We start from the raw sequence: 1,153,433 nt of genomic DNA on the forward strand, positions 1-1,153,433 counted from the left end.
TGTGTGGGAAGCAGGTTCAGGAACCTCTCCCTTTGCGGCGCCAGAGCCCAGGCCTGCCAGCGCCCCAGAGGAGACCCCCGCCAGGATCGGGGGCTTGACCAGTCTCTAAACCAGGGCGGCCATTAGCCCAGGCCTGCCAGCACCCCAGAGGAGACCCCTGCCAGGATTGGGGTCATGGCCAGCCTTCAAACTGTGGCGGCCCCTAGCCCAAGGAGGCCTCCTGGCCGAGGACGCCTGAGTCTGTTCTTGACCTAGGGCCGGGCTCTCCCCGCAAGGGACTCAGAAGCCGCCAGAGTCTAACTGCCAGTCTCTGGGAGTGCATCCACTGTCCACCAAAAAGTAGGGCCATCAAACCATTCAGTCTCAGTGCAGGCACAGGTCCGTGGCTGACGGGGTGGAGGCCAGACCAAAACAAAACAGCAGAAACACTCTGCCCACCTGGGCGGGTACTGCTGTAGTCCACGTGGCCTGGGCAGTGTAGAAAGCGCTACCTTCTCCCAGGTCCTGTGCTGGCACCGCCGCCTCCCTCACCCTCAAGCCCCCCTGAGTCCTGACAGCAAAGTGTGTGGGGCATTCTGCAGGAGTTGTGCCATTCTGGGTGCTTTTGCCCAAAGACACACTTTGGGATGAATTCAGAGCCACATCTCATTTCCCATGAGACTGGAAGAACCATGTAAAAGGATTTTGACAAAAGCTTTCCACATCTCTGTTTATTCTTTTGAATCCATAAAACGACCTTAAAAAAAGCATTCGGGCCACCTAAGAAAGAATGCACTTTCTGGCCAGAGCACGCAGGATTCTTTTGCCCAACAGGTTAAAGGGAGCAGAGCTGGCACAGTGGGAATGGCCCTGGTGCCCTATGAGGAGACCGGGGGAATGGGGTTGCCGAAATTCCATAAGCCTCTTGCCACCTTCTCCTTTGCAAACCACACCATCCAGATCCACCAGGACTGGAGGCAACTGGGATTCACAGCCGTGATTTGGGACATGGTAAGCAAATCTTGAGGGGCCTCTGAAAACATCTGCAATTGATTATAAGACTGGTCTTTATTTAAAAAGAAATAAAAGAACAGCTTTGTTGAGATATAACCCATATACTGTACATGTCACCTAAAGTGTACAATGAACTGGTTTTTTAAAGTAAATTCAGAGTGGTACAACCATCACCATGCTCAATTTTTAAATATCTTCATGACCCATCCCCTCCAAAAAAAACTTCTACCCACTGGAATCACTTTCCTGATCATCTTCCCCAAAATAGATTGCACTTTAAAGGTGGGTAAAGGAAAGTTGAGGGAAGTTAAAACACTGCACAAAGGATATTGTAAGATGACAAAGCCCAAAGTGAAGATCGTGTGTTTTCTTTAAAAAATAAATATTTTTAAAATTTCAGAAAGGGAGAGAGAGAGAGATAGAAACATCAATGATAAGAATCACTGATCAGCCGAAACCGGTTTGGCTCAGTGGATAGAGTGTCGGTCTGCGGACTGGAAGGTCCCAGGTTCGATTCCGGTTAAGGGCATGTACATTGGTTGCTGGCACATACCCCGGTGGGGGGTGTGCAGGAAGCAGCTGGTCGATGTTTCTCTCTCATCGATGTTTCTAGCTCTCTATCCTTCTCCCTTCCTCTCTGTGAAAAATCAATAAAATATATTATAAAAAAAAAAAGAATCACTGATCAGCTGCTGCCCACAGGCCCCCTACTGGGGATTGAGCCCGAAACCCAGGCATGTGTGCCCCTGATCAGAATCAAACCTGGACTCTTAAGTCCACAGGCCGATGCTCTCTCCATTAAGCCAAACTGAACAGGGCCATGTGTTTTCTTCAAGTTCTGCGTGGTTGTAATGGTCCCCAAATCTATACTAATAAAAGGGTAATATGCTAATTAGAGTGGTTGTCTTCCGGACATCTTTCCAGACAAAGCCGCAGTGGCTACAAAGGCCAAGGCTCAGGCAGCCATAACCAGCTGCAGTGGCAGCAGCATTGGGGTTATGGGGGTGGTGCCTCCAGAGGGAGGCCAGACTGGGGGCCAAGGCACAGGCAGTTTGGGGTAATCAGGCTGATAGGGGAGGGCAAGGTAAGGGCAATCAGGCTGGCAGGAGATCAAGGTAGGGGCGAGCAGGCAGGCAGGCAGTGGGGTTAGGGACAATCAGGCAGGCAGGCAGGTGAGTGGTTAGGAGCCAGCGGTTCCGGATTGTGAGAGGGATGTCCGACTGCTGGAAGTTGGACATCCCCTGAGGGGTCCCAGATTGAAGAGGGTGCAGATTGGGCTGAGGGGCACACCCCCCACCCCCTCTCCCCCCAGTGCACGAATTTCGTGCACCAGGCCTCTAGTCTATATATATAAAAGCCTAAGTGACCATCACAACCGAAACAACCAAACAGATGACCGAACAGGCTGCGTGGGCGACCAGGCCAGCAGGGGGGTTAGTGAGGGCCGACCAAATGACTGAGCAGTGGGCTGTGTGGGGCAACCAGTCTGGCAGGAGGGGCAGTTGGGGGCAACCAGGCCATTGGGGGGGGCAATGAGGGACGACCAGGCTGGCAGAGGGGGCAGTGAGGGGCGACCAGACCGGCAGGAGGGGGGCAGAAAGGGGCAACCAGGCTGGCAGGGTGGGCAGTTAGGGGTGACCAGGCCAGTAGAGGGGGGCAGTTGGGGGTGACCAGGCTGGCAGGGGGGCAGTTGGGGGTGACCAGGCCAGCAGTGGGGGCAGTTAGGGGTAATCAGGCAGGCAGGCAGGTGAGCAGTTAGGAGCGAGCCAGTGGTCCCGGATTGTGAGAGAGATGTCTGACTGCCGGTTTAGGCCCGATCTCCAAGGATCGGGCCTAAACCGGCAGTCGGACATCCCCCAAGGGGTCCCGGATTGGAGAAGGTGCAGGCTGGGCCGAGGGGACAACCACCCTCCCCCATGCACAAATTTCGTGCACCGGGCCTCTAGTACATCTATACTAATAAAAGCATAATATGCTAATTAGACCAGACAGTGAACGACCTTCCGGACGTCCTTGTGGACAATCTTCTGGACAAAGCCTGGGCTGCGAGGGCCGAGGCAAGCTGCAGCAGCCGAGCCCTTGCATGAATTTCGTGCATCAGGCCTCTAGTATTGACCATAAACATTAAACTAATCAGGCAAGTCTGAGCACACAGCTGTCTTTTCCTGCCCCATGAAAAAGAGTCATGTTCAAGACTGGTCAAGTCATTGAGGGAGGAATAGCAGAAAATCACTGCCTCAATCTGGTGGCACGTTTGAAGTGAACTTTCCTCATTTCAAAAGTATTTCGAGTGCTCTCTGTAGCCCATATCAAGTAGGAAAAAGAAAAAAAGGACACACACTTCTCTGTGTAGTCCCAAACCATGACACTCCCTGTACACTACCCTACACCCACTTAGTGCAATCTCGGGTTACCCAGGTGACAGCCCAGCAGAGGACAGGGACTCTGGGGCCAGGGTGAAGACCCATCTGAAGACAGGAAGTGGTGGCAGCTGGCAGTCGGCACGTATACGAAGCACTTTTTACTGAGTGAGACCCCAGGGTCAGGAGGAGGCTGGTTGTTTGTTCTAGGAGCCAAGACTAGGAGGAAGTTTCCCTAGGAGCCACTCTCCCCGGACTCCCTTTCTGGAGTGCTGTGGCTCCCTTCTTCCCCGCTGTCCCTCTCCCTCCCCTCCTCCTTCAAGTCCTCTTCCTCCGCTGGATAGGATACCTCCCCTGCTGCCAGCTCTCAGGTTTGCTGAGAAAATCCAGAATTTCCTGAGCTGACTTCATGTGGCACAAACTACTCCCTGAGGAATGAATTGTAAAACAGTGGCTACTTTCACAAGGATTAGGACTCTCAAGATAAGAGACGCCAAAGCAGGTTTTGTCTTAAAAACAAAAGTAAAAACCATGAAAAACCATTCAGACCTATTTTCACAGAAGGAGAGCTCCACCTCCAGATGTGGGATGACAACCCCAGGGCCCAGGATAGCATTGGTTCGGACTCTGAGCCCTTTTAAAATTGATAGTGCGATCTAAGCAGAGGGTGTATTTAGAGTCTGGGTTGGATAAAAGGATACTTAGATCTTCTGTCATTAACTACGTCATTAAGGATGCCACTGCCCAGACTGGTATAGTCCTTTAGGAAGACTGGGGAGGTTATTCTCAAGCAACAATTTCAAACTATATTACCAACATCAATACTAATCTACTCTTTGTAAGCTTCTACCCAGCACCTTTACCTCTGAGAATTCAGGTAAGTCTTACACAACGCTTTGAGTTTGCTGGAATTATTTCAGGTTCACAGATAAAGAAATTAAGTTCCGAGCAATTAAGTGACCTCCCCCACAACTTATAATAAAAACCAACATTGCATAACTTTGTAAGTATTCAGGCTGATTTAAAAAGATATCGGTATGCGACAGCACTTGGCAGAGTAGCTGGCACAGAGGCGACCTCGGTAGATTCCATTGTCCCTTCTCCAGCACATCCTGTCATCTTTATGAGGCTATTTAAACAGGAGTGATCACCCTGGCTGGTGTTGCTCAATGGTTAGAGTGTTGACTCATGGACCGAGGGGTCATAGGTTCTATTCCAGGTCAAGGGCATGGTACCTCATCGTTGCAGCCTTGATCCCCACCCCACCCCTGCCCCTGCCCCCGGGGCATGTGCGGGAGGCAACCAATAGATGAGTCTCTCTCATATTGATCCTCCCGGTGAGGATTAAAAACCGAAAAACAAAGTAGAAGTGATCTTCTCCAACATCACAGATGAGCAAACGAGGCTTCAAAGACCCAAAGGGCTTGTCCAAAGTGACACAACTAACGAGTGGCCACATCAGAGTTCGAAAGACCTGGACCTTATTGTGACCTTGAAATGCATAATTCAGTTTGAATACATACCCAAGAGAGCTTTCATGTAACTGGTTAATTACTTTAAACTTCCCTCGTCTTTCAACAACTGACTCACAATGTAAGTACATTCTCTGTTTTGGAAAGACTCCAGTGACTTTAACTAGAGCTCGTTTGAGAGGGAAGTATTTTCCAAAAACCTCCCCGGTGCAGGGTCAGTCAAAACTACCTGTGTTTGAACACGAAATACTTATGCCAACACAAACAGAAGGAAGATGACTACCATGGCACAGGCGCTCACCTCCTGCTGTCTGGAGGAGGCAGCCACGGGGACAGAGAAGACAGGGGATGGGTCCTGTGTTCTGAGCTCTACAAAGAAGGGACGAAGCTGTGCTCCTTAAATCCCCCTGGCGCCTGGGGTGTGCCCTAATTTCTGATCTCAGGCTGGTGATTCACCACGTGGACTGGAGGCCTTAATTAATGGAGATCCTGGGTGTTGTAGGAAGTGGTGGTGACTCTGCGGGCATTTTTCCTTGGCCTGAGTCAGTCCAAATCACAGCCAATTCGGGGTAGGACAGGCTTGTAAAAGGGCGTGGGGCCTCATCCTCAACCACCACTGAAGAAGCAGACGAGTCCTCAGTGAAGAAGAAATGACTTGTTGGTGCCTTGAACTCGGCGTAGGCGTGATTGGGGAAGCTAAGGTGACGGTGCTCTCTCTCTTCTTCTGACACCCCCATAATTCGGATGTTGGTACGCTTTGAAGTTGTCCCAGAGGCTCCTTACACTATCTTCATATTTTTGGATTCTTTTTTCTTTTTGCTTTTCCGGTTGAGTGTTTTTTGCTTCTTTGTATTTCAAATCTTTGACTTGATTCTTGCGATTCTCTAGTCTGCTGTTAGATCTCTGTATAATATTTTTTATTTCAGTCAGTGTATGTTTAATTTCTAGTTGGTCCTTTTTCATATCCTCGAGGGTCTCACTAAATTTATCGACCTTTTCTAGGAAATTCTTGAAAAACCTTATAACCGTGGTTTTGAACTCTATATCCAGTTGTTTGTTTTCCTCCATTTCTTTCATTTGTGATCTGTTTCTTTGTCTCCACATTTTCACTGCTTCCCTGAGTTGATAGAGTGGCTTTGTGTGCTAGGTGTCCTATATGGCCCTGTGGCTCAGCCTCCCCAGTTACCTGAGGTGGACACTCTTGGTGCACCCCTTTGTGGGCTGTGTGCACAGCCTTGTTGTAGTTAAGTCTTGTTGGTGTCACTGGGAGGAATTGTTGTTGGTATCACTGGGAGGAATTGACCTCCAGGCCAATTGGCTGTGAGGATCAGCTGTGTCTATGCCAAGAGAACTTCTGTGCTGGAGACACCCTTATGAGACAAGACTTGCAAAATTGCAAAAGCCTCTGTGCTCAGCTTGGATGGGGTGATGTCTCAGGGCTGAGCAGACAGCCTTGGCTTCCTGTCAGCCCTGCTCTATGAGGCCCCTGGGTCTCAGTGTCCCTCAGTAATTGCTGCAGTCCTCTCTGCGTGCACTCACGCATGCACCTCCAGACCTCTGCCTTTCACAGCTCCCCTGAGTTTCCATGCGCTCCTTCCCACCCAGACCTCCTGGCCACACCTGAACCTCTGGCCTCACTGGCCTTCGGACAGACCTCACACACAATCCTGGTGCTGGTTAACTCTCCTCACCTGCTCCTGCCAGGGAAAAGCGCCTAACTGTGCTTGTCACCTACAGTCCAACCTGGGACTGACAGTCTGTTCTGTCATTCAAGGCCTTGGGCATCTGGTCCCAGTCCACACTGCCAAACGCGCCTTTTATCGCTTCCCTAGTGAAGTCCTTCACACAGGCCAAATGGTCTCTTCCTGGACCTATGCACATGTCCCATTTCTTTTTAAAACTTGTGGTAAAATACACATAACATAAAATTTACCATTTTTAAGTGTGTGGTTCAAAGGTATCATGTACATTCATGTTGTTGTGCTACCAATCACCTCCATCCATCTTTTCATCTTGCAAAACTGAAACCGCCCCCATTAAACACCATTATACATTAAATGTCCCTAGTCAGGTGAGTGTTACTCAGTGGTTGAGCCTTGATCTATGAACCAGGAGGTCAGGGTTCCATTCCCGGTCAGGGCAAATGTCCGGGTTGTGGGCTCAGTCCCCAGTAGGGGGTGTGCAGGAGGCAGCCGATCAATGATTCTCTCTCACATTGATGTTTCTCTCTCTCTCTCCCTCTCCCTTCTTCTCTGAAATCAATAAAATATACATATTTTTAAATATGAGTTTATTCAAGACATTCATCCATGTATGGTTGATTGCCAAGATGCTGTCTCTCCTAAGAAAACCTGAAGAAATATTAAAATGCTAGCAATAATGCTATGTAGTAAATGCAAACATTGTTACTTTCAGTGGGCCAGGCTCGGGGTGATGTGAAGGCAATGGGTTCGTCAGTGCCCTGGGGAAACACTGGTCTGGTGTAGAATTTGAATATGTGACACTGGCTGTAAACTTGTGACTTAACTGAGGCAGGACAGTTTTGTAAGGCAAAAGTGCCCTGAAATCAAGACACTGAACTGTGTTGTTATGAAATTCAGCAGAGGATCACAGAGGTGGAGGCTTTTACAACAACAGAGTCTAGCCCCTGATATCTCAAGTGCCCCACCATGTGCCTTAAGAAACGTGTACAGAACATTGACAATTATGACAGAAGCTATTTGAGTTACTATGACTTTTATTTACTACCATTGTCTTCCTATGAGGTAGACTGTGTTTCCAGTGAGTATCTGTGAATTAATACTTGATAATTCAGAACAAACAGATTGTAAACTCTTCCAGTGGGCAGAGATTGGCACAGACTTCAGCACAATGACTTCTTTTGGCGAGAAGGTGAGACTCTCCTCTGCCCCAATACCTAGTGTGTGGCCTTGTCTGAGCAGATGTTCGATAACCAGTAGTTGAATTAATTTACAAAAGTACTGATAAAAGCTACGTACAACTCACAGAGTCACTGAACACTATGCACTGCCGGTTAGTATAGCAAGTAGGTAATGGACAGTACTGCCTAGACTAGTAATTTTAAACTAAAAGGGGAAAAAAATCAAGCTGGTTGTTAATGCACCTTAAACTCGGGTGCTTAAAGAAAAGCACCATTGAAGATGGCGGCGTCCGGAACGCCCGCGCCACTCCAGATCCAGTGCTGGAGGCCGGCCCGGTGGCCCACAGGCCACTGCAGGTGCCCCTGGGGCTGGACAACAGGTCCTTTCAGGTCCGTGCGGGCTGGGCTGGCCCTGGGCCCGGAGCCTCCAGTTCCGCACCGCAGGCGCTCGTGGGCGGGGCGGGGCGCCGGCAGGTGGGGGACGCGCTGGGCGGCCTGAAGCCACTGCGCCGCACTGGATGCTGCGCTAGCCCTTCGACCGAAACTTGTCAACCGGGAATCGGGCCTAAACGGGCAGTCGGACATCCCTCCCACAATCCAGGACTGCTGGCTCCCAGCTGCTCGCCTGCCTGCCTTCCTCATTGCCCCTAACTTAAGGTGACCAGACGTCCCGCTTTTGGCGGGACAGTCCCGATTTTTAACAATTTGTCCCGTGTCCTGCGGCGTTTTAAAAAAGTCCTGATTTTTAGAAAGAATGCACGACAAGCTAGGGAACGGCGGGAGAATGGGAAGGGAATATACGGTTTTCGGCGGCCATGTGGCTATTTAGCCAGGATATGAGTTTTATATTATTTTTGTTAATTTTATAATGTTAAACTTTAATAATAACAAATAATTGTTGAGAACTGATTATCGAGAACTGCTTATCAAAGTTCGCATTGTTGATCAGTTGTTAGAATTCGACCACCATTGTTTGGACTTAATGAACATGGCATTTTTTGGGATTGGCAACGACGAAAACATTTTGTCACTGTCTCTCAGACGATACACATCGTACTGCATGCTAGTAAGCTAGTTAAACAAGTGACGTCATTACAAATCAGCTATTCAGATAATTTAGGCAAGTAATTTATTTATTTATTTCATAAAAACATAAATTTTCTTGAATTTGGCAGACAGTACTTGTATTATTTATATTTTATAGTGGCGGCAAAAAGTCTAGCGCCGGCCTTGAAAGTGAGACTTACGACTTACGTTACGGCAAATTCATGACCTTTTAAACAAGGACAGCAAGCTACTAAAAAAAATTCACTCAAATGAGAAATATGCCAAAGAATAAAATAATACTATACATAATTTTTTATTTATTATATTTGTAAATTGTACTTATGTTGAAATTTTAAAAAATATATTACAATACTATTTTTGCGTTCTATGAAAATTTTTGTTGCTCCATATAGACCAAATTTTTAATCAAGAACCCCCGCCCGGTCAATGGTGTCCCGCTTTACCAATGTTAAAATCTGGTCACCTTACCCTAACTGCTTCTGCCTGCCAGCCTGATCACCCCCTAACCACTCCCCTGCCAGCCTGATCACCCCCTAACCACTCCCCTGCCAGCCTGATTGATGCCTAACTGCTCCCCTGCCAGCCTGTTTGCCCCTAACTGCCCTCCCCTGCAGGCCTGGGTCCCCCCAACTGCCCTTCCCTGCAGGTCCGGTCACTCCCAACTTCTCTCCTCTGCCGGCCTGGTCACCCCTAACTGCCTTCCCCTGCAGGCTTGATCACCCCCAACTGCCCTCCCTTGCAGGCCTGGTCCCTCCCAACTGCCCTCCCCTGCTGGCCTGATCACCCGCAACTGCCCTCCCTTGCAGGCCTGGTCCCTCCCAACTTCCCTCCCCTGCTGGCCATCTTGTGGTGGCCATCTTGTGTCCACATGGGGGAAGGATCTTTGACCACATGGGGGCAGCCATCTTGTGTGTTGGAGTGATGATAAATCTGCATATTACTTTTTTATTAGATAGGATAGAGGCCTGGTGCATGGGTGGGGGCCAGACTGTCAAATTACAGCAGGAAGGCTGGGGAGTGTTGGGGAGGGGGGAAAGAGATCAACCAAAGGACTTGTATGCATGCATATAAGCACAACCAATGGACACAAGACACTGAGGGGTGGGATGAGGGCACACGACAGGGGGTAGGGGAGGCTGGGGGAAGGTCAATGGGGAAAAAAAGGAGATATATTTACTACTACATGTAATACTTCAAACAATAAAAAAATTTAAAAAAATAAAAATCAAGTGAATAAAAAATCTGATGAGCAGAATAAACTGATGAATATAATAGATTCAGGGGCATAGAAAGGGAGTGGAATGACAATTCTTGGGGGGAAAGGGGCGTGGGGGGGTTGGGAAGAGACTGGACAAAAGTCGTACACCTATGGATGAGGACAGTGGGGGGAGGGTAAGGGCAGAGGGTTGGGTGGGAACCAGGTGGAGGGGAGCTATGGGGGGAAAAAAGAGGAACAACTGTAATAATCTGAACAATAAAGATTTATTAAGAAACTAGAGGCCTGATGCATGAAGATTCATGCAAGAATGGGCCTTCCTTCCCCTGGCTGCTGGCACCACCTTCACTCTGGTCCGGAGCCGCCTTTCCGCCTTCCCACCTTCCCATGCTGCCCAGAGGCCCGGAGCTGCTGGGGCGGTGCAAAGCACCTGCGTCCCGCCCTGCCCCCAGCCACTTGGTGCCTGCATATGCAAATTAACCCACCATCTTTGTTGGGTTAATTTGCATACTTACTCCTGATTGGCTGGTGGGCATCACGAAGGTATGGTCAGTTTGCATCTTTCTCTTTTATTAGTGTAGATAACTTAATTAATTAATTTAAAAATTTATATAGTCAGTGTAGATATTTTTCTCCATTTACTTAGAAATTGTGTGAATGCCCAACAGGTGGAGATCTTCCACATACATGTAAAAAGATAGTATTTATATAATAAGAACAGTTCTCCACAAAACCTCAGGAACTGTGAATACCGTATTTTCCGGCCTATAAGACGACTGGGGGTATAGAAGATTTTCCTGGGTTAAAAAGTCGTCTTATACGCCAGAAAATATGGCATTTCCCTTTTCCTATTACTTCCTCTTACAAATGAGAGAAAGGGTCCAAAGAGGGTAATCGAGTTGTTTAGTGTAAGTCGATTAGGGGCCTGCTTGGTGCTCACTTTTTTTAAAAATATATTTTATTGATTTTTTACAGAGAGGAAGAGAGAGGGATAGAGAGCTAGAAACATCGATGAGAGAGAAACATCGATCAGCTGCCTCCTGCACACCCCCCACCGGGGATGTGCCCGCAACCAAGGTACATGCCCTTGACTGGAATCGAACCCGGGACCCTTGAGTCCGCAGGCCGACGCTCTATCCACTGAGCCAAACCGGTTTTGGCGGTGCTCACTTTTGAATGGGCAGAAACAGGGTCTTGGTCCAGCTTTTGTTCAAACTTTTTTTGCTGGAAACTTTTCCACCACCTGAGACCTTCCTACAAATGTTTTAAATTTTTGTCCCTGTATGTTTGGGTTGCTTAACATTTTCTGGCCTTTCTAAAGAAAGAAGTGGACTGGAGAAGGTTACTCCTGTAGCCTTTTCAGTGTTGCAATACCTCATCCTCTGCACCTTCATAGCTTCATTTCAGGTGGACAAATGACCCCTCTCTTTTACAGAGATTGCTTGGAGAGAGTTTTAACTCTCAAACACCCAGTAATTGAGCCCAGAAAGCCCCTCAGATGCTAGTGTCCTGTCTCAGGGTCTATATGTTTCAGTCCCATGGAGCCTCTAACTCTGATGCTTCTGATGAGGCCGACTCAGCACCTGTTTGCTCAGACAGTTTACCAAGGGCGAGCACCTGGATCTCACTCTCAGGGGCCTAGAAACTGAAGACCAGGAGGGGGCAGTGGTGATTGTGGAGAAGGAAGAAAACTTGGGTGGATCCAAGATCTCCCACATGTTGCCAGTGAGCCACTGGCCATGCATGCTTTGGCCCACGGACTGATGAACTGGTGATAACCGTGAGCTGCTAAGAAAGGATAGATGTGAAGAAGAAGGCAAAAGCAGACTCCATGTGAGAGATATTTTCCTATCATATTTCCAGGGCTCGAACCCCAATGTGGGGCATGCAGGAGGCAGCCCATCAATGATCAATTGCTTTTGGGCCTGGAGTCTTTTCCCCATAGTCAGCAGTTTAAACAGCCTGAACAGCAGTGGTGAATGGTCAAGATGGCCATGGAGGTCAAGCTGCCCTGATGGGGAGGTCCCTTGGTGGGCAGGTAAGCCGGGACACATCAGTCAAACAGGTGTTACGTTTGTCCTGCTTAGGGTTCATGTCACTCAGGGAACTGAGAGGAGGTCAGGGCAGCTCTCAAGGTTGGTGATCAGGGCTCCTTTCTCTGACTAAAATATGGTAGGGATATCCCCCTACTGCCCACTTATGCTGCCGCTGCCTCCCACTGGCACCTGTGGAAATAAACAGTTTTGCCAAAGGAACAAATAAGGTAGAAATGTATGAAAGTAGAAATTAAAAGTAAAATAAGTGTTAAAATATGGGTAGAAAAGGCTAACCCAAGAAATGGAGAAACCAAACTGGTATGCAAATACAGTATGCAAAGATTATTTTATGCCTATGAATAAGGGATTAAGTGAATAAGATGAAGTTTGTCATTTCTGAACTTTGTGGTTAAATCATCACAAGAAAATTAAAAAAAAATGATAGGACAGTATTAAAAAAATGTACACAAAGCCCAGCCAGCACGGGCATAGACATATGAACCAGGAAGTCACAGTTCGATTCCCTGGTCAGGGCGCATGCCCAGGTTGCAAGCTCAATCCTCAGGGCTGCATGCAAGAGGCAACCCTTCAACTATTCTCTCTCCCTCTCCCTTTTTTCTGAAATCAATAAAAAAAGAAAAAGAAAAGAACCATTAAATTCTTCTCTCGCATGACCTCAGAGAAGATGACTGCATTTACTCTGGGCTGCCACATGTAGGAAAGACACAGGTATTCAACAAATATTTCTTGGACTTGCATTATGTTTACAAAGCACAGAGATTTATTCCGAGCCAGTGTGGAAGCAGTTCCAGAAATAACCACAAGGGGGCGCTCTCGGTAAGCACATCATAGTGGTTGATAAAACGGAGAAGAAAGTTAGAGAGGAGTAGTGCCCCGTACCTGTTGGAGAGGCACCTGGCTCAGAGAGTAGCAAAGTGGCCTGCCTTTCTTTCTTTTTTTTTCTTTTCTTTTGCTAGCGATCTTACTAGAACACAGACATGGCGCTTACAATTGAGATTTCAGCTCTAAACAGCTTGGCATATGTGTGTATATACATATGTTTTCCTCTGAAATTATCCTCAACATTATATTTCTTGAAGCCAAATAAGAAGCAGGCAATCTTGACAACTAAAAATTAAACGATGTGATAAGTATCTTAGTTGTCTACCTAGAAAATACAAATCATGACAAGTGAAAAGAAATAAATTTCTTTTAAAAAAAATTTTTTTTATTGATTTCGGAAAGGAAGGGAGAGGGAAAGGGAGAAACATCAATGATGAGAGAGAATCATTGATTGGCTGCCTCCTGCACACCTAGTCTTTACACAATTTTCCTAGTCTTTACACAATATCATTATCAAACTTTTTATTGTAGTAAGATATGCATAACATAAATTTTACTATTTTTTGTTGTATGGTTCTGGGGCATTATTTACATTCACATTGTTCTGCCACCATTACTACCGTCTGTCTCCAGGCCTTTTTCATCTTCTCAAACTGAAACTTTGTCCTCACTCAACACTAATCCCCACCCCCCTTTCTCAGCCCTGACACCCACCATCTAATTTCTGTTTCTATGAATCTGACTCCTCTGGGTACCTCATATAAGTGGAATTGGTTGTTTTGTGACTGGCTTATTATTCTTAGTACAATGTCCTCAAGGTTCAAGCATGTTGTAGAGTGTGTCTGAATTCCCTTTTAAAAGAAAATGATTGATTGGTTTTAGAGAGAAGAACAAGAAGAAGGAGAAGGAAGAAGAGGAGGAGGAGGAGGAGAAAGGAAAATATAGACTTGCTGTTCCACTTATTTATGCATTCATTGGTTGCTTCTCATATGTGCCCTGAATGGGGATTGAACCTGCAACCCTGGGGAATTGGGATAACACTTTAACCAACTGAGCCATCTGACTAGGGCTCCCTTCCTTTTTAAGGCTGAATAACATGCCACTTACATATAGACCACATTTTGTTTATCCCTTCATCTAATGATGGACACTTTGGTTGTTTCCACCTTTAATCAATGTGAATAATGCTGCTATGAACATGGGTGTGCAAATATCTGTTCATATTGAGATCTCTCTCTCTTGGAAAAAGCAGGGAAAATTCACACTTTCTTGAGTTATTGTGATTCAAAATTGCCCTAAACCTATATATATATATATATTTTTTTAAGTAGATATCACAGTTAATAAGGAGCCTGATATTTTTGAATTGAATATATTAGGTTATTTTCCCTCTAACAATGTAAGAGAGGAGAAGTAAAGCCAAATAACACTGACTCTTTAAAGAGTTGCTGTGCTATATGAGATGATGATTTAAAATGCTTTTAAAAATAAGTCATCTCCCCCCCACACACAGATGAGTGATGACCAAGAAATCATCGGACTGTGGCATTTACAGGTCTAGATGGTGAGATTCCAAAATCCAGGTGACAGAAGTGCTTATAGAAACCCGAGAAAAAACCTACCTCGGAACCTGGTGACAAGCCACTCACTGTAACCATGAGATTATAGCAGTTTGCTAATATTGCTCATTATACCACTTAGGAGAGTGTATGTTTATGTGTTTTTATTTTCCATTTTCATGGTTACCCTAACAAAGCAACAATGGCTAGATAGCTACATTTGGAAATAGAAACTCCAGAGCAATGGAGCGGTGAGGTTTACTTTGGGGGAGGGTGTGCCAGTGCAGGTGCAGGAGGGTCCTAAGGAGGCTGGTGCTGGCTGGGCCCTGCCATCCTGAGGGAGCCCCAGGGACCTGGGAGCAGGCAGCACCTGCAGTGACCCTTGCAGACAGCAGGTGGCAGCAGTGAGCAGCTCCCCATCATTCTGGGTTCCACTCTGGCCCTTAAGTCTAAGAAACTGGTCACCTAGTCACATGACCAAGTGGCATATAGCCCTGGATGGGTTACTCAGCTTCTCAAAGAAACGGAAGAGGCTAAACTCACCACTAGTCTCCGGTCTTTTCCTAGCAAAAGCCTGCCATCTTTCATGATTTAGTTTTGTGTTCCTGAAGACCCTCAGAAGAAACTATTTCAATGGCATAGAAAAGACTGGAAGGAAATACACTGAGGTTTCATGCTGATACTTCCGAGCAGGGCTGAGAAATGGGACTCCCACTTTTGACTTTATATACTTCTGTATATACTTTTTAATGCAAATCATTTTAAATCTATATATTAAAGAAAAGTGAAAGATAATGGTAATATTCTACAATATTTCCATTTATTATCCCAGAAATACAATAAAGAGACTGGAAGTATTATGAACTTTTAGTTCTTTTGTGATCAAAATTATAAACAGGCCTGCCGGCATGGCTTAGTGGTTGAGCATCAACTTATGAACCAGGAGGTAATGGTTCAATTCCCAGTCAGGGGTTATGCCCGGGTTGTGGGCTCGATCCCCAGTGTGGGGCGTGCAGGAGATAGCCAATCAATAATTCTCTTTCTCATCACTGATGTTTCTATCTCTCTCCCTCTCCCTTCCTCTCTAAAAATCCATTTAAAATTTTAAAATATATACTAGTATAAACAGAAACTACACCTATGCTTCTCATAGACAATAAAAAATATTTGAAGACCTTCTCTAGTAATGTTTTTCAATTAAAAAACAAATAAACCATAGTCTACAAAACTACCACCTGGACAGGTAAACTCTCCAGGGCGGGCAGACTCTAGTCTGAACAGATCTCAGCCCTGATGAAAGCAGCCATGGGGGAGGAACCAAGATGGCGGCATGGTTAAACAACTAATCTGCTGCCTCGCACAACAATTTCAAAAATACAACTAAAAGACAAAACGTCTACCACCCAGAACCACGGGAAAGCTGGCTGAGTGGTAGATTTACAACTAAGGGGAGAAAGGAGCACAAACGTTGAAAAGCTGAGAGGTGTGCCCAGCAATCATTGTTTACTGCGCTGGAACGCGGGGCGCAGGGACTTGGAAACGTGGAAAGGCAGAGACAGCTGACGCCAGCCACCGCCGTTGGCCACGCCCCAGCCTAGTGACGCCCTGAGACCCCGCCCAGCCCTGAGACCCCACCCTGCACATTCTACAAACCCGCCCAGGCTCCACACAGCGGCTTTTGCATATAAATGGCCTGTTCTGTGGCAGCTCAACCAAATAAACTGCAGCTCCAGTCAAACTGCTCCAAAACCGCCCAAGCAAAGGAGGAGAAAACTAGTTCTTGCTGTAGCTCCTGCTGGGGGACACACAGTACACAAGGGTAAACCAAGAGTGTCCACCTCAAGTAACTGGGAGGCTGACCCATTGAACCAATAGGACACCTAGTACACAAAGCTACCCTACCAACTCAGGGAAGCAGCGAAAATGAGAAGGCAAGGAAACAGATCCCAAACCAAAGAAATGGAGGAGAACAAGCGACTGGACATAGAGTTCAAAACCACGGTTATAAGGTTTTTCAAGAATTTCATGGAAAAGGCCGATAAATTCAATGAGACCCTCGAGGATATGAAAAAGGACCAACTAGAAATTAAACATACACTGACTGAAATAAAAAATATTATAAAGAGACCCAACAGCAGACTAGAGGATCGCAAGCATCAACTCAAAGATTTGGAATACAAAGAGGCCAAGGACACTCCTCCAGAGAAGCATGAAGAGAAGAGAATTCAGAAAGTTGAAGATAGTGTAAGAAGCCTCTGGGACAACTTCGAGCGAACCAACATCAGAATTATGGGGGTACCAGAAGAAGAGAGAGAGCAAGATGCTAAAAACCTATTTGAAGAAATAATGAACGAAAACTTCCCCCACCTGATGAAAGAAATAGACTTACAAGTCCAGGAAGCGCACAGAACCCCAAACAAAAGGAATCCAAAGAGGACCACACCAAGACACATCATAATTAAAATGCCAAGAGCAAAAGACAAAGAGAGAATTTTACAAGCAGCAAGAGAAAAACAGTTAGTTACCTACAAGGGAGCTCCCATATGATTATCAGCTAATTTCTCAACAGAAACCATGCAGGCCAGACAGGAGTGGCAAGAAATATTCAAAGTGATGAATAGCAAGAACCTACAACCAAGACTACTCTACCCAGCAAAGCTATCATTCAGAATTGAAGGGCAGATAAAGAGCTTCACAGATAAGAAAAAGCTAAAGGAGTTCATCACCACCAAACCAGTATTATATGAAATGCTGAAAGGTATTCTTTAAAAAGAGGAAAAAGAAGAAGAAAGAAAAAAATTATGAACAACAAATACATATCTATCAACAAGTGAATCTAAAAGTCAAGTGAATTAAAAATCTGAGGAACAGAATAAACTGGTGAACTTAATAGAATCAGAGGCATAGAATGGGAGTGGATTGATAATTCTCAGGGGGAAAGGGGTGTCTGTGTGGGGAGTACAGGAAGAGACTGGACAAAAATCATACACCTATGGATAAGGACAATGCGGGGGGAGGTAAGGAAAGGGGGGTGGGAACTGGGTGGTGGGGAGATATGGGGGGGAAAAGGAGAAACAATTGTAATCTGAACAACAAAGATTCATTTAAAAAAATACTGTAGAAAAAAAAAAAAAGAAAGAAAGCAGCCGTGGGAACTGCTCCATGGGGATTTTAAAGCACCAGGCACTCCAGTTCTGCCCCATTCCTGCCATAAATCACCACTCATGAAGGGAGCTCTGAGCTCATTTTCAGCTTTTAGAATGGCCAACATAGTTCATCCCCTCATACCTACGAAAGACCCTGCGGGCCAGGCCCATGCTGGACCCTGGGGAGTGAAGCCATGCAGAGGGGCCTTAGCTGAGCCAGTGGAGCTGGCAGAGCCAAGCAGGTCCTTCCTTGATCTTGGCCTGTGTCGCAGGTCCCCTGTCAGCATGGAGGGACCTGGAGAGAATTATGCTGAGTGAAATAAGCCAGTCAGAGAAAGATAAGTATCAGATAATATCACTCATATGTGGAATCTAATGAACTAAATAAACTGATGATCAAAAATAGACCCAGAGTCATAGAAGCATGTTAAACCTCAGAGGGAAGGCAGGGGAGGGTTGGTGGGAAGAGATCAACCAAGGACTTGTTATGCATATATTCATGGCCCATGGACATAGACAATGGGGTGGTGAGGTCCTGGAGTGAGGGGTGGGGTAAACTGGAGGGGGTCAATGGGGGAAAAAGGAGACATATGTAATACTTTCAACAATAAAGAATTATAATAAAAATTTAAAAAATAAAATTGGATTTTATTCCTATACTAGAGGCCTGGTGCATGAATTCATGCATGGGTGGGGTCCAGCCACCTGTCCTGATGGGGGCCAATCAGGGCTGGGCCAGTGGGGGGTAGGGGTTGCGGGAGGTTGGCCGGCCAGGCCTGCCCTTGATCAGGGCGGGTGGCGGGGGGGGGGGGGCGATTGGGGGGCCGGGCCAGCCAGGGGGAGGGGCCACGGGAAGTTGGAGGCCGATCAGGGCCCTGATCAGGACAGTTGACCACCACAGTGAGCATCATAGTAACTGGTTGTTCCAGTCATTTTGGTCATTCTGTCGTTCTGGTAGCTTGGCTTTTATTTATAGATAGATAGATAGATAGATAGATAGATAGATAGATAGACAGATAGATAGATGTCATGAAGAGGCCAGTATTGTGCAGTTGACCACAATCTACTTGGCCCACTTAGAGCCTGGGTAGGATGTAAAATTAGATTCACTTTCCTGAAAACCTGTCATTTAAACAGAAATTAAATTCTCCAATAGTGCGTATGGGATTTCTGCAGGTGAATGTTCTAATTTCAATTCTTGTGAAAAATGAAAGCTCATCTTACAAAGCTCACCTTTGAGGGATCCGTGACCCTGAAGTGGGGCTCCTTCTCCCTCCCACTGAGAAGTGGGAAAGATCGCTCTCTGTTCAACCCATCATTGTAAACGTCCAAATGTCAAGAGAAACAGAAATCGCCTCTCCCTTTGGGCCAGATTCCAGATATTATTTTTTCTAACCTGTTAATTATTTGGAAATTTCACTGAAATGATTCCCCTCTCACTTTAATAGATTTTCTTTAAATCCCTAAGCTTATTTCTGAACTCTCATGCCTTACCTATTAACTTCACACACGTTATTTTTAATCTGCAGTACACAAGACATTTATTTTCTTCCATCCCTGTGTATAGAAGCCCAGGCATCCAGCTGGCATTGCACACTGTGTAATACTTAACATCACCACATTCACAGTACCCAAATCCATTTTTAAAATTCTAAATAATATTTATAGACTCACTCGCTTTTTTATTTTTTTAAAACATATTTTTATTAATTTCAGGGAGGAAGAAAAAGGGAGAGAGAGATAGAAACATCAATGATGAGAGAGAATCATTGATTGGCTGCCTCCTGCACGCTCCTCACTGGGGATCTAGCCCACAACCTGGGCATGTGCCCTTGATGGGAATCAAACCTGGGACCCTTGAGTCCACAGGTCAATGCTCTATCCACTGAGCCAAACCGGCTAGGGCTCACTCACTTTTTAAAAAAAAACACCTTTATTTTACTGATATATTATTTTTCTCCCCATGAAATTGACAGGAAAAAGACACCTTAAGTTTAAAAGGAAAAGGAAAAGAGAAAGCCAGACTATTCTGATATTCCCTGGCTTTCTTTAATCTTTAAGTAAATGATCATAGATTTTTCACCTAAGAACACCTAGAATAAGAACTATGAATACAATTCAGACATCCTTTTAAGAAATTAACCTAACAAGATTAGATATCTTTTCAGTTTAGGCTTTTTTTCTCTCCTATTAACATTTCCTTTGATTCTTTAGTAATACTGAATAAAATCCTTCTCCTAAAATTTTTTTCTTTTAAACTTTTTCTTCGGATATTTGTAACATTAATTTATGAAAGTATGGCAAGATTTCAAAGGGTAAATGTTTTTGCAAATACATTTACAATACATTCCTGTCTTTGCCTCACCCCATCCTCAGGGATAGTCTAAGTAACTTTAAAATATAAGTTGTAAACATTAAAGTTAGAAAATGTACTTCTCTGACTAATTTTATATTATACCACAAAAGCTTAGGTTTACTCATGCGAATATTTCTTATTGCCCAGAGGTTTTTTCCCCTTTGCATTATAGAATTTCCTAACAAAACTTTTTATGGTCAGTTAGGAATTTAAAACATACTGAAAGTAGTGACCTCTTTCTGGTACTATATTTGAAGATGTTTGGTATATAAATGTTAACTTAGATCATAATATTTACAAAACTCTTACTAAAATGTTATGTTTGTGTTATAACAGTATCTTTCCTAGACTAAATTGTTACTGAAAATAACCATTTTAGCCCTAGCCAATGTGGCTCAGTGGATGGAGCGTCGCCTGCGAACTGAAGGGTCCCAGGTTCGATTCAGGCCGGAGGCACATGCCTGGGTTGCGGGCTCAATCCCCAGTGGGCGGTGTGCAGGAGGCAGCCAATCAATGATCCTCTCTCATCGTTGATGTTTTTGTCTCTCTCTACCTCTTCTTTCCTCTCTAAAATCAATAAAGAAATATTTTAAAAATAACTGTTTTATAAGATAAGTAATAAAAAGTGTCCTTAAATTTAAATCACTAGTTCTGTGGCTGGTTAATTATTTTTATTGATAGAATCACTAAGTGGATTTTCAGAATAACAATTTTTATTATCCTACCAATAACAGACAAATATGCAAATTGACCATACCTTTGACACACCCACAAGCCATGCCCACAAGCCATGCCCACCATCCAATTAGAGTGAGCATGCAAATTAACCCAAACCAAGATGGCTACAGCCACAGAGAGCAAGGTTTCCTAGGTAACAGAGGAAGCCAAGCTTTCTGCCTGCCCTTGCCAGGCCTAAGCCTCCACTCAAGCTACAAAGTTTCAATTATAGAAGGTAAACAAATTCAAACAAATGGCGGCAAAATGGAGCTTGAGAGAGCAGGCCAGGGTTGCCGCCGGAAACAGGGGAAGCAAAGCTTTCCACACACCCTGGCGGGGCCCACCTGCTTAAGGCAACAAAGTTTCAATTATAACCCCAACAGAAATGGCTGCGGGCCTCGGAAGGAGCCCCAGGCTTGGCTCCACCCCAGGCTACAAAGTTTCAATTGTAGAAGGAAAATAAATTCCAGATACCAGGGCCTCTGCTTGCATTGCCAGGGGGCATGGCCCACCTGCAAACCACCACAGGCCCCTCGCTCAGGCCGCCCCATGCCCCAAGGGAACCCCCACCTGATCCAGGACACCCTTCAGGGCAAACTAGCTGGCCCCCACCCCTGTACCAGGCCTCTATCCTATCTAATAAAAGAGTAATATGCAGATTGATCATCACTGCAACACACAATATAGCTGCCCCCATGTGGTCAAAGATCCTGCCCCCATGTAGACACAAGATGGCCACCACAAGATGGCCAGTAGGAGAGGACAGTTGGGAGGCACCCGGCCTGCAAGGGAGGGCAGTTGAGAAGGACCAGGCCTGCAAGGGAGGGCAGTGGGAGGTGATCAACCCTGCAGGAGAGGGCAGTTAGGGGTGACCAGGCTGGCAGAGGAGGGAAGTTGGGGGCAAACAGGCTGGCAGCAGAGTGGTTAGGGGGTGATCAGGCTGGCAGGCAGAAGCGGTTAGGGGCAATCAGGAAGGCAGGCAGGCGAGCAGTTGGGAGCCAGCAGTCCTGGATTGTGAGAGGGATGTCCGACTGCCCATTTAGGCCCGATCCCAGTGGCCTAAATGGGCAGTCAGACATCCCTTGAGGGGTCCCATATTGGAGAGGGTACAGGCTGGGCTGAGGGACAACCCCCCTCCGTACACGAATTTCGTGCACCGGGCCTCTAGTTTCAGATATAATGAGCAAACATTGTGTGCCTACACAAGAAACTTGAGACGGGACTGCAGTGGCTGTTCTGTCTTTTCACAGGTACTTACTGACTTACAATCTTTTCCAGCGTTCTTCCAGCAGTGCTACCACTCCTCACATGTCATGAAAAAGTAATTTTGGACATGTTTGCCTCATCTGTCCCTCAAGTTTTTCTTCATCCCCAATCCTGCTCAGCTCTGTTGCATTTAGGGAGCTGGAGTTTATCGCTCTTGGGGAAGATTTTTCTGTATGTAATTACAAGAATTGCATGTTGCATCTTTGCTTTCATGACATTTGGCAATGCCTATCATGTGTCTCATTCCAAGTCCTGATCAGAACTGCACTTCCCACATATACAATTCCTGCTTTTATAAGTGCACTTTGGGGTGATTTCCAAGGATACAGTGTAACCAAAGAAGACTGACCTCAGTCCTTTGAGGGCTTTAAGGTAACAGCACATTCAAAATCAATCCCCCCAACACAAATTGAAAAGTTCCCACATTTCAGACCCTAAGTGCAAAATCTGTTCTCATGGACATTTTAGAAAGAGCCTAGGTTCTATGGACAGGGAGGTCCCAGCCAGGCCTGGCATAGGTGGCACCTGAGCTGGGTATTATAATAGCTCTTAGGAGGTCAGTGACCCTGGGCTCATGGGTGATGGAGGGATGGGAGGAGGGGGTCTTATGGACCTGGAGCCTATACACAGCCCAAAATCCCTGGCCATGGCCAGGCCTCCAAGGATGGGAGGACTGTAGGCTGGCATAGCCAGGGCCGAGATGCACCCCAAATGGGTGGTAGACAAGTTGTCTGCCACTCAGAGTCAGATAAAGAATGCTCTGTGATTTACACGGTTTCTAGAATGAGAAGGTGTGCTGTCAGTGGGGACCCATCACATCTCTGTAAGGTAGACAGCCTCATGCTGCGTCCAGGCCCAGACCACAGGGACACAGACAGGGTCTGGATTCTGCACCTCTCCTTTCCAGCCATGTGACTTCAAAAGTTATCTTAACCTCTTTGACTTTACAAATGAATTTTCTCATCTGAAAAGTGAAAACAGAGTTGTGAGGACTAATGAGAAGGGATGGAAACTGCTCTGCAGAGTGCCAGACCCAGAGTAGTATTAATAAAATAATCCACAGGCTGGACAAATGTCCTCGTGCCTACACATTTTCACTGTGTACCTCTATTTTATTTTATTTTTTATTATTTTTTCATTTCATGTTTATTATCAGTGCATCAATATAGAACATTTTATAATGATTAGTGACATGTGGATACCAAGTTTTTCCAATACCATGTGCTAGTATGTTCTTGTAAGTTTCAATTTCCCCCCAAAAAAACACATAACGAACACAATTTTAAGAGATATCATCAGCATAATTCACTCAAATTACAAAAATGTCAATACTTAAAATCACTCGCATGTAAAAAACTTCATAACAGTAAACTACAAAATCCACTCTGGAAATGTAGGCAGTTTTTTCAAATTGTGACTTTACGATTTTTTTTTTAATGTTAAAAAATATGGTGAGGAGTGTGTTGAGAGAGGCGGAAAATAAGGAGCTTCAGGTTGATGGATTCAACATGTCTGAGCAAGCACATCTATACTAATAAAAGGGTAATATGCTAATTAGACCAGGAGACCTCTGGACAAAGCCATGGTGGCAGGGCTAAGGCAGAGGTGGTTAGGGACAATCAGGCCGGCAGGGGAGGGAAGTTGGAGGTGATCAGGCTGGCAGGGGGCAGCAGTTGGGGACGAGCAGGCTGGCAGGGGGGGCAGTTGGGGGGAGCAGGCCGGCGGGGGGGGCAGTTGGGGCGAGCAGGCCAGTAGGGGTGGCAGTTGGGGGCAATCAGGCTGGCGGGGTGGCAGTTGGGGGCGAGCAGGCCAGTAGGGGTGGCAGTTGGGGGCAGTCAGGCTGGTAGGGGGGCCGTTGGGGGCAAGCAGGCTGGCGGGGTGGCAGTTGGGGGTGAGCAGGCCGGCAGGGGAGGCAGTTGGGGGTGAGCTGGCTGGCAGGGGGGGGGCAGTTGGGGGCGAGCAGGCCAGTAGGGGTGGCAGTTGGGGGCAATCAGGCTGGCGGGGTGGCAGTTGGGGGCGAGCAGGCCAGCAGGGGGGGCAGTTGGGGGCGAGCAGGCCAGCTGGGGTGGCAGTTAGGGGTGATCAGGCCAGAAGGGGAGCAGTTGGGGGTGATCAGGCTGGCAGGCAGAGTGGTTAAGGGCAATCAGGCAGGCAGGCAGGCAGGTGAGTAGTTAGGAGCCAGCGGTCCTGGATTGTGAGAGGGATGTCCCAGATTGGAGAGGGTGCAGGCCGGGCTGAGGGACACTTTCCCCCGCCCCCCATGCACGAATTTCATGCACTGGGCCACTAGTGTTATAAATGAAAGTCTTTCACACAATGAACACACAAGCGGTTCTTAAATCCATTGCACCTAAAGGACAGGCATCTCCTTTAAGAATGCTCATTTATACAGGATCTTCTGTAAGATAGAGTTGGCTACCTCCAAGGATTCCTCTTTGACTAGAACAATATAATAAGAGTCCATGTACTTGTCTAAAACTCATCCACTTTATCATTTAGATATCCAGTTTTCAGAATGTGTTCAACATTAGCTATTCCATCTGCCATTCTTATGTCTCCTTGGGAGTCTCCCAGCAGAATTATGTTGCTATTGGCTTTCAGTTGATTGAAATACTCTGTGTTCTTCAAGGCTCCATCATGTTTGTTAAATACATGAATTAGGTCTCCTTTAAATTCTTTGAGCACTCCATTGTCATCAAAATCCATGAAGTTGGACACTACTTTGACATTTAAATAACACCAGCTTGACAGATAATCTCCTCCAGTACATCTCCAATGCCAGCCGAGAATATGAACACGGGGATACTGTGTTGTTGGAGCTTATCAAAGAAATTCTCATATCTTTCCTTGAGATTCTGCCACAATTTCTTTAACTTTAGCTCTTGGGATAGCCTGTTCAACAAGCAGGCTATGTGATTTAGTGTACCATTCTACCATATAAGGTACTTCTGTTCTACTGTAAGGAGAGGATCAGTTTCTGCATTACCACCATTTGTCCACCATCCAGAACTGAAATGTCAGTGCTGACATGTACACATAAGGAACTGGTGGACATTGAAATTGGGTCTCAAAAGAACTGTTGGCCCAGAAATAAACTCACTACAGACTGATTCATTTGCCTTTAAGCATAACCATTATTGCTTGTCTCATTTTCAGTTCTTATAAGTATATTTCTAGTAGCACATGATCTCACTCATCTAGGGGAAATGATGAACAACATAGACTGATGAACAAGAACAGACCCAGAGACAAGGAGGCATGGATCAGACTGTCAGACCTCAGAGGAGAGGGTGGGGATAAAGGGAAAAGATCAACCAAAGGACTTGTGTGCATCCATATGAGCCTAACCAGTGGTCAAGGACAACAGGGGGGTGGGGGCATGCGTGGGGAGGGGTTTGGGATGGGAATGGGGGGATGAGGACAAATATGTGATACCTTAATCAATAAAGAAATTTAAACAAAGAAGAAGAAGAAGAGGATCAGTTTCAATAGCATAAAATTTTTCCTTTAGTTCCAGTAACTTTTTTCGGCATTCATCTGAAACCAGCTTACAGTTGTCAATGACATTATTTTTTTTAAATATATTTTTATTGATTTCAGAGAGGAAGGGAGAGGGAGAGAGAGATAGAAACATCAATGATGAGAAAGAATCATTGATCAGCTGCCTCTTGCATGTCCCCTAATAGGAATTGAGTCCGCAACCCAGGCATGTGCCCTTGACTGGAATCGAGCCCAGGACACTTCAGTCCAAAAGTCGATGCTCTGTCCACTGAGCCAAACCAGCTAAGGTGTCAATGACATTATGACATGTTGGACATCTTTTTCCTTTGTAGGAAAATCTACTCAGTGTCATATCAAAGTCTGTTATTATCTGAAGTTTGACAGCTCCTCCCTTGATGAGACCACAGATGATGTCTTCTACTCTTGTGGGGTTCTTGATGAGAACCAGACTCTTCTGGAATTCTGGCATTAGACTGGGTGGCTTTGTCAGATCTGGAAGCTGGAGGTCCAAGATTAGATGTTGGCACAATTGGTTTCCTCTGAGGCCTCTCTCCTTGGCTTGCAGGTGGCCATCCTCTTGCTGCATCTTTCAGGAGTTCACACTTTGGTGCACCTGTGTACCTTTATTTTAAAACAAAACAATTTTATACATACAATGGACTGTCCCATGTGGATGAACCCAATATTATACTCAGTGAATCAGCCAGTCACAAAAGGACAAATACTGTATGATTCCACTTATGAGACACCAGAGCAGTCATACTCACAGGGACAGATAGTAGACAGTAGTTGGCAGGATGGAGAACTGTTACCAGTAACTAGGAAGAGTTTTAGTTTTGCAAGATGAAATTTCTGGAGATGGATGCTGGTGATGGTTGCACAACCATGTAAATATACTTAGAGAGCAACTGAATTGTACCCTTAAAATGATGAAGATAGTAAATTTTATATTGTGTGTATTTTACCCCAATTAGAAATATATATATACTAGAGGCCCGGTGCACGAAATTCGTGCACAGGGGTCCCTCAGCCCAACCTGCACCCTCTACAATCCAGGCGCTCTCAGAGGATATCCTACTGATGGCTTAGGCCCACTCCCCATGGTTCTCTGCTCTCTGCGGGGCCTGGAGGTTTCCCTGCAGCCATGGAGATGAAGCCCCAATGCTCTGCAGTATGCTCTGTCTGCCGGGCCTGGGGGCTTCCCAGACATGGACACACTAAGGAAGCCCCCATGCCCTGTTGTCCAGGCTCTGTCTGCAGGGCCTGGGGGTGTTCCCACCGCCACTTCCCACTAAGGAAGCCCCCAAGCCCTGCTGTCTGGGCTCTGTCAGCCATGTCTGGGGACTTCCCTGCCACTGCCCCACTAAGGAAGCCGCCATGCCCGGCTTTGCAGGGCCTGGCGGCTTCCCGACTGCTGAGATCAGGAAGCCGCCATGCCCTGCTCTGCTGGCACTGGAGTCTTCCCGATCGCCTCGGTGACCATCGGGAAGACGCCATGCCCTGCTCCTCCGCCAGCTCCGTGTGCGCAGGGCCTGGTGTCTTCCCAATCGCCGTGGCCACAGGCCCTGCTCCTCCGCCAGCTCTGTTTGCTGATGGAACAGGCCAGACACTCCAGCAGCAGGGCTGAGGGGACTGGGTGCCACCATCTTGTGGGTATGGGGGCCACCATTTTTGTCGTGGAGTGACGCCTAGTTTGCATATTACTCTAGTATTAGATAGGATATTTTTACACACACACACACACACACACACACACATAAGCAAAAAAAAGTTTTAAATACATACATAAAAGGACTCAACACCTGTGTACAGCTTGATGAATTAGAACACACCCAGGTAAGCAATACCCAGAAGAAAAAATTGAACATTTCTTCACTCCAAAGAACCCTCTTCTCTTCTATGCTCACCCTTCTTTCTATTTTATTACTCACTCTAAAATTGTTCCTGTGGAAATTATGGAGACCATTGAGAGGGAGAAGCGAGGGAAAATGAGGAAGGAAGCAGTTTGTGTTGTGCTGGACGTGTGATGGAATTTCAGAACCAAGCCCTGGACTACAGAGGATAAAAAGTGGTCCCAACGCAGGTATATCAATGGAGAAGGATTTTTGTGCCTTTGAGGACATTTGATCCAGTACGGGGATGGGGAATGTCCGTCCCTCGGGCTGTATAAGGCATGCAAAATCATTTGGTCTGGCCCTGCCAAAGCATTAGCGCTGAGTTAATTAAATGTTTGACCAAATATAGCAGGCTATTTTTTTATCTGTCCATATTTTACACCTTAATACAAATTTCAAAACAAAGTATAACAATTTTCTCTATGTTCAAATCCACTTAATTTTATCTGAAACACAATATCCTATATAATAAAGAGGTAATATGCAAATTGACCGTCACCCCAACACACAAGATTGCTGCCCCCATGTGGACATAAGATGACTGCCACAAGATGGCTGGCAGTTGTGGGTGATCAGGCCAGCAGGGGAGCAGTTAGGCGTCAATCAGGCTGGCAGGGGAGTGGTCAGGGGGTGATCAGGCTGGCAAGCAGGCAAGTGGTTGGGAGCCAGCAGTCCTGGATTGTGAGAAGGATGTCCGCCTGCTCGTTTAGGCCTGATCTGGGATCAGGCCTAAACGGGGCAGTTGGACATCCCTTGAGGGGTCCCAGATTGGAGAGGGTGCACACTGGGCTGAGGGACACACAACCCTCCCACCCCTGTGCACGAATTTTGTGCACTGGGCCTCTAGTTTATAAAATAAACAGCTTCTGCAACAAAATCAACATTAGGAGAGTTGTTTTTTAAAATTATTTTTTAATGGTTATAGTGGAGCCAATTTTCCTCATAAAGTACCTATTGGGACTTAGCACACTCTTTAGGCTGCTTGAATACAACCAAGAATGTGATATTGATACGTAAATATTATTTATCAATTCAGTCAAATATTCAAGATAAAAGGACTAACTTTTGACTTAACCCTAAACGAAAAATGTGCCTGGCATAGAGGATGCCGTGATGAATGAGACAGCATTAAGTCATGCTCCATTAGGAAACACGTTCTTCCTCCACTTATCATCTTTGCCCACTCACTTTTACCTTACTAGCTCCAGAAACGCACCTCACATAAGCACTCTCCCATCTGGTCTTACAATCTTTACACACACACACACACACACACACACACAAAAAGCCATATTTTGGATCCAAAAATGGCAAATAAAGAGGAAGAATCTTTTATTCCTAGAAAAGCTTGTGGCTTTGTATAAGAAATGCAAAAAGCCTGTTTAACCTCATTCACAGCTGTTCTCAAGGTCACTACATTAATTCAGTGTCTCATCTCTGAAGGATTACTCTGGGATTCTTCTCCCTGCAGTCTCTCTCACTTTTTTGTTGTTGTTGTTAACCCTCACATGAAGATATTTTTTCCATTAACTTTTAGAGAGAGTGGAAGGGAAAGGGAGAGACAAAGAAACATCAATGTGAGAAAGACACATCGATTGGTTGCCTCCTGAGCGCACCCTGACCAGGGCGGGGTATTGAGCCTTTAACCAAAGTACGTGCCTTTGACTGGAATAGAGCCCTTCAGTCCGTAGGCCCATGCTCTATCCACTGAGCCAAACTGGCTAGGGCTTCTCACACTTTTTCAATTCATTTTCCACAAAGCCACCAGCACAGTCTCCCTAAAACAAAATTCTGATCACATATTTCACTGACTTGAAATCCTTCTTTGTCTCGCATTTCCAATTAATAACAATCGCCAGACTTTTGGTTAGCACATGCTTAAAGCTGACACCCTACTTCAAAAAGTTACAAAACATGGAGGCCAGGTAAAATATAGGTTTTCAGAACTTCCTCTCCTTCATCAAATAAAAGGAGGAAGCCGGGAGATTTTGTTCTTGTTGACCCAGAAATGGGAAAGAGGAAAGAGAGGAAGGGGCCAGCGGAGGACTGAGGAGGGGAAGACTAAGTTCACCTGGAAGCTGGGTTTCCTGGGAGGGTGGGCATCTCCTGGGCCTGCTTGCTCCGCCTTTCCCCAGGACTAGAGGCATCTTCCTCCCCCAACTTGTCCTGCTGCCACAGTTCCTCCTGCTTGTCCTTTTGCAACCCTGGCCTTGGTGGTGACTTCTGCTGCTGCTGGCTTTCCTCTGTAGGACCCGAAAGCTCCCTCCTCTCCTTGTCCTTCCCGTCCTTCCCATCCTTCCCATCCTTCTGCAGCTGGATCAAGCCCCCAAGGCTCAGCATTAGTGAATAGAGGTCCCAGGCTGGTAGGGGTGCCTTGGGGCCTCTACAGCCCCAAGGAGAGCAGCTGCACAGGGTGAGCGGGCCCAGCGAGCACTGCACAGACCTGTCCACACGTGGGCTCACCTGCACGCCCACCTCCTTGGTACTGGCCTTGCACAGCCGCAGGCCCAGGCTGGGGTTCATCTGGGAGAGAATGGCCTTAAGCTGTGCCCTCTTGGAAGGGTCAGTGCAGTAGGCCCAGGCATTCGTGGGCACCACCAGCCCCGTCCGGGCCAGGAAAGTGGGGGCACCAGTGTTTTGCCTCCAGTCAGGCTGCTGGTGGTCAGAGAGTCCCGGCTGGCCCAAAGGCAGTGTGTTCCCATAGTGTGCTCCCTGGTACAGGCCCTGGGGAACTCGGACAAAGCGCTCCATCTGCTGTCCAGGCTTAGCGCAATATCCTGATTTAGTTTACATCTGTCCTTGTTCTGTCTTCCACCTTCATCCGCCCCTTTTATCTCATGTTCAAGTTGGTTCAGGTTCATCCCTATCTTTTCCCTTATTTCAGATTCTGGTGGGAGCTGTGTGTTTATTTCCCGGATTGAAGGGAGTGGTGGGAGGAGAGCTACCTACCTACAGAGGCCTAATTACCACCTGATTCAAATAGCTCTTCTCTATCTACTCAATTCACTGCTCCTGAATCTCTTTTCAAAGCTGTTTTTCATTGCTGACTTATTCACACTCATGCTATAGTTAGCCATTCATTTATTTATTCCGATAGTAATGTACCATTTTAGAGATCCTGTTTCAAAGCATATGGTAAAACAAATACAAGGAGTACATAAATTATTTGAACAGCCTTATACTAGAAGAGTGTAAGGAAGAAAATACGTTATTATGGCAGGGCACAGGGACCATAAAGTTATGGAGGGGGAGGGGTGTATATAGTGAGAGAAAATATATTTCAGAGGGTTGTATGACATGCCCCGTCCCCCCCCCCCCCCCCCATCTGCCAAATGCATGTGAGAGTAAGCAAATTGTTCTGATTTAGAGGGTAAACGCAGATTTAATAGCAGGATAGTATCTAACATCAAACCCACTTGAATTAAAACCTGGGCCTTGTTACCAGGCAAGTTACTTAAGTGATTGTTTCCCCTTATGACAGTACTGTTAGGTTCGTTGAAGGAGGAACACACGAGGCCAAAAGGGGTGAAGAATTATGAATTTACTAGAAGCCCGATGCATGAAATTCCCCCGGCTGCCGGCACTGGCACCTGGGACCTGGGCTTCCCTCCGGCCCGCCTTTGTCCAGAAGGACATCTGGTCTAATTAGCATATTACCCTTTTATTATTTAGCTTAGGTCATCTAGAAACCCATATGGATTGAGCCCCAAAGTGGCACCAGCACCCAAAGACGGGCAGTCAGAGGTTTTTAAAGGACTCCAGACAGACTTTTTCTGGGCCGAGAATTCTCTGTGCAGGCCTGGATTCCGGGAAACGCTGGAGGGGAGAGATAATGGTTTTAGCAAGTGGAATGTGGTCTAAGCAAGTGGAATGTCCATTGTGAAGTGGCCTAAAGGTCAGTTCCCAGGGGAGGGGGTATCGATTCAATTATTTGATCAGACCTAACAAGTACCTGTACTAACCAATTTATAGGATTATTGTAAGATTAAAATGTGCTATTGCGTGTGAAGCACAAAGCAGACTCACATGTTCAATAAGTGCAACTATTGTTAGATAAATGTTCTTTACTGTTCAGACCTAGGTGATCATAAGCTTTGGTATTTCTCTGTATTGGTCAGCTTCCTGCTACAGCTGAGGGTTATGATCAAACTGAAATGACACCTACAGAAGCAAGTAGAGCCCACCCTTTTTAATTTTTAATCTTTATTGTTGAAAGTATTTCAGATGTCCCTCCCCGCCCCCTTGATCCCTTCTAGCCCACACCTGCCCCCGCCCCAGGCCTTCTTCACACTATTGTCTGTGTCCATGGGTTATACATATATGCATACAAGTTCTTTGGTTAATTTCTTGTCAACCACCCACTCTCCCCCACCTTGCCTCTGGGATTCCACACTCTGTTCCATGCTCCCACATCTCCAGAAACACTCTGTTCATCCGTTTATTTTGTTCATTAGACTCCACATATGAGTGAGTTCACGTGGTACTTGTCTTTCTCTGACTGGCTTATTTCACTCAGCATGATACTCTCCAGGTCCCTCCGTGCTGTCTCACAGGGTGAGAGACCCTTCCTTTTACTGCTGCACAGTGTTCCACGGTGTGAATGTCCCACCGCGCTTTACCCGCCCATCCGCCGACGGGCACTGGGGGCCCACCTTTCTCTAATCCAAGGCTGCGTCTGCTGTTTGCTGCTCAAGGCCTTCCAGAAGCAGCAGGGCCCACGGGCAGCCCCCACCTCCAGAACCCAGTGGAAGGCTTTCCAGGCCATAAACAAACCCGAATTAAGCCTGTGGGCATGTCAGACCCTGTGCACGAGGACAGGGTCCTGCCTTCCCGGGAAGTTTGAAGGGGACGACAGGCTCACACAGGGTGGTCAGTACCCTAAGAATGTAAAGGGCTCTAGGGTAAGGTGACCAGATTTGAACATTGGTAAAGCGGGACACCATTGACCGGGCGGGGGTTCTTGATTAAAAATTTGGTCTATATGGAGCAACAAAAATTTTCATAGAATGCAAAAATAGTATTGATATATATATATTTTAAATTTCAACATAAGTACAATTTTTTTTAATTTTTTATTGATTTTTTACAGAGAGGAAGGGAGAGAGATAGTTAGAAACATCGATGTGAGAGAAACATCGATCAGCTGCCTCCTGCACAGATGTGCCCACAACCAAGGTACATGCCCTTGACCGGAATCGAACCTGGGACCCTTGAGTCTGCAGGCCGAGGCTCTATCCACTGAGCCAAACCGGTTTTGGCTCAACATAAGTACAATTTACAAATATAATAAATAATAAATTATGTATAGTATTATTTTATTCTTTGGCATATTTCTCATTTGAGTGAATTTTTTTAAGTAGATTGCTGTTTAAAAGGTCATGAATTTGCCGTAACGTAAGACATAAGTGTCACTTTCAAGGCCGGCGCTAGACTTTTTGCCGCCACTATAAAATATAAATAATACGAGTACTGTCTGCTAAATTCAAGAAAATTTATGTATTTATGAAATAAATAATAAATTCCTTACCTAAATTATCTGAATAGCTGATTTGTAATGACATCACTTGTTTAACTAGCTTACTAGCACGCAGTACGATGTGTATCGTCTGAGAGACAGTTACAAAATGTTTTCGTCGTTGCCAATCCCAAAAAATGCCATGTTCATTAAGTCCAAACCATGGTGGTTGAATTCTAACAACTGATCAACAATGCGAACTTTGATAAGCAGTTCTCGATAATCAGTTCTCCACAATTATTTGTTATTATTAAAGTTTAACATTATAAAATTAACAAAAATAATATAAAACTCATATCCTGGCTAAATAGCCACATGGCCCCCGAAAACCGTATATTCCCTTCCCGTTCTCCCGCCGTTCCCTAGCTTGTCGTGCATTCTTCCCCAAAATCGGGACTTTTTAAAAACGCCGCGGGACGCGGGACAAACGGTTAAAAATCGGGATGTCCCGCCAAAAGCGGGAGGTCTGGTCGCCCTGCTGTAGGGCGGCCTGCGGAGGGGAGCAGCGGACAGCACAGGAGTCCGGCGGACTCCCGGTTCTCAGGCGGGGGGACAGGCTGAGCCCTGGAACCTGCCACCCAGAGCTGAAGTCCTCTTCCCCGTCAGCCCGGCCTCCACAGGGGGCAGGGCCCCCAAACGGGCCGGCCGTCCTCCACGGGCCACACTGCGTTTCCAAGGCTGGCGACCGCCGGGCCGGAGCAGATGCCGGTCAGGGAGCTCCCCAACGTGAGACAGGCTAAGCCGAGGAGATCGGGTGGCCGAGTGTTCACAGGCCGGCCCTCCGAAGGCTCCGAGTGACGCCGCCTTACACAGCTCTAGATGTCCCATCAGGCCCTGCGGCTCGCAAACCGAGTCGGGGGCGGGGCCTGCCGGACTTCCGGGCCGCGCGCGCTGCGGCAGGCGTCGTGACGTCATTGGGAGCGCGGCTTTGGCGCCCGCAGTTGAAAGCCTGGCGGGGAGCCGGCTGCGGGTGCTCGGGGAGGAGGGTCGCCGCCAGGAGAGCCTGCGGAGTCCGAGGAGCGGCGTCTGTGGAGGCGGTTAGTGCTGCGGGGCGGTTAGTGCTGCGAGCGGCCACCGACTGTCGCTGCCATCCCCCCCGGGTGGGGACGAGGGACCGGCTCTCTCGGCCGGAGGCTCGGCTCCGCGCCTGGGACTCGGCCGCGCCGCCCGCCCGGGGCGGGCTCTTGGCGGCAGCGGGTGTCCCAGTCTGAAACCTCCTTGCACCCCGCAGTCTCTCCCGGCCGCTTCCGACACCGTGTCCGTCCCGCTCAGCCAGCGGTGCTTGTGCGATGGAGACGTCCTGGTTTGAAATGGCCTTTACCTCTAATGGGAGCCCTCGCAACACGTGACTAGTTAACGTAATTAAAATCAGTGTCAAAATGCTGTTTTTGAGTTGCACTTGCCACATTTGCGTGTGAAGCCGCAGTGCTTGTCGCGGCCGGCGGGCACTGTGTGGGGCAGCACAGATACGCAGTGCTCCCACCATTGCAGCGAGTCCATTGTCGTCCCAGAAGATGGACCGAGATCAACCATCAGTGTCACCTGAGCAGCTGTAACCTCACAGTCACTTAAGGACCGCACCCGTGAAGTGTGTTCTCTTCTCTTTTACAGACTCGTTTTCCAAGGGTCGGAGTAATATCATAGAGGAAAATGCCTATTGGGCGCAAACAGAGGCCAACTTTTTTTGAAATTTTTGAGACGCGATGCAGCCAAGCAGGTACTGATAGATTTTATATAAATTGATTAATTGCAGTGAGCAATGTTTTCAGAAAAATATGTAAATACGCATGCTTGCTGGAAAGAATCCAATACTTCACGTTTTAGTTTACACTGTAAACTTCTTTATGGAGTCCTAAGTCCAGTTAAGAGGATAAACATTTACAGTTACCAAGTAGTGAGAAACTGATTTCTTACCGTTTAATCCTGGTGATGAAAGAGGAGACTGGCCCCTTGATTGGCAGTAGGACGAATTGTTTTTAAAGCACAGAACCTCCAGCAAACGAGGATCATTGGCAATTTTACTTTGTAGCAGAAGTCATAGTTTTTATTCTCAGTACTCCTTACTCTCTTAAAAATGATTGAGGGTCTCAAAGAGCTCTTCTTTGTGTAAGTTGCCATATTAGAAGTTAAAAATAAGAACTTTAAAAATATTTAGTAATTCACTTAACAAAAATAAAATCAATGCATATTAACATGAATAACATTTTTATGAAAAATACTTATATTTTGCCGAAACCGGTTTGGCTCAGTGGATAGAGCGTCGGCCTGCGGACTCAAGGGTCCCGGGTTCGATTCCGGTTAAGGCATGTACCTTGGTTGCGGGCACATCCCCAGTGGGGGGTGTGTAGGAGGCAGCTGATTGATGTTTCTGGCTCTCTATCCCTCTGTCTTCCTCTCTGTAAAAAATCAATAAAATATATTTTAAAAAAAAACAAACATATTTTGCCCTAACCGGTTTGGCCCAGTGGATAGAGCATCAGCCTGCAGACTAAAGGGTCCCGGGTTCGATTCCAGTCAAGGGCACGTACCTTGGTTGCGGGCACATCCCCAGTGGGGGGTGTGCAGGAGGCAGCTGATCAATGTTTCTCTCTCATCGATGTTTCTAATTCTCTATCCCTCTCCCTTCCTCTCTGTAAAAAAAAATCAATAAAAAATATTTTTAAAAAAACACATTTTTTTTAAAAGATAGTGGCTTTGTTTTACATTTTTGCCCTTCTCTTCAATATCTGTCTTAATAGATGATGGCTGGGACCTCATACCTGTTTCTGTATCCAGTCTGTTGCAATAATTGCTTTGGTAGAGGTCTGTGAAGAAAACCCAGCCTCACACAGTCATGTAGTTGGAGAAAAAAGGAGTGGTACTAGTATTTTAGTAGTCTTCACTTAATTGTGGGTATTTTTCTTCCATACTACACCAAAACTTAAGTGGTAATTTCTTAAAAGTTGCAATGTAGAATCTGAACCCGTGTAATGAGATGTTCTTGTTATTTTTTAAAAAGTATCTTTATTGTTGAAAGTATTACAGATATCCCCCATTTTTTCCCATTGACCCCCTCCACTCTGCACCTGCCCTGTTCATATTCTTGTTACATTAAATTCTATTATTCTTTCCTGAACTTTGAATCTTTTATCCATATTGCAACATCATGCATTGATTATTTGGAAAGTGTCTGTGTTCTGAATTACAAATATTCCAAACAATAACACATTTCATTAAACAATATTTAAAATAATCATACTTGTTAGTTCACTGATGTCATCAGAAAAGTCTTTTAAGGTTGGGAGGATGTCAAGCTGACAGAGCCTGGTAAAGTTTAACAAAATTCTAATTCTCATTTGAAAGCTCACGTTGTTTCATTGGCTCTTGTTTTCCCTCAGTGACAGGCTCACTTCATTCATTTTTTGAAAAAATCATCCAACTCAGAATGAGTTAGATTGTCAGTCATTCTTCCTAGTAAAAATGGTTTTCTGTGGAAAAAGTGCTAATTTACCTCATACTCATCACTTGAGTGCTTTTATAAAGAACTATTGTAGTTAAATATGCAGAAATGCTTTATGCATACTTTTCATTTTGTCACAGGAAATATTAAAACGACGTGTCTTGTAATATTAATATTGGGCTTTAATAAAACTAATTTTTACTACTTCATTAAGGACATTTTAAATTAAACTGGCTTTTTGGTTTTGGGTGTCTTGTTTTAACAAGTGCATGGTGATGAAGAATACAGTGACATCAGTTTCACTCACCAGTGGTGCAATGTCAGCATTGTGGAAAAGACAAACGGTGCCTTAGTATTATAATGAAAATAGTTTTGACCTTATGGACCTCTTGAAAATGTCTTGGGGAACTTTCCCCCATGTGGTCCACAGACCACACATTTAGAACAGCTACTTTAAGAGTGGATAGATCAGAGTAGAAGTTTTGCCATTTCTCTTTAACAGATAATCTTTTTATTCCCTTTTATTTGTGAGTCTACATGTTCCCTATACCTATAGATTTTTCACATCTACTTATGTAGTCTCTATAAACAATTTGAATTTTGTCTGTGGGATGCATTCTTACTATGGTTTTTGTTTCTGAATCGTGAATATAAAATAAAGAAAACTTTAGAAGAGCTAATAGAGTTAGGAGCGTTCTCCTTGTAACTTTTGTAAACTTGTTATACCTTGCTACAGATTCATAAGAGAACAAGTGATCCTGTTTAATTAATATGCTTTAACAAAAGTCATCCACAGCCCAAATTTCAAGCCATCCACAGTCCAAATCTCAAGCATCCTTTTTTCTATGTTATGATCTTGACTGGCTCATGAATTTTTCCGTGTCTCTGATTAAAACCAAGATGAGATTTTTATTTTTCTTACAGATTTAGGACCAATAAGCATTAATTGGTTTGAAGAACTTTCTTCAGAAGCTCCCCCATATAATTCTGAAACTGCAGAAGAATCTGAATATAAATCCAGCAGTTATGAACCAAACCTATTTAAAACACCACAAAGGAAACCTTATCATCAGTTTGCTTCTACTCCAGTAATATTCAAAGAGCAAGGTCTAACCCTGCCACTGTATCAGTCTCCTTTAAAAGAATTAGATACGGGCAGATTAGATTTAGGTAAGTAATAAGATGTAGAATATGGGGAGATAGGAAGTAGGAAATCAGACAAACCTGTATTAAAAATCTCTGCTGTCATTAACTGTGTTGTATTGGTCAAATCAACCTCTCCGGCTGCACTTTCCCTACCTAAAAAATGGAGATGATGAAAATAATATCTGATAAGTTTGGATTAAATAATTTTTTTTTACTCAATAAATAGTTTTTCCTCCCTCCTTTGATGAATTTACCCTTCCTATTGAGATTTACTAAGTTATATCTTATCTATACAAAAAGAACAACCCTGGGACTTAATTAAGCTATATTCCTGCAGACTGTCACAGAGGACATTATTTTTATCAATATGCTATAAATCTCTTGATTCGATAGTAGTTTCCCTGGACTATGTGCCGAATATTTCCAATCAATCAAATATTGGAATACTTGTTATTTAAGTAACATCCTCTCCCTCTCTTTAGAGTATTATTTGGTAGTAAGGGGAATTAACAGTACACAAATAAATTATAGTCTAAGGTTGAAAGTGATACATGGCAAAAGAAAAGTACAAAAAGTACAGTGAGAGTTGAGAAGAAAGAGCATAAATAGTATTGGGTGAATTAGGAAATGATTTACTTGAATTAAACCTTGAAGGGTAGGTAAGATTCAGGAACTCGAAATGGAACAGAGTGAATAGTGTTCTAGGCAGAGGAGAATATGTTCTAGAAGAAGAATATGCAGCTTGTTTAGAGAATAGCAAGTAATTCAGATCATTTGGGGTGTTGAATCTGACAGGGACCAATAACGGCCTAAGGCTGAAAAGAGCAGATTAGAGGCAGGCATCCAATTCCAGGCTAAAGAAAGTGAATTCATTTGATAGGTTGTAAAACAGACTCACATGCAAATTTGATCACACTACTTCCTGCTTCAAACCTTGAATTACCTCACCTTTTTTGATTGTTAATTCTCACTTGAGGATAGTTTCCCACTGATTTTTATTTACTTACTAGAGGCCCGGTGCACGAAATTCATGCACCGGGGGCAGGTGCCCCCCCTCAGCCCAACCTGCACCCTCTCCAATCTGGGACATCCCTCACAATCCTGGACCGCTGGCTCCTAATCACTCGCCTGCCTGCCTGCCTGCCTGCCTGGTCACCCCTAACTACCCCCCCAAACTGGCCTGATAGCCCCTCACTACCTCTGTGTGCCGGCCTGCTTGCTCCTAAATGCCCCCCCTGCCGGCCTGGTCACCCCCAACTGCCCCCACTGCTAGCCTGGTCACCCCTCATGCTCCCCCCCCCACCCCCCGGCTGGCCTGGTCACCCCATGCAGCCTGCTTGTTCAGTCATTTGGTCGTCCCTCACTAACCCCCCTGCTGGCCTGGTCGTAGGCAGCCATCTTGAGAGGGCATGAGGGTTAATTTGCATATTACCTCTATTATATAGAATTTGTTTTTTTAGAGAGAGAGTGGAAGGGAGGGGGGAGACAGAGAAACATCGATGTGAGAGAGACACATCTATTGGTTGCCTTTCGCACATGCTCCTACCAGGGCTGGCGATTGAACCTGCAACCCAGGTATATGCCCTTGACCAGAATTGAACACATGACCCTTCAGTCTCGGGCTGACGATCTAACCACTGAGCATAACCAGTTAGAGTGGATTACCTCCCTTTTGCCCTCATGATAAAATCCAGACCCCTTAATGTGTTACAAGGTCCTTTTTCAGTCTTGTATGGGGAAAAAAATATCTAAATTAACCCTTTGCACTGTCTTGCTTTTTTCTCGATTCCTTTATTCTACTCGGGATTTAATTTTTTAAATACCCCAGATTTTACAAAGTGCGGCAGTAGAATAAAAAACTGGAGTTTCTTTTCATACAAACTTAATTATTTGGATTTTTTTATATTTCAAATTATTGTTGCTGCTACCGATGCTAACCGTGTTGAGTCACGCTCGACATCCGAGTGCAAAAGGTTAATATACTGGTGTGGCACAAGTTACAGTAGGCGCTTGTATACAGTACTGTGTTGTGGGCATAATGGAGGGAGCAGCCATAGGTCTTCATGTGGTCAGGAAAAGCTCTAAACTAGTTGATACTGAATCTACTAAAACTTGAAAGGTTCCCCATAAAGCCAGTGGTTTATTCTCTAAATGTAATCTGCTGGAATTGGTCTATCCTTAACCACGGGAGGATAGGGATGAATTCATACGGCCACTTGACTCACTGCAGGGAGCTAAGATTTTTAAAGTGATAGTGAATAAATAGTTCAGTTGACTAGTCTCAAAACATTTTGCTTTTCAATTCACTTTAAATTTAGTATTGAAATGTGAGACTTAAGCTATTTTTAACCTACTTTGTTCTAACATGTAGTGTATTTTTTTTTTTTAAAGAATTATCCCTGAAGTTCCACGAGGAACTGTGCTTCTCAGCAGCCCTTTCTTTTGCATAAAATACAAGTTTATCTTACCATTACTCAGTTTATTTATGAGAGTCTCAAGTTTTTTGGGAAATTTTTATTTTGGTATGTACTTGTTTTTGCCTGGTTCATTTTTTTACTTTTATGCTTTATAGTTGCATTTTTATTGCTGACCAGTATTGATAATTTATTAACTAAAGTTCTTTGTTTATATTAGGGTTTCTTTGTACAGGTCTTTGGATTTAGACAAGTGTATAATGTCATGTATACACCATTACAGTAACATACACAGTAGTTTCACTGCCCTAAAAATACCCTGCGCTCCAATTCACCACCACCACCCTCCCACAAGCCCCTGGACCCTTGGTAACCACTGATCTTTTTACTGTCTGTGGTTTTGCCTTTTCCAGAATGTCATATACGTATGTAGTTGGAATCATACAGTATGTAGCCTTTTCAGATTGGCTTCTTTCATTTAGCAATATAAGATTTATCTATGTCTGTGGCCTGACAGCTCATTTCTTTTATCACTGAATGATGCTCTATTGTATGTATGTACCAGTTGGCTTATTCATTCACCAATTGAAGGATATCTTAGTCACTTCCAAGTTTTGGCAATTATGAATAAAGTGGCTATAAACATTCATGTGTAGTATTTCTTGCGTGGACCTATGTTTTAAACTCATTTGAGTATTTACCAAAGAGCACATTTGGCTGGATCCTTTATTAGAATTATATTTAGTTTTGGCCCTAGCTGGTTGGCTCAGTAGATAGAGCGTCGGCCTACGGACTGAAGGGTACCAGGTTCGGTTCCAGTCAAGGGCACATGCCTGGGTTGCAGGCTCGATTCCCAGTAGGGGGCATGCAGGAGGCAGCCAATCAATGATTCTCTCTCATTGATGTTTCTGTCTCCCCCTCTCCCTTCCTTTCTGAAATCAATAAAAATATATTTTTAAAAAAGAATTATATTTAGTTTTGTAAGAAACTGCAAACTCTTCCAAAGTGGCTGTACCATTTTGCATTTCCACCAGCAATGAATGAGAGTTCCTCTTGCTCCACATCCTCACCAGCATTTGGTTTTCTCTGTTTTCTATTTTCATTCTAATATGTATGTGGTAGTATCTCCTTTGGTTTATTTTTTTTTAAGTCCTTTTTTTTTTCTTTTCTGATTAGGACCTTTTTAAAGTGAATAGGAAGGTGAAATTTCAAAATACAGGTTTAGCTACTTTTTAATATATTTTTTTTTATATTTTATTGATTTTTTACAGAGAGGAAGAGAGAGGGATAGAAAGTTAGAAACATCGATGATAGAGAAACATCGATCAGCTGCCTCTTGCACAACCCCTACCAGGGATGTGCCCGCAACCAAGGTACATGCCCTTGACCGGAATCGAACCCAGGACGCAGGCCGACGCTCTATCCACTGAGCCAAACCGGTTTCGGCTAGCTACTTTTTAACATCTTTAAAACTTTCTTAAGAGAAGGAGGTGGGATATTTTGTTGAAGTGGGGTTTTTAACTTACACATTTGGCTTATTAGTGATTATGTGTACTCCCTGTTACTTGAGAAATGAGAATATAATGCAATGTTTTGTGTATACTACTATAAATAGTTTTTAGTTTTGTCTTTGCTTAGTTTATTAACACTGATATGGCTTATTTTCCCCAAAGCTTCTCTAAGTTAGAGATGGTAGGATCAGTTAAAGCAACTATTTTTATAAGCAACTTTTAAGAGTAATAATAAGTGCTTCAAGTGCCCAATTTGTGATACAAAAAGGATGTTAAAAGACTGTAGGTTGGATTTGATAGAGTCATACACAGCTTTGGAAACCCTGTCTGAGCAGTATTGTGTGAGAATGTAGAATGAAAGCATTATGTGTTGCTATCAACAACCCACTTTTCTAATCCTTGCTAATTCATTCAGCTAGTATTGGTGTAGTGACTACAACATATCAGGCAATTATTGTGTTGTGGTTGCTAGGGATGCTGTGATAAGTAAGACAAGATCTCCCCCTCAGGGAACTCATAGTCTAACAGGGGAAATGGGAACTGCAGGGTGTATGATAAACTGCAGGGAACACATAGGAGGGCACTCACTTAGTCTCACCTTAGGGATGACTAAAGTTTTCTGGAGAATGTAGTTTCAAAATGGGAGCCTGAAAGAGGATGTTCCAGATCAAGAGAAATAGAGAGAGAAAGAAACAGTCTGTACAAAGGCCCAGGCTGAGAGAAACCATTCTTGCAAGATATGCAGGTGGTTGGGTGCAGCTGAAAAGAGTATGAAAAATGTCGTCATAGAAATTAAATCATTAGATCGTGAAGGCCTTGTCACCAGGGACTTTTGTTAGGAAGTTTGAACTTGTTATTGAGAACAAAGTCTTGAAAGGTTTTCAGCAGAAAAGTCGTATGGTCAGATTTAGTACCGTGCTGATTTTCAGTAAAAGTCTTTTCCTTTACCCTTATTCTCCATGATAACTTAGTACTGTCTGTAACTTTATAATAGGACATAGCACATTCCATTTTTTCTTCTATTGGTGCTCATTTCAAAAAATTTTCCACTATATTCTGAACTCCTTGAGGTTAAAGTTGTATATCTTGATTGCATTATTCAAAATGCCTTATGTGTATTACATACTTTTAATAAGGTTGTTGAAATGGGGGCAGACATCCCTTTGGGGGAGGAATCGGCAAACTGAGATGCCAATTCAGACTGAATTCCCCATATGTTCTCCTTTCCGGCATAGATGAGACTGTTTTTAAATACATCCAGAGAATGAAAATTCACAATATAGAGCATATGTATCCTCACTGAATTATTGTACTCTTTCAGGAAAGCATATTACCAATAGTAAATATAAAAGTTGTTGCACAATGAAGGCTAAAATGGATCAAGCAAATGATGTTATCATCCCACCTCTAAATTCTTGCCTTAGTGAAAGGTATGATCAAGCTATTATATTAAAATCTTAAATGAAGCATTTACCTACATATGATATTTGTTTTATAGAAATGCATCTAATTTTCACACATATTTTGGCTAAGAGCCTGATAGAGGATCTTCTATTTTTAAATAACCTCCTTTTAGGTTGAGTGCTTTACTATAATAATTTCAACATTAGGAACATTTACTTTGTTTTCATATCATGTTGAATTCACTGATTTTTCTATATATTCTATGAAGTTTTTAAGTAACAAAAATACTGATGATAAAAACAATGCCTTTGAAATATCAGTTTAAATTATTTGCATAATTGAATCACTGGAGAGAATATGATGCTACTATCAATTCATCTTAATAATTTTTAACTCAAAATAATTTTTAACTCAAAATTCCTGGCAGCTGAAATTTATGAGAACTTTACATATTACTTTGAATGGGCATTTGGAACAATTTAGTGTTTATTTAATTCTTTATGAAATAATACTTTTTAAAAAGTAATATAAAAATATTACAAAGTGGTATAATTTTAATAATTGATATGACTGAGACTCCTTATTTTTCCTATGAGATTAGTACTTTTTTTTTTTTTTTTGCCATTTCTGTTCTCTCTTAAATAATCTGAGGAATTTGCTTTGTTTTGTTTTAGTCCTGGTGTTCTACGGTGTATACATGTGACACCACAAAGAGAAAAGTCAGGTATGATTAAAACCAAGGCTTTTTATTTTTTAAATATTCTAAATTTTAATAAAAATGAAACAGTAATTTTTTCCTTGTTTTACCCCCAGTGCTATGTGGAAGTTTATTTCATACACCAAAGCTTATGAAGGTAAATATTCTGCCTAGTTTATTTTTGTTATATAGTGACAACAGTGATATACTTTTGCCCTGAGATTTACAGATGTGTACCTACGATCTCACAGAGGCATTCAATAAATGATAAATGGAAAAAAAATAAGTGAATGAAAAATATTCTTAAAAAATATTCATCAGTGTCTTTCTTTGAAATAAACTATTTCCTTTATTTCCAGGGTCAGACACGGAAACATATTTCCGAAAGTCTAGGAGCTGAGGTTGACCCTGATATGTCTTGGTCAAGTTCTTTAGCCACACCACCAACCCTTAGTGCTACTGTACTCATAGGTAATTCTATCAAATATTTTTATAAGAAGGTAGATGATGTTGATATATCATCTCTAATGCTTTCTGTTAAAAAGAAAATATGAAAAAATAAATAGTAATTAGATTAGATAATTCTGTCTGATAAATGTATAAGTTCAAACTAGTTTTATTCTATTTAGTGAAGATTTATAAGTCAGAAGTACATTAGATGGTATTCTATTGGAGTCAGATTAATTAATATGCAAACCAGGAAATTTTTTTATTCTAGCAAAAATGCATTCCATTTTGATTCATCTTTAGCTGGAAATTTAACTTTGCTCTGTTGTTGCTCAGATACAATAATACAGGTAAAATCATGTTGAAAATTAAAAAGTGTTTAACATGTAACATGCCTTTAAGCTGTATTGTCTAAATAAATGCTAAAGTCTACACTCATTAGCTTTCAAGTCATGACCCCACAGTTTCATCTGATTGTCAAAGTCTTTGCAGACAGTATTACCTTAAAGTCAGTATCACCAACCCATAATTCCCTACCACCTTGTGAATGGTACTAAGAAAGTGAGTATAGCTTATTCACTATGTTGCTTGACCTTTCTAAATGTTATATTTAGATCAGTTAATTCTGTTTCAAATGTGTCATTTAATTCAATAATGTATGTGTCTTTTGATGTCTGTCCAAAAATATGTAAGTTTTTGTATGAACTTTAGTGTATGATATACAATATGATATAGGTCAATTGAATTTTTTCTTTTACAGTCAGAGATGAAGAAGCATCTTCAGCTGTATTTCCTAATGATACTACTGATGTACGTAAATATGACAAATTGATTATGCTGTTGCAATTGCTTATTTTAGGATGCCTTGAAAAGTTATTTATCTTGCATTTTTTATTCCTTAATTTATGATTTATCTAAACCTTTGAGAAAGTCTCTAAACCTATTTCTATATGTGATTTTCTTTGACTTCCTATGAAAAACTCTGCTGTCTCTCTGTTTAAGAAGAAGCTGAATATTTATGGATAATAAGAGTTTATGTATTAGTAATTTTAAAATGTAACTTTCGCCTGGCCGGTGTGGCGGCTCAGTGGTTGAGCATTGACCTATGAACCATAAGGTCATAGTTCAATTCCCGGTCAGGGCACAAGCCTGGGTTGTGGGCTCAATCCCCAATGTGGGGAGGAGGGTATGTAGGAGGCGGCCAATCAATGATTCTCTCCCATCATTGATGTTTCTCTCTCTCCTTTTCCCTTCCTCTCTGAAATCAATAAAAATATTTAAATATTTAAAAGTTATATATATATAACTTTTGTAGATTTTGAAAAGCTATTTTTCTGACCACGATGAAAGTTTGAAGAAAAATGATAGGTTTATCCCTTCCGGGCCAAACAATGAAATAAAAAGTCAGAGAGAAGCTAAAAGTCATGGTAAGTTTTTATGTTTATTTGAATGACTGTTTTTAATTGACATCATTGAAGTATTGTTCCTCTTAAAGAAAAAACACATTACTTCTCCTTTCTTGATCATTGAAGGTATTAAGGGAGAAACTAACTTGATTTACATGAAATTGTTAAAGCATCATGTTAAGACGACTACTCAAGATACTGTTTTGACACAAAAACAAAACAAAACCCATTACTCAAAACTCAGAAAGATGAAAATTAATACTTAAAATTAACAAAATGTGAAGGCCTTGTTTTCTAGTTAGAGAGTAACTGTGGTTACAGATATACCAAAAATTACTTAATCATGTCATTGCAATTTTGCATTTTTCTTACTATGTGTATATGTCTGTATAAATGTGTAGAATTGGATATCTATGTGAGTGTGTGTGTGTGTGTGTGTGTGTGTGTGTGTGTGTGTGTAAAATCAGATTCTGCTCTCGATTGTTGTAGGGCCACAAAATTAATTTGGACCATCTGGTTTGATAAATCTTAGCATATTAAACTGTGTATATATAGTAAGATTGGGTGGATTTTAGTTGTGTAATGCTGGTAAAAAAAAAAAAAGGTTATTGGTGATTGGAGTATGAATTAAAGTCTGAGTACATCGGAATTAATCTTTATCAGAAGAATAGGAGAAGGGTGGGTGCTCCCCCCAAAATAGCGAGTACTCAGGAAAACCACTTAAAGGTCCAATTATGTGTTACACAGTACATACTATTTCTATGAAAAAGGTTGTGACAATCAAATAAATTATATGGTTGTATTATAAAATGCTATTAATATGCTTCTGTTTTAAATTTTAACAGGATTGGGGAATCCATTGGGAAAAGTAAATAGCTGCAAAGATCATTTTGGAAAGTCAGTGCCAAATGTCCCAGAAGATGAAGTACATGAAAAGGTTGGAGATATTTCTGAAGAAGATAGTTTTTCATTATGTGTTTCTAAATATAAAAAAAGAAATCTACAAAAAATAAAAACTGGCAAGACTAGGAAAAATATTTTCAATGAAACAAAAACCGATGAATGTGAAGAAACTAAAAAACAAATAAAAGATAATAAACAGTCGTTTATATCCAAAATGGAACCATATGACAGTGTTCCATTAGATTCAAAATTAAGGAGTCAGAAGCACTTGGGGAATGGACGTGACAGAATCTCTGAGGAGGGTGTACAGTCTCCAGTCTTTGAATGGTCTCAGCTAACTCTCTCAGGTATAAATGGAACCCAAATAGGGAAAATACTGCATAATTCTTCTTGTGACCAAAATAATTCTGAAAAAAACCTCATAGGCACAGAGAAAGAATGTACCAACTGTATTGCTTTAGAAAATTCTTTGCCACATATTTCAAGTGTACCAAAGACAGAGAAGATATTAAAGGAGGAAACAATCGTGAATAAGAGAGATAAAGGACAGTGTCTTGAATTGCATGAAGATTCCACTCTTGTGGTAAAACACACAGCTTCTCCTCTTCAGGGTATCAAAAAGTCTCGAGTCAGGATAAGAGAATCACCTGAAGAGACACCAAGTGCAGTTTTCTCAAATAACATGACTGATCCAAACTTTAAAAAAGATCCTGAAGCCTCTGAAAGTAGATTGGAAATAAGTACTGTTTTCTCCCAGAAAGAGAGTTCTTTATGTACAAGTTCAGTTAATAATGGAAGCTGTCCAGTCACTATCAAACATACTTCTGAGGCTTTGAAGAATACAGGCTTAATATCCACTTTGAGAAAGAAAACTAAAAAGTTTATTTATACTATAAATGATGAAACATCTTATCAAGGACTAAAAATGCAGAAAGATCAAGAATCAGGACTAACTAACTATTCTGCCCAATTTGAAGAAAATACTTTTGAAGCACCATCTACAGTTATAAATGCTGATTCAGGTACCCTTTTGTGTGTTTGTGTGAATAATACAGTTATATGGATGTTGACAAGTTCTATTTGAATATGTGAATCTCTAATCTTTTTTTAATCCTAATCCAAGGATATAGTATTATTGATTTTAGAGAGAGAGGAAAGAGAAACATTGATGTGAGAGAGAAACATCAATTGGTTGTCTCCTATATGCACCTGACCAGAGATTGAACCCACAACCTGGGTATGTGCCCTGACCAGGAATCAAAACCACAACCTTTCAGTGTAAGGGACAATGCTCCAACCAACTGAGCCACACTGGCCAAGGCTCTTTCATCTTTTAAAAAAGCATACTGCCTGTTTTTCTTCTGTAGTTTTTTTAAATCTCTATACCTTGTACAGTTGACCCTGAACAACACAGAAGTTAGAGGTGCCAGTCCCCATGCAGTTGGAAATTCGAGTATAACTTTTTACTTCCCCAAAACTCAGCCATCCTTGATATCTGCAGGGAGAGTGGGAGGATTATGGGGCAGGGAGGGAAGGGAAGGAGTGGCATGGGGGCGCAGGGCTTGGTTCCAGGATTCCAAAATCTTCAGATTCTCAAGTCAGTCCCTTATATGAAACTAGTGGTCCAGTGCATGAAATTTGTGCACATTAAAAGGGAATTAATTAGAGGAAATACTTTACTATTGCTATTTGCCCTTTCTCTATAATAGAAGTGTCAGATTAAAGAAAGTTAGTAAAATGTATATGAAAATCTCCCTTCTGTCAGAGTCTGAGGCGTGCCATGGGACCCAGAGTCAAGTCCCCACCCACCCATGCGTGCCTCGAAATCGCACCAGACTGAGACCCGGCTGGTCCCACCCCCGTCAAACCCTGCTGGGTGGGGCCGCAGCCTCAGGTCCCCCACCCCAGCCTAGCACCACGCAGCCTCAGGTCCCTGTTGATTGGTTGTCACGGTGTGACGACCATTTACATATTAGCCTTTTATTATTAGCATGGTATAGAACAATGCATACACTCAGCCCCCTGCATCTGTGGATTCCCAATCACAGATGGAAAATATTGTTTTCCATCCATAGTTTATTATCTGTGGATGCAAAACCCAGAGATATGGAAGACCAATGGTATGTTTATTGAAAAAAAATCCACATATAAGTGGACCTGCTTAGTTCAAACCAGTTTTGTTCATGGGTCAATTGTATTCAATATCAGACAATGTCAACATATATTATTTTTTTCATTGAAGTTTTTATCAGTTATAATTTTCTATCTTAAACATTGTTTAGGCCTTTGATACCAATGTTTAAAACCATTTCATCAAACTTGTTGGATCTCTTTGCATGGTATGTGTATAATCATCACTCTTGAGACAGAGCATGTGATTTATAAGCATCAAGTGCTCAGCTGCATAACTCCTGCTTTAATTTCCAGTGTTTATTATATGCAAATTGGGCAATTCTGTAAAAATGTGCTATTTGTATTTTCACTAAAGCAACTGAAAAAATAGGAAAAATGCTAAGTTGAATAAAGTAGTGATTTTTATTTTTATTGCTACATAATTTTCTCAAATATTTAGGGATTGCTGAGATTTATTGCCATCTCTCTGTGCACCCAGAGTGTGTACAGTAAAACTCGTTTTTTATTTCAACAACAGTTCATTTAATCATTAGCTAAACTTTGTTTAAAAGCCAATTTTAGTTCCATATGAGAAGATTTTACTGGGTTGGAATATCTCAGCAAGTGATAGGTTGGGTAGAACTGGAGTACAGAGGAACTGCTTGATATTTGGGTTAATTTTTTTAAATATATATTTTATTGATTTTTTTTGACAGAGAGGAAGGGAGAGGGATAGAGAGTTAGAAACATCAATGAGAGAGAAACTTTGATCAGCTGCCTCCTGCACACCCCCTACTGGGGATGTGCCCACAACCGAGGTACAGGCCCTTGACCAGAATTGAACCCGGGACCCTTCAGTCCGCAGGCCAACGCTCCATCCACTGAGCCAAACTGGCTAGGGCATATTTGGGTTAATTTTTATTTAAAAAGCCTTTAATCCTTCATATATTAACTCATATATTAACTCATAAGAGTTAAAACCAATAAAACAGCTAATATGTAGTAGTGATCTGTAATGAATGAAAATGAGATTAATAATTTTGACTTGTTAATAGGAAATTCAGAGAGCCTTTAACCTTTTGCACTCGGATGTCGAGTGTGACTCGACACGGTTAGCATTAGAATAAAGGAATCAAGAAAAAAGCAAGCGAGTGCAAAGGGTTAAAATTAACTGAACAGCTGTTGGCTGGTGTGGCTCAGTGGTTGAGCATTTGCCTAAGAATCAGGAGGTCACAGTTCAATTCCTAGTCAGGACACATGCCTGGGTTGTGGGCTTGATCCCCAGTGGAGGATTTGGAGGAGGCAGCCAATCAATGATTCTCTCTAATCATTTAGATTTCTCTTCCTCTCCCTCTCCCTTCCTCTCTGAATCAATAAAAATACATTTAAAAAAATAAAATGAACTGAACCAAGCAGTTTAACTCATTTGCTTTTATAATTGAGACTTTGTCATCTTTCAGACCCTTCATATGCAGAACTTGGTTTTAAAATTTGACTTTTTGGTCCAGCCCATATGGCTCAGTGGTTGAGCATCAACCTATGAACCAGGAGGTCAAGGTTCTATTCCTAGTCAGGGCACATGCCCAGGTTTCACCCTTCACTGCCACATTCAGAAATGGAATGTAGTGGTATTCACATGCTCAATCCCTAGTGGGGGTCATGCAGAAAGCAGTTGATCTATGATTCTCTCTCATCATTTATGTTTCTACCTCTTCCTCTCCCTTCCTCTCTGAAATCAATTTTTAAAGTTATTTCTAAAATTTTACTTTTTGTATGTTTTTCAATATGAAAGACTGAATTAATCCTGGTGCTTGCTTTTCCATCTTCTATTACACCAATATTAATAATGAATATTTCTACAATTTTATTTTCCAATAAAATTACTTTGAATTTTACTTGTGAAGCTACCTGCTTTTTTGGAACTATGTGCTAATTTTGATTAAGTTTATATATATTACAAAAAATAGTAGCTCCTATTTATCTTTGGTTGGAATATGTATTAACTTCAAATAGAGAATATTTATAATTTCGTTTTAAACTGACATTCATTTATTGCTTTCTATGTAATTCTTGTTTTAGGTACTACCTTTTTAACTTTGTAAAAAATATTTAATGAATGTGATTGATGGTACTTTAATTTCATTTTGTCACTTTGTCTCCTTATGCATAGGTTTATTGCATTCTTCTGTGGAAAAAAACTGCTTACAGAATGATTCTGAAGAACCAACTTTGTCTTTTACCAGCTCTTTTGGGAGAATTCTGAGAAAATGTTCTAATAATGAAAGTAGTTCTTCTAATAAAATAATATCTCAGGATCTTGATTATAAAGAAGCAAAAATTAATAAAGAAAAGCTGCAGTCATTTATAACTACAGAAACTGATTATCTGTCATGCTTACAGGAAAAATATTGTGAAGAAGATCCAGAATACCAAATTTTAGACATAAAAGAGAAGGTCTTACCTGTAGCATTTCACCCTGCAATTCCACATTCAGAAATGGAACGTAGTGGTAGTCACTTTCAATCCCAGGAAAGCATTTTATATGACCTTGATAACACCAGCATTTTAACTTCTGGCTCCAAGGATCCTCCATCAAACCCAGATGTGATTTCTAGAGGAAAAGAATCATATAAAAAATCAGAGAAAGTAAAATTTAAGAATTGTGAAGCTGGTTTTAATTTAACCAAAAATATTCCCATGGATAATCAAGAAATGTGTGTTTTAAATGAAAATTCTAAAAAAGCTGAGCTGTTGTCACCTGAAAAATGCATAATAGTAGCATCACCTTCTCTGAAGGTACAATTAAACCAAACTACAAATCTCACAGTAACCCAAAAAGTCCAAGAAAAGACTACTTCAATTTCAAAAATAACTGTGAATTCAAACTCTGAAGAACTTTTCCAAGATAATAAGGATTTTGTTTTTGAAATAACTGATGAATGGAATATTCCTTTGTTAGAAAATAATGAGGAACTTAAAGAGGCAGACGTCAGTTGTGTCAGAGAACCTATTGTCAAGCACTCTATCATGGTAGTAGATACAGGCACTGATGACAAACAAGTAGCCAAAGTGTCAATTACAAAAGATTTTGACTCATCAAATGTAGCGCATGATCTTACAGAGAACAGAAAAAATGTAATGCAGCAAATGATTCTAGGTGAAGATTCAAAGTCAGACATGACCTTCGATATAGATAAGAAATCAAACCAAAATAATGATTACATGGACACATGGGCAGAACTTTCAGATCCTATTTCAAATCACAATTTTGGACAGGGCTTCAGAACAGCTTCTAATAAAGACATAAAACTCTCTGAATACAACATTAAGAAAAGCAAAGTGTTCTTCAAAGATATTGAAGAACATTTTACTACTACCTTAGCCTGTGTAGAAATTATAAGTACCTCATTGTTAGAAAATCAAAAGAAACTAAGCAAACCTCACTCACTTGATGGCCAGTCAACTGATATTGCATCTGGGTGTGAGCAGAGTAGTGCACTTGTGTCTGATAGTGAAAATAGTCACACAACTCCTCCAACTTTGTCTTTGAAGCAAGATTTTAATTCAAAACATAACTTAACACCTAGCCAAAAGGCAGAAATTACAGAACTTTCTACTATATTGGAAGAATCAGGAAGTCAGTTTGAATTTACACAGTTTAGAAAACCAAGCCACATAATGCAGAATAATCCACTTGAAATACCTGAAAACCAGATGCCTGCCTTGCATACCACTTCTGAGGATGGGGAAGGCATTGATCCTCCTCTCATGGATAGCAGCAGGAAGTTTGAAGATAAGCAAAAGTCTGTTTGCTCATTGAAAACAAGCTCTAACAAAAATGCTCTTGGGTATTTAACAGATAAAAATGAAGTGCAGTTCAGAGGCTTTTACTCTGCTCGTGGCGCAAAACTGAATGTTTCTAGTGAAGCACTGCAAAGAGTGGTGAGGCTGTTCAGTGACATTGAGAATATTAGTGAGGGAACTTCTGCAGAAGTAGATCCAAGAAATTTCTCTTCAAGTAAATGTAATGATACTGTTGTTTCAATGTTTCAGATGGAAAATTGTAACAATGATAAAAATTTTAATGAAAAAAACAATAAATACCAACTAGTACAACAAAATAATATTGAGATGGCTGCTGGCATCTTTGTTGAAGAAAATACTGAAGACCAGAAGAAAAACACAGAAAGTGAAGATAAATCTATTGGTGCCCGTAGAAATATTTATAACTTAGGAGAATCTGATAGCAATGATTTAAATAAAAATGATACAGTTTGTGTTTATAAAGATGAAAATGGCTTGCCATGTGTTATTGATCAGCACAACATACATCTAAAATCATCTGGCCAGTTTATGAATGGAGGAAACACTGAAATCAAAGAAGGTGTATCAGATTTAACTTGTTTGGAAGTTGTAAAAGCTGAAGAAATATGTCATGTTCATACATCAAATAAACAACAGTTAACTGCTAGTAAGATGGGGCAAAACATAAAAGACTTTGACATTTTCGATGTATCCTTTAAGACTGCAAGTGGGAAACATGTCACAGTCTCCAAAGATTCATTAAATAAAGCTATGAATTTCTTTTATCAAAAATGTGCAGAAGAAGAATTGAATAACTTTTCAGATGCCTTGAATTCTGAATTACTTTCTGGAATAAATGTCAACAAAATAGATATTTCAAGTTACGAGGACACAGATATGGTTAAAGACAAAACATTGAAAGAAAGTGACTTGGTTGGTATTGAAAATCAAATGCTGACTCTCCAAACAGAATGTGAAATCGAAAAGGTCAAAGAACCTACTATGTTGGGTTTTCATACAGCTAGTGGTAAAAAGGTAAAAATTGTGAAGGAATATCTGGAAAAAGTGAGAAATCTTTTTGATGAAAAAAAGCAAGATAGTGAAACCACTAATTATAGTCATCGAAGAATAAAGGTGCCAAAGGACAGAGAAGAATGTAAAGTAGGGTTTCCATTAGCTTGTGAGACTGGTGAAATAACTGCTCCAACATATGAAGAAACGCATAATTCTCTAAAGGAGAAAAAATTTGTTTCTAATGAGTTTGCTATGCTACCCAGGCTCTTAAGTGATAATTTATACAGGCAAACTGGAAATTTCACAATGTCAGATAGTGTTGATCTAAAAATTGGAAACGTAGAAAAAGAAACAGCAAAGAGTCCTACAACTTGTTACAGAAGTCAGTTCACTTCTTCAGCCATTAAAAATTCTGCTGTAGCATTTTACACAGGACATGGTAGAAAATTTTCTGTGAATCAGGCTTCACTACTTGAAGAAGAATTAGATGATCAACCAGAAAAAATAAATGCTGCCAAAGTTACATGTTTAAAAGACAATCCTGAGGATTGTGTAGAAAATCCTTCATGTGGAAATCACGCAAACAGTATCGTAATTGAAAATGACAAAGATCATCTCTCTGAAAAACAAGATTCAACTTATTTATGTAACAGTAGCATGTCTAATCGCAATTCGGATCACTCTGATTTTTGTCATTCCAATGAGACATATGATAAATTAAAATCACTCTCTAAAAATAAAATGGACAATTTTGGTATCGAGTCAATAGAGAAGAATGTCAAAGAAAAACAAAACACTAGTTTTTCTGAAGTAATAGCCACCATAAGAGAAGCAAGCACATACCGACAAACTGTAAATGAAGATACTTGTGTTCAGAAATTTTTGACTAACTCTTCACCATACAAAAATAAAAACACATCCCTGGAAGGAGCCGTATCTGATTCAAATAATTTTGAGATACAGTCTGCATTCAGTACAGCAAGTGATCAAATGGTGTTTGTTTCACATGGAATGAAAGAGAGAGAGAGATTTGCAGACAACTGCACCAAGGTCATTAGGATAAACACAGAGAATAAATCAGGCACTGGCCATATGAAAACTTTGACAAGTTATCATGAGGTGGTGGATGATTCCGAGGATTTTGTTTTTCCTAACCCTCTGGATAGTGAAGAGCATAGCATGCATTCATATAAGGTTTGTACTGGCATTCAGAGTGAACAAATTCTACAACATGGCCAAAGTATGTCTAGATCAGAGACAGTTTCTGAAATGTTACCTTGTCAGAGTAATTTGAAAGCTTCTGCTACTTGTAAAATTAATACAGTCTCTAATGCTTGTGGGATTTTTAGCACAGCAAGTGGGAAATGTGTACAAGTGTCAGATGCTGCCTTACAGAAAACCAGATGCATCTTTTCTAAGCTAGAAGAGAGTGCCGAGCAGCTCTTTTCCAAAGTATCATTTGAACCTAATAAAGAACATTCAGATAGGCTCACAAGAGAAGAAAATACTATGATACATGTCCCCCCGAATTTGCCATCACCTGCTTTCTCTGGATTTAGTACAGCAAGTGGAAAACAGGTTCCGGTTTCAGAGAGTTCCTTAAACAAAGTTAAAAGGATGTTGGAGGACTTTGATTCACTCAGAACTGAATATGGTCTTCAGAATTCACCTACATCTGGACAAGATGTGTCAAAAGTACTTCCTCTCTCCTGTATTGATAGAACTCCAGAACACTCTGCAAGCTGCAAAATGGAAAAGGCCTGCAATAAAGAATTTAAATTATCAAATAACTGTAACATTAGAAGTGATTTTTCAGAAAATACTCACTCTCTTGAAACTTCTCCATGTCTCTCTCAGTTTAAGCAGGATGAACAACCATTGGTATTAGGAAACAAAGTATCACTTGTTGGGAGCAGTCATATTTTGGGACAAGAACAAGCTTTACCTAACAATATAAAAATGGAAATTGTGAAACCTGAAACTTATCCTAATCTTCCCATGACAACAAATACAGAAATTTGTTCTACTTATTCCAAAGATCCAGAAAACTATTTTGAAACAGAAGCAGTGGAGATTGCCAAAGCTTTTATGGAAGATGGTGATCTGACAGATTCTGAACTGCTAAATCATCCCGAACACATTCTTCTCACCTGCCAAAATAAGGAAATGGCTTTGTTAAATTCAGGAATTGGGAAAAGAAGAGGAGATGCACTTTTCTTGAGTGGTAAGTATCTGTTTTTCCCTTTTGGTTTGCCAATCACTTTTAAAATTAAGTCTTTATTAATCCTGGTGTCCTAGCTTATAGCAATTAGGGGTATTATACACTAAACATGTTTTTCCATACTTTTAAGTGTAGTTTGGGGAGATGTGACTTCACTCTTGATATCTTTGAGTTTGTATACTAATAAATTGTGTTTTGAAGTTCTTAGTATATTTTTAGACATTATTAATATAGTTATAATTGAGAAATTACTGTTAAAAGTTTTAATTTCTCTAGGAAAGTTGAAGCTTTTTAAAAAATGTTTTTATTGATTTCAGAGAGGAAGGGAGAGGGAGAGAGAGATAGAAACATCAATGATGAGAAAGAATTATTGATTCACTGCCTTCTGCATGCCCTCTATTGGGGATTGAGCCTGCAACCCAAGCATGTGCCTTTTACTGGAATCGAACCCAGGTCCCTTCAGTTTGCAGGCTGATGCTCTATCCATTGAGCCAAACCAGCTAGGGCTGAAACTCTTATCTTCATGTTATAACAGCCTGTATAATACAACTTATTAACTGTTTTTATAAATATAGATAGCAGAGGTTCAGATTCTGGCTATTATTAACTTAAAAGATTGGTTTGCAGGCCTGTCCCCCTGAGTCTCATGCCAGAGCAAACTGGCCTCGAACCATTGCCTGGCATCTGCCCGCCAGACTGCAAGCATTGAAACGTGTTGCACAGTTGGGGGCGGGGGGTTGGGGGGGGAGACTGGTTTCTAGTTATAGGTGTTAGCTTGCTTTTTTTTTATTTTTTAAATCTAGGAAGTGTTCCAAAATCAGTTTTCTGGTCTTAGTGGCATTTGGACTATATTCTAACTTATAACAAGTTTGTTTAACTATTAGGATAATTAGATGTGATTTTTTCTGTTAGTATCTCAGACTAAGAATAATATTAAGTAATTTAATCTCTTGATCATTTTAAGTAGTTGATCTTCAAAAACTAGCTCCTTTAAAAAAACCTATAGACTCAGAAGAGTTATCACAAGTCTTTTTGTCCAGTATCGTCATACAGAGAATGACACTGACGCCAGTCAGTTCATTCTTCCCCTTGGTACCTTTTGGCCCTGCGTTATCTTGGTGGATACAGATTTGCGTTATCCAGGCCTCTTTCTATACCAAGTTTATGTTATGGGCAGAGTGTTATGTTTATAATACTTACCTTGAACTATTACTCTTGTCTAGTGCAGAATGCTGAAGTGCAGAGATGATTAAAGATACTCATAATTCTTTTATGGAAAATAATAACTTTATTTATTGGAACCCATTTTGTTCATGTGTATACTGAAATGGGTTGGCCTTCAGCTCAGGAGAAAAAAACAACTTTTAATAAATATTCTCAACAGCATCACTGTTTAATTTCCCTCACCTCTGTTATATATTTACTAGAGGCCGGGTGCACAAAATTCATGCACGGGGTGGGGGTCCTCTCAGCCCAGCCTGCACCCTCTCCAATCCGGGACCCCTTGAGGGATGTCTGACGATCAGGCCTAAACCAACAGTCGGACATCCCTCTCACAATCTTGGACTGCTGACTCCTAATCGCTCACCTGTCTCCTGCATGGTCACCCCTAATTGCCCCCCTGCCGGCCCAGTCGCCCCCAACTTCCCCCTCCCTGTCAGCCTGGTCGCCCCCAACTGCCCCCCCACTGGCCTAGTTGCCCCTCATTGCCCCACCGCCAGCCTAATTGCCCCCAGCTGCCCCCCCTGCTGGCCTGGTCACCTCTTACTGCCCCCCTTGCCAACCTGGTTGCCCCCAACTGCCTCCCCTTCCAGCCTGGTTGCCCCCAGCTGCCCCCCCACCGGCCTGATCACCCCTCACAGCGTCCCTGCCGGCCTGGTCGCCCCATGCAGCCTGCTTGTTCAGTTGTTTGGTCGTCCCTCACTAACCCCCCTGCCGGCCTGGTCGTAGGCAGCCATCTTGTGAGGGTGTGATGGTCAATTTGCTTATTGCCTCTTTATTGTATCGGATATGCAAATATATACAGCTTAATCAGCTTCTGGTTATTTGACTAATACAGGTCCCTGTTAAACAATTAAATCACATTATAATCTAACATTTGGCAAAGCCCTGAATGGATATTGTTACTTATTAAATACTACAAACTCATTCCCTTTAATAAAGCATCAAAAACCAAAGCATCTGTTACCACATATTATCCATATGGCATGGAAATGCATATCTAGGATCATGGTTTAATTTTACTTTCAGCCTTGTAGAGTTTTTAATAAGAGGTATTACTTCTACTAATATTTTAACATAATTTTGGTAATTTAAAAAATATTTTCTCCTATTCACTGACTCTAATTCAATGACCTATGTAATAAATTCCTCTTGAGTTTAATGCAGGGGAAAAAACATTTATTTGAAGAGATTTTGTTTGTCTTTATTGCCAGTGAACCTAGAATTACATTCAGTTCTAGTTTATTAAAAAGTAGTTTATCTGTGGTATTGGGTAATGTCTGTTTATCCCTAGACCCAATTAAATAGTGGTATTTTAAATGGTCAAAAAATAATAGAAATTAAATTGATATTGAAAAATGAATATTCTCTTTCAAAATAGAATGGTCGTTATTTAAATTATAATTATGTATTTTTTGCTGAATATATTGTAAGAGTCAGTACTTTAGTTTTTAAAAATGGACTATAGGCTTTAAAAAAAGTGGACTATAGGCTTTTTTATTATTTGCTTTTGAAAACCTGTATGGAAATTTTTTTTAGGAGAGCCCCCAGTCAAAAGGAACTTGTTAAATGAATTTGACGGGATAATAGAAAATCAAGAAAAATCCTTAAAGGCTTCAAAAAGCACTCCAGATGGTAAAATTTGCTTTTTATCCATATTTTCCCTCTCTATAGGTACTATCCATAATATTCTTATAGTTATTTTTTCAGCTCTTTTGATTATATAGATAATTGGACAAGACCTTACAGTTTGTTAAACTTATATCTTGCCTTACTTATGTGAGCTTTTCCTACATAATACTTGGTATAATGCAGAAGTTCTTCGTAATTGGGAAATGTGCAATTATTATAAAATAATGACTTTTTAAATTTAAAAAAAGCTATAAAAATTTAGTAAGAATTTAAACTTCAGTGACTACGCAAATTGTATCTGCAGTCTTTAGCCTGTCCTGGACTACAGACTTAGTGATTCATTTGTCGATTTGTCACTTTTCTGCTGGCATTGCTAATATGCATCTCAGTGAATTGATCATTGCTAATAAACCCGATTCCACCCCTGCCCCAGACCTGCTCTTCCTTTCTTACTGCCATTCTTCCAGCTGATCACATAAAAGCCTTATGTCATCTTTTACCCTGGTTTCCTCATACTTCACACCCAGCCCATTAACAAGTCCGATAGGTTCTACCTTCAAAATATAGTAAGAATCTGATCATTGCTTCACTTCTCTACCCCTGCAGCCTTTAACCACGCCACTGTCATAGCTTCTAACCCTTCTCTTTGTTTTTGCCATTTCCCTTCCTCTAGCCTATTTGCATCACAACAGCCAGGATCACTCTTGTAACACAGAGGTCAAATTCTGTCGCTTGACCGCTTAAAACTATTTGTGGCTTCCTATCTCATTTAGATGGAAATTCAAAGTTCTTACCATGAAATGCTTGAAAATAAATAAAACATGTAACTATTGCTCACGATATACTTGGTCCCTGGTTTAGAAAGGAAGAACTGAGATCATGAGGGAGAAATATATTACTGTCTGGAGGCTTGGTTCTGAAACACATGGGATAAATCCCACAAGAGGCAGGAACACTTTGGAATATTCTAAATCATGATAGAGATGTGAAAGTTAGCATTAAAACAGAGTGTTTTAAATGTCCATAAAACTATATTATTTCTGGTGTTCTTTTCTTTCTCCTTACTTAATGGTTCTCAAACTTTAGTCTACAAGAATTCTGAACAGAGTTGAAAACAAAAACCGTGATTACTATTCTTTATGAGAAATAGAAATAATTTCTAGGATAGTTTTTACCATACTGAATTATCCTAATATATAAAAACCCTAGGTCATAACGACCAGTAACGACTGAGGCTCAACCAACCAGAAGTCAGTCCTGCAGTCAGCGCTGGGTTGCCATGCGGTGCCCCAGCACTGACTGTTGATAGGGCTGCGAATCAGGGCCAGAGAGAGGCCTAAAGAGAGAATGAGGTACTGATCCGTTGCCTCTGAGGCAGATTTTGATCAGCACTTGCCTCTCTCTTTCTCTCCTAGTCTGGCCAGCAGCTATGCCTCCATTTCTCTCCAGGCCTCCACTGGGGCTGCTGATCAGGCCCCATTGATAGGCCCAGAGACACTGACTGGCATAGGAACCGACCAATCAGAACCAAATGTGGGTGCTGTGGGGAGCCCATGGCTGCCTAGGAGGCGGAGCCTTTGATGCTGACTGGCATAGAAACCGACCAATCAGAACCAAATTGGCCAGCTGAGCAGGGCAGTTGAGGGCAAGATCAGGCTTCCAGGGGAGGGCCAATGGGGGCGAGATCAGGCTGGCAGGGGAGGGCAGTTGGGGACGATCAGGCAGGCAGGCAGGCAGAGGCAGTTAGGGACGATCGGGCAGGCAGGCAGGTGAGCAATTAGGAGCCAGCAGTCCCAGATTGCGGTCCCAGATTGCAAGAGGGATGACCGACTGCCGGTTTAGGCCCAATTGTGGGATCAGACCTAAACTGGCAGTCAGACATCCTCCAAGGGGTCCCCAATTGGAGAGGGTGCAGGCTGGGCTGAGGGACACCCTCCCTCCATGCACGAATTTCATGCAACGGGCCTCTAGTTACATTATAAATTGTCTTGAGAACCTGTGTAAGATGTGACTTCTTTCTAGGTATTAAAAGAATGGTGTTAGGTAGTATGCATATAGGAAAATCTTGTCCTTCTAAAACCATTGTTTTTGACATTGTCCTACAAGAAGTAAATGGGAAAAAAATGCATGTAATTGTAACAGTGATACTATTGCATAAAATGTTATTATAACCTTTTGGGGGATTATCTTAAGCCAGTATATACTCAGTATTTATTTGACCATCATATCTTATTTTTTATATTTTTAATGATTTTTTTTCTCAGCATGATAATCATTCACAATTTGCTAGTGAATGATTCTTTTCCTTCTAATTTTTTATTATGAACATTTTTACATGCAAAAAATTTGAGGGTCTACCCATTTAGCCAGCACCTATATTCAACAGTATTAGTATTTTTGCTATGTTTGTTTTATCTAATTATATATAATATGTGGACATATATAGTAATAGATCTATTGGGATATGTTTGTGTTAAAACATTTGAGCATTGTCCAGCTGCAGTGGCTCAGTGGTTGAGTGTCAACCTATGAACCAGGAAGTCACGGTTCCCAGTTGGGGCACATGCCTGGGTTGTGGACTCGATCCCATTATGGGGCATGCAGGAGGCAGCTGATCAATGATTCTCTCTCATTGTTGATGTTTCTATTTCTCTCTCCCTCTCCCTTCCTCTCTGAAATCAATAAAAATATATTTTTTAAAACACACACAAAAAAACATTTGAGTGTTCGTTTTAGATCTGACATTTCATAATTGTATAACCACAGAGCCATCATCACCAAAGAAAGTTGCCTAATATCTGATATAATCTAATTTACAGTGGTCTTCTTAGCTTTTTTATAGTTACTTTATTTTTTATACAGTAGCACTTTTAAATTACCAAGCCAGTTGTTTTGTAGACTGTCCTATATTCTGGATTTGTTTGTTTGCTTGTAGTATCATTTAACTTTTTGTTCTATTCCCTATTTGGATCAAAGACTTAATTAGAATTGGGTTATGCATTTTTGGCAAGAATGCCTCATAGAAGTTCTGTGTACATGTTTGCATTAGGGGCACACTGTGTCAGATGATTTGATCACTTGGTTAAGGTGCTAACCACCAGATCACTTCATTAAAATGGTCTGTTTTCCCATTTGCAATTAGGAGGTAATCTGTGGACAGTCTTGTGGGCTGTGAAAATATCCAGTTTACCAGTCTTTCACTAACAATTTTAACATCAATTGATATTTACTTGAATCAGTTATTTAATTAGAGGTTAGGAAATAGTGTTTTTCAATTTATGTTATTCCTTATACATTCAGTAGCTGGGATTCTTCAGCAAGGAAGAGCTTTTCCTTAACAACTGGGGAGAAACTATAGTTCTCCCTAAAAAGGCTGGATAAAAGCTTAATTCTTTCCTTTTAATTATCATCTTTTCAGAGTAGGGAATAGTACTATAATTCTGCTAGTGGTAGAAAATGAATTTTTTCCTCTGTTGAATAAAATTGATTTTTATTTATAATGCATGTGTAAAGTCTAAAAGTAAAATATACATAATGTACATTTTCACAAAAAGAAAACATTCTTTTTTATTTAAATTATCCTAAATTTAAAAGTGGAAACCTTTTTACAGTATTTCACAAGGGTTTTTTTTAATTTTTTTAACATGCCTTTATTAACCTTTGAGCACTTTCGTGCTTTTTATTACCATAAAAAGATTTCCTAGGGTGTCCTTGTAATTCCCTGCCCTACTCCTAGAATCTCTGTTTTTCCAATGATCCTTTCAGTGGTTAATAGTTTTTCAAAAACAAGATTGGGGTTCTAACTATTCTTGCTGCTGGTGTCATTATTTTTTCATGTTATAATTCTTGGTTCATAATAACTACCATAGTTATTTATCCTTCACTGGTGGTTCTCAAACTTTTTGGTCTGGAGACCTTTTTATACTCTTAAAAATTATTAAGGATCCCGAAGAAGGTCTGTGCATGTGGATTACATTTATTTGTATTTATCATATTAGAAATTAAAACTGAAAATTTTAAATTTTTGTACATTGTGCATTGGTCATTTTTGAAAATATTAATTCACTCAGTTATGCGGTTCTTCCAAATATTGGCACATATATTTACACAATATTAAACAATTGCTTTTTGTCATCACTGATATAATGTGAAAAGTTTTTTAAGTATTTGGAAGCTGTCAGGCTAACAGAGCCAGATAAAAGCCTTCTAAAATTCTAATTTCGTTTAAAAGCTTACATTTTACCACTGGAAACAAATACTGTCACTTGTTTTCCTTGTAGTGACAAGTTCATTTTATTCATTTCAGAAAATAGCTCCTGAATATCCAAGTCTGGATAACTAATTGTTTTGGTTATTCTTTTAAGTAACAATAGAAGTGTGTGAAAAGTTTACATAAATACATTTCTTTGAGACAGTCATCACACTAAAGTCTGCAACAGGACACATGAGCAATGCAGATGTCATAATTACTCAAAATGTCAACACAATGAAAGACGGGGGTGGGAGTGGCGGGGGGTCAATCGGGGGGAAAAGGACACATATGTAATACTTTAAACAAACAAACAAAAAACCATATATGACTTTATTATTATTATCATCATCATTATTATTATCAAGATAGCTTTGACAGCTTGGATTCCCTAATAGAGTTGTGGGTATCCCTTCCCTAGTAATCACCCTTTGAGATTCACTGTCTTACATAATAGTTTCAAATTTACCATACATACCCATAACACACACACATACACTCATTATTCTTTCTTACAAGGTATCAGTATATATATATTTTTTTAAATATATTTTATTGATTTCAGAAAGGAAGGGAGAGGGAGAGAGAGATAGAAACATCAATGATGAGAATCATTGATTGGCTGCCTCCTGCATGCCCCATACTGGGGATTGAGCCAATAACCCGGGCATGTACCCTTGACCGGAATTCGAACCAGGGACTCTTCAGTCCACACACTGACACTCTGTCAACTGAGCCAAACCGGCTAGGGCAAGGTATCAGTATATTATACACTGTTTAATACCTTCTTTGTTTGTCGGTGTTGTTTACTTTAGAACATCATTCCTAATGAGTATGTAGAGATCTTCCTCATTCTTTTGATGATTATGTAATACTTGTGATCAAGTGGCTCTATTTACAAATTCTAGTTTTTTCAACTGCTCCCTTTCCAAAGGACTACTTAGAGATATAAGAAGTACAAGTTACATACTGAGAATAATACCTAAAGTTTAGCTTCTAAACCTTTACAAGACTAAATCTTAAATTAGATATTTTCATTGGCTAACACCTTTGAGTTACAATTAACATTGGCTGACTGAATTTATACTGATTTATTTTATATGTTTGTACTGTGAGTTATTTGGAATACAGTCATCAGTGTGAATCAAACATTTCTTTTGGTAGTTATTTACTGAGCATGCATTATATGCATTGAAAATGTTAAAATCTATAATTATATCAAATTTTATGTGTAAATATTTAAAAGAATGTGTGATGAATAGACATAGTAAATAAAATATCCTATGAGACTTTCATTAATAACTAATATAAAATGCATTTTCATTGAAACATAATGTAAAATAATATTTTTCTAGGCACAATAAAAGATAGAAGATTGTTTATGCATCACATTTCATTAGAGCCAATTACTTGTGGACCCTTATGGTAAGACATGTTTACATTTTTTTAAGTTCTACTAATCCAGTGTAGGGAAAGTATGGGTATCTTTTATCATAAATATTTTTAAAATTAATGGCACTAACATGCATATAGAAGTTAATTCTTCCCTTTTGAAGCCTGCATAAGGGTTAGATCATTGTATACTTGGGTCATACTTTATAGTGCTATCCATATACGAGCTCATTTTTTAGTCATAACTTTATAAAGTAGTCAAACAAATTTTATTCCCATTTTATGGATAAGGTACTGGGGTTGAATGGGGTTAAGGAAATTACTCAACATTCATTATAAAAAAAAGAAAGGAATATATGGAAAATATTTTATCTCCTTAAAATCCTTCTAAAATTACTAAGATTTTAAAAAATATATTTTTTTATTGATTTCAGAGAGCAAGGGAGAGGGAGAGAGAGAGAGAAACATCAATGATGAGAGAGAGAGAGACTCCTTCCCATACTTGGCTTCCATTGCTGGCAGCCAGGCCTCCAGTTAGAAGACTGGAAGATTTTTTTCTGGGGAATATGACCAGCTCAGTAGAAAAACCCAAAATACTGACAGTTGTGGGTACTCATGTGAAACAGCATAGCCAGATCACCAGACAGTGAAGTCAACAATGGGCAAACCCATACCACACAGCTTCCTGTTGACTTTTCAATGCCTCATTCTGAAATAAGAAGAGCTACTCAAGGATCACCTGTCTTTGGAAGAAAGCCTCTATGAAAGATAGTGTCCAAAGTACAAAAATAAACAAAGCAAAAGAAAAAAAAGAGAAAGGAAGGAACTTACAGGATATAGATTTTGCAAGGAGAAGAAAACTTTAAAAAACTAATATTATTAGGAAAGAGAACATATTGCATCCTTAAAATGTGTACAAAAGAGCTCTTAGAAATTAAAAATATGATAGCACAAATAAGTTAACTCAGTAGAAGTAATAGAAGATCAAAGTTATGAACACTACCAGGATGTAGAACAAAAAGAGAAAGAGATGAAAAGGGGACTGAAAAGATAATCAGAAAAGTCTGAAAATTTGGAGTTTGAAAAAGAAAGAATAGGAAAAATTAAGAGAGTAATTTCAAAGAAAAAGTTTATCAGTACTGAAGGACGAGTTTCCTTGATTAAAAGGGTCCTCAGTACAATGAAGATAACATTCAGCAGACTAACAGTGATGAGCAATGTTGTCTTCCCTCCTATCTGTTGTATCTGGGGGAGGGGGGAATCCTACCTAATAATAGACAAATATGCAAATTGACCATACCTCTGACACACCCACAAGCCACACCCACCATCCAATCAGGGTGAGTATGCAAATTAACCCAAACCAAGATGGCTACAGCCACAGAGAGCAAGGTTTCCTAGGTAACAGAGGAAGCCAAGCTTTCTGCCTGCCCTTGCCAGGCCTAAGCCTCCACTCAAGCTACAAAATTTCAATTATAGAAAGTAAACAAATTCAAACAAATGGCGGCAGAATAGAGCTTGAGAGAGCAGGCCAGGGTTGCCGCCGGAAACAGGGGAAGCAAAGCTTTCCGAACACCCTGGCCGGGCCCACCCGCTTAAGGCAACAAAGTTTCAATTATAACCCCAAGAGAGATGGCTGCCAGCCTCGGAGGGAGCCCCACGCTTGGCTCCGCTCCAGGCTACAAAGTTTCAATTGTAGAAGGAAAATAAATTCCAGATACCAGGGCCTCCCCTTGGGTTGCCAGGGGGTGTGGCCGGCCTGCAAACCACCACAGGCCCCTCGCTCAGGCCACCCCATGCCCCAAGGGAACCCTCACATGATCCGGGACACCCTTCAGGGCAAACCAGCTGGCCCCCACCCCTGTACCAGGCCTCTATCCTATCTAATAAAAGAGTAATATACAGATTGATCATCACTGCAACACACAATATAGCTGCCCCCATGTGGTCAAAGATCCTGCCCCCATGTGGACACAAGATGGCCACCACAAGATGGCCAGCAGGAGAGGGCAGTTGGGAGGCACCCAGCCTGCAAGGGAGGGCAGTTGAAAAGGACCAGGCCTGCAAGGGAGGGCAGTTGGAGGTGATCAACCCTGCAGGAGAGAGCAGTTAGGTGTGACCAGGCCGGCAGAGGAGGGACGTTGGGGGCAAACAGGCTGGCAGCAGAGTGGTTAGGGGGTGATCAGGCTGGCAGGCAGAAGCGGTTAGGGGCAATCAGGAAGGCAGGCAGGCAAGCAGTTGGGAGCCAGCAGTCCTGGATTGTGAGAGGGATGTCCGACTGCCTGGTGGGATCGGGCCTAAGCGGGCAGTCGGACATCCCTTCAGGGGTCCCATATTGGAGAGGGTACAGGCTGGGCTGAGGGACAACCCCCCCCCCCTCGTGCACGAATTTCGTGCACCGGGCCTCTAGTAAATAAATAAAATATCAAATAAGTGTGAGCATAGACTTTTTCAGATGCTAATTACCAGAAAGTTTATCTCCATAACATTTACTACCATGTGACATATTGTCTCTTTCCCTCCACTAGAATGTAAACTCTATAATTTTGTTTTGTTCGTCACTCTGTCCTCCAGCCAGACAGTGCCTGGCACATATTAGGACCCCATTAAATATTTGATGGATAGATGAATGGGTAGCTAAATTAATTCCAGGGTTTTAGGGTTGGGTAAAAGGAAGTATGGTGTTTTCAACAAGATATCAAATATTAGGAAGAATGTATATGCTAGGGAAGATGATAAATTTAGTTTGGGCCTTGTGTCCTATACAGTTCAAAGTGTGGGAATAACATCTAAGAGAAAGCCGGGCATGAGTTACAGGTTAATATTTGTATTGTTAGGTAGATGTTAATTTAAGCAATCGATATAACTTACCTTGCCCAGGAAGGGTCTAGGAAAGAAATCCAGCTTTGGAGACAGAAATATTTTTAAGAGTCTGAAAGAAGAAAAACACCGGGGGTGGGGGGGGGGGGGGAGAGAGAGAGAGAGAGAGAGAGAGAGAGAGAGAGAGAGACAAACAAATAAAGGGACAACAATGGGGTAGATATTAATGGTAAGAATTTTAAGAGGGAAAAAGTCAACTGTCATAGCTGCCAAAAGTCTAGTAGAATGAGTGTACATATGAAGCAATATTTTTTTGGCATTTGGGAGGTTATGAATAACTTTATTGAGAACAATTTTTATAGAGTAGTGGGAAAAATGAGAATTCAATGAATAGAAACCGAGGGTTATCTATTTAGGAAGGTTTGGCCACGAGCGGTAAGTAACAGTGAATATGAACTTGAAGGGGAGACAAGGTTGAGGAAAAAATGTCTTGGGGAGAGTGGGCAAGGTTTTCTGGCTAAATGAAAGGAGCACTAAAAAAAAGATATCAACAGGTGATAGAGAAAGAAAAAAAGTAGGTGGAATAATAACTGAAAGATTGGGACTCTTGAAAAGACAGTTATTAGTTGGGGTTAGGAGTACAGGTGAAGGTGTTAGCCACGAGAAGACAGATAGCTCTTTCTCTGGTTAAAGAGTGAGTAAGGAGATAAACCTGGAGAGGCACAAGGATCTGTGTTTGACAGACTCCTATTATGGGAAGTACGAGGTAAAGTCAAAGAATGGTGTCCTTGTATGAGAAGTTGTAATGGACTTGGCGGTGGTATTGTTTTGGGTGGTAACCATGATGAAATGTAAAACAGCAGAATAGTATCACCATGTAGCAATAAGGGTCTCCCCAAAAATGCATATTCCATAATTTTTATGTGTGTGTGTGTATATATATATGTTTATTGGTAACTAATCAAACAAATGTTTTCTTCCCATTGTAGCACAACTAAGGAAAGGCAAAAAATACAGACTCCAAGTTTTACTGAACCTGGTCAAGAATTTCTGTCCAAATCTCATTTTTATGAACAGCCAACTTTGGAAAAATCTTCAAGCAATTTATCAATTTCGGGACAGCCATTTTATAAGGTTCCTGCCACACAAAATAAAAAAAGGAGATACTCAATTACTACAGGCAAACCAATGAAAGTTTTTGTCCCACCTTTTAAAACTAAATCACATTTTCACAGAGATAATCAGTGTCTTGGCAGCAATAATGATTTGGAAGAAAACAAACAAAAACAAGAAAACATAGATGAACATGGCTCTGGTGGTAGTAAAAATAATATTAATGGCAGTAAAATTCATCAGCCCAACAAAGATAACTCCAATCAAGTAGCAACTATAATCTCCACAAAGTGTGAAGAAGAACCTTTCGGTATTTTGTGAAAATTTGTGTTGACATAATTTTGCCTTTCAGTTAGATATTTCTTATATTAAATAATGCTTTGAGGATTTCCCCCCTTTGTAATGATTAATAATTTCAAAACCTTTAATGCCTTAGATTTTTCCAAGTCCAGAGATTAGGTTTAAATAACTCTAATGTCTTTCAAAGGTAACTATTTGTGGACTTTCTTGTTCTAAAAAAATGTAATTAGCCCTAACTGGTTTGGCTCAGTGGATAGAGCATCAGCCTGTGGACTGAAAGGTCCCAGGTTCGATTCCGGTCAAGGGCATGTACCTTGGTTGCGGGCACATCCCCATAAGGGGGTGTGCAGGAGGCAGCTGATCGATGTTTCTCTCTCATTCATGTTTCTAACTCTCTATCCCTCTCCCTTCCTCTCTGTAAAAAAATAAATAAAATATATATTTTAAAAAAATGTAATTAGACATACACCTAGGATTGCTATTACTGGAATATATTTTTTCCTAGGCTACTTATTTTCTTCTAAATCTGAAATGAAAATAATAGACATATTTCTATTCTTTAGAAGTTGAAACTTTTTTCATGCCTGAAGATTTAAAATGAGAGCTAATTGATAATGTATAATTTTATAAAGCAAGGGTTGTGCTTTTTAAATTTAATACTCAAGTATTATTTTTTGCTACTTATTTCTTAATAGATTTCAATGCAAATCTTCAGAATGCCAGAGATATACAGGATATGCGTATTAAAAAGAAACATAGCCAACAAATTTTTCCACAGCCAGGAAGTCTGTATCTTGCAAAAACATCCACTGTGCCTAGAATCTCTCTGAAAGTAGCAGTAGAAGGCAAAGTTCCCTCTGCATGTTCCCATAAACAGGTATGCTTTTGTTGACAATGCTAATAGCTTTTATAGCAACTTGTAATTTTATTTTATTAACTGGTATCTCCAAATTGTCCTTTTTAAACAAAGAACCAATTGAGGCAGCAATGAATGGATGAATGAAATCATCATGTTCCTAATCCACCTACAGGGGCAGCCTTCTCCTCCTCTACTGCCTTAACCCTTTGCACTCGCTTTTTTCTCGAGCTGCTGCCGATGCTAACCATGTCGAGTCACACTCGACATTCGAGTGCAAAAGGTTAATCCTACAGAGTGATCTATACTTCAGAATTACTAGTAGTATTTCTCTTCCCCTTTCAAAATGTATTTTATTACTATAAGTGCTCTTGGCTAGGTGTATAGAGGAAAATAGTCTCATTGAATTTAAATTGTGAATAACTCGTAGTCCTGACTCACTAAGAGTTATTCACAGTTTTAAAAGAGGATTCTTATTAAGCTACTAGAGGCCCAGTGCATGAAATTCATGCAAGAGTGCCTTCCTTTCCCCAGCTGCTGGCACTGGCTTCCCTCCGGCCACCGACAGGCACTAAGAACCCGGGCTTCCCTCGCAGCCCTGGCTTCATCCAGAAGGATATCTGGTCTAATTAGCATATTATGCTTATATTATTATAGACTAGAGGCCCGGTGCATGAAAATTCATGCACTGGACGAGGGAGTCCCTCGGCCCAGCCCGCCCCCTCTCACAGTCCGGGAGCCCTCAGGGGCGGGAGGCAACCTGGCTATCAGGGGAAGGCGACACCCCATCACACCTCTGCTGCTGCCACTGCCGGCAGTGCAAACCTCGGCCCGCCCTGGTTACCTGAGCCTTGGGCAGCCCTGGGCAGCTGTGGGGCTGAGGGGACTGGGGGACTCCGGAGGCAGGCGCCCCAGTGGGGCTGAGGGGACTGGGCGCCGCCATCTTGTGACTGTGGGCACTGCCATCTTTGAGGGCATGGCAGTCAATTAGCATATTCCCTCCTTATTGGCTGTGGGTGCCACCATCTTTGTGACGGCGTGAGGGTCAATTAGCATATTCCCTCTTTATTAGATAGGATTACTATCTAGTTAGCATTTTAGGCACTGGAAAAGTGAAAATGATATTGGTAATATTAATAGGTAACATTTATTGAGCATTTTCTATGTGCTAGGCACTCTTCTAAGCTCTGTGCCTGCTGGTTATATCTTATTTAACCTTCACAAGCACCTAAAAGAAAGGCACCATTATTTTGTTCATTTTATGGATGAAAGAACTGAAGCACAGAGAAGGTTAAGTAACCGCCCCCAAAGTCACTTAACTAAGTAAGTAGAAGAGCCACAATTCCAAAGCAAGGAGTCTGACTCCAGAGTGAAGTCTGAATGAAGGAAAAGATACTCTGGGATCAGGCCTCTGGGGTGAAAGTGAGCACCTTGAAATAGGCCAGGCCTATGTAGAAATCTGACCTCCTGGGATCAGACTCCCTGAAATACACTTTTTACTATTCTCTCCCTTCTAAATTTTTTAACTTAAGAGATTTTGTAAAACCTTGTTACTTTTTCCCCCCACAATGACTTCCAGTGGCAGATATAGCAGGAGGCATATACACAGGGGAATGAAAAAGGAGCAACAGACTCTCGAATTGGGGGGTCGGGGGGTCATTTCCAGTACATCAGCATTTGAGCTTCTAGTAAATAAGATAAACGTTTTTATAGTGAATATTTTAATATTTAAATGAAAATTTTGAGTAAATTCAGTTTCAGTTTGTTACAATTGTTTCTATTCTGTGAAACATGCTTTTTTGTTTGATTTTGTTTTTCATTCATTATCAAATTTTTCTATTTCTTTTGGGCAGCTGTATATGTATGGCGTCTCTAAACATTGCCTAACAATTAACAGCAAAAATGCAGAGTCTTTTCAGTTTCACACTCAGGATTATTTTGGTAAGGAAGGCTCACGGGCTGGAAAAGGAACACAGCTGGCTGACGGTGGATGGCTTGTACCCTCCGATGATGGGAAGGCTGGAAAAGAAGAATTTTATAGGTACTCTGTGCAAAAAGAGGTGTTAACTTTTACATGTTCTGTAATCATTCTTCCTCACAAGCTCTTCTTTTTTCTCTTTCCTTATCTCTCTTGAACTTAAAAAGTTGGCTAGGAGTCAAATTTTTACATCAAATCATTTTTTTATTATTTTTTTTAATCCTCACCTGAGGATATTTTTCCATTGATTTTTAGAGAGAGTAGAAGAGAGAGGGAAAGACAGAGAGAAATATCAATGTGAGAGAAACACATCGATTGGTTGCCTCCTGCACATACCCTGACCAGTGCCGAGGCTGGGGAGGAGTGTGCAACCGAGGTACATGCCCTTGACCAGAATCGAACCCGGGACCCTTTGGTCTGCAGGCTGATGCTCTGTCCACTGAGCCAAACCAGCTAGAGTTACATCAAGTCATTTTAAACGCATTATGGTTCAATTGGCATTTTGCTGAAATCTTTTAAAAAGTGACTTATGGTTTGTCTTAGCATTTAATGAATTGGTTTTCTTAAATTGGGTCATTTTCCTTATACATTTACAAAATAAAGACTGATAAGAAAAATTAAATTTGAATTGGCTTTATCATAGACCTCCACACAAGTACACTTGTGTCATATTCTCTTTCACTGTGTATTTCAATAAATATGAAATAGATTGCTAAAAATTAAACATAAGTACTTAAATATCAGTAATGCCAAAAATTAGTAAACATTACTGCCCTAACACAACAATTTAGAAACTATATAACTTCTTATGATTCTAATGTTTATATAAACATAATTTAAACTTTTTGCTATCAGAGATGTATTACCTTAAGGCTTAAGCCACTGGAAAAAGATGAAAAACCTTTCTATAGTGCCTTTATTATTTAAAAAATATTTTTAATCCTCAGTCGAGGATATGTTTATTGATTTTAGAGAGAGGTGGAGGGGGAGAGAGAGAGAGAGAACCATCTGTGTGAGAGAGAACATTGATTTGTTGCCTTTTATATGTGTCTGGATGAAGGATTGAACCCGCAACCAAGGTATGTGCCCTGACTAGGAATCAAACTCACAGCTTTTGGTTCACAGAACAGTGCTCCAACCGATTGAGCCACACTGGCCAGAGCCCCTTGTTCTTTAATACCTCTATAAATCTTTCCAAAATTTGTGCTTTGGGGAAGTAATAAAACATTTTTCTTAAATTTTTGTTATGTATTTTGTTAGGTAATTAGAATATTTTGTTATTTTGTTACTGTTGTGTTATTTATTTATTAATTAAATTGATTGGTGTGACATTGGTCACCATAAACATAGAGGTTTCAGGTGTGGGTTTCTATGTTACAAGATGTGTATATTGCACCATGTGGCCACCACCCAGAGTCAAATCTTCTGTCACCATATACGAGGACTCCCTTTCCCCCGTACTCTCTTCCCTCTGGCAACCACCACACTGCTGTTTGTGTTCACAAGTTTCAGGTTCATGTCCCACATATCACATTCGTATAATGTTCTCAAGGTCCATCCATGTTGTTGCAAATGGCACTATTCCATCCTTTCTTATGGCTGAGTAGTATTCCATTGTGTAAATGTACCACATCCTCTTTATCCAGTCCTCTATCACAGGACAGTTTGGTTGTTTCCATGTCTTGGCCACTATGAATAATGCTGCAGTGATCATAGGGGTATATATATCTTTGTACATGATTTGGAGTTTTTTGGATATATACCCAGAAGAGGGATTGGTAGCTCTATTCTAAATATTTTGAGGAATCACCAAACTGCTTTCCATAGTGGTTGTACCAGTCTACATTCCCACCAGCAGTGAATGAGGGTTCCCCTTTTTTCCACAACCTCTCCAACACTTGTTATTGCTTGTCTTGTTAATAGCCACTCTAACAGGTGTGAGGTGGTATCTCATTGTAGTTTTGAGTTGCATTTCCCTAATGGCCAGTTAGGTTGAACATCTTTTCATATGTCTATTGGCTGTTCGTTTGTCTTCTTGGAAGAGGTGTATTTTCAGGTTCTCTGCCCAGTTTTTGATTGGGTTGTTTGTTTGTTTGATGTTGATTTTTCTGAGTTCTTTATGCATTTTGGAAATTAAACCTTTGTCAGAGCCACTGTTTGAAATACCATCTCCCATCTGGTTGGCTACCTCTTTGTTTTGTTGTCAGTTTCTTTTGCTGTGCAGAAGCTTTTTAGTTTGATATAGACTCGTTCATTTCTTTTTACCTTTATTTCCCTCACCTTTGGGATGAAGTTTATAAAATGTTCTCTCCTACCAAGGTCCTTAAGTTTGGTACCTATATTTTCTTCTATGTAACTTACAGTTTGGGGTCTTATATTTAGGTCTTTGATCCATTTTGAATTAATTTTTGTACATGGGGACAAACTAATCCAGTTTCATTCTTTTGCATGACTTTCCAGTTTTTCCAGCACCATTTATTTTCCAGCTTTGTTCTTTTTTCTCAGGATTGCTTTGGCTAGTTGGGTTCTTTTGTGGTTCCATACAAATCTGATGATTCCTCATTCTATTTCTTTTAAAAATGACGTTGGGATTTTGATGGGGATTGCATTAAATCTGTATATTACTTTGGGTAATATGGCCATTTTAACTATGTTGATTCTTCTAATCCATGAGCACGGAATATTTTTTCGTTTTGTTGTGTCTTTTTCAAACTCTTCCAATAATGCTTTGTAATTTTCCTAGGTATTTTATTCTTTTGGTTGCAATTGCAAAAGAGATTGTTTTGGTGTGTGTGTGTTTTTTTTTCATTTCTTTTTCTGATATTTTGTTAGTATACAGGAAGGCAATGGGTTTTTGCATATTGATTTTGTATCCTGCAACTTGATTGTTTATTGTTTCTAATAGCTTTTTGGTAGAGTCTTTAGGGTTTTCTATATACAGAATCATGTTGTTCACAAAAAGTGATAGTTTGACTTTTTCCTTCCCTATTTGGGTGCTTTTTATTTCTTTTTCTTACCTTATTGTTCTGGCTAGGACTTCCAGCACTGTGTTGAATAGGAGTGGTGAGAGTGGACCTCCTTGTCTTGTTCCTGAGGAAAAGCTTTCCATTTTTCACCATTGAATATGGTATTAGCTGAATATCATATATGACCTTTATTATGTTGAGGTACTTTCCCTTCTATTCCTATTTTATTGAGTGTTTTAATCATAAATGGATGTTACAGCTTATTAAACGCTTCTTCTGCATCTTTTCTCTTTTCTCCTTAAGATCATATGATTTTTATCCTTTTGTTAATGTGATGTATTACATTGATTGATTTGTTGAACCATTCCTTGTGTCCCTGGAATGAACCCCCCTTGATCATGATGTATTATTTTTTTGATGTACTGTTGTATTTAATTTGCTAGTATTTTGTTTAGGATTTTTGCATCTGTATTCATCAGAGATATTGGTCTATAGTTTTCTTTTTTTGTGAATTCTTTGCCAGGTTTTGGTATCAGGTTTTTATTGACCTCATAGAATGTGATAGGAAGTATTGGCTCTTCAATTTTTTGGGAGAGTTTGAGAAGGATAGGTTTTAAATCTTCTTTGAATGTTGGTAGAATTCACTGGGGAAGTCATCTGGTCTGGACTTTTATTTGTTGGGAAATTTCAGTTTCCTCACTACTGATCAGTTTATTTAGATTTTCCAATTCTTCATGATTTTGTCTAAGAATTGGAACTTAACCATTTCTTCTAGGTTATTGAATTTGGTGACAGTCTTTCGTAATATTCTAGTATGATCCTTTGTATATCTGTGATGTCTGTGGTGACTTCTCTCTCATTTCTGATTTTATTTATATGGGTCTTTTCTCTTTTCTCCTTAGTGAGTCTAGCCAGGGTTTGGTCCATTTTATTAATCTTTTCAAAGAACCAGCTCTTTGTTTTATTAATTTTTTGTATAATCTTTTTGTTACCTATTTCATTCAGTTTTGTTCTTATTTTTATTATTTACTTTCTGCTGACATTGGGTTGCTTTTGTTCTTCTTTTTCTAGTTATTTAAGATGTGATGTTAGGTTACTTGGGATTTCTCTTATTTCTTAAGATAGGCTTGGAATGATATAAACTTCCCTCTTAATATTGCTTTCGCTACATTCCAGAAGTTTTGGTATGTTGCATTGTCATTCTCATTTGTCTCTCTATATATTTTTATTTCATCTTTTACTTCTTTGATCCACTCATTTTTTAGTAGTATGTTGTTTAATCTCCATGTATTTGTGGGTTTATTTACTTACCTTTTGCAGTTGAATTCTAATTTCAAGGAATTGTGGTCAGAGAATATGCTTGGTATAATTTCAATCTTCTTGAATTTGTTGATGCTAGTTTTGTGACCCAACATATGGTCTATCCTTGAGAATGTTTCATGTTCACTAGAATGTATAAGGCTGATATTTCTTTATTGATTTTCTGTTTGGTTGATCTGTATAGAGCTGTCAATGGAGTATTAAGGTCCCCAGCTATGATTGTATTTTGGTCTGTTTCTTCCTTTAGTTCTGTGAGTAGTTGTTTTATATATTTCAGTGCTCCTTGGTTGGGTGCAGATATATTAAGAAGTGTTATGTTTTCTTGAGGTAGTATTCCCTTTTTCATTATAAAGTGTCCATCTTTGTATTTTATTATCTTTGTTATCTTGAACTCTATTTTGTCAGATATAAGTATGGCTATACGTGCTTTTCTAATGGTGTTATTTGCTTGGAGAATCGTTTTCCACTGTTTTACTTTGAATCTACCTTTGTCTTGGCAGCTTAGATGTGTGTCTTCTAGGCAGCATATGGTTGGGTTTTGTTTTTTATCCACTCTGCACTCTGTGTCTCTATTGGTGAATTCAGACCTTTTACATTTTGGATAATTATTTATGTTTGAGGATTTAATCTTTTGTTTTCTGGTAGCTTTATGCTTCCATTGGTTCTTTTCCTTTGTGTTTCTGTCGTTTTTCTTTGGTGGTATTCCATACTTCTTTCCTTTGTTTTCTCTTTTTAAGCTATGTGTCCTGATTTGGGGATTTTTATGTGTGGTTAGGTTTATAAAAAATGAAGTTGCACGTATACCATAGTTTTGTGTGTTTTTTCTTTTGAGTGCATCTGATCTTCATTTTCCTTTGCTAGTTCAGATTTCTCCCCTTTTATGTTTTTGTTGTCATAGATTATACCTGTTTATGCTGTAAGTTTTTTGGTGCTCTTACTCTTAGTGTTGTGACCTTATGTTCTTTGTTTCAGGTAGAAGAACTCCCTTGAGTATTTCTTGCAATGGATGTGTTTCTGGTGATAAAATCCCTCAGCTTCTGTATGTCTAGGAACGTCTTTATTTCTCCTTCATATTTCAAGGATAATTTTTCTGGATATATTATTCATAGCTGGTAATTTCTCTCTTTCAGATGTTTGAATATTTGGTTCCACTCTCCTCTGGCTGTAGAGTTTCTGCTGAGAAGTCAGATGAAATTCTGATGGGTTTTCTTTTGTAGGTCACTTCCTTTTCCCTGGTTGCTTTGAGAATGTTTTCTTTGTCATTGATTTTTGACAGTTTTATTACCAAGTGCCTTGAAGAGGACCTCTTTGGATTCATTGCTTTTTCAGGTGGAGTCAGATAATTATCATAGTGCTCTTTCATATTTATTTATGCTCATGTCTCTCTCTTAGCCTCTGTGTCATTTCTTGATTCCTATTTTCAATATCACTAATTCTTTCCTCCATCTGGTTAGCTCTGTTTCTATCCTCAGTAGTTTACTCTTAATTTCCTTAATTGCATGCTTCATTTACAGGATTGCTGATTGGTGTTTGTTTTTGTTTTTTTAATGTTTCAATTTCTTTAGTAATGTATTCATTTTGTTTGTTGACTTGTTTTCTGAGTGCATTGAATTGCCTGTTGAGTATTTTAAGAACTGCAATCTTGAAATCTCTGTCATTTACATCACATTTTTCCATATGTTCCAGCTTATTTTCTGGAGATTTTTCATTTTCTTTCTGATCATCCTTGTTACCATGGTGATTCATGCTATTTGCTATTCTCCTTTTTCTAGGCACGTAGCTTTCTCTGAAGAGGTCTTTCTACTATTTTCTAGTAGATGACACAGATTCACAAGATTTTTTTTACTCTGTGATCTCCCAGATTTAACCTCCAAGGCTTCCATGATGGCGACCCCTGATGTCCCATGGAGTCCCCTCCCAAGCACTCCACCTGAGGATCGGTCACAGAGGGAAACGGTGGTTCTACTGTAACACTGTTTATAGATAACTAGCGTTCCCATTGCAGGAAAAAATCCTGCAATAGGATTTCCTGCTGCACTCTACCCCGCCTCCGATCCTCCCTTCTCCCCCGGCCCCGCCTCCGCTCCTCCCTTGTCGCCCGCCCCGCCTTCTCCGCCAGCCCGCCTGCTTTTCCCTTCGCCCCCGGCCCTGACTTCGCTCCTCCCTTCTCCTTCCCCCCGGCTTGCTTGCTTCTTTGAAGCTTTACTCCCTTCTGCAGCTCTTGGCTTCTTTCGACGCTGTCTTGATATGCAAATTAGCCACCATCTTTGTTGGGGGTAATTTGCATGCTCGTCCTGATTGGTTGGTGGGCGTGGCTTGTTGGTGGGCGTGGCTTGTGTGTAGCGAAGGTGCGGTCAATTTGCATATTTGTCTATTATTAGATAGGATCTTGTTTTGTAGATAATATACTTCTAGACCTGACTCCAAGGGCAATGGGAGGTGAGTTTTGGGAGTTCAAGTGGCAGCAGGGCTCTGTGGTTCTGTTTCTTTGTCTGAAACACCACTGCCAGCCTGACAGTGGAGAGTTCCATGCTCTGTCAGTCCTGTCTGATTCAGACACTGTTAGCTCCCTTGCCTCTTGCCCTGCAACTTTCTGTTCCTCCCAGCCGAAGGAAGAGCCTGCTCCTGTCTGCAGGGCTGCGTCTGTGGGCCATCTGCGCTGTCCTCCCTTCTTGTCTTCCTGTTTATTCCTGGTTGCACACCTTTAGATGTTTCAATACATGGGTCTCTCAGGCATGCGTCTGTGTTGAGCAGGCATTTCTTTGTTGAATTATAGTTGGTTAACTTATTGAAATTTCAGGGGTAGAGGACAATGTGTGCTTACACTGCCATTCCTCTGTCATCCTAGTGTGGAGTTCTATGTTATGTTATTTTAAAACAGAAATGTTAATTACAACTTTACTTGTCTCCCATAACAAATAATCTATCAATTCTAGTTGGAAAAGTATGGTAAATAGTTGTATTATTTTGTTGTATAAAGTAGATTCTATTATGTAGAGGTTAAGAGTGATGATCCTCTCACCCTAGCGGGTTCCTCATTTGGTTGAAGCATCTTTCCACACACCAAAAGGTTGATTCCTGGTCAGGGCACATACCTGGGTTGCGGGTTCAGGCCCCTGGCAGGACATGTACGAGAGGCAAGCAATCAACCAATTGATGTTTCTCTCTCACATCGATCTTTCTCTCTCTCTGTCTCCCTCCCTCCCTCTCTCTGTCTCCCTCTCTCTATCCCTTTCTCTCTCTCTCTCTAACATCAATAAAAACATATCCTCGGGTGAGGATTTTAAAAAAAGGATGACCCTGTAATCAGGTGGACATGATCAGAATGTTTGAGTGTTGAAGCTCAAGTAGTTTTTTTGGATCATTCAGCAAATATTTATTGAGAACTTACTATGTGCCAGATACTATTCTGACTATTAGTAAAAAGAAAATCTTTGCCCTAAAAGTCTTACATTGCAGTGGCTTGTTCTGGAGTGGGGAAATAATTTTTTTTTAATTAAGTAAATTGTATAGTATATTAGACGGTGATAAATACTATGATAGTAAAGCTGGAAAGGTGGCTTAGGGAGGAATGGGGAAAGGTGCAGTTTTTTAAATCAAGTGTCAGGGCGGCTTCACTGCATCTGTGACATTTAATCAATGACCTAAAGGAGGTCGAGGAAGTGGGGACTACATCCCAGGCTCTAATAGGGGAGCATGGTTATTTGAGGAACAGGAGGAAGTTTAGGTAGCTGGAGTAGACTGGGTAGCAGGAGCAGGTAGAGAGGTAGGGCCTTATAGACCTTAGTAAGAATGTTGGCTTTTACTCTGAAGAATCATTTTCACTTATAATCTTCTATAATAAAAGTCTAATATGTAAATTGACCAAGCGGCAGAATGACCTGTGGAACGACTGGTCACTTTGATGTGCACTGACCACCAGGGGGCAGATGCTCAACGCAGGAGCTGCCTCCAGCCCGCAGGCCCCAGGCTGGCCAAGGCAGGTGCCAGCATGGCCCCCCCCCCCCCCAATCGCCCTGCCAGTCGCCCCACAGATCGGCTCTGATCGCCGGCCAGGCCTAGGGACCCTATCCATGCACGAATTTTGTGCACCAGGCCTCTAGTGTTTCATATTAGAATGTTTAAAGCAGAAGGTGACATGATCTGGCTTATTTTTGAAAGAACACTCTGGCTACTTGTTGGAATCAGACTGTAGGGAGGGGCAAGGGTAAAAGCAGAGAAACCACTTAGGAAGCTATTGCAGTAATCCAGGTGAAAAATAGTTGATTGGACCAAGGAGGTACAGTTGAGTTAGTGAAAAGCAGTAGTATCTTCAAAATATATTCAAGGATGGATGAAGAGAGTGAGGGTGGCTCCAAAAATTTTGGCAGCAGTTGGAAGGATAATTACCGTGTACAGAAAATGGAGAAGACCAAGGATGGAATGGAAATTGAGAGTTCATTTTGGGACATTTGAAGTTCAGGATATCAGTAGACATGTAGGTGGAGATGTTGAATAGGCATTTGGAGTTCATAGGTAAAGTGTAGGCCAAAGAAATCAATTTGAGAATTGTTAGGATATAGATGGAATTTAAAGCCATGAATAAGAGACTGGGAAAGAGCAATCTCAAGTTGGAAATAAATGCTAAAGAGTGTGGTGTGAGCCGAAACCGGTTTGGCTCAGTGGATAGAGCGTCGGTCTGCGGACTGAAGGGTCCCAGGTTCGATTCCAGTCAAGGGCATGTACTTTGGTTGCGGGCACATCCCCAGTAGGGGGAGTGCAGGAGGCAGCTGGTCGATGTTTCTCTCTCATCGATGTTTCTAACTCTTTATCCCTCTCCCTTCCTCTCTAAAAAAATCAATAAAATATATTAAAAAAAGAAAAAAAAGAAGAGTGTGGTGTGTTGCAAGCCAAGTGATGATGGTGCTTCAGGAAATAGAGAATGACCAGCTATGTCGGTGCTGTTAATAGGTAAAGAAAGATGGGAACTGAGATTGATGGCTGGGTTTAGCAACATGGAGGTCATCACTGATCTTAATAAAATAATTCAGTAATTTGGTAGGGCAAAAGCCTGATCAGGATGCAATAATAGGGCAGTGGAAGAAGAGGACTTGGAGAGAGAGACTGTAGTCGTTCTTTCAGTCATTGCCAAAAAGAGAAGTAGAGAAAAGGGCAGTAGCTAGAGAAGGAAGTAGGGGGTGTTAGTTTCATTGTGTTTATTTATTTGTTTTAAGGTAGAACAACTGTTTTTTATGCCACTGGAATAAAATTGATGATGCAGGAGAGAGAGAAGGCATTTTTTAGGTCAGTATCCTTGACTAGGCAAGAAAGGTTGGAAGCTTGTGTACAAAAGGCAGGAGAAGGCAAAGTGAAGGATACAGATGTTGGTGGGTTGGTATATGTAAGGGTGGAAGCTTATGGAAGTTCTCTCTTGATTATTTCTGCTCCCTTAGTACTAAGTGAGAATGGGTAAAGAAGAGGAGTTCGAGATTTGAGCAGAGAGGAGCACCAGGACTAGAGAAGGAAGTTCTTAAGTGATTTCTAAAAACAGTCTCTTTAATAAGAAAAATAATCTCAAATATAATTATTTTAAATTAAGGATTACATTTTCCAGTTGAAATAATTGTATTGACTAATATGTTTAGTGACTTTTTATAAGTATATTTTGATACATATCAAATGGTTTTCTAAAATTATATTGCTATTGATTATACATTAACTCATAAAAATTTGTTAAATGATCTTATAAAGTATAGATTTTTGCCAAGAATAGTCATGGTTACTGAATTTAATATTATCTTATGTGGAGTTTTTTTGTTGTTGTTGTTTGTTTTTTGCTATTTTATTCTACCTTCCTTTGTTCAGGGCTCTGTGTGACACCCCAGGTGTGGATCCAAAGCTTATTTCTAGAGGTTGGGTCTATAATCACTATAGATGGATTATATGGAAACTGGCAGCTATGGAATTTGCCTTTCCTAAGGAATTTGCTAATAGATGCCTAAATCCAGAAAGGGTACTTCTTCAACTAAAATACAGGCAAGTTTAAAGCATTACATTATGTAATCATATCTTGGGTACAGTTCAGACTTCTGTGCAGTCTGTGATTCATGTCATAGTGCAGGGGTGGGGAACCATTTTTCTGCCAAGGGCCATTTTGATATACCATCACTTGCAGGCCATACAAAATTATCAACTTAAAAATTAGCCTGCTATATTTTGGTCAAACATTGAATTAACTCACCCCTAATGCCTTGGCAGGGCCAGACCAAATGATTTCAAGGGCCTTATATGGCCTGCGGGCTGGACATTCCCTACTCATGTGGTAGAGGAACACAAGCCAGCTGACAATGACAGTTGCTATCCCATAAAATATGGTCAGTTGTATGGAGTAATTAGTTCTCTTGTCATCCCCCAGGCCCCACTTAAGAGAAATCACACCCCCCCTCCATAACTTCTTAGAATATGAATTACCAATTTGATCCACTTTTCGGGGATTGCTAATTAGTAAAGCATCTTTGCATTTGGGAGGTTTTAATATTTAATTCAAATTTTAATGGCATAAAACGTAATATATTGCTAGCTACCGAATTTTAAATTCTCTTTTGTCTCAGTATTTCTTCAATAAAGTTACTAAAGTTTTATTTTCAACTAGAGGCCCGGTGCACGGACCCGTGGGGTCTCTCAGGCTGGCCTGCGCCCTCCCTCTCGCAATCCAGGACCCCCCAGGGGATGTGGTAGTGCATGAAGCAGCAGGTGGCTCCTGCTCATCCCAGCCCCACTGTGCCTGCCGCTCAGTAGCGCTACCGGGAGGCGGGAGAGGCAAACGCTGCCGCAGCTGCGCTCGGCAACCGTGAGCCCAGCGTCTGGCGCCCATCACTGAGTGGCACTCCCGCTGTGAGAGCGCACTGACCACCAGGGGGCAGCTACTACGTTGAGCGTGTGCCCCCTGGTGGTCAGTGCACATCATAGCAACCAGTCAACTGGTCGTTTGGTTGCTTAGGCTTTTATATATGTATAGATTATTCACTGACTGTTTTTACATTGAAATTGTACTCACAATTCCTAAAATAACGCATTTTATTTTTAGATATGATATGGAAATTGATAGAAGTCGGAGATCCGCTATAAAAAAGATAATGGAAAGGGATGACACAGCTGCAAAAACACTTGTTCTCTGTGTTTCTGAAATACTTTCACCAAGCACAAGTCTAACTGAAACTTCTAACAGTAAAACTAGTGGTGTGGATACCAGCAAAGCAGCTATTGTGGAACTGACTGATGGATGGTATGCTGTGAAGGCCCAGCTGGACCCTCCCCTCTCAGCTCTTGTACAGAAAGGTAGACTGGCTGTCGGTCAGAAGATCATCACTCACGGAGCAGAACTGGTGGGCTCTCCTGATGCCTGTGCGCCTCTTGAAGCCCCAGAATCTCTTATGCTAAAGGTAAGTTAAATTAATGCACTTTCTTAATAAAAACCAGTCACTGATTCAGTTAAATTCTAAAAAGATTTTTACATTTGGAATGTTACATATACTTATACCTGTTAAGGCTATTCTGTTTCTTGAAAATATACTGATAATCTCAGTATAAAATGGCAGATTCCTCAGACATACTTCTCATAACGTATCCCCGTCATTAAGTGGCACGTGACTTTATAAGGCTCATGACCCCAAAAAACATTCACTGATACAACCCTGCCTGACCCCCTATTCATGTCCCACAAAGGCAACCACTGCAAATCCCTTTGGCTGTTCCTTTGCTTATATGCTGTGTTTTCTTCTCTCCTTCAGTTTAGACCTTTATTAGCTTCTTGCTGTGAAAGGGGGGTGAAATCTTTATTCAATGTTTACATCATAATGACTATGAAAAATATTTTTTGCAACTCAGAAATATACTATGATTACATTTCATTTCTTTTTTAAAATATATTTTTATTGATTTCAGAGAGGAAGAGAGAGGGTGGGGGAGAGAGAGAGAAAACATCAATGATGAGAGAGAATCATTGATTGACTGCCTCCTGCATGCCCTCACAGGGATCGAGCTCACAACCCGGACATGTGCTCTGACTGGGATTCAAACCGTGACCTAGTTCATAGGTCAATGCTCAGCCACTGAGCCACACAGGCCAGGTTACACTTACTTTCTTTACAACATACTGCTTTCCCTGGAGTTACTGACTATCTTGCTTTTTTGTTTTGTTTTTGTTTTTCTTAATTTTCTGTGTCCTTACTACCAATTCATTCCCACACAGGAGCTATGTAAAACTCATCTTAATGTGTTACAATACCTTTATTGGTTCCATTTATTTTTCTTGATGATTCTTGAACTTCTCCATATTCCTTCTTTATCCTTAAGTGGTTATTTTCTATACTAGAGGCCCAGTGCATGATTAAATCATGCACGTGTAGGGTCCCCTAGGCCTAACCTGCCATCCAGGCCATATCCACTGCCCCGCAAAGCCTAGCACACTCCGCGGACACTGCTAGCAGCCTGCTCCCCGCTTTTGATGGCAGGGGGTCCGCTGGTGCTGGAGCGGACACACAGCTCCCCGCTTTAGATTGCGGGGGAGCTGGCTGGCTGTCCACTGGTGCACCAGGCCTTTCGAAAGCCTCCGGGGCGACCGAGGCTTTCGAAAGGCCTGGTGCGGGAGCGGGCAGACAGCCAGCTCCCCCGCTTTGGCTTTCGATTGCGGGGGAGCTGGCTGGCTGTCCGCCGGTGCCCCAGGCCTTTCGAAAGCCTCCGGCATGGCAGAGGCTTTCAAAAGGCCTGGTGCCGGAGCAGACAGACAGCCAGCTCCCCCGCTTTTGATGGTCCGCAGCAGGATGTGGGCTCACTGCCCCAGAGGCCCCTTCTGTGCCTCAGCACAGCCATGGCGCAGACGCTGCGCTCGCGCCACTGCTGGTGACGCGAGCCCAGCGTCCCGCCGGCCCAATCGGCCACCCCGGCCACCCCAAGTCCCGCCCCCTGTGCCTCCCGCTGGCCCAATGGTGGGCATAGCGGAGTGATGATAATTTACATATTACCCTTTTATTATGTAGGATATGCTGCACAGGTATTATCCTAGACAGCATTTTCACCTCTTTCTGTGTCAGTAGCCCTGTTTTCTGGATTTTGTATCTTCCTCTGTTTATTCTTTAGTTCCAGAGCCTTTTTGATAAAGGGAGACTGCAGTTCTTTTGATCATATTGTAAGGTTGGCCAAATATAGAATTTGCAGTTGAAATAATTTCTTCAGAATTTTGAAGACATTTTCTCTATTACCTTCTTGCTTCTAGTATAGCTTCTACTATGTCCAGTGCTATTCTTATTCCCAGTCCTTCACTATGGGATCTGTTTCTAAGACATTTTCAACATCATTTGTCTCCAGTATTCTGAAATTTCATAATAATGTACTTTGGTATCAGCCATACTTTGTAATTATTGTCCTGGGTACACAGTGGCAATCAGTCTATAAACATATGTCCTTCATTGAGTTCTGAGAAATTTTCTTGAAGTAGTTCTTCTTTTAAAATATGTTGTTGTTGATTTTAGAGAGAGAGGAAGAGAGAGGGAGAGAAAGATTGAAACATCAATGAGAAATATCAATCCGCTTCCTCCTGCATACCCCCTCCAGGGGATCGAGTCCACATTCCGGGCATGTACCCTGACCAGGAATGGAACTGGTACCCTCTTGGCCCTGACACACTTGCTCGATGCAGGATTGCCACCAACCCTGTTTGTAAAATACACAGTATCTGTGAAGTGTAATAAATCATAGTGCAATGAGACAAGATATGCCTGTAGTCATATTTACATAACATTAAGACTCCATGGCAGTATGAACAATTTTGGGGGGAAAACCCACAAAACAGTTTTATTGAAGTATAATTCACACACCATGCAATTTACCCACTGAAAGTGACAATTCTGTGATTTAACTCTAATCATAGAGTTGTGCAACCATCACCACAATCAGTTTTTGAGCATTTTCATCACCAGCCCACTCATCAGTTGGCAGTGCCCATCCTCCTCAGCTGTCAACACCCACAGGTCTTCCTCAACCCAAAAAGAAAAAAAAAGCCTCCCTTAACTCTGCTGTGCATTCTCTGGACATTGTGCAATAGGTTTCCCTCTTTCCATGACTAAATCTCTCTCTTTAAAAAAGTTTTTTTTAACTTTACAATTATAGTTGACATTCAGTGTTATGTTATTGTTAGGTGTACAGAACAGTGGTCAGACAATCATAAACTTCACCAAGTGTTCCTCCCAATATTTCTAGTACCCACCTGGCACCATACATAGTTATTACATTATTATTGACTGTATTCCCTATGCTGTATTTTATACCACCATAACTATTTAGTAACTACCAATTTGTACCTCTTAATCCCTTCCTTTTTTTCATCCAACTTCCCTCCCCTCTGGTGACCATCAATTTGTTCTCTGTTTCTATGAGTCTGTTTTCTGAACAATTTTTTAAGATACCATATTTTGAAAGTATTTTTACTTTCATACAATTTTTTCATTTATTCACTTTCTTATTTACTTTCATGACACTTTAAAAAGTACTAGAGGCGCCCTAACCGGTTTGGCTCAGTGGATAAGAGCGTCAGCCTGCGGACTCAAGGGTCCCAGGTTCGATTCCGGCCAAGGGCGTGTACCTTGGTTGCGGGCGCATCCCCAGTAGGGGGTGTGCAGGAGGCGGCTGATCGATGTTTCTCTCTCATCGATGTTTCTGGCTCTCTATCTATCTCCCTTCCTCTCTGTAAAAAATCAATAAAATATATTTTTAAAAAAAGTACTAGAGGCCTGGTGCACAGATTCGTGCACATTTAAAGAAATTTAATTAGAAGAAATATTTTAGAGCCCAGAGAGGGACCATGGGAGATTGGCTCCAGGGCATGTCCAGCCCGTCTCTCCCAGTCCCCATTGGGGCCAATCGGGGCCAGCCAGCCAGCCGGGGAGGGACCACAGGAGGGCTCCAGGGTGTGTCCGGCTCATCTCTCCCAGTCCCCATAGGAGCCAATTGGCCGGGGAGGGACCGAAGGAGGGCTCCAGACGGGTCCGGCCCATCTTGTCCAGTCTCAATCGGGGCCAGTTGGGGCTGGCCAGCTAGGGAGGGACCACAGGTGGTTGGCCAGCCAGGGAGGGACTGCGGGAGGGCTCCAGGGCGTGTCCAGCCTGTCGCACCCAGTCCCGATCAGGGCTGATCAGGGCCAGGGAGGGATTGTGGGAGGGATCCAGGGTATGTCCAGCCTGTCTCGCCCAGTCCCGATCAGCTGGACCCTAGCAGCAAGCTAACCTACCCGTTGGAGCGTCTGTCCCCTGGTGGTCAGTGCACCTCATAGCAACTGGTCAAACGGTCGAACGAACAGTTGGACACTTAGCATATTAGGCTTTTATTATATAGGATAATATTTTTAAAGCAATCCTAAAAGAATGAAAATATTATGAAACCTGAAATGGAATGGAATATTATTTACTTAACTTAAAAATCTATATATTCCTTAATTTGTCCAGATTTCTGCAAACAGTACCCGGCCTGCTTGCTGGTATGCCAAGCTTGGATTCTCTCCAGACCCTAGACCTTTTCCTCTCCCCTTGTCATCACTTTTCAGTGATGGAGGAAATGTTGGCTGTGTTGATGTAGTTATTCAAAGAGCATACCCTATGCAGGTATGACATATTCTTGAAACTTACTCTATATTAATCTTTTGAGACAGTTAATTTGAATGATTCCTCCTTACTGTGTATTTCTGTTTTATGTATTATTACAGTGGATGGAGAAGACGTCGTCTGGATTATACATATTTCGCAATGAAAGAGAAGAGGAAAAGGAAGCAGCAAAATATGCAGAGGCTCAACAAAGGAAACTAGAAGTCTTATTCACTAAAATTCAAGCAGAATTTGAAGAGCATGAAGGTAAAGTGAGTTGTATATTACAAGTTTATTTATATGAAAAGTGTTTTTAGAATTTTTGGAGGCTTCTAATTTAAATTTTATAATTAGGTGAATTGTCTTTATTTTAAGTAATAGTTTCTTTTTAATTCTGAATCAGTTTTTTTCTGTTTTAAAAAAATATTGTTACATAGATGTATAGATAAGCATTGAACTGACCCCAAATTATTACATTTTTATTCAACACACCGAGCTTTTAGATACTTGTAATTGTCATTAGACAATAATGCATGACATATCCATAGCACTATTCATAAGTCTTAAACTCCCTCTTAAGCTTCAGTACTAAAGCATTTATAGTCCCTTTTTTGGCATTAGAGGAAAAAATAGCAGCAAGGGAAAGAACTATCAAATTATTTTTTCCTAGATAAATCCTGTATGGTATCACTTATATGTGAAGTATAAAAAAGGCAAACTCATAAAAAAAAAAGAGAGTATAATGGTTACCAGGAGATGGGTGGGGCAATAATACTGATGGTGTTTAAGGTACAAACTTGCAATAAGGAGTAAATAAACCAGAGATCTAGTGCACAGTATCTAAACTGATAAAAGCGTAATATGGTAATTAGCCCGGACGTCCTTTCGGACGACCTTCTGGTCAAAGCCGGGGCTGTGAGGGAAGCCCGGGTCCTGGTGCCAGAGGGAAGCCGGGGACGGAAGGCCTACTCTTGCACGAATTTTGTGCATCAGGCCTCTAATAGTGAATATAAAGAACAATATTTTACAACAGTTATCCAGTGTGATAAATATTCGTACAAAGGCTATCATATTACAGTGTGTGTGTCCAAGTAACATGTTGTATACCTTAAATTACCACAGTGTTACATGTCAAATACATTCAATATAAAAAAAGAAAAAAACTCAAAAAATTATTTTCCCCTAAGCCATTGTCATTCTCTTTTTCCAGTGTCCTTATGTTTACTACTAGAGGCCCGGTGCACGAAATTCATGCACAGGGGGGAGAGGTTGTCCCTCAGCCCAGCCTGCACCCTCACCAATCTGGGACCCCTTGAGGGATGTCTGCCCGTTTAGGCCCAATCCCAGTGGGATCGCTGCCCGCTGGTGGTCAGTGCACTCTCACAGCCAACCTCCTGCACCTCCTCTTCCGCCTCCCCCCACTCCCAACTGCTCGCCTGCTTGCCTGCCTGATTGCCCCTAACTGCTTCTGCCTGCCAGCCTGATCACCCCCTAACCCCTCCCCTGCCAGCCTGATCAGTGCCTAACTGTTCCCCTGCAGGCCTGGTCGCCCTTAACTGTCCTCCCTTGCCAGCCTGATTGCCCCCAACTGCCCTCCCCTGCAGGCCTGGTCACCCCCAACTGCCCTCCCCTGCTGGCCCGGTCACACCTAACTTCCCTCCCTTGCCGGCCTGGTCGCCCCTAACTGCCCTCCCCTGCTAGCCCGATTGCCCCTAACTGCCCTTCCCTGCCGGCCTGGTCACTGTCAACAGCCCTCCCCTGCCAGCCTGGTCACCCCTAACTGTCCTCCCCTACAGGCCTGGTTGCCCCCAACTTCCCTCCCCTGCAAGCCTGGTCACCCCCAACTGCCCTCCCCTACAGGCTTGGTCGCCCCCAACTGCCCTTCCCTGCTGGCCTAGTCACCCCCAACTGCTCTCCCCTGCAGGCCTGGTTCCCCTCAACTGCCCTCCCCTTCAGGCCTGGTACCCCCCAACTGCTCTCCCTTGCAGGCCTGGTCCCTAAAAACTGCCCTCCCCTGCCAGCCATCTTGTGGTGGCCATCTTGTGTCCACATGGGGGCGGGCATCTTTGTGTTGGAGTGATGGTCAATTTGGATATTACCTCTTTATTAGATAGGATATAACTTTTGCATTTCTTGTTATTGTAGTTGTTGGGCTTTACATTATTATACTTGGAGCTAGAACTTATTTTCCCTGTGGCATCAATTTTAATTGTAAAAATCATAGTGTTTTTTGCTTACAAGACATGAAATTTACTTTTTTACTATCTTTTTTATTGCTGTAACTTTATGTACTGCTTTTCTTCATGATTTTCTATATTATTTAACGTCATATTATATATAAATCTCAAAAAAAAGTAGACTCAAAATTTGATGTGCTTAACATTACTAGCTCATGCTATTTTCGTGATTAAGTAAATCATGAAATTATTTATAATTTACAAATTACTCTAATCAAGTAAACTCTGATAATTTTTTACACCATGAATACAGTAGCTTCACATTTTCCTAGAAAACTTTTAGCAGATAAATGGTTTCTTATTTTTTAATCTCTCTTCTATGTGTGTTTTTTGCTTGGTTGCCTTGTTTTCAGCACTGTTAAGTTTGTGGTTCAGCTAATTAGTGATACTTTTTTTTCTAGAAAATGTAACAAAACAATGTACACCATCACGTGCACTAACCAGACAACAAGTCTGTGCTCTGCAGGATGGTGCGGAGCTCTATGAAGCAGTAAAGACTGTGCCAGACCCCAGTTACCTTGAGGTGAGAGAGGAAGAGGGCATAACAGTAAGCTTTAAGGTGAAAGGTGTGGGCACTCTGGCCATCATGGGAAGCAGGGTGTTGAAATGCTGTTTCTCAAAGGGGACATGTGCATATTCGGGGTTTGCAGTGAGGAGCCAAACCACAGTGGTATATTTTCGATTCTGTATCAAATAGAAGATAGGAGTGTTAAGTAATATTATATATTAAATTAGAGGCCCAGTGCACAACATTCGTGCACTATGGGGGGTCCGCAGTCTGGGACCCCTTGGGGGATGTCCACCTGCTGGCTTAGGCCCAATCCTCCAGACATCCCTCTCGCAGCCTGGGGCTCCTTACTGCCCACCTGCAGCAGAGGCAGGAGCGGTTCCCACCACCGCAGCTGCACTCGCCAGCTGTGAACCCAGCTTCTGGCTGAGTGGCGCTCCCCCTGTGGGAGTTCGCTGACCGCCACAGGGCAGCGCCTGTGTTGAGCATCTGCCCCCTGATGGTCAGTGCGCGTCATAGCGACCGGTTGTTCCACTGTTCGGTCAATTTGCATATTAGCCTTTTATAGGATAAATGTGGCTTAAAATGCAGGCAAAACTTGTTTACTTTTAAGATGAAACAGATATCTTAGTTTCCATGTTCTCAGCTCTTCTCAGATCCTTCCCAGAGTGTTTTATAATTCGCTATTTCAAGGGTACTTAAATGGACAAGTGCAGAAGTACTGAACTGTGTTAGAAATATCATAGGCTTTAGAATCATGGCTCTGCCATTTATTAGCCAAGCAAATTAGGCATAAAATAGCTATAAAATGGTCGTAAAATAATTTGTTTTAGGATCAAACTAGGTAATATATGTAAAAGTGTTTTGTTATTAAAGTTTCTTATAAATGTTAGTTGCTGTTAGAACATCATTTCATATATTAAGATAACTCCTAAATTTTTAGACACCATGTATCTAATTAATACAAGGATTAGTTTGCTAGATAGGAAGGAGGTGAGAAATTTTAGGAAAACTATTTTTGTTTATTGATTAATCTCATTTATTTTTTGACAATAAATCTTGTATGTAGCTTTAAGTTTCTGAAACAACGGGACTACAAAATAAACAATACTCCATTAGGAGAGTAAGCAGTGCTACTCTGAGTAGAATTCCCAAAGGGTACTCAAATTCTCCCGGTAAAAAGTGAGTTCAGTTTGAAAGCCTGTGAGTGTACTTGCTGCAAGTCATTAAATTAAGGCTTTATTTTGCTTTCCTGAAACATTTTTTGTGTCTATCACTTATATTATTATATATGTTGAAGCTTGTGCTTTCTCTGAGTTATCATGAAGATAGTTTTAATTTCATCCACAAATTTTAATGAAATATTTATTAGGCTGGTATCATTTTATAGAATTTATTTATAAGGAGGAAGTAATGAGCAGAATATGAGTTGGAAGACTAAGTTCTGGACCTAGTCCTCATCTTTGTAACTGGACAAGTATTGTGTCTCTTAGGCTTCCTTTCTACCTTCTATCAGGGGGATGCCTGAGAGGAGCTTATCTATAAGGTTCTGATTTTATGATTCTGAGGTTTCACTCAGATCAACTGATCACTATAATTCTTAGAGGGAAAAATAGGCATCAATTTATAAAATACCCTGTCAAAAGGATTTGTTTTCTGTGACAATGCTAATGTTGTGGGACTTTGGAAATCACAGATTTATTTTTAATTCATGTTTTAAACATTGTCTTCATTTTTAGCCCTTTGCAGGGTACAGAGAGTTCAAGTGTCCCTTCCCCATGTAGATCAGATTAACATTTATAAGGCAGTGGTAGTCTAGTGCGTTATGTGTTGAATTCCATTTCCTGTTTTATTTTATTTTATTTTTTGTTCTTTTATTCATTCTTGTTACACTGGGTGAGATTCCCAAGAAGTACAGCAGTTCGGTGAAGTGATTGAAGAAAAGTGTGGAGGCAGCAAGAAGTGCTTGTAGCACGTGTCTGTTTTGTTGTGCTTTGTTTTTTAATTGACTTTGAGAGAGAGACATTGATTTGTCGTTCCACCTATTTATGCATTTGTTGGTTTATTCTTGTATGTGCCCTGACCAGAGATTGATCCTGCAACCTTGGCACATTGTGGCCATACTGTAACCAACTGAGCTGGCCAGGGCTAGGACATGTCTGTTTTAAGTTGTACTACTGTTCCAGGGAGTTCACGAAATTATACTATGGGGGCTAAGAACGAAGGTTCTTGAGCTAACCCTGCCTGTGTGCCTCTGCAGTTATTTATTCTCTGCACCTCAGTTTCATCATCTACAACATGGAAACATAACAGTATCTACCTCATAGGGTTATTATACAGATTAAATAAATTAAAACGCTTATCACACATAGATCCATTTCTCAAATAGAGTGAGCCTTTACATGTTAGCCATTTATAATGTCACCCATATTGATAGATATGATTATTAGAGTACATTTATAAAGAGGGGAAATTTGTAACAAAGATTAGTAAACAGTTTAAGACACCAGAACACATTGGTTATGTGATGAGTATATTAATCTCAATTTTTATATTGTCACACTCTTAAAGTGAACTCAACTGTTGTATTTTACCCCCATTTAAAGGGATTCATTCACAATAGATGAGATGTTTTGTTTGCTTTTTATTCCAACCTTATCTGCCTTCATATATTAAATAATCACAGGGTTATATTAGTGATGAGCAGTTAAGAGCCTTGAATAATCACAGACAGATGTTGAATGATAAGAAGCAAGCACAGATCCAGTTGGAATTCCGGAAGGCTGTGGAATCTGCTGAAAAAGGGGAGCAAATGTTATCAAGGGACGTTACAACTGTATGGAAGCTGCGTATCATAAGCTATGAGAAAAAAGAAAAAGATTCTGGTCAGTATGTAAATTACTTGTTTTATTAGTTTTAAGTTAAAATATTATGTTAATAAAGTGATTTCAAGTGCTAGATAAAGTGTAAAGTTAGTGCATAGTGGAGCAAAATTGTCTATCGATGCCCACAAAATGATAATGGAATCCTTAGATATTAGTTGTTATCAGTATCCTTTTTTTTTTTTTTTTTTTTTTTTTTTTTAGGCAGAAAATTTTATTTTGAATTTAGTATAAAATTTTAACAAAGTTACATATGCCCCAAAGCTTTTCTGTGTTTCGCTACTTGACAGTGATCTCTAAGGGAACCAATGGGACTCCAGCCTTGGCTTCCACTCACATGGAAACCAACATAACCCACCTTATCCCTCCTTGCAAACCAGGATGAAACAAGTGCCTGGCCAGCAGCTTTATAATTCCTAGTGGAACTGGATTCTGGGGGCAGATCAGTAAAGGGTGGGAGCAGTCAGAGTGAGAAGCTGTGGTCCCCAGGCCCATAGACTGAAACCCAGCTTCTCTCCCTTCCATCCCCTACTTTCTCCCTTTTTCTTTGTCATTCTCTGCTCATTCCTGTCTCTCTCTCTTTTTGGCTATTTCCTCCAGCCTCACATCTCTGTTTTCACATCCTCCAAAGTGGCCCCCAAAAAACAGCTGTGGTTTTCAGTCCTTTTGTAACGCTAAGTTCCAAAATATCAAAATCAAAGAGATGCTCCTTAGCAAGCAGAAGTGAATGTTTTCACTAGCTTTATGGTCCTTCATAACTCGTGACCAAATTTTTCTACCAAGCAGAAGAGAAGGAGCCTGCATCCCCTGGGTCCAGTCCTAAGGCGGCCTCTGGGTTAGAGCAGAGTCGGGCAGGACAAAGGGGGCACTGCAGGTCTCACCTTCACTCCCAGAGGACCCCGGGCCCCCCTGGTCTCCACAGATGCTGAATTGGCCTGGGTCCCTCTTTCAGGCTGAGCTTGGGAACAAAAAAGGAGATTTCCTGGAGTCAAGTTACCAAACTTAGTGTGACAGTTGCTTTAGCGTTCAATTCTAAATAAAATGTTCTGGCTGGTTCATTGGGAAAAGACCAAATCCTTTTGGGGAATCAGTGTCAGGGAAGGGCTTTTAGGCCTTCCAGTCCACCTGCTTGGATCACTGGCTTTTTCTGTCCTGTGTAAAATTCATTTGTTGTCTCACAGTTCTGTAGATGAGAAGTCTGGAAGGAACTGGCTGGGTTCTCTGCTCAGTGTCTCATGAGGCTGAAATCCAGTGTCAGCTGGCTGCATTATCTCACGTTCAGGTTCCTCTTCCAAGCTCACCACAGTTCCTAGCAGAAGGCATTCCGTTTCTTGTGCTTTAGCGGCCTCCTGCCTTCTTCCTCACGTGGTGGCCTTCATTGTCAGACCACTAACAGTGCATGTGTCCTTCTCATGCTTGACTCTTCAGTATTCATTTTTAAGCAAGAATTTAATGATTATCAGGTTTTCCATTGTGTCTTTTTCCTCTTTATCTGAATAGTTATATTAAGTATCTGGCGTCCATCATCAGATTTATATTCCCTGCTAACGGAGGGAAAGAGATATAGAATCTACCATCTTGCAACATCAAAATCTAAAACTAAATCTGGAAGAGCTAATATACAGTTAACAGCAACCAAAAACACTCAATTTCAGGAAATACCAGTAAGTACTTCTCATTGTAATTTTTCAATTTTGATAAATGCATATGAGTTTATAGAATCGAGACATGCTGATTTCTTTTTTTTTCTTGTAGGCTTCAGATGAAATCCTGTTCAAAGTTTATCAGCCGAGGGATCCCCTTCCCTTCAGCCAATTACTAAATCCAGACTTCCAGCCACATTGTTCTGAGGTGGACTTAATAGGATTGGTAGTTTCTGTTGTGAAAAAAATAGGTAATGTACAGTGTTTTTAGTTGTAGCTTTTTATTGATGCTTTTGAAAAAAAATACCTTTTAAAATTTGTCTTAGGATTAATTGGAGCTACAAATCAGCAAATTTGATAACTAGTGACTTGAGAGTTAGGCCTGTTTTAACCTCAGTTTTTTTTTTTTTATTTATTGATTTCAGAGAGGAAGGGAGAGGGAGAGAGAGAAACATCAATGGTGAGAGAGAATCATTGATTGGCTGCCGCCTGCATGCCCCCTACTAGGGATGGAGCCTGCAACCTGGGCATGTACCCTTGATCAGAATCAAACCGGAGCCCTCAGTTGGCAGGCTGACACTCTATCCACTGAGCCAAACCAGCTAGGTCTTAACCTCAGTTCTTAATGAAAAGCAATTCTACAGTATTACAAGGAAAGAACTTACATGCCATTCTGAGCTACTTAATTTTAAAGAAATTGCTAGAAAATTTTCTGCAGCATTTTAGTGATTACTATTAGACAAATCCTATATAATAAAAGGCTGATATGCAAATAGACCGAACAGTGGAACAACCGAACAACTGGTTGCTATGATGTGCGCTGACCACCAGGGGGCGAGTGCGGAACATGGCGGGCGTTGGTCGTGGTGGGACGGTGGAGCAGGTGAGCAGGGGTGCCAGACCAAGGTAGGGCACTGTTCGCTGTCATCGGGGCGAGCCTCTGGTGGTTACTAAAAATTCTTTGCTCCTGAGTGCTGCAGTCCTGCTCGGCGCTCGCACCTGCAGCCGACACCAGAGCCGCTGCTTGCACCTGTTACTGGCGCCGGCCCCAATCGCTCCACACCATCAGTGGGTGTGAGCAAGGCCGATGCTGTGAACGCATGGGAGCGGGGCTGCCGGCAGACACGGGACCGGGGGCTGTGGCAGGAGGGGCCGGGCAGGGGCACGGAGGATGGGCCAAGACCTGCTCCTGTGCCTGCTGCAGCCTCTCACCCCACAGTTTCTTTTTTTATTTTTAATTTCTTTATTGATTAAGGTGTCACATATCTGTCCTCATCCCCCCATTCCCATCCCACACCCCTCCCCACAGATGCCCCCACCCCCCCGTTGTCCTTAACCATTGGTTAGGCTCGTATGCATGCACACAAGTCCTTTGGTTGATCTCTCCCCCACCCCCCACCCTCCCCAATCCTCCTCTGAGGCCCGACAGTCCGATCGATGCCTCCTTGTTTCTGGGTCTGTTCTTGTTCCTCAGTCTATGTTGTTCATCATTTCCCCTAGATGAGCGAGATCATGTGTCACTAGATATATACTTATAAGAACTGAATGTGAGACGAGCAATAATAGTTATGCTGACCGGCAAATGAATCAGTCTGTAGTGAGTTTCTTTGTGGGCCAACAGTTCTTTAGAGACCCAATTTCAATGTCCACTAGTTCCTTATGTGTACATGTCGGCACTGACTTTTCAGTTCTGGATGGTGGACAAATGGTGGTAATGCAGGTCCGACTCCCTCTGGTTTGGTCTCGCCTGGACCTAGGGGCGTGGCCTCACCCAGACTCAGGGGCGCACGGCCTCACCCGGACCTGGGACCCAGCATCACCCGGGCCCCGGGGCGCGTGGCCTCACCCGGACCCGGGGGTGTGCGGCCTCACCCAGACCCGGGATCCAGCCTCACCCGGACCCAGGGGTGCACGGCCTCACCTGGACCCGGATCCAGCCTCACTCGGACCCAGGGGCACGGCCTCACCCGGACCCAGGACTCACCCCACAGTTTCTTTCAAGGTGCACGAATTCATGCACTGGGCCCCTAGTAAATTATAATTCCCCTGTGCAGTTAACAGCTTTCAAGCCTCTGTCTCCAGCTTTGGTTTTGGATGTGTTTTTTCCTTTGCAGTATCTCTTATGATCCCTAATGATATCCATTGTTCTAAAAATTACTTTTTTTAATAGAGCTATTCCAACTTTTTTACTGTTAGTGTTGGTTTGCATGGTATATATCTGTTTCCATTCCTTTATTTTTAACCTATTGATGTCTTTATATTTAAAGTGTGTTTCTGATAAACGGTATGGTTGGGTCTTGCTTTCTTATCTAGTCTGACAGTCTCTCTTTATCTGGTCATCTTTAATGTGATTATTGGTAAGGTTAGATTAAAATTTACCATCTTGCTGGCTGTTTTCTGTTTGTCCCATCAGTTCTCATGTTGGAGGGCAGTTCTCATGGTATTTTTACATATGTCGTAGCATTGTCTCAGACTATCTTTTCAAGAATGTAGAGCAAAGAGGCCTGGAAGGACAGAGGGCAGATTTCCTTCCTGCACAGGAAGTCCGATCTCTTTTCCTATGAGTTTTTGTTTCTGTTTCTGTTTTTTGTTTTTGAGATTCCACGTATAAATGAGGTCATTCAGTATTGGTCTTGAAGTGTCAGGGACCAGCTAAGCTCTGAGTTGATGCACAGAGTCTTCTGTTTATTCATGATACTGTGCCAAGTGCCCCAGTCTCCTCCCCTAGCAGTCTGTCCCCATTCCACTTGAGCTTTGTTGACGTCTTCCTTGCTGTTCTTGAGCCCACGGAGCTCACTTTCATCACAGAGCCTTCACACTCATTGTTGCTTTTCCCAGAAGCGTACCCCCAACAGCCAGTTGGCTGGCTCCTTTGTCTCCTCCAATGTCTGGTCAGATGCAGCCTCCTAAGAGGCCTTTCTCTGACCACCATTTGTAAAAAAGCAGTACTCTCTCCACTCCCCAACCTAGTTTTAAATTGTCCATAGCACTAAACAACATATATTTATGCTTTTTTGTCTCCCTCCTCCAGAATATTAGCTCTATAAGGGCAGAGACTTTGTTACTGCTGTATCCTCAACTCCTAAAGCAGTGCCTGGTACTGGGTATGGTCTCAGTTATTTGGTGGATTCCTTGTTTTTCAACTGCCCTGTCATGGATTCTCCCTTCCTCTGCTCTTTGACTAAGGTTTATTGTCCATCTCCTTTTCTATAAGGCCTCTGTATTCCATGAGTTATTCGTATTTTGCTAAGTGTACTTATGCCTTACTTCTGAAACTATATCTTGGCTAAGCATAATATTATGGGATCATTCTTTCTTTCCTTCCCTAAGAGCTTTGTAGAAATTACTCTTTAGGCATTGAACAGTATGGGACTGGCATAATTCTCTCTTCTTCGTCCCCCCCATTTAGGTGATTTTCTCTTTATGTCTGGATATCTGAAGAATGTTTTGTGTTGTACTCCAAACGTTTGACTGTGTCTTAGTGAAAGCATTCTATATGCAGTTCTGCTGGGACACAGGGTGCTCTTTGATCTACACACTCAGTGCTTTCTTTATTTCATGGGAATTCTGTAATTTATTTGAACATATCTGCTGTTCCATTGATTAGGATTTCTACTTCGAGGAAATCGGTTAGCCTTATGTTGTATTTTTTTTTTCTTGTTCTTATTTTTATCTATTCTTTGATTGCTTCGATTTTTTGTGTGTCTTTTTTATCTACGTTCACCATTATATCCAGACTTGATGTTTGTAATTTTATTTTCTGCAATGTGTTTTATTTCTTGCTATTTTTGATGCATGTACTGACCCATAATGACCATATATATATTGGTGTCCTTAATTTATTTCTTTGGTCCTGCACTCTCCTTATCATCTTATAAGACTACTTATCATCCCATAGTCAAGTTTTTTATTTTGTTGAATATATGTTCTTATTAAGTTCAATAGCATGAATCAGTTTTGAAGAATTTAGAAACTGTCTTCTTTTATTTCAGTTTTGTTTTCTTATGGGCCGCACTCTTTGCTATGTTCTCCGTTCTTTTTTTTTTTTTTTTTACATATATCTTTATGGATTTCAGAGAGGAAGGGAAAGAGAGAGGGAGATAGAAGCATCAATGATGAGAGAGAATCATTGATTGGCTGCCTCCTGCACACTCCACATTGGGGATCGAGCCCACAACCTGGGCATGTGCCCTGACCGGAATCGAGCCCGGGACCCTTCAGTCCACAGGCCAATGCTCTATTCACTGAGCCAAACTGGCTAGGGTTCTTTTTTCCTTTTTTAAAATTGGTTTTGTTCGGTTAATTGTGTTTTGGTGCTTTGTGGGTTTTCTTTGCCTATAGTATGTTAATATGCTACATTGTTTTCATAGCATTTTATTTCATCTTGATCAGACTTGGTGACTTTTGCCACACATTTCACATGTTCTGTTGTAAATATTGGGTGAATAGCAATGAACAAAACAGGCAAAAATCCCTGCTTTGTGGAACTTATGTTACAGGGGGTTGGGGAGGGAGATCACAAGCCTACACTAATAAAAGAGAAAGATGCAAATTGACCGTACCTCCGCTACGCCCACCTGCCTATCAGGAGTGAGTATGCAGATTAACCTGACAAAGATGGCGGGTTAATTTGCATATGCAGGCACCTAGTGGCCTGGGTCCTGGGAACATCCTCAGGACCCAGGCTGCTCCAAGCCTGTAGGCCCACGGGTAGACCCTGAGCTGCCGGGGTCCCAGAATGCCCCAGGCCACTCCTAGCCTATGGGCCTTGGCACAGATCAGCCGGGGGCAAAGCGGCAGAGGCTTGAGCAGGGCCTGAGCAGAGCTGGGGGGGGCCTGCCCAAGCCGCGGCACAGGCTTGATCAGAGCCGGGGGGCCCTGCCCAAGCCGCGGCAGAGGCTTGATCGGAGCCGGGGGGCTCTGCCCAAGCCGCGGCAGAGGCTTGAGCAGGGCCTGAGCAGAGCCTGGGGGGCCCTGCCCAAGCCACAGCAGAGGCTTGAGCAGGCCGGGAGATGGGGGCGGTCGCGGGGGGAGGGGTGCACCAGCCTCAGCTTGCCAGCAGTCCTGCCTCTGCACATGAGCTGCAGAGGAAACACCTTTTCTGACCGCTCATTGGCTAAGCTCCCTGCACACCACTGGTAATGTTCTTGGTAACTTGGGTAATAAGAATCCATAAAGGTGATCTAGGGGTTTTCCACCACACTCCTGGAGGAAAAAAATGAAGGTCCGCTGCTGGAGGGGCTAAGAAATGTCATATCCTGCCCTAGCCGGTTTGGCTCAGTGGATAATGCCTTGGCCTGCTGACTGCAGGGTCCGGGTTCGATTCTGATCAAGGTTGCAGGCTCCTTCCTAGCCAGGGCCCAGGTCAGGGCTCATGCAGGAGGCAACCAATCAAAGTGTCCCTCTCACATTGATGTTTCTCTCTGTCTTTCCTTCTCTCTTCCACACTCTCTAAAAATCAATGGAAACATATCCTCAGGTGAGGATTAAAAAAAAGAAAAGAAAAAGAAATGTCATATCCTGTGAAAGACACATCTTGAAAATGCCTAAAGAAAGTTGTCATTTTTTCATGGTGAAGGGTCTGGAGTCCGTGTTGATGAAAACACCTTGGCGGCTGCGGTGGCTGGCAGTGGCTGCAGCAGTGGGGTGATGGGAGGGAGGCATGTAGAATCTGGGGTAGAAACAGTCCAGGCATAAGAAATGGTCATGATAAAGTCTGATGCCTTGAAGCATTGGCAGAGGCCAGGGAATGAGTACTCACAACTGGGATAGAGGCATTGAAGGACCAGACTATGTGGTGGTCCTTGCATGGAACTCAGCTCTGTTTCTGGAAGTGATGGGAGGAGTGACACCACCTGACTAGGTTTTCAGGGGATTGCTTGGCCTGCTGTATTGAGAATAGACTCTAGGGTACATGAGGGTACAAACAGGGGAAACAGCTGGAAGCTATTGAAGAATTAGGCAAGAGATGATGTTAACAGTTTGGACTAGACAAAAGCAATGGGAGTGGTCAGAAGTAGATTCTGGTTATATTTTTTTAAAATACGTTTTTATTGAATTTTAGAGAATAAGGGAGAGGGAGAAGGGCGAGAGATAGAAACATCGATCTGCCACCTCCTGCACGATCCCCCCATCACTACCTGGGATCGAGCCCACAACCCAGGCATGTGCCCTGACCAGGAAACAAACAAGTGACCTTTTGGTGCATGGGATGGCATTTAACCACTGAACCACACTGGCTGGGCCTGGCTGTATTTTGAAGGTAGAGGGACACTATGGGGTTGAAGAGGGGAGTCAGTGCCAAGATTTTTGGTCTAAGCACCTGGAAAAATGAAGTTGCCTTTCACTGAGAGGGGAAGACTGCAAGGAAAAACAGGTCTGAGGGCAGGGCAGAGCTCAGTTTGGACAGTTAAGTTTTAGGTGCTTAATCTAGGTAGAGAGTTCTACTTGACAGTTGGATACAGGAGTCTGTTCAGGGGAATGATCTTGGCTGAAGGTATAAATTGGGAAGTCAACATCCAGGTGGCATTTAATGCTGTGAAACTGGCCGAGTTGTGAGAGGAGATGGCACTCGGATGCCTTGAAGCAGAGGACATGGAAAGGGGCCAGTAAGAGAGACAGGAGTGTGAGGGGTCCTCAGAGTAAGCTATGTGGAAGCCCAGAGAAAAGGAGGATTTCTGACAGGTGAGCGTGAGTGAATCTGTCTGCTGGCATTTGGTAGCATAGATAGTGAGGTTAGGGCTGAGCATTGATTATTGGCTTTAACACGAAGGAGTCTTTTGGTGAGTGGTGGAAAAGACTGAATGAAGTGGGGCAAGAAGACAGGAGAGCAATAGCAAAAGTGAATGTGGGCATTTCAGGGATACCAACTTAAAGCGAAGAAGACATATATTGCAATAGCCGGAAGGGAAATTAGGAACAAGCGAGTATTTTTGTTTTCAGATGAAAGCCCTGAGAGCATACTGATGAGATACTGTGTATGAGAGGGGCCAGTTGTGGAGCACAGTCCTTTAGTTGCCACGTCGGGATGGTACCTAGGGGTACTAAGGGGAGACGGGCCTCAGCTGGTGGTAGAGACACTTCTCCATAGTTGGAGGAAAGGGGTGAAGGAATGCGCTGGCAGATGAAGTGGGAGAGCTGATGTGTAAGTGGAAACTTGTGGCAGCTCTCCTCTGACTGCCTCTGTCCTCACTGAAGGAGGAACAGAGTCATCACTGGCCGTCAGAATGGAGGAAACGGTGTGAAGTCATCCTTCAAGAAAAGGGAAGAGGGGATATACTGGGTGGATACTTTGGCTGCCAGAGCCCACAGGAGTCCATGTTCATGAGTATGAAATGGAACTGTTCATCACGGTTGGTGTGGTATTTTTCAACCATGTTGGCTGTTACGGTGTAGGCATGAAGTAGGTAGAAAGTGAGATTTAACCAAACTTGTAGGTTATGGCAGGTGAATACTACAAAGCAAGAGGGAAAAGAATTTTTGGGTGTATGCAAAGGGTGGAGTTTTAAATAATTGACCCTGGACTTTAAGAATGACACAGAGGTAAGAGGGACAGGGTGATCTAGATATGAAACCTCTGCTTGTGGAGAAAAAAATTAAATGAGCAAACTACACTAAGTAAGTTTATTTTTATATTTTACATTTTCTAAATATTTTTTAATAAGCATGTATTACTTTTGTAATTGGGGGGAAACATGATATTTTAAAGAAGGACATTTGGGAGAAGGGCAGTACTGTAATCAGGTTTTGAACGTAATTAGAGGCAAATTCTAAAATTAGAAAGTTGAACACGCTTGGGAAACTTATAATTTCTCTAAAAACAATATTTAAGATTAAAATATATTAAACCAATCTGATAAATTTGAAAAGTGAAAGGGATAACTGTCATTTGCAACAGGATAAATGAATCATTATCTGAGAATGGCAGTTTTTTTCATTCCTATTATTTATAAGGGAAACGTAATTCTCAAAGCAGCAGGAACAAGACACTGTAAATAGGAGTGAGACTGGATGTTCAGTACCTAGACTTTCCGAGCCTCAATCCTATCCTGGCTTATCTAGTCCCTTTACGTTTTGGGCACTGAAAAAAATTCTTAAGTATATTTTTTTATTTATTTCAGAGAGGAAGGATGATAAAAATAAAAACCTCATCTATCAGCTGCCTCTTGCACACGCCCTGCTGGGGATCAAGCCCGAAACCCTGGCATGTGCTCCCACCCAGGAATGAACTGTGACCTCCTGGTTCATCAGTTGATGCTCAACCACTAGCCACACCGGCTGGGCAACACTGAAAATTTTTTAACTTTTTGTTTTGAACTAATTTTAGACCTTCAGAAAAGTTGCAAAAATAATAGTTTCCAAAAATCCCTCAGCCAGCTTTCCGTAATGTTAACATCTTGCATAAACATAGCACAATTATTAGAATCAGGAAGTAAACATTGGTACAATATTATTGCCTAAACTTTAGATTTATTTGAAGTGTTTTACTCTACTTTCCATTTTCTATTCCAGATCCCACTTTTATTTAATCATTATTTCTCTTTAGTTTTCTCTAGTCTTTAACACTGCCTCATCATCTTGACACTTTTGAATGGACTGATCAATTATTTTTTAGCATTTCCCTCAATTTGGATTTGTCTGATGTCTTCTCATGGTTGAAGTTACACATTTTGGGCAGAGTTACCATGGAAATTATATTTTTTTCTTCTCTATATCGTATCAAGGGGTCAGTGATATTGGTATTTTTTATTGCTGGTAATAGCAACAACCTTAGTCACTTGGTTCAGATGGTGTCTGCTGGGTTTCTTACTTGTAAATAACTGACTTTCCCTTTGACTATAATAATAAAAGCGTAATATGCTCATTAGACCGGACATCCTTCCGAACAACCTTCTGGACGAAGCCGGGCCTGCGAGGGAAGCCCGGGTCCCGGGTGCCGGGGGAAGGAAGGCCTACTGTGACAGGAATTTCATGCATCGAGCCTCTAGTAATTAATAAATACCTTGGAGGAGATTCACATCCTACTTTACCACAAACGTTCACCCGTTCACTGAGCATCCATCAGTTGATGTTGTTTGCAGCAGTTATTACTGTGGCATTTACCTAATGGGGGTGTTTCTTTTCCTTCTGCATTCATTGGAATTCTACTGTGAGGAAGAGCTGTCCCCTCCCCCCTCATTTATTTATTTCATTTATATCAGTATGGACTTATGAACAGTTATTTTATCCTTATGGGTTAAAATTCAGTACCTTTATTTATTACTCCTATTGTTTCAGTTTGGGCCATTAGGAGTTTTTTTCAGGTCAACTCCTGTATTTTTTGAGCACTTCCTTCCTTTTTTTGGCATCATAAGATGTTCCAGGCTCACCTTATAAGTTCCCTGCCCCAGTTTTGGAATCAACTAAAGTGAGTCCTCATTTAATGTCAGTAGGTTCAGCAAATTTAAGCAAAAAAATATAGCAAAACCAGTTTTACCACAAGCCTGTTGATACAAACAAGAGTTAAGTTCCTATAGCATCTCATCAGAGTTATAACAAACAATGTTGAACAAAATGACCTTATTCGAGGACATGTTGTAGCTCTCCAAGAGAACCTTGGATCCTTTTCTTTTCTTTTTTTTTTTTTTGGAGAAAATGGTATTTAGAACCAAGATCTGATTGCTAGATGTGCTCCTTACTGCAGTGGCATCATTGCTTGTAGGCCCTTTCAAGCATAAAGACCTAAGAAATATGTATATGTTCCAACTTGGATTTCCTTGTGACTGGTTCGTTCTGTCTGTCTGGGGATATATGAAAAATATGTGGGATATCATTGTCCTCCTCAGAGTCAGAACTTCACAGGAAGACAAACTCAGGGAAGTGTCACGCCCCCCATCTTTGCTGACCCAGTGTCGGTCCTTTCCCCCACCTGTACCCAGTCCCTGTAGTTTCTGGTTTATCTTCCTGTCTGTTTGGTACAAATGGTCAGATACCTGTGTATTTGCTTATATTTTATTCTTTCTTTTAGGAGATATCTCTAGCCTTTCTTTATAGTCTAGTCTTTCTTCTGTGCTGTTCTTTTTCACCTAACAGTGTGTTTGGAAATCACTGATGGAGATCTCCCCCATCCTGTTGTCAGCTGCATGGTGCTCCATTATGAGGATGTGCCATGGTTTACCCAGCCATTCTCTGGGCATGAGCGAAGATAGGTTGCTATTAGTACTTTACAGTTACAAACAGTGCTTCAATGAGTAACCTCATACATGCGTTTTCATCAACCTTTTTCATGTGTATTTTACTATCATTGGAAGTAGAGAACTAAAAGTGGTATTGCCGGGGGAAAGGTGTGCATATGTCGCTTTGCTAGGTATTACCCAGTTTTTCTCCAGAGGGTTGCAGAAATTGGTATTCCCATCAGCTATGTACAAGTATGCCTCTTCCTACAGGAACAGAATGTGTTGTCACTCTGGCATTGAAATTTTAACACTATAAATAGGTCATTTTGGAAATCCTGAGCTTTCTCTAAATGTATTTAGTTGTTTTTACCATTAGCATACCAAAATAAATGGCCATATTAGTGGTTCCTTGCATTTTTTAGTCTCACACATGTATAATGAAATGGTGTTTTTTTGTTTGTTCTCATTCTAGGTCTTGCTCCTTTGGTCTATTTGTCTGATGAATGCCATAACTTACTGGCAGTCAAGTTTTGGATAGATCTTAATGAAGACCTAATTAAACCTCACATGTTAATTGCTGCGAGCAATCTCCAGTGGCGACCAGAATCCAAATTAGGAATTCCTACTTTATTTGCTGGAGATTTTTCCATGTTTTCTGCCAATCCAAAGGAGAGCCATTTTCAAGAGACATTCCACAAAATGAAAAATACTATTGAGGTAAATTCGTTTTGAACATAACCACACTTTTTGGCATTTTCCAAATAGTTTGAAAGTCAAATATCAAAGGAGTGGCAGCCTTTATAAAAATTGGATGTTGAGATATATCAGGTGAGGTTTTTTTTGTTTTTGTTTTTGTTTTAATATGTAGAGCTCTTTTTTTTTTTTTTTTTTTTTTATTGATTTTTTACAGAGAGGAAGGGAGAGGGATAGAAAGCTAGAAACATCGATGAGAGAGAAACATCGACCAGCTGCCTCCTGCACGCCCCCTACCGGCGATGTGCCCGCAACCAATGTACATGCCCTTGACCGGAATCGAACCTGTGACCTTTCAGTCCGCAGACCGATGCTCTATCCACAGAGCCAAACCGGTTTCGGCTCAGGTGAGGTTTTTAGCATACATTAATTGCTCAGAACCTGAGGAACTGAGGAGATGGTAAGAAGGATGTTCAAACTACAGACCATGTGTAGGCAAACTGGAAATTGGTGAGAATAATATGTAGTTCATATTAGCTGGTAGTATAACTAGTTAATAATATGTAGGTTTCAAATTTACATTTTAAATTCCATACCTAGTATTTTATACAATTTGTATCTATCTTTATGATGAAATAAGACCAAGTAGGAGAATACTAAAATTATTTTCCTTGGATCACATGCATTTTTGCTGAGATCTATTTATACATCACATAATAATATTAGCTAGTTTATTGGAGTGCTCACTGTTTCTCAGGCCTTGTTCTAAGCCTAACGTGATGAGGTAGGGAACTTTTTTCCATTTTTCTTATGAGAAACAGAGGTTAAGTCACATAGCCAAGTTGGTAGAACCAGGATTCATACTTAAGCCACCTGAATACAGAACACAACTATTAACTACTATGCAGTGCTGCCTCCCAATAAAATTTTGGATTTTATAAATTCCTATTAAATAATATACAAAAGATAAGCCTCTTCTTAGTTCTGTAGTTTAATGTTTGAAATGTGTGTTATTCAAAATTTATATAAATCACATTTTAAAAGCATTAGAGTAGCTAGCTGTGTATAGTAAGTTTGTGTAATATTTACCTAAAAACTTAATATATACAGTGAAGATAACATCTGATATATCTGGTTTCTAAATTGGGGGTGGGGGTGGAGTTGAGGAGGGAAATTACTTCATTACTTGGCTCTCATACAGAGAACCTACTATTTACATCCCAGCTTTCTCTGAGACCATCCAAGGGCAGTTCAGAGACACCTTTTATTTATTTTATTTGAAGGTTTTACAAAATACTTTAATGAATTAGATTAAACCATATGAACTTGCTGATACTTCACCATTTGTGACTTCTGAAACAACTCGTTATTTCAGTTAATCCTTGGAACAGACGTGAAGCCATTCTCTCATTTTACTGTTAACCTGAGGACTGCTCTGTAGATGTTGGATGATTTACAGCTATTAGTAGTAAATAGAGATAGAACTTGAGTCCCAGTCTTCCAATTCCTGAATCATAGTATACCTTGCTAATTAAACTAGATGGCTGGGAATGGTTCTTATCTCTCTCTTTCCCTGATGCATATAGACACTCTCCCTCTTCCTCCAACAATTGAGCTCTGCTGAAGCACTGATGTTGGATCTGCATTTTTTCATTAGCATAGTTTGACAGTTGCTATCAAATTTGGGATGTCTCATTCTTTCTGTCTGAATATTTTAGTTCTGGCTTTAAAGGTAACACTTTCTAAAAACATGAATAGGTGGGTTTGCATTTTATAAAACAGCTTTTTCAATTTATTTTCTTAGGATATTGATAGATTTTGCAACGATGCAGAAAACAAGCTTATGCATATGCTTAATGCAAATGATCCCAAGTGTTCCACCCCAACCAAAGACTGTACTTCAGAGCCACACACTGTTCAGACAGTCCTTGGTAGAGGAAATACGTTTCTGGTAAGTTAATGTAAATTTAAGGAATTTTGTAAATATATGAAGATATTCAGGTATACATCTAGTAAACATGGAAAAATTGAATTAAATTTAATTAGAAAGTGTGATTAATTGTTATGTGACTTTTATAGGTATAGCTTCTCTGGAAATTATATTTTTTAAAATATATTTTTATTGATTTCAGAGAGGAAGGGAGAGGGAGAGAGAGATAGAAGCATCAATGATGAGAGAGCATAATTGATCAGCTGCCTCCTGCACGTCCCCCACTGGGGACGGAGCCCGCAACCCAGGCATGTGCCCTTGACTGGAATCGAACCCGAGACCCTTCAGTCCGCAGGCATACGCTCTATCCACCGAGCCAAAACAGCCAGGGCAAATTATATTTTATTTATTGAAGACAATGTAACACACTTTGGGGAAAAATTTTACAGTTTCTTTCATTTTAGTATTTCAGGTACATGTGGTAGAAAAGACTTCTTTTGCCAGTACCTTTGTGCCAGGAGGACTGTCCTATATAATAAAAGCGTAGTATGCAAATTGTCCCCTCCACTGGGAGTGCATCCAGGAGTTTGACCAGGGGGCAAGGCCAGCTGGGGGAAGGGAGGGAGGCCCCTGGCAGCAGGCAGCAGCAGGCGACGGGGGGAAGGGTGGAAGTGCCCAGCCGGCAGCCTCTAGGGACCCTACGAGGGCACAGATTTCGTGCACTGGGCCTCTAGTTCTATATAATTAGGGTTGTTTTAAAGCTCAGTTTTGTTTAACTCTTTAAATCACAGTAAATGACTAATTCTTAAGTAGCTAACACTTGGTAAGTGTATTTATATTAACTCATTACCTTCACAACAATCCTCTGAGATACAAATTATTATGGTCACCATTTTACAGATGAGGGAACTATGGCATAGAGAGGTTAAGCACTTGCCTGAATCACAAAGCCAGAAAAAGTAGGTATGAGAACCCAGGCAGTCTGTGTTCGTAAAATGGTTTTGAAATGCTTGTCTTTGTTTAACCCGTTAATACTAAAAAGATTAAAGCAGACGTTATGTCCCCTACTGTCCTTTTTGTCTTTCATTATCATTAGTCTTCATCTTTTCATGTCGTTTTTCATATCCTCTTCTGTGAAATTATTTCCTTCTGAGGGAGTAAGAATGACTCATGAAATCATCTGCCCTATTAGACATTACAAGAGTGAGAACGTATGTGTTATTTGTGTTTAAATATTTTTAATGAAGAGCTAATTTGATTTTGCTTTATATATGAGCACATAATTATATATGCCTCTTTTTCATTTGTTTTTTATTAGATGTCTTCTCCCAGTAGTGAGATGAACTATCCAAGTTCTTTATCACTTTGTCAGCCAAAAGGGAAGTCTGTTCCCACACCGGTATCAGCCCAAATGACTTCTAAGTCTTGTAAAGGGGAGAAAGAGGTTGATGACCAAAAAAACTGCAAAAGGAGACGAGCCTTGGACTTCTTGAGCAGACTGCCCTTACCTCCACCTGTTAGTCCCATTTGTACATTTGTTTCTCCAGCTGCACAGAAGGCATTTCAGCCACCACGAAGTTGTGGCACCAAATATGAAACACCTATAAAGAAAAAGGAATTGAGTTCTCCTCAGTTAACTCCACTTAAAAACTTGAATGACATTTCTGTTTTGGAAAGCGATTCAATAGCTGACGAAGAACTTGCATTGATCAATACCCAGGCCCTTTTGTCTTGTTCGGCAGGAAAAAAACAACTCGTATCCATGGGTGGGTCCACTAAGACTGCTCCCACCTGTTCAAGATACGACCTCGAACAGAAAAGGCACCCTTCTACCCCTGTGGTCACAAAGCAGAATTCCCACGTCCGTACTGGAGAAACAGGAGACTCTATTCAGGACACAAGTACAACACAAGATTCATCTGAGAGACTGCAAAGGCAACAGAACCGAAAACGACAAAAATTAGTTACTGACGCTTAACCTTTCCAGTTTGTAACACACGTGCAGTTTCAAAGCACACACCCGTATCTGCAAAATGAGAAGAGAAATGGTTCCAAATCTACCTCAGGACTCCTAGATCACAGGAATGCTCTTTGCCTGCTTCTATATTGGTATACTTTTATTTCAGTTACAGACCTTAAAACTGTTTACATATTTATTAACTAATCAAGGAAAAAATCTTTATGATGGGATTTGCTCACTACAAGTATTTTACAAATGAACTATACATACCCTTTTTGTTTAGATTGTGTCCTTAATTAAATAAAACTAAGTTTCTCAGTAGAGTTATTTTGACTCACATAATACCTTTTAGTTCCTACTTTAGTTTCTTTCTGTGTATGTGTTTTTAGAGGTAACCCACTATGAACCACTTTTCCTTAATGCACGTGTTAGTTGTACTATAGTTCTGTCCTGATCAAAAATCGGACTAAGATATGACTAGTGCTTGCTTTTGATCAAATTGTTTATTCTTAAGTGTGTAACTACAAGAAAAATAGAATCCTTAGTATAATTAATTCCTTTATATGATCCCAATGTAATCTCTGAAATTAAATTACTTCAATTAAAAATTCAAATACTTTAATTCAGAAGTAGATTTCATAGTGTTAATTTTGTCTTTTAAATCAACCCTGATTCTACCTGCCTTCTCAGGAAGTGCTAATGCTCCCTTTACCCCTTGTTTTCTCTCAGCACACCCCTCTGGGCAGAAGGTAACAGTTCAATTCAAGATGATATTCTCATTTTTTACTTTCTTGTGTTGAATAGAAAGGAGAAAAAGCAGTTCTAACTACAAACTTACTAGTATAGTATGGAGAAGCTCTCTAATAGGGCCTTTCGATGTCTTAAAATGTGTATCTAACATATATAAATATGTGTATGTATATTTTTTTAATTACATTTTTTTTTAATTACAGTTTACATTCAGTATTTTCTTAATATATTTTATTGATTTTTTACAGAGAGGAAGAGAGAGGGATAGAGAGTTAGAAACATCGATGAGAGAGAAACATCGATCAGCTGCCTTCTGCACACCCCCTACTGGGGATGTACCCGCAACCAAGGTACATGCCCTTGACCAGAATCGATCCTGGTACCCTTCAGTCCGCAGGCCAATGCTCTATCCGCTGAGCCAAACCGGTTAGGGCTCAGCATTATTCTTTATTAGTTCCAGGTGTACAGCACTTTGGGTAATGTTTTCAAATCTATATAAACATATTTGAAAGCCAAAGATAAATTCTTTCATGAAGCAGTTTCTTTCTATAACTATGATCCATGCTTTTCTCTCCTCTAAAAATTATTAAGCCGAAACCGGTTTGGCTCAGTGGATAGAGCGTCGGGCCTGCGGACTGAAAGGTCCCAGGTTCGATTCCGGTCAAGGGCATGTACCTTGGTTGCGGGCACATCCCCAGAAGGGGGTGTGCAGGAGGCAGCTGGTCGATGTGTCTCTCTCATCGATGTTTCTAGCTCTCTATCCCTCTCCCTTCCTCTCTGTAAAAAATCAATAAAATATATTAAAAATTATTAACATGACAAGTAGTCCATTCCACTAGTCTTTTTAACTTGTGCTCTGCCCATCTTATTAATGTGATTTAAGTTTTGTTCATAAAATAATTTGGTGTAATCATTTTCCTGGTGATCCATTCTAGAACAGGGAATAAAAAGTCTCAGGAACAAACAATTATAATAATTTAACCTTTTTTTTAGCCTCGAAAAATTTAACTGCTGTTACCGCCTCCGTTATTCATTACCATGTAGACTACTTGTCAGAGAGCGATTTAATGCGCATCCTCCTTTTCATAAATTGTAAATAATGTAGCTAAGCTATACGAGAAAAAATATGACGCTTGAGAATATGTGGATATTATCCCCCCAAAAGTGACAACTTGATGATGACAAAGTCAACAGTGTACACTGCATAAGGGATAAATAGTAAAAGCAATTTGTGTTCCTATTCCACACTTAGTGAGAGCCTCTGGTGCACATCAAGTCCTACGCCTGTTCAATGAATGATGTAAACAGTAACACACGAAATAATACATGTCAACGTTGAGGGTTTGAAAAAGTATATAAATCAGAGAAATAGATCACTTCTAGCTGGGATATGTAAAGTTGATGGCATTTAACTAATTATTTTTATGTTTCCTTACCAAATGTTTTAGGCATTATATGGGGATTTGGGAGAGGGGGGAGATAAAAGAGGCAAACAGACCAGGAAACTATTCTTCTGAACTCTGTAAAAGCTCTGGATCTATAACCTGGGGCCACTTCTCCATAGTGGTCACCTAGATCTAGTAGCCCAAAAGTCCTACACTGAGGGCCAGACAAATTGGGAGGGCTTGAATTCTGACCCTTTTGGATTCTTTGTAATCAAAGGAAGGTAATTCCAGTTGGGGTTCTCTGACACTCACTCCTTCCTTCTACTAACCTAAATGAGTCAAGCCCTCCTGAGTGAATTCAGCAATAATCACATTGACTGGACACTCTGGATTATCTTGGCCTGAGTGTAAGGTAAAGCAGTATTATGTGAATTATCATGATTATTAGAGGATTATTGTGGAACATGTTTGCTTGGACACATAGAACTTGTAAAACTATAAAATACCTTAGATCTATTCAAATTCACTAAATTTTAGTTTCATCAGTCAAACTTGGGTTACTCAAAGGAGATGCCAATTTTTAAAATGTTAATGAACAATTACGAATGCATTGCTGGTCGTCATCAAGATGTTGAGATTTCAACAGAGTCAGATAATGGAATGTCAAAGTAAAATAGTCTTTCTAAAGTGCATAGGTAAAATAATTTATGTAAAAAATAAGGTTAATTTCGTCTTTCATATCCTATTTATTAAAGAAGATTGGTAAATAAGTTTATGATATAGAAAAATTGGTTTTTCTTTTCTTTTTTTTTAACCCTCACCTGAGGATTTTTTTCCTCCATTGATTTTTAGAGAGAGAAAAAGGGAGGCAGAGCAGGAAGGGGGGGAAGAGAGAGGGAGAGAGAGAGAGACAATGATGTGAGAGACGTTGATTGGTTGCCTCCTGCACATGCCCCAACTGGGCTTGAGGATTAAACCTGCAACCGAGATACATGCTCTTGATCAGGAATCAAACCCAAGACTCTTCGGTTGACGCTCTAACTACTGAGCAAAACTGGCCAGAGTGAAAAATTGTATCTTAATACGGTAAAATTCTGTGGGATTTAGGTAATTAAATTTTTTATATTGTTGAACAAAAAAGGCTTAGATTGAATGACAAATCCATATAAAGCAATACCATATACTATAATTTTTAATAACCATAAAAGCACCATTATATAAGACATTTAAAATAATACTTCACAGAACATTAGCAAGAAGCTGTTAGTCAACAAGAAAGAAAGCACACATCCTACATGTTCTTATCTATTTGGGGTCTCACACAAAATCTGATTTCCTCTATTCAGATTGAATTTGGATTCACAAATGCAGTATTGGTTTGAGGGATACTCCAGAGTTGGGGTAGAACTTCATTGTCTTGATGTCATATAAAACACCAACACTGCTCATCTTATCCCTCTGTGACCTATATCCTGGGATGCTTAATTCCTTGTACTCCCAATCATTGGTGCTGCCCACTAATTACACGTATAAGCAAAATTTTAAAAGTTGCTTAGTGATTCATCTTAAAAATTGATGTTTTATAAAGGCTTGTTTTATTTATACTATTAGCACAACAGCCAAAAGTTATTCAGGTTTAATACTGTTCAATAGAGTGGTAGTTAAAACACAAAACTATAAATAGTGACTTCAAATAATGACACTGATTTTCCTCAGTAGCTGGTATAGCTATTAAGAAGGATTTGGCATTTTTAACAATGACACGTCATTAGAATAAAGGAATAATTTCCCAAAGTGTCTACTTTGAAGGACAGTATTCCTTTAGATGTATACTTTTTAGTATATTCATTTTAAAGGAAAATCAATATCATCATTACAGCCATATATTTCACATTTTTGGATACACAGATTTAAAAAGTAGCAATGGTACTAAAATTTTTCCTGCCTCTCATCTTTTCAACTTTCCTGATGGAGATGAATTCCTGAAAAAATAGATTACTTCAGAGAAAGTGGTATTGAAGCTTATATTTACTGTAAACACTACTTATGTGACTAATTGATTACATTCTTGGGTATGTTTCTCAGGTTTCATCTTCAAATTAATTGTTTCCCTAGAGAGAGTGACTTGGTCTAACCAAACCTGCAGAACTCCCAGCATCAGGCCATGCATAGAGCATCACTAACAAATACCTGATGAAGATGAGTATGATGACTTCTGCTCAAAAACGTTCAGGTTCGACTATTTACACTGGAATTAGAGCTCTGACTAAAACTGAACAAAGAATAAATACCAAAAATCGAAGTAAAAACTGATTTAGGAAAACTCTGCCTGTAAGACCAGCCTCTAATATCCATGGTGACAGCCCCCCCTCCTGTTAAAGGAGCTCTCCTGTGTCAAGCCCGCAGGAGCCCGCCGGTGTGGAAACTCCGCGCAGGTGTTCCAGTATCCTGCCCCGCTGGAAGGCGACGCACCGCTCCGGTCCTGGCTTCTGGCCGCTCTGCTTGGTTTTTCTGCGCGAAGCACACTATGAAAGGTAACACCGTGCTCATACCGTTCTTTCATTCGGTGTATTTTCTCTCTTGGGACTCCATGAATGTTTCTTCTACACGGAAAACATGCAAACATTTAGTTAAGGCCATATATCAAAATGAATTACTTGTAGTTTACAAGTCCTGTAGAATTACATACGTATGCACTCTATCCTCAGGGTTTAACTCTTTCAGGTTCCACTCCTGTTTTCCAGGCTGCCCTGCACACCCCTAAACCACCCTGAGGCTTGTAGAGAGCTAATGCAGCAGAAATGCTTTGTTTCTGGAAATCTCAATTCTGTGCTTCAAGACACAAAAGAACACCAGGAAATCTTTTTATGGTATATTTGCCTGTTAAGCATGAATATATCAATTTACGTGGGTCCATCCTCGACACTTCTAGATGATTATTAAAACAATCTTAAATCCTAGTGGGCGGGAGAATCAACTGGGGATACAAGTCACCATGTAATTCCCAGAACTTCCAACTATGGGAAGGGAGCCACGAACTAGGATTTTTAACATCCAGCTCAGGCGGCTGTGGTTCACAAACCCACTTTGGAAACCCTGTGTCTCCTTTTAACCATAAGGTGAACTAGCCTTATTCCTAAAAAGGAAATTCTGTTTTCACTGGTAACTTAAACCGTTGACATTATCAAATAACACAGATAATATCACAACCCATGCATTCAATCAACAAGTTAGTGTTATTTGGACATTTATTGCTTATAAATTAGAAGCAGCATCTGGACCACAAATGAACCACAGACTTTGCAGCATCTAAAGATATTTATTTAGCCTAAATGCAAAAACACCACTGGCGTGTATAATCCCATGCAGAAGGAAGTGCTTTTAAATGTGCATTAATGAAGAAGCATTTTAGCTAAATGTTAGAAGGACCGAGTTCAAGCCAAGATTTTAGCATTTAGCGTTATATTAGAAAACTGACCCAAAACTAAAGTCTTCACATTAATAACTCCCAAGTTATCAGTTTCTAAGAATTACCATTTCTGGCCTGAAAACTACCATGTCCATTTCCAGCCTGAAAAGATTCTTTTGTTCGGTCTGAAATACCTGAAAACAGCAGGACATATAATGAGGAGCTAGGAAAACACAGAAGTACCTGGCTAACTCTTGAACGTTGAATTTCCAGCGAGTCTCGGGTTCTCGGAATATAACTTCATAGTTATTTTCAAGTGCCTAATTTTTCAAAAGTACATAAAACATTGAACACACGGTATGTATGCATGGGAATGTTCATACTGGCATTAAACATTCACTGCATATCTTTTATAAAATTACTTTTGTTTTACCAGTAAGCCACTGCCTTAGTTTATCTTAATAAATATAGTTGGCTCATGGCCATACTTAGCCACTCTCAGATTAATTCCCAGTGATAAATTTTGGTCCATTTTATCTACTACATAGGAAAATTATAAAGGTTATTTATTTTAGACACTTTTTAAAATAGCTGAACTAGCTTAAACTTCCTGTCCATGAGCAATGACCTCAATGGCTTCTCAAAGTCCCTTATAGGATTATCACAGATTTATGTCTGTCAAATGCCTTCTCCTATTCCTCATGACGTGGTTAGAAAATGGTGGTGCCACAGAAGCAGAGCCTATGAAATAAAAGTGATTCCCATCCCTTACATACTCTTCCTTCCAGAAGCAGCTCAGTGGGGCTCAGTGCACTGCCCATTTCCTTGTTAGAGAACTTTAGTTTACCAAAAAGAGAAAACTTACAGTTTACATATAAACACCCAAATATCCTTTGAATTCATAAATTCACTACTATGTTTTTATCTCAAACTGAACTCTCAATAATAAAAGTTCAATGAAAAGAGCTAAGTAAAAAGATTTCCTCTTCATTCTTGAGATGAACACTTCTAATTAGGAAAGGAGTCAAGCATCATATATGGAAAATATCTAATTTCTGGGTCTTATTAATAGCTATGGATGGCTGAAAAAGATTGTATATATCCAGAAAATAAAAAGTAACATGGGCCCTAGCCGGTTTGGCTCAGTGGATAGAGCGTCAGCCAGCAAACTGAAAGGTCCCAGGTTCGATTCCAGTCAAGGGCACATGCCCGGGTTGTGGGCTCGATCCCCAGTGGGGGGGCTTGCAGGAGGCATCCAATCAATGGTTCTCTCATCCTTGATGTTTCTATCTCCTCTTCCTCTTCCTTCCTCTCTGAAATCAATAAAAATATTAAAAAAAAAAAAAGTAACATGACTTCCCTTAAGTGACTTTCAGTTCCCCCTAACTCGTGGTTTTGAGTCGTGCCTTAATTAACTTCACTCTACATATCCCTGTTCATTTCTCTCCCAAGTGGACTCTTGATCCATGAACTGAAGTGACTACAATGGTAATGTTCATTCCCTCCTGCTTTCACCAAAGTCCCACCCGTGGGCCTACATGAAGTTGATGAGAATATAGTTAGAGAAAAGCTCACCTGTATATAAGTTATTTTGCCCAAAATGTGCAAGAGGCCTAAAAATAGACTGCCATGAGTCCGGTTTGGGAGCTATTCGTGTGACAAAAGCAGAACATTCAGCTGTCTTCTTCCTGCCCCCTGACTGTGTCTGGCTCTTTTCTCCTTCCTACACCCAATAGGGAATGAAAATTCACTAGTATAAGAGATGAAACATGTCTGAAAACAGGTCAGACCCTTTAAAATTAAAGAAAAAATGTGCACACTGTATTCATCTTACTGTTTTTTCCTATTCTGACAATTAGCTGAATGGTTATATTTGCATGCTAGTGTCTTAATAGGATTACAGTATTAATCTTAAATCTGTTTTTAAACTAAAAACTCTATTGCCCTGAAACTCCCTTGCAGCAACAGTATCTAGTACTGAACTCTCCGGCTAGTGAAAAGCAGACTGTCCTCTAATAAAATCTATAACTCTGTTCGTCCAATTTCTCTGCAAGTTTCCGTGGGTCCTCCACGTGGACCTTCCCTTAGGAAAACAAACAAGACAGGAAAGCTATCAAAAATTCTGATCCAGGACTATTTACAACTTGTACCCTTAAGGTGATAATAGCATGTCAGCAAATTTGAGCCATTGAACAGCAGAGGAACACAAAAATAACTGCTTTACCTGCTCTGTGAGACACTGTTAATACATGTGAGATCGTGGATGATCAGAAAATGAGGAAAGAACAAAAGTTTCAACTTTCTCACAAAATGTCCATAACTGAAAATTCAGAATGATACTTCTTCCTACCATGACTGCATAGGGCTTCATTTCCCAGGCGTGGAGGTTGGTATTATCAATAATAATGGGGGATATGCCATTCCTCATTGCTTTTCTTGCTGCAACACAATGTTATACAACAGTGAACAACATGCAACAGTCAGACAGAGAGGGTGAGCATACCCATATCTTGTCATTTTATTACAGCATGTCCTCATCACACAAAGTTAATGCCGCCTACTTCGGGACCCATTATCAATCATTTTCCTGGAATCTAGGAAGGTTTGGCATTCTGTCCGGGGGGAGGGAGAACGGCAATTAAATGTATCATTCTGCAGCAGCTACGATCTAAGTGCACAACGGGATTTCTCAGGAGTCTGAAAAAGAATTTGTCACCTCTTTTCTGGTTCCATTCATGAGCCTCCTCTAGGAAGTCTGGGTTGAACTCATAGGTACCATCTTCCCTGAAGAAAAAGTCATCCGTGCTGAAAATCAGGGCCCTGGGAAAGTCGTGTTGCAATTGTCTGGAAAGTGAGAAAGGAGGGATTGTTTGATGACCGTGAATTGATGTAATAGAAAATCATCTTCTGTTTCTAACATTTAGCAATTTGTAATTGTGAGACCACCAGGTTTTGAGTTGTTGAAATTTAATTTAAAAACAGAGATGCTTATTATCTTTAGAAGGCCCTGCTCCTATCAAAGAAGCAGGAGTGGGCTAAGAGGCAACTGTGTGAGTTGCCTAACTCTTGACACTAAGAAGTGCTGTCCCTGCCACTGACTTCCGCAGCAACCAGGACTGACTAGAGAAAACTGGAAGCTGACAGTGGGATGACAATCTTTCCTTATGGGCCCCAGTTCCTTCTGCTATTCTTCTGGGATGTACCAGTGCCCTTCTCTTCTCCCTTAAACTCTCACCTGTCCTGGGTCCCATCTCCTGGAACTCTGTTCTCTCTAAGGACCCATCTCAGAAACTAATTCTTGCTCAAGTATGAAATGTAGATAAAAGTGATGGGTGTGTACTATCCCTACTAGGTAGCATTTTTACATTTTTGAAAACATATTGTTACTAGAGGCCTGGTGCATGAAAATTCATGCACTGGAGAGGGGGGTCCCTCAGCCCAGCCTGCCCCCTCTCACAGTCCGGGAGCCCTCAGCGGCGGGAGGCGACCTGGTGATCAGGGGAAGGCGACGTGCCCATCACACCGCCGCTGCTCCACTGTCGGCAGCGCAAGCTTCGGCCGGCCCTGGTTACCTGAGCCTCGGGCCGGCCCCGGGCGGCTGGGGGGCTGAGAGGCCTGAGCGCCGCCATCTTGTGGCTGTGGGTGCCATCATCTTTGGGGGTGTGGCAGTCAATTAGCATATTCCCTCCTTCTTGGCTGTGGGTGCCGCCATATTTGAGGGCAGGGCAGTCAGTTAGCATACTCCCTCCTTATTGGCTGTGGGCACTGCCATCTTTGCGATGGCATAAGGGTCAATTAGCATATTCCCTCTTTATTAGATAGGATTGATTTCAGAGAGGAAGGGAAAGGGGGAGATAGATAGAAACATCAATGATGAAAGAGAATCATTGATTAGCTACCTCCTGCCCCCCCCACACGGGATCAAGCCCACAACCTGGGCATGTGCCTGACTGGGAATCCAACTGTGACCTTCTGGTTCATAGGTTGACGCTCAACCACTGAGCCATGCTGGCTGGGCCATATTTACATTTTAATAGTGACCCAAACCAAATGAAAACACAATAGGAGAAGGAAAGAGGTAGGCCCAACATTCCCCACATCTTCCTAAATCTCTGTCACTCACTCTAAATATGAAAATATGAGAAAAAAATAAATAAAAACTACCATGGAGTCCCCCCTTTAAAGCAAAAAACAAACAAAAGCAGCACATTAAGTTATGCACAAAATAACAAGATGTTTTCACTTAAAATACTTATTCAGACGGATATTATACTAGGTGGTAAGTGGGTAAATCCCTGAGCTTCCTCATCTGTAAAAATCGAGGGTAATGATACCTCTCTTGCTCAGTGATGACAATCTACGTAATAAAAGCCTAAGCAACCATTACGGCAGAACGACCAGTCGCTATGACACACACTGACCACCAAGGGGCAGACGCTCAACACCAGAGCTACCCCCTAGTTGTCAGTGCACTCCCACAGGGGAGTGAGCTCAGCCAGAAGCCGGGCTCATGGCCGCCGGGCTCAGCGGCAGTGGCGGGAGCCTCTTCCACCTCCACAGCAGCGTTAAGGAGCAGCGAGCCAAGTGGTAAGGAGCAGTGAGTTAGGCGGGCAGCAAGGAAGGAGGTAGGGGTCCTGGACTGCGAGAGGGATGCTGACTGCCAGGGGGAGCGGGCCTAAGCTGTCAGGCAGACATCCCCCGAGGGGTCCCAGATTGTGAGAGGGCGCAGGCCGGGCTGAAGGACCCTCCTCCCCCACACCAATTTTGTGCATCGGGCCTCTAGTGACCTAATAACATGGGGAAGCACCTAGGGCAACCCTGACAACAGTGAGTGTGTGTCTTTCCTTTATCCCTACAACACTCACCAGCCTAATTCTAACTTCAAGACAAATTCCGCCTGGCTGGTGTGGCTCAGTGGTTGAGTGTCGAGTTATGAACTCTTCTTCTTGTTTGTTCATCTCCACCAAAAAAAATCATCTCTGGTCAGGAAAGAACAGAATGAATGTGAGGCACTGGGGCCGCAGGTGGGAGTGAACACCTACATCACTGGGAAAGACTTGGGTTCAGGTGTTGCTTCTGCCCCTTCTGGTCATGTGACCCATCTCTCTAAGCTTCTGTTTTCTTAACTGAAAAATACAAATTAAACAGAGCTGCTAACCCAGCCAGCATGGCTCAGTGGCTGAGCGGCGACCTATGAACCATGAGGTCACAGTTGGATTCCCAGTCAGGGCACATGCCCAGGTTGCAGGCTTGATCCCCAGTGTGGGGTGTGCAGGAGGCAGCCAATCAATGATTCTCTCTCATCGCTGATGTTTGTATCTCTCTCCCTCTCTCTTCCTCTCTGAAATCAATAAAACTAATAAAAATAAACGGAGCTGCCCTAACCAGTTTGGCTCATTGGATAGAGCATCGGCCTGCAGATTGAAGGGTCCCAGGTTCTATTCCGGTCAAGGGCATGTACCTTGGTTGCAGGCACATCCCCAGTAGGGGGCATGCAGGAGGCAGCTGATCGATGTTTCTCTCTCATCAATGTTTCTAACTCTCTATCCCTCTCCCTTCCTCTCTGTAAAAAAATCAATAAAATATATATTTTTTAAAATAAATAAAATAAAAATAAATGGAGCTGCTAGCAAGGCTGAAATGAGGTAAGGGAAAACACTTTGCAAATGGTAAGGCACTTTACAACCACAAAGGACTGATATTTCATTAATAACTAGAGGCCTGATGCACAAAATTCATGCAAGAGTAGGCCTTCGCAGCCACTGCAGCTGCCTCGATCCCTCCTTCGCAGCCGTAGCCCTGGCTTCATCCAGAAGGTCGTCCAGATGGTCGTTCTGCTGTTCAGCCATTTGGTCAATTTGCATATTATGCTTTTATTATTATAGACTAGTGGCCCAGTACACAAAATTCGTGCACCGGGGGGGGGGGGGGGCGGGGTGTCCCTCAGCCCGGCCTGCAATCTCTCCAATCTGGGACCCCTCGGGGGATGTCCAACTGCCAGTTTAGGCCTGATCCCAGCAGTGAGACACCCCTCTCACAATCCGGGACTGCTGGCTCCTAACTGCTCGCCTGCCTGCCTGCCTGATCGCCATAACCACCTCTGCCTGCTGACCTGCTCACCCCAACTGCTTCCCCCCACCGGCCTTCTCGCCACCAACTGCCCCCCATGCCAGCCTGCTTACCCCCAACTTCCCCCGCTTGCTGGCCTGATCGCCCCAACTGCCCCCCTCTGCCGGCCTGCTCACCACCAACTGGCCCCCCCTGCCGGCCTGCTTGCCCCCAATTGCCCCCCACGTCAGCCTGATCAGCCCCAACTGCCCTCCCCTCCTGGCCTGATTGCCCCTAACTGCCTCTGCCTCAGCCCCACCACCATGGCTTTGTCCGGAAGGTCTCCCGGTCTAATTAGCATATTACTCTTTTATTAGTATCGACTAGAGGCCCGATGCATGAATGTTAGTACAAGAATGGGCCTTCCTTCCCCTGGCTGCCGGCACTGCCTGCGCTCCAGCCCGGAGCCGCCTTTCTGCCTTCCCACGCTGCCCAGAGGCCTGGAGCAGCTGGGGCGGTGCGGAATGCCTGCCTCGTCACCATGGCAACGTCCCGCCCCACCCCCAGCTGCTCGCGCCTGTGTATGCAAATTAACCTGCCATCTTTGTTGGGTTAATTTGCATACTCACTCCTGATTGGCTGGTGGGTGTCGTGAAGGTACGGTCAATTTGCATCTTTCTCTTTTATTAGTGTAGACTAGAGGCCCGGTGCACAAAATTCGTGCATGGGGAGGGGCGTCCCTCAGTCCAGCCTGCACCCTCTCCAATCCTGGACCCCTTGGGGGATGTCCAACTGCCTCTCACAATCTGGGACTGCTGGCTCCTAACCGCTCACCTGCCTGCCTGCCTGATCACCCCAACCCCTCTGCCTGCCTGCCTGATCACCCCTAACCACCTCTGCATGCCTGCCTGATTGGCCCTAACTGCTCCCCTGCTGGCCTGATTGCCCCAAACCACCTCTGCCTTGCCCCGCACCTAGGACCCAGGATTCCCTCCTCCAGCCGGTCGCAGGCACATGGGACCCAGGGTTCCCTTCCTCTGGCCAGCCACAGGCACCCAAGACCCGGGCCAGCTTCACCCGGGCCGGCTGCAGCTGCAGGGGACTATGGGTAGGCGGCTTCACCCTGGGACCTCGGGGCGGGCAGCTTGTCCCTCTCCCAGGTCAGGCTGCAGGCGCAGCCTCTGGCACCCATGACTGCAGGGCAGGCAACTTGTACCTTTCCCAGGCCACGGGCGGGCAGCTTGTCCCTCTCCCAGGTCAGGCTGCAGGCGCAGCCTCTGGCACCCATGACTGCAGGGCAGGCAACTTGTACCTTTCCCAGGCCCCAGCCCCAGCCACTGGTGCCCGGGACCACGGGCGGGCAGCTTGTCCCTCTCCCGGGCCACAACCTGGCTTGTCCCTCTCTCACAAGCTCATCTGTGCCTGGCTGGTCCCCATTCCTCTCTCGCAAGCTCATTTGCACCTGGCTGGTCCCCATTCCTCTCTCACAAGCCCATTTGTGCCTGGCTCGTCCCCATTCCTCTCTCCCCAGTGTTGAGTGTCTGAGCCGTTACAGCGTGACGGCGTGAGACGTGATAACCATTTGCATATTAGCTCTTTATTATATAGGATAATAACAAATGAGGTCAAGTTACCAACCCACACTGTTCACATGCAGTAGTAGTAAAACACACTGGGGTGTGCACAATCTTTCAATTACTCAAGTGAATACTAGAGAGATGAAAGACCAAAATAAAATGAATAAACACATCCCAGACATATTAAATAAACATCTCTATCAAAAATTTTGGAGGGCTTGATAGTGTTTTTTAAAAAGGCAGTAGTGATAGCTGCAAAAGTAATTTCAAACGAAATATATTCTTTCTTTTTTTAAAAAAAATATATTTTATTGCTTTTTTACAGAGAGGAAGGGAGAGGGATAGATAGCTAGAAACATTGATGAGAGAGAAACATTGATCAGGAATCGAACCTGAGACCTTTCAGTCCGCAGGCCGACGCTCTATCCACTGAGCCAAACCAGTTAGGGCTATATTCTCTTTCTTGATGGGGTAAACAGGGAGATTCAATGGACATGATCTTAAAATTCCATTGAAACAGGAATTTAGACCTAGCTGGTTTGAGCGTTGGCCTGCGGACTGAAGGGTCCTGGGTTTGATTCCGGTCAAAGGCACATGCCCAGGTTGTGGGCTCGATCCCCAGTAGGCGGTGTGCAGGAGGCAGCTGATCAATGATTCTCTCTCATCATTGATGTTTCAATCTGTCTCTCCCTCTCCCTTCCTCTCTGAAATCAATAAAATAATATTTTTAAAAATCTATTAAAAAAAAAAAGAAACAGGAATCTGTCTCTCTTAATAGCCTTGTGGGGAAAGATGGACCAGAAGATAATATATTATAGGATAATAACGCTGCCCGCCCGTGGTCTCCTGCAGCGCAGACCTCATACAATGTGGGGGGCTGGCCGCTCGCTGCCTGCCATCCACATGGTCTCTCCTCCTCACCCAGCTTCACCCAGGCCTCTTCCCTCATTCCGAGGGGGCAAAAGTGGAAGCTGCCACGCATCCACCACATGCTACCCTCCAAAGCAAGTCACTGCCGACCCCACTAAAGGACAGGGCACAGAGAGAGGGAAAGGCAGTGACTTCTCCCAAAGAATATTAGATAATTATCCAACTCATTAAACATTTATTGAGCACTTGGCATATGCCATGTACTATGTAAAGTGTTAAGGTACGAAAGTAAAATAAAGTAACTGCTTTTAATGAGTTCACAGCCCAGCCAAGGAGCCAGACCCTGCCTACTGGCCTGACGCAGTGCAATGAGCTGGACACCTGAATCCCACAAGCACGTAGGGTCGGGAGCCAGTTCTGACAAGAAAGCACTGTCAAGGGCACTGTTGCCTCTGGGGAAGGAACTAAGAAGAGGAAGCTCCTGACAGATGGCGTGTTATGAGCAAGAGACAGAGAAAAATGAGAACAAAGATACTGTGGTTAAAAGTGCAAATCTTTTTTAAAATAATAACATCTTTAAAAAGTGGAAATCGTATTTGAAACACTTTTCAATTCTGAGTACTACACAATTTAAAGAGGGAGTTAGCAAGCTGGAGTCTGTCAAGAGAGGAGTATCCACGTCACTGTGAGGCCTGAAAACCATGGAAACTGTCAGATGAGCAAAAATCGCAAAGGAGTGTTGGGGTGTTGAAGCTGAAAACAGATGATAGAAGTAGAAATAATGGTCATGCCCAGATCCTGGGACGTCTGTGTGAGGAAAGGGGATGAACTTGTTCTGTGGGTCAGCGTTTGGGTCGGGCTCGGCTGGGCAGTTTTGCTGGTCTTGCCTGGGGCCACTCCTGCAGCGCAGACCTCATACAATGTGGGGGGCTGGCCGCTCGCTGCCTGCCTTCCACATGGTCTCCCATCCTCACCCAGCTTCACCCAGGCCTCTTCCCTCATTCCAAGAGGCAAAAGTGGAAGCTGCCAAGCATCCACCACCTGCTACCCTCCAAAGCAAGTCACTGCCGACCCCACTAAAGGACAGGGCACGGAGAGAGGGAAAGGCAGCAAAAGAGGCAGCCATTTCAAACCTACCGCAGATACTGACAGTGATATCAAGGAGAGGTACAAAGAGGGTTTGATGAAAGAAATTCACATTTTTCCATATAGTTTTTTTTTTTATTTTACTTTAAAGATATTCAAAATAAAAACCCCAAATCATAAGTCCTAACTTGAACCTCTAATGCATGCAACTGTTATAAAGACACCACAGAAACAATCTAAGGACAGCAGTGAATGCATGTTCAGGTGTGTGTATTTTATATCTGTGAACATTTTACAGCTTCTAAGTTATTTTTATCAATATTATCTAGTCTATTAATGGGAGCTACATTCAGAGGTTAAATAATAGTGTATAACTTATTTTCCTTACTTTTGTGTGATAATTAAGCAACTATGGATATAAGTTCCAAGGTTTTTATTTATCTATTTGGTCCCAGATTTAATCCCTTCTAAATTTGGTTTCATTTGTTTTCCTAATTCTGCCACTCACAGAGTTTGTTTTGGTTTTTCATCATTTTCAGATTTGAATACTTCTTTTCCTATGCAGTCATATTGACTCTTGTTTTCCTCTTTATGGCTTATGAAATCTATTAGAGGTAAATATTCTGGTGTTTCCTTTAAAAAAAAGCTTTAAGACATAATCCACATCTTATTTGAATTCTATTCCCTTCTAGAAAAAAAAAATCACAACAGAGAAACTACTCTCCTCCTAGATTGCAAAGCTTTACCTTAGAGTGAAAGTAAAATTGCTCAAGACCACGTCTCACCATTTCCTAAGACATACAGTCCCCTAACAAGCAGCTCCTTTTCAGCTCTAATGGAATTGGGGTGCAGTGATCTTCCTGAATGTTTATTCCTTCAAAAACGTGTCCTATCTTTAACTGAATTATCAATTAGCATTGATAGCCACCATAGCATCTTGAATGTGCAGGACAATAGAAGCTCTCCTAATTAAATAAAGACCTTATTAAATAGACAATCTTGAGATTCTCAGACTTGAGTGGAAGTAACACTATTCCGTCCACTTCAGAAGTGGTAAGGACAGTGGCCCGGTCTAGCTTTGTGTTGTGGTAGATCAGGAGCCTCGTGCATGGGGGGAAATTGAGAAAATTAAAATACAATAAAAGGGAGAAAAAGGAAAGAAAATTATTTCCCTAGAACCTTCACCTCCCCAGTTCCCCACCAAATTTACTGAAAATCGCTACTAGGGGAGAAACTCAGGTACAAACCATGATTTCACAATTACCATTTCTTTCATGATTAGTGGCATTGAGGATCTTTTCATATGTCTATTGGCCATCTGTGTGTCCTCTTTGGAAAACTACCTATTTGGATCCTTTATCCACTTTTAATTGAATTATTTGGGGGTTTTTTGGTGTTGAGTTGTATAAGTTCTTCATAAATTTTGGATATTAACCCCTTATCAGGTATCACTGGTGAATATGTTCACCCATTCAGCAGGCTGTCTTTTCATTTTGTTGATGGTTTTCTCTACTGTGCAAAGACTTTTTATTCTGACATAAGCCCATTTGTTTATTTTTTCTTTTGTTTCCCATGCCCAAGGAGATATATCAGAAAATATATCTGGATTTGATATTTATGGTATCAAATCTAACATTTAAGTCTTTAATCCAGTTTGAGTTTATTCTTTGTATGGTGGAAGTTGGTGGTCTAGTTTCAATTTTTTGCCTGTATCTGTCCAGTTTTCCCAACACCATTTATTGAATGGACTATCTTTTCCCCCATTGTATGTTCTCGACTCCTTTGTCAAATATTAGTTGATCATATAGGCATGGGTTTATTTCTGGGCTCTCTATTCTATTCCATTGATCTACAGTTGGTTTTTATGCCAGTACCATGCTGTTCTGATTACTTTAGCCTTGTAGTGTAGTTTGATATCAGGTAGCATGATTCCTCCAACTTTGTTTTTCTTTCTCAAGATTGCTGTGGCTATTCAGGGTCTTCTATAGTTCCATACAAATTTGTGGATTATTTATTCTAATTCTCCCATATATTTTTTTAAATATATTTTTATTGGTTTCAGAGAGGAAGGGAGAGGGAGAGAAAGATAGAAACATCCTATATAATAAAAGCCTAATATGCAAATTGTCCCCTCAAATGGGATTCAACCAGGAGTTCGACCAGGGGGCGGGGCGAGCGGTGGCAAGCAGCCTGGAGAAGGGAGCCCCCCTCCCTCCCCGCCCCCGGCCAGAAGGAGCAACGGGCGGCCAGAGGAAGGGAGCCCCCCCCATCCCCAGCCAGCTGCAGTGGCAGCAGCAGGCAGCCAGGGGAAGGGAGGTGCCCCGGCCAGCAGCCAGCAGCTGCTAGGGACCCTACCCATGCACAAATTTAGTGCACTGGGCCTCTAGTCAATGATGACAATCACTGACCGGCTGCCTCCTCCTGCGCTCTCCTCCCTCCCCCCGGGGATCGAGCCCCCAACCTGAGTATGTGGCCTTGCCTGGAATCAAGCCTGGGAGCCTTCGGTCTGCAGGCCAATGCTCTATCCACTGAGCCAAACCGGCCAGGGCTTCACATGTATTTTTGTTGTTGTTAATCCTCACCTGAGGATATTTTTTCCATTGATTTTTTTTTTTTTTTTTTGAGAGAGTGGAAGGGAGGGGGAGAGACAGAAGGAGAGACACATCTATGTGAGAGAGACACATCGACTGGCTGCCCTGCCCGGGGATCAAACCTATAACCCAGGTACGTGCCCTTGACCAGAATCAAACCTGAGACCCTTCAGTCTGTAGGCCAATGCTCTAACCACTGTGAAAACCAGCCAGGGCTCACAGGTACTTTTTTTTTTTTTTTAAATATATTTTATTGATTTTTCACAGAGAGAAAGGGAGAGGGACAGAGAGCTAGAAACATCGATGAGAGAGACACATCGACCAGCTGCCTCCTGCACACCCCCCACCGGAGATGTGCCCGCAACCAATGTACATGCCCTTGACCGGAATCGAACCTGGGACCTTTCAGTCCGCAGACCGACGCTCTATCCACTGAGCCAAACCAGTTTCGGCATCACAGTACTTTTGATGAACCATTTGAAAGTAAGTTGCAGACATCATGACACTTTGTTCCTAAATTCTTTAAGTGTCTCCTAAGAATAAGAACATTCTCCTACATGGAGGGGTGGAGGCATGGGGCAGGCTGGTCCTACAGCCACTTTGGCATTTTTTTAATCTAGGGGGATATTTCCACTGTGGAAGCTCCCTATGAGAAGCAAGGGGCTCCAGTCCCACACCAGACCCTTAGCCCAGAGCTCCAGGGCTGGGAAGAGAAGTTCACATAAGTTTGGGCTGTAAAGACCAGCAGGAATTGTGGCTGAGTGATGGAGGTTGCTGGAGACCCAGCAGTTCCTCTTAAAGGGCTGGTGCATTGATTTACTCGGATTTGATCCCTCTGGGCTCCAGCGCTGGATGGTGGCTTTGGGGGACCCAGGGACATACAGGGAGGAACTGGATTGTCTGGCATCAGGGCTGGAACTCTGGGGCAGCTTTCTCCCCGAAAAGTGTGCACATAGGGGTCATTATTCCTGTGCTGGGACCTCCCCCACTCCAGGGCTAACTGGCAGCCATTTCTGTGTTTCCATCAGCCTGGCTCACACTGTTTGCTCTGCCCAGGTGATTCCCTGAGACCCCGCCCCATCCAGTTTGCAGCCCCACCCAAGCTGTCTGCAGTGGTTTTTGCATATGAATGGCCTGTCCTGGCTCAGGCTTCAGACTTTTCAAAACAAGCAGTAGCTGGCTTCAGGATGCCCCAAACCTATTAATAAAAGATCCAAGACCCAGCACTAGCACCAGCCTGCCTTGCTTCACAGCTGGGCCTTGCCTGGGCACTTCCAAGCCTAATACAAGTAGCAGCCATCTGCAGATGGCTCTGTAGCTCCTGCTGGGTGGTCCCAGGCAGTGGCTGACTTTGCACCTCCCAGGAAGCCACAGAGCCAGTGCACCGGGTGGACAGCTTCAGACCATACCAGATTACAAGTCTACACATCCACAAGCAACACTCCCAAGAGGCAGACTCAGTGAATACCAAAGCCCCATTGAAGTAAGTCCTGCTCCATATGGGGTGTCTCCTGCACAGCAGCTCTTCCACGGTAGTCGCTGTAGTCCAATTGACTTGGAGGTCAATTCCTTCCAGTGATGCCAATAACAATCAAGTCTCAACTATAAGAAGACTGTGCACACAGCCCACACAGGGTACACCTAGAGGGTCCACCTCAGGTAACTGGAGAGGCTGAGCCACTGGACCCTACAGGACACCTACTATAGAAGGCCACTATACCCATTCCAAGAGAACAGCAGCTCTACCCAATACATAGAAACAAACACAGGGAAGCAGCCAAAATGCAGAGACAAAGAAACATGTCCCAAATGAAAGAAATGGAAGCAAACAAACTACTGGATACATAGTTCAAAACGATGGCTATAAGGTTGCTAAAGGATCTTAATGAGAGCTTCAAGGGACTTAGTGAGATTTACAGGTACCGTACTTTCCGGCGTATAAGACGACTGGGCGTATAAGATTTTCCTGGGTTAAAAAGTCATTTCTTACGCTGGAAAATACGGTATATTGGACTATATTGATGGGATTAGATATAATGGATTAGATATATTGGACTACTGTATTTTCCGGCGTATAAAACGACTTTTTAACCCAGGAAAATCTTATACGCCCAGTCGTCTTACACGCCGGAAAATACGGTATCTTAGTGAGAATTTCAAAGACATAAAAAAGGACCAGTCAGAAATTAAGCATACACTAACTGAAATAAAGAAAAATTTACAGGGATTCAACAGTAGAGTAGAACATTAACAAGAAAGAAAGAAAAAGAACCTGAGGTGTTGAAGAATCAAGAGACCAAGGCTAGTTCATATGCTAATCAATAAAATCAATAATAAAATAATATGTAATAAATAATTAAGATAAAATAACAATATTCAAAATCAATCTGCTTATGGATTTAAAGTCTCCTAGTTTATGTCCAACTGATAATGAAACTAGGAAAGCCTTTTTGTATAGCAAATGACATTTATTTTATTGTTTAATAAATGCTTTGTCCATAACCTGAATAGTTATTGAACAAAACTATTTTCAACTGTAAAAAGTTATTTTCATATTTAAAAAGTTAACAATTTGTTGTAGAAACATGAGAAAATGAGTCAAGGGGGAAAGTTCATAATCCCCCTCTCTAAAGTCAACAACTATTGAGCAACAGATGTCTCTTTCACACATTAGTCTATGAGGATATGTACACCCCTTTCTTTGAACCAAATATGGGATTTGTGTATATATTTATAACATATAAATGTCATATATATATATGTATATATATGTACATATACATACATACATATATATGAAAAATATATAGATAGCTTTGTTATAGGCTTTTTTAATATACACATCTATGTTCCCATTAATGACAGCATGATTTACAAGCCATGCTGTCATTAATTTTTTTGTATGACTACACTGGCTCACATGTTTTTCTATTATATAAAAAAACGCTGTAAGGTACATTCCTGTCTTCCTGTGCTTGTCCAATTGTTGCCTTTAGATGAATTCCTGGAAGCAGGACTTACAGGTCAATGATAAGAACCTATTTCTGAAATGTTTCCTTTTAAATATGTTTTTATTGATTTTATAGAAAGAGGAAGGAAAAGGATAGATAGAAACATCATTGATTGGCTGCCTGTTGCAGTCCCCCAACTGGGGATCAAGCCCGCAACCCGGGCATGTGCCCTGACCAGGAATCGAACCAGCAACCTCTGGGTTCATGGGTCAATGCTCAACCATTAAGCCACACCAGCTGGGCTGAACGCTTTTTAAATGAAAGAGAGATGATAGAACAAACTTAGAGGGCATCCTAATTTGTTAGCACTCCGATGTAATGAAAGAAATTTTAAACCACATAAAACTCCAACTATTTTTTAATGTCGCCAAATAATTTAAATAGATGGTTTCCACATTCCCTTCAAAACAAATAGGTGAAAAGCACAGAAATCCAACATTGATTTGGAAGACAAGACGTATCCTAATTTCAAAAACATTTTTATTGTTTCTTTAATCAAATGAAAATTAAAAGTTAAGCAGAAAAAGGTGGACCTGTCTTTTTATTCTTCTGATTCAAGAAATACATGTTTATTATAGAAAATACATAAAGAAATAATGAAATTCCAGAATCCAACTATACATAAGGTAGCCTCACAGTTTTACCATTCTCTATACGTGTATTTTTTTTTTAACAATTTGGTATTCTCCTTCTCTCCCCCACTGATCCCCCCCACAAAAAAAAAAAAGTAGGCAAGGCAACACCCTAAGGGCGGCATGCCGCCTGTGACACCCACCACACATTTCACCTCATTGCATGCCTCCCTTAGCATTGAGCTGTCACCTGCTTGGCTGTGCCCAAGCACCTCTGCCCCAGAACTGCCAACACCCAGAGGGACAGGAGAACTCGCAGAGCCGCCTCCATCTTCACTTTAAAGTTTAACAAGTTCTCACACACATTTAATCTTCACAAGGGCCCTCTGAAGTAGGCAGAGCAGACACCCTCCCTTAACAGGAAAGGAAACCGGGGTACAGAGCAGTTGGGTAAAGATCACAGATAGTGAACGGCAAGGCTTCGATTAGAAGCCATAAATGGACTCCAAAGTCAGAGCTCTTCACCTAGCAATTATTAACAAACTAAGTCTGGCAACTCGAACTGGTCAGAAGGATCTTCAATAAATCATCTAACCCAGTGGTCGGCAAACTCCTTAGTCAGCAGAGCCAAATATCAACAGTACAACGACTGAAATTTCTTTTGAGAGCCAAACTTTTTAAACTTAAACTTCTTCTAACGCCACTTCTTCAAAATAGACTCGCCCAGACCGTGGTATTTTGTGGAAGGGCCACACTCAAGGGGCCAAAGAGCCGCATGTGGCTCTCGAGCCGCCGTTTGCCGACCACGGATCTAACCTAATCCTCTCTTCGCATTCACATATAAGGAATAAGTCCCAGAGAGGTTAGGTGACTGCCCAAAGGCACCAGCTGTCCCCTAATGAACTGGATCTAAAGGCACGGGCTCCCACAGTGCCCCCACCAGCTGTCCCTAGAGAAATGTGCTTTAATACGCTGGTCTCATCCGGGGCCTTCCGCTTGGCCAGCCTTCACCCGGGAACTTCAATCCCCGAAGAGCCAGAAGGGACCTGAAAGGCCACCTTACAGATGAGGGAGGGGAAGCCCAAAACTCGGTTCCCGACGGCCCAATCTATATGCCTCACACGTCACATGACTTCCCTGCTGAATTACAAACACAAGACGGACAGAGACACCCTTCTTTAACACTCAGTGTGGCAGCAAAGCCAGAGTGAAACTGAACAGGATTTGCATCCAGAAGTTACTTCCTTGTAAACAGAGCTCCCTCCCTGCCGCCCCCCTTAAACTGGATCACAAAATAGCCCCTCTGCCCCTCCCTCTCCCACCCAAACAGAAACCCACTGAAACAGGTTCTTGTTCAGGGACTAACAGCCTCTGGAAGTCACCCACCCCACCAATCTGTGAAAATGTGGCGACATTGTTTTGCTGAAGGCTCTGCTCCACCAAAGAGCTGGGAATCTCAACTACAACTGGCACCGCAGCTCCGGGCCGCCCCTCCCGACCTCCTCCCAGCCACACCGGCTCCTGGAGCCGAATGCAGGCCCCGCCGCTTCCCCGGCCTCCTCTCCGGGGACGGGGCCCCCTTCCTCCCCTGAGAACACTGCGCTGGGGGGCAGGACGTGGCCTCCTCCACCAGCTCACAGCCCGGGGCGAACCCAGGCCCACGGCGGAGTGACGGGCGCCCAGGAAGGAGCGGCCGCCGGTGGGAGGGGTGGCCGTGCTGAGGGCTGCCCGTGGGGTCGCGGGGCCGAGGGGGCCGGCGGGCAGGAGGCCGGCGTCGGGGTCAGCGCGGCGGGGAGAGCCCCGCGGCCGGGCGGGAACCGCGGGTGCAGGCCGGGTGGGGGCTGGGGCCGGCCGGGGGGCCCAGCAAGCTGGCGGCAGGCGACCGACCCGCGGAGTCCGCCGGCCCGGCGCTCGGGCCTCCTGCGCCCTTCGCGGGCGAGCTCCTTCGGGCGCCCATCGCGCCGCGCCAGCGCCTCCCGCGCACCTGAGCGCCTCCCTCCGCGGCCGCCCGGCCCCGCGGCTCCGGACCTGCTCGGTCCCCGGCGGCCGCCCCCGGGCCTGGGCCCTCCCCTGCCCGCGCCGCTCGCCGGCCGGAGACGCCCGAGGACGCGGTCGCGGTGCCGGCAGGGGCTCCAGGTGGCCCGACCCCGGACCCGGCGGGCCCCCTGCCCGGGCCAAGGCGGCGCAGGTCTCGGCCTCGGCGGCGGCCAGGGCCGGGCCACCTGGGGCCGGCGCGGGGCGCAGCGCCCAGACGGGGCTCGAGGAGCCGGCCGGCAGGTGGCATTACCTGGCCAGCGTGGTTTTCCCCGAGCCCGGGAGGCCGCGCAGGAGGTAGAGGTGTTTCCTGAAGCTGTGGCGGCGCGGGGGCGTCCCGCGCGGGGGCGGCGGGGCCGGCGCCCGGGGCTGCGCCTGCCGGAGGCTCAGCCTCCCGAAGGACTCGAGGAAACTGTCCTCCATGGGGCGGGGGCTGCGGCTAGGACCCCGGGTCCGCCGTGCGGAAGCCCCGGCCTCGGCCCGGCGGTTGTTTTTGCGGCGCTCCGGCCATGTGATGGACGGAGGGGCGGCGCCGGCAGCCCGGCCCCTCCTCCGCGCCCGCCGCGCCGCGCCGCCGGGGAGGGGGCGTCCGCACCTGGAGCTGCCGCCGGGAGGGCGCGCGGCCGGCCCGGAGCTGGAAGCCAGGCCCGCCCCGCCCCGCCCACGACGGCCTGGACTTTGAGAGTGAAATCATTTCAGGTGTGGAACGCGGACAGCGTTCTGAACAGTAAAGGCATTGCCCCCCCAGTTGTGAACACCAACAGCGCCCCAAAGGCGAACACCACCCCCCAGACCTGTGTTTGTTTATCCTTTATCACCTGCCAACAGTCCTCTTAGAAAGCTTTATGTCTCCACAGGACCTTAAGGTGTTCTACAAAGAGGGCACCCTAAAACCCAGGCTGAGCTGTGCACAGTGGCATAGCCGAGGCCTCCGGGGAAGGAAGGGCCACCACGCGGTACGTGTGCTGCTGTCCCCGGAACAGATGTGGCCCCTCCGGGACCGTTTCAGACACGCTCCCCACCCCAGGGAAGGGGCACCCTAACTGAAACTACTTATAGAGAAGTTCCAAGAATTAAATTCTAGTCCAAGGAACTGCTGAGAGCCAGTTGGTGGGTCACCGTTGTGGACTAAAAGGCCACAGGCAAACTTGACTCGCTCAGGGAAGGCCTACGTGGTGGCCTAGCAAACTCTAAGACCTAAAGTAACCACAAAGGAGGGTCTGAAATTAAGACTTTAACTAAAAGTAGTATGGTGGTTGGTCACCTCCTAGGCCAGTATCTTCCCTGACAAGGTCAGTCTTGACCTTAACTGAGCCTGCTATCCCTTTGTATCTACCATACCAGATCCTCAAAATGTCAGAGTAATATGTAACTCCCCTTTTTTCTGGGCCCTCGGGGCACAGCCAGATGCCCTAGGCGCCAAGACAGACACCACGGATTCCTTCATTGTTACTGTTATCATGTTAATTGTTGCCTGTTAACTATCTGCACCCACCTAAGTAAAAGAAGTGTCTATCATTTTACTTTTTATCCAATCCCAGAGGTTTCCCCATCCCTCCACCCCCACCCACCTTTTGCTTTCTCCCACAATCCTAATCTACCACCAATGGATTTCATGTAACACACGTCTCCTTCTTTGATTGTGATGTATAAAACAAGGTGAAAAACTGCCATTTTCCAGAGCATTATCCCAATCCGTTGAGATTCTGCTTCCAGCAATTGTCGACAATTTAGCTCAAATAAACTCACAAAAATTCTTTACAGGTTTGAATGTTTTTACGTTAACACCACAAAGGATGGTCTGAAATTAAAACTCTAATTAAAAAGCAGTTTATAGTGGGTAGTCATGTCCCAGGCCAGTATCTTCCTTGACAAAGATCAACTTTGATCTTGACTGAGCCTGTTGTCTTTTTGCATCTAAGATAACATACCTGTGAAATGCCGGGGTGACTTGTAACTTCCTTTTTACCCCGGGCCCCTCAGGGCACAACCAAATATGCCAGGGCACCAGGGCAGAAACCACCAATTCCTTCACTGTTATTGCTATGTTATTGCTGACTGCTAACTATCTCTGTTCCCACCTAAGTAAAAGAAGTGTGTGTCTTATCATTTTACTTTTTATCCAATCCCAGATGTTTCCCCGATTTACTTTCTCCTGCCTCCCTAATCTATCATCAGTGGATTTCATGTAACCCACTTACATCTCCTTCTTTGATTGTAATGTACAAAACAAGGTGAAAAACTGCCATTCTCCTGAGCATTATCACAATACTTTGAGATTCTGCTCTCTGGCAATTGTTGATAGTTTGGCTCAAATAAACTCACAAAAATTCTTTACAGATTTGAATGTTGTTTTTTTGTTTATTTGCTTTTTATGTTAACACCTTAGTACTCTCCAGTATTGCACACTAAAAAATGACAGTGGCCCTAGCCGGTTTGGCTCAGTGGCTAGAGCATCGGCCTGTGGACTGAAGGGTCCCGGGTTCTATTCTGGTCAAGGGCACATGCCCAGGTTGTGGGCTCAATCCCCAGTAGGGGGCATGCAGGAGGCAGCTGATCAATCAATGATTATCTCTCATCATTGATGTTTCCATCTCTCTCTCCCTCTCTCTTCCTCTCTGAAATCAATAAATATATATATATTTTAAAAAAACAAATGACAGTGATTCTATCTTTGAACCAAATTTCAAGATGGACAGACTAAAAGATGATATTAAATATTAATACCATCCGGCATTGGCTGTAATCTAATCTAATAATAGACAAATATGCAAATTGACCATACCTCCGACACACCCACAAGCCACGCCCACCATCCAATCAGAGCGAGTATGCAAATTAACCCAAACCAAGATGGCTACAGCCACAGAGAGCAAGGTTTCCTAGGTAACAGAGGAAGCCAAGCTTTCTACCAGCCGTTGCAGGCCTAAGCCTCCACTCAAGCTACAAAGTTTCAATTATAGAAGGTAAACAAATTCAAACAAATGGCGGCAGAATGGAGCTTGAGAGAGCAGGCCAGGGTTGCCGCCGGCAACAGGGGAAGCAAAGCTTTCCACACACCCTGGCCGGGCTCACCCACTTAAGGCAACAAAGTTTCAATTATAACCCCAACACAAATGGCTTCAGGCCTCAGAGGGAGCCCCAGGCTTGGCTCTGCTCCAGGCTACAAAGTTTCAATTGTAGAAGGAAAATAAATTCCAGATACCAGGGCCTCCGCTTGCGTTGCCAGGGGGCGTGGCCGGCCTGTAAACTACCACAGGCCCCTCGCTCAGGCCGCCCCACGCCCCCAGGGTACCCCACCCTGATCAGGGACACCCTTCAGGGCAAACCAGCTGGCCCCCACCCCTGTACCAGGCCTCTATCCTATCTAATAAAAGAGTAATATGCAGATTTATCATCACTGCAACACACAATATAGCTGCCCCCATGTGGTCAAAGATCCTGCCCCCATGTGGACACAGGATAGCCACCACAAGATGGCCAACAGGGGAGGGCAGTTGGGAGGCACCTGGCCTGCAAGGGAGGGCAGTTGAGAGGGACCAAGCCTGCAAGGGAGGGCAGTTGGAGGTGATCAACCCTGTAGGAGAGGGCAGTTAGGGGTGACCAGGCCGGCAGAGGAGGGAAGTTGGGGGCAAACAGGCTGGCAGCAGAGTGGTTAGGGGGTGATCAGGCTGGCAGGCAGAAGCGGTTAGGGGCAATCAGGAAGGCAGGCAGGCAAGCAGTTGGGAGCCAGCAGTCCTGGATTGTGAGAGGGATGTCCGACTGCCCGTTTAGGTCCGATCCCAGGGATCGGGCCTAAACGGGCAGTCGGACATCCCTTGAGGGGTCCCATATTGGAGAGGGTACAGGCTGGGCTGAGGGACAACCCCCCTCCGTGCACGAATTTCGTGCACCAGGCCTCTAGTAATTATCATAAATACATTCTATCTCTGGCAGCTAAGGTATGAACCTTTTCAAGAGGAATTATGAAGAAAAGCAATTTCCTTCTAGAACAAAATCCAGAGATTTCACAGTAAGCTTCGGAAGGGAATCTCAGGTAGGGAGAGAGCACTGTATAGAGAATTTCCCCTTCCCCTTCCCTGGGAGGAGGGGGTCCTCTCACTTGAAAATCCCTTCCCAGCATTGGAGGAAGGATACTTTGTGATTCTTCTTAGCACTGCGGAATTTCAAAAGCTCCTCTAAATATTAGGGGAAGCCATAAGGAACAGAATATACAGTGTGGTGCAAAAGCATGCTTACAGTTGTGAATGCTGAGACACAGGCTTTATTCTGGTGTTATTATTAATTACTAGAGGCCCGGTGCACGAAATTCGTGCATGAGGGGGCCTTCAGCCCAGCCTGCACCTTCTCCAATCCGGGACCCCTCAGGGGATGTCTGACTGCCAAGGATCGGGCCTAAACCGGCAGTTGGACATCCCTCTCACAACCCAGGACCACTGGCTCCTAACTGCTCATCTGCCTGCCTGCCTGATCACCCCTTACTGCCCCCCCCCCCCTGCCAGCCTGGTCGCCCTCAACTGCCCTCCCTGCGGACCTGGTCGCCCCATGCAGCCTGCTGCTTGGTCGTTTGGTTGCCCCTCACTGACCCCCCTGCTGGCCTAGTTGCCCCACGCAGCCTGTTTGGTCGTCCGTCCGGTTGTGATGGTCGCCTGGGCTTTTATTATTATAGATTGTGTGGCCACACACTAGACCTGACAAGCTCAGGGGAGGCCTGCATGGCGGCCTTAAAAACTCAGACACCTGGGGGGATAAGGACACATATGTAATACCTTAATCAATAAAGAAAAAACAAAAAACTCAGACACCTAAAGTATCACATAGAATGGTCTGAAATTAAAACTTTTTAACTAAAAGCAGTTTATAACAGGTAGTCATATCCTAGGGTAGAATCTTCCCTCATAAAAGTCAATCTTAATTAAACCTGTTTATTGTCTTTTTTAATCTAACATAACATACCTTTGGAATATCAGAGGAACTCCCCTTTTTAAGATCTCTCAGGGCACAGCCAGTACACCAGAGCAGAGACCACAAATCCTCTGTTATAGTTACCGTGTTAATTGTTGACTGTTAACTATCCTGCACTCACCTATGTAAAAGATGTATGTGTCTGTCATTTTACTTTTTATCTAGTCCCAGAGATCCCCCTCCCTACTTTTCTTTCTCCCACTTCCCTAATCTATCACCAACCCAGTTACGTCTTCTTTTAAAAAACAAAAAAAAATCTATTTTTTTTTTTTTAATTTCAGGGAGGGAGAGATATAGAAACGTTGATGATGAAAGAGAATCATTGATCAGCTGTCTCCTGCATGCCCCACAGTATGTGCCCTGACCTGGAATCGAGCCATGGCACCGTGTAGAGGTATCAGAGTGAGAAGAGAGAAGCAGTGAACCATGACCTCCTGGTTCATAGGTCGATGCTCAACAATTGAGCAACACTGGTCAGGCTTCTCTTTTGATTGTATTTGAAAAGGAAAATGGGGGTGGGGGGTGGGAGGGGTTGCAACCTAGTTCAGTATCTGGTTAAAACTGTAGTCTTACTTCCCCATTGGGCAGAGCTGCAGAGCATAACCCCAGGGCCCCACCACAGCTGGTTTGGGCAGAGCTTTGGGGACCCTCAGGGGCCCACCACGGGAGGAGATATATGTCAGAGCCTCCCCACGAGTTCAGTTCAGGCTTTGGATTCCAAATTCCCCTGGACTAGCAGATCTGCGAAATAAAGGTTAAACTTTCCTCCCTCAGAGTGCTAGCTGATCCTTCTCCTGTGCATTCTGCCACAACATCTATACTAATAAAAGGGTAATATGCAATTAGACCAGTCGACCGGACATCTTCTGGACATCCAACTTCCTTCCAGACAAAGCCACAGTGGCGGAGGCTGAGGCAGAGGCGGTTAGGGACGATCAGGCCATCAGGGGAGCAAGCAGTTAGGGGTGATCAGGCCGGCAAGGGGGAGCAAGTAGTTAGGGGCAAGATCAGGCTGGTGTGGGGGAGCAAGCAGTTAGGGGGCAATCAGGCCGGCAGGAGAGGGCAGTTGGGGTGATCATGCCGGCAGGGGAAGGCAGTTGGGGGTGATCAGGCTGGCAGGGGAGCAGTTAAGCAGCCATCAGGCCAGCAGGCAGAGGTGGTTAGAGGTGATCAGGCAGGCGAGCAGTTAAGAGCCAGCAGTCCCGGATTGTGAGGGGGTGTCCAACTGCTGGGACCGGGCCTAAACCGGCAGTTGGACATCCCCTGAGGGGTCCCAGATTGGAGAGGGACTGCTGGCTCCACCCTGTTACATGAATCATAAAACAGTGACACTCATAATATATGTATCCTATCATACCTCTTACCAGAGTGCTTTTTACCAGGCCGGGCTGAGGGACATCCCCCTTCCCATGCATGAATTTCGTGTACCAGGCCTCTAGTAATCCTATCTAATAAAGAGGAAATATACTAATTGCCCCTCATGCTGTCGCAAAGATGGCGGCACCCACAGCCAATAAGGAGGGAATATGCTAATTGACTGCCATGCCCTCAAAGATGGCAGCACCCACAGCCACAAGAGGGTGATGCCCAGTCCCCTCAGCCCTGCTGGGGCAGCAGGCACTCTGCAAGGCTGGGCCCACCCCCAGGCAGGTCCGGCCACTCTGCACGCCTGCCTCCGGAGTCTCCCAGTCCCCGCAGCCCCCCAGCTGCCCAGGGCCGGCCCGAGATGCAGGCAAGCCTCAGATGTCAGCTGCCCGGCCGCCCAGGGCCACCTGAGGCTCAGGTAACCAGGGCCGGCCAAGTCTTGCGCTGCCGGCAGTGGCAGCAGCAGAGGTGTGATGGGGCATCACCTTCCCCTGATCGCCAGGTGGCCTCCTGCCCCTGAGGGCTCCCAGACTGTGAGAGGGGGCAGGCCGCTGAGGGACCCCCCTCCAGTGCATGAATTTTCATGCACCGGGCCTCTACTGTATAAAATAAGATGCAAAACTTCCATTCTCTGGAACATTTTCTCAATCTGTTGAGCTTTTGCTTTATGAAATTGTGGACAGTTTGGCTCAAGTAAATTCACAAAAATTCTCTACAGATTTGAATGTTTCTTACATTGACAACTGTATTTTCTAAACAAACAACTGTAAACTTATGCTCCACCCTGTTACATGAATCATAAAAACAGTGACACTCATAATATATGTATCCTATCATACCTCTTACCAGAGTGCTTTTGCCCCGCCTCAATCAAATACTACCTTTTTCCTTCTAGACTTTCACTGTCTAGGACAGGACCCACTTGAAATGTGGCTAGTGCAAATTGATATTAAAATACACACTAAATGTTGGCCCTTGCTTCGCTGCCCCACTGTCTGGCCCATCGGACCCATGACAGGCTGACCCACTACCAATAAATCTGCCCGGCTCTCGAATGCACCATGTCTGGTTCCTCCAGCATCACCACTTTGAAGAAAGTGCTTCAACAGCTCCAGCTGGAGGTGGGACTCAACTCTTGAAGGTTTCCCAGGCTACTGCAGATTTGAAACAATTCTGTCTGTAAAATGCTCAACAAGACCCCCTGCTGACTAGAATGTCTTTAAGTATCAATCCCTTCAGACCCCAGAAAGTCTATTCCTTTTTGTAGTGAAATGAACCTTTGAAGGCGTTACAAACTACTTTTCTTAAACCAGTGAATATCCAAAGAGAGCTAAATTTGAAGCCTGTACAAAAAGCTTACCCTATAACATGTGCCATACTGTTAGGGGCAGAAATAGAATATTGGGGACTAGCTATGGTTATGGGAAATATTAATCATGCCCTGTAAACCATGATTACCTTATGCTGGTTAAAGAAAGGACATTCTAACCTGGCTGAGAGTTGTAAGCCCCTGGGACCTGGCAGTCAATCTTGGAATGTGGTCCATTCTCATTCAAGACCTGCCTATTATCATGGAAAGATTAACAACCTTGTTGCCCAAACAATGGAGTCCCACCCCAGTCTGATTAGCTTGCTTCCCCAAGCCTGTGATCTCTTCTTCCCCATGTAATCCTTGTCCTACCCTTTATAAGCAGCTGGCTTATGGGAGGAGGGGGAGGCTGCAGAGCAGATTTTTGTGGATGACCTGCTGTTCTCCCATACTGTCACCATTATTGTATGATTGTACGCTCATGTATGATTCAAACCTGTCTTTGCCTAATTGGCTCAAGTAGTGACAGGCAACCCGGACCCATTGGTTGTCCGGTTTCAATCCCACTTCTAGGAATACATCCTAAGAAACCTGAAAACCAATCATAAAGAATGTTTGCCCCACTATGCTCATAGCAGCACAATTTACAATAGCTAAGATCTGGAAACAGCCCAAGTGCCCATCAGTGGATGAGCGGATAAAAAAGCTGTGGTACATTTACACCATGGAATGCTATGCAACAGTAAAAAAGAAAGATCTCTTACCCTTTGAGACAGCATGGAGGGACCTGGAGAGTATGATGCTAAGCAAAGTAAGCCAGTCAGAGAACAACAAGTATCACATGAACTCACTCATATGTGGAATCTAATGAACAAAATAGATCCAGAAATCTAGAACAGACTGCGGAATATCGGGGAGGAGGGTGTGTTTGGGAAGAGATCAACCAAAGAACTGTATGCATATATGCATATCCCATGGACACAGACAATTGGGTGATGAAGGCCTGGGGTGGGGGTGGAGGAGGGCTAGAGACGGTTAATGGGGGCGGGGGAAAGGGAGATATATGTAGTACTTTCAACAACAAAGAATTTTTTTAAAACCACCACAAACAAAAACAAACAAAAAAACCCCCTCAAAGACCCAAAGGTTAAAGAAAAGAAACAAACATGCACAGAATCAGGCAGCTGCCCTTCAGGGAAGCCTAGAGGTGTATTCCCTGGAGAAGATGAGACAGGGTGGGGAGGAGTGGGATAGAGTGGGATAAGATGGATGAGGCTCCCTGTCTGAAAACAGACTTATATTTATCAGATAGGAATTGAAATAGGAATTTTTAGGAGTGAAATAGGCAGGTTTAGAGAATTTTTAGAATTGGGGGTCCATGAAGAAAAAATACAGGGCTATAGAGTTGCAAAAGGGTACATTTCCATAAGACAAGGAAGACTGGGAGAAATTACATTTCCATAAGACAAGGGAGCAGCAACAGTTACATTTCCATAATACAAGGGAGAGGCAGCAGTTACATTTCCATAAGACAAGGAAACTGGGAGTAGCAAAAAGGTCTATATTTAGAAAATAAAGAAGGAAGAAGAAAGCCCAGAGGGAATGGGAGAACAATGAGGGAGGAGGACCACACGTCCTGTGTGATGTTTGACCTATGAGCTCAGGAGTTACTATAATAACCAATTAAAAAGGGAATACTGACCAATCAGAAGGGATATCAGGACACAGGGACTTGCAGCCTTTATAAACAGTGGAAACAGGTAGTTGGCGGGACTCTTCCCCCCTCCCCACATGTGGGTCTGTACTTGTTCTTCAATAAATGTCCACCTTTGATATACCATCTTTTCATTCTTCAACTCCGATGGACAAAGAATCAGGGGAACCATCCTGTCCAAGGGAACACTGCACGTTCCAGTCCAAAAATCCTGTATCAAAATTCTCATATTTGAAATTTGTTACATACAAACTAAACTAAAACATAATTTTAAAAAGGAGTCTGTTGTATAGTGCAAGTCCCACGATCCCTAACCAAAATCCTTGAGGTCAGATGTGTTTCAGAATTCATAAAGTGTCTTTATTTGTTTGTATAACCTTAAACTCAGTGGGGGTTGGGGCCACTCCCAGTAATTAAACATTAATATTTCTGCAGTGAAATCTATGCATAGTCATACAAAGTGGGATAAATGAGTAAAATTAACCTGTCTGTTGAATCAAGTTTTGCTAACAACTTAGTTTTAATGACAAACATTTATGAAAGGAAACAAAATAAAATCAACTTTTGGTTTTCAGAGCTTTTTGGATTTCAGAAATCTAGAAGTGGAATCATGGACCCATACTTGGATATAAGGCCTAGCATTCTATCATAATACAATTTTTAAAATGTGATACTCAAGTTTTCTGTGCCTTATTTTCTTCTATAAAAAAATTAAGAGTATGCAAACATCTTCAAAATTAGGTAATAAAATGTTACCTCTTTTGTTCAGTATTTTATTATTGAGATAACTAATTGCTGGAAATAATCCTCTGGGTTGGAACTTGTAAGAAATATGCCTATGATTTATCTTCATAGAAAAGAAACAGCATGTGGCCAGGAGGCTGCTGCTGAAATTCCCCAGAGCAAACAGGATGTGGGGGTGGGGAGAGAGGATGAGAGCTGTACACAAGGCTGACAGCACCCGTCCTAAGAAGATTCCCCCCAGTGGTCGGCAAACTCATTAGTCAACAGAGCCAAATATCAACAGTACAACGATTGAAATTTCTTTTGAGAGCCAAATTTTTTAAACTTCTTCTAACGCCACTTCTTCAAAATAGACTCGCCCAGGCCGTGGTATTTTGTGGAAGAGCCACACTCAAGGGGCCAAAGAGCTGCATGTGGCTCGCGAGCTGCAGTTTGCCGACCATGGCCCTAGACAAAGGGGGTGGAGGCAACTAGAGAAGGCCCAGCCCATTTTTTATTTTTATTTTTTTTAAATAAATCTTTATTGTTCAGATTATTACAGGTGTTCCTCTTTTTTCCCCCCATAGCTCCCCTCCACCTGATTCCCCACCCGACCCCATGCCCTTACCCACCCGCCACTGTCTTCAGCCATAGGTGTAAGATTTTTGTCCAATCTCTTCCCGTACCCCTCAGACCCCCTTCCCCCTGAGAATTGTCAGTCCACTCCCTTTCTATGTCCCTCATTCCATTATATTCACCAATCCATTCTGTTCTTCAGACTTTTTATTCACTTGATTTTTAGATTCACTTGTTGGTAGGTATGTATTTGATGTCTTTTTGTTGTTCATAATTTTTATCTTTACCTTTTTCTTCTTCTTCCTCTTCTTAAAGAATACCCTTCAGCATTTCATGTAATCCTGGTTTGGTGGTGATGAACTCCTTTAGCTTTTTCTTGTCTGTGAAGCTCTTTATCTGACCTTCAATTCTGAATGATAGCTTTGCTGGGTAGAGTAATCTTGGTTGTAGGTTCTTGCTGTTCATCACTTTGAATATCTTGCCACTCCCTTCTGGCCTGCATAGTTTTTGTTGAGAAATCAGCTGACAGTCGTATGGGTACTCCCTTGTAGGTAACTAACTGTTTTTCTCTTGCTGCTTTCAAGATTCTCTCTTTGTCTTTTGCCCTTGGCATTTTAATTATGATGTGTCTTGGTGTGGTCCTCTTTGGATTCCTTTTGTTTGGGGTTCTGTGAGCTTCCTGAACTTGTAAGTCTATTTCTTTCATCAGGTGGGGAAAGTTTTCAGTCATTATTTCTTCTAATAGGTTTTCAATATTTTGCTCTCTTTCTTCTTCTGGCACCCCAAAAATTCAGATGTTGGTACGCTTAAAGTTGTCCCTGAGGCTCCTTACATTATCTTCATATTTTTGGATCCTTTTTTCTTTTTGTTTTTCTGGTTGGGTGTTTTTTGTTTCCTCATATTTCAGATCTTTGGTTTGATTCTTGGGGTACGTTGATCTACAGTTGAGTTTCTGTATATTCTTTATTTCAGACATTGTATGCTTAATTTATGACTGGTCCTTTTCCATTTTTTTTTGGCATTCTCATTAAGGTCCTTGAAGGTCTCATCAAGTTTCTCAGCGGTTTTTAGAAGATTCTTGAGTAACCTTATAAATGTGGTTTTGAACTCTATGTTGTCCTGTAGTTTGCTTTCCTCCATTTCTTTCATTCGTGACATGTTTCTGTGTCTCCGCATTTTGGCTGCTTCCCTGTGTTGATGGAGTGGCTTTGTGTGGTAGGTGACCTATAGGGGCCAGTAGCTCAGCCTCCCCAATCACCTGAGGTGGACAGTCTTGGTACACCCCTTTGTGGGCTGAGTGCAAAGTCTTGGTGTAGTTAAGCCTTGATTGCTGTTGGTACACTGGGAGGAATTGTCCTCCAGGCCAACTGGCTGTGGGGACCCGCTGTGTTTATAATGGAAGAACTGCTGCGCTGGAGACACGCTTATGGTGCAGGACTTGTTTCAGTGGGGCTTTGGTGCTCACTGAGTCTGCCTCTTGAATGTGTCACTTATGGATGTGAGGAGTTGAAATCTGTGTCTCACACTGACCACTAGGTACACTGGCTTCTAGATATCCAATGGGGTGCAGGTCAGCTACTGTCTGAGGTCACCCTGCAGTACCTACAGAGAAAACTACAGTCCTCTCCTCCCTGCTTGGGATTTGTAGATTATGGAGCTGTCTGAACCAGTTTGCAAGTTTGCTAGGTTAAGTGGCAATAGTGAAGGCCATTCATATGCAAAAGCCGCTGCTTGGAGCTTGGGTGAGTTTGTAGGTTGTGCAGGGTGGGGTCTCAGGGCGTCACTAGGCTAGGGCGTGGCAAACAGCAATGGCTGGCAGCCAGCCGTCCCGTGCCTCTGACCGCGTCCCCGCGTCTCGCGTCCCAGCGCAGCAAACAATTATTCCTCTGCGCAGCTCTGCAAGCAAGCCACCCACACTTTCTGACCCGATGACAGACAGTCCAGCTTGTCCCCGTAGGAGTTAGGGTCCCGCGCGTCTCCCCTTCGGGTTGAAGAAATCAACGCCCGCCGCCAGCCAGGATCCGCCGCCAGCCCATATCGTGCGAGCCCCCGTACCTCAGCTTTTCAGCATCTGTGCACTGAATGCTCTTTTCTCTTTCCGTCTAGTTGTAGAACTTCCACTGAGCCAGCCCTCCCGTGGCTCTGGGTGATAGACGTTTTGTCTTTTAGTTGTAGTTTTGAAATTGTTGTGCACGCCCACAGTTTAGGTGTTTACCTACGCCGCCATCTTGTGTTCTCCCCCAGCCCATTTTTTAAATAACCCAATGGGAGACAGCAAGGCCTTGGCGACCTATTAGGAAATAGGTGATCAAATAGTACTCAGCCAATGAGGAACTGGAGGAGGGTCTAAATAAATAGGCTGTGTTTCTTGCCCTTCTCGTGATCCTGTACAATGGATGCCCACTCTCCAGTGTTATTAAAAGTCTCATTTTCACCATGCTTCTGTTTCCCAGTCCATCATGTGAAATTTGTACTGGTGAGCCATTTCTCACACACTGAGCACTCTTTTTTTTTTTTTTTTTAATATTTTATTGATTTTTTTATAGAGAGGAAGAGAGAGGGATAGAGAGTTAGAAACATCGATGAGAGAGAAACATCGATCAGCTGCCTCTTGCACACCCCCTACTGGGGCTGTGCCCGCAACCAAGGTACATGCCCCTGACCGGAATCGAACCTGGGACCCTTGAGTCTGCAGGCCGATGCTCTATCCACTGAGCCAAACCGGTTTCGGCTGAGCACTCTTTCTTGATTAGGATCTTCAACAGCAAACAAACACAAGCCCAGACAAAATGGTGATGGTTTTTTTGTCAGTTTTCCAGACGGTTTCCCTATTTATACCACTCTGCTGGTATCTAGGGCTTCACATGTCCCCACAATCCCCACATCCTGCTTGGTCCTGCCTCATTCAAGAGCCTGTCTCCCTGATGTTGCCCAACCTCCTGTCTCTAAATCAAAACCTGTGGATCAGATATTTACATGATAAAGTCAATAATTAATACACTAATTCATGCAAATGTATTAACAAGCCTATTGAGTCATTAAACTTGCTCTCCATGATAAAACAACTTCTATTTTGCCAGGGGCATTTAAAAACAATGCTTGCCATGACTGGTTTGCTCAGTGGTTGGAGCCTCGGGCCAGAGGACCAAAAGGTTGCAGGTTTGATTCTGGTCAAGGGCATGTATCTTGGTTGCAGGTTCTATCCCCAGACGAGGCAACTAGTTGATGTGTCTCTCTCACATCGATGTTTCTCTCTCATTCTCTCTCTCTCTCCCCTATATAATAAAAGAGTAATATGCAAATTGACCATCACTCCAACACACAAGATGGCTGCCCCAATGTCGTCAAAGATGGCTGCCCCCGTGTGGACACAAGATGGCCGCCACAAAATGGCCAGCAGGGGAGGGCAGTTGTAGGCGATCAGGCCAGAAGGGCAGGGCAGTTGGTGGGGGGGGACCAGGTCTGCAGGGGAGAGCAGTTAGGGACGACCAGGCTGGCAGGGGAGGGCAGTTAGGGGTGACCTGACCTGCAGGGGAGGGCAGTTGGGGGGTACCAGGCCTGCAGGGGAGGGCAGTTGGGGGTGACCAGGCCAGCAGGGGAGGGCAGTTGGGGGTGACAGGCCTGCAGGAGAGGGCAGATGGGGGTGACCAGGCCTTTAGGGGAGGACAGTTAGGGGTGAACAGGCCTGCAGGGGAGGGAAGTTGGGGCGACCAGGCTGGCAAGGGAGGGCAGTTAGGGGTTACCTGGCCAGCAGGGGAGGGCAGGTGGGGGTGACCAGACTGGCAGGGGCGGGCAGTTAGGGGTGACCAGGCTGTCAGGGGAGGGCAGTTAGGGGCAATTGGACCGGCAGAGAGCAGTTAGGCATTGATCAGGCTGGCAGGGGAGTGGTTAGGGGCAATCAGGCAGGCAGGCAGGTTAGCGGTTGGGTGCCAGTAGTCCTGGATTGTGAGAGGAATAACCAACTGCCCATTTAGGCCTGATCCCACTGGGATCCAGTCTAAACAGGCAATCGGACATTCCTCGAGGGGTCCCAGATTAGAGAGGGTGCAGGCTGGGCTGAGGAACACACACACACCCCTGGTACAAATTTCGTGCACCGGGCCTCTAATATATATATAGTATATCTGTTCACCCCACCTCCTCCTTCTCTTTTACTGTCTCTAAAAACCAATGGAAAAAATATTCTTGGGTGAGGATTGAAAAACAACAACAATGCTTAAACCCAAGGAGATATTTAGGGGAAGGGAATTAAACCTAAGAACCTATTATTTCTCAGACACTGTGCTAAGTACTTTGCACAAGTTATTTCATTTCATCCCTATGACAGGTTGGCATTATAAAGCTATTTTTTTTTTATAAACCTATTTTTTTACAGGTGAAGAAATCGAGGCTGTGAGAGGGTAATTTAAGATCATCAGTCATCAATAGCTTCAAGATTGGAACCCAGCCTCTTTAAAAGGAGTGAGGATTTTGAAATAGACAAGAATGTGGCTCCCAGAGCCAACTACTTTCTCCTGCTGTTTCCCTTTCTAACTTTCTTTTTATTTATTTATTTATTTTTTGTTTTTTCTTTTTTTTCTTTTTACCTTTCTAACTTTCTATTTAGAAAGTTAGCCCACTGATGAGTACATTATGCCAAACACTAAACAGGGAGGTCTGTTCTCATTATACTAGTAATTGTAAAAAAACCTGTACATAGCACAACACTCATAAATTTCCCCAACATGACAATATTAATAATATGGGATGACTGCTCTGTGAAGAGACCAGGTTTACAGAGAGCAGTTTAGCAGGAATGTGGAAAATGAACATAAAAATCACAAGTATGGTCCAGAGAGTGTCCTTGACACAAAACATCCAAATTTGGCTTATAGGACAGTCTCCAGTCTCCTGAATGGCCCACAGCCAAATGCTTGTTGCTATACTGGTGTCACACTGGGGCCACCCCCAGTGGGGAGAGGGAAAACTCTCCCTTCCTAACTTGGGTCCTAACGTAAACCCCATGAGGGCAGGAGTGTTTTCACCACTAGAGCTAGTTCCTCAAAGCCTCTTATCTCTTCCCATATGATATTTATTCCCCATTTTCTAGTGGTTCTTCAAATCTCTAAACACTTTCCTCAAATCTTTACTCTGTCTCCTTTTTCTTTAGGCAGAATAGGTTTAAAACAAACAAAATATTTTTACTGGGTATATTTGTATTTCTCATTCTGAAAGGGAAACAGACTACTCTTAGAAATGAGTTAAAATGAAGAGAGAAAACATATGGTAAATGCATTCAATTCTTGTTAAATGCAGACACAAACATAGCAGCTGTTTCTTTCATGATTTACACATTGAAAAAAATGTGCAGTGTGTTTATTTTCATGTCAGCTTGATGTCAAATTTAAAATATAACATGAGTCTACATGTTTTACCTCTTTTCCTAGCAATTCCTTTAACACTTAAATATAACCCATTTCCTTAATTGTTAGCCCTCATCACATGTCAGTCAGAGCAGTGGTGAACTCCTCATATATGTTCTAACCAATGAAGTTGGAAAATAAACTTGGTAGCAACACTCTAAGCTTCGTTGTATTCCATAAGAAGATTTACACTTAAAGGAAATAAACACATCATATCAGAGTTGCTATGGTTAAATACTACATCTTTTTTAAAATATGTTTCTTTATTGATTTCAGAGAGGAAGGGAGAAGGAGAGAGATAGAAACATTATGATGAGAGAGAATCATTGACCGGCTGCCTCCTGCATGCCCCTCACTGGGGATCGAGCCCGCAACCCAGGTATGTGCCCTTTGGCCAGAATCAAACCTTTGACCCTTCAGTCCGCAGACTGACACTCTATCCACTGAGCCAAGCTGGCCAGGGCACTACATGTTTTGTATTTATTCTCTAATTGTGGTTCAATGAACTATTACAACCAAATAATGGCAAAACCCACTTCCTTCTGATCATATAGAGATCTCTGGAATAAGTTGTACAGTACTTAAAGTTCAAGGAATTCTCATTTCTTAACCAATCTTCTTGTCTTTTCTAGAAATTATAATTTAAAAACATGTAAAATGATTAATATTTGGCATTGGGGTGAAGTTTGCACCATCGTTTAACTCATGTAGAGATACTTCCAGGATGACAAAAGAAACATAACCAAAAGTATCAATTTAAACATTTAAAGTATTGGGATATGTGTGTGTGTGTGTGTGTGTGTGTGTGTGTGTGTGTGTGTGTGTATGTGTGTGTGTGTGTGTTTAGGTAGCAATAGATTTCCATGGGGAGTGAGGACAAATAAGAAGTTTAGAAAAAATATATTTGGTTATACTAACTGGGCATATAAAACAATCTGCCCAGTTGGCGTGGCTCAGTGGTTGAATGCCGACCTATGAACCAGGAGGTCATGGGTTCTATTCCCCAGAAGGGCACATGTGGGTTGTAGGCTTGATCCCTAGTGTGAGGTGTGCAGAAGGCAGCCAATCAATAATTCTCAATCTCTACTGATGTTTCTATCTCTCTCTCCCTCTCCCTTCCTCTTTGAAATTAATAAAAATATATATTTAAAACAATCTACTTTTCCCACAGCAATATTTATATATGAACAGTTTAAAAATACTATCCTGAACTATATAATTCTATAATATTTCACTAAATCTTAATTTTACTATTTATCTCAAAATATATCCCTAGCATTGCCTCTGAGCACATTTAAATCACCATCATTACCCCAGCCACCCTCTCCCTATTCCGTTATATAGAGGACTGGCTTTTCCAGCCTGTCCTCCTCCAGCCACTTGGAAAATTAACAGCCTGTCAGAATCGTCATGTCTCTCACTATGGACCAACAGAGCACCAATAATGAGGCACTTCCAAATTTATTGGGGAGCACACGAGACTTGGTTGGAAAGTTTGTAAGGAGGACATTCTTTTTTTTTTAATTTTTTTTTTATTGAGGTATTATATGTGTTCATATCTTACCATTGCCACCCCCCACCCCACTCCCATATATGCCCTCACCCCCCAGAGTTTTGCATCCGTTGGTTATGTTTATATGCATGCATACAAATCCTTTGATTGATCTCTTATCTCCCCCACCTCTCCCTAACCTTCCCGCTGTAATTTGACCTTCTGTTTGATGCTTTACTGTCTCTGTATCTATCTTTTTGTTCAACAGCTTATAATTTTCTTTCTTTTTTTTTTAACATATATTTTATTGATTTTTTACAGAGAGGAAGAGAGAGGGATAGAGAGTTAGAAACATCGATGAGAGAGAAACATCGGTCAGCTGCCTCTTGCACACTCCTCACTGGGGATGTGCCCGCAACCAAGGTACATGCCCTTGACCGGAATCGAACCTGGGACCTTTCAGTCCGCAGGCCGACGCTCTATCCACTGAGCCAAACCGGTTTCGGCAGCTTATAATTTTCTTTATTATCCATAAATGAGTGAGATCATGTGGTATTTTTCTTTCATTGACTGGCTTATTTAACTTAACATAATGTTCTCCAATTCCATCCAGGTTGCTGCAAATGATGAGAATTCCTTCTTTTTTATGGCAGCATAGTATTCCATTGTGTAGATGTACCACAGTTTTCTGATCCAGTCATCTGCTGATGGGCACCTAGGCTGTTTCCAAATCTTAGCTATGGTGAATTGTGCTGCTATGAACATAGGGGTGCATATATCCTTTCTGATTGGTGTTTCTAGTTTCTTCGGATATATTCCCAGGAGTGGGATCACTGGGTCAAATGGGAGTTCCATTTTCAGTTTTTTGAGGAAACAAGGAGGACATTCTGAGAAAAGGGAAGTGTGCAGAAGGCTGCCCACCCTGTTTATCGGAATTCTGACTTAGGGGAGTGCTGAAGGCGGCACCCCTAATTATTCCTGGACCTTTCCAAATAACTCTGTGCACATGCAGACCCCCGGGTATTTATTGGAATCCTTATGCTTAATCTTTGGGTGCCCTTGCTTAAAGGACACTGAAGACACATGTGTCCTTCTAAGATTACTTACCCTACTAATTGTATCTAATTATTTTATTTTATTGATTTTTTACAGAGAGGAAGAGAGAAGGATAGAGGGTTAGAAACATCGATGAGAGAGAAACATCGATTAGCTGCCTCTTGCACACCCCCTACTGGGAATGTGCCCGCAACCAAGGTACGTGCCCTTGACCAGAATCGAACCTGGGACCTTTTAGTCTGCAGGCCGATGTTCTATCCACTGAGCCAAACCGGTTTCGGCACTAATTGTATCTAAAGGCTAAACTTTATCTCAAATTACTGTTACAATAAAAGCCTAATGAGGCAGACGATCGAGGCTGTCTAGTTCCTTTAGCCAGGCAGTCCCTTTGCCCTCTCTTTCACAGCAAACTTTGTGTCAGACTAATCCATTCATCCATCACTCAGGGTCTGCTGGTCAGCCCCGGCACAAATCAAGTAAACAGGAATCTAATTTGTGGTTGTACCTCTGTCATATCAGGATAAGACTGCAGGCTGGACAGGAGAAAAAGTTTCTCCTAAATGGCCACCTTGGTCACTCAGTGGGCTCTTATGCTAACCTACACCACACAAAGTTAGGGAATTAAATGCAACTTTCTCTTTGGGACTAACTGAAAGACACGTGCATCTATTACCCACCCATGCACATATATTCTTTGTCTAATCCTATCTAATAAAAGAGCAATATGCAAATTAACCATCACCCTGCTATACCGATAAGCCACGCCCACCAGCCAATCAGGAGCGAGTATGCAAATTAACCCCAACCAAGATGGCTGTGGCCATGGAGGGAGCAGGAGGATTGGGTTTCCCCAGAAATGGAGGAAACCAAGCTTTCCGCACACCCTGGCGGGCCCAGGCCTCCATTCAAGGCTACAAAGTTTCAATTATAGAAGATAAATAAATCCCAACAAAAATGGTGGCAGCCACGGAGCTGGAGAGAGCAGGAGGCTTGAGTTTCCCCCGGCGATGGAGGAAGCCAAGCTCCCACAGCCCTGGCCTGCCTTGGCCTCCACTCAAGGCTACAAAGTTTCAGTTATAAAAGACAAATAAGTCCCAGATACCAGGGCCTCCACTTGCATCACCGGGGGGCATGGCCGGCCTGCAAACCACCACAGGCCCCTTGCCCAGGCCGCCCCATGCCCCAAGGGAACCCAGACCCTGATCTGGGACACCCTTCAGGGCAAACCAGCTGGCCCCCACCCGTGAACCAGGCCTCTATCCTATCTAATCCTATCTAATAAAAGAGTAATATGCAAATTGACTATCACTCCAACACACAAGATGGCTGCACCTATGTGGTCAAAGATCCTGCCCCTATGTGGACACAAGATGGCCACCACAAAATGGCCAGTAGGGGAGGGCAGTTGGGAGGGACCAGGCCTGCAAGGGAGGACAGCTGTGGGCAATCAGGCCAGCAGGGGAGGGCAGTTGGGAAGGACCAGGCCTGCAAGGGAGGGCATTTGAGGGCAATCAAGCCTGCAGGGGAGGGCAATTAGGGGTGACCAGGCCAGCAGAGGAGAGAAGTTGGGGGCGACTGGGTCTGCAGGGAAGGGCAGTTGGGGGGGACCCAGGCCTTCAGGGGAGAGCAGTTGTGGGGGACCAGGCCTGCAGGGGAGGGAAGTTAGGGGCAAACAGACTGGCAGGGGAGCAGTTAGGCATCAATCAGGCTGGCAGGGGAGTGGTTAGGGGGTGATCAGGCTGGCAGGCAGAAGCGGTTAGGGGCAATCAGGAGGGCAGGCAGGTGAGCAGTTGGGATCCAGCAGTCCTGGATTGTTAGAGGGATGTCCGACTGCCCATTTAGGCCCGATCCTACCGGGATCGGGCCTAAATGGGCAGTCGGACATCCCTCGAGGAGTCCCAGATTGGAGAGGGTGCAGGCTGGGCTGAGGGACACCCCCCGTGCACGAATTTCATGCACTGGGCCTCTAGTTTAATATAAGAGATGTGGCCCTTCATGTTACATTTGATAAACAGGTTTTCTGCAAATTTTTGAAGAAACCAGTTAGAGAAGTTATTCTTTAAAAGCCATAAAATTATACCTTTACTACGTCTTCCATTGCAAATTGTTCATTGTCCGTGTCTTCCAGTCAAGGGGAACCACACAGTCATCAGGCAATGAAGATTATGTGAAAGAAAAAAAAAAGGGGGGAACAAATTTTATCTCTAGAGTCACACAGATTTTTACCTTAAATGTGAAAGTTTACAAACATGATATCTGGACCACCATAATGGTAAAAGCCTAGTTTTGAAGATATTTTAGGTAAAGCAGAAATTAGTTTGTTTCAGACCTCTATCCTCTATTACTAAATACTATCCAGACTCAATGAAAATGTTTATGTGAATCTATATGTAAAACAATGTGTATAATAGTTCATGTTCTCATTAAATAGAACTATAAATATCCTATATAATAAAGAGGTAATATGCAAATTAACCCTCACACTGTCACAAGATGGTTGTGCCCACAGCGGAGGCGGGGTTCCCATAACACAAGATGGCTGCACCCACAAAGGAGGCGGGGTTCCCTTAACGAGCGACCAGCAGGGACCTGAGGCTGCGTGGCGCCAGGGCGGGGGACCTGAGGCTGTGCCCCCCACCCAGCGGGGCTTGACGTGGGACCTCAGGCTGCACCCCCAGCCTGGCGGGGCTTGACAGGACTTCAAGGTGCACCCCCCACCCCGGTGCTGGGCCAGGGGACCTCAGGCCACACCCTTTGCCCCGGGCCAGGGGACCTGAAGGTGCACCGGGGGACCTGAGGCTGCGCCCCCTGCCCCGGTGCCAGCCCAGAGGAACTCAGACTGCGCCTCCTGCCCTGGCTCTGGGCCAGGGGACCTGAGGCTGTGCCCCCCTCCTGGCAGGGCTAGACGGAGGTGAGGCTGGCCAGGTCTGGATCTCACCCAGTGGGGATGGGGCCAGCCGGGTCAGAGTCTCTGCGATTTTGAGGCGCACATGGGTGGGTGGGGACTTGACTCTGCGTCCCGCAGTGTTCCCCAGACCCTGACAGGAGGAAGATTTTCATATACATTTTACTAATTTTCTTTCATCTCTGACACTTCTATTATAGAGAAAGGGCAAATAGCAATATTAAAATATTTCCTCTAATTAATTCCCATTTAATGTGTATGAATTTCGTGCACCGGGCTACTAGTATAACTAACTATATAATAACTGGTACTGTCACAGGGCATAAATTTTCGGTAGTTGTCCTTTCCTGTGACATGTATAAACCATTGTAACTATAGCAAGTTTAGTCTTGCAAATTGCTCCTTCCACATAAGAGTGTCTGGGGGAAAATCCTCACAAACAATTAAGATACTCATAAACAAGTCCACATCAAAGCACACAGAATATTTTTCCTATACTCACATATCTCTAACTGCATTGGTAATTTGGTTTCCTCGGGTTTACACTGGTATGTGGCTCTACTACATAACCCTACTGTGTCCACAGAACTCCCAATACTTGATTTGTTTGAGTTCCCTGCCTTATTCAGAAGGCCATGGCCACAGAGAGACCAGCGCTTAGATTGCCCAGCCTAGCCACACATACCATTTTACAGTCTCCACGTAGTTTTCTCCTCTCCTTTTTAAAGAACATGCCATTTCTAAATGTGAAATTTCTTTCATTTTCCTTTTAAGCCACATTTGTATAAACACTGCTTATAATTCACTTGTACAAATAAGCCATCCCAGACAAAACCATAACTCCATATTCTCTTCCACATCCCTTTAGCACTGCTAACCTCACTCATAAAATATTCATAAGCCTGTCATTTATATTTTCTATGTGCAATAATTTTGTTTTGTATTAGTCTTGTCTCCCCATTTAGAAGGTAACCTATTTGATGAATGAGGTCTATTTCTTCAAAAAAGCTTTCCAAAGCTTAATTAATGGATGCTTGATCATTATGTTAATTATAATGGTATTGTACATTCAAGAAAGGAGAAACTTTAGCATCTGTATGCTTTCTGGTACTGATCTAAGGCAGTGATTGTTAATATTTTTTTGGGTCATGGACCCTGCTGAGAAGCTGATAGAATCTGTGGACTTTCTCCCAGAAAAATGGCACAAAATTACACAAAAATTGTTGCACACAATTTCTAGTATGAGCCTTGGACTAGGATCCCTTACCTAAAATGTTATCTTTTAAAATTCCCCAAAGCAACAAATGCATTTTATTTTTTTCAACTGGTGTGGTTCTTTGGTACATCTTGGAGATCAGACAATTGCAGCCAACAGTTAAGATGTGATTATCCACAAAGTTTACAAAAACTATAAATGTGGTGCTAGAATTCAAGGGCAGGCTGATAATGGGGAACACCTGGCCCTGAGACTTAGTCCATCATGGGTCTGAGCTGTGAAGACCACCTTTGTCCAGAACAGCAGAAGTTTAGGGGCAAAGTAATAAACTCTGGAAGACAAGTTGATGCAGACACATGGCCCAGGCACCCTGGTGGGAGCAGAAGAGAAAGAATATCTGGAAGACACAGAAGAACTGCAGGGCTTGGAATTTTGACCTCTCACCTCTTACAACTTTTATTCTCAAGGAAGGAGACACGTGTAATTGCATAAAATCACTAACACCTGCAATTGACTTACAGCTAAGGCAATGTTGGCATATGTGCTCCATTTCTTCTTCTTTTTTAAAAAATTTATTTCATTTTTTCCATCATCATTTATTCCTTCTATACCCTTTTCCACCTCCACTGCCCTATTCTTCCCCCCCGCCCCCATGTGCTCCATTTCTTAAGACATTTAGCATCTTAAATATGCTTATTATTTAGGATAAATTTACCTATAGTTTTACTTAGAATATTAAAAAATTATGTTTTAATTTCTTTTATTTACAGGTGGATTTTTCATTTCCAAAAAACAATCTTGAGAGCCTGAAGGAACCTTTTAAATCATCAGTCAGAACGCTTTTTAATCAACTTTTCAATGCCCTTCTCAGATAGTCTTTAAATATTAAATGTAACTATTGCAGATGATATTTTTTTCATCATTTAATCTTTACCATGCTCTTCTTTACTATTCTCATGACTACATGCCATATTATGACTAAGAAAGAAAAGGGCATGTACCAAACAAGGGACATGTAGAATGTAGAAAGAGTTAAAAAACAACAAAAAGCAATCTGCCTTTATTTGTTACATAATCACTGTTTTCCCACCTTTCCCTTCACACGTCCTAGTTTCTATTTAAATTGAGGGTCCAAGTATCCTACATGCTCAGAGACATTCAAGACTGCTGGTCACAGAGGTGGGACAGGGGACCCAGTTCTGAAGGTCAAACACCATTTGCTGTGGTCCTCCACTTCCACTCCTGAAAAGCATCACAAGATCAATTAACCAAATGAGATCACTAACTCAAAGTAGAAACACCTGAAAAATTATTCGTATATGTTAACCTGGACTTTTTATCTGTAGCAAATAAGCGCAGTTTTCCTGCTAGAACTCCAAGGGATCCACAAAGCCTTACTAGTTGAAAGGCAGCTCAAGTGAATCAAGGTCAGTGTTTGTTGAATCTTGGTTTTCCTCAGTTTGTAAGAACTGTAATAGCTTAGGTTCTTCCCATGGGTTCAGTTTTTCCACCAAACCTTTTATTTAAAAAGTGAAGATCAGAAGTGTTCCTAAAAGATTACAAAGTATCAGATGGGCCGCTTAACATTTCTGGAGAAGTAAAACCTGTGTCATTTAGCTTATTATCTACTCTTGTCTAGATTTGAAAGTTAAAAATGGTATCTTCCTTGTAAAAGATATCTTCCAAAAGCTGGATGTAGATTGTAGCATAGGAGAAGGAGCAGGGTTTTTGTAAAAATATACATAGTGCTTTAGTCTGTTAAATGGCAGGTAATGAGAGTCAAATTTTCCACCAACATTTAGAGGTGGATATTTCATAATTTCAGAGTAAAACCAGGATAGATGATGATCAGAGGTCATATGGTATTATTCATTCTTCTCTTCATTATTTATTTCTGAAATTCTATCTTTTTCTTCTTCCAAAATAAATTTTAGCCCATGGCTAAATGTTAAGTCACATTTCTCCCTTTCTTTTACATTGATATGACTTTGTCTCGGTAAATTAAAGTTTGGTACCAAATTGAAAATCCTTTTTTGGCCTCCTCTACTGTAAGACACTCATTGGGATATGCCCAGTTTAAGCAAGCAGCTTCCAGAGATACTTGCTTCTGTTTCTATGATTGAACCTGTGTTCTCAGCTGGAGGTGACAAGCCTTCATTTTCTATCAATAGCTTCTCCTCTGTTAATGTTTCTGGGCTGCTTTCTGGTCCCCAGGCTGCTTCAGGAATGGAGATCAGTTGAACCAACTGGCCCCTGCCAGCTTTTGACATCTATCTTTCTTTGGTCTCTGTTCACAGGTAAACTTATGAGGTCCCTCAGGCCGGCTACCAGAATAGGGTTATCCATCAGAGCTCAGCTGTAATTCTTCAACAGATAAATTATTTGAGGGGGAAAAAAAAGCCCAATTGTTTTTAGTTGTATTTACTTCTTGTTCCTTTCCTAAAACTTTATCTGAAGTTCTGGATCCATACTGACAGCACAGAATTGTGTCTTTCAGAAGAATTTTACCTACCATCTCTCTCTTTTGCATAGATGAGCCTGGAGTTTCATCAGATTGGTCCTGGATGTCTCATACCATGGAATGCACATTTCCAATTTGCTTTTCTACCTTCGTGCTAAAGTAGCCATCACTTGCTACACAGGAAAGGTCTGAGTAACTGTCAGACAAGGAGCAGAGTTCTTCTTTGGCCTCAATGACAAACTTAGAAACAAGTCATCATCCTTAGAGAGGTAATTCTTTGGTGTATTGGCCAACTCAATTACAGACATACTATTTGGGAAACTGTCATAGGCATTTATGTTTTCCCATCTTTCATCTTTAATGCCATTCCCTGAATCTCCCAGTTTGTTTCCCAGACCACCAGTGAAAGTACATCCTGATTCTCTTTTCGTCACTTCCAAGTCTTCCCCTTCACTCTGTGATCGGACCTGATTTACTGGCATAAGATAACCTAGGGTTTCAAATGAATTTACTATGACTGCTGGAGGCAAAGACCTGCAAGTAGTTAGCATAATAAATGTGAGAGGTCCATCAGAAGGCTGATGGACTTTGGGTTTTAGCAAGGGCTAAAAGCTATGCACTGATTGTTCTGTCAAGACAATGGTGGCTGAAGGCAATCTCCTAACCTGATAATCCTTTATTGTTTACCAAACCTTACCATTAAAATGACTGTTTGCTTTGCTAAAGAGCAAATGTATATTCTAGTAAATAAAAATCGATGGGTCTGGACATTCGGGGAGCCATTCCACTATAGAAGGGACTCCACCTGGTTCCCCCACTGCCTTCCAAATTTATATTTCTTGTCTAGTATATCCATTTGCGCATGGCCCCTTCTCCAGATTCTGAATCCTTGCTGCAAAAGGTTGCAGCATTTCTGGCACCTCGAAACAGGGTCTGAAGAAGAAGATCCGCTGGAGCGAAAAAAAGAAATTCACCTGGAGAGGTGAGGATCACCGAAAAGGTGGGGAGATTCACTGTGCGCAAAACTTGCACCAAGCATTGGAAGTTGTGATCTGAAGTGGGTGGGAACATCTTTTGTTTCAAGCCAGGCTATAATGGGGAAGAATTCGATTAAAAGGCAAAAATATCATTGTAAAGTTTTAGCTTGTATGCTCAAGAATAAAGAAATTAAAATGTCAAAAGGTACTCTCTTAAATCAGGCTCCAGAAAAATGAGCACCCTTGTCATCTTTAACTACGTGGGTTCTTGTTCAAATTGCATTATGTCTAATTTGTATTGGGGATCAAAAGTCTGTAATAACTAAAAAGGCCCCACCAGATCCTCCACCTCTGGTGTGGAGAGGCTCAACAGCCATAGAGGGTGGAGCTGCCAGTCCTCTCACAAAAGGACTCTTTGATGCTTTGTCTGAAAATTACCATATAATGCCTTGGGGCAGGCAGATTTCAGCTAAAATAACTTTAAAAACTAGTCACTGCTATGGAGAGAAAGATCCAGGAAAAGAACTTTGATTTATTAAGTCTTGTCTATATGTTCTATTGATTATTGTTTTATCTGTCTTTGTTGTTTATTGTTAGTCTATTAAGCATGCCTTTAATTTAATTTAATAAGAAAAGAAACCTAGGTGGCCAGGCCATTTACTGAATTTCCCCAGAGCAAACAGGATGTGGGGGTGGGGAGACACGTGGCTGAGGGTACCTATCCTAGGAGACAAAGGGAGGTAGAGATAACAAAAAGAAGAAAAGCCCCAGCCCATTAATTACTAGGTCTTTTGGTGATCCTGTAAAATGGACGCCCACTCTTGAGAGTGCTATTAAAAGTCTCATTTTTGCCATGTTTCTATTTCCCAGTCTGTCATTTAAAATTTGGCAGAATTTAGGGATACATCTGGGATTTCTGTACTCGTGAAGAGAAAAAGGCTAGATTAAGAAAATGCACACCCCATCTGATTTTGGATGGCTTCTTAAACTGAGCTCATTTTCTTTACAGATGCTATAGAATAAACCCAAGACTGTTTTTTCTCTAAAAGATGGTGAAAATGACACAAGGAAAATATACAGGCTGGATTTGGGCAATAAGATTAGTGTTTCCATAATAAAGGGTTGTTCTTAAATAATAATGGACTGCATTCCAAGGTTAACATTAACCTTTTGCACTCGGATGTCGAGTGTGACTGGACACGGTTAGCATTAGAATAAAGGAATCGAGAAAAAAGCAAGTGAATGCAAAGGGTTAAGGCCATTGAAAGTCAATAAGTTATCTCTGTTACAGAATTTACCAAAGAAAATGCTTTGGATAATAATATTTGGCTTTAAAATCTCAAAATTGTTAAAACACAAATAAATAGATGTAACTAAAATGAAAGATTTGTGGTGGAGCTTTTCAGTGGTAAGTATAGGTATAATGATAGTGGGGGTCCAGTAGCCCAGGGGGAGACTGGCTTCATTCTTTGTTGAAGGAGGGAGCCAGTCGAGTTTCCCATAGCAGTAACCTTAGGTGTTATCTCTAAGGAAGAATGTGGTGGTTTTAAAATTCAAATAGCTACTAGGCCTACTTCCAAAGTCTTTGGCAACTTAAAACTTTGGAGTTTGCTGAATTAAATAATAAAAATTATTAAATATATAGGTATTTTAAAATAACAAAATACTGAATATTAATCTGAGTTTGCCTCATATGAAAAATCTAGAGGACAAAATTGAATCTATTAATTAAATATATCTTGTATTTTATTTGAAATATATCCTTAAAAATGTGAAGGTATTACTAATCTAAGAGATGCTAAGTATTTAACTTGCTGCCTAAAATTTAAGGCTTCTAAAAGTTTAAAGTTCAAATTAAGTTAGGAGAAATTATATGGTTGTGATAATAAAATGCATAAAGTTTAGAAATTTATTTTTGAGAAAAATAATTCTTGCATTTTCTTTGGAGAAATTAGTAGTTCAAAATATATTTTAGTCCTTATGTGTGCTATATGCAGTAAAATTTCAACCTAAGATATAATATTTTATATGGTCTAATTAAAAAAAGAAGGATTAATTCTATAGTCTGAACCAAATTTTTAATATAAAAACCAGTTTAAATTTAATTAATATATTTTAGAATAATTACAAAGTGTATATAATATAATATTTGGGTTATGTACATTTAATAGTCTTTCCAAGTTAAATTTCAAGACTTTAACCAAGAGATAGCTTTGGGACACTTCAAGGGCCCTGGAATGATTCAAGGATTTACTCTCTTCTTTTTTTTTTTTTTTTTTTTTACAGAAAGGAAGGGAGAGGGATAGAGAGTTAGAAACATCGATGAGAGAGAAACATCGATCAGCTGCCTCCTGCACATCTCCTACTGGGGATGTGCCCGCAACCAAGGTACATGCCCTTGACCGGAATCGAACCTGGGACCCTTGAGTCCGCAGGCAGACGCTCTATCCACTGAGCCAAACCAGTTTCGGCACATTCTCTCTTCTTAAAAGAAATATTTTTAAACCAAATTAGGCCGATCTAATATACTTGAAATCACGTGGGAAGCTTTATCAAATAAAAATTAATAACTATATTTTATTTATATACATATAGTTTAAATGTTATAAAGGTTTCAACCTCTAAGGGAGGGTAAGACAAAGTTGCTGAATACTTTTAAACAAAACCAAATTATTCAGCAACGGAATTTTAAGATGAGAAGCCTTAAGCAGCCTGCTTTTTAGATAGGCTAGGGGAGGGGACGGCATTTGTACTTCATAGGTCAAATGTCTAAGTTTGCTTACTTTACATTTTCAATAAAGATGCCTACTTTAGTTACTTAATAAATTCACTTTTTACAATATTATCAAGGTCTCATATAAATTCAGTTATATGAGAATCCAATATTTTTATAAACAATTGGTTCTAGTAAAGGTCAAAGTAAAAATTTGCATATGTATGCAAATGAGCACTAGCCAAAAAGAATGCTGTTTAAAAGTAAATTTTAAGCTTAATAAAAAGGAGAAATTTTAAAATCTCTTCTGCTACTATTTATAAAGTAAACTAAAAGTTATTATTCAGGCATTAAATCTCATCATTAATAAGTTGAGAGTTACTTTTACTTAATATGTATGCATGGCAGTATGGGCCAACATCTGAAAAGCAACCAAGTTTGTTTCTCTGTTTAAAAGAAAGAAAAAAGTTTTTATAAGAAACACCCTAAATGAGGCCTAGAAATTACTCTGGGAGAAAAAACAGAAGGAAATTCCCTTCAAACGTCTAGAATACTGTAATTAAAAATCAATGTATTAGGCCTCATAAAGAAAAAGAAATAATTTACATTTTGCCCTAAACAAAGCTTATGTCAATATACTCAAAGACTGATAGCAGAAATCCAATTACTGTCATTTACTGTCCACACCCAAGGACAAATAAAGTTAGAAAATAAGCCTTATTTCAGACTGATTTAAATTGGCAACTTGAAATAAGTGAATATTCAGGGAAACTTAGTTGTACTAGGCAGGAACCTATTCCTGGAGCATTAACTATTTTTTACTGATGGTTCATCTCATAGTAAAGCTGCTTATCATACAGTAAGTTCAAGGAATGTCCCACTTGCATGTTCCCAATTTAAAACAAAAAAAGGGGGGATAGTAATCTCCTGTAAGTAAACTACATCAAGCCTTAATCACTTTAAAAATTTTCACTTCTAATGCTGATGGCAAGACACCCATGGAATTATACTGGTGTCAGAATAAGCCAAAGGAAAATGGTTTGGCTAAATGGAAAGATCCCGAGTCTGGTTTATGGAAGGATCCTTTTATTAACCTTTGGTTGAGGATATGATTGTGTATTTCCAGAAAACTCCTCCTAGCCTATGTAGAAACTTCAACAATGGATCCAAGAGAGGAACTGACCAACTACTCCAGCCCCAGATAGCAGTGGCCCCAAGCAACATGCTGATGAGACATAGAAGAAACAGTCCAGAGATGGGGGATGGTAAAGACGCTTTGCCATGCTAGCAGTCATCAGCTGTGCGTCAGTGCAGGTTGCCCTGGACAAAGCCAAAGAAAGTCAGACCTGCATTGTCATTGCCCACCATTTGTTCACCATTCATAATTCGAATACCATTGCAGTCATGTCACAGGGGACAGTGATTGGGAAGGGACTCAAAGAACTGATGACCCAGAAAGGAGCTTACTGCAAACTAGTTTCTTTGATGCCTGGCAGCAATTTTAAAAGGACATGAAAGAACTCAATCCTTTTCATTGAATTTAAAAATCTTAAAAGGACCAGAGTTCTGTATATGGCATACACCTTTCTAAATTTATTATTAAAACAAAAAAGCGGGATATTCTGGAGGCAAAGTCCAACAAGTAGTTAGCATAATAAATGAGAGAGGTCCTTCAGAAGGCTGATGGACTTTGGGCTTTAGCAAGGGCTAAAAGCTATTCACTGATTGTTTTGTCAAGACAATGGTGGCTAAAGGCAATCTCATAACCTGATAATCTTTTACTGTTTACCAAACCTTACCTTTGATATGTCTGTTTGGTTTGCTAAAGGGCAAATGTATATTCTAGTAAATAAAAAGCGATGGGTCCAGACATTTGGGGAGCCATTCCACTAGAGAAAGGCCTCCGCCTGGTTCCCCCACTGACTTCTAAGTTTACATTTCTTGTCTAGTATATCCATTTGCGCATGGCCCCTTCTCCAGATTCTGAATCCTTGCTGCAAGGTTGCGGCATATGACCTTTCTGCTTTTAATTTCTTTTTCTGTTTCTCTTCTGTTTGTTTTGCTGAGCCTGTGACCAGTGTTCTTCAAATCTTCTTCTCTGAAATATAAAATAATTAAGAAAATATGTAACAACTAGTAGCCCTGCACATGAATTTGTGCACCAGTAGCTCTCTGCAGGGCTTGGCCGCTTCGCACCTGCTGCCCAGAGGCTCTCCACTGCCCACAGGCCCATCCACGGTCCGGCATGGAACGCTTGCCTTGTCGCCGGGGCGACAAGGCAAATGTTCCATGCCCTGGCCTGGCCAGAGGCCCATCCTTGGCTGGGCGCAGAACACTTGCCTCTTTGCCGTGGCGACGAAGCAAGCATTCCACCAGGCTGCTCACACTGCCCATTCTCAGCGGCTGCCCCCCCCCCGCCCCCCCGACTGGGGGACTCCAGTGGGGCTGAGAGGACTGGGTGCCGCCATCTTGTGGCTATGGGTGCTGCCATCTTTGTGACAGAGTGACGGTTAATTTGCATATTACCCTTTTATTAGCTAGGAATATTTGTGTAACATTAACAAACTAAAATATTACTTTTAGTGTGCAGGTTTACAAATCATTAGCACAATGCATACAAAATGCCCCTGGCTAGATGGCTGTTCTCTAGTACAGCCACACCCTCTGCTCCATTGTTTAGGGCTGTATATTCACGAAGAGTCAGATGAGTTTATTTCCAAGTCTCCTTATACTAGCACAATTGTTACTGTAATTATGTAGTTTGAGTAAATGATATGTGAACATGACCTCAACCAGTGGAATATGAGTACAGGAAAGAAAGTTTCTGTAACAAATTAAATTGAAGTAAATTACTCAATAAAGATGAGTTGCATGTTAGGGTTTGGCCAGTGATGTGGGCTGTGAAAGAATTCATAACTGAGAGAAGAGATGCAGTGAGGAAATTTATTTTACTTTCCAAGTGTATTGCTAGTCAATACAGGGTGGGGGGAAAAAGAGTGGCTTGCACTTTTAAAGAGCAAGCAGTTGCTGTTGCTAAGTAACAAGGAATGGAGGGGGATTATGTTGAAGTTGAGCAGATACCTGGAGGCAGTAGTGGGGGCTGTCTGGAAAAGTTATAGTTTGTTTGCTTTCCAGGAGACAGTCCAGCAGATGTAATAAGGATGTCTTATCAATATTTTTCCCAAGCCTGTAAAACAGGTTAGAACAAAAGTTATGAAGAGTTCAAAAGAGGTGTGTCTAAAAGGGAGGGGAGAGGGACTTTCTACTAACTAGAGCAGTGATGGCGAACCTATGACACGCATGTCAGCACTGACACGCGTAGCCATTTTTGATGACACACGGCCGCTGAGGCGGCCGCATGCCGAGGATGAAACATTTGCTGCTCCTGAAGATGAAACATTTGTGACTAGAGTCTTGGAGTTAGTTTTTTCCTCAAAGTGACACACTACCCGAGTTATGCTCAGTTTTTTGGCGAAGTTTGACACACCAAGCTCAAAAGGTTGCCCATCACTAAACTAGAGAATCCTTGATGCAAATTATCCCAGAGTTGTTAAAACAGCAGGGAGGAGGGGGATGCAAAAATGCAATCTTGAGAGTATAGTCTTATCTCAATCCTGCTGTTTGAATACAGGAGCCAGCAATCTCAAGGTTTGATTACCAGATGCTTCTAATAAATTGTGGAAGGCCATAGCAAAGAAAAGGAGAGGCCATTTTCTGTCCATATAGCACTAAACAATTGTTATTAAATTAGGGGTGGTCAGAATAACTATAGTTTGGTTTAAAATAATAAAAACCACAGTTCTGCACTCTCGTTGTTTTGAAGATTTCTTTGGGTTCTCTCTTTAATTTACATTAACAGAAACTAGACATTCTTTTTTTTTTAAAGACTGAATTTATTTTTTTTTAATCCTCACCCAAGATATTTTTCCATTGATTTTTAGAGAGAGGGAAAGATGGAGAGAGATATCAATGTGAGAGAAACACATCGCTGCAGGGAGGAGCCTGCAACGGAGGTACATGCCCTTGGCCAGGATAGAAACGAGTACCCTTCTGTCCGCAGGCCAACACTTTATCCACTGAACTAAACCGGCTAGGATAAAACTAGACATTCTTGACAATGCATCACTGGTGTGGCTTATGCACAAAAAAGGATAACACTCCACTAAACAGAAATATACATAAAGATTGGTTAATGAATGAACATATAAGTATGCATTTAAGTTCAAATAAAATGTTTAAAGTATGCATTATTTTAAAATAATGCCTCATTTGGACCGAATCAGAGAATTGAAGACAGGTTGAAAAAATCAATCAGAGAACCATAAAGAAAAAACAATTTGAAAAACAGGAGGACAGCTTATGGGAGCTGTGGGACAACATTAAACATAACGATATTTGAATAGCAGGTGTGCCAGAAGAGGCAGAAAGGGAGAAAGGGATAGAGAATGTGTTTGAACAAATAATGGCAGAAAAATTCCCTAACCTGGTAAAGGAAAAAGTTGCACAAGTTCAGGAAGCACAGAGTCCCAAGCAAGAAGATCCCAAACAGAGGGATTCCCGAGGAGGCGGAGGCCGTGGCAGCTGCGGTGGCAACAGCGCCAGTGACAGAGCGCGCCCGCCTTTGAATGAGCGGCCTGGGCCTGAACCAGCGGAGCGGTGTGCGCGCGGCCCCAGGCAGCTCGGAGCCTCCGCCGCCTGGCGGGCGGGAGCGGGAGGGGCAGGTTTTGATTCCCATCGTGGCTATCACAGTTTCGGTTATTTAAAATTTGTACCTGCTTAGCGACATTATTCTCATTCCTAAAGAGATTAATATGCAGATCTGGCAGAGGACGGAAATTAAGTGGAGACCAAATAACTTTGCCAACTACAGTCGGTTATTCATCAGTTCCAAAACAGACAGATGTTGAAGAGTGGACTTCCTGGGATGAAGATGCTCCCACCAGTACAAAGATTGAAGGAGGGAATGGGAATGTGGCAACACAACAAAATGCTTTGGAACAACTGGAACCTGACTATTTTAAGGACATGACACCAAACTATAAGGAAAACTCAGAAAATCATTATGAAGAGGAGAGAACCATTAAATTTTGGCATCCCAGATGGTAGCACAGGTTTCTCTAGTAGATTAGCAGCTACACAAGATATGCCATTTATTCATCAATCACCTGAATTAGGTGACTTGGATACCTGGCAGGAAAATACCAATGCCTGGGAAGAAGAGGAAGATGCAGCCTGCAGAGGTTCTGAGGCAGCAGAAGATAGCAGACAGAGAAAAGAGAGCAGCGGAACAGCAGAGAAAGAAAATGGAAAAGGAGGCACAGTGGCTAATGAAAAAGGAGCAAACAAAATTGGTGTGAAACTTTCATAACAAATGTTCTTCAAATGTCCTAGTGCCAGTGGAGAAATGTGAAATCCACAACCCAAGCGACATTTGAATGGATCTAAGAGTATTTTCCGAATACACACTGTTTGATTTAATGCATTCATCAGGCTCTTCAGGTCACTGGGATTCTGTCAAAGTACCTTGAACTTGTAGTGATTAAGACTCAAAAGAACAAAAAAGACTTATGAGACAATATTTTCTTCAACATGTTCCATTATACGATAGTTATTTGCTGTAAACAAATTATTACAAATGAAATATACCAGTACCTCTTCAAATTGGTGTTTCTAGCTGAATAAATGGGTGTAAATAAAAATAAAAATAAAAAAAGAAGATCCCAAACAGGCCCACACCCAGACACATCATAATTAAAATGCCAAAAATTAAAGACAAAGAGAGAATCTTAAAGGGAGCAAGAGGAAAGCAAACTATTACCTACAAAGGAGCTCCCATAAGGCTGACAACAGATTTCTCATCAGAAACTCTACAGGCCAGAAGGAAATGGCATGAAGTACTCTAGGTAATGGAAAGCAAGGATCTGGAACCAAAATTACTGTATCCAGCAAAGCTATCATTCAAAATAGCTGGTCAAATGAAGAGTTTCCCGGACAAAATAAAGAAAAAATGGCTAAAGGAGTACATCACCACCAAGCCAGCATTATAAGAAGTGCTAAAGAGACTGCTGTAATGAGAAGAAGAAATAGAGAAACCTAGGCATACAGAATTAAAATTGCAAGAAATAAGTACCTATCAATAATAATCTTAAATGTAAATGGATTAAATGTCCCAATCAAAAGACATAGGGTAGCTGAATGGATACAAAAACATGACCTAACTATATGCTGTCTACAAGAGACCCACCTCAGAACAACAGATACACACAGGATGAGAGTGAAGGGATGGGAAAAAATTTTCTATGCAAATGGAAAAGAAAAAAAAAAAAAAGCTGGGGTAGCAATATTCATATCCAACAAAATAGACTTCAAAATGAAAGCCATCACAAGAGACAACAAAGGTCACTACATAATACTAAAGGGATTGACCCAACAAGAGGATATAACCCTGGTAAACATATATGCACCCAATATAGGAGCACCTAAATGTATAAAAAAAACTTCTAGAGAACTTTAAGGGAGAGGTCAAGAACAATACACTCATAGTAAGGGACTATAACACCCCATTGATTTCACTGGATAGATCTTCCAGACAAGAAATTAACAAAGAAACAGTGACTCTAAAGCACACACGATCAAATGGATTCAATTGGCATTTATAGAACATTTCACCCCAAAGCAACAGAATATATATTCTTCTCAAGTGCACATGGGTCATTCTCAAAGATAGACCACATGTTAGGACACAAAACAAGTTTCTGCAAGTTCAAGAAGATTGAACTCATCAAGCATCTTCTCAGATCACAGTGAAATGAAATTAGAAATCAACTACAGTAATAACACCCCAAAACATTCAAACACATGGAGGCTAAATAGCATGTTATTAAACAATGAATGGGTTACCAATGAGATCAAGAGAGAAAGAGAAAAAAAAGCACTTCCAAGACAAAAATGAAAATGACCACACAACAACCTAAATCTCTGGGACACCACAAAAGCAGTCCTGAGAGGGAATTTCATAGCACTACAGGCCTACCTCAAAAAAAACAAAACAAAAAATAACAATAAACTATTTAACCCTACAACTTAAAGAACTAGAAAGAGAACAAGAAACACCCAGAATATGTAGAAGGAAGGAAATAATAAAAAATAGAGCAGAAATAAATGACATAGAGACAGAAAAAAAAAAAAAAAAAAAAAAAAAAACAAGAGCTGGTTCTTTGAAAGGATAAACAAGCTTGATGAACCGTTAGCCAGACTCATCAAGAAACAGAGAGAGAGGACCCAAATAGATGAAATCAGAAATGAAAGTGGAGAAGGAACCACTGACACCACAGAAATACAAAGAATTGTAAGAAAATACTATGAACAATTACATGCCAACAAGCTGGACAATGTGGATGAAATGGAAAAATTCCTAGAAAAATACAATCTCCCAAAATTGAATCAGGAAGATTCAGAAACCCTGAATAGGCCAATAACAACTGATGAAATAGAAGCAGTAATAAAAAATCTCCAAGCAAACAAAAGCCCAGGTCCAGATGGCTTCACAGGGGAGTTTTACCAAATATTCAAATAAGAACTAACACCTACACTCAAACTATTCCAAAAAAATCTAAGAGGAACAAACACTTCCGAGCTCTTTTTATGAGGCCAGCCTTATTCTAGTTCTAAAACCAAAGGCACTACAAAGAAAGAGAATTACAAGCCAGTATCCTTGATGAACATAGATGCTAAAATTCTCAACAAAATATTAGCAAATAGTACCCAGCAATATATTAAAAAGATCATACACCATGACCAAGTGGAATTTATTCCAGGGATGCAAGCAAGGCTGGTACAACATTCACAAATCAATAAACATGATACATCACATAAAAAAATAGAAAGACAAAAATCACAGGATCATATCAATAGGTGCAGAAAAAGCATTTGACAAAATCCAATACCCATTTCTGATAAAAACTCTCATCAAAGTGGGAACAGAGGGAGCATATCTCAACATGATAAAGACCATATATGACAAACCTACAGCAAACATCATGCTCAATGGGCAAAAACTAAAACCAATTCTTCTAATAACAGCAACAATACAAGGATGTCTGCTTTCACCACTCTTATTCAACATAGTACTAGAAGTCCTAGCCACAGCGATTAGACATGAAGAAGAAATAAAAGGCACCCAAATTGGAAAGGAGGTAGTAAAACTCTCGTTATTCACAGATGGACATGATATTGTACATAGAAAACCCTTAAGACTCCACCAAAAAACAAACAAACAAACAAATGACCAAATTTAATAAATGAATTTGGCAATGTAGCAGGATACAAAATCAACAACCAAAATTGATGCCTTTTTTTATACACCAAAAAAGAATTCTCAGAAAGAGAAACTAAACAAATAATTCCATTTACCATTGCAACAACAAAAAAATTAACATACTTAGGAATAAACTTAAGCAAGGAGGTAAAAGACTTGTACTCAGAAAACTACAGGATGTTAAAAAAAGTGATAGAAGAAGATATAAACAAGTGGAAGGATATTCCGTGTTCATGGATTGGTGGATTCAACATCATTCAAATGTCCATACTCTCCACAGGAACGTACAGATTCAATGCAATCCCTAGTAAAATACCAACGGTACCTTTCACAGATCTAGAACAAATACTCCAAAAATGTTTATGGAATCAAAAAAGACCCCAAATAGCTGCAGCAATCTTGAGAAAGAAGAACAAAGTTGGAGGAATCACAATACCAGATTTCAAGTTATACTACAAAGGTACCATAATCAAAACAGCCTGGTACAGTCACAAGAACAGGCATATAGATCAATGGAACAGAACAGAGACCCCAGAAATCAACTTAAGCTATTACACTCAATTCATATTTGACAAAGGAGGCAAGAGCATACAATGGAGTCAAGACAGTCTCTTCAATAAATGGTGTTGGGAAAATTGGACAGATACATGCAAAAAAAATAAAACTATACCACCAACTTACACCATACACAAGAATAAACTCAAAATACATAAAAGACTTAAATGTAAGTCAGGAAACCATAAAAATCCTAGAAGAAACCATAGGCAGTAAAATCTCAGACATCTCACATAGCAATATGTTTATGGATACATATCCTAGGGCAAAGGAAACTAAGGAGAAAATAAACAAATGGGACTACATCAAAATAAAACCTTCTGCACAGCAAAAGAAACCATCAACAAAACAAAAAGGGAGCCCACTGTGTGGAAGAACATATTTGGCAATGATACATCTGATAAAGGGTTAGTATCCAAAATATATAAGGAACTCATGCAACTTAACAAAAGGAAGACAAACAATCAAATAAAAAAAATGGGCAAAGGACCTAAATAGACACTCCTCCAAAGCGGACATACAGATGGCCAAGAGACATATGAAAAAATGCTGAAAGTCACTGATCATCAGAGAGATGCAAATTAAAATGATAATGAGGTGTCACCTCACACCTGTCAGAATGGCTACCATCAATAAATCAACAAATGACAAGTGCTGGCGAGGATGTGGAGAAAAGGGAATGCTACTACACTGCTGATGGAATGCAGACTGGTGCAGCCACTATAGAAACCAGTTGGAGTTTTTTTGTTTTGTGTTGTTCAGTCAGCACCAGTACAACAGTTTGCACAATGTGGACAGGGTAGAGCCTCACACTCAGCCTGCCTGAGACGACCCATTAATGGGACAACAATAATCAAGGCCAAATTACAACAGAAGAGGGAACACGCAAGGGACATTCCTAAAACACCCAACTCAGGATATCAAGAAGACTGTACTTCTCAATCCCAAAAGACACACACCATAGAATGCCACCCCCCAAGACTGGGTGTAATAGCAATTCTATCTAATACATAGGAACAAACATGAAGAGAGAGCAAAAATAAGAAGACAAAGAAATAGACCCCAAAAGAAAAAAAGAGGAGGAGTGTCCAGAAAAAGGGATAAGTGAAATGGAGGCAAGTAATTTATCAGAAACAGAGTTCAAAGTAATGGTTCTAAGGATGCTCAGCAGCATGAAAAGGGCCAAAGAAACCATGAAAAAGAACTACTCTGATATGAATAATACCAAATCTGAAAAAAAGAGTACACTGGCAGGAATAAATAGTAGGTTGGGTGTAGCAGAGGATCAAATCAACTATTTAAAAACCAAGATAGGAAAAAAAAATCAGAGCAGCAAAAAGAAAAAAGAATGAACAAGAATGAGGGTTATTTAAGGGAACTTTGGGATAACATGAAATGTAACAACATCTGCATCATAGGGTACCAGAAGGAGAAGAAAGTAAGCAAGAGATAGAGAACCTCTATAAAGAAATAATGCCAGATAACTTCCCTAATCTGATGAAGAAAAAAGTAATAAGTTCAGGAAGCTCAGAGAGTCCCAATGAAGACAAACACAAAAGAGCCCACACCAAAAAGCATCATAATTAAAATACCAAAGTTTAAAGACAAAGAATCTTAAAGGCATTAAGAGAGAGATAGTAAGTTACTTACAAAGGAGTTTGCGTACGGCTGTCAGCTGATTTCTCAACAGAAACACTACCAGCCAGAAGAAAATGGCTTGAAGAATTCAAAGTGATGAAAAGCAAGGACATGTATCCGAGACTACTCTATCCAGCAAGGCTACATTCAAAATTGAAGGTGAAATAAAGAGCTTCCCAGACAAAAAAGGCTAAAGAAGTTCATTACCACCAAACCAGCATGGCAAGAAATGCTAAAGGGAATGCTATAAGAAAAAAGAAAGAACATAGGCATAAAAAAATGGCAATAAGTAAGTACCTATCATTAATAAGCTTAAATGTAAATGGATTAAATGCTCCCATCAAAAGGAATAGGGTAGCTTAATGGTTAGAAAATATTTGTTGACTAAGGGAGAGATGGGTAGCAATACAATCATAGTATGGGACTTTAACTCTCCACTGACATCACTGGATAGATCTTCCAGACAAAAAATCAACAAGGAAATAAATGACACCTTCAATAGGATGGATTTAATTGATATTTACAGAACATGCCATATTTACTGGACAACCCCAAAGCAGCAGAATAAACATTCTCAAATTCACATGAAACATTCTCAAAGATAGACCACATGTTAGGACATAAACTAATTATTTAATAAATTCAAAAGATTGAAATCATAATGCATCATCTTGGTCAAAATGGCATGAAACTAGAAATCAACTACAACAAAAAAACCTCAAAATCATTCAAACATATGGAGGCTAAATAGTATGTTATTAAACAATGAATGGGTTACGAAGGAAACAGAAAAACATGAATATACAACAACCCCAAATCTATGGGACAGGGTGAAAGCAGTCCTGAGAGAGTTGTTCATAGCATTACACGCCTATCTCAAGAGGCAAGAAAAATCTCAAATAAACACCTAGAAGAACTAGAAAAAGAACTAGAAAAGCCCACAAAAAGTAGAAGGAAGAAAATAATATAGATCAGAGAGAAAATGAATGACATAGAGACTAAAAAAAAAGTACAAAAGATCAATGAAAGCAACAGCTTGTTCTTTGAAAAGATAAACAAGATTGATGAACCTGTAGCCAGAATCATAAAAAACAAAGAGAGAGGACTCAAATAAATAAAGTCAGAAATGAATGAGATAAAGTAACAACAATCATCACAGAAATACAAAGGTTTGTAAGAAAATACTATGAACAACTATATGCTAACAAACTGGACAACCTGGGTGAAAAGGACAAATTCCTAGAAACATACAATTATCCAAAACTCAGTCAGGAAGAATAGGAAAACCTAAATAGACCAATAACAGCTAATGAAATTGAAGCAGTAATAAAATAAAAAAACTTCCAACAAACAAAATCCTGGATGAGATGGTTTCACAGGCAAACTTTACCAAACATTCAAAGAAGAATTAACACCTATCCTTCTCAAACTATTCTAAAAACTTTAAGAGGAGGGAAGATTTCCAAGCTCTTTTTACAAGGCCAGTATTATCCTAATTCTAAAACTAGATAAAGACCTTAGACAGAAAAAAAAAATTACAGGCCAATAATCCTGATCAACCTAGATGCTAAAATCCTCAACAAAATATTAGCAAATCAGATCTATATTAAAAAAATAATACACCATGACCTAGTGGGATTTATTCATGAATACAAGGTTGGTACAATATTTGCAAAGCAATAAATGTGATATATCACATAAACAAAATGAAAATCACTTGGTCATATCAATAGATGCAGAAGAAGCATTTGGTAAAATCCAACACCAATTTATGATAAAAATTCTCAGCAAATTGAGAATAGAGGAATTATATTTCAACATATTAAAGGCCATATATGAAAACTCTACAGCCGAAACCGGTTTGGCTCAGTGGATAGAGCGTCAGCCTGCGGACTGAAAGGTCCCAGGTTCGATTCTGGTCAAGGGCATGTACCTTGGTTGCGGGCATATCTGTGCAGGAGGCAGCTGATTGATGTTTCTCTCACATCGATGTTTCTGACTCTCTATCTCTCTCCCTTCCTCTCTCTGTAAAAAAAATCAATAAAATATATTTAAAAACAAACAACAAAAAAACACACACCCTACAACCAACATCATACTCAATGGGCAATAAGTAAAAGTGTTTCATTTAAGATCAGGAACAAGACAGGGATGTCAGTTTTCATCACTCTTATTCAACACAGTACAGACAAGAGGAGGAAATAATAGGCATCCAAATTGGAAAGGAGGAAGTAAAATTGTCATTATTCGCAGTTAACACGATATTATGTATAGAAAACTCTAAAGGATCCTCCAAAAAACTATTAGATCTAATAAATGATTTTGGCAATGTAGCAGGATATAAAATCAATGTCCATAAATTGGTGGCATTATTATATAGCAATAATGGACTGTCAGAAAGAAAAACTAAGAAACCAACCCTAATTGTAAGATATGTACACATATAATACCTTAATAAAAAAAATTGGAAAAAAAAAAAAAAGAAACCAACCCTAATTACTATTGCAACAAAAAAGATATGATACCTAGGACAAAACTTAATGAAGAAGGTAAAAGAGCTATTCTCGGGAAACTATAGGACACTGAATAAAAAAATAGAGGAAGATACAAACAAGTGGAAGCATATACCATATTCATGACTTGGAGGAATTAACATAATTAAAATGTCCACACTACCCAAAGCAATCTATAGATTCAACACAATTCCTATTAAAATACCAATGGCACCAGTGGGTGTGGCTCAGTGGTTGAGCATTGACTTATGAAACAGAAAGTCATGTTTAAATTCTTGGTCAGGGAACATAACTGGGTTGTGGGCTTGATTCCCAATAGGCAGCATGCAGGAGGCAGCAGATCAATGATTCTCTCTCATCATTGATGATTCTATCTCCCTCTCCCTCTCCTTTTCTCTCTGAAATCAATAAAAATACATTTTAAAATATCAATGGCATATTTCACAGATCTAGGACAAATATTGCAAAAATTTATATGGAACCAAAAAAGACTCTTAGGAGCTGCAGCAATCTTGAGAAAGAAGAACAAAGTTGGAGGGATCACAATACTGGATATCAAACTATACTACAAAGCCATTGTAATCAAAACAGCCTGGTATAGGCATATGGATCAAAGAAACAGAACATTGAACCCAGGAATCAACTCTCACCTTTATGGACAATTAATATTTGACAAAGGAGGCAAGAGCATACAATGGAGTAAAGACAATTTATTCAATAAATGGTGTTGGGAAAATTAGACAGGTACATGGGAAAAAATGAAACTAGACCACCAACTCACACCATACACAGAATAAGCTAAGAATAGATAGGAGACTTAAATGTAAGTCACGAAACCATAAAAATCCTAGAAGAAAACATAGGCAGCAAAATCTTGGACAACTTGTGTAACAATATTTTTGCCTCTTTATTTCCTAGAGTAAGGGAAACAAAGGACAAAATAAACCATTGGCACTACATCAAATTAAAATGCACAACAAAAGAAACCATCAACAAAATGAATAGAGAACACATTGTATGGGAGAATATATTCACCATTGATAAATTGATAAGGGGTTATTCTCCAAAATATATAAAGAACTTATACAGCTCAACACCAGGAAGACAAACAATCCAATTTAAAAATGGTAACAGACCTGAATAGACACTTCTCCAAATAGGACATACAAATGGCAAATAGATAAATAAAAAATGCTCAACAAAACTAATCATCAGAGAGATGCAAATTAAAACTACAATGAAGTATCACCTCACACCTGCCAGAATGGCTACCATTAATACATCAACAAACAACAAGGAAAGGCAAGGATGTGGGGAAAAGGAAATCTTGGTGCAGTGTTGGTGGGAATTCAAACTGGTGCAGCCACTGTGAAAAAGAGTATGGAGTTTCCTCAAAAAATTAAAAATGGAACTGCCTTTTAACACAGTGACCCCACTCTGGAAATATATCATAAGAATCACAAAACACCAGTCAGAAAGAATATGTAACATCGGTGGTCTTGATCTGGCATCTAGAAGGGTTCAGGAAACCTGGAGAAGTGGCTGTGCATAAATTAAATAAGAGTCCAGAGACGAAACATAATTTTGAAAGGCATTTGAGGGTCAAAGGAGCATGGCTGAAGAAACCACGTTCTCCTTGTCTCAAGGACTCCTTGTTTTTTATTAACACAAATTGTACTAAGGCAAGGTGGAGATATATACTTCAAAGGGTAGGATTTCATCTACAGAGTCCATTGTCAGAATGGGGAATTACCTCTGGCTGTTCAGGTGTTTGGTCAGGAGGAGGCAATAACAGGTAGATTAAGATGCCCTGAGCTGTCTGGCAGCATACAATTTTTTTTGTGGTAATTTTATTTAAATTTCAATAAATATTTATTGTTCAGATTATTACAATTGTTCCTCTTTTTTTTCCCCCATAGCTCCCCTCCACCCGGTTTCCACCCCACCCTCTGCCCTTAACCCCTGCCCCCACTGTCCTCATCCATAGGTGTACGATTTTTGTCCAGTCTCTTCCCGCACCCCCCACACCTCTTTCCCCCTGAGAATTGTCAGCCCACTCCCTTTCTATGCCCCTGATTCTATTATATTCACCAGTTTATTCTGTTCACCAGATTTTTTATTCACTTGATTTTTAGATTCACTTGTTGATAGATATGTATTTGTTGTTCATAATTTTTATCTTTACCTTTTTCTTTTCTTCTTCTTCCTCTTCTTAAAGAATACCTTTCAGCATTTCATATAATACTGGTTTGGTGGTGATGAACTCCTTTAGCTTTTTCTTATCTGTGAAGCTCTTTATCTGACCTTCAATTCTGAATGATAGCTTTGCTGGGTAGAGTAATCTTGGTTGTAGGTTCTTGCTATTCATCACTTTGAATATTGCTTTCCACTCCCATCTGGCCTGCATAGTTTTTGTTGAGAAATCAGCTGACAATCGTATGGGTGCTCCCTTGTAGGTAACTAACTGCTTTTCTCTTGATGCTTTTAGTATTCTCTCTTTGTCTTTTGCTCTTGGCATTTTAATTATGATGTGTCTTGGTGTGGTCCTCTTTGGATTCCTCATTTGGGGTTCTCTGTGCTTCCTGGACTTGTAAGTCTATTTCTTTCACCAGGTGGGGGAAGTTTTCTGTCATTATTTCTTCAAATAGGTTTTCAGTATCTTGCTCTCTTCTTCTTGCACCTCCATAATTCGGATGTTGGTATTCTTGAAGTTGTCCCAGAGGCTCCTTACACTATCTTCATATTTTTGGATTCTTTTTGCTTTTTGCTTTCTGGTTGGGTGTTTTTTGCTTCTTTGTATTTCAAATCTTTGACTTGATTCTTGCGATCCTCTAGTCTGCTGTTGGATCTCTGTATATTATTCTTTATTTCAGTCAGTGTATGCTTAATTTCTAGTTGGTCCTTTTTCATATCCTCGAGGGTTTCACTAAATTTATCGGCGGTTTCTAGAAAATTCTTGAAAAACCATGGTTTTGAACTCTATATCCAGTCGTTTGCTTTCCTCCATTTCTTTCCTTTGTGACCTGTTTCTTTGTCTCTGCATTTTGTTTGATTCCCTGAGTTGATAGAGTGGCTTTGTGTGCTAGGTGTCCTATAGGGCCCAGTGGCTCAGCCTCCCCAGTTACCTGAGGTGGACACTCTTGGTGCACCCCTTTTGGGCTGTGTGCACAGTTTTGTTGTAGTTAAGCCTTGATTGTTGTTGGTATCACTGGGAGGAATTGACCTCCAGGCCAATTGGCTGTGAGGAGCAGCTGTGTCTACAATGGGAGAACTTCTGTGCTGGAGGCACCCTTATGAGGCAAGACTTGCTTCAGTGGGGCTTTGGTGCTCACTGAGTCTGCCCCCTGAGTGTGTCCCTTATGGATCTCAGGAGTTGTAATCTGGATGGTCCCACTCTGACCACTGGGTACACTGGCTCTTGGATCTCCAAGGAGGTGCTAATTTAGCCTCTGCCTGGGGCCACCCAGCAGGAGCTACAGAGAGATCTGCAGATTCCTCTTCTTTGTTTGTGGTTTGGAGGTGCCCAGATGAGGCCCAGCTGTGAAGCAATGCAAGCTGCTATGGGGCCTTGGGCCTTCTTTTGGGTGTTCTGGGTCTCTCTGACTCAGCTACAGTTTGTTAGGTAAGTTTAGTTTTCAAAGTACGTGACCATTCATATGCAAAAGCCTCTGCACACAGCTTGGATGGTGCAGAGTCTCAGGGCAGAGCAAACTGCAATGGCTTCCCATCAGCCCTGCCCTAAGAGGCCCTCAGGTCTCAGTGTCCCTTGGTAATTGCTGCAAGCACCTATGAGAGAAAGCTGCCCTCGAGTTTCGCCCGCTTTCAGACAGTCCAGTTTCTCCCCGTATGAGCCTGGGTCCCCAGTGTCTCACCAGGAACTGGAGTTCAGAGCAGTCGGGAGCTTTTGTCTCCCTCCAGCTTGAAAAAGTCAGCTCGTACTCAGTTGCCAGCCCTCTCTGTGCGCGCGCCTCCGTACCTCTGCCTTTACTTCCGCAGCTCCTCTGAGTCTCAGTGTGCTTTTCTCTTTCCTTCTCGTTTTAGAATTTCCACTCAGCCAGCCTTCCTGTGGTTCTGGATGATGTCCGTTTTGTCTCTTAGTTGTAGTTTTGAAGTTGTTGTGCAAGGCAGCAGTTCAGGCGTTTACCTATGCAGCCATATTGGTTTCTCTCCTCTGGCAGCAAACAATTTAATGCATCCTTTTCAGGTTTGGGGAAATGCCTTTAACCATTCCAGCAGGTGATAACATATGTGACTCAGCCCTTGATGTGTCCCCAAGTTCCAGCAACCTTTTGATGAAACTCTTGCAGTTATGACATGCTAGAATTGGCTTTCAGCAAATATGTGCAACCCTATGTTCATAGCAGCATTATATACAAAAACCAATATCTGGAAACAGCCCAAGTGCCCATAAGAGATGAGTGGATAAAAAAGCTGAGGTACATTTGTGCAGTGGAATACTACATGTCTGTAAAAAAGAAGGATCTCTTATCCTTTGTGACAGCATGGATGGACCTTGAGATTATTATGGTATGCCCCCTACTTGGAATCAAGCCTGCAATCTGGGCATGTGCCCTGACTGGGGATCGAACTGTGACCTCCTGGTTCATAGGTTGATGCTCAACCACTGAGCCATGCCTTTGCTGAGACTTCCCCTCTCACAGAGCTGACTAGCAGATGCCAAATCTGAGTATTCATCAACCTGGCCCACACTGTTCACCCTGCCCTGGTGATTCCCTAAGATATGGTCCACACAATTTGCAGTTCCATCCAAGCTTTCTGGAGTAGCTTTCCCTTATGAATGATCTGTCCTGGCTCAGGATTCAGACTCTCCTCTCAAACAAGTAGCAACTGGACTCCACATGCTCCATACCTCTTGATAAGTGGCCCCAAGCCTGGTAGTAGCAGCAGCTTGCCAAGTTTCACAGCTTGGCCTCTTCTAGGCACCTCCAAGACCAGCACAAGTATCAGCCATCTGCAGATTGCTCTATAGCTTGTGCAGGGTAGCCCCAGACACAGTGCACCCAGTGGACAGCTTTGGATCATGTCAGATTACAACTCTATCACATCCATGAGTGACACACACTCAAGGAGTGGACTCAGAGAGCACCAAAGCCCCACTGAAGCAAGTTCTGCTCCATAGTGGTGTCTCCTGCAGTAGCTCTTCCACTGTAGTCGCAGCTGGTCCTCATAGACAATTGGCCTGAGGGGTCAATTCTTTCCAAGGATGCCAACAGCAATCAAGGCTCAACTACAAAAACACAGTGCACACAGCCTACACAGGTGCACACCTAGAGTGTCCAGCTCAGGTGACTGGTGAGGCTGGGCCACTGGGCCCTGCAGGACACCTACTACACAAGTGTCCAGCTCAGGTGACTGGTGAGGCTGGGCCACTGGGCCCTGCAGGACACCTACTACACCACTCTACCAATTCCAGGAGACATAGCAGTTCTACCTAATACATAGAAACAAACACAGGAAAGCATCCAATATGTGGATACAAAGAAATGTGTCACCAATGAAAGAATAGAAGAGTCTCCAGAAAAAGAACTAAATAAAATAGAAGCAAGCAAACTACTACATACAAAGTTCAAAACAATGGTTGTAAAGATGCTCAAGAAAGTTAAGGAGACATTCAAAGACCTTAGTGAGAATTTCAAGGATCTTAGTGAGAACATCAAAGACATGAAAAAGAACCAGTCAGAAATGAAGGATATATTAACTGAAATGAAGAATAATTTATAGGGAATCAACAGTAGAGAGAATCAAATTGGTGATTTAGAATATGAGGAAGTAAAAAACACCCAGTCATAAGAGCAAAAAGAAAAAAAGAATCCAAAAATATGAAGATAGTGTAAGGAGCCTCTGGGACAATTTCAAGCTTACCAACATTTGCATCATGGGGGTTCTGGAAGAAGAGAGGAAGCAGAATCTCAACAGATTGGGATAATGCTCCAGAGAATGGTGGTTTTTCACCTTGTTTTATACCTTACATCAAAAGAAGAGATGTAAATGAGTTACATGAAATCCATTGGTGATAGATTAGGGAGGCAGGAGAAAGCAAAGCGGAGCAGGGAGGTGGGAGGTTGCTACCTCTGGGATTGGATAAAAAGTAAAATGATAGACTCATTACTTAGGTGGGTACAGAATAGTTAATAGTCAATAATTAACATGATAACAATAACAATGAAGGAATTTATGGTCTCCGTCCTGATGCCCAGGCGCATTTGATTGTGCCCCAGGGGTTGGGGGAAAAAGGGAAGTTACAAGTTACTCTGACATTTCATAGGTATGTTATCTTAGATGCAAAAAGACAATAGGCTCAGTTAAGGTAAAAATTGACCTTCTCAGGGGAAATACCGGCCTAGGACATGACTACCGACCATAACTGCTTTTAGTTAAAGTTTTTATTTCACATCATCCTTTGTGGTTACTTTAGGTCTTTAAGTTTGAAAGAGTGACATGCAAGGCCTTCCCTGAGCTTGTCAGGTTAGCATGTGGCCTTTTTTGTTCTGCGTACTCATGGATTGGTGAGGGAGGAGGGAACACCCTAGCCAGCCAGATCAGCCGAATCAACCCTGGCGATCAATGAGGTGACAGATGCTGCAACCAGATCACTCTCACATCTGCTTCTATAATTCTTGATCTCTTTTCTCTTTCCTACTTCTCTCTTCCTTTGTGGTTGTTGTAGGGGTATTGTGTATGTTTTTGTTTTGTTCCATTTGTTTCTTGTTTTGTTGTATTTTGTTCTGTTCAGTCAGCACCTCTACAACAGCTTGCACGATGTGTGCAAGGGTGAGCCTCACAGTAAGCCACCCTGAGAGGGGATTCCAATCATGAATGGGACAACACTCAAGACCCAATTACAACAGGAGAACTCAAATAACTCAAACAAGGGGCATTCCTAGAGCACCCAGCTCAGGAGATCTAAGAGACTGCACCACTGGGTCCCACAAAACACCTACTACATAAAACCACCCCAAGAAGACTGGGAGCCATCGTAGTTTGATCTAAAGCATACAAGCAAATACAAAGGGACAGCAAAATTGGGGAGACAAAGAAACAACCCCCAAATAACAGAAAAGGAAACATCATCAGAAAAGGAACAAAATGAAATGGAGGCAAACAATTTGTTAGATAAAGAATTCGAAGTAATGGTTAAGGGTGCTCAAACACGTTAGAGAGAACTACGAGTAACTTAAGAAGAACATTATGTAACTTAATGAGAACTACACCAGCATAAAAAAAAAAAAAAGATAGAAACCATGAATATGAACTGAGGGGAAATGAAGACAAAATAGCTGAAATAAAAAATACCCTGGAAGGAGTCAAGTAGAAGAAGCAGAGGACCAAATCAACAAGTTAAAAGAGAAGGTAGGGCCTGGCCACTGTGGTTTAGTGGTTGAGACCTGCAAACTAGGAGGTCACAGTTTGATTCCCAGCCTGGGTGTGGGCTTGACCCCTGATGGTGCAGGAGGCAGCTGATCAATGATTCTCTCTCATTGTTGATGTTTCTATCTCTCTCTTCCTTTCCCTTCCTCTATAAAATCAATAAAAATATATTTTTTTAAAAAGAGAGAAGGTAGAAAAAAACACCCATTCAGAGTAGCTATTGGGAAAAAAATAAAAAGCAGAAGGAGAGTTTAAGGGGGCTTTGGGACAACATGAAATGTACCATAGGAATACAAGAAGGAGAAGAAGCTGTGCAAGGAATGGAGAATCTGTTTGAAGAAATGATGACAGAAAATTTACCTAAAGCAAGGAAAAAGCAACTGAAGTTCAGGAAACATAGAGAGTCCCAATGAAGATGAACTCCAAAAGACACACACCTAGACACGTAATTAAATGACACGTAATTAAACTGGCAAACATTGAAGACATAGAAAAAATCTCAAAGACTGCAAGAGAGAGAAAGAAACTTATCTACAATGAATCTCCCATTAGATTGTAAGCTGATTTCTCAATAGGAACACTCAAGCCAGAAGGGAGTGGCATGAAGTATACAAAGTAATGAAAAGCAAGGGACTGAATACAGGACTATTCTAACTGCAAGGGTATCATTCAAAATTGAAGGTTAAATAAAGAGCTTTGCAGACCAAAAAAGGCTAAAAGAGTTTATTACCAAACAACCATTGCAAGAAATGTTAAAGGGACTGTGGTAAGAAGAAGAAATAGAGACACAGAGAGAGGAACACAGGCATAAAAATAAAAATGCGAACAAATAAGTATCTATCAATAATAACCTTAAATGTAAATGGCTTAACCCTTTGCACTTGCTTGCTTTTTTCTTTTTTCTTTTTTTAAAATATATTTTATTGATTCTTTTACAGAGAGGAAGGGAGTGGGATAGAGGGTTAGAAACATCGATGAGAGAGAAACATCGATCAGCTGCCTCTTGCGCAACCCCTACTGGGGATGTGCCCACAACCAAGGTACATGCCCTTGACCGGAATCGAACCTGGGACCTTTCAGTCCGCAGACCGACGCTCTATCCACTGAGCCAAACCGGTTTCGGCTACTTGCTTTTTTCTTAATTCCTTTATTCTACTCGGGATTTAATTTTTTAAATACCCCAGATTTTACAAAGCGCAGCAGTAGAATAAAAAACTGGAGTTTCTTTTCATACAAACTTATTTATTTGGATTTTTTTATATTTCAAATTATTGATACATTCAATACAATTTGACATACGAGCTGCTACCGATGCTGTGTCGAGTCACACTTGACATCCGAGTGCAAAAGGTTAAATGCTCCAATAAAAATACATAGGATAGTTGAATGGATAATAAAACATTACCCATATATATGCTGTTTGCAAGAGACTCACCTCAAATCAAAAGAATCACACAGGAAAACGGGCGGAGACACGAGCACGCGCGCCTGCGGGGAGGATGGAGCCGGAGAGGAAGGGGCGGCTGACGGCCTGGCCGGCGTTCACTGGCAGGAAGGAGATAAAGGCTCCGGATTGCGCTGAGCGCCGGCTCCAACTGCACTGAACCCCAGTTCCGGGTGAAACCCTGGGAAGCCAGGCGCAGGCTGGGGGAATGAATCTGGGCTGTGGGGCAGAGGCACAGAGGAGCGGCAGAAGGCAGAGCTCCAGAGGCGCGCACGGGAAGGTGCGCAAAGGACGGACTGTTGCCTGCGCCACTGAACTGCCCTAGCGGGAAGGAGACAAGGGCTCCGGACCGTGCTGAACCCCAGTTCCGACTGCACTGAACCCCAGTTCCGGGCGAAACCCTGGGAAGCCAGGCGCAGGCTGGGGGAATGAATTTGGGCTGTGGGGCAGAGGCACAGAGGAGCGGCGGCTCCAGAGGCGCACACGGGAAGGCGCGCAGAGGACGGACTGTTGCCTGCGCCACTGAATGGCCCTGCTGGGAAGGAGACAAAGGCGCCAGACTGCGCTGAGACCCAGTTCCAACTACATTGAAACCCAGTTCCAGGCGAGAATTTGGGAATCCAGATTCATTAGGGGAGAGACTGGACTGTTTGGCAGCGGGCGAAACTCCAGGGCGCGTTTCTCTCAGAGGTGTTTGCAAGGAATACAGAGGGACACAGACACAGGAGCCTCATGTCTCCTGCACAGCAACTCTTCCTATATAGACAAAGAGGGTCCTCACGACCAATTGGCCTGGAGGACAATTCCTCCCAGTGACACCAACAACAATCAAGACTTAACTGTACAAAGGAGGACCAAGATGGAGACATAGGGCGGCAGCCTGATCGTTGCCTACAACAATTTTGAGACTACGACGGGAGAGCAGAGCAGACACCAGCCAGAACCACCGGAGGGCTGGCTGAGCAGATGCTCTACAACTAGAATAAAAGAGAGGGGTACGCGGGATGATGCTGATGCTGGTGACCCAAAGTCCACACTTTAAGAACTACGGCTCAGGCGACACAATGGTGGCCTGGAACGTGCTCGGTGCAATTCCCCCGGCGGTCTCTGGCTGAGGGGACGGCTCCACTCGCTGCCGAGCACGGACAGATGAGCCCCTGGGAGACATGGGGTGGGAGACTCTGCGCTTGCTGACCTCCGAGTCCTTCAAGAATCTCAACACCCCGGAAGCGGCCAGGTGCACACGCTCAGCGATTGCTGCAGACCCAAGGGCCGACGCAGCGACACCGGACCAGCCCGCCGCCGCGCACCGGGCACACCGGAGCTTCGCCGAGCCCGCAGCCCAACGAGTTCTGCGGCAGCCGCCCTGGAGCTCTGAGAAAATGACCGAAGGAATTGCTGAGAGGGAATTGACCAACAGGAATTGGGATCAAGAAGACGAAACCCCGCTGAGACCCGAGTCCAGGCGAGGCTGTGAGCCTCTGGGCTCAGGTGTGGTCATACGCCCTTGGGTCTAGGTGAGGCCTCACGCCCCTGGGTCTGGGTGAGGCCACGCGCCCCTGGGTCCAGGTGAAGCCAGATTCCGGGTTCGGGTGAGGCCATGTGCCCCTGGGTCCGGGTGAAGCTGAATCCTGGGTCCGGGTGAGGCCGTGGGCCCCTGGATCCGGGTAAGGCTGGGTCCCGGGTCCGGGTGAAGCCGGATTCCGGGTTCGGGTGAGGCCATGTGCCCCTGGGTCCGGGTGAAGCTGAATCCTGGGTCCGGGTGAGGCCGTGGGCCCCTGGATCCGGGTAAGGCTGGGTCCCGGGTCCGGGTGAGGCCGTGCGCCCCTGGATCCGGGTGAGACCACGCGACCAGGGGTCTGGGAGAGGTCACGCACCCCTGGGTCCGGGGGAGGCCACGTGCCCCTGGGTCTAGGTGAAGCTAGATCCCGGGTCCGGGTGAGGCCGTGTGCCCCTGGATCCGGGTGAGGCCAAGCTCCCCTGGGTCTGGGTGAGGCTGGAGCCCGGGTCCGGGTGAGGCCATGTGTCCCTGGATCCGGGTGAGGCTGGGTCCCGGGTCCGGGTGAGGCCACGCGCCCCTGGGTCTGTGAGAGGCCACGCGCCCCAGGGTCCGGGTGAGGCCATGTGTCCCCGGATCCGGGTGAGGCCTCGCGCACCTAGGTCCGGGTGAGGCCACGCGCCCCTGGGTCTGGGAGAGGCCACGCGCCTCTGGGTCCGGGTGAGGCCATGTGTCCCTGGAACCGGGTGAGGCCTCGCGCACCTAGGTCCGGGTGAGGCCACGCGCCCCTGGGTCTGGGAGAGGCCACGCGCCCCTGGGCCCGGGTGAGGCCATGTGTCCCTGGATCCGGGTGAGGCCTCGCGCACCTAGGTCCGGGTGAGGCCACGCGCCCCTGGGTCTGGGAGAGGCCACGCGCCCCTGGGTCCGGGTGAGGCCATGTGTCCCTGGATCCAGGTGAGGCTGGGTCCCGGGTCCGGGTGAGGCCACGCGCCCCTGGGTCTGGGAGAGGCCACGCACCCCTGGGTCCGGGTGAGGCCATGTGTCCCTGGATCCGGGTGAGGCTGGGTCCTGGGTCCAGGGGAGGCCACGCGCCCCTGGGTCTGGGAGAGGCCACGCGCCCCCAGGTCCGGGTGAGGCCATGTGTCCCTGGATCCGGGTGAGGCCTCGCGCACCTAGGTCCGGGTGAGGACACGCGCCCCTGGGTCAGGCCGAGACCAAACCAGAGGGAGTTGGACCTACGTTACCACCATTTGTCCACCATCCAGAGCTGAGGGGTCAGTGCTGACATGTACACATAAGGAACTGGTGGACATTGAAATTGGGTCTCTAAAGAACTGTTGGTCCAGAAAGAAACTCACTACAGACTGATTCATTTGCCTGTCAGCATAACTATTATTGCTCGTCTCACATTCAGTTCTTATAAGTATATCTCTAGGGACACATGATCTCGCTCATCTAGGGGAAATGATGAACAACATAGACTGATGAACAAGAACAGAACCAGAAACAAGGAGGCATTGATCGGACTAGCGGGCCTCAGAGGGCGGATAGGGGAGGTTGGGGAGAGGGGGGAGAGATCAACCAAAGGACTTGTGTGCATGCATATGAGCCTATCCAATGGTTAAGTTCAACAGGGGGTTGGGGCATCCGTGGGGTGGGGTGTGGGATGGGAATGGGGGGATGAGGACAAATATGTGACACCTTAATCAATAAAGAAATTTAAAAAAAAAAGAATCACACAGGATGAAAGTGAAGAGATGGAAAATAATTTTGCGAGTATTATACCATGCTTGCAATCCTGGAATAAATCCAACTTGGTTGTGGTGTATGATCTTTTTAATGCATTGCTGGATCTGACTTGCTAATATATTGTTGAAGATTTTAGCATCTATGTTCATCAGGAATATTGGCCTGTAATTTTCTTTCTTTGTAGTGTCTTTATCTGGTTTTGGAACTGGGATAATACTGGTCTCATAAGAAGAGCTTGGAAGTCTTCTGTCCTCTTTAATTTTTTAAAATACTTTGAGGAGAATAGGTGTTAGTTCTTTGAATGGTTGGTAAAACTTGCCTGTAAATTCATTGATCCAGGACTTTTGTTTGCTGGGAGTTTTTAAATTAGCGCTTCATTTTAATTCATCTTTATTAACCTGTTCAGGTTTTCTGATTCATCTTGATTGAATTTGGGAAGATTACATGTTTCCTGGAACTTTTCCATTTCACCCAGGTTGTTGGCATATAGTTGTTCAAAGTTATTTTCTTATAATTCTTTGTAATTCTATGGTTTTAGTTGTTACTTCAATTCTTTCATTTATGATTTTACTAGAGGCTCATTGCACAAAGATTCGTGCAAGAATAGGCCTTCCTTCCCCTGGCTTCGCTCCTGGCTGCCCAGGAGCCTGAGTCCTTGCTCCCAGCAGAGCGCCACTCCTGTAGCTCCCTCCACCCCCCACCCTCCCCTTCATAGCAGGCGTCCTGCCCCACCTGGCCCCTCCACGCCTGTGTATGCAAATTAACCTGCCATCTTTGTTGGGTTAAATTGCATACCCACTCCTGATTGGCTGATGGGCATCATGGAGTTGTGGTCAATTTGCATATTTCTCTTTTATTTATTTTTTAAAATTTCTTTATTGATTAAGGTATCACATATTTGTCCTCATCCCCCCATTCCCATCCCACACCCCTCCCCACGCATGCCCCCACACCCCTGTTGTCCTTAACCACTAGTTAGGCTCATATGCATTATTTCTCTTTTATTAGTGTAGATTTGTTTGGGCCCTCTCCTTTGTTTCTTGATGAGTCTGGCTAAAGGTTAATCAATCTTGTTTATCTTTTCAAAAAACCAGCTCTTGATTTCATTGATCTTTTGTATTTTTTCAAATCCTTATGTTATTTATTTCTGCTCTTATCTTTTTTTTTTTTTAAATATATTTTATTGATTTTTTACAGAGAGGAAGAGAGAGGGATAGAGAGTTAGAAACATTGATGAGAGAGAAACATCGATCAGCTGCCTCCTGCACACCCCCTACTGGGGATGTGCCCGCAACCAAGGTACATGCCCTTGACCAGAATCGAACCTGGGACCCTTGAGTCCGCAGGCCAACGCTCTATCCACTGAGCCAAACCGGTTTCGGCTCTGCTCTTATCTTTATTATTTCCTTCCTTCTATTTCCTGTGGGCTTTTCTTATTGTTCTTTTTCTAATATTCTTTTAGTTGTAGGACTAGATTGTTTACTTAAGATTTTTCTTGTGTTTATTTTTTTTAAGGAAAGCTTGTAATTCTATGAATTTCCCTCTCAAGACTGACTTCGTTGTGTCCCATAGATTTTGCATTGTTGTGTGCTCATTTTCATTTGTTTCCAGGAAGTTTTTTATTTCTTCCTTGATTTCATTGGGAATCCATTCATTTTTTAATAACATACTACTTAGCCTACATGTGTTTGAATGTTTTTGAGTTTTTTTGTGTAGTTGATTTCTAGTTTTATGCTCTTATGAACCAAGAAGATACTTGACATGATTTCAATTTTCTTGAACTTATAAAGACTTGATTTGTGTCCTAAAATGTGGTCTATCTTTGAAAACGACCCATGTGCACTTGAGAAGAATGTATATTCTAAAGCTTTGGGATGAAATGTTCTGTAAATATCAATTAAATCCATCTGATCTAGTATGTCATTTCAAGTTATTGTTTCCCTGTTGATTTTTTTTAAATTTAATAAATCTTTATTGTTCAGATTATTACAATTGTTTCTCTTTTTTTCCCCCCATAGCTCCCCTCCACCCAGTTCCCACCCCACCCTCTGCCCTTACCTCCCCCCCCCCGCTGTCCTCATCCATAGATGTATGATTTTTGTCCAGCCTCTTCCCGTATCCTCCACACAGACACCCCTTCCCCGCTGAGAATTATCAATCCACTCCCATTCTATGCCCTTGATTCTATTATATTCACCAGTTTATTCTGTTCCTCAGATTTTTATTTCACTTGACTTTTAGATTCACTTGTTGATATGTATTTGTTGTTCATAATTTTTATCTTTACTTTTTTCTTCTTTTTCCTCTTTTTAAAGAATACCTTTCAGCATTTCTTTTTTTTTTTTTTTAATATATTTTATTGATTTATTACAGTGAGGAAGAGAGAGGGATAGAGAGTTAGAAACATCGATGAGAAACATCGACCAGCTGCCTCTTGCACACCTCCTACTGGGGATGTGCCCGCAACCAAGGTACATGCCCTTGACTGGAATCGAACTTGGGACCTTTCAGTCCGCAGGCCGATGCTCTATCCACTGAGCCAAACCGGTTTCGGCAACAGCATTTCATATAATACTGGTTTCGTGGTGATGAACTCCTTTAGCTTTTTCTTATCTGTGAAGCTTTTTATCTGCCCTTCAGTTTTGAATGATAACTTTGCTGGGTAGAGTAATCTTGGTTGTAGGTTCTTGCTATTCATCACTTTGAATATTTCTTGCCACTCCCGTCTGGCCTGCATAGTTTCTGTTGAGAAATCAGCTGATAATCGTATGGGTGCTCCCTTGTAGGTAACTGTTAGGTTGAGGCAGCGGGGAAGTCCAGAGCTGATGCAAGCATCTGCAAGGCGGAGTTATGATGTTACTGGCATCTGCCACCGAGACATCCCCAAGACATTGAACCACCAATCAGCATGTCGAGTGCCCTGGGGCCCACCCCTCCAGTTCCGCCCTGGGGCCCACCCCTTCTTGTCCCCTTAAAAGGTTGCTCCACACTCCCACATGCACTGCTCTCCTCTCTCTCCATCCCCCTCCATCTGCGGAGGCAGTCCGGTTGGGTCCCTGCTCCTTTCCCTCCTGTGGAATAAACCTTCCTTTAATATGCCTTGGTGACCTCCAACTCCAGTTTCCTGTGCCTCAAACCTTACATTAACTAACTGTTTTTCTCTTGCTGCTTGTAAGATTCTCTCTTTGTCTTTTGCCCTTGGCATTTTAATTATGATGTGTCTTGGTGTGGTCCTCTTTGGATTCCTTTTGTTTGGGGTTCTGTGCGCTTCCTGGACTTGTAAGTCTATTTCTTTCACCAGGTGGGGGAAGTTTTCGGTCATTATTTCTTCAAATAGGTTTTCAGTGTCTTGCTCTCTCTCTTCTTCTGGCACCCCTATAATTCTGATGTTGGTACGCTTGAAGTTGTCCCAGAGGCTTCTTACACTATCTTCAACTTTCTGGATTCTCTTCTCTTCTTGCTTCTCTGGAGGAGTGTCCTTTGCCTCTTTGTATTCCAAATCTTTGACTTGATTCTTGCGTTCTTCTAGTCTGCTGTTGCGTCTCTGTATAATATTTTTTATTTCAGTCAGTGTATGTTTAATTTCTAGTTGGTCCTTTTTCATATCCTCTAGGGTCTCGTTAAATTTATTGGCCTTTTCTAGGAAATTCTTGAAAAACCTTATAACCGTGGTTTTGAACTCTATGTCCAGTCATTTGTTCTCCTCCATTTCTTTTCGTTTGTTATTTGTTTGTCTCCTCATTTTCGCTGCTTCCCTGAGTTGGTAGGGTAGCTTTGTGTGTTAGGTGTCCTATATGGTTCAATGGGTCAGCCTCCCAGTTACCTGAGGTGGACACTCTTGGTGCACCCCTTTGTGGGCTGTGTGTACAGCCTTGTTGTATTTAAGTCTTGATTGTTGTTGGTGTCACTGGGAAGAATTGACCTCTAGGCCAATTGGCTGTGAGGACCCGCTGTGTCTATAACGGAAGAATTGCTGTGCTGGAGACACGTTTATGGGGCAGGACTTGTTCCAGTAGGGCTTTGGTGTTCACTGAGTCTGCCTCTTGAATGTGTCCCTTATGAGAATAGTTGAAATCTGGTGTCGTCTCACACAGACCACTAGATACACTAGTTTCTGGATCTCCAATGGGGTGCAGGTCAGCTACTGTCTGAGGCCACCCAGCAGGAGCTACAGCAAGAACTACAGTTTTCTCCTCTTTGCTTGGGATTTGGCGGTTTTGGAGCAGTCTGTCTGGAGCTGCAGTTTATTTGGTTAAGCTGCCACAGGGCAGGCCATTTATATGTAAAAGCCACTGTGTGGAGCCTGGGCAGGTTTGTAGATTGTGCTGGGCGGGGTCTCAGGGCATTACTATGCTAGGGTGTGGCAGACAGCGATGGCTGCTAGTCTGCCTTCTCTGCCTTTCGGCGTTTCCAAGTCCCCACGTCCCATGCTCCATCACAGTAAACAATGATTGTTGGGTGCACCTCTGCAAAAAAGTCACCCTCACTTTCTGACCCGAAGGCCGACAGTCCAGCTTCTCCCCGTAGGCGTCTGGGTCCCCTGTGTGTTCCCAGAAACTGGATTTCAGAGTGATCGAGAGCTTGTCTCCCTGCAGGTTGAAAAAAAGCCACACTCATTCGCCTGCCACCAGCCCGATTCATGTGCCTCAGCTTTTCAGCGTTTGTGCTCCTTTCTCTTTCCTTCTAGTTGTAAAACTTCCACTCAGCCAGCTTTCCAGTGGTTCTGGGTGATAGACGTTTTATCTTTTAGTTGTAGTTTTGAAATTGTTGTGTGAGGTGGCAGTTTAGTTGTTTACCTTTGCCACCATCTTGGTTTCTCCTCCCTGTTGAATTTTTGTCTGGAATACCTATCCAGTGATGTGTTATAGTCCCCTTATATGATTGTATTGCTACCTGTCTCTCCCTTTAAGATCTCCAGGAGTTAGTTAAATATACTTAGGTACTCCTATATTGGGTGCATATATGTTTACCAGGTTATATCCTCTTGTTGGATTGATCCCTTTAGTATTATACAGTGACTTTCTATGTCTCTTGTTATAGCCTGTTTTGAAGTCTGTTTTGTCATATATGAGTATTGCTATTCCAGCTTTTTTTCTTTTCCATTTGCATGGAAACATTTTTTCCATCCCTTCACTCTCATCCTGTGTGAGTCTTTTGTTCTGAGGTGGGTCTCCTGTAGAGTATATATATGGGTCATTTTTTCTTATCCATTCAGCCACCGTATGCCTTTTTTGAAGAAAATCTTTACTTGAGGATATTTTTTTTCCATTGATTTTTCAGAGTAGAAAGGAGTGGGTAGGGGAGAGAAATATCAATGTGAGAAACACTGATTGATTGCCTCCTGCATGCACCCCGACTGGGGCCGGGGAAGGAACCTGCAACTCAGGTACATGCTCTTGACTATGAATCAAACCCATGACCCTTCAGTGCGCAGGCCAATGCTCTAACCAATTAGCCACACCCACCATGGCCTTCCAGTGTATTCTTTATGTCAGATACAGTGTTGTTCATTTGTGACTGTTTCTTATTCATAGTTTATATGTCCTTTTTCATGCTGATGTAGTTCCCACTAAGTTCCTTGAGCATCCTTATAATGATTACTCTGAACTCTATGTCTGATAAATTGTTTGCCTCCATCTCATTTAGCTCTTTTTCTGGAGATTCTTCCTTTTCTTTTATTTGGGGGTTGTTTTTTTGTCTGCCCATTTTAGTTGTGTCTTTGTGTTTGTTTCTATGTATTAGATATACCTGCTATGACTTCCAGTCATTGTGGGGTAAACTTTTGTACTATATGTCCTATGGAATCCAGTGGTGCAGTCTCCTTGAACTTCTGAGCTTGATGCTCTAGGAGTGACTCTTTGTAGCTTATTTTGGCTCTCCTGTTGTAATTGGATCTTGATTGTTCTGTTCTTGGGTGGGATCTCCTCTCAGGCTGGCTGACTGTGAGGCTCAATCCCAGCTGTTGTACAGGTGTTGACAGGAAAAAACAAAACAAAACAGGAAATAAACAAAACCACACAAAAGAACCTGACAACAGCATAAAAAACCACAAAAGAAGAATTAGGAAAGAGAAAAGAGAACAAGAATAATAAATGAAAACAGAAAAATAACAATAAAATAAAAATAATACTAGAAGAGAAAAGGAGAAAAAAAAAAGACTCTGACAGGAAAGTAGGTAGAGAAGAGAAAAAAAAAAGATAAAAATAGAGAAAGAAAAATGGTAAAAAAGAAAAGAAAAAATTATGAAAAGGTAGAAAGAGAAAGAATAGTAAAGCAAAAGAAAGAAAAACCAGAGTAAGAGAAGGAAAGAGGAAAATAAGAGATGTGAGACAAGAGAGAAAAGAGGACAAAATAATAACAATACCAAAGCAATAAGAAAGAAAAAATAAAGAATATAATGGGAAAAAAACCCAACAGAAAACAAGTGAAGGTTTTCTTGGCAGATTTTAGTTCTTATGTTGCCTGAGGCTGTTTTGTATTCTGATTTCCAGCCTACCTGGAGGTACTTTTGTGCTAGCCACTGTCAGTAACTGTCCACGCTTGGCTCTCAGCACCCTTTGGAAAGCTTCAAGCAGTCCACAGCTTGTGGCTGCCTCCACTGCACTTGCCTGCTAATGGGAGGGGCCAAGCTGAGCTCCTATGCCATTTTAAAAACATTTATTTTACAGAATAGTTTATTGATTTTAGAGAGAGAAGAAGGGAGAGTGAGAAAGAGATAGAAATATTGATGAGAGGGAAACATCGATTGGCTGCCTCTTGCACATCCTCTACTGAGGTATAAGCCTGAAACCCTGGGCATACTCCCTGAGAATTGAACTGGCGACCTCTTGTTGCATGGGACAGTGCTCAACCAACTGAGCCACACCAGCCTGGGCCTAGGCTGATTTTTACCAGCCTGGGACCCAAGGTGGTTCAGAAAACATTCAAACATCAGGGACAACGGTGGATGTGTCCCGGGACTATACCCCTGGCGTCAGCTGGGAGGACCTTAGGTAGACCAGTGGGGTCTATCAGAAACCAAGAGTTTCCTTCAGCTCTCCCATGGGAGGGGAGCACCAGCCAGGTTCCTGGGAATGTGGGAGGAATGTCCCTACCCCAAAGCCAGCCACTAATGCTCCCTCCCCAAGACTGATGTCCTTGAGATTGCTGCTTCCTTGGAAAGGGTCAAAATGCAAGGTGGGGCATGCTGGATTCCAGAGGATGGGGTGAGCTATATCTCAGGGGGGCAGGGTATCTGCCTTTCCCCAGGCTTCTGCTGTTGGGAGGGGCTTGTGCCTCTTAGGAAAAATGGCTGCTGTGATATCAGAGGTATGACTCATCATAGGTATCCTGGCAGCAGCCCTCCCTGCGATTCCTCCCAATTCCTCCCACCGGTGTCTTCCCTCAGGGGACTCCAGTCTGCACCACCCTCCCTCCATCAAAACCCAGGGTGAGTGTCTGGGAAAGAAAATCCTGTATGCCAGCCCTTTACAAAAAGTTGCTTTGTCTCCAAGTGGCTCAGCTCTTTGACTGATAGAAGCTCTGCTGCTGGTTGCTGTGTGGTGGCTGTTCCACTCCTGGCTGAAGGGGCTGGGGAGCCTGGCCTAGGGTCCAGGCCTCTCTCCTCTCTGGGAGAACCCTCCTTACCCTTGTCACGCTGCTCTTGGGAGTTGGGTCAGGGTCTCTCACATCCCTGCCCCTCCTACCAGACTGGAGGTGGCCTCTGCCCTTCCCTGCTTAAAAGTTTCCTCTTCAGCCAGTCTTCAGCTGGTGCTTCAGGGTGAATATTCCCCAACTTAGTTTTTTTTTTTTTTAAATATGGTTTTATTGATTTTAGAGAAAGAGGAAGAAGAGGGAGAGAAAGGAAAACATTGATCGGCTGCCTCCTGCACAGCCCTACTGGGAACCAAGCCTGTAACCTAGGTAAGTATCCTGATCTGGAATCAAACCAGTGATCTCTTGGTGCATGGATCAATGCTCAACCACTGAGCAACACTGGCCGGCCCCCATCTTAGTTTTAATTCGTTAGATTATGGAAGGAGGTAGGTGGGAGATTCACTGCCATCTTCCAATTTCTGTGAGATCCATGTGCTTTAATAGAAAGGTTGACTGTTCCAAATCCTCTGATGGATGCTCTTTCCCTCCAGACACAAATACAGGAATAGTTCACTTAATAGTAATTTCCTTACAAACTTTGGAATATGACTAATATCTCAAAAGTAAGAGTTTTCTGATTTGCTAAAGTAGATGTCACAGGCTCTGTACCTTTCAAAACCTCTGTCTCTGAGGCAATTAATTTTTTGTACAAACTTCTAATAAGGCCATTTTAATGGTTTCCTTCCACAAATATTTTAGCAGCCCACTGTATGGGGGAACATATTCACTAATGATACATTTGATAAGGAGTTCATTTCCAAAATATATAAAGAACTCATACACCTCAATAAAATGAAGACAAACAATCCAATTTAAAAATGGGCAACGGACCTGAATAGACACTTCTCCAAAGAGGACATACAGATAGATGGCCAAGAGGCACATGAAAAAATGCTTAACGTCACTAATCATGAGAGATGCAAATTAAAACTACAGTGAGACATCACCTCACGCCTGCCAGAATGGCTACTATCAACAAACTAATAAATGACAAGTGCTGGCGAGGATGTGGAGACTAGGGAACCCTAGTATACTGTTGGTGGTAAATCAGACTGGTACAGCCACTAAGGAAAAGAGTATGGAGTTTGCTAAAAAAATTAAAAATGGAACTTCTTTTTGGCCCAGCAGTCCCACTTCTGGGAATATATCTTAAGAATCTCGAAGCACCAATCAGAAAGAATGTATGCACCACTATGTTCATAGCAGTGTTATTTATAACTAGAGGCCTGGTGCATGAAAATTCATGCACTGGAAGGGGTGTCCCTCAGCCCGGCCTGCCCCCTCTCATAGTCCAGGAGCCCTCAGGGGCAGGAGGCGACCCAGCGATCAGGGGAAGGTGATGCCTCATCACACCTCTGCTGCTGCCACTGCTGGGAGCACAAGCCTCGGCCGGCTCTGGTTACCTGAGCCTCAGGCAGCCCTGGGTGGCTGGGAGCCATCTGAGGCTTGCCTGCACCTCAGGCCGGCCCTGGGTGGCAGGGGGGCTGAGGGGACTGGGGGACTCTGGAGGTGGGCTAAGGGGACTGGGCGCCGCCATCTTGTGGCTGTGGGTGCTGCCATCTTTGAGGGAGTGGCAGTTAATTAGCATATTCCCTCCTTATTGGCTGTGGGCGCTGCCATCTTTGAGGGTGGGACAGTCAATTAGCATATTTCCTCCTTATTGGCTGCGGGCATCGCCATATGTGAGGGTGGAGCAAACAATTAGCATATTCTTTCCTTATTGGCTGTGGGCGCTGCCATCTTTGCGATGGCGTGAGGGTCAATTAGCATATTCCCTCTTTATTAGATAGGATAGCCAAGATCTGGAAACAGCCCAAGTGCACATCTGTAGATGAGTGGATAAAAAAGCTGTGGTATATTTACACAGTGGAATACTATAAAGCTATAAAAAAGAAGGATCTCTTATCCTTTGAGACAGCATGGATGGACTTGGAGATTATTATGCTAAGTGAAATAAGCCAGTCAGAGAAAGACAAGTATCACATGATCTCACTCATATGTGGAATCTAAAGAAAATAAACTAACAAAATAGGTCCAGAGACATGGAAGCATGGAACAGATTGACAGATCTCAGAGGGAAGGATGAATAGGGCAGGGGGGTGAGGGAGGGGGGCAGGAAGATATGAACCACAGACTTTATATGCATATATACATAGCCCATGGACAGACAATAGTTCTGTGAAGGGCTGAGGTGGGGCAAGAGGCAGGTGGAGTTGGGCTATAGGGGGAAAAGGGACATCTGTAATACTCTCAATAATAAAAATTTTTGAAAATCCTATGCATCTCATGTGTATACATGTGTATATATGTTTTTTTCCACACAGACACAAAAGGGGCTAAAGGATGCACACCAAATTGCTAACCCTGTCTGGAAAGTGGAGTGTGAAGGGGACTGGGAATAAGAAGAACTGTGACTTTTGCTTCACCTCCTTCTGTATGAATATTTTAGGTCATGCTTAACTTATTTATATGTATATTTTATATCCAGGTTTGGGTATCCAAAGTCAGTGCAATGCAAACACAACACATCATCTCCATATTGTGTACCTATCAGTCACACTTGATTGAGTTCTGTTTTCCTGCCAGTTGTAAAAGCTGCACACAGCACATTAACTACCTCTTAAGAGGACCCTGGCGCATATACCAGTAGTGCAGTTGTGATCCAGACTCTATTCCTTTTGTGATGTGCTGGCTGCATTCCTGGACCTCACCAGTGCCTTTATTTGTTCCTTCAGTATTATCTTCCAAAAGAGAAACAGGAAAAAATGGAATCTCTTGTGGGTCCAAATCTATGGTCATAAAGGTCAGACAAGGCTATTGTTTTGTAAACCTTTGGCTATTTTTTTTTTTTTTTTAAGAAATGGTTCACAACACATTTTCTGTCTTCTAGGCAGCCTACAGCTTGACTTCTTTGATTCAGTTTTTACTTGTCTAGCTATTCTGTGCATCATTTTGTTGTACATGTAGAACTGTGCTAAATTTAAGTTGTGTAAGTACAGTACATTCATGTTTTAAACTGGTACATGACCTTGGTCCTCCTTAGGCTTTTAGCATCAGCCAATAACCCCACCATCATTCACCAAAACAGTTTACAAAGTATCACATACCTTGTCATTCTGTGTGACTATCTGAAGAACTCAGGATGCTGAGCATTGCTGAGTTGGGTAAGTCTCTTGTCCAAGTTTCTTATTAAAAGTTAAATATAGTCAAATAAGTGACTTAAACTGAGCCTATTTTCAATCATGCTTTATGCTACTTTTAGTTTATAAATTAAGAAGGAAATCAACTTTCACATGACTATCCATGAATTTCTCTTGGCAACTGCCAGGGATTCAGACTAATACTATTCACCATATATGCGTACTAGGAAGATGAGTCCTGAGTACTATATGCTAGTACTGGTTCTTCCATTGAATTTAGGTGGTAAATTATTTAAACTCTTCGGGCCTCAGTTTATCATCTATGAAATGTAAGATTTGAGCTAGATGCCCTATAAATCCCTTTTAGCCCTAACACTCCTTTTTTTTAAACCAGGTGTACCAGTTAATAATGCGGATTTTTTTCAATAGATGGAGTTACACATATGTTGATATATATGCAATTTGATATGTATGTTATTTTGTTATATTGACATCAAGCTTCAAAACTTCATATGTCAAATTTTCTGAAGGTGTTAACATCATAGATATTTTTATGCTTAAAAGTGTCAAATTTCGTGCCAAAAAAAGAGCATTTGCGGGAAGTTTTAATTCATTACTTTATTTTGAAGAAAAGTGCTGCTGAAAATTATCGTATATTTCAGGAAGCTTATGGTGAACATGCTCCATCACAAGATACTTGTGAACGCTGGTTTAAACGCTTTAAAAGTGATGATTTCGATGTGAAAGACAAAGAACGTCCAGGTCAACTGAAAAAGTTTGAAGACCAACAATTACAAGCATTATTGGATGAAGATGCGTGTCAAACTCAAAAACAACTTGCAGAAAGATTAAACGTTGCTCAGCAAACAATTTCCAGTCATTTACAAGCAATGGGAAAGATTTTAAAGGAAAGTAAATGGGTGCCACATCAACTGAACGAAAGACAAATGGAAAACCGAAAAGTCATCAGTAAAATGTTGCTTCAACGGCACAAAAGAAAGTCTTTTTTGCATCAAATTGTGACTGGCGATGAAAAGTGGATTTATTTAGAGAATCCCAAATGCACAAAATCATGGGTTGATCCAGGTCAACCATCAACATCGACTGCAAGGCCAAATCGCTTCAGAAAGAAGACAATGCTCTGCGTTTGGTGGGATCAGGAAGGTGTGATGTATTATTAGCTTCTAAAACCAGATGAAACCATTAATACTGATTGCTACCGACAACGAATAATCAATTTGAACCACGCTTTGATCGTGAAATGACCAGAATGTGCCAGAAGACATGGCAAAGTAATTGTGCTTCATGATAATGCCCCATCACACACTTCAAAACCAGTTAAAGCCCTAACCAGTTTGGCTCAGTGGACAGAGCGCCGGCCTGTGGACTCAAGGGTCCCAGGTTTGATTCCAGTCAAGGGCATGTACCTTTGTTATGGGCACATACCCAGTAGGGAGTGTGCAGGAGGCAGCTGACTGATGTTTCTCTCTCATTGATGTTTTTAATTCTCTATCTCTCTCCCTTCCTCTCTGAAAAAAATCAATAAAATATATTTTTTTAAAAAAGAAAATACCAGTTAAAGACACGTTAAAAGATCTAGCCAGGGAAGTATTAACCCACCCGCTGTATTCTCCAGACCTTGCTCCTTCAGATTACCACTTGTTCCAATCGATGGCACACGCACTTTCTGAGCAGCACTTCAAAACGTACGAAGAAGTGGAAAATTGGGTCTTTGAATGGTTTGCCTCAAAACAAGAAAAGTTCTATTGGGATGGTATCCACAAATTACCTGAAAGATGGGGGAAATGTGTAGCTAGTGATGGACATTACTTTGAATAAAGCACTTTTGATGTTTCTCTTGAAATTATCATGTTGTCTTTGATTACAAAATCCACATTGTTACCCGGTACGTCTGGTAACATATTAAATATTCTGCCAAACAGAAACCAGTATACATTTAGTATGTTTTTTGCAGAATCCAGAGTATATCATAAATAGCAACTTGTTAATATTCATAGTAATAAAAAAGGTATTCTCTTTATATGTAATATTTGAGCCATAAACTGGGACAGCAACTTGAAAAAGGTCACAAAACTGGCCTAATGAGAACAATGACTAATTTTTGACAGTTGTTGCAGTATTCTATTCCACTATACTAGTACTTAGTTGCTACTTTTGTTGTACTCAAAAAGCAATGTGTTCCTAAGGCAATGGAAAATAAAGAGAAAATAAACAAATGTACTACATCAAAATAAAAAGCTTTTGCACAGCAAAAGAAATTATCAACAAAACAACAAGAAAGCCCACTGTATGGGAGAACATATTTGCCAATGTTATCACTGATAAGGGTTTAATCTCCAACATCTACAGGGAACTCATACAACTTAACAAAAGGGAGATAAACGATCCAATCAAAAAATGGGCAACGGACCTAAATAGACACTTTTCAAAAGAAGACAGAAGGAAGGCCAAGAAACATATAAAAACATGCTCAAAGTCACTAATTATCCGAGAGATGCAAATCAAAACGACAATGCGGTACCATCTCACACCTGTCAGAATGGCTATCATCAACAAATCAACAAACGACAAGTGCTGGCGAGGATGCGGAGAAAAGGAACCCTCGTGCACTGCTGGTGGGAATGCAGACTGGTGCAGCCACTGTGGAGAACAGTATGGAGTTTCCTCAAACAACTGAAAATGGAACTCCCATTTGACCCAGTGATCCTACTTCTAGGAATATATCCCAAGAAACTAGAAACACCAATCAGAAAGGATATATGCACCCCTATGTTCATAGCAGCACAATTCACCATAGCTAAGATTTGGAAACAGCCTAAGTGCCCATCAGCAGATGAGTGGATTAAAAAACTATGGTACATCTACATAATGGAATACTATGCTGCGCTTAAAAAGAAGGAGTTTCTACGAGGGAACTGGAGAGTATTATGCTAAGCGAAATAAGTCAGTCAGAGAAAGATAAATATCACATGATCTCACTCATCTATGGAAAATAATGAACAACATAAACTGATGAACAAATACAGTCCAGAGACAGGGAAGCATCGATCAGACTGTCAAACCTCAGAGGGAAGGTAGGGGAGGGTGGGAGTAAGGGGGAGAGATCAACCAAAGGACTTGTATGCATGCATATAAGCCTAACCAGTGGACACAGACAACAGCGGCGTGGGGGCATAAGTGGGGGCGGGTTGGAAAGGTAATGGGGGGATGAGGACAAATATGTAATACCTTAATCAATAAAGAAATTTTTAAAAAAAGCAATGTGTTTTAATCCATCTCATCCCCTATCAGCCAATTTGCTCTTTTTTAAAAAAATATATTTTATTGATTTTTTACAGAGAGGAAGAGAGAGGGATAGAGAGTTAGAAACATCGATGAGAGAGAAACATCGATCAGCTGCCTCTTGCACACCCCCTACTGGGGATGTGCCCTCAACCAAGGTACATGCCCTTGACTGGAATCAAACCTGGGACCCTTGAGTCCGCAGGCCGATGCTCTATCCACTGAGCCAAACAGGTTTCGGAAGCCAATTTGCTCTTGAATGTACTCAGAGCTCCCCTGCTCAATTCCTTCCTTCCTTCCTTCCTTCCTTCCTTCCTTCCTTCCTTCCTTCCTTCCTTCCTTCCTTCCTTCCTTCCTTCCTTCCTTCTTCCCTCCCTCCCTCCCTCCCTCCCTCCCTCTCTCCTTCCTTTTTTAAAATTGATTTCAGAGAGGAAGAGGGAGATAGAAATGATGATGAGAGAATCATTGATCGGCTGCCTCCTGCCTGCCTCCTACTGGGGATAGAGCCCGCAGCCCGGGCATGTGCCCTTGACCAGAACTCCACCTGGGACCCTGCAGTCCGCAGGTTGATGCTCTATCCACTGAGTCAAATCAGCTAGGGCCCCTGCTCAATTTCTTACTGCTGTAAATCTCCATATACTTCTCTTTCCTCTTCAATTCTATCATTAGAATAATTACCAATGGCTCTTGGTCCTTAAAATCAATGAATAAAATTAGTTTCCCAAGTTCTCTAAAGACTTGGCTTGAATGCCTCTTCTGCATTTTCCCACTCCTGGCTTCCCTGAGCAAAACATCTTGCCCTCACTGTGGTCACCTAGACCTGAGCCTTATCACTAACCTGTCGAACCAGAACCTCAACCAAGTACACTTGCTTAAGTTATCAGACTTGTTCTTAAAATCATCAGACACAGAGACACATGTACTGTTAATTCAACACGTACAAGTCAGAGGCCACACTCTACTTCCTGTATCCAGGGAAGACGGGGAGAAGGGTAAATTCAACCTCCAATCAGTTCCTGCCAATAGTAAAGGTGAGGGAGGCACTATCACCTACCAGACACTTTTATCTCACAGTCTTTCTGGGACTCTACCTATCCCAGAACAGAATCAGGAGAAAACTGGAGAAGCCTCATGGTTTCCTATGCATGTAAAAACTGCCATGCATGACTCTCAAAAGTAAAAGGGCTAAAATAATCTGTCAGTATACTTTTGTAGCCACTCAGTTTGTTAAAACACTTAAATTCTTCTGTACCATTTGGCACCCCAAGCCCCCTCCTAATTCACAGCCCAGTCCCTTCTCCAGGACCCATACTGACCTATCAACTAATGAAATGACTGGTATCCAAAAGGGCCTATAGGAGAAACCAAGATGTCGGCATAGGTAAACACCTGAACTTGCCGCCTCGCACAACCACTTCAAAACTACAACTAAAAGACAACACAGACATCATCCAGAACCACAGGAAGGCTGGCTAAGTGGAAATTCTACAATAGAAGGGAAGAGAAAAGCACACTGAGACTTAGAGGAGCTGCGGAAGTAAAGTGCAGAGGTACGGAGGCGCACATGCAGAGAGGGCTGGCAACTGAGAACACGACTGGCTTTTTCAATCAGGAGGGAGACACAAGCTCCCGACTGCTCTGAACTCCAGTTCCGGGCGAGACTCTGGGGACCCAGACTCATATGGGGAGAAACTGGACTGTCTGGCAGTGGGCGGAACTTGAGGGCGGTTTTCTCTCAGAGGTGCTTGCAGCAATTACCAAGGGACACTGAGACCCGAGGGCCTCTTAGGGCAGGGCTGACGGGAAGCCATTGCTATTTGCTCTGCCCTAAGACTCCGCACCATCCAAGCTGTGCGCAGAGGCTTTTGGATATGAACGGCCTGGTCCTTTGAAATCTAAACTTACCTATCAAACTACAGCTGAGTCAGAGAGACCCAGAACATCCAAAAGAAGGCCCAAGGCCCCACAGCAGCTTGCACTGCTTCACAGCTGGGCCTCATCTGGGCACCTACAAAACCCAAACAAAGAAGAGGAATCTGCAGATCTCTCTGTAGCTCCTGCTGGGTGGCCCCAGGCAGAGGCTAAATTAGCACCTCCTTGGAGATCCAAGAGCCAGTGTACCCAGTGGTTAGAGTGGGACCATCCAGATTACAACTCCTGAGATCCATAAGGGACACACTCAGGGGGCAGACTCAGTGAGCACCAAAGCCCCACTGAAGCATGTCTTGCCTCATAAGGGTGCCTCCAGCACAGAAGTTCTCCCATCGTAGACACAGCTGCTCCTCACAGCCAACTGGCCTGGAGGTCAATTCCTCCCAGTGATACCAACAACAATCAAGGCTTAACTACAACAAGACTGTGCACACAGCCCAAAAGGGGTGCACCAAGAGTGTCCACCTCAGGTAACTGGGGAGGCTGAGCCACTGGGCCCTATAGGACACCTAGCACACAAAGCCACTCTATCAACTCAGGGAAGCAACTAAAATGCAGAGACAAAGAAACAGATCATAAATGAAAGAAATGGAGGAAAGCAAATGACTGGATATAGAGTTCAAAACCACAGTTATAAGGTTTTTCAAGAATTTTCTAGAAACCGCTGATTATTTTAGTGAGACCCTCAAGGATATGAAAAAAGACCAACTAGAAATTAAGCATACACTGAATTAAATAAAAAATAATATACAGAGATCCAACAGCAGACTAGAGGATCGCAAGAATCAAGACAAAGATTTGAAATACAAAGAAGCAAAAAACACTCAACCGGAAAAGCAAAAAGAAAAAAGAATCCAAAAATATGAAGATAGTGTAAGGAGCCTCTGGGACAACTTCAAGAATACCAACATCCGAATTATTGGGGTGCCAGAAGAGAGCAAGATACTGAAAACCTATTTGAAGAAATAATGACTGAAAACTTCCCCCACCTGGTGAAAGAAATAGACTTACAAGTCCAGGAAGTGCAGAGAACCCCAAACAAAAGGAATCCAAAGAGGACCACACCAAGACACATCATAGTTAAAATGCCGAGAGCAAAAGACAAAGAGAGAATATTAAAAGCAGCAAGAGAAAAAACAGTTAGTTACCTACAAGGGAGCACCCATACAACTGTCAGCTGATTTCTCAACAGAAACTATGCAGGCCAGATGGGAGTGGCAAGAAATATTCAAAGTGATGAATAGCAAGAACCTACAACCAAGATTACTCTACAGCAAAGCTATCATTCAGAATTGAAGGTCAGATAAAGAGCTTCACAGTTAAGAAAAAGCTAAAGGAGTTCATCACCGCCAAACCAGTATTATATGAAATGCTGAAAGGTATTCTTTAAGAGGAAGAAGAAGGAAAAGGTAAAGATAAAAATTATGAACAACAAATACATATCTACCAACAAGTGAATCTAAAAATCAAGTGAATAAAAAATCTGATGAGCAGAATAATCTGGTGAATATAATAGAATCAGGGGCATACAAAGGGAGTGGACTGACAATCCTCGGGGGGGAAGGTGGGTGGGGGGTAGGGGAAGAGACTGGACAAAAACCATACACCTATGTATGAGGACAGTGAGGGCGGGCTAAGGGCAGAGTGTAGGGTGGGAACTGGGTGGAGGGGAGCTATGGGGGGGAACAAAAGAGGAACAACTGTAATAATCTGAACAATAAAGATTTAAAAAAACAAAAACAAAACAAAAGGGCCTATAGGTTTTATCTCTAGCACAGTAACCCAGCCTCAGTTTTGACTGGTCAGTGACCATGCAATCAATGCCCCAAACATCATGCCTCCTAGACATTGCCATTGGATCCCCTTCAGGGACTCCTTTCTCCTACCCCCCACTACACCCCCACCACACTCCGGGCTAGTCTGTGCTCTTCCTGCCTTTCCCACTGGCCCTGGAAAAACAAAAGTGAGTCTCGGTAAGGAACAGGGCTGGCACTCGACACCACAGCAATCAGCCTGCCAGCTCCAGTTCTTCATGTCTTCTCTGGCAGAGCTGGCCTGGCACACAGTGGGAGACAAGATGCCAGTGGTAGTGTCACCGGCACACCAGCATGCAAAGTTTGGTGCCTGAACAAAGGTGTTGACTACTCACCAATGACTGTACCAGAGTTGTCTTCATGTGGCCTTTTGTGGGAATTGCAGCTTCCCTGGGATTTTGACCTAGACAGCCAGAAAGAGAGATGTGCCAGCTGGCCGACTGGCCCACTATATCAGCTTACCTCTGCAAAAAGGCCCATGCAACCAAGCAGCCTCTGGGTTTTCACCACCCTCCTGACATATCCGACTTTTAGCCCTAGTAAAGAAAACTGTTGATTGTGCCAAAAGACATGCCCTCAAATTTCAACTGTATATTCAAGAGCCATCTTGCAATGACCCTTCACTCAGAGTATATTTCCTATGATAAGAACTCTTGAATTTCTCAGCTACCTTAAGAATATGGGCTCTAATAGTGCCTTTAAACTCTTATTGCCCAAGATTTGATAGGCCAGCCTATGTTAGTATAGTAGGGTGAGGTAGTAAGTCCATATAAATGGAAGTGGACTTCTGCTAATCATAGACAAAGAAGGCCCTTTTTTTTTTTTTTTTTTTTTTTTTAATATATTTTATTGATTTTTTACAGAGAGGAAGAGAGAGGGATAGAGAGTTAGAAACATCGATGATAGAGAAACATCGATCAGCTGCCTCTTGCACAACCCCTACTGGGGATGTGCCCGCAACCAAGGTACATGCCCTTGACCGGAATCGAACCTGGGACCTTTCAGTCCGCAGGCCGACGCTCTATCCACTGAGCCAAACCGGTTTCGGCAGAAGGCCCTTTTTAATCAAGAAAAAGGGGAGCTTGATCAAATAACATACTTGGTGACCGTGCACCCATGACAAATGGGTGCAGTTCAGGTCCTCCAGAATTCAGAGAGAAGACCATAACGTGAGTTCAGGAGAACCCCATCTTCTCCTGATAAGTGCTGCTGCTTTTAGTTGGGGAACAAAAACAAAGACAAGGAAAAAGGGAATACTGGTTCTGCCAGGACAAAGGTGGCCTTATGCACTAATGTGTAGAGAGCTAATCACTGTACTTGTCTTTAATTTTAGTAAATTCATACAAGCCCTGTGCTCCAAAATTTGTTTCTTATAGCCTATGTATTGGCTAAAATGACCCAGCTGATTCTCTGTCACACAATCTGGAAAACCAGGCAAAAACAAAGGTCACTCTATTCTGAGATGTTCACCCCAAGCCCTTTGTAACCTGCGGTCATCATTGATAAACAAATAATCAAATTTGATCAACCAAGAGATGGTTAAACATAATTTACATTTGACCAAGGTCAGAGCCACCTTGAGGTGGGTCCCAAAGAACAAAATGCTGGAGAAGGAGACACTATCAGAATGGTCAGGCCCTTATCAGTACAGTAAGCCCCATGCATGCTTTATGCCTCTATCAAACCACTGATGGATAGGCTGCCTCAGGCTGCTCAAGGTATTCAATAAACATGGCAAAATGTTTGGTGGCCCTCCAAATAACTGATAAGTTGTCCTAAGATTTTCTATCACTATCCTTGTTGTCAATATGTCCCATTCCAAACAGTGCTACTAAAAGTGTTATCCATGCAATTTGCTGCTAGTCTACAACAGAAGTACAAAAATTGAGGGTAAGTTTTTAAAAACTTTTATAGTAATCTGACAGAGTAATTTTTATATCTGTTGAATTTAATGATAAAATATTTTACTTGTATTTAAAATTTTTTTTCTAGTAATTCACTTTTTTATACTTTACTAAGGCATCAGGCTGTGATGGAATGAAAAAAAAAATTAAACTTATTTCATCACAAACAGTTTAAAAAGTGCCTATAAAAAATGAATGTGACTATGACAGATTTTTGCTGACTCTTTGGTGATCCCCAGTATCTGCAAGACAGATCATAGTTCATTAACGTTGTGTATTCAGGCTCCTTGATCTCGACCCTAACTTGTCCTCTTAGAGCAGAGCTTCCCAACTACTGTGCTTGACAATGCTTCAAATGGTTACAGATAATAAGACCATTGACTGGAGCCTGTAGCAGGTAGAGTTTCTAAGCCTTAGAATCATGTAACAGAACAATATTCAACCAAGTTCATTTGAAGATCTAACTGGTTTTATGAAACATTTCATTAATCAGGTAGCATCCCATCTATCAGCTAGAAGGACACTTTGATAAATTGTACAAAATGGAAGGTTTTTATAGGTCTAAAGAGGGTGGGACTAAGAAGTTAATAATGTGTATTATGGATTATTTTAGCAAAGGGACAGCAGGTTTTATGGAACAGATAATCAAGCACTGACCAGGGAATTCCAGACTCATTGGTTTAAAATTCCACTCCTGAGAAAGGCTGAAACTGCAATCAGGTTAAATATTGAGTCTCGGTGGGGCTTAGCATAGTGACCATTTTGGGTCTATTGTTTCTGTTTAACAAACAGTAGCCTTGGACAAGTAGCCTAGTCCATCTAATCCAGCAAATTCTATACATTTTGTTTTCTGTGTCCTAATATGGGCAAGATTGAGAAGCTCTGAGGTCTAAAGCTATCTCCCACTACATATATACAAAATTTTACGTTTCAATGACAATGAAAAGCCTGCTTCCCCACCCATACCCAAATATGTATTTCCTACCCAGACATCTCCCCTGAACTCTAAACACAATACATATTCGACATATCCATTTGGATATCTAGAAGGCATCTCACACTTAAAATGTCTAAAACTGAACACCTATTAACCTCCCACAATACATCCTGGCAACTCTATCTTCCCCTTTCATAGCCATTTTTTAATACCTATCTAGCAAATCTTGTCAGTTCTGGCTTCAACTACTACTCATCACTTCCACCTTACCTCCTGTATTCCTTAAATAGTAAGACTAATTTAAAGTCAAAACCATTCCTTGATCCAGGGGCTGCATAATGAATATTATGCTAGCAGGCATGAAAACATTAGTCTCATTGTACATCTCTATCAAAGCTCTTGAGTGATCAGGTCCCTTGTCATTGATATAATATTTTTGAAGAAGTCTTTTTTTTTTTTTCTTGAGATCTCAATAGTCTGCTTAAAATATTCAGTAAGCCATATTGTAAACAATGTGTTGTTATCCAGGCTTTTAAAAAATATAGAGAGAGCACAGGCAGAGAAGATTTTGCACAATTCTTAGGGGCCCTAAGATGGTCAGAATGGAAGCACTGAATTCCATTTAAAAGTCACCATCTGCATTAGCCCCTGGCAGGAGAGTTAGCCTGCACTTTGAGCTTTGAAGCCAAACATTGATTTCACCTCTTTAGCTGTCAATGTCCTAGATGGCATCTTCTCACAATTTAAGGAAATCTGCTGGAACTGTAACCACCTTCATTAATTATTTTAGCTACATTAAAAATCTGTTGTTGAGTGTAACCACCTTCCTTAATTATCTTTATTACTAGAGGCCCGGTGCACAAAATTCATGCACGGGGGGAGGGGAGGGTGTTGTCCCTCAGCCCAGCCTGCACCCTCTCCAATCTGGACATCCCTCTCGCAATCCAGGACTGCTGGCTCCCAACTGCTCACCTGCCTGCCTTCCTGATTGCCCCTAACCACTTCTGCCTGCCAGCCTGATCACCCCCTAACCACTTCCCTGCCAGCCTGATTGATGTCTAACTGCTCCCTGCCAGCCTGTTTGCCCCCAACTTCCCTCCTCTGCAGGCCTGTTCACCCCTAACTGCTCTCCCCTGCAGGCTTGATTGCCCCCAACTGCCCTCCCTTGCAGGCCTGGTCCTTTCCAACTGCCCTCCCCTGCTGGCCATCTTGTGTCCACATGGGGGCAGGATCTTTGACCACATAGGTGCAGCCATCTTGTGTGTTGGAGTGATGGTCAATGTGCATATTACTCTTTTATTAGATAGGATAGAGGCCTGGTGCATGGGTGGGGGCCAGCTGGTTTGCCCTGAAGGGTGTCCCGGATCAGGGTGGGGGTTCCCTTGGGGCGTGGGGCGGCCAGCCACACCACCAGGCTACCGAAACGGAGGCCCTGGTATATGGGATTTATCTATCTTCTACAATTGAATCTTTGTAGCCTGGAGCGGAATGAAGCCTTCTGCTCGCTCCATGGTGGCAGCCATTTCTGTTGGGATTTATTTATCTTCTATAATTGAGACTTTGTAGCCTTAAGCAGAGGCCTGGGCCGGTCAGGGTGTGTGGAAAGCTTGGCTTCCTCCATCGCCGGGGAAACCCAAGCCTCCCTCCTGCTCTCTCTGTGGCCATAGCCATCTTGGCTGGGTTAATTTGCATACTTGCTCCTGATTGGATGGTGGGTGTGGCTGGTTGGTATAGCAGAGTGATGGTTAATTTGCATATTACTCTTTTATTAGATAGGATTTCTGGGCAACTAGCTGCAGCTCCTACATATGCACTGGCTGCTTCATCTTGAACTTTTCTGTTATGGAGACTGTGTCTTTCTGCAACCTCATGAACCAATCTCTGGTGGCTTCAAGCTTTTCTTGTGCAGCTTCCTCACCTCTCTCAATCTTGGCAGAATTTAAGACTTAGGGTTTTGTCTGAAGAGAATGGTGTGGATAGCTTCTATCCACACCACTAAAACTTTCACCAAATCAGCAATAAGGCCTTTTTGCTTTATCATTCATGTGTTCACTGGAGTAGCACTTTTTAATTTCCTTTAATAACTTTTCCTTTGCATTTACAACTTGACTGTTTGGTGTGAAAGGCCTACCTTTCAGACTATCTTGGCTTTCAACATGCATTCCTCACAAAGCTTAACAATTTATAGCTTTTGATTTAAAGTTAGAGATACCCAACTCTTACTTTAACTTGAAGACTTACAGGCCATTATAGGGTTATCAATTGGCCTGATTTCAATACTGTTGAAGGCCTAAAGAAAGGAAGAGAGACAGAGGAATAGTTGGTTGGTGGGGCAGCCAGAACACACATATTTATCAGTTGTTTGTGTTCCTATGTGGGTGTGATTTGTGGTGGCCCCAAACAATAACAATATTAATACTGGAGATAACTGATAACAGATCATAAGAACAAAAATAATGAAAAAGTTTGAAATACTGCAAGATTTACTAAAATATGACACAGACATACCAGGTCAGCAAATGCTGCTGGGAAAAAGGCACTGGTATATTTGCTCAATGCAGGGTTTCTACAAACTTTTAATTTGTAAAAAAACAAACAAAAAAACCCCACAATATCTGCAGAGACCAATAAAGCAAACCACAATAAAACAAGGTTTATGCCTTTATTTATACAAATTAATAACAGAAAAGTACATGAGCACATATAACATGTAATTTGGACCTCACCAAACTAGGTATATCCAAAAAGGCTTCCTTTAAGAGCTCAAAACTGAAGAATGAGTATGGAAGGGATGTGTGCACATTAAATTTTTCCAGCAAGAGAAAACAGATAGCACACTCAAGGAATGAGAAGTGCCCATTAGGGCTGGAACACAGAAAGTAAGAACAGTAATAAACATGAGGTTGAATCAAAACAGAAGTTACCATCAACCAGGGCCTTAAATATCATGTTATGGTTTTTGGTCTTTATCCTGACAGCAATGGGAAGCTTGTGGAAGGTTTACACATGACTACAAAGATTGTTCAGGCATGGCGGAGCCAATAAGGGCTTCTAAGGTGCTGATAAGGTTCTATTTCTTGACCAGGGTTCTGGTTACATAGATATGTTCACATTGTGAAAATCTGTTGCGCTCTTTAAGCACTTTCCTATGTGTACTTTATACTCAGTCTTGTTAGAATGTGGAGATAAAGGGCTAGAACAGAGCCAGTATTGATGTGGGAACCCCAGTCTCAGTAAAAGATAATTCAAACTAGAAAGATGGCAGTCAAAAATAGAGATAGACTCAAAATATATATTTTTTAAAGATATTTAAGTAGCAAAATCAACAGACCCCAGTTGATGGATTAAATATGAAGGGGGAAAGGAGGCATTGAAGGTGACACACAAGATTCTGGCTTGCAGAAATAGATGGATGAGAGAGACTGAAAATGGTGGCAGAGTAATTGCTTGCTCCACAGACAGGATCCCAGGACCAAAGTGGAATCACAACTAAAACGCAGAAAAACTTCCTAAATAATCAGTGGAAGACTCACTAGAGAGAACCCTGATAACCGAGGACAGAAAGTGGCGACTACATAGAGACTGGTAAGAGGAGCGGAAGGGTGAAAAAGCTGGCCGGGCTCCCATAGACAACAACTGAAATTCTGGAGAGATATCTCAGCTGTGGGGGGTTGCCACTGAGAACTCTGAGGTCTAATCCCCAAGCTGGCACCCCAGTAGAGAGCACCAGAACTAAGAAGGGTACCTACACAACATCTGGCTGGGAAAAGCAGCAAGGTTGCTGTCTACCAGAGAGAGATGGCTGGAAATGCAGACACCCACTTAAAAGGCCAACGCACAAAATTTCCTGTGATGCCACTCACTTCCCTAACCTGGTGCTTTGGCAGAGGGAGGGCAGAGTGGATTGGAGCTATGCAGAAGCTAGGATAGGGGGCTCTAGGGTTAGAACTCAGAATGCAGACACCCAGGTTTCCTATGCTGAGACATTCCTTCCAGTGTGGAGGTCATCTTTCTCATGCAGGCAACTGCTATCTAGGTGGTTTTGCCAGGGGAGGGGCGGGGTGGAGGGGGGGCGGAGTGGAGGGGGAGGAGGTAGGGGGAGAAAGCTGAACCATCCTATTGGAAAACACCTTGCCACATGGTGCCGAGTATCTGAGAATAACAATTAGCTTCCAGGCAGAAGCAATTGTACCACCCTGTTGAAACCCTCTAACCATACCTGTGGATGATTGCCTGAGGGTAATTCAAGACAAAATCCTATCAGTCTCTAGGCAGATGCAGTCTCTAGAGCACTGATGGCGAACCTATGACACGCATGTCAGCACTGACACGCGTAGTCATTTCTGATGACACGCGGCCGCTGAGGTTTATTAAATACAATTATATATAACAATTACACATTTATGTTATTTAAACTATAAATATTGTGAAATAATGTTTTTTCCTCAAAGTGACACACTACCCGTGTTATGCTCAGTTTTTTGGCGAAGTTTGACACACCAAGCTCAAAAGGTTGACCATCACTGCTCTAGAGGCTTTGACTCTGCCTGATCTAGTAAATCAGTAACAGCGCTTGGCACTGACCTGCACTAGAGATTAAGAGGCAAGGCAGATCTATCTAGTACATAGTCACATACCCAAACAGGCAGCCAAATTGAGACAAAGACACAACCCCCAAATAAAGAACAAAAGAATTATCCAAAAGAAGAGATAAATGAAATTAAGAAATTTATCTGATATAGAGTTAAGAATAATGATGGTAAAGATGCTCAACTTCATGAGATGTAGTAACTATGAAAAGAGAAATAAAGAATGACATAGCACAAATGAAGAACACACTGGAAGGGATACACAACAGATTAGGGGAAGCTGAGGACTGAATCAATGAATTAGAAGACAGGGTTAAAAAAATTACTCAATCAGAGAACCAAAAAGAAAAAGACAACTAAAAAAACCAGGAAGACAGCTTAAGGGAGCTGTGGGACAACATGAAACGTACCAATATTAGCATAACAGGTGTGCCAGAAGAGGCAGAAAGGGACAGAGAATGTGTTTGAAAAATAATGACAGAAATATTCCCTAACCTGGTAAAGGAAAAAGTCACACAAGTTCAGGAGGCACAGAGAACCCCAAACAACAGGAACCCAAACAGGCCCATGCCCAGACACATCATAATTAAAATGCCAAAAATTAAAGACAAAGAGAGAATCTTAAAGGCAGCAAGAGAAAAACAAACTGTTACTTACAAAGGAGTTCCCATAAGGCTGACACCTGATTTCTCATCAGAAACTCTACAGGCCAGAAGGGGATGCATGAAGTACTCAAGGTAATGGAAAGCAAGGATCTGAAACCAAGATTACTATATCCAGCAAGGCTATCATTCAAAATAGACCGTCAAATAAAGAGCTTACCAGACAAAAAAAGGCTAACGGAGTTCATCACCACCAAGCCAGCATTACAAGAAATACTAAAGGGACTACTATATGAGAAGAAGAAACAGAGAGAGAAACCTAGGCATACAGATTTAAAATGGCAATATATAAGTGCCTATCAATAATAACCTTAAATGTAAATGGATTAAATGATCCAATCAAAAGACATAGGGTAGCTGAATGGATACAAAAACATCACCCAACCATATGCTGTCTACAAGAGATCCACCTCAGAACAAAACACTCACACAGGATGAAAGTGAAAGGCTGGAAAAAATTTTTCCATGCAAATGGAAAAGAAAAAAAAGCTGGAGTAGCAATAGTCTTATCTGACAAAACAGACTTCAAAATGAAGGCCATCACAAGAGACAACAAAGGTCACTACATAATACTAAAGGGATTGACCCAACAAGAGGATATAACTCTGGTAAACATATATGCACCCAATATAGGAGCACCTAAATATATATATATATATACATACACACACACACACACACACACACACACACACACACACACACACATATACACACATATATACTTCTATAGGACTTTAAGGGAGAGATTGACAACAACACAGTCATAGTAGGGGATTTAAACATCCTCTGACTTCACTGGATAGATCTTCCAGACAAAAATTTAACAAGGAAACAGTGACTCTAAAAGACATACTAGATCAGATGGTTTTATTTATTTATTTTTTTTTAAATATATTTTATTGATTTTTTACAGAGAGGAAGAGAGAGTTAGAAACATCGATGATAGAGAAACATCGATCAGCTGCCTCTTGCACACCCCCTACTGGGGATGTGCCCGCAACCAAGGTACATGCCCTTGACCGGAATCGAACCTGGGACCTTTCAGTCCGCAGGCCGACGCTCTATCCACTGAGCCAAACCAGTTTCGGCATAGATCAGATGGTTTTAAATGACGTTTATAGAATATTTTAACCCAAAGCAACAGAATATACATTCTTCTCAAGTGCACATGGATCATTCACAGATAGACCACATGTTAGGACACAAAACAAGTCTCTACAAGTTCAAGAAGATTGAAATGATATTAAGCATCTTCACAGTGGAATGAAATGAGAAATTAACTACAGTAAAAACACCCCAAAATATTCAAACACACAGAGACTAAATAAACAATGAATGGGCTTAATAAAGAAATCAAGAAAGAAATAGAAAACTTCTTGGAAACAAATAAAAATGATCACATAACACCCCAAAATCTGGGACATAGAAAAAGCAGTCCTGAGAGGGAAGTTCATAGCACTACAGAAAAACAAGAAAACAAGAAAAGTTAATAATACACTATGTAACCCTACAACTTAAATAATTAGAAAGGGAACAATAACAAAGCCCAGAGTAAGTAGAAGGAAGGAAATAATAAAGATTACAGCAGAAATAAATGACATAGAGACTAAAAAAACAAAACAAACAAACAACCCCCCCCAAAAAATCAATGAAACCAAAAGTTGATTCTTTAAAAGGATAAACAAGATGGATGAACTGTTAAACAAACTCATCAAGAAACAAAGAGAGAGGACCCAAATAAATAAAATCAGAAATGAAAGCTGTGGTAACAACTGACAACACAGAAATACAAAGGATTGCAAGAAAATACTATGAACAACTACATGCCGACAATGTGGATGAAATGGAAAAATTCCTAGAAAAATACAATCTCCCAAAACTGAATCAGGAAGAATCAGAAAACCTGAATAGGCCAACAACAACTGATTAAATAGAAGCAGTAATCAAAAAACCCCCAGCAAACAAAAGCCTGGGTCCAGATGGCTTCACAGGGAAATTTTACCAAACATTCAAGGAACTAATACCTATATTCCTCAAACTACTCCAAAAAACCCAAGATTACGGAACACTTCCAAGTTCTTTTTATGAAGTCAGCATTACCCTAAATCTAAAACCAGATAAAGTCACTAGAAAGAGAATTACAGGTCAATATCCCTGATGAACATTGATGCTAATATCCTCAATAAAATTTTAGCAAATCGGATCCAGCAATATATTAAAAAGATCATACACCATGACCAAGTGGGATTTATTCCAGGGATGCAAGACTGGTACAATATTCAAAAATGGATAAACGGGATACAGCACATAAACAAATTGAAAGACAGAAATCACATGATCATATCAATAGAAGCAGAGAAAGCATTCAACAAAATCCAAATCCAATTTCTGATAAAAACTCTCAGCAAAGTGGGAATAGAGTGAGCATATCAACATGATAAAGGCCATATATGACAAACATACAGTGAACATCATACTCAATGGGCAAAAACTAAAATCATTTCCCCTAAGAACAGCAACAAGACAAGGATGTCCACTTTCACCACTCTTATTCAACACTAATGCCCCGGTGCAGATTCGTGCACATTGAAAGGAAATTAATTAGAAGGTGGATAGTGGGGTGGGACTGGGCGAGATGGGCTAGATACGCCCTGAAGCCAACCTCCCGTAGTCCTTCCCCAGCCGGCCGCACCTGGGGCGGTGCCGAGGCTCGAAGTGCGTCTGCAGAGTGAGTGGGGTCTGGCCTGCAGGGATCGGTCCAAAACTGGCTCTCCGACATCCCCCGAGGGGTCCCAGATTGCAAGAGGGCGGTTCTTGGGTGACACACCCCAGAATCGGGCTCCCTCCTCTCTGGTTCCAGGATGGGTAACCCAAGAACCACGGCTGCCAAGTCACTGCTGCTTGGCAACTTCTGCATTGAGTTTCTGCCCCCTGGTGGTCACTGTGCATGACAGCTACCAGTCAGATGGTCGCTTAGCCTTTTATATATATAAACTAGAGGCCCGGTGCACGAAATTTGTGCATGGGGGTGTGTGTGTCCCTCAGCCCAGCCTGCACCCTCTCCAATCTGGGACCCCTCGAGGGATGTCCGACTGCCAGTTTACGCCTGATCCCAGTAGGATCAGGCCTAAACAGGCAGTCGGACATCCCTCTCACAATCGAGGACTGCTGGCTCCCAACTGCTTGCCTGCCTGCCTTTCTGATTGCCCCTAACTGCTTCTGCCTGCCAGCCTGATCACCCCCTAACTACTCCCTTGCCAGCCTGTTTGCCCCTAACTGCCCTCCCCTGAAGGCCTGGTCACCCCTAACTGCCCTCCCCTGCAGGACTGGTCCCCCTCAACTGCTCTCCCCTGCAGGCCTGGGTCCCTCCCAACTGCCCTTCCCTGCAGGCTTGATCGCCCACAACTGCCCTCTCCTGCAGGCCTGGTCTCTCCCAACTGCCCTCCCCTGCTGGCCATCTTGTGTCCACATGGGGGCAGCCATCTTTGACCACATGGGGACAGCCATCTTGTGTGTTGGAGTGATGGCCAATTTGCATATTACTCTTTTATTAGATAGGATAGTACTGGAAGTCCTAGCCACAGTGATCAGACAAGAAGAAGAAATAAAAGGCATCCAAATTGGGAAGGAGGAAGTAAAACTCTCATTATTCGCAGATGACATATTGTACATAGAAAACCCTAAAGAGTCCACCAAAAAACTACTAGATTTAATAAATGAATTTGGTAATGTAGCAGGATACAAAATCAACACCCAAAACTTGACAGCTATTTCACAGATCTAGAACCAATACTCCAAAAATGCATATGGAACCAAAAAAGACCCTGAATAGCTGCAGCAATATTGAGAAAGAAGAACAAAGTTGGAGGGAATCACAATACCAGATACCAAATTATAATATAAAACCACTGTACTCAAAATAGCCTAGTACTGGCATAAGAACAGTCATATAGATCAATGGAACAGAACAGAGAATCCAGAAATTGACCCAAGCCATTATGCTCAATTAATATTTGACAAAGGATGCAAGAGCATACATTGGAGCAGAGACAGTCTCTTCAATAAATGGTGTTGGGAACATTAGACAGATACACGCAAAAAAAAAAAAAAAAAAGAAAGAAACTAGACCACCAACTTACACCACACACAAAAATACACTCAGATAAAATACTTAAATGTAAGGTGTGAAACCATAAAAATCCTAAAAGAATCCATAGGCAGCAAAATCTCAGACATGTCACGTAGCAGTATGTTTACAGATACATCTCCTAGGGCAGTGATGGTGAACCTATGACACGCGTGTCAGCACTGACATGCGTAGCCATTTCTGATGACACACGACTGCTGAGGCGGCCACATGCTGAGGATGAAACATTTGCGAAATAATGTTTTTTCCTCAAAGTGACACACTACCCGAGTTATGCTCAGTTTTTTGGCGAAGTTTGACACACCAAGCTCAAAAGGTTGCCCATCACTGTCCTAGGGCAAAGGAAACTAAGGAGAAAATAAACAAATGGGACTACATAAAAATAAAAGCTTCTGCACAGCAAAGGAAACTATCAACAAAATGAAAAGGGAGCCCACTGTATGGGAGAACATATTTGGCAATGATACATCTGATAAAGGGTTAATATCCAAAATATATAAGGAACTCATACAACTTAACAACCCAAATAAAAAATGGGCTAAGGACTTAAATAACACTTTCCCAAAGAAGGCCAAGAGACATATGCAAAAATGCTCAAAGTCACTGATCATCAGAGATATGCAAAATGACAATGAGGTATCACCTCACACCTATCAGAATGGCTACCATCAACAAATCAACAAATGACAAGTGCTGTCAAGGGTGTGGAGAAAAGGGAATCCCAGTACACTGCTGGTGGGAATGCAGACTGGTGCAGCCATTACGTAAAACAGTATGGAGCTTCCTCAAAAAATTAAGTATGGAACTGCCATTTGACCTAGTGATCCCACTTCTAGGAATATATACTAAGAAACCCTAAACACCAATCAGAAAGAATGTATGCACCCTGGTGTTCTTAGCAGCTCAATTTACAATAGCTAAGATCTGCAAACAGCCCAAGTGCCCATCAGTAAATGAGTGGATAAAAAAGCTGTGGGACATGTATACCATGGAATACTATCCTTACTAATAAAAGCCTAAGTGGTCGTCATGCCGTGATGCACTCACGCCGTCATGAGATGGCTGCGCACACAGCGTGCACACAGGTGAGCGGGGCTGGACTTGACACTGCGTGCATGGCACAGAGCCTGCCTGGAAGTCCCGCCTCCTCCCGGTTGCACTGGCCTGGGGGTCCCCTGGCTCCGCGAGGCAAGGCCTGCCTGGGGGTCCCCTGGCTTGGTTTGGTGAGGCCTACCTGGGGGTCCGCCGGCTCCACACGGTGAGGCCTGCCTGGGGTCCGATGAGACCTGCCTGTGGGTACCCCGCTCCATGCGGCGAGGCCTGCCTGGGGGACCGGCGAGGCCTGCCTGGGGGTTCCCTGGCTGCATGTGGTGAAACCTGTTTGGGAGTCCACTGGTTCCATGAGGCAAGCCTTGCCTGGGGGTCCCCCCGGCTCCTTGAGGCGAGGCTTGCTTGGGGGCCCGGTGAGGCCTGCCTGGGGGTCCCCTGGCTCCATGTGGTGAGGCCTGCCTGGTGGTCCCACCTCCACACGGGGAGGCCTGGGGAGTCCTGCCTCCTCCCGGCTCTGGCCTATCTCTTTGGGGCAATCCATCGAGGAGCCCCGGATGGGTGGGTGGGTCCTACCTCTTTGGGGTGACTGATCGTGGGGCTCCCGCACTGTGACAGGGCACAGGCCAGGCTGGGGGACCCCCCCTACCGAGTGCATGAATTTCGTGCACCGGACTCTAGTCCTATATAATAAAAGCCTAATATGCTAAGTGTCTGATCAGCCATTCAACCAATCAAAGCTTAATATACTAATGATAAGCTAAGGCTGTTCAACCGCTCCCTATGACGTGCACTGACCACCAGGGGGCAGACAGTTGACCAGTCGCTATGATGTACACTGACCACCAGGGGGTAGACACTCTGACCAGTAGGTTAGCTTGCTGCTGGGGTCCGGCTGATCAGGACTGAGCAAGACAGGACGGACATGCCCTGGAGCCCTCCCGTGGTCCTTCCCCAGCCCCAATCATGCACTGGTGGGTTCCCTTGGCCTGGCCTGTGCCCTCTTGCAATCCAGGACCTCTCTGGGAATGTTGGAGAGCTGGTTTCAGACCGATCCCGAAAGCCAGGCCGAATTTGTGCACCAGGCCTCTAGTGCAGCTATAAAAAGGAAGGATCTTTTACTCTTTCAGACAACACAGAGGGACCTGGAGAGCATCATGCTCATTAAAATAAGTCAGTCAAAGACAGGTATCACATGATTTCACTCATATGGAATCTAATTAACAAAATAAAACTGATGAACGGAGTGGGTCCAGACACATGGAAGCATGGAACAGAGAATGGAATCTTGGAGGGAAGGCGGGGGAAGGTGGGAGGTAATCAACCAAAGACCTTGTATATATATATGCAGAAGCCCATGGACACAGACAGTGGAGTGGTAAGGGCCTGGTGTGGGGGTGCACTGGAGGGGGTCGATGGGGGAAAAAGGGGACATATTACTTTCAACAGTAAAGATTTTAAAAAAATATAAATAAATAGATGGATGGTAGATCCAATTGCTGTGCAAGGAAATCCTGGAGATCCAGGAAGAAGACAGATCACAGTTCAATTTTTCAGGCTTGAAAGTGGAAATGTCAGGTAGTCAATTAAATTATAAAGACTGGAGTTCAAAGGACAGGTCTAAGAAGAAAATACACTTGGGGTCAATATTGTTAATAATAGAATGAGTATAAAAATCCTTCAGCTAGTATTTAATGAGTTCCTACAGTATATATTCTAACTTATTTATTTTTTAAAAACTTTTTCAATTACAGTTTACATTCAATATTATGTTAGTATCAGTAATACAACATAGTTGTTAGATAATCACATACTTTACAAAGTGTTCCCTTTTGATATTTTCAGTATCAAGTGGCACCATACATAGTTATTCCAGTATAGTTCCTACAGTGTACTTTACATTCCCATAAATTATTTTGTAACTACCAATGTGTACTTCTCAATCCCTTCACCTTTTTCACCCATCCCAACATTCCTCCCCTCTGCCAATCCTTATCTTTTCCCTGTACCTAGGAGCCTATTTTGTTTGTTCATTTATATTGTTCTTTAGATCCACATATAAGTGAAATCATATGGTATTTATCTTTCTCTGAATGACTTAGTTCACTTAGCATAATATCTTCCAGCTCCATCAATGTTGTCATAAACAGTAAGATTTCATTTTTTATGACTTTATTATTCATATTTTTAAATCATTTTCTTCTACTTCTTAAAGACCCTTTAACATTTGTTGTAACGCTGGTTTGGTGACAATGAACTTCTGTAGCTTTATCTTGTCTGGGAAGCTCTTTATTAGTTTTTCTATTCTAAATGATAGCTTTTCTGGATAATCATGATTGTAGGGCCCTGCTTTTTATCACTTTGAATACTTCCTGTAAATCCCTTCTGGCATGCAAAGTTTCTGTTAAGAAATCAGCTGAGTCTTCTGGGAGCTCCCTAAGTAGGTTATTAACTGCTTTTCTCTTGCTGCTTTCGAGACTCTCCACCTTTTTAAAATTTATCTTTATTGTTGAAAGTATTATAGATGTCCCCTTTTTTGAGTTTCTTTAGATTTAACCTTTGGCATTAAAAAAAATAGTTTGATTTTTAGAGAGAGGAGAGGAGAGGGAGAGAACAGTATCAATGTGAGAGTGGAACATATATGGGCTGCCTCCTGCATTCCCCCACCAAGGATCGAGTCTGCAACCCGGGCATATGCCCTTGACAAATCTTCTGGTGCACAGGACAATGACCAACCGAGTCACACGAGCCAGGATTAACCTTTGGCATTTTATTTATGACGTGTCTTAGTGTAGGCCTCTTTGGGTTCATCTTGTTTGGGATATTCCGCATTAACTGGAGTTGTGTATTTATTTTCTTCACCAGGTTGGGGAAGTTTCTCTTATTTTCTTTTTTTAAAGGTTTTCAATTTCTGTCTTCTTCTGGCACTTCCATGATGCTATTGTTGATACACTCGAAGTTGTCCCAGAGGCTACTAATACTATCATTTTTTTTCTGTTCTAATTGGGTGTTTTCTGTCTGCTTCCTTATATTCCAAATTACTATCTCTTTCTCTCCCCTTCCATCCCTTCCACACTCTCTAAAAGTCAATAGAGAAAAAAAAAATCAATGGAAAAAATATCTTCGAATGAGGATTAACAAAACAAAACAATAATTTAAAAAAGGTCAAAAGAATATACTATGAATAAGGAAAAAAAAGTTAGTATTTCTTTTTATTTTATTATTTTTTGTTGTTGTTAATCCTCACCTGAAGATATTTTTCCACTGATTTTTAGAGAGTGGAAAGGAGAGGGAAAGACACACAGAGAGAAAAAACATCAATGTGAGAGAGACACATGAATTGGTTATCTCCTACACGCACCCTGACCAGGGCCAAGGATCGAGACTGCAACCAAGGTACATGCCCCTGACCAGAATCAAATCCGGGACCCTTTAGTCTGCAGGCCAATGTTCTATCCACTGAGCCAAACCAGTTAAGGAAGTATTTCTTATATATTTAAGGTGCTTAAGGAAAAATACTAAAATTTTATGAAAAGTCAGTTTGGAGTCTGAACTATAAAACTGTTCAACACTATTTACAAAATAGATAAAATTAGTTTAAAATTCAATTGTAGAAAACATTCTAGTTCCTACTCACTCATGTGTCTTCATTATAACCGAAGGTATCACAACAAAAGATTATAAAAACATTTAAAATACAATTTTACATAATTTTTATTTACACTTTAGAATTTAGGGAACATCCTCTGTGGTGCAATGTAGTCTTTTTTTAAAATCTAAAACTTTAAACTTCAAAAAAGGCTCATTAATGTTTTTTAAGGGCAAGCAACAAATGTGTTAGCTGAAAATAGCCACCTTATTGATTGAATGTGACACATACTTGACTGTGTGAGCCTAGAGAGCCTCCCCACCTCTGTTTCTCCTCTGAGGGAGGAAGTCTTTGTGTACTTCTGTGCACCGGTTCCACTGAATTCATTACAATAGAGATGGACATTTGATATTCATAACGATCCAACATCTGAGCAATCTTCTTTCGAGACACACCGTGTTTATTCCTCCTAACAAAAAAGAAAAAGATTTTAATTCTTTTTAAAGAATTTATAGGCTTAGAGAGTAAGTTGTTTCAGAGTAAGAGTACCGACTCTAAATTATTTTTAGCAAATAAATACTAGAAGATACATCTCATTTACCTGCATTCTATACCAAAAGATTTATAATGGCTCTCTCAAAAACTTTAACAGTAATTTTAAAAGGTTTAAAGATACCATAAATCAGAGCAAAATGTTAAATAGTTAAATCTTCATCACACAGAACTAACTACTGATTCACTGAACCACTGAATTAATCTCTTCTTTTAAAAAATAAAAGATTATGAGTCAGTTTTCTTTTTAATATATATTTTTAATTGATTTCAAGAGAGGAAGGGAGAGAGAGAGAGAGAGAGAAGTATCAACAATGATATAGAACTATTGATCAGCTACCTCCTGCACGTCCCACACTGGGGATCAAGTCCACAAACTGGGCATGTGCCCCAACTGGGAATCGAACCATTACCTCCTGGTTCATAGGTTGACGCTCAACCAATGAGGGACACCGGCCGGGCAAGAGTCAGTTTTGAGAATTATAGAATTGAGTGAATTTGGAGGACTTACAAAAATCCGTATCAAATATTTGTCACTTTTTAAAACTTATTTTAGGACATGTCCTATGTTTGTATTTTATATACTTTTTTCTGTGAATTTACTTATGAAAAGAAGAAGCAGTTTAAAAATTATACTTGACCCTCAAAGAACTTTTTACAACTTATTTTATCCTCGTAGGTTTTCCATAACTTGACTTGGACATGGCAAAACACACAGGAATGTATTACACATTTAATATTATAGTTCTAGATTTACTAATTCATTTTTCCCAGAAAAAGGACACAGAAGGAATGTTTACTTTTCAAAACATTGGTGCTCATCCTATATAATAAAAAGGTAATATGCAAATTGACCATCACTCGAACACACAAGATGGCCACCCCCATGTGGACACAAGAAGGCTGCCACAAGATGGCCAGCAGGGGAGGACAGTTGTGGGCGACCAGGCCAGCAGGGGAGGGCAGTTAGGGGTGACCAGGCCTGCAGGGGAGGGCAGTTGGGGCAACCAGGCTTGCAGGGGAGGGTAGTTGGGGGCAACCAGGCCAGCAGGGGAGAGCAGTTAGGGGTGATCAAGCTGGCAGGCAGAAGCAGTTAGGGGCAACCAGGCAGAGGCAGCTGAGCAGTTGGGAGCCAGCAGTCCTGGATTGTGAGAGGGATCCCATATTGGAGAGGGTGCAGGCTGGGCTGATGGACACAACACCCTACCCCCCGTGCACAAATTTCATGCACCAGGACTCTAGTGTTAAAGATAAGAAGAGAAAGCAAAAGAGAAGAAGACTAAAAAAGAGACCTCAGGTTGAAAATTGGCAAGATAACCAATTTGATGATTCAATCAATTTTATACAAAAAAGTAAATTATACCAGACATCAAACTGATTTTAGTTTGTAAAATCAATTTATATTAAGACTTATAATAAATTTCAACAGTCCCTTAAATGTAAACAAATTCTAATTGTATTTCATCAACTCATTTGTTCATCATAACCCAAATAACTTTCTTATTTAAACTTCTCTTTTACCTGAGGTGCAATATACTCAGAGCAGGTAAATAATACCATATATTAGTAAATCCATCTGTTTATTTATTCATATATGAACACATGGCATATAAGTCAGAAAGGGAAAGTAAGGTAATCAAAGGAATAAAAGACAAGGGAGAAATAATTAAATTAGTTGGATACCACATAGAATAGCACTTTAAGCTGGAAGAGGGCAAACTGAGGTGTGAAAAATAAAAATGATTTAAAAAAAGGGAGGTGTGCCCTAACCAGTTTGGCTTAGGGGATAGAGCATCGGCCTTTGGACTGAAGGGTCCCAGGTTCGATTCCGGTCAAGGGCATGTACCTTGGTTGCGGGTACATCCCCAGTTGGGGGAGTGCAGGAGGCAGCTGATCGATGTTTCTCTCTCATTGATGTTTCTAACTCTCTCTTCCTCTCTTCCTCTCTGTAAAAAAATCAATAAAATATATTTTTTAAAAAAAGGGGAGGTGATGGTTGCACAACTTGTGAATATACTGCAAACCACTGAACTATACACTTTTAATGGGTAAATTGTAAACTATGTGAATTTTATCTCAAAGTTCTTATCAAAAGGATGGAGGGGTATGAAAGTGAAGGAAAAAAGTCATAGTCAGGAAAACCAGCACTGTGAGGAGAAAGGGATAAAGGTCAATACAAACAGAAGAGCAGGGTTGAAAGTAATATAAGTCCACAATTCCTTAACAGAAATTCTGAAACCTAAAATGCTCTGAAAACTCAAGTTTTTGTTGACTCATATAGCAGCAAAACATAACCAGACCTGTACTCATTTGGCAGCCCGATCTTCTTGAACTGACAATAGATTATGCAGTGTTTCTTAACTATTTAGACTGCTTAGTCATGTTTTGCCATAGATATAGTAAGATACTGGATTATGACAAGCTGCCCAAACTCTGCTAGGGGGTGTTTTGACATCACTATATTACCTTTCTAACACCCCCCAAATATGATTTCCAAAACACACTGATTCCAAGGATCTTGGTTATGGGATTATAGAGCTGTAGTAGTAAAGATGAAAAGAGGGAGCAAGATGAAAATACCAGGTAAAAAGGTTATGAGACCTAAAATAGGAAGGCGATGAAGTTGGAAGGAATATGCAGAGAAGTGGCCTAGCTCAAAACCAGAGGGAAAAGTTCTAATTTTTCCTCAAATATACTTAACTACAACAAAATATTAATAAAATTTAACAAGCAAGGTGTCTCAAAAACACTGAATTAAAGTCAATGTTCCTCTTAACAGAAAGTAAGAAGTAGTGGTTCCTAATCATAAGCAGTAAAGACATGATAAGCAAAGCTAGTGGACATTGATCATGTAAAGGAGAAAAGAAAGAAAAAAGAAAAATATTCAAAATAAATTTGAGTGTCTTACTTTTCTAATTCTTCAGGATCAAATTTCCACCAAGTTTCAGGTTCATGAAACTCTACTCTGTATCCTTTTCCTATGGCCTATGCAGAGGAAAGGAAGAAAACACAAACCCAGAGAATACTTCTTATAAAGTAAAAAGAACGCAGATATAAATTTCATTTAGGTAATACTTCTAAATTTGCTCCACCAAGAAAAATTTTACTTTTAAAATAATATAGTTTACAAAAATTTTAATACCACTTAACTGGTAAATTAATTTTAATACCATTTAACTGGATAGTAAAATTCCAGTTACTATCAAGTCCAGGCAAAACTAACAAGATAAGCATATTCCTTAATAAGCAATATTCCCATATTTTTTAAATTAAATAAACAATCATACCTCTTTAGAAAACAAGGACAATGTTTTAATAATAAAGATCAAAGTAACTAAAATTCCAGAATATAAAAAAATTAATAAGAATAAAATATAAAAATGCTCTCATATTTCATATTTACCATTTCCACATATGGTTTCATTTCCCAAGCCTGTGTATTAGTGTTGTCTATTATAACTGGAGATCTCCCCTGATTGATAGCTTGTTTAGCTGAAATAAATAATGAATTTAAAAAACAAAAATAAAAACAAAGAACTATTAGGTTAAAATACAGAAATAAAACTCAAATTTTCATTACTAAGAAATTTTCTACATCTCTATACTGAAAACCAAACCTATGTAATCTCTTGAGTTAGTGCCATGGAAAAAAGGACTCTGCTAGATTAAAAGGGAATTATGAGACACAATCACATGCCCTGTGTATTCCCCAGACCAGATACTGGTTTTGATTAATTGTAAAGGACATTTTGGGGAAACTTTGTGCTTATACCTAGTGAAGAGTTTAGTCTAGAGCTAACTTTCATTATAGGAAATACAGGAGTAAGTTACATCTGAATATGGTCTGAATATGGAAAGAGGTGAACATTTATTGACATGGAAAGATGGAGATTTGTTAACTGAAAATGGCAAGTTGCAAGATAATATGCAAGTATGATCTTACTTTGGTCAAGATATAAAGATATAAGAAGAGTTGCTAATATATCAAAAGTAGTATTCTATAGGTGGTAAGAATATTTGCCATTTTATACTTATCTGTATTTTCCAATGTTTTACAATTACAAATGATGCTTTTGGACTATCGGGATGACACTCTAACTAACTGAGCTACCCAGCCAGGGTACAAATAATGCTTTTAAAAAAATGCTATGGATTTATCATTCCTTACCAGCAAAACTTTATATAACAACTAATAGTTGGTATATATACTAACAGTTCAACTGACTTTGTGGTTATTTTTTTAAATCATTTTTTAATTTTTCAATTACAGTTGACATACAATATTATATTAGTTTCATGTATATACCCCAGTGATTAGAAATAGACATTACAGAACTTACTAAGTGATCATCTCAATAAATCTCGTATTCATCTGACACCAGATATAGTTATTATATTATTTACTATAACCTCCATGCTGTACTTCACATCCCCATGACTATTCTCTAACAACCAATTTGTACTTCTTACCTTCACCTTTTCACCCATCCCAACACGCTTCCCATCTGGCAACCATTCAAAATGTTCTATCTATGAGTCAATTTCTGTTCTGCTTGTTCGTTTATTATTTTTTTGAGTCAAGTTCAGGAAGCGCAGAGAGTTCCAAACAAGAGGAACCCAAAGAGACACACACAACAAAAGAAATAAACAAAAAATGATGCCCACACCAAGACACATAAAATGCAAAAGATAAAAGACAAAGTGAGATTCTTAAAAGCAGCAACAGAAAAGTAGTTAGTTACCTACAAGGGAGTTCCCATAAGACTGTCAACTGATTTCTCAACAGAAACTTTGCAGGCCAGAAGGGAGTGGCAATAAAGTTTCACAGTAATAAAAGGACCTATAACCAAGATTATCCTACCCAGCAAAACTGGTTAATATTTCTTAGGACTATGACTCAAACTGGGAGCTGAAATAGAAGGAACTTTTAAAAAGTATATCTCCCTATCCCTACACCATCTCTCCTCCCATGAGGTGAAAATCACTGCCACAGTGAACCACTGTTATGACAAAAGTATATAACTCTTAAGTGTAAACAGACAAATATAATTAAGAGCTCATAATAAAAAATAAAAAAAGAGCTCATAATAAAATTTAAAAGGTTGAGGCAAAATGCAATGATAGAGAAGTTTTCCTGGGATTTAGTAAGTTCTACATAATGAAAATATTTATACAGAGGTCCAGGGCAGACAGAATTCTAAAGGTTAGTTAGTTAAGTAGTAATGACTATGGTTGAGTACATATTTGGAAGAAGGTATCTCTAAATACCAATAGAAATTTAGAATTTGGGTCATATTAAATAGGACACCAAGATGCTATCCACATCCCCACTGCTCTATCCCCAATCATAAAGTGACCAAATCTTTCATTAAAAAAAAACACCAAAAAACCAACAACAAAAAAACAAAAACAAAAACCATGGGCCTCAATCCACAATCCATGAAACTAAATTTTTGAGCTACATGGGCTCTAAGGTCCTCTGCAGGGAGAACAATCTGTGATGACAAATCCAGGATGTGCTTCAAATTAGCTGTTGGTGCCCTAGTTGGTCACACCTCTCTCTAGGCTCTGCAAAGCAAGGGAGGTGGATTAGATGAAAAATAAAAAACAAACAAATAAAAATTTAAAGTAACTCTCCTAATGTCTGATAGTTAGTTAGGCCTACTCTTCCAAGGAGTTATGTTCCAGAAGAAGAGTCTATCAACAAATTAATGGGAAGATCATCCTCTTTCCTAAATCACCATCATCCAATATCACAGTACAGGGCACTACACTCCAGGAAAATAGAGCTCCTAAAGAAACAAGGTTTGAATACCTCAATAAATTAACTACCATATTCTAAGAAATAGAATATTGATACCTTGGAGATGTTTTCAATTTATAAGCAGTCTAAGATGAATTTAGATTCTTCTTCTAATAAAGATGAGACAGACATTCTCAGAAAATGGCCTAGCCTCTAAAGTATGCAATAAATATTTGTTGAAAAGAGAAATTCTGCCCTAAAAATAAAATAAAACATGGTTTAATTTCAAAATGTCTAGTTGCTAGTTTCTCAATTTTCTACCTGAAAAAGGTAGAAATTACTTTTTAAAAGTCAGTATTTATTATACTAATAAAACCAGTAGTTTACCTAGAAATCACTGTTTTGTTCAGCAGTATAATTCACGTGGCATGAACCATATAATGAAAATTTTAGACTAGTTCTGCAAACAGAAAAAATGTCCCACACAAACAAGCTTCCCAGTCTACCAAAGGTATCTGGCTTTGCCCACTGCCTTTATTCATTCTACTTATCGCCTATTCTTATTCCCCTAACTTTAGGCCAATAACACCACACATTTTTGGGAATTGCAATATCAACATTATTTTATTTGGGCAATAATATCCTATGGCAATTTTTTAGAAATTAAAAATATTAATATTTTTTGAGATTTTTATGTCACGAATATATTTGGAAATATCCTACAATGTCATAAAACCAATAGTAGGAAATAGTCTTAAAATCAAACTTCTCTGACATTTAAACTTTTCTATGAAACCATGGACTGCAACAGAGTGAAACATTTTACTCAAAAATATCCTCCCTGAAATTTCTTACTCTGAAAATTGAAAATTAAGAGAAAAAAAAAGCATTTATCCTGCCCTAACTGGTTTTGCTCAGTGAATAGAGTGTCAGGCTGTGGTCTGAAGGGTCCCGGGTTCAATTCTAGTCAAGGGTACATGCCTGGATTGCAGGTGTGATCCCCAATAGGAGGCGTGCAGAAGGCAGTTGATCAATGATTCTCTTTCATCAGTGATGCTTCTATCTCATCTCTCTCTCCCTCTTCCTTCCTCTCTGAAATCAATAATAATTAAAAAAGCATTTATCTTGTTTTCCTGTACATACTGTACTTTAGGGTGACCCTAGTTGCTACTTCTAGTTGAGAGGAAGCTCTCATTACATAAGAATTCTAGCTACTGCCGAAACCGGTTTGGCTCAGTGGATAGAGCGTCGGCCTGCGGACTCAAGGGTCCCAGGTTCGATTCCGGTCAAGGGCATGTACCTTGGTTGCGGGCACATCCCCAGTAGGGGGTGTGCAGGAGGCAGCTGATCGATGTTTCTCTCTCATCGATGTTTCTAACTCTCTATCCCTCTCTCTTCCTCTCAATACAATTAAAAAAAAAAAAAAAAGAATTCTAGCTACTAAACAGGAAAGGAACAACAGACCTAGAAAAATTGCCATTTTGCAACCATTAATGAAAGAACTAATTCAGGAAACATTTCATTGTTGGATAACCCATTAGATACAAGGTTGACAAGAGAACTTGGTAAAGGTGGGAACAAGCTGTCTCTTTGAAGCTACTTGTAAAGACAGAAAAAAAGCTTTTCTTTTTCCTTGTTTTAGCTTTCCATAATTTAAGAGAAGCACCTGGTAAACCCCAAGATTGTTAGCTCCTCTGATTCAAATAGCTGCTCTGTTCAAACTGCAAGACAAGTTACTTTCAAGACTACATTCTTGCATACCCCTCTTCCCTGCTATTTTTACAACTCAGGGATAATTTGCACTGAAAATTCTCTAGTTAGTAGAAAGTTCCCTTCCCCCTCCTCTTCAAACAAGCCTCTTTTGAACTCTTCATAACTTTAACTCTAAGCATGTTTTACAGGCTTGGGAAAAATACTGAAAAGACACCTCCCTAGATATCTGCCAACTGTCTCAGCCCCAAATTCCCCTCCCTTCCTTGTCACCTAGCCACAGCAGCCATTACTCTTTAAAAGAGTAGGCAGCTGTTTTTTTACTTGCCCTTGTATTGGTTAGCACTGCACTGGCCCTTTCCCTTCTGGTTAAGTAAAAATAAACTTCCTGCATCTATCTCTTCTTTTAGCAGTGAATTCTTTCACAGTCCACATCACCAGCCAAAACCCTAACATTGGTCATTCTTAGCATCACTAAAAATGAGATAATCAGACTTTGCTTACCCCCTGCAAAAAAAGTTGAACATAATTAATCCTCTTCTTTGTGTTTTGTTAATCCTCACACAAGGATATTTTTCCATTGGTTTTTAGAGAGTAGAAGGGAGAGGGAGAGACAGAGAGAAACACCTATGTGAGAGAGACATATCGATCGATTGCTTCCTGTACACTTAACTTCTATTTAAAGCAATATAGGGGAAAGAGAAACAAGTTAAATGGTTACCCTATGTGTGGCCGAAAAAGGGGCCACAAACTAAACCTGACAAGGTCAGGGGAGGCCTGCATGGCAGCCTTACAAACACAAGAGACCTAAAGCAACCATATAGGATGGTCTGAAATTAAAACTTCCTAACTAAAAGCAAGTCATAGTAGGTAGTCATATCCTAGGATGGTATCTTCCTTGACAAAGGTCAATCTATACCTTAATTGAGCCAGTCTATTGTCTCTTTGCACCTATAATAACATGCCTTTGGAAAGTCAGAATAATCCCTTTTCCCAGACCCCTCATGGCACAATCTCCCACCAGATCAGAGAACCCCTCTTTTTTATACCATCTCTATGTGCTGTAAATGTTAATTGTTAACTATCCTATACCCACCAATGTAAAAGCAGTGTGGGTGTCTGTTTTACTGTTTATCCAATTTCAGAGATTTCCCCACTTTGCTTTATCTCAACTCCCTAATCTATGAACAGTGGATTTCATGTAACCCCATACATCTTCCCCTTTGATGCTGATGTATAAAATAAGTAGTAAATATGCTATTTTTCTGGAGCATTTTCTCAACCTGTTGAGATTTTGCTTCCCGGCAATTGTAGTCACTTTGGCTCAAATAAACTCATAAAAATTCTTACAAGTTTGGACATTTCTTACATCGACACAAGGAAGCAAATAGACAACTACAGGATATGGGATATTCTACAAGACAAACAACCAAATTTCATCAACAAATTAATGGTATAAGGGTGAAAAGAGGAGAAACTGCTACACATTAACAATTAAAAAAACAAAATCAAATGTACTATATAAGGACCTTGTTTGGATCCTGATTCACACAAAACAACCGTAAGTAAACAGTTAAGACAATAGGAGAAATTCGATTACAGACTGGATATTACATGATGTCAAGGAATTGTATGGGTTTTTTTTAGGTGTGATGATGGTACTATATTTAAATAACATTAAGTAAGAAGGTGGTTAATTTGAAATGCATAAAGTATAATGTCTAGAACTGTTTCAAAATGCTTTAGTAATTAGAAAAGGTGAGGAGTGAAAACAAAAATAAAGTCAATATGGCAACTGGTATGGTAACTGATAATTCTGAGTGATAAGTATATGGGGTTTAGTGTAATCTCCTGACTCTAGGTTTATATTTTCTCTTAATAAAATCAATTTGTTTAATCATCAATGCATTCTTTATATGTGTGTGTGTGTGTGTGTGTATATTTATATATATATATATATGTATATATATATTTTTTTTTTAATTTATTTCAGAGAGGAAGGGAGAAGGAGAGAGAGATAGAAACATTCTGCATGCCCCCTACTGGGGATCAAGCCCATAATCCGAGTATGTGTCCTTGACTGGAATCGAACCTGGGACCCTTCGGTCCTCAGGCTGACTCTCTATCCACTGAGCCAAACCAGCTAGGGCTAGCATCAATGCATTCTTCATCTATTAGAAAATAAATTAACTTACACTGTATACATTTAGCAACATAATTCTAGACCAAGTTTTCAATCTGACTGCAACATGAGAATGTCTGGGTAACTTCAAAAATAACCCACTCAAACCAATGCTTAGATCCACTCCAGACAAATTAAACCAGAATCTCTGGGTCTAACTCAGGCTTAGGTGTTTTGTTTTTTGTAGGGGAAGGCGGGGAAGGAGGGAGAAATGAAAGGGAGAGAGAGAGAGAGAGAGAGAGAGAGAGAGAGAGAGAGAGAAGAAGAAGAAGAAGAAGAAGAAGAAGAAGAAGAAGAAGAAGAAGAAGAAGAGAGGAGAGAGAGAGAGAGAGAGCGAGCGCGCGCGCGCGCAATCAGTTGCCTACTGTATGCACCCTCACAGGGGATCTAACCCACAACCTAGGTACATGGCCCTGATCAGGAATCGAACCTGCAACTTTCTGGTGTACAAGATGACACTCTAACCAACTGAGCGACCTGGTCTGGATCAGGCATATATTTTTTTTAAAAAGGTCCCCAAGTAATTAAAATGTGCAGCCAAGATTAAGAACCACTATTGCATGGTGAAAAGAAATTGACCTCTATGTTTCTAAAAAATATATTAAATAGATTTTTCATGGAGTCATATCAATGAAAAAAACTTTTAATATTCAGAGCATTTATATTAAGCCTTAAAAAACATTAACATTACTCTTAGGGAAATAACTTTTTGGAATACATAACTATAGTATCAGTTCTCAGAATTTATTCAAGAGATATAAAATAAAGCCTACCAAAATATCCCACCCTCTATTTTACCAGTTTATACTGGTACACTATTTACAGTTTACAAAGTATTTTATCTAAAGTCTCTGATTTTCACAACAATCTTGCAAGTATCACTGGTTCTAGTAAATGAAAAAAATTGGGTCTCAAAGCTGTTCAAATGGCTTATGAAAGTCATTCAGCTGGTAGAAGTCGTCAGGAATATAAATCCAGCCCCGGCTGGTTTGGCTCAGTGGATAGAGCGTCAGCCTGTGGACTGAAGGGTCCTAGGTTCAATTCCAGTCAAGGGCACATGCCTGGGTTGTGGGCTTGATCCCCAGTAGGGGGAATGCAGGGAGCAGCCAATCAATGACTCTCTCTCATCATTGATGTTTCTCTCTCTCTCTCCCTCTCCTTTCCTCTCTGAAATCAATAAAAATATATATTAAAAAAAAAAAAATCCAGGTCCTCTGACTCCTAGTCAAATATTCTATCCCAGGAGACTTGGCCTAAAACAAACCTCTGTTCTGGTTCCAGTCATGGGCATCATCAAGTTGATTAACATTATACCTGTACCCATCTTGATGGTGAAAATAGTCATCAGTGCTGAACACAATGCCATCACGACTCTGCCCAAGCAGAATTCTGTTAATAAAAGAAATCATAAAGTGCCATTTATAAAGTGTATAGCCATTAGCAAAACTTAGTGAATGAATTTTAGGTACACACCTGTAAGTATATTGCAAACAGAATATATAGCACAGGAGCTGGACCTTAAAAACCTTGCAGATTTCAAGTATCACTTCACACTTAAGTGTACAGTTATAGCCAGTTTCAAAAACTTTTCTTAAAGCAGCATTTATGTTAAAACTTTAAAAAAAGTCTTTCAACCAATCACAAAATTATGTCAACTACTGTCCATGTTTTTCTTTAGTGAATGTGCATTTGGTGTCTAAAATTGCCTAAATATAGTGCAGCAGATAACCTAAAGGGCAAGTAAGCATAAGCAAGCAATTCACCTGTGGAAAACTGTATTTAAACCAGGATAGCGCTGATAAACTAATTTCCATGAAGCACAAATGTAAAACCGACAAGTAGGAGTCAGAAATAGCTCGAGGCTTAATATTGTGAAACAACCAGTGATCCTCCACAGTATGATCAAACTTCAGTTTTTTAAGACATTAAATCAGTAGGGGACATGCAGGAGGCAGCCGATCAATGATTCTCCCTCATCATTAATGTTTCTATCTCTCTCACCCTCTCCCTTCCTCTCTGAAATCACAAATATATATATATATATGTATTTTAAAATGCCTGTATCAATCCAAATATACCTGATGTCATACCAACCACTTTAACAAAAATAAATTATTAAAGAATACGAGTATTTTCAAAACCATTATAGTCAGATTCCATCAGAATTCTTACGAGTTAAGTCAGATACCAAAATGGATTCTCAGAATGTCAACATTCTGAAAAAATCAAGTATCCAATAAAATTTAAAAAAAAACAACACAAAACTCAGACATAGGCCTGCTGGCCACCTGCTATGTATATTTTCTAAACAGCTGTTGTTTTGAGAATCTATTATGGGCCAAGCATTTTATATATATCTATGACCTTATCTAATTCTCACAACAACCTTGGTAATTTTATATTAAACAAATCAGAAACGAAAATAATTTCAGAAATCGGGCCACCAGAGTTACATAAATAGAGGTGGAAGCGCCAAAACCATTTGGCTCACAATGATCCCTGGCTCCTGATAGTCATACCCTTGTATAATCCCCTCCTCAGTACGGGTTGCAGTCAGGGACTAGAGTTTCTTACAGAATATGGCAGAAATGATTCCAAAATGGCAGAGTAAGTGGAAGCTACACTGACACTCTCCCATGACCAAGCTGGAAATACAACTAAAACACAGAAGAACCAACCTGAAAAATCAACTGAGGACTAGCTGGAGAGAACCCTGATAATCAAGCATGGAAAGTGGAGACCTCATAGAGACTGGTAGGAAGTGCGGAGGTGCAAAAGGGCTGCTGGGCTCCCACAGACAGCAGCTGAAGGTCTGGAGGGATATCTCAGCTGTGGAGGGTTTCTAATGAGAACTCTGGGGTCTAAACCCCAAGCTGGGCTCCCCATCCCAGAGCACCAGAACTGAGGAAGGTGCCCAAATAACATCTGGCTATGAAAAGCAACAGGGTTGATGTCGGCCAAGGAGAGACAGCTGTAAATGCAGACACCCTCTTAAAGGGTCAACGCACAAAATTTTGTGTGCAGCCACTCACCTTGGGCTATGGCTGAGAGAGGACAGAGTGGACTGGAGCTGTGTCAGTAGAGTCCAGGGTTGGGGGCTCTGGGGTTGGAGTTCTGAAGGCAGCCACCCAGGTTTCTTGTGCTGAGTCATGCCCTCACACTGCAGAGGACATATTTCTCCAAGGGACATCTGCTATCCAGATGATTTTTACTGGGAAGGAAGGCAGTTGCCCCAGCCCTTGGAAGACTTCTTGCCCCACCTACTGGTTGGTAGCCTCAGGCTAACCAAGGCTGATAACAATCAGACTGCTGGCAGAGAAGAATCTCTGGAGGCTTTGAGTCTTTGCCTGATCTCCTTCTGGGCCCAGGGCTAGGAAAAACAGACCATGGTACACATCATGGTCCTTTATAAAGGCACCCAGCCACAGCAGAGGGAGCCACAAGCTATGGATTACTGATAGCTCCAAACAGTACTCAGGAACAGTCTCAAACAGTGTCTGACATTGTCCTGCACTAGAGATTGGAAGTAATATCAGATCTACCTAATACACAGACACAAACCCAAACAGACAGCCCAAATGGGGAAATAAGCAAAAACACCTGAAACAAAAGAACAAGAGAATTCTCCAAAAGAAAAGCTAAAAGAAATGGAAATAAGAAATTTATCAGACAGAGTTCAGAATAATGATAGCAAAGATGCTCTACAGCATGAAGAATAGTACAGCACTAATAAAGAACATGGTGGAAGGAATACACAGCAGATTAGGGGAAGCTGAGGATTGGATCAGTGAATTAGAAGATACGGTAAAAAAAAAATAAATCAGAGAACCAAAAAGAAAAAACAATTAAAAAACAAGAGGACAGCTTAAGGGAAATGTGGGATAACATGAAACAATATTCGCAAAATAGGAGTGCCAGAAGGGGAAAAAAGTGAGCAAAGGATAGAAAACATGTTTGAAGAAATAATGGCAGAAAATTTCCTTAACCTGATAAAGGAAAAAGTCACACAAATTGATGAGGCACAGAAAGTCCAAAGCAAGAAGAACCCAAACATGCCCACTCCCAGACACATCATAATTAAAATGCCAAAATTTCAAGACAAAGAGAGAAGCTTAAAGCAAGAGAAAAGCAAACTGTTACCTACAAAGGTGCTCCGATAAGGCTGACACCTGATTTCTCATTAGAAACTAAAGGCCAGAAGGGAATGGCATGAAGTACTCAAGGTAATGGAAAGCAAAGATCTGAAACCAAGATTACTATATCCAGCAAGGCTACCATTCAAAATAGTGAAAAAACAAACAAACAAAAAAAGAGTTTCCCAGACAAAAAAAAGGCCTAAGGAGTTTTTCACCACCAAACCAGCACTGCAAGATATGCTAAAGGGACTGCTGTAATGAGAAGAGAGATAAGAATAGGCATAAAAAATTAAAATGGTAATAAGTACCTGTCAACAATAGCCATAAACATAAATAGATTAAATACTCCAATCAAAAGACATAGGGTAGCTGACTGGACAAAAAAATATGACCCAAATAAATATGTTGTCTACAAGAGACCCACCTCAGAACAAAAACTCACACAGGATGACAGTGAAGAGATGAGAAAAATGTTTCATGCAGATGGAAATGAAAAAAACCCCCACAAAACCCCCAAAACAAACACACACACACACACCTGGGTTAGCAATACTCATATCTGACAAAATAGACTTCATAATGAAGGCTATCACAAGAGACAAAAGGTCACTATATAATACTAGAGGGATCAGGGATCGATCCAAGAAGAGAATATAATCCTGGTAAACATATTTGCACCCAATATAAGAGCACATCCTATGTAATAAAAGCCTAACATGCTAAGTGTCCGGCCGTCCAGTTGTCCGTTCAACCAATCAAAGCATAATATGCTAATGATATGCTAAGGCCACTGAATTGCTTGCTATAACGTACACTGACCACCAGGGGTAGACAGTCAACCAGTCAACCAGTTGCTATGATGTGCACTGACCACCAGTGGGCAGTCAACCGGTCACTATGATGTGCAGTGACCACCAGGGGGTAGACGCTCTGACCAGGAGGTTAGCTTGCTGCTGGGGTCCGCCGATCAGGCCTGAGCGAGATGGGCTGGACACACCCTGGAGCCCTCTCGTGGGTGGCCAACCTCCTGCGTCCCTCCCTGGCCCTGATTATGCACTGGTGGGGTCCCTCGGCCTGGCCTGTGCCTGTTCACAATCTGGGATCCCTTGGGGGATGCTGGGAGAGCCGGTTTCAGCCTGATCCTGCAGACCAGGCCGAGGGAACCCACTGGTGCACAAATTCATGCACCAGGCCTCTAGCCTACATAATAAAAGCCTAAGCGAACATTATGGCGGAAAGACCAGAATGACTGGTCTCTATGATGTGTCACTGACCAGCAGGGGACAGACACTCAACGCAGGAGCTGCCCCTGGTGGTCAGTGAGCTCCCAAAGGGGGAGCACCGCTCAGCCAGAAGCTTGGGCTCATGGCCGGTGAGCACAGCTGCCACGGTGGGAGCCTCTCTCGACTCCACAGCAGCAGGTGCAGTGGGTCAGGATGAGTATGAGCGGTGCCCAGCCCCAATTTGGGCTTCTCCCTGGCTGCCTGCAGCTTGGCACACGGCTACATTCCCCAAGGGGTCCTGGACTGTGAGAGGGTACAGGCCGGGCTGAAGACGCCTTCCCCGCCCCCAGTGTATGAATTTCGTGCACTGAGCCTCTAGTAAATACATGAAAAAAAAACCTCTACAGCAGCCGTCGCCAAACGATAGTCCGTGAGATCCGAAAGGTTGGCGACCTCTGCTCTACAGGACTTTAAGGGAGACACTGACAGCAATACAGTAATAGTAGGGGCCTTTAATACCCTGCTGACTTCACTGGATAGATCTTCCAGACAAAAATTAACAAAGAAACAGTACCTCTAAAGGACACACTGGATCAGATGGACTTAATTGACATTTACAGAACATTTCACTCCAAAGCTGCAGATTATACATCCTTCTCAAGTGCACATGGGTCATTCTCAAAGATAGACCACATGTTAGGACACAAAACAAGTCTCTGCAAGTTCAAAAATTGAAATCATATCAAGCATCTTCTCAGATCAAAATGGAATTAAAAAATAAATCAACTACCGTAAAAACACTCAAAAACATTCAAACACCTGGAGGCTAAGTGGCATGTTATTAAACAATGAATGGGTTACCAATGAGATCAAGAAAGAAATAAAAAACTTCCTGGAAACAAATGAAAATAAACATGCAACTATCCAAAACCTATGGGACACAGCAAAAGGAGTCCTGAGAGGGAAGTTTGTAGCACTACAGGCCTACCTCAAAAACACAACAACAAAAAAACACACACACAAGAAAAACAAATAATAAACTATTTAACCCTACAATTTAAAGAATTAGAAAAAGAACAAGAAAAGCCCAGAGTAAGTGGAAGGAAGTAAATAATAAAGATTAGAGCAGAAATAAATGACATAGAGACTAAAAGAACAATACAAAAAAAAATCAATGAAACCAAGAGCTGGTTCTTTAAAAAGATAAAATAAGATTGATGACCCATTAGACAGACTCATCAAGAAACAAAGAGAGCTGAAACCGGTTTGGCTCAGTGGATAGAGCGTCGGTCTGCGGACTGAAAGGTCCCAGGTTCGATTCCGGTCAAGGGCATGTACATTGGTTGCGGGCACATCCCCGGTAGGGGGTGTGCAGGAGGCAGCTAGTCGATGTTTCTCTCTCATTGATGTTTCTAGCTCTCTGTCCCTCTCCCTTCCTCTCTGTAAAAAATCAATAAAATATATTTAAAAAAAAAAACAAAAAACAAAGAAACAAAGAGAGAGGACCCAAATAAATAAAATCAGAAACAAAATGGTGAAGTAACAACTGACAACACAGAAAATACTATGAACAACTATATGACAACTAGAGGTCCGGTGCATGAAATTCGTGCACCGCGGGGCAGGGGGGTTCCTTCAGCCCAGCCTGTACCCTCTCCAATCTGGGACCCCTTGGGGATGTCTGACCGCCGGTCCCCAGGGATCTGGCCTAAACCAGCAGTCGGACATCCCTCTCACAATCTGGGACTGCTGGCTCCTAACCGCTCGCCTGCCTGTCTGCCTGATTGCCCCTAACCCCTCTACCTGCCAGCCTGATCGCCCCTAGCTTGCCCCCCTGCCGGCCTGATCAACCCTAATTTGGCCCCCTGTCGGGTTGATCCCCCCTAACTGCCTCTGTCTCGGCCCCCAATATGGCTTCCCTCTGCAGGAGGCAACCTGGTGGATCAGGCCTGAGCCTCAGCCCTTCGGCAGCCGCCCATGGCTGCCTGAGCCTCGGCCCTCACAGCCGCTTCAGCTTTGTCTGAAAGGACATTCACTCTAATTAGCATATTACCCTTTTATTTGTATAGATAAGCTAGACAATGTGGATGAAATGGAAAAATTCCTAGAAAAATACAATCTCCCAAAACTGAATCAGGAAGAATCAGAAAACCAGAATAGGTTAATAACAGCTGATGAAATAGAAGTAGTAATAATAATAAAAAAAAACCAGCAAACAGAAGCCCAAGTCTGAAAGGATTCAGAGGGAGGTTTTACCAAGCCTTCAAAAAACAACTAACACCTATCCTCCTCAAAGTATTCTAAAAACCACAAGAAAAAGGAACATTTCCAAGCTGCTTTAATGAGGCCAGCATTACCCTAATTCCAAAACTAGATAAAGACACTACAAAGAAAGAGAATTACAGGCTAATATCCCTGATGAACCTAGATACTAAAATCCTCAACAAAATATTAGCAAAACAGATCCATCAATATATTAAAACCAGAGGCCTGGTGCACGAAATTCATGCACAGGGTGGGGGGAGGGTTGTCCCTCAGCCCAGCCTGCACCCTCTCCAATCTGGGACCCCTCGAGGGATGTCCGACTGCCCATTCAGGCTTGATCCCGGTAGGATCAGGTCTAGACGGGCAGTCGGACATCCCTTTCACAATCCAGGACTGCTGGCTCCCAACTGCTCACCTGCCTGCCTTCCTGATTGCCCTTAACAGCTCCTGCCTGCCAGCCTGATCACCCCCTAACCACTCCCCTGCCAGCCTAATTGGTGCCTAACTGCTCCCCTGCCAGCCTGATTGCCCCTAACTGCCCTCCCCTGCAGGCCTGGTCCCTCCACAACTGCTCTCCCCTGCAGGCCTGGATCCCCCCCCCCCCAAATGCCCTCCTCTGCAGGCCCGGTCGCCCCCAACTTCCCTCCTCTGCCAGCCTGGTCACCCCTAACTGCCCTCCCCTGCAGGCTTGATCGCCCCCAACTGCCCTCCCTTGCTGGCCTGATCCTTCCCAACTGCCCTCCCCTGCTGGCCATCTTGTGGCGGCCATCTTGTGTCCCCTTGGGGCAGCCATCTTGTGACCACATGGGGGCAGCCATCTTGTGTGTTGGAGTGATGGTCAACTTGCATATTACTCTTTTATTAGATAGATAGAGGCCTGGTGCATGGGTGGGGGCCAGCTGGTTTGACCTGAAGGGTGTCCTGGATCAGGGTGGGGGTTCCCCTGGGGCGTGGGGTGGCCTGGGTAGGGGCCTGTGGTGGTTTGCAGGCCGGCCATGCCCCCCAGTGACCCAAGCGGAGGCCCTGGTATCTGGGATTTATTTATCTTCTATAATTGAAACTTTGTAGCCTTGAGCTGAGGCCTGGGCCGGCCAGGGTGTGCAGGAAGCTTGGCTTCCTCCATTGCCGGGGAAACCCAATCCTCCTGATCGCTCCGTGGCTGCAGCCATCTTGGTTGGGTTAATTTGCATACTCACTCCTGATTGGCTGGTGGGCGTGGCTTGTGGGTGTAGCAGAAGTACGGTCAATTTGCACATTACTCTTTTATTAGAGAGGAAGATCATACACCATGAATAAGTGTAAGTTGTTGCAGGGATACAAGGCTGGCACAATATTCGCAAATCAATAAATGTGATACATCACATAAACAAATTAAAAGACCTCTTATCAATAGATGCAGAAAAAGCATTCAACAAATTCCAACACCTCTTTTTAGAAACTCTCAGCAAAGTGGAATAGAGGGATCATATCTCAACATGATAAAGGCCATATATGACAACCTACAGAGAACATCATACTCAATGGGCAAAAAATAAAACCAGCCCTGACTGGTTTGGCTCAGTGGATAGAGCGTTGGCCTGCGGACTGAAAGGTCCCAGGTCCCAGGTTCGATTCCGGTCAAGGGCATGTACCTTGGTTGCGGGCACATCCCCAGTGGGGAGTGAGAAGGAGGCAGGTGATCGATGTTTCTCTCTCATCGATGATTCTCTCTCATCAATGTTTCTAACTCTTTATCCCTCTCCCTTCCTCTCTGTAAAAAAATCAATAAAATATATTTAAAAAAAAGAACAACCATTTCCCCGAAGAATAGGAACAAGAAAGAGATGTCCGCTTTCGTCATGCTTATTCAACATAGTACTGGAAGTCCTAGCCACAGCAACAAAAAATAAGAAGAAATAAAAGGCACCCAAATTGGAAAGGAGGAAGTAAAACTCATTATTCACAGATGACATGATATTGTACATAGAAATCCCTAAAGACTCCACTAAAAAACTACTAGATTTAATAAATGAACTTGGCAAAGTAGATGGATACCAAATTAATATCCAAAAATCAATGGCTTTTTTATACACCAATAATTAATTCTCTGAAAGCGAAAGTAAACAAACAACCCCAATTACCATTTCAACAAAAAATTAAGATACTTAGGAATATACTTTTACCGAAGAGGTGAAAGATTTGTATTCAGAAACTACAGGACATTGAGAAAAGAGATAGAGGAAGATATAAACAAGTGGAAGAATATACCATGTTCATGGATTGGGAGAATTAACATAATTAAAATGTCCAAACAACCCAAGGCAATCTATAGACTCAATGCAATCCCTATTAAAATACCAACAGTATATTTCACAGATCTAGAACCAATACTCCAAAAATGTATATGGAACCAAAAAAGACCCCAAATAACTGCAGCAATCTTGAGAAAGAGAACAAAGTTGGAGGAATCACAATACCAGATTTCAAGTTATACTACAAAGGTACCGTAATCAAAACAGCCTGGTACTGTCACAAGAACAGGCATATAGATCAATGGAACAGAACAGAGAACCCAGAAACTGACCCAAGCATTTACGTTCAATTAATATTTGACAAAGGAGGCAAGAGCATACATTGGAGCAGAGACAGTCTCTTCAATAAATGTTGTTGGGAACATTAGACAGATACACGCAAAAAAAAAAAAAAAATGAAACTAGACCACCAACTTACAGCATACATAAGAATAAACTCAAAATGTATATAAGCCTTAAATGTAAGGCACAAAACCATAAAAATCCTAGAAGAAACCACAGGCAGCAAAATCTCAGACATCTTGAGTAGCAATATGTTTACAGATACATCTCCTAGGGCAAAGGAAATTAAGGAGAAAATAAACAAATGGAACTACATAAAAATAAAAAGCTTCTTCACAGCAAAAAAAAGAAACCATCAACAAAATGAAAAGGGAGCCCACTGTATGGGAGAACATATTTGGCAATGATACATCTGATAAAGGGTTAATATCCAAAATATATAAGGAACTCATACAACTTAACAAAAGGAAGACAACCCAAATAAAAAATGGGCAAAGGACCTAAATAGATACTTCTCCAAAGATAGCCAAGAGACATATGATTTCACTTATATGTGTAATCTAATGAACAAAATAGATCCAGATACATAGAAGCATTGAACAGACTGTGGAATCTCAGAAGGAAGATGGGGTGGGGGTGGGTGGGAAGAGATCAACCAAAAAACTTGTATGCATAAATGCATAATCCATGGACACAGACAATAGGGTGCTGAAGGCCTGGGGTGGGGATGAGAGCAGGATAGAAGATGTTACTAGGGGAAGAAAGGGGGACATAGTAATACTTTCAATAATAAAGATTTAATTAAAAAAAAAAAAAAGAAGAATATGGCAGAGGTGATGAAATTTTGCTTCTGAGTTTAGATTACTGGGAAAAAGTAGCTTCTGTCTTGGGCTCAGGGATGGCTCAGTTTCCCCCATCAAGTTGTGAATCGGTCCAAGTAGCAAAGAACTTAGGTCCACAATCCAAAAGCTCACAAAAAACCGAATCTTGTCAACAACTTCGTGAGAAACCTTCCCAGCAGATCCTCCCCAAGACAAGCCCTTCAGATCAGAACACAACCCTAGCCAACATCTTGATCACAGCATGTTAGGGACCTTGAACCAGAGGCACCCAGATTCCTGTTCTTTAGAAACTGAGAGACAATACATGTTTGTTGCTTTAACAACTCAGTTTTAGGGTAATTTGTTACACAACCATGGATAACTAATGCACTATGTGCTTATACTTTTTCACTTAAGGAACAGGGTTCCTTAAACCCTGTTTTGGGAACCTTATTCCCCAAATGGCCTACTAGGATAGTTAATTTTCATGGTTTATTTATGAAATTTCTAAGAACTGTATATTATTTTCTTAAATACATCCATGTGCATTTAAAACTAGAAGTGATTTTCCCAGAAAAATCTGAGTAAAAACTGACACTTCATGAACCCTTTACCTCCTTATGTACTGAGTGGCCTTGCATACCCATAGCCCAAGACTACTTTACTTGGGCAGTTCACTCTCTGCACACTCCTTGACTTAAGAATAGAAACCTACATAAGGCAAGATAAATCTTTTATCTGGAGTTTAACCCTTTACACTCGCTTGCTTTTTTCTCGATTCCTTTATTCTAATGCTAACCGTGTCGAGTCACACTCGACATCCGAGTGCAAAAGGTTAAACCAAGCTCTCCCTCAAAAGCGGGGGGGGAGGGCGGGGGGGGGGAGGAGGACATCTTCCCATCTCTCTTTAAACTACCATAAATATAGTAGTTTCCCATGCTACTGTAACAAAACACCGCATACTTAGTGGCTTAAAACAATACAGATTTATTATTATCTTACAGTTCTGAAGGTTGGAAGTCTAAAATCACTTTCACTGGCTAAAATAAAGGGGTGGCAGGCTGGTGTTCCTCACTGAGGCCCTAAAAGAGAATCTGTTTCCTTGCCCTTCCCAGCTTCTAAAGAACACCTTACGTATCTTGGATCAGGGTCCCTTCTTTCATCTTCAAAGCCAGCATGTAGCATCTTCTCTCCTCTCGGCCAAGTGCTTCAATTATCTTTTCTCTCTGATCAACTCCAGACATTTTGCTAATAATGAAATTAATGGCCTATTTATGAAAATATACTCTCTCATTGGTGAAATCAGTAGAGTGTAAAAAGTGTGGATTAACCCAGCTGGTGTGGCTCAGTGGTTGAGTGTTGACACATGACCCAAGAGTCACTGGTTCAATTTCCGGTCAGGGTACATACCCAGGTTGCAGGCTCCAACCCCAACAGGGGGGTGTGCAGGAAACAGCTAATCAATGATTCTCCCTTATCATTGATGTTCCTCTCTCTCTATCCCTCTCCCTTCTTCTCTAAAAATCAATAAAATAATTTTTTTTAAAAAAATGCGGGTTAGCTAAAATATTTTAGATTTACCCCTCATCCTTGCATGAACAGAGTATAAGAAGCTTGCAAAATCTATAGTCCACACCCTGGGAAAGGCACTCAGTGGTTGATCCCTAACCGGTCCTTTGTCCATCCACTGAGTCAGGATTCTGTTTGGCTGTTGCCAACTATAGAAGTAATAAAATTATACCTCTAGAATATTGTTGAAATTGCCTCAAATGAACCTTTCATTAAAATGCTGTTTGCCTAAATGGACGAAGAGCTGGCACTTTAGCTTACTCATAAATATTTAAAGTCTGTACTTGTCAGAATTTAACCCAAGACTGATTTCATTAAAATGTATTAGTAGCCCTAACTGGTTTGGCTCAGTGGATAGAGCGTCGGCCTGCGGACTGAAAGGTCCCAGGTTCGATTCCAGTCAAGGGCATGTACCTTGGTTGCGGGCACATCCCCAGTAGGAGGTGTGCAGGAGGCAGCTGATTGATGTTTCTCTCTCATCAATGTTTCTAACTCTCTATCCCTTCTCCATTCCTCTCTGTAAAAGAAAATCAATAAAATATATATTTTTTTAAAAAGTATTAGTAAAGTTGTGGATAAACTAAGCCTCAGCCCCTTTTAACCAAGTGGCTTTGGTCAATTATCAACAAATAGAAAGGTATTGTGCAGCTGACATTAAATGCAAAGAGTGGTAATGGCAAATATTGAGTCCAGAAAAGAATTACTGAGGGCTGAGCTAAGCCAAAACTTCGAAAAGTGAACATTTAAAGAGAACCTTTGAACAAGGAAAGTCCTTGTTCATGAATGGAGAAGTATTATGTCTCTTGCAGTGGAGGGCAGGTACCAATTCAATGCAGACAGATATACATTGAGTGTCCAGATTATTATGATCTCTGAACACATAATAATCTGGCCACTCAGAGAGTGTGTGTGTGTGTGTGCGTGTGTGTGTGGAGAGTCTGCCCCCTGGTGGTCAGTGCGCGTCACAGTGATGGTTGGCTGGTTGTTCAGGTGTTCGGTCGCTTAGGCTTTTATATATATAGATTCCTCACCAGAGAGTATGTGGCTTTATATCCAATTCCAAACAAACAATCCTGCTTTATTAAAAAACTAGAGGCCCGGTGCATGAAAGTTGTGCATTGGGGGAGGTGGTCCCCTCAGCCCAGCCTGCACCCTCTCCAATCTGGGACATCCCTCTCACAATCCAGGGACCGCTGGCTCCTAACTACTCACCTGCCTGCCTGCCTGATCACCCCTAACCGTCTCTGCCCAGCCTGATCGCCCCGAACTGCCCCCCTCCCCGCCAGCCTGGTCGCCCCCAACTGCGTCCCTTGCCAGCCTGGTTGCCCCTAACTGCCCCCCCCTCCAGTCTGGTCGCCCCCAACAGCCCCCCCCCCATGCCGGCCTGGTTGCCCCCAAATGCCCCTCCTGCCAGCCTGGTCACCCCCAACTGCCCCCATTGCTGGCCTGGTTGCCCCTCACTGCGCCTCCCCGCCCTGCCGGCCTGGTTGCCCCACATAGCCTGCTGTTCAGTCATTTGGTCATCCCTCACTAAACCCCCTGCCGGCCTGGTCACCCCACGGAGCCTGCTGTTGGGTCGTTACTACAAGGGCGTCCTGACCAATTTGCATATTACCCTTTTATTAGTATAGATTGTTGACCAAAGAGATATTCTTTAACCAAGCTACTCCAAGTCAGGAATCACACACAGAGCTATTCATGCATCAGATACTAAAGTAAAGTAGGGAAGAAACACTATTATTGATATCACTAGTTTGTTCTTTTACCAGTTTTAGAAAATTCTCCCAAGTCCCTTAAGTTGAATTTATTCTCTTTAGCCTCTGCTTATTCTATAAAATGAGAAGAACACAACCCATCTCAAGATTTTTATATATCAAAGTACTCTGCAAATTGTAACACAAATGGTAATTTCTACTATAACTTCCATTCTTATAACATATGTACCTAATCCCTTAATAAAATATACATACTACATATTATCAATTTTATCATCTCCCACTATAACTATCTCCCTGAAATTATACTGAATTACCACTATTTTATTCATCTTCAATTTCAACATACTCCAATATGTTGTCCCAAACCTACTCTCTTTCTTATGTTTATTCTAAATCTTAGTCAGCTGTCTCTAGCTAGAAGATCCCTTGATTAAATTTCCAAATTTCAACTAATACCTTTTTCCGATATTATATTCTGAATCTAGAAAAGTGCCCATGTTTGTGACAACTTCACTTCTAATTTCTATCCTTTCAAAGAGCTGAAATTTCATCATTACAAAATCTTCACTAAAGAGGAATCAAAAGGTAAAGACCTAAAATAAATTTAAAATTTACTTACAATGATCACAGCTTACAATCTAGTTTGAAATGTCTATGTCATAAATTTAATCTTACTCTAATTTCTTGCTTCTAAAGAAACTTTTGTTTAGATTGCTCAGGTTTGTCTTGCAAGTAAATATAAAACATTTACAAAATGGTTCCTTGGAATTCTTTATCCTCCCCCTGAAAATACCACATAAATTTTCTTTTTCTCCTTATCTGGCACAAAACTTCCATCATCCTACATGAATTGTAAAGAATTTGTACTGTATTTCTTTGTATTATTTTTCACAACTGCAAAAATGTATTTGTGTGCAACAATATTCTTTTTAAAAAATGTAAACAAAAACATGAATTTGAAATTTTTTTTTTTTTAACCTGGGCAGGTGCCCTTGACCGGAATGAAATATTTTTGTCAGATAAAACATCACCAGTTCTAACTCCACTAATTCATAGAGGGGTGGGCAAAAGTAGATTTACAGCTGTGAGTGTGATAGTTTATTCTTGTATTATTATTTATTAATTGTTGTATTATTTTTCCATACAAACAATTGTAAACCTCCTGTATATTGCTCATGTCAAACTCCTTTAAATTCAAAGAAACCAAAAACAAGGGTTCCCTCTGTCAGTCAATGGTATGAACAGAGCACAGTGCTTAAAACATGCTCAAAATTACTTTCCTTGGGTTATCTCATTTGCTTCTCAAGTATTACTCATTCTATTAACAGACAGCAAAACCTGTCCATGGTCATAAAGTGAAATAGCTGAGTCAAAGCCCAACTCTTCTTAAATAGCTGACTTAAAAGTGAAGGCCAGCACAGTTCTCAAATAGCATTTGCTTTCACCACTGTCATAATTACACATGGGTTTTTTATTATTAAAATATAATAATGGTGTATTTATTATTAAAGACCTTTGCAAATTATTAATATAGATATGCCAATTCACCCTTCCTCTATCAGAAAACATCTTTTAATTAAAAATATTTACACTGTCAGATGCCATTTTCAAGAATAAAAATTTTCTACTAGAAACATGAAAGCATTTGTCACTAATTATCACAACTATCATTTATGATTTCAAAGTAATGAATTACCAAGTATTCACTTGGTATCCTTTACTTACCGAGATAATGTTGTTTTCCCAGAACCAGGCAAGCCTCTTAAAAGAATAAGTAACTTCTGTAATTTATTTAATTTTTCCTCTTGAAACTGCTGGTTCATAAACCTGTCTGTTCTATTATACTTGCCCATAGAAGGATCTCTCCAGCATCCTTCACTGGTTTCACAGAAACCATTATTCACAGACCCATCTTGTACAGTGTAGTCATTTCCATAGGGAAGATCACTAATGATATTCTCATAGTCAGTATATTCATTGTTTTGATCAAAAGTCAAGCAATTCCAGTTAATGTGACAATTATTTACATAACATCCATTTCGAATCTGAGGGCCATGGAAAATATTTGGTAGATTTGGTGGAGCATTGAATCTTTGAATATTTAAACAGTTAAAACTGGGAAGAGGAGGACCTCGGGGTACTATAAAAGAATGCACTGATTGCCATTCAGGCCTGAAGGAAGTAAAGGACACGTCACAAAATGTAGGTATTCCTTGTCCATGGCAAGAATATTTGCCTGGCTCATTCCCCACGTACTGCTGATAACCACAATGTGACTGAAGAACGTTAGTAACATCTCTTTTCTTTTCTTCTTCGTATTTGATCAGATCATTATTATGGCCTTGATAATATGAAATAAATTGTTCCTCAGAGGGTTCAGTTTCCTTACTACTGCCTTCTAAATCATCTTTTTCATTTTCAAGCTCTTCAATTTCTTTGTAAAACTGGAATAACTCATTATCAATCTCTGATTTTTTGCAGTTAAATTTATGTTTCTCTTCTTGTCCTCTTTTGCCATCTATACCATTGATAGTGTCTGCTTGATTCTTCCTTTCATTACATTTCTTTTCCTGAGTGGGTTTGTAAATGGGTCCTATAAATGCTTTACTTGTGCTATATATCTCATCATCTGTGGATACCAATGGAGGACTTGTAGCCTGTAAAACTTGTGAATCAATGGACTCAATAACAGTTGGTCTCTCAGCAGGCATCTCATCATGCACAGGTTTCAGCAAATCTGTGGTTTTGGCATTGTCCTCCTGAAGAGAACTATGTCCTCTGACATCAAGGACGGTCAAAGGGATCCAATCATTTCCAACTTTCTCTTGGACTCTGTGAAAGTTAGAACTACCATGATGGGAGAAAACAAAAGACTCTTTGGTTAACTTCAATTTTTTATGGCATGGTTCACTTGTTAGATCTTCCCCATATCCCAAGGATTTAGCTTCAATTTCACCATAAGGCATCTGAGGAGCACACAAATCATACAATTAATAGCTAATATTTAAAAAATTTTAAACAAGTTTCTTTGGAAACAAGAAAATAGGAAAAGGCACTTAAATTTGTGATAGTAAATGGTAACATTTTCCCAAAATACAAAAATTATATATTTGTAATTTTATAGTTACTATTTAAGTATTGTTATAATTTGAGAGGGATCTCATTGAAGGTAACCGTATGTCATTTTTTATTTTTTTATTTTATTTTATTTTTAAATATATCTTATTGATTTTTTTACAGAGAGGAAGTGAGAGGGATAGAGAGTTAGAAACATCGATGAGAGAAACATCGATCAGCTGCCTCTTGCACACCCTCTACTGGGGATGTGCCCGCAGCCAAGGTACATGCCCTTGACCGGAATCGAACCTGGGACCTTTCAGTCCGCAGGCTGACGCTCTATCCACTGAGCCAAACCGGTTTCGGCACGTATGTCATTTTTAAAAAAAAGATATACCTCTCCTTTAATCTAAATGACACATTTCTGAACTTAGAGAACTTAAAAAACTTTATAAATCTGTAAAGTTGAATAAATAACATACATTTTGATGATATAATATCGTTTAAAAGAAAAAACTACTTTAGCTGCACTGAAAATGAGGCCAATACAAACTTCATTTTTGTTTAGCAAAGAACTTCTGGCAACTCCCCAACTCAAAGCGCTCCTCGGTCCATCTCGAAGATAAACTCCGCTTCCTGCGACATTCCCGAGGGGCCCTCAATGATACAACCCGGAAGCTTGCTTTGCTCAGTTCTCCGTTCTGCCCATTCTCTGGGGTTCCTCCAACACGAAGGAAAAGGCAAAAGGCGAACGGAGAACAGGACCCACAGGACTGAGGCCAGAGAAAGACACAGATGAAAGCACGCCGACCACCACAGCCCTCGCTCGGCCACCTCTCCGCTTCCCGTTTCCTCCTAGGAAGGTCGGGAAAGTCCCGGGCAGAGGTGGGGCAGCGGTACCGGAGCGCAGCCTAGCACACAGCCTGCGCCCACAGCCTCCCCGGGAGGCGGCAGAAGTGCGTCACCGCTTTCTCGGTCCCAACAGAAACAAGTCCAGGCTCTGCCGAGAATCCGTGCACAGCTAACGGGAGCGTCTGACCAAGTGCCGGCGGGAACCCGCATCGCCGACATTAGAAGGAAAAAACGGAAAAAGTCACCACCACTACCCCCCCCCCCGCCCCCCAACACACACACACTAGAACCTGGCTGTTGACTCACCTTACCGGGCCGCTCCGCATTGACCGCCACCCAGCAATAAAGCCGTCCTCGGGAAAGACAGGCCTCTGAGACGCTGGAAGACGCGGAAACACGGCCCTAGAGCAAAACCTGGAGGGCGGAAAGCCCGGTCCACAACTACGAGCCACTCCCGTCAGCGCACAAATGGCGGCCACCTCACAGTGACCCAGAAGAAGTCGCGGGCTCGCGCTGGGCATTGTGGGAATTGAAGTCCAGCGTCACACCGGTCGGCCTGTCTCGGCGGACGACTGGTTTCCCAGACTCCATTGCGCCATTAACCCGCTGATTTAGCAACAAACTTAACCCGGAACTGGTTCCTAGAGTGAGGATGTTACTTAAAACTCCAACTTCAGCCAAGAAAGTGTCATGCTGTGGGATTCACCCTTAAAGGAATGGATAACGTGAGTGTCTGCACCCCAAAAACATACGTAAGCGGCCCTCTGTGCTTTTAAGGCTTTTTACAAAGAATCAGGTTTTTCAAATGAAACTCAACGTTTGGTATCGCAAAGTAGAGCTGCCCTTGTTTTTACGAAAACCATTCAGTAATTGTAGTCTCATGTTCTTCCACTGAAGGAGAACATCGCTGCAGCAGAGCTTATGATAAAATCATGTAGTGTTTTGTTTTGAGAGATAAAGACCAATTACTGAACTTTCCCATTTAGAAGTCAATACATACAGTATGTGAAAAGCGCTTAGAACAGCGCCTGGTAAAAAGAAAGGCTATGCGCGTCCCGGGCCCAGGTGAGGCCACGCACCCCTGGGTCTGGGAGAGGCCATGCACCCCTGGGTCCAGGTGAAGCCGTGCCTCTGGGTCCGGCCGAGACCAAACCAGAGGGACTCGGACCTGCATTACCACCATTTGTCCACCATCCAGAGCTGAGGGGTCAGTGCTGACATGTACACATAAGGAACTGGTGGACATTGAAATTGGGTCTCAAAAGAACTGTTGGTCCAGAAAGAAACTCACTACAGACTGATTCATTTGCCTGTCAGCATAACTATTATTGCTCGTCTCACATTCAGGTCTTATAAGTATATCTCTAGTGACACATGATCTCGCTCATCTAGGGGAAATGATGAACAACATAGACTGATGAACAAGAACAGAACCAGAAACAAGGAGGCATCGATCGGACTATCAGGCCTCAGAGGGAGGGTAGGGGAGGGTGGGGGTAAAGGGGGAGAGTTCAACCAAAGGACTTGTGTGCATGCATACGAGCCTAACCAATGGTTAAGATCAACAGGGGGTTGGGGCATCCGTGGGGAGTGGTGTGGGATGGGAATGGGGGGATGAGGACAAATATGTGACACCTTAATCAATAAAGAAATTAAAAAAAAAAAAAAAGAAAGGCTATGTGTTTATTAAATTAGAAATAAATACCGGTCTTGGTTAGAGCGTCCTCCTGGCATGCCAGGGTTGCAGGTTAGTTAGATCCCACCTGCCCCGCCTGCGGCAGGGCACATACAAGAAGCAACCAATGAATGCATAAATACGTGGAACAACAAAGTGAAGTCTCCCCCCCCCTTCCTCTCTCTTTCTCTAAGATCAATCAATAAAAAATAATAATTAGAAAAGAATGATACGAACTGAACAACTGGTAATGTTCTGCACAGGGTCCCCTCTCCCTAGACCTCCACCCTGCCCGGCATTCTTTCCTATTCCTGCCAGGGTAACTGCTAATCTCTTCATAGTTAAATAAATCTTTGTTGTCATAGTGTTTTAACTTATAAATACAATATTTAAAATCACAGTACGGAATGTTTGCATTTGGTTATTTAACAGCCTTATGAACAAGAGGACTCAGCAAAGCATTTCATTCCCTTACAAAGAAAGAATCTTCCTCAAATACAGATTTCCACATTGACATTTGTTTGACATTTCCTCCTTAGTAGATTCCAGTTATGCATCCTCCCTTGAAACAGCCACATAAATGAAGTGGGTCCTTTTCTGGATATTACATCCAGAGGCACAGGATGTCTAGCTATCCATTGTAAGGTGATAATAATTTCTATCATGTGATCAAGGTGTTATGAGCAATCTGTGAGGAGATACTTTGAGACCAAGCAAATACCTTGCTCCTTCTCAAACTCTACCTTATGGTTCAGCCTCCATTGATGTTCTTGCTGCAACCAATATTTACCAGGAAGGTTACAAAATATTGATTTTTTTCCAACTCATTCAAATCCTTCACATTTATTGGTCCTGATGCTGCTATAGGGTGGCCCATAAGTCACTTTACCATTTAAAAATTTCATAACTTATTTTGCACTAATTTATTGTTGTTAATACTCATCCGAGGATATTTTCCCATTGATTTTTAGAAAGAGTGTACGGGAGGGGAAGAGATGGAGAGAGAGAGAGTGTGGGATCCCTTATCACGTCCTGCGTGTTTCAGGGTTCCCGTTCAGGTCCGGTTTCTGGAGAAGGCCGCAATCAAAATGAAAAGAAGCTAGAAAAGAATCAATTTGGGTAAATGGGGGGCCAGGCGGGAGGCCACCTCTAGTGGGAGGACTACTCCTGCTCTGGCCTTTGCCATCCCTTTTATTGGGGTCCTGAGATACACCCATTGCCCTTAGGCAGGTAATTCCAGTAACAGGCAGATTACCTTATCAGTAAGGATTTACAGGATTATTTGGTGGGGAAGTTGCCTTAGTTACCATTGTCTCAATTAGATAGGGAGTGGTTGGCTCTGACCTTTAGCTTCAAGGTTGACCAGCCTTCCCGGGTTCCCTTTTCACAAAACTACCGAGTGACAATGTTCGGTTTCCGGCAAGAGAGACACATCAATTGGTTGTCTCCCGCACGCACCCTGCCCAGGATTGAGCCTGCAACTGAGGTATGTGCCCTTGATTGGAATCAAACCTGGAACCTTTCAATCCTTGGACAGCCACTCTATTCACTGAGCCAAACTTGCCAGGGTGACAATTATTTTTTTGTTTGTTTCAAATTTTGAAAATTTGTTCGCTGGAAATTTATTATGGAAAAATTCATGAAGGAGCAATGTGTAAAAATCATTGAATTTTATTTTGAAAATCAGCACTCCATTGTTCTAACACAGAGAGCATAATACATGGGCTTTTTTCATGTCAGGAATCCACCCCCAAAACCAGCAATACGTCACTTAGTTCAATGTTTCCAGCAACAAGTGTCTATTAGTGATTTGCCACGTCAGGAGATCACATTCGGTACGTGCGCAGGAAAATATTGAGTGTGTATAGCAGAGCAGTCAGGAAAAACCAGGAACATCCCCTGGAAGATTCTCGAGAGCTTGGAACCTTATGGACTTCGTTGCAGTGCATACAAACAAATTTACACATGTACCCATACAAGGTGCAATTGGTGCATGAACTAAAGTCCAGGACTAGCCAGCAGCTTAAGGACAATATACAGGAAGAAATTCAAGTGTTGGAGCCTGACATGTTAAGAGCCGTCATGGAAAATACCATAGAAAGAGCCCATGCTAGTGAAGCAAAAAATGGAGGTCATTTATGTGACATCATTTTTCATACATAGTTTAAAAAATTCCCATTTTCTGTACTTTATATTATTTTAAAAGTAGAAAAAACTAACAAAAAATTTATTAAATATTTAAGTTGTAAAGCAATTTATGGGCCACCCTGTATAAGAATCCTCCTTATTGTTTCTTTACTATCATTATGAATTCAAGTATCTCTTAAAAAGTTATAATCCATTGCTATCTGTATTTATTTTTAAACTTATTTTAGAACAGTTTCAGATTCACAGAAAAGTTGAATAGATAATATAGAGAGTTCCAACATAACACCCCTCTAAACATGCATACACACTACAGTTTCCCCTATTAATAACCTCTTACATTATTATGATACACTGTTATAATTAACGAACCAATATTAATATGTTAATATCGACTACAGTACCTAGTTATTCAGATTTCCTTATTTTTTTCCAGATTTCTAAAAATTTTAAATCTTTATTGTTAAGAATATTACTGATGTCCCTCTTCCCCTCCCCTTCCCATTGCTCACCTCCACCTGGTTCCTGCCCCACCCCAGGCCTTCCCCACCCTACTGTCTGAGTTCATAGGTAAGATCTTTGGTTAATCTCTTCCCACCCTCCCACTCCCTTCCCTCTGATATTTGTCAATCTATTTCACGTTTCCATGCCTCTGATTCTATTTTATTCACCTGTTTATTTGGTTCATTAGATTTCTTGTTCATTTATTTTAATTTTTAGATTCAATTGTTGATAGATATGTATTTATTGCCATTTTATTGTTCATATTATTTATCTTTTCTCCCTCCCCCCCCCCTCCTTCTCCTCCTCCTCCTCCTCCTCCTTGTCTTCCTCCTCCTTCTTCTTCTTTTTCTCATTCTTCTTCTAGAATACTCTTCAACATTTCATGTAATACTGGTTTGGTGGTGATGAACCCCTTTAGCTTTTTCTTGTTTGTGAAGCTCTGACCTTCAATTCTAAATGAGAGCTTTGCTGGATAGAGTAATCTTGGTTGTAGGTTCTTGCTGTTCATCACTTTGAATAATTCTTGCCACTCCCTTCTGACCTGCAAAGTTTCTGTTGAGAAATCAGCTGACAGTCATATGGGCACTCCCTTGTAGGTAACTTAACTGCTTTTCTCTTGCTGCTTTTAAGATTCTCTTTGTCTTTTGCTCTTGGCATTTTAATTATAATGTGTCTTGGTGTGGTCCTCTTTGGATTCCTCTTGTTTGGGACTCTCTGTGCTTCCTGGACTTGTAAGGCTATTTCTTTCACCAGGTAGGGGAAGTTTTCAGTCATTATTTCTTCAAATAGGTTTTCAGTATCTTGCTCTCTCTCTTCTTCTGACACCCCCATAATTCGGATGTTGGTATGCTTGAAGTTGTCCCAGAGGCTCCTTACACTATCTTCATATTTTTGGATTCTCTTTTCTTTTTGCTTTTCCGGTTGAGTGTTTTTTGCTTCTTTGTATTTCAAATCTTTGACCTGATTCTTGCAATCCTCTAGTCTGCTGTTAGATCTCTGTATAATATTTTTTATTTCAGTCAGTGTATGCTTAATTTCTGACTGGTCCTTTTTCATATCCTCTAGGGTCTCGCTAAATTTATCAGCCTTTTCTAGAAAATTCTTTAAAAACCTTATAACCGTGGTTTTGAACTCTATATGCAGTCGTTTGCTTTCCTCCATTTCTTTAATTTGTGATCTGTTTCTTTGTCTCCACATTTTGGCTGCTTCCCTGAGTTGATAGAGTGGCTTTGTGTGCTAGGTGTCCTATAGGGCCCAGTGGCTCAGCCTCCCCAGTTACCTGAGGTGGACACTCTTGGTGCACCCCTTTGTGGGCTGTGTGCACAGTCTTGTTGTAGTTAAGCCTTTATTGTTGTTGGTATCACTGGGGGGAATTGACCTCCAGGCCAATTGGCTGTGAGGGTCAGCTGTGTCTACGCTGGGAGAACTTCTGTGCTGGAGACACCCTTATGAGACAAGACTTGCAAAAGCCTCTGTGCTCAGCTTGGATGGGGGCGGAGTCTCAGGGTGGAGCAGACAGCATTGGTTTCCCATCAGCCCTACCCTAATAGGCCCCTGGGTCTCAGTGTCTCTCGGTAATTGATGCAAGCGCCTCTGAGAGAAAGCTGCCCTCGAGTTCTGCCCGCTGCCAGACAGTCCAGTTTCTCCCCGTATGAGTCTGGGTCCCCAGAGTCTCTCCCGGAACTGGAGTTCAGTGCAGTCAGGAGCTTTTGTCTCCCTCCCGCTTGAGAAAGCCAGCTGCGTACTCAGTTGCCTGCCCTCTCCACGCATGTGCCTCGGTGCCTCTGCCTTTCGCAGATCTTCTGAGTCTCAGTGTGCTTTTCTCTTTCCTTCTAGTTGTAGAATTTCCACTCAGCCAGCCTTCCTGTGGTTCTCGATGATATCCCTTTTGTCTTTTAGTTGTAGTTTTGAAATTGTTGTGCGAGGCAGCAGTTTAGGTGTTTACCTATGCCACCATCTTGGTTTCTCCTATATCTTCTTGTTGTATTGATTCGTTTAGTATTATGAAGTGGCCTTCCTTATCTCTTGTTATGGCATTTACTTTGAGGTCTATTTTGTCAGATATAAGTATTGCTACCCCAGGTTTTCATTTCCATTTGCCTGAAAGATATTTTTTCATCCCTTCATTTTCAGTCTGTGTGAGTCCCTTGTTCTGAGGTGGGTCTCTTGTAACAGTATATATATGGGTCATTTTTTTTTTTTATCCATTCAGTCACTCTATGTCTTTTGATTGGACCATTTAGTCTGTTTACATTTAAAGTTATTATTGATAGGTACTTGTTTGTATCCATTTTAATTTTTTGTGCCTGTGTTCCTTCTTACCTCTTTATTTCTTCTTTTTATATCAGTCCCTTTAGCATTTCTTGCATTGCTGGCTTGGTAGTGATAAACTCCCTTAGCCTTTTTTTTTTTTTTTTTTTGGTCTGTGAAGCTCCGTATTTCCCCTTCTATTTTGAATGATAGCCTTGCTGGATAGAGTATTCTTGGATTCAGTCCCTTGCTTTGCATCACTTTATAAATTTCCTTCCATTCTTTTCTGTCTGATATGTTTCTGTTGAGAAATCATTTGATAATGCAAGGGCCACAGGAGGTTTTCAGAGGTCCCCTGGGCCCTTCTGGAACTGGATTGAGCATGGGGCCACTCAGAATGCCAGGAAGTAAGAGCATCTTGTGGTCTTGACCTTTCTGGTCTGCTTCCCTTTCAGGACACTTTTGCCCCCCAAGCCCTGTTACCCCCAGGCTCTGCCCAGCAGGCACCCATAACAGCCTGTCCAAGGCCACTTTGAGGCTTGTCCTGAGGGGTGAGTGCTGTGAGCCCTTTGGGACCACGTGTCCAACTGGGCACTCATTTGCTTTCCTGCTATTGCAGGTGATGCTCACTAAGACTCTTTTCCACCTGAGTTTTCTGTGACTTTGAGAAGACACAGAAGAATTTCCACAACTTCCCCCAGCTGTCCTTCTTTATGTCTCTCAACCTCTGTGTTGGATGTCACCGAGTCACACCCAATTTCAAACCTGGATCTCTTTGGCTACCATTTAAGTCTTTTATTTTATTTATTTATTTTTAAAAATACATTTTATTGATTTTTTACAGAGAGGAAGGGAGAGGGATAGAGAGGTAGAAACATCGATGAGAGAGAAACATTGATCAGCTGCCTCCTGCACACCTCTTACTGGGGATGTGCCCGCAACCAAGGTACATGCCCTTGACCGGAATCGAACCCTGGACCCTTCAGTCCGCAGGCCGACGCTCTATTCACTGAGCCAAACCGGTCAGGGCCCATTTAAGTCTTTTAGCCTCCCCAACACACCCTGCACTAGTGCTTGAGTTGCAGCAGAGCTGTGTCCCCAGCCTGACCTAATCCTGAGGCCAGAGATGGAGGGTGAGCCTAGCACCCATTTCCTCCCCACTCCTCTGAGTCCTCTCCTCTCTACGCATCTCCCTGCAGCTTCTTCTGCCCAGCGAACACCTCCTCTGTGGTGGGGAATAAGTGTCCAGCCAGCCACTACAGCCCTGCCTCCACCTCCTTTGCTTTTCAGTTCCCTTGTTCCAGGGGCACCTACAAGCCACAGAGAGGGGGTGTCCAGCAGTCAAACTGCACCCCCTGTGAGCCAGGTAAGGAGGCAGGGACACACCCCTGCCCCAGCCACATTAGGCCCTACCCTTCCTGGCCAGCAAGGCCAGGACTCTGGCCTGGCTCAGATGGGGGTGTTTTAGCCACAGCCCACAGTGCCCATCAGATTAGCCCACATTTGCTGGTTGGGGAGGTGCCACCATCCCTGCACCCCCCTGAAAAGCCCTGGAGAACCTGTCTTTTCCTCTCCCCTGCAGGCTCCTGCTGTCTAACTCCTTGGGCTGGCAGCAGTGTCTGGACCCTGCAGGGCAGGGTTCCACTGCACTTGGGGATTGTGTGTCTCAAATCCCACGGATGGGATCACAGGAGACCTCTGCCCTCCAGGCCACTTCTGTCCCCAGGGCAGCTCCAGGCCTACTCCGTGCCCCCCAGCTGAGTCACAAACTGGTGGGCACCAGCAGTGCAGAGTCTGCTCTGGGCTCCTGAGAGGGGAAGTGGAGGCCTGCACTTGGGAGTCCTAGGGGACACAGGATAAACACCCATTGTCCACCCTGCACCCTCGTAGTGTGAGGCTGGGGGTGGAAACTGTGTGTGTGACTGGGGAGGGGGGGCTGTGTGTGGCAGGGCGGGGGGAGGGCAGACGGCAGAGGCACAGCGGGGAGTGAGTGATGCTGGCAGAAGAGAAGGGGAATGACATGTACCTCAGCTGTCAGCTGAGTCCAGGCTCCAGCACATCAGGTGACAGGATGGCCTAGGAGGCCGGGGAACCTTACAGTCACTGATGTGTGCAGAGCAGGATCACGGGCGCATCCAAGATGGGGGACCATGGGTCTACATCTGGGAGGCCTCCTGGAGGTGGCCACAGTGTGTGGACCTGCAGGCTCTCTCCTGCCCATCCCTGGAGCCACATTGCTGGACCACTGCCAGCCCTGCCTGGCTGGCTGGTTCTGCTCCGGGCCGGCCTGAGCACTCTGGAGGCTTATGTGAAGGAGCTGGTTCTGCCCCAGGGTCTCTGTCTCAGGACACAGTCCAGGTAGGGGCGGACCCTCCTGTGGGACCACCAGTGGGCTGGCCTGGAGGGAAACAGACCCCTTGTAACCTGGACTGGCTGTGGGAAGGACAGAAACGCCATGTGCTAGCCAGACAGGTGCCTCTGGGGCCATGAGTTCAGAAAGGGGGACAGACATGCTTGGGACAAGTGAGAGGAAGGGAAGAAAAAAGAAATATTTGAAAAGCCAGACAAAGATGGATAAACCTGTCTTTGGGGGAGGGAATAAATGTATTCTCAGGCCACACACTGCGAGGGCACATGAAGGGTCCTCACCCTTCCTGTGAGACCAGGGCCCGTGGGAGAAGCAGCAGAAGGTCAGACTAAGGACAAGGGTGCATTTGAGTTCCCCTGAGCAGAACTGGCACAATTCTGCCCCCTAGGCCTCATTTCTCAACTATAAACTGAGAACACGATGACCTAGGAGTGTGATCCACCACAGGCACCATGAACCACACAGCCCTTCGCTCAGCCACACTAACTAGAGGGAGACAGAAGTGGTCATCCGGGCTCTGGCTGAGAGGAGATGGAGATGTCCCAGGAGGAAACAACTGTGTCCCTGGGCTTTTCCAGGCACTCTCTGCCCCACTGGGCACTCCTGTCCCCAGGGAAGCCTGGAACCCCAGCTCTGCCTCCCCCCCTCTCCCCCCGCCCCAGGCAGTATCAGGATGAACCTGGACAGATTCTCTGCAAGACATGCCCAGCTGGAAAGGGAGGAGCTGTCACTGGGACTGAGTGCTTCCTATATCTGGGTGACATCTGACTTTTCCTGTTGTCCCCCCACTGAAGCCAGAGGGGCTCAGACATGTTGCGGGGACCAGTGACTACAGCACTGCAGGCCCCCACTGCCCTGCAGAGAGTCCAGTGTAACAAACATTCTCACACCAACTCAGGGGTCTTGGGAGGCTACGGGCACCATTCCCAAGACTCAGTGAGACAGGAGGCTGCTCTCCACCTTGGCATCTATTTTCTCTGACCTCAGATGGTCCCGTGAGGGTTTTGCTTCTGCTCAAATCCTCCATGTCCCAGGAGCTTCCTTTGTCTGGTGGAGCCTCACTTTCTGGAAAACCTGGGGATGTAGGGGCAGCGACTCCTTCATTCCTGGCCACCAATTGGCTATGTCCACAGGTTCTGTCCCTGCAGGACCCAGGGACCAGGGGCCAGGTCAGTTTGGCCAGTGGACTCTCCTGCTGGCTACTACTGCCCTTTGGGTACCCAGACCCCCACGCAGCACCGTGTCCCAGGGGCACCTTCCGAGAGAAGCCTGCCGCACACCGTGCTGAGGATGCAGGCCTTGTCTCGCAGGACAGTTCTGCTCAGACTCAGGTGACAACAGCCCTCTCTCTGGGATTTGGCAAGATCCTTAACTGACTTGTTTGTTTTGCGGGGACAGCCTAGGTCCCTCACATATAGGGGACACTGCTTGAGGCATGGGCATGTGTGGATCCACAAAGGTGACCTGGTCCCGACCCCAGGAGCTCATAGTGGGAAAGGGTGAAAAGACAGACGGTGAAGGCTCCAGCCAGGCACACTCTGATTTCAGCAGATTGGGGGTGAGGGGCATTCTGCTGGCCGAGGAAGGGGGGCGGAAGTTTCCTGGAGCACTTGCTGCAGTCTTCAAAGGTACCCAGCCTTGTTCAGGAAGCAGGGGCTCTGTCTAGAGCTTCCGGGGTAGGACTACAGGGGACCCTGCCAGGAAAGAGCCCCAGGATGAGCGGGTGAACACAGCAGTGACCGTGCAGAGAGAGTAAGAGGAGGGCGTGTGATGTGCATTTGCCAGCTTTGGTTGTCTAGTCCATATCTATAGAAATCACCTGGAACAAGATACAGCTGGCAGGAAGTGGACAGTGCATGATGCTGGGAAGCAGAAGAAGGAAGGTGTGAACGCCCCCCAATGGTCCCCAGGACCCCGGGGACTCCCACAGGAGCACAGTGTCTCACACTAGAATAAGTCCGGGGTGTGAGGCACTGGCCAGGATAGCAGAGCCTCCCATGACTCAACTATCACAGTATGGCCTGTATTTCTGATTCTTAAGCCAATGCTGCCTTGCTTCGACTCTGCATTACCCATGGGTTGTGCCAGACAAGCCTTTTTTGTTTTTTAATATGTTTTTATTGATATTTTTTAGAGAGAGAGGAAAGGAGAGGGATAGAGAAATAGAAACATTGATGAGAGAGAAACATCCATTGGCTGCCCCTTGTACGCCCCCTACTGGGGATTGAGCCCACAACCTGGGCATGTGCCCTGACAGAGAATTGAACCATGACCTCCTGGTTCATGGGTCCACGCTTAACCACTGAACCACACCAGCAGGGCCAGAAGGGGAAGGGAGGGAAAGGAGGGGTAGAAACAGAGAGAAACATAATTGTGAGAGAGACACCTCGATTGGTTACCTCCCGCAGGGGCCGGGACAAACCTGTAACTGAGGTGCGTGCCCTGGGCCTGAATCGAACCCATGACCCTTCAGTCCGTGGGCTGGCACTCGTAACTGCTGAGCCAAACCAGCCAGGGCCAGACAGGCCTTTTAATTCATTTATCCTCACCACAAAGCTGCTCTTCTATAGATGAAAAGTTTGAGTTCGGAAAGGCCTTCTACACAGCTGCATGGGTAGTGAGCCGGAGAGTCAGGAGGGGACACCCAGTCTGGCTCCAAAGCCCTGTGCCCTGAGCTCCATGTCGCACTGTGCCTTCAAGCTTGCTCCCTTCTCCTTTCCTTCTCATTTAAAGCCGGGCCCACTGTCTCCACCCACTGCCCAGGGGCCAGGAGAAGCTTCCCAGATGGGCCCTGTGCAGCAGGTTATTGCTGTCACCCTGGCCAGACCTCAGCCACCCCCACGTCTTTCCAGTGCCCCGTGGCTCCTATTGTCCCGCAGGGTCTTCACAGCCAGGGCCTGTGAGAGCGGAACATTCTAGCCTCAGGAGGCAGAGGGGTTCTGTGAACTCTGCCCTGCCAGATTCTGCTGTGAAGCCTCCAGCACAGGTGGGCTCACTGGGGCTGAGCACAAGGCCCCCACGGGGTACTGGGTCCCCTGCAGAAGCAGTGCCAACTTTTCAGAGAGAGGGGAGGAGCCACCCTGAGGTGGCTCAGGGTGACAGAGCCCTGGTGTTCCCATATGCATTTGTTTGGATTTGGTTTCAGAATGTATCTCAGAAATTCTTAAGCCAGAAGCATGGTTGTCACGATCAGTGTCTTGATCCACATGTAGCCCTTGACAACTGAGCAGGGTGGAGGGAGGGGACTCTAAAACAGGCCAGGTACAAGGCAAAGGCATGTCAGGATTCAGCCAGGATACCAGTGCCCAGGGTGGTGGCTCTAGGGCCCTGGGATGTAGTTGGCTGTGGCCCCACTCAGTTTCCCCAAGATATATGCTGTAGGTGTGATGGCTTTGGCTGTCCCCACAGTCCCAGCAGAGAGGCCTGAGCAGGGCGGTGGGGGTGGGGGGGGGCGTCTATAGGCCACAAGTGAACCCAGGAGTGGTGGCCCCAGTATGACCAACACGAACAAGTGCCACATCCTAGAGAAGGAAGCTTTGTGCTCAATAGCCAGGGCCCCTGGAGGGCCACAGAGGTTTCCTGGACATTGTACCTTCTACTGCAATGGCAGATGGTCAGCCACTGAGGGGCCCCTCCCAGACAACATGCCCAGAAATTAGATGAAGAATAAAGCACCTGAAGGCTGACCCAGGGCAGTTTCAGAGCCTGATGCTCAGGTAGGGCTCCCATCACCAGCTCCGTCTGACCCTGCCATTATCCCCTAGGCCCCACAGCCACTGGCCCCAGACTGTGCCTCCAGGGATACTTCCGTCCCATTGGCTCCCACTCAGCCACCACCTACCCATGCCCTCAGGGGACATTTGGGCCTGGGGACGTCGGGGAGCTGCTGCTGAGCTGGACTGTGAGCTGTGCCCCGCAGGTTAGTGGACTCTGGACCATAGGCCCTCAGGAAGCCTAGCTGAAGGCTAAGGAAGGAATGAGGGGAAGCAAACAGGCCCATGAGGGAATACGTTCAGTAGCTGGTCAAGGAAAGGAAAGGCAGGTCCACATGGGCCAGAGCCCGGGACCTCCACATGCACCTCTAGGGCCCAGGACTAGACCAATTCTGTGTGCTCTCCAGGGACCAGGTGTTGCTGGAGAGAGCACTGCCCTGATCAAGGCAGCTCCACATCTCTTCAGGGTGGGGAACATCTGGCCCTCGTATAAGACCCTTGAAATCATTTGGTCTGGCCCTGCCAAGGCATTAGGGGTGAGTTAATTAAATGCTTGACCAAATAGAGCAGGCTGATTTTTAAGTTGATAGTTTTGTATGGCCCATGAATGATGTTTTAAATATCCAAATGGCTCTTGGCAGAAAAGAAGTCCCCCCCTGATCATTCTGCCCCTCACGCCCTATCACACCAGCACCCTGCGCTAGTTTGAGAGCCTGGTAGAGGGAAGGGGGCACAGGCCAAGAGAGGCAGGGCTGGTGCTAGAGTAGGAGGGAGGTGAAGTGGCCCCTCTGTCACCTGCCCCTTGAATCTGCTTCTTTAGGGATGTTCTGCTCATTGGAAGGGCTGTTCCGGCCCTCGGGGCTCTGCCATGCCTCCCACTACTGCTCAGGGGGAGCAGTATCTCCCACCCCCATCAAACAAGAGGTAGGTGACACTGGGCACGGTAACCCAGACAGCCTACCTTATAGCACCCATGTGTTATGGGACCACAAAGGAGGCTGGGTCCTGAGGAGCTGAGGGGCTGTCCCACCAGGGTTGAAGTGGCCTGAGAGCAAGACCCTCCCACTTCATGTCTCCAGGGCCTGGCACAGGGCCCAGTGATAGTTTATTTAAATGATTCTGTGGTATGTGTCTTTTCCACATTTAACGTCTCTAAAATCAGCAGCATCTTATAAGTCATGGCATCTGGCAATCATAACAGTGATTTTTTTCTTTGAAATCATTAAACTTTCAGTAGGTGACATCTTGGGTGTATCTGTCACAGCAGGTCGCCCTCACAGAGTCTTTACTTAGATTGCTCTGTGAACACACTGACTCAGCACCCCCATAGTTGCCCCATTGTAAACAAGAAGACACCAAGGGGCATGTGGGCTAATGGACTTTCTCAAGGTCACATGGTGAGAAATCAACCTCATTAGACTGCAGGGCAGGGTAGTGGAGAGTTAGCTGGGTAGGTGGGCACACAGACGATGTTGATGAGCATTGGTGTTGGTTGATGGGCTCTGACTCTCATTTTGGTACTGACCTGCGGTGTGATCTCGGACATGCCTGCCCGTGCCCTCTTGTCCCTGGCTTCCCCTTTAGAACAGAGACTGCCCCTTCCTCTGGAAGTCACCGATTCCACCGAAAAGAGACCAGGCCAGGAGATAAGGAAAAGAGAGGAGAGGGTACTGGGTCAACGCTATGATTTACGAAGAAACGTCTCCCAGGTCTTATTCGGCACAGTTAAAAGCACACGTTAACAGAAATTTTGCATGTTTTGTTATTTGCAATGCAGCCTCATTTTACATCAATGCCATGTCTTCCCTGCTAAGTGCCAACCTCAGTCTTTTCAGCCTGAGGCCTTAATTTGAAGTCTTTTCTTTCTTCTTTCTGGCTGCACAGGTGGAGGCTCCAGGACTTTCTGGGAATGACATCTGCCCCCTTGGCTTCTTCTGCCCCGGGGAACGGGTGCCCCAGTGCCATGCCGGCCTGGGTTTTACTCCTCAGTCCCAGGCCTGGTCAGAGAGGACCAGTGCCAGCTGTGCCCCGCCAGGGCACTACTGCCGCAGCCCTGGGATGTCCCGCACCCTGGAAGCAGGGCTCTGCAGTGCAGGGTGAGGGACCCGTGATGGCCTGAGAAAGGAGGGCCCCTAGTCAGGCCTGCCAGGGCACCGTGTCACAGACTAATCCTAAGCTTCCAGGGTCTCTCCCAGATGCTCTGGGGAGCCCAGGCCAGGATGACTGTATTCCCCAGGCACGGGGGCCCCCCATGTGCCATGCCTTAGATACAGAGCTGAACTGAGCACACCCTCACAGGCCCGCCCCCCACCGGCCCCCCGGCACTGACCTTCCCAGTCCAAGGAACTCTGGGTATGCTGGCCAGCCTGTGGTCCCGCTTGGCCCCAGGGTGGCCTTCACAGCTTCCATGGTCTCCACATACTCTGCCAACAGGCATCCCAGACTCCTGCTAGGTGCATTTTGCCTTATTGTTGAAAGGGCTGGAGACTGGCCACAGACACCAGTAAGCTTGGCCATATTCTGTGTGAAGAAAGACCTGCCCATCTGCTCAGGGGCCCTGAGGACAGAGAAGGTGTGAAGGGTGCTGTGCTTGCTCGGGAAGATGTCACTACTTCCCAGATTGCCTTCCTGAGCCCCTACTACTTAGTTTCCTATTGAAGGGGCCAGAAGTAAGTTGAGAGTTGAGAGCCTTTCATCACAGGGACAGCCCGTGGCTGTGGTCACACTGGCCTCACACCCTGATGCCCAGGCTCCAAGGTTACCCCATCTCTTGTCTTCTTCTGCCTGGCCAGGACTTGTGTCATGTGGAGGTTCAGCCACAGCTCTCCATGTCCTCGGGTACATCTGCCTGGGAGGTAGCACCGTCCCCTCACCCTCCGATGGAACCCACGGATACAGATGTCCCTCCCCCTCCCGGGTTCCACTGTCCCCCAGGGGCCCACAGAGAGCTGCCCTGTGAGCCTAGCACCTTCAGCTCATTGTCTGGGGCTGACACCTGCCTGCCGTGCCCTGAGGGCACCTACTGCCAAAGGCCGCCACCATGGAGCCCACCACCTGCCCTAAAGGTAAGGAAGGACTTGCTCTCAGAGGCACAGTGACATTGGGCCACAATGGATGATGTACCTCAGGGCTCAGTATAGATGAAACCTCTCATTCCCTGCACTGGGCTCCATCCTGGAACTTCATGCTGTTGGCGAGGCCAGTGACCTTCCTATAAAATGAGGCTGATCCTGCCGCTGAAGGAGGACAGGGGAAAAGTTGCTGAGGGAGCCACGCCCCCCTGGAGACAGTGCTAGTACCCTCCCTCACAAGATCAGTCTTGTGTCCATACCTTCCTGCTCACCTCAAGTTCCCAGTGGGTGTCCAGAAGGTGAGCATATATGTGTCTTGGAGGGAAGACACAGGCATGAGAAACAGGATATCCCAGTCAGTCCCTACCCAGATTCTGGGCAACCACAGCCTGTCTACAAAGAGAGACCAGGAACCTGTCAGAGCCCCATCCCAGGTGCAGACTCTCTCCCTTAGCCCTACAGACACTAAGTAATGACCCTGCAACCTCAGTGTTGACACCCCTGTACATGCACATGTGCATACACATATGTACACACGTGTGCACACCTCAGCTGCCCTGACAGATCTCCCATGGAGGCCCACCCTCTACTAGCCTAGACTCTGAACCCTTCTTGCCTCCTCCTTCCACCCCCTCCTGCACCTCCAGCTGAGCCCTCTGCACTCCTCAGGGCTGCCCTGACATTTGTGCCATAAATAATGGAAGGTGTGGGGTGCAGGGAGTAGCTGTGTGGCCAGACGCTCAATGCTCACTCACTCTGGCCTTCCCTGCAGGTCACTACTGCCCAGCAGGGACATCTTCGGCTCTTCCCTGCCCAGAGGGAACCCTGAACCCCCGAAGGTGCTTTCTGCCTCAGGGCCTGCCCTGGGGAGGGCAAGGGGCAGCCTGAGGGTAGGTACCAGCACCCAGCCGAGCTGTGTCCGGCCCCCCTGCAGCACTTCCCTAGGTCTGCCCTCACAGGCCGAAGCGCAGTCCTACTCTGGCCTCCTGCCTGGAGCTCTGCTCCTCTCGCCCTCCCTTGCTCCCTCCCTCCCAGAAGAGGCCACAGCCTTGAAGGTGTGACCTGAACAAGTCACATGTCATCTGGGGCCTCAGTCTCCCCCTGTAAGATGGGGTGATGACAGTACTCACCTTCCTACTTGCTATGGAGAATGCAGACTGAGAACAGTACCTGGTGCCCAGGAAGGGCCCCCAGCTGCCCTTCTGGTTTTGGTCCGCACCCTAGATTCCATGCAGAGCCTGCTCAGACCAAGGACAACAGCTGTTCAGGAATTCCTTGTTTTCCTTCTTCCTACTTTAATTTCCACAACTCTCTGGGATTAGGGGACAATAGGCAAGGAGCAGAAGAGGGCAAGATAGGGGCCTCCCACAGTGCAGGCAGCTGCCCTAAAAGTCTGTCTTTCTACATCCAAGGACCTGCTCAGCTGGGTACTACTGTGAGGGGGGAGCTGCGAGCCTCACTCCCAGGAGAAACTCTGCCTTCCCCATCAATAGACCCTGTCCCTTTGGCCACGACTGCCCGAAGGGGACTCTGCATCCTGAGCCCTGTCCCCTGGGGACAATGAGGAGTAAGCCAGGTGAGGCTCTGCCACGTGCTTCCCCTACTCCCAGCTGTGGACCCCTCCTTTTTCCAAATCTGCCCAGTCCCTGGGAACAGACACAAACAGCACTGCAGGAGCCTCTGTTGGTCAGGGTTTCTGGGGTTCCCACTGTGGGGGTGTCTTTGGGGCCCACACACTGTCCAATGCAGGGCTCTGCCCACAAACGCCAGCTGTGCTGCTGGGCAACCCAAGGCAGAGGCACCTTAAGGGAGTCCCTGGCCAGCAGCTGCTTCATTCAAGACACTGTGCCTAGGCTTTATTCTGGCTCTGGGACACAGCAGTGAGTTAGCAAGTGGAAAGGTTCCATCTCTGGGGCTGAAATCCACTGTAAGGACAAAGGGCCTGGGCCCTCCCCCCTCCCTCCCAGGTGGCATCTCCCAGGGGAGCTGTGCCCTGTCCAGCGGCTCCTTTTGCCCCAGCCTGGGCCTCAGCGCTCCCACTGGCCCCTGTGTGGTGGGCTCCCAATGCCCATGGACCCCCAGGCCTCCAGCCCCATGACTCTCCCCTGCCCTGAGGTACCTCTCCAGGAGGTGGGGGAGGGAGCCCAGACCCCAAGGCCCTCCAACTGTGGGCCTCAGGCTGGATCTCAGTGCCCCACAGGAGAAACCTCAAAACCCCCATCTCCTGGCCCTGACTCTTTCCCCAACAGCCCTACCCAACCTCCGGGCCTCCTGCACTCCAGTCAGCGAGACCTGAACTGGCCAGAAGGCAGGACAACATCCCGGGCCTCCTGAGCCCCTGAGCACCTCAACCACACGCAGCCTGGCTCTCAAAAGTGCCACTTTGTGTTCAATACCCAGGGTCACTTCTGCCAACCAGGGGCTGCTTGGCCTGTCCCATGCCACCGAGGGGAGTACCAGCCAACCCTGAGCTCTGACACCTGCCTCCATGCCCACCTGGCTTTCACGGCCCTCATCCTGGCTCCAGAGTGCCCAGGCTCTGCCCAGCACACACCTACTGCCTAGCCGGTATGCCCAGGGGCCCTCTTCTTTCTCTCCAACACCCCCTTCTTCTTTCCTTTCATTCAAACTCCATAGAGTGCCTACTGTATGCCAGGCACTATGCTCACACTGGGAACATCAACAATATAGAGCATGCTCACAGCCTTCCAGCTCCCCTTGCCTCCCCCCAAGCCTGATCCAGCCTGTCCCACCCTGTTTCTCTTCTCTTCATCTTCTCTGAATCATGGTCAATGCCCTGCTCTTCCCTGCACTCAGCCTGGGCAGGGTGAACTCCTGCAGCAGAGGTGATGGCACACACGTGTTGTCACTGTGCCCATCTGGGTTGATCATCTGGGAATCGCTCCCTGTGCACCACATGAAACGGCTCTGCGGTGGTCTCACTGCGAACACAAGTTTGTTGTCCATGAGTCTGAAACACTGGGCATGAACTCACACTCACACACAAACTCACACATGCACACTCACATACAGATTCGCTATACACGTACATGCAAATGCACACACAGAGATGTACACACACATATATATGTGGTCCCCAAGTAGCCTAGCAGACAAATAAATGTCCACAAATAGGTGTTAATAGTCTGTCATGGCTTAGGAGTTGTACATGTATTACCTTTGCATGTATTTGATTCACAGGTGATGGTTCTCCCCAGGACTATGGTATGAAAGATATATGTACCCCTTTTATTTTATCTCATTTATTTATTTTTCAATCCTCACCCAAGGATATGTCCACTGATGAGAGAGAGAGAGAGAGAGAGAGAGAGAGAGAGAGAGAGAGAGAGAGAGAAACATCAATCAGTTGCCTCCTACATGTACACCCCAACTGGGGATCAAACCCTAAACCTAGGTATGTGCCCTGACTGGGAATCGAACATGTGACCTTTCAGTATACAAGACAACACTCCAACCAACTGAGCCACTCCAGCCAGGGCTATGTGCCCCTTTTAAATGAATGGCCTTTCTCCTCAGAATACTCAGGACATTCCAACTTCAAAGAGCCTGGCCGCCCTGGCCAGGTGGCTCAGTTGGTTGGAGCATCATCCTATACACCAAAAGGTTGTGGGTTCGATTCCCAGTCAAGATACATTCCTAAATTGTCGGTTTGATCCCTGGTCAGGGTGAGTGCGGGAGGCAACCAATCAATGATTTTCTCTCTCTACCTTCCTCTCTCTCTAAAAAATCAAGAAACATATCTTTGGGTGAGGATTTAAAAAAAAAAGCCTGGACTGTCCCCCCCCCCCCCCCCCCCCCCCCCGCCACCATGGTTACCTCTGTGTTGTACTGGACATACGGCCCGCCCCCCTTTGGGAAGCATTGCTCCCCTGGGTTCCCAGGCCCCTTCTTGCTGAGGTGCTGACTCTCACTCTCAACCCCCTTTCACTGAATTCGCACCTTTCAGCCTCTTAATCCTGGTCATATCCCCCCCCCCCCGCCCCCGCCCCCCCCCCCCCCCCCCCCGCAGTAAATCCAGCTACTCCCGTTAAACCTTTTACCTGTTGCAGGATTTCTTCCCTTCTCATTGAAGATATGCACACTGGTGTGCACCTGGCACGTACCAGCACATCCCATGTGCACCAGGAAACACTCAGGCACCCAGGAGGATGAGAGCTGTGGGTGGGGTGGGGAGTGGGGATTGGAGGAGGGGGCACAGGCACATCCTGTCCAACCAGGCAGGGCAGCAGGGTGACTCCCAAGTGAGATGCACCCAACGTGCTTCCAACTCGGCCTGCGAGCTGGTAGTATAGGCGCCTCATTGAGCCCATTGGCTACATAAATAGCCCCTCTCCCAAAATAGCTTCACTACTGTCTGAAAATCCCCCCCCAGGGAGTTACTCTTTTGTAAAAGGATGATGATCCTAGGGAGACGGACTGAGTCACCGCCATTTTATCACTCCATCATCTCTGAGAAAAGCAACACGACAAACACACCATCCAGGGCAGCAGGGACAACACCCTTTTGGATTAGTCTATGCAGGCGGGGCCAAGCACTGATGTGACCTCCGCCCTTGGCTGTCCATCTTCACTAGTTGCTCCCCTCCGACAGGAATGCGGTCCCCTCTGCCATGTGCCCCAGGAACCTTCACTCCCCAGGACACCGTGGGCCTCCAGGAAGAAGGTGGCTGCTCTGTGTGTCCCCTGGCCACTACTGCAGGTCGGTACCAGCCCAGTCACTCACTTCTGGCCGCTGCAGTCAGACTGCGGCCTTTAGGGGAGCGGTCCAACAGCCCTTGGCCTGTGGGTGAGGGGCTGGCTGTCTGACCACAGCCACACCAGCCATACAGGCCTGAGCAGGGAGGGAGAAGCCCGGCAATGAAGTAAAGAGAGCCAGGACAGTTAGCACAGACCTAGATAACAAACTGAGGGAGGATTAGTATGAAATGAAAACATCTCTGTTCAGTCTCAGCCTAAACACACAGGGAAAGTCCTTAAAGGCAAAATTCTTTGGGCTTCTAGGTCAGTGATGGACAACCTTTTGAGCTTGGTGTGTCAAACTTCACCAAAAAACTGAGCATAACTCGGGTAGTGTGTCACTTTGAGGAAAAAACATTATTTCGCAAATGTTTCATCCTCGGCATGTGGCCGCCTCAGCGGCCGCATGTCAACAAAAATGACTACGCGTGTCAGTGCTGACACGCGTGTCATAGGTTCGCCATCACTGGTCTAGGTGATGCCAGTGTTCTGCACATACACTCAGGGGGAAAGATGGACCATCCTTTCTCCCACCTCTGTTTTGGAATTTTCTACAATATGCATAGCTTTTGTAATGGGTTGGGCTGGAGAGACAATACACGGCACCTTTAAATAGCACCATCAGAGCAGGCCCTGAGGCACCCAAATTCCACCTGAACGCCCCTCACCCACTCAGTGTGTGTTTTGTGCCCGTCTCCCACATCTGGCAGAGGGGACACTCTTGAGGGAGCAAAGTCACTGGGAGCATGCTGTACTAGGGATTCAGGGATTCACAGCCTCCAGGACTGAGTGGGGACCCTCCAGCTTCCATCCTTTCTCAAGACTGTAGAGGCGGGCCCAGGGCCCAAGTCCCCAGAGTAGCCAGGCAGAAGGAAAGCACGCTGAAGACTAGTTCAGGGAAAGCTCCCAACACTTGTTGAAGGCACATGAGACTACAATTTCCTAAGACTGGGAATAGGGTTGTCAAGAGAAGAGTTGCTTCACATTTCCTGCAGAGGTGAACCTGCTTCAAAGCAGAATCTTTTCTACTTAAAACATGATAGCAGAGGGTTCCTCAGACTCTCCTAGAGGTTCATCTCCTGATCTTAGGAAGTTCACCCTTAGCTTTAGCCTGCTTTTCCTGCTGCAGAGCTGGAGATCAGACTGGTGGCCCTCAGAGCCCAGGCCCAGCAGGCCCCAGACATTTCCTGAGGCAGTGAAGGTGGAAAGCTGGTTCCCTCTCCCCTCACTCCCACAGTGAGGACAGCGGGGCTCAGGAGCTCTTCTGAAGGGGCGTGTCCTGCTGTTGGCAGCCCCAAGTACCGCTCTTTATCCACTGAGCTCCACAAACTCAGGGGAAAGAAACGCAGGAGTCTACCTTTTGCTAAAGGGCACACAGGCAGGGAGCTTTGGGCCTCATGCCTCTTTCACCACTAGGTAACGTGTCTTGTCGTGTTTTCCTGTGTACATGGGTATATTGCTGCATTCTCCTGGGGCCCAGACCCAGATTAACCCTCCATCCTGTCCTCATTCTTGTCTGCTCTCCCTGGCTGTTAGAGGTGACAGGTGTGGGTGAAATGTCCTCCTGGCTATTTCTGCCCACCTGGGCCTGCTGGACTGCCAACACCAGGGTTCATGGACTCCCAGAGCCTGTGTTCCCAGGGACAGCTGTGTGCCAAGCCGTGCCTGCCAGGTAGCAGCTGGTTTCTTGCCCTTGGGGTGTGAAAGAGGCAGAGAGTAAGGCTGTCCAACTGTCCCCATAGGAACCCCTCAGGCAAAACAGACTAAAAAGAGTTGACTCCCAGTGCTGTACATCTAATATGTATATGAATATGCACATGTATGTGATTACATACGTGACATGATGTAATATGAATATGTATCTAATGCAATTAGATAGTTACTGATTTGATAAACACAAAAGCAGGTTGGTCCAACACTGGCATCCAGACCTCTCAACTCCTGGACCAGTAGAGTCCCCAGACCCCCTGAATACATGTTCCCCACAGTGGGCAGCCTCCCTGTCTTCCACAGGACCCAACGTGTCCCCATGTGCTTCAGGTTTTCACTGCCCAGAGGGCAGTGAAGAGCCCACCCTGTGCCCACCTCACACCGTGGCAGCTGCCCCGAGGGCCAAGCAGCAAGAGGACTGTGAACCTTGCCCATTGGGCGCTGGTGCAAAGCTGGTGAGACACCCATACTGCAGCCCGAAGGGTGCTGGTCCTGACAAAGGCATTGCGGGAAGCCCTTTGGGCAGCAGGAGGAGGATGGAAAGAGCACAGTCCTTGCTCTCCAGGAGATCCAGCCACCCACCCCTGCCCTGCTGCCCACTACCGCCCTGGAGGGAGGAAGATCCACGCAGGAGCCCCCAGGCCTGCTCAGAGCACACCTACCTGGCAGAAGAAGGAGGCCAGAGTTGAACAGAGTGCCACCCCTGCCCCGCTGGGTACCACTGCCCATTCCCAGGTGAGATGCTGCCTCCAGGCCAAATGCTGAGGGCTTTGGAGAGGAGAGGCCTATGCAGCCTCCAGGCTCTCCAGACAGGAGTCAACTATTCAGTGTCCCAAAGGATTTAGGGCTAGAAACCAGGATGGGGGTGCACCTTGCTTTGGTTTCCCAGCTCCTGCTTCTGTCCGGGGAGGAGGACAAAGAAGCAAATTGCACTGAAAGGCCCTTCGGCAATCTCCTGGACAATCCTGTGTTGGGCAGCCAGATTTAGCAAATAAAAATATCGGAAATCCAGTTACATTTAAATTTCAGGTAAACAAGTACATGTTTAGTATACACGTGGCCCTGCAATATTTGGGAGTAATTATACTCTGTTTATTCATTGTTAATTACTTGTTGATTATCTGAAATTCCACTATGACTAGGTATCATGGACTTCATCTGGCGACTCTAAGCCTACTAGTATGTCCAGCACTCCTGACTGTGTCCCCCATCCCAGACAATCAGATCTACACATCCCTTTGCCCAGGTGCAGTAGGCAGTGAGCACAGACCTGGATTCTGTTTGATGGCCTGGCCACCTAAGTATAGCTCAGCCTCCTCTAGGAAGGCATCCTGACCTGCTTAGGCCTCATCAGATGCAAGGCAATCCAGGGCCCCCATTTAGGATAATATTAGAGATTTGCACCCCCCACCAGCTTAAGGACAAAGCCTAGGAATATCAGAGGACCCTGCTAGTGCGATGAGACACACACAGACCCCACCAGCATTAAAGGGATCTGGGGGGCTGTGTCTCTGTGCAGCGGTGTGTTTCCCTACTATTGCTCCCCGGGCAGTACCCATCCACATGTGTGCCCTGGGGGCTCTGAGGCCCTGAACCGGAGTGGCCTCAGAGTTTACGAGGACATTTGCTGCCGACTCTGTGATGCGGGCACCTATCGTAGCCAGACTCTAGATGCCCTGCCCTGCCAGTCCTGTCCCCCTGGACTTAGCTGCCAACAGGGTGAATTTGGGGGCCTGGGCCTTGAGACATGAATGGGCAGAGCCTGGTGAGGAGGGCAGATGCAGCAGGCAGAGAGGGACCTACCTGCAGAGCCCCAGGAGCATGCCAAGGAACGGTTGGATCAGCCACCTGATAGAAAAAGAGTCCAGCCCTGACCGGTTTGGTTCAGTGGATAGAGCGTTGGCCTGCGGACTCAAGGGTCCCAGGTTCGATTCCGGTCAAGGGCATGTAACTTGGTTGCTGGCACATCCCCAGTAGGGAGGAGGGGGGCAGCTGGTTGATGTTTCTCTCTCATCAATGTTTCTAACTCTTTATCCCTCTCTCTTCCTCTCTGTAAAAAAAATCAATTATACACACACACACACACACACACACACACACACCCTATCTAATAATAGACAAATATGCAAATTGACCATACCCCCGACACGCCCACAAGCCACGCCCATCATCCAATCAGAGCAAGCATGCAAATTAACCCAAACCAAGATGGCTACAGCCACAGAGAGCAAGGTTTCCTAGGTAACAGAGGAAGCCAAGCTTTCTGCCTGCCCTGGCCAGGCCTAAGCCTCCACTCAAGCTACAAAGTTTCAATTATAGAAGGTAAACAAATTCAAACAAATGGCGGCAGAATGGAGCTTGAGAGAGCAGGCCTGGGTTGCCGCCGGCAACAGGGGAAGCAAAGCTTTCTGCACACCCTGGCCGGGCCCACCTGCTAAAGGCAACAAAGTTTCAATTATAACCCCAACACAAATGGCTGCCGGCCTCAGAGGGAGCCCCAGGCTTGGCTCCGCTCCAGGCTACAAAGTTTCAATTGTAGAATGAAAATAAATTCCAGATACCAGGGCCTCCGCTTGGGTTGCCAGGGGGCGTGGCCAGCCTGCAAACCACCACAGGCCCCTCGCTCAGGCCACCCCACACCCAAAGGGAACCCCACCCTGATCCGGGACACCCTTCAGGGCAAACCAGCTGGCCCCCACCCCTGTACCAGGCCTCTATCCTATCTAATAAAAGAGTAATATGCAGATTGATCATCACTGCAACACACAATATCGCTGCCCCCATGTGGTCAAAGATCTTGCCCCCATGTGGACACAAGATGGCCACCACAAGATGGCCAGCAGGAGAGGGCAGTTGGGAGGCACCCGGCCTGCAAGGGAGGGCAGTTGAGAGGGACCAAGCCTGCAAGGGAGGGCAGTTGGAGGTGATCAACCCTGCAGGAGAGGGCAGTTAGGGGTGACCAGGCCAGCAGAGGAGGGAAGTTGGGGACAAACAGGCTGGCAGCAGAGTGGTTAGGGGGTGATCAGGCTGGCAGGCAGAAGCGGTTAGGGGCAATCAGGAAGGCAGGCAGGCAAGCAGTTGGGAGCCAGCAGTCCTGGATTGTGAGAAGGATCCCATATTGGCGAGGGTACAGGCTGGGCTGAGGGACAACCCCCATACGTGCACGAATTTCGTGCACCGGGCCTCTAGTATGTGTATATATATATATATATATATATATATATATATATATATATATGTGTGTGTGTGTGTGTGTGTGTGTGTGTATATAAAGAAAAGAAAAAGACTCAAGAATGTGGGGAGGCTTCTTTTCCGACGAAACACCAAATGGCGGATGACGCCGGTGCTGCCGGAGGGCCCGGAGGCCCCGGGGGCCCCGGAATAGGAGGTCGCGGCGGCTTCCGTGGAGGATTTGGCAGCGGCATCCGGGGCCGGGGTCGCGGCCGGGGTCGGGGCAGGGACCGAGGCCGCGGAGCTCGGGAGGCAAGGCCAAGGACAAGGAGTGGATCCCTGTCACCAAGCTGGGCCGCCTGGTCAAGGACATGAAGATCAAATCCCTAGAGGAAATCTATCTATTCTCCTTGCCCATCAAGGAATCTGAGATCATTGACTTTTTCTTGGGGGCATCCCTCAAGGATGAGGTGTTAAAGATCATGCCTGTGCAAAAGCAGACACGTGCTGGCCAGAGGACCCGTTCAAGGCATTTGTCGCCATTGGGGACTACAATGGACATGTTGGCCTGGGTGTTAAGTGCTCAAAGGAAGTAGCCACTGCCATCCGTGGAGCCATCATCCTGGCCAAGCTCTCTATTGTGCCCGTGCGGCGAGGCTACTGGGGAAACAAGATCGGCAAGCCCCACACGGTTCCCTGCAAGGTGACTGGCCGCTGTGGCTCTGTACTGGTGCGCCTCATCCCTGCCCCCAGGGGTACCGGCATTGTCTCGGCCCCTGTGCCCAAGAAGTTGCTGATGATGGCTGGTATTGATGACTGCTACACCTCGGCCAGGGGCTGCACTGCCACCCTGGGCAACTTCGCCAAGGCCACCTTTGATGCCATCTCTAAGACCTACAGCTATCTCACCCTGATCTCTGGAAGGAGACTGTGTTCACCAAGTCTCCCTATCAGGAATTCACTGACCATCTTGTAAAGACCCACACCAGAGTGTCTGTGCAGAGGACCCAGGCTCCAGCTGTGGCCACCACATAATTTTATACAAGAAAAATAAAGTGATGATTTAAGTCTGCTAAAAAAAAAAAAAGAAGAAGAATGTGGGGAGAACAGCAGAGAAGGAGGGTACAGAGCAGGTTGGGGCCACATCTGTCTGGGTGTGAGAGTTAAAGACCTGAGAATTATAGGCTATGTACCTACCATGCAAGTTAGTATTTGGAGCCAGTAGCGCAGGTCTTCTTGAAAATAGGACAACTGCTACCTAGTGGTCAGCACTGCTGGCTACGGCGCCCATGTCTGCTGAGATGGAAGTGTGCTCTGAGGATCAAGCTGGGGTGGGGTAGGGTACAGAGCCTCTGCTGTCCTCCCTATAATCCAGACTCTCCCCCTGTATTTGCTTTGCTGTTCCCCCACCCCTCACCTCCTTCCCTCAACATGTTCATTCTTACTCTCACAGCTGCTTCCATCCCCGCCTCCACCGGAGTCCATGGCTCAGAATTTCACTCCACTTCCCTGCAGGGACAGAGCAGTTCTACAGCCAGCCATGCCCCGGGGGCACTATTGTCCTTCAGGGACTCACAGCCCCGCTGGAGAGCGCCTGCCATGCCCTGCTGGCACCTTCAGTGACCAATCTGGCCAGACTGGTTTGCCTTCCCTGTGGGAACTCTGCTTTCTCTCCCCCTGGTGAGTGTCACCCATTCCCATCTCCCCCAATGAGGTAACTGCCCTTGTGTCCAGATACAGGGTCCCAGGACACCATCTCTCCTGGGCCCTGCAGCTTTGAGAGTCAGCTGTGTAGGACTTTGGAGAAAGACTTCATTGTTGAGAATAGTTGTTTACAAGTGAGAGAATGGACTTTCCTGTGACTCCACTGCCCCAGTGTGCGTGTGTGTGTGTGTGTGTGTGTGTGTGTGTGTGTGTGACCTTTATTAAAAGATCACTCATGTCTATCCTCAATTGAGCATCCTATATACACATGGGTCTGTTTGGGAATCTTGTTCTGTTCCACTGGTCTTTTATCCTGTCCTTGTATAAACATCATCATGTCCTTTAGCTTCAAAATAAATTTTAATATAATAGTCTATGCCTTCCAACTTTGTTCTTTTTTTTAAGATTGTCTTGGCTATTTGTAGCCCTTGAATTTCTATATAATCAGATCCACAAAAACACTTGCTGGAATTTCTTTTTTTTTTTTTTTTTTTATATATATTTTATTGATTTTTCAGAGAGGAAGGGAGAGGGATAGAGAGCTAGAAACATCGATGAGAGAGAGACATCGACCAGCTGACTCCTGCACACCCCCCACCGGGGGATGTGCCCGCAACCATTGTACATGCCCTTGACCGGATCGAACCTGGGACCTCCAGTCCGCAGACCGACGCTCTATCCACTGAGCCAAACCGGTTTCGGCTGGAATTTCTATAGGATTGCATAGAAACAACAGATCCTTTGGGAAAGAAATGACATCTTTATCATATTGAGTCCTCTAATTCTTGAACATGGCTTAACTTTCCTCTTATTTAGGTCCTTTTATTTTTTTAAATGATTTTTGTTTTATTATATTTTCTAGGAAGAGCCCTTGTATATATATCATTAGCTTTATTTTTAGATACTTGATGTATTTTGATATTATTATAAAAGCTATGAAGGATTTATAATTTCATTTTCTAATGATTTGTTTGTCTAAAATGTCTTTTTTAAGTTTTATTCTTGAAGCATATTTTAACTAAGCAGAAAATTGTAGCTTGACAGTTACTTTCTTACAGCATTTCAAAGACATACTTCCATTGCCTCTTGCTTGTATTATTTCTTTTGGGAAGTCTCATGTTTACTCTTTGGAGGTAAATGTCCTTTTTCTCTGGTGCTTTTAAGAGTTTGTCTTTGGTTTCCAGTAATACAACTAAAGTTTTCTGCCTGTACTTTTTGTTTGTATTTATCCTATTTTAGTTTCTTTAGCACTTCCTGAATCTGTGGTTTGATGTTTCATCAATTTTGTGAGATTCTTTGCCATTATATATTTAAAATATTTGTTGTACCCTATTCTCTTTCTCCTTTCCTTTTTGGGTTTCCAATTACACACATGTTATATACTAGTACTAAAGGCCTGGTGCATAGATTTGTGCACCGGTGAGGTCCCTCAGCCTGGCCTGCGGGGATTGGGCTGAAACCGGTCTGATCGGGGCCAATCGGGGCGTCTGGCCTAGTCCCCGATTAGGGTTAATTGGGGCCGGCCAGCCAGGGAGGGACCACGGGAGGTTGGCTGGCTGTGGAGGGACCGTGAGAGGGCCCCAGGTATGTCCAGCCTGTCTCACCCAGTCCAGATGATGAGCCGGACCCCAGCAGCAAGCTAACCTACCAGTCGGAGCATCTGCCCCCTGGTGGTAAGTGCATGTCATAGTGATTGGTCGAATGGTCAAATGAACGGTAGGACACTTAGCATATTAGGCTTTTATTATATAGGATATTACCATGCACATGTCTCTCGCACTGCAGGAACCTTCAGAAATCTATTTTCTACATTTTTCATCTTTTATTTTTTTCTTTCTGAGATTCAACCTGGATATTTTTTCAAAGCCCTATATTCCATTACATTAATTTTCTCTTCAGCTCCATATAACCTATTAAATGTATCTATTGATATTTTATTTTTTTGCTATTGAACTTTTTAGTTTTAGAATTCCTATTAGTCTTTTATAGTTCCCTGTTCTCTGTTGATATTCTCCATCTTGTCATTTGATTTATCCAACAAACTAATCACAGTTTAAAGTGCATATCATATCTTATAACTCCAACACTTGGATCTCATGAGAGCCTGCATCTATTATCTGGTTTTCCTCTTGATTTCTTGATAATTCTTGTGGGAATGTTTTGTATGCCTGGTTATTTTTGTTATTGAATGCTGGACATTATGAATGAATATTTTAGAGGACACTTGAAATTCTGGATGCCATTACTTCTTCCATAGAGGAATTACTTTCTGAAAGGCAGTTACAGTGAGAACAAATCAGCTCAGTTCATCAGGGGTTCAGAAAATCAGATTTTGACAGAGTTGATTTACTTGCAGTCAGTATTTACTAGGGGATAGCCCTTCAGTGGTCTGACTGAAAGCCTGTGCAGTTTCCCAGAGGCCCTCCTTCTTGGTGGGCCCAATTTTTGCCCTTATGGCCTTATGAAACATCCTGAAGTCCCATATGTAGGACTGATCCCTCTGGATTTCCTTTCTATCCAATATATATATTGCTTCTCTGGTTGTAACTTATCAGAAAATTGGCCTGAAATAAGTGAGTCTGCCATTGCCAAAGGTAGAAAAAAAGTCTTGTAAGAATATACACTTTTGTAAACAGCCTTTTCCACTTTGGGGATGAGGTGGATAATTTTTTTAGTTAATTTATTTTAAAGGTAATCTCACAAATGCTAACCTCCAATTATTGTTGTTAGTGCCACAAAGACACTTTGGAATATACTGATAGGTATAATAGAAAAAAAGTGAAAATATATAACAAATTGGCAGAAGTGTCAAGTGCCACCAGGAAGGAAATCTATATGGTTCAAAATAGAAAGAAATTGCTTCTGCATGGCAGGATCAGGGAAACTTATGGAAAACGTTGTATTTAAGCAGGAATGAGGATGAGTAAAATCTTATTGGGTTGAGATGGTGGGAGGAAGATAGTTTTTAAATGATGCTTTTTATATAGATCTGTGGTTAATTCCATAGTCATCAATGCCAGACCAACAGTTCAGACTTTTGTTCAAAGTATTCTTTAACAACAGAATACTTTTTCAAAAGAGTTCTCATTTAAGGAATTAATATAAAACACGTAAAAGCAAAGTGGCTCAGATTGAACCAAGGAGTGAAGTCCCATAACTACTTCCACTTAGTCACTCCTAAACCCAGAAAGTCCCCAATACACCTTTGTGGTACCACAGAGCTCCAAAAACCAAGTTTGAAGCCCAGTGCTCTGGACAACAAGGAGACGTGAAAGACTCCTAGATCGTGGTCGTACCCAGGGTTTTGGCAGGGAGCTGGTCCAGATAAGCCAAAGAACATTCTAGAATACAGAACATTAGAGAGGGCTTGAACATCTAGAACCTGACTGATGGGAAAATATTCTCTGTCACTTTAATATTGAGTTAAGTCCCTTCCTTCTGTACAGTGGAAATAATTATCTCTCTTATTAATGGTCTCTGAATTCTTTTGGGAAGTGAATATGACCATGTTAGAAAAAAAAAGTCAACTTTCAATCAATTCATTCAAATAATTCTGCTGCAGTTCCACTGGACACAATCCACTGGATATGAGCGGTCACCTACACCAAACTGACAAGGGCTAAACTTCACAAGTGGTTTTTTCCCCCGATGAACAGACACAAATGCCATTACGGCCAGAATTGCAATGGACCCTACTCCACTAGGAGGTCCCAATCACACCTCTCTCTGAGCTCCCTCTCCCAGAAAAACATCTACCTGGACTCTTTTGTCTCCCAAATAAAACTTGAACTTTCCCTCCCACTACTTTCTTCTCTGCTGAGGATCTCTGTTCGCCCAGCTCTTCCCCTCCAGTCCAGTCCATCCTTCAAGCTTCTGGAGAGGCCTCTGTCTCTGCAGAGCTCTCGCCTCTTGTCCCCGGGAGACAGAGCCTTTGCCCATCCTCCAGGACTGGCCCCATATGGCTTTGTTTAATCGTGAACAGGAACCACACCTTTCACAAGGCATCAACTTTTTCACCTACCTCAATAGTTCTTAGCCCTGTCTACACCTTAAAACCCTCAAGGGACTTTTTAAAAGGTAGATGCCTTGCCTTACCTCAGAGATTTTTGCTTAATTGGTCTAAAGGGGACCTGGACAGTAATGCTTTTTAAAAGCTTCCCAGATGAATCTAATACAAAGTCAAAGTTGAGAATCACTGATTTAGAAGATCTTATTCAATGCCCTCAAAGACCCTAAAGCCAGTGGTTTGGTAAAGATAGGTGTCTGCATCACAAACTCCCTGTGGACAGGGATGGAGAGTTGACTTCTGTCTCTGGCTCACTGTCAGGGGCCTGTGTCCAGGTTCCTCCCACTGCACATGTCAGGGCCTGAACAGGGTCTTCCAGAAGTCAGATGGGTCCTGCATCTGCCAGGCAAGACACGAGTCCTACGACAAGAGGGGCCTGGAGAGTGACGAGAGCAATAGCAACAAGGACTGTCAGCCCAGATACACACCACCCTGCAACTGCGGGAAGAAAGACCTGAGGGGAGTGAGAACAGGTAGCATGTGTGGAGTCCTCTGTGTGCCAGGCACTTTTCCCGGGCTGTTTGGTTAATGTTCAGTCCTTTGTGCCAAGAGTTCATGTCCTGACAAGACACAGGACCTTCCTTATAGAGCCAGAGTCACAGTATTGTGCAGAATGGTGGAGTGATTAGGTCACTCACCATTTCCTGCTGTGTTCCAGTCTCTTGTTTGAATCAAGGAGCATTTGTGGAAGCTTACAGCAGTCAGGGTGGCTCTGGGGGCCACAAGGTGAGCATCAATGGGCAAATGGTGCCCCTGGAGCATGGTGAAACCAGGGGCTAGAGCACAGCATTCTTCCCCAGGCACACAGCCCTGGTGGCAGCAGGCCCTGAGTTCTTTTCTTTTTTAATTTAATAAATCTTTATTGTTCAGATTATTACAGTTGTTCCTCTTTTTTCCCCCATAGCTCCCCTCCACCTGGTTCCCATCCCACCCTCTTCCCTTTCCTCCCCGCCACTGTCCTCATCCATAGGTGTACGATTTTTGTCCAGTCTCTTCCTGCACCCCCACACCCCTTTACCCCTGAGAGTTGTCAGTCCACTCCCTTTCTATGCCCCTGATTCTATTACATTCACCAGTTTATTCTGTACATCAGATTTTTAATTCACTTGATTTTTAGATTCACTTGTTGATAGATATGTATTTGTTGTTCATAATTTTTATCTTTACCTTTTTCTTCTTCTTCCTCTTCTTAGAGAATACCTTTCAGCATTTCATATAATACTGGTTTGGTGTTGATGAACTCCTTTAGCTTTTTCTTATCTGTGAAGCTCTTTAGCTGCCCTTCAATTCTGAATGTCAGCTTGGCTGGGTAGAGTACTCTTGGTTGTAGGTTCTCGCTATTCATCACTTTGACTATTTCTTGCCACTCCTGTCTGGCCTGCATAGTCTCTGTTGAGAAATCAGCTGACAATTGTATGGGTGCTCCCTTGTAGGTAACTAACTGTTTTTCTCTTGCTGCCTGTAAGATTCTCTGTTTTTTTGCTCTTGGCATTTTAATTATGATGTGTCTTGGTGTGGTCCTCTTTGGATTCCTTTTGTTTGGGGTTCTGTGCGCTTCCTGAACTTGTAAGTCTATTTCTTTCACCAGGTGGGGGAAGTTTTCAGTCATTATTTCTTCAAATAGGTTTTCCGTATCTTGCTCTCTCTCTTCTTCTGGCACCCCCATAATTCTGATGTTGGTACGCTTGAAGTTGTCCCAGAGGCTTCTTACACTATCTTCATATTTTTGGATTCTTTTTTCTTTTAGCTTTTCCAGTTGAGCGAGCACAGGAGCAATGCACTGGCCTTCTACAGGGGAGGCAGCCAGCAGCTCTGGAGACTCAAGGTGAGACATCCCCACTGCCCCAGAGGTCAGCTACCCACTCCTGGAAACTGCCCAAGACAAGAAGGACACTCATAACTGAGTGAGTGTCACACCCTTGGCTCTTCTAGGACCTTTTGCAAGGCCTCAGCCTGACTAAGACAGGGTCCAAAGCTGCCACCAGGACAGACATCAGACAGCATAAAGAATCTGGGGCCACCCCACAGTTTCTCCCAGTGAGTGCTGGCAGTGTCCTTCAGGTGAGTGGCAGGTGCAGGGGTGGGGCTGTGTAGGCAGGTGGAAAGTCATTATATTAACTCTAAATGTGAGGAGCACCTAGCCATGCATCTCAAGATTACCTTCTCACTTTGTGCTCAGTGCCCTGTGCCATAATGTCGACCCTGATCGCAGATGGTCCTGGGCCCAGGCAGAGATACTGTTTGCTAGGAAGAGGGGAAGACTCAGGTAACACATGGCAGAGCAAAGTCCCCCCCCTCAGCTCTCCTGCCGGCACATCCACTACCGTGCTTTAGGGCTGGTCATGTGTGGGATGTGAGTGACCAGAATCCCAAGGCTGTTGACAGTCTCCCTAGATTATACCATTAGTTTTGTTTTTCTAAAGGACTCCTCATAAAAGTTCTGTAGGTACAGAATAGTCTACAGACAGGAAGCAAAAGTCTACACTGGCGTGGCTGCCTAGAGGAAAGGGAGATATGGAAGTGGGTTCTGGGATAGGAAGCAAAGACAGAATAAGGGGTGAGAGGCACACAGGCTTCAAAACTGGGGAGCAGTGAATGGAGATCAGGCCAGGCGTCTGTGGTCAAATGGCATGAATGTGTCTGAGGTTGTTCAGTGTTTTCCTCCCCAGGCTGCACCCCCAGCGCCTTTCCCCTGAGCTTTCAGCTGGAGCTTGACTGTGTGATTATGGCCCTGGCATCTGCACTTTCTCATGCATGCGAACCACCAGCTGGGACCAGCAGGAAGGTGAAAAGCCCTCAGGCAACAGAGCCCACTTGTGTAGAGCTGCTCTGTCTGACCCATGGAGACTCATTAGGTGCACACACACACATGCACTCACAAACACATACCCATATGCATACACCAGTGGTCGGCAAACTGCGGCTCACGAGCCACATGCAGCTCTTTGGCCCCTTGAGTGTGGCTCTTCCACAAAATACCATGTGCGGGCGCGCATGTACAGTGTGATTGAAACTTCATGGCCCATGTGCAGAAGTCAGTTTTCAGCTCTCAAAAGAAATTTCAGTCGTTGTACTGTTGATATTTGGCTCTGTTGACTAATGAGTTTGCCGACCACTGGCATACACACACTCATGTGCATGTAATCACAACCACACACAAATGCACAACACTCACATGCATGTATACACTATGCACATGCAATATGCCACATACTCAGGCCACATAGACACACTCATATACACTTGTGTGCATACAATAGGCACTCACAAACACAGATACTCAACCATACCTGAGCACATTTACACTCAACACTGACACATGTACATACACATGTACATACATTAGATAGTCGTCACATATCACACTCACATACACCCAGGATTCTGCAGGTGGCTCTGCACTCTAGTCACAAACCCAGGTGCATGGTCTGTGCTCAAAGTTTAGTCCCCAGTTTCAGCTCTCAATCATCTCCAAGAGATTGTGGAGACAAACTCCCCAGTGTGTCTGTGATCTGGCCCCTCATATGGAGCTCCGCGGGTCACCAGGCACAGATCCTGCCCTAAAAACATCATATCAAAGGGAGGGTGGACACAGAGGGCATGGCACCCGCAGTGCAATAGGGCAGAATTCATGCCCATGGCACATGTCCCTGGGTGTCTGAAGGTATTAAAAGGGAGGCCACAACCTATATCGGGTCTTAACTACTACAGGGCAAATGATTGGAGCCCCTAAGAGAACCAGGTAATCAGGCACCAGGTCACACAGAGATGGGGACTCACAACTCAGATCAGTGCACGTGCCCAGGTTGATTTAACAACACTGTCTTTGTCCACCACATCCTTTCCTGGGCCCAGAACTGAAGGAAGGTTACAGGAATATCTGTTCTTTCAAGGCCTTTGGTCAGGTTGGTGAACAGCCTCTCTCCGCCTGTCAACAAGACCCTCAGCTGGTGAATGATGTGCTCCTGAAGCCCCGCTCCTGCTCTCATATGAGGAGCACCAAAGTGCAAGGTGGGACGGACAGGCATCGCACTGAGGTTTTCACACAGCAGCTGTGTTCTTAGGGTGCAGCCCTTAGCTCCCTCGCACTGGTAATCTTATTTCTCATAACCAGAATCAGATTTAAAGCCTTAACTTGCTCAAATCCAGCTCAAGTTTTCAGGGGCTCTCTGCCCACAGTAACTGTCATGGCCACTCTGGTTTGCCAAGGAGTTCGCTCATTTGAGTCAGTCATTAGAACTCATGTCATTTATTATGATTGGTCCCACTTGTTTATTCTTCTCCCAAGTCAACCTGAGGCTGAGATGGACTTGCTTGCTTATGTTGACTTGATTTCTGTCCACGTGTTGTGAGCTGGTCTCAGCACATTAATAACCAATGTTGTGGTTGGACCAGCCCTTGTGGTTCTTACTATCACTACATGATGCCCTCAGCAATAAACATCAGAAAACTTTGAAGAGATAAAGGTGTATTACTTACAGGACCTGAAAATTATGGAGCACATCTGGGGCCACACAGGTAGGTGGTGGGCAGTCCTTCTTCCCAGAAACATCTCTCGTATTGGTTTTCTTACTGATGGTGACTAGAAAGCATATCCAAATAATTCAAGTCTCCTGAAGGCAAAGGGAGGAGGATCTACACTGAGTGGCCAGATTATTATGATCTCTGAACGCATAATAATCTGGCCACTCAGTGTATATAGTAGACACTCCTGCTAAAGTCCCAGGGCCTGGAGGATCAAGACTCCAGAAAGAAGGATAACACAGGGAAAGGCAGGTTTGGAATTCAGAGGTCTGGATGTGCCACCTTGTAAATCTTGAGTAAACACTTTCTAGCCAGTGGCATGAGCTACAACCTGAGGATGTTTGTTGCTGCCTTTGATGCCAGGCTAAGGAGTTAGAAAGGACAAATCCTATATAATAAATAGGTAATATGCAAATTGACCCTCACACCCTCATGTCACAAGATGGCTATCCCCATGTTGTCACAAGATGGTCTCCCCCACGTTGTCACAAGATGGCCTGCAGGGGAGGGCAGTTGAGGGCAACCAGGCCTGCAGGGGAGGGCAGTTGGGGGTGATCGGGATGGCAGGGGAGCAGTTAGGTGTCAATCATGCTGGCAGGGAAGTGGTTAGGTGTCAATCAGGCTGGCAGGGGAGCGGTTAGGGGGTGATCAGGCAGGCAGACAGGCGAGTGGTTAGGAGCCAGCAGTTCCGGATTGTGAGAGGGATGTCCGACTGCTGGCAGAGGGTGCAGGCTGGGCTGAGGGACACCCCCGACCCCATGCACGAGTTTCATGCACCGGGCCTCTAGTAATTATAATAAAAGGCTCTAGATGCTTAACTAAGGCTGTGAGGATCAGGAAAAGTTGGTGGCGTAGTTTCATTTGAGAAAGGATTTACAAAGTTTGGGAAGGGTATTCAGTGTGGAGGGAAGCAGCATTGATGGAGACATAAAGATATGGCTCAGAAACTGAGGCCAGTCCCAGGGGCCCCAATGCTCCAGGGGATGTCCAGTCCTCTCATTTCAAGATGTAGAAATAAGATCTAGAATTGAGCTGCCCAAGGGGCATCTGAACAGTACAGCAATGTACTGACCAGGGTCTGAGCAGGAAGTTAATGCAATATTCTAGATGGAAATTTGAGGAGGGTGTAATAAGAGATGACATATAAGAGTGTGGCAGGTACATATAACCATACAGATCAGCATAGTTCCCCGGGCCACCATCTCTGCCCTCCTAGGCCTGGAGGACAGACAACAGTTACTGGACCACAGAAGAAGCACCGTGCAGAGAGGCCCTGACCAGTGCTGCCTACTGGAGGTGCTCACAGTCAGCCAGATGTAAGGAAGGAAAAATTTCTTTTCCTCTACCCATCTGGACAGGATCCTGTAAGGAGATTGACAAAGACCGATCAATAAGAGAAAAACCAACAGAACCTGGAGCCTCAGGGATGAGGTGCTCAGAGGGGTGGTTAGAACAGGGGTCCACAAAAGGACACATTTTTAGAGATGTGACAAGATGAATAAAAAGAATTTTGAGTGTCTAGAGTGGCAAATTGTGAAAAGGAAACAATAGTCAATGATGGCTAGTTTTAGCAAGGTCTTCATGTAGATTCCTGGTAGTGTCTGGACTGATAAGGATCTAGTGTCACCTCAGGTGATTAACTTCTGTTCTCCTTGGTAAAGGGGTGACATCTTGAAATGCTATGTCCTGTTTTTAGACAAATAGGGGAAAGCAGAGAGCTATTCTTGTATTTGTTTCTTCTCATTGTCTTTAGCTCAAAATAATCCATACAGCATATTTGGGGTGTCAGGGAGGCTGTGTGGGTGGTTAGTCCAGCTTCAGGGAATCTGAGGGTTTGTCACTTTCACCATCACATGAATATCGCATCCTTCTCCAATCTCAGGTACCTCCGGGAAAAGTTAAAAGTGGCCAATGTATTTTTTAATGTTTTTATTGATTTGAGAGAGGAAGGGAGAAGGGAGAGGGAGAGGGAGAGAGAGAGGGAGAGAAAGAGAGAGAGAGAAAGAGAGAGAGAGAGAGAGAGAGAGAGAGAGAGAGAAACATTGATGTGAGAGAGAAATATTGATGGGCTGCCTCCTGCACACCCTACTAGGGATGCAGCCCTGTGTCCTGACCAGGAAACCTCTTGGTACATGGAACAACACTCAACCAACTGAGCTACACCAGCTAGGGAGCCAATGTCTTTTTTATTCTGGTTGTGGGGTTTTTGGGATGTGCTACTGGGCAGCAGAGACCTTAAAGGATCATTCCTCTTATTCCTAGCCTCCAGCAGGGCCAGGGACTTGGATAGCCCACCCCCTCCCCCGCTGCGCCCCCCCCCCCCCGCCAGGATGACAGCAAAGGAGGAACCATGAGCCCAGATTCTGGACATGGGCACATACACCGAGTTTTTCCTGAGCTGCAGGTAGGAAGGAGCCGGCTCTGAGGCCAAAGCCACCTTCACAGGAGGAGCGCTGGGCCACCTGCTCTCATTGCCACCTCTGAGGGTGCTGTGCAATATTTTGAGGGCAGGTCAAAGCCTGTGAAGTTTTAAAAGAATCTCTAAAACAATGGGGGGAAAAACCCAAAGGGAAGCACCAATAGACACGATTCCATAATAACACAAAACAGGATTTTCTAGGTCAGAAATTTACCCCTAACCTATTTTCCTCTATTAGAACAATGTGTAAGTGGCTCTAAGAAAAAGGAAATAGAAACCAGTAAAATTATATAAAAACATTTAAAGAAGCAGAGAAATGTTACTTAAACTAAATGCCATATATACACACTAAATGCCATGTGTATATATATACACACTAGAGGTCCGGTGCACAAAATTTGTGCATGGAGGGGGGGTTCCCTCAACTAGGCCTGTACCCTCTCCAATAGGGGACCCCTTGCGGGATGTCCGACTGCCATTTTAGGCCCTATCCCAGGGATTGGGCCTAAACCAGCAGTCAGACATCCCTCTCACAATCTGGGACCACTGGCTCCTAACTGCTCACCTGCCTGCCTGCCTGATCACCCTTAACTGCCCTCCCCTGCCAGCCTGATTGCCCCTAACTGCCATTCCCTGCTGGTCTGGTTGCCCCCAACTGCCCTCCCTTGCTGGCATGATCTTGCCCTAACGGCCCTCCCCTGCAGGCCTGATGTTGCCCCCAACTGTCCTCCTCTGCTGGCCAATTTGGTTCTGATTGGTCGGTTCCTATGCCAGTGTCAAAAGCTCTGCCTCCTAGGCAGCCATTGGCTCCCCACAGCACCCACCTTTGGTTCTGATTGGTCAGTTTCAATGCCAGTCAGCATCAAAAGCTCTGCCTCCTAGGCAGCCATTGGTTCCCCACAGCACCCACCTTTGGTTCTGATTGGTTCCTATGCCAGTCAGCATCTCCAGGCCTATCTCTGGGCCTGATCAAAGAGGCAGGGCTTAACAGCAGCCCCTGCAGAGGCCGGGAGAGAAAGAAAAGCCTGGCTGCTGGCGAAGATCAGAAAGAAAGAGGGAGAGAAAAAGAGAGGTAAGTACACTGATCAACAGCTTCCACTGAGGCTGCAGATCAGATCCTGACTCACTTTCTGGGTCTCAGCCACCTGGGCAGTCAGTGCTGGGTCGCCTGGCTGAAGCTGGGCAGTCAGTGCTGACTTCCGGATGGTCAGTGTTTGATTGTGAGCAGTCATTACAATCCTGGGCTTTTATTATTAAGATATTTTTTATTTTTATTTTTATTGATTTCAGAGAGAGGAACGAAGAGGGAAAGATAGAAACATCAATGATGAGAATCATTGATCGGCTGCCTCCTGCATGCCCCCTACTGGAAATTGATCCCGCAACCAGGGCATGTGCCCTGACTGGGCATTGAACCATGACTTACTCGTTCATAGGTCAATGCTCAACCACTGAGCCACACTGGCTAGGCATAAATGCCCTTTTTACCTACTTAAAACATTTAACTAAAGTCTTAAGTAATTGTGAGAATTAAAGAGATCCACATTCTCATATCCAGATGGTTAAAGGTAAAAAGTTAAAACCTTTTTGGAAAACTATCTGGCAACTTTGCATCAAAAGCCTCTAAAATATTCATTCCATTTGCCTCAATATCTCCAACTCCAAGAATCTAAAGAAAATAATTTTATTTTATTTTTTAATTTAATAAATCTTTATTGTTCAGATTATTACAATTGTTCCTCTTTTTCCCCCATAGCTCCCTTCCACCCGGTTCCTACCCCACCTTCTGCCCTTACCCCGACCCCCCCACTGTCCTCATCCATAGGTGTACGATTTTTGTCCAATCTCTTCCTGTACCCCCACACCCTTTTCCCCCGAGAATTGTCAGTCTACTCCCTTTCTATGCCCCCGATTCTATTATATTCACCAGTTTATTCTGTTCATTAGATTTTTAAAAATAAATCTTTATTGTTCAGATTATTACAGGTGTTCCTCTCCACCCCCTTCCCCCCCATAGCTCCCCTCCACCTGATTCTCCACCCCACCCCATGCCCTTACCCCCTGCCACTGTCTTCTTCCATAGGTGTAAGATTTTTGTCCAATCTCTTCTTGCACCCCTCAGGCCCCCTTCCCCCTGAGAATTGTCCGTCTCCTCCCTTTCTTTGTCCCTGATTCTATTATATTCACCAGTCCATTCTGTTCTTCAGATTTTTTATTCACTTGATTTTTAGATTCACTTGATGGTAGGTATGTATTTGATGTCTTTTTGTTGTTCATAATTTTTACCTTTAACTTTTTTTTCTTCTTCCTCTTCTTAAAGAATACCCTTCAGCATTTCATGTAATCCTGGTTTGGTGGTGATGAACTCCTTTAGCTTTTTATTGTCTGTGAAGCTCTTAGTCTGACTTTCAATTCTGAATGATAGCTTTGCTGTGTAGAGTAATCTTGGTTGTAGGTTCTTGCTGTTCATCACTTTGACTATTTCTTGCCACTCCCATCTGGCCTGCATAGTTTCTGTTGAGAAATCAGCTGACAGTCGTATGGGTACTCCCTTGTAGGTAACTAACTGTTTTTCTCTTGCTGCTTTCAAGATTGTCTCTTTGTCTTTTGCCCTTGGCATTTTAATTATGATGTGTCTTGGTGTGGTCCTCTTTGGATTCCTTTTGTTTGGGGTTCTGTGCACTTCCTGAACTTGTAAGTCTATTTCTTTCACCAGGTGGGGGAAGTTTTCTGTCATTATTTCTTCAAATAGGTTTTCAGTATCTTGCTCTCTCTCTTCTTCTGGCATCCCAAAAATTCAGATGTTGGTACGCTTAAAGCCATCCCAGAGGCTCCTTACGCTATCCTCACACTTTTGGATTCTTCTTTCTTTCCACTTCTCTGGTTGGGTGTTTTTTGCTTCCTCATATTCCAGATCTTTGGTTTGACTCTTCGGGTATGGTGATCTACAGTTGAGTTTCTTTATATTCTTTATTTCAGACAGTGTATGCATAATTTCTGACTGGTCCTTTTCCATTTGTTTTGGTATTCTCATTAAGGTCTTTGAAGGTCTCTTCAAGTTTCTCAGCGGTTTTTAGAAGATTATTGAGTAACCTTATAAATGTGGTTCTGAACACTGTGTCGTCCATTAGTTTACTTTCCTCCATCTCTTCTATTCATGACATACTTTGGTGTCTCTGCATTTTGGCTGCCTCCCTGTGTTGATGGAGTGGCTTTGTGTGGTCAGTGACCTATAGGGGCCGGTAGCTCAGCTTCTCCAATCACCCTAGGTGGTCGCTCTTGGTACACCCCTTTGTGGGCTGAGTGGAAAGTCTTGGTGTAGTTAAAAGCCTTGATTGCTGTTGGTACACTGGGAGGAATTGACCTCCAGGCCAATTGGCTGTGAGGACCTGCTGTGTCTATAATGGAAGCACTGCTGCGCTGGAGACACGCTTGTGGTACAGGGCTTGTTTGAGTGGGGCTTTGGTGCTCACTGAGTCCGCCTCCCGAATGTGTCACTTATGGATGTGAGGAGTTGAAATCTGGTGCCTCACACTGACCACTAGGTGCATTGGCTTCTGAATCTCCAATGGGGTGCAGTTCAGCTGCTGTCTAAGGCTACCCTGCAGGAGCTACAGCGAGAACTGCCGTCCTCTCCTCCCTGCTTGGAGCTTGGAGGCCTTGGAGCTGTCTGTACTGGGTTGCAAGTTTACTAGTTTAAACTGCAATAGAGAAAGCCATTCATATGCAAAAGCCGCTGCTAGGAGCTTGGGTGTGTTTGTAGATTGTGCAGGGCAGAGTCTCAGGGCGTCACTAGGCTAGGGCGTGGCAAACAGCAATGACTGGCAATGAGCCACCTCCGACTGCGTCCCCTCGCCTCTGACCGCGTCCCCGCCGTCTCACGCCCCGGCGCAGCCAACAATTCTACCACCACGCAGCTCTGCTAGTAAGCCACCCTCACTCCGACCCAATGGCAGACAGCCCAGTCTCTCCCCTGAAACTGGATTTCAGAGAGATTGGGGGCTTGTCTCTCTTCGGATTGAAGAAAGCAACACCCGCCTCCAGCTGGGCTCCACCGCCAGCTCGTATCACCCATGCGCTCCCCTGTACCTCAGTTTTTCAGCATTTGTGCCCTGATTGCGCCCGTCTCTTTCGGTCTAGTTGTAGAGGTTCCGCTCAGCCAGCTTTCCCGTGGTTCTGGGTGATAGACGTTGTCTTTTAGTTGTAGTTTGGAAATTGTTGTGGACGGCAGCAGCCCAGATGTTTATCTACGCTGCCATCTTGGATCTACCCTGTTCATCAGATTTTTATTCACTTGATTTTTAGATTCACTTGTTGATAGATATGTATTTGTTGTTCATAATTTTTATCTTTACCTTTTTCTTCTTCGTCCTCTTCTTAAAGAATACCTTTCAGCATTTCATATAATACTGGTTTGGTGGTGATGAACTCCTTTAGCTTTTTCTTATCTGTGAAGCTCTTTATCTTCCCTTCAATTCTGAATGTCAGCTTTGCTGGGTAGAATAATCTTGGTTGTAGGTCTTGCTATTCATCACTTTGACTATTTCTTGCCACTCCCGTCTGGCCTGCATAGTTTCTGTTGAGAAATCAGCTGACAGTCGTATGGGTGCTTCCTTGTAGGTAACTAACTGTTTTTCTCTTGCTGCTTGTAAGATTCTCTCTTTGTCTTTTGCTCTTGGCATTTTAATTATGATGTGTCTTGGTGTGGTCCTCTTTGGATTCCTTTTGTTTGGGGTTCTCTGTGCTTCCTGGACTTGTAAATCTATTTCTTTCACCAGGTGGGGGAAGTTTTCAGTCATTATTTCTTCAAATAGGTTTTCCGTATCTTGCTCTCTCTCTCTTCTTCTGGCACCCCCATATTTTGGATGTTGGTACGCTTGAAGTTGTCCCAGAGGCTCCTTACACTATCTTCATATTTTTGGATTCTTTTTGCTTTTTGCTTTTCTGGTTGAGTGTTTTTTTGCTTCTTTGTATTTCAAATCTTTGACCTGATTCTTGGGATCCTCTAGTCTGCTGTTAGATCTCTGTATAATATTTTTTATTTCAGTCAGTGTATGCTTAATTTCTGAGTGGTCCTTTTTCATATCCTCGAGGGTCTCGCTAAATTTATCGGCCTTTTCTAGAAAATTCTTGAAAAACCTTATAACCGTGGTTTTGAACTCTATATGCAGTCGTTTGCTTTCCTCCATTTCTTTCATTTGTGATCTGTTTCTTTGTCTCCGCATTTTGGCTGCTTCCCTGAGTTGATGGAGTGGCTTTGTGTGGTAGGTGTCCTATAGGGCCCAGTGGCTCAGCCTCCCCAGTTACCTGAGGTGGACACTCTTGGTGCACCACTTTGTGGGCTGTGTGCACAGTCTTGTTGTAGTTAAGCCTTGACTGTTGTTGGTATCACTGGGAGGAATTGACCTCCAGGCCAATTGGCTGTGAGGATCAGCTGTGTCTATGCTGGGAGAACTGCTATGCTGTAGACACCCTTATGAGACAAGACTTGCAAAAGCCTCTGTGCTCAACTTGGATGGGGCGGAGTCTCAGAGCAGAGCAGACAGCATTGGTTTCCCATCAGCCCTGCCCTAATAGGCCCCTGGGTCTCAGTGTCCCGTGGTAATCGCTGCAATCACCTCTGAGAGAAAGCTGCCCTCGAGTTCCACCCGCTGCCAGATAGTCCAGTTTCTCCCCGAATGAGTCTGGGTCCCCAGAGTCTCACCTGGAACTGGAGTTCAGTGCAGTCGGGAGCTTTTGTCTCCCTCCCGCTTGAGAAAGCCAGCTGTGTACTCAGTTGCCCGCCCTCTCCACGCGCACGCCTCGGTACCTCTGCCTTCCATAGTTCCTCTGAGTCTCAGTGTGCTTTTCTCTTTCCTGACAGTCCATTTTCACCCCGTATGAGTCTGGGTCCCCAGAGTCTCACCTGGAACTGGAGTTCAGTGCAGTCGGGAGCTTTTGTCTTCCTCCTGCTTGAGAAAGCCAGCCGCACACTCAGTTGCCCGCCCTCTCCACACGCGCATCTCAGTACCTCTGCCTCCTGCAGCTCCTCTGAGTCTCAGTGTACTTTTCTCTTTCCTTCTAGTTGTAGAATTTCCACTCAGCCAGCCTTCCTGTGGTTCTCGATGATGTCCGTTTTGTCTTTTAGTTGTAGTTTTGAAATTGTTGTGCAAGGCAGCAGTTTAGGTGTTTACCTATGCTGCCATCTTGGTTTCTCCTCTAAGGAAAATAATTTTAAATACAGGCAAACAGGAAGAAACATTTTCCTTGTAATTTTTTATGATATAAAAGTAAATGGGGGAAAAAGTAAATGGAAATGACCTAAATTTCTAAAAATATGTTACCTGAATTATGGGAGAGCCCTATCATGAAATATTAATGTCTCTCCTAAAAGTTATGTAGAGAATTTTTAATGCTATTAAAATAAAAAATGAAGATGGAAAATTGCATGCATGACAGGATTTCATCTGTGAGTACATGCAATTTCTTACAAAGGGAACAACAGAGATAGAGGGGGCCATAAAAGCAGGAGTGAGACCAGCTTGTGGAAGAGAGAGAGAGAAACTGAAATGATTATTGGGCGTATTAGTTAGCTTTGCTGCAGGATAAACAGCAGACAACAATAAGCCTTTTTTCTCCTGTTCTGGGGGCTCAGTTGATCTGGCCTGACTCTCTCCAGCAGTTCTCGTTGTCTGTGGTTTGCCTGTGCCCCAGCTCTGGTCTGGACTTGCCCGGGACAACTGTGCTCTGAGTCCCTCCTCCCCCTTCTAGGGCCAGTGAGCTAGTCTGGCCATGTCGTTCTCATGGTGGCAGAATTGCAAAAGGCCTCTTGAAGCTCAGGCTAAGGACTGGCGTAGGGTGACATCTGCTTGTCCTAAAAGCCAAAGCAAGTCAGATAGTGGAGCCCAGTGGCAAAGGGTGAGAAAACGCCCTCTCCACCCCCCACTCCCCCACGGGAGGGCCCTGCCTGCAAGAAAACAGAGCAAGGCACAAGCACAAAGGGGAGAATGGGGACCCTGGGGATCTACCTCAGTGGTCATGACAATATTGGCAATATTACCATACTCGTTCAGAAACTGATGTTCCCAGACTAGTTAGAACAAGAACAGAATTGTTTCCTCATAACTCAACCCATTCGATTTTAGTAAGTTATCAGCGTGACTATAGTGAGTCCATATTATTTCCTCACTCTCTTCCTCAAGAGACATACTAGTAGATGAATGAGAGCAAGGAGGTCTTGCCCTGTCCCTTCCCACCAGTGTTTACAGGAGAGGGGTTAGGTGAGGGAGCAGGGCATTCAGATGTTACAAACCTAGTTGCCCTACTCCAGAAACTGACATCACTTCAGCAGGGCATCCCAGAGGCTGGTGTAATGATAAACCACACACCTAATACAGGCACCTGTAGAAATGTGTGTGCAAAAAAGCACATACTTGTCTGGATACTGCCAGACCAGACTTAAAATTTCTACATCTGTATTTCTTCACTTCTCCCTTAGATTTGCCATCTGTTAGCCTCTCTAAGCTCCATCCCACGTAGTAATTCCCTCACAAGTTGCTATAAACTCAACATAGCTTGGTCCATTTGCAATCCATTAATCTCATCACTTTTCTCTTTTTTACTTCTAGATTTCCCTTTTTCTCTATAATGTTCCTAGTGTTGCCTTATGGGTTATAGTTCTTTTGTCTTCCTCATAATTTAAACATGCTATATGACAGTTGTGCTCAGATCTCACTGCACTCTCTAGTCTCTTGGGTGTATTTTCGTTGTCTGTTGGCCCTCATGCTGTTGGGTTTCCCTCTGTGTTGTGTTTTTGTCTATGAGTTGTGCCCAAGGGGTTGTCCCCTGTATGAGCATGCAGGTGCCCTGTGGAGCAATTGTGGTTATCTCTTCTCACATACAGTGGGGTACATTGGCTTCTGTGTCTCTCATCTGGTGGAGGGTTCTGGCCTCTTGCAGTGGTTGCACAGCCTCATGGTTCCAATTTCTCCTGTCAATTTTATTCCATCCTCAACCCTGAGCAAGATGCCTGCTAAGGGCTTCAAGAGGCCTTTTGTAATTCTGCCACCACTATGAGAAGGACGTGGCCAGGCTAGCATTCCAGTTAAGGGAAGGGACAGCCATCTCCTGGGTTCAGACTTGATTCAGGCAGCACTGGACCAGTTCCCCCACCATGGATTGCCTTGTGACCTCACCACCTTCCCAAGGTGGGAATTAAGGCCTCATGCTAACCGTGTACCTCGTGCCTTACGCTCCCTCCTACCCCTAACTCACCTCTTCATTTCTGGCTTTGGGAGAGTCTCCATTCAAACATGGCTCTGCACTTGTTTGTATTTTACATGGTATTTCATTTATGGAGCAAGAGGTAGGCTTTCTGTGACAGCTGAGTCCACCATGCAGTCAGACAGTATATGAACTCACGGGGCCTAAATCAACATGCTCAAAGCAAACCCATCCGCACCTATGGTGTCCTACCAACTCCAGGATGCTTCTGTCCTTCTGCTTCACAGCCCGTAGCTCACAGCTTTCATCTTCATGGTCACTTGTTGACATGATGGCTGCTAGAAAGGTAGGAAGGTAAAAGGGCACAGGCCAACCAAGTCAGCTCTTCTTTTAAAGAAGTTTCCAGAATCCATTTCTTCAATAATTTCTTTTGTATATTGGCCAAAATTAGTCCCATGATCATCTCTAACTATAAAAGAATCTGAGAAGAACAGGTTTTTTTTAGCTGTGTACAGTAACACTCCCAACAAATTGAGGGTTCTCTTAATAAGAAAGTCACAACTAAAAAAGAAAAGAAAAGAAAGTCTCAGCCATAATAGCCAAGATCAGCACATAAGGTACTTCACGGCCTGCTGTCCCCAGCTCCTACACCACCTCCATTTTTCCAGCATAATCTCCTTCCATTTTCCTTAACAAATTACATGCTACCACCAAGCTGAGCTTTGACTACTCCCCATAGCAACCTAACACTCCCCTCAGGTAACGCTTGCCACTCATACTCCCTTGTTCCATGCCTGACATTTTTTTTAAATTTCTTTATTGATTAAGGTATCACATATTTGTCCTCATCCCCCCATTCCCATCCCACACCCCTCCCCATGCATACCTCACCCCCTGTTGTCCTTAACCACTGGTTAGGCTCATATGCATGCACACAAGTCCTTTGGTTGATCTCTCCCCTTTACCCCCACCCTCCCTTACCCTCCCTCTGAGGCCCGACAGTCTGATCATGCCTCCTTGTTTCTGGGTCTGTTCTTGTTCATCAGTCTATGTTGTTCATTATTTCCCCTAGATGAGTGAGATCATGTGCTATTAGAAATACACTTATAAGAACCGAAAATGAGACAAGCAATAATGGTTATGCTTACAGGCAAATGAATCAGTCTGTAGTGAGTTTCTTTCTGGGCCAAGAGTTCTTTGGAGACCCAATTTCAATGTCCAACAGTTCCTTATGTGTACATGTCAGCACTGACATTTCAGTTCTGGATGGTGGACAAATGGTGGTAATGCAGGTCCGACTCTCTCTGGTTTGGTCTTGGGCAACCTGCAATGACACACAGCTGCTAACTGCTAGTATGGCAAGGTGACGTCAGTGTCTTCCATCTCTGGACTGCTCCTCTTCTGTCTTCATGGCTGAAGTAGTCCTGTCAATTCCTCTCTGTTGCTGGAATCCACATGGTCTCGGAGTCGTTTTCTGAAAATATACAAACATATTCTTGACCAAAAGTTAATAAAGGAATATTTTCTATAAATTTGACTTGGGATCCTATTTCATTTTTTGCCCAAATGATTTTCCTCTGGCTTGTTTTGACACCTTGTGTGTTTTTCATGGGTGTCTTGCTTTTAGCCTTACAATTAATTTTCTAAAGTATTAATTTTCTAGATGTAATTTACTTACAGGATATTTTTCCTTACATGATATTCTTCTACTATTCCCCCCACCCCCTTTTTGATGTTAGGAGGCTTTTGAAAATTTTATATTGTAGTCTTGATGGCTTTTAAATTTTAATTTTTTGCACTATAATATTACTGTTTTAGGTTCATTATATGGTGCACAATTTTATCATGAGATGAACTACCAATAAAAATTTTAGTTAACACTTTAGGAACACCTTTTTGTCCAGTACAATTAATTTTTCTAGAATATTCGCTTGTTTCAACTAGCCAATTTAAATTTGCCTGAAAACTTGACTACTATTTTACTGTCAAATTTATTACTCTAACAACAATCTTATTTTTCCCTGTAAATATTAGTGAAAAGGATTATTTGCCTTCTTGAGTAGGTCCTAAGCATTCCTGGTGGTAGGCTGGATTTAGATATCATAAACCCACTTCCCCACACCATGGGTACAAGACAATTCAAACAATTCTTGTTGGAGTGAGAGGGCAGCTGCTGTCGGCCAAGTCTCTGTCGGTCACCTGGGTCTTGATCTGAGCTGGGCATGGGAAGCATGAAGCAGCCATGGGGGCAGGAGCATGCCTGCCATTTTAAAAAATATATATTTTATTGATTTTTTACAGAGAGGAAGGGAGAGGGATAGAGAGTTAGAAACATCGATGAGAGAGAAATATCGATCAGCTGCCTCCTGCACACCCCCTACTGGGGATGTACCCGCAACCAAGGTACATGCCCTTGACCGGAATCGAACCTGGGACCCTTCAGTCCGGAGTCTGACACTCTATCCACTGAGCCAAACCAGCTAGGGCAATGCCTGCCATTCTTGATAGACTGGAAACCCCATGGAAGTTTACGAGTCCCAGAACTGGCCAATGGCTTGCCACATGCTGGGTGCTCAATAAATCTTACTTATGAGATTAATGGATGGGTAGGTGGACTGACAGCTGGACGAATGTTCCTAATGCTCTCTCATATCTGTGTGTTTTCACATGTGCTTTCCCTGCGCCTAGCATGCCTTTCTAACATTGTCCACCAGCTAATTACTATTCATCTGTTAAGATTCAGCTTTGATGTCCCCTCTTCCAGCAAGTTCTCCCTAACCATACCTGCCTGCGGTAGATGACCTGCTCCTGCAGTCTCCACGGTAGCCTTCATTGTGCAGGATGGTGTGTCTGGGTTTACTTGTCTTTAGGCTCTGAGCTCTTTGAGAGCAGACCTGACTTCAGCTCTTCTCCAGCACTGATCCCACTTCCTATTGTGAAGCAAGAGCTCTGTGAATTTTTAATGAAATTAGAATAAAACTGAAAATAATGAAGACCACAGGTCCCTTGTTTCTAGAGAAAGATATGGCAGGTAGAAGACACTTTGGATGAGCTGAATGAGGAGTTCCTCCAGCTCACTGCTCATGCCCTAGAGCTCCAGAGAAAAGAGGACAAGCCAGGCCAACCATCCCCAAGTGAGGGCAGTACATTCATGGTGAGCCCAACAGATCACCTTCTCAGCGCCTGGGCTGTCCACAGTGTGGTACCCAGGGAGTCACAGCCGCTTCAATAGAAAGGGTTGGGACCAGAACAACCAGTTCTGACCAGAAAGTTCGCAAGTCAAAGTCCTGTTTTGCTTGCTTGGTTTGGCAAATGGGTCTAGAGACAGAGAAGCACACTCAGTCTGCTTGGGCTTGCAGGTGTCTAAGCAAATTGATGACCTGGAAAGATTGAGGAAGGACATGAAAAGGGAACAATAAAAACAGCTCTTCTAGATGCAGCCTGACTAATAGTGCCTAGTTCTGGAATAAGGAGTTGTCCGTGAGAAGCATCTCCCATCTGGATTACTCCCCATCTTCACTCAGGTCTCTGGAGGCATCGACATAAGGAAGGTTGGAGGGGAAAAAGACAAGAGATAAAAGTAATTCTGTCGTGTCTGCAGCTGGCTGATGGGCCTCAGTTTGCCAGTTTGATTTTTTAAAAAAATACTGCATTAAAGTACTACTTCTCTTGGCCTGAGGGGTTGTTTTTTTGTGGCCCCCTGACCCTTGAACCTGAGCCCAGTGCCCCCTCATCTCACCCTCATTCCCACCCTGCTGAGGTGAGCAATACCCTGGGTGGTAGAGGGGCGTGGGTAGGCACCACCTGTCTCCAGGCTTCCTAGAATGGGCTTATGCCAGGATGCTCATGTCACCAAGGAGTCCCCTCTTCATGACTAGAGAAGCACCTGCCACAGTTACTCTTGGAGTGGGGGCCCAGGCAGGGATGGGGCAGGGATTGCTGTGCTGCTCCCTGAATTCAGAGTTCCATGAGAACATCATATGTGCCTGGGTCTTGATGTTGCGGGGGGGGAGGGCCTGGAAAATCAGTTAGTCTTGATTAAACTGACCTCTCTCTTAAGACAAAAATGACAAGAAAGATATCTGTGCCACCAAACAATGGTGGGAAATACATAGATGCCCTTCCCAGCAGGGCTGCAGGAGCTGTGTCTCCTGAGATCCAAAGGACCCCTGAACCCCTGAACCCTCGAGGCTGATCCTCCTGTGAAATCCAAGTGCAGGTGCCAGCCTTCCCTGTGTTCTAATCTCAACACATCTAGCATTCCTTCCCTGAGCTTTATCGCAGTTCCACTGTGGAAGGACCAGGTACAGACAGAGACCTGTCATCAGATGTATCAAGGGACTCAGATGACTGATTTGGTGACAATAAAGTAACAGGAAAACTTCATGCTTAAAGAGACATTATGTAAATATCCTTGCTATTAAGGAAGGAAAACACAGGATGAGTTAAGGGGCTATAAAATGTAACAAGATTTAATTATTCAATAATTGCTTCAAATTATTAAACATGATGATTGGGCAATGATATAATTAGTTGTTATGCATTAATGTGGCAACATAAAATTAGGGAACACAATGTCTTTATTAATGACTCGTGAGGTCAGTCCCTGGAGTAACTTGTTAGCATCTTCCCAAGTGTTCTGATGGGTATTGTTGCCTGGAGACTGTCAGAGTGACAACAGTTATGCCAGGGTCATCTGGTGGGTCCAGGGTAGAGTGAGCTCAGAACTTTCTTGGGGTCACCTCTCCTTTTTCCATTTGTGTCCTTTTCAGGTGATTCCAGCATCTTCCCTTCTGAATGGCAGGAAGACAGACCTAACTCAGGGGAGACAGGTGGCCCAGACAGAGGGCATCCAGGAACCTGGGTCCTAAAGAGCGACCAGGCCCTGATGCTAAAGGTGAGGAGGGCCTACCTAGCTCAGAGGATTGAAGACCTGGAGTGGGACTTGTCCCTGCTCCTTCAGGTGGCAGATGGCGGCACATGTGCCTGGGGAGACATTGAGTCACACAGGATGTTGCGGTGGCCATCTGTAGGAGTGCCTTCTTCATGGAGAACATGACCAAGTGAATCTGCTCACTCCTGGTAAGAAGGAGTGGGTGTCTGAGAGGCTGCTGGGGCCAGGTGTGTGTGCACCGGTCTCTGACACACTCAGACTTTTTTTCAAAGCCTGGGCCTTGGTTAGTGCTGATTTCTGTCTGTGGTCCTTTGAAGTGAAAATAAAATTACACAAATTGAGAAAATCAATATGCATTCCTATCACTGAGTCTGTTCCTCAATCACAGTCACAATGGGGCCGCCTCAGTGCATGGGAAACTGTGTAGGAAAAAACAGCATAGAACTGAGTGGTAGGTAGCCTGGTGAACAAAGTAGGATGGAGGAAGGCATTCAGAGGTAAGGGAGATGGGGCTCCAGGGCTGGAGGCCTTGGAATAACTTCAAGGAAGGGCTAAAGCCCAAACCTTGTGGGGTGTGAAACAAGCATGGTTGGAAAGGAGCAAGGTTAGTTAGGTGGGTGGAAAGAGGAAAGAGCAGGCAAGGTATTGGCCAAAAAAATCAGAGCAGAGTCCTGATTTTAGGAAGAGGAAACCACAGGAGGAAGTAGGGGTGTGAGTGTCTTGAAGCCCCAGGGAAGCCTGGCTCCATCTCCCCTCTTTTCCCCAGTTAGAGCTCCTTGACCCATGGCCAGGCCACAGAATTGTGTTCACCTCTTCTAACGGCCAGTGCAGAGTCAAGACGCCCAGCCCTCACAGTAGCCAGATCGAGCCACACCTGGACTCTGACATCTTGTCAACTTGGTCAAAGTGTATAGGCACCTCCGTGGAGCTGTGCTCCAGGAGCGAGCCAGGGGGTCTCAGCAGTTGTTTGCACAGAGCCTGGGGGAGCAGGCCTTCCCTGCTCCTCACTGGGTCCTTAGTGTGGCCACCCCTGTCATGTTCCCACGCTTCAGGAGCTGCCACTGCAGGAGGGGTTATAAGTCTCCAAGGTCTCTTCTACCCAGGAGATCGTGCAATCAGAGCTCCAGGCAACTGAGGAGGGATAAGCTGCACAGAGGCCACAGTCCTCACTGGGGCACAAAGAGAGAAGCGCTGGTCTGCTCACCGCCAGCTGGTGTTTGCTTTTCTGGCTGGTACAACCTTCTCCGAAATGTTCACTGTTCTCCACAGAGGTGAGTGACCACTGTCCCTCTTAGTAGCAGCAAGTCCCTGGGCCAGGACAGAAGGAAGGCCACTCCCCACTCTAGGCAAAAAAACCACACCACTAATGATGCTACTCACTCCCCACCCCCCAACCCAGCCTCCAGGCAGCTCTCTGTGTATCCAGACTGCTTCCTAGTGGCCTCTGGGAGGGGTCCTGCTTGTGGTCTGAAGGATCAGCCTGGAAAGAGCCAGCTGGAGTGGGCGCCTGTTCACCCAGACCTGAGCGCAGGGCCACTTCCTGAGGGCCCTAGTGGATGTGGAGCTCAACCTTCATTCAGAGGGAACAAGGAGGAGGGGTGGCTGCAGGCTCTCACAATGCAGAGATCCTGCACCAAGAGAAGAGTGAGCCCTGAAGAGCTCAGAGGGGAAGTGGGCTCAGCACATAACCAACACCATGTGCTTACAGAGGGCCAGAGCATCTGCATTTGTAACAAGTTCCAGGATGGACGCCAGGATGCTGGTCTGTGGACGTCAGCTTGAGTCCCAGGTCATTTGCCCTGGTAAGGAAGATGGATATTATTTTAAGATCATTAACCATAATAATGATTAATATAGTCTGAGGTGATGAATTCTGGTTGTTTCTGAGCTGCTACTGGACACCCTAATCCAGTACAAGCTGTGTGTGTGGACCTGGGTACAGGAGAGCCCTGACTCAACCTTGACTCCATATAGCGCCCAGTAGCCCGCACAGTGCTCAGCCCATGGCAGCCACCCATGTAATTGTTCCCCCTCCCCCTTAGTAAATGCTTTCTAAATACCAACGCCTGGGCTCAGAGCTTTACATACGTGATCTTGCTCCATCTCTACAGAAATATTACCTTTTCTGTTCAGAGAGTGGAAACGCACTGCTAAGTAACAGGGTTCCTATTCAGACCCAGGATTCCTATTCTGTCTGACAACAGAGCCCATATTCTTAAGCACTACAATGCAGTCATTTCCAGCAACAGGCTCACTGGGATTGTGCTAAACGCTACACACAATTTGCAATGAGCAGCCCAGCAGGTGCCAGAGTTCTATAGGAAGTCATCTTCGACTTGGTTGGGCAGTGATTCCCACACACCCTCCACAGAAACCCAGGGTCCAGCTGGGCTGCTGTCAGAGAGGCACAAGGATTTATCTTCACTTCCTAAGTATAATTTCTTAACTATATCTGATACAGAAAATAATTCAAAGATGTAACAGCCAACATATAAATCATTGGAAATCACCAAGTTTTAACTTCAGCTGCTAGGTTAGTGTGTTTGAATGTAGACTCTGAAATAAGTCTTCTGCCCACTCTAATTATAAAATATCCTGAAATTGCAAAGCAAGACACTTTGGGAATGTGTGATAGTTGATCCACATGAATATGGGTTTTTCTCAATAATGTGCCACCAAAAAATATAAATGAGACTTTGGCATGAATCTCAGCAAACACCACCCATGCCTCCTGTTTAAAATGTGTGTATCTGGCAGAAGAGCCTCCTTGTTCTCATTGGCTAGTTTATAGTAAGTTACTTTCATGAACTTGAATCCACAAGATAACTTATAGTACTAAAAGGTGCCCTTTTCTTTCTACCTCAACACTGCCTCCTACTTAGCTTTTGTTGGCAGTAAGACACTCCTTAGAGAGAACCTTGTGGGTACTGACCGAGCCCCTGCAGTGACCCCTGGTGCCCCTCAGGGTGAAGCCCTGGGCCTCAGCTAGTTTCGTAGAGAAGGCCTGTCATTTTCCCTGCGTGGGTAGTGTCTCTGGGGAAAACCCTTCAGCATTTCCGTGACTGGAGGAGCTCCCTGCCACGCCTCCCTTACTACAGAGGAGGGACAGTCCCAAAACTCAGCAGGGCCTGGGTCATAGCCCTTCCCCATTCTGCCCTGCATTCCTTTCTCCCAGTGCTTTTGACAACATTTACTCTTAGCTCTGATGTGCCAAGGACAGTCCAGCCTCCAAGCCTGCCCCCAATCACTGCTAAGGTATCGGGAAGGTCAGGGGACTGAAGCAGAGCCATTCCTGGGGTGGGCAACCCTGCAGCCCCTGCAGGTGGCTTTACAAAGGGAAAGGACCCGCTACCGAGAGAAGCAGGAAGGGCCTGTGCTGTGAAAGATGCTTATGCTCCAACCGGGGTAAGGTGTTTGCATTTCACGCACAGATGAGCCTGGGACAAATGGCAACTCCCTGCAGGGTCCCAGGACTGTGGCTCCCTCTCCTACAAGGCAGAGCTGCAGCCTGCATTGGACCCCAGCTCGCTGCTGGCTTTGTCACCTCCTGAGTGAGCAGCAAGTAGCAAGTGACTTAACCTCTCTGCACCTGTTTCCCATCAGCAAAACAAGGGTGATTCCCAAGGCTTGTGTTGTTCAGAATCAGAAATACTATGCACTGAGCTTTCCATGTGCAGCTGGCATTCTACAAATGGCAAGCTGGTTGGTTTACCATTTTCATTTTGAAGAGGCTCTGAAATTGTGGAAAGTGAGGGGTCCTACCCCTAATATGAAAGGCGGGCAGGGATCCTGAGCTGACTTCAAGTGTCAGGATGAGCCCTCTCTTCCCTTTCTTTCACGCCAAGTTCAAGAGAACTTGGCTTCTATTTCCAGGCTCTTTCTGGGCTGAGGATGAGGGCGAGTGCCAACCTTCCACAGATCACTGCCCATCGCTGGCCAAAAGGAAGACTAGCAAAGTCAAAGGACAATTTTGCCTTAATTGAGTCCCATCCTAGAGCCAAGTCTTCTTTCTGGGGAAGAAAATAAACATACAATTCTTAGGGCCCAGGAGCTCGTCCCCACCTTACAGGCAGTGGGGGAAACGGTTCAGCCCAGCTCTATCACTTACTAGCAGGGTGACCCTAAACATGTTACATAAACTGAAGTTTTGCTTTCTCACCTCTGAGATATGGACACTGACGGGACCTACCTTTTAGGCTGGAGGTGAGGACTACGTGAGATGTGCAAAGCTTGGCAGGCAGAAAGTGCCAACAAATGTTGACTGTTACTATTTTATTTGGTTCATAATAAGAATTCAGTTGGATAACCACTTTATTGAGAACATGCCACCTACAATAAGGCATTCTTCTAGACTCTGCAAACCACAGGCTGACGTGAACACAGTAACTACAACACTCAGTAGGCTGCAGTGACATGATTTTTTTTAAGTGCATGAAACACAGGAGAGGAAAAATTCAAGAGGAAATCAGGAAGACCTTTGTAACAAATTGACACTGAAGCTGAGCCTTGAAGTTGGGATTCTGCAGTTGGAGATGGTGGACGGAGATGGAATTTCCCAGGCAGAGAGCAGGGCCTGGAGCCTGGGAAGGAAGCATATTCGAGAGCCATGGTTTGGTGCAGGATGGGACACAGGGGGGTGGGCTGAGCACAGCAGGACCTGGTCCAGGGAGCAGCTTCGAAGCTGAGGTTTGCTGTTTACTGGGGGATCTTTGGTGAGTCATTCAATATCTGACCTTCTGACTCCGCAGATGTACAATGGGCGATATAACACACCCAACTCATGGGTTATTGCAAAGACTGAATGCTTAGCTGTGTCTAAGAAGCACTGCAGAAACCTTAGATCATTATGCAAACATCAGTAGTCTCTGTTGTGGGCCCTCCCAGGCAATGGAGGAAGCAGGGTCACCTTCTGGGCTCCGATGCAACATGAAAAGAGAAGAGAAACTGCCTGGGCTAATGGGCTGGGAGCATTTCCTGCTGCTGCTGGGTGCTGCCATCCATTGCTGTCACCCTGCACTCTGGTGCCAAACTTGAGGCAGAGCCAGAATGCATTGAGCTTGTAATCTGAATTCCCAGGCTGGTTTAGAGTTCTTGGTATCAGAACACACTTGTCTAGAAGATAGCAACACCCTGAAAGAAACTTGGGTCATGTGCTTTGGAGACAGGTGGATTTCAAGTTTGGTTTCTCCTTGTCCTTGGAACATATATATTAAAAAAAAAAAAAAAAAGGAAAAGAAAAAAGCTTTTAGCAAAAGAATACGCCAGAGGAGCACAGCGTTTCTTTGATCTGCACAGGTTGGGATTGAAACAGGGGAAGGCTCCAGAAGGTTGGTGGCTTCAATGAAGTCAATTGCTGTTTCAGAATTAAAACCTGGGTCTGCCAAATAACTCTTTCCCAACCCCTTAAGTCCCAATTACATGGGTTTTAGTGTTGAAACATCAATTAATAGTAGAAAAAAAGCATAGGATTTGAAGCCAAGAGACTTGAATTCAAAGATCTGGCTCTTCTACTCACTGGCCCATAATTTTCACCTCCTCCTTGATAGGAAGCCCCTGTTTTCTTTTTAGAAAAAAAATGGGGATGATCATATCTATGGCACTGAACTGTGGACAATTTGAGATGATATATGTGAATGCATAATAAATAAAGCCCTGGTCCATGATGGACATTAAATAAAGCATGGACACTAAAGAACTTGGGCCGCAGCTTTTTTATTTTAAATAAGTAACCAGCGAGTGTGTATCAATTTCTAGGTGCTCTGGGGAAACAAAGGAGAAACATCAGTCTCCAACTCTGGCTGAAATGGATTCTTTTTTTTCTTTTCTTTTCTTTTTTATGTGCCTCAGGCATGAAACAACTCTGGCCACCGACACAGGCATCAAGCTAGGATGAACTAAGGACTGTACATCTGCTTTGCCCCTGATTGATATAAGGGCAACACCACCAATCAGGTGTCTCCTTGCCCATTGACAGGGGGTGGAAATGGATTCTTGGTGTTCTATCAGAAAAGACACTAACAAGGGAAAAAAAAATTAATCCTCACGAGTGGGTCCTGATTGGTCAGGAAATGTCTTCTCTGAGCCCACAGTGACTCTCACCACCAGAGGGCACTCACACACGAAAGAACATTGCCTAGGTCTACACTCCGCTTGTCTGAAAAGGCAAAGTTGGAGGATGATAGCAGAACACTGAGCAGGGACAAGCAGGAGCTTGTTCTAGGCTTGTTCTTTCTGCTTAAGGAATGTACAACCTAACAAAGAACACTAAAACAGACATACAGAATTGATAGGGAAATGTATAAAAACTGCAGGACTTCCCGTAAACAAGTGGGAGTTCCAATTAAGACAAGAGCTGTTGGGAGGCTTCATAGAATGTGGGACTAGAGAGTGGGGTCATATTATAAGGGGTCTAAAGCAAAGGGCAAAGGAGTGTATCCTTGATGCAGCAGCAAGGTGTCCCCTCAAGTTCTAGGCAAGGCAGGGACTGATGAAAATTACATTGTGGGAAAATAATGCTAGGCCTGAAGCAATGAGGGTGTGTGTGTGTGTGTGTGTGTGTTGGAGGTAAGAAAGGATGGAGGGAATGGTGAGATGAAGGAAAGGTGCTTAGGGAGTGGCAAGGGGGTGCAGGGAGCAAGGGAAGTGACTGTTACTTCCACCTGCACTGTCAGCCCTCTGGGAGCACAATGCCATACACACAGTATGCATGCACACTGCCCAGCTGGGAACTTCATGTCCCAGTTCTCTTATAGTAGGTGGATCCATGTGGGTAAGTCTGGGCCACCCAGAGTGGATTGGCATAACTGCCCTGTGGCACCTTCCTAAGAGATTGTCCCACTCTCTTCCTCCTTCCCCCAACTGGGTGTAGTCACCCAGGGCGAGGCCAGGGCAGAACCTCCCCCAACCGGGTTCCAGGAGGACTGTGAGGAAATCCCTTCAACTCCCACCCAACCTCTTGTCCTCCCCCAGAAATCAACTTCAGTTGTACTAAGCCAGAGAAACTTTGGGGTTTAGCAAAGCAAATAGCAAGGTTTTGATAAATCTGTTGAATTGATGTAAATTTAACTAAATTCTAAGAGTTGTAGCTAGCAGGGGCTAAAGCGTCAGTCTTCCTAGGAGCTTCTCAGCCTGTATGTTTCAATAAAATATGAAGTTGGAAGCCTCAGAGTCCCAACCATGACCATGGGGGTTGCCAAGTGTGGGTGGGTGTGGCCTCCTCAAATAATTTTCTTTTTTTTAAATCCTCACTTGAGGATATGTTTATTGATTTTAGAGAGAGAGGAAGGGAGAGAGAGATTAATTAGTTGCCTCCCATACTTGCCCCAACAGAGGATCAAATCCACAACCTTTTTTGTGTGTGTATGGAATAACACTCCAACCAACTGAGCCACCTAGCTGGGGCTATAATTTTCTTAAAGGCTGGTCTCTAAGACTTTTTACAAGGTTCTTAATTGCCAATTTCACTTCGAAGTATCTACCGGCCAAGGGCAAAGTCTTCTGAGATACTTCTCTACCCAGCTTCTTTCATGATTCCTAGTCACCCATGAATTCTAACCCTGAATGAATAGTGATGATTGAGCAAGACACTCCCACATGCCAAAAACAATTCCCGGGAAGTTATAGAAATAAGAGAAAAATCTTTTTATCCCTGTCCACAAAGAGAATCAGTTTCATGGCCCTGGAGGTCCTTCAAAAGGTCCAGATTAATGAGAAGTCAGAACACCATGTTCAGCCCTTTAGAGAAAAATCATCTATGCTCATTCTTGTTAAACCAACCTTCCTTCCCAGCCTCTTTTCTCGAGCCTTTTACCCAAAATGAACACAGGAGGGCATTCTTGTGCAGTGCCATCCAAAGCAAATGGCTCTTGCTCCAGTTCTTTGGCAGGGAGGGGACAGGAAGAAAGCATTGTAGACACAGAGGAGCCTAAAGACAACAAATCCCAGAAATGAGGAAGAGTTTATAAATACCAGAATCAATTTAAAGGAGATTAGCATCAGGCCTAATGAAAATCAGGAACTTTGGCTAATGGCACCCAGCATAATTCTGGTGCAAAGTCAGCTCTTAATAAATACTAGTTCCCTGCATTCTATCTTGACACTTTCAGGTGAGCGTTTGTGAGGTGAAGAGATTCCATGGCAGTCCAAACTTGGTTAGAAGAATCCTTGAAGCCCTAGAGGTCCTCTAATACACCCTTCATTTTATAGCTAAAGAAGCCAAGCCCCAGTGGAGGAAGGGACTTCCCTGAGCTTATAGTTTGTGAGTCAGAGAAGAGCCTGGAGCACTGATTGGGCTTTCCAAGAGAAGCAGGACCCAGGGCCTGGTGGTGGGATGGCCACATGAGACAATGGACAAAGCCAACTTTGGAGCCAGGTACTCCTACATGTTGCTGTCTCCTCCCTCTTGGGCAAATCCCTTTATTTCTCTGACCCTAAGCTTCCTATCTGTAAAAGTGGGCATGTTAATATGATAGTGCTGAGAACTTGGGTGGATGAATGGGAACACAAAGCACCTGGCACACTCCGGGCACATTGCCAGTTAGAAGGAAGGGGAGGAAACATGGAAGAGGTAATAGATGGACACAGACAATGCCCAGCTGGGAATCTGAGCAACCACTTGATGTTGCTGATGGCTTTTAGAGCCCCAATTCAATGTCCAGGCGAACTTGTCCTGGTTTTATGTGAACATTCTGGTTCCTTCTACTGCTCAAGTGAAACTCTTGAGCCACTGAAGAAGGAAGGTTTGTGTTATCACTCAGAACTCTCCAGTATTTCCCCTCCTGTGGAAGTAGAAATGCCAAGTTCAAGATTGTTATGCAAAGTAGGGAGAGAATCCAGTCAGTCTTTCAAAGGCTCCACACCCTTTGCCAGCTACTCAGGCAGAAACAGGTCCTTTTTATTAACAGCCAAGTGTGACCCATCTTCCCTCTAGGCATCTCCACCCATCTGGGGTGGGCTGTAAGTCTAGGCTTCAGCATTGCTGGCCAGATGAAGTCCCTAGTGCAGCTGGTTCTGGGCTCTACGGGAAGATAAAAAAAGTAGAAACAATGTTCCTGACACACACAGCAAAACTCCCACAGCTAAAACGTGAGCACTTGGACTCTGACTTCCCATGGCCACATATGGAGCTGCTGTGTCCTGCCCTGCTCCATGCGTGTCCCATTTCTCCTTCCTGGTTTCGTTCACTCCATTCAGCCCAGCATGCACAGAGTAGACAGTGCAGTGAGCAAGAGATGTCTGAAGGAACGGCCCACACGGGTCTGGACTTGGCGGGAAGTTGTGCCACTCTGGGCATTTTCACATTCATTGCGCACCAATATGTTCATATCCCAATTTTAGAGCAAAGGAAATGAGTTTTAGAGAAGCTGTCATCTGCCATGGCCAACAAGCTGCAGAACGGGATTTGGACCAAAGACCCTGGGGTCTCCTGTTCTCCCACACTCATTCACCCTGAATGACGCAGATGACATAAAAAAGAGCAGAGTTACAAAGCTGGGCTCAAAACAGGCATTGGCGAGCTTAGAAATGGTTTGATCGCTATTCTTAGGGGGCAATGGCAAGAATACTTACTATTTACTGGTGGCAGTTACCCAAGCACTTGATTCTAAGTATTTTATGTGCAGAATCTCATTTAATCCTTTTTGTACTCAGATAAGGCAGTCGTTACTGTCCCAGTCTTATATCTGGGAAGACTAAAGTTTAGAAGACAAGCAACCCATGATCTCACAGCAAGATGGGTGATGGAGCTGGTACTGAAACCCAGGTGTGGAGAATGTGGAAGCTTGAGCTCTGACCTGTGGGCGTGGCAGCAGCTGAGGGAACGGCATCCTCGAACTCCTAAAAAGCATGAGTACAGATATGCAGTGTATATAGCATACGATGATGCAGACATGCTCATTAATACAGCAGTGCAGCCTCTCAGTCCAATCACCACTGATTAGCAGAAACAGCCATGCCTACTGACAAATTATCCAAATATATTGGTGATTATAATAGGGCTCTCTGGCAATAGGGCTGATTTAAATTGCCTAAAATCCTTAGGATTGCCAAAGCAGAACAACTGTTTAATACAAGGCGAATCTTTCAACAGAAGGAAGTGTGGGGCAGGGAGGGGAAGGATAATTGCCAAGTGCCATAAACTGTAGAGAATCCAAATGCTGGCACCGTAAGTGTTCGACCGATGCCCTGGGACAAGGGTGGTCCTAACTGCCTTAATGGAGAGCTTGAACTGGAAACAAGACTTTGAATTCTCACAAGGAGGGTAATTGGAACGGAGAACAAGCCTAAACAAAATACTTAATTCTCAAAACCCTTTGTACATAATCTGGTGGGTGAGGAAAACCTGACCCATTGGCACAAGCCATTGAAAAGAGGTTGGTCTACTTTAGCACTAGAGGAAAAGTTCCCCTGAGAATGCAGAACTCCAGGCCTTCTCTTTGTAGAGGTGGAACTTGAGTTGACATCACCCTAGCATCTCCCAGCCACAATCCTATCTAATAAAGAGGGAATATGCTAATTGACTGCCCCTCCCTCAAAGATGGTGGTACCCACAGCCAATAAGGAGGGAATATGCTAATCGACTGCCCCACCCTCAAAGATGGCGGTGCCCACAGCCACAAGATGGCGGCACCCAGTCCCCTCAGCCCCACTGGGGTGGCAGGCATATGGCAAGACCGGGCCCGCCCCCAGGTGGGCCCAGTCACTACCCACACCTGCCTCTGGAGTCCTCCAGTCCCCTTAGTCCCCCAGCCACCCAGGGCCGGCCCAAGGGGCAGGCAAGCCTTGGATGGCAGCTGCCCAGCTGCCCAGGACTGCCTGAGGCCCAGGTAACCAGGGCTGGCCAAGGCTTGCACTGCTGGCAGTGGCAGCAGCAGAGGTGTGATGGGGTGTCGCCTTCCCCTGATTGTCGGGTCGCCTCCCGCCCCTGAGGGCTCCCGGACTGAGAGAGGGGGCAGGCTGGGCTGAGGGACCTCCCCCTCCAGTGCATGAATTTTCATGCACCGGGCCTCTAGTATCATCATAAAATTGGCTGCAAAACAAATCTGTAAGGACTTTTACAATGAAGCCACAGGAGATTCTTAGGAATGAAGTAAGCCCTACTAAACAGAAGCTAGTAATCAAACTGACAAAATTCATGAGGAAACAGCCCACAGTTAGCAAAATTTCACAAACAGAATGGGCAGCAACATTCAAGCTGTAACTATTTGAGATGATAAAATGGCCATATGAAAGGAATGCTGAACCCCGTAAAGATACAAAGCAATGAATCAAATTTCTAAAAAAGAGCAAGCTCCTATTTAAAAATAAAGGGTGGTGAGGGGTTGAAAACGACAATTAGGACTTTCAGAAATGAAAACTATATACTATTTTAATTGCAAGTTCCACAAAAAGGTGAAATAACAGAATATACACAGTATAAGAGAGATTTGGTAGAACTGAAAGGTGCATCTGAAATAAAGAGATCAAACTTCTGCATGGGAACTCAGAGACATGGAAATCAGCAGAAAAGCCATCATACTAACAGGTGTTTCAGGAGAAAATAGGCAGATAAGAGCAGATAATTATTTACATCTTCAAATTCAAGAAGTTGAAGTCCCAAAAGGTATAAATCAATAGGAATCCAATGTTTTTGATGGACTAAAAAGTGAAGAAAAGAGGAAGCCCATTTTGAATTGCAACTGACATACTTTAAAATCAACACAGACCATGTTATGGATCAGATGTATCTCCTTTATCATGCAATACAGATGGATTTCCTTTCTGTCTTCCCCCGGGACATAGTTTGAGAGTAGCACAACTAGCAAGGAGTGAGGAATTTCAGTGAAGGGAAGCTTCCTTAAGGCAGAAAAATGGTGAAAGAGAGGTAGAAAAGGAAGGTGAGGTGAGGCCTGGTGGAGGGAAGATGTTAGAGGAAAGGATCTGGCTTCTCTGAGTGCAGGAAGGCCTTCCCTGAAGGAGCTGCTGAAGCTGGTGTAAGGAAAGAATGATGGAATGTATTGGATAGGGACACACTAGGGAAAAGGAGCATGGTTTAATGAAAATTCTGCGTGAGTTTTCATTAGCATTTACCAAATATTTATTACTGGGAAAGTAGCTTTTGTCTATGCCATAATCACTATGTTCCTATTTTGGTTACTAATGGTCTTTATTCCTACCTTTCCGTTAGGGAGAGGCTGGATGATTGCCCCACCCTCACTTTGCACCCCCATTTCACAGTGGAGAAAGTGTAGCTGTTTTCAATTAAGCTTTGTTATCATTCAAATCAACCAGCAAGATTTTCCACAGAAAGGACTATTTGTCATTGTTATGTCATTTCTCCTGTTTGGGCCATGAACACAGGGGTGATTCTCACATTAAAATTTATCCACACACTACCAAACTTTTTTCACCTTCCCCCCCGACCAAAGTTTGCCAATCTTAGGCAACTATTTGCTTAAGAAGTGGTTTGCATTGAAAAGTAATAAAGATTCATATTTCTGGAATAAATTATTAGAAAGTTATATTTAAATTTGTCCTAGTTATTATCTCAGAGGAATATAGACATATTTTAGAGCTGAAAAGGATCTTGGACATGATTGTTACATAATCACTCAACTGGTGCAGACTTTTAAAAATCTTCTTTAAAAGACCCCTAGAGCAGCCTAGCCAGTTTGGTTCAGTGGATAGAGCATCAGCCTGGGAACTGAAGGGTCCCTGGTTCGATTCCGGGAAGGGCACATGCCCAGATTTCGGGACGTGCAGGAAGCAGCCAATCAATGATTCTCTCTCATCATTGATGTTTCTATCTCTCTCTCCCTCTCTGAAATCAATAAAAATATTTAAAGAAGATAAAAAAAGAAAAGACCCCTAGAACAGATCATCAGTAATGGTTTGGATAGCCCTTTTGACATTTTCAAATATTGAATACACCCCCCTTTTATGACTGTGGAAATACTATACTGAAAATCAGGAGTTCAACAAAATGAATCAAGGAAATATTCTACTCACTCAAGGCTTTGACTTTATACATTCTGTTCCAATATCCATTTAACAAATTATTAAGTGTATATTTCAATGCCAGGTATGACCAGCAGACCCTGAGCGACGGATGAACAGATTACTCTGACACGTGTTTCTGTGAAAGAGAAGGCTAAGGGGCTTGTTTGGCATTAGGCACCAAAATAGCCCCGATTGCCTGCCTGGTTAGCTTTTTATTGTAACAACAACTTGAACTAAAATTAACCTCTAGATACAATAAGCAGGGTAAGTTTCTTTGAGAAAGCACATGTTTCCACAAGGTCGGGTCTTTAAAGACTAAACAAGAGATTCTAGCAAAACACCCCAGGGGATCGGACTTGTTTGGAAAAGTCAAGGTAGGGGCTGCCGCCTTCGGCAAGATCCTCACAGATACCCCTGACCTTTCGGAGAATCCTCCTTACAGACCTTCCAACCAAGTCCTGTGCTTCCCCATATTTCAAAGTGTCTCTAGCTTTGGGCCTAATGTATAAAAACCAAGGGTAAAAATATGCCATTGTCCTTGTTCTTTAATCATGTTTAAATGACTGCACATATGTGTGTTCTCATTTCTATCACAAGGATTTCAGTAAGATAAAGCATTTCTGTCTGAAATCAATAAACAAATTGTTAAGATTGCTTTCACATATAAAGGAACTACAGTACTGCCATTTTGACCCATAAATCTCTTAAGGTAGTACACATTACCAATAATGCCTTTTATGCATCTTATATTAACGTATGTTTAATATCCCTAGCTGGTTTGGCTCAGTGGATAGAGCATTGACCTACAGACTGAAGGATCCCGGGTTTGATTCCAGTCAATGGCACATGCAGTTTCGGGCTGGATCTCCAGTAGGGGGCGTGCAGGAGGCAGCCAATCAATGATTCTTTCTCATCACTGATGTTTCTATCTCTCTCTCCCTCTCCCTTCCTCTCTGAAATCAATAAAAATATAAAAAATAATAAAGTATGTTTAATAGAGACTTCTATTCTATAAAAGACAACAATAGCCACCTTGATGAGTGCTTACTACATACCACAACCTGTACTAATACATTCCTGGGAAGTATGTTGACTCCATTCTACAGGTGAGGAAATTAAGGCTGTGGAAGGGTCTCCTGTGCAAATGGCTGGGAGCCCCCACTTGATACCACCTCTTCATAAAGCATGGAAAATATTGTTCCAATCTCTGTGTCTTAATCATTCAGGGCTAGGAAGAGTTAATATACAGAAAAACACAAAGGATCTAGAAAGTATTTGAGACTCCTGCCCATCTCACTGCACACTGGAGTATTTCATTGAGATGAGGATTATGCTTGAGATATCTCACCCTTTCTGTCTAGTGAGCAGAGTCTCTTGGGCATTTCTCGCACACACCTGAGTTCTGCATGGGTCTACAGGATTGAGCTGAGAGGGGGAATTGTGGACCATCAGAACATGCAAGAAGAAAGTGCTGAAAATTGGAGACTGCTATTGCTTAAGTCAAGCCTAAAAGCCAGGAAGCATGGCAGCCTCTATGGGGAAATCCACCGGTTCTATCCTGTTCCCTCAACAAAGGATAATTGCAGTTATTAAACTGACTTAAAGGCTGGGCAGCCTGGTACAGGATTTTTACACAATTTCCTCCCCTGCAGGGAGCATTGCACAGCAACCTGAGTCAACTCAGATGTCAAGATAGGCTGATATGAATAGTTTTCTACTCACTGGCCATTCCTTGGGTTTGAAGCTCTTTTTATTAAACTTTAGAGCAATGCACAAAAGAGTCTTTTCTGCTGTGGATTTAAGTGGGTGAGACTGGGGAGGAAAAACACTTCTGGTAAATAATTATTCTGGAACACTATGCAAATGTCTCACCTCCTGAGCCCTGAAGTGGGGTGGAATGGGGAAGCAACGTGAATGTGACTGTCATCTAGAGGTGAGGTGTTGAAAGAAGCCTGATGGGGAGAGAGGAGGGAGGGGTTCCTGACAAATGCCTCTGTGGTTTGTGCTGACGTGTACACCTGGAGTGGGTGCAGGTGTGCCCAAGGGTAAATTCTAGGAGGCATACCTCTGTGGGTTGTTTGTCAAGGTGGACTCTCCCTGTGCCTAAACTAGTGAGCTCTAATAAAGTAGCTTTTATTACCTCTTAGGGCCAATTTGCAACTGAATAGGTAGATAGCAAACACTCCAGTCAGTCTCTTTGCAAACTCACGCCTTTGGCCACCAGAGTGGACGTCTGGGTCCCCAGGGCCGTCACTCAGTGGACTCACTGCTGACATGGCCCACTGGTTCCACTTCATGGGATTGGTCGACACCCCTTCTGTGCTGCTATCAGTCCTGAGTGCCACCACATTGTCCCTACAGAGGGGAGAGTGGGTCCACAGCAGCACCATCTACCAACTGACAGGCCATTGCCTCTGAGGTTCCAGTCCCTCCTGCCCCCTAGACTGTGCCCCCTCCCACCCTGCTCTGCTGCTCAGCCCTGACCTCCTCAAGCCTGGAGCCTTGTTTCTGAGCAATGCCTGCCCAGACTAAGCACTCTTGTTCCTCCCAAGAAGTCCATCCCGCCTTTGACAGTCCTGGTCTCCCCTCGCCTGGTCCTGGTTCCCTGGCATGTTTCCTTCTTAGGGTGGACAAGCAGACTTTCTTCTACACTCATGCAGCCCAAACAACAAGAACAGTTCCAGACCCCCTGAGACTGTTAGGCACATTTTGCCATCTTTCCTCCCAGTGCACCATGGCAGAGACATGGTGTCTAGGTTTATTCTAGGTGCTCCAATTCAGTCAAGGAGAGAGATTTGGACAAACTTTTCAACCCATGCTTTTCTTGTGCTCACTATCCTGGTTTCTACATCCTCAAAACAAAACTCAAAATACAGTGACCAGGCCTGCTTACCCAAAAAACTGCATCGAACAACAATGGGGTTCAAGATGTTTTGAACTGAGGAAGGTAAAGAATTCTGTCCCTCAAATAACTGACAGGGTTTCTCAGGCCTCGAAGGTGACAGGCTTACTATTTCTGACAAACTCACACCCTCTCAGACATATTTCCTTTTAAAAAACGTATTACGATGTAGTTAACTAATGGCTTAGAAAGTTTCCCTGGGGAACCCTGATTGTAGAAGACACTGATGATGCAAGCAGAGCTGGCAGGAAGAAAATGGGCCAGCTGGTGATCCTAGCCCAGTGCAGGCTCCATAAGTCACACATAAAGTAAATGCAATGACAGTTCTAATGAGATTCGTCAACAACAAAAACTTTGAATTATCTAAGAAGACATTTCAAATGTGGCTGTATATGCACTGTCTTTAAGGATGAATGGAACCCTACCTGTTATCTTGACATGATCACTGATTAAATACCTGAATGTATTATCCTATCTAATAAGCTAATAAAGAGGGAATATGCTAATTGACCCTCATGCCACCACAAAGATGGTGGCACCCACAGCCAATAAGGAGGGAATATGCTAATTGACTGTCCCACCCTCAAAGATGGTGGCACCCACAGCCAATAAGGAGGGAATATGTTAATTGACTGTCCTGCCCTCAAAGATGGCAGTGCCCACGGCCAATAAGGAGGGAATATGCTAATTGACTGCCATGCCCTCAAAGATGGTAGTGCCCACAGCCACAATATGGCGACGTCCAGTCCCCTCAGCCCCGCCAGGGCACCTGCCTCTGGAGTCCCCCAGTCCCCTCAGGCCCCCAGCCTCCCAGGGCAAGTCCAAGGTGCAGGCAAGCCTCAGATGGTGGCTGCACAGCCACCCAGGGCCGCCCAAGGCTCAGGTAACCAGGGCCGGCAGAGGCTTGCACTGCTGGCAGTGGCAGCAGCAGAGGTGTGATGGGGCGTTGCCTTCCCCTGATTGTCGGGTCGCCTCTCGTCCCTGAGGGCTCCTGGACTGTGAGAGTGGGCAGGCCAGGCTGAGGGACGCCCCCTTCCAGTGCATGAATTTGCATGCACCGGGCCTCCAGTTACTAATAATATTTAAAATTGTATGTTAGGGGACAGCTAATTAGCAGGAGACAGCTAATCAATGTTTTCCTCTCATCATTGATGTTTCTATCTCTCTATCTCTCTCTCCCTTCCTCTCAGAAATCAATAAAAATATATTTTAAAAAATAAAATAAAATTTTAAGTTACTTTATATTTATCTTTAACTTATTTAATTTTACTTTATGTATTTATAACATACCTACCCATCACTAATTAATTAATAATACACATACATTGTGTTCTGTGAACAAAACTTTGGTACACTGATAATGGTGTGAAATTAAAAGGTGTTAGGAGAAAATAACGGTGTTAGAAGAGCACAGGTCCAGGTCACAGGGAGCCTGTTTGGTTCACAAACCCTTGGAGATAAAGATTATCATCACCCCAACATTACCCTGTACTTATGTTCACTGGCTCTTCAAACCCTGCAACACAATGCTTCCACCAGCATCAAAATAATTAAAACAGCTTCTAAAGGATCAAAGCCCAGTTATAAACAATGGGAAGCAGACTGGTGTGCTGGCCTCTTTTTTGTAACTGACATTTCAATAGCCTGCTAAGCCTACTGGCTGCGTTAGCTGCACAGCCTCCTTTTCTGTTCAAACCTGGAACAGCCTTAACGGAATCTGTCGGCCTGTCACTCAAAAGAAGAGCTTCATACCAAGTGAGCTGAACCAATTCATAGTGCTGTAGTCGGCAGCACGTATATGAAAATTAGAAAGACAGAGAGATTAACATGCCCCTGTGCAAGGATGACATGCAAATTCAGCTAGGGCCAATTTGTATTTCTTTTGTGCTCAGTCGTTTCCCTATATCAAAGTGTTTATGTTCATTTCATTGATTTAAAAGAGTTCTTTAGCCCTGACCTGTGCTGTTCAGTGGTTAAAGCATGGACTTGAGCACTGAAGGGTCACAGGTTCAATTCCCGGTCAAGGGCAGGTACCTGGGTTGTGGGCTCACTCCCATCCCCAGTGGGGACACGTGCTGGAAGCAACCAATCTATGTGTCTCTCTCACATTGATGTTTCTCTCCCCTACCCTCCCTTCCACTACCTCTGAAAAAGCAGTGGAAAAAATATACTCTGGTGAGGATTGCCAAAAATAAAAAATAAAAAACAATAATAAAAGAATTCTTTAGATATGAATAATTTTAATACTTTCTCTTTCAATATTGTGTATATATTTTCATTTGTTTGATATTGGAAGTTTTACATTTTTATAAACAAATCTATTGATGTTTTATTTTGTGGTTTCTTCCATTATTTACCTATCTTAAGATTACCATATTTCCTTTTATATTAGTATATGTTTATTAATATATTTTTATTGATTTCAGAGATGAAGGGAGAGGGAAAGAGTGATAGAAACATCAATGGTGAGAGAGTATCATTGACTGGCTGCCTCCTGCACACCCTGCACTGGGGATCAAGCCCACAACCTGGGCATGTGCCCTGACCGGGAATCAAACCATGACCTCCTGGATCATAGATTGATGCTCAGCCACTGAGCTATGTCGGTCGGACACCATATTTCCTTTTTTGTTTGTTTGTTTCTTTGTATATGGTATGAGGTAGGAATCTAATTTCATTTTTTTACATATAATATCATTCCTCCACTAATTTGTAATACCTCCACTATCTTACATCAACTTCTCATGTAAACATGCATTTGATTTCTATTCCTTTTGTTTATTTTTTATTCAATACCACTGTGTTTTAAGTGCTATACCTGCATGATAATTTTTTACTGGAATTGCACTGAACCTAGAGATTTATTTCTGTATAATTTACATCTCTTTAATATTGCTCTCTACAATCATAAAAACCTGGTCCATTTCTCTATTTACTTGAATCTTCCGTGCCTTTCAATAATATTTATAACTGATTTAATAAAGTTCTTGCACATTTTTGTTTATTTTAATTTGAAGTATTTTGTAGTTTGATTGTGGTGTGTTTTTTTTTGTTTGTTTGTTTGTTTTTACTCAAAGAAGGGTATTAAGGATTTTCTCATATAGAAAAACTTTAAAATAATCACTCTCAAAAGAGTGTCTTGGCCAGAAGTATTTTTACCCTAAAAACAATTTTAGATAGAAGGGAGCTCCACTTACCTTTGCTAGTTATTTACTACCTTCTGTTACTGTAAATGCATTTTTTCCAGGCCATTTTTTTCACATGTTTATTCAGCTCATGATGCATGTGGTAGGCAGTACTAACAGAGCTAGAGAACTCAATTGTCATTCATAACAATTGTCAATTCATAACGAATTGACAATTCATAACGAATTCAGAACTCAATTGTCATTCATAACACCTGTAAGGGCTGAGTAACTCATAACACATCATAAGGGCTCAGTAAATGTTTGCTGAATTTGTTGAATACAGGTGTGTTTTAAAAAAAATATTTATAAAAATTAACATTATAAATGCATTTTAGTTAATGGAAGAGAAGGCAAGTCCAATCTGGATCACTTACGTGATAACCATGGTTAGAATCCAGTTTGAGCTGGGCTGGAGAAAGAAGCAGGCTCAGGCCGCTGAGAGGCAATCTGGTTAGGTGCCTGTCCTTGACCAGAATCAAACCCGTGACCCTCCAGTTAGAGCATCAGGGGCTGATGCTCTAACCACTGATCCAAACCGGTCAGGGCTAACTTCTCCTTTTTTAAAGGATGATCATGCCAATTACCATGCCATAAAATGAATTAGAGAATCGTGGAATTATTTAAAGAGGTCTCCCAAGACCATTCAGGAAAGTAACACCACTTAAACAGCTGCTCAGCTGTGTTTTAATTGAAAAGTTACATCATAGGCTCAGTATATTGGCCTGCACAGGCTTCTGTTATAGCCCCAGTAAACCAGAAGCAACTCAGTTGCTGCTGCTGCTATAATTAACATTTCAAAAAGAAGAGAACTTCTTTCCATCATCCTTCTGGTCCCTTGCTCCCCAAGTGAGGGAATTACTTGAGGAAACAATCTTCTGTGTAAATTACACATCTGACCTTGAATGTGCAATTTTCCTACCTATATTAGAATCCATATTTACACAGCCCTTTAAAAAACATATTTCTATTGATTTCAGAGAGGAAGGAAGAGAGAGAGATAGAAACATCAATGATGAAAGAGAATCATTTATCAGCTGCCCCCTGCACACCCCCTCCTGGGGATCAAGCCCGCAACCTGGGCATGTGTACTTGACCGGGAATCGAACCTGAGACCCTTCAGTCCCCAGGCCGATGCTCTGTCCACTGAGCCAAACTGGCTAGGGCTACACAGCCTTTATGAGAACACAGATGAAAATTCTATTTTAAAGATCTGATGAGCTCATAAGGAAACTACAAAGTTTAATTCCAAGTAAATACAGGGTGTCCCCCCAAAATTTATACACACTTTAACAGCTGATAGCTGTTAAGTGAAAATGAAATGTATTTTAATAAACACTGCCTTTATAATTATTCAAAGTGTGTGTATAAATTTTGGGGAACAAAAACCAAAATATATAAATAAATAAATTAATTAATTAATTTTGGGGAACATCCTATATATTTGGGGATCATTGTCTCCCTTTTGATGCCCAGTGTTTTATCTAGTTTGGGAGATGCTATCCTTCTTCTAAACTGGGAGGATGAATTTTGTAGCTCATTATATACAAACATATTTTTCCTGGGAGAAATTTTCCAAGACTTTCTTATGCATCTCTCTGTCTATAGAGTTAATCAGTTTTTCCAGGTTTCCAAGAAAAGAATCCTACATTTTTCCTGTGAGGAAGTATATTACAGTCCTCCCTCCTCTTGTCCTGCTTCTGTTGTCTTCAATCCAGTCAAGTACATAGACTGTGGGCAATATTTCTTGTGTGACTATGAGATGGGAAATAAGTTTGCTTAGATATAATTGCCAGTTCACCTTGGAATCCCTTCTTGCCACCTCTTCTTATGATACTGCCCATCAAGTCTCCCATGATGTCTCAGTGCTACTACCTGCACCAGCAGTCAGCTTACCTCTACCAGCACTTTGAAGGCAAGCAGCAGTAAAAAGAGTTCCTCTCTCAAGTTCTTAAAGAGTCTGTGCTATTCTTGGAGTGTGAAGAAGGGAAAGGGCTGCGCAAATAGTTTCTAGCGCTTCAAAGGAAGGCGTCTTGCTTGTCATAAAACTCATCAACTCTCACAAAACTTTCTGGGAAACTATACAGAGAAGGTTGAACAAATCTTTCTTTGCCTTTTATCCAGAGTCAGAAAAATGACAAGAGGTACACAGCGGAAATAACTCCAGGTTGCAGGCCTGGAGCTGGTCCTTGGATGTCACTCACTCTCTTGGTGACACTGTGGAATCCTGGTATCCCCACTGAATTTCCATTTGCCCATCTACAAAGTGCTTGTAGAAACTGTATCAGTGCAAGTTCAACCAGAGAAACAAAATCAGTAGGAGATAGATAGTAAGAGACTGTTAGCAAAGAATTGGCTTACAAAATTGTGGAGGCTGGCAGGGCGAGTCTGAAGGCTGTCAGGAAGGGAGGCTGGATGGAACGCCAGGCCATGCACTGAGGCTACTGTCCACAGGCAGAATCCATCTTTAGGGGCCTCAGCCCTGCTCTTTAGGCCTTCAAGGTTTTTCAATACCCAGGACAATCTTCCTTGGTTATAGACTTTAATCGCATCTTTAAAATACCTCACAACAACACTTAGATGAGTGTTTGATTGTAACTGGGGACTGCAGCCTTGCCAAGTGGACACAACAAACTGATTGACCCTCACATGAATGTTTGTCCTTGCCAAGTCCCAGACATGTGTAATAATGCATTCCCATGTTTATTGCAGCATTACTTACAATAGCCAAGATATGGAAGCAACAATGAATGGATAAAAAATAAGTGGTACATATATACATGTAATGGAATATTATTTAGCTATAAAAATAATTAAATCTTGCCATTTGCAACAACATGGATGGACCTAGAGAATATTATGCAAGTAAAAAAGTAAGACAGAGAAAGACAAATGCATACAGAGAACAGATTGGTGGTTGCAAGAGGCAGGGGGCGGGGCTTGGAAGAAATGAGTGAACTTTTTGTGTGTGGTTTAAATAAACTATATAAAAATATTTTTAAAAAAGACATTTTTCTCTTAAAAGGGCTGGTGACAAACATTCAGAGATTGATATACTTCAGTAACCTCACAGTTTAGGGATTAATTTTTGCTTCCTGATTTTTAAGACCAGGATGTTCATAGGTGCTTGTTATAAATGGGCTTTAGTGACCATTCACAAAGTATTCATAAGATAAAAACATTATAAAATGTCCAAAAACAATGAAAGAAAGAATGCTTTGGGAAGTTGCAGGCATGTCATAATGGCCTGTACTTTAATCATAGGTGCTAACATGGGTCATTCTCAAAGATAGACCACATGTTAGGAGACAAACTAAGTCTCTACAAGTTCAAGAAGATTGAAATCATATCAAGCACCTTCTCAGATCACAATGGCATGAAATTAGAAATAAACTACAATAAAGACACTTTAAAACATTCAAATATGTGGAGACTAAATAGCATTTTATTAAACAATGAATGGGTTACCAATGAGATCAAGGAAGAAATTAAAGCTTCCTGGAAACAAATGAAAATGAACACAAAAATAACCCAAAATCGATGGGATACAGTGAAAGCAGTCCTGAGAGGGAAGTTCATAGCACTACAGACCTACCTCAAAACAGAAGAAAAACTTCTAATAAATTATCTAACCCTATAACTTAAAGAATTAGAGAACAATAAGAAAATCCAAGAGTAAGTAGAAGGAAGGAAATAATAAAGATCAGAGTGGAAATAAATGGCATAGAGACTAAAAAAGAAATACAAAAGATCAATGAAACCAAGAGCTGGTTCTTTGAAAAGATAAACAAGATTGATAAACCTTTAGCCAGACTCATCAAGAAACAAAGAGAAAGGGACCAAATAAATGAAATCAGAAACAAAAGAGGTGAAGTAACAACTGACCCCACAGAAATAGAAAGGATCATAACAACCTGGACGATATGGACATATTCCTAGAAAAATACAATCTTCCAAAACTCAATCAGGAAGAATCAGAAAACCTGAATAAGCCAAAACTACTGATGAAATTGAAACAGTAATAAAAAACAAACAAACAAAAACACAACCAGCAAACAAAAGCCGTGGTCCGGATAGTTTCACAGAAGAGTTTTACCAAACATTCAAAGAACAACTAACACCTATCCTCCTCAAACTATTCCAAAAAATCTAGAGGAAGGAACACTTCCAACCTCTTTTTATCAGGCCAGCATTAACCTAATCCCAAAACCAGATAAAGACACTACAAAGTAAGAGAATTACAGGCCAATACCCTAATGAATTTAGACGCTAAAATCCTCAACAAAATATTAGCAAATCAGATCCAGCAATACATTAAAAAGGTCATACATCATGACCAAGTGGGATTCATTCCAGGGATGCAAGGCTGGTATAATACTCACAAATCCATAAATGTGACACATCACATAAACAAATTGCAAGACAAAAATCACATGATCATATCAATGGACACAGAAAAAGCATTTGACAAAATCCAACACCCTTTTTTTAATAAAAACTCTCAACCAAGTGGGAATAGAGAAATTATACCTCAATATAATAAAGGCCATATATGACAAACCTACAGCCAACATCATACTCAAGGAGCAAAAACTAAAACCATTTCCCCTAAGAACAGGAACAAGACAGGAATGTCCATTTAACCACTCTTAGTCACAGCAATCATACAAGAACAAAAAAATAAAAGGCATCCAAATTAGAAAGGTGTCTGAGCAACGAATGAATGATTACTCTGACACATGTTTCTGTGAAAGAGAGGGCTAAAGGACTGCTTGGCTATAGGAACCAAACAGTCCCATTCGCCTGTCTCCTTAGGCTTTTATTATAACAACAGCTTGAACTAAAATTAACTTCTAGATACTATCAGCAGGGTAAGTATCCTTGAGAAGACACATGCATCTGCAGTGTCCTTTATATATATACTTTTATTGATTTTTTACAGAGAGGAAGGGAGAGGGATAGAGAGCCAGAAACATCGACCAGCTGCCTCCTGCACACCCCCTACCGGGGATGTGCCCGCAACCAATGTACATGCCCTTGACTGGAATCGAACCCGGGACCCTTGAGTCCGCAGGCTGATGCTCTATCCACTGAGCCAAACCGGTTTTGGCTGCAGTGTCCTTTAAGCAAGGACGTCTAAAGACTAAACATAAAGATTCCAGTAAAACACCCAGGGACTCAGATTTGTTTAGAAAAGTCAAGGCAGGGTGGTCACCTTTGGCCAGCTCCCTTTGGAGGCTCCTGACCTTTCCGAGATTCCTCCTCACAAACTTTCAAATCAAGTCCCGTGCTTCCCCACAGAAAGGTGGAAGTATTCACAGATGAAATGATATTGTACACAGAAAACCCTGAAGACTCCACCAAAAAAACCTACTAGATTTAATAAATGAATTCAGCAACAAGATATAAAATTAGCACCCAAAAATCAATAGCATTTTTATACACCAATAATGAAGTCTCAGAAAGAGAAACTAAACAAATAATCCCATTTACCACTGCAACAAAAAAAAAAATTAAGATACTTAGGAATAAAGTTAACCAAGGAGGTAAAAGACCTATAATCAGAAAACTACAGGACATTGAAAAAAGAGATAGAGGAAGATATACACAAGTGGAAGAATATACTGTGTTCATGGATTGGTCATGGAATCAACATCATTAAAATGCCAATATTACCCAAAGCAATCTATAGATTCAATGTAATCTTTATTAAAAGACCAGCTGTATATTTCACAGATTTAGAACAAACACTTTAAAAATTTATATGGAACCCCAAAAGACCCCAAATAGCCACAGCAATTTTTTTAGTTTTTTTTCTTTTAACTTATCTTTATTGTTGAAAGTATTTACAGATGTCCCCTCCTTTTTTCCCCATTGACCTCCTCCACCCCACATCCCCCGCAGGCCTTCACCACACTATTGTATATATGGATTATGCATATATGCATATAAGTTCCCCAGTTAATCTCTCCTCATACTACCCCCCACCTCCGCCTTCCCTCTGAGATTCCTCAGTCTGTTCCATGCTTCTATGTCTCTGGATCTATTTTGTTCATCAGTTTGTTTTTGTTCATTAGATTCCACATATTCCAGTTCACCTTGGAATCCCTCTCAGGACTGCTTTCACTGTATCCCATCGATTATATGAGATAATCTGATACTTGTTTTTCACTGACTGGCTTACTTTGCTTAGCATCATACTCTCCAGGTCCCTCCATGCTGTCTCAAAGGATAAGAGATCCTTCTTTTTTACAGCTGCATTGTATTCCATGGTGTAAATGTAACACAGCTTTTTCATCCACTCACCTACCAGGTTGTTTCCAGATCTTAGCTATTGTAAATTGTGCTGCTATGAACATAGGGGTGCATATATTCTTTCTGACTGGTATTTTGGGTTTCTTAGGATATATTCCTAGAAGTGAAATCACTGGGTCAAATGGAAGCTCCATTTTTAATTTTTAATTTTTCAGGTAAACTCCATACTGTTTTCCACAGTGGCCAATAGTAATCTTGAGAAAGAAGAACAAAGTTGGAAGGATCACAATACCAGATATCAAGTTACTAGAGGCCCGGTGCACAAAATTCGTGCACGGGGTGGGGGGTGGGGAAGGTGTCTTTCAGCCCAGCCTGCACCCTCTCCAATCTGGGACATCCCTCTCACAATCCAGGACTGCTGGCTCCCAACTTCTCACCTGCCTGCCTTCCTGATTGCCCCTAACCGTTTCTGCCTGCCAGCCTAATCACCCCCTAACCACTCCCCTGCCAGCCTGATTGATGCCTAACTGCTCCCCTGCCAGCCTGATTGCCTCTAACTGCCCTCCCCTGCAGGCCTGGTCACCCCTAACTGCCCTCCCCTGCAGGCCTGGGTCCCCTCCAACTGCCCTTCCCTGCAGGCCCAGTTACCCCCCAACTTCACTCCTCTGCCAGCCTGGTCACCCCTAACTGCCCTCCCCTGCAGGCTTGATTGCCCACAACTGCCCTCCCCTGCAGGCCTGATCCCTCCCAACTGCCCTCCCCTGCTGGCCATCTTGTGGTGGCCATCTTGTGTCCACATGGGGGCAGCCATCTTTGTGTGTTGGAGTGATGGTCAACTTGCATATTACTCTTTTATTAGATAGGATAGAGGCCTGGTGCACGGGTGGGGGCCAGCTGATTTGCCCTGAAGGGTGTCCTGGATCAGGGTGGGGGTTCCCTTGGGGCATGGGGCGGCCTGGGCGAAAGGCCTGTGGTGGTTTGCAGGCTGGCCACGCCCCCCGGTGACCCAAGCAGAGGCCCTGGAATCTGGGATTTATTTATCTTCTATAATTGAAACTTTGTAGCCTTGAGCAGAGGCCAGGGCCAGCCAGGAAGTTTGGCTTCCTCCATCACTGGGGAAACCCAAGCCTCCTGCTTGCTCCGTGGCCACAGCCATTTTTGTTGGGATTTATTTATCTTCTATAATTGAAACTTTGTAGCCTTGAGCAGAGGCCTGAGCCAGCCAGGGTGTGCAGGAAGCTTGGCTTCCTCCATTGCCAGGGAAACCCAAGCCTCCTGTTCGTTCCATGGCCACAGCCATCTTAGTTTGGTTAATTTGCATACTTGCTCCTGATTGGCTGTGGGTGTGGCTTGTGAGTGTAGCAGATGTACAGTCAATTTGCATATTACTCTTTTATTAGATAGGATATTACAAAGCAATTGTTCTCAAAACAGCCTGTTACTAACACAAGAACAGGAATATAGACCAAGAACAGAGAACCAAGAAATTAACCCAAGCCATTATGCTCAATTAATATTTGACAAAGGAGGCAAGAGCATACAATGGAACAGAGACAGTTTTTTCAATAAATGGTATTGGGAAAATTGGACAGGTACAGGCAAAAAAATGAAACTAGACCACCAACTTACACCATACACAAGAATAAACTAAAAATGGATAAAAGACTTAAATGTGGGTCTTGAAACTATAAAAATATTAGAAGAAACTATAGGCAGCAAAATTTCAGACATCTCTGGTAGCACTATATTTGCCGATACATCTCCTAGGGCAAGGAAAACTAAGGAGAAAATAAACAAATGGGAATAAATCAAACTAAAAAGCTTCTGCACAGCAAAAGAAACCATCAACAAAATGAAAAGGGAGCCCACTGTATGGTAGAACGTATTTGGCAATGATACATCTGATAAAGAGTTAATTTCCAAAATATATAAGAAACTCAATACACCTTAACAAAAGGCAGATAAACAAACTAATTTTAAAAATTGACAAAAACCTAAATAGACACTTCTCCAAAGGGGACATACAGATGACAAAGAGACATGAAAAATGCTCAAAGTCACTGATCATCAGAGAGATGCAAATTAAAATCACAATGAGGTATCACCTCACACTTATCAGAATGGCTACCATCAACAAATCAACAAATGACAAGTGGTGGGGAGGTTGTGGAAAAAAGGGAACCCTAGTATACTGCTGGTGGGAATGCAGACTGGTGCAGCTACTATAGAAAACAGTATGGAATTTCTCCAAAAAATTAAAAATGGAACTGTCATTTGATCCAGTGATTCCACTTCTAGGAATATATCCTAAAAAAACCGAAAGAATATATGCACCCCTATGTTCATAGCAGCACAATTTACAATAGCTAAGATCTTGAAATAGCCCAAGTGCCCATCAGTAGATGAGTGGATGAAAAAGCTGTGGTACATTTACACCATAGAATACTACGCAGCTGTAAAAAAGAAGGATCTCTTACCCTTTGAGACAGCATGGAGGGACTTGGAGAGTATGATGCTAAGCAAAATAAGCCAGTCAGAGAAAGACAAGTATCACATAATCTCACTCATATGTGGAATCTAATGAACAAAACAAACTGATGAACAAAATAGATCCAGAGACAGAGAAGCATGGAACAGACTGTTGAATCTCAGAGGGAAGGTGGGGTGGTTGGGTGGGTAGAAGAGATTATCTGGGGAACACATGCATATGTGCATAGCCCATGGACACAGACAATAGTGTGGTGAAGCCCTGGTGGGGGGAGAGTCAATGGGGAACAAAGGGGGCGGGCATCTGTAATGCTTTCAACAATAAAGATAAATTTTTAAAAAATTATAGGTTTTAAGTATAGACAAGGATATGCAAATTACTAAAGGGAAGTCTTCAAGCTCAAAGGCCTTCATGGTACTTCAAATTATGTACAGAAAAACACTGGAATTCTCAAACCTTGAGCTGTTCATGAAAAATAGCCCATATGGTTTCCAGAACACTGGGTTTAATTCAGAAACCATTTTATAGATGTTTGTTTTTTCATAGGAAGAGGAGACATAGGGAAGGAGAGAAGTCACCTGTGGTGTAGCACAGACACAATGAATTCTCTCTAACAAGAAGCAAAGAGCCTGTTACCCTGTACATTCTTGGTTAAGTCAGGTAATCATAGGTTTGGCCACTGCATAATCACCATGTAATTGACACAGACCACTCAACCGGTCCTTTCCCCTGGAATCCAGTTAATTGCTGGAATTAAATAGACTGACATTCTCTGGGGAAAATGGCTCCACCTTGGCTGTAAGTAGATGCTTTCCGGGAATTAGCACTCTGCCTCACCGAGCTGCCCAAGTGGAAACACGCAGATTGCCCTTAAGGAGGCAAGGGTTCTCTCTCCACGTGGGAGTGCTGCAAAGGTAAAGGAGAAGGTGTTTTATGCCCAGACTGTTACACGAAGTAATTAACTGATGGTGCTGTGTGTCTCCCCTACACAAACACCAGAATTTATTAAACCTTCATGCAGCTCAGGCACATTCACTTAAGCTTAGACTCTGGGGCCAAAAGGACCATTCAATTAAATCAAAAGATCAAATATAACTAAGTAATATCTGTGTATTTCTATATATTCTCTAAGTAATTACATCTGGTCCCATGGCTTTAATTACCTACTACCTAAAAATTGATGACTCTAAAATGTCTATTTAACCACTCCTCTGGGAAGAAATTAGAATATCTAGTTGCCTGCATGCTGGCTACTCATTAAAATTTTTTTAAAAACTGTATTTTTAGCATAAGTATCTTGGCCTCGCTGAGTTCCTAGGAAAAGAGAATCAAATCACTTCCTAACAGCCTCTCAAAAAATTCATAACAGGAGCCTATGCTCAGTGCTTCTCTCACCCGGAGCTGAGTGTTCATTGTGTACCCCCTCGCCCCACAACACACTACTACTGCCCAGACACCCCAAGGTGAGAAAAATGGCTATAGAGCAAATCACAAGGAAATCTCATTTTAAAATAGTACTTATTAAAATGTGGCAGTGGGTGATAACATCTGGTTATGACAACATCAATAGTTCTTTCATATAAACCCTGTCCTAAAAGGCCATCAAGCATATAAGTCTCCCTTAGATGGCAGATGAATGACTGAGAACTGGCTCTGATGTTGGATTTCTATATATTAGAAGTTTTCTGTGTGGTTTTCTGGGCTGATGAGTGTAAGGAGCATGTATTAGCTCAGGATTCTCCAGAGACAGAGAACCAATAAAATGTTTAAGAAGAGAGAGATTTATTTTAAGGAATTAGGGTTTAGGGATGAGGATTAAGGGTATATTTTAAAGGAATTGTAGAGCTAGCAAGCCCAAGATTTGCAGAGCAGGCTGGCAGGCAGGAGACCCAGGGAAGACTTGATGTTGCAGCTGGAGTCCAAAGGCTGTCTGGAGGCAGAATTCCCTCTTCCCTGGGGGCCACAGTTTGTTTTCTCATGTCTTTCAGCTGATTGGATGAGGCCCACCCACATTAAGTCTATTGATTTAACTATTAATCACATTTCAAAAAAAATACCTTCACAACATCTAGACTGGTGTTTGACCAAAGACTGGGTAGTATGGCCTAGGGGAATTAACACATAAAGTGTCAACAGCAAGTTCCAGAATTTTCCAGAAGCTGAAAGGCCATCTCAGAAGATGGCATGCCTGAACTGAGACCAGCCTTTTTGCTTCCCTGTGGCATGCCTTTCATTGCCTGCTGGAGTGAAGCTGATCCCTGCTCCTGGGCAGAGGGTCTGGTTCCCAGCCAGTGTCAGGCCCAGCCCCTGGGAAAGGTGGGGGCTCAAGGGCACGCCCACTGGCTCCTCTAGTCTAAAACCAGCTACAGCTAGTCCTTCCTGTTCATGTAGGGAGGGGAAGAGGAGGAGAAAGATGCCTCTAAGTCACCATAGAGGTGCTGATAAATTTCTCTAGGCGTTCAGTGAGAAGAGGTGTCTGGTATTGGAGATCCCAACAGCTGTCACCTGGACTAGTGGGATTTCCAGTCACTCGCTCACCACAGGAGCAATGCCATTGTCACTGCAGATGACCTAACTCTTACACACTCCTATGCTAGCACCAACACCACATAACTCATAGAGGAGTAGAGAACAATCAACAGAGCCTCTCAGTTTGCTGAACTGAATTGAAAAATGTTCTGAAGAGATCATGGGGGCTGGAAACTGACAACCTAAGTGTGAGCTGTGTTCTGCTGGTCTTTGTTCCCCCTGCTAACCCAGAACCCTGGTGTCTACAGAGACCTCCAGCAGCTCTGGGATGCCAGGAGAGGTCAAGTCTCCCTCTATCTCTTCCTCTGCTCCTGGTCACAGTCCACTGCTAACTAACTCCTCATCCACCAGACACCGAGTTCACCACTTCCTGCAAGTTCCTGAGGCTTTGCCACTTTCAAGGCATAGAGCCTGCAGGTGTCCAAACCTCGGCATTTATGGAGATCTATGAAAGGCTTCTGAGTTCTTACCATCAGTCTTCCCTCTTCCATGGGCCAGAGATTCATCCATAAGCTGGGCCATGAGACAAGTCAGAAGACAACACTCTGCAACTGTCCTTCCAATGCCTCAGATTTTTATACTGGACTGTCCTGTGCATACCTGGCTCCTACTTCCCTGCAAGGAAACTCCTCCACTCCACCTCCTTCCTTTTGCTCTTCCCTGCCAGTTACCCAGCCATGCCAGTCATATCCTGATGTTAGACTCCATTTAGGCTCAAGCTGGAAGCCCTGTCATTCTTGCAATGTATTCCTCTGTCCTTTTTTTTTTTTTTCTTTTCTTTTTTTTTTTTATTGATTTTTTACAGAGAGGAAGAGAGAGGGATAGAGAGTTAGAAACATCGATGAGAAAGATACATCGATCAGCTGCCTCTTGCACACCCCCTACTGGGGATGTGCCCGCAACCAAGGTACATGCCCTTGACCGGAATCGAACCTGGGACCCTTGAGTCCGCAGGCCGACGCTCTATCCACTGAGCCAAACCGGTTTTGGCTATTCCTCTGTCCTTGTGTAAACATACACACATTAGTTACATTAAAAAATATGGAAATAATTTGAAATGTGGTTAGTTTGGTGTCATCACAATTCAATATGATTTTGTAGAATGAATCTACATCCCTGTTTATAAAAAGCGCTGTACAAATGTCAATAATACTGAAACATAATCAGAAGCCAGCACATGGCTGGGACACTCAATTTGTTATTGATGGATGTACTTAGGGTTGTGTCCTTCACAGTGTAACTGGCTTGTGCTGACTCACATACACTCACACATCCCTTTTTTCTGTGAACACAGGGGCCCTTTTTCTGAGGGTGGCTACAAGACATTTGCTCTTTAGTCTACAGATTTGAGCTATAAGAGCAAAAGCTCCCAATCTAATTAAATGCAATAAGACTACCACATAAGTACTTATAAAGGAAGGGAGAGGTTCTCAGACCATAAAGTGTTAGAATCAAAGGGACCTTTAAAAATCTTGATGTGTGTATGTGTTTACACAAGGCACGACAGAGCTTCCAGGTGGGGGCCTGAACAGTGTCCAACATCAGGGCCCTTGATCTTGGCTACACAGTTGAACCACCGGAAGTAGTTCAATCTCAGCTCACACCATTCACTGGAGTTCCTCTGTGTTGGTTCAGGAATCAGTATAGCAGCTTGAAGACCAGTAACCTGGTCCAGTGGTTCTTAAGCCCATAACTTATAAGAATCATCAGGGGTGGGGGGTAGAGCTTTATAAAATAAACTTCCAGGCTCAGTTGGTTGGAGCATTGTTCTAGGTTGTGAGTTTGATCCCCTATCAGGGTACATACCTAGGTTTAGGGTTGGATGCGTGGTTGGGGCACATGTGGGAAGCAACGAATCAATGTTTCTCTCTCACATTGATGTTTTTTTCTATCTCTCCCCTTTCTCTCTCTCTCAAAAAACAAAAATAATTAAAAAATAAACTTTTAGGACTTACCACAGATTTATTTGTGTGTAGAGCTAAGGAATTTTAAAAGAACTCCCAGGAGATTATGATCAGGCAGGCTTGGGAACCACCAGTTAACAGAGATGTTACAAGTCTTGCCCCAGCAAATACGGTTAGCAAACAAGAAAACCAGAACTAGAGCTCAGGTCTACAGAGTCCCCATTCAACATTATTTATGAAGAAATTATTAACTATTAAAATTATTGATTATTAAAATTAAGTCTTTCAAGCTGGGAAGAAAAATCTATTTTTATGTTTTAGGTTTCATAAAAAATTTAAAGCATATTTTTTTCTATTTCATCAGGACCTCCTTACATCTAGAAATAAACTTCAGCTGCAAAATGAAATTTTTTTCAGTAATTTATATGAAAAACTTTCTTATTTGCAAGAATTAATCACTAAAATCAAGGGTGATGAAGGGAGATTGTGGGATCTCCTTTTTAAATATTTTAGAAATATTCTTTCATTTCTCTAAGAGAATTGAGACATGGAGGCACCTACTATGTGCCAGTCACTGTGGCCATGTCTTTGAGAGACCCAAAGAAAAAGTATAAGACCTGGCATCAAAAAGCATATTTCCTTAGTGAGGAGGAGACAAGTGACAGGAAGCAATCAGGGGCTGTAAGGCCAAGACTATGAACACCTTAACCCTTTGGAATGCCTCACAGAAGAAGCACGTCTCAAAAGGCTGAATCTGATGTTCTCAATCCCAGCCAGCCCTAGGAGCAGGAAAACTTTCACAATTTGTCTTTTCTTATAATCTTGTACTGCACTATTTCTTCGTGCTAATTAGTACTGGAGTTTTTTTGGTTGTTTCTTTTCTCTTACTAGTGGGTATAGTTTTTTTTCTGATTTGTTTATTCAGGGTTTGTCTTTTACCCAAGTTGTCCTTTGCTCCATCAGAAATGAAGTCTTTGGCATGCAGTTGCAAAGCCCACAGGGATTCTATCAATTCTTGGTGCCTGAGTGATTCCAGGTGGCCTTGACGGTATTGGTGTCGCCCTGATACCTGAGCCTGGTATATTTGTAGAATGTGCCCCCTCTACTGGTTCTCTCTAAAACTGAAAATTGGTTTAAAGATGCATTGTATTCCCACAAACTCTTCTCAGATTCAAGAATGTGACCTCTGCACAGTGGTAACAATTTTCTGGCTGAAAAGCTATTTGTTAATATATATATATTATGCCCATACTCATCCAAGTTGAGACAAATCTTGCTCACGTGGCTCTTGGGAGAGACTGGCACAGCAAAAAGAGAAATTCTGAATGTGTTTTTATTTCCATGTTTGTCTTAGCAATGAGAAGATCGGGAGAACTTACTAGTAGGTCAATGTCCCCAGATGTACCTTCTGGACTGACCCTCAAGGCATCTAGAAGAAGTGGTATTGCCAGAGTCAGCAAACAAAAATATCCAGTTAAATTTGCATTTCAGCTAAATAATACATTTTTTAGTATAAGTATGTCCCATGCAATATTTGAGACATATTAAAAAATTATTCATTGTTTAGCTGAAATGCAACTCTAATGGGAGCCCTGTATTTTACCTGGCAGCCCTTAGAGGGAGGAAAGAGAGACGAGGAGAAGGGAAAGATCAGTCCAGAGTGTGAGAAGGCTCTTGGATGAATACTGCTCAAATGGGGTAGTAGTTGGAAGCCGGTGCAGTTGAGCCACTACAACTGAGACAACAACCAGCCCCACTGAGACCCTGATTCCCAGGCTGTAATCATGCAGGAGGCATCTTGTGCTTCAAAGCAATGGGTGGCTTTATTTCCTAAGGGCATACTCTGGCAGCCACATTAAGATTACGAGATTGATGTTGATCTTTATGGAAGGGACGGACCTTGTCTCCTAGGGATATTCTTCCATTCCATAGCTCCTTTTCCCCACATAGCTCTTAGAACAGCTCAGTTTACCCTGGAAACACAGGATAAATATGTATTTACTAGAGGTCCAGTGCACAAGATTTGTGCACTCAGAGGGTGCGGGTGGGGGGTGTCCCTCAGCTCGGCCTGTGCCCTCTTGCAGTCTGGGAGCCCTCAGGGGATGTCCGACTGATGGCTTAGGCCTGCTCCCCATCGGACATCCTATGGAGGCAGAAGAAGCTTCTGCCACTGCCGCTGAGCTCACCAGCCATGAGCCCAGCTCAGGGCTTCTGGCTGAGTGGCGTTCCCTCTGTGGGAGCACACTGACCACCAGAGGGCAGCTCCTGCACTGAGCGTCTACCCCCTGGTGGTCAGTGCGCATCATAGTGACCGGTCATTCCACCATTTGGTCAATTTGCATATTAGTCTTTTATTATATAGGATTGAGGTATGGAGAATGGAGAATCCTATAAACTTCTCTACTTAGACTGTGACTATTTAACTTAGGTGACTATCATTTGCCCTTCCCCTGGTTTCCTTTCAAAAGCACTTGACACAACAGATCAATGATATCTGAACTAACAGTTGCTTACAGACTAGACATGCTCAGGGGTGCTAAAGTATAAATGACAAAAGCAGCAAGCTGCCTCATTGACAAGTTGCTCAGTGATAGGAACCTAAAATACAATAATTTGGTTCAAGTCTCATGTTGGAATGGCTGCAATCCCACAACTTCACAGAGTCAAGAGGGCTCTTGGGTTTTGCTAGAGAAACTCTCATCTTCCCCAAAATGTTGTTTCTATTATGCTACTGTCATTCTCAAGGACTCCCAAGACCTAGGATAAGGCCCAGTGTCTGCACAGTTCCACCCTGACAGCTGGACCTCCTGCCCATCCCTGCGAGAGCCTGTCCTCTCTGGCTATCAGGTCCCTTGTTCTCCCTGAAACGCCACCATTGTCATTCCTATCAGCTGTGTCTTTGTAGGAGCCAGTACCTTCTTCCTCCTCCTCGCTACTTCTTTCAGGTTACCTAGCCTCAAACTCCACGTGCACTTAGCCCACCTCAAGAAGCGCCCATCACTCCATTGCACAAAGCTGCCACCTTCCTTGGCACCTCTGGAACCCTGGTGTCTGCCCCCACCCAATGCTGGACCATGTTCAGCCTTTGACATGTCTTATGTTAATACTAGAGGCCCAGTGCATGAAAATTTGTGCACTTGGGTGGGGGGGGTCCCTCAGCCTGGCAGTCTGGGAGCCCTCAGGGGATGTCTGACTGACAGCTTAGGCCCACTCCCCTTGGGAGTGCTCCCTCTGCCGGAGGAAACCGGCAGGCCGATCAGGGGATGGCACTGGCAGCAAGCGGCCGACCCCCCCCCCCCCCCATCGCCATCCCCTCCTTCTGCCCACTAGCATGTGCCTTGGCTGGCCTGGTGCTGCCTGCTCGCCGGCCCTGCCCCTCACTGACCGGTCATTCCACTGTTAGGTTGATTTACATATTACGCTTTTATTATATAGGATTCTAACTGGGTGACATAGCTGAGATCCTTAACTGGGTTGAGAGCTCCTTCAGAAGAAGGACCTGGTAAGGTGCTACACGCCTACATAAGCTTCCAATACGTATTTCAGGGATAAATATTTGAGTGTCTGCTTTGGACTCCCTGACTGAGGAATGTGAGAGCTGATGACCAAGAGAGTGTCACCTTACTCACCAGAAGAGAAAAATTCCTGAAAAGTTAACTGAGCATATTTGTGTGAATAATATCCTGCATGCCATGCAAGTTATATGTCGTATATGTTACATTGTATCTAATGAAGAGCATTCAAATGAGGAAAAATATAAGATTAAAAAACAAAAATCATTAAAATAACAAATTTAAAAACTTCAGAATGAAGTCAATTTTTTTCAGTCACCTATTAAAAAATAAATAGTAATTTGCTCAAAAACAATCTTATTACCCAAAATGAGTGACAGAGAATGAACCCTGTGGTAAGCTAACGTTTTTGGGAGTTGCATCCACATAAGGAGAAAACAGGTTCGTACTTGCCCCTGTGCCCTGGTGAGCCCCCTGTGGGCCTTTACCTGCCCCGAGAGCAGCACCAGCTGCTCTGGTGAAGAGTCCCAGGCAAGGCCATCAGCACAGCACATGTGCTGTGTCTGGAAGCAGGCTGTCCTCGGCAGGAGTTCCTACCCCCGGCCCAGGGTGTCTTCCACATGAGGCAATGAGGAAGCAGTGCAGAAGTGTGCCCGGATGCTTTGTTTTTGTTTTTTCATTCTGACCTCGACTCCTGACAGCACTTGTCAGGGGAGAAACGCTGCCTACCCACAGCCAGGGCCGACAAGTGGACACAGGTGTGTGGAGACTGCCCATTTGTGTGGGAGAGGAATCTAGGAGAGGAAGAAGACAGTGGGCAGAGGGACCTGCTGAGCCAGATGTGAGGCCGGAAGGAAACCTTCCCCTTCTCATTGTCACCTAGACCCTCTTCCTTCTTTGTATCTAGCCTTCAAACTCCACATCTAGGTATCTTCACATTCCCACCTATGAGGTGGCTGGTGGATGTTCCTTTACCTAGGACTCTGCAGCACGGGGCCTTTCAGGGCACCAACAGCATTAGACACCAGGCCCTGAATCAGCCCCTCTTTCTACCTCTCTCCCATATTTCATGGGGGGGGGGGTGCAAAGGGGAAGAAAAAAAATCTTAATAACTAATTCTAAGGAATAGAAGCCTTGCCATACCTCCCATCTTTCCTTCTAACTCTTAAAGCACTTAGAGCCTATAACATTCAGTGTTAATTCTTTTCTGTCTTAGATCTCTTACTGTTTATCCATTAATTTTCTCCCTCCAATGGATCAAGTATAACTTCCTTGAGATCAGAGAATGATACAATTTAGTACCATTTCTCCCCACCACCTCTTACGTCTAGTACAGTTTCAAGTTCATTAAGTGAATTAATGTTAAGTGTGTTAAAATGAGCTAGGAATATGACAGTCTGTCCCAAATACATAATATTTGTTGATCAGAACAGTTCTAGAAGAAACTTTTGGCATAAATAGGTTTCTTTTGAAAGACAGGAAAACCCCATGCAGAAGTCACCACTGGAGTATGAGCACTGAGGAGGTGTCCTGGGTTTTATGGGCAGCTCAGGAGAGGTCATTAGAATTGGGTGGAGTTTGGTGTCCATTGCCTAGAACTGCTTGGTTTTAGCCCCTGGAGCCAAAAAGAGGTGAGACTGTGTGTTTCCGGGGAAATCCAGCTCACAGTTCTATCAGGTGAGGACTACTCCAGTTGCCACATCACATAGGCCATTCCCTCAAGGAATAATGGGATGCCTGTATTCTGGAGCAGCATGACTGGTGACAGCAAAGCAATAACTCTGGAGTCAGGGTGGGTGTGGGGAGAGTGGCTCCATTTGTCCTTTTTGGGAGAGGCTGCATTCCAGGACACCTGATGGCCTCAGAGGCTGCTGCATGTGCCACAGTAGCGATGGCTAGGACTGGTACCCTGCCGGACCTTAGAGGTACTAGAGAATCTGACAATGTTCTATTTTGTCTGGTTTGGTCATAACTAACACTGTTCCAAACTTGACATCAAGAATAAATCTTCTCTAAGGGAAGTGGTTACAATTTTCTGATGTTTAACCTATGCCATCACCACTGCATGAGCCCCACCTCTCCCCAGTCAGATCAGTATGAACGGGGATTTGCTCTTAAGCTCGGACTGGACATGAGGTCTGGTGCATCTCTGCAGCATCCTGCTTGTCTGTGCCAAACCTGTCCCAGACACAGGCAGACCCGGGAACAGGTGCAGGTGAGCAGCAGCCTCTGCTGCCTGTAAAACCCCTCCTCCCAGACTCCCGGCAAACAGGGGCAGCATCAGTTTGACACCAGTCCATCTCATTCCCCTTACCTTCACATCTTCCCTTGAAGAGCGTTCTGCAGGGGAGAAAGAGCCGACCTCCCCAGAAGTCCACTGCTACTTGAGTTTGGACAATTTAACGCCCCCCCCCCCCACACACACACACTCTAAAGCAAGCATGTCAAACTCGCAGCCCACAATGAGTATTTTTGCGGCCCAGCCAATATGTAAGAAATGTTTTAATAAAAATTTTGTAACGATTTTTACAATATCCTGTTATACATAATTATTAATAATGAACTACAACGTTCACTAACGACTGACTACTATAATCGTGTTGCATTCATTTGTGCCTTACACAGAGGCCCACCATTTCTCTCCACTAATACCAGCAGAGAATATTTTAGCAGCCGACTGCCACGCCATTAGTCTTGGACTGACTTGTTTGGTGTGCGCAACAGGAAATATTTGCTTTCGGAGAACAAGAAAAATAGGTTTATTTGCATTTGTTATTCGGTGTCAGGTAAGTTTATGTTCAAGAAAAATATTAATTTTTATTAAAATGTTCTATTATTTTATGGTAACGATTACTCATTTATTTCAGCCCCTTGTATGCAGCATGTCTCTATCGAAATAAACCTACGTTTCTATGAAAATTGAAGCTTTTGTTTTTTTTGCGGCCCACATACACGTAAACCGTGTTTATTTGGCCCGCGTTAGCCTCTGAGTTTGACAAGCTCGCTCTAAAGAACCTGTGATGTGTCCCTGTAACCAAGCGTGACTCCCAGGACTCCCTGGCCCTTCCTGTTTAGTTTAGGTAAGGAGTAACTCATGGATGTTGCTCTTCTGTGCTGCGGGGAGGGGGTAGGCTTTAACATCTGTCATGCTTGAAGAAAAGAAGAAAGGAAGGGAGGGGAAAAGGAGGGAGGTTGGCAGTGAGTGTGGTTCCCGGAGCGGAAGTGCTGGGTCCCAGCAGGAGCGGGTGGGGATGCGCAGCCTACAACCTCAGTTCTGCGCCCCGGCAACCCGGTCCAGCCCTCAGAACCGCCCGCCCCTCGGCTGGCGCTGCATCCCTCACGTCTCCCATCCTCTCCCGCTCACCCAGACTGTTTCCAACTCCAAATTCCTATCTGGATCCTGCAGAGTAATTCAGCTGCCCCCCAGAGGCTCTGGGTTGTCCCCAACGCCCCTCGGATGCGCACCTGTGCACAAGGTCCGAGAGCAGCCTTCCTCTCTAAAGGCACCTTAGAGCACAGTCGTCGCCAGAACGCCGTGTGCACGCTGTGCCGACGGTGTGTCTGTACCGGGGCCTTCATTGGTAAGCAAGTCGCAGGCGCACTTTCAGGCGGCGGCAGACGTGGGTTCCCAAAGCCGGAACGCGGGGCCGGCCAGGGCGGGGCGAGCGGCATTTAAGGCGCCGCCGCCTCCCCAGCCCCGGCTGCACCTGCCGCCCAGGTTCCTGCAGCGCCGCTCCGCCGCCGCCGCCTGACCGGACCCGCCCGCCCTCAAACCCGCGCCAGCCGCGGCCGGGACTCCACTGCGTCATGGGCCAGGTGCGTGCGCCCCGACCCCGGGCCGGCGGAGAGGTGCGGGGATGTGGAGGGCCGCCAGCACCTCTTGCTCCCTGGCCTCCGCGCCGCCCCTCTCCCCGCCCAGCCCCGAGCCCTCAGTCGAAGCTGGAGCCCCCGGGCGACGACCCAGCCCCAGACGGGAAGGGGCTGGTGTCCGGGGGCAGCTCCTATTCCCAGGGCAGCATTTGGCTGGGCTGATGCGAATGCACGAATGCACCGTAGTGCGCAGGTGCGTAAGGCGCGCCCGCCTGGGGCTGAGGTTCAGGAGCTCGTTGGGCAGGACCCCCACAGGCCCCCACCAACCCGAGAAAAACAGGGAGCAGTGGGCACCCTCCACCCAATAAATGGTGGGACAGTGAGCTCCCTCTACCCAAGAAATGGGGAACAAGGTCCTAGAGAGACCCCTTGGCTTCTTGGAGAGGCGTTCGTTCTAGGTGGGAAATCACATCCCACCTTCCCCTCCACCCGGGAGGGGTTACCCCAGCCTGCCCTCCACACGGGAGAGGGAAGAGAGGGCTGGGGAGCTGCTGTTTGAAAGTGGAGGAACCTCCCCACAATCCTGCTCCTTCCTCTGCCCAGGAGAGGGGATGACAGCGGGGATGGTGGTTCCTGACCCCCAGGGGAAGTCAGAAAACCCACTTGGGGCTAATACGGTACCTCTGCTTCTCCTTCAGAAAACACCCCAAATTTACTCTGTGGAGCTCAGTGGAGCCAAAGACATGAAGCAAACAGACAAGGGGGATGGCAAGGATAAGTACAGAGGCCTGCGGGGTACCTGCTTGGAACGCAGAAAGAGTCACCACAAAGAGCATCCGACAAAAGAAATTGACCTGGTCAGTGGAGTGGGCCCTGAAGTCAAGGGGACCCCCTGAGCGCTGCCCCTCCGCTGGGAAGCTTGTAGGGACCTTGCCCCATACCCTCCCTTTTCCAAAAGAAAAGCATTCTGAAGGGTTTAATTTCCTCATAAGATCTTTTCTTTTCTTTTCTTTTCTTTTTTAAAGTAGAAAGAGAAAGGTAGGATAATATCTGCCCAGGGGCCAAGCCTCTGCAGAGCACCTGCGTTCTGATTGTCGGCATTCCCAGGTGGGACTCAGGGAAGCCTCTGGGATTCCAGTCCCCACAGGCTTGGCCCACACTGCTCTCCTTTCAGTGAAATATAAGTAAGCATTTGCCAGTTTCTAGCTGATAAAGTGAAACCATTTGAGATTTACTGGGTTTGGGGCATATATGCTCCATGAGAAGGTGATAAGACTGTTGGGCTTGGAGTCAGATGACTTTACAACCCATTGAAGTTCTACGTGTAACTGAGAACAACTACCTAGCTTTGCTGAATTTGCATGGGTCTGTGATGGGGGAAAGTGAGAAAAGAATAAGAGTATTTTGTAATTAAAGTGCTTTATGGGAGCTCAATATTATTACAATTGAAGAAAGACGTTGGCCACCGTAGAAAAGGACAGCCTCAGCACTGAAATATGACATTCGTCTCAGGACCATCCAAGGGGAAGCTTCTACACTCAAGTTCATTGCAGACTTTAAAGTTCTATGATTGAGCAGACAGTAGTGGTACACGTTCCTGGGGGGCTAGAGAGCCAGTGGTTAAATATTCAGGAATTTGACAAGCTGACCAACATCTCGGCATTGCATTAGTAGCTTGAAATTTGGCTGTGGTGAGAAATGATCAGATGCTATACATCAGGGCTTTCTGTTTCTCCCGGAGAGCTTGTGAAACTTAGAGCAGCATACTAGGCATTTGTCTGTATCTATCCTGATAGACATCTAAGAACATAGCCCTGAAATTGTACTGACCTAAACTCAACTCCCACTTTGACGGAAACTCAGTTTCCTATTTTGAAAAAATGAAAAATGCTGCCTACCACATAAGCTGGTTAAGAGTGTTCAGTGAAATACAGCAGGAGGAAGAATGAGAACAGCACCAGATAATAGACAGCCATTCTTATTGCCTATGTTTTTCTAGCATTCAGGATTGAAAACTTTATAGTCTTCCTTGAAATTTCTATGTATACATGAAAATATATCCATTCTGTCATTTGCCTGTTTATTAGGATGAGAATCTCTCTTCTTGAGCAGTTTGTGAAGATGTGTAATACTGAAAAATAATTTCCATGGGATTAGCCAGTGTTCTCCTGCTCCCCAAGAATCCTGTGATTTGGACAATGTGCCTGGATGCTCTTGCACCCTGGCCTGTCCAGCAAATCAGAGACTTGATGAGAGCCAAAGCACTCTTGGCTTTTGAATAAACCCAAACCCAGCCCAGGGTACTGCCCTGTGCTACTCCAGTTCTGGCCAGCAGAGGGGCCCAGTCCCAGCCTTTCGGCATTCTCATCCCCAGAACCAAGGCCAAAGGGAGGAGGAGGACAGGTGCTCTGCCTTCCAGTGCAGCCTGTTAAAAACCAGTCCATGTATGCAAACAGGGCTCTACTCATCCATTCCCTGTTCCTTGTACCTGCCCAGAACTTAGCACACAGTGCACAGAACTGTATCTTAACCCTTTGAACCCTTGGCAATGTCATCTTCAATTGACATGAAAGAATGAGCAAAGCAAATTCTGGATGAGGAAAAGGAAAAAAAAATTTTGTAAAGTCTTAATCTCTTAACATGATGCTTTTTGCATGCACTTAAGAGAAGAGGTGGCTCTGGCCCCAGTCACAAGTGTAAATCTTTGTTCTGGACAGTCAGGGCGTAAAGACTCTGTCCTGGGTCTGAGGGAAGCTGCTGGTGAGTAGAAGTCTTTAAAACATGTTATTGGCCCACAATGTCAATGTTGCCCAGGTTGAGAAATGCTGCTTGAGTCTAATGATCCTGTGTCAAAAGTAGTGAGTGTGGACCATAATGGCATTATGTGACAGGTTTTTGAAGTGCGGGGTTTCTGTAACCAGTGACCTACCTGAGTCTCAAGTACTTGAATAAGGAAAGTCATGCTTCCCTCTCCCAAAGACTACCTTCCCAGCAAGGGCTGCATGGGTCCCAAGTTGTCAGGGCATGTGAAATGGGGCTGCTTGGTATTGCTGGTCGCCCTCCATTGGTCCCACATTCATGTCTGAGTTAGCACCTGGACACCAGGTAGGTTCAGACTTGCATGTGCTGGAACTTAGACTGAGGTGGATGCATTGCGTTGTTCATAAAAACAATGTGGTAAATAGCAAGTTAAGTCTAAACTCTTCCCGGGGTGGCCAGGAAGTCCCCTGAATCGGGACAAGCCTCTCCTGCAGCAGGACCCTCCCGTCCCTCTCTGCAATGGCCACCTGGTACCCAGGGCCCGGTCTCTTACTCCCACACTTTCTGGCCCCTCTCCTAGTTCCCATGGGGCTTGGCAGAGTTTCCAGCTTGAGTCTTTTGGAATTATCTAATTCACTCTGTTCTTCTTTTCATGAACTTCAGGATGACCACAAGCTCACCAATAAGGAATTGGAAAATAAATATCATACAAATATTGTTACGGTAAGTCACGAGGGAACTCAAGTCAGGAGTAGTAGCCCTGTCACTGTAAAGGAAAAGGGTGTGTGGAAAGTTGAGGGCACCATTAGGATGAGTGACTTATGGCATTAACGTTGAGATGCCGTGGTGAGTGGCAGAGGGGAGCTGACATCGGGTGCTAGCGTTCTGAACCAGGGCCCTGATCAAGCTCCCTGGCTGAGCTGTATGCTGACGCTACAATTCTTTTGACTGTGACTACAAAAGCTATGGTCTCCCCACGAAGGTTCAGATGCTTGCTCATTGTCATGGTCAGTTTGTTTTAATCCTGGTGTACAGGAAGTATGATGGCCTTATCAAAGAATGGGGAGACCCAGTGTTAAGAAGCCAGGGTCTGGGGTGACATCCTTAGACCTGTTTGTCCTCCTCCTCCTCTTCTGAGAAGGACTGAGTGGTCCCTGATGGCTCGTAACTCTCCCATCACAGAGGCACTGCTTCCTTCTATGAATTCACATTCAACTCTTATTTCAAAAGCTTTGGTGGCTTGACATCAGGAGATTTGGCTACATCTGTTTAAGTCAACAAAAATACCCACTGTGTGAGGCACTGGGCTAGCAGTGAGAGGAGCAGAGAGGAACAGGCACCCCTGTCATATGGAGTTATCAGCTCAGAGTGGGGGCCAGATGTATAGGGAAGTATCATATCATCCACTCTGTTCCACTTAGAGGGCAACCAAGAGGACTACACCACATGCTGAGAGATTTTTTTAAATTCTGACCAGTGGAAGTGTTTGAATTAGGATGTAGGATGATGGCTTGGATTTAAGTTGCCAGAATATCCAAGGAGCAGGAAGGACAGAGTGCATGGAATTGATGGCAGGGAGGTAAAGTAGAAAATCAGGTCGGGGAGAGGTAATTTTGGTGGAACTGTCCAGCACTTTCATACTAAACTAAGGCAGTGGTCGGCAAACTGAGGCTCGTGAGCCACATGCGGCTCTTTGGCCCCTTGAGTGTGGCTCTTCCACAAAATACCACGGCCTGGGCGAGTCTATTTTGAAGAAGTGGCATTAGAAGAAGTTTAAGTTTAAAAAATTTGGCTCTCAAAAGAAATTTCAATCGTTGTACTGTTGATATTTGGCTCTGTTGACTAATGAGTTTGCCGACCACTGAAGTAAGGAATAACGACTATATTAGTTGTATAAAGAAAATAATTTCTAAACAAGGAAACAACTTGGTAAGATTGATTTTCAAAAGGCAATTCTGGGAGAAGACAAATATATATATATACTAGAGGCCCAGTGCATGAAATTCGTGCACGGGGAGGGGGTCCCCTCAGCCCAGCCTGCACCGTCTCCAATCTGGGACCCCTTGGGAGATATCCGACTGCCGGTTTAAACTGGCAGTCAGACATCCCTCTCATGATCTGGGACCTCTGGCTCCTAACTGCTCACCTGCCTGCCTGCCTGCCTGATTGCCCCTAACTGCCCCCCTGGCAGCCTGGTCACCCCCAACTGCCCCCCTCCCACCAGCCTGGTCACCCCTTACTGCTCCCCCTGCCAGTCTGGTCGCCCCCAACGCCCCCCCCCCCGCTAGCCTGGTCACCCCCAACTGCCCCCCTCACTGACCTGGTTGCCCCCAACTGCCCCCCTCACCAATCTGGTCGCTCCTAACTGCCCCCCGCTCACTGGCCTGGTTGCCCCTTACTGCCCCCTCTGCTGGCCTGGTTAACCCCCCAACTGCCCCCCTCTGCCTGCCTGGTCACCTCTAACTGCCCCCTCCCGCCAGCCTGGTCACCCCCTACTGCCCCTCTGCCAGCCTGGTCGCCCCCAACCCCCTCCCCCCTTCGCTGGCTTGGTCGCCCCCAACTGCCCCCCCCCCCACCAGCCTAGTTGCCCCACGCAGCCTGATGTTCAATTGTTTGGTCGTCCCTCACTAACTCCCCTGCCAGCCTGGTCACCCCACACATCCTGCTGTTCAGTCATTTGGTCGTTCCTCACTAACCCCCCTGCCAGCCTGGTCACCCCACACATTCTGCTGTTCAGTCATTTGGTTGTCCCTCACTAACCCCCCTGCAGGTCTTGTTGCCCCACGCAGTCTGCTGTTTGGTCATCTGTCAGGTTGTTTCGGTCGTGACGGCCCCTGGCTTTTTACATATTAGGATATATTATATTTTTTTCACACATTTCATTTTAAAGTGGGAGATGGAAAGGTCTAGAAGAATGCAGGACTATGAGAAGAGCATGTGAACTAGGCAGCAGCAGTAAGATGGGAGGGGGAAGGGTGCAGAAGAGACACTGAGGTTTTTGAACAAATCCTTAATCCAGCAGGAAAAGGAGATGTGGGCAGGGGGTCAGGTTGTGGGCTGGACCCCAGGGGTGGGGGTGAGAGATTAGAGAAGGCAGTGGGAGGGAGGGGTGATAGTGAGTCTGAGGTTCTGGAAAAGGCATTGCAAATGGGGGTGATGGTATCCAGTTGCTGATTACAAATCCAGTTATTTAACAACTGTTTGTAATCTACGACAGAAAAAGCAGTAGATCCTGTAAAGGACACACAAATGAACAAGGATAGGGTCCTTAACCTTTAACTGGCTTACAACATAATTAAGGAGAGAAGGAATGTAAAAGACTTTCTCGATAAAAGGTAGTTTGCGGGGGAACCCTACAGATGATAGTTCGGGATTTCAAGGCTCTGTGCACCTGTGGGTGGAGGCTTCTGGCCAGAAGTGCCTGGCCATGTGGGCCTCAAGCTGGTAGGACTTGTAACTCTGAAGATGAACAAGAACTTAGTACTCAGGGCCAATATCTAGAAAAGCAGAAAAGCACCAGACTTAAGCATGAAAAATCAGCCATGTACTATACTGCAGTTCCAGAAGAGAGAGTATTTTCTGGATGTTATTGCATGGCCCTTAACCTTGATGACTAGCTTTTATATTTCAAATCAGATTGCTGCTATCTCTGGGTAAATCTCTAAGAAACACAACCATCTTAGCAGACAGAATATAGCTGCTCTGGGTCCAGATGCTGGTCGAGTCCTGATGACTTAACCATCATTTGCCTCAAATTCCACATCTATAAGATGAGGATAATAATAGTTTCTTCTTCAGAGGGTTATTTTGAAAAATAAAATGAGTAAATATATGGAAAATACTGCCTGGCTGACATTAAGCATTCCTTTTAAAACAAGGAAACAACTTGGTAAGATTAGTTTTCAAAAGGCAATTCTGGGAGAAGCAAGGTGGGGGTGGGGGAGGCATCACCCACTTTTCCCAGGCCTTCCCTGAGCATGGTGACCCCTCTCCACAACCTCCTGAAGTATAATATCCAACCCAAGTCAGAGAAATGTCTAATTTTGTTTGAGGTTTTTTGTTTCTTTGTTTGTTTTTATTGTTTTCATTTTAATTTTTTTCAAATACAGTTGACGTTCAGTATTATAATAGTTTCAGGTGTACAGCATAGTGACTAGACATTTAAATAACTTACCGAGTGATTTCCCCCAATAAGTCTAGTACCAACCTGGCACAATACATAGTTATTACAAAATTATTAAATATCGTCTCTGTTATACTTTACCTCCCGGTGACTATTTTGCAACTGCCGATTTGTACTTCATAATTCTACTTACTTTTGTTCAACTTTCTCAGGGTCTCTCCAGCACCCAAGCTGCTGAGCTCCTGGCTCGAGATGGGCCCAACGCCCTCTCCCCTCCCAAGGAAACTCCAGAGATTATCAAGTTCCTGAAGCAGATGGTGGGAGGCTTCTCCATCCTTCTGTGGGTGGGAGCCATTCTGTGCTGGATTGCGTACGGGATCCAGTACTCTAACGATAAGTCATCATCCCTAGACAATGTAAGGCACTGGGGTCTCCTGCCTGGTTTTACTGAATTGGTAACAGGGAAGAACAGATTTATAAAGTGAGACCTTTCAGGGGCAGAGCCCTGGGTGGAATCAGGAGTCTCCCGCTGACCAATCGCTGCATGGGTTTGGCAAAATCAATCATTTTCCCAGCTGTAAAACAGAAATTACATCTGACTACCTGATGTTTCAGATGCAGTATGAGCATGAATTTTAAAAAGAGAGAGAGAGAAACATTGTAAGTTCCTAAGTGAAAAAAAAAAGTATATGCATGTGAAGTATTTGTGGTTTTTCTCTCCTAAAAGCTAATGCTCACCTTTAAAAATGTTTTAAAATATATTTTTATTGATTTCAGAGAGGAAGGGAGAGGGAGAGGGAGAGAGAGATAGAAACATCAATGATGAGAGAGAAACATGATCAGCTGCCTCCTGCATGCTCCCTGCTGGCAACCCTGGCATGTGGTTCATAGGTCGATGCTCAACCACTGAGCCACACTGGCCGGGTTAATTCATTCCTTTTAATGTAGAGAACATGTGTGCCTGCTAACAACTGAGCAACAAAACCACACTGGCCAATGTGAGGCTGAGAGAAAGAAGCCAGATGCAAAGGGCCACATACCATATGATTCCATTGGTATAAAATGCCCAGAACAGGCACATCCTGAAGACAAAGCAGATCAGTGGCTGCTAGGCTAGGGGGGGGAGCAGGGAGATTGCCATTGGGCACAAGATGTTTTACTGGGAGTACAGAAATGCTCTATAACTGAATTGTGGCAATTGTTGCAACTTCAATAAGCAACTGTGTACATGTTTTAAAAATCATTGAATTATAGACTTAAAATGGATATGTTTTGTGGCCTGTAAATTACACCAGGACACAACTGCCATCTATCTGGCCTTCCCGGGAAGAGCTCCAGCCTAGGAACTAGCCCTCTGTTACTGCGTTGCCCTGTGGCTGGTTTTTCTGACCGATGCCTCTCCTCCTGGCCCAGGTGTACTTGGGCACCGTGCTTGCCCTGGTCGTCATATTAACAGGAATCTTTGCTTACTACCAAGAAGCCAAGAGCACCAACATCATGGCCAGCTTCAGTAAGATGATTCCACAGGTGAGTAGCAGCTGTCCCTCTTCCATTTCTGCATGACTTCAGGTGAGGAGAAGGAGGCCTTGGAGGCACAGGGCCTGTGGTCAGGCTCAGGCTCATCCTTTTCTGTCTGGGAAGTCTTGGGCAAGTGACCTAACCTCTATGAACCCCCACTTCCTCACTGAGATAATCAGTGAGGTCAGAGACAGGAAAATGCTTAGTCACGAATAGAGTAGGATGGAAACATTAGTCATTGTGCAGTATCTTCTATTATTGGAAGTGTTGGCGAACTGTTGAGACAAAAGTCATTCAGGTGGTCTGGTAGCCAAGGACATCAACCCATGATTTTTTATTTGTGACCATCTTGGCTGCCACTGCTGAGCTTCACTGCATGTGGCCCCAGAATGCACTCAGTGTGGGGCATCCACTGCTCCTTTGTCCCTACAAGGGTCCCTGGTAGGTGTCCTCTAGGGAGACTGTGCTCCACTGTCAGCACAGTGGGAACACCACATTGTCCTTGGGCCCCAGGGCGGCCAGCAAGAGGGGACTCTGGAGATCTTTTGTGCTAATGGTGGAGGAGATTCACTTCCTCCAGTATTAAAGGTTTCCTGAGCTGAGCAAGATGATTAAGCCCTGTGATTCAACCTTTAGGATTCTTCTCTGACATCGAAGGCAGGAGTACTCATTCCTTTCCGTCAGACCCAGGGCTGTCCCTTTGCTATATCTGCCCACAATATAGCAAAGTGACTGGACATTTTCTGTGTCCAAGAATGTCTCTCTAAGAGCTACTCCTCAAGAAAAAAAAAATAGTTATTAGGGTCTTCAGGCCCAAGACAAAGTCTTTCGTTTCAGCTTTTGCCATTTTGAGTTTTGCTGTCTGAGTTTTGGTCAGTGGTGGGTGGAGAAGCATCAGCATCATTCCCCAATTTAAGGCATCTGCCACATTTGCTTTTGTAGCAAGCGCTTGTCGTTCGAGATTCAGAGAAGAAGATAATTCCTGCAGAGCAGCTGGTGGTGGGAGATATAGTGGAGATTAAAGGAGGGGACCAGATCCCTGCAGACATCAGGCTGCTGTTTGCCCAGGGGTGCAAGGTAAGTGTCACAGGTGCCCAAGGATCAGGCTGCTAACTGGCTGGCATTCTGTGGTCCTTCCAGTCCTTGGTGTAACTAAAGCAGGGGACACAGCGCCTCATCTTGAATTTTTTGTTGTTTTCTTTTTGTGTGTCTGTTAATCCTCACCTGAGGATATTTTTTCCATTGATTCTCAGAGAGAGGAAGGGAGGGAGAGAAAGATCAATGTAAGAGAGACACATCAATTGGTTGCCTCCCACACATGCCCCAACCAGGGCCAGGGATCAAATCTGCAACCCAGGTAAGTGCCCTCGACTGGAATCGAACCCACAAACCTCTGGTGCGTGGGCTGATGCTCTAACCACTGGGAAACACAGGTCAGGGCTCATCTTGAACTTCTTCGCAATTTCTTCTAGGTTGACAACTCATCTCTCACTGGGGAGTCTGAGCCCCAGCCCCGCTCCTGTGAGTTCACCCATGACAACCCCCTGGAGACAAAGAACATTGCCTTCTATTCGACAACCTGTCTGGAAGGTAAGTCTTGCCAGCTCTCAGGACCCCCCACATCCCTGGGCCCCTTTGGGCTCTATGTTTGTATCTCTTTTCATCTCTTGTACAAAGCTTGTCCAAGAGAAAACATGGAATTGCAGGGCCTAGAGAACTGCTGTTGGCCTTTGTAATGCCCTGTGCTAATTGACCACATAAGCCACCAGACGAGGAGGCTGTGGTCCTCTCCCAGCTGAGGACTCATGAAATACAACATCCATTTCGCCTGTAGGCACAGCGACTGGCATGGTCATCAACACGGGTGACCGCACCATCATTGGGCAGATCGCCTCACTGGCCTCAGGAGTCGGGAACGAGAAGACACCCATCGCCACCGAGATCGAGCACTTTGTCCACATTGTGGCGGGAGTGGCCATCTCCATCGGGGTCCTTTTCTTCGTCATCGCGGTATCCATGAAGTACCGTGTCCTGGACTCCATCATCTTCCTCATTGGCATCATCGTGGCCAATGTACCTGAGGGCCTCCTGGCCACTGTCACTGTGAGTCCATGCTGCTAAGTGGCCTGTCCCCTGACCCCGTTAATACATGCCACCCTGTTACGCTGGGGTAGCTCCCACTCCTCCAGCTCAGAGCAGTTCTCCCTCCCGGTCAGAGACAACCAGGAGACGTTCTGAATTGAATGTTTCTTAGAGGGACAGAGGAATTATGAGGTTGTTCATATTTGAATGCACTGTCCTTGAAAACTTTGTATTTTCATTTAGGAGATCTATCTGCGAATCACATGTGTAACTTTGCTCTGTAAGATCTAGATAAGGTTTGAACCATCGTTCACAGGTTCTTGAGCAGCCAGATGTCTTTCTCACATTTCCACCATTTCCTTAGCAGTTTCTACAGCTGAGGAACTTAGGCACTTTGGTTACCTAAATTCTCTTCCCTTAGACACACACAGACACACAAACACCTTTCTTCTGCGGAGAAATACAGCCCTTTCCTGGACCTTCCCCCAAATTCAGCTTTGGGTCTCCCTTGGTAGGACCAATCCAATTAATCCTTAAACAATGCCCCCTCAAGTCTCTGCTATGGAGGCCCTGTGGGGTGGGGGAGAGGGACTCGTGGTTCCAGTTAACACGTAAAGGTGGCCTCAGATCATCGGCCTGCTGTTGTCCTCAGCAAATATGGACAGACGTTTCTGAACTCCATGTCCCTTCTGACTCCAGCAGGTAGTGATTTGAAGAAATTGAGTCCAAAGTACCCTTTGAGATCTCAGGGCTTAAAAGAGAGAGCTAAGAACCTTTAAAATCTGGACCTCTTCAAATGAAATACAAACACTTGATTCATCAAAGCAACAAGCAAGCCTTTGGGACAAGCTCTTTGGCACAAACCTTATGCATTCACGCTTTTGTCCGCCAGGAGCTAGGTGACCAAAGCTCCCTCTATAATTACACATCAGTATAGGCCGTAGCAACCTTGCCTGGTTTTGTCACCTGTGAATTCCTCAGGATCATTTCTTTAAGGTGTAAAAGGACAAAAGAAATATCCCATATTTAACTAAAACCTATAGGATTTATCAGGTACTGCCTGAAACTAGTCCAGCCTTAGCTACTTTTATGTTATTGTATCTGTATTCAAATGGGTTTTTCTCTTCTCTCTTCTGTCCAGGTGACTCTGTCACTGACAGCAAAACGGATGGCTAAGAAGAACTGCCTGGTGAAGAACCTGGAGGCCGTGGAGACTCTAGGTTCCACCTCCATCATTTGCTCCGACAAGACGGGGACTCTGACCCAGAACAGGATGACCGTGGCCCATCTGTGGTTTGACAATCAGATCTTTATGGCTGACACCAGTGAAGACCATTTCAGTAAGTCTTCTGGAGCATTCAGTTTGGCCTAAAGCCGTGGACTTGAGAAGAGGGGCACAGCCAACGTGGCAGCGTTGGTGTGCAGTCTCAAAATTTTGTGAGTAGAATGGTTTGTGGAGAGGGGGCCCAGCACCCACAGCATCCCCTGTGCTTTCTGTTTTCCAGAGCAAACCTTTGATCAAAGCTCTGGAACATGGGCCTCATTATCAAAGATAATTACATTGTGTAACCGAGCCGAGTTCAGACCAGGACAGGAAAGAGTCCCCATCATGAAGGTAAAGTGTCTGCATCACTGTCTTAAACCACAGCCAGTTTGAAGTCACTTTTCCTGTTCTAATTTGGTGCTAGATTTAATCTCTCCAACACAGGAAAGCTTGTACTGGTAAGAGCAAGCCTGGCTTCCAAGACCTGCAAAAGATTTTGCTCATTCTAACTAGCTTTGCACCATCACAAAGACATCTAAAATTCTCAGATTGATCTCAGTCCTTTGAAAATTTCGTCTTATTCCAGAAAATGAGTATGTCCTTAAGTTATTTTCCTAACTTCTTGATCAGATAAGTAGATATAATAAAAATTTTTATTGTATAAATGTCATTCACTGAAGTTTAAAATATAATTGGATGGAAATGAAGGACTGATCTTAGAACACATTCTTCTTGGCTGCAGGTGCTCTAAGGGGTCCTAAAACATTGGAATATGCAATAAACTAACTCCCTTTGTTTCCTTCCTTTCCTTTCCCTTCCCTTCCCTCTTCCTCCCTTTCTCTCTTCTTCACCCTCCCAATGAGTCACTGAATCTGTCCCCCGGGCTTTTCTCTTTGTCATTATTTTCATTGACTCCTTCTTGTATTTTTTAAAAATTTTTTCTTTATTGATTAAGGTGTTACAGATGTGTCCTTATCCCCTCAGTCTCCCCCTACTCCCTCATTCATGCCCTCACCCCCCTGTGTCCATTGGTTAGGCTTATATGCATGCATATAAGTCCTTTGGTTAATCTCTCCCTTACCCGAACCCTCCCCTACCTTCTTGTATTTTTTGTTTGTTTTTCTTTCTCAGCTAGCTCATCAATTCTCTTTTCAGCCAATCTCTTCTCTGCCTTTCAAATCCTTATGTCCAGTTCTAATTTCTCATCCCAACTCATGGATCTCCAGCTAGCTGTGTGTTTGTTTTGCACTTGGAAGTTTTGACTGTCTCAACAAACATATACTACTTGTCACCTTCCACCTGTACCCAACCTGGCTTCAAATTAAGATCTTATCCCAATTTTTCTCTTTTTCTGTGACATCACCATTTTACTTGTCATCTGGGCCAAAACTTTTAGAAGTCATCTTTACTTTCTCCTCACCAAGTCTTATCATTCTTGCTTCAAAATTTCTATAATTTGCCCGGCCAGAGTGGCTCAGTGTTTGAGCGTTGACCTATGAACCAGGAGGTTGAGGTTCGATTCTCAGTCAGGGCACATGCCTGGGGTTGTGGGCTCAATCCCCAGTAGGGTGTGTGCAGGAAACAGCCAAGCAATGATTCTCTTTCATCATTGATGTTTCTATCTCTCTCTCCCTACCCCCTTCTCTCTGAAATCAATAAAGGTATGTTTTTTAAAATCCGATATAATAAAAGGCTAATATGCAAATCAATCAAACAGCAGAACGACTGGTCCTATGACACGCACTGACCACCAGGGGACAGACACTCAATGCAGGAGCTTCCCCCTGGTGGTCAGTGCACTCCCACAGGGGGAGTGCCACTCAGCCAGAAGCTGGGCTCACGGCTGGCGAGCGTAGCAGCAGTGGTGGCAGCTTCTCCCGCTTTCGTGGCAGCACTAAGAATGTCTGACTCCTGGCTTAAGTGGGCCTAAGTCAGACATCCCCCAAGGGCTCCCAGACTGTGAGAGGGCTCAGGCCAGGCTGAGGGACCACCCCCCCCCCCACCCGCCCGAGTGCACAAATTTTGTGCACTGGGCCTCTAGTATATCTATAATTTTACATTTCTATTATCACCAATTTCTTGTATCAAAATAACTGTATCGGCCTCTTAATTGGCTTACCTAACTCTAGTTTATCCCTCCTCCAGTCTTTCTTGCATGGAACTAATTTTCCTTAAAAACTACATTAGATGAAATACATCACCTAACTTTGCTCAAAAACTTACTTTGCTTCTGTTTTCTGCTTCTTGAACCTAGACCTCAGCCTGCATTTAAGGGCCCTCCATGTTCATCTGTACTCCCAGCACTTAGGACAGAAGTCTTCCACTTCTCACCTCCATTCATGGCATTCTGGCTTCTGAAGGGCTTTCTCCTCCTCTCTTTGTAACCATCTTTCAAGATCTAATTCATAACTGGTTGTTGTGTTGTTTGTTTTTTCATGAAATCCTTCAGCTCTCAGAGCTCTAACTTTGAGCTTTGCTAATGCCAGTAGGTGGCATTATTCACTTTAATATTTTTACCATGGTCTTAACTCAGTCACAATTGTGTGTTATCATGTTGTCTGTCTAGCTAGTTGGTTAATTGAAAATAATCCCCAAAGAACCAGATTATGTGATACAAATATTTATTTTTATCTCTTTTGATTCTCAGAGAGTTGTGGTTGGAGATGCCTCAGAAACTGCTCTTTTGAAATTCTCAGAGGTGCTTTTGGGTAACGTGATGGAAATTAGAAAAAGAAACCACAAAGTAGCAGAAATCCCTTTTAACTCAACCAACAAATTTCAGGTGAGTTGTTCCTCACAACTGAATTTCTGTTATCAGGAGAATGACATTTCTATCTGTAAGTACTCTTAGGTTAGTACGAGTTTTGAATGACACTTGACTTTAAAAATAGTCCTCTGAGATGGATGGCCTGGGTGTCTCGTAAACCCAGAACAGGTTTTCTCTTGCTGGTCTCCTTCCTCTACCTGGGGCAGATAGAGAAAAAGAATCTCGTCAGCCCGGCTTCTCCTAGAACAATCTATCTCTATCACAGGCACATTCACTCACATCCTCACTCATTCACACGTGCCCCTGTGGGGTGACTTGCACAAGTGAGGGGCAACAGCCAGAGCCCAAAAGGTAAATGAAAGGTGGAGGAAGGGATAGAGCTAACTGTGTCCTCAGTCTGTGCAGGTGCTTCATATACATTGTCTCATTGATCCTCACAGTAAGCGTATGAAATGGGACTAATTAATCCCAATTTATGGGTAAGGAAACAGACCCTGAGTGTGTTAATGTCCTCAGACTCACTCCAGCATCAAAGTGGCACAACCAATTTTCACACATCTGTTTGACTCCTGAACACGTGCTTTTTCTACCATGTAAGTCAGAGGCAGAACAGTTTCGCTCAGGCCATATGAGGAAGCCTTGCCTTTATGAAACCAGTGAGGAGTCTCTCTGATGACCAGCCAAGTGGCTTTCCAGTCCTGCCCCAGAGGGATCTTCCGTCCATTCATTTTTCAGGAAGAAAATGGCTGTCCTTGCCTAGTTGTCTCCCCTCATTTTAGGGGTGGCCAATAACCAAATCCCCCCATCCTTCCTGTGTTTGGACAAATGACAGCGTGTAGCCCAAGATCCTGCTGCCAATGGGCTTTCCACTAGACTCCAGAACTGAGCATAGGCATTATGATTTTGCCTTGCATTAACAATAAAGTGTATAAATAAGATAGCCATGTTTGTGTCAAAGTTTCTGGTGATTAGCCTGCCATTTTGTTTGGATGGAAAAAAACTGTTGCAAACATCTTTGTGAATAATGGGCCAATGAAGAACTGCAGTTAACCAAATAGACAACATACAAAAGTGTGAGATGTCAAATATTAGAGCCAGGAAATCAGATCTCTCTTTCAAAACTTAGGTGAAAACAGAATGAGTCACAATCCTAAAATAATAATAGTAATCATGTGTGCTAATTTCCATATGTATTAAATCACTCAATTTTCACCACAGCTCTGTAAGGTAGGGAGTGAGGCACATAACTTTGTCACACAGCTGGTGAGGGCTGAGCCAGGACTCACACAGACCCTGTTAGTCTGTGCTCTTAAAAACTAGTCTATACTTAGAAAACTTTATCTACTCCAGTAAAGACTTCCTTCAGCATGTGAGAAATGAGAAAAAGCAGATCCCATGAGGCCTTATGTACCAAAAGTAGAAGGCGAAAATGTGCTAACCAGAGTTGGGACTAGAAAGAATAGAGGGCCTGTGTGTGTGCCTGCTGACAAGGCCAAAATACCTCTTTGGATGTTGTTGGTGCCAATTGAAGTTATACCTGAGCAAAAATTAGCCATGAACAATGAGAATTAGATGTTGTGACCTTGGAAAGTTGTGAGGGTTCTGTCAACTGAGAGAAACAAAGTAGAAAGTCCACATCTTATGGGCCTTAGAATAGCAATTCCCCAAAATGAGGCTGGTCCTTGAAGAGATTTTCAGTAGTTTATGACAAATTGGATTTTTAGACAATATTTTATAAAGTTTTATGTAAAGATGAGTGTGTTTCATTTAAACAATTATCCTTTCCATCCTATGTGATCAGGGTGAGGCCTCGCACCTGCCAGCCTGAATTAAACCCCAGCTCAGCCACCTGTTAGTGAGTGACCTTGCATGAGTCATTTAACCTTCCTGCACCTGAGATTCCTGCCTTGTAAATGGTGATAAGAACACCCACAGCCTTTAGGCAGTTTGAGAATTACTTTACTGTGTGAGCACTTAGGACAGCACACGCTACCTAAGTGTTTATTATTCCTACTTTTTAAATGTTGAAATGCTCTATCTTTGAGAAAATGATGGTGATAGTAGATGGGAGGTTTGCTCTTGGTTTGGTTTTGGTTTTGGTTGATTAGTTGCTTTTTAATGTCATTACATGACCATAAATTTAAAAGGCTGGCAAACTACGTTTGCCCTCTATTTTTTTTATTGTACTCATCTCTGATATCCGAAAGTCTAAAAATCAACTGATAGACCCAAAATAGTAGAATTTTTCTCATAAACTTACTCATTCTCTCTCAAATACTCCAGCTGCTTGAAATTCCTTTTGAGGGCTTAAGAGTGCCTGGTATATAATAAGGACTATGTAAGATTTAGCCATTTACTATTATACAATTTTTCACACTTTTCCCAATTACCTTATTAGGATGAGTCCAGAAGAAGAACTACTAGATCAAGGGTGTTGGTATTGGTAGGCTAATCACCAGATACCTGTTAGTTAACTTTTCTCCTGAAAGCCCGGACGTGAGCCTGCCCACTTCCACACCCCCTCCCATTTTGTCTCAGATCCAGGCAGTAAATACTGGATCAGTTTAGAGAGGAAGAGGCACAGGAAGGCCTGCCTGAACTCAGAATAGCCCAGAGGAGGGAGAGATGGGAGATGAGACGAGGTGGCTTACAACCCCTAACCCCACAGGCACCCCTGCAGATCTTGTTCAAGGCAGAAGAAGATGTCATAAGCGGACAGCACATCTGGCCCCCCTAAAGCTGGGCTGGGACTAGATGGCTGAGTCCAGATGTCTTGCATATCTCTTAGCCAGAAAATGAAAAGGAGAGAACCCACCTGTAAAATTCCTCCTTTACATTTCAAGAATAAGTAGCCCAATGAGAGAAAAAGTTGCTTTCATCTTGTCATGTTGCTAATTAAAAGGTCGGTACAATTCAGGCCCTCAGTAATAGAGACAGTGTCGTGATTTACTAGCATGCTATACTTATGTCCACTTTCTTCCCTCCCAGCTCTCCATACATAAGACAGATGACCCCACTGACAAGCGCTTCCTCATGGTGATGAAAGGGGCCCCTGAGAAGATCTTAGAGAAGTGCAGCACCATCATGGTCAATGGCCGGGAGCAGCCTCTGGACAAGAGCACAGCTGAGGCCTTCTACACTGCATACATGGAACTGGGAGGTCTAGGGGAGCGTGTTCTGGGTAAGCTCTTCGTGGCAGAACCCTTATGTGTCACCTGTTCAGTGCAAGGCTCTGTGCTGTGTTAGGGCACAAGATGAGACAGGCTGGCCATCCAGCAGAGTAGCTGTAGCCTCCACAGGACTCACAAGAAGAATGGTATACAAATTAAGAGAATATCACATGATGGCAGCAAGGAGGGTGGGGTTGCTGCCAGGACAGGAAAATCAAGGAAGGTTCTATGGAAGGATTACATTTAAACTGTAATGTGGCCTTGAATGACAATATTTGAAGGGAAGTGAGGGATAGGTTTAACGGTGAAGGGAACAACATAGGCCAAAGCCCAGAGGTAGAAAGAATGGTGGTGGTGGGGCGAGGGGGGAGCATTGTCAGGAAGCTAGTCAATGTGGAGTGTTGCAGGATTGAGGAGATCACGTCATCATGGAAGGTAGGGCTGGAAAGATAGACTGGAGGTCAAGGTTTGGAGTGCCTTAAGTGGGTGAGGAACTGGGTTTCATTCCGCAGTCAGGGCAGAGCCGCTGGAGGCTTTGCAGCAAATAAACTGGTCAGAGTCAGTGTTTTCTAAAGGATCATGCTTGGCAGCATCAGGGAGCAGACAGGCCTGGGTCTCAGGAGGAGGTGGCTGCTCTCATTCAGGTGACAGAGGATAGAAATTTGATCCAGGGCAATGGGAACATGAAGGAGATGTCAGTTATCAGAGACACTTTTAGAGAAAGAATTGGTAAGATTTATCAACTTATTGGAGGAGAAAAGTAAGTTTTTAAAAAGGTTGAATTATTTTACTTAGCAATTATGGGCAAATACTACCAGTAACAGAGATAGGGGATATTAGAGGTAGAAGGAACTATAGAAATACACTGTGGCAGGAACCCAATTGTGGTCACTTCAGTGATATCACAAAGTATGTCCTGTTATGAGAATCATGGGTTGACAGAGTGGCACCTCTGAACTACAGAATGATAAATTCAAGGTAACAAGTTCATGGTCGATGATAAGGCTTAATAGACATAATGAAAGTTGTTGCCAATAGAGCAGAAATCTAAGGATATTTGAGTTTGTAAAACAAGTAAAATGTATAAATGAGATGATATGCTTAACGTATTATCAAATAGCCCACATTACCAAGTATCCTTTTCATGGCAAGACTGATACTTATCTAATTAGGGTCATTCTAAGAACCTCACATTTGACCTCTTAGAGTCCGTGCTTTACTGAAACGTGTGGGCCATGTGGTGGGCCATGATGAGAATAAATTTGATGTGAAAGCTGATGAGAAAGTCACATGACCTTGAAGTCCCACCAGACACAGGGATCCCTTCACCTCAAACTGTGAGAGCCAGATACCATCTGCTCCACTACTATTGGCCTTTCTCTCATAATTATCTTGATTAAAGACTGAGCTCTGTACCATTCCCCTGATGCCCCAGACCCTTCTCCCCATTTGTGCAGTAGCACGTGCTGTTTTGTCTTCCTAATTGGTCTTCCCATCCTCCAGTCCTCCCTAATGACTCTCTCAAGAGTCAGCTCACATACGACCTTCTTGGTGAAGTCTTTCCTGACTCCCCAGGTGGCTGGAGTGTAGCTCTCTTCAATAACACTCATTGTGCTCCATTATGCTTATTTCTTTATGTCTCTGTCCCCACACTCAACTGGGATATCTTCAGAAGTAAAGGCTGTCCACTCTTGATTTTCATAACCCTAGAACATAAGAGAACCTAATGGCACATGAATTTTTTTTAAAATTTCTTTATTGATTAAGGTGTCACATATTTGTCCTCATCACCCCATTCCCATCCCACACCCCTCCCCACGGATGCCCCAACCCCCTGTTGAACTTAACCGTTGGATAGGCTCATATGCATGCACACAAGTCCTTTGGTTGATCTCTCCCCCCTCCCCCCACCCTCCCCTATCCTCCCTCTGAGGCCCGATAGTCCGATCGATGCCTCCTTGTTTCTGGTTCTGTTCTTGTTCATCAGTCTATGTTGTTCATCATTTCCCCTAGATGAGCGAGATCATGTGTCACTAGAGATATACTTATAAGAACTGAATGTGAGACGAGCAATAATAGTTATGCTGACAGGCAAATGAATCAGTCTTAGTGAGTTTCTTTCTGGACCAACAGTTCTTTTGAGACCCAATTTCATGTTCCTTATGTGTACATGTCAGCACTGACCCCTCACTCTGGATGGTGGACAAATGGTGGTAACGGAGGTCCGACTCCCTCTGGTTTGGTCTCGGCCGGACCCAGGGGCACGGCTTCACCCGGACTCAGGGGCATGGCCTCACCCAGACCCAGGGGCGCGTGGCCTCTCCCAGACCCATGGCCTCACCCGGACCTAGGTGTGCGAGACCTCACCTGGATCCAGGAACACATGGCCTCACCCGGACCCGGGGGTGCGTGGCCTCTCCCAGACCCAGGGGCGCGTGGCCTCACCCAGAGCTAGGTGCGCGCGGCCTCACCCGGACCCGGGACCCAACATGAATTTTTTGGATGAGCTATTTCTTTGCTTAAAACAACATGCATTATGAAATTGAAAGAATGAATTCTGATAGACTCTATTGATAAAAGAATAAAGGACTGAGAGTATATGAAAATGTCCTGAGACACTGACTTCCAAATCCACACCCATTCCAGGTTTCTGTCATCTCTACCTGCCAGCAGACGAGTTTCCAGAAACCTATTCATTTGATGTCGATGCCATGAACTTTCCCATGTCCAATCTCTGTTTTGTGGGGCTCTTGTCAATGATTGATCCCCCTCGGTCGACTGTCCCAGATGCAATCACCAAATGTCGGAGTGCAGGGATCAAGGTGGGAGTTATCTTCCTGACTTAAGAAGTCCTCCATGGCCCTGGCTGGTGAGGGTCTTGGGTTCAATTCCCGATCAAGGGTACATGGGTTGCAGGTTTCACCCGAGCCCCCAGTGGGGCATGTGCAGGAGGCAACTAATTGATGTCTCTTTTGCACTGATATTTCTCTCTCTCCTCTCTGTCTCTCTTTTTCTCTCCCTTCCACTATTACTAAAAATCAATGGAAAAATATCTTGGGTGAGAATTAACAAAACAAAATCAAACAAAAGAAGAAGTCCTCCATGTATGTTGCATCCATTTCTAAGGACATTTGTCAGAAGAGATAGTCAGTATTTAGGTCTCTTCAAGTAAATACCATAATACCCACCCACCCACCCCGCCTTTTTTTGGAGAAAGCGGAAAGGAAAGGGAGAGGGAGAAGAAGAAGAAGAAGAAGAAGAAGAAGAAGAAGAAGAAGAAGGAGGAGGAGGAGGAGGAGGAGGAGGAGGAGGAGGAGGAGGAGGAGAAGGAGGAGAAAAGAGAGAGAGAGAGAGAGAGAGAGAGAGAGAGAGAGAGAGAGAGACCTATTGGTTGCTACCTACAAGCATCCCAACCAGAAATCGAACCAGCAACCTGGGTATGTGACCTGATCCGAAATCAAACTCAGGACCTTTTGGTGCACGGGATGACAACCAGCTGAGCCACACTGGCCAGGGCTTTAATTCCTTTTTTAAAATCTCTACTTTCACTACCCTAAGCTTTCAGTAACTGCAAATAAAAGCAAAATGATTATGTCTGTGTAAAATAAAGCACAATCATAACTGCAGTGAGAAGCTAACTCCCTGTGCCATAAAGTAGCCATAGTTTGCCCTAGATAATAGACAATAAAAGGTTTTATTATAACCTCTTGAGGTTTAGCCTCAGCAATCCAGTTGCCTTCATGATATCGAAACCAAAATCTTCATTCCATTACCATGTGTGTTTTTAAAAAATATATATTTTATTGATTTTTTACAGAGAGGAAGAGAGAGGGATAGAGAGTTAGAAACATCAATCAGCTGCCTCTTGTACACCCCCTACTGGGGATGTGCCCGTAACCAAGGTACATGCCCTTGACTGGAATCGAACCTGGGACCCTTGAGTCCGCAGGCCGACGCTGTATCCACTGAGCCAAACCGGTTTCGGCTCATTACCATGTTAATATCAAGATTGTTGAAACCACATGAGGCTGTCCCAGGTAGACAGCTACCAGCCCTTTCACAAATACAGCAACATCAAAGGAAAAGGGCTTCCTCTAATCAGAGGAGGAAATGCAAGAAGCTTAGAAGCAACGATAGATCCAGTGGGATCAGTGTGTCTTTCACAGACAGTTGTGTCTTTGATCTAAGATCAAGAACTATCCGTAAGAGCAGAACACAGTCAACGCTAACCATGTTCTACTGAGTCACGGTAGAGCAGGTGATACGGAACTGCCCCTACTCTGGCCAGGTAGTTCCTCATTATTCCCATGCCATTTCCATGTTTGTGTTCTAGGTGATTATGGTTACAGGAGATCATCCAATTACAGCCAAAGCTATTGCCAAGAGTGTAGGTATCATTTCAGCCAACAGTGAGACTGTGGAAGACATTGCAAAACGCCTCAACATTGCTGTGGAGCAAGTTAACAAACAGTAAGTAAGCATAAAACCAGTGTTGCAGAAACTCAAGTTCAGTGGGACACTGTTGGCTCTAAAGAGCTGTTATTTGGAGCAAATCCCCTTCTTGCCAAACACTCTCTCAGGGTGATGCTAGGCTGGTTTCCTCTCTAACTTATATATTCATTCATTCACTCTGAATTTTTTTGAGTACTTACTATGTGCCAGGCACTGTATTAATACCACAAAAATTACCCTTGTGTGAAATTTCAAAATCCAATAAAGTAGATCTAAAACATTACATGCCTAATTTAGAGTGAGAAAATCTGAAACAAAGGGTTGATATGAAATTATTTGCCAGTGATCCAGTTGTATAATCTGGAATATTAAGAACCTTCTGACTTTTGTGCATTTCTTTTTCTTTTTTTTTTTTGCAAGTAAATATCATGATAGCTTCCTAAAGAAACACTCAGTTTTTCTTTGTGTTAATTCTTTCCACTATCAATTGCTGAGTGTCAATTATGTACCAGGCACCTTGCAAGAAACTGGAACTATAGAAACAAATAGACTGGCCACTACTCCCACCCTGAGGGAGCGTTCTTTCTTTCTATCTAATCGGAGGGACAGAAAACTCAGAACTGATGGTTATGATGAGTACAGTGAAGGAGACACACTGCACCGAGGAGCTGGCAGTGTGGGAAGAGGTAGCTGATAATTTAAATAATTAGATTACAGGTCACACTGTGAAAATAAATGTCATTGGCTTTATTATACTTGCATGCATGTGGGGGGAAACAGGGAAAGACCAGTGAACCAATTCTGGTTTACCCACGTATTCATGCCTTTTAGGAATACACAGCTGTCAGATAATAATTATCACCAGGCCAACAAATTACTAATTAAAACAACCAAACAGAATTACAACCTCTGGGCACTACAACAGTATGTGAAGGCTAAGTGTCTTCTCCTTTGTGGAAATAACATTCATCCATGAAAACAGGTTTAGAGCTTTTATTTATTTGTTTTATTTTTTTAAATAATATGATTATACATTTTCACACAAGTCACCACATTGAACAAAAAAGTGGGGTGGATACTTTTGTGAATGTTTTTAATTATCCACTTTATCAGTTCTAGCTTCATGCTCCTTTAATGACTTTCCCGGCTGGAGGAGGGAGGAACCACCCTTTCCTTCTTATCTTACTTTTGTATTTTCTTACCAGAATTTAGGAAGATTTGTGATTTTAGTCAAGTGCTAGAATTCCAGTTTTTAGCACCAGCAGGAAAAAACAGACCTACAGGAAAAAGCTCAAAGCTTTAAAAATATAAAGAAAAAGGCATGAAGTGTTTTGTACAGAATGTTTAAGCTGAGATTTGAAGACTGAAAAGTGGAGTGTTAGTGAAGGAAAGATGAGGCAGCAAGAACTGTGCAAGCCTTTGGGCTGTGGAGGGCCTGTGGGCTTAGAACTGAAACATAGGGGACATGAGATGAGACTCAACAGCACGGGCTGCACCTGGCCGTGCCAGCTTCACCTGGGGTCTGCTCTAAGCTTAATGGAAAGAAAGCCTCTAAAGAATTTTAACAGGGGACAACACAATCAGATCTGAAAAATCAGAGTTTCTAGAACCTTCCTTTTAGAGTAGCAGACAACAATTTTTCTCAAAGAAGACCTCAATATATTTTTTCCTACCTAGCTCATTGCACAGTAGATACTCTATAAATCTGAAATAAACAACAGGAATTGTTACCCATGTTTTGGCATAAGCCGAATTCTAGGACCCAAAACATATAAACAGGCAGTGTTTTTTAATCCTTCATTTCCTTGTTAAGTAAAACACTGCCCAGGAAGTTCCACTTCTCACCCATTCCTATCAGGAAAAGGCTACTTGGTTATTCCTATTGGGGAAAAATGGAGTCCTTTTTTAGCCTCAGTTTACCATCTTGAAATGGAAACCAAAGTGTCCCCAGTATTCAAAACGCCCGTCATCCCACTCAAGTATTGGATATCAAGGACATTGGATTCCCAAGTGAAATCAAAGAGGCTTCAGTCCACATCCTGCCCAGAAGGGTGTTTCAGCCAAAGATCTGACCTTTGGCCTCACCCAGTTCCTTCTGACCTTTCTAGGGATGCGAAAGCTGTGGTGGTGACTGGCATGGAGCTGAAGGACATGAGCAAGGACCAGCTGGATGAGGTCTTAACCAGCTACCCAGAGATTGTTTTTGCCCGAACATCCCCCCAGCAGAAGCTGATTATTGTGGAGGGCTGCCAGAGGCAGGTGGGTGGGCAGCAGTGCTCAGAGGACCTCCCAGTCCCTCACCATCTGCAGGGAACTGCATGGCTAAGAGTCAGATCCCAGGTCAAGGCTTGGTGCCTTTTCAACCTCTAGAGATAGTTCCTTGCCTGTCCTCATTATCTCACATTGCCACATCTCAGGCTGACCCTCTGCCCTCCTTAGATTCCCTCGCACACGCAGCTGCACACTCTCCAAAGGGCTTTCTGACAGTGAAACATCTGGTACTATGGTCAGTGTGGGTACAGAAAGATTTAAAATTTAAGACAGAGAACAAAAATGTAAAGACATAAAATGTAAAATATACAGTTATCCCTCAGTATCCTCAGAGGATTAGTTCCAGGACATCCCCCTCATCCTGCCCCCACTCCCACCCCCCACACAAAACCAAAATCCATGAATGTTCAAGTTGCTTATATAAAATGGAGTGTTATTTGCATGTAACCTATATTTACCTATAACTGACCTTTTCACATTACCTACATGTGAACAGAAGCTATAGCAGGGTGTGCTCCACATCACTTCATTTTTGTGGCATCAGCATAGTGTTCAGCATGTGGCAAAGTCAAGTTTCACTTTTTGGAACTTTCTGGGGTTTATTTTTTCTGAATATTTTTGATCCTCAGTTGAATCTTCAGATGGGAAACCTGTGGCTATGGAGCACCAGTTGTATCCCTCTTGCCTGCCACACACATGGATTTTAATTATTTAAATAAATCCTGTTTGGAGCTCATTATCTGTCATCTGGGATTTCCCATCTTTATCTCTCCCCCAAATCCCAAACCAGGCCCTTTGTCTCCATTCCAGTTGTCCTCCATCCTCAAGACAAAAGGGAAACAGTATTCTTGCCAGACCTGGGACCCCATAGTGCTGTTCATTCCCATTTTCTCATTGTGTCCCTGTGCATAGGATGCAGTTGTTGCTGTGACCGGTGATGGAGTGAATGACTCTCCAGCTCTAAAGAAGGCAGATATTGGGATTGCCATGGGGATAGCAGGTTCAGATGCCGCCAAAAATGCAGCCGACATGGTCTTGCTGGATGACAACTTCGCATCCATAGTCACCGGGGTGGAGGAAGGTGCGTAGTCTTCCTCCAAGTGGTCTTCCTGAAAACTGGGGTCACTGGGAGAAGAGCCAGTCCTATGAGGAGAAACATCTTTGCCTAGGTCGCCTGATCTTTGACAACCTCAAGAAGACTATCGCATACACCCTGACCAAGAACATCGCCGAACTGTGCCCCTTTCTGATCTATATCATTGTTGGGGTGCCCCTGCCCTTAGGCACCATCACCATCTTGTTCATCGACTTGGGCACAGACATTGTAAGTAGCACTACAGGGAATAGGGTCTGATAACTAACCCAGGTCATGTAAACTTCAGAGTCATTGCCTCAAGGGCAAGGAGATAAACTAAACTTTGCCATGAAGGAGCCTGAAGTTCTGCATTTCTAATGAGCTCTTCCGTGATGCCAATCTGTCAAACGTTTGGAAATTAACAACACTTCACTTCATATAACAGCTTTTCAAACATGAGTTCTTCACCCTCCAAAACATATGCTATTGGTCAGGGTCAGAGAAGATGCAGCTGTCACCAAGATAGTTCCTGTGTTGCTGGGGACCCAGTGGCTAAAGTGATAACCCAGAGCAGCTCCTTGTTAAATAAAGGGATCTGTGATCCGGAGGCTCCTCACCTCAACACAATAAGAAGCCACAGTTATAAAGCTTCACATTGACCTACAATGCTGTCACCTAAACCCTCCCCTCTACAAGCTCGCATCTGTGTAAGGAATCTTGGTGACATTGTGCATGTGTCTCTGGCTTACAGAGGCAAAGGAGGAAAGGCAACGGGGAGCGGTCTGAATTCCAAGTGAGGACAGCAGTCCTGCAAATTGCCTCCTTGCCCTCTCTTGCTCTACACAACCTCCACATGCAGGGAGACAAGATAGCTCTACCTCAGAGGGGAAATGGACAGCCAAGGCTACAGTCAGATCATTTCCAGGTCCTTTAGATTTGCTCATTTTTCTCCACTGCAGTGGTTCTTCCAGTGTGGCCCAGGGAACTTATTAGAAATGCAGTCTCTGGCCCTAGCCAGGACCTTGTGGATCAGAAAGTCTGTGGGAAGTGGGGAGGAGCAGTGGAGCCATTATCTGTCTTTTAACAGGCCCTCTAGGATGGAAGACCTGGGAGAGAATCCAGGGGAGGGGACAGTAGGAGAAACCTGCCCCAGGTTTAAGTTAAAATACTTATAACTCACAGTGTATAGAACTGCCAGCACATGGTGATGATGGAAAGCAGATTGATTTTTAAAGCCGACTGCAGACAATGCACTCACCCCACCCCTTGCCTTCACCCTGAATAGACCAGTTCCATAGCCCATTGTCACCTTAAACCATCCTCCCCGCCACCCTCCCCAGCCTCCTACTGAAATCCTGTGGGTAGAGCATAGTGTTCAAGGGGTGGGCCTCAAGACTCTCCCCTCCAGGTTCCGTCCATCGCCTTAGCTTATGAGAAAGCTGAAAGTGACATTATGAATAGGAAGCCTCGCCACAAGAAGAAGGATCGACTGGTGAACAAGCCGCTTGCCTTATACTCTTATCTGCACATAGGTATGATGAGGGCATGTCCTGTCACCCAGGGGACTACCCAGTCACAGTCAGAAGCTGTGCTTTTCCTTGTGGGGTGTGGTTGGGGTGGGAGGAGGAACCACGAGGAGAATAAGGACAGGGCATTTCTGAAGGCATCGTGGAATCTACGCCTTACTCTCATTCCCTCAGGTCTCATGCAGTCCCTGGGAGCTTTTCTTGTGTATTTCACCGTGTATGCACAGGAGGGCTTTAGACCCAGCACCCTCATTAACCTACGGGTGGAATGGGAGAAGGACTCTGTGAACAACTTGGAAGATAGCTATGGACAAGAATGGGTAAGGAGGGGCTCTGCCTTCTCGGTCCTCCTGCTCCCCCCCTCCTATCACTGCCCTGCTCAGCTGACACAGAACTTAGGCTTCCCTGGATGGCTGTAGTGACACAAAGAAGGTGAACGTTTTCTAAGTTAACAGGGCTTCTGGGCTCCTGGGTGACATTGCTGTGGCCTTTGCTGGGACTCACCTCTTCTCCTGAATTGGATGCCTAGAGGTCACTTTTTAGGGAAGAGTGGCCAGTCCCAACAATGTCCACAGTTGGGCCAAATCAATTAAGTTAGCATCTTTTCCTGCTTGCCTGGTTGAAAATAAACAAAAAAACAACTATGTTCCTTTCCAAACACAAGGAGGTGATCTGCTCTCAATCTCCGGGAAGTCGGGAGAGTAGAGCTTCACAGAACTACATGGAAGTCTCTCTGAAGCTTTCCCTGTGAGGTATCATGGTCTCCTCTCTCTCTCTCTGTCCACTGACAGACGCGTTACCAGAGGAAATACCTAGAATGGACAGGCTACACGGCTTTCTTTGTTGGCATCATGGTCCAGCAAATAGCAGATCTGATCATCAGGAAAACCCGGAGGAATTCCATCTTCCAGCAGGGTCTCTTCAGGTACTACCTGTATCCCACCTCAACTCCTAGATGATGAGGCAGCATACCATGAGAGGCATTGACTCTGCTGGTGCTGGGTATGTGGTCCTGGGCCAAAAGCATTCAGAATCTTCATGCTTTAATGTTTCTTGTAGAAATAAAGTCATCTGGGTGGGGATTGCCTCCCAGATCATCATCGCTCTAATCCTCTCCTATGGCCTGGGAAGCATCACAGCCCTGAATTTCACCATGCTCCGGTGAGTTCCTTCAACAGTGGGGAGGAAAAGGCCAGTCCTGCTCTGAGCTGTCACAGCCTAAATAAACATTAGGACTTGGGGAGAGGGGGGAGGTTCCCCTCAGTCTCTCAATAGAGACAAAACGGAGCAGTTCCATATTAGTCAGAGGCTTTGACCTGCTAGTTTTCCCGAAGAGGAAATGGGTTTCCCACACCTCACCATCCCATCTCTACCCTCATCCAACAGGTCACCTCAAAGGCAGATGCTACTTCTAGTGGTCACAATGCAGGTTAAATAAGAAACTTTCTAGTTTCATGTTGTGTGACCCAGTGGATCTGTTCTTTCCAAGGGGCCAGGGGTTGGGTCCTCCCTTCAGTGCATTCAGGTTCACCTCCCCCTTCTGCTTCCAGGCCTCAGTACTGGTTTGTGGCTGTGCCCCACGCCATTCTCATCTGGGTGTACGATGAGGTGCGGAAACTTTTTATCAGACTCTACCCTGGAAGTAAGTTGTAGGATGATCTTTGAGACTCTGCCTATCCACTTCCACAGATTATCCATTTCTAACTCACTTTCTACCTCTGCAGGCTGGTGGGATAAGAACATGTATTATTAAGACCACCTACTTCCCAAGCCTCCCACCAGAACACCAGGACATTCCTCTCCATCTCCTGGCCACATCTGGGACATCATCCGAATACATTCAGGAGAAGACAGAAAACTGTAGGAAAGACACTACCAGATGTTTATACTGTAAAGCAGAGATTTGACTACTTATATATGATTTTCATTAGATATACACCTCCTTACATAAAAGGATGTGAATTTCAAGGTAATGCATATGGAAAACTGATGTATTTATATGTATACAGAGGCCCTGTGCATGAATTCATGTACATTGAAAGGAAATTAATTAGAAGAAATATTTTAGAGGCTGGGGAGGGACCTCACGAGGTTGGCTCCAGAGCATGTCCAGCCCATCTCGCCTAGTCCCGATTGGCCGGACCCCAACAGCAAGCTAACCTACCGGTTGGAGCATCTGCCCCCTGGTGGTCAGTGCTCATCATTGCGACTGGTCAAATGGTTGAACAGTCAGACACTTAGCATATTAGGCTTTTTTTATATAGGATAAAGCTCACTCCCATGAAATAGTCAGGTAATCCAGAAATCTGCTGGGGTCTCTGCTCCCTAAGTTCTCATAGGATTGCTTGGACCTCCATTCCATAACGTGTTAAAACTTCAATGACCTCCCAAAGATTTCTGTGAATTCCCAGAGAACTTATATTTTCATACCTACCCTGCTCAAAAGGGGCCAGTGCAGCTGAAGGTTTGCAAGATATGGAAGTGATGGTAGGTTTACATCACAAAAACATGGACAACCTTAGTTGTGACTCTGAGATGTCCTTCTTAAAGATCCTCAGCCACCTAGCTGCATCACCTCAACCATCCTTGGTGTTCTCCCTCCTACCAGTGTGACCCCTCCCTCCATCCCATGCTGCCCTCCACCCCTACCACCAACTACTCCAAAATGGAACTTCAAGTTCGTTTTGCATATCCTGTTCCAAGTGCTCTCTTGACTCAAAGGTATTTTCATTTCCCAGGATTCAGTCTCAGTAGAGAACTATTGTTGTTTAAAACAGTAATATTTATTTCTTGTAAAACAGTTGCAAAGCACCCTCCAGCACTCATTTTATATCTCTCATGTTTCATGCCTTAACTTAGATTTATTTACATCCATGTTGACAGCCCCAGAAAGAGCTCATTTTTAAGTAAAAGGTATTTTATAAAACCAGTTCTCATTGTGGTGTTCCAATTAATTCAAGCTTTTCTGGAATGCAGAGTATAGGTCAAACCCAAAAATAAGATGGTATTTCAATTTTTTTTTGTTTCTTTCTTTCATTCATTTTACTTTTCTATGGAAGGTCTGAAAATACAGGAATTTTTCAACTCTCCCCTCACCAGCATCTCCACCCTGTATGCTGGGTCTCTGATGGGCCCACATTTTAAAGTCAGGATTTCTATAGAGAATACAGCTTTTCCATAGAGAGGGCAGGGAGAGTAGTGTCCACAGCCTTTCCATCAATGGCACTCCCAGCACAAACTGGACAGAGCTCCTTTTTCGTTCATTGGCCTGTACCATGTCACCCCTCCTCCATTACTTATTTAGACAAAGACATTTTGCTGCTGGTGGGTCTAGGTCAGATCTCTGGACAGGGAAAAAGCAACTTAGAGCCACAATTCTGTACCATATTCTCAGGGTCACATTTAGAAGCATGAAAGAGGTCAGGGGTGAGCATGGTAACTTTATGTAAATAGATTATAATGTGTATCTTTAAGTTAAAATAATATTGCCATCCTCGAGGTTTTTAATCTCTATTTTCAGCCATAGTTATCATGCAGTTAACCTGGAATTAATCTTTTATCAGTAGTTCCAGTGAACTGGAAACCCTTCCAGGTGGCATTAGGATGACCTTTCATTCCAGTCTTGGCAAAGCAGCTAATGCCAGCATGTGAAGTGCTTGACTTGTGTGTGTGTGTGTGTGTGTGTGTGTGTGTGTGTGTGCGTGTGCGCATGCACGTGCACCTTTACCTGGATAAACAGACTCCCCTGGAGGTGTTTGTAAGGGAGGTTACCTGCTGAGATCCAAACTGGGATGTGTTCAGATCAGGCCCTTGGAAAGGCCACCCCTTCCCTGACAAACTGTTATTATCAAGAAGGGGGAAGAGAAGGTACTAAGGCAAGGACTTTTAAAATATAACATGATATCTGAATGCACTCATGCGCTTCCTTCTGACTCCATACTTACAAAGATTGTCAATTCTCCACATTCATTCACTCTGCCATCATTTCACTAGCACAATTTAATTCTCTTAACAGAACAATAACAATAACTGATATTTAATGCCTATTGTGTCCTTGGCACTGTGATAGCCTCCTAAAAGCATCTTGTTAATGCTTGTGTGAAAAATAACACAAATGGATCCATTTCAAAATGGAGTCAGAGCTGCCATTCCAGAAGAACTGCCTCGCATGTCTTACTCCCCAAACTTTTTAATGTTTAAACTGAACAAAATAACCTTTTCACTGGGCCTAAAGCATCACTGTCTTCCAAACAAGGGTTTGCAAAGCTGACAGGAAAGTAGACATTCTGAGTACAGGACTGAAAGTTAAAGACATTATTTATAACTAGAGACCCAGTGCATGAAATTCATGCACTGGTAGGGTCCCTAGCGGCTGCCCGGCTGCCGGACAGGGCCTCCCTCCCTTCCCCCCACCAGCCCCGCCCCATGGTTGAACTCCTGGACAAACTCGCAGTCGAGGGGAAAATTTGCATACTACACTTTTATTATATAGGACTAGCACCATCATGTATAGCTAAAGAATAATTTAGCTTATGTTCACCTGTAGAAATCCTATCTTAACATATTAAAACCAGTAGAAGTTCCTTCCTCCTATTCATGTAATTATTCTCCTTCCCCTTCTCATAAAAACCCTTGCCTTCACCCCTAATCAGAACACCGTTTGGGTTTCTGGCTGAATCAGCACGTCCCAAATAGCTATTCTTTTGGATCTCACATAAGCACTCGTTGCCTCTCCCTTTGGCCTTTCATTCTCAGGTTAACATTCACGACCACACCCGTCAGTAGCCTCAGCCTTGCATTACAGATAGAGAGACAGACGTAGAGGGTCGGTGACTTGCCCGGCACTGTGGACTTCTTCTCCTCTGCTAAGAGGCTCAACTGAGGAATCTATAGGGTGGTGTGGGGAGGATTTGTACTCCCATGGAAAACTATACACTATCCAGAGCTTATCCTTCAGAGATGCTTTTAACTCTGAGGTTAAAATAGTCCTATCTACAGATAAGCAAATGATCTCGCCTGGTAAGAGCAGCTCCTCCTTCCTCTGAAAAAAACAGTCCTGTTCCCTTTACACAGTAACGTTTCTGGAATCCAGATAAATGCCTTGTGCTTTGCTCCTTTGAACTGCATCTAATACCTGCCTAGTTCCATCACCTAAAGAGTGAGCTAATTACATTCTTTAACATTTGACCATTTTACATACATAGGAGAGTCATGAGTTTACTTTTTCTTTGAAAATTGACCTTTCACAATGAAAAGAGAAGAAATCCAGCTTTCAATCCTTTCAGGAGCACTCTTAGTCTTGGTGTTGTGGCAGAACGCTTGGGAGAAGGATCAGCCAGCACTCTGAGGGAGGAAAGTTTAATCTTTATTTCGCAGATCTGCTAGTCCAGGGAATTCCAGATCCAAAGCCTGAACTGAACTCGTGGGGAGGCTCTGACCTGTAAACCCCTATGGTGGGCCCCTGAGAGTCCCCGCAGCTCCACCCAAGTCAGCTGTGGCTGGGCCCTAGGATTAGGCTCTGCAGCTCAGCCCAGGTCAGACAGAGTGGGGAAGTAAGACTACAGTTTTAACCAGATAGTGAGCTAGGTTGCAAGCCCCCCATTTTCCTTTTCATTGGCACAGTTAAACATTGGCCAGCTCCAGCTGCCTACACGGGAAACTGTGCTACCGACTCCCACTGGGCTCACCCAGCCATCCACAGACCTGTCTTCTGGCTCTCCCTTTTGCTTTATCGATGCTGCAGTGGATACAGACTATGTGGTTTATATACACAATGTGCATTACCCAGGCACACAGAATTAGCTGTCAGTCACAGAGCCCAGATTCAGACCCAATCAGTCTGACTCCAAAGTCTGTGCTCTTAACTACTATGTGATACTGTCTCTCACAAATGCCCATGAACTGCAAAACTATTCATTTTAGTCTCTTCTACTTGAAGAGAACACACTCTCCAAGAAGACTTTTCATCGTGATTCTTACATATTAACATAAAAAAGAAAACCTCAAAAGTACTTTAATGGTCTTACACAATTTTTAAAATTCCATTTAGTTTTATGGCATCTGTGAGAATGAAATGGGGACATAGGTTCATTGCTACACTTCCATTCTGTAGGAGGGTCACTGAGGCTCTGAGAAGTGAGTCCTGGATAATAAAGCACTCTGACTCTTCATACTTCACCTGGGCCAACCTCTGAAAGGTGATTTTGAGTTCAACCAAAGAGCAGAGTTGGAAAAGTTATCACTAATGGGAGAGCTCACTTTCCATGTCTCACTCCTGCAATAACATGCTGATGCAGCCTGGCCATGGGATTTCAGAAAACATTGTCATGGAAAGGCTGCCTCAATTACTTTACACTACTCATCTTTATAAATATAGGCTGCCCCCACTACAGCCCAAATTCCACTCATTAACCTCAGCAGGAACCTGGAAGTTCATAAGTTGCTTAAGAATAGGGTTAGCCCAGCCTGTGTGACTCAGTGGTTGAGCATTGACCCACGAACCAGGAGATTACGGTTCAATTCCCTTCAGGGCTCAATCCCCAGTGGGGGGAATGCAGGAGGTAGCCAATCAATGATTCTCTCTCATCATTGATGTTTCTATCTATCTCTCCCTCTCTCTTCCTCTCTGAAATCAATATATATATAAAATTGAGAGAGTAAAACAGAAAGTCTGAGCAAGTAGGGAGTCAGTGAGCTTCCATCTTTGTTCATGGCTCTCACTGTATGTTGGGCACTGTGGGAATCCTCTGCATGTGTTATCTCAGTAACTCCAAGAGAAGCTCTATGAGGCAGGGACTATTATGACCATTTTGCAGAAAAGGAAAAAGAGAGTCAGAAAGGGGACCTTACTTACCAAGGTCACATAGGTAAGAAGTGTCTAAGAGCCATGTTTGTCCAACCTAAGCCTTTCCACTATACTGCCCTGCCCTTTTGGTATGCAGGCACACATCCTTTTTCATATCCTTGGTAAACAGCATCCTGGATAGGAGAGTCCCAGGCCATGTGCATAGTATTTCCTTAATCTGGCATAACATCAACAATAAATGAAGCTCTTTGACCCACTGCTACCAAAGCAGTTGGGTCAGGTCATTTCCCCGCTGTATAAAATCCAAAGCTTTAGCAAAGACCACAGTGCTGTACATGATATGCCTTTGGCCACCACTCCAGCTTCATTTTGACCCACTGTCAGAAACACCCATCACCACTGCCAGAAAGAGTGCCAGTAACACATTGCAGGGGCCAATTTTTAAAAAATATATATTTTTATTGATTTCAGAGAGGGAAAGAGAGATAGAAACATCAATGATAAGAGAGAATCATTGATTGACTGCCTCCTGCATGCTCCCCACTGGGGATTGAGCCTGCAACCCAGGCATGTGCCCTTAATCAGAATCGAACCCAGGACCCTTCAGTCTGCAGGCTGACACTCTATCCATTAAGCCAAACCAGCCAGGACACAGGGGCTATCTTTAAGAAGATTCAAGAGATCAAAGATGGCAGCCAGCAGGACAGCAGCGAGGGAGTGTGAGTGACTGAGGGAGTGAAAGGGAAGTGTGTGGATGTGTGTGGAGTGTATGTATGTGAGTGAGTGAGGGACAGTTAGACCTACAGGATGTTCGGGAGCTGGTAGACCAGGCTCTCATAGGCAGAGAGCTCCTGCTACTGCTGAAATCACTCCCAGGGTGGCTGGCTCAACAGAAACCATGCCATCTTGAAGGGGAGAGCTGCTGTGACCAGGAGCCCAGCCTCACCACCACCAAGACCAGACTCAGACGCCATCCCAGATTTTATAGGCACTCTGGCCAAAGACCTGCTACCTCAGCTGCAGAGTCACAGACACCAGGACTCCAGCCTCACTGGACACCGACTCCTGTGGGTCCTGGAGTGTGCTTCCCTTCCACCAGCCCACCACGTAGTTCCCAAGCATCCTGTTGGTGAGTCTCAAACTGTGCACCCTAACCCGCCAAGCTGTTGGCATCACTCTGGCCCTGAGGTCCTGCAGGCAAGCTTCTGACCAAGTACACTGCCTGCCAAGCCTGTGGCGTTGCCTCAGCCCCATCGTCCTGCAGGCAAGTTTCTGGCTGAGCTCCCTGCCTCCAAGACTGCGGACGCATCTCCTGCCCCACACATCCCACAGGCAAGCCTCTGTCTGCATCCGCTTCCTGCCAAGCCCGCAGTGTGGGCCCTGGACCCAGCACATCCCACCAGCAAGCTTGGGACTGCACTTCCTAGCAGCCAAGACAGTGGCAACAGCCCAGTCCTGCAGTCCTGCAGGCGAGCTTTTGACTGAGTTCCCTGCCTGCCAAGCCCCAGTATCACCCCAGCCCCCTACATCCCAGAGGCGAGTTTCTGGTTGAGTTCCCTGCCTCCAAGACTGCAGTGTGGGCCTCAGATCCAGCACATCCAACTGGCAAGCCTGGGACTGTGTTCCCTGTCAGCCAAGACAGCAGCGTTGGCCTGACCCTGCACTTCCCACAGACAAGCCTCTGACCGCATTTGCTGCCCTCCAAGACCAAGGTGTCAGCCCAGGCTCTGCACATGCAGCCAGCGAGCCTCGGACTGGTGTTAGCAAGAATGGCGAGACAAAGAAACAACCCCCAAAAGGAAAGAAAAGGAGGAATGGCCAGAAAAGAAACTAAATGAAATGGAGGCATGCAATATGTCAGAAAAAGAATTCAGTTCATAAACTGGATAGATGAGAAAATCAACAACTTATTGAAGAATCAGGAGGAAATAAAAAATTATATAGCTACAATAAATAACACGATGGAATGTTTCAACAGTAGACTAGAAGTAGTGGAGGGCCAAATTAGTGAATTAGAAGATAGGATAGCAAAACACCCAATCTGAACAACTATTGGAGAAAGAAATTAGAAAGTAGGAGAGCCTCAGGAGTTTTGGGACAACATGAAACAAAGTAACATATGTATAATAGGGGTGCCAGAACAACAAGAAGAGGAGCAAGGATTAGAAAACCTATTTGAAGAAATAATGACAGAAAACTTCCCTTATTTGGGGAAGAAAAGTCACATAAGCACACAGAGTCCCAAACAAGATGAATCCAAAAAGACCCACACCAAGACATATTGTAATTTCAATGGCAAATGTTAATGACAAATAAAGAATCTTAAGGGCTGTAAGAAAGAGAGAGAAAGTGACCTATAAAGGAATTCCCATTAGACCATTAAATGATTTTTCAACAGAAACACAACAGGCCAGAAGGGAATGGAATGAGTATACAGCGCATTGCAAAGCAAAGGACTGAATCCAAGAATACTCTATCCAGCAAGGTTGTCATTCAGAATTGAAGGGGAAATCAGAAGCTTCACAGACAAAAAAGGGCCAAGGGAATTTATTACTACCAAGCCAGTAATACAAGAAATGCTAAAGGGACAGTTGTAAAAAGAAGAAATAGAAAGGCAAGAAGGAACACAGGTATAAAGAATAAAAATGGCTACAAACAAGTACCTATCAATAATAACTTTAAACTTAAACAGATTAAATGCTCCAATCAAACGACATCGGCTGAATGGATAAGAAAACATAACCCATACATATGCTGTCTACAAGAGACCCCCCTCAGAACAAGGGACTCACACAGACTGAAAGTGAATGGATGGAAAAATATCTTTCAGGCAAATGGAAATGGAAAAGAAAGCTGGGGTAACAATACTTATATCTGACAAAATAGATCTCAAAGTCAAGGCAATACAAGAGATAAGGAGAGCCACTTCATAGTACTAAAGGGATCAATACAACAAGAGGATATAATTCTGGTAAACATATATGCTCCCAAAGGCAGAAGCACCCAAATACATAAAAACACTTCTGGAAGATATCAAAGGAGAGATTGACAGCAACACAATCATAGTAGGGGACTTTAATACCCCATTGACATCACTGGATAATTCCTCTAGACAAAAAAATCAGCAAAGAAACAGCAATCCTAAATGACTCACTGGATTAGATGTACTTAATTGACACCTTCAGAACATTTCACCCCCAAGCTACAGAATATACATTCTTCTCAAGTACACATGGGACATTCTCAAAGATAGACCACATATTGGGACACAGGCAAAGTCTCTCCAAATTCAAGAAGATTGAAATCATATCAAGCATCTTCTCAGATCACAAAGGTATAATATTAGAAATCAACTACAATAAAAACAACCAAAAAATTCAAACACTTGGAGGCTAAATACCATGTTATTAAACAATGATTGGGTTGAGAGAAACCAAGATGGCAGCATAGGTAAACACCTGAACTTGATGCCTCGCACAACCACTTCAAAACTACAACTAAAAGACAAAACGGCCATCATCCAGAACTACAGGAAGGCTGGCTAAGTGGAAATTCTACAACTAGAAGGTAAGAGAAAAGCACACTGAGACTCAGAGGAGCTGTGGAAGTAAAGCGCAGAGGTAAGGAGGCACGCGGGCGCGGAAAGGGCTGGCAACTGAGGACACGGTTGTTTTTTTCAATCGGTAAGGAGACACTAGCTCCCGACTGCTCTGAACTCCAGTTCCAGGCAAGACTCTGGGGACCCAGACTCATACAGGGAAAAACTGGACTATCTGGCAGCAGGCGGAACTCAAGGGCGGCTTTCTCTCAGAGGTGCTTGCAGCGATTACCAAGGGACACTGAGATCCAGGGGCCTCTTAGGGCAGGGCTGATGGGAAGCCATTGCTTTTTGCTCCACCCTGAGACCCCACCCCATCCAAGCTGTGCGCAGAGGCTTTTGCATATGAATGGCCTGGTCCTTTGAAATCTAAAATTACCTAACAAACTGCAGCTGAGTCAGAGAGACCCAGAACATCCAAAAGAAGGCCCAAGGCCCCACAGCAGCTTGCATTGCTTCACAGCTGGGCCTCATCTGGGCACCTTCAAAACCCAAACAAAGAGAGGAATCTGCAGATCTCTCCGTAGCTCCTGCTGGGTGGCCTCAGGCAGAGGCTAAATTAGCACCTCCTTGGAGATCCAAGAGCCAGTCTACCCAGTAGTCAGAGTGGGACCATCCAGATTACAACTCCTCAGACCCATAAGGGACACACTCAGGGAAAAGACTCAGTGAGCACCAAAGCCCTACTGAAGCAAGTCTTGCCTCATAAGGGTGTCTCTAGCACAGAAGTTCTCCCATCGTAGACACAACTGATCCTCACAGCCAATTGGCCTGGAGGTCAATTCCTCCCATTGATACCAATAACAATCAAGGCTTAACTACAACAAAACTGTGCACACAGCCCACAAAGGGGTGCACCAAAAGTGTCCACCTCAGGTGACTGGGGAGGCTGAGCCACTGGGCCCTATAGGACACCTAGCACACAAAGCCACTCAGGGAAGCAGCCAAAATGTGGAGACAAAGAAACAGGTCACAAATGAAAGAAATAGAGGATATAGAGTTTAAAACCATGGTTATAAGGTTTTTCAAGAATTTTCTAGAAACCGCCGATTATTTTAGTGAGACCCTCAAGGATATGAAAAAAGACCAACTAGAAATTAAGCATACACTGAATTAAATAAAAAATATTATACAGAGATTCAACAGCAGACTAGAGGATCACAAGAATCAAGAAAAACATTTGAAATACAAAGAAGCAAAAAACACCCAACCGGAAAAGCAAAAAGAATCCAAAAATATGAAGATAGTGTAAGGAGCCTTTGGGACAACTTCAAGCATACCAACATCTGAATTATGGGGGTGCCAGAAGAAGAGAAAGAACAAGATACTGAAAACCTATTTGAAGAAATAATGACTGAAAACTTCCCCCACCTGGTGAAAGAAATACACTTACAAGTCCAGGAAGAACAGAGAACCCTAAACAAAAGGAATCCAAAGAGGACCACACCTAGACACATCAATATTAAAATGCCAAGAGCAAAAGACAAAGAGAGAATCTTAAAAGCAGCAAGAGAAAAACAGTTAGTTACCTACAAGGGAGTACCCATATGATTTTCAGCTGATTTCTCAATAGAAACTATGCAGGCCAGATGGGAGTGGCAAGAAATATTCAAAGTGATGAATAGCAAGAACCTACAACCAAGATTACTCTACCCAGCAAAGCTATCATTCAGAATTGAAGGTCAGATAAATTGCTTCACAGATAAGAAAAAGCTAAAGGAGTTCATCACCGCCAAACCAGTATTATATGAAATGCTGAAAGGTATTCTTTAAGAAGAGGAAGAGGAAGAAAAAGGTAAAGATAAAAATTATGAACAACAAATACATATTTATCAACAAGTGAATCTAAAAATCAAGTGAATAAAAAATCTGATGAACAGAATAAACTGGTGAATATAATAGAATCAGGGGCATAGAAAGGGAGTGGACTGACAATCCTTGGGGGGAAAGGGATGTGGGGAGTACGGGAAGAGACTGGACAAAAATCATACACCTATGGATGAGGACAGTGGGGGGAGGGGTAAGGGCATTGGGTGGGATTGGAACCGGGTGGAGGGGAGCTATGGGGGGTAAAAAGAAGAACAACTGTAATAATCTGAGCAATAAAGATTTATTAAAAAACAAAAAAACAATGATTGGGTTACCAAGGAGATCAAAGAAGAAATTAAAAACATACTGGAAACACAACTATCCAAAATCTATGGGACACAGTGAAAGCTGCCCTGAGAGGAAAGTTCATAACACTACAAGCCTACCTCAAAAAACAAGAAAAACTTGTAATAAATTATCTAACTCTACAACTTAAAGAATTAGAAAGAGAGCAGCAAGAAAAGCACAGAATGAGAAGAAGGAAGGAAATAATAATGATCAGAGTAGAAATAAATGACATAGAGACCAAAAAAAAAAAAATACAAAAGATCAATAAAACAAAGAGCTAGTTCTTTGAAAAGATAAACAAGATTAATGAACCTCTAGCCAGGCTCACCAAGAAGCAAAGAGAGAGAATCCAAATAAATAAAGTCAGAAATGAAACAGGCAAAATAACAACAGACCCCACTGAAATACAAAAGATTGTAAAAAAAAATACTATGAACAATTCTATTTCAACAACTGGACAACCTAGAATAAATGGACATATTCCTAGAAAAATATGACCTTACAAAACTCAATCAGGAAGAATAAAAAATCTGAATAGGCCATTAACTATGGAGGAAATTGAAGCAGTCATCAAAAAACGTCCAGCAAACAAAAGCCCTGGGCCAGATGGCTTCACAAGGGAGTTTTACCAAACATTCAAAGAAGAACTATCCCCCTCAAACTATTCCAAAAAATTCAAGAGGAAGTAAGACTTCCAAGCTCTTTCTATGAAGCCAGTATTACCCTAATCCCAAAACCAGATAAAGACACTACAAAGAAAGAGAATTACAGGCCACTATCTCTGATGAACATGGATGCTAAAATCCTCAACAAAGTCCTAGCAAACCAAATCCAGAAATACATTAGAAAGATCATACATCATGACCAGGTGGGATTTATTCTGGGGATGCAAGGATGGTACAATATCCACAAATCAATAAATGTGATACATCACATAAACAAACTGAAAAATAAAAATCACATAATCATATCAATCGATGCAGAAAAAACATTTGACAAAATCTAACATCCTTTCTTGATAAAAACCCTCAGCAAAGTGGGAATAGAGCGATCATACCTCAACATAATAAAAGCCCTATATGACAAACCTACAGCCAATATCATACTCAATGGGTAAAACTAAAACCATTTCCCCTAAGAACAGGAACAAGACAAGTTGCCCACTCTCACTACTCCTGTTTAAGAAAGTACTGGAAGTGCTAGCCATAGCAATTAGATAAGAAGAAGAAGTAATGGGCATCCAAATTGGGAAAGAAGAAGTAAAATTGTCATTCGCAGATGACATGATATTGTCCATAGAAAACCGTAAAGACTCCATCAAAAAAAAACTATTAGACTTAAAAAAATGAATTTGGCAATGTAGCAGGATACAAAATTAACACCCAGAAATCTATGGCTTTTTTATGCACCAATAATGAACTTGCAGAAAGAGAAATTCAAAAAACAATCCCATTTACCATTGCAACAACAACAAAAAATTAAGATACCTAGGAATAAACTTAACTGAGGAGGTAGAAGACCTGTACTTGGAAAACTACAGGATGTTGAAAAAAGATATAGAGGAGGACATAAACAAATGGAAGAATATACCATGTTCATAGATTGGAAGAATCAACATCATTAAAATGTCCATACTACCCAAAGCAATCTATGGATTCAATGCAATCCCCATTAAAATGCCAATGGCATATTTCACAGGCCTAGAACAAACTCTCCAAAAATTCATCTGGAATAAAAAAAAAAAGACCCCAAATAGCCGCAGCAATCCTGAGAAAGAAAAACAAAGTTGGAGGGATCACAATACCAGATATCAAGCTATGCTACAAAGCCATTGTTCTCAAAACTGCCTGGTACTGGCACAAGAACAGACATATAGACCAATGGAACAGAACAGAGAACCCAGAAATTGACCCAAGCTATTATACACAATTAATATTTGACAAAGGAGGCAAGAGCGTACAACGGAGTCTAGACAGTCTCTTTAATAAATGGTGTTGGGAAAATTGGACAGATACATGTAAAAAAATGAAACTTGACCACCATCTTACGCCATACACAAAAATAAACTCAAAATGGATAAAGGACTTAAACGTAAGATGGGAAACCATAAAAACCTTAGAGTAAACCACAGGAAGCAAAATATCAGACATTTGTCATAGCCATATCTTTACCGATACAGCTCTTAGGGCAATGGAAATTAAGGAGAGAATAAACAAATGGGACTCCATCAAAATAAAAAACTTTTTCACAGCAAAAGAAACCATCAACAAAACAACAAGAAAGCCCACTGCATGGGAGAACATATTTGCCAATGTTATCTCCGATAAGGGTTTAATCTCCAAAATATACAGGGAACTCATACAACTTAACAAAAGGAAGATAAACAACCCAATCAAAAAATGGGTAAAGAATGTAAATAGACACTTTTTGAAAGAGGACATACAGAAGGCCAAGAGACATATGAAAACATGCTCAAAGTCACTAATCATCCGAGAGATGCAAATCAAAATGACAATGAAGTACCATCTCACACCTGTCAGAATGGCTATCATCTACAAATCAACAAATGACAAGTGCTGGAGAGGATGTGGAAAAAAGTATGGAGTTTCCTCAAAAAACTGAAAATGGAACTCCCATTTGACCCAGTAATGCCACTTCTAGGAATATATCCCAAGAAATCAGAAACATCTATCAGAAAGGACATATGCACCCCTATGTTCATAGCAGCACAATTTACAATAGCTAAGATTTAGAAACAGCCTTAGTGCCCATCAGTAGACGAATGGAATAAAAAATGGTGGTACATCTACACAATGGAATACTACGCTGCTGTAAAAAAATAAGGAACTCTTACCATTTGCAACAGCAGGGATGGGTCTGGAGATCATTATGCTAAGCAAAATAAGCCAATCAGAGAAACATAAATACCACATGATCTCACTCATTTGTGGAATATACTGAAAAACATAAACTGATGAACAAAAATAGAACCAGAGACAGAAGCATGTAACTGACTGTCAAACTTTAGAGGGAAGGTAAGGGGGGTGGGGTGGGATAAGAGATCAACCAAAGGACTTGTATGCATGCATATAAGCATTACCAAGTCACTAGGGAGTGAGGGCATGTGCTGGGGGGTGGGGGTGGTGTGGGAGTGGTTGGAGAGAGGTCAGTGGAGGGGAAAAATAATATTGTAATAGCTATGTACGGGCCAGAGGGGATACTTGAAATATTAGGGGGACCACTCTGTAAAGTATATGATTGTCGAATCACTATGTTGTGCACCTGAAACTGATACAGAATAATATTGAATGTGAACTATAATGGAAAAAAAAATAAAATTCAATCTGGAGTTACAATAGCCAATATTTGGAAGCAGCTCAAGTGCCCATCAGTAGATGAGTGGGGAAAAAACTGTGGTACATTTACACAATAGAATACTACTCATCTGTACAAAATAAGAAAATCTTGTCTTGGCAACAGCATGGATGGATCTGGGGCATATTATGCTAAGTGAAATAAGCCAGTGAGAAAAAGACAAGTACCATATAATTTCACTTATATGTGGAATCTAATGAACAAAATAAACAAACAAAATAGAAAAAAAGACTCATAGACACAAAGAACAGACTGACAGCTGTCAGAGGGGAATGGGGATGGGGTACTGGGTGAAAAGGGTGAAGGGATTAAGCAAAGGAATCAGAGAGTCATAGACACAGACAACAACAGTATGGGTGATTACCAGAGGAAAAGGGGGTGGGAGGAGGTAGAAAAGAGTAAAGGGGAAATAAATGGTGATGGAAGGAGATGTGACTTGGGGTGGTGAACACATAATACGATATACAGATGATGTGTTATAGAATTACCTAGCTGAAACCTATATATTTTTATTAACCAATGTCACCCTAATAAATTCAATAAAAAATTAATGCATATGTCTCAAAAAGCAATGAAAGACTAATAGGAAAGAGCATAAGTGGGTGTTAATATGGATAGTACAGACAACTAGAGATGTGAAGAGTGTTTAGTGCAGGTGAGAATCCATTCCTGGATTGAGCCAGGTGGGGTGGGGAGAAGATTTGAAGGTGGCACTAGGGATTTGAGAGCAGGTTTCTGTGTGAACACAAAGGTGAAATATGACATTGAATATGTTGTTTTCACTAAAATGAGGTAAGGCAGCGAATATAGGAAGGCCAACAAATATTGTTTTCCAGAAAAGTCCTATCAATTCAGATGTGAGTTTATTTGCCTTTACGATGAAAGGTGAGGGGGTGGGAGGAGATAATAAGAGAACCTTCAGAAGGGAGAAGAAGGCTGAGCTTTGAATTTCCCCCATGACTAAAGGGTGGTAACCGTGATTGTGTGATCCAAGTAATCATGTGACCCCTGCCATCACCTCACCTCCATTCTTCTGTAATTCTCAAATCCTCCTTTGCCTTTAATTCCCAAATCTTCTTTAATTTACTTCATCTTCTCCCTGAAGCCATCATCAAAATTGATGCCATCTCTGTTAGAATCATAACCAGGGTTTGTGAGCCTCATTTAATTGCATATCTGACTAGAATGGGGAAGTAAAAATGCCATTTAGAACACAAAAATGGCAGCCAGAGAACAACACAAGACACTGTCTAAGACCCAAGAAGTGACTCTGCTACTCAAAAGTTGCAGGAAATATTTTTATTCTTTTGCAGCATCTGCGAGGAGACATGGAGAGCTTTCTCTCCATAAGAAAAGGCAGGTCAGAGTTTGGAAAGATAGAAAACACAGGGCTGCAAGTATGTACCTACCCTTGTCTCTGGCCAGGTGCCTTGTGAAAAGCTCCTGAGGAAAGGCCCACTGGGCAGGAATGCCTTACAGTCCACATCGTAAATGTACAACCAGTGACTGTGAGAGTCTGAACCAACACGCTGTATTTTTCTATTCAAAGTTAACCCCAAATGCACTTCCCTTTGTCTGCCTCACCACAGAATGGATGCAGAGTGCAGGCTTGAACTGACTCTTCAACACCCCTCCACCCCCATCCCTCATAGATTTCTTAATCCTAATAACTTGCCTCAATGCAAACAAATAGAATCACTGAAAACATGGGTGCTCCTTCTGCCTCGGTGTCTTCAGCTTTGTGTTCTCCAAAGAAGAAAACCTGATGTAGACAACAGTGCATATATGTTTTGGAATGGCGGGAATGAGAGAAATGTACAGGACTCACTGAAGAGTCAGAAGTCCTAACCTCAACATTAGGACTCAGTTCCCTTTAGCTCACTACTCCAACTTTTAGGACCCCAGAGCTCTTGGGATTCTTTTTCAAGAAAGGACACTGCAGCCTAGCTAGTGTTGCTCAGTGGTTGAGCCTCAACCTATGAACCAGAAAGTTAAGGTTTGATTCCCGGTCAGGGCATATGCCCAGGTTTGGGGATCTGTCCCCAATAGGGGGCATGAAGGAGGTAGCCAATCAATGATTCTCTTTCATCATTGATATTTCTATCTCTTTCTCCCTCTCCTGTTCTCTCTGATATATCCTATCTAATAAAAGAGTAATATGCAAATTGACCATACCTCTGCTACACCCACAAGCCACGCCCACCAGCCACTCAGGAGCGAGTATGCAAATTAACCCAACCAAGATGGCTGCGGCCACAGAGCGAGCAGGAGGCTTGCGTTTCCCCCGCAATGGAGGAAGCCAAGCTTTCCACCTGCCCTGGCTTGCCTTGGCCTCCGCTTAAGGCTACAAAATTTCAATTATAGAAGATAAATAAATCCCAACAAAAATGGCAGCAGCCATGGAGCTGGAGAGAGCAGGAGGCTTGAGTTGCCCCCGGCAATGGAGGAAGCCAAGTTTCCGCAGCCCTGGCCTGCCTTGGCCTCCACTCAAGGCTACAAAGTTTCAATTATAGAAGATAAATAAATCCCAGATACCAGGGACTCAGCTTGGGTCACCAGGGGGCGTGGCCAGCCTGCAAACCACCATAGGCCTTTCACTCAGGCTGCCCCACCCTGATCCAGGACACCCTTCAGGGCAAACCAGCTGGCCCCCACCCATGCACCAGGCCTCTATCCTATCTTGTCCTCTCTAATAAAAGAATAATATGCAAATTGACCATCACTCTAACACACAAGATGGTTGCCCCTATGTGGTCAAAGATGACTGCCCTCATGTGGACACAAGGTGGTCACTACAAGATGGCCAGCAGGGGAGGACAGTTGGGAGGGACCAGGCCTGCAAGGGAGGGCAGTTCGGGGCAATCAAGCCTGCAGGGGAGGGCAGTTAGGGGTGAGCAGGCTGGCAGAGGAGGGAAGTTGGGGGCAACCGGGCCTGCAGGGAAGGACAGTTGGGGGGGACCCAGGCCTGCAGGGGAGGGCAGTTAGGGGCAATCAGGCTGGCAGGAGAGTGGTTAGGGGGTGATCAGGCTGGCAGGCAGAAGCAGTTAGGGGCAATCAGGAAGGCAAGCATGCGGGCTGTTGGGAGCCAGCAGTCTTGGATTGAGAGAGGGATGCCTGACTGCCCATTTAGGCCCGATCCTACCTGGATCATGCCTAAATGGGCAGTCAGACATCCCTCGAGGGGTCCCAGATTGGAGAGGGTGCAGACAGGGCTGAGGGACACACACTCCCGTGCACGAATTTCGTGCACCGTGCCTCTAGTCTTAATAATAAAAGCCCAGGATTGTAACCACCACTCACAACCAAACACTGACCATCCGGAAGTCAGCACTGACTGCCCAGCTTCAGCCTGGCCACCCAGCACTGACTGCCCAGGTGGCTGAGACCCAGAAAGTGAGTCAGGGTCTGATCTGCAGCCTCAATGGAAGCTGTTGATCAGTGTACTTACCTCTCTTTTTCTCTCCCTCTTTCTTTCTGATCTTCGCCAGCAGCCAGGCTTTTCTTTTGCTCCTGGCCTCTGTGGGGGGCTGCTAAGTCCCACCTCTTTTATCAGGCCCAGAGATAGGCCTGGAGATGCTGACTGGCATAGGAACCGACCAATCAGAAACAAAGGTGGGTGTTGTGGGGAACCAATGGCTGTCTAGGAGGTGGAGCTTTTGATGCTGACTGGCATAGGAACTGACCAATGAGAACCAAATTTGGGTGCTGTGGGGTACCAATGGCTGTCTAGGAGGCGGAGCTTTTGACACTGACTGGCATAGAAACCAATCAATGAGAACCAAATCTGGGTGCTGTGGGGAGCCAATGGCTGCCTAGGAGGTGGAGGTTCTGATGCTGACTGGCATAGGAACTGACCAATGAGAACCAAATCTGGGTGCTGTGGGGAGCCAATGGCTGCCAAGGAGGCAGAGCTTTTGATGCTGACTGGCATAGGTACTGACCAATCAGAACCAAATAAGGGTGCTGTGAAGAACCAATGGCTGTCTAGGAGGCGGAGGTTCTAATGCTGACTGGCATAGACACTGACCAATCAGAACCAAATGTGGGTGCTATGGGGAGCCAATGGCTGCCTAAGAGGTGGAGCTTCTGACGCTGACTGGCATAGGAACCAACCAATGAGAACCAAATCTGGGTGCTGTGGGGAGCCAATGGTTGCCTAGGAGGCGGAGCTTTTGATGCTGGCATACGAACCAACCAATCAGAACCAAATTGGCCAGCAGAGGAGGGCAGTTGGAGGCAATATCAGGCCTGCAGGGGAGGGCCATTGGGGGCGAGATCATGCTGGCAGGGGAGGGAAGTTGGGGCCAACCAGGATAGCAGGGGAGGGCAGTTAGGGGTGATCAGGCTGGCAGGCAGGTGAGCAGTTAGGAGCCAGTGGTCCCAGATTGTGAGAGGGATGTCTGACTGCCGGTTTAGGCCCAATCCCTGGGACCAGGCCTAAACCAGCAGTCAGACATCCCACAAAGGGTCCCCAATTGGAGAGGGTGTAGGCTGAGTTGAGGGAACCCCCCTTCCATGCACGGATTTTGTGCACCGGGCCTCTAGTATATATATATTAAAGAAGGGACACTGCAATCTCCATTCTGCCCTCTAACTCTTCATAACAGCAAGGTTAAAGTTTGCTGATCCCCACAAAAGACCCCCAAACCTGTCTTGGAGTGGCACTTGTCATGTCTAAAAGATCTAAAATTTTATATCCCTATAGTCCATCTTTGCTATAATTCCCCAAAGTAGAGAATTCTGGAAGTGAATGTGGGAATTGGCGTAGTAAATTGTGGAAGCATGGTCCGGAAATCAGAATACTACATCTCTCGCTCTTCCTAAGAAAGTCAGAGTGGTTCTGGGCCTTGGTTTCCCATCCTAAATGAGGAGGAGGGAGTCAGTGATTTCCGAAGGTTCTTCCTGCTTCACTGCCCTGCAATTTTTTCAGAAAAAAAGCTGGAGTCACTTCTTGAAAAAGTTGGTTATTTTGTCTCCTCATACTTTTTCACTACACAACTCTGATAGCCAGTGACAGGACAGAAAGGTCAGAGGCAAGGTAGCAGAGGACCTTAAAACTACCTTCACAAAAGAAGGAACAAACCAAATTGCAAATGTCATTTGTTATGGGTCTGGCGCCACCTGGTGCATTTTGAGCGATGTCAAGCTGGTTGGAGCAATGTTAGTGTGTTCTCCCTTCTGCCATTTTTTGTTCCGACTTAACATGAGTACATGCCACTACATTTATGCAGAAACATAAAGTGTATGAGACTCTGCAAATGCTGTATAAAATATTATTTTGTTGCCAGAGAAAGTGGGTCCTTGCAGTGTCACAAGAAAAGAATTTCAAAGGGCATACATGTGGGAGTTTAAGCATATTGGCAAGATTTATTGGGGTGAGAAGAAATAATATGCCCTTGGAGAATTTGGGGGGAGCAACTGCCCCCAAATTCTTGCTAATCCTCCATACATTTTCTTGATTCCGAGAACAAGCAGGCTTTCTTTCAAACTGTCCAACCTTCTTCCTAATTCTTCAGGCTTGTGCTGGGCCTCCCACCCCCTACCCCCCACCTTACCCCCATCCAATCCCTTTCCTGTGTCATCCTGAGATTTTGTGCCCTTATCCTATCTATCCATTTTCCAGATTTTCCTCGGGTAGACTCCTACACTTTATGTCTCCATTTTGGCTCCTACTGTGCATTCCTCAAAGCTTTGCTTCATCATCTGGCTTCTCCTGCACATGTGCTAAGGAAAGGTATTTTCCCTACTGTTTTACCCCGCCCCTTGGTAATCCCTGCTCTCAGGGGGGATGTCTCCCAGAGAGACTGGAAAACCAGTTCTTCCTGCCTGCTCCAGAATTAAGTCCCTTCAGGAGAGGATGTGGCTGTCCCTGGGGAGGCTGTGAAGCTTCCCTGTCTGAGTTAATCAGTCTTAATGTCTGATTCCATTGGCTCCCATCCTTTGTTAATAACTATCTACTTACTGTAACAATTTTAATGATAACCTGATACTTTTAATGAGTCTAGAAGAAAAATGGTAAGTTAAAGGTTTTATTGAAACAAAAGCAGAATCAACGTTAAAATATATTTAATCCTTTTTTAGACAGACTTTTTTTCAGCTTTATTGGAGTGTAATTGACAAAATTGTAAGATATTTAAAGTACACAATGTGATAATAAATAATATTATATTTCTAAGAAAAATCCCATAATAAACAGACCCTTACATCCTTTTTCTCATACCTCAAGGGGAGAAAATAAACATTTAAAATAAATTTCCTCTATAGAGAAATTTAAGAATTTTAATGCCTATAGTGCAATGAATATAGTCTGTACTGTTTGGCTCTTTGGAATTCATTTAAGTTTTCTTTATATCAACACACTAATATATCAACACTATTTTGCAAATGTTTTATGACCCTTTAAAAGGGTACATTCTCTTGCCCTGACTGGTTTGGCTCAGTGATTAGAGCATTAGCTCACATACTGAAGAGTTGCAGGTTCCATACTCTGCCCCATAGGGTCTCCAGTGGGAGTCAACCAATTGATATATCTCATTAATATCTCTCTCTCTCTCTCTCTCTCTCTCTCTCTCTCTCTCTCTCTCTCTTATCTATTCTCTTTCTCTCTGTGCCTCACTTCCTCTCTCCCTCCTCTCCTCCCTTCTACTTTTTATAAAAATAAAAGCAATGGAAAAAATATACTCAGATGAGGATTAACAACACACACAAAAAGTAAAAGGGCACATTCCCTCAATGGAGGTGGTAGAGTTTGAAATATATCTGCTTATAAATGTGTACTTTCTTGTTAATATTATCCATATCTCATATGGATTCTCTATATTGCTACTTGTCCCCATGATCAAATGACTTGGTATATAGTATATCCACATGAGGTCATGGAAGAAGTTCTTATGCATGACTTTATATCCCTGGCCAGTATCACAATACATTGAACATAATAGGCACTTATTTATTAAATGAATAAACTATTTGGGGCTGTAAAGTGGGGCGGAGTGCAATTGTTCCCAGTTCTCCATTCAAATAAGAAATTAAATTTTACTCTTAGGCCACGCGCCCCCGGGTCCAGGTGAGGCCATGTGTCCCTGGATCCGGGTGAGGCTGGGTCCCGGGTCCGGGTGAGGCCACGCGCCCCTGGGTCTGGGAGAGGCCACGTGCCCCTGAGTCCGGGTGAAGCCGTGCCCCTGGGTCCGGCCGAGACCAAACCAGAGGGAGTTGGACCTCCGTTACCATCATTTGTCCACCATCCAGAGCTGAGGGGTCAGTGCTGACATGTACACATAAGGAACTGGTGGACATTGAAATTGGGTCTCTAAAGAACTGTTGGTCCAGAAAGAAACTCACTACAGACTGTTTCATTTGCCTGTCAGCATAACTATTATTGCTCGTCTCACATTCAGTTCTTATAAGTATATCTCTAGTGACACATGATCTCGCTCATCTAGGGGAAATGATGAACAACATAGACTGATGAACAAGAACAGAACCAGAAACAAGGAGGCATCGATTGGACTATCGGGCCTCAGAGGGAGGATAGGGGAGGTTTGGGGGAGGGGGGAGAGATCAACCAAAGGACTTGTGTGCATGCATATGAGCCTATCCAACGGTTAAGTTCAACAGGGGGTTGGGGCATCCGTGGGGAGGGGTGTAGGATGGGAATGGGGGGATGAGGACAAATATGTGACACCTTAATCAATAAAGAAATTTTTAAAAAAAATTTACTCTTTTTACTTTCTCACTATTGGACTTGTAGCTGTAATTGCTGCACTTCTTCCTGAAGATACACTTCTCCCTGACACTTAAGTTCTGTGGCAGGTTCCACTCAGGCCTTCTGTTGGTAGAAATGAAAACACAATACATTGAATGGGAGAACTGAATCCACTGAATATTCCTTGATACATCGATAAGGAATTAATATCCAAAATTTATAAATAACATAAAATTCAACATTAAAAAAAGCCTAATCCTATTTAAAAATGGCCAAAGGACCTGAAAAGACACTTCTCCAAAGAGGACATACAGATGGTTTACTGCACATATAAAAAGATGCTCACAGAGAAATGCAAATTAAAACCACAATGAGATATCACCTCACATCTGCCAGAATGGCTATCATCACTAAATCAACACACAAGTGTTGGTGAGGATGTGGAGAAAAGGGAACCCTTGTTCACTGCTGGTGGGAATGCAGATTGGTGCAGCCACTGTGGAAAGCAGTTTGGAGTTACCTCAAAAAATTAAAAATGAAACTGCCTTATGACCCAATGATTCTACTTCTGGGAATTTGTCCAAAGAAACCCAAAATACTAATTCAAAAGAATATATGAATTCCTATGTTCATTGCAGCATTATTTACAATGGCCAGGATATGGAAGCAGCCCAAGTGTCCATCAGTAAATGAGTGACTAAAACAGCTATGGTACATTTACACAATGGAATACTACTGGGCCATAAAAAGGAAGTACATTTTACCGTTTACAACAGCATGGATGGACCTGGAGAACGTTATGCTAAGCGAAATAAGCCAGTCAGAGAAAGACAAGTACCGTATGATTTCAATCATAGGTGGAATTTAATGCACAAACTGGACTAACAAGCAAAATAGAAATAGACTTATGGATAGAGTACCACACATAGTTATTAAAAATATTATTGACTATATTTCCTATGCTGCATTTACATCCCAGTGACTATTTTGTAACAACCAATTTGTTCTACATCCTTCATCATTTTGACCAGGACCCGCTTCCCCCTCCCATCTGCAACCATCTGTTTGTTCTCTTATCTATGAGTCTGTTTCTATTTGTTTGTTCATTTATTTTGTTTTTTAGATTCCACATATAAGTGAAATCATATAGTATGTGTCTTTCTCAGTGTGGCTTATTTCACTTAGCATAATACCCTCTAGATCCATCCACAAATTGAAAATCTTTTTGGTTTATTAATTGAATTTATTGGGATGACATCAGTTCGCCAAACCATACAGATTTCAAGTGTACAACTCAATAAGATGTCATCTGCCTACTGCATCATGTGCCTATTGCCCCAAGCAAAGTTTCTTTCCATCCCCTTTTCCCCGCCTTTGCCCACCTCCACCTAGCTCACACCCCCTCTCCCTCTGGTTATCACCACACTATTGTCTATATCTATGTGTTATGTATATGTTTTTTGGCTAATAACCATCACCTTCTTTCATCCAGTGCCCTCACCCTCCTCCCCTCTGACAGCCATCAGTCTGTACCATGTATTCATGCCTCTGTTTCTATTTTGTTCATCAGTTTATTTTCTTATTAGATTCCACATATAAGTGAGATCATATGGTATTTGTCTTCTCTGACTGGCTTATTTCACTTAATACAATAGTCCACCCAACCTGTCACAAAAGTTAAGTTTTCGGTCATTATTTTTTCAAATAGGTTCTCAATCCCTTGCTCTCTCTCTTCTCTTTCTGGTACTCCTATGATGAGGATGTTCTTACACTTCATGCTGTCCCAATGGTCCCTAAACTATCCTCATTTTTTAAAGATGTTTTTAAAATATGTTTTTATTGAATTCAGAGAAATGAAGGGAGAGATAAGGATAGAAACATCAATGATGACAGAGACTCTTTGATCTGCTACTTCCTGCATGCCATCTAATGGGGATTGAATCGTTATGTGCACTGACTGGGAATCAAACTATGATCTCCTGGTTCATGGGTCAACACTCAACCACTGAGCCATGCCAGTCAGGCTATCCTCATTCTTTTACATTCTTTTTTCTTTTTGTTGCTCTGATTGGGTGTATTTTTCTACCGTGTTTTCTAAATCACTGATTTATAATTGATCCTTTGCTTCATCCAACCTACTGTTTATTCCTTTCAGTGTATTCTTGAAGTCAGATAATTGTATTCTTTATTTCTGACTGACCCTTTTTTATGGTTTCTATGTCTTTTTTTTTTTTTGTAATCTTTATTGTTGAAAGTATTACATAGGTCCCCATTCTTCAACATTAACCTCTTCCAGCTCACTCCCATCACCCCCAGGCCCTCACCACCCCATTGTCTGTATCCATGGGTTATGAAAATATGCATACAGTTCATTGGGTGATCTCTTTCCACCCATCCTCCTCTGCCTTTCCTCTGAGGTTCAACAGTCTGTTCAGGCTTCTATGCTTCTGGGTCTATTTTTGTTCATTAGTTTATTTGGTTCATTAGATTCCACATATGAGTAAGATAATCAGATACTTATCTTTCTCTGACTGGCTTATTTTACTTAGCATAATACTCTCCAGATCCACCCATGTTGCTCAAAGGGTAAGAGCTCTTTCTTTTTTACTGCCGTGTAGTATTCAATCGTGTAAATAAATGTGCCACAGTTTTGTTTTGTTTTATCCACTCATCTGCTGATGGGCACTTATGCTGCCTCCAAATCTTAGCTATTGTAAATTATGCTGCTATGAACATAGGGATGCATATATTATTTCTGAGGACTGTTTTTTTTAATCATTATTGTTCAGATTACTACAATTGTTTCTCTTCTCTCCCCCCCCCATATCTCCCCTCTACCTGGTTCCCACCCTCCCTCTGTCCTTACCTCCCCCCCACTGTCCTCATCCATAGGTGTATGATTTTTGTCCAGTCTCTTCCCATACCCCCCACACAGACACCCCTTTCCCCCTGAGAATTACCATATTTTCCAGCGTATTAGATGACTTTTTAACCCAGAAAAATCTTCTATACACCCAGTCATCTTATATCAATCCACTCCCATTCTATGCCCCTGATTCTATTATGTTCATCAGTTTATTCTGTTCCTCAGATTTTTAATTCACTTGACTTTTAGATTCACTTGTTGATAGATATGTATTTGTTGTTCATAATTTTTATCTTTACTTTTTTCTTCTTTTTCCTCTTTTTAACCTTTTGCACTCGGATGTTGAGTGTGACAGTTATTGAATGTATCAATAATTTGAAATATAAAAAAATCCAAATAAATAAGTTTGTATGAAAAGAAACTCCAGTTTTTTATTCTACTGCCGCGCTTTGTAAAATCTGGGGTATTTAAAAAATTAAATCCCGAGTAGAATAAAGGAATCAAGAAAAAAAGCAAGCGAGTGCAAAGGGTTTAAGAATACCTTTCAGCATTTCATATAATACTGGTTTGGCGGTGATGAACTCCTTTAGCTTTTTCTTATCTGTGAAGCTCTTTATCTGCCCTTCAATTCTGAATGATAACTTTGCTGGGTAGAGTAATCTTGGTTGTAGGTTCTTGCTATTCATCACTTTGAATATTTATTGCCACTCCCGTCTAGCCTGCATAGTTTCTGTTGAGAAATCAGCTGATAATCGTGTGGGTGCTCCCTTGTAGGTAACTAACTGTTTTTCTCTTGCTTCTTGTAAGATTCTCTCTTTGTCTTTTGCCCTTGGCATTTTAATTATGATGTGTCTTGGTGTGGTCCTCTTTGGATTCCTTTTGTTTGGGGTTCTGTGCACTTCCTGGACTTGTAAGTCTATTTCTTTCACTAGATGGGGGAAGTTTTCAGTCATTATTTCTTCAAATAGGTTTTCAGTATCTTGCTCTCTCTCTTCTTCTGACACCCCCATAATTCTGATGTTGGTACACTTGAAGTTGTCCCAGAGGCTTCTTACACTATCTTCAACTTTCTGAATTCTTTTCTCTTCTTGCTTCTCTGGAGGAGTGTCCTTTGCCTCTTTGTATTCCAAATCTTTGACTTGATTCTTGTGTTCCTCTAGTCTGCTGTTGGGTCTCTGTATAATATTTTTTATTTCAGTCAGTGTATGTTTAATTTCTAGTTGGTCCTTTTTCATATCCTCGAGGGTCTCATTAAATTTAGCGGCCTTTTCCATGAAATTCTTGAAAAACCTTATAACCGTGGTTTTGAACTCTATGTCCATTCGTTTGTTCTCCTCCATTTCTTTCATTTGTGATCTGTTTTCTTGCCTCCTCATTTTCTCTGCTTCCCTGAGTTGGTAGGGTAGCTTTGTGTACTAGGTGTCCTATTGGTTCAACGGGTAAGCCTCCCAGTTACCTGAGGTGGACACTCTTAGTGAACCCCTTTGTGGACTGTGTGTACAGCCTTGTTGTAGTTAAGTCTTGATTCGACTTCATGATGACTCACCATCACACACTTCAAAACCAGTTAAAGACACATTAAAAGATCTTGCCTGGGAAGTCTTAACCCACCAGCTATTTCACCAGACCTTGCTCCTTCAGATTACTATTTGTTCCGATCGATGGCACACATACTTTCTGAGCAGCACTACAAAACATACGAAGAAGTGAAAAACTGGGTCTCTGAATGGTTTGCCTCAAAACAATAAAAGTTCTATTGGGATGGTATCCACAAATTACCTGAAAGATTGGGAAATGTGTAGCTAGCGATGGACATTACTTTGAAATGGGAAACCACTAAAGGACTCCAGACAAAAGATTTAAACAACCTAAATTACATGTAAAGATGATAATGGTGGCTTCTCTTTTTTGAGAGGACCCATAAGTATTAATGGGAAGGCTAACCCCTATTTTGTAAAACTACTGTTTGGAATTCTCTACTATTTTTCAGACGGCCTCTTATTCTAAAAAAATAACTTTGCTTTCCAGCCTGCTTTAGCCTGCTTGAATAAGAAGGAAGATAAACTTAGCTATCTGACCTTGTAGGCCAGAGACTAGATATGCCCATACTCTCAATGCCATGCCAGGTGCATTTTTTAATTGAATAGAACTGTGTTGTTTTCAAGGCCAGCAGCGAGATAACCACTAAGCACACATAGGGCTGGCTTTTTAATAAAAAGGGAAGTTCTGCTTATAGCTTTGCTTAGAACTTGAATTAATTTTCTCTGAGCCCACCACGGTGAATAAAGTGTGACTCCAAACTCTCCAAGCATTGCTTGATTTATTCCGGTTCTCTGTACCATTATGACCTGACATGTGGAGTCTAAACATTTACCATTGTATTTCTTACTGGCCCTGATTTATCCAAGATTTTTTAATTACTGGAATTACCAAGGGCATAATTCTCTCCAGCACAATTGATGATATTCAGAAATGACTCCTCTGTACTGTACCACATTAGATGCATATCATGACCCAAGAAGAACCCCTATGCAATTAGATTGTCATTATTCCAATTGCAGTACAGATATCCTAGTGCAGTGATGGGCAACCTTTTGAGCTTGGTGTGTCAAACTTCGCCAAAAAACTGAGCATAACTTGGGTAGTGTGTCACTTTGAGGAAAAAACATTATTTCGAAATGTTTCATCCTCAGGAGCAGCAAATGTTTCATCCTCGGCATGAGGCTGCCTCAGAGGCCGCGTGTCATCATAGGTTCGCCATCACTGTCCTAGTGGAAAAGGGGATTATGGCTACTTGCTAGAACAGTAGTGACTGCAGGGAGAAATGTGACGGTTTCAAGGAGGAGTTGATGGTTCAAAGGCTGAGCCATGAAGGATGAGGAGAATACAAGTCAATAAAAAGGAAGGAGTGGGCATTCCAGATAGGAGAACAGGGAAAACCACTCACAAAACTGTAGAAGATTTCAGCATGTTGCAGGGGAACATTGGCTCAGTTAGTACTACGGGTTTCATTATGGATTAGTAGCAGAAACTATTGGGTAGCAGATTTGGATCACCCCCAGTACTTATAATAGTTCCTCGCACCCTTGGGGATAAAAAAAAAAAAAAAGTCATCTGTTTGGTGCTTGGAGACAAACTTAACACATCTCTTGATACTTTAAAATTACTACAGCATAAGATACAATTATCCCAAGCAAACGTACCAACTAATTCTTTGAATGTCTGGCAGCAATTTAAAAAGGACATGTAAAGATTTAACCCTTTTCATTGTGTAGAGGGCCTCCTGGGAGGGCACCTGAGCATTCTATATTGGTCCCTCTCACCCTTAAGGCCAAGAGAGACCCTCTTCTCACAATTCAATTGCTCACAGCTGTTGCAAGAGCTCTCTGTTCATGTCGAGGTTGAAGTCTTGTGATGACTGGTGCCATGGATCTGTCTCTCACCCAGTGGGGCGAACTGAGCCCCCCCTGGAGAAGAAACACGGGTTCCAAAAGATATGTGATCAGTGCTGGGGCCCCGCCAGCAGGCGAGGGGATCCCAAGCCAGGTGCTGGGCATGGAGGCCACGGGGGCATAGGCTACCAAGGAGACAGAACTAAACCTCACATCACCCTGCTTGGCCCCGGAGGATGGCTGGTTAGCCAGAGACGGGTAAGATTCCTCAAGGAAGGAACAACCTAAGACAGGCACAGTCGCAGAGGGGCCATCAGGAGAAAATTTGGGGATCAACAGAGGTGGGGCACAGACCCTTACCTCCCCAACATTGCAGGGGCCTGAATCCTAGCCCCTTCTGAGGGAGGTCTCCTGCCCCCATGGCTGCTTCGTGCTTCCCATGCCCAGCTCAGATCAGGACCCAGGTGACCGACAGAGACTTGGCCGACAGCAGCTGCCCTCTCACTCCAACAAGAATTGTTTGAGTTGTCTTGTACCCATGGTGTGGGGAAGTGGGTTTACGATATCTAAATCCAGCCTACCACCAGGAATGCTCAGGACCTACTCAAGAAGGCAAATAATCCCTTCCACCAATATTTACAGGGTAAAACAAGATTATTGTTAGAGTAATAAATTTGACAGTAAAATAGTAGTCAAGTTTTCAGGCAAATTTAAATTGGCTAGTTGAAACAAGAAAAATTAATTGTACTAGACAAAAAGGTGTTCCTAAAGTGTCAACTAAAATTTTTATTGGTACTTCATCTCACGATAAAATTGTGCACCATATAATGAACCTAAAACAGTAATATTATAGTGCAAAAAATTAAAATTTAAAAGCCATCAAGACTACATTATAAAATTTTCAAAAGCCTCCTAACATTTAAATCAAAAAAGGAGGGGATAGTAGAGGAATATCATGTAAGGAAAAATATCCTGTAAGTAAATTACATCTAGAAAATTAATACTTTAGAAAATTAATTGTAAGGCTAAAAGCAAGACACCCATGAAAAACACACAAGGTGACAAAACAAGCCAGAGGAAAATCATTTGGGCAAAAATTGAAAAAGGATCCCCAGTCAAATTTATAGAAAATATTCCTTTATTAACTTTTGGTCGAGAATATGTTTGTATATTTTCAGAAAACAACTCCGAGACCATGTGGATTCCAGGAACAGAGAGGAATCGACAGGACTACTCCAGCCATCAAGACAGAAGAGAAGCAGTCCAGAGATGGAAGACGCTGATGTGGCCTTCCCATACTAGCAGTTAGCAGCTGTGCATCACTGCAGATTGCCCAGGACCAAACCAGACAGAGTCGGACCTGCATGACCACCATTTGTCCACCATCCAGAACTGAAATGTCAGTGCTGACATGTACACATAAGGAACTGTTGGACATTGAAATTGGGTCTCAAAAGAACTGTAGGCCCAGAAAGAAACTCACTACACACTGATTCATTTGCCTGTCACCATAACCATTATTGCTTGTCTCATTTTCGGTTCTTATAAGTGTATTTCTAATAGCACATGATCTCACTCATTTGGGGAAATGATGAACAACATAGACTGATGAACAAGAACAGACCCAGAAACAAGGAGGCATGGATCAGACTGTCGGGCCTCAGAGGGAGGGTAGGGAAGGGTGGGGGTAAAGGGGAGAGATCAACCAAAGGACTTGTGTGCAGGTATATGAGCCTAACCGGCGGTTAAGGACAACAGAGGGATGGGGGCATGTGTGGGGAGGGGGGTGGGAGGGGAATGGGGGGACGAGGACAAATATGTGATACCTTAATCAATAAAGAAATAAAAAAAAAAAAAGAAACTATTGGGTAGGTGGCATGAGGATGGGCTAAAGAAGCAATACTTTTTCCTGGGGACAACAAAGTATAAAGATTTTTTTAATCAAGGGTGAGCTTTTGAACTTCTGTTTATGTTCCCAAAAAATGTTGAAGGGAAAATAAGGAATATCTGCAGGCTTTTATTAATCACTGAAAGTACTCTGCCATCATCTCCAGGTGCTTCCTCCACAATCCACCTGCCACATTGCCACCAGATGACTCCATCCTTTGGTCACACACTTAGCCAGCACTCTGCAGCTTGAAGGGTAAAGTCCAAACTCTTTAGCCCAATATTCAAGACCGTCCAAAATTCCATCCCAACATACCTCTCAAAAAATCTCACTTTAAGGAAATTAATACTCTGGCCAAGTGATCTCTAAATTGTAAGAGGCCACTGCATCTCCTTCCTACTTTCTCTTGCTTATGCTGTTCCTTTTCACTGGAATGCTTCCTTCCCTCTGTTTACTCCTGTTAAGTCCCACCTAAGTTTTAAGGTCGAATGCAAACGCTGTGTCCTCTAGGAAGGCTTTTTATACCATATTGACATCATCTTTCCAGAGTGCAGTGATTTTTATTGTCTCCACTCTCTGGCACTTAACCACAAGCTACCTTAGCAGAGGTTACTGTTTTAGGTAGAGGTGATAAACCTGTTCTTTACAAGTTCTTTGCTTCCCCAACCACTCCCAGCTCAACAACTGTTAGCAATGATGGCCACCCCTTAGTTTGAAATGGTTAATGAATTCCCCCACCAGTAGCCACTGATAGTTCTCCATTGAGGCTACTAGTAGTCAAGCCCTCGAATTCTTAGCAGATGATTTAAATATGGAATTGAAATACTTTTTTTTCCCCACAGGTTTCGACTTTCTGGCCTTGACAACTAGTGAATTGGGAATCCCTTCAACATAAGGATTGATCACTGCCCTTGAGGTTCACAGGGTGTAAGTAATAATACGTGAAATCTGGACTCGAACGCACCGAGTGCTCAGGGGTGACGCTTTCGGTAGAGGTTTGAAAGTAAATGGTGTTTGAAAGTCTGGCGTTCCTCCTTGACGTGAAGCCGCTGGGGTAAAACTAAAACAGCCAACTCCTTCCCCGCTCCCCGCCGCCTCCCTGCACGTGCGTGGCCGCAGGCGAGGGTCAAGCGGAGGGGCGGGGTCAACTGGAGGGGGCGGGCTTTAATGTCTTCGCCTGCTGATTGGCTACCTGCAGCGATTGCCTTCGATGATTGATCGCTGGCGCGAGGGACGCTGGGACTGGCATGCGGTGCTTTCCTCGGATCTAGTAGGCAGCAATGGCGGCTGAATCTTCGACAGCTCGGCTCACCCTGTCTTCCTGTCAGCAGACGGGAAGGAAGGGTCGGCCCTGGGTAGCTGCTGAGATTCAGTGCGCTCGGTGCGGGAGAATGGTGACCAAAGCTTCTGGTAAGGACCCCGAGGGTGGGCTTCGAGGGCCGGCGTGGTCCCGGGCTGCAGGCGTGGAGACGGCGAGGCCGAGGCCAGCGTGGGCGGGAGCGGCGGGGCTGGCGGGGGCGGGGGCGGGCCGGCGTGGAAACGGTCGCACGGCACCCCCTCCCGTCGCCCACCCGAGGGTCGCGGTCCGTAGACGCCGCGGGCGGTTGAGGGGCTGAGGGGGCGTGGCGCCTGCCCGCCGAGGCCTCCCGCTCCTCCCGGACTCTCCCCAGCACCCGTTCCAAACGTCCCCAGGCTCACGAGCCGTCGGTGTAGGAACTTAACCTGCTGCCTTGTGGTCAGGAGGTAATGAAACGTGACTTCTTGTGTGGTTTTAGTTGTGGAAGTGATAAGTAGACCATGAAATGTTCCTGATTTTACTTTTGGGTGGGGAGGAGGGGGGTGAAATTACTGCTCAGGTAGCCGTGAAAAGTTCCTTTATTCATCTTGTGTTCTCTGTACCCCAAGGGAAGAAATGCACCGCCCTCCTGTTGATCTGCAAATATTTTTTCTGTACACAAGATCTTTATTTTATATATATTAGGCTTTGTTTTAGAGCACTTTTAAGTTCACATTGATCCGCTAATTTAGAGTCTACTCAAGTGAAAACAGGTTCAGGTTATTTTAATATAATTTAAAATGCTGGAGTTCTCTGTCTCTGACAGGGATGAGTTGTTGAATTTCAACTCCTGGAGCTGCTGAAAATTCTTGTTGTTTCCCTGTGTAACTGTTTAATGTTTGACCACGACTGTCTTGTGGAAACGATCCATTGTTTGAGGGAAATAACTATTAAAAAATAAAGTTTTAAAACATGACCTTATAAAATCACTGGTTCTTCCATGCATTTGTGTTACCAATGCTTAGAAATACTCAGTTGGGCCGAAACCGGTTTGGCTCAGTGGATAGAGCTTCGGCCTGCGGACTCAAGGGTCCCGGGTTCGATTCCGGTCAAGGGCATGTACCTTGGCTGTGGGCACATCCCCAGTAGGGGGTTGTGCAGGAGGCAGCTGATAGATGTTTCTGGCTCTCTATCTCTCTCTCCTCTCCCTTCCTCTCTGTAAAAAATCAATAAAATATATTTTAAAAAAATACTCAGTTGGAAAGGTGGTGGTTATGCATCTAGAATTGTGAAAGTGCTTCCCCTTTGTAAGCAGTAATACACCACAAGTTATTTTGACTTGTACAGTAAACTGAATTTTATAAAGATAAAACAGTTAAATAGTTTTTATTTCTTTGGTAATATTTCTGGAATTTAAATAGAGCTTTAAAAATTAGCTTGGTTGTAAGCAAGTTTCGGATATTTCTGTTGGCTTAAAAACTAAAGCTTTTTTAAATCAAAAGCATGTAGTTATTAATCAGCAAGAACACTAATTTTTTGCTGGTAAAAGATGACTGATTTTACCTAGTTTCTTTTTCCTTTTTGTCTTGCAAAGTCTTTTAAAATGACATACTTTTGAAGTTACATAGCTAAAAATATGCCTATTGTGATAAACTTCAAATTCTACTTATTGATAAAATCTTGATGATAGGTTTTCAGTTAAGATTATGGTATTTCCCTTATAAAAGCTAGTTTTGTGAAAATGATCTCTATGTGGGTTGTGTAGGTGGTAGTAGTAGCATCTGGCTTCTGTCCTTGGCCTTGCCGGTGTCCTAGATCATTGTAAGAGTGGGTCTTGCCAGTGTTTCCTATCTGCCCTCCCTGTCCACTTAGCAGGATGGGAAATATAAATTAGTAGAGGGCAGGATGATCAAAGAGAAAGAACATTGCATTGGAAACATAAACAGGCGGGAGTCTGGATTATACCATTTAATTAGCCTCACCACCAAAATGTTTCTCCATCTCCAGGTTGCATATAACATTCCCAGCCTGCTTAGCCATGATGTTTACACAGAGGCAGTGAAGTATGTCAGAGCACTTTGTATGATTATAAAATATGACAAATTGAAAGTATCATAGGTACCAAACACTACCTTAAATTAATGCAAACAATATAATATAACTCTACCTGGCTTTTCTTCTGTTTCTCCCTCCTTCTGACTTGTATATGTCCTTCTGAATTTTGTTTAATAAGTCATCCATTTCTAGCTAACTTTGTTATCTTCCTATGTGAGAGAATTCCTTTAACTTTCCACTCTGTCTAGTGCTGCACAATGTTAACAAACTGTGGAAAGATTAATGCATAATTTCATCAATAGGTCACCACCATGAATTTCAGTGTGGACATGCTTTATGTGAACTGTGTTTATTAACTGAAGAATATAGCACAATTATATGCCCTGCTTGTGAGGTAAGTTTTACCGTCTTTCATATTGAATACATTACAACTTAATGTTAAAGGTAAAAATGTTAGCAAAATAAAACATATTTCTGATTAGAAACTTTTTAGTTGCATTTTTACTGCTGAATCGTTAAGCCAAGAATCCTAACAAAATACAAAGCTTTTCCATCCATTTTATAATTGTTCAAAGTGATCAAGAAGAAAACCCAGCTAAGGTCATACATAAATCAGCATACATATTTTGACTCTGAGGAGAATTCTGTGGAAAATTGGTTCTCACCCAAGTCGGTTTAGGTCAGTGGATAGAACATCAGCCCGTGAAATGAAGCGTCCCGGGTTCGATTCCGGTCAAGGGTACATACCTTGGTTGCCGGTTCCCTGGCCCTGGTTGGGGTGCATGCAGGAGGCAACCAATCGATGTGTGTCTCTCACATCGATGTTTCTCTCAGTCTCACCCTTTCCCCTTCCACTCTCTCTAAAAAATCAGTGGAAAAATATCCGCGGGTGAGGATTTAAAAAAAAAAATTTGTTCTATTTATTTTTTTTTATAGTTAAGTATACAAATCAGTACCCTTCTTTCCCACATCAAAACTATTCAAATTTTGAACACTACCTGCCCCTCAATCTTTGTGTGTCATCAAATTTATATTTGTAGAGATACCATAGTATAAAAAGAAAAACAAAACAGTGGCCTACAGTTAATGTTAACTTCAGAAGCATTAAAAATAGTACAGTTGCACTAGAGCTAAAACTATGGACCCATAATAATGAGAACAGGTCAAGGGTTTAAAATAAAATTTAATGAACATTGTTTCCATTTGCTACAAATACTAATGGAACTTGTTTTATATAGTTTAGTATGTTTCAGGAAAGTTGTCTTAATCTCTAAATTCTTAATGTTCCACTTGAGAGATCAGATGATGAGGGTTTGTATTTATTGTTTTCTGTGGCAGTGTGGCAAACAATTACTCTGGAGGCAGAAGAGGTGGAATATAATCCTAGTTCTGTCACACTAACCCCAAAGTTTCTTATTTGTCTGGTGGAAATAATACCTGCTTTATCTCAGGATTGTAAGAGTCAAATTGTAAGAGTAAAAGTTCTCTAAGCTTCAAGACCATTAAAATAAATGTTCTAGTCAACCCTTGGTTATTTAGGTGTGGATCAACTGGTTTGCAGGTTAAACATGGTAAAAATACATATATACATATGTATATAAATTTGTGAAATTTTTAATTGTAGCAGAAACATGTACATATTAGAAGATGTCTGTTTTAGAATTACATACTTTTACAAAGTAAGGCCTTCATTGTGGGAAATTATTTTTTTTTATTTTGTTTTGTTTTTCCTCAGTGGAGGATATTTTTTCCATTGATCTTTAGAAAAAGTGGAAGGAGGAAGAGAAAGAGAGAGAGAAACATTGATGTGAGAGAGACACATCGATTGGTTGACTCCCAAGGGCACCCCACCTGGGGCCATTGAACGTGCAATCCTTCGGTGCTTGGGCCAACACTCTAACCACTGAGCAACAACAGCCAGAGCAATTGTGGGAAATTCTTATTCCCTTTCCTTTCTTAACAGTAGGTTCTTATGTGGTTGGCTACATAGCTAAGACAAGGGGTGAGGGGATCTAGCTCTTGTAGTTATAAAGGAAGATCCCTGACCCATTCCTTCTTATGATGGGAAAAGAGTAAGGGAAAGGGAAGAAGCAGGTAGCCAGAACTGTTTCTGCCCATATCCATTCTGTTCTAATATTTAAACACAGACAAATTTATTATAGTAGTAACTTGTGCCCTTTTTTGGCAAATGATTTCATGTTTAATGGTTTTAAATCATTATACTGTATTATTTTGTTTAACATCTATACAAATATGTATAGTGTATTTACAAATATTGGTTTTGATTTAAGGTCATGATAAATCTATTTTGTATCATTCTGACTAGTTCTGACTCTGTCTTTGGGAGACATGTGATTTGTCCCATCCTTCCATTCTTTCTCCCCCTTCCTGGTGCTGTTAGCAAGGGACTATATTCAGATTCTTCAGACGCACCAAAGCCGATTGCTATTTAAAGGAGTCCTTCAAGAAACCTTCCTGAAATTGTTACCGCTCTTAGTTTTTAAAGTTTACATTTTTGCTGATGTCTAGCATTTATATGGAATAAGAGAGAATGGAAGATTCTAGTCTTAATTAGTGAGAGTGTGAATACTTAAGGAGTGTAGTTTATTGCTTTTAACTTATATGTGTACCCTAAAAAGTATGTGCCCTATAAAGATTTAAGTAGCTATATTTACATTAGACTTACAATTTATCTGTAATATTTAAGGTAATGTTATTTATTTCAAACTTAAGCCTAAAATGATTTCATTCAGGATTAAGGGTATGCATTTGTTTTTATTTCTGAGTTTGGTTGAATACTATTTATCTACCAATCTTTATCTTTCATAGTTGTATAGGGTTTTTTACTATCCCTTCTGTGCTTTTGATTGATATTAATGGTTATTTAATAAAATCCATCCTATAATTTTGCACAGCAAGGTGGCAGATTTTGTTTCAAATAGGATCATACTTAGACATCATTCCAGAAATACCAACATTTTATTTATCTTTCAGACCTGAGTCCAAAAATATATTGTGCACAAAGAAAGGATAGTTTATTCAATCAACAGATATTTAATATATATTAAAATTCCATGTGGATTGGAAATGTTAATAATATACAATTAAAGATGTAAACTGGAAGAAAATATAGGTACTAGTAATTTATTCTTAAAAGGGGAAGCCTTGTTAAACTTATCACTGAAATCAGAATCCAAAGAAGAAATGCTGGTTAAATTTGACCATAATTTTTTATTTACAAGTAACAAAACAAACAAAAACACCACCATAAAAAACACACGTAAATGACAAGCTGGGGTGGGGAGAGGAAGAATGCTTTTATTATATATATTACAAGTTAAGAATCTTTGTACAGTTTTAACTGAAATCTTTTAAATCAGTTGTATTTTATATATATATTTTTAATTTTGGAAGAAATGTCCTGCATCAAATCTGTTGATGGTCTTCTTTCTGTGCCACTAATGCTCTCAAAAACATGGTAAATGTTCCTAAAATCCACCAGACTTTCTGTAAGAAGTGTGTCAAGCATCACCCTCTAAGGAAACAGTACAGGAAGGAAAAGGATTCTGTTTGCACAGGGAAAGCAATGTTATAATAGGAAGCAGAGTGGCTTTGGAGGGCAGATTAAGCTAATTTTCTGCAAAAAGGCTAAAACTGCAAAGAAGATTGTGCTAAGGTTTGAATGCATTGAGTCCATTCTAAGAGAATGCTGGCTATTATGGTAAGAGATGCAGGCATTTGGAGGAGGAAATAATGACAGCCGAAAGGCAGACCTGTAGTATACCTCATCCCAGTGCCAGACTGGAAATACAACAAAATTGGAGAACATTCACATGGAATTACCAACTGAGCTCCAGTGAGGAGGAGACTTATATCGAGGAAGGACAGAAAACACCTGGAAACCTGTAGGAAAGGCGAGGAGGTCATGAGAGGAGCTGTCTCAGCTCCCAGGGGCAACAGGCCAGCGGGCCAAGAGGGAGGAGGGAACTCCTGGCTACAGGAGAGTCTGTTCCCTCAGAAGGTAGAGGCCTGGAACCCAGGTTGGGCTCCATAGTCCTGAGCGACAGAGCTGAGGCCCGATGCTCACATAACATCTAGCTGTGAAAGGTGGCAGGGCTGCTGGCCACGGCAGAGCCTGGAGCCCATAGACCAGAGCTGGCTGGAAAGAAAGCCGCAATTTTGACTTTTTTCTTTTCTCTAAACCCAGAGCCTAGGAATTTTCATTTTCGACTCTTCAACAGAGGCTTTGGTTCAGGGAGGGAGATGTGGACTTGAGGTGCCTAAGAAGAGGCTGAGGTGGGAAGCTTTGTGGGGAGACTTGGTAAAATAGCAGCCAGTGATAACCGGAATGGTGAGCTGAGGTTTTTTTTCCCAGGGTCGTGTCCCACGATGCTGAAGAATGAGCTATGTGGACCAGAAGATTTAAGCAAAGTGTGGAAAATTTATTTCAAGCAGATTCAGACTCCCCACAAGGGGAGGGGGCCCCAATAAAGCCTTGTAGTCCAGGGGTATATATTTGCTACAAGCCTGCTCTATGTCTACCTGTGTCATCATCTGATTGATTCCCTCAGTTGTTTTTGCCCAGCAATAGACCTAAACTTTCCCTGTTTCTATGTGTTCTTTCTCTGTTCTTATGCTGAACTTTTTCTGCTTCTATGTGTTCGTACATTTTGTTTACTGCAGGCCCTCCCTTGGTTTCCCATGCCTCCTGCTTTGAGTCCAGAAACATTTTATTATTTCTGCTTGGTTGGTTCCTGTGATTAGGCTTGCTCAAACTGCCATGTCTGCCCCTGCCTATGTTTCACCTGCCTTTGTTTTCCTCTGGATCCCTGCCCTATCTGCCTGCATATCAAGCTAACTCCTCTCAGTCCCCCCTCCAATTAGGAGACCCCAACTGCTGTTGGGAGCAGGGCCGACGACCACTCTGGCTACTTCATGCTGACAGTGGGCATTGTGGGGGAGCAGTCATCAGGTCCCATCAGAGGAGGTTGGTCTAGGGGGTCCATGGTAAAAGGCATTTGTCTTCATCTGGGGCTGCATTTGGGTTTTTATAGCCTCTATGTGAGAAGAAACAAGACATATTAGGAGGTTTAACAAGCAAGGACCAAAGATAAGCAATAGAAATTGCTAAACAAAGGACTATCTAGCTTCTTAGAGATGGCATTATTTCTTTAATTTGTTTTAAGTCCTGTATGGAAAACTATACCTGGGCCTGGGTGGGTCAAAACTATCCCCCTGCCATTGCCTGTTGGGGGCAGATGATACTCGGGGGTCTGTGTGGCTGAGTTCCCTTGGGTTTTGTCCATCCAGGGGGTTTGTATTATAAGGAGGACAAGATGGCTTAGGTATATTCTGTGGGCCACTAGGCCCAGTCACCTTCTTAGGGGTTGTTGACTCTCTGGTATTATTTTGACTGTTGAGAGCTAGGGTTTAATTTTGCATTGCTGACATAGTTTTTTATTGTTTCTTAAATTAAAGAAAGCCTGGATATATGAGAGCTTAAACTACTTCACTTCCCCTTATATAGAAAAGATTTAATTGCAAGATGGTATTGTAGTTAATATTTCCCTCTGAGGGCCGTGTCTCTCTATCAGTTGATATTCAGGCCATGTCTGGGTACAAAAGAAAATCAGGTGTTTCTTAAGGGTCTGAGGGTCTAATGTATCCCAGTGTTTAAGAATACAGCCCAAAGGACTATCTGCATGGGGTGTGGACAAAGCACTTCCCATCTGTAAGAAAACACATGAAAGGATGTCCAGCATCCTCTGTGATCTTCCCTTTTCTGTTTGGGGTATCCCCCTCCTAGATATGGGACATGAGATAAATGCCTCCCTGTGTGCGACCACAGAAGAGGATCTGCCAGACTTAGTTGCAATTAACTGGCGAGATCTAGTGTGAAAAAACCTGTAAGTGTGCGCCCACTAACAGATCTGACCTACTGGACTGTGCGCATTTACCAGCGAGGTCCTACTATGCACCCTTCCTGCTCCAGATGTGGGGAAGCCTGTACTAACCTGTGTCTGATTGAAAGTGAGATGGTTCCAATGTTTCTGAAGTACCCACTGAGTTTCTTAAAGGACTTTAAAAAGCCCTCCTGTAGGCCGAGGGCTCGGAGAGTTCTCTAGTATCCAGATCTCTGGACTGGCCAGTACCCAGAGCCCAGGGAGAGTACAAACAGCTCCAGCCTTATTCCTTTGTGTGCCCTCACTATTAAAACATCTGTCTTCTTCATTCTGGTCTCCCCTGTCTGTTAGTAATGAGGGACTTATGTGGAAAGCAAGAACTAGGGCTTTGTAACTACTGGTGAGGTAATCTCCTTGATAACAGACTGGAAAAGGACTAAACAAATTCTACATTAAAAGAGATGATGTTTTTCTTCAGATCCAGGAAATTTTGTTCTTTGTCAGAGGGACAGTGAGGCCTGGTCACGGAAGGAGATGGCGATAGTATTTAGAGGTGGTATTCCCTGTGTGCAAGTAGAACTTGTAACCTGGTGGAGACAAACTGAACAACAAGAATTATGACAAGTGATTCAGTGACAGGAAAGGTGTTTTAGTGTTCAATGATTCCAAGGCCAAGGAGGGGAGAAAAGAAAGGATCAGTCTGGAGAGTTGTGGTTCATGAAACATAGACTGGCCCCCAGCCAATTCGAAAAGCAGGCCAGGTGGGGGCCCAAGGCATCACATACCCCCCTGTCTGTAGGTCTTAAAATTGCTCCGCTGAGTATTCTGGTACAGATTTTCTTAAGATTCCCTATTGTTTTGTTGTAGTCTTTTCAGAAATCATGAGAAGCACCTGGCAACTTTATCTTGCCAAGCCTTGAGACTGCCGGCCTCTCTGCCTAGGGCAGTGATGGTGAACCTATGACACGCGTGTAGCCATTTCTGATGACATGCGGCCGCTGAGGTGGCCGCATGCCGAGGATGAAACATTTGCTGCTCCTGAGGATGAAACATTTGCGAAATAATGTTTTTTCCTCAAAGTGACACACTACCCGAGTTATGCTCAGTTTTTTGGCGAAGTTTGACACTCTAAGCTCAAAAGGTTGCCCGTCACTGGCCTAGGGAGTAAAACGGCCTTTTCTTATCCTTCCCCCTTCACCCCTCCCTTTCTGAAGGGAGGTTTTTATTTTTTAACCATTTGCTTTGTGTCCTTGGCTGGAGAAGGTAATGAATGGTTGGTTAGTTACAAGCTGGCTGTAAGTTGCCCACATTGTTTGGCTTTGTTTTAACTTCCTTTTAACATTTTTCTCATAAACCTTTTATAATTTTCAATTAATAATTCTTAGAAGCCTTAATTTCCAATAACCAAGAAAAGCAAACAACCAGCATTCCTTAGAATGACCCCTTATGAACATATTTTAAACATACTTAGTTTCAAAGCACATTCACAACAAAGCAAAAGATATAACAGCTCCAAGTCCACCTTACAGACCTTTGGCAATATAGATAAAAGTAGGCGATCTAGCAATCAAAGCCGCAATGGGTTAACTTGTTCTGCACACATGGCTAAGTTTTTCCCAGAAACTTGTACTTTTAAAGATGGCCAGACTAAAGTTTTTGACCAGGTAGCCACATTGCAAAGGTCCTAGGAACTGCAAGAGACCACTTCAGAAAGTGCTGATGGGCCTTGAGCACTGTTGTAAACCCAAATCCTGCAGTCCTCCTCCATCCTGTCTGGTGACCTAAGGTCCTAATGTATGGAAAATGCCTTGATCTACCTCCCCATCCTACTTTAAGTGCTTGCTAGCACATGATGTGATGTGAACACTGAAAGATCAGTCGGAGGCTGAAAACCAGGTGACACAGGCTTTATTAGAGGAAAGACTGCCGGGCTGTCTCGCAAAGGGAGAGCAGCAGCCCGTGCAGCGGTTAGAACTCTTTTTAAGGAGAATGAGGAAGGCACGAGGGCTTGGGGTACTTGGCGAGAGCTGGTTGGTTAGTCAATGTATATGTTCATACAAGGTGTTCCTTCTGTGTGGGGGCCATATCACATTTACAGTAAGTCATCGCCATTCCAGGGACGAGTGTGTTTAGTAATCACATTCCAGGGAAAGGTCAGTAAGTCATCGCCATTCCAGGGACGAGTGTGTTTAGTAATCACATTCCAGGGAAAGGTCAGTAAGTCATCGCCATTCCAGGGACGAGTGTGTTTAGTAATCACATTCCAGGGAAAGGTCAGTAAGTCATCGCCATTCCAGGGACGAGTGTGTTTAGTAATCACATTCCAAGGAAAGGTGAGTCTATCAAACACCAGGGGCAAGCTGTGCCCTTCAGGCAAGGGCATTCCCTTTGTGGCTCCCCTAACATTCTATTGAAGACCCGAATCCCCTCTCGTCCCTACAAGGCCCCTGCAAGGAGACGGAAGAAATCAGATCTATGGGGGTCAGGTCCAAGGAGGCATTGAGGGGATGAAGGAATCCTCCGCTTATGCATGGCTGGGTTCATTTGTGGTAGGGGACACCAAGAATGGCAGATCAACTAGCCTAGGCCAGGATCGGAAGAACTTAGTGTCCCTCTACCCCCAACCTCAGGCAGGAGGAGGAAAAAGGCAGGAAAGTTTGAGCAGATCTCTGGCAAAAATCCTAACAAGGGAACAGGCCAGGGTTGGGCTGTATGTAGTGGGTCAAAGTATGCTGCTTGTGGAGGGAACTCCCAGAGGCAGTGAAACCACTGGTCATTTCTCTCCTCTTATGTGTCTGTTTCTCTCCCAGCTGTCTAAAACAGCAGTGAGGACCTGGAGCACTGAGTGACCAGCTCTTATTTGCACTCCCTGGATAGGTCAGAGTTTAATTATAATTGTATTCTGGAGTCCCTATGAGGTCCCCCTGCATATCTTAGGGTTCAACCCCAGACACCTCTGTGAGCTCCTCACTCATGTAAGGACATTCGAGATTCTTGAACCAGAGGGATGAATTTACCTCTTTGATCTTCGGAGCCTGGGTAGGTAGGTACCCAGGCACTCATTTAGCCGTTGGTCGGACTTTGTCTTGCAACTGGCGGGAAGCCTACTGCTTTCTAGCCCGGTCCAACAGCCAGTTCATTCTTCCATGGGAACTTTTTTATGTGGCAGCCACCCTAATGATTTTTATCTGGCTGTCCCACACTCACTTTCAAATGGCCCAAAGGCTGGAGACTGAATTTGGAAAGTAAAAAAGAAAAATGCCTGCTGGAGATGGCAGCCTGATTATGTGGCTGACAGGCACCCAGCAATGCCTCCAAAATTACAAAGGAAACATCAAAAGAAGTGATAGAGTCTATAGGCTCACTGTTTGATGTACAGAGGTTGGATCCCGGATGAGGCCCCCAAAACTGATAACCGGAATGGTGAGCTGAGGTGTTTTTCTCGGGGTCGTGTCTTGAGATGCGGAAGAATGAGCTACTCGGACCAGAAGATTTAAGCAAAGTGTGGAAAATTTATTTCAAGCAGATTCAGACTCCCCACAAGGAGAGGGGGACCCAAGAATGGGTTGCCCGTTAAAGCCTTGTAGTCCAGGGGTATATATTTGCTACAAGCCTGCTCTATGTTTACCTGTGTCATCACCTGATTGATTCCCTCAATTGTTTTTGCCCAGCAACAGACCTAAACTTTCCCTGTTTCTATGTGTTCTTTCTCTGTTCCTATGTTGAACTTTTTCTGTTTCTGTGTGTTTGTACATTTTGTTTACTGAAGGCCCTTCCTTGGGTTCCCATGTCTCCTGCTTTGAGTCCAGGAACATTTTATTATTTCTGCTTGGTTGGTTCCTGTGATCAGGCTTGCTCAAACTGCCATGTCTGCCCCTGCCTATGTTTCACCTGCCTTTGTTTTCCACTGGATCCCTGCCCTATCTGCCTGCATATCAAGCTAACTCCTCTCACCAGGAGCATTTGGTTGTAGGCCCCCAAACAGCCATTTTTCCTGAGAGGAGCTAGCCACTCCCAGAAGCCACAGAGCAAGTAAAGAAACAAAACAGCCTGCCCCACCCTCAGGAGCTTTGCATGCCACACCCTGCATTTTGATCTTGTCAGAGGAAACAAAAGCAGAGGCCCAGCTTAAGGGTTTGAACAGTCTCAAGGAGCCCTCAGTGACTGGATTGAGGGAGGGGCCGTCCTCCCCACTCTGCTGGGAACCAGACTGATATGTTCCCCTCACGGGAGAACTGATAAAAACTCAAGGTTTCCAGCCGACCCCATGTTCTCCATACAGGATCTCTGACCAGCCAAGGGCAGAGTAATACTTTGGGCCATTCATAGAGGAGTAGCTCTGGGACAGGAAAACATACCCATCATATTCCCAGAAAGCTAAACAGCACCTCCCCTGCCTAAAGTTCTTTCAAAATCAGACTTTTGAGTGATTAAGATTGGCTGCTGGCTAGTGGGCAAAGGTGTGCAGAGGTGGAGTCTGGGGAATCAGGGGAAGTTTGCTGACCCAGCCCTGGGCCCCTTGCTGCTAACAAACCTACTTTAGAGGGCAGTTGATCCTTCCTGTTTGCAGCCAAGGCCTGTGGAGACAGACACAAGCAGTGGATTGGAAGATCACTTGGAGCTTTAAACAGATTGCTGAAAGTCAAAAGACAGTGCCTGATAGTGATTAGCACCTAAGTACCTAACAGGAAGCCCAGAATTGGCAGACAAAACAGAAGAGTGGTATCCAAAGCAAGCTCCCAGGGGGCATTAAACTCGGCTGAAGCTAACACCTCTTCATTTTTTTTTCTTTCTCTCTTTTTTCCTTTTCTCTTTTCTTTTTTTAGTTTTTCTCTTTCCTTTTCTCTTTTTAAATTTATCTTCTTTATCTGCTTTATTGGTTTGTTATTATTCTTATCTCTATTGTTTCATTCATATATCTAATTTTCCTCTTCCTGTTTTCTACTCAATTTTTTTCTTTTTTTCACCAAATATTTTTTTCTCTTCTTTTTCTCCTGCTTCCTCATCCTTTTTCTTTTTCTTATTTTAGGCCTATCTGCTTTCTCCTGTATTTTCCTTTTCAAATTATTTTCCTGTCTTTTCTCCTTTATTTGAAACCATTGTCCTTTCCCTAGTCCTTTGATTTTTTATTATTTTCTTAATTTCATCTATACATCTACATATTCTGCCCCACCACCCCTTTCTTACTATTTCTGGTTTGTGCTTTTTATGTCTGTTTTGTTTTGTTTTCTCACTGTATCATCCTTTATTTTTTCAATCATTCTTGCTCTCTTTTCTCTTTCCTAACTCTCTCTTTTCTGGTGGTTGCTTTTGTTAGTGCTATAGGGGTCTTGTGTATGTTCTTGTTTTGTTTCTTCTGTTTCATGTTTTGTATTGTTGTATTTTGTTCTATGCGGTCAGCACCTCTACAGCACTTCCCATGATATGGTTGGGTGAGCCAGTCTGAGAGAAGACTCCATCCACAAATGGGACAATAACATTCAAGACCCAACTCTAACAGGAGAACCCAAATAACTCAAGTAAGGGTCTTTCCTAGAGCACCCAGCTCAGGCGATATAAGGGACTGCACCAGTGGGTCCCACAAAACACCTACTATATAAGACTACCCCCCCAAAATCTGGGAGGCATGGCAGTTTGATCTAATATATAGAAACAAATACAAAGGGACAGCAAAAATGGGGAGACAACCCCCAAATGAAAGAAAAGGAGGAATCGCCATAAAAGGAATTAAATGAAATGGAGGCAAGCAATTTGTCAGATAAAGAATACAGAATAATGCTAATAAGGGTGCTCGAACAATTCAGTGAGAACTACAAGCAACTTAATGTGAATTAGAAGGAAATTAATGAGAATATTAAGGGACTTAACAAGAGCTACACCAACTTGAAAAGAGAGGTTGAAAGAATAAATAAGAATCAATTGGGAATGAGGAACAACATAGCTAAAATAAAGAACACCCTGGAAGAATACAACAGTAGACTAGAAGAAGCTGAGGACCAAATAAGTGAATTAGAAGACAAGGTATAAAAACATTCATTCAGATCAGCAAATGGAAAAAAAAAATTAAAAACAGGAGAAGAATTTAATGGAGCTGTGGGACAACATGAAAAAAAACAACATTTGCATCATATGGGTACCCGCAGGAGAAGAATCCAAGAAATGAATGGAGAACCTGTTTGGAGAAATAATGGCAGAAAATTCCCCTAACATGTTGAAGGAAAAAGTCACTCAAGTTCAGGAAACAGATTCCCAGCCAAGATGAACCCTGAAAGACGCTAGACACATATGCATTAAAATAGCAAATATTAAAGACAAAGAATGAATCTTAAAGGCTGCAAGAGAGAAACATAAATTACCTACAAGGGAGCTCCTATTAGACTGTCAGATAACTTCTCAATAGAAACACTTCAGGCTAGAAGGAAATGGCATGAAGTATACAAGGTAATGAAAAACAAAAGACTGAACCCAGGACTACTTTATCCAGCAAGGTATAATTCAAAATTGAAGGTGAAATAAAGAGATTTGCAGACAAAAAGGCTAAAAGAATATATTACCACCAAGCCAGCACAGCAAGAAATATTAAAGGGACAATTGTAAGAAGAAATAGAGAGAAAGAGAAGAAGACAGCCGAAACCGGTTTGGCTCAGTGGATAGAGCGTCGGCCTGTGGACTCAAGGGTCCCAGGTTCGATTCCGGTCAAGGGCATGTACCTTGGTTGCGGGCACATCCCCAGTAGGGGGTGTGCAAGAGGCAGCTGATCGATGTTTCTCTCTCATCGATGTTTCTAACTCTCTATCCCTCTCTCTTCCTCTCTGTAAAATATCAATAAAATATATATTTAAAAAAAAAAAAAAGAAGACAGGCGTGAAGAGTAAGAATGGAAATAAGTACCTATCCTATCTAATAAAGACGGAATATGCAAATTGACCATAACTCTGTGACAAAGAAGGCACCCACAGCTAATGAGGAGGGAATATGCAAATTGATGTGACAAGGGGAGAGGCAGAAAGGCGGCTCCAGCCGGAGCGAAGGAGGTGCCAGCAGCCAGGGGAAGGAAGGCCTATTTTTGCACGAATCTTCGTGCATCGGGCCTCTAGTCAATAATAATCTCTATAATAAAAAGCCAGGGTGTAACACCATTACGACCGAAGCTTGACTAGACCGGAAGTCAGTGCTGGGTTGCCATGGCAACCCAGTGCTGACTGCTTCTGCTGCAGGCATGGTGCCCCAGCACTGACTGCTGAGGGGGCTGCGAATCAGGGCCAGAGAGAGGCCTGAAGAGAGAAGCAGGGACTGATCCGTTGCCTCTGTGGCAGCTTTTGACCAGCACTTGCCTCTCTCTTTCTCTCCCATTCTGGCCAGCAGCCACGCCTCCATTTCTCTCCAGGACTCCACTGGGACTGCTGATCAGTCCCGCCTTTCTGATCAGGCCCCGTTGATAGGCCCAGAGATGCTGACTGGCATAGGAACTGACCAGTCAGAACCAAATCTGGGGGCTTAGAGGTGTTTCTGTCCAGGGAGAGCAGTCGATCCCGAGGCTGGCTCCAGCAATGGCCTTCGCAAAGTTACAGAAAGTGTTCATCAGTGACAGTTTGGACCCCTTGCTGCCAGAAGATCCTGCAAGATGGAGGGCTGCAGGTGGTTGAGAAGCAAAACCTGAGCAAAGAGGAGCTGATAGCCGAGCTGCAGGACTGTGAAGGCCTTATTCTCTGCTCGGCCACCAAGGTGACCACAGATGTCATCAATGCAGCAGAGAAGCTCCAGGTGGTGGGCAGGGCCGACACTGGTGTGGAAAACATGGATCTGGAGGCCGCCACGAGGAAGGGCATCCTGGTCATGAACATTCCCAATGGGAACAGTCTTAGTGCTGCGGAGCTCACCTGTGGGGTGATCATGTGTCTGGCCAGGCAGATTCCCCAGGCAATCGCTTCGATGAAGAATGGCAAATGGGACTGAAAGAAGTTCATGGGAACCGAGTTGAATGGAAAGACCCTGGAAATTCTTGGCCTGGGGAGGATTGGGAGAGAGGTGGCCATCCAGATGCAGTCCTTCGGGATGAAGACTGTAGGGTACGACCCCATCATCTCACCAGAGGTCTTGACCTCCTTCAGCATTCAGCAGCTGCCCCTGGAGGAGATCTGGCCCTCTGTGACTTCATCACTGTGCACACCCCCTCTCCTGCCCTCCACGACATGCCTGCTGAACGACAGCACCTTCGCCCTGTGCAAGCAGGGCATGTGCATGGTGAACTGCGCCCGCAGAGGGATAGTGGACGAGGGTGCCCTGCTCCAGGCCCTGCAGTCGGGGCAGTGCGTGGGCGCAGCACTGGACGTGTTCACGGAGGAGCTGCCTCGGGACAGCGCCTTGATGGACCACAAGAACGTCATCAGCTATCCCCACCAAGGAGGCCCAGAGCCACTGTGGGGAGGAGATCGCTGTCCAGTTCGAGGATATGGTGAAGCGGGGAGCCCTTGTGGGGGTCATGAATGCCCAGGCCCTTACTAGCGCCTTCTCTCCACACACCAAACCTTGATCGTTCTGGCAGATGCTCTGAGGACTCTGATGCAAGCCTGGGCAGGGTCCCCCAAAGGGACCATCCAGGTGGTAAAACAGGGTTTATCCCTGAAGAATGCCAGGAACTGCCTGAGCCCCGCAGTCATTGTCGGCTTCCTCAAAGACGCTTATAATCATGCGGATGTGAACTTGGTGAATGCCAAGCTGCTGGTGAAGGAGGCCGGCCTCAATGTAACCACCTCCCATAACCCCACTGTGCCAGGAGAGCAAGGATGCGGGGAAGGCCTCCTGAGTGTGGCCCTGGCAGGTGCCCCCTACCATGCTGTGGGCTTTGTCCAGGGCACCACACCTGTGCTGCAGGCACTCAATGGAGCTGCCTTCAGACCAGAAGTGCCTCTCCTCAGGGGTCTGGCCCTGCTCCTGTTCCGGGCTCAGCCCTCCAACCCTGCCATGCTGTCTACCATGATTGGGCTCCTGGCAGAGGCAGGTGTGCAGCTGCTGTCCTACCAAACCTCGGTGGTGTCCAATGGGGAGACCTGGCATGTTATGGGCATTTCCTCCCTGCTGCCCAGCCTGGACACCTGGAAGCAGCATGTGACCAAGGCCTTTCATTTCATTTCTGACCTTGGGGCTCACCAGGACCAGCCTTGGGTGCTTTGTGATCAACATTGACAGGTCACATTCCCAGGCTGACACCACTTATGTGGTCTGACCCCTGTAATAACCACTTAATAAACAGCCCACTCCCCCCCACCCCCACCAAAGAAAAGAACCAAATCTCGGTCAACTGTGTGGAGCCAATGGCTGCCTAGAAGGAGGAGCTTTTGACGCTGACTGGCATAGAAACTGACCAATCAGAACCAAATTGGCCGGCAGGGGAGGCCCATTTGGGGAAAGATCAGGCCGGCAGGGGAGGGCAGTTGGGGGCAACCAGGCCTGCAAGGAGAGGGCAGTTAGGGACGAGATCAGGCCGCAGGGGAGGGCAGTTGGGGAAAGATCAGGCCGGCAGGGGAGGGCAGTTGGGGGCAACCAGGCCTGCAAGGAGAGGGCAGTTAGGGACGAGATCAGGCCGCAGGGGAGGGCAGTTGGGGGCAACCAGGCTGGCAGGGGAGGGCACTTGGCAAGATCAGGCTGGCAGGGGAGGGCAGTTGGGGGCAACCAGGCTGATGGGGGAGGGCAGTTAGGGGCGAGATCAGGCCGGCAGGAGAGGGCAGTTGAGGGCAACCAGGCCTGCAAGGGAGGGCAGTTGGGGGAGAGATAAGGCCGGCAGGGGAGGGCAGTTGGGAGCAAGATCAGGCCAGCAGGGGAGGGCAGTTAGGAGTGATCAGGCAGGCAGGCAGAGGCAGTTAGGGGCGATCAGGCAGGCAGGCAGAGGCAGTTAGGGGTGATCAGGTAGGCAGGCAGGTAAGCGGTTAGGAGCCAGTGGTCCCAGATTGTGGGATCGGGCCTAACCCGGCAGTCGGACATCCCCCAAGGAGTCCCCAATTGGAGAAGGTGCAGGTTGGGCTGAGGAACCCCTACTTCTGTGCATGAATTTCGTGCACCAGGCCACTAGTCTTAAATATAAATGGCTTAAATACTCCAATCAAAGGTTATAAGGTACCTGAGTGGATAAAAAAATGACCCATATATATACTGTCTACAGAGACCAACCTCAGAATAAAGGACTCACACAGACTGAAATTGAAAGGATGGAAAAAGCTATTCCAGGCAAATGGAAATGGAAAAGAAAGCTGGGGTAGCAATACTCATCTAACCAAATAGACTTCAACATAAAGTCCATAACAAGAGATAATGAAGGCTACTTCATAATATTAAAGGAATCAATACAACAAGAGGATATAACTCTGGTAAACATATGTACCCAATATAGGAGCATCCAAATACATTAAAAAAAAAAACTTCTGGAGGATATCAAGGGAGAGATCGACAGCAATCCTATCTAATAAAGAGGGAATATGCTAATTGACATCACTCCGTCACAAAGATGGCTGCACCCACAGCTGAGGCCAAATTTGCATAAGGAGCCTTAAGCAATCAGCAGGGACCTGAGGCTACACCCTCCCCCGCCCCCGTGGGGCTTGACAGGGGACCTCAGGCTGTGTCCCCCACCCCGCAGGGCTTGACACGGGACCTCAAGGTGCATTTTCTGTCCTGGTGCTGGACTGGGGGACCTCAGGCTGCTACCTCAACCCCGGCACCAGACCTGGGGACCTCAGACCGCACCCCCTGTCCGGCGGGGCTTGACAGGGGACCCCAGGCCATTCCTCCTGCCCCAGCACCAGGCCAGGGGACCTGAGGCTGCACCCCGCTGTCTGGCTGGGCTTGACAGGGACCTCAGGCCGTGCCCCCACCCAGCAGGACTTGACAGGGGACCTGAGGCTATGCCTCCCTGCTGGTGGGGCTTGACGGGGGACCTGAGGCTGCGCCCCCCTCCTGGTGCTGGGCCGGGGGACCTGAGGCTTCGCCTCTCCCCCCCACACACACACCTGACGGGGCTTGACAGGGGACCTCAGGCCATGCCCCCCACCCAGCGGGGCTTGACAGGCGATCTCAGGCTGTGTCCCCCACCTGGCGGGGCTTGATGGAGGACCTCAAGGCACGCCCCCCGCCCTGGTCTGGGTGACCTCAGGCCATGCCCCCTGTCCTGGCACCGGGCCAGGGGACCTGAGGCTATGCCCCTGCCCAGCAGGGCTTGACAAGGGTGGGACTGGCTGGGTCTGGATCTAGCCCAATGGGGGGGGGGCAGGCGGCTGGGTCTGGGTCTCACGCGATTTTGAGGTGCATGTGGGTGGGTGGGGACTTGACTCTGGGTCCCATGGTGAGCCCCAGACTGTGACAGGAGGACGGTTTTCATATACATTTTACTAATTTTCTTTCATCTCTGACACTTCTATTATAGAGAAAGGGCAAATAGCAATATTAAATTTTTTCCTCTAATTCTCTTTTAATGTGCACGAATTTTGTGCACTGGGTCACTAGTACTGTCATAGTAGGGGACTTTAATACCCTATGGATATCACTGGATTGATCTTCTAGACAAAAAATTAACAAGGAAACAGCGATCCTAAACAATACACTAGATCAAATGGAATTGACATTTTCAGAGCTTTTCACCCCAAAGCTACAGAATATATGTTCTTCTCAAGTGCACATGGGACATTTTCAAAGATAGACCACATGTTAGGACACAGGCCAAATCTCTACAAGTTCAAAAAGATTGAAATCATATCAAGCATCGTCTCAGATCACAATGGCATGAAATGAGAAATTAATTGTAGTAAAAACATTCAAAAACTCTTAAACACATGGAGGCTAAACAGCATGGTATTAAACAATAAATGGGTTACCAAAGAGATCAAAGAGGAAATAAAAAACATCCTGGAAACAAATGAAAATGAACACACTACAACCCAAACTCTGTGGGACAAGTGAAAGCCATCTTGAGAGGGAAGTTCATAGCACTACAGGCCTATCTAAAACAAAACAAAACAAAACAAAACAAAAACTTTTAATTAATAAGGTATCTAATCCTACAACTTAAAAAAATAGAAAGAGAACAATAAGGAAAACCCAGAGTAAGTAGAAGGAAGGAAATAATAAAGATCAGACTGGGAATAAATGACATAGAGACTAAAAATATATATATATTTTATATAAATATAAAAGATCAATAAAACCAAGAGCTGGTTCTTTCAAAAGGTAAACAAGATTGATGAACCTCTACACAGACTCATCAAGAAACAAAGAGAAAGGACTCAAAAAAAAAATCAGAAACAAAAGAGGTGAAGTAACAACAGACCCCACAGAAATACAAAAGATCATAAAAAGTACTATGAATGACTATATTGCAATAAATTAGGCAACTTGGGCAAAATGGACATATTCCTAGAAAAATACAATCTTCCAAGACTCAATCAGGAAGAAGCAGATAACCTGAATAGGCTGATAACTACTGATGAAATTCAAGCCGTAATAAAACTTCCAGCAAACAAAAGCCCTGGTCCGAAGGCTTCACAGGGGATGTTTACCAAACACTTAAAGAACTAGCACCTATCTGCCTCAAACTCTTCCAAAAAATTCAAGAGGAAGGAACACTTCCAACCTCTTTCTATGAGGCCAGCATTACCCTAATTCCAAAACTAGATAAAGACACTGCAAAGAAAATTACAGGCCAATATCCCTGATAAGCATAGATGCTAAAATCTTCAACAAAATGTTAGCAAATCTGATCCAGCAATATATTAGAAAGATTATACACCATGACCAATTGCAGTTTATTCTGGGGATGCAAGGCTAGTACAATATTTGCAAATCAATAAATGTGATCTATCACATAAACAAATTGAAAGGCAAAAATCACATGATCAGATCAATAGATGCATAAAAAGCATTCGACAAAAAATGACACCCATTTTTGATAAAAACTCTCAACATGATAAAGGCCAAATATGATAAATCTGTAGTAAACATCATAATCAATGGGCAAAAACTAAAACCATTTCCACTAAGAACAGGAACAAGACAGGGATGCCTGCTTTCACCACCCTTATTCAACATTAGAGGCCCAGTGCATGAATTTGTGCACCAGTGGGGTCCTTTGGCCTGGCCTGTGGGATTGGGCCAAAACCAGCTCTCCAGCAGCCCCTGAGGGGTCCTGGATTGCAAGAGGGTGCAGGCCTGGCTGAGGGACCCCACCAGTGTACAATCAGGGCTGGGGAGGGACGTGGAAGGTTGGCCAGCTGGGGAGGGACCACGGGAGAGCTTCAGGGCATGTTTGGCCTGTCTTGCTCAGTCCCGATCGGCCAGACCCCAAAAGCAAGCTAACCTACCAGTCGTAGTATCTGCCCCCTGGTGGTCAGTGCACGTCATAGTGACTGGTTGACCAGTCTACTGTCTGCCCCCTGGTGGTCAGTGCACATCATAGCAAGTGGTTGAGCGGCCTTAGCATATCATTAGCATATTATGCTTTGATTGGTTGAATAGCCAACTGGACAACTGGACACTTAGCATATTAGGCTTTTATGATATAGGATAGTACTGGAAGTTTTAGGCATAGCAATCAGACAAGAAGAAATAAAAGGCATCCAAATGGGAAAGGAGGAAGTAAAACTATCAGTATTCACAAGTTACATGATATGGTACCTAAAAAATACTAAAGACTCCATAAAAAAACTATTAGATTTAATAAATAGATTTGGCAAGGTAGTAGGATACAAAATTAACACCTAGAAATCGTTGGCATTTTTACATACCAATAATGAACTCTCAGAAAGAGAAGCTAAAAATCCCATTTACCATTGCAACAAAAAAATTAACATACTTAGGAATAAACTTAACCAAGAAGGTAATAAACCTGTGCTTGGAAAACTACAGGACGTTGAAAACAGATATAGAGGAAGATATAATCAAGTGGAAGAATATATCATATTCATGGATTGGTAGAATCAACATCATTAAAATGTCAATACTGCCCTAACCGGTTTGGCTCAGTGGATATAGCGTCGGCCTGCGGACTGAAGGGTCCCAGGTTCAATACTGGTCAAGGGCATGTACCTTGGTTGCAGGCACATCCCCAGTGTGGGGTGTGCAGGAGGCAGCTGATCGATGTTTCTCTCTCATCGATGTTACTAACTCTATCCCTCTCCCTTCCTCTCTGTGAAAAATCAATAAAATATGTTTAAAAAATAAATAAAAGGTCGATACTACCCAAAGCAATCTATAGATTCAGTGCAATCCTATATAATAAAAGCCTGATATGCTAAGTGTCTAGTCGTCCAATCATCCATTCAAAGCATAATATGCTAATGATACGCTAATGATACGCTAAGGCCACTCAACTGCTCGCTATGATGTGTACTGACCACCAGGGGACAGATAATCAACCACTCAACCGCTCACTATGACATGCACTGACCACCAGCAGGCAGACAGTTGGCCAGTTGACCAGTTGCTATGATGTGTGCTGACCACTGGGGGAAGACACTCTGACTAGTAGGTTAGCTTACTGCTGGGGTCCAGCCGATCAGGACTGAGCGAGATGGGCCAGACACGCCCTGGAGCCCTCCTATGGTCCCTCCCCAGCTGGCTAATCTCCCGCGTCCTTCCCTGGCCATGATCGTGCACCAGTGGGGTCCCTTGGCCTGGCCTGCACCCTCTCGCAATCTAGGACCCCTCAGGGGATGTAGGAGAGCCACTTTCGGCCTGATCCCGCAGCCAGGCTGAGGGACTCCACTAGGGCACCAGGCCTCTAGTCCCTAATAAAAGAACAACAGCATATTTTACAGTTCTAGAACAAATGCTTCAAAAATGTATATGGAACCAAATATGACCCCAAATAGGTACAACAATCTTGAGAAAGAACAGAGTTGGAGGAATCACATTACCAGGTATCAAGTTATACTACAGTACTCAGAACAACCTGTGACTGGCATAAGAATAGGCATATAGATCAATGGAACAGAACAGAGAACCCCGAAATCAACCCAAGCCATTGTGTTTAATTAGCACGTTAAGCCCCATGTCAGTCAGCGGTAACTGACACTATACTTTCTGTCCAGAAGACAAAACAGGCTGGGCGCTTAATGTGTTAATATTTGACAAAGGAGGCAAGAGAATACAATGGAGTCAAGATAGTCTCTTCAATAAATGGTGTTTGGAAAATTGGACAGGTATATGCAAGAAAATGAAACTAGACAACCAACTTACACCATACACAAGAATAAACTCAAAATGTATAAAAGACTTACATGTAAGTTGTGAAACCATAAAAATCCTAGAAGAAACCATAGGCATAAATATCTTAGACATCTCTCTTAGCAATATCTTTACAGATACATATCTCAGAGCAAAGGAAACTAAGGAGGAAAACAAATGGGAGTACATAAAAATAAGTTTCTGCACAGCAAAAGAAACCAACAAAATGAAAAGGGAGCACACTGTATGGGAGAACGTATTTGGAAATGATACAATGATAAGGGGTTAACTTCCAAAATTTATAGGAACTCATACAACTTAATAAAAGGAATACAAACAATCCAATTAAAAAACGGGCCAAGGACCTAAACAGACACTTCTCCAAAGTGGACATACAGATGGCCAAGAGACATATGAAAAAATGCTCAAAGTCACTAATCATCAGAGATGCAAATTAAACAACAGTGAGGTATCACCTCACACCTGTCAGAATGGCTACCATCAACAAATCGTCAAATGACAATTGTTGGTGAGGATGTGGAGAAAAGGGAACCCTAGTACACTGCTGGTGGGAATGCAGACTGGTTCAACCACTGTGTAAAATAGTACGGAGTTCCTCAAAAAATTTAAAATGCAATCCTCATTTGACACAGTGATCTCACTTCAAGAAATATATCCTAAGAAACTGAAACATCAGAAAGAATATATGCATCCTTATGTTCATAGCAGCACAATTTACGATAGCCAGAATTTGGAAACAGTCCAAGTGCCCATCAGCAGATGAGAAGATAAGAATACTATACAGCTGTAAAAAAAGAAAGAGCTCTTACCATTTGCAATGGCATGGATGGACCTGGAAAGTATTATGCTGAGCAAAATAAGCCAGTCAGAGAAAGCTAAGTATCGCATGATCTCACTCATATGTGGAATCTCATGAACAAAATAGATCCAGAGACATAGAAGAAGCATGGAACAGACTATGGAACCTCAGAGGGAAGGTGGGGGAGGGTGGGTGGGTGGGTGGGTGGGTGGGAAGAGATCAACCAAAGAACTTGTATGCTTATGTATATGCATAACCCCTGGACACAGGCAATAGGGTGGTGAATGCCTGGGGTGAATGGCAGGGCAGGTAGAATAAGTTAATGGGGGGAAAATGGGGACATATTTAATACTTTCAACAATAAAGATTTTTTTAAAAAACTAGAGATGCAAGCATTTTGAACTGGGAGGAGATGAGGGATTCAGTTCTAAGCTTCATATTTTGTTTTATTATGTGACAAAATCTTGAGGGTATGTTTGCTTAAAAAATAAATCCTATCTAATAATAGACAAATATGCAAATTGACCACACCTCCAACACACCCACAAGCCACGCCCACCATCCAATCAGAGCGAGTATGCAAATTCACCCAAACCAAGATGGCTACAGCCACAGAGAGCAAGGTTTCCTAGGTAACAGAGGAAGCCAAGCTTTCCGCCTGCCCTTGCTAGGCCTAAGCCTCCACTCAAGCTACAAAGTTTCAATTATAGAAGGTAAATAAATTCAAACAAATGGCGGCAGATTGGAGCTTGAGAGAGCAGGCCAGGGTTGCCGCCAGCAACAGGGGAAGCAAAGCATTCAGCACCCTGGCCGGGCCCACCCGCTTAAGGCAACAAAGTTTCAATTATAACCCCAACACAAATGGCTGCTGGCCTTGGAGGGAGCCCCAGGCTTGGCTCCGCTCCAGGCTACAAAGTTTCAATTGTAGAAGGAAAATAAATTCCAGATACCAAGGCCTCCGCTTGGGTTGCCAGGGGGCGTGGTTGGCCTACAAACCACCACAGGCCCCTCGCTCAGGCTGCCCCGCACCCCAAGGGAACCCCCACCTGATCCGGGACGCCCTTCAGGGCAAACCAGCTGGCCCCCACCCCTGTACCAGGCCTCTATCCTATCTAATAAAAGAGTAATATACAGATTTATCATCACTGCAACACACAATATAGCTGCCCCCATGTGGTCAAAGATCCTGCCCCCAGGTGGACATAAGATGGCCACCACAAGATGGCCAGCAGGAGAGGGCAGTTGCGAGGCACCCGGCCTGCAAGGGAGGGCAGTTGAGAGGGACCAAGCCTGCAAGGGAGGGCAGTTGGAGGTGATCAACCCTGCAGGAGAGGGCAGTTAGGGGTGACCAGGCCGGCAGAGGAGGGAAGTTGGGGGCAAATAGGCTGGCAGCAGAGTGGTTAGGGGGTGATCAGGCTGGCAGGCAGAAGCGGTTAGGGGCAATCAGGAAGGCAGGCAGGCAAGCAGTTGGGAGCCAGCAGTCCTGGATTGTGAGAGGGATGTCCGACTGCCCGTTTAGGCCCGATCCAGGTCGGGCCTAAACGGGCAGTCGGACATCCCTCAAGGGGTCCCATATTGGAGAGGGTACAGGCTGGGCTGAGGGACAACCCCCCCTCCGTGCACGAATTTCGTGCACCAGGCCTCTAGTTTGTTGATAATAACATTAACCTCTTACTATGAAATGTCAAGTTAAAGGGGAATGAATGAGGAGGCTGATAGAAATTAAGGTTTTAGCCCTCAATTTTGGGATGAGGTTTTCTTAAAAATTACATTTGGTTCAATGTGATTTGTTAAAGGTAACACTTTCCCCTAATTATCTAATAATGTATTTTACTTAAAACCTTGACAGAGCATCATCTTCCCCACCAAAGATGTGTATTTAAATTTGAGACCACATAACATTTAGTCATCTGCTTTATTTCTCTTAGCAACATTAACTTATTCTCATGAGAGACTCCTGTGTTACTTTTAATGCCTACATAATAAACAATTGTACATAATTGGTGTGATTCTTATCCAGTCTATTCATTATAGACATTTAGGTGGTTTTCACAATTTTTCTCTATATCTTTACATAGTTCTTCAAACCTACCCCTACCAAAAATATTCCATTAATGAGTTCTGGTAATTTCTAGCTCCAAGATAAATCCACGTTTCAATTTGTGATATTTGTTTTCATGTTTGGCAATATGATGGCCAAAAATGGATATCTCCTTGTTTTAAATTGCAATTCCCTGACTACTAGTGAAATTGAGCAACTTTCAGAGGTCTTCAGTAGACCCTTTGACTTTGCATATTTCCCTTTTGTTTTGTATTTTCGTAATTTGTAGAAACACTTCATGTAATAGGGATATTAACACTTTGTCCTGTGTCTTTAACTGTTTTCTCCCAATCTTTCACTTAAATTTTCAATTACATTTAGCCTTTCAGAAATGTTTCCCTCTTTGTTCCCCCCTCCATGGCTTCTGGGTTTGTTTTTTTTATTAGACCTTCCCATCTCAGAGTTATATATATTTTTAAATACTTATATCATGCTTTTTTAAAGGTTTGTACTTGATCTTTTTAAGTGTTCATATATGCTGTAAAGTGGGTATAAACTTTATTCTTCAGAATGATGAGTGGACTTTCCAAGAATAATTATTGAATACTCCTTGCTCTGTTTAATTGGTCATTTGTATTCTGTATTAAGTTCCCATGTATACATGGATCTGTTTTAGGACTCTTGTTCTCTATTGTGCCAGTACCCTAGTATTTTAGTTACAGTAGTTTTTTATTCTCTGGTGGGATAAATCTCTCCCAAATGGTATGTTAAAATTATTGTAATTCTTGCATAATGTATTTTCCATATGAACTTGAGAATTCTATTAATTTATATTAGATGTACTTTAGGATATTAAATCTTTGTCTCCAGGAACCTGATATAATTCTCCATTTATTCAGTTCTTGTTTTATAATCCCCAATAAGTTACTTGGTTTTCTTTGCTTAGAGCTTATATTTTTCTTATTAAACTAAGGCCTGATGGATGAAATGTGTGCAGGAGTAGACCTTCCTTCCCCAGGCTGCGGCACTGGCTTCCCTCCGGTCACCTGCAGGCACCTGGGACCTGGGCTTCCCTCGCAGCCCCGGTCTAATTAGCATATTACACTTTTATTAGTGTAGGTTTATTCTTAAGTATTTTAAAGTTTTGAACATACCTTAACATATCATTGTAAAATTTTTACAGTAATTTTTTTTAATCCTCACTTATTTTTCCATTGATTTTTAGAGATAGTGGAATGGAGGGAGGCAGGGAGGAGGGAGGGAGGGAGAGAGAGAGAGAGAGAGAGAGAGAGAGAGAGAGAGAGAGAGAGAGAGAGACAGACATCGATGTGAGAGAGACACACATCAATTGGTTGCCTCCTGCAGGTGCCCCCAACCAGGGCCAGAGACGAAGCTGCAACTCAGGTACATGTCCTTCACTGGGAATCAAACCCACGACCCTTTGGTGCACAGGCCAACACTCTAACCACTAAACAACATCAGCCAGGGCTACAGTAAAATTATAAAGTATTGTTGCAAACATTTCTTTAGAATTGTGGTAGAATGAAGTGTTTTAGTTAATTTAATGTTCTGTTTAACTCATAATTGCCATATTACTGATTTGTTTACTGATTAAAATAGAATAAAAACATCATATATATTCAATTTTTTTCTTTGATTTAATGAAGTTTCAAGGATCTTTAAGGCTATTATCAAATTTATCTGTGAATGGCACATTGGTTGGTTGAATTCTGCATAAACAGAATTTATTGACTGACTTACTGTTTTTGTTTTTCTTATTTTGTCCTAAGGTTGCTACATCTATAAATACTAGACAAGGATATTATCCAATAGATGGATATGTTAAAGAAGGTTCTTTTATGGACAAACTGCAGCCTAAAAAGTATGTTCTATATGCACTTACTTTAATATTTAAAATTCAGTATATTTCTGAAAGAGTAATTTTAGCATTACTAAAATATTTTTAGATCATTGTTTCTAACCCATTGTTTATAAACTGCTCTTTAAGTTTATAATTTGTCTTAGCTGTTAATTAAATGGAGAATCCAGCTCCTAAGGAAGCAGTATTAATTTGTCCTTATTTAAAGTGGAAAGAAAAGGAAAGCAAGATTACCTTGTCAGATCAAGGATAGCTGAGAGTATGATTCTAGCAGAAGCTGTTGGTGCTGGGTGAGAATAAGACATGGAGAAAGAATAAGAATTTCTCTGTTGACTGTTGAGAGGAGCAAGAGTACAATACAGTGGAGGATTTGGGGAAGAGATAGATTGAGAGGTGATTAATAAAAGGACTAGAGGCTTGGTGCACAATTTGTGCATCCGTGGGGTCCTTTGGCCTGGCCTGTGGGATCGGGCTCTCTGACATCCCCTGAGGGGTCCTGGATTGTAAGAGGATGCAGGCCAGGCCAAGGGACCCCACTGGTGCATGATCAGGGCTAGGGAGGCAGGCAACCGGCGGTGGTGGGGCAATCAGAGGGCTGGGCCAGCTGGTGAGCAGGCTGGCGCTGGTGGCGGGGGCAGGGCCGGCAAGCTGGTGGTGCCAGGCTGTCTAAGGCGGGTGCCAGCGGGAGGGCCCCCCCCCCCGATACCCTGCTGGTTATTCCACATATTGGCTCTGATCACCGGCCAGGCCTAGGGACCCTACCCATGCATGAATTTCGTGCACTGGGCCTCTAGTAGTTGTATATTTTAAATAGAAGCATCTCTTGATATCTGATATATTTTCTTTATGATTTATCTTTACTATTTTGTAACAGAAATTGAATATAGACTCCTCAGGGCTAATCTACTCATATTTTTAAGAACATGGGTGTTCACTTTTCAAAGTAATTGAATGTTTAAAAAATATTTAGTCTATTTCTCTTTATAAGAGTAACAGTAAACATCATAGATTCTTCTATAAATTGTTACAGGTTTTGAGTAACTTATTCAGCATAGTGCTTACTGTGTGCTAGCCAATATGAGGATATAAAGGTAAAAATAGATTTGAAATGGAACCTTTTCCTTGAAAATTAACTTACGTAGTAAATTCATTACCTTTTTGTAAATTATCCAGGGCTATGTAAGTACATTTTTAATAGCTGGCATTTATGTGTATAAGTACTGACTTTAATTGAGTTTAAGACAGTTCAATGGTTATCAACATCTCTACTAAAAAATATCAGGTAAGGAGAGGTGGTTAGGAAATTAAAGCACAATTTATACTGTAAGCTATTATTTTTAGAAATTTGTTAAGAAATTGAATTCTCTATTAAAATTAAGTTTTATATGAAAGTATATTTAATCATGGTTTCCTTTCTTTGCTTAAAATAGATGATTGAGAACCCAGTTTGTGTGTTCTTACAAGTCATCACATGAATTATTTTTTATAGAGAGTAAACATCAGAATAGAAGGTTAAAACTGTTTTATTAATGTTGGTATTTAAAATAATATACTTGACATTTTTCAGGATAAAGAATTGTTCTCAGGACTTCAAAAAGACTGCTGATCAGCTAACTATTGGTTTAGAACACATTGGTTCACCATCCACACACAGGACTGTTTTGAATTCATCAGCTGTAATGGTGGTATGAAAAATGTTATTTTGTGAAGTAAGATGAAGCCAGACATTTTTACTTTGTCTCTGGTAGCTTAAATTTCCTCTCCTCTCAAGGTTCCTATAATTACAGATTCTTTTAGAAAGCTTAAAGGTAAGAGGTAAACACACTCCTTACTTGAGCCTCTTGTTTTATTCCAAACTATGCTTGAACAAATTCTCTTTTATTCCCAAGGCAGCTCATGCTACCTTTGACAACTCTGTTAGTGTTCTTGATATTTACCTATATTAGCTTCTTCCCTTTAAACCTAGTTATTGAATTCAGATTCTGTGAAATGTATATAAAGTACACGTGTATAAATTCTAAGTGTGATTTTTTCCAATTATTTTAATGGCATCCAAAAGGCCTGATGGCATTTGTTATTGATGATGATGATGATGATGATGATGATGATGATGTTGTTGTTGTTGTTATTGTTGGAAGATTCAATTTTACCCGTTACTACACCTGATAACTTTAGTGTATTTTTTAAATTTAAGACTAGAAAAAAGAATAAACTCCAAAATATGTTGAATGAAGTATTGTCCTTTTGTTACAGAGATCTTTTTTTCTAATCTTCACCAGAGGATACATTTTTATTGAATTGAGAGAGGAGGAAAGGAGAAGGGAGAGAGAAAGAAACATCAAGATCAGTTGCCTCCCATACGCACCCTGACTGGGGATCAAACCCACAACCTTTGGTGTATGGGACAATGCTCCAACTAACTGAGCCACCTAGACAAGGCTGTTAAGGAAATCTTTAGTGGGCTGGTGGATGAGAGAGAGCACTTAATCTTGCTATCTTTTACTTCAAGTTTAAATGTTAACATAGCCAAATTATAATATTTTCCTTAAACTGTTCATTTTTACATGTGTACATTTATTGCCATGATAAATTTTTCAAGATAGTTTTAAGCTTAAAATTGTTACAGGACATAATCTTATTTTTTCAAAAAGTTATCTTTAAAAAATCTGGGATGCTATAACTGAAACTCTAAAATGCTTACTTACTAGGTAAGTAAGATAAACAGTGTTATTTTTCTTGATTGCAGATTTCTTTGGTAGGTCTATGTTACTGTTGTAACCAAAATGATAGCCTGATGTTTTTGTGACTAATATATCTAAGTATCTATTTTTATATTTGTATATGGTCCCCTTTTCCCTTTTTAGGAGACTAAAACTACAGAAGAAATTGATGAAGCATTAAAGATAGCAGGCAATAATTTTGAACAATTAAGTATTGCTGTAAAAGTAAGCATTTTGAATGATTAAATTCTATCATGAATTAGGGCATAATCTCTTTAAATATGTATACTTGGATATTCTAAGACTGAAGTTAGAGATTATTAAGCATGATAATCTAGTGACAGAGAAATACACAGAAGACTGGGAAACTCACATGGCCTGCTGGGATTGGTCTCGCAGCATTGTGTTAGCAGCCCACTAATGAAGAAGCTCTATCAAGGAACCATGATTTCTTATCTCTGAGCATTGCAGATTATCTTTCTAACATGCTCATTACTTGGCTGTATACCCTTATATAAAGAGTCTTACTTTCTTTTCTCCCTTACCCCATTCCCCAAAAGAGAGGCTCACTCATTTGGTGACAAAGAACAAGCAACAAATTTACAACCAAAGCACTCAAAAGATTATACCTGATGTGGGAGTTAAGACTTCAACATATGAACTTGGGAGGGGGTATTCATAACAGTCTGCCCTCTGCTCCACTCCCCTAGTCTCATGTCCTTCTCACATGCAAAATACATTCATTCACCCACCCAACTTAGTCTTAACCTATTCCAGTGTCAGCTCTAAATCCAAAATCTCATCTGAATATTTCCTAAATGAAGTATGGGTTGAGCTCAAGGGCCAAATTCCTCTTTAACAGTGAGTCTGTGAAACTAGGTAGTAAATTATTTGCTTCTAAAATAATTGGTTGGACAAGGATAGGATAGACATTCCCATTCCAAAAGGGAGAAATTTGAAGGAATTTCAAATGGGTCACCGATCTAAAGGAACACTTCTTTGTTTAAAAATGCAATTTGTAGAATAGTCAATATTTTAAAAATACTTGGATTAAAATATTACTTTTTTAATTTAAGGAAAGGTGCCAGAGAGAAATTCAGCTATTTAAAATTACTTATTTCCTGTAATGACAAAACAGGATAAGAAACAAGTTTAGAAAACTTAGTGGATTTTCTAGGCCATTTTGCCAGTTTGTCAGTATACAGTGCCAACAAAGATGTGACAGGTACCAGGATTTGAAGTTTATCATCTGATCTTCTCTTGTGTTGTTATTTTGAAAAGTCTATGCCTTTTATTTTCAGAATTATTTGGAACAGTACAATTTCTACAAAATAAAAATACCAAATTAGGTCTTTGTATTATGTTCTTCCTAGATGCTCGAACACATACACAGTCAAACACAAGAGGAGACAGTCAGTCTTTTAAAGGATCTGGAGAAACAGTTTGATCAACTTTTTACTTCTCTTGATTCCAGGTAATAACTTAAAAATATAGGTTTAATGAAACTAAAGTTTTAACATTAACTTGTCATTTTATTTCTTATATAGATTCAAGTAATGAGTAACTTTTAAACAACTTTGGGAGGTAGTAGTTGGTCTCTACAGGTTGATGATTACAACTTCAAAATGAAGAACAATTTGTACATTTTTTTTATTATTTGGGCAATTTGTCTTCTGGTTCCAAAGCTAACTATTAAAATAAACAAACTTCTTTCTTAAAACAGTACAGAAAACTATTTGCAAAATCTGTTGCAGAATTCAGCTTACATGGGAAAATGCAAACATTTTCTTATACAAAGTTCCATACTTTTTTCCATGTGTTTATTTGCAACAGAACAAATAATGCTCTAATACTTTCTAATATTTGTTTCTAAACAAATATATAGTTATATATCCATCACTTTTTTAAAAACTCTGATTTATGTGATCTTCAATAATCTAATTCACATTTTACATTTGAAGAAAGTTGTGATATGTGCAAAGAAATATATTAGTGATGATGATGTCCTTTTGACTTAGTTCCTCTTTTAAAAATCTCATTAGGATGCCTAAAACACCATCAGCGAATCAGTTGATATTCTTTGGTGATATTTGGTGATATTCTTCCATGTTGATGTTATCTCACATCTGGTCTTTAATTATAACATTTAAGTGATAGGTCCTATGCATGCATTTATTTTACAGATTTTATAGTGGTAAAATATACATAACAAAGTTTACCATTTGAACCATTTTAAGTGTACAGTTTAGTGGCATATGGTAATTTCAAGTTTAAATTCCTGAGGAAACAACAAATTCTTCTCTGCTTTGGCTACACATTTTACATTTCCACCAGCAGTGCACATGGTTCCAGTTTCTCTATATCCTCACCAACAGAGTTATTTCCTATGGCGTTTTGTTTGTTTTTTTATAATCATGTTCTGATGGATATAAAGTTGTGTCTCATTGTGATTTTATTTGCATGACTGGTGTTGCTGAGTATCTTTTCTTGTGCTTATTTCTACTAAATGCAAATTTCTACAAATTGGCCATTTGTGTACTTTTTTGGGAGAATGTCTATTCAAGTCCTTTGCCCATTTTTAAATTTTTAAATTATTTTTATTCACATCCCCTTCCTTCTCCCCTTTGGCAGTCATCAGCTTATTCTCTACATCTACGAGTCTGTTTTGTTTTGTTTATTCATTTGGGAATTTTTTAGATTCTGCATATAAGTGTTATCATATGATATTTGTCATCCTCTGACTTATTTCACTTAGCATAATACCTTTAGTTCTATCCATGTTGTCGCAAATGCCAAGATTTCATTCTTTTTCTGACTGAATAATATTCAATTTATACACAAATCTTTATTTATTCATCTATCAATCGATGACTAGGTTGTTTTCATATCTTGGCTATTATTAGTAATACTGCAGTAAGCATGGTGCATATATATCTTTTCAAATTAAGTGTTTTTGTTTTCTTTGGGTAAATACTCAAAAGTGGAATTGTTGGATCATATGACAGTTTTATATATTTTTAAATTTATCTTTATTGTTGAAAGTATTACAGATCCCCCTTTTCCCCCCCATTGTCCCCCTTCCCCCTTCTCATCCCTCCCCCAGGCCTTTGCCACACTATTGTCTGTGTTCATGGGCTATGCATAGCCTATCTAATAAAAGGGTAATATGCAAATTAACCATCACTCCACGACAAAGATGGCCACGCCCATAGCCACAAATATGGTGGCACCCATAGCCACAAAGATGGCAGCATAGGCCGGAGCCACGGAGCCCGGCAGAGTGGGCAGGAGGCTTGGCTTCCTTTGTCACCGGGCGACGAAGGAAGCCAAGCCTCCTGCACGCCCAGGCCGGCTGCTGAGGGAGACATGCAGGGAGTGCAGTGGGGAGACATGCGGGGAGTGAGCGAGGTTCCCTGTCTGGGGGTTCCAAATCCGCCATTGGTTCCTTTCACTGCTGATTCCCCTCCTCACAGGTATCCTCCGCACAAAAGCCTTCCATGCAAATATGTCATGTCCTAATGGGTGAATCCTAAACCAAATGAGTGTCACATCTGGGCAACCTAACGCCCGTTAGAAAAAGGACCTGAGAGGAGGGATTTAGGAATCACGAAGCCATCGTGACCTGCTCGGTCTCCAGAACTGCTGTCAAACACAGGCAGTCTGAGACCCTCCCAAACACCAACTGAGCTAAACCTGAGAACCAAGATATCTTCAAGGCCCAAAGTTGACAGGGGTAAGGAGGCAGGGGAGCAAAGCAAGCAGAACAGCCAACTCAACCAAAGATGCAGGAGCCTAAGATAACGCAGAGAAATGTCCTGGCCACCGATGCTCTCCCGTAGACGTGGTGCCCACACCCCGCTGGGGGGAGGAGGTGTGTACATGCAGAATTTAAGGCCACTGGCAGGAGGGAAAGTTGAAGCATGCCTAAGGATTTTTTGTACATGTCCCACAGTCGAGAAGCAGAGTCAGAATCAAGAAGCAAAGTCTTACCTCAGCGCTGGGGTGTTTAAAAGTACCTAAAAATAGCGGTTCCATCATGGAATCCACTGCCATGTTTGCCACAGACAGGAGGTGCGCAGAGGACTTTCAGGGCAGCCCTATAACCTCAGGGGTGACAGCAGCTCCTGAGAGGGAGAGACTGAAGCACTTACCGTGTTCAAAGACCTAGCCCTGCAAACGCTGGCCTATCGGGAAGCTAGGTGCTGTTGGAAGTTGCTGGCCCTGCCTTCTCCAGCATGGAGAGGAAAGGTGGATATGGTGGCTCCAGTGGTCCAAATCCTGTCGTTGTCTCCATTACCTAGCCTCTGTGCCCTCCAGGACAGCTGGCAGAAAATGCAGCAATGAAGGAAGAAGAATGTCTCAAAACAAAGAGGTTGGGTTTTTTTTTCTCATCAGCAAAATGTGAATATTACCTAAACCACAGACTTTGTGAGAATTAATTGAAATAAAATTCCAGAAATTGTATAACAGCCAGGCTGAAGTGGATAGGTTGGTTGAGCGTGAATGTGGTCCTGTGCACCGAAAGGTTGCAGGTTCAATTCCAGGTCAGGGAACATACCTGGCACATACCTGGGTTTCAAGTTGGATCCCTGGTCATGGCTCCTAAGGAAGGCAGTTGAAGGGATGTTTCTTACATTGATGTTTCTCTCTCTCTATCCCTCTCCTTTCCACTCTCTAAAAATCAATGGAAAATGAATTAATGCCATATCTACAAATGTGGATAATCTAAAAAGAAAAAAAAGAAGTGGGGGGCCCTAACCAGTTTGGCTCAGTGGATAGAGCATTGGCCTGTGCCATATCTACAAATGTGGATAATCTAAAAAGAAAAAAAAGAAGTGGGGGGCCCTAACCAGTTTGGCTCAGTGGATAGAGCATCGGCCTGTGGACTGAAGGGTCCCAGGTTCGATTCCGGTCAAGGGCATGTACCTTGGTTGCAGGCACATCCCCAGTTGGGGGTGTGCAGGAGGCAGCTGATTGATGTTTCTCTCTCATCGGTGTTTCTAACTCTCTATTCCTCTCCCTTCCTCTCCGTGAAAAAAATCAATAAGATACATTTAGAAAAAGAAAAAGGAAAAAAAAAAAACAGGGTAAAAGAGGTTGAATGTACTGTATAATTTAAAGCGTGTAAAATAATAGAACTTTTTAGGGGCATATATCTTATAAAGGGTAATATGCTAATTAGACCAGACATCTTAATAAAAGGGTAAAATGCTAATCTTAATAAAAGGGTAATATGCTAATTAGACCAGACATCTTTCGGACATCCATCCAGACGTCCTTCCAGACAAAGCCATGGTGGTGGGGGCCGAGGCAGAGGCCATTAGGGGCAATCAGGCTGGCAGGGGAGGACACTTAGGGGCCACCAGATCGACAGGGGCCACCAGGTCGATCAGGCTGGCAGGGGAGTGGTTAGGGGGTGATCAGGCTGGCAGGCAGGCAGGCAAGCAGTTGGGAGCCAACAGTCCTGGATTGTGAGGGGATAGACATCCCCTGAGGGATCCCAGATTAGAGAGGGTTCAGGTTGGGCTGAGGGACACCGCCCCCCCCCCCCGTGCACGAATTTTGTCCACTGGGCCTCTAGTATGCATATAAGTTCTTTAGTTAATTTCTCCCCACGCACCCCCCACCCCCACTTTCCCTTTGAGATTCGCCAGTCTATTCTATGCTTCTATATCTCTGGATCTGTTTTGTTAATCAGTTTATTTTGTTCACTAGATTCCACGTATGAGTGAGATTGAGTGATATTTGACAGCTCTATTTTTAATTTTTGAGGAATCTCCATACTGTTTTCCACAGTGAGTGGGTGCACTAATTTACAAACCCACTAACAGTGTGCAAGAGCTCCCTTTTCTCCACATCCTTACCAACACTTGTTATTTGTTGATTTTTTTTTAATGGTAGCCATTCTGACAGGCATGAGGTGATAATCTCATTGTGGTTTTAATTTGCATTTCACTGATGATTAGTGATGTTGAGCATTTTTTCATATGTCTGTTGGCCATCTGTATGTCTTCGTGGGAGAAATATCTATTCCGATCCTCTGTCCAGTTTTTAATTGGAATGTTTTTTTTTTTGGTGTTAACTTGTATGAGTGCCCTTTTTAAAAAATATGTCTTTATTGGCTTTAAAGAAAAGAAAGGAAAGGAGAGGGAGAGAGAGAGAGATAGAAACATCAATGATGAGAAAGAATAATCGATCAGTGATCTCTTGCTTGCCCCCTACTGGGGATCGAGCCCAAAACCACCGGGCATGTGCCACAACTGGGAATGTACCCATGACCTCCTGCTTCAGGGGTCGATGCTCAACCACTGAGCTATACCAGCCAGGCTGAGTACCCATATCTGAATTTATTTATTTTGGGATTATTTATTTTGTTGTTGGATTGTAGGAGTTTTTTATATATTATTGATATTAACCTTTTATCAGATATATCATTTTCAGATATTTTTTCCCTTCTTACAGGTTATCTTTTTACTTTCTTGATCACATTATTTGATCCACAAAAGTTACTGATAAAGTCCAATTAGTTTTTCTTTTGTTGCCTATGCTTTTGGTGTCATATGCAAGAAATCATTGCCAGATCTAGTATGTAAAGCTTTTCCCCTATGTTATCTTCTAAGAGTATTGTAGTGTTAGCTCTTATGTTTAGGTCTTTGATTCATTTTGAGTTAATTTTTGCATGCGGTATGAGGAAAGGGTCCAACTTTATTTTTTTCCATGTGGATATTCAGTTTTCCCAGCATTGTTTATTGAAAAGATGGTCTTTTCTCTATTGAATAGTCTTGGCACACTTGTCAAAACTCAGTTGACCATATAGGTAAAGTATTATTTCTGGACTCTGCATTTTATTCCATTGGTCTGCCTCTCCTTATTCCAGTAAGACACTGTTTTGATTAACTTTGTAGAAAGTTTTGAAATCAGGATGTTTGAGCCCTCCAACTTTGTTCTTTTTCAAGATTATTTTGACAGTTTGGGGTTCTTTGAGGTTCCATGTGACTATTAAGATGGGTTTTTCTATTCTAGATGAAATATCACTGAGAAATATAACATATATGTTGGTCAACTTGAAGGGTGTCCCTGAAGTCCCTTAGACTCTGTTTACTTCTCTTCATTCTTTTTTCTTTCTGCTTCTCAAACTTAATAATTTTAGTTGTCTTATCTTCATATTTACTGATTTTTATTCCTGCTTAAATCTGCAGTTGAACTCTTGTAGTCAATTTTTCATTTCAATTATTGTATTTTTGAGTGCCAGATTTTATGTTTGGTTTCTCCTTATAATTTCTATCTCTGTTGATATTCACATTTTGATTCTTCATTGTTTTCTTTTGCATGCCTTGTGTTGTTCTTTTGAAAATTTGGCACAGTCACCTCTCCCAATTATTGCAAACTGGCTCTTTGCTGGGCCTGCCCTTCATTGAGTACCCTTGGGATTAGCATGAGATGATGGTTTATGAAAGTCTCAGATATTTTCTGAGAATTCTTGCCTGGGTTGAGTGTGACTTTTTATTATCCTTATGCATACATAGCTGCTTAAAACAAATCTTTATTGTTGAAAGTATTACATATTGTCCTGCTTTTCCCCCCACCTGGTTGCTTTTAAATGTCTAAATTTCCCAAAGAGTCAACTTCTCTGAACCTCAGATAGTCTATTGTATCTCTTTATCTGTAATCTCTTGCCCGGGCATCTACAGCTGTAGTCCTCCTGCAGGGCCCACTGCTTCTCATTGCTGAGCTCCAAGTTAGGTGAAACAGACTAGTTCTTCTGGCAGTCTCCAGACTTATAAGAAAATTGCAAATAAAGTCTGCTTTGCTCCCTCTGGTTTGAGGGAAGGAATTGGGAACTGTACTGCTGTCTTCAGACCAAGAGCATAGCTAAAGAAGGGGATAGACAGGGACAAGTAAAAACACCATGACATGTCCTACTGTTTTGAGTGTGACTTTTTGTTAATTGGGCATTTGCTTTGTTTCTGTACACCTTTATTTGTTTTCCAGAATTCCTGTAAGTTTATTTCACTAATTTTTGCAAGCTTTTTGACATCTCTATTGGGGAACGAGGGCTTAAAGTTTCCTAATCTGCCTCTTTGCTAACATCACTACATAGGCATGAATTTTTAGGAACCATCCTAGAACTTGTTAAATGACATTTTTTTCCCCTAAAGACATCAATTTCAAATATGTGTGTGTGTGTGTGTGTGTGTGTGTGTGTGTGTGTGTGTGTGTGTATAAAATTACTAAAGGTTTTTGTAATGCCTCTTTACCTTCAGAACCTATATTACATTCTTGTTACTCTTCAGTGTGGCAAACTATCCTTTTCTGAGGCCAGATTTGGTTTTGAGAAAATAATCAAAAGACATTTGTTTGATGAATAAAATGAATAAGTTAAACACTACAATTCTTGATACAAAATTTTTAATTGCCATAATAAGGTAGTTCCACCATAGGCCAAGAAAATATTTTGACTGAGGTACAAGTAATGAAAGAATAAATATATAGCAGTACTAAGTGATTACTTTGAAGATTATAGTTAATTGATACCTAAGTTATGGTTTGGTGAAACCTATTTTAAAATATTTTATGTGTCTACTGATGAAAATTTTAAAATGTGCATGTAGATCCTCCTGAGAAGTGAATATAAATGTGTTTTTGTACTGGCACCAGTGAGTATAAGATAGCGAGGATTTCTATTTTAAAGGGAATCATCTAGGGTCTGTCTTAACCTTGTAATTCTGTGACAGCTGTATTTGCCATGTAACTATAACCTACAAAATTTACTTTTTTTCTAGTTATCCATATATAGCTTTCAATTGTAATACATTTCAGTTCAACTTAATGCCTTATTTAGCCATGTTAAGTTCATAAATTAGTGAAATTACTCTTTTAATACTATTTAGTTACTATAACTCACGTTCATATAAATGTTTGTGAATTGTGCAACTAACTTTGGGATCTTACACGAAGGAAAAAGAACTTGTGTGAAGAAGTAGCAAGAAAAACAGATGATTATTTATCAAATGTAATAATGGCTAAAAACTGCATTGAAGAGAGAAAAAATGATTTGAATGCAGCTATGAAGATAGCAAGAGAGTTAAAGTCAGCACCTTCTCTAAGGACTTATTGTGACCTGAATCAGGTAATTTTAATAGTTCATGATGTGAATTATTTCTTTTTTATTTATTTTATTCTTCAATTAAAGTTTATATTCAGTATTATTTTGTATTAGCTTTACATGCACAGCATAGTTGTTAGATGATCATATATTTTACAAAATGGTCCCCTGATATTTCAGGTATTCACCTGGCACTGTGAATAGTTATTACAATATTATTAACTATATTCCCTACACTGTACTTTACATCACCAAGACTATTTTGTAACTACCAATTTATAGTTCTTAAATCCTTCACCATTTTCACCCAGTACCCCAACTCCCATCTCCTCTAGCAATCATCAGTCTTTTCTCTGTATTTTTGAGTCTCTATTTTTTGTTTTTTTTTTTCTTTTGATTTCATATATAAGTGACAACATGTGGTACTTATATTTCTCTGACTGACTTACTTCACTTAGTATTATACCATCTAGGTTTATCCATGCTATCGCAGATGGTAAGATCTCATTCTTTTTTATGGCTGAGTAATATTCGATTTTGTAATATTCAATTGATGAATAAAATGAGTAAGTTAAACACTACAATTTTTGGTACAAAAATTTTAATTGCCATAATAAGGTAGTTCTGCCATAGGCCTCTGGCAATCATCGTCTATCGAATATTCCATAGCTTTTTATACTTCACTTAACATAATACCCTCTAGATCAGTGGTTCTCAACCTTTCTAATGCCGCGACCCTTTAATGCAGTTCCTCATGTTGTGGTGACCCCCAACCATAAAGTTATTTTGGTTGCTACTTCATAACTGTAATTTTGCTACTGTTAATGAATCGTAATGTAAATCTGTTTTCCGATGGTCTGAGGCAATACAGCAACAGTTTTCTTTCTTTTTTTTTTTTTTTTAATTTCTTTATTGATTAAGGTGTCACATATTTGTCCTCATCCCCCCATTCCCATCCCACCCCTCTCCCCACGCATGCCCCAACCCCCTGTTGAACTTAACCGTTGGATAGGCTCATATGCATGCATACAGGTCCTTTGGTTGAACTCTCCCCCTCCCCCCACCCTCCCCTATCCTCCCTCTGAGGCCCGATAGTCCGATCGATGCCTCCTTGCTTCTGGTTCTGTTCTTGTTCCTCAGTCTATGTTGTTCATCATTTCCCCTAGATGAGCGAGATCATGTGTCACCAGAGATATAAGAACTGAATGTGAGACGAGCAACAATAGTTATGCTGACAGGCAAATGAATCAGTCTGTAGCGAGCTTCCCCCTGGACCAACAGTTCTTTTGAGACCCAATTTCAATGTCCAGCAGTTCCTTATGTGTACATGTCAGCACTGACCCCTCAGCTCTGGATGGTGGACAAATGGTGGTAACGGAGGTCCGACTCCCTCTGGTTTGGTCTCGGCCGGACCCAGGGGCACGGCGTCACCCGGACTAAGGGGCACGTGGCCACACCCATACCCAAGGGGCGCGTGGCCTCACCAGGGCCTGGGACCCAGCCTCACCCGGATGGATCCAGAATACAGCAACAGTTTTCAACCTGTGGGGTCACGACCCACAGGTTGAGAATCGCTAGGAGGGTCGCCTAAGACCATTGGAAAATACAGATATTTATATTACGATTCATTAACAGTAGCAAAATTATAGTTGTGAAGTAGCAATGAAAATAATTTTATGGTTGGGGTCACCACAACATGAGGAACTGTATTAAAGGGTCGCGGCATTAGAAAGGTTGAGAACCACTGCTCTAGATCCATCCAGGCAGTCACAAATCATAAGATTTTATTTTTTCTTATGGCTGAGTAATATTCTGTTGTATATGTGTATGACAGCTTTTTTATCTACTCATCTATTGATGGGTACTTAGGTTGCTTCCATATTTTGGCTATTATAAATAACACTGCAGTGAACATAAAGGTGCACATATTCTTTCAAATTAGTGTTTTGGGTTTCTTCAGATATGTACCCAGAAGTGGAATTGCTGGGTCATAAGGCAGTTTCATTTTTACTTTTTTGAGGAACCTCCATACTGTTTTCCATTGTGGCTGCACCAGTCTGCATTCCCACCTATAACCGTGCATGCGGGTTCCCTTTTTATCACATCCTCACCAACACTTGTTTGTTGATTTATGGATGATAGCCATTCTGACATATATGAGGTATTATCTCATTGTGGTTTTAATTTGCATTTCTCTGATTAGTGATGTTGAGCATCTTTTCATATATCTGTTGGCCATCTGCATGTCCTCTTTGAAGAAGTGTCTATTCAGGTCCTCTGCCCATTTTTTAATTTGATTGTTTGATGTTTTTTGGTGTTGGGTTGTATGAGTCCTTTATAGATTTTGGATATTAACCCCTTTTCAGATGTGTCTTTGGCGAATATGTTCTCCCATTCAGTAGACTGTCTTTTTGTTTTGTTGATGGTATTCTTTGCTATGCAAACACTTTTTTTTTTAGTTTGATGTGGTTTCATTTGTTTTGTTTTTTCTTTTGTTTCCCTTGCTCAAAAAGTTATATCAGAAAAATATTGCTAAGAGAAATGTCAGAGATTTTACTGCCTGTGTTTCCTCCTAGGAGTTTTATGACTCCAGAGTCTTATATTTATTTAAGTCTTTCATCCATTTTGAGTTTATTCTTGTACATGTTGTTAGAAGTGGTCTAGTTTAATTTTTTCATGTGCTTGTTCAATTTTCCCAACACCACTTATTGAGTAAACTGTCTTTATCCCATTGTATGTTCTTGCCTCCTTTGTCAAATACTAATTGACCATATAAGTGTGGGTTTATCTTTGGGTTCTCTGTTCTGTTCCATTGATCTATGTGTCTGTTTTTATGCCAGTACCATACTGTTTTGATTCTAGAGCCTGGTAGTATAGTTTCAAATATCAGGTAGCATGATACCTCTGACTTCGTTGTTCTTTCTCAAGATTGCTGTGATTTGATGTGAATTATTTCTGAAGTAGCTTATTTTACATGTTTTCAAATATAATATTTAAGAATTAACAAAAATCTGTATTTCAGATTCTCTTAATTCACATTGGCATCAATTTAGAATTATTCATTGTTTGAGTTCTAAAACAAGCATTAATAAATTTGTTTAGCCTTTTATTTTTATCAATTATGTAAATGATATAGTAAGGTTTTATAACACATGATGTGAGAATAAGTAGGATGACATTGAGTTGAATGTTGATGTTTCTAGGATATTTGAATAAACAATCAGGACAGATAAGGGTACCAAACTAAATAAGAATCTGTTTTCTTTTTACATTCAATATAGGTATTACTGTCAACTCTTGACTTGAAAATTTAATTCAAGATTCCATTCTGGTTTTTTCCTTTCCCTCTTGCCTCCCAAGATGTGCAGGTGAAGAAACAAGATGCCTTAGCTATGTCCTGTCATCTAATCATGTGCCCAAGGGATAGAGTTGGGCAAAAATGTAGAAACATGTTTCTTATGAGATCATTGGGCAGGAATAGAATTAACCATTGATCCCTTTGTTAATTTCTCCCTTTCTCCCTTAGGGCAATAGATCATACTCTACTTTTGAATCCTCAGGGCCTCATTTCCCATAGATCAGTGATGGCAAACCTATGACATGCGTGTCTGCACTGACATGCGTAGCCATTTCTGATGACACGCGGCCGCATGCCGAGGATGAAATATTTGCTGCTCCTGAGGATGAAACATTTGCGAGTAGAGTCTTGGAGTTAGTTTTTTCCTCAAAGTGACACACTACCCGAGTTATGCTCATTTTTTTGGCGAAGTTTGACACACCAAGCTCAAAAGGTTGCCCATCACTGCCATAGATGATCAGATGTTTGAACTGAACTGCGTATAAAATAGAAGCCATTGGTTTCTGTCTCAAAAGTCTCTAACCTTACATGAAAGGAGATTTTACCCCTGTCTTACTAGTCCAGGCCTGCTTCCAATTGTAGTTCTAAAACAATAATAGTCATTTCCTGTGTATTACATGTGAGTCATTAGGAAGTTAAAAAAAGTGGTAAGATTTGGTCTTTACTCTAGTTAGCCTCATTAGGAAGATAAAAAAAAGAGAGAGAAACATTTGATGACAGCAATGCAGATACAAAATGAATCTGGTCAGAATTTTCTCTGGTCATGTAGCTATATCTAATTTGTTAACCAGTGTCTTTTGTTGTTATTATCTGTTAATAAATATTTCCAAAAGATTTTAAATTCCTTTTAGGGGAAAAAGTCATAAACACTTATTTGCATTCCTTCCTTCAAATGCTTAAAATCAAATCTTGAACACATTAATTAGTGAAATACCTAAAGGATATACTTTTTCTTCTAAAATCTTACTCAGCTTCAACAATATTAAAAGACATTTTACATATGAGTGGCACTTCTTTTTTTATTGATTAAGGTATTACATATGTGTCCTATCCTCCCATTGCACCCCCAACCCCCCGCTCATGCCCTCACCCCCTGGTGTCTGTGTCCATTGGTTATGCTTATATGCATGCATACAAGTCCTTTGGCTGATCTCTCCCCCTTACCTCCACCCTCCCCTACCTTCAAAAATTAGATACACCAATCAGAAAGGATATATGCACTCCTGTGTTCATAGCAGCACAATTTACAATAGCTAAGATTTGGAAACAACCTAAGTGCCCATCAGCAGATGAGTGGATTAAAAAACAGTGGTACATCTACACAATGGAATACTATGCTGCTGTGTAAAAAGGAAGGATCTCCTACCATTTGCAACAGCATGGAAGGAGCTGGAGAGCATTATGCTAAGTGAAATAAGTCAGTCAGAGAAAGATAAATATCATATGATCTCACTCATTTGTGGATTATAATGAACAACATAAGCTGATGAACAAAAACAGATCTCTTTTTTTAATCTTTCTTTTTGAAAGTATTATATAACTTTCCCTTCTACCCCCATTGACCTCTTCAAGCCCAGTCCCACCTCCCTACCCTGAGGCCCTCACCAAACCATTGTCTGTGTCCGAAGGTTATGCATATGTGCATACAAGTTCATTGGTTGATCTCTTTCCACCCATCTTCCCCTGCCTTCCCTCCAAGGTTCGACAGTCTGTTCCATGCTTCTATGTCTCTGGGTCTATTTTTGTCTAATGAACAAAATAGACACTTCTTTTTTGATTCTAGATCATCCGCACCTTGAAGTTAACCTTTGAGAATGAATTGCCACAAGTTAGTGCTCTAAAACTAAGGAAATCTCCCAGGTAAGTAAGTTATAATTTAGGAGAACCTAACAAGTATGAAAACATATTAGAGCCTAGATTTATTAAAATAGCAAGCAATTATAAATTGAAAATTTAGGTCACAAATGTTTTCCAACTTAGCAAGCAAATTAAAATAAGTGTAATTTATGATAAGTAAGAAAGTTATTTAAATGTTCTGTCTTTAAGAATATTTTATGTAAGCAACTGGTTTTTATCTAGAGAAAGTAATAAATGTATTTTAGGACATTTACTTACATGCTAGTATTTATTGTAGGTTGAATATGAGTTGCAGTGAGATCATCTCTGTGGTCAACAATATGATCAAGATTGACTTTGAGGACTCAACAAAGTAAGTATAAGAATGACAAAATACTATTAATAACAGGGCCTAAGAGACAGGAAAATTGATTCTTACTATAATATATGTGATTCAAAAGTTGAAAAATAATAAAGGGCAAAATAGCTTCAATCAGTTATATTCTACGTAAAATATCCTATGTAATAAAAGAGTAATATGCAAATTGACTGTACCTCTGCTACACCCACAAGCCACGCCCACCAGCCAATCAGGAGCAGATATGCAAATAAACCCAACCAAGATGGTTGCAGCCACAGAGAGCAGGCAGGAGGCTTGGGTTTCCCTGGCATTGGAGGAAGCCAAGCTTTCTGCCTGCCCTTGCCGGCCCAGGCCTCTACTCAATGCTACAAAGTTTCAATGATAGAAGATAAATAAATTCCAACAAAAATGGCAGCAGCCATGGAGCTGGAGAGAGTAGGAGGCTAGGGTTGCCCCTGGCAATGGAGAAAGCCAAGCTTTCCATCTGCCCTGGCCCGCCCAGGCCTCTGCTTAAGGCTACAAAGTTTCAATTATAGAAGGTAAATAAACCCCAACAGAAATGGCTGCCGCCATGGAGTGAGCAGAAGGCTTGGCTCCGCTCCAGGCTACAAAGTTTCAATTGTAGAAGATAAATAAACCCCAGATACCAGAGCCTCAGCTTGGGTCGCTGGGGGGCATGGCTGGCCTGCAAACCACCACAGGCCCCTCACCCAGGCCGCCCCACGCCCCAAGGGAACCCCCACCCTCATCTGGGACACCCTTCAGGGCAAACCAGCCAGCCCTCACCCATGCACCAGGCCTCTATCCTATCTAATAAAAGAGTAATATGCAGATTGACCATCACTCCAACACACAAAATGGCTGCCCCCATGTGGTCAAAGAGCCTGCCCCCATGTGGACACAAGATGGCCGCCACAATATGGCCAGCATGGGAGGGCAGTTGGGAGGGACCAGGCCTGCAAGGGAGGGCATTTGGGGGCAATCAAGCCTGCAGGGAGGGCAGTTAGGGGTGACCAGGCCGGCAGAGGAGGGAAGTTGGGGGTGACCAGGCCTGCAGGGAAGGGCAGTTGCGGGGGACCCAGGCCTGCAGGGGAGAGCAGTTGGGGGGGACCAGGCTGGCAGGGGAGGGCAGTTAGGGGTGACCGGGCCTGCAGGGGAGGGCAGTTAGGTGCAAACAGGCTGGCAGGAGAGCAGTTAGGCATCAATCAGGCTGGCAGGGGAGTGGTTAGGGGGTGATCAGGCTGGCAGGAAGAAGCGGTTAGGGGCAACCAGGAAGCCAGGCAGGCGAGCAGTTGGGAGCCAGCAGTCCTGGATTGAGAGAGGGATGTCCAATTGCCCATTTAGGCCCAATCCTACCGGGATGTCCGACTGCCCCAGTAGGATCGGGCCTAAATGGGCAGTCGGACATCCCTCAAGGGGTCCCAGATTGGAGAGGGTGCAGGCTGGACTGAGGGACACTCCCCCCCCCCACACACACACACACACCCCGTGCACGCATTTCATGCACCGGGCCTCTAGTTTAAGAATAAAAAGATCTAGGAGGGATCAGTATGCATTGATATGTGTGTCAAAGTTATTTCTAGGGATTCATTTATTCAGCCAGCATTGAACATTAATTTTGTACTAGGCATAACCTTGGATGTTGAAATATATGTCAGAGAAGTTACAATAAGTAGAGGATGACACATGTGAACAAAGTGCATAATTGTTATGATGGTAATATATGCAAAATTTAATGGAGATGCAAAGGAAGGGAATGGTCAGTTCTGGGGATAACAAGGGACCTGGAAAAAGAAGATTTTATTTTCCCTTATCTATGACAAATGAGTAGCAATGGAAAAGGAGGGCAACAGGGAGATAGGCATCTTAGCAGAAAGATGTGTGTGCAGTGAAATAACATACTACATTCAGGGAAATGCATTTGGCAGAGGGAACATAGAGGCTAAATTCTAAAAATTTTGTGTGCTGTACAGAGGTGTTTGAATTCCATTTTCTAGACTTATGCTGTCCATTATAGTAGCCATTAACCACATGTGGTCATTTACATTTAAGCATAAATGCATTAAAACTGAATAAACTGAGAAATTCAGTTCCTTAGTTACTAGCCACATTTTAAGTCTCAGTAGCCACATTGGACTGCACAACACATTTTCATGATCACAGAAAGTTCTGTTGAATAACACAGCTATAGACAAACCATGAAAAGATTCTCAGCATGAAAGTAAAAATAATTAGGTTACATTTTTAAACATTAATTCTGTGGTCATTTAGAGGATTATTTGGAAGAGTATGAGGCTGGAGGCTGAAGGATCAGTTGGACTATTTTATCAATATCAGCAAATGATGAGAAATCAAAAGTAGGTAATAACACTGGAGAGTGATAGATATAACAAATGCTAAGTAGGGAAAGTTGATAAAACTTTGTAATTGAGTGTGAGCAGTAAGGAAGAGGGAAGCATCCTGGATGATTTACAGGTCTGGCTTTGGTGATTAAATTGATGGATTGTGGGGTTACTCACCAAGACTGGGAATACAAGAAGAAAAGTTGGGAGATGGAAGAGTAGATATGTTGAGTAACTGCTGTTTACCATGTATTGGGGAGAAATGTCCAGATGGCAGTTGGTTATATGTGCTGAAACTTAAGATGTGGTCTTGGACTTGATTCAGGGTTTAGGAGTAATCAGAATATACTGGTAGATGATTTATAAACCCCAAAAGAAAATGAGTTCATTCACTTGTAGGTGGTGTGTCTCGAGGGAAATCATCCCCCGAGGAGCATCACATTTATTGCTCGAGGGAACTAAGCAGAGTGCAGCCCATGGTCTTGTAAGCCTAGAAACAGATGTGAGCCAATCCACACTAAGTCAGAAGAACTCAGAGACAACAAGTTCACAAAACTGATATAGAGTCAGAATGCCAATTTATCAACTTAATGTCGGCATTCTTTTCCAGTATCCAGATAGACACAAGAAGCCAAATTGTCAGAAGTTGCTTTGTTTGCAGTCTTGTTTGTAATAAAGGGAATAAGATTAAATGGCCCAACAGCATTAGGCCTAGATAGCCTACTGTACTCTTTGCCACCACAGGGAAGAGCTTCCCAGAGGACTTTGGCTCAAGTCATCCTCCTTGATAGGGAGCCCTGCCCCATATTTGCCTCTATAATCACTTTTTCAGTCATGTCTTTTATAGATATTTTCATAACTTGAATATGGTTACTATCAAATATTTTAAGTATCAAAAGTTATTCTGTCTCTTAAAGAGTTTATGTTTATCTTGTCTTGATTTTAAATTTAACTCAATAGACTTTTAAAATTTTTCCTAGTTTTTAGGAAAGTTTCACTATAAAACCTGCACCTACCGATTACAAGTGGTAATTAAACAGTGGGTTTGCCCAGTGAAAGCGGGTATTAAAGTAGGTCAAGGACAGTAACCTGGAAAAAGAGGAAATTTTAGGACATATAAAGAGTAACCTGAAAAACAAACAAACAAAACAACACAAAAACTGAAATGGATCAGGCAGAGGCTGAAAGACAAACAAGAGAAGTCATAGGAGGAGTTTACGTTTGAGACTGGAGTTGGTTAATTATTGAATGTCTTAGTAAGGTCAGATAAAAGTTATTATAAAAAATGTTTGGATTGCAAAGCTATGCACATACATGCATCCTCAGCAGGTGCTTGGACCTTTATTCCACGTGTACTTATTTTATGTGAGTTACGTGTACACCTATTGTTGGAAGAGACAGATAAGACTTATCATTACTGAATCCATCTGGCTTTGTTGATTCTAAAATGCTTCCTAAATGCTGATCTGTGACCAAGTTAAATCCATCATGGGTTAACTAAAATACAAGCTTTTGAGATCCAATCTCATATCTTGGATTAAATTTCTATACTTGTATACTTGATGGCCTAAATCTGTGTGGCTAAATGAAGAAGATAGAAAAATACGGAGTAAATGGAATAAATAATCAGCTGTGAGTTAGTGAATAGTCATTTTCAAAGTCTTACCCAAAGGATTCAGACTAATGGTGATTTCTAGCCAAGGTAGAGATTTCTAACAATTTGCTTAGGATCATACTCTTCACTGTTTCCTACACTTTATTTTTTTTCTTATTTATTTATTGTCTAAAGTTTTACATATGTCTCCTTTTTCCCGATTGACCCCCCTCCCTGCCCCCTCCAGCCATTCCCATCCCGGGCAAGCCCCCACCACCCCCAGTGTCTATGTCTATTGGTTATGCTAATATGCATGCATATAAGTCCTTTGGGTGCTCTCTAACCCCCTCTCCCCTGCCATTGGTCTCTGGATCTATTCAAGTTATGTTGATCATTATATCCCTCATATGAGTGAGATCATGTGATATTTATCTTTCTCTGACTGGCTTATTTCGCTTAGCATAACAGTCTCCAGTTCCATCCATGCTGTTGTAAATGGTAAAAGTTCTTTTGTTTTTACTAGTATAGCAGCAGAGTATTCCATTGTGTAGATGTACCACAGTTTTTTAAATCCACTTATCTACTGATGGGCACTTAAGTTGTTTCCAAATCTTAGCTATTGTAAATTGTGCTGCTATGAACATAGGGGTGCATATATCCTTTCTGATTGGTGTCTCTGGTTTCTTGGGATATAGTCCTAGAAGTGGGATTACTGGGTCAAATGGGAGTTCCATTTTTAACTTATGTGGAAGACAGTATGAAGTTTCCTACACTTTATTTTTAAGTCAGTGAATTAAAAGAAGAAATACTCAACATAATTTAAAATCAAACACCTAAGCCAAATCAAAATGACTTCTTTTGAAAACATATATCCACTGCTCTTTTAGGATCAGATCATTGTGGTGTGACTGTCAGTGTCCATTGATTATGCCTCTTGTTGCCCTTTTCCAACCCTTGGGCTAGGAATGGGCCATAGTTTTTTGGGGGGTGTTCGTAATAGAAATGTTCTAAAATTAGATTGCGGTAATGGTTGCACAACTCTGTGAATTTAACAAAATTTAATGAATTTTCTTTTGTGTCAATTATATCACAAGAAAGCTGTTTAAAAGTATCCTGTGCACCTATATAACTTGACCCCTTTGTGTGTGTGACAAGTGTTAACTGTCCTATGGAAAGGAAATGGCTTGAGGATGGACATAGAGACTTTATGAAGTGATCTAAAGTAGATGTGTGCTTCTGTTTTCAACAGATACCCCCAAGAAAATGAAATTGGCCAGAATCTTCAAAAGAAATATAATCACGAAAAGAAATTTTCTTGTCGTGATACATTCCCATCGCCAGCAAAGAAAAGGGTTGACATGCCTGTCCTAACTAATGAACCCCTACCACCTCCTTTGCAACCAGAAACTGATGATGTGCATTTGGAAACAAAAAACTTTCAGCCACAGAAAGAGGTTGTTGCATCAACATCCCCTAAAAGCATTGCTGCTCTACCCCAGATGGGATCTAGCCCTGATGTGATCATTGAAGAAATTATTGAAGAAAACCTGGAAAGTGAGTGACAATACAAAAGCAAGGAAATAATAGATCATGTCTGTAATTAGAAACAAAGTTAGTGCCTTTTGTCCCTGTACTTCACAGAAAGGAATTACTATTAGCTTATACAACTTCCCTACTGTCACGTTTTCTAAAGTAGGATAATTTTAATTTTTATTGCAATAATATAGGTAAACTCAGATATAAATTTGATATTTGATTTAAGTAGGGTATTTGACTATTTAATGTCCCACATATAAACATTGTATAAAAGATGAAAATATAAATGAGATTTGTAAAAACAATCACATGACTTTGTCCTTAAATTTAAGAACATCCTCTCTTAAATCTTAGATATAATGTGTTCTAAAAATGAACTATCATGAATGTAATAGCATCTCTTTTGTAACATTTCAGTTTATTGTAATGATTTGATTAAATTTCCAGTGTTGGTGTTCTCTCCACTAACATGAGAGTGAGATACTACTGTGTGTAGTTACACTACCAGTCTTCTTGAGGATCATTTTTAAGACCCACTTGGTTCTCTTCCCTTCCACACACATTAGTTTCACTGATGGACTCTTCAGAATGACATTTACATTCAGAAAAAAAGACATAAAGGACATGCTGCTTTCTCATTTCTACTGTATAATCATCTCTGATACCTCAGTGAGTTAAGAAGCCTCTCATGACATTATCTACTGATGCAAAGGGTCTTGCCTTTCCAGTATTTTGTCAATTCAGGTACAGCTTTTTAAACAATAATATACCATTGTCAACTAAAATTAGTACAATTGCCTTTATTTTCTATTTTGATGAAGCATGCCTCACAGATGATCTTATGGGCTATCCAAACAAGCCTCTTCAGAAAAAATCATCTGCTCCTTTTGGATCAAAAGCAGGTACTTTAACAACTCTGAACTTGATGTTGTGGCGTTTACTGTATGTATAGTAACTCTTATGTAGTGTGAGGCAATGAGTAAAATGAATTTTACTGATAACTGAAACTTATTTTTCAATGTTAAAAGTTTTGGTAGTTATTGGCAAAAAATGTTTCTGAAATACATCATACTTCTCTAGCTGTTTTCCCAGTTACACATATCCCTTTACCCCATCCTCAATATAGCTGTATTTTGTGATTTGTATTAGGTAACGATCCATTATTGGCTATCTCTAATTCCAGTCCTCCTACAGGTTTTTAAAACATTTTTACTAGATAAAACATCAACATTGTTCAAAAATTAAATATATGTATTCAAATACCCTGTGAAACTTTTATTCTAACCCATTCCATCCTGTTCATCTTTCCCTTTCAGAGTTTCTTTATGCATATACAAATAGATATACACATATTATTTTTCTAACTCTTTCTTTTGTGTGTGTTTTTTTACACAAAACATAGCATACCTATTAATACCTATAAGGAAGGAATTAAAACAGAATGGTGTTCTTAACATTATACTCCAGAGATCTTTTCTTATCAGTAGCAACATTTGGCTTAATTACTGTTATATACAAGAAATCCCTCACTGTCTTACTCTGCCACATCCCTGTCCATCAAAACACACGCATCTTCCCCTAAATGTTGCTCAATATGTTGACTTTGCCCAGACATTTTTTTCTCCCCTTTCTAACCTATAAGATTTTGGATTCAGAGAGGTTATGAGCTAATTATTAGTTCTTTGGGTATAGTATAGATTAAATAGGGTTTGGGAGGCTATAGTAGAAACCTAATCATTATCAATGGGGTTCTGGGTTCCAAATATGTTCATAAATAAACTCTGAAGTTTTGTGTAATAAAAAGGAGTAAAACATACAACTGACATTAGAATCTACCAGGTGAACTGCAATTCTACTTATTTAACATTTTTACAAGTAAAGTAAAATATTTGCAATTCAGATAGTTAAAGAGTTATTTGTCTAGTTACTATTTTGGGTTTAGACTCTTGTGGGACCTGCATGTTCTAGAGTTTGCAGTGCCACAAAACACTTATTATTTGTTTAGAGGATATTGCGTTCAGTTTTTGTGAATTATTTTCCTAACTTATGGTTTATTAATGTGGTTTAAATGTTTTTATCTAGGTTCTCCAGAGCTAGTTTTTGTAAGTCATGTAATACATCCTTGCCACTTCTACATTCGGAAGTATTCACAAATAAATGATGCAACAGTATTGGAAAAGATGGTAAATCAGTTTTGCAATAAGAGTTTACACCTTGATCCTTCAGACATTTTGGAGCTAGGTAATGAAATATTACTCCAAGTTAAAATGTCAGGTTTATGTAAATATTGTAATATTTGGCCAACCCATATAAATATATAATACAGATTTATACTCCAAGCATAAAAGTTTTGGAATTATTTAACATAAGTTAAATTTTGTTTAGGTAAGTTAGCTAAATATTAAAATTGGCTGCTGAGTGAGATATACACAAAAACTGTTATGGAGCAAGATGCGTTTTGTTTAAATGATAAAACTCAGGGCAGGGGAGTTAAGTAGTTTGCCCCCTTGTCTCCAGGGGAAACTGTTCCTCTGAGATGATTCCTCGTGGTGTGATGACAGTCCCTTGACATTCACACATGAATGTTGAGGATGTTTTTGAACACTTCATGAGATGCAGGAGGACAGCAGCATCCATTTCTTAGGACCTCATGGAGGTAGTTGGGAAACTTCATCGTTCTATTCTAATTCTAAGGGTATGTGTAATTTGCCATAATTGAGCTTTCCTTATGAATATTTTCCTTATAACCCTGTTGACTAAATTTGATTACGCTCTGTAATAAGAGGAAGATATGATTTGCTTGACTTACTAATAGAACATTTTTCTCATTCTGTTAATAGCAATATCTGTGTGTAACTAATACCAAAAAGTATTATCTGTTTAGCCTTATATAGTAGTTCTTTAAAAGTGTAATTAACTCTCAGCTCATCTTTGTAGCTTAACAGAATATTAGAAGCCTAGGATCATCATATACTTTTGACAAAAATTAGTAATTTTAAAACAAAAAATAATGCTTAAATTATGAGTATTTAGGAGGAGGGAAGTATAGTATTAAACTTAATTTTTATGGCAAAAATAATTCTCCAAAATTTAGTATGTGCACAAAAGACCTCAGCTTACATTCAGAAAATGTTCTAAGAAAGCCAAAAAGTCATCCTTTGTTTTAAGAATTATTATTATTTCAAGGTAAGTACACATGATTTAAATACTCATTTATGATTTGAGAAGGGGAGAACTGTGATACGATACTTTAGAAGGCTGTTCCCTTTTCCTACCTGTTCTTCATTTTATAGAACAACAAATGGCTTTAACAGGTGTTTTTTTCTTATCTGTTGCAAGAAATAATGGTTTAATATATGTAGTTTAAAACTAAGAATATTGGTTATGTGGTATATAAAAATAAGAGAAGGTCCACAACAATCTGAAGGCCAAACAAATGTTTTGGTAGAGCTTAAAATTTTAAAGGGCCACCTTGATGTGCCTCTCAACTATCCTGTTTTATTAGAGGGGATTATTCAGCATTCCTCTGTATATAATCAGTGATCAAGTATTACCAAATTTTTCTGTGATGCATAACTTAGTTTTTAAGAGAATGGGCTCTAAGACTAGTATTCTCCTCCTACCTCTTCTAAGTAGCCGTGTGGCTTGGGCTAGCTTTTCAAACTCTCTTTGCCTGATTTCCTCACCTATGTGATAGAAGTACCATCTCCACAGGTTTGTTGAGGGAATAAGTGAATTCAAACATAAAATACTAAGAACATTGCTGAGCTCATAATAAGCATTCAAATTCAGGTCTCTTTCTTTCTTACTCTCCACCCTCCCCGGTTATTAATTTGTAATTCATCTGATCTCTCTACTATTAGGTCCTTGATTCATCTTCCCCTTCTCTGAACTCCACTGTGTATTAATTTAATTTTGGCATTTCACACTCTGCCTTTCATTGTTTCTTTACTCTCCCGATAACCAAGAGAAAGTAATTGATTCTTTTTTATGTTACCAAAGTATTATACAGATTTTAGTATGTGTATATCTGTACATACATGTGTGTACATGCACAAGGGTAGAAGGTCTTTATTGTTATAAGTACAATGTATTAGAGTCATTATTTGCCTGTCTTTCGTGAATGCCTTTTTTTGTTGTGGCTGCTAATCCTTACCCGAGGATATTTTCTTCCATTGCTTTTCAGAGAGAGCATGGAAGGGAAGCAGGATGGGGAAGAGACAGAGACAGAGAGAGAGAGAGAGTATCGGTTGCCTTCAGCACTCATTCCCCGACCAACCGGGGCCAGGGAGCAAACCCAAAACACAGGTACATGCCCTTGACCAGAAATCGAACTTGAGACTCTTTGGTGCATGGCCAACGCTAACCACTTAACAACATTAGACAGGGCCTTTCTTGAGTGTGTTGATGGCAGCATGCTCTCATTCATCTTTTTTATAGTTCATGAAACATAGGTCCTCAAAAAGTGATTGCTGAATATTCTTCGTTTTTATCTCCCCATCTAGTTCAAAAGATTCTGTATAATAGAAACTGTCATACTATACTACCTTCACCCTTCTCATAGCTCTTGACATAGTACTATATCATCAGTAGATAAATTAATTAAGACTTCTTAGTGGTTAAACTAAGGTACACATTTGTAAATTAGAGCTTATTAGGTATTCTTTCTCCATTAACATTGATAATGATTTGTCTCCCTCATTATTTAGGTGCAACAGTATTCGTCAGCAGTATTGGAAATGGAATGTGGTGTCGAGGTATTATCACTGAATTAATTCCAATAGAAAATGAAAAGATTAGGAAACATTGTAGTCCAACTAAATTTTCAGTTGGTGAAGTTGCACTAATACAAATATTCATGGTGGATTTTGGAAATTCTGAAGTCCTAATTGTTGCAGGGTATGCTACTTTATAATTATTGTGTATTCCTGGCCTGCTTGGAAACATTTGTGATTGGGAAGAGGGTCAATACTAAAGAATAAAGGAAATTGGGAAAGGGTAGAGAGGAGTAATTTATATATCTTCATTTCCATGGCATATGCTTTCTAAGTTTCCTCTATAATTTGTCTTACTAATTACTAAATTAGTACAGTAATATCATTTATCAGTGTTACTAGACAGGGAACTTGGAAAAGGAGCTTTTTGATGTATCCAAACTTAAATACTCTTCTTTGGTGCTTCAAAGCAGGGGAATTATGCATAAAAACAGTTCCTTTTTAGCTGCAGGATGATTGAGTGAAAATTTTAATCAGTTTTCTATAATTTTATTAATGCATGTTAAAGTGGTATAGTGTCTAGCTCATTCTAGATATTCAAAAATGTTTCTCTCAGTGTTCTAGGAAAATAAAACAAACTGAAAATTTTTCTGTAGTAAGGACCAGTATTAACTACAGCATGATCACTAATTACTTAATAGTCATAGCTTTATAAATAAATAGATTTCTACTCGGGGCATTATTATCCCCTTAAGTTTAAGTAGATATATGAAAGATAATTCAGGTAAAGGCAATTGAGATTTAATTATATAGGTAGCAACAGTGTCTATACTTAAAAGCTAGATTAGCCCTAACCAGTTTGGCTCAGTGGATAGAACGTCGGCCTGCAGACTGAAAGGTCCCAGGTTCGATTCCTGTCAAGGGCATGTATCTTGGTTGCAGGCACATCCCCAGTAGGAGGTGTGCAGGAGGCAACTGATCGATGTTTCTCTCTCATTGATGTTTCTAACTATCCCTCTCTCTTCCTCTCTGTAAAAAACCAATAAAATATATTTTTTAAAAAGCTAGATTAAATCTATATTGTAAGAAAGTATGAACTAGAATATAACTTTCTAGAAGATTTAACCTAAGGAGAGTATCCTTAGAAAGCAAGTTTGGGTTTGAAGCATTATTTTCAAAAAATATTACTGGAATTCTTCCTAGAGTTGGTGATACCCATGTGAAATCAGAACACATTGCTGAGCAACATATAGTACTAAATGACTTATGTCTGGTCCTAAGGAAGTCTGAACCATATATTGAAGGGCTGCTGAAAGACTTCCAGCCATTAGCACAGCCATGCTCATTGAAGGACATTGTTCCACAGAATTCAGTAAGTAAAACTGAAATTATGCTTTCTTCTTCGGGGGCTAAAGTATTCCAGTTTTAGCTAGGTATTGTCAGTCAGATTGCTGAGTATAGGTTTAAGGCACCAATTCTAGTAAATACATTTTACATAATTATCTGATAGTGCCAATGAAAAAGGAGTTGAACTTCATTTTCCACAACTGGAAATGTTCTTAGTGGGAAATTGAGTTGAATAAGCATATATGAACATAGTGATAGGTGAAATATCCAAGTAAACCACTAAGTTTTGCAGTCAAATAAGTGTGGAAAAATAAAATACGTTGTGGTTTGTGTTTCTGTACATTTCTTCACTGTTTCCATGGCACTTTGTTCATTACTCTATTTATAGCCCATATAGCATTCTGCTTTGTATTATTTATTAACTAGAGGCCCGGTGCACGAAATTTGTGCACAGGAGTTGGGGGGTTCCTCAGCCCAGCCTGCACCCTCTCCAATCTGGGACTCCTCGGGGGATGTCCGATTGCCAGTTTAGGCCCAATCCTGAACCAGCATTCGGACATCCCTCGCAATACGGGACAACTGGCTCCTAACCACTCACCTGCCTGCATGCCTGATCGCCCCTAACTGCCTCTGCCTGCCAGCCTGATTGCCCCTACCTTGACCTCCTGCCAGCTTTATCGCCCCTACCTTGTCCCCCTGCTGGCCTGATTGCACTTAACTTGCTCCCCTGCCAGCCTGATCACCCCTAACCGCCTCTGCCTCGCCCCTGGCCTAAGCTGCAATCTGGCCTCCCTCTGCAGGAGGCGACCTGGCCAATCAGGGGCAGGCGCCGCCCCCATCACCCCGCTGTTGCTACCATTGCCAGTCGCCACGGCTGCCTGAGCCCAGGCCCTTGCAGCTGCCATGGCTGTCTGAGCTGCGGCTCCCCCATCTCCTGTGGTGCTGGACTGGCCTTCCCCTCCCGCGCAGCGCCGACCCTAGGCCCTCACAGGCACTGTGGTTTTGTCTGGATGGACATCTGGAAGAAGTCTGCTCTAATTAGCATATTACTCTTTTATTAGTATAGATATCTGCATATTCCCCAGCAACATTGCAAACTCCTAGGAGATAAGAATGCATGTCAAGTAGTTATATTATTATGCAAGAAGAAGTCTCTCTTTGCTCATCATTGTACTCCAGGCATGTAACAGATCATCTAACACATAGTAAACATTTAGCAGATATTTGAAAGAATGAATAAATAAAATCTAGGAGGAAATATAAAAATAATAGACTGGTGTTTTCCTCAAAGTGGTAAAATTGTTCTTTTTTAAGTCTTTTATTCTAAGTAGGCTTTACTTTTATACTCATAAAATCTTTAGAAAGATGTTTTATTTTTTGTTTTTAAGGAATGTGTACTTTTGATCCTTAAAATTTACTTTACGTTTAGCTACTAAAAATTTCAAAAATCAACTTAAAAAACCTTTTTCCAACTGGTGAATATTTTTCTTTATTATTTAAGTAGTGTATACTTCACATATTGCTAGTAATGAGAACTAAGGTAACTAATGATTAGAAATATCTTGATTGTATTGCATGGCTTTCATTATACTTCAAAAATTATCTTTTGAATTTTCATCATTTAAGTGGAAAATTCATATGTAATACTGGAGTTTTTTTTTGAAATATTTATAATCTTCATACTAATATTCAGACATGAAATTAAGTCCTGAAGTGCAGTAGCTATGGAACCTTGAGACAATATTTATAAATCAAAGTATGACCCACACTCCATGCATCCCTAAGACTGTCCTTAGGTTTGTGGCCCCAGCTGCTACTTAATATCTGTGGTTGGCTCACTGCCTCTGCTCAGATTTTCAGACTTTGGTTGTTTTAAAGCTAAATTCAGAATATTGTAACATTAGAACTAATTATAATTATGAAGTACATTATAACTTAACTTTTTACACAGAATGAAGCTTGGGGAGAAGAAGCTAAAGTAGAATTTTTGAAAATGGTAAATAACAAGGCTGTTTTAATGAAAGTTTTTAGAGAAGAAGATGGTGTGCTTATTGTAGATCTGCAGAAACCACCAACAAATAAAATAAGCAGTGACATGCCTGTGTCTCTTAGAGATGCATTAGTTTTTATGGAACTGGCCAGGTAAGTAATTTATTAAACCTTAAATGTTTTTTGAGATAATAGCTATAAATTGGAATAGCAGATTTTACCTTTAAAACTATGGGCCCAAAGTAAACCTCAACATACTCTGTAAGAGGTTAAAAATATTGCTGTCAAGTTTTCTAATTACAATTGCCTGTGAAAACTACATTCAGATCATTTGATTTATGGAAATAGAGAAAGTAAGGTACCTCAAAGTAGAAACTATGTGTAGTTACTGAACATTTTTTATACTCTTGATAAGTTCACAAGTAACTACACTAGGATTTTAATAATTGTAGTTTGACAATTCCTGACTTCAATATTCTAACCATTCTGTATTTAATATATGGCTCTAGAATCCTATATAATAAAGAGGTAATATTAAAATTAACCCTCACACCCTCACAAGATGGCTGCCTATGACCAGGCCGGTAGGGCGGGTAGTGAGGGATGACCAAATGACTGAACAGCAGGCTGCGTGGGGCGACCAGGCCGGTGGGGTGGGGGGGAGCCATGAGGGGCGACCAGGCCAGCGGGGTCAGGGGGGCGGTTGGGGGCAACCAGGCCAGCAGGGGGACAGTTGGGGGCAACCAGGCCGGCGGGGGGGGGGGGACAGTTAGGGGCGACCAGGCAGGCAGGCAGGTGAGCGATTAGGAGCCAGCAGTCCAGGATTATGAGAGGGATGTCTGACTGCTGGTTTAGGCCCAATCCCAGGCAGTCGAACATCCCCCAAGGGGTCCCGGATTGGAGAGGGTACAGGCTGGGCTGAGGGGAACCCCCCCCCCCCTGCACGAATTTTGTGCACCAGGCCTCTAGTGTGGGTACTATAACTTCCTTTCCTTCTTCATCTCTGATGAATGAAGAAGACTAAGTTACCACAGAGTAGTGGAAGATACTTTCTGTCCTGAGTGATTATACAACTCTGGAAGTGAACCAAGTAGGTTCCATTCTGAAAAATAAGAGTAGAGTCTGGGAGCCAGAAGGAGACATGGAGAGCACACAACTGTCCTCATTGACTGCTACCACAGAGTGGTTACCAGTTCAACTAAAAGAGCAGAAATTTAGACTCTGAGTAGAGTTTACAGATCCAGCTGAAAAATGCTCCAACACCAATTTGAAGATTAATTATTGAGTTTTGAGATGACTTTTTTTTTTTTGTAATCCCCATCCAAGGATATTTTTCCCATTGATCTGTAGATAAAGTGGAAAAGTGGGGGGTAGGGGGGAGAGAGGTGAGAGAGGCACATCAATTGGTTGCCTGCCTCCCTATCAGGGCAGAGATCGGACCTGCAACCCATGTATGTGCCCTTGACTGGGAATCGAACCCTCAACCTTTTGGTGTGTGGTCTGACACTCTAACCACTGACCAACACTGGCCAGGGCTTGACATCTTATTTAACCTAGTTTGATAATTGGAGACAATACCAAGAAGTGTTATAAGTTAGAAGAGAGAAATTGGAAAGGGAATACTCTTGGTAGATAAATCAATGTATGTGCAAGTCCTTTCTTCAGATCAAGTCACTGAGAGAAGAGACTTCAAGAAAATGGCTCCTGCTTATGTTTTAATTATTCTTTTAATTAGGTTTAGGTCACACTCACCAAGAAGTCATTCTGAGAAAAATATGATTTTACACTATCATCCACCTATTTTGCCTAAAGAAATGACAGATGTTTCCGTTATGGTTTGTCATATAAATAGTCCTACTGATTTCTATCTTCAGTTGGTAAGTATATAGTGTTCCTTTGAGACAAAATATTTTTGCAAGTTTTAAGTAGAAATGTATAATAGAAATGAGTACGTAGTATGAATTTTAGAGCAAATAAACTGCTATGAACCTATTATAAATTTAAGTGTCTTCGTGGGTGCAACTTTGCATAACAGATGCAGTGACTTAGTAAATTGAAGGAGCAAATTAGTGATATGTGGAGGGAAGAGACAGTAAAGGATGTATAATGTATAAATGTTTCTTACTACCATCTGAAATCTATAGTTGACCCTTGGACAACATGAAATGCTGACCCTCACCCCTCCTCCGTGCAATAAAAAATCCGTGTACAACTTTTGACTCCCCAAAAAACCTAATTACTAATAAATAACCTACTGTTAATCAGAAACCTTACCAATAACATAGTCAGTTATCATATTTTGTATGTTTTATGTGCTAAATACTGTATTCTTACAATAAAATAAGCTAGAAAAAATAAAATGCTACTAAGAAAGTCTTAAGGAAGAGAAAATACATTTAACAATATTTATTGAAAAAAAAAATCCACATATAAGTGGATGCATGCAGTTCAAACCCGTTTGTTCAAGAGTCAACTGTAGGAAAAGCACATAGAACTGACAAACCAAAATAAAATGATAAAAACTGTTTCTGATCATGTATACCTGAGAATTTATGAATTAGTACTAGGTAATTTTCAGAATTTGAACACTAAAATAGTTTCAGATTAAGGACATTTCAAATTAAATTTTGGATGTGTGACTGGTGGGTTTAGGTAGCTACTAACAAGGAGTTCATTGTTATTGATCTCTTTACATCAGTGCTTTATATGAATTAACTCATTCTAAGGGCCATAATGCTATGTGTGAGTTAACTCATTAATCTTCACAACAACCCAATGAGAAAGATGCCATTATCTTCCTTTAGATGTGGAGCCTAACCAGAGGGATGAAGCGACTTGCCTTAGGTCATACAGCTACAAAGAATAGAGTCAGGATTGAACTGGGCAGTGCAGCTTCATTCAGAACCTTTCACCTCAAACATTTCACCACGCTAGGCCACCTCCCTGTAGGGGTTGTGGAAATCTCCCTATATGGCACTAAGTAGAACTTACATGTATTTCTTCTGTTGAATTTTACTTAATGTCTTTAAATTGAGGTAAAATATATATAACAAAATTTACCATTTTAAGTGTACAGCTCAGTGCCATATATGCCCCATGTTGTCCAGCCATTACCACCATTCCTCTCCAGAACTTCTTGTTCTTCTCAAACAGAAGCTCCATTCCCATTAAACAGTAACTCCCCATTCTACTCCACCAGTGTCTATAACCTATTCTACTTTCTCTCTGTGAATTACCTATTCTAGATAACTATAACTGGAAAACAAATACTAGTTTTCCTTTTGTGTGCCTTATTATACGTAGTATGTTGTTTACATATTGTAGCATGTATCAGAATTTCAGTCCTTTTTATAATTGACTAATATTCATTGTTTGTATATACCACATTTGTTTATCCATCTCTTGATAAACACTTGGATTGTTTTAACCTTTTGGCTATTTTGAATAATACTATTGTGAACATGGGTCTGTTTGAGTCTCTCCTAGGTATATAATGAGGAGTGCAATTGCTGGATTATAGTATAATCTGTTTTAAATTTTTTTTCAGTATTATTTTTGTACTAATTTCAGGTATACAGCACACTGGTTAGACAATCATGTACTTGACAAAATGGTTCCCCCAGTATATCCCAGTACCCACCTGGCACCATACATAATTTACATCACCATGACTATTTTGTAACTACCAATTAGTCGTCTTAATCTTTTCACCTTTTTCACCCTGTCCCCCAGCCCTGCTGCCCTCTGGTAACCATTAGTCTCTTCTCTGTATCTATGAATTTGTTGCTAGTATTTTTTTCATTTATATAGTTTAGATTCCAATGTAAGTTAAATCATATGGTACTTGTCTTTCTCTCGACCGATTTACTTAACATAATACCCTCTAAGACAATCCATGCAGTCGCAAATTGTAAGAGTACATTCTTTTTTATGGTCAAGTAATATTCCATTGTATATACCATATGTATGACAGCTTTTTTATCCTCTCATCTATTGATGGGCACTTGGGTTGCTGCAGTGAACATAGGGGTGCACATATTCTTTCAACTTAGTGTTTTGGGTTTCTTCAGCTATATACTGAGAAGTGGGATTGCTGGGTCATAAGGTAGCTTGATTTTTTAATTTTTTTAAAATTAAACAGTATGGATCATCAATACTGTTTTCCATAATGGCTGCACCAGTCTGCATTCCCACCTATAATAGTGCACAAGTGTTCCCTTTTTCCACATCCTCGCTAACACTTGTTTGTTGGTTTATGGATGATAGCCATTCTGACAGATATGAGGTGCTTTTAATTTGCATTTCTCTGATGATTAGTGATGTTGAACATCTTTTCATATGTCTGTTGGCCATCTGTTCGTCTTCTTTGAAGAAGTGTCTATTCAGGTCCTCTGCCAATTTTTAAATAGGATTATTTGGGGGTTCTTTGGTGTTGGGTTGTATGAGTCCTTTATAGATTTTGGATATTAACCCTTTATCAGATGTGCCATTGGCGAATATGTTCTCCCATTCAGTAGGCTGCCTTTTTGTTTTGTTGAAAGTATCCTTTACTGTGCAAAAACGTTTTAGTTTGATGTAGTTTCATTTGTTTTGTTTTTTTTTTCTTTTGTTTCCTTTGCTCAAGGAAATATATCAGAAAAATATTGCTAAGAGAAATGTCAAGAGATTATACTGCCTATATTTCCTTCTAGGAGTCTCATGACTTCGAGTATTTAAGTCTTTTATCCATTTTGAGTTTATTATATATGTTGTTAGAAGTGGCCTAGTTTAATTAAACACCTAGTTTAAATTTTTTTCATGTGCCTGTTCAATTTTCCCAACACCATTTATTGAATAGATTGTCTTTACCCCATTGTATTTTCTTGACCTCCTTTGTCAAATACTAACTGATCATATTGGTATGGATTTATTTTTGAGTTCTCTGTTCTGTTTCATTAATCTGTGTGTCTGTTTTTATGCTAGTATAATGATGTTTTGATTACTAGAGCCTTGTAGTATAGTTTGATATCAGGTAGCTTGATACCTCCAACTTTGTTCCTCTTTATTAAGATTGCTGAGGCTAAAAAAAAAAAAAAAAAGATTGCTGAGGCTATTCAGGATTTTTTGTGGTTCCATATAAATTTTTGGATTATTTGTTCTAGTTCTGTTGGTATTTTGATAGGAATTGCTCTGAAACTATAGGTTGCTTTAGGTAAAATGGACATTTTTAAAAATATGTTTTTATTGATTTTTAGAGAGAAGGGAGAGGGATAGAGAGATAGAAACATTGATGGGAGAGAAACATCAATCAGCTGCCTCCTGTTTCTAACAGGTATGAAGTGGTAGCTCATTGTAGTTTTAATATGTATTTCCATAATTGCTAGTAAGGTTGAACATCTCTTCATATATCTGTTGGCTGTTTGTATGTCTTCTTGGGAGAGGTGTCGTTCAGGTTCTCTGCCCATCTTTTAATTGGATTGTTTGGTAAATGTTGAATTTTATGAGTTCTTTTTATATATTTGATATTAAACCTGTGTTGTAGCTTTTGTTTGTAAATATCATCTCCCATTTGGTAGGTTGCCTCTTTGCTTTGTCGTCAGGTTCCTTTGCTATGCAAAAGCTTTTTAGTTTGATATAGTCCCATTCATTTATTTTTGCCTTCTCTTGCCTTTGGAGTCAAGTTCATCAAGTCTTCTCTATGAACAAGATCTGTAAGTTTAGTACCTATGTTTTTTGTGTAATTTATTGTTTCAGATAATATATTTTGATATTTGATTCACTTTGAATTAATTTTTGTACATGCTGACAAACTGTAATCTAGTTTCATTCTTTTGTATGTGGCTTTTCAATTTTCCTAGCACTATTTATTGAAGAGGCTTTCTTTACTGCATTGTGTATTTCTGGCTCCTTTTGTCAAAATTATCTGCCCATATACACGTGGTTTTATATCTCGGCTCTCAATTCTGTTTCATTGATCTCTGTGTCTGTTTTTCTACCAATAACATGTTTTGATTATTATAGCTCTATAGTATAATTTGAAGTCAGGTAGTATGATACCTCCATGTGTTCCAGTTTGCTTCCTGAAGATTTTTCATTTAAAAGAAAACAGTAGAATTGATTTATTTATCTAATATGTATTGCTTATTAAATGCCAGCTGCTAGGGTACAGATAATACTCCTTCTTTCATGAAAATTATAGCCTATGGAAAGACACATCGTAAATAAACAGTGTACATGAAAATATATACAGATGTTATAAGGTGAATAAAGGTGGGAAGGGCTCCATTAGTCAAATGAAAATCACAGGACAAAGCAGAATGAAGACAAGAGGAGGGCCACTAAGTAACTAATCTAATGAGGTAGAGATGATGTCTGGGGACAGAAAAAGGGGAAAAGATTATGAATGGCCTTGGAAACCCTCTAGAGAACTTGAGAATAAAACAAAGCAATTAATAGCCAAGGAAGTAGTGTGTGTTTAAAATGAGTTTAATAACAGGAATCATTTCTTTTGTCTATAGTGAGGATTTACTCTTTCTCCTGTGACTGAAGAATTTTGCAAGTGAGGAAAAAGGCAGTGAAAGAAACTGAGGACTTGTAGAAATTTGCCACATGTGTCCCTAGTTCCCATGGGTTTTTGGTTTTTGTTTGTTTTTTAAATATATCTTTATTGATTTCAGAGAGGAAGGGAGAGGGAGAGAAAATAGAAACATCAATGATGAAAGAGAATCTTGATCAGCTGCCTACTGCATGCCCCACGCTGGGGATCAAGCCCACAACCTGGGCATGTGCCCTGACCGGGAATCGAACCATGACCTCCTGGTTCATATGTCAATGCTCAACCACTGAGCTACACCGGCAGGGCGCCCAAGGGTTTTGCTTATGTACTAAACTGAAAGCATAAGTGGAGAGAAAGTGAATCCAAAGTGCTACTTTTAAATCTAAGTTAAGAATAAAAACGAAAAGCATCTAATCATATTGTTGAATTTGGAAAAACACGTAAAAAATATTTTGAGCTTTTTTTCTGAGCCCTAAGTGCATGTGATTAAGGTATACTTTATTATGCAGTTAATAGGGCTAAATATTTCTTACGTTTGAAGTATTACTGAATAGTCCTATGAATGCAGAGTAATAGAGAATCCCTTGGAAAATTTTGAAATAGATGTTCTTTTCCTGACTTTACCTCAGCATGGTCATCAGACCACTTTCCTAGTTCTCACTGCCTGACATTTTCCAATTCTATTCAGACAAACTAAATAAATAGATAGAATCACTTTCAGAAACAGAGCTTTATTAATTAAAATTGATTTTTTTTCTTACTTAATATTTGACTTATTTAGTATCTCCCATTCTGCCTACCCAAAAAGGTCTTATATTTGCATATAATAACAGGGATTATAAAAAATTAAAAATAGAACAAAGCATTGAATAATAGCTGCCTATATCATTGAATAGATCATGGAAAATAATTTTTATTTGAATGAATTTATGTTTTACAAATGAGGGCAAAGTTGAATGTAAAATTCTAGAGTATTTTTTTATTATTTTAAAAATCCTTATTGTTGAAAATGTTACATATGCTCCTTATCTCCCCCATTGACCTCTTGGCCTAATGTATTTCCACTTTGGAGAAGTGTCTATTTAGGTCCTTTGCCAATTTTTTAATTGGGTTGTTTGTTTTCCTTTTGTTAAGTTGTATAAGTTCCGTATATATTGTGGATGTTATTGAATGTATCATTGGCAAATACGTTCTCCCATGCAATGGGCTCTCTTGTCATTTTGTTGATGGTTTCTTCTGCTGTGCAGAAACTTTTTATTTTGATATAGTCCTATTTGTTTATTTTCTTCTTTGTTTCCTTTGCCCTAGGACCGTGGTCGGCAAACTGCGCTTGTGAGCCACATGCGGCTCTTTGGCCCCTTGAGTGTGGCTCTTCCACAAAATACCACGGCCTGGGCGAGTCTATTTTGAAGAATTGGCGTTAGAAGAAGTTTAAGTTTAAAAAATTTGGCTCTCAAAAGAAATTTCAATCGTTATACTGTTGATATTTGGCTCTGTTGACTAATGAGTTTGCCGACCACTGCCCTAGGAAATGTATCGGTAAACATTGCTGTAAGACATGTCTGAGATGTTGGTGCCTATGGTTTCTTCTAAGATTTTTATGGTTTCACGACTTAACATTTAAGTTTTTTATCGATTCTGAGTTTATTTTTGTATATGGTGTAAGTTGGTGGTCTACTTACATTTTTTTGCATGTACCTGTCCAATTTTCCCAACACCATTTATTGAAGAGATTGTCTTGACTCCATTGTATGCTCTTGCCTCCTTTGTCAAATATTAATTGAGCATAATGGCTTGGGTCAATTTCGGAGTTCTCTGTTTTGTTCCATTGACCTAAATGCCCGTTCTTGTGCCAGTACCAGGTTGTTTTGAGTACAGTGGCTTTGTAGTATAACTTGATATCTGGTATTGTGATCCCTCCAAATCTGTTCTTTTTTCTCAAAATTGCTGCAACTATTTGGGGTCTTTTTGGGTTCCATACAAATTTTGCAGTGTTTGTTCTAGATCTGTGAAATATGCTGTTGGTAATTTATAGGGATTGCATTGAATCTATAGATTGCTTTGGGTTGTATGGATATTTTAATGGTATTGATTCTACCAATCGATGAATATAGTATATTCTTCTACCTGTTTATATCTTCCTCTATATCTTTTTTAAACATCCTGTAGTTTTCTGAGTACAGGTCTTTTACTTCCATGGTTAAGTTTATTCCTAAGTACCTTAATTTTTATTTTTTTGCAATGGTAAAAGGGATTTTTATTCTAGTTTCTCTTCTTTCTGAGAGTTCATTATTGGTGTTCATAAATCTTATTAATTTTATATTCTGCTATGTTGCCAAATTCATTTATTAAATCTAGTTATTTTATTATGGAATCTTTAGGGGTTTCTACGTACAATATTATGTCATCTGCAAATAATGAGGGTTTTACATCATCCTTTCCAATTTGGATGCCTTTTATTTCTTCTTGTCTGATCGTTATGGCTAGCACTTCCAGTACTGTGGTGAATAAGAGTGGTGAAAGCAAGCATCCCTGTCTTGTTCCTGTTCTTAGGGGAAATGGTTCTAGTTTTTGCCCATTGAGTATGCTATTGGCTGTAGATTTGTCATATATGGATTTTATTATGTTGAGATATGATCTCTCTATTCCCACTTTGCTCAGAGTTTTTATCAAAAAAGGGTGTTGGATTTTGTCAAATGCTTTTTCTGCATCAATTAATATGATCATGTGATTTTTGTCTTACAATCTGTTTATGTGATGTTTCACATTTATTGATTTTTGAATATTGTCCCTGCCTTAATCTCCAGAATAAATCCCACTTGTTCATGGTGTATGATCTTCTTAATATATTGCTGGATCTGATTTACTAATATTTTGTTGAGGATATTAGCATCTATGTTTATCAGGAATATTGGCCTGTAATTCTCTTTCTTTATAGTGTCTTTACCTGGTTTTGGAATTAGGGTAATGCTGGCCTTGTAGAAAGAGCATGGAATTGTTGAATTTTTTGGAATTGTTTGAGGAGGATAGGTGTTAATTCTTCTTCGAATGTCTGGTAAAAATCCCCTGTGAAGCCATCCCAACCAGGGCTTTTGTTTGCTGGAAATTTTTTTTATTACTGCTTCAATTTCATCAGTACTTATTGGCCTATTCAGGTATTTTTATTCTTCCTGATTGACTTTTGGAAGATTTTATTTTTCTAGGAATATGTCCATTTTATCCAGGTTGTCCAGCTTGTTGGAATAAAGTCATTAATTGTATTTTTTTTTACAATACTTTGCATTCTGGGGGGTAAGTTGTTACTTAACCTCTTTCATTTCTGGTTTTATTTATTTCGGTTCTCTCTATTTGTTTCTTAATGAGTCTGCCTAGAGGTTCATCAATCTTGTTTATCCTTTTGAAGAACCAGCTCCTAGTTTTATTGATTTTTGTATTGCTTTTTAGTCTCTATGTCATTTATTTCCACTCTTACCTTTATTATTTCCTTCTTTCCACTTATTCTGGGCTTTCTTGTTATTCTTTTTCTAATTATTTAAGTTGTAGGGTTAGATGACTTATTATAGGTGTTTCTTGTTTTTGAGATAGGCCTGTAGTACTATGAACTTCTCTCTCAAGGACTGCTTTCACTGTGTCCCACAGATTTTTTGTTATTGTGTGTTCATTTTCATTTGTTTCCAGGGTCTTTTTTTATTTCTGCTTTGATTTCTTTGGTAACCTATTCATTGTTTAGTATTATACTAGTTAGCTTCCATGTGTTTGAATGTGTTTATTGTAGCTGATTTCTAATTTCATGCCACTGTGATCTGAGAAGATGATATTATTTCAGTCTTCTTGAACTTGTAGAAATTTAGCCTGTGTCCTAACATGTGGTCCACCTTTGAAAATGTCCCATGTGTACTTGAGAAGAATCTATATTCTGTCGCTTTGGGGTGAAATGTTCTGAAAATATCAATTAATTCCATCTGATCTAGTGTGTTCTTTAGGATCACTGTTTCCTTGTTTATTTTTTGTGTAGAAGATCTATCCATTGATGTCAAGGGGGAGTAAAGTCCCCTATTATGATGGTATTGCTGTTGATCTCTCCCTTGATATCTTCCAGAAGTTTTTTTTATGTATTTGGATGCTCCTGTATTGGTTGCATATATGTTTACCAAGGTTATATCCTTTTGTTTTATTGACCCCTTTAGTATTATGAAGTGGCCTTCATTATCTCTTGTTATGGCCTTCACTTTGAAGTCTATTTTGCCAGCTATGAGTATTGCTACCCCAGCTTTTTTTTCACATCCATTTGCCTGAATAATTTTTTTCATCCCTTCACTTTTAGTCTGTATGAGTCCTTTATTCTGAGGTAGACAGCATATATATGGGTCATGTTTTCTTATCCATTCAGCTACCCTATGTCTTTTGATTAGAGCTTTTAATCCATTTATATTTAATGTTATTATTGACTAGAGGCCCAGTGCACGAATTCATGCACAGGTGGGGTCCAGCCAGCCCAGCTCCAATTGGGGCAGATCAGGGCTGTGCCTGTTGGGAGGAGGAGATGGCTGGAGGTTGGCCAGCCAGCCTGCCCTGTTTGGGGTCCAATCAGGGCTAGGCCAGCTGCGGGGAGAGGCTGTGAACAGTTGGCCGGTGGGCCCTGCCCCTGATTGGATGAGGGGGCTCGTTGGGGGGGGACTTGCTGTGAGGAGGGTCTGTGGGTGGTGGGCCAGCTGACCCGCCCCCAAATGGTGTGTGTGGGCCGATTGACAGTGAGCCGCTTGGGGAGGGGCCGTGGGAGGTTGGCCGGCCAGCCCCATTCCCGATTGTTGTGAGGGGACCGATCAGTGCAGAGCTGGCTTGGGGGAGGGGCCACAGGCCGATCAGGGTGGTGGGGACTGATCGGGGGTGGGGCTGGCCATGGGGAGAGGCCATGAGTGGTTGGCCGGCTGGCCCTGACCCTGATCAGAGTGCGGGGGGGCACTGATTGGGGGCAAAGCTGGCTTGGGGGAGGAGCCACAGGCCAATCAGGGTGGTGGGGGCCCATCTGGGGCAGGGCCAGTTGTGGGGAGGGACCGCAGGCAGTTGGCTGGCTGGCCCTGCCCCTGATTAGAGTGGGGGGGGACAATCTGGGGTGGGGCTAGGCAGGGGGAGGAGCAGCAGGAGGTTGGCCAGCCACCCCCGCCCCCTATTTGGGTAGAGGGGGCTATCAGGCATGGGGCCAGCTAGGGTTAGGGGCTGCGGGAGGTTGGCTGCTGGCCCCACCCCTCGATTGGGCCAGTTCACTGGCTGCAGTGGGCGTCATAGCAACCAGTTATTCTGGTTGTTTCGGAGTCCCGGTCGCTGGCTTTTTATATATATGGATAGGTACTTGTTTGTTGCCATTTTTATGCTTTATGCCTGTATTCCTCCCTCTCTATTTATTCTTCTTACACCAGTACCTTTAGCATTTGTTGCATTGCTGGTTTGCTGGTAATAAACTCCTTTAACCTTTTTTTTGTCTGTGAAGCTCTTGATTTCAACTTCAATTTTGAATGATAGCCTTGCTGAATAGCGTAATCTTGGATTTAGTCCTTTGTTTTTCATCACTTTGTATACTTCAAGCCACTCCCTTCTGGTCTGAAGTGTTTCTATTGAGAAGTCAGCTGATAGTCTAATGGGAGATCCCTGGTAGGTAATTTTCTGTCTCTCTCTTGCAGCCTTTAAGATTCTTTCTTTGTCTTTAAGGTTAACATTTGCTATTTTAATTACGATGTGTCTTGGTGTATGTCTTTTTGTGTTTGTATTGTTTGGGACTCTCTGTGCTTCTAGAATTGTGTAACTTTTTGTTCCCCAAGTCAAGAAGTTTTCTGTCATTATTTCTTCAATCAGGTTCTCTATTCCTTGCTCAGCTTCTTCTTCTGGCACCTCTATTACGGGGATGTTGTCCTAAATCTTCCTTAAATTCTCCTCTTGCTTTTAAACATTTTTCCAAATTGCTGCTCTGATTGGGTGTTTTTTTCTACCTTGTCTTCTAACTCACTGATTTGGTCCTCAGTTTCTTGTCTACTATTGAATCTTTCCAGGATATACTTTATTGCAACTATGTCATTCTTCATTTCCTCTTGATTCTTATTCATGTTGGTGTATTTCTCATTCAGCTCCTTATAATTCTCATTGTTACTTGTAATTCTCACGCAGATGTTGGAGCATCCTTATAACCATTACTTTGAATTCTTTATCTGACAGATTACTTGCCTCCATTTCATTTAGTTCCTTTTCTGGTGATTCCTCCTTTTCTTTGGGGGTTTCTTTATCTCCCCATTTTTGCTGTCCCTTTGTATTTGTTTCTATGTATTAGATTAAGCTTCTATGCCTCCCATTTTTGGGGGGTGGTTTTATTTAGTAGTTGTTTTGTGAGATTCAGTGGTGCTGTATCTCAGATCTCTTGAGGTAGGCACTCTACGAACCCTTACTTGAATCATTTGGGTTCTCCTGTTGTAGTTGGGTCTTGAATGTTGTCCTGTTCATGAATGGTGTTTCCTCTCAGGCTAGCTGACTATGTGGTTCATCCCTGACCACATCATGCAAGCTGTTGTGGAGGTGCTGACGGAACAGAACAAAATACAAGACAAAATATGAAACAGAAGAAACAAAACAAGAATGTACACATGACTGCTATGTTGAATAATAGCAAATCAATAAAGCAGATCGGTAAAGAAGATAAATTTTAAATGGGAAAAAGGAAAGAGAAACTAAAAAAAGAGAAAAGAGACGAAAATGGAGAAGAGGATAGAAGAAAGAAAAGTTAAGAGGCCTCCGCTGCAGCTGATTTTTAATGCCCCATGGGAACTTGCTTTGGATTACACTCTTCTTTCTGCCAATTCTGAGCTTCCTATTAGGTACTTAGGTGCTAACCACTATCAGGCACTCTTTTTTGGCTTTCAGTAACCTGATTGAAGCTCCAAGCGATCCATTGATCCACTGCTTGTGTCTGTCTCCACAGACCTTGGCTGCAAGCAGGAGGGGCTGATCTGCTCTCTAAAGTAGGGTGTTAGCCACACAGGGTCCAGGCCTGGATCAGCAAACTTCCCCTGGTTCCCTGGGCTCTGCCTTTGTCTGATTGCCAGCTATCAATCTTATTCACTCAAAGGTCTGCTTCTGAAAGGTGGGGGAGGTGCTGTTTAGCTTTCAGGGAATATGGTGGGTGTGTTTTCCTGTCCCAGAGCTATTCCTCCACCAGTGACCAAAATATTACTCTGCCCTTGGCTGGACAAAGATCCTTGTATGGAGAACCGCAGAGACAGTTGGGAACCTGGAGTTTTTATCAGTCTGGTTTCCAGAATAGCTGGGCAGAAGGCCCCTCCTCCAATCCAGTCACTGAGGGCTCCTGGAAACTGTTCAGACCCCTTTAAGTTTGGCCTCTGCTTTTCCTCTGCAAAATTTAAAATGCAGGGTGTGGCATGCAGGACTCCTGAGGGTAAGCCTGAGGCTACTGGGAGTGGCTAGCTCTTTTTAGGAAGAATGGCCATTTTGGTTTGGATGAATGATCAAATGTAGGATTCCTGGCTATTGCTTTTCCACTTTTCTTTGCCCCGTCTCTCACCCTAGCCTCTCCTCAGGCACCTTCAGTCTGCACCTCCCTCCCTGCACGAAAACCTCGGGTTAGTAGTTACAAATGAAAACTCCTGTGCTCTGGAATTAGAGAAAAATAAACAAAACAAAACTATAGCTTTCTCTCCAACTGGCTCTGGTCTGCAGGCTCCAGACTCCCAGGCAGTCAGCAGCCCTGCCACCTTTCCTGGCTGAATGTTATATGGGCTGCAGTTTGAGCTCTGGTGCTCCTGGCTGTGGAGCCCAACTTGGGCTCTGGGCCTCTATCTTCTGAGGGAAAAGACTCTCCTATAGCCCTGAGCTCCCTCATCTCTCTGCCGCCCTGCCGCCCCTGGAAGCTGAGTCAGCTCCTCTCGTGACCTCACCCTTCCTACTGGTCTCCAGGTGTTTTCTGTCCTTCCTTGATATAAGTCTCCTCCTCAGCTGGATCTCAGTTGGTAATTCCAGGTGAATGTTCTCCAATTTAGTTGTATTTCCAGTCTGACCCTGGGATGAGGTGCACAACAGGTCTGCCTATTTGGCAGGCCTTTTCCTGCCCCCCCCCCCCCCCAATATTCTTTCTGAGATGCCTCCCTGCCTTGATTATTCATGGTATTTGATGGGCTCCTTCTCTGTCTAAGCATCTACATCAGGCGTCCTCAAACTACGGCCCGAGGGCCACAAGTGGGTGTTTTTGCCGTTTTGTTTTTTTACTTCAAAATAAGATATGTGCAGTGTGCATAGGAATTTGTTCATAGTTTTTTTTAAACTATAGTCCGGCCCTCCAACGGTCTGAGGGACAGTGAACCGGCCCCCTGTTTAAGAAGTTTGAGGACCCCTGATCTACATATTGGCATTTCTTAAGAGATCTCTATGAAGAGGTCTTTCTACTATTTTTCAGTATGTGGGGCTGAATCACAGTTTTTTAGCTCTGTGAAATCTCATAGCTGACCTCCATGGCTGCCATCAGTATAGCTGCACCATTTGGGGGTGGGGTTTGTTTTTACCTATTGGTAATGGTGATCCAGACTTCCACTGGATGTCTCCCTTCCTCCCCGCCTCTCCCCGCCCCCCCCCCCCCCCCCCCCCCCCCCGCCTCTCCCCGCCCCCACATGCCCCTACCAGAGATCAGTCACAGAGGGAAATAGCAATTCTGCAATAATCGTTCTCAATTTGCAAAGAATGTGCTCCTCAACCTGACACCAAAGGGCAATGGGAGGCAAATTTGGGAAGTCTAAGGTACTGGGCTCTGTGGCTTTGTTTCTTTTTTTTCTTTATCTTTTTTTTTTTTTTGGAAAACTGACCACACAGCAGTGGATAGCCCTGGCAGAACCCCTGTGCTGTGCCCTTTTCCCAGTCTCTTGACTGACTCAGTTGTTCCCACTGCTCACTCCTGCTGGAGTGCCCACGGAGACTGTGTTTCTCCCAGCTATGGGAAGCACCTGCTACAGCCAGCTGCAGGTCTTCGTCCATGGCCAGTCTGAGCTCTCCGTCCCTCTTTCCTCCCCTGTTCCCTTTTGCCCACCTTTAGATGCTTTAATGCACAGATCTCTCAGGCTTGCCTGTATGTCAAGCAGAGAATCATTTCTTGAGTTACAGCTGATCACTTATTGAAATTTCAGAGGGAGATACTAAGGGGATCGCTCAGAACATAGCCATTCTCATATTTTTTTTTAATGCAGTTTTAAAGGGGATTGTTTTCTTAATTCCCTTTCCGATAGTTCATTTTGGTGTATAGAAATGCAACTGATTTACTGAATATTTATTTTGTATCCTGCTACTTGACTGAATTCATTTATCAGTCCTAGTAGCATTTTTGGTGGGATCTTCAGGATTCTTTATGTACAGTATCATATTATCTGCAAATAATGACATTTTTTTTTCCTTTCCAATTTGGATGCCTCTATATCTTCTTTTTGTCTGATTGTGGTGGCTAGGACTTTCAGTACTATGTTGTGTAAGAGTGGTGAAAGTGGACATTTTTGCCTTGTTCCTTATCTTAAGGGAAACACTTTTAGTTTTTCCCTGTTCAGTATGATGTTAGCTGTGGGTTTGTCATATATGGCTTTTAAATGTTAAGGTATGTTTCCTATATTCCCACTCTGCTGTGAGTTTTTATCATAAGTGCATACGAGATTTTGTCAAATGCTTTTTCTACATCTATTAATATGATCATATGATTTTTACCTTTCATTTTGTTTAAGTGTTATATTATGTTAATTGATGTATGGTTATTGTACCAACTTTCCATCCAAGGAATAAACCACACTCAATCTTCGTGTATGATTTTTTAATGTACTGCTGAATACAGTTTGCTAATAATTTTGTTGAGAATTTTTGCATCTATGTTCATCAGGGATAGGCTTCTATAATTTTCTTTACTTATAGTCTCACTAGAGGCCCATTGCATGAAGATTTGTGCAATAGGCCTTCCTTCTCCTGGCTGCCAGCACTGGTTTTCCTCCGGCACCCAGGACCCAGGCCTTCGCTCTGACCACTGCCTTATGTCTTCGCTCCAGCCAGAGTCTGCAGTCTTCACTCCAGCCAGAGCGCCGCTCCTGTAGCTTCCTCCGCCCCCCGCCCTTCCCCTCATAGCAGGCATCCCGCCCTGCAGGGCTGCTCCGAGTGCTGCCCAGAGGCCTGGAGTGGCGGGGGGCAGGGCCGCCACCATCTTTATCAGGTGAATTTTCATACTCACTCCTGATTGGCTGGTGGGTGTCACGGAGGTATGATCAATTTGCATATTTCTCTTTTATTAGTGTAATTTATTCTGTTTTGGGATTATCATAATGCTGGCCTCATAAAATGAGCTTTGATATCTTCCCTCCTCTTGAATTTTTTGGAATAGTTTGAGAAGGATAGGCATTAGTTTTTGAAATGTTTGGTAAAATCCAACTGTGAAACCATCAGGACTTTTGTTTGTTTGGAGTTTTTTTTATATAACTGCTTTAATTTCATTGATTTTAATCAGTCTGTCCAGATTTTCTGTCTCTTCTTGATTCAGTCTTGGAAAAGTATATGTTTATAGGAATTTATCCATTCTTCCAGATTGTACTGTTTGTTGGCATATAATAACTAGAGGCATAAAATTCATGTACGGGTGCAGTCCCTAGAGCTGGGCAGCGACCGAAGCACAAGCGTCTGGCATGGAAGGGCAGGTCCCAGCTGACCTCTAGGCCCTGGGAAGCACCTGGGCTCCTGGGCCCCCACGCGCCCCCTCTCTACCTGAGTCATCGGGCCCCTGCCCGTCTCCCTCAGCGCCTGGTCACCATCTGCAGGGCAATCGGCAGGGCAATCGGCAGGGCAATCGGGCCCTGCTCGCACCTGCCTTGGCCTGGCGCTGCCCGCTCACCTGCTCCACCATCCTGCCACAGTCCTGCTCTCGTTGGGGCCCATTGGGGCCGGCAGCGCCTCCTCTGCCTCCCACTGCCAGTGCTGTGTCGCCGATGCCCACCATGTTCCATGCTGCCCCCTGGTGGTCAGTGCACACCATAGCAAGCGGTCAAACTCCGAGTCGAAGGGACAATTTGCATATTAGTCTTTTATTATATAGGATGTTTTCTTATAACTCTTTGTATTTCTGTGGTTTCAAGTGTTACTTCTCTTTCATTTATAATTTTATTTATTTGGGTCCTCTTTTTTTCTTGATTAGTTTGGTTAAAGTTTTGTCAATTTTGTTATCTGATCATAGAACCAGATCTTGGTTTCATTGACCTTTTGTATTATTTTGCCTTGGACTCTCTTTTGTTTATTTCCACTCTGATATTTATTACTTCCTTTCTTCTACTTTGGGCTTTGTTTGCTGTTCTTTTTCTAGTTCCTTTAGATGTAAGGTTAGGTTATTTATTTGAGAATTTTCTTATTTCTTGAGGTAGGCCTGTAATGCTACGAATTTTCCTGTTAAAAATGTTTTTGCTGTGTCCCATAGATTTGAGGTTTTGTATTTTCATTTTCATTTGTCTCAAAGTGTCTTTTTATTTTTTCCTTGATTTAATTGTGAAACCATTCATTGTTTAGTAATGTAATTTAGTCTTGAGTGTTTATATGTTTTTCATTATTTTTCTTGTAATTGATTTCTAGTCTCATACATTGTGGTTGGAGAAGATGCTTGATATGATTTCAGTCTTCTTAAATTTATTGAGATTTGTTTTGTGTCCTAACATGTGCTCTAGCCTAGAAAATGTCCCATGTGCACTTGAAAAGAATGTATGTTTTGCTACTTTGGGGTGAAGTGCTCTGAAAATACCAGTTAAATTTATCTGGTCTAGTGTGTCATTTAAGGCTGCTACTTCCTTGTTGATTTTCTGTCTGAAGAGGTGTCCATTGATGTCAATGGGATGTTAAAATTCTCTACTATGACTGTATTTACTGTTGATCTCTCCCTTTATGTCTGTCAAGATTTGCTTTATAAATTTACGTATTTCTATGTTGGGTATATAAATGTTTACAAAGGTTATATCCTCTTGTTGGATTATGTAATGTCTTTTTTGTCTCTTATAGCCTTTGTTTTAAAGTGTATTTTGTTTGATATAACTATTACTACCCCAGCTTTTTTTTTTTTTTAGTATGTTTTTATTTATTTCAGAAAGAGGAAGGGAGAGAGATAAGGGATAGAAACATCAATGATGAGAGAAAATCATTTATCGGCTGCCTCCTGCATGCCCTGTACTGGGGATTGAACCCCAACCCAGGCATGTGCCCTGACAGTGAATCGAACCATGATGTCTTGGTTCATAAGTTGACACTCAACCACTCAGCCACACTGGACTGGCCCCAGCTCTTTTTCTTTTTCTATTTCCGTTCCCATGAAATATCTTTCTCCATCCCTTTACTTTCAGACTGTGTGTGTCTTACATTCTGAGGATCTCTCATAGACAGCATGTACATGGGTCTTGTTTTCTTATCCATTCAGCTACCATGGTTTTTTTATTGGAGCATTTAATTTATTTACATTTAAAGTGATTGTATGTATTTATTACCATTTCATTCTTTTTTCATTGCTTTTTAGAGAGAGAGGAAGAAAGAGGATAGGGACGAAACCGGTTTGGCTCAGTGGATAGAGCGTCGGCCTGCGGACTCAAGGGTCCCAGGTTCGATTCCGATCAAGGGCATGTACCTTGGTTGTGGGCACATCCCCAATAGGGGGTGTGCAAGAGGCAGCTGATCGATGTTTCTCTCTCATCGATGTTTCTAACTCTCTATCCCTCTCTCTTCCTCTCTGTAAAAAATCAATAAAATATATCTTAAAAAAAAAAAAAAAAGAAAGAGGATAGAGAGATAGAAACATTGATGAGAGAGAAACACCACAAATCAGGCATGTGCCCTGACCAGGAATTGAACCAGTGACCTCTTGATTCATGGGTCAACGCTCTACCACTGAGCCACACCAGCTGAGCAATGCATCTTTTAAAATCTTCATTGTCAAAATTATTACATAGGTCCCCTTTTTTCTCCTATTGACCACTTATAGCCTGCCACCCCCCCCCCCCCCCCCCCCGTCCTGCTCCCTGCCCCAGGCTTCCACCACCCTGTAGTCTGTGTCCATTTTTTGTTGTTCTTAATCCTCAGCCAAGGATACTTTTTCCATTGATTTTTTTTTCTTTTTTTATTTTTCACATTTTTTTTTTTTTTTTAGACAGAGAGTAGAAGGGTTGGGGGGAGAGACAGAGAGAGAGAAACATCAGTGTGAGAGAGACACATCAATTGGCTGCCTCCCGCACATGCTGCAACCAGGGCTGGGGATTGAGCCTATGACCGAGGTATGTGCTCTTGACTGGAATCAAACCAGTGACCCTTTAGTCAACGGGCTGACACTCTAATCACTGAGCCAAACCAGCTAGGGCTTCATTTTAAAAAAAAAATAATTTTTATTGATTTCATAGAGGAAGGGAGGAGAGAGATAGAAACATCAACAGTGAGAGGGAATCATTGATTGGCTGCCTCCTGCACGCCACACATTGGGGATCGAGCTCACAACCTGGGTATGTGCCCTGATGGGGAATTGAACTGAGACCTCCTGGTTCATAGGTCAACACTCAACCACTGAGCTGCGCTGACTGGGCACCATTTCTTTCTTTATAACTATGTTTTTTCTTCTTAAAGAAGTCCCTTTAACATTTTTTTTCTTTTTTTCATTTTAATTTCTTTATTAAGGTATTCCATATGTGTTCTTATCCCCCCATTACCTTCCCAAACCCCCCTCACTCATGCCCTCACCCCCCTGTTGTCCGTGTCTATTGCTTGGGCTTATATGCATGCATACAAGTCCTTTGATCTCTTCCCCCTAACCCCCACCCTCCCCTACCTTCCCTCTGAGGTTTGACATTCTGATAGATGCTTCTCTGTCTCTGGATCTGTTTTTGTTCATCAGTTTATGTTGTTCATTATTTCCCATAGATGAGTGAGATCATGTGATATTGATCTTTCTCTGACTGACTTATTTCATTTAGCATAATGCTTTCCAGTTCCATCCATGCTGTTGCAAATGGTAGGAGTTCCTTCTTTTTTACCAAAGTATAGTATTCCATTGTGTGGATGTACCACAGTTTTTTTAATCCACTCATCTGCTGATGGGCACTTAGTCTGTTTCCAAATCTTAGCTATGGTAAATTGTGCTGCTATGAACATAGGAGTGCATATATCCTTTCTGATTGGTGTTTCTAGCTTCTTGGGATATATTCCTAGAAGTGGGATCACTGGGTCAAATGGGAGTTCCATTTTCAGTTGTTTAAGGAAACTCCATACTGTTCTCCACAGTGGCTGCACCAGTCTGCATTCCCACCAGCAGTGCACGAGGGTTCCTTTTTCTCCTCACCAACACTTGTCATTTGTTGATTTGTTGATGATAGCCATTCTGACAGGTGTGAGATGGTACCGCATTGTCATTTTGATTTGCATCTCTCAGATAATTAATGACTTTGAGCATGTTTTCATATGTCTCTTGGCCTTCCTTCTGTCTTCTTTCGAAAAGATTCTATTTAAGTCTGTTGCCCATTTTTTATTGGATCATTTATCTTCCTTTTATTAAGTTGTATAAGCTGCCTGTAGATGTTGGAGATTAAACCTTTATCAGTGATAACATTTGCAAATACATTCTCCCATACAGTGGACTTTCTTATTGTTTTGTTGATGGTTTCTTTTTGCTGTGTAAAAGCTTTCTATTTTGATGTAGTCCCATTTGTTTATATTCTCTTTAGTTTCCCTTGCCCAGGCAGTGAAGAAATTCCTTCGGCATATGTCTGAGATTTTGCTGCCTGTGGATTCCTCTAGTATTTTTATGGTTTCCCATCTTATGTTTAAGTCCTTTATCCATTTTGAGTTTATTTTTGTATATGGTGTAAGTTGGTGGTCTAGTTTCATTTTTTTTGCATGTATCTGTCCAATTTTCCCAACACCATTATTGAAGAGACTGTCTTGACTCCATTGTATGTTCATGCCTCCTTTGTCAAATATTAATTGAGCATAGGGGTTTGGGTCGATATCTGGGTTCTCTATTTCATTGGTCTATATGTCTGTTCTTGTGCCAGTACCAGGCTGTTTTGAGAACAGTGGCTTTGTAATACAGCTTGAAATCTGGTATTGAGATCCCACCTTCTTTGTTCTTCTTTCTCAACATTGCTGTGGCTATTCGGGGTCTTTTTTTTTATTCCAGATGAATTTTTGGAGAGTTCTTTCTAGGTCTGTGAAATATGCCTTTGGTATTTTAATGGGGAGTGCATTGAATCTATACATTGCTTTGGGTAGTATGGACATTTTAATTACGTTGATTCTACCAATCCATGAACATGGTTTGTTCTTCCATCTGTTTATGTCTTCCTCTATCTCTTTTTTCACTGTCCTGTAGTTTTTCACATAAGGTCTTTTACCTCCTTAGTTAAGTTTATTCCTAGGTATCTTAATTTTTTTGGTGCGATGGTAAATGGGATTGTTTTTTTAGTCTCTCTTTCTGTAAGTTCACTATTGGTGTATAAAAATGCCATAGAATTATTGGCGTTAATTTTGTATCCTGATACATTGCCAAATTCATTTATTAAGTCTAATAATTTTTAATGGAGTCTTTAGGGTTTTCTATGTACAATATCATGTCATCTTCGAAAAAGGACAGTTTTACTTCTACTTTTCCAATTTGGATGCCTTTTATTTCTTCTTCTTGTCTGATAGCAATGGCTAGTACTTCCAGTACTATGTCGAACAGGATTGGCATCCCTGTCTTGTTCCTGTTCTTAGGGAAAATGGTTTTAGTTTTTGTCTATTAAGTGTGATGCTGGCTGTGGGTTTGTCATATATGGCTTTTATTATGTTGAGGTATGATCCTTCTATTCCCACCTTGTTGAGAGTTTTTATCAGGAAAGAGTGTTGGATTTTGTCAAATGCTTTTTCTGCATCAATTGATATGACTATGTGATTTTTATTCCTCAATTTGTTTATGTGATTTATCCCGTTTATTGATTTGCGGCTATTGTACCATCCTTGCATCCCCGGGATAAATCCTGCTTGGTCATGGTGTATGATCATTCTGATGTACTGCTGGATCCAATTTGCTAGAATTTCGTTGAGGATTTTGGCATCTATGTTCATGAGGGATATTGGCCTATAATTCTCTTTCATTGTGTTGTCTTTATCTGATTTTGGTATTAGGTGATGCTGGCTTCATAGAATGAGCTTGGAAGTGTTCCTTCCTCTTGAATTTTTTGGAATAATCTGAGGAGGACAGGTTTTAGTTCTTCCTTGAATGTTTGGTAAAACTCCCCTGTGAAGCCATCTGGTCTTAGGCTTTTGTTTGCTGGAAGCTCTTTGATGACTGCTTCAATTTCTTCCATAGTTATCGGCCTATTGAAATGTTTAGAATATTCCTGATTGAGTTTTGGAAGGTAGTATTTTTCTAGGAATATGTCCATTTCCTCCAGGTTGTCTAGTTTGTTGGAGTACAGTTGTTCATAGTATTTTTTTACCAATTCTTTGTATTTCTGTGGGGTCTGTTACTATTTCACCTCTTTCATTTCTGATTTTGTTTATTTGGGTCCTCCCTCTTTGCTTCTTGATGAGCCTGGCTAGAGGTTCATCAATCTTGTTTATCCTTTGAAAGAATTAGCTCTTGGTTTCATTGATCTTTTGTATAGTTGTTTTTTGTGTTTTTTTTTTTTTTGGTCTCTATGTCATTTATTTCTGCTCTGATCTTTATTATCTCCTTCCTTCTGCTCACTCTGGGCTTTTCTTGTTGCTCTCTTTCTAATTCTTTGAGTTGTAGAGTTAGATGATTTACTTCCATTTTTTCTTGTTTTTTGAGGTAGGCCTGTAGAGCTATAAATTTCCCTCTCAGGACTGTTTTCATTATGTCCCATAGATTTTGGATTGTTGTGTTTTTATTGTCATTAGTTTCCAGGTTGTTTTTAATTTCTTCTTTGATCTCATTGGTAACTCAATCAATATTTAATAGCATTCTATTCAGTTTCCAAGTGTTTGAGTGTTCTGGATTGTTTTTATTTTATTTTATTATTATTTTTTTTAAATATATTTTATTGATTTTTTACAGAGAGGAAGAGAGAGGGATAGAGAGTTAGAAACATCGATGAGAGAGAAACATCGATCAGCTGCCTCTTGCACACCCCCCACTGGGGACGTGCCCGCAACCAAGGCACATGCCCTTGACCGGAATCGAACCTGGGACCCTTGAGTCCGCAGGCCAACGCTCTATCCACTGAGCCAAACCAGCTTCGGCTTGGATTGTTTTTATTTTAGTTTATTTCTAATATTATGCCATTGTGGTCTGAGAAGATGCTTGGTATGATTTCAATCTTCTTGAATTTGGGGAGACTTTGCTTGTGACCCAATATGTGGTCTATTTTTTAAAATGTCCCATGTGCACTTGAGAAGAACCTATATTCTGCGGCTTTGGGTCGAAATGTTCTGAATATGTCAATTAAGTCCATCTGATCTAGTGAGTCATTTAGGATTGTTGTTTCTTTGCTGATTTTTTTGTCTAGAGGATTTATCCACTGATGTCAGTGGTGTATTAAAGTCCCCTACTATGATTGTATTGTTGTCAGTCTCTCCCTTGATATCTTCCAGGAGTTTTTTATGTATTTGGGTGCTCCTGCATTGGGTGCATATATGTTAATCAGGGTTATATCCTCTTGTTGTATCGATCCCTTTAGTATTATGAAGTGGTCTTTCTTATCTCTTGTTATGGCCTTCACTTTGAGGTCTATTTTGTCAGATATAAGTATTGCTACCCAAGCTTTTTTTTTCTTTCCATTTCCCTGAAAGATATTTTTCCATCCCTTTATTTTCAGTCTGTGTGAGTCCCTTGTTCTTAGGTGGGTCTCTTGTAGACAGCATATATATGGGTCATGTTTTTTTTTATCCATTCAGCCACTCAATGTCTTTTGATTGAAGCACTTAGTCTGTTTACGTTTAAAGTTATTATTGAAAGGTACTTATTTCTAGCCATTTCTATTTTTTGAGCCTGTGTTCCTTCTTACCTTTTTATTTCATCTTTTTACAGCATTCCCTTTAGCATTTCTTGCATTGCTGGCTTGGTAGTGATAAACTCCCTTAGCCTTCTTTTTTGTCTGCGAAGTTCCTGATTTCCCCTTCAATTTTGATTGCTCATCTTGCTGGATAGAGTATTCTTGGGTTCAGTCCCTTGCTTTGCACCACTTTGTATATCTCCTTCCATTCCCTTCTAGCTTGATGTATTTCTGTTGAGAAATCATTTGATAATCTGATGGGGGATCCTTTGTAGGTAACTCTCTGTGTCTCTCCTGCAGCCTTTAAGATTCTCTCTTTGTCATTAACATTTGCCATTGTAATTATGTGTCTTGGTGTGGGTCTTTTGGGATTCATCTTCCTTGGGACTTTCTGTACTTGTGTAACTTTTTTCTTCCCCATATCAGGAAGTTTTCTGTCATTATTTCTTCAAATCAATTTTCTAATCCTTGCTTTCTTCTTGTACTTCTGGCAGCCCTATTATACCTTACTAGAGGCCCGGTGCACGAAATTCATGCATGGGGTAGGGGGTGTCCCTCAGCCCAGCCTGCACCCTCTCCAATCTGGGACCTATAGAGGGATGTCCGACTGCCCGTTTAGGCCCAACCAGGATCGGGCCTAAACAGGCAGTCGGACATCCCTCTCACTATCCAGGACTGCCGGCTCCCAACTGCTCACCTGCCTGCCTTCCTGATTGCCCCTAACTGCTTCTGCCGGCCAGCCTGATCACCCCCTAACCACTCCTCTGCCAGCCTGATTGATGTTTAACTGCTCCCCTGCCAGTCTGTTTGCCCCCAACTTCCTTCCTCTGCCATCCTGGTCACCCCTAACTGCCCTCTCCTGAAGACTTGATCACCCCCAACTGCCCTCCCTTGCAGGCCTGGTCCTTCCCAACTGCCCTCCCTTGCTGGCCCAATCACCCGCAACTGCCCTCCCTTACAGGCCTGGTCCCTCCCAACTGCCCTCCCCTTCTGGCCATCTTGTGGTGGCCATCTTGTGTCCACATGGGGGAAGGATCTTTGACCACATGGGGGCAGCCATATTGTGTGTTGGAGTGATGGTCAATCTGCATATTACTCTTTTATTAGATAGGATAGAGGCCTGATGCATGGGTGGGGGCCAGCTGGTTTGCCCTGAAGGGTGTCCTGGATCAGGATGGGGGTTCCCTTGGGGTGTGGGACTGCCTGGGTGAGGGTCCTGTGGTGGTTTGCAGGCTGGCCACGCCCCCCTGCGACCCAAGTGGAGGCCCTGGTATCTGGGATTTATTTACCTTCTACAATTGAAACTTTGTAGCCTGGAGCAGAGCCAAGCCTCCCGTTCGCTCCGTGGCCGCAGCCATTTCTGTTGGGGTTTATGTTCTTCTATAATTGAAACTTTGTAGCCTTAATTGGAGGCCTGGGCCGGCCAGGGTGTGCGGAAAGCTTGGCTTCCTCCATTGCTGGGGAAACCCAAGCCTCCCTCCTGCTCTCTCTGTGGCCACAGCCATCTTGGTTGGTTTAATTTGCATACTCGCTCCTGATTGGCTGGTGGGCGTGGCTGGTGGGTGTAATGGAGTGATGGTTAATTTGCATATTACTCTTTTATTAGATAGGATGTTACTTCGTTTTGCATTGTCTCAAATCTCCCTTAAGCTCTCCTTCTTTTTAATTTTTTTCTCCAGTTGCTGTTCAGATTGAGCTTGTTTCTGTACTTTATCTTCTAACTCACTAATTTGGTCCTCTGCTTCTTCTAGTCTACTGTTGAAGCCTTCCATGGTGTTTTTGATTGTAGCTATATCATTTTTCATTTCTTTCTTATTTTTGCATAAGTTGTTGATTTTCTCATCCATCCTGTGTATGAACTGTATGACCATTACTCTGAATTCTTTTTCTGTCATGTTGCATGCTTCCATTTCACTTATTTCCTTTCTTGGCGATTCCTCCTTTTCTTTCCTCTGGGGATTGCTTCGTTGTCTCCTCATTCTGACTATCACCAGAAGGTTCAAATGTCAAGTTGCGGGGGCCTGGGCCATGTGCAGTGGGAGTTTTGCACCCCCCAAGTGTTACTGAAGAGCTCTGACACCAAGACATGTGGCTGCTGTGGGTTGGTGGGAGCCACATTTGCCCCGGGTCAGAGTCATAGGTGCTTAGTGTGGCCTCGTGTGTGCACCTAGGATCGGGAACCCTGCCTGTGTCATGCTGAAACAGAGAACTCGCTGGCGTGTACCAAAAATCAAAGTCCCCTAGTGTGTGTCAGGAGTCAGAGGCTCCTTGTGTCCACGCAGAAAATCAAGTATCAGAGTTTCTGTTGCTTGGTGTGGCCTCGCATCGGGTATCAGGGTCCCTGTGTGCGCATGTGCCAAGAATTGGAGTCGCTGGCTCTTAGTGTGAATGTACTGGAAATCAGGGTTCCCAGACATACACAGTGAGAAGCAGAGTCTAGTCACTGGTGCTCATTGCTGCCTCTTGCGTGGAGATTCAGGGTCCCCGATCTGCTTGGGAGACCGGGTTGCACAGTTGCACTGTGTCAGCAGGAGGTCCATTCCTGCCCTGTGTAAAACAGCCTTCTGTGTGTGTTTGCCCAAAATCAAAGTCAGGTGGCTCTGCTGCCCAGTGTGGGTGTGGGGTCTGTTCACGCGAGTGTGCACTGTGGGAAACAAACTTCCCGTGTCCATGTACCCAGGCTCGAATTCCATGCTGTCCCCCTGTGTGGGCACAGGGTCTGGTTGTGGGAAACAAACTCCCCGAGTTTGCACTTCCAGGTTCAAATTCAACGCAGCCTCCCTGCTTGGGTACAGGGTGCGGACATGGCAAACAAACTCCCTGGGTTCGCGGCACGAGGCTCAAGTTCAGCACTGTCTCCCTGCGTGGGCGTGGGATCTGGTCACCGAAAACAATCTCCCCAAGATCTCGCGCCTAGGCTCAAATTCAGCACAGCCTCCCTGCTTGGGTGCAGGGTGCGGACATGGCAAACAAACTCCCTGGGTTCGCGGCACGAGGCTCAAGTTCAGCGCTGTCTCCCTGCGTGGGCGTGGGATCTGGTCACGGAAAACAATCTCCCCAAGATCGCGCGCCTAGGCTCAAATTCAGCACAGCCTCCCTGCCTGGGCACAGAGCCTGGTTGTGGAAACAAACCCTCCGAGTTCGCACGTCCTGGTTCAAATTCAGCGCAGCCTCCCTGCTTGTGTGCAAGGTCTGGTTGTGGGAAAGACTCCTCGGGTTTTCACCCCCAGGCTCCAATTCAGTGCGGTTTCCCTGCGTGGGCACGGGATTTGATTGTGGAAAAAAATCTCCCAAAGGTTGCACACCTAGGCTCAAATTTATTTTATTTTATTTTTTTTAATTTCTTTATTGATTAAGGTATCACATATTTGTCCTCGTCCCCCCATTTCCATCCCACCCCCCTCCCCACACATGCCCTCACCCCCCTTTTGTCCTTAACCACTGGTTGGGCTCATATGTCTGCACACAAGTCCTTTGGTTGTTCTCTCCCTTTATCCCCACCCTTCCCTACCCTCCCCCGGAGGCCTGACAGTCTGATCCATGCCTCCTTGTTTCTGGGTCTGTTCTTGTTCATCAGTCTATGTTGTTCATTATTTCCCCTAGATGAGTGAGATCATGTGCTCTTAGAAATACACTTTTAAGAACCGAAAATGAGACAAGCAATAATGGTTATGGTGACAGACAAATGAATCAGTCTGTAGTGAGTTTCTTTCTGGGCCAACAGTTCTTTTGAGACCCAATTTCAATGTCCAACAGTTCCTTATGTGTACATGTCAGCACTGACATTTCAGTTCTGGATGGTGGACAACTGGTGGTAATGCAGGTCCGACTCTGTCTGGTTTGGTCCTGGGCAATCTGCAGTGATGCACAGCTGCTAACTGCTATTATGGGAAGGCCACATCAGCGTCTTCTGTCTCTGGACTGCTTCTCTTCTGTATTCATGGCTGGAGTAGTCCTGTCGATTCTTCTCTTGCTAGAATCCACATGGTCTCGGAGTTGTTTTCTGAAAATATACAAACATATTCTCGACCAAAAGTTAATAAAGGAATATTTTCTATAAATTTGACTGGGGATCCTTTTTCAATTTTTGCCCAAATGATTTTCCTCTGGCTTGTTTTATCACCTTGTGTGTTTTTCATGGGTGTCTTGCTTTTAGCCTTACAATTAATTTTCTAAAGTATTAATTTTCTAGATGTAATTTACTTACAGGATATTTTTCCTTACATGATATTACTCTACTATCCCCTCCTTTTTTGATTTAAATGTTAGGAGGCTTTTGAAAATTTTATAATGTAGTCTTGATGGCTTTTAAATTTTAATTTTTTGTACTATAATATTACTGTTTTAGGTTCATTACATGGTGCACAATTTTATCGTGAGATGAAGTACCAATAAAGATTTTAGTTGATACTTTAGGAACACCTTTTTGTCCAGTACAGTTATTTTTCTAGAATATTCACTTGTTTCAACTGGCCAATTTAAATTTGCCTGAAAACTTGACTACTATTTTACTGTCAAATTTATTACTCTAACAATAATCTTGTTTTACCCTGTAAATATTGGTGGAAGGGATTATTTGCCTTCTTGAGTAGGTCCTGAGCATTCCTGGTGGTAGGCTGGATTTAGATATCATAAACCCCCTTCCCCACAACATGGGTACAAGACAACTCAAACAATTCTTGTTGGAGTGAGAGGGCAGCTGCTGTCGGCCAAGTCTCTGTCGGTCACCTGGGTCCTGATCTGAGCTGGGCATGGGAAGCACGAAGCAGCCATGGGGGCAGGAGACCTCCCTCAGAAGGGGCTAGGATTCAGGCCCCTGCAATGTTGGGGGGGTGAGGGTCTGTGCCCCACCTCTGTTGATCCCCAAATTCTCTCCTGATGGCCCCTCTGCGACTGTGCCTGTCTTAGGTTGTTCCTTCCTTGAGGAATCTTACCCGTCTCTGGCTAACCAGCCATCCTCCGGGGCCAAGCAGGGTGACGTGAGGTTCAGTTTTGTCTCCTTGGTAGCCTATGCCCCCGTGGCCTCCATGCCCAGCTCCTGTCTTGGGATCCCCTCGCCTGCTGGCGGGGCCCCAGCCCTGATCACATATCTTTTGGAACCCGGGTTTCTTCTCCAGGGGGGGCTCAGTTCGCCCTACTGGGTGAGAGACAGATCCATGGCACCAGCCATAACGAGACTTCAACCTCGACATGAACAGAGAGCTCATGCAACAGCTGTGAGCAATTGAATTGTGTCAAGAGGGTCTCTCTTGGCCTAAAGGGTAAGAGGGACCAATATAGAGTGCTCAGGTGCCCTCCCAGGAGGCCCTCCACACAACGAAAAGGGTTAAATCCTTACATGTCCTTTTTAAATTGCTGCCAGACATTCCAAGAATTAGTTTGTACGTTTGCTTGGGATAATTATATATTATGCTGTAGTAATTCTAAAGTATCAAGAGATGTGTTAAGTTTGTCTCCAAGCACCAAACAGATGACTTTTTTTTTTTTTTTATTCCCAAGGGTGCGAGGAACTATTATAAGTATTGGGGGTGATCCAAATCTGGTGATAAATTTTAATGATAGTGTAGAATAATATCATGCAAGGATATTCTTTGTTCTCATCCATGGGAATTCCCTTTCAAACTGGCTGTCCATTTCTTTTTATGTAGACAAGGTCTTAGTTACATTTTTTGCACCTCTACCAGGGGCACGTAGTGATAGTAGTGACACCCTTTCTTTGGTATCCACACAAGCCAGAAACCTCTCTTTAATTGTACACACAAAGGGGCATTGTTTTGATTTCGTGTCCTACAAAAGGGAAGCTGGGTGGAGACCCCTGTGTATTTATACTTTCTTGCCCCACCCATGGACCTCCTATATGTCCAGGGTGTTTGGTATTATTGGTAACTACATTAGTCAGGGGATCAGCCCACGTAAGGGGTCTTACTCATGAAGGGTCAGAAACATAAGATCAAAATACTTACCCTCTTGTCCCAGGTAAAATTACCGTACATCTGATGATTGCTAGCGTGGCTAGAAAGGCGTTCTCAGGCATTCTTGGTTTCTGGTTATCTCACAATTTCTTCCCTGAGGTTTGACGTTCTGATTGATGTTTCTCTGTTTCTGGATCTATTTTCTCCCCATCAATTTATGTTGTTCATTATATTCCACAAATGAGTGAGATCATGTGATATTTATCTTTCTCTGCCTGGCTTATTTCACTAAGCATAATGTTCTCCATCTCCATCCATATTGTTGCAAATGGTAAGAGCTCCTTCTTTTTTACCGCAGCGTAGTATTCCATTGTGTAGATGTACCACAGTTTTTTAATCCACTCATCTGCTGATGGGCACTTAGGCTCTTTCCAAATCTTAGCTATGGTGAATTGTGCTGCTATGAACATAGGGGTGCATATATCCTTTCTGATTGATGTTTCCAGTTTCTTGGGATATATTCCTAGAAGTGGGATCACTGGGTCAAATGGGAGTTCTATTTTTAGTTTTTTAAGGAAACTCCAAACTGTTCTCCACAGTGGCTGCACCAGTCTGCATTCCCACCAACAGTGCACAAGGGTTCCTTTTTCTCCACATCCTCTCCAGCACTTGTCATTTGTTGACTTGTTGATAATGGCCATTCTGACAGGTGTGAGGTGGTACCGCATTGTTGTTTTGATTTGCATCTCTCTAATGATTAGTGATTTAGAGCAGGTTTTCATATGTCTCTTGGCCTTCCTTCTGTCTTCTTTCGAAAAGTGTCTATTTAGATCAGTTGCCCATTTTTTGATTGGGTTGTTTATCTTCTTTTTGTTAAGCTGCATGAGTTCCCTGTAAATGTTGGAGATTAAACCCTTATCGTTGATATCATTGGCAAATATGTTCTCCCATGTAGTGGGCTTTCTTGTTGTTTTATTGATGGTTTCCTTTGCTGTGAAAAAGCTTTTTATTTTGATGTAGTCCCATTTGTTTATTTTCTCTTTAGCTTCCATTGCCCTAGGAGCAGTATCAGCGAAGAAGTTCTTTTGGCATATGTCAGAGATTTTTCTGCCTGTAGATTCCTCTAGTATTTTTATGGTTTCCTGTCTTATGTTTAAGTCCTTGATCCATTTTGAGTTTATTTTTGTGTATGGTGTAAGTTGGTGGTCTAGTTTCAGTTTTTTGCATGTATCTGTCCAATTTTCCCAACACCATTTGTTGAAGAGACTGTCTTGACTCCATTGTACATTCATGCCTCCTTTGTCAAATATTAATTGAGAATAGTGATTTGGATCTATTTCTGGGTTCTCTATTCTATTCCATTGATCTATATGTCTGTTCTTGTGCCAATACCAGGCAGTTTTGAGAACAGTGGCTTTGTAATATAGCTTGAAATCTGGTATGGAGATCCCACCTACTTTGTTCTTCTTTCTCAGGATTGCTGTGGCTATTCGGGGTCTTTTTTTATTCCAGATGAATTTTTGGAAAGTTCGTTCTAGGTCTGTGAAGTACGCCATTGGTATTTTCATGGGAAGTGCATTGAAATTATAGATTGCTTTGGGTAGTATGGACATTTTGATGATGTTGATTCTACCAATCCATGAACATGGTATGTTCTTCCATCTGTTTATGTCTTCTTCTATCTCTTTTTTCAGTGTTGTGTAGTTTTCCGCGTATAGGTCTTTTACCTCCTTAGTTAAGTTTATTCCTAGGTATCTTAATTTTTTTGGTGTGATGGTAAATGGGATTGCTTTTTTAGTCTCTCTTTCTGTAAGTTCATTATTGGTGTATAGAAATGCCATAGATTTCTTAGCATTTATTTTGTATCCTGCTACTCTGCCGAATTCATTTATTAAGTCTAGTAATTTTTTGATGGAGTCTTTAGGGTTTTCTATGTACAGTATCATGTCATCTGCAAATAAGGAGAGTTTTACTTCTTCTTTTCCAATTTGGATGCCTTTTATTTCTTCTTCTTGTCTGATTGCAATGGCTAGTATTTCCAACACTATGTTGAACAGAAGTGGTGAGAGTGGGCATCCCTGTCTTGTTCCTGTTCTTAGGGGAAATGGTTTTAGTTTTTGCCCATTGAGTATGATGTTGGCTGTGGGTTTGTCATATATGGCTTTTATTATGTTGAGGTATGATCCTTCTATTCCCAGCTTGCTGAGAGTTTTTATCAAGAAAGGGTGTTGGATTTTGTCAAATGCTTTTTCTGCATCAATTGATATGACTATATGGTTTTTATCTCTCAATTTGTTTATGTGATGTATCACGTTTATTGATTTGCAGATATTGTACCATCCTTGCATCCCAGGGATAAATCCTACTTGGTCGTGGTGTATGATCTTTCTGATGTATTGCTGGATTCGATTTGCTAGAATTTTGTTGAGGATTTTGGCATCTATGTTCATGAGGGATATTGGCCTGTAATTCTCCTTCATTGTGTTATCTTTACCTGGTTTTGGTATTAGGGTGATGCTGGCTTCATAGAAGGAGCTTGGAAGTGTTCCTTCTTCTTGAATTTTCTGGAATAGTCTGAGGAGGATAGGTTTTAGCTCTTCCTTAAATGTTTTATAAAACTCCCCTGTGAAGCCGTCTGGCCCCGGGCTTTTGTTTGCTGGAAGCTTTTTGATAACTTCTTCAATTTCTTCCATAGTTATCAGCCTATTGAGATTTTTAGTCTCTTCCTGAGTAAGTTTTGGAAGGTTGTGTTTTTCTAGGAATGTGTCCATTTCCTCCAGGTTGTCTAGTTTGTTGGAGTAGAGTTGTTCATAGTATTTTTTGACAATCCTTTGTATTTCTGTGGGGTCTGTTGTTATTTCACCTCTTTCATTTCTGATTTTGTTTATTTGGGTCCTCTCTCTTTGTTTCTTGGTGAGCCTGGCTAGAGGTTCATCAATCTTGTTTATCCTTTCAAAGAACCAGCTCTTGGTTTTATTGATCTTGTGTATTGTTTTTTTGGTCTCTATGTCATTCATTTCTGCTCTGATCTTTATTATTTCCTTTCTTCTGCTCACTGTGGGCTTTTCTTGTTGCTCCCTTTCTAATTCTTTGAGTTGTTGAGATAGATGATCTATTAACATTTTTTCTTGTTTTTTGAGGTAGGCCTGTAGAGCTATACATTTGCCTCTCAGGACTGCTTTCATTGTGTCCCATAGGTTTTGCAATGTTGTATTTTTATTGTCATTAGTTTCCAGGATGTTTTTAATTTCTTCTTTGATCTCATTGATAACCCAATCATTGTTTAGTAGCATACTATTCAGTTTCCAAGTGTTTGAATTTTTTGGAATGTTTTTATTGTAGTTTATTTCTAATATTATGCCATTGTGGTCTGAGAAAATGCTTGATATGATTTCAATCTTTTTGAATTTGGGGAGACTTTGCTTGTTACCCAATATGTGGTCTATTTTTGAGAATGTCCCATGTGCACTTGAGAAGAACGTATATTCCCTGGTTTTGGGGTGAAATACTCTGAAGATGTCAATTAGGTCCATCTGATCTAGTGTGTCATTTAGAATTGCTGTTTCTTTGCTGATTTTTTGTTCAGAGGATTTATCCATTGATGTCAGTGGTGTATTAAAGTCCCCTACTATGATTGTATTGATGTTGATCTCTCCCTTGATGTCTTCCAGCAGATTTTTTATGTATTTGGGCGCTCCTGCGTTGGGTGCATATACGTTTACCAGAGTTATATCTTCTTGCTGGATTGCTCCCTTTAGTATTATGTAGTGGCCTTCCCTATCTCTTATTAAAGCCTTTACTTTGAGGTCTATTTTATCTGATATAAGTATCGCAACCCCAGCTTTTTTCTCCTTTCCATTTGCCTGAAAAATGTTTTTCCATCCCTTCACTCTCAGTCTGTGTGAGTCTTTTGCTCTAAGGTGGGTCTCTTGTAGACAGCAAATATATGGGTGATGTTTTCTTATCCATTCAGCTACCCTATGTCTTTTGATTGGTGCATTTAATCCATTTACGTTTACTGTTATTATTGATAAGTACCTGTTTGTTGACATATTTTTCCTTAGTGTTTGTGTTTCTTCTTGCCTTTCTCTTTCTTCTTTTTACAGCAGCCCCTTTAGCATTTCTTGCATTGCTGGTTTGGTAGTGATGAACTCTCTTAGCCCTTTTTTGTCTGTGAAGCTTCTGATTCCACCTTCAATTTTGAATGATAGCCTTGCTGGGTATAGTATTCTTGGATTCAGTCCCTTGTTTTCCATCACTTTGTATATTTCATTCCATTCCCTTCTGGCCTGGTGTGTTTCTGTTGAGAAATCAGTTGATATTCTGATAGGAGATCCCTTGTAGGTAACTTTCTGTTTCTCTCTGGCAGCCTTTAAGATTCTTGTTTTGTCGTTGGTGTTCGTCAGTTTAATTATGATGTGTCTTGGTGTCGGTCTTTTGGGGTTCAACTTGTTTGGGACTCTGTGTACTTCTTGGACTTGGATAGTTTTTTTCTTGCCAATATCAGGGAAGTTTTCTGTCATTATTTCTTCTAATAGGTTTTCTATTCCTTGCTTCTCTTCCTCTCCTTCTTTTATCCCTATTATTCGAAGGTTGTTTCGTTTTGTGTTGTCCCGAAGCTCCCTTAGGCTCTCCTCTTGCTTTTTAAGTCTTCTTTCCAATTGCTGCTGTGTTTGTGTGTATTTTCCTACCTTGTCTTCTAATTCGCTGATGCGGTCCTCAGCCTCTTCTACTCTACTCTTTAAGCCTTCCATTGTGTTCTTTATTGCAGCTATGTCGTTCTTCATCTCCTCTTGGTTTCTTTTCATGTTGGTGACATTTTCATTCAGCTCCTTATAGCTCTCATTGAGTTGTGTGTATTTGTCATCCATTCGTTTAAACATCCTTATAACGAATACTCTGAATTCTTTCTCTGTTAAGCTGCTAGCCTCAAGTTCATTTAACTCCCTTTCTGGTGATTCTTCCTGTTCCTTCCTTTGAGAATTTCCTTTCTGTCTCCCCATGTTTTCCTGTAATGTTTTAATTGTAGTTCCAATTGCTTTGCTACCCAGGATCTTTTGGTGATGGTGCTACTGGTATAATCTCTCAGTTCTCCTGGGCTTGATAATCTAGTGTAGCTCCCTACTTGAGCTACTTGGGTTCTCTTTATGTAGGCCTGGAAGCTTGAGAGGCACAACTGTGGTGTCTAAAAGTCAGCAGCTTTGGAGTGGAGTGTCCCAGTTTTTGCTGTCTTGCACCCTTAGTTGAAATCGCGCGTGTCCAGTGGGAACTCACAGTGGCACCCAGGAACCGTCTGTTGGGAGATCTCCCAGTGGCTCCCACTAGCACCCTGTGTGTAGATGGGCTCAGGGTGCCTGCCTGTTGTATATTCCCTTCTGTGGAGGTGTGTTTGCAGGCGCACTGCCCTGACGCCCTTTGAGGAACTCTGGCACTGAAGTTAGACAGCTAGGGTGTATGTGGGAAGTTATTCAGGAGAAAGGAGTTCAGAGTTTTTGTTGTGGGGCAGCGCGCCCTTGCCTGTACAGATCACACCCAGCAGGGGCCCCAAGCAGCTTTCCAGAGGACCCTGTGGATATATGGGCTCAGGGTGCCTTCCCCTGCTGTGGGCCTGAGTTTGCCAGCCCTGGAGTGTGCGCGAACTGGTGGCGCGCCCGCTGGCGCACACCTCTGACGCAATTTGAGAGACTCTGGCACTGAAGTTGAACCGCTAGGGTGTATGTGGGAAGTTATTCAGGAGAAAGGAGTTCAGATTTTCTGCTGTTGGGCAGCGCGCCCTTGCCTGTACAGAATCACACCCAGCAGGGGCCCAAAGCAGCTTTCCAGAGGACCCTGTGGATATGTGGGCTCAGGGTGCCTACCCCTGCTGTGGGCCTGAGCTTGCCAGCCCTGGAGTGTGTGCGAACTGGTGGCGCGCCCGCTGGCGCACACCTCTGACGCAATTTGAGCGACTCTGGCACTGAAGTTGAACAGCTAGGGTGTATGTGGGAAGTTATTCAGGAGAAAGGAGTTCAGATTTTCTGCTGTTGGGCAGCGTGCCCTTGACTGTACAGAATCACACCCAGCAGGGGCCCAAAGCAGCTTTCCAGAGGACCCTGTGGATATATGGGCTCAGGGTGCCTTCCCCTGCTGTGGGCCTTAGTTTGCCAGCCCTGGAGTGTGCGCGAACTGGTGGTGCGCCCGCTGGCGCACACCTCTGACGCAATTTGAGCGACTCTGGCACTGAAGTTGCACAGGTAGGGTGTATGTGGGAAGTTATTCAGGAGAAAGGAGTTCAGAGTTTTTGCTGTGGGGCAGCGCACCCTTGCCTGTACAGAATCACACCCAGCAGGGGCCCCAAGCAGCTTTCCAGAGGACCCTGTGGATATATGGGCTCAGGGTGCCTTCCCCTGCTGTGGCCCTGAGTTTGCCAGCCCTGGAGTGTGCGCAAACTGGTGGCGCGCCCGACGGCGCAAAGCTCTGAAGCCCCCTGGCACTGAAGTTGCACCGCAGGGGTGTCCCTGGGCAGTTATTTAGGAAGAGGCAGTTCAGAGATTCCACTGTAGGGCCGCGCACCCTTGACTGTGCAGAATCACCCCCTCAGGGGCTCTCAGTGGTTCCCCAGCACTGCCTGGGCAGTGGAGTGCCCGGGTGCCTATGGGCTGGGGACGCGGCGAGTCCTGAGCTCCGGCACTGGGGAGGGGGAGGTTGCACTTACCGCCCTCAGCGGCGCACTTTTGCAGATGGAGGTCTCAGGGTTCTCGCTTCTGCTGCTGGGATGGCAGGTCTTCTACCAGAGTGGCTGTAGTGACCAGGTTTGCTTCCGAGACCAGACTAGGTGGTGGTAAGGTTAGGATTCTAGTCTCTAGCAGTTCCGTTCTTAAAATGGCGGGGTCTCTGTGCCACTGGTGTCCTCCCTGGAGTGTTTGCAGCAGCCGCGGGGTCTTGCCAACCAGGACTGCCTGGATTGGATGCCCCCTGGAAGAACTGCAGGGTCCAACTGTCCCTATTTCATTCACACACACAGCCACACACGTCCACACACACCTCAGTCACTCCTTCACTCGATCACACGCTCACCCTCCCTACCTACCTGCCGGTCGCCATTTTTCGAAGTCCCCTAGGCTCAAATTTAGCACAGCATCCCTGCCTGGGCTTGGTCTAGTTGTGGGAAACACTCCCCAACCTTGCACGACCAGGTTCAAATTCAGTGCAGCCTCCCTAGTTGGATGGCGGGTCTGGACAAGAGAAACAAACTCCCCAGGTTCGTGCCCCCAGGCTCAAATTCAGCGCTGTCTCCCTGCATGGGTGTGGGATCAGGTTGCAGAAAACAATCTCCCCAAGGTTGCGCCCCTAGGCTCTAATTCAGCACAGTCTCCCTGCTTGGGTGCAGAGCCTGGTCACAGGAAACAAACTTCCCTTGTCCGCACACCAAGGCTCAAATTCAGGTAGAGCTGCCACTGCTGTGTGTGGGCAGAAAGCCTGATTGTGCATCCGGGGTCTGGCAATTCTTGTGCCACTGCCACGGGGCCAGCAAGGAGGGGTATTGGCTTTGTGACTCACAGAAATCTGCAGCCTGTGTGCCTGGAGTGTTGCTGTCCCTGGGTCTACAGCTGTGGTTGCAGGTCTTTTACCCAAGTGGCTTTAGGGTCCCGGTTTGCTACTGAGACCAGACTGGGTGGTGGCGAGGCTAGGATCCTAGGCTCAAGCAGTTCTGTTCTTCAAGATGGCGTGGTCTCTGTGCCTCCAGTGTCCTCCCCGGAGTGTTTGCGGTGGCAGCGGGGTTTTGCCATCGAAGACTGCCCGGATTGGCAGCCCCTTGGAAGACCTGCAGGATCTAACTGTCCCTATTTCACTCACAAACACACCCACACACGTCCACACACTCCTCTATCGCTCCCTGACTCTCACACACTCTCCCTCCCTTCCTTCTTGCTGGTTGCCATCTTCTCCCTTTAACATTTGTAATAGTGTTTTAGTGGTAGTACAATCCTTTTAGCTTTTTTCTTGTCTGGGAGGTTCTTTATTTCTCCTTCAATCCTATATAATAAAGAGGGAATATGCAAATTGACCATCACTCCATCACAAAAATGGCTGCATCCACAGCTGAGGCCAAGTTCTCATAAGAAGCCTTAACGAGCAATCAGCAGGGATCTGAGGCTATGCCGTCCCCCGCCCCCATGGGGTTTGACGGGGGATCTTAGGCCGTGCCTCCCACCCAGCAGGGCTTGACAGAGGACCTCAAGGTGTGCTTCCCACCCTTGTGCTGGGCTAGGGGACCTCAGGCTACTCCCCCTGCCCCAGCACCAGGCTAGGGAACCTCAGGACGCACCCTCCACCAGGTGGGGCTTGACAGGGGACTTCAGGCCGTGCCCCCCAGCACCAGGCCAGGGGACCTCAGACCGCACCCCCCCACCTGGCGGGGCTTGAAAGGGGACCTCAGGCCACACCCCCTACCCAGTGGGGCTTGACGGGGGACCTCAAGGTGCACCCCCTGTGCTGTGTCGGGGGAACTCAGGCCGTGCCCCCGCCCAGCAAGACTTGACGGGGTACCTGAGGCTGTGCCCCCTCCTGGTGCTGGGCCAGGGGACCTGAGGCTGCATCCCCCCGCCTAGCGGGGCTTGATGGGGGACTTCAGGTCATGCCCCCCACCCAGCGGGGCTTGACAGGGGATCTCAGGCCATGTCCCCCACCTGGCGGGGCTTGATGGAGGACTTCAAGGCACGCCCCCCGCCCTGATCTGGGCTGGGGGCCCTTAGGCCACGCCCCCGTCCTGGCTCTGGGCCAGGGGACCTGAGGCTACGCTCCCTGCCTGGCAGGGCTTGACAAGGGTGGGACTGGCCAGGTCTGGATCTAGCCCAGTGAGTGGGAGCCGGCCGGGTCTGGGTCTCACATGATTTTGAGGTGCATGTGGGTGGGTGGGGACTTGACTCTGGGTCCCGTGGTGAGCCCCAGACTCTGACAGGAGGAAGGTTTTCATATACATTTTACTAATTTTCTTTCATCTCTGACACTTCTATTATAGTGAAAGGGCAAATAGCAATATTAAATTATTTCCTCTAATGAATCCCTTTTTAATGTGCATGATTTCGTGCACTGGGTCACTAGTTTTAAATAATAGCCTTGCTGAGTAGTCTAGGTTGTATGTCCTTGCTTTTGATCACTTTGAGTATTTCAGTTCTCTTTAACTTTTTGAAGAACTGTCAAACTGTTTTCCATAGCAGCTGTAACATGTTTCATTTCCATAGGCAGTGCATATGGGTTCCAGTTTCTCTACATCCTCTCCAACACTTGTGGTTTTTAAAAAATAATAGCCATTTTAAGGGTGTGAAATGGTATCTCATTGTGGATTTGATTTGCATTTCCCTAATGTCTAGTATGTTGAACACAACTTTTCATGTCCTTATTTATTGGTCATCTGTATATTTTCTCTGGAGAAATATCTATTCCAGTTATTTGCCCATATTATAATTGGATTATTTATTTTGTTGAGTTTTAGGAGTTCTTTATACATTATGGATATTAATTCTTTATCAGTTTTATTATTTTCAGATATTTTTTCTCTTTCAATTGCCTTTGCTTTGTCTTGGTAGCTTTATTGATTCAGAAATTGTTTTTAAAATTGATTTTGAGAGAGACAGTAAGGGGGAGAGAGAAGAAAGGAAGGAGGGAGGAAGGGAGAGAGGGAGGGAGGGAGGGGAAGAAAGGAAAGAAAAAGAAGAAAAAGATATGTTGTTCCATTTATTCATATATTCATTCATTGATTCTTGCATGTGCCATGACTGGGGTTCTAACACGCAACCTTGGCGTATTAGATGAGACTCTAACCAACGAGCTTCCTGGACAGGGTCCACAAATTTTTTTCATTTGATACAGTCCAGTTTCTCTATTTTTTTCTTTTGTGGCCTTTGCTTTTGGTGTCATTTGCAAGAAATCATTGCCAGATCTAAAATATGAAACGTTTCCTGTTTTCTTCTAAAAGTTTTCTAGTTTTAGCTCTTTCATTTAGGCATTTGATTCATTTTAAATTTTTGTATATGGTGTAAGGCAGTGGTTGGCAAACTGCAGCTCGCGAGCCACATGCGGCTCTTTGGCCCCTTGAGTGTGGCTCTTCCACAAAATACCACGTGCAGGCGCGCACGTACAGTGCAATTGAAACTTCGTGGCCCATGCACAGAAGTCAGTTTTCGGCATGGGCGAGTCTATTTTGAAGAAGTGGCGTTAGAACACTCAAGGGTCCAAAGAGCCGCATGTGAAATACACCATATAAATAAAAATCAATAGGAAATGAAGAATGACATACCTGTAATAAAGAATACCCTGAAAAAATTCAACAGTAGACCAGAAGAAGCTGAGGACCAAATCAGTGAGTTAGAAGATAAGGTAGGAAAAAACACCCAATCAGAGCAGCAATTGGAAAAATAATTTAAAAGCAGGAGGACATTTTCAGGGAGCTTTGTAATAACATGAAGCGAAGCAACATCTACATGGTAGAGGTGCCAGAAAGAGAAGAAGCTGAGCAAGGAATAGAAAACCTGATTGAAGAAATAATGCCAGAAAGCTTCCCTGACTCGGGAAAGAAAAAGTTACACAATTCTAGGAAGCACACAGAGTCCCAAACAATACAAACCCAAAAATACCTACACCAAGAGACATCGTAATTAAAATGGCAAATGTTAACCTTAAAGACAAAGAAAGAATCTTAAAGGCTGCAAGAGAGAGTCAGAAAGTTACCTACCAGGGATCTCCCATTAGACTATCAGTTGATTTCTCATCAGAAACATTTCAGGCCAGAAGGGAGTGGCTTAGAATATACAAAGTGATGAAAAGCAAGGGACTAAATCCCAGATTACTCTATCCAGCAAGGCTATCATTCAAAATTGAAGTTGAAATCAAGAGCTTTGCAGACAAAAAAAAAGGCTAAAGGAGTTTATTACCACCAAACCAGCAATGCAGCTAATCAATGATTCTCTCTCATCATTGATGTTTCTATCTGTCCCTCTCCCTTCCTCTCTGAATTCAATAAAAATATATTTTAAAGAAGTAAAACCAATACAAAAATCAGTAAAACTAAGATCTGGTTCTTTGAAAGAATAAACAAGATTGATGAACCTCTAGCCAGACTCACCAAAAAAAAACAAAAAAACAAAGAGAGATGACGTAAATAAACAAATTCAGAAAAGAAAGAGATAAAGTAACAACTGACCCCATGGAAATACAAAGGATCATAGAAAAGTACTGTGGACAGCTTTTTCCAACAAGCTTGACAACCTTGAGGAAATGGGCATATGCCTAGAAAAATACACTGTTCCAAAACTCAATCAGGAAGAATCAGAAAATCTGAATAGCCTAATAACTAGTGATGAAATTTAAGCAGTAATAAACATTTTTTTGTTTTTTGTTGTTTTTTTTATTTATGTTTTTGTTTGTTTTGTTTTGCCCTTCTTTCTCTCTGTCCTATTGTTGTTGTTAATTTGTTGATTAGATTGGTTTTTATTTTTTGTTTGTTTGTGTGATTGTTTCTCTTTTTTTGCTTCTGTTTTTCCTCTCCTCGCTTATTATTAGTTGTTGATTGTACTTTGCATTCATATCTGGGTGTTAGTTGTTTGCATTTTTTTTGGAATAGTTGTTCTATTGGAGTTTTCTCCCCATATAAATAGTTTTTTCCCCTTTTTTAATTCTCTTTCTTTTCTCTCATACTTTTTTTCCTTTTCTCAATATCATTTTTGCACTCTTTTTTTTAATCCCCTAATTCTCTCTTCTCTGGTGGTCACCTTTATTTGGGGTTATTAGTATTGTGAATACAGTTGTGTTCATTGCCTTGTTTGTTGTGCCTTGTTGTGTTGTATTTTGTGCCTTTAAGTCAATGCAGGAGAGAGCGAGCTACATAACCAGACACCTTGAAAGGAGAGATCATGGGTAGACAAACAAACAGCCCACATACGAGAGAAAAGGTGGCATCACCAGAAAAGGAAGTAAACGAAATGGGGGCAAGCAATATGTCAGAGAAAGAAATCAGAGAAATGGTCATAAGGTGGATGAAAAGAATGGAAGACAAATTCTACAATATGTGTAAGAACCAAGAGGAAATGAAGAAGAAATGAAAAATGACATCACTGCAATAAAGAACTCAATAGAAAGCATCAACAGTAGAGTAGAAGAAGCAGAGGACCACAACAGTGAGCTAGAAGACAAGGTATGAAAAAATCCCTAAGCAGAGCAGCATCTAGAAAAAAGCTTAAAAAACAAGAGGAGAGCATAAGGGAACTTTGGGACAACATGAAACAAAACAACATCCACATAATAGGGGTTCCAGAAGGAGAGGAAACTGAGCAAGGAATAGAAAACCTGTTTGAAGAAATAATGACAGAAAGCTTCCCTGATACAGTGAAGAAAAAACTCACACAAGTCCGAGAAGCTCACAGAGTCCCAAACAAAATGAACCCCAAAAGACCGATGCCAAGGCACATTATAATTAAATTGGCAAACACCAACGACAAAGTAAGAATCTTAAAAGCGGCCAGAGAGACACAGAAAGTTACCTACAAAGGATCCCCCATCAGACTAGCGACTGATTTCTCAACAGAAACACATCAGGCCAGAAGGGAATGGAATGAAATATATAAAGTCATGCAAAGGAAGGGTTTAAATCCAAGAATACTGTACCCAGTAAGGCTATCAATCAAAATTGAGGGTGAAATCAGGAGCTTCAAGGACAAAAAGGGACTATGGGAGTTTATCACCACCAAACCAGCAATGCAAGAAATGTTAAAGGGTCTGCTGTAAAAAGAAGAAATAGGAAGCGAAGAAGGAACACAGGAGTAAAGAAAAAAATGGCGACAAACAAGTACCTATCAATAATAACTCTAAATGGATTAAATGCCCCAATCAAAAGACATAGGGTAGCTGAGTGGATAAGAAAACATGACCCATATATCTGCTGTCTACCGGAAACCCACCTCAGAAAAAGGAATCACACAGACTGATGGTGAAGGGATGGAAAAAGATATTTCAGGAGAATGCAAATGAAAAAAAAAAGCTGGGGTAGCAATACTTATATCTGACAAATTAGATCTCAAAGTGAAAGACATAAAAAGAGATAAGGAAGGCCACTTCATAATACTAAAGGGAGCAATCCAACAAGAAGATATAACTCTGGTAAACATATACGCACCCAATACAGGAGCACCCAAATACATAAAATAAACTTCTGGAAGATATCAAGGGAGAGATTGGCAGCAATACAGTCATAGTATGGGACTTTAATACCCCACTAACACCACTAGACAAATCCTCTAAACAAAAAATCAGGAGAAACCAAGATGGCGGCATAAGGTAAACACCTAACTGTTGCCTACCACAACAATTTTGAAACTACAAGTGGAAAACAGAGCGCACACCGTCCAGAACCACCGGAAAGCTGGCAGAGTGGAAAACCTACAACTAGAGAAAAAAAGAGAGGGGGACGCTGAGCCTCAGGAGCTGTGGAGGTGCGGAGATCTGTGAGCGCGGAAAGGGCGGGCAGCTGAATACACGGCAGGCTTGCTCGCAGCGCGCGGAGAGGGAGGGAAGCAGACGCTGCGTGGCTAGCTTTCTCGTTTGGGAGAAAAACAAAACCTCCCGACTGCACTGAGATCCAGCTGCGGTCGGGGAGAAATTGGTCTGTTTGGCAGCGGGCGAGGCTCGAAAGCTGCCTTCTCTCAGAGGCGCGCAGCCATTGATTAGGGGACGGAGGAACCGTTCCTCTTAGGGCGGCGCGGACGGAAACCAAGTTTGTCTGTGCCATTCTGAGACTCCGCCCCATCCAAGCTGAGCACAGCCCTCCCAGTGACTGGATTTCTCGTTTGGGAGAAAAACAAAACCTCTGGTCTGCACTGAAATCCAGCCCCAGCTGGGGAGAAACTGGTCTGTTAGGCAGCGGGAGAGGCTCGAAAGCTGCCTTCTCTCAGAGGCACGCAGCCATTAATTCAGGCACGGAGAAACCGCCCCTCTTAGGGTGGAGCAGACGGGAAACCAAAGCTTGTCTGTGCCACCCTGAGACTCCGCCCCATCCAAGCTGAGCACAGAAGCTCTCCCAGCGGAGACAATGCTGATCCTCACAGCCAACTGGCTTGGAGATCAATTCCCGCCAGTGATACCAACAATCCCAACCACTCTGAACTCCAGTTTCTGGGGACACGCAGGGGACCCAGACACCTACGGGACTCTCGGCCGGTCGGAGAGTGAGAGTGACTTTTCTGTCGGTGTGGACGACACCAGATTTCAACCACTCTCATAAGGGACACATTCAAGAGGCAGACTCAGTGAGCACCAAAGCCCTACTGTGTCTCCAGCACAGCAATCCTTCCGTTATAGACACAGCAGGCCCTCACAACCAATTGGACCAGAGGTCAATTCCTCCCAGTGATACCAACAGCAATCAGGGCTTTTAACTACACCAAGACTTTCCACTCAGCCCACAAAGGGGAGTATCAAGAGCGACCACCTAGGGTGATTGGGGAAGCTGAGCTACCGGCCCCTATAGGTCACCGACCACACAAAGCCACTCCATCAACACAGGGAGGCAGCCAAAATGTGGAGATATCGAAGTATGTCACAAGTAGGAGAGATAGATGAAAGCAAACTAATGGACGACACAGTGTTCAGAACCATATTTATAAGGTTACTCAAGAATCTTCTAAAAACCGCTGAGAAACTTGAAGAGACCTTCAAGGACCTAAATGAGAATACCAAAAAAATGGAAAAGGAACAGTCAGAAATTATGCATACACTGTCTGAAATAAAGAATATACAGAGTAGACCACCGCACCTGAAGAGTCAAACCAAAGATCTGGAATATGAGGAAGCAAAAAACACCCAACCAGAGAAGTGGAAAGAAAGAAGAATCCAAAAGTGTGAGGATAGCATAAGGAGCCTCCGGGATGGCTTTAAGCATACCAATATCCGAATTTTTGGGGTGCCAGAAGAGAGAGAGCAAGATACTGAAAACCTATTTGAAGAAACAATGACAGAAAACTTCCCCCACCTGGTGAAAGAAATAGACTTACAAGTTCAGGAAGCGCACAGAACCCCAAACAAGAGGAATCCAAAGAGGGCCACACCAAGACACATCATAATTAAAATGCCAAGGGCAAAAGACAAAAGAGAGAATCTTACAAGCAGCAAGAGAAAAACAGTTAGTTACCTACAAGGGAGCACCCATACGACTGTCAGCTGATTTCTCAACAGAAACTATGCAGGCCAGACGTGAATGGCAAGAAATATTCAAAGTGATGAATAGCAAGAACCTACAACCAAGACTACTTTACCCAGCAAAGTTATCATTCAGAATTGAAGGGCAGATAAAGAGCTGCACAGATAAGAAAAAGCTAAAGGAGTTCATCACCACCAAACCAGTATTATATGAAATGCTGAAAGGTATTCTTTAAAAATAGGAAAAAGAAGAAAAAAGTAAAGATAAAAATTATGAACAACAAATACATATCTATCAACAAGTGATTCTAAAAATCAAGTGAATTAAAATCTGAGGAACAGAATAAACTGGTGAACATAATAGAATCAGAGGCATAGAATGGGAGTGGATTGATAATTCTCAGGGGGAAAGGGGTGTCTGTGTGGGGGGTATGGGAAGAGACTGGACAAAAATCATACACCTATGGATAAGGACACCGGGGGGGAGGGAACCGGGTGATGGGGAGATATGGGGGCAAAAAAGGAGAAACAATTGTAATAATCTGAACAATAACGATTTATTTAAAAAAAAAAATCAGCAAAGAAATATCAATCCTAAATGATACACTAGATGAGATGGAATTAATTGACATCTTCAGAACATTTCACCCCAAAGCCAAAGAACATACATTCTTCTCAAGTGCACATGGGTCATTTTAAAGATAGGCCATATGTTGGGACAGAGTCAAAGTCTCTTCAAATTCAAGAAGATAGAAATCATATCAAGCATCTTCTCACATCACAGTGGCATAAAACTAGAAATCAACTACAATAAAAACAATTTAAAAATCAAACATTTGGAGGCTAAATAGCATGCTGTTAAACAATGACTGGGTAACCAGAGAGATCAAAGAAAAAATAAAAAAATATCATGGCAACAAACGAAAATGAAAACACAACAATCCAAAATCTATGGGACACAGTGAAAGCAGTCCTGAGAGGGAAGTTGATAGCTCTACAGGCCTACCTCAAAAAACAAAAAAAAAAATGGTAATTATCTAATCCTACAATTCAAAGAGAAAGAGAGCAACAAGAATAGCCAAGTGTAAGCAGAAGGAAGGAAATAATAAAGATCAGAGCGGAGATAAACAACATAGAGACAAAAAACAACAACAACAATACAAAAGACCAACAAAACTCAAGAGCTGGTTCTTTGAAAGGATAAACAAGATTGATGAACCTCGAGCCATGATCACCAAGAAGTAGAGAGAGAGGACCCAAATAAACAAATCAGAAATGAAAGAGGTTAGAAGTAACTGATCCCACAGAAATACAAACGATTGTGAAAAAATACTATGAACAACTCTATTCCAACAAAATGGACAACCTAGATGAAATAGACATATTCATAGAAAAATACAAGCTCCCAAAACTCAACCAAGAAGAATCAAAAAACCTGAATAGGCCTATAACTATCAAAGAAATTGAAACAGCGATCAAAAATCTCCCAGCAAACAAAAGCCCTGGTCCAGACGGCTTTACAGGGGAATTCTACCAAGCATTCAAGAAGAACTAAAACCTTTCCTCCTCAGACTTTCAAAAAATTCAAGAGTAAGATACACTTACAAGTTCTTTCTATGAAGCCAGCATTTCCCTAATCTCAAAACCAGATAAAGACATCACCAAAAAAGAGGACTACAGGCCAATATCCTTGATGAACATAGATGCTAAAATCCTCAACAAAATTCTGGCAAATTGGATTCAGCAATACATTAGAAAGATCATACACCATGACCAAGTGGAATTTATTCCAGGGATGCAAGGAAGGTACAATATCCACAAATCAACAAATGTGATACATCACATAAACAAACTGAGAGACAAAAATCACGTAATCATATCAATTGATGCAGAAAAAGCATTGGACAAAATCCAACACCCTTTCTTGATAAAAACTCTCAGCAAAGTGGGAATAGAGGAATCATACCTCAACATAATAAAAGCCCTATATGACCAACCTACAGCCAACATCATACTCAATGGGCAAAAACTAAACTCATTTCCCCTAAGAGCAGGAACAAGACAAGGATGCCCACTTTCACCACTCCTGTTTGACATAGTACTAGAAGTACTAGCCATATCGATCACACAAGAAGAAGAAATAAAAGGCATCCAAATTGGAAAAGAAGAAGTAAAACTGTCCTTATTCGCAGATGACATGATACTATACATAGAAAACCCCAAAAACTCCATAAAACATACAACTAGGCCTAATAAATGAATTTGGCAATGTAGCAGGATACAAAATTTAACAACCAGAAATCTATGGCCTTTTTATATACCAAAAATGAACTCACAGAAAGAGAAATGAAAAAAATCCCATTTACCATTGCACCAAAAAAATTAAGATACCTACAAATAAACTTAACTAAGGATGTAAAAGACCTGTACTAAAAACACTACAGGACATTGAAAAAAGAGATAAAGAAAGACATAAACAAATGGAAGAACATACCATGTTCATGGATTGGTAGAGTCAACATCATTAAAATGTCCATACTACGTAAAGCAATCTATAGGTTCAATGCAATACCTTTTAAAATACCAATGGCATATTTCAAAGATCTAGAACAAACTACAAAAATTCATCTGGAATTTATAAAGACCCCAAATAGCCACTGCAATCCTGAGAAAGAAGAACAAAGTTGGAGGGATCACAATACCACACATCAAGCTATATTACCAAGCCACCGTTCTCAAAACAGGCTGGTATTGGCACAAGAACAGACATATAGACCAATGGAACAGAATAGAGAATCCAGAAATTGACCCAAGTCATTATACTCAATATTTGACAAAAGAGGAAAGAGCATACAATGGAGTCAAAACAGTCTCTTTAATAAATAAATGGTGCTGGGAAATTAGGTCAGATACATGCAAAAAAATGAAACTAGATCACCAACTTACACCATATGCAAAAAAAACTCAAAATGGCTAAAGGACTTGAATGTAAGAGGAGAAACCATAAAAATCCTGTAAGACTCCATTGGCAGCAAAATTGCAGACATATATTGTAGCAATATCTTATAGACACAGATCCTCGGGCAAGAGAGACTAAGGAGAAAATCAACAAATGGGACTACATCAAAATAAAAATATTCTGCACAGCAAAAGAAACCATCAACAAAACAACAAGAAAGCCCACTGCATGGGAGAACATATTTGCCAATGTTATCTCTGACTAGTAGCCGTTTGCACGAAGATTCGTGCAATAGACCTTCATTCACCTGGCTGCCTGCACCAGTTTTCTGCCGGCACCGGGGACCCAGGCCTTGGCTGTGGCCACCGCCTTCTGCCTTCTTTCAGGGTCGGGGCTTGGCCCCGGGCAATGGCCTTGGGCTCAGCCACACCCAACATCCCTGCTAAGGATCGCAGGAGCCGACCCCCAGTGGTTTCCTGGGATCCGTGCAGGCTCCCTGCTGGTGCCCAAGGCCGGGAAAGCCGCCCGAGGAAAGCTTTCCCGGCCTTGGGCTCCGCCACACCCCAACGTCCCTGCAATGGTTTCCTGGTGGGCGTGGTTGGTGGGCGTGGCTTGGGCATAGCGAAGGTGCGGTCAATTTGCATATTTGTCTATTATAAGGTAAGATAAGGGTTTAATCTCCAACATTTACAGGGAACTAAGACAACTTAACAAAAGGAAGATAAACAACCCAATCAAAAAATGGGCAAATCATCTAAATAGACACATTTCAAAAGAGGACATTCAAAAATCCAAGAGACATGAAAACATGCTCAAAGTCACTAATCGTCTGAAAGTTGCAAATCAAAACAACAATGAGGTACCACCTCACACCTGTCAGAATGGCTATCATTAACAAATCAACAAATGACAAATGCTGGAGAGGATGCAGAGAAAAAGGAACCCTCCTTCACTGCTGGTGGGAATGCAGACAGGTGCAGCCATTGTGGAAAACAGTATGGCGTTTCCTCAAAAATTTAAAAATGGAACTTCTATTTGACCCAGTAATACCATTTCTAGGAATATATCCTAAGAAAACAGAAACACCAGTCAGAAAGGATATATGCACCCCTGTGTTCATAGCACAATTTACAATAGCTAAGATTTGGAAACAATAGCTAAATGCCCATCAGCAGATGAGTGGATTAGAAAACTATGGTACATCTCACAGTGGAATACTACGCTGCTATAAAAAAGAAGGAATTCTTACCATTTGCAGCAGCGTGGATGGAACTGGAGAACATTATACTAAGTTAAATAAGCCAGTCAATGAAAGAAAAATACCACATGATCTCACTCATTTATGGATAATAAAGAACATTATAACTTGATCAACAAAAAGATAGATACAGAGGCAGAGAAGCATCAGACTGAAATTACAGCGGTAAGGCTGGGGAGGATTGGCGGGGGAGAGGTAAGAGATCAACCGAAGGACTTCTATGCATACATATAAGTGTAACCAATGGACGCAAGACACTGGGGAGTGGAGGGGTGAGGGCATGTGCCGGAGGGTAGGGGAGGCCGGGGGAAGATCAATGGTGAGAAAAAAGTAGACATATGTACTACTATTTGTAATACTTTAAACAATAAAAAATAAAAGAATTGCTATTTGGAGAAATAAATGTTTATCTTTGTTTTGTTTTAAGAACTATGTTTTAGGTACTTTTGGAAATTTAGGAACTACCATTTAAGGTAACCAAATAGTCCATTTAATAATAGAAAGCTCTATTTTATTCAATAATGCTGCCATTTCACAAATCCTACTGAAATTATTAATTTAAATATTTTATCAATTCACTTAAAAACTATTAGATGGAATGGTTGATAGGAAACTGGACACAATGCCAAAGTTGTACTACATGAATTACTTTATGGCCACTGTACAATGCAGGAATTAGAATCATCACTCCAATCCATATGTGAATCTTAGTGCTTTCATAAATTTTAGTTATGATATATTCTAGTCAAAAAGCATTGGCTTCAATCCATCACACCTATAGATAAAATTTTCACCTTTTAGGAAATTCAGGGAAGAGACCCAACTCAGCAAAGGAATAAGTTAAATAACAGCATGAAGACATAAACCCATAAGTCCAAAAGATGGGACATTCTATAGAAAAAGTAGCAGATTCTTCAATAAGACAGGGTCATTTTTAAAAGAACACTACACCAGACTTACCAAGATAACCAGATATGTATAGTCTTGGATTGGATACTAGTTTTGGTCAGTTGGAGAAATCTAAATTGGTATAGAAATACTAATAGGAACACAAAAAAGGTGAGAGTTGATTTTTATAAATGCAGGTTGTCAAATTATATGTATGGTATGATCTCATTTTTTGATAAAAAAAACGAAGGTATGGAAAGCGTCAGAAAATATCCAGAAGGATCTACATTTAAGATATCTGGAGGAATGTGATTAAAAGTGTTTATTTTATGCTAGTTTTATATGCTTCTGAAATAAGTTATTTCAAATTTAAATTATATAACACTAGAGGCCCGATGCATGAAGATTCTTGCAAGAGTAGGCCTTCCTTCCCCTGGCTGCCGGCACCGGCTTCCCTCTGGCACCCGGGACCCAGGCAGCTTCCTTCCAGCTGCCTGCTGGCACCCGGAACCCGGGCTGGCTTCCCTCGGGCCGCCCAGGGGCACCCGGGACCCAGCTGGCTTCCTGCCGGCCCTGGCTTCGTCAGGAAGGATGTCCGGAATGACGTCCAGAAGACCTCTGGTCTAATTAGCATATTACCCTTTTATTATTATAGATGATTTCTATCTAATTCCAATTCTAACATTTCTTAATTTTATAAACCATGCTTATAATATATGCAATATTAAAAATTTAAGTTTCTATGAAACTGCAATATTTTAATCCCTTTATTTCTTAGATAGAGAGCCTGGATTTTTTATTTCTATTAAAGACAATTGAAGATTTCTATAAAAGTGAAGATGGGGAAAATCTAGAAATCCTCTGTCCAGTTCAAGATCAAGCATGTGTAGCCAAATTTGAAGATGGAGTTTGGTACCGGGCAAAAGTCATTGGTAGGCAATTTTGCACACTATTTCTACAAGGAAATGTTATGCTTAAGAACTGATATCATTTGAGTAGGTATAAATTGAATATTGGGAGTGATATTATTTGATCTATAAATTTTATCTGTCATCTGTCTTTAGAAAGCTAGTGATAATGTTGGGAGATGAATCTCTGAGAGGCTCCTTAGATTTCATTTGATTTGACCATTTTTTTGTTTTCTAATGTCTGCTTTATTTAAGAAATTAAAAAGTGCTAAATGACTTTACACTCCACTCTCCTAAAAGGCAAATACTTTTAATTCAGCCATTTCTTTTGGTATTTACCTGTGTTATTTCTTTTCAATAACATATAGTACTTTGTTGATATTTTCTTACATGTTACTTATTTTGTTAGATAAGTTTTAGATCTCTTATAGCTCTTTTGTCCCCTCATATTTGTCTGACAGTTTTTACTTAAATTAATATTTTATGTAACTATTTTCATTGGTAAGCCATAAAATACACTTTGTTTAATTCTGTGTTAATAATTGCATCAACTTTTTACTTTTTCTTTTAATTTTTGGCTACATATGCCTAATACTTCAAAAACAGTTTTCCATATTTTTAGACTTTGAGATAATATTAGCTTTAATTATTTTCATATTTTTAATCCTCACCTGAGGATATTTTTTCCATTACTTTTTAGAGAGGGAGGGAGAGGAGGGGAAGAGAGAGAGAATTGATGGGAGAGAGACACATTGATTGGTTGCCTCTTGCACATGCCCCAACTGGGGGTGGGGTTGAACCTGTAAGCCAGGTACATGCCCTTGGCCGGAAACTAAACACATAACCTTTCAGGTACGTGGGCCAACACTCTAGCCACAGAGCAACACTGGCCAGAGCAGGTTATTTATTTATTTATTTATTTTTCTTTTATAATCTATATATATATATAAACCTAAGCGACCGGCCGACCAGCCAGTAGCTATGACACGCACTGATCACCAGAGGGTAGATGCTCAACACTGAAACCACGGGCATGGAAACATGGAACAGTCTGATGAATCTCAGAGGAGAAGGGGGAGGGGGGAGGGCAGGAAGAGATTAACCAAAGATTTTATATGCATACCAGAGGACTGATGCACGGATTCGTGCACCGGTGGGGTCCCTTGGCCTGGCCTGCAGGGATTAGGCCGAAACCAGCTCTCCAATATCCGCCGAGGGGTCCCGGATTGTGAGAGGGCGCAGGCCAGGCCCAGGGTCTAGGCCTCTAGTTAATACATAATATATTTTTATCTAATTCGTGCACCAGGCCTCTAGTTAATACATAATATATTTTTATCTTTATTGTTGAAAGTATTACTTATGTCTTCTTATTTTCCCCATTGACCCATTCTAGCCTGCCCTTGCCCCTCGCCCCAGGTCTTCACCACACTACTGTGTCCATGGGTTATGCATATATATGTATATATATATATATATATATATATGCAAATTCTTTGTTTCTTCTCTTCCCACCCACCCACTCCCCGCCTTTTCTCTAGATTCGACAGTCTGTTTCATGCTTCTATGTCTCTGGGTCTATTTTTTTCATCAGTTTATTTTGTTCATTGGATTCCATATATGAGTGAGATCATGTGATACTTGTCTTTCTCTGACTGGCTTATTTCACTTAGTTTAATACTCTTCCAGGTCCTTTCATACTATCTCAAAGGGTAAGAAACCCTTCGTTTTTACTGCTGCATAGTATTACGTGGTGTAGATGTACCATAACTTCTTTATCCACTCATCTACTAATGGGCACTAGGGCTGTTTCCAAATCCTAGCTATTGTAAATAGCGCTGCTGTGAACATAGGGGTGCATATGTTCTTTCTGATTGGTGTTTCAAGCTTCTTAAGGTATATTCCTAGAAGTGGGATCACTGGGTCAAATGGCAGTTCCATTTTTAATTTTTAGAGGAAAATCCACACTGATTTTCCTAGTAGCTGTACCAGTCTGCATTCCCACCAGCAGTGTATTAGGGTTCCTTTTTCTCCACATTCTCCCCAGCACTTCTTGTTTGTTAATTAATTGATAGCAGCAATTTTGACAGGTGTGAGGTGGTACCTCATTGTTGTTTTAATTTGCATCTCTCTGATGATTAGTAATGTTGAGCATTTTTTCATATGTCTCTTGGCCATTTGTATGTCTGCTTTGGAGAAGTGTCTATTTAGGTCTTCTGCCCATTTTTTAATTGGGTTATTTGTTTTCTTTTTGTTGATTTCTAAGAGTACTCTATATTTTGGATATTAACCTTTTATCAGATGTATCACTGACAAATGTGCTCTTCCAGATTGTGGGTTCTCTTTATATTTTGATGCTGATTTCTTTTGTTGTGCAGGAGCTCTTTTTTTTTTTTTTTATGTAGTCCTAGTTGTTTATTTTTTCTTTTGTTTCTCTTGCACTAGGCATTATATTAGTGAAAATTTTGCTATGTGAGATGTCTGATATTTTGCTGCCTATGTTTTCTTCAAGGATTTTTATGGTTTCATGACATACATTTAAATCTTTTATCCATGTTGAGTTTATTCTTATGTTTGGTGTAAGTTGGTGGTCTAGTTTCATTTTTTACGTGTACCTGTCCAGTTGTTCCAACACCATTTATTGAAGAGACTGTCTTGAATCGATTGTATATTCTTGCCTCCTTTATCCAAGATTGAGCATAACAGCTTGAGTCGATTTCTGGGGTCTCTGTTCTGTTCCATTGATCTATTTGTCTGTTCTTGAGCCAATACCAGGCTGTTTTGAGTACAGTGGCTTTGTAGTATAGCTTGATATATCTGGTCTTATGATCCCTCCAACTTTGTTCTTTTGATTACTGTGGCTATTCAGGGTCTTTTTTGTTTCCATATAAATTTTGGAGTGTTTGTTCTAGATCTCTGAAATATGCTATTGGTATTTTAATAGGACTTGCACTAAATCTATATATGGCTTTGGGTAGTATGGACATTTTATTTATTTATTTTTTTAATATCTTGATTTTTTACAAAGAGGAAGGGAGAGGGATAGAGAGTCAGAAACATCGATGAGAGAGAAACATCAATCAGCTGCCTCCTGCAAACTCCCCACTGGGTATGTGCCCGCAACCAAGGCACATGCCCTTGACCGGAATCAAACCTGGGACCCTTGAGTCCGCAGGCTGACGCTCTATCCACTGAGCCAAACCAGTCAGGGCTGGACATTTTAATGATGTTTATTCTACCAGTTCATGACATAGTATATTCTTTCATGTGTTTATATAGTCTTCTATCTCTTTTTTTCCATATTCTATAGTTTACGAGTACAAGTCTTTTATTCAGTGTTTTTTAAAAAAAATATATTTTATTGATTTTTTACAGAGAGGAAGGGAGAGGGATAGAGAGTTAGAAACATCAATCAACTGCCTCCTGCACAACCCCCTACTGGGGATGTGCCCGCAACCAAGGTACATGCCCTTGACCGGAATTGAACCTGGAACCCTTCAGTCTACAGGCTAACGCTCTATCTACTGAGCCAAACCAGTTAGGGCTTTTATTTAGTTTTTAACTGTGAAAACATTCTTCTGTCTTCTGCTCCAATTAGAATGCTTGTCCTCTAGGTTTACTGCACTTTTGTTATCCTGGAATTTATTTCACTTGATCATATACTTCACTGTTCTCTGTATGGGATCCCTTGTTTCCTGGATCTCAGGTTTACCTCTTCAGTTTACTCCCTTAGTTTGGTGGAGCATCTTCTGATTGTTTCCTCAGAGAAAATAAATATTGAGACCTTTCATGTTGCCTGACTTACCTCTCATGCGATTGATAATTTGGGTAAAAAGTTTAAATTCCAACCTTTATCATTTTGTTTATTTTGTTTAAAACGGCATCTTCCTTCAGAGACTTGAGGAAAGGTAAGGTTCTAATGGTAGTGGTACAGTTGAGAATATTCTTCTAGATCAGGGGAACGTTGGGCCCTTGTGCCATATAAGGCCCATGAAATGATTTGGTCTGGCCTGACCATGGCATTATGGGTGAGTTAATTAAATGTTTGATAAAATATAGCAGGCTGATTTTTAAGTTGATAATTTTATATAGCCTGTGAATGATGTTATAAATATCCAAATGGCCATTGGAAGAAAAAAAGGTTCCCCACTCCTGTTCTACATAAAGATTTCAGTGGAAGTGGGGACAGGTTCCCTGACCTTCTTACCTTTTAGAGACAGGTGCCCCCCCGAGTCACCTCAGTTACCGAAGGGCTTAAGTTGTTTGACCTGTTATCTTGAGTACTTGTGTTGTTCTACCTTTTCCGCTTCTGTTAAGGAGCAAAGAAAGCCTGTACTTTTCCCATATTGAAAGCATATATAGTATCTGTCCTTAAATTTGAAAATGATGGCAACAAGGTTAGTAGCACTGTATACATGTTCTGAGAGAAGCTAAAGTCAACTGTGTATTGTGAGTTTTTCTAAGAAAGGTCAGTTGTGTTTGGTCTGTTTTTTAAATATGTTTTCATTAATTTTCAGAGAGAGGAAGGGAAAGGGAAAGAGAAAGAGGGAGAGAGAAACATCAAGGATGAGAGAGAATCATCATTCCCCCTACTGGAGATCGAGCCTGAACCTGGGCAAGTACCATGACAGGGAATCAAACCATAACCTCCTGGTTCATGGGTTGACCCTCAACCACTGAGCTATGCCAGCCACGTTGTGTTGGTCTTTATTCAAACTTCATTGTCTTTGAATCTTCCAGAGGTTTCTTTGGTATCCTTTAAAATATAGACACTAGATTGACATAGAGGTCTATCTCCACTTGCTTTTTCACAATATCCTAAAATAAATTTTGAAAATTCCATAGTTTATATCATTATATGAATGAACCCTTAGTTTTTCATTATTAAATCTTTTGCCTTGTTTGATGACCTGTGTTGATAATCAACACTTATTAAGTGCTTGCTTTATGCTTGGTGCTTGTAAAATGTTTTAAATAGGTAAATTCTCAAAAAAAAAAGTTGAACAAGATTTGATTGTTTGATATACCCATTTTACAGATGAAATAATGAGGGTTGGAGAGAAAAATTAACTTGCTCAGGGTAATACCTTGGAGATTTTAGATTCCCAGGTTTTGGGTTCAGTCCCCGGCTAGGGCATGTATGGGAAGCAATCAGTAGATGTTTCTCTCTCACATCTCTCCCCTTCCCTACTTTTCCCTCTCTCGCTCTCTCCTTCTCTCCCTCTCTCCTTCTTTCCCTTTTCTCCCTCTCCCTTCCTCCCTCTCTCCATTCCTCTCACTAAAATCAATTTTTTAATGTTTTTTAAGTATTAGTTGACTTTAAATCACTCTAAATTTTTCTAGATAGATTTTTCTTTCCAAGTTTGTGATTTCTAATTTCATAATTTTTGAAGGATTGCCTGGAAATCGTGAAGTTGAAGTTAAATATGTGGACTTTGGCAATACTGCAAAAATAACACTTAAAGAAATGCGTAAAATAAAGGATGAATTTCTGAATCCCCCAGAGAAGGTAATCCATTTATTGTGAATCATAAGGTTAGAATATTAGCACACATATGAAAGTATTTTTAGAAGTCATTTTACCATAGAAATGTTCTGGTAACTTAACATTTTTGTCTATAAATGATTTCTGTTACATGGACTATAGAGTTGCTCTAGTTGCTATTTAAGAAATAATGTGTTTCTTAGCAAATTGAGTATTCATTATAAACATATATGTGTATATTTTTGTGTCTTTATAAGAATTTCTGGTCTGCAGCTTTTAATATTATTTTGAAATATCTATATAATGTGGTAAGAGTATGTGTAAAAAAAAAAAAAAAGCTCATTACAGAAGTACTTTTACTATGATCCATTTATGTTTAAGTTTATATAACATACTATTGGCCTGCCCGGTGCACAAAATTTGTGCTTGGAGTGGGGGAGTCCCTCAGCCCAGCCTGTACCCTCTCCAATCAGGGACCCCTTGGGGGATGTCCGACTGCCAGTGGGATTGGGCCAAAACTGGCAGTCAGACATCCCCCTCACAATCTGGGACTGCTGGCTCCTAACCGCTCACCTGCCTGCCTGCCTGATCACCCCCAACTGCCTCTGCCTGCCTTCCTGATTGCCCCTAACTGCCCTCCCCTGCCGGCCTGATCTTGCCCCCAGTGGCCCTCCCCTGCTGGCCTGAACTCACCCCCAACCACCTTCCCCTGCCACCCTGGTTGCCCCCAACTGCCCTCCCCTGCCAGCCTGATCTCTCCCCCAACTACCCTCCCCTGCCGGCTTGATTGCCCCCAACTGCCCTCCCCTGCTGGCCTGATCTCACCCCCAACGGCCCTCCCCTGCTGACCTGATCTCTCCCCCAACTGCCCTCCCCTGCTGACCTGATCTCTCCCCCAACTGCCCTCCCCTGCCAGCCTGATCTTGCCCCCAACAGTCCTCCCCTGCCAGCCTGATCTCATCCCAACTGCCCTCCCCTACCGGCCTGATCTGGCCCCCAACTGCCCTCCCTGCCGCCTGGTTGCCCCCAACTGCCCTCCCCTGCCGGCCTGATCTTGCCTCCAATGGCCCTCCCCTGCTGGCCTGATCTCGCCCCCAACTGCCCTCTCCTGCCGGCCAATTTGGTTCTGATAGGTCAGTTTCTATGCCGGTCAGTTTCTATGCCACTCAGTGTCTCCGGGCCTGATCAGAGAGGCGGGGCTGATCAGCAGCCTCCACGGAGGCCTGGAGAGAAACAGAGGTGCAGCTGCTGGCGAAGCCCGGAGAGAAAAAGAGAGGCAACGGCTGACCAAGAGCTGCCACGGAGGCTGCGGATCAGACCCTGCCTCTCTCTCTGGGCCTCTCTCTGGGCCTGATCCGCAGCCCCCTGGGCAGTCAGTACTGGGTCGCTGCGCCCGCACTGATGGCAGCCAGTGCTGGGTTGCTGTGGCTGCAGGACTGACTTCTGGTGTTCGGTCAAGCCTTCGGTTGGTCGTTACGGACCCTGGGTTTTTATATATATAGATGTGCAAGAGAAAGAGATGTCTACAAGAATGAAGAAAAGAACAACGTAGGCTTCTGTAATCCTCTGAATTGCTGTTGAGCAGTATTTTGCATTTTAAAAATGGGTAGAAAGTTACAGGAAAAGCTTAAAAATATAGATAAGCAAAATGAGGGTAATCACTCAGAATTATTCAATATTTTTAACATACTTCCATAAGATGCATCATCTCTTTTTAATAATTATAGGATTATGCTGTATACAGTCCTATAGCCTGCTTTTCTCATTTAATAATGTAGCATAAGGTTCTTATAATTCTTTTAATGGATGATTGTTATTCTGGTATCTGTGTACAATACCCTGTTGATTCCAATTATTTGCATTTATAAAGTACTGTCATAGGCATCTTCCATATTTATTTATTTTCTGAATATGTATTAAATTCAAACACAAAGTTTAGTTTGAATACACATAAAATTTTAATTCTAAAATAACTAGAAATTAAGTTTACTTTCTTAATGGTGCAATTTTGTTTGACACAGGCAATTAAATGTAAGCTGGCCTATATTGAACCATGTAAAGGGACATTGCAGTGGTCCAAAAAAGCTAAAGAAAAATTTGAAGAAAAAACTCAAGATAAATTTATGACATGTTCAGTCATTAGTAAGCTATTTTTATTTTTATTTTTTGCTCTGTGATCATACATAATTTTAAATAAGTATAACATTCACCAGATCTTATAATAAATTCAGTGTGTCATCAACAAGAGTAGCAAAGATAAGTTTTATTGAAATTAGGTAAAATGGAGTAGTCTTCTATGCTCTAGAGCAAGCATGTCGAACTCGCTGCCTGGGCTGCATGTGGCCCACAATGAACATTTTTGTGGCCCAGCCAATATAACAATATGTAGGACACATTTTAATAAAAATGTCATAACTTAATTTTTACAATATCCTGTTATACATAATTATTAATAACGAACTACAACCTTCGCTAATGACTGATTACTATAATCGTGTTGCATTCATTTCCCTTAAGCATCTTACATGCAGGCCCACCATTTCTCTCCACTAATACTAGCAGCGAATATTTTAGCAGCTGATTGCCACGTCATTAGTCTTGTACTGACTTGTTTGGTGCAACAGGAAATATTTCACTTTTGAACAAGAAAAATAGGTTTATTTGTGTTACACTTATTTGTGCAGTTATTCAGTGTCTGGTAAGTTAATGTTCAAGAAAAAATAATTTTTATTAAAATTTTCTGTTATTTTATGTTAATGATTACTCATTTATTTCAGCCCTTTGTATTCAGCATGTCTATATTGAAATAAACCTATGTTTCTATGAAAATTGAAGATTTTGGTTTTTTGTGGCCCACACAGACTTAAATCTTGTTTATTTGGCCCGGGTTAGCCTTTGAGTTTGACATGCTTGCAATCTATTGTTTTAAATCAGTACATGAGGTAAAAATTACTTTTAAAGATCAAATCACCCTTAACACAGCCTCTTGAAAGCCCTAAAGCTAGGAATTAGCTTCTCTTATTTCTGTTTGCATTTTGCCAGGACTGTGTCCCTGATTTTGCAATGATGGATGTCAGTGTTTAATTTGCAGGAAAGTGAGGGGAGGGAAGACATAACTGGTAAATAGTTTTATTTTGTTTTCATTTCATTTGACTTAAGTAAATTGAACAATAGACTCTCAGTATATTTTGAAAATTACTTCTTTTTTGGCATTATTTGAGTCTAAGACATAGGCTGATACTAGCCAACAATTTGGTAACCCAACAAATTGTGAAAATCAAAACTTCAATGGCAAAACCTAATCTGAATCGACATGAATATATATATGTATACATATATATATATATATATACACACACACATATATATGTATATGTATATATATATATATATATACACACACATATATATGTATGTATATAATTTCTATTTCCTTTACAATGAATAGTCACATAGTCAATCCTAACTTAACATGGTCGATAGGTTCTGAGACCTTAAGCAAAACAACATGTAACAAAACCATTTTTACCATAGGTTAATTGATATAAACGAGTTTAGTTCCTAGGCATCTCATCAATGTTATAACAAAATGACATAATTTAAGGACCTGCATATATTCCACTTCAGGATAGTAATGTTCATTTGTGGGATGCTGTCTCAGAATCTGCTGGGGTTATTATAAAATATGCAACTTTTCTCAATTTGAAGAAATCTGAAACATGTCTTATTCCAAGGGGCTTGGATAGGGGGATTGCGAATCTTATTTATCTGAGGCTTTATATGTTCCAAAGCTATGATCAACATTGGCTTTGTTGGTTTTAATGAGTACTAGTGTAGGATACACAAGACCATTCTGCTTAGGGTTGATTTATGGGATTTTAAGGGTAACTTTTACTATGTCATTTTTTGGATAGGGGGATTGCGAATCTTATTTATCTGAGGCTTTATATGTTCCAAAGCTATGATCAACATTGGCTTTGTTGGTTTTAATGAGTACTAGTGTAGGATACACAAGACCATTCTGCTTAGGGTTGATTTATGGGATTTTAAGGGTAACTTTTACTATGTCATTTTTTTCTTTTCTTTCTTTCTTTTTTTTTTTTTAAATCCTCACCTGAGGAGATTTTTTTCATTGATTTCTAGACAGAACGTAAGGGAGGGAGGAGGGGAAGAGAGAGATAGAAGGGAAGAAAGAAGGGGAAAGAGAGTGAAACATTCACGAGGGATGCACATCAATTGGTTGCATCCCTCACGAGCCTCTAATGGGGCTAGGGAACCTGCAACTGAGGTATGTGCCTTTGACTGGGAAACAAACCCATGACCCTTTGGTCTGAGGGCCACTACTCTAACCACTGAGCAAAACCAACCAGAGCTATATTCATTTTTTCACTTTTCTCATACTACCATTAAATGAACCCAACCATCGTCAGATTATTAGCCTGTTTTACAATGAGGAAACTGAAGCTTAGAGATCAAGTGCTCAAGGTCACATAGCCTAGAAATGATGACGTGTGATAATTTATTCACTTTTATATAAGAAATTTTTCTGAAGAAATAGTTCCATAAAAGAGGAATATGATTATAAAAATTGAATCCTTAAGTCTATAGAATTTTTATATCTGGCTTCTCTGATATGAGCAATAAATTAAGTCCTTGAGTAACCTCCACTGATTTTGAGCTTTAACCTAGATCTGTGGTCGGCAAACTGCAGCTCGTGAGCCACATGCGTCTCTTTGGGCCTTTGAGTGTGGCTCTTCCACAAAATACCATGGCCTGGGCGAGTCTATTTTAAAGAAATGGCGTTAGAAGAAGTTTAAGTTTAAAAAATTTGGCTCTCAAAAGAAATTTCAATCGTTGTATTGTTGATATTTGGCTCTGTTGACAAATGAGTTTGCTGACCACTGGCGTAGATAATTATGCTTCCCAACTTCCCTTTTGATATTTATTCTGTTGATTTTGAGCTCCTCCCATGAATGTCCCCTCCTGTGGACAGACTGGGCTCCCTGGGTTTTTTTCTTGACTCCCCTTTTCTTTCTTACTTATTTGTTATACCAACAGCATCCAAACACTAGTTGTACCATAGTTATTAACCTAGATCATAGTTACTAACCAGAAGGCCCTGCTCAACTTAAAATAGCTTTCCCCACTAACCTGCACAATGATGAGATTGAGAGTTCAAGACATTTATAATAAAGTGAACTACCACAGATGAGAATGAGAGCTTCCCATTAATATGCATTGCTAACTTATAAAGCAAGGGACGTTTAAATTTGAAGTAGGAGCAGTGCAGCGAGGTGGTGAAGGTACAGAACACAAGGAAAGCTGGCCCTGTTGGAATAAAGAACTTAATGCATGGGAAGTAGGAAATCAGATAACTGAAGGAAACATAAGAGATAGAAAGTAAGGAGATAAAAGTTTATTGAGGCTTTCCGCCTTTTGTTTCTAGATAATGTACCTGGTCTATTGAAAAGTAGTTATAAATGGTTTTCAGGTTCTTGAAAAACATTTTCTAGTATGTATTCTTATTAGTAGATGATATAGGATGTTACTGTTGGTAACAGTTTATCTTTTCATTTGGAATCATCATTCTGACTAGCAGGTAGCAGCTACTAATATATGGAAGGTGCAGGCTTAAACTGATCTCCATGCTTAGAAGTATGTGTTGCCTAAAGAAATTCCTCTATCATTTATTCAGATACTCATTGAGCAGATTCTCTATGCTGTGTCCCATAAATAATAAGTAAGTAAATAGGCACATGCGATATAAACTTTACCCTCAGCCAACTCGTAGTTTAGTTTAAGAAATAGATCTAATAAATAATCAACCAATTTGTTTTCTAAAAGAAATTTAGATGGTTTGTCCTAAAATCTAGTTGATTAAGGGATGAGAAAAAATTCTACTTAAAGGTTCTAGCTTGAGTTTTTGTTATTTTTAACTTTGTGCCCTTTTTATAAAAACCATAAACCTTTTCAAATAATCACTGACCTGAATTAATTTTTATTCATTTTTTTGTCCTCTGGAACTTGACTGAATCTGATAAAACAGTGTAAAAACATACAAAAAACAACTTTTCAATGAATATATGTCAATTTATATTTTTCTGAATCTAAAAGTTTTAAACTGCTTTTGGTTCATTATAGAACACCACACAGTAGCATAAAATGAACATTTTATTATTTTGTATATGCTATAGATAACATTGGCAATTCTTTTTATGTCTGCAAAATGATACTTTTACCCTTAGAGAGAGACTTTGACATTATTCAGCAAGAAGTCTCATGTACACAAAATGAAAAAAGTTTCCAGTTTTTTTAATTGCTTCATTTAGTATATTTTACAACATATTTATTTCTTTCCCTAAACAAGTCTTAATGGTTTTATAGGAATTCTGGAAGATAACGTACTCTTGGTTGAGCTTTTTGATTCTCTTGGTACTCCTGGAATGACTCCTAGTAGTATTAATGACCAGCTAATCAAAGAGGGCCTAGCATCCTATGAAGTAGGGTAAGTAGACCTGTAAACTTTTATTTCTAGTTCATATGTAACACTTCATTCCAAGAAGGGAAACTGGCATGTCATTCCCCTTTGGGTATCTACTTGGGCCATAGGTGGGATTTTTTCCCTGTTGTTAGGTTGGGAACAACAATTGAAGTCATTAGTCTAATGGGGACTAGAGTGGCTTTCCCTCCATTCCTAAGGAATCCTGAAACCACGAGAATGGCTCCTAGAGATTGAAGGTGCATGTTAGAAAAGGATATTGGCACCTTATTTCTAGATTGAACGTCTACTTAGGCAGCCTCTTGTACCTGTTTGAAAAGAGAATTAGGAAGAGAGAAGGCAGGATACAGAATAAGTGTACTGGTAGAGTACCCCCCATTTCCATTTGGAGAAATGTGACTTTTCCTGAGTTCAAGTAGATACTTTGAAAGAGAAGCAGGCTTGAGCCATTGTGCTGATACTCAGGGCAGGACAGTGGTTGAGATGACCCTAGAAGCAGAAGGGCAGAGTGGTGGTGAGGAAGAGCTTGGGAGGGTTTGGAGTCAAGACAAAGCAGTTCTTCCACAATAGGGACTTATGCAGGGGGGTGGCCCTTTATGGATTTTCTGAAGAACTCCCACAGCCCTTAAGAAAGCCAATATGTGATAATACCCAGAGAAGGGTAAGCCAGAGAAGCAATGACACCCAGCAGAGGCCTGCAATCATGTGCTCAGTGTGTGGTCTTGCTTCCCCTCCCCACCCTAACACTAGAAGAACTAGTAGCAAAAGAGAGAGGGCCTGTCCTTTTTCCAATAGAGGTCCTAAGTGAGGAGGAGAAAGAGGTGAAAGGAAACTCTTAAATATATTAGACTGAGTTTTGTTAAGTCAAAGTTATTGAAATATAACATATACAATAAAAATTCATCCTTTTTAAGGTGCATAGTTATGGATTTTGATAAATATGTATGTATCATTTAAATATCTTACAATGTCATATATCAGTTATGCCTCAGTAAAGCTGAAATTTTAAAAATATTGTCCACCTTGTCATAAAGTATGGTTAACACACAGTAGAAGATAAAATGTATATGTCAAACTGAAAACATGCCCTCAAGTTACTCATCAATATTAATATTGTTACATGGACGTATGTCAAATAATTAAATTACTTCTGTTGTAGCCAAAAGTTAGAGGTACAGTTCTTTCTTGGTCATAGAAACTGGTATTTCTTTGAGTTATGCTGTTGGCTAGTGCTCAGAGTTCATGTCAGATAAGGACTGAAAACTGTCCATTAGATTTAGCAGCAAAAAAATCAGTCATCTTGGTTAGCTAAATCTCAAACTTATGGTGAAAGGAATTAACTTTCTCCTTTATAGAAGTAGAAAATGGCATCTAATTATCTGTGGTTAGAGTCTGAACTAATCAGATATATTAAACATTCTAAACTCTTTATTTAATAATTTTGCTCCTAACACCCTTTAATAGCATTTGTTTTCCACTTGCATTTTAATTGGCAAATATTGATACTTTTTAGTCGAGGAGAAATATTCAAGTTATCAAAAAACTGAGAAGTCTTGGTGAGTACAAAATATTAATGGGAAATGGTGAAATTATGAGCAAAGTTGGTACTTTTTAAAAATCCTCACCAAGGACATGCTTTTATTGATCTTAGAGAGGATGTGAGAGATTGGTTGATGTGCCCCAATGGGGTTCAAACCCGCAACCTGGGTATGTGCCCTGACCAAGAATCAAACCCATGACTTTTCTGTGTAGGGGAAGACACTCCAACCAACTGAGCCACACCAGCCAGGGCCAAAGTTGGCATTTTCTTTTTTTCTTTTAGGGAGAGAGGAGGGAGAAACATTGATTGGCTCTATCCCATATGTACCCCAACTGACAAACATTGATCAGCTGCATCCCAAATGCACCCTAATTGGTGACTGAACCCCTGAAACCCAGGCATGTGTCCTGATTAGAAATCGAGCTGGTGACCCCCCATCCCGACACACCAGCCAGGGCAAAAGTTGGTATTTTAAACTGTGTTTTTAAGATAGAAAGTTTGGCTTTTAGGTTTTTCTTTTTGTGCTTACTTTGGTGGTATTTAATAACATTTTTTAAAAGACTAAAATTGCTATTTAATATATCAAAACTGTGAAGCAGTGAGTCACAGCTAAAACTCATTCATCTCTGTATCTAAGCAAATGCAAACAAATACTTTGTGAACTACTATTTTTGCTAATGGGTTTTGTTATTTTTCAGGTACACCATCAAAGATAATTCCAAAAAGCATACTGAAGTGTGGGATCCTTCTCCAGAAGAAATTATTTCAAATGAAGTAAACAACTTAAATTCTGTGACGGCAAAATCTCTACCTAATGAGAATCTTCAGTCTCTTTACAATAAGGAACTGCCTGTGCATATCTGTAATGTAATATCTCCTGAGAAGATTTATGTTCAGTGGTTATTAACAGAAAACTTAATTAATAGGTATATGAAATAAGGAAAACGTATTGCATATGATTTTATTCTTTTTTCTATATTTTATTTCAAAGATCTAGAAGTCATAAATGTAGAATTTTATTTTATTTTAATATATTTTATTGATTTTTTATAGAGAGGAAGGGAGAGGGATAGAGAGTTAGAAACATCGATGAGAGAGAAACATCGATCAGCTGCCTCCTGCACACCTCCCTACTGGGTATGTGCCTGCAACCAATGTACATGCCCTTGACCGGAATCGAACCTGGGACCCTTCAGTCCCCAGGCCGACGCTCTAGCCACTGAGCCAAACCGGTTAAGGCATAAATGTAGAAATTTAAAGGTAGATAAATTATTTCAGCTAAATAGTCTACTTTTTACTAGTTAAAAACATATAATTACTATCTTTACTGGCTAACTTCACTATATTAGAATTTATTCATTCCACAAATGCTTATTGAGCACTAATTATTTGACAGCTAGTGTTCTAAGTGTTGGGTTACAGTGGTAAAAACACAGACAAGTCTTTGCTTTATAGAGCTTAAATTCTAGTAGAGGGAGAAACAGTGAAAAAATAAAATATTTAGTATAGCTGATGGTGATAAAGACAATAGAAAAAATAAAGCATTTGGGGAGAAAGATAATTTTAGAATGATCAAGGAAGACCTCAGAGACAGTGACATTTGAAATGGGTCTTAATGGAGGCGAGGAAAGTAAACCATGAAGATATCTGGGGGAAGTTCATGTCAGACAGAGGGAAGAGCTAGTTCAAAGACCCTACAGTGGAAATAGTGTGGGTAATCAAGGAAGAAAGAGATTCAGTTGGGCTGGAGTAGACATGTGGTCAGAGAATTTTATGTTGTCAGAAAAGGTTTAGAAAGTTAAAATATTTTTTCTTTACGTAGTTTAGAAGAAAAGATGGTAGCTGCTTACGAAAACTCAAAATGGGAACCTATTAAATGGGAAAATGATATGCACTGTGCTGTTAAGATTCCAGATAACAATCAGTGGCGAAGAGGCCAGATCATCAGAATGGTTACAGACACATTGGTAGAGGTAAATGCAGAGTTAAAAATATAGTCATGAACGTAAATGCATTTTGTATTTTCATCCTGGATTTACTTAATCCAAGTTTATGAAGCTTTTCATTTGCAAAAAAATTTTTTATGTATTATCTTTCCATAGACTTAAAGTTATTGTTTTCATAGGTCTTGCTGTATGACGTGGGTGTTGAACTAGTAGTGAATATTAACTGTTTAAGAGAACTTCAAGAAAACCTAAAGACAATGGGAAGATTATGTTTGGAATGCTCTCTTGTTGATATAAGGTAGTTTTTAGCTGAGTAAATTTTCTCATTATTCAATGTGATTTTAAATATATTTCCTTTGGGATGGGTTCCGTTCAACTTTAATTATGCTAATATATTTTGAAACTTTCATAAAATCTAGTTAATTTTAAGGTTTTAAAGAAGAGGGAAAGATACAAATTTGGAGCACATGTATTTTTGTGGTATTAAGGAAGTAGAGATAGGTGGTTGTGACAGGTATCTTCATAAAATTCAAAGTGTTAAATAAATAAAAAAACTTGATGAACCAAGCAAATAGAAATAAAATGTATTTCATAAGCATAGGATTATGTGGAAAGCTAAAAATGGGTAAATTACCAAAAAGAGTGACTTAGAGAGGATTCTGGGAAAATAGCATTGTGTATAGTTTTTGAGTCTACTGGAATTCTACCATAAACGCAGAGCACAACTAAAAACTGTACAGTCAACACCTACAGCAAAAATAGGCAACAAGGCTTCACCTCTGAGTTCCCAAATACAAATAGGTGTGGCACACAGAAACCAACCTGTTTGACGTCAGCAGTAGTATGGGAGCATGTGGAGGGAAAGCTGACTGGTTGCCAACAGCTCTGAGAAAAGGAATTAGGAAGAGCATTTCACTGAGGCAGTATGAGAACAACAGCCCAAGCAGAGAAAGGAGTAATGCAGGAGACTTTGTAGTTGAATGCAAGAGACCTGTAACGTGCCAGTGCTGTGGTGCTGGAGCTTTCCTAGCTGTGTAAGCTCTCAGCCATCTCAGCTCCCTTCTGTGATCATACAACTGAGGAAAGACAGCTGGGAAAAAGAGCCTGATTTGAGCAAGACAGAATGGGGCAAAGAGAAGATACAGATAAATCAGGGCCGAGGAGTAGAGGAATATCAAGTATGAGGCCCCGTTTTCTGTCACTTTGGGAAAGCAGCACAACAGCCATGAAGCTAGAAAAGCAATATGAACCACCCCCTTCTCCTAAGCACAGGAGAGTGTATTTTACTTAAAACATGATCAAAAGCAAGAGTTACAGTTGAATTCCATGCAAATTATTATGAGGAAAAAGAATAAGGGCCAGTGGCTCAGTAGTTAGAGCATCGGCTGGACACCGAAGGGTTGATGGTTCTATTCCTAGTCAAGGGCATGTACCTGGGTTACAGGTTCAATCCCTGGCCCTGGTTGGGACATGTGTGGGAGGCAACAATCAGTGTGTCTCCCGAATTGATGTTTCTCTCTCTCTCTCCCTCTCTCTCTCTCCTTTCCTCCCTTCCACTCTCTCTAAAAATCAATGGGGAAAAAAAAATCCTCTGGTGAGGATTAACCAAAAAAAAAAGGAATAAGGAGCCAAAAATGACATGCTTACAATATAATAAACTATAATCTGACATTTCAGAATGAACTAAAACTTTTTTTTAATATATTTTTATTGATTTTTTACAGAGAGGAAGGGAGAGGGATAGAAAGCTAGAAACATCAATGAGAGAGAAACATCGACCAGCTGCCTCCTGCACGCCCCCTACTGGGGATGTGCCCGCAACCAAGGTACATGCCCTTGACCAGAATGGAACCTGGGACCTTTCAGTCCGCAGACCGATGCTCTATCCACAGAGCCAAACCGGTTTTGGCGAACTAAAACTTTTTGTAAAGGATAGACACTGTGAAGAACAACATAAAACAATTAGAAAAACTCAGAAATAAGATGTATTACAGAAAAAGGATGATTTGGGGTGGTGAAGGCCTGGAGTGGGGAGGGGGGAAGGTGGGTTAGACAAGGTTAATGGGGGGAAAAGGAGGACATGTAATACTTTCAACAATAAAGATTTTTAAAAAGAAAAAGGATGATTTGAAAAAGATAACACTCAGGAAAGAATTTGAAAAGAAAATTCTATCAGAAATGTAGACTAATCTAGAAAAAATGCAAATACACAATAAACAATGCCTTAGATAAATACAAGATAAGGACAGATATTTGAAATTAAAAAAAAAAAAAATCCGCCGAAACCGATTTGGCTCAGTGGATAGAGCGTCGGCCTACGGACTGGAGGGTCCCAGGTTCGATTCCGGTCAAGGCCATATGCCTTGGTGGGGGGTGTGCAGGAGGCGGCTGGTCGATGTTTCTCTCTCATCGACGTTTCTAGCTTTCTATCCCTCTCCCTTCCTCCCTGTAAAAATCAATAAAATATATTAAAAAAAAAAATCCAAAGGATTCAAAAGGAAACAAAAGATACCTAAATTGACAAAAAAGAAAGACTTAACATATATATAATAGGAATTTCAAAGAAGAAAACTAAAAGAAATAGAACCAAATGCTAAAAACCCAATTCAAGAAAGTGTTTCTAAAATAAAAGACAATTTAAAACTATATATTGAAAGGGAAATCAGGAATGTCAACATTGAGAGATTATCTAGTAAAAATATTGAACTTTTAAAAGAAGCAAAATCACACTGTCATCACCAACACTTTATGTCAGAAGATACTGCAGTAACATTTTTTAAATACTCAAAAGAAAGTGGCAGGCCAACCAAACTGACCTTCAAGACTATATGACCAGTAGTGTTGTTCCAGAGGAATCTGTAAGAGAACAAGCTTTAGGTAAAAAGATATGAGAGATTATGAAATAAGGACTGGTGGTGAACATTACACTTATTTTACCTCATAACTATGATTAAATTATAATTATTAGGGAAACAGTAGAGCATGCAAAGTAAATATGACACAATTTCAAAAATGAGGGGAGAAAGTAGAGTACCTATGAAAACTTGAATAAACTTTCTGTTTGTCTTATTGGTATTAACTAGGAGTAAGTACTTCAAATAAAATGTTGGGGAAAAGCAAAAAGAGGTTACTAACAATATTGATTTTATATTGGAACTATATTAATATGTTATATAAACAAATCAGTAAAATGGTAAGAAAAATGTAATTCACTATCTGTATATACCATGGCATAGACTTTCAGAGAGGAACTTCTTCAAAAACACTTAAAACACAGTAAGTTGACTATACAGTCTTACCAGAATATAACCTAAGAACAAAAAAGTAACTCCTCCCTACCCGCAATCATCAGTTGTTTTCATTAAAAGTGGGTTGTAATGTTGTGGAATCTACTGTGCATGTATTGTGGGGTAAGTCAAAATAGTAATTACGTACATATTGTTAAGAACTGGTCTGGTGTACAGATGATAAAGGTGTAAGACTAAGGTTAACTTACCTTGTACTCCTGATTTTGAATTAGAAATATCAACAGAAACTCTTGAGGTGTTTTCATTGTTAAAAACAAACAAAAACACCTTTTCTAGCCTTATAACATGAAGGCCCAAGTCATGAGCTATGCTGATATGCAAATTGAGGCCTCCAAATGCCATTTCCCTCAACAGAAATTGATGCTCTTTGGGAAAATGTTCAATTCTAGGTCTGGGGCAGGAAATGTACAATATGAGCCTAGAATATCTTGTCATAGCAAAAAGCAAGAAAGCTATAAAGGATTATTGGGATTATGACAAAAGAATTCAGCCAACCTGAATAACTCACTGACCAAAGATGGGACAGTTTGAGCATCAGTAGGATAATGGTAATTGGTAAAGCATTTGATATGTTTAAATCCCTAAGTATAAAGTGATTTAAAAACAAACACAAAAAAACAAAACCTCATTGGTTACTTTTAGAGGATTTTAGGGAATCACTTCATTATTCCAAAAAGTGGTGAATAAGGGAAATGAGCTTTTGTCTTGCTTTTCCTATATGATCTACAGTTCAACTTATAAAGTTATTTTTTATAAATATTCCAATTAACAAAGGAAGAGTGACATCATTAGAATGGCATCATTTTATAACCCAAATAAACACAGAAGGGAATCTAGACGACAGTTAACAGTTCTACTAACATCACAAAAAGAGAATCAGACATTGTGTACTTCCTGATAGAAGTACACGGTACCACCTATGAATAGTGTTGCTGGGGGAAAAAAATACAAGCCTGAATCTGATCAAGAGTCTAGACCTCACTATGAATTGAAAGGAAATACAAGGAACATGTTAAGACACTGTGGCAATGCAAGCAGCTAAGTTCAGAACATGGAAACTACCAGACAAATGACTCAGTTTCTTCGACAGAAAGTTGCAAGGGAAAGAGATGAAAGGGACAATCATACATATCACCCATTCACGATATATGGACTTTGTTTACCAATTCAGTCTTTTGGAATCATCAGAAAAAAATAACCACCATCTGAATGGTTTATATTAAAGAACTAGAGGCCCGGTGCATGAAATTCATGCACTCAGGGTGGGGGGTCCCAGAGCCCTTGGGGGATGTCCGACTAATGGCTTAGGCCCAGTCCGACATCCTTAGCGTTGCCGTGGAGGTGGGAGAGGCTCCTGCCACTGCTGCTGTGCTGGCCAGCCATGAACCCGGCTTCTGGCTGAGCAGCGCTCCCCATGTGGGAGCACACTGACCACCAGGGGGCAGCTCCTATGTTGAGTGTCTGCCCCCTGGTGGTCAGTGTGCATCATAGCGACCGGTCATTCTGCCTTTTGGTTGATTTGCATATTAGCCTTTTATTATATAAGATTATTAAATGTTTTAGATGAGATAATACTGTGATTAAGTTTGTTTAAAAATACTTTTTTGGAAATACAAACAAATATTTTCAAATAAAATGTTATGTCTGGGACTTGGTTAAAAATAATCAGGGATTAGGGTATATAGAAGTATAAATGAAATAAAATTGGTCATGTATTTATAATTGTTGAAGCTGAGTGATAGATACATCAGATTTTTTATATTCTCTATGCTTTTGAATATGTTTGGAAATTATCATAATAACTTTTTAAAGGTGAATTCACCAGATTTTAAAGAAAATATTCAGATAATCTTCAGGTATTAAGAAAAATCTATAAATAAGATATAGCTTAAAGGGATATAGCAAAATACAGTCTGTTCTGAATAAATAATTAAAGAGGAAATATTTGGTAAAACTCAATATGGCTCTCATAAGTCTCAGTGTTGACCCGAATTTTATGGTTTTCCCAGGCTAGAAAGTAGTCACAGGAGCACTTAGCATGTGTCTAATTATCCTCAGACTTCTTTCTGAACAATAAAGAAGTGGCAAATTCCTGATTCTTAGAGACTTTCCTTCATTGATAAATCCATGGCAATAAAGCTATAGTGTCTTTGTAACAAGAATTATAGAATCTTAGGCTTGGAATCCAACTTAGAGGTGTCATGACAGTAATTTCTTTTACACCTGTCCTAGTACATATACATTCAAGACCTGCTGGAAAACTTCCAGTGCTGTGGAGCGTATTTACCCTCAAGGGAACTTGTCTGTTAGGCAACTCCAGTTTCTGATACCTCCTTACGCTGCGTTGCAGTTGGTCTCCTTATGTCTTCCACGCATCCTTATTTTGTCTCACAAACCAACCTCTTGACTCTTCTAACCATCAGATATGGAAAGGTCGATACCACATTCCACTAAGACTATTTTTTCTTCCAGGCTACTACAGTTTTGTCAATTAATCCTAAAATAACATGATTTTTAGATTTCTCCTGCTTCTCCAAATGTTTTCTGGTTTAAGTTGGAAGAATTATTTCAGGTGCATTCTGAGCAGTTCTCACTAAAACTATAAATGTGGTTCTTTTTAAAAATATATATTTTATTGATTTTTTACAGAGAGGAAGGGAGAGGGATAGAGAGTTAGAAACATCGATGAGAGAGAAACATCAATCAGCTGCCTCCTGCACACTCTCTACTGGGGATGTGCCCGCAACCAAGGTACATGCTCTTGACTGGAATCGAACCTGGGACCCTTCAGTCCGCAGGCCGACACTCTATCCACCGAGCCAAACCGGTCAGGGCTAAATGTGATTCTTTAAATTACATTTGGTTAGCATAGTGTATTTAAATTTGTATTTTGTGGAGGTGAGTTAGATTGAATTTCTTAAGCAGTTTTTATTGAACTTGCATAGACTTTGTGAATATTAGTAAAAAGCCCAATGATCTGAGTTGTAACTCCATTTTACTTTGTTTTACAATGATAGTATAGACATTTCCAAGCACATCAGTCTCTGTTTGTTGACTGTCAGAATTATCATGCCCCGTCTCCCCCAAAGAAGGAGATATCGCCAGCTGAAACAAATCAGAGTTTACAACCAAAGACCCAGCGCTGACCTGGAGGGCAAGATGGCTTTGATGTGTTCACATGGGCTTTCCACATCGCGGGGCTTCATAGGAGTGACACTTGCTCTTATTTGCTGGAACTTACTAGGAAACTATAGCTTTCTATACACTTAAATCATTTGTGTGTTGTTGTTTTTTCACCAAAATACAGTTTTACATTTATTCCTGTCAGATTTCATCTAATTGGTTTGAAATTCAAATATTGTTTTTTAACATCCAGGCTGTTCTTTCTAATTCATTATTTGTAAATTTGAAAGCGTATCTCTATGTCAGGTTGTAGTTTGCAGTTTGTGGGCCAGATTCAAGTAATGTGCATCATGTATTTGGCCTACAGAAAGTTTTTAAATTTTTGAACTATTTATCAACGTTTTCTTAAAAAACAGGTGCCACATAAATATTTGGATTTCTATCTCCTGTTGACAAAAATCAGATTACCTAGTCACTGAAGCAACAATGTTGCCAAAAAACTAATTGGCCTTTCTTACAGAGGTTAAAAAGAGTCATTAGCTATTGCTAGGTAAGACTTATCTACTATTCACTATGGGGTAGCAGATCCATCTTTAATTAAAGCCTGTGGGGGGGATCATTTTCTTGGTGCTTTGGTGTACTACCTGCAGTTAACCATTATGTAGGGAAGCTCATAATTTGGGATTGTAGCATTTTCTCCCTAATTTGAAGCAAATCCATTTAGCCGATTACTGTTACTTGGCTGAAAGATATCCTATATAATAAAGAGGTAATATGCAAATTGACTATCACTCCAACACACAAGATGGCCACCCCCATGTGGACACAAGATGGCCTACAGGGGAGTGCCGTTAGGGGCGACCGGACCAGCAGGGGAGGGCAGTTAGGCGTGACCAGGCTGGCAGGGAAGGGGAGTTGGGCAATTGGGCCAGCAGGGGAGCATTTAGGTGTCGATCAGGCTGGAAGGGAAGTGGTTAGGGGGTGATCAGGCTGGCAGGCAGGCAGGCAGGCGAGCAGTTGGGAACCAGCAGTCCTGGATTGTGAGAGGGATGTCCCAGATTGGAGAGGGTGCAGGCTGGGCTGAGGGACACCCCCCCCCCCCCGCATGCACAAATTTTGTGCACCGGGCCTCTAATATATATGTATGTGTACATTTTTCAGATAGCACAAATAGGAATAGTACAAATCTGTTCAAAAATAACGCTAAATATCCCAAAACCCTTTCAATCCTATATAATAAAAGGCTAATATGCAAATGGTTGTTATGCCTTCACGCGTAATGACCATTCAGCAGGAGGCTGCGTGCACAGCAGGCATGTGCAGGTGAGTGGGGCTGCATGTCCAACCGGTCACCAGGAGATGCATAGAGCACCTCTTGGTCCCTCCCTCCTGGCTCCCGTGGGTGGCCACGGCTCGCCCCCCCCTCCCGCAAAAGTGGTGCAGCTCCCGCCGGCTCCTGCAGAAGCAGCATGGCTCCCGGTGGCTCCCACAAAAGTGGCAGGCAGCCGACGGCATGCGATTTCGTGCACTGGGCCACTAGTGTTATTATAAAAACCTAATGGACCATTTAAAGTTACTGATTTATCCAACCTCTTTTTATCTTACCCACAAAGAACTATCTCATCATTGGAATAGAGGGATGAACAAAAGGCTATGAAATGGGGAAGAAAAACACAAATCCATGTTTAAATTAATTGCTTTACTACATATGCAGTTGATTGAAATACATCTGTACCTGGTGGTTATTTTATTTTTGTGTCCTATGCTGTTACAAAACAAGTTGTCATTTTTTGTTTTAGACCAACTGGTGGGAGTGACAAGTGGACAGCAACAGCTTGTGACTGTCTTTCATTGTACTTAACTGGAGCTGTAGCAACTATAATCTTACAGGTGTGCAATGGGGTTCCAATAGATATGTACTGATTATTTCATTGATGTTTTTTACAATTCCATGTATTTTCTTGTTGACAAAATAACAGCAAACTGATTTTTTTTGCAAACATTCTTGGTCTTATTTTAAGGTATAATACCTGTTTGGTAATAGATGTAACGTAAATGACCATATGAATGAATCAAAGCATTTAATATTCTTGAGTTGATAATTTGCATGCTACAAAACAATTTATGTGTGCTAGAGTGTATTTCTGAAGCCTTTTGATATTCTTTCAAACTGGAAACTTTAGTTGGGCTTCTAATGAAGTCAGGTAAACTATTTCATAAAAAGTGTGTGTGTGAGTATGGATTTAAGAAGAGTATATATATATATATATATATATATATATATATATATGATATATCTTTTTAGAACATTAAAAAATACTCTGCCTCTACATTTTCTAATACCTTTTATCGCATTAATAATCAGAATTCTCATATAGAAGTAATTTTCCCATGTTACTTTTGTTTCTGTGTGTACTTTCTTCATTTTTATGATTTATATGAAACAAAATATTTTTTGTAGTTCTTTTGCTTTTTATAGTAAAAATAAGCCACAACTGGAAAAATATATTTCAATCTATAATTTGCAGAGTTTTGGAGAATAGAGAACTTATAACTGATGATATAACGCTCCCCACTCCCCTCTCTGGGGTGGGGAAAAAAAAGTACTTGCCTGGGAATTGCCTTTCTAGCTTGGAGAAATGTGGAAGAAATGCCTGTGAAAAGTATATTGTGTAGCTCTGGCCAGCATTGCCCAGTGGTTAGAGTGTCAGCACGTGCACTAAAGGGTCTCGGTTTTGATTCCTGGTCAAGAAATTCCTGGGTTGCAGATTCCATCTCCTCTCCTCTCCTCTCCTCTCCTCTCCTCTCCTCTCCTCTCCTCTCCTCTCCTCTCCTCTCCTCTCCTCCCCTCCCCTCCCCTCCCCTCCCCTCCCCTCCCCTCCCCTCCCCTCCCCTCCCCTCCCCTCCCCTCCCCTCCCCTCCCCTCCCCTCCCCTCCCCGCTCTCACACGCGCTCTCTCTCTTTCTTCCTCTCCATTCATCTCCCTTTTCCTCTCCTTCTCCCTCTCCCTCCCTCCCTCCTTCTCTTCCTCTATCCCTTGCCCTCACGCCCCATCTCCTCTTAGAGGGCTTCCCTAAACATAGAAACATATCCTCAGGAGAGGATTAACAAAAAACAAAAAAAGTATATTGTGTAGGAGATTTCATTTTTGTGTCTCACACTTAGTCTGCTCTTAAACCACTAGGAAAACGACACGACATGGCCATTACCAGTGAAAATTTTTTGCAGAAATGAAAAAGGAGAGCGTGTTGATGTCTCTAAATATTTGATTAAAAAGGGCTTGGCCTTGAGAGAAAGGAGGTATGGACTTTCTCTTTTTTTACATCAGTTTGTGATGAAGGCTTCTTATTTACCTGTATGCTTTCATGTCTGTGTGCTTTCAAACCTAATTGCATCTTGTTTGCTCTTTAAAATGATATATAAAATAACCCCAAGGAGCTAGCTCAGAAACAGATTCCTTCATGATTGCCAATTCCTTTATTCGACCCCATCAGCTCTTGCCTATTTAAACCCCTCTTTAAACTGACATGTTTGCTTCTCTACTTTTCCCTTTGCTTTGGCATTTATACTCCAAACCAAAAGAAAGGAGATGAGCGGATGGTATAGTGGGTACCAGATCTGTACCCTTTGGCTTCATTGGCTTAGACAGAAATGTTTAAGCTTTATGTTGACAATTCTGGTATACACCAAAAATGTGTTTTTGTGAAACAGAAATGGGTAACAAAAAATGTAATTGAACAATATTTACATTTAAAGATCCTTTCAGGTACGTCTTTCGCAGTTAAAGTACTTTTGGTCCATGGGGAGAATGATCATGATATTGCAATAGCCCTAGCTTCCTTACTCTCTCTCCTTCTAGATGTAGAGGTCTATGGAAATTATTGATGTACTAGAGGCCCGGTGCACAAAATTCGTGCAAGGGGGTCCCTCAGACTGGCCTGAACCCTCTTACAACCCAGGACCCCTCAGGGGATGTCTGACTGCCAGTTTAGGCCCGATCGCCCCTAACCACTCACCTGCCTGCCTTATCACCCCTAACCACTCGCCTGCCTGCCTGATCACCCCAACCACTCGCCTGCCTGCCTGATCACCCCTAACCACTCTGCCTGCCTGCCTGATCACTCCTAACTGCTTGCCTGCCTGCCTGATCGCCCCAACCACTCGCCTGCCTGCCTGATCGTCCATAACCATCGCCTGCCTGCCTGATCGTCCCTAACTGCTCGCCTGTCTGCCTAATCACCCCTAACCACCTCTGCCTGCCTGCCTGCCTGCCTGATCGCCCCTAACCACTCTGCCTGCCTACCTGATCGCCCCTAACCACTTTGCCTACCTGCCTGATCGCCTCTAACCACTCACCTGCCTGCCTGATTGCCCCTAACTTCTCGCCTGCCTGCCTGATTGCCCCTAACCACCTCTGCCTCGGCCCCCGCTACAGCAGCTTCATTTGGAAGGATGTCTGGAATGACGTCCGGAAGGTTGTTCAGCTGTCCAGTCTAATTAGTATATTATGCTTTTATTACTATAGATGTTCCAAGTAGCCACTTTGTACTATGCATGGCCAAATCTCTTTTTTTATACTATATTATTACATGTTCTCTTATTTGGACTTCAGTCCTGATGAAAAGGAAGGAGAATGAAAAATCAGAAATGAAATGGGTCATAAGGTGGTCAGCCATGCCTGCTAGGTGCTAACCTAATGCTGGGCAGTGGCCTGCAGCTGCCCCTGCATCTTTAGTCCCACGTGTGTCTCTTCTGGTTCACTGACTTTAGACTAAAGCAATTCCTGATAAAGAAATGTTAAAATGAACAATGCTGGGCAAATTAATAACACTGATAGATAGTATCTGCTTTTATGGAACTGAAACTACCAGCTGTCTCAAGGCTGAGGACTGTAAGAGAGCTGTGGAAGGTGCGAAATTATGTAACTTTATCAATGCTTACTTCCTTTAAAAGAAAATACAGGAAAGTAGATGAAACAAAAATCTGCTATAAATTCTGCTAATATAAGCAATGCTAATATCTCCTTCTAGGATTCTTTTTTGTAAACATACTTTTTTATAATTGTAAGGGAATAACAGGAAATTTTAAAAATGGAGTGTATATAGCATATTACCATTAACATTTAATCTGAATAGTGCTATATTTTTAAGAGACTCATATTATCTTTTGTGTTATTTTATGAATGTTGATAACTTGCCACGTGTATATGTGAACTAAATTAGAACCAACATGAAGGTGTTTTATTTCCCATGGACATCTAGTTGACTTGTAATACTTAAGATGTACTTATGAGATTTGAAGAGAGAATAGCATGTAATATGAGATTATAGAACATTTAAGTGAAATCATTCCTTTTTTATTATGCTCATTCATAATTTCAAGTAATTTTCATTATAACTTAAATTATGTTCCTTTCATGTAACAAATTAGACTAGACTACAGCAAATTTTATATTAGAAGGGTTCTGTTTATATTGTTTTCTCCAGAACTTTTTATTGCTCATGTTTAGATGTATTCTTTTTTGGATGTTACAGAATTAATAAATTAGATAACAGCCATTCATTATCTGAGAAGCCTCTGGAAATCCCCCTGAAACAAGAAGATTCAATGGTTACTAAGTGTATTAAAATTAACTTTGACCCTGACAAAAAAGCTGCTGATATTATCAGTGAACACAAGGTGTCTGCATTTAAGGAGAACATTTTAGAACCAAGAACCCCTGGATGCTATAAACCACCAGTTATTCCTAATATGAAAGTATTTGAGGCAGTAGTCAGTTGCATTGGTGATGATGGAACAGTATTTGTGGTGCCTAAGTTGTCAGGTAAGATCTTTTATGTTATGTAGGATTCATCAGTATAAGTCCTAGCTAGTAAGATAGACATGGATTGAAATACTTTGGACAATATTTAACCTCTTCCAACCTCATTTTCACTGGGGTTTTGTGAGGGTTAAATGAAAGAATAAATGCAAAGTGCTTTTCACAATGCCTAGCACATAACAACCATTTATTGAGACATTGGGAATAGACATTAAGCTTAAAATAAGCATGGTGAAATAAATAAATAAATAAATAAATACATAAATAAATACATAAATAAGCAAGCAAGCAAGCAAGCAAGCAAGCATGGTGGTGGTTCCAGGTTCCACACATCTTAAGGGGATAATTCTTTTAAAAGGTACTTATGCAAGTTTGGAGGCTCTAAGAAAAAAGAATATAAAATTTTATATTCATTTAGAATGTGAAAAGAAATTACCACAAATGACTAGAGATTCAGGGCCCTTTGAGAATGAATATTCAGGCTTTTCTGAGATCTCCTTAAGCTTACGTACAAGTTCTTCCTTTCTACAACCTAGTCATGTCCAGAATCTTATATAAGAAAAGCCTAGATGGTGTCACGTAACACCCTCATGCGACGTCATCACAAGATGGCCGCCACAAGATGGTCATGTGCACAGCGGAGAAGGGGCCTGATGGCTGCTCCACTCAGTGAGGCCTCGGGGTCCCGCAGCTTGGCTGGCAGGGGAGCAGTTGGGGGCAATCAGGCTGGCAGGCAGAAGCAGTTAGGGGAAATCAGGAAGGCAGGCAAGCGGTTAGGAGGCAGCGGTCCTACATTGTGAGAGGGATGCCTTACTGCCAGCTTAGGCCGGGCCTAAGCTGGCAGTCAGACATCCCCCGAGGGGTCCCGGATTGGAGAGGGTGCAGGCTGGGCTGAGGGACTCCCCCCCGCCCCCCGCCATGCACAAATTTTGTGCATTGGGCCTCTAGTACTTTATAACTCCCAACAACTCTAGCGTGACTTAATCTCTTTTAGTTCCATAGTAAGTCCACCTATGGATAAGGTGATGGTGGCTATGAATTTGTTTAAATTTTTGTTTCATTTGTTGATCTCCTAAATATTATTTTTTAATTTGAAAAACCAAATAAATCTGTGTAGTTGGCTATTCTAGAGGCAAGAAACCCTTCTAGAAGATGTGAACAATGTTTGAGACCTCTAGCACTAGTAGTTAATCCAGACATGTGTACATAGTCATAGTTAAAACTGCTTGACTATAATGTGCCAGGCAGTGTACTACACACTTTACATCTATTGCCCCACAATCCTGATAATGCAGGTAAGCACTATTACACCCAGTTCACAGAAGAACAAACAGATTTGGGGGGTAAAGGAACTACCAAGATCACTCAACTAACGTGGTAGAACTATTAAGGAAACTAATTTCAGAGCCTGTGTTCTATGCTATCAGTTATGGGGATATGTATTTACTCTGGAAATAATGGGTCAATTAGCAATAAATAGCATTAGAATTTTAATTTTATATCCTAACATTCTGCTGTATCTCAGCATCAAGTAATAATACATAACTATGTTCTATTTTACTTAGATGTGCTAACAAAATAACATCTTAAAGGAGTTCCTTTATATTATGCTCTCTGGTACATAACTAGAGTTTTTCATGATTCTTGCACTCCCAAAAGAATGCTTATACTTACGACTAGAGAGCAGAATAATTCTTTACATGCTGTTAGTCAGTGGTATGTTTTGAAACATATAGAAGCTACTGACTGAATTAGATTTTTGTTAAAGCTCTTATATATGGTGACTGATTTTTAATTCTTTATAATGTTATCTAAATGATAAAATTATTAAAGGTTAGTGATGACTTACTTTGAAAATGGTAGGAATTTTCCTAAGTACTTTCTATTTTTAATAATTTCTTCAGAATTTGAGCTAATAAAAATGATGAATGAAATTCAAAGTAATTTAAAATGCCTTGGTCTTTTGGAGCCTTATTTCTGGAAAAAGGGAGAAGCCTGTGCAGTAAGAGGATCAGATACTATGTGGTATAGAGGCAAGGTAATCGAAGTCGTTGGTGGCACTATCAGGGTAAGTCTGATATTCTTTTGTAACTATTTTAAAGCTTAAATGCTATAACATTAAGTGGTCTTTTAAATCTAAATACATGAAAGTTTGATAAAAACATTTTTAATGCATTCAATCCTATAGGAAGACTGGTCAATGTATTACATATTTATTTGTGATAAGAATTTTTGTTTTTATTTTGTATTTTCTTCTGTGTTTTTTTTTTAAGTATAAGTATTAACCTGAATAACCAAAAAATATTTCCAGGTAGAGATTTGGCCACTAGTACTTTAATGGTACCACTTATTTGTCATTGGAAGCTCTGTTTGTAAACATGATGTCAAGTAAAAACAGCTTGTTTTCTAGTATATTACATATTTCCTTAGCAAATTCATTTACAGCCCAGTTAATTTGCCCTATCAGGATAATGGTTACTTTCAGAATACTGAGATATAGCACTTGAATTTCATACAACAGCTTTAAAAAGAGCTGTATAGTTTGAAAAAATGTGTATATAAAAAGATACATAAGAATACTTCCATTTTAATAATGTATTTACAAAGCAAAGCAACTAAATCATGAGCCATTCAGCACTTTAAAATTTCAATTTTAGGAGGGGAGGAAAATTTCCTTTTTATTTTCATGGGTTTTATCATCTATTTGATGACGATACCTAATAGTTACATAGCACTTCTGGTTTTATAAGATTCTTTCACATATGTGCATTCATGTTTGTAGATATAGGTTATTTCTATTTTACTAATAGGAAAATTGAAATTTAGCATCTGATTTCTAAATTTCTGATTTAAATCTTCTGTTTTTTCTACTGGACTACAAGCTTTGAATGGGTTCAATAGAAATAAAGTGGTTTCAAATTTGGGGTGACTATTTAAGCTTATGAATACTTACAGATTCATATACTTATATGTATATGAGTTCATTTTCACATACATTTGAATTGTTTAGATAACCCCTTTTTAATACAAAAGTGAACTGAAATTGACTTTTACTAATTTATTATAATTCATGAATTTTATATATATGGAATCAAAGTAAATAAGATGGTGGTAAATTTATTTTTTCTGTTTTGAAAATTAATTTCAAAGTATTTTAATACTTTAATCATCACTTTTATTTTCCTGTGATCATTTTAACCTTTCAAGTATACACAATACACATTTCATTCCTTAACCTGATATCTTTCTCTTTTTAAAAAAATCTTTATTGTTCAGATTATTACAGATGTTCCTCTTTTATCCTCCCATAGCTCCCCTCCACCCAGTTCCCACCCCACTCCAGGCCTTCTCCCCCCTCCCCCCCCGCCAGCTCCCGCCACTGACCTCGTCCTTAGATGTAAGCTCTTTGTCCAATCTCTTCCCGCACCCCCCACAACCCCTCCCCCCCTTGAGAATTGTCAGTCTGCTCCCTTTCCATGCCCCTGATTCTATTACATTCACCAGTCCATTCTGTTCATCAGGTTTTTTATTCATTTGATTTTAGGTTCACTTGTTAATAGATATGTATTTGTTGTCACTTTGTTCATAATTTTTTATCTTTACCTTTTTCTTCCTCTTCTTAGAGACTATCCTTCAGCATTTCATATAATACTGGTGTGGTGGTGATGAACTCCTTTAGCTTTTTCTTGTCTGTGAAGCTCTTTATCTGACCTTCAATTCTAAATGATAGCTTTGCTGGGTAGAGTAATCTTGGTTGTAGGTTCTTGCTATTCATCACTTTGAATATTTCTTGCCACTCCCTTCTGGCCTGCATAGTTTCTGTTGAGAAATCAGCTGACAGTCCTATGGGTACTCCCTTGTAGGTAACTGTTTTTCTCTTGCTGCTTGTAAGATTCTCTCTTTGTCTTTTGCCCTTGGCATTTTAATTATGCTGTGTCTTGGTGTGGTCCTCTTTGGATTCCTCTTGTTTGGGGTTCTCCGCGCTTCCTGGACTTGTAAGTCCATTTCTTTCACCAGGTGTGGGAAGTTTTCTGTCATTATTTCTTCAAATAGGTTTTCAATATCTTGCTCTCTCTCTTCTGGCACCCCAATAATTCAGATGTTGATATGCTTGAAGTTGTCCCAGAGGCTCCTTACACTATCTTCATATTTTTGGGTTCTTATTTCTTTTTGCTTTTCCAGTTGGGTGTTTTTTGCTTCTTCGTATTTCAAATCTTTGACTTGATTTTTGGGATCCTCTAGTCTGCTGTTGAATCTCTGTATATTATTCTTTATTTCAGTCAATATATGCTTAATTTCTGATTGGTCCTTTTTCATATCCTTGAGGGTCTCACTAAATTTCTCGGAGGTTTCTAGAAGATTCTTGAGTAACCTTATAACTGTGATTTTGAACTCTATATCCAGTATTTTGCTTTCATCCATTTCTTTCATTTGTGACTTCTTTGTCTCCACATTTTAGCTGCTTCCCTGTGTTTGTTTCTATGTACTGAGTAGCTGCTAAGTCTCCTTGAGTTGATAGAGTGGCCTTGTGTGCTAGGTGTCCTATAGTGCCCAGTAGCTCAGCCTCCCCAGTCACCTAAGGTGGACGCTCTTGGTGCACCCCTTTGTGGGCTGTGTGCACAGTCTCATTGTAGTTAAGCCTTGATTGCTGTTGGTATCACTGGGAGGAATTGACCTCTAGGCCAATTGGCTGTGATGACCAGCTGTATCTACACTGGAAGATCTGTTGTGCAGGAGACACCCTTATGGGGCTGGACTTGCTTCAGTGGGGCTTTGGTGCTCACTGAGTCTGCCCCTTGAGTGTGTCTCTTATGGACGTGAAGAGTTGTAGTCCAGTATGGTCTCACTCTGACCACTGATACACTCGCTCTTGGATCTCCAAGGAGGTGCAAGGTCAGCCACTGCCGCAGACCACCCAGCAGGAGCTACAGTGAGATCTGCAGATTTCTCCTCTTAGTTTGGGGTTTGGAAGTTCCCACATGAGGCCCAGCTGTGAAGCAAGGCAGGCTGCTGCTGCCGAGCCTTGGGCCTTGTTTTGGAAACTCTGGGGCTCTCTGACCCAGCTGCAGTTTGACAGTTTTTAGGCAGAGAAAGGGCAGGCCATTCATATGCAAAAGCCGATGCACACAGCATGGGTGGGTTGTAAATTGGGTGGGGTGGGGTCTCTGGGAATCACCAGGGCAGAGCAAACAGCAATGGCTGCCAGTCAGCCCTGCACCAGAGAAGCCCTTAGGTCTCCACATCCCACGCTCCCATGCAGGAACAGTTATCGCTGTGAGCACCTCTAAGAGAAAGCCGCCCTCGCATTCCTGTCCCGATGCCAGACAGTCCAGTTTCTCCCCTTATGTGTCTCGGTCCCCCAGAGTCTTGCCTGGAACTGGAGTTCAGAGCAAGCGGGTGCTTATATCTCCCTCCCGATTAAAAGAGCAGCACATCCAGGTGCCAGCCCTTTCCACACCTCCGCACCTCTTACCAGTATCAATGTGCTTTCTTCACCTCTCTAGTTGTGGAACTTCCACTTAGCCAGCTTTCCCACGGTTCTGGGTGGTAGTTGTTCTGCCTTTTAGTTGTAATTTTGATGTGGTTGTGAGAGGCAGCAAGTAAAGGTGTTTACCTGTGCCACCATCTTGGTTCTTTCCCAACCTGATATCTTTCAAAGTTTAACCTATGATTGACATTAAGAAATAAACGTTTGACCCAGTAATCCCACTCCTAGGAATATATCCTAAGAAACTGGGAACACCAATAAGAAAGGATATATGCACCCCTATGTTCATAGCAGCACAATTTACAATAGCTAAGATCTGGAAACAGCCTAGGTGCCCATCAGCAGATGACTGGATCAGAAAACTATGGTACATCTACACAGTGGAATACTATGCTGCCATAAAAAAGAAGGAATTCTTACCATTTGCAGCAACCTGGATGGAATTGGAAAACATTATGCTGAGTGAAATAAGCCAGTCAATGAAAGAAAAATACCACATGATCTCACTCATTTATGGATAATAAAGAACATTATAAACTGTTGAACAAAAAGATAGATACAGAGGGAGTAAAGCATCAAACAGTCTGTCAAATTACAGCAGGAACGTTAGGGAGAGGTGGGGAAGATAAGAGATCAACCGAAGGACTTGTATGCATGCATATAAGCATAACCAATGGACGCAAAACTCTGGGGGGTGAGGGCATATATGGGAGTGGGGTGGGGGGGCAAGGGTAAGATATGTACACATATAATACCTTAATAAAAAAAAAGTGATTTGTAAAAAAAAAAAAAAAAGAAAGAAAGAAAGAAAGAAACCCTGGCTGGTGTTGTCAAGTGGTTAGAGCGTCAGCCTGCACACTGAAGGGTCATGGGTTTGATTCCCAGTCAAAGGTACTTACCTGGGTTGCAGATTCCATCCCTGTCTCAGTAGCGGCACAACCAGTCTGTGTGTCTCTCTCACATTGATCTTTCTCCTTCCCTCCACCTCCCTCTTTCCCTTCTTACTCTCTCTAAAAATCAATGGAAAATATATCCTCAGGTGAGGATTAACAAAAGACGAAGAAATAAACATTACATGAAACCATACTCACTCTAACTACATGTAATACACTCATATTTTTTATTCAACTCTTTCATTTTTTAAAAAAAACACTTTAATTACAGTTGACATGCAATATTATATTAGTTTCAGGTGTATTACATAGTGATAAGATATTTATATAACTTACAAAGTGTTCTCCTTGATACTTAGTACTGGCCTGACACCATACCTAATTATTACAATACTAAAGGCCCAGTGCACGAAATTTGTGCATGGGTGCGGTCCCTAGGCCAGGCTGGTGATCAAAGCGCGAGCATCTAGCATGGAAGGGCAGGTCCATGCTGACCTCTGGGCCCTGGGTGGCACCTGGGCCCCAGGGCCCCCTCATGCCCCCCTCCACCTAAGTCACGGCACCCGAGTCCCCACATGGAGGAGATGCAGTGAGTGTGGCCAGATGCCGAGGACACCTCTGGGCTGCCCAGCAGCACCACATGGAAGCTGGGCGGGCAGCACACTCTCTCCCAGCCAGCCTTGCATACTGGCTCCTGCACAAACCCATGGGAAGTCCGGCCGGCCCCTGCAATCCCAGCAGCTGCAGCCTGGCTCACCCAGAAGAGGCCACGTGGGTGTGGGGCGAGCTCCTTGTGGGTACCCAGCACCTGAGCACAGGGGCTTCCCTGGTGCGCGAGCCCTGGAGTCCTGGGGGAGGGTAGCGGGGAGTGAGAGCGAGCTCAGCAGACACCCCACATTCTCATCGCACCTCTGTCCCCGTCACCCCCGCCCCCAGGTAGCCAACGAGAGGTCGCAGTGCATCACTGACACCCGCCATGTTCTGCGCTGCCCCCTGGTGGTCAGTGCATGTCATAGCGAGTGGTTGAACTCCCGGTCTCCCAGTCGAATGATCGCCCGAGGGGACAATTTACATATTAGGCTTCTATTATATAGGATTACTGACTGTATTTCCTATGATGTACTTTTCATCTCTGTGATGTATTTCATTTTTTAAATGCTGATTGCCAAGACAACCCAAGAAGGAAGCATTGCATAGAGAGTTTCCCAAACTGTGAAATTGTTTGAGAAATACTGAGAATTGGAGAAATATTTCTTTATTAAATGTAAATCAGTACTTCTAACATATTTGGGGGGGGGGGGAGAACAAAACAAAATTTATAAATTATTCTGCAAATTTTATTATTCTCAAGGAATTTGTAAATCTAGTAAGAACCAGTTTAAAAAAACAAAAAACAGCCCTAGCAGATTTGGCTCAGTGGATGGAGCATCCGCCTGCAGATTGAAAGAGTTCCGGGTTTGATTCCCACCAAGGGCACACGTCCGGTTTGCAGGCTCAGTCCCCAGAAGGGGGACTGCAGGAGGCAGCCAATCAATGATTCGCTCTCATCATTGATGTTTCTGTCTCTCTTTCCCTGCCCCTTCCTCTCTGAGATCAATAAAAACATATTAAAAAAAATACTCTGGTTTATGTGTAATAAAAAAATTTAGACAATAATACCCTGTAGGATGAGGAGATATGATGTTGCTTTTTTCTGATTTTTCAAGTCCAGATTTAGATATCTTTTTAATATGTATTTTTTAAAAAGAACAACAGGAGTTTCTTCTGTCCCTTGGCTTTAATAGTAAGTTTTAAATAGAAACTGCATTTGTCCTGTTTCAGGTACAATATTTAGATCATGGACTCACTGAGAAGATCCCACAATGCCATCTCTACCCTATTTTGCTATATCCTGACACACCCCAGTTTTGTATTCCTTGTCAGCTCTATCATACCATACCTGTGAGTAAACAGTAATTTGTAGCATGATTAATTTTTAAATATTGTTTTTTATTAACAGTAATTTTCTAGAAATTAGCATGTAATTTGAAATCCCTTTCAGTTGTAACAAAAATAATAAAATAATATGACAGCTAAAGGGACTTTATGAAGAAAACTACAGAATTATACTGAAGGATATAAAAACATCTGAATAAATGAAGAGACATAATATCTTCATAGTTGGGAAGGCATAAACTTGTAAAAATGTGTTACTCCTTCATCAAATAAAATTTTAATAGATTTGAAGCTGGAAGTCAGATAAAGGATTGTGTATTAATTATCTTTTCTGTATAAAACTAAGCTGAAACTTGTGATCCAAATTACCAGTAAACTTTTGAAAAATCTCATACAGTTTCTGTGGTCAGGGATTAGGAGTAGCTTAGTTGGGTGGTTTGGCTCAAGGTTCCTGGTGGTTCTGCAGTCAAGATGTCACTAGAAGTGCCATCGTTCCAGGGACTGACGGGTACAGGGTCCACTTCCACGTGGCTCACGGGCATGGTGTTAGCAGGAAGCAGGAAGCCCCAGTTCCTTGCTCTTAACATGTGAAAAATAGCAATCACAGCTCTGTAATAAAACACATATTGTAGGCATTATAATATATTGTACAAGCACCACTTCGGCATATTGGCCTTTTCAAAAACATATTTCTAAAGCATAAGATGCTTTAAAAGGGTATGATGGTAGAAGCTCAGACAAATACTAGTTTCCTAAGATCATTTCTATCTTACACCCATGATATTCTCTAAAAACTGCTTATATATTTTGTACTATCTAATGGTATATGTTTATTGCTACTTTTGATGTGTCTTCATTTACTTCATGAATTATTTTGTGAAAGTGTGAAAAAATCTGAGTTTATTTCTCCCAAATAGGTTGGGAGTGTCTGGCAACCAGATGCAATAGAACTCCTTCAGGAACTGCTTTCAAAGAGAGAGGTGGAAATTCACATTATGGTAATTTGTACTTAAAGCATATATCATTGATTTAAATTATTTGCCATAAAGTGTTACAAGTAACATAATTTGAGGGATCTTTTTATGTTGAACGATTTTCCTATGTGAATGTAAATTACTCATTAATATAAAGAAGTTATTACTTTGGTTTCTGAGAACTTTTATAAGCATTAGAATCAGTAATTTGGAAGATTTTATATTAACTTATTTTGATAACAGGGAGCAATGTCAAAGAATGAGAGGCATTTAAAAATACACATGGTAGTTTTCAGGACATTGTTACTCATGGAACACTGTGCTGGGTGCAGGTAAAACCCTATGCTCAAAGACCTTCTCCAGTCAGGGAAACAACTAGACACCAGATATAAGCCCAGGAGCTATATATACGAAGTCACTTGGCTGGTAAAATGAGTAAGTACATCGGGACTTAGTGATGTTGAGAACTGAGGTAGCCCTTGAAGAAAAGATAAGAAAATGGAATGCACCAGGAAGCATAGGGAGACAAATGGACATGGTACATTTCTAGGAAGTAGTATACTGTTTGGCTAGAAGAATAGAGGTTTCATGAGAAAAAGTAGTGGTGAATAGGATTTAAGAAAGGTAGAGGTCAGTCGGTGGGGCTCCATCAAAGGTTTCTAAGCAGTGAGGTAAGAAGATTAATCTGCAGCTATGTTTAAGGATTCCAGTAGAAAGATATAAAACTGTAAGGAGAGTATTTCTGTATGAAAGCTATGATGATAGGATGATAAAGACTTAAGAAGAGCCACAGACCCGCTTGAATGAGAAAGTAGAGAAGCTTTTATAAGTACCGTGCGCTAACCGATTGCGCCACTGGAGCTCCGGCCTGGAGAAGCTTTTAATGTTGCTTATGTTAGTACCCAGAGCTCCTCTGGTTACTCATAGGCTCTGTGGGACTTGAGTTTATAAAGGTAGCTTTCTTTGCTACTTAGTTTAACATAGGACAGTGATGGGCAACCTTTTGAGCTTGGTGTGCCAAACTTTGCCAAAAAACTGAGCATAACTCAGGTAGTGTGTCACTTTGAGGGAAAAACATTATTTCGCGATATTTATAGTTTAAATAACATAAATGTATAATTGTTATATATAGTTGTATTTAATAAACCAAAAACTAAATATTTAACTTACCTGCTTAGTGACTTCTTTGTTCATCCATCAGTCAGTTTCTTTTGTTGGTCTTGATATTATTTACCTTGTGTGGGGTGCCGTGAACTAAGATAAGTGAGGGGGCGGGGGAATTCTTTAACTAACCTGCCTATTAGTGACTTTTTTTGTTGCTGAATTTCATTGGCTAAATCTTCAATTGAAGGTTGGTATTTTGTACACTTCAGGCCCAAGCAAGCGCTACTAACTTCATCTATCAATCTGTTTCTTTTGTTGGTTTTGATATTATTTAACGCTGAGAATAAGGCCTCACAAAAGTATGTAGAGGGAAAAATTGTGAGTAAAGCCATTGCTATATTTTTCAGGGTGCTAAAAGTGTCTGGTAGTCGGTTCCAGGCACTCCAAATTTCCTATTCGTAGTGGCACTCCTCTTGATTCTCCAAGCGGCACCTTTCCAGATTCTCAAGCTTTGACCTCAAGTCGACAAACACCTGAGCCCAGATACTGTCTTGAAATTCTGCAAGTTGCATCTCCAAATCATCAATTTGCATTCATTGGAAACCATTTAATTCCAAACTACTGTAGACTACTACATCAGGATACTTAATTATTTTCATGGTCTGTTCTAGACTTCTAAATTGACTAAATCTATCACTAAACTGGTCAATTACGAGTCTAAAACATACTGGTACTTCATATGCAAGAGTTCCATTTCATTTTGTACAGCTGCACTGGCCTTCTCAAAATACTTTGTTACTCAAGGAAAATACTTACAAGTTTTAGTTTCTACATCTCGCTTGAAAATTTTTACTTTCAAAAGCTTTTATGTATCCAAACATAACGTCAATACTTTTGCCAAAACCTTGTAACTTTAAGTTCAGTTCATTAATATGAACAGAGAGATCTGTAAAAAACATCAGGGTGTTGACCCACTTATCATCATTAAGCTGAGGAAAGTTTCCCAGATCCTTATCGTCAAGAAATACCTTAATTTCTTCAAAGCACTCCACAAAGCGCTCAAGAACTTTGCCTCGGCTCAGCCATCTTACATTATTGTACATCAGCAGTCCACTGTAGGTGGAATCAACCTCCAGTAAAAGTGCCGAAAATTCTCGCTTGTGAAGGGGGCGAGCAGCTATTAAATTAACTATTTTTGTAACAACTGACATTAAGTCGTTTAAGTTGGTGAATCCTGCCTTGGCACATAAAGCCTCCTGATGGATAATACAATGAAAAGGCACAATTGGATGTCCAATAGCTTCTGTAAACAATTTGACAAATCCGACTTTTTGCCCCACCATATTTGGTGCCCCATCTGTCGTCACTGACACAACTTTAGAGATATCAATGCTTAGGTCACAAAATGTTTGTATAACAACCTTACATATAACAACCGCTTCCTGATTTACTTGTTGACACTGATACTAACTTTATCAACTCTTCTCTCATTGTGAGACCATCAGAATATCGACCAATAATGGCCAACTGAGCATTTGATGTGACATCAGTAGTTTCATCAAGAGAGATCGAAAAATATTTACACTTCCTTATGTCTCTCTTTAATGGATGTTGTACGTTTGTGTTCAGTCTCATTATTCGGTCTTTTATGATATTTCTACTGAGTGGTAACTCAGATATTCTCTTAATAATTGCATCTTTATTCTGCATATCGTGAAATAGAACTGGTGCACATCTTAGGAGAGTTTCTTTAATAAATTCTCCCTCACTGAGCGCTTTTCCATGCTGAGCTATAGAGTGAGCAATGCTCAAACTTGCAGATGTTAAATTTGTAGAGCCTTTCATAAATTTAAGGATGGAATTAGATTGGCTCTTATAAAGGTGAAGAAATGTATTCCTTCCTTTCATCCTCACTTTTTTCCAAGAGCTGGGAATGATTAGTTTCAAAATGTCTATTTATATTCCACATTCTGCTTACTACCGTTTCAGTACATAGAATGCAAAATGATCTGCCATTTTTTTCTATAAAGCCATACATCTCGGTCCATGTCTCTTGAAAGGGTCGGCCACTGCTACTACCACTTCCTTTACTTAACCTTAGTTTTTTATTTTTTGGGTTCTCCATCAGGGGGGCAGTGACAGAAGATAAAATTATAGATAGCTTGTTAGGCCTGCAGGCAATTAGGGGTTAACTAGCCTAACTAACCACAAAATGGTGCATATAACTGTCTTTTAGGAAAGGGCAGGGTTAATAAGCAGAAATAGGAGTTAATAAGGATGCACAACAGTAATAGTGGTGAAATGGAGTCTGCACTATGGAGCAAGATGGTGTTCCTTATGGGAATTAAAATGGCTGCCGCTATTTCTAATGGCGGGAAACAGCACTTATAGTAAGTACACCACAAACCTTCGCCTCTCCCAGCCTCCCCCTCACTTATCTCAGTAATGATGGATTAGAAATCCATGACACCCCAGAACAGTAGATAATGGTTGCTGTGGTTAACTGTTATTTGGTTACTGGTAATGGCAGGGCCCCCAGAGATGCGTCCCCCGCTGCGTTCCGCTGCTCCCAGCTCTGCCTTCTGAAGTGAGGGCAAAGATCCCGGCTTAACTGGAAGTCCCAGAACTAGACGCTCTGTGCCGGACTTCTGTTGTTTTGGCCTACAGACCTCCGGCACAGAGTGTCTAATAGGGGAGGAACTCCAAGACTCTAGTCGCAAATGTTTCATCCTCAGGAGCAGCAAATGTTTCATCCTCGGCATGCGGCAGCCTCAGCGGCCGCGTGTCATCAGAAATGGCTACGCGTGTCAGTGCTGACACGCGTGTCATAGGTTTGCCATCACTGACATAGGAGAATAACTTGTAGCACAGTTAAGTCCTCACTTCATATCATTAATAAAGTCTGTGACTTTAAGTGAAATGAAGAGTTAAGTTTCTAGGCATCTTATTAATGTTTTAACTAAAGGACCTGCTGTGTACCAAACACTGCTCCGTTTCTCCCAAACAATGGATATGCATGCCCTGCAGCCCTTACTGCCTATCAAACCTTCCCTAAGCCCAGAGGTATAACAATGAACTGGATAGTCAGAAATTCCTGCCTTCATGGAGCTCCCATTTTAGTGGTGGGAAACAAAATTAAAAACATAAAATATAAGGTCTATTAGGTAGTGACAAGTGCTGAGGAGAAAAATAAAGCAGGGAAGGATGACAGAGGTGAGGCCAGGGAGGAAGTCACATTTTTAAATATAGTGGCCAGGGAAGATATCACTGCAAAGGTAAAACTCAAGTAAGGACTTTAGAATGGGCACAAGCCATGTGGATACTGGGTGAATAGTGCAAAGGGCTCCAAGACAAGAGCACGCCTAGAGTGTTCTAGGACAGCCCAGGATCCTCTGTGGCTGAAACGGGAGGAATAAGACAGAGAAGTGGAGACAGGAGGAGACTTGTGAGAGCTCTGCTGTCAGCCTGACTTGGAGAGCCATCTGAAGTTTTGAGTAAGGGAGTGACATGATCTGACCTTACGTTCTAGTGTTTTCACTCTGCCCTGATAGAAACTGGATAGTAGAAAAAGGTAGAAGCAGGGAGTTCTGCTGGCAGGCAATTACAGAAACTCAGTAGAGACCTGACTTTGGACAGATCAGCTGCTGAGTATGTGTCTGCTCAGTACCTGATCACAGTCCAGGGATTAAAGAGCCATTATCATGACTCCTTCTAGACTGCTATTAATCTCTTCCATTTCTGCCATTTTTGAGTTTTTAACTAAACTTCACTTTTTTACCCCTGAAAATAAGTTTTCTTTCTCCTTCTACTTGGTATATTTATTGATATTGTCTGAAAATGAGGGGTAGTAAATTATATATAGCAAATTATTTTCCAGTAAATAAGTATAAAACTCTCTACCTTATTGACATGTGAATATATTTTACAAAAAACAAAATAATATAATTACTGCCTCATAACTTGCCAAAATACCATTAAGAAAATTTTATGAAATTAGTCATTAAACTGGTAATACTGTGATTTTCAGAAATCTAATTTCATTCTTGCTTACTACAAAATTATAATCTTCAAACAGACTTTATTTTTATAGTAATAATCTTTTTTATTTAATTTAAATAGGAATTACCTGAAAATCCATGGGGGAAATTATCTGTGCATCTCTATTTTGATGGAATGTCACTTTCTTATTTTATGGCACACCATAAATATTGTACTTTTGAACATTCTGAGGAGATATTAAAAGAAGTAAGTGAACTATTTTTCTATAAAAATCTAAATTATAGAAAAACAAATTCTGCTTAAAATGTTCTATATTGTCTTATACCTTAAGTCTTTAAACATGTCTGATATGTTGAGAGAATAGAGAATTTGTAAAAATTTTAATGAGAAAGCAATATACTATATCATGCTTTATATTGTCCTACAAAAGGCTAATTTCATTAAGATTCATTTAATGTTTCTGTACCTTCAGACCTAGTGAGAAGCCCATGTGTTATGTTAGCCAATGTTGTTTAAATATAGAGATGTAAGTATTAAAATCTTAATAGAATGCACTGCTAGAAGAGGACTGTCTCCCAGATTAAATATTTTCCCTTTTATTTGGCATTATAACATTTCCTCCATTTTTCTGAATACAGGAAACTCAAAGCCAGTTTTTAAGTTTAGCTTCAATAAGTAGCTCAGTCCAATTGCTTACTGCTTCTGTTTTTTAATATTTTAAAAGATATAACTAGCCTGTACTAGATAAGTACTTTCTAGAAATAGGGTATTCATCATAAATAATATTTTATATGGCAAGATATTTTTATTTCTAGATTTATAGTTCACCTAAGGTTAGTTTTCTGAATATTTATTTTAGTGATAGAAGAAAACCAAATATTACGTGTTCAGTTTAATATAGAAAACGACTTCTCTCAAATGGAAACTGTGATACTACTTAACTTTGTACATGAAATTCTTACCTCCGGCTTTTTCTTTTACGGAGATGGGTATGTGCATGCACGTTGTGCACCCCATGTGTTTGTGTAAAGGTGTTTTAACCTATTAAACAGGTTTTAGAAAGATTATCTACTCTCTTTCAGTATTACTCTTCAGTGTTAACATTTAAAATGAAAGGTAAGAGCTCCCACTCTCTTACAATTAACTAAATACAGTTGACATATTTTTTTTATGAGTAGCTTATCTCCTTTATTCCCATGGTAAAAATAAATGACATGATAAAACACTTTGCACAATTTAATTGGACTTCTTAAATAATAGAGGGAAATACATAAAATGCCTTAAAAAAAGCCAATTCATTAAAGGACCTGTTAACTGTATCTTAGAAGAGGCTTTTAGTCATGAAAATAACAATTAAAATAATAATAACCACCACTCATGTTCTGAGTACTTTACATATATCACAGCATTTATAATCACAGAAGCCCCCTGAGATAGTTGGTATTATTTTCCCACTTTATAGATAGGGAAACCGAGTCACAATGAGATAAAAGTCCCACAACTAAGGAAGTTGGCCTGCAAACTTGGCAGTCAAGCCTTTTTAACTCTTTTCTTAACTACTTTGTACATGGCCTCCTAAAACATATGATCTCACACATTTAAGGCCTCTTGAGCAATTTAAATATTTTATCTCTGAGATTTTTCTGTTCTCTTGCATGTATTTGAAAGTTGCTGAAACAGTTGGAATTTTGCTGCATGTGTGTTGCATTTAGTTAGTGATAAAGAAAGAAGTTCAGCAGAACTTGTATAGGAAACAGTTGACATATTTTATATGTTAGCATGATTTTGAGGGTTTTTACTGTTGCACTATTCAGATTACTCCAAACATTACATTTTCCCATAGTTAACCTGAAATAACTAAATGAATGCCAACAAGGGCAAGCATCCAGTTTTTATGGAGATGAAATATGAAAGTGCCTAAAAATGATGTTACATAGTTAAAGATGGTTTTATTCATTAATAATATTGTATTTCAGAAACCAGCAGATTACAGTAAAAAGTATGAGGATGAAAGATGGGAAATAAGGTTTGAGGTAAGTTTCAATCCAAATATTTTGGAAACTTTGGACACTTTATCAATGTAAAGGATTTGGTACAAAATCAGGAAGTAAGCATTTTCTTTTATATCAGCTTCATCGAGGCATAATTTACATACCATAAATTTCAACTTTTTAAAGTGTACAATTCAGTGGGTTTTTAGTATGTTCACAGAGCTGTATTCATAGAGTGCAATCTTCATGACTATTAATTCCACATTTAATCACCTGAAAAAGAAACCTCACCAACAATAGTCACTTCCCATTCTCCCCTTCCCCAGTCAGTCTCCTGGAGACCATGAATGTCCTGTCTCTGTGGTTTTGCCTACACTGTACATTTCTCATCAATGGAATCACACAATACAGAGCCCTTTGTGATTGGCTTTCTTCTTTCAGCATAATGTTTTCAAACTTCATTCATGTTGGAGCATGTGTCTTTTTTATGTCTGAATAATATTTCATTGTGTGGATAAACCACATTTTGTTTACCCATTAATCTGTTGATGGACACTTGGGTTATTTCTACCTCTTTTCAGTTATGAGTAAAACTATGGTGAACATTTGTGTACAAGTTTTTTTGGTGGACATCTGTTTTCACTTCTCCTGGGTATGAACCTAGAAGTGGAATGACTAAGACATCTGATGACTTTGTTTACCATTTTAAGGAACTCTATGAGACTGTTTTCTTAAGGGACTGTACCATTTTCTTTTTGTACTGGGAACGTACAAGGGTTCATTTTTCCATATCCTTACCAACACTTGCTACCTGACTCTTTTCCTAGCCATCTTAGGATAGGTGTGAAGTGTGGTATCTCATTTTGGTTTTGATTTGCATTTACCTGATGATCAATGATGGTGAGCATTTTTCCATGTGCTCTTTGGCCAAATTTGTATATTTTCTTTGAAGAAATTTCTCTTCAGATCCTCTGCTTAGGATTTGATGCCAAAGGCAGCAAAAACAAAATTAAACAAATGGGACTATATCAAACTAAAAAGCATCTACACAGCAAAAGAAATAATATGAAAAGGCAGTCTACTGAATGGGAGAAAATGTTCGCAGATCATATATCTGCTAAGGTGCTAATATTCAAAATATATAAAGAAGTTATACAACTCAATAGCAAAAAAAAAAATTTTTTTTTTAATGGGCATTCCTGGCCAGTGTTTCTTAGTGATTAGAGCATCAGTCCAGGCACCAAAGCGTCGTTGGTTTGATTCCTAGTCAAGGGCACTTACTTGCATTGCAGGTTCGATCCCAGGCCTGGTCAGGGTGTGTGTGTGAGGCAACCCATCAACAGGTTTTTCTCACATGGATGTTTCTCTCTTCTTTCCCTCTCCCTCCCTCCCACTCTTTTAAAAAGCAATGAAAAAAATATCCTCAGGTGAGGATTAATAACAAAACAAAAAAAATGGGGAGAGGATATGAATAGACATTTTTCAAAAAAAGTCATACAAATGGCCAACAGGTATATGAAAAGATCCTCAACATCACTAACCATAAGGGAAATGCAAATCAAAACCCTAATGAGATATCACCTTTTAGAATGGCTGTTACCAAAAAGAAGAGGCAAGTGTTGGTAAGAATACAGAGAAAAGGAAACCCTTTTGCACTGTTGATAGGACTGCAAATTGGTGCAGCCACCATGGACAACAGTATGGAGGTTCCTCAAAAACTTAAAAATACAGCTACCTGATGATCCAGCAATCCCCTCCAGGTATATATCTAAAGGAAACAAAATCACTATCTTGAAAAGATACCTGCACCCCTACATTCAGTGCAATATTATTTACAATAGCCAAGACATGGAAACAACCTGATTATCCATTGATAGACGATTGGATAAAGAAAATGTGGTATATCTATGTCTATAAGTACATAGATATAGATATATAGATACACACACTATGGAATATTATTCAGACATAAAAAAGGAAACCCTGCCATTTGTGACAACATGGATAGACCTTGAAGTCATTATACCATGAAATTAGTCAGAGAAAGACAAATGCCATTTGATCTCTGGTGAAGATGGTCAGAAGGTACAAACTTATAAGATAATTAAGTCCTAGGGATGTAATGTACAGCATAGTGACTGTAGTTAACAGTGCTGTAGTTGATAGTTGCTAAGGGAATAAATCTTAAATTTTCTCATCAGAAGAAAAACTGGTTTTCTAACTATGTGAGACAATTAACTAGACTTATTGTGGTGATCATTTTACAGTATGTACCTATATGAAATCATTACGTTGTTCACGTTGAACTAATACAAGTTTATATATCAATTATATTTCAGTAAAATGGGGGAAAATAGAAAGTAAAAATTAAGAAAAATGGAAAAAAGATGTTCTCTGCCCCTTTTTAGCCAGTTTTTAGCTAGTGACCTCTGATTTACCTACCCTATAATATCCTGGTTTTATTATTGTAAGAGTTCTTTATATATTCTGTATACAAGCCCCTGATCAGATTTGCAAATATTTTCTCCCATTCTGTGGGAGAAATTTTCACTTTCTGGGTGGTATTCTTGGAAGCACCTGAGTTTTTAATTGTAATGAGTCCAATTTATATGGTTTTTATTTTGTCACTTGAGCTTTTTGGTGAGGGAAGTAAGAGTTATAAGTAAAAGTTTTCTCATTTATAAATAGAACTTCATTCCTATTATAAAAATATCATAAGCTTGTTGTAAAGTGATTTGTAACAAATCAGTAAATTCAACAGTGGGGTAGTCACTTTTTGCTTAACTCTGCTAAGTGATTCAGATACATTTTATTTTGCCACTAGTTTGGAGATATTAAATACTAATAAATTAATCTACAAATTTGAATGTGATGATTTTAGTTCTTATGCTAATTACTATATTTAAAAACTTTCTATAATAAAAACTTCCCACATTTTTATATATATTTGTAACTTTCTATTATTTCTTATGCTTTTATAGAGCTTAAAAAAGAGCACTAATTTTTTATGATATTAACTTAAATCTTTTGGGATTTCCTATATTACTTTAGTTTTTATTATAAAATACATACTTATTCTAAAAATAAATGCTATGGAAATGTGAAAAGGAAAGAAGTCCAAACACCCCAGTCCTACTAGACAGTGGCATTACTGTTAACTATTTGTTAACCATTTTTCCAGAACATTGTGTATGTGCAAATATCTAATCTAATAGAAAGGATAATATGCAAATTAACCATCACTCCATCAAAAGATGGCGGCCCCCATAGTGGCCGGGGCGGGACACTGGCATCGTTGCCCCGGCAACGAGGTCAGCGTCCCATGCCCCGGGCACAGAGGGCCAGAGTGGAGACACAGCACACAGGGGTGCATGCCCCCACCCCAGCAGACACAATGCAAGGGGCCTCTGCGCGTGAGCTGCAGAGGAAACACCTTTTCTGACTGCTCATTGGCTAAGCTCCCAGGACGCCACCACTCGCAGTGTTCTTGGTAACTTGGGTAATAGGAATCCAAGAAGGTGATCTAGGGTTTTTCCACCACACTCCTGGAGGAAAAAGCTAAGGTCCGCTGCTGGAGGGGCTAAGAAATGTCATATCCTGCCCTAGCCAGTTTGGCTCAGTGGATAGAGCCTCAGCCTGCTGACCACAGGGTCCGGGTTCGATTCTGAATAAGGGCATGTACCTAGGTTGCAGGCTCCTCCCTGGCCAGGGCCCAGGTCAGGGCTCATGCAGGAGGCAATCAATCAAAGTGTCCCTCTCACATTGATGTTTCTCTCTGTCTTCCCCTCTCTCTTCCAAGCTCTCTAAAAATCAATGGAAACATATCCTCAGGTGAGGATTAAAAAAAAAAAGGAAGAAAGAAATGTCATACCCCATGAAAGACACATCTTGAAAATGCCTAAAGAAAGTTGTCATTTTTTTCGTGGTGAAGGGACTGGAGTCCGTGTTGATGAAAACACCTTGGCGGCTGTGGCGGCTGGCAGTTGCAGCAGCAGCAGGGTGATGGGGCTGGCACCTTCCCCTGATCTGCCCAGTCACCTCCCACAGAGGGAGGCCAGACTGTGGCTTAGGCCCGCTCCCTAGGGGGAGCGGGCCTAAGCCATCAGTAGGACATCCCCTGAGGGCTCCCAGTCTGTGAGAGGGGGCAGGCTGGGTTGAGGGACACACACCCCCCCCACAGTGCACGAACTTCATGCCCCGGGCCTCTAGTGTATACATAAATAAACATTCATGTAGTGTTTTTTCATACAAAATTTTTTAAATTGAGGTGGGGAGAGAATTCTAAAGATCTTTTATTTATTCGTCATATTTTGGTCCTGCAATCTAATGAAACCATTTTGTGGTTTGTGTGTATCAGAGAGCTTGCTTTCCGCTAATTGTGTAAGTTACATTGTCCTGAATTTTGATATTGTAATGGATTTCTGAGTAGTCATTCTGAATTTGAATTTATTTGTGGTGTTTAGGAATTGCTTTTGTCTGAAACAGAGACCCCTATTTTACCACCATATTTGCCTTCATCTCTGCCTCCCCCAGAAGAACTCTATGCTGTTCAAGTTAAGCACGTGGTCTCACCTAATGAGGTATGTAATTTAATTTACATGATTAATTGATGGTTAAAAACATAACATTCAATCTTGGTCTTAAACTCTAGGATTCTTCATGTTTCCATCTTACTGACTTTAAATAATTGAAACTTGGTGACCTCTAGTTTGACCATCCTATAATTTCCTGTTCAGATATTTGTTTATATTTAATAAGGCAAGTATTTCTTAAGCACTGGCTTGTTTTCCCAGTGTTGCCATAGTTATATTTATATCAAGTATTTAAATTTTTAAACTGGACCCGTTTCCACCTATGAAATCTTATGACATCTCACTCCCCTATCCTATTCATTACATGAAGTCTAGACACTTTTCACACTGCTTTGTATTTTTCCATACCAGTGATCACCTTCTAATGCCCTCTCCACTTTTTTACTTTTCCATACTAGACTGTCACTCCACAAAGACAGGGATTTTTGACTGTTTTGATCACTGGTGTGTCCCCCAAACCTAGAATACTGCCTGATAAATAGTAGGCACTCAATAAATATGAACACGTCGTTGGCCAACAAAAAAGCAAGCAATGACAGTGTAGTAATGCAGAGTCCCTTCAGCCAGTTTACACAGTAAACCTTTCCCTCAATGGCAAGGAAAGGATTTGCTTTATAGTTTATTCAGAGAGCATAGGAATGTACAATTACTATTGGTTTTAATAAGTTTTGGTATTATTTATTGCTGCATAACAGATTACCCCAAATTTAGGAGCTTAAAACAATACACAGGAGAGTCAGGAATCAGGAGCATCTTAATTCAGTACTAGCTCAGATCTCTCAAGGTCACAATCAAGATGTTGGGGTTAGGGAGGGCATTGCAGGATTCACTCAAAAAGACTCACATGATGCTGCCTGAGGATCTCAGTACCTTGCCCTGTGGGCCTCTCCCTTACCTACGCGGCTGAAAGCCTCCCTGAGACAAGGACAGCACCATCAATACAGAGGTCTCATGTCTTCTGTAATCTGATCTTGGAAGTCACATACCCTCTGTCATGTCCTTTTGGTCACAAAGATCAGCTCTGGTATGATGTGGGAGAGGAACTTTACAAGGGATCATTGGGGCCATTTTTGGAGACCATCTACTGCAGTGATTTCATCTGTAGAAATGAATACTAAAAGAAGTTTTCTCCTTCCCTTCTCCCCACTTAGGTATACATTTGCCTTGATTCTGTAGAAAATTGTAATCTCTGTAACCAGCATAGTGACACAGATGACAGTGGCGTCAGCTGGGAATCTGAGTCTGAGAGCCTCAATGAAGCTCTTCGGAGGTTCAATACTAATGTGGAGACCTTCCCACCTCTGACAGACTTCAGAACAGGTAGCACATACTTTCTGAGTGCAATGGGATTGTTAGTTTTGTTTGAACGGGTGGTGAGGTTGGTGATTTCTAATGTTATCACACTTCCTGGATGTGCTGATCTCTCAGTCAGAATGCTGTAGATGACCTTCCCCATTTTCTAAGTGACCTAAGAGGTAAATACTCCCTCGAGCACTTTCATTTTCCAGAACTTGAGCTCATTGGAAAATTGCACAAAGATGTTTTGTCTAAGCTTAAGGTTTTGCCACTAGCTCAAATTGTGAGAGTTGTTATTCAGACCCAAATGGCAGTCATTTTCATTGCAAGCCACCTAAACTGGTGATTTTAGAGTGGGGGCATGGGAGCTCAGATTGTGTCCTGTCCTCTCAGAATAGATCAAACCCTGCTCTCTCTTTTAAAAAACAAACATATTTTTATTAATTTCAGAGAGAGGAAGGGAAAGGGAGAGTGATAGAAACATCAATGATGAGAATCACTGATTGGCTGCCTCCTGTACATCCTCCACTGGGGATTGAGCCCACAACCCAGGCATGTGCCCTGATGGGGAATCGAACATCAATGCTCAACCACTGAGCCATGCCAGCCGGGCCCTGCTCTCTTTTCTTCTTTTTAACTTATTCTTACCCATATTCATTAAGTATATGTGATTCTTCTATGAAGAAAGTACACTACTTACTTGATAGTTCCCGAGTGCTGTGTGGTGTCTCTGCATTTCTTTCCATATGTGATACAGAGGTGTATTTACTCTGGGTGTTTTGTACATACAGAGGATATGCTAAAGCAAAGGAAAACATCTGCCTGATGTACCTGCCTTTGTTCAATGAGATTTTCATCAGTTGAGACCCATATTGGGCTGATAAACAGCCCTTGGAATTCCCTCTGCCTGCAATGTTCTTCCCCAGAATGTGATTTTAGGTCTCTGACTAACTCACCCCCTATTGCAAGTCTTTCCTGAACGCCTGTATGAGTGGCTCTGCCCACCACCCTCCCTGCCCCATTATACTCCATGCCTTCTACTCTCCTTTGTTAAATAGGGACTCCTAGTACTGCAGTGACCAGCAATTAGGGCACCTTGCACAAATATCTGTGGAATGAAAGAGTAAATTCATTATGATTTTTTTTTTCTTGTTGTAAACTCAGATTTATAGTCTGGAAGAAACAGTTCATCCTCATTGTGTTCTTGTCTGAAGGGAAGTCACACCATCTGTATGATGTGATGATTCATGGAGCTGTATACATATTTGTACATTCTTCTGTAGGCCCTTTATTCTTTAGTATGCACCTGTACCAATTGATTCATAAGCAAGTGCCTATTAAAAATGTATATTTAAATAAGGAATTTATGTTGAAGGAGTTGCTTTATAGATTTAAAATAGGACAACTAGGTAGGGGTTTTTCAGTGATTTTGAGAAGTAACTTTAACCATGTTTATGAAGCTGGAAATGGTAAAGGTTGGAAGGGACTGTTGACCAAGATTCAGTCAGTTGTTTACTATGCAGACACCTCTATAGATGAGATTCTTACTGTTCTATTGGTAACCTTTATATATTCAAATTATTTACAACTCTGATAAAAATAATGTTTTTTAAATGTCAACATTGGAGGCATTTAAATACCACTTGGCCACAACTACTTTTCTTTGTGGAAATTTTGTAGAAGATAATATGATAAAGAAAGGGAGGGCTGGAAGTAGGGCAAGATAGGTACCCAGTGTATTCTGTCTCCTCTGAAGCACATACTATTATATCATTGTTCCTCAACTTTACTCAGGCCTGGCATGCATTAGCACATTTTTTACTGAGCAAAGGTTTATACCAGGTGCATGGTGGGAATGTGTGAGAACTAGTGGGAAAGCAGGGAAGGAACATGTGAACAAATCCACTGTGAGAAGAACAGCTCATATTAAAACTGTGGCCTGTGCCATTGGGTCAAAGAAACCATGCTAGAAGTCGGCTTTATGAAGTCACGTTGGAGTGATTTTTGAAAGAACAGATGTTTATCATAAAAAGAAGTGCATAATTCTGAAGCTATGACAGAAAGGTTTAGAAACATGGAGTTTAGGAGATTAAAAATGTCGGCAGAGGAAGTGGATGCAGCACGTACACACTCCCAGGAACTAACTGGAATTACAACTAAACTACAGAAAAACTCCTTGAAAAAATCAATGGCAGACTAGCTGGAGAGAACCCTGATAGAGACTGGTAGGAGGGGCGGAGGCGTGAAAGGGCTGGCCAGGCACCCACAGACAGCAACTGAAGTTCCAAAGAGATATCTCAGTGGTGGGGGATTGCCACTGAGAACTCTGAGATCTAATAACCAAGCTGCATCCCCCTCCAGCAGAGAGCACCAGAACCCACATAACATCTGACTCTGAAAAGCAGTGAAGTTGCTGTCCACCAGGGAGCAATGGCTGGAAATTCAGGCACTGTCTTAAAGGGCCAATGCACAAAATTCCCTGTAGAGACACCAACCTTGTGCTCTGGCAGAGGGAGGGCAGAGTGGACTGGAGCTGTATGAGCAGAAGCCATGATTGGGGATTCAGGGGTTAGAGCTCAGAAGGATGACACCCCCAGTTTCCTGTGCTGAGTCATTCCCTCATGCAGAAGAGGACACCTTTCCCACATGGACATTTGCCTCACCTGGGAGGGGGTGAAGATAGTTGACTCACTTTATTGGAAAACACCTTGCCCTGAGGCCACTAAAAATAACAATTAGCCTCCAGGCAGAAGCAACTGCCCCACCCTGTTGAAAAAAACTATCACCACACCTGAAGATAATTGCCTGGGGGCAATTCAAGTCAGAATCCTATCAGTCTATAGACAGAGGTGGTCTCCTGAGGCTGTGAGTCTTTGCCTGATACAGTTAGTCCTGCACTAGAGATTGAGAGGTGTAGAGGCTCTACCTAATACATAGTCAAAAACCCAAACAGATATTCAAAATAAGGAGACAAAGAAAGAAACCCCAAATGAAAGAGCAAGAGAATTCTCCAGAAGAAGATATAAGTGAATCAGATATAAGAAATTTATCTGAAACATAGTTCAAAGTAATGATGGTAAAGATGCTCAACAGCATGAGAAAATATATAGTAACTATGAAAAAAGAACAGTCAGAAAAAAGGAATGACATCACACAAATAACACATTGAAAGGAACACACAGCAGATTGGCAGAAGCTGAGGATCGGATCAGTGAATTAGAAGACAGGGTTGAAAAAAATCACTCAATCAGAGAACCAAAAAGAAAACACGCACACACACACAAAGAATTTAAAAAAAGGAGGACACATTAAGTGAGCTGTGGGACAAGATGAAACAACAATATTTGAATAGCAGGTGTGCGAGAAGAGGCAGAAAGGGAGAAAGAAATAGAGAGCATGTTTGAAGAAATAATGGCAGAAATTTTCCCTAACCTGGTAAAGGAAAAAGGTACACAAGTTCAGGAGGCACAGAGAATCCCAAGCAAGAAGAACCCAAAGAGGCCCATGCCCAGACACATCATAATTAAAATGCCAAAATTTCAGAACAAAGAGAGAATCTTAAAGGCAGCAAGAGAAAAGCAAACTATTACCTATAAAGAACCTTCCATAAGGCAGACATCTGATTTCTCATCAGAAAGTCTACAGGCCCAAAGGGAATGGCATGAAGTATTCAAGGTAATGGAAAGCAAGGATCTGAAACCAAGATTACTATATCCAGCAAGGCTATCATTCAAAACAGACAGTCAAATAAAGAGCTTACCAGACAAAAAAGGCTAAAGGAGTACACCACCAAGCCAGCATTACAAGAAATGGGACTGCTGTAATGAAAAGAAGAAATAGAAAGAAAAACCTAGGCATTAAGAATTAAAATGGAAATAAATAAGTATGTATCAATAATAACCCTAAATGTAAATGGATTAAATGCTCCAATCAAAAGGCATAGGGTAGCTGAATGGATACAAAAACATGACCCAACTATATGCTGTCTACAAGAGACCCACCTCAGAACAAAAGACATACACAGGATGAGTGTGAAGGGATGGAAAAAAATCTTTCCATGTAAAAGAAAAAAAACCCTGGAGTAACAATACTCATATCTGACAAAATAGACTTCAAAATGAAGGCCGTCACAAGAGACAACAAAGATCACTACATAATGGTAAAGGGATCGAGCCAACAAGAGGATATAATCCTGGCAAACATATATGCACCCAATATAGGAGCACCTAAATATATAAAAAACTAGTAGCCCTGCACACGAATCCATGCGCCAGTAGCTCTCTGCGGGGCCTGACCACTCCGCGCCCGCTGCCCAGAGGCTCTCCATGGCCCAGAGGCCCATCCGCAGCTGGGCATGGAATGCTTGCCTCATCGCTGGGGCAGCACCGCAAGTGTTCTGTGCCCTGGCCTGGCCAGAGGCCCATCCGAGGCCAGGCTCGGAATGCTTGCCTCGTCGCTGGGGCAACAACGCAAGCGGCCTCTCCATGCCTGTGCCCAGAGGCCCTCTGCGGCTGGGGTGGAACATTTGCCTCATCACCACAGCAATGAAGCAAGCATTCCACCAGGCTGCTCATGCTGTCCACTCTCAGCGGCTGCACCCCTGGGACTGGGGGACTCGGCGGGACTGAGAGGACTGGGCACCGCCATCTTGTGGCTATGGGCACCACCATCTTTGTGACAGAGTGACAGTTAATTTGCATATTATCCTTTTATTAGATAGGATACTTCTAGAAGACTTTAAAGGAGAGATCGACAACAATACAGTCATAGTAGGGGACTTTAACACCCTGCTGACTTCACTGGATAGATCTTCCAGACAAAAAATTAACAAAGAAACAGTGACTCTAAGGGACACACTGGATCACGTGGATTTAATTGACATTTATAGAACATTTCACCCCAAAGCTGCAGAATATACATTCTTCAGAAGTGCACATGAATCATTCACAAAGATACACCACATGTTAGGACACAAAACAAGTCTCCTCAAGTTCAAGAAGATTTAAATCATATCAAGAATCTTCTCAGATCACAGTTGAATAAAATTAGGAATGAAATGTAAAAATACCCAAAACACTCAAACACATGGAAACTAGCATGTTATTAATAACAATGAATTGGTTACCACAAGATCAAGAAAGAAATAAAAAACTTCCTGGAAACAAATGAAAATGAACACATAACAACCCAAAATCTCTGGGACAAAGCAAAAGCAATACTGTGTGAGAAGTTCATAGCACTATAGGCATACCTCAAAAAATAAGAAAAGTCAGCAATAAGCTACTTAACCCTACAACTTAAAGAACTAGAAAGAGAACAACAGGAAAAGCACAGAGTAAGTAGAAGGAAGGATATAATAGAGATTAGAGCAGAAATAAATAGCATAGAGACTAAAAAAATCAATGAAACCCAGAGCTGGTTCTTTGAAAGGATAAACAAAATTGATGAACCATTAGCCAGACTCATCAAGAAACAAAGAGAGATGACCTAGATAAATAAAATCAGAAACGAAAGTGGAGAAGAATTGCAAGAAAATACTATGAGCAACTATATGCCAACAAGCTGGACAATGTGGATAAAATGGACAATTTACTAGAAAAATACAATCTTCCTAAACTGAATCAGGAGGAATCAGAAAACCAGAATAGGCTAATAACAATTGATGAAATAGAAGCAATAATAAAAAAAAAAAAAAACTAGCAAACAAAAGCCCAGGTCCAGACAGCTTCACAGGGGAAGTTTTAGCAAACATTCAAAGAAGAATTAACACCTATACTCCTCATATTATTTCAAAAAATCCAATAGGAAGGAACACTTCCAAGGTCTTTTTATGAGGCCAGCATTATCCTAATTCCAAAACCAGATAAACACTACAAAGAGAATTACAGGCCAGTATCCCTGATGAACATAGATGTTAAAATCCTTAACAAAATATTAGCAAATCAGATCCAGCAATATATTAAAAAGATCATACACATGACTAAGTGGGATTTATTCCAGGGAGGCAAGACTGGTACAATATTAGTAAATCAATAAATGTGATATATCACAACAAACTGAAAGACAAAAATCACATGATCATATCAATAGATGCAGAAAAAGCATTCAACAAAATCTAACACCCATTGTTTACAAAAACTCTCAGCAAAGTGGGAATAGAGGGATCATACCTCAACATGATAAAGACCATATATGACAAACCTACACCAAACATCATACTCAATGGGCAAAAATTAAAAGCATTTACCCTACGATCAGGAACAAGATAGGGATGTCCGCTTTCACCACTCTTATTAAACATAGTACTGGAAGTCCTAGCCACAGCGATCAGACAAGAAGAAGAAATAAAAGGCATCCAAATTGGAAAGGAGCAAGTAAAACTCTCATTGTTCGCAGATGACACAATATTGTACATAGAACACCCTAAAGACTTCACCAAAAAACTACTAGATTTAATAAATTTGGCAATGTAGCAGGATACAAAATCAACACCCAAAAATTGATGGTTTTTTTTATACACCAACAATGAATTCTCAGAAAGAGAAACTAAACAAACAATCCCATTTACCATTGCACCAAAAAATTAAGATATTTAGGAATAAACTTAACCAATAAAGCAAAAGACCTGTACTCAGAAAACTACAGGATGTTGAAACAAGATACAGAAGAAGATAAAACAAGTGGAAGATTATACTGTTTTCATGGATTATTAGAATCAACATCATTAAAATGTACACACTACCCAATGCAATCTATGGATTCAATGTAATCCCTATTAAAATACCAACAGCATATTTCACAGAGCTAGAACAAATACTCCAAAAATTTATATGGAATCAAAAAAGACTGAATAGTTGAAGCAATTTTGAGAAAGAAAAACAAAGTTGGAGGAATCACAATACTAGATTTCAAGTTATACTACAAAGCCACCATAATCAAAACAGGCTGGTACTGGCACAAGAACAGGCATATAGGTCAGTGGAACAGAACAGAGGACCCAGAAATCAACCCAAGCCATTATACTCAATATTTGACAAAGGAGGCAAGAGCATACAATGGAGTCAGGACAGTCTCTTCAATAAATGATGTTGGGACAATTGGACAGATACATGCAAAAAAAAAAAAAAAAAAGAAAAGAAAGAAAGAAAGAAAGAAAGAAAGGAAGGAAGGAAGGAAGGAAGGAAGGAAGGAAGGAAGGAAGGAAGGAAGGAAGGAAGGAAGGAAGGAAGGAAGGAAGGAAGGAAGGAAGGAAGGAAGGAAGGAAGGAAGGAAGGAAGGAAGGAAAGAAAGAAAAGAAAAGAAAGAAAGAAAGAAAGAAAAGAAAAGAAAAGAAAGAAAGAAAGAAAGAAAGAAAGAAAGAAAAAGAAACTAGACCACCAATTTACACCATATACAAGAATAAACTCAAAATGGATAAAGAACTTAAAAATGTAAGTCATGAAATAATAAAAATCCTAGAAGAAACCATAGGCAGCAAAATCTCAGACATCTCTTGTAGCAATATGTTCACAGATACATCTCCTAAGGCAAAGGAAAGTAAGGAGAAAATAAACAAATGGACTACATCAAAATAAAAAGCTTCTGCACAGCAAAAGAAACCATCAACAAAACAAAAAGAAAGCTCATTGTATGGGAGAACATATTTGGCAATGATACATCTGATAAAGGGTTAATATCCAAAATATATAAGGAATTCATACAACTTAAAAGAAAGACAATCCAATTAAAAAATGGGCAAAGCACCTAAATAGACACTTCTCAGAAGAGGACAAAGAGATGGCCAAGAAACATGAAAAAATGCTTAAAGTCACTGATCATCAGAGAGATGCAAATTAAAACAACAATGAGGTACCACCTCACACCTGTCAGAATGGCTATCATCAACAAATGACAAGTGCTGGCGAGGATGTGGAGCAAAGGGAAACCCAGCACACTGCTGGTGGGCATGCAGACTGGTGCAGACATTATGGAAAACAGTATGGAGTTTCCTCAAAAAAATAAATATGGAACTGCCGTTTCAGCCAGTGATCCCACTTCTAGGAATATATCCTAAGAAACCCGAAACACCAATCAGAAAGAATGTATGCACCCCTATGTTCGTAGCACAATTTACAATAGCTAAGATCTGGAAACAGCCCAAGTGCCCATCAGTAGATGAGTGGATTTAAAAGCTGTGGTACATTTATACCATGGAATACTATGCAGCTGTAAAAAAAATCTCTTAACTCTTTGAGACAGCATGGAGGGACCTAGAGAGTATGATGCTAAGTGAAATAAGTCAGTCAGAGAAAGACAAGTATCACATGATCTCACTCATATGTGGAACTTAAGTAACAAAGTTAACTGTTAAAGGGAATGGATCCAGAGACATGGAAGCATGGAACAGAGTGTGGAATCTCAGAGGGAAGGCAGGGAAGGGTGGGTGGGTGGAAGGTAATCAACCAAAGACCTTGCATGCAAATATGCATAACACATGGACACTGACAATAGGGTGCTGAAGGCCTGGGGTGGGGGCAGGCTGGCGGGGGTCAATGGGGGGGAAATGGGGACATATGTAATGCTTGCAACAATAAAGAATTATTAAAAAAAAAAAAAAAAAAAAAGGCCTAGTCCTGGCCAGGTGGTTCCTTTGGTTGGAGCATTGTCCCATACACCAAAAGGTTTTGGGGTCCATTCCCAGTCAGGGAACATACCTAGGTTGTGGGTTTTATAGAGAAGTTGGTGGAGGCACAAATTTGAAAGCAGGAATAGCAGAAACTGACTTATTATCCTTTGCAGAAAATGATGGTCCAAATGAAATAGGATTGGGGGAATATAGAGGTGGGGACTGTGGAAAGGTGACATAAGCCCTGGACAACAGCAGGACCAGGAACCATGAGCATGGGAGAATGCCTTTCTTCAAAGTTTATAAAGTCTGAACAGAAAAGAGCACAAGCCAACATACACCTCATTGCTGAGTGTTTAATTCTGACTAATGGATGGATATACAGTGATTGCATTTTCTTAGTTCTTTACTGTGTTTTGAAAAAAACATTGACAAAATAAAGGGCAATGTGATTTTTTCCTTTTTCTGTCTTTCCAGAAATGCCTTGCCTTGCAGAATATGATGATGGCTTATGGTATAGAGCAAAGATTGTTTCTATTAAAGAATTTAATCCTCTAGCCATCCTGGTTCAATTTGTGGATTACGGATCAACTGAAAAGCTGACGATAAACAGGTTTAAAAAAGTCAACTTACTTGAATTAGGATTCTTAGTTTTCTTTTTGTTTGTTTGTTTGTTTTAAATAATTATTGGGAAGATTTTGCCTCTTAAAGAAAATATCTTAAAGCTGTTCAGATACTGGGACTTTTTTAATGTAAGTTTTTTTTTGTGTGGCAAAATAAATTTAACCATTTCAGCCATTTTTAAGTATACAATTAATTGTCATTAAGTACATTCACAGTATTGTGCCACCATTACCACCATCCACTTTTCAGGACTTTTTCATAAATCCCAAACAGAAAATCCGTAGCCATTAAACAGTAATATTCCATTTCCATTCCCTCAGCTCTTGGTACCACATATTCTACCTCATACAAGTCTAATCATACAATATTTGTTCTTTAGTGTCTTAGTTTACTTAAGGGTAATGTTTTCAGAGTTCTCCCAATTATTGCATGTATCAGAATTTCATTATTTTTTGTGGATGACATACCATTTTATGTATATACATTTTCTTCATTCATCTGTTGGATACTTGGGTTGTTTTCATCTGTTGGCTATTGTGAATAATGCTGCACTGAACATTACAAGTAGCTGTTGGAGTTCCTATTTTCAGTTATATAAATTTCTGGGTCATACAGTAATTCTGTTTGACTTTTTGATAAAATGATAACAGCTGCCAAACTTCCATAGCAGCTGTATTATTTTACATTCCCACCAGAAATGTATAATTTCTCCACATCCTAGGGGTGGATTTTCTGGGGGGGTTGTTGTTGTTTGTAATATCTTTTGTGTGTGTGTGTATATGTAATAGCTTTATAAATTGTGGTAAAATACAGGTGTCTCAAAATTTACCATCTTATTTTTTTTAATATATTTTATTGATTTTTTACAGAGAGGAAGAGAGAGGGATAGAGAGTTAAAAACATCGATGAGAGAGAAACATCCATCAGCTGCCTCTTGCACACCCCCTACTGGGGATGTGCCCGCAACCAAGGTACATGCCCTTGACCGGAATCGAACCCGGGACCCTTGAGTCCGCAGGCCGATGCTCTATCCACTGAGCCAAACCGGTTTCGGCAAAATTTACCATCTTAACCAATTTTAAATGTATACTTAAGTAGTGTTAATCATACTTACATTGTTGTGCAAGCAATCTCCAGAAATGTTTTCATTTGCAAAACTGAAACTCTGTACCCATGAAATAGAAATTCCCATCCCCCTTTACCTAGCCTCTGGCAGCCACCATTCTCCTGTCTGTATGAATTTGACTATTGTAGATATCCTATCTAATAAAAGGGTAATATGCAAATTAACCATCACTCCATCACAAAGATGGCGGCGCCCATAGCCACAAGATGGCGGCACCCAGTCCTCTCAGCCCTGCCTAAGTCCTCCAGTCCAGGGTGGGGCGGGGGGCTGGCCGCTGAGAGTGGGCAGTGTGAGCAGCCTGGCGGAATGCTTGCTTCGTCGCCGCAGTGACAAGGCAAGCATTCCATGCCTGGCCGTGGATGGGCCTCTGGCCAGGCCGGGGCGCCGATGGGCCTCTGGGCCTCTGGGCCATGGAGAGCCTCTGGACAGCGGGCGCGGAGCGGCCAGGCCCTGCAGAGAGCTACTGGTCCACGGATTCATGCGCAGGGCTACTAGTCTAACATAAGTATTGATTTTTGTGACTAGCATATTTCACTGAGCATAATGTTCTCAGGGTTCATCTAAGTTGTAGCATATGTCAGAATTTTGTTCCTTTTTAAGGCTAAATTGTATGTATACTACTACATTGTATGTATCCATTCATCCATCAGTGGGTACTTGGGTTGATTTTACCTTTTGGTTATTGTGAATGATGCTGCTGTAGGTGTACAGATAACTTTTAGGACTCCGCTTTCAGTTCTTTGGGGTATGTACCCAGAAGTGCAATTGCTGGGTCATATGCTCATTCTATTTTTGGTATTTGGAGAAACCACCAAAGTGTTTTTCATAACAGCTGTATCATTTAAAATTCCCACTGTCCCAAGGGTTCCAGTTTCCACATCCTCCCCAACACTTTTTTGTGTGATAGTGGTCAACCTAATGGGTGTGAGGTGGTATCTCATTAGTGGCTTTGATTTGCACTTCCCTAATGATTAGTGATGCTGAGAATCTTTTCATGTGTGTGGGCCATTTATATATCTTCATTGAAGAAATGTCTATTTTTTAATATATGTTGACTCTCATTCTTTCGGTAGGTTGCCTTTTCACTGTTGTGTCCTTTGCAGTTGTTATTTAGTTTTTTGGGTGTTTTTTTTTTTTTCTGTTTTGTTGTTAATCCTCACCCGAGGATATTTTTTCCATTGATCTTTAGAGTGGAAGGGAGGGACAATGGAAGGGGAAGAGAGAGAAACATCAATGTAAGACACAGCAATTGTTTGTCTCCTGCATATGCCCCAACTGGTCTTGGATGAAACCTGCAACCCAGATATGTCCCCTTCACCAGAAATCAAACCTGCGACCCTCTGGTGCACAGGTTGAAGCTCTAACCGCTTAGCAACACTGGCCGGGGCTCCATTGAAGTTTTTAATTTGATGTAGTCCTTTCTTCCCCCTTCATTGCCTGTGCTTTTAGTCTCGTATCCAATAAATCATTGCAAAATCCAACTTCCTGTTTTACAGTTTTAGCTACTAGAGAATTTTAATTGTAACAACCTGAACATTTTAAGAATTTCTTTTGTGACAGACTACGTCAGATTCCTCTTCACCTTATGCAGTACCCAGCCCGAGCCATAAAAGTTCTATTGGCAGGATTTAAACCTCCCTTAAAAGATTCAGGAAAGACAAGAATACCATATTGTCCCAAATGGAGCATGGAAGCTTTGTGGGCTATGATAGACTGTCTTCAAGGAAAACAACTTTATGCTTCTTCCATGGTAAATATCTGTCTTAATTTGCCAAAATCCTTTTCAAGCTATTTCTAGGGTCCCTATTAACTTTCTAAAGTGCTTTCTATCTGTTCAACTCTAGTTTCAAAATGCTTTAATGTATATAAAGCTGTAAATACTATAGGATTAATTTTATGACTTACTAAAATGTCTTAGTGATGTTATGACTAAGATAAAAGTGATAAAGTCTTTTGTATAATCAGGGAACTGATGAGTCAATAAGGGAAACATGCAAACCACTAATTAATGAGGTAGAATGAAGTAAGTCCTATGAGATATCTAACGTTGAGGGGGGGCCAGTGTAAGAAGCAGGTTAATGGGGATATGCTGTTGAGCTCCTCCTTAGTAGGCACTCCAGTACTTACATTGAAAAAGTAGGTCAGGGTAGTAGCATTCGCACTGCATCCTAGCAGATGAGTAGGAAAGACCAGAGGGGAATTCTGATCAGTCATAGAAAGGTTTGAATTTTACTATCATAACTACTAATTTTGGAGTATGTGTTGCAGTAGAATCTGTCCTATCTAATAAAAGAGTAATATGCAAATTAACCATCACTCTGCTAAACCCACAAGCCACACCCACCAGCCAACCAGGAGCAAATATGCAAATAAACCCAACCAAGATGGCTACAGCCACAGAGAGCAAGAGGGAGACCTGGGTTTCCCAGGCAATGGAGGAAGCCAAGCTTTCCGCCTGCCCTTGCCGGCCTAGGCCTCCACTCAAGGCTACAAAGTTTCAATTACAGAAGGTAAACAAATCCAAACAGAAATGGCGGCAGCCACAGAGCTGGAAAGAGCGGGAGGCTAGGGTTGCCCCGGCAATGGAGGAAGCCAAGCTTTCTGCACACCCTGGCCAGCCCAGGCCTCCGCTTAAGGCTATACAGTTTCAATTATAGAAGATACATAAACCCCAACAGAAATGGCTGCTGCCACAGAGCAAGCAGAAGGCTTGGCTCCACTCCAGGCTACAAAGTTTCAATTGTAGAAGATAAATAAATCCCAGATACCAGGGCCTCCGCTTGGGTCGCCAAGGAGCGTGGCCAGCCTGCAAACCCCCACAGGCCCCTCGCCCAGGCCGCCCCACACCCCAAGGGAACCCCCACCCTGATCCAGGACATCCTTCAGGGCAAACCAGCCGGCCCCCACCCGTGCACCAGGCCTCTATCCTATCTAATAAAAGAGTAATATGCAGATTGACCATCACTCAAACACACAAGATGGCTGCCCCCATGTGGTCAAAGATCCTTCCCCCATGTGGACATAAGATGGCCACCACAAGATGGCCAGCAGGGGAGGGCAGTTGGAAAGGACCAGGCTGGCAGAGGAGGGAAGTTGGGGGTGACCGGGCCTGCAGGGAAGGGCAGTTGGGGGGGACCCAGGCCTGCAGTGGAGAGCAGTTGGGGGGGACCAGGCCTGCAGGGGAGGGCAGTTAGGGGTGACCGGGCCTGCAGGGGACAACAGTTAGGGGTGACCAGGCCTGCAGGGGAGGGCAGTTACGGGCAAACAGGCTGGCAGGGGAGCAGTTAGGCATCAATCAGGCTGGCAGGGGAGTGGTTAGGGGGTGATCAGGCTGGCAGGCCAAAGCAGTTAGGGGCAATCAGGAAGGCAGGCAGGTGAGCTCTTGGGAGCCAGCAGTCCTGGATTGTGAGAGGGATGTCCGACTGCCCATTTGGGATCGGGCCTAAACAGGCAGTCGGACATCCTTCGAGGGGTCCCAGATTGGAAAGGGTGCAGGCTGGGCTGAGGGACAACCCCCCCACATGCACAAATTTAGTGCACTGGGCCTCTAGTATCAAAATAAAAAACTTAAGGTGGTGGTTGGTGTAAATGTGCTTTCTTCTATAGAGGTTAGCATGTCATAAAGGGCAGCCCACAGGCAGAATCCAGCTTGCACACATATTTTATATAGTGCTGTTTTAAAACTGAAAAATTTTATCTCTACCCCCCTCCAAAAAAAAAGTCTGTACTTCTGATTTCTGATTAAGTATTATAAAAGTACTAGAGGCCCGGTGCACAAAATTCATACACAGGGGTAGGGGGGAGGGTGTCCCTCAGCCCAGCCTGCACCCTCTCCAATCTGGGACTTCTCGAGGGATGTCCAACTGCCCTCTCACAATCCAGGACTGCTGGCTCCCAACCACTCGCCTGCCTGCCTCCCTGATTGCCTCTAACCGCTTCTGCCTGCCAGCCTGATCACCCCCTAACCACTCCCCTGCCAGCCTGATCAACACCTAACTGCTCCCCTGCCAGCCCAATTGTCCCTAACTGCCCTCCCCAGCCAGCCTGGTCACCCCTAATTGCCCTCCCCTGCCGGCCTGGTTGCCCCTAACTGCCCTCCCCTGCAGACCTGGTCCCCCCCCAAACTGCCCTCCCCTGCAGGCCTAGTCAACCCTGTCCTCCCCTGCAGACCTGTTCCCCCCCAACTACCCTCCCCTGCCGGCCATCTTGTGTGTTGGAGTGATGGTCAATTTGCATATTACCTATTTACTATATAGGAGGCTAGGAACCCTAGCTCTCCCTTCCAAATGGCAGTCAGTTGGAGAGGTGTGCCAACAACCATTTTATAGATGGAAACCCTCACACTGTTGTTTCACCCAAACTTATGATTTGGGGACCCAAGATTTTGAGATTCCTGATGTTTTGGTTGTGACAAGAATGAGCTTTTAATGAAACAATGCTGTGAACTAGAAAGTGCTTTTTGAAAAAACTCTGTACATATCCAGCTCCTATCTGTGCAGAATGGTGTAAATAGCTTATGCAGTTTCTCTCAAGAAGCCCCGGAAAGAAAATATAGACAGGGCAAGTAAGTGTTCTTAGAGATACATATTTATTCACTTCTGTCAAAGCTTGGTCAGTTTATGCACAGAGGTATAATGCTTAATATGTAGAATGTAAATATATTTTAACAAGAATTGTAGGCCCCTGGATCCGGGTGAGGCTGGGTCCTGGGTCTGGGTGAGGCCGCGCCCCTGGGTCTGGGAGAGGCCACGTGCCCCTGGGTCCGGGTGAGGCTGGATCCCGGGTCCGGGCGAGGCCGCGCGCCCCTGGGTCCGGGTGAAGCTGGATCCCGGGTCCGGGTGAGGCCACGCGCCCCGGGGCCTGGGTGATGCTGGGTCCCAGGTCCGGGTGAGGCTGCGCCCCTGGGTCCGGGCAAGAACAAACCAGAGGGAGTCGGACCTGCATTACCACCACTTGTCCACCATCCAGAGCTGAAAAGTCAGTGCCGACATGTACACATAAGGAACTGGTGGACATTGAAATTGGGTCTCAAAAGAACTGTTGGTCCAGAAAGAAACTCACTACAGACTGATTCATTTGCCTGTCAGCATAACTATTATTGCTCGTCTCACATTCGGTTCTTATAAGTATGTTTCTAGTAACACGTGATCTCACTCATCTAGGGGAAATGATGAACAACATAGACTAATGAACAAGAACAGACCCAGAAACAAGGAGGCATCGATCGGACTGTCGGGCCTCAGAGGGAGGGTAGGGGAGGGTGGGGGTAGGGGGGAGAGATCAACCAAGGGACTTGTGTGCATGCATACGAGCCTAACCGATGGTTAAGGACAACAGGGGGGTGGGGGCATCCGTGGGGAGGGGTGTGGGATGGGAATTGGGGGATGAGGACAAATATGTGACACCTTAATCAATAAAGAAATTTAAAAATAAGTAATCTAAAAAAAAATAATAATTGTAGGGTTTTTTAAGCCTGTTGCCTCAATCTAGGAAAAGTTTGTGGAGGAGTTTCTTTTTTTTATATATATATATATTTTTATTGATTTTTTACAGAGAGGAAGGGAGAGGGATAGAGAGTTAGAAACATTGATGAGAGAAGCATCGATCAGCTGCCTCCTGCACTCCCCCTACTGGGGATGTGCCCGAAACCAAGGTACATGCCCTTGACCGGAATCGAACCTGGGACCTTTCAATCCGCAGGCCGACGCTCTATCCACTGAGCCAAACCGGTTTCGGCGAGGAGTTTCATTTTAAATAAAGTAAAAGGATGGAAAAAATATGATTAGTAGGAAACCATTATATGCCTTTTATAAGTACAGAATATAAATTATAAATAAGCTTGAGAATGCCTTTTCCTCCCTCCCAGACGTAGGAGGGGAAAGGCAGCAAAGACATTATTTTGTTTTCTTGACAACTGCTTCTTAATTTTAGGCTCGGGCACCAGAACAAATAGTGACACTGTATGAAGATGAACAGTATCCAGTTCATATGTCATTAGTAGAAATGGGGCTTGCAGAGCGAGATGAATGATGTAAGTGTGACTTGTTTACCTGTATAGTTGGCATAAAGTAGGTGACTAGTATAGACAAAATTAAGGCTAAGTTGCCCATAACGGCACCTTTAGACTTTCCTTGATTTCTCAAAGGAATGACAACAGAGCTCAATAAGAATCTCTCCTAGATTTCTTCTTCATAGGATAGGGGGCACTATAAATAATTTAAACACATAACTGTATGGAATGCATATAGCACTGTTGAGCAATCAATGTCCTAGTAACCAAGTTATCAAAGTACCTGGGTAACTAGCTAGTAACTCTTTGTCTTTATCCATTCACATAAAGTAACAAGTGATTCAGGAACTAGACTTGAAGATTAAGCAAAGGTTTAAATAATACACATTTTGTTTTTCAGGTATACAGCCCAGGAGAATGTTTTCTGTTGTATGTAGACCATTTCATGCTTGTTTTTCTTTACTTGTTCTGCAATAATGGTGGCCCCCTATTTCCCCCCTACTGTGTTGAATTGTTAGGAATTGTTTGAAAAATAGTTAATAAATATTTTCTTTAAAAATTTTTGTATTCCTATAAATTTTGAAATATTTTAGATGCATGGGGAAAAAACATTTTAGTTTCATTTATAATTAACTAGAGGCCCAATGCATGCAAATTTGTGCAAGAGTAGGCCTTCCTTCCCCAGCTGCCGGCACCGGCCTCCCTCTGGCACCTGGGACCTGGGCTGGCTTCCCTCGGGCCGCCTTCCAGCACCTGGGACCTGGGCTGGCTTCCCTCGGGCACCGGCTTCGTTAGGAAGGCTGTCCGGTCTAATTAGCATATTACCCTTTTATTATATAGGATATGTATATTAGAAAAGATATTATTAGTACAGATGTAAGCACATGTAGTACCCCTTCCCCAATCCTTCTCTTCCCTGTAAAGGTGAACACTACTGTGAATTGGGTGTTTATCATTCTTATATAGATCTTTATAATTTTTTACTGTCTATGAATGCATCCCTAAACAAAGTATTACTCTGTATATTTTTAAATGTGTGCAATGCCACACAATTACTGTTACTTTCCTATTTTATTTCCACTGTTTATCCGTATTGGTATATTTTACTCACTTTAATAAGAATCTGTGTACATAATTTATTCTGTTGCTAAATATTTTTAAGTTGTTACCAGTTTTTTCTCAGTTACAAGTATTCTTCTGTAGGAGCCCTTGTGTACATGTGAGTGGTTTTCTAGTGTATTAGTAGTACAAAGTCATGGATAATTGCTTTACAAAAGGGGGTTTACCAGTTTACTCCATCATTAGTTCCTTGCCAACACATGCTGTGGCCAGACAATTATTTGCAGTGTATGGTACAAGTATAAAAAGGTAGCCCATTATAGTCACTTGTTTATTATTTGTTAACATGTCCTTTGTCCATTTTTCTATTGAATTGTTGGTAATTATCTTAGTGATTTGTAGGATTCTTTATACATTCTGGATTATTGAATCCTTTGTCAAGTATATGTATCCTTTCCAAGTTTGTGGCTTAATACTATTTTTGTGACATTTTAAAAGATATTTTTATTGATTTGAGAAGAAGAGAGAGGGAGCGAGAGATAGAAACATCAATGGTGAGAGAGAAACATTGATTGGCTGCCTCCTGCACGCCCCCTACTGGGCATGTAGCCCACAACCTGGGCATGTGCTCTGACGGGAAGTCAAATGGTGACCTCCTGGTTCATAGGTCAATGCTCAACCACTGAGCCACACTGGCCAGGCTATGGCATCTTTATGTCACTTTTTTTGTGGCTTTCTATGTCTTACTTAAAAATCCTTCTCCCCCTCATCCATGTGCTAAGTGGTTAGAGCATTGGCCAGCACACCAAAGGATCACAGGTTCAATTCCTGGTAAGGGCCACATACCTGGGTTGCAGGTTTGATCCCCAGTCAGGGTGCATGTGGGAGCCAACCAATGGATGTGTCTCTCTCACATTCATGTTTCTTTCTTTCTCCCCCCCTTCCACTCTCTCTAAAAATCAATGGAAAAAATATCCTCAGTATCGCTGGTGGGTCTTGATACGGCATCTGGAAGGGTTCAGGAATCTGGAGAAGGGGTGGTACGTAAATTAAATAAGAATCCAGAGACGAAACCTAATTTTGAAAGGCATTTGGGGGGGGGGCCCCCAAAGGAGCTTGGCTGAAGAAACCAAGTTCTCCTTGTCTCAGGACCCCTTGCTTTTTATTAACACAATTTGTCCTAAGACAAGGTGGAGATATACACATCAAAAGATAGGGTTAGGTACAAAATCCATTGTCAGAATGGGGAATTGCTTTGGCTGTTCAGGTGTTTGGCCAACAGGAGGCAATAACATGTAGATTAAGATGCCCTGAGCCGTCTGGCAGCAAGCAATCAATTTATGCATCCCTTTCAGGTTTGGGGAAATGCCTTTCAGCCATCCCAGATGATTCAGCCCTTGCTGACATGCTGGAATTGGCTTCCAGCACCTCAGGTGAAAAACAAACAAAAACAAAACAATTCTTCTCTATTTTGAGGTAATATATTTTTTATTTTCTTTGAAAAGTTTTCACCTTCATATTAATTTCTTAAATCACCTGAAATTAACACATTAAGCTTAAAAAAAAAACAAAAAGTCATTGCGGCCCTGGCTGAGTTGCTCAGTTGTTTGGAATGTCACCCCATACACCAAAAGGTTGCGGGTTCGATTCCTAGTCAGGGCACATACCTAGATTGTGGGTTGGTCAGATGTATTTGGGAGCACTCATCAGTGTTTCTCTCTCACATTGATGTCTCTCTCTAAAAATCAATAAACATATCCCTCAATATGAGAAAATTTTTTTCCAGATTTTTTACTTAGTCATTGCCATCACTATTGTCATATTGCACTGACTAGACCCATTTTTAATTACATAAATTTACATGTAGATGACTTGCCCTTCCTTCAAGGAGATCTTGCTTCTGTCAGCCAACTGTCTTATCTATATCCTATAAATAAAAGGCTAATATGCAAATAGACCGAACGGCAGAACAACTGAACAACCGGTCACTATGAAATGCGCTGACCACCAGGGGGCACGCGCGGAACATGGCGGGCATCAGCAGCAGGTGGCAGATCATGGAATATGGCAGGCGTCAGCCACCACAGGATGCTGGAGCAGGTGAGCCAAACCATGGCAGGGCACCAGTCGCTGTCATTGGGGCGAGCCTCTGGTGGTTACTGAAAATTCTTTGCTCCCACGTGCTGTGGTCCTGCCTGGCGCTCTCAACTGCTGCCAGCACCAGAGCTGCCACTTGCACCCACTGCCGGCGCCGGAGCTACCCCTCGCACCTGATGCTGGCACTCAGTGCCAGTCCCGATCACCCCTGAGTGCTTATCCACCTCCCCCTGCTCCTGAGGGGCGACTGGGGCAGCAGCAGCCGCTCGCACCCACTACTGGCACCAGCCCCAATTGCTCCGCGCCGTCAGTGGGTGTGAGTGGTGGGGGCGGGAGCAGGGCTGCCAGCAGACCAGGGGACTGGAGGCCGTGGCGAGAGGGGCCACGGAGGATGGGCTGAGACCCACCCCTATGCCCACAGCAGCCTCTTGGTCCACAGTTCCTTTCAAGGTGCACAAATTCATGCAGTAAGCTCCTAGTATATATATGAAAGCCCAGCGACTGGAATGGCAGAACGACCAGTGGCACTGTGGCAGCCAACCAGCCTGATCCAGGCCCTGATCAGTCCCCAACACCCCAATCGGGCAGGGCCGGCCGCCAACCGCTCGAGGCTCCTCCCCGCAGCCGGCCCCAACCCCGATCTCCCTCCCACCCTGATCAGGGGTGGGGCCTGCCAACCAACTGCCTGCAGCCCCCCGACCCCCACCAGCCCAGACCGGTGTGATGGGCCCCCATAAGGGCGGGCCAGCTGGACCCAACCTGTACACAAATTTGTGCACCAGGCCTCTAGTAAGTCATAACATACAGGCACCTGTAGCCAATCACCTATGCCCCCTCCAGTCTCAAGTGTTACATTTTGACCAATTACAATGTCACCCTAATTATAACTGCTTTCTCTTCACTCAGTTCATCTGTACTCAAAGAATGAACTCTTTTACCTGTTTTACTTTCTCATTTCATTATAATTAAAGAACCTCTATAAAAGATAAAATGCTTTAATTGTACTAATTATACCTAGTAATATTTTGACTAGTAAAATTCTTACTCAAGTAAATCTTCTGTACAAGTCCTTGTTCTGTGGCTAATGTCCAGTGGAAACGCTATGCAATATTGTGTATCTTGAACTTTTTAAAAAAAATCCTCACCTGAGGATATGTTTATTGAATTTTTTAGAGAAGAAGGGAGAGAGAGAAACTTTAATTTGAGAAACATCGATAGGTTGCTTCCCATACACACCCCAACCAGGGATCAAACCAGGGATAATCTAGGTATGTGCCCTGACCGGGAATCGAACCCACAACCTTTTTGGTGTACGGGATGATGCTCCAATCAACTGCGCCACCCAGCTGGGCGTACTTGTTTTTTATAAGGATCTCCAACCAATAAAAGCACCTACTTATTTTTAAAGTTTATACAGTTTTTAACAATAATAGTCTTTCCTTAGGTGTTAACAGAGTAGGCGAATTAAAAATGAAAGCTGTCCTTGTGCATTTCAAACATTATGAAAAGCTATAAATTTTATATTCCAACAATCTTTTCCATTTATACACACACACACACACTATATATATATATATAAATTAAACCACAAAATCCACAAGAAATGTACATTTTTACCAAGAAATCAAGTTAGTGTTATTTCATGATTATTACAGGATTATTACAATTTTGTATCCATTAGAACATTACCATCCTTGTCTTTAACTCTTACTCGACCAGATGTGTATTTTGTTTCTTGATGACCATTTGCATAGACAGTTTTAACAGTGCCATCTGGATACTCCCGTCTCTTGAACTGGGCAGTGTGTAGTTCTCTCTGGCCATTATTAAACTCTATGATTTTTCTGCCATCTCTGTAAATTTAAAATAGAATTTAATTTTGTATCCTTTTCTCTGCACAAAACCTTCTTTGCAAATTCTTCCAGTATTCCTGCTATAGGGGAATAATTCCAGTTATCAGATTAGCACTTAAATGTATCCAAAAAAGCTTTTTAAAAATAAATTGCTATATTTACCACAAAATGCCTAGGTTTTTGTTTGTTTGTTTGTTTGTTTTTTAAATAACACGTATTCTGCCTCTAAGAAAAGTAGGCACTGTATTAAAATAATGGCTTTCAGTTTTGACATTATTCTTTACACAAAGTTAAAAGCCACCTGAGTGTTGGTTTGCATCAGGCTGGTGAAGGAAAAGGGCATGATCAGACCTGAAGCCAGTGATGAAGTAGAATAAGGAAAATAGTTAATACCAAGTTGACTGTGTGTCTGGGACATTCACACAGGGATATGAGTGCAGATGAAAAAAAGTTGGTCAGGAGTTAATACCTGAAGACGGAGAGATGAGTCCAAGGAGTTTTCATAAACATTCAAAGTGTAATGTACACATAAGATTTTGTTCCAATTTAGGAACAAACTGCTATTTACTTACTAACACCAGATAAAGAATTCATGTTTTACTTTTTTTTAGGGGGGGGGAGAGCAAGTTTATATCATAGAATTCAAGTTAGTTCAATGCATCTATGTGTTAGTTGTATTCATGTTAATGGGTGCTTAACTATCACTCTAGGAGAAGAAGGTTGACAGACCTTCACCATGGTTTGAATTAAAATGGTGATACATGATACTCATTACTGTGGACTGAGAAGTCAGTTAAAGTTTCTAACTTCTAGAAACAGGATATTCAAGGGTGTTGACTTTAAAGAATGGGGTCAGGGTGACCAGAGGAGAAAAGTGCTTACAAGGTGACAGGAAGGTCAAGAAAATGAAAACATAAGTGAGAGGAGAAAGTCTGGCTTAAACCATGGTGGCCATTGTTGGATTAACCTTAAAACTGTCAGGGCAGCTTTTCCTTCTGGGTCTCATTCACTGTTTTCAAATTTCACCAAATTTGTTTATAAACAACTGATTGCCATTCTTCTTTCCTAAAGTGCTGCATAGACTCTTTTTAGGTCTCGAGGATTTGTTTATATATTAGGATGTTTCTCTCAAACTAGTTCTAACTCCAAAAGGCTGAGAATACTTCTTATCTGCTCTCTGTGTCTTTGCTCACTTCTAAACTTACTGAAATTTTCAGTGATTTACACAGATGTTTAAAGATTTTATTTATTTACTAGAGGCCTGGTATATGACATTCGTGCACTGGGGGGAGGGAGAGGAGAGGGAGAATCCCAGACCCTCTGTGCGTAGGCCGACACTCTAACCACTGGGAAACATTTGCCATGACCAAATGTTTTTTTAAAAATTCAACTGGTAATAAAAGTTGAATCATTAAAACTAGAAAATCTAGAAACAAATTTAACAGGTATCATACCGTTGTACTCTGACAATTGTGCCATCTGGGAAAATGCTTTCTTCTTGTCCATCAGCAAATAAATTTTTGATAGTCTGGTCAGGAAATGTGATTTCTTTACTTCCATCTGGGAAGTGTTTTTCTGTTTTAAAAAGGTTACTATAAATATTTTATTTTTAAAAGAAGGGCAGAATTTAATAAGGAGAGGGCAGGGCAAGTTTTTACCTATCTGTCCACTTGAGAAATGCAAGACTTCTAGTCCTTCAGGGTAAGTGGTGTGGGTGGTCTGGGCGGCTGCATAGTAGTAGATCTGTAAAGACACAGAGTCACTATGCCTTTTCTTCAGAGACTAGAGGCCGGAGCACAAAATTCGTGCACGGGGTGGGGGGGTGTCCCCTCAGCCCAGCCTGCACCCTCTCCAATCTGGGACCCCTTGGGGATGTCCCTCTCACAATCCGGGAACACGGGCTCCTAACTGCCCACCTGCCTGCCTGCCTGATCACACCTAACTTCCCCCGCTGCTGGCCTGGTCACCCCCAACTTCCCCCCCTGCAGGTGTAGTTGTCCCAACTGCTCCCCCCCCCCCCCGCCAGCCTGGTCGCCCCCAACTGCCCCCCCCCGCCACCCTGGTTGCCCCTCACTGCACCCCCCCACCACTGGTCTGGTCACCCCCAACTGCCTCCCCTGCAGGGCTGGTAGCCCCACACAGCCTGCTGCTCGGTTTGGTCACCCCTCACTGACCCCCATGCCGGCCTGGTCACCCCACACAGCCTGTTCAGTTGTCCGTTCGGTTGTTTCGGATGCAATGGTCACTTAGCCTTGTATATATATGTTTACACTACAGATCAAACAAGTCCTGAGGAAACCTACCACTCTCTCATCTGGCATGACCTGCTTTACATCACCATTGAAGAAAGTGACAGTGACAGTCTTCCCATCTGCACTCACTTCTTTTCGAGTTCCATTTGGAAACAATATAACACAGCACCCATCTTTATAAACCTTCTCTATCTACAAAAAAGGAAAACATTATCAAGTAACAAAAATAGCTCTCATTCTCTTCCTAATTGCCTACTTTGAAATTTTTTCATAAAAAGAAAAACATTCTCTCAAAAGGAGAGAAAAGTTAATAAACTCATAACAATCAACTTCATTTATCAACACATCACCATCTTTATTTCCCTTATTCCCTCAAACAAACTTCTTGGTGGAGCTTTTTAAAGTAAACTGCAGATACCACCTATAATCACTTTATTAACATAACTAAACCAGTATCACCCCTAACAAACTATCATTCCTTCATCATATAACCATTTACATGGTTTTCCCTAAATTCATAAAAAAGGCTTTTTACAGTTCATTTGAATCAGAATCAAAACCCAGTCCACACACACTTAGTTGATAGATCTTAAATCTCAACAGTCACCCTTATGCCAATTGTTGAAGGAATTGCATCACTGAAGGGGTGAAACTTCCCACCTTCCAGACTTGGCTGATTGCTTTCCCAGGATGGTGTATCTAACATGTTTCTCTTTGCCCCTCTATTTCCTAAAAAGACTAGTAGCTACCCAAGGGAAAGGGGGGGCTGGCCAGGGGGTTCTCCCCATGAGCCTCGACCTCACCCCCTCGTCCCAGTCCCCGGTGTCTCCGAGACCCCAATAAACCTCATCCTGTCCGTGTCAAAAAAAAAAAAAAAGACTAGTAGCTAGGTCTAGAGGCACGATTAACTTCCAGCTGAATTACTCTGACAAGAATACTTTGTAGGTGCTGCTGTGAGCTTTCTATGGCCACAGCACTAACTGGGTCGCATCAGTCAGGTCTGCCATGAAACCCGTCATCCTTTCACCTAGGGCAGTGATGGGCAACCTTTTGAGCTTGGTGTGTCAAATTTCGCCAAAAAACTGAGCATAACTCGGGTAGTGTGTCACTTTGAGGAAAAAACATTATTTCGCAAATGTTTCATCCTCAGGAGCAGCAAATGTTTCATCCTCGGCATGTGGCCGCCTCAGCGGCCGCGTGTCATCAGAAATGGCTACGCGTGTCAGTGCTGACACGCGTGTCATAGGTTTGCCATCACTGACCTAGGGTTTCAGAAGTCACTGATGACTGCCGCCTAGATTCTTTCCTTCATTAGAGGTGGAAATCTGATGATTCCTTAATTTTCTCACTCCCTTTCCATTTATTAGCCGGAATTCTTCTACAACATAAAAGCTTTCCTCATCAACAGTTTGTTTCCCTAAAGCAGAGTTTGTATAGGAAAAGTCTACCTATTACTTCCTTTTGAATTATTCTTTGTCCTTCCCTCATTCCACAAGACTAGCAATGAACTCTGGCCTTATGATTAACTTCAATTAAAAATGAATCAGATTAGAGTATTTGGAAAAGTAAGTTTTCTATAAAGCTGAGTAAAAATTCCCTTATCACCTCCCCAGTAACACTGTTTTTATCCCTTCCCTTCTCATTCCCTCTTCAAGTTGGATCACCCAGCCAGGCAGCAGCTCACAACCTTTCCTAGGCACGGGCAGAAAACTGCAAGCTGACAATGGAAAGAGGTAACTGGTCCAGGACACATTCAGGAAAGGCTGCAGGGAGGCTGAGGCTTTTAGCTGTGTACTGAGGAAGAACAAAGGGTTTGGACAAAGGAACTCTATTCTTCATTTTGCTACATTTCTAAACTAGAAATGGCAACTAATGCATATTGTATATTCAGCTTTTTTTTTTTTTTTATTTCAGAGAGGGCGGGAGAGATAGAAACATCAGTGATGAGAGAGAATCATCGATCGGCTGCCTTCTGCATGCCCCCTACTTGGGATCAAGCCACAACCCTGGGCATGTGCCCTAGTTGGGAATTGAAGTAACCTCCTGGTTCACAGGTCGACACTCAACCACTGAGCCACACCTGCCTGACTATATTGAGCATTTTTAGAAAAGTCCAAATATTCAACCGAAGGTCATGCCCCAAGGTATTAACATTTTTAAGCCCTATAAACAGTCTTAAAGATCTATTATTTTATAATCTAAGTGTTTCAACTCTATTTTAACCCATGTTTATTTTTTATAATACATATTTTTAAAATTCTAACCTTTCCATCAGGATGACTGATTTCTCCCTGAATTTCTTCTTTTTCCTCTTTTTCCTCCTCCTCTTTATATTCAGGATCCGGGAAATCCACTGAGGCCAGGGGCTCCCTGGGAGTGGCAGTCTGTAGGGACAGGAGGCTCTCAGCTGTCCTGTAGGACAGCAGTCACCAACCTCACAGACCACCGGTTGGCGACTGCTGCTGTAGGACATGCAATAACATTTCAAGCAGCTAAAATTTAAACTTACTTCAAAAAGCTAGATTCTACTATTATTGGATCTATGACTGGTGTTTGGTGTTATATAGAAAACATGTGCAATGTTAAATAAAAAGCCTCCTTTATAAGTCATTTAGAAACTTATGTCAGTTAACTAATTGACTTTAAGCCTGAGTCACGTTTGAATATATAAAAATATAAAGAGATTTACTTGTCCCTTATCCAAACTGCATAAGTCACGAGAAGACACAGACTTGGATCTCCGAGATGGATTGCCTGTTAAAATATAATTGTCAGCGTTTTAATATTTAATTGAAAGTTTTAAATTAACATTATAGTTAAACACTTAGTTCATATCTTTCTTTTGTGAAGTGCTATTACTCATTAATTAAGGAAGTCTGAATATTTTTCTTGACTAATTCACAGGAGTTCATTACATAAGTTGAGATATGTATTCAGGTACTGAAGTCCTGAGTGACCAAGAAAGACAAAGACAGTATCTGTTCTCTGAGAGTTTATAATGAGAGGAAGTCATAGGTACTCAACTAGCCTCAGGGGCCAACAGGTATTGTGGAGACAACGATGAGGACTTCAGGTAGAGACTAGGTGTGAAGAACAGGTAATAGAGGCATCCAATAAGACACAATAGAATTTGGCTTGAAAAATTAACTATTATTTAATTAAAATCTAGACCAAACAGCTGTAGTCTATACATTTTTTAGATCATGATCAACAAACCAATCATATACTATACTAGAGGCCTGATGAACGAAAATTTGTGCAAGAGTAGGCCTTCCTTCCCCCGGCTGCCGGCACCGGCTTCCCTCCAGCACCCAGGACCCGGGCTGCTTCCCTCCAGCCCGGCTTTGTCTGGAAGGATGTCTGGTCTAATTAGCATTATTACCCTTTTATTATTATAGATTTGCAATATGTTATAAAATAAGCATACACACACACTACTGCCATCCTACCACAAACTGAGGTTAACTTTTAAAAATATATTAAAGTTCTAATATGTTCTTCTTATATGCCAATAGGCCATTATAAATATTCATAAATTTGAAGAGTTTTGAGCAAGTGCCAGATTCTGGTTTACATGTTAAAAACTAGAATGTATGCTGGAAGCTCTGGAGAGAACAGAGTAGGTAAGACTAGAGGTAGAGTCCAGAGGCTGGTAGGAATTTGAGAAGGCTTGTGCGGCGTCTACTTAGATTCATAGGTCTCAAATTGCCAAATGTTAGCAATTCAATATGGTTCAACCTACTTAATTCAGATAATATCAACATCAGAAGGATTACTTTAGGGATTGATGGAAGTGGGAGGTAAGGATACAAAAAAAGGAATCAAGAAGTACACATACGTTTTTAGCTTTAGCAAACAGGCAGATGGTAGGCAAGGTTGTGGGGATAGGAGGAGTGCTCTTCAGATAGGATAAAGAACAAATTCCTCCACCTGACAGGTGCAAAGTAAACTATACAATTTGAGCTCTGTGCTACATCATTTCTAAATGTTACACCCACTTTCCATAGAAAAGACTAATATCCCCATTTTATAGGAGAGGAAATCAAAGTTGAGAGAGAGGTTAAAGAGCTTGCCAAGGCTGTCAACTAAAGAAACATTCCAACTAACCAAGCTACACCGGCCTGCACAGTTCAATTCACATTTGAAAATCCACTTATATGGACAGCAGAATTAAGCTATACATGGATTTTTTTTACTCCACAAGTGGTTGGCCCGTAACTCTGTCAACTGAATAGAAATAATACAGTTAGAAGAGACTGACTACGGTTTAGAAGAGTATAAAGAAAGCCAATGAGAGCTGTCAGGTTCCATTAGGCTAATATTAGAATAACTGGTATTTCCAAAGAAGAAAGGGAGAAGGGCAGACTGCTTATTTAATTTAAAGAAATTAGTTAATATTTAATTTTAAAAAATAATAGCTGAGAATTTCTCAAACCTAGGGAAAGACTTGGAGCTACAAGTCCACAAAGCTACCACCATACAATCTCAAGCAAAAAACTTCTCCAAGACACATAATGAAACTGTCAAAAATCAATGATAATGAAAACCTTCTAAAAGCAGCCAGGGGGGAAAAATAACCTATGTGGGAACCCCTTAGGCCAGCAGCGGATTTCTCAGTAGAAATTCTAAAGGCAGCCCTGGCTGGTGTAGCTTGGTTAGTTGGAGTACCATCCCATACACCAAAAGGTGGCAGGTTCAATTTCCAGTCAGGACACATACCCAGGTTGCAGGTTCAATCACTGGTTAGGGTATGCACAGGAGGCAACCAACTGATGTCTCTCTCTCTCTCTCTCTCTCTCTCTCTCTCTCTCTCTGCCCCGCCTTCCCTCCCTCCCTCTCTCTAAAATCCTATATAATAAAAGCCTAATATGCAAATTGTCCCCTCAACCGGGAATTCAACCACTCGCTATGATATGCGCTGACCACCAGGGGGTGGCGCAGAACATGGCGGTTGTCAGCGATGAGACGCTGGCAGCGGGCAGCAGTGGAGGCGCTACTGGCCCCAATGGGCCCCAAGAGCGGGACCGTGGCAGGATGGTGGAGCAGGTGAGCAGGCAGGCGCCAGGCCAAGGCAGGTGCAAGCAGAGGCCTGACTGTCCTGCCTGCCGATCACCCTGCCCGATCACTGCCCGCGACCAGCAGCGGCGGGGGGCGGGGCTGCTGCCTGACTCCCAGGCGTTGAGGGAGCCGGTCGGGGGGCCTGTCCCTTACCGATCGCCCTGCAGACAGCGACCAGCAGTCAGCAGGCCCTGACTGCCCGATCGGGGGTGGGCCCTGGGCTGGGACAGGGAAATGGGGGTGGGTGGCAGCGACTAACCTCCTGCGGCGCCAGAGTGGGGGTGACGGGGACAGAGGTGCAGTGAGAATGTGGGGTTTCCACTAAGCTTCCTCTCACTCCCCCTGCTTCCCTCCCCCTAGATGCCAGGGCTCGCACGCTGGGGAAGACGCTGCGCTCAGGTGCCAGGCGCCTGCGAGGGGCCCACCCCGCACCTGGGCGGCCTCTTCCGGGTGAGCCAGGCTGCAACCACTGGGACTGCAGGGGCCGGTCAGGCTCCCCGTGGGTTCGTACAGGAGCCGGTCTGCGAGGCCAGCTGGGAGAGAGCACGCTGCCCACCCAGCTTCCATGCGGGGCCACTGGGCATCCCAGACGCCCATGCTCAGCCCCAGCCCGCGGCATCCAGCCGTGCTCACTGCATCTCCACGTGCGGACTCGGGAGCTGTGACTCAGGGAGGGAGCATGCGGGGGCCCAGGTGCTGCCCAGGGCCTAGAGGTCAGCTGGGACCTGCCCTTCCACGACAGATGCTTGTGCTTCGATCTCCGGCCAGGCCTATGGACCGCACCTGTGCACGTATTTTGTGCACTGGGCCTCTAATCAATAAATAAAAATTTAAAATAGTAATAAAAAATTAAACTCTAAAGGCCAAAAGAGAACAAAGTGACGTAATCAAAGTGCTAAAAAATAAAAACTGTCAGCCAATAATACTTTATCTGGCAAAATTATTCTTCAGATGTGAAGGAGAAATTAAGGCTTTCCCAGATAAACAAATGCTAAGCAAGTTCATTACTACTACACCTGCCTTACAAGAAATGCTGAAAGTAGTCTTTTAAGCTGAAACAAACAAACAAAAACAATGAGCAACATAAAAACTTACAAAAGTACAAGACACACTAGTAAAGGTGAAAATTTATAGTCGGATACAGAAACTCTATAACAGGATGGTGTATTAACCACTTATTGTGTAAAGGTTAAAGGAAAAGTATTAAAAATAACTATGGTTACTAAAATTCATTAATAGATACACAGCATAAAATAGGTAAACTGTAATACCAAACCACAAAGGGAGGAGTAAAAGGGTGGACCCTTTATTGGAGCCTTTTAAAGGAAAAGGAAGCGCAGTTGCTATCAGCACAAAACAGACTTTTATCTCTGTCTATGTCAGCTTCATGGTAACCACAAGCAAAAATCTAGAGTACATCCATGAAACAACAAAAAAAGGAAAAAGAGTATATACGATGGAAAATCACTGATTTCAAAGATAAGCAGAAACAATGTAAATACAAAACAACTAGAAAGCAATCAATAAGATGGCAGTAAGTCCTTATATATCAACTAGAGGCCTGATGCATGAATTCGTGCATGGGTGGGGTTCCTCAGCCTTGCCGGCAATCAGGGCCAATCAGGGACATGGGAGGTTGGCAGGCCAGGGGGAGGGGCTGTGGGAGATTGGACAGCGGGGGTAGGGGCTTGGGAGGTTGGCTGGCCGGGTAAGGGGCTGCAGGAGATTGGCCAGCCAGGGAAGGTTGGCTGTGGGAGCGCACTGGCTATGAGGGGGCAGCTCCTGCATTGAGCGTCTGCCCCCTGATAGTCAGTGCACATCATAGCGACTGGTCATTCAATGGCTTAGGCTTTTATATATATAGACTAGTGGCCTGGTGTCCCTCAGCCCAGCCTGTACCCTCCAATCTGGGACCCCTCGGGGGATGTCCAACTGCAGGCCTAAACCAGCAGTGAGACATCTCTTTTGCAATCTGGGACCGCTGGCTCCTAACCACTTACCTGCCTGCCTGCCTGATTGCCCCTAACCACTCTGCCTGCCTGCCTGCTTGCCCCCAACTGCCCTCCCCTGCTGGCCTGATCGCCCCTAACCACCTCTGCCTCAGCCCCGCCACCATGGCTTTGTCCAGAAGGACGTCTGGAAGGTCTCCCGGTCTAATTAGCATATTACCCTTTTATGAGTATAGACTAGAGGCCCGTTGCACGGTGGGAGGGGGGTCGTCCCTCAGCCTGGCCTGCACCCTCTCGCAGTCCGGGACCCCTTCGGGGATGTCCGCCTGCTGGCTTATGCCCAATCTCCCAGGGGTCAGGCATAAGCTGGCAGTCAGACATCCCTCTCGCAGTCCGGCGCTCTCGCAGTCTGGGACCCCTCACTCCTTACCACCCGACCGCTGCACTCGCCAGCCGTGAGCCCAGGTTCAGTCTAAGCGGCGCTCCCCTGTGGGAGCGCACTGACCACCAGGGGGCAGCTCCTGCATTGAGCTTTGCCCCCTGGTGGTCAGTGCGCATCACCGCGACTGGTCATTCCGCTGTTCGGTCGATTTGCATACTAGGCTTTTATTATATAAGATAATCAACTAATGTAAACGGATTGGAGTCACCAATCAAAGGGCACAGAATAGCTAGATGGGATTTCAAAAGCCATGAAGCCCAGTTGGTGTGGCTCAGTGGTTGAGCAACCACCTAAGAACTAGGAGTTCACGGTTCAATTCCTGGTCAGGGCACATGCCTGGGTTGCAGGCTTGATCCCAGTAGGGGGTGTGCAGGAGGTGGCCAATCAGTGATTCTCTCTCATCATTGATGTTTCTATCTCTCTCTCTCCCTCTCCCTTCTTCTCTGAAATCAAAATATATATTTTAAGTCATTGAAAGCAAAACCGTGGATAAGAGACCACTGAAATAGTAGGGGATTTCAATACCCCACTTTGCAATGGATAGATCATTCAGACAGAAAAATCAATGTGGAAATGTTGGAATTGAATCATACTTTAGACCAAATGAATTTAACAGACATATATAGAAAATTCCATCCAATAGCAGCAGAATACACATTCTCCTCGAGTGTACATGAAATATTCTCTAGGATAGATCATATGATAGGACACAAAACAAGCCTTAGCAAATTTAAAAAGATTTTAGATCATTTCATCATTTCTGACTCCAATGATATAGAATTAGTAATCAACAATAAGAGGAAAACTGGAAAATCTACAAACATGTGGAAGAAAACAACACACTTCTGAAAAACCAATGGGTCAAAGAAGAAATCAAAAGGGAAATTCTTTAACCCTTTGCACTCGCTTGCTTTTTTCTCAATTCCTTTATTCTAATGCTAACCGTGTCGAGTCACACTCGACATCTGAGCGCAAAAGGTTAAAATCTCAGAATAAAGGAAAATGGAAACACAACATACCAAAACCTATGGGTTGCTGTAAAAGTAGTTGTGAGAGGGAAGTTTATAATGATAAATGTATATATTAAGAAATTAGGAAGATCTCAGACCTAACTTTATAACCCAAGGAATAAAAATACAGACATATTAAGCCCAGAGTTAGCAGAAGTAAGAAAATAAATAAAGAGCAGAATGGAAATAAATGTGAGACCAGAAAAACAATAAGAAGGATCAACAATACCTAAGAACTAGTTTTCTGAAAAGATAAAATTGACAAACCTTTAGCTAAGAAGAAAAACTCAAATATATAAAATTAGAATTGAAAGAGGAGACATTACAACTGATACTACATAAACATATAGGGATCATAAGCGACTACTGTGAACAATTATATGCCGAGATAACTGAGAAAAGAGTGGAAACACTCCTAGAAACAAGGGACATTCCGAATGCCAAGACTGAAACAGGAAAATATAGAAAACCTAAAGAGAACGCCTAAAGATATTGAATCAGTAATAAAAAACCTCAACACAGAAAACCTCAGGACCAGACAGCTTCACTGGTGAATTCTACCAACATTTAAAGAACTAATGCCAATCCTTTTCAAAATCTTCCAAAAAAGTGAAGATGAGGAACATTTCCAAACGTACTCTACAAGACCACCATTACCCTGTAACCAAAGCCAAATAAGGGCAGTATAAGGACACAATAGCCCTCATGAAATTCTCAACAAAATATTAGCAAACCAAATTCAAGAACATATTAAAAATATTATACACCATGACTGAGATTTAACCCTGGATGCAAGGATGGATCAACATATACAAATCAATTAAGTGTAACATAGCACAGTAATAGAATGAAAGATAAAAGGCACATGATCAGCCTGGCCGGCATGGCTCAGTGGTCGAGTGTGGACCTATGAACCAGAAGGTCATGGTTCAATTCCTGTTCAGGGCATATGCCCAGGCTGCAGGTTGCAGACTCAATGCAGCCGATCAATAATTCTCATCATTGATGTTTCTATCTTTCCCTCTCCCTTTCTCTGTGAAATAAAAAATATATTTTAAAAAAATTTTTAAATGTAAAACCCCACATGATTATCTCAATATATGCAAGAAAAAAAGCATTTGATAAAATATAACACACCTCAACATAATAAAGGCCATATACAACAAACCCACACCTAATATATTCACTGATGAAAAACTAAAAGGTTTTCCAAGGACCTTGTATGCATATATGTCTGGCCCATGAACACAGACAATGGGACAGTGAGAGTCTGGAACAGGGGGGGGGCGGGGGCAGGCCAGAGGGGGTCAATGAGGAGAAAAAAGGAGACATATATAATACTTTCAACAGTAAAGAATTATTTAAAATAAATAAAGTATATGACAAAAGAAAACATAATGAAAAGTTTTCCTCGGAGATCAGGAACAGGATAAGGACGCCCACTCTCATCACTTTTATTCAATACTAGAGGCCCGGTGCACGAAATTTGTGCACTCAGGAGGGGTCCCTCAGCCCGGCTGCACCCTTTCACATTCTGGGAACCCTCGGGGATGTTCGACTCACAGCTTAGGCCCGCCGCTGTGCTTGCCAGCCATGAGCCTGGCTTCTGGCTGAGCAGCACTCCCCCTATGGGAGTGCACTGACCATCAGGGGGCAGCTCCTTGTTGAGCGTCTGCGCTCCTGTTGGTCAGTGTGCGTCACAGCAACTGGTTGTTCCACCGTTCGGTCAATTTGCATTTTTATTTTATAGGACTAGAGACCTGGTACACGAAATTCGTGCACGAGGGGGGCGGGGAGTCCTCTCCCGGCCAGCACCCTCTTGCAATCCGGGACCCCTCGGGGGATGTCCAAATGCTGGTTTAGGCCCGATCCTGTAGGGAGTTGGACATCCCTCTTGCAATCCAGGACTGCTGGCTCCTAACCACTCCGCCTGCCTGCCTGATTACCCCTAACCACTCGCCTGCCTGCCTGATCACCCCTAACTGCTCGCCTGCCTCCCTGATCTCCCCTAACCACTCTGCCTGCCTGACCACCCCAACCTCTCTGCCTGCCTGCCTGATCACCCCTAACCACTCTGCCTGCCTGCATGATAGCCCTTAACCACCTCTGGCCACCTCTGCCACTGCAGCTTCATCCGGAAGGACATCTGGAATGTCGTTTGGCTATCTGGTCTAATTAGCATATTATGCTTTTATTATTATAGACTAGAGGCCCGGTGCATGAAATTTGTGCGCGGGGGGGGGGGGCGGGGGGAGAGCGTCCCTCAGCCCAGCCTGCACCCTCTCCAATCTGGGACCCCTCGAGGGATGTCCAACTGCCCATTTAGGCCTGGTTGGACATCCCTCTCACAATTCAGGACTGCTGGCTCCCAACTGCTCACCTGCCTGCCTGCCTGATTGCCCCTAACCACTTCAGCCTGCCAGCCGGACCACCCCCTAACCACTCCCCTGCCAGCTTGATCGACGCCTAACTGCTCTCCTGCCGGCCCGATTGCCCCTAACTGCATGACCCTGCTGGCCTGGTCCAACTGTCCTCTCCTGCAGGCCTGGTTGCCCCAAACTGCTCTCCCCTGCTGGCCAGGTCACCCCTAACTGCCCTCACTTGCCAGCCTGGTCGCCCCTAAGTGCCCTCCCCTGCCAGCCTGGTCTCCCACAACTGCCCTCCCCTGCAGGCCTTGTCCCTCCCAACTGCCCTCCCCTGCAGGCCTAGTCCCCCACAACTGCCCTCCCCTGCAGGCCTAGTCGCCCCTAACTACCCTCCCCTACAGGCCTGGTCGCTCCCAACTGCCCTCCCCTGCAAGCGCGGTCGTCCCTAACTGCCCTCCCCTGCAGGCCTGATCGACCCCAACTGCCCTCCCTTTCAGGCCTGGTCCCTCCCAACTGCCCTCCCCTGCTGGCCTGATCACCCACAACTGCCCTCCCCTGCAGGCCTGATCGCCCACAACTGCCCTCCCTTTCAGGCCTGGTCCCTCCCAACTTCCTCCCCTGCTAGCCTGACCGCCCACAACTGCCCTCTGCTGCCAACCATCTTGTGGTGGCCATCTTGAGCCCCCATGGGGGCAGCCATCTTGTGTGTTAGAGTGATGATCAATTTGCATATTACCTCTTTATTATATAGGACTAGAGGCCTGGTGCACAAAATTCGTGCACTTGCAGGGGTGAGTCCCCTGAGGCCAGCCTGCACCCTCTCACAGTCCAGGATCCCTTGCTCCTTACCACCCACCTGCTCGCTGCTCCTTACTGCTTGGCTCACTGTATCTGCCCCCTGGTGAGGAGGGACCTCGGGAGGGCTCCAGGGTATGTCCAGCCTGTCTCGCTCAGTCCCTATCGGCTAGACCCCAGCAGCAAGATAACCTACTGGTCAGAGCATCTGCCCCCTGGTTGTCAGTGCATGAGTGGCCTTAGCATATCATTAGCATATTACACTTTGATTGGTTGAACAGCCGACTGGACAACCAGACACTTAGCATATTAGGCTTTTATTATATAGGATAGTACTGGAAGTCCAAGGTATAGCAATCAGGCAAGACAAAGAAACGGCAACCACATTGGAAATGAAGAAGAAATATTGTCATTAGTTGCAGATAATGTGTTCTTGTATATAGAAAATCCCAAAGATTCCATTAAAAAAAAAAACAAAAAAAAAAACCCTGTTGGAACTAATCAACAAATTCCAGTAAAGTTGCAGGTTATTATAAAATCAACATACAGAAACTAGTTGCACTTCTTTCCAGTAAAAATGAAACATTTGAAAAATAATAAAATACCATTCACTATAGTACCAAAACCAAAAAACTACCTAGAAAAAAATTTAGTCAAGGAAGTAAAAGATCTATAAGGTGAAAACTACAAGACTGTGTTGAAGGAAATCAAAGAGACACAAATGGAAAGACATCTCATGTTCCTGGATCAGAACAATCAATATGTTTAAAATGGCCATAATATCCAAATCCATCTTTAGATTCAATGCAATCCAGATCAAAATTCCAATGGAAATAGAAAAAAAAAAAACTTGAAATGTATCAAAGACTTAAAACATATGACTTGAAACCATAAAACTTCTAAAGAAAACACAGAGAATAAGCTCCTTGATATCGGTCTTGGCGATGATTTCTTGGATACAACACTATAAACACAAACAAAAGCAAATTCAACAAATAAAAAACTCATCAAACTTAAAAGCTTCTACCCAGCAAAAGAAACAATCAACAAAATGAAGAGGCAACCTTTCAAACGGGAGAATATTTTTGCAAATTACATAACCGATAAGGGGTAAATATCCGAATGAAGAACTCACAGAATTCAATAGCAACCACAAAAAAAAAATCCAATTAAAACATGGGCAGAGAAACCAGACATACATTTTCCCAAAGACATTCAAATGGTGAACAGGTACATAAAAAGATGCTCAGTATCACTAAACATCAGCAAAATGCAAGTCAAAACCACAGTGACATATCACCCCACACCTGTTAGGATGGCTATCATCAAGAAGACAAGAGATGTATGTGTTGGCAAGGGTGTGGAGGAAAAGGAACTCTTATGCACTGCTGGTGGGAAAGCAAATTGGTGCAGCCACAAAGGAAAACAGTATGGAGGTTCCTCAAAAAATTAAAAATAGAACTACCATATGATCCAGCAATTCCATTCCTTGGTCTATATTTAAAGGAAATGAAAACAGGATATTAAAGAGATACCTGCATTCCCCATGTTCACTACAGCATTATTCGCAATAGCCAAGATATGGAAACAAATTAAGTGTACACCAAAAGATGAATGGGGTGGGAATAGCTGTAGGGGGGTGGTCAAGTGGGGAAAAAGGAGACATACGTAAAACTTTAGACAATAAAAAAAAAAAGATGAATGGAACCCAGCCAGTGTGGCCCAGTGGTTGAGTGTCGACCCGTGAACCAGGAGGTCAGGGTTCAATTCCCAGTCAGGGCACATGCCTGGATAGTGGGCTCAATCCCCAGTAAGGAGCTAGCAGGAGACAGCTGATCAATGATTCTCATCATTGATGTTTCTATCTCTCTCCCTCTTCTTTCCTCTCTCTGAAATCAATTAAAACATATTTTAAAAATTAATAAAATTAAAAGATGAATGGACAACCTGGCTGGTGTGGCTCAGTGGGTGAGCGTCAACCTATGCAGCAAGAGGTCACTGGGTTCAATTCCTGGTCAGTTGCACATACCTGTGCTACCAGCTCAATCCCCAGTGAAATGTGTGTGGGAGGCAGTTGATTGATGTTTCTCTCACTCCCTTCTCCCTCTTCCTTCCTCTCTCTCTAAAAATCAATAAAAACATTTTTTCAAAATATGAATAAAGATGTAATACATTTACACAACAGGACATTATTCAGCCATCCTAATATATAAAAACCCTGGGTCTGTCACATCCACAATGACCAGGAGGCTCAACCATTTGCCAGGCTGCACGCCGCAGGCGAGTGAGCTGAACTGCTGACCTCTCGGAGAGAGAGAGAGGCGGGGCTGATCAGCAGTGGCAGCGGCTGCTGGTGAGGCCTGGATAGAGAAGCAGGGTGATCAGATCCTGCTTCTCTCTCCCTTGCCAGCAGTCAAGCCTCTCTCTCTCCCAGAGGTCAGCAGTTCAGCCACTCGCCAGCAGCCTGGGGCGGCTGCTGATCAGCCCCGCCTCTATGATCAGGCCCGGAGATAGGCCCAGAGATGCTGACTGGCATAGAAACCAACCAATCAGAACCAAATCTGGGTGAATTGCAAGGAACCAATGGCTGCCTATGAGGCGGGGCTTTTGATGCTGACTGTCAGAAACCAACCAATCAGAACCAAATCTGGGTCAACTGTGAGGAACCAATGGCTGCCTAGGAGGTGGAGCTTTTGACGCTGACTGGCATAGAAACCGACCAATCAGAATCAAATTGGCCGGCAGACGAGGGCAGTTGGGGACGAGATCAGGCCTGCAGGGGAGGGCAGTTGGGGGCGCGATCATGCTGGCAGGAAAGGGCAGTTGGGGGCGACCAGGCTGGCAGGGGAGCAGTTAGGTATTAATCAGGCCAGCAGGGGAGCGGTTAGGGGATGACCAGGGTGGCAGGCAGAAGCGGTTAGGGGCAATCAGGCAGGCAGGCAGGTGAGCGGTTAGGAGCCAGAAGTCCTGGATTGTGAGAGGGATGTCTGACTGCCAGTTTAGGCCCGATCCCTGTGAGATCAGGCCTAAACCAGCAGTCAGACATCCCCCAAGGGGTCCCAGATTGGAAAAGGTGCAGGCTGGGCTGAGGGACACCCCCAGTGCACAAATTTCGTGCACTGGGCCTCTAGTCTATGTATATAAAAGCCCAGTGACCAAATAGCAGAACGACCAAAATGACTAGTCAACCAGTTGCTATGATGTGCACTGACCACCAGGGGGCAGATGCTCAATGCAGGAGCTTCCCCCTGGTGGTCAGTGCACTCCCACAGTGGGAGCGCCGCTTGGCTGACCAGGATGAGCTGCGCTCCCACAATGGGCTGATACCCGCAGGCCACGCCTCCCACAAGTGCACAAATCTGTGCGCCAGGCCTCTAGTGATAAATAAAGAAGAAAATTCTGCCATTTTCAAATAACATGAATGAACCCTGAGGGCACTGAACTAAGTCAGAGAAAGACACTTATATGTGGAATCTGAAAAAAGCAAACTCAGCCAGCTGGTTAGCTCAGTGATTGAGCATCAACCTATGAACCAGGAGGTCATGATTCAATTTTCAATCAGGGCACATGCCCAGGTTGCAAGCTCGATCCGCAGTGGGGAACGAGCAGGGGGCAGCCAATCAACAATTCTCATCATTGATGTTTCTATCTCTCTCCCTCTCCCTTCCTCTCTCTGAAATCAATAAAAACATTAAAAAAAAAAAGAGTGATTCATGCTTAGAGGCACTGGCTGGCTACTTTAAAAACAACAAAAAAACAAGCAACCTCATAGAAACAGAATGAAATGGTGGTTACCAAGAACTGGAAGGTTGGTGTATAGGAGAAATGTTATTGAAAGGTACAAATTTGCAACAAGTAGTAATATGAGTCCTAGATTTCTACTGCAAAGTATAGTGAATATAGACAAAAAACTGTATTGTAAACCTCAAACTTACTAAGAGACCAGATCTTAATTTTTCCAAACTCTAAAAAGAAATGATAAGTATGTGATAGTGATAAAGGTGCTAATTATTGCTACACTGGAAATCATAATATACTAGAGGCCCGGTGCATGAAAATTCATGCACTGGAGAGGGGGGGGGTCCCTCAGCCCAGCAGCCCCCTCTCACAGTCCAGGAGCCCTCAGGGGCGGGAGGCGACCCGGCGATCAGGAGAAGGCGACACCCCATCACACCTCTGCTGCTGCCACTGCCAGCAGTACAAGCCTCAGCCGGCCCTGGTTACCTGAGCCTCAGGCAGCCCTGGGCAGCTGGGCAGTCACCATCCGAGGCTTGCCTGCGCCTCGGGCCGGCCCTGGGCAGCTGAGCAGCCGTGATCCAAAGCTTACATGCACCTTGGGCCGGCCATGGGTGGCTGGGGGGCTGAAGGGACTGGGGGACTCTGGAGGCAGGTGCACGGCAAGGCCTGGCCCATCTGGGGGCAGGCCCAGCCTTGCACAAGGATGGTTCACAATACACAAATCAATCAATATAATACACCACACTAACAAAAGAAAAGATAAAAATCATGTGATCTTATCAATAGATGCAGAAAATGCATTTGATAAGATACAAAATCCATTATGATTAAAACACTCAATAAAATAGGAATAGTACGAAAGTGCCTCAACATAATAAAGGTTATATATGATAAACCCTGTCAATATTATACTCAATGGCAAAAAACTGAAAGCTTTTCCTCTAAAACCAGGAACAAGACAAGGATGCCCACTCTTACCACTCTTATTCAACATAGTTCCAGAAGTCCTAGCCAGAGCAATAAGGCAAGAGAAAGAAATAAAAAGCATCTAAATTGGGAACGAAGAAGTGAAAATGTCACTTTTTGCAGATGTCATGATTCTGTACACAGAAAACTCTAAAGACTCTACAAAAAAAAAAAAAAAAAAAACACTATTAGAAACAATAAACAAATACAGTAAGTTGCAGGATACTAAATAAACGTACAAAATGCCAATGCTGCCTAGGCTGGTATTGATCAGTGGTCAGAGTGTCATCCGGCACACCAAAGGGTCTTTGGTTTGCTTCTTGATCAAGGGCACATACCTGGGTTGCAGGTTCGATCCCCAGGCCCAGTCAGGGTGTGTGCAGGAAGCAACCAATCGATGTGTCTCTCTCACATCAATGTTTTCTCTCTCTCTCTCTCTTCCACTCTCTAAAAATCAATGAAAAAAAATAACTTAAGGTGAGGAAAAATAAAAAATCCAATGCCTTCCTATATACTAACAACAAAATGTTAGAAAAAGAAGTGAAAAAAAAAATTCCCTTTGTAATTGCAACCAAAAGAATGAAGTACCTAGGAATAAACTTAACAAAGGACATGAAAGACCTATATACTGAAAACTACAAAGCATTATTAAAGAAGATTGAAAACTACAACAAAATGGAAAAATATCCCATGTTCATGGATTGGAAGAATCAACGTAGTTAAAATGTCCATACTACCCAAAGCAATATACAGATTTAATGCAATCCCCGTCAAAATCCCATCAGTTGTCCCATGCACCAATGTCATTTTTTAAAGGAATAGAACAAAACTCATCAAATTTGTATGGATTCACAAAAGATCCTAAATAGCCAAAGCAATCCTGAGACAAAAGAATGAAGCCGGAAGTATCACACTACCTGACTTGAAATTATACTACAGAGCTACGACAATTAAAACAACAGAATTGAGAACCCAGATATAAAACTACATGTATATGGGAAGATAATTTCCAACAAAGGAGCCAGAAACACAATGGAGTAAAGAAAGCTTCTTCAATAAGTGATGCTGGGAAAATTGGAAAGCCACATGCAAAAGAATGAAACAGATTACAGTTTGTCAGCATGTACAAAAAATTAATTCAAAATGGATCAAAGACCTAAATATAAGATCTGGAGCAATAAATTACATAGAAGTAAACATAGGTACTGAACTTATGTTATGGACAGTGGTCATAGAGAACATTTTATAAACTTGACCCCAAAAGCAAGGCAAGTAAAGGCAAAAATAAATGAATGGGACTATATCAAACTAAAAACTTCCGCACAACAAGAGAATCCGACAACAAAACCAAGAGACAGCCGACAGAATGGAAGATTATATTTGCAAACAAAAGCATTGACAAAGGTTTAATATCCAAAATATGTAAAAGAACTCATAAAACTCAACACCAAACAAACAATCCAATTAAAAGATGGGCAGAGCCGAAACCAGTTTGGCTCAGTGGATAGAGCGTCAGCCTGTGGACTCAAGGGTCCCAGGTTCGATTCCGGTCAAGGGCATGTACCTTAGTTGCGGGCACATCCTCAGTAGGGGGTGTGCAGGAGGCAGCTGATCGATGTTTCTCTCTCATCGATATTTCTAACTCTCTATCCCTCTCTCTTCCTCTCTGTAAAAAATCAATAAAATATTTAAAAAAAAAAAAAAAAGATGGGCAGAGGACCTGATCAGAACCTCTCCCAAGAAGACACATGAACAGCCAATAGACATATGAAAAGATATTCAACCTCACTGGCAATTAGGGAAATGCAAATCAAAACTACACCTGTTAGAATGGCTATTATCAACAAGTAATAACAAGTGTTGGAGAGGTGGTGGAGAAAAGGGACCCCTCATTCACTGCTGGTGGGAATGTAGACTGGTACAGCCACTACAGAAAACAGTGTGGTGATTCCTCAAATAATTGAGAATAGAGTTACCACCATAGGACCCAGCAATCCCTCTCCTGGGTACATACCCAAAAAACTCGAAAACATGTATTCGCAAAGATATCCTTTAGAATAAAGAGGGAATATGCAAATTGACAATCACTCCATCACAAAGATGGCTGCACCCACAGCTGAGGCCAAGTTCCCATAAGGAGCCTTAACGAGCAATCAGCAGGGACCTGAGGCTATGCCCTCCCCCGCCCCCGTGGGGCTTGACAGGAGACCTCAGACCGCATCTCCCACCCGGCAGAGCTTGACACGGGACCTCAAGGTGCACTTCCCGTCCCGGTGCTGGGCTAGGGGACCTCAGGCTGCTCCCCCCCGCCCCAGCGCCAGGCCGGGGGACCTCAGGCCACGCCCCCCACCCGGCGGGGCTTGACAGGGGACCTCAGACCGCATCTCCCACCCGGCAGGGCTTGACAGGGGACCTCAGGCCACGCCACCCACCAGGTGGGGCCTGACGGGCAGTCAGACATCCCTGGAGGGGTCCCAGATTGGAGAGGGTGCAGGCTGGGCTGAGGGACACACACCTCCGTGCACGAATTTCGTGCATCGGGCCTCTAGTATACACACACACACACACACACACACACACACACACACAAACACACCTCTATGTTCATTATTCATGGTGGCCAAGCCATGGAGACAACCAAAGTGTCCTTTGGTAGAGGACTGATTAAAGACGATGTGATACATATATACAATGAAATACTACTCAGCCATAAGATGAAATACTGCCATTTGCAACAACAGGGATGGATCTTGATATTATGCTAATGACATAAGTCAGTCAGAAAAAGCTAAGAACCATATGCTTTCACTCATATGTGGGATATAAAACTGAAACTTGTGGACAAAAAACAGCAGTGTGGTGGTTGTCAGAGGGAAGAGGGGAGGCAAATGGGGGCAGGGTGAACGGTGCCTAAAATATGGTGATGGAAAATGATTTGACTTTGGATTGTGTGGGCACAATATATAGATCTTGTGTCACAGAAATCTACACCTGAAACCACCCCAATAAATTTAGTTTTTTTAAAAAAAAGGCTTTCTGCAGCCCTATTCATGTTATTGACACACTGGATGAAACATGAATGCCCGTCAACAGGAAAACTTGACTGGCAAATACATGTGGATTCTGTATAGCTATTATAATCAATAAACTACAGTTTACATGTATTAATGTGGTAAGTCTTAAAACATGAAGAGAAAAAAACAAATTGCAAAGGAATACATAAGGTATGAAAACAATACTATATTAATTTATGGACACGATACAGTAAAAGAATGAGAAGCCAGCACGGGAATGCTGTCAAGGTGAAAATTAAGTGGGGGAGTAGGATACACAGGAGGCTTTAATTAAAATCACAGTATTTATTTCTTAGGTAGATTAATTTTCTATTCTTTAAATTCCTTAAATGTCTTCTAAAAAGATCATGCAGCTTCTTACCTTGTGTGGACAAATTATTTTTCTTGTATGTCTCTAGCTGGGTTCCTGAAGAATTTTGACTCTTTTGAATTTGAACTGATGAATTCTACAGTAAGAGATAATTATATAATTGAATATAAAATCAGTGTTAGTCTACATATTAGTACAATGAATTAAACTAACAGAACTCAGCTTGCAATGAGAATGTTTTAAGTCTGTTCATTTACATTGTTTTCATTTATCACTAGAGACCAGAGTGAACACACACACATGCGCACACACATACACACACACCACCTCTGTAAATATATTCATTCCTCAAGTTAAGGGCTTAACAGACAATGTAAAACCAAACAGTCTTATGTGGACTGTTACCAGGCTAGCCAGAGGAGAGAGGAGGAACTCGTGGTTACCCATCAGCAAAACCTTCGTATCTCAGCTTCTCCGGTTAGCGTTTCCCTCACTGCCTAACTGAGCCCTAAGCCCCACTGAGATGAATGCTCACCACTGTCCCTTGGAGAGATGGAGGTTTCTCGCTCTCAGAGCTCACAACCCTAGACTTAGAGGTAGTAGGTGTCCTCCTTGCTCCCCATCACTGCTTCCAACCAAATTTCTTTCTCTCCTCCCCACCCACCTCCACCAAGCTCCGAGTCTCACGGCCATGTACTCACCCTCCTTGCCTTTCCTGACCGACTCTCCCTCCAATCTCAGCCAGGCACTACCATGGGCAAACTCTAGAACTAGTCATTATCACTATTTGCAATGATCAATAACTGTTCAATTTCAAAGCATTTGAATCCAGAATGTGAGGTATTCTACAAAATAACTAGCCTGGTCTATTAAAAAAGCCAATGCCATTTAGTGTTCAAGTATGTACCTATGGGTGATATGCCATGATTTCTACAACTTCCTTCATATGGTCCAGCAAAAAACACAATGTGGCAAAACCTTAACGGTGGTTCAATCTAGGTAAGGAGTCAGGTGTCCATTGGACTGTTTTTTTCAAATGCCTCTGGGAAACTTCCACAACGAAACGTTTGAAGAAGGAGGGAGAATTCCACTTTCTGCTACAGCCGACAGGGTCCCACACGTCACAGACCCATGTGTTCTATGTCCCTCACAACCCTGCAGCCTATGCCCTTCTTAAGCAGTTCATGGGTCACTGCACACTGGGAACCTCTAAGCCCCTCTCTGCTTTGTGGTATTCCCCGATGACCACACCTCTCCTACAACATAACTCTCCACCAACTGACACCCAGAAAACAAACAAACAAACAAGAAAAAAAATAATGCAAGCCATTCTCACTGGGAATAATGACCTCTAACCTGCATGGGCCTCCGATGCAGCCCAGGACTCAGACTACACTTCCCGGTCCCGTGGCTTTCCTCTCTCTGAGACAGCTTACACTTTCTCCCACGTTCTCTGCCCTCACCATCAGCAGGGCATCATGCTTCCCACTTTACTGAGAAAGTTAAAGCATCAGAAGGGAACTTCCTATCAATAGCACCAGACACCTAGCCCCAGGTGCAGACCTTAGAACTTCTGTTATTGAAGTGCAACTGCCCGTGCTCCTGGCCAAAACCAGCCCCTCCATTCATCCAATCATTCATTCCCTAAGTCCCATCTCCCCTTACTTATGATCACCTCACATTTCCCTCTACTGAAACCAACTCTACAAATATACAAACACCTGTTAATTTCCCATCTTAAAAACAAAACAATTTCCCCTACAGCCACTACCCCCTTTTTTTATATTTACTGCAAAACTTTTCCACACGGATCTCATATTCTGTCTGAAACTTCTCCCCATTCTCTTATCCAGTCAGGCTTTTATCTTGGACACGTTTCTACTTGGTAAATCCAAGGACCAACCTTCAGTCCTCAACTTACTGAGCAGCAGCCTTTGATGCCTGTATGCCACACTGTCCCCCTGGAGGGCCTTCTCAGCTTGGCCCTCAGAACACCACGTGGCCCTCCTTTCCTCCTTACTCCATGGCTATTTGTCCTCCGTGCCCCCAGCTTCTCACATTCTGCTCAGTATTTGGACCTCTTCACTTTCAGCCTCAGTCATCTCAGCCCAAGGCTTTACCATACATTCTGATGACCCCAAACTTCTACCTCCAACCTGACGTCTCCTAATATGTATAACTGTCTAGTAAACCTCTTTACCTGATGCTCACTGGCATTTCAAACTCACCTTGTCTGCACCTGAGCAATATGTGTTGTCCTCTTATGGACTTTAATAACAAATGGAAATTCTATTAAGCAAAAAAAAACACTAAACGGGGAAGCCATTCCTGACTCCTTTTTTGCTGTCACACCCCATATCCAGTTCATCAATAAATCCTGTCCACTCCTCAACCCCTCCATTGCCACTCCCCCAGTCTATGCCACTATTATTTCATCTCTAGTCTGAATTACTGCAATAGTCCACCTTGGTGTTCCTGAGTGGGCCCATAGTTTCCCACCCCCTCAATCTATTCCTTTTTTAAAAATATATTTCTTTATTGATTTCAGAGAGTAAGGGAGAAGGAGAGATAGAAACATCAATGATGAGAGAGAATCATTGATCAGCTGCCTCCTGCACACCCCACACTGGGGATCGAGCCTGCAACCTAGGCATGTGCTCTTGGCCAGAATTGAACCTGGGACCCTTCAGTCTACAGGCTGATGCTCTATCCACTGAGCCAAACCGGCTAGGGCTCCCTCAATCTATTCTTAAGTCTATAGTAGAGTGAGCTAGTGTTGGGGAACTCAGAGATGCAATATGGCTCCAGCAGCAAAAGCCTCTGGGAAATGTTGGACTCTGTTTAACCCTCAATAGCCTCAGGCTTGGCTGACTACCCAGAAAGCCAAATGCCATCCAAAGATAAACATCAGTCCCCAGGAAGGAGGTTAATGAATGTATAGAGTGTGATAACTGCCTGATGTTATTATGTTACCTTAGAAACACATTGTTCTTGCTGGTGGTCTATGTGACTACCCACCATATGGTTTTACTTTTAATCCCCTAAAAAAAAGAGACCCCGTCCTAGAAAGAAGAGGATTCTTCCAGGCAGGCCACCACTGGGAGCAGCTGCCTTACCCATGCATGTAAGCTTCTCTTATTAAAGCTATGATTTTGAATAAGGTTATCTGTCAGTTCTTCAGAATCAATCCTGAATTAGACGTTGGGTGCTTTCCCCAAACACTAAGATAAAGGGTTAGGCCACCCCTTCAATCAGAGCCCTGCAAGAGCTCGCACTGCACAGAGGAAAAGCCCAAGTGTTTACAGAAACTATTGAGGCCTAATGAAATCTGCACCCACCACCCTTCATCACATCTCTGGTTTCATCTCCTGTTATTCTCCCCGTTCTCTGCTCCAGCTTTACAGTAAGTGCTCACTTAACATCTTTGATATGTTCTGTGACTTTAAGTGAAATGACGTGTAATGAGAACAAGTTTATCAGGCTGATTGATATAAGTAATCTTATAATGAAATGACACTATTCGAGGACCTGCTGTACCAGCCTTTGGCATTGTTGAACCCCAGGCCCTCCAAGCAGACAGCCTCCAGGCCCAGGTCTCCTGTGCCTGCTCTGCTTCTCACCAGGTCCCTCTGCAGCCATTATTCAAATGTTGCTTTCTCTGTAAAGCCTTCCCTGGCCATCCTACATGTAACTGCAACACCCCATACAGTTATTCCCTCTCCTTGCTTTTTCTTCTTCATTTCCACCACTATGTCACATACCATACATTTTATTTATCTATCTTATTTATAGTCTTTCTCCTGCCACTAGAATATTAAGTTTCAAGAAGGCAAGGACATTTGCCTGTTTTGTCATTGCTTTATCTGCAGTGCCTAAAAGCAGTGCCTGGCAAACCAGAGTTGTAGGTCACACGCATGTGACTCTCTGCAAACACTTCCCTTGGCCTGTTTGAACTGACACTGTCTGCCTACTGCTTATAATAATCCCCTTATCAGAATTATACAAATGGCACAACACTGTTCAACGCTGTAGACGGTTAGGTGTCAGTGTCTTTATTCTGCTCACTGACACTGCAGAGAAGTTATCCTCCATCACTGCTCAGCAAAACCACATATGCTCACTGCTTCATCATCACCTGTACCTTTTCATTTTATTTTTCCAGTTTCCTTGCATTATTATAGTGTCACTGGTTTTTAAGAGCTTGTTTATGACTAAAGATGTTAACCATTTCTCATGCATTGCAAATGAAATACCATGTTTTTTGTTACCATTTTACTCTGGTGTTTTACTTTTTGGTTGTATCAAACTTGTGTATTAAATATAATCATATGCTGTTTAAAAAAAGAATTATACAAATGAATTTGAAAACTATCTCTATAGCAATGCTCAAAATTATTTTTTTAATTATGGTAAAATATATATGGCATAATATTTACCATCTTTTTGTTGTTAATCCTCATCGGAGGATATTTTTTCCATTGATTTTAGAGAGAATGGAAGGGAGGGAGAAGAGGGAGAGAGAGAGAGAAAGGAGAGACAGAGAGAAACATCAATATGAGAGAGACACAACAACTGGTTGGCTCCCACATGTGCCCCGACTGGGGCCTGGGATCAAACCTGCAATCCAGGTATGCACCTCTGACTGGGAATTGAACCCGTGACCATTTGGTGCACGGGCCAATGCTCCAGCCACTGAGCCATACCAGACAGGGCAACAGTTACCATCTTAACCATGTTAAAGTGCACAGGTCAGTGGTATTAAGTACATTCACACTGTCATGCAACCATCACCACCTTTCATTCACAGAACTCTCTTCAACTTGCAAAACTGAAACTCTGTTCTTATTAAACACTAACCCCTCACTCTCTCCTCCCAGCAGCCCTGGAAACTGCCCTTGTGCTTTCTGTCTGTAGGACTCTGAATGCTCAAATATTTAACATCTCCCCCTCACTTGACAAGGCCGGCTGGTCTCCAAACCTACCATGGACCCCTCTTTCTTCATGGCAGTCCTGCACTGGCCCATCTTGATGCTGCCCTCAGCGGCTTCCACTTTCTTCCAAGCATCGAGTCGGAATCTCTCCATCACTTTTATTTCTTCCCGGAGGTCTGTGTTCTCTTTGACCAACATTTCTATCTGGCTTCTAAGACGGCCATGTGTACTTGACCATTTTGCTTCCTTTCTTTTCAAATCTTCCTGTAAATCTGTTACCTGCTGTTTCAAAGCCTGACAACCCCCCACCCCCCCCAAAAAAAAGCATTAGTAGAATTAAAACAATGCAACAGATGAAAAAATACAGACTAGCTAACCTAGTCCAGAGAACCGAAAAGAGAAGGCTCAATCACATTTGACTAACACTGGGATTTTCAGAAAGGGGACTAGGGGTTCAGGCTAGAGCCTCACTTCATACCATCAGCAAAATTAATTCCAGGAATCAGGAGGAGGCAGCAGACACCACTTAAGAATTCACTGAAATAATGTGGCCTTGAGATAATAAAGATACTAATTGAGCCCTGGCTGGTTTGGTTCAGTGGATAGAGCGTCGGCCTACACAGACTGAATGGTCCTGGGTTCGATTCTGTCAAGGGCACATGTCCAGGTTACAGGCTCAATTCCTAGTAGGGGGCATGCAGGAGGCAGCCGATTGATGATTCTCTCTCATCATTGATGTTTCTATCTCTTTCTCCGACTCTCCCTTCCTCTCTAAAATCAATAAAAATTTATTTTTTAAAAAGATATTAATTGAGCCAAGACCGGTTTGGCTCAGTGGATAGAGCGCAGGCCTGCGGACTCAAGGGTCTCGGGTTCGATTCCGGTCAAGGGCATGTACCTTAGTTGCGGGCACATCTCCAGTAGGAGGTGTGCAAGAGGCAGCTGATCGATGTTTCTCTCTCATCGATGTTTCTAACTCTCTATCCCTCTCTCTTCCTCTCTGTAAAAAATCAATAAAATATATATATATTTAAAATAGATATTGATTGAAATAGAAGAGATTAAATGGGGGTTATCTGTTGAAGAAAAATAAATAGGAATTAATTACTAACTGAAGGAAGAAGAGATGAGGTAAAGGGAAGAATAAAAGATTCAAATTCAAAACTACCAACCCTGAAAACTGATCCTATTGGGAATTTATAAGAAACAGGTTTTAAGAAAATGAGTTGTTTTAGATGAACTAAATGATATAAGTGAAGAAACTCTTGGAAATGTCTAGAAGCCATCTGTAACTATACAAAGAGAAATAAATATCAATGTCAGACTAAGGAGAGATAGTCAGCTAGCTACACAGAATACGTAGGTGCAAGTCATGGGAAGTGACTTGAAACTGAGGAAACTGAGTGTAACAGCAGGTAACTGAGGAGGAAGCATTACCTACCACCCACCTGAGAACCTGTTCAGATATGAGACTGAAGACAGTGAGAATCCTAACTCACTAACACACACCTCATTAACACACACGGACAATCTGACGTCCATCTATGCTCATATAAACCTCACAACAGCCAATAAAGTGCTGCTCCAGTGAACACATGAATGATAAGAAAATGAAACAGCCTATTCCTGACATGGAGAAAGTTATAGTGGTCTGGACAGAAGATCAAACCAGCCACAACATTCCCTTAAGCAAAAGCCTAATCCAAGCAAGATTCTTAACTCTTTAATTCTGTGAAGGCTGAGAGAGGTGAGGAAGCTTAGAGGAAAAGTCTAAAGCTACGAGAGGTTGGTTCATGAAGTTGAAAGAAATAAGCTGTGTCCATAACATAAAAGTTCAAGGTGAAGTAGCAAGTGCTAATCTAGAAGCTTCAGCAAGTTATCCAGAAGATCTAGTTAAGATAATTAATGAATGTGGTTACACTCAATAACAGATTTTCAATGTAGACAAAACAGCCTTATATTGGAAGAAAATGCCATCTAGACTTTCATAGCTAGCGAGAAGAAGTCAATGCCCAGCTTCAAAGCTTCCAAGGACAGGCTGACTCTTGTTAGGGGCTAATGCAGCTGGTGACTTTAAGTTGAAACCACTGCCCACTTACCATTCTGATAATCCTAAGGCCCTTAGTAATTATGCAAAATCTACTCTTCCTGTGCTCTATAAATGGAACAACAAAGTCTGGATGACAGCGTATCTGTATACAACATAGTTTACCGATTATTTTAAGCCCACTGTTGAGACTACTACTCAGATAAAAAAAAATTATTTTCAAAACATTACTGTTGAGAGAAAAAAAAATGGCGGCAAAATAGACAGATGGGTCCCGAGCCTTGTCCCGGAGCAGAAAGAAAGAACAGCTGAGGGTCGCACGGGGAGTATTTGTTGGCAAAATAAAGGACAGCTATACTCCAGGAGAAGGTGGGGGACTGCTGGATGGGGTTCCCCTGACTGGGCAGCCCCCACTGCGGCTGGGTCCCCTCTCAGAGCGACCAGCTCGGCGCGGAGACCACGCCATCTTGAAGGGGAAAGTGGATCTTATTGGAAGCTTGAAAAGTTACAACTGCGGCAACCACCGAACAGCTGCGAACCCCAGAACACCGGTCCCCAATTGGCGCAAACACGCGGATTCAGAGAAGGTCTACACTCCACCACGGAAAGGTCAGATTTCACCTGGGATAAGGTGAGGTCTCTGGTCCCTGCGGGAGAGAAACAAGCGCGCTGCGGGAACTGGAGGACCTGGGAAGTCTGTGCCTAGAAAAATCCGTGGCTGTTGGGGCTGGTGTGATCCATGAATGTGAAAAGGGGTCCTCAGAGCTGCTAACAGAAGGGAACTCTAAAAAGCAACCCATTTTGTTCTGGTGCAAAAGGACAGCCTAAAAATTTTAAAAGTGTGCCAGCTGCTTAGACCCAAGGGGGAAAGAAGGATACGCAGACTTGCCTGCAGCCCCGTTGTTCGCACACTTGGGCTTTTTCCTCTTCAAATCCTTGCTTCTGATTACTAAGCCCAATACATAGGATCACCCAGTTGGGAGACTGCAGGGGAAAGTTGTTTTTCTGGAACCTGGGGATCGGAACGGGAAGTGACCGACGAAGAGCCAGCTCTAAGGCAGCCCACTCCCACAAACCGATATTGAGTGCCAAAGGGAAAGAAGGCTCTAAACAGCCTAGAGAGGCCATATATAGACCTGGAAGTCAATCCAGAAACACTGCTTCCCAGGGACTGAATCACCAATTGACTCTTGTGTAATCAAAAATAAAGGAATACAAGAAATTAAGACACCGCCTGCTTAAAAATCAGGACTGGATTACAACACTGAGAAGCAGTGGAATGCAGGAATCTGCAACACAGTCCTGACTGGGAAACAGGCATGCCAAACAGAACAATAGAGGAGGTGAATGACCTTCATAACTGCACATTTTATTTTTTTTACTTTTTATTTTTTTAATTTTTTATTGTTTTTTATTTTTATTTTCTTCATCTTTTACTTAAGAAACTATTTTTTTCTTTTTTCCTCACTTGATTTTACATTTTTAATTATTACATTTTAATTTTCAATCAGTATTATTACTATTTTACCTTATTTTTATTTTTAAGTGTCATTTTATTTTCACTTTATTTTACTTTGGGATTAGTGTTCTACATTCTATTTTCATCGTTCCTTTTGCATCGTTTTACTCTATCTCAACTCTACCTTTATGCCATCACTCTCTTCCTAACCTTTCCCCTTTTGGTGTCCTGTTTATCTTAACCCTTTCCTGCTTTAGATTTTCCCTATTCTTTCTGTTTACCCCGTTAAAATTTCACGCTACTTATATATCTAATTTCCAATCCCCTGCTCCAAGTCCATACCACCTCTCTCTTCTCTGTCTTAACTATTCAAAAATTTTTTCTATCTGTCCTTATGCTGTTGTTTGCTTGAATGTTGACTATATCGATTCTTTATGCTTTTTTGTGAGATTGTTTTGCTTATTCTTTTTTTGTTTTTTGTGTGTGCTTTGTTTTTATTTGTTTTTTGCTTCTGTTTTCCCTCACCTCACTGGATATTAGTTGTTGTTTGTAGTTTGTATTAATCTCCAGGTACTTGTTGCTGGCATTTGCTGGAATTAGAGGCTGTTCTCTTGGAGTTTTCTCCCCATATATATAGTTTGTTCCCGTTTCCTTTCTTAGTCTCTTTCTTTTCTCTCTTACTTTTTTTTTTCCTTTTCCCAATTACATTTTGGCACTCCTTTTTTTTTTTTCTTTTTCCTCTTCTATTTTCTCTCCTATCCCCTAATTTCTTTTTCCTCTTCTATTTTCTCTCCTATCCCCTAATGCATTTCTCTGCTGGTCACCTTTATTGGGGGTTATTAATAGCGTGAATACATTTCTGTTCAGTACCTTGTGTTTTGTACCTGGTTGTGTTGTATTTTGTGCCTTTAACTCAACGCAGGAGAGAGAGAACTACATAACCAGACATCCAGAGAAGAGAGACCATGGGGAGACAAAGAAACAGCCCGCATATGAAAGAAAAGCAGGCATCACCAGAAAAGGAATTAAACGAAATGGAGGCTAGCAACATGTCAGAGAAAGAATTCAGAGAAATGGTCATAAGGTGTCTGAAAAGAATGGAAGACAAATTCGACAATATGAGTAAGAACCAAGAGGAAATGAAGAAGAACCAAGAAGAAATTAAAAATGACATCGCTGCTGTAAAGGTATCAATAAAAAGCATCAAGAGTAGACTAGAAGAAGCAGAGGACCGCATCAGTGAACTAGAAGACAAGGTGGAAAAAAATACCCAATTAGAGCAGCTTCTAGGGAAAAAAAATTAAAAAGCAGGAGGAGAGCCTAAGGGAACTTTGGGACAACATGAAACAAAACAACATCCATAGAATAGGGGTTCCAGAAGGAGAGTAAACTGAGCAAGGAACAGAAAACCTGTTTGAAGAAATAATGACAGAAAACTTCCCTGATAAAGGGAAGAAAAAACCCACACAAATCCAAGAAGCTCACAGAGTCCCAAGCAAAATGAACCCCAAAAGACCGATGCCAAGGCTCATTATAATTAAATTGGCAAACACCAACGACAAAGTAAGAATCTTAAAAGCAGCCAGAGAGAGACAGAAAGTTACATACAAAGGAACCCCCATCAGACTAGCAACTGATTTCTCAACAGAAACTCATCAGGCCAGAAGGGAATGGAATGAAATATACAAAGTCATGCAAACGAAGGGTCTCAATCCAAGAATATTGTACCCAGCAAGGCTATCAATCAAAATTGAAGGTGAAATCAGGAGCTTCACAGACAAAAAAGGACTAAGGGAATTTATCACCACTAAACCAGCAATGCAAGAAATGCTAAAGGGTCTGCTGTATAAAAGAATATAGGAAGTGAAGAAGGAACACAGGGGTAAAGAATAAAAATGGCGACAAATAAGTACCTATCAATAATAACTTTAAATGTAAATGGATTAAATGCCCCAATCAAAAGACACAGGGTAACGGATTGGATAAGAAAACAAAACCCATATATCTGCTGTCTACAAGCTGTATTACAAAGCCACTGTTCTCAAAACAGCCTGGTACTGGCACAAGAGCAGACATACAGACCAATGTAATAGAATAGAGAATCCAGATATCGACCCAAACCACTATGCTCAATTAATATTTGACAAAGGAGGCATGAACATACAATGGAGTCAAGACAGTCTCTTCAGCTGAAACCGGTTTGACTCAGTGGATAGAGCGTCGGTCTGTGGACTGGAAGGTCCCAGGTTCGATTCCGGTCAAGGGCATGTACATTGGTTGCGGGCACGTCCCCCGGTGGGGGTGTGCAGGAGGCAGCTGGTCGATGTCTCTCTCTCATTGATGTTTCTAGCTCTCTATCCCTCTCCCTTCCTCTCTGTGAAAAATCAATAAAATATATTTAAAAAAAAAAAAGACAGTCTCTTCAATAAATGATGTTGGGAAAATTGGACAGATACATGCAAAAAAAAAAAATGAAACTAGATCACCAACTTACACCATACACAAAAATAAACTCAAAATGGATACAGGACTTAAACATAAGACGGGAAACCATAAAAATACTAGAGGAATCCACAGACAGCAAAATCTCGGACATATGCCAAAAGAACTTCTTCACTGATACTGCTCCTAGGGCAATGGAAGCTAAAGAGAAAATAAACAAATGGGACTACATCAAAATAAAAAGCTTTTGCACGGCAAAAGAAACCATCAACAAAACAACAAGAAAGCGCACTCTATGGGAGAACATATTTGCAAATGTTATCATTGATAAAGGTTTAATCTCCAACATTTACAGGGAACTCATGCAACTTAATAAAAGGAAGATAAATGATCCAATAAAAAAATGGGCAATGGACCTAAATAGAATCTTTTCGAAAGAAGACAGAAGGAAGGCCAAGAGACACATGAAAATATGCTCAAAGTCACTAATTATCCGAGAGATGCAAATCAAAACAACAATGCAGTACCATCTCACACCTGTCAGAATGGCTATTATCAACAAATCAACAAAGGACAAGTGTTGGCAAGGATGTGGAGAAAAAGGAACCCTAGTGCACTGCTGGTGGGAATGCAGACTGGTGCAGCCACTGTGGAGAACGTATGGAGTTTCCTCAAAAAACTAAAAATGGAACTCCCATTTGACCCAGTAATCCCACTCCTAGTAATATATCCTAAGAATCTGGAAACACCAATCAAAAAGGATATATGCATCCCTATGTTCATAGCAACACAATTTACAATAGCTAAGATCTAGAAACAGCCTAGGTGCCCATCAGCAGATGACTGGATCAGAAAACTATGGTACATCTACACAATGGAATACTATGCTGCCATAAAAAAGAAGGAATTCTTACCATTTGCAGCAACATGGATGGAACTGGAGAACATTATGCTAAGTGAAATAAGCCAGTCAATGAAAGAAAAATACCACATGATCTCACTCATTTATGGATAATAAAGAACATTATAAACTGACTAGAAGCCCGGTGCACGAAATTCGTGCACGGCGGGGGGTTGTCCCTCAGCCCAGCCTGTACCCTCTCCAATCTGTGACTCCTGGAGGGATGTCCGACTGCCCGTTTAGGCCCGATCCCAAGGGCAGTCGGACATCCCTCTCTCAATCCAGGACTGCTGGCTCCCAAATGCTTGCCTGCCTACCTTCCTGATTGCCCCCAACTTCCCTCCTCTGCCAGCCTGGTCACCCCTAACTGCCCTCTCCTGCAGGGTTGATCACCTCCAACTGCCCTCCCTTGCAAGCCTGGTCCCTCTCAACTGCCCTCCTTTGCAGGCCTGGTCCCTCCCAAGTGCCCTCCCTTGCAGGCCGGTGCCTCCCAACTGCCCTCCCCTGCTGGCCATCTTGTAGTGGCCATCTTGTGTCCACATGGGGGCAGGATCTTTGACCACATGGGGGCAGCTATATTGTGTGTTGCAGTGATGATCAATCTGTATATTACTCTTTTATTAGATAGGATAGAGGCCTGGTGCACGGTGGGGGCCAGCTGGTTTGCCCTGAAGGGCGTCCCAGATCAGGGTGGGGTTCCCTTGGGCGTGGGGCAGCCTGAGCGAGGGGCCTGTGGTGGTTTGCAGGCCGGCCACGCCCCCTGGCAACCCAAGAGGCCTTGGTATCTGGAATTTATTTTCCTTCTACAATTGAAACTTTGTAGCCTGGAGCGGAGCCAAGCCTGCTGCTCCCTCCGGGGTGGCAGCCATTTCTGTGGCAGTTAATTCACCTTCTACAATTGAAACTTTGTAGCCTTAAGCGGTTGAGCCTGGCCAGGGTGTGCGGAAAGCTTTGCTTCCCCTGTTGCCGCCGGCAACCCTGGCCTGCTCTCTCAAGCTCCATTCTGCCGCCATTTGTTTGAATTTGTTTACCTTCTATAATTGAAACTTTGTAGCTTGAGTGGAGACTTAGGCCTGCAATGGCTATGGAAAGCTTGGCTTCCTCTGTTACCTGGGAAACCTTGCTCTCTGTGGCTGTAGCCATCTTGGATGGGGTTAATTTGCATACTCGCCCTGATTGGCTGATGGGCGTGGCTTGGCTGATGGGCGTGGCTTATGTAGCGGAGTGATGGTTAATTTGCATATTACCGTTTTATTAGAGAGGATGAACAAAAAGATAGATACAGAGACAGTAAAGCATCAAACAGACTGTCAAATTAAGCGGGAAGGATAGGGAGAGGTGGGGAGATAAGAGATCAACCGAAGGACTTCTATGCATGAATATAAGCATAACCAATGGACACAAAACACGGGGGGGTGAGGGCATGTATGGGAGTGGGGTGGGAGGGAGGGCAATGGTAAGATATGTACACATATAATACCTTAATAAAAAAACATTACTGTTCATTGACAATGCATTTGGTCACCCAAGAGCCCTGATGGAGATGTACAAGAGTAATGTTGTTTTCATGCCTGCTAACAACATCCATTCTGCAGCCCCTAGATCAAGGAATAATTTTGACTTTCAAGTCTTACTAATTAAAAAACACACTTTATAAGGCTATAGATAGTGATTCATAAGATAGTGATTCCTCTGATGGATCTAGGCAAACTATAAATTGAAAACCTTCTGGAAAGGATTCACCTTTCTAAATGCCATTACGAACATTCATGATTCATGGGAAGAGATCAAAACACTAACAAGAGTTTGGAATAAATTGATTCCAACCCTCATGGATAATTTTGAGGCGGTCAAGACTTCAGTGGAGGAAGTAACTGTAGATGTGGAAATAGCAAGAGAACTAGAATTAGAAGTGGAGCCTACATGTGACTGAATTGCTACAAATTCATGGTAAAACTTTAACAGATGAGGAGCAAAGAGAGTGTCATCAGAAATGGCTACGTGTGTCAGTGCTGACACGCGTGTCATAGGTTCGCCATCACTGGTCTATACCATCTCTTTAATCTTTTAATAATTTAATAATCAGAAGCATATCAATAAATATAGATTTGTTTCTGATTAAGTATATACCTGTTTTTAAAGTATGTAATTGCATTGTAGAGGCAGAAAGAAGGATAAATATAGGAAACTATGAATGAGCTATAGTTTAAGAAAAACAAGGAACTGTACCCACAACCAAAAGAAATAATGAACACCCATGGTTACACACAATATCAAGTTTTTTGAAAAGGGTCCAATACTTAAATCAACATTAGCAAAGCAGATTGAGGGTTCAAAAAAAGGTTTCAAAATTATGAAATTGTCTAATGTCTTAAAGAGGAAAGCTAACTCACCAACTCTCCAGGAAATGAGACCTCTACATCAACACTGTCCAGAATTTTCTGTAATGATGGATGTGTCCTGGACCTGCACTGTCCAATGTGATAGCTACCAGTCACATAACAGCTACTGAGCAATTGAAATGTGGCTAATATCACTGAAAAACTGAATTTTAGTTTTATTTAATTTCATTTAACTTAAACTTAAATAGCCACATGTGGCTAATGACTAGCAGACTGGAAAGAACAGGTTTAGAAAATAAGAGGTTAAATTGTTTGCAGGAAAGACACCAGGTTATAATAAAGTAAAAACTTTGTGTTAGTCTCATCAAAGTAAGTAGAACGAAAATAAAGTTCATTTGTTATGGTTTGAATCACACTGGAAGAAGAAATTTCAGCTATGACAAAGAGGGGAAAGTGGGGGGAATCAAGTTTATAATCTTGGGTGGTCTAAGAAGGGTGGTGGTGTTATTTTCCTTATGGTTCTCTAAGATTTTTATAACATAGCAAGGTATCAAAGTAAGTATCACTCTACTGGGAGACTCGGGAACAGTAAATATGAAATGACAAATCCATTATGCAGATATTTTAGAATAGATTATGGTTTTAAATTTAGGGAAAAATTTTCTAATAGCTGAATTTGATTTTAACTACTGTTTAAAGTATTTGAAGTGGCCCAGGCCTGGTAGCTCAATTGTTTAGGGTGTCGTCCCAATATGCCAAGGTTGAAGGTTCAACCTCTGGCCAGGGCACATATAAGATACAACCAATGAATGCCTAAATAAGTGGAACAACAAACTGATATATGTCTCTCTCTCAAATTAATAAATTAAAAATATTTTAATAAAGTATTTGAAGTATTCACAAAAAGTCATGATAAATTTGTATTATTACAGATTATAAAAAATAATATATAATCTAGATTATAGATTTTAAAAAGAAATTCAAATAAGTTTAACATCCATTTTTAATCTAAAGAGCAAAAAACATCTATAATAATAAAAGCATAATATGCTAATTAGACCCGACAGCCGAACGACCTTCTGGACATCATTCCAGACGAATTGGTGGCAGTGGGGGCCGAAGCAGAGGCGGTTAGGGGTGATCAGGCAGGCAGGCAAGCAGTTAGGGATAATCAGGCAGACAGGCAAGTGGTCCAGGCAGGGGAGTGGTTAGGAGCCAGTGGTCCCGGATTGCAAGTCAGACTTCCCCCGAGGGGTCCCGGATTGTGAGAGGGTGCACACTGGGCTGAGAAAAACCTCCCACCCCGGTGCACAAATTATGTGCACCGGGCCTCTAGTTCTTAATAATTGCTAGTAGAATTAAAACTTGAAATGATATTTATGAAGAGATAATCTGGCATTATCTATGAATGTACAACCACCCCTCTTTAACCTAGAAATTCACTTCCAGGAATTTATCCTACAGATACACTTGAGTATGTAAGATATATGGGGGCAAGATGAATTTGTTTTGTTCACTCCTATATTCCCAGCACATGCCTTCTATATCACAGGTACTCAATAACCACATGCTAAATGACTAAGTAGAAGAATTATTGTGAAGTGCTTTGTGTACAAGGTAATTCAAGACAGCACCCTTAATAGAGAGAAAAGGAATAGAAATAACATAAATGTTTAGTTAATTATGGCACATCCATATAATGCAATTCTATTCAATGGTAAAATAAAGAATGACGATGTTCTTGATGTTAAGATACAAATGATTCCAATATACTTCCATTAATTTTTTTTAAACTTAGCAATATATATGCATTTGCTTAGAATTCTTCTGGAAAGATACAAGAGACTGGTAACATTGGTTGTCTCAAATGAGGAAAATTGGGTGCCTGAGCAAGCGTGAGAGATTTCACTGTAGATTCTTTTTTTGAAATAATAAATTTAATAGATTGTTAAAGTCTATCAGATTTAATAAACCAAGCATTAACTAAAACATGGCATGTGTTTCTCCCCACAGAGTAAAAATACAGGATGAAAGACCCTAATCAACTTGGCATATGATAACTTAAGCTATAGGTGTGCAGGTGAGATTGTTCAAATATGGCATACTACAGAAAGAAAGAAATCAAAAGATAGAACTCTAAAATACTGGTATTTAAAATATGGACAGGCATGGACACAGACAATAGGGTGCTGAAGGCCTGGGGCAAGAAGGCGGGGGTGGGCTGGAGGGGGTCAATGGAGGAAAAAAGGGGACATATGTAATACTACAACAATAAAGAATTATATATCTATAATAATAAAAGTGTAATATGCTAATTAGCCCAGACAGCAGAATGACCTTCCGGATGAAGCCGCTGTGGCAGGGGCCAAGGCAGAGGCAGTTAGGGGCGATCAGGCAGGCAGGCGACCAATTAGGGGCGATCAGGCAGGCAGGCGAGCAGTTAGGGGTGATGAGGCAGGCAGGCAGAGTGGTTAGGGGAGATGAGGCAGGAAGGCAGAGTGGTTAGGGGCGATGAGGCAGGCAGGCAGGCGAGCAGTTAGGAACCAGTGGTCCCAGATTGCAAGAAGGTGCAGGCTGAGCTGAGGGACACCACCCCTACCTGCCGTGCACAAATTTCGTGCACCAGACCTCTAGTATAATAATAATAATAATAATTAATAAAATATGGACGTGGAAGATGAGTTTGCACTTCATGCTATAAACAAGAGATAGACATTTAAATTTTTTCTCTTGGTAAATTAAGTTTTTCTTTTAATGAAGTCCAATATATCCATTTTTTTCTTTCATACTTATTTCTTTGTCTTCTCTTGGAAGTCTTTGCCTATGCCACTGTCATGAATACATTCACCTCCATTATTTTTCTTTATTTTAGCTAGAAATGCATTAGTCCTATGTAAGTACTACATTCCTCTGATCATGTCCATTTCTAACTTTGAAATGAAAAGGACTGATAATTTGGCCTATCAGTTTATAAGTTTTAGAATTAAACACCTATTAAGTATATGGGCCTTAAATTATTAAAAATGAACAAAACTTAACAGTATTTCTTGTGTGGTAAGTCAAACAAATTAACCCAACATTACAACAGTGAGCTTCCAACTCCTGGCTTATGAATTCATTCATGTCATTAGCGTACTCTTTCTGTTTGTTTGGAAACCTTTATTAAGAGAATATTTTACTTTTTAAAAGCCAGACTACAAAAGATGTTCCTGATGCAGTGTCTCAGATAATTTGTTGAATCAATAGATGACTAATAAATTGATACCCAATATCTCTTTGACATATCAAATAACCCTAAGGTTCTTACAAAACCGAAATCTTTATTAATTTATATGAGTATATAAGTATTGGTATACCTGTATTTCTTCACGTTCCTTTTTATCTGGAAAAGTTCTTGCAACTGTAGCATACTTTTCAAAAACTTTGCGTTTATTTTGTAGCTTCCTCATTTCCTCCTTTTTAAACTCTTTTATTCGAGCCAATTCATTTGCTTTCTGTTGTTCAAAGTCTGTGATTTCTTTCCTAAAACGATCAAACCATGTTATTTAAGGAGATTATCTAAAGCAGTGGTGGGCAACCTTTTGAACTTGGTGTGTCAAACTTCGCCAAAAAACTGAGCATAACTCGGGTAGTGTGTCACTTTGAGGAAAAAACATTATTTCGCAAATGTTTCATCCTCAGGAGCAGCAAATGTTTCATCCTCAGGAGCAGCAAATGTTTCATCCTCAGGAGCAGCAAATGTTTCATCCTCGGCATGTCATCAGAAATGGCTACACATGTCAGTGCTGACACGCGTGTCATAGGTTCGCCATCACTGATCTAAAGGGACCAACCATCTCAGTAAATATAATAATCCACATGTGGCACCAAAATGAAACACCAGGAACAGCCTGGTAATGAGGAGCTGGAATCTCGGTGAATCCATTTTCAATCCATAGCACCCTCCGACAAGCACCTACTGGGCACCTACTATCAATCAAGTACACTGGAGGAACCACAGTGGAATAATAAACATCCTTACTCCTGTGAAGCCTCTTATCTATAAATAGGGGCCCAGTGCACGAATTCATGCATGGGTGGGGTCCCTCTGGGTGGCCTCCAGGGATCGGGCCGAAACCCTCAGTCCAACGCCGCCTGCAGCTCCTACCTGCCGCTCCCACTCATCCCGGCTCCACTGTGCCTGCTGAGGGCTTGCGCCCAATCAGTCCATGAGCCCTGCGTCTGGCGCCCTCCCAAGGGGAGTGGCCTGCGGGATCAGGCTGAAACCCACTTTCCAACATCCCCCGAGAGGTCCTGGATTACTAGAAGGCACAGGCCAGGCTGAGAGACCCCACCAGTGCACCATCAGGCTGGGGAGGGGCTGCAGAAGGGCTCGAGGGCGTGTCTGGCCCATCTCGATCAGTCCCAATCAGCCGACACCAGCAGCAAGCTAACCTACCAGTTGGAGTATCTGCCTTCTGTGGTCAGTGCATGTCATAGTGACTGGTCAACTGGTCGACTGTCTGCCCCCTTGTGGTCAGTGCACATCATAGCGACTAGTTGACCAGTTGACTGCCCCCTGGTGGTCAGTACATGTCATACCGAGCAATTGAGCAGCCTTAGCATATTATTAGTATATTAGAGGCCCGGTGCACAAAATTCGTGCACTTAGGGAGTCCCTCAGCCCAGCCTACACCCTCTCACAGTCCGGGAGTCCTCAGGGGATGTCCAACTGACAGCTTAGGCCCGCTCCCCAAGGGCCATTAGATGGACATCCTTAGCAATGCCACGGAGGTGGGAGAGGCTCCTGCCACTGCCACTGCGCTCACCAGCCATGAGGCCAGCTTCTGGCTGAGCGGCAATTCCCCTGTGGGAGTGCACTGACCACCAGGGGGCAGCTCCTGCGTTGAGCGTCTGCTCCCTGGTGGTCAGTGTGCATCATAGCAACCTGTTGTTCCGCCATTCAGTCAATTTGCATATTAGCCTTTTATTATATAAGATTATGCTTTGATTGGTTGTTCGGTTGTTCTCCTGTTTGTTCTGTTTGCATATTACCCTTTTATTATATAGGATAATAAAAGCACAATATGCTAATTAGACCAGACAGCCAAACAACCTTCTGGACGACCTTCCAGACGAAGCCGGGGCTGCAAGGGACGAGGCAAGCCGCCACAGTGGCGAGGGCTGAGCCCCTTGCACGAATTTCGTGCATCAGGCCTCTAGTATCTGATAGGAGAGACTGAAAATAATAGAATAAATAAGTAAAATATATGGGACACTAGAGGCCCGGTGCACAAAATTCGTGCACAGGTACAGTCCCTGGGCCTGGCCTACAGTCAGGGCCATCTTCCCCGACTGCTGGCAGCCGGCCCCACTCCCCACTGCCACCAACCCCCAGTTCCCCGTTCATCATTGGGCGATTGAAGCCTGCTGGCCAGGGGAAGGGACCGAGAGGTTGGCCGTTCCCGCCTGCTCGCAGCCCCCACCCCCCGCTGCTGGTCGCCCTGTGTGGGGCGACTGGTGGGGCAGGGGCCTTGGCCTGGCACCGCCCATGTCTGCTGCCACCAACTCGATTCCCTATTTGCCATTGGGCAATCGGAGCCTGCCGGCCAGGGAGGGACCAAGAGGTTGGCCGGTAGGCCTCAATCGGGCAATTGGGGCCTGCAGGCTGGGGGAAGCTCCTGCATTGAGCATCTACCCCCTGGTGGTCAGTGTGCATCATAGCCACTGGTTGTTCTGCCGTTCGGTCGATTTGCATATTACCCTTTTGTTATATAGGATTAGGAGTGGCAAGGAAAAAAATAAGCAAGGAATGAGGTTAGATAATATCAGGATAGGAAATTAAAATTATAGATGGGGTCATCTTGCTGAGATAATATTTGAAGTAAAACCTAAAGAAAGTGAGAATACCCATGAGGTTATTTGGACAAAACAGTTCAAACAGAGGGAACACCACATGCAAAAACCCTGAGGTAGGAATATGCCTGATGTGTTCAAAGAAAAGCTAAGCAGCCAATGTGGCTAAACAATGAGCAGGAAACAGAAAAAAAAAATAAAATAAAACAAGGGCCAGATTAACTAGGTTCTTACAGACCACTTGTGAGGACTTTGGTATTTAGCTGAGAAGAATGTTGATTTAGCTGAGGGACTGTCACAGCCAAGTTTCATTGTTCATGCTGTGTTAAGAGCATAGGAAGAGTGACATCAGCAAGAGAATGGAATAGGAGGTCCCTGGCTCACATCCCTCCATAGGAACAACAATCCAATAGCCATTCATGAACATAAGTGCTTTTGTAGAAGCTCTAGTATTCAGGTAGGAGGTTGGGAAAACTTGGTGAAGCCTTAAGATCCAGGACAGCCACTGAGAGAAGGCAAGCCCATACCCCAGTGGCAGACTTGCTAAACACGGTCCTGGCTGCAGAATGAAAACAGCCTAGGTCCCCTATGGACTCAGCCCCAGCTCCATCCGCCAAAGGACTTGTGAAGAGCAACACCCATCTGTGCCCCTGATAACAGGCCCACACACCTCAGTCCCAACTATAGATCCTAAAACAGGGGTCCTCAAACTTTTTAAACAGAGGGCCAGTTCACTATCCCTCAGACCGTTGGAGGGCCGGACTATAGTTTAAAAAAAACTATGAACAAATTCCTATGCACACTGCACATATCTTATTTTGAAGTAAAAAAACAAAACAGCAAAAACACCCGCATGTGGCCCGCGGGCCGTAGTTTGAGGACGCCTGTCCTAAAACAACCCTGTTACCTGGCCCCAGACTGCTGTACTGTAGTTGCAGACAGTCCTGCTCATCCAGGGACCCAGCAGAAAGATGCATGGGAACCTGGCGGAAGCCACACTCATCCTTACCCCTGGCAATAGATCCCCTGCCTGAAGATTCAACAGTGGACCCAGAAGTAACCCCATGACCTAGCTCCAGCCCCAACTGACTATGGATCCAAAAGCCATCCTGTCCAACCAGGGATCTAGCATGAACCATATCCACCTACACCCCTGGTAACAGACCTGCCAACAATAGACCCCACAGGTGACCCAGAAGCAGCCACATGATTTGGCTACAACTCCACTCAACTGTGATTCTGGAAGCAGACTCATCAGTCCAGAGATCTGGCAGGAGAAGGTAAAGACCTGCCAAAACCAAGCACTAAAAACAGGAAGGGATATTTGCTCTTACAAATGCAAAGACATCAATAAAAGGTTACATGGATCATGAAGAATGAGGTCAGCATGATATCACCAAAAGAAACTAATAAGGCTCAAGAAACTGATCTGAAAGAAATTGAGATCTACAAATTGCCTGACAAAGAATTCAAAATAACTGTTTTAAGGAAGCTCAGCAAGCTACATTAGAACACAGATAAATAACCCAACAGAATCAGGAAAACAAAATATATGAAACAAAACGAGAAGTTCAACTAGGAGAAATTATAAAAAAGTACCAAACAGAAATTGACAAGCTGAGAATACAACGGATGAAGTAAAAAAAAAAAAAAAAAAAAAAGTACCGTATTTTCCAGCGTATAAGATGACTGGGCGTATAAGATTTTCCTGGGTTAAAAAGTCGTCTTATACGCCGGCAAATACGGTAGTCCAATATATCTAATCCATTATATCTAATCCCATCAATATAGTCCTATATACCGTATTTTCCGGCGTATAAGACGATTTTTTAACCCAGGAAAATCTCATACACCCAGTCGTCTTATACGCCGGAAAATACGGTAATAGAAACTTTCAACAGCAGACGCAATCAAGCAGAAGAAAGAATCTCTGAACTGGAAGACAGATATTTGGCAGTTATAGTCAGATGAGAAAGGAGACTATAACCAAGGACATAAAGAAGAGGTCACATCAAGACTGGTAGAAAGTGTAGAGTAAAGAGGGATGGCTGGGTGCCTACAGGCAGCAGCTGAAGTTCTGGAGAGAGATCTCACATGGCGGGGGTGGGCAGAGATGGTTCCCCCTGAGAAGTCTGGGATTTAAACCCCAAGCTGGGCTCCCCAGTCCAGAGTAACTGAACCAGGAAAGATGCCCACATAACATACTGCTGTGAAAACACTTCAGGTTCTATATGGGAGGAACAGACGGCAAAAAAATGCAGGCATCCTCTTAAAGGGCCAACATAATAAATTTCATTTGCAGCCACTCAACTTGGGCTCCAGCAGAGGGTGGGCAGAGTGAACTAAAGCTGTGGGAGGATGGTCTGGGGTTGGTGGCTCTGGGGAGAGAGCTGAGAGGACAGCGACCAGATCCCTGTGCTGAATTATTTCCCCATTCTGCAGAAACCAGCTTTCACAGACAAAGCTTACTCATCAATGCAACTTTAGCCTGGTGGGGAGCGGGGAGCAATTGTCCCACCCCTTAGAAACCCTCTCACCCCACCCTGTGGAGTTTGCATGCTGCTAAGCTCTGTAGCCTGAGACTCACTAAATGACTGACACTAATAATTAACCAGAGCAAAAGCTGATCTCTGGGTGCTTTGAATCTTTGCATTACCTGCTTCTGGAGCTGGAGCTAGAAAAAGCAGACCTTGGTGCACAGCTTGGACCTTTCCACACGCATTTAGATCGCTGATAGCTCCGAAAAAGATTTTCAGGGCCAGTCACAAACACCATCTGACATTGGCCTACACCAGAGACCCTCCAAAGAGGCCCAAAATCAATAAGCCCAGTGGCCAGCTTTATTAGAGCAGGATCTAATAAGCTTCACAAGCAGTATATTAAAAAAAGGGAGATATTGGCAGGCTCCCTGCTGAAGTTAATTCCGCTGTGTGACAAGCACTAATACAGCAGCCTGCATGCGGTTAGGCTGAGCCTTACTGTCAGCCAACCTGAGGGGCAAGCCCATGCATGCATGAGCCAAAAGCAATCAACACTCAATTACAACTGGAGGGCAAACACCAAGTGCACAATGGACATGCGAGCACCCAGGTCAGGTAATCAGAGAGACTGTGCCACTGGGTCCCACAGGTCAACTACTACATAAAGCCATCTAACCAAGACTGGGAGCCATACCAGATCTACTAATACATAGAAACAAACTCAAATAGGGAGCCAAAATGAAGGGGCAAAAAAACCACCCTCAAATGAAAGAATCAGAGAACTCTCCAGAAGAAGAGATAAATGAAACAGAGATTAGAGATTTATCTGATATAGAGTTCAGAATAATGATAGTAAAGATGCTCAACAGCATGAGAAAAAATATAGTAACTATGAAAACAGAAATAAAGAATGACATAGCACAAATAAAGAAGACATTGGAAGGAATACACAGATTAGGGGAAGCTGTGGATCTAATCAGTGAATTAGAAGACAGGTTGAAAAAAATAACTCAATCAGAGAACCAAAAAGAAAAAACAATTAAAAAACAGGACAGTTTAAGGAACAACGTGAAACATAACAATATTCAAATAGCAGGTACGCCAGAAGAGGCAAAAAGGGAGAAAGGAATAGAGAACGTGTTTGAAGAAAAAATAATGGCACAAAAGAGTTACACAAGTTCAGGAGGCACAGAGAATCCCAAGCAAGAAGAACCCAAAGAGGCCCACATCCAGACACATCATAATTAAAATGCCAAAAATTAAAGACAAAGAATCTTAAAGGCATCAAGAGAAAAGTAAACTGTTACCTACAAAGAAGCGCCCATAAGGCTGTCATCTGATTTCTCATCAGAAACTCTACAGGCCAGAAGGGAATGGCATGAAGTACTCAAGGTAATGGAAAGCAAGGATCTGAAACCAAGATTAGTATATCCAGCAAGACTATCATTCAAAATAGACAGTCAAATAAAGAGCTTCCCAAACAAAAAAAAAGGCTAAAGGAATTCATCACTGCCCGTCTGGCATGGCTCAATGGTTGAGCATTAACCTATGAACCAGGAGGTCACAGGTTCGATTCCTGGTTAGGGCACATGCCTGGGTTGCAGGCTCGATCCCCAGTAGGGGGTGTGCAGGAGGCAGTCAATCAATAATTCTCTCTCATCATTGATATTTCTACCTCTCCCACTCCCTTCCTCTCTGAAATCAATAAAGATACATTTAAAAAAATTTGTTTTTTAATCCAAGAGGAAGGAACACTTCCAAACTCTTTATATGAGGCCAACATTATCCTAATTCCAAAACCATATAAAGAAAGACACTACAAAGAAAGAGAATTACAGGCCAATAACCCAGATGAACATAGATGCTAAAATCCTCAACAAAATATTAGCAAATCAGATCCAGCTATATATTAAAAAGATCAGCCCTATGCCCTAACCGGTTTGGCTCAGTGGACAGAGCGTCGGCCTGCGGACTGAAAGGTCCCAGGTTCGTTTCTGGTCAAGGTCTTGTACCTTGGTTGCGGGCACATCCCCAGTAGGAGGTGTGCAGGAGGCAGCTGATTGATGTTTCTCTCTAATCAATGTTTCTAACTCTCTTCTTCCTTCCTCTCCGTAAAAAAAAAAAATCAATAAAATATATTAATAAAATAGCTCCAATTAAAAAAAAAAAAAGATCAGCCCTAGCAGGTTTGGCTCAGTATCTAAAGCATCAGCCTGCGGACCAAAGGGCCCCAGGTTCGATTCCAGTCAAGGGCACATACCTTGGTTTCAGGCTCCTCCCTGGCCCGGGTCCTTGTTAGGGACCATGTAGGAGGCTACCAATCGATGTGTTTCTCTCACATCGATGTTTCTCTCTGTCTCTCTCTCTCTTCTACTCTACCTAAATAACAATGGAAAAATATCCTCGGATGAGGATTAACAAAGAAAAAAAAAAGTGTGTGTGTGTGTATATATATTAAAAAGATCATGCACCATGACCAAGTGGGATTTATTCCAGCAATGCAAAGCTGGTACAATATTCGCAAATCAATAAACGAGATACATCACATAAACAAACTGAAAGACAAAAATTGCATGATCATATCAATAGAAGCAGAAAACGCATTCAACAAAATCCAACACCCATTTTTGACAAAAATTCTCAGCGAAGTTGGAATAGAGGGAACATATCTCACCATGATAAAGGCCATATATGACAAACCTACAGCCAACATCATACTTAACGGGCAAAAACTAAAACCTTTTCTCCTAAATACAGGAACAAGACAAGGATGTCCACTTTTACCACTCTTATTCACACAGTACTGAAAGTCCTAGCACAGCGATCAGACAAGAAGAAGAAATAAAAGGCATCCAGCCCTAGCTGGTTTGGCTCAGTGGATAGAGCATCAGTCTGCAGACTGGAGGGTCCTGGGTTCGATTCTGGTCAAGGGCACATGCCTGGATTGCGAGCTCAATCCCCAGTAGGGGTCCTGCAGGAGGCAGCCGACCAATGATTTTCTCTCATCTTTGATGATTCTATCTTTCTATCCCTTTCTCTCTATAATCAATAAAAATATATTAAAAACAAAAAAAGGCATCCAAATTGGAAAGGAGGAAGTAAAATGCTCATTATTGGTAGATGACATGATATTGTACACAGAAAACCCTAAAGACTCCACCAAAAAACTACTAGATTTAATAAATGAATTTGGCAATGTAGCAGAATACAAAATCAACACCCAAAAATCAATGGCTTTTTTATACACCTATAATGAAATCTCAGAAAGAGAAACTAAACAAACAATCCCGTTTACCATTGCAACAAAAAAATTAAGATACTTAGGAATAAACTTAACCAAGGAGGTAAAAGACTTGTACTTGGAAAATTAAAGGACATTGACTAAAGAGATAGAAAAATATATAAACAAGTATAAGAATATACCATGTTCATGGATTGATAGAATCAACATCATTAAAATGTCCATACTACCCAAGGCAATCTACAGATTCAATGTAATCCCTATTAAAATACCAATGGCATATTTCACAGATCTAGAACAAACACTCCAAAAATTTATATGAAACCAAAAAAGACCCCAAAGGCTGCAGCATTCTTGAAAAGAAGAGCAAAGTTGGAGGACTCACAATACCATATTTCAAGTTATACTACAAAGCCACCATAATCAAAACAGCCTGGTACTAGCACAAGAACAGGCATATAGGTCAATGGAACAGAACAGAGAACCCAGAAATTGACCCAAGTCATTACATCAATTAATACTTCACAAAGGTGGCAAGAGCATACAATGCAGTCAAGACAGTCTCTTCAATAAATGGTGCTGGGAAAATTGGACAGATACATGCAAAAAAATGAAACTAGACCACCAACTTACACCATATACAAGAATAAACTCAAAATGGATAAAAGACTTAAATGTAAGTTGTGAAACCATAAAATCCTAAAAGAAACCATAGGCAGCAAAATCTCAGACATCTCTCGTAGCAATATGCTTTCAGATACACCTCCTAGGGCAAAGGAACCTAAGGAGAAAATAAACAAATGGGACTGCATCCAAATAAAAAGCTTCTGCACAGCAAAAGTAACCATCAACAACAAAAATAGGAGCCCACTGTATGGGAGAACATATCTGGCAATGATATCTCTGATAAAAGGTTAATGTCCAAAATATATAAGGAACTCACAACTTAACAAAAGGAAGACAAACAATCCAATTAAAAAAATGAGCAAAGGTCCTAAATAGATACTTCTCCAAAGTAGACATACAGATAGCCAAGAAACATATGAGAAAATGTTCAAAGTCACTGATCATCAGAGAGATGCAAATTAAAATGAAAATGAGGTATCACCTCACACCTGTCAGAATGGCTATATCAACAAATCAACAAATGACAAGTGCTGGCGAGGATGTAGAAGAAAGGGAACCCTAGTACACTGCTGGTGGGAATGCACACTGGTGCAGCCATTATGGAAAACAGTATGGAGTTTCCTCAAAAAATTAAATATGGATCTGCCATTTGACCCTGTGATCCTACTTCTAGGAATATATCCTAAGAGACCCAAACACCAATCAGAATGAAGATATGCATCCTTATGTTTGTAGAAGCACAATTTACAATAGCTAAGACCTGTAAACAGCCCAAATGCCCATCAGAAGATGAATGAATAAAAAATATGTGGTACATTTATACCATGGAATACTATGCAGCTGTAAAAAAGAAGGATCTCTTACCCTTTGAGACAGAATGGAGGGACCTGGAGAATATTGTGCTAAGTGAAATAAGTCAGTCAGAGAAAGACAGGTATGACATTATTTCATTCATATCAGGTATGTGGAATCTAATAAACAAAATAAACTGATGAACAAAATAGATCCAGAGACACAGAAGCAGAGAACAGACTGTGGAATCTCAGAGGCAAAGCGGGGGAGGATGGGTGGGTGGGAAGTGATCAACCAAAGAACTTGTATATATATAACTTGTATATATTGATAGAATCAACATCATTAAAATGTCCATACTACCCAAGGCAATATATATATATATGTATATATATATATATAACCCATGGACACAGACAATAGGGTGGGGAAGGCCAGGGGAAAAGGGTGGGCTAGAAGGGGGAGAAGTGGGGACATTTGTAATACTTTCAACAATAAAGATTTTTTTACAAAGACTTAAAAAGAAAAAAGAGATAAATATTAATGAAAGAGAAGATATTCCAAAAATGCCTCAGAAAAAAAGAAAAAAAAGATCGTATTGTGAGCAATTATAATCCCAGATAAAATGGATAATCTAGATGAAATGGATAAATTTCTAGAAACATGCAACCTGCCAAAAAAGAATCTAGAAGAAATAGAAAGTCTGAACAGATCAATAACAAATAGACTGCGTCGGTAAAAATCTCCCAACAAAGAAAAGTCCAGGACCAGATGGCTTCACATATAAAATTCTACCAAACATTCAAACAATTAATACCAATTCTTAAACTCTTCCAAAAAAGAAAAAAGGAACACTTCCAAATTCATTTTATGAGGCTATTATCACTGATACCAAAGCCAAAGATATCACTAGAAAACTATAGGCCAATACAAATATAGATGTAAAAATCCTCAATGAAAGACTAGAAAACCAAACCCAACAGCTCATTAAAAGGGTTACACAGGATGACCAAGTCAGATGCATCCCTTGAATTAAAAGTTGGTCCAGCATATGCAAACCAATTTCTCTGATCTAAACTGGGGCAGCCGCTGAGGAAAACAGTATGGTGGTTCCTTGCCCTGGACAGCATGTTCAGTAGTTAGAGCAATAGGCTGAGCACCGAAGGGTCGCAAGTTCTATTCCAGGTCAAGGGCACGAACCTGGGTGCGGGTTCACTCCTGCCCCACGTCGGGGCACATGTGGAAGGCAGCCAGTAGCAACCAGTAGATATGTCTCTCTCACATTGATGTTTCTGTTTCTCTCTCTCTCTCTCTCTCTCTCTCTCTCTCTCTCTCTCTCTTTCTCTCCCCCCCCCCCACCTCCCTTGCACCCTGTCTAAAAAATAAATGGAAAAGGAAAATTAAGTAATTACCATATGATCCAGCAATTCCACCCCGGATATATATCCAAAAGAATTAAAATCAGAAACTTACAGATACCTGTATACCAATGATAATAGCATTATTCACAATAATTGAAAGGTAGAAACAACTCAAATGTCCAGCAGCAAAAAATGCTAAGAGTTGTCAGCAACCACTAGAAGACAGGAGAAAAAGCATGGTTCTGCTGACAACTTGGCTTTGCATTTCTAAGCCTTCAGAACCGTGAGAAAATAAATTCCTGCTGTTTTAAGCCACCCGGTTTGTATGTACTTTGTTACAGCAGCCCTAGGAAATTAATACACTGGCCAATGTAGGACTTGAATTCATAACCCCAAACTGCTTTTCAAATTTCAATTTCAAAGTTCATCACCAAGAGAATTCCCTTTTAACATATCTTTGACCACAATGAGTCATTTAATTTAGTACAAAAATTTACGTGTGGTACAGATTTCATTTCCATTTATATTGTTAGAGTGATAAAGATTGTTTCCAGTATTTTAGATAAGATCTTAAAGATATCAATTGAAGCACTGTATATTTTTCCCCAAATTATAGATGCAAACATACCTGAGTTTTTCTAAGGCACTTTCTCGCTCACTGCGAAGTTTAGCTAAACATGTGTTCTCAGCTTTAAATTTTTCTATTTCCATTTCCAATTCAGTAACTTTCTCTCTCAAAACTTCAGATCGAGCACTGTCACCTATAAAATAGGCCATAAATAGTGAATTTCACAAGAGGTCTTTAGCAGCAAAAATACTAGCTAGCTATTAACACTACGAGCCAAAAATATGGTAAACACCTCCATTAAAATGCATTAGAAATAATATTTCAAGTAACAAAATTTGTCTAAGTTTTTATTGGCCTAATCTTCCAGATGAAACCAGTCTAAATTTAAGAATCAAATTATTCTACCTCAAGAGTTTCAATCTGGCAATGAATTAACATTACATTTAAAAGGAAACCATTGGAATAAATTTTTTAAAGACCAGTATATAGAAATAGCTTAAGAACACAAATAAGTCACAAAATATCTAAAGCACTAATTGATACCAAAAAGCAAAGATGGTATCACTAATTGATACCACTAATCAAAGAAATACAAATTAAGACTTTTTTGCTGTTGATCCTCACCTGAGGATATTTTCCATTGATTTTTAGAGAGAGTGGAAGGGAGAGGGAGAGACAGAGAGAGAGCAACATTGATGTGAGAGAGACACATCAATTAGTTGCCTGTCGCACGTGCCCCAACCAGGGACAGGGATCGAGCCTGCAACCAAGATACATGCCCTTGACCAGAATCGAACCTGGGACCCTTCAGTCCAAGGCATACTGACACTCTATCCACTGAGCCAAACTGGCTAGGGCAGGCTTTTTTCACTATCAATTTGCTATTTAAGAGAGTAAAATAGCCAATGCTTCTGTCCTTCAACTGCCCTTTGGGAAACTAAACCTGATTTCTACCACAAGACTAAAATACACATATCTACCCTTTGGCCCTACTTCTAAAAATCTGATTAAAGAACTTGTAAAATCTTACAGCTTTGCACAAAGATATGCATTGCAGTGGTATTTCTACTAATAAAAAAGAATTTGTCTAACATTAAGAAAATTACTGCCCTGGCCGGTTTGGCTCAGTGGATAGAGCGTCGGCCTGTGGACTGAAGGGTCCTGGGTTCGATTCTGGTCAAGGGCACATGCGCAGGTTGCAGGCACAATCCCCAGTAGGGGACATACAGGAAGCAGCCAATCAATGGTTCTCTCTCATCACTGATGTTTCAATCTCTCTCTCCCTCTTCCTTCCTCTCTGAAGTCAATAAAAATATATTTTAAAAAATTACTGAATAAAAATGTTACATTCATGTAATACTATGCAATCATTTTTTAAGTACAGAGTGTTAATGGTAGAGCAAACACATGTAATATACTTGGTCAAAATGAATGAGGCATGTTATAATACAATATTTAAAATACATAGGAAAAATGACTGAAAGAAAATATCCCAAAATGATATCACTGGGCAGTTCAGTTACCTTTGGGCAGTTCAGTTATAAACATTTTTGCTTCTATACTTTTTAATCTTCCAAACTTTTTGCAAAAAGTGCTACTTTTAAATTCAGAGTATTTTTTTAAATAACTTGCTATAATTTATATTTTAAAGCACCTATGCTTTGCAAGGCATTCAGAGTTTATAATATAACATGATATAATAGAAAAGCTTTTCAATATAGGTTTAAAAAGTCCATCGCATCAACTGAATACTATACAGCCATTAAATGGACCAAGGCAGATGTATGTGTGTGTTAAAACAATCTTCAAAATATATTATAAGATGAAGAACGTTATTTTTAGTCATGTTTTCATTTGTATATAAAGGAAATTACACTCACACATATGTTTTCATATGCATGGCATGTTTTTAGCATATACAAACGAAATGGGGTTGTGGGCCCTTCTAGGAAAGGGGACTAGGAGCCCAGACCTGGGGAAATAAAGAACCTTGGATTATACTGTATTTCTTCTTGGTCATGTTTGGCATGTGAATGCATGAGGCAGTAAAAAAAAATTTTAAGTAAAAATATAGTCATTAAAAAAAAGTGTGCAAAAAAGAAAGTGTGCACAAAGTTTACTCCACAATAACACAAACCATAAATTGAGTATTCCCTGGTTATAAAAGAAACTTAAATGTTATCTCATTTTATAATAAAGCAATTAATGTTAAAGCCTTGAGAATAAGATGCAAGCTTAAATTTGAAAAATCTGAAACCGCAATTCATTCAAACCTCTTATACTAGTGACTACTACATTATTTAGATCCACAAAACAAATCAAATTTTAACAAATCACCTATCATTAGACTTTACTAAGCAACCAGAAAAGTTAGGATTTTAAGCATTCTGACAACATACTGATAAAATAAATGTTAAACTTATAACATTCTGCTACATATTTTATAATGCTCTGACTTACCAGGGGGTTGCTCTTGAATGTTTAACTTGGGTTCATTTCCCAGGTGTGAATCTGACTTTGATTTTGGTTTTGGTTTCAAAGAAGGGAAGAATTTCATCATCAGATCCGATGGAGGAGGAGGACTTGTGCCTCTGCTGAATTGGCTCAAGTCTTCCTGCTTGACTGGTGCAACTTTCCTTTTTACTGTTTTGTCCATTGTACTTATCTCACTCTTATTAGGGTAGATTGTCTGGGGAGTTCCATAAATGGCTTCATTCCCAAGCATAACATCATTTTTAAATGAATTCTCTTCAAGATCCGTCCAAGTTCTTTCATCATCAAAGTCAATTTTACTCACACTTACAGATGAGGGTCTTCTTGAGGATCCAGAACTTTTATTTTTAAAGCTTTCTGTTATGATAGACTCATCACCACTATAATCTCTATCAGACAAATCCAAATCCACATCTCTCCTTTTATCTTCTTCTTGAGTCCCAGTGTTCCTGAAAGGTCCCTTCCCGTCACAGACTTGTGGACTATCTTCTCTGCTACTCAAACCCCTTTCACTACCCTCAGTTGATGGTTTTATGACAATGCCCAGTTGTTCCTCAGAGTCTGTGCTACTGTCAGTGTTCATTACACCATCATTGCCTGCATTCCATCTCACCTGATTTTCAGAAGTGCTCATTTGGAACACTTTCTTACTGACTTGACAAGACGGTGTCCCCAACCCCTCAGGTAAAAACACTGAGTTAATTTCTTTGGGTGCAACCTCACACTCACCCTCGTTTTCGCATTCAATATGGTCTAGATGCTCATTTTGGTGACACTGACTAGTGAGACCCAGTGACATCACTTTTTGCTGCTGCACAGCTTTGACGGGAGTAGAAGACAGCCGGTGATCTTTGCTGATCTGTTGGTCCCTCTCTAAGATCTTCAATACAAATGAGGAATTGCTGGAAAATGATATTTCATCAGCTGCTTGCTCTAAAAACAAAAATTCATCTAATTCCAAAATTTCCTTTTCTTTTTCTCGTTCCCAATTCTCTAACTTTTTCTGAAGAGAAATGTCAAGAGAAGATTCTGACTCTTTCAAGGTCTCACGTATTGAACTCTTAGAAGCCATGCAGCCAACCAGCCCTGTTAAAAGGGGAAGGCTATCTTTAACTTGTGTGTTATTCCAAACTTTGCAACCAATATCACAAGGTTTTGAACACTCGGGTTCGTTTTCTTTATTATTAGATTCTAATTTGTTTCCTAACTTAACCTGTTCTCTAAATTGCCCATCACATTTCTCCCCTGCCAGTATTTTCAATCCTGGTGGAATGAGACCTTTCCTATTACTACTACTAAGCACTTTTGGCTTCTGACTGAGTGTGACAGAACCACTGTTGGTTCTAGCTTTATTGTTCTTTTTAACAGGAGGGGTCACTGTACACAGTTCTTTATTTATAAGAGCAGTTTTCCGCTGGAATTGTTGTCTGTCTATTTTAAACACAGGTTGGTCCTCTGAAATGCTCTGACTAGTCACTAGTTTACTGTCCTTCCCTTTCTGAAACTTAGATTTAGCATTAGTAAATCTAGCTAAACCTTCTCCTCGTTTTAAGAATGGTTGTTTTGGTTTTTCTTTGACTAGTAATGATCCTTCTGCTTCCTACAATAAAGAACAAAATTTTAATTAATTCCGGTATATTTAAAGCAAATTAAACAAATATCTAGTCTTAGATAATTTAATCAGATGCTAACCCTTAGCTGTTTCTGTTTCAATTCTTGTTCTTCCAACTGAATTTGTTCCTCCAAGTAGTCTTCAAATGTCTGTTTCCTTTCTCTAATAGCAGCTTTAATAGGCCTAATCATAAAAATAAAGTTATTTAACATGCAAATCATGACGTGGTGAATATTTTACATTTAGTGTGCCTGATACAGACTCTGGATTGCACTGATAACTAACCTTTTTCAAAGTCACAGACCCCCTCCTTGAAAAAATTTTTTTCAAGTTGAAAACCAAGATCTTATTTTCTAGAAATATATATTTTAAAAATTCCCCACAAAAGATGCTATTCTCTTATTTCTCTATCTTCTTCCTCTTCTTCAACACCCGATATGAAGGACATTATTTACACTTTATTAGGTCTTCACCCAGGTGTCCCAACAAGGCTCCATCTATGTATTCTTGTGTGTTTGCAGGCTGCATGTTCATACAGCCATCCACAGATACAGGTAGATGAACTCCATTCCCCACTTCAGTTTCACCATCACTGGCTTTCCTGTCAACCCACTGAGGACAGGTTGGGATTGAGGGACAAACTCATCTCAACAACAAGCAAATGTTGCAGGCTACGTGCCACGACACGGCTGTCATCCATCCCTCCTGAATGGAACACCTCCCCCTTTAAAAATTTAATGAAAGCTCCATCCCCCAAAATACAGAAATATACAATACTCCACATGATTTGAAAAAAACCCTTCTGAAGTCCATCTGTGGACTTCAGATTAACTTTTGAAGTAACATATTCATTACATAACTTTAAAATATATTTCAAAAATAGTTAATTATAGCCCTAGCCGGTTTGGCTCAGTGGATAGAGCATTGACCTGTGGACTGAAGGGTTCCAGGTTCAATTCTGGTCAAGGGCATGCACCTTGGTTGCAGGCTCCTCCTTGGCCCGGGCCTTGATCTGGGCGCGTGCAGGAAGCAACCAATTGATATGTTTCTCTCACATCAATGTTTCTCTTTCTCTCTCTCTTCCACTCTCTCTAAAAATCAATAGAAAATATCCTCAGATGAGGATTTTTTTTTAAATAGTTCATTATATACACATTTGTTAATTTTAAAAGATCATTAACAATGTGCCCTGGCCGGTGCTCAGTGGTTAGAGCGTCAGCCTGCCAACCAAAGGGTCGAGGGTTCGATTCCAGTCAAGGGCATGTACCTCAGTTGCAGGTTCAATCCCCAGCCCCAGTTGGGGTTCCTGTAGGAGGCAACCAATCAGTGTGTCTCACATCCCTGTTTCTCTCCTCCCCACCTCCCTCCCTCCCACTTTGTCTGAAAATCAATGGGAAAAATATCCTTGGATGAGGATTAACAAAAAAAAAAAGTCATTTGCCCCCTGGCCAGTGTGGTTCGGTTGGTTGGAGCATTGTCGCATATACCAAAATGTGGAAGGTTTGATCACCAGTCAAGGCACATACCCAGGCTGTGGGTTCAATCCCCAGTCAGGTTGCATATGGGAGGCAGCTGATCAATGTTTCTCTGTCACATTGATGTTTCTCTCTCTCTCCCATCCTCTAAAATCAATAAAAATAAAGATAAACATTTTTAAAGTAATTTGCCCATCAATAACTTATATCAAAAGATTTTCAAATATTTAAGAAAATAATAAACAACTTCAATATTGGTATTTTATGTCATAAAGTTTTTAAATTCTATAATAAGACTTACACAATTTTAATTTGTAAGTGACACCAATGTGAGACACCAATATTTAATGTGTTTTTCTTTTCTCCAAAATTAGATTTACCTATTTGAGAGAAAATTTTATCCAGATATTTGTTAGATGAGAAAACTTTGCTCGGTTCTTCCAATACAATGTCAAAGCCACTGAAACTGATATATCCCCCAACCTCTTTCTGTTGCTGACAGTATGAGATAAGTTGTATCTTCAACTTTATATGTACTGGTAAAAGCATCTTCAAGCAAAAACAAGAAAACTATGGATCTTTCAAAAAAAGAAAGTGCTCAATAATAATGGCTGGCTATTGTATTAAACTAGAGGCCCACTGCACAAATTCATGCACCAGTGGGGTCCCTCAGCCTGGCCTGCAGGATCAGGCCGAAACCGGCTCTCTGACATCCCCCGAGGGGTCCCGGATTGCGAGAGGGCGCAGGCCAGGCCGAGGGACCCCACCAGTGCACGATCAGGGCCAGGGAGGGACGCGGGAGGTTGGCCAGCAGAGGGACCACGGAAGGGCTCCAGGGTGTGTCTGGCCCGTCTCGCTCAGTCCCGATCAGCCGGATACCAGGAACAAGCTAACCTACCGGTCGGAGCATCTGCCCCCTAGTGGTCAGTGCATGTCATAGCAACTGGTCGACCGATCGATTGTCTGCCCCCTGCTGGTCAGTATATGTCATAGCGAGCGGCGGAGTGGCCTTAGCATACCATTAGTATATTATGCTTTGATTGGTTGAACAGATGACCAGACACTTAGCATATTAGGCTTTTATTATATAGGATTATCACATGTCTTATTCCTTTTAATGTGGGTAATACCTTTCCTCATTATTAACAACTTCTGAGGAATCACCAAATTTTTTTAAGTTCACAGCGTTCCCTTCGTCTGTCTGGTTTGTCATTTTCTCCCAACATGGTAAAATATCTTCACCTAAGATAAAAATTAGGAAAAATTCAGTTTTTTAAGAAAGCATATTAAAGTCTTAAAAGTTGAGAATTTTACAGGTTGCTAAGCTTAGAAAAAAATTGGTTAAAAGTAGGGTATGCCAAAGAGTTCAGAACTCTCAAGGATTTCTTTAATATGATAAAGAAAAACTACAAAACCCTGCCTAGCTGGTGTGGCATAGTGGATTGAGTGTCATCCCATGCACCAAGAGGTTGCCGGTTCAATTCCTGGTCAGGGCACATGCCCCAGTTGCAGGCTCTATACCCAGTAGAGGCCATGCAGGAAGTGGCCAATCGATGTTTCTCTCTCATCCATGTTTTATCTCTCCTCCTCCCTTCCTCTCTCTAAAATCAATAAAAATATATTTTTCTAAAAAAGGAAAAGAAAACCTACAAACCCTAATTAAAACACAATATTCTTTTTTTTAAATTGATTTTTAGAAAGAGAGGAAGGGAGAAGGAAGATAGAAACATTGCTTTTACTTTTTTTAAAAAATACCTTTAAAAGGCATTTTGAGATAATATGGGGAATTCTAAAATAGATTTGAATATTATAAAATTATTGTTAATGTTCCTGGGTATAATAATAGTATTATGGTAATATAGAAGACTGTCCTAATTTTTACTTCATGCATGCTGAAATATTTGAAATGTTATAATGTCTACATATTACTTGCAATGAAATGACTGAGCAAAACTATATGTAGGTGTAGATGGATATATACATATATCCATACACATACAAATACAAAGTAAATATATTTATATACACACACAAATACAAAGTAAGTATTGGCAAATTATTAACTGCTAAATCTAGGTGGTAAGTATACTGGCAATCACTGCAGTGGTCTTTCAAGTTTTCTAGATGTTTGAAATTTTCCAAAATAAAAGATTCTAATTCTAGAGTAATTCCTTGATACTGTATTGTGTAATTCCGTATCAAGGAATTAGTCTAAATTAGGAATAAAATATTATGCACAATACTAAGCAGTAAGCATAGATACCTCTTGTCATATTATTTATATTTTCCATAACTTAACTCAAAAGAATATATTCTTAAAAATTGGAAATTAAATTTAAAATAATGAAAACAACTTAGTATTTCACAAAGAACATTACCTACTGATATTTTACTTAACTATTATAATGAAGTAATTAAAATTATGGTTACAAAGATTACAGAATAAACCATAAGCATTTTCTATGTTGAGTGGGAAAGAACACAATTTATTATACAATATTCTATAATTACACAATGTGACATGGGGAGCAGAAAAAAAGACTAGTGCCCTGGCCAGTGTTGCTCAGTGTCTGTTAGAGTGTCGGCCCACACATCAAAGGGCCGAGGGTTCAATTCCCAGTCAAGGGCACATATCTGGCTTTCGGGTTCGTGGTTCATTCCCCACTCCCTGGTTGGGGCATGAGTGGGAGTCAACCAATCAATGTCCTTCTCTGACACTGATGCACTGATGTTTCTCTCTCTCTCTCTCCCTTTCTCTCTCCCTCTCTCTCTTCTCTCTCTCTCCCTCTCTTCCTCTTTCCCTCCCTCCCTCCCTCTTCCTTTCCATCTCACTCTCTCCTTCCCTTCTTCCCTTCCACTCACTCTTGAGAAGCAATGGAAAAAATATCCTCTAGTGAGGATTAACCAAAAAAGGCCAGAAAAAAATATATTAGAAATCACATGAGAGGTCCATGAGTTTAGACCATGAGACACTTGAGTGCTAGTCCTGTGGCAAGAATGTGCTGGGTACTAGTAATATAGAGGAACTAGAGGCCCGACGCACGAAGATTCGTGCAAGAATGGGCCTTCCTTCCCCTTGGCTGCCGGCGCCACCTTCGCTCCGGCTGGAGCCGCCTTTCTGCCTTCCCACGCTGCCGCGAGGTCCAGAGCAGCTGGGGCAGTGTGGAACGCCTGCGTCCCGCCTCGCTCCCGGGCTCAGCGCCTGCATATGCAAATTAACCTTTTGCACTCGGATGTCGAGTGTGACTCGACACGGTTAGCATCGGTAGCAGCTCTTTTTATACTCTTTCAATGTATCAATAATTTGAAATATAAAAAAATCCAAATAAATAAGTTTGTATGAAAAGAAACTCCAGTTTTTTATTCTACTGCCGCGCTTTGTAAAATCTGGGGTATTTAAAAAATTAAATCCCGAGTAGAATAAAGGAATCGAGAAAAAAGCAAGCGAGTGGGTTAACCCGCCATCTTTGTTGGGTTAATTTGCATACTCACTCCTGATTGGCTGGTGGACGTCACGAAGGTATAGTCAATTTGCATCTTACTCTTTCATTAGTGTAGATGGTGAAGACAAACCAAGTGTCTGGGTTAAAGGGGACTTTTTATGATTAATAAATCCCATCACCAACCTTTTTCTTGCATATTACATCTTCTGTCAAGTGCCCCCACCACCACATACATTTTAAATGAACTTCAAACTATTTCTAAGCTCTCAAAGAAAAATGGTTCAACAGAACTTTCTGCCTTCCTTTTGGAAGTCCCCAGGCTGCCAGGCAAGTTTTGAAGTCAGCATGAGTACTGAGATTGTTCTTGGACAGTCACAAATTCTATGTCCGACTCTTCATCTAATTCAGGCTGAGTGCAGCATGTAGGATCTCTTCTTGTTTTACTACAACTTGGTAACACTCTTGGTTAAGTGAAGAGAGAAATATAAGTAACTCACCTTTAAGATAGTTATGGTTTTCTTCCTTCAAATCATTTTTTTTCACAAGTGTTTCTTGATATTGTACCTCACAAAACAAATTGGGAGAAGCACCACTTTTTGAAGTTAAGACAAAATCTTGATGAGTAGTTCTACAGAAGTTTTGTTCATTGGACAAAATGTTGGAAGTGTATGTTTTTTCTTGGGTTTGATTCTGGTAGATATATGATGGTAAGAAGGGTTTGGGTTTCTCTATGGTGGCTGAACTTCCTGGAGAACTGTACTTCTGGCTCTGATCATCAGGCAGCAGAGTTAAACCTTGCAATTAAGAAAATCAACAAACTGATGTCTCTCTGTAACATTTTCACTTCTGCCCGTCAGTGATCCCACCACAAAATTTTCTCCAAAGTGGTAAAGTATTTTTTCCTCCTTATTAGGAAAATGTGTTTAACAAAACCATACAAACTTAAAAGTCCAAAGTGACCCTCAAATCATTTTAATTGAGAACATGTTTACACTATGATTCACGTGCAGACAGTGTGTACAAAGCTGCCGCACAGCCTAACTCTATGAGGCACCACTCATGCGCCAAATGTGAGAAGCACTCCTGGTGTCCTCAGCTCTGCAGTCCCATGACAAACACAGTTAGACAGCTTCAATGCAGAGTTACAAATGATCTGAACTGTTCCCTAATGGTCATGCTCTGTGTTACGCATATAAAAGTATCTTCCCTTCTGATTACCGTTGATGTTTTGGTGTCCTCAGGAAAGGAATTATGGGTGATTTTTCTGTTTTGTACTTTTCTGTAGTTTAAATTTCCTGTATTCTTCTTCTCCTGTTTTGTTTCTTAAGTCTGTGCTTTTGAAATAACCCAATCAACAGAGAGAAGACTCCCCATGTACTTATCTCTTGGAGGTTAGATGACAATACTAGCCAACCTGCCTGCTGTATCAGCCCCTTGACATCCTGTTACTGCCCCTCTATTCTCCAGTTGTCTCAATTAAATTTAGAGTGAAAGCACAGGATGGGAAATGTTTCATAAAAGAACCATGCCACTTATCTACCTTACTCCTAGCCCACAAATAAAACTGGACATCAGGTAGGTCCTTATTAAATATCAGGTTCAACTTCCCTTCCTTTATAACAATACTCTCTCCATTTAAATACTCTTGATTCTTAATGGTCATCCCACTTCAACCTGAACATATCACTGATAAAAGAGCAGTATCCCAATGCAGCAATTCTCAAAGTATGTCTATACACCCTGGAGGTCTCCAAGACTCTTTCGGGGCATCAGGCACCAGGTCAAACTATTTTTATAAAATATTAAGACAGTATTTGCATGTTTCACTGTGCTGACATAGGCACTGACGGTGCAAAAGCAAAGTGGAAACTCCTGGTGGCTTTGCTCAAAAGCAGGACCTCAGGACACAACTGTACCAGCAGTCACTGTATTATTCATCACCATGCACTCACAGTTTTTTTCAAAAAGGTTTTACTTAAGAATTCACGAAACTGAGCCTCCTTAAACAGATGGGAATGCTCTTTAAAAAAAAATTTTTTAGCCTCTTATAAATAAGTTCAAAGTGCCGGGGTTCTTGTTCCAGCATTAAGAAGGATTCAGCAACCTGGAGAAAGGCTGTGTGTAGATTAAATAAGAGTCCAGAAACAACAGACAATTTTGAAAGGCATTGGAGGTCAGAGGAGCCTGGCTGAAGAAGCCAAGTTCTTCCTTGTCTCAGGACCCTTGCTTTTTATTGACACAAATTGTCCTAAGGCAAGGTTGAGATAATACAATTCAAAGGGTTTTGTACAGAAGCACTGTCAGATTGGGGAATAGCCTATGGCTATTCAGGTGTTTGACCAACAGGAGGCAATAACATGTAGATTAAGATGCCCTGAGCTGTCTGGCAGCAAACAATCATCCTATTCAGGTTTGGGGGAAATGCCTTTCAGCCATTCCAACAGGTGATTACATACGTGACTCAGCCCTTGTTGAGTCCCCAAGTTCCATCAACCTTTTGATGAAACTCTTGCAATTATGACATGCTGGAATTGGATTCCGGCACAAAGTTTCTCTTCAGGCACTCCCAAACCAGTTCTGTTCTGCACGTGCACTAGATACCCACCAGCGGAAGCAAAGGGTTCCTGGAAAGCAAAGAAATCTACTCTGTGCCTGGGTGAAGAACCGAGCCCTATATGTGCCAGACCCTGGGAGCAGTTCGGGGAGCCATATTCTTTTTGTTGTTGTTAATCCTCACCCAAGGATATTTTTGCCATTGATTTTTATAGAGAGTGGAAGGGAGGGAGAAACATTGATGTGAGAGAGACACATTGATTGGTTGCCTCCCACACACTCTTGGATTGGGACCAGGGATTAAACCCATAACCCAGGTACATGCCCTTGACCAAAAATCAAACCCAAAATCTTTCAGTACATGGGCCAACATCCTAAACATTGAGCAACACAGGCCAGGGGAGGGAGCTATATTCTTTATTAGTCTGTGATCCCTTGATGCATCCAGCTCTCCCCTTTCTCCTTTCCCTCTAGTTTGTTTTCAGTAAACTCCTTCTTTTGCATCTGTTTTGCTTCCTCTCTTGATTTTTATCTTGGGGGAAGGGCAGCAAGAATCCAGTCACTGGACTGGTGACATCCAAAACCACTAAACCACTCTTCATCTGCTACACTTCTCATCCCTACCATTCCCATCACTTCCCGAGTCCCAGCCAGTCACACCCTGCACTTGTCCTAAGGCAAGGTTGCCAATGTCTTTTCTTCTTTGTATTTTCAATGCCCATGCAACCTCTGAACACAATAGGCACTGCCCTGAATCAGTGAAGCATGGCTCTTAAAAGGTAGCACCAAACAGACACACATTGCTCCAGACCACTGGTTTTCAAACTGTGGGGCACAATCCATTAGTCATTTTATCATCAGATGCAACAGATCAGGACTGGCTTTGTGTGTTTTTAACATAGAATAGATAAATAAAATAGAAAATATTATTGCTACATGCCAGGCTCACTAATAAAGACTGATCTATAAAATTTCTTTGAAATTCTGAGTCGTGATTTAAAATGTTTTTGTTACTATGAAGAATGACCAATAAACTTTCAAAACCATTCTCCAGACACATTTCAACAGACTTTTCCCCTGATAAGCACTTCATGCTATTCACTGATTGAACATAGAACAAAAGAATTCATAGAAAAAAATATTTCTGGTATGGTTCTTTAGCTGAGTAGAGTGGCTTCTACACATATTTACCTCTATGATACAGAGCAGTTATTGTAAACCAGCAGCCCTAGACCAACTTTGGCTCTAGATCTTTTATTCTACTAGGTCTTTTTTAAATTTTATTTTATAAATAAATGTGAATATTTTTAAGGACACGTATGCTCCAGAACGGCACAGTTTTCACTTGTCCTAATTATACTACATCACCACTGTTTCAGGTATCTTCGCAGCCTCTAAAGAAACTGGAGTTTGCAACATATGAAAGAGAATAATAGAAATAACCTGTCAAACAATTCCAAATACGAAATATGTTTAACCGCCAATCACTGCACTAATTGGAGACCCCATGTAAGCAAAACATACCTGGGAGTGAGTGCTGCCCCGACACCATAGTGAGCAGCTTCTCTTGCTCTTCCTTGAGTCTCTGCAGTTGTTCCAACTGTTGCCTCTTCAGTTGTTCCTGTTTCTTCTGCTGCACCTCTTTCAGCTTTTTAAACATAAAATTAACTTATTAAACTAACTTTACATTTTTTATGGACCTTCACTCCTTACCTTTATCTTAATCCCTCCCATCTCCCTTTCCATATCTTTCCTAATAAAGAGTTTAAAAAAAAAAAAAAAAGAGTTTCAAAGAGTAACTAAATCTGCCACCAAAACTCTAAAATCCATTTTTTATGGTGGAAACCATATTGATTCTCTCAACTAAGAAACAGAAAAAGTCATATAAATCCTTTGATTATTAAAATAGAATAGGTAATCAGTACATTTATGATCAAGCATTTTCCCCTAATATTTGATCAACAATTTCTAATTTAGTTTTTACCAAATGAGATAGAAACTTGAAGATATTATCTGAAATGTTATATTTGTCTTACATATTAAACATACTTTAATGTTTCACGTTAGACAAAGGCAAAATTTGGTATTTTGAGCATTTCACACTAAAGAGGAAGAAACAAGAGAACCTGAAACTGGTGACTTTCATCATAGACAAAACCTGCAATAACACAAATATATATTAGGCCAAGTCCTGGTGTACCTGTTCAAGCTTTTTAAAAAGTGGGTCTTTATAAGTCACTTCTTTGCATTCACTTGCAAGATCTGAGATAAAGTCACTCTTATTCTCTTCCCAGGGTCCTGGAGCATCCTGACATGCTACTGGTTGTGGTCCCTTGTTAGGCATAGGAAAGACTGTATGTGTGTCAGATTTATCTGACTGTAATCTGTATGGGCTGTTAGACTCCAACTTCTGTTCTTCATGAAGTGAATCTTCTTTACTTATAAAGTTCAAGCTATTTGAAAAATGTGTGGCTTTAGCAGGAAAGCTGGTGGAAATGTTCACATTTGTTTGCTTTTCTTCATCTGCTTCCAAAACAGGAAATCCATGATTTAATATGACTCCAGCCCGAGAAGGATTGGTCATCCACTGGGTTAGGAAGTTCTGCCTACTGTTCAACTCTGAAGACGTTGGCATCAGGAACATTTTAGTCCAATTTCCTACTGTACTTAAATAATGTAAAAACTATTAATTTCCAATACCTGTAGAAGACAGCCAACAAAAAGTATTAAAGATATTCTACCCAAACCTTGACCCAGCACAAAAAAACATACTCAATATTTCATATGCAAAAGACTTCAGCAAAGCATTTGGCATTAAACTACAAGTTTTTTGAAGTGTCTTAAATATCCAAGTTCAGTGGATAAAAACTGAAGTTTCCTTCTCATCTAATCCTTCTGATGACTTTATACAAATGCTAAATCATGTGACCTAAAACTATGGGAGCTAAGCCATCTTCTAAGTTATTTGATTACCAAAGGAAAAAAAGCCACTCTCAATAAACACCCACATTAAGCACTTCCATGCCTCTAGCCCTAGTACAACATTGCTTCTTTGCACAACTGGGGAACCCGTGCTCTCCCAAATTCCAGGACCAAAGTCACCATCCCCCATGGCTTTACCTGGCATGGTTTCCTAATGCCCCTTACATCCTAACCACTCACTCACTAGGCAGTCCCTCATCTGTATGCCTAGGGGTCTCTGTCATTACTATTTTGGCATCCATCCCACTACAGGCAGTCCTCAGGTTACGTTGGACTCAACGTACGTCGTTTCGTGGTTACGTCGCCATCTCCCATTTATTTCTAAAAAAAAAAAAAAAACTTCCGTCATTTCGACATATGTACATATGGGCTTTATGTTTTTTATTATTTATTTACCACAAGTAAAGGTCAGGAATTGTTATCTTTATTTTAAATTTTTTTTACTGTTTCACTTCATTACTGCTGTGTATGTGCTCCATGTGAGTGATGTAGGTGCTTATGTAGGTGGGTTCCGACTTACTGCGAAAATTGCATTACGTTGCACCGTAGGAACAGATCTCTGATGTAACCCGAGGACCTACTGTATTAGTTGTATTTTGCTTTTGTATTCATAATCTACCCATCCATGATTTCCTTAAAGATATCTGTATATTCACCACTGCCTAGCACCATCCATTCCCGGCAGAGAGGAGAAACTTGATAAGTGTTTGCTAAAATTAATTTAAATTAAATCACAACTAAGGTTAAATTATTGAAAATAAATTCAGTATTGTAAGGTACTAGAGGCCCGGTGCACGAAATTCATGCACAGGTAGGGTCCCTAGGCCTGGCTGGTGATCAGGGCTGATTGGGGCCTACTGGCTGCCGGCCAGGGCCTTCCTTCATTCTGCGCTGCCCCCTGATGGTCAGCGCACGTCATAGCGAGTGATCGAACTCCTGGTCTCCCGGTTGAACTCCTGAGGGGACACATTGCGTATTAGCCTTTTATATATCTAGAAGATTATTTGTGTTCATTAAATGTTCAACAATAAAAATAGCCCAGCTGGTATGGCTCAGTGGTTGAATATTAACCTGTGAAACAGGTGGTCAGTTTGATTCCCAGTCAGGGCATATGCCCGGGTTGAGGGCTCAATCCCAAGCAGGGGGCGCGCAGAAGGCAGCTGATCAATGATTCTCTCTCATCATTGATGTTTCTTTTTTTTTTTCCCAAGGAAAACAATTTTAAATATGATAATGTTATATGCAATAAACATTAATATTTCAAGAAAAACAATCCTACCTAATAAAATGGTAATATGTAAATTATCATCACTCCGCTACGCCCACGATTGGGCCAGAGGGAGGCGCAGGGGGCGGGACTCGGGGTGGCCGGGGTAGCCGATTGGGCCGGCAAAACGCTGAGCTCACGTCACCAGTGGCGGCGCGAGCTCAGCGTCTGCGCATGGCTGTGCTGCGGAACAGAAGGGGCCTCTGGGGCAGCGAGCTCACGTCCCGCTGCGGACCATCAAAAGCGGGGAGCTGGGTGCCTGTCTGCTCCGGCACCAGGCCTTTCAGAAGCCTCCGCCGCGCCGGAGGCGTGCACCAGCGGACAGGCACCCAGCTCCCCCGTGATCGAAAGTGAAAGCATGTAGGGGACCCTACACATGCATGATTTAATCATGCACTGGGCCTCTAGTTTTAAATATAATATTACATGAATAAACATTAATATTTCAAGAAAAATATTTTAAATATATTATCAAAACCGTACTAACATAGTATAATATCACAAAATTTGTAGGAAATATTAAAAGTCACTGATGTTTCTATCTCTCTCCCTCTCCCTTCCTCTCTGAAATCAATAAAAATATATATTTTTTAAAAACAGTAAGAATAGCATTGGTTCATACCAAAGGACAGCTAGTCTATATGAATCCTACTCTAAAATAGCCAATTTCCTAATGCAATAAATGGGATATCACAAAGAACATAAGCTGTTCCTCCTTTGTATGTCTGATTTTTCTTAATAGCATTCACTGTCTTACTCTGTACCAGATACTGTTTTAGGATGATTATATAGCAGTTAATAAGCCAGTCTAATCTAGTGGTGAAAATACACACATAAAAATTAACTATACAATATATTAAACAGTAATAAGTATTAACCCTTTGCACTCGCTTGCTTTTTTCTCGATTCCTTTATTCTAATGCTAACCGTGTCAAGTCACACTCGACATCCGAGTGCAAAAGGTTAAAGAGAAAAATAAAAGCCATGTGGAGGAAGGAGAGTGCACATTTAGATAGTGTGAAGAGGATAAAATTAAGGATCTGGCAGAGGAGAAGGAGCGAGTGGTGCAGCTATAAGGGACAAAGTAAGGCCCAGCCACCTGCACTTTAGAACCTTCATCTGCAAGATGCCCCACCAATGCCCATTCCTCCAGAATCCCACCAATTTTCATAGTCCCATCACCACTATCCACCTTGAATTCTCTAGGATTAATCTCTTTGTGTTGAAACTTATTTACATCATTTATCATAAGAAGACTCTGAATCCCAAGCCACCCTTTATCTCATATGCTAATCTCCACACACATGCTTTATTCTGTCTCCATCTCCCAAGTATCTCCAATGCTAAAACACTCACTGTATACCACCAGCAAAACCTCCTATTATCCTTACTTCTTCTCTGATCTTCCTGAGAACATGTCTCCCTATGGTGCCCAAACCCAAACACCACTGACCTGGAAGTAGATAATGTGTTTTCCTTTTTGTACTTTTTTGTTTTTAGACTATACTCCCTTCTCCACCATAAAAAGCACCCAATTCCAACCCTCCTTTTGGCCCTACCATCTTCCAATAATTCCCCAAAATGACTAACACAAAGGGAAAGTGGAGAGACACAAACTATATGTTCTCTAGGCCTTTAAGAAAATAGGGGAGGAGAAACCAAGATGGTGGCATAGGTCAACACCTATACTGCTGCCTCACACAACAATTTCAAAACTGCAACTGGAAGACAGAGCGGACATCGTCCAGAACCACCGGAAAGCTGGCTGAGTGGAAATTCTACAACTAGAAGGAGAGAAAAAAGGACACTGAGTCTCAGAGGAGCTGTGGAGGTATGGAGACCCGTGCGCGCGGAAAGGGCGGGCAGCTGAATATGCGGCTGGCTTACGCGCAGCGCGGAGAGGGCAGGCAGCAAGCATGCGGCTAGGTTTCTCATTCGGGAGGGAAACAAAACCTCCCGACTGCACTGAAATACAGCTCCAGGTGAGACTTTGGGTACCAGATTCATTGGGGGAGAAACTGGACTGTCTGGCAGCATGCGAAACTCGAGAGCAGCCTTCTCTCAGAGGTGTGCGCAGCCATTGCCGCAGGACACTGAGACCCAGGGGGCTCTTAGGGCGGGGCTGACAGGAAACCAAGGCTGTCTGCTCCACCCTGAGACTCCGCCCCATCCAAGCTGAGCACAGAAGCTCTCCCAGCGTAGACACAGCTGATCCTCACAGCCAATTGGCCTGGAGGTCAACGCCCAACAGTGATACCAACAATAATCAAGGCTTAACTACAACAAGACTGCACACACAGCCCACAAAGGGGTGCACCAAGCGTGTCCACCTCAGGTAACTGAGGAGGCTGAGCCACTGGGCCATATAGGAGACCTAGCACACAAAGCCACTCCATCAACTCAGGGAAGCAGCTAAAATGCGGAGACAAAGAGGCAGGCCACAAATGAAGGAAATGGAGGAAAGCAAAAGACTGGATATAGAGTTCAAAACCACGGTTATAAGGTTTTTCAAGAATTTCCTAGAAAAGGCCGATAAATTTAAAAAGACCCTCGAGGATATGAAAAAGGATCAACTAGAAATTAAGCATACAATGACTGAAATAAAAAATATTATACAGAGACCCAAAAGCAGACTAGAGGATCGCAAGAATCAAGTCAAAGATTTGGAATACAAAGAAGCAAAAAACACTCCTCCAGAAAAGCAAAAAGAAAAAAGAATCCAAAAAGTTGAAGATAGTGTAAGAAGCCTCTGGGACAACTTCAAGCATACCAATATCCGAATTATGGGGATGCCAGAAGAAGAGAGAGAGCAAGATACTGAAAATCTATTTCAAGAAATAGTGACAGAAAACTTCCCCTACCTGGTGAAAGAAATAGACTTACAAGTCCAGGAAGCACACAGAACCCCAAACAAAAGAAATCCAAAGAGGACCACACCAAGACACATCATAATTAAAATGCCAAGAGCAAAAGACAAAGAGAGAATCTTAAAAGCAGCAAGAGAAAAACAGTCAGTTACCTACAAGGAAGCACCCATACGATTGTCAGCTAATTTATCAACAGAAAGTACGCAGGGCAGATGGGAATGGCAAAAAATATTCAAAGTGATGAATAGCAAGAAACTACAAGCAAGATTACTCTACCCAGCAAAGTTATCATTCAGAATTGAAGGGCAGATATAGAGCTTCACAGATAAGAAAAAGCTAAAGGAGTTCATCACCACCAAACCAGAACTATATGAAATGCTGAAGGGTATTCTTTAAAAAGAGGAAGAAGAAGAAAAAGATAAAGATAAAAATTATGAACAACAAATACGTATCTAACAACAAGTGAATCTAAAAACCAAGGGAATAAAAATCTGATGAACAACATTAATGGTGAATATAATAGAATCAGGGGCATAGAAAGGGAGTGGACTGACAATTCTCGGGGGGAAAGGGGTGTGGGGGGTGCAGGAAGAGACTGAACAAAAAGCATACACCTATGGATGAGGTCAGTGGGCGGGGGGTAAGGGCAGAGGATGGGGTAGGACCCTGGTGGAGGGGAGCTATAGGGGGAAAAAAGAGGAACAATTGTAATAATCTGAACAATAAAGATTAAATTTAAAAAAAAGAAAATAAGGAAGTTGTTCCTTTGGCCACATACATGCAAATCTACAAGAAAGATGATATTGTACACATCAAGGTAATGGGCACTGTTCAAAAGGAATGCCCCAGCCCTGGCCAGTGTTGCACAGTTGTTAGAGCATTTGCCCACGCACCAGAAAGTTACGATTTGATTCCTGGTCTAGAACATGTACATGGGTTGCAGGTACAATACCCAGTTGGGGCATGTATAGGAGGCAAGCAATCGATGCGTCCCTCTCACATCAATGTCTGTCTGTCCTCTCTCCCTCTCTCTCTCCCCCCCTCCCTCTCTTTCTCTCTCTCTCTCTCTCTCTCTCTCTCTCTCTCTCTCTCTCTCTCTCTCATTCTCTTTCTCCCTCCTCCAATCTCTGCCTTCCACTCTCTCTAAAAATCAATGGAAAAAACATCCTTGGGTGAGGATTAACGGGGGAGGTGGGGGGGGGAAGAATGCCCAATAAATGTTACTATGGCAAAACTAGAAGAGTTTACATATCACAAAGCATGCAGTGGGCATTGTTGTAAATAAAGAAGTTATACACTAAGGATTCCTGTCAAGAGAATTAATGTAGCCCTGGCCAGTGTGGTTCCGTGGTTAGAGCATTGGCCTGCACACCATAGGGTAGAGAGTCCAATTCCTGCTCAAGGACATATGTCTAGGTTGCAGCTTCCATCCCTGACCTTGGTCGGGACATGTGCGGGAGCAACCAATCAATGTGTCTCTCTCACAATGATATCTCTCTCACTCTCTCGCCCTCTCCTACTCCCTCCCTTCTACTCTCCCTAAAAATCAATGGAAAAAAATATCCTTGGGTGAGGATTAACAAACAAACAAGAGAGAGAGAGAGAGAGCAAGGGATAGTTGATGTATGTCAGTTGATATCTCATCAGAAACTCTACATGCCAGAAGAGAAAGGCATGAAGTATTCAAGGTAATGAAAAGCAAGTATCTGAAACTAAGATTACTATATGAAGCAAGGCTATCATTCAATACTAGAGGCCCGGTGCACGAAATTCGTGCACGGAGGGGAGGGTGTCCCTCAGCCCAGCCTGCACCCTCTCCAGTCTGGGGCCCCTCAAGGGATGTCCGACTGCCCGTTTAGGCCTGATCCCTACGGGCAGTCGGACATCCCTCTCACAATCCAGGACTGCTGGCTCCCAACTGCTTGCCTGCCTGCCTGCCTTCCTGATTGCCCCTAAATCGCTTCTGCCTGCCAGCCTGATCACCCCCTAACCACTCCCATGCCAGCCTGATTGATGTCTAACTGCTCCCCTGCCAGCCTGTTTGCCCCCAACTTCCCTCCTCTGCCAGCCTGGTCACCCCTAACTGCCCTCCCCTGCAGGGTTGATTGCCTCCAACTGCCCTCCCCTGCTGGCCATCTTGTGTCCACATGGGGGCAGGATCTTTGTGGTGGCCATCTTGTGTCCACATGGGGGGAGGATCTTTGACACACGGGGGCAGCCATATTGTGTATTGGATTGATGGTCAATCTGCATATTACTCTTTTATTAGATAGGAGGATAGAGGCCTGGTGCACGGGTGGGGGCCAGATGGTTTGCCCTGAAGGGTGTCCTGGATCAGGGTGGGGTTCCCTTGGGGCGTGGAGCGGCCTGGGTGAGGGGCCTGTGGTGGTTTGCAGGCCAGCCACGCCCCTGGTGACCCAAGCAGAGGCCCTGGTATCTGGAATTTATTTACCTTCTACAATTGAAACTTTGTAGCCTGGAGCGGAGCCAAGCCTCCTGCTCGCTCCTTGGCTGGCAGCCATTTCTGTTTGGAATTGTTTACCTTCTATAATTGAAACTTTGTATCCTTGAGTGGAGGTCTGGGCCCGCCAGAGTGTGTGGAAAGTTTGGCTTCTTCTGTTGCCATGGAAACCCAAGCCTCCCTTCTGGTAGCCATCTTGGCTGGGGTTAATTTGCATACTTGCCCTGATTGGCTGGTGGGCGTGGCTTGTGTAGCAGAGTGATGGTTACTTTGCATATTACTCTTTTATTAGAGGGGATAGATGGTGAAATAAAGAGATTCCCAAACAAAAAAGACTAAATCACTTTGTCACCATTAAATAAGCACTGCAATAAATGCTAAAGAGACTGATATAATAAGAAATGGAGAAACAGGCTTACAGAATTAAAAGGCAATAAAAGAGTAACTATCAATAATCTGAAATGTAAATGGATTAAATGCTCCTATCAGAAGACACAGAGTAGCAGAATGGATAGAAAAACATGACCCAATTACATGCTGAATACAAGAAACCCACCTCAGAACAAAAGACTCACACAGAATGAAAGTGAACAAATGGAAAAAATTATCCATGCAAATGGAAAAGACAAAAAGGCTGGGATAGCAATACTCATACCTGACAAAATATGAAGAACTGAAGGCCATCACAAGAGACAACAAAGGTCATTATATAATATTAAAGGAATCCTATATAATAAAAGGCTAATATGCAAATTGTCCCCTCAGGAATTTGTCCAACCTGGAGTTCAACCACTTGCTATGACGTGCGCTGACCACCAGGGGCGGCGCAGCAGCCGGGGAAGGAAGGCCCCGGACGCCGGACAGTAGCTGGCAGCCAGAGGAAAGAAGGCCTCAATCGACCCTGATAGCTGGACAGGCCTAGGGAACCTACCTGTGCACGAATTTCATGCACCAGGCCTCTAATCAATCCAATAAGAGGATATAATCCTGGTACACATATATGAACATAATAAAGGACCACCTAAATATATTTAATAACTTCTAGAGGAATATAAGGGAATGATTGACATTGGTACAGTTATATTAGGGAACTTGAACACCTTGCTGACTTCCAAACAAAAAAATTAACAAGGAAAGAGTGACTCTAAAGGACACACTTGATCAGATGGGTTTAATTGACATTTATAGAACATTTCACCCCAAAGCTGCAGAATATACATTCTTCTCAAGTATACATGGATCATTCACAAAGATAGATCACATGTTAGGATACAAAACAAGTCTCTCTACAAGTTCAAGAAGATTGAAATAATATCAAGCATCTTCTCAGATAATAAATTAATGAAATTAGAAATCAACTACAGTAAAAACAATCAAAAACACGCAAACACATGGAGGCTAAGTAGCATGTTATTAAACAATGAATGGGTTACCAATGAGATCAAGAAAGAAATCAATAACTTCCTGGAAACAAATGAAAATGAACACACAACAACCCAAAATCTCTGGGACACAGCAAAAGGAAGTTCATAACACTACAGGCCTACCTCAAAAAAAAAAAATAATGACTAAAAATAAACTATTTAACCCTACAACTTAAAGAATTAGAAAGAGAACAAGAAAAGCCCAGAGTAAGTAGAAGGAAGGAAATAATAAAGATCAGAGCAGAAATTAATGACATAGAGACTAAAAGAAGAATACAAAAAAATCAAATAAACCAAGAGCTGTTTCTTTGAAAACACAAACAAGATTGTTGAACCATTAGCCAGACTCATCAAGAAACAAGATAGAGGACCCAAGTAAATAAAATCAAAAACTAAAGCAGTGAAGTAACAACAGATACCACAGAAATACAAAGGATTGCAAGAAAACACTATAAACAACTATATACCAACTGGACAATATGGAGGAAATAAAAAAAATCCCCCCCCCCAAAAAAATACAATCTATCAGAACTGAATCAGGAAGAATCAAAAATCCTGAATAGGCCAATAACAACTGATGAAATAGAAGCAGCAATCAAAAATTTTCAGCAAAAAAAGCCCTGGTCTGGATGGCTTTACAGAGGAGTTTTACCAAACCTTCAAAGAACAACTTACACCTATCTTGCTCAAACTATACCAAAAATTCCAAAAGGAAGAAACACTTCCAAGCTCTGTTTATGAGGCCAACATTATCCTAATTTCAAAACCAGATAAAGACACTACAAAGAAAGAGAACTATGGGCCAATATCCCTGATGAACATGGATGTTAAAATCCTCAACAAAATATTAGCAAATTGGATCCAGCAATGTATTTAAAAAATCATACACCATGACCAAGTGAGATTTATTCCAGGGTTGCAAGGCAAGTACAATATTTGCAAATCAATAAACGTGATACATATCACATAAACAGATTGAAAGACAAAAATCATATGATCATATCAATTGATACAGAAAAAGTATTCAACAAAATCCAACACCCATTTTTTATAAAAATTCTCAGCAGAGTGGGAATAGAGGGATCATACCTCAACATAATAAAGGCCATATATGGCAAACCTACAGCAATCATCATACTGAATGGGCAAAAACTAAAACCATTTCACCTAAGAACAGGGACAAGACAGAAATGTCTGTTTTCACCACTCTTATTCAATAGTGCTGGAAGTCCTAGCCACAGCGATCAAACAGGAAGAAATAAAAGGCATCCAAATTGGAAAGGAGGAAGTAAAACTCTCATTATTTGCAGATGACATGATATTGTACACAGAAAACCCCAAAGGCCCCACCAAAAAACTACTGGATTTAATAAAGGAATGCAGCCACGTAGCAGGATACAAAATCAACATCCACAGAGAAGGATAAGTATCACATGATCTCACTAATTTGATAAATATAATGAACAATGTAAACTGATAAGGAAATATAGATCCAGAGACAAAGAAAGATGGAAGAGACCATCAAACAGAGGGAAGGCAGGGTGTTCAAGTTCCCTAATATAACTGTGGAGGAGGTTAAGAGATCAACCAAAGGACTTGTATGCAGCATATAAGCATAACCACTGGACACAGACAGTGAGGGCATGTGCTGGGGGTTGGAAGCAGCTGTGGAGAGATCAATGGGGGGAAAAGGAGACACAGTAATACTTTCAACAATAAAGAACTTAAATTAAAAAAAAAAAATCCCAGCTCATGGAAGGATTAAAAAAAAATCAACACCCAGAAATTGATGGCATTTTTTCACACAATAATGAATTCTCAAAAAGAGAAACTAAATAAACAATCCCATTTACCATTAAAACAAAAAATATTTAAGACACTTAGGAATAAACTAAACCAGAGGTAAAAGATTTGTACTCGGAAAGCTACAATACATTGAAAAAAAGAGACAGAGGAAGATATAAATAAGTGGAAGAATATACCATGTTCATGGATTGGTAAAATTAATATCATTAAAATGTCCATACTACCAAAGCAATCTACAGATTCAATGCAATCCTTATTAAAATAACAACAGCATAGTTCACAGATCTAGAACAAACACTCCAAAAATTTATATGGAACCAAAAAAGACCCCGAATAGCTAAAGTAATCATGAATACCTGATATAAAGTTATACTACAAAGCTACTGCACTCAAAACAACCTGGTACTGGCACAAGAACAGGATCAATGGAACAGAACACAGACCCCAGAAATCAACCCAAGTCATTATGCTCAATTATACATCTGACGAAGGAGGCAAGAACATACCATGGAGGCAAGACAGTCTCTTCAATAAGTGGTATTGGTAAAACTGAAAAGATACATGCAAAAAATGAAACTAGACCACCAACTTACACCATACACAAGAATAAACTCAAAACGTATATAAGACTTAAATTTAAATGTAAGGCATAAAACCATAGAAGTCCTAGAAGAAACCATAGGCAGCAAAATCTCACACATCTCTCGTAGCAATATGTTTATGGATACATCTCCTAGGGCAAAGGAAACCAAGGAGAAAATAAACAAATGGGACTACATCAAAATAAAAGGCTTCTGCACAACAAAAGAAACCATCAACAAAACAAAAAGGGAGCCCACTGTATGAGTGCATTTTTGGCAATGATACATCTGATAAAGTAACTCATACAATTTACAAAAGGAAGGCAAACAACCCAATTAAAAAATTGGCAACGAACCTAAACAGACACTTCTCCAAAGCAGACATACAGATGGCCAAGAGACATATGAAAAAATACTCAAAGTCACTGATCATCAGAGAGATGCAAATTAAAACGAAAATGAGGTATTACCTCACGCCTGTCAGAATGGCTACCATCAACAAATCAAAAATGACCAGTGCTGGCGAGGATACAGAGAAAAGGGAACCCTGGTACACTGCTGGTGGGAATGCAGACTGGTGCAATCATTATGGAAAACAGTATGGAGGTTCCTCAAAAAATTAAAAATGGAACTGCCATCTGATTCAGTGATCCTACTTCTAGGAATATATCCTAAGAGACCCAAAACATCAATCAGAAGAAAGTATGCACCCTTTGTTCATAGCAACACAATTTACAATAGTGAATATCTAGAAACAGCCCAACTGTCAACAGTAGATGAGTGGATAAAAAGGATGTGGTACATCAGTGACGGGCAACCTTTTGAGCTTGGTGTGTCAAACTTCGCCAAAAAACTGAGCATAACTCGGGTAGTGTGTCACTTTGAGGAAAAAACATTATTTCGCAAATGTTTCATCCTCAGGAGCAGCAAATGTTTCATCCTCGGCATGCAGCCGCCTCAGCGGCCGCGTGTCATCAGAAATGGCTACGCGTGTCAGTGCTGACACGCGTGTCATAGGTTCGCCATCACTGTAGTACATTTACACCATGGAATACTATACAGCAGTAAAAAAGAAGGATCGCTTACCCTTTGAGACAACATGGATGGACCTGGAGAGTATTATGCTAAGTAAAATATGCCAGTCAGAGAAAGATAAGTATCACATGATCTCACTCATATATGGAATCTAATGAACAGAATAAACTGATGAACAAAATAAATCCAGAATCATAGAAGCATGGAACAGACTGTGGAATCTCAAAGGGAAGGCAGGGGTGGATGGGTCAGTCAGAAGAGATCAACCAAAGAACTTGTGTGCATCTATCCTATATAATAAAAGACTAACATGCAAATAGACCAACCGGCAGAACCAAACAACTGACCAGTCGCTATGACGTGCGCTGACCACCAGGGGGTGTGCGCAGAACACGATGGGCATCGGCAACAGGCAACTGAGCGCGAAACATGGTGGGCATCGGCCACGGCAGGACGGTGGAGCAGGTGAGCGGAGGCACCAGACCATGGCAGGGCGCTGGTCGCTGTCATCGGGGCAAGCCTCTGGTGGTTACTGAAAATTCTCGGCCCCCGCGTGCTGCAGTCCTGCCCGGCGCTAGCACATGCTGCTGGCACTGGCCCCAGCTGCACCCACTGTCATCATCGCTAGAGCCGCAGCTCACACCCGCTGCGGGTGCCCAGCACCGGACCCAACTGCTCGGTGCCATCAGCGGGTCCGAGCAATGGCTGCTGGCCCCGATTGCCCCTCAGGGCTTCTCCACCTCCCCCTGTTCCTGAGGGGCAATCGGGGCCAGCAGCCCCCTCTGACACCCACTGCCAGCGACAGCCCCACTTGCACCCACTGCTGGCGCTAGCCCCACTCATACCCACAGCCGGTGCTGGGGCCGCCGCTCACACCCGCTGCCGCTGCCAGAGCCCAGCGCCGGCCCCAATTGCTCGGTGCCATCAGCGGGTGTGAGCAGCAGCTGCTGGCCCCGATTGCCCCTCAGGGCTTCTCCACCTCCCCCTGTTCCTGAGGGGCAATCGGGGCAGCAGCCGCCACTCGCACCCACTGACGGCGCCGGCCCCGCTCGCACCTGCTGCTGGAGCCAGCCCCAATCGCTCCATGCTGTCAGCAGGTGCGAGTGGGGTCAGTACCGCCAGCACGTGGGAGTGGCAGCAGTGGGAGCAGGGCTGCCAGCAGACACGGGATTGGGGGCCGCAGCGGGAGGGGCCGGCCGAGACCCACCCCTGTGCCCATCACAGCCTGGCAGCCCACAGTTCCTTTCAAGGTGCACGAATTTATGCACTAGGCCCCTAGTATATATATAAAAGCCTAAGCGACCAAAGGACCAAACGACCAGTCGACCTGTTGCTATGACACACACTGACCACTCAACGTAGGAGCTGCCCCCTGGTGGTCAGTGCACTCCCACAGCAGGAGTGCCGCTCAGCTGACCGACCCATCCCGGTGGCCCACCAACCCGGCAGCAGCCACTCACTCCCCATCAGTAGTCCTGCAGGTCCAATCTCCGGAGAACGTGCCAGGCACCGACAGACACGGGCATGATCCCAACAGCGCCGCCCGCTTCCTGGAAGTCGGCCTCGGGCACTGTGGCCACTTCCCCTCCCTAGACACTCCGCATGGAAGAAACAATATAAAAGCTGCCACCAGGTGGCTCCCGACAACTGGCGCGAACGGCAGCGGGACGGATCCGTATCCCAGGCCAGCAAGAGCATCCCACCGCCTGCCTGGAGGGCCGATCGCATCCCCGCATCCCGGCACTCCCCCACCCCCTTGGAACGAGTGCTAGATGCAGGGCTCACAGCTGGCAAGTGCTGCAGCAGCAGCGCAAGCCTCTCCCGATCAGGACTGGGCGCGAGTCCGCAGCAGGTGCAGCGGGGCCGGGATGAACAGGAGCGGCAGGCGGATTGGACTGCCGATTTCGGCCCATTCCCCGCAGGTCACACCAAGGGACCCCACCCGTGCACGAATTCGTGCAATAGGCCTCTAGTATATACATAACCATGAACACAGACAATAGGGTAGTGAAGGCCTGGGGTGGAGGACAGGACAGGGGTGGGCTAGAAGGTGTCAGTGAGGGGAAAAGGGGGACATATGTATACCTTCAACAATAAAGATTTAATTTAAAAAGTATAATAAAAAAGTGAACCTTAAAAAATAAATTAAGAGTTCCAAGACCCAGGTGAAGCTGGATCCCGGGTCCGGGTGAGGCCGTGTGCCCCTGGATCCGGGTGAGACTGGGTCCCGGGCCCGGGTAAGGCCACGCGCCCCTGGGTCCGGGTGAGGCCACGCGCCCCTGGGTCCGGGTGAAGCCGGATCCCAGGTCCGGGTGAGGCCGTGTGCCCCTGGACCCGGGTGAGGCTGGGTCCCGGGTCCGGGTGAGGCCATGTGCCCCTGGATCCAGGTGAGGGTGGGTCCCGGGTCCGGGTGAGGCCTCGCGCCCCTGGGTCTGGGTGAAGCTGGATCCCGGGTCCGGGTGAGGCCATGTGCCCCTGGATCCAGGTGAGGGTGGGTCCCGGGTCTGGGTGAGGCCTCGCGCCCCTGGGTCCGGGTGAGGCCACGCGCCCCTGGGTCTGGGAGAGGCCACGCGCCCCTGGGTCCGGGTGAGGCCACGCGCCCCTGGGTCCGGGTGAGGCTATGCGCCCCTGGCTCTGGGTGAAGCTGGATCCCGGGTCCGGGTGAGGCCGTGTGCCCCTGGATCCGGGTGAGGCTGGGTCCCGGGTCCGGGTGAGGCCTCGCACACCTAGGTCCGGGTGAGGCCACGCGCCCCTGGGTCTGGGAGAGGCCACGCGCCCCTGGGTCCGGGGGAGGCCACGCGCCCCTGGGTTCGGGTGAAACTGGATCCCGGGTCCGGGTGAGGCCATGTGCCCCTGGACCCGGGTGAGGCTGGGTCCCGGGCCCAGGTGAGGCCACGCGCCCCTGGGTCCAGGTGAGGCCGTGTGCCCCTGGATCCGGGTGAGGCCACACGCCCCTGGGTCCGGGTGAGGCCACGCGCCTCTGGGTCCGGGTAAAGCCGGATCCCGGGTCCGGGTGAGGCCGTGTGCCCCTGGATCCGGGTGAGGCTGGGTCCCGGGCCCGGGTGAGGCCGTGCACCCCTGGGTCTGGGAGAGGCCACGCGCCCCTTGGTCCGGGTGGGGCCGTGCACCCCTGGGTCCGGGTGAGGCTGAATCCTGGGTCCGGGCGAGGCCGTGTGCCCCTGGATTCAGGTGAGACTGGGTCCCAGGTCCGGGTGAGGCCGTGCGCCCCTGGGTCCGGGTGAGGCCACACGCCCCTGGGTCCGGGTGAAGCTAGATCCCGGGTCCGGGTGAGGCCGTGTGCCCCTGGATCCGGGTGAGGCTGGGTCCCGGGTCCGGGTGAGGCCGCGCGCACCTAGGTCCGGGTGAGGCCACGCACCCCTGGGCCTGGGAGAGGCCATGCGCCCCTGGGTCCGGGTGAGGCCTTGCGCCCCTGGGTATGGGTGAAGCAGGATCCCGGGTCAGGGTGAGGCCGTGTGCCCCTGGATCCGGATGAGGCTGGGTCCCGGGTCCGGGTGAGGCCGTGTGCCCCTGGATCTGGGTGAAGACACGCGACCCTGGGTCCGGGTGAGGCCACGCGCCCCTGGGTCCGGGTGAAGCTAGATCCCGGGTCCGGGTGAGGCCGTGTGCCCCTGGATCCGGGTGAGGCTGGGTCCCGGGTCCGGGTGAGGCCGCGCGCCCCTGGATCTGGGTGAAGACACGCGACCCTGGGTCCGGGTGAGGCCACGCGCCCCTGGGTCCGGGTGAAGCTAGATCCCGGGTCCGGGTGAGGCCGTGTGCCCCTGGATCCGGGTGAGGCTGGGTCCCGGGTCTGGGTGAGGCCGCGCGCACCTAGGTCCGGGTGAGGCCACGCGCCCCTAGGTCTGGGAGAGGCCATGCGCCCCTGGGTCCGGGTGAGGCCTCGCGCCCCTGGGTACGGGTGAAGCTGGATCCCGGGTCAGGGTGAGGCCGTGTGCCCCTGGATCCGGATGAGGCTGGGTCCCGGGTCCGGGTGAGGCCACGGGCCCCCTGGGTCTGGGTGAGGCCACGTGCCCCTGAGTCCAGGTGAAGCCGTGCCCCTGGGTCCGGCCAAGACCAAACCAGAGGGAGTCGGACCTCCGTTACCACCATTTGTCCACCATCCAGAGCTGAGGGGTCAGTGCTGACATGTACACATAAGGAACTGGTGGACATTGAAATTGGGTCTCAAAAGAACTGTTGGTCCAGAAAGAAACTCACTACAGACTGATTCATTTGCCTGTCAGCATAACTATTATTGCTCGTCTCACATTCAGTTCTTATAAGTATATATCTAGTGACATATGATCTCGCTCATCTAAGGGAAATGATGAACAACATAGACTGATGAACAAGAACAGAACCAGAAACAAGGAGGCATCGATCGGACTATCGGGCCTCAGAGGGAGGATAGGGGAGGGTGGGGGGACGGGGGAGAGATCAACCAAAGGACTTGTGTGCATGCATATGAGCCTAACCAATGGTTAAGTTCAAAAGGGGGTTGGGGCATCCGTGGGGAGGGGTGTGGGATGGGAATGGGGGGATGAGGACAAATATGTGACACCTTAATCAATAAAGAAATTTAAAAAAAATATATTAGAGATTAAACCATTATCTGAAATAGCAAAAAAAAAAAAAAAAAAGAGTTCCAAGACCCGACACTAGCACTAGCCTGCCTTGCTTCACAGCTGGGCCTCTCCTGGCAATTCTAAGCCAATACAAGTAGCAATCATCTGCAGATCTCCCTGTGGCTCCTGCCCGGTAACCCAAGGCAGTGACTGACTTTGTACCTCTTGGGAAGCCCCAGAGCCAGTGCACCAAGTGGACAGCTTCAGCCCTTACCAGATTACAACTCTACACATCCACAAGCGAAACACTCAAGGGGCAGACTTAGTGAGCACCAAAGCCTCACTGAAACAAGTCCTGTTCCATAGGGGTGTCTTCACTGTAGTCGCAGCTGGTCCTCACAGCCAATTGGCCTAGAGGTCAATTCCTCCCAGTGACGGCAACAGCAATCAAGTCTCAACTACAAGACTGTGCCCACAGCCCACACAGGGGCACACCTAGAGTGTCCAGCTCAGGTGACTGGGAGGCTGAGCCACTGGGCTCTACAGGACACCTAGTAGACAAGGCCACTCTACCAATCCAGGAGACACAGCAGCTCTACCTAAGACTAGTATATAGAAACAAACACAAGGAAGCAGCCAAAATGCACAGACAAAGAAACATGTCCCACATGAAAGAACAGAAGAAATCTCTAGAAAGAAAACTAAATAAAATGGAAGCAAGCAAACTACTAGATACAGAGTTTAAAACAATGGTTATAAGGTTGCTCAAGGATCTTAATGAGAGCTTCAAGGATCTTAGTGTGAATTTCAGAAATCTTAGTAAGAACATCAAAGACATGAAAAAGACCAGTCATAAATTAAGCATACACTAACTAAAATAAAGAATAATTTACAGGAACTCAACAATAGAGTAGAGGATTCTGAGAACCAAATCAACAATTTGGAATATAAAGAAGCAAAAAACACCTAATCAGAAGAGCAAAAAGAAAAAAGAATCCAAAAATATGAAGATAGTGTAGGGAGCCTCTGAGACAACTTGAAGCGTACCAACATTTGCATCATGGGGGTGCTGAAAGGAGGAGAGAGGGAGCAAGAAATTGAAGACCTATTTGAGAAATAATAACAGAAATCTTCCCCAACCCAGTGAAAGAAATAAACTTCCAAGTCCAAGAAGCGCAGAGAGTCCCAAACAAGAGGAACCCAAAGAGGACCACACCAAAACACATCATCATTAAAATGCCAAAGATTAAAGACAAAGAGAGAATCTCAAAAGCTGCAAGAGAAAAGCAGTTAGTTACCTACAAAGGAGTACCCATACGACTGTCAGCTGATTTCTCAACAGAAACTATGCAGGCCAGATGGGAGTGGCAAGAAATATTCAAAGTGATGAATAGCAGAGACCTACAACCAAGATTACTCTACCCAGGAAAGCTATCATTTAGAATTGATGTCAGATAAAGAGCTTCCCAGAAAAGAAAAAGCTAAAGAAGTTCATCACCACCAAACCAGTATTACCTGAAATGTTGAAGGGTATTCCTTAAGAAAGGGAAGAAGAAGAAGAGGAAGAACAGGAAGAAAAAGAACCAAAATATCAACAATAAAATGGTAATAAATACATATCTATCAACAATTGAATCTAAAAATCAAAATAAACAAACAAGGAATCTAATGAACAAAATAAACTGATGAATAAAACAGAACCAGAGGCATAGAACAGACTGACAAATCTCAGAAGGAAAGGGGACAAGGGTGGTGGGGGGTGGGGGAAAGAAATTAACCAAAAATTTTAAATGCATATATGCATTACCTATGGAGATAGAAAACAGAGTGGTGAAGACCTGGGGCATGGCGGGAACCTGATGGAGGGGGCAATGAGAGGAATAAAGGGATATCTGTAATACTCTCAACAATAGAGTTGTTTTTTAAGTGTTTCAAGGAATAAAGGGCTATGTTAATGCTGTTAACAGATGAAAGGCGAGAACTGAGAACTGATCTTAAAATTTAGCGAAGCAAAGGTCATAGCTTGAAAGCAGCTGAGGGGAAGAGGCAAAAGCTTGAATTGGGGGGATACATGAAAGAGTAAGACACTGGAGACAGTGAGTATAGTTCTTTCCAGGAGTTTCATTATAAAGAGAAGAAAATAAATAGTACAGCAGCTGCACAAGGAAGCAAGGAGGAGAGAGAGATTTCTTAAGACAGATGAAATAGCCCTGGCGTGTGTAGCTCAGTTGGTTGGAGCAACATTCAGTACACCAAAATGTGGCCAGTTTGATTCCTAGTCAGGACACATACCTAGGTTGCCGGTTGGATCCCCAGTAGGGGCATGTACTGGAGGCAGCCAACTGATGTTTCTCACTGTTTCTTTCCTCTTCTCTCTCTCTCTCTCTCTCTCTCTCTCTCTCTCAAAAATCAATAAAAACATATCCCCGGGTGAGGATTTAAAAAAAAAAAAAAAAGACAGAAGAAATAAAAGCATGTTTGTAGGCGGATGAGGATGGAGAGAGGGGAGACCTCCCATAGCCATGTCTTTGAGAGGAGAGCTGAGAGATCTAGTACCAAAGTGGAATGACATTTCACACTATTTTTCAGACCTAATTCTAGACTTTATCAATGTAATACCATAAAAATGTATATAAACCAAAGACAAACAAACATGTATTTAGCCTCATACCTAATGTCTGAAAAACATATACAAAAGATATAAACAGGAAAATAAACAGAGACCCAAACATTAAAATGTGCTCATCCTCATTCAATTGACTAGAAATTGAAACAGTTACAACATACTATTTTTTACACACTCTGTTGGCAAAGACTAAAACCTGATAACACGCAGTATAGAAAAGAGAAACTGTTTCATAAAGTATTACCTAGGAAGGTAAACTGGTACAACCTTTTGAAGGGCAATTTGACAGTACCTATCCAAACTGTAAGTGCACAGAAACTTTGACTCGGTCCCTATTTGGATGCCAATAAAAAAAGAAAAGGAAACTTTGACTCAGCAATTTCACATCTAGGCATTTTGTGCTATATTAGCACAAGTTCACATCCTATCTAATAAAAAGGGAATATGCTAATTGACTGTCCTGCCTTCAAAGATGGGGGCGCCCACAGCCAATAAGGAGGGAATATGCTAATTGACTGCCACGCCCTCAATGATGTCAGCGCTCACAGCACAAGATGGCAGCGCCCAGTCCCCTCAGCCCCGTCGGGGCGGCAGGCACACGGCAAGGTCGGGCCCATGCCCAGGTGGGCCCAGCTGCTCCGCACGCATGCCTTCGGAGTCCCCCAGTCCTTTCAGTCCCCCAGCCGCCCAGGGCCGGCCAGAGGTGCAGGCAAGCCTTGGATGGCAGCTGCCCAGCTGCCCAGGGCCGCCCGAGGCTCAGGTAACCAGGGACGGCTGAGGCTTGCACTGCCAGCAGTGGCAGCAGCAGAGGTGTGATGGGGCATCACCTTCCCCTGATCATCGGGTCATCTCCCGCCCCTGAGGGCTCCCGGGCTGTGAGAGGGGCAGGCCGGGCTGAGGGACCCCTCCTCCAGTGCATGAATTTTCATGCACCAGGCCTCTAGTTTTTAATAAACTAAAATTAACTTAAATGACCATTAACAGGGGCCCAGCTAATTATGGTATTCAGATTAAGTAGTCATTAAGGAGAATAAGTAAGTTTATTAAGTGCTGACATAGAAGTACTGAATATAACCAACAAATATATGTTAATTGACAAAAGCGAAATGGAGTGCATAAGAGAGAGAAAAAAATACAATTACATAGTCCTGTAAAGTCCAATATGGTAGCCACGTGTCACAGATAGCTATTGAGCACTTGAAATGTGGCTAATGTAACTGAAGAACTAAAAAATAGATGGTGTCATTTTATTAGGTCAAAAATATGGACTTAGCCGAAGCCAGTTTGGTTCAGTGGATAGAGCGTCGGCCTGCGGACTCAAGGGTCCCAGGTTCGGTTCCGGTCAAGGGCATGTACCTTGGTTGCGGGCACATCCCCAGTGGGAGGTGTGCGGGAGGCAGCTGATCGATGTTTCTCTCTCATCAATGTTTCTAACTCTCTATCCCTCTCCCTTCCTCTCTGTAAAAAAAAAAAAAAAAAAATATGGACTTAATGGAATTTTTAAATGAGAATGCAGTTCCCCTTGTCGCTCATTCCACTGTATGACATACATTGAAAACACCTGTGCTCCCAAATGTGATGAACAGTATTTGTGTCAGTCTGTGAACATGAAAAAAATGATCCAGGAGACGTGCACAGCCATATAGTAAATGAACATGCATGTAAATTATTAAGTTAAATGCGAGTGTAACAATGGACAACATGGACAGTATAGCTTCTTGAGCAAAATTACCTTTGACAAATGCAAAATTTTTTTGTATGTCAAGTATGTGGTTTTCCTAGAATAGGCAATGTTCAATGTTAATATGCTATTGATCATATTAAAATTTTCCTCATGTTTGTGATGAGTGTGGGAAAAGCTTTTCAATTATCCTAGAATATTACAAACATTTAAATTCACATTTATCTGAAGGGGTTTATTTGTGCCAATACTGTGAATATTCAACAGGACAAACTGAAGATCTTAAAATTCATCCAGACTTCAAACACTCAGCTGACTTACTTCATAAGTGTAATGACTACTTGATGAGGTTTGGAAATGTAGAAATTAAGTCCGTGAGACAATTATATCATTCTGTTTAGCTAACGTAACATTAATGTAAATTCTTAAGTATGACTTTTTTGGAGATGTCAAAAAAAGAAGAAAATACCTGTGCTCCGTTTTCTGAAGCAGGGGAAAGTGGACATAATTAATTCAAAGCCACGCTCAGACCGTGAAAAGGAACTAGCTGGTCGAGGAGGTGATGATTTATTCGTCCTTAAAAATGCGCCTCCTCGAAAGCCACGAGCTGTACGGACAAGGACCTAACCAGAGCGGTGGAGAGCCGCCCGTGCGGAGGACTGAGTCTCTGTGCTTAACCGCAGCTCACAGTGCGGTCAGACCTCCGCGGGAGAAACCCCGTTACCCGGAGCGGACGTTGGCCACTCCGCGCAGCCTCCGGCCGGGAGCGGACCCTCCCGCGCCGCAGACCCGCTCAGGTGCAGAGCGGCGAAAGCCCAGCTCCCCTCTCCCTGAGCCCACGTACCACCTCTCCGAAGTCCTGGGCCTCTCGGTCCACTCAAACCCAAGCCGGAGTCGCCGCAGCGTTTACGAAAGAGCCGCCACAATCACCGCCTCCGGAGGGAGCCCCGCCCCTGAACCAAGGGCTCCTGGGAAATGTAGTGCCCACCGGACCCTCTCCGCCTGCGCTCGGGCACCACCAGGCTCACGCAAACTACTATTCCCAGCGACGTCACAGCGGGGGCTGTTACCTAGGGGATTCGGGCGGGCATCTTCCTCCCCGGAAGGTGAGAGGGCGGGGCGTAGGGAAAACCGTTTCTAGAGTAAACCGCCCGGCATAGACCGGAAGGCCCGCCCCTTTGAAACCTGGGAGCGCGCCTAGAGAGAAGGAGAAGCCTCCAGGGTGGAGGCCTAGCTAAGCACCCAGGCAACACTGGTAGATGGGAGTGTGGGAGGAGGGGCCTGTTTGAGAGGTGTGACTTTTCTGTTTTCTGCTTTGACTGATTGTGACTTAATAAAGGGAAAAATTGGCCACACAATTTTTTAAAATCACTTTTTAGTTTTCAATTACAGTTGACATATAATATTATATTCGTTTCAGGTGGACACTCCAGTAATTAAACATTATGTAACTTATTAAGTGATCATCCTGATCTCATTGCAATCTGACACTATACATAGTTATTAGAATACTAGAGGCCCGGTGCACAAAATTCGTGCACAGGAGGGGGGGTGTCCCTCAGCCAAGCCTGCACCCTCTCCAATTTGGGACCCCTTGAGGGATGTCCAACTGCCCATTGGTGGGATCGGGCCTAAACGGGCAGTCAGACATCCCTCTCACAATCCAGGACTGCTGGCTCCCAACCACTCGCCTGCCTGCCTTCCTGATTGCCCCTAACCGCTTCTGCCTGCCAGCCTGATCACCCCCTAAACACTCCCCTGCCAGTCTGGTTGATGCTTAACTGCTCCCCTGCCAGCCTGTTTGCCCCCAACTTCCCTCCTCTGCCGGCCTGGTCACCCCTAACTGCCCTCCCCTGCAGAGTTGATCACCTCCAAATGCCCTCCCTTTCAGGACTGGTCCCTCTCAACTGCCCTCCCTTGCAAGCCTGGTCCCTCACAACTGCCCTCCCTTACAGGCCTGGTGCCTCCCAACTGCCCTTCCCTGCTGGCCATCTTGTGGTGGCCATCTTGTGTCCACATGGGGGCAGGATCTTTGACCACATGGGGCAGCCATCTTGTCTGTTGGAGTGATGGTCAATCTGCATATTACTCTTTTATTAGATAGGATAGAGGCCTGGTACAGGGGTGGGGGCCAGCTGGTTTGCCCTGAAGGGTGTCCCGGATCAGGATGGGGGTTCCCTTGGGGCGGAGGGCTGCCTGAGCAAGGGGCCTGTGGTTGTTTTCAGGCCAGCCATGCCCCCTGGCGACCCAAGAGGGGGCCCTGGTATCTGGAATTTATTTACCTTCTACAATTGAAACTTTGTAGCCTGGAGCGGAGCCAAGCTTCCTGCTCGCTCCGTGGCCAGCAGCCATTTCTTTTGGGGTTTGTGTTCTTCTATAATTGAAACTTTGTAGCCTGGAGCAGAGGCCTAGGCCAGCCAGGGCTGCAGAAGCTTTGCTTCCTCCATTGCCGGGGGAAAACCCAAGCCTCCCGCTATTTCCAGCTCAGTGGCTGTCACCATTTCTGTTTGGATTTGTTTGCCTTCTATAATTGAAACTTTGTAGCCTTGAGTGGAGGTTTAGGCCTGCAACGGCATGCGGAAATCTTGGCTTCCTTTGTTACTGGGGAAACCCAAGCCTCCCTCCTGCTCTCTGTGGCTGTAGCCATCTTGGTTGGGTTTATTTGCATATTTGCTCCTGATTGGCTGGTGGGCGTGGCTGATGGGTGTAGCAGAGTTAGGGTAAATTTGCATATTACTCTTTTATTAGGTAGGATTATTGACTATATTCTCTATGTTGTGCATTATTATCCCCATGGCTATTCTGTAAAAACCAATTTGTACTTCTCAATCCCTTTGTGGTAGGCAGTCAGACATGAGTAGAGGAAGGACAATGAGCCATACAGAAGGTCACCAGGGTAGAGAGCCCTAGCAATGGGCAAAACTGGGAAACCTGGGACCTTGCCCCCAGGGTGACCTTCCCCCCCCCCCACAGTATATCACTGATGGTGTGGTTTGGACCCTCCCCTGACCTTTCCTCCCCTGGCATGTTGCTAGTCATACTGTTACCATAGTTAGCTAATTACTGACGGGAAAGAAAGCAAAGGAAGAATCAGACTTGTTAAGCATATTCAGCTGGGAAACAGAGGCCTGTTTGCTTCACCAGGAATCTACATCTTGACACTCCAAGGAATCACAGTATTGTCCCTCTAAGGGGTTAACCCCCCACCCTCCCACCCTCCAGTACAGGATTCGGGGTCGGGGGAGCAGGGAGAGATAAGATCATGCTCAATAAAGTCAAAATGGTGCAGGGGAAGGTACTTAACCATAGAGGTGTTAACATTAAAACATTCAAATCTGTAAAGAATTTTTGTGAGTTTATTTGAGCCAAACTGTCGACAATTGCCGGGAAGCAGAATATCAATGGACTGGGATAATGCTCCAGAGCAGCAGTCACCAACCGGTGGTCCACAGACCACTAGTGGTCCATGAGGTCCAAAAGGTTGACAACCGCTGCTCCAGAGAATGGTGTTTTTTTTACCTTGTTTTATACCATACATCAAAGGAGGAGTGGGTTACATGAAATCCATTGGTGATAAATTAGGGAGGTGGGAGAAAGCGAAGAGGGGGGGACTTCTGGGATTGGATTAAAAGTAAAATGATAGACATATTACTTAGGTGGGTACAGGATAGTTAACAGTCAACAACTAACATGATAACAATAACAATGAAGGAATTTATGGTTTCCTGTTCTGGTGCCCAGGGGTGAGGGTAGTAGGTGAAGGGAAGGTACATTTCATAGGTATGTTATCTCAGATGCAAAAAGACAACATGCTCAGTTAAGGTAAAAATTTACCTCCTCAGGGAAAATACTGGACTAGGACATGGTTACCCATCATAACTGCTTTTAGTTCAAGTTTTAATTTTTTTTAAATATTTTATTGAGTTTTTACATAGAGGAAGGGAGAGGGATAGAGAGCTAGAAACATCGATGAGAGAGAAACATCGACCAGCTGCCTCCTGCACACCCCCTACCGGGAATGTGCCCGCAACCAAGGTACGTGCCCTTGACCGGAATCGAACCTGGGACCTTCCAGTCTGCAAGCCGACGCTCTATCCACTGAGCCAAACTGGTTTCGGCTGAAGTTTTAATTTTAGACCATCCTTTAGGTCTTTAAGTTTGCAAGACTGCCATGCAGGCCTTCCCTGAGCTTGTCAGGTTAGCATGCGGCCTTTTTTTTTTTTTTTCCTTCCACAGAGGACTGTCAGTCTCACCTAGGAAAAAAGATTGTTGGGGAAACCAAGATGGCGGCATAAGATATACACCTGTAAATGCTGCCTCTCACAACCATACCAAAACTACAACTAAAAGACAAAACGACTATCACCCAGAACCATGGGAAAGCTGGCTGAGTAGAAGTTCTACAATTAGAAGGAAAGAAAAAAGCTCATTGAGACTGTGTAGGACGTGCAGAGCCATGGAAAAGCAGAGGTACGGAGGCACACGAATTGGGCTGGCAACTGGGTGCGCTGTTTTTTTCAATTGGAAGGGAGATACAAGCTCCTGACTGCTCTGAACTCCAGTTTCCGGCGAGACTCTGGGGACCCAGACTCCTAGGGGGAGAAACTGGACTGTCTGGCATTGGGTTGGAAAGTGAGGGTGGTTTTCTCGCAGGGGTGCACACCGGAATGATTGTTTACTGCGCTGGGGCGCGGGACGCGGGGACTCGGAAAAGCGGAGACAAGGAAACTCGGAGACGCAGATGGCTGACTGGCAGCCATCGCTGGTTGCCACACCCTAGTGATTCCCTGAGACCCCGCCCCAACCAATTTACAAACCCACACAAGCTGTGTGCAGTGGCTTTTGCATATGAATGGCCTGCCCTTTTGCAGCTTAACCTAACAAACTGCAGCTGGGTCAGACAGCTCCAAAACTTCCAAAGCCCAAACAAAGAGGAGAAATCTGCAGATATCTCTGTAGTTCCTGCTGGGTGGCCTCAGAGAGTAGCTGACTTGCACCTCCTTGAAGATCCAGGAGCCAGTGTACTTAGTGGACAGTGTGAGACGACACCAGACTTCAACTCTTCACATCCATAAGCAACACACTCAAGAGGCAGACTCAGTGAGCACCAAAGCCCCACTGAAGCAAGTCCTGCCCCATAAGGGTGTCTACAGCACAGCAGTTCTTCCATTATAGACAAAGCTGATTCTCACAGCCAATTGTCCTGGAGGTCAATTCCTCCCAGTGATACCAACAGCAATCAAGGCTTAACTATAACAAGACTACACCCAGCTCACAAAGGTGTGCACCAAGACTGTCCACCTCAGGTGATTGGGGAGGCTGAGCCACTGGGCCCTATAGGTCACCTGCCACACAAAGCCATTCCATCAACACAGGGAAGCAACCAAAATGCAGAGACAAAGAAACATGTCACGAATGAAAGAAATGGAGGAAAGCAAACTACTGGATATAGAGTTCACAACCACAGTTATAAGGTTACTCAAGAATCTTCTAGAAACCACCGAGAAACTTAGCGAAACCTCCAAGGAACTTAGTGAGACCTTCAAGGATCTTAATGAGAATGCCCAAAAAAAAAAAAAAAATGAAAAATGACCAGTCAGAAATTAAGCATACACTGTCTGAAATAAAGAATAATATACAAAAATCCAACAGTAGACTAGAGGACCCCAAGAATCAAACCAAAGATTTGAGATATGAGGAAGCAAAAAACACCCAACCAGAAAAACAAAAAGAAAAAAGAATTAAAAAATATGAAGATAGTGTAAGGAGCCTCCGGGACAACTTCAAGCATACCAACATCCGAATTATGGGGGTCCCAGAAGAATAGAGAGAGCAAGATATTGAAAACCTATTTGAAGAAATAATGACAGAAAACTTTCCCCACCTGGTGAAAGAAATAGACATACAAGTCCAGGAAACGCAGAGAACCCCAAACAAAAGGAATCCAAAGAGGACCACACCAAGACACATCATAATTAAAATGCCAAGGGCAAAAGACAAAGAGAAAATCTTGAAAGCAGCAAGAGAAAAACAGTTAGTGACCTACAAGGGAGTACCCATACGACTGTCAGCTAATTTCTCAACAGAAACTATGCAGGCCAGAAGGGAGTGGCAAGAAATATTCAAAGTGATGAATAGCAAGAACCTACAACTAAGATTACTCTACCCAGCAAAGCTATTATTTAGAATTGAAAGTCAGATAAAGAGCTTCACAGATAAGAAAAAGCTAAAGGAGTTCATCACCACCAAACCAGTATTATATGAAATGCTGAAGGGTATTCTTTAAGAAGAGGAAGAAGAAGAAAAAGGTAAAGATAAAAATTATGAACAACAAAGTGACAACAAATACATATCTATCAACAAGTGAATCTAAAAATCAAGTCAATAAAAAATCTGATGAACAGAATAAACTGGTAAATATAATAGAATCAGGGGCATAGAAAGGGAGTGGACTGACAATTCTCAGGGGGAAGGGAGTGTGAGGGGTGCAGGAAGAGATTGGACAAAAATCTTACACCTATGGATGAGGACAGTGGCAGGGGGTAAGGGCATGGGGTGGGGGTGGGGGAATCAGGTGGAGGGGAGCTATTGGGGTGGGGGGGGGGGGGGGAACATCTGTAATAATCTGAACAATAAAGATTTATTAAAAAAAAAAGATTGTTGGCTAGGGAGTGGACCCCAATGCAAGGCCGTGAAAACTCGAGATGCTAACTGTGGAAAAGCTCCTGGTTAAAACCCAGGGGAACAAAGAGTGCTCTTGCTCTCACTCTCACTCTCACTCACTCTCTTGCTCTTTCTCCCTCACGGGCCCCATATTCTCACCTACCTGGGAAATCGCAAACATTGGGGTCTCGTGGCCACCTGGGGCCCAAGGAAGACTGTGTGGTTCCAAAACAATATGAAGCAAAAACTCTGGACAATGGCTTTTATTTTAACCCTGCTGAAGGCACAGTTGGACTTTTTCCATGGTGAGACAGAGAGAGATGAGACATTGGAAACCCACCTCCAATAATACAAGTTAGATCCCCTTAAAGGAAGAACAAACAGAACAAACAAAGGGGCCAGAGAATAACCCTTAAGCATAAAGCCCCAGGACCATGAGGTTCTGACCCTCATCAAATACACCTACATCTCAGTTGTGTTTCAGCTCCAGGTCCAGACAAGCAGCAAAACCAGACAAGCAACCCCATGGCTGACATCAGGATCAGCTACATTGACTAATGACCCCCTACCTAGGTGCTGACCAATCAGTGGAGACCACAACCCTGAAAGAACTCAAAGAAAGCAGATGAATATTCTATTGAGATCCTCTCCTGGGGCCTCCCCTAGAATCCCACCCTTAAAAGCCTTCAGGAAAGAGGACCCAGTGCTCTCTCCCTCCTGGAGCAAGCAGGTGCTTTTCCTTTCTACCTCTTCTTCCCCTAGGCCCACCACCTTTCCCTTTCTCTCTCCTAGGCTCCAAGGGCCCTTTTTTTGCCTCGGTAACGTGTTTCCTGAACCCATTTCTTCTACCTCTATGTCTTTCTAAATAAACTTATTCTTGTAGTTTGAATCTTGACTCTGATTCATTTCTTAACCAGAATTCAAGTATAGAGCTGCTAAACCAAGGTCTGGTCTGACTCAACCAGGTGCCATTTTGCCACCAAGATCTTCACCTTTTTCACCCATCCCCTCAACCTCACTCCCATCTGGCAAAATTCTATGTATCTATGAGTCTGATTTGCAAGAACAGAGGAAGGCCTCTCCTTTTCTTTGTTGTGGCCTTTCACAATTTATGAGAAGCACCTGGTTAATTAAACCACAATATTGTTAGCTCTGTTAGGGTCTGGAAGGAGCAATAGAATAGTAGAGACTAGCTATAGTTATAAGAAACTAGAGGACTGGTGAATGAAAATTCGTGCACTTGGCAGGGGGGGAGTAGGGTCCCTCAGCCCAGTCTGTGCCCTCTTGCAGTCTGGGACCCCTCAGGGGATCTCCACCTGCCAGCTTAGGCCCACTCCCCGGGGAATCGGGCCTAAGCTGGCAGTCTGACATCCCTCTGGCAGCCCGGGAGCCCTCAGGGAATGTCCACCTGCCAGCTTAGGCCAACTTCCCCCTTCAGTCGAACATTCTTAGCGCTGCCGTGGAGGCGGGAAAGGCTCCTGCCACTGCCACTGCGCTGGCCAGCCATGAGCCGGCTTCTGGCTGAGCGGCACTCCCGCTGTGAAGCACACTGACCACCAGGGGCAGCTCTTGTGTTGAGCGTCTGCCCCCTGGTGGTCAGTGCGCATCATAGCGACCAGTTGTTCCCAGTAGGTCTGCTGTTAGGGTCAATTTACATATTACCCTTTTATTATATAAGATAATAATCATGCTCTGTTAATTGTGATTATTTTGTTCTGATTAAAGAAAGCACATTCTAACCTGGCTGGGTGTTAACCTGGAACTGCAGCCCATCTGCCACATCCAAGAGCTGCCTGTTATCATGGAAAGATTAACAACCCTGTTGTGGAAACCAGAGGAACCAGCCCTTTGCAAACCCCCAGCCTGAAGTGCCTTTAATCTGTAATCATTATACCCATTTTGATTCCTTTTACCTACATCCCCATACCTGCATAAACATTTTTATTTTGTTTACCCATTCTTATTCCTTTTTCATGTCAGGACCAAGAGGTTCTGACCCCACATCAAATACATCTAGACCTCAGTTGTGTTTCAGTTCCAAGACCAGAAAAGCAGCAAAACCAGACAAGCGACCTCATGACTGACATCAGTTGGACTTTTTCCATGGTGAGAAAGAGAGAGATGGGACATTGGAAACCCATGACCCTCTGCCCTGGTGCTGACCAATCAGTGGATACCACAACCCTGATATCTTTGTCCTTCTACCCCATATAATCATCTGGCTATGGGGAGGTGCAAAGCAGAATTTTGTGGGTGAACTGCTGCTCTCCCATGCTGCCAGCATTATTAGAATAAATGCTCATACATGACTCAATCTTGTCTCTGCTTAATTGGTTCAAGTAGTGACCGGCAGCCTAGATCTATCTGTTGTCCGGTATCAGCTCCTCTGATTCAAACAGCCCCTCTGTTCAAACTGTAAGACAAAATAAGGTACTCTCAAGGCTACATTCTTACATGCCCCTCCTCCCTACTGTTTTCACAACTCAGGGATAATTCGCACCAAGGAGTCTCCAGTTAGTAGAAAGTCCCTTCCCCCATCCTATTCAAACAAGCCTCTTTTGAACTCCTCATAACTTTTGCTCTAAGCATGTTTTACAGGCTTGGGAAAAATACTGGTAAGACACCTCCCTAGGACATCTTCTGGACTGTCTCCTGGAAAGCAAACAAGCTGTGACTTTTCAAGACAGCCCCTGATTTCTACTCAAACACAACTGTCCCTTCCTTCCTTGTTGCTTAAAAGACCAGTCACTGCTTAAAAGACCAGTCCATCCTTTGTTCCCTCCCCTGTATTCACTAGCAATACTTGGCCCTTTCCTCTCTTGGAAAGTAAAATAAACTTCCTCTCTGCATCTCTTTTTTTAGTTTTGAATTCTTTCACAGCCTGTGTCACCAGCCAAATCCTAACATTTTCCTGTTCTGCTTGTTCATTTATTTTGGTTTTTACATTTAATTGTTGATAGATATATATTTATTGCCATTTTTATAGATCTTCTTCTTCTTCTTCTTCTTTTTCTTCTTCTTCTTCTTCTTCTTCTCCTCCTCCTCCTCCTCCTCCTCCTCCTCCTCCTCCTCCTCCTTCTCCTCCTCCTCCTCCTCCTCCTCCTCCTCCTCCTCCTCCTTCTTCTTCTTCTAATACCCTTCAACATTTCATGTAATGTGGGTTTGGTGGTGGCAACTCCTTTACCTTTTTCTTATCTGTGAAGTTATTTATCTGACCTTCAATTCTAAATGGTAGCTTTGCTGGGTAGAGTAATCTTGATTGTAGTTCCTCACTGTTCATCACTTTGAAATATTTCTTGCCACTTCCTTCTGGCCTGCAAAGTTTCTGTTGAGAAATCAGCTGACAGTCATATGAGCATTCCTTTGTAGGTAACTAACTGCTTTTCTCTTGCAGCTTTTAAGATTCTCTCTTTGTCTTTTATGTTAGGTTTGATGGAGCAATTGAGTTGATACCCTTCCCCCAGGAACTGGCTTTTCAGGTCATTTCACTATGGACAGTCCCTTTGTTGAAGACCACTTTTCACTTGCAGTGACCACATTCCATTCTCTCCCCTCCGGATATGCATAAAGAAGTCTTGGCCCAGAAAAATCCTGCCAAATGTCCTTTAAAGTCCACTGACTCCCCTCACTGGGTGCAGGAGCCATCAAGGCTCAGCCACCTGGTGTGTGGATGATCGAATAAATTCGTAATCCTTCACCACTCTGGCCTCGTGTGTTCCTCCTTCAGCGACCTAACATTTGGTGTCGAAACCTGGGAGGGTTCCATGGGGATGGGGAGCCATCCTTCCAGCTTCGGTCACCCTGAGTTTGCTACTCAGAAAGCAGTAGGCAGCAGTATCTTGTCCTGGGCTTACCTCCGAATCCTACTTGGGTGACTCGATTGCCAGCCTTGATCAGGCCTCCCTCCCTTATGGGGTCCCCCCCAGCCAGCCAAGGAGGATGCTGGACCAGGAATTTCTCCTTCTCCATTGCTGACCCTCCATCCCACACTGGCCAATCTTCTCTAGGTGAGTGATGTTCCACTATTCCCCTCGTCTCAGGTCTTCTGCCCACTCTCTATCTGACTTCTTGGAAGACTCTCACCTCAAAAGTCTTAGTGCTAGGCCAGAAGACTCCTCAGCCATTTGGCTTTGGGTCCTTCTGGATTGGGGACGCCCAGTCCAGAGGGTCACCTCTCGTTTCTCGTGGTGATTTGTTTAGCATCAGGGATGCCTGCCCTAAACAGTCACCTTTGGATTTGTGGTCTGTCACTCACCACTCCCCTCTTGGGTCACTTTTACTCTCCTCATCATGGGGAACACTTCCTCTGCACCCCTCAAAACGACGCCTCTTGGCTGTCTCCTTAAATATCTCAACCACCTCAGACTCATGGGGGAGATCAGGCCCAAGCGCCTATTTTCTTTTGTAACACTGTTTGGCCACAACATAACCTAGATAATAAGTCTCAATGGCCTGAAAACAACACTTTCAATTTTAACACACTGAGCAATTTACATAATTGCTGTCACTGCAATGGAAAATGGTCGGAGATTCCCCACATCCAGGCCTTTTTCACCCTTCAGTCCCAATCCTCTCTCTCAGTCCTGCTCTACCCATCAGATCTTTTTCCTTCACACAAAACATCTTACCCCTAACAATTCTGATTCTGAATCTACTCTTGACCCAGCAGACCACCAACCTCCACCCCCTTATACATCCTCTCCCTCACCTGCAGTAGATTTCCAAAACCCAGACCCTCCTAACCAGCAGCCGCCTTCTCCCCGGTCCCTGAGAGCCCAAATCCTGAGAACATGAGCTCCAAAACAGCCTTTCCATCTAACACTCATTCTCAGGCCACCCAAAGACTGCCTTCCTCAACAGCCTCTTCTATTCCCGCGTCCATTCTACCCCTGAGGGAGGCAGCAGGAACTGAGGGCATAGTCTGAGTCCATGTCCCATTCTCTATGTCCAGCCTCACACAGATTGAGAGGCATCTCAGGTTTTTTTCCACTGACCCAACCCCCTTTACTAAGGAGCCTGACCCAGCCCTATGTCCTGACTTGGCATGACATCTATGTCCCCCTGTCCTCCTCTATAGAAATTTACCACCTTAGACCCCACCTCCCCAGAGGGAGCCCTTCTTCTAAACACCCATTTTATATCCCAATCAGCCCCCGACATACGCCACAAACTTCAAAAAATAGATACAGGTCCACAAACCCCTCAAAAAGACCTTGTTAACCTGACCTTTAAGGTCTTTAATAATAGAGACGAGGAGACCCAAATCCAAAAACAAAGGCAAGATCAGGCCAAGGCTGAGGCCCAGTAGGAGGCCTTCTAGCTCCTAGCCACCACCCTCAGGAACCCCAAACAAAGTGCCTGTCCTCCAACTGCAGGTAAGTCAGAGGCTAAGACCCTCCGGGCCCCTGCTTCAAATGCAGCAAGGAAGGACACTGAGCCAAGTCTTGCTCAAACCTGAGATCCCCCGCCTGGGCCCTGCCCAAGGTGCGGAAGGGAAGGCCACTGGAAATCAGATTGGAGTTTGGCCCCTCCGGGTTGGACCTCAGCCAGTCCAGTATGGCTGCCCTCTGGATCCGGTTTGGAGCTCCCAGACCTCCTGGGACTGGCCACCGAAGAAGCTGCCCAGGCCCTGACAGGGCCCCACAGACTTACGTCACCAGGATAGAGCCGCGGGTAATGACTGTAGTGGCAGGTAAGCCGATCTCCTTTTTAATTGACACTGGGGCCACTTATTCTGCCCTCCCCAAGTTGGCTTGGACCCTTGATCCCTCCTCAGTCTCTATTATGGGGATTGATGGATTAGTGTCACAGCCATTAGCCACCTCGCCTCTACACTGCATCTTACTAAATTCCCCCATTCACTCTTTTCTCATTCTACCTCGGTGCCCGGCCAGGGCTACCATGCATCCCCTCATAAAACCCAGTTGTCCCAAACCACAGTCACCTACCTCAGTTTCACTCTCTCACCCCACAAGGCCGAGCCATTCCTGGGACTGTAAATGCCTTATCTCCTCTAAGACTGACCCCTCCTCTGAACAAGAAATTTTCTCCTTTCTCTGGCTCACTGGGTACTCTCACCTCCGGGTTCACAACTTGACTCTTCTTGCAAAGCTCCTCTATGACATGACATGGCGAAGGGATCCCCTCACTGAGCCTTTAGATCCCAAGGCCCCTTTAATGCTCTGAAAAATGTCAATCTAAGAAATGTTAGCTGTTTATTTTTTATCATTGAAAATTTAAGGTTTCTAAGAGTGAAGAATCCTGATACATTTTAAAGAAAAAAGAAAGAATATTAGAGTAGAAATACTTAATGGAAGGTCTGAAGCATGGTTATGCATTTTTGAAGGCCATAAAAGAAAGGTTTGAAGGCTAATTTGAAAGTGTGAAATTTGTGAAGGTTGGGTATGTGATGAGAAGGAAAAGAGAAATGTTGAAAGAAATAAAGAAATTCTAAAGTTAACTATTTACAAGAATTGTAAAAGGGCCATTTTACTCTGAGCAAGTAAGTGAGGTTTCAGTCTCCAAGCCTGGCAGGACAAGGTTGCTGGATACTTCTTAAGCTAAACCAGAAGATTCAGAAAAACAGCAAGGATTAAGGTTCAGTAAAAATAAGAAGTTAAGCCAGCGAGTGGCCGATTATAACCTCAGGAAATTTAAAGTACTAAATGTGGCTGGTCTGAGTGCAGTGTCTTACTTCCTATCCAACCATCCAGGTCCCTGGTTTCCACTGCTCCTTTCCTTCCCTTTCTCTTTTCCCTTGGATAACTCCCCATTCTAACATTCCCTCCCACTTTCACTGCAACACAATCTCAATCACTCATCTGTCACCCCTTATTGGTAGTGCCATGGTGACTACCTTCTCAGCTTGGAGCTTGGAACCGAAAAAAGGGAATCTCATACCCTTTAGTCCACCTCTTCTCCTTACACTTTTCAGCTTGTCTCCATGATCAGGGGTTTTTCTTCCTCTGTGGGGAAAACACATACATCTGTCTCCCCATCAGCTGGACAGGAACCTGTACTCTCATCTATCTCTCACCCAATGTAGATGCAGCCCCAATAATCAGTCTTTACCTGTCCCCGTAACCCATCATATCTGACACAAAAGGGCAGTCCAGGTCATCCCTCTCCTCATAACCCTCAGCATCACAGCAGGGGTTGAGACTGCCATAGGGGGCCTAGTCACTGCTCTACCTATTTTGAAACCCTGTCTCAGGACCTACAAGAAACAGGTGGATGCCCAGCAAGGGGCAAACATGGGAAAGCAAGAACCTCACCCCCAGGGTAACCTATTCTCCCCTTTCATATCACTAGTGAGGCAACTGAGACCCCTACTCTTTTCCCCCCTAAAAATAACATCTAGGTCTCAGTTGTATTTCAGCTCCAGGCCCAGAAAAGCAGCAAAAACCAGACAAGTGACATTGTGGCAGCCTCAGGACCAGCTTTAACCTCCCAAGTGACTCAACAGGATCGCTCTCGAGCCTTCACCAACCAGTCTCTCGGGGAAATCATGCTGCTGCACCCCTTGTCCAGCCAACTACTATCCAAGTCCATTCCCTTGTGATCTCAACATCCTGACTCAGCAGGAAGTAATTACAGAAGATATGACCTTCGTCCCTATTCCATAAAACAAAAAGACTGGAATGTTAGGTTTGATGGAGCAATTGAGTTGATACCCTTCCCCCAGGAACTGGCTTTTCAGGTCATTTCACTATGGACAGTCCCTTTGCTGAAGACCACTTTTCACTTGAGGTGACCACATTCCATTCTCTCCCCTCCGGGTATGCATAAAGAAGTCTCTGCCCAGAAAAATCCTGCCAAATGTCCTTTAAAAGCCGCTGACTCCCCTCACTGGGTGCAGGAGCCATCAAGGCTCAGCCACCTGGTGTGCGGATGATTGAATAAATTCCTAATCCTTCACCACTCTGGCCTCGTGTGTTCTTCCTTCGGCGACCTAACATTTACCTTTGGCATTTTTTTTTAAAGTCATAAACAGCATTTATTACCTTGGTTTGTCACACAGGTCTTGTTGCTGTTCCTTCACATTAACTGGTTTTCCGTCTTCCCTCCCTCTTCCCACAGTTTGGCTACACAGTGCATTCTTGAACTGTTAGCTCACAGCAGCAATATGCTTATTCCACATCTCTAACACTATTCATTCTCAGGGTTAAAGTTCTGGTCCTCAAACCCTTCCGTGTAGGAAGTTCAATGCTTGCGAAAGAATTTGTAATAAATCAGGTCTTCCAGGATGGCTATCTCCAGTAAGATAACAATGGAAAGCAGCAACTTGTTAGTTGTCATTTCTCTGGATATTGACCAGATAATCTTTTGCTCAAGTTTTCATTTGTGTTTACCAGTCTATTTTTGGCATGTTCCAACTGGTTACTTTGCTCTCCCAGCTCTTCTATAATTTCTGAGCCAATCTGGTCAGTCTCTGTGGCAAACTGATGAGAATGCTCAATACTCTGGGTGGCCTGGTTCAGGCTGTTAGTGCCTTGCAAAAGCAACACCCTCTTAGACTGTAGCTGATTCATGTGCTCATTCTCTACAGTGTATGTGCCATAGTTCATGTCTCCTCAGCCCCTAGATGTGGCTGTCAAAGGTGTCCTTCTCACTTCCCAGTAGAGTTTGGCAAGTTTCTTCCAGTAGTTTTGAAGCTTAGACATCATAGGGTTATGAAAAGATAGAGGTGCATAATGTAGTTCCTCTTCCATCTCTGCCAATGTTTCATTTGCTTCCTATTGCTTTTCATCAAAATCTCTGATCAATTTCTTCTTCTCTTCTCTTCCCCCAGTCCCTACAAGCCACTCCAGCACCCCTCATAGGTTTTCAGGGAGGCTGCAGAAGATCTCCTGAAGTTTCTTGAAATGCTCCCAGGAGGTGGCAGAGGTGGCCATGGCACAGGCCTTGCTCAAGCAGTGGCTGCCTAGATTCTGGTACCTGGGACCTGCTCCTACCCCTGTCGTTAGCTGCTCAGCCCTGCAGGCATCAGGGCAACCAACACCTTGGCTGCCCAGGTGTTAATTAGGATGTGTCTTGGTGTGGACCTCTTTGGGTTCCTCTTTTTTGTGATTCTCTGTACTTCCTGGACTTGTAAGCTTATTTCTTTCTCCAGATAGGGGAAGTTTTCTGTCATTATTACTTCAAATAGGTTTCAATTTTTTGCTCCCTCTCTTCTCCTTCTGGCACCCCTATTATGCAAATGTTGGTACGCTTCAAGTTGTCCCAGAGGCTCTTTAAACTATCTTCATATTTTTGGATTCCTTTTTCTTTTTGCTTGCTTTTCTGATTGGGTGTTTTATGATTCCTTATATTCTAAACTAGAGGCCTGGTGCATGAGATTCGTGCTCTGGATTTGACGGGAGGGGCATCCCTCAGCCTGGCCTGTGCCCTCTCACAGTCCGGGACCCATTGGGGGATGTCTGCCTGTTGGCAGTCAGACATCCCTCTCACAGACGGGGCTCTGGCAGTCCAGGACCCTTCACTCCTTACCGCCCACCTGCAGTGGAGGTGGGAGAGACTCCTCCCACTGCCTCTGATGCCAGCCGTGAGCCTGGCTTCTGGCTGAGCAGTGCTCCCCCTGTGGGAGCACACTGACCACCAGGGGGCAGTTCCTGCATTGAGCATCTGCCCCCTGGTGGTCAGTGCGCATCATAACAACCAGTCAGTCCACCATTCAGTCAATTTGCATATTACACTTTTATTATATGGGATTGCTGATTTGTTTCTTGGCATCATCTACTCTATTGCTGATTCCTTATAAATTATTCTTCATTCCAGTTATTATATCCTTCATTTCTGACTGGTTCCTTTTTATGGTGTTTATGTTCTTTTTCATGTTGTTGAAGTTCTCACTAAGTTTTTTGAGCATCCTTAAACCATTCTTTTGAACTCTGTATCTGGTAGTTTGCCTCCATTTCATTTAGTTCTTTTTCTGGAAATTTTTCCTGTTCTTTCATTTGTGACATGTTTCTTTGTCTCTGCATTTTGACTGCTTCTCTATGTTTGTTTCTATGTATTAGGTAGAGTTGCAACATCCCTTGGACTTGGTAGGATGGCCTTGTGTAGCAGGTGTCCTGTAGAGCCCAGTGGCACAGCCTCCCCAGTCACTTGAGCTGGGTACTCCAGGTGTTCTCCTGTGTGGGCCTTGATTGCTGTTGGCATCACTGGGGGGATTGAACCCCATGCCAATCGGCTGTGAGGACCAGCTGCAACTATAGCAGAGAAGCTGCTGTGCAAGAGACAACCCTATGGAGCACCTCTTGCTTCGATGGGGCTTTGGTGCTCACCAAGTCGGCCCCCTAAGTTTGTCGCTTGTGGAGGTGGTAAGGCTATAATCTGGCATGGTCTGCAGCTGTCCACTGGGTACCCTGACTCCCAAGAAGTGCCAAGTCAGTCACTCGGCACAAGCTACAGAGTGATCTGCCGATGGCTGAGGTCGGAGGTGTCCAGGAGAGGCCACGCTGCAAATCAAGGCTGCCTGCCATTAGTCATTACTCAGACTCACTCCCTCTGAGCTTGTGTAGTAGGTGTTCTGTAGTGGTGGGGCAGCAACTTGAATGGAACCAAAATCATATGGAGAGGAACTCTGGTCTGGCTTCTGGGTAAGAGCTTGGGGATAGCTTTCTGCCAGATAAAAGTGCTGGCAGAGGCCATTATTCCTTTTCTGAGACCTGCCTCCTCCCAGAGCCAGCAGGCAGGCCATATCTGAGTCTTCATTAACTTGGCTCACACTGTTCACCCTGCCCTGAAACCCCACCGCACCCAACTTTCAAGCCCACCTAAGCTGTTTCAAATGACTTTTTTATATATACAAATGGCCTCTCTTGCTTCATGCTTCAGACTTTCCTAAAATCTCTGAAACATTCAGCATCTGGCCTCCAAGTACCTCAAACCTCTTGCTAAGTGGCCACACTATTTTTTTATTGGATTTATTGGGATGACACTGGGTAGCAGATTTAAGGTGCACAATTACACAACACAGCAGCTGTACACCGTCTTTTTTAAATAAAGGCATTTACAGCTATAAATTTCCCTCTCAACACTTTCACTGCATCCTATAAGTTTTTGTTTTCATTCATTTAAAAGTATTTTTTAATTACACTTGTGAATTCTTCTTTGACCCATAAGATGTTTAAGTGTGTTTTAATTTTCACATATTTGCTATTTTTCCAGTTTTTCTTCTGTTAACTGATTTCTAGCTTCATTCCATTGAGGTCAGAGGGGATACTTTGTATGATTTCAATTATCTTTTTTTTTTTTATGGTCTCCTCCTCCTCCTCCTCCTCGTCCTCCTCCTCCTCCTCCTCGTCCTCGTCCTCCTCCTCCTCCTCCTCCTCCTCCTCCTCCTCCTCCTCCTCCTCCTCCTCCTCCTCCTCCTCCTTCTTCTTCTTCTTCTTCTTCTTCTTCTTCTTCTTCTTCTTCTTCTTCTTCTTCTTCTGGTTAATCTTCACCCAAGGATATTTTTCCATTGATTTTTTAGGGATAGTGGAAGAGAGAGGGAAAGACAGAAACATTGAGGTGAGAGAAACACATCGATTGGTTGCCTCCGACCAGGGCGAGGGCCCTAGGAGTCTGCAACCAAGGTACATGACCTTGACTGGGATCAAACCTGGGACTCTTTGGTCCGAAGGCCAACACTCTATCCACTGAGCCAAACCGGCTAGGGCTGATTTCCATTATCTTAAATTTACTGCAAATCGCTTTGTGACCTAACATATGAAATATGTTGGATTATGTTCCATTGGCATTTAAAAAATATGTATTCTATTGTTATTGTGTGAAATGTTCTACATATGTGTTTTATGTCTCATTGGTTTACATGGCCTGTTTCCTTATTCTCCTTCCTAGTTTTTCTATCTGATAACTATTAAAAGTGGGTTCTGAAGGCTCCAACTATTATTGTAGAACAGTCTATTTCTCCCTTCATTTCTATCAATTTTTGCTTCATATATTGGGGCTCTCTTGTAACAATTTAAAAAAATTTTTTTTATTGACCTTAGAGGGAGAGGAAGGGTGAGGGATAGAGAGATAGAAACATCAATAAGATTAATTGGCTGCCTCCTGCACACTCCTACTTGGGATCAAGCCCATGTGTCCTGACAGGGAATTGAATCAGTGACCTCTTGGTTCATGGGTTTGATATTAGAATAGTCTTCTCTGCTGTCTTTTGGTTATTATTTGCATGGAATGTCTTTTTTCCATCCTTTCACATTCAACCTATATGTATATTTAGACCAAAGGTGAATTTCTTCTAGATTATAGATAGATGGATCATGGTGTTTTTAAATGAAAGGAAGAATCATATTCTCTCACTTTAAATCAAAAGCTAGAAATAATTAAGCTGAGCAAGGAAGACATGTCAAAAGTTGAGATAGGCTAAAAGCTAGGTCTTTTATGCCAAACAGTTAGCCAAGTTCTGAATGCAAAGAAAAAGTTGTTGAAGGATATTAAAATTGCTACTCCTGTGAACACACAAATGATAAGAAAAATAGCCTTATTGCTGATAAGGAGAAAGTTTTAGTGGTCTGGATAGAAGTTCAAAGTAGCTACAAGGATGTGAGGGCAATCTGGCTGCGACATCTGTCACCCCATTGATCGCCAGGGTTGATTCGGCTGATCTGGCTGGCTAGGCGGGTGTCCCCCTCCTCCCTCACCGATCCATGTGCGTCCCTCCCGAAGCTGCGCGCGCTCGGTCGAAGAGGACGACCTTCCCCCCAGAGGAGAGGACCGGTCTTCGGTCAAGGGTATACGAGTAGCTGCGCTCCCCTGCTAGAACCTCCAAACAAGCTCTCAAAGTAGCTACAACATTGAAAAAAGTTCTACTGTTGGTAAAATGCTATCAATTAGCATCACATGCTACAGAGAAATTGTTCATGAAAGGAAGAGTCAACCCATGCAGCAAACTTCATTGGTGTTTTATCTATATGTATAAAAGCCAAGCAACCAGAATGACTGGTCGCTATGACATGCACTGCGCCCAGCCAACCCGCCTGATGGGGGCGGGGCCAGCTGGCCAACCTCCCGATGCCCCTTTCCCCAACTGGCCCCGCCCTCGATTGGCTCCCTTACCGTGATTGGGGGTGGGGGCGGGGCTGGCCAGCCAACCTCCTACAGCCCCTCCCCCAGCCATCTGGCCCCGATTGGCCTTGATTGGGGCGGACTAGAAGGACCCTACCCATGCACGAATTTGTGTACCAGGCCTCTAGTTTTAAGATATTGTCATAGCCACCCCAACCTTCAGCAACCACCACTCTGAGCAATCAGCAGCCATGAGTATTGAGGCAAGACCATTCACAACCAACAAGATTACACTCACCTAGGGCTCAGATGACAATAAGCATTTTTAAAAAAATATATATTTTATTGATTTTTAACAGAGAGGAAGAGAGAGGGATAGAGAGTTAGAAACATCGATGAGAGAGAAACATCTATCAGCTGCCTCTTGCACACCCCCTAAAGGGGATGTGCCCGCAACCAAGGTACATGCCTTGACCGGAATCGAACCTGGGACCCTTGAGTCCGCAGGCCGATGCTCTATCCACTGAGCCAAACCGGTTTCGGCAACAATAAGCATTTTTTTAACAATATATATTTTTTATAAATTTACAAACATTTTTTAGCAAAAGTTAAAAATATTTTCAATAAAAAATTTACATTTTTTAAATAAATTTACATTTTTAGCAAAAGTGGTTTTTAATTAAGTTATGTACTTTTTTTAAAGACATAATGCTATTGCACACTTAATAGATTAGAGTATTATAATGAACTCCAGGGGATCACCACTTGGGGTGTTCTAGTCAAGAATGAGAAGTGGTCATCTTTTTGTTGTTGTTGATAATCCTCACCCGAAAATATTTTTTTCCATTGATTTTTAAAAATATATTTTTATTGGTTTCAGAGAGGAAGGGAGAGGGAGAAGTAGAAACATTAATGATGAGAGAGAATCCACTGTCCCCTATAAGCCCCCCCACTGGGGACTGAGCCCACAACCCGGGTATGTGCCCTGCCCCAGAATTGAACCTCAACCTCCTGGGTCATAGGTCGACACTCAACCACTGAGCTACATTGGCCAGGCATCCATTAATTTTTTTTAGAGGGGAAGGGAGGGAGGGAGAGGGGGAAAGAAACATCGAGCCTGCAACCCAGGTACCTGCTCTTGAGCAGGAATTGAATCTGTGACACTGAACTGAGACCCTCTGGTATGCAGGCCCACACTCTAACCATTGAACCAAACGAGCTAGGATGAGATGTGGTCATCTTGAGGTAGTTTTATTTACTTGCATCAAGTAAAGGAGACAGGGAATTCATACCCAAACCTCTGTCTTACAGAAAGGAGGCTTAGTTGTTGCTTATATACACTATTCAGTTAATTACACATTTTCTCCTTGGCAGTTGGTTAAACTTATTGTTGGGCTCCTGGTCAAGATCATCCCTTTACAGCAGCATCTGCAAAATACTGTGCTACTACATGTTACCATTTAGCAAGAATAGCATTGTCAGAACCACCCAGATCTGAGAACCTTGTCCTATCTAATAATATAGTGTAACACAACCTTTATATGCACCGGGAAACCAAAAAATTCATGTGACTGGCTCTACTGTTGCAACAGGCCAATAAAGCAGGACACGTGGAATGAGGAAACTGAGATAGTTAAACAAACGGACAGAGCAATTTACAGCAGACACAGAAGGTCACCTCCCTAGAAATAACATCTAGGCCTCAGTTGTATTTCAGCTCAGACAAGCAGCAAAATCAGGAGGTGGGTGACACTAGGCTAAGTTTTTATAACTGACCAACCCGTGGAGAACACAGCCCTGAAGGGGCACACCTAGAAAACTGATTAACTTTCTGCTGAAACCCTCCCCTGAAGAGATTAAGCCTCAGGACAGAGGACCCAGCCTGTGCTCACCCCCACCCCCATTCCTTTTCCCTTTTCTTCCCCCACAGGCAGGCGTCTCCTGACCTAAACCCTAAACGACCCCGCCAGGCCTGCAGCCGGGGAAGCAATGGGCAGCGGCCCTTTCTAGGCTAACCAAGGCGCCCTTTTCTCTTCTTTCCAGAGAACTAGGGCAGCCTAGCCTAGGCCCTTCTGTTCCTTCTTCTACGCTAAGCCCTTTCTTGTTTTACTGTGCCCAGCTTTAGTAAATGTTCCCTCATAGTCACCTGGGCTCGTGTTGTGACACCTTTTCTGCACCATGTCAAGATCCCACACACAACCCTGGCCCTAGGTGCACCCCCACAGGCCAGGCTCCCTTTCCCTAACACAGTGATACAGGCCTTGCTGGGGCGGTCCAGAGCCCAGCCTGCAGTAGCACTGACGTAGGCCGGTGGTCGGTATAGGTTCATCACCTTCCTACCTATTTTCTATCCTCATTCTCTTCATATCTGGGAAGTTGTATTCTTTCCCTTTACTTCACCCTCTACTCCAGGAATCTGCAGCCCTCACCGCTCCGGAAGAGCAGATTGGTATTTCTGACTCCTCAGGAACACTGCCAGGAACTTCAAACTCAGGAAGTCCTAAACTGAACCCATATCTTACCCTCCAGTTTCCCCAAATCCCAAACCTTTCCAAACTTACTTGTTCCCAGCTCCAGGGAATCAGCCTCCTGTCTCAGCTAAATGGCAGCACCATCCACACACCTCCCCCAAACTCCAACTTTGGAGGAACCCCTCATTCGCTACATCCCGCCAGAAAGATGAAACAAAACCCCTAACCCTGGGCTGGTCGGGGGAAGCAAGCCCGCCGGCGCGGCCGCACCCGGCCGCCCGAGCCCCGGTCCGGTCCGGTGTGGGTGCGGCCGGGGGCGGCGGGGGCGGCGGGGGCGGGGCTCCGACGGCCGGTCCGCCCTCGCCCAGCGGAGCCTCGAGCTGGGAGGCGCCCGGAGGCAGAACCCGGGGCACCGGAGCGGCCGGGTCCCCTGCAGGTGCGTGGGCCCCGCGGGGGAGTCCGTCCTCGGCGTCAGCCCGGTGCGCGGGCCGGCGGGGACCGGACGCGGGTTTGGGGGGCAGGGCCGGGGGGGGGAGGGGGGTGGGGGAGGGGGGTGCCCGGGTCTCCCGGAAGGAGCCTGTCGCCCTGGGGCACTGCGTGTCTGGTTTCCGACGTGCCCAAGGGCATATCTGTCTTCTGAAAGCTGGGTTACCAAGCAAGCTTTTGCCCAAAGTTCAGGATTTTGACGGATAATCCAGGAACCCCGTGAGTGCTTGGGAAACCGTGCGAGATACTAACATTTACCACCAGTTGAAGTTCAAAGTCGAAAACCTGGAAATGCATTTAATGATCCTTGGGGCGGAGTCGTTAAATCTGTCTCTGGAAAAACAGGGCGCGGCCCAGCGTTCAGCCTTACGCTCTGGTTGCAGAATGGCAGTGAACCTGAAGATGTGTGACATGTGGCGTTGGAATCAAGGAGGGTGCACCCCGAATGTGTGCCGGTTGCAGATCCTTCCGTGCGCGGACCTGGTCGTGTACCAGCGAGCACTCCTGAGCTCCGGTCTGTGCGCTCAGAGCTGTGACCGGCCTCTGGGATGGAGCAGCACCAGAGGGGGGGGCCTCTCTTTTCAGGGGTTCAGTAGTCTCATTAGGAAGGGGCAGAGTTGATGCTATTTGAGTCCACATATGCAAATAGTGCCAGAGGATATTCTGTAATCCTTGGTTTTAATGGATGCGGGAGTTTTTAGTAAGCAAGCATTTATTGAGTGCCTACTGTGTGCCCTAGAGTATAGGTAAAAAGCAGCAAAGCACAGCCCTCGCACGGGATCTATTCTACTAGAGAAACTGAAAGTGTTGAGTGGTTTGGAGGATGTGTGTGACTACAGCTCCCCACTGAGGGCCGAGGGGAGGCTGCAGCCTGTCCTGGATCAGAGCCAAGGGTTCCAGGGAGTCTCCCAACTGCACCCACCGTTTCTGGATAGAGTGGCCAGAATTTGTGAGAGAGAAGCTGAAAGTTTCCTAGGACTTGTATATAAAAGTCTATGGTTTCACTATCACATAATGTTAATTTTTAATTAGAAATTAATGCATATATACATACATATATATATATATATATATATATCCTCAACCGAGGATATTAATCCTCACCCGAAGGTATTCTTTCTATTGATTTTGTTTGTTTGTTTTAGAGAGAGTGGAAGGGAGGGAGAGAAATATCAATGTGAGAGAGACACATCAACTGGTTGCCTCCCACAGGAGACCCAACTGGGGCAGGGATTTTTTTTTTTTTCACATATGAAATTTTCTTTTATTTCAAAATGGTACAACCTACTTAAAGATGTCAGGTTTTAAGCCCTGTCTTAATAAAGTTTTCGAAATTGTTACACATACATTAACTTTCCTCTATCTTTAGACCATAAGTGCTAACTGACTGGAGCTAGAAATAAAAATAGGCTTGCTTTTTTAGCCTCTTTGTTTTATTGTGCCACTGAGGTTGTTTTAGCCCTCTCATCAATCGCCTGTGATCCAAGAATGGAAATGGTTTGAGTCATAAAATACGTGTAGCATTGATAGATATGATCAAGCTGAACCACAAAGGCATATGACCACTGACACTTAACCTTAGAAATAAATCAGGCCAGACAGAAATAACATGCTCATTCTTCACTGCAATGTTAACATTTAGTGACACATCACCTCCCCCACACCCACCCCCTTCTGATTTGGGAGTTCTTCTCTGTGTCTTATGGATCCTATATATGCATTATTCTATCAGCACTAATCTCACTGTCCTGCAATTATTGATTTAAACAACTGCCTTCTCAGAAGACTGGAGGGAAAGAAGCATATTGATAGTATTCAGCCTGGCACCTCAAACATAGATGTGTACCAATACAGTGAAAATAAGACATGTGCTTACTTTAAAGAATTCAAAAGACAGGAGACTGCATTAAAAAAAAAAAAGAAAACATCAAATTTAATTTAAATTAAAAAAATCAGAAATTGTCTGGAAAAAACAATGGAGCAAATTAACGCCTAAAAAAGAGGGCTGCATTTTAGTGAACACATTTATTGGAAGGGTTGGAGAAAAATAAAAATGCCATTTAGCTTAAGAATTTGTGAGTTATGTGCAAATAAACTCATTTCAGGAGCAGAAGAATCCTTGGTCATTTATTAATATCAAAATTTACGCAGGTTTCTCTTTTGAATATCTTCTACCTTTAAAGACGCAATCATATAAAGTCTCCTAATTTCCACACAGGATATATTCTTTGTTTCAACCAACTCTCAATGGAGGGGCAACTAGGACAACACCATCTCCCCGGACAAAAAGCATTGGAATATTCCGTTTTGTTGATTTATATATCTCTTCGTATGTTTCTTCATCAATTTCTATAGTAGTCACAGTTTCTTCCACATCTCCCAATATCATATTTAAATGTTGATCATAAGCATGTAATCTACCTCGAAGCTCTCTGTCATTTCTCATTTTCACATAAATTCGCTCATCCAGGCTGAGCCTGATAAGATCCAGGGGCTCTTCTACAGTGTTGGTAGTTTGTTGCTGGTCCACGTCGTCCGCCATGTTTCAAACCCTGCGCCCTTTCTGGGGCAGGGATTGAACCTGCAACTCAGGTATGTGCTCTTGACTGGTAATTGAACCTTCAGTCCTTCCATGCGTGGGCTGATGCTCCAGCCACTGAGCCACACCACACTGGCCAGGCCACTTCTATATATTCTTTATTTATTGATTGATTTAAGGGAGAGAGAGGAAGAGAGAGAGAGAGACATCGATTTGTTGTTTCACCTATTCATGCATTCGCTGGTTGATTCTTGTATGTGCCTTGACCTGGGATTGAACCTGCAACCTAGGTGGTCCAGGAAGATGCTCTAACCAACTGAGCTACCCGACCAGGGCAATGCTTCTATATTTGATCTGTGACTAAAATCTGTCATGTTTTCCTTAAAATGTATATTATGCCTGGCCCGTGTGGCTCAGTGGTTGAGCATCGACCTATGAACCAAGAAGTCATAGCTCAATTCCCGGTCAGGGCACATGCCCGGGTTGAGGGCTTGATCCGGGGGTGGTGGTGAGGAGGGTTCATGATGGATCAATAATTCTCTCATCATTGATGTTCTATCTCTCTCTCTCTCTCTCCCTTCCTCTCTGAAATCAATAAAAAAATATATTTTTTAAAATCACATGTCTTAAAAAAACATGTATATTATGAATCTATACCAAAGGATTTTTGGGTGTCATAATATCAGCCATAAAAGCGAGAAATTATTCTAAAACCAATATACATATTGCAAACTCAAGTAATATCTAACTTTTGTGATTATAATATGATTGCAATATCTTTTTTTTTTGAAAAAATAATGCCCAACTTTCCCACAGTTTGCATGTAGAACAATTCTAAAGTCACTGTCATTTATATTCACTGAAAAGAAAATCCTTAAAAGTTATGACTTGTGCCTCTCAGCATAACCATTATGGCTTGTCTCATTTTCGGTTCCTATAAGTGTACTCCTAGTATCACATGAGCTCACTCATCTAGGGGAAAAGATGAACAACATAGACTGAAGAACAAGAACAGCATCGATCAGACTGTCAGACCTCAGAGGGAAGGTAGGGGAGGGTGGGGACAAGGGAGATAGATCAACCAAAGGACTTGTGTGCTTGCATATGAGCCTAACCAGTGATCACGGACAACAGGTGGGTAGGGGCATGCATGTGGAGGGGTTTGGGATGGGAATGGCGGGGGGGTGAGGACAAATATGTGATACCTTAATCAATAAAGTAATTTAAAAAAAAGTTATGACTTGAAACTTCTTTTCCCAACAGGATGACTGTGGGAATCTTTGCAAATTGTACTTTCTGTTTGAAAGTCAAGCACTTACCTGGTCAACAGAAGAAAAAGCTACAAACGGACATTAAGGAAAATGGAGGAAATGTTTCCATTTTATTAAATCCACAGGTAAAATATCCTAAGAATTCTTCTATGATAGACCATTGTGCCTGAGCGGGGCGAGGGCATGGTGAGAAAAGTAAGTAGAGAAACTGGCAGCAGGGAAGTCAGTGGAGGCAGGGGAAGGGACATCTCCAACAGGGAATCGGCTGGAGAGAGGGAGAGGAGGGAAGACCATCCCATTCCATCTTCTCCTATTCCTGTGAGCTGTAGGACAATCCTGTATGCCATGTGAACCTAATATTATTAGAGCACAGCCAACACCAACAAAGTAATGTCAGACCAGCCAAATCTGTTCTCAAAGGAGAATGTGCAGCATTTGCCAAAACACTCTAGTCCCTCACCAATATGTCAGCACTGGAGGATACCTGTAAGGGTGGTTCTCATAGGACAGAAAAAAACCCATGCATTGTAAACTGATCTTTGTACTGCTTATTTAAAGGTGGAAGGAAGCTACCTTCTCTCTTGAAATGAACTGTAGGACTGACAGTTTAGATATAGAATTTCACAGCTGGATGAAATCTTGAAAATAACTAAGATCACCCTGCTCTGTTTTAACCACCTCATCAGAAGAACTAAAAATTGAAATTCAAAGTTGTTAGGTGCCAGGCCTACAAGTACAGGCCCTGCCCCGTACAAGCTCTTCCCTCTTTTTTGCTTATTTATTTTAAATTTTATTTTATTGTTTAAGGTATTACAAATAATAGTCATATGTCTCCTTTTTTCCCCTCATTGACCTTCCCCCAGCGCCCCTAACCCACAAGCACTTGCCCTCATCCCCACCCCACCCCCCAGTGTCTTGCGTCCATTGGTTGTGCTTATATGCATGCATACAAGTCCTTCGGTTGATCTCTTACCTCCCCCCAATCCTCCCCTGCCTTCCCAATCTAGTTTGACAGTCTGTTCGATGCTTATTTGCCTCTGTCTATTTTTGTTCAACAGTTGGTGATATTCTTTATTATCCATAAATGAGTGAGATCATGTGGTATTTATCTTTTACTGCCTGGCTAATGTCACTTAGCATAATGCTCTCCAGACCCATCCATGCTTTGCAAATGGTAGGAGTTCCTTCCTTTTTACCGCAGTGTAGTATTCCATTGTGTAGATGGACCACAGTTTTCTAATCCACTCATCTGCTGATGGGCATTTAGGATGTTTCCAAATCTTAGCTATGGTGAACTGTGCTGCTATGAACATAGGGGTGCATATATCCTTTCTGATTGGTGTTTCTAGTTTCTGGGGATATATTCCCAGAAGTGGGATGACTGGGTCAAATGTGAGTTCCATTTTTAGTTTTTTGAGGAAACGCCATACTGTTCTCCACAGTGGCTGCACCAGTCTGCATTCCCACCAGCAGTGCACGAGGGTTCCTTTTTCTCCACATCCTCGCCAACACTTCTCGTTTGTTGATTTGTTGATGATAGCCATTCTGACAGATGTGAGATGGTACCTCATTGTCGTTTTGATTTGCATCTCTTTGATGATTAGTGACTTTGAGCATGTTTTCATATGTCTCTTGGCTTTCTGAATGTCTTCTTTCGAAAAGTGTCTGTTTAGGTCAGTGATGGGCAACCTTTTGAGCTTGGTGTGTCAAACTTCGCCAAAAAACTGAGCATAACTCGGGTAGCGTGTCACTTTGAGGAAAAAACTAACTCCAAGACTCTAGTCGCAAATGTTTCATCCTCAGGAGCAGCAAATGTTTCATCCTCGGCATGCGGCCGCGTGTCATCAGAAATGGCTACGCGTGTCAGTGCTGACACGCGTGTCATAGGTTCGCCATCACTGATTTAGGTTCTTTGCCCGTTTTTTAAAAAATATATATATTTATTTATTGATTTCAGAGAGGAAAAGAGAAGGAGAGAGATAGAAACATCAGTGATGGGAGAGAATCATTGATCAGCTGCCTCCTGCACACCCCCCACTGGGGATCGAGCCACAACCCAGGCTTGTGCCCTTGGTCAGAATCGAACCCTGGACTCTTCAGTCCCCAGGCTTATGCTCTATCCACTGAGCCAAGCCAGCTAGGGCCCTTTGTCCATTTTTTTTTTTTACTTTTTATTTATTTATTTATTTATTTATTTAAAATATATTTTATTGATTTTTTACAGAGAGGAAGAGAGAGGGATAGAGAGTTAGAAACATCGATGAGAGAGAAACATCAATCAGCTGCCTCTTGCACACCCCCTACTGGGGATGTGCCCGCAACCAAGGTACATGCCCTTGACCGGAATCGAACCTGGGACCCTTGAGTCCGCAGGCCGACGCTCTATCCACTGAGCCAAACCAGTTTCGGCTATTTATTTTTAATTAATTTCTTTATTGATTAAGGTATCACATATTTGTCCTCATCACCCCATTCCCATCCCGCACCCCTCCCCACGCATGCCCCCACCCCCCTGTTGTCCTTAACCACTGGTTAGGCTCATATGCATGCATACAAGTCCTTTGGTTGATCTCTCCCCTTTACCCCCACCCTTCCCTACCCTCCCTCTGAGGCCCGACAGTCTGATCCATGCCTCCTTGTTTCTGGGTCTGTTCTTGTTCATCAGTCTATGTTGTTCATTATTTCCCCTAGATGAGTGAGATCATGTGCTATTAGAAATACACTTGTAAGAACCGAAAATGAGACAAGCAATAATGGTTATGCTGACAGACAAATGAATCAGTCTGTAGTGAGTTTCTTTCTGGGCCAAGAGTTCTTTTGAGACCCAATTTCAATGTCAAACAGTTCCTTATGTGTACATGTCAGCAATGACATTTCAGTTCTGGATGGTGGACAAATGGTGGTAATGCAGGTCCGACTCTCTCTGGTTTGGTCCTGGGCAACCTGCAGTGACGCACAGCTGCTGACTGCTAGTATGGCAAGGCGACGTCAGCGTCTTCCATCTCTGGACTGCTTCTCTTCTGTCTTCATGGCTGGAGTAGTCCTGTCGATTCCTCTCTGTTGCTGGAATCCACATGGTCTCGGAGTTGTTTTCTGAAAATATACAAACATATTCTCGACCAAAAGTTAATAAAGGAATATTTTCTATAAATTTGACCTGAGATCCTATTTCATTTTTTGCCCAAATGATTTTCCTCTGGCTTGTTTTGACACCTTGTGTGTTTTTCATGGATGTCTTGCTTTTAGCCTTACAATTAATTTTCTAAAGTATTAATTTTCTAGATGTAATTTACTTACAGGATATTTTTCCTTACATGATATTCTTCTACTATCCCCCCTTTTTTTAATTTAAATATTAGGAGGCTTTTGAAAATTTTATAATGTAGTCTTGATGACTTTTAAATTTTAATTTTTTGCACTATAATATTACTGTTTTAGGTTCATTACATGGTGCGCAATTGTATCATGAGATGAACTACCAATAAAAATTTTAGTTAACACTTTAGGAACACCTTTTTGTCCAGTACAATTAATTTTTCTAGAATATTCGCTTGTTTTCAACTAGCCAATTTAAATTTGCCTGAAAACTTGACTACTATTTTACTGTCAAATTTATTACTCTAACAACAATCTTATTTTACCCTGTAAATATTAGTGGAAAGGATTATTTGCCTTCTTGAGTAGGTCCTGAGCATTCCTGGTGTTAGGCTGGATTTAGATATCATAAACCCACTTCCCCACACCATGGGTACAAGACAACTCAAACAATTCTTGTTGCAGTGAGAGGGCAGCTGCTGTCAGCCAAGTCTCTGTTTGTTACCCGGGTCCCGATTTGAGCTGGGCATCCTTTGCCCATTTTTGATTGGATTGTTTATCTTCCTTTTGTTAAGTTGTATGAGTTCCCTTTAAATGCTGGAGATTAAACCCTTATTGGAGATAATATTGGCAAATGTGTTCTCCCATGCAGTGGGCTTTCTTGTTGTTTTGTTAATGGTTTCTTTTGCTGTCCAGAAGCTTTTTATTTTGATGTAGTCTCATTTGTTTATTTTCTCTTAGTTTCCATTGCCCTAGGAGCTGTATCGGTAAAGATATTGCTACAACAAATGTCTGCTATTTTGCTGCCTATGGCTTCTTCTAAGATTTTTATGGTTTCTCATCTTACGTTTAAGTCTTTTATCCATTTTGAGTTTATTTTTGTGTATGCTGTAAGTTGGTGGTCTAGTTTCATTTTTTTGCATGTATTTGTCCAATTTTCCCAACACCATTTATTGAAGAGACTGTCTTGTCTCCATTGTATGCTCTTGCCTCCTTTGTCAAATATTAATTGAGTATAATGGATTGGGTCTATCTCTGGGTTCTCTGTTCTGTTCCACTGGTCTATATGTCTATTCTTGTGCCAGTACCAGGCAGTTTTGAGAACAGTGGCTTTGTAGTATAGCTTGATATCTGGAATTGTGATCCCTCCAACATTTTTCTTCTTTCTCAAGATTTCTGCTGCTATTTGGGGTCTTTTTTTTTTAATATATATTTCTTTATTTATTTCAGAGAGGATGGGAGAAGGAGAGAGAGACACAAACATCAATGATGAGAGAGAACCATTGATTGGCTGCCTCCTGCATGCTCCCAAATGGGGATCAAACTGGCAACTCAGGAATGTGCCCCTGGCCTGAATCGAACCTGGGACATTCAGTCCGTAGGCTGACGCTCTATCCACTGAGTCAAGTCAGCTAGGGCTCGGGTCTTTTTTTATTCCCGATGAATTTTTGGAGCATTTGTTCTAGGTCTTTGAAGTATGCCGTTGGTATTTTAATGGGGATTGCATTGACTTGATAGATTGCTTTGGGTAGTATGGACATTTTAATGATGTTGATTCTACCCATCCATGAACATGGTGTATTCTTTCATTTGTTCATGTCTTCTTCTATCTCTTTTTTTAGCATCCTGAAATTTTCTGAGTACAGGTCCTTTGTCTCCTTGGTTAAGTTTATTCCTAGGTATCTTAATTTTTTTTGTTGCAATGGTAAATGGGATTGCTTTTTAAATTCCTCTTTCTGTGAGTTAATTATTGGTGTATAGAAAAGCCATAGACTTCAGGGTGTTAATTTTGAATCCTGCTACATTGCTGAATTCATTTATTAAGTCTAGTAGTTTTTTGATGGAGTCTTTGGGGTTTTCTATGTACAATATCATGTCATCTGCAAATAAGGACAGTTTTACTTCTTTTTTTCCAATTTGGATGCCTTTTATTTCTTCTTCTTGTCTGATCGCTATGGCTAGCACTTTCAGTACTATGTCGAATAGGAGTGGTGAGAGTGGGCATCCCTGTCTTTTTCCTGTTCTTAGGTGAAATGATTTTAGTTTTTGCCCATTGAGTATGATGTTGGCTGTGGGTTTGTCATATATGGATTTTATTATATTGAGGTATGATCCTTCTGTTCCCACCTTGCTGAGCATTTTTATCAAGAAAGGGTGTTGGATTTTGTCAAATGCTTTTTCTGCATCAATGGATATGATTATATGGTTTTTATCTCTCAGTTTGTTTATGTAGTGTATCACATTTATTGATTTTTGGATATTGTACCAGCCTTGCATCCCTGGAATAAATCCCACTTGGTCATGGTGTATGATCTTTCTACTGTAATGCTGGATTTGATTTGCTAGAATTTTGTTGAAGATTTTGGCGTCTATGTTCATGAGAGATATTGGCCTGTAATTCTCTTTCTTTGTAGTGTCTTTATCTGGTTTTGGGATTAGGGTAATGCTGGCTTCATAGAAAGAACTTGGAATTGCTCCTTCCTCTTGAATTTTTTGGAATAGTCTGAGGAAGATAGGTTTTATTTTTTCTTTGAATGTTTGATAAAACTCCCCTGTGAGGCCGTCTGGTCCAGGGCATTTGTTTGTTGGAAGTTTTTTGATTAATGCTTCAATTTCCTCCATAGTTATCAGCCTATTCAGATTTTTTTATTCCTCCTGGTTGAGTTTTGGAAGGTCATATTTTTCTAGGAATATGTCCATTTCTTCTAGCTTGACCAGTTTGTTGGAGTAGAGTTGCTCATAGTATTTTTTAATGATTCTTCATATTTCTGTGGGGTCTGTTGTTATTTCATCTCTTTCGTTTCTGATTTTGTTTATTTGGGTCCTCTCTCTTTGCTTCTTGGTGAGCCTGGCTAGAGGTTCATCAATCTTGTTTATCCTTTCAAAGAACCAGCTCTTGATTTCATTGATCTTTTATATTTTATATTTTTTTTTTGTCTCTATGTCATTTATTTCCACTCTGGTCTTTATTATTTCCTTCCTTCTGCTCACACTGGGCTTTTCTTGTTGCTCTCTTTCTAATTCTTCAAGTTGCAGAGTTAGATGGTTTATTACCAGTTTTTCTTGTTTTTTGAGGTAGGCCTGTAATGCTATGAACTTCCCTCTCAGGATTGCTTTCACTGTGTCCCAAAGATTTTGGATTGTTGTGTTTTCATTGTCGTTTGTTTCCAGGATGTGTTTTATTTCTTCTTTGATCTCTTTGGCAACCCACTCATTGTTTAATAGTATGCTATTCAGCCTCCAAGTGTTTGAATTTTTGTGATTGTTTTTACTGTAGTTGATTTCTAATTTTATGCCAGTGTGATCTATCAGAGAAGATGCTTGATATGATTTCAATCCTCTTGAATTTGGAGAGACTTTTCCTGTGTCCCAATATGTGGTCTAACTTTGAAAATGTTCCATGTGCCCTGGAGAAGAATGTAAATTCTGTAGATTTGGGGGTGGAATGTTCTAAAGATGTCGATTAAGTCCATCTGGTCTAGTGAGTCATTTAGGATTGATGTTTCTTTGCTAATTTTATGTCTAGAGGATTTATCCAGTGATGTTAATGGGGTATTAAAGTCTCCTACTATGATTGTGTTGCTGTAAATCTCTCCCCTGATATCTTCCAGAAGTTTTTTTTTTTATGTATTTGGGTGCTCCTACATTGGGTGCATAAATCTTTACCAGAGTTATATCCTCTTGTTGTATCGATCCCTTTAGAATTATGAAGTGGCCTTTCTTGTCTCTTGTTATGGTCTTCACTTTGAGGTCTATTTTGTCTGATATAAGTATTGCTACCCCAGCTTTTTTTTCATTTCCACTTTCCTGATAGGTATTTTTCCATCCCTTCACTTTCAGTCTGTGTTAGTCCCTTGTTCTGAGCTGCGTCTCCTGTAGACAGCATATATATGAGTCATGTTTTCTTGTCCATTCACTCGATGTCTTTTGATTGGAGCATTTAATCCATTTATGTTTAATGTTATTATTGATAGGTACTTGTTTGTAGCCATTTCTGTACTTTATGTCTGTGTTCCTTCCTCCCTTTCTATTTCTTCTTTTTACAGCATTCCCTTTAGCATTTCTTGTATTGCTGGCTTGGTAGTGATAAACTCCCTTAGCCTTTTTTTGTATGCGAAGCTCCTTATTTCCCCTTCAATTTTGATGGATAGTTTTGCTGGATAGAGTATTCTTGGATTCAGGCCTTTGCTTTGCATCACTTTGTACACCTCCTTCCATTCCCTTTTTGCTTGATGTGTTTCTGTTGAGAAATCATTTGATAATCTGATGGGGCATCCTTTGTAGGTAACTCTCTGTCTCTCTCTTACAGCCTTTAAGATTCTCTCTTTATCGTTAACATTTGCCATTGTAATTATGACATGTCTTGGTGTGGGTCTTTTGGGATTCATCTTTCTTGGGACTCTCTGTACTTGTGTAACTTTTTTCTTCCCCATATCCGGGAAGTTTTCTGTCATTATTTCTTCAAATAGATTTTCTAATCCTTGCTGCTCTTCTTGTCCTTCTGGCAGCCCTATTTTACGTATGTTACTTCATTTTGTGTTGTCCCAAAGCTCCCTTAGGCTCTCCTCCTGCCTTTTAATTTTTTTTCTTTTGTTGCTGTTCAGATTGGGCTTGTTTCTCTACCTTATCTTCTAACTCACTAATTCGGTCCTCTGCTTCTTTTAGTCTACTGTTGAAACCTTCCATAGTGTTTTTGATTGTAGCTATATCACTTTTGATTTCTTCCTGATTTTTGCATAGGTTGTTGATTTTCTCATTTATCTGGTGTATGAACTGTACGACCATTACTCTGAATTCTTTTTTTGTCATGTTGCATGCTTCCATTTCACTTATTTCCTTTCTTGGTGATTCTTCTTTTTCTTCCCCCTGGGGATTGTTTTGTTGTCTCCCCATTCTAACTATCACCAGAAGGTTCAAACGCTGAGTTGCGGGGGCCTGGGCTGTGTGCAGTGGGAGCTTCGCACCACCCGAGTGTCACTGAAGAGCTCTGATACCAAGATGTGTGGCTGCGGTGGGTTGGTGGGAGCCACACTCGCCCATGATCAGAGTCACCGGAACTCAGTGTGGCCTCTTGCATGCACCTAGAATCAAGGACCCACATGTAACACGCTGAAAAAGAGACCCTGCTGGAGTGTGCAGAAAATCAGAGTCACCTAGCATGTGCCAGTTGTCAGAGTCTCCCTGTGCCCACACTGAGAATCAAGTGTCAGAGTCTCTGTTTCTTGGTGCAGCCTCGCGCCGAGAATCAGGGTCCCTGTGTGCACATGTGCCAAGAAATGGAGTCACTGGCTCTTAGTGTGAATGCACTGAGAATCAGGGATCCCAGGCACACGCGATGAGAACCAGAGTCAAGTCACTGGTGCTCAGTGCTGCCTCTCACGTGGAGAATCAGGGTCCCTGGTCTGCTTGGGGGACCGGGTTGCACAGTCGCCCTTTGTGCGCATGGGGTCTGGTTGTGCAATTGCACTTTGCGGGAAACAGATTCCCAGTGTCCACCCCAGGCTCAAAATCAGGTAGTGGCTGCCCTGTGTGGGCAGGACGCCTGCTTGCATGGGGCGGGACCAGCAGTTCCTATGGCACTGCAGCGAGCCTGTGGGGAGGGGGATGGGCTCTGTGACTCACAGAAATCTGCTGCCGGAATATCTGGATTCTTGGTGTCTGTGGGTCTGCAGCTGTGGTTGCAGGTCTTTGTCTCTAGTGGCTGTAGTGTCCCGGTTTGCATCTGAGACCAGACTGGGTGGTGCTGAGGCTAGGATCCTAGTCTCAAGCAGTTCTGTTTTTCAAGATGACGTGGCCTTTGTGCCCGTGCTGGCTGCCCCTGGAGTGTCTGCGGTGGCAGTGGGGTTTCGCTGTCTAAGACTGCCTGGTTTGGCAGCCCCTTGGAAGACCTGCAGGATCTAATTGTCCCTAGCTCTCACACACACACACACCCACGTCCACACACTCCTCTATCGCTCCCTCACTTGCTCACACTCTCTTCCTCCCTACCTTCTTGCCAGTCACCATCTTAATCTCTTCAGGCTCTTCCCTCTCGGTGGGCTGATGGGTCTGCCCCTTCCTGGTCCACAGCCCTGGGCTTGCCAATGGAAGGAGCTGGGTTTGTTCTGTGAAGCGCACGCAACTCTAGCTGGATGCTGGGTACTTCTCTGGAATTCGGTAGTTTGTCCTTGAATATCAGATACAGAATGGCCCTCTTTTCCTCCAGGTTAGCCACTGACCTGTCTTAGGATTTCTATGGAGGATGAATAATTCATGCCTTTTATATCCTTTCAGTTTAAAGAATGCCAACACAGGTTCTCACTTTTAGAATTTCTCACATACAAGACTGCAACCTTTTCAGCAGTTGTTTTGCCAGTGTCTATAAACATTTGAAATGTGCATACCAGCTATTATAATGAAGGAGATAGCACAATATGTAATGATGAGGGATGATCTCCAGAATAAATTGTCAAGTGGAAAAGCAGTATGTTTAGTATGCTGCCATCTGTGGATACAAAGAGGGCTGTGCACTTGTATGCATGTTGTCTACATCGAATAGCTCAGGTTCCTCTGGACAGGAACCTGGAAAAATGGTGAGGAATCAATTAACTTAATATTATAATTTTACTTTTTAGATATTCTACAATGTGCATATACTACTTATTTTAAAATAAGTGAATAAAATTGCAAATTAACAAAATAATAATGAATACCCTTTAAACCTCTTATTCCACTCCTAAGGAAAAAACAAAGTTGTACAAAGAAGTGTACGTGAAGATATTCAGCACAGCATTTTTTAGAGGAGTGAAAATTTGGAAAAAACTCTAGGGTTGGTTAATCAATTATGGTACATCCATATCCATAATCTTTAAAAATTGTTGATGTAAAAAAATTTTTAATGTAGCAAGAAATTGTATTACTTATAGGAGTTTTAGAAATCTGAGGAAAATTGTTAAAATTACCTTCAAATAAGACTTTTCAAGGGTAAAAATTACAGATACAAAATAATTTAAATTTTGTTTCTACTAATGCATAATGAATTGATTATTTTTTCTTAGTGTACACATATAATCTTAGACAATGCTGATGTTCTCAGTCAGTACCAATTGAAGTCTATCCAAAAGAACCATATCCATATTGCAAACCTGGATTTTATATGGGAATCTATCAAAGAAGGGAGACTCTTGGACGTAAAGAATTACAATCCTAACAAGTCACTGGACAGCACACTATCTCCTTATCAAGAGACAAGCAGTTCTGGTAAGTATTTCATATCAAACATTTTAGTTTGTCAAAGATATTACAGACAAAGTATGGTCCAGAAATAGTACCTAAAAATTAGGCTTGTTGTTATCTCAGAAAATGGGCAGCAAAATAGCAAAGGACAAAGATTACTTTAGCAAAGTAGATTTGTCAGTACCAGAATGACTAAAACAAACACTGGTAGTCTCACCCTGGCTGGGTAGCTCAGTTGGTTAAAGTGTCATCCCGATATGCCAAGGTTGTGGGTTCGATTCCAGTCAGGACACATATAAGAATCAACTAATGAATGCATGACGAAGTGGAGCAACATCTCTCTCTCTCACCCTCCCTCCCTCCCACCATCTCCCCTCCTGTCTTTCTCTAGAAATTGATAAAATAAAAAATTAAAAAGTTATCATCACAACTTAACAACTGGACATTTTATGACCAGCATTTGGCTAAAGAAGATTTTTTCAAAAGATAATTTCTCCAAAAGTAGCATATCTCCTTTATTGTTTTAAAAATATTTTTATTGATTTCTGAGAGATAGAGAGATACATCAATAATGAAAGAGAATCATTGATCAGCTGCCTCCTGTACACCCCACACTGGGGATCGAGCCCACAACTTGGGCATGTGCCTTGACCAAGAATCGAACTATGACCTTCAGGTTCACAGGTTGACACTCAACCACTGAGCTACGCTTTGTTAGCTCATTTTAATAAATCTTTGAGTAGTTAACAAGTGTTTTTTTGTTTGTTTGTTTTAATTCTAGAAGTGAAAACAGACAAGCTAAGCCTGGACAATGCCACAGAGACAGAAAACATCGTGACACTTACTAAGTAATTTACTTTTGATCATTAAGACTAGACTGAGTTTTTATAAACCTCAAGCATGGTATTAAAATGCTATTAGAATATCAGTATTTTTGGTAGTATTTTAATTTATGTTGCTTATTTAACTCTTTATTAAGTTTTTATTTAATATTTTTACTTCAGTTAGTATAGTGATAATTATTTTATCCTCTCAGTATTATATGAGATTGGATGTAATTGTGACATTGATTTGTAAAAAGAAAAATCACTGGAGATAAAATTTGGGCAGTCTGCTCACTCTGTTATCTTACTGAATAGCCTTTAGAAACACTTTGTTAATCTCTACCTGATATTTTAAAAATATAATAACAATCTTCCAAATGGAGTATTCAAGTCTGAAGCGCTACATGGCTACTTAAAGCATACCCAAGACTACAGTATTAATTAGGCATCACATTTTGCCTTATTTTACTTGTTAATAGTAGTGCTAAAAGAGAGAACAAGTATCAAAATTAAAAGTACAGATTAATAAAATAAAGGGGGCTTGACTGTAGTTCAGAGAGGTGAGTGCCTGTCTGGGGTGATATGGTGTCTCAGGGTACCTCGCAGAGTGAATGCAGGCTGCCTGTCTGTGAGGGGATGTGCTTTCTTCAACACGTTGGCCTGTTCCTTTTATACCTGTGCTTTATACCACTCCCCGCTGTCCAATGTAGACACACAATATTTGGCATCAGAGCTCTAGAATTACGTAAAGGACCTTTTGATTCCACAAGACCTTTTGGCCATTTTTGGAATTTGTAAGGAGGCATTAGGGACTTATAATGCAGTTTGAATGTAGTTAGGGGAGGTACAAGAATAATTCTAGGAAAATCGTATGTAGTCTGAAAGTAGATTTTATTTTTTTATTTTTTTTTTATTTTTTTTTTAATGAATCTTTATTGTTCAGATTACAATTGTTTCTCCTTTTTCCCCACATATCTCCCCACCACCCAGTTCCTACCCCCTCCTTTTCCCTTATCTCCCCCCCCCCCCCGCTGTCCTTATCCATAGGTGTATGATTTTTGTCCAGTCTCTTCTCATACTCCCCACACAGACACCCCTTTCCCCTGAGAATTATCAATCCACTCCCATTCTATGCCTGATTCTATTAAGTTCACCAGTTTATTCTGTTCCTCAGATTTTTAATTCACTTGACTTTTAGATTCACTTGTTGATAGATATGTATTTGTTGTTCATAATTTTTATCTTTCTTCTTCTTTTTCCTCTTTTTAAAGAATACCTTTCAGCATTTCATATAATGCTGGTTTGGTGGTGATGAACTCCTTTAGCTTTTTCTTATCTGTGAAGCTCTTTATCTGCCCTTCAATTCTGAATGATAACTTTGCTGGGTAGAGTAGTCTTGGTTGTAGGTTCCTGCTATTCATCACTTTGAATATTTCTTGCCACTCCCGTCTGGCCTGCATGGTTTCTGTTGAGAAATTAGCTGATAATCGTATGGGAGCTCCCTTGTAGGTAACTAACTGTTTTTCTCTTGCTGCTTGTAAGATTCTCTCTTTGTCTTTTGCTCTTGGCATTTTAATTATGATGTGTGTTGGTGTGGTCCTCTTTGGATTCCTTTTGTTTGGGGTTCTGTGTGCTTCCTGGACTTGTAAGTCTATTTCTTTCATCAGGTGGGGGAAGTTTTTGTTCATTATTTCTTTAAATAGGTTTTCAGCATCTTGCTCTCTCTCTTCTTCTGGTACCCCCATAATTCTGATGTTGGTTCGCTTGAAGTTGTCCCAGAGGCTTCTTACACTATCTTCAACTTTCTGAATTCTCTTCTCTTCATGCTTCTCTGGAAGAGTGTCCTTGGCCTCTTTGTATTCCAAATCTTTGAGTTGATTCTTGCAATCCTCTATTCTGCTTTTGGGTCTCTGTATAATATTTTTTATCTCAGTCAGTGTATGTTTAATTTCTAGTTAGTCCTCATTGAATTTATCGGCCTTTTCAGGAAGAGTGTCCTTGGCCTCTTTGTATTCCAAATCTTTGAGTTGATTCTTGCAATCCTTTAGTCTGCTTTTGGGTCTCTGTATAATATTTTTTATCTCAGTCAGTGTATGTTTAATTTCTAGTTGGTCCTCATTGAATTTATCGGCCTTTTCCATGAAATTCTTGAAAAACCTTATAACCGTGGTTTTGAACTCTATGTCCAGTCGCTTGTTCTCCTCCATTTCTTTGGTTTGTGATCTGTTTCCTTGCCTTCTCATATTCTCTGCTTCCCTAAGTTGGTAGGGTAGTTTTGTGTACTAGGTGTCCTATTGGTTCAACGGGTCAGCCTCCCAGTTACTTGAGGTGGACACTCTTGGTGTACCCTTGTGTACTGTGTGTCCCCCAGCAGGAGCTACAGCAAGGGCTAGTTTTCTCCTCCTTTGCTTGGGCGGTTTTGGAGCAGTCTGACTGGAGCTGCAGTTGGTTAAGCTGCTCCAGAACAGGCCATTTATATGCAAAAGCCGCTGTGTGGAGCCGGGGCGGGTTTGTAGAATGTGCGGGGCAGGGCCTCAGGGCGGGGCTTCAGGGCTGGGCGGGGTCTCAGGGCGTCACTAGGCTGGGGCGTGGCCAACGGCAATGGCTGCCGTCAGCCGTCTCTGCCTTTCCACGTTTCCAAGACCCTGCGCCCCGCGCTTCAGCGCAGTAAACAATGATTGCTGGGCGCACCACTGCAAAAAAGTCACTCTCACTTTCCGACCCGATGGCCGAGAGTCCAGCCTCTCCCCGTAGGTGCCTGGGTCCCCCGAGTGTCCCCAGAAACTGGATTTCAGAGTGATCGGGAGCTTGTCTCCCTGCGGGTTGAAGAAAAGCCGCACACCCAGCCGCCCGCCGCCGGCCCGATTCGCGTGCCTCCGTACCTCAGCTTTTCAGCGATTGTGCTTCTTTCTCTTCTTAGTTGTAAATCTTCCACTCAGCCAGCTTTCCCGTGGTTCTGGGTGGTAGACGTTTTTGTCTTTTAGTTGTATTTTTGAAATTGTTGTGTGAGGCAGCAGATTAGTTGTTTAACTATGCCGCCATCTTGGTTCCTCTCCCTGAAAGTAGATTTTAATATTAAAAATTTTACTTATACAAATTTCAGGTTTTATACAGAGAATGTTGAAATTCCTCATTTTCCTCAAGATTATGAAGTTGCAAAATATAATATCTTGGAAAAAGTAAGTTTGATTCCTATTTGGAAAAAAAGCTGAATGTCATGTGATTATTCTTTCTGTTCGATAATTTTCTTGTTGTTTTGAAAAATTGCGCATATCCTGAATAATATTTCTTAATATATGAGTTGCTTTTTAATAATCAAGAAAATTTTTACATTTAAAATGTAATGGCCCTGGCTGGGTATCTCAGTGGGTTAGAATGTCACCTCTGTATGCCAAGGTTGGGAGTTTGATCCCTCCTGGTCATGTAAGAAACAACCAGTGAATGCATAAACGGGTGGAACAACAAATCGGTGTTTCACACTTGCTCTCACACTCCCTTCCACGCTCTCTAATTAATTTAAAATTTTTAATGTTTAATTTTTTAGTGTAAGAGTAATTGCTCATAATTACTAATTAAGTAATTCATGCTCATAATAAAAATGTAAACAGTACAAAATATTAATGATATTAAAAATACAGGTCCTGCCCAGGCTGATGTGGCTCAGTTGGAGTGTCGTCCTGTACACCCAAGTGGTGGTAGATTCAATTCCTGGTCAGGGCAATGCCCCGGGTGTGTATAGGAGGCAACCAATCATGTTTCTCTCTTACATCAATGTTTTTCTCTCTCTCTCTCCCCCTCCCTTCCTCTTTTTAGATCAATTAAAAGATAAATAAAATAAAAGTCATCCCTGTTTTTAAGAGTTTCTTATATTTTAAGAGTAGATTTGATACAAGTATTTACACCATCTTGAATTTCCATTACTTTTCATTTAAAAGAAAGACATACCCTGGCCAGTTTGGCTCAGTGGATAGACTACAGGGTCGGCCCTTGAACTGAAGGGTCCTGGGTTTGATTCTGGTCAAGGGCACATACCTCGGTTGAAGGCTCAAACCCCCTCGATGTTTCTCTCTTTCTCCCCCTCCCTTCCACTGTCTCTAAAAATCAATGGAAAAATATCCTTGGATGAGGATTTAAGAATATAAATAAATAAAAGAAAAACAAAAAACTTTTTTCAACATCACACAAATGCAAATTAATTTTAGCATTCAAAATGATGCTCCATTTGTATTTTTAGGTATTATAATAAAATGTAACTTGAAAATAACATTCCCTCTGTAATAAAGAAGATCTGAAAAGTGGTACCATTTAAACATATACAGATATAGCTATAGTAAAAATATGGGAAGGGAAAATACTGAAATATTAATAGTGATTAAATATCTGCAGTATGATTTCAGATGATTTTTATTTTTACTTAGTACTTTCTATATTTTCTACATTACATTTACAAATGAGCTTATATTAGTTTTATATCAACCTTTTTAAAAAAAATCCTCATCTGAGGATACGTTTTATTGATTTTAGAGAGAGGAAGGAAATGAGAGAAAGAGAGAGAGAGAGAGAAACATCTATGGATTGTCTCCCATACACACCCCAACCGGGTATCTAGCCTGTAACTCAGGCATGTGCCCTGACCAGTAATCAAACCTGCAATCTTTTGGTGCACAAGGGGGCGGGGATAGGGGGCCGGGGAGGGACGCTCCAACCAACCGAACCAGCCAGCCAGGGCTTATCCACCTTTTAAAATGGTGTGTGCAGTTTATTGTTTAATGAATGCAATTTATGAAAGACCAAGCTCTTTTTCCAGATGGGGACAGAGGGAGGTCGAGAAACGGCAGTGGTGGAATTGCAGTGCTCCCAGGACCCCGGGTACCCAGCCTTCCTCATAGTCGCACACTTCCTCCCGGATGGTGGCACTGAGGTAATGACCTTTATATCGATTCCCATGTGTTTATCCACCCTTGTTCATAACTAGTTCCCTTAATTAACATTGGCCAGTGAGCCAGCCAACCTGTTCATATTTTTTCATTTTGCCTACAAATAGGTTTGAAAAGTGGGAACGTGTTCCCTTTTGGAAAGTGTCAGGAGAGGAGAGCAAGGTGAACCCAGAGCCCTTGACCAGAGCAGCACAGGGGGCTCCTCAGAGGAAGACCCTGTGGGGGATTCCTGCTCCTGTCTGAGTCACTTACAGAAGCTTTGCTAATGTGTATACCTCTCAAAGCAAGCCATTCACACACCTCATTACGCACCTACTTTGTACCAAGCAGTCTGCTAGAGGCTGGAACCCAAAGATAGAAAAATACTCATACCTGCCCTCAGAAATCCCCACCTGGGAGGAAACAACACATTCATGACTTTAATCCACTGTGACGGTGAAGTGTCTATGAATGGTTGTGGGCTCTGAGTGGCAAGGAAGGCTTTGCAGAGACCAACCCAAAACAGTATGAAACAAAAATAAATTCAGAACTAATACCTAAAGTTCAAAGAAAGTGCTACAAAACCACCAGGCCATCTTCTATCTAGACAGTCTGCTTATCGACAAGAAACTGCAGGTGCACAGGTGCTGCTCAGTAGGGGCGTGGTCCCAGGAGCAGTTCACTCAGGCTGTGGACACACTCACTTTGTTCCCGTGCCAGGGTCAGTTCTAGGCAAGGAAGGAGGCTCACTTCAGGTGGGTGCAGGTCCCCCTGACTTAGAAGCCCACCCACAGGAGGCCAGACCTCTTATAACAGGGGCCTGGGGTCAAGATGCCCCTAAGGGAGGTGCCCGTTGTCGGAGTCCCTGCTCCCAGGGAAGCCCAAGGTGCAGGTTTCCCACCTTCTATTTATGGTTCATTCATTGAACTCCCAGTTCCAATGCAATTGATTAATGACAGGTTACTGTTACCCAAGCAATTTTGCCCAATATTACACACCACCCTTTTCAGGTTTCCATGGGAACAGCTATAAACTTTAATCCAAGGTCAGATGTGTTCAAGAAGAGGATAAGTTTTCGTTAACCTTTTACCCCAAAATGTGGACTATATTTGGTGGAGGATTTAGTTATGTGGGTAAAAACTAGGTAAAATCAAGTTTGAAACCATGACAGATATGTTACCCTTTTCTTTCTTCACTGAGAAAGAGAATGAGGCTGCTGCTCTCTGTGTGGAGAGCTGTTGCTGGGTGCCTTCCTCCCTGCAGAGCCTGAGTCTACTTGGCAAGTCTGATCACCGTGATAGAAATGATCCTCACTTAACAGCAGAGAAGGAGCTGTTCCAGAAGAGACTCTTGTAGCTCACTCTTTTCCTTTATTAAACCCTTTTGATGGCAAATAAGTTAACCTCTGCCTTCTTAAATGAAGCAGCTGGAACATGACATGCTTCTTTGCCGCGTTTGAGAGGTGTCCTGTAGCCACCAGTCCATGACTCCCTTGGCCGGGGCAGGGATCTAGTGCTTTGTTTATGTTCCTGGTACACAGCCCGTGTCCAGTACAGATTGATACTAAGTTCCTGTATCCTTATTTCCTAACACTTTGCCACATATTATATTCACAGCCTAGAAAGCAGTTCTCTGTAAAGCAAACCTCTGAAGATGCAAGTGAGTACTATGAAAATTACCTGGAAGAACTGAAGAAACAAGGATTTCTACTAAGGGAATTGTTTACCCCCGAAGCCACCCAATTAGCATCTGAAAAACTGCAAGCAGTAAGATTGGTTTATCCATGTCATTTTGTGTTATTGATTAAATATTTTTAAGAAAAATGTTTCTTTATGGCAAATAAAAAACTGGCAGGAGAGAAGAGTGGGCGTTAGGAAAAGGAACAGTGAACCCACAGAAAGGCACGGGAGCTGAGTTCCAGGATAAACCCCAAAACTTATGGCTTATTTCAGCAATCAACCATCACAGATTTCAAAAGATTTCATTATAACCTAGGCCCGTGGTCGGCAAACTGCGGCTCACGAGCCACATGCGGCTCTTTGGCCCCTTGAGTGTGGCTCTTCCACAAAATACCACGGCCTGGGTGAGTCTATTTTGAAGAAATGGCATTAGAAGAAGTTTAAGTTTAAAAATTTGGCTCTCAAAAGAAATTTCAATCGTTGTACTGTTGATATTTGGCTCTGTTGACGAATGAGTTTGCCGAGCACTGACCTAGGCCAAGAGTCAGGGGCCCTTAACCCTTAATACCACTTAACTTCTAATTCCCCTGGCAGGCCTATAGCTGATAGGGTGAAGAAAAGGGCAAAAGGAAAAATAATATAGGATTAAAAGAGAGAAGGGGGACAGAGAAAGGGAATAGGGAGGAGGTGGAGGGAGAGCTGAGCAGAAAAATGAGGCCTGAGTATTAACAGTTACTTGAGTGTGAGTGGCTCTCCTTGGCTATAATTATTTCTTCTTATGACTCTAATCATCTCCATTAAAAATAAACCTTCCCACGAAAACTTTCTGTTGGTATTGTTTTGCTGTTTGTTGCAGTTGCTTTTGGAGGAGGTAATACATTCAAGCACTCTGAGCCAGGAGGTGAGCGATTTGGTGGAGCTGATTTGGGCAGAGGCTCTCGGCCACCTGGGGCACACGCTCCTGGAGTCCATGAGTACGATCAGTCTTAACGATGTAAGTCACGCGTGTCCGTGAAACAGAGCCTCTAACCTGACAAACCTGCTTTCCTGGTTTCTTTGCTTTAACGGTACCACTTCTGTTTGAGCACCAGTTCAGTTGTTTTTGGATGCATTCCTGTTCTTTTTTCTTATGCTGGAGTAGGGGACACCGAGAACACTGAGGGGAGAGGAACTTTTAAGAAAACCAGACAGCCCCATTGGTGTGGCTCAGTGGTTGAGCGTCAACCTGTGAACCAGGAGGTCATGGTTCGATTCCCAGTCAGGGCACATGCCTGGGTTGCAGGCTCTATCCCCAGTGGGGGCGTGCAGGAAGCAGCCAATCAATGATTCTCTCTCATCATTAATGTTTCTATTTTTCCCTCTCTTTTCATCTCCGAAATCAATAAAAAATACTTAAAAAATAAAGGAAAACCAGACATTTCCACATGTAAAATGTCAGACATGAGAGCTGATCAAAGCTTGGCTCATCAGGAGGCCTGTTCCTCTGGGTCCAGAGACTTGTAGCAGGCCTGAGAGATGTGGATGCTCTTGGTCCTTCGTTAGATACTCAGACCCTAATACCCTCTGTAGTGCCTGCTTCAGAACCTTGTGCCTTCTGACCACCCGAGGGAAAGGCAGGCAGGTTCCCGCCCTTCAGAACTTGCTCATCTTAATTATATGCTATTGAAAGAGCAAATGAGCCCTAGCCGGTTTTGCTCAGTGGATAGAGCGTTGGCCTGGGGACTGAAGGGTCCCAGGTTTGATTCTGGTCAAGGGCATGTGCCTTGGTTGCAGGCACATCCCCAGTAGGGAGGTGTGCAGGAGGCAGTTGATCGATGCTTCTCTCTCATAGATGTTTCTAACTCTCTATCCCTCTCCCTTCCTCTCTGTAAAAAATAAATAAAATATATATTTAAAAAAAAAAAAAGAAAGAGCAAATGAAAGAAAATGTTCCTAGTGGTCCAACTTGTGCAACTATGTGGTCATATTCAAATAATACAGACAATTCCTCTGTGGAATTAAATGAATTTATTTCAGGGCAAAAAAAAAAAAAAAACAGTAAAAAGGTCTCTTGGGGTATATTCCAAAAAGTACTTGTGTAATTTGAAACATGTTTTGGTGGGTTTTGCTCCCGGTTTGATCCTGACATCTTTCTAAATGTCTTATGTGAAAAGCAAGTTTCCTACTATTGCATGAGTATTCCTCTCTCTGTGGATATATATATATATATATTAGATATTGAAGACTCTGGTTCTTTCCTTTAGTTAAGCTGAGCCCAGTTTTGGAAAACTCCTCATGGATACATCTCCAGTAAACTCTGCATTTGTTTTATGACCCATGTCCAGAAGACTAACCATTGCATTATATCTAACAACTGTTTTAGCTATTTTTATACATTTCTTCACTTTCTCTATGATTATCAAGATCTAACTTTAATAAGCATATATCATCTTCTATTTAAAGGTGAGCAAGGCAGAGGGAATTCTCCTCCTAGTAAAGGCAGCACTGAAAAATGGAGAGACTGAAGAACAATTGCAAAAGATGATGAGTGACTTCTACAGATTAATACCTCACCGAGGTACAGCTACTGAAAAAGTTAGCCTGAGGCTATTAGCCAAGAAAGAGGACCTCTGCCAGGTAAATCTCTGGAATATAGAATTCCATTTAAAATATGTTGGGGGAGCCCAGCTGGAGTGGCTCAGTTGGTTGGAGCACACTGAAGGGTTTCCGGTTCAATTCCGGGTCAGGACACGCACCTGGGTTGCAAGGTCAATCCCCGGTTGGGGCACATAGAGAAGGCAACTGATCAATGTTTCTCTCTCACATCAATATTCTCTCTCTCTCTCTCTCTCTCTCTCTCTCTCTCTCTCTCTCTCTCTCAATGTCTCTGAACATGTCTTCGGGTGAGGATTAAAAAATAATAAAGAAAGAGAACTAAGATGGCGACATAGGTAAACACCTGTACTTGCTGCCTCCCACAACCACATCAAAATTACAACTAGCCCTAACTGGTTTGGCTCAGTGGATAGAGCATCAGCCTGCAGACTGAAGGGTCCCAGGTTAGATTCTGGTCAAGGGCATGTACCTTGGTTGCAGGCACATCCCCAGTAGGGGGTGTGCAGGAGACAGCTTATTGATGTTTCTTTCTCATTGTTGTTTCTAACTCTCTAGCCCTCTCCTTTCCTCTCTATAAAAAAAATCAATAAAATATATTTTTAAAAAATTACAACTAAAAGACAGAACAACTATCATTCAGAACCACGGGAAAGCTGGCTGAGTGGAAGTACTACAACTAGAGAAGTAAAGAAGAAAGCACATTGAGACTGGTAGGAGGTGTGGAGGCACAGAACGGGCTGGCACCCAGGTGTGCTGCTTTTTTAATCAGGAGGGTGGTACAAGCTCCCGCTTGCTCTGAACTCCAGTTCTGGGCGAGACTCTGTGGGACCCAGACACATACAGGGAGAAACTGGACTGCCTGGCATCGGGACAGGAAGACGAGGGCAGCTTTCTTTCAGATGGAGGTGCTCGTAGTGATCATTGTTCCTGTGTTGGGACCTCTCTGATGCAGGGCTGGTTGCTCCACCCTGTAGATTCCCAGAGACCCCGCCCCACCCAATTTACAACCCTACCCAAGCTGTGTGAAGCGGCTTTTGCATATGAATGGCCTGTCCTTTCTCAGCCTAAAACCTGTCAAACAGCAACAGCCTGCCTTGCTTCACAGCTGGGCCTCCTCTGGGCACTTCCAAACCAGATACAAAGAGGAAGAATCTGCATATCTCTCTGTAGCTCCTGCTGGGTGGCCCCAGGCAATGGATGACTTTGCACCTCCTTGGAGATCCAAGAGCCAGTGTACCCAGTGGTCAGTGTGAGACCATATCAGATTACAACTCTTCACATCTATAAGTGACACACTCAAGGGGAAGACTCAGTGACCCCCAAAGCCCCACTGAAGCAAGTCCTGCCTCATAAGGGTGTCTCCTGCACAGCAGCTCTTCCATTGTATACACAACTGGTCCTCACAGCCAGTTGGCCTGGAGGTCAATTCCTCTCAGTGATACCAACAGCAATCAAGGCTTAACTACAACAAGACTGTGCACACAGCCCACAAAGGGGTGCACCAAGAGTGTCCACCTCAGGTGATTGGGGAGGCTGAGCCACTGGGCCCTATAGGACACCTACCACCCAAGGCCACTCTATCAACTCAAGGATACTTAGCAGCTACCCAATACATAGAAACAAACACAGGGAATCAGCCAAAATGTGGAGACAAACAAACATGTTACAAATGAAGGAAATGGAAGAAAGCAAAATACTGGATATAGAGTTCAAAACCACAGTTATAAGGTTACTCAAGAATCTTCTAGAAACCTCCGAGGAACTTAATGAGACCTTCAAGGATCTTGATGAGAATACCAAAAAATAAATAAATAAAAGGAAAAGGACCAGTCAGAAATTAAGCATACACTGTCTGAAATAAAGAATAATATACAGTGATTCAACAGTAGACTAGAGGACTCCAAGAATTAAGTCAAAGATTTGAAATATGAGGAAGCAAAAAACACCCACTGGAAGAGCAAAAAGAAAAAAGAATTAAAAAATATGAAGATAGTGTAAGGAGCCTCTGGGACAACTTCAAGTGTACCAACATCCGAATTATGGGGGTGCCAGAAGAAGAGAGAGAGAAAGATAGTGAAAACCTATTTGAAGAAATAATGACAGAAAACTTCCCCTACCTCGTGAAAGAAATAGACTTACAAGTCCAGTGAATGCAGAGAACTGCAAACAAGAGGAATCCAAAGAGGACCACACCAAGACTCGTCATAATTAAAACACCAAGGGCAAAAGACAAAGAGAGAATATTAAAAGCAGCAAGAGAAAAACAGTTAGTTACCTTCAAGGGAGTACCCATATGACTGTCAGCTGATTTCTCAACAGAAACTATGCAGGTCAGATGGGAGTGGCTAGAAATATTCGAAGTAATGAATAGCAAGAACCTACAACCAAGATTACTCTACCCAGCAAAGCTATCATTTAGAATTGAAGGTCAGATAAAGAGCTTCACAGACAAGAAAAAGCTGAGGGAGAAACCAAAATGGCGGCATAGGTAAACACCTAAACTGCAGCCTCACACAACAATTTCAAAAATACAACTAAAAGACAAAACGGACATCATCCAGAACCACAGGAAAGCTGGCTGACTGGAAATCCTACAGCTATAAGGAAAGAGAAAACCATAAGGAAAATCAGAGGAGCTATAAAAGAATGAGGTATGGAGACACGGACGGAGACACGGGCGTGCGCATGTGGGGAGAACGGAGCCGGAGAGGACGGGCGGCTGAGTGCCTGGCCGGCGTTCTCTAGTGGGAAGGAGATAAAAGCTCCAGACTGTGCTGAACCCCAGCTCCGACTGCACTGAACCCCAGTTCCGGGCGAGACCCTGGGAAGCCAGGCTTATACTGGGGGAATCTGGGCTGTAAGGCAGAAACTCAGGGGAGCGGCAAAAGGCAGAGCTCCAGAGGCGCACATGTGAATGCGCGCAGAGGACGGACTGTTGACTGTGCCGCTGAATTGCCTTAGTGGGAAGAAGACAAAAGCTCCGGACTGCGCTAAACCCCAGTTCCGACTGCACTGAACCCCAGTTCCGGGCGAGAATCTGGGAATCCAGTTTCATTGGGGGAGAGACTAGACTGTTTGGCAGCGGGCGAAACTCGAGGGCGCCTTTCTCTCAGAGGTGCTTGCAGCGAGTACCGAGGGACACTGAGACCCAGGAACCTCATAGGGCGGGGCTGACAGGAAGCCAAGGCTGTAGGCTCCACCCTGAAACTCCGCCCCATCCAAGCTGAGCACAGAGGCTTTTACAATTTTGCAAGTCTAGTCGAATAAGGCTGTCTCCCGGCATAGACACAGCTGATCCTCACAGCCAATTGGCCTGGAGGTCAACTCCTCCCACTGATACCAACAACAATCAAGACTTAACTACAACACAGTCCACAAAGGGGGGCACCAAGAGTGTCCACCTCAGGTAATTGGGGAGGCCAAGCCACTGGCCCATATAGGACAACTAGCACACAAAGCTACCCTACCAACTCAAGGAAGCAGCGAAAATGGGGAGAAAAAGAAACAGATCACAAACCAAAGAAATGGAGGAAAACAAACGACTGGACATAGAGTTCAAAACCACGGTTATAAGGTTTTTCAAGAATTTCCTAGAAAAGGCCGATAAATTTAGCGAGTCCCTCGAGGATATGCAAGAGACCCTCGAGGATATGGAAAAGGACCAACTAGAAATTAAACATACACTGACTGAAATAAAAAATATTATACAGACACCCAACAGCAAACTAGAGGAACGCAAGAATCAAGTCAAAGATTTGAAATACAAAGAAGCAAAAATCACTCAACTGAAAAAGCTAAAAGAAAAAAGAATCCAAAAATTTGAAGATAGTGTAAGAAGCCTCTGGGACAACTTCAAGCGTACCAACATCAGAATTATGGGGGTGCCAGAAGAAGAGAGAGAGCAAGATACTGAAAACCTATTTGAAGAAATAATGACAGAAAACTTCCCCTACCTGGTGAAAGAAATAGATTTACAAGTCCAGGAAGCGCAGAGAACCCCAAACAAGAGGAATCCAAAGAGGACCACACCAAGACACATCATAATTAAAATGCCAAGAGCAAAAGACAAAGAGAGAATATTAAAAGCAGCAAGAGAAAAACAGTTAATTACCTACAAGGGAGCACCCATACGATTGTCAGCTGATTTCTCAACAGAAACTATGCAGGCCAGATGGGAGTGGCAAGAAATAGTCAAAGTGATGAATAGCAAGAACCTACAACCAAGATTATTCTACCCAGCAAAGCTATCATTCAGAATTGAAGGGCAGCTAAAGAGCTTCACAGATAAGAAAAAGCTAAAGGAGTTCATCACCACCAAACCAGTATTATATGAAATGCTGAAAGGTATTCTCTAAGAAGAGGAAGAAGAAGAAAAAGGTAAAGATAAAAATTATGAACAACGAATACATATCTATCAACAAGTGAATCTAAAAACCAAGTGAATTAAAAATATGATGTACAGAATAAACTGGTGAATATAATAGAATCAGGGGCATCACAAGGGAGTGGACTGACAACTCTCAGGGGTAAAGGGATGTGAGGGGTGCGGGAAGAGACTGGACAAAAATCGTACACCTATGGATGAGGACAGTGCGGGGGGGGGAGGTAAGGGAAGAGGGTGGGTTGGGAATCAGGTGGAGGGGAGCTATGGGGAGAAAAAAGAGAAACAACTGTAATAATCTGAACAATAAAGATTTATTAAATTTAAAAAAAAGAAAAAGAAAAAGCTAAAGGAGTTCATCACCACCAAACCAGTATTATATGAAATGCTGAAGGGTATTCTTTTAGAAGAGGAAGAAGAAGAAAAAGGTAAAGATAAAAAATTATGAACAACAAAGTGACAACAAATACATATCTATCAACAATTGAATCTAAAAATCAAATGAATAAAAAACCTGATGAACAGAATAAACTGGTGAATGTAATAGAATCAGGGGCATGGAAAGGGAGCAGACTGACAATTCTCAGGGGCCTTCCGGCTGCCGGCCAGGGCCTTCCTTCATTCTGTACTGCCCCCTGGTGGTCAGCACACATCATAGCAAGCGGTGGAACTCCCGGTCAAATGCTTAAAAGAACACTTTGCATATTAGCCTTTTATATATACAGATTAGAGGAATCTACAGGCAGCAAAATCTCAGACATATGCTGAAGCAATATCTTCACTGATACAGCTCCTAGGACAATGGAAACTAAAGAGAAAATAAACAAATGGGACTACATCAAAATAAAAATATTCTGCACAGCAAAAGAAACCATCAACAAAACAACAAGAAAGCCCACTGCATGGGAGAACATATTTGCCAATGTTATCACCAATAAGGGTTTAATCTCCAACATTTACAGGAAACTCATACAACTTAACAAAAGGAAGATAACAATCCAATCAAAAAATGGGCAACAGACCTAAATAGATACTTTTTGAAAGAGGACATAAGGAAAGCCAAGAGATATATGAAAACATGCTCAAAGTCACTAATCATCTGAGAGATGCAAATCAAAACAACAATGAGGTACCATCTCACACCTGTCAGAATGGCTATCATCAACAAATCAACAAATGACAAGTGCTGGTGAGGATGCGGAGAAAAAGGAACCCTCATGCACTGCTGGTGGGAATGCAGACTGGTGCAGCCACTGTGGAGAACAGTATGGAGTTTCCTCAAAAAACTAAAAATGGAACTCCCATTTGACCCAGTGATCCCACTTCTAGGAATATATCCCAAGAAACTAGAAACACCCATCAGAAAGGATATATGCACCCCTATGTCCATAGCAGCACAACTTATAATATCTAAGATTTGGAATCAGCCTAAGTGCCCATCAGCAGATGCGTGGATTAGAAAACTGTGGTACATCTATACAGTGGAATACTACGCTGCTGTAAAAAAGAAGGAACTCCTACCATTTTCAACAACATGGATGGAACTGGAGAGCATTATGCTAAGCGAAATAAGTCAGTCAAGGAAAGATAAATACCACATGATCTCACTCATTTGTGGATTATAATGAACAACATAAACTAATGAACAAAAACAGATCCAGAGACAGAGAAGCATCGATCAGATGCTCAAACCTCAGAGGGAAGGTAGGGGAGGGAAGGGGGAAGGGGGAAAGATAACCAAAGGACTTGTATGCATGCATATAAACAGAACCAATGGACACAGACACCATGGGAGTGAAGGCATGAATGGGAGTGGGGTGGGGGGAATGGGGGGATAAGGACACATATGTAATACCTTAATCAATAAAGAAAAAAATCCCTAAAAAAATGCCACTTACAGTACAGGCAGATACTAATCAAGAGCTTTGGCCCTAGCCAGTTTGGCTCAGTAGATAGAGCATTGGCCCATGGACTAATGGGTCCTGGGTTCGATTCTAGTTAACAGCACATACCTCTGTTGCAAGCTTGATCCCGGTCCTGGTTGGGGCATGCGTAGGAGGCAACCAATCAATGTGTCTCTCTCACATAGATGTTTCTCTCCGTCTCTCCCCCTCCCTTCCACTCTCTCTGAAAATCAATGGAAAAATATCCTCAGGTGAGGATTAAAAACAACAAAAAAGAGCTTTGGCTAATAATCCTGGCTGCTGTGGCTCAGTGGTAAGAGCATTGGACCACACACTAAAGGGTCTCAGGTTCGATTCCCAGTCAAGGGCACATACCTTGGTTGCATGTTCATTCCTGCCACAGTGAGAGCACGTGTGGGCAGCAACCAATTGATGTGTCTCTCTCACATCAATGTTACTCTCTCTCTTCCTCATTCTCCCCTTCCCTCCTTCCCTCCTACTCTCTCTCTAAAAAAAAAAAAAAAAAAAAAAAATCGGTGGAAAAAATATCCTCAGGTGACAATTAACAAACAAACAAACAAAAAGCTTTGGAGAATAAAGGTTATTTTCCAATCTTTTTGAGAAAGTGTAACATGATATAAATATTTGCATATATGATCATTCTAACATCTGTGTATCATTTTTATCCACAGCTAATAAGAGACATGGTTAATGTCTGTGAAACTAATCTGTCCAAACCCAACCCGCCATTTCTTGCCAAATACCGAGCTTTGAGATGCAAGATTGAGCATGTGGAACAGAACTCAGAGGAATTTTTAAGACTTAGAGAAGAGGTATTGCAAAATAATTGCAGGTAAGAATAAGGAAGTGGGTTTGGATCTGTTCTTCTGTAATGCTTTTTCAGATATGGATACAGAGCCGATTGCCACAATTACTTAGATACATTAATTCTCAGTAACAAGATAACTGTGTTGTGATGACCAATTACTTTTGTCTGTGTTTGTAATAGTAGGCAGTATGCTGTGCTTGAAAACACTCCCTACTATTCTGCTCGGATTTCAAGGTTATCCAATCTTGATGAGAATTAAATTTTAAAAATTTAAATCAAAGGGTATTTAAGTTTGTGTTTGAAGGGTATTACATAAGAAAATGCACCTAAATTAAGATTTTAAATTACAAAAAAAATATATGTGTATGGCAGTTTCTAAAATGACCACTCTGGCATAAACACCTGGAAAACTTGTCAAAAGTTATGGCTCCCCTCAGTGTCAGTCACGTCTGCTGCCTCATTGACTGTGCACGTTCCTGTCTCTTGTGCTGGTGTGCATTCTGCAGCCTGGGGCAGCAAGAGTAACAACAAACACAGATAACCAGCTGCTCAGACAAGCCCTCAGTGGTATGTTAGTACCTCTGTGGAATCACCCCGGCTAAAGGCTCTAAAGGGTCAGAAACTACTTTTATTGATTATTCTCAAGGGTGGGAACAACTTTGATTGGCTTGGTCGTTCAACCTATGGCAGCACTCCTCTGCCTGATGTCTCTCCTTTGGGCAGTGCTGGCACCTTGGGTCTCGGATATCATCCAGGCAAACCTGCCTCAGCCTCGCACACGCCTTAGAGCCCAAGGCGGTGCATGGCAGCTGCTCATACCAGCTTGCAGAGGCCGTGGGTGAATTTTTAGAAATTTTGTTAACTGATTGCTAAACCATTAGTAACTTGAAATCAGCTCTGGTCGGAGAATTTACACCATGGAAGTCAGCAAATGCTACCAATCAGATCCCGTGTCGGTTTTGCTGCTGTTAGGAGTTGGTTTTCCAGCACTCCATTAGGACCAGACCCAGCCATGCCTCCCCGTGGATGGATTCAGACCTATCTCAAAATACGTTCTGTCTTCCTTGGGTGGTCATCCTCAAATTCCATTCCCAATACCTCTTCCCACCCACTAAGATGGTTATATTTTTTAAAACTGGAAAATTATGCGTGTTGGTGAGGATGTGGAGAAATAGGAACCCTCACACATTGCTTGTGGAATGTAAAGTGGTGCAGCTGCAATTTGGTGATTCCTCAAAAATTAAACACAGAATGATTGTTTGCCTCCGTAAGTTCACTCCTCCTTATAGACCCAAAATAACTGAAAACAAGTTCTAAAACAGATACTTGTACATGAATGTTCATAGCAGCACTATTCAAAAGCGCAAAGGTTGAAACAACTGAAATTCCAAAATTATGGTTTATACATATAATGGAATATTATTCAGCCATGAAAAGGAATGAAGCGCTCGCACGTGCTGCAACCCAGATGCACCTTGAAAACATTATGCTGAGTGAAAGAAGCCAAACGTGGAGTTAAGGGGAGGAACAGCTGAGGAGGGGGGTGCAGTTCCACCATCTGATGTGAGTCAGGCAAGCCCGTAGAGCTCTCACCTCCGGCCCCAGGTATTTACACAGCGAAGGCGGGCCTCTTCCGAGGGAGATTCTGCTGCTGGGAAAGTTATACTTTCTCCGTTCCGTTTCACCAATAATGATTTTTAAACTACATTTTTGTTGTTCTAAAATTTATATTCTTTGTTGAAAATTTAGAAACTATATAAAAATATGAAGAGCCCTGGCTGGTGTGGCTCAGTGATAAGAGTGTTGCCTGCATACCAAAGGGTTGTGGGTTCCATTCCCAGTCAAGGGCACCTACCTGGGTTGCAGGTTATCCCCACCCCAGTCGGGGCATGAGCTGGAGATAACCAATTGCTGTGTCTCTCTCACACTGACGTTTCTCTCTCTCTCTCTCCCCTTTCCTCCCTTTCACTCTCTAAAAATCAATGAAAAAGTGTCATCGGATAAAGATTAACATTAAAAAACATAAAGAGAATCAAAGATCACTCCAAATCTTCCACCCAGAGATAACCCAGAGATTATATAACCACTGTAAATACTTTGGTGTAGAGCATATTCCAAATTGAATTATTGATTCTCCTCTTCACCCAGTGGTGTCCTAGTAGGCCAGCTCTCTGAATAAAAGTCCTGATTTATAATATTTGCTGATTTCTGTGGTGTAAATACTCCTACCATAGCTCATATCAAGCTACTGACCTGACACCCCTGAGTGTGGAGCTGGGAAGACGGCTCAATTCTTTCATCACCCTTTGGTACCTACAACTCTTTCCCTCAGTAGTACCCCCAGTCTTTCCCTTTGCTTCCCCATTTTAGCCACTCACCCTGAGCCACTGATGATTCTCTCTCCCTCATCCCCACATCACCACATGTTCTGTCTGTTCTGCCTCCAAATATCTTTAATTCACTGGTTTTCTTTTACAATGTTGCCATCTTTAGTGCAGAACACTGTTACCTCGTTTATACCAACCCCCCTTCCTGATGTTCTTGCCACTCCTGCCCTATCCAGTATGTTTTCCCATAATGAGCAGTTGGGTCTTTAAAATATGTACTACGCCATCTTCCAACACATATCACCTCCAAAGAGAGGCCTTTCTTGACCACCTGTCTCTGAACCTGGTTGGTTGGTTGTTTTTCAATCCTCATCTGGAGATATTTATTCCATTGATATATTTTTTAGAGAGAGTAGGAGGGGGAGAGAGAGAAACATTAATGTGAGAGAGACACATCGACTGATTGCCTCCCACACTTGCCCCAACTGGGGCGGAGATGAACATGCAACCAAGGTTTGTGCTCTTGACCGGGAATTAAACCCTCAACCCTTCAGTCCTCAAACTGACGCTCTAACCACTGAATGACCGGCCAGGGCCTGGCTGTTTCTTTAGTAGCACTTAAAATCAGGCATTTGTTAACTTGTTGATTTTTATCTTTCATTAGAATGTAATCTCCATGAAGCCCCAGAGACCATGTTATCTTATTTCCAGTGCCTGGCAGAATACTTGGCACAGAGTCTAATCATTGAATGCATGAGTGAATGAATGAGCTCATTCAAACTGTGTATTCTATATAGCATATATATGATAACATTTTGGATCATACTATGCATATAGTTTTGTAACCTACTAATAAATTGATATTTTACTATAAGTTTTACTTCATAGCTTTATTTATTTTTTGAGTGTGATTTTTTTTTAATGGTTGGAATGGCTGCATAATATTTTGAAGATAAAATGGGTTATGATTCATTGCATCAGACATTTGGGCTGTTTTGTGGTTTCTGCTGATAATGATTTTTCACTTTGTTTTTCTTCTGATTCTTACAGTACAAGTCCAGTGAACATCCTGCAGATATTTAGAGTTGGCAGAGTGAATGAAACCACAGAGTTTTTGAGCCAGCTTGGCAACGTGAAGTCCTTGTTGCATGGCTCCCCTGTGCGAAGCTTTGTGGGAATCCTGTCCCGGTAAGAGTGCACCATCTTCTCTTGCCAAGCTTTTCAGCCTCACAAATGTGGAGTGTCTTACTTTTTTTTTTTCAAGCAAAAGTTTTTAAAATATATTTTTATTGATTTTAAAGAGGAAGGAAGGGGGAGAGAGATATAAACATTAATGATAAGAGACAATTATTGATCGGTTGCCTCCTACATGCCCCCTACTGCGGACTGAATCCTGGCATGTGCCCTGACCAGGAATGGAACTGTGATCTCCTGGTTCATAGATCGACACTCAACCACTAAGCCACACTGGTCGGTCTCAATTTTTTTTATATATGACATGGGTCTTGTCAGTTAAAATCAGCCAGCTAACTGTATTCCAGAGGAAATCGAACATTTTGCATTATAAGTACCTGGTCTATAATTTAAATAATGTGTTTATTATTATTTACTAGAGGCCCGGTGCACGAATTCGTGCACGGGTGGGGTCCGGAGGGGGGGGGAGGGGACACAGATGGTTGGCCCCCATCAGGGTGGGGGGGGCCAATCAGGGGCAGGGATGGCCAGGGGGAGGGGCCGTAGGCAGTTGGCAGGCCGGCCCTGCCCCCTAGTCAAACTCCTGGTCAAGGGGACAATTAGCTCTTTATCATATAGGATACTTTAAGTGCAGTGTATGGATAGGAATTGCTTCTTGAAGACAGTATCATTGAAGAAAGGTGATTGTCAGCCCTGGCCGGTAGCTCCAGTTGGTTATAGAGTGTCATCCTAATATATGCCCATGTTGTGGGTTTGATCCCCATCAGGGCACATACAAAAATCAACCCATGAATAAGTGGAACAACAAATCCATCTTCCTCTCTCTCTCTTTTCCCTCCTCCTCCTCCTCCTCCTCTCTTCCTCCTCTTCCTCCTCCTCTCTCTAAAATTCAATAAAAAAATAAAGGTGATTATCTATTTTATGAGTTTTCCATGTGTATCTAATCTAAGGATAGTCCAAAACTTAAAGAGAAAGATCTAATTAGAATGCCCAGATATTATTTAACACCACTATAGTTTTCTGTTTGCTTTGAATAAACACTTAGTATTAAGACTTAAATGAAGTCATAGGAAGCAGAAGAAAATATGATTTAATCTGGATCCTTAATTAAATACGTAATAAGAAACTTAAAAAGAAACATACAAAATCCATCAGGAAAAAACTTTCCACAGTCTTTGAGGGATCCAGAAGACACTTGCACTTATCAGAAGGATGCCAATTTTTCTTGAATTAACCTGTAAAATTAATGGTATCACAGTAATAGTATTAACATTTCCTTAGAAGAAATAAAAAGCTGATTCTACAGCACGTGTTTTTCTAAAAATTTGACATTGGCAGGGTTGAAAACAAGTAATGAGGGAGGATTAACCAGATTACACATTAAAAATGCATTGTAAAGCTATATTAATTAAAATATGAGGTGGTGTATAAATAGATGCATGAACAGAATAAAGAGCCCACAAATACACAAAAGCAGAGTATTTAGTATATGATAAAAGTAGCTTTTATTTCTGTGGAAGAAACATCATTTCTTCAATGCTATGTACTGGGATAAATGGATAACCACCTGGAAAAAAAATAGAAAATTGGACCCTTATCTCATTTCTTACTTAAACTCCACATGGGGTAAAGATTTAAATATTAAAAATAAAACTGTAAAGATACTAAATGAAAAACAGGAGAATATAAAAAATAATAATCTTTGAGTGGGAATGGCTTTTCTAAGGAGGACTAAAACTCAAAGCCATTTTACAAAATTAATTCCCTCTCATAATACAAAATTCAAACTATAGGTATTTGTATAATAAAAGGCAGACATCTCCTTTTCCCACTTTCCCAGAGATAAACGTGAACCGTCTGGATGCCCACAAGTCCAATAGTAACTACAATGATCTTGAGCAGGGGAAAAGTGCAGGTTGTGTTGGGCTTAAACCTTGTCTGGCTGAGCACTGAGGGGCTTGGGCCTGAAGGATGCTGAGGCTAGGCACAGGAAAAATGGCCAGCAACTCAGGGCTGCTCAAGACAGTGATGAGAACCATCCACCAGTGAGCAGGCCATAGCCTGGGTCATTTTCATGGCACCTAGAACTTCTCTGTGGGGTTACTTTGAAAATGTATTTTTTTCATTTCATACTATTTATTTGTTGTCTTTTAATTGGTGTTTTTATTTTTATTGTATTTTTTATTTTTAAAAAAATAATAGAATATTTTAATAACAATTAATATATTTTCTTGAACATTAACTTACCAGACACTGAATAACTGCACAAATTAATAAGCGTAAGACAAATAAACCTATTTTTCTTGTTCTCTGAAAGCGAAATATTTCCTGTTGCACACACCAAACAAGTCAGTCCAAGACTAATGAGGTGGCAATCACCTGCTAAAATATTCGCTGCTAGTATTAGTATGAATGCAACACGATTATAATAGTCATTAGCGAAAGTTGTAGTTCGTTATTAATAATTATGTATAACAGGATATTGTAAAAATTAAGTTACGAAAATTTTTTTGAAAAATTTTTTGTATTTTTTTTTTAATCTATTGTTGAAAGTATTACACATGTCCCCTTCCCCCCAATTGACCTCTTCTAGCCCACCTCCACCCCCACCCCCCACCCAGGTCTTCACCCCCCTATTGTCTGTGTCTATGGGTTATGCATATATGCATACAAGGTCTTTAGTTGATCTCTTCCCTCTCACCCTCCCTCCCCCGCCTTTCCTCTGAGATTCCACATATGAGTGAGATCGTGCGGTACTTGTCTTTCTCTGACTGGCTTATTTCACTTAGCATGATGTTCTCCAGGTCCCTTCATGCTGTCTCAAAGGGTAAGAGATCCTTCTTTTCTACTGCTGCATAGTATTCCATGGTGTAAATATACCACTGCTTTTTTATCCACTCATCTACTGATGGGCACTTGGACTGTTTCCAGATCTTAGCTATTGTGCTTTTGAAATGTAAATGGCCATCTTAGGTGCCTGGCTTCCTTTACTCCATGTTTTTTGTTTTCCTTTCTTTATTGATTAAAGTATTATATATGTGTCCTTTTCTCCCCATTGCCCCCCTCCCCCAGCCCTGGCTCATGCCCTCACCCCCCTGGTGTCTGTGTCCATTGGTTATGTTTATATGCATGCATACAAGTTCTTTGGTTGATCTCTCCCCCTTACCCCTCCCCTCCCCTACCTTCCCTCTGAGATTTGAGCATCTGATCGATGCTTCTCTGTCTCTGGATCTGTTTTTGTTCATCAGTTTATGTTGTTCATTATATTTCACAAATGAGTGAGATCATGTGATATTTATCTTTCTCTGACTTATTTCACTTAGCATAATGCTCTCCAGACCCATCCATGCTTTGCAAATCGTAGGAGTTCCTTCCTTTTTACAGCAGCATAGTATTCCATTGTGTAGATGTACCACAGTTTTCTAATCCACTCATCTGCTGATGGGCACTTAGGCTGATTCCAAATCTTAGCTATGGTGAATTGTGCTGCTATGAACATAGGGGTGCATATATCCTTTCTGACTGGTGTTTCTAGTTTCTTGGGATATATTCCTAGAAGTGGGATCACTGGGTCAAATGGGAGTTCTATTTTTAGTTTTTTGAGGAAACGCCATACTGTTTTCCACAGTGGCTGCATCAGTCTGCATTCCCACCAGCAGTGCATGAGGGTTCCTTTTTCTCTGCATCCTCGCCAGCACTTGTCGTTTGCTGATTTGTTGATGATAGCCATTCTGACAGGTGTGAGATGGTACCTCGTTGTCATTTTGATTTGCATCTCTCGGATGGTTAGTGACTTTGAGCCTGTTTTCATACATCTCTTGGCCTTCCTTATGTCCTCTTTCGAAAAGTATCTATTTAGGTCCGTTGCCCATTTTTTGATTGGGTTGTTTATCTTCCTTTTGTTAAGTTGTATGAGTTTCCTGTAAATGTTGGAGATTAAACCCTTATTGGTGATAACATTGGCAAATATGTTCTCCCATGCAGTGGGCTTTCTTGTTATTTGTTGATGGTTTCTTTTGCTGTGCAGAATATTTTTATTTTGATGTAGTCCCATTTGTTTATTTTCTCTTTAGTTTCCATTGTCCTAGGAGCTGTATCAGTGAAGATATTGCTTCAGCATATGTCTGAGATTTCTCTGCCTGTGGATTCATCTAATATTTTTATGGTTTCCCGTCTTACATTTATGTCCTTTATCCATTTTGAGTTTGTTTTTGTGTATGGTGTAAGTTGGTGGTCTAGTTTCATTTTTTTTTTGCATTTATCTGTCCAATTTTCCCAACACTATTTATTGAAGAGACTGTCTTGACTCCATTGTATGCTCTTGCCTCCTTTGTCAAATGTTAATTGAGCATAGTGGTTTGGGTCGATTTCTGGGTTCTCTATTCTATTTTATTGGTCTATATGTCTGTTCTTTTGCCAGTACCAGGCAGTTTTGAGAACAGTGGCTTTGCAATACAGCTTGAAATCCGATATTGAGATTCCCACCTACTTTGTTCTTCTTTCTCAGGATTGTTGCAGCTATTCGGGGTCTTTTTTATTCCAGATGAATTTTTGGAGAGTTCGTTCTAGGTCTGTGAAATCTGCCGTTGGTATTTTAATAGGGAGTGCATTAAATCTATAGATTGCTTTGGGTAATATGGACATTTTAATTATGTTGATTCTACCAATCCATGAACATGGTATGTTATTCCATCTGTTTATGTCTTCCTCTATCTCTTTTTTCAGTATCCTGTAGTTTTTCGAGTACAGGTCTTTTACCTCCTTAGTTAACTTTATTCCTAGGTATCTTAATTTTTTTTGTGCAATGGTAAATGGGATTTTTTATTTTTTAGTCTCTCTTTCTGTAAGTTCACTACTGGTGTATAAAAATGCCATAGATTTATTGGCATTAATTTTGTATCCTGCTACATTGCCGAATTCATTTATTAAGTCTAATAATTTTTTGATGGAGTCTTTAGGGTTTTCTATGTACAATATCAAGTCATCTGTGAATAATGACAATTTTACTTCTTCTTTTCCCATTTGGATGCCTTTTATTTCTTCTTCTTGTCTGATCACTGTGGCTAGCCCTTCCAGTACTATGTCGAACAGAAGTGGTGAAAGCGGGCATCTCTGTCTTGTTCCTGTTTTTAGGGGAAATGGTTTTAGTTTTTGCCCATTGAGTATGATGTTGGCTGTAGGTTTGTCATATAAGACTTTTATTATGTTGAGGTATGATCCCTCTATTCCCACTTTGCTGAGCGTTTTTATCAGAAAAGGTTGTTGGACTTTGTCAAATGCCTTTTCTGAATCAATTGATATGATGATGAGATTTTTGTCTCAATTTGTTTATGTGATGTATCACATTTATTGATTTAAGGATATTGTACCAGCCTTGCATCCCTGGAATAAATCCCACTTGGTCATGGTGTATGATCTTTCTAATGTAATGCTGGATCCAGTTTGCTAGAATTTTGTTGAGGATTTTAGCATCTATGTTCATGATGGATATTGGCCTGTAATTCTCTTTCTTTGTAGTGTCTTTATCTGGTTTCGGGAATAGGGTAATGCTGGATTCATAGAAAGAGCTTGGAATTGCTCCTTCCTCTTGAATTTTTTGGAATAGTCTGAGGAGGATTGGTTTTAGTTCTTCCTTGAATGTTTGGTAAAACTCCCCTGTGAAGCCATCTGGTCCAGGGCTTTTGTTTGCTGGAAGCTTTTTGATTACTGTTTTAATTTCATCAGTAGTTATTGGCCTATTCAGTTTCTTTTTATTCTTCCTGATTGAGTTTTAGAAGCTTGTATTTTTCTAGGAATATGTCCATTTCATTGAGGTTGTCCAGTTTGTAGGAATAGAGTTGTTCGTAGTATTTTTTTTATAATCCTTTGTATATCTGTGGGGTCAGTTGTTACTTCACCTCTTTCATTTCTGATTTTGTTCATTTGGGTCCTCTCTCTTTGCTTTTTGGTGAGCCTGGCTAGAGATTCATCAATCTTGTTTATCCTTTCAAAGAACCAGCTCTTGGTTTCATTGATCTTTTGTATTATTTTTTTCATCTCTATGTAGTTTATTTCTGCTCTGATCTTTGTTATTTCCTTCCTTTTGGTTTGTGGGCTTTTCTTGTTGCTCTCTTTCTAATTATTTAAGTTGCAAGGTTAGATTATTTATTACCATTTTTTCTTGTTTTTGGAGGTAGGCCTGTAGAGCTATGAACTTCCTCTTAGGACTGCTTTCATTGTGTCCCATGGATTTTGGATTGTTGTGTTTTCATTGTTATTTGTTTCCAGGATGCTTTTTAATTCTTCTTTGATCTCTTTGATAACCCAATCATTGTTTAATAGCATGCTATTTAGCCTCCGAGTGTTTGATTTTTTTTTCATTGTTTTTATTGTAGTTGATTTCTAATTTTATGCCATTGTGATCTGAGAAGATGCTTGTTAAGATTTATATCTTCTTGAATTTGCAGAGACTTTGCCTGTGTCCCAATATGTGGTCTATCTTTGAAAATGTCCCATGTACTTGAGAAGAATGTATATTCTGTAGCTTTGGGGTGAAATGTTCTGAAGATGTCAATTAAGTCCATCTGATCTAGTGAGTCATTTAGAATTGCTGTTTCTTTGCTAATTTTTTGTTTAGAGGATATCCAGTGGTGTCAGTGGGGTATTAAAGGCCACCACTATGATTGTATTGTTGTCAATCTCTCCCTTGATATCTTTCAGAAGTTGTTTTATGTATTTGGGTGCTCCTGTATTGGGTACATATATGTTTACCAGAGTTATATCCTCTTGTTGAATTGCTCCCTTTTGTATTATGAAGTGGCCTTCCTTATCTCTTGTTATGAACTTCACTTTGAGGTCTATTTTATCAGATATAAGTATTGCTACCCCAGCTTTTTTCTCATTTCCTTTTGCTTGAAATTTTTTTTTTCATCCTTTCACTATCAGTCTGTATGAATCCAAGTTGGGTCTCTTGCAGACAGCAAATATATGGGTCATGTGTTCTTATCCATTCAGCTACCATAGGTCTTTTTATTGGAGCATTTAATCCATTTACATTTAATGTTACTATTGATAAGTGTTTGTTGCCTTTTTTATTCTTTATGTTTGTGTTCCTTCTTTCCTTTCTGTTTCTTCTTTTTACAGCAATCCCTTTAGCATTTCTTGCATTGCTTGCTTGGTGGTAATAAACTCTCTTAGCCCTTTTCTGTCTGTGAACCTCCTGATTCCACATTCAATTTTGAATTATAGTCTTGCTGGGTAAGTATTCTTGGTTTCAGTCCCTTGCTTTGCATCACTTCGTATATTTCATTCCATTCCCTTCTGGCCTGGTTTGTTTCTTTTGAGAAATAAGTTGATATTCTAATGGGAGATCCCTTGTAGGTAACTTTCTGTCTCTGTCTGCCAGCCTTTAAGATTCTTACTTTGTCATTGATGTTTGCCCATTTAATTATGATGTGTCTTGGTGTTGGTCTTTTTGGGTTCATCTTGTTTGGGGCTCTATGTATGTGGGTTTTTTCTTGCCAACATCAGGGAAGTTTTCTGTCATTATTTCTTCAAACAGGATATATATATATATAATTGATCTTCCATAGAGAGGAAGGGAGAGGGTCAGAGAGCCAGAAACATCGATGAGAGAGAAACATCGACCAGCTGCCTCCTGCACACCCCCCACTTTGGATGTGCCCGCAAACAAGGCACATGCCCTTGACTGGAATCGAACCTGGGACCCCCCAGTCCGCAGGCTGACACTCTATCCACTGAGCCAAACTGGTCAGGGCTCAAACAGGTTTTCTATTCTTTGCTCCACTTCCTCTCCTTCTGGTACCCCTATTATGCGGATGTTGTTTCATTTCATGTTATCCCAAAGCTCCCATAGGCTCTCCTCCTGCTTTTTAAGTTTTCTTTACAGTTGCTGCTGTGTTTGTGTTTTTTTTCCAACTTGTCTTCTAATTCACTGATGTGGTCCTCAGCCTCTTCTAGTCTACTGTTTAAACCTTCCATTGTGTTCTTTATTGCAGCTATGTCATTCTACATTTCCTCATGGTTTCTTTTCATGTTGGTAACATTCTCATTCAGCTCCTTGTAATTCTCATTGAGTTGTGTGTATTTGTCATCCAGCCGTTTGAGCATCCTTATAACCATTGCTCTGAATTCTTTCTCTGACATGTTACTTGCCTCAATTTCATTTAATTCTCTTTCTGGTGATTCCTCTTTTACTTTCTTTTGGGGATTGTTTTTTTGTCTCCCCATTTTTTTGCTGTAACGTTTTAATTGTTTCTATGTCTTGGATCCAACTGCTTTGCTACCCAGTTTCTTTTGGGAGTGGTGCTACTGGTGCGGTCTCTCAGGTTCTCTGGGCTTGGTGATCTAGCAGAGCTCTCTACTTGAGCTATTTGGATTTTCTTGGTGTAGTTGGATCTTGAATGTTAGTTTCTTATTCATGGATGAAGTCTCGTCATGGATTGGCAATGTGACTCACCCCCGGCTTTGTTGTGCAAGCTGTTTTGCATGTGATCATGTTTCCGGCTCTTGTGGAAAAGGTTGTTTGAGGTCTCACTGGTATGTGCTCACTGTGGGTTCCCAGACTCCACAGCCTGGGAGGAAGGAGTCTCAGGGCCTTAGGCTCAGGTACTGTGACTTTGGCTGGTGTGGTATGACTCTTGCTGGATTAGCGTCACTCTGCAACTCACTACAAGGGTCCCAGAGCCTGTGACATTGGGGGGCGGGTGTCTTGTAGTCTGTGGTTGAGGCAGTGGGACTCTGGCCAAAGTGATTTTTCTCTCTGAATCACGAGGGGGTTCAGGATCCAGCAGCTGAGGATGTGGAAATCTCAGCGACTGTGGTTGAAACAATGTGACCTTGTCCAGGGAGGCAAGTCCTCAGTAACTCACCAAGCTGTCCAGAGGTAGGTAGCCAGGAGGGGGATGTTGTGGATCCTGCTGAGGGAGCTGTACGCCCTTGGTTGGAGAGGTACATACCCAGTGGCATCTCACAGAGGGGCCCAGGAGCCATCTGCAAGGGGTGTGTGCTCGTGGGGCCCATACGCTGGATCCGAGTGATTGTGGTGTGCCACCGGCCCCATGGAGGGAGAAGTCCCAGTTTCTGCTTCAGGGGATGTGCACCTTTGGTTGGATACGTGTGTCCAGCGGCTTCTTACAGAGGTGCTCAGGAGCTGTCTGCTAGGGCAGTGGGCTCAGGGGGCCCGTGTGCTGGAGCGGCGCTACCACGGGGACTAGATGCCAGCAGCCGGGGTTGTGTCTTGCGGCCGCTCAGCGAAGCATCTAGGGGCCGCCTGCCGGGTCAGCAGGCTCAGGAGGCTCGTGCGCTGGATCGGTGCAACTGCAGTGACTGGAGTTTGGCAGCCAAGGAAGGGGACGTCCATGTTTCTGCTCCCGGGGTTTGTGCCCTTGGTTGGATACAAGTGTGCCTAGTGGCAGCTCACAGAGGCACCCAGGCATCGCCTGCTGGGGCGGTTGCCTCAGGGGGCCTGCATGCTGAAACCACGCGACCACCGTGTCTGTGGGTAGGCAGCTGGGAAGGGGGAAGTCTGAATTTCTACTGCTGGGGCCGTGCATCCTTGTTTGGATATGAGTGCACCCAGTGGGGGCTCAAGGAGGCACCCAGGAGCCGCCTATAGGGGCAGCGGGCTCAGTAGGCTTGCGTGCTGGAAAGGCGCAATTGCGGTATTCGGAGGTCAGCAGCCAGGGAGGGGAGTGTCCCAATTTTTGCTGCCTTGCACCCTTGGTTGAATTTGCATGTGCCTAACAGGGGCTCACAGAGACACCCAGGAGCCACCTGTCGGGGTGGTGGGGCTCAGGAGGCCTGCACACTGGAAAGGCGTAACTGCAATGTCTGGCAGTCAGCAGCTGTGGAGAAGGAAGACAGTTTTCGCTGCCGGGGCCTTGCGCCCTTGGTTGTATTTGTGCGTGCCCAGTGGCTGCTCACAGAGGCACCCGGGAGCCATTTGCCAGGGTGGCATACTCAGAGGGGCCCTCGCGCTAACGCCACGTGACCACCGTATCTGTGTACAGGCAGGCGGGAAGGTGGAAGTTCAAGTTTCTGTTGCCGGGGCTGTGCGTCCTTGTTTGGATACGAGTGTGCCCAGCAGGGGCTCAGAGAGGCACCCAAGAGCCGCCATTGGGGCAATGGGCTCTGGAGGTGCACTAGGAAGACACGGCTGTGGTGTCTGGAGGTCAGCAGCTGTGGAGTGGGAAGACTCAGTTTTTGCCGCCGGGGCCTTGCGCCTTTGGTTGGATTCGCGCATGCCCGGCTGTGGCTCACAGAGGCACCTGGGGGCCGTTTGCTGGGGCAGTGCACTCAGCGGGGCCCTTGCACTGAAGCCACATGACTGAGGTGTCTGTGGGCAGGCAGCTGGGATGGGGGGGAGTTTGAATTTCTACTGCTGGGGCCTTGCGCCCTTGGTTGGATTTGCGCACGCCTGGTGGCGGCTCGCAGAGGCACTGGGGACCCTTTGCCAGGGTGGCGCACTCATGCACTGAGAGGGGCCCTCGCACTGAAGCCATGCGACCAAGGTGTCTGTGGGCAGGCAGCTGGGAAGGGGGAATTCAGAATTTCTACTGCTGGGGCCATGTGCCCTTGTTTGGATAAGAGCACGCCCAGCGGGAGCTCACAGCGGCACCCAAGAGTGGCCTGTGAGACGGTGGGCTCAGGAAGCCTGCATGCTGGGAAGGCACAACTGAGGTGTCCGGAGGTCAGCAGACAGGGAGGGGGAAGTCTCACTTACTGCTGCAGGAGCTGTGCAGCCTTGGAGGTGGACATCCTAGGGTCTGCAGGTCTGTGGGCAGGGCAGCAGGATTTTGGCTGGAGTGGCTGCAGGGTCACTGGCAGTGTCCAAGACCAGTCTGGGTGGTGGTGCTGATGATTTCCTTGGTGTTTTTATTTTTATCCAGCTTTATTGAGGTATGATTGACAAACACTGCATGTATTTAGGTTGTACAATGTGCTTTTTTAAAAATATTTTTTTACTGATTTCAGAGAGGAAGGGAGAGGGAGAGAGAGAGAAACATCAATGATGAGAGAGAATCATTGACTAGCTGCCTCCTGCACACCCCCTACTGGGGATCGAGCCTGTAACCTAGGCATGTGCCCGTGACTGGAATCGAACCCAGGACCCTTCAGTCTGCAGGCTGACTGAGCCAAACCAGCTAGGGCCACAATATGATTTTTTTTAAAGGTATGCATCATGATGATATAATATAGGTATGCATTATAAAATGATTATCACAATCAACTTAGTTAAAACTTCCATATCTTACCTTTTCTTTTCTTATGTCAAGAACACAAGATCTACCATCTTAGCCAATTCAAGTATACAGTACCATATTATTAATTATTAGTGGCCCAGTGCACGGATTCATACACATTTGTGGATTAAAAGAAATTAATTAGAAGAAATATTTTAATATCGCTATTCACTCTTTCTCTATAATATAAGTGTCAACCAAATTCATGATCGACAATGACAGAATGAAACACATGCGTGCGATTGGTGCCAGCGAGAGCTTTATATGTATCGTGCATGCACGAGTCAACTTAGCCTTTTACAGATATAGAATAAACTTGCTTAATTAGACCTGCTTTCTGATTTAGCTAAACTTTTTCCAGCCAGGTGAAGCACCCCAACTTCTCTTTCAGGTAATTGTCAGCAGCACAGCAGTAAATGTCAACATGAAGCAGATTATTATTGTAGATCATGCAGGGAGAACAAAGGGTGAAATATTTAACTGCAGCAGTGTTTGACTATATTCTGTGCAGTGAGAAAACCTGAAGTCATTTTCAAGGTCCACCATTTCTTACTTCTTTTCAGTCGAGTCAAGTTTCTAAAATTTATAAATCTCTGTTTTCTGGCTGATGAAAAGAAAATAGGATTCTACCGAGTCTCCTATCTACCTACTCCAGGACTTCTGTGCGGGTCAAATGAGATGAAAATGTGAAAATGCTTCACAAACATTTGGTTAAAGTGTAAAATGTTTACACTTGGTTATAAAGCAAGTCGTGTTCCTGGGCTGAAGAAATGCCAAGGAGGCTAGTGGTTTCTAGGGAGAGTAAGCCGGGTGTTGCTACGTGATGTCATTACCTGGTGCCCACAGAGACCATTTCCTAGCTGGGCTGGGCTGTGGGTCGTATTTTGCGCCATGGCAGCATTGGCTGCGATATGGAGGGGTGTTGCTCCGGGGTGGTGACGGGACCTCTGTCCCACTTGGGGGAAACCAAGTGTTGCCTTATCAGTGCCAGGTCTGTGCTGCTGTTTCTCTGTAAATGGCCAGTGTGCATCACTGCAGCTCCTGCATTGAGCGTTTGCCCCGGGTGGTCAGTGCATGTCATAGCGACCAGTTGGACGGTGGCAGGAACACCTAGCATATTAGCCTTTTATATACACTGAGTGGCCAGATTATTATGATCTCTGAATGCATAATAATCTGGCTACTCAGTGTATATCCTATATAATAAAAAGCTAATATGCAAATTGTCCCCTCGACCAGGAGTTTGACCAGCAGGCAGGCCGGCCAACCACCCATGTCCCCTCCCCCTGGCCAGGCTGGCCGGACCCCACCCATGCATGAATTCATGCACCGGGCCTCTAATATATATACATATATACTGAGTGGCCAGATTATTATGCATTCAGAGATCATAATAATCTGGCCACTCAGTGTATACTAGAGGCCTGGTGCATGAAATTCATGCACAGGGGGTGGGAGGGTCCCCTCAGCCCAGCCTGCACCTTCTCCAATTCGGGGATCAGGCCAAAACCAGCAGTCAGGCATCCCTCTCACAATCCTGGACCGCTGGCTCCTAACCGCTCACCTGCCTGCCTGCCTGATTGCCCCTAACTGCCCCCCCCCCCTGCTGGCCTGGTCGCCCCACGCAGCCTGCTGCTTGGTTGTTTGGTCGCCCTCCACTAACCCCCCTGCTGACCTGGTCACCCCATGCAGCCTTCTGCTCAGTCATTTGGTCACCCCTCACTATCCCCCCTGCCAGCCTGGTCACCCCATGCAGCCTGTTGCTCAGTCGTTTGGTCACCCCTTACTAACCCGCCAGCCTGCTGCTCAGTTGTTTGGTCGTCCCTCACTAATCCCCCTGCTGGCCTGGTCGCCCCACGCAGCCTGTCCTGTCGTCCGTTCGGTCGCATAGGCTGATGATTGATAGATAGATAGATAGATAGATAGATAGATAGATAGATAGACAGACAATACCATACTGTACATTACAGATATAGAATTTATTCATCTTATAACTGAACGTTTGTATCCTTTGCATTGTTTTTATTTTTATTTTTTAGAGAGAGTGGAAGAGGGGGGCTGGAGGGGAGAGAGAGAGAGAGAAACATTGATGTGAGAGAGACACATCAATTGGTTGCCTCTGCACACGCTCCAACCTGGCTGGGGATGGAATCTGCAACCCAGGAATCGAACCCATGATCCTGTGGTGCTAGAGCTGATGCTGTAACCACTGAGAACATTGGCCAGAGCAGTTTGTACCCTTTGACCAAAATCTTCCCATTTCTCCCAGCCATTCTAGTCTTTGGTTCTATGAATTCAACTTTTTAAGATTCCACATATACTAGTAAGGAGGTCATGCAGTATTTCTGTGTCTGGATTGCTTCACTTAGCATAATACCCTTTAAATAGTACCTGTTTCTGCTAGAATTATGAGGCTATAATAAAAAGTTACTTCTTTCTAGTAAACATTATAATGCCCTTTTCTTTTTAGGGGGTTGCTTTTGCCCAAAGTAGTTGAAGATCGTGGTGTGAAAAGAACAGACATTGGAAATCTTGGGAGTGGAATATATTTCAGCGATTCACTCAGGTTAGTATTATTGTATCCTTAATCATATTATTCATACCCATTACCAAGGAATCATTGCTGAATGCTTGCTATATGTTTTCCTCTGTCTCCGCTGGTGAGGGATTTCTCACCCAGAAACAGGTAACTCATTTATTTATCAAACTAAAAAGCTTCTGCACAGCAAGAGAAACTGCCAACAAAACAAAAAGGCAACCGACCAAATGGGAGAAGACATTTGCAAACAACAGTTCTGACAAGAGGTTAATATTCAATATATAGAAAGAACACAAACAACTCAACACCACCCCCTGCCCAAAACAAAACAAAACAAAAAAAAAAACAACAACAGTTCAATTAGAAATTGGGCAGAGGACCTGAACAGACATTTCTCCCCAGAAGACATACAGATGGCCAAAAAAATATATGAAAAGATGCTCAATCTCACTAGTTATTAGGGAAATGCAAATCAAAACTACAATGAGATACCACCTCACACCTGTTAGAATAGCTATTATAAGCAAGACAAGTAATAACAAGTGTTGGAGAGGTTGTGGATAAAAGGGCACCCTTATTCACTGCTGGTGGGAATGTAAACTGGTACAGCTACTATGGAAAACTGTATGGAGGTTCCTCAACAAATTAAGAATAGTTACCATATGACCCTCACCACTCTTCTGGGTATCTACCTGAAAATTTTGAAAACATTTATTCGCAAACTTATATGCACCAGCATTGCAGCATTATTCACGGTGACCAAGATGTGGAAACAACTGAAGTGTCCTTAGATCAGTGGTCGCCAACCTTTCGGACCTCATGGACCACCACTGGTTGACGACTGCTGCCTTAGACAGATGATTGGATAAAGAAGATGTGGTACATATATACAATTGAATACTACTCAGCCATCATAAGGAATGAAATACTGCCATTTGCAACACCATGGGTGATCTTGAGAATATCATACTAAGCGAAATAAGTCAGATAGAAAAAGTCAAGATTTCACTCATATGTGGGCTATAAAACTGAAAACAACAAATGAACAAACATGACAAACAAACAAAAACTCATCGACTTAGACAATAGTATAGTGGTTACCAGAGGGAAAGCAGGATGGGATGGGAGGAAGTAGGAGAGGGTAAAGGGAGGATAAATGATGGTGGAAGGAGACTTGATTTGGGGTGGTAAACACACAATATACAGATGATGTATTATTAGAATTGCACACCTGGAACCTATATAATTTTATTAGCTGCTAAATTCAATTTTAAAAATTTATGAAAACTTAAAAAAATAAGAAAGAAACAGGTCACTAAAAGCAGCCAGTTTTTTCAGTATACTGTAGAAGCATGTCTTTTTGTGGTGGATAGGCAGGAAAATTATATTTGAAATCATCTTAGTGATTTTACTACCCTAAAAACATTTACATATATGCACCCACTTAATCCTTAAAAACCTCCTGATTGTCTCATTATTATCGCCTGATCACAGGTGAGAACACTGAGGGCCAGTGAGAATATCTTGCCCAGGGTCACACAGCATTTTGTCTGTCTCCAGAGCCAGGAATCTTAATTTATACAGCACATGACCTCTCTTCTAAAAAATTTATTTTATGTGAACTCTATATGCCTGGAATAATATTTCATCTTGAATATACTTGTTAATAGTTAAATCTGTCCTCATAACAGCCACAATGTATTGTGTGCCTGCCCTGTGTGAGGCACCAGGCTAAGTGCTTCATGCATATTATTGTAAACCTCACAATTGGTATTATCACATCATTTTATGGAAAGGAAACAGAGTTGTGGAGATTGAGTAACTTGCCTAAGGTCACAGAGCTAGTTAAAGATGGAACCTGGGATAAAGAATAATTATCCAGGATATTTAAAGATAATTATCCAGGATATTTAATTATCTAGGATATGTAAAGAGTTTCTACAAATCAATAAGAAAAAGATAAACAACCTAGTAAGCAAATGGGCAAAAGACATGAATAGGAACTTAACAGAAGAGGAAACAGGTATGAAAGGTAACATTTGAAAAGATAAGTAATCAAGAACATGAAAAGTAAACCATAATGCTACCTTTTTTTACTCTTATCACTTTGACCAAAAAAAAAAAAAAAAAGCTTAACATCTCGACGTGGCAGTCTCTAGAACAATCTGAACTCTCAAACACTGCTAATAAGAGTATAACTGATAAACCTTCAGTTTTTGTATTATCTGGTATAAATGAAGAACAGAGTTGATGGCATGATTCAGGAATTCTATAGGTTGGCCTGTGAACCAGAAAACAGTGCTTCCCAACCTCACTGCACATTGTAATCACCAGTGGGGAGCTCCATTGGTGCAAACACTATGGTGCTGATTTCACCCAGAGTAGTTAAATCAGAATCCCTAGGGGTGAGGCCTGGGTATCAATAGTTGTTAAGTTCCTGGATGATTATAATATGCAGCCTGGGTCAAGAATCACTACCCTAGAAAAACTCTAGGCAAGGAGGCATGTATGGGAGTGGCTAAGATCACTAGTAACAGAATGCTGGAAATGACGCACATGTCCATTGACAGTGCAATGAATTGGTACATTTTTGTGTGGTTCTACATGGAGTCCTGCATGGCACTTTTAACGGGTGACTTAACAGCTACACATGTCAAATGGATGAGCCTGGGCATATAGCACAGCAAAAATGATCATATGATTCCATATATATGCAAAGTTCAAAAACAAGCAAAACTAAACTTTACATTGTTAAGGGACACATACCGATGTGTCAATACTATGAAAGAAAGAAAATGATATGCACAAAATCAAGATAGTGATTAGGTCACCCCTGGGTGGCAGGGGAGGTGATACCAACAGAAATATTGATGATATTCTATTTTTTAAACTTAGTGGCACTTATATGGGTGTCTTATTATAATTATTGAAACAACATTAATATTACAAATGCTCTTTTGAGTATGAAATATTTCAAAGTAAAAATTCTTAGATATTTAAATATTTAAAATTTTTCAATTGGCATTCAGTTGAATCTAACCAAATTGAAGTCCACTGTGACTTTGACAGAGTGGTTCTGGTGAAGAAGCATAGAGCCAAACGGCAGTGGTTGAGAAGCGGTCAGCAAACAAGCTGTGAAAACTGGGCAGATAATATGCAAAAACAGGAAAGAAACTAAACCACCTCTTACACCACACACAAGAATAAACTCAAAACGGATTAAAGACTTGAATGTAAGACCTGAAACCATAAAACTCCTAGAAGAAAACACAGGCAGTACAACCTCTGACATTTCTCTTAGTAATATATTTTTCTTATGTATCTCCTCGGGCAAGGGAAACAAAAGAAAAAAGTAAACAAATGGGACTACATCACACTAAAAAGTTTTGCACAGTAAAGGAACAATCAACAAAATGAAAAGGCAACCTTCTGAATGGGTGTCATCATAAATCACCAAACCAGTGTTGGTGAGGATGGAGAAAAGGGAACCCTTGTGCACTGTTGGTGGGAATGCAGGTTGGTGCAGCCACTGTGGAGAACAGTATGAAGATTCCTGAAAAAAATTGAAAGTGGCCTTGGCCGGTTTGGCTCAGTAAATAGAGCACCAGCCTACGAACTGAAGGGTCCCACGTTAGATTCCCGTCAAGGGCATATACCCAGGTTGTGGGTTTGATCCCCAGTAGGGTGTGTGCAGGAGGCTGCCGATAAATAATTCCCTCTCGTCATTGATATTTCTCTCTCTCTCTCTCTCCCCTCTCCCTTCCTTTCTGAAATCAATAAAAAATATTTTTTAAAAATTAAAAATGGAACTCCCTTATGTCCTCTTTGGAGAAGTGTTATTCAGGTCCTCTGCCCATTTTTAAAAGATGCTTTTTAATTGATTTTTAGAGAGAGAGAGGCAGGGAGAGGGACAGAGAGAGAGAGAGAGAACTGTTGATCAATTGCCTCCTGCACACCCGCTTCTGGGGATTGAGCCCTCAACTAACCAGCAACCTCTCAGTGCCTGGGACAATGCTCAACCCACTGAGCCACACCAGCTAGGGCTCCTCTGCCCACTTTAAAATTGAATTTTAAAAATAAAAAATAATAATAAAAGAAATTTGATTCAAAAATTAATTGACATTCAGTTGAATTTAATGAAGTCCTTCATGACTTGACAGTGGTTTTGGCGTAGACATATGAACAGAACCAAACTCCAGTGGACAGAAATGGTCAGCAACAAGCCAGCAGAGATGTCACTGACTGTGGAGGGTGGAGAGAAAGGGAGGAGACAGAGAGGGGCCGATGTGGAGCGGGTCTAGAAGACAAAGTCTAGGTGCAGGTTCCATGGGAAGGAGTTAGCATGCTTGTAGTTACAAGAAAGGAGCCCCCGGGTGAGGCCGTGTGCCCCTGGATCCGGGTGAGGCCACGCGACCCTGGGTCTGGGAGAGGCCATGCACCCCTGGGTCCGGGTGAAGCTAGATCCCAGGTCCGGGTGAGGCCTTGTGCCCCTGGATCCGGATGAGGCTGGGTCCCGGGCCCGGGTGAGGCCACGCGCCCCTGGGTCTGGGAGAGGCCACGTGCCCCTGGGTCCGGGTGAGGCCACGCGCCCCTGGGTCTGGGTGAGGCCACGCGCCCCTGGGTCTGGGAGAGGCCACGTGCCCCTGGGTCCGGGTGAGGCCACGCGCCCCTGGGTCCGGGTGAGGCCACGCGCCCCTGGGTCTGGGTGAGGCCGTGTGCCCCTGGATCTGGGTGAGGCTGGGTCCCGGGCCCGGGTGAGGCCACGCGCCCCCTGGGTCTGGGTGAGGCCACGCGCCCCTGGGTCCGGGTGAAGCCGTGCCCCTGGGTCCGGCCGAGACCAAACCAGAGGGAGTCGGACCTCCATTACCACCATTTGTCCACCATCCAGAGCTGAGGGGTCAGTGCCGACATGTACACATAAGGAACTGGTGGACATTGAAATTGGGTCTCAAAAGAACTGTTGGTCCAGAAAGAAACTCACTACAGACTGATTCATTTGCCTGTCAGCATAACTATTATTGCTCGTCTCACATTCCGTTCTTATAAGTATATCTCTAGTGACATATGATCTCGCTCATCTAGGGGAAATGATGAACAACATAGACTGATGAACAAGAACAGAACCAGAAACAAGGAGGCATCGATCGGACTATCGGGCCTCAGAGGGAGGATAGGGGAGGTTGGGAGGAGGGGGGAGAGATCAACCAAAGGACTTGTGTGCATGCATAGGAGCCTAACCAATGGTCAAGTTCAACAGGGGGTTGGGGCATCCGTGGGGAGGGGTGTGGGATGGGAATGGGGGGATGAGGACAAATATGTGACACCTTAATCAATAAAGAAATTTAAAAAAAAAAGAAATAGAAAGGAGCCCACCGAAAGGAGAGGTGTATAAGAGGAATGGGGGAAATTCTTTTTTTTTTTTTTTAAGTGCAAGTCTTAGAGAGGATAGAACAAATGGTCATTAGGCAATGCTTTTACATTTTGGTCTTGATCTGTGTTCCTCATAGCAAAAAGTGCTTTATTAAAGCTGCTGATTCCTGAAGAAAGTTACAGAATCCCTCATTTGGGTGTCATTGGAAATTTTTGTTTTTCTTTTTGGATTCAGAAGGCTCGTGAGAATATAGCACCTGTCTTTTCCTTTGATCAGTTCTTAGTAATACTTGGTATTTAATGTCCTTTCTGAGCTTTAGTGCAGAGAATTAGCCTGCTTTTTATTTTTTTAGTAGTCTTATTTTTTTGTTAATTCTCACCCGAGGGTATGTTTTCCATTGATTTTTAGAGAGAGTGGAAGGGAGGGATAGTACAGAGAGAGAAATATCGATGTGAGAGAGACACATCGACTGGTTGCCTCCCACATGGATCCCAACTGGGGCCGGGGATTGAACCTGCAACCCAGGTACGTGCCCTTGACTGGGAATCAAACCTGCGACCCTTTGGTGTGTGGGTTGATGCTCTAACCACTGAACACACTGGCCAGGCTACATCAAATTTTTAAATAAATAAATGAATAATGCAATTCTAAATGAATCTTCAGAGATATTTCAATAACAGTAAAATTTGGAATGTTCTACCAGCAAAGTTTTTTTTTTTTTAATCTCCTACATATGCAATAAAATGTTGTAGCCATGTTACTATAAACTGTAAATTTGTACTTACTTCCTTTCACCTGCAGTACAAGTATTAAGTACTCACACCCAGGAGAGACGGATGGCACTAGACTCTTGGTCATTTGTGATGTCGCCCTCGGGAAGTGCATGGACTTACACAAGAAAGATTTCTCCTTAATAGAAGCACCACCCGGTTATGACAGTGTCCACGGGGTTCCTGAAACAGCCGCTGTCCCCACAGACTTCGAGGTACTTGTATCAAGAAACAGGCAGAGAGGCTCCTGTGTTACTAAATATGCTTAAGTTTAAATAATTATTGTATATCTAGTGTCTGGATTCAATATTTCACATTCAATAATTAGCAAACATGAAACTCTGCTTTTATAAAAACATGTACCAATAAAGCTTATTTCCCCCCCTGTTTATGTTTGCTCTAGGATGATGAATTTGTTGTATATAAAACCAGTCAGGTTAAAATGAAATATATTATTAAATTTTGCATACCTGGAGATGAAGTAAAGGAATTTCACCCTTATAATAATACTGAATTAGAGGAACACACACCTGAGGCTTTGAATTGTTCAAAGGTTGAAGGTAAGACAATGTTCTTGAATGCTGTTTCATGTAATATTATAGAACTCAATATTATATTTTCAATGGAATTTATATTCATGTTTGGTAGCTACTTATGACCTCAGACATAAATGTTCATTTCCTTTTTTATTTTGTAAAAATGAAAACCAGGATGCTGGTGAGAGTTTAAAGTGATCTCAAAATTATGCTACTTCACTGACACACCAAAGTTGAGCTCATCCACCTCAGGAGAGCCACAAAAACCCACTGATACATTTAAGATGTCAGTGTGCAAAAAGTGTAACGGGGGCTGATAGGATAGACAGAAGGTTCAACTTTAGAATCAGGAAGCTTGGGTTCAAGTGTCCCTTACTAGGCTGTGTGATCTGCGACAAACCATATAACATCTCCAGGCATCAGCTTCTCTCTAAGGGGAATGAGACCAACATCCATACACAGTGCTGCTGTGAGGATTGCATGGGACAGGTGAAGGCACCCCGCAAAATTGTAACGTGCAGCTTACCTATTAGTAGTACAAATAACTGAGGGGATGAAAGCTTCTTAGGAAATCATAAGCCAAAACTACTATAACATTAATTAGTAGCGTTGTAAAGCACACAGACATTTTTAACTGTGATCAAAGTATTTTTTTAATCAGAAATGTATGGCTTCAGAGTGGGGAGAAACAGGCCTAGTGAGAATAATCTTACCTGAAAAAAAATCCCAGAGGAAAAGCAAAGAAGCGGAAGGAATGACTCTTTTACTGGCGGCTTCCTGCTGGATTGGCAGTAAAGTAACTATTACCCAGACTGGAAATTAATAAAGGAGAACTATACAATCCATTAATATTAGAAAAAAATGAAAGCCATGGCACCAAGGATTTTGACCTCAAGGAAAACTGGGAAAATATACCTGAGTTTGAGAGTGAGTGGCAGTGTGACGCAGGAAATTACATAAGGGGTGCCTTTTACCTATAGCAAAAATTTCAGTTGTACAAAAGTCAATAAAATAAACTCTCAATTAATTTTCCTCAAAAGCACAGTGTTTTTGTAAGAAATAATACATACATAATATTCTATGCATGACGAGCCATTTACAAGGAATTGGTTAAAACTGAAAAATAACATCAGTGATGCAGGAAACAAGTATATAAAGTGTTTGGAAAATAGAATTGGGTTACGTTTGCAGGCACACCTCGCCGAACTGCAGATGTTTAAAAATGAAAGAGAAAATTTGTGACTGCAATAAAGTTGAGAAAACTGTCAACAATTATTCTTCAGCTTCACCACAAAAAAATTTTTTCTCACTATCAAAAACATGTCTAATAAACGTAGGAGGATTTTTAAATGGTATAGGAGAACACACATTAGGGGAAAGTCTTATCAACTTAAGGACTATAGGAAGACTTAGCAAAAGTTCAAACATCAAGAATCATGAGACAGTTCATTCTGGTCAGAAACCATACAAACATCATGAGTGGCAAAGATTTTAATCAGTGCTCACACCTTATACACATCAGAAAATCCACATTGACGAGATACCATATAAATGTACCATGTAGCAAATTGTTTAGTGGACATTCAAGCCTTGTAATTCACCAGAGAGTGCATGATGGAGTGAAACCTTACAAATGTAATGAGTGTCGTAAGGTGTTTTTTTTCAATGTTCACAAATTTAGACTTGTGAGAGATTCATACAGGTGAGAATCCTTATATGTGTCATGAATGCATAAAATCCTTTGCTGTTAGTTCCATCCTTACTAGACATAAGATAAGCCATACTGGAGAGAAACCTTTACTCAATTTGTAAGCCTTACTAGGCATCAGAAAATACATACTGGGGAGAAATCACATAAATGTAATTGTGTGGTGAGACTTTTATTGAACTTAAGGCCTTACAGATCATCAGGGAACTCATACATTTATTTCTTATAAATGTAAGAAATGTGATAAGGGTTTTTCCAGACATTCACAACTTTAGAGTCATAAGAGAATCTATATAGGAGAGAAAACTTAAAAATGTGGTGAGAGTAGTAAAACCTTTACACAGAGGTCAAATCTTACTCAACATAAGAAAAGCCATACTGGAAAGATACCTCACAAATGTAGTGTATGTGTCAGGGCTTTTACATGATTTGCAAGCCTTACTGAGCACCAGAAAATACATACTAAATAGAAACTGTATAGACCTAATTATGTGACAATGCTTTTATTCAAAGCTCAAGCTCAAGCTTTGAATAAAAGTAAAAGGAGCCCAGCCGGCATGGCTCAGTGGTTGAGCATCGACCTCTGAACCAGGAGGTCACAGTTTGATTCCTGATCAGGGCACATGCCTGGGTTGCAGGCTTGCAGGGGCATGCAGGAGGCAGCTGATCGGTAATTCTCTCATTATTGCTATTTACTAGAGGCCCGTTGCAGGAAGATTCCTGCAAGAATAGGGCTTCCTGTGGCTGGAGTGAAGCCAAGGCAGGCTTCGCTCCATTCTCCACTGCCTAGCTCCCTCCCATCTCCGCTGCCTCGCTTCCCTCCCGTCTCTGCTACCTCACTCCCTTCTCCGCTGATTCTCTCCCTTCTGCAGTGCTTGCCTTCCTTCTACGCTGTCTTCAGTCTTCGCTCCACGCCTGCATATGCAAATTAACTGACATATTTGTTGGGTTAATTTGCATACTCTCTCCTGATTGGCTGGTGGGTGTAGCGGAGGTACCGTCAATTTACATGTTTGTCTATTATTAGATAAGATATCTGTCTCCCTCTCCCTTCCTCTCTGAAATCAATAAAAATATATTTTTAAAATGTAAAAGGAAACCTTTATACATATTATTGAAGTAAAACTTATGCAAGTGTTCAAGCCTTATTCAAAGCCATAGGCTCCATTGTGGAGAGAAAACACGTAAAACTCATGTATGAGACAAAGCCTATAACCAGGGCTATAATCAAAGCCTATAACCTCACTTGATGAATATACATCTTTGAGAGAAAGCACATAAATATATGACAATGTTTATCAAACTTTAAACCTCATAGAATATAACAGAATTCTTATGTGGGAGAAAACTTACAAATGTATTGAGTGTGATAAACTTTATAAAAAATGTACAACCTATGGTCAAGACAGAATTCACATAAGTTTGAAACTATACAAATATGTCAAGACCTTTAGCAATGAACTGGATACACCAAAGAATTCCTACTGGACAGAAACATTACAAATGTAATGAAAGTGATATGTTTAAATCAATTTTCTCAATGAATTACATAAAATTCATATTAATTCTATTACTTTTAAAGATTAACCAATATCAGATGTTAAATTCCAGAGAGAATTAAAAGTTAAAATTATTTAAAAGTCAAACTCATTAGAATGTTGTCTGTCAATTTAGAGCAAGAAAATTTGTGGTAAGGTATAATTATTTTGAGTTTATACAATGTTTTTATTCAATTATTTGAGGTTTCTTGGAAGGGTTACATTGTTATTGATGACTTACAACATGAAGTTTGAAATCTGTTGATGTTATGCTTTTATTACATGCTTTTCAATTTTCACTAGGATGGCCTCAAGGTTAGGGATGAAAGAACCTGCTTCATCAGGTGGGGTTTATTCAGATCCACGTAACGGGTAAAATTATAACACTAATTTTAAGATACCATATGGTATAAATTTGAGAGTCTGGGGATTGGCAGAGCGTAAATGTAAAACTGTTATCTAAATTATAGTGCATTTTGTGGGCACAGCCTCTTCTCTAAATTGGTTGGTATGACTGAGGGTTTCCATTGATGATCATAGGAAAGGATTGCTCTACCAGGTTATTAGGAAATAGAGTAGGCCAGGACACTGAAAGAGTGAGTTTTTCATGTTAGAATGATGGGTTCCTAGGGATGGAATAAATGATAACAAAAATGGAAGGTGAATAATGTTCTCCCTCCTTTTTGAAAGTTAACAGCTGATGCATATTGTAGGTTAAGGAAAATATCTTATGTTTGGAAATAAAAAAAAAAAAGATACATTGTAGGAAACAGTTTATTAAAAAGAACCAGAATAGAGTGTACTTGTGAAGGATTAAGACTTAGCTACTTAAAATGCATTTTGATGCCCTGGCCAGTTTGCTCAGTGGTTAGAGTGTTGGCCTGCCAACCAAGGGGTTGAGGGTTTGATTCCCAGTCAGGGGCACTTACTTGATTGCAGGCTCAATCCCCAGCCTGGTTGGGGCACATGCAGGAGGCAACCAATCAATTGTGTCTCTCTCACATAGATGTTTCTCTCTGTGTGTCTCTCCCTCTCCCTTCCACTCTCTAAAAATCAATGGAAAAATATCCTTAGGTGAGGATTAAAAACAAACAGAAAAAATAATGAGTCTGGGAAGAGAATATACCTCTAACTATATTTGTATTTTTGTACTACCTAATATAGTATATGAACAGTTTTTCAATAGACTGTATTAGGAGTTTGATTTAGTCTTCCTTGGATCAAAAGTCTAGGGAATCTCATATTTCTCCAACACACTTTTGTAGAACAATAAATAATAGTGACTGATTAGTTCAAAAGTACAAGCAGGGGAGTGCAGCTGTCTAGAATTAGCCTAAGCTACTCTTATTCAGAGTTTCCTAAGACCTTGATGTACTTGTGTGTATGCTTAAACATATGCCTTTCGAGTAGTGGCATGACTAGGTTTTCAAGACGACCTCTCAACATCTGTAGATTTAAAAGGCAGAGTGTCTGTTGACAATGCTGCCCTCTTTCTTTTCATTGCCTACTGAAAATCATAAAATGCTGTTTGTCCATTTCTCCTGAAGTATCATGTATGAAGGGGAGGAGAAGGATTAAAAATCAAGATAATAAAAATAGAGAGTTCAAGAATGGCTTTAAAAGGTAACATTAATATTTTTAATGTATAGATTACCAGTTACCAGACACCAAACCTTTCAGCAGCATCAAGGCTGGTCTCCAGGACACCTCTGGGAATTCAGTTCCTCTTGAGGACCTGCACATCAAGGGAAAAATAATAGACTTTGTAGCCCAGGTGAGCTCTTCGTGGTTTTATACTTAAGCCAAATGGATGTCAATCATAAATGAGCATTGGATTACAGTTGCATGAACTCAACAAAACATGTACATTTTTCAAATGTGTTTATTTATTGAGCACCTACTACATACTGGGGACTGTTCTAGGCTCTGTGCATATAGCAATAAACAGTATGAAAACTCCGCCCTCACAGAGCATACATTGCATTGGGGGACGAGGCAACAAACATGATCAATAAATAAAATGTATGCCATGTTAGATGGTGGTAGGTGCTAGAGCCAAAAATCAAAGCAGGTAGGGATGGGAGCTGTACAGGTTAGAAGGATTTCAACTTGGAAGTTGCATGGCCAAGGAAGGCCTCACTGAGATGACATCTAAGCACAGATCTGTAGGAAATGAGGGACTAAAGCCTATGGACTTCTGAGGGGTGCTCATTCCAGGCAGGGGAAGCAGCATGTGCAAAGGTCCTGAGGTAGGAGCGGGTCTAATGTAGTCAAAGGATACCAAAGAGTTCCACTGTGGGTGGAGCCTAGTGGAAAGGGGAAGCATGGTAGAAAATTGGGTCAGAGAGTTGGGTTGGGGGAGGGCAGTTCACATTAGGACACAGGACATACTATCTTTAACTCTGATTAAAATGGAAACCTTTCAAAGATGTTTGGCAGAGGATATGATTGGGATCACACTGGCCACCTTGTTGACAATTGACTGAAGTGGACAAGTTTGAGACAACTTAGGTCAGATTCTCTGGAAAACAGACTCTTGATGGAAATTTGTTTTCAGGAAGCTTGTTGAGAAGTGCTCTCTGGAGCGACATCTGTAAGAGAACATGGGAGGCAGAACCTGGCAGAAGGAGACGTGGACTGTGACACAGGCATACCAGAGTCTTCAGACAGTTTCAGGGGGAGCTCTGAGATGTTCTGAAATGAGGCAAGGGGCTCAGGCCTTCTACCCCCACAGGGACCAGTCATTGGATGTGGCTGCCCCTTGTGGAGGGGTCATTCTCTGGAGTGAGGCAGTTCACCTTTGGAACAGGACATTGACTGGGGAGGGACACAAGCAACACTCCCTGCAGCCTTGGTCCCGAAGAGGTTGTCTGGGGGCCCACCACAGTGTCAGATGTAGGTGACTATTGAGTAATTCAGTCAAGGATGATGGTGATTTGGACCAAAATGTTAGCAGTGGGGATGGTATGAAGTGATTGGCAAAGGATTAAAGGTGGAACCAATATGATTTGCTGATGGATATGGAACATGAGAGAAAGACAGAAGTTGAACATGACAGTACATGGACATAGTTTGGCCAGATGTCATGGTGGAGCTCTGAAAGTGCTTAATTTTCTAAAATAATTTGTTTTTTAAGAGTTGACCTAACCATTGGCTCCTAACACTAAAGATTACATTGAACAACACTAAAGGCCTCTTAGGAGACTAAGAACACCTAAGTCCATGTTGTGGTATTGCTGTCATTTCAGAAGGGAATCAAGTTAAATTTAATGATTGCTTTAACCTGTGAAAATGGGATGTAGTGGAGTAGGCAGAGCATGCTACCCATATGTATGCCGGTTTGCGTCTATCTGACCTCTACACTGGCCCCACTCTGATCCATACTGAGGATGCTGATGCTCATGATATGATAAAGCACAAATTTGAACTGATTCTAGAGTCCAGGTTATATTTTTCTCCTAAGGTGTAAACAACTGATCATTGTTTAGACTTTGGTGCAAATATTTTACATTTTAACAAGAGTCAAAGCTTTACATGGAAAGATTGAGTTCTAACTTTGGGCAGTTGTTTGAAAGAGATTGGGTGGGAAAGAGGGAAAAGATGTTATGGGTGAATTTGAGATGGTAGCAACCCGGTGCCCCCATCCTTTCCCTAAGGTAGAACCCTGTCACCAACCTGAATTCCTTCTGGAGTCCAGGTTCTTAACCACTGTGCTGTAATGCAGCTTGGTATGGACGGTAAGAAGCAAAGGATTTGGAGTTTGAAAGGCTTAGCTGTGAATCCTTGCTTGTTCCTTTCCAGCACTGTAACCTGGGGAAGTTACTTAACTTCTTTGTGCCTCAGTTTCCTCATGTATAAAATGGAAATAATAATATCTGTCAGTGACTATTAGATACAAGTACCCAGGGCATTTTTTTTTTCATATGCAGTAGATGCAAAACAAGTAGTGACTATTTTACAGGGAGAGATGTGTGCCCTCCATTCGTTACTGTGGATTAGACAACTTGTACCATCTGATATTTCAAACCTCATAAGGCTTTTTTCTTAGGGAAGTTTGCCCCAAAATAAACTAATTATGTAGCAGTGGCTTTTTCACTAGTTTGTGATGAGACAGCTGGCCTGCAGGATGACCTTGAATCTCCAGGCAGAAGCCCAGCAGCACAGACCTTGTGTATTCAATGGCTCACATATTTGACTCTTCTTGGAATGAGTTCAACGTTTTTGGTTAAGTTATATAATGATTTCATCTGAGGGAGAAAAATTAAGATGTCAAAAATTTGTACAGTATACTAGTTCTCAGTCTTAGTAAAAATATTGTTGTCAATGTTATGTAAAATTACTTACTTTTTGAATGCCTGATCATACAAAAAAGATATGCATAATAGTTTTCGTTCATAGTTGTTCTGTAAATGGTTCCGTATGGTTTCATCAAGTGTATGGATTTTTTTTTTCTTTAGGTCATTGTTTTTCAGACATACACAAATCAGAGCTCTGTATCCATTGAGGCAAAGTATATTTTTCCTTTGGATGATAAGGCCGCCGTATGTGGTTTCGAAGCGTTCATCAACGAGAAACACATAGTGGGAGAGGTAAGGGGAGAAAATGCATTGTGGCTGCTCTTTGATTCTAAAGTCAGTTTTCTGTTTACCCAAATCTTCTTTATTTGCGTCTGTAGAGTGTGGGACTGAGTAGCAGCCTTATAAAACAAAAGTATTCTTTGAAGAACTAAGTACTTATGCAATTAGCCTCCACTCACAAATCCCTCCTTGATTACCTCGTTTCGCTCGAACTTGTCCACTCTTTATTGGTCAGCGCCTTGCAAATTGTTTGCCTGGGCACTTAAAAAAAAAAAAATTTTATTGGTTTTTTTTTTTTTCATTTTTGTAAAATTTCTTTATTGATTAAGGTATCACATATTTGTCCTCATCCCCCCATTCCCATCCCAAACCCCTCCCCACGCATGCCTCCATTCCCCTGTAGTAAGTGACCACTGGTTAGGCTCATATGCATGCACACAAGTCCTTTGGTTGATCTCTCCCCCTTATCCCCACCCTCTCCTACCCTCCCTCTGAGGTCCGACAGTCTGATCTATGCTTCCTTGTCTCCGGGTCTGTTCTTGTTCATCAGTCTATGTTGTTCATCATTTCCCCTAGATGTATATATATCTCCTCTTTTCCCCTCATTAACTTTCCCCCAGCCTCCCCTACCCGCTGTCGCATGCCCTCATCCCACACCCTCCCCGCCCCCCCAGTGTCTTGTGTCCATTGGTTGTGCTTATATGCATGCATACAAGTCCTTTGGCTGATCTCTTTCCCCCCCTCCCCAACACTCCCCAGCCTTCCCGCTGTAATTTGACAGTCTATTCGGTGCTTTACTGCCTCTGTATCTATCTTTTTGTTCATCAAATTATAATGTTCTTTATTTTCCATAAATGAGTGAGATCATGTGGTATTTTTCTTTCATTGCCTGGCTTATTTCACTTAACATAATGCTCTCCAGATCCAACCATGCTGCTGCAAAGGGTAAGAATTCCTTCTTTTTATAGCAGCATAGTATTCCATTTTGTAGATGTACCATAGTTTTCTAATCCACTCATCTGTTGATGGGCATTTAGGCTGTTTCCAAATCTTAGCTATGGTGAATTGTGCCGCTATGAACATAGGGGTGCATATATCCTTTCTGATTGCTGTTTCTAGTTTCTTGGGATATATTCCTAGAAGTGGGATCACTGGGTCAAATGGGAGTTCCATTTTTAGTTTTTTGAGGAAACTCCATACCATTCTCCACAGTGGCTGCATCAGTCTGCATTCCCACCAGCAGTGCACAAGAGTTCCTTTTTCTCCACATTCTCTCCAGCACTTGTCGTTTGTTGATTTGTTGATGATAGCCATTCTGACAGGTGTGAGATGGTACCGCATTGTTGTTTTGATTTGTATCTCTCGGATAATTAGTGACTTTGAGCATGTTTTCATATATCTCTTGGCCTTCCTTCTGTCTTCTTTTGAAAAGATTCTATTTAGGTCTGTTGCCCATTTTTTTATTGGATCATTTATCTTCCTTTCATTAAGTTGTATAAGTTCCCTGTAAATGTTGGAGATAAAAACTTTATCATTGATAACATTTGCAAATATGTTCTCCCATACAGTGGACTTTCTTGTTGTTTTGTTGATGGTTTCTTTTGCTGTGCAAAAGCTTTTTATTTTAATGTAGTCCCATTTTTTTATTTTTTCTTTAGTTTCCATTGCCCTAGGCGTGGTATCAGTGCAGAAATTGGTTCGGCATATGTCTGAGATTTCTCTGCCTGTGGATTCCTCTAGTATTTTTATGGTTTCCCGTCTTATGTTTAAGTCCTGTATCCATTTTGAGTTTATTTTTGTGTATGGTGTAAGTTGATGGTCTAGTTTTATTTTTTGCATGTATCTGTCCAATTTTCCCAACACCATTTATTGAAGAGACTGTCTTGACTCCATTGTATGTTCATGCCTCCTTTGTCAAATATTAATTGAGCATAGTGGTTTGGGTCGATATCTGGATTCTCTATTCTATTCCATTGGTCTATATGTCTGTTCTTGTGCCAGTGCCAGGCTGTTTTGAGAACAGTGGCTTTGTAATACAGCTTGAAAACTGGTATTGAGATCCCACCTACTTTGTTCTTCTTTCTCAGGATTGCTGTGGCTATTTGGGGTCTTTTTTTATTCCAGATGAATTTTTGGAGAGTTCTTTCTAGGTCTGTGAAATATGCCATTGGTATTTTAATGGGGAGTGCCTTGAATCTATAGATTGCTTTGGATAGTATGGACATTTTAATTATGTTGATTCTACCCATCCATAAACAAGGTATATTCTTCCATCTGTTTATGTCTTCCTCTATCTCTTTTTTCAGTGTCCTGTAGCTTTCCGAGTATAGGTCTTTTACCTCCTTAGTTAAGTTTATTCCTAGGTATCTTAATTTTTTTGGTGCGATGGTAAATAGGATTGCTTTTTTAGTCTCTCTTTCTGTAAGTTCACTATTGGTGTATAGAAATGCCATAGATTTATTGGCATTAATTTTGTATCCTGCTACATTGCCAAATTCATTTATTAAGTCCAATAGTTTTTTGATGGTGTCTTTAGGGTTTTTTATGTACAATATCATGTCATCTGCAAATAAGGACAGTTTTACTTCTTCATTCCCAATTTGGATGCCTTTTAATTCTTCTTGTTGTCTAATTGCAATGACTAATACTTCCAGTACTATGTCGAACAGGAGTGGTGAGAGTGGGCATCCCTGTCTTGTTCCTGTTCTTAGGGGAAATGGTTTTAGTTTTTGCCCATTGAGTATGATGTTGGCTGTGGGTTTATCATATATGGCTTTTATTATGTTGAGGTATGATCCTTCTATTCCCACCTTGCTGAGAGTTTTTATCAAAAAAGGGTGTTGGATTTTGTCAAATGCTTTTTCTGTATCAATTGATATGACTTTGTGATTTTTATCTCTCAATTTGTTTATGTGATGTATCATGTTTATTGATTTGCGGATATTGTACCATCCTTGCATCCGTGGGATAAATCCTACTTGGTCATGGTGTATGATCTTTCTGATGTACTGCTGGAGCCGATTTGCTAGAATTTTGTTGAGGATTTTGGCATCTATGTTCATGAGAGATATTGGCCTGTAATTCTCTTTCATTGTGTTGTCTTTATCTGGTTTTGGTATTAGGGTGATGCTGGTTTCATAGAAGGAGCTTGGAAGTGTTCCTTACTCTTGAATTTTTTGGAATAGTCTGAGGAGGATAGGTTATAGTTCTTCCTTGAATGTTTGGTAAAACTCCCATATGAAGCCATCTGGCCCCAGGCTTTTGTTTGCTGGAAGCTTTTTGATGACTGCTTCAATTTCTTCCATAGTTATTGGCCTACTGAGGTGTTTAATTCTTCCTGATTGAGTTTTGGAAGGTTGTATTTTTCTAGGAATATGTCCATTTCCTCCAGGTTGTCCAGTTTGTTGTAATAGAGTTGTTCATAGTATTTTTTAACAATGCTTTGTATTTCAGTGGGGTCTGTTGTTATTTCGCCTCTTTCATTTCTGATTTTGTTTATTTGCGTCTTTTCTCTTTGCATCTTGGTGAGCCTGTCTAGAGGTTCATCAATCTTGTTTATACTTTCAAAGAACCAGCTCTTGGTTTTGTTGATCTTTTGTATTGTTTTTTTGGTCTCTATGTAGTTTATCTACGCTCTAATCTTTATTATTTCCTTCCTTCTGCTTACACTGGGCTTTTCTTGCTCTCTTTCTAACTCTTTGAGTTGTAGGGTTAGGTAATTTATTACCATTGTTTCTTGTTTTTTGCAGTAGGCTTGTAGAGCTATGACCTTCCCTCTCAAGACTGCTTTCACTGTGTCCCAAAGATTTTGGATTGTTGTGTTTTCATTGTCGTTTATTGCCAAAGATTTTTTGTTTAGAGGATTTGTCCAATGGTGATAGTGGGGTATTAAAGTCCCCTACTATGACTGTATTGCTGTCAATCTCTCCCTTGATATCCTCCAGGAGTTTTTTTATGTATTTGGGTGCCCCTGTATTGGGTACGTATATGTTTACCAGACTTACTTCTTCTTGATGGATTGCTCCCTTTAGTATTATGAAGTGGCCTTCCTTATCTCTTTTTATGTCCTTCACTTTGAGATCTAATTTGTCAGGTATAAGTATTGCTACCCCAGCTTTTTTTTCATTCGATTTGCCTGAAAAACCTTTTTCCATCCCTTCACCCTTAGTCTGTGTGTGTCTTTTTTTCTGAGGTGGGTTTCCTGTAGACAGCAGATATATGGGTCATGTTTTCTTTATTTTATTTTCTTTTATTGGTTTTCTACAGAGAGGAAGGGAGAGGGATAGAGAGCTAGAAACATCGATGAGAGAGAAACATCGACCAGCTGCCTCCTGCACACTCCCCACCGGGGATGCGCCCGCAACCAATGTACATGCCCTTGACCGGAATCGAACCCGGGACCCTTCAGTCCGCAGGCCGACGCTCTATCCACTGAGCCAAACCGGTTCTGGCTGGGTCATGTTTTCTTATCCAATCCGTTACCCTATGTCTTTTGATTGAGGCATTTAATCCATTTACATTTAAAGTTATTATTGATAGGTACTTGTTTGTCACCATTTGTATTCTTTATCCCTGTGTTCCTTCTTCGCTTCCTATTTCTTCTTTTTTACAGCAGACCCTTTAGCATTTTTTGCATTGCTGGTTTAGTGGCAATAAATTCCCATAGTCCTTTTTTGTCTGTGAAGCTCCCGATTTCACCTTCAATTTTGATTGATAGCCTTGCTGGGTACATTATTCTTGGATTCAGACCCTTCCTTTGCATGACTTTGTATATTTCATTCCATTCCCTTCTGGCCTGATGTGTTTCTGTTGAGAAATCAGTTGCTAGTCTGTTGGGGGTTCCTTTGTATGTAACTTTCTGTCTCTCTCTGGCTGCTTTTAAGATTCTTACTTTGTCGTTGGTGTTTGCCAGTTTAATTATAATGAGCCTTGGCGTTGGTCTTTTGAGGCTCATTTTGTTTGGGACTCTGTGAACTTCTTGGATTTGTGTGGGTTTTTTCTTCCCTTTATCAGGGAAGTTTTCTGTCATTATTTCTTCAAACAGGTTTTCTATTCCTTGCTCAGTTTCCTCTCCTTCTGGTACCCCTATTATGTGGATGTTGTTTTGTTTCGTGTTGTCCCAAAGTTCCCTTAGGCTCTCCTCCTGCTTTTTAATTTTTTTTTCCTAGAAGCTGCTCTAATTGGGTATTTTTTCCTACCTTGTCTTCTAGCTCACTGATGCAGTCCTCTGCTTCTTCTAGTCTACTCTTGATGCTTTCTATTGAGTTCTTTACAGCAGCGATGTCATTTTTCATTTCTTCTTGGTTCTTCTTCATTTCCTCTTGGTTCTTACACATATTGTAGAATTTGTCTTCCATTCTTTTCATCCACCTTATGACCATTTCTCTGAATACTTTCTCTAACAGGTTCCTTGCCTCCATTTCGTTTACTTCCTTTTCTGGTGTTGCCTGCTTTTCTTTCATATGTGGGCTGTTTCTTTGTCTCCCCATGGTCTATCTTCTCTGGATGTCTGGTTATGTAGTTCTCTCTCCCTTTATCCCAGGCGAAATCTGACCTTTCCGTGAGGGGGTGCAGAGCTCCTCTGAATCCACGTGCTTGTGCCACTTGGGGACCGGTGTTCTCGGTTTCGCAGCTGTTCGGAGGGTGCCGTAGTTGTAGATTCCCGGGCTTTTCAGGCTTCCGATAACATCCACTTTCCTCTTCAAGATGGTGCGGTCTCCACGTCCTAGCCGGTTGCTCCGGGAGGGAACCCAGCAGGAGTGGGGGCTGCCCGGTCAGGGGATCCCCGTCTGGCAGTCCCCCACAGTCTCCTGGAGTATAGCTGTCCCTCAACTCACCAACAAACACTCCCCGTGCGACCACACACTCTCCCTTTGTTCTCTCACTTACACACTGTCTTGCACTCTGCCTTCCTGTTGGCAGCCATCTTTTCCCATTTATCTGCCTGGGCACTTTTTAAAAAGTGTGATTTCATTATCAAAAATTTAATAGAAGCACATTTGAAAATTGGTGAAGCCCTTTTACATTTTTGCAAAAACTGATCCTCTGCTATAAAAGTCAAATTGGGAAAATAAATAAATAAACAAACAAACAAACAAATAAATAAATCTATCCATATAAACAATGTTCTAAGTGGTGATTAGGTTGCCAATCCAGCCCAAACCAGCCAATTTAACTCATTTTATATCTGAAGTATAATACAAAGAGTATAGTACTATTTAACTATTATTGTTCCCATGGTAATGACAGCTACTAGGGGATGGGGGCCCATGAGGAGGAGTGAGCTATCATTGCCTTGGAAGTAGGGGCCCATAGACAAGTCTGTTCATCAGTACATGTGGGTAAATGACACAATAGCTGTATTAAGAGAGATCATATATCAAGCTCAGGAAAAAATATAAACTACAAAAACTAGCAAGTCACAGAAAGAATCACAACTATCACCTAGGCTGGCATCATTGTGGTGATAACAGGAAATGTCTTAGTGTGCTCTGGCACACAACTTTAATTTGTGAGTATTAAACAGACATCATTTGATATTTTTAGCATGTCTTCAAATCATAAATAGTTACTTATGAACACAAGGAAGATAGGTCTATGTTTTTCAACATCTATACATTTGCAAATAACAAAAGCAGATGCAGCCTGGCTGGCATGGCTCAGTGGTTGAGTGTCAACTTATGAATCAAGAGGTAACAGTTCAATTCCAGGTCAAGGCATATGCCTGGGTTGTGGGCTCGATTCCCGGTGTGGGGTGTGCAGGAGGCAGCTGATTAATGCAATGATTCTCATCATTGATGTTTCTCTTTCTCTCTCTCCCCCTCTCTGAAATCAATATATATTTGTGTGTGTATATATATATATATTTAAAGCAGACGCAAACTTGCTAAATGGTAAAATGAAGCATCCTATATAATAAAAGGTTAATATGCAAATCAACCAAATGGTGGAACGACTGGTCACTATGATGCACACTGACCACCAGGGGGTGGACGCTCAATGCAGGAGCTGCCCCTGGTGGTCAGTGTGCTCCCACAGGGGGAGTGCTACTCAGCCAGAATCCAGGCTCACAGCTGGCCAGTGCAGCAGCAGTGGCAGGAGCCTCTCCTGCCTCCGCGGCAGTCAGACATCCCCTAAGGGCTCCCGGACTGCGAGGGTGCAACCTGGGCTGAGGGACCCCCTGAGTGCATGAATTTTGTGCACTGGGCCTCTAGCAAATAAATAAAAAGTCAAACTGGGCAGTGCTCTCAGTGCCCCTCACCCATCTGTTCCTTGCTTCAATAGTGTTTGGACAGAACAGACCCAGGGACACCCCTTCTTCCAGCTTCCAAGCACCCTCCAACCTCTTTTCCAGTCACCACCTTTGGAACCATTTCAGCCATTCTTGGCCTTTGAAACCAGCCTATGCTGTGTTTTGAGCTTAACTTCTTATTGCTAAGCAACCATGTCCTCCCAAATTCATCAGAATTAGTCTACTGAGGTGGAAGCTGCTGTCAACTGCCTGGTCAACCTGCATTTGTGGGTCTCTTACACATACCTCTCTCTGGGCTTCTAATTCGACCCCAACAATGTGGCTCTGGAGGGCATGGGCCACTTCCTCCAGGAGTTGGCTGAGGAGAAGCCTGAGCACACCAAGTGTCTCTTTAAGATCCATAACCAGTGTCTCGACCTCGCCTCTCCCAGGACATGCAGAAGCCTTCCCAAGATGAGGGGAATAAAATTCAGGATGCTATGAAATCATGGCCATGAAGAAGAACCAGAACCAGTCCCTTTGCTATGCCCTGGGTTCTAGATTCTATCTGCACAGACCCTCATGTCTGTGATTTTCTGGAGAACCTGGATGAGGAGGTGAAACTCATCAAGAAGATGGGCAACCATCTGACCAATCTCTGTAGACTGGCTGGGCTGGACAAATATCTCTTCTAAAGGCTCACCTTCAAACATGACTAGGAGCCCTTGCAGCCCAGAGGACTCTGAGGGGCCACTCTGCATCTTCCTGGTGTCTGGCATCTGCCTGAGTCTCTCCATGAAACCATTAAAATCCCTATAACCACCCTGGAGCTCTCTCCCATGCCTTGGACTAAATGGAAATAAATTTTTGCAGGGAAAAAAAAAGTCAAACTCAAGTGAAGGCTATTGTTCTAACTGTAAAGAAAAATTATAACAAAACAAAAGAAGTAACAGTTGATTCATTCTTTGTTTATTGTAAGGATTAGCTCACAGTTGCAATAGTAACAAACATTTCATTAAATTTAAGATAAGTTCAATTATTATCTTTTTGTTCAACATAAAGTCCCAAACTCTTTTTTTCACTATTGACTTAAATATTTTGATCCTAACTTAAAGAGAATTCTCATTAGTTGGCCTTTTCTGATTCAAACTCTTATTAAATAAAGATGATCATCGCCCTGGTCAGGGGTTTGAGCATTGGTCCATCCACCAAAGGGTCAATGGTTTGGTTCCCAGCCAAGGGCACTTGCCTGGGTTGCAGGTTCAATCCCTGGCCCCGGTCAGGGCATATGTGGGATGCAACCAATTGATGTGTCTCCCTCACATCTATGTTTCTCTCTTTCTCTCTCTCCCTTTCTCTCTCTCTCTCTCTCTCTCTCTCTCTCTCTCTCTCTCTCTCTCTCTCTCTCCTCTCCCCCTCTCTCTCTCCCTCTCTTCCCTCTTTTCCCTCCTCTTTCCCTCTCTTCCTTTTTCCCTCTCTCCATCCCTTCTACTTTCTCTAAAAATAAATAAAAAATATCCTTGGGTGAGGATTAACAAAACAAACAAACAAAAAAGAAATATCATTGATGATCATTTTATATATTTCCCTTCATCTTAGACACTCAGTTTTCTCTTTTTGCATAGGTTTTAATGATGAAATTGTCCTTAGTAAAGTCTGAAATCACTATTCATATTATGACTGGTATAAAAATAATCTTTTACAGATCAAAGAGAAGGAGGCTGCCCACCGAGAATACCGAGAAGCCATCAGTCAAGGCCATGGCGCTTACCTGATGGACCAGGATGCACCTGTAAGGCTGGACATTCACCCATTAGTCTAGCACACTTACTAGAAAGGGAAAATGAGTTGGAAAATTATTTGAAATATAAAATTCATACTAGAAACTAGGATAATTTAAATTATTTTGGCTCTACACTTTCAGATGCTATTAGCAAGGGGAGGTCAAGCTGATCCTACCCATTGGGCTTATCTAAATAATGTGACCAAACAAATAAGAGCCATCTCTGTCATTGGGAACTGAGTTTCCCAGAAGTGACCATTTTAAAAAGAAAACATCTGAGATACATAATTTTCACTTTCTGATAAAGGTGTGTAATATAGCTCTGGCCAGTGCAACTCAGTTGGGTGTTGTCCCATGTACCGCAAGGTTGTAGGTTTGATCCCCACAAATCAGCCAATGAATGCATAAGTAAGTGGAACAACAAATCAATGTTTCTCTCTCTCTTTATCTCTCTCCCTTCCTCTCTTTCTAAAATCAGTAATAAAACCTGGATGGTGTAGCTCAATGGTTGAGTGTTGACCTATGAACCAACAGGGCATGTGCCCAGGTTGGGGTTTTGATCCCCAGTGAGGGGTGTGTAGGGGACAGCCATCTGATGATTCTCTCTCATCATTGATGTTTCTATCTCTCTCTCCCTCTCCCTTCCTCTCTGAAATCAATTACATAAATATTTTTTAAAAATAATAATTTAAAAAGTGTGTAATATATTTACATGTTTCCTAGAACTAAGCTCATTAGCAATTTATTCTATTTTCATCAAAATCATAACACAGGAAGGCATTTCTGCAGGATCCTGAGATATGTCCAGGTTCTGTTCTTTCTGATTATTTGTTTTCATATGAATTAAATACGGAGAATCTGGAAGAAGGAACAGCTATCATGTCCACTGGGTTTCTTTTCCTGTATATAAAATGTTTTCAATGTGCCCTTGGTAGATACTAGATTGCAAGCAGTCAGCTTCTAACAAGTATCTACTGAGTAGATATTTAGTTTTTTTTAAAGATAGGCCATAGGTTTCAGGTATCACTTCTGAGTAGTGCACATTGCCATAGTATTGTGAAAATTTGATGTTTGGGAGGGAGAGTTATTAAGATTAAAATAGATTTAAGGAATAAATGATTACTTTTGACATCTAAGATATCCATTTGCAGAATGGAGGGTAAGCAAGGAAGAGGTAATTGTTAACCAGTTACAGTCCCCTTGCTGAAGTGTATGTTTAAAAAAAACCCTGGCTTCTTTTGACAGACTGCCACTGAACAGTGTGGGGTTATTGTCACAAATGGATTGGTCTGCATGTTTCCTCCTTGATGCTAACATATTTCCCCAGGAATATGACCCACAAAAAAAGTTTTCACAAAGGATATTACTTATGGGTAAAGTTTAGTCAGAACCATTGCTAACTCAAGCCTTTGGGTACCCTAGAGTGTATTTTGCCATCCAGTGACTATAATGTTCTCATACTATATTACATTAATAACATAATAATATATAATATATAAATATTATAATTTATTATACAGTTGACCCTTGAACAACATGGGTTTGAACTGCACAGGTCCACTTATACATGGATTTTTTTGAGTGAATATATTGAAAAAATTTTGGAGGCTTGTGACAACTTGAAAAAACTCACAGGTGAACCATGTAGCCTAGAACACAGAAAAAAGAAAAGAAAAAATTAGGTATATCATGAATGTATAAAATAAATGTAGGTAAGGAAGAGAAGTGAGTGAACACCAGGACTTACGGAAGAAGTGACAGCAAGCTAACTCTACTGTTTTGTGCAAATTCCTTCGGGTTTATGATGAGGACTGCCCTTAGCTATAAAGCTGCTTACCCATGAGCCTTGAAGGGAAAAGATAAAAACACCTGCCAGTTTTTGGTCTTACAACAGGAAAAAAAGCCTGGATGATGAGGACCCTTTTTCTGGATTGGTTTCATCACTTTGTCCCTGAAGTCGGGAAGTACCTTGCTTCAGCGACAAAGGGGCTGCCTTTTAGAGTCCTTTTGACATTAGACCATGCCCTTGGCCACCCAGAACCCCATGTGTTCAACAGGTGTCAAAGTAGTCTACTTTCCCCCAAACACAAGTCTCTCAGCCATCAGGAGATTAAGTAACTTTTTTAGAATTTAAAGTATTACAAATAGTAGTACATATGTCTCCTTTTTCCCCCCATTGACCTTCCCTCGGGCTCCCCTTCCCCTCACCACCCCCGCCCCCCGCCTGTACATGCCCTCCCCCTCCCCCTGTGTCTTGCGTCCATTGGTTATGCTTATATGCATCCATACAAGTCCTTCGGTTGATCTCTTACCTCCTCCCCCCCAATCCTCCCAGCGTTCCCGCTGTAGTTTGACAGTCTGTTTGATGCTTCTCTGTCTCTGTATCTATTTTTGTTTATCAGTTTATAATGTTCTTTATAATCCATAAATGAATGAGATCATGAGGTATTTTTCTTTCACTAACTGGCTTTTTTCACTTAGCATAATGCTCTCCAGTTCCATCCATGCTGTTGCAAATGGTAAGAATTCCTTCTTTTTTACAGCAGCTCAGTATTCCATTGTGTAGATGTACCACAGTTTTCTAATGTTGATTCTGCCAATCCATGAGCATGGTATATTTTTTCATTTGTTCATGTCTTCCTCTATCTCCTTTTTCAGCATCCTGAAATTTTCTGAGTACAGGTCTTTTGTCTCCTTGGTTAAGTTTATTCCTAGGTATTTTAATTTTTATGATAAATAGGATTGATTTTTAAATTTATTTTTCAGTGAGTTCATTATTGGTGTATAGAAAACCATTATCTCCTGGGTGTTCATTTTGTATCCTGCTATATTGCCAAATTCATTTATTAAGTCTAGTAGTTTTTTATGGAGTCTTTGGGGTTTCCTATGTACAATATCATGTCACCTGCAAATAAGGACAGTTTTACTTCTTCTTTCCCAATTTTGATGCCTTTTATTTCTTCTTCTTGTCTGATAGCAGTGGCTAGTACTTCCAGTATTATGTCGAACAGGAGTGGTGAGAGTGGGCATCCCTGTCTTGTTCCTGTTCTTAGGGGAAATGGTTTTAGTTTTTGCCCATTGAGTATGATGTTGGCTGTGGGTTTGTCAAATATGGCTTTTATTATGTTGAGGTATGATCCTTCTATTCCCACCTTGCTGAGCGTTTTTATCAAGAAAGGGTGTTGGATTTTGTCAAATGCTTTTTCTGCATCAATGGATATGATTACATGGTTTTTATCTCTCAGTTTGTTCATGTGATGTATCACATTTATTGATTTGTGGATATTGTACCAGCCTTTCATCCCTGGAATAAATCCCACTTGGTCATGGTGTATGATCTTTCTACTGTAATGCTGGATTCGATTTGCTAGAATTTTGTTGAGGATTTTGGCGTCTATGTTATGAAGGATATTAGCTGGTAATTCTCTTTCTTTGTAGTGTCTTTATCTGGTTTTGGAATTAGGGTAATGCTGACTTCATAGAAAGAGCTTGAAATTGCTCCTTCCTCTTGAATTTTTTGGAATAGTCTGGGGAAGATAGGTTTTATTTCTTCTTTGAATGTTTGATAAAACTCCCCTGTGAGGCCATCTGGTCCAGGGCTTTTGTTTGTTGGAAGTTTTTTGATTAATGCTTCAATTTCCTCCATAGTTATCGGCCTATTCAGATTTTTTTATTCCCCCTGGTTGAGTTTTGGAAGGTCATATTTTTCTAGGAATATGTCCATTTTTTCTAGGTTGACCAGTTTGTTGGAGTAGAGTTGCTCATAGTATTTATTAACAATTCTTCATATTTCTGTGGGGTCTGTTGTTATTTCATCTCTTTCGTTTCTGATTTTGTTTATTTGGGTCCTCTCTCTTTGTTTCTTGGTGAGCCTGGCTAGAGGTTCATCAATCTTGTTTATCCTTTCAAAGAACCAGCTCTTGGTTTCATTAATTTTTATTTTTGTCTCTATGTCATTTATTTCCACTCTGATCTTTATTATTTCCTTCCTTCTGCTCACACTGGGCTTTTCTTGTTGCTCTCTTTCTAATTCTCTTCAAGTTGCAGAGTTAGATGGTTTATTACCAGTTTTTCTTGTTTTTTGAGGTAGGCCTGTAATGCTATGAACTTCCCTCTCAGGATTGCTTTCACTGTGTCCCAGGATGTTTTTTCTTCTTCTTTGATCTCTTTGGCAACCCACTCATCCTATCTAATAAAAGAGAAATGTGCAAATTGATCGTACCTTCGCTATGCCCACAAGCCACGCCCACAAGCCAATCAGGCGACTATGCAAATTAACCTAACCAAGATGGCGGTTAATTTGCATATCCAGGCGCAGAGAGAAGACTGAAGACAGCATAGAAAGAAGCCAAGCACTGCAGAAGGGAACGAAGCTTCAGAGAAGCAAGCAAGCGGGGCAGGGGAGAAGGGAGGGAAGCAGGCAAGGCGGCAGAGACCGCAGCAGGAAGCCCTATTGCAGGAATCTTCCTGCAACAGGCCTCTAGTTGTTTAATAATATGCTATTCAGCCTCTAAGTGTTTGAATTTTTGTGATTGTTTTTACTGTAGTTGATTTCTAATTTTATGCCAGTGTGATCTATCGGAGAACATGCTTGTTATGATTTCAATCCTCTTGAATTTGGAGAGATTTTGCCTGTGTCCCAATATGTGATCTAACTTTGAAAATGTCCCATATGCCCTTAAGAAGAATGTATATTCTGTGGTTTTGGGGTGGAATGTTCTAAAGATGTCGATTAAGTCATCTGATCTAGTGAGTCATTTAGGATTGATTTTTCTTTGCTAATTTTTTGTCTAGAGGATTTATCCAGTGATGTTAATGGGATATTAAAGTCTCCTACTATGATTGTGCTGCTGTCAATCTCTCCCCTGATATCTTCCAGAAGTTTTTTTATGTATTTGGGTGCTCCTGCATTGGGTGCATAAATGTTTACCAGAGTTATATCCTCTTGTTGTATCGATCCCTTTAGAATTATGAAGTGGCCTTTCTTATCTCTTGTTATGGTCTTCACTTTGAAGTCTATTTTGTCAGATATAAGTATTGCTACCCCAGCTCTTTTTTCATTTCCATTTGCCTGATAGATATTTTTCCATCCCTTCACTTTTAGTCTGTGTGAATCCTATGTTCTGAGGTGGGTTTCCTGTAGACAGCATATATATGGGTCATGTTTTCTTATCCATTCAGTCACTTGATGTCTTTTGATTGGAGCATTTAAGTTTAATGTTATTATTGATAGGTACTTGTTTGTAGCCATTTCTGTACTTTATGTCTGTGTTCCTTCCTCCCTTTCTATTTCTTCTTTTTACAGCATTCCCTTTAGCATTTCTTGCATTGCTGGCTTGGTAGTGATAAACTCCCTTAGCATTTTTTTTTTTGTCTGCAAAGCTCCTTATTTCCCCTTCAATTTTGATGGATAGTTTTGCTGGATAGAGTATTCTTGGATTCAGGCCATTGCTTTGCATCACTTTGTATACCTCCTTGCATTCCCTTCTAGCTTTATGTCTTTCTGTTGAGAAATCATTTGATAATCTGATGGGGGATCCATTGTAGGTAACTCTCTGTCTCTCTCTTGCAGCCTTTAAGATTCTCTCTTTATCGTTAACATTTGCCATTGTAATTATGATGTGTTTTGGTGTGGGTCTTTTGGGATTCATCTTACTTGGGACTCTCTGTGCTTGTGTGATTTTTTTCTTTCCCATATCAGGGAAGTTTTCTATCAGTATTTCTTCAAATATATTTTCTAACCCTTGCTTCTCTTCTTGTCCTTCTGGCAGCCTTATTATATGTATGTTACTTTGTTTTGTATTATCCCAAAGCTCCCTTAGGCTCTCCTCCTGCTTTTTAATTTTTTTCTTTTGTTGCTGTTCAGATTGGGCTTGTTTCTCTACCTTATCTTCTAACTCACTAATTCAGTCCTCTGCTTCTTTTAGTCTACTGTTGAAACCTTCCATGGTGTTTTTGATTGTAGCTATACCACTTCTTCCTGATTTTTGCATAAGTTGTTGATTTTCTCATCCATCCAGTGTATGAACTGTACGACCATTACTCTGAATTCTTTTTCTGTCATGTTGCATGTTTCCATTTCACTTATTTCCTTTCTTGGTGATTCCTCTTTTTCTTTCCTTTGGGGATTGTTTCATTGTCTCCCCATTCTAACTATCACCAGAAGGTTCAAACGCCGAGTTGTGGGGGCCTGGGCCATGTGCAGTGGTAGCTTCGCGCCACCCTAGTGTCACTGAAGAGCTTTGACACCAAGACTTGTGGCTGCAGTGGGTTGGTGGGAGCCACACTCACCCTGGATTAGAGTCACTGGCACTCAGTGCAGCCTCATGCACACACCTAGAATCAGAAACCCCACCTGCACCGTGCTGATAAAGAGACCCCGCTAACATGTGCCAAAAATCAGAGTCCCCTAGCTCATGCCAGAAGTCAGAGTTCCCCTGTGCCCATGCCGAGAATCAAGTATTGTAGTCTCTGTTGCTTGGTGCGGCCTCATGCTGAGAATCAGGGTCCCTGTGTGCGCATGCACTGAGTATTGGAGTCACTGGCTCTTAGCGTACGTGCACTGGGAATCAGGGATCCCAGGCACACTTGTTGAGAACCAGAGTCAAGTCACTGGTGCTCAGTGCTGCCTCTCACACAGAGAAACAGGGTCCCTGTTCTGTTTGGGGGACCAGGTTGCATAGCCGCCCTGTGGTTGCAGGAGGTCCACTCCTGCGCTGCGAAAAAACAGACTTCCATTTGTGCTTGCCCAGAATCAAAGTCAGGTGGCACTGCCACCCTGTGTGGGCGTGGGGTCTGGTTGCAAGAGTGCGCTCTGCGGGAAGTAGATTCCCACTGTCCGCGCACCCAGGCTCAAATTCGGGCAGCAGAGCCGGAGCTGCCCTGTGTGGGTGTGGGGTCTGGTCTCTGCAGGAAGCAGATTCCCAGTGTTTGCATGCCCAGGCTAAAATTTGGGCAGCGGAGCCGGAGCCACCCTGTGTGGGTAGGAGGCCTGCTTGTGTGGTTCCTAAGGCGCTGCAGTGAGCCTGTGGGGAGGGGGATGGGCTCTGTGACTCAGAAATCTGTGGCCAAGATGTCTGGATTGTTGGTATTCATGGGTCTGCAGTTGTGGTCACAGGTCTTTGTCACTAGTGGCTGTAGGGTGCTTGTTTGCGTCTGAGACCAGATTGGGTGGTGGCGAGGCTAGGATCCTAGTCTCAAGCAGTTCTGTTTTTTCAACATGGCGTGGTCTCTGTGCCCGCACTGGCCGCCCCCGCTCCCTAAGTACCTTTAAGGCTCATTACACATGGTCTCTATGGAAAGGATTGTCAATGTTATGGAAGAGAACCCTAATAACCACAACATCACAGAAATCTGGAAGGATTACACCACTGAAAATGCATCGTTGTTATGGAAAAAGCCATGAAAGCCATCAAGCCAGAAACAATAAATTCCTACTGGAGAAAACTGTGTCCATATGCTGTGTGGGACTTCACAGGATGTACAACAGAGCCATTCAAGGAATACATGGAAGATTGTGGGCATGGCAAAATAAGGTTGGTGGTGCCCAGCCAGATGGACTCAGTTGGTTGCATGTTGTCGTGTGCACCGAAAGGTTGCCGGTTTGATTCCCAGTCAGGGCACTTACCTGGGTTGCAAGTTTGATCCCCAGTCGGAGCATGTACGGAAGGCAGCCAGTAGATGTTTCTCTCTCATATCGATGTTTCTCTCTTTCCCTTCCTCTCTCTAAGAAGGTTTCCAATTATTTGTGAGTATTTTTTACTTCTTTTATGACATGGATCCTTCTATGATACAGGCTCTGAAACTAAAGCAATAGTAGAAGAAGGATTTTAAAAAAAAAGTGGTGGTGAAAGGTCTCAAGATATGGATCTGGAAGAGTTGAATAGCTAGCAGACACCACACCAGAGGAATTAACAGAAGATCACTTGCTGGAGATGAGTGCTCCGGAACCAGAGCCAGATGATGAGGAAGAAGACGTAGAAGAAGCATTGCCAAAAAAAAAGTGAAATTAGACAGTCTGGCAGAAGGGTTTCAATTATATTCATGAGTGCTTTTGACTTCTTTTATGACATAGGTCCTTCTATGATATAGGCACTGAAACTAAAACAACAGTAGAAGGATTGGTACTGTATGAAAACAATTTTAGTGAAATAAAAAAATTGACAAACTTACAATATCAATAAATACTACATTGTACTATATTATATTTTCTTATGATTTTCTTAACATTTGCTTTTCTATAGCTTACTTTATTATAAGAATATAGTATATAATAGGTATAACATGCAAAATAACTGTTTGTGTTATCACTAGGGGCCCAGTGCACAAATTCGTGCACCTTGAAAGGAACTGTGGGCCGCCAGGCTGCAGTGGGCACAGGGGTGGGTCTCAGCCCACCCTCTGCACCCCCGCCCGGCCCCTCCTGCCACGGCCACTGGTCCCCTGTCTGCCAGCAGCCCCGCTCCTGCTGCTGCTCCACATGCTGATGGCACTGGCCCCGCTCGCACCCGCTGAAGGCGTGGAGCGATTGGGGCTGGCACCAGCAGCAGGTGTGAGCGGGGCCAGCTCTGCCAGTGGGTGCGAGCGGCATCTGCTGCCCCGATCGCCCCTCAAGAGTAGGAGGAGGTGGAGAAGCCCTCAGGGGCGACCAGGGCCGGCAGCCGCTGCTCACACCCGCTGATGGCACCAAGCAATTGGGACCAGCGCTGGGCACCAGCAGTGGGTGTGAGTGGCAGCTCTGGTGCCAGTTGTGGATGCGAGCAGGGCCAGTGACAGCAGAGGGTGTGAGTGGTGGCTCCGGCACTGGCAGCAGGTGCGAGTGAGGCTGGAACCAGCAGCAGGTGCAAGCGCCGAGCGGGACCATGGTGCCCAGGAGCAAAGAATTTTCAGTAACCACCAGAGGCTCACCCTGATGACAGCAACTGGTGCCCCACCTTGGTCTGGTGCCCCCGCTCACCTGCTCCACCATCCTGCCATGGCAGATTCCCACCATGTTCCATGCACACCCCCAGCGCACGTCATAGCGACCAATTGTTCTGTTGTTTTGCCGTTCGGTCTGTTTGCATATTAGGGATTTATATAGAGAGATTATTAGTACACTAGTTAAGTTTTGTGGGAGTCAAAAGTTATATGTGGATTTTTTTACTGCATGTGAGTTCAATGCCTCTAATCTCAACATTGTTTAAGGGTCAACTGTACCAGGTTACCGGTTAATAATTCGGATTTTGTAATCAAAGAAAACATGATAATTTCAAGAGAAACATCAAAAGTGCTTTATTCAAAGTAATGTCCATTGCTAGCCACACATTTCCCCATCTTTCAGGTAATTTGTAGATACTGTCTCAATAGAGCTTTTCTTGTTTTGCGGCAAACCATTTAGAGACCCAATTTTCCACTTCTTCGTTTGTTTTGAAGTGCTGCTCAGAAGGTGTGTGTGCCATCATTCGGAACAAGTGGTAATCTGAAGGAGCAAGGTCTGGTGAATATGGCGGGTGGGCTAATACTTCCCAGGCAAGATCTTTTAACGTGTCTTTAACTTGTTTTGAAGTGTGTGATGGTGAAAAATGAAACAATTACTTTGCTGTGTCTTCTGGAACATTCTGGTCGTTTCATGATCAAAGCATGGTTCAGATTGATTATTTGTTGTCATAGCGATCAGTATTAATGGTTTCACCTGGTTTTAGAAGCCCATAATACACCACACTTTCCTGATCCCACCAAATGCAGAGCATTGTCTTCTTTCTGAAGGGATTTGGCCTTGCAGTCGATGTTGATGATTGACCTGGATCAACCCATAATTTTGTGCATTTGGGATTCTCAAAATAAATCCACTTTTCATGGCCAGTCACAATTCGATGCAAAAAAGACTCTTTTGTGCTGTTGAAGCAACATTTTACTGATGACTTTTCGGTTTTCCATTTGTCTTTTGTTCAGTTGATGTGGCACCCATTTTCCTTCCTTTAAAATCTTTCCCATTGCTTGTAAACAATCAGAAATTGTTTGCTGAGCATCATTTAATCTTTCTGCAAGTTGTTTTTGAGTTTGACACGCATCTTCATCCAATAATGCTTGTAATTGTTGGTCTTCAAACTTTTTCAGTTGATCTGGACGTTCTTTGTCTTTCACATCGAAATCATCACTTTTAAAGCGTTTAAACCAGCATTCACAAGTATCTTGAGATGGAGCATGTTCAGCATAAGCTTCCCGAAGTATTCAGCAGCACTTTTCTTCAAAATAAAGTAATGAATTAAAACTTCCCACAAATGCTCTTTTTTTGGCACGAAATTCAACATTTTTTAAAAATATATTTTTATTGATTTCAGAGAGAAAGGGAGAGAGAGAGAGAGAGAGAGATAGAAACATCAATGATGAGAGAGAATCATTGATTGGCTGCTTCCTGCATGCCTCCCACAGGGGATTGAGCCCGCAACTGGGGTATGTGCCCTTGACCAGAATCGAACCCAGGACCCTTCAGTCCTCAGGCTGATGCTCGATCCACTGAGCCAAACCAGCCAGGGCTCAACATTTTTAATTGTAAAAATATCTATAATGTTAACACCTTCAGCAAAATTGACATATGAAGTTTTGAAGCTTGCTGTCAATACAACAAAATAGCATACATATCAAATCACATATATATCAACATATGTGTAACTCCTCATCTATTGAAAAAAATCCACATTATTAACTGGTACACCTAGTATATGTATTATTATGTGTAAAATCTATAATAATAAAAGGGTAACATGCTAATTAGACCGGACATCTTCTGGATGTCATTCTGGACATCCTTCCTGATAAAGCCGGGGCCGGAGGGAAGCCAGCCCAGGTCCCGAGTGCCTAAAGGTGACCCGAGGGAAGCCAGCCTGGTTCCCTGGTGCCTGCCGGTGGCAAGAGGAGGGAAGCCCAGTCCCAGGTGCCAGAGGGAAGCAAGTGCCGGCAGCTGGGGGAAGGAAGGCCTACTCTTGCACGAATTTTCGTGCATCGGGCCTCTAGTGTGTTATATAAATACAGGGTGGGGCAAAAGTAGGTTTACAGTTGTGAGTACATGAAACAGTTTATTCTTTGTATTATTATTTATTGTTTTATTTTTTATATAAACAACTGTAAATCTACTTCTGCCCCACTCTGGATATATTATTTATTTGTTAGTATATAATAAGTACAATAACAAATATATAATGTATACTTGTTATAAATATACTAGAGGCCCAGTGCACAAATTTGTGCATGGGTGGGATCTGGCTGGCCCAACCCCAATCCGGGCAGATCAGGCCTGGGCCTGTTGGGAGGAGGAGATGGTGGGAGGTTGGCCGGCTAGTCCGCCCTGATTGGGGCCTGATCGGAGTCGGGCTGGCTGGGGGAAGGGGCCACAGGCGATTGGCCAGTGGGCCCTGCCTCCAATTGGGGTTGGGAGGCTGATTGGGGGTAGTGCTGGCCATGGAGAGGGGCTGCAGGTGGTGGGCCGGCTGACCCTGCCCCCGAATGGGGTGAGGGGTGCCAATTGGGGTCCAGCAGCCTAGGGGAGGGGCCATGGGTGGTTGGCCGGCCAGCCCTGCCCCTGATCAGGGTTGGGGGGACATCTGGGGTAGGGCCAGGCAGGGTGAGAGGCTGCAGGAGATTGGCCAGCCAGCCCCATCTCCTATTGGGGTGGAGGGGCAATCAGGGATGGGGCCAGCCGGGGTAGGGGCTACAGACTGATCAGTGTGGTGGGGGCCCATACAGGGTGGAGTCAGCTTGGGGGAGGGACTGCAGGAGGTTGGCCAGTCCCGCCCCCTATTGAGGTGGGGGGTGATCAGGGGCAGGGTTGGCCAGGGGGAGGTGCTGCGGGCCTATCATGGTGGGGTGGGCTGATGGGGGCGGGGCTGGCCAGGGGGAAGGGAGGAGACATTTGGCTGGCCCTGCTCCTGATTGGGGTGGGAGAGTCCGATCAGGGGCAGGCCATCAGTGGGGAGGGGCCATGAGGTTGGCCGGCTGGCCCCACCCCCTGATTGGCCAGTTTGCTGGCCACAGTGGGCGTCATAGCGACCGGTTGTTACGGTCATTATGGCCATTATGGTCGCTGGCTTTTTATATGTATAGATAATATTATATGGGATATTGTATACAATATTATATGGACAATATAATATAGAAATATACATTATACATTATATATACAGTGTTTCCAAGTATCAGAAGGATATTATTTTATGTGTCTATATGATTTTATAGACTATTTAACTTGTTATAATGGAAGTGACATCTTCCATCCATTTATATCCTGCGCAGAGGCATTGCAACCTCACGTGATTAAGTGTCAGTCTCTCCAATGAACCTCAGGCTTTTATACACTTCTTTTAATAGCAAATAATATGAATACTTTCAACAGAGATTTAAAAAAAAAAAAGCAAACAGTATGGTGATTACTAGAGGAAAGGGGATGGGGGTGGGTAGAAAAAGGTAAAAGAGGTCAAATATATGGTAACGGAAGGAGACTTGAGTTTGTGTGATGAACATACAATGCAGTATTCAGATGATGTATTACAGAATTGTACACCTGAAACCTATGTAATCTATTAACCAATGTCACCCCAATGAATTTAACAAAAAATTTTTTAAATGAACACTGTTAACCCTTTGCACTCGCTTGCTTTTTTCTTGATTCCTTTATTCTACTCGGGATTTAATTTTTTAAATACCCCAGATTTTACAAAGCACAGCAGTAGAATAAAAACTGGAGTTTCTTTTCATACAAACTTATTTATTTGGATTTTTTTATATTTCAAATTATTGATACATTCAAAGAGTATAAAAAGAGCTGCTACCGATGCTAACCGTGTCGAGTCACACTCGACATCCGAGTGCAAAAGGTTAATTGTTTAATAATCATCTCTTCGTTGTTTATCTCCATCCTGCAAGTAGGTATCCTTGATGCCAAAAGTAATAATCCATCCCTTAAATCTGTCTAATTATTAATGTTATACACTCCTCAACTAAACATGTTACATTTTCATGGCAACATGGTCAAGTAGAATGGAGGATGTGGTTGGCAGGTTAAGAGGTTCTCTGTGTATCAGAAAAAAATACATCTAGCCATAAGCAGTCATGAGCTCGTCTCTCTATGCAGTGATTATCGGTGTCCCATTGAAAGAGAGTGAAAGGCCTCTCCCTAAAAACTACAGTGACAGATTTACCATAGGGAAAGGAGTTATGTGAAGGCCAAAGCCAGTGACAACTGCTCCGGTTCTGCGGCCCCTGGGGGAGCGGGTACCGGAGGCCGTGGAGGTCAGAGAAGCCTCCATCGCTCTTTCGGGAAGGGCAGCGTGGAGGGCTCCCCGCGCAGAGCCCTGCATGTGAGGCCTCTGGGAAGGAGAGGCCGCTGGGTGAAGTTCCCTAGTCCAGACAGGGCCTGCTGCCAAGGGGCCTCCTCGCCCTGTGCCCCTTTTAGCCGTCACCCCGTCCCCACCACTGGGGAGTGGCTTTAAGAGTCCCCTTTTGCACCACCAGGGCTTGGCTTGTAGGCTCTCTTCTTGTTTTCTGAGGAAGAATCTGGCAGGGTGAAATCCCAGTAGTTCGTGTAATAGGGTTAACTAGCATAGAGTGGATATGCATTTGAGTCACAAGCTAAGTAACATATTTCTGTCTCAGGATGTCTTCACTGTAAGTGTTGGAAACTTACCCCCCAAGGCTAAGGTTCTTATCAAAATAACCTACATCACGGAACTCAGCATCCAGGGTACTGTGGCCGTCTTCTTCATGCCCGCCGCCGTCGCACCCTGGCAACAGGACAAAGCTTTGAAAGAAAACACCCAGGTTCGTGTGCTTAAGATAAGATTTAAAGAACTCTTTGTGTGTGTGTGTGTGTGTGTGTGTGTGCATGTGTGATTTATGCACAAGGAAGGAAAAAATGCATATAATGCAAAGTATCCATATAATGTTTGTAAAACAAAAAGAATAAAGACAAATACGCTTAATGGGGATATTTTTATTCTGTTTAGTCACTTTAACAAGTCTGTGTCTATGTTATACGTTTATCAGAGAATTCAGAGAAGCCCACGGAATAAAAATAAGCCAAAGAGGAAAATATGTTTTTGTTTTTTCGGTTAATCCTCACCCAAGGATATTTTTCCATTGATTTTTAGGGAGAGTAGAAGAGAGAGGGAAAGACCGAGAGAAACATCGATGGTGAGAGAAACACGTTGATTGGTTGCCTCCTGTAGAAGCCCTGACCAGGACCCGGGCCAGGGAGGAGCCTACAACCAAGTATGTGCCCTTGACTGGAATTGAACCCGGGACCCTTTGGTTCACAGGCCGACACTCTATCCACTGAGCCAAACCAGCTAGGACAAAGAGGAAAATTCAAACCATCCTTAATTCCATGGCCAGACATAGTAGCCCAAAGCTACTGGTTAACACTTTGGTTTTTATCTATTCAGACTTCCTATTCTGTATGTATTTATAAATTGTGTGTATATGTACATGCGTGTTTGTGTGTATATATAGTTGAAAAGGTCACAAATTATCCTGATTATCAGTTACCTTTTAGAACTCACTGTCATTTCATGAACAAATGGTCAATGTCTCCCTACTGCAAAGTGAGACCAGGTCTCATTGCTGCTATAGGTTGTGTCCTTGATGACATTACATTCAGGTGAGTCTTACTGTAAAACTTGATACTTACACATATGTGTGTGTGGTTTTTTTAACAGGATACAGTAGAGAAGATTTGTGTAAAGGAAATAGGAACACAGCAAAGGTTAGTATCTAAAATATAAAACCTGACAATTAATCATACAATGGGCATTAGTTTTTTTATGGCTTAAATTTTCATTTAAAATTATGTAAAACAAACACAAGTAGCTGTTTAACATTAAGATATTATTAGACTAAGAGAACTTTCTTTTCGTTTTTGGTAGCTTCTCTCTGAGTATGTCTGTTGAGATGCCATATGTGATTGAATTCATTTCTAGTGATACACATGAACTGAAAAAAAAGGTTAGTAAATCTTTGCTTTATTTCTTCAGAGCCCTTACTTTAACATTAATTTTATGTTGTAAAAGCAGACATGCACAAGGTCTAAAAAGTGAAATACTAACGACAGCTCCTTACAAGCAGCAGCAGTCCCAGGACAGTGAACTACTTTCATATTTTAGCTCTTTCCTGGTGGCCTCCAAAGTTTTAAATAAAATTTTTTTGCTGCTTGTTCTTGATTCATCTGTTTCAGAAAAAAAACATTACTTCTTGTTATGGTATATGAAAATGTAAGTCCCTTACCTCTGCATTCCCCTCACTCCCCACTTCTTCTCTCCCCTTCATTCCAAAAGTTATATTACAATTTTTGGTTAAATCAAGTCAATGTTTACATTATTACGACTGTTAAATGATGTTCACTATTGAACCAAGAAATGTATTATGATTATAAGTATATTCTTTTGTTTTTACCTCTTTATATAGTGTTTCTTGGGGGAAATTGCGTTTTTCATTTGCTTAGACCTCTAGGACAATTCTTCACATATGCTAACACATAGATTAAAACTCCTCTTGAATGCTTCAGAGAATCCATTAATTTATGTCCCCTCTAACAGACGTCCTGCCTCTTCTCTTCGCTCCACCCAGCTTGGCGACTGTGGGACAGCTGTTATCAGAGAGCCTCCCTGACTCCTCGTTTTTGTAGGGGTTTTATCTTTATCCTCTTTCTTGTTTTGTTCTCTCCATTTGGCAGAGCACAACCTATTTCCTTCCTGAGTAAGAAGGATGACAGCAGTTTTTTTCTCTCTTCTTCTTCCTTCCTCTCTGACATCAATTTAAAAAAAAAATTTTTTTTAAAGAGAAGGATGGGCAGTAATGTCGGAAGATATTCTTATTCCATGTGCTGCTCTTGGTGAGGTGCTTAATCCTGGTTGGAAATCATCTTCTCTTAGGATATTGAAAATATTGTCTTCTAGCGTCTAACGTTACTTTTGAAAAGTTAAATGATATTTATATCTCCCATTCTTTGCCTGTAGTCTGTTATGTTTGTTTGTTTTTTAATAATTCTGCAAGAATTTCAGATCTTTTTATCTCTGGTATTCTGAAATTCCACAATAATGTGATATTCATTCATTGTGTGTAACTCATGGACTTGAGTTCTGGGAAATTTTATTATAGTTTTAAAAAGTACGTTGGTACTCTCTCTTTCACCATTCTGCAATACCTTTCAGTCAGATGTCCCCTGAATTGAGACCCTTATTTTCTTATGTTTTATCTCCTATTTCCCATTTTATTGTCTTTTTGGGGTTTTTCTGGGTGATTTTTCTAAATTCTAAATTCAACTGAAATGTTTATTTTAGTTCTCATATATTTTTGTTTGTAGGAGCTCTTCTGTATTTATTTCTCTTTTATAGAATTTTTTGTGTTTCACAGATGCATTATCATCTCTTTCATCTCTCTGAAAGCGTTTATAGCTTTTTTCCCTTCTATTTTCTGTGTTGTGTCTCCTTTCTTTTAGTTCCTTCTGGCTTTTGTTTGTTTGGTCTACATATGTCAGGTTAGAGCAGGGGTGGGGAACCTTTTTCCTGCCAAGGGCCATTTGGATGTTTATAACATCATTCGCAGACCATACAAAATTATCACCTTAAAAATGAGCCTGCTAGATTTGGTCAAACATTTCATTTACTCACCCCTAATACTTCGGCAGGGCCAGACCAAATGATTTCAAGGGCCTTATACGGCTCGCAGGCTGGACATTTTTGGTTTCCTTCTGGGTGATTTTTCTAAATTCACCCCTGGGTTAGAGGCTTTTCCTCAAATGTCTGGATGACTTGTCTGTGTTCATCTTTAATTGAGACATGAGAAAGCCAGTCAGGTGCTCTGAGGTGAGTGTACCGAAGGCCTGCATCAAAGGCCACTGGCAGCTGTTTAGTGGTGAGTGTTGTGGTGGTGTTTTAGCCATTTCTGTGGTTCTTCAGAACACCTCTACGATATTTATAAAGTATGGCAGGGAGGGCAACTAAGGGTCCTATGTTTTGGGATGCTGCCTCTCAGTTCAGTGCCATTTGCAGCTCTATATTCCTATGCTCCATTATGTCTAGGATACCCAAGTCTGGATTCCATTTGGTTGAATTTCTCTGAGTAATAAATCTCTAATTTTCTTTAGTGAGAGAAAAGGGTGCTACTTCTTGGTGCCAGCTGCTTGAGTTTTAGGGTAGCGAGAGGGCCTGAAGGTTCAACAGTTTAGTACATAGCGTGTTCACAAACACTGGTTCCTACAGTACCTCACCTGTGTGTGAGCTGCCTCAGTTGCTGCAGGACCACTGAGTCCTTCCATGTCATGGAAGATGATTTCCAGCCCAGGATTAAGTACCTCACCAAGGGATCAAGAGCAGCATTTAGAATAAGTATATTTTCAGATATTGCTGCCCATCACTCTTACTCAGTGGTCCCTTCCTCCACTCTGGCTAGGTCACTTACTATGCCGCTATCGATTTTCCATCCTCTTAAATGTATTCACATCGCTAGTCTGCTATTATCTTTGCTCCTGTTCTCAATATCTTTATGGGTTTACACACTTTTTATTGCTTCCCTTTTATTGTAGGGAATTTTAGGATTTTGCATTTGGGAATGGATGTAGCCACATAGATTTACTCCATCCTGAAGAAGAAGTCCTTGGCATCAGATAGCTTTTGCTTTGTGTTTCAACACTACAAGCATGTGTTATTTCTCATAGTTTTTGGGGTGGCTGGGCAGTTCTCTGCTGGGCTGGCTTCCCTGGAACAAGATGGTCTACAGTGGTCTCATGCACATACCTGGCGAGGTGTCAGCTGGGGTGATAGCCATGAGTCTCTTGTCATCCAGCAGGTGAGCTCAGGTTCATTTATATAGTAACAGAAGATTTCACAGTAGCAACAAAAGAGGGCAGGCACCATAGCACAAACAACACTTTTCAGGCCTCTGTCTGCCTCATGTCTGCTGATATCCATTGGCCAAAGCAAGTCACATGGCAAACTCTCTAGGGCAGAGGAAGAGATGCCACCTTCTGACAGGAGGAGCTGCAAATCACATTGCAAAGGGGCAAGCACATCAGGATGGAAAGACCATGTGACCATTTTATAAGTTACCACATTGCCTTTATGGCTTTAAATCCTAACATCTACATTTTTAAAGTGGTTTTTTAAATTGTTTATTGATGTTTAGGGAGAGAGGAAAGGAAAGAGAAAGAGAAACATTGATGTGAGGGCACAACATCAATTGATTGCCTCCTGCACACTCCCTACCAGGGATCGAGTCTGAAAACTGGGCATGTGCCCTTGACCAGGAATCAAGCCTACAACCTCCTGGTGCACAGGATGACACCCAACCAACTGAGCCACACTGGCCAAAGTTTTTTGTTTTTTGTTTGTTTTTTTAAAAATATATTTTATTGATTTTTTTACAGAGAGGAAGAGAGAGGGATAGAGAGTTAGAAACATCAATGAGAGAGAAACATCGATCAGCTGCCTCCTGCACACCCCCTACTGGGGATGTGCCCGCAACCAAGGTACATGCCCTTGACAGGAATCGAACCTGGGACCTTTCAGTCCGCAGACCAACGCTCTATCCACTGAGCCAAACCAGTCAGGGCTGGCCAAAGTTTAAAGTAATTTTATATTGGCCCAGGATGGGTAGCTCAGTTGGTTAGAACATCATCCTGATATGCTAAGAGTGTGGGTTTGATCTCCATTCAGGGCACATACAAGAAGCAATTAATGAATACATAAATAAGTGGAACAACAAATACTGTAGATGTTTTTCTCTCCCTCTCTCTCTCTCCGCCCCCTTTCCCTCTCTCTCTCAAATCAATAAATAAAAATATTTTTTTAAAGTTTAAAGGGATTTTATATTTATAAAAATATATTTTTAAAAGAAGATATAATTCTAAGATTTCTGTTGAATTTTCCATTTTGCTATTCTAAGTTATGACCATCTGATATACTTTCTGTTATCTCCAGAGAAGTCTAACTGAATTCACAAATCTATCATCTTTGGACCCAGGGTTAGAGACTGTTTCAAACTTACCTAAATTTGACTATTTATATAAACCTTAGAATATCAGGAGGATAAGTGATAAGATAATGGTCACACTTCTAAAACTTACAGTTCATAATTTTAAAATTTATTACTACATTGTTGATTCTTAGTGGAGTTATATAACTTGTGCAAGGCTTTGCTGCTTGACAGATAAGTGCATGTTGACATCACAGTATTATTCCATTGCTTACTTTGTTGTCGTCACTGTTTGTAGGTTACAGACTGCAGAGCGGTGATTAGCACTGTGGACAGGAGCTCCTTAGACAGCAGTGGATTTTCTCTCCACATCGGTTTGTCGGATGCATATCTCCCAAGAATGTGGGTTGAAAAACATCCAGAAAAAGAAAGCGAGGTATAGTCCTTTTTACTTAAAACTAGGAAATTGTTGAAAAAATATTTCAGAACAAATTATTTAAACTTGTAGATTATTGCTAGTCTTGAAAACTAGCATTACTAAATGAGCTCTCCCCACCCCAAGATTCTGCAACTAAAAATACTGATGATATCAAGCATGACAGACATGGCTTAGTTCCTTGTAAAGATTGTAATTTTTACCTTAATCCCCCCAAAGAAGGAAAATCTGCCTTCACATATTACACTGATTTGCCTGCATAGTTTTTATAGCTTTTAAACATTGATACTATAAAAACAGATACAAAATTATTTATGGCCATACGATCATTTTGTATGGCTGAGACAAAGAATCTCTTCTTATTAAAATAAAATTTGAAAGAGACATCAGCAAGATGGTTGAATAAAATGTCCCTTGCATATATTTCCCCACCAAAAATAATTTGGCATCTATCTATCCATCCATCCTGCCTGTGTAAAAGGTTTGAGATCCAGGTAGGAGATTGTGAAATCCCAGTGCAGTCCAAGACCTGAGGAGAGTCATTTTGCACCCAGGCAGTCCCACCCAGGTAGCTGACTCACTGACCATGGTCCCAGTTGATGAAATAGAAGAAGCTTCATGTCCCTGAGAAACTAGCTATGGCCTGGTTTGGCTTGGACCTGTCATCAGCACCCTATGCCATGGGACTCAGGGGAAGTCAGGTCCATCTGTGCATCAGGTAATAGGCATATAAGACTTGGTCCCAGCTGTGGACCCAGATGTGGCCAATGAACTGGCTCTATGCACTAAGGGACCCCTGGAGATAAGGCCCGCCACACTCAGTCAACATATAAAAATCAGTCATATTTCTGTACACTAACATTGAACTTTCTTTTTAAAAAAATGTATTTTATTGATTTTTTACAGAGAGGAAGGGAGAGGGATAGAGAGTTAGAAACATCGATCAGCTGCCTCCTGCACACTCCCTACTGGGTATGTGCCCGCAACCAAGGTACATGCCCTTGACCAGAATCGAACCTGGGACCCTTGAGTCCACAGGCCGACGCTCTATCCACTGAGCAAAATGGTTAGGGCAACATTGAACTTTCTGAAAAAGAAATAAAATGAACAGACTGTCAAATTACAACAGGAAGGCTGGAGAGTGTTGGGGAGCGGGGGAAAGAGATCAACTGAAGGACTTGTATGCACAACCAATGGACACAAGACACTGGGGGATGGGATGAGGGAATGAGACAGGGGGTAGGGGAGGCTGGGGGAAGGTCAATGGGGGAAAAAAGGAGATATATGTACTACTATGTGTAATACTTTAAACAATAAAATAAAATTAAAAGAAATAAAACAATCTATTTACAGTAGCATCAGAAACAATAAAATACTTAGAAATAAATTTAACCAAGGAGATGGAAGATCTGTACACTAAGAACTATAGACATTGATAAAAGAAATTGAAGAAGACACAGATAAATGAAAAGATATCCCATGATGGAACCACAAAACACCATGAATAGCCAGAGAAATCGTGAGAAAGAAGAACAAAGCTGGAACCATCACACTTTCTGATTTCACAAAGCTGCAATCATTATAAAGACACATGGACTATTGGAACAGAACTGAGAGCCCAGAAGTAAACCCATGCATACACAGTCAATGAATATTTGACAAGGGAGTCAAGAATACTCAATGAAGAAAGGATAATCTTTTCAATAAATGGTTTTTGGGAAAGCTAGATATCTACATAACTTTTGAAATTGGACCCCTATCACACCACTCATAGAAGTAACTCAAAATGGATTGAAGGCTTAAATGTACGTTCTAAAACTGTATGACTTCTAGAAGGAAACATAGGGGGAAGCTCGACGTTGGCCTTACTAACAGGTTTTTGGATGACACCAAAAACACAAGCAACAAAAGCAAAAATAAACAAGTGAAACTACAAAAAAGCTTCTTCTGCACAACAAAGGAAACCATCAACAAAATGAAGAGGCAGCCTATGCAATGGGATAAGATATTTGCAAACTACAGCCAACCCTCAGTTCTCCAATGTCTCCCACCTCGAACAATTCGGTTTCATGGAAAAAATGTCTCAGTTGTTGACCAAAACTTCAGTTTGGGACCTGACAACCCTTTCATGCTGATACCTCAGGATGGCAAAAAGGTATCTCTCAGGCAACAAACAAAGGAGAGAATGTGTGCTAATGTAGCTAAGGGTGTGAAAGTGCTCACAAAACAACAATCACAAGCAATTGAAGAGGTAGAAAAACGGTTGTTGATTTGGATAAATGAAAAGCAGTTAGCTTGTGACAGCATTTCAGAAGCAGTGATGTGTGAAAAAAACAAGAAAGATTAAAACAAAGAATCACTTGTGGGTCCCGGAACAGATTAATTCCATTTACATTATTTCTAATGGGGAAAAATGATTTGGTTTTTGGACAAATCTGCTTCTTGAACAGCTTTCCAGAATGAATTAAGTTCAAGAACTGTGGTTTCACTCTCTATATATCTTATGAGGGGTTAATATCTAAAATATGTAAGAAACTCATACAACTCAACAGCAAAAACACTAATAATCTGATCTGAAAATAGGCAAAGGACTTGAATAGACATTTTCCCAAAGAGGATATACAGATGGCTAATAGGTACATGGAAAAAAAAATGCACAACATCACCATTCAACAGGGAAATGCAAATCAAAACCACAAAGAGATACCACCTCACACCTGTTTGAATGGCTATCACAAAGAGACAAAAGACAACAAGAGTTGGAAAGACAAGTGGAAGAAAAGAGAATTCTTGTGCATTATTGGTGGGAAAGCAAATTGGTGTAGCCATATGGAAAACAGTTGGGAGGTTCCTAAAAATTTTAAAAATAGCACTACTGTATGAAGCAATCATACTTTGGGACATATATCCAAAGAAAATAAAATCACTATCTCGAGGAGATATCTGCATCTCAATATTCATTGCAGCATTATTCACAATAATCAAGACATGAAAACAATTTAAGTGTCCCTCGACTGATGAATGGATAAAGAAACAGTGAGATAGTTAGATAGAAATTATTCAGCCATAAAAGAGAAGGAAATCCTGCCATTTATTATGCTAAATGAAATAAGTCAAATAGAGAAAAACAAATACTGTATGATCTCACTTATATATGGAATTGAAAAAAGTTGAGCTCATAGAAACAGTTGAATGGTGGTTGCTGGGGGTAGAAATGGGGAAATGTTAGTCAAACGGTACTAACTTCTAGTTATAAGATGAATAAGTTCTGGGCATCTTATATATAGCACGATGACTTGGCAACTTTCAATTATATACTTGAAAGTTGCCAAGAGAATAGATCTTAAATGTTTTCACTACAAAATATATATATATATATATAGTTATATGAGGTAATGGATATGCTAACTTACCTTATTTTGGTGATCATTGAAAGATGAGACAGAGGGCCGGAGACCAGGACACAGGCTTTATTAGAGGAGAAGGACCCTGCCGGGCTGCCCCCCAAAGGAAGAGAGCACATGTGCAGGGGTGAAGGCGCCTTTTGAGGGGAGGAAAGGGAAGGGATGGGGCTTAGGGTACTTGGCACATGCTGATTGGTGGTTTCATATAAGGCACATGATTAGGCACTTAGGTACTTAGGAATCGGGGGCTTAGGGTATTTGGCAGGTGCTGATTGGTGGTTCAATGTACAGTCCATATAAGGTGCCTGGTTAGGTGCTCAGGAATGTCCAGGCTGCAGGTACATTTACGTCATACTCCGTCCATCAGTTGGGGGGAGGGAGGAGCTATCATTCCAGGCTTTTGGTAATATTAAAAAAAAAAATTGAGAGTCCAGGCAAGGTCAGGGGATGAAGGTCCATCTTCGGTAGCTACTTCCAGCTGAGAAGGGGCGTCGTTAGGGGCGTCTACCCGGGGTCTCAAGGATTCTGGTGCTAGGTTCTGAATTCAGTGCCAGATAGATCTCTCCCACCTTCTGGTTGGTGAACGCCTGCATTCTGTTCTGCAAGAAACTAGTGAAACAGCGCATGAGAAAGGGGCCAAAGAGCAAAATTAAAAGAATAAATACCAGTGGGCCTAATAGTGGGAGGAGCCATGGCGTAAGTGAGAGAAACACAGGTAATGTTTTCCGTGCTGGATGAGGGGTGCAGCAGCATGATTTCCCCAAGAGACTGGTTGGTGAAGTCTTGAGAGCGATCCTGTTGAGTCACTTGGGAGGTAAAAGCTGGTCCTGAGGCTGCCACAATGTCACTTGTCTGGTTTTGCTGCTTTTCTGGGCCTGGAGCTGAAATACAACTGAGACCTAGATGTTATTTTTAGGGGGAAAAGAGTAGGGGTCTCAGTTGCCTCACTAGTAATATGAAAGGGGAGAATAGGTTACCCTGGGGGTGAGGTTCTTGTTTCCCAGTTTTGCCCCTTGCTGGGCATCCACATGTTTCTTGTAGGTCCTGAGACAGGGTTTCAAAGTAGGTAGAGCAGTGGCTAGGCCCCCTATGGCAGTTCCGACTCCTGCTGTGATGCTGAGGGTTAGGAGGAGAGGGATGATCTGGACTCCTCTTTTGTGTCAGATATGATGGGTTATGGGGACAGGTAAAGACTGATTATTGGGGCTGCATCTACATTGGGTGAGAGATAGATGAGAGTACAGGTTCCTGTCCAGCTGATGGGGAGACAGATGTATGTGTTTTCCCCACAGAGGAAGAAAAATCCCTGATCATGGAGACAAGCTGAAAGGTGTAGGGAGAAGAGGTAGACTAAAGGGTGTGAGATTCCTTTTAGAGGGTGGTCACCATGGCGCTGCCAATAAGGGGTGACAGATGAGTGATTGAGATTGTGTTGCGGTGAAAGTAGTAGGGAAAGGGAAGGGAAGGAGTAGCGGAAGCCAGGGACCTGGATGGTTGGATAAGAGGTTAGACACTGAATATTCTAGTCTAGCTTAAGAAGTATCCAGCAACCTTGTAGACCTTCCATTAAGTATTTCTAAACATGGCTAGCAATCAATGTTTCAGTATTGTGTGCTAGAAAAGGCAGCGGGGGAGGGAGCAGGCTCCGCAGCCGGTTCCCAGGCTAGCCAGGCCTCTAGCCGCTTCAGTCCCAAATGGCCACATTCTTCCTACAGATAATGATCTTAGAGGAGATAAGGAGATAAGGCATTTACAGTCCAAGGAATGGCTTGGCCTTGTGGGTCAAGAGAGTGAAACTGAGGTAGGTGACTGTGGTTTGGGACAACTGGGTTTTATGAGGGGATGTATGGTAGCCCTGGCCAGGCACCGAGGTAGAATGAGAAAAGAGTGAAAGGGGGAATTTAGTAAGATGCAGTGTAGAGGTGAGGTGGCTAATGGCTGTGAGACTGATCCGTCAACCCCCATAATAGAGACTGAAGAGTGAATGAGAGTCCCAGCGAGTTCGGAGGGGGCAGAATAAGTGGCCCCAGTGTCAATTAAAAAGGAGATCGGCTTACCTGCCACCACATTGTTCCCCGCGGCCCTGTCCTGGTGATGTAAGTCTGTGGGGCCCTGTCAGGGCCTGGGCAGCTTCTTCGGTGGCCAGTCCCAGGAGGTCTGTGTTATGGGGTGACCCACAAGAGACGACCACCAGAGACAGAAATCAAAATTTATGAGCCTTTAATAAACTGGCCAGTGACTGCAGTTGCAGCACTCTACCGCGGTGAAGGCCCACCTGCAGTGCAGACCACAGGGGTTAGAGCAAATTTATACTCAGAAACCACAAGAGGGAGTTAGGACAGTTACAATGACAACCCAAAGGTTACAAAAGCTATTTCAGCCGTTTCCAAGGAACTCAGGGCACAGGTGCAACGCCTGGGCACACTTGGCCAGAGCTTGAACCTCCATCTCCCTCCAAACTCCAACCGACCCATTGTTCAGTGACCTGCTCTACCTCCCTCTGTCCCAAGGCATCCTGCCTCCAGGCAACGGAGGAGCTGTGCAATGTTTGCAGCCCAGAACAGTCTGGGAGCTCCAAACCGGATCCAGAGGGTGGCCATGCTGGACTGGCTGAAGTCTGAACCGAAGGGGCCAGACTACAGCCTGATTTCCAGTGGCCTTCCCTTCCGCACCTTGGGCAGGGCCCAGGCGGGGGTCTCGGGTTTGGGCAGGACTTGGCTCAGTGTCTTCCTTGTTGCATTTGAAGCATGGGCCCGGAGGAGGCTTAGCCCCTGACTTAACCTGGTTGGAGGACTGGCACTTCGTTTGGGGTTCATGAGAGTGGTGGCTAGGAGCTGGAAGGCCTCCTATTGGGCCTCAGCCTTGGCCTGATCTCGCCTTTGATTTTGGATGTGGGTCTCCTCGTCTCTATTATTAAAGACCTTAAAGGTCAGGTTAACGAGGTCTTTTTGAGGGGTTTGTGGACCTGTATCTATTTTTTGAAGTTTGCGGCATATGTCAGGGGAGTAAAGGTTGTCAGGTCAGTGGAAAAAGAAACCTGAGATGCCTCTCAATCTGTGAGGCTGGACATAGAGAATGGGACATGGACTCAGACTATGCCCTCAGTTCCTGCTGCCTCCCTCAGGGGTAGAGTGGACCCAGGAATAGAAGAGGCTGTTGAGGAAGGCAGTCTTTGGGCCTGAGAATGAGTGTTAGATGGAAAGGCTGTTCTGGAGCTCACATTCTCAGGATTTGGGTTCTCAGGAAGATCAGAAAGTGAGAAGGGAATGGCCAGCCACCTGTGAATTCAGTTGCTGCCGGTCACGGGGACAGAGATTAGGCGGAGAGCACAGGGGAAGGCGGGTGGTTAGAATTCTCAGAGGTAGAAATGCCCCATCCTACAACCTAGGGAGTTTCTCAGGAGCTCGGTCTGCCTCCCATAATGAGGGTGGGACAGGAGGGCTGCGCAGGGAGGGGCGTGCAAACACGCGCCACCGCAGCCGCTTTTCTGGCTCAGCTGCCACCGCCGCCCACAGGCCATTGGGTGGGACCGGTGTGTTTGAAGGAATAAAAGAGGTTAAAACCACTTCAGAGACTGTGAGGGGAAAGTTATCCTGCAGTCCGGCATTGACCTGGGAAAAAGAGTGCTTAGTCAGGGAGGCACAGGTTCAGGGTTGTAAGGAGGTGGCAGGAGTGAGACACATGGAAATAAATGATCCACTGGGTCAAAAGAGCAGTCAGAAGACAGAGAAAGAGGCTGAAGACGGGTTTGAGAGGGCAAAGAGGACTTTGCGAGGAGGATCTGATAGGTGGGACATGAGGAGTCGAGAGCAGAGGAAAAAGAAAGCCTGTACGTAGGGAATCTCGAAAGCTTTCCCTGTCTGGTGGCAAAAATTATCTAGATCTCGGAGGATATTGGAATCAAAAGTGCCGTTTTCAGGCCACAAAGAGCCATTATCAAGTTTGTATTGTGGCCAGGCAGTGTTACAGAAAAAAATGAGCTTCTTTGGTTTGATGTAGCCAGAAAGACCAAGGGTCGAGAGATTGGCGAGAAGACACCCTAAAGGTGTGTTACGAGGGGGTTTGGACTGAGAGGTCCCCATGACTGGAGGGAAGGGCCACCGAGAAGTTGGGGAGGAAAGAAGGAGTGTCCTCCTTTTCCCTCAGCCAACCTGTAGAGAGAGAGATGAGAGAAGGTTCCAAGGTCGTCACACCGAGACCTTTCCCGTAGAGCAGAGTTTTCCCGGCCAGGCGCCTGGGCTTTCAAGAGGACGTGTAGCTGAGGAGATGGGAAAACTCTGAGGCCCTTCCAGGTCAAGGGAACGAGGCGGGTGGGGGGACGGGGTGTCAGGAAAGTCCCTGAAGCCTACTGGTAAGAAAGCAACGAGATCCCCACGTGTCCTGGTAGGCAGGGTTCAAGAGGTGTCCGGAGCGGGCCAATCAACTCAGAACCATGCCACCAAGCAGAGCCAGAGCAGGAGTCAGAAGCTCAGGGCTAGGTCTGAGGATTGTCCACGCTCACGTGCACCTCTCCCAGGTTCGGCACCAAATGAAAGATGGGACAGAGGGCTGAACCAGGACACAGGCTTTATTAGAGGAGAAGGACCCTGCCGGGCTGCCCCCCAAAGGAAGAGAGCACATGTGCAGGGGTGAAGGCGCCTTTTGAGGGGAGGAAAGGGAAGGGATGGGGCTTAGGGTACTCGGCACACGCTGATTGGTGGTTTCATATAAGGCACATGATTAGGCACTTAGGTACTTAGGAATCAGGGGCTTAGGGTATTTGGCAGGTGCTGATTGGTGGTTCAATGTACAGTCCATATAAGGTGCCTGGTTAGGTGCTCAGGAATGTCCAGGCTGCAGGTACAGTTTACGTCATACTCTGTCCATTATTCATCTTCATTTTGATATATATATATATATCAATTGTATCTCAATAAAGCTAAGGGAAATTTATTTTAATTTTAAAATTGATTTGAGAGAGGGAGAGAGGTGGGGAAGAGAGAGAGAGAAAGAGAGAAACATCGATTTGTTGTTCCACTTATTTATATTCATTGGTTGATTCTTGTATGTGCCCTGCCTGACCAGGGATGGAACCTGCAACCTTGGCTTATTAGGACAACACTTTAACCAGCTGAGCAACCCAACCAGGGCTAAGGGAAAATTTTTAAAAATTGAAATTTACATGATAGTGGTTATACTTTTAAGTGTTGGTTGATTAATAAAATAAATAAAAGATAATTATGTATATTTTAGTAATCACAATAGTATCTATATTCCTTTTAGAATAGTACATTATGTATGTGAGAAAACACATTATTTATTCATTCTGCAGACAGTGTTCATACCATATAAATTCCTAGATATTAATTATATATTTATTTTTTACCTCTCAGGGGTTTATGGACTGACTATATATTGGAAACTCCAGCTCTCAGATTCTACTTTTTATTTGAACTCCTATTGTTGAATAAATCTTACTCTTTTTGTTTGTATAGTGTTATCTTACCTGGCTAAAAAGTTTTCAAATTTTACAAGAACAACTTTCCCAATAAAAATGACACATGTTTATGCCAAATTCTGCAAACCCTAGCTCTATATATATCTTGCTTTGTACCTTAGAGAGGTGCCTGAAACATTGGTAGCATATAAACTAAATTCTCTTCCAAATGCCACATTTGAGCATGGTAAACCAATAACACGTTTAGTCACAGGAATAAGCACAATTTAATTCATCTTTTCTGTAAACATGGGTTTTAGTACATGGGTTTTAAATTAAAAACACACACATGTCTACATTAGTGTGTTTATGTCTCGCCCTATGAGGCTCGTAAGATTTTTGTGCCAGCTATTTCCATGGCAAGTGGCACCTTCCCACTAGAGGCGGAGATCTAGAGAGAAGCACTATGCCTTAGCCCAGGGGGTCTTCACTGGTTTATAAGGGGGCCATTCTTTACCCTGTTACTCTATCCCAATCACATGCCCATTGTTTAGAGAGATTGTGTGGGTGGGTTTTTGGATCAAAATGTTGTGGTCTTTTGACACATAAATGCTTCCCAATTTGAAAAGCCAGACCAGTTTAAGTTATGAGAAGTGTCAATCCAGCACCTTTTTCTCCTTTTAGGCCTGCATGCTTGTTTTCCATCCAGATCTTGGCATCACCCACCCTGACATAGCTGAGGAGAATGAAGTGATTATTTGTCTCGACTGCTCCTGTTCCATGGAGGGTGTGACATTCTTGCAAGCCAAGCAAATTGCCTTATATGCACTGTCCTTGGTGGATGAGAAACAGAAGATAAATGTTGTCAAGTTTGGCTCAGGTGAGTGCTCTTTTACTGGAGTCCACAGTATGGTTCCTCCTTAATATCAGCATATTCATGGGTAGAGGCGACATCTGTCAGCATCCCTGACTTCACCTTTGGCGTGTTCTCACATATCATAACACAGTGTTCAAGAACTCTGACCCAGGCCCCTGGGTTCATATCCCAGCTCTGCCACTTACTAGCTCTAGGTGTCACCTTGGGCAAGTTACTTAAACTTTTCATGCCTCTGTTTCCTCATCTGTATTCTGAAGGTAATAGTCTCTACCTCACAGTGTTTTTATAAGGAGTAAACTAATGTATGTAAAGGATTTGAAACAGGGCCTCATTCAAGTGCTATCCTATATAATAAAGAGGTAATATGCAAATTGACCATCACTCCAACACACAAGATGGCCGCCCCCATGTGGACACAAGATGGCCAGCCAGCAGGGGAGGGCAGTTGTTAGGGACCAGGCCTGCAAGGGAGGGCAGTTGGGGGCGATCAGGCAGGCAGACAGAGGCAGTTAGGGGTGATCAGGCAGGCAGGCAGGTGAGCGGTTAGGAGCCAGTGGTCCCAGATTGCGAGAGAGATGTCCGACTGCTGGGCATCCCCCAAGAGGTCCCCGAATGGAGAGGGTGCAGGCTGGGCTGAGGGAAACTCCTCCCCCCACACTCCATGCAAATTTCATGCACCGGGCCACTAGTATAAACATAACACTCATTATCAGCAGAACCAAACACAACACCCTTGTTGTCATGAGTATGAGGGTCCCAAGGATATGGACAGAACATTTGAAATTAGCACAGTAGTAGAAAATGTATAAGGAATAATCTCAGCAAGCAGCAGATCAGCCTATTAGAAGACAGGTAATGCCATCTACAGGTGAGGGGTCCAGGGCCATCTTAACCACCAGAAGAAGACGCTTTAGAGATGAGAGAAGGATCACAGAGTGGAGTGAGAGGATATCATGTCCTATTGGTTCTTCTCTGTCATGTAGCAGAAGGCCCAGCCCCTGCTACATGAAGGAGCCAGGATTTGCTACTGCTGGAGGCATAGGTCATGGAAAGAGAATGTGTACCTCTGGTGGCCAAGCTGCCTGTGTTATAATGATACCTGCATCAGACTTTACATGAGCAATCTGCTACAAGACAGAGTCAACACACATAATTTGACTCAGAACCTTTTGCACAGTAAAGTGCTTAGTTCGCACTAGAATTTTATTATTTAAAGAAATATTGTAGTGAGTTTTTATATGTTAAAAATTATCAAATATTATTGTTTGTTGGTGGTCAATAAAGTGAACATTTAATGGTAGCACCTCACACCAATCTTATTATACAGGTTACAAGGAGTTGTTTTCATTTCCGAAGTACATCACAAGCAATAATATGCCAGCTGAGTTCATTATGGTGAGTAAAGTCACTTTCCTTTGTCTCCTGAGCCTGTTTCTATCCAGCTCTAGTGGTATGGCCCTGGAGATCACTCTCAGAACACCCCAGTCCTTCCATTTTGTATGTTGGTGGGCTCTTTTATTTGACTGATAAAATCAATATGAACTCATTGAAGAAAATTTGGAAATTAAAAAGGGTAAAAAGAAAAAAAATCACCCATAGCCCCACCACCCAGGTACATCCAGCATTAACAGTTTTGCAGTGTTTCCTCCTGTCCCTTTTCTTCTTTCTTTTAAGTGGAGCAAGCTCAGAATAACCAGTCACCACTTCCGTCTAGGATGACAGGCCCAGGGGTGTTTGACGTAATAGTTCTTTGAAAACCATTAAAAAAGCAGATAAGTGCCAATTAATAATATTGTAGTTACTTTGTAACATGAAATAAACTCAAAGGTTGTAAATGTAGTTGTTCTACAAATGTGTAATTAGGGAAAAGTACCTTTTCACTGACGATACTTCTAAACTCTCATTGAAAGACTTGTTCAGTAAATGACTGGAGTAAATAGCGAATATCCCCAAAAAGGGGTAAATAATCTCTCTCATTTCTTGCAGTCTGCCTCGCCCACCATGGGAAACACTGACTTCTGGAAAACACTCCGATATTTAAGTTTGCTGCCCCCTTCTCGAGGGATACGCAACATCCTCCTCATTTCTGACGGTCACCTCCAGGAGGAGAGCCTGACGCTGCGGCTTGTGAAGAGGCATGTGCAGCACACCCGGCTGTTCTCCTGCGGTGTCGGGTGAGTGGGAGGTTGTCACCGTGAAGGCCTCGGTGAGAGGCAGCCGGCGAGCAGGCATCTTGTTGGCCCGCGCAGGGTTCTTGGCAGGTGTGACGTTGCCACTTGTGTATAGAAGGTGTTTAGGGTACAGATGTGGAGCTCTGGGCTGTGAGCCAGACTGCCTGGGTCTCACCCCCAAGCCAGCCACTTATTAGCTGTGACCTTGGGCAACTTGCTTAATCTCTATACAATTAAGGTGTTGATGCAAACACCACTTTTTTTTTCTTTATTGATTAAGGTAAATGAACTCACGTATAGAAAGCCCTTAGACTGGACTGGCCCATGGCAAGCCCCAAATCAATGTTAGTGTTATTTTGCATAAAAATCCAAATTTCCAACTTATTGAGAAGCCCATGGCAGTTTCTGACAGGGGTTGAGGGGGTCTGCTGCCTCAGAGGCCCCACCCAGCTGCCCTGCTCCTCACGACACCTCACTGGTGAGCTTTCTGTGAGGTTTGCATTGTCAAACCCTGAGATGGACGGAGAATCTATCTCTGGGGAGGCTAAACCTGATTGTTGGAATTAACGCCCTCCCAATTACAGTTAGCTTTCCTGGTTGAACTGGGTGTGTGGTGTAAATACAAGGAAAACACCAAACTAAAGGGCTGGACTGGTGTTTGCACGGAGCATGCCTGTCCTGCACCTCCCTGTGCTCTCCCCCTGTAGTCACCATCCTGGCAAACGGTCACCAAGTCTACCCTTCCCCACACTGGGCTGTCCTAGGCCCCTGGGCTTCTGCAGTGATTCGGGGCCCTCAATGCCCCTGGATGGCCCTTCTTGCCTGCACAGAGGGCTCTTCTCTCTGCCCTTCCTCAGTCCCGGCTCCTAGTCCTGTTCTCTGTCATCTGAGGCCTAACAGGGCATCACATTCCAACTAGGAAATGTGTGCAACCCATAACGAAGTCCTCTAGGAATTGTTCCTAACAGGACTTTACCTGAATAACTTGCACCTGTGGACACTGGGTGGCCAGCTTAAGCCTGCCACAGGGAGGTGTCTTCTTCCTGCCTTAGTCAGCACCCTATTTCATCTTCCTGGTTCCAGCAATACCTGCCTGCTCCCCATACTGTGTGTTGGGCCCCCTGTGCTGTGGTCGGGTTCAGACACCTCAGTGCAGAAAGCACGGTGTCTTTGCTGAGGGTCTGTCATGGGACAGACCCTGCTCAGCTCAGGCTGCAGTACTGTGTGTGGGATACATACAGACAGACAGCAATCCAGAACCTCAAGGGGAGATGGGGTGCTAAGTGCCAGGAATGAAAGAAAGGGGTTGTGAGGGGATGACTTTGTGCTGGTTGACATGACCCAACCGGAGGGAGCTGGAATTGTTACTGACTTTCTATCCAGTTTTTAGGGTCTTTCTAAATGTTTCTGCCTCATTTTATACATACTCACTTGTGTTCAAAAACTCCAGCAAGATGCTGTGAGTTCTCCAGGCGTAGAGACCCTCCCGCCTGCCATAGTAACAAGTTATCTCAGAGGCCACCCACAGGAAAGGTTCCAAGTAGCCTCATTAACTGATGGAATTTATAAAATACAGATAAACTCCAGCTGAAGGATTTTCTAATCAGTGTTGTAATTACCACCAGTTAATTTTGAGGGCTGAAGACAAATCTGATCATTATCATGGGCTAAAACATGTTGCAGAGATAACTTTCTTAAGCTCTTTTTCTGAAAAGTTATTGATCATTTCTAATATTTCAGGAGAAAACTATAGGAAAATCATTCTTCATAGGTGTAGAATTATTATTGAGAGAAATTTAATAGGACATTGTCATGTAAATGTCAGATTATCTTTGTTAGAATGAGAGTCACTTCTTTATAGCTTTTGCTATCTAGATGTGGATCAAATTTCAAGATGTAGACTTTACTAACACTTTTGCCAATTATTGGCCTTTGGAACCAATTCAGGTAGCTTTGACACTCCTTGAAAGTAGGCTGATCTTTGTCAGTATTCTGGTACCTTTCAGGGGGTTTTCAAAATCATCGGCTCCCTCCTTCAGTAAATCAAAGTTAAGAATTTCTGCTTTTATTCTGTTGTGAGAGAGAAATAAGCCCTCTGATGTGTGGGAGCTTAAGTTTCCCAAATCTTGTGATATTTCATACTGTCTGCCATCTATTTTATCTCCTGAACCTTAGCTAAAGAAGGGTAAATTCTTCTGCATGTAATGTCTTCTTTTGAGTTTTGAACTGTGTCAACCTTTTTAACTACATGGACTTCTAAAATGTTTCCAAAATTTATTTTAAAATAATACCTGTGAAATGTGATCAGTTCTACAGCAAATCGTCATATCTTAAGGACTCTGTCCCAGTGTGGTGCTGGACTGTTTGAATATTTTAACTCAAAATCCAAACATAGTTGGAAAAAACAGGTACGTTTCTCAAACATCTTATTTCTAGTCTTATGTTTACTTGTGGAAATGTTATCTTTGTACAGATCTATTGACAGTAAACTGTGTTTTCATTCATGGAAATGGGAGCTGGAAAGAGGCAAAGACATTGAGGTGTGCACCCCACCCTTGGTGACCACTGATCTTCCACCTGGCAGGAGAATAGTGGGAGCAAAATGGGGTCATTCCCCTAGCTAATAGTTTGATTTCTGCTCTATAAAGTGTTATGGATTAATTTTTAAAAGTGAAGTATTAAACATGTTTTGATAAAATTAAAAATTTTTTAAACTATAAGATAATGTTTATTTAGAAAGTCGCAGAGGTAGAAGTGAGTGGCAGAAAAACTGGGCTCAGGAAACAAGCCACAGAGGCAAAAGGAGAGCCCACGGAGCTTAGAGAAAGGGTAAAGGAAACTTGCCTTGCGGGGAGAGGAAGTGGAACAGAGAGGAGAGGTGTGGGCATGCTCCCAGCAGGGAGAGTACCTAAAATTAATTTTTATTGTGGTAAAAGATACATAAAATTTACCATTTTAACCATATTTAAGTGTACAGTTCAGTGACGTTAAGTATATTCACAATGTTATGCAACCATCACCACTATCCATCTCCAGAACTTTTTCATCTTCCCAAACAGAACTCTGTTCCCATAAAACAACTGCTGCCCGGTCGGTGTGGCTCAGTGATTGAGCATTGATCCATGAATCAAAAGGTCACCAGTTGGTTTCCCGGTCAGGGCACATGCCTGGGTTGCAGGCTCAATCCCCAATAGTGGGTGTGTAGGAGGCAACCAATCTATGTTTCTATCTCTCTATACCTCTTCCTTCCTCTCTCTCTCAAATCAATAAAAACATTAAAAAACAAACAAAAAATAATAACTTCTGATTCTTCCTCCCCAGCAACCACCCTTGTACTATCAGTCTCTACAAAGTTGACTACTGTAGATACCTCATATAATTGGAATCCTACTGTATTTGTCCTTTCATGCCTGGCTTATTTCATTGGGCATATAGTCCTCAAGATTCATCCATGTTCTAGGATGTGTCAGAATTTTCTTCCTTTTTAACGGCTGAATAATATTCATTGTCTATATCTACCACATTTCGTTTATCCATTTGTCAGTAGACATTTGGGTTATTTTCACCTTTGGCTATTGTGAACCATGCTGCTATGAGTATTAGTATACAAGTATGGTTTGACACCTTGATTTCAATTATTTTAGGTATATACCCAGAAGTAGAATTGCTGAATCATACGGTAATTTTATATTTAGTTTTTTTAGGAATTGCCACACCATTTTCACACAGTGGCTACACCATTTTACATCCCCAGCACTGTACCAGGGTTCCAATTTTTCTACATTCTGGTCAATCCTTTTTCTCCATTTTTTGTTTTTATAATAACCATGCTAATGGGTGTGCAGTTGTATCTCACTGGGGTTTTGACATGCATTTCCCTAATGACTCATGATGTTGAACATCTTTTCATGTGCTTATTAGCCATTCATGTCTCTTCTTTGGAGGATTGTCTGCCCAAGTCTTTGTAGGATTAATTTTTATAACTGGAATCTATGTCGGAGCTATATTAGTAATCAACTAATTAACTAAGCAATAATTTTAGGCTATTATGTAGATTTAAATTATGTGTTAGTGCTGTTATTAAAAATTCTACTTGAAAATCTCTTTGGAAAGTATCCTCCAGCAGGAAGGAGGAGGGAAGAGCTATAAGTCTCAAAGAATAAAATGTAAAGTTTAAGTGTTCATGAACTATTTTCTGGATACAGCATTGAAAGAGAAATAATTCTTCTTTTACAAATAGATAGAAGACCAGATGACTCGGTCACAATCCCCGAGCTGCCACTCGATCTCCGTGAAGTGGCAGCAGCTCAGTCCTGATGCACCTGAGCCTCTGCAGGGCCCAGCCCAGGTGCAAGCCTTATTCCACAATGACCGGCTCCTGGTCTACAGCTTTATTCCTCATTGCACTCAGGTAAAGAGGCACACAATTTGTTTTACTGTGGGAAGAGCAATGTATTTTGCTAGTAATTTTTCTGTTTTTACCCCTCTCTTTCTTCCCTAAATCATAATATGCTGACAAATTTTCTCTTTCCGGGAGTACAACAGGTGGTTAACCAGGGCCCTGGAGAGCCTTTTAATTTCCCTTGAAAGGGGAGAGGAAATCGCTGACCAAAATACTGTGGAGTAGAGCCCTAGCCAGTTTTCTCAGTGGTTAGAGTGTCAGCCTGCAGACTGAAGGGTCTTGGGTTGATTTCGGTCAGGGGCACGTACCTGGGTTGCAGGCTCAATCCTTGGCCCTGGTCGGGGTACGTGTGGGAGGCAACCAATCCACATGTCTCTCACATGCATGTTTCTCTCTCTCTCCCTCCCTTCCACTCTCTCTAAAAATCTATGGAAAAAATATCCCTGGTGAGGATTAACAAAACCAAACCCAAAAAAAGCTAATAAGGAATTTTCTTTTTCTGTTTCAGGCAACTCTGTGTGCATTAATTCAAGAGAAAGAATTTTCTGCAATAGTATCAACTACTGAACTACAGAAGACAACTGGAACTGTAAGATTCCAAACTTAAACTGTGGACCCAGTGCTTAAAAGCTAATAATAATTTTCATGGAATGCTCAGTGTGTTTCCTTTGTTGTTGCTGTTTTTCTATGTTGACATTTCAGTACAAAGAGAACACTTCCTGTCAGTTTCTATGTTGACATTTCAGTACAAAGAGGACACTTCCTGTCACTTCCTGGAAGTGTCCTCTTTGTACTGAAATGTCAACATAGTTCTTCATCTGGGGTTCTTGATTTTAGATGTGTCCATATGGACATGAATAACTAAGTTTGGTATTTTATGCATGAAAAATTTTTAGGGAGCTTCTCATAGATGTCCATGACTCAATAAAAGTTAAGTACCACTGGACTACCTATGTTATTTTAAAATAGTAAATAACAGTAGTAGCCTAAATAAAACATATTTATTGAGGCTATGTTTTTGTGTGTTTTTTCTACCTTTGGATTAAAGGCAAATGAGCCATGGCCAGGTGCTCATTGTTTGGTTGGTTAGAGTGTTATTCCGTACACCAAAAAGGTTGCTTGCGGTTCAATTCTGGGTCAGGGCACATTCCTCGGTTCTGGGTTCCATCCCTGGTTGGGATGTGTACGGGAGGAAACCAATCGATGTTTCTCTCTTACATCGATGCCACTCGCCCCTTTCTCTCTCTTTCTCCCAAGTTAGTGAACATATCCTTAGAGTGAGGGTTTAAAATATATGTGACATTTGAATTATTTTTCCTTTGCTGCTTAAACAGATGATTCACAAGCTGACAGCACGAGCTCTGATTAGAGATTATGAAGATGGCATTCTCCACGAAAATGAAACGAATCATGAGGTTTGCTCTTTTCATAGCAAAAACCATTATGTTTTGTTCATGGCTGGCTCTTTAGAAATTGACTTATCCATGGATGTGGAGAGCAAGGCTAGCTGGATGGAGGTGCACACAGTATTGGGGGCATGTATTGTCAGATCTGGGGTGCAGAGTGCTCTGTAACTTCCTGAGAACTCTTTGGTAATTGTACCCATCAGAGAGGCCGGAAGAGGGCTTCAAGGGTGTCTATCACTGGAGTTCTCAAGTGTGATGGTCGTATTCCCCTCTTCCTGATGAAGAACCAGGTGCAGGATGGGTGGGCGACCTGCCTAAGGACACACAGCAGAGACAAAGCCACCTTGCTGCCTCCTGGCTGAGCTGATGAGGCCAGCCATCACGGCCCTGCTGGTCCCTCCAGCTCTGATCTTAAATGAGGTTAAGAGCATTAGGGCTCAGTGCCATCCCCAAAGGAAAGTACCAGTATGCCACACAGGGCCCAGATTTCCTCGCAAGCAATTACAGCTTGTGACAAGTGGCCTGTGCCGTCATTGCTCTCCTTCACTGCCCTTCCATGAGCAGCCTTGAGTCCCTCTTATCTCTGGGGTCACTGACCAGCTCTGCCACAGATAGTCCTGAGCAAGTCACTCCACCAGTCCACGCTGGAGAGTCTTATGTAGAAAACAGGAAGCACAGACAGTCTATAAAAGATTTCAGAAGCTCAGCACACTCCAGAGTGAGAGTTCTTTGTCATCTACAAAGGGCTCTATAAATAGAATTATTCCTTCTATGACTTGGCTGCTCAGTCGAGTAGAGAACGTTTAGTCACCAACTTGAGATATTTAGATAGGGCTATTGACTCAATATTTAGTTTGAAATTCTAGTTAGGGGATGATTTGCTTTTTATAGAAAAAGTCTTTTAGATTAATTAATACTCTTTTAATGAAAAATAAAACAGGACATGTTTGCATTTATTTTGTTCTATCGTAGATGAAGAAGCAAATCTTAAAATCTCTCATTATTCAACTCAGTAAAGAAAACTCTCTCATAACAGAGTTTACAAGTTTTGTGGCAATTGAGAAAAGGGTACGTATTGTTGTTAACTCATGGTTATTTTCTTTGTGTTTACATATTAACAAAATTACTCTTAGTCTGTCACTGACAATATCCATGTCCTGGGCCTGTGACAAACAGGGAGAAGAGAGGTGGAGGGTCATCGAGCCAGGACCTCAGTGTGAGGACTCATGGTAACCTCTCTAAATGAGATGCGTATTTTATTATTTTTAACTAGAGGCCCAGTGCACAAAATTCATGCAAGGGGCTCGGCCCTGACCGACGTGCCAGCTTGCCTGGGCCCTCACCGCCCCGGCTTCATCCAGAATGACGTCCAGACAGTCGTTCAGCTGTCTGGTCTAATTAGCATATTACACTTTTATTATTATCGATGATATATTATTAATTAGTTACATGTGCACTTTTAAGATTTACTACAATTATGTTACTTTTTCGGCATTTCTCATCTTTTATTAATCTAAGACCTTCAAAAAATAGAAAAGGCCTGGGCTTCCCCTACCCTCTCTCTGAAAAGCCCTTTCTCCTCCATAAATATAAGGCACTTAGTTCAGCACCCGAGCCTAGGAAGGATTTAGTAAAGAGGAAAGCCACTCACCCTGGCCAGTTTGACTCAGTGGAGAGAGCATCAGCCTGGCCAAGGGCAAATACCTCGGTTATGGGCTTAATCCCCAGCAACCAATCGATGTGTTTCTCTCACATCGATGTTTCTCTCTCTGTGTCTCTCCCCCTCCCTTCCACTCTCTCTAAAAAAATAAAAAATAACAATCCATGGAAAAATATCCTTGGGTGAGAATTAAAAAAAAAAAAGAAAAAAGAGGAAAGCCTCTCAACTAAGGACGTCTGCCTCTTTCTCTCTCACTGTGGCCCAGGAACCAGGATCCAATCTGACAACCATATATATTCCAAACCAAACATGCTCAGGCTTCAGGGTGTAATGATCATTTCATTTGATAATGGCTGTTTTGTTTTATCCAACTGTGATTCAACATAGGATGGTAATGAGTCACCTTTTCCTAACACTCCCAATATTTTGGAACTTATTGCCGAAGAAGATGTGGATTTTCTGCCGTACATGAGTTGGCAGGAAGAGCACCCCAACGCCCGTATGCAACAGGTAAGTATTAATTACCACATAGATTGGTATTATGTTTCCATATTTTTATGGTGGTGAGGGGAGCCCTTTGCTAAAATAGTAACTTTATTACTTATGTATGCAGAATATATATACAAACATTTGTACATTTATAAAAATGTTATTAATAACAGAGGAAGTCATCATATATAAATATAGCTATAAAGTACAGAGAAGGGAACAGGTATGGTTCTGCTTCATTCATAGACAAATAAACTGTCACACAGAAAGCTAAAGTCATTTACTCTCATTAATATAGTTTGCCTGACAGTAGTGATAAAGTCTTACCTAATAGTCTAAATTCACCACCAATGTGTCTTAAAGTTTATAGTGCTTTAATCTGTGGCTTTACAGTAGAAATTTCTGTAAATTGACAGAAATTGACAAATGTGACTTAACTAAAGATTGGTTGCTGGGGATTAAGAAATTGACAGAAATTGACAGAAATTGACAGATATGTTACATGTGCACAATTGCTAGAAATTGACAAATGTGACTTAACTAAAAATTGAAAGGCATATTCAAAAGCAAAGAAACAAGACAGTGCTTTCAAGTATCTAGGTTAGAGAAATAAAATTGCCAAATTTTAGGAATTTAGAATCTAAGGGACAAAATTTGTGAGGAGAGGAATTTTTGGAAAATACAATATAGGCAACATTCATTTTCTTGGATCCATTTTAAGGTTATGATGTCAGTTAAGGACATAAAAACACATTAGATGTCACTTGCTTTGCTCATAAAGTCATGTTTAGTATAACTTTTAAAAATATTTTTATCAATTACAGTTGACATACAATATTATGTTAGTTTCATGAGTACAACATAGTGATTAGACATTTACATAACTTATGAAGTGATCACCCTGGTAAGTTTAGTGCCCACCTGGTACTATACATTTTACTAATGTTTACTATGTTTTAAGATGGTAAATAAAACACAACATCAACAAAACCACAGATGTTTCCTTGTATGAGTTGGGGGAGGAAGAGGGGCAGTGGGTAAATAAACCAACACGGTACTGAAAAGTTAACATGGAGGGGGTTTTTGAATGGTGTTTCCAAAAAGTGAAAGCAGCTTAGGCATATGATAGAAAAAAATCCTAAGACAGCGATAAACTGAGAAAAAAAATATTTTCACCAAAGGCAGATTGATTTCCTTAATATATAAAGAACTATGAATTAAGAACAAAATCAGTCATTCCAGCGAAAAACAGGCAAAGGGTTTGATCATGAATAAGAAAATAATGCGGTTCTTAAACAGGAGAAGATGCTCAGCCTCATTGTGGCTAAGAGAAATGCAAATTTTTTTTTTTAATTTCTTTATTGATTAAGGTATTACATATTTGTCTTTATCCCCCCATTACCTTCCCAACGCCCCCCACCCACTCATGCCCTCACCCCCCTGGTGTCCGTGTCCATTGGTTATGCTTATATGCATGCATACAAGTCCTTTGGTTGATCTCTCCTCCTTACCCCCACCCTCCTCTACCTTCCCTCTGAGGTTTGACGATCCGGTGGATGCTTCTCTGTCTATAGATCTGTTTTTGTTCATCAGTTTATGTTGTTCATTATATTCCACAAATGAGTGAGATCATGTGATATTTATCTTTCTCTGATTGACTTATTTCACTTAGCATAATGCTCTCCAGTTCCATCCCTGTTGTTGCAAATGGTAGGAATTCCTTCTTTTTTAGCACAGCATAGTATTCCATTGTGTAGATGTACCACAGTTTTTTAATCCACTCATCTGCTGATGGGCATTTAGGCTGTTTCCAAATCTTAGCTATGGTAAATTGTGTTGCTATGAACATAGGGGTGCATATATCCTTTCTAATTGATGTTTCTAGCCTCTTGGGATATAGTCCTAGAAGTGGGATCACTGGGTCAAATGGGAGTTCTATTTTTAGTTTTTTGGGGAAACTCCATACTGTTCTCCACAGTGGCTGTACCAGTCTGCATTCCCACCAGCAGTGCACGAGGGTTCCTTTTTCTCCACACCCTCGCCAACACTTGTCGTTTATTGATTTGTTGATGATAGCCATTCTGACAGGTGTGAGATGGTACGGCAGGGGGAGCAGTTGGAGGCAATTAGGCTGGCAGAGGGGGCAGTGAGGGGTGACTAGGCTGGCGGGGGGGGGACAGTTGGGGGAGATCAGGCCAGCAGGGGGGGGCAGTTAGGGGCAACCAGGCCGGCAGGGAGGGGGCAGTTGGGGGTGACCTGGCAGGCAGGCAGGTGAGCGATTAGGAGTCAGTCGTCCAAGATAGTGAGAGGGATGTCAAAGGGTCCCGGATTGTAGAGGGTGCAGGCTGGGCTGAGGGGACACCCCCCGCCCCCCATGCACGAATTTCATGCACCGGGCCCTCTAGTTTTAAATAGTGAGGGAAACTCTGCTACTGACCATGAAGGAGTAACAGCATGCAGTTAGGAAGTGGATGTATTCTCCCACGTTAAACAACTAAATATAATATATACATTATATACTATATATATAATTTGATTGGACAAAATATATGAACTGGTGACTTTCAGATAGAGCAGAGCAGTGATCCCTTAGAGATGAAAACAAACGAAGTTGAGTCCTATATTGTTAGCTCACTACCTGGGAAGAGTCCCCAGCCAATAGCCCAAGGATAATAGACCTGAAAACAGTCTGGTAGTGCCTCTGAGTGAGGGGGACAGAGTGAGTGGGCATCAGGGAGACCAAAGTGGCTAAGGTTAAGAGGTAAAGCACTGGCATAGGCCTAATTAGGGTATGTTGGAAGTAAAAATCAAGGCTAGAGAAAACCATAAGAAAGGAGAAGCAGGTAGAGCGATCTTTATGAAGATCACACAGGGTCAGAAATAGCTTGCAATCCCACAGCCTATGTGGAGAGATTTCCATACAGAGCTCTCATAAGGCTATTGCCCTAGTCGAAGTGCTTTACCAAAGGATCTAGACTAAAGCTATTCTCATCCCACCTTGAGACTCAAAAGAATAAAATTATTTCCAAATAACTGAACTATGTACCATAACCAAGCCTAAAACAATGTAAAGGGACTTTAAAATTTTTTCAGTACCTCAACAGTGTAAAATTCACGTGTCTATTATCCATTTAAAAATTAGCAGGCAGTCGGAGAAGTGAAAAGATGACATAATGAGGAGCAAAATCAATCAATAAAAACAAAACTAGAAATCCTATATAATAAAGATGTAATATGCAAATGGTCATTACGCCTTGAAGCATAACGACCGACTGCGTAACTACTGGATCATGGATCAGCAGGAGGGTGGGGCAGCGAGCTATGAGGGGGGGGCAGAGAGCTACAGGAGGGGGCAGGGCAGCAAGCTATGAGGGGAGGGCGGGGGGAGCTACAGGAGGGCGAGGCAGTGGGCAGAGAGCTACTGGAGGGTGGCAGCGAGCTACTGGTGCATAGATTCGTGTGCAGGGCTACTAGCTAAAATATAATAAAGGTAGTAAACAAGGATATTAAATTAGCTATTATAAACATATTATTTTTAAATTTTTAATTAATTTTAAAATATAAATTTATTGGGGTGACATTGGTTAATAAGATGAGATAGGTTTCCAGTGTACACTTCTATTATACAAGTTCTGTACATTGCACTATGTGCCCACCACCCAAAGTCAAATAATCTTCTGTCACCATATATTAGGGCTTCTTCACTCCCAATCCCCTCACCCCTTTCCCTCTGACAATCACCACACTGCTCTTTGTTTCCACAGTTTCAGTGTTGTATCCCACATGTGAGTAAAATCATATGGTTCTTAGTTTTTTTCTGACTGACTAATGTCACTTAGCATAATATTCTCAAGGTCCATCCATGTTGTTGCAAATGGCAGTATTTCATTCTCTCTTATGGCTAAGTAATATATGTACCACATTTTCTTTACCCAGTCCTCTATTGAAGGACACTTTGGTTGTCTCCATGTCTTAGCCACCATGAATAATACTGCAATGAACATAAAGGTGCATATATCATTGCGAATACATGTTTTCAAGTTTTTTGGGTATATACCCAGGAGAGGGATGGCAGGGTCATATCGTAATTTTGTTCTTAATTTTTTGAGGAATTGCCGCCTGTAGTGGCTGTACCAGTCTACATTCCCACCAGCAGTCTACATTCTCCACCACCTCTCCAACACTTGCTATTGCTTTTCTTGTTGATAATAGCCATTCTAACAGGTGTGAATGGTATCTCATTGTAGTTGTGATTTGCATTTCCCTAATTGCTAGTGAGGTTGAACATCTTTTCATATATCAGTTGGCCATCTGCATGTCTTCTTGGGAGAGGTGTCTGTTCAGGTCCTCTGCCCATCTTTTAATTGGATTCTTTGGTGTTAAATTTTATGAGTTCTTTACATATTCTGGATATTAAACCTTTATCAGAGCTTTTGTTTGCAAATATCATCTTCCATTCTGTCAGCTGCCTTTTTGTTTTGTTGTTGGTTTCTTTTGCTGTGCAGAAGCTTTTAATTTTATACTAGAGGCCCGGTGCACAAAATTCATGCACGGGGGGGAGGGGTGTCCCTCAGCCCAGCCTGCACTCTCTCCAATCTGAGACCCATCAAGGGATGTCCGACTGCCCGTTTAGGTAGGATCGGGCCTAAACGGGCAGTCGGACATCCCTCTCACAATCCAGGACTGCTGGCTCCCAACCGCTTGCCTGCCTGCCTTCCTGATTGCCCCTAACCGCTTCTGCCTGCCAGCCTGATCACTCCCTAACCATGCCCCCGCCAGCCTGATTGATGCCTAACTGCTCCCCTGCCAGCCCGATTGCCCCTAACTGCCCTCCCCTGCCAGCCTGGTCACCCCTAACTGCCCTCCCCTGCCATCCTGGTCACTCCTAACTGCCCTCCCCTGCCAGCCTGGTCCCCCCCCCCAACTGCCCTCCCCTGCAGGCCTGGTCCCCCCCAACTGCCCTCCCCTGCTGACCTGGTCACTCCTAACTGCCCTCCCCTACCAGCCTCATCACCCCTAACTGCTCTCCCCTGCTGGGCTGGCTCCCCCCCAAACTGCCCTCCCCTGCAGGCCTGGGTCCCCCCAAACTGCCCTCCCCTTGCAGGCCTGGTCCCCCAACTGCCCTCCCATGCAGGCCTGGTCCCCCCTAACTGCTCTCCCTTGCAGGCCTGGGTCCCCCCCAACTGCCCTTCCCTGCAGGCCCGGTCACCCCTAACTGCCCTCCCCTGCCAGCCTCATTGCCCCTAACTGCTGTCCCCTGCTGGTCTGGCCCACCCCCCAATTGCCCTCTCCTGCAGGCCTGGGTCCCCCCAGACTGCCCTCCCCTGCAGGCCTGGTCCCCCCCAACTGCTCTCCCCTGCAGGCCTGGGCCCCCCCCCGCAACTGCCCTTCTCTGCAGGCCCGGTCACCCCCAACTTCCCTCCTCTGCCGGCCTGGTCACCCCTAACTGCCCTCCCCTGCTGGCCTGATTGCCCACAACTGCCCTCCCTTGCAGGCCTGGTCCCTCCCAACTGCCCTTCCCTGCTGGCCATCTTGTGTCCACATGGGGGTGGCCATCTTTGACCACATGGGGGCAGCCATCTTGTGTGTTGGAGTGATGGTCAATTTGCATATTACTCTTTTATTAGATAGGATAGTCCCATTCATTTATTTTTACCTTTACTTGCCTTGCTTTTGGGGTCAAGTTTATAAAATGTTCTCTACGACCATGGTCCATAAGTTTAGTACCTATGTTTTCTTCTATGTAATTTATTGTTTCAGATCTTATATTTAGGTCTTTGATGGATTTTGAATTAATTTTTGTACATGGGGACAAAATAATCTAGTTTCATTATTTTGCATGTGGCTTTCCAATTTTCCCAGCACCATTTATTGAAGAGGCTTTCTTTACTCCATTGTATGTTTCTGTCTCCTTTATCAAAAATTTTCTGCCCATATACATGTGATTTTATATCTGGGCTCTCAGTTCTGTTCATTGATCTGTTTTTCTGCCAATGTCATGCTGTTTTTAATTATCATAGCTCTGCAGTATAATTTGAAGTCAGGTAGTGTGATACCTCTGGCTTCATTGCTTTGGCTATTCGAGGTCTTTTGTGTTCCATACAAATCTGATGAGTTTTTGTTCTATGCCCTTAAAGAATGACACTGGGATTTTGATGGGGATGCATTAAATCTGTATATTGCTTTGGGTAATATGGCCATTTTAACTATGTTGATTCTTTCAATTCGTGAACACAGAATATCTTTGCATTTTATTGTGTCTTTTTTATCTCTTTTAATAATGCTTCGTAGTTTTTGGTATTTGGTCTTTCACATCCTTTGTTTATTCCTAGGTATTTTATTCTTTTGGTTGCAATTGCAAAAGGTATTGTTTTTTTCATTTCTCTTTCTGAGGTTTTGTTGTTAGTATACAGGAAGGCATTGGATTTTTGTACGTTGATTTTGTATCCTGCAACTTTACTGTATTTGTCTATTTCTAGTAGTTTTTTGGTGGAGTCTTTAAGGTATTCTTTATACAGAATCATGTCATCTGCAAAAAGTGACACTTTTACTTCTTCCTTCCTGATTTGAATGCCTTTTATTTATTTCTTTTGCTTATTGCTCTGCCTAGGACTTCCAGAACTATGTTGAGTAAGAGTGGTGAGAGTGGGTACCCTTGTCTTGTTCCTGATTTTAGAGGAAAAACTTACAGTTTTTCACCATTGAGTATAATATTGGCTGAGGGTTTGTAATACATGGCCTTTATTATGTTGAGGTACTTTCCTTTACTGAGTGTTTTAATCATAAGTGGATGTTGTATTTTATCAAATGTTTTTTCTGCATCTATTGATAAGATCAGAGGATTTTTATCTGTTGTTTTGTTAATGTGGTTTATTACATTGATTGATGTGTGTATGCTGAAGCATCCTTGTGACCCTGAAATGAATGCCACTTGATCGTGAGGTATAATTTTTTAAAAATGTATTGTTGTATTTGATTTGGTAGTATTTTCTTTAGGATTTTTGTATCTGTATTCATCAAAAATATTGGTCTGTAGTTTTCTTTTTTTGTGATATCTTTGCCAGGTTTTGAATCATTCCTTTCAGATCCAAAAGAAGCTTTTTAAACATTAAAAAAAACAACAGGTAGCTATTTATGGAATTGAACCTACAATCTTTCAGTGCATAGGACGAAGCCCAACCAATTGAGCCACACCAGCCAGGCAAAATGGATAACTATCTACTAGTAAATGTGCTGTGGTTTTATGTGGAGAAACAGTTCATATGCAAATTTTAAAATTCACTTATGGTGGTTTTGTTTTGTATCATTTTTATTTTTTGTCATGCTTAGAAATACCTTTCCTGTTCAGAGATTATGCTTTTTTTAAATTTCCCCTTAGTTATATCTTTACATCATTTTATGGTTTGAATTTTTCACCCAGTTGGAATTTATTCTGGTATAAGATAGGAAGTCTGAAACCAACTTTATTCTTTTTCAGGTAACTGCCAACTTTTTCTAACACTAGCTATTGCGTAATTCTTCTTTTCCTCCCATTGACTTGAAATGCCATCTTTATCATCTACTAGATTCCCACATGTTTTAGGATCTGTTGCTGGACCAGGTGTTCTGTCCTATTGATTTGTCTGTTATAATTATTGCAATTTAACAGAATGCTTTAATAAGTCTAGCCCATCACTATTGTAATTGTTCTTATTTAGTTATCTGATTAAGAACTTTTTAACAGATAAACATTATTTTTAACTATTATTTTAGAATGTATGTCTTGTCATATGTTCTTCAATATTAATTACTTAAATTTATACTTAAAATTTGATTGAGCTGGGAAAGGACTACTCCTTTTTTTAAATTCCCAATTAAAAAAATGGCAAACATGGGTGTGGGACCAGCCAGTTATGTGCCTCCTACCAATCTCAGTGTGCTTTCTTCTTGACTTCTCTAGTTGCAGTGTTGTGTCGTAAATCAGCGAGCTAGATACAAGACACCTTAACAAGCCAATTAATTAGGAGTCTTTATTATGCTCGGGCTCAGAGCAGAATGTCTCTGTCAAATTCTGAGCCAACACATAGAGGAGGTTTTCCTTATTTATACCCTTTCGAGCTCTTTGTCTGCAGATTTTACAAAGAGCTCTGTGTAAGTTATTTTTGCAGACAGTTTGTGACCTTGGATACATAATGAACAAACATTTTGCATGGGAATATTATCAGTATTAGTCTATTATGTTAGATGGCTAGCTTGCAAGGTCAGACAGTTAAGTTTTTATCTTTTTCTATTATTCAAACTAAAACAGTTATTTTACAGAATAAGGGACTATCTAAAAATAATAGAGTTGACCTATAGAACAAGGGACTGTCTACGAATAAGAGTAGTTCAAACAGCAGTTTCAAACAGCAGTTTTCCAAAGGAGGGATTACTATGCTTCATTAGGACTTTCATTCAGCCAGCTTCCAGGTGGTTCTGAATGATGGTTGTTCTGTATTTTAGTTGTAATTTTGATGTGGTTGTGGGAGGCACCACCATCTTGATTCTTGAAAATTCTAAATAGCTCATTTACATTGGTAAAATTAGAGGCTAGCCAATTCCAAGGGCTTGTAATTCATATAAAACTGCATTTTATTTACATGTAACTATTTAAGGAATACTCTTTAAATTATATTCAGACAATAGTAGTAACATAGCACCTTTCAATTCCTTTTGTTATATATTTTGTTTATATTCTGGTATAAAGATATATTCATTTAGTTACTTTAAAGCTTTTGAGGTTTTTTTCCAGTTTTCTCATTTTCTGAATAGTGCTGTAAAACAGTATAAAGGACTAGAAAATTTTATTTCAAATTACCAGCTTATTTTAGGGCTGGTTTACACATATGATACTGCTAATTGTAAAATCTTGGGTAAGTTACTTCTATGGTCTTTAGTTTTCTCTTGTGTAAAAATAAGGGGTGTTCAAAATTCCGTGATTCTGGGAACTAAGAGAGATTAAGATCTGTAATGTATTTATTGCTGATATCTTCTCCAAATCTCATATTCCATACCTATAAAATGAAGGTGTTTCATTTCAATGATCTTGAATAGCTTGTTTTTGTTTTTGTTTTTGTTTTTCAATGCTCTGGGATAAGCAATTGCTTGACTACAGGGAAGTCAGCTCTAAGAAGGGCATTGGCTTGATTGGTGATTTTATTCCATTTTCCCTGACATCATAATTTTTTTCTTCTGTGCAGACTCTTTCAGCATCCTCTGAATGGCACGAAGAACTGCAACTTGAACGTTTGACTAAAAAAAAATATAAATCATCTAAGCTGGAAGTTTTTGAAGGTTCTGAAATGCTTAGCTTAGGTTCCCACGTACCAGAAAAACCTTTAATACACAATTTTGAATGTAGAGATGCAGAAAGGCCATTGGACTTAAGTCAGATAGATTCATTTAAATACACAGAAATTAAACCAGTGTTTACAAAAGCCAGTTCACCAACAATGGCTCTTTCTGACTCCTTGGCTGACCCTGGTTCAACCAGTTCCCTAGCTGCTTCCTCTGTTGGTTCTGCTTTCCTCTATCCTCAGAGCTCTCTTTTTGGTTCTCTTGCTAGTCCCAAGCAGTTTGGTCCATCTAATAATGACCAAGGCCTTAAGACGGGCTGTTCTACTGGCATTGCTCTTGAATGGGGCTCTCCTCCCAGACTGCCTTCGCACAACCCACCTTTTGGATCTTTTACTGGTTCTGCTTTCTCAGGTGACTTATTTAGCTGCAGACAGTCTGATCTACCTAAAATTTATGAAGGCCCTAAGCTCTGTCCTTGTACTGACAGTTCCCTTGAGTTGGACTCTCCCCCTCAGCAGAATCCTTTGTTCTCTTCTCCTAGACTTCCTCCCCCTGGTCCACCCGGAGGGTCTAGCTTTCATCTTCTTCCTGGTTCCTCTCCTCTTCGTTTTCCAAATTCCTCAGCTCCCAAGCAGCCAATGCGTCAGATGGGCTTTGCTCACTATGGGGCTCCTCCAACATATGAGGCTTCTCCATCAAATATTGCTGCAAGAGCTGCATCATCAGATTCTCTCCCACATACATATTTGACTGGCTTAAGCTCTTTTGAAACAGAAAGTGGTGAAACACCAGGATTTTTGGCAAGTAGGCTTTTTAAAAAGGTAGAAAAATCTGATATAACAAGAAGAGACTTTCCTGCAAGCTTTCTGGTACTAAACGACGGGGATGACATAGACTGCAAAGAAAGCTGGATGAATTTTGTACCTGGGACTGAACTCTTCAGTCTGCAAACCGAGGTATTAGTTTTATTTCACCTATATCTGTTGTTGATTTGCTCCATAAATCAAGTAGCTGGTCATCGAACTGTATATGACCAATCCACAGTGAGTTAAGAAGGGACTTGTGCCAGAGTGTATCAACACACTGCTTCCTTCATTGAGAAAATCTTACTGAGAAATAAAATAAAAAAGGCAATTGCACAAAACAGTGTACTCTATGATGACTGTTGTTTGTCTCTCTACTTATAACTCTTCGGCCAGAATATCATGCTAGTGAATGATAATATTTCTCAGCTGAAAATGAGCATCCCTGAATTGGCCAAGGGTAAGACCTTAATTTCCTAGGTTCTAAGACTGATGATCTGCAAGTCACATGAATTTCCCATTGTCATGTTAAGCACAGACACTATACTAGTAAGCATACTCTAAATATTTCTGCAGAAGATCCTGGGAATGTAACTCAGTATGTAAGATTGTGTTAGAGCATGTGTCAGGATCTAGGATTGTGCTTATTAGCTTCTCAAATGCAATGATTAAAGAGATTTACCTCCTGCACAGGTACTAAGGCCCTCTCTCACATCTGTAATTATTTCTTTAGATGTAGTTTAGTAACAGAAACAACTGGATTTAGTATAAGACTAAGTTTGAGTCCCAACGCTGCTACTTGGTGATTTGGGGGCAAGTCAGATAACCTTTTTCAGCCTCAGTTTCCTTACCCATATAATGGGAATAATAATAGTATCTACATCATATTGTGGTTTCAGGTTTAAACAAGATAATAACAGCTGCCCGGCTGCCCTAACCTGGAAGAATGTACATAAATATAGTATAGGTAGCAGTATAGCAGCCACTGCTATCTGTGGACCCTGGAGCCAGACTGTTGGGGCTCAAATCCTGGCTGTGCCACTTCTTAGCTGTGTAACTTTGAACAAGTACCTTAACCTTTCTGTGCTGCAGTGTCCTCAATCTGCAAAGGGGCTATAATAATAATACCTCCACAAAGAATGGCTGAAAAGATTAAATACCACCTAGCACCTGTTCAGTACTGGTTGGCACATATTATCACTGCTGGTATTTTTCAAATTATGGCCATAGATTCTTTAACATATGCACCTGCCTGTGACATCACCCTCCTTTCTGCTCCCTGTATGGGTTCCCCTGAGACCTAGAGTCTGTCTAATCCTCACATGGAAGCTTACCTCACTCCCATAAGCATGTGACAAAGGGTAGCCTGAAAAACAGTGGTTCTTTGCTGGGGTGGGTGGGGGACAGTGAACACAAGGAAGTAATTTTAAAGAGCATGTTCAACTTAAAAATTTTATATTTAGTAAAAAATTGTCAGTTTCATGTTTCAGATATCATAAGGGCACATTTTTAACATTTAACAAAGGAATCGTGCTATTTAAAAGTTTGAGGAACATTGCTTTGAGAAACAATGCATTGTTAGAAGAAAAAATAGATAGTACCATTTTTAAAATATCTCTACACATGTGCCTTTTTTCAGACTTTTTATAAATGCCACTAGATATTTGGTGTCTATAGTATGTACTGTGTCACTAGTATGTGAGGAACTTTGGTTTTACAGTAATAAAAATTTTAGACATGTCTTAATAAACTGAATTGAAATAATTGGAAACTTACTCATCCCATAACTTATGTGATGAAATTTCAAGAATGTTACTTAAATTTGTTTTCTGAACCTCATAGGATGGCTTCTGGAAACTTACACCAGCACTGGGACTCATATTAAATCTGAATACAACTCTTTTGAAGAGTTTTCTTGAACAAAAAGGCATTCGATCTCTAGGTAAGTCACTATTTTTCTATTCATTAAATCACATGCTCTAATTGTTATAATTTTTGTAAGCTAGTGTATTAATATAATAATTATATAAGTTACATATGAATGGAATTATATTTGTTAATCATAAAAGGAAATAGGGGACTAGTTTCTAGTCATATCTTTATCACCAATTAGGGTATCACCTGTGCAAATTTATTAGCATAAGTAGCAATAACTATTTTTAAAAATTCAAATTTTAAGTCACTTAACACAAAGATTACTTTCTTGCCCATATCACAGTCAAATATCCGTAAGTAGGGAAGTTCCACTCCACATAGTCATTTAGAGACCCAGGCCCTTTCCGTATTGTGGCTCTACTATCATCAACATGTGTCTTTAAAATTACTCTGGTGGAAGAAAAGAAGAAAAAAGATGACTCTGGCATCATTTACCAGGTAGACATCAGCAAGAGAGTGAAAATGTGGCAAGAATTCGTCACAGAGCCCCACCCAGATACAGGACTTTGTGCCCAGGAAGAGAAGACAGTTTTAATAAGCAGCCAGTCAGTCTCTGCCAGAGCAGGTTGTTCAGCTGGACCTGATTCTTTTTATGACAATGAATTGGATGGATGAGAAGATCCTGGACATCCTCAAACCCGAAAGTAGTTTGAAGGCCAAATGCTAGCCCTAGGTTAAGAGATTTTTTAATTATTTTTTCCTATGTTATAATTGATTTCAGAGAAAGGAAGGAAGAGGTTGATAGAAACATCAATGATGAGAGAGAATCATCAATTGCCTGGTTCCTGCATGCCCCCTACTGGGGATCGAGCCCACAACCCCAGCAGCAAATGCCCTGACCAGGAATTGAACCATAACCTCTGGGTTCATGGATCAACACTCAACCACTGAGCCACACCGGCTGGGCTAAGAGATTTGTTTTTTATTATTTTTTTAAATCTTTATTGTTGAGAATATTACAGATGTCCCCTCCCCTCCCCATTGTCCCTCTCCACCTGGTTCCCAAAGGGCCCCAGGCCTTCACAATCCTCCTGTCTGTGTCCATAGGTAAGATCTTTGATTAATCTCTTCCAGCCCTCCCTCCCCGCTTCCTTCTGAGATTCATCAGTCTGTTCCATGCTTCCATACCTCTGATTCTATTTTATTTGACCAGTTTATTTTGTTCATTAGATTTCTTGTTTGTTTATTTTGATTTTTACATTCAATTGTTGATAGATATATATTTGTTGCCATTTTATTGTTCATCTTTTCTTCTTCTTGTTCCACTTCTCCTCCTCCTCTTCCTCCTCTTCCTCTTCTCCCTTCTTTTTCTCCTCCTCCTCCTCCTTCTTTTCTTCTTCTTCAATAACCTTTAACATTTCATAATACTGATTTAGTAGTGATGAACTCTTTTAGCTTTTTCTTCTTTGTGAAGCTCTTTATCTGACCCTAATGAGAGCTTTGCTGGGCAGAGTAATCTTGGTTGTAGGTCCTTGCTATTCATCACTTTGAATATTTCTTGCCACTCCCTTCTGGCCTACAAAGTTTCTGTTGAGAAATCATCTGACAGTCGTAACTAACTGCTTTTCTCTTGCTGCTTTTAAGATTCTCTCTTTGTCTTTAGCCTTTGGCATTTTAATTATGATGTGTCTTGCTGTGGGCCTTTTTGGGTTCCTCTTGTTTGGAACGCTCTGTTCTTTCTGGACATGTAAGTCTATTTTCTTCACCAGGTAGGGGAAGTTTTCTGTCATTATTTCTTCAAATAGGTTTTCAATATCTTGCTCTTTCTCATCTTCTTCTGGCAACCCCATAATGCGAATGTTGGTACACTTGAAGTTATCTCAGAGGCTCTTTACACTAACTTCATATTTTTGGATTCTTTTTTCTTTTTTCTCTTCTTATTGGGTGTCTTTTGTTTCCTCATATTCCACATTGTTGATTTGATTTTTGGACTCCTCTACTCTACTGTTGAATCCCTGTAAATTATTTTATATTTCAGTTAGTGTATGCTTAATTTCTGACGAGTCCTTTTTCATGTCTTTGATGTTCTGGATCCTTGGAAGTCCCATGAAGATCCTTGAGTAACCTTATAACCATGGTTTTGAACTCTGTATCCAAAAGTTTGCTTCCTTCCATTTCTTTCATTTGTGACATGATTCCTTGTCTTCCCATTTTGGCTGTTTCCTTGTGTTTGTTTCTATGTTTTAGGTAGAGCTGTAGTATCTCTTGGAATTGGTAGAGTGGCCTTGTGTAGTAGGTGTCCTGTAGGGCCCAGTGGCTCAGCCTCCCCAGTCACCTCAGCTGGGCACTCTAGGTACATCCATGTGTGGGCTATGTGCACAGTCTTGTAGTTGAGCCTTGGTTGCTGTTGGCGTCTCTCAGAGGAGTTGATCTCCAAGCCAATTGGCTGTGAGGACCAGCTGTGGCTAAAGTGAGAGAGCTGCTGTGCCAGAAACACCCCTATGGAGCTGGACTTGCTTCAGTGGGGCTTTGGTGCTCACTGAGTCTGTCCCTTGAGTGTGTCACTATGGATGTGTAGAGTTGCAATCTGCTGTGGTCAGAAGCTGTCCACTGGGTGCACTGGCTCTGGGGCCTCCAGGGAGGTGCAAAGTCAGCCACTGACTGGGTCCACTCTGCAGGGGCTATTTGTATTGGGATTAGAGGTGCCCAAGCAAGACCCGACTGTGAAGCAAGGCAGGCTTGTGTTTGTGCAGGGTCTTGGACCCTTTATTGATAGGTTTGGGGCATGCTGACCCAGCTGTAGCTTGTTTGAGAGATTTTAGGGAAGTGTGAAGCTTGAGCTAGGACAGGCCATTCATATGCAAAAGCCACTGCAAACAGGTTGGGTGGGGCTTCAAATTGGATGGGGAAGGTTCTCAGGGAATCACCAGAGCAGAGCAAACAGATACAACTGTCAGTCAGCCCTGCAACAGGGGAGGTCCCAGCACAGGAACAATGACCTTTATGAGCACCTCCATCTGGGAGAAAGCTGCCCCCCAGTTACTGCTCCAAGGCCATACAATGCAGTTCCTTCTCATATGTGTCTAGGTCCCCCAGAGCCTTGCCCTGGTGCTGGAGCTCAGAGGAAGTGGGAGTTTGTAAGTTCAGTTCTTGTGCTGGCCCTTTAAAAGGAACATTTGGGTCTCCAGCAGCCTCCGTGCCACTGAGCTCCAATCCCTATTGGTTTTTACAGCCTGTTGTTATAGGGAATTCTCTTCCCAGCTCTGGGAGCCTGGGCTGGGGGTCTGGTGTAGGGCTGGGACCCCTTGCTCCTCACAAAGATGATTTCCCTCCCGATTTAAAAAGTGGCACACATAGGTGCTGGTCTAACCCTGCCTGCCCCTCTGCCCCTTCTACCAGTCTCAATGTGCCTTCTTCTTTACTTCTCTAGTTGTAGAACTTCCATTCATTGAGCTTTCAGGTGGTTCTAAATGATGGTTGTTCTGTATTTTACTTGCAATTTTGTTTTTGTTTTTGTGATTTATTTCTTTCTTCATTTATTTTAAATTTTATTGTTGAAAGTATTGCACATGTTCCTTTCTTTCCCCATTGACTCCCCTCCAGCCCGCCCCCTCCTTCAGCCCCAGGCCTTCACTACCCTATTGTGTTCATGGGTAATGCTTATATGCATACAAGGTCTTTGGTTGATTACCTCCCACCCACCCACCCTCCCCCACCATCCCTTTGAGATTCTGCACTCTGTTCCATGCTTCCATGTCTCGGAATACACTCCCTTGATCAGTTTATTTTGTTAATTAGGTTCCACATATGAGTGAGATCATGTGATACTTGTCTTTCTCTCACTGACTTATTTCACTTAGCATGATACTCTCCAGGTCCCTCCATGCTGTCTCAAAGGGTAAGAGATACTGCTACATAGTGTTCCATGGAATAAATGTACCACAGCCTTTTTATCCACTCATATACTGATGGCCACTTGGGCTGTTTCCAGATCTTAGCTATTGTAAATTGTGCTGCTATAAACATAGGGGTGCATATATTCTTTCTGATGTTGTTTGGTGTTTCCGGAATCTTAGGATATATTCCTTGAGGAAACTCCATACTGTTTTCCATAATGGCTGCACCAGTCTGCATTCCCACCAGCAGTGAATGATGGTTCCCTTTTCTCACATCCTTGTCAGCACTTGTCATTTGTTGATTTGTTGATGATGGCCATTCTGACAGGTGCCAATTTTTTAATTTTTTTGTCTTCCTTTTATTAAGTTGTATGAGTTCCTTATATATTTTGGATATTAACCCTTTATAAGATGTATCATTGCCAAATATGTTTTCCCATACAGTGGGCTCCCTTTTTGTTTTGTTGATGGTTTCTTTTGCTGTGCAGAAGCTTTTTATTTTGAGTAGTCCCATTTGTTTATTTTCTCCTTAGTTTCCTTTGCCCTAGGAGATGTATCCATAAACATATTGCTATGAGAGACATTTGAAATTTTGATGCCTATGGTTTCTTCTAGGATTTTTATAGTTTTCTAACTTATATTTAAGTCTTTTATCCATTTTGAGTTTATTCTTGTGTATGGTGTACGTTGGTGGTCTAGTTTCTTTTTTTGCATGTATCTGTCCAATTTTCCCAACACCATTTATTTGAAGAGACTTTCCTGACTCCACTGTATGCTCTTGCCTCCTTTTTCAAATATTAATTGAGCATAATGGCTTGGGTCAATTTCTGGGGTCTCTGTTCTGTTGCATTGATCTGTATGCCTGTTCTTATGCCAGTACCAGGCTATTTTGATTATGGTGGCTTTGTGGTATAACTTGATATCTGGTATTGTGATTCCTCCAACTTTGTCCTTTCTCAAAATTGTTGTGGCTATTCAGGATCTTTTTGGTTCCATATAAGTTTTTGGAGTATTTGATCTAGATCTGTGAAATATGCTGTTGGTATTTTAGTAGGGATTGCATTGAATCTATAGATTGCCTTGGGCAGTATGGACATATTAATGATGTTAATTCTACCAATCCATGAACACGGTATATTTATATCTCCTACCTCTTTTTTTCAATGTCCTGTAGTTTTTTGAGTACAAGTCTTTTACCTCCTTGGTTAAGTTTATTCCTAAGTATCTTAATTTTTTTGTTGCAATGGTAAATTGGATGGTTTGTTTAGTTTCTCTTTCTGTGAGTTTATTATTGGTATATAAAAAAAGCCATAGATTTCTGGGTGTTGATTTTGTATCCTGCTACATTGCCAAATTTATTTATTAAATCTAGTAGCTTTTTGGTGGAGTCTTTAGGGTTTTCTAGTACAATATCATGTCATCTGCAAATAATGAGAGTTTTACTTACTCCTTTCCAATATGGATGCCTTTTATTTCTTCTTTTTGTCTGATCACTATGGTTAGCAGTTCCAGTACTATGTGTGGTGAAAGTGGGCATCCCTGTCTTGTTCCTGTTCTTAGAGGAAATGGTTTTAGTTTATGCGCATTGAGTATGATGTTCCCTGTAGGTTTGCCATATATGGCCTTTGTTATGTTGAGATACACTTTCTCTATTCCCACCTTACTGAGAGTTTTTATCAAAAATGGGTGTTGTTTTTTGGTGAATGCTTTTTCTGCATCTATTACTATGATCATGTGATTTTCATCTTTCAATTTGTTTATGTGATGTATCACATTCACTGATTTGCAAATCAATATTCCAACTTGCATCCCTGGAATAAATCCCACTTGGTCATGGTGCATGATCTTTTTAATATAATGCTAGATCTAATTTGCTAATATTTTGTTAAGGATTTTAGCATCTATGTTTCTTGTTGTTCTCTTTCTAATTCTTTAAGTTGTAGGGTTAAATAGTTTATTTATTTATTTATTTATTTATTTATTTTTAAAATATATTTTATTGATTTTTTACAGAGAGGAAGAGAGAGGGAATAGAGAGTCAGAAACATCGATGAGAGAGAAACATCGATCAGCTGCCTCTTGCACACCCCCTACTGGGGATGTGCCCGCAACCAAGGTACATGCCCTTGACCGGAATCGAACCTGGGACCCTTGAGTCCGCAGGCCAATGCTCTATCCACTGAGCCAAACCGATTTTGGCAATTTATTATTAATATTTCTGTTTTTTGAGGTAGAACTGTAGTGCTATGAACTTCCTTCTCAGGACTGCTTTGGATATGTCCCAGAGATTTTGGGTTGCTGTGAGTTCATTTTCATTTGTTTCCAGGAAGTTTTTTATTTCTTTCTTGATCTCATTGGTAACCCATTCATTGTTTAATAACATGCTATTTAGCCTCCATGTATTTGAATGTTTTTGAGTGTTTTTACTATAGTTGATTTCTAACTTCATTCCCCTGTGATCTGAGAAGATGAGTGATATGATTTCAATCTTCTTGAACTTGTAGAGACTTGTTTTGTGTCCTAACATGTGGTCTCTCTTTGTGAATGACCCATGTGAACGCAGCTTTGGGGTGAAATGTTCTGGAAGTGTCTATTAAATTCATCTGATCCACTGTGTCCTTTAAAGTCATTGTTTACTTGTTAATTTTTTATCTGGAAGATTTATCCAGTGAAGTCAGCAGGGTGTTATGACTGTATTGCTGCCAATCTCTCCCTTATTGTCCTTTTGAAGTTTTTTTATATATATGAAACATATTGGGTGCATATATGTTTACTAGGGTTATATTCTCTTCTTGGATCAATCCCTTTAGTATTATGTAGTGACCTTTATTGTCTCTTGTGATGGCCTTCATTTTGAAGTCTATTTTGTCAGATATGAGTATTGCTACCCCAGTATGTTTTTTTTCTTTTCCATTTGCATGGAAAATTTTTCCCATCCCTTCACTCTCATCCTGTATGTGTCTTTTGTTCTGAGGTGGGTGTCTTGTAGACAGTATATAGTCAGGTCAAGTTTTGTATCCATTCAGCTCTCCTATGTCTTTTGATTAGAGTATTTAATCCATTTAAATTTAGGGTTTTTATTGATAGGTACTTATTTATTGCCATTTCAATTCTGTAAACCTAGGTTTCTCTCTCTGTTTCTTCTTTTCATTACAGCAGTCCCTTTAGCATTTCTTGTAATGCTGGTTTGGTGGTGATAAACTCCTTTAGCCTTTTTTTTTTTTGGTCTGGGAAGCTCTTTATTTCACTGTCCATTTTGAATTATAGCCTTGCTTGATATAGTAATCTTAGTTTCAGATTCTTCCTTTCCATTACCTTGAGTATTTCATGCCATTCCCTTCTGGCCTGTAGAGTTTCTGATGAGAAATCAGGTGTCAGCCTTGTGGGAACTCCTTTGTAGTTAACAGTTTGCTTTTCTCTTGCTGTCTTTAAGATTCTCTATTTAATTTTTGACATTTTAATTATGATGTGTCTGGGCATGAACCTGTTTGAATTCTTCTTGCTTGGGGTTCTCTTTGCCCTCTGAACTTCCTTTACCAGGTTAGGGAAGTTTTCTGCCATTATTTCTTCAAACACGTTTTCTATCCCTTTCTTTCTTTCTGCCTCTTCTGAAACACCTGCTATGCAAATTTTGTTACATTTCATGTTCTACAGCTCCCTAAAGCTGTCCTCCTGTGTTTTTTGTTTTTTTTTTTTCCTTTTTGGTTCTCTTATTGAGTGATTTTTTTCAACCCTGTCTTCTAATTTACTGATCCAATCTTTAGCTTCTCCTAATCTGCTGTGTATTCCTTCCATTGTGTTCTTTATTTTTTTAATATATATTTTTATTGATTTCAGAGAGGAAAGGAGAGGAAGAGAGAGATGGAAACATCAATGATGACCCCTACTGGGGATGAAGCCTGCAACCTGGGCATGTGCCCTTGACTGGAATCAAACCTGGGACCTTTAAGTCCACAAGCAGATGCTCTGTCCTCTGAGCCAAACCAGCTAGGGCTCAATGTGTTCTTTATTTGTGCTATGTCATTCATTATTTCTGTTTTCATATTTACTGTACCTTTTTTCATGCTGTTGAGTATCTTTACCATCATAATTCTGCACTCTATATCAGATAAATTTCTTATCTCCATTTCATTCATCTCTTCTTCTGGAGAATTCTCTTGTTCTTTTATTTCGGGGTTGTGGGTTTTTTTGGTCTCCTTATTTTGATTACCTCTTTGGATTTGTGACTATGTATTAGGTATATCTCCTACATCTCTCAATCTTTAGTGCAGGAGAGTGTCAACCACTGTTTTTGACTAATTAGATTAGGCAAATACTCAAAGCCTCCAGAGACCTGCCTCTGCCTGAAGAATGATTGGATTCAGTATTGAGTACCCCTCAGGCAATTGTCTACAGGTGTGGTGAGAGTTTTTCCAACAGGGTGAGCCAGTTGCTTCTGCCTGGAGGCTATTGTTATTCTCAGTCTCTTACTGGGCCTCAGAAACTTCACAGTGTGGGGCAAGGTGTTTTTCAATAGGGTAAACCATCTCCTTCCCTCCCCCACCCACCCCCTGTGCGAAAACTACCTGGATAGCAAATGTCTGCATGAGAAAGATGACCTCTGCAGCATGAGGGAATGACTCAGCACAGGAAACCTGGGTGTCTGCCTTCTGAGTTCTAACCCCAGAGCTCCCAACCCTAGATTCTGCTCATACAGCTCCAGTCCACTCTGCTCTCTCTATGCTAAGCACAAGGTGAGTGGCTGCACACAGAATTTTGTGCACTGGCCCTTTAAGAGGGTACCTGCATTTCCAGCTATCTTTCCCTGGCAGACAGCAACCCTGCTGCTTTTCACAGCCAGGTGTTATATGGACACCTTTCTCAGTTCTGGTGCTGTCTTCTGGGGGGCTTGTCTGGGGGATTAAACTTCAGAGTTCTCAGTGGCAACCCTCCACTGCTAAGGTATCTCTCCAGAACTTCAGCTGCTGTCTGTGGGAGCCAGCCTGCCCTTTCACACCTGCTCCCTTCCAGACTCTATGCGGTCTCCAATTTCTGTCCTTGGCTATCAGGGTTCTCTCCAGCTAGTCTTCAGTTGGTTAGTCAGGATTTTTTGTGTGTGTGTGTTATTTATTTATTTATTTATTTGTTTGTTTGTTTGTTTGTTTGTTTTAATCCTCACCTAAGGATATTTTCCCATTGATTTAGAGGGAATGGTAGGGAGAGGGAGAGACAGAGAAAAACATCGATGTGAAATTAACACATTGATTGGTTGCCTCCTGCACACACCCTGACCAGGGCCGGGGAACCTGCAACCAAGGTTTGTGTCCTTGATCAGAATTGAACCCAGGACCCTTTAGTCTGTGGGCCAATGCTCTAGCCACTGAACCAAACCAGCTAGGGCAAGGATTTTTTTGTATTTTAGTTGTAATTCCAGTTTGGTCCTCAGAGCATGTCTGTGTAATACCCACATACTCCAATACCATTTTTAATCACCTTTAGTTGTAATGTTGATGAGGTTCTGGGAGGGAGTGAGTACAGGTGTTTACCTATGCTGCCATCTTGGTTCTCCCAAGAGATTTTTTTAAATATAAAAAAACAAACAGCCAGTATTCATTGAACAGCAGTTTCTAATTCCCTGCCATCACCTCTAAAGTGCCAGGGTTTTCATATTTCAGGCCTATTCCAGAGTTTTCAGACTCTTCATGTGTTTGACTTGTATTAGACTAAAAAGGAATGATGAAATTTTACATATTGAGAGAGTTCTGGTTTCTGGAACAATAGAAAAGCTTGTATCTGACTAATACTCCTGACAATAATACTTACTAGCCCTGGACCTCTCTCTGAAGACCTGGATTGCAATTAAAAAAAAAAAAAAAGGCAGAACTGGAGGGGACACAGTCTTTGAAAAAAGGAAGGCAAATAAGGCGAGTGCCATTATTCAGTTTTTCAACTGAAGACATTTCTCAGTTCCTGAGGCACATGGAGGTTAGAACTGAAACAGGAATTCTCAGTAGAATGATGACATAAATGTTGGAGTTCGAGGCTGCCAGAGTAGCTGGAAATGTAAATGGATTAAATGCTCTAATCAAAAGGATTAGGGTAGCTGAATGGATATAAAAACATCACCCAACTATATGCTGTCTACAAGAGACCCACCTCAAAATGAAAGACATACACAGGATAAAAGTGAAGGGATGGAAAAAATTTCCATGCAAATGGAAAAGAAAAAAAAGCTGGAATAGCAATACTCATATCCGACAAAATACACTTTAAAATGAAGGCCATCACAAGAGACAACAAAGGTCACTACATAATACTAAAGGGATCGATCCAACAAGAGGATATAACACTGGCAAACATTTATGCACCCAATATAGTTGCACCTAAATGTGTGTGTGTGTGTGTGTGTGTGTGTGTGTGTGTGTGTGTGTGTTTATATGTATATATATATATGACTTTAATGGGGAGATTGACAACAATACAGTCATAGTAGGGGACTTTAACACCCCTCTGACTTCCCTGGACAGATCTTCCAGACAAAAAATTAACAAGGAAACAGAGATTCTAAAGGACACACTGGATCAGATGGATTTAATAGACATTTATAGAACATTTTACCCCAATGCAGCAGAATATACATTCTTCTCAAGTGCACATAGATCATTCACAAAGATAGACCACATGTTAGCACTACAGGCATACCTCAAAAAACAAGAAAAATTAGCAGTAAATTACTTAACCCCACAACTTAAAGAACTAGAAAGATAAAAACAAAAAAAGCCCAGAGTAAGTAGAGGGAAGGAAATAATAAAAAATAGAGCAGAAAAAAAAATGACATAGAGACTTAAAAAAATACAAAAAAAAATCAGTGAAACCAAGATCTGATTCTTTGAAAGGATAAACAAAATTGATAAACCATTAGCCAGACTCATCAAGAAATAAAGAGAGAGGACCCAAATAAATAAAATCAGAAATGAAAGTGGAGAAGGAACCATGGACACCACAGAAATACAAAGGATTGTAGGAAAATACTATGAACAACTATATGCTAACAAGCTGGACAATGTGGATGAAATAGACAAATTCCTAGAAAAATACTATCTCCCATAACTGAATCAGGAAGAATCAAAAAACCTGAATAGGCCAATAACAACTAATGAAATAGAAGTAATTTTAAAACTCCCACCAAACAAAAGCCCGGGTCCAGATGGCTTCATAGGGGAGTTTTTCCAAACATTCAAAGAAGAACTAACACCTATACTCCTCAAACTATTTCAGAAAATTCAAGAGGAAGGAACACTTCCAAACTCTTTATATGAGGCCAGCATTATCCTAATTCCAAAACCAGATAAAGACTACAAAGAAAGAGAATTACAGGCCAATATCCCTGATGAACATAAATGCTAAAATCCTCAACAAAATATTAGCAAATCGGATCCAGCAATATATTAAAAAGATCATACACCATGATCAAGTGGGATTTATTCCAGGGATGCAAGGTTGGTATAATATTTGTAAATCAATAAACACAATACATCACATAAACAAATTGAAAGACAAAAATCACATGATCATATCAATAGACACAGAAAAAGCATTTGACAAAATCCAACATGCATTTTTGATAAAACCTCTCAGCAAAGTTGGAATAGAGGGAGCATATCTCAACATAATAAAAGCCCTATATGACAAACCTACAGCCAACATCATACTCAATGGGCAAAAACTAAAACCATTTCCCATAAGAACAGGAACAAGACAGGGATGCCCACTTTCACCACTCCTGTTCGACATAGTACTGGAAGTGCTAGCCTTAGCGATCAGACAAGAAGAAGAAATGAAAGGCATCTAAATTAGAAAAGAAGAAGTAAAATTTCATTATTAGCATATGACATGATATTGTACATAGAAAACCCCAAAGACTTCATCAAAAAAACTACTAGACTTAATAAATGAATTCGGCAATGTAGCAGGATACAAAATTAACACCCAGAAATCTATGGATTTTTTATACACCTATAATGAACTCACAGAAAGAGAGACTAAAAAAACAATCCCATTTACCATTGCACTGAAAAATTAAGATACCTAGGAATAAATTTTACCAAGGAGGTAAAGGACCTGTACTCAGAAAACTACAGGACTTTGAAAAATGAGATAGAGGAAGACAATGGAAGAATATACTGTATTCATGGATTAGTAGAATCAACATCATTAAAATGTCTGTACTACCCAAAGAAATCTAGAGATTCAATGCAATCCCCGTGAAGACACCAACAGAATATTTCACAGACCTAGAACAAACTCTCCAAATACTTATCTAGAATAAAAAAAAAAAAGACCCCAAACAGCTGCAGCAATCCTGAGAAAGAAGAACAATGTTGGAAGGATCACAATTCCAGATATCAAGCTATATTACAAAGCCACTATTCTCAAAACTGCCTGGTACTGGCACAAGAACAGACATACAGACCAATGGAACTGAACAGAGAACCAAGAAATCGACCCAAGCCAGTATGCTCCATTAATATTTGACAAAGGAGGCAAGAGCATACAATGGAGTCAAGACAGTCTTTTCAATAAAAGGTGTGGGGAAAATTGGACAGATCCATGCAACAAAATGAAACTAGACCACCAACTTACACCATACACAAAAATAAACTCAAAATGGATAAATGACTTAAACATAAGATGGGAAACCATAAAAATCTTAGAAGAATCCATAGGCAGCAAAATTGCATACATATGTCATAGCAATATCTTTACAGACACAGATCCTAGGGCAAGAGAGACTAAGGAGAAGATAAACAAATGGGACTACATCAAAATAAAAATATTCTGCACAGCAAAATAAACCATCAACAAAACAACAAGAAAGCTCACTGCATGGGAGAATATATTTGTCAATGTTATCTCCAATAAGGGTTTAATGTCCAAAATTTACAGGGAACTCATACTAAACAAAAGGAAGATAAACAACCTAGTCAAAAAATGGGCAAAGGACCTAAATAGACACTTTTTAAAAGAGGACATAAAGGCCAAGAGATACATGAAAACATGCTCAAATTCACTAATAATCCAAGAGATGCAAATCAAAACGACAATTAGGTACCATCTCACACCTGTCAGAATGGCTATCATCAACAAATCAACAAATGACAAGTGTTGGCGAGGATGTGGAAAAAAGGAACCCTTGTGCACTGCTGGTGGGAATGCAGACTGGTATAGCCACTGTGGAGAACAGTATGGAATGGAATTTCCTCAAAAAATTAAAAATAGAACTCCCATTTGGCCCAGTAATCCCACTTCTAGGAATATATCCCAAGAAATCAGAAACACCAATCATAAAGGATATATGCATCCCTATGTTCATAGCAGCACAATTTACAATAGCTAAGATTTGGAAACAGCCTAAGTGCACATCAGCAGATGAGTGGATTAGAAAACTGTGGTACATCTACACAATGGAATACTATGCTGCTGTAAAAAAAAGGAATTCTTACCATTTGCAACAGCATGGATGGACCTAGAGAGCATCATGATAAGCAAAATAAGCCAATCAGAAAAAGCTAAATATCAAATGATCTCACTCATTTGTGGAATATAATATAATGAACAACACAAACTGATGAACAAAAATAGAGCCAGAGGGAAAAAATATTCTAGAATACAATAGAAGTAATCCTGTTATTTGCAGATTGTTAATATTTCCTACAACGTTTGTGATATCATACTATGTTAGTACAGTTTTAGTAATATTATTATACTTAAAATCCTTTTATTCTTGAAATATTAATGTTTATTGCATGTAATATTATTATACGTAAGATCATTTTTCTTGAATAATTGGTGTTTATTGCATGTAACATTATTATATTTTATTGTTTTTCTTGAAATATTAAGGTTTACTGCATGTATATTTAAAATTGTTTTTCTTGAAATTTAAAGAAAACTGAAAAAAAGAACAAAACAAAAACCTAAGTGAAATTTTAAAAAAATAATTAAAACTAAATAATAAATTTAAAAAAAAAGAAAGAAAGAAACATCAATGGTGAGAGAATCATTGATCGGCTGCCTGCTGTACACCCAGTATTGGGATCAAGCCCTCAATCTGGGCATATGCCCCTGACCGGAATCGAACCCAGGACCCTTCAGTCCACAGGCCGACATTCTATCCACTGAGCCAAACTGGCTACGGCAAAACATAAAACTTTTGGGGGAAAAATATGGGGAAGTATCTTTATGATTTTAACATAGGAAACATTTTTTTAAATGTTTTATTTTGAAATAATTTTAATCTTGACAAAAAGTTGCAAATATAGTACAAAGAACTCCCATATATCCTTCACCCAAATTTCTCAGATATTAACATTTGGAAACACTTGATTTATTAATCAGAGAGGAATTTTATAATGCAAAAACAAAGCACAAGCCATAAAGGAAAAGATTAATAAAGTAGACTGCATTAACACCAGCAATGCCTTTTCATTAAAAACAAATAAATAATGTTTAAAATGTGAAGAAGACAGGCCACAAACTGGAATAAAATATTTGCAACACAGATAAACAATGTACAAATCTATGGTAGAACTGAGTGATAAGCACAAACATCAGCACAGTGTTTGTTTCTAAGAGGGAGCAGAAACAGCTCACAGACACTTCCAAGGTAGTCAGTGTGATCTGTTTCTTAAAAAGGGTAGATGGATACCACCTCACACCATTAGAGTGGCTACTATAAAAAACAAAGAAAATAACAAGTGTCGTTGAGGATGTGGAGAAATCGAAACCCTTGTTCCCTGTGTGGGAATGTAAAATGGTGCAGTCACTATAGAAAACAATACGGCGGTTCACCGAAAACTTAAAAATGGAATTACCATATGATTTGGCAGTTCCGTTTCTAGGACTATACCCAAAACAACAGAGGCCAGGGACTCAAAGAGATATTTGTACACACATATTCACAATAGTTAAAAAGTAGAAGTGACCATGTATTCATTGGTTGATGAAAGGATAAAGAAAATGTGGTATATTCATAGAGTGGAGTATCATTCAGCCTTAAAAAAGGAAGGAAACATTATGCTAAGTGAAATAGGCCAGTAACAAAAGGACAAATACTGTATGATTCCATTTATATGAAGTACCAAGAAGGGTTAAATTCATAGAAACAGAAAGTAGAATGGTGGTTGCCATGGGATGTAGAGTAGGGGAAGAGAGGTTAGTATTTAATGGGCACAGGTTTCATACTTCACTGTTATATTAATAACTAGAGGCCCGGTGCATAAAAATTCATGCACTGGAGTGGGGGTCCCTCAGCCCAGCCTGCCCCCTCTCACAGTCTGGGAGCCCTCAGGGGTGGGAGGCAACCCGGCGATCAGAGGAAGGCGACGCCCCATCACACCTCTGCTGCTGCCACTGCCGGCAGCACAAGCCTCAGCCGGCCCTGGTTACCTGAGCCTTGGGCAGCCCTGGGCAGCTGGGCAGCCACCATCCGAGGCTTGCCTGCACCTCGGGCATTAGTTGGGCAGCCACCATCTGAGGCTTTCCTGCACCTCGGGCCGTTCCTGGACGGCTGGGGGGCTGAAGGCACTGGGGAACTCTAGAGGCAAGTGCGCGGAGTGGCTGGGCTTCCTTGGGGTGGGCCTGGCCTTGCCGCCTGCTTGCTGCCCCAGCAGGGCTGAGGGGACTGGGTGCCACCATCTTGTGGCTGTGGGTGCCACCATATTTGAGGGTGTGTCAGTCAATTAGCATATTCCCTCCTTATTGGCTGTGGGTGCTGCCATCTTTGAGGGCAAGGCAGTCAATTAGTATATTCCCTCCTTATTGGCTGTGGGCACTGCCATCTTTTCGATGGCGTGTGGGTCAATTAGCATAATCCCTCTTTATTAGATAGGTTACCCTACAAATACTTCATTTTCAGTTGTATCTACTCAATATTTAATTTTTTAAATTTAAGTGTATACTTGGGGAGATTTGAGATACATTTTTCAGAAAGAAACATCAAGCTTTGGTGATTGATTGGATTTGGGAGTTGAGGAGGAAGGAGTGTTGAGCGTGGGAAGGGCAAAACATCCACTGGAAACTGAGCTTGGAAAAACGCTAATAGAGTTAGGTTTGGGACATTTAATTTTTGAGATGCCTAGATATTGGAAAGAAATACATAGTTGTGATATAAGGCTAGAGCTCAGGAAGAGGTCAGAATGGTATTTGAAGCCATGGATCATGGGCTTGAGTGAGACCAGTAAAAAGGATAGTGCATGCTCTCCCTCCTGGGAGCATGTCGGAGCCTTTTCCTGGCCCCCCGCCCTCCTGCCACCCCCTACAGATATACATCTCCTGAATGCTAAGGTTCCCCACTAGACTTGCAACCAAGTCTATTTTTTCTGTCTCTATTTTTTCTTTGGTCTTGATTGATTGCCTTTTTGGGGATAATGGATTGCTTTCGTTGTGTTGTTTTTAAAAATGTATTCATCCCGGGCTCACCCCCTGAACCTGTCTCCAAGGCCCCCTTTTCTCTGACTTCCCAGTGAGCTAAAACAGTTCCTCCTCAGCTCATTTTTTTCCTATAACAGCACAGCCAGGGCAGCCCCACCGGGGTCTCTCCTCTTGCTTCTTCCTTGTTTCACAGTTTTAATAAACGTACCCTCAAAGTAAAAAAGAAAATAAAGAGGTTAGCCTAGGACAGAGAAGAGGACATTAGGCCATCCTTGGGCATACCACTATTTAGTGGTCAGACAGAACAGCAATCACAACAGACTGAGAAGGAATGGCAGAGAAATAAGAAGAAAGCTAGAGAGTATGATGTCACAGGTGCCAAGAGGTGAAATTTCTTTATGGATATACCTTTCATATGGGTTTTCCCTGTGCTCTAGATTATCTGTGTTATTTTCCTGTATGTGTGGGCTTTTCTGAATTTTTTCCTCTATATGTAGTCTCAAGATGTCTGTTTCTTTTCTCTGATTTGTTTTTTATACCTCCCCATCCAACTCCTTTCTCTTTTACCTCTTCCTTGCTTCTCTTTTGTCTTTTCTTCCCCTTCTGAATTTATTTTTAAACTAGAGGCCCAGTGCACGAAATTCATGCATGGGGGGGTATCCCTCAGCCCAGCCTGCACCCTCTCCAATCTGGGACCCCTCAAGGGATGTCCGACTGCCCTCTCACAATCCAGGACTTCTGGCTCCCAACTGCTCGCCTGCCTGCTTGCCTTCCTGATTGCCCCTAACCGCTTCTGCCTGCCAGCCTGATCACTCCCTAACCACTCCCCTGCCAGCCTGAGTCCAGAACTTGAAATAATTTGATACACTGGTCTGCATATTGATTGTTTATTTATTATGTATTTAGGTTTTCTCTTGAGCTATTTGTAGCTGAAGTCTAGAAACTGAATTTCTCTCTGCTTAGTTCATGCTTCTCTGGTTAAAGACTAGAGGCCTGGTGCACGAATTTGTGCACTGGGATCCCTTGGCTCTCCAACATCCCCCGAGGGGTCCTGGATTGTAAGAGGGTGGTTCTTGGGTGATACACCCCGAAATCGGGCTCACTCCTCTCTGGTTCCGGGTGCATCACCTGAGAACCACAGCTGCCAAGTCACCGCAGCTCAGCAGCTCCTGCGTTGAGCATCTGCCCCCTGGTAGTTAGTACACGTCATAGCTACTGGTCAGAGCATCTGCCCCCTGGTGGTCATTGTATGTCATAGCTACTGGTCAGACGGTCAGATGGTTGCTTAGGCTTTTATATATATATACTAGAGGCCCGATGCACGAAGATTCGTGAAAGAATGGACCTTCCTTCCCATGGCTTCTGGCACCACCTTTGCTCCGGCCCGGAGCCGCCTTTCCGCCTTCCCACGCTGCCCAGAGGCCCAGAGCCATGGCCCGACCCCGGGCCGCTTGGCGCCTGTGTATGCAAATTAATTTGCATACTCACGCCTGATTGGCTGGTGGGTGTCACGAAGGTACGGTCAATTTGCATCTTTCTCTTTTATTAGTGTAGACTAGAGGCCCAGTGCATGATTGAATCATGCACGTGTAGGGTCCCCTACATGCTTTCGCTTTTCGCGGTGGAGCTGGGTGCCTGTCCGCTGGTGCACCAGGCCTTTCAGAAGCCTCTGGCTCGGCAGAGGCTTCTGAAAGGCCTGGTGCCGGAGCAGACAGGCACCCAGCTCCCCCATTTTTGATGGTCCGCGGCCGCTGAGGGGGGCTACCCTGCTGTTGAGAGGTGCAGGGGGCAGGACTCCTGCCCCCTGCACCTCTCAACGGCTGCTGAGGGGGGCTGCCGTGGACACCTGGCTACCCTGCCGTTGAGAGGTGCAGCTGGGTGTCCACGGCAGGCCCCCTCAGCGGCCGCGGATCTGGCCGTTGAGAGGCGCAGGGGGCGGGAGTCCTGCCCCCTGCGCCTCTCAACAGCAGGGTAGCCCCCCTCAGTGACAGCGGATCCGTGCCTCTCAATGGCCGGATAGGCCACCCCGAGTCCCGCCCCCCAGCCTCCCGCCGCCCAATCATGGGCGTAGCGGAGTGATGGTAATTTACATGTTACTCTATTATTAGATAGGATACTAGAGGCCTGGTGCACGAAATTCATGCACTGGGGAGGGGGGTGTCCCTCAGCCCAGCCTGCATCCTCTCCAATCTGGGACCACTCGGGGGATCTCTGTGGGATCGGGCCTAAACCGGCAGTTGGATATCCCTCTCACAATCTGGGACTGCTGGCTCCACTCGCTAGCCTGCCTGCCTGCCTGGTTGCCCCTAACTGCTTCTGCCTGCCAGCCTGATCACCCCCTAACCACTCCCCTGCCAGCCTGATCGACGCCTAACTGCTCCCCTGACAGCCTGATTGCCCCCAACTGCCCTCCCCTGTTGGCCCAGTCGTCCCCAACTGCTCTCCCCTACAGGCCTGGTCTTCCCCAACTGCCCTCCCCTGCCAGCTCAGGCACCCCTAACTGCCCTCCCCTGCTGGCCTGGTCACCCCTAACTGCCCTCTGCTGCAGGCCTGGTCCCCTCTAACTGTTCTCCCCTGCAGGCCTGATCGCCCACAACTGCCCTTCCCAGCCAGCCATCTTGTGGCCACATGGGGGCGACCATCTTGTGCGAGGGCATGGCAGTCAATTTACATATTACCTCTTTATTATATAGGATAGATAGCAAGAGAGGGGAGGACTGGATCTTATTCAGTTTCCTGACAACCTTCAGGATAATATGACAGGCACATGTAACAAATCATACTCATTTTTTATTTAAATAGCATACTAATTAAGGACCTTGAAAAGTAACAGTGAGTTTTATGATTTGCTATTGTGGTATGGTTTTATAATATTATAATTCTTTCATAGAACTTTTATAAACGGATATAGTTTGAGGTGTAGTTTCCAGCAAACATAACCGAGTTTTCCACTTTTAGGTATAAAAGGAAGAGAACGACTTCTGGACCTGATTGCCACATTTCTGGTATTGCAGTTTCTTCGTACCAGGTTGGAACAAGCTGGAATAGTCTTCAAATCCCTGATGAAATTGGACACCTCAATTTACAGGTTTTTTTCCACTTAACTATATATTTTTTATTTTTAAATATTATTTAATATTTAACTATACTAGCATTTTTCCATTTAACTATATTACTAAGCAAATGACTTATATTTTCAACCATTTCTTAACCAAACCTAATAAGAAGCCACACAGAATTATAAGCACAAAGAGAATTTGTTCACAGGGTATGTCTCGCCCGCACTCTTCTGTTGGCAGGGCCGACACAGTATATTTGTCTCTTTGGTTGCACAGGAAAACTCAGAGAGTTTAAGTGTAGCTTACACTGGAGTCCATATCTTTAGCACCTGGCTTAGAACTCTTTTCACTGTAGTATATGGATTCTATGTTTTTTTGAAAAATCCATAATATAATTGTTGGGATCAGGCCTAGGCCAAAAATACAAATGCAAACCCATATGCTGTAAGTCTAAGTCTTTAAAATTTATAAATTAAACTAGGAAATTGTTAGATAAAATATGTTCTAAAGTTTTACCTTGACAAGTCTAACTTCATAACCATCTAGAAGACCAGATTCAAGTTTAGAATTATGGGATAACTTGAAGTTTTATGCCAAAATGTTGCAGTGTGGAGAGATCCAGTTCTCGGTCCCTGGCTGCTAGCCCTTGGCTGACCCCTGTTATCACAAGAGGCCTCAAGTGCACGTATGACTATCCCTTACCCATCAGAACTCCATCATACCCCATGCAAATGACTACCTTTGTGTGTGTGCACACGCACACGCATGTAATTTGCTTATGTCATTTTTAAAGGCAAGATAAAAGGAAAACTAATTAAACTAATAAAACTATTATCTATAGGAGGAGGAAGGACACAAGGATGAAAGCTAGGTTTCTCCTAATATACCTTGTTTTATTGTTTTGACTTAGAAACTGTGTAAATCTACACTAATAAAAGAGTAAGATGCAAACTGACCATACCTTTGCGACACCCATCAGCCAATCAGGCGTGAGTATGCAAATTAACACAACAATGATGGCAGGTTAATTTGCATACGCAGGCACCAAGCGGTTGAGGGCATTCTGCACCACCCCAGCCGCTTAGGGCCTCTGGACAGCATGGGAAGATGGAAAGGCAGCTCTGGCCGGAGCAAAGGTGGTACCGGCAGCCAGGGGAAGGAAGGCCCATTCTTGCATGAATCTTCGTGCATCGGGCCTCTAGTATTTTACATAATAAAGATTAAATATCAGAGAATAGAGCTTGAACATGTTAAATTAGACATGAGAATGTGCTCAGCGGTGTCTGGGATGTCGGGAAATAAATGGCAAGACAAGAAAAAGGAGAGAATTAGAACCTATAAATTAATGGTCATATGAATCAAGGGCAATGTGTAGACCTTGTTTGGATCCTGATTTGAACAAAATCCATTGTATTAAAAAGACACAATTAGGGAAACTTAAAAATTACCTGGATATTTTGTGATATTTAAGAATAATTTATAGCCCTAACCGGTTTGGCTCAGTGGATAGAGCCTGCGGACTGAAAGGTCCCAGGTTCAGTTGCAGTCAGGGGCATGTACCTTGGTTGCAGGCACATCCCCAGTGGGGGGTGTGCAGGAGGCCACTGATCAATGTTTCTCTCTCATCGATGTTTCTAACTCTCTGTCCCTCTCCCTTCCTCTCTGTAAAAATCACTAAAATATATATTTTTTAAAAGAATAATTTAGCCAAAACCGGTTTGGCTCAGTGGACAGAGTGTCGGCCTGCGGACTGAAGGGTCCCAGGTTTGGTTCCGGTCAAGGGCGTGTACCTTGGTTGCGGGCACATCCCCAGTAGGAGGTGTGCAGGAGGCAGCTGATCGATGTTTCTCTATCATCGATGTTTCTAACTCTCTATCCCTCTCTCTTCCTCTCTGTAAAAAATCAATAAAATATATTTTTAAAAAAAGAATAATTTACAACTATCTTAAGAGTCATATTTAAGAAAAAGTTCTTATCCCTTAGAGATACATATTTACAGATGAAATTAAAATAAATGAGCAGACCAATTTTTACCCTCTCACCAAGAGACACTTCTGTTTTGATCTTCTACAGCTATGACAACCTCTAGAGCAGTGGTTCTCAACCTTTCTAATGCCGCGACCCTTTAATACAGTTCCTCATGTTGTGGTGACCCCCCACCATAAAATTATTTTCGTTGCTACTTCATAACTGTAACTTTGCTACTGTTAATGAATCGTAATGTAAATATCTGTGTTTTCTGATGGTCTTAGGCGACCCTGCTAGCGGCCCACAGGTTGAGAACAGCTGCTGTAGAGCCTAAGACCATCGGAAAACACAGATATTTACATTACGATTCATTAACAGTAGCAAAGTTACAGTTATGAAGTAGCAACGAAAATAATTTTATGGTGGGGGGTCACCACAACATGAGGAACTGTATTAAAGGGTCGCGGCATTAGAAAGGTTGAGAACCACTGCTCTAGATCAAGTATTAACAACTTTAAACCTACTTTTGAATTGCATATCACAAAGTATTAAAGCAAGATTTTTAAAAAGTAAAATATGGCTCTTACTATATTACTGTTACTGTAAGAGCAAAATGGTTTGTTGGAACTGTAATAAATAAAACATAATTTTTATTTCCTATTTATTGCCTATTTAAAACTTTTATTTCTCTTTTTTCTGCTTCATGATGTACATAATGTTAATGTAGTAGCACATTGCATGGAGGTGTATGAGCAAAATTTTCACACTATCAGGAGGGTCAGTCAGAAGTCTCAAGGCCATCTGGATTAAATGAAGGCCAGTTGAATGAGTGAGAACATTTAAAGTCAGTTTTGTTGCTTTCCATAGTAACTATAAGTAGACTAATAATTACTGAGAAACAAATTTTTAACCACTTCAGGCCTGTTGCTATTTAGTATGTTCATGGCATCTTGATATTCAGCAAATATTTATTGACTACCTCCTCTGTGCCAGGGACTGTTAAACATGCATTTTGTTAATCCCTACACACCTCATATCATTATCATAACTGAGGAAACTGAGACTTCCAATGTGGAATGAAAGCTGCCCAATATCACACAGGCACCACTATATAATTACAGAATTAGGATTTGAACCCAGTTCTTAACCACCACACTATTCTGATGGCCCATTCCCAGTTTATAGGGGAAAAAATCAGGAAGATGAAGAGAATCTTTCAAATTTTTAGTTTCCCCCCACAGAATTTTCTTTAAAATTTTATTATATATTACCACTTGTTTAGTAACGAGTTTGAGAAGATGACAAAAGAGGAAGCAGCTAATATTAATTTAAAAATTCAGAATTTTTCTGAGTCTTAAATAGACCTGAATATTTGAGTCTCGAATATTCAATAGCATTTAATGGTTACAAACTTGAAGCTTTTGATATGCACATTTTACTAGTTAGTTTATGTGATAGGATTAAATACATGCCAGTTTCAGTTTCATATGTGACTCTCAGACACTTTGCAAAAATAACTAGCCAGGTTGAGAATTCCTGGTTCAGTGAAAGGAGAGAGAATTGGAAGCCTAGTTTGTAAAATAGAATTGTGCTTGTATGTGAAGAATGGGTAGGATTTAAATGGAGAAGAGTGGAAAAGAATGACAATAAACAGATGTATAAAGGCTAGAAGATGCTTGAGTTATTTTGGAGGCAGCGAGGAAGTTGTGGTGCACAGTGGAAGCTGGGATGTGATGGGTATAATATATACTTAAATATATACTTAATAAGTTAAATATATACTTAATAAGTTAAAGCATGTCAGGCTGGTAGAAGAACTTTAATCAAGTGTTAAAGAGAACTGTTTTTCTTAAATATCTTAATTTCTGACAGAATTATTTTGTCTGAGCTAATGTGCTAGATTTGATACCACATTACATTTCATATCTAATTATATTCTGAAATTGATGGAAACATTGTTTTTTAAATCTAGGAATATTCCCTGGGCTTTTGAGAAAATAAAGCAAGCAAGTGAATGGGTTAGAAGAACTGAAGGACAATATCCATCTATCTGCCAACGGCTTGAATTGGGTAAAGACTGGGACTGTGCCACTAAACAACTATTGGGAATCCAACCATGAATACCACCTTTCCTCTTCAGAGTTCTTAATTATGGTCAAGTCTTAATCAGATGAAGCTGTATTTTAAACTTTTTTCATGCTTCTATCAATAAAATAATAACATTAATAGATACCTATAATGAAATTTAATTATGATTTTATCAAATGTAGCAATGTCCCTTAAAAATAAATGGAAGCAGAATTAATTATTTTAATGAAATAGCAATAGTAAAATAAAAATTACAGTGTTAAGATTTCTTGTGTTCAAATATTTTAAGGTGGTAAAATACACATCTGGATGGTCCTGGATGGTCATTGCTTTCTCCCCTTTCAGAAGTCTGGTACAGACTGGTCCAGCTGGACTAAGCAAGCTGGGATGAAACAAGGTCTTTGGCCAATGTCCACAATTCCATTTCCAGGGTCCTGGGTATCCCCCAGTATGCATTCTCCTTGGTGTGGGTCCTGGTCTGCAGATCCCCTGGTATATTTCTTTTACTTAGAGAAACTGGGTATCCCAAGCAATGCTTTCATGGCTCTTGCTTTTGGTGTTGCATCTCAAATCTCATCACTAAACCCAAGGTCATCTAGATCTTCACCTATGTTCTAGAAGTTTTATAGTTTTGCACTTTACATTTAGGTCTATGCCAGTTTCAGTTATTTTTTGTGAAAGGTATAAGGTTCACTACCCCTCCTAGGCCATTTCCTCTCTACCTTTTCATAAAACCTTGATTTCTCTGGTATACAATCTTTTGGCTACCTCCTACCTGTCCTCATTGCTGCCATTCACCAACTGCCCAATATCTCCCCTTGTTCACATGGTTCGGGACTTCCCTTTCTATTGCTAGTCCTGCCTATCTTGAGTAACTTCCAACATCCTGCTGTATGACCCATCCTAATTCCCTGGGCTTGAACTGCAGCTTATTGAATCTTGGTAGAAGGTCTTGTGATCAAGTTGGTAACCAGAAGAATGAGAGGCTTGTAAGGAGCTCCCACCTACCTCCATGTCTCCTTGGGAGGCTGTCATGAGATAGTTTCTCATCACTTCCTAGTTCTGATGAGGTATGAAGCTCAGGATACAGCTGCAGACTACCTCCCAACCTGCCCTCCTAGCTGCATCTAGAATTGGCTCCTCAACAATGATGTATACCACAACTCATGTAGCAATTATCTAGCTCCTTTGGAAGTGTGGGGCAAGGAGAGGTGGTGTCTTTGACTACTCTTCCTCCTGCTATTTATTTTTTTTGTTAATCCTCACCCGAGGATATTTTTCCATTGATTCTTAGGGAGAGTAGAAGAGAGAGGGAAAGACAGAGAGAAACATCAATGTGAGAGAAACATATCGATTGGTTGCCTCCTGCACGACCAGGGCCCTGGCCAGGGAAGAAGTTGCAATGAAGGTTCGTACCCTTGACCGGAATTAAACCTGGGACCCTTTGGTCCACAGGCCAACGCTCTATCCACTGAGTTAAACCAGCTAGGCATTCCTCTTGCCTATATAAATCACCTAATAAGTCACCTAAATCTACAGTGGCTTGACATATCACATATCTTTGCCTGATAAACAGTCTTTTCATTGTTTATTAGATTAAGGGATTTAAATGCTTGGTAATACCCAGTAACACAGAATATGTGAGTAAACAGATACTTCCTTACATTGTTACTGGAAACATTCTAATAAAACAAAATTTTGCAAGATAGGTGTTTATCAAAATTTAAATCATACCCTCCTTGAACTATAAATTTCACTAAAAGGAATTCAACTTTTAGAAATTCACCTTTCAGAAATATGGACACACAGAGAACAAAGTGCAATAAAACTCACTTTAAAAGTGATATAAATGGGTGCCTATGTATGTACTACATAAAAATCTGTCATGCCATATTACAAACTGGTTACCTTTGAGGAGTAGGAACTTTATTTCTATCTTATATATTTTGGGTTAATTGAAAAATTTTTCCATGAATATATATACTTAAATTTTTTAGCTCTGGCCAGGTAGCTCAGTTGGTTAGAGCATTGTCCTGATACATCAAGGTTGCAGGTTCAATCCCAGGTCAGGGCACATACAAGAATCAGCCAATGAATGCATAAATAAGTGGAACAACAAATTGACGTTTTGCTCTTTTTCTCCCTTTCTCTCTCTTTCTCTAAAAAAAAAATATATATTTCAGCCGAAACCGGTTTGGCTCAGTGGATAGAGCGTTGGCCTGTGGACTCAAGGGTCCCGGGTTCGATTCCGGTCAAGGGCACGTACGTTGGTTGCAGGAACATCCCCAGTGGGGGGCGTGCAGGAGGCAGCTGATCAATGTTTCTCTCTTATTGATGTTTCTAACTCTCTTTCTCTCTCCCTTCCTCTCTGTAAAAAATCAATAAAATATATATATTTAAAAAATAATAATAAAAAAAAATATTTCAAGATTTAAAATATTTTTGCCAATATTTTATAAATTTAGAACCTTCTTTTGTTTCCTCTTCTGCTGTTGACTTATTGAAGAAACAGGGTTAGTTGTCCTATAGGATGTTGCACATTCTGGACTTGTCCAATTACTTCCTTTTCTCTTTCTCCATGTTTCTTGTAGACTGGAAATTAGGTCTAAAGGCCTGAGTAGATTAAGGATCAACATTTTTGTCCACAAAAGCCATTGAGTCTGGTTATTGTTCTACTTTTAATAATGTTTACATTGATCAGTGGGTTTCCACAGTGGTGGTGTGTTTCCTCTGAATCTGTGGAGAGATATTTGGCAGCCAGTTCCTCATCCATCTTTCACCTAATAGTTTTGTTGCCTGAATCATTTTCAGGAAATATTCTGATTCTCTCTTCTATACATATTAGCTGGAATTCTTCTGAAATAATGAGCTTTCCCCCTTCAACAAATGTTATTTGGTTATATTTTTTAAGTTTTTTAAAAAACATTTTTTATTGATTTCAGAGAGGAAAGCAGAGGGAGAGGTAGAAACATCAATGATGAGAGAGAATCATTGATCAGCTGACTCCTGCTCACCCCACCCTGGGGATCAAGCCTGGGTGCACATGCCCTGACTCAGAATTGAACTGTGACCTCCTGGTTCATAGGTCCATGTTCAACCACTGAGCCATGTCAGCCAGGCTATTTTTTTAATATTTTAAATAAGATATCTAATTATTAGAATTGTTGTGTGTCTGCCTTTTATAGACTGAATCCCTGGAAGGCAGACTATGCTTGTTGTATTCCTAATGCCTAGTATCATCACAGTACATTTAGTAAGCTCAACAAATGACACCAACTCAAATAATGCACCAACTCAAAGCTGGTGATCCTCTCCATAGGGATGTGCCAATCATAGAGTACTCTTTAGTTAACCTCAGAGTTAAATTTAAAAAGTTAATCCTGTAAATTAAGTCATGAAGACTATTTGTGATTCAAAGTGAGAAAAACATTTACCCTTAAGTGGACTTTTCCAGCAACTTTGGGTGACTACCTTTGTCAGTCATTTATAACCCAGAGAAGATACTTTAAACACATCCTCTGATGTGTTAAATTTTATTTTTAATTATAGTTTACATTCAATATTATTTTGCATTGATTACTTGTGTACAGCTTAGTGTGGTTAGACAATCACACACTTTACAAAGTGACCCCCTGATATTTCAAGTACCTACCCAGCACATAGTTATTACAATATGATTGACTATATCCCCTATGCTGTACTTTATATATTTAGGTGCTCCTATATTGGGTGCATATATGTTTACCAGGGGTTATATCCTCTTGTTGGATCGATCCATTTAGTATTATGTAGTGACCTTTGTTGTCTCTTGTGATGGCCTTCATTTTAAAGTCTATTTTGTTGGATATGAGTATTGGTACACCACTTTTTTTTTTCTTTTCCATTTGCATGGAAAAAAATTTTCCATCTCTTCACTCTCATCCTGTGTCTTTGGTGGGTCTCTTGTAGACAGCATATAGTTGGGTCATGTTTTTGTATCCATTTGGCAACCCTATGCCTTTTGAGTGGAATATTTAATCTCTTTACATTTAGGGTTATTATTAATAGGTACTTATTTATTGCCATTTTAATTCTGTATGCCTAGGTTTCTCTCTCTGTTTCTTCTTCTCATTACAGCAGTCCCTTTAACATTTCTTGTAATGCTAGAAGCTCTTTGACCATCTATTTTGAATGATAGCCTTGCTTGATACAGTAATCTGTTTTCAGATCCTTGCTTTCCATTACCTTGAATACTTCATGCCATTCCCTTCTGGTCTGTAGAGTTTCTGATAAGAAATCAGGTGTCAGCCTTGTGGGAACTCCTTTGTAAGTAACAGTTTGCTTTTCTCTTGCTGTCTTTAAGATTCTCTGTTTGTCTTTCATTTTTGTCATTTTAATTATGATGTGTCTGGGCATGGGCCTGTTTGGTTCATCTTGCTTGGAGTTCTCTGTGCCTCCTGAACTTGTGTGACTTTTTCCTTTACCAAGGTAGGGAGGTTTTTTGCCATTATTTCTTCAAACACATTTTCTATCCTTCTTTCTTTCTTTCTGCCTCTTCTGGCACACCTGCTATTTGAATATTGTTACATTTCATGTTGTTCCACAGCTCCCTTAAGCTGTCTTCCTGTTTTTTAATTGTTTTTTTCTTTTTGATTCTCTGATTAGGTGATTTTTTTCAATGCTGTCTTCTAATTTACTGATTTGATCCTCAGCTTCCCCTAATCTGCTGTGTATTCCTTCCACTTGTTCTTTATTTGTTGTCATTCTTTATTCCCAACTATTCTTTTTTCATAGTTATTGTATCTTTTTTCATACTGTTGAGTATCTTTACATCATTACTCTGAACTCTGTTTCAGATAAATTTCTTCTCTCTGCTTCATTTATCTCTTCTTCTGGAGAATTCTCTTGTTCTTTCATTTGAGGGTTGTTTCTTTGTTTCCTCATTTTGGCTGTCTGTTTGAGTTTGTGACTATGTATTAGGTAGATCCTCTACACCTCTCAATCTCTAGTGTAGGACAGTGTCAAATGCTGTTTCTAATTAGATCAGGCAAAGACTCACAGCCTCCAGAGACCACCTCTGCCAACAGACTGATAGGATTCTGACTTGAATGGCCCCAAGCAATCATCCTCGGGTGTGGCAAGAATTTTTTTTCAAAGGTTGGGGCAGTTGCTTCTGCCTGGAAGCTAATTGTTATTTTTACTCTCTTAAGTGGCCTCAGGGCAAGGTGTTTACCAATAGGGTGGGTCAACTGTCTTTCCCCCCACCCCCCATGAGGCAAATGTCTGTGTGGGAAAGCTGTCCTCTGCTGCGTGAGGGAATGACTCAGGCCAGGAAACTGGGGGTGTCTGCCTTCAGAGCTCTACCCCCAAGTCCCCAATCCTGGCTTCTGCTCACACAGCTCCAGTCCACTCTGCCCTCCCTCTGCCAGAGCAAAAGGTGGGTGGCTCCACAGGAAATTTTGTGCATTGGCTCTTTAAGAGGGTGCCTGAATTTCCAGCCATCTCTCCCTGGCAGACAGCAACTCCACTGCTTTTCACAGTCAGATGTTATGTGTGTACCTTTCTCAGTTGTGGTGCTCTCTGCTGGGGGAGGGGGGGTCCAGCTTGGGTATTAGATCCTGGAGTGCTCAGTGGCAACCCCCCACAGCAAAGATATCTTTCTGGAACTTCAGTTGCTGTCTGTGGGCACCTAGCCAGCCGTTTCAGGCCTCTGCCCCTCCTACCAATCTCTATGCGATCTCCACTTTCCGTCTGCGGGTATCAGGGTTCTCTCCTGAAAGTCTTCTGTTGATCATTTGGGAATTTTTTCTTTATTTTAGTTGTAATTCCAGTTTGTTTCTGGGAGCATGTCCGTGCAGCATCCACTTACTCTGCCACGCTTTTGAATCTCTTTACCCTATGCTGTGCTTTACATCCCTGTGACTATTTTGTAACTGAAGTATGGTAGCAACCATACTTAGGTAAAAACTGCTGTTTGAATTTTAACCCTGCTATTCTGGCTTCTGCATGCACTTGCTTGCTTGGACAATAGGGTGGTTACCTCAGCTTCCAGACTGAGACCTGGAGACTCACAGAGGTGATTTTCCTGTGCCTGTGGACCAGGACTACAGGAGATTGATTCCCACTGACTCAGTGGCTCCAGGAGTAGAAACTGTAGATAACCTTTAGAGATTACTGAGTCCGCTTGGGTCTGCTTCTGTAAAAACCTACATTCCAATAATGTCCAGCAGGGGCTGGGAGCCCCCCTGCAGGCTGTTCCCAGCCTTTAGAATTTAGAATTTAGAACAAAGGAAAATTTTTGTGGTTTGGACCTTTAAAAGGACTGCCTACACCTGGGACGGCGCCGTCGTGAGGGTGGCCACCTGCGTGTGGTGCCCTCGCGGCCGTCCTGGCCAGTTCAATAAATCCTCGCCTGTTTTTTTAATCAATCAGCAGCCTCCGGTGGTCTTGTTTTGACTCCTGGGTTCGACCCCACAACAGTAACTACCAATTTGTACTTCTCAATCCTTCCATCTTTTCACCCAGCTCCCACCTCACCCCACCCCATCACATAGTTCCAATAGAAAACACCCAAGTGGAATCTGGAAAACACGATTTCCAGCCTGATAATAAAAACTGTGTACACTCGCTAGAGTTTACGGCACCCTGAATTGTGGACAGGCGTTAGCCGCGCTCAGGCTGGGTCTCGCTCAGGATCGGTCTCGGCGGCGGGGGTGGGGGGGGGTGGGGGTGGGGGGTGGGGGGGGTGTGTGTGTGGCGGGGTGCGCTCTCAGGAGAAAGCTGTGGCCCGCCCACCAGTGAGGCCGGGCAGAGCTGGCCATCCCGCCCAGGACTCAGCCAGCCCATAGCCCCGCCCCTGGCCCCGCCCCTCCGGGCTCTCCGGCCCCCTCCGAGCTCCTCTTCCGCCCCGCGCGCCCCTCGGCCCGCCCACCCACTTCCCGTGGACCCCACCGGGCTCAGCGCGTCCTCCTCGACGGGATTGGCTGGTGAGGGTATCCCTGCGGCGCTCCGTGACCGCCATTGCTGACTCTCCAGTGGCGTCACGCGGGCCACACGGGCTCCGGTCGAGCGCCGAACGCGGAGGACGTCGGGCGTGCGTCGCGCCCGCTCTCGCGGGGGTTTCCAGCTCTCCTGCGATGGCGGCGGCGGCTGCGGAGGGCGCCGGCATGGAGGCGGTTCCCGGGTCGGGCGCCCACAGCCACAGCAAGCCGCCTGTAGGAGAAGGCGAGGGGGCGGAGGGCGAGGAGAAGAACCCCGGGAAGAAAGGAGCGGACGCCGTGGGGGACAGCGAGGAGGACGGGGAGGATGTGTTCGAGGTGGAGAGGATCCTGGACATGAAGACCGAGGGGGTACGTGAGCGGCAGGGCGCGGGGCGGAGGGGCCGCTGGGCGGCGGGGCGGCGGGGCGGCGGCGAAGGGGCGTCTCGGGGACTGTGGAAGCTGGGTCACCGGCCGCGTCCCGGCGGCGCAGTGTGCGGGTCGGTGACCGGTTCACACAGCGTTGGGTGTTGACACACCTGGCTGGGGCCCTGTTACCGGAAAGGGGGGACCTGACGTTGAAATGAGTCTGCTGCTCAGAGTCCGTGTCCACGCCGTCCTTTCAGTGTTTTCCCGAAGCTGTAGTCAACTTTCTGGTGTGAAATCTTCAGGATTATCAACCGTAATTGAAAAGTAAACGGAAATTTACACGTCCATTCGCCTTCGGCATCCCCAACCCTAGAGGGTGCGTTTAAAGGTCTACCGAAACTGTCCCCGGCCCCCCGTCTCCTGGGCACCGCCTGATGCCAGGCCGCCGCGGGCATCCGGCCGCCGGGCGCGCGCCGTTCCCTCCGAGGCCCCCCTTTCCGCCGTTTCCTCTTCCCGCCTCCGCAGGGGCGGGAGGCGTCCTCCTCGGGCTGTTTCAGCGCTTAAAGCATCCGCGCGCCGTTTGATGTTGTCCTGCTCCTGGTGCACAGGGAATGGGATTTTGTCACTCTTGGTCTCCTGTTTCTTAGTCCAGAGCCCAGCATGCAGTCAGCGCTTGTGTATATCCCATTATTAAATGAGGAAAAGAATTGTAGGCCGGAGGCTGGGGTGAAGGGGAGAGAGAACCAAAGGCCCCACACTTATAGTGGATTCTTTTCATTGTCTATTAACTTCCCATTCGTCTTGTACTACCTTGATTGAGTTATTTTGTTCAGTCATTCAACAAACTTTTTAATCAGTTCCTGTGTGCTAGGGGCTGTGATGGTTCCTGAGGATATAGAGATGAACTGTAGCTACACACTTGCTGACATTGAACAGTTCTGTCCAGTAAATAATTGAAGTCCAGTGCCATGAACACTATGGTTAGTTGCACAATACAGTAAAGATAGGAACATTTTTAGGTATAATTTTCCCAAATACATTGTAAATGCCTTGAGGTGAGAGATGGAGCCAATCTTTCACTATTTTGTATCACCTGCATTTAACACAGTGCTTGGCGCATAGCAAATATTTAGAAAATATTTGGCTAGGAGGGTAGTATCTTTAGAATTAAGAGAATTCATCTATTCATGCAATCTTAATTTTGTAAGCCCCAAAGAATTGTAGGCAGTATACCTAAAGCCTCCCTCCCGCTCACCCACGTTAGTAACACACACTCACCTGGTTAGTTTCCCTGGCCAACAGCTGCGTGGACTTCAAGCTGAGCCTGGGTACTGGATATAGCAGTACCAGCCAGCTGTAGCACAGCCTGAAACAGACTAGCTGGATTGGGACAGGACATGAACTGAACCAGTGGTGCAAAATTTCTGGACACTGGGAACCCAAGGCAGCCTTCCATTCTCACCACACCACAACCTCCCACATGTAGGTCTCTCCAAATTCTTTCCTTGGGACTCTGAAAGAACACGATTTCCACTGGCAAGAGGAAGATGAAAACAGTACTGGAGATGGACAGTAGTAGTGGTTGTACATCAATGTGAATGTAGTTAATGCCACTGAACTGTACATTTGAATATGGCTAAATAGCAAATTTTAAGATACATATATAAAAAATATAAAACTAAATTTTTTTTAAAAATATATTTTATTGATTTTTCACAGAGAGGAAGGGAGAGGGATAGAGAGCTAGAAACATCGATGAGAGAGAGACATCGACCAGCTGCCTCCTGCACACCCCCCACCGGGGGATGTGCCCGCAACCAAGGTACATGCCCTTGACCGGAATCGAACCTGGGACCCTCCAGTCCGCAGACCGACGCTCTATCCACTGAGCCAAACCGGTTTCGGCAAAACTAAATTTTTTTTAGTTACCTGTTGTACCCTTTGCCCATTTTCATTTACAGCCAACCCTCTTTTTTCGAATGTCTCCCATCTCAAATAATTCAGTTCTCAACCAAGTTGTTAACAGAAAAAATGTCTCCCTCCAACTTCGTTTTTTGTTTTTTATTGTTTAAAGTATTACAAATAGTAGTACATATGTCTCCCCCCCCCCTCCCCCCCCCGCGCCTCCAACTTTGGTTTTTGAACTGACAACCCTTTTGTGCTGATAGCTCAGCATGACAAAGAGCTCTCAGGCCACCAACAAATGAGATAATGCTTTTGTTGTTGGGGAAGTCAATTTTAAGACATAAAAAGGGCCTGGAGTGTTAATATTGCTAAGGGTGTGAAAGACACAATTATCACAGGCAATTTAAAAGATAGAAAAACTGTTGTAGATTTTGATAAATGAAAAAGCAGTTAGCCAGTGACAGCATTTCTGAGGCAATGATATATGAACAAGCAAAGATGGTGACCTGAAAGACACCCCTGGAATGAGTGCTGAAAGTGATTTAAGCCTAGTAGAAGGTGGTTCGATAAATTTAAGAAAAGTGTTTAATTATAGTTTAAACAGTACATTAGATATGTACTGTATATAAGAAAGGTTAAAACAGAATCATTTGTGGGTCTGGAACGCATTAATTAAATTTACATTATTTCAGCCCTACCTGGTTCGGCTCAATGGATAGTGTCAACTTGCAGACTAAAGGGTCCCAGGTTCGATTCCGTGAAGGGCACATGCCTGGATTTTGGGCTCGATCCCCAGTGGGGAGCGTGCAGGAGGCAGCCAATCAATGATTCTCTTTAATCATGGATGTTTCTATCTTTCTCTCCCTCTTCCTTCCTCTCTGAAATTAATAAAAATATACTTAAATTTACATAATTTTTAATGGGAAAAAATGATTCCGTTTTTGAACAAATCACTTCTAGAACAGCCTTCCAGAATGAATTAAGCTGGAGAACCAAGGTTCTACTGTATAAGAATTTTTCTTTTTAAATATTTGTGGCTATTTAATCTTTGTCATATGTATTCTAAATTTTTGCTTCTCAAGATTTCTGGTTTACTTTTTCTGCTCAACACCCAATCTTAGGAGCAAGAACAAACTCAGGAAATAGTTTTCCACATGAACTCCAGAGAACCATTCTATACACTTGTGAACAAAAAAGGATACACACTAAACCTGACAAGCTCAGGGGAGGCCTCATGGTGAGCCTTACCAAACTCAGAAACCTACTAGTAAAGTAACCACATAGGATAATCTGAAATTAAAACTTCCTAACTTAAAAGCAAGTCATGGCAGGGAGGCATGTCCTAGGCTGGTATCTTCCTTGACAAAGGTCAATCTTTACTTAACTGAGCCTATCTATTGTCTTTTTGTATCTACTGATAACATACCTTTGGAATGTCAGGGTAATTTTCTTTTTCCAGACTCCTCAGAGCACAGTCTCCCATCAGAGCAGGAGTCCACATAGCCCCTCATTATTATTGTTATCCTGTTAATTATTAACTGTTAACTATTCTATCCCCACCAATGTAAAAGAAGTATGTGCCTCTTAATTTTACTTTTTATCCAGTCCCACAGATTTCCCCATTTTGCTTTCTCCCACCTCCCTAACCTTTCACCAGTGGATTTCATGTAACCCCCTTATGTCTTCCTCTTTGATTCTAATATATAAAACTAGAGGCCCAGTGCATGATTGAATCATGCACATGTAGGGTCCCCTACACGCTTTCGCTTTTTGCAGTGGAGCTGGGTGCCTGTCCGCTGGTGCACCAGGCCTTTCAGAAGCCTCTGACACCTGGCTACCCTGCCGTTGAGAGGCGCAGCTGGGTGTCCACGGCAGGCCCCCTCAGCGGCCGCGGAGTCCCGCCCCCTGCGCCTCTCAACAGCAGGGTAGCCCCCTCAATGGCAGCGGATCCGTGCCTCTCAATGGCCGGATAGGCCACCCTGAGTCCCGCTCCCCAGCCTCCCGCCACCCAATCGTGGGCATTGCGGAATGATGGTAATTTACATGTTACTCTATTATTAGATAGGATAAGGTGCAAAACTGCTGAGATTTTGCTTCCTGGCATTTGTCATTAGTTTGGCTCAAACTCATAAAGATTCTTACAGGTTTGGACGTTTCTTTTGTCAACACATTCAACATTGATCTGACTTTATTCTTACAGTCACCAAGGCAGTAAACTTTCAGGCCCAGTGCCAAGCACTACTTCCTCCCATTATGGCCTTCAATCATTCTGCCAGCTGTAGAAGACCAAGCATTAAATTCTAGGATCAGAAACTATGATAAAATGGAAAAAGAGTAGACTTAGACTCTTAATTTCTAAAGATAATCTCGAAAATCCTTATAATTTTAAAATAATATTTAAGAGTCTCTATCAATACAGTTTTATGGTTCAGATACATAACTGGGTGCGGGGGACAGTGATTCTATCAGCCCAGAATGTATGTACATTCTTTTTTTCTTCCAATTATATGTATTTATTTTTTTTATGGAATTTTTTTATTGTTTAAAGTATTACATATAGTAGTACACATATCTCCCTTTTTTTTTCCCGTTGACCTTCCCCCAGCCTCCCCTAACTTCTGTCACATGCCCTCATTCCCCCCCCCCCCCCCCCCCGGCCTTGTGTCTTGTGTCCATTGGTTGTGCTTATATGCATGCATACAAGTCCTTTGGTTGATCTCTTTCCCCCCCTTCCCAACACTCCCCAGCCTTCCTGCTGTAATTTGACAGTTTATTCAGTGCTTTACTTCCTCTGTATCTATCTTTTTTTCATCAGGTTATAATGTTCTTTATTTTCCATAAATGAGTGAGATCATGTGGTATTTTTCTTTCATTGCCAGGTCCATCCATGCTGCTGCAAATGGTAAGAATTCCTTCTTTTTTATAGCAGCGTAGTATTCCACTGTGTAGATGCACCATAGTTTTCTAATCCACTCATCAGCTGATGGGCATTTAGGCTGTTTCCAAATCTTAGCTATGGTGAATTGTGCTGCTATGAACATAGGGGTGCATATATCCTTTCTGATTCGTGTTTCTACTTTCTTGGGATATATTCCTAGAAGTGGGATTACTGGGTCAAATGGGAGTTCCATTTTTAGTTTTTTGAGGAAACTCCATACTGTTTTCTACAGTGGCTGTACCAGTCTGCATTCCCACCAGCAGTGCACGAGGGTTCCTTTCTCTCCGCATCCTCGCCAGCACTTGTCGTTTGTTGATTTGTTGATGATAGCCATTCTGACAGGTGTGAGATGGTACCACATTGTCGTTTTGATTTGCATCTCTCAGATAATTAGTGACTGAGCATGTTTTCATATGTCTCTTGGCCTTCCTTCTATCTTCTTTCAAAAAGATTCTATTTAGGTCTGTTGCCCATTTTTTTATTGGATCACTTATCTTCCTTTTATTAAGTTGTATAAGTTCCCTGTAGATGTTGGGGATTAAACCTTTATCAGTGATAACTTTGCAAATATGTTCTCCCATACAGTGGGCTTTCTTGTTGTTTTGTTGATGGTTTCTTTTGCTGTGCAAAAGCTTTTTTTTACACAACACTTACAGCCTTAATTGATAGGATGTAGCCATTATGCCAAATTCAGCCATCAATTACAACTTCATTTCCCATCCACAATTAATGAGAATATATTTTACTTCAAATGGGACATATAGGCAGAGTGCCAAAAGTTAAAGTATAACCTTAAAGTCTTAAATTCACACTTCAAATATCAAAAGAAGCAATTCCCAAAATCATGAAAACATGATTAAATAACTACATAAAAAAACACATTTAAGTCATTTCACGTGAAAACAGATGTATTTATAACTTCAGACTTGAGAAAGCATACTTCATAAAGTCATCCTATCTAATAAAAGAGTAATATGCAAATTGACAGCCACTCCAACACACAAGATGGCTGCCCCCATGTGGTCAAAGATCCTGCCCCCATGTGGACACAAATGGCTGCCACAAGATGGCCAGCAGGGGAGGGCAGTTGGGAGGGACCAGGCCTGCAAGAGAGGGCAGTTGTGGGCGATTAGGCCAGCAGGGGAGGGCAATTGGGAGGGACTAGGCCTGCAAGGGAGGGCAGTTGGGGGCGATCAAGCCTGCAGGGGAGGGCAGTTGGGGGGATCAGGCCTGCAGGGGAGGGCAGTTAGGGGCAATCAGGCTGGCAGGGGAGCAGTTAGGCATCAATCAGGCTGACAGGGGGGTGGTTAGGGGGTGATTAGGCTGACAGGCAGAAGCAGTTAGGGGCAATGAGGAAGGCAGGCAGGTGAGCAGTTGGGAGCCAGCAGTCCTGGATTGTGAGAGGGGTCCCAGATTGGAGAGGATGCAGGCTGGGCTAAGGGACACACACCCCCGTGCACGAATTTCGTGCACCGGGCCTCTAGTTCATTTAACCTTTTGCACTCGGATGTCGAGTGTGACTCGACACGGTTAGCATCAGTAGCAGCTCTTTTTATACTCTGAATGTATCAATAATTTGAAATATAAAAAAATCCAAATAAATAAGTTTGTATTAAAAGAAACTCCAGTTTTTTATTCTACTGCCGCGCTTTGTAAAATCTGGGGTATTTAAAAAATTAAATCCTGAGTAGAATAAAGGAATCGAGAAAAAAGCAAGCGAGTGCAAAGGGTTAAAATAGACTAATGTTTACAGCGAACATTTAACTTAAATTTCATAGTTGTTTATAAAATAGTAGTTGAAAGGTTCACCTATATAAGGAAGCAAGAGTCCTGTCAAGAGAGATGGTAAACTATAAATATAAAATATACCACAATGTTAAAAACCTCACAGTACACTATAGGAAAATCAATAAAGATAACTTCATCTTTCTGGGGGGAAATGTATTTAGCATTACAAATTCAAATGTAAATTTTATATATGAATTCAATAAGGAATACATTAAAACATTGCATTGCCACATCATCACCATCTATTTTGTGTTAAACAATAAAAATGATGTACTTTTTGAACATGTGTACATCAAAACCAGAAGGTTATTTTTTACTTTTTCCTTTACTGGCAACTTTGGATGCATTTTTAGGTTTTGGTTCCCAGAGGGCATTTTTCACAAATCTTGAAGCTGCACCATTGTCCAGCTTGGCAGCCTTCTTGTCAGTTATTTCCTTGACTCTGTTCATGTATACTCTGATTCTCTCCAGTTCCTGCTTTACTGGGTGTTCCATAGGATTAACTCCCTGAGTTGCCAAATAAACCCAAAACATTGAATTTAATGTGTAAGCAGAAACTAAATCCACTTTTGCTTGTTCACGTGGGTCCAACTTCTGTAACAACTCATTTCTAGAAACAGACATCATGGTCTTCAGCATGTCATCTATAGCACCAATGGAATTCTCAAATGCTGATAAATACTCACGGATTTCTGCTGGATAGTCTTCATTAATTTCTTCTGCCATTATGACCTACTCACTGGCCTTCCACTCTGTCTTCCAGAAAAAAAACTGTGCAAAAGCTTTTTATTTTGATGTAGTCCCATTTGTTTATTTTCTCTTTAGTTTCCATTACCCTAGGAGCAGTATCGGTGAAGAAATTGCTTCCGCATATGTCTGAGATTTCTCTGCCTGTGGATTCTTCTAGTATTTTTATGGTTTCCCGTCTTAGGTTTAAGTCCTTTATCCATTTTGAGTTTACTTTTCTGTATGGTGTAAGTTGGTGACCTAGTTTAATTTTTTGCATGTATCTGTCCAATTTTCCCAACACCATTTATTGAAGACACTGTCTTGACTCCATTGTTTGTTTATGCCTCCTTTGTCAAATATTTATTGAGCATAGTGGTTTGGGTCGATATCTGGGTTCTCTATTCCATTCCTTTGGTCTATACGTCTGTTCTTGTGCCAGTACCAGGCAGTTTTGAGTGGCTTTGTAATACAGCTTGAAATCTGGTATTGAGATCCCACCTACTTTGTTCTTCTTTCTCAGGATTGCTGTGGCTATTCGGGGTCTTTTTTTATTCCAGATGAATTTTTGGAGAGTTCTTTCTAGGTCTGTGAAATATGCCATTGGTATTTGAATGGGGAGTGCATTGAATCTAGAGATTGCTTTGGGTAGTATGGACATTTTAATGATATTGATTCTATCTATCCATGAACATGGTATGTTCTTCCATCTGTTTGTCTTCCTCTATCTCTTTTTTCAGTGTCCTGTAGTTTTCCGCATATAGGTCTTTTACCTCCTTAGTTAAGTTTATTCCTAGGTATCTTAATTTTTTTGGTGCGATGGTAAATGGGATTGCTTTTTTAGTCTCTCTTTCTGTAAGTACACTATTGGTGTATAGAAATGCCATAGATTTCTTGGCGTTAATTTTGTATCCTGCTACATTGCCAAATTCATTTATTAAGTCCAATAGATATTTGATGGAGTCTTTCGAGTTTTTTATGTACAATATCATGTCATCTGCACATAAGGACAGCTTTACTTCTTCTTTTCCATTTTGGATGCCTTTTATTTCTTCTTCTTGTCTAATTGCAATGGCTAATACTTCCAGTACTATGTCGAACAGGAGTGGTGAGAGTGGGCATCCCTGTCTTATTCCTGTTTTTAGGGGAAATGGTTTTAGTTTTTGCCCATTGAGTATGAAGTTGGCTGTGGGTTTATCATATATGGCTTTTATTATGTTGAGGTATGATCCTTCTATTCCCACCTTGCTGAAAGTTTTTATTAAGAAAGGGTGTTGGATTTTGTCAAATGTTTTTCTGCATCAATTGATATGACTATGTGATTTTTATCTCTCAGTTTGTTTATGTGATGTATCACATTTATTGATTTGTGGATATTGTACCATCCTTGCATCCCTGGGATAAATCCTACTTGGTCATGGTGTATGATCTTTCTGATGTACTGCTGGATCCGATTTGCTAGAATTTTGTTGAGGATTTTGGCATCTATTTTCATGAGAGATATTGGCCTGTAATTCTCTTTCATTGTGTTGTCTTTATCTGGTTTTGGTGTTAGGGTGATGCTGGCTTCATAGAATGAGCTTGGAAGTGCTCCTTCCTCTTGAACATTTTGGAATAGTCTGAAGAGGATAGGTTTTAGTTCTTCCTTGAATGTGTGGTAAAACTCCCCTGTGAAGCCGTCTGGCCCCGGGCTTTTGTTTGCTGGAAGCTTTTTGATGACTTCTTCAATTTCTTCCATAGTTATTGGCCTACTGAGATGTTTAGATTCTTCCTGATTGAGTTTTGGAAGGTTGTATTTTTTAGGTATATGTCCAGTTCCTCCAGGTTGTCCAGTTAGTTAGAATAGAGTTGTTCATAGTATTTTTTAACAATCCTTTGTTTTTCTGTGGGGTCTGTTGTTATTTCTCCTATTTCATTTCTGATTTTGTTTATTTGGGTCCCCTCTCTTTACTTCTTCGTGAGCCTGGCTAGAGGTTCATCAATCTTGTTTATCCTTTCAAGGAACCAATTCTTGGTTTTGTTGATCTTTTGTTTGTTTTTTGTTGTTGTTTTTTTGGTCTCTATGTCATTTATCTCTGCTCTGATCTTTACTATTTCTTTCCTTCCGCTTACACCAGGCTTTTCTTGTTGCTCTCTTTCTAACTCTTTGAGATGTAGGGTTAGGTAATTTATTACCATTGTTTCTTGTTTTTTGCAGTAGGCTTGTAGAGCTATGAACTTCCTTCTCAAGACTGCTTTTGCTGTGTCCCATAGATTTTGGATTGTTGTGTTTTCATTGTTGTTTGTTGCCATGACGTTTTTTATTTCTTCTTTGATCTCTCTGGTAACCCAGTCATTGTTTAATAGCATGCTGTTTAGTCTCCATGTGTTTGATTTTTTTTGGATTGTTTTTATTGTAGTTGATTTCCAGTTTTATGCCACTATGATCTGAGAAGATGCTTGATATGATTTCTATCTTCATGAATTTGAAGAGACTTTGCCTGTGACCCAATATATGGTCTGTCTTTAAAAATGACCCATGTGCACTTGAGACGAATGTATATTCTGTGGCTTTGGGGTGAAATGTTCTGAAGATGTCAGTTAATTCCATCTGGTCCAGTGAGTCATTTAGGATTGATGTTTCTTTGCTGATTTTTTGTTTAGAGGATTTGTCCAATGATGATAGTAGGGTATTAAAGTCCCCTACTGTGATTATATTGCTGTCAATCTCTCCCTTGTTATCCTGCAGGAGTTTTTTTATGTATTTGGGTGCTCCTGTATTGGGTGCGTATATGTTTACCAGAGTTATTTCTTCTTTTTGGCTTGCTCCCTTTAGTATTATGAAGTGGCCTTCCTTATCTCTTTCTAGTTCCTTCACTTTGAGATCTAATTTGTCAGGTATAAATATTGCTACCCCAGATTTTTTTTCATTTCCATTTGCCTGAAAAACCTTTCTCCATCCCTTTACCCTCAGTCTGTGTGCGTCTTTTTTTCTGAGGTGCGTTTCCTGTAGACAGCAGATATATGGGTCATGTTTTCTTATCCAATCTGTTACCCTATGTCTTTTCATTGAAGCATTTAATCCATTTATATTTAAAGTTATTATTGATAGGTACTTGTTTGTCGCCATTTTTATTCTTTATCCCAGTGTTCCTTCTTTGCTTCCTATTTCTTCTTTTTACAGCAGACCCTTTAGTATTTCTTGCATTGCTGGTTTGGTGGTAATAAACTCCCTTAGTCCTTTTTTGTCTGTGAAGCTCCTGATTTCACCTTCAATTTTGATTGATAGCCTTGCTGGGTACAGTATTCTTGGATTCAGACCCTTCCTTTGCATGACTTTGTATATTTCATTCCATTCCATTCTGGCCTGATTTTTTTCTGTTGAGAAATCAGTCACTAGTCTGATGGGGGATCCTTTGTAGGTAACTTTCTATCTCTCTGGATGCTTTTAAGATTCTTACTTTGTCATTTGTGTTTGTCAGTTTAATTATAATGTGCCTTGGTGTCAGTCTTTTGGGGTTCATTTTGCTTGGGACTCTGTGAGCTTCTTGGATTTGTGTGGGTTTTTTCTTCCCTTTATCAGGGAAGTTTTCTGTCATTATTTCTTCAAACAGGTTTTCTATTCCTTGCTCAGTTTCCTCCTTCTGGCACCCCATTATGCGAATGTTGTTTTGTTTTGTGTTGTCTCAAAGTTCCCTTAGGCTCTCCTTCTGGTTTTTGTTTTTTCTAGAAGCTGCTCTATTTGGGTATTTTTTTTCTACCTTGTCTTCTAGCTCACTGATGCGGTCCTCTGCTTCTTCTAGTCTACTCTTGATGCTTTCTATTGAGTTCTTTACAGCAGCGATGTCATTTTTCATTTCTTCTTGGTTCTTCTTCATTTCCTCTTGGTTCTTACACATATTGTAGAATTTGTCTTCCATTCTTTTCATCCACTTTATGACCATTTCTCTGAATTCTTTCTCTGACAGGTTGCTTGCCTCCATTTCGTTTACTTCCTTTTCTGGTGTTGCCTGCTTTTCTTTCATATGTGGGCTGTTTCTTTGTCTCCCCATGATCTCTCTTCTCTGGGTGTCTGGTTATGTAGTTCTCTCTCTCCTACGTTGATTTAAAGGCACAGAATACAACAAACACAACAAGGCACAATGCACAAAGCACTGAACACAAATGTATTCACAATATTAATAAACCCAAATAAAGGTGACCACTAGAGAAAGGCGAATTAGAGGGTAGGAGAGAAATAAGAGACTGAGAAAGAAAAAAGGAGTGCAAAAATGAAATTGGAAAAGGAAAAAACGTAAGAGGGAAAAGAAAGAGAATAAAGAAAGAATGGGGGGGGGGAGTATATATATGGGGAGAAAACTCCAATAGAACAGCCTCTGTTCCCAAGAAATGCCAGCAACAAGTACCTGGAGATGAATGCAAACTACAAACAACAACTAATATCAAGCGAGGCAAGGGAAAACAGAAGCAAAAAAATAAAAACAACAACTAAAAGAAAAATAATTTCACAAAAAAGCATAAAAAATCGATATAATCAACAATCAAGCAAACAACAAAAGGACAGAGAGAAAAAATTTTGGATAGTGAAGAATGAGAGAGAGAGGTGTGTATGGACTTGGAGCAGGGGATTGGAAATTATATATAAGTAGGGTGAAATTTTAACGGGATAAAGAGAAGGAATAGGGAAAATCTAAAGCAGGAATAGGGTAAGAGAAACAGGACAACAAAAGGGGGAAAGTGAGGAAGAGAGTGTTGCCATAAAGGTATAGTTTAGATAGAGTAAAATGATGCTAAAGGAAAGATGAGAATAGAATGTAGAACACTAATCCCAAAGTAAAATAAAGAGAAAATGAAATGACACCTTTTTTTAAAAAAAAGGTAAAATAGTAGTAGTAATAATACTGATTGAAAATAAAAATGTAGTAATTAAAAAGGTAAAATCAAGTGAGGAAAAAAGAAAAAAAAAATTAGTTTCTTAAGTAAAAGATGATAAAAATGTGCAGTAGTGAAGGTCATTCACTTTCTCTCCTGTTCTGTTTGGCACGCCTGTTTCCTAGTCAGGACAGTATTGAAGTTCCCTGTGTTCCACTGCTCCTCAGTGTTGTAAGCCAGTCCTTATTTTCAAACAGGCAGTGCGTCTTTATTTATTATACTCCTTTATTTGTGTTTACACAAGAGTGAATTTGTGATTTAACCCCTGGGTTGGCAGTGTTTCTGGATTGACCTCCGGGTCTATAGGTCCTCTGTAGCTAGTGTTTAGATTTGTTTTCCCTGTGGCACTTAATACCGGTTTTGGGGAGTGGGTTGCCCCAGAGCTGGTTCTCTGATGGTTATTCCCCGCTCTGATCCCCAGGTTCCAGAAAAACAACTTTCCCCTGCAGTCTCTTAGAGTGTCCCTAATTGGGTGATCCTATGTATTGGGCTTAGTAATCAGAAGCAAGGATTTAAAGAGGGGCGGGGTGAGGGGGGAAGAGCCAGAGTAAGTGTGCGAACTCCAGGGCTGCGCACAAGTCTGTGCAGTCTTTTTTCCCCTTGGGTCTAAGCAGCCAGCATGCTTTTAAAATTTTTAGGCTGTCCTTTTGCACCCAGATCAAAATGGTTTGCTTTTTAGAGTTCCCTTCTGTTAGCAGCTCTGCAGACTCCCTTCCACATTCACGGATCACACCAGCCCCAAGGGCCGCGGATTTTTCTAGGCGCCGTCTTCGCTAGGTTCTCCAGCTCCTGCAGTGCACGTTTCTCTCTCCTGCTGGGACCACAGACCTCACCTTATCCCGGGCAAAATCTGACCTTTCCGTGAGGGAGTGTAGAGGTCCTCTGAATCGTGTGCTTGCGCCACTTGGGGACCAGTGTTCTTGGGTTCGCAGCTGTTTGGTGGGAGCCGTAGTTGTAGATTCCCCAGGCTTTTCAGGCTTCCGATAACATCCACTTTCCCCTTCAAGATGGTGCGGTCTCCGCATCCGATCTGGTCGCTCCTGGAGGGAACCCAATTGCAGTGGGGGCTGCCTGGTCAGGGGAGCCCCATCCAGCAGTTCCCTACCGTCTCTTGGAGTATAGCTGTCCCTCAACTCGCCAACAAACACTCCCCATGTGACCACACACTCTCTCTTTGTTTTCTCACACACTATCTTGCAGTCTGCCTTCCCGTCGGCAGCCATCTTCTTTTCGTATGTACATTCTTTTTAGTATAAGTGTGAAAAAGAAAACCTACTATTAAATACAACTTTGAAGGAGCTTATATGAAGATGTAGGTAAAACCGAAGATAAAGGTGAGATAAACAAGGTTTAAGAAGCTTGTATGAATGAGGGAAACGAAAAGAAATCTTAGCAGTATGCAGTACCACCTAAAAAAAGCAGTATGCTTGGTCCTGATAGAAACATCATATGAAGAGTTACATCATTATACGATGGAATGCTGGAATATGCTAATCCTACCTAATAAAAGAGTAATATACAAATTGACCCTAACTCCGCTACAGCCACAAGCCATGCCCACAAGCCACACCACCAGCCAATCAGGAGCAGATATGCAAATAAGCCCAACCAAGATGGCTACAGCCACAGACAGCAAGGTTTTCCAGGCAATGGAGGAAGCCAAGCTTTCCGCCTGCCCTTGCAGAAGGTAAACAAATCCAAACAGAAATGGCGGCAGCCATGGAGCTGGAGAGAGCAGGCCAGGTTTGCCCCCGGCAATGGAGAAAGCCAAGCTTTCCACCTGCCCTGGCTGGCCTAGGCCTCCACTCCAGGCTACAAAGTTTCAATTATAGAAGGTGAATTAACACCAACAGAAATGGCTGCCGGCCACGGAGCGAGCAGGAGGCTTGGCTCCGCTCCAGGCTACAAAGTTTCAATTGTAGAAGGTAAATAAATTCCAGATACCAGGGCCTCCGCTTGGGTCGCCAGGGGGCGTGGCTGGCCTGCCAACCACCACAGGCCCCTTGCTCAGGCTGCCCCATGCCCCAAGGGAACCCCCATCCTGATCCGGGACACCCTTCAGGGCAAACCAGCTGGCCCCCACCCATGTACCAGGCCTCTATCGTATCTAATAAAAGAGTAATATGCAGATTGACCATCACTCCAACACACAATATGGCTGCCCCTATGTGGTCAAAGATCCTGCCCCCATGTGGACACAAGATGGCCACCAGAAGATGGCCAGCAGGGTAGGGCAGTTGGGAGGCACCAGGCCTGCAAGGGAGGGCAGTTGAGATGGACCAGGCCTGCAAGGGAGGGCAGTTAGGGGTGAGCAGGCCAGCAGAGGAGCGAAGTTGGGGGCAAACAGGCTGGCAGGGGAGCAGTTAGGCATCAATCAGGCTGGCAGGGGAGTGGTTAGGGGTGATCAGGCTGGCAGGCAGAAGCGGTTAGGGGCAATCAGGAAGGCAGGCAGGCAAGCAGTTGGGAGCTAGCAGTCCTGGATTATGAGAGGGATCCCAGATTGGAGAGGGTACAGGCTGGGCTGAGGGACACCCCCCCTCCATACACGAATTTCGTGCACCGGGCCTCTAGTTTATTCAATAACAGGGCATGAAAACTAATGATCCGCCATATTATTTTTGTGTATTCATAAAAATAGCGGTAAATGTTACTCAATGTAGCTTTTCAAAAACACTACTTACATATTTATTTAAATGTTTGTTTATTTATTGATTTTAGAGACAGGGAGGGATAGAGAGAGAAACATCAATTTGTAGTTCCATTTATTTATGCATTCGTTGGTTGCTCTTATACTGTATGTGACCTGACTGGAGATTGAGCCTGTGGACAAAAAGGGGCCACATGCTAACCTGACTAGCTCAGGGAAGGCTTTCATGGTTGCCTTGCAAACTCAGAGATCTAAAGTAACTACAAAGGATGGTCTGAAATGAAAACTTTTTAACTAAAAAGCAGTTTATGGTGGGTAGTCATGTCCTAGACTGCTATCTTCCCTGACAAAGGTCAATCTTTACCTTAACTGAGCCTATTATCTTTTTGCATCTTTGCTAACATATCATATCATATGGTTGTAATGTCAAAGTAATTTTCCTTTTTCCGGACCCCTCAAGGCACAGGCACCGCTCTGCAGAGCCCACAAATCCCCTCAGTGTTATTGAGTTAATTGTTGACTGTAAACTATCCTGGACCCACCAGTAAAAGAAGTATGTTTTCTTCATTTTAGTTTTTATCCAGTCCCAGAGATTATCCCACCCCCCTTTGCTTCCGACTTCCTAATTTATTACGAATGGATTTCATGTAACCCTCTTACATCTCTTGATTGTAACGTATAAAACAAAGTGCAAAACTGCCATTCTCTGGAGCATTATCGAAATCCATTGAGGTTCTGTTTCCCGGCATTTGTCATCAGTTTGGCTCAAATAAGCTCGCAAAAATTCTTCACCGATTTGAATGCTGCTTATGTTAAACCCACAGCTGTGGAGTATCAGCTCTAACCGACTGAGCTACCTGGCCAGAGCCACACTACTTACTTTCAAATAGGTCAGAACAAAAATGGATACATAGAAAAAAGATAAAGCCAGTATTAAAAACTGGGGATCTGGATGAAGATCTAATGGGAATTCTATGTATTCTTACAGCTTTCCTCATTGGTAAAAAAAAAATGGCAGAATACTAATAAACTTCTACATTGAACAGCTGTAAATTTAATGTTAGTTATCAATTAAATTTGATCTAGTTAATGAGTAAAGGTATTCATTATCATTTTCGAGTATTAAAGAGCACATTTCAATTCTAGCTCCAGGTTTAATTTACTGATCGTTGTTGTCAGCCTTTATTTCTATAGTTTTGTTTCATTCATTCATTCAACAAATACTGTGTCAGGAACCTTTTTGTAGTTGTTAATCCTCACCCAAGGATATTTTTTCCACTGATTTTTAGAGAGTGGAAGGGAGGGGGAGAGACAGAGAAACATCACTGTGAAAGAGACACATCGATTGGTTGCCTCCCATACATGTCTCAACCGGGGTCAAGGATTGAACCTGCAACCCAGGTACGTGCCCTTGATTGTTATCAAATCGGTGACCCCTCTGTTCGAGGGCTGGTGCTCTAACTTTAGAGCAACACTGGCTAGGGCTGTTTTTATTGATTTTAGAGAGAAAGGAAGGGAGTGGGAGAGAGAAAGAAACATTGTGAGAGAGAAACATGGATCGGTTGCCTCCCATACTCACCCTGACTGGGGATCGAACTCACAACCTGGGTATGTGCACTGACTGGTAATCAAACCCATGACCTTTCAGTATAGGGACAACGCTCCAACCAACTAGGCCACACTGGCCAGGGATCTAGCTTAATGTTATTAAGATTCATCCATGTTGTAGTATCTGTCAGGATTTCCTCCCCTTTTAAAGCTGAATATCTCATTGTATGTATGGACCACGCTTTACCCATTTGTCATCCATCAGTGGACACTTGGGTTTTTTCTACTTTTTGGCCATTGTGAACAGTGCTGCACTGAGCAGGAGTGTACAGGTATCTGTTTGAGTCCCTGTTTGTTTGTGTTTTTTTGTTATTGTTTTAAATGTTTTTACTAGATGCCCGGTGCACAATAATTTGTGCACTGCGGAGGGGGGGAGGTGTCCCTCAGCCCAGCCTGCCCCCTCTCATAGTCTGGGAGCCCTCAGGGGATGTCCTACTGACAGCTTAGGGGGAGTGGGCCTAAGCCACAACCTGGCCTCCTCCTGACGGAGGCGACCAGGCCAATCATGGGAAGGCACTGCTCCCATCACCCCGCTGGTGCTGCTGCTACCACCGCTGCAGGCCCTCGGCCCTCACTTCTTAGCGCTGGCCCCGCCCCCCACCCACCTGGGGCCAGGCTGGCTGGGGGAGGGGCTGTGGGAGGTTGAGGCACAGCAGGGCATGGCACCAGGACTGCCCGTGCCACTCATGCCACTGACTCTGTGGCTGCCTCTGCAGAAGCGGCAACACTGGGACCCGGACCGTACAGCCCTCTCTCCCGCTGCCTCTGAGGAAGGGGCCCTGGCACTGGACCGGCCCGCACTGCGGCCTCTCCCGCGCCGCCTCTGTGAAAGGGGTGGTGGTGGAGGCACCGCCACCACCTCTGCTCCCACTCTCGTGGCTACGCCTCTCCCGCGCTGCCAGTCCTCGGCCTTCGCAGCTGCTGTGGCTTTGTCCGATGGACGTCTGGAAGATGTCCGGTCTAATTAGCATATTACCCTTTTATTAGTAGAGATTGATTTCAGAGAGGAAGGGAGAGGGAGAGAGAGATAGAAACATTAATGATAAGAAAGAATCATTGATCAGCTGCCTTCAGCACGCCCCCTACTGGGGATAGAGCCTGCAACAGGGCATGTGCTCCTGACCGGAAGCGAACCTAGGACCCTTCAGTCTGCGAGCCATCGCTCTATCCACTGAGCCAAACTAGTCAGGGCAAGTCCCTGTTTTTTGTTTGTTTTTTATTAATTATTATTTTTTAAAATATATTTGTATTGATTTCAGAGAGGAAGGGAGAGGGAAAGATAGAAACATCAATGATGAGAGAATCATTGATCAACTGCTTCCTGCACACCCCACACTGGGGATCGAGCCCACAACCCAGGCATGTGCCCTTGGCCGGAATCAAACCCAGGACCTCTCAGTCCGCAGGCTGATGCTCTATCCACTGAGCCAAACCAGCTAGGGCAAGTCCTTGTTTTTAATACTTTGGGGTATATACTTAGGAGTGGAATTAGCTGGGTCATGAGGTAATTCAGTTGAACTTTTTGAGGAATTGCCAAACTGTTTTCCACAGCAACTGCAGTATTTTACATTCCCAGCAATGTAAAAAGGTTCTAATTTCTCCACATCCTCACCAATACAGGTTATTTTTCATGCTTTTGTTTGTTTTGTTAGTTATCTAGTAGGTGTGAGTAGTGTGAGGTAGTATTTTATGATTTTGATGTGCATTATCCTAAGGACTAATGATGTTGAACATTGTTTCATATGCTTATTGGCCATTTGTATATCTTATAAATGTCTAGTAAAGTCCTTTGCCCAATTTTTTAGGGTTTCAGGATTATATATATTATAAATTTGCTTTGTTATAAATTTAGAGCATTATGGTTAAAAACAACTCAGGCCGAAACCGGTTTGGCTCAGTGGATAGAGCTTCGGTCTGCGGACTGGAAGGTCCCAGGTTTGATTCCGGTCGAGGGCATGTACATTGGTTGCGGGCACATCCCCAGTAGGGAGCGTGCAGGAGGCAGCTGGTCGATGTTTCTCTCTCATCGATGTTTCTAGCTCTCTATCCCTCTCCCTTCCTCTCTGTGAAAAACCAATACAATAAAAAATAAAATAAAAAATAAAAACAACTCAGGAACATAAGGAATTCAAGCTAATTTGCTTAATTGTCACAAGAAAAAAGCATTAAATACATTTCTGAAATAAGTTTTTTCATTTAATTCTGGAATCTCAAAACAGCTTTAGACATTGCCCTTGTTTTAAAAATGTTTATTTAAACACTCAGCTAGCTAAATAACCTTGAAAGCTTTAAACACAATTGATATAGAAAATGCTTTCCTTCTAATCTCAACCTTACATAAATGGAAGAGGTGAGAAGAAAAAGGTAGACAATTTCTTTAGCAGTATATATGGCTAAATCCATCAACCACCTTAAACTAGAATGTCCATTATTGACCCTGTTAAAAAGAACTTGGGAGGCCTAGCCTGTTTGGCTCAGTGGGTAGAGCGTCAGGCCTCAGATTGAAGAGTCCTGGGTACAATTCCAGGTAAGGGCGTGTACCTTGGTTGCAGGCTCGATCCCTGGCCTTGGTCGGGTCATGTGCAGGAAGCAACCAATTGATGTGCTCTCTCACATTGATGTTTCTCTCTGTCTCTCCCCCTCCCTTCTACTCTCTCTAAAAATCAATGGAAAAATACCCTTGAGTGAGGATTTGCAACAACAAAAAAGAACTGGGTAAATATCAAAAGTTACTTCATAAACCAAAGAAAATAATTTTAGGATTATGGTAAGTAAAATTTTTGAAACACTTCAAAAACTTTATATTAAACTTAGGAATCATTTCTTCATTGTAGGAAAGGCATAACCGAAAGTGAAAGGTATTTAAACTAAATTGATTTTCAATCCTCTTTGAATGAAAGAAATGAAACATAATGGTTGATTAGCTAAGTTTTGTGCTCTAACCAAACTAATTTCAGTGATCTTTAAATGGCAGCAGCCATCTGACTAGGTAGCTTGACAGTTCTTAATAATTTTGCAATAATTTTTTTAAATGCAAGGGCACTAAAATGATTCGATCATGCAATGTTCATCTTATGCATTTTGCATCTTTTTGCCAATCTTGTAAAATCTTGTTCCAATTAATCTTAGTGCGTGTAACTGGCAACCGCTAACATAAGGCCTGAAAGTAGTGTCTGATGTTGTCTTTGTTCATTCTCACTGATAGCAGTCTGGTATTAATTTTCTCTATCTTCTACAGTCTTTATAAATTCTTTTGCTGTTGGCACTTCATTAGACAGTTAGGGAATCTTGTATATCTTTATGACTCACTAGCTGAACATTACCATCTTCATAATAATGAACCTTAATTTTCAAGATGCCAACCACATGTCAGAGTGGTTAAAGGAATGATTGTAAACTTCATTCTGACTGCCAGTCACCATTCCAAAGGTTTTTTTCTTGGAACTGATGGCTTTCTGTGCATGTAATAATAGTTTTCTATCCTTTTTTTTTTTTTTTACCATATACAGTGTAGACCCCATTTGGGTAATGTTCTTTTACATAAGCTCCCAGAGCAGTTTCTCCTGAATTTCTCCATGATTCAGTTGCATTCTCTGCTTCATACAGTCTTGGATCAGTTGCTTCAAATTTGAAACTGATTCTGTTTTTTGGATCCCAAAACTTGTCATTTCCCGTGTCACCATGTTTTGTTATCAGTACCTGATACTGTTTATTATAACCTTGAATTTTTGCTGGAATAAACTGGTCCAAGTTATATGCAAATGCATGAGCTGCTCCTTCCCTGATAAGATTATCTAATTATTAAGCAGTAACTGAGCATCATTAAACACCTCATTGAATTCCCCAGGAGGGGCATGAATGATGAGTTTTGCTGCTATACCACTTCTCATCAGACAACTGCTCCTCCATTTTCCTTCTGGCTACTAACTGGCGGTAGCAGCCACCTGACTTTCTCCTTTTCATGTTCTCCTTTGCCCTTTTTTTTGTTGTTGTTGTTAGTTCTTACATGAGGATATTTTTCCTGTTGATATTTAGAGAGGGGGGAAAGGAGGACTGGAGAGAGAGAGAGAGAGAGAGAGAGAGAGAGAGAGAGAGAGAGAGAGAGAGAGAGAGAATGGGAGGGAAGAAGGGAGAGAGAGACATCGATGTGAGAGAGAGACAGAACCTGCAACCCAGGTATGTGCCCTTGACTGGAATCAAACCCAAGACCCTTCGGTGTGTGGGCAGACACTGCAACCATTGAGCCACATCTGTCAGGGCAAGAGACAAGTTTTAAAAGGTAAGTAGAGGTTATACAGGATGTCCCCAGAAATTGTATACACACTTTGAATAATTATAAAGTCATTGTTTATTAACATACAGTTCATTTTCAAAATTGAGTTATTAGCTGTTAAAGTGTGTATACATTTTTAGGGGACAACCTATATATATAGTAATAAATTCTGATTTGGGAGGGTCTGATTGGATAATTTTGAAATTTAGCCATTTAAGATAAGGTCTGGGGAAGGGTGAGAGAAGGCACAAAGGAATTCCAATGTGGCAGGGTCTAGTTCAGGGGTCCTCAAACTTTTTATTTTATTTTATTTTTTTTATTAAAATATATATTTTATTGCTTTTTTTTTTTTTACAGAGAGGAAGGGAGAGGGATAGAGTTAGAAACATCGAACAGCTGCCTCCTGCACACCCCCTACTGGGGATGTGCCCGCAACCAAGGTACATGCCCTTGACTGGAATTGAACCTGGGATCCCTCAGTCCGCAGGCCGATGCTCTATCCACTGAGCCAAACTGGCCAGGGCAAACTTTTTAAACAGGGGGCCAGTTCACTGTCCCTCAGACCGTTGGAGGGCCGGACTATAGTTTAAAAAAAACTATGAACAAATTCCTATGCACACTGCACATATCTTATTTTGAAGTAAAAAAACAAAACGGCAAAAACACCCGCATGTGGCCCGCGGGGCCGTAGTTTGAGGATGCCTGGTCTAGTTGATTGGAGTCACACATTCCTAGTGGTGTCTGGTTTTTCCTGCTGGGCAACAGTTTTAGGTACCTCTTGCTTTAGAAATGGGTCTGTGAGGACCAGGTTTTTACATGATAGTTCTGTAAGAGTGAATTTTGGTTCTGCAGAGCTCTCAAGGTCACCTTGGGTCATTCAACTGCTAACTGCAGACTTAGGTTAGTTAGCTGGATTCATTTCAGGCGATGTTAGCTAATTTGGCTGGTCCTTGTAGATAGACTGAGAACAGCCTCCTGTGTGTTTTTTTATAGGATACTGTAAAAACATGTCCGGTTTCTTATGGTCCAGTTTTAACTTCAATCTTTTGCAAGTCTTGGCACAATCTGTTTTCCTATTGATTGGCCATACATGTATGGATTTGTTTCTGGACTCTCTGTGTCTGTCCTTATGCTAGTACCTCACTGTTTTGATTACTGCAGCTTTGTATTAGTTTTAAATCAGGACGTTTGAATCTTCTGACTTTGTATTGTTTCAAAATTGTTTTGGCTATTCAAGGTTTCTTGTAATTCCATATGAATTCAAGGATTGGCTTTTCCATTTTTGCAAACAAGGCTGTTGGAACTTTGAGAGGGATTGAGATAAATCTGCAGATCACTTTGTTAGTGTTTACTGAACAATATTAAGTCTTTCTACCTAAAAACACAGGTATCTTTCCATCTATTTATCTTTAATTTCTTACAGCAGTATTTTCTAGTTTTTAATGTACAAGTCTTCTTCTCCTTGGTTAAAAATATTTCTGTTTTATTCTTTTAGATGCTGGTGTAAATTGAATTGCTTTCTTACTTTCCTTTTTGGATTGTGTGTTGCAGATAGGTATATAGAAACTGGAGGTCAGGAGTGAGTCTCCTGGGAATGTTCCACTCTGGCAGATTATTTTTTTGCTGAAAACAATTAAAGCCCAACAAACTCAGGAAGAGTTTTTTTTTTACCCCTTTTTCTCTCTTAAATAGATTCAGATAGGAAAACCTGCTTGGGGAAGGGAACCTTAAGCATAATTGCCTTAACATAGTCACTTTAGCACATCTGAATTAAGTATGGTCTACGGGAAGGATCCATGCAAAAATCTGTTCACTAGAGTTCCCTCTGTCCCGTTGTTTCTGAGTTGCTTAGGAAGAATTTGTTTGCTACCTGTGAATTGCCTAATTCTCCATTGAAATCCCAGAACCCTTCCCCCTACTTTCTGCAGTGTCCAAAATGACATATAGCATGTCCCCCAAAAAATGTATACACACATTTTGAACAATTGTAAAGGCAGTGTTTATTAAAGTACATTTCATTTTCAAAATTGAGCTATCAGCTGTTAAAGTGTGTATACATTTTCTTGGGATATCCAGTATATACCTCATTTTTCCTCACTGTCTTTGGAATTTTCATACTTTCTTTGAATTCCCTAGGTACATGTTTTGAAATTTGATTTTATCCTGTTAATCTGTATCTGTTAATTTGATTATTAGCCCAGGTAAAATAACTTGGAAGGTGGGAAGAAAATTTTTTTTATGGACTGAAATTATCCACAAACTTTATTTATATGCCAAAAATTATTTTTTTATGCCCCCCAAAAACAACTGATTTTGTATTCATCTTGAACCCTGCAACTTTGCTGAATTCACTTATTAGATCTAGTCATTTCCTTGAGGATTCTTTGGGATTTTCTATATATAGAATCATGTCATCTGTGAATATAGTTTCAGTAGAGGGCCCAGTGCATGAAATTTGTGCACGGCGGGGGGGGACGGGGGAAGAGTGTCCCTCAGCCCAGCCTACACCCTCTCCAATCTGGGACCCCTTGAGGGATGTCCAACTGCCCATTTAGGCCCGGTTGGACATCCCTCTCACAATCCAGGACTGCTGGCTCCCAACCGCAAGCCTGCCTGCCTGATTGCCCCTAACCGCTTCTGCCTGCCAGCCTGATCACCCCCTAACCACTCCCCTGCCAGCCTGATCGACACCTAACCGCTCCCCTGCCCTCTCATGCCGGCCTGATCACCCCTAACTGCCCTCCCCTGCTGGCTTGATTGCCCACAACTGCCCTCCCCTGGCGGCCATCTTGTGTCCACATGGGGGTGGCCATCTTTAACCACACGGAGGCGGCCATCTTGTGTGTTGGAGTGACGGTCAATTTGCATATTGCCTCTTTATTATATAGGATTTTTCTTTTTCAACTTGTATGCCTTTTGTATCTTTTACTTGTCTAATTGCTCTAGCTAGAACTTTCAGTACTATCTATATCAGGGGTCCTCAAACTATGGCCTGCGGGCCACATGCGGCCCGCCGAGGACATTTATCCGGCTCGCCGGGAGTTTTTGCCACCGCTGCCTGTCCTGCTTAGCAGCCGACTTAGCAGTGTGCATAGGAATTTGTTCATAGTTTTTTTTTTTTTTTTTAACTATACTCCGGCCCTCCAACGGTCTGAGGGACAGTGAACTGGGCCCCTGTTTAAAAAGTTTGAGGACCCCTGATCTATATATTTAAAAGCCTAAGCAACCGAACGACTGAATGACTGGTTGACCGGTTGCTATGACATGCACTGACCACCAGGGGGCAGATGCTCAATGCAGGAGCTGCCCCCTGGTGGTCAGTGTGCTCCCACAGCAACCTCCTGCGGCCAGCCAACCTCCCATGGCTGGCTGGCCAACCTCCCGTGATCCCCCTCCCCCACCCCCCCAGCTGGCCAGCCCCCCTGATAGGGCCCGATTGCTGGCCAGGCTGAGGGACCCCACCTCTGCACAAATTCGTGCACCAGGCCTCTAGTTTTGAATAACAGTGGTGAACATGGGCACATAACAGGTAATTTTTTTAAAGAAAAAAGTAAATGGCTTAATGATAATTTTGTAAGTGGACATGCTATACAACAGAAGTCAACAGACATTTTTGATAAGTCACCATATAGTAAATATTTTTTTTTAATCCTCACCTGAGGATATGTTTATTGATTTTTAGAGAGGGAGAGAGAGAAACATATGTGAGAAACAGCAATTGGTTGCCTCCCATATGTAACCAGACAAACTATGGGTCTGTGCTGCCTGTCACTACTTGAGCCAATTAAGCAGAGACAGGGTTGAATCATATATGAGCATTTATTCCAATACTGCCAGCAGTATGGGAGAGCAGCAGGTTACCACAAAAATCTGTTCTGCACCCCACCATAAGCCAGCTACTTATTTGGGGTAAAAGGCAAAGATTAAATGGGGAAGTAGCCAAAGGATATGCCAAATAGGCAGTTAACAGGTAAGCAGAGGACTGGGGATCTTCAAAGGGCTGGCGTTTCTGGTTTATGTAGCAGAGTTGTTAATCTTTCCATGATAATAGGCTGTTCCAAATGGGTAAGATGGGCTGCATTTCCAGGTGAGCTCCCAGGTCCTGTGTAACTGCCAGCCAGGTTAGAATGTGCCTTCTTTAATCAGAATAAAATAATCATGGTTAACAGAGCATGATTAATATTTCTTAACATTCTAGTTGTTTCCCAGTATTCTGTTTCTGCCCCATCTCATACACACCCCAACTAGGATCAAACCTGTGACATTTTTGGTCTATGGGGCGATGCTCCAACTAACTGAGCCACCCGGCTGGGCATATAGTAAATATTTTAGACCTTGTGGTGTAAAGTTAGTATTTGCTATCGTGGTAGAAATGTGATCTCATTCTCCTAGAAAACCTTCCTTCTCTCAAAGACAATGAACATCCCTCTGGGGAACTCGCTGAAATGTAATGTATTCCCTGTGTCTGCCTCTGGCAGTTACACAGCCTGCCCTCCAGGGTTGACAAACTTCATGTGCAGAAGTAGGTTAGGAGCCCAGGCTCTGGGTTTGAATTTCAGCTCTACTCATTATCTATGTAACTAGAGGCCCGGTGCATGAAGTCATGCACCAGTGGCGTCCCTCGGCCTGGCCTGCAGGATCAGGCCGAAACCGGCTCTCTGACATCCCCCAAGGGGTCCTGGATTGCGAGAGGGTGCAAGCCAGACCAAGGGACCCCACTGGTGCCCAATTGAGGCCAGGGAGGGATTGCGGGAGGGCTCCAGGGCATGTCCAGCCTGTCTCATTCAGTCCCGATTGGCTGGACCCCAGCAGCAAGCTATCCTACCGGTTGAAGCGTCTGCCCCCTAGTGGTCAGTGCACATCCTAGCGAGCGGTTGAGTGGCCTTAGCATATCATTAACATATTACACTTTGATTGGTTGAACAGATGACTGGACACTTAGCATATTAGGCTTTTATTATATAGGATAATCTTCACTAGTTACTCTGTCTAGAAGTTTCAGTTTTCTCATCAATAAAATGAGTAATAATACTTTGCAGCATTGTTGTAAAGATTAAATGATGAAAAATGTGGAAACATTTATTTGTAAAGGTATCCTATCTAATAAAAGAGTAATATACAAATTGACCATACCTCCACTATACCCACAAACCACGCTCACCAGCCAATCAGGAGTGAATATGCAAATAAACACAACCAAGATGGCTGCGGCCACGGAGAGCAGGAGGGAGGCTTGGGTTTCCCCGGCAATGGAGGAAGCCAAGCTTTCCGCCTGCTCTTGCCAGCTTAGGCCTCCACTCAATGCTACAAAATTTCAATAATAGAAGATAAATAAATCCCAATAAAAATGGCGGCAGCCACAGAGCTGGAGAGAGCAGGAGGCTAGGGTTGCCCCGGTGATGGAGGAAGCCAAGCTTCTGCAGCCCTGGCCGGCCTAGGCCTCCACTCCAGGCTACAAAGTTTCAATTATAGAAGATAAATAAATGCCAACAGAAATGGCTGCCGCCACGGAGTGAACAGAAGGCTTGGCTCCACTCTAGGCTACAAAGTTTCAATTGTAGAAGATAAATAAATCTCAGATATCAGGGCCTCTGCTTGGGTCGCCGGGGGGCATGGCCGGCCTGCAAACCACCACAGGCCCATCGCCCAGGCGGCCCCATGCCCCAAGGGAACCCCCACCCTGATCCGGGACATGCTTCAGGGCAAACCAGCTGGCCCCCACCCATGCACCAGGCCTCTATCCTATCTAATAAAAGAGTAATATGCATATTGACAGTCACTCCAACACACAAGATGGCTGCCCCCATGTGGTCAAAGATCCTGCCCCCATGTGGACACAAGATGGCCACCACAAGATGGCCAACAGGGTAGGGCAGTTAGGGGTGACCAGGCTGGCAGAGGAGAGAAGTTGGGGGTGACCGGGCCTGCAGGGAAGGGCAGTTGGGGGAGACCCAGGCCTGCAGGGAAGAGCAGTTGGGGGGGACCAGGCCTGCAGGGGAGGGCAGTTAGGGGTGACCAGGCCTGCAGGGGAGGGCAGTTAGAGGTGACCAGGCCTGCAGGGGAGGGCAGTTAGGGGCAAACAGGCTGGCAGGGGAGGGGTTAGGGGGTGATCAGGTTGGCAGGCAGAAGTGGTTAGGGGCAATAAGGAAGGCAGACAGGCGAGCAGTTGGGAGCCAGCAGTCCTGGATTGTGAGAGGGCAGTTGGACATCTCTTGAGGGGTCCCAGATTGGAGAGGGTGCAGGCTGGGCTGAGGGACAAACCCCACCCCCCGCACGAATTTCGTGCACCGGGCCTCTAGTATTAGTATATACCCCTATCTTCATTGCAGCATTATTCACAGTAGCCAAGACCTGGAAATATGCTAATTGTCCTTCGATGGATAAAGAAGATGTGGTACATATATACAATGGAATACAACTCAGCCATAAAAATTGATGAAATATTGTATTGCCATTTGCAACAATATGGATGGATCTTGAGAATATCATGCTAAGAGAAATATGTCAGATGGAAAAGGACAAGAACCTTATGATTTCACTTATATCTATCTATCTATCTATATATCTATCTATCTATCTATCATATCTATATATATATATAAAACCCTAAGCAATCAAAGACTGGTTCACTGTTTGAATGGTTGCTATGACATGCACTGACCACCACGGGCAGACGCTTAACACAGGAGCTGCCCCCAGGTGTTGAGTGTGTTCTCACAGCGGGAGCGCCGCTCAGTTGATGGGCGCTAGATGCCGGGGTCATGGCTGGCGAGCGCAGCTGTAGGGGTGCGAGCCTCTCCCACCTCCGCGGCAGTGCTACTGAGCAGCGGTGGTAGCGAGACCAGGATGAGCTGGAATGGTGTGGCTCTCAGCCGGGCTCTCAGCCCGGGCTCGGACTCCTCCCCAGCTGACTGCTGCTTTGCGCACTATATCCCTCAGGCCAGTGGGGATTGGACCAAAACCGGCAGGCCCACACCCCCCGAAGGGTCCCGGATTGCGCGAGCGTGCAGGCCAGGCTGAGGGACCCCACCGGTGCACCGGACCTCAATTTTGATATAAAACTGAAAGCAACAAACGAACCAAACCAAACAAACTCAAATGCAGATAACAAAATTGTGGTTAATAGAGGGAAAGGGGGTTGGGAGAGGTTGAATAAGGTAAAGTGCTTCAAATATTTGGTGATGAAAGGACACTAGACTTTGGGTGGTGAGCCCACAATGCAGTGTACTGAAGATGTATTATAGGATTATACACCTGAAACCAATGTTATCCTAATAAATGTAATAGAAATACGTTTTTGTTTTCTGTTTTTGTTTGTTTACTTACTCAAAAATACTTACTTACCACTCTGACTGGTATGGCTCAGTTGATTGGGTGTCGTCCCGTGTAGCAAAAGTTTGCTGGATTTTTTGTTCGTTTGTGTTTTGTTTTTTAAATTTATCTTTATTGAAAGTATTATAGATGCCCTTTTTCCCCCACTGACACACTCCACCTTGATCCCTGCCCCTCTCCAGGACTTCACCACCCTATTGTCTCTGTCAGTGTGTTATGCATATGAGTTCTTTGGTTAATCTTTCCCGTCCATAATCCCCTCCCCCCTCGCTTCCCTCTGAGATCCCTCATTCTGTTGCATGCTTCAATGTTTCTGATTCTGTTTTGTCAGTTTATTTTGTTCATTAGATTCCACATATAAGTGAGATCATGTGATACTTGTCTTTCTCTATCTGGCTTATTTCACTTAGCATAATATCCAGGTCCCTCCATACTGTCTCAAAGGGTACAAGATCCTTCTTTTTTTACAGCTGCATAATATTTCATTGTGTATATGTACCACAGCTTTTTAAATGTTTTTAATCCTCACCCGAGGATATTTTTTTTTCTCATTGATTTTCGGAGAGAGTGTAAAGGAGGGGAAAATACAGAAAAACATCGATGTGGGGGAGAGACATTGATTGGTTGCCTCCTGCATGCACCCTCTGCAGCCGAGGTACATGCCCTTGACTGGAATCGAACCCGTGATCCTTCAGTCCACAGGCCAATGCTCTAACCACTGATGAGGGCATGTACTACAGCTTTTTTATTCATTTGTCTACTAGTGGCACTTGAGCTGTTTCTAGATATTGGATATTGTAAATAACGCTGCTGTAAACATAGGGGTGCATATATTCTTTCTGATAAAAATCAGGAGGACAGCTTAAGGTAGCTGTGGGACAACATGAAATGTAACAATATTTGAATAGCAGGTGTGTCAGAAGAGGCATAAAGGAAGAAAGGGATAGAGAATGTATTTGAAGAAATATTGTCAGCAAACTTCCCTAACATGGTAAAGGAAAAAGTTACACAAGTCCAGGAAGCACAGATTGATAGAATCAACATCATTAGAATGTCCATACCAAAGGCAATCTATAGATTCAATGCAATTCCTATTAAAATACCAACAGCATTTTCACAGATCTAGAACAAATACTCCAAAAATTTATATGAAACAAACAAAAAAAAAGACCCTGAGTAGCCACAGCAAATGAGATAGAAGAACAAAGTTGGAGGAATCACAATACCAGGTATCAAGTTATACTAAAAAGCCACCATAATCAAAACAGCCTGGTACTGGCACAAGAACAGGCATATAGATCAATGGAACAGAACAGAGCAATTGACCCAAGCATTACGCTCAGTTAATATTTGACAAAGGAGGCAAGAGCATATAATGGAGTTAAGAGAGTCACTTCAATAAATGGTGCAGGGAAAATTGGACAGATACATGCAAAAAAAAATGAAACTAGACCACCAACTTACACCATACACAAAAATAAACTCAAAATGGATAAAAGACATGTAAGTCGTGAAACCATAAAAATCCTGGAAGAAACAATAGGCAGCAAAAACTTGGATATCTCTCGTAGCAATATGTTTACAGATACATCTCCTAGGGCAAAGGAAACTAAGGAGAAAATAAACAAATGGTACTACATAAAAATAAAAGACTTCTGCACAGCAAAAGAAATGATCAACAAAATGAAAAGGAAGGTGCTTGGCATTCAGAAATGCGGCACCTCCCTCCACGGCAGTTCCCAAAGACCCGACTGAACCATACTATTTATATCAACAACCTCAATGAGAAGATCAAAAAGGGTGAGCTGAAGAAGTCCCTGTATGTTACCTTCTCCCAGTTTGGCCAGATCCTGGATATCCTGGTGCCACAGAGCCTGAAGATCGGGGGCTGGGCCTTTGTCATCTTTTCCATGCAGGGATTTCTCTTCTATGATAAGCCCATGTGTATCCGGTATGCCAAGTCCGACTCGGAGATCATTGCCAAAATGAAGGGCACTTTCGTGGAGCATGAACGGAAGCGGGAGAAGAGGAAGCCCAAGAGCCAGGAGACCCCAGCTGCAAAGAAGGCCGTGCAGGGCGGGGCAGCTGCCCCTGTAGTGGGGGCCGTTCCGGGGCCTGTCCCAGGCATGCCGTCGATGATTCAGGCACCCCAAATCATGCACCACATGCCAGGCCATCTCTCTACATGCCGCCCCCTAACGTGATCCCATCTCTAGGCCTCGCACCTGGACAGATACCACCAGGGGCCATGCCCCCACAGCAGCTTATGCCATGGCAGATGCCACCTGCTCAACCTCTTTCAGAAAACCCATCAAATCACATCTTGTTCCTCACCAACCTGCCAGAGGAGACAATGAGCTCATGCTGTCCATGCTTTTCAATCAGTTCCCTGGCTTCAAGGAGGTCCAGCTGGTCCCAGGGCAGCACAACATGGTCTTTGTGGAGTTGGACAATGAGGTTCAGGCAGGGGCTGCTCGCAGTGCCCTGCAGGGCTTTAAGATCACCCCGAACAACACCATGAAGATCTCCTTTGCCAAGAATCAGCACCTTTTCCCCATGCTTGCCCCTACTCCCTGTTTGGGGGCCTTCCCTTTTCCCCTTGGGTCAGCCCCCTGAAGGCAAGTCCCCCTCAGGGGCCTTCTTGGAGCCACTTGTGTACCAAGAGTCTGTCCACAGACATTGCACCTGGCGCTGTTAGGCTAGAATTAAAGTGTTTTTAATGTTTGATTTTCTATAAAAACAAAACACGAAAGGGGAGTCCACTGTGTGGAAGAATGTATTTGGCAATGATTCATCTGATAAAGGGTTAATATCCAAAATATATAAGGAACTCATGCAACATAACAAAAGGAAGACAAACAATCCAGTTAAAAAAAGGGCAAAGGACTTAAATAGGCACTTCTCCAAAGTGGACATACAGATGGCCAAGAGACATAAAAAAATGCTCAAAGTCACTGATCATTAGAGAGATGCAAATTCAAATGACAGTGAGGTGTCACCTCACACCTGTCAGAATGGCTGCCATCAACAAATCAACAAATGACAAGTGCTGTTGAGGATGTGGAAAAAAAGGAACCCTAGTACACTGCTGGTGGGAATGCAGACTGGTGCAGCCATTATGGCAAACAGTATGGAGTTTCCTCAAAAAATTAAATATGGAACTGCTATTTGACCGAGTGATCCCACTTCTAGGAATATATCCTAAGAAACCCTAACTAGCAATGAAAAAGAAAGTTCACAGCAGCACAATTTATAATAGCTAAGATCTGGAAACAGCCCAAGTGCTCATCAGTAGATGAGCGGATAAAAAGGCTATGGTACATTTATACCATGGAATATTATTCAGCAGTAAAAAAAAGAAGAATCTCTTATACCAGGGGTCCTCAAACTTTTTAAACAGGGGGCCAGTTCACTGTCCCTCAAACCGTTGGAGGGCCAGACTATAGTTAAAAAAAAAACTATGAACAAATTCCTATGCACACTCCACATATCTTATTTTGAAGTAAAAAAACAAAATGGCAAAAACACCCGCATGTGGCCCTCGGGCCGTAGTTTGAGGATGCCTGTCTTATACTTTGAGATAGCATGGAGAAACCTGGAGAATATCGTGCTAAGTAAAATAAGTCAGTCAGAGAAAGACAAGTATCACATGATCTCACTCATATGTGGAATCTAAGTAACAAAGTAAACATGAACAGAGTGGGTCCAGAGATATGGAAGCATGGAACAGAGTGTGGAAACTCAAGGGAAGGTGGGGGAGGGTGGGTGGGCATGGGATAATCAACCAAAGACCTTGTATGCATATATGCTTGGCTCATGGGCACAGACAATGGGGCGGTTAGGGTCTGGGCTGGTGCTGGTGGTGATGGGGGAGCGGGGAAGAAAAATACATAAATTTTATATATTTAGGTAAGGTAGTGGAAACAAGATTGTCTTCTTTATAGCAACTTTAGCTCACAGCAAACCATTCAAATGGGAAATAAATTTACTAAATACCTTGGGTGCTTCAAGTATTAAAGATGAATTTATGTCATGAATTGTTCCTAAAATGTCGTCAGTCTTGTTTTCATTAGTGTTTGAATATAAAAGATAATGACTTTCTTCCTCTTTATCATCTTCCTGAAAATAGAAGTATTTTTTGCACAACTGAAGAAATGTTTTTGTCAACCATGAAGCTGTTTTTTGTACTGAGATATAATTGACATATAATATTATATTAGTTTTAGATGTATGAAAATAATTTTACATATATATATATTTTTTACCACAATAACTTAACATTTACAACTTTCAAATATAAAAAAAAAGATATATATTAAATATGTTATAAATGTAAAAGGTGAAGGAAATAGATCAAATTGTTGTCAATATCTTTGGGTAACTTTTATTTGGTCATTTCTTTTTTCTTTATTGTCTAAAGTTTTACATGTCTTTTTTTTCCCCAATTGACCCCCCGCACACCTTGCTCTCTAATCTCCCTACCCCCCCACTTCCCCTGTCATTTGTCTCCGGATCTATTCTTGTTCATCAAATTATGTTGATCATTATATCCCACATATGAGTGAGATCATGTGATACATATCTTTCTCCAGCTGGCTTATTTCACTTAGCATAATGCTCTCCAGTTCCACCCATGCTGTTGCAAATGGTAGAAGTTCCTTTTTTTAAAAAAAAAAATTTTAAATATATTTTCTTGATTTTTTTACAGAGAGGAAGGGAAAGGGATAGAGAGTTAGAAACATTGATGAGAGAGAAACATCGATCAGCTGCCTCCTGCACACTCCCCACTGGGGATGTGCCCACAACCAAGGTACATGCCCTTGACCGGAATCGAACCCAGGACCCTTCAGTCCCCAGACCGACGCTCTATCCACGAGCCAAACCGGTTTCGGCTCCTTTTTTTTTTATAGCGGCATAGTATTCCATTGTGTACTATAGATGTACCACAGATTTTTAATTCATTCATTTGCTGATGGGCACTTAGGCTGTTTCCAAATCTTAGCTATTGTAAATTGTGCTGCTATGAACATAGGGGTGCATATATACTTTCTGATTGGTGTTTCTATTTTTTTGGGTGGGCATTTCTTGTTTTGTTTTTATTTTATTTTCTTATTTTTATTTTTTGGTCTTTCTTGATTTTCATTGATTTTCAACGATTACTCATTGTTTATATAATAAAAGACCTCAGGCTTCGGTTTATTAAAAATGGATCAAGGATACTGTTCGTTGAGGTATAATTGGCATATAACATTATAGTTATTTCAGGCCTACAACATAATCATTCCATGCTTCTATACACTGCCAGGTCACAGTAAGTTTAGTTAGTATTAGTAACCTCACATAGTTAACAAAAAAAATATTTTTTTCTTGTTATAAGAACTTTTGAGATCTTCTTAGCAACTTTCAATATTAACTATAGTCATCACCTGCACATTATATTCCCCATGACTTACTGATATTATAACTGAAAACTTGTACTTTCTTTTGAAAAATTTTTTTGACTTTTCGTCACTCATTTCTTCCAACACTCTCCTGCTCTGCCTCTAGCAGTCAACAATCTGTTGCTTTATGTATGAGTTTAGGTGTTTTGTTTTTAGGTTCCACATATAAGTAAAATCATACTGTATTTTTCTTTCTCTGTCTGACTTATTTAATTGAGCATAATACTCGTTAGATCAGTGGTTCCCAACTCGGGGCACACACCCCACAGTGGGGGCAATTTGACTTTTAAGGAGGGCAATTCGAGAATGAGTTATTAATAGTGAATTTTTTGCATTTCTTATGGTTCTAGGGGCCTCATATACAGTATATAAATATATATTCTGACATATTTATGCATTTCCGTTCTCTATTATATGTTTTGAAACTTTATTTGCTATTTTTTCATATCACTTCATATTATTATTATTTTTTAAACAGTTTCTTAGTGATTTCTTCCTCAGTACTTCAACTCAGTACTTTATTTTTCTCTTTCACGGATGCCATACTTTTTTGGAAGCTTGTTTAGACCAAGTTAATGGCCTTTTAGTCTTCCTCCACATGAATAGGAGTTCACTTTTTGAATAATAAGAATTATATATCACAGGGTGGACATTAGGATTTTGGAGATGCTTAGGTGGGACGTGGCCATAAAAAGGTTGAGAACCACTGCTTTAGATCCATCCATGTTGTTGCAAAAGCCAATATTTCATGTTTTTTTACAGCTGAATAATATGTAGGGTGGGGCAAAACTCGGTTTACAGTTGTAAGTATGCAAAACAGTTTATTCTTATATTATTAGGCATTAATTATTGTATTATCTATGTATATAAAAGGCTAATATGCTAAGTATCTGACTGGTTGCTATGATGCGCACCGACCACCAGGGGGCATGCTCAACACAGGAGCTGTTGTGACGCACACTGGCCATTTACAGACAAACGGCACCACAGACTTGGTGCCTACAAAGCAATACTCGGCTTCCCCCAAGTGGGACACAGGCCCCGCCACCACCCCAGAGCGACATCCCACCAAATCACAGCCGATGCTGCCGAGACCCCATGGTGCAAAATGTGGCCCACAGCCCAGCCCGGCCAGGAAACGGTCGCTGTGGGTGCCGGGTAATGACGTCACGTAGCAACTCTTGGCTTCCTCTTCCTAGCAACGACTAGCCTCCTTCAAGTTTCTTTAGCCCAGGAACACAATTTGCTTTATAGCCAGGTGCAAACATTTCACACTTTAACCAAATGTCTGTGAAGCATTTTCCCATGCCTCACCTCATTTGATCCTCACAGAAATCCTGGCGTAGGTAGATAGGAGACTCAGTGGCACCCTATTTTCTTTTCATTAGCCGGAAAACGGAGATTTAGAAAGCTTAGAAACTTGACCCGACTGAGAAGAAGTAAGAAATGGTGGACCTTGAAAATGACTTCAGGTTTTCTCACTGCGCAGAATATAGTCAAACACTGCTGCAGTTAAATATTTTACCCTTTGTTCTCCCTGCATGATCTACAATAATAATCTGCTTCATGTTGATATTTACTGCTGTGTTGCTGACAATTACCTCAAAAGAGAAGTGGAGTGCTTCAATGGGCTGGAAAAAGTTTAGCTAAATCAGAAAGCAGGTCTAATTAAGCAAGTTTATTCTATATCTATAAAAGGCTAAGTTGACTTGTACATGCGCGATACATATAAAGCTCTCACTGGTGCCAATCATATGCGTGTTTCGATTTGTCATTGTCAATCGTGAATTTGGTTGACCCTTCAATTATAGAGAAAAGGTGAATAGCAATATTAAAATATTTCTTCTAATTTCCTTTCAATGTGCATGGATTCGTGCACCAGGCCACTAGTTTTCCATATGAACAACTGTAAACCTACTTTTGCCACACCCTGTGCATTTTCTTCCATCTGTTGATGGACACCAAGGTTGCTTCCATATCTGGCTTTTGTGAATAATGCTAAGTAAACATGGGGGTTCATACGTCTTTTTGAGTTAATGTTTTCATTTTCTTCAGATACTCACCCAGAAGTGGAATTGCTGGATCATGTTCTATTTTTAATATTTTGAGGAACCTCCATGCTGTTTTCCACAGTGGCTGCACCAATTGACATTCCTGCCAATGGTGCATAGGGGTTTTTTTCCTGCACATCCTCACCAACACTTGTTATTTTTTGTCTTACTGAAAATAGCCATTCTAACATGTGTGAGGTGATACCTGTGTGGTTTTTATTTGCATTTCCCTGATGATTAATGATTTTGAACATCTTTTCATGTAACTGTTGGCCATTTGTATATCTTCTTTGAAAAAAATGTCTATTTAGAACTGCCCATTTTAAAATCAGATTGGTTTGTTTTTTTGCTGTTGAGTTATATGAGTTCTTTATATATTTTGTATATTAGCCCTTTATATAATTTGGAAATATTTTCTTTCATTCAGTGGGCTGCCTTTTCATCTTGTTTGTTATTTCCTCTGCTGTGTGGAAGCTTTGTTTTTGCTTTTGGTGTGCTCCTGTTTTTTTCTTAAGCCACTTCAGGAGATGAACATACTTTATAATGATAGTAATCTCCATTTCAAGTTTGTTCCCATATTCTCAGTAATTGTATTGTTTTGGAAATGTGATCAAGTCAGTAATGTCTTTTATTTGCCTATTTTTAATTTATGTAACAGGGTAAAATCCTTTACAAAGTTCGGTGGAAAGGATACACCTCAGATGATGATACCTGGGAGCCTGAGGTTCATCTTGAAGACTGTAAAGAAGTTCTTCTTGAATTTAGGACGAAAGTTGTGGATAACAAAGCTAAACCAGTCAAGAAAGATATTCAGGTATCGTGTTTTATTTCATTTCTTTCTTTTTTTGTGTGTGTACAATAAATTTATAAATTTTACTGATATAGAGAATGCAATAAAGAACTTACAAGTAATGAAATAGATAATATTCCTATTGCAGACTCTATATAGCTGATTAGTTCTCACAGAATGCTTTCATTGAGTTCTGCCAAACTATTTGTAGCCAACCTGTGATTGCAGTTGACAAACAGGTATAGCTTAGACATGTTAATATTTTCCTTTAAGTTAAGAGTAAGATGAAAGTGGCGAAAAGACATGTCAAAACTATCCATGAGATGAGCATCTTGTTTTTGAATACCTAAGGAATATTTTGTGTGCCGTTCACATTACTACTACAGATATAGTGCATACTTTCGTATTTTTAAAAAAAATCCTTACCTGAGAATATATTTCTGTATTGATTTGAGAGAGAGAGAGAGAGAGAGAGAGAGAGAGCGAGAGAGCGAGAGAGAGAGAGAAACAGATGTGAAAGAGAAACATTGATTGGTTGCCTCCCATATTTGCCCCTGACTGGGAATGGAGTCCACAACCTTGTGGTTCACAGGATGACACTCCAACCAACTGAACCACCTGGCCAGAGCTAATATGCATTATTAACATATTTTTATTTCTGATTTTACTGCTAATTAAAATAACACAATTTTTAGATCTTTTTATAAAACTATCAATTTTAATCCATTTCAGATTATTCACAGGTTTGGTTATCCAGGTCCTTTGTTTTTCTCTTCTGTTCCCACTTCAGTTTTAGTTACTTTATTGCTTTTTGTAGCTCTTCCTGATGGTAAGGAAGAATAAAAAGATGGAAGGAACTCACTGAAATTAAACTTTTTCATCAGCAATTTGGAAAAATGTTTGATTGTGGGCTAGAGAGGAATAATGTTAAAACTAACACATAGCCCAGGCCGGTTTGGTTCAGTGGATAGAGCATTGATTGGCCTGCAGACCGAAGGGTCCCGGGTTTGATTCCCATCAAGGGCACATACCTCAGTTACAGGCTACTCCCCGGCCCGGGCCCTGACCAGGGCATGTGCAGGAGGCAACCAGTCGATGTGTTTTACTCACATCAATGTTTCTTTCTGTCTTTCCCTCTCTCTTCCACTCTCTCTAAAAAATCAATGGAAAAATATCCTCTGGTGAGGATTTAAAAAAATCACAAAAAAAACCTAACACATAAATTTGGTTTAATGATGTGTCCACTGTTTTATCCTCAATTCTCTTATTTCACAAACAATTGATTTGGCTTTATTTATCAGTCTTGGAAGAATTTCCCATTTTTCTTTATGATATAAATTTCATTTATAGCTTTTATTTATATATTGAACCAGTTCTTACTCACTTGCTTTTGAGTTTTCATTTTCATCAGGAATAATTTTTTTTTTTTTTTTTAATACTGGCAAAGGTTCTTGAACTTAGAACTATGTAGTGAAAATTTTCACAAGAAATGGATTCTTACTTATTGAGGTCTTTATGTAAGGACTGAATATTAATCCCTTCTCTCCCTACAATTTGAATTTTCAGCCACATTTTAAAAAATACTTAGTATTTTTTTAAATTATCAAAACAATATTAGGACCCAGTTTTTTTGTGTATGTGTTTTTTTGCATTTTAATTTCTTTATTGATTAAGTTATTACATATTTATCCTCATCCCCCCATTACTTTCCCAACCCCCCCACTCATGCCCTCACCCCCCTGTTGTCTGTGTCCAAAGACCCAGTTTTAACTATGTGTACTGTTGTTAATAATAATAACAGCAACAACAGAAGCAGCTTTTATTTACTGAATACTGGATCAGCACTTTATATGGATTAAGATGAGAACCTGAGGCTTTGATAAGGTAACTAGCCCAAATTCACCCATTAGTAATGACAGAGCCAGGCTACTGCATTCTTAACCACTGTAGGTTGCCTTTTGGTTTGGGCAATATCTTGAAATCTACTTAGAGAAGTGGAGTATCAGTGTTTTAAAATTATGCTACTGTGGCAAGGCCTTTAATAAATAGGGTTTTTAAATTTTTTATAAATGAAACCCTTTCCAAAATGAGTTCAGGTTAAGGGAGAAACTTTTATCCACCCAATTTTTTTGCTCTAGATATATTTCACTTTTTTAGAATGGGTGCCTACTCCCTCCATCCCTAATTCTTTCCCTAAAAATTCATACAAATGCACATTTAAAATAAATATATATTTTTTTATTTATTTCAGAGAGGAAGAGAGAGATAGAAACATCAATGATGAGAATTATTGATCAGCTGCCTCCTACAGGCTCCACACTGGGGATCAAGCCCGCAACCCAGGCATGTGCCCTTGGCCAGAATCAAACCTGGACCCTTCAGTCCACAGGCAGAGGCTCTATACACTGAGCCAAATCGGCTAGGGCAATGCACATGTTTTAATAAGTGATTTGGTTCATATTACTCCCAAAATTTAGATATTGTGATTAAAGTCACCCTAATGTATATTTCTCAGTTTCTCACTTTCCTGCTTTATTAGTAAGATATTTGCTCACACTTCTCCCATGAAATCTTGTATTACACAACTTTGGCTTTCTCATCCCTTTATTTCACTTTACTAAGCTTCCAGTGTAACCCAGCAGCAACTCTCTTGATTTAAAATGATTGATGATGACTGGTACAATGTTTGAGGCATACTCTCCCCTCCCTCTTTATTGAATTTATTAGGGTGGCATTATTTAACAAAATTATACAGGTTTCAGGTGCACAATTCTACAACACATCATTTGTACACTGTATTGTGTATTCACCACCCCAAATCAAGTTTCCATCCAACACCATTTATTCCTCCTATTCCCTCCTCCACCTTCCCTCCCCACAGCAATTACCACTCTGTTGTCCATGTCCATGAGTTTTTTCTCTTTTTGGCTCAATCCCTTTACCACACCCTCCTCACCCAGCCCCCTTCCCACCCCACATACATACTGAGTAGTCAGCCTTTTTCTCTACCTGTGAGTCTGTCTCTCTATTTTGCTTGTTAATCTGTTATTCATTAGATTTCACATATGAGTGAAATCATATGGTACTTGTCTTTTTCTCACTGGCTTATTTCACTTAGCATAATGCTCGCCAGGTCCATTCATGCTGTCACAAAGAGTAAGAGTTCCTTATTTTTTATTTTTTTAAAAATACATATTTTGCCGAAACCGGTTTGACTCCGTGGATAGAGCGTTGGTCTGCGGACGGAAAGGTCCCAGGTTCGATTCCGGTCAAGGGCATGTACCTTGGTTGCGGGCACATCCCCAGTAGGGGGTGTGCAGGAGGCAGCTGTTCGATGTTTCTAGCTTTCTATCCCTCTCCCTTCCTCTCTGTAAAAAATCAATAAAAAATATATTAAAATATATGTATATATACATATATACATATATATATTTATTGATTTTCCACAGAGAGGAAGGGAGAGGGATAGTCAGAAACACTGATGAGAGAGAAACATTGATCAGCAGCCTCCTGCACACCCCCCACTGGGAATGTGCCCGCAACCAAGGTACGTGCCCTTGACCGGAATCGAACCTGGGACCCTTGAGTCCGCAGGCCAACGCTCTATCCACTGAGCCAAACCAGCTTTGGCAAGATTTCCTTATTTTTTATGCCCTATGATTGTGGGCTCAGTGATTGTGCTTCCACCTGTTAACCAAACAGTGGTTTGATTCCCCGTCAGGGCCACTCAGGAGGCAGCTGATCTATAATGTTTCTCTCTCATCAGTGTTTCTACCTCTCTTTCCCTCTCTCTTCCTCTCTCTTTAAAAGTCAATAAAAGCATATTTAAAAAAAAACAAAAAACATTTACTGTATTTTCCGGCGTATAAGACGACTTTTTAACCCAGGAAAATCTTCTCAAAAGTTGGGGGTCGTCTTATACGCCAAGTGTCATCTTATAGGGTGGGTATATCCCAAACTCTATATTTTAACTGGAAAAGTTGGGGGTCATCTTAAACGCCCAGTCGTCTTATACGCCGGAAAATACGGTACTTCTTTTTTGTTGTTAATTCTTACCTGAGGATATTTTTCCATTAATTTTTTAGAGAGAGTGCAATGGAGGGGGAGAGACAGAGACAGAGAGAAACTTTGATGTGAGAGTGACGTATCAGTTGGTTGCCTCCTGCACACACCCCAACCAGGACCGGAATCAAGCTTGTAACCAAGGCATGTGCCCTTGACCGGAATCAAACTCGGGACCCTTCAGTCCCCAGGCTGATGCTCTATCCACTGAGCCAAACCGGCTAAGGCTTTTTTTGTTTTAAGAGTTGCATTTTCTTTTTTAATATATATTTTTATTGATTTCAGAGAGGAAGGGAGAGGGGGGGAAAGATAGAAACATCAATGATGAGAGAGAATTATTTATCAGCTGCCTCCTGCACGGTCCCCACTGAGGATTGAGCCCTCAACCTAGGCATGGGCCCTGACCAGGAATCAAACTGTGACCTCCTGGTTCATAGACTCAACCATTGAACCACACCTGGCCAGGCAAGATTTCCTTCTTTTTTACAGCTGAGTAGTAGTCCATTATGTAAACCTACCACAGCTTTTTTTATCTACTCATCTATTGATAGACAATTGGGCTGCTTCCAAATCTTGGCTATTGTAAATAAGACTGGCAATGAACATAGGGACGCACATATTCTTTTGAATTAGTGTTCTGGGTGTTTGTTGTTGTTTTTTATAAATTCCCAGAAGTGGAATTGCTGGGTCTTACAACAGTTCCATTTTTAATGTTTTGAAGACACTCCATACTGTTCTCCACAGTGGCTGTACCAGTCTGCATTCACTTCAACAGTGCTCCAGGGTTCCCTTTTCTCCACACTCTTGCCAACACTTGTTTGTTGATTTATTTATGACTAGAGGCCCGGTGCATGAAATTCATGCACAGGGGGGCGGGTGTCCCTCACCCCAGCCTGCACCCTCTCCAATCTGGGGTCCCTCGAGGGATATCCGACTTCCCTCCTCTGCCGGCCTGGTCCCTCCGAACTGCCCTCCCCTGCTGGCCATCTTGTGGTGGCCATCTTGTGTCCACATGGGGGCAGGATCTTTGACCACATGGTGGCAGCAATCTTGTGTGTTGGAGTGATGGTCTATCTGCATATTACTAAACAGGCAGTCGGACATCCCTCTCACAATCCAGGACTGCTGGCACCCAACTGCATGCCTGCCTGCCTTCCTGATTGCCCCTAACCGCTTCTGCCTGCCAGCCTGATCACCCCCTAACCACTCCGCTGCCAGCCTGTTTGCCCCTAACTGCCATCCTCTGCAGGCCTGGTCACCCCTAACTGCCCTCCCCTGCAGACCTGGTCACCCCTAACTGCCCTCCCCTGCAGGCCTGGTTCCCCCCAACTGCTCTCCTCTGCAGGCCTGGGTCTCCCCCAACTGCCCTTCCCTGCAGGCCCGGTCACCCCCAACCTCCCTCCTCTGCCGGCCTGGTGACCCCTAACTGCCCTCCCCTGAAGGCCTGGTCCCTCCCAACTGCTCTCCACTGCAGGCCTGGGTCCCCCCACATCTGCCCTTCCCTGCATGACCAGTCACCCCCAACTTCCCTCCTCTGCCGGCCTGGTCCCTCCCAACTGCCCTCCCCTGTTGGCCATCTTGTAGTGGCCATCTTGTGTCCACATGGGGCAGGATCTTTGACCACATGGCGGCAGCAATCTTGTGTGTTGGAGTGATGGTCAATCTGCATATTACTCTTTTATTAGATAGGATAGAGGCCTGGTGCACGGGTGGAGGCCAGCTGGTTTGCCCTGAAGGATGTCCTGGATCAGGGTGGGGGTTCCCTTGGGGCGTGGGGCGGCCTGGGCAAGGGACCTGTGGTGGTTTGCAGGCCGGCTACGCCCCCTGGCGACCCAAGCGGAGGCCCTGGTATCTGGGGTTTATGTATCTTCTATAATTGAAACTTTGTAGCCTTAAGTGGAGGCCTGGGCAGGCCAGGGTGTGCGGAAAGCTTGGCTTCCTCTATTGCCATGGGCAACCCTAGCCTCCCGCTCTTTCCAGCTCTGTGACTGCCGCCATTTCTGTTTGGATTTGTTTACCTTCTATAATTGAAACTTTTTAGCCTTGAGTGGAGGCCTAGGCTGGCAAGGGCAGGCGTAAAGCTTGGCTTCCTCTATTGCCAGGGAAACCCAAGCCTCCCTCCTGCTCCTGTGGCTGTAGCCATCTTGGTTGGGTTTATTTGCTTATTTGCTTCTGATTGGCTGGTGGGGGTGGGGTGGCTTATGGGTGTAGCGGAGTGATGGTTAATTTGCATGTTACTCTTTTATTAGATAGGATAGCTTCTTTAACAGGTGTTAGGTGATATCTCAGTATGTTTAAAGTGTGTGTGTGTGTGTGTGTGTGTGTGTGTGTGTGTGTGTGTGTAAAATTGACTCCAGAGAAGAAGGGAGATGGAGAGAGAGCTAGAAACATCGATGATGAGAGAATAATTGATCAGCTGCCTCCTGCACGCCCCCCACTGGAGATCAAGTCCGCTGCCTCCTGCACGCCCCCCACTGGAGATCAAGTCCATAACCCAGGCATGTGCCCTGACCAGGAATCTTAACTATGGTTCATAGGTCTTTGCTCAACCACTGAGTCACACCACCTTGGCTAATTGTGGTTTTAATTTGCATTTCTCTGATTATTAGTGACATTAAGTATCTTTTCATATGTCTTTAAGCCATCCGGATGTCCTGTTTGGAGAAGTGTCTATTCAGGTCCTTTGCCCTTTTTTAAATTGGATTGTGGGTTTTTTTGGTGTTGAGTTTTATACATTCTTAAAATTTTTGAAAATTAGTCCCTTATCAGATGTGTCCGCAGATAATGTTCTCCCATTCAGTGGGTTTTTTCATTTTGTTGATGGGTTTCCTTTGCTGTGCAAAAACTTTTTAGTTTGATGTATGAGGCATATTCTTAAGCTTAAAATGTTTTGTCCTAATTTTAGAAAGCTACTTCTTCACTTCAAAGTATCTTTTTGTGAGCTATCCTTCCTATTTCATAAATATTTTAAAATTTTAGGCACTACTAACATTTTGAAACTTTATAAGCATGAAATCTCAATTTCCTGTATCAGGCAAGCTTTCTCATGAATTGTTGTTTATAAAGTATTTCCAATATTTTTTTTAAATATATATTTTTATATTAATTTCAGAGAGGAAGGCAGAGGGAGAGAGAGATAGAAACATCAATTATGAGAGAGAATCATTGATGGGCTGCCTCGGAGCCTGAAACCCAGGCATGTGCCCTGACCGGGAATTGAACCGTGACCTGCTGGTTCATAGGTCGATGTTCAACCACTAAGCCATGGTAATCGGGCTATTTCCAATATTTATATTGCTATGACTCTTTGGCCTAATAATTGAAGTGGTGTCAATAAACAGGAATATGGCAAAAATACAACTGTTTGTTGACCTGCTAGTTTTGCTATTCATAAGCTCTCGTGATTCTTTGACTGTAGATAGAGAAATTAGGAGTCAGTAGGAGAGCCGTGGCTGGTGTTACTCAGTGGTTGGAGCATTGGCCCAAGCACCAAAGGGTCGCAGGTTTGATTCCCGTCAAGGGCACATCCCTGGGTTCCAGGTTCAATCCCCTCCCCAGTTAGGGCACTTGCTGGAAGCAGCCAGTCGATTTAATCTCCCCCTCCTCCTCCCCGTCTCCCTTTCCTCCTCTCTCTTCCTCTCCCACCCTCTGTTTTACTCTAAGAAAATCAGCGGAAAAAATATCCTCAGGTGAGGTTTAACAACAAAAAGTAGGAGGAAATTTCTTTGTTCATCTCCTCTTTGTTTTTTTTAATCTTCATCCAAGGAAATGTTTTTTTAATTGATTTTGAGAGAGAGAGAGAAACATTGATCAGTTGCCTCCTGTACTCGATTGACCAGGATCAAACCCTAACCTTTTGTTTTATAGGACGATGCTCCAACCAAGTGCGCTACCTGGCCAGCGCCTTCATTCATCTCTTTGTGTGCATTCATATAAGTAGCATATGTGCTGCCTATGAAAGTTGTGGTATTTCCCAGTCACCAAAGTTTTTGTCTTAAGGAGAGGTTTTAACAAAGTAGCATCTGTAAGAATATTTGTCACTTTCTCTCATTAATTCTGGGAGGCACTGCCTATTTAGGACTTAGTAAGTATAACAAGAAGTTAGAAATGGTTTCTTAAAATAATCTAGAAATCGTTGTTAATGCCGTTTACCAGAAAATACACATGTTGCAGAAAATGGTATTTGTTGCCCTGGCTGTGGTGGCTCAGTTGATTGTTTATTCCTCTATCGCCCCCCTCCCTTTCTAAGATCAATAAAAAAAAAATACATAAGATAAAAAACACATTCCTTTAAAAGAACAAAACGAAACAGGTAGTTGTAGGATGAAGACATGATAACCTTAGAGCACATTGCAAACTATATCTTGAATCCTCAGCATGTGTCTCATAACCACAGAGACACCCTCAGGAAAATTCACTGTACCTATCAGTAGCATTACATCAGCAACACTGTTGTCTAATGTCTAGCTGACACATTTCTGTGTTCCGCATTGTTCTTGTTGAAAGTCCTTTATTGCTTCCTGTTATGCAGGGCATTTTGCTTCATGTCTTTCTAGTTTCCTGTCCTAGTCTAGAAAACATCCATAGCCTTTTGTCTTTCATGATGTGGATAGTTTTTTATGAATCTAGGCCAGTTGTTTCATAGGTCATTTAAATTGGAATTAAATGAATATTAATTAATGTTAAATCACAAATAAACAGTATTTTCAAAAATTGGAATAAAACGATTTGTTTTCTCTTGATTAGATTCAGTGTGGTGTGCATTAATTACATCAAGATAGGATGTCTCCCTGGCTGGAGTGGCTCAGTTGGTTGAGCATTGTCCCCTGCACAGAAAGGTTGCAGGTTTGATCCCTGGTTGGGGCACCTATGAAAGGAATCCCATTGATGTTTCTCTTTCACATTGATATTTCTCTCTCTCTCTCCCTTCCTCTCTCTAAGCGTGTCCTCAGGTGAGAATTTTTTAAAAAAGGATTGTGATGTCAGTTTTCTAATTTATTGCTCATTATAAATTACTAGAAGCCCGGTGCACGAAATTCGTGCACGGTGGGGGGTTGTCCCTCAGCCCAGCCTGTACCCTCTCCAATCTGGGACTCCTGGAGGGATGTCCGACTGCCCGTTTAGGTCCGATTCTGGTGGGATTGGGCCTAAATGGGCAGTCGGACATCCCTCTCACAATCCAGGACTGCTGGCTCCCAACTGCTTGCCTGCCTGCCTTCCTGATTGCCCCTAACCGCTTCTGCCTGCCAGCCTGATCACCCCCTAACCACTCCGCTGCCAGTCTGGTTGATGCTTAACTGCTCCCCTGCCAGCCTGTTTGCCCCCAACTTCCCTCCTCTGCCAGCCTGGTCACCCCTAACTGCCCTCTCCTGCAGGGTTGATCACCTCCAACTGCCCTCCCTTGCAAGCCTGGTCCCTCTCAACTGCCCTCCCTTGCAGGCCGGGTGCCCCCCAACTGCCCTCTCCTGCTAGCCATCTTGTAGTGGCCATCTTGTGTCCACATGGGGGCAGAATCTTTGACCACATGGGAGCAGCTATATTGTGTGTTGCAGTGATGATCAATCTGTATATTACTCTTTTATTAGATAGGATAGAGGCCTGGTGCATGGGTGGGGGCCAGCTGGTTTGCCCTGAAGGGTGTCCCGGATCAGGGTGGGGTTCCCTTGGGGCGTGGGGCGGCCTGAGCGAGGGGCCTGTGGTGGTTTGCAGGCCGGCCATGCCCCTGGCAACTCAAGCGGAGGCCTTGGTATCTGGAATTTATTTTCCTTCTACAATTGAAACTTTGTAGCCTGGAGCAGAGCCAAGCCTGCTGCTCCCTTCAGGGCGGCAGCCATTTCTGTGGCAGTTAATTCACCTTCTACAATTGAAACTTTGTAGCCTTAAGTGGGTGAGTCCGGCCAGGGTGTGCGGAAAGCTTTGCTTCCCCTGTTGCCAGTGGCAACCCTGGCCTGCTCTCTCAAGCTCCATTCTGCCGCCATTTGTTTGAATTTGTTTACCTTCTATAATTGAAACTTTGTAGCTTGAGTGGAGGCTTAGGCCTGCAACGGCTATGGAAAGCTTGGCTTGCTCTGTTACCTGGGAAACCTTGCTCTCTGTGGCTGTAGCCATCTTGGATGGGATTAATTTGCATACTCGCCCTGATTGGCTGGTGGACGTGGCTTGGCTGGTGGGTGTGGCTTATGTGGCGGAGTGGTGGTTAATTTACATATTACCCATTTTATTAGAGAGGATAGTTATGTGATAATCAGGCCCATTATTTTTTTCACCCTTTCCAAAAATACCTTTTTACTTTTAAAATATTAAGTAATCTGATAATAAATCTATATAATAAAAACCCAGTGGTCGTAACACCGTAATGACCAAAGACCGGTCACCAGGAGGTGCATTGATGGATCCCGCAGCGCCGGTGGGACTTGACAATGGGTCCTGTGGCGCCGGCAGGACTTGACGCTGAGTCCCTCAGCGCGCTGGGTCTGGGTCTCGCACAATTTTGCGCGCTAGGCCTCTAGTAATTTAATAAGTACAGTGGAACCTCGGTTTTCAAACTTAATTCATTCCACAGGGCTGTTGGAGAAGCAGTTTGTTTGAAAACCAAATCATTTTTTCCCATTAGGAATCATGTAAATTGAATTAATTCGTCCCAGACCCCCAAATGATTCAGTTTTTAAAACCTTTCTTAAATACAGTACATGTTTAACACAGTACTGTTGAACCTATAAATAAACACTTTTCTTTTTTTTTTTTTTTTTAATTTCTTTATTGATTAAGGTGTCACATATTTGTCCTCATCCCCCCATTCCCATCCCACCCCTCTCCCCACGCATGCCCCAATCCCCTGTTGAACTTAACCGTTGGATAGGCTTATATGCATGCATACAGGTCCTTTGGTTGAACTCTCCCCCTCCCCCCCACCCTCCCCCTCCCCTCCCCTATCCTCCCTCTGAGGCCCGATAGTCCGATCGATGCCTCCTTGCTTCTGGTTCTGTTCTTGTTCCTCAGTCTATGTTGTTCATCATTTCCTCTAGATGAACGAGATCATATCTTAAATTTATCAAACCAATCCCTACTAGCCTTAACCCTTTGCCTTGCTTTTTTCTCGATTCCTTTATTCTACTTGGGATTTAATTTTTTAAATACCCCAGATTTTACAAAGAGCGGCAGTAGAATAAAAAACTGGAGTTTCTTTTCATACAAACTTATTTATTTGGATTTTTTTATATTTCAAATTATTGTTGCTGCTACCGATGCAAACCGTGTCGAGTCACGCTCGACATCCGAGTGCAAAAGGTTAAACAAGTCACTGTCAACACTCATTCCAGGTTGTCTTTCAGGTGGTCAGTATGTGGCATCTTACCTTTTTGACATGTCATTGCCTCCAAATGCTGTCACCAGCCAAGTGCTTTTCATTTTATCCAAATCATCAGTGTTTCTTCTTCTTCAATTGTCTGTGATTGATCATTGTTTCTTTTTTTTTTTTTTAATTAAATTTAGAAGTCAAATCTGTCACCATATATTTGGTCCCCCTTTTCTCCCACCCCCTTTCCTCTGGCAACTACCACACTGCTGTTTGTGTTCATGAGTTTGTTTTATATCCCACATATGAGTGAAATCATATGGTTCTTAGCTTTTTCTGACTTACTTCACTTAGCATAATATTCTCAGGGTCTATCCATGTTGTTGCAAATGGCAGTATTTCATCCTTTCTTATGGTTGAAAAATATTCCATTTTTTAGATGTACCACATCTTCTTTATCCCATCCTCTATCACAGGACCTCTTGGTAGTTTCCATGTCTTGGCCACCATGAATAATGTGCAAGATCATTGTTTCTTTTTTTTATAAATCTTTATTGTTCAGATTATTACAATTGTTCCTCTTTTTCCCCTCATAGCTCCCCTCCACCCGATTCCCACCCCACCCTCTGCCCTTACCCCCCCACCCACTGTCCTCATCCATAGGTGTACGATTTTTGTCCAGTCTCTTCCGCACCCCCACACCCCTTTCCCCCCGAGAATTGTCAGTCCACTCCCTTTCTATGCCCCTGAATCTATTATATTCACCAGTTTTTTCTGTTCATCAGATTTTTTATTCACTTGATTTTTAGATTCTCTTGTTGATAGATATGTATTTGTTGTTCATAATTTTTATCTTTACCTTTTTCTTCTTCCTCCTCTTCTTAAAGAATACCTTTCAGCATTTCATATAATACTGGTTTGGTGGTGATGAACTCCCTTAGCTTTTTCTTATCTGTGAAGCTCTTTATCTGACCTTCAATTCTGAATGATAGTTTTGCTGGGTAGAGTAATCTTGGTTGTAGGTTCTTGCTGTTCATCACTTTGAATATTTCTTGCCACTCCCATCTGGCCTGCATAGTTTCAGTTGAGAAATCAGCTGACAGTTGTATGGGTGCTCCCTTGTAGGTAACTGTTTTTCTCTTGCTGCTTTTAAGATTCTCTCTTTGTCTTTTGCTCTTGGCATTTTAATTATGATGTGTCTTGGTGTGGTCCTCTTTGGATTTCTTTTGTTTGGGGTTCTCTGTGCTTCCTGGACTTGTAAGTCTATTTCTTTCACCAGGTGGAGGAAGTTTTCTGTCATTATTTCTTCAAATAGGTTTTCAGTATCTTGCTCTCTCTTCTGGCATTCCCATAATTTTGATGTTGGTATGCTTGAAGTTGTCCCAGAGGCTCCTTACACTATTTTCATATTTTTGGATTCTTTTTTCTTTTCTGGTTGGGTGTTTTTGCTTCTTTGTATTTTAAATCTTTGACTTGATTTTTGCGATCCTCTAGTCTGCTGTTGGATCTCTGTATATATTTTTTTTATTTCAGTCAGTGTATGCTTAATTTCTAGTTGGTCCTTTTTCATATCCTCGAGGGTATGGTTGAATTTATCGGCCTTTTCTAGGAAATTCTTGAAAAACCTTATAACCGTGGTTTTGAACTCTATATCCAGTCATTTGCTTTCCTCCATTTTTTTTATTTGTGACCTGTTTCTTTGTCTCTGCATTTTGGCTGCTTCCCTGAGTTGATAGAGTGGCTTTGTGTGCTAGGTGGCCTATAAGGCCCAGTGGCTCAGCCTCCCCAGTTACCTGAGGTGGACACTCTTGGTGCACCCCTTTGTGGGCTGTGTGCACAGTCTTGTTGTAGTTAAGGCTTGATTGTTGTTGGTATCACTGGGAGGAATTGACCTCCAGGCCAATTGGCTGTGAGGAGCAGCTGTGTCTACGATGGGAGAACTTCTGTGCTGGAGACACCCTTATGAGACAAGACTTGCTTCAGTGGGGCTTTGGTGCTCACTGAATCTGCCCCCTGAGTGTGTCCCTTATGGATCTGAGGAGTTGTAATCTGGATGATCCCACTCTGACCCCTGGGTACACTGGCTCTTGGATCTCCAAGGAGGTGCTAATTTAGCCTCTGCCTGAGGCCACACAGCAGGAGCTACGGAGAGATCTGAAGATTCCTCTTCTTTGTTTGGGGTTTGGAGGTTCCCAGATGAGGCCCAGCTGTGAAGCAGTGCAAGCTGCTACAGGGCTTGGGCCTTCTTTTGGATGTTCTGGGTCTCACTGACTCAGCTGCAGTTTGTTAGGTAAGTTTAGAATTCAAAGGACCAGGCCATTCATATGCAAAAGCCTCTGCGCTCAGCTTAGATGGGGCATAGTCTCAGCGGAGCAAACAGCAATGGCTTCCCGCCAGCCCTGCCCTAAGTGGCCCCTGGGCCTCAGTGTCCCGCGGTAATCGCTGCAAGCACCTCTGAGAGAAAGCCGCCCTCGAGTTCCGCCCGCTGCCAGACATTCCAGTTTCTCCCCGTATGAGTCTGGGTCCCCAGAGTCTTGCCCGGAACTGGAGTTCAGAGCAGTCAGGAGCTTTTGTCTCCCTCCCGATTGAGAAAGCCAGCCATGTACTCAGTTGCCAGCCCTCTCCGCGCAACTTTAACTTCCATAAAAAGTTGCCTCCATACCTCTGCTTTTACTTCCGCAGCTCCTCTGAGTCTCAGTGTGCTTTTCTCTTTCCTTCTAGTTGTAAAATTTCCACTCAGCCAGCCTTCCTTTGGTTCTGGATGATGTCCGTTTTGTCTTTTAGTTGTAGTTTTGAAATTGTTGTGCGAGGCAACAGTTCAGGTGTTTACCTATGCTGCCATCTTGGTTTCTCCTCAAAATCATTCTTTCACACCATTAGTAACATTAGCTCTCTTGGTGGCCTCATTCTGTTTTAAAATTGTGCTAATCGTCCATTTGCCAGCAAAAAAAACGCACAAAAGTATTCACAGCATGCCCTAGCCTGTTTGGCTCAGTGGATAGGGCGCCGTCCTGTGGACTGAAGGGTCCCGGGTTTGATTCTGGTCAAGGGCACATGCCGGGTTGTGGGCTCAATCCCCAGTGTGGGGTGTGCAGGAGGCAGCCAATCAATGGTTCTCTCTCATCATTAATGTTTCTATCTCTCTCTCCCTCTCCCTTTCTCTGAGGTCAATAAAAATATTTCTTTTAAAAATATTCGCAGCACAATATCTTGTGATGTTAACCATAAATTGACTCCTACTGGATCATTTTCTCCTTTGTTTGTGGCCTGAGAGATGCTTTTTGTCATACTGATATACAGTGGGAAAGGGTTGTCAGGTAAAAAACTGAAGCTTGTTCAACAAAAAGACATTTTTACCCATGAACTATTTTGTGGGGAACTGAATTGTTCGAGATTGGAGATGTTCAAGAACCAAGCTTTGACTGTAATCTTTGAAACTGTAAGAATCTCTTATTCCCCAACAACCTGTCACACCATCATTTTAAAATACTTGGATGATTTTTGCCTCAATTAGCTTTTACTGTGTTGGTTGCAAAATACTGATTTTTCTATTTGTTATTCTGAGTTTTTCAGTCAGTGTCTTATAAAAGGCAGCCCTTCTCTCTCAAGTTTTCTTAGTGTCAGTACACTCATGAAATCTTTTTAGTGAATGTGTTATGTGCATTCCTGTTGTTATTCATTTTAATGCTAAAATGGTTCCTAATTTGTCTAGTGGGAGCCCCTTCAATCCACCTCCTGTGTCCTTTTGATATTCCCTTGTCAGTTTTGAGTAAATCCTTGCTTTGCCATGAACTTTTCTGCTCCAGCTCTCATTCTCTAGAGGGGAATAGAGTTTAGAATAAGGTGACCAGATTTGAACATTGGTAAAGCGGGACACCATTGACCGGGGGGAGAGGGGGTTTTTGATTAAAAATTTGGTCTATATGGAGCAACAAAAATTTTCATAGAATGCAAAAATAGTATTGTAATATATTTTTTAAAATTTCAACATAAGTACAATTTACAAATATAACAAATAAAAAATTATGTATAGTATTATTTTATCCTTTGGCATATTTCTCACTTGAGTGAATTTTTTTTAGTAGATTGCTGTGGTTGTTTAAAAGGTCATGAATTTGCTGTAACATAAGTCGTGTCACTTTCAAGGCCGGCGCTAGACTTTTTGCCGCCACTATAAAATATAAATAATTCGAGTACTGTCTGCTAAATTCAAGAAAATTTATCTATTTATGTATTTATGAAATAAATAAATTACTTACCTAAATTATCTGAATAGCTGATTTGTAATGACATCACTTGTTTAACTAGCTTACTAGCACGCAGTACGATGTGTATCGTCTGAGAGACAGTTACAAAATGTTTTCGTCGTTGCCAATCCCAAAAAATGCCATGTTCATTAAGTCCAAACAATGGTGGTCGAATTCTAACAACTGATCAACAATGCGAACTTTGATAAGCAGTTCTCGATAATCAGTTCTCAACAATTATTTGTTATTATTAAAGTTTAACATTATAAAATTAACAAAAATAATATAAAACTCATATCCTGGCTAAATAGCCACATGGCCCCCGAAAACCGTATATTCCCTTCCCGTTCTCCCGCCATTCCCTAGCTTGTCATGCATTCTTTCCAAAAATCGGGACTTTATTAAAACACCGCGGGACACGGGACAAATTGTTAAAAATCGGGACTGACCCGCCAAAAATGGGACGTCTGGTCACCTTAGTTTAGAAGCCAAGATGTATTCACTGCTAGTAGGGTACCATTATTTCTACGCCCTTTAAGGAAAACGTACATCTTTGTTTTAAATCATAAATTAATATTGATATCTGTAATTTCAGTCCAACACTGCAATGCCCTCCTCTCATTCACATTGGTCATTGTTCTAGCTCCCTTTTTATACTCTGAGAATACTGGTTCCCATCAACATTATCTGTACTAATTTACTCAGTACAACAGTGATTAGGAATTAGCTTCAGATTTGTTACACCCATCTTACTGTAAAATTCCAAATTTAGATGCAGGTTTTTTTTGTACATACAAAATTCACTGAGGGTTTTTAGTGTTAAAGTTATTTGGGCTAATTATTTTGTTTGGTTATATTATCAATTTGGTAAACAGGTTCATTTATTTGTTAATTAGTACCTTTTTCTCCCTGTCTCCCAGTCCATACCTAATTTGAAGTACAGTTGATCCTTGAACAATATGGGTTTGAACTGCACAGGTCCATTTATGTGTGGATTTTCTCAATAAATATACCTTTAGCCCAGCCCTCCCTATTCTCAGTTTTCTCATTTATGGATTCAGCTGTGAGAGTCTGTGGATGTGAGGTCCTACTTGTATACATTGATCTATGCCATCTATATATATAATATATATAGATGCAAATAGGCTGAACGGCAGAACAACAGAACAACCAATCGCTATGACGTGTGCCAACTACCAGGGGGTGCGCGTGGAACATGGCATGCGTTGGCAGCAGGCGGCAGAGTGTGGAACATGGTGGGCATCGGCTGTGGCCAGATGGTGGAGCAGGTGAGCAGGGGCGCCAGACCAAGGCGGGGGGCTGATCACTGTCATCGGGGCGAGCCTCTGGTGGTTACTGAAAATTCTTTGCCCCGACGTGCTGCAGTCCCACCCGGCACTTGCACCCGCTGCCGGCGCCTGCCACCAGCCCCGATCACTTGTCACCGACAGTGGGTGCAAGCAGCAGCTGCTGGCCCCGATTGCCCCTGAGGGCTTCTCCACCTCCCCCTGCTCCTGAGGGGTGATCAGAGCAGCAGCTGCTGCTCGCACCTGCTGACAGCACCGGTTCTGCTTGCACCCTCTGCTGGCACCAGCCCCAATCGCTCCAGCAGGTGCAAGGGGGGCTGGCGCTGTCAGCTTATGAGAGTGGTGGCGCAGGAGCAGGGCTGCCAGCAGAGGGGACTGGGGTCCGTGGCAGGAGGGGCCAGCGGGGGCACAGAGGATGGGCCCAGACCCACCCCTGTGCCCACCACAGCTTGGCAGCCCACAGTTCCTTTCAAGGTGCACAAATTCTTGCACTGGGCCCCTAGTCCTATCTAATAAAGAGGGAATATGCAAATTGACCATCATGCTGTCACAAAGATGGTGGCACCCATAGCCACAAGATGGCGGCACCTTGTCCTTTCAGCCCCGCCGGTGGTGGTGGGGGGGGAGCAAGTGCACCGGACCTGCCCTCAGCCCCCCAGCCACCTAGGTCGGGCCCAAGGCGCAGGCAAGCCTCAGATGGCAGCTGCCCAGGGTCGGCCGAAGCTCGCGCCGCTGGCAGTGGCAGCAGCAGAGGTGTGATGGGGGTGTCGCCTTCCCCTGATCGCCAGGTCGCCTCCCACCCCTGAGGGCTCCTGGACTGTGAGAGGGGCAGGCTGGGCTGAGGAACACCCCCTCCCCCAGTGCATGGATTTTCATGCACCAGACCTCTAGTTTTATATAATAGACAAGCATTCATGGATCTTTTTATCTGTGGAGGTGGGGGTCCCCTGGATACTGAAGCACGACTATAAAGTTTTGATGGGTTCAAAGTTATATTCTAATTTGCAGGAGTCTGTGGCCCCACTCCCAACTCCTGAGTTGTTCAAGGATCAACTGTATATAACAAATCAGTTGTGGAGGTGAGATTTGGATGCCATCTTAGCTCATTCCATATGCAACAGTGAAGTTGAACAGCAAGTTTATGACCATTCTGGGACCTAAAATCTTAAAAAAATAAAACAAAAAAATTTTTTGGATTGGTAAATACTTTTTCGGCAACCAAGAAAGTCTGTACAAATTACTTGGTGTTTTGGAGTATTTTGAGGTTCAAATCATGTATGACCCCATTCCCTACCACCACCACCACCACCACTACCATCACCATACATAAGACTTTATTTTTGAAGTTGCTTTATTGTTTATTATTTTTTCTTTATTGATTTCAGAGAGGAAGGGAGAGGGGGAGATAGAAACATCAATGATAAGAGAGAATCATTGATCAGCTGCCTCCTGCACACCCCACACTGGGGATCGAGCTCTCAACCTGGGCATGTGCCTGACCGGGAATCGAACCTTGAACTCTTGGTTCATAGGGTTGACCTTTAGCTTCAGACCTTCAGCAATGCTAACAGTTTTGTTCTTCTGTATGTGTTTATCTATTTTCTTAAATTGAAGTTCATCATCACTACCAAGTCTTATTTGCTAAATCAGATATAAGTCATATTAAACAACTTCTGTTTAGGTAAGTAATTTTAAGGAGTTTAGAAATTGCTGGGGAGAAAAAAGACATTTCTACCATATATAATTAGTACTACTTTCCAATACCTTCTGAATTACTATGTTAATGAGTATTTAAATATTTTCTGTTTTATAGAGATTATCTTTAAATAATGACATATTTGAGGCAAACTCTGATAGCGATCAGCAAAGTGAGACAAAAGAAGATACTTCTCCAAAAAAGAAAAAGAAAAAATTAAGGCAGAGAGAAGAGAAAAGTCCAGATGATCTGAAGAAGAAAAAAGCAAAGCCTGGGAAACTAAAAGAGAAATCCAAACCAGACTTGGAGAACTCTGAAATTTCATTTTTTGATTTAAGGACAAAGAAAAGAATTTCAGAAGCCAAAGAAGAATTAAAGGAATCCAAAAAGCCCAAAAAAGATGATATAAAAGAAACTAAGGAACTAAAGAAAGTTAAAAAGGGTGAAATAAGAGATTTAAAGACTAAAATAAAAGAAGATTCCAAAGAAAACAGAAAAACAAGAAAAGAGAAATGTGTTGAATCTCAGTTGGACTCTGAATCAGATGTACTTAATGATCTCTCTTTTCAGGAGGGGGACAGTGAAAATTTACAGTCTGACAACAGAGAAGAGAAACTAAAGATTAAAAGTGGAAAAGACAAAGCAGGGCTAGATGCAGCTCAAGATGCTGTTCTAGATAAACACCTGGACAGCTCCGGAAGTGCTGATGAAGATGCTGATGTGAGAGGAAGGAGAAACAAAAAGAAACCCAGAAAGGCTGAGGAACTTAAAGAGAGCAAAAAGCTAGAAAACAAGAACCTTTCTTTAGAGAAGAAAAATGCACATAAAAAGCAGAGGAATCAAGATAAAAGCAGAAGTATAACTGAGTCAGATAATCTGACATTGGGAATGGCCCAGACACAAAAGAGCTCAAGGGTGGGTGGGGAAGAGAGGGGCCTTCGGTCCACTGACTCTGCTGGAGAAGTGAGTACTCCGGGAGGGTTTGGTTGAAGGACTATGTGTTAAAATCTTACAGGATAAGCAATATTCCCATCTAGCTAGCACTCTTTTGAGTGGCCAGGAAGTTTCACAAATAACGAGGAAACAGTGGAACTATAGGAACAATTTTCCTCCTGTTAGGGTGTTTAGTGTGCCTAGTAGCATTGCATTATAAAGCTTACAGCTTCATCAGTTGTCTTTTTTTAGCTTTTCACATCCTACTTCGTATTTCCCCCGTTGTCTTAAGAATCTACCACTTTTTACTCAAATAATAGTGCACAGAGTACACTAACAATTAAAAGTCTTTTCTTACAAAAATATATTACATAATTTGCCCCCTTATTTAAAAAGTTATTTTCATATGGATTTTCAAAATGAAACTATTTTACACATTATGAAGGTATTCACATATCAAGGGCTATAAAAGTGGTGAATTTTTTTCATTCATTATTCCCAGTTTTGTAGACTTAAGGAAATTATTTTTAAGGGAGAAAGAGTTATGTAGACAAATATATTTATAGTAGTGTTATCTTTACTAAAACCAGTCTGTCTAGCTATGAGGGAAATGATTAAGAAAATGTTGTATCAATTGGAGAACTATTATATATCCAGAAATATTAATCATGAGATCAAAAGTACAAAATTTTATGGTGAAGAAAACCATACATACATATGAACATAGTGATGTAAAAAAATCTATGCAATGTAAATTTTTTAAATGAATTTTAAACGACAAAGTTATCTGCAAAATTAGAACGCTCAGTAGGTAAGAATGTGCAGAAATACAAAGTCATGTTTGGTTAGTAGGATTGTAGGGCACCATTTTTTTTTTTTTAATTTTCTTTATTTTTGATAGTAAAAAATACTCAATATAGACTTGAGGAAATTGGTGTTGGGTTTCGAATTTGACGTTTTGTAAATTATTATTGAGAAATAATCTCGCTTGGGGAAGCAGTTTATATAAACAAGATTGGAATCATGAGAGTCAGGTGCTATGGCACTCAGAGGTGTTAGTGTCAGGTGGTATGAACGCATATGTTCCTGTTCTGGGTCTTACATGTTTCTCTTTCAGGAGAAAGAGACCAAAAAAAATGAACCCAAAGAAAAATATCAAAAAAGGCATGATTTGGACAAGGAAGGCCGCAAAGAGCCAAAGGGATTAAACAGTGAGTGTTAATTCTACTATTTACCATTTCCATCTTTTATACAAGGAATTAAATTTACTGTGGGATACTCTCTTTCTAATCTGCAATGTCACAGAACTGGAGATTTTATTATTTTTTAATCATTTTTTTTATTTTTCAGTTAGGTTGACACACATTATGATATTAGTTTCGGGTGTACAACCCATTGATTAGATATTATATAACTACTAAGTGATCATCCCAGTAAATCTCACAGCCATCTGACACCATACATTGTTAGTAGAATGCTATTGACTATATTCCTTATGCTGTACTTTCCATCCCCAAGACTATTTCGTAAAAACCAGTTTGTACTTTTAATCCCTTCACGTTTTTCACCCATTCCTCCAACCCCCCTCCCATCTTGGCAACCTTCAAAATGTTCTCTGTATCTATAAGTTTGTTTCTGTTCTGCTTGTTTGCTTATTTTGTTGTTTTGGATTCAACTGTTGATAGGTACATATTTATTGCCATTTTATTGTTCATTTTTTAAATCTTTTTTTTTCTTCTTCTTAAAGAAAACCCTTTAACATTTCATGTAATGCTGGTTTGGTGGTGAACTCCTTTAACTTTTTCTTGCCTGGAAAGCTCTTTATATGTCCTTCGATTCTAACTGATAGGTTTACTGGATAATCTTAGTTGTAGCTCCTTGCTATTTGTCACTTTGAATATTTCTTGCAACCTCCTTTCTGACCTGCGAAGTTTCCGTTGAGAAATCAACTGACAGTCTTATGGAAGCTCTCTTGTAGGTAATCAACAGTTTTTCTCTTGCTGCTTTTAAGACACTTTCTTTGTCTTGAACATTTTAATTATGATGTGTCTTGGTTTCGGCCTCTTTGGGTCATCTTGTTTGGGACTCAGCGCTTCCTGAACTTGTATGTCTATTTCCTTCAACAGGTTAGGGATATTTGCTATCTTTTGTTGTTGTTGTTGTTGTTGTTGTTGTTAATCCTCACCAGAGGATAGAGACATTGAGAGAGAGAGAGAGAGAGAGAGAGAGAGAGAGAGAGAGAGAGAGAGAGAGAGAGAGAAGAGAGAGAGAAACATTGATGCAAGAGAGACACATCAATTGGTTGCCTCCTGCACATGCCCTGACCAGGGCTGGGGATTTAATCTGCAGTTCAATTCCCGTGCCCTTGACTGGGAATCAATCCCACAACCCTTCAGTGCATAGGCTGAAGTTCTAAACACTTAGCCACATGAGCCAGGGCTGTCATTTTTTCAAATAGGTTTTTGATTTCTGATTCTCTTTTCCAATTGGTACTCCCATGATGCAAATGTTGGTATGCTTGAAGTTTTCTCAGAAGCTCCTTACACTATCTTCATATTTTTGGATTTTTTCTTTTTGTTGTTCTGATTGTTTTGTTGTTGTTGTTTGCTTTCTTGTATTCCAAATTGCTGCTTTGATTCTCATCATCATCTACACTACTGTTGATTCCTTGTAATTTTTCATTTCAGTAAATGTACCATTCATTTCTGACTGATTCCTTATTATGGTTTCTTTGTCCTTTTTCATGCTGTTGAAGTTCTCACTAAGTTCCATTGTTTTGAACTCTGTATTTGGTTGGTTGCTTGCTTCCATTTCATTTAGTTCTTTATCTGGAGATTGCCCTTGTTTTTTCATTTGGAACTCATTTCTTCGTCTCTGCATATATTTGTTTCTACGTATTAGAGCTGCTGTGTTTCCTGGACTTGGTAGAATGGCCTTTTGTAGTAGGTGTCCTGTAGGGCCCTGTGGCACACCTTCCTGAGTCACTGGAGCTGGGCACTCCAGGTGTGCTCCTGTCTGAGCTGTGTGCACTGTCCTGTTGTAGTTGAGTGTTGATTGTTTTTGGCCAATCAGAGGGATGGACTCCCAGGCCGATTGGCTGTGAGGCCCTGCTGCAACTACAGCAGAGCTGCTGCTGTGCAGGAATGGATCTTATGGAGCAGTACTTGCTTCAGTGGGGCTTTGATGTCCATGAGTCTTCCCCTTGAATGTATCACTTTTGGAGTTGGTAGGGTTGCAATCTGGTATGTTCTGCAGCTGTCCCCTAGATGCCCTGGCTCTGGAAATGTAAGGTCAGCCACCTGGCATTGAGCTATAGAGCGATCTGCAGATGGCTGCTACTTGTGTTGGGCTTGGAGGTGCCCAGGAGAGGCAAAGCTGTGAACCGAGGTTGGCTGTTGGTAGTGCTGAGCCTGAGGCCACTTAGCAAGAGGTATGGGATATGCAGAGGCCAGATGCTTCATGTTTGAAAGGTTTTCAGTAAGTTTGAAGCATGAGGCAAGAGAGGCCATTTGTATGGAAAAGCCACTGGAAATGGCTTGGGTGGGTCCACAAACTGGGTGTGATGGTGTCTCAGGGAATCACCAGTGTGTGGTAAAGAGTGTGAGCCAGGTTAATGGAGACTGAGATATGGCCTCTGCCAGCACTTTTCATTTGGGCAGAAAACTGCCCCCTCCCCTGCTCTTGCCCTCATGGCAGACAATTCAGTTCCTTTTCGTTAAGTCCCTGTTTCCTTTCAAGCTACTACCCCAGCACTGGAGCTTAAAGGGAGTGAGTTGGACTAAGTCTATACATGGATCCTTTAAGAGGAATTGCCTGGGATTCCAGCAGCCCTCCATCTCCCTCAGCCACAGTCCCTGGTGGTTTTTCCAGCCAGAAGTTATGGGGACTTCTCTTATATTTTTTATTTTTTTGTTAATCCTCACCTAGATTTTTTCCCCCGTTGAGTGGAAGGGAGAGAGAGAGAAACATAATCAATGTGAGAGAGACAAATAGATTGGTTGCCTCCCACACATGTCCTGACCAGGGCTGGGGATCAAACACATGACCCTTCGGTGTGCGGGCTGACCCTCTAACCACTGAACAACACTGGCCAAGGCCCAATTTTATTAATTTATTTTCAGAGAGAGAGAAACGTTGATTTATTGTACCACTTATTTATGCAGTCATTGGTTGATTCTTGTATGTGCCCTGACCAGGAATCAAACCTGCATCCTTGGCATATTGGGATGATGCTCTAACCAACTGAGTTACTAAGTCAAGGCCATCCCTCCCCTGGCCATGCCTCCCAATTTTAAACCGCCACAGCTGGGTGTGGCCCAAGCCTGTTCCGTGTATCTGCCCCTTTTTCGGTTATTATGTCAGATCTAGTGCTTTGACAGTCTTCTTTTCACTTTTATCTTTAGTTAAAAGTTGAACCAGCTGGTGTGGCTCAGTGGTTGAGCATCGACCTATAAACCAGGAGGTCAGAGTTTGATTCCTAGTCGAGGCACATGCCCCGGTTGCGTGCTCAATCCCCAGTGTGGGGCATGCAGGAGGCAGCTGATCAATGACTCTCTCATTGATATTTCTGTCTCTCCCTCTCCCTTCCTTTCTGAAATTAATAAAAATTTATTTAAAAAAAAAAGTGTGAAGTTTCACATGCATCAGCTAAATTTTTTTTCCTCTTTTTTTTATTAAGGTATTATATGTGTACATATCTTATCATTGCCCCATTACACCCCACTCCCATACATGCCCTCACCCCTCTGAGTTTTGTGTCCATTGGATATGCTTATATGCTTGCATACAAGTCCTTCGGTTGATCTCTTATCTCCCCCACCTCTTCCTAACCTTCCTGCTGTAATTTGACCTTCTGTTTGATGCTTTACTGTCTCTGTATCTATCTTTTTGTTAACAGCTTATAATTTTCTTTATTATCCATAGATGAGTGAGATCATGTGGTATTTTTCTTTCATGGACTGGCTTATTTCACTTAGCATGATGTTCTCCAATTCCATCCAGGTTGCTGCAAATGGTAGGAATTCCTTCTTTTTTATGGCAGCATAGTATTCCATTGTGTAGATGTACCACAGTTTTCTGATCCAGTCATCTGCTGACGGGCACCTAGGCTGTTTCCAAATCTTAGCTATGGTGAATCGTGCTGCTATGAACATAGGGGTGCATATATCCTTTCTGATTGGTGTTTCTAGTTTCTTCAGATATATTCCCAGGAGTGGGATTACTGGGTCAAATGGGAGTTCCATTTTCAGTTTTTTGAGGAAACTCCATACTGTTCTCCACAGTGGCTGCACCAGTCTGCATTCCCACCAGCAGTGTACTAGTGTTCCTTTTTCTCCACACCCTCGCCAACACTTGTCATTTGTTGATTGTTGATAATAGCCATTCTGACGGGAGTGAGATGGTACCGCATTGTCATTTTGATTTGCATATCTTGGATAATTAGTGACTTTGAGCATGTTTTCATGTGTCTCTTGGCCTTCTGTCTTCTTTCAAAAAGATTCTATTTAGGTTCGTTGCCCATTTTTTTATTGGATCATTTATCTTCCTTTTATTAAGTTGTATGAGTTCCCTGTAGATGTTGGAGATTAAACCTTTATCAGTGATAACATTTGCAAATATGTTCTCCCATAGAGTGGGCTTTCTTGTTGTTTTGTTGATAGTTTCTTTTGCTGTAAAAAAGCTTTTTATTTTGATGTAGTCCCATTTGTTTATTTTCTCTTTAGCTTCCATTGCCCTAGGAGCACTATCAGTGAAGAAATTGCTCTGGCATATGTCTGAGATTTCTCTGCCTGTGGATTCCTCTAGTATTTTTATGGTTTCCCGTCTTATGTTTAAGTCCTGTATCCATTTTGAGTTTATTTTAGAGTATGGTGTAAGTTGGTGATCTAGTTTCATTTTTTTGCATGTATCTGTCCAATTTTCCCAACACCATTTATTGAAGACACTGTCTTGACTCCATTGTATGTGCATGCCTCCTTTGTCAAATATTAATTGAGCATATTGGTTTGGGTTGATACCTGGATTCTCTATTCCATTGATCTCTATGTCTGCTCTTGTGCCAGTACCATGCTGTTTTGAGAACAGTGGCTTTGTAATACAGCTTGAGGTCTGGTATTGAGATCCCTCCTACTTTATTCTTCTTTCTCAGGATTGCTGTGGCTATTCGGGGTCTTTTTTTTATTCCAGATGAATTTTTGGAGAGTTTTTTCTAAGTCTGTGAAATATGCCATTGGTATTTTAATGGGGAGTGCATTGAATCTATAGATTGCTTTGGGTAGTATGGACATTTTTTTAAAAATATATTATTGATTTTTTACAGACAGGAAGAGAGAGGGATAGAGAGTTAGAAACATCGATCAGCTGCCTCTTGCACACCCCCTACTGGGGATGTACCTGCAACCAAGGTACATGCCCTTGACCGGAATTGAACCTGGGACCCTTGAGTCCGCAGGCCGACGCTCTATCCACTGAGCCATACCGGTTTCGGCAGTCCGGACATTTTAATGATGTTGATTCTACCAATCCATGAACATTGTATGTTTTTCCATCTGTTTACGTCTTCCTCTACCTCTTTTTTCAGTGTCCTGTAGTTTTCCGCATATAAGTCCTTAGTTAAGTTTATTGCTAGGTATCTTAATTTTTTTGGTGTGATGGTAAATGAGATTGCTTTTTTAGTCTCTCTTTCTGTAAGTTCACTATTGGTGTATAGAAAGGCCATAGATTTCTTGACGTTAATTTTGTATCCTGCTACATTGCCAAATTCATTTATTGAGTCTATTAATTTTTTGATGGAGTCTTTTGGTTTTTTTTATGTACACTATCATGTCATCTGCAAATAAGGATAGCTTTGCTTCTTCTTTTCCAATTTGGATGCCTTTTATTTCTTCTTTCTTGTCTGATCGCAATGGCTAATATTTCCCGTATATGTCAAACAGGAGTGGTGAGAGTGGGCATCCCTGTCTTGTTTCTGTTCTTAGGGGAAATGGTTTTAGTTTTTGTCCATTAAGTATGATGTTTGCTGTGGGTTTATCATATATAGCTTTTATTATGTTGAGGTATGATCCTTCTATTTCCACCTTGTTGAGAGTTTTTATCAAGAAAGGGTGTTGGCCGAGACCGGTTTGGCTCAGTGGATAGAGCGTCGGCCTCCGGACTCAAGGGTCCCAGGTTCGATTCCAGTCAAGGGCATGTACCTTGGTTGCGGGCACATCCCCAGTGGGGGGTGTGCAAGAGGCAGCTGATCGATGTTTCTAGCTCTCTATCCCTCTCTCTTCCTCTCTGTAAAAAATCAATAAAATATATTTAAAAAAAAAAAAAGAAAGGGTGTTTGATTTTGTCAAATGCTTTTTCTGCATCAATTGATATGACTGTGATTTTTGTCTCTCAGTTTGTTGATGTGATGTATCACATTTATTGATTTACGGATATTGTACCATCCTTGCATTCCTGGGATAAATCCTACTTGGTAATGGTGTATGATCTTTCTGATGTACTGCTGGAGCCGATTTGCTAGAATTTTGTTGAGGATTTTGGCATCTATGTTCATGAGGGATATTGGCCTGTAATTCTCTTTCATTGTGTTGTCTTTATCTGGTTTTGGTATTAGGGTGATGCTGGCTTCATAGAAGGAGCTTGGAAGTGTTCCTTCTTCTTGAATTTTTTGGAATAGTCTGAGGAGGATAGGCTTTAGTTCTTCCTGGAATGTTTGGTAAAACTCTCCTGTGAAGCCGTCTGGCCCCGGGCTTTTGTTTGCTGGAAGCTTTTTGATGACTGTTCTAATTTCTTCCATAGTTACTGGGCTATTGAGCTGTTTAGATTCTTCCTGATTGAGATTTGGAAGGTTATATTTTTCTAGGAATATGTCCATTTCCTCCAGGTTGTCCAGTTTGTTGGAATAGAGTTGTTCATAGTATTTTGAAACAGTCCTTTGTATTTCAGCGGGGTCTGTTGTTATTTCGCCTCTTTCATTTCTGATTTTGTTTATTTGGGTCCTCTCTCTTTGTTTCTTGGTGAGCCTGGCTAAAGGTTCATCAATCTTGTTTATTCTTTCAAAGAACCAGCTCTTGGTTTTGTTGATCTTTTGTTTTTTGTTTTTGTTGTGTTTGTTTTGGTCTCTATGTCATTTATCTCTTCTCTGATCTTTATTATTTCCTTCCTTCTGCTTACACTGGGCTTTTCTTGTTGCTCTCTTTCTAACTCTTTGAGTTGTAGGGTTAGGTGATTTATTACCGTTGCTTCTTGTTTTTTGAAGTAGGCTTGTAGAGCTATGAACTTCCCTCTCAAGACTGCTTTTGCTGTGTCCCATAGATTTTGGATTGTTGTGTTTTTGTTGTCATTTGTTGCCATGAAATTTTTTTTTTCTTCCTTGATGTCCCTGGTAACCCAGTCATTGTTTAATAGCATGCTGTTTAGTCTCTATGTGTTTGATTTCTTTGGATTGTTTTTATTGTAGTTGATTTCCAGTTTTATGCCACAGTGATCTGAGTAGATGCTTGATATGATCTCTATCTTCTTGAATTTGGATAGACTTTGCCTATGTCCTAACATATGGTCTGTCTTTGAAAATGACCCATGTGCACTTGAGACGAATGTATATTCTGTGGCTTTGGGGTGAAATGTTCTGAAGATGTCAATTAATTCCATCTGGTCTAGTGAGTCATTTAGTATCGATGTTTCTTTGCTGATTTTTTGTTTAGAGGATTTGTCCAGTGGTGATAATGGTGTATTAAAGTGTCCTACTATGATTGTATTGCTGTCAGTCTCTCCCTTGATATCCTCCAGGAGTTTTTTTATGTATTTGGGTCCTCCTGTATTGGGTGCCTATGTGTTTACCAGAGTTATTTCTTCTTTTTGGATTGCTCCCTTTAGTATTATGAAGTGGCCTTCCTTATCTCTTGTTATGTCCTTCACTTTGAGATCTAATTTGTCAGATATAAGTATTGCTACCCCAGCTTTTTTTTTTTTTTTCATTTCCATTTGCCTGGAAAACTTTTTCCATCCCTTCACCCTCACTCTGTGTGTGTCTTTTTTTCTGAGGTGGGTTTCTTGCAGACAGCAGATATATGGGTCTTGTTTTCTTATCCAATCTGTTACCCTATGTCTTTTGATTGGAGCATTTAATCCATTTACATTTAAAGTTATTATTGATAGGTACTTATTTGTCGCCATTTTTATTCTATACTCCTGTGTTTCTTCTTTGCTTTCTAGTTCTTTTTTGTTTGTTTGTTCTTTTTTTTTTTTTACAGCAGACCCTTTAGCATTTCTTGCATTGCTGGTTTGGTGGTGATAAATTCCCTTAGCCTTTTTTTGTCTGTGAAGCTTCTGATTTCACCTTCAATTTTGATTGATAGCCTTGCTGGGTACAGTATTCTTGGATTGAGACCCTTCCCTTGCATGACTTTGTATATTTCATTCCATTCCCTCTGGCCTGACGAGTTTCTGTTGAGAAATCAGTTGCTAGTCTGATGGGGGTTCCTTTGTATGTAACTTTCTGTCTCTCTCTGGCCGCTTTTAAGATTTATACTTTGTCGTTGGTGTTTGCCAATTTAATTATAATGTGCCTTGGCATTGGTCTTTTGGGGTTCATTTTGCTTGGGACTCTGTGAGCTTCTTGGATTTGTGTGGGTTTTTTATTCTCTATATCAGGAAAGTTTTCTGTCATTATTTCTTCAAACAGGTTTTCTATTCCTTGCTCAGTTTCCTTTCCTTCTGGAACCCCTATTATGTGGATGTTGTTTTGTTTTGTGTTGTCCCAAAGTTCCCTTAGGCTCTCCTCCTGCTTTTTCATTTTCTTTCCTAGAAGCTGCTCTCCTTGTGTATTTTTTCCCATCTTGTCTTCTAGCTCACTGATGCGGTCCTCTGCTTCTTCTAGTCTACTCTTGATGCTTTCTATTGAGTTCTTTACAGCAGCGATGTCATTTTTCATTTCTTCTTGGTTCTTCATTTCCTCTTGGTTCTTACTCATATTGTTGAATTTGTCTTCCATTCTTTTCAGCCACCTTATGACCATTTCTCTGAATTCTTTCTCTGATAGGTTGCTGGCCTCTAATTCGTTTAATTCCTTTTCTGGTGATGCTTGCTTTTCTTTCTTATGCAGGCTGTTTCTTTGTCTCCCCATGGTCTCTCTTCTCCAGATGTCTGGTTATGTAGTTCTCTTTCTCCTGCGTTGATTTAAAGGCACAAAATACAGCACAACCAGGTACAGCACACAAGGCACTGAACAGCGATATATTCGTGATATTATTAATCTCCAATAAAGGTGACCACCAGAGAAAGGTAAATTAGGGGATAGGAGAGAAAGAAGAGTAAAATGAAAGTAAGGGGGAAAAAAAAGGGGGGGAGTGTCAAAAATGAAATTGGTGAAATGAGAAAAAAGAATAAGTGAGACTAGAACAAGACTAAGAGAGAAAAGAGGAACAAACTATATAAATGGGGAGAAAACTCCAATAGAACAACCACTGATCACAGCAAATGCCAGCAACAAGTATCTGGTGATTAATACAACCTACAATACCAACTAATATCAAGCGAGGTAAGGGATAACAGAAGTAAAAAACAAACAAAAACACAGCAAACAAAAAAAATAAGCAAAACAATCTCACAAAAAAGCATAAAAATTCAATATAATCAACATTCAAGCAAACAACAACTAAAGGACAGAGAGAAAAACTTTTTTTTTTTTTTTTTAAGACAGTGAAGAGAGGTGTGTATGGACTTGGAGCAGGGGATTGGAGATTAGATATATAGGTAGGGTGAAATTTTAGCTGGGGGTAAACAGAAAGAATAGGGAAAATCTAGAGCAGGAAAGGGTTAAGATAAACAGGACACCAAAAGGGGAAAGGTTAGGCAGAGAGTGATGGCATAAAGAAAGAGTTGAGGTAGAATAAAACGATGGTGAAGGAAAGGCGAAAATAGACTGTAGAACACTAATCCCAAAGTAAAATAAAGAGAAAATAAAATGACACTTTAAAAAATAGTAATAAAAAAGACCCAAAAATAAATATGATAAAAAAGGTAAAATAGTAGTAGTAATAATGTTGATTGCAAATAAAAATGTAATAATTAAAAAGGTAAAATCAAGTGAGGAAAAAAGAGAAAAAATAGTTTCTTAAGTAAATAATGCAAAAAATGAAAATTAAAAAAATTTAAAATTTATAAAAATTAAAAAAAATGTGCAGTAGTGAAGGTCATTCACTTCCTCTGTCGTTCTGTTTGGCACGCCTGTTTCCCAGTCCGGACAGTGTTGCATTTCACTGCTCCTCAGTGTTGTAATTCAGTCTTGATTTTTAAGCAGGGGGTGTCTTAATTTCTGGTGTTCCTTTATTTTTTATTATTAGACCAGAGTCAATTTGTGATTCAGCCTCTGAGTGGCAGTGTTTCTGGGTTGACTTCCAGGACTCTAAGGCCTCTCTAACCTTTTTTCTCTGTGGCACTCAATACCGGTTTGCAGAGGCTGGTGGGCAAGTTCAAGCCGACTGCACACCCCTGAAACTCCCAGTCTGTCCCTCCGCGTCAGACCAAAACCGGTTGCTCTTTAGAGATTCCCCCCTGTTAGCAGCTCTGAGGCCCCCTTCCACAATCACGGATCACACCGGCCCCAACAGCCACGGACCTCTCCCGGCTCAGACCTCCCTGGTCATCCTGCTCCCATCGTGCGCACACGCGGGAGGGCGTTTCTCTCTCCGGCAGGGACTAGAACCTCACCCTATCCCTGGAGAAGTCTGACCTTTCCGTGGTGGAGTGAAGAGCGCCTTTGAGTCCAAGCATTCGCGCCTCCTGGGATCGGTGCTCTGGGGCAAACAGCTGTTGGGCGGTCGTCGCAGTTGTTGATTTTCAGGCCTCGGACAAAGTTCACCTTCCCTTTCAAGATGGCGAGGTTTCGCTGTCTGTGCCCGTAGCTCCGGGAGGGGACCCAGCCGCTGTGGGGGCTGCCCTGTCAGGGGAACCCCGTCCAGCATTCCCCCACCTTCTCCTGGCGTTCAGCTGTCCCTCAGCTTGATAACAAACACTCCCCGTGCGACCCTCAGCTGTTCTCTCTTTCGGCTCCAGGACCAGGCTGGGAACACATCTGTCTATTCTGCCGCCATTTTCTCCTCCCAAAAACCATCAGCTAAATTTTACCAGGTGCACAGTCAGTGTACTGGCATGGTACCCTCCCATTTCCCTACTCACCCCAGAGAGCATTGTGTACAAGGTTAGCTTCAGGATACAGCTGTAGGCAGTTGTCTAAGGAGGACAGTTGGTGGCATGACTGGGGTTATTTTGAGGCTGACTGTCTTGTCAAAACTGGGAATGGTTCATAGCAGTGGAAAACAGCCATTCACTTTGGATGTCAACCCTTTCTAAGCATTGAGCAGCCAATAGAAAGACCAATTGAAACAGCTTCATGGGTTTGATAGTACAAACCTAATGATGCTTTAGAACCAAGGTAGATATTAGTAAAAATTAAGAAAATGTCTGTTTCTTTAACACAAACCCAGATTTTCTTTTGATTACAATAAAAATTGTGGTTCCTATTTATTACCATTTTTATTTTTCCCCACTAGCATTTAAGGAAATCAGAAATGCATTTGATTTGTTTAAATTAACTCCAGAAGGAAAAAATGATTTTCCTGAGAATAATCAGAAAAGAGAAGAAACACCACTGGATTGTAATTTTGCAGAAGATCACAAAGCCAAGGAAAACAATCAGGTACTTAAAGAAAGGAGAAATACAAGAGATGAGGCTGACACCTGGGCATATATAGCTGCAGAAGGTGATCAGGATGTTCTAGATGGTATGTGCCCAGCCGACGAGAATACTGGTGAGTGTGTTTGCAGTCAGTTTGCATATTTTTTCAGGATAGTATGATTTCACTCACCTCATTTTTTCCCATTGTAACTCAAGATCAGAAAATAAAGGCATAGACAATTTTGTTTCAATTTCCTGAATAAACAGCTTTTTATATTGAAGACTTAGGCCATTCTGTGGTTTTTAAATAGACCACACAAATGTTTTATAAGACCCTGTGATGTGACCAGAACATTTTAAAATTGTACAAATTTCAGGTGTTCTGTCTTTACCACTCGTGCAAAATAGCTTGATTGTATATCTAATGGATTTCTTTCAGAAAATTATCAAATGCAGACTTGCTTGTATTCTGTCCTTTTAACTTTGCAGTAAATGACACTTCCTAAATGGCATGTTTGTAAATGCCGTCCTGAGGATGTTGGGATTGGCTGAGGAGGGAGGTCAATGTGTGGAAGATTGGGCACACTGGCTGTGAGGGTAACAGAAAGAGTGCATATATATGTACTTATAACTAGGACAGAATAAATCTGATAAAACTGTATCATTTGAATCTTGAAACAGTTGAAGAGAATTATTGTTACAGAATATTTTCCAGAGTGGATGGTCTGGGTTGCCTTGTTACTACAAAACAATTAGGCCCTGGGTATCAGGTAAATCATGTTTTTAGGTGCATTCCTTAGCTTGTGGGAAATGGGGACAATTGCTGGGACCAATAGACAAGGGGAGGAGGAAATGCTTGCCCCGAGGCCAGATGTCAAATAGCAACTCTGCTGTTTGGGATGCCAGGCAATGAGCACACACAGTAGAAGTTGGTTTGTCCCCTTGGGCGTCCCCAGGTGACATCTGAATCACCCTTTACACAGAGGGAGGGAGAGACTGGAAGGCAGCCACCCCAAATGGGTAGTTGGCAAGTGGAATAAGCAAGGGAACTTAACGTATGAGGCTCATCTTGGGGGACTGTGAGGCAAGTAAATCTCCAAACTGCCTGCCAAGTCTTAAGGTTTATAGAGAGGCCTAAATGGTGTTCAGTCATGTGTTCACTCCAGGTGGTCTCACAATAGTGCACCCCTGAAGTGGCTCCCACTGTGGGGAACGGTGGTGAGGACATACATTCCAGGTATGGGAGGGTTGAGGGAGCCTCCAATTGCCTATGTCCAGATCACTGTTCAATCGATGGTCATGTCCTCTGAATGACCTCCTCCAACACTCCGCCCCTTATGACTGGCTCTTACAATGTCGCATGCCTCCTCTTCCGCAATGTGCCCTGAGGGGTCAGCATGGGTTTTCACGGCGTGGAGGTGGCTCGTTTGGCCTCTGTCTGGTGCATTGGAGACAGACACCACAGCAACAGTACAGGCATATGCAACCGATAACAGGTTAAGATAATGATTCCCAAAACAAGTAATAATTTTTCCACTAAGCCCCAAGATCAGAACCACTGATTTATTAAATCTGCTAGGCTAGGGGTCAGCTCACTCAGTGCATTCACTTGTGTCCTCAGTGTGATACATTAGCAGACTTATGGTATGAAGACATTCTGTTTGGACAGTGGCACAGGTCTGCCTCCTTGTGAGGCAGTAATAATGTCCCAGGCCATCCTGCTTCAGAGAACAGCTTTCTCTTCAGGGACATTTCCGTGTTCATTAAAGATGGGCTTTGTTGGCTAACATTCAGGGCTTGGGTGAGGTTAGTGTAGGGGCTTTCTTGTGTGTTGTAACATCCTCCAGGGCAATGGCGGGAACAGAGATGGCAGCTGAATTATGGGAAACCGAATCTGGCCTTAAGGAGAGGGGGGCTGGCAACTTTAGGAACTTGACCAGGACATGTATACCATCCATGTCGGCTGGGGCACACAGGGTGAGGAGATGGACTTCTGGGCGTAGAACATGCCAGACCAGGACCCCCAGCTCATCTCCTCTCTCAGTGGTGCATGTTTCCTTCCAGATGCTTTTCCACTGGTCAGCTGGCAGGACAGCAGGGTCCCAGTGGAGACTGTGTAGTTCCCCTCACTGGGATGCCAAGTCACCCTCATCCCGGTGGGACATCTCATTGCAAATTCCTATAGATGATGGATGCCTTTCCCAGGTGTGGGGGGGCTTCGTGTTCTTAGCAGCACAGCACTTTGGTCCACAATGCGAGTCAGGGCAGTGACTGTCTCTTGTGACTTACGTTCCTTTATGGCATGAATGGGGAACCTTTGTTCTGCCAAGGGCTATTGGGATATTTATAACATCATTTGCCAGCCATACAAAATTATTAATTTTAAAAAATTAGCCTGCTAGCATTTAATTAACTCACCCCTAATGCCTTGGCAGGGCCAGACCAAATGATTTTGCGGCCCGGGGCAGGCGTTCCCCACCCCTGCTTTATGGCATTCGGTGCCTCAATAGGGGTCCCTAGTCTGTCATATGGACAATGGGCCCTACTGGCTGATCATTCAACTGTATGAAAGCCTGGGATAGTACTTTAGCCCCGTGGTCGGCAAACTGCGGCTCGCGAGCCACATGTGGCTCTTTGGCCCTTGAGTGTGGCTCTTCCACAAAATACCATGGCCTGGGCGAGTCTATTTTGAAGAAGTGGTGTTAGAAGAAGTTTAAGTTTAAAAAATTTGGCTCTCCAAAGAAATTTCAATCGTCGTACTGTTGATATTTGGCTCTGTTGACTAATGAGTTTGCCAACCACTGCTTTAGCCCACCTTGGCAAGGTGGATTACCTGTTAGTAACGTAATCTATGGCTTTACTACTCATTCCTTTCTACCAGCCCTGTTGCCTGTAGGTCATAAGGGGGATGGGCCTCCAGTCGTGTCATGTTCTTTTGCCCAGTCTAGCACATTATGATCTCTGAAACGTGACCCCATCACTGTCTTCTCAACTTCTCTAATTCTCTAGTAGTGGCAGCCTGGTTTGCATAGCTTCGGTTTGCCCCACTTGGAGGGAGCGCTGATACAATGAATGTGTGGCCCCCAACTCCTGTGGCAGTTGCCCTGTGAATTGTTTAATATTGTCACTGCATTAACAAGTCACTGTTTCTGGAGCGATACTCCCATCCCACCCAGGTGCTGTGGTGACCACTCATATGTACCCATCTGCTACATCCACTGAAGGGTCAGCTGTCAGGGCCTCACTTCCCTAATTGCCAGGGGGTGTCAGTGCCTCATGTGTTGGGATGTGGAAAAGTAAGGAGCCTTAGGCTCTTGCAGGTGGACTCAAATGCCTTTCTACATGTCCTGACCCCACAAAAGCTCACTCTTGATCATCCACCTGTGGCTTTACACTGAGCCGCAGGGTCAATCCCTTTAGAATAGCCCACCTGTTGGTGCAAAGTATTAATGGCCAAGGCTCCTGACCATCAGCCAAACTACTGAGGTCAGCCCACTGGCTGCTGCAGGCCCTCTCTGTTTCCATACAGACAGTGTCGTGTCGGGTTGAATAACAGCTGCACCCCTCTGGACAGGTTGCCCAACTAGACCATCCATGTATCGGGCATCAGCCGTAATCGCCCCGTGTTCTATTGAGGGCACTGTATAAAAGTATAGCAGGAGATAACAGCACTTAACTGGGTGTGTTCAGACACCTCAGGATCAGGTCCTTGCATATCTGAAAACCAGATAGACACACATTCATGGGGAAGAGAGCTCTTGATTTGGAGCTCTGTGTTCTGTTACTTAACAGTCCCGGAAATTAGATGGCATTGTCTCCGTTTATATGGATTCTCATTTCTCTGACCTCCCCAGTGCTTCCTGTGGTTTGTGGTTTCCCACAGTTGTGGGAGGAGGTGGCATGCTTTCCTCGTCGGTGACCTCACAGGTCATTAGACAGTCTAAATGCATTAATTCACAGTAATAATTACACAATCCTTATGGAGTGTTAGCTGCTTTTTCTATTCAAAGAGGGAGGTACCGTGAGTTCTGAGACTTAAAGTCATACAGCTAACAGGGAGCTGGAGTACAGACCCAGGTGGGTCACTCTGGAGGCTGTGCTGTCATGTCTCCATGCTCAGTGCTGGTTCCAGTTGAGAGCTTTGGGAAAAATGTATTTGCATGGCTTTTACAAATTCCATTTCTATGGCAAGGTTAACTGCCTAACATCTGTGTCATTTGAGGAATTGGTTTTAGGTGAAAATCCTTTAACTATTTATGCTTTTCAGTCATTTTGAATTTCTCCCGAATGAGTTATGCTTAAGACTCACTTACCACATTGTCAATAGAGAATGAGTTGTCCATCCTAGTGTTGAATCCAGGGATCAGACAGCTGAGACCAGCAATTTGCTTCATGGTGGTGGGGGGCCTGGAGTACACTCAGTAGAGAGCTTTCAGGAGGAAAAGTATGAGCTGAGTCTGGAAGGATCCAAGGGCATTTACTTTTATTTACACACAGGTCTGATTCACACATTTCCAATGATTGAAAGCAATGTACAAGAAGAATGGCCAAGGAAAGAAATGTTAGCAGTTCCTCTTACTGACTCTCTAGTTCAGGCGTCCTCAAACTACGGCCCCGCGGGCCACATGCGGGTGTTTTTGCTGTTTTGTTTTTTTACTTCAAAATAAGATATGTGGCTGAAACCGGTTTGGCTCAGTGGCTAGAGCGTCGGCCTGCGGACTCAAGGGTCCCCAGGTTCGATTCCGGTCAAGGGCATGTACCTTGGTTGCAGGCACATCCCCAGTAGGGGGTGTGCAAGAGGCAGCTGATCGATGTTTCTCTCTCGATGTTTCTAACTCTCTATCCCTCTCTCTTCCTCTCTGTAAAAAATCAATAAAATTATATATTTTTTTAAAAAAAGATATGTGCAGTGTGCATAGGAATTTGTTCATAGTCTTTTTTAAACTATACTCCGGCCCTCCAACGGTCTGAGGGACAGTGAACTGGCCCCCTGTTTAAAAAGTTTGAGGACCCCTGCTCTAGTTTCTCTCTTCTTTTGAGCTACTTAATCGTATACTTAAATTCGTATGTTACTATTTTATAGTTAACTAGAGGCTCGGTGCACGAAAATTCGTGCACTCAGAAAGTCCCTCAGTACGGCCTGCGTCCTCTCCCAGTCCGGTACCCCTCCGGGGATGTCCACCTGCCATCTTAGGCCTGCTCCCCAGGGGAACGGGCCTAAGCTGGCAGTCAGACATTCCTTTGGTAGCCGGGGAGCCCTTGGGGACATCCTTAGTGCTGCGGAGGAGGAGGGAGGAGCACAATGACCATCAGGGGGCAGCTCCTGCATTGAGCATCTGCCTCCTGGTGGTCAGTACGCATCATTGCGACCGGTCATTCCGCTGTTAGGGTCAATTTGCATATTACCCTTTTATTATATAGGATAGTTTACCAATTTATCTTCAAGCTTTTGAAGCATTGTAACTTCTAAATATGGGTAGTTTATTTTACTTGCCAAAGAAAATCAGAAATTTCATTGAAGACTCAGTTACGTAATGACATATGTTAAAGGTGTATATAAAGTTTTGGTTAAGTCAGTACCAAAAAAAGTATCTTAAAGCCCTTCTGTGTTCCAGATGGCAGACAGCAGATTTTGAGTCTGGGCATGGATCTGCAGCTGGAATGGATGAAACTAGAAGATTTTCAAAAGCATCTTGATGGGGAAGATGAGAACTTTTCTGTAACAGATGCCGTTCCAAGTAGTGAGTAGTTTGGGAATTATGGGGATCCTTTTCATGAATCTAGATACAGAAACCTAATATATTTTCTTTCATTTTAGATTTATTGAGGGATGCTGTAAAAAATGGGGATTATATTACTGTGAAGGTTGCACTTAATTCAAATGAAGAATATAACCTGGACCAAGAGGTAATAAATACATCTTTGTAAAACCTCATGAAAGGAATATGTAAATTAGCTCTTTTAAAATATTTGTTTTACTTTTTTATTTTAGCTAGAAAAGTAATGCATTTTCATTTTATAAAATTCAAAAATTGTAGAATGTAGAAAATTTTACTCCCTGTATTCCCACCCCTAAAGTGACCATTTGGTTCAGCTGTGATCCTTCTGATTTTGTCAATAGTTTAACCTCTGGTGCTATTAGGGGTGTTTCATGTCACCGTGTTTCATTGAGACCTGTCTACTAACAGCAACTGCCTGACTTCCTATTGCTGTGGGTTTTATACTGATTTATGAATTTTTTTTTCAGCCTTGTTGAAACAAGGCCACCAAAAATTTGGTTGCCTCCAAGAAAAAAATGGAAGAGAGAAGATTGAATGTTTTGTTATTTTTTTAAATATGGAAGCATATTAACCCTTTTTTTCCTGGTTTTTAGGTTTGTTGCTTTGTGGGATTGTTTTTTTAATCTTTTATTGCTTGGAGGATTTCTGTTTGTTTATTTTTATTTTCTCACCTGAGAATGTCTTTATTTGAGATGGAGAGAAACATCGGTCAGTTGTTTCTCCAGCACACACCCAGACTGGGAATTGAACCTGCATCCTGGGTATGTGCCCTGATCAGGAATTGAACCCGCCAGCTTATGGTGTACAGGACAAAGGTCCAACCAACTGAGCCACCCGGCATGGGTAGAGGGGTTTATATTTTTAGGTAGTCACACTTGTTGATCTTTTCCTTTATGGCTTTTGGGTGTCTTGTCTTGCTTAGAAAAGATTTGTATATTTTCTTCTTTCATTTTCTTGCTGTAGTTGTGGATTTTTAGGTTAAATCATTTGAGGTTACACTTCAAAAAATTATTTTGATTAAAATTGCATGCAATATACAGATCAGTTTGGCTGAGAATTAACATGATTACATTTTCAGTCTTCCATTTAGGAACATAACTACATTCAGCTCTTCATTTTATTTCCTTAAGCAAAAAAATTTTTTCTCTTCATAGTTATTATACATTTATTTCAGATCTATTTCTAAATATGTTATAATTTTGTAATTATCTTGCTATGATTATTGGGATCTTTTTTCTCCCACATTTTGTTTTCTGTGATAAAGCTATTGATTTCCGTTTGTGTTTGTGTCTCCAGCCACTTTAGAAAATTCTCTTACTGTGGTAATTTTTAAGTTACTTTCTAGATAGAGAGTTGGACCACTTGCTAAAAATATCTATTTTGTTTCCCTTATTTTCAATATTTCTTTCTTTGGTCTTGTGAAATTGGTGATTTCTGAAGAACAGTGGTAATAGAAGTAATCTGTTCTGTTTTTGGTCTGAGTAGGATTTTCCCTCAGGGTCTTGGCATCAGGTTTGATTTCTGTCTTGTTGGTGGTTTACCCTCCTATACTCTGCCCTTTTTTTAAGCTGCTTAAGTATCGGGGATACATGTTGGGTTTTATCAGATGTTTTCTTTGAAGATTTGAAAAACAATTCCTAAAAGATTTACTTTTCCAGAAAATTGTAGCTACATGGTGTGTTGCATCTGTCAGGGTAAATGTGCATTAGTCACAAAGAAAAACACAAAACAAGCCACCACTTTTCAACAATCTGAGCAAAGATAAAATGCCTAAGGAACAATATAGATTATTTGCAAAGGATGGACTCTTTAAGTGCCAATTAAAAAACAACAACACACAAGTGGATGAGTATCTTGTTTTATGTACTAAATTGAACCTTTTGCATTAGGAATTAGATCATTTTGTCATATAACAGAAATATATTATAAAAGTGAGTAGTGTCAAAGGAATAGAACTGCCAGCATTCAAAAGCAGCTTTGTTGCCCTGGCCGGGTGGTTCAGCTGGTGACACCAAAAGGTGGAGTGTTCACTTCCTGATCAATGCGCATACTTAGGTGGTGGGTTCCGTGCTCCCTCCCAGCGTTCTCTCGCTCTCTCCCTCTCTCTCTCACTCCCGCCCCCTCTTTGTCCCTCAGTCCCTAAATATATCCTCGGGTGAGGATTAAAAAAAAAGTGAGGCCTATGAAAGTGCAGCGCTCACTAACCCTCCTGAAACTCAGACTTTGGTCCTGCTTCAGAGCCATTTATTTGCTGCCACTGCCTCCTTCTCCTCCTCCCGCCACCCTATGGCCCCTACTCTTCAGCTCACCCAGTCTTTGTGAGACGCATGCAGGGAACTTTCTAAAGTTAGATTTTTACAAATCTAGAAAAAGTGTTATTGCTAGAAATAATTTTTCTTACATTAGTGTTCCTTCAGATTACTCATACTGGCAAATTCTGCTAAAACTTTCAGATTATAACCAAATTAATTCATACTATTGGAATTTGGTTATATCGGATGGTAATTAATAGTTTTGTTTTCTCATCTGGTGTTCATTTAACTAGCAATTGGAAATATTTTAGCTAATAGTTACCTTTTTATTATTCGCCAACTTTATGTAATTTTATCTTATTCAAAGCAGTTGTTTTACTCACTTTTTTCATATCAGTGTTGTTCCCTACTTATGAATCTTTTTTATCCTTAGAGCAGTCAAACTCTTAACTTCCCAGCAGTTAGCAATGGTTTTTTAATCCAGATAACATTCATTTCGTTGTGTCCTCAATACACTGGGCTTAGGTGACCAGTGGTCATTTCTAACCTTACATCTTTGGGCCAACTAAAAGAATATAATCTATATATGAGTTTTGCCTAGAACACAAGGAAACTTTTAGACCTGAAATTTGAGATAAATACCTTTGCCATCTAGATATAGCTTCAAGATTTGTGCAAAGTATTGATGTGCCTTTAGAACTGAATACATCGAAGTTGTAAAATTTTATGGTAACTGTCGGAGTACTTACTCTTTGATCCTGCTTGACTACGCTAACAGAGGGAGCACAGGTCCTTCTCTGCCAGGAACTGGACCTTCGTGGGTGCCGAGTATTAGACGGAGCAGACATGAGAAACAGACCAAGTAGCCATTGCTGCTAAGTAGCCACGAGACAAAGCAGTTCTTTAAAGTAGCTTACTAAGCAGTAGCCGCACAAAGCAACCTCAGCAAATACAGGAGCCATTGCACACACAGCAGCCCAGCCCTGCATAAAAGCAGCCTCTACATAAAAATAGCCTCGTACCACCTGGTCAGTAATACATCTGTATACTAACTTAGACAAAAGAGGCTTTTTGCAAATAGTGACATCAGTATTGGGGCTACAGAAAGGTACACCTGCTCAGTGCATACAGTAAGATTGCTATGTCCTTGCTTAGATTGGCCTTGAACATCTGGTGTACTCTGATTAGGGTTCCCATAGTAACATTTATATATATAAAATTCCAAAGGATATTTATTTTTTATATAAGAATATTTTAGTGAAAAAAATTAAATAGATGCTTAGATCAATGTACTTTAATAATTTCACTTTGAAACCGTCTAGATGAAAAGAACTTAGTTATAAAATTTTTCTGATTAAACATTGACGTTTTTTCCTTAAACAAAACTAATGAAGGATTCAAGTGGGATGACACTGGTGATGCTGGCTGCAGCTGGAGGTCAGGACGATCTGTTGAGGCTCCTCATCAGAAAGGGAGCCAGAGTGAATGGCAGACAGAAGAATGGGACCACCGCACTCATTCATGCAGCTGAGAAGGTTGGTCACTCACAGTGCAACCATTTCATAGCCTGGCAGGAATTCCTGCTCCTGAACTAAGACAAAATCTGGTTCTGTAGTGAAATGTAAGTCATACAGGCAACTTAACTTTATAGTTCAGTTTATCTATGACTTGTTATGAATGGATGTTTTCTTTTAAGTCAACAATACTTTGCAGTAGAATTTTCAAAATGATTATCTAGTTGGAAGTGATTTATATTCAACCGGACCTCTGACTAAGGTAACTAAAATCAATTTCATTTTAAATCAATTGGGTCTTTTAAAAAATCATTTCCAATTGAAAACAATTAAAATGTTCCCATATATTATCTATCTAAAGGATTGCTATGCAGAGGGTCTTATGTAGAAAGCAGTGGTTAACCCTCAGATTGAACTTACTGGCAAAACGGAGTGTGGCTGGGCGGGGGACCGAACCCACCCAGCACCTCTGGTTCTCTCACGACCCCGCATCTGCATAGTAAAGAACCAGGAAACGTCACCTAACTGCTTGGGATACAATCTGTCTTTTTCCTAGTGGCTAAAAGTTTCAAAATATCCCAAAATACCTTACTTTTGAATGTAAGAATGTGAAGAATTAAATTTGTTTTCCTTTCTTTAATAGAACTTTTTAACCACAGTGGCGATTCTTTTGGAAGCAGGCGCTTTTGTAAATGTCCAGCAGAGCAGTGGCGAGACCGCTTTAATGAAGGTAAATGCCTCACGTGATTGTCATCCCCTCCACGTCTCAGATGTGCATGTTGGGGCCTCCGACAGCTGGGGTCTGGGGATATAATACGGAATGAGATCATCTCTGGACTTGCACCTGATAGATGAATGGGAAAAGTAGACCATCAGAGAAGCACTTAACATGTAGTGTGATGAGTGACGTGAGAGGAGTAAGCATGGAGCTAAGGGATTCCATCAGAGTCCAGACAAGGTTCAGTCCTGTGGCTCCCAGTGGCCCAAGGAGTGGAGAAGTGGAGGCTGTACTCTAGTTTTTATTGGTGAATTCATCGCTTCATCCTTTGTCTGTTAGGAATTGTGGTTTGCAGATAGTTTTAAGGAGAAGGTGGTTAAAGCCGCCCCCGTGCACTCCTGTATTACCCCTCCATGGTTAGTGGTTTTGCATTTGCATCTATGGGGGCAAATTCTGCATGTTCTAGTCTGTTCCTGGGGCAGTTCTGGGTTCCTGGCCTACAATGCTATTAGGATACAGCAGTCCTTTTTTTTTTTTTTTTTAATTTAATAAATCTTTATTGTTCAGATTATTACAGTTGTTCCTCTTCCCCCGCCCCGCATAGCTCCCCTCCACCTGGTTCCCATCCCACCCTCTTCCCTTACCTCCCCGCACTGTCCTCATCCATAGGTGTACAATTTTTGTCCAGTCTCTTCCCGCACCCCCCACACCCCTTTCCCCTGAGAGTTGTCAGTCCACTCCCTTTATATGCCCCTGATTCTATTATATTCACAAGTTTATTCTGTTCATCAGATTTTTTTATTCACTTGATTTTTAGATTCACTTGTTAATAGATATGTATTTGTTGTTCATAATTTTTATCTTTACCTTTTTCTTCTTCCTCTTCTTAGAGAATACCTTTCAGCATTTCATATAATTCTGGTTTGGTGGTGATGAACTCCTTTAGCTTTTTCTTATCTGTGAAGCTCTTTATCTGACCTTCAATTCTGAATGATAGCTTTGCTGGGTAGAGTAGTCTTGGTTGTAGGTTCTTGCTGTTCATCACTTTGAATATTTCTTGCCACTCCTGTCTGGCTTGCATAGTTTCTGTTGAGAAATCAGCTGACAGTCGTATGGGTACTCCCTTGTAGGTAACTAACTTTTTCTCTTGCTGCTTTTAATATTCTCTCTTTGTCTTTTGCTCTTGGCATTTTAATTATGATGTGTCTTGGTGTGGTCCTCTTTGGATTCCTTTTGTTTGGGGTTCTGTGTGCTTCCTGGACTTGTAAGTCTATTTCTTTCACCAGGTGGGAGAAGTTTTCTGTCATTATTTCTTCAAATAGGTTTTCAGTATCTTGCTCTCTCTCTTCTTCTGGCACCCCCATAATTCTGATATTGGTACGCTTGAAGTTGTCCCAGAGGCTCCTTACACTCTCTTCAAATTTTTGGATTCTTTTTGCTTTTTGCTTTTCCAGTTGGGTGTTTTTTGCTTCTTCGTATTTCAAATATTTGACTTGATTCTTGGGATCCTCTAGTTTGCTGTTGGATCTCTGTATAATATTTTTTATTTCAGTCAGTGTATGCTTAATTTCTAGTTGGTCCTTTTTCATATCCTCGAGGGTCTCGCTAAATTTATCGGCCTTTTCTAGGAAATTCTTGAAAAACCTTATAACCATGGTTGTGAACTCTATATCCAGTCATTTGCTTTCCTCCATTTCTTTCATTTGTGACCTGTTTCTTTATCTCCACATTTTGGCTGTTTCCCTGAGTTGATAGAGCGGCTTTGTGTGCTAGGTGTCCTATAGGGCTCAGTGGCTCAGCCCCCCCAGTTACCTGAGGTGGACACTCTTGGTGCAGCCCTTTGTGGGCTGTGTGCACAGTCTTGCTGTAGTTAAGCCTTAACTGTTGTTGGTATCACTGGGAGGAATTGACCTCCAGGCCAATTGGCTGTGAGGACCAGCTGTGTCTATGCTGGGAGAACTTCTGTGCTGGAGACACCCTTATGAGGCAAGACTTGCAAGAGCCTCTTTGCTCAGCTTGGATGGGGCGGGAGTCTCAGGGTGGAGCAGACAGTATTGGTTTCCCATCAGCCCTGCCCTAATAGGCCCCTGTGTCTCAGTGTCCCATGATAATCGCTGCAATCACCTCGGAGAGAAAGCCGCCCTCGAGTTCCGCCTGCTGCCAGACAGTCCAGTTTCTCCCCGAATGAGTCTGGGTCCCCAGAGTCTCGCCCGGAACTGGAGTTCAGCAGAGTTGGGAGCTTTTGTCTCCCTCCCGTTTGAGAAAGCCAGCCGCACACACAGTTGCCCGCCCTCTCCACGCGTGCGCCTCAGTACCTCTGCCTTCTGCATCTCCTCTGAGTCTCAGTGTGCTTTTCTCTTTCCTTCTAGTTGTAGAATTTCCACTCAGCCAGCCCTCCTGTGGTTCTGGATGATGTCCGTTTTGTCTTTTAGTTGTAGTTTTGAAATTGTTGTGCGAGGCAGCAGTTTAGGCGTTTACCTATGCCGCCATCTTCGTTTCCTTCTGCCTGAATCTGCTTTCTAATTCGTTATACACAAGGTCTGGCACACCTGCTGCTTCAGCCTTAGGCTTTTACACTTAGGGTTTAAACCCGGCTCACTGTGTTTCTATTTCATTGGTGGATCATGGAAATATTTTGTTCAGGATCCCTACTTTTGAATTTGTTCTCTGTTATGTTTGTAAATTGTCCAATGTTTAGAGCAGAGGTGACATTCAAAGAATGAATTAAAACCATCTTACTGAGAAATCACCAAGTGGATTCTAAACAGGTACTCCAGAGTAGTCTCAGGGCCATTCTGGATTTGCTAAATTCAGACGTGTATCCATGCTTGTTTAGTCATTCAGAGCAACTACTAGGAAAAATCTGAGATTTTGTGATGCTAAGAGGCGCTTTAGATTCCCAGGGCTAATAACCTCTAAGACTGAGGAGCAGGCTTTCTCTGGACGCCGCCTGAGGTGTCAGCTAATAGGACAACAGGACATGGATGGAGAGTGGGGCTTAGAAAGGCCTGGTGTTTCTTCTGGGTTGGGATAGAGGTATCATTTTGAATGTAGCACACAGATTTCTGTACTGGACCCCTCCTGTTTATGTAAACGTTTCCAATACCCGGGGAGACCCAACTCCAGGTTTTTTCCAACCTCCTTTCCTTCTCTTCACAAAGAGCTCCCAGGCTGGTTCATGTGTGAAGAAAGGAGCAAACACTGACAGGTGAATTTACTTTAGCTAATTATTACTCCCCCTTTTTTTTTGTGACTTAGGCCTGTAAAAGAGGAAATTTGGATATTGTACGACTTGTAATTGAATGTGGAGCTGACTGCAATATTTTGTCAAAGCACCAAAATAGCGCAATGTATTTTGCAAAGCAGTGTAACAATGTGTTGGTGTACGACTTGCTGAAGAATCATTTAGACACGTAAGTTTGCTGTGACTGTGCCATAGTTAAGTTACAGGGCTGGACACATCCAAACAGGAATGGCCTATCTCTGGCAGGGTGGCTCAGTTGGTTAAACAATCGTCCCATACACCAGAAGGTTGCAGGTTTGATCCCCAGTCAGGGCACATGCCTAGGTTGTGAGTCCAATCTCCGATTGGGGTGTGTATGGGAGGCATAGATGTTTCTCTCTCACATTGATATTTCTCTCCCCGCCCCTTCTCCTCCCCCAAAATAAAAAACCATATCCTCGTGAGGATTAAGAAAGAAACGCCTTGCTAGGTTCCTCTGTCTATCAAACTTTAATTTATCTCCCTCTGGGAGTAGGTCCTCTATATAAATTATTTTAAAAAAAAACAACAACATGCACACACACAAAAACTGGAATGGCCTGTATATGTAACTGCTCAGAAAAGATTGTCAAGTAGAGGTCCCAATGGACTTCTCTTAACAGTTTTTTTAATCTATTTTTTAAATTTCTTTATTGAATAAGGTATTACATAGGTGTGCTTATTTCCCCCCCCCCCATTACCCCCTCATCCCCCCACTCATGCCCTCACCCCCCTGTTGTCTGTGTCCATTGGTTAGGCTTATTTGCATGCATACAAGTCCTTTGGTTGATCTCTTCCCCCTTACCCCCACCCTCCCCTACCTTCCCTCTGAGGTTTGACAGTTTGATCTATGTTTCTCTGTCTCTGGATCTGTTTTTGTTCATCCGTTTATGTTGTTCATTATATTCCATAAATGAATGAGATCATGTGATATTTATCTTTCTCTGACTGTCTTATTTCACTTAGCATAATGCTCTCCAGTTCTATCCATGCTGTTGCAAAATGTTTAAAAAAAAGAAGAAAAGATCACAGATTTAAGTGGCATATGAGTTACTTTTCTACAGGTATTGAGGTCTTAGAAACTTTTAATCTAAAAGCATCTCCTTAAAATCTTGACTAGGCTCTTAATTTGGCTCACAAACATTTTCTTAAATTTTAGTTCATTCTTGTTTTGTTTTTTAATGGACACAGTTTTTAGAGCACTTTCAGGCTTACTGTGACATTGAGCAGAAAGTACCTGTACAAGAGATGTTCCATATAACCCTTGCCCCCACACATGCACAGCCTCCCCCACCTCTTCTACCAAAGTGGTGCAGTTAATGAACCTACATAGACACTAACCATCCATGTTTGTTAGTTCACCTTGGTGTTGTACATTCTGTGGGTTTTGATAAATGGATGACACGTGCCCACACAGAATAGTATCACTGCCCTAAAAGTCCCCTGGGCTCCACTTACTTATTCATCCCTCTCTCCCCTCTAAACCCTGAAAACCACTGATCTTTTTGTCTCCATATTTTTGCCTTTTCAGATGGTCTTTCACTTACTGATATGCATTTAAATGTCCTCCACGTCTTTCCTGGCTTTAGAGCTCATTTCTTTTTAATGCTGAATCATCCCATTGTCTAGATGCTTCACAATTTATCCCTTCTTTGTCAAATGGATTCTAAGACATTTATTTTGGCAACACATAACAGAAACGTCACAGACAGTAGCTAACACAAGTAAGGGGTTTATTATTCATATAACCGAGTAGAGGTAGGCAGCCTTCGGTAGGAATAGCCTCTTTTTCTCATCCACCATAGTTAGAATCTGACTTGGATCTTCATGTCTGCAAGATGGTAACTCCAATTCCAGGTGTAGGAGATCTATATTCTAAGCAGAAAGTAAGGTCAGTTTTGGACAGGAGACAAAAAAGGCAGCAAAGGTCAAAATAAAGGACTATGTGCCTAGTGGGTGTGCCCCCTTTAACAGACTTGGATTGGGAGCCTCACCCAACCCATAATTTTTTTGTTAATACGTTGATTTTTGTTGTTAATCCTCACCCAAGGATATTTTTCCATTGATTTTTAGAGAGTGGAAGGGAGGGGGAGAGACAGAGAAATACCGATGTGAAAGAGACACATGGACTGGCTGCCTCCCACACGCACCCCAACCGGGCCCAGGGATTGAACCTGCAACCCAGGTAAGCGCCCTTAACCAGGAATCAAACCCAAGACCCTCCCATGTGTGGGCCAACACTCTTAACCGCCAAGCAACACTGGCCAGGGCCCATCCAATAATCTGTGTGTGTGACTGACCAGCATTTATGGCTGCATGGAATCCTGGGAAGCCAGCTCATCTCAGTTTGTTCACATGGGAATAGATCAAGATAGCCTGCAAGTAGGTCAACCAGCCTTCCTGATTTGCATGATAGATGGAGGGATTCCTGGGATGCTGGGCAAACCAGAGGAGTTGGTTGCCTTCTTAGTGAGATAGTTTCTGCCCTTTTGTGGCCATCATTGAAGCAGCAGCATCCAAAAATGAAGTTTAATTCCTTTGTGACTTCTGACCAGAGCAAAACCCATAAAAATCATTTCAGTACATTTTCCCACATATATCTCCTGTTTTCAAAGAGCTGAGGCAGACGTACAATGTTCAATTCACGCCCATCCAAAAGGATGACAAAGAGCAGCAAATTGGCAAAATACTCAAGGTTTACTGGAAGAAACGCCATCTGTAGAAATCTCATAGTCATTCATCCCAGCAAGGTGGTTATCACTAGACTAAATCTGGACAAACACGGCAAAAAGATCCTTGAGTGTAAAGCCAAGTTAAAAACAAAAAGGGCAAATGAAAGGAAGAAACAATTGATAACATGCAGGAATAAAGTAATCTTATATACAGCTTTCATTAAAAACTGTTTAAATGAAGAAAACTTTTCTGAATTAGCACTAATTTTATTTGACTGCTTGTGTGTGTGCCAATTCTTGGGATTTATTTTTTAACAGAATTCTCATTTCTGATTCTCCAAATTGATCATTCATTTATTAGATACATATTTATTGAACACCAGGTGCCAGGCACTTTTCAGACTGGTAGGGGGATGGAGAGAGCAGTGGGGTAAGAACTGCCCTCATGCCCTGGATCCGGATGAGGCCTCGTGCACCTAGGCCCGGGTGAGCCCAAGTGGCCCTGGGTCTGGGAGAGGCCAAGCGTCCCTGGGTCCGGGTGAGACCATGTGTCCCTGGATCCGGATGAGGCCTCGTGCACCTAGGCCCGGGTGAGGCCACGTGCCCCTGGGTCTGGGAGAGGCTAAGCGTCCCTGGGTCCGGGTGAGACCATGTGTCCCTGGATCTGGGTGAGGCCTCGTGCACCTAGGCCCGGGTGAGCCCAAGTGGCCCTGGGTCTGGGAGTGGCCAAACGTTCCTGGGTCTGGGAGAGACCATGTGTCCCTGGATCCAGGTGAGGCCTTGTGCAACTAAGCCCGGGTGAGGCCACGTGCCCCTGGGTCCGGGTGAGGCCGTGCGCCCCTGGATCCATCCGGGTGAGGCTGGGTCCCAGGCCCGGGTGAAACCACGCGCCCCTTGGGTATGGGTGAGGCCAAGTGCCCCTTAGTCCGGGTGACGCCGTGCCCCTGGGTTCGGCCAAGACCAAACCAGAGGGAGTCGGACCTCCATTACCACCATTTGTCCACCATCCAGAGCTGAGGGGTCAGTGCTGACATGTACACATAAGGAACTACTGGACATCGAAATTGGGTCTCAAAAGAACTGTTGGTCCAGGGGGAAGCTCGCTACAGATTGATTCATTTGCCTGTCAGCATAAATATTATTGCTCGTCTCACATTCAGTTCTTATTAGTATATATCTAGTGACATATGATCTCGCTCATCTAGGGGAAATGATGAACAACATAGACTGAGGAACAAGAACAGAACCAGAAGCAAGGAGGCATCGATCGGACTATCGGGCCTCAGAGGGAGGATAGGGGAGGGTAGGGGGAGGGTGGGGGGAGGGGGAGAGTTCAACCAAAGGACCTGTATGCATGCATATAAGCCTATCCAACGGTTAAGTTCAACAGGGGATTGGGGCATGCGTGGGGAGAGGGGTGGGATGGGAATGGGGGGATGAGGACAAATATGTGACACCTTAATCAATAAAGAAATTTAAAAAAAAAAAAAAAAGAACTGCCCTCATGGAACCAGAATCCTTGGGAGAGGACAGACAGTAGGACAGACAAATGGCATGTCGGATGCCGAGGGCAGAATAGTGGGATAAGGGAATTGCATGTCATTTTTAAGGTTGATACGGATTCAGCAGTTTCACAGTTTCATGGCTATGATTCTCCTTTACATTAACATTCACTCTTAGCCTCTCCAGGGTGGCAGAAGAGACCATCAGGGATTACTTTGAAGCACGCCTTGCTCTGCTAGAGCCAGTGTTCCCAATAGCCTGTCACCGCCTCTGTGAGGGGCCAGACTTCTCCACGGGTTTCCACTATAAACCTCCACAGAGCGTCACAGAAGGTGAGCCTGCATGTCCTCAGTTTGAAATGCGACACCATAGCGGCTAGCTGACTAATTCAGCCCAATAATTGTCAACAGAGTTGCTCTGGCAGAAAAAAGAGACCAGCTGATGTCTACCATTTCAGGTGACTTGGACGGGCCCACAGAGCATGTTGTAGAACTTGTTGACAAAGTATGGAAGTTTGGTCTTAATAATTATACTAGTTTTTATGTACATTTTTACATTCTGAGCCCAGAATCAATTTCTTTTTTCTTCTGGATTATTGGCAATAGTCTCTTGGCCTTTTATAAAGAAAAAATACATGTCTGCCCTTTAATAAAGTTTAAAAGCGGAAAATAGAAACCTCAGTTCCGCCTCCTGGCCACCATGCCTTCTCCAGGACCCCGATGCCACATCAGAAAGCGGAGTCTCTTCCTAAAAGCGGGAAGCTGGGTCCTGGCTTTTCTTGTTTTGCTTAAATAAGTAAAACCCTGTCACCAATTTTAAATGTACATGTTCAAGAAAACTAGCCCCATCAGGAATTGACAGCCATTCATAACTACTTACTATTGAGTGAGGTTGGCACTGCAGAATCATAACTTGTAGTTTTGACTATTAACGTCAGTTTGCATTATCTCCCTCTGGCTGGAAAACAGAATCACTGTCAGACCGTAAACGTTGGACAGGTGCGCCCTCCCTTCCCTGGGACCAGGATGAAGAAGGCAAAGGGGCCCTGGCAGGTGGGCGCTGTTGGTTGGCCATAGTCCCCTGCCCTGAAGGCTGCACGTTTGAAACCCAGTCAGGGCACATGACCCGCTTGTGGGCTTGATCCCCATTGGGGTGTGCAGGAGGCAGCTGATCATTGATATTTCACTCTCACAATCTCCCTCTCTCTAAAAATCAGTAAGTTATTCTTTTAAAAAGAACAGCTTTTCTTCAAAATTAATCTTGTAGAATATTTTATTTTTAATTTTTAACTTCCTTTTCCTTTTTATTGAATTTATTGGGTTATACAGGTTTGAGGTGCACAATTGTACAACACGTCCTCCATATACTGTATTGTGCACTCACCACCCCAAGTCTACATCTATCACCATTTATATCTTCCTCCACCTCCTCCCCCTCCCCCTCCACAATCCCACACTGTTGTCTATATTCTTGAGTTTTTTCAGATCTCATGCTTTTTTTTTTCCCCAAAATGAGATTTTTTTTCTATTAATCACAAAATTTGGAAAAGGCAAAACAGTATGTGGAAGAACACAGAAAACCACTCAAACCCACACCCAAACACAGATACCATAGGATGCCCAGTGGTTTACTTCCAGGGATATCTGTGCATTCAGCAAATGCCACTTCTCTTCAAACAAAATAACTTTGCCGTAGAAAAGCACGTTCCAGGAGCTATCGGTAGGAACTATTACATAGACAAAAAATCACAACAGTTTTTGGAAATTTGAAGGAGTCCTTCACTAGGGAGGAGAGAATGGGCCTGGCACACAAGTTGTGTCTGTCCTTCTACCCTACCCACCCCTACCCTCAACTCCTCCCTTAGGTACCGGAAGGTGGAGGTTCGAGGATTGGGTTAAAAATCTGTGTTTGCATCTCTCCTGCTCAGGCTCTGGCATCCTGCTCTTCATTTTCCATGCGAATTTCTTGGGTAAAGATGTTATTGCTCGACTCTGTGGACCATGTAGTGTACAAGCTGTAATTTTAAATGATAAATTTCAACTTCCTGTTTTTCTGGTAAGACTTTCCTGTAGTTCATTACTGAAAAGTACACTTTTCTAATCAAAAGATGACTTAAATGGCTATGTTTTAATGAAATGTTAATTATAATTGAGTAAACCTATTGTTGGAAATGAGGCAATAACCTGTAATCATCCTAAATTTTGTCAAAAATAACATACAGAATATATGGTGGCCTTTTCCCACCGTTATAAACAAAGAAGAAAAGTATACCTGTTCATGCTTCAAATAATCAAATACAACCAATGTCCTACAGTATTTGTGCTTAGTTTATGCTTAATTTTAGCTTTCATTATGCTAAAATTTATATTTTTATTACAAATATTTTAAAATAAAAATATATAGTGGCTGTAGACCTTACTTTTTAATATAAAAGAATGCCCTTGAAGAACCTTAATGCATGATTCCTTGGTCACATTTAGAACTCTTTCCTTAGGCTGAATTAAGAAAAATTACATAGTTATTAAGATCTCTAACACTTAAGCTGTATATTACTGGATGCATTCTAATCATAAAGATTTACCTGGCTGTTGTTTTTTTATTAGTAGCTTTTTAATAAGTCAAGGGAAATTGAAAGAAATCAGTTTACTATCTCATGAATTCAAATACAAAACTTATAGAGTCTTAAAGGTTTCTGGTCTCTTCAGATTTGGCCTAGCTCCGTGGTCGGCAAACTGCGGCTCGCAAGCCACATGTGGCTCTTTGACCCCTTGAGTGTGGCTCTTCCACAAAATACCACGGCCTGGGCGCGTCTATTTTGAAGAAAGTTTAAGTTTAAAAAATTTGACTCTCAAAAGAAATTTTAATCGTTGTGTTCATATTTGGCTCGGTTGACTAATGAGTTTGCCGACCACTGGCCTAGCTATTTCTAGACGTAGATGTTGGAAGAAATACTGACCCTTTTTGGTCTCTTTCCCTAGGACAGTCATTTTGTTTACTCGTTCAGCCCTGTTGCAGGCCTCAACAAACTCTTTATAAGGTTGACAGAAGCACCCTCTGCTAAGGTGAGAAGTCTTTCCTCATATTTATTGTTCCTACTCAAATTGTTATGCTAGACAAGTTATGTTGTGGCCTTTTGATATGCCTGTCCTACAGACCTGTGCTCCCTTGGATAGAAGTCAGTGCAATATGAATGTAAAACATGGCAGATATAAAATACACTACATCTCGCCCTAACAGTTTGGCCCAGTGGATAGAGCGTCGGCCTGCGGACTGAAGGGTCCCAGGTTCGATTCCGGTCAAGGGCATGTACCTTGGTTGTGGTCACATCCCCAATAGGGGGTGTGCAGGAGGCATCCAATCAATGATTCTCTCTCATTGATGTTTCTAACTCTCTATCCCTTTCTTCCTTTCTGTGAAAATCAAATATATTTTTAAAAAAATTTTTAAATACACTGCATCTCTATAGTCGTCTTGGCTTTGGTATTTAATTGCCATATGTTATGTTTCTAGGCTAGTCACTAAACTCTCTTTGTAAAATGAAGCTGGTGTCTGTGTAAAAGTAAAAGTATTAAATATAATAACAAAATCAAATTATAAGCACTTGGTTTTTTTATTAAAATAGTGATAATCTACATTGAAACCGATTTGAGAATACTGCAAATAACAGGAACAAGTCTTGGGCATGTATGTTTCTCCCCTCTTCTAAGAAAGGATAACTACCTCTGTGCTGATCCATATGATGTTTTTTTTTGCTTCCTACAGGTGAAATTGCTAATAGGTGCGTACAGAGTGCAGCTGCAATGATCAAACAAAGAATTGGGATGGAATTGGCCTTCAGACCTATTTTTAAATACACCCTGCTAAGCAGTTTGGAATTCTGGCACAGCTAACTCTTCCAAATTTAAAGTTTGATCTGTAAACCTCATGCAGTTTTAAGGCCTATTTGTTCTATGTAATAGATTATAAAATACAGAAATGTAAGTATTTGTGCCAATGTTCTGAAACTGGTGTGTCTGAACTGCATACTTAGTTTTCCACAGTGTGGAATGGTACAGGATTATTTAATTACTTTGTTTTTAACTTGAAATTTTCTTTTTACCTTGAAGTTTTCTACTACCCCAGGTGAATTTCTGTAAATAAATAAAGTGTGAATTTGCCCCCCCCCCCTTGAAATTTGAGCAAAAAGGTCTGATCTATTTCTGATATGCAGTTGCCACACATCCCAAGAAGTGGACATCTTTGTATGTTTCCAGTTATCCTTTATTTGAAAAGATCAGAACCTAAGAAATAGAAAAGATATCAACCAGAACATTGTGAGGCCTGAAAAGAAATATTACACATGCCCTTACTTTGAATACTGGAGGCCAGACCAGTTTTGCCAGCTTTTGCCTCATGTGGGGTTAATGTTCCTATGGACTTTTCCATAGATAAAACTAATAAATCAAGCTCAGTCTGGATTATAGAAATGTTTAAAATGTAGTTCCTGATTAATTTTATAATTGTGAGTTATCCTATCTAATAAAGAGATAATATGCAAATTGACCATCACTCCAACACACAAGATGGCCAGCAGGGGAGGGCAGTTGCGGCAATCAGGCTGGCAGGGGAGTGGTTGGGGGTGATCAGGCAGGCAGGCAGAAGTGGTTAGGGGCAAGCAGGAAGGCATGTAGGCAGGCAGGCAAGTGGTTGGGAGCCAGCAGTCCTGGATTGTGAGAGGGATGTCCAACTGCCCGTTTAGGGCCGATCCCATTGGAATTGGGCCTAAACGGGCAGTCAGACATCCCTTGAGGGGGTCCCAGATTGGAGAGGGTGCAGGCTGGGCTGAGGGACACCCTCCCGTCACCCCGTGCACAAATCTTGTGCACCGGGCCTCATTAGACCCTATACATTGTGTTTACAATTCAGACAGCCATTTTTACTTCACAGACTAAAACTGCTTTTCCTAGTTTTCTCATTAAAGTACCACAATGTTGGTCTTTCTTATTTCTTTGTATCACAAAACAAGGTGGATACCAAATGTGTAGTTTTTAGCTAAATTTTGTACTAGTACTGTATCTGATTTCATAGCTTTTGAAAAAAAATTGAGATTTCAGTTAGCAACAGTGCAAAAGATCAGGAACATTAAGGGGGAAGGGTCAGCAGTACCTTGGTCTAGTACATGTAAGAGGAATGGGCTTTTTAAGAAAATTTATATTAGGTCATAACTACTTTGCACGAACATATTAAACAACTATATTCTCCTTATCAGGAGGCATGGCTATCTACGGTAGAAAGTGAGTAGAAAATAAGGCAGTTCCTTTAGGAGTTTAGGCTGAGAAATAAGAATGAGCTATGAAAAGTCATCAAAGGGAAAAATGGGTCAGTTATTTCAACTGAACCAGGATCAGAGAACATGAAAGTTTCAGTTTTCTACCCACCTTGTGACAGATGTGCTAGTAAATTATGTGAACAGTATGTCTACTGGAATATATGTAGAGATACATAATTTAATACAGTTGCTCAAAACTATAGCTTCTCTAAAAACATACTTGTCCCTGAGTGGAAAATGCTGAAAGTTGTGGTTTCTTATATGTAAACTAGAGGCCCGGTGCACGAAATTCATGCATGGGGGGGCGGGCCCTCAGGGCAGCCTGCACCCTCTCTGATCTGAGACCCCCTCGGGGGATGTCCGACTGCCGGTTGAGGCCCCAGGACCGGGCCTAAACCGGCAGTCAGACATTCCTCTCACAATCCAGGACCACTGTCTCCCAATTGCTTGCCTGCCTGCCTGATTGCCCCTAACTACTCCCCTGCTGGCCTGATCACCCCTAACCACCTCTGCCTCACCCCGCACCTGGGACCCGGGATTCCCTTCTCCAGCTGGTCGCAGGCACCCAGGACCCGGGCGGCTTTGCCTGGCTGGCCGCAGCTTGTCCCTCTCCCGGGCCGCAACCTAGCTGGTCCCCATTCCTCTCTCGTGAGCTCATTTGTGCCTAGCTGGTCCCAGTTCCTCTCTCCCCAATGTTGAGTGTCTGAGACATTACAGCATGATGCCGTGAGGGTGTTTCAACCATTTGCATATTAGCTCTTTATTATATAGGATGGTATGAACAATGATTTCTCTGGGAATCAAATCAATTTCTAAGTAGTAACTTACCAAAATGTATTCAGATAGGCTTAGTACTACAGGTCAAAACAAAACAATCTCCTTGTATAAAATGTGTATAAATAATACAGAACACATACCTGAGCTTATCATTTCAAGCACAGGCGATCTCATGACTAAGCAGGTCATCACAAATGGGATGCATTCCTCTTTGGCCAGACTCCCTGAAAAGCAGTTAGTAATAGCTTTTTGCTCCAATTTTATCTTAAAAATAAAAATAAAAATAAATCACTCCTCAGCCATTACTCCTTTCCAATGTATAATGACATAAGGACACATAATTGGGTTAGTCAGTCAATTTAACTTCCTAACTGCACCATTCAGATCTGCTCTGAGTATGGCTTATAGATAGCACATTACACATTCTGCACATTACACATTCTTTTATCTGCAATACCTAGTACCAAAGAGAAGTATCAAATAACACTCACTAAATGATGGACTACAGTTAAATAGTTTGGTTTCAGTCCAGGGATATGAAATTATTTAATTCCATACACTATCTTCTCAAGTAATTCCATCTGAATTCTTAAATTTGTAGAATTTACTCAGTGGAATGTCAGGAGGTTGCAATTTGAAACTCAGGTGCTGCTTTTAAAATTCTCAGCATTACACTGTTAGCTTTATTACTTTTTAAAATATATTTTTATTGATTTTAGAGAAGAAGAGAGAGGAAGAGATGAAAACATTGATGAGAGAGAATCATTGATCTACTGCCTCCTGCACTCCCCCCACTAGAGATCTGGGCATGTGCCCTGATTGGTAAACGAACCATGACCTCCTGGTTCATAGGGTGAGGTTTAACCACTGAGCCACGCCGACTAGCTACACTGTTGGCATTAAAAGTCACAGGATAACTTACTGGTGCTGACAGAATATTAACGGTGAAAAGGCCTCAAAAACCATTTACCATGAAAGTCTAGACTTTGAGTAAAAACTGGGAGAAACAGAAAAGTGTAAATCTACTTTCGCCAAACCCGTTACATACCGCAATAGCCAAAATTGACTTCAAAAATGAGAACTTTGAAATTTTTCATACAATTAATGTTTCATAGTAATACTGTATAAACATCTAAAACTAAATGTTGCTCATTTCAGAGGATGGCTGATAGCATACACCTTGCTTCCTCCATCCTGTGCTAACATGTAGATAATACTTATTTCCAACCCAGTCTGGGATCTCTAGGCCTGGATGCTACCTCCCTGTACATAGAGGCCCTAGTAATAAGCTGGAAATTATACTGAAAGAGGGTTCACAATTAAATCAGGAACAAATTAAAACAAAATTGGGAAATAGTTATCTGTCTGTCATCCTGAGCTCCCAGAGGACTCCCAATTGGAATCTAAACCAGTTTAACTTGTAAGAATATGATTTCCATTATCCTACAACATATTATCTCTGCCTTCCTCATATTGCCCATTTACTTTCCTCGGGCCAAGATATATGCTTTAGTAAAAACATGATTTTTCTCATAACAATGACAAACTTCTTGAATGGCTCATCCTGGAGAATGACCCAAAATTGCATGGGGTAAAAATCCCTCCAATGGTTCCTATTCACATAGAGGTGAAAAGGTGGTTTGTCAGTTATTCTGTGTTTGTGGGCTGCTACCATACTTTCCAACATTAACCAGAAAGACCACACAAGGAGTAGGTACACATTAAAATAAAATAAAACCAAAAACTGAATAAAAATGTAAAGTTCACTCTATTCCAGATATTTAAACCACAGAGAATTTGTCCACAAGGCCTAATTTTTTTTTTTTTTTAATTTCTTTATTGATTAAGGTGTCACATATTTGTCCTCATCCCCCCATTCCCATCCCACACCCCTCCCCACGGATGCCCCAACCCCCTGTTGAACTTAACCATTGGTTAGGCTCATATGCATGCACACAAGTCCTTTGGTTGATCTCTCCCCCCTCCCCCCACCCTCTCCTAGCCTCCCTCTGAGGCCCGATAGTCCGATCGATGCCTCCTTGTTTCTGGTTCTGTTCTTGTTCATCAGTCTATGTTGTTCATCATTTCCCCTAGATGAGTGAGATCATGTGTCCCTAGAGATATACTTATAAGAACTGAATGTGAGACGAGCAATAATAGTTATGCTGACAGGCAAATGAATCAGTCTGTAGTGAGTTTCTTTCTGGACCAACAGTTCTTTAGAGACCCAATTTCAATGTCCACCAGTTCCTTATGTGTACATGTCGGCACTGACCCCTCAGCTCCGGATGGTGGACAAATGGTGGTAATGCAGGTCCGACTCCCTCTGGTTTGGTCTCGGCCGGACCCAGGGGCACGGCTTCACCCGGACTCAGGGGCACGTGGCCTCAGCCGGACCCAGGGGGCGCATAGCCTCACCTGGACCCAGGTGTGCGCGGCCAAGGCCTAATTTTTTAAATTGTAAGTGTTATTGCTTCTATATGTATACATTGCTTATATGGAGTAATAAACTCACAAATGAAATACAATTGCTTTATGGCTTTTTTCCTCCCATGTCATTACAAGTATTCTGTTATAAAGAAAATAATTTGCTGAGTCACTGAGAAGCAGACCTAAAAATATTCAAGCATTGTATTAGTCTATTTGAACTATAAAATATTATTCAGTAATTCGCTTCTAGGACTGGCATTTTGTTGTGAGGTCATATAGAGATTAAGGACCTAAGGGGATAAATATGTTAATACTAAAAAGTAATGGTTCCCAGACCAGAGTCCCCCACCTCTGTAGAAATGAGAACCTCAGGCCCAAATCACATGCAGGCGAGGCCAGCAGTTGCTTTCACCAGCCCTCAGGGGATTCTTCTACACCTCCAAGTGTGAGAACCACTGTTTGAAAGGATAACCTGAAGATGTTTTTAGTAAGATTTTTTGAAAGAGGAAATTGCCATGTCACTTCCTTCTATGAGTATTAAATTTGTATTTGGTATTTTATTAATTTAATGTTCAGAAAGTTAATAAAATTATCTTCCTGGAATGAACCAGTATCTTTTCACTGACTAGAAAATAAAATTCTGTAATGAGAAGTAATTATTGTAATGTGTGAGAGAGACCCAGTGCACGAATTTGCGCACCAGTGGGGTCCCTCGGCCTGGCCTGCAGAATCAGGCCGAAAGCAGCTCTCCGACATCCCCCAAGGGGTCCCAGATCGGAGAGGGAACAGGCCAGGCCGAGGAACCCACCGGTGCGTGACAGGGGCCGGGGAGGGCTGTGGAAGGGCTCCAGGGCATGTCCGGCCCATCTCGCTCAGTCCCGATCAGCCGGACCCCAGCAGCAAGCTAACCTACTGGTTGGAGCGTCTGCCCCTGGGTGGTCAGTGCACATCATAGCAAGCAGTTGAGTATTAGCATATTACAATTTGATTGGTTGAATGGCCAACCAGATGATGTAACACTTAGCATATTAGGCTTTTATTATATAGGATATTGATTTCAGAGAGGAAGAGAGAGAAACATCAGTGATGAGAGAGATCATGTTTCAGCTGTCCCCCACTGGGGATCAGGCCCACAACCTGGGCATATGCCCTGACAGGAATTGAACCATGACCTCCTGGTTCATAGGTCAACATTCAACCACTGAGCCATGCTGGCCGGGCACTTTTTTTTTTTTTTACCAAAATTAACTTCAAAATCCCAAAGTTCCAATAACAAATGTTGGTGTGTGGTGCATTTAGCCTACGTATATTAGATTTTTTTTTTTCTTGACCCATAGGTAAGTGATTCTCTAGTAGAAACCAGATTTATTTGTAGGGCTTGCTTTATATATATATATATATATATATATATTTTTTTTATTTTAGAGAGAGGAAAAAAGGGGGGAGAGAGAGAGAAACATCAACGATGAGAAAATTATTGGTCAGCTGCCTCCTGCATGCCCCCTACTGAAGATCGAACCTGCAACCCAGGCATGTGCCTTGACCAGGAATCGAACCAGTGACGTCTTGGTTTATAGGTCCACACTCGAATCACTCAGCCACAAAAGCTGGGCTATTTGTAGGGCTTTAAAAAACAAAACAAAAAAAAAAACGTTGCTGGATGCCACCCCAAGATTTTCTTTAGTGGAATGAAGGTGGATCTAAGAATGTTCGTTCTAACAAGTTCCCAGATGATAATGCTACTAGGGACTAGCTTTGAGAATCACTGCCCAACATTAATTTTCTAGAGCTATACAATAGTACACAAAATGGCTGTCACATTTCGGGGCTGCATGAGGTGTCAGATATTTTTAAACGATTGAATTTCTCAAAAGTCAAGTATGCTACATCAGTGTTCCTCGGTGTGCATGGCAATCTCTTGAATTTTGTTGAAACGGCAGTAGTTCCACTGTGTGTCCTGAGATTCTGCACTTTTTCAAAAGGCTCAGGTAATGCTTGCGTTTCTGGTCCCAAGAGAATGGAATTTGTCAGCAGATAAGGAATACACTTAATACTTCTGGATCTGTCAGGATGACTACATCATCATCCAAATTCTAGTCATAAAGATCACAGAATTATAAATGTTAACATAAAATTTTGTGTCTGACTTAACAAAACAATAGAAAAAGTGTTATCCCTCTACAAAGGTTGGAAAGCAACAAGGGAGAAAGGGACCTTCTAGCCCCCACCATTGATCGGATTTTATGATATTTGACCATTTTAAGATTACAGTCTCTCCAAGGGAACGTAAGACTAAAATTTTAGGCTTCAGTTCACCGAATACCAAGAGGAAATTTTTTTTTCCGTTAGTAAGTACGACAATTAATATGTAATTTCTATTCTCAGTCCAGTTTTACCTAAAGACAAATCAAGGTACATTACTACCACTGAGGAAATAGAAGGCCAGTTTGGAGCTAAAAATAACCTCCAGTGGTGGCCAGGTAGCCCACCTGGTTGCAACGTCTTTCCTTACACCAAAAGGTTATGGGTTTCATTCCTGGTCAGGGCACAGACCTAAGTTGAGGGTTCAATCCTTAGTCCAGGCATGTAAATGAGACAGGCAATTGATGTTTTTGTTTCTTTCTCTCCCTCTCCTCCCTCCCACCCCATTCCTTTCTCTCTAAAATCAATAAACATATCCTTGGGTAAGGACTAAAAAGTAAAATAAAATAAAATAACCTTCATCCTTGCTCAGAGAAAATGGAATGTTCACCAAGTCAACTGTCAGCACCAGGGAAAATCACTAAAGAAACTAGGAAGAGAGAGAGATCAACCAAAGGACTTGTATGCATGCTTATAAGCATACCCAATGGACAGAGACACCAGGGGGATGAGGGCATGAGTGGCGGGGGGGGGGGGGGGGGGAAATGGGGCGATAAGGACACATGTAATACCTTAATCAATAAAGAAAATAATAAACTAGGAAGGAAGGAATAAACTATTAACAACAGAGACACACCTGAAAATAAATGACTTCAGGACATCATCTCTAAACTTGATTCATGCTGGAAGTAGAATTTCAGGTAGCTTCATCCATGTGTTATTTCATCCTAGGATACAATAAAATCAAATTTAGCCCTTTATGAACCAGTTTCAGTAATAATTTAAAACAGTGGTCGCCAAGCTTTCGGACCTCATGGACCACTAGTGGTCCACGGACCACTGGTTGGCGACCACTGATTTAAAAGACAGAAATGTTAACTCCTTCCTTAGAGGTCTTAACAGTAATGTTTTCATTAAGATGCTATTTAAAGTCTATACCTCATTTGATTATTTCCATTCAGTATGATGTTTCTTTAATTCATTTCCTCAAAGATCAACTGATTTAAAATTCAGTTCACTTTTACGTTTTGGCATTAAACACTATTAAATTCTAAACACTACATCTTCAAGTCTGCTAATGATTATAAAATATTGACTCTATTTTGCTAAATCCTTTGTGTTTTCCTTAGATAGGTTCTCTTGAAGGCGTATTATCCAAAATCCTACAGAATCCTGATTCCTACTGTATTTACAAAATTTTATTCTTGTAGCGAGGGAGGGCACTCCATCAGAAAGACTTTTACGTACACTACTAAAAAACCCTGGAACAATGTTCTCCTAAAAGAGTGTGTACCCCAGATTGGGGCACAGTTTTATGGTTCATATCCTTACAAAATATGTGTTTCATAAGGTACCTGACATATTAGTACAGTAGCCCACAACTCTTATCTCTAGAATTTAGCCCAATTCTAGTTGCCAATATTTAGACTTTAAAAGGGAGACTTCTTACTATTTGAACACGATGTTCAAAGCCAGTCTAATTCTGTGGCCGGGTTTCCTGTACACTGCAATACAATCAACACTAATGAAACATCATGTGGAGTTCCTTCACATGCGCATCCTTTCAGTGATACTGGTAATTGGGATTTTAAAATCTGTGAGACAGTTCATACACAAGGACAGAGGCACTTCAATCTTAAGGAATAGCTGTTCTATATCAAAATGTCAAATATGGAAAAAAATAACTGCATTAAAAGGAAAGTCTTTTAATTAAATCTTAAAGCTTAACTGTAACAGACTATGTGACACCACTTGGGACAAAACTGGGTCAGTGAGAACCATGTGCAGGTCAGTGCTGCATTTGCCCTCCTCCGCCAAAACATGTGCGTTGTTCACAGGGGAGAAGCGCCTCTGACCACACCCTACGGTTTGTTCAGAGTCAGAAATGCAGACAGCCAACCCTACGTACACTTCTCTGAAGACTTTCCATATACAGAATAAAGCATTGAGGATACAAAGTCCCATTCTTAATAGTAATAATGCATCTAATATTCTCCCCTCTCTTTTAAGTTACAAATGGTATCCTTTTCTACTGCGAACAGGTCATTCTAAGGAAAGAAATACATAACAGGATTCAACAAGCATAGAGGCAAGAACAGTGCTCTGCAAATCTGTTCAAATTACAACATAGAAATTCTAAGAACCCAAGAAATAGGACTTCAGTAAGGACTCATGTTGAAAGACTCCTTGCCAGAAGTCAACCTCAAAGGCAGGCTTTCTCCCAAGCAGACACCCATCGTAGAGAACCATGAAGGAATTGTATTGTTATCTACATGCTCAACACAGGTCCAGAAAGATCTACATAACGGTATTCACACCTGATGATCCTTTGCCTTCATGACAAAGACACAGATTAAAGCAATAAATAAGCCAAATGCTATTATTACAGGCAATTCGCAACAGGCAAAATATGCAGGATACTCTCCACTGAAGCAATCATATTACAATGTTAACTAATAGGTTCTATTTAAATGCAGCAAAGAATGTCAACAGTATAGAGAAGTAGTATGTGGAGATAATATCAAAAAGATTGAGGCAAAAGACTCAAAAGCCATAATTTTGTACTGAACTTGAGAAAATGTCCATGAAAGAAGCAAATTTGTAAAATACTAGACAACATACTAAATTTATTCTTCTTTTTGAAGCAATAGTTTTAACTGGGGAACAAATTATGTAACAATATCATTAGAAATTAAAAAAATTGTAAACACTTTAATTTTCAAGACTGCTGAATTGAAAATTCAATTATATAATCAATAACTTCCATAATATGAACAAAAATCCATAATAGGAACATTTAATTCTGGAATCCCATCAGCATCTGGTTTTCCAGACTTTTAACAAAGCTACTTTTATTTTTACACCATAGGTTATACATAGGCCGATGTTTTGCATCAGAGAGCAATGAAACCACACAGCCTAACTATAAATAGCAATGGGGGTATGATGAGTAGAAAAAGGGATATGAAATGGTATTCACATGAGAAGTCACTAGAGCAATGTAAACTAAAACTACAATGACATACCTCTACACACGCCCTACAATGTCTAAAACCAGTCAGACTGACTATGCTGAGTGTAGACAAGTGTGCAGAGCAACAGAACCCACATACACTGCTCATGGGAGTGTAAAGCAGGAAACTTTGGAAAATTGTTTGACAATATATAAGAAACATACCTATACCCTATACTCAGTAATTCCACTCCTAGACTTTTTTTCCAAAGAAAAATGAAATGTGTACAATAATGTTCATAGCAGCTTTATTCACAACTACAGGCTGGTGCACAAATTTGTGTACCAGTGGGGTCCCTCACCTAGCCTGCAGGATCGGGCTAAAACTGGCTCTCTGACATCCCCCAAGGAGTCCCGGATAGTGAGAGGGTGCAGGCCAGGCCAAGGGACCCCACTGGTGCACAATCGGGGCCGGGTAAGGACACGGGAGGTTGGTCAGCCGGAGAGGGATCCGGGAGGGCACCAGGGTGTGTCCAGCCCATCTCGCTCAGTCCCAATCGGCCAAACCCCAGCAGCAAGCTAACCTACCAGTTGGAGCGTCTGGCCCCTGGTGGTCAGTGCACATCATAGCAAGCGGTTGAGTGGCCTTAGCATATCATTAGCATATTACGCTTTGATTGGTTGAACAGGTGACTGGATGACTGGACACTTAGCATATTAGGCTTTTATTATATAGGATAACCCCAAACTGGAAGCTATTCCAAGGGTGTATCAATAACAGACTAGACAAACAAAACATGGCATGTATATATAATGGTTACACTAGGCAGCAATTAAAATAGAAACAATACTGACATGTGCAACAATACAGATGAATCTTAAAAACACTATGTTGAGTGAAAGAAGCCACAGGCAAAAGAGTAAGATTCCATTTATATGATATTCAAAAAGAGCAAACACTGACCTATGGTGATCAGAATAGAATGGTTACCTCTAATGTGGGAGGTGGACTGAGAAGGATTTCATAAGATCTGAAATATATGAAAACTGACACTGTCAAATCAAGCAAGCTCACAAATGAGTGACAAGGAAGTCTAAATTTTTAAAAAGCAGGATTTTAGGTTTGAACTAATGAATCAGAGGAGGTTATTTTAAATTCATGAAGCAACTCAAAATTAAGAAGTAAGTACATAAAATAAGGTTCTATTTAAGAAATAAGAATCAGCATTTGTAAATATCAACATTAAAACCTAGAAAATATTGAAGGAAAAAAGATTGTAACTTTTTATTTAAGCCACAAGGCACATTTTTTCAGTTTTATTGATGAAAAATATTTTTCAGGAAAATAATTTATTGATATATATACAATCTTTCCCTCCAAAGGTCGTAAGTAACATTTACTGTGGTTATCAAAGTTCAGCAAGGACTCAAATGAAATCCAATAAAGTACAAATTGATGACTTGATCAAACATATTCAATTAATAACTTCTAAGAATAGTATTACCTCAGAGTCAAGGGTCCAGACCTCTATGTGCTATATTTACAAAGCAACTGAGATGGTAAATCCAGACCTGGGAGTGAAAGATAACACTGAAATTTTTCAAACTTAATTTTGTCCCCAAATTCTTTTAAAGCCATTGCAATTTTTAAAAATCTGCATTATGGTCTTGTGATAAACTAAGATTTATCAAACACCCGTCCCCAAAAGGTTAAAATAAAAAATCCCTTGGTCACTGCATAATCAAGGTTAAGTTTTAAAGGCAAGTTGGGCCCTGGCCGGTGGCTCAGTGGTTGGAGCATGAGCCCACACACAGAAGGATCTCAGGTTTGATTCCAGATCAAGGACACAAGCCTAGGTTGCAGTTTCAGTCCTTTGAGTGCTTACTGGAGGCGGCCGATCAACGTGTGTCTCTCTCATAGATCTCTCTCTCTCTCTTCTCTCTCTCTCTCTCTCTCTCTTTCCACCCTTCCTCCCTTTCATCCTCTCTAAAAATTCAATGGAAAGGGGGAGAGAGGATTAACAAAAAATAATTTTTAAAATTTAGACTCTAATAAAATACTTTTCTAGTTCAAGATAACAGATGATGATTATGAACTTACCTGTATAGACTTCACTATTTTCTTAAAAAGTTCAATATGGCCGAAACCGGTTTGGCTCAGTGGATAGAGCGTTGGCCTGTGGACTGGGGGGTCCCGGGTTCGATTCCGGTCAAGGGCATGTACCTTGGTTGCGGGCACATCCCCAGTGGGGGGTGTGCAGGAGGCAGCTGATCGATGTTTCTCTCTCATCGATGTTTCTAACTCTCTCTCTCCCTTCCTCTCTGTAAAAAATCAATAAAATATATTAAAAAAAAAAAAAAAAAAAAGTTCAATATGTCTAGGAAATTACTGCTACATCAAAGAATTCCTGTTAGTTACTTAATGTAAAACCACGTTCATATTTAATGAAGCAGCACAGAAAACAATCCTACCTAATAGACAAATATGCAAATTGACCATACCTCCAACACACCCACAAGCCATGCCCACAAAGCCACGCCCACCATCCAATCAGAGCGAGTATGCAAATTAACCCAACCAAGATGGCTACAGCCAGAGAGAGCAAGGTTTCCTAGGTAACAGAGGAAGCCAAGCTTTCCGCCTGCCCTTGCCAGGCCTAAGCCTCCACTCAAGCTACAAAGTTTCAATTATAGAAGGTAAACAAATTCAAACAAATGGCGGCAGAATGGAGCTTGAGAGAGCAGGCCAGGGTTGTCCCCGGCAACAAGGGAAGCAAAGCTTTCCACACACCCTGGCCGGGCCCACCTGCTCAAGGCAACAAAGTTTCAATTATAACCCCAACACAAATGGCTGCCGGCCTCAGAGGGAGCCCCAGGCTAGGCTCTGCTCCAGGCTACAAAGTTTCAATTGTAGGAGAATAAATTCCAGATACCAGGGCCTCCGCGTGGGTTGCCAGGGGGCGTGGCCGGCCTGCAAACCACCACAGGCCCCTCGCTCAGGCCGCCCCACGCCCCAAAGGAACCCCCACCCTGATCCGGGACACCCTTCAGGGCAAACCAGCTGGCCCCCACCCCTGTATCAGGCCTCTATCCTATCTAATAAAAGAGTAATATGCAGATTGATCATCACTGCAACACACAATATAGCTGTCCCCATGTGGTCAAAGATCCTGCTCCCATGTGGACACAAGATGGCCACCACAAGATGGCCAGCTGGAGAGGGCAGTTGGGAGGCACCCAGCCTGCAAGGGAGGGCAGTTGAGAAGGACCAGGCCTGCAAGGGAGGGCAGTTGGAGGTGATCAACCCTGCAGGAGAGGGCAGATAGGGGTGACCAGGCTGGCAGAGGAGGGAAGTTGGGGGCAAACAGGCTGGCAGCGGAGTGTTTAGGGGGTGACCAGGCTGGCAGGCAGAAGCGGTTAGGGGCAATCAGGAAGGCAGGCAGGCAAGCAGTTGGGAGGCAGCAGTCCTGGATTGTGAGAGGGATGTCCCAGATTGGAGAGGGTACAGGCTGGGCTGAGGGACAACGCCCCTCCGTGCATGAATTTTGTGCACCAGGCCTCTAGTTATCAAATGATGGTCAACAGCTCATTTTTGATCATATAGTTAAAACCACTTAAAAATAGCATCCACTGTTACTTAATTTGAAGATCCCATGTAACTCTACTAGGAAAAACATTTTTTTTGCAGAATCCATGAAATGAACTTACTGGTATGCAGTGAATAATATCACAATGGTGTAAGTGGGAAAAATTACTCAGACATCCAACAAGTACAATCTGAACTATTCAGTGTTGACCACCTATTAAAATCTATTTAAAAATAGGGTGGCCCAGCCAGCGTGGCTCAATGGTTGAGCACTGACCTATGAACCAGGAGGTTCAATTCCCAGTCAGGGCATAATCAGGCTGTATCGGGCGAACAGGAGGCAGTCTATCAATGATTCTCTCTCATCGTTGACGTTTCCATCACTCCCTCTCTGAAATCAATAAAAATATTTTTAAAAATAAAATAAATAAAAATAGGATGGCATGCTCAATGGTTAGTGTTCACCCTTGCACCAAAGTAATTGGGTGAAGATTAACAAAAACAAAAAATAAAAATAGGGTAGAAGCAGGTGGTAAACAAAATCAGTGTTGAGGCAAGATGGTGAACATCAATCAGAACCCTCCTTTATCTAGTGCTTCATTTAGCAAGTCCTCGCTGGGGTACTCAATTTGTGGGGTACCCTATTTCCAATTAGAAATGTATCACCAAACTATATGTACAGGAAAATACAAAAATACATTAACATTAATTTTTTTTTCTTGTTAATCCTCATGAGGTTTTTTTCCATTGATTTTTAGAGTAGAAGGAGAAGGTGGAGGAGGGGAGGAGAAACATCAGTGTAAGACACAACCATTGGTTGCCTCCACACAAGCATGGACTGGGGCCAGGGATCGAACCTGCAACCCAGGTACATCCTCTTGACTGATAATCGAACCCACAACCCTTTGGTGTAAAGGCAGATGTATGTTCTAACCACTGAGTACACCAACCAGGGCACTTTGTTAAATGTATTAATGCTTTATCCTGAACAAGTTGCCAACATGTATTTTTTTAAAAGGGGGTAGAATTAAAAAACACATTTTTATTTATTTTTTCCCCATATACTTTCTTTTTATTTTTTATTTTACTGTGGTGACACTGGTTAACAAAATTATGTTTCAACTGCCCAATTTCAAAACACATTATCTGTATGCTGAATTGTGTGTTCACAATCCCGTCAAGTCTACGTCCATCACCATTTATCCCCCTCCCGAGCAATCACCACAGTTATCCATGTCCATAAGTTGTTTGGGTTTTTTTGCTCAATACTCTCTCCTCCCTCCCCCAACAGCTATCAGCCTGTTCTCTATTACGAGTCAGTCAAAAACTCACATTTTTAGATGTCACAAGACTTAAGCTTTACTGAGAAAAACTTGGAGCACAAAAACCAGATTAACAGAAAATAAGGTATTAAAAAGACACAAAATGCCTAGGCCGGGCGGCTCAGTTGTCTGGAGTGCTGTCCTGTCCATGGAAAGTTGCAGGTTCAATCACCGGTCAGGGCCCATCCCAAGGTTGCAGTTTCAATTGCAGGTTGGAGTGTGTATGGGGGGTAATCAACCAATGTTTCTCTCTTTCTCTCCCTTCCTCTCTCTCTCAAATCAATAAAAACATATCCTTGGATGAGAATTGGGGAGGGGGAGGATTAATGAAAAGAATATGGGGTCTAATGAACAAAATGGAATCAGAAATATAGAAGCATGAAACAGACTGTCGAATCTCTGAGGGAAGGCAGAGGTGGGTGGGTGGGGAGAGATCAACCCAAGAACTTGTGTGCATATATATGTACAGTCCTTAGACACAGACCAGGGAGTGGAGGAGGCCTGGGGTGCAGGAATGGGGCAGGTTAGAGGGGGTCAATGGGGAGAAAAGGGAGACATATGTAATACTTGCAATTATAAAGAAAAAACAAGACACAAAATACTACAGTCATAAATCTCACTTCTCAAACTTCTGTGCCTCCACTTCATCAGTAAATTCAAGAAACTTCCATCATGAAAAGCTCCAAACACAACACCTGCACTATGTCTCATCAGAACCCAACAGGATGCCATGTCTCCCATGACAATGCATAATATTATCTCCTAAACGGTGTGTGAACTTTTGAACTCCCTGTAGACCATATATGCTTCTCACATTTTCAGTCACCATCAGGGCTTATTAAAATATTCACAATAAAACATTGCATTGATTACATAGAACTGAAACAAAACTGTGTAGTATAAATAAATCTCATTTGATTTTAAAACCAACGTTTATTGATTTTTAGAGAGAAAAGGAGAGGGCGAGATAAAAACACCCATGAGAGAGAAACATCATCAGTAGGCGGCCTATTGCACGCTCCCTTCTGGGGATCAAACCCACAATCTGGGACATGCCAGGGAACTGAACTGTGTCTCTTAGTTCCTGGGTCAACGCTCCACCACTGAGCGACACCAGCCGGGCTCATTTTGACTCTAATTACTCCAGTGTGACCTTGGAAAAACTGTCTTGTCTCCTGATTCAACAAAAATGCAGTCAACACGTACAACAGAGTCCTGATGCCGTGTGGAACTCACAGTATTTCAGAGGGTCCAAGAACTATAAAAAGATTATTTAATTCTAACAAACAATTATAATCACTAATATAGCAGAAAAAGAGAGTAGACTGGCTTTTAAACAGATTCTCCAGTAAAAGGCATGGAGTGAATGGAAGGCACAAAATATGGGGGTGGGGGCATGTTCCTACTGAAACAAAATAAAAACTTAAATGAACCTAGAGTTTTTACATTCTAAATTATCAGGGGGTGGGAGGGAAGGTTGTGTGTAATCACCTAATTACATACAAATGACTGAGAAATAGGAAAATTATATCAAGGTTAAAAATCAGACGAGTCTCATTACTCAAAGGACGTTTCTTTCCTACAATAAAGTGTGTTGCACAGGGCAAACTCTGTCTCCAAGGGCATTTTCCCTACGCTTTCATCATATTGTGCAGACTTACCTTATTTATGACCGTTTTTGCTATATCTAATTACTAGAAGCCCAGTGCACGAAATTCGTGCAATTGAGGCGCGGGGGGGGGGGGGGGTCCCCCATCAGCCCAGCCTGCGCAGTCCTGGAGCCGTCAGGGGATGTCCGAATGACAGCCTAGCAGTTGGACATCCTTAGTGCTGCCATGGAGGCAGGAGAGGCTCCCACCAGGGCCACTATGCTAGCCAGCCGTGAGCCCAGCTCAGGGCTTCTGGCTGAGCAGCTCTCCCCCTGTGGGAGCACACTGACCATCAGGGGCCCTGGTGGTCTGTGCACGCCATAGCGACCAGTCATTCCGCCATTGGTTCGATTTGCATATTAGCCTTTTATTATATAGGATTCTCTCTCTTCCTTCCTCCTCTTCTGTATCTACATTATCAATAGTCTGTGTAGACCATACCACCATCACCTTATTGGCCCAATTTGTTTGCCCAGCTTTTATTCTGGCTCTCCTTCAGCCAAGTCTCCATGAGTAAAATTCTCTTCTAAAACATAAATTAGCTCACATCACTATGTGGCCCAAGCCTTTGCGTTTTTTATTTCATCAAGAAAAGACTTAAATATTTGTCGAGGCATAGGTTCTCTACATTGCCCCCAGTAAGGAGAAAATTAGTTGGAGGTGGGAGTAGGAGAGGGCAAAAATCTTAAACTTTAATCCCTTATGTTTAAAGCATAGATAAAAGATACAACTATGAAACTGAAACAGCTGTCTGTGGTGTTAATATTTCATTAGAGAATTGGGTCAATTAGAAACAAAAAAGATTTGAGAAATACTTGCCATGTTCACTCAATTCCAGACACATTAGACATTTTCCTCTTCCTTGTATTATATGGTAATCCCCTCACATTGAACTGGGTTGAATTCAACACCTCCAACTTTGCAAGTCCCTCCTTTTGATCCTCCAGATATCAACTCAAATGTCTCCTCAGAGGGGCCTCTCAGACCATCCTACCTAAATGGATGTACTTGTTTTCCCAAACCACAGTAATACCAGTAGATCTTCCCAGTGCCTAGAACAGTCCCTATTATTGTTACAGTATATGCTCAATAAATACTTGTTAGTAAACATAGTACTAGTAAATACAATATATGATGAAGAAAAATGTTTACTCTCCATTCATAACTTGGAGGTAACATTCACAATTACAATGAACATTAAAGTATAAGATGGAGATTTGTTTTTCAAATAGCCAACTGCACTCCTTCAAGTCCTTAAGTATAAATGTATTCATTATTGTTATACATTAACTAGCCTAAGATACAATTTTTTAAATTAAAAAATCATTTCATTTTGCTACGAAGACTTCAAATTTATATAATAATTCACAAAAATAACAAACCATAATTCATTGGGCATGAACACAAGTGTTTAGTGGTCCAGAAATACTAAATGGAAAGTTCTGGAAATAAACACATGCATGGGTTGGGGGCTCAATCCCCAGTGGGGGGGCATGGAGGAGACAGCCGATCAATGATTCCCTCATATCATTGATGTTTCTCTCTCCGTTCTTCTCTGAAATAAAATATATATATATATATATATATATATATATATATATATATATATATATATATAAACAAACCCTGCAACCACGGTGATGTACCCTTGACCCGGGATCACACGGTGACCCTCTGATGTGCACGAACCATTCAGCAACATCAGTTAGGGTGATGCACTATTCTAAGTAGATGATGAAATCTCATGCCATCCCACTCCATCCCTCTGGAACATGATTCTTTGTCCCACATACACCTGGTTGTGTATGCTCCCCGCCCACGGCAGCTGCCTAGGTTATCAGTTCACCTACTGAGGAATCCAAGGAACACTAATACATGTGTCCAAGTAACACTTATTTTACTTAATAATAGCCCCCAGGTGCAAAATCAGTGATGCTGGCAATTCAGAAAGGCCACAGAAAAGCCATAAAGTGCTTCCTTTGAGTGAAAGATGAGTGTACTATACAATAAGATTACTTTGAGACCATACTCACATGACTTTGATTAATCTCTTACTGTGCCTAATTTAGAAATTAAACTTTATCATAGGTATATATGTTTAGGAAAAAACATAGCATATATAGGGTTCAGTACTATCCACAATTTCAAGCATCCACTGGGGGCCATTTGGTCACAGCAATGTTAATAATACCCATCTCCCATTGCTGGAGAATTGGAGAATTTTTTTAAATGGAAGATTTCTGAATTTGAGCCTAATGCCCTTCTTTTCAATCACAAAAGTAAATTAAGCCATCATTGAACTCATAGTAATACCTGATAAAGCAAAATGTTAATGAACATCATGCTATTTAAAAACACAAACATAGCCCTGGCCAGTTTGGCTCAGTGGATGGAGCGTCAGCCTGCAGACTGAAGGGTCCTGGGTTCAATTCTGGTCAAGGGCACATGCCCAGGTTGTGGGCTCCATGCCCAGTAGGGGGCGTGCAAGAGGCAGCTGATGCATGATTCTCTCTCATCATTGATGTTTCTCTCTCTCCCTCTCCCTTCCTCTCCGAGTATGTACACACACGCGCGCGCGCTAGTGTCCAATGCACAGATTCATGCACACTGAAAGGGAATTAGAATATTTTAATATTGCTATTTGCCCTTTCTCTATAATAGAAGTGCCAACCAAATTCACAATTGGCAATGCCAGATCAAAACACACGTGATTGGCACCAGTGAGAGCTCTAAATGTATTGTGCATGCACAAGTCAACTTAGCCTTTTATAAACTTGCTTAATTAGACCTGCTTTCTGATTTAGCTAAACTTTTTCCAACCCAGTGAAGCACCCCAACTTCTCTTTTGATGTAATTGTCAGCAACACAGCAGTAAATATCAACACGAAGCAGATTATTATTGTAGATCACTCAGGGAGAACAAAGGGTGAAATATTTAACTGTAACAGTGTTTGACTATATTCTGTGCAGTGAGAAAACCTAGTCATTTTTAAGGTCCACCATTTCTTACTTCTTCTCAGTCGGGTCAAGTTTCTAAGCTTTCTAAATCTCCGTTTTCCGGCTAATGAAAAGAAAATAGGATGTCACTGAGTCTCCTATCTACCTACGCCAGGATTTCTGTGAGGATCAAATGAGGTGAGGCATGTGAAAACGCTTCAAGAACATTTGGTTAAACTGTGCAATGTTTGCACCTGGCTATAAATATAAAGCAAGTCGTGTTCCCGGGCTGAAGAAACTCCAAGGAGGCTAGTCGTTAGGGAAAGGAAGCCAGGCGTCATTACCCGGCGCCCACAGTGACTGTTTCCGGGCTGGGCTATGAGCCACATTTGTGCCATGGGGTCTCGGCAGCATTGGCTGCGATTTGGTGGGGTGTCACTCCGGGGTGGTGGCAGGGCCTGTGTCCCACTTGGGGGAAGCAGAGTGTTGGTTTGTCAGTGCCAGGTCCGTGGTGCCATTTATTTTTAAATGGCCAGTGTGCATCATGGCAACACCTGCGTTGAGCAGCTACCCACTGGTGGTCAGTGCACGTCATAGCTATTGGTTGAGACCACGACACTTAGCCATACACACACACCTATATGTATCTATATACTAGTATATAAAAGGCTACTCTGCAAAATGTCCCCTCCGGAGTTCAACCGTGAGCTAGATCACTTGCTATGATGTGCACTGACCACCAGGGGGCAGCACAGAATGGAGGGAGGACCCAGCCAGCAGCTGGAAGGCAGGCCCCGATCCCTAGCCAGGCCCCTAGCCAGGCGTAGGGACTCGACCCGTGTATGAATTTTGTGCACTGGGCCTCGTGTGTGTGTGTGTGTGTGTGTGTGTGTGTGTGTGTGTGTGTGTACCAAACATGTAACTTTCTGAGATATTAATGTTTATTTACTAAAATCATGTAATTTCTATACCTAATTTTTACTATTACCTGAAACAATCTTTTTAATCAATATCTGACCTTATTTACTTTATATATTTGGTTGGGAAATGCAAGGAACAAAGTTGTTTTCATTGTCCATGGTTAGAATAGGCAGCATCTTAAAAACTTTTAAGAAATTACTCACAAAGGTTGCCCCTGGATAGAGAAGCTGGGTAACTGAACACACAGAGAAATTTACTTTTGTTACGTACCAATTTGTATTTCTATGTGTGTGTATCAGATAAATATTATTCAAAGAATTCAAAACTATAGTTTATGCATCAACAGTATTTGAAGGCTAGTTAATGTCCAATGATGTGATAAAAATTATTTTTCTGTATCTCAAGGATTTGAATGATGGCTATAAAATAGGCCCTATTTAGGTAATTTTGAGAAATAAGAACAGTGGTAAGGCCATCTCTGTTATCCACATTTCCTCATGCTATCTTTGACCAAATATGAATAAAATAACCCCCAATAAATGCCATTTTTTAAAACATGCTTGCTTCTGTAACCAATGAATGTGACATAAACAGCCTTGTCTTTAGATGTTATGGGGACATCTCAGCCTCCAGCCCTATATAAATTTTGCATTGGTGAACTACTTATGTGTCATACTTTCATTTATGCATTATTGCTTACTTTGTTGATGACATTCCAAATTCCAGAGCCAAGACCTTTTCCTAAGCACCACTTTCTGTGCTCAAGGATCTGATGTCACAAGGACCTGATTGATGCCTTCCATCCTGATCTTGCTGCCCTAACTATTCCTAAAAGGTGGTAGAACCAAAAATACCTGCCATTTCCTTAACACCAATCATCCCTGCCCTAACTGGTTTGGCTCAGTGGATAGAACGCCGGCCTGCGGACTGAAAGGTCCCAGGTTCGATTCCAGTCAAGGGCATGTACCTTGGTTGTAGGCACATCCCCAGTAGGGGGTGTGCAGGAGGCAGCTGATAGATGTTTCTCTCTCATCCATGTTTCTAACTCTCTATCCCTCTCCCTTCCTCTCTGTAAAAAAAAAAATCATTAAAAAAAAAAAACAACAAACAAACACCAATCATCCCTGCCTTATTTCCTCCATATAACCCTCCCACATCCAACTAACCACCATGTCCTAATATTTTCATGATCAATATATCTTGATTTCTACTTTTCCTCTCCAATCCTAACACCACATATCAACTGCTTCCCCTTCTACATTCTGGCTTACTATAAATGCATTCTTCCCACAAATGTATTGTTCTGCTCTCCTTTGAAAAAATTCCTGGTAGCTCATCATGGAATAAGATCTGATCCCTTTTTCCAGTCTCATTTCAGGTAGTTAACTACAGCTTCATGCACATTTATCAGCATCCAGCATCATTCATAATGGCTCCTCTCTGATAGCACCTGCTACCAAACAAGTTATAACTCTACCAGCCACTGTAGCTCAGAGGTTGAACATCGACCCATGAATCTAGAGGTCACTGGCACCTGCCCAGATGTGGAGTAGATCCCCAGTAGGGGACGTGCAGGAGGCAACCAATTGTTGATGTTTCTCTCTCATCAATGTTTCTACCTCTCCATCTCCCCCTCCTCTCTAGAAATCAAGAAAAACATTTTACAAAAAAAGATAATACATCCTAAAGATGATTTGCACATTAAGGTACTCACCCCTATTGTACTAAATAGCCTTCTAACACTCCGCACCAGGAACATTTTCACGCATCCTATGCAAATTCCCCCCAATTGGTTTATCTTGTTCGCACTTTTCTCTGAACTCCCCTTATCACACTCAGTTTTGGACAACAGGCTTCATTTGTCAAGTCACCAAATTTATCAGCACTGCTACAGGTCTGGACACAGAGCCAGTGATTTTTTTTTTTTCAAATGGGCAATGGGTACTAGATAACCAATTCAGGGGTCCTCAAACTACAGCCCGCGGGCCACATGCGGCCGCCGAGGACATTTATCGGGCCCGCCGGGTGTTTTTGCCGCCGCTGCCTGTCCTGCTTAGCAGCCGACTTAGCAGTGTGCATAGGAATTTGTTCATAGTTTTTTTTAAACTATAGTCCGGCCCTCCAACGGTCTGAGGGACAGTGAACTGACCCCTGAATTACATGATGCTTTAATAAGCCAAGCACACAAAATGCATTCTTAGTAACAGGAATCCAAGATTTATTGTGTCCCCCTGTACTTTCTTGAATTTTTCCTTCCTTTCTGTCTGCTTCCCAATCCTTGCAAATGTGGTGCAAGATAAATTAAGAGGTGTATCCTTTGGTTTTCCCTTTGGGCTTTTGCTGCATTGGATTGTAACTGCTGTGTTGTATTCTCACCTCTATCTCTGAGTGTGGAATTGCTCAAGAAGAAAAGCACCTTGTACCCAACTCATATTGGCTGCCTTAGTTGTTAATGAAGGAAATACTTACTGAATGGAGCTCATATTCCAGGTCACCCATACCTACTATAGAACTACTTAGTCATTTATAACTGATGACCACTTCTGGTGTACGTTAACCTACACTATTTCCAAATATGACAATGCTATAATCCTTTACAATTAATTCATGTGCCCTTTACATTGTTTTTAAACTGTTTTATTGACCAAATATAGTGTTAGTATATAGTCAAGTATCATGTGACAGCAACAAACCAAGTGCATTAAATTAACACTTTAATACCTTAGTTACTTTTAACAATGTAGTAAAAGTTTTTAAAGCAGAACTCATTGTAGTACTGGTACCCATGCTACTGTATGTGTGCATACTTATGTACTATGCAAAAGAAATTAACTATTAAAGGGTAAACAGGAAAGAATTATAGTTAACTGTCAAAATGAATCCAAGTCTTTAAAGATAATTCAGCCAAGAGCACATAAAGTCTATAAGAGCACTGGAATCCTAAGAGATTTGTTTTTGTTGCTGTTATTCTACACAGCATCAGCTCAGATTAGAGCAAAGAAAGGCAGGCCTCCAGAGAGAAGTGTGTAATACAGAGAGGAGCTAAATAAAGATAGGATGATGAAGGGCATGGAAAATTAAGAAATGGTAGAGGTATTGATGCTGGGTAAAAAATTTTATGACAAACTTACACAAATGGGTTCAACCAGCTAATTAATGGTCTTAAAAACCAATCCTTTCACTCTCTCTAAAAAAAAATCAATAGAATAAGACCCATTGGGGGGAGTATTAAGAAAGAAAAACCAAACAAACAATCCTCTTTCCACCCTATTAAGTATAAAGAAATTTCAGCATGACTTGAGTAAATGATGTATTAAAATATATTTATATTTCATATACTATATATTAGCTATATAGAAACAAGCTATATTAGAACTTTGGCTAACCTGACTTGATTCCATTTGTCCTCCAAAAGAAGTTAGATGATACCACTGTAACAAGTTATTACCCAAAACATGGTGGCACTCCAATTCTTCTTGACCTGCTCATACTAATTTGCATTCATTGTAACATATATAGCTCAGGATACTTACACGAACATGCTAAATATCGTATATAATAAAAGCCTAATATGCTAAGTGTCCGGTGGTCCATTCAGTCAGTCAAAGCGTAATTTGCTAATAATATGCTAAGGCTGCTCAACTGCTCACTATGATATGCACTGACCACCAGGGGGCAGAGGCTCTGACTGGTAGGTTAGCTTGCTGCTGGGGTCCGGCTGATCAGGACTGAGCAAGATGGGCCGGACATGCCCTGGAGCCCTCCCGCGGTCCCTCCCTGGCCCCGATCATGCACTGGTGGGGTCCCTTGGCCTGACCTGCGCCCTCTCGCAATCCGGGACCCCCTCAGGGGATGTTGGAGAGCAGGATTTGGCCCGATCCCGCAGGCCAGGCAGAGGGACCCCAATGGTACACGAATTTGTGCACCGGGCCTTTAGTACTTAATAAAAGAAAAACTAAAAACACAGGAACTTCAGTAATGTCTACCCAATCACTAAGAAAACCTTAATTTAACCTGTCCTCTTAGAAACCTTTCAAATAATTTTAGAGGCAATCCTGAGAAACTAACAATGCTTATTTTATAGGTAATTTTAAAAATCTCTACAATCCATCCAATTGAACAGTGAAAAATTTAAACTTAAAGACCATATTAAAAGCAGCAAGATAAAACAGGACAGATGGAAGGGAAGTCACATTTAAGAACCTCTTAGAATATTAGAATTATCCACTCTCAAATTGGAACTATTAACACAAAAAAACCAAGTCAGAGAAATATTTCTTCAAACTAAGCATTACATGCTTTTCATCCTCGCAGTATTTGTGCAAAAAAATTTTTTTCAATGGTTTTTGGTGCAATAGTCAACTTATTTTATAAAGCCTCTGAAAGGATTAGGTGTACCCTTTATAATAACATACAAGGTTTACTGAATTATTTCTCTTGGATATCTTAATCACTTTGTCATTTTAAAGTTCAATTACTAGGAGGGTTACCATCATTAGACCTTCAGTGTCTGTACAAGTGTATCTGATGATCACATAGAAGTATATACGGATAGCCAAATCAATGAGAAGTTGTTGCATTTTAATGAGACAGTTCTGAACATTTCCTGATAAGTTACTCTTAACTGCTAACCTACCCCACTTTTGCTGCTTCTGATCGTCTCTTCAATGTACACCCATGTAAGATAAAAGAGGATAAAAATATGTAAACTTTTAAAACCAGCAGTCTTCATTTTACACTCAATTAGAAAAAAATTACTTTCCTAATGAGAACTGTGAGTAAAATTTGGACATTTCAGGCAAGCATTTTAAACTTACTATAGTTCCTCCGTTCTCCTTGCTTGGGGTCCACCAACACCAAACATTTTATCAGTATAGCCAATACACAAAAGATATTCTGAGATTCTAAAGTTTAAAACTTTAAACAAACCCTGTGATTATTGGTCCAATTGATAAGAACTTGTCTTCTGCTTATCCCCTCGCCAGCCTCAGACATAGAGGTCTGAACTTCCATCCATTATCCCAAATTACTCCCTTTACATGTTCACTCTGTCCACTTCTTAGTACTTTCTTTTCAGACATATCCCTATTTATTCATATGTAGGAGTACACATCCCAATGTTATTAAAAACTGGACTCATATTCTCTGTTGGCTCTTCTTGCTGTCACAAACATGCAGTTGTCTGAGAATTCCTTATTGTTTCCCATAGTTTCTCCTGCCACCCACCAGAGTCCAAGCTCAAAGATGGGGAGCAATTCTAAAGAGTTGGCATAAAAATGCTCAATAACTATTTAATAAATAAGCCATTTGCAATTCTTATCCACACACTTCCAACTGGTAGTAAAAACAATAAATCTGTGCCATTACTCTGTATTTTTCTCCTGGATTTTCCTTCAGCCGGGGTCAAAAAATACTGCCAAACATTGTGCTACGATACTGAGAACATTAATAAAAGATTAATAAAATGCGGGCACAAAAAGTAAATGTCACATACTGACAAAGTGACAAGAATGAGAAGAGATGATATGTCCTTCTACTGGGGAGCTCTTTAGAAACCTACCAAAATACCTGGGGAGACAAGCAATGAAAGGTGTCTGCGGCTGCAACGTCCCACTGAGAGCAGGTCAAACAAAGCCCTGTGCCCTCGATGTAGCTGGGTTCCGATACAGACAGAAAGCGGCTGCATCTGAAGGACAGGGACAATGATCTAATCCACATTTCTGAAGGAAGCAGCCGATATTACTAGGAGAATAAATTGCAAGAGCAAAAGTAAAAGCAGGACCAGTTAGGGCACCCGTCACCTTCAGCAATGCCCGGTGGTGCCCTGAGCGAGAACGCTTTTACCAGGCAAACAGGTTGTCTAGTTTTGAAAATCCCAACAACCATAGGTATTCAAAAACAAAATATATAAAATCCAACAGATTCCAACATCCATCTTCCTCACCCTCAGGCCGTCACCCACACCCCAACCACAATGTTGAATATACTTACCTTCCATGTCTGTTAGTGGTATCACCATCACTCCACCATTCAAACCAGAAACTCCCAGACCACTGCATTTCCCTCTCCCCCATCTACACACCAACAAAAACGTTAAATTCATTTTACTTCTGAATTATTCCTGTCTGGAATCTGAGCAAACCTGACACTAAAGATTCTTTCAAATATCACATTGGGGGTGGGGCAGTCGATCGATGTTCTACGTCAGTGGTCGGCAAACCGAGGCTCGCGAGCCACCTATCATCTCTTTGGCCCCTTGAGTGTGGCTCTTCCACAAAATACCACGTGCGGGAGCACACGTACAGTGCGATTGAAACTTCGTGGCCCATGCGCAGAAGTCGGTTTTCGGCTCTCAAAAGAAATTCCAATCGTTGTACTGTTGATATTTGGCTCTGTTGACTAATGAGTTTGCCGACCACTGTTCTATGTGGTCCCTCTGCTTTCCATTTCCTCCAGTTACTCTTGTATTTAAAATAACTGACCTAACTCCTAGTTACCTAAAAGATAAAGCGCAAAACTCCTTAACTTAGATCAGTCACAGTTTATCTAAACTTTCTGCCTTCTCCCCAGCACGTTCTTATTAACCTTTAACCACACACTCCCTACCCTCCCTCAAAAAAAAAAAAAAAAAAAATTATTTTTAAATCAGTAACTGGCAAGTACATACTCACCTTTAAGATCTGCTCAAAAGTTATCTAACTGAAGTCTTCCCAACATAGGTGTGTATTTGTGTATGTTTTCAGAGCATTTGCAATTCCCTTCATTACAACAAAATGATCAGTATGCTTACAGCTCTACAGATACTCAATAGATCCAAATCCCAAGAGTGCAGGGACCACGTTTTGTTCATTTTCGTCTTATCATTAGTAAACATCATCTGTCCTACAGTTGGTGTCACTCATTCACTGAACAAACACTTAATAAAGACTTGCTAGAAAATGAAGATAAATCACTCAATGACAAAGAAGATCCCTACTTTCTTAGAGCCGACATCATGGAATGAAGTAAACAAACAAATAAATATGGAAACTTCACACAAAGGTTTTAAGAGAATTTTTTTTTTAAGAGAATCTTGCTGACAAAAATTTTTCAGGACTTATGCTTACTTAAATATTTTATGAAGAGAGTACCAAGTAGATATAAAACACAAAGGAAAAGTAATAAAAGTGAAAGTAATAAAATGTAAGCTTAATATGTACAATTTATCTCCTGAGAACTGGGTGTTCCAATAACTCTCTTCCACTTCTGTACAAGCACCAAGTAAATTGGTCCCATCATAATGGTATGTACTTAACAAACTTTAAAGTTCAACCTCAAATTATTTATTTAAAATGATGATAAAAATAGCCCGGCCAGCATGGTTCAGTGACTGAGCATCAACCTATGAACCAGGAGGTCACGGTTCAATTCCTGGTCAGGGCACATGCCCGGATTCTGAGTTCAATCCCCAGTGTAGGGTGTGCAGGAGGCAGCTGATCAATGATTCTCTCTCATTACTGATGTTTCTCTCTCTCTCTCTCCCTCTCCAATCCTCTCTGAAATAAAATACATATAGATATATTTTTAAAATAATAGATAGGTAGATATATAGATTAAAAATAAATGAATTATAATCACTACAGATCACGTAATGAGATTCTGTGATTACAATCATGCAAGGAAAAGATAAAAAGTTATTATTTTAAACCAGCACTACCAAAAGAAAAGTGCAAACATAAGAAATTTTAAATTTCTTAGAAGCTAAGTTAAAGAAGGTAAAAGCAAGATAAAATTAGTGTATATATACTATTAAGTATATATATTTTATTTAAGCAATACAGTCAAAGTATTGCTTCAATATGTAACCTGTAAAAATTAAAAAGGTATTTCACATTCATTTCATACCAAAACATTTGCAATTGTGTATATTTTACACCTCTAATTCAAGTGGTAAAATTTATTTGATACTTGTAGAGTTCATTAAATTTAGATGCACACACCCATGTCATTCCAAGTTCGCTTACATTTGATAGCTGAATTTAAGTTAGTTACAGTTGCACTGGTCCTATTCCTAAGATTCAACAGCCACACATGGCCACCACACGGGACAGCACTGCTCCCACAGTGCACTTTACTGAACCACTGATATCACCACAGCTCTGTTTTGCCAGCAGGCTAAAGTAGACAGAATGCTGCCCCTTTATCTCCTGAGAAAGTCAGATAGTCCCCTTATCTAAAATAGACGCTGTCCTTTACCCTTTTGACATTAAGTTATTTCAACTGTTAGTCGCTCTTCGTCTGCAGGTCTAGAACACATGTGCCACAGGGAACTGAGGGCGAGTCTTCTTTATGCGTAGCTATATCCTAAGTGTCCAGACTGCAAGAAATTGTCTATATAGCAATTGTAGAAAACCAGTATTGAGCATTTCAAATATTGCTGAAACTACTTTTTCCCCACCCCTGTATTTGATATGCATGATTCTTTTATGACCTACAAAAAAGAATTACCAGCCCTGGCCAGCAGTTCAGTAGTGAAGCATAAGCCCACACACACAGGGTCTCCAGTTGGATTCCCAGTCAAGGGCGAATACCAGGGATTTGGGTTCCTTCCCCGCCCCTAGAGTCCCTCACACATTCATGTTTCTCTCTCCTCCTTCCCTCTCCCTTCCATTCTCTAAAAATCAATTGGAAAAAATATCCTCCAATGAGGATAAAAAATTTTAAAAAGCATGACTAGAAACTGATTGTGACAGATAGCTTTCTTCCATATTGATCAATTGGGAAATAATCCAAATTGAGACCTGTAGTTTTAATCAACCTATGGAATACCTCATAGGTCTAAAAGATCATAATATGACACATTATACTTTAATTCTACCTTACCTCTAACACTTGTAGCACAAATACTAGGACGGAGATTAAACTTAATCTTCCTAAAATAAAAGCACATTATATTTATTTCAAGGCAGAAACATCTGAATACGCATATTCTATGTTATACTTCCCAACCACCCCCAAATTTGAAGTATGTAATTTTCCAAAAACTTCTGACCTTCCTCGTACTAATATTTTAAAAGCATTAATGGCTCCAGGTATATATACAGATAAGAAACAAACAAAACAAAAAAACCAAGGTCTTTTTAAATTTTCCGAGTTAATCATCATGCATAAATCTAAATAGTGGCAATAGTTCACATATAAATTTACAACTTTAATGTCTAGTAGGATAAAAGTCGGGCTATTATCACATAAAAATGTATGGGAGGAGGAAAAGCAAAGAGTATAGGGAAATCAAATGAGAAACTCAAGATTCATTATATTTTTCTGCATTCATGTGCCTAAAAATAAAGTTAAGCACTAACTTCTGTAGAGATATGACTAACTCATTGTAATCACAGGATTTAAAATAATTTCTTGATTGGAATAATTGAACAGAAAAATAAATCTATCAAGAACCCAGCCTCATAAATTTTATTTTATGAGATGAAACAAACTTTTTTACTCTCATTAGCCTTCATAATAATTGCTCAGTTGGAAAACAGGTTAAGAAGCCCCTTATGGTAAGGCTGACTCAAAGTCCTGGGCTAGAAGCAGCAAGGAATTTGACTCCTTAATTTAAAAAATGAGGGAGAGGTAGGTTGGTGCCAAGTTGAAAGATAAAAGGATTGATAAGAGGACTTCCTTGATACCCTCCCAAAGCCAAACACATTTCTACCTCACACAAAAAAATACAAAAAGCTTGGACAAGTAAACTTCCTGGGAAATTGAAAGCACACTAAGTAAGCTATGGTAGTCTTTGGGAAGCAGGAGAGGCACACAGATGACATCTAGATTAAAATCCTATATAATAAAAGGCTAATATACAAATCAACCAACCACTGGTCACTATATCTTCCTAAAATCACTTAATCAATGCAGGAGCTGCCCCCTGCTGGTCAGTGCACTCAGCAGAAGTCGGACTCACAGCTGGTGAGCAGTGGCGCTGGCAGGAGCCTCTCCCACCTCCGCTGCAGGCACATGGTAAGGAGCAAGGGGTCCTAGACTCCGAGAGCGCCGGACAGGCTGAGGGACCCGTCTCCAGTGCACCGGGCCTCTAGTTAGAAGTAAGTATCTATACTTGCTTCTTATGTAGAGCTATTCTTAGCAGACATCTACCACAATGTTCTAGAAACTACCTACTGAGATAATTTAGAAGGCTGCAAACCAGGTGACTTTCTTAAAAACTGTATTATCAAAAATTTTTGGAAGAAACTACTGTCAATATAGCAGCTAAGCACTTTAATATATTGCATAATTCAAAAGAGACACTGAATTGCATCTGTATGTAGTACAATCCTTATAAGGTCTGACAAGCAGCCTGTAACTTTTTACCATAAAACCACTTAATTCCCATTGTTTGAACTCCTCAGAGGGCATTCCTTTCTGAAGTGATTAACAAAGATAAAATGGGTCAGGCCATCACTTAATCTATCAAAATGGTATCATATTTTCCAAGATGGTAAGTTATAACCCCTTTATAAAATTTTCAAAATGCACTTTTTTATTACCTCTTGACTTAACTAGGCTTGTGAACACAAGAAAATCCTATTTCTACAAAGGCAATGATACTGTCTAGTCAAAAGTAATGGAGTTTGTGTAATACTTGTTAGGTGGCAATAGCTGGAAGAGTTAGGGGCAGGGGCCGGGGGGGGGGGGGGGGGGGGGGAGGAGCGCTGTCTATGAATTGCCAGGAATCCTAGACAATGTCAAAGGAAGAAACATTCAAAAGTAGAGAATTTTTTGAGTTATTTGAGCCAAACTGTCAACAATTGCCAGGAAGCTAAATCTCAACAGATTAGGGTAATGCTCCAGAGAATGGCAGTTTTGCAGATCATTTTATACATGACAATAAAGAGAAGATGCAAGTGCATTATATGAAATCCACTGATGATAGACTGGGGAGGTGGGAGAAAACAAAGCAGGGGAAACCTCTGGGATTGGATGAAAAGGTAAAATGATAGACACATCTTTTACACAGGTGGATACAGGATAGTTAACAGTCAACAATTAACAATAACAATGAGAGGATTTAAGGTCTCTGGCCTGGTGAACTGGTTGTATCCTGAGGGGTCTGGAAAAGGGGGAGTTACCTTGACATCCCAAAGGAATGTTATCCTGGATGCAAAAAACATATACAGGCTTAGTTAAAGTAAAGATAGGCCTCTGTCTGAGAAGATTTTGCCTAGGACATGACGACCTGCCATAGACTTTTAGTTAAAAGGTTTTAAATTCAGACCATCTTTTGTGGTTACTTTAGGTCAAGCATGTCAAACTCATGTCCCGTGGATTGCATGCGGCCCACCACGAATATTTTTGCGGCCCAGACAATATAACAGTATGTGAGAAATGTTTTAATAAAAATTTTGTAATTTAAGTTTTACAATTTCCTGTTACACATAATTATTAGTAACGAACTACAACGTTCGCTAACGACTGATGACTATAATCGTGTTGCATTCATTTCCTTTATGCGCCTTATGCGCAGGCGCACCATTTCTCTCCACTAATACTATCAGCGGATCTTTTAGCAGCCGCATGCCACGTCATTAGTCTTGGACTGACTTGTTTGGTGTGCACAACAGGAAATATTTCGCTTTTGGAGAACAAGCAAAATAAGTTTATTTGCATTACGCTTATTACTTTGTGCAGTTGTTCAGTGTCTGATGAGTTAGTGTACAAGGAAAAATATTTTTATTAAAACGTTCTATTATTTTAACCATCACTCATTTATTTCAGTCCTTCGCATTCAACATGACTCTATAGAAATAAACCTACATTTCCATGAAAATTGAAGCTTTTGTGTTTTGGGGGATCCACATAAACTTAAACCTTATTTGGCCCGTGTTAGCCTTTGAGTTGGACCTGCTTGCTTTAGGTCTCCAAGTTTGCAAGGCTGTTATGCAGGCATTCCCTGAGCTTCTCAGGTTAGCATGTGGCCCCTTTTTGTCTAAAACAACACACAATATACCAGGATAGTTATTATGCAACAAAATCAAACAACAAATACATTGCCTATTTTGAGTAACACCAGAACAGAGGTTCTCAAGGTAAGGTCCCTACACCTATTATCAGTATCACCTGGGAACTTGTTAAAAATGTACATTATTTAGCCCCCTCTGGGACCTGCTGAATGAGAAACTACTGGGTAGAGCGCAGAAGTCTATTTTTAATAAGCCCTCAGGGAATTCTGAGAGAGCAAACAAGGTAGGGATTTCGTTCTCCCCTGCTTTTCTATCAGCCCTAGGAAAGGATCCAGTCACACAATAGGACCCCTTGGTAAATACTAGTACAATCAATAAATGCATAAAGGGAAGCTCTGAATGGCATGGCTACCCCAAAATTTCTATATGGCTGAGAAAGTATCACTTTGTAGACAATTACTCCAATTATTATGTTCAGTTTGCCCAACTATTGGCTCCATAGTGATCCTAATGTTTAAAATATTCTAACCAAGTCCAAGAACATGTAAATATTCTAACCAAATTAAAGCATTAACATTATAATCACTCAGGAGGTCACTACTGCCTCCAAAACTAAAAAGGTCAGAAACTATTAAGAGAACCACTTCGTACGTGATTTACTTTTTCTCATTACATTTTAAAAAAAGATATGTAAATCTAAGCAATGTCTCACATATACCAATTGACATTATCTAATAATCTGTATAACCTGGGGGAAAATTATTCTGGCAAAATATACAATAAAATAAAACGTTCTCTATTTTCACATATAATATGGATAATTTGGAAAAAAAAAAACTTAATTAAGCACAGAAAATGTTATTCACCGTGATAAGGATTGTTTACACAGTTCTTCTAAAATCCAGAAACATACTTAAAAATCTCACATTTACAAAAGTCCATCTGAGTGACAATCTGCATAAGAGATAGAACAAGGAAGACTATGTCCTAGAGATCCAGTCATAGATATAACATAAAACATAGTAAACCACTGTGGCTTTTCATTTAAGAGTCTGATACTACCTTAAATACATATATTTTCTACCTTAAATTGAGATGTATAATCTATATGAATAATAGAGGAATATACAAATTGGTCAGGATGCCCTCATGCAATAACCAAACAGCAGGCTGCGTGGGGCGACCAGGCTGGCAGGGAGGGGCAAAGAGGCGGGCAGGGGGAGGCAGTTGGGGGTGACCAGGCCGGCAAGGGGAGGCAGTTGGGGGTGACCAGGACAGAAGGGGGGCAGTGAGGGGCGACCAGGCTGGCAGGGGGGGAACAGTTAGGGGCGACCAGGCCCGCAAGGGGGGGCAGTTAGAGGCGACCAGGCCAGCAGACAGAGGCAGTTACGGGTCAGGGCAGGGGAGGGCAGTTACGGGCAATCAGGCCAGCAGGCAGAGGCGGTTAGGGGTGATCAGGCAGGCAGGCAGGCAGAGGCCATTAGGAGCCAGCAGTCCCGGATTGTGAGAGGGATGTTCAACTGCCAGTTTAGGCCCGATTCCAGGGATCAGGCCTAGACCAGCAGCCGAACATCCCCCAAAGGGTCCCAGATTAGAGAGGGTGCAGGCTGGGCTGAGGGGACCCTCCCCCCACCCCGTGCACAAATTTTGTGCACTGGGCCTCTAGTATATAATAAAAATGTGAAGTCTCAATCTATACTGACAACTTCAGAGCTAGAAACTAATTTTAGTATAAATATCAATTCAAAGTCTTCAACACTACAGATGACACACTTACTTATACAGAGCATTTAAGAAGTATATGGTCCACTTAAATTACTATTGACCTTTGTACTTAATAACAAAAATATTTAACTATACTTTTTTAAAAATAAGGAAAATTGAATAGAAAAAGGTCAGATATTCAAACTAATTACATTTCTTTTTTTTACCTAAACCTACTATTTTGAGTCTTAATTTTGAGAGAGAAGTGCCTCACATGAAATTTAGGTGACTGTATTTTATGAAAAAGAACTGAAATTTTATTTACAAGTATAAGCAGAATACCATCTCTCCTAAAATTCAATGCTTTAACTCAGAGACAAATTAAACGGTAATGTTAACTTAAGATTTTTAAATGAACATAGTCAACAAAACATAGTATCTGTTGCAGAGGAAAGAGGCGTTGGTATAGATAACAGTAATTTGAGCAATAAAACAATATACTCGAAGATTTTTTTTAAATGGGAATTACGAACTCCAGCTAAATTACTTTAAGGGATGCAGTATCCTCCACCTAGAATATATAGGCTTGTCTTATTGACAAGGAAAATTAAATATTATAAAACAAAGGAAGTACAGACTGCTAATCCTACCAGGTGAATAAAAATATAATTGAATAATGCCTGGCTGGCTTGGCACAGTTGCTGAGCGTCAACCTATAAACCAGAACGTCACTGTTCAATTCACAGTCAGGGCATAGGCCAGGGTTGCAGGCTCAATTCCCAGTGTGGGGCATGCAGGAGGCAGTGCATCAATGACTCTCTCTCTCATCATTGATGTTTCTCTCTCTCTCCTTCTCCCTTCCTCTCTGAAATAAATAAAAATATATTTAAAGTATGTATATAATTGAATAAGAAGTTTCAACCAAAAGGAAGCCCTAGATATTTATAATCTACACATGGTTTTATAGAGAAAGACATGTGGTCAAAAAATATTCCCAAAATAACATAGCACTCTGATTGGGCCTTTAAATATTTAGCCTTTTAAGATTCAAATGTCAACAATTAATACTGTTATAAGTAATCAAGGAAACAAATAAAAAAGTTTAAGTATTTTCCCCACATTTAGAAGACAGTGCTTTTGGAGGGGAGGGGGAATGAAGAGCTAATGAAGTATATAAATGCATATTTTAAAGATCAGATATTATAAAAATAGTGAAATTCTTTACTACTTCCCCAGAGTGACATTCCATAAATTATATGACCACATTCAATTGGGAAACTGTATGCATACTTCATTTTACACAACTGGGGAAAAAATATGTAAAGTGAGCACATTAAAATTATTGATTTTTTAAATTTAGCAATAAAAGATCGTGTAAAGAAAATACTGCTCGTTATGTTAAGAGTACTGTTTATTTTACTTAATGATCATTTCTTTACCTTGAAATACAGCTTGAAACTTACTTTGAAATAGTAATGCCACTGTCTAAGAATATCTGTCTATGAAATAATCACAAGAAAACATTTACATCTAGGAGTTAGGTATGTGGATGTTTACTAGCTTGTTCTTGAAACTCTGACTTTTTACATCATCACTACCCTCTCAAATTTCAGGAATGTATTTTAACGTATTATTAGCTATTGTAACAAAACTCTTCCCACACAAAAAAAAACATAAATACCACAGTACTCCCCAAGAAATTTACCGTTACTGAAAAAAAAAAAAAAAAATAGTACCTTTTATTTTGGACTAGTCCCATTTGACAGTAAATTTCCAACCTTTTAAAGGTTTAGACATACACTTGATTACATTATTTCATAAAATATTTCCTTTCAATCACACATATATGTTCTTTTTCTCATTCAGAATCTAGGTTGTAATTATCAACCTAACCCTCATTTTTAATTAATTAACTACTGATTACAGTAACATTTAGCAATTACAGACTTTACACATAAACACCAAATTACTGAAATATTCAAGTATGCTTCTGATTAAAACATGAAGTATAAGTTTCCATTAGTATTTGAGAAACAAGATTTCAGTTACTGTCCTTACTGATAATTTCTATTAAATCACAATTCCAACTAAACAATAATTTCTTCCCTAATATTATTGATAGAGTTTTAAAAAACAAATATTTAATCTCCTCCAATGAACACTCAGCACTTATTTAAATAGAAAAATCCAAAAACTCAAGAAATAACCAATTTAGCTTTATGAAATATAAGTGAACGTAGAATCCTTCAAATAAAACTGTATCTCTCAAGAAAATGAATGCATTTATTTTCATAATAAACAAAAACAGGGAAATTCTGAGAAAATACACTGCTGAAATAAAGCAATTAGAAAAATGAGTGTTCCTTTATTTTATGCATATTAATTACACATTAATAGTGTATGAAATCTAAATCCTGCAGACTTTGAACTGTGTTTCAAATCATGGCACAAAACATAATATTGTGATATTATAATACTAAAATTGTTTCATATTACCATTTTATGGAAATAATTATGGTAGCATATATAAACAAACTTACATATATTTTCATATCTACCACTTTTAAGCAAATACTATTGAAATATATTCACTGGTATACTAATTCACAAGAAAAACTATTGACTAATCCAGCCACAGGTGTTTAACTCTACAGGCACACTAAAAACCGAATAGCTAGCAGTTCACAGATGCTCCACGTGACTGTCTCCCAGAAGCTGACTGTTCCCAGGGTAAACTTGGTTAAGTACTGGAACAAGGATTTTCTTGATGCAGGGGAAAAGCTGTGCAGAACTCTTTTCTTGGAGCCAGAGCTGAGACGGACACTAGAATGTTCAGCAGATTTGCACGTCTTTGTGCACTGGCTTTCAAATGTTCTTGAATGAATCTTACAGAATTCCACAGCCTTGGCCAAAGATAGCTTAGTATTAACATCAAAGGATAAAGTTTTTCCCAACATCAATTCTGCTTTGAAACAAAATACAAAGCTAAAAATTACTTAAGAATTATATGAAAAAAAAAAAAAAAACCCATAGATGATGGGAAAGGTATAATGAGGTGCAATATATATTACCTTAAAATTTTAGCTAATGTTTAAACTCCTCACACTGAAATTAATATACAAATTAAAACAAATCCCACTCGCTGCCAATATATATTCATGGAAAACAGCAATGAGAATAATCTTTATTATTTTACAATCTCTATGACTGCCAAAAAAACAAAAGCCTGTGCTTGGTGCAAATTTTAGAAAATAAATCCACCCATACTGTTGTATCTAAAAAATAGTACATAAGAACATTTTAACTGGTACAAAAGAAGTCATCTCAGTTATACTTCACACCCAACTGTGTTTATGCAAGATTTTAAATTAAGCAAATTTATTTCTTTCCAAAGTATACCCTCCAGCAAAAACAGAAACCATGCAGAAATAAAAGGTAGTATTTACATGCTGTTCATTTTATAATAGTGCATTATTCTTCCAAAAGAAATGCTAAAGTATGATATGGTAACACTGAAAAGTTATGAAGAAAAAATATGCTGTGATCAATGGCTAATGTGTCAGATTTGCAGTTTAATTTAAAGATATGTTCCTTAAATGCAATTTTAAAACATGCATGGCTAAAAAACAAAACTTTAAACACAGCAAAGGCTTTCTTTTAAAATAAAATTTATAATGTCATAAAATCGGTTTTTCCCTATTATTGAAAATCAAAATTCAAATTATATATTCAATAATAGAGAGATGTATTATGATTCCACTGACTTTAGCCGTTCTCAAGTTAATTCTGTTTTTTAAAATTAAACTTGTATACCTTGGAGACAAACACACCTAGACCGTCAGACAAGTTTTAGTGGAGACTTACCAACTCTAGGAAAATATTTACAACACTGCAGAGTCAACCATCTTTAATATTTTTAGAAACTAACCTCAAGAAATGTCTTATTTCTTATAAATCATGCAGCAAATCCTCACTTAGTATACAATCTAACAGTATTGTTTAATTTTAAAGAAAATTTAAAGGATAAGATCTAGATATTGACACCAAATGGGAGGAAAGATAAATAAAAAATGAAAAAACACAAACATTATATCATAAGCAAGAGAGATTTGCCTTCAAACGGGTTTTTTTCCAATATTGAAAAGATTTATTTGAAAAAAATCAGCACAGGACAAAGGTATCCTTAAGATTCCTCTTCGAATATCTGAATATTCAGATTCTATATGAAATCTGACAGGAACTCTGGTTTCACAGAACATGAATGGTTTACACAAATGTAAACTCCCAGGCCAGACCCCTTATTAACATTACCTTTCACTAAGCTGCTATCTTCAGTGCTACTTGCACAAACTAAAAAGCAGAAAATCCATTTTCATTTTCAGATGGCTGGATTAGTTAAAGCAACCAAAGTATTACTGTTACAGCCAAGTTCAGCAAAACTGTAAGAGAATACCACTAATAACATTTGTAAATTATCCAAAATGATTTCTTTATTGGAGTAACTACATAGATTTCAACAGTACTATGGGGTACTTATATTTAGCTAAGGTCACAAACACATTTTAACATTCACAACGATGAGCATCAGCATTACCATTCTAATCTACAAAGCTCATGAATAAAGAAAAATACAAAACCTCGTTTTACAAAGAAATACTGTAACATCTGCATACATTAACAATAAAACCATTCTTCCAAGGTAACAGGTTAAGTGTAAAGGCATACCACTGAATTCTTTTTCTCTAAATAGGAATGAAAGAATGTTTAATATCTACGACGCTTATTAGGGCCTTCAAAGTTGCCTGCTTGGCCTCCTCTACCAAAACCACCAGGACCACTACTAACAGGACCTACACCACTCATAGGTGCTTGAGGGGTTTCAGAGCCTGTTCTACTACCCATAGGCGATCCCATCTGAGATGGTGGTCCTTGGGGAAATCTATCATTGTGCTAGAATACAACACAATAAATATGAAGTCCATTTGGAACACGCCAAATATAAGTGACAAGAAAAATTGGCAAAATCCCAAGTAGTGGTGTCATGAAGTTCAGCAGAAAGTCCAGCAGAATCAGGATCACACATAGAAGGAAGAAAGGAGCAATTTAATTAGTTACTATGTTTAAAAAAACAAAACATCCGAAGAGTTACATACTGCTATATAATGCCCCAATTTCATGAAGAACAAACTGATTTTAATGGAGCAAATGCCATCTTAAAAACCTCTAGTCAATATTATAGTACTATTCTGGTACCTTTTTTTAAAAAAGTTTATACTGCATGTAACTGTGGTACATAAAAAGTACTTTAAAAAAACCATCAGAGATAAAACTGAGGAGTAGCATCATATTCAGAAAGTAAAAAGTTATGAAATCTTTGAGATGTTTTTTGAAAGACTATTATTGAGAAAAAGAAGTTTTTTTTAAATCAACTATTTATTAGACATCTGAATCATATAGTTAGAAAAAATTTCACAGTAATAACCACATATATTAATCTCAACAGTTGAACAGACTCAAAACTCCAGTGTGAAAAAGACCGAAGACAATATTTAAATAAAGTATACAATTTCAGAGGGAGGGGTGGAAAAATTGGCCATTTATAGCACTTCAAAATTACTACTACTGATTATATTGCCACACAAAAATTTAAACAAGGTGTTACAAGTTTTTACTAGCTTTTAGATATTTTACTCTAAAATAAAACCTCCACTGAAGTTAACAAATACACTAATTACATTAAGCGCCATCTGATCATAGCAGATATGACAGTACTGCCTCTTTATCTCCCTTTACACTCATTTTAAAAAACACTGTTAGCATGTCTAATTCCCCCAAATTCATAAAAGATAGCATTTAAAGTAAATAAATTTTAAAAAATAAATAAATTTTAAAATGCTACAATATTGCATCCACCAATTCTAAGACACACATTCACTTTTAACACCTCTGAGACCAGGAAGAAGTTACAGCTGATGGCATGTCTGAGTTTACTTTGCAGTGCTTTTTCTTTCTTAGCAGCAATGGCGCCTTAAGATTTTTGTAGGTGTTTTAAAACTAAATTTCCTTTTCAAAATATACAGTCAACCAATTTTCCTTTTCTAAATGGTACCTAGAAAAACCATTAACAAAAAACAAATGAGAAAATGTTTAACTAATATAAAGCTCATTTAAACAGTGATTTACTTTGAGGGAAATGAAACAGGTATCAAGTCTTGCTACTGATATTCAAATGTAAGAATTATTACTGGAAAACATTTTTATAATAATGCACACAAAGATATCTTCACACTCTCAAACCAAGACATAAAACTGTCTACTTTTAACTTAGTAACATATGTTAATTAGTAAGTCTACAATGTAAGTTTAAAATTTTAAACTTATATTTACAAAAAATTGTTTTCACACATACTGGTGTTTTGTCCCCCATCAAAGGTAAGGAGTCCACACAGGAAAAGAACACATAAAGTACTTGAATGCTGGTAAGAGGTAGATACAAATTAAAAGCACTGTAAAAACAACTGTAACATATGTGTTTGCTACATACATGGATGGTAATAACTCTCTCAAGATACTTAAAAATTGCCTCATAGTTAACATATAACATCACAAAATTGCTTTTTCTTTATTGCATATTAATATTTACTGCCAAAACAAATCCCAAATTATCTTAAGTGTGAAGTTACCTTTGGAGCATAAGTATATATTATTGAATATAATCAAAATAGTTATGATACATTACCACTGCTCCATTATCTGGCATCATTGGAGTTCCCATATTTGCAGCTCCTTCTGGTCCCATGGCAGGACCAGGACCCATTGGTGGGCCAGGTATAGTTCCTCTGTTGTTCATATTCATACCCATCATTGGAGGAGGACCTTGGTTACCAGCAGGTGCTGGGCTAAACCCATCTACACAAAACAATCTATACTTAGAGCTGTCCTATCTTAGTTCAATAAACATTAAAAATGTAACAACAACAACAACAACAAAAAAGTATACATCATCAAAATCATTTTCCTTCTCTGAGAATGGGACACTAAGCTAACTACTCTGTAACAGAGTGTTACCTACACTAATAGAATTTTCATTCCAAAAACAAAAGTATATAAAACATGAGACAACTATCAATCACTTAAGGACATTTGAGACTGTAAAAGCTTGAGAATTTAAAAAAAAAAAAAAAAGTCAGTATGATTTCTATAGTTTGCTTTTTAACCAAATACTCCCTTTAGATGGTGGCTAAACTCTACCAGTTTAAATGAAAATCAAAAGATTAGCACTTTGAAAACCACTTAATATTTTTAGTCATGACTAAAAATGCTATCATGTAAATTGCATTAATTTTGAGAGAATCCATCCCCTTAAATATATAATGTTCACTATAAGTAATCTCTTGACTTTTATAGTTACTGAACATCTCCAAAAATTATGAGGTACTTTTTTTAACTTTATGTAGAAATATGTGATCAAACAAACAAATTGAAATGACTCTCAACATGACAAAGCTTATTTTTAAAAGCCACTGCAACCAAATACAGATATAATATTAATACATTAGATTTTTTTAAATTTTTCAACACGTTGAAATTCTGCAAATGGGAACAAACTCTTTCTTAAGAAAGATGAAAACTACAATAGTGTTTGAGCTATAATACCACATTTATAATGGCCTCAAACACAGCATTTTTAGATACTTTCCACAAGTTTTTAATTTTTAAAGTACTGATATATTTGTTTATCATTAAAAATTCATAATAAAAATTGACTCAGCCTGGCTGTGGTGCCTCAGTGGATTAAGTGTCGTCTCAGGGACCAAGAAGTCCTGGGTTCTATTCCCAGTCAGGGTACACGCCCTGGTGGGTTCAACGCCCAGTAGGGGGCATGCAGGAGGCAGCCAATCAATGTCTCTCTCAATAAAAATATTTAAAAAATAAAAAAATTGACTTTAACTTCGAGTTTTCTTCTAGTATTTCATTACGTAGGTCAATTTTACAACATCCTGAATTCAATTTCTCATAAACACATTATAACATGAGTTGAAGTTTTCATTAAAACTGACATGTCTAAATGGCTGAACACAAGGAACAGCTGGGAGAGAAAAGCCCTACTCCTTTCTCTGCCCCTGACAACACACTATTGCTCTTTCTGAACCCAATCCTCAGGAATCTAACAACTTCTTAAGGAAGGAATTATTTCCTTAATCCATAAATGTTCTTCCTGATATATCTATACTTTCACTAACCAAGAAATTTCTATTCCTTAGCACAGTTATAAACAAAAAATTTTACTAGAATTCCAAAACATCCCTCACAATGGAAATGAGAAAGAATGAAGACATGAATCTGGGAGGAATCAATCTGACCTCAACTTTTGCAAAAACAACAGGTTATAGATCAGGGAGGGTTTTTTCAATAGAACAGAACTGTTACATCTAACTTGTGAGATTCAAATATAACTATGCTACTACAGGTATAGTAAAATAACTAAAAAATAATATTTCCAACTATCAATAGTTGAAGTACAGTCTTATTTTTACTAATTACATCTTCTACCACACAGCTGTAATTAAACTGAACTTAACAAAATCTAAGCCCTGGCCAGTGTAAGTCTGTTGGTTGGAGTATCGTCCCAAGCACCTACGGGTCTTGGGCTCAATTCCGGATCAGGGCAACACATTCAGGTTGCAGTTTGATCCCTGGTCAGGGCACATGCTGGGAGCAGCCTATGGATGTTTCCAACATAAATCTCTCTCTCTCTCTCTCTCTCTCTCTCTCTTTCTCTCTCTCTCTCTCTCTCTCTCTCTCTCTCTCTCTCTCTCTCAAATCAGTTTTGTAAAAGCTACAGAGTACATATTTAAAAAATAAAAATCTAAGGCCCTGGCCAGTTAGCTCAGTTGGTTAGAGCATCTGCCCAATATGCCAAGGCTGTGGGTTCAATCCCCAGTCGGGGCAAATACAAGAATCAATGAATGAATACATAACTAAGTGGAGCCCTGACCGGTTTGGCTCAGTGGATAGAGCATCTGCCTGCGGACTCAGGGGTCCCAGGTTCGATTCAAGGGCATGTGCCTTGGTTTCGGGCACATCCCCAGTAGGGGGTGTGCAGGAGGCAGCTGACTGATGTTTCTCTCTCATCAATGTTTCTAACTCTCTCTCCCTCTCCCTTCCTTTCTGTAAAAAAAAAAATCAATAAAATATATTTTAAAAAATAAAATAACTAAGTGGAACAACAAACCAGTCTCTCTCCTCTCTCTCTCTCCCACCTCCCTCCTCTCAAAAAAAATTAAATTTAAAGATCCAAGAAATCTTAGAATTATTTGATCCCATGAAAAACAGTTTTGTAACCTATTTTCCACTTGGTATGTACACTGGTAAACATACCAGAAAATCTATTGACACATTCCATCAATGTAACTTGACAGGATGTGAACTGACACCAGCAACAAAACTATATAATGATACACAACCCAGTAAATCATTAGGAGAAAGTGTCACATTAAATAAAATGTAAAGAGGAAAAAATTACATGGGTTAGACTTTAGGAAGTTGAGTAAATGCTCAAATATAAATATGGTTCTCTGGGGAATAAAATGCCATAAAATTTGTGATTCTCTTAAATTCCTAACTAAATAAGGAATCTAAAGGCACCGTTTTATATTTCTTCTGATAAAGTTGCTAACCAAGCAGTCAGAATGTTTTGGTATCCCTGGAAAACATCAGATATACTTCAAGTTTGGTTCTGATATTAATGACAATCTAATAATTAAAATGGCATTTCAAACCGAACTACAATCCATAAAATCATACTTATATTCTTAAAACCACCTGGAACAACCCACAATTTACTTTGAAGTAGACATAAATACTGAACTACTTGTACTCATTATATATACAACTGTGTTTCATAATTTACAATTAATTTACTCTGCTGATTACTTTGTGCCTCGATTGTATTAACTCACAATGGAGTCCATTATGGGTAAGGGCCATGTTTCATGCTTACTTTGCATACCAGAGATTCTCAGTTACTACTTTAGCAGGTAAGAAAAGTAACAAAGTGAACAGCAAGAAACGATTTTAGATCATCTAATTGGCAGTGGCAAAGAAACTGCCATGAGAGGAAGAAAGGAAGCTGATAATGCAAAATACTTGTATCACACATTAGAGGCTTTAAGATTTTCTTATTCCATATACTACGTAATCTAAGTACAATTTGGATTTGTTCAGTGGGTGTGCATGTTATGCATATTGAAATATTAAGGTAATATAATTTTTACAACAATATGTACATGTGTGTTATGTAAAGATTTATATAACTTAAATGTGAGACACTTCAAAGTTAATAACATGAAAAACTTCCACACTTACTTTTCCCTAGCTTACTTACTCAGTGCTATTTCCCTAAAAACATGGTTATAAAGCCAACAAATATTAAAGATGTTATTATCATAGGCATTTTCTTAAAAACTTTATATCAACTCTTGCCCTGGCCAGTATGGCTCAGTTGGCTGAGTGTTGACCCATGCACCAAATGGTCGCCGGTTTGATTCCTGGTCAGGGCACATGCCAGGGCTAAGGGCTTGATCCCCAGTGGGGTGCATAAAAGGTAGCCAGTAAATGTTTCTCACATGGATGTCTCTCTCTTTTCCTCTCTAACATCAATAAAAACAATTTAAAACACACACATACACACAACTATATCAACTCTAAAGTTATGTATTAACCTAAATGTGTAAGACAACTCATTTCCTTCACAGTCATAAATGTTTCCAAAGAGCATGTTTCTGTGCACAATACGGCAAAATATTAAACACTTAGTAAAATAAATAAAAATAGCTACACAACACAAAGTTACAGAAAAGGTACCTTGAAATAGAAATTTCTAAAATACTCCCCAAAAGTTTAGATACTCTACAACTCAAAAACTACCAAATTTCTAAAGTAAAAAGGTCAATTTAAAGGCATGAAATTTGATTTTTGAAATATTATACCATGCAATTAACTGAACAAGTTTCATATTGTATCAAAACCTGGTTACAGGTATTTTTCATTAAATCTGTTAATAGATAATACAGCCCGACTGGTGTGCCTCACTGGTTAAGCACCAACCCATGAACTAAGAGGTAGGTCACTGGTTGGATTCCAGGTCAGGGCACATGCCCAAGTTGCAGCTTGAACCCCAGTAAGGGGTGTGCAGGAGGCAGCCAATTGATGTTTCTCTCTTTTCAATATTTCCATCTTTCTATGCCTCTCCCTTCCTCTCTAAAAAAATATAAAAACATATTTAATAAAAATAAAAAAAAAACAAAAGATACTGCCTATTTTAGCTTTCAAATAAACAAAATGAAAAAGTTCTCCCTAGGCATATATTTTTAAATATACTTGTATCTTTTAATTTCATAAATGTAAGAGATTTCATCATTAAAATGTTGATTCCAAATTTTATTTGTTACTGACATGTAGATACCACAAATAGCATGTACCGTTGCCCAAAGAATTACAAGTAAGTTATAGAAGCCTTTGCTTCCAATCCCTACCTCCCATGTTTATTGCTCCACGGGGACCCATATCACCCATTCTCATTTCCTGTTCTCTCTGTAAGTAAACATAGTTGTCACAGTCAACCTATCGATCTTATCACATTTCCCATCTAAAATCAAAAAGAAAAGAATAAATTGGGACAACACTTTCCATTAAAAATTTTTAATTTTCCAATACCTCTTACTTAATAAGAGCACTGAAAAGAAACTTCAGTTTCCCGGGATTAACATACTACAATGTTTAAAGCACCCAGATTATAATGCTAGATTATAAATCAGATTACATGAAATTTACCACAGAATGTTTTTAATGTTTTTATTCTAATACATCAACGACACATGCCTAGATTTTTAAAAAACCTCATCATAATAACCACCAGGGCCAATTATTTTTTCCTCCCAGAGCACTAAAGTCTTCAAGCACTAAAGTCTGAAATGACTGTTACCACTTTTATATTCAAACACATTCATACATACAATCCAAACAGTTGTGGGACACTAAGCTAAAACAGTTATAGATTATTTTCACTTCTGAAATACTATAATTCATCCTTGCCTTTTTATTCAAGTACTCAAGCATTATTTTACCCACGACCAATATAATATATGGTTACCATAAAAGTCTCCACAAAACTCAAACAATTATTGAATGCTCAATGTAACACTCCCTTCTTTCATTAGAACAGTGTTTTTATTTGGAAACCTAAATAAAAGTGGTATTACACAGGTGGCAAGTTGTGAAACGAAATGCTCTTGAGGTGAACACAAAAGGTCATATAAATGTATAAAATGTTAAATATCAATACAGAAACGGTTTCCTAAAACTTTTCATTTCATTTGGTGAAATGATTCAACATATTATAGTTACAATTTGCACTATTATTTGATCATCTTTTCCAATATCAGACAAATGTGTTAAATGTAGTGATCCTAAAAAACATACTCAGACAAAAGTAACAATGTCTGAATCTAAAGAAAGCATAACTTTTCTACTTTTAAAATCTATTTTAGCCCTGTGCATCAACCTATGAAGCAGGAGATCACAGTTCTATTCCCAGTCAGGATCCATGCCCAGGTTGTGGGCTCGATCCCTAGTGTGGGGCGTGCAGGAGGCTGCTGATCAATGTGTTTCTCTCACATCAATGTTTCTCTCTGTCTTTCCCTCTCTCTTCCACTCTCCCTAAAAATCAATGGAAAAATATCCTCGGGTGAGGATTAAAAACAACAAAAAAGAAATGTTGTCGCCCTATTTAGAAAATTTAAAACCAAAACGTTATCAGAGCCATTTTTTAAACTTTCCTTGAAATTATTTTGACTCATAAAACTTGATTAATTATACCATTATGCACCAGCAATAAAACTAGACTATTTTATAAAACTGACTAGTAATAAAGCCATATAATTTTCTAATTGTATGAAAATATTGTTTTATAATCACACTTAGTACTAGTACCAAAAAATCAAACAAGCTGTCTTATCCAAAATCTTCCAGGCATTATTTATAGCAGATACTTAATTCGTGAATTTTATGATCATGACATTGGAGGGGGGGAGGACAAGGGTTCAGTGTGTATTTTTACTTTTATATTTGACTTAACTACGAAGATTACAAATGCAGTTAACAGAAAGTAATTATTATAGTCTCACTGTTTGAAGCTTCAATTTTCAAATCCCCCTTACATACCCTAACACCCTAACTCGATGCCTATGATTCACTGGTGGGTTAAAGGGGAGAGACTACCATTTCTGTTATCTTTTCATAACTTCAGCTTTACCTATACCTATCACTTTCTGAAATAACATGTTTAGCTTTATTATTCACAAAGTTAAGTACTTTAAAAAATATTCTTAAATTGTTCTATTATTCCATTTTCTTAGTTAGCATAATTTTGTGAAAATTATATTAACACAATGCAGAGATCTATGACTTTAAATCACTATGCAACAGCGGCTGTAATATTCCCTTCCTGATGCTCTATTATAACCTGGTTCCAACTCTAAAATATATTTCTATAAATAAAATAATCAAAAGCTTACAATAATCCATGTTAACACAGCAATTTATATTGTTTAGCACAGCATGTTTCACTAAACACACATACAATTTATTAGTGATGAGATTTTCTTAAAGAGTATAATTTAGTGCTTTTATACAGCTTCACTCATAATTTTTAAAAAGATAGTATAATTAGATGACAGATCATTTTTAAACTATTTTAGAATGAGCAAAGTTTTCAGGTTCCTAGTAATGTCTTAAGGTTACTGTTTCCTTCTATAAATCCACTGCTATATACTTGTAGTAAAATGAAAGAGGCAGAGATTTTATTCAAGTGTCATCAAAAGAAATTAAGACAGTAAATTTCATTATAACTTGACACATCAATAATAGAATCACTTAAAGAAGTTCACTATAACTGTGTACCCACCCAAGAAGCAATTCATAGGCCTTCACTTCTCCTATAAATTATTCTTATATATTTCAAATTAGAACTGGCTCACAGTATGTGTGATATTTTTATAATACAAATTTTAATAATGCTTTATTACTTTAGCATAAATTAAGAGTTCTGGTTTAACATGAGACAACCTATATATAAACAAAACCTCAAAAGACTGCAGTGTAATAAAGCTAAGATAAAGCTATGAAAATTGTTTTTAATTCAATTAAACCTCATAGCAACCCTGTAAGTAGATTTATTGTTATCCTATTTTAGAGATCATAAAACTGAGGCACAGAACTTTTAAATAACTTACTCTAGGTCATACATACATACAGTAAGTGGTTGAGCTGACCTATAAAATTCTGCCAAAACAGAGTTCATGAAATTTTCACTTTCATAAGACACCTTCATTTTTTAAGAATTCCAACAAAAACTAACAAAAGACACAATTTTTAAATTTATCCTTACAATGTTTATAAGAAGATATGCTGTCCATTAAGAGTTATGCATATATCCCTGAAAGCCTGTCACTGAAGAAAGCTTAAATTAACATATTACCAACAAATCAACCAAAGTATGACTGATTTTCAGAAGTATATATCAAAGCAACATTCCATTCAAATAGCAATTCTGGAAGTGTGGTTCATGGAATACTCAGAGTCCCCACACCATTTCATGAAGTGCACAGATTCAAAACTGTTTCATGCCTTATTAACACTAGAACATAGTTAAAATGTTATGTATGATCTAGTCGGGCTTTTCACTCTACGACATCTGTGGATAGTGCAAAATCAATGATGGGCATAAATCCTGTGGTTGTTTTTTTTTTTTTTGCAAAAATCAAAGCATTTGTATTCAAATGTTTACTAGAAATCATTGTATTCTTCACATGCAATACAGTAGCAGCTTAAAATTTTCAATTATTATACCTGGATGAAGCAATAAAAATTAAGTTTATTAAAATCACTATCCTTGGATACATACCTTTTTAATATTCTATGCACCAACACAGGATATATACATAAAGCATGTCTTCTGCATTATGAAGTACGATGATTGTTTCAAGAAAAACAATTACTGTGATTGGGTTAAAAGCTGAATGAAACCCTTTTAGGCTTGTAACAAGAATTTTTCTTGAGACAGCATTAGACAGGCAAATTTTTGCAGACATTTTATGATGACATTAGAGTTAGTATTAAGATGTGGATTTTTATTTTGTATAGTAAAATACATTAAAATCTGAAATATTTGTGTAACTTGATAAACCAGTATTTTTCTAAATTTACCTGAAAAAGTTAAAACACATATCCAGTGTAAAGTCATATACACTGAGTGGCCAGATTATTATGATCTCTGAACGCATAATAATCTGGCCAGTGTATATCCTATATAATAAAAGGCTAATGTGCAAATTGTCCCTCAACCAGGAGTTCAACCAGCATGTAGGCCGGCCAACCGCCCATGTCCCCTCCCCCTGTCCAGGCTAGCTGGACCCCACCAATGCACGAATTCATGCACACGCGCATACATACACACACACACACACACACACACACACACACACACACACACACACACACACTGGCCAGATTATTATGCCTTCAGAGATCATAATAATCTGGCCACTCAGTGTATTTTTCATGTACTTTAACCAAGAGCATTTTGCAATAGATGAAATGCAGAAGCAAATATGGGGAGCCAGCCATTTTCCATAAAGGCAAACATTAAATTTACAACACAGTAAAATAATACCATTCTTCCTACTACATTACAGTTGAGCATTAAAAAAGTTTGCAAAAAAATATATATAAAATAAGGCCATTCTTCCCACTAACACCCCCACCCCAAATTTCTAATGTTAAACACGGATATAACTTAAACAAAAGCTCTTTGGGGGTCCTAATTTTTAATGGTCTATAAATAGGATTTCAAAACCAAAAACTTTGAAAACCATAAAATAGCAGAAAATATGCACTAATGTAAATTAACTAAAGCAATATAACCTAAAGTGCAGCATCTAATGTTATTTTGTGTAATGTAAGGATTTTTTTCCTTTAATACTAAGGATATCAATCTGTGATTTTAAACATATTTATTTTTCTAGGTAAAGGTTTTACATGGTACAAAAATAAGGCTAAAATTATGTATAACCCTTGACGGTGTAAACAGTGGTTGGAGCATCAGCGGTTGGATTCCAGGTCAAGGGCACATGCCTGTGTTGTGGGTTTGCACCCTGTCCCCTGGTTGGGGCATGTGCATGAGCAGGAGGCAACCAGTCGATTCCTAGTCAGGGCACATACCCAGGTTGGGACTCTCTCACATCGATGTTTCTCTCTCTCTCTCTCTCGCTCCCTCCCTCCATTCCTCTCTCTAAAAAACCAATAATAAAGAAAAGGAAGCCCTGACTGGTTTGGCTCAGTGGATAGAGCGTCGGCCTGTGGACTGAAAGGTCCCGGGTTCGATTCCAGTCAAGGGCATGTACCTTGGTTGCGGGCACATCCCCAGTAGGGGGTGTGCAGGAGGCAACCGATTGATGTTTCTCTCTCATCGATATTTCTAACTCTCTCTCCCTCTCCCTTCCTCTCTGTAAAAAATCAATAAAATATATTTAAAAAAAAAAAAAAAAAAAAAAAAAAGAAAAGGAAATGTAAAACAAGAGTGAATACTTAAAAAAACAAACAAATTTAATATATTTCAAATTAGAACTAGCTCACAGTATGTGTGATATTTTTATAATACAAATTTTAATAATGCTTTATTACTTTAGCATAAATTAAGAGTTGTGGTTTAACATGAGACAACCTATATGTAAACAAAACCTCAAAAGACTGCAGTGTAATAAAGCTAAGATAAAGCTATGAAAATTATTTATAATACACAGGGTAGCTTTATAACTAAACATGAATTTATAAAGACATCTCTATTATGTCCCTAAAAAGATTCTATGGATTGTCTAGGGATTGCCATGAGCCACTTAGATTCCCTGTCTTAATAAGGAAAATGCTCAAAGTCCTGTTATAAAAATAATGATATAGAACATTTAAAATATTAAAAGAAATATGATTACAGAAAAATGTATTAGTTTTGGCAGTTTACAAGACTCAACTTTTTCATCATCAAATATTCCAAATCTTTTTCCTAAAAAGAAATTACACTTACGACTTGAAAATTTATATTTTATTTCATTAGAGAAGTAAAGGAATAATAAGATGATAGATAGCCAGTCAAATTGTAATGGAGAAATTAGACAAGGTTACTATCCAGAAATATTAGGTAATAAACAATATATTCGGAGTAATGGACATCAAGTATGTGAAATATTAAAATAGATATAAAGAAATAAATCTGAAAAGTAGGCCCCTTTGCCAATAAATTATTAAAAAGTGTTAAGATATTAAAAGGTGTGCATCAACAAAGTATCTTTTCCTTTAAAAAGTAAATAATCCTTTCAATTTGAATACATGCATGACAAAATATCTGCACCCATCAATACTGGGAAATATTTTTCAGTTATGTTATTGTTAAAATGAAATTTTACAATATATATCATCAAGGAATTGCAAATTAAAATAATAATACCAAAATACACCCATTAGAATGGCCAAAATCTTAAACACTGGCTACATAAAACGCTGACAATCACATGGAGCAATTGGATCTCTCATTTACTGCTAGTAGAAATTCAAAATGGAATATCCACTTTGGAAGACAGTTTAACATTTTCTTAGAAAAGTAAACATACTAGTACTCTTACCACAGAATCCAGCAATCACACTCCTTGGTATTTACTCAAAGGAGTTGAAAATTTATGTCTATGCAAAAACCTGCACAGATGTTTATTGCAGCCTTATTTATAATGGTCAAAACTTGGAAGCAACTAAAATGTCCTGCAGTAGGTGAATGGATAAACAAACACATTGTGGTGCATCCAGACAAAGGAATATTATTTAGTACTAAAAATAAATGAGGTATCAAGTCACGAAAACACACAGAGGAACTTGAATGAATATTAATAAGAAGCAAATATCAAAAGGCTACTATGATTCCAACTATATGACATTCTGGAAAAGGCAAAACTATGGAGAAACTGTTTGCCGGATGTTGGGGAAATGGGGGAAAGAGGGCAGATGAACAGGTGGAACATAGAAAACTTTAGGGCAGTGAAACTCCTTTGTGTGATACTATAATGGTGTATCCATGACATTATACATTTGTTCGAACCCAGAGATGGTGCAACACAAACCATGAACCCTAATGTAAACAATAAACTTTGGGTGACGAGGATGTGTCAATTACAACAAATGTACCACTCTGTACTGTGGGAATTTAATAATGGAGTCTATGTGTATGTGAGAGAAGGAGCCACATGAAAATGTTCTATACCTTTTGCTCAATTTTGTTCTGAACTTAAAAATACTTTTAAAAAGTCTATCTTTAAAAAAAAAAAAAACACTTTAAAAATGTTTTTGCAGTTATCTTACTTTATATCACAAGTATTAGTCACAAAATAATATTTGTTAAATTTCATATCAGAAATAGAGGGAACAACAAATGTAAGAAGGGGAACTTATTCTTAGCTCATTGTATTCATTAATCAAAAGATATATACCTCCTCTTAAACTACATTTACTCGACAATGTATTTTTTGTCTGGTTCAAGTAATTGAGTAAACAGATTATTCTAATGTCACTGTCAAATTCAACTGACTATGTAGCAAAATTAAATGCCACTTTTTATAATACACAGGGTAGCTTTATAACTAAACATGAATTAAATATAATAACATATAATCCAGAATGCATCAAAACAATTAAATTTATATTCAGCTGAGAATTTATTTTTAATTTATATAACTCAGGAACATTTTCAAGATTATCATTTTCAATTGTCATGGCAAACTCTCTGAAGAGGTGCTTTTAAAAACTGAAATTAATTAGAATTTAATTACTCTTCAAATTTATTTTATCTCAAATTCTTAAAGAAATCAACAATAACGATCTCACAGCTACTCTAAAAACACAATACTTTTAATATAGTATCATATCAAAGTTCACATAATGATACTAGTTACATTTTTTTACCCATAACCCCTTACCCAGTACACTTCCTTATCAAAACCAAAACTACTACCATGACTAGCCAGATTAAAGTATGAAAGATTAAGCCAAAAAACAAATATAAACTGCACAAGAAGCTATTCCAACTTGGTCCCACAAGCAGAAGAAAGCAGTAGAAGAAGCAAACAAAGCCTATGTGTTCCAATGTGTGAAAAATTAAATACACACTTAATAGATAGTATCTTTTTCTGTTTGTAATACTAGAAATTAAGGAAATTATCTTAGTCTACTGAAGCTTTGAAATTCTGTCAAAGTATACATTTTTCCTAAGTAGATAACTCAAAGCAACAGATTCAATATGTAGTAATTTTTAATTATTTAAGCAGTAGTTACTTTTGAGAAACTTACAACCAGAAAGAAGAATTAAAAACATAGTATACAATATATGCAGGATATCATAAGACGAATAGGCAAATTTACCTATGTACTTTTAATTGAAATCTTAAGCAGAAACAAATACATTTCATCAGCAGAGCATGCTTACAAACCCAAATTCCCCTACATCACTAGTAATTTAGTTAATAACTACACATGGACACTGACAATCATATCTATCTTGTTAGATCTGGTATAAAATTCTGCCATTTCAAGTGATACTACCAGAGCTTACTGCCTTCCATATGAAGTACAGAAGATACTAGATAATGATTGGCCTAAAAATTTTTTTATATAATCACCTTGTGTAATTATATAAAAAATGTAAAGAGGCTCTAAATATTATATCAAGAAGTAACAAGGCAGCACTAACAGGTTAAATAAAATGTTTTGCTATTAATTCAAACTATTTAATAATTAAAATTCTTATTATTCATATTACATATACTAGATATTATAAAAACGTGTTTGCTTCAGTTGAAAACTATATGACAATATACACTCTCTTCTCTGACCCCTCAAAAAAAGGTGTCACTAAAAGATCTTATCATTTTGAACCAAGTTAAGATTAGAACTTATCATTTCAAATGAAAAGATATGGGCTATACCTACAACACAGTGGAATAATAAACCAATCATGTCATTTATGAACAAAAAATAAACCGAAAATAATTTTGACAAAATGCTGAGAATGCTCAACACACCAGGCATTCCCTAATAGAGAGCCTGTAAATTCTCTAAACTTCTTAACTATCTCTCTCTCATACTCTAGCAAGCATATCCAACTCGCGGTTTGATATGCTTGCTCTACAGAGGTATCCGCACCTAAAATACTCTGAAATCCCCTCTGTATCCTCTACTGTACTAAATGGAAACCTCCAAGTCTTCCTGTAAGTCTAATGCTCTGAAGGGATAATCAATTGGAAACAGCATATTGAAATATTAGGTATACTGAAAACCAAGTACACAAAAATTGTGGTCATTTAACTGTTTAAAATTCACTCTTCATTATGTTATTTCATTATGAAGTCTAGAAAAATAGTGGCGGCTCAATGCCACCTATTTTTCAAAAATACTGATGTTAACATCTGTAAGAAAGTACGGTAGCCCATAAAGAACACTGAAAACCATGTGATTGAACTGCACTGGCATGTGAAACATCACACACCAACACCAGACACCAACCCCAGCTGGTGGCTCAGTTGGCTGGAGTGTCATCCCATACAAAAATAAATTTACAGGTTCAATCCTCAATCATAGCACGTACAGGAGGCAACCAATCGATGTTTCTTTCTCATACTGATGTTTCTCTTTCTCTCTCTCCCTATCTCTCTAAAACCAATAAACACATCCTTAGGTAAGGATTAAAAAAAAAAAATCAGACATCAAGCAACTACTTAATTCTCTCAGCTCATATCTATGTGACTACAATATGAAAAAGTCTCCTGACCCGAAAAAATTTAGAGTTCAATTAGTGGACAGCAAAGTCAGAAAATAGTTAGAAAGCAAGGTGATAGGTAATGGAAACCATATTAACAATGATAAAGGATCACAGCTGGGTTGAGTAGTCAGAAGAGGTTATATATGCACTGAGTATATACTTTTCCTCCAGAAGGAAAAAAGATACTGAAAATTTTTCCCGATTATAAGCCTCTCTGAAACTCTAATGGAAAGTAAGACAAAAAGAAGTATCTGAATCATCTAGTATGACACAGAAATAATTTAATTCAATCAAGTGTCCTCTGATAGTGTGTATGCAGGGTGTAAAGGACTCAGTAATCATTTTCATCTGGACTTATTCAGAAAACCTTTAATCAGATATTAAACACACACACACACACACACACACACACACACAGACACACACACACTATAACCATAACAGTACCCATATTCACTTCTCCCCGTTTGAATGAAATTTTGTTGCCCCTGCTTATGATGGATTATTAAAACTATTAAATAATCCTTTTGATAAGTGTTCAAAGATTTCAAGTTTGTTCAAATTAACATATATCTTCAGCTCAAATATCCCAAATTGTAAAAATCCTATAGAACACTTCCAAGTGTATATGTAACCATTATAAACATCTATCTTTGTTTTTGTGACTATAAAAGTTTAAGTCAAGTTCCAATAATGTAGCATCCCAAATGTGCAGTTCTTAGTTCATTGTAGGAAATCAATTTTGTAATGAATAACGTTTTAAAAACTATCATAACTAGAGCATTATATTTTAGACCACTGCAATATAACTATTATTATCCAATTTGATTTTCAGCATCATGTCCAAACCATCGGAAATTGGCTGCCATTATACTAAAGCAGGTCACATCTAAATATAACACTAAACCCTAAAGCAAATAGTTCTTCAGTGATTTCCATAGAATAATGGAGACTATAAAAATCCTTGTGAGATATTCACAATTGCTCGAAAGCTTAAGATGTTTAGACTTCCAAAAAACCAATATTCTACTGCAATACAATCAAATCTCTTAGAGGGGCTAAATATTAAAAAAAGAGGAAACCACAAAATGGCAACTTCTTCCCCCCGCCCTCAAAAATTCACAAACCTTTTCAGAAAATGTATTTGCACATACTCATTTGTACCTACTCAATAGATATCAGCTCTCTCTGCTAGCAATTAGTAATAAAATTTTATTATTGGCTGAAGTGTCTGTTTTGAGTTTAGTACATGGCACATCAGGAGAATTTTGGTTATAATCAAGGGTTAATAAGAGACAGAATACCCACTCAAGAAGCAGAAAAAAGAGAGTGACATAAAGAAGTGGCTGACTAAACAACAAGCTAAATATGGCAATACTGGTGAAGAAGAAATAACATCTGATCAAGAACAATGCACCCTGGGCAGTTTGCTCAGTCGGTTAAAGCGTTGTCCCATGCAGGGCTTGATTCCCAGTCAGGGCATATACCTAGATTGAATTTTAGATCCCGGGTCCAGGCTTGTACAGAAGGCAACCAATTGATGTTAATCTTTTCACATCAATGTTTATCTCTATCTACGCAATAAAAACATCCTCAGGTGAGGATTAAAAAAAAAAACACACACACACACAAACAAAAATAATGTTTTATGTCTCTACTAACTAAAAAAAAAAAGATAAAAACTCTATCGGCTGTAGTGCAGCAATGCTTTATCAGTTCTTCCCATAAATTTACTCTGACTTGTATAACCATGACTATCAATGAACCTTCTGGTACTAATTTGGATTCTTCAGGAACTTTGGGTCTAAGATATGAGGTGCTCTGCTCAATAAGCCTTCTAAATACACTGGAAAAGAACATATAAATTAATACATTTCCATTTTAATTCACAAACTTTTCTGGTTAATGTCCAGATAGTAAATATTTCAGGTTTTGCAGGTCATAGAGTCTTGATATAGTTGCATACGATTGTGTCTCAACTAGACAATTCTCTGCCACATTGAGGCAAAGCAGCCATAAACAAAATATAAACAAGGCTGTGTTCCAATAAAACTGTTCCAGAAACAGTGTTCAAATTTGGCCTGAAACCAAAACACAAATAAATTTATAGGTTGGAGACCTAAGGACCCATATTTTTACAAAGCTCCCTGTATATGTATTAGTTGAAAATGTCATGGAAGAGACATTATACCTCTGGCCTCTTGGTCACATCTCCTCAATGCTTTTGATCTCACTATTTAATAATCTCTGGAGCTATAATGGAATAGCCACTGACAAAGAAACATGATTGGGTCAAATTATTGCCATAGCATATAATATACATTCATTTTCAGGTTAATTATGCACATTTGTTCATATACTATGGACATATTCCCATCTATTCCCACCTATTCAAATAGGAATAAAAACTCTTCAATATCAATTCACATATATATTTTGAATCAAACATGAAGACCTATTCTTCAATAAAAAACAAACATAAATATCTTATCAGAGTATACTTTTAACAAATTAGCACCCAATTTTCCTAAACAAAGTATTTTAAAACTATTATAGCTAGAATGACATTTAAAAATTTTTATGAGATTACCATTTTCCCAAGAAAACAAAGTTTACTCTAGAAACTACATTCTTTAAAAATCTAATTAAAATGTCCCCTTTACTCCAACCCAAACTGAATCCACAAATAAAGGCTGGGACAATGTAGTATATTGTTTGCACTAATGTAATCAACAGTAAGTGGAGCAAACTAACATGAAGACAATCGCAAGACAATTTCATAAATTCCTACTGTTAATAGAATAACCTCTTGTGATATGTCCAAAAGCTACAAAACTGTGCTAAGTAGAAAATTTGAACCTCGTAAATAATATCTAAAATATGGTTCAAATACATTCTACACTACAATAAAAAGTAAATGTAATGAAGGCATAGCATAAAAATATATGCATTATTATGGTAGTCAAAAATACATTATGCTACAGAAGTGGAAAAATAACATGTTTAATTTATAATTGCTAGAGCTTTTATCATAGAGCTTGACTTTCTTTAAGGAGAAATAAGATATGAAATAAAAATGACAACATCTAAATGATGAAGTACTGACATAGCCTTGAAACTTTGAAAAATATATTTACATGTACACCATAAAATCATGATAAAGTTAAAGGCTAACAAAAAAAAGCATGGCCAAGCATGATACATGTTTTCCCTCATCTTTTGTCCCATTTTTTACAAAGAATTATTAAAAGACATAAAATAAGAAAATCAGTATTTATTTTATACTTCAAAGCCGATCCTATTAGTTGTTCTGGAACACTTCTAAGAGAAAAATTAGCAAGAAATCAGAGGTAGCATCTTAAAACAAGTAAATCTACTTTACTCTTAATATGTGGGTGAGCTGAACACTTACCATTTGATTCCTTTAAACTGAACAGTGAAAAAGAGAAAGCACATAAGAAGGCCTAATTTTCAAGGCTTTTAAGAACAAAAACAAACATTAAAATTTTTAACAATTTTTCCAAAGGCAGTTTTCAAAGTAAATATAAAATAACTGAAACAATTGCCTCAATGTTTTCTCCATTAACATAAAAATAGTCAAGACCTACAGAGCTTTTGTTAATATTTCTTTAGTACTTGATTAGTGTACAGTAACAAGTATCAGGAAGTTAGGAATTAAACAAAATTGACAGCAATTGTGTCTGCTCATAATTTCTAATCTCAAGAGATCTAAAAATAGAACAAAGATTATCTTCACCCAAAGATTTAATTCATTGTTACACGCTATTTTAAATATGGTTCCTCTTCAACAAAATTAACAATTTAGAAAACTTTGAGGCTTAACAAGAGTACTAATTAAAAAAAAAAAAAAAAAAGGAAAATCAACAGTCCTGCCCAGGAGTCAGCAAACTTTTTCTGTTAAGGGGTCAAAGAGTAAAAGTATTTTGGGTTTTGTGGTAACAAATACTCTCTAATATTCCTTTTTCCCACCACTCATCAACCCTTTAAAAATGTAAACACTATTCTTAGCTCTGCAGTAGAGTGGAGCAGTAAATAATCTATTTTTCAAATGCCAATATAAATCCAACGTGAGTAAAAATCCAATTTTTTTATTCACAAAATTCATTAAATATTTATAAACTTTTGCCCACCAATAAAATGCATTTTAGGCCCTGGCCAGCTAACTCAGTTGTTTAAAGCATCATCCAGATACATCTAGGCTGTAGGGTTCGACCCTGGCCAGGGCACATATAAGAAACAACCAATGAATGCAACAAATAAGTATAACAAAGTGATGTCTCTCCTTTCCCCTCTCTCTCTAAAACCAATTTTTTAAAAAAGATGATAAATAGCCGAAACCGGTTTGGCTCGGTGGATAGAGCGTCGGACTGCGGACTGAAAGGTCCCAGGTTCAATTCCGGTCAAGGGCATGTACATTGGTTGCGGGCACATCCCCGGTAGGGGGTGTGCAGGAGGCAGCTGGTCGATGTTTCTAGCTCTCTATCCCTCTCCCTTCCTCTCTGTAAAAAAATCAATAAAATATATATTTTTTTAAAAAGATGATAAATAAAATGCATTGTAAACATACAAATGTTTTTAAATTAAAAATAAGGCTACGTAGTATTTCAGTGTTAAATTGTAGCAACATTTCCAAGTAGTTTTTTAATGGAAAAATAAAATTAAAATGAGCTGTCCATTAAACATACTTACAGTAAATGACAATGAGCATATTAAAACACTGGTGTTTTGTAAACTGAAAAGATTTCAAATAGTCTGCAATGAAGTTTGTGATGGTAAACTTAATCAAGCTTAACAGCAGGATACTAGTATGTTTTAATCATTTCCTTCTACAAACCTAAATGATTTATGTATATCACATTATCACAAATAGCTACATGTTTTCTCCAAGGATGTAAAGTTTATGCCAGAAAAATATTAAGAATGTAAATTCCACCAAGCACTTTAGTAAAAGAAATGTTCAGATACATAAAAGGACTAGGAAGAATTTTCTAATCCTCAGTGAAATCAAATAAAATTTTCCCAAGAAAAGGTTTACATCTTGACTATATTTGAAAAGAAAAACACTAGCAACTAGTTTTCAAAATATGGGCCTGAAAATTTAAATTCTACTTTCTTTTATAACATCAGAAATACCTTCACATTGATAAATCCAACAGGTTTATATTCAAATATAACAATCAAAGAAATCTAAAACAGTTTAAAATATGCACTCAAAGAGAAAAATAGAATTGAAAAATGTTAGAAATTATTCAAAAACTATTTACAATGCTTAAAAAATCTTAACTCTTCTAATTTGGTGATAAATTTAAAAATAAATTAAATCATTGATACATCTTAGAGATTTTTTTTTTACCCTTGGATATTATTTTATTGATTTGAGAGAGAGAAAGGGAGAGGGAGAAACATCGATGTGAGAGAGAAACATGGATCGGTTGCCTTCCATACATTCCCTGACTAGGGATTGAACCTCCCAACCCAATTACGTGCCCTGAGCAGGAATCGAACCGGCAACCATTTGGTGAACGGGATGATGTTCAACCAACTGAGCCACTCCAGCTAAGCTCATATGACTTATAAATAAAAAAAATTTTAACTGAATTTAAATGACGCATAATTTTCAAATAATATTTACTTCATGGGAGTGAAGATGAAAATTTCTTACTGCTATACAAGTTAGGACTTATTTTACAGTGTGAACATTCTTTCAAATAAGAAAGTTGAAAAATGTTCTAGGGATAGCCCTGGCTGGTATGGCTCAGTTGAGCATCATCAAATGCATCAGAAGGTCACTGGTTTGATTCCCAGTCAGGGCACACACACACACGGGTAGGTAGCTGCGGGTTTGATCACCGGTAGGGGTGCATATGGGAGACAAGCAATCACTGTTTCTTTCTCAAATCGATTCTCTCTATATATATATCTCTCTCTCAATAAAATAAAATAAAAACATTAAAAAAAATAAATAAAAATGTTCAGGGGTCAGAAAAAACAGGAACAAAGAAGGTCAGAAAAAAGGGCAACAATGACGAATACTTTCAGCTTCAAAAACTTATTAAAGAACCATGGCTTTTAAATAGCTAGAGAAAAATATAGTAGTAAATATTTTTCAGAATGAATTAAGCTGGCATTCATATAATGTAAACAATGAGATGCTGTTACTTATCATTAAGAACTTGTGAATTTTAACATATTTAAGGTATCCTTGTTTGCCCTAGCATTTTGCCTCCCCAAAATAACCACCTGAGTCAGATCATATCTTTTGAATTAACTCCACTTTATGAGAAATTCAGAAAAAAAGAAACTTGTTAAACACACTGCAACAAAACATTCAACAAAATTCACGATATGAGATAATGTATACAATAACACTCGGAAAAAATGCCCCAGCTGGATGGCTCTGTTGGTTGGAGCGTAGACCCATACACCAAAAAGGCCTCAGACTTCATTTCGAACAGGGCACATACCTAGACTTCAAATTCAATCCCCCGTACGGGTACGTAAGAGAGACAACTGATGTTTTATTCTCTCTCTCTCTCTCTCAAATCAATAAATATATCCTCCAGTGAGGATTTTAAAAAAAAAGGAAAAACTTAAAAATGAGAGAAAAACCTATGAACTAAAATGATTTATCAGACAATTTGAAGAAACCAATTGTCTAAAAAAAAAACAAAAAACCCTTAAAGGCCTGGGCAAATTGAGGCGTTTATTAGTTAACTAGAGGCCCAGTGAATGAAAATTCATGCACTGGAGGGGGGGTCCCTCAGCCCGGCCTGCCCCCTCTCACAGTCCGGGAGCCCTCAGGGCAGGAGGCGACCTGGCGATCAGGGGAAGGCGACGCCCCATCACACCTCTGCTGCTGCCACAGCTGACAGCACAAGACTCGGCCAGCGCTGGTTACTTGAGCCTTGGGCGGCCCTGGGCAGCTGGGGGGCTGAGGGTACTAGGCGCCACCATCTTGTGGCTGTGGGCACCGCCATCTTTGAGGGCGGGGCAGTCAATTAGCATATTCCCTCCTTAGTGGCTGTGGGCTCCACCAACTTTGAGACAGCATAGGATCAATTAGCATATTCCCTCTTTACTAGTTAGTATATTAAAGAATTGACAATTTGTTGCCCTACCAGTGTGGTTCAGTGGTTGAGCACAGACCCATAAACCAAGAGGTCACAGGTTTGATTCCTGGTCAGGGCACATTCCAAGTTTGTGGGCTCGATCTCCAGTAGGGGGTGTGCAAGAGACAGCCAGATCAATGATGTTTCTCTTTTATCAATGTTTCTATCTCTCTATCCTTCTCCCTTCCTCTCTCTCTCTCAAAATTCAATAAAAACTTATTTTTAAAAAAAGAATCAACAATTTTTAAAACATAAAGATAATTTCAAAAAGAGTCCTGCCCTGGCCAGGTGGCTCAGTTGGTTGGAGGGTCATCTGCCAGGTTCGATGCACAGCCAGGGCCCATATTGGAAACAACCAATTGCTGTTTCTCTCTCTCTAAAAATCAATTAAAAACATAGTCTCAAGTCCTTATCATTTCGAAATACGTATTAAAATACGGATGAGTAAAATCATTTGAAGTTGGGAATTTTATACAAAATAATTGGGGAAAGAAGGTATACTTGAAGATGAAGAAAAAGATCAGCCGGGTGTTGGTAACTATTACGTTTGGGTGATGAACACATGCGAATCTACTTTTACAATATCTAAAATGTTACAGAGTAAAGAATTTGTATTATTATTAAATGATGACAATCAATCAAGTGGAGATGGATTTATAAAGATTTCTAATTAAGTAACGTATTTTTTTAAAAATAAGGTAAAACTGAAGAAAAATTAACATATATTTCATAAAACATGAATATTACCGTCAGAAACTAATTTTAATTTTCTACCTGAAAGGTTTAAAAAAAATCATGTAACACACAAAAGCTTGAAAAATTCAGAAAGATTAAAAAATATATTAATATATAAACCAATACCTAAAGAATTCTCAACATACATAACCCCCTGACAACAAAAAGTAATTTTAATTAACTAGTATTTTACTTACATTTTCCATATAATTTGGCTTAAAGCCCTCTTGCTGTCGCCTCAGTTCCTCCTGTTCTCTGTGTCGAATCATTTCTTCCTCACGACGACGATGCTCTTCTTCATGTCTAAAAGATATTTAAATAAGAACTTCAGCATGATTGCTTTGTAAGCCATAATCAGGTATTTTATTTCAGGTTCAAAAAAATCATTTATGCAAAATACACTGTCAAATCTGTCAACAACGACTGGTTTAGCAGGTTTACCTTCCCTCTATTTTGCTCTAAATCTTTAATAAATCAAATAAACCAAAAATATAAAGTAAGTTAATCAGAATAATTCCAAAAAAGTAACAACATATAACCAGTAAAGTTAAATGTTTACAGTAAAAAAAAAATTCAGAGTCGAAATACTCAAATATGTACTATACTGCTGTTTAAAAAGAAAAGCCTGGGATCAATCACTTATATAGCAAAGTTCGTACAGACACTCAGACTGTATCCCTATGTGAACCAGTGCAAAAAACTGTACTGCCCAGACAAAAATTCTATTACAAAGAGGAGGTCTTAAACTCTCCCATGCCCATTTCAACAAGCCACTGACAAATCCTGTGTAGCCAAGGACAGCCCACACCAGTTTTTGTAAATTAAGTTTCACAGAACAAGCACTCACTGTCTATGGCTACCTCAGGATAAGTAGTTGAGACAGACCATATGACCTGTAAGGCCTAAATATATTTATAGGACAGAGACTGACAAACGTTTTTGGGAAAAGGGATCAGTCTCTGTCCTATAAATATATTGAAGCATTCATGTAAAAGTAAAAATAAAAATAAAACCATATATATGTGCAGGATTACTATTAAATTAGTAATCCTATCCTATATAATAAAAGGCTAATATGCAAATAGACCAAACAGCAGAATAACTGGTCACTATGATGTGTACTGATCACCAGGGGGCACACGCGGAAGGAACATGGCAGGCGTCAGCAGAGCGTGGAACATGGCAGGCGTTGGCCACAGTGGGATGGTGTAGCAGGTGAACAAAGCAGGGCACCAGTGGCTGTCATCTGGTGGTTACTGAAAATTCTTGGCTCCCGCACGCCGCAGTCCTGCCAGGCGCTTGCACCTGCTGCCGGCACCAGCCCCTCTGGCACCCGCTGCCGGTGCCAGAGCCGCCACTCGCACCCGCTGCCGGTGCCGGTCCTGAACGCCCCTGAGGGCCTCTCCACCTCCCTCTGCTCCTCAGGGGGGATCAGGAAAGTAGCTGCCACTTGCACCCACTGATGCCACCGGCCCCAATTGTTCCGCATCATCAGCAGGTGCGAGCAGGGCCAGCGCGTGGGAGTGGCAGTGGCAGGAGCGGGGCTGGCAGCAGACAGGGGCCACTGCAGGAGGGGCCAGGCAGGGGCACGGCCGAGACCTGCCCCTATGCCCACGGCAGCCTTGCGGCCCACAGCTTCTTTCAAGGTGCACAAATTTGTGCACTGGGCTCCTAATGTATATATATAAAAGCCTAAGCAATCGAAAGACTTGAATGACTGGTCGCTGTGATGCGCACTGACCACCAGGGGGCACATGCTCAACACAGGAGCTGTACCCTGGTAGTCAGTGCGCTACCACAGCAGGAGCACCACACAGCTGACCGCTGGGTGGCAGATACTGGGCTCACAGCTGGTGAGCGCAGCTGCGGCAGCGTGAGCCTCTCCTATCACCGTGGCAATGCACTACCGAGTGGCAGCGGAGGCAGGTGCAGTGGGACTGGGATGAGCGGGATCAGTGTGGTGCCCAGCCCGGCTCCTTCCCAGCCGCCTGCCACTTCATGCACTACTACATCCCCCCCAGGGGTCCCCGGATTGCAAGAATGCGCAGGCCAGGCTGAGGGACCTCACTATTGCACAAATCCGTGCACTGGATCTCTAGTTAAGTTATAATATGACTAGAGGCTGGTGCACAAAATTCATGCACTCGGGGGGGGGGGGGGGTCCCTCAGCCAGCCTGGGCCCTCTCACAGTCCAGGAGCCCTTGGGGGATATCTGACTGACGGCTTAGGCCCGCTCCCAATGGACATCCTTAGCGCTCCTGTGGGAGCACACTGACCACCACAAGGCAGCTCCTGCATTGAGTGTCTGCCCCCTGGTGGTCAGTGCAGGTCATGGCGACCAGTCATTCTGCCAATGGGATGATTTGCCCATTAGCCTTTTATTATATAGGATTAAGATGAAATCCTACAAAATAATAGTAAAGTAATAGACTCACATTACATTGACATTTAAATCAAATTCAAATAGATACCCTCCACCCAAAAACAAAAAAGTTAATACATATATATTTTTAATTTCAGAGAGGAAATGAGAGGGAGAAAGAAATAGAAACATCAATGATGACAGAGAATCATTGATCAGCTTCCTCCTGCATGTTACCCACTTGAGATCTAGGTCGCAACCCAGGCATGTGCCCTGACTGGGAATCAAACTATGACCACCTGGTTCCTAGGTTGACGCTTAACCACTGAGCATCACTGGCCAAGCCAAAAAAGTTATTTAAATAGTAAAGACTAGCCCAGCTGATATGGGTCAGTAGGTTGAGGGTCATCCCATGCACCAACAGATTGCCAGTTGGATTGTCAGTCAGAGCACATGCCTGGGTTGCGGGATTGATCCCTGGTGAAAGTTGTGCAGGAAGTAGCCCACCAATGTTTTTATCTCTCTCTCCCCCTTCCTCTCTCTGTAAAAAATCAATAAAAACTTATTTTTAAAAAAAACAGTAAAGACTGCCCTAACCGGGTTGGCTCAGTGGATAGAGCATCGGGCTGCGGACTGAAGGGTCCCAGGTTCGACTCCGGTCAAGGGCATGTGCCTTGGTTGCGGACACATCCCCAGCAGGGGATTTGCATGAGGCAGCTGATCGATGTTTCTCTCTCATCGATGTTTCTGACTCTATCCCTCTCCCTTCCTCTCTGTAAAAAAATCAGTAAAATATATTTTAAATAAAAAATAAAAATAGTAAAGACTATATTAACGCTGATGCCCCCTCAGTAGATATCATTTTCCAGGTTACTGTTTTATTTTTTTAATGTTTTTATTGATTTGAGAGAGATCGACTACCTGCATCCTGCACACCCTCTACTGGGGATATCTCTATCCCAACTCGGGCATGCACCCTGACCGGGAATTGACATCGCAACCTCTCAGTGCACTAGACAACGCTCAACCAAGTGAGCCACACCATCCAGGGCTCCAAGTTTCTCTTATAAGCACTTTTCTACACTGAGTGTAATATTCAAAATTCAAGAAATTTTGTTGTTGTTTGTTGCACAAGTCCAAGATCTAAAAGAAATGGTGAAATCTCCCACAATCAGCAGAAAAAAATGGCTGTTAGGACTTCATGTCAGACCACATGCAAGTAATAAGACAATGTTCATAAGTGATTTCAAGCAAAATCTGAAATATTTTGAGAATAATGATTCCTATATAAAACTCTACTGAAGTAAATTAAATATTCAAGTAAATTGGTTAATCTATTTCTTGGACATTAAGACACTCATAAATTTTACTGTTAAGAAAATACTTTCAAATACCACATGATCTCGCTTATATGTGAAATCTAAAGAACAAAAAAATGAACAAAATTAAAACAGGTTCATAAATACAAAGAACAGACAGAAGGGAAAAGGGGTGGAGGGCTGGGTAAAAAAAAAAAAAAGTGAAAGGATTAAGAACTACAAATTGGTAGTTACAAAATAGTGATGGGGATGTGAAATACAGATAGAGAATATAGTAATTAATATTGCATAACTATGTATAGTGCCAGGTGGATACTAAAAATATTGAGATCACTATGTAAAGTATGACTGTCTAACCATTATGCTATACAACAGAAATTAATATAAAACATTGTTGAATGTAAACTGTAATTTAAAAATAAAATTTAAAAAAAGAAAATAGCTTTGTATTCATATACTGCTGACAATGTACATAAGTACACATGGAATTTCCCCATTCAAAAATTCTTAAGGCCACATGTGTTTTAAGAAGAAATGGTGGACCTTGAAAAGAACTTCAGGTTTTCTCACTGCGCAGAATATAGTCAAACACTGCTACAGTTAAATATTTCACTCTTTGTTCTCCCTGCGTGATCTATAATAATAATCTGCTTCTTGTTGATATTTACTGCCGTATTGCTGACAATTACCTGAAATAGAAGTTGGGGCGCTTCACTGGGCTAGAAAAATTTTAGCTAAATCAGAAAGTAGGCCTAATTAAGCATGTTTGTTCTATATCTATGCTAAGTTGACTAGCACATGCACGATCCAGATAAAGCTCTCGCGGCACCAATAGCATGTGTGTGTTTTCAACTGTGATTGTCTATCATGAATTTGGTTGACACTTCTATTATAGAGAAAGGACAAATAGCAATATTAAAATATTTCTTCTAATTAATTTCCTTTCAATGTGCAGGAGTTTGTGCACTGGGCCACTAGTCAATTATAAATGGGGGGACAACTATGGTTCCCCAATGCCAAGAACACTACACAACTGTTAAAAGAAGTAAATTCGCATTTACAGGCATGAGTGAATGTCCACGGTATTATCAGAAAAATGAGCAAGTACAACAGTGATGGCGAATCTATGACACGCGTGTCAGCACTGACACGCGTAGCCATTTCTGATGACACGCGGCAGCGGCCGCATGCCGAGGATGAAACATTTGCTGCTCCTGAGAATGAAACATTTGCGAAATAATGTTTTTTCCTCAAAGTGACACACTACCCGAGTTATGCTGTTTTTTGGCCAAGTCTGACACATCAAGCTCAAAAGGTTGCCCATCACTAAAGTACAAGAACAGCACTCCTATTTTTTGTTGTTGTTAATCTTCACCTGAGATTTTTTCAATCGATTTGTAGAGACAGTGGACGGGAGGGGGAGGAAGTGGAAAGGGAGGGAGGAAGGGAGAGAGAGAGAGAGAGAGAGAGAGAGAGAGAGAGAGAGAGAGAGAGAAATCCAAGTTAGAGAGATACATCGATTGGTTGCCTCCGGTACACGTCTTATCCAGGGCAGGGATCAAGCCTGCAACCGAGGTATTTGCCCTTGACCAGAATCAAACCTGGGATCCTTTAGTCCTCAGGTTGATTGATGCTCTATCCACTGAGCAAAACTGGCTAGGACTAGAATAGTACTCCTATTGCTGCGTTTTTCTTTTTAATATATTTTTATTGATTTCAGAGAGGAAGGCATTAGGAAAAGACAGAAATGTCAATGAAAGAAAACTGGCTGCCTCCTGCACTCCCCCCACTGGGGATGAAGCCCACAACCCGGACACGTGCCCTGATCAGGATTCGAACCATGACCTCCCGATTCATTGATGCTCAACCACTGAGCCAAACCAGTTGGGTCTATTGCTACTTTAAAAAATCATTTTGTATGAGGAGAAAAGAGAGTATGAAAAAGTTTATATCTGCTGGTCAGTGTGGCTCAATTGGTTGGGCATCCTCCCATGGACTGAAAGGTTGCCAGTTCAATTCCCAGTCAGGGCACATGCCTGGGTAACAGGCTCTATCCCTGGTAAGAGGCATGCAAGAGGCAGCAGATCAATGTTTCTCTCTCTTCCCCTCTCCCTTCCTCTCTCTCTAAATAGCAATAAAAAGAAAATTTTTTAAATAAGCAAACATATGTACAATAGGGAAAAGAGAGACAGAGAGAAAGAAACATCAATTTTTTTATTTTCTTTTTTTATTAAGGTATTACATGTGTCCTTATCCCTCCATTGCCCCCCCCCCCCCAACATCAATTTTTGTTGTTCCACTTATTTATGCATTCACTGGTTGATTCTTGTGTGTACCCTGACCAGGGATCAAACCCTGAACTTGGTATATAGGAGTGACACTAACCAAATGAGCTACCCAGCCAGGGCCTAAATAATACTTCTTCCATGATAGCAGTCTGGTCAGATAAATCTCTGCAGTTTTATTCTATTAATTTTATTTGCTTTGTCTTACAAGTATTATTAGCATGAAATTAACTTCCCAAACATAGCAATTTTTTCCCTTCCCTTGCCACATGCTACAAAACTATTGATTTTAAGAAAAGTTGTTCAAATTCTTAAATCAGTATTATCACAGTAATTCCAAAAGAAACTCCCCACCACCAGGCACAGGGTAAGCTTGTTAACACATATGTCACTGCACTTATCTACTAGAATGTAACCAAGCATGAAGATTATCCATCAAATTATCACCTCACTGTAGAGATTTGCATTATGTAAAGTACAAGAACAGCACTCCTATTTTTTGTTGTTGGTATTTTTTCCATTGATTTTTTAGAGAGTGGAAGGGGCTGGGGATCAAGCGTGCAACCAAAGTAGGTGCCCTTGACGGGAATCTAACCCGAGACCCCTCAGTCCACGGACCACCCTCTAACCACTGAACAAAACTGGCCAGGGCTGAGACAGTTTACTATTAGTATACAGTTATCTGAATTTCAGGTTGAATATGATAAATCTTTGCATATTAAATAAGATTGATGAAAAAACCATTCAATGAAAAATAACCATATACACAGAAAACTTCTGTCAAGCAACCAATATTTCTCCTATTATGAAACGAAATAACCTATTAAAAATTTCAATAAGTACTCCATACTAGTTCTGTGTACTTCACCTGCTTTTTAATAATCTGAAAATCCTAATTTATATGTGCCTCTCTCCTATGTAAGTTCCAAAGTTGCAGAATTTGTCTTTTGTTCCCCACGGAATCCCCAATACCTAGGGTACTTCTCCCCCCTCCCCTTATTTCTAATTTTAAACTTACAGAAAAGCTGCAAAAATAGTACAGAGTCCCGACATATCCCTCATGCAGCATTCCCTAATACTAATATTTTACATAACCATGATAGAATTGTGAAAACCAGGAATTAACATTGGTATAATACTACAGTTATACTACAGATCTTATTCAAATTTCACCTGTTTCTCCATTAATGTCCTCCTTCTGTTCCAAGACCCTATCGAGAATCCCACATTACATTTAATTATTTCCTCTCATTAGTCTCGGCCAGTCTGTAACAGTTCACTTTTTGTCTTTCATAAACATGGCATTTTTAAAGAAAACTGATTATTTTGTATAATATCCTTCAATTTGAGTCTGTCTTATGTTTTCTCATGACTAGCATGAGGTTATACATTTTCGGCAAGAAAACCACAGAAATGACACTATTCTTTTTTCTTTTAAATAATTCTTTATTATTGTATTACATATGTCCCCTTTTCCCCCCGAAATGACACTACTCTTCAAAGTGCATCATATCAAAGGGGTCTTGGTATCAATGTCTTATTACACATGACTTAAACTTTAACACTTGGTAATGGTGGTTCTGCTGGGTTTCTCCACTTTAGGTTTACTATTTTTGGAGATATACATAATACAAATTTGAGATGATGCAAATCTTGTTTCTCAAGTTTTGCATAACAGCTTTAGCACCCATCAGTAGACTTTATGAGTAACAATCATCACTGCAGTATTTGTCCACTGGTGATTTTCTCATCCCTCTCATTCCTTCTGCGTTTATTAATTGGAATTTTACTGAACAAATGTGCCACCCATTCTCCTCCATTTATTTATTCATTCATTCATTTATTTATTCCTATCATATGGACTCATGGGTATTTATTCTACAGCTTAAAATCTAACATTATCAGACCTGGTTAATTTGCTTAGAACATCGTACCGATATGCCAATTCTATCTCTGGTCAGGACACATACAAGAATCAACCAATGAATGCATAAATAAGTAGAACAACAAATGGATGCTTTCTCGATTTCTCTCTTTCTCTCCTTCCCTCCCTCCCCGACTCTCCCTCAAATCAGTAAATTTAAAAAAATATTTTTTAATCTATCATTACCATTTTTTACTTTGTTGTTGAAACTGTTCCAACTTTGGCCATTAGGGTCTCCTTCAATTTGACTCATGTTATTTTTAACATGTCCTAACCTTTTTGTTCTTTTTAAAAAAGGCTTTTTATTGATTTTTAAGAGAGAAAGGGAGAGATGGAGAGATGGAGGGAGGGAGGGAGGGAGGGAGGAAGGGAGGGAGGGAAGAAGGGAGAGGGAGAGGGAGAGAGAGAAGAGAGAAGAGAGAAACATCTATGTGAGAGAGCATCGATTAGCTGCCTCCTATACGCCCCCTACCAAGGAGTGACCCTGCAACCAGAGCACGTGTCCTTACCAGGAATGGAATCAGCAACCTTTTGGTGCTTGGTACGAAGCCCAACCAACGTCCCATCCTATTTTTATTATATTCTTACTATCTGGCAAAAAGGTTCCAGGCTCATCTTAAACTTTTCAGTCCTAGCCAGTCCCCAGGAGTGGCTCCGTTGGTTTAGCCTCGTCCTTTGTACTTAAAGGTTGCCTTCGCTTCCCGGCCAGGGAACATACCTGGGTTGAAGGTCCAGAAGGCAACTGATCAATGTTTCTCACAACGGTGGTTCTCTGTCTCTCTCTGTCTCTCTCTCCCCCTCTCTCTCACTCTCTTTCTCAACATGATAAAGATAAAAGTAATAATAAAAGTAAAGAAATAAATAAAGTTAATCCTCACTGAGGTTATTTTTCCATTGATTTTCAGGGAGAGTGGAAGGGAGGGGGAGATATTGAGATAGAAACATCATTTTGAGAGAGAAATATCAATTGGCTGCCTTCAGCGCACGTCGGGCCAAGAATCAAGCCTGCAACCAAGGTACATGTCCTAGACCGGAATCGAAACCAGGACTCTTCAGTCCAGGGCTGACATTCCATCCACTGAGCCAAAACGGCTATGGCTAGAGAAAGATGTTTTGAAACAAAAATCTAGGCACTAGATTGGCTGACCGTTTCTAAGGCATCACTGCTTCGAGATAGGACTATAAAATAAATGAATGTGCCTGGACACACACACATATACACACACATCTATATTTCTATATTTGTCTAAATTAAATACTACAAAATTCATAGACACCTCTGATCCTAATATTACAGAAGATCATTTTAATTTTAGCCCTGCTCCTTTCTTTCTCCAACAATGAGAAACCTGGGTCTCATTATCTATATTTAGTCATGTGTTCAATTTTAAAAGTATATACATTTATTCTCAATAAAGACCTGATTAAAGATAAAACAAACATACAAAGTAGTTTCAGAATTGCTAATACATCATCTCAGTGAAAAACACCAAATGCATTATATTGTTCTTTTTGTCATTGGTCTATAGTATCCAATCAAGATACTGTTTTCCAAAGTTATTTAGATTCCATATTTTCTTCCCCATCTGCTTTCAGTGTGATATTTTCCAGTTGAAATAGTTTAGGTACATTTGTTATGTTTGTCTTCTTTTTTGTTGTGATTTCAGAGGGGAAGAAAAAGGGTGAAAATCATTGACTGGCTGCCTCCTGCACACCCCCTACTGGGGATGGAGCCCACAATCCAGACATGTGCCCTGACCTTCATAGGTCGATGCTCAATCACTGAGCAACACTAGCTAGGCCATTTGTTATGTTTTTACTCTATTTGGGGTTCTCCTTTGGGGTTCTCCAAAATTCTCTTTCGTTTTAACTATTTATTTCTTCAGCACATGAAGAGTAGGGTACTAATTTTAAAAGCCTAGCTGTCAAGCATGGAGAGGCTTGGAGGGTATTATGCTAAGTGAATGAGTTAGTCAGAGAAAAACAAATACAGTATGAGTTCACTTATATGTGAAAGCTAAAGAACAAAATAAACAAAATTGAAACAGATTCATAGATTCAGAGAATAGACTAATAATTTTCAGAAGGGAGGGGGACTGGGTGAAAAAAGTGAATAGATTAATAAGTACAAATTGGTAGTTACAAAATAGTCATTGGGCCCTGGCCAGTGTTGCTCAGTTGGTTGGAGCATCATCTGTGCACCAAAGGGTCACAGGTTTGATTCCCAGTCATAGCACATACCCAGGTTTTGGGTTCGAACTCCATATGGAGCACATATAGGAGGTAACCAATCTGTTCCTCTCTCTCCCTTCTCCCTGTAAAAATCAATGAAAAGCATGTCCTTGGGGGAGGATCCTATCTAATAAAAGAGTAATATGCAAATTAACCGCCACTCCGTGACAAAAATGGCAGCACCCATAGCCACAGGGTGTTGGCGCTCAGTCCTCTCAGCCCCACCGCGGGTCTCAGGTTGGGAGGGGCGGGTGCCCCCACGGAGCCGATCCCCTCCCAGCGGCAACAGTGTGGAGTCTCAGCCTGGGAGGGGTGCACCCCCACGGAGCGATCCCCTCCCAGCGGTTGACAGCCTGGGGTCTAAGCCTGGGAGGGGTGCGCGCCCCCACGGAGAGATCCCCTCCCATCAGCGGCAGCCTGGGGTCTCAACCACTGAGTCACACCAGCCAGGCAGATATGGAGGAATCTTAAACGTTTCTTTTTGTTAAAATATATTTTATTGATTTTTTACAGAGAGGAAGGTAGAGGGATAGAAAGTTAGAAACATGGATGAGAGAGAAACATTGATTAGCTGCTTCCTGCACACTCCCCACTGGGTATGTTCCCCCAACCAAGGTACATGCCCTTGACTGGAATCGAACCTGGGACCCTTGAGTCTGCAGGCCAATGCTCCATCCACTGAGCCAAACCAGTTAGGACTGTCCAATATGCTAAAGAAAAAACCCTATCTAATAAAGAGGGAATATGCAGTGGAAGGCATTTGGGGGTGACCGGGCTGTCAGGGGAAGGCAGTTGGGGACGATCGGGCCGGCAGGGGAGCAGTTAGGCATTAATCAGGCGGTAATCAGACTGGTAGGCAGAAGCGGTTAGGGGCAATCAGGCAGGCAGGCGAGCAGTTGGGAGCCAGCAGTTCTGGATTGTGAGAGGGATGTCCGACTGCCCATAGGGATCAGGTTGGGCTGAGGGACACCCCCACCCCCAGTGCATGAATTTCGTGCACCGGGCCACTAGTTAAAAAATAATAAACTGAAAATAGTCATATGGATGTATAATACAGCATAAGGAATATAGTCAATAGTACTGCAATAACTATATAGTACCAGGTGGGTACTGAAATATAGGGGGAACTCTTTGTAAAGCATATGATTGTTAGGTCTAACCATTATTGCTGTTCACCTGAAACTAATCTAATAATATTGAATGTAAACAGTAATTGAAAATTAAAATTAAAAAAAGAAAAGAAAAACTACTATGGTCATATTAGATGAGTTTAAACTGGTTTTAAAAAATAAAAATCCTGCCCTAGCTCGTTTGGCTCAGTGGATAGAGCATCAGCCTGCGGACTGAAGGGTCCCGGGTTTGATTCCAGTCAAGGGCACATGCCTGGGTTGTAGGCTCGATCCCCAGTGGGGGGCGTGCAGGAGGCAGCCAATCAATGATCCTCTCTCATCACTGATGTTTCTATCTCTCTTTCCCTCTCCCTTCCTCTCCGAAATCAATAAAAATACATTTTAAATAAATAAAAAAAACAAATAAATAAATAACCTAGCTGTCAAACATACTGTGCTACTTGAACTTCTCCCATCTTTCAAACAATCTGGTTCTTGACCAAGTTGTTCTTGGGGAAAAAAACTGTCAAAATGTCTTTTGTTAACTTTGGTATACTGACACCATTTTCATGCTGGTTCATTAGCATGACAAAGCAAAAACAAAGGAGAGAATGTGCCCAGGTGAGTCAATATACAGCTAAACATCTCCTGTTAACATCTCAGGAAATTGTGCTGTGAATATTTTGGGGGGGTTTATATTTGTTCTCTTGGGGTTTTTTTTTGTTTTGTTGTTTTTTGCTTTTCTTACTGGCCAAATGGACAGATTAGCACAATTTTAAAACATAAGGAGGTTATTAATAATGCTAATATTGCCGAAACCGGTTTGGCTCAGTGGATAGAGCGTCGGCCTGCGGACTGAAAGGTCCCAGGTTCGATTCTGGTCAAGGGCATGTACCTTGGTTGCGGGCACATCTCCAGTGGGGGGTGTGCAAGAGGCAGCTGATCAATGTTTCTCTCTCATCGATGTTTCTAGCTCTCTATCCCTCTCTCTTCCTCTCTGTAAAAAAAAAGACAACAAAAAACAAAACAAAACAAAACAAAAAAAAATAAATAATGCTAATATTGCTCTGACCAGTGTCGATTAGTGGTTAGAGCATCAGCCTGAGCACAGGAGGGTAATGGGTTCAATTCCAATCCAAGGGCACTTATCTGGGTTGCAGGTTCAATCCCCGGCCCAATTCAGAGAGGCAACCGCCGAAACCGGTTTGGCTCAGTGGATAGAGCGTCAACCTGCAGACTCAAGGGTCCCAGGTTCGATTCTGGTCAAGGGCACGTACCTTGGTTGCAGGCACATCCCCAGTAGGGGATGTGCAAGAGGCAGCTGACCGATGTTTCTAACTCTCTATACCACTTTCTTCCTCTCTGTAAAAAATCAATAAAATATATTTTAAAAAAAGAGAGAGCCGAAACCGGTTTGGCTCAGTGGATAGAGCGTCGGTCTGCGGACTGAAAGGTCCCAGGTTCGATTCCAGTCAAGGGCATGTACATTGGTTGCGGGCACATCCCCGGTGGGGAGTGTGCAGGAGGCAGCTGGTCAATGTATCTCTCTCATCGATGTTTCTAGCTCTCTATCCCTCTCCCTTTCTCTCTGTGAAAAATCAATAAAATATATTTTTTTAAAAAAAAGAGAGGCAACCAATAGATGTGTCTCTTTCACATCGATGGTTCTCTCTCTGTCTCTCTCTCCTTCCTCCCACCCTCTCTAAAAAAACTCAGTGAAAAAAATATCCTCTAGTGCCGTGGTTGGCAAACTGCGGCTCGTGAGCCATATGAGGCTCTCTGGCCCCTTGAGTGTGGCTCTTCCACAAAATACCATGGCCTGGGCGAGTCTATTCTGAAGAAGTGGTGTTGTAAGAAGTTTAAGAAATTTGGCTCTCAAAAGAAATTTTAATCATCATACTGTTGATATTTGGCTCTGTTGACTAATGAGTTTGCCGACCACTGCTCTAGTGAATATTAACAAACAAAAAAAACGGGGGGGGGGGGTGTTAATGTTGCCCTGTCCAGTGTGACTCATTTGGATTGGCATTGCCCAGTGCACCAACAGGTTGCTAGTTTCATTCCCAATCAGGGCACATGCCCAGGTTGTAGACTCGGGGCTTGCAGGAGACAGCCAATTGATGATTTACTCTCCCATCACATCAATATTTCTCTCTCTAAAAAGCAATAAAGAAAAAATCTTTTTTTTTTTTTTTTAAAAAAAGAGTGCTAATGTTGCTAAGGGTGTGAAAGAAACAATGATCACAAGCAACTAAAAAGGTAAAAAAACTGCTGACTTGGAATAAGTGACATCATTTCTGAGGTAATGATATGTGAAAAAGCGAAGATGCCTCATACTGACCTCCTGAAAGACACCCCTAGAACCAGTGTTGAAAATGATTTGTTTAACACTAGTGAAGTGTAGTTCAATAAATTTAAGAAAATAAGTGTTTGTTTATAAACAGAACTGTACATAGACATACTATACATAGAAACATTTAAACAATCATTTGGAGTCTGAAACAAGTTAATACAATTCATATTATTTCCAATGGGGAAAAATTATTTCAGTTTTCGAACGTATCCCTTCCCTGCTGGAATGAAGGTTCCACTGTATCACTGTAAGTGAAAGCTGAATTCAGATAGGGTTTTTTGTTATAGAAGGGGAAGATTCTTTTTCTTTGTAAAAGTAGAAGAGACTTTAACACATTTACATAAAAAGAAAAGAAGATACAAGAAAGAGCCAGAAAAACGGTCTCTCATATAACGAGTTCATGTCGGGAGTTGTATACAATAATGACTCTGAAGCTTTAGGGAATCCCAGAATTACCTAGAGAATTTATTAAAGCTCTGTCCCTATAGTTTATGAGGAGAGGTTTGAGACTTACTAACCATTCCCCCAGTTAGAACACTGGTGTGGCCTGGTCAAGTACTACAATCTACCTAATAAGAGAGTAACATGTTAATTGACCATACCTTCGTGAGGCCCACAAGCCAATCAGAAGTGAGTATGCAAATTAACCCAACAATGATGGCAAGTTAATTTGCATACACAGGCTCCGACACAGGCATTCCACACGACCCCAGCCGCTCCGGGCCTCTGGGCAACGTGGGAAGGCAGAAAGGCAGCTCCAGGCCAGAGCAAAAAGGCTGCTCTGGCCAGAGCAAAGGTGGTGCCGGCATCAGAGGAAGTAAGGCCCATTCATACACGAATCTTCGTGCATCGGGCCTCTAGTTTGAGAATAAGTAGGTTAGAGTAAAATCAGAGTAGTTGCAAGATGTAAACATATATACAAACCAGGTACAAAGTTGGAAAAAATAAACTAAAAAATACTGAATACTACCTATTCCCAGACTATGAAGACACTTCACACTCATTCAAGGTTTTTTACTTTCTTCTTTATTTTTTATTTCCCATGAGCACCTTACTTCCCATATAAGAACTTACTACACTTTTATAGTACTTTCAGAAACAAATTTTAAGTTTACTTTCATCTATCATAGCTTTGTTCATAACATTTCCTAATTATTATGATTTTTAACTTTTAAGAGTAACATTTACCTCATATTTCACAATTAAATATTACAGGTACATGGAAAGGTGTTTCAGAAGCACAAAGATGCATAAAGGATTTCATAGCAGTATCATACACAGGCAAAAAATTAAAACTAAAAAATAATGCAGTAAATCACAGTGCATTCTTACAATAAATTGTATGCAATAATGCTTAGGCCCCATATGTAAAGTCACAGTGTATGCCATCGAAGTGTCCATAGCCAGCTAAAAAATCCTAAGAATAACAAAAAAAATACGCTACTTTGTGGAATAAATCCCTAAGTATAGTCAAAAATGGACAATTTTGTTTGTATTTTCCAACTTGTACAATTTGTTTACAATGGGAGAGTGATGTTTTATTAGTAACACACAAGAACTATGTGTATTCACATCTATGTTACAATGTATTTGTTTTTTTACCTCAGTTGTATCTGCTTCCGTTTTTGCAGCTCTTGGTTTCTGAGTTCTTCCAGGCGTCTGAGTTCTTCTTGACGCCTCATTAAATCTATAAAATATTGATTACTCATTAATATACCCATTAATATTTTAGCTTGCCTTCTGTATTTTTTTCCCAATGAGCATATAGACTCTATTATGGGCAATATACATAATAATTTATTCATATTAATGTAAAATTCATAGTAATTTATTCTCATTCATGTCTTTATTATATAACCTTATAATAAAAGATTATAAGCTATGTAATTAATAAAATTAATATACTTCCTGGGCCTGTTTCTTCATTTGTATCAAGAGAATAAAATGCATCCTTTTCTTCAGAAATTAAAATAGATAAGATGTTTTTAACATAGGACTAAAACATACTAAAAACAGGATAAATGATAGCTGTATTTTCACTTACACCTTTTAAACGAATCAGAATTTTTTACTAACAAGTGCAAAGCCCAAAAATATTCTTTGGAAGACATCAGCAGAGGGCATGTAAGAACCACAGCAGACCAACAGTAGGTATAGCGGTTATACTAATTCAGTGTCTTATACAAAAAGGGCAATGAGGAAAAAATTCCTGAAAGAGGAAAAAGGCTGAATACTGAGATGAACAAGATCATTTTAAACAAGATAAACAAAGCACTCCACTCCCACTGTCACCATACTTGCTATATCAAGAACAGGAGTTCCATAATAGTGTAAGATAACAAAAAGTGTATTTGTGTTGAGAAGTAGTGGATTAAATTTCAAAACGTTAAAATCTTTGTAATATCTTACCAAATTATGTATGCATAAAAGCACAGACTAAAAAGTATCAAAATATTGAAATACTCTGAATGGCACAATTATCGGTTACTTTTATTTTCCTTGTCTCTAATCGTGATACCGGAATTTCTAAAATAAACGTAAATTATTTCAATTTTAACATTTCGTAATAAATCACTACATTCAGAACTTACAAAATATTAACAGTTCCAGTTAACTTTCTATGTGACAATAACCCTATCATCATAACCATAACAGGACTGGAATCACACCCCTAACAAGGTAAATATTATCATGTCATCTTATAGATTGGAAACAAATTGTATGTTATGCCTCTCCCCCCAAAAATGATTCAGATAGATTATAAATGTATTCTAGCCATTCAGCTATTGCTCAGTTCAACAGGATTACACAGCCAAATGTGTCCAAATTACAAAGTTCTTTCCAAAATGCCAGTGCTCCAAGCCTGGATAATTAGAAACAGAGGGAAACTTAAAAAGTAGAAATTAAAAAACAGATTTTGGGACTCTGTTCAGAAAAGTCAGTTTTGGCATATGGGGTAGGGACCAGGTAATTATAATAACACTAGAGGCCCGACGCACAAAGATTCGTGCAAGAATGGGCCTTCCTTCCCCTAGCTGCTGGCACCACCTTCACTCCGGCCCAGAACCGCCTTTCTTTTCTTTTTTTTTTTTTTCATTGTGAAAAAGTCTTTAAGAAAAAAGTTTAGTTAACAAAAAAAAATTTTTTTGACAAATTTCACTTACCAATATATACCCAAAAGGAAATCACAGTAAAGAAAGCTTTAAGTCAAGGCCTCACCAATTCCTACAGTATTAGTAATGTGTCTCAATTTTCAAAACTAACTTTTAAAAAGCTTAAACTTAACCTAAGAGATTTTAAATGAAAATAAACTAGAAAGAACAAACATGAGAAATGTTCCTCTTTGAATTAGGGATCTAGCACCTTGAGTTTCCCAAAAATCTCATCTCCCCAATGTGTTCATGGTGATACGGTGTAAAAGATCCACATTTTATGTACTTAAAACTACTTGAAGTCAGATAACATCACCCCCTGAAATACGCTACCAAAATATTAAAGAAAAAAACAAAAACCTGAAAACAGTTTTAGTTTACTCAATATCACATGCCAGAAGAAAGTTTGTATGAGAAAACACTGAAGAGGTAACTTTTTAATCCAGATTTCACAAACTCATGGTGCAAAATGGGTCCCCACAGCTTCTTCTAGAGTAATAACTGCTTTTCACTGGTTGTTGGTTGCCTATAAAAATTATAACAACTCAAATGCTTTATAAGATATAAAATTAGTCATATCCAGTCATGCTCTTCTGGCCACTGTAGCTAGCAGCTCCGTAAGAGCCACTCAAAGATGGGCTCTCAAGGCCACTGTAAGTGGACTGGGCTGACACCCCCATGCCTTGCATCATCTGGCTGCTATATGCCCCATTGCTAGCCCCTGTTGTGAAATTCAAGAAAAGTTCTATGTATCTATGCTGCATGTTGGCCCTGTCTTTGGACATAGCTGCCACAGCTTCTTCATGAGTGGCAAAGTCAACATCAGCTTCGCCCGTCACTCTTCCATCAGGGCCAATCTCAATATGGACTCTTACAGGGTTGAGAGGAGAGAAGAAGTTGTAAATGTCATTCTCTGTAGCTTTGTACGGCAGCCCTCTCATATGGACACAGTGTCCAGTGGTACTCTGGACAGTGAACTCGCCATCTCCATATCTGTGGTCATACACCCCCGAGAGACAGTAACTGAGGTCTCTTCCAAACATGTCAGCGGTAAAGCCGTAGCCATCGCTGAGACCATTATACTCCTCATAGCCCCCAAAGCCTGCACTATAAGCACCAGACCTCGTCCTCTCCAAGCCTGCCTGCTTGACAATGCCAATGTATCTCCTGGCTGTACCTGGACGGTCATAGGGCCCTGGCCGCTGTACAGACATAAACTTCAGAGGGGGATCCGAATATGTCCTAATTTCTTCCTGACTGCTCTTAAACACTTCAAAATACCTGTGCCCTATTCTCTCCTTGTGCTTTCCTAGAGCCTTCTCAGCTAACTCCTGTGAGGCAAACTGCACAAAGGCTTCCCCTGTAATCCTCCCCTCAGGGTCCACAGGCAATGTGATCCCATTTGGCACGATTTCCAACCCTGAGAAGAACTGAACAATTTCCTCCTTGGTGCATCCAAATGGGAGTCCTCGAAGTCACACGAAGCCATTATTAGCAGTGTCAGCACTGTTTGGACCACTGTGCTTCAACACCCAATCCATCTCGGTTCTGTGGGACTTGAACACCTCAATGTACCGGTGTCCCATGCTTTCCCTGTCCTTTTTAAGGGCCATTTTCACGTCATCTTCGGATTCAAGTTCAACAAAAGCCTCACCACTCTGCCTGCCTTCTCTAGTGTAGATGAAATGAATAACTGCGGACCCGTCATGAATTATGCAGCCGGAGAGGAAATTCTGCACATCCTCAATAGAGCAGGACCAGGGCAGGCCACGGAGCTTGAGCACAAAGCCTTCACCTCCCTCAGGGCCCAGCATCATGGACACATGACAGGGCAGACTTCAAATAAACTCAGCTGCTGCTTTTTGTAGCTTAAAGAACAAGGAGGGATGCCAACAGTTGGAGACACTCCTGGTAGGTACGAATTGTCCTAAAAGAGAGCAATATGGCCACCTTGCCTCAGTGCCGGAGAACTCACCAGAGCAACCAGAGCAGTGATCCTGGCGCCTTCCTCTGAGCCTCTCCGGAACTTTCTTTCTGCCTTAGCTCCGGCCCAGAGCAGCCTTTCCGCCTTCCCACACTACCCACAGGACCTGGCCACTCTGTGCCTGCGTATGCAAATTAACCCTCCATCTTTGTTGGGTTAATCTGCATACTCACTACTGATTGGCTGGTGGGTGTCGCAAAAGTAGAGTCAATTTGCATCTTTCTTTTATTAGTATAGATGCACAATGAAATAACACTTAGCTATCTTAAAAAATATCAAATATTACTAAAATGATTTGAAATAGTTACACAATTAGTTCTCAACCATAACTGACTGCTAATTAGAATTACTTAAATACCTTTTAACCACAGACCAATTAAATGAAAATGTCTTGCCCTCGCCGGTTTGGCTCAGTGGATAGAGCATCAGCCTGCAGACCAAAGGGTCCCAAGTTCGATTCTGGTCAGGGACACATGCCCAGGTTGCGGGCTTGATGCCCAGTGTGAAGTGTACAAGGGGCAGCCAATCAATGATTCTTTCTCATCACTGATGTTTCTATCTCTCTCTTCCTCTTGTTTCCTCCCTGAAATCAATGTATTTTTTTAAATAAAAAATAATAATAAATGAAAATGTCTTAGCAAGTGGACCAGACATCAGTATTTTTTTTAACCTCCCTAGATGACTCCATTGTGCAACCAACATTGAGAGCGACAAAACTATCACATAATTACTTTACTGGGAGAAATCTAAAATATAAAATCAACTTATATTCCTAAGAGAAATTCTATCTAATAAAGAGGGAATATGCTAATTGACCCTCACAAGGTCACCAAGATGGTGGAGCCCACAGCCAATAAGGAGGGAATGTACTGACTGGCCCACCCTCAATGTTGGCAGGACCCACAGCCAATAAGGGGGGAATTTGCTAATTGACTGACCCACCCTCAAATATGGCGGCGCCCACAGCCAATAAGGAGGGAATATGCTAATTGACTGCCCCGCCCTCAAATATGGCAGCAGCCACAGCCAAAAAGGAGGGGATATGCTCATTGACTGCCCTGCCCTCAACAATAGTGGTGCCCACAGCCAATAAGGAGGGAATATGCTAATTGACTGTCACGCCCTCAAAGATGGCAGTGTCCAGGACGTCGCCTTCTCCTAATTGCCGAGTCACCTCCCACCCCTGAGAGCTCCCGGGATGAGAGAGGAGGCAAGCCAGGCTGAGGCACCCCCCACTCCAGTGCATGAATTTTCACACACCGGGCCTCTATTCCTATATCATAAAAGGCTAATATGCAAATTGTCCCTGTGCGCTGACCACCAGGGGGTGGCGCAGAACAAGGGAAGGCCCCAATCAGCCCTGATCGCCAGTTAGGCCGAGGGACCCTAACCATGCATGAATTTCGTGACCAAGACTCTAGTTCTTCAATAAGCAAAGCTATGAAAAATGTCCTACTATCATTAAGTATCCAAGAAAGTCAATCCAGTATAGCCTGTAAAAATTTATCATACCTTTGTAGTTTTTGAGATTACCTACCATATCCTATACAATAAAGAGCTAATAAGAAAATGATTGTCATGCCCTCGTACTCTCATGTCAGGGCCGGGGGACCTGAGGCTGCACCCCCCAGCCGGCGGGGCTTGACAGGGGACCTGAGGCTGTACCACCCGCCCTGAGGGGCTTGACAGGGGGAGGGGCTGGCCGGGTCTGGGTCTCGCGTGATTTTGATGCGCACACAGGTGGGTGGGGACTTGACTCTGGGGACCGTGGTGCATCCCAGACTCTTGCAGAAAGGAGAGTTTCATATACATTTTACTAATTTTCTTTCATCTCTGACACTTCTATTATAGAGAAAGGGAAAATAGCAATATTAAAATATTTCCTCTAATTTAATTCCCTTTTAATGTGCATGAATTTCGTTGCACCAGGCCATTAGTCTATAATGATAAAAACATAATATGCTAAGTACACTTGACATCCTTCTGGACGAAGCCAGGGCTGCGAGGGAAGCCCAGGTTCTGCATGCATGCTGGTGGCCGAGGGAAGCCGGTGTTGGCAGCCGAGGGAAGGGAGGCCTACGAATTTCATGCATCAGGCCTCTAGTATAATTATAGATGTAAAATATGCATTACAACCCTGGCCCATGTTCTCAATGGTTAGAGCGTCGGTCCAAGCACCAAAGGGTTTGGTTCCCGGTCAAGGGCACATACCTAAGTTGCAGGATCAAATGCCAGGCCCCAGTCAGGGCGAGAGTGGGAGGCAACCAACAGATGTGTCTCTCTCACATAGCTGTTTTTCTCCTCCTCTTCCCCCACTCCCTCCCTTCCACTAACTCTTAAAAAAAAAAAAAAAATCAACTCTCTCTCTAAAAAATATCACTGGGAAAAAATATCCTCTGTGAGGATTAACTATATGTATATGCATTACATTTTTGTCCATGAAAAGGAATAAGAAAAGAACATGAATGTTTGTTTTCTGAAAACTGGATCTTCTCCTTTTAAGTTGTGCCAGTTGATAAAGCTGCTTTATCCTCTCGGATCACATTTCCTTGCTTGTAACTTTGGTATAATAATTAGTTCAAAGGACTGGACAATGCAATTATCAGATAAGCATATTATCTGATACTAAACAGGCACAATATCAACTTAAAACTACCATTTTACATTTATTAAATTGCTTTAATTGATTTGAGAGAGCAGAAGGAGGGGTGGGGGAGGGGGGAGCGAGGAAGAAAGGGAGAAGGAGAGAGGGAGAGGGACAGGGAGAGGGAGAGGGAGAGGAAGGGAGAGGGAGAGGGAGAAGGAGAGGGTAAAGAGAAAGAAAAAACTGATTTGTTGTTTCACTTATTTATGCCTTTATTGGGTTGATTCTTATATGTGCCCTGACCAGGGATTGTATCCACAAACTTCCTGGCATACTGGGATGACATTCTAACCCACTAAGCAACCCGTCCAGGACCTAAATTATTTAAGTTTTGTTTATATCCAAAGTTTCTCGGGGTAAATTACCAAAAATATATATAACTTTTATCCTTTGATCCAGAAAATCATACCCCTATAGGAATCTTTCTTTAAAAAAATAACTCAAGAAACCAAGATGGCGGCATAGGTAAACACCTAATCTACAGCCACGCACAATTTCAAAAATACAACTAAAAGACGAAACGGACATCATCCAGAACCATAGGAAAGCTGACTGACTGGAAATCCTACAACTAGAAGTTAAGAGAAAACCATAAGAAAAATCAGAGGAGCTGTAAAAGCCTGAGATACGGAGACACAGGTGCGCGTGTGCGGAGAGGACGGAGCCGGAGAGGACGGGGCGGATGAGTGCCTGGCTGGAGTTCTCTAGTGGGAAGGAGACAAAAGCCCTGGACTGCGCTGAACCCCAGTTCTGACTGCACTGAACCCCAGTTCCGGGCGAGACCCTGGGAAGCCAGGCTCATACTGGGGGAATATGAGCTGTAAGGCGGAAACTCAGGGGAGCTGCGAAAGGCAGAGCTCCAGAGGCGTGCAAGTGAATGCGCGCAGAGGACAGACTGTTGACTGTGCCGCTGGATTGCCTTAGCATGAAGGAGACAAAAGCTCCAGACTGCACTGAACCCCAGTTCCAACTGCACTGAACCCCAGTTCCGGATGAGAATCTGGGAATCCAGATTCACTGGGGGAGAGACTAGACTGTCTGGCAGCGGGCGAAACTTGAGGGCGCCTCTCTCTCAGAGGTGCTTGCAGCGAGTACCGAGGGACACTGAGGGACACTGAGACCCAAGAACCTCATAGGGCAGGGCTGACGGGAAGCCAAGGCTGTAGGCTCCACCCTGAAATTCTGCCCCATCCAAGCTGAGCATAGAGGCTTTTGTAATTTTGCAAGTCTAGTCGAATAAGGCTGTCTCCCGGCGTAGACACAGCTGATCCTCACAGCCAATTGGCCTGGAAGTCAACTCCTCCCAGTGATACCAACAACAATCAAGGCTTAACTACAACAAGGCTGTACACACAGTCCATTAAGGAGTGCACCAAGAGTGTCCACCTCAGGTAACTGGGGAGGCAGAGCCAATGGTCCATTTAGGACACCTAGCACACAAAGCTACCCTACCAACTCAGGGAAGCAGCGGAAATGCGGAGACAAAGAAACATCACAAACCAAAGAAATGGAGGAAAACAAACGACTGGAGATAGAGTTCAAAACCACAGTTATAAGGTTTTTGAAGAATTTCCTAGAAAAGGCCAATAAATTTAGCGAGACCCTCGAGGATATAGAAAAGTACCAACTAGAAATTAAACATACACTGACTGAAATAAAAAAATATTATACAGACAACCCAACAGCAAACTAGAGGAATGCAAGAATCAAGTCAAATATTTGAAATACAAAGAAGCAAAAAACACTCAACTGAAAAAGCTAAAAGAAAAGAGAATTCAGAAAGTTGAAGATAGTGTAAGAAGCCTCTGGGACAACTTCAAGTGTACCAACATCAGAATTATGGGGGTGCCAGAAGAAGAGAGAGAGCAAGATACTGAAAACCTATTTGAAGAAATAATGACTGAAAACTTCCCCCACCTGGTGAAAGAAATAGATTTACAAGTCCAGGACGCGCACAGAACCCTGAACAAAAGGAATCCAAAGAGGACCACACCAAGACACATCATAATTAAAATGCCAAGAGCAAAAGACAAAGAGAGAATATTAAAAGCACCAAGAGAAAAACAGTTAGTTACCTACAAGGGAGCACCCATACTATTGTCAGCTGATTTCTCAACAGAAATTATGCAGGCCAGACGGGAGTGGCAAGAAATAGTCAACGTGATGAATAGCAAGAACCTACAACAAAGATTACTCTACCCAGCCAAACTATCATTCAGAATTGAAGGTCAGATAAAGAGCTTCACAAATAAGAAAATGCTAAAGGAGTTCATCACCACCAAAACAATATTATATAAAATGCTATAAGATATTCTCTAAGAAGAGGAAGAAGAAGAAAAAGGTAAAGGTAAAAATTATGAACAACAAATGCATTATCTATCAACAAATGAATCTAAAAAATCAAGTGATTTAAAAATCTGATGTACAGAATAAACTGGTGAATAGAATCAGGGGCATAGAAAGGGAGTGGATTGACAACTCTTGGGGGAAAGGGGTGTGGGGGATGCAGGAAGAGACTGGACAAAAATCGTACACCTATGTATGAGGACAGTGGGGGGAGGTAAGGGAAGAGGGTGGGATGGGAACCAGGTGGAGGAGAGCTAGGGGGGAAAAAGAGGAACAACTGTAATAATCTGAACAATAAAAATTTATTAAATTTTAAAAAATAAAAAATAAGCCGAAACCGGTTTGGCTCAGTGGATAGAGCATTGGCCTGTGGACTGAAAGGTCCCGGGTTCGATTCCGGTCAAGGGCATGTACCTTGGTTGCGGGCACAACACCAGTGGGGGCTGTGCAGGAGGCAGCTGATCGATGTATCTCTCTCATCGATGTTTCTAACTCTCTATCTCTCTCCCTTCCTCTCTGTAAAAAATCAATAAAATATATATATATATATTTTTTTTTAAATAAATAAATAAAATAAAAAATAAAATAAAATAAATAAATAACTCAAAGGGCCCTGGCCAGTTTGACTCAGTGGGTAAAGCGTGGGCCCATGAACCAAAGGATCTCAGTAAAAAAATAAAAATAAAAGTACTTTTGCCTGGCTAGCATGGCTCAGTGGTTGACCAAGGAAGCAGGAGGTCATGGCACATGCCCAGATTGCAGACTCCATCCCTACTGGGGGATATGCAAGAGGCAACCGATTAATGTTTCTCAATGTTTTTGGGTTTTTTTTTTAATATATTTTGTTGATTTCTTACAGAGAGGAAGAGAGAGGGATAGAGAGTTAGAAACATCGATGAGAGAGAAACATCAATCAGCTGCCTCTTGCACACCCCCTACTGGGGATATGCCCGCAACCAAGGTACATGCCCTTGACCAGAATCGAACCTGGGACCCTTGAGTCCGCAGGCCAACGCTCTATCCACAGAGCCAAACCGGTTTCGGCGTCTCTCTCAATGTTTTTATCTATTTCTCCCTCTCCATTCCTCTCTAAAATCAATGAAAATATCTCTATAACATTTTGTAAAAACTGACACATGGAAAGATATAATAAAGCAAGAATGGTCAAATGTTAACAACAGAATCTAAGTAGTGAGCACCTTAATATTCTTTTAAGTATTTCGTTTAAGATTCCTCATAACAAAAATTTTTGGGGAAACATGTCCTGGATAAGTTACTAGACTTTAAAAAGAAAAAATTCACATGCAAGCTTGATGAAAGGATCAAGTCACTTACAAGTGTGTGTGGGGTGAGTGTGTGTGTGTGGGGGGGGGGGGGGAGGTGGGGTTTGAATCCAGGCTTACTTCAGACTTTCTCACAGAAACATTCAATACTAGAAGACAATGAGACATGCTATCAAGTACTTAAGAAATAGAGGGGAGAAAAATCATACAAATTTTTACCATTCAAGTGCCAGTTTAAAGTATAAGTATTACAGAGTACTTCAGGAAGATTGTTTCTGTAAAACCTTCTTTAAAAAATTATGAGGGGTTGCACCTAGGCCCGGGTGAGCCCAAGTGGCCCTGGGTCTGGGAGAGGCCACGCGTCCCTGGGTCCGGGTGAGACCATGTGTCCCTGGATACGGGTGAGGCCTCGAGCACCTAGGCCCGGGTGAGGCCACGTGCCCCTGGGTCTGGAAAAGACCAAGCGCCCCTGGGTCCAGGTGAGACCATGTGTCCCTGGATCCGGGTGAGGCCTCGTGCACCTAGGCCCGGGTGAGCCCAAGTGGCCCTGGGTCTGGGAGAGGCCAAGCGTCCCTGGGTCCGGGTGAGACCATGTGTCCCTGGATCCGGGTGAGGCCTCGTGCACCTAGGCCCGGGTGAGCCCAAGTGGCCCTGGGTCTGGGAGAGGCCAAGCGTCCCTGGGTCCGGGTGAGACCATGCGTCCCTGGATCCGGATGAGGCCTCGTGCACCTAGGCCCGGGTGAGCCCAAGTGGCCCTGGGTCTGGGAGAGGCCAAGTGTCCCTGGGTCCGGGTGAGACCATGCGTCCCTGGATCCGGATGAGGCCTTGTGCACCTAGGCCCGGGTGAGCCCAAGTGGCCCTGGGTCTAGGAGAGGCCAAGCGTCCCTGTGTCCGGGTGAGACCTCGTGCACCTAGGCCCGGGTGAGCCCAAGTGGCCCTGGGTCTGGGAGAGGCCAAGCATCCCTGGGTCCGGGTGAGACCATGTGGCCCTGGATCCAGATGAGGCCTCGTGCACCTAGGCCCGGGTGAGCCCAAGTGGCCCTGGGTCTGGGAGAGGCCAAGCGTCCCTGGTTCCGGGTGCGACCATGTGTCCCTGGATCCGGATGAGGCCTCGTGCACCTAGGTCCGGGTGAGGCCACGTGCCCCTGGGTCTGGGAGAGGCCAAGCGTCCCTGGGTCCGGGTGCGACCATGTGTCCCTGGATCCAGATGAGGCCTCGTGCACCTAGGTCCGGGTGAGCCCAAGTGGCCCTGGGTCTGGGAGAGGCCAAGCGTCCCTGGGTCCGGGTGCGACCATGTGTCCCTGGATCCAGATGAGGCCTCGTGCACCTAGGTCCGGGTGAGCCCAAGTGGCCCTGGGTCTGGGAGAGGCCAAGCGTCCCTGGGTCCGGGTGAGACCATGTGTTCCTGGATCCAGATGAGGCCTCGTGCACCTAGGCCCGGGTGAGCCCAAGTGGCCCTGGGTCTGGGAGAGGCCAAGTGTCCCTGGGTCCGGGTGAAGCCAGAGCCGGGTCCGGGTGAGGCCGTGTGCCCCTGGATCCATCCGGGTGAGGCTGGGTCCCAGGCCCGGGTGAGACCACGCGCCCCTTGGGTATGGGTGAGGCCACGTGCCCCTTAGTCCGGGTGACGCCGTGCCCCTGGGTTCGGCCGAGACCAAACCAGAGGGAGTCGGACCTCCGTTACCGCCATTTGTCCACCATCCAGAGCTGGGGGGTCAGTGCTGACATGTACACATAAGGAACTACTGGACATTGAAATTGAGTCTCAAAAGAACTGTTGGTCCAGGGGGAAGCTCGCTACAGACTGATTCATTTGCCTGTCAGCATAACTATTATTGCTCGTCTCACATTCAGTGCTTATTAGTATATATCTAGTGACATATGATCTCGCTCATCTAGGGGAAATGATGAACAACATAGACTGAGGAACAAGAACAGAACCAGAAGCAAGGAGGCATCGATCGGACTATCGGGCCTCAGAGGGAGGATAGGGGAGGGTAGGGGGAGGGTGGGGGGAGGGGGAGAGTTCAACCAAAGGACCTGTATGCATGCATATAAGCCTATCCAACGGTTAAGTTCAACAGGGGATTGGGGCATGCGTGGGGAGAGGGGTGGGATGGGAATGGGGGGATGAGGACAAATATGTGACATCTTAATCAATAAAGAAATTAAAAAAAAAAAAATTATGAGGGTAAACATCAGACAATTAAGTGATGAACAGAAACGTCATGCCTCAACCTATTTAAAAAAGGTTAAGATTTAAACACATACAAGGCTTATTGTTAAAGAACATTAAAACAGCCCTAATCGATTTGGCTCAGTGGATAGAGCATTGGCCTATGGACTGAAGGTCCCGGGTTCAATTCCGGGCAAGGGCATGTATCTTGGTTGCGGGCACATCCCCAGTGGGGAGTGTTGCAGGGGGCAGCTGATCGATGTTTCCCTCTCATTGATGTTTCTAACTCTCTATTCATCTCTCTTTCTCTCCATAAAAAAAAATCAATAAAATATATATTAAAAAAATAAATAAAGGACATTAAAACAATGTTCAAGAGTTAGCATCACAGCATTATTCACACTAGCCAATATATGGAAAAAAAACTAAGACTGGTCATCAAATGACTGGATCAGGAAGACGTGGGGTAAGGGGCATAAATGCTGATGGAGTGGTGAACACACAATACAATATATTATAGAACTGATGTATTATAGAATTGTACCCTAAAATCTATGTAATTTTATTAACCAACGCCACACCAATAAACTCAATAAAATACACACACACACACACACACACACACACACACACACACACACATATATATATATATATATACTAGTAGCCCATTTGCAGGAAAATCCTGCAAGCGGCTGTTGCGGCTGCGTGCGCTGCCGCTGCCGCCGCCTTTGCAGCCACCGCGCCTGCACCCGCTCGCCACTGCTGCTCACCCCGCTCCACACTGTTCCGCCCCGCCCGGGCTTTCCCTCTGGCAGCCACCTTGCTTTCCGCTTTTCCTCCCTCTTCCTTCTAAGTTGTCTTCAGTCTTCACTCCTCCCTCTCAGCGTATGCAAATTAACCGCCATCTTTGTTGGGTAATTTGCATACACGCCCTGATTGGCTGGTGGGTATGGCTTTGGCTGGTGGGCGTGGCTTGGCCATAGCGAAGGTGCGGTCAATTTGCATATTACTATTTTATTAGGTAGGATATATGAGATGTGGTGTATATGACATACAATGGATGTGTGTGTGTGTGTGTGTGTGTGTATACACACACACACACCTATGTACACAATGTAAGTATAAAAATATAGGTATGTATATACATACACATAATGGAGTATTATTCAGCCACGAGAAATACGTGTATCTTAGCAAACATTTTTTTTTTTTTTGGAAACATTTTTTAATATGTTTTTATTGATCTGAGAGAGAAGGAGAGAGAAACAGCAACTAGCTGTCTCCTGCATGCACCCTACTGGGGATCATGCCTGCAACCTTGGCATTTACAGTGACCAGGAAAAGAACAGGTGACCTTCTGGTGCAGGGGGTGATGCTCAACTGAGCAAGACAGGTCAGAGCAATCTTAGCAAATTTTTATAAATGCCGATATCCTGCAATTTTAAACAACATGGATGAACCATGAGGGCATTATGCTCAGTGAAATAAGCCAGAGAAAAACACTTCATGGTATAACATATCTGGAATCTAAAATAAGTCCAACTCATAGAAACAATAGAGTAAAAAAATGGTTGCCAGGAACTGGCAAGGGGAAGTAGGAAGAAGTTGGTAAAAGGGTACAAGCTTTCAGCTAAAAGATGAGTAAAGTCTTCGGATTTCATCAATATCATGGTGACTAGAGTTGGTAACACTGTATTATATAATTAAAAACTGATTAAAGAGATTAAACTTAAAGGTTCTCACACATAAAAGACACACTCAGCTTTAAAATTTTTAAAAATTAAGTCAATGTAATAAATCTAGATAAATTGGAAACAAAATTAATAAAAGTAAAGGGGAAAAGAGAGAGGAAGAGGAGCTAAATATGCCTATTTTGCTGTTCTTTTTTCCTTCGGGTAACCAGGAACCAAAAGATATCATTTAAAGGAAAGAAATGTACTTCTATTACTTGATTTATCAGTACAAACGCTTACAAAAATAATAACATAGTCAAAAAAGGCCAGTGGTACAAGAGTGGACAGTAATAGCAAAATGCATGGCAGGGTTAACCTTTTGCACTCGGATGTCAAGTGTGACTCGACACGGTTAGCATTAGAATAAAGGAATCGAGAAAAAAGCAAGTGAGTGCAAAGGGTTAATGCTAACCACCGAGAGTTATATACTTACAGTACAGGCTCAGTGCACCAAATTCGTGCACAGGAAGGGTCTCTGGCGGCTGCAGGCCAGAGCCTTGCTTCCCCAGCTGCCTGCTGGGGTCTTTCTTCATTCCGTGTCGCCCCCTGGTGGTCAGCGCACGTCATAGTGAGCGGTCAAACTCCCGAGGGGACACTTTGTATATTGGGCTTTCTATATGATAAAATGCTAATATGCAAATCAACCGAATGACTGAACAACCGGTCGCTATGATGCACAATGACCACCAGGGGACAGATGCTCAATACAGGAGCCGCCCCTGGTGATCAGTGACTCCCACAGGGGGAGCACCGCTCAGCCAGAAGCCAGGCTCACTGCTGGCAAGTGCAGCGGCGGTGGCAGGAGCCTCTCCCGCCTCTGTGCCAGTGATAAGGACCCCTCAGGGGATGTCCCCCAAGGGGTCCTGGACTGTAAGAGGACACAGGGCAGGCTGAGGACCACCCCCCCACCCCCCACTGAGTGTATGAACGTCATACACAGGGCCTCAAGTTTATATATATCCTATATAATAAAGAGGTAATATACAAATTGACCATCACTCCAACACACAAGATGGCATATCCCATGTGGTCAAAGATGACCACCCCTAGGTGGACACAAGATGGCTGCCACAAGATGGCCAGCAGGGGAGAGCAGTTGTGGCCGATCAGGCCAGCTGGAAGGGACCAGGTCTGCAAGGGTGGGCAGTTGGGGGCAATCAGGCCTGCAGGGGAGGGCAATTGGGGGGGAGGGGGACCAGACCTGCAGGGGAGAGCAGTTGCGGGAGGGGGGAGACCAGGCCTGCAGGGGAGGGCAGTTATGGGTGACCAAGCCAGCAGGGGAGGGTAATTAGGGGCAACTGGGCCGGCAGGGGAGCAGTTAGGCGTCAATCAGGCTGGCAGGGGAATGGTTAGGGGGTGATCAGGATGGCAGGCAGAAGTGGTTAGCGGCAATCCGGCAGGCAGGCAGGTGAGCGGTTGGGAGCCAGCAGTCCTGGATTGTGAGAGGGATGTCCAGCTGCCCGTTTAGGCCCGATCCCACCGGACAGTCGGACATCCCTCGAGGGGTCCCAGACTGGAGAGAGTGCAGGGTGGGCTGAGGGACACACACACACACACATACATACACCCATGCACGAATTTCGTGCACCGGGCCTGTAGTAAGAAGATAACAAAGGAAACACAAAAAATAACCATGAAGAAAATTCAAGAACTGCTACTATACTTATGATCAAACACAGACAAGGAAAAATATAACATGTAATGAGTATAAAGAAATTTGGATCTAGAAGGGACTAAATAAAATTTGGTAAAGTATAAATGAAGCAATTATTAAAAATACTGGTGTGCTCAGCCAGCATGGCCCAGAGGTTTAGCATGAACCTATGAACCAAGAGGTCATGGTTCAATTCCCAGTCAGGGCACATGCCCGTGTTGTGGGCTCGATTCCCAGTAGGAAGCGTACAGGAGAAAGCAGATCGATGTTTCTCTCTCTCTCTCTCTCTCTCTCTCTCTCTCTCTCTCTGTTTCTCTCTCTCTCTCTCTCTCTCTCTCTCTCTCTCTCCCCCCTTTTCCCTTTCACTCTTTAAAATCAATAAAAATATAATTTAAAGCCTGCCGACATGGCTCAGTGGTTGAGCATCTACCTATGAATCAGGAGGTCACAGTTTGATTTCCAGTCAGGGCTCAATCCCCAGTAGGGGCACGCAGGAGGCAGCCAATCAATGATTCTCTCTCATCATTGATGTTTCTATCTCTCCCTTCCCCTTCCTCTCTGAAACCAATAAAAATATATTTAAAAAATATATATTTTTAAATGTTTTAAAAACACAAAAGAAACTTAAGTACAGAGGAAATAGTGTTTCCCACAGAAAATAGAAGGTGGGAAAGGCAAGAGCCATTTTTCCTGTACTGTTTGAGCTTTCTCCTTCCATAATAGTTCAAAGGAAAGTCCCGTGTTTCCACAGAGCCATAAAAAATAACATTACCTAGAGTCCTTCCCCCACTTAAAAACACCCTTAGAAATGCTGGACGAAATATATAATAAATGTAGAACAAAAATAAAAGAATTTTAAACAAACTAACATTGAAACAAACTTATCACCTGCAGACTTTTGCTGAAATAAATACAAGATGTACTTCAGCAGAAGAAAACCCAGAAGCACAGACTGGAAAACATTAAGAAATGTGCTTTTCAAATTTTATAAACCAGAATATTGTTAACAAGGATTATAAACAAAAACACAAAAAAGCAATAAAATAAAAGCTCATGAGAATTAACTTTGCAAAATTACTTCAGAAGTCAATATATCCTTTGGGTAAGGCAAAGCGAGGTTTTTTGTTTAAATATTTTTATTAATTTCAGAGAGGAGGGGAGAAGGAGAAAGAGATAGAAACATCATTGATCGGCTGCCTCTTACTGGGAATTGAGCCTGCAACCCAACCATATGCCCTGACCAGGAATTGAACCCTAACCTCCTGGTTCATAAGTGGACACTCAATCGCTGAGCCATGCCGGCTGGGCAGGGCAAAGTTTTCTAAGAGCTCACAGGATCTCTATGAGGCCTAAAAAATTAAATATTGTTCTTTGTCATCACTATATCCTTAATACCTCAGACAATGTTTCTTACAACTAACATTAAATGAGTGCTGAAGTAATGACTTACACTACTGTCAATAGCAACAAAATATCTTTTAGTGCTTTCACTTCTTATTTACTAGCCATGTCATGACTGTAGATAGTGGGAAACTAAAGTGGTAAAGGAACTAACAGTCTATGAACAGAGAACAATTCATATCAGATAGAAGTGCTAGAGCCTAATAAATCAAGTTTTTAAAATTTCCCAGTTAATTCTGATGTGCAACCAAATTTTAAAGCCACAAAACCACCAAACTGGATGAACCTTAAGCTCTCTCTTTCAGCTCTAACTAGCCAATGGTTCTGGATTTTATCTTAGGTAACAATTTTCAAATATTCTGCAAGAGAAATACTTTTAAGCATACCATATCATATAAATGAGCTCAATTTTATTAGAAAACTTACAGAACAGCTAGGTTTAGGGTCTAAATTAAAAGAAATGTCTGGTACTCACTTTAGCAGCACATATACTAAAATTGGAACGATACAGAGGTTAGCATGGCCCCTGAGCAAAGATGTCACACAAATTCAAGAAGCCTTACATATTTTTTAAAATCCTATACAATAAAGATGTAATATGCAAATGGTCATTACGCCGTGAAGCGTTAACAACTGACAGTGTAACGACCGGATCACGGATCAGCAGGAGGGTAGGGCAGAGCACTACGGGAGAAGGCAGGGCAGCAAGCTATTGGCGGGGGGGCGGGGGGGAGAGGGGGAGCTACAGGAGGGTAGCAGTGAGCTACTGGCTACAAGCAGGCAGCAGAGAGCTACAGGAGGTGTAGGACAGCGAGCTATGGGGGCGCGGGGGGAGCTACAGGAGGGCAGGGCAGCGAGCTACAGGCGCAAAGATTCATGCTGTGCGCAGGGCTACTAGTAAATAAAATAAAAGTCTGACCAATTTCTATTGTTGGTTGAGCTGGATTTTGTTTTAACTTATTTGGCATCAGCAGTTATCCAGAGACTTGAGCATAACTGTTCAATGAACGTTTTCTGAATAGGGAGAGGGAGTAAAATCCAGTATTTTTGTTCTAAAGGAAATGAGAATCTACCAAAAGGATTTACAGATTAAGTGATAAACAAATTTAAATCTTTCAAAGAAATACTGGCTCTAGAATTAAAAAATAATGGTTTAGCCCAGCCGGCATGGCTCAGTGGTTGAATGCCAACCTACAAACCAGGAGGTCATGGTTCGACTCCTGAACAGGGCACTACCCAGGTTTCAGGCTCAATCCCCAGTGTAGGGCGTGGAGGAGGCAGCGATCAATGATTCTCTCTGTTCCTTGATGTTTCTCTCTCGCCTTCTCCCTTCCTCTCTGAAATCAATAAAAACATATATATATATATTTTTAAATGGTTTAGAGGAGGATGGAAAAACGTCCGATAAGAAAGCTACTGCAGAAATCCAGAAAGGCATCTGGGGGGGAAGGGAGGACCTTGATCTTTGGGGACAGCCCAGAAAAGGTAGATAAACATTTACTAAAATGCTAAATTAAAAAAACAAAAACATGAGGGGGCAGGCTATAAGGGGTCAATGAGAGAAAAAAGGGGACATATGTAATACTTTCTTCTTTATGATGAGAGAGAATTTATTGATCAGTGCCTCCTACACGCCCCACACTGGGGGATTGAGCCCACAATCCTGGCACGTGCCATGACAGAGAATCGAACCGTGTAATCCGGGTTCATAGGTCGATGCTCAACCTCTAAGCCACGCCAGCTGGGCTATAATACTTTCAACAATAAAGATGTTTAAAAAAAAAAGATTTAAGAGTAAAATAATAAAAATTAGGTGCTTTTATTTTTAATACAAAGCTATTATAAATAGTGAAAAAGATGAGTGGTAGGAAAAACCAGAAAAGATTATTTGGAGAATTAAAGAACAAAAAAAAAAAAAGGAAAAGAGAGAAATAATAAAGATAAGTATAAAAAGAAACCTAGAAAGAGGAAAGGGGACAAGAAGTAAGCTTCTGATGTAGATTTAAAGAGCTTATCATGTTGTTAGCTATTGGACCAGTAAATTATGACTTAGAAATTCAGTTAGCTCTGTCTCTAGTGTTTAAAATGTTCTTGCAATCACTAAGAATTTAGTCTTCCTAAATCATATCTACCAGTATATATGAATCTTTTCTTTTCAAATTTTTAAAAATAATTTTATTGATTTCAGAGAGGAAAGGAGAGAGAGATAGAAACATCAATGAGAAAGAATCACTGATCATCTGCCTCCTGCACAACCCCTACCGGGGATAGAGCCCACAACCCAGGCATGTGCCCTGACCGGAATTGAACCTGGTACCCTTCAGTCCGAAGGTCGACACTCTATCCACTGAGCCAAATGTCTAGGACATGAATCTTTTTTTTTTTTTTTATCTCTGCCAAAGAATATCCATTTGCAATCTTTTCACATGTGGTAATAGTCTTAAATAGCCAGCATTTGGACTGATTCTTTCAACAACAACAACAACAAAAAATCTTGATGTGTGCCTTTTTAACATTATCTACATACCAAAAATTATCTACTTTCCTGATTTTTGTCAGCAGAATCATATACTTTCTACGAGCAAAATTTAACATTCTTAATTACCTCCAACAACACTACTTGTAATAAGCCTTAAGAAAAAAAAAACCCACCTACATGAACCCACCTTACCTTGTCTCATCAACATCAACTGGTGCTCATGCCTGGCTGCTTCCATTTCTGCCTCCAGCTTCTCTTTGGCTTCTCTGATGTTTCTGTCGACCTGCTCACGCTGCTGCTTCTCCATTTCGTCCAGAGCCTTCCATCTAGATGCATACTCAAACTCAAACGTCCCAGGCTGCGCAAAACGTGGTGGCTGTTCTCTTTCCCTACGTTTACAGTTAAAAACATACAGAAGTGTATGTTTAAAAGGTAAAACAGCTGAAAATAAAAGCGCCATTTACTGAGCACTCACAATATTCATGGCACTGTCAGGCAAATACTCTACCTGAATTGCCTCATGGCAATACTGTGATGTGGATTTTTAAAAAGCCTGATTTTGAGAAACTGCCCAAGAATGCCCCAATAATAAGTAATGAAAACAGAATTCAAACCTATGCAATAGGATACTAAACCTGTACTCCCCTAATTATCACCTACAAGAAGGCCTTTCTAGTATTCATTCAACAAATAATTTTACATAATGAATCTGCAACATATAAATCAAATGTGTCAGAAGTTAATTGTCTGGAATCAATTTTTTTTCCCCTTTTAAGTAGTAACTTTTAGGGATAGTAGTAAAAGCAGGTAAGAGTTTACTAAATTTTATGTGCCAGGATAATTGGCTAGGCCAAAAAATAAAGACCTAACTTACTACAATTGTAGTTATTTGTTCAATACTTGTTTCCCTTGCTATTCTGTAAACTCAATAAAGACATGAAATGTCTGTTAACAGCTGTACCACAATATCTGGCACAATGCATACATTTATTATTTATTACAATGAGCCAAAAAATTACCTAAATTTTAAAAAAATAAAAACCTATGAATATACCTGAAATTCAAAGAAATTCTCCAATTACATTTGCCTATCATAGCTTCTATTAAAAAGTACTCGTAAAAATAGAATCCCCACTCCACAAATAAAAGTATAAGAAGCAATATATTCATAAATTTTAACTTCTATTAGGGGGTAGGAAGGGGAAAATGGGTGGGTGGCTGGGACAAAGTTGGGACATAAAAAGAGAAGCTGTCACAAAGAAAAAGATGCAGTGACAAGAAACAGTTTCAAAGATATTCAGAGGAATATGAGGAAAACCAAAATGAGCCATGGTCTAGGTAGTTTAATCCTAAAAAACAGATGTGAATTTTGTTGTTTTAAAAAGTACTGTCTGGGGCTCTGGCAGGTGGGGCTTACTTGGAGTGTCATCTGTGCATTCCATTCACCAAAAGATCTCGGGTTCCATTCCGTCAAGGCACATACCAAGGTTACGGGTTTGATTCACAGTTGGGTTGCATATGGGAGGCAACAGATCAATGTTTCTTTCTTACATCAATGTTTCTCTCCCTCTCACTCTCTAAAAAAAGCAATAAAAACATATCCTCAGGTGAGGATTAAAGCACTGTCTAGGAAAGAAATAAGGGGATCTACCACCCACTAATTATTCCGAAAGAATTATTAGTTAGTAGTTCCTCATTCAGATACTGATTATAACAATAAATATTAAAACTTATTCCTTCTCCCAAAGGAAACACTTTTGAAACAATATAGATTTGGGGAGTTAGAAATAAATTTGAATGGTGGCTCTTATGCTTTGTGAACATTTTTCCCTCTCAGCATAACTCTGCAGAAGTAAAATTTGGAATATACCGAGATCTTATGGGTTTGTTAGGATAATTAAATCAATACACAAACAAATGTTGTCTATAAATTCCATTTCTTATAACACCCTTATAATTCCAGTTCTCTAATTCCTGAATCCAAAAGAATACTCTATTTCAAATTTGCAGTGATAAGCTATAATCAGAAAAAAGGTCAAGAGAATAGGATATCATAATAAGTTTTTGAAAAATAGCATAATAAGAGAGATTTAAATGGTTATAAATTATAACTAACTAGAGCCCCAGTGCACGAAATTCACACACAGGTAGGGTCCCTAGTGGCTGATGACCAGGGCCTCCCTTCCCCCAGCTGCCTGCCATCACCAGCCAGAGCCTCCCTCCTCTGGCCCCCTGCCTGCCTACCACCGCCGCCAGCAGGGGCCTCCCTTCCCCAGCTGCCTGGTGCTGCTTCCAGCCGGGGCCTCCCTTCACACCTGCCTTGGCCTGGTGCCACCCACTCACCTGCTCCACCATCCTGCTGTGGTCCCGCTCTTGTCGGGGCCCATCCGGGCCAGCAGCACCTCCACTGCCGCCCGCTGCCAGCGCAGCATCGCTGACACCTGCCATGTTCCGCGCTGCCCCCTGGTGGTCAGCGCACATCTAACTCCCGGGCAAATTCCCGCCAGAAGGGACAATTTGCATATTAGCCTTTTATTATATAGGGTTAGTACTGATTCTTCTTCCCTGGAATAATTCTTTCTCTTGCTTCCAGGATACTCTGTTAGCTGTCCTACCTACTCCAATAATGGCTCTCACTCAGTCTTTGCTGATTCCTTCCTGCCTGTATATATTGGAATATTCCAGGGTTCAGTCCTTTGACATACTTTTCTATCACATGAGATAACTCTAGCCCAGCCAGCTCATCTAAAATCCAAACAGAAATCCAACTATTGACTTGACATTCCACCTGAATGCTCAAGAGAGATCTCAAACTTAAAATGTCCAAAAAGAGTTCCTGATCTTCCTCCCCCAATCTGCTCCCCCTACAGGATTCTGAAAATCAAGTCATTAGGAATGTCCATACTTCTAGTTACTTAAACCAAAAACCTTTGAACACTGTTTCTCCCATATGCCCATCACATTAGCAAAATCCAGTCTATTTTCAAACTATATCCAGAATCTCACCACTTCTCACCATCACCATTGTGACTACTAATCCATTTTTGCAAGGTTCCTAAATCCCAATTCCACCCTTGGCTCTTTATAATCAACTCTACCGTTAAATTTAAGTCACTACTCTGCACCTTCCTTTCTCATAAAATAGAAAAGCCAGTCAGCTCAACAGCCTACAAGGCCTAAAAATCCACACTCCTCCCAATTATGTCCTCTGTCCAGCTCATCCATACATTCTACTTCCCACTTACTCACTATGCTGCAGCTGAACTAACACCTTTACTATTCCTGCAACATGCTCCTCTCTCAGGGCTATTACAGTTACTATTCAATCTGTCCAAACCATCATCCTTTACTCCACCCCACTTCTGCAAGCTGCACGGCCAGCTTCTCACTCCCAACCCACGCCTTCAAGCTGTCACCTTCAAATATGACCATCTCAGGTTGGCTTTCTTAACCACATGTAAAAGAGCCACACTTACCCTGACTGGTATGCTTCACCTGTTAGACTGTCAGCCCGGGGAACCAAAGGGTCCCAGGTTTGATTTCCAGGCACAAACCTGGGTTGCAGGTTCAATCTCCAGGGTGCGTGTGGGAGGCAACCAATAGATGTGTCTCTCTCACTTCAATGTCTCTCTGTCTCTCCCCACTTCATGCTCTCTAAAAAAATCAATGGAAAAAGTATCCTCTAGGTGAGGATTAACAACAACAAACAAAAAAGAGTCACAATCCTCTGCTCCCTAGCACCCACTTTTCCCATTCTTTGTCACCATATTTTATTTATATTATTGGTTACCCCACACTGCATGAATTTTACCACCCCACACTGCATGAATTTCTAGTCTATTTTGTTCTCTGATACATCTTCATCACTAGGCATATAGCAACCACTATATATCATTTGAATCAAGTGAAATAAAAAACATTCAACTACACTAAAATAAAAAAAATGCCAATTAAAATAACAGGCAAAATATAGTATTTTGAACAGACGATTAAATCTTAAAATCCGCCAAAACCAGTTTGGCTCAGTGGATGGAGCGTCGGCTTGCGGACTCAAGGGTCCCAGGTTCGATTCCGGTCAAGGGCATGTACCTTGGTTACAGGCACATCCCCAGTAGGGGGTGTGCAAGAGGCAGCTGATCAATGTTTCTCTCTCATCGATGTTTCTAGCTCTCTATCCCTCTCTCTTCCTCTCTGTAAAAAATCAATAAAATATATATTTAAAAAAAAAAATCTTAAAATCCTAACACCCATTTATCATGAAGAAAAATACTTTTAAATATACATCAATAAGTATAAATTGGTAGAAAATTGTTGGAGAACTATTTGGCAGTATCAATCAACTTTCAAGATGCATGACTTTTGATCTAGGCCTTTATACCTCACTTTAAGTGGTTCTTTTTTTTTTTTTTTAGGTTGATTTTAGAAAGGGAGAGGAAAAGGGAGATAGAAACATCAATGATGAGAGAGAATCATTGATCAGCTGTCACACTGGCTAGGCTTTAAGTAGTTCTTTAGATAGTACTTCTGCCCAGCTGGTGTTGCTCAGTGGTTGAGCATCAACCCATAAACGAGGAGGTCATGGTTCGATTTACTGTCAGGACACATGCATGGTTGCAAGCTCAATGCTGTGTATGGGGCATGCAGTAGGGAGCTGATCAATGATGTTTCTATGTCTCTATCCCTCTCACTTCCTCTTTGTCTAAAAATAATACACACACACACACACACACACACACACACACACACATATATTACAATATAAATACTGATTTCTTTTAAAAAGTAAATTAAATAGAAACTCTCACTACTTAATAGATGTTTTATAATCTTTAGTTCATTATTTGGTTTTACAGGTTTCTGGTGGTTTTTTTTTTTAACCGATTTTAGAGAGAGAGGAAGGGAGAGGGAGAGAGAAATATCAATGTGAAAAACATCAATCGGTTGCCTCTCATAGGCATCTAATAGGGGATGGAACCCCAATCTGAGTATGTGCACTGATTGGGAATGGAACTGGCAAACTTTTCGGTGCACAGGACAAAGCTCAACCAACTTAGCCACAATGGCCAGGGTGTTTTTTGGTTCTTATTTTCTATTCTTCGGTTCATTACTTATATCTCCACCACCTGAAATGTAAGCAGCATAAGAGCAGTAACATTGCAAAGTTGCAATGGTAACACCTAGAACAGTGCCTGGCACCAAGATATCCCAATATTTGTTCAATTCAGTTACAGTTTTATTCATTATAATAAACAAGTGACTGGTTAAAATGTATTTATACAGCAACTTACATAAAAAGTTCTATCAGCACAGCTGATGTGGCTCAGTGGTTGAGTATTGACCTATGAACCAGGAGATCACCATTCGGTTTGACCTATGAACCAGGGAGATCACTGTTTGGTTCCCAGCGAGGGTACATGCCCGGGTTATGGGCTTGATCCCCAGTGTGGGAAGTGTAAGAGGCAGCCAATCAATGATTCTCTCTCATCATTGATGTTTCTATCTCTCTCTCCCTCTCCCTTCTTCTCTGAAATCAATAAAAATATATTTAAATTTTTTTAAAAGTTGCATCATACTGGGTGAAAAGAAACTGCTAAAATAATATACAGTATTTTAACAATAGGCTAATTTTCTTTTAAACCTCTAACAAGAGACAAAATGTGCCAAGTTATTTATCTGGGACCGCCCCCAACTCTACCTCCCAAAAAAGTCTCCTTTTAACATACCTGAAGTATTCTAATTAAAGGAATATTTTCATAAATCTAGAGTTCATTGTTTCTCTAACATAAATACTGCCAATATCCTCCTACCTACCCATCACAGGCCATTATAAAAGTAGGGACTTTTCTAAGTATTAACTTAATGTTTTACCCATATACAAAGAAAACTAGCATTCCATGTAGACCAGGCCACTCTAATAACCAGATTATATGACTAAACAGAATACCTTATAATCCAAAAATATTTTAAAACAAATGTGACGTAATAAATAGCCTAGATGGCACATATGTAAAATATCTTTATCACATAATCTTACTTATGATATTGTTGAGTTTTCTGCATTAGCTTCTCTGGCAAGCCATCTTCATCATCAAACTGCTCCATTGGCTCCACAATGACGGGACGTGGGGTCCTGGACAGGTAAAGAGCATTAATAACGATTAATACAGTATCTAAAATTAACATTCTCTTACCAATGTTTTACAATTCCAAGACATATACTTGGAAACTGTCTCTCAAGATAAATTTCTCAGAACTTACCATATATACTCAGAAAATCAATTACCATTTGCTGAGCCAGACACAGGTGAACAACAAAGTCAGACAAAGACAAATGCTTGTTTCTAGAGCAGAGTCTATTTAAGATGACAGAGAAGAAAACCCACTATGAACCTTTATAAACATGTAGTTAACCTTTATAAAGTATAAAGGATAAGAATAAGAATGAGTACCTAATTCATATTTTATGTATATGGTATCATGTTCCCTTTTCCCACGACCTCAAACTCCCATCTCTGCCTACCTCTCACAGCCTCTGTGTTTAACCAATCTTCTTCAGAAAAGTCTTTCTAAAACATAAAATGAGACCCAAAAGGTATCAGCCAGGCTTAGGGGAAGGAAAGGCAGTCAGAAGATACAACATACTCAAGGAGCAAGATAACAGGAAGAGGATATCAAAAACAGTAGAAAATAATGTAAACTCTAATTGAAAAAAAATTTTGCCTTGGCTGGTGAGGCTCAATTGGTTGGAGCGTTGTCCCATGCAATGGAGGGTCACCGGTTCAATTCCCAGTCAGGGCACATACCCAAATTGGGGGTTCTATCCTTGGTCAGGTATACATACAGAAGAAAACTAAATGATGTTTCTCTCTCTCCCTCTTCCTTTCTCTATCTCTAAAATCAATGGAAGCATATCCTCAAGTGAGGACTCCTAGCAGGTTTGACTAAGTAGATAGAACATGGGCCTGCAGACCAAAGGATCCCAGGTTCGATTCCCATCAAAGGCATGTACCTCGGCTGCAGGCTTCTCCCCAGCCCAGGCCTTGGTTTTTATACCCAGTAACAAAATGCCTTCCAAAAACAAAATAACCAATTTTCATTAGCACCAAGAGTTATAAAAACGCTCATGTGCATCATTTTCATTCACTGTGTATTTTTAAATATTTACCAACATAATATTTTTTTAAGTTTGTCTTTCTTTAATTACTAATTAAAAGTTATTTAAATATCCAGCCACGCCCTGCCTGGCCAAGGAGGTTCTATGGTTAGAGCGTCAGCACCAAAGGGTCAAGGGTTCAATTCCCAGTCAAGGGTACATACCTGGGTTGTAGGTTTGATCCCCGATCCCAGTCGGGGCTCCTGAGGGAGGCAACCAATAGATGTGTCTTTCACACATTGTTTCTCTCTCTCTCTCTCCCCCTCCCTCCCTTGCTGCCCTCCTCCCATTCTCTCTAAAATAGCAATGAAAAAAATATCCTTGGATGACGATTAACAACAACAACAAATACCTAGCCACAACTGTTTCTCCTCATTTAAAAGAAAGCCCTAGAAGTTGAAGGAGAATTGGTATATTAGGAAGAAGTAATAAATTCTTTCTCAAAAAGAACAAAAATGAAAGGGACAAATATATAGCAAATAGATTAATAGTACACATAACAACGATTTGAGTTACATCAATATGGGCTTTAACCCTGATAGGGGGCATGTAAAGACAGCTGATAGATGGTTCTCACTCATATCAATGTTTCTCTCTCTCCCGCCTCTCCCTCTAAAAATCAATTTTTAAAAATCCTTAAAGAAAATTTTTTTAAGTTGTTCTTGGATTTACCATAAATAAATAAATCCCAAAGGTAAAAAAGTAAGTAGAGATGTAAAGGAGAAAGTCCAAAAATGTCTTGAAATCTTCCATAAAACCAAAAAGAAAAAAAAAAAAAAGAATAAGTATAAACTCTTAAAACTTAAAAGAAAAAAAACAAACTGAAGCACATTCTGAAGAAAACTGTCCTGAACTCTTCAAAAATGCCAATGTCCTACCCGGCTGATGTGGTTCGGTGGTTGAGCATTGACCTATGAACCAAGAGGTCATGGTTCCTGGTCAGGGAACATGCCTGGGCTGCAGGCTCAATCCCCAGTGGGGGCATGAAGGAGGCAGCTGATCAATGATTCTCATCGTTGATGTTTCTATCTCTCTCTCCCTCTTCCTTCTTCTCTGAAATCAATTTTAAAAAGAGAAATGAGTACCTTAAAAAGCTTGATATAAACTTACTTTTGCCCCACTTTAAGAAATAAAAAATTAGCCCTAGCCGGTTTTGCTCAGTGGGTAGAGCATAGGCCTGTGAACTGAAAGGTCCCAGGTTCAATTCCGGTCAAAGGCACATGCCCAGGTTGTGGGCTCGATCCCCAGTGGGGGACTTGCAGGAGGCAGCCGACCCATGATTCTCTCTCATCAAGGATGTTTCTATCTCTCTCTCTCTCCCTCTTCCTTCCTCTCTGAAATCAACAATTTTTTTATTTTTAAAAAGAAAGAAAAAATTGGGGGGAAAAATTATTTTAAAGTTCCAATATCCTGGCACTGACCTTTTGTCATTTGGAGAACTATTACAGATAAAGATGACAACTAAATTCAATGTGTGGTCTTTGATTACTAGACTGAACAAAAATTATAAAGAACATTACTATGCAATGGGGAAATTTCAAACACAGACTATATATTAGATAATACTGAATAAATGTTAAATTTCCTCAGTGTGTTAATGATATTGTAGCTTTATGAGAGAATATTCTCAGGAGACACATGCCAAGCACTGTATATCCAGGGGTATAGTATAATGTCTGTAGCTGATTAACAAATGAATTTGCAAGCAAAATTTGGGTGTATATATAGTGGGGGTGGGGGTGGGGGGAATGTGGCAAATGCTAACAATTAGTAAATGCAAATACCATTAAAGGGTTGTTTTAAAGAGAAAATTTCTTCTCCTAACTAAAATTGAAATGGACACATTTTTTTGCATTTTTCTTTTTAGTCCTCACCTAAGGGTATATGTTTTTATAGATTTTGAGAGAGAGAGAGAAAGCAGGGAAGAAACATCTATTGACTGCCTCCAACCAGGGATGGAACCCAAAACCTAGATCTGTGCCCTTGACCGGGAACCGAACCCACAACCCTTTGGTATACGAGACGACACTCTAATCAGCTAAGCCACCAGGCCAGAGTCACATTTTTCTGCTTTTAGGGAAGCAACTCCAACATCGTTATTATTATTTTTTTAATATATTTTATTGATATTTTACAGAGAGGAAGAGAGAGGGATAGAGAGTTAGAAACATCGATGAGAGATTAACATCAATCAGCTGCCTCCTGCACACCCCCTACTGGGGATGTGCCCGCAACCAAGGTACATGCCCTTGACCGGAATCGAACCTGGGACCCTTGAGTCCGCAGGCTGACGCTCTATCCACTGAGCCAAACCGGTTTTGGCTCATTATTATTTTTTTAAAATATTTTTTTTATTGATTTCAGAGAGGGAGAGAGATAGAAACATCAATGATGAGAGAGAATCATTAATCGACTGCCTCGTGCACGACCCCTACTTGGGATCCAGCCCACAACACGGGCAATGTGTCCTTGACCCAAATTAAACCTGAAACCCTTCAATCCGCAGTCCATTCTATCCTCTGAGCCAAACTGACTAGGGCTCCAACATTATTTTTAAGTATCAGCTGGAAAATGGTAAAAATAGACCATTATACAAAGTGGGGCAAAAATAAGTCTACAATAGTATTTATTTTCTATACAAACAACTGTAAATTTATTTTTGTCCCCTCTCTCCAGAATTTTCATTTAATTTAACCTGCAATAATCTTTCTAAAAATTTAAAAAGCTAGAAAGAGAAAAATTTCACTATTGAGTGTCTATCATTCCTGTGCAATTCTAGGCATGAGCTAGGTGCGATTCTAATGTTTAACAATGTGAATATACCATTATTATCAGAAATAAAGGTGTTTAATTTTCCTCCACCCCCATTTTTCTGCCTCTTGTAATTTCAAAAGAGCATAAGTACATAATGTACACATACTTTTCCATGTTAATAATTATATATACTGTACAAATACATAAACCATTTGTAATATATACCATTTTAAGACAATTTAAAAGAAATTTTCAAGAGAAATTTTGATTACACAATATGTCTACATTTAATAACTAAATCACTATGATACCAAATTACTTCATTTAACTCAGATGTCTGAGATTCAGTCCGTTCACCAATAAATAATTCATTACCTAGTACCAGGTTTACCGGTTAATAATGTGGATTTTGTAATCAAAGAAAACATGAACATTTAAGAGAAACATCAAAAGTGCTTTATTCAAAGTAATGTCCATTGCTAGCTACACATTTACCCCATCTTTCAGGTAATTTGTGGGTACCATCCCAATAGAACTTTTCTTGTTTTGAGGCAAACCATTCAGAGACCCAATTTTCCACTCCTTTGTATGTTTTGAAGTGCTGCTCAGAAAGTGCACGTGCCATGATCGGAACAAGTGGTAATATGAAGGAGCAAGGGCTGGTGAATACGGCGGGTGGGTTAATACTTCCCAGGCAAGATCTTTTAATGTGTCTTTAACTGGTTTTTAAGTGTGTGATGGTGCGTCATCATGAAGCAAAATTACTTTGCTGTGTCTTCTGGCACATTCTGGTTGTTTCATGATCAAAGCGTGGTTCAGATTGATTATTTGTTGTCGGTAGCAATCAGTATTAATGGTTTCACCTGGTTTTAGAAGCTCATCATACACCATACCTTCCGGATCCCACCAAATGCAGTGCATTGTCTTCTTTCTGAAGGGATTTGGCCTTTCAGTAGATGTTGATGATTGACCTGGATCAACCCATGATTCTGTGCGTTTGGGATTCTCAAAATAAATCCACTTTTCATCACCAGTCACAATTCGATACAAAAAAGACTCTTTCGTGTCACTGAAGCAACATTTTACCAATGACTTTTCGGTTTTCCATTTGTCTTTCGTTCGGTTGATGTGGCACCCATTTTCTTTCCTTTAAAATCTTTCCCATTGCTTGTAAATGATTGGAAATTGTTTGCTGAGCAACATTTAATCTTTCTGCAAGTTGTTTTTGAGTTTGACACGCATCTTCATCCAATAATGCTTGTACTTGTTGGTCTTCAAACTTTTTCAGTTAACCTGAACATTCATTGTCTTTCACATCAAAATCACCACTTTTAAAGTGTTTAAACCAGCGTTCACAAGTATCTTGAGATGGAGCATGTTCGCCATAAGCTTCCTGAAGTATTCAGCAGCACTTTTCTTCAAAATAAAGTAATGAATTAAAACTTCCCGCAAATGCTCTCTTTTTGGCACGAAATTCGACATTTTTAAGTGTAAAAATATCTATGATGTTAACACCTTCAGAAAATTTGACATATGACGTTTTGAAGCTTGTTGTCAATACAACAAAACACCATACATATCAAAGCACATATATATCAACATATGTGTAACTCCATCTATGGAAAAAAATCCACATTATTATCCGCTACACCTAGTAAGTACCAAGACGGTACTTGGGGCCAGGAATACAAGGGTAAACAAAATAATCCCTAAAGTCTTCTGAGAGATAAAAGAGTATAAACAAAATAATCATTTTAAGAGCTATTAGAAAGAATAACTGAGGGAACACACTTTAGATAAGGCAGTCAGGAAATCCTCTCCATGAAGTGACATTTTAACTGAGATCCAATAATCTAGCAGCCCAGAAAACAACATCCTGAATTCCATGAGAAGGTTTAACTAACAACAAAGTTCCTAAGCACGGAGTCACAGGAAGAATAAACAACTCCACTTGTAGCACAAGATAAAAAGCAAGAATTTGCCCTCGCCAGTTTGGCTCAGTGGATAGAGCGTCCGCCTGCGGACTAAAGGGTCCCAAGTTCCATTGCAGCCAGGGGCAGGTGCCCGGGTTGCAGACTCAATCCCCCGAAGTGGGGGCGTGCAGGAGGAAGCCAATTAGTGATTCTCTCTCATCAGTGATGTTTCTATCTATCTCCCTTCCTCTCTGAAATCAATAAATAAAACAAATTTTTTAAAGGCAAGAATTTGCACCAGTAGAGCCCAGTGACTGAGTGCTGACTATGAAACAAGAGGTCAAGGTTTGATTCCCAGAGAGGACATATGCAGGCTCGATCTACATTAGAGGGCATGCGGGAGGCAGCCAATCAATGGTTCTCTCATAGATGTTTCTATTTCTCCCTCTTCCTTCCTCTGTCTAAAATCAATAAAAACATTTTTTTTTTAATTATATGGAAAAAAAATTTAGCATCAGACTAAACTTTGCCACTTTTTAGCTGAGCAATCTTAAGCAAAATACTTATTATCTCTGGCCTAATTTTCTCACCTGAAACATGGGACAAATAATAGCCAGTGTTGCTATGGAAAGCTAAGAGACCATGATTTTGAAATATCTGACAAATAAAATATTCAACACCTTGCCCATCCCATTAAAACTGTTTTTCAATTATTCTAAAAGTTACCTGTAAGAACTGGTTAAATATTTACCAATTCCTACGCGAGAGCTGGTTTGGCTCAGGGGATAGAGTGTCAGCCTGCGGACTGAAGGGTCCCAGGTTCAATTCCGGTCAAAGGCATGTGCCTGGGTTTCGAGCTCAATCCCCCGTAGGGGGTGTGCAGGAGACAACCGATCAATGATTCTCTCTCTCCTTTCCTCTCTGAAATCAATAAAACATTTTTAAAAATATATATGTGTCTATATATGTACATATATATATACATACATACATATATTTTTACCAATGCCTAGCTATGACTTTAAAAAAAACACACCAATTAACCAAAGTTAGCAGTGGGGAAAATACTATCACATGTGTTGTCTATTGCTTTCATTCCTTCCCTCATTCATTTATTAAATAATTACTATAAGCTTAATATGTGGTTAGGAATTATTAGAATACTCCTTAATCAATAAAGAAATTTTTAAAAAAATAGAATACAGCTGCTAAGATAATAGTATTAAACAAAACTAAGTCCCTGCTTTTGTGGAGCTTACATTCTGTCAGAGAGAAAGACATACAAATTAAAACCGTAAATGCTCTGAAGAAAAAAAAACTTGAGAGTAAAGCATGGAGAGTGATGCTATCTTAATGTAATACAGTCAGGAGATAACATCCTAGCAAAATTTGAAAAAAAAAAATGGAAAATCAAGGTCTATCATAACTGGGAAAAAATTCTCTAAGCAAAGGAGATAAGACCAAAGTCTCTGAGAGAACAAGTTGGCAGTGTTGTGAAACAGCAGACAAGGCACATACGCTTAACCATCTAAAACAAATTGAACAATGGTTTACAATTCACCAAACTAAGCTTGTGGGGGCAGGAAACAATTTTTTTACATAGTCTTTGTATCCAATTCCCCAAACCCTAAAACAGTTTAATGATTCCAAATGGTAGCACAGCAAGTACCAGAGGTGGGCACAGTGTCAGAGATAAAAGGAATCAATGCAATCTATATATATAAAGGCTAAGTGACCGACTGTACGACCATCTGACCAACCGAATGGCCGGTACAAATGACAAGCACTGGCAATTTAAAATAAACGTTCACACGTGCATGTGCAATACATATAAAGCTTGGCACCAATCGCACGCATGTGTTTTGATCTGTCACTGTTGATCGTGAATTTGGATGACACTTCTATTTTAGAGAAAGGGCAAATAGCAATATTAAAATATTTCTTCTAATTAATTTCCTTTCATTGTGCACGAATCCGTGCACCGGGCCACTACTAATCAAATAAAAACCTTATACATCAAATACAGTCTATAGACTAAGGATGAATATCAAGAACTTCTTGATTTCTAGGAGAGATTAAAAATGTCAGGAAAGTAGGGGGATGCTGCATGGACATGATCCGAGGAACAAGCTGCAAATTACAACTGAAATATGTAAAGGTTTCCTGAATAATCAATGGAAAACTCACAATAGAGAACGCTGATACCCAAGGACCGAAGGTGGAGACTGCATAGAGACTGGTAGGAGGGGCGGAGGCAGGAAAGGGATGGCAGGGAACCCAGAGACTGAAGTCCCAGAAAAATATCTCAGCAGTCAGGGGAGGGGGATAGTGGGGAGATGCCACTGAGAACTCTGGGATCTAATCCCAAAGCTGATCTCCCCAGCAGAGAGCATCTAACGGAGGAGGGTATCCACTTAACACCTAGCAGTGAAAAACAGTGGGGTGCTGTCTGCCAGGGAGTGGCAGCTGGAAGATCAGGTACCCTCATAAAGGGCCAACTCACAAAAATTCCCTGTGGAGCCACCCACCTTGTGTTCTAGCAGAGGGAGGGTGAAGTCGACTGGAGCTCTGAGAGCAGAAAGGAGGGAAAGAGCTCAGAAGGCAGACACCCCAAGCTTCCTGGGCTGAGTCTTTCCCACACAGACATCTGCCTTGCCTGTGGGGAAGACAGTTGACACATCCTACTGAATACCACCTTGCCCTGAGGCCACATAAGAGATTAAAAGTAACAATTAGCCTCCAAGCAGAAGCAACAGCCCCACTAATGAAAAAACTCTTCCCACAGATGAGGACTATTGCCTGGGGCCACTCAAGTCAGAATCCTATTAAGTCTATAGACAGAGGCAGTCTCTGAAGGCTTTGAGTCTTTGCCTAATCCAATTAGTCAGAAATAGCTTTTAACACTGTCCACTGTCCTGCACTAGAGATTGAGAAGTGTAGAGGACCTACCTAAAACATAGTCACAAACCCAAACAGACAACCAAAATAGGAGACAAAGAAACAACCCTCAGATGAAAGAACTAGGGAATTCTTCAGAAGAGATAAATGAAGCAGAAATAAGAAATGTATCTGAAACAGAGTTCAGAGTAATGATGTTAAAAATGCTCAACAGGCCCTAACCGGTTTGGTTCAGTGGACAGAGCTTCGGCCTGCAGACTGAAGGGTCCCAGGTTCGATTCCGGTCAAGGGCATGTACCTTCGTTGCAGGCACATCCCAAGTAGGGGGTGTGCATGAGGCAGCTGATTGATGTTTCTCTCTCATCGATGTTTCTAACTCTCTATCCCTCTCCATTCCTCTCTGTAAAAAAAAATCAATAAAATATATATTTTTTTAAATGATCAACAGTATGAAAAAAGATATTAACAACTATGAAAAAAGAAGTCATATAAAGAATGACATAACACAAATAAAGAACACACTGGAAAGAATACACAGCATTGGGGGAAGCTGAGGATAGAATCAGTGAATTAGAAGACAGAGTTGAAAATATCACTCAATTACAGAACCCTTTAGAAAGAAACAATTAAAAAACAGGAGGACAGCTTCAGGGAGCTGTGGGACAATGTGAAACATAACAATATTAGAATAAAAGGTGTGCCAGAAGAAGCAGAAAGGGAGAAAGGAATAGAGAAGGTGTTTGAAGAAATAATTGTAGAAACTTCCCTAACCTGGTAAAGGAAAGTCATTCAAGTTCAGGAGGCACAGAGAATCCCAAACAGAACCATGCACAGACACATAATTAAAATGCCAAAAATTAAAGACAAAGAAAGAATCTTAAAGGCAGCAAGAGAAAAGAAAACTGTTAACTACAAGGAGTTCCTATAAGGCTGACACCTGATTTATCAGAAACACTACAGGTCAGAAGGGAATGGCATGAAGTACTTAAGGTAATGGAAAGCAAGGATCTGAGACCAAGATTACTATATCCAGCAAGGCTATCATTCAAAATAGATGGTCAAATAAAGAGCTTTCCAGACAAAAAAAAGCTAACCAAGTTCATCACCATCAATCCAGCATTATAAGAAATGCTAAAGGGATTGCTGTAAGAGATTGCTGAGAAGAAAAAAACACAAGAGAGAAACCTAGCCGTACAGAATTAAAATGGCTATAAATAAGTACCTCTCAATAATAACCCTAAATGTAAATGGATTAAATGCTCCAATCAAAAGGTGTAGGGTAGCTGAATGGATACAAAAACAAGACCCAACTATATGCTGTCTATAAGAGAGCCACCTCAAAACAAAAGACACACAGAGGGTGAAAGTGAAGGGATGGAAAAATCTTTCCATGAAAATGGAAAAGAATAAAAACTGGAGTACCAATACTCAGATCCGACAAAACAGACTTTAAAAGCATCATGCTAAGTGAAATAAGCCAGTCAGAGAAAGATAAATATCATAGCATCTCACTCATTTGTGGAAGATAATGAACAATATAAACTGATTAACAAAAATAGAGCCAGAGAGGGAAAAATATCCTAGAATAGAAGTAATCCTATTATTTGCAGGTTTTTAATATTTCCTACAACTTTTGTGATATCATACTATGTTAGTACAGTTCTAATAATATTATTATACTTAAAATCCATTTATTTTTGAAATATTAATGTTTATTGCATGTAATGTTATATGTAAGATCATTTTTCTTGAATAATTGGTGTTTATTGCAGGTAACATTATCATATTTAAAATCGTTTTTCTTGAGATATTAATGTTTATTACATGTAACATTATTATTTTAAGATCGTTTTTCTTGAAATATTAGCGTTTATTGCATGTAATATTATTATATCTAAAATCGTTTTACTGGAAATTTAAAAAAAAGAACATCAGCAAACTGAAAGAAAAGGCATGTTAATATAGCAACAGGTTTAATGACTATTGTAATTACATAAAATTAATCTTAAGTAAATGGAGAGATATACCATATACATGGATTGGAAAATGTCAATACTGTGAAAATGTCAGTTTCCCCAAATGAGCTGTAGACTCAAAGTAATTACAATCAAAAGCCCAGGAGAGCCCTGGCCGGCCAGTTCAGTGGTTAGTGTCAGTCTGCACATGGGAGGATTGCAGGTCCAATCCCCACCACCCCCCACCCTCCGGAGTGCTTATGGGAGGCAACCAATACATGTCACATAAATGTTTCTCTCTCTCCCCTTCCTCCCTTTCACTCTGTCTAAAAGCAATGGGAAAAATATCCTCACTCCTTGGGTGAGGATAAAAAATAAAAAAGGCCCAGTAAGATATTTAATTGACAAACTGATTTTAAAACACAGTAAGGTTATAAAAAGAAAAAATGATAACCAGAAAAAATTTGAAAAAAATAAATAAAAGTTGAATGATACTACCCGATTTCAAAGCTTAGGCTAAAGAATGTACAGTACAGGTCAAGGAAAGAGAAAAGAGTGCAGGTTTTCTTTTCCAGACTTTTAATAAAGATAAAAGGTAACGAAGAAGAAATTAATACTCTTTCCAATTAATGGTGTTAGAACAAATGGGTATCTATATGAAAAAAAAATGAATTGTTACCTTATACTCCAAATGGATTACCGGTATAAATAAACAAGTTATAAAATTTCTCAAGAAAACACAAGAAATGCTTTATTACCTACCTTAGGAAAGGCAATGATTTAATACAATGTTACAAAAAGCACAAACAAACCATAAAAAAATATATTTGATAAATTAGACTTCAAAAATTATAAACATTTCTGCTCTTTGCAGAACACTATGAAGAAAATTAAAAATGCACAGTCCAGGACAAATAGTCATAATATACACCTGTTCCCAAATTTGTTAATGCGATAAGACAAACCACCCAATTAAAAAAAAAAAGCTTTCAATACTTTACAAAAGATAAAAAAAGAGTAAAGAGGACATGAAAAGATATTCATCATTAGTCATTAGAATATAAAATTTAAACCACAATGAGAACCATTGTGTAGATATTCTACACTCAAAATTATCTAAAAGATAGAGACACTATGAAGTGTTTATAGAGATATGGAGCAACTAGAACTGTCCCATTCAATGCTGGTGGGAGAGTTAAATGGTATAACCATTGTGGAAGGGTTTGGCAATTTCTTCTCTTTTGTTTAATTTTTTTGTTGCTGATTTCAGAGAGGAAGGGAGAGAGATAGAGAAAGGTAGAGAGAAACATCAATGATGAGAAAGAAGCACCGACTGGCTGCCTTCTGCACACCCCCTACTGGGAGGGGGGCGGAGTCAAGCCCGCAACGCAAGCATATGCCCTTGGCCAGAATCGAACCCGGGACCCTTCAGTTCGCAGGCCCACGCTCTATCCACTGAACCAAACCAGCTAGGGCTTGGCAATTTCTTATAAGGGTGAATATATAGCCATTAACTCTTAAATGTACCAAAGCCACATGAAAGCATAATGTTCACAAATCTTATACACTAATGCTCATCATAGCTTTATTCATAATAGTCAAAATTTGGCCGAAACCGGTTTGGCTCAATGGATAGAGCATCAGCCTTCGGACTGAAAGGTCCCAGGTTCGATTCCGGTCAAGGGCATGTACCTTGGTTGTGGGCACATCCCCAGTAGGGGGTGTGTAAGAGGCAGCTGATCGATGTTTCTCTCTCATCGATGTTTCTAACTCTCTATCCCTCTCTCTTCCTCTCTGTAAAGAATCAATAAAATATATTTAAAAAAAAATAGTCAAAATTTGGAAGAAATTTGAATGTCCACCCTTAGGTCACTGGACAAACTGTGGTTATAACCATATGATGGAATACAAAATACGAATACAACGACAAGGATGCAATCTTGTAAACATTACACTAAGCAAAATAAACCAGACACAAAAGAGTACATACTATAAGTTTCCATTTTTATGAAATATTAGAAAAGGAAAAACTAATTTATAGTAATAGAAAGATCAATAGCTGTGTAGGACAGGGATAAGGAGTGGGGAATAAATGCAAAAGGACACAAAAGTACTTTTGTTGGATGATGGAAATATTCTTTATCTTATGATGGTACGTTGTGTGAATACATATGACTTGTTAAAACTCACTGATTTAAAATTGAGTGCATTTTGATGTATGTAAATTATACCCCAATAAAGTTGATGAACATGTCATTCTTTCATTTATTATTTAAACTAGAGGCCTGGTGCACGGAGGCCGGGGGGGGGGTCCCTCTGCCCGGCCTGCACCCTCTCCAATCTGGGACCCATCAGACATCCCTCTTGCAATCCGGGACTGCTGGCTCCTAACTGCTCACCTGCCTGCCTGCCTGCCTGATTGCCCCTAACCACTCTGCCTGCCGGCCTGCTCACCCTCAACTGCCCCCTGCTGCCGGCCTGCTCGCCCCCAAATGCCGCCCCCACCAGCCTGATCACCCCCAACCGCCCCCCGTGCGAGTGTGCTCGCCCCCAACTGCCTCCCCTGCTGGCCTGCTCACTCCCAACTGCCCCCCCTGCTGGCCTGCTTCCCCCACCTTCCCTCCTCACTGGCCTGCTCGCCCCCAACTGCCCCCCTGCTGTCCTGATCACCTCGAACTGATCCCCACTGACGGGGTGAGGGGCTGAGGGCAGTTTTCAGACTGGCCAAGCCCCCTAGTGGGGACCTTCAGGGTGGGGATCCCCACTGGGGTACCTAGCCAGCCTGGGTGAGGGGCTGATGGCTGTTTTCAGGCTGGCCACGCCCCCTGGCCATCCAGGCTCCCAGCCTCTCCTTTTTTTTTCCCCCTGGCCTCCTTGAGTGGAGGTCAGGGCCAGTTGGAAACAGGTATCTGGGATTTATTTATATTCTATAATTGAAACTTTGTAGTCTTGAACGGAGGCCAGGGCAGGAAGGAAGCTTGGCTTCCTCCATCGCCAGGGGCAACCCAAGCCTCCTGCTCGCTCCAGCTCCATGACCGCCGCCATATTTGGATTAATTTACATACTCGCTCCTGATTGGCTGGTGGGTGTAGCGGAGTGATGGTCGATTTGCGTGTTTCTCGTTTATTAGTGTAGCTACTAGAGACCCGGTGCATGAAATCTGTGCACTGGAGGGTGTCCCTCAGCACAGCTCGCACCCTCTCCAATCTGGGACCCCTTGGGGGACATCCCTCTCACAATCCAGCACTGCTGGCTCCTAACCACTCACCTGCCTGCCTGATTGCCCCTAACCACTTCTGCCTGCCAGCCTGATCACCCCCTAACTGCTCCCCTGTCAGCCTGATGGCCCCCAACTGCCCTCCCCTGACGGCCATCTTGTGGCGGCCATCTTGTGATAACATGGGGGCAGCCATCTTGTGTTGGCCATCTTGTGACAACGTGGGGTGGCCATCTTGTGATGACCTGAAAGCTTTGCGTGAGGGTGTGACACCACCTAGGCTTTTATTATATAGGATAGACATACCTTGTTTTATTGCACTTCACAGATATTGTGTGCTTTTATAAACTGAAGTTTGGGAACAACCCTGTGTCCAGCAGTCTACCATCATTGCCATTTTTTCAATAGGATTCGCTTTTTCTAAGCAATAAAGTATTTTTAAATTAAAGTATGAACTTTAGACATAATGCTATTGCACACTTAATAGACTACAATATAGTATAAACATAACTTTTACATGCACTGGGAAACCAAAAAATTCATGTGACTTGCTTTATCACCATATCTACTCTATTTTATTGGTTTGAAACTTAACCCAAATTATCTCCTCTATAAAATTTTGCTTTGCATATAATAGATGTTCAGAAAGTTAAATGAAAATCATAATCTGAAACGTTCTTAAGATTCAAGTACGAATCCATATACTTAAATTAGATGAAAGTATGACCCCAATTCCTAGAGGTACACAAAAATTCCTTATTAATCTTCACTGAGTCTTTACTCAGTACCTACTGACCATATGCCAAGACAGTATGAACTACAAGGAAACACAGAAATCCAAAACAGAGAGAAACCCATATATTTATAACTGCCTAGGAAATAACAAGATATTTAAAACTTACGTTGTCAGCAAGAATGCCCCATCACCACATCTTTCCAGAGCCTTTCGTGCAGGAGGTTTCGCTGCAAATTCTACAAAACCTTTTCCAGTAGCTCTACCGCGATCATCCACAACCACAACCGCTTTCTCTACTGGACCAAACTGGGAAAATGCTTGCTCTAGAAGCTCATTGGAAACAACTGGAGAAAGGTTCTTGACAGTCAGGGCTGCTCCATGTGTAGCAAAACGAATTCGGAGAGGTCTGCTCTTCAAAATGGTGCCATCCAGCTCTGCTTTTGCAATTTCAGCCAGTGTTCTGGATTCCTTTTTAGGAGGAAAAAATCACTTTTTAATGATATCAACACAAAAAAATTAAAATAGTGGTTTCTAGGGAGACTCGCTGGGTAGCTTTAGGAAATGACTGATAGAACCACTTTGTTTCTGTCTCTTTCAATTTTGGTAGCACAAAAATAATTAAAGTTAATTTTAAAAGTTAATTAATTTTAGCCCCACCACTGAGTGTCAGACCTAAGAACCAAGAGGTCACATTTCAATTCCCATTCAGGGCACATGCCCAGGTTGCTGGCTCGATCACCTGTAGGGGGCATGCAGGAGGGAGTCGATCAATGATTTTCATCATTGATGTTACTATCTCCCTCTCTCTCGTTTCCTCTCTGAAATCAATAAAAATACATATAAAGTAAGTAATTTTAAATGTTCTAGAAAATCCCAAGCCCAATGTCCTATTAAAAGCCATCACTTAAAGGTTATCTGCTCATAAAAAATTACACACTACTAATATTCCAAGCAATATATTTTAAAATCTCCTATATATGTTAAAAGAAATACTCTACATAACCCCTCTGCCTGCCTGCCTGATCACCCCCAACTGCTCGCCTGCCTGCCTGATAGCCCCTAACAACCTCTGCCTTGGCCCCCGCTGCCTCGGCCCTCGCCACCGCAGCTTCGTCCGGAAGGACATCCAGAATGACGTCCGGAAGGTCGTTCAGCTGTCCGGTCTAATTAGCAAATTAAGCTTTTATTATTATAGATTATCTGTGAAAACTAACAGATATTGTTAATCACTTCTGCAGAAATACTTTCATGGGCTACACATTTCTCAGCATTATATTGAAAAGAAGCACACACACACACACACACACACACACACATTCATGGTTTATAAGAGTTCTCTCCATTTCATAGAAAAGTGCACATGCACTTATAAACTAGAAATCACAAAAGATGATACTTCTTGAAAAGAAGGTATAGAATGTAGGCATACAAAACAATAAACAACAAACTGGTAAACTTACTAATGCAAGTATGTTCTTTTTCTTTGTGTTGTGAGAACTCTCCAGAGAGATGTAAAAGAGGCTTCATATATGCATTTGTAAGAATACAAATATACTACCTTATGAAAAAAGTCTGAAGGTCACAAGAGCTCTTTATTCAACCAGTAAAATGTTAACAACAGCTTCCAAGTACTACACTTATGCAAAAATCTATCTACAGAGCTAATATTACAAAGACAAATGAATCCAAACTTTTTACAGATATTCAAAATGGACACTTTGTTTTTTACACTTAATAGTAGTACTAGCAAATATTTGAGTAACTAACTAGGGATAGTTACTATGTGTTTAATATATCATATAATCTGTGATAAGCTGTGAAGTACATTTTAGGAATGGAGTCTTGAATTTAAATGCTGTCAGGTATAATTGCGAATAGGAAGGGACACAAGGAAATGTCAAGGATGGCGATAATGTTCTATATCTTGATAGAAGTTTGAATTAAACAGATGAATGTAATTACCTAAAATCACCAAATCAACCCTAGCCCGTTTGGCTCAGTGGATAGAGCGTCAGGGCAGACTGAAGGGTTCCAAGTTCAATTCCGGTCGAGAGTATGTAACTCCATTGCAAGAGTCAACCAAATGATGTGTTTCTCTCACATCGACATTTCTATCTTTCCCTCTCTTCCACTCTCTAAAAATGGAAAAATATCCTCAGATAAGGATTTAACGTTTTGCACTCGGATGTCGAGTGTGACTCAACACGGTTAGCATCGATAGCAGCTCGTATGTTGAGCCACACTCAACACGTAGTTTCACCGCGGGGGGGGGGGGGGGGGGGGAGTGGGGGGGAATTTTTGTCTATTTTTCCAATCTTTTCTTGTTTTCATTAGCATGAAAAGACAAGTAAAATGTAAATGCAGTCTCAACTGATGCCACCACCTTAGCTTATCTTTTGCATAGGCAGCAATCTTGAGTAGGAGGGTCCAAGGCATGAGTCGTTGCGTCATGCCTTTTTGAGCTTGCATCATCTTCCCTTGGTAAAGAACCTTCCTTATCTTTTCGTCTCCTAGGTTTGTTTAGGTTTCTATTAGCATATCACAGATGTTGTCATGACACAAGGTTTAGTTGGATGATTGGTTTGCCCCCTAGCAGTCGCATGTTCTGAGTGAATTTCCCCTCCTCAGGATGGATAAGTTTTCCAAAGACATAGAAAGCAGCGATGATGAATTTTACTTCGAAAACAAAGAAAAAAGTGAAAAATGTAATAGTGACGAAAGTGAGTTCTCCGAGGATGCGAGTGGAGATGATGAACAAATCGCTGGTCCTAGTGGAACTACAGAAAGGAAAAAGTCCCTTGCTTTGCCCAAAGATCTGGCTGAAAGTACTGACAGTGACAGTGACATTGAATTCATAAAGGCAAAACGAAGACACACAATTGTTTATTCGAGTGAGAGTGATGGAGATACAGGTGATATCATTGAGAAATCGGGTACAAGACCCAGTGAAAGTTACGTTTCTAGGGGAAAACAGGAAAAAGGAAAGTGGACATCTACATCTGTGAATGACAAAGAGCCTAGCAGAATCCCTTTCTCCACTGGTCAGTTACATGTTGGACCTCAAGTTCCTTCTGGATGTGCCACACCAATAGACTTTTTTCAGTTGTTTTTTACTGAGACGTTGATAAAAAATATAACAGATGAGACAAATGAGTATGCTAGGCATAAAATTAGCCAGAAAGAACTATCCCAGCGATCCACTTGGAATAATTGGAAAGATGTGACGATAGAGGAAATGAAGGCTTTTCTTGGTATAATACTAAATATGGGTGTATTGATTCACCCCAACTTGCAGAGTTATTGGTCCATGGATTTTGAGTCTCATATACCATTTTTTCTATCTGTTTTCAAAAGAGAAAGGTTCTTGCAAATATTTTGGATGTTACACTTGAAAAACGACCAAAAGTCAAGTAAAGATTTGAGAACAAGAACCGAGAAGGTAAACTGCTTCTTGTCACACCTTGAAATGAAATTTAGGGAGAGATTCTGTCCTGGAAGAGAGATTGCTGTTGATGAGGCTGTTGTTGGTTTCAAGGGAAAGATACACTTCATCACATATAATCCTAAAAAGCCAACAAAATGGGGTATTCGTTTATATGTCCTCTCAGATTCAAAATGTGGTTACGTACATTCATTTGTCCCTTATTATGGAGGAATAACATCTGAAACATTGGTGAGACCTGATCTCCCTTTTACTAGCAGAATAGTTTTAGAGCTTCATGAAAGATTGAAGAACTCAGTACCTGGTTCTCAAGGTTATCATTTCTTCACTGACAGGTATTACACTAGTGTCACTCTTGCAAAGGAATTGTTCAAGGAAAAAACACACTTGACAGGGACAATAATGCCCAATAGGAAAGATAATCCTCCTGTTATCAAACATCCAAAGCTAATGAAAGGAGAGATAGTGGCTTTCAGGGATGGAAATGTAATGCTTCTTGCTTGGAAAGACAAGAGGATAGTCACAATGCTCAGTACATGGGACACTTCAGAGACTGAGTCTGTGGAAAGGAGAGTGCGTGGTGGTGGGAAGGAAATAGTTCTCAAACCCAAGGTCGTGACCAACTATACAGAGTTTATGGGGGGTGTTGATATAGCTGATCACTACACAGGCACATACTGTTTTATGAGGAAGACTCTAAAATGGTGGCGTAAATTGTTTTTCTGGGGGCTTGAGGTCAGTGTTGTAAATTCCTATATATTGTACAAAGAATGCCAAAAAAGAAAAAATGAAAAACCGATAACGCATGTGAAATTTATTAGGAAACTAGTACATGATCTTGTTGGAGAATTCAGAGATGGTACACTAACTTCCAGGGGTAGATTATTATCCACTAACTTAGAACAACGTTGAGATGGATTGTGTTGTTTGTTCTAAAAGAAAAATCAAAGGAGGAAGAAAAGAGACGATGTATATTTGCGAAACATGTGAATGTAAACCAGGTCTTCATGTGGGTGAGTCTTTCAAAAAATATCACACCATGAAAAATTATAGAGATTAAAATTACTCTTTGAATGTATCAATATTTTAAAATATAAAAAAATCCAAATAGCCGAAACCGGTTTGGCTCAGTGGATTGAGCGTCGGCCTGCGGACTGAAGGGTCCCGGGTTCAATTCCGGTCAAGGGCATGTGCCTTGGTTGCGGGCACATCCCCGGTGGGGGGTGTGCAGGAGGCAGCTGGTCGATGTTTCTCTCTCATCGATGTTTCTGGCTCTCTATCCCTCTCTCTTCCTCTCTGTAAAAAGTCAATAAAATATATTTGAAAAAAAAGAAAAAAAATCCAAATAAATAAGTTTGTATGAAAAGAAACTCCAGTTTTTTATTCTACTGCCATGCTTTGTAAAATCTGGGGTATTTAAAAAATTAAATCCCAAGTAGAATAAAGGAATCGAGAAAAAAGCAAGCGAGTGCAAAGAGTTAAAAAAAAAAAACACCAAATCATACACTTACAAGTTGTGCATTTTACTATATGTAGATTTCAAATACCTTAAAAAATAATACTGGCCAGCCACAGCGGTTCAGTGGTTGAGTGTCTACCTATGAACTAGTTCAATTCCCGGTCAGGGCATATGTGGTCAGGGCACATGTACAGGTTGCAGCTAGATCCCCAATGTGAGGCATGCAGGAGGCAGCCGATCAATGACACTCTCTCATCATTGATGTTTCTATCTCTCTCTCCCTCTTCCTCTCTGAAATCAATAAAGATGTATTTTTTTTAAAAATACTGGACTTTAGCATTTCAGAGTCATGGACTAATGAATAAAGAGACATGAACCAGGTATGTGAAATAACATATACAGCCCAACTAGTGTGGCTCAGTTGATTTGGAGCATCGTCCCATGGACCAAGAGGTCCCAGGTTCGATTCCCAGACAGGGCACATGCCCAGGTTAAGGGCTCAATCCCCAGTAAAGGGCATGCAAGAGGCAGCAGATTGATGTGTCTATCCTGTAGATGATTCTCTCTCTTCCCCTCCCTATCTATGAATCAGTAAAAATATTTAACATAAAATAACATATACCAAATCATTTAACTGTGGAATCTAGGTGATGGGTGTATGCATATTCATTTCTGTCTCAAATATTTTATAATAAAACTAGAGGCCCTGCACCCTCTCCAACCCGGGACCCCTCGGGGGATGTCCAACTGCCAGTTTAGGCCCACTAACGCCCCTGCCGGCCTGGTCACCCCACACAGCCTGCTGTTCAGTCGTTTGGTCGTCCCTCACTAACCCCCCCTGCCGGCCTGGTCGTAGGCAGCCATCTTGTGAGGGCCTGAGGGTTGATTTGCATATTACCTCTTTATTATATAGGACTAGAGGCCTGGTGCATGAATGCATGCAAGGGTGGGGTCCAGCTGGCCAGTACCCCAATGGGGGCTGATCAGGGCCAAGCAGTGGCGGGGAGGGGACGCGGAAGGTTGGCCAGCTAGCCCTGCCCCCAATCGGGGTAGAGGGGGCTGATTGGGGATGGGCCAGCCAGGGTAGAGGGGCAGTGGGCAGTTGGGGGGGCTGATCAGGGCCCCCATCAAGCTTGGTTGGCCGCCGCAGTGCATGTCATAGCGACCAGTCGTTCTTGTTCCGCCGTTCCGGTCGCTTGGCTTTTATATATATAGATGTTTGGGGGCAGGAGGCTAAGAGAACATGGTGAGGCCTTTGTAAAATTAAAGAGTTTTGTTTCTAGAGAGAATCACCTCTTCAGATCCAGTCAGATAAATTTCACATCATCTTTCTTTTGTTGTTGTTAATCATTCCCTGAAAATATTTTTCCCATTGATTTTTAGACATGGAGGGAGAAACATGGATGTGAGAGAGACACATCAATTGGGCGCCTCTCGCAAGCACCCTGACTAGAGCTGGGGATCGAATCTGCAACCCAGGTTCATGCACTTGACTAATAACTGATCCCAAGACCCTTCAGTGTTCAAGCCAAAGCTCTAACCACTGAGACCACCAGCCATGGCTTAGCGTGGGTGTTTTTCTTTTTTAAGGGAAGCGAGGAATCTCTATTCTTATTAAATCAAGTAATTCTTCACTGTTGGCAATGAGTTCAATTTTTTATACTTCTTGGCCCAAGGAAAATGTTTATGCAGTCAGAATTTCCAATTCCATCACTCTTTTTTAAAGTTTATGTTGTTCATGATTTTAAATAGCTCCACATCAGGGTTTATTTGTGTGTTTTGTTTTAAGTATATTTTTATTGATTTTAGAGAGAGGGGGGAAGAGAGAGAGAGAGAAATGACAGGCTGCTTCCTGTACACCCACTACTGGGGATCAAGCCTGCAACCCATGCACGTGCCTTGACCAGGAATAGAACCAGCTACCTCTTGGTGCATGGGACAATGCTCAACCAACTGAACCACACTGGCGAGGGTTACATCAGGGTTTTTTAACCTCAGACCACTGACATTATGGGAAATATAATTCTTGCTGGGGGTAGGGGCTGTCCCATGCATTATAGGATGTTTAAGTCAGTAGAACCAACGTGCAGTTTTAACAAACAAAATGCTTCTAGACACTGTCAAATGGCTTTTGGGAAGCAAAACTACCCCATTGAGAACCACTGCTCTAAATGTGTGTTGAAATATTTGTAACCAATTAAAAATATAGATCTGAAATGAAACCAATGATTTCTTTACTTCCTGCCTCAAAATAATAACTTTTTTGTTATTGTTACTAATTATACTCACCCAATGATATTTTTTCATTGATTTTCTAAGGAGAGTGGGAGGGAGAGGGAAGAGACAGAGAGAAACATTGATGTGAGAAAGACACATCCATTGGTTGACTCCCGCACACACCCTGACCAGAGCCAGGGATTGAGCCTGCAACCCAGGTGCGTGCCCTTGATTGGAATTGAACCTGGGACCCTTCAGTCCACAGCCCACGAACACTCTATCCACTGACCCACACTGGCCAGAGCTACTTCAGAGTTTTGTTGTTTGTTTGTTTTTTAATATATTTTATTGATTTTTTACAGAGAGGAAGGGAGAGGGACAGAGAGTTACAAACATCGATCAGCTGCCTCCTGCACACCTCCCCACTGGGGATGTGCCCGCAACCAAGGTACATGCCCTTGACCGGAATCGAACCTGGGACCCTCCAGTCCACAGGCCGATGCTCTATCCACTGAGCCAAACCAGCTAGACTACTTCAGAGTTTTTTAACGTCAGCACCATTGACATGGGCAAGATCTTTCTTGGGGGGCGGGTCGCTGTCCACTGCATTGTAGGATGTTTATGTCAGTAGAACCAACCCGCAGTTTTGACAAACAAGAATGTCTCCAGACACTGTCAAATGTCCCCTGGAAAACAAAACTACCCTATTTGAGAACCACTTCTCTAAATGTGTACTGAAGTATTAGTAATCAATTAAAAATACATATTTTCAATGAAACCAGAGATTTCTTTTAACTTCCAGCATCAGAAACTTTTACCAAGTAGTTATTATATTCCAGCCATTCATTATAACATTATCCTTGCCAAGTCTTATGAAGTAGGTTCTGTTACTATCCCCACTTCACATATATGGAAACAGGTCTAAAGATGTTGAATTTACCTGCCCAAGATCACACACTGCAAATGCTAATTTGAATCTATGCACAATTCACAATATCCACCAATACAAATCCTACCTTCCAGCTTGTGTCCCTACATCAGTCTGCACAAAAGGTAAAACTACAGGTTCTTAACTGAAAGGAATACAAAAAAGTAAAATAAAAATAACAAGAAACTAAGTGACGACCTAAAATAGAGACTGCTTGAACTAGAATCTAATGATTACTAGAGAATCGTTTCCAAACCACATGATCTTTTCTCTCATTATTAGTGGTTAAAATACCCCACTGGAAGAATACTAAGTTAATAAGTATAAGGAAACCCACTGATGCAAAATGGAAATAGCCTTCAAGTCTAGTCAATAGAAAGTTGATTAAATAACTTACAGTATACGTTCATACTGTGAAATATTGTCATTAAAAAGAATCTAGCCTGGCCTGAGTCACTCAGTTGGTTAAGCAGGTCCAGTGCACTGAAAGGTTGCTGGTTGATTGCCCAGCAGGGCACATACCTGGGTTGCAGGTTCAATCCCCATTTGGGACACGTATGAAAGGCAATGGCTCAATGTTTCTCTCTTACATCAATGTTTCTCTCTCTCTTATCCTTCCTCCTCCTCTCTCTAAGCATGTCCTCAGGTGAGGATTAAAAAATAATAATAATCTAATGACACAAAAAGATGTCAAAGATATAATGAAAACTCAAAGCACAATACAATGTATAGTCTAGTTTGATTTTTATGGAAAAATATACAAAAGTTAAGTGATCATGTTTAGTAAGTGTACTAGGGGAAGATCTTTCACTAGTGTAAAATTATAATTAAGAGAACTTCCCTGAAATAAAAGATGACTTGAAATTACGCTGAACAGGCCCACTAAGTACCTTTTGCATTGTCTAATTAATATTTGAACATTCTATAAGAAGCATACATTAGCCCAGCTTCAGTGGCTCAGTGGTAGAGCATCAACCTATGAACCAGGAGGTCACAGTTTGATTCCTAGTCAGGCCATATGCCCTGGTTGTGAGTTCAATTCCCAGTGTGGGGTGTGTAGAAGGTAGTGAATCAATGATTTTCTCTCATCATTGATGTCTCTCTCTCTCTCTCTTTCCCTCTTCCTTCCTCTCTGAAATCAATAGATATATTTTAAAAATAAAATAAAAAGCATGAGGAGCCGAGGCCGGTTTGGCTCAGTGGATAGAGCGTCGGCCTGCGGACTGAAGGGTCCCAGGTTCGATTCCGGTCGGGGGCATGTGCCTTGGTTGCGGGCGCGTCCCCAGTGGGGGGTGTGCGGGAGGCGGCTGATTGATGTTTCTCTCTCATCCATGTTTCTGGCTCTCTCTCTATCCCTCTCACTTCCTCTCTGTGAAGAATCAATAAAATATATTTAAAAAATAAAAAGCATGAGGAAAGAGGGTTTAGTCCTCCATAATTAAATATAAGTAAATACAGTTAATTTCTAATTATTTAATTAGAACAATGGTTCTCAAACTTTAGCATCAGAATAACACCCAAGCCCTGGCTGGTGTTGCTCAGTTGGTTAGAGTGTCATCCCATACACCAAAAGTTTGCAGATTCGATTCCCATTCAGGGCACATACCTAGGTTCCTAATTCTGTCTCGGTTGAGGTGTGTACAAGAAGCAACCAATCAATGTTCCTTCCCCTTTTCTCCTTCCTCAATCTTCTCTCTGCCTCTCCCCGCCTCCCCCACCTCCCAGCCGTCATCTAAAATGAATAAACATATCCCTCTGGTGAGGATTTTTTTTTTTTTAAGTAAAAAAAAAAAAAAAAAGATGCCCTGGGCTGGTGTGGCTCAGTTAGTTGGGTATAGTCCCATTCCCTGGTTCAATTCCTGGTCAGGGCATATGCCTGGGTTCAATCCCCAGTAGGGGCAGTGCAGGAGGCAGCTGATGGATGTTTCTCTCTCTCCCTCTCCCTTTCTCTCTCTCTCAAAAACAAACAAACAAACAAAAAAAAAACATATTGTTTAAAAAAAAGACCACCACCCAAGATTGTTGGACCCCAAACCCAAAATTTCTGACTTAGGAGCCCTAGAATTTGCATTTCTATTTCTAACAAATTCCCAGTTAACTGACTGTTGAGGTGAGATAATTTTTGAGATGGTATAAGATCAGCATTGCAAGCATGAGTGGTAGGGGAAAATAAGTGGCCTTCGTCTTATACTGAGGAGGAGGAAGGATGAGAGAGAGAGAAACATTGATGTACGGAGAGAATGGAAGTTGTTGGACATGGACCCCACTTTTGTGAAATATTGCTTCAGAAATCTGGTTTACTAAAGCTAAAAGTAGGGGCTGGGATTAAAAAAAAAAAAAGAAGCCAATACCGAGTTCAGGTGAAATAAAGAACTTTAACTACATTAAACTAGCTTTAAAATGCACTACAACTTTTGAGTTAATTTATCCAATCTAAATTTGCAGTAACCAGTAAAAACCTAAGCTTTTGGGTCCAAAATTCCACAAAATGTATCCAAAATACAGTCTATTTCATCTCTAATGTACCAGGGGCTCACACTATGGACTAGGATCTTACAAGGAAGTGCGACTTAAATTCCTTCTCTTTGCCCAGCCACGGTAGATCAGTGGTTGAACATCAACCTATGAACCAGGAGGTCACAGATTTCCCTGTCAGGGTCATCAACCAGTGTGGGGCATGCAGGAGACAGCCAATCAATGTTTCTCTCATCACTGATGTTTGTATCTCTCTCTCCTCCCTTCCTCTCTGAAATCAATAAAAATGTATTTAAAAAAACATTAAAATTAAAACTGCAATTAAAAAAAAAAATTTCTTTCCCCTGCCCTAGCCAGGTAGCTCACTCGGTTAGAGCATCGTCCTGATAAGTGGCTCTCTGGTCAGGGCACACCCAAGAAGCAACCAATGAATGCATAAGTAAGCAGAACATCAAACCGATGTTTATCTCTCTCAAATCAAGGAATAAAATTTTTTTTTAATTCTTTTCCCTACCATTATATACTAGTAATGCTGATGCTATACCATCTCAAAAATGTTCTCTCACCCTGGGCGGTGTGGCCTGGTTGGAGCATCAGCTAGTATACCAAAGGGTGGCAGATTAGGATTCAATCCTTCGTCGGGGCAAGTACAGGAGAGCAGCAGATGTTTCTCTCTCACATCACTGTTTCTCTCTTTCTCGCTCTAAAATTAACTTTTTAAAGAGATTCCTTTTTAAAAAATGTCTGATCTCATCAATTAACTGCAAAACTACAACTTCCAGTCTAAGAAAATGTATTTGCATTTTAAAAATTAATTGCTGCCCGGGCATGTGTAGTTCAGTGGTTAGTGAACATCCTCAAGCCAAAAGGGTGGGGTTTAATCCGAGGCCCCAGTTTGATCGTGTGCAAGAGGCAACCAATGGATGTGTCTCACATCCATGTTTCTCTCTTTCTCTCTCTGCCACCACTTTCCTTCCACCTTGGGGGGTTGGGAGGGAGGGGGTCAGTGGAAAAAATATTCTCGGATAAAGATTAACAAACATAGGCCAGCCAGCGCTCAGTGAGCATCGACTTATGAACCAGGAGGTTACTGTTGGATTCCAGGTCAGGGCACATGCCAAGGCTGGGGGCTCAATCCCCAGTTGGGAGTGTGCAGGAAACAGCTGATCTAGGTTTCTCTTTAAGATGTTTCAATCTCTCTCTCCCTTCCTCTCTTTAAAAAAAAAAAAAAAAAGTCAATAAAAACATATTTACAAAAAAAAAACAAAAAAACCCACAACAGTATTTGTAAAAACACAAACCAGATAAAACCAGCAGTATTTTAGAGCCACTACACCATCCCTACATCCACACTATAGCCACTATACCATTACTTACATTCAAATCAGACATACATTCTATGATTTTCCTAAGTAGAAATAAATACATAATAGCTCAGAAATATTTCAAGCTTTAAAACTTCCCTATTAATCACAGAGCTCAGATTAAATAGTAAAGTTATCCATGAAGTCAAATTTTGTAAACCAAATTCTAATTTCCAACTGACAAATTTTTAACATTCTTACACAAAAATTTAAGGTGACAGGCTTGGAGGGGCACATCCCAAAGGAACAAGGTAATAGCAGTCTCTCCTAGTTCCCCATTTCATAATCTCCTAGACTTTTTTTAAGGAAAGAAAAGCAATGAGCTGTGCTGTCCAATGTAGTAGCCACTATTCAAGAATAAATAAAATGTAAAATTCAATTCCTCAGCCACAATAGCCACATTTTAATTACTCAACAATCACAGAGAGTGGCCACTGTTAGACAGCACAGAAACATGGCATTTCCATCATTGCAGAAAGTTCTATTGCACAGCACTAACACACTAAAGAAGGAAAGATTATTAGCTTTAAAGATAGGAAGGGAAAATATTTTCCCATGTAGATAAATTGGCTTATTTGTAAGCATAAGGCTTCCAAAAGAGAGGGAAATGCAGCCCTACCATTCCTCCAGAATGTCAGCTTCAGAACAGACCAAGAAAATGTTAAACAGCATCCTATTGGAAAGTTTACTAAAAGTTGTCTATAATACTTTATTATAGTATTCCTAACTTCCTTTAAGAAAATTTTGAGTAGATATATTAAAAACAAATTTACCAAGTGACAAGCTGTTTCTCGAATATCCAAAATATAATAAAGAGCATTTATGATTTTATGTTGAAAATGCATTATTTAACTTGAATTTTAAGGAAACTTCCATGTCTCATTAATACCCTATGAAGATTTACCCTTCTCTTGAGGCCATTTAGATGTTCAAATGTTCTCCCTAAAAGGTACTGTCATTTAATTACAATCAATTTTCTGTGCATATTAAAATTCTGCCTTGACCACTCACTGACAAAACCCAATATTAACAGCTAAAGTTCCAAAACAAAGCTTCCACAAATTGCCATGAACATAAAATTTGAGAGTCAAAGGGGGGAAAGAGATCAACCGAAGGACTTGTATGCATGCATATAAGCACAACCAATGGACACAAGACACTGCGGGGTGGGATGAGGGCATGCCACAGGGGGTAGGAGAGGCTGGGGGGAAGGTCAATGGGGGGGGAAAAAGGAGATATATGTACTACTGTATGTAATACTTTAAACAATAAAAAATAAATAAATATTAAAAAATAATTTGAGAGTCAAAGTAGACAACACACTTCTTTGTGCAAACATTACTTTGTGTAAAAAAGCCTCCATCCAAGAAAGATATTTTGTTGACTGACACTCATGGAATTCACTAGAAAGCACATAGGAAAACCAAATAGCTGATATTGTGTCCTGTTAAGTGTAAATCCTCACCAATCATTGGATTCTTTTAAAAAATACAAGGGAGCCCTAGCCAGTTTGGTCAGTGGATAGAGCTTTGGCCTGTAGACTCAAGGCTCCTGGGCTCAATTACTCCGGGGCACAAGCCTGGGGTTGTGGGCTCCATCCCCAGTGGGGGTTGTGCAGGAGGCTGCCAACCAATGATTCTCTCTCATCATTGATGTTTCTATCTCTCCCTCTCCCTTCCTCTCTGAAATCAAAAAACATATATTTTTTTAAAAATACAAGGGAGGCACAAATTGTGCAGGCTACTGGATAAATCCCTAAGGGTTAGCCTTAAAAGTAGTAAAGATATATGGTATTCTAGTATTAAAATGTGTAAGTAAAACAATAGGACTCCAAAGCACGGAACCCTCCCGTGTTGGAGGGGAGACGCATTTATTCGATACAGTAATTCAGCGCCGATCCCACACGGCGGAGCGCAGGGCGAACGCGGGCCACGCTGACGGGGAGGCGGCGGCGTGGGGAGCCCGCGGCTCGCCGCTAAGGGCTCGCAGGTCGGCGGGAAGCCGGGGCGATGGGGGTGAACGTGTAGGAAGCAATTTCGCTGGGAGGGCCTTCGGGCACAATGAGACTTCCGGTAAGAAACGGCTCCCGTTCCCAATTCCTATCCCGTTCGTTCTCCTTCCAACCCTATTCTGCCTGGACTCCGCGTTCCCACCCCACTGCTCCCGGCCCCGGTGACCAGCGCCCAGCCGGGCTCGGCTAACCGTCAGCGAGGCCGGCGGCTCCAACCGCGGGCGACCCCGGCCCCACACTCACCAGGCGGATGAAGCCGAAACCGCGGTCGCGGTTGATGAAGACCTCGCTGGGCTCGCCGTAGCGCTCGAAGAGCCGCTTGAAGTCCTCCTCCGTGATGTCCGTGGGCAGGTTGCCCACGAAGAGGCGGCAGCGCTGCGTGTACGTCTTCTCGCCCGGCTTGAGGAAGCTCTTGATGTCAATGGTGAAGCCCGCCTCCTCCTCCGGGCGCTCCTCCGCGGGAACGGGAGCGGGGGCCGCCGGCTCCCCCGCCAGTGAGAGGGCCATGGCGGCCGCAGGCTCGCTCTCGCCCGCCGCCGATTCGAGAGCACGCAGGCGAGCCGGGTTCTTCTCAATGCGAACTTGCTTCAGATTTCCCCTTAACATCCTCGGAGGGCTTCACCTGGAGCCGGGAAGCAACCTTAGAGAGGTGTCTGTGGCTCCGCGCCTCGCTGCGGAGACGGCACGGCGCAGGAGAAAGCCAGAGGGGACGAGGAGGTCGCCGCGCCGGCAACCGGCAAGCCTCGCCAGCCCACCTAATGCCTGCAGCCGCTGCACGTTCAAAATGGCGCTGCCTCCAGCCGCAGTTGGAAGTGACGCCGACCACAGGCCCCGCCCCTACGTAATCACCGGCACGGGGGCACGGCGCCTGCGCAGTCTTGGCACCAATGCACCTGGGCTAGCAGAGGCCTGCACACGGCGTTACCGGTGTTCGATTCCAGGGTTCCTTGTAGGTCTGACAAATGCAGGTGCCCAAACGTCTAAAATAACGGGGATTGCCAATGCCGGTTTGGCTCAGTGGATAGAGCGTCGGCCTGCGGACTCAGGGGTCCCAGGTTTGATTCCGGTCAGGGGCATGTACCTTGGTTGCTGGCACATCCCCAGTGGGGGGTGTGCAGGAGGCGGCTGATCGATGTTTCTCTCTCATCGATGTTTCTGGCTCTCTATCCCTCTCTCTTCCTCTCTGTGGAAAATCAATAAAATATATTTTAAAAAATAATAATAAAAAAATAAAATAACGGGGATTCTTGGTTGTACATGTCGATGGTAAACACTGTGGACTAAAAGGGGCCACATATTAAACCTGACAAGTTCAGGGGAGGTTTGCGTGGCGGCCTTACAAACTCAGAGATCAAAAATAACAACAAAAGATGACCTAAAATTAAAAAATTTTAACTAAAAGCAGTTTATGGTAGGTAGTCATGTCCTAGGCTGGCATCTCCCTGACCAAGCTCAGTCCTTACCTAACTGAGCCTGTCCGTTGTCTTTTTGCATCTTTGGAATGTCAAAGTAATTATCCTTGTTCTGACCCCTCAAAGCACAGGCACCACTTTGCGAAAGTCACAAATCCTCTCATTGTCATTGAGTTAATTGTTGACTGTTAACTATCCCATACCCACCTATGTAAAAGAAGTATGTGTCTTCATTTTACTTTTGATCCAATCCCAGAAGTTGCCCTATTTTGCTTTTTCCCACCTCTTTATCACCAATGCATTTCATGTAACCCACATAGGTCTCCTCTTTTGATTGTAATGTATAAAATAAGATACAAAACTGCCATTCTCCAGAGGAGCGGTCACCAACCGGTGGTCTGTGAGGTCCGAAAGGTTGGCGACCGCTGCTCCAGAGCATTATCTCAATCTGTTGAGGTTTTGCTGCCCGGCAGTTATTGACAGTTTGGCTCAAATAAACTCACAAAAATTCTCTATAGGTTTAAATGTTTCTTACATTGACAAAATTGTGCGATGTGTGCAGCAGTGTGTGAAAAGATGATATTCTTATAAATATCCAGCCCAATTTTCAGTGACAATGGGAAAATAAAAACCTGCCCATTTTTTTAATATATTTTATTGATTTTTTACAGAGAGGAAGGGAGAGGGATAGAGAGCTAGAAACATCGATGAGAGAGAAACATCGACCAGCTGCCTCCTGCACACCCCCTACCGGGGATGTGCCCGCAACCAATGTACATGCTGTGAACAAAAGAAGCCACCCGCTAACCTGACAAGCTCAGGGGAGGCCTGTGTGGCAGTCTTGAAAACTCAGAGACCTAAAGTAACCACAAAAGATGGTCTGAAAATTAAATATTTAACTACAAACAGGTATATAGTGGGTAGTCATGTCCTAGTCCTATATCTTCCCTGACAAAGATCAACTTAGATCTTCCTTACTGAGCCCATTTGCCTTTTTGCCTCTAAGATAACATATCTGTGAGATGTCTGGGTAACTTGTAACTTCCTTCTTTTGCTGGAGCCCCTGGGGCACAACCAAATGTGGTGGGCGCCAGGACAGATACTTCAAATTCCTTCATTATCATGTTAATTGTTCCTGTACCCACCTAAGTATGTGTCCATCATTTTACTCTTTATCCAATCCCAGGGGTTTCCCACCGTTTGACTTTATCCCACCTCCTTAATCCATCACCAATGAATTTCATGTAGCCGACCTATGTCCCTCCTTTGATGGCAATGTATAAATACAGATGTAACCCGCCATTCCTTGGAGCATTATCTCAATTCATTGAGGTTCTGCTTCCCGGCATATGTCGACAGTTTGGCTCAAATAAACTCACTAAAATTCTTTACAGGTTTCAATGGTTTTTTTCGTTAACAATGCCCTTGACCGGAATTGAACCTGGGACCCTTCAGTCCACAGACCAACGCTCTATCCACCAAGCCAAACCGGTTTCAGCGAAAACCTGCCCATTTTATACACAGCTTTGAATAATGGGATATTTTCCAGTAATTGAAACAGGTGAAAATACATTTCTGTCTATTTCAAGAACAAGGTTTTTGTTATATTTTCTAATGAGACACTACAATTCTATAAACTAAGTGTGCCTGTGAAAGCAGTACAGCCAGATCCAGAACTACCAACTTACTTTGACAAGGGTCCACAAATGTTTTCTGTAAAAGACCTTCTGCAAATATTTTAAGATCCGAGAGCCATACAGTGTCTAACAAACTAGCCAGTTCTGCCCAGTATTGCTCTTGGCAAAATGGTAAGTCTTCAATGAATGTGAATAAATCAATTCATAGTCACTCTGCAAAACAGATAGTTTTGACTTTAGAACAGCAACCCAACTCCTATTTAGCCAAGTAAAATAAACACCTGTATTCACACACAAAAAAAATCGATATGCAAATGTTTATAGGGACTTTTGTTACAATCAGCAAAAAACTGGAAACAACCCAAATGTCCAACTGGTGAATGGCTAAACAGTGGTACATTCATGTCATAGAACATACTACACGATAAAAAATAGAAGTCTTGGCACTAACGCCCCTGAGCTAGCACGGGCCTGTGCACAGCAGTACCATTTGCCATTCCAGGGTTCCTTGTAGGTCCCACAAATGCAGTTGCCCAAACCCCTACAATAGCAGGGATTCTTGGTTGCTTATACCTTGCAATTAGGACATGTCCCCTCTCTCCTTCAACAAAAATCCCAGCTCCAAAAAGCACATGACAGCATAAACTCCATCTCTCCCACTCTCCTTTACCCCCTTCTTTCTGGCCCCTCTAAATTTATAACCACAAATAACTAGGCCCCTAGTTATTTCTCTCACCTAATTTCCTATTTAACAATTTCACACATTTTCTTTCTCCTCAAACCAACATTCCTCCCACCTCACTCATAAAAAAAAAAAAAGACAAAATAAAATTGCCTCCTTCTATCAACACCAAATCTACTAACTCAACTCCATATGTAGCCTTATATATTGCCTGCCCTCCTGTTATATTGAGTTAATTGCCACTGATCTTCTCTAATGCCAACCCACTGGATAGCATCCTCTTTCCAAGTACTTTGCTTTTATCTATCACCTTTCCAAGTGATCAGTTACTTGATCAATACTGAACTCCTCCCATCTGCAAAACAAACTGCTGATAAAACTTTTATCTTAAAAATAATGGGGAAAAAAACCTTCCTAGACCATATGTACTTAGCTACTATTTCTTTACAGAAGAAAGGGTCATCAGTATTTTGTGTCTCCAATTGCTCATCTCCTGATTTCTCCTTAAGCCCCACTAATTAGATATCCATCCCCACATTCCATTCCTTTGAAACCTCTCTCATTACAGCGGGCAACAGCCTCCACTTTACCAGATACAACAGTCAAACCTCAGATCATTCAACAGCATTTGACATGGTAGATCTGTGCCTGAGTTTCATCATGTATAATATGGGAATAATACCTACTTTGTAAACTTATTGTGCATGTTAAATGAGTTTATTAGTCTTTGGAAAATATTCTGGCACCATAAAATTATTATTATTGATCATTTCCCTCCTACCTTCTTTTTTAAAATACATTTTTATTGATTTCAGAGAGGAAGGGAAAGGGAGAGATAGAAACATCAATGATGAGAAAATCATTGATGAGCTGCCTCCTACAGGATCCACACTGGGGATGGAGCCCACAACCCAGGCATGTGCCCCTGACCAGGAATTGAAACATAACCTCCTGGTTCATAGGTCAATGCTCAGCCTGGGCTGAATAGCAATGCAGGCTGGGCTGAATAGCTCATTTTAAAAAATAATAATAATTTTACTGATTTTTAAATAAAGAAAGTGGGGAGAGAGAGATTGATTTGTTGTTCCAATTATTGATGCATTAATTGGTTGATTCTTGTATGTGCCCTGACTAGAAATTGAACCCACAACCTTGGTGTATTAGGATGATGTTCTAACTTACTGAGGTACCTGGCCAGCCCCGCCCCCCTCTTTTAAATGTACTTAATAATTTATTTAAAGTTGCAATAATAAACTCATTACGTGTTTACATAAGTCACATATTTTCTATGAAAGCGAACTATATCAAAACATAATTTAGTGAGAAGGCTAGCACTGCCTCACATTTCCGCAAATGTGATTTAAAAATGCAGCCTCATATACATATGTAGTTGGAAAAGGGAGGATTATTCTAACCTTTTCAGATAATTGTGGACAGTCTTCTTGGTTGGTCACCAAAACTCAACAAGTTGTAGTTTCTTAAAGATTAGTTGCTGCCGAAACCGGTTTGGCTCAGTGGATAGAGCGTCGGCCTGCGGATTGAGAGGTCCCGGGTTCGATTCCGGACAAGGGCATGTACCTTGGTTGTGGGCACATCCCCGGTGGGGGGTGTGCAGGAGGCAGCTGATCGATGTTTCTAACTCTCTATGCCTCTTCCTCTCTGTGAAAAATCAATAAAATATATTAAAAAAAAAAAAAAGATTAGTTGCACCCTAGCTGATTTGGCTCAGTGGATAGAGCATTGGCCTGTGGACTGAATGAAGGGTTCCTGGTTTGATTCCAGCAGAGGGCACATGCCCAGGTTGTGGGCTTGATCCCCAGTGTGGAGCGTGCAGGAGGCAGCCAATCAATGAGTCTCATCATTGATGTTTCTATCTCTCTCTCCCTCTCCCTTCCTCTCTGAAATCAATAAAAATATATTTTTAAAAAAAACAAGACTAGTTCCCGCCCTAACCAGTTTGGCTCAGTGGATAGGGCGTTGACCTGGGGACTGAAGGGTCCCAGGTTCGGTTCCGGTCAAGGGCATGTACCTTGGTTGTGGGCACATCCCCGGTGGGGGGTGTGCAGGAGGCAGTTGATTGGTGTTTCTCTTTCATTGATGTTTCTGACTCTCTGTCCCTCTCCCTTCCTCCCAGTAAAAAAAAAAAAAAAAAAAAAACAATAAAAATTGATATTTAAAAAAAAAAACAAAAAACAAGACTAGTTGCAATGTGGATTTTGAAACCATACCAATGAACTTTTCATTCTGTTACATTAAAATCCATTGGTCATTCACTTTGAATTCTTTTACCCATGTATGATTTTGTAACATCATGCACTAGTCATTTGAAAAGTATTGGTTCACCCCTTTTTAAAAAATATTTTATTTTAGAGAAAAAAAGAAGAGTAACAAAGAGAGAGAACTATCTATGTGAGAGAGACAGATGGTTTGATTGCCTCCCACGTGTGCCCTGACCAGGACCAGGGATCAAACCTGCAACCCTTCAGTGCAAGACACTGAGCCACACTGGCCAGGGCTCATCTCTTTTTAGTGTTCTTTTTTTTTTTTTTTTTCATTGTCTGGATGACCACAATTTATGTAACCATTCACCTACTGGAGGGGATCTTGGTTGTTTCCAAGTTTGGCAATTATAAATGAAGCTGCTATAAACATCTGTGTACAGATTTTTGGGTGGACCCAAGTTTTCAACTTGTTTGAGTAAAATACCTACCAGCAAGATTGATGGAGAACATCGTAAGAGTGTGTTTAGTGTTTGATAAAGTGCCAAACTATCTTCCCAAGTGGCTGCACCATTTTGTATCCCCACCAGTAATGAATGAGGATTCCCGTTGCTCCACATCCCTGATAGAATTTGGTGTTGTCAATGTTCTGGATTTTGGCCATTCTAATATGTGTGTAGTCATAGAAAAGAGGACCAACACATATGCATAATTCAGTTGTAAGGAATCCATTCCTCTGGGCCAGTGCTTCTCAAAGTGTGACCTAGTAAAAGCATCAGAATCCTCTCCAGTATGTGAGAAGTACAGATTCCAGGGCCATACATCAGAAATCCATAGTTTAAAGAAGCTTTTCAGGTTTGTCTTAGGTTCTCTAAATAAAAGAACACTTCTCCAAATTTCTGAAAACAGCACTTAACTTTCTGAGAAAACCACAGGAAATATTGTCTGTAATAGCAGCAAATTAAGGATAAAAATCCAAAGGAGTTTATACTGGTATTTGAATGTTGAGATTATAGAGTCTAAGAAAGTCGTTGCCTTTTCTTTTCAATCCTCACCTGAGAATATGTTCTTATTGATTTTTTTTTTTTTTAGAAGAAAGAAGGGAGAGAAAGAAAACATCGATCATCGATACAACAATCAGTTGCCTCCCAGATGCAACCTGACCAAGAATCATACCCGCAACCTTTTGATGTAGGGATAACACTCAAACCAACTGAGCCACCCAGCCAGGGCAACCTTTTTGAGTTTGTTTTTAGTTTTAAGGAAAAAATAGTAAAGATTTAAATTCTGTTACTGAATAGCAAAGAAAATGTCTTTCCTGGAATGAAATATTTCTTCTCACCAAAACATGTAAGAAAAGAGGCCAAAATATAACAAATTTATTTCTCATTCTAGTATTCTTCTACTAAATCAAGTAAATTTCTTCACAGGCCTGTTCTTTCTAAATTGTGGAATAAAGGTGGGAATAATGAACACTTGTCACACTGTTGCTTCTTAACGTCTGTATTTTTCATGTTCTCAGCCCTCCAAATATGGCCTATGTCTCACAGGCTCTCATAGATCTCTAACATAAAAATACAAAAGCCTTCCAAAGACAGCACAACATGCATTCATTTGAGATCAAAGAATAGCTATTCAGGACCCACTGATTCGTGCAGGATGTTATGTTAGGGGGACAAAGGTAAGGGGTGTTTATGAGAAGGGAAAGGGGAACAATTGTATTACTAGAAGGAAGGCATTTTTATTGATGCAGATAAGTTAATATAGTGATGTTAATTCTAAAGAATGTTTTTAAGTTTTAGTACTATAGTCATCAGTTCAGTAGTCATAAGATTTGCTTTCTTGTTATCTTTGCAAACATTTTTTTGGAACATAGTGTTGCTTTAGGCCCAGTTCAAAAGTTATTTTGCTCTGTTTTAACTTTCCAAGGTTTGAGGCATAAGAAATGCAAGGCAGTTCCTCTGGCATGGCAGCTCCAGCTCCATTTTAAAGTAGCTCTATTTATTTATTCATTTATTTATTTATTTATTTTGTACTTTATTTATTTATTTATTTATTTAGACTGGTTGATGCTGCTAGTTCTTACACTACAATGTCAGCTGATCCCCTGGGTATTCCAAGACACCTCGACTATTATTTATTTATTTATTTATTTATTTATTTATTTACTAGAGGCTGGATGCAGGAAATTCATGTAAGGGCCTTGGCCCTGGCCCCACCTGCCAATGAGGGGGAGGGGTTGGGGTGGGGGTGGGGGCAGCCCCCCATCCACTGCAGCTCTGTTGCAAGGAAGGACCTCCGGAAGGCCTTCCTGTCTAATTAGCATATTACCCTTTTATTATTATAGGTTTTTTATTTTTTTTAATTTTTTTTTTTATTGATTTTTTACAGAGAGGAAGAGAGAGGGATAGAGTTAGAAACATCGATCAGCCGCCTCCTGCACACCCCCCTACTGGGGATGTGCCCGCAACCAAGGTACATGCCCTCGACCGGAATCGAACCCAGGACCCTTGAGTCCACAGGCCGATGCTCTATCCACTGAGCCAAACCGATTTCGGCATATTATTATAGGTTTTTTAGGGAGAGAAGGGAAAGGGAAGAGAGAAAAACACTGATTTGTTGTTCCATTTATTTATGCATTAATTGGTTGATTCTTGTATGTGCCCAGACCAGAATTGAACCTGTAACCTTGGTGTAGCAGAATGACACTAACCAACTGAGCTATCAGGTCAGGGCCACCTCGACCATTCTTTACATTGGATGATACAGTGTTTGTCCTTAAACTTTTCATAAAATGGAAGGCTCTTTTTTTTTTTTTAATCTTTTTTTTTTAATCCTCACTAAAGAATATGTTTTTATTGATTTTAGAGAAGGAGGAAGGGAGAGAGGGAGGGAGGGAGGGGGAGAGAGGAGAGAGAGAGAGAGAGAGAGAGAGAGAGAGAGATGTTGCCCCTCCGGTATGCACCCCAACAACAGATGGAACCCCAAACCTAGATATGTACCCTGGCCCGAAATCAAACCTGAAACCTTTTGGTATACAGGATGATGCTCCAACTATTGCAGGATAGTAAGAAGCTAGGAAAATTCCTGGGCAAATGGAATGGGGAAACTGAGACAAGAAAATTAAACAAGGTGAAACAGTTTGGCAGCATGTATTCAGCTTGTGAATTGCAAGACCTTATCTTCCCCAACCAAAGATACTGAGAGTAAATGATTTCTACCTCACCACCCTAACCAGAGAACACACAGCTCAAATCATCCTAGCCTGGGAAAATAGAGAACGAAAAACAAACTAATGCAATTTGTGCCAGCTAAATGCAAGGACAGATACCGGTTGGGATGTTATGCAGGAAAGATAGCTGCTAGGGCAGGAGGAGGGGAAGGGGAAAAAAGGGGGCAGTTTATTTCACCTATTAAAAAAGAAATCAGCCGCTTTAGGACTTGCCCAACAAGATGACCAGATGTATGTACAAACAAACATTCCAAGATTATAAAACCCTCTGAACCTCCACAGGGCAGTACGCTCAGACTAGCTGAGTTGCCCACTTGTGCTTTATGCCAAGTGTATTCTTTTTTTTTTTTTTTTTTAATATATTTTTATTGATTTCAGAGAGGAAGGGAGACAAGGAGACAGAAACATCAATGATGAGAATCATTGATTGGCTGCCTCCTGCATGCTCCCTACCTGAGATGGAGCCTGCAACCCAGGCATATGACCCTGACCAGAATCAAACCCGCGACCCTTCAGTCCGCAGGCCAACGCTCTATCCACTGAGTCAAGTTGGCTAGGGCATCAAGTGTATTCTTAATAAATTGGCTTGCTTTGTTTCTGCCACTTGTCTGTATTCCTTCTGCTGTCTGCCATTGTCTGTATTCCTTCTCACAAGATTAGCAAGAGCTGAGGCGGGGAGAGCCCATAGTCCCCTGATTCAGGTGGCTGTCTGGTAACACAACCAGCAAAGTCACCTGGCCAGGGCCTTGTTGGCTAATTTTCACAGTAATGATAACTACAAACTTTTGAAAATTATCTCTAGTCCTCAATATTATGCTACTATCTCCTCAAACTAATTTCTCACTGTCTTAGAAACAGATGTAGGCATATGATTCAGATTTTCCTTTCAGCTTCAGTTAAATTTTCAAATTCCCAATTTCACCCTAATATAATCACTCTATATAATTCAACACTATAGAAGACTATTCCATTTCCAAAATTTTGTATTTCATGTTCTGTCTACAGTGTTCCCCTATTACCTGCCACTGATGACTACAGCTATCTAAATTATTTATGCTAAGAAACTGGAGTTTTAGACTAGAAGCAGTGGGGAACTTCAAAACTTTGAAACACAATAGATAAGACCTGAAGTAATATAGCACTACTTTTTCTACCAAACTTGATTGAGCTCTTTATTTCAACCTCTTATTTACTTTAATATCTTATGTCGCAAATTGTACATTATACATGTAAAGTGGCAAATAGCAACTCTCACTAGCTTCCCGCACTGAGTAGAGGTGAACTAGGGGATCATAGGAAAAAAAATGTCTCAATGTAAGAATTTTAAAGATGGAATATTTGAAATTGTGAGGTTTATGAAAAAAATTTCACTTGTTCTCAATTAGAAAAACAATAAATTGCCATTTCTTAGGGACTTTTACTTTGAATTGTCCTTTCTAATTTTTTCTAATGCCTTTTCTCAGTGAAATTAAAAGGATGGGAAACAAACCCTGAGTATAGTTCACATCACCAGTGACCAATCCCACAGCAGAAGAGTGGGGGACAGAAAACAGGACTTGCCTTTCTCATTCTATGTTCTGCCTTCCTTCTTTGCAGCGAGTACATTCTAATTTTACAATGTAAAGAGAAGAGCTAGATAAGACAACAAACACCTAAGTTATTCCCCTGCCAAGCAATATTTACTTTTATCATCTCCTGAACTTACAGTTGGTTTTTCCGCTCAACATTTCATTATCAAAAACTTCAGACAGCCCTGGCCGGTTTGGCTCAGTGGATAGAGCGTCGGCCTGTGGACTCAGGGGTCTCAGGTTCGATTCCAGTCAAGGGCATGTATCTTGGTTGCAGGCACATACCCAGTGGGGAGTGTGCAGGAGGCAGCTGATCAATGTTTCTCTCTAACTCTCTATCACTCTCCCTTCCTCTCTGTAAAAAATCAATAAAAATTAAAAAAAAAAAACTTCAGACATACCAAAAGTTGAAATTTACAGTGAACACAGATAAACTGAGCACCTAAATTTTGAATTTTTCACATTTAACTCATTACTATATGAAGGGTTAATGGTGCCTTATAGATGTGTGTTATGCTGAAGAAATGAAAGAATTTGAGGATCTAATTTTGTTTTTGATGATCTTACCAAATTATTTAAGTAGTCACTGATTGACTTCATTACTTTGCTCACTCAACAGTCTATCCTATATAATAAAAGGCTAATATGCAAATAGACCGAACTGCAGAACAACCAAACAACCAGTCACTGTGATGTGTGCTGACCACCAGGGTGTGCGTATGGAAAATGGCACGCGTTGGCAGCAGGTGGGCAGAGACGGAACATGGCGGGCGTTGGCCATGGCGGGATGGTGGAGCAGGTGAGCAGGGGCGCCAGACCAAGGCGAGATGCTGGTCACTGTCATTGGGGTGAGCCTCTGGTGGTTACTGAAAATTCTTTGCTCCTGTGCACCATGGTCCCGCCTTGCACCTGCTGCCGGTGCCGGTGCTGCTTGCACCTGCAGCTGGTGGCAGAGCTGCCATTCATACCCACTGCCAGTGTCCAGCACAGGTCCCGATCACTCAGTGTCATCAGTGGTGCGAGTGGCAGCTGCCGGCCCCGATCTCCCCTGAGGGCTTCTCCATCTCCCCCCAGCTCCTAAGTGGCGATCGGGGCAGCAGCCGCTGCACGCACCCGCTGATGGCACCAGCCCCGCTTGCACCTGCTGCTGGTGCTGGCCCCAATCGCTCCATGCCATCAGCAGGTGCGAGCGGTGCCAGCGCTGTCAGCATGTGGGAGCAGTGGCAACGGGAGCGGGACTGCCGGCAGACAGGAGCCCAGGGGCCACGGTGGGAGGGGCCAGGCAGGGGCGTGAAGGATGGGCCAAGACCTGCCCATGTGCCCACCGCAGCCTCAGGGCCCACAGTTCCTTTCAAGGTGCACGAATTCGTGCACTGGACCCCTAGTCTAATATAATCATGTAACAAATGTGTCATTCAATTAACTCTAAGCTTTAATGAAATAATGAGCCCATTAACCTTTTGGAAAGGAACTTCAGAACTACCTGCTATATTTTCTAGAATATCCTCATAAGCCTCTCAGAGTAAACTAGATTTTTTGAAACATCCCAAAGGCTCATTCAGATCCAAGTCTAAAAGCCTGACATGATCACTGCAAAACAAAAAACAAACAAAAACAAAAACAAAGGGTTATAAATTAATGAGAATGATTTCCCTGGGGGAATCTGAAACAGGCCTCACTTACAGTCAAGTACTCTTTTTTTTTTTTTTTTTTTACAGAGAGGAAGGGAGAGGGATAGAGAGCTAGAAACGTCGATGAGAGAGAAACATCGACCAGCTGCCTCCTGCACACCCCCTACTGGGGATGTGCCCGCAACCAAGGTATATGCCCTTGACCGGAATCGAACCTGGGACCTTCCAGTCCGCAGGCCGACGCTCTATCCACTGAGCCAAACCGGTTTCGGCCAGTCAAGTACTCTTGAGTGTCAGCCCCACCAACAAGAATGTACCTTGTTCTGCTCATATGCCATTTTGTTTCCTAGGAAAAGCCTTAAGAGAAGCTGAAGTATACAGAAGAATTTAGCCCAGTTGGCATGGTTCAGTATTTGAGCATCAACCTATTAACCAGGAGGTCACAGTTCAATTCTTGGTCAGGGTATATGCATGGGTTGTGGGCTCTATCCCCAGTGTGGGGTGTGCAGGAGGCAGCCAATCAATGATTCTCTCTCATCCATGATATTTCTATTTCTCCCTCTTCCTTCCTCTCTGCAATCAATAAAAATATGTTATTTAAAAAAATAATTTAATATCTGGCAAAAATTGTTATCAGAAACCAGAAACAATAGAGAATTACTAAATATACAGTGATGGGAACATTGATTGACCATCTGAGAAAATGAGATCCTTACTTTTCATGAGCATTTTTCAGATTTCAAGCAGAAAGTCTCCTTCAAAGGAAAAAAATGCCACAATACCTAAAGGTTAACTTAATATATTTTTATTTTCATATTTCTTATATGTATACCAAGATAAAAATAGGTACTTTATGCTTACAGTTCTCACAAAACAATAAAAGCTAAAATATTTACAAATTAAAACAAAACCAGTAAAATGAAAATTAACCACCTCAAACATTTATTTAACAAATGATGCTATTATCCTAAAATAAAAGGATGTTTTACCCAAAAGAAATAAATCACAAGTATTTGGTTTAAGAGCAAAAATCTGTAGTTTCATATCCCATTCTATTCTTAGACTGCTGCTGAATGTTTTTACTTTAATAATAATGATAATAACACTTGTTCACATAAGTATCTTGTTTAAACTGGTATTGATAAATTTAAGCCTTTTTCTACCTCTTTCTGTGTTTTCTACTCAGAATAGTAAATTAACCAAACCTATCAAATGCCATTTTAAAAACGTGTGAATTGACTGAAAAAATTAACAACTCAGTTTATTGAAACCTTCATTAATTCCTATTGAATCAAAATACCTTTAGAATTTGGAAAACAAACCTTCTTTACTATTTCTTTGCTATTATGCTTATTGCAAATGGACTGTTGAGTTACTCTCTGTAGGAGCCTTAGAACACAATGGTATTGACTGTGAGGTACAGATCTCCTCTGAGTGGACATAAGATCCTATCAGGTATATCATGTGTACAGCAACAGCACACTCTCTGTGGTCTCATTCTCATGTACTTTGTGTTCTACAGTTTCAATAGTTTTGTTTTTTTTCACATCAGATTTTAATTTTGAATACTTAACACTATTGTTGATGTGCATTTCACTTTCTTCGTGTTTGCTAAGAATGTGTGATAAATGCTGCCAATCTTTGCACCCATTCTCATTCTTCAGTTGATTTTTTCCTTCCCCGAAGAGTTTGCAATATAGACAAAACACAGAATCTTTTGAGGTTGAATAAAGCAACCAGGATCTAGGGGTTTTTTCACCATTTGGAAGAATTCGTGTATAATAAGTTTCTGAAAACTTCCTCCCTGTATTGTCTTTTGGAAAGTTAAAATTTCTTACTTGAGGGGGATCATTTTCAACAAGAATGTCCCGCTGTTTAATATTTAAAATTCGGGGCCATGTGCCTGGATCTGCAGAAAGCACAACTGCTTGAGTGGAGTCTTCGGAATTTTTATCTTCCAGTTGCTCTTGAAATGTATCATCTATGATGGACACAGAAGCAGGTAAATTCATATCCTGTTTGGTTAGTGATGCTCCTATCTTGCACTTTGCTGATACCTGTGGCTCTGAAATCTTTTCCTTTTTTCCTGGTATTCCCTCTATTTTTTCCAAAAGTGTATTCAATGATCCATATAATTTCCTTTCATTTTCTTCTCCAATAGCATTTCTTTTCCTGTTTTCTGATATGGATATTTTCTTTGATTTTGTTTCCAACATCTAAGGAGAAACAGATTATACTTTTATCTTAGAATTATTAACACTAAAAAAAATAATGTATATACAAATGCCCAATAAGCAACCAAAAGATGTTCATCATTAGTCATCGAAGAAGAAATACAAATAAAAACCACCACATTCTACTTCACCCCAACTAGGATGACTACAATGAAAAGACAGGTACTGACAAGATGTGAAAAAACTGGAATCTTCCTAAGGTGTTGGAGGGAATGTAAAATGGTGTTATCTGCTTGGAAAAACAGTCTGGAAATTACTCAAAAGTTAAAGAGAAGTTCAACCAAAGGACTTGTGTGCATGCATATGAGCCTAACCAGCGGTTAAGGACAACAGGGGTGTGGGGGCATCAGTGGGGAGGGGTGTGGGATGGGAATGGGGGGATGAGGACAAATATGTGACACCTTAATCAATAAAGAAATTAAAAAATAAATAAATAAAAGTTAAAGAGAGTTATCATATAACCTAGCAATGCCAAAATGAAAATATATGCCCACACAAAGATTTACACAAAATGTTCATAGCAATATTATTCCTAATAGGCAAAAAGTAGAAATAATTCAAATGTCCATTACTGATGCATAAATTAAAATGTATTATCCATACAATGGAAAATTAACCTATATAATAAAAGGCTAATATGCAAATTGTCCCCTCGACTGGGAGTTTGATTGGGAATTTGACTAGGGGGCAGGGCCAGCAGGCCAACTGCCTGTGGCCCCTTCCCCCAGCTGGGGAGGGAGAACACACCAACTCTTAGTTTGTGTGGGGTGGGGCTAGCCAGCCAACTTCCTGGCCGGCCCAGTCCAAACAGGGCCGATTGGGGCCAGGTGGCCGAACCTCATCAGTGCATGAATTTGTGCACCAGGCCTCTACTTTGACAATAAAAAGTGAAGCCAAGATATGTGCTACAACATGGCTGAACCTTGAAAACAGATGATAAGTATGTGAAATCCAGTCACAAAGTACCACATATTGTATGATTCCATTTAATAAAAAGACACATTACTTACTTTGGAGTCAATAAAATAAAAATGAAAAATAAAGAAGAAAAAGAACAAAGATGTATACAATGGGAATTGAAGGCCTGATAGCTACAATAGTTTTACATGTCATAACTTGGAACAATTTATACAATGGAGCTTAAGAAACTAAGAATTGGTGTGTTCTCCCTCCCCAGAGCAGGCCAAACCTGTTCTGGTGTAATCCTAAAAGCAATGTGACAGCACTAAAGTAAAAAAAAGCAGAAGTACATCATGATCAAATCTGTACTTTAGAAAGATCACTCTGATTATAATATGGATTTGCAACTGTAAGGAAGGCCAAGCGTAAAGAGACAGAAAGCTGTGGTAGTGCTGGCAAGTGGATGGAGGCTATGTCTAGGATGACGGGTGTAGACGTAGGATAGAGTGGAGAGAGATTTAGGAAGCAAAATCTGTATTAGTTGTAACTGAGTGAATCTGGAGACTGAGAAGAGGGAGGTGTAGAAAATGACCCTAAGATGGGTGAGTCAGAGGACTCCATGGCATGGTTTCAAAGAACTTCTGGCCAGAGGGGATCATGAATGTTGAATATTTGTCATAAATAATGACTCTCCCTCCGATCAGGCATCTGACTAGATGATGGAATAATTTAATAACCAAGGAAACAAATTAAAAATAAAAACAAATTTGGAGTTTCAGTTTTAGATAGAGTTTGAGGTATATAAAACAGTCAAGTGGAGATTACAGGTGGTCTGAAACTGAATAAATATGATCTTCAGATATTTTGGAAGTCATCAAAATGCATATTAATTGAAACTATGGTAGTGGAGAAGACTATACTATAAGAGCACATAGCAAAATTAATAGCCCAGCAGGCATGGTTCAGTGGTTGAGCGTGGACCTATGAACCAGAAAATCAGGGTTTGATTCCCAGTCAGGGCACATGCCTGGGTTGTGGGCTGCTCAACTTCCATTGGGAGGTGTGCAGGAGGCAGCCGATCAATGATTTGCTCTCATCATTGATGTTTCTATCTCTCTCTCCCTCCCTTTTCCTTCCTTTCTGAAATCAGTAAAAATATATTTTAAAAAAGAACGAAACAGAAAGCCAAGGATTGCAATATTAATTTTTACACAACCCAACCCAAACTCTGAACTTTTCTTTTATCTTCCTGAGTTTCTTGGTAATGAATAAGTAGTCAACTTATTATAATTCTCAATGGGTGGGACACTTCCCAGGCATATGACTTTGGGTAAGTCACTTAATCACCTAAGCTTCTGTTTCCTCCCAATAAAATGAGGACCTAAATTGTACTTAACTCGGGAGACTTAAGATGATTAAATGTGAAAATGCATGAAAAGCTGTATCTAGCATCAGAGTAAACTCATGTTAGTTGACCTTATTGGCATACACACATACAATGAGACTCATAATTATGTGACAATTACTGAATAGAGTCTGATAGCAAAGAACTGATGATAAAGATAAAGGTTGTTGAGTCAGCTACTCCTTGGTGCAAAGGCTTGTAAATTTTCTGCAGTATACTCCAGGCTGAAGGTTAAAATATCTCTCCTCATTCATCCATGATACTCAGGCTCTCTCTCCAGGAAAACACATCTGAGATTCCTTGAAAATCAAGTTCAAAAATACTTCAGTGCAATACTACATTCTTCTGTCACATAAGTATTTTTACTGATGACCTGGATGAAAACTAAAGCCAAATAAAAGGTAGGTGATAGGCACCAATTAACTAAAGCACCTGAAAAGAGGAGGGGTGGTGGTGGTGGTGGGGGGGGGGGGGAGGTACCAAGATGGAGAGCACTACGTTTATAAATAGATCATTTCACTTTCAGAAGTGTCCCAGTGGCTTGGTCACCCCACATATAAGGCTAGTTATTCTGGAGATTTCTGAATGGAATCAGATATAGATCCTGGCCTCAGGGAACTATGGCTTATTTGGGAAAATGAGGCACACATATAATCAAATGTTTGTTTCATGCACTAATTAAGGTTTCCAATGTGAAGTCAAATCTAGCTGTGATTCTGGCTAAGACATTTTCTCTGAACTTCAGTATCTTTAACATATTATATGGTTTTACTTAATCAAAACTGACTATACATTTAGTATAAAGCATCAACTAGTTAAACCTGGTTAATTACAACAAATATAGGGTGTACCCAATAATGTATACACACTTTAACAGCTGATAACTCACTTAATTTTCACTTTTTCTGATTTAACTGATATGAAATAGTGGGTAAAGCCAGACTAATCTTTGAACAAGGAAAACTTATCTTAAAGTGTCACTAGACTTTTTTTTATGAGGATATATAAAAGATAAAATTTATGGTACAAAAACGGCAACAGTTGACGAACTGAGGGCACATAAATACTGAATGAAATGGTTCTCTTTTTGGTTGTTGTTAATCCTCACCCAAGGATATTTTTCATTGATTTTTAGAATGGAGGAGAAGGGGAGAGACAGACAAAGAGAGACATCGATGTGAGAGAAACACATCGATTGATTGCCTTGACCGGAATTAAACCTGTGACCTGTCAGTCTGAGGGCTGATGCTGTATCCACTGGGCCAAACTGGCTAGGGCTCAATTGAAATTATTCTTAATGTTTGTGATTCCATTGCTCTGAGTTATCAGCAGTACCTGGACCAGTAATAATAATAATAATTATAATATTATTATTATTAGTAATTATTATTATTATTAGACCAGTAATTATTATGACAAAAATACTCATTTCTGTAGATTCTTTTATTTATTATTTTTTAAAAATATATTTTATTGATTCTTTACAGAGAGGAAGAGAGAGGGACAGAGAGTTAGAAACATCGATGAGAGAGAAACATCGATCAGCTTGTAGATTCTTTTAAATTTTGAAAATGAACTGTATGTTAAAAAACAATGACTTTAAAATAATTTGAAGTGTGTGTACATTTTGGGGGGACACCCTGTAGTTTACTCTCCCAAAAGTAAATTACTTTGAACACATTTAGCTGATTCTTTTGGTGTTTATTTTGAAATACCAAAGTAACATGTCTGCATGACTATTTATTGATTTTGCCTCCTAGTTTTAGGCATCATCAATTGAACTCTCAATGAGGATGGGAATTTAGATCTTCCTCTCACTATAATTACCATATACACACATTTTAGCACCTACTTATCCTGTGGATTTCCTCAACTTTGGCACTAAGTCTTAGGCCAGATAACTCTGCTGTAGGGACTGTCCTGTGGGTTGTAGGATGTTTAATACCATCCCTGACCCCTACCCACTAGATGCCAGCAGCAACCACCCAGTTGTGGTAATCAAAATTGTTTAAAACACTGCCAAATGTCCCCAGGCGGACAAAATCAATCCCAATTAGGTCACTGGGTAAGATCAAGATTAGGTTTATCCATTTTTATAATAGCAAAACTTCAGTTTTTTCTTAAGATCTTCATAGATCATAAAGGCTTTCTAATGTGATAAGGCCTGCCACTAATCACTTAAAAACACCAATGTGGGCCTGGCCAGTGTGGCTCACTGGCTGAGTATCAACCCATGAACCAGGAGGTCAAGACTTGATTCCAGGTCAGGGTTTTGGGTTCAATCCCCAGTAAGGGGAATGCATGAGGCAGCTGATCAATGATTCTCTCTCATCATTGATGTTTTCATCTCTCTTTCCCTCCCTCTTCCTCACCGAAATCAATAAAAATATATTTAGAAAACAAACAAACAAACAATGTGGCCAGCCCTGGCTGGTGTGGCTTAGTTCGTTGAGGGAGGTCCCATGCACCAAAAGATCGCCAATTCAATTTTTCTCAGGGTACATGCCCAAGATGGAGATTCCATCCCCAGTTGGGGTACATAAAGGAGGCAACCAAACAATGTTTCTCCTCTCCTTCTCCTTTTCTCTCTCTCTAAAAAAAGCAATAAAAAATATTTAAAAAAAACCCCAAACAAACAAAAATTACCAATGTGGCCCGGGCTGGGTTGCCCAGTTGGAGTGTTCAGTTCCCATTCAGGGCTATCGAGGAAATGCAAATTTTATATCCACTATAATACCTTTTTTTTAAAAAAATATATCTTTATTAATTTTTTACAGAGAGGAAGAGAGAGGGATAGAGAGTTAGAAACATCGATGAGGGAGAAACATCGATCAGCTGCCTCTTGCACACCCCCTACTGGGGATGTGCCCGCAACCAAGGTATATGCCCTTGACCAGAATCGAACCTGGGACCTTTCAGTCTGCAGGTCGAGGCTCCATCCACTGAGCCAAACCGGTTTCGGCATCCACTATAATACCTTAAATCAAAACAGATAACACCACCCAGCCAGTGTGGCTCAGTGATTGAGCATCATCCCATGTACCAAGAGGTCATAGTTCGATTCCTGGTCAGGCACATGCCAAGGTTTCAGGCTCAATCTCCAGTAGGGAGCATGTAGGAGGCAGCTGGTTCAGGTTTCTCTCTCATTGATGTTTCTATCTTCACCTCTCAATATTTTAAAAAACAACACACAAAAAAACAAACAACACTAAGTTTTGGTGAGAATGTAAAGTAACTGGAACTATTGAGTTATCAGTGGGAGTACAAAATGATAGAGAAAAGAATTACTTGTTGTAATGTCTGCAAAGAGTAAAAATTTTAAACAAGCTTACTTACAACAATTGATTTCAATACTCATTTCAGATGTGAGACCTCAATGACAGACTGACAAAAGTGGAACTAAATGAGATTCTAAGATCAATCTGGTTAATGTAAGCTAATACAAGGTAGAAGTTATTGTATACCTGATCATCTAAAATTCATTAAAAGATTTACCTGTTTATATTCGTTAGCACAACTTTGGCAGCAGAATGTCATCTGTTGGCCACCGTCAATCACAAGGACACTGTTTCCAGAACCTTTGCTGGGCAGGTACTCTCCACAATGTTCACAGCAATTCATTATCAGACCATTGGCCAACCTGTACTTGTTAAAGCAGTGGTTACTGCACAGTTTGTGTATCACATTATTAACGCTGACTTCATGGCGAATCTAAAAGAAAAATGAGGACTTACTAAATAAATAAGCCAGATTAGCACAGTAAGCAATGAGATAACTAGTTTCAACAGAAACAAAGAAACTCTAGTAACTTCTCAGTGGAAAAAATATTCAGGAAAAAGACTAAAAAGCTCATTTCATTATTCCTTCATTTTTATCTTTGATTTCTTTGTAAAATCATTCTTTGATTTTTATCAAAATAAGATACACATAACAAAAAGCAATAAAATCAGTAATAACTTCCCCAGAGACACTTAAGCATTCCAGAAAATGAACGGATTTAAAAGATTTTGATACCACCTACTTGAAAGAAATGGATTGAGAATTCTTTGTCTTATAAGCCTCACTGATCTAGACAATTTGTGGGAGGGACTAAGTGAGTCAGTATTCCATGTTGGGATGATGTCTGGTATACAAGACTAAGTGGTTCCTGCTTTGCTCAGCTCTGTGGTAACTGAGATAAAACTGTGTTCTGGATTCGCATGGCTCTGCAGAAACCAACACCAAACTGTTACCAAGGGCTGTGTTAAGTAAGGACTGCCTACGTGCATGTTTCTTCTTTCTGGAACTGGAAGGATGGCAATACCAATTAAGAAATGTGAAGTTATCAACATACTTTCAGTCCACATGTTCTGTATGTTCTTGCACTAGGATTGGTTGCTTCCTTTGTGTCCTGAACCTACATTTTAATTTACTGTGTCTGGTAAGAACAAAATCCTCTATACAACTATTACTCTATGGATGAGTACATCCAATTCTATGGAAACATATGTGTATTTTTCATACTATGCAAATAGGACATTTGTTTATAAAATAGTTCTGGCACATCCTTATTCCTTCCTTTAACTTCACTGTGCAGATTCAGGACATGTGCATTATGTAGACGGCAGAGCACAGAATAGCACTTAACAGTTAAAATTATCCTAGAACCTTGGCCAGTGTGGCTCAGTTGGTTGAGGGTTGTCCCGTGCACCAAGAGGTCACTGGTTCAATTCCCAGTCAGGGCACATGTCCGGGTTTCAGGTACGATCCCCCGTAGGGGGGCATGCAAGAGTCAGTCGATTGATGTTTCTCTCTCATTTCGAAGTTTTTTTCCCTCTATCTCTCTCTCCCTTCCTCTCTCTTTAAAATAAATTTTTTAAAAAACATGTTAAAGTTATCATAGATAATAACTTAGGATAGAAAAACTCAGACCTCTGTTAGTTTACTACAGATTGTACATCTTGATTTATTTGAAATTCTTTTTCTGAGACTCTGGTTGTCTTTGTAGGGAGACACACAGTATGTATTGCAGAATTCCTGGAAGGGCTGGCTCGACTGCACTTGAGGAACAACAGTAGCCCTTTTTGTAGGTGCATCTCTGAAACACAGGGATAAACACAATTTAACAACACTGCATTTTATTTTCAAATATATAAAAAATAATGGACAGTCTTTATTTTCTCATAATTTAATATTACGAATCAACTACAATTTGGGAATCTAGCAAAATCCACTTCTTGGTTTCATCACCAAGAGTTCCTAAACAAAATAGGAAGAAAAGACTTATAAATAAAAATATTTTACATCACAAGATCCTTGCCATAGATTCTGATGACTTTTAGAAGTAATCAAAAAGTTGGTAGCAAACCCTGTCTGGAAGGCCCAGTTAGTTGGAGCATAGTCCCATACACCAAAAAGGTTGTGGATTCCATCCCTGGCAGGGGTGCCTACAAGAGCTAAGCAATCGATGTTTCTCTTATATTGATGTTTCTTTCTTTCCCTTTCTCTCTCTTTAAAATTAATAAAAACATATCCTCAAGTGAGGATTTAAAAAAACAACAACAGGTGTTAGCAACTTGGTAGAACTGAAGGAGATGGGGGATGGGCTGATGAGGCAGAGTTGGTGGCAAGGAGAGGGTCAATTTATTTCCGTACCTACACTCCATTTTCCTGCTAAGTGTAAGGACAGTACAAATAAGCCCGCTGACAAACTGAACTCTGACAAACTCTAAGATAACTCAAGCTCAATTAACTTGAGGACACCTCTGCAACAGTTCTACCCATGAATTTATGCAGTTCTCCAATTACATTCAGAACACACATTTACAACGTCAGCATCAAGCACAGGGAGAAAGTAAGCTTACTTTTTACACATTACATTGTGTTTCTTTGGAGTACGCTTGTGAGAGAAGGAGGAAAGGCAGGTGGTAGAACAGAAGAGGTGAGCAGATCCTTTTCTTTGATAAGCCGTCTGTCCTTTCTGTAAAGGTGTTTTGCAGTGTGCACAAGTGATTTCAGCTGGCTTAGTACGTTGCTGTTGGGCAGAAGGCTGGCAAATCTGTTTAGGAAGTGAGCCCGCTGGTGATAAAGAATCCACCCCTGGCTGTTTCTGATTACGCGGAAATGATGCTGACTGGGAGATCCAAGAATCTTAAAAATAAAACACAAGAAAAAGTCATGGAACAATTCAAAATTCACATCAGAAAAATATTTAAAAGTCTAAGAATAGTGAGGCAGCCATATAAGCAAGTGGTTAAGGCCAGGCAGTCTTGTTACACAATCCCAGGGAACTACCCACTTTGTATTCTAAGTGAATGACACTCTATGGTGCCAATGATGAAAACGGTGGCCCTGGAATTGTGCAATTTGATAGCCATCAACTCTTAAGTCAGACTCCAGGTTCAAAAGGTATGCTCTGAGATTACTAGATTGTGCAAGTATATAAAACTATGTCTTGGTTTTCTGAACTACAAACTGACAATCATACCTAACTCATGAAAGTGTAATAGTAAAGCCTTATGTTTGGTACAAGGCACTTAAAAAATACTAGCCATTTTTCTTCTCTAGGAACAAAATACCAATACATTATAAAAAAAAGCAAATATGAAAATACAAAGACAACTATAGAGTGTGGTATATGATTTCCATTTTCATAACAGCTTCCCCATTAACATTTTATTATGAAAATTAAAAGTATAAAGAGAAGTTGAAAGAATTGTAGTTAACTCCTATATGCCCACCAAATAGATTCCACAGCATTTTATAATTGTTTAAATTAAAATTGTGGGGGTAACATTGTTTAATAACATTATACAAATTTCAGGTATACAATTTAAAAATACATATGTATACTACATTGGGTGCTCATCACCCAAAGTCTAGTCTCTTTCTGTCACCATATTTGACCCCCTTTACTCTTTGTCCTCCCTCCACATACTTTACTATGACTAATTTACTACTTTTGCTTTAACACATCTTTCTGTCTATACATCCCTAGAAATATTTTCTGTATTTCAAGTAATATGTAGACATCAATACATTTCCCTCCAAAATACTTTGAAATACATGTAATTTAGATGTAACATTTTAATATCCTTTATTTTCTATTTTTTAAATACTTCTATTGATTTCGGAGAGGCAGGGAGAGGGAGAGAGAGAAAGAAACATCAATGATGAGAGAGAATCATTGATCGGCTGCCTCCTACTCCCCCCCAACCCCCCCCAGTGGAGATGGAGCCCGCAACCCAGTCATGCGCCCTGACCAGGAATCAAACCTAGACCTCCTGGTTCATAGGTCAATGCTCAACCAACTGAGGCACGCCAGTCAAGCCCACCCCCCCCCTTTTTTTTTTAATCTTCACCCAAGGATATTTTTCCATTGGTTTTTAGAGAAAGTGGAAGAGAGAGGGAAAGACAGAGAGAAACATCAATGTGAGAGAAACACAACAATTGGTTGCTTCCTGCATGCGTCCCGACCAGGGACCGCGCTGGGGAGGAACCTGCAACGAAGGTCATGCCCTTGATAGGAATCGAACCTAGGACCCTTTGGCCCACAGGCTCCTATCCACTGAGCCAAACCAGCTAAGGCCTTTTCTTTTTTTAATCCTCCTTGGAGGACATGCTTAGAGAGAGAGAGAGAGAGAGAGAGAGAGAGAGAGAGAGAGAGAGAAAGAGAGATCAATGTGAGAAAGAAACATCAATTGGTTGCCTTCCATACGTGCTCTGATTTGAAATTGAACCCACAAACCAGGTATGTACCTTGACTGGGAATTGAACCAGCAACCTTTCGTTGGACAGGGTGACGCTCAATCAACTGAGCCATGCTGGCCATAACATTTATTTTTATTTACTTTAAAAAATATATATTTTATTGCTTTTTTACAGAGAAGAAGGGAGAGGGATAGAGAATTAGAAACATCGATGAGAGAGAAAAATTGATCAGCTGCCTCCTGCACACCTACTACTGGGGATGTGCCCTCAACCAAGGTACATGCCCTTGACCGGAATTGAACCTGGAACCTTTCAGTCCGCAGGTTGACGCTCTATCCATTGAGCCAAACTGGCTAGACATAACAATTATTTTTTAACATTTAAAATTAATTTTTTAGAGAGGGAGGAAGGGAGATAGAGAGAGAAAAATCGATGTGAGAGCAAAACATTGATCAGCTGCCTCCTGTATGCCCTCCACTGGGGATCAAGCCTGAAACCCGGGCATGTACCCTGACTGGGAATAAAATCAGCAACCTTTAGGTGCTCAGGATATCACTCAACCAACTGAGCTAAACCAGCCAGGCTAGACATAACATTTTAAAGCAAGTCCTTCCACAATTACTTCAGAGCCTTCTAAAATATTATTTCATATGCATTAATATAGGAAAGCCTTTATACATGGTCTGCCTGACGCCAACCATATATTATTGTTGCTTCAAAATCGTACAATTTGATGTACAGGCAATAGTGCTTCTCAAATGTTAACATGTATGAGATCATTTGGGAAGCTTTGATTTAAACAGAGATTCTAAATTATTAGGTCCTGAGATTCTGCATTTATCGGATGTGAAACTTTGAGAAATGAGACTCTATTCAAAAGTAGCTTATTTGGCCCTAGCCGGTTTGGCTCAGTGGATAGAGCGTCAGCCTGCGGACCAAAGGGTCCTGGGTTCGATTCCAGTCAAGGGCACATACCTTGGTTGCAAGTTCCTCCCCGAGCCCTGGTAGGGGCTGGTGCAGGAGGCAACCAATCAATGGCTCTCACATCAATGTTTCTCTCTGGCTTTCCTTCACTCTTCCACACTCCCTAAAAATCAATGGAAAAATATCCTCGGGTGAAGATTAACAAAAAAATCTACACTAATACAAGAGAAAGATGCAAATTGACCGTACCTTTGCGACACCCACCAGCCAATCAGGAGTGAGTATGCAAATTAATCCAACAAAGATGGCAGGTGAATTTGCTTATGCAGGTGCTGAGCAGCCAGGGGCGGGGTAGGAAGCCATGGCGACTACACAGGCATTCCTCACCACCCCAGCTGCTCCGGGCCTCTGGGCAGCATGGGAAGACAAGTGAGAGAATGAAAGGAGAGTGTGTGGACGTACAGGGACTGTCTATTTGTGACTGAGGGACAGCTATATTCCAAGGGACTGTTGGGGACTGCCAGACAGGGCTCCCCTGACCGGGCAACCTCCACTGCTGCTGCAATCTCTCAAGGAGTGACCGGCTCTGCTGCAGAGACAGCACCATCTTGAAGGGGAGAGGGGCTGTGATCGGACGCCTAACCTTACCTTTAATTGGGAAGAATTGGATACCTCCGAGGACCCTACAACCACAACACCCAGGGCCCAGCTGCAAACCCACAAACACGGGGTCGCAAGGACCGCGAATACAATGAACTCAGATAAACTCTGCACCTTCTCACGGAAAGGTCAGATTTCACCCAGAGAAAGGTGAGGTCTGTGATCCAGGCTAGAGAGAGAAACACATGCAGCGGGATCTAGAAGTTCAGAGGAAGTCTGCGCCCCACAAAATCCGCGGACATTGGGACCAGCGTAGTCCGTGAATGTGGAAGGGGGTCCATAGGGCTGCTGATAGAAGGGAACTCTAGAAATCAATCCATAGCTGGGCTGGGCACAAAAAGGCAGCCTGAAGCTTTACCAGTAAACCAGCTGTGCAGTGCCAGGGGGAAAAGACATGCACAGAGACTTGAGCAGAATTGCGCACAGTGCCGGGGCAAAAAAGTCACGAGTTTGCACACTTACTCTGGCTCTTTTTTCTCTTTAAATCCTTGCTTTTGATTACTAAGCCCAGTACATAGATCACCCAATTAACAATATTCTGAGACTGCAGGGGAAAGTTGTTTTTGTGGAACCTGGGGATCAGAGCGGGGAGAAAAGATCAGAAAACCAGATCTGGGGCAGTCCATACCCCCAAACCAGTATTAAGTGCAGCAGGGAAAACATATTCTAAATACTGGGTAGAGAGGACTTATAGCCCCGGAGGTCAATACAGAAACACTGCCAAACAGGGTTTGAATCACAAATTGACTCTTGTGTAAATGCAACCACAGGCAGGCTGAGAAACAAAGACATACTGCCTGCTTGAAAACAAGATTGTGGTTTACACCACAGACGAGCTGTGGAACACAGGGAATTTCAACACTGTCCTAACTACCTGACAGGCAACAGGTGTGCCAAACAGAACAGAAAGGGAAGTGAATGACTTTCACTACTGCACATTTTTATTTTTTATCTTTTATTTAAGAAACTAAATATTTTTTTCTCACTTGATTTTACCTTTTTAATTGTATTTTTAATCAGTATTATTACTACTATTATTTTACCTTTTTTAAAGTTTTTTTCATTTTTTTAAATAAATTTTTATTGTTCAGATTACAATTGTTTCTCCATTTTCCCCCCATAGCTCCCCTCCACTTGGTTCCCACCCCACCCTCTGCCCTTACCTGCCCCCCCACTGTCCTCATCCATAGGTGTACGATTTTTGTCCAGTCTCTTCTAGCACCCCTCACACCCCTTTCCCCCCTGAGGATTATCAGTCCACTGCCTTTCTATGCCCCTGATTCTATTATATTCACCAGTTTATTCTGTTCCTCAGATTTTTAATTCACTTGACTTTTAGATTCACTTGTTGATAGATATGTATTTGTTGTTCATAATTTTTATCTTTACCTTTTTCTTATTCTTCCTCTTCTTAAAGAATACCTTTCAGCATTTCATATAATACTGGTTTGGTGTTGATGAACTCCTTTAGCTTTTTCTTATCTGTGAAGCTCTATATCTGACCTTCAATTCTGAATGATAGCTTTTCTGGGTAGAGTAATCTTGGTTGTAGGTTCTTGCTATTCATCACTTTGAATATTTCTTGTCACTCCCGTCTGGCCTGCATAGTTTCTGTTGAGAAATCAGCTGACAATCATATGGGTGCTCCCTTGTAGGTAACTAACTGTTTTTCTCTTGCTGCTTTTAATAGTCTCTCTTTGTCTTTTGCTCTTGGCATTTTAATTATGATGTGTCTTGGTGTGGTCCTCTTTAGATTCCTCTTGTTTGGGGTTCTCTGCGCTTCTTGGACTTGTAAGCCTATTTCTTTCACCAGGTGGGGGAAGTTTTCTGTCATTATTTCTTCAAATAGCTTTTCAGTATTTTGCTCTCTCTCTTCTTCTGGCACCCCCATAATTCTGATGTTGGTACGCTTGAAGTTGTCCCAGAGGATCCTTACACTATCTTAATATTTTTGGATTCTTTCTTCTTTTCCGGTTGGGTGTTTTTTGCTTCTTTGTATTTCAAATCATTGACTTGATTCTTGCATTCCTCTAGTCTGCTGTTGGATCTCTGTATATTATTTTTTATTTCAGTCAGTGTATGCTTAATTTCTAGTTGGTCCTTTTACATATCGTTGAGGGTCTCACTAAATTTATCGGACTTTTCTAGAAAATTCTTGAAAAACTTTATAACCGTGGTTTTGAACTCTATATCCAGTCATTTGCTTTCCACCATTTCTTTCATTTGTGACCTGTTTCTTTGTCTCCACATTTTGGCTGCTTCCCTGAGTTGATAGAGTGGCTTTGTGTGCTAGGTGTCCTATAGGGCTCAGTAGCTCAGCCTCCCCAGTTACCTGATGCGGACACTCTTGGTGCACCCCTTTGTGGGCTGTGTGCACAGTCTTATTATATAGTTAAGCCTTGATTGTTGTTGGTATCACTGGGAGGAATTGACCTCCAGGCCAATTGGCTGTGAGGATCAGCTTTGTCTACGATGGGAGAACTTCTGTGCTGGAGACACCCTTATGAGGCAAGACTTGCTTCAGTGGGGCTTTGGTGCTCACTGAGTCTGCCCCCTGAGTGTGTCCCTTATGGATCTGAGGAGTTGTAATCTGGATGGTCCTACTCTGACCCCTGGGTAGACTGGCTCTTGGATCTCCAAGGAGGTGCTAATTTAGCCTCTGCCTGAGGTCACCCAGCAAGAGCTATGGAGAGATCTGCAGATTCTTCTTCTTTGTTTGGCTTTTGGAGGTGCCCAGATAAGGCCCAGCTGTGAAGCAATGCAAGCTGCTGTGGGGCCTTGGGCCTTCTTTTGGATGTTCTGGGTCTCAATGACTCAGCTGCAGTTTGTTAGGTAATATTAGAATTCAACATATCAAGCCATTCATATGCAAAAGCCTCTGTGCTCAGCTTTGGATGGGGCGGAGTCTCAGGGTGGAGCAATCAGCAATGCATTCCCGTCAGCTCTGCCCTAAGAGGCCCCGGGGTCTCAGTGTCCCACGGTAATCACTGCAAGCACATCTAATAGAAAGACTCAGTTTCGCCCGATGCCAGACAGTCCAGTTTCTCCCCGTATGAGTCTGGGTCCCCAGAGTCTCGCCCGGAACTGGAGTTCACAGCAGTCGGGTGCTTGTTTCTTCCTCCCGCTTGAAAAAGCCAGCCACGTCCTCAGTTGCCAGCCCTCTCCGCATGCGCTCCTCCGTACCTCTGCCTTCTGCAGCTCCTCTGAGTCTCAGTGTGCTTTTCTCTTCCCTTCTAGTTGTAGAATTTCCACTCAGCCAGCCTTCCTGTGGTTCTGGATGATGTCCATTTTGACTTTTAGTTGTAATTTTGAAATTGTTGTGCGAGGCAGCAGTTTAGGTGTTTACCTATGCCTGCCATCTACGTTTCTACCCCCCCCCCTTTTTTAAAGTTTCATTTTATTTTCTCTTTATTTTATTTTGTAATTAGGGTTCTACATTCTATTTTCATTTTTCCTTTAGCATCATTTTACTCTATCTGAACTTTACCTTTATGCAAACACTCTTTTTCTCACTTTTCTCCTTTTGTTGTCCTGTTTCTCTTACCATATTTCTGATTTAGATTTTCCCTATTCCTTCTTTTTACCCTGTTAAAAATTCATCCTACTTGTATAATGCAATTTCCTATCCCCTGCTCCAAGTCCATACACAATACTCTGTGTTCTCTCTTCATTGTCCAAATTTTTTTCTCTCTTCCGGTTTTTTTTTTAATGTTTTATTTTGTTTTGCCCTTCTTTCTCTCTGTCCTATAGTTGTTGTTAGTTTGATTGTTGATTAGATTGTTTTTTTTTGGTTTGTGTCATTCTTTCTCTCTTTTTTTTTTTTTGGTCTGTTTTTCCTCTCCTTGCTTGTTATTAGTTGTTGTTTGTAGTTGGCATTCATACCTGGCTGTTAGTTGTTTGCACTTTGTTTGGATTAGTTGTTGTCCTATTGGAGTTTTCTCCCCACATAAATAATTTCCCCCCTTCTTTTTTATTCTCTTTCTTTATTCTCTTACTTTTTTTCCTTTTCTCAATCTCATTCTTGCACTTTTTAAAAAAATCCCCCAATTCTCTTTTCACTGGTGGTCACCTTTATTTGGGGTTATTAGTATCGTGAAAACATTTTTGTTGAGTGCATTGTTCATTGTGCCTTGTTGTGTTGTATTTTGTGCATTTAAGTCAACACAGGAGAAAGAGAGCTACATAATAAGACACACATAGCGGAGAGATCATGGGGATAAAAAGAAACAGCCCACATGTGAAAGAAAAGGAGGCATCACCAAAAAAGGAAGTAAAGGAAATGGAGGCAAGCAATATGTCAGAGAACGAATTCAGAGAAATGGTCATAAGGTCGCTGAAAAGGTTGGGAGACAAATTCAACAATATGTGTAAGAACCAAAAGGAAATAAAGAAGAATCAAGAAGAAATGAAAAATGACATCACTACAATAAAGAACTCAATAGAAAGCATCAGCCCTAGCTTGTCTGGCTCAGTGGATAGAGTGTTGGCCTGTGGACTGAAGGGTCCAGGGATCAATTCCGGGCAAGGGCATATGCCCGGGATCGGGCTCGATCCCCAGTAGGGAGTGTGCAGGAGGCAACCAATCAGTGATTCTCTCTCATCATTGATGTTTCTATCTCTCCTTCTCCCTTCCTCTGTCTCTAAAAATCAATAAAAATGTTAAAAAAAAGAAAGAAAGCATCAACAGTAGACTAGAAGAAGTGGAGGACCACATCAGTGAGCTAGAAGACAAGGTACGAAAAAATACCTAAGCAGAGCAGCATTTAGAAAAAAAGCTTAAAAAACAAGAGGAGAGCCTAAGGGAACTTTGGGACAACACGAAATGAAACAACACCTGCATCATAAGGGTGCCAGAAGGAGAGGAAACCGATCAAGGATTAGAAAACCTGTTTGAAGAAATAATGACAGAAAACTTCCCTGATATAGGGAAGAAATAACTCACACAGTCCAAAAAGCTCACAGAGTCCCAAGCAAAATGAACCCCAAAAGACCAATGCCAAGGCACATTATAATTAAATTGGCAAACACCAATGACAAAGTAAGAATCTTAAAAGCGGCCAGAAAGAGACAGAAAGTTACCTACAAAGGATCCCCCATCAGACTAGCGACTGACTTCTCAACAGAAACACATCAGGCCAGAAGGGAATGGAATGAAATATACAAAGTCATGCAAAGGAAGGGTCTGAATCCAAGAATACTGTACCCAGCAAGGCTATCAATCAAAATTGAGGATGAAGTCAGGAGCTTCACAGACAATAAAGGAATAAGGGAGTTTATCACCACCAAACCAGCAATGCAAGAAATGATAAAGGTTCTGCAGTAAAAAGAAGAAATAGGAAGCGCAGAAGGAACATAGTCATAAAAAGAAAAATGGTGACAAAGAAGTACCTATCAATAATAACTTCAAATTTAAATAGATTAAATGTCCCAATCAAAAGACATAGGGTAGCTGAGTGGATAACAAAACATGACCCATATATCTGCTGTCTACAGGAAACCCACCTCAGAAAAAAGGACACACACAGACTGATGGTGAAGGGATGGAAAAGGAATTTCAGGCGAATGCAAATGAAAAAAAAAAAGCTGGGATAGCAATACTTATATCTGACAAATTAGATCTCAAAGTGAAGGACATAACAAGAAATAAGGAAGGCCACTTCATAATACTAATAGGAGCAATCCAACAAGAAGATATAACCTTTTTTATATATGCACCCAATACAGGAGCACCCACATACATAAAGAAACTTCTGGAGGACATCAAGGGAGAGGTTGACAGCAATACAGTCATAGTAGGGAACTATAATACCCCACTAACATCACTGGACAAATCCTGTAAACAAAAATCAGCAAAGAAATATCAATCCTAAATGAAACACTAGATCAGTTGGAATTAATTGACATCTTCAGAACATTTCACCCCAAAGTCTCAGAATATACATTCTTCTCAAGAGCACATGGGTCATTTTCAAAGATAGACTATATATTGGGACACAGACAAAGTCTCTTCAAATTCAAGAAGATAGCCGAAACCTGTTTGGCTCAGTGGATAGAGCGTCGGCCTGCGGACTGAAAGGTCCCAGGTTCGATTCCGGTCAAGGGCATGTACCTTGGTTGTGGGCACATCCCCGGTAGGGGGTGTGCAGGAGGCAGCTGGTCGATGTTTCTCTCTCATCGATGTTTCTGGCTCTCTATCCCTCTTCCTTCCTCTCTGTAAAAAATCAATAAAATATATTTTAAAAAAATTCAAGAAGATAGAAATCATATCCAGTTGCAAAACCGGTTTGGCTCAGTGGATAGAGTGTCAGCCTGTGGACTGAAGGGTCCCAGGTTCGATTCCGGTCAAGGGCACGTACCTTGGTTGCGGGCACATCCTCAGTGGGAGGTGTGCAGGAGGCAGCTGATCGATGTTTCTTTCTCATCGATGTTTCTAACTCTCTATCTCTCTCCCTTCCTCTCTGTAAAAAATCAATAAAATATATTTAAAAAAAAGAAATATCAAGCATCTTCTCAGATCAAAATGGCATAAAACTAGAAATCAACTACAATAAAAACAATAAAAAAAAATCAAACACCTGGAGGCTAAATAGCATGCTATTAAACAATGACTGGGTTACCAGAGAAATCAAAGAAGAAATTAAAAGCATCATGGCAAGAAATGACAATGAAGTAACAATAATCCAAAATCTATAGGACACAGTGAAAGCAGTCTTGAGAGGGAAGTTCATAACTCTACAGGCCTACCTCAAAAAACAAGAAACAATGGTAATGAACTAACCATACAACTCAAAGAGTTAGAAAGAGAGTAACAAGAAAAGTCCAGTGTAAGCAGAAGGAAGGAAATAATAAAGATCAGAGTGGAGATAAATGACATAGAAACTAAAAAACAAAACAAAACAAAAAAAAACCCCTAAAGATCAATGAATCCAAGAGCTGGATCTTTGAAAGGATAAACAATATTGATGAACCTCTAGCCAGGCTCACCAAGAAGCCAAGAGAGAGGACCCAAAGAAACAAAATCAGAAATGAAAGAGGTGAAGTAACAACTGATCCCACAGAAATACAAATCATTATGAAAAAATACTATGAACAACTCTATTCCAACAAAATTGACAACCTAGATGAAATGGACATATTCTTAGAAAAATACAAGCTCCGAAAACTCAACCAAAAAACCCGAATAGGCTGATAACTACCGAAGAAATTGAAACAGCGATCAAAAATCTTCCAGCAAACAAAAGCCCTGGTCCAGATGGCTTTGCAGGCGAGTTCTACCAAGCATTGAAAGAAGAACTAAAATCTATCCTCCTCAGACTATTCCAAAAAATTCAAGAGGAAGGCACATTTCCAAGCTCTTTCTATGAAGCCAGCTTTACCCTAATCCCAAAACCAGATAGAAACACCACAAAAAAAGAGAACTACAGGCCAATATCCATGATGAAGATAGATGCTAAAATCCTCAACAAAATTCTAGCAAATCGGATTCAGCAATACATTAGAAAGGTCATACACCATGACCAACTGGGATTTATTCTGGAGATGCAAGTATGGAACAATATCTGCAAATCAATAAATGTGATACATCACATAAACAAACTGAGAGACAAAAATCACATAATCATATCAATTGATGCAGAAAAAACATTTGACAAAGTCCAACACACTTTATTTTATTTTATTGATTTTTTTATAGAGAGGAAGGAAGAGAGATAGAGAGTAGGAAACATCAATGAGAAAGAAACATCGATCAGCTGCAACCAAGGTACATGCCCTTGACCAGAATTGAAGCCAGACCCTTCAGTCCGCAGGCCAATGCTCTATCCACTGAGCAAAACCAGTTAGGGCCCAACACACTTTCTTGATAAAAACTCTCAGCAAAGTGGGAATAGAGGAATCATTCCTCAACATAATAAAAGCCCTATATGACAAACCTGTAGCCAACATCATACTCAATGGGCAAACACTAAACCCATTTCCCCTAAGAACAGGAACAGGACAGGGATGCCCCCTTTCACCACTCCTGTTCGACATAGTACTAGCAGTACTAGCCTTAGCGATCAGACAAGAAGAAGAAATAAAAGGCACCCAAACTGGAAAAGAAGAAGTAAAACTGTCCTTATTCGCAGATGACATGATAATATACATAGAAAACCCCAAAGATTCCATCAAAAAACTACTAGACCTAATAAATGAATTTGGCAATGTAGCAGGATACAAAATTAACACCCAGAAATCTATGGCCTTTTTATACACCAATAATGAACTCACAGAAAGAGAAATGAAAAAAACAATCCCATTTACCATCGCACCAAAAAAAATTAAGATACTTAGGAATAAACTTAACTAAGGAGGTAAAACACCTGTACTCGGAAAACTACAAGACGTCCAAAAAAGAGATAGCAGAAGACATAAATAAATGGAAGAATATACTGTATTCATGGGTTGGTAGAATCAACATTATTAAAATGTGCATATTACCCAAAGCAATCTCTAGGTTCAATGCAATCCCCATTAAGATACCCAAAGAATATTTCACAGATCTAGAACAAACTCCCCAAAAATTCATTGGGAATAAAAACAAGACCCCAAATAGCTGCAGCAATCCTGAGAAAGAAGAACAATGTTGGAGGGATCACAATACCAGGTATCAAGCTATATTACCAAGCCACGGTTCTCAAAACTGCCTGTTACTGGCACAAGAACAGACATATAGACCAATGGAACAGAACAGAGAGGCCAGAAATCGACCCAAGCCACTATGCTCAATCAATATTTGACAAAGGAGGCAAGAGCATACAATGGAGTCAAGACAGTCTCTTCAATAAATGGTGTTGGGAAAATTGGAAAGATACATGCAAAAAAAAAAAAAAAAAAGAAAAAGAATCTAGACTACCAACTTATACCATACACAAAAATAAACTCAAAATGGATAAAGGACTTAAACGAAAGATGAGAAACCATAAAAAACTTAGAAGAAGCCATAGGCAACAAAATAGCAGACATTTGTCGTGGCAATATCTTTACTGATACAGCTACTAGGGCAATGGAAACTAAAGAGAAAATAATCAAATGGGGCTACATCAAAATAAAAAGCTTCTGCACAGCAAAGAAACCATCAACAAAACAAGAAAGCCCACTGCATGGGAAAACATATTTGCCAACGTTATCTCCGATAAGGGTTTAATCTCCAAAATTTATAGGGAATCATAAAACTCAACAAAAGGAAGATAAACAATCCAATAAAAAAAATGGGCAAAGAACCTAAATAGACACTTTTCAAAAGAGGACATAAAGAAGGCTGAGAGACATATGAAAACATGCTCAAACTCACTAATCATCTGAGAGATGCAAATCAAAACAACAATGAGGTACCATCTCACACCTGTCAGAATGGCTATCATCAACAAATCAACAAACGACAAGTGCTGGAGAGGATGCGGAGAAAAAGGAACCCTCGTGCACTGCTGGTGGGAATGCAGACTGGTGCAGCCACTGTGGAGAACAGTATGGAGTTTCCTCAAAAAACTAAAAATGGAACTCCCATTTGACCCAGTGATCCCACTTCTAGGAATATATCCCAAGAAACTAGAAACACCAATCAGAAAGGATATATGCACCCCTATGTTCATAGCAGCACAATTCACAATAGCTAAGATTTGGAAACAGCTTAATTGCCCATGAGCACATGAGTGGATTAGAAACGGTGGTACATCTACACAATGGAATACTATGCTGCTATAAAAAAGAAGGAAGTCTTACCATTTGCAACAGCATGGATGGACCTGGAGAACATTATGCTATGCAAAATAAGCCAATCAAAGAAAGACAAATATCACATGATCTCACTTATTTGTGAAATGTAATGAACATCAGAAAATGAACAAAAATAGAGACAAAGAAGCATCGAACAGACTGTCAAACTTCAGGGGGAAGGCAGGGGAGGGCTGGGTGGGCATAAGAGATCAACCAGAGGACTTGTATGCATGCATATAAGCATAACCAATGGACACAGACACTAGGGGGGTGAGGGCATGTGCAGGGGGACCGGGGGTGGCTGGGGAGAGGTCAATTGGGGATAAAGGAGACATATGTTCTACTATTTGTAATACTTTAAACAATAATTAAAAAAAACACCTTAGCTTTGTAGGTTCAAAAAGTATCACTGATAATTTATGCAGTGAGAAAGTATCAGAAATATAAAATACAGTTTTGAATTACTGAAATAAAAGGATGACAATAATTTTAAAAACCCAAGAATAATCAAAACTACATTCAAACAGAAAGGGAAGAACCAAGATGTTGGAGTAGCCAAATGTCAGTACTCGCCCACTGCCCACAACCACATCAAAATTACAACTGAAATACAGAACAATCATCAACCAGAACTGCCTGAAAGATGGCTGAATGGAAATACTACAACTAGAGAAGTAAAGAAAAAAGCACCTTGAGACTGTGGAGGAGCGAAGGCGCAGAACAGGCTGCTGCAACACACATGTGGGCCGTTTTTTAATCCTGTGGGAGATCGCCCCTGCAGAGGCCGCCAGGAGGAACAAGGGGTCCCAGCCCCACATCTAGACTTCCCAGAGTCCTAGAGCTGGGAAGATAAGCCCCTGTAATTTCGGGCTGTAAAAACCAACAGGGATTGTGGCTGAGGGAAACAGAGGCTGCTGGAGATCCAAACGACCGTCTTAAAGGCAGGGAACAAACTTACTTGGACTAGCTTCCTCTGGCATTGGGGACCCAGACACATGGGAGGAACCGGATTGTCTGGCATCGGGGCAAGAACTCAGCGGTGGATTTCTACCAGATCAAGGTGCTCTCAGAGGTCAATGTTCCTATTCCAAGACCTCCCTTGTCCCAGGGCTGACTGGAAACCATATCTGAGTCTCCATCAACCTGGTGCACACAGTTTACTCCATATTGGTGATTCCCTGAGACCCCACACCATCCAATTTACAGCTCTACAAGAGCTGTTTGCAGCAGCTTTTCCATATGAATGGCCTATTCTGGCTCAGGCTTCAGACTTTGCTAAAAATCTCAAACAAGCTGCAGCTGATGTCAGTGAGCCCCAAGCCTATCGATATAAGGACCAATATCTGGCACCAGCAGCAGCCTGCCTTGCTGCACAGCTGAGCCTTGCCTGGGCACTTCCAAGAACGCTGCAGATCTCAATGTAGCTACTGCTGGTGGCCCTAGGCAGTGGCTGACTTTGTACCTCCCTGGAGACCCAAGAGCCAGTGCACCTGGTGATCAGCTTCAGACCATACCGGATTACAAATCTACACTTCCACAAGCAAAACACTCTAGGGGTAGTAGACTCAGTGAGCACCACAGCACTACTAAAGCAAGTCCTGCCCCATAGCAGTGTTTCCTGCACAGCAGCTCTCCCACTGTAGTCGCAGCTGGTCCTCACAGCAGTGGTTCTCAACCTTTCTAATGCCGCGACCCTTTAATACAGTTCCTCATGTTGTGGTGACCCCCAACCATAAAATTATTTTCTTTGTTACTTCATAACTGTAATTTTGCTACTGTTATGAATCGTAATGTAAATATCTGTGTTTTCCTATGGTCTTAGGCGACCCTGCTAGCGGTTCTCATCCTGTGAGTCTTGTGGTTTTAACTCCACATAAGAGCTTGTATGTACATTAAGATGGAATTCTTGCTTACACAAATACACATCTAAAATTTAGGGCATAATTACAAAACAAAAAATATTTTAAATAATGAAAGAAATAAGCAGAACCAAAAGAATAATTTTCAATGGACATTATATCTTTTTTTATTATAACATTTCTTTCCTACTTTGGTTTCTTAAAATGGTTTTTATTAATTTTCAAGAGAGAGAAAAAGAGAGTGGGAGAGAAACATCAATGAGAGAGAAAAAAATCAATTGTTTGCCTCCCTTACAAACCCCAATGGGAACCAAGCTGCAACCTAGATTTGCACCGGACCAGGAATCAAACCATTGACATTTTGGTGCATGGGATGACACTCAACCAACTGAGCCACACTGGCCAGGGCTGAACATTATTTCCAATCTTCATCATCTTCTGCAATTACTTGTAAGTTTAACACATTATTCAATATAGTAATCCCAAATTTTTATAAAATTATTTGACAGGCTTAACTATTAAACAAAAAACAAATGGTATACATGGTAGTAAATGGATAACAAACATGAGTGAAGACTTCATGAAAATGTTTGTGCCCTAATCGGTTTGGCTCAGTGGAATGAACGTCGGCCTGTGGACTCAAGGGTCACAGGTTCGATTACGGTCAAGGGCATGTACCTTGGTTGCGGGCACATCCCCTGTAGGGGGTGTGCAGGAGGCAGCTGATTGATGTTTCTCTCTCATCAATGTTTCTAATTCTGTATCCCTCTCCCTTTCTCTCTGTAAAAATCCAATAAAATATATTTTAAAAATGTTTGCAAATATACTTTCATAAAAGTTCAGTGATATATAAATTAAATCAAGATACCACATTTTAGCCCAGCTGGCATGGCTCAGTAGTTGAGCAACCAAGGTACATGCCCTTGACCGTAAACGAACCTGGGACCCTTGAGTCCACAGACCTAACAAGCTATCCATAATTCTATCTTCTGTCACTGCCCCCCTGATGGAGAACACAAAAAATAAAAAACTAAGGTTAAGTAAAGGAAGTGGTAGTAGCAGTGGCCGACCCTTTCAAGAGACATGGACCGAGATGTATGGCTTTATAGAAAAAAGTGGCAGATCATTTTGCGTTCTATGTACTAAAACGGTAGTAAGCAGAACGTGGAATATAAATAGACATTTTGAAACTAATTATTCCCAGCTCTTGGAAAAAAGTGAGGATGAAAGGAAGGAATACATTTCCAGGCAGCTATACCTTTATAAGAGCCAATCTAATTCCATCCTTAAATTTATGAAAGGCTCTACAAATTTAACATCTGCAAGTTTGAGCATTGCTCACTCTATAGCTCAGCATGGAAAAGCGCTCAGTGAGGGAGAATTTATTAAAGAAACTCTCCTAAGATGTGCACCAGTTCTATTTCACGATATGCAGAATAAAGATGCAATTATTAAGAGAATATCTGAGTTACCACTCAGTAGAAATATCATAAAAGACCGAATAATGAGACTGAACACAAATGTACAACATTAATTAAAGAGAGACATAAGGAAGTGTAAATATTTTTCGATCTCTCTTGATGAAACTACTGATGTCACATCACATGCTCAGCTGGCCATTATTGGTTGATATTCTGATGGTCTCACAATGAGAGAAGAGTTGATAAAGTTAGTATCAGTGTCAACAAGTAAATCAGGAAGCGAAATATGTAAGGTTGTTATACAAACATTTGGTGACCTAAGCATTGATATCTCTAAAGTTGTGTCAGTGACGACAGATGGGGCACCAAATATGGTGGGGAAAAAAGTCGGATTTGTCAAATTGTTTACAGAAGCTATTGGACATCTGATTGTGCCTTTTCATTGTATTATCCATCAGGAGGCTTTATGTGCCAAGGCAGGATTCACCTACTTAAACGACTTAATGTCAGTTGTTACAAAAATAGTTAATTTAACAGCTGCTCGCCCCCTTCACAAGCGAGAATTTTCTGCACTTTTACTGGAAGTTGATTCCACCTACAGTGGACTGCTGATGTACAATAATGTAAGATGGCTGAGCCGAGGCAAAGTTCTTGAGCGCTTTGTGGAGTGCTTTGAAGAAATTAAGGTATTTCTTGACGATAAGGATCTGGGAAACTTTCCTCAGCTTAATGATGATAAGTGGGTCAACACCCTGATGTTTTTTACAGATCTCTCTGTTTATATTAATGAACTGAACTTAAAGTTACAAGGTTTTGGCAAAAGTATTGACGTTATGTTTGGATACATAAAAGCTTTTTTGAAAGTAAAGTTAAAATTTTCAAGCGAGATATAGAAACTAAAACTTATAAGTATTTTCCTCGAGTAACAAAGTATTTTGAGAAGGCCAGTGCAGCTGTACAAAATGAAATGGAACTCTTGCATATGAAGTACCAGCATGTTTTAGACTCGTTACTTGACCAGTTTAGTGATAGATTTAGTCAATTTAGAAGTCTAGAACAGACCATGAAAATAATTAAGTATCCTGATGTAGTAGTCTACAGTAGTTTGGAATTAAATGGTTTCCAATGGATGCAAATTGATGATTTGGAGATGCAACTTGTAGAATTTCAAGACAGTATCTGGGCTCAGGTGTTTGTCGACTTGAGGTCAAAGCTTGAGAATCTGGAAAGGTGCCGCTTGGAGAATCAAGAGGAGTGCCACTACGAACAGGAAATTTGGAGTGCCTGGAACCGACTACCAGACACTTTTAGCACCCTGAAAAATATAGCAATGGCTTTACTCACAATTCTTCCCTCTACATACTTTTGTGAGGCCTTATTCTCAGCGTTAAATAATATCAAAACCAACAAAAGAAACAGAGTGACAGATGAAGTTAGTAGCGCTTGCTTGGGCCTGAAGTGTACAAAATACCAACCTTCAATTGAAGATTTAGCCAATGAAATTCAGCAACAAAAAAGTCACTAAGAGGCAGGTTAGTTAAAGAATTCTCCCTCCCCCTCACTTATCTTAGTTCACGGCACCCCACACAAGCTAAATAATATCAAGACCAACAAAAGAAACCGACTGACGGATGAACAAAGAAGTCACTAAGCAGGTAAGTTAAATATTTAGTTTTTGATTTATTAAATACAGTTATATATAACAATTATACATTTATGTTATTTAAACTATAAATATCGCGAAATAATGTTTTTTCCTCAAAGTGACACACTACCCGAGTTATGCCCAGTTTTTTGGCGAAGTTTGACACACCAAGCTCAAAAGGTTGCCCATCACTGCTTTAGGGAGTTGTGGGACACCATGAAACATAACAATATTGGCATAATAGGTGTGGCAGAAGTGGAAGAAAGAGAGCAAAGGATAAAAAACGTGTTTAAAGAAATAATGGCAGGCCCTGACTGGTTTGGCTCGGTGGATAGAGTGTCGGCCTGCAGACTGAAGGGTCCCGGGTTCGATTCCGGTAAAGCCATGTACCTTGGTTGCGGGCACATCCCCAGTGTGGGGTGTGTAGGAGGCAGCTGATTAGTATTTCTCTTTCATTGATGTTTCTAGCTCTCTATCCGTCTCCCTTCCTCTCTGTAAAAAATCAACAAAATATATTTTTAAAAAAAGAAATAATGGTCGAAAATTTCCCTAACCTGGAGAAGGAAAGAGTCAAACAAGTTCAGGAGGCACAGAGAGTCCCAAGCAAGAAGAACCCAAACAGGCCCATGCTCAGTCACATCAGAATTAAAATGCAAAAATTAAATACAAAGAATCTTAAAGGCAGCAAGAGAAAAGAAAACTGTTACCTACAAAGGAGCTTCCATAAGGCTGACACACAATTACTCATCAGAAACTGTATAGACCACAAGGTAATGGCATGAAGTACTCAAAGTAATGGAAAGCAAGGAACTGAAACCAAAATTACTATATTCAGCAAGGCTATCATTTAACCAGTAACTGCCATGCGTCCAAAACGGAAACCATCCCCACACGTCACGATATTTTGAATTGAATTTAAAAAATCAAGTTGCAATGAATATTATAAAAATAAATATATTACTCAATTCAGGTGTTCTTAAATATTTTCAGCTGAAAATTCTCACAAAAAATGATTTTAAAGTTGGTCAGGGCTGCCACTTAGGGAAAACATTTTTTTTTTTTTTATAGACATGCAAGGTGTGCGGGGAAGGTCCACTGCTTGCGTCTACAGATGCTTATGGCGTACAATGGGTTAATATAGATGTTGACATAGGATGTGAGGGCGATCTGGAAATAAAGAGCTTCCCAGATCAAAGAAGGCTAAAGGAGTTCATCACCACCAAGCAAGCACTATAAGAAATGCTGAAGGGACTGCTGTAATGAGAAAAAGAAATAGAGAGAGAAACCTAAGCATACAGAATTAAAATAGCAATAAATATCAATAATAATGTAAGTGGCTTAAAGGCTCCACTGAAAAGACATAAAGTAGCTGAATGAATACATAAACATGACCCATCTATATGCTGTATACAAGAGTCCCACCTCACAATAAAAGACTCACACAAGATAAGAGTGAAGGAATGAAAAAAAATTCCAGGCAAATGGAAATGAAAATAAAAAACTGGGGTAGTAATACTCATATATGACAAAATAAACTTCAAAATTAAGGCCATCACAAAGGACAATAAAGGTCACTACATAATACTAAAGAGATTGATCTAACAAAAGGATATAACCATGGTAAACATATATGCACCCAATATACAAGCACCTAAACTTCACAAGGAAACAGTGACTCTAAAGGACACACTGTATCTGATGGATTAAACTGAAATTTATAGAATATTTCACCCCAAAGAAGCAGAATATACATTCTTCTCAAGTGCACATGGATCACTCACAAAGATACACCACATTTTAGGACACAAAACAAGACTCTACACATTCAAGAAGATTGAAATCATATCAAGCATCTTCTCAGATCACAGTGGAATGAAATTAGAAATCAACTATGGTAAAAATACCCCAAAACATTTAACTACATGGAGGGTAAATGGCATATTATTAAACAATAAATGGGTTACGAATAAGAACAAGAAAGAAATAAAAAGCTTCCTGGAAACAAATGAAAATGAACACACAACAACCCAAAATCTCTGGGACATAGCAAAAGCAGTCCTGAGAGGAAAGTTCATAGCATTACAAGCCCACCTCAAAAAACACTAAAAATTAATAATAAACTAGTTACCCCTACAATTAATCAGAAAGGGGAAAAAGAGAAAAGGCCAGAGTAAGTAGAAGGAAGGAAATAATAAAGATTAGAGCAGAAATAAATGACAGAGACTAAAAAAAAAACACAATAAAACCAAAAGCTAGTTCTTTGAAAAGATAAACAAGATTGATGAACCCTTAGCAGACTCATTGAGAAACAAAGAAAGTACCCAAATAAATAAAATCAGAAACAAAAGTGGAGAAGTAACCACTTATACCAAAGAAATACAAAGGATTGAAAGAAAATACTATAACAACTACTAGGTGTACTGGTTAATAATGCGGATTTTTTTCAATAGATGAAGTTACACAAATGTTGATATATATGCAATTTGATATGTATCCTATTTTGTAGTATTGACAACAAGCTTCAAAACTTCATACGTCAAATTTTCTGACGGTGTTAACATCATAGATATTTTTACACTTAAAAATGTCAAATTTAATGCCAAAAAAGAGCATTTGCGGGAAGTTTTAATTCATTATTTTGAAGAAAAGTGCTGCTGAAAGTTATCATATACTTTGGGAAGCCTATGGTGAACATGCTCCATCTCAAAATACTTGTGAACGCTGGTTTAAACTCTTCAAAAGTGATGATTTCGATGTGAAAGACAAAGAACGTCCCAGTCAACCAAAAAAGTTTGAAGACCAACAATTACAACATTATGGGATGAAGATGCGTGTCAAACTCAAATACAACTTGCAGAAAGATTAAACGTTGCTCAGCAAACAATTTCCAATCGTTTACAAGCAATGGGAAAGACTTTTTAAAAAATATTTTTATTGACTTTTTACAGAGAGGAAGGGAGAGGGAGAGAGAGTTAGAAACATTGATGAGAGAGAAACATCAATCAGCTGCCTCCTGGGGATGTGCCCACAACCAAGGTAAATGCCCTTGACTGGAATTGAACCTGGGACCCTTCAGTCTGCAGGCCAACACTCTATCCATTAAGCCAAACCGGATAGGGCAAGATTTTAAAGGAAGGAATATGGGTGCCACATCAACTGAACGAAAGACAAATGGAAAACCGAAAAGTCATCAGTAAAATGTTGCTTCAACAGCACAAAAGAAAGTCTTTTTTGCATCGAATTGTGACTGGTGATAAAAAGTGGATTTATTTTGAGAATCCCAAACGCACAAAATCATGGGTTGATCCAGGTCAACCATCAACATCGACTGCAAGGCCAAATCCCTTCAGAAAGAAGACAATGCTCTGTGTTTGGTGGGATCCGGAAGGTATGGTGTATTATGAGCTTCTAAAACCAGGTGAAACCATTAATACTGATCACTACTGACAACAAATAATCAATTTGAACCATGCTTTGATTGTGAAACGATCAGAATGTGCCAGAAGACACAGCAAATTAATTCTGATTCATGATGATGCATCATCACACACTTCAAAACCAGTTAAAGACACATTAAAAGATCTTGCCTGGGAAGTATTAACCCATCTGCTGTATTCACCAGACCTTGCTCCTTCAGAATACCACTTGTTCCAATCTATGGCACATGCATTTTCTGATCAGCACTTCAAAATGTACAAATCAGTAGAAAATTGAGTCTGAATGGTTTGCCTCAAAACAAGAAAAATTCTATTGGGACGGTATCCACAAATTACCTGAAACATGGGGGAAATGTGTAGCTAGTGATGGACTTTACTTTGAATAAAGCACTTTTGATGTTTCTCTTGAAATTATCGTGTTTTCTTTGATTACAAAATCCACATTATTAACTGATACACCTAGTATATGACAACAAGCTAGACAGTATGGATGAAGTGGACAAATTCCTAGAAAAATACAATCTCCTGAAACGGAACCAGGAAGAATCAGAAAACCTGATAACTGATAAAATCTTATATAATAAAAGCCTAATATGCTAAGTGTCTGGTCATCCCTTCAACCAAAGTATAATAGGCCAATGATAGCTAATGAGAAGGAAAATAGGGGGGTAACTTTAGGGGCTTATAGTCTAGCTTGGTATCTAGTTAAAAAGTAATCTTTTTTTTTTTTTTTAATGATATATACATACGCACACCTAACATTTCTTTATTTATTTTTGGATGTGGAATATTTTTTGTTGTTATTTTATTTTTTTTATTGATTTCAGAGAGGAAGGGAGAGGGAGAGAGAGACAAACATCAGTGATGAGAGGAATCATTGGTCAGCTGCCTCCTGCATGCCCCCTACTGTGGATCGAGCACACAACCCAGGCATGTGCCCTGGACGGGAATTGAACCTGGGACCTTTCAGTCTTCAGGCCGATGCGCTGTCCACTGAGACAAACTGTATAGGGCTAAAAAGTAATCTTACTTCCCATTCTAACTGACTTGGGCAGAGCTACAAAGCCCACCCTGAGGGTCCCGCCACAAGAAGATATATATCAAAACTTCCCCACATTGGTAGTTCAGGCTTTGGATCAAAGTCCCCTTGATTAGCAGCGCTGCGTAATAAAGGTTTTACTTTCCTGATTCCTCTGGGTGCTGGGTCATTTTCCTGCGTCATTCGCCACAACATTTTGGTTCCGACCAAGAAGCGTCAGCTGTGCTGGTTTTGGGGCCACTGCTGATAAGAGCGGACTCTGGGGCACTTGTTCCAGGCTCTGAAACCCTGGGAGGGCACCTCTGGCACATTCGCTGGTTCCTGGACTCTCGGGGCCCAGTGAGACTGCTGTGACTGTGCACTCTGGCTGACTCACTGAGGCAAGAAACACCTTTCCGGAACTGCGGTTACATCTGACTGGTAAGTTTTCTCTGGGGAACAGTCTGAGTTCAGGCCTATCTTTCGAGACAGAAGAGGCCAGCTGATCACCTCCTAGGAAGTTTATCTGCCTCTGTTTGCTTGACCTGACTGACTGTGGAGCTCTTAGGTAGTTTATCTGCCTCTGTTTTGGGACTTCCTGTGGAGGAAGTCAACTGTGGAGCTCCTAGGCAGTTTATCTGCATCTGTTTTGGGACTTCCTAGGGAGGAAGTCAAATTCGGACTGACTGGTGTGTGAATGTGAATGTAAAAGTCCGTGCTCCATGGCCATTAATGCCAAGAAGCACCTTTGTCTCCTCCGGGAAAGTGGCCAGACGGACAGAATGTTTCTGTTGAAATTGTATGTCTTTTTGTTGTTTGTTTAATTCGTTTGAAGATGGGGCAAGTCCTGCTTTGGGAAATCCAATTATGTTTGGTAAGGCTGAACACATGACAGGGACTGCAGTAAAGTCCCAGCAGCTGCCAAGAATACTTGTTCTTGGGGACTCTCCCTGCTCTCCCTGTCAGCGTTTCAGCCACAAGAAAGTCTAGTTTAAGCTAGTGAGATTTCTGTCTGTATATCTGTAATGTAATCTTTTAGGGACGTTAGTGTACTCTTCCCTGGTTTATAAATATAGGCCTACACGTAATTTTCCAAAGTCTTTGATAACTTAAAGGCTTTGGAGCATTGCTGGGTTAAATGATACTGAAACATTAATTAATCTGAGTTTACCCTCTCTGGAGAATCTAGAGGATGAAGTTGAATCTGTTCATAAATAAAACTTGTATTTTGAGAAACCAAGATGGCGGCATAGGTAAACACCTAAACTGCTGCCTCACACAACAATTTCAAAACTACAACTAAAAGACAAAACGTATATCACCCAGAACCACGGGAAAGCTGGCTGAGTGGAAGTTCTACCACTAGAAGGAAAGAGAAAAGAGCATTGAGACGTGCACAAGCACTGAAAAGCTGAGGTACGGAGGTGTGCAAATCAGGCTCTGGGTGCGCTACTTCTTTAAACCCGAAGGGAGACAAGCTCCCGATTACTCTGAAATACAGTTTCTGGGGAGACGCTGGGGACCCAAACTCCTACGGGGAGAAGCTGGACTGTCTGCCATCGGAAAGTGAGGGTGACTTTCTTGTAGAGGTGCGCCCAGCAATCATTGTTTACTGCGCTGGGGCGCGGGGCGCGGGGACTTGGAAAAGCGGAAACACAGAGACAGCTGACTGGCAGCCATCGCTGTTTGCCACGCCCTAGCCTAGTGACTCCCTGAGATCTCGCCTCTCACAATCTACAAACCCACCCAAGCTCCACGCAGTGGCTTTTGCATATAAATGGCCTGCCGTATCTCAGCTTAACCTAACAAACTGCAGCTCTGGTCACACAGCTCCAAAACCTCCAAATCCCAAGCAAAGAGGAGAAAACTGTAGTTCTCGCTGTAGCTCCTGTTGGGTGGCCTCAGACAATAGCTGACCTGCACCCCATTGGAGATCCAGAAGCTAGTATATCTAGTGGTCAGTGTGAGATGACACCAGATTTCAACTACTCACATCCATGAGTGACACATTCAAGAGGCAGACTCAGTGAGCACCAAAGCCCCACTGAAGCAAGTCCTGCCCCATAAGCATGTCTCCAGCGCAGCAGTTCTTCCATTATAGACACAGCGGGTCCTCACAGCAAATTGGCCTGGAGGTCAATTCCTCCCAGTGACACCAACAACAATCAAGACTTAACTACAACAAGGCTTTACACACAGTCCACAAAGGGGTGCACCAAGAGTGTCCACCTCAGGTAAGAGGGAGGCCAACCCATTGGGCCATATAGGACACCTTGCACACAAAGCCACCCTACCAACTCAGGGAAGCAGCGAAAATGCAGAGACAAAGAAACAGATCACAAACAAAAGAAATGGAGGAAAACAAACAACTGGATAAAGAGTTCAAAACCACAGTTATAAGATTTAATAAGAATTTCCTAGAAAAGGCCGATAAATTTAACGAGACCCTCAAGGATATGAAAAAGGACCAACTAGAAATTAAACATACACTGACTGAAATAAAAAATATTATAGAGACCCAACAGCAGACTAGAGGAACGCAAGAATCAAGTCAAAGATTTGAAATACAAAGAAGCAAAAATCACTCAACTGGGAAAGCAAAAAGAAAAAATAATCCCAAAATTTGAAGATAGTGTAAGAAGCCTCTGGGACAACTTCAAGTGTACCAACATCAGAATTATGGGGGTGCCAGAAGAAGAGAGAGAGCAAGATACTGAAAACCTATTTGAAGAAATAATGACTGAAAACTCCCCCCACCTGGTGAAAGAAATAGATTTACAAGTCCAGGAAGCGCAGAGAACCCCAAACAAAAGGTATCCAAAGAGGACCACACCAAGACACATCATAATTAAAATGCCAAGGGCAAAAGAGAAAGAGAGAATATTAAAAGCAGCAAGAGAAAAACAGTTAGTTACCTACAAGGGAGCACCCATATGATTGTCAGCTGATTTCTCAACAGAAACTATGCAGGCCAGACGGGAGTGGCAAGAAATATTCAAAGTGATGAATAGAAAGAACCTACAACCAAGATTACTCTACCCAGCAAAGTTATCATTCAGAATTGAAGGTCAGCTAAAGAGCTTCACAGATAAGAAAAAGCTAAAGGAGTTCATCAACACCAAACCAGTATTATATGAAATGCTGAAAGGTATTCTTTAAGAAGAGAAAGAATAAGAAAAAGGTAAAGATAAAAATTATGAACAACAAATACATATCTATCAACAAGTGAATCTAAAAGTCAAGTGAATTAAAAATCTGAGGAACAGAATAAACTGGTGAATATAATAGAATCAGAGGCATAGAATGGGAGTGGATTGATAATTCTCAGGGGGAAAGGGGTGTGGGAGGTACAGGAAGAGACTGGACAAAAATCGTACACCTATGGATGAGGACAGTGGGGGCGGGGGGGCAGGTAAGGGCAGAGGGTCGGGTGGGAACCAGGTGGAGGGGAGCTATGGGGGGAAAATAATTGTAATAATCTGAACAATAATGATTTATTAAATTAAAAAAAAGAAGAATGGGCCCAAAGAGAAGGGGCTAAGAGGACGAAGGAAGGTTGGTGGATACTCCCAGATCATAAGGTCTATGTTCTAGAACAGTTAGCTCATACAGTAGTCTTCCAGCAGCATGAACTTACCCATTTAGGGAAGACGGCTCTAGGAGCCTTTTTAAGCAGATACTCTCTAATTGCCCGTCTCCCCTCCTTGTGCACCTCAGTCTCTCGGCGCTGCCTCCTTTGTGAACAGAACAATGCAAGGCAGGGTCCTGTAGTACCCATAGGAATTCAGCACTGTGGGCTGGCTCTCTTTTGGAGATCTAGAGGTAGACTTTATAGAATTAGGGCACCTTTTCAGGCTGGGTTGAGGCATATCCTACCCACACAGAGAAAGCGAGAGAAGTCACCGAGGCGTTACTGAGGGACAGAATTCCGTGGTATGGAATGCCATTAAACATAGGGTTAGATAATGGCCCAGCCTTTGTAGCTGAAGTAGTACAGTCGATAGCTAAGGCTTTGGGAATTAAGTGGAACTTACATGCAGCTTACATGCCCCAGAGTTTAGGGACAGTAGAACGCATGACTGGACTCTCAAGCAGGCTATGGCTAAGCTATGCCAGGAGACGAACTTACTCTGGACAGATATGTTACCACTTGTGCTCCTGGGGGGGGTATGCTGTGCCCCGAGGGCCAGGGGAGGGTTCTCTCCACTTGAAATTCTATATGGCAGACCCCCTTCCTTAATTCGGCCAAAGGGAGACTTGGAGGAAGTAGGGAACTAAGAAATTCAGAAACAGCTACAAGTTATTGGGAAAACTATCCTTTAAGTCCACAAATGGGTTACTGATTAATTGCCCATCTCCCTAGGAACAGCTGTGCAGCCTCACAAGCCTGGGGACCAGGTTTGGGTAAAATATTGGAAAAAGGAACCCTGTAAGCCAACCTGGAAGGGACCTTATCCAGTCGTACTAACCACCCCCTCAGCTCTCAAAGTTGTAGGACTGAACACCTGGACCCACCACTGCCCAGTGAAAGCAGCCCACCAGCTGGACAATCAGCACCCAGAGTGGAAGGTGACCTCTGACCTGAACAACCCCCTGCGGATCATCTGGATCCAGCTGACTGACTTGATTTTGGTATTTCTGGATACGAGTGTTGCAGGATCCCCAGACTAGTACCGGGAGGAGAACTTCTCTGCCCTTGCTACTCTGAACTACTATTACAACCCCCTTGGGGAAGATGATGAAGACTCTACATGCCCTTTTCGTTGCCCCAATTCAGCAGGAAATAGCTAGAGCAGTTGGCAACCTTATTCCCAATTACTGAGTCTTCTGTAATCCCAAGGCTAAGGCTAGCTTGTGGAACAAGAGCGGGGAATGAGAAGGAAAATAGGGGGGCAATTTTGGGGGCTTATAGCCTAGTTCAGTGTCTAATTAAACAGTAATCTCACTTCCCCATTCTAACTGACTTGGCCGGACCTACAGAGCCCACCCCAAGAAGATATATATGAAAACCTCCCCACATTGGCAGTTCAGGCTTTGGATCAAAGTCCCCTGGACTAGCACCGCTGCGTAATAAAGGTTTTACTTTCCTGATTCCTCTGGGTGCTGGCTGTCGTTCTCCCAGGTCAGTGGTTCTCAACCTTTTTAATGCCGCGACCCTTTAATATGGTTCCTCATGTTGTGGTGACCCCCAACCATAAAATTATTTTCGTTGCTACTTCATAACTGTAATTTTGCTACTATTATGAATCGTAATGTAAATATCTGTGTCTTCCGACGGTCTTAGGTGACCCTGCTAGCGGTTCTCACAGGTTGAGAACCGCTGCTGTAGAACCTAAGAACCGCTACTGTAGAACCACTAGCAGAGTCACCTAAGACCATTGGAAAACACAGATATTTACATTATGATTCATAACAGTAGCAAAATTACAGTTATGAAGTAGCAACGAAAATAATTTTATGGTTGGGGGTCACCACAACATGAGGAACTGTATTAAAGAGTCGCGGCATTAAAAAGGTTGAGAACCACTGTCTAGGTCATTCGCCACAACACTAACGCAGATCAACTGCTCGCTATGACGTACACTGACCACCAGGGGGCAGTCACCCGGTTGACCAGTCGCTATGATTTGCACTGACCACTAGGGGGCAGACGCTCCGACCAGTAGGTTAGTTTGCTGCTGGGGTGCAGCCAATCAGGACTGAGCAATATGGGCTGGATACACCCTGGAGCCCTCCCGCAGTTCCTCCCCAGCTGGCCAACCTCCTGCATCCCTCCCCGGCCCTGATTGTGCACTGGTGGGGTCCCTCGGCCTGGCCTGTGCCCTCTCACAATCCGTGACCCCTCAGGGGATGTCAGAGAGCCGGTTTCAGCCCAATCCTGCAGAGCAGGCCGAGGGACCCCGAATTCGTGCACCAGGCCTCTAGTAGTTTTAAAAACTTCCAGCAAACAAAAGTCCTGGTCCGGATGGCTTCACAGGGGAGTTTTACCAAACCTTCAAAGGGAACTAAAACCTATCCTCCTCAAACTATTCCAAAAAATCCATGAGGAAGGAAAACTTCTAAGCTCTTTTTATGAGGCCAGCATTTTCCTAATTCCAAAACCAGATAAAGACACTACAAAGAAAGAGATTTACAGGCCAATATCCCTAATGAACCTAGATGCTAAAATCCTCAACAAAATATTAGCATATCAGATGCAGCAATCCTCTCTAATAAAATGGTAATATGCAAATTAACCATCACTCTGCTACATAAGCCACGCCCACCAGCCAAGCCACGCCCACCAGCCAATCAGAGTGAGTATGCAAATTAATCCCATCCAAGATGGCTACAGCCACAGAGAGCAAGGTTTCCCAGGTAACAGAGGAAGCCAAGCTTTCCATAGCCGTTGCAGGCCTAAGCCTCCACTCAATTATAGAAGGTAAACAAATTCAAACAAATGGCGGCAGAATGGAGCTTGAGAGAGCAGGCCAGGGTTGCTGGCGGCAACAGGGGAAGCAAAGCTTTCCGCACACCCTGCCCGGGCTCACCCGCTTAAGGCTACAAAGTTTCAATTGTAGAAGGTGAATTAACTGCCACAGAAATGGCTGCCACCCCGGAGGGAGCAGCAGGCTTGGCTCTGCTCCAGGCTACAAAGTTTCAATTGTAGAAGGAAAATAAATTCCAGATACCAGGGCCTCCACTTGCGTCCCAGGGGGTGTGGCCGGCCTGCAAACCACCACAGGCCCCTCGCTCAGGCCACCCCACGCCCAAGGGAACCCCACCCAGATCCGGGACACCCTTCAGGGCAAACCAGCTGGCCCCCACAGTGCACCAGGCCTCTATCCTATCTAATAAAAGAGTAATATGCAGATTGATCATCACTGCAACACACAATAAAGCTGCCCCCATGTGGTCAAAGATCCTGCCCCCATGTGGACACAAGATGGCCACCACAAGATGGCCAGCAGGAGAGGGCAGTTGGGAGGCACCCGGCCTGCAAGGGAGGGCAGTTGTGAGGGACCAGGCCTGCAAGGGAGGGCAGTTGAGAGGGACCAGGCTTGCAAGGGAGGGCAGTTGGAGTTGATCAACCCTGCAGGAGAGGGCAGTTAGGGGTGACCAGGCTGGAAGAGGAGGGAAGTTGGGGGCAAACAGGCTGGCAGGGGAGCAGTTAAGCATCAACCAGGCTGGCAGCGAAGTGGTTAGGGGGTGATCAGGCTGGCAGGCAGAAGCGGTTAGGGGCAATGAGGAAGGCAGGCAGGCAAGCAGTTGGGAGCCAGCAGTCCTGGATTGTGAGAGGGATGTCCGACTGCCCGTTTAGGCCCGATCCCATCAGGATCGGGCCTAAACGGGCAGTCGGACATCCCTCCAGAAGTCCCAGATTGGAGAGGGTACAGGCTGGGCTGAGGGACAACCCCCCGCCGTGCACAAATTTCGTGCACTGGGCTTCTAGTATATTAAAAAGATCATACAACATGACCAAATGGGATTTCTTCCAAGTCTGCAAGGCTGGTACAATATTCGCAAATTAATAAATGTGATACATCACATAAACAAACTGAAAGACAAAAGTCACATGATCATATCAATAGACACAGAAAAAGCTTTTGACAAAATCAAACACCCTTTTAAAAATAAAATATCTCAGCAAAGTAGGAATAGAGGGAGTATATCTCAACATGATAAAGTCCATATATGACAAACCTACAGCAAACATCATAGTCAATGGGCAAAAACTAAAACTATTTCCCCTAAGAACAGGAATAAGACCGGCATGTCCGTTTTCACATCTCCTTTACAAGATAGTACTGGAAATCCTAGTCAAGGTGATCAGACAAGAAGAAATAAAAGGCATCCACATTGGAAAGGAAAAGTAAAACTATTATTATTTGCTGATGACATGATATTGTACATAGAAAACCATAAAGACTCCACCAAAAAACTATTAGATTTAATAAATGAATTCGGCAACGTAGCAGATAACAAAATCAACACTCAAATATCAGTGGGTGAGCTTCAACCTATGAACAAGGAGGCTATGATTTGATTCCTGGTCAGTGCACATGCCCAGATTGCGGGCTCAATTCCTAGTGCGGGAGGCAGCTGATCAATGATTCTCTCTCATTACTGGTATCTATCTCTCTCTCCCTTCCTCTCTGACATCAATAAAAATATATTTGAAAAAGAAAAACCCCACGTCATGAAAAAGCCACAAAAAAGATTTGCTAAGTTTTAAATAACTATCATTATATCTTAATTTTTTCAGAACAAGACTTTTAAAAAAAGTATAGGTCTCTTAATTAAAGCAAGAAACCTTTAAAATTAAGCAATTAAATGATGATTTAAAAATGAAAATCAGAGACAAGCAGTCCCAAAATAAACACCACTTAAGAAAAAATTGAAATTTCAAGTTACATAATTATAACTCACACAAAATTCAATTACTACATAATATTACATTATATTCCCTTTCAGTTCAACACATCTTTTTGTTGTTGTTGTTAATCTTCACCTGAAGATATTTTCCACTGATTTTTAGAGAGAGTGGAAGGGAGGGCGAGGGAGGAAGAGAGAGAGAGAACCATCAATGTGAGAGGGACACATCATTTGGTTGCCTCCTGCACAGGCCAGGGATGGAGCTTGCAATCTAGGTACATGTCCTTGACCAGAATCAAACCCAACAAGACCTTTCAGTCTGCGGGCTGATGCTCTATCCACTAAGCCAAGCTGGCTAACACATCTTTTTATTCTATGATTTTTTACATTAAAATAAACACTAGTAAACAAGGTCAATGGTAATAGTTATGGAGGTTTTCAATTAAACCACTTTAGATGTAAACTACAATAGGTAAAATAGATTAAATTTATGAAAATTCACAGACCAAGTAGACTGCACAGTTTTGTTAAATAAAATATGCTATCTTAACCTGAAAGTCAAGAGAAAGAAAATATTTAACATATAGAACATAAATGAAATGGGTTGCAAAAATAACAGCCAACAGTTTTTTTACTTGGGGTACATCACTCATGGCTTACCAGGACTATGATGAGTCGCAAATCCTCCTTTCTGAAATTCATCTCCTGCCACATTCATCCTACCAGGATTAAAAGGTCCTACAGCAGTCTTGGTCTGTGAAGTTAAAGATGGGGTGTATGTTTGTATATTAACACCAAAATTACTTGGCTGAAGTCCTTTAGCGATATCTCCCAAGTTGGTATTCTATAGTGATGCTATAAGTGTAATCATTAAGTTCATATCTTGCCCATCATTCAGAGAGCTTATACCTGTTTCTAAGGTTGTAACACTAGCAATCTGAATTTCAGAGTCGATTCTGTAGTGATAACACTATTACCCATTCCTACATTTACCTTTCTTCTTGAAAGACTGGAAGTGGAGAAATCCACATCTTTGGTTCTGTTTTTAGTTCCTCGAAGTCCCCATTCAATAAAACTGAAAGAATTTTTCTTTTTTCCTCCATTTGTTTCTATGTCCTCTTCATCCTCAATAATAATAGTCTCACTTATATATCCCTTTTGAGAAGCCAAATCTCTTGAGGAAGGAATTAGGGAATCATTTCCTTGTAGCTTTTCATTTCTTGATGAAGCAAATATAAAATCTCTTGGATCAACTATTGCTGAAAAAGTTGAAGGAGGTTGTATAGATTCAATAAATACAACATCATCATCATCATCTTCCACCGATGAGTTTCTAGATCTATTAACTAAAGTACTAGTTGGATGACCAAATGAATTTCCTACGTCCGTGAAACTAGTTGCCATGGCTTTGCTCCCTAATAACACAGAAGTCTGTTCAGTCAAGTCTAATCCTCCCACTGAACCTGTGTCCATGACAAAAAAACCTGTAAGAGACAGAGAAAGAAAAAAAAAAGTTATAGTACATTATGATTATTGCAAGAACTAGCACAAATGAAATTTTAAATTCTATTCTTTATGTGATTTTTATCTAACATTTAGGGAAAAAATTGGTCACCTATTCTGTTTATCCTCTTCCATTAATGCTTACTTCTTCAGAGTTCGATAAAATTTATACAATTTTTAGTAGTCCCTAAAAAATGTTTAGTTTTTAATTAAATTTATTGGAGTGACATTGGTTAACATGATCATACAGGTTTCAGGTGTGAGTTTGTATGCTACAAGATCTGTATATTGTACTGTGTGACCAACAACCAAAGTCAAATCTTAAAAGAACATCTACTCAACTAACAGTAATCCTTATTTAGCATCCATAGGTTCTGTTACCTTAAGCAAAACATTTAAGGAAACCAATTTTACCATAGTCTAATTGATATAACCATAGGATATAAACAATAGCTGGTTCCTACAGCATCTCATCAATGTTATAATGAAATAGCTTTTGAGGACCTACTGTACTCAATTACCTACTCACCCTTTATAGGGAAAAAAAAATACCTGTCTTCCTTTGAAATAAAAAACAGTAACGCCTGTCCAACGTGACTCAATGGTTGAACGTCACCCTATGAACCACGAGGTCACCATTCAATTCCTGTTCAGGGTACATGCCTGGGTTGCAGGCTTGATTCCCAGTGTAGGGCATGCAGGAGGCAGTTGATCAATGATTCTCTCTCATCATTGATGTTTCTCTCTCTCTCTTCATTCCTCTCTGAAATAAAAAAAAACAAACAAAAAAACACAGAAAACAGTAATAAAATAATTTATCAAGTACTAATAATCCACACTCCAAATATAATCAACATACTACATATACTATCTATTAAAATGACTGTCAAAAAAAAAAAAAAAGACTGTCATTGTCCAATCCCTATTAACCTAGTCTTTTGTCATTTTTCAAATTCTCTTCCAATATAACTATATGATGAAATCTTTCTGAGTCACTTTTGCCATTTTGTGCAGTAATCTTCAAACATCATGCTGTGTTTTCTATGTAAAATTCTAGAAACGCCATGACCTAGGCATAATTTAATCAATTTTACAGATCAGGAAAGAGAAGCTAACTAAATTGTTCTGGATAAACCCAAATAGGACTTAAACTCAGGCTTCTAATTCCAGACTCCAAATTCTTAACCACTCTGTTATATTCAACAAACACTTCTTTGTACCTACTACGCACTTGGGTATGACAAAGGAAAGAATCTGGCCTTAGCTGGTTTTGCTCAGTGGACCAGTGGACCAAAATGTCCTAAGTTCGATCTCAGGTCCCGTCTGGGCGCCAGTAGGTGGCAAACAACCAATGTGTCTCTCTTATCTCAATGGTTTTCTCTTTCTCCTCCTCTCCCCACCCTTCTACCCGCTCCAAAAGTCAATGGGAAAAATATCCTCTTAAAAAAAAGAGAAAAAATACCCTCACTTCTCAGGTGAGGATTAAAAAAAAAAAAAAAAAATCTGGAGAAGTGAATAATCAATAAAGTGAGGCTCTTGCAAGTGAGATGTGGATATGTGCACAGGTGGGAGTGAAATTGATCTTGAATAGAAATCACCTCTATTTCAAAGGCCAGAGGGAAAAAAGTAGGCATAACTGGAATGTATATTAGTGTAGAAATGATAGGTGGAAAACTAAGGTAAGTTTATCCATGCTGGCCTCAATTTTCTTAGCTAGAAACTCAAGAGTGAAGGAGGTGGGAACTGTATGGGGGTTGAATGTTTTAAAAAACTCACTTTATTCCATTTTAAACATCTCATATTGAAATATGTTAAGTAACATTTCTATTCTAAAATTTTCCCAAGTAATTTAATTGATAATAATATATTTAGTTAATGCTTACATGAGGTAGGAACTATTCTTTTCCCCCACTTTACCCAATAGGAAACTTAAGACTCAGAAGACAAGGAATCCGCATGGCCTGTCCAAGTCTCTAATGCTGGGAAGGATAGAGTCAGGATTCAAATCCAAGAAATCTGACTCCAGAATCTATCTCACAACCACTACATTATATGCAATTAATATATAAAACAATTTTTTTAAATCACTTCTTTTATTACAATGAACTAGTTCATTTTCTTTTTTCTTTTTTGCATAGGGTGCTTTTTAAAAATATATATTTTATTGATTTTTCACAGAGAGGAAGGGAGAGGAATAGAGAGCTAGAAACATCGATGAGAGAGAAACATCGACCAGCTGCCTCCTACACCCCCCCCCACCGGGGATGTGCCCGCAACCAAGGTATATGCCCTTGACTGGAATCGAACCTGGGACCCTTCAGTCCGCAGGCCGACGCTCTATCCACTGAGCCAAACCGGTTTTGGCATGAACTAGTTCATTTTCAAAGAGTCAACATTCAAATAAGTCTATATCAAAGATGCAGAAATAATGAATCTAAGAGACCAGTATAGAAGGGTTACAAAATAAACACAAAAATTGGGATCATGGTCAACACTCCTTCAGTAAACTTAGTATGTGGTTGATTTTCAAAGGCAAGAGGCAATAATTTAGCCTCACCTGAATTATGAAGTATAAAAACCGTTATATACAAACTCTCTCAGTCCTTTCTTCATTTGAATAAATGTAAAACAAAAAAGAACAATTTTTGGAAAAAATCTATAGTCAACTGCATAGTAGACTCTTGTGGCTGCTATGTGCTAGGACCTACCTCAATCTTCTCAAAGAAAATACAAAGAGCATTCTTTCTGTATGTTCAGCTCACTGCAGTCACCTACCTCTGAAAAAAGTTTAAGCCCTAGCTGGTTTGGCTCAGTGGATAGAGCGTCAGCCTGTGGACTGGAGTCCCAGGTTCAATTCTAGTCAAGGGCACATGCCCGGGGTTGCCAGCTCGATCCCCAGTAGGGGGTGTGCAGGAGGCAGCTGATCAATGATCCTCTTTCATCATTGATGTTTCCATCTCTCTCTCCCCTCTCCCTTCCTCTCTGAAATCAATAAAAATATATTTTTAAAAAAAGAAAAAAGTTTAAGTATTCACCTATTTTCTTTCTTTCTTTTTTAAAAAAAATGTTTTATTGATTTTTTACAGAGAGGAAGGGAGAGGGAGAGAGAGTTAGAAACATCGATGAGCCAAAACCGGTTTGGCTCAGTGGATAGAGCGTCGGCCTGCAGACTGAAAGGTCCCAGGTTCGATTCCGGTCAAGGGCATGTACCTTGGTTGCGGGCACATCCCCGGTAGGGGGTGTGCAGGAGGCAGCTGGTCGATGTTTCTCTCTCATCGATGTTTCTAGCTTTCTATCCCTCTACCTTCCTCTCTGTAAAAAATCAATAAAAAAAAAAAAAAAAAAAGAAACATCGATGAGGGAGAAACATCAATCAGCTGCCTCCTGCACACTCCCTACTGGGGATGTGCCCGCAACCAAGGTACATGCCCTTGACCAGAATCTAACCTGGGACCCCTGCTCTATCCACTGAGCCAAACCGGTTAGGGCAGTATTCACCTGTTTTCAAAATCCCACATTATAAAAAAGTTCACCACTACTAAAAGCCATTGTGTATTTAATTTAACCATCTAACAGTTTCTTAATTCCATAAACAAGGCTACATAAAAGTTTCTACTATTTCTATAATATTATTCAAAAACAGAGAAAACATTATGGATTTAATAATTAGCTCTGTGCTACTGAGTTTTAGTTTTCTAAACTGTAAACTAAATGGGGATAATATATGACTCCAAGGTTTTTATTGAAATAATTGAACATGCCTGGACCATCTGAAAGACTGCAAACAATGTTAAATCATTGTGCATGAGACAGTATTTAGATAAATCCTTGGTCGATATCTTAGGATTTCAACAATTGTCTAATTAATCTTAAACATTTTCATAACTTGTGGTATCTCATTCATCTACAAATTATTTGTTTAATTAAATTTAGTTTTATATGATACAATGAAAATTAATGTAAAATCAAAGGAAAATCTACACAGAGAAGGTTGATACAAAATTATACAACAACTATACAAAAAGGAAAAACTAAAGCAGGACTCAAATGCAAATCTCTAGTAACGGATAAAGTTAACAGGATGTCTACTTGGGGCTAAAGATAAAAGCTAACACAAGGATGATATATAAGGGTACTTAGCCCAATTGTACTTGGTTACTTTTAGTAACATCTCATTTCATAGTTGTTTTTATTTTATTTTTTTTAAAATATATTTTATTGATTTTTTACAGAGAGGAAGGGCGAGGGATAGAGAGTTAGAAACATCGGAGAAACCAAGATGGCGGCATAGGAAAACACCTGAACTTGCTGCCTCGCACTACAACTTCAAAACTACAACTAAAAGACAACACAGACATCATCCAGAACCACAGGAAGGCTGGTTGAGTGGAAATTCTATAACTAGAAGGAAAGAGAAAAGCACACTGAGCCTCAGAGGAGCTGCGGAAGTAAAGTGCAGAGGTAAGGAGGAGCACAGGCAGAGAGGGCTGGCAACTGAGAACACGACTGGCTTTTTCAATCAGGAGGGAGACACAAGCTCCCGACTGCTCTGAACTCCAGTTCCGGGTGAGACTCTGGGGACCCAGACTCATACGGGGAGAAACTGGACTGTCTGGCAGCGGGCGGAACTCGAGGGCGGCTTTCTCTCAGAGGTGCTTGCAGCAATGACCAAGGGACATTGAGACCCGGGTGCCTCTTAGGGCAGGGCTGACGGGAAGCCATTGCTGTTTGCTCCGCCCTGAGACTCCACCCCATCCAAGCTGTGTGCAGAGGCTTTTGCATATGAATAGCCTGGTCCTTTGTAATGTAAACTTACCTAACAAACTGGAGCTGAGTCAGAGAGACCCAGAACATCCAAAAGAAGGCGCAAGGCCCCACAGCAGCTTGCATTCCCTAATAGCTGAGCCTCATATGGGCACCTCCAAAAGCCAAACAAAGAAGAGGAATCTGCAGATCTCTCCATAGCTCCTGCTGGGTGGCCTCAGGCAGAGGCTAAATTAGCACCTCCTTGGAGATCCAAGAGCCAGTGTACCCAGTAGTCAGAGTGGGACCATCCAGATTACAACTCCTCAGATCCATAAGGGACACACTCAGGGGGCAGACTCAGTGAGCACCAAAGCCCCACTGAAGCAAGTCTTGCCTCATAAGGGTGTCTCCAGCACAGAAGTTCTCCCATCGTAGACACAACTGATCCTCACAGCCAGTTGGCCTGGTAGTCAATTCCTCCCAGTGATACCAACAACAATCAAGGCTTAACTACAACAAGACTGTGCACACAACCCCCAAAGGAATGCACCAAGAGTGTCCACATCAGGTAACTGGGGAGGCTGAGCCACTGGGCCCTATAGGACACCTAGCACACAAAGCCACTCTATCAACTCAGGGAAGCAGCCAAAATGTGGAGACAAAGAAACAGGTCACAAATGAAAAGAAATGGAGGAAAGCAAATGATGGGACATAGAGTTCAAAACCACAGTTATAAGGTTACACAAGAATCTTCTAGAAAAGTCCAATAAATTTAGTGAGACCCTCGAGGATATGAAAAGGGACCAACTAGAAATTAAGTATACACTGACTGAAATAAAAAATAATATACAGAGATCCAACAGCAGACTAGAGAATTGCAAGAATCAAGTCAAAGATATGTAATACAAAGAAGCAAAAAACACCCAACCGGAAAAGCAAAAAGAAAATAGAATACCAAAATATGAAGATAGTGTAAGGAGCCTCTGGGACAACTACCAACATCTGAATTATGGGGGTGCCAGAAGAAGAGAGAGAGCAAGATACTGAAAACCTATTTGAAGAAATAATGACAGAAAACTTCCCCCACCTGGTGAAAGAAATAGATTTACAAGTCCAGGAAGCGCTGAGAACCCAAACAAAAGGAACCCAAAGAGGACCACACCAAGACAAATCATAATTAAAATGCCAAGGGCAAAAGACAAAAAGAGAATATTAAAAGCAGCAAGAGAGCCCTAACCAGTTTGGCTCAGTGGATAGAACCTCGGCCTGTGGACTGAAGGGTCCCAGGTTCGATTCTGGTCCAGGGCATGTACCTTGGTTGCAGGCAAATCCCCAATGGGGGGCATGCAGAAGGCAGCTGATCGATGTTTCTCTCTCGACAGTGTTTCTGGCTCTCTATCCCTCTCCCTTGCTCTCTGTAAAAAATCAATAAGGTATATTAAAAAAAAAAAAAAGTAGCAAGAGAAAAACAGTTACCTACAGGGGAGCACCCATACAACTGTCAGCTGATTTCTCAACTGAAACTATGCAGGCCAGATGGGAGTGGCAAGAAATATTCAAAGTTATGAATAGCAAGAACCTACAACCAAGATTATTCTACCCAGAAAAGCTAACATTCAGAATTGAAGGTCAGATAAAGAGTTTCACAGATAAGAAAAAGCTAAAGGAGTTCATCAACACCAAACCAGTATTATATGAAATGCTGAAAGGTATTCTTTAAGAAGAGGAAGAATAAGAAAAAGGTAAAGATAAAAATTATGAACAACAAATACATATCTATCAACAAGTGAATTTAAAAATCAAGTGAATTAAAAATCTGAGGAACAGAATAAACTGGTGAATATAATAGATTCAAGGGCATAGAAAGGGAGTGGACTGACAATTCTTGGGGGGAAAGGGGTGTGAGGGGTGTGGGAAGAGATTGGACAAAAATCGTACACCTATGGATGAGGACAGTGGGGGGGGGGGGTGGCAAGGGCAGAGGGTGGGGTGGGAACCAGGTGGAGGAGAGCTATGAGGGGAAAAAAGAGGAACAACTGTAAGAATCTGAACAATAAAGATTTATTAAAAAAAAGAGAGAGAGTTAGAAACATCGATGAGAGAGAAACATCGATCAGCTGCCTCCTGCACACCTCCTACTGGGGATGTGCCTGCAACCAAGGTACATGCTCTTGACCGGAATCGAACCTGGGACCCTTGAGTCTGCAGGCTGACGCTCTATCCACTGAGTCAAACTAGTTAGGGTTCATAGTTTTTTTTAATATGCATGCCTTGGAGATACTGAGGGTTCAGTTCCACACCACTGCAATAAAGCAAATATCATAATAAAGAGTGATACACGTTTTCGTTTCCCAATGCAAATAAAAGTTATGCTTTCACTCTATAGTAGTCTATTAAGTATGCAACAGCATTATTTCTAAAAAAGGTACATAACAATTATATATAAATCCTATATAATAAAAGCCCATCGAACGAACAGCAGAACAACCAGAACGACCAGGTGACCAGTCGCTATGATGTGCACTGACCAACCAGGGGGCAGACACTCAATGCAGGAGCTGCCCCCTGGTGGTCAATGCGCTTGGCTGACCAGGATGAGCAGCATTCCCACAGTGGGCTGATCCCCACAAGCCATGCCCCCCACCAGTGCACAATTCTGTGCACCAGGCCTCTAGAGTATATACAAAACTTGCCATTTTAATCATCTTTAAATGTACATTTTGGTGTCATAGTTTTTTTTAATGTGCTTTTTAAAAGTTGCAAAAAGGCATTTTACCTCCTGGGAGTACACCTGTGCCTTTCCTTTCCCTTCCCTTCCCACTCCCCCTCTCTGAAATCAATAAAAAAATTTTTTTTAAAAGTGAACACCAAGTAGATTACTTTCTGATAACAAGGAAAAAATATTCACTTCATAATGGAAGGATCTGGTGGTCACTGGTCACTATCAATTCAGTGGTTGATCTCGGAACTATGTATTATGACAACTAGACTATCTACCTCCTGATGTGATGCTGATTGGGGACCGGAAGGGTACATAAAAGTAAACTTTCCTCAAATGTAAGACAGACACATACAAAAAAATACTCTTTATATGAACTTTAAAACAAAACAGGAGAGTCAGATTTTTGTTAATCCAACAGTAAACAAAAAAATTTTTGTATTCATTGGAAAGAAAAAATATTAAATGCAAAGCCTGTAAAATAGAACTACCTTTAAGTCCTATTTTGGAACTTTAGAGAATATCAGTGGTATTAAGTATCAATAGCACCCATTCCCAGCACTTTCCCAGGTGTTTGCCTGGCAGGGCTCTGGTGACAGGGTCCATCCAAGCAATTAGCTTTTTGCCTTCAAGATAACAAAGATAAGAACAACATTGTACTATTGCACTCAATGTATGAAACAGAAAAGCAGAGTTAAATTACTCTTAAGGGGGATATTTTCCTTCTTAATCTCTGCCAAAGCGTCCCCAGATTGGCCAGAAAGTAATTCCTGGTCCTAGAATGAGAAAAGATGAAAAACGGTTTAGTTACAGCCAACCTGGACGCTGTACAATTCCTACCCTGCCGAGGGACACAGAATAAAGGCGTTCAGGGCTCTTTTGCCCTCCCCATCCCCCAATGAAGCAGGGGAACCAGAATTTAAAAACTGGTGTCGCACCACCAGACAGAGCTGAGTCTGTTCCCTCCAAGTACAGAATGGGGGCGGGGGCACCCGGCCAGCATAAGGATGGGAGCGGGGCAAACGCCGCTTTGACGCCAGCAAGGGAAATGGCAGAATGGCACTGCCTCCCAGATGGACCCACCGCACCACGCCGGGCGCCAAGGTAGGAGCTGTAGACGTCGTCGCCACAGAGCTGAAAGCTCCCACGTTGGTCCCGAGCGTTTGCCCCGGGTCCCAGACTTGCGACCCGTCCGCCACGAGAAGGCGCCCCATTAAGACCTGAAGGGGAGCGCAGGCCCCGGAGCGGACGCGGAACTTCGCCCACAAAATTGGGGACCCCAGGCTCTGGCGCAGCCCAGGGACAGGGAGGACCCGGCGCCCCTCCCCTACCGCTCCCCCGACTGAAAGGAAAATGCCCGCGGCGTCCCCGCCCAGCGTCCGTGATCACCCGGTCCCCCTGGCCTCGCCCGCGAGCCCGCAGCCCTCAGGCCGCACGGGAACCGACTAGTCCCGGGCCCGACGCGCAGAGGCGACAGCAGCCGCGCCGCAGGGGTTAGTCACGGGCCGGCGAGAGGCTCTGGAGGCCTCCCGCGCCCATCTCAACCTCTGGAGGCTGTCGGCGGGCCAGGAATGCAAAGACCGCGGAGATGAGCCTCACCGGTTCTGGCTGGTGGCTCCCCGGAACGAAGCTCCCCTCCCCGACCCACTCCCCCGGGCCACACGCACTAGCCCACTCCAGGCAGTCCCGGGTTTAGCGCTGCGAGCGGGAGGCGGCGACGGCGCGGCCAAGCCGGGGCGGGCCCCGCCTCCCAAGCTCCCAATGGCTGCAGTGGAGGTCCGGCCGGGGGCGCGCCCATTGGCTACATCTGCCTTCCTTCAGGAATGCCTATAAGGGATGGCCCGTGAGGCTGTCCATCATGCACCGGTCCCACCCTCGGCCTTCGCTCCCCCGCCTGCCGGCCGGGCCACCTCCTCCCTCCCTCCCCCGCCCCCACCTGGACGGTCGGGCCAGTCACCCGACCTGTTTGGCCGCCTCCCGGCCAAGAGCTGGATCCCTGGACTATGGGCGGGAAGGGGCTGTGTCCGGAGAGTCCGAGACACTGAGGCCGGACCGCTTCCCTCGTTCGGGCCGGGGCGCCCAGCCCGCCGCGGCGGTTCCAGCATTTCGCCCGGGAAGGGACGCTGCCTCGATGTCCCGCACGCCCTCCTGTCCGAGTCCGGGAGGCTGGAGGCGCCGGGCGGGCCCATGGGCTGGGGTAGCCCGGGCCACGGGTCGGGCGGCGGGCGAAGGCGTCCCCGAGCGATCTGGGGCGGACGCACGTCCACCCGCGCCTCATCCCGTGAGGAGCACCGCCGCCGCCCGTCATGGCTGCGGGAGGAGACGGCGTCCTCCATCTTGTCGGGACCACTCGGAACCGGGTCTGTGGGGCTGGGCGACGCGTCCCCTGCAGACCCCGCTGCGATCCGCCATTCGGCCAAGGGACAGCCTGCTCCCGGCGTCCGCGTGGGGCCCAGGGACTGGAGACGGCAAGGAGACCCAGACACCGTCCCACCCCAAAGGCCAAGATGGAGGCCCTGGGGGCGCCCCTGGAGCCTGACCCGCTGCGAGTCTCCGGGTGCCGCCGCCGCCTGCGTCTCCCCCTAGCGGCGGAGTGGGATTTAATGGAAGTTGATCAAACACCATATATATGATCATGTCTTGAAACACAGGTAACACCATTTAAGTAAAAAACAGATTGAGCCCCATTTGATTACTTCTGAGTACTTAGGATAAAGACAAGTTTATTGAGCTAACAGATGCAAATCATCTAAGACAAAAGCATGTCCATAGATTGATGAGAGTTCTAGGTTTCTTGTATACACTGCTATATTTCATGGACATTGCTAATGTCACCAATATTTTATTACCAGCCCTCAATTATTGGTTGGAAATAAATGAAGCAACAAAACGTAATTCCAACATTTTCATAACTGTTATAAATTCTAGTCATCCTTCTTGTGTTAAGCACCTAATAAATGCAAAGCCAGAGGTAAGTTAAGTTGGTAGAGAAAAGCTCTGTAGATATAATTTAAAGGGCTGTCAGAAACTTTAAATTGTTAGGGTAAGTTGCCACATGTCATGTTTTTTCTGAAGTACTGCCTTGCTCACCATTCTCTGGAATTTGATAGTCTTCAAAGATGAAAAATTGATGATAGTCTTCAAAGATGAATATCTTTTCCCTGATAATGGCGATTATCAGAGAATGTTGAAATTTTAGGACAACAGATGAACAAAATAGATCCAGAGACTGAAACATGGAACAGACTGACAAATCTCAGGGGGAAGGCAGGGGTGGGCGGGTGGGTGAGGAGAGATTAACCAAAGAATTGATATGCATATATGCATAACCCATGTACACAGACAATAGTGTGGTGAAGACCTGGGGAGTGTCAGTGGGAGGTGGAGGGGATCAATGGGGACATCTGTAATACTTTCAACAATAAAGATTTTTTAAAAAGAAACTCTTAATCCCCGGTCCGGGTGAGGCCATGCGCCCCGGGATCCGGGTGAGGCTGGGTCCCGGGTCCGGGTGAAGCTGGATCCCGGGTCCGGGTTAGGCCATGCGCCCCTGGATCCGGGTGATGCTGGGTCCCAGGTCCAGGTGAGGCCGCGCGCCCGAGTCCAGGTGAAGCCGTGCCCCTGGGTCCGGGCGAGACCAAACCAGAGGGAGTCGGACCTGCATTACCAGCATTTGTCCACCATCTAGAGCTGAAAAGTCAGTGCCAACATGTACACATAAGGAACTGGTGGACATTGAAATTGGGTCTCAAAAGAACTGTTGGTCCAGAAAGAAACTTACTACAGACTGATTCATTTGCCTGTCAGCATAACTATTATTGCTCATCTCACATTCGGTTCTTATAAGTATATTTCTAGTAACACATCTCACTCATCTAGGGGAAATGATGAACAACATAGACTGATGAACAAGAACAGACCCAGAAACAAGGAGGCATCGATCTGACTGTCAGGCCTCAGAGGGAGGGTAGTGGAGGGTGGGGGTAGCGGGGAGAGATCAACCAAAGGACTTGTGTGCATGCATACAAGCCTAACCAATGGTTAAGGACAACAGGGGGGATGGGGGCATCCGTGGGGAGGGGTGGGGGATGGTAATGGGGGGATGAGGACAAATATGTGACACCTTAATCAAAAAGAAATTTAAAAAAATAAAATAAAAGAAAGTCTTCATTTGTCATATCTAATAAAAGAGAAACATGCAAATTGACCATACCTCTGCTATGCCCACAAGCCACGCCCCCAGCCAATCAGGAGCAAGTATGCAAATTAACCCAACAAATAAGGTGGCAGCCACGGAGCTGAAGCAAGCAGGAGGCTTGGGTTGCCCCTGGTGATAGAGGAAGCCAAGCTTCCCACCCACCCTGGCCTGCCCTGGCTTCCACTCAAGGCTACAAAGTTTCAATTATAGAAGATAAATAAATCCCATATACCAGGGCCTCTGCTTGGGTTGCCAGGGGGCGTAGCCAGCCTGCAAACCACCACAGGCCCCTCGCCCAGGCGGCCCCATGCCCCAAGGGAACCCCCACCCTGATCCGGGACACCCTTCAGGGCAAACCAGCCAGCCCCCACCCGTGCACCAGGCCTCTATCCTATCTAATAATCCTATCTAATAAAAAAGTAGTATACAAATTGACCATCACTCCAACACACAAGATGGCTGCCCCATGTGGTCAAAGATAGCTGCCCCCATGTGGACACAAGATGGCCACCACAAGATGGCCAGCAGAGGAGGGCAGTTGGGAGGGATCAAGCTTGCAGGGGAGGGCACTTAGGGGTGACCAGGTTGGCAGAGGAGGGAAGTTGGGGGTGACTGGGCCTGCAGGGAAGGGCAGTTGCGGGGGACCCAGGCCTGCAGGGGAGAGCAGTTGAGGGGGAGCAGGCCTGCAGGGGAGGGCAGTTAGGGGTGACCAGGCCTTCAGGGGAGGGAAGTTAGAGGCAATCAGGCTGGCAGGGAGCAGTTATGCATCAATCAGGCTGGCAGGGGAGTGGTTAGAGGTGATCAGGCCAGCAGGCAGAAGCGGTTAGGGGCAATCAGGAAGGCAGGCAGGCGAGCAGTTGGGAGCCAGAAGTCCTGGATTGTGAGAGGGATGTCTGACTGCCCGTTTAGGCCCGATCCTACCAGGACTGGGCCTAAATGGACAGTAGGACATCCTTGAGGTGTCGCAGATTGGAGAGGGTGAAGGCTGGGCTGAGGGACACACCCCCGTGCACAAATTTCGTGCACCGGGCCTCTAGTGTTAATATATACTTCAATAAATTGAATGTCACACAAAATTCATTTCCTAAATAGATTTTCTTATATTAAGATAAACAATGGCTTTTTTTATTTGATAGGATTTTTAAAATTGTTGTTGTTGTTAATCCTCACCCTAAGATATTTTCCCATTGATTTTTATAGAGAGACTGGAAGGGAGAGAGAGAGAGAGAAAACATCAACTGTTTGCCTCCTGCATTTACCCCAAACAACTGGAGCCCGGGATCCAGCCTGCTACTGAGGTACAAGGTATGTGCCCTTGACCAGAATAAAACCTGAGACCCTTCGGTTCATAGGCAGATGCTCTAATCCAGTGGTCGCGACCCACAGGTTGAGAACTGCTGCTGTAGAGCCCAAGACCATCGGAAAACACAGATATTTACATTACGATTCATTAATAGTAGAAAAATTACAGTTATGAAGTAGCAACAAAAATAATTTTATGGTTGAGGGTCACCACAACATGAGGAACTGTATTAAAGGGTCACGGCATTAGAAAGGTTGAGAACCACTGCTTAACCATTGAGAAAAATCGGCCAAGGCTTTGTTGTTCTACTTATTTCTGCATTGGTTGGTTGTTTCTTGTATGTACCATTACTGGGACTCAAACCCAAAACCTTAGTGTATCAGGACATCCCGCTAACCAACTGAGCTAGCCATCCAAGGCCCCTTGACTATCTCTTACTCTCCCCCAGCTTCACTTGCTACTCTACACTAATAAAAGAGAAACATGCAAATTGACCATCCCTCTGCTATGCCCACCAGCCAATCAGGAGGGAGTATTCAAATTAACCCAACAAAGATGGTGGTTAATTTGCATACACAGGCATGGAGCAAAGACTGAAGACAGCGTAGAAGGAAGCCAAGTGCTGCAGAAGGGAGCGAAGCGGCAGCAAAGGGAGGGAGTGAGGTGGTGGAGACAGGAGGGAGCGAGGCTGCGGAGAAGAGAGCGAAATCTGCCTTGGCAGGCTTCGCTCCCTTTTTTGCTTCACTCCATATTCATATCCAAGAATATGGCCACAGGAAGCCATATTCTTGCAGGAATACGTCCGAGGAAGCCCTATTCTTACAGGAATCTTCCTGCAACGGGCCTCTAGTCCTATATCATAAAAGCCTAATATGCAAATTGTCCCCTCAACTGGGAGTTCCATAGCTGGACCAGTCACTATGATGCGCACTGAACACCAGGGGGAAGATGCTGGACCAGTAGGTTAGCTTGCTGTGGGCACTGGTGGGCTGGACTGGAAAATGAGGTGTGAGTTGCAAGCCCTCAGGAAGCTCCCAACGTTCAGCACAAGCCCTGGGTGGAGGCAGGCAGGGGCAGGAGCCAGAAGGGACACGGTGGCGCGGGAGGCTGCTACACGCGATCCAAGAGCTGTGGACTGCGCAGCCCTCCCCAGTCTGTGGCATTCTCAGTGCGCAATTTATAATCTTCAGAGCTGCTTCTTTTTTAAAACATGTTTTTTTACAGAGAGGAAGGGAGAGAGATAGAGTCAGAAACATCGATGAGAGAGAAACATCAATCAGCTGCCTCCTGCACCCCCCCCCCCACTGGGGATGTGCCCGCAACCAAGGTACATGCCCTTGACCAGAATCGAACCTGGGACTCCCCAGTCCGCTGGGCGATGCTCTATCCACTGAGCCAAACCGGTTTCGGCAAGAGCTGCTTCTTTTTATTTGTAAAGTTTCACTAACTACTCCAGGAGAATGGGTAGCACCATTACGGGGGTGACAGGCCAGGTACACTTGCTCAAGGCCATGAGGTGGCTCAGGCTCCCGAGGACTCAGCAGAGAGGGGGGGTGGGGCTGATTCGGAGAAACTGAGTCCAAAACTTAAAAGGAAGCTGGAGGCAGCAAGGGGAGGAGGGCGACAGTTGCGCAGGGGCCTAGAAAAGCTGCTGGGTGGGGGCAGCTGAGGAGCCTGGTGCCTCTCCCACAGGACAGGCTCCACGTCCCTCCCTCCCTCCTCTTCATGACCTGCCACCCCAGCTCTCCGCAGAGGCCCCCCTGCTCACCCTCCCCCACAGCCCTCCTGCCACCCCTGCACAGCTCCCCATGGCCTCACACAGCCCCTTCCCGCACAGCCCCGCCCTGTACAGCCTTTGGGGAGCTCCACCCCCAGAGGAGAAAGGGGGAGGCTGCAGAAAGGATGTCTCAGGAGGAGAGGGCAGAGCAGGGCCCACCAAGTTAGATGGAGGGGAGGGAGGAAGAGACCTCACAGGACTGGGGACAGAGATGGGTGGGGAAGGAGGGCCCTGCAGAAGCATTGCTCTTGGTTGAAGTAGAAATCCTGACCCCATTTTACAGACCCAGTGGAGTGTGTGTGGGGGGGAGGGGGAGCCAAAGACAAAAGAGGGGGTGAGGGGACTGAATGGATGGAGAGCAGTGATGTTTGATTTATGGCCTATATTTTTGTTAATATATTTTTATTGATTTCAGAGAGGAAGGCAGAGGGAGAGAGAGAAACATCAAAGATGAGAGAGAATCAATCTGCCACCTCCCGCATGCCCCCTACTGGGGACTATGCCCACAACCCAGGAATGTGCCCTTGACTGGAATCAAACCCAGGACCCTTCAGTCTGCAGGCTGTGGCACTATCGGCTGAGCCAAACCATCTAGGGTGACCCATGGTCTATTTAAAACTGCTGCGGCCAAAACCAGTTTGGCTCAGTGGATAGAGCGTCGGCCTGCGGACTCAAGAGTCCCAGGTTTGATTCCGGTCAAGGGCACGTACATTGGTTGTGGGCACATCCCCAGTAGGAGGTGTGCAAGAGGCAGCTGATCGATGTTTCTCTCTCATCGATGTTTCTACCTCTCTATCCCTCTCCCTTCCTCTCTGTAAAAAAATCAATCCTACCTAATAATAGACAAATATGCAAATTGACCGCACCTTTGCTACGCCCAAGCCATGCCCACCAGCCAAGCCACGCCCACCAGCCAAGCAGGATGAGTATGCAAATTACCCCAACAAAGATGGCGGCTAATTTGCATATCAAGGCAGTGTAGAAAGAAGCCAAGAGCTGCAGAAGGGAGCAAAGCTGTGGACAAGCAAGCAAGCCAGGGGGAGGAGAAGGGAGGAGTGGAGGCGGGGCAGGGGAGAAGGGAGGAGCACAGGTGGGGCCGGGGGAGAAGGGAGGAGCGGAGGCGGGGTCAGGGGAGAAGGGAAAAGCAGGCGGGCCGGAACCGGTTTAGCTCAGTGGATTGAGCGTCGGCCTTCGGACTCAAGGGTCCCAGGTTCGATTCTGGTCAAGGGCATGTACCTTGGTTGCGGGCACATCCCCAGTAGGAGGTGTGCAGGAGGCCGCTGATTGATGTTCCTCTCTCATCAATGTTTCTAACTCTCTATCCCTCTCTCTTCCTCTCTGTAAAAAATCAATAAAATATATTTTTAAAAAAAAAGAAAGAAAAGAAAAGCAGGCGGAATGGAGGAGAAGGCGGGGCCGGGGAGAAGGGAAAAACAGGCGGGGCCAGAGTAGAAGGGAGGAGTGGAGGCGGGGCCAGGGGAGAAGGAAGAAGAGTGGGCGGGCTTGTGGAGAAGGGAGAAAAGCAGGGGGGCTGGCGGAGAAGGCGGGGCGGGGGACAAGGGAGGAGAGCAGGCAGAGCGGGGTAGAGTGCAGCAGGAAACCCTATTGCAGAATTTTTCCTGCAACGGGAACGCTAGTAAAATATATTAAAAAATAAATAAATAAATAAAACTGCTGTGGTAGACTGAGCAGGGGTCTTACCACGATGGTGTTAACTGATAATGAGGGTGTCTCTCCTTATGTTGGGGTAATCTGAACTGCAGCTAAGTAAAGACACACGCATGGAGCCTACAAAGGGTTTCCACACACATGATGCAATTTACTTCATGTGGCAGCTGAAGAGGGTGAGCAGAGCCTTGGAAGGACATGAGGTCTCCAAGACCAGGGGCTACAGGGAAAGTGCGGGCCAAGCATTCTGCTTCATGAGTTATGATCTATATATATAAAAGCCTAATATGCTAAATGTCCAAAAGAGCAGTTGACCAACTGGTCCCTATGACATGCACTGAACACCAGGGGGCAGATGCTCCAACTGGTAAGTTAGTTTGCTGCTGGGGTCCCACTGATCGGAACTGGGTGAGATGGGGTGGACACGCCCTGGAGCCAACCCACGGTCCCTCCCCGCCACTTGCCCAATTGGCCCCAATCAGGAATGGGTGAGATGGCCCTGACTGACCCCGATTGCCGGCCAGGCGAAGGGACCCCACCTGTGCACAAATTTGTGCACGGGGCCTCTAGTCCTATCTAATAAAAGAGTGATATGCAAATTGATCATCACTCCAACACACAAGATGGCTTCCCCCATGTGGACACAAGATGGCCACCACAAGATGGCCAGCAGGGGAGGGCAGTTGGGAGCGACCAGGTCTGCAAGGGAGGGCAGTTGTGGGTGATCAGGCCAACAGGGGAGAGCAGTTGGGAGGGACCAGGCCAGCAAGGGAGGGAAGTTGGGGGCGATCAAGCCTGCAGGGGAGGGCAGTTAGGGGTGACCAGGCTGGCAGAGGAGGGAAGTTAGAGGCAATCAGACTGGCAGGGGAGCAGTTAGGCATCAATCAGGCTGGCAGGGGAGTGGTTAGGGGGTGATCAGGCTGGCAGGCAGAAGCGGTTAGGGGCAATCAGGAAGGCAGGCAGGCGAGCATTTGGGAGCCAGAAGTCCTGGATTGTGAGAGGGATGTCCGACTGCCCGTTTAGACCTGATCCTACTGGACATTCCTCGAGGGGTCCCAGATTGGAGAGGGTGCAGGCTGGACAGAGGGACACACACACACCCCCGTGCATGAATTTCCTGCACCAGGCCTCTAGTCTATATATATAAAAGGCTAATATGCAAAGGTCCCCTCAGGAGTTCAACTGGGAGTTCGAAAACTCAGTATGACATACGCTGACCACCAGGGAGCGGTGCAGAATGAAGGAAGGCCCTGGCCAGCAGCCAGAAGGAAGGCCCCGGCTGGCAGCCAGAAGTCCCAGATAGGCTTTATCGCTGGCCAGGCCTAGGGACCCTACTTGTGCATGAACTTTGTGCACTGGGCCTCTAGTTTGTAATATAATATAGGATGTTGTAAGAGCCAAATTAAAAAAATCATGAAACTGATAAGAAAAAGACAATGTTATTTATTCTGGATCTTTTAATAATTAAGAACTCACAGCTGGTGGAAAAGCAGGAGCAATGGGACTAAAATTGCCTGCCTTTGAATCTTTGTCACCAGTTAGCAAGTTACTTAAATTTTTACTCTTAGTACCTTCCTTGGACAGTGCAGATACCTAATATTTCCACCATCTCAGATAGTAGTATAGGAAATCATTGTATTCATCTTAAACATTATTAAAAGAGAGGGAAGAAAGTTTGAAAATTCAACCAGCCATTTTAAGTTTTTCAAGCGCTAACAAGTTTTCCTTATTTTCTTTCTTAAAACACTTTTTTGTTTTGTTGTTGGTTTATCTGAAGTATTAATTCCCTTAGTTTCTTTTCTCTCTAATCCTTCATGCCCACAAATGTTGTGATCTATGTTTATGATAACCTGTGTAATTCTGTTGTTTTTTTTTTTTTTTAATATATTTTATTGATTTTTTACAGAGAGGAAGAGAGAGGGATAGAGAGTTAGAAACATCGATGAGAGAGAAACATCGATCAGCTGCCCCTTGCACACCCCCCACTGGGGATGTGCCCGCAACCAAGGTACATGCCCTTGACCGGAATCGAACCCGGGACCCTTGAGTCCGCAGGCCGACGCTCTATCCACTGAGCCAAACCGGTTTTGGCAATTCTGTTGTTTTAAGCCATCAAATTTTTGGTACCTTGTTAAGACTGCCTTAAGAAACTAATATACTAAAAAAAAAAAAAAAAAAAAAAAAAAAAAGAAACTAATATACTACTATAATATAGCCATAAAGCCAAACAAAAAAATTAAGTGAGAATTATATAAATCAATAAACAGTTTTATTTGAAGATTTTAATATACACACTCTCAGAAATTGATTGATCAAGGAGATTAAAAAATAAATTAGGAGATATACAGTATATGTATATGCAGAATTACACAATTAGCAAATAGACAGTTTTTACACTAAAAATACAGGGTGTAGCCCTAGCCAGTTTTGCTCAGTGGATAGAGTGTCAGCCTAAGGACTGAAGGGTCCCAAGATTGATTCTGGTCAAGGACACATACCTTGGTTGCAGGTTCAGTAGCCGGCCCTAGGCAGGGCACATGTGGGAGGCAACCAATTGATGTGTCTCTCTCACATTGATATTTCTTCTCTCTCTCTCTCTCTCTCTTGCTCTTTCTCCCCCATCCCACTTCCCTCCCTTCCACTCTCTAAAGATCAATGGAAAAAAATATCCTTGGATGAGGATTAAAAAACAAAAAGATTGTGTATATATACAATGGAATATTAGTTGGCCATAAAAAGAATGAAATCTTACCATTTGCGATAGCATGGGTTAACCTAGGGGATATTATTCTAAGTGAAATAACTCAGACAGAGAAAGACAATTGCCATATGATTTCACTAATATGTGAAATCTAAAAAACAAAATAAATGAACAAACAAACAGATACTGAGAACAAACTGATGGTTGCCAGAGGGGAGAGGAGTTCGGGGACTGGGTAACAAAGTTGAAGGGATTAAGAACTACAAATTGGTAGTGTCGGGGATATAAAGTTCACCATAGAGCAAACTTTTTAAACGGGGGGCCAGTTCACTGTCCCTCAGACCGTTGGAGGGCCGGACTATAGTTTAAAAAAACAAACTATGAACAAATTCCTATGCACACTGCTAAGTCGGCTGCTAAGCAGGACAGGCAGCGGCGGCAAAAACACCCGGCGGGCCGGATAAATGTCCTCGGCGGGCCGCATGTGGCCCTCGGGCCGTAGTTTGAGGACCCCTGCCATAGAGAATATAGTGAAAATATTGTAATAACTTTGTATGGTGACAGGTGGGTACCTGAATTATTGATGGGGGAAGGGTAATCATTTTGTAAATTATATAAATGTCTAACCACTATGCTTTACACCTGAAGCTAATATAAAGTAATATTGAATATCAGTTGTAATGGAGACATAATATGTTTTAAAGTATAAGTAATAAATCTAAGGAAAGGTTGTGCGACCTTCAGGGTAGTGTCCTAAAGCACCATTGAAGGCAGAACAGAAGCTCGCATCAGGGGACCAGTGGTGCTTATTGGTGGGAAAAATTAATTGGAAGGAGGTCAATTTGGTTCACCTATAAACTGACTGCAATTTCGATCCAAATCATGTCTCAGATTTTGGGGAAATTTGAGAAGCTGTACTTAATTTTCACATGGAAAAAATAAAAGGATAAAACCTTTTGAAGCAACTTTGAAGATCACAGTGGGAGGTGTGTGTGCCCCAGTATCATGTAGATCTAAAACGGTGGCACTTGTGTGGCCTGCAGGTGGGTGTGATTGTCATTGGTAGCCTTCAGTCCTTTCCTTCTGGAAATAGAAAACAAAAGTCACATGTTATTTAATCTGCAGTTTCAAAGGTTCCATGTTTTCCTTTCATGCTCCTCTATGTGAGTGAGTGAAATTTTCCACATTGCTATGACTGGAGCAGCGTTTAAAGGGTATAATTGAAAAAAGATCTATGGCCTGACCGGTTTGGCTCAGTGGATAGAGCATCGGCCTGCGAACTCAAGGGTCCCGGGTTTGATTCTGGTCAAGGTCATGTACCTTGGTTGCGGGCACATACCCAGTGGGGAGTGTGCAGAGGCAGCTGATCGATGTTTCTCTCTCATCGATGTTTCTGACTATCCCTCTCCCCTCCTCTCTGTAAAAAATCAATAAAATATATTTTAAAAAAGAAAAAGAAAAAAGATCTATAAGTTAAAATATTTTTTCTGCTTGATTTTTATGAAAATGTGGCATAATTGTAGATTTTTAAATTTCTCCTGATAATTTTCAATTTTGCATATAAGGTGCATACAATATCAGAGCTGTTAGACTTTTCTGGTTAGTTTCTTTAATCAGTAAATTATTCTTCTTTTACCTACTATGCCTTTTGCAATGATGCCTAGTTTATATGATATTGTTTCATCACTTTCTTTTGCTTAATACAGGCACTGGCAAAAGTAGGTTTGCAGTTCTAATATGAATAAATAATGCAATAATTAATAAATAATAATACAAGAATAAATGGTTTCATGTACTCACAACTGTAAACTTAGTTTAGCCCACCCCTGTATTTGTCAAGTATTCTTTTTAAAATCTCTTTATCTTCTATTATATTATATTTGGAGTATCTCATAAGTAGCACATTTGCTGCCGTTTGTTTGTTTGTTTATTTATTTATTTATTTTTTATTAAACCTCACCCGAGGATATTTTTTCTATTGATTTTTTTTTATTGATTTTTTCTATTGATTTTTAGAATTTGTTCATAGTTTTTTTTTTAAAACTATAGTCCGGCCCTCCAACGGTCTGAGGGACAGTGAACTGGCCCCCCGTTTAAAAAGTTTGAGGACCCCTGCTCTATGGTGAACTTTATATCCCCGACACTACCAATTTGTAGTTCTTAATCCCTTCAACTTTGTTACCCAGTCCCCGAACTCCTCTCCCCTCTGGCAACCATCAGGGAGAGGGAGAGACAGGAAGAGGAAATGAGAGATGGAGAGAGAAAGAAACATCTATCAGCTCTCTCCTGCATGGGCCCCAGCTGGAGATGGAACCCACAACCTGGGTGTGTTCCCTGACCTGGAATTGAACCTGACTAGGAGGACACTCCAACCAACTGACCCACACCGGCCATGACATTATTCATTTTTTTTCAATGTTATTTTGTGTTTCCTAATTACTAAGTTTTTTCTTTGCTAATGTATTTTCCTCCTTCCTGACTGTGATGGTGTTAACATATATCTACAGATTCTTGCTACTCTGCCACTTAATTTGTGATGCCTAATTCTCTCCTTGAGCAGGGCCTGCATTTAGCTACTGTACTTGCTTCCGCTTAATTGAATTATATGGAAAGCACACTGCAACTTTAGGAACAGCCAGGAAAGAACCGAGTCCACATGCTAGCAGCCACATGACTGGGCCCCAGAGCAGATCCACCAGCCCTGGGCAAGCCTTCAGACAGATTACAGCACTGGTTGACCTGTGGACTGCAACCTCATGAGAGACCCTGAGTCCATTCCATCCAGCTAGGATTCTGAATTGCTGACCCAAAGAAACTGTGAGATAATAAATATTTACTCTTTTATGCTACTAAGTTTTGGGGTAATTTGTTATATACTAACTAGAGGCCCGGTGCATGAAATTCATGCACAGGGGGTGGGGGGTCCCTCAGCCTGGCCTGCACGCTCTCGCAATCCGGGACCCCTTGGGGGATGTCCGACTGCTGGTTTAGGCCCGATCCCACCTAAACTGGCAGTTGGACATCCCTCTCACAATCCGGGACCACTTGCTCCTAACCGCTCGCCTACTTGCCTGCCTGATTGCCACTAACCACTCTGCCTGCCTGCCTCATCACCCCTAACTTCCTCTGCCTTGGCCCCTGCTGCCTCGGCTTCCTCTGGAAGGACATCTGGAATGACGTCTGGAAGGTCATTTGGCTATCCGATCTAATTAGCATATTGCACTTTTATTATTATAGATAGTAAATAATATACTGCCTTTTGTGTGATTTTTCAAGTTTCCCTTATTCTCATTACTACTGATTTTTGTATTCTTTTACTAGCTATTCTTACATTTTTTTAAAATATATTTTATTGATTTTTTTACAGAGAGGAAGAGGGAGGGATAGAGAGTTAGAAACATCAATGAGAGAGAAACATCGATCAGCTGCCTCTTGCACACCCCCTACTGGGGATGTGCCCGCAACCAAGGTACATGCCCCTGACCGGAATCGAACCTGGGACCCTTGAGTCCGCAGGCTGATGCTCTATCCACTGAGCCAAACCGGTTTCGGCTATTCTTACATTTTTAAACATACATGCTTGCTTTAGAAATATCTATGTAAATTATACTTATGCTCTCCTCTTAAAAATTATAAGTACTGCCCTGGCCAGTTTCCTTAGTGGTTAGAGCGTCAGCTGTAGATAGAAGGATTGCAGGTACAATTCTGGTCTATGGCACGTGCCTCAGTTGTAGACTTGATTCCTGGCCCTGGTCAGGGTACATATGGGAGCCTACCAATTGATGTATCTCTCTCACACTGATGTTTCTCTCTCTCTCTCTCTCCCCCCTCCCTTCCACAATCTCTAATAATCAATGGAAAAAATATCCTCAAATAAGGGTTAACAATAAAATAAAAATAAAATTAAATAAATATATAAGTACTTCATAATATTTTAACTCTAATTTTTCTCTATACTCCATGTAAATATTTTATGTATTACAAAACATAATTAAAAATTAAAAAGTCATCCCTAAAATTTGAAAGTAAAGCAAAATGTGTGTATTCAGTTGGCAGCATAACCATTTAGCCACACCAAGTGACTTTATATACATTAATTTATCAAGCATGCTAAGTTGAGTTTTCCCTAAGGAAAAAGTAGCTTTATACTAATTTTAAACTATTTTCAGTGATTATATTATGTGTATTGTTATGCTATGATAGCTGTGTCTGTATGTGGGATGAAGCAACTAAGAAGTACGTCTTTGAGAACTTGGATTTGGGGCATGAAACAAAGAAAATACAAATATAAGATCAATGAGTTTAAATAAAAACCTTGTAGTTCAGTAGGAACTGATGTTATATTACTACTAGTAAAATAACATATTATAACATAATGTAACCTAATATAATATAATAATTCTTTAGCTATTGTGGGAATCACACCAGGGGCCCCGGATAGTCAAGGCCAATGGGAGCTCAGAGGCCTTGTTGTCAGTACACCAGAATGGCCAAGGCTGCTCTGAGCATGAGCCTAACTGGAGTGCCCATGGATGTGGCTAGGACTTTCAGTACTATGTTGAATAAGAGTGGTGAAAGCAGGAAAGGAACCAAGATGGCGGCATAGGTAAACACCTGAACTTGCTGCTGCACACAACCACATCAAAATTGCAGATTCAATGCAATCCCTATTAAAATACCAACAGCATATTTCACAGATTTAGAACAAATACTCCAAAAACATATATGGAACCAAAAAAGACCCTGAATAGCCACAACAATCTTCAGAAAGAAGAACGAAATTGGAGAAAGCAAAATCCCAGATATCAAGTTGTACTACAAAGCCACCATAATCAAAACAGCCTAGTACTGGTACAAGAACAGGCATATAGATCAATGCAACCTAACAGAGACTCCAAAAATCTACCCAAGCTGCAATTTAAAACCAGCTCAATTAATATTTGACAAAGGAGGCAAGAACATACAATGGAGTCAAGACAGTCTCTTCAATAAATAGTGTTGGGAAAAATTGGACAGATACAGGCAAAATAATAAAAGTAGACCACCAACTTACAACCATACACAAGAATAAACTCTAAATGGGTAAAAGACTTAAATGGAAGGTGAAATCATAAAAATCCTAGAAGAAACCATCTATATAATAAAAGGGTAATATGCTAATTAGAGCAGACGTCTTCCGGATGTCCATTCGGACGTCCATCTGGACAAAGCCACAGCGGCTGTGAGAGCCTAGGGCTGGCACTGCACAGAAGGTGCAGGCTGGGCTGGCGCCACACGAGAGGGGCAGACCATGGCTCAGGCTGCTGCAGCAGATGCGAGGGCCTGGGCTCAGGCAGCCAAGGTGGCCGGCAGTGGCAGCAACAGCGGGGTGATGGGGGTGGTGCCTTCCCCTGATTGGCGAGGTCACCTCCCGCAGAGGGAGCCCAGATTGTGGTTTAGGCCAGGGGCAAGGCAGAGGCAGTTAGGGGCGATCAGCCTGGCAGGGGAGCAAGTTAGGGGTGATCAGGCCAGCAGGAGGGCAAGTTAGGGGCGATCAGGCAGGCAAGCAGAGGGGTTGGGGCAATCAGGCAGGCAGGCGAGCGGTTAGGAGCCAGCAGTCCCATATGGTAAGCGGGATGTCCCATATTGCAAAGATTGGAGAGAGTGCAGGTCGGGCTGAGGGATCTGCCACCCCATGCACAAATTTTGTGCACCAGGCCTCTAGTCTATAATAATAATAAAAACGTAACATGCTAATTAGACTGGACGTCCTTTCAGACAACCTTCCGGAGGAAGCCAGGGCTGTGAGGGAAGCCCGGGTTCTTGGGTGCCCGCTGGCAGCCAGAGGGAAGCCCGGGTCCCAGGTGCCAAAGGGAAGCCAGTGCAGCAGCCAGGGGAAAGAAGGCCCACTCTTGCACGGATTTCGTGCATCGGGCCTCTAGTTGGCAAAAAAACCTCAGACATCTCTCATAGCAATATATTTTTGGATACATCTCCTAGGGCAAAGGAAACCAAGGAGAAAATAAACAAATGGACTACATCAAAGTGTCTGCATAGCAAAAGAAACCATCATCAAAATTAAAAGGAAGCCCACTGTATGGGAGGATATGTTTGGCAATGATACATCTGATAAAGGGATAATATCCAATATACTAGTATGTAAGGAACTCATACAACTTAACAACAGGAAGACAAACAATCCAATTAAAAAATGGACAAATGACCTAAATAGACACATACAGATGGCTAAGAGACATATGAAAAAATGCTTAAAGTCACTGATCATCAGAGAGATGTCAATTAAAACAACAATGAGGTATTACCTCACACCTGTCAGAATGGCTACCATCAAGAAATCAACAAATGACAAGTGCTGGCGAGGATGTGGAGAAAAGGGAACCCTAGGACACTGCTGGTGGGAATGCAGACTGGTGCAGCCATTATGGAAAACAGTATGGAGGTTCCTCAAAAAATTAAATATGGATCTGCCATTTGACCCTGTGATCCTACTTCTAGGAATATATCCTAAGAAACCAGAAACATCAGTCAGAAAGAATGTGTGCACCCCTATGTTCGTAGCAGCGCAGTTTACAGTAGCTAAGATCTGGAAACAGCCCACGTGCCCATCAGTAGATGAGTGGATAAAAAAGCTGTGGTACATTTAGACCACGGAATACTACGCAGCAGTAAAAAAGAAGACTCTCTTACACTTTGAGACAGCATGGAGGGACCTGGAGAGTATCATGCTAACTGAAATAAGCCAGCCAGAGAAAGGCAAGTATCACATGATCGCACTCATATGTGGAATCTAATTAACAAAATAAACTGATGAATGGAGTGGATCTAGAGGTATGGAAGATCTAGAGGTATGAACAGAGTGTACAATCTCAGAGGGAAAACGGAGGTGGGTGGGTGAGTGGAAGGTAATCAAAGACCTTGTATGCATAAATGCATGACCCTTGTACACAGACAATAGGCTGCAGAAGGCCTGGGAAAGGGTACGGGGTGGGCTGGAGGGGTCAATGGGGGAGGAAGGGGAACATATGTAATACTTTCAGTAATAAAGAATTATTAAAACAATACTTAAAAATAAAAATAATAAATATAAATAATGGTAGTTGAAAATGTCAAAAACAAAAAGAAAAGAGAAAGAAACAATTTGAAAAGGAAAACAGAGGAGAAAGTAGATAGACACAAATTAGAAAAGGAGAAAAGATGAGAAAACAGGAGAAAAAGAAAAAATAGAGTAGGAGAAGGGAAGATAAAAATTAGATATATGAAAAAACAATAGGTACTAAAATAATAACAAATCAATAATGCAGATAGAGAAAGAAGATAACTTTAAAAAGAGCCCAGCCAGCATGGCTCAGTAGTTGAGCTGAGACCTATGTACCAGGAGGTCGAGGTTCGATTCCTGGTCAGGGCACATGCTTGGCTTGCAGGCTCCACCCCCAAGTAGGGGACCTGCAGGGGGCAGGAGATAAATGATTCTCTCTCACCGTTGATGCTTCTATCTCTTTCTCCCTCTCCATTCCTCTCTGAAAGCAATGGAAATATACTTTTTAAAAAATAGTTTAAAATTTTTTAAAAAGAAAAATAAGGGAAGAAAAAAAGGAAAAAAATGAAGGTGCATTTCTCTCAGCTGAGTTGAGTACCTCCTAGGAGCTGCCTTTGGATCCTGGTCGCCCGATCTTCTGAGGACGGCAGCTGACTGTTCTGTCTGCCAACATCGTGCTCCCTAAGAGGTACTTAGATGCCGAAGCCGGTTTGGCTCAGTGGATAGAGTGTCAGTCTTCGGACTGAGAGGTCCCGGGTTCGATTCCAGCAAAGGGCACGTACCTTGGTTGCGGGCACATCCCCAGTAGGGGGTGTGCAGGAGGCAGCTGATGGATGTTTCTCTCTCATCGATGTTTGTAACTCTCCATCCCTCTCCCTTCCTCTCTGTAAAAAATCAATAATATATATATATAAAGAGGTACTTAGGTGCTGTCCACTATCAGAAATTGTCCTCCTTTGGGGTCCAGCAACCTGTTTGAAGCTCCAGTGATCTACAGTTTGTGTCTTTCTCCACAGGACTTAGCTTTGAGCCAGAGGGGGCAAGTTGTAATCTAAGGCTGGTTTGTTAACGGCTGGAGGCCTGGGGATGGGTCAGCCAACTTCCTCAGTTTCTGTGGGCTCCACCGCGGCCTGCTTTCACCTGCCAGCCAGCTGTCAAGCTTAATCATTCAAATGTCTGTTTCTGAAAGGGCTTTAGCTGAATTGGGAGTAGACCTCTGGGTCTCCCATGTGGGGATGATGCTGTTCTAGATTATTTCAGGAAGTGTTGGGTATCTTTACCCACTCCAGAGCTACTCCTCTGAGAATGTCCCAGAATATTATTCTGCCCTCAGCTGGGTGAAGTTTCTTTTTACAGCGGGCGGTGGGGTGGGGTGGAGATCCTTGTATGCAAGGTTTCTGCTGGACACGAGGAGTTTCTATCAACTCTCCCATTCAGAAAAAGCACCAGTTTGGTTCCCGGAATAGTGAGGTGGGTGGCTCCACCCCTAATTCAGTCAAAGACAAGTCCTGAAACTGTTCAAACCCATAAGTTTGGCCTTGGCTGCTGTCTCTTCTGCAAAGGTGGAGATGCCAGGTGTAGCAGGCAGGGTGTGGTGGGCTGTATCACTTAGGGCAGGGTTTCATTCTTTTTCCTGTGTTGTGACTTCTGGGAGGACCTAGTGCCTCTCAGAAAAAAATGCCGTTCTGTTTGGGAGGTAGGATGTAATGTAGGACTCCTGGCTGCTGCTTTCCCCCCTCTCCCCCAATGCTTTCCACCCCAGCCTCTCCTGAGGCACCTGAAGCCCTCACTGACCTCTCACCAAACCTTTGGGTGAGTAGCTGCTAATAAAACTCCTGTGTTCTGGATTTAAAAAACAAAACAAGCCCTGGCTGGTTTGACTCAGTGGATAGAGCGTCAGCCTGCAGACTGAAAGGTCCTGGGTTTGATTCAGGTCGGAGGTGTGTGCCCGGGGTTGTGGGCTCGATCCCCACAGGGGGCATGCAGGAGGCAGCTGATAAATGATTCTCTCTCATCATTGATGTTTCTATCTCTCCTCTCTTTCTTTCTTTTTTTAAAAAATATACTCCATTGATTTTTTTACAGAGAGGAAGGGAGAGAGACAGAGAGCTAGAAACATCCATCAGAGAGAGGAAGGGAGAGAGACAGAGAGAGAAACATCAATCAGCTGCCTTCTGCACGCCCCCCACTGGGGATGTGCCCACATCCAAGGCACGTGCCCTCGACCGGAATCGAACCCGGGACCCCCCAGTCCGCAGGCCGACGCTCCATCCACTGAGCCAAACCGGCTTTGGCTCTCCCTCTTTCTTTCTATCTGAAATCAATAAAAAGACAAAAGAAAACAAAAACTGAGGCTTTCTTTCTTTCTAACTGACTCCAGTCTCACAGGCAGCCAGAAGCCCTGCAGATTTTCACAGCTGGGTGTTACGTGGCCACTGGTCTTAGCTTTAGTACTCTGGGCAGTGGATACCAGCCTGAGTTCTGGACCTCAGTCTTCTCAGGGAAGTAACTCTCCTGTAGTTGAGAGATCCCTCCTCACTCTCAGCTTTACACTCATGAAAGCTGGGTCAGCTCCCTCTCAACCTCACCCTTCCTACCAGTCCCCAGATGTTTTCTGTCCTTCCTTGATATGTCTCCTCCTCAGCTGGAGCTCAGTCAGTAATTCCAGATGAATGTTCCCCAATTTAGTTTTATTTCCAGTCTGGCCCTGAGAGGAGGTGCAAGAAAGGTCTGCCTATTCAGCTACTATCTTCTCTCTCTCTTCATGGAGCTCTTTATTATTCTTGCTGCTTATGTTCCTCTCTCTCTATTTATTCTTCTTCTTACAGAAGTCTCTTTAGCATTTCTTGCAATGCTGGTTTGGTGGTAATAAACTCCTTTAGTCTTTTTTTGTGGGAAGCTTTTTATTTCAAATACAACGATAGCCTTGCTGGATAGAGTAGTCTTGGTTTAGATCCTTTTTCCATTACTTTGAATAGTTCATACCATTCCCTTCTAGCCTGAGAAGTTTGTGTTGAGAAATTAGCTGACAGTATTATGGGAGCTCCCTTGTAGGTATCTGACTGTCTCACTCTTGCTGCCCTTAAGATTCTCTCTTTGTCTTTAATGTTAACATGTCTTGGTGCACAACTCTTTATGTTCCACTTGATTGGGATTCTCTGTGCTTCATGAACTGGTGTGACTTTTTTCTTCATTAGATTAGGGAAGATTTCTGTCCTTATTTCTTCAAATGGATAGTTTCTCTATCCATTGCTCCTTTCTTTCTTTCTTTTTTTTTTTTTTAAATCTTCACCAGAGGATATTTTTTTCCATTGATTTTTAGATAGAATGGAAAGGAGAGAAAGGGAGAGAGAGGGGGAAAATGAAGTGGGGGTAGAGAAAGAGAGAGAGAGAGAGAGAGAGAGAGAGAGAGAGAGAGACAGGTAAGAGTGACACAGCAATTGCCCCCACACACACCCTGATTGAGGCTGGAAAAGAAACCTTCACCCAGGTATGTGCCCTTGACGGTGAATGGAAACTGTGACCCTTCGGTGCATGGGCCAATACTCCATCCACTGAGCCACTATTCCTTGCTCACTTTCTTCTCCCTCTGGCACCCCTATGATGCAGATGTTTTTCCGTTTCACATTGTCCCAAAATTCTCTTAAACTATCCTCATGCTTTTAAAGTGTTTTTTATTTTTACTGCTGTAATTGAGTGTTTTTTCTCCCTTGTCTTCCAAATTGCTGATTTGATCCTGTGCTTCATCCAGCTTACTTTAATCTTCCCAATGTATTCTTGATGTCAGATTTAGTATTCTTCATTTACAACTGGTTCTTATTCATGGTTTTTATATGCTTTTTAATAGGGTGTAGTTCCCTCAGCATCCTTATAACCATTACTCTGAACTCTATGTAATAAATTGCTTACCTCCAGTTAATTTAGCTCTTTTTTTACCCTGGAGATCCCTCCTTTTCTTTCTTTTGGAGGCTGTTTCTTTGTCTGCCATTTTAGTTTTCACTTTTTGTTTGTTTCTATTTATTAGAACTGTTATAACTCACAAACTTCATGCCCCATCAACTGAACCTCACTGGCTAAGGCTATAGTTATCCTAAAAGTCTTTTAGCCATCATCCAATGACATTGCTGTGCAACAAAAAATAGGTACATATATTAAAATTTAAAGTTGAAATCTCTAGGCCTATAAACCTAAGTATTAACATTATTAACATTTTTTATCAATGAAAAATGAATTAAATCATTAACTCTTTGATTAAATCAATACAATGTGTTATACATTTTAATTAATAATTATGAAAAGTAGAATTTTATAGAGCTATCTCATTTAATGTTATGGAAAGTAATTTTAAAAACAGCTCACTAATCTCAAGATGAATATTACTTTTTGCTAGAATAGGCCAGTTTTTGTTTCTTCCTTTTTCAGTTTATGGATGTAAATGTTGAGAAAACTGGTTAACATCAAAACTGAAATAAAAGTAGCAGTTTTGTTTAATACTGTCTCTCCATTATTTTGAACTCTGGGGACTAAAAATTATATAGAAATCTGTATTCATTTCCTAGGGCTACTGTTAGAAAGTAATGCAAACTGGGTGACAACACACATTTTTGTTCTAAATCAAGTTCCCTCTGGTCTTCAGATGAGAATCCTTCCTTGCCTCTCCCAGCTGTTTTTTTGTTTGCTGGAAAACTGCTGTTCCTTACCTTGTAGATGCATCATTCCAGTCACATGGTTGTGTTGTCATTTCCTCTGTGTGTGTGTGTGGTGTCTCTGTCCAAATTTTCCCCTTTGATAAGGAGACCAGTCTTATTGGATTAGGGCTCACCCTAATGACTCTTTCTAACTTGATGACTCTTGTAAGACCCAATTTCCAAATAAGGTAACATTTAAGGTACTGAGGGTTAGTATTTCAATTTATATTTTGGAATGGGGGACATTATTCAATTCATAACATTATTATTATGCAGGCCGAGAAGCGGGCTGCCGAGAAGGTGTCCGAGGCCCGCAGCGAAAAAACCTGAGGCTAAAGCAGGCCAAAGAAGAGGCTCAGGCTGAAATTGAACAGAAGGAGTTCAAGGCCAAGGAAGCTGCGGCTCGGATCCCACGGCAGTTGCAGCACTGAAATGGAGAAGGAAACCCAGGAGAAGATGCTCATCCTCCAGACCTACTTCCGGCAGAACAGGGATGAAGTCCTGTCTGTGACATCCGGCCAGAAATCCATGAAAACTACCGCATAAGTGGATAGGGAAGAAGAAAGAAGCACCTGTTCTATGGGTTGGCATTTTATATGCCTCCATGGAATATGAAGCTTTTGCAAAGGTTGAGTTAGAATCTTGTGAAAAGGCATTAAATTATTTCTGTATACTGTATAATAGGTCCTTTTGCTTTTGGGAGAACAGAAAACATAGTTTCTTTCTATAAACTTAGAGTAGAGTTTATCCAAAGGTTTCATCTTTTTACCTCATATTTCTTAGAAAGTTAATGAGTATACTTTGTCTTTTTCTATGCCTTTTAATTCAAGTAACATATAAATATATATAACAGTACTGTTTCTTTCTTAGACATGGTAAGAAACACTTTTTTTTTTTTTA

General features: G+C 42.1%; 12 protein-coding genes, 2 long non-coding RNA genes, 2 other non-coding genes and 12 pseudogenes across 36 annotated transcripts; 12 read left to right on the forward strand and 16 right to left on the reverse strand.

The window, feature by feature from the left end:
• Positions 1-24,277: 24,277 nt before the first annotated feature.
• LOC129149744 (cytosolic 5'-nucleotidase 3A-like) lies at positions 24,278-33,037 on the reverse strand (annotated as a pseudogene).
• Positions 29,031-30,060, reverse strand: LOC103301256 (protein ZAR1-like; annotated as a pseudogene).
• A 714-nt stretch (positions 33,038-33,751) lies between the features above and the next one.
• On the forward strand, positions 33,752-109,431 carry BRCA2 (BRCA2 DNA repair associated). Its single transcript, XM_008158157.3, has 27 exons — positions 33,752-33,861; positions 34,436-34,541; positions 37,188-37,433; positions 42,656-42,764; positions 43,413-43,462; positions 43,552-43,592; positions 43,795-43,906; positions 44,643-44,692; positions 45,198-45,309; positions 46,134-47,213; positions 50,474-55,345; positions 58,103-58,198; positions 63,800-63,869; positions 67,646-68,079; positions 68,765-68,946; positions 70,779-70,966; positions 81,034-81,204; positions 82,256-82,610; positions 86,667-86,822; positions 86,924-87,068; positions 89,440-89,561; positions 92,233-92,431; positions 93,929-94,092; positions 94,184-94,322; positions 104,698-104,942; positions 106,723-106,869; positions 108,167-109,431. Exons 2-27 carry the CDS (start codon positions 34,475-34,477, stop codon positions 108,824-108,826), a joined length of 10,212 nt encoding a protein of 3,403 aa, XP_008156379.2. The 5' UTR covers positions 33,752-33,861; positions 34,436-34,474; the 3' UTR covers positions 108,827-109,431.
• N4BP2L1 (NEDD4 binding protein 2 like 1) lies at positions 108,390-132,683 on the reverse strand. Of its 5 annotated transcripts, none has more exons than XM_054718707.1 (5): positions 132,395-132,683; positions 117,069-117,196; positions 114,478-114,546; positions 113,496-113,546; positions 108,390-108,449 (listed from the first exon to the last, which is right to left on the reverse strand). In XM_054718707.1, exons 1-4 carry the CDS (start codon positions 132,562-132,564, stop codon positions 113,503-113,505), a joined length of 411 nt encoding a protein of 136 aa, XP_054574682.1. In that variant the 5' UTR covers positions 132,565-132,683; the 3' UTR covers positions 108,390-108,449; positions 113,496-113,502. The 5 variants fall into 5 exon arrangements, with proteins under 5 accessions (XP_054574682.1, XP_054574679.1, XP_054574680.1 ...); XM_054718704.1 differs by lacking the exons at positions 108,390-108,449; positions 114,478-114,546 and adding exons at positions 114,596-114,672; positions 116,703-116,791 and having other exon boundaries at positions 112,115-113,546; XM_054718705.1 differs by lacking the exon at positions 108,390-108,449 and adding an exon at positions 116,703-116,791 and having other exon boundaries at positions 113,423-113,546.
• A 6,849-nt stretch (positions 132,684-139,532) lies between these two features.
• LOC103301243 (guanine nucleotide-binding protein G(I)/G(S)/G(O) subunit gamma-5-like) lies at positions 139,533-139,738 on the forward strand (annotated as a pseudogene).
• A 26,017-nt stretch (positions 139,739-165,755) lies between these two features.
• Positions 165,756-166,372, forward strand: LOC129149903 (receptor-binding cancer antigen expressed on SiSo cells-like; annotated as a pseudogene).
• A 31,003-nt stretch (positions 166,373-197,375) lies between these two features.
• Positions 197,376-204,310, reverse strand: LOC129149746 (uncharacterized). 2 transcript variants are annotated; one of them, XR_008556560.1, is made up of 3 exons: positions 204,278-204,310; positions 198,514-198,638; positions 197,376-197,660 (listed from the first exon to the last, which is right to left on the reverse strand). It is a non-coding gene; the product is annotated as an uncharacterized LOC129149746 (long non-coding RNA). The 2 variants fall into 2 exon arrangements; XR_008556559.1 differs by having other exon boundaries at positions 198,514-198,682; positions 204,278-204,299.
• A 16,617-nt stretch (positions 204,311-220,927) lies between these two features.
• On the reverse strand, positions 220,928-249,766 carry N4BP2L2 (NEDD4 binding protein 2 like 2). Of its 8 annotated transcripts, XM_008158159.3 has the most exons (6): positions 249,528-249,599; positions 247,038-248,278; positions 232,272-232,396; positions 224,776-224,864; positions 224,281-224,357; positions 220,928-221,289 (listed from the first exon to the last, which is right to left on the reverse strand). In XM_008158159.3, the coding sequence occupies exons 2-6, from the start codon at positions 248,276-248,278 to the stop codon at positions 221,088-221,090; spliced, it is 1,734 nt and encodes a 577-aa protein (XP_008156381.2). In that variant the 5' UTR covers positions 249,528-249,599; the 3' UTR covers positions 220,928-221,087. The 8 variants fall into 8 exon arrangements, with proteins under 8 accessions (XP_008156381.2, XP_054574676.1, XP_054574678.1 ...); XM_054718701.1 differs by lacking the exon at positions 247,038-248,278 and having other exon boundaries at positions 249,528-249,766; XM_054718703.1 differs by lacking the exon at positions 247,038-248,278 and having other exon boundaries at positions 232,322-232,396; positions 249,528-249,591.
• A 24,958-nt stretch (positions 249,767-274,724) lies between these two features.
• On the forward strand, positions 274,725-275,653 carry LOC103301245 (40S ribosomal protein S2-like; annotated as a pseudogene).
• A 222-nt stretch (positions 275,654-275,875) lies between these two features.
• On the forward strand, positions 275,876-369,856 carry ATP12A (ATPase H+/K+ transporting non-gastric alpha2 subunit). The gene is given in 29 exon segments (XM_054719720.1): positions 275,876-275,922; positions 280,618-280,829; positions 281,015-281,082; positions 282,104-282,181; positions 282,289-282,417; positions 339,552-339,726; positions 340,600-340,637; positions 340,639-340,812; positions 343,379-343,438; positions 347,051-347,254; positions 348,252-348,365; positions 349,299-349,433; positions 349,829-349,946; positions 350,191-350,459; positions 351,580-351,778; positions 351,944-352,053; positions 354,350-354,484; positions 357,458-357,650; positions 360,286-360,461; positions 361,973-362,109; positions 364,200-364,350; positions 365,275-365,443; positions 365,532-365,686; positions 366,846-366,969; positions 367,138-367,283; positions 367,755-367,888; positions 368,023-368,124; positions 368,514-368,605; positions 368,688-369,856. Coding segments are annotated over 29 exon segments (3,873 nt in total). The 3' UTR covers positions 368,717-369,856.
• On the reverse strand, positions 306,230-306,374 carry LOC114228541 (small nucleolar RNA SNORA48; annotated as a pseudogene).
• On the forward strand, positions 318,048-318,151 carry LOC114228540 (U6 spliceosomal RNA). Its single transcript, XR_003614694.1, has one exon. It is a non-coding gene; the product is annotated as a U6 spliceosomal RNA (small nuclear RNA).
• Positions 369,857-398,775: 28,919 nt separating the features above from the next.
• Positions 398,776-577,369, forward strand: RNF17 (ring finger protein 17). The gene is made up of 36 exons (XM_054718710.1): positions 398,776-400,159; positions 402,383-402,474; positions 427,845-427,936; positions 429,501-429,618; positions 430,798-430,878; positions 432,027-432,127; positions 439,612-439,783; positions 444,901-444,977; positions 445,252-445,326; positions 450,500-450,804; positions 452,869-453,027; positions 455,496-455,685; positions 456,705-456,873; positions 458,800-458,990; positions 460,573-460,714; positions 510,356-510,509; positions 515,876-515,991; positions 517,989-518,109; positions 522,352-522,472; positions 524,705-524,932; positions 525,829-525,979; positions 526,132-526,250; positions 534,183-534,273; positions 535,568-535,683; positions 537,918-538,207; positions 540,109-540,272; positions 546,407-546,526; positions 547,438-547,518; positions 552,718-552,843; positions 554,574-554,630; positions 559,052-559,168; positions 560,332-560,500; positions 569,559-569,694; positions 572,392-572,581; positions 576,763-576,862; positions 577,242-577,369. The coding sequence occupies exons 1-35, from the start codon at positions 400,030-400,032 to the stop codon at positions 576,859-576,861; spliced, it is 4,860 nt and encodes a 1,619-aa protein (XP_054574685.1). The 5' UTR covers positions 398,776-400,029; the 3' UTR covers position 576,862; positions 577,242-577,369.
• Positions 577,370-581,639: 4,270 nt separating this feature from the next.
• Positions 581,640-668,887, reverse strand: CENPJ (centromere protein J). 4 transcript variants are annotated; one of them, XM_054718712.1, is made up of 18 exons: positions 668,775-668,887; positions 647,533-647,715; positions 646,613-647,112; positions 645,937-646,060; positions 642,357-642,653; positions 639,547-639,658; positions 637,022-637,124; positions 635,297-636,929; positions 632,897-633,029; positions 621,289-621,454; positions 608,793-609,035; positions 603,862-603,946; positions 586,792-586,856; positions 586,367-586,486; positions 584,154-584,294; positions 583,509-583,593; positions 583,305-583,425; positions 581,640-581,850 (listed from the first exon to the last, which is right to left on the reverse strand). In XM_054718712.1, exons 3-18 carry the CDS (start codon positions 647,054-647,056, stop codon positions 581,658-581,660), a joined length of 4,065 nt encoding a protein of 1,354 aa, XP_054574687.1. In that variant the 5' UTR covers positions 647,057-647,112; positions 647,533-647,715; positions 668,775-668,887; the 3' UTR covers positions 581,640-581,657. The 4 variants fall into 4 exon arrangements, with proteins under 4 accessions (XP_054574687.1, XP_008156385.2, XP_054574686.1 ...); XM_008158163.3 differs by lacking the exon at positions 668,775-668,887 and adding an exon at positions 668,549-668,637 and having other exon boundaries at positions 647,679-647,715; XM_054718711.1 differs by lacking the exon at positions 668,775-668,887 and adding an exon at positions 668,549-668,637.
• On the reverse strand, positions 637,333-637,587 carry LOC103301247 (small nuclear ribonucleoprotein F-like; annotated as a pseudogene).
• A 13,682-nt stretch (positions 668,888-682,569) lies between the features above and the next one.
• On the reverse strand, positions 682,570-683,261 carry LOC129149890 (vesicle transport through interaction with t-SNAREs homolog 1B-like; annotated as a pseudogene).
• Positions 683,262-690,231: 6,970 nt separating this feature from the next.
• PARP4 (poly(ADP-ribose) polymerase family member 4) lies at positions 690,232-837,305 on the forward strand. Its single transcript, XM_054719721.1, is given in 36 exon segments — positions 690,232-690,291; positions 693,857-693,927; positions 694,144-694,276; positions 704,504-704,705; positions 705,463-705,529; positions 708,609-708,684; positions 710,313-710,426; positions 712,038-712,187; positions 712,957-713,094; positions 714,543-714,716; positions 721,673-721,833; positions 725,187-725,324; positions 739,044-739,139; positions 745,285-745,468; positions 745,657-745,813; positions 750,685-750,809; positions 753,493-753,624; positions 762,549-762,635; positions 776,256-776,420; positions 777,317-777,363; positions 777,524-777,602; positions 781,867-782,004; positions 791,509-791,704; positions 793,029-793,096; positions 793,688-793,875; positions 796,181-796,280; positions 798,113-798,283; positions 798,783-798,863; positions 799,609-799,689; positions 800,653-800,748; positions 801,728-801,850; positions 811,048-812,100; positions 813,790-813,889; positions 833,088-833,217; positions 837,129-837,271; positions 837,274-837,305. Coding segments are annotated over 34 exon segments (5,124 nt in total). The 5' UTR covers positions 690,232-690,291; positions 693,857-693,927; position 694,144.
• LOC129149747 (U6 snRNA-associated Sm-like protein LSm3) lies at positions 692,248-692,899 on the reverse strand. The gene has a single exon (XM_054718713.1). It carries the CDS (start codon positions 692,881-692,883, stop codon positions 692,575-692,577), a length of 309 nt encoding a protein of 102 aa, XP_054574688.1. The 5' UTR covers positions 692,884-692,899; the 3' UTR covers positions 692,248-692,574.
• A 6,823-nt stretch (positions 837,306-844,128) lies between the features above and the next one.
• Positions 844,129-934,873, forward strand: MPHOSPH8 (M-phase phosphoprotein 8). 4 transcript variants are annotated; one of them, XM_054718714.1, is made up of 14 exons: positions 844,145-844,572; positions 880,848-881,003; positions 899,703-900,548; positions 901,636-901,729; positions 913,064-913,321; positions 918,804-918,929; positions 919,007-919,095; positions 922,615-922,755; positions 923,378-923,464; positions 926,711-926,865; positions 931,067-931,221; positions 932,817-932,944; positions 933,868-933,951; positions 934,652-934,873. In XM_054718714.1, exons 1-14 carry the CDS (start codon positions 844,360-844,362, stop codon positions 934,691-934,693), a joined length of 2,574 nt encoding a protein of 857 aa, XP_054574689.1. In that variant the 5' UTR covers positions 844,145-844,359; the 3' UTR covers positions 934,694-934,873. The 4 variants fall into 4 exon arrangements, with proteins under 4 accessions (XP_054574692.1, XP_054574689.1, XP_054574690.1 ...); XM_054718716.1 differs by lacking the exon at positions 844,145-844,572 and adding an exon at positions 897,718-897,871 and having other exon boundaries at positions 880,939-881,003; XM_054718717.1 differs by lacking the exon at positions 899,703-900,548 and having other exon boundaries at positions 844,129-844,572.
• On the reverse strand, positions 851,424-852,013 carry LOC103301250 (nuclear nucleic acid-binding protein C1D-like). The gene has a single exon (XM_054718722.1). The coding sequence runs from the start codon at positions 851,924-851,926 to the stop codon at positions 851,507-851,509; it is 420 nt and encodes a 139-aa protein (XP_054574697.1). The 5' UTR covers positions 851,927-852,013; the 3' UTR covers positions 851,424-851,506.
• Positions 864,165-865,001, reverse strand: LOC103304697 (F-actin-capping protein subunit alpha-2-like; annotated as a pseudogene).
• Positions 874,410-875,313, forward strand: LOC103301251 (U1 small nuclear ribonucleoprotein A-like; annotated as a pseudogene).
• Positions 928,437-932,826, reverse strand: LOC129149749 (uncharacterized). Its single transcript, XR_008556561.1, has 4 exons — positions 932,758-932,826; positions 931,769-931,846; positions 929,015-929,485; positions 928,437-928,589 (listed from the first exon to the last, which is right to left on the reverse strand). It is a non-coding gene; the product is annotated as an uncharacterized LOC129149749 (long non-coding RNA).
• A 7,529-nt stretch (positions 934,874-942,402) lies between the features above and the next one.
• PSPC1 (paraspeckle component 1) lies at positions 942,403-1,067,308 on the reverse strand. Of its 2 annotated transcripts, none has more exons than XM_054718721.1 (9): positions 1,066,757-1,067,308; positions 1,052,784-1,053,085; positions 1,038,026-1,038,121; positions 1,032,184-1,032,380; positions 1,012,742-1,012,826; positions 997,753-997,858; positions 980,314-980,371; positions 975,516-975,685; positions 942,403-942,493 (listed from the first exon to the last, which is right to left on the reverse strand). In XM_054718721.1, the coding sequence occupies exons 1-9, from the start codon at positions 1,067,117-1,067,119 to the stop codon at positions 942,473-942,475; spliced, it is 1,398 nt and encodes a 465-aa protein (XP_054574696.1). In that variant the 5' UTR covers positions 1,067,120-1,067,308; the 3' UTR covers positions 942,403-942,472. The 2 variants fall into 2 exon arrangements, with proteins under 2 accessions (XP_054574696.1, XP_054574695.1); XM_054718720.1 differs by lacking the exon at positions 942,403-942,493 and adding an exon at positions 970,155-973,726.
• On the reverse strand, positions 1,014,861-1,016,119 carry LOC129149748 (heterogeneous nuclear ribonucleoprotein F-like; annotated as a pseudogene).
• Positions 1,029,980-1,030,083, forward strand: LOC114228538 (U6 spliceosomal RNA). The gene has a single exon (XR_003614692.2). It is a non-coding gene; the product is annotated as a U6 spliceosomal RNA (small nuclear RNA).
• A 12,381-nt stretch (positions 1,067,309-1,079,689) lies between the features above and the next one.
• ZMYM5 (zinc finger MYM-type containing 5) lies at positions 1,079,690-1,130,780 on the reverse strand. Of its 2 annotated transcripts, XM_054718719.1 has the most exons (8): positions 1,130,246-1,130,449; positions 1,129,866-1,129,938; positions 1,121,188-1,121,678; positions 1,120,855-1,120,948; positions 1,089,277-1,089,562; positions 1,088,345-1,088,510; positions 1,086,929-1,087,144; positions 1,079,690-1,081,110 (listed from the first exon to the last, which is right to left on the reverse strand). In XM_054718719.1, exons 3-8 carry the CDS (start codon positions 1,121,665-1,121,667, stop codon positions 1,080,355-1,080,357), a joined length of 1,998 nt encoding a protein of 665 aa, XP_054574694.1. In that variant the 5' UTR covers positions 1,121,668-1,121,678; positions 1,129,866-1,129,938; positions 1,130,246-1,130,449; the 3' UTR covers positions 1,079,690-1,080,354. The 2 variants fall into 2 exon arrangements, with proteins under 2 accessions (XP_054574694.1, XP_054574693.1); XM_054718718.1 differs by lacking the exons at positions 1,129,866-1,129,938; positions 1,130,246-1,130,449 and adding an exon at positions 1,130,762-1,130,780.
• A 22,023-nt stretch (positions 1,130,781-1,152,803) lies between these two features.
• On the forward strand, positions 1,152,804-1,153,206 carry LOC129149904 (V-type proton ATPase subunit G 1-like; annotated as a pseudogene).
• The last annotated feature ends 227 nt before the right edge of the window (positions 1,153,207-1,153,433 follow it).

Source organism: Eptesicus fuscus, chromosome 7, assembly GCF_027574615.1.
Source record: "Eptesicus fuscus isolate TK198812 chromosome 7, DD_ASM_mEF_20220401, whole genome shotgun sequence".
Lineage (NCBI taxonomy): Eukaryota > Metazoa > Chordata > Mammalia > Chiroptera > Vespertilionidae > Eptesicus > Eptesicus fuscus.

Bases quoted from the DNA above. Each gene is read 5' to 3' on its own strand.
- LOC129149747 (XM_054718713.1), bottom strand. From the start codon at position 692,883: ATGGCGGACGACGTGGACCAGCAACAAACTACCAACACTGTAGAAGAG.
- RNF17 (XM_054718710.1), top strand. From the start codon at position 400,030: ATGGCGGCTGAATCTTCGACAGCTCGGCTCACCCTGTCTTCCTGTCAG. The intron at 430,879-432,026 runs GTAAGCATTTTG...TGTTCTTCCTAG, and splicing joins AATTAAGTATTGCTGTAAAA to ATGCTCGAACACATACACAG. The intron at 450,805-452,868 runs GTGAGTGACAAT...GTTTTTATCTAG, and splicing joins TATTGAAGAAAACCTGGAAA to GTTCTCCAGAGCTAGTTTTT.
- N4BP2L1 (XM_054718704.1), bottom strand. From the start codon at position 132,564: ATGGAGGACAGTTTCCTCGAGTCCTTCGGGAGGCTGAGCCTCCGGCAG. The intron at 116,792-117,068 runs GTGACAAATTCT...ATTGTGTTGCAG, and splicing joins TGAATGGAACCAGAAAAGAG to CAAGAAAAGCAATGAGGAAT. The intron at 114,673-116,702 runs GTAGGAAGAAGT...TTGAAAAATTAG, and splicing joins TGAAGCCCTATGCAGTCATG to GCACTTGAAAATAACTATGA.
- N4BP2L2 (XM_008158159.3), bottom strand. From the start codon at position 248,278: ATGCCTTATGGTGAAATTGAAGCTAAATCCTTGGGATATGGGGAAGAT. The intron at 232,397-247,037 runs GTAAGTAAAGGA...TTTTATTAACAG, and splicing joins GGGAAAACAACATTATCTCG to AATTCTGCTTGGGCAGAGTC. The intron at 224,358-224,775 runs GTAAATATGAAA...TCCTCTGCATAG, and splicing joins TGAAACCATATGTGGAAATG to GCCATAGGAAAAGGATACAG.
- ZMYM5 (XM_054718718.1), bottom strand. From the start codon at position 1,121,667: ATGGACACAGGTTCAGTGGGAGGATTAGACTTGACTGAACAGACTTCT. The intron at 1,120,949-1,121,187 runs GTAAATGTAGGA...TTAACTTCACAG, and splicing joins CCAGTCTTTCAAGAAGAAAG to ACCAAGACTGCTGTAGGACC. The intron at 1,088,511-1,089,276 runs GTAAGCTTACTT...CCTGTGTTTCAG, and splicing joins CACAATGTAATGTGTAAAAA to AGATGCACCTACAAAAAGGG.
- LOC103301250 (XM_054718722.1), bottom strand. From the start codon at position 851,926: ATGGCAGAAGAAATTAATGAAGACTATCCAGCAGAAATCCGTGAGTAT.
- CENPJ (XM_054718712.1), bottom strand. From the start codon at position 647,056: ATGTTCCTGATGCCAACGTCTTCAGAGTTGAACAGTAGGCAGAACTTC. The intron at 646,061-646,612 runs GTACACCAGGAC...ATGTTTAAAAAG, and splicing joins TTTTTAAAAAGCTTGAACAG to CTGAAAGAGGTGCAGCAGAA. The intron at 586,857-603,861 runs GTAAGAAGCTGC...ATATTTTAACAG, and splicing joins AAATAATTTGTCCACACAAG to GCAATCCATCTCGGAGATCC.
- MPHOSPH8 (XM_054718714.1), top strand. From the start codon at position 844,360: ATGGCGGCGGCGGCTGCGGAGGGCGCCGGCATGGAGGCGGTTCCCGGG. The intron at 881,004-899,702 runs GTATCGTGTTTT...TCTGTTTTATAG, and splicing joins CAGTCAAGAAAGATATTCAG to AGATTATCTTTAAATAATGA. The intron at 919,096-922,614 runs GTAATAAATACA...AAACTAATGAAG, and splicing joins AATATAACCTGGACCAAGAG to GATTCAAGTGGGATGACACT.
- BRCA2 (XM_008158157.3), top strand. From the start codon at position 34,475: ATGCCTATTGGGCGCAAACAGAGGCCAACTTTTTTTGAAATTTTTGAG. The intron at 37,434-42,655 runs GTAAGTAATAAG...GTACTCTTTCAG, and splicing joins TACGGGCAGATTAGATTTAG to GAAAGCATATTACCAATAGT. The intron at 86,823-86,923 runs GTATGACATATT...GTATTATTACAG, and splicing joins AAAGAGCATACCCTATGCAG to TGGATGGAGAAGACGTCGTC.
- PSPC1 (XM_054718720.1), bottom strand. From the start codon at position 1,067,119: ATGTTAAGGGGAAATCTGAAGCAAGTTCGCATTGAGAAGAACCCGGCT. The intron at 1,038,122-1,052,783 runs GTAAGTTTTAAA...TTACCTGTCCAG, and splicing joins GGGGCATTCTTGCTGACAAC to GACCCCACGTCCCGTCATTG. The intron at 997,859-1,012,741 runs GTAAAAAAACAA...AATATCTTTTAG, and splicing joins CGGAAGCAGATACAACTGAG to ACATGAAGAAGAGCATCGTC.